The sequence below is a fragment of the Corvus hawaiiensis genome, chromosome 7 (assembly GCF_020740725.1).
Source record: "Corvus hawaiiensis isolate bCorHaw1 chromosome 7, bCorHaw1.pri.cur, whole genome shotgun sequence".
In the NCBI taxonomy this organism is placed as follows: Eukaryota; Metazoa; Chordata; class Aves; order Passeriformes; family Corvidae; genus Corvus; species Corvus hawaiiensis.
This window is the reverse complement of record NC_063219.1, coordinates 30261917-31313841: the sequence shown is the minus strand read 5'-3', so window position 1 is coordinate 31313841 and position 1051925 is coordinate 30261917. Positions and strand designations below refer to the sequence as shown.

The 1051925-nt window shown below is 42.6% G+C and overlaps 9 protein-coding genes and 3 long non-coding RNA genes across 42 annotated transcripts; 9 read left to right on the top strand and 3 right to left on the bottom strand.

The window, feature by feature from the left end:
- Nucleotides 1–19451: 19451 nt before the first annotated feature.
- Nucleotides 19452–61418, top strand: ZNF148 (zinc finger protein 148). Of its 4 annotated transcripts, none has more exons than XM_048309317.1 (7): nt 19452–19532; nt 40328–40673; nt 41871–41996; nt 45079–45202; nt 45866–45949; nt 51862–51980; nt 52322–61418. In XM_048309317.1, the coding sequence occupies exons 2-7, from the start codon at nt 40344–40346 to the stop codon at nt 53909–53911; spliced, it is 2373 nt and encodes a 790-aa protein (XP_048165274.1). In that variant the 5' UTR covers nt 19452–19532; nt 40328–40343; the 3' UTR covers nt 53912–61418. The 4 variants fall into 4 exon arrangements, with proteins under 4 accessions (XP_048165274.1, XP_048165278.1, XP_048165277.1 ...); XM_048309319.1 differs by lacking the exon at nt 19452–19532 and adding an exon at nt 19945–20231; XM_048309321.1 differs by lacking the exon at nt 41871–41996.
- A 5790-nt stretch (nt 61419–67208) lies between these two features.
- Nucleotides 67209–117268, top strand: SLC12A8 (solute carrier family 12 member 8). Its single transcript, XM_048310145.1, has 14 exons — nt 67209–67256; nt 70833–71049; nt 71835–71981; nt 74798–74989; nt 77351–77582; nt 93520–93633; nt 100149–100236; nt 101418–101505; nt 104623–104769; nt 107652–108324; nt 109184–109281; nt 110842–110959; nt 113157–113217; nt 116157–117268. Exons 2-14 carry the CDS (start codon nt 70981–70983, stop codon nt 116320–116322), a joined length of 2193 nt encoding a protein of 730 aa, XP_048166102.1. The 5' UTR covers nt 67209–67256; nt 70833–70980; the 3' UTR covers nt 116323–117268.
- Nucleotides 117269–125283: 8015 nt separating this feature from the next.
- Nucleotides 125284–171594, top strand: HEG1 (heart development protein with EGF like domains 1). 5 transcript variants are annotated; one of them, XM_048308844.1, is made up of 21 exons: nt 125285–125716; nt 143643–143918; nt 144923–145204; nt 145526–145798; nt 146814–147119; nt 147530–147847; nt 148372–148698; nt 149600–149902; nt 150597–151151; nt 151508–151849; nt 152802–154166; nt 156725–156844; nt 158454–158548; nt 159361–159419; nt 159874–160034; nt 161764–161898; nt 166620–166662; nt 166765–166802; nt 167341–167428; nt 168962–169136; nt 170839–171594. In XM_048308844.1, the coding sequence occupies exons 1-21, from the start codon at nt 125533–125535 to the stop codon at nt 170986–170988; spliced, it is 5595 nt and encodes a 1864-aa protein (XP_048164801.1). In that variant the 5' UTR covers nt 125285–125532; the 3' UTR covers nt 170989–171594. The 5 variants fall into 5 exon arrangements, with proteins under 5 accessions (XP_048164805.1, XP_048164801.1, XP_048164803.1 ...); XM_048308846.1 differs by having other exon boundaries at nt 125286–125716; nt 144923–145144; XM_048308845.1 differs by having other exon boundaries at nt 125286–125716; nt 150600–151151.
- A 9301-nt stretch (nt 171595–180895) lies between these two features.
- On the top strand, nt 180896–208440 carry MUC13 (mucin 13, cell surface associated). Of its 4 annotated transcripts, XM_048308849.1 has the most exons (17): nt 180896–182655; nt 186830–186886; nt 189446–189502; nt 190743–190796; nt 192062–192118; nt 193356–193412; nt 194650–194706; nt 197296–197415; nt 198323–198429; nt 200058–200116; nt 201482–201633; nt 202953–203078; nt 204197–204308; nt 205390–205427; nt 205965–206052; nt 206270–206474; nt 207358–208440. In XM_048308849.1, the coding sequence occupies exons 1-17, from the start codon at nt 182598–182600 to the stop codon at nt 207406–207408; spliced, it is 1455 nt and encodes a 484-aa protein (XP_048164806.1). In that variant the 5' UTR covers nt 180896–182597; the 3' UTR covers nt 207409–208440. The 4 variants fall into 4 exon arrangements, with proteins under 4 accessions (XP_048164806.1, XP_048164808.1, XP_048164807.1 ...); XM_048308850.1 differs by lacking the exon at nt 194650–194706 and having other exon boundaries at nt 180897–182655; XM_048308851.1 differs by lacking the exons at nt 193356–193412; nt 194650–194706.
- An 11255-nt stretch (nt 208441–219695) lies between these two features.
- On the top strand, nt 219696–277588 carry ITGB5 (integrin subunit beta 5). Its single transcript, XM_048309515.1, has 15 exons — nt 219696–219807; nt 223805–223890; nt 230760–230964; nt 235461–235710; nt 239102–239270; nt 245197–245358; nt 246789–246884; nt 247918–248007; nt 251581–251715; nt 253962–254391; nt 270562–270784; nt 271491–271594; nt 275061–275177; nt 276307–276473; nt 277002–277588. Exons 1-15 carry the CDS (start codon nt 219696–219698, stop codon nt 277095–277097), a joined length of 2442 nt encoding a protein of 813 aa, XP_048165472.1. The 3' UTR covers nt 277098–277588.
- An 18362-nt stretch (nt 277589–295950) lies between these two features.
- On the bottom strand, nt 295951–301464 carry UMPS (uridine monophosphate synthetase). The gene is made up of 6 exons (XM_048309152.1): nt 301300–301464; nt 300907–301060; nt 298935–299603; nt 298057–298232; nt 297428–297542; nt 295951–296634 (listed from the first exon to the last, which is right to left on the bottom strand). The coding sequence occupies exons 1-6, from the start codon at nt 301447–301449 to the stop codon at nt 296453–296455; spliced, it is 1446 nt and encodes a 481-aa protein (XP_048165109.1). The 5' UTR covers nt 301450–301464; the 3' UTR covers nt 295951–296452.
- A 414-nt stretch (nt 301465–301878) lies between these two features.
- On the bottom strand, nt 301879–786638 carry KALRN (kalirin RhoGEF kinase). 13 transcript variants are annotated; one of them, XM_048309140.1, is made up of 62 exons: nt 786562–786631; nt 785909–786013; nt 628575–628649; nt 617724–617838; nt 592406–592598; nt 587651–588163; nt 566522–566644; nt 557777–557968; nt 551075–551206; nt 546464–546694; nt 524106–524228; nt 503962–504153; nt 490068–490237; nt 484421–484595; nt 473761–473956; nt 468001–468167; nt 461978–462097; nt 459144–459362; nt 456135–456284; nt 455079–455193; nt 454600–454715; nt 453913–454035; nt 451389–451571; nt 450211–450329; nt 448950–449016; nt 448211–448320; nt 446409–446478; nt 444632–444721; nt 439641–439733; nt 439199–439310; nt 437886–438076; nt 437382–437483; nt 436558–436700; nt 435298–435400; nt 400940–400969; nt 399131–399377; nt 360381–360664; nt 359468–359569; nt 355966–356061; nt 354227–354357; nt 350555–350621; nt 349183–349286; nt 346702–346771; nt 346061–346147; nt 345158–345250; nt 344021–344071; nt 343625–343702; nt 342570–342755; nt 339346–339517; nt 335154–335392; nt 334049–334296; nt 330694–330817; nt 329298–329357; nt 320337–320364; nt 319722–319893; nt 317476–317597; nt 316227–316358; nt 314345–314509; nt 313389–313467; nt 312055–312255; nt 311024–311162; nt 301879–307440 (listed from the first exon to the last, which is right to left on the bottom strand). In XM_048309140.1, exons 1-62 carry the CDS (start codon nt 786614–786616, stop codon nt 306895–306897), a joined length of 9036 nt encoding a protein of 3011 aa, XP_048165097.1. In that variant the 5' UTR covers nt 786617–786631; the 3' UTR covers nt 301879–306894. The 13 variants fall into 13 exon arrangements, with proteins under 13 accessions (XP_048165097.1, XP_048165096.1, XP_048165098.1 ...); XM_048309139.1 differs by having other exon boundaries at nt 359468–359572; nt 786562–786630; XM_048309141.1 differs by having other exon boundaries at nt 359468–359572; nt 459144–459335; nt 786562–786630.
- Nucleotides 536579–543200, top strand: LOC125328457. Its single transcript, XR_007204725.1, has 3 exons — nt 536579–536717; nt 536971–537062; nt 542928–543200. It is a non-coding gene; the product is annotated as an uncharacterized LOC125328457 (long non-coding RNA).
- A 120-nt stretch (nt 786639–786758) lies between the features above and the next one.
- Nucleotides 786759–802939, top strand: LOC125328458. The gene is made up of 2 exons (XR_007204726.1): nt 786759–786845; nt 798555–802939. It is a non-coding gene; the product is annotated as an uncharacterized LOC125328458 (long non-coding RNA).
- A 17719-nt stretch (nt 802940–820658) lies between these two features.
- CCDC14 (coiled-coil domain containing 14) lies at nt 820659–848327 on the top strand. 2 transcript variants are annotated; one of them, XM_048309982.1, is made up of 13 exons: nt 820659–820704; nt 821747–821802; nt 822261–822324; nt 823028–823100; nt 823195–823335; nt 824380–824619; nt 824710–824804; nt 825750–826314; nt 826839–826980; nt 827579–827658; nt 828084–828302; nt 828387–828519; nt 829575–848327. In XM_048309982.1, the coding sequence occupies exons 1-13, from the start codon at nt 820672–820674 to the stop codon at nt 830542–830544; spliced, it is 2811 nt and encodes a 936-aa protein (XP_048165939.1). In that variant the 5' UTR covers nt 820659–820671; the 3' UTR covers nt 830545–848327. The 2 variants fall into 2 exon arrangements, with proteins under 2 accessions (XP_048165939.1, XP_048165940.1); XM_048309983.1 differs by lacking the exon at nt 824380–824619.
- On the bottom strand, nt 823313–853942 carry LOC125328841. Of its 5 annotated transcripts, XR_007204898.1 has the most exons (5): nt 853859–853933; nt 852189–852479; nt 830311–830517; nt 824086–824154; nt 823313–823752 (listed from the first exon to the last, which is right to left on the bottom strand). It is a non-coding gene; the product is annotated as an uncharacterized LOC125328841 (long non-coding RNA). The 5 variants fall into 5 exon arrangements; XR_007204896.1 differs by lacking the exon at nt 852189–852479 and having other exon boundaries at nt 829732–830517; nt 853859–853942; XR_007204895.1 differs by lacking the exon at nt 852189–852479 and having other exon boundaries at nt 853859–853942.
- Nucleotides 853943–853999: 57 nt separating this feature from the next.
- On the top strand, nt 854000–1050321 carry MYLK (myosin light chain kinase). Of its 4 annotated transcripts, XM_048309977.1 has the most exons (32): nt 854000–854073; nt 909239–909396; nt 928365–928572; nt 930216–930264; nt 932778–932943; nt 935634–935799; nt 938607–938643; nt 940419–940993; nt 942668–942871; nt 943007–943141; nt 950500–950652; nt 966875–967012; nt 967623–967820; nt 968999–969245; nt 976959–977039; nt 977397–978286; nt 987930–988046; nt 991409–991489; nt 1002598–1002648; nt 1004249–1004376; nt 1007731–1007884; nt 1019934–1020236; nt 1023860–1023895; nt 1023995–1024088; nt 1025085–1025288; nt 1029470–1029687; nt 1035111–1035234; nt 1042897–1043049; nt 1044039–1044162; nt 1045364–1045493; nt 1046361–1046480; nt 1048178–1050321. In XM_048309977.1, exons 2-32 carry the CDS (start codon nt 909247–909249, stop codon nt 1048435–1048437), a joined length of 5694 nt encoding a protein of 1897 aa, XP_048165934.1. In that variant the 5' UTR covers nt 854000–854073; nt 909239–909246; the 3' UTR covers nt 1048438–1050321. The 4 variants fall into 4 exon arrangements, with proteins under 4 accessions (XP_048165934.1, XP_048165935.1, XP_048165936.1 ...); XM_048309978.1 differs by lacking the exons at nt 854000–854073; nt 909239–909396; nt 928365–928572; ... (6 more) ...; nt 943007–943141; nt 950500–950652 and adding an exon at nt 955852–955966; XM_048309979.1 differs by lacking the exons at nt 854000–854073; nt 909239–909396; nt 928365–928572; ... (6 more) ...; nt 943007–943141; nt 950500–950652 and adding an exon at nt 956061–956159.
- The last annotated feature ends 1604 nt before the right edge of the window (nt 1050322–1051925 follow it).

Genomic DNA, 1051925 nt, shown 5'->3' with positions numbered 1-1051925 from the left:
AACATGTTGATTGGCATTAATCTCTTTCAGCTCTGTATCAACTATTCTTTTCCCTGGGATTAGTTTCAGACTGACAGGCCTATAGTACTCCAGTCTCTGTAGTTCTATACTTTTATAAACACACAAAATATCAGCCTTCTTTTAGATTTACGGAACTTCCCCTGAAATCCAAGACTTGTTGAAAATCAACATCCATGGCTCAGAGATCTCTTACATTGAGACACCTATAAGCTTGAGAAAAAGCTGTATGGCTCTGGAGATACAGGCATTTATTTAAGCAGCCACTGTCTAGTGCTGCACCCTGGGTGTGTCTCAGGAGAAAATATCCCCTTGTGTGATGGAGCTAAGGCACAGCTGTGGTTGATGAAGAGCATGAACGGAGCATGGTTTGGTTTTAGCATCCTCCTAAATAAAGTGAAAAGCATATTCTTGTGTAGTTTAGCACAATATTACATTATAACTCTATGCTGTTGCTGAAGTTTGACTCTCTGACATCTCAGAATGAAAGTGAGGAATTAACCTTTGAACCATGTAAAGTGACAGGAATATTCACAGATGGAGTGGACTCATTTGTGAACTAGGAGTAGCCAAACTATTAGAGGAGATGAGGAATCCTCCTTTCAAAATCTGAAATTATTCTCAGTGTTAAATCTTTCCAAAGTACATCTTGCTTGCTTATAGATAATTGATCTTTCCTAACCTCTAATTTCTCTTGATGGTTGGCTTTAGCATTCCTCCCCTCTGCCTAATGCTTTACCTGGTTATATTTGTCCTGTAAGCCTGGACAGGGATTTGAACATGTGTTGCCTTTTTCAGTTTCAGGGCACTTACTTAAAATATCCAAAAATAATTGCTGGTGATCATTCACTTTCTGTTCAAACTCCTTCTCCCTGCTGATGTAGTTACTGCTATTTTTAGCTTTAAAATGCTAAATACATAGTGCTTAGCTGGGGCTTTTCTGTTTCCTACCAACAAATATAATGATTTCGATTACAAGGCAATTTAGTGTTTGCTGGGTTTCATGTTACTTTTAAATTTGAAAACATTTCCTTTTTCTTTCTCATGTTGACATCCACCGTGGAGCTTCCTGGGCTGGAGTTAAATGAAGGTGATGATAAGTAAAATAAAGTGATGATTGCCAGCAAATGTGTGAGTGGCAGGACAGATGCCTCCATGCTGGTCCTTGGCAGATGGTCCTGGGGAATTATTGACTTGATCCAGGTGATGTTTCTCCTTTCTCCCTATGCCCAGTCACTGGAGCAGGATGGCTTTGGCACTGCAGTGCTGGAGATTCCCAGCAAACACACAGGGGATTGGGGAGCTCAGTCTGATGGAGGTGCTCCTGGAGGGTCACAGGGCAGCAGGTTCCTGGTTTGGGGATGCTGACAGGATTTGTCTGGTTTCAGGGGAGCAGAGGGTGGTGAGCAGCTGTAGGACCCCGCCTTTGGGAACTAATAACCTCTGTATTGCAACATCCCTCTTTGAGTTGGCAGATAAGACTGTAGAGGGGAAATTAGCTGTTAATGGGAGCAGGGTTGGAGATAAGCACAGGGAAGAAACCAGAGCTCTGCAAGCCCAGCTGGGGGTTTGGGTAAGGCTTGGCAAACACACGCTCATCTGGTGGAAGAGCGTGTTTATAAATTTGGCCTCCAGGACTGACTTTCCCAGGAATCTGCCACGGTCAGGAGATGGCTCAGCTTGGCAGCTGAGTTGGGGTTACTTTTTCCATCTGAGGAACAACACGTGGGAAGCAAGAGCCCTGGTCTTGAGCAACAGAGCTGAGAGTTTGTGCCTCAGGTTAGAGTGGCCTGTGTGGGGTGAGGTGGCAATTTTTGGTATCCTGGGCAGACTGAGCTGCCTGCTCAGCTAGACAGGGTTGTTGGTTCAAAAGTGGTTCCTGATGTCTTTGCCAGAGGGTGAACCTTTCCTCTCTTGTCACCTACCTTTCCATTGGTGTTGATGCTTTGGCATGTGAATCTTTCTACCAGGTATTGGTAACACCTTTGTGCTAAGTTTGTGCCTGCAAATGTGTTGTAACTGTTGATTTTATGTGTTACCCACTCCGTGGCATTGTGCAGGCAGCTGGTCCATTTCCTTCATTGCTTTTGTTCTGAACACTCCAGCTCCACAACTGCTCCCCTTCAGCCTCCCTTCATGCTGGTTCAATCCGTTCAAACTTGTTTAGTCTGCTTGAGCCTAATGCTCAGAAAATTGGGGTGGCTCCTACTGTGGCCATCCACAGTACACAGCCTTCCATCTGGAAGAAGGAGCCACAAATCCTTGATCTCTCACTTAAAATGCGATTGCACCCATGATTTCTTTCTGTTCTTCCTATCCATTGGTTAAGGATGGAAAGGGTCTCAGTAAATGTTGCTGAGATATCTGCTTCTTTGTGTTGTGCAGAGAGTCCTAAGTCCTCACCAACACTCCCAGCCTCCTGGGATGTACATTGGCAGGGATGGCACTGCTTCTTTACAGGTGGCTCCATAATTAGCTGTCCCTGGAAATGTAAGCTTAATTACATTTTACATACTGGCTCTAGAGAGGCAGGAGCTGTGTCCCTTGAAGTACTTTCTTCTGCTATCTAGAAGTTTGTGGTTTTTTGGAGTGGCCAAAGAGCTCTCAGGAAGCATGGACTGCCTTTCAGGTTGTGTTGAGCACCGTCAGTGGTGCTTCGTCTCTCATCATTTGTGCTTTGCCCTTTTGTCTCATGTTTAAAAACTGCAGAGACTCTTGCTTAGCTTTTATATGAACCATGTCCCCAGCAGTCACTTTTCCTTTTTTCCCCATCTTCCTTACAGAGCAAGTGGCAAGTCCTCTCTGGCTGGGTTGTCCAAGAGTTCTTCAACTGCTGCATCAATGCTTGTCTTCCAAAGCATGGATTTTCTTGCAGCAAGGTGACCAGCATTCACTTCTGAGGAACCTCTCCTGCTGCAGCACAGGGATGTGGAACACTGCAGCAGGCAGGAGGTGCACTTCCCATGCTGGCATATCCTTTTCATGTCTTACAGCTGCCCCTGAACAGAGACATTTCTGGATCCAATGACTGGAAAAGCAAACTGTTGCATGGCTGTATGGGAACTCCAAATCCAGTTATTAGATTGCCATAGTCTGTGGAAAGAAAGGAAAATAAAGCACAAACCATGACATAGCCTCCTCTTGCAGACTGGTTGTGCCAGTGTTGTAGTCCCTTGGGTCAACACACACCCAAGATGTTCATTCACCTCCAGGTGTTTGAAGAGGTTAATATTTGGAAGGACGAGCTGCTCTGCTGAGTGTAAGAGTTCAGTCTGACTCACATGTCCCAGAAGACAGGATCTGGAGTAATTTCAGCATAGCATCCCTGGGTGCTGGGTGTGAGAGAGAGTCAGTCACATCCCCAGGTAAGTGTTTCAGGCAGGTTGAAAGAATTGCTCCTTGGAGATCCTTCTCTGTCTGCCTTGACGGCACAGGGAGTTGCAGAGAGATAATTAGATTTGAGATGTAGTCCACCCTAAATAAGGAACAGAAGCGGCAGTGGATTTCTGTGGGTTTGCTTTTGCTTTGACCTCTTTTTGTTGCTAAAAATTAGAAACTGGGAATTTTACAGAGCCTTCTTGGATTTGGTCCAGAAACACTAGATTTGCTGTTCTCTGGGAAAAGGAAATCCTGTCTTATAGGTGTTGTTTTCTCTCTCTGCTTAAAAAAGAAAATAGTTTGTGGGTCAGTGACACTCTGACACCTGGGTTTATCTGCTTGGGGCGCAGGACTAATCCCAGAGGAGCCAGGTGCTGGCTGGAGAGCTGGGTGTTGTTTGCCTCTCGGGATGGCTGTGGGCTGGCAGAGAAGAGTCATCTGGCGGTATCTGGGCTCCCTGTGCGCAGAGCTGCAGCTAATCTGCAGACGAATGTGTTTCAACAGGAAAAATAAATCCTGTCCGTACCTGTGCTCGCTTGCTCCTGCCGGAGCGCTGGCTCGTCGGCTCCGGGCACCGGCGGCGCCCGGGCAGCGTCGCTCCTCGGGTCGGAGGCTCTTGTGCAAGCCCCGTGCAGCCGGGGGGGACCGCGTGGAGGCTGCGGGCTGCAGCGACAGCCAGTGCGTGGTTTCGCAACGCGGTCTCGGCTCACGCGTCCGTCAGCGCTCGCGTACCTGCCCCGCCGCGCCCGCGGCGCTCTTGGCTCCGCGCTGCTCGCCAGCCCTCCTGGCAGGAGCGCCATCCGCGGCCGCCCCGCTGCTGCTCGGTCTCCTGGGTGCTTGCGAGCGCCGTGGCGAGTTCCGCCAAAACTGGGCATTTTAGCGCTTGTTGACGTCACGGACACGCGCGGGGGAGCCCCGGCACAGGTTTGGGGGACCGCGCGAGGCAAAGCCACGCTGTGCCTCGCTCTGACGGTGAGGTTCGGCAGAGAACCCCAAATCTAGACTAAAGAAAGCCAAAAAAGAGAGACAAGATTTAAGGCATGCTTTTCGCAAGGGGAACAATTGTTTCTGTGTTTCTTCTTCTTTGGCTTTCTTTCCCAACCTTTGGTTTTTCTTTGCAAATCAGGCCACTTGTCGTGGATTTTGGGAATGGAAATAAACCTGGAGCGGCAGTCGTTGTTACGGGATAAGTGTTTGCAAATGACAGCTGGTAAGATGCACTCGGCGTGGTGGGGGACGCAGGGGAGGAGAAACCACTTCTGCTATTTGCCAGCACTCTCAGGGAAGGGATGCTTGCTAGACAGACTGGTTTGTGACATAAATGTAAAACAACAGCAAAAAAGAAACCCAAAAGAGCCATCTAAACCCCAAGAAAAGCCACTAGCTGTTGGCCTTGCCTTGCAAATTGATATATTGTCTTTGCTCTGATGATGAAAACAAAATCCTTCAGCTCAGGATTACTCAGACTACTGGACAGTGTCTCTGAGAGAAACTATTTCCATTTCTGGACCTGGAAAGTTAAAATCAGAGAAATAACTTCTTTGTTTATGGCTAACCTGTCAGAGAAGAGGCAGATCTTGGCCATCATGCTTTTACCCTCATCCAAACTTCCTCAATGCTTGGAGCAGACTGATCTGAGTTTTTTTATCATACATAGCTCCAGATACAAAGCTTTGTTCTAGCTCCTCTGAGACTCTTTTTGATTTCCCGTTTGGCTGGGCACCATCTCTGACAGGATCTTCAGGAGTAGAGCCTGGACTTGTACCTCCTGTTTAGAAAAAAAACAAACAAAACACCTCAGGGCAGAGTGTGAAGTCAAGGTGCTCTGCTCTCCTGCAGCCTCTTCCGTGCTGACTTTCTCTAGCTGAGCGGGAGATGCTTCTTCCCTTCCTCTTCTTGCATAACCTCAGCCACTGCCAAGCCCTCATTTTCTTCGGTTTTGGGTTGTCTGTTTTTTTCCTCCTTATTTGATAATTTATCTCATTTTGCCTTGTGGCATGGTCTTTTGCTCATCCTTAACATTTCAGTCTTTTTTTAGAGTAGTTGATGGAGTCAAGCTGTGGGTGAGTCTGCGCCATCCTGGCCATGGCACCGGTGGTTTGGATGCAGCCGTAAATCCTGGGACTTGGAAGGAGTTCATCTACTGACAGCAACACACCCGTGGGTCTGCTTGATGCAAATGATTTGTGATGTGTCACTGGGCCGGGCTGCCAAGATGTAGGTTAGGGGCAGATGAACTGGAAATCACTGCAGAAAGACAAGGACACGATAGTTAGCCACCTCCATCCTCTGCTTTGGGTGTCTACGGCACAAAGCAGGAAAAGAAGAGAGATGGATTTAGCTGCCAGCAATTCACAAAATGCAGGGCAGGTAGGGCTGTGGCAAAGGCTGTCCCTGGTTGCTGGGGGTCTCTGTGCTCAGGGGTAGGGCAGATGGGCACAAGTGATACCCATGGTGGCTGTGCTGCCCGCGGAGCTGCACATTCCCAAGGCCGAGTCTCCTCTGCTCATCCCCTGGACAGGACACTGGCAGTCTGTGCCCTCTTTCAGTCACGTCTGAGTAATTTACGGCCACAAGTTGACATCAATATGAGATTCAGTGGGACTTGCTGGCATCCTTAAACACTGTTTGAAGAGGGGCTCAGACTTGTGTTCCTCTGCACTGTGAACAAAATCGTCTTTTTGCTAAGTTTCCAGGAAGGGTCCTTCTCCACAGGGGCTGCTGCTCCTTTGGTACCTTTCCATGGGGAATGCATTGGAGCATTCCTCAGGGCTGGGGAAATGCAAACCTCCCTGTTCTTGCAGAAGTTATGGGAGGGGGAAGGGGAAATGGAGAGACAAACCACCTGGTGCTGTGGCCACCGTGGCCTGTCTGCTTTAGGAAATAAATTGAAGGCAAGTTCTCTCTGTGTACCATGGTCCCCTAAGCTTGCATTTCATACCAGTTTAGTGCCTGGTTCCTGCTGATGTGAATTTGGAGGGAAAAAATCTGTTGTGGGATGCTTCTTTAGGTTGTGCAATGAAGCATGTGTCTAGCTGGCAATAATGAGATGGCAGATAAGGCTCTTTTGGGCTGAGATCACCCATGTTTTGTTCTGTGTGTGGATTGCTCTGCTCTGTGACTGCCCTGCTGCAGATGGCAGCTACTCATAACCTCTTCCTCCCAGTGCTCTCCAGCAGTTCAAACAGTGCTCTTCAGTAGCAGATATGGTAATTCCCAGGGTAAGTGTGTGACTAATTGGAAAACACACCAGCTGCCATGGGAGCCTCCTTTCCTGTGAGTGTGGTCAAATGCAACCCACAGCCCTGGAGGCTTCTCCTTGCCTCACCTATCCATGGCTCTCCTGCTTTTTGCTGTGGCTCCCTGGATCTGCTGGAGAGCAGGAACTGCCACCATCCTGGTGAGGAGAATGTTGTGCCTGGCTGGGGCTGGAGTGCTGCTGCTTGATGGAGTTGGACATCTCCAAAGAGGCACATGCTAGCTGGTCATCGTTTTGTTTTCCCTTGGTTCCTCTGCTTTTCTTACTGCCTTGTTCCTTGCAAAATTCCATGTGCTCTGCTCCCCCAGGGAGCAGCTCGAGGCTGCTTCATGCTCACTGTCAGCCATCCTTTATTTCACACCACAAAGCAGGTGCTGCAAGTGTGGCCCTGTGTCTCTGGTGCCTTGCTTGCGGTATCCTTGCTATTTGTACTCCTTGGTAATTGCAAAGCCAGGCAATCTTGGAAGGGGTCTAGAATAAAACCCAGCTACAGGTTAGTGTGCTTAGTGGTGTGGCAGCAGGCAGTATCTTGTTCCACCTTTTCCAGCTTGAAAAAGGTTCCAAGGGAAGAAATCTGGGTTGCTGTGGGAGCTTTGGGTGGGCTGTGATGTGGTTTGAAATGTCCCTGTGGGGGGAAGCAGTTTATAGAGTGATTTAAGGGGTTTAAGGTGTTGGGAGGGAGGCTGGGGACAGGCAGGACCATCTGCACAAAGGAGTGCCCGTCTGCATGGAGGCTACAGGGAAGGGATGCATTGCAGGGGACCAGTTCCCATCTGCTGGGAATGCTTGTGAGCTGTGTGGGGGGATGACATGACATGGGAGGGATGCAGGCCCTGGGCACATCCAGCAGTGCACAGGGGGTGACAGCTGCTGGTGTTTTGAAGCCAGCTCTGGGGTATTGCTCCTCAAACAGGACTTGTGAGCACATTCCAATGCTTGGCTGCTGTGCCAGCTCTGGGATCAAATGGGTCATCTTGTGTAGTCTGAGTGTTTTTGTGAACAATTAAGCTGCAATTCGTGCCAGCATGACTGCTCTTACAACGTGATGGCAATTACAGTGCAATGTTTGATGACCAGTATCTCATTTTCTAGAGGGTGATTGAGATTTCTTTTTCACACTCTGATGCAAATTTCTTTAAATTTAAGGCCTACTGAGGGGAGAAGGGAACATTTATCTAAGATAAATCACCAAAACTTGATAAATCCTTTAGGTGTAGTGGTCTGTGTTGCTGCTGATTTGCTGCTACAGACTTTAGAAGTTTAGAAGAAAGCTTCCACTGTGCAAAGAAGTTTTTTTTTCTGGACACTGAATGCATGACCCTCACTAGAAACTATGCAAACACATAGGGACAGCCTGACTGTGCAAGGTGGTGCTTTTACCAGCAGCTGCTTGTTGGGGTCAGGCAGATCACAGGGAAGGATCACGGCAGCTCCCTGCACTCCCTCTCTCCTCCCCACATTCCCGAGCTGCGGTGATTTAAGGTTAACATTCCTTCATTTGTTTGCAGCTATAAAAAATAGACAACTTATGGGGAATGGTGAGATGATGTGCAAACTCAGCAATGAGAGACAGAGAATATTATATTTCTTTTGGTGGTTGTGTCTTCACGTATTTTAACAGACTTAAGGATGGGCAGATATCTCGTGCTTTTGATGGCAGGTCTTCAGTTTCAGCAGGACCTCTTGGGTGGTACCACAATACCAATTAGTTAGGAATGATTTGAAGTGTGAAAAAATTTCACAGGTTCAGACCATTAACAATTTCCAACAGTAAACATCATCTGTGTTTTTTTGCTCTGTGTTTTAGAGGGCTGTACAACCTGAGCTGCTTGCGGGAATTTTGATCTGATTTAACTGTGAGCAGCTGGTCTTTGTCATTGGCTTCAGGATACTGCTCCTGCAACAGCAACTGCAATTTTTGTACCTTTGCCTTTTCCTATTTTCGCTTCAAAGGACATGTCCCTATATTATTACGAAAATCATCTTTCACTAGACTAAACTTTGAAGCTGCAGTATTAACCATTTTATATGCCTATGATCAGTGTTTCCGTGGTGAAGACACAGCAACATCCTCTTTCTGTTCTAACCCAGCCTATTTGCTATTTTTGCATGTGATATTTTGATGCTGCCTCACCTTATGCTAAACCCCACTCTTCTACTTATTTTCTTTATTTGTGATTGAAGTAAATTACAAATATAATTTACTTCAATAACACATTCTATGGTATTTTGAACTTGTTTTGTGGGTTTTTTTCACTCTTTCTAACAAACTATTTTATTTGCCTACTTCGGCACTAAAAAAGGCCTGGTTTTCTTCCTTTTTAAGGCCACTGGCTTACTGATTTCTACATGAAAATTTCACCAGCATTAAGACTACTTGTTAGTATGCACAGCTACAGCAGAGGATGTTTTATTTTTTGACAGCTCCAGCTTCGTTAACGTCTCTGTAAACTGTGGAGAGAAGGCTGCCATTTTAGTACATCAGTGGGCTGTACTACAAACAGACACATTTCCCAAGCAGGAACCAATCCGCGAAGTATTGCCACTTTGCATACAATTAGAAACAAGATTGACTACCATATCTTTAATCAAATATGCTAAGTGAGTTGATCAAAAAATGGCCAAGCTGACAAAATGAAGGTGTCCTTAATCTGCATCTAAATACACATTTTTCAAAGGAAGTCGTAGCCTTTTATCATGCCTTCATATTCCAATAGCTGGCATTGATTTCAGCCTGTCAGCTTGAATCTACTGGTGTTGATAAGGAGTCTTTGATAATATGATGATATTTTTTTAAATAAAGCTATTTTCCCCCAGAGGTATATGGATTTGGGGTGACCTTGTTGGGTTTGCCCTTTTGTATTCTATGAGTTACCCAGAAACTCCAGCTCCTGCTATTTATTTAGTTTTGTGGTTTTGTCAAGGTTATCTGCTAGATATTTTATCAGGGTCTATTTCCTCTGTGCCTCTGGCTTCTGAAAATTGAGATTTAACTTTGTCTGGCAGTTAGGACCTACTGCACAACCACTGGCAGCTCTGCAAACCTTGTCAGCTCACCAGAGGGGCTGTGGGGAAGGGAAGCTGCTTCTTTCTTGAGACAGTGCTTTGACCCAGAAGAATATCCAGTGCATTACCTTGCAGTCCACTGTAACCATTTGTCCTCTCCAGCTATGTGTTTTCATCCACCACCAGCTCCTTGTCCACTTGCCCTTTGAAGCACTGATGGGATATTTTCTTCCACCTTTTACTGCACCTCCTCTCAGACTGGCCAAGACTCTCTCCTTAAACCCAGGGACCAGTTTTTCTTCATCTGCTTGTCTGGCTTGGTGTGCATACATCCACCCAGGAAACAATGGCAGTTTACTTTACAAAGAAATATGCTTTTACTTAATACAAGCCATTTTAAACCATTTATTTGACTTTAAAATTATCCTCAGCATTGAACTCTCATCTGCTTTGCAGATGGAAAGCAGATCTTACCAAACAGCCTTTGTTGTCTGGGATATCCCCAGCCCACACTCAAGCCGTTCCGACATTCTTCTGACCACTTTCATTTCACATTGTCCCCAAGGCTTAGCCAAGCTCCCTGGATTTCCCAGGAAGGTGGTAGTTGCTGTTCTGGAGCTTTCTGAGCTGGCATTACATGGACCAACCTCCTGACTGAGCTCAGGCTCTCTGAATCTGCCTGGGCACAAAGTGTGAGGGTGTGCTCTCCTTCTGCAGGGTCTGGCTGGCAGGATGTGCTAAGTCCTCACCAAAACTTTCTAAAGGCTTATGTCAGTGTGAAAGGGGCTTCACAAGTGCCACACCAGATGTGATGTTCTAGGGAACCAGGAGAGACAGTGCTTTTCCATCAAGCTCGTTGGAAGCTGTGTACAGTTTGGAAAACGCATCAGTGCTGTTAGCTGAAAACATGTTGGTGTTGCTACATCACGGGCTCAGATGTTAAAAAACAACTGCTGCCACCCATGGAGAGGCCATATAATGTGCAGCATCCCTTCCTTATCAAAGTGGACCCATGGAGAGAAGCTGAGGAGGGGCCTCTCCCCGTCTGTAAAATAGTGAGATGTATCAGCATTACAAAGGTCACATTTTTCTTAATGCCTACACACAGCACCACATTCCTTCACAGAAATCTCTTGATGTTTGCTTTGTGTTTTAAACAAATTTCTGGCAAAATTTCTGGTATGTCTCTGAGATTTCTGATGTCTCTATGTGTCCTTAAATGGATCCCCCTCCAAGTTTAGTTCTTCACAGGCACCAGCTGATATATATAGATAATTGCAAATTTAATGGTTGGAGTTATTCAGTAATAAAAAGGTTTGTTAAGTTAACTTTGGGTAAGACTTAGCACTGAAGACCTTTGCCCTTCTGTTTTTAGGTAGTGCTGTCATGGGGGTTGGAGATCCTTTGTCACTGTTTGCTCGTTATTGGATAAGCCAGACACACAGAGGCACCTCTTTGATTCACACACTGAGTTCTCTTAAGATGACAAGGCCACAACTTTACAAAGTCTGTTCAAGCTACTGCTTTGGGGCAAAGCAGTGTTTTTGGCTCAGGGCATGTGATATATCCAAGACAGAGAGTGCTTGGAACAGACTTTTCCTCTGTTCTTTCAGTGATGAGCAGGCATGGCCAGCCAGTCTCAGCGTACCAGGAAAAACAGCATGCTCTTGGAAATAAGCAGTTCTTCTTTTTGACCCCTTTGCTGCTTTTAAAAAAAGCAATATCCGAAACTTCAGGTTTTTGGCTGCTTTTGCCCATTTCGTGCTCATTCCGTGACAGAGTGTGGTACAACCACAGGGTATGGAGCAAAGGGCTGATGTTAGGCAAGAGGAAACAGACTTTATTTTATAGACTTGAAGGTGCCTCAGGTACCCATGTTGGCAAGACATTTTCCTTCAGAATCCTTTTGGGTTTAGCACCAATGCTTTGGATGTGCCGTAGCAGAGAAGTTCCCCATTTTAATCTCTTGTTGTATTCTTTCTTTGTTGATTTCTTTTCTATACCAGACATTACTTTATGTACTTTTATTCTGTCTCCCCTGCTTTTCTCTGAAGATAATAATCCAGATCTTTTCAATCTTTTGTGAATTGCCATACCCTTGATCCTACTTGTTGCTCTTTGAATCATCTGAAGTTCCTAGTCTCAGAGATGGCTGGAGATGGCTGGACCACAGCAGCCTGCTTGAAGTTGTACCACAGATCTATGTGAAGATATTTTATCTTTTTATTATTCTTCAGCCCATTTTATCTGCTTGCTTACTTTATCTGCACTCCAAAAACAAAACTGGGTGGCACTGGTGGCAAAGGCCAAGATCTAGGTTACTTCTTAAAGCATTCATCGTATATTTGTGCAAACTGCTCCTAAAGACCTCTATTGGCACCATAGCCCCATAGGCCATCCCAGTGGTTTGTGACCTTTGCTATTAGAAAAACAGAAGAATACCTAACCTAAAGGGAAAAATTTATATCTTGCATACCTCCTGAGGGCAAGGAAACCAGCTTTCTTCACTTGCCTGTGCAATGTCCTCTTACATGTTTGAAGACCCTCATCATGTTTCCCCTTTAGCATTCTCCAGTGGAACATGTGCCTTTTTGGTCAGGTTTCCTAGATCTCTTGGCATTCCTACTGACCTTTTCAACTGGGCCATACCTTTCCTGCCCAGCTAAACTCTCAGCTGTGCTGTGCAGACTGAATGGAAGTGATTCCCTTGTGTCTTACAAGGTTTAAGCCAGGTCAGACCTAACAGCATGATGTGCACATCAGCTGATGTCCAGCTTGTGAACAACTGCACTGCCCTACTAAACCACCTTCTGAAACACTGCTGTCCTTTAGCTCTGCCATAGATTCAGGTCTTTTCTCCATCGTTACTGAGCTGAACTCCATCATCTTCTTCTCCATCCTCTTTCAGAGGAGGCTGGACCTGGACCTGGACCATCTCCTGCTTGGTGCAATTTGAAAATTTAACTGTCCTCATCTTCCTGTTGAATAGTCTGGTACAAGTCCTGATCATCTCCATTCAATGCATCCTCGTGTTTTGGAAGAAAAATCAGTCATAACTACATTCAAGTAGTATTTCATTTGCTTGCTTTGGCCTTAGAAAGATTTCACCCAGTTCACTTCTCATTTTATGAGAAAGACACGTGAGAAAAAAACTTATCAACAACTTTACCTTCTTGCCTTTCCCTGCCAAGACCCCCCTCTTTAGCTGTACCTTGGCCTTTTGTCATTTGTAATGGATCTTAGCAGTTTACCTTTTCTTCTAAATTCAGAACTTCATGCAGATACAATGAAATTTGTTGGCCATTATGTTGTCCATTCATCTAGCTTTTTTGGAGGCCTCAAAGGTTTTGCTTAGTCCCCACTGGGGCTTGATTAACTTAATAAATTTATGGTAGCCCAGTTGGTTCAGCTTCTGACAGTCATGAACAGGCTCTATGTAATATGAAGAATTTAATAGCCCGTCTTGTTCCAACATTTCCTTATTCTGATGCAATTTTTGAGAGTAGTACCAGAGGAAACCAGTAATGGGAGAGCAACACTGATTTTTATTATGTTTTTATGCAAAACCCGAAACCCTTCCTTTTTTTGCTGTGTTGAGCAATTAGCTTACGGAGTTCCAATTCCAGCCTTTTAGAATCCCTCCCTGGTCTCCAAGGTCCATTTGTGCTCTTCTCATTTCCCCTTCCTTCACTGCCAACTGAAACTAGAGATTTTACTGGCTTTCACAGATTCAGACTTCTACACTCTGTTGGCTTTCCAAGTGGCCCAAATAATGTATGGAAACATCCCATTTGGCATAACGGCTTCATCCTTGTAGCCCTGGGAATGTACAACCTCTCAGGCTTAAATATGTAGAATCATAAAGTGGTTTGGGTAGGAAGGGACCTTAAAGGTCATCTAATTCCAAGATCCTGCCTATATATATAATATATACATGCCATATAAATATATATATATATATATAAAAGTTAAAATATATGTTTTCCAGTTTGAACTTTTGGTTGATAAGTATCAATCTCCCATCATTACCACTGCATCAGAGCCCGATGTCCTATCTGCTCTGCAGATGCTGCATCTTGCTTTTAATCAGGTCAATGTTAGACTTGTAAAGAGGTGTGAATCTGAATTTAAAATGCTGTGCTTGGCTTGCACAAACTCTCAGTTCATGCAAGGTGGTGTGATGCAGCCTACAACGTGATAATATAAACCAGGAGCATTGACACAAAGTAGGTATGAAGTAGCTGGTTACTCACCTCTGAGTGAGTAACCTGGACAAGCCTTTAGCTAATGGTTCTGCTAATGCTGTCTTTCAAATTAGATCCACTATAATACTTCAAATTAAAGAACTCAGCTGCAGTGGGACAGACACATGGGAAAGATTAAGATGAATTAAGTAAAGGTGTGACATTAAATTGCAACAGTTAAAGCCCACCAAATCCCTGAGTGGATGTTCTCTCTTTTACAGATAAAATATCCCTCACTTCCTTTACATTTATTTCTGAAAGGCTTAATCCTAAAGTGTTCACACTGGGGTTTAAGGCCCTCTTGCTTCCCTATCTGCAGTTAATTCAACTTAAATGTCTTAGGTAGGCTGCCAATCTAAGTTAAGAGGAGATGGTTTTCTGCTCTACTTATAACTTGTGTTTTAAGGCAGAGAAATTGGTTCTTTAAGTTCTGTCTAGTGTCATTTGACAACTTGTGTTAGGCAAGTACTACATTATCATCATTTTTGTTGCTTTTTCTTTCTATTAGACATCTCAGCATGGGACATTAAACATCCTCTCTTCTTTTAGTCTAGAGATTTATAATGCTAATTTTACAGGAATGCCGTGTGGGACCAAGCCAGGCGTATTACAGATATCTGAACATCTCGTGTCAACACAAACCCACCCTGACTGATGCTGCCTTGCTATCTTTCTTTTCTTCAGACAGGTATATCTCTCATCAAACTTTTCTTTTTTTTTGTTTCTGGGATTTTTGTGCTCTCTTGACCTCAAGTTTTAAAGCATTTTAGGCTACTGTATTATTCTAAAATAAATGACTGAGTCAAGTCAGGCATGTTTGTGGCATTAGAAACTAATCTGATATGAAGAATTCTTCAGGGCTCAGGTGGAACAGTGCTCTCCTGCAAACAGTTTTGGGAACAGAAAAGATTCTGGGAATAAGGAAAAGAGCTGGGTGACTTGCATGCACCCTCTAACCAATATTGACTGTAATTAATAATTTTTGGTTGCAAACATCAGATGCCCAGGTGTTTTGAGCCATTGCATACCGCCGTATTTCCCTGCATTGGTGAAGTCAGGGGGAGCACACTGTGCCACTGGAGCATTGTGATTGATTCCTGATCTGCCAGCAATATAGGGCAAGGCAGACTATTGAGTCAGGCTTATGTGGGATCATGAATTGAAAGCTTGCTATAAAAAACATTAAATAATTAAAACACAAATTCCACCAGGGATGCTGAAATGAAGAGGAGCAATTTACAGTCAACGTGAGTGGATGCTCAGACAATGGACTCATTACATTTCTGCATTGAATATGCGTGCTAGTTAAAGCCCTGGTGAAATATTCCGATCAAAAAAAATAGATGGAAGGTGATTTTCTAGCTTTCAGTAGCAACTGTTCCCTGACTGAATCCACTGCTGAAATGTCAGGCATTCACCAAGGTATTTCTGAAGCACCATGCATTGTATCTCTGGCACATACTGGCACCAGCCAGGGCTACAGCAACCTTTGTGGACAAGGAAGGAGGGGAGAGGAGGAGGGAAACTGAAGAAGAATAGTGGCAGTGGGGTGTGGAGAACACATCTGTAACCTCTGAAGGTCAAATTACTCTCATCTTCCACCGAAGTTATTAACTTCAACTATTTGATGATTCCACAAGTGCAGAAAAGGTGGGTTTAGCATTGCTTGGGAAGATGAATTGTGTATTTTCACACCCTAACTCCTCGTGCTTTCTCTTGAACTTTCTGTTTGCAAATACCTTATTCTGAGTACATAAATGTTTTTCTAGCAGTGCTCTCCATATGCAAACTACTGACATGAATTCTTCACTGATCATCTTCAGTCTGTTTTTTCAAGACTTAGCATCATTATAAAATACTCAGTAAAAATATTGATTGCTGTAGTGCAGATTGTTTTTCACATTTCCTTTGGCCTGATCTTGTAACCACAAATAGACATAAATAGTCCAACAAATCTTTATTTTTTTTATTATTATTATTTTTCAAGAGAAGCCAACTGTATGTGTTGGAAGGAATGAGACTGTTAACTGTGAGTTGTGACATCTGCAGGGGGAAGTGGAGAAGAGGGACGTGGTGTATCCTTGTTTTATATGACAAAGGACAGAGAAGCAGCAGGAAACTTCACCCTGGACAGAGTCACAGTAGGACAGGTGGCATCACTGGACTCTCTACATCACTCCAAAGGCACAGATAAAAGGTTATGTGGATGTGGGTGGGTGAAAAGAAGCTGCACCTGATGTTTGTTGATTTATGCGTCTGTGGTCTAAATGACTGAGCAGTGGGCCACACTAAGAGTATTTTCAAACAAACAAAAAATAATTTTTGAAAAACTGGAAGGGGATTTATAAAGAGTTACAAGGATAAAGAAAGACCTGGCAAATAGAGTTAAAAATCCTGATACACAGTCCTTAAACCTGATAGCTAAAATGCATAATTAGAAGCTCAGGCTTGATGAATGCAGACAAATGTGAAGGCATAAATTTGAGAGCTAGGCTACGGGGCCATCTCAAAAGCCTACATAACTGGTGGACCTCTCTCTCAAATTCCCAGACTGGATCTTTCCAGATCAACAGCTGCTTCAGTAGAATTTACTGGCCTGATGCAGAAATTTCTGAATTAAATATTTCAGTTTGTCATGCAGGAGGTCAAATGTGGTGGTTCTGCTTGATGTGTGCAGTTACTTCTCCAGCCGCTTTCTGTTTAAGATGTTTTAAAACATATATATTCCCCAGTGATGCCCCAAAGCCACTTTTTAACACATAAACTACTCATGCTTCCTAAATTTTTTTGTTTCTAGATTTACACAGAAAAGGGAAGAAAAAAAAGTAGAAGGAAGGAGGGTGAAGTGCTTTTTACTTTTCACTATTTAGCCCTGTTAAAACTGAAACGTACTGTGCTCCATGCTGCAGACCCATTGCCTTTTAGAGGGTGGGTGGGCAACTTTTGGAATTCAGAAGGGAGAGGAAAGACTATATTAAAGACTATTAATTATTTTACCTAGGAAAAGCAGAGTTTGTCTGCTATTTACAGAGCAGTGTAAAAAAAATATAGGTCAAAATGCGAATGCTGCTTTAAGCTTCTCAAGCTACTGAGTTTATATATTTCTTTTCTATTTTGTTATGTCAAAACACTAATATTAATAAACAGCACAGTATTAAATGTGTCCAAACACTAATATGAACATCAGTGCCACAGCTGGGTGACCTGGTGAGGAACTGCCATCATTTGAAAACATGTGAGGGAGAGGTCCAAGGTCTGATGTGTCCCTTCACCACCTCTACCCTGCTGCAGGGGACTTCCAGATGAACAAAGCACTGTAAGATTCTCACTGAACTTGACAATTTATAGGTGCTTAATTCCCCTTAAAACAACACGAAAACCTGCACCCTAACCCAAACTGACATTTGAAAATTGGAACATGTCTTGATTAAGATCATAGAAGAATGATAAGAGAGTAATGAACAGCACTCAAATATGCTGAGTCTTACTTTTTTGCATTAACTACAAGACAGTCTTTCTTTTTTTTGTATTACACTGTTAATTGCCAAACAAATTTTTTTGAAAAGCAGGTTCCAATTGATGTGTCCTTGGAGAAAGACTTGTGCTCACCCTGCAGAAAGCTTTAATTCCTCAGTGTGTTTTAAAATAAGGTTTTAGTGCTGAGCTTCCTGACTCAGATTTAATGCAATTCAAAAGATATTTTCTTTGACAGAGAAAAATGAGTAGAGTCACCAAATTAATTGCCTTTGAAAGAAAAAAAAAAAAATCAAAGCTGAATAAATGTGTGTCTTTCCTCAGTTTCTAAAACTCTGGTTTTGGAAATGAAAAAGTTTCCCATTTTATTCAATAAGCAGGTTAATGACACTTCTTGTTCTTGTGTAAAATTGTAGAGGACTGCATGGAATGCAGCTACATTTTATTAACTCCTTCCTCTGTTCATAGAGATTGAGTACTCGACACCATCATTTTGAAATGTACTTATTGCACAAAGTCAGGGCAGACCTTCATCGGGGTCCCGGTGTCATTAATACTCTCTTCTTAATGCAATTTATTGCACTGTAACTTGATGGCACAACCTCTGACCTGCGTAAGGGTGCAGAACCTTATTAATGCACCTGGCTGAGGGAACTCGAAACCCTACGTTCAGCTGACTCACCAGGCAGATGCGTCTCACTTCTAACAGGACCTGAATGAAGGGCATAAGCCTCGTCACTGAGACAGGGCGATCCTGTAGGACAGCCTGGGAATAACTAAGCTTGTAGCAAAAAGCTTTGGGCTGCTGCTGATTGAATGATTCACAGAGCTAAGCCCAGCGAAGCTGGTAAATTTTACCCAACAGAGTTTATGCAGATCTTGGCTTCAATCCAGCAGAGCACTTAAGCACATGCTTAATTATACGCAAATGACATAGAGCAATCGAGGTACGCACGTGTTCAAGCGCGTTGCTGGGCGAAAGACTTTATTTAGAGAAACGTGGAAAAGTTGGTAACCCCCGAAAGTGGTGAAGTTGAGAGGTGCAAGCGACACCGTGCCACAGCCCGGGATGCAGAGGTGCACCCAGTTTGGGTGGAGAGCTAGTCCAAGCAAGGCACGGGTTTCAAGATTTGGTCTCTAGCAATTCTCCAAATAGTTTACTGTGTGGGGTCATGAACAACATCATGATCGTGGAGATTATAGTGCAGAAAACTAATCTCGAGACTTTCAGATGGATTTGGAGGCCCTGAGAGTGCGAGGGATACCACCTCTGCAATGGCACTGGCAGTCTGCAGCGGGGCCTCACCCCAGAGATGCGTCAGGAGTGGGGAACCAGATTAGGCTTTACTTCTTTACACTGAGGGTCGCAGAGCCTGGAACAGGCTGCCCAGGAAGGTCGTGGAATCCCTCTCTTTGGAGACATTCCAAACCCACCTGGCCGCGTTCCTGTGTCACCTGCTCCAGCTGACCCTGCCTGGGCAGGGGGGTTGGATGGGATGATCTCCAGAGATCCCTTCCAACCACATCAATTCTGTCATAGTTCAGCCTTCTCCCTGACACCGACCGCGGCCGCTCCGGCCTTCTCTCCTCCGGGATGCCCTGCTGGGCATTAAGCCGCTGGCACGACACCGAGGGGCTGAGGAGGCCACCCCCCGCCGAGGCCCATGCCCGAAGGGTCTCTCCCGCCCCGCCTCCGCTCGGGGCCGGCCCGGGCAGCGCTCCCACGGCCGCGGCGGCCTCCTGACCCGCGCGTAACCCGGCACCGCCCGCCCCGGCAGCAGCGGCAGCCCCGGCGGGGTTCCCGGCTCCCGTCTCCCTTCTCCATCGCCGTCATCCCCATCCTCCTCCTCCTCCTCCCGTCCCGCCGGTCCTCCGAGCGCGTTTCCCGTGGTGCAGCGCGCGCGCGGCGCTCTGGCCGGGTGTCGCTGTCACCGCCCGCGGACGCTCGGCGGAGCAGCAGGAAGGAGCCGCCGCCGCCGCCGCCGCCGCTCCCCCCGGGCTCCCCCCGCCGCCGCCGCCGCCCCGCCGGCCCCTCTGCCCGCGCCCCGCCGCCCCCGCCATGCCCGGGGCCGCGGCACGGCCGCTCTGAGCCGCCGCCGCCGCGCCCCGGCCCGGCCCGGCCCGGCCGCCTTCTCCTCGCAGCTCTGCGGCCGGTAAGTGCCGGCGGGAGCGAGCCGGGGCCGGTCGGGGCCGTTCGGTGCGCGGAGGGAGGGAGGGAGGAGGAGGAGGACAGGGAGGGGAAGGAAGGGAAGGAAGGGAAGGGGGGGCCGCGGCGCGGCGCGTCCCGCATGGGCCGCACTTGGCCCCGGCGCGGAGAGGCCGGCGGGGAGCGGGGGATGAGGAGGCGGCGGGCGCCCTCCGCCCGCTGCTCCCGCGCCTCCCGCTGCTCCCGCTGCTCCCGCTCTCCCGGCCGGGAGCCGCGGGGCCGCGCAGGCCGCGCCGGGGCGGCGGGGATGGGGCCAGCGGGGCTGCCTGACAGACGGACAAAGAGCGGACGGATGGACGGACAGAGGCGTCCCCCCGGCCCCGTCCTCCCGGGCCGTATCCTCCCGCTGCCCGCCTCTCCATTGTTCCCGGTGTAAGATAGGTGAAGCGTGCCGACCTGCGAACAGTCATTTCGTTTGGTTTTATTTCTGCATAACCTTCTCAGAGTCTCCTCTCAGCTGCTCGGAGGAAGCTTTTGCAAGGCACCTCTTTTCCCCAGCGTCGGGAGCTGCTAACAAGTGCCAGGCTGGAAGTGGCTTGGGAAAGCAGGGGGGACCAGTAGGAGTTGAAGAGAAATTAGTTGGGCTTCAAACACTTTCACTCATCAACATCATTCCTCCCCCGATTCCTGCCAAACCTCAGCTGGGGTGAGTGCAGCAACGTCTGCATTAAGCTGGCTCATGGAAAGGGAAGACATTTATGTTGCAAACATAAATCATCACTCTGATCACTTTGTTTTTGTAAACTGTTTAGGGCAGCTGTGAGAGATTTTGCAGAATGATTAAAAAAAAGGTAGATCTGTGGAATCCAGTGATCACAACTTTAGTCTTGCTTTGGAAGTCTTCTTGGAGCATGACCTATCTCCGTCTGCATACACGTGACGTTCTGGTCCAAGAAGTTGTAGATGGGAGAGATGTCTTCGTCCTGATGAGCAGCATCTTTGCCACTGGCCAGGACAAATGACAGAAGACTGTGTTTTTTCTTTTGAATAGGATCTCAGTTGCTTTGTTTGTTCCTGTACTTGTTTACAAATGTCAGTAGTACTTTACAAGCTTGCTAGGAATGCATACCTGGGCCGACCCATCATGCTTCAACATTTTGGAGTGCCCATATCCAGTTTCATTGTTGTAAGTGATACAAAATTTGTAGCCATTCTCCATGAGTTTGGTGAATATGCCTTGTGAAGGGAAGAAGTAGAAAAACAGCACTACCCTGCATCAATTCTTGCAGGTGTTCTTATGCTGTTCTCAAAATCAGTCTGGTAAACCAATGGTCTGATTGAGACTTAAAATCTATCCTGCTGAGTGAAAAGTTTTCATACCTTCAGGCAATGTTAGTTTTTCAGTGTTCACTTCCAGTGTTTGGATTTGTGCATTGTCCAGTGACAGCTGTCATCTGCAGGAGTTTTGGCTGCACCGGAAGCTCTGGAGCATGTGAGGCCTGCTTCCCTGTGGATCTCGTGGGATCTGCAGGCTCTCGGTACAGGGTACAGACACATCCATAGGAGGCCAGCAAAGCCTGCTCTTGTTGCAGTAATTTAGGAAAACAAAATTCGTTTTCAATTGCAGTTTCCTGAAAACTGTTGTCACGGCCTTTCGTCATGAATACGCAACTGAATGTATGTGTGTGTTCAGTTTCCAAAAGTGTTGTCTGTGTAGTTTTTTCTGGATATCTGCATGCCCCTCTTCCCCAAATATACCTGTACTTAGTCAGTGAGCTCATATAAAGAAGAAAGCTAAACAAGATGAGGGTGATATCTTGCATTTGAGCTGCTGTGTGCATGTGTACTTCTGTCTTCGCTCCTCAGGCTGAGACCTGAGAGAACAGATGTGTATGTAATCTATGCTTCTTTTATTGTCTGTCCTGTCCATGTGTGCTTCATGTCTACTGTATTGCAAACATATTTTGTTTATGGAAAAATCCCTAATATAATGGACTATGAAATGAAACTGTTAAGTGGGTAAGTAGCTACTTGAAGAACCACAATGATTAAAAAAAATTGGGAGAAAAATTATTCAGAATGTGAAAAGTTGTATTGCAGGCTAAATTGTTCACCTGAAGGAACATATGCTTTGGGAATATTGTTATGTAGTTTTCAAAAGGTGGTTTTCCCTCTGAGTTCAGTGTGTACAAGTTTATTTGTATGAGGATTTAAAGTGCTGTGGAGTGTGCAGGTGTTCTAAAGACAGTTGGTATAAAACCATTGAGGTTGGAAGTCTGTACTTCCATCTGAGAATTTCTGTGTACCAGTAATGTTAGAGTTGAGCTGTGAGAATGCTAATAATATATTACTCTAGTGAAATATGGTGATGGTTCATCTTAAAGAGTTTAGCTCACTTCTAGATACATTCTTTGCACCACAGATTCAGTAATGTAGATTTGCAAATAGTGGAGCTCAGGGTATCAGAGTATGGATTTAGGTTAAACATTTAAAAATGTACTAATGAGGAGGAAGTGTTTTTTGTATTCTAGTAATCTGGGGAGGAACATGATGGATTTGGTTTTGTGTCTTCTGCAAGACATCTGTGATTTTTTTGTGACTGGAATCTCTGGTGTCTTCCTCCGGCGAGGATGGCTGTGTGGGCTCTTACAAATGGAGACCTGTGTGTATGGAGCAGCTTGATGGAGTGGGCCTTCATCTATCGAAACCCCTTTAAGTGTTTAGCATAATTTGGGATTAAGTTCGATTTAATTTTGGCTCTAATATAAAATACATTTTTCTCTGTGAAATAATGGAAGTTAAATAAGAAATAGTAACACTGGGGTAATGTCTTTCATAAAGGAAGATACTGCTGTTACCCTAAATGTGGAATGAAGCATCCAGCTTTCTTGTCCAAACTTAACATGTCTTGTTTATTAAATGAATGGCACAAGCATTGAAAAGTAAATACCAGTGGAAATATTTTTTTACTTTGAAGGCTCTTAAATTGATCTAACAGAGAAATAGATAGGTTTTATTTAAAATAAGTACTTCCTGTGCCTTTGCCTGGCATTTTAATGATAGCTGCCATTCAAAGCAGCATCCTTTATGATGAAATAGATTCAAGCGTTCAGCTTGCAGTCTGATCTGAATAACTGAGTGTTTAAAGACAAAAGTGGTTCCACAAAGACTCGGTGGATGAAACCAGGCATGGGTGTCTGCTTCTATCAGGTTGCAGGGCTTATGTGAAGGATCAGTACTGTGATTAAGTTCCACTTCAGTTTGTTTAGGGTTTTTTGAAAGAAATGCTTTTGGGAAAATTACATTCCTTGGAGTACTGAGATTCATGAATTTTTTTTTTTTCTTTTTTCTGTTCTGTAAATTGGTATCTGCACAGAAACCCTTGTACTAGTATTGAGTTAAATGTACAAACTTACTGTTTTTTAACAGCTGAGGCATAGCTATTGACAGGACATGTCAGCAAACCACAGCCATTGGCTATAATATGTAATTATATGCCAAGCACAAATTTCTGTCTAACAAAGGAAAATCCATTCAGATTTTCATGAGATTTATTTTCATTTACACAAATGCTGTTAGTTCCTTTATTTCAGTACTTCCCAGTGAAGTTAAATACACAACCCCATCTGTTTAGCTCATTAGCTAGTACTCTATATACATTTTAAATATACAGTTTTTTAATCTACACAGAACAGAATGTTTTATACATCAGCAGTAATTCCATGAACTACACAAGTGATAAAATTTTAAACTATTTAACTTACAAATTATTGTACAAATTAAAATACAATAACATATGTGAGTATTCAAATATTATATGTGATTAAATTATCTTCCCCTGACTCCATATAGAGAAATTTTTTGTATATCATTCAGCATGTTGGATAAAATACCTGGAAAAAATCTATAATATGTTCTCACAAAACTTGATTGTAAGTGTGTCCTGAGGGGAAATTCGCTGTCTTTTAGAAAGACTGTGGAATCCACAACATGCAGAAGGGTTCAAATCTCCTGGTAACTTCTTTCACACTGTCAGAATGTTATTTTGGGAGACAATACAGAAACTGGTACTCCTTTTGCTCCGAAATAATTTTTAATGTACTCTTAGGATATTATCAGTGTGTTAATGTCTTCCAGGCTATGATATCAAGAGGTAGCAGTGTGAATACTGTAATGTAGTTAATGTATTACTAACTTATATTACTTTATGATTTCATTGCACTTTTGAAAACAGAAAGCCATAGCTCAGTAACAGCATGTGTATTGGCCTGATCCTGGAACTGATATACTCTACTGGCATATTAGTATCACAGTATCTGCATCTTGTCATGGTATGTGCAGAAAATCTTAAGACAGTGCTGTCTAATTCTTCCCTTATGACTAGGATGACATTTTTATAAGCGCAGAATTAAACAGTCTGATGATAAAATGAAATCTGTGTGGGAAGAAGTTCCAACCTGCAAACAGCAGTAGGGTATAATTTATGAACAGCCTATCAAATATAAACTGTCTAGATCTCTTGCACTGGAAAAAACCCAAAAAATCCAAGATAAAAACCCAAACCAAAAATCCAGGTGCCTGTAAAATGTCCATAAAACAGTTTCTTGATATAACATGTGATATTACTCATGTGTAAAGCTGTTGTGATGTCTGTGTGAGCTCAGCTATGTGACTGATAAAGCCTGCTGCTCTAAAATTGTTTCAAATGGCAGCTACATCTACAAGGTTAAAAGATGCCCATTCATAAAAATTTGTACAACTGTCTTAAATGTGTCCGTAATAATTTCCCATAAAGTCTCTATTAACTTTTGCTACCTATGCACCCCACCATGGATATAAAAGACTTCATTAGAGAGGTTTACAATGCCAGTAATATCATGACCAGGTCGTGTTACCTTAGTGCAAGAGGTGAAGTGAGAAATACTGATGCTGTGCAGATGTGTCATAGTCATATGATCACTAGCAGTATTCAAGAAAAGGGAAAAACCAACTTTTTATATTCTCTGAATATTAACTGCCATGTGATTGCCCTGAAAATTTGTCAGATCTCTCTTTTTCTGTTGTTAGGATTGTATGCTGCTAAAAAGTGGGTGCATGTGGATGTATATGCAAGACACTCGTAGCATGTATTTATGATGATGTCTAGCCTAAAGCTCTAGTCCTGGAGAATGAGAAATGTTCATCATAAAGTGAAGTTTATTTTGCCAGACAATAAGCTGTGTATTTTAGTGCCTGGAATGTCATTGGGAAGGGGCAAAGCAAGGAAGCAGCTTCTAAATACACTGGGTTTCTGCAGGCTTCCTTGGGTACTGAAAACTCTTTAGTAGTGCTTTCAACAAGTGATCTTTAGTATTGCACTGCAGCCATTCTTCAGTTTTGTAAAGGCAGGGAAGAGGGAGCAAAATGAGTATGTAAGCCAAGAAATAAATACATTTCACAGGATCCATGGATGATTTTTTTAGTCTGTAGGCATTATAACAGTCAGAATTTCCAGATTCAGTGGATGATTTCAGAGTGTCTCAAATAGGAGTACTCTGAAGCAAAGTATCATCTCCTGAGGCATGATTCTCCTCTGGTTTTGACCACATACACACAGTGGTTTCTAACATAGGTCACTGTTACATATCAGTCTCTATCAAACAAAATACATGTGAAATGCATGACAATTGTCAGGCTTTTAAGTTGGGTCATTTATAGTACTGAGCAGTTCTTGATACAACAGTGGCTATATACATAAATTTAAGAAATGTTCTCTTTTGTGTCTGTAAAGGTTTTTTTAACAAAGAAGCTCTTCATGATAGATTGGTAAACTCAACCAACTCCCTTTTTGCTGGAGTAATCTTGCACTGCTTACTTCGAAGAAAATTTTCATTTTGACCACTGTCAATCAGCTGCAGAGGGAGGTGGTCAATCCTCAGGATACCAACATGTGATACAATTATTTTACCAAAGTCACTTGCAGATTTTCCAGACATGGCCATGAAATACTGTTTTTCAACTTATGTTGTGACCTAATAACTGGTTTTCTTGAAAGTAAAGTCTCGTGTGAAAGTGCCCTGTGTGAATATTTCTTTAACAATATAAAATAAAAATGAGTCTTTCATATGGGAGAGACTGCTGTCATCCCTCAAGGAGGAAAGCTTTATTAGGCTGTGGTTCTCAGGAGCTTCCTCTGTCACTGGTGAACCTGACAGTTATATTTCGTGATGAATTTTTGTCTGAGTCAGCAAAAAGATGTCAAAGTTATGTGATTGTGTTATGAGGAGCAGGAAAGCTTGTATTGTTATGGGGTATAAGGAACTAGGGAAAAGCTACTTGGCTTTAATGTTATTTTTTTCCTGGTAGAGATTATGAAGTTGTCTTTTTAAATGACTTGTAGGGAAGAATTTTTATGTATTTGAAATGCATTTTTTTTGTGATCACCAATGATGAAATTAAGTTACTGAGAGAGGGCTTAAAATAAGAGTTTATAGAAGAGGAGCACACAGAAGATGATCAGCCAGTTGTCACAGTATTTTGCTGGAAAATGTGGAGTAGGTGGCAATTTGTAGACAAAACCAGTGGGCTTGTTGTCTGAATCTGACAGTTAAAAGTAGATCATGCAAACCAGGCGTGTTCAGCTGGTGCCTGTTAGGAATCTGTACTCAGTGTTACATACGCTGTATTGGATCAAATGTAGTGCAGCTGTAAGTGTGAGTTTACTGTCACTTTTCAAGGAACAGCCATGTAAAAGGACAAACTGACAGAAAACCTAATCTCTCAATTCTTTGCATGATCTTGCGTTTCACTGTCTAGTGTGCCTTTGTGTCATCCCTGGCTTACATTCCTTGTAGGTCATAGGACAGGCAGGGGCCTTTCTGCAGTTGTGGTGGTGATCAGAGTGTGGCTGCATATGCAGAAAAAATGGAATCTGTTGTAGTTACATCTTACATGCCTAAAATTTGCTGTAATATTGGACAGCTCTTCATTTCCCACGTTTGGTTGGACACAAGTTCAGCAGAGAAGTCTTGGCTCTGGGGCTTCCATCTTGGGTACCCGGACAGGTAGTGATAGGACAAGGGGTACTGAACTGAAACAGAGTAGATTTAGAGTAGATATTAGGAAGAAATTATTTTCTGTGGGGGTGGTGAGACACTGGAAGAGGTTGCCCAGAGAAGCTGTGGATGCCCTGTCCCTGTCAGTATTCAAGGCCAGGCTGGATGGGGCCTTGAGCAACCTGGTGTAGTGGAAGGTGTCCCTACCCATGGCAGGGGGATTGGAACTAGGCGATCTTTAAGGTCCCTTCCAACCCAAAGCATTCTAGGATTCTTTTACAAACTGTTGCCCTGTTACCTATGAGACACATCTTTGCATTGAGGGAGCCTGGGTGAGTGCAGCTGCATCAGTGTGTTCAGGGCTCCAGGAGCTGAGACTCTTAACATGGTTGGATGAGGAAACAGATCTGGAAAGCAGTTCATAAAGGCAGAATGTGCTGAATTTTTCTTTCATCAGAATCCTGTCAGAATACTTTCTGACTTTACAGATTGGTCTCCTGCTTGCTTAGTAATAAAGGTTGTATTGAATGTATTTTACTAAGACTTGGCTTCATCATGAAGTTATTTGACTATGGGTTCTCAGAAATTTCAGACCTGTTTGGAATGGTAGCCCTTAATTATTGGTCTGTGAGTTAATGGCATCAAGAACCTTCAAGATTTTTGTTCCTAATAATTACAAGAGTTGTTATAAACATGTATCATATCTTTTGATCATTCTGAATTCCTGTTTTAGTGTATTCTAGGATTTAATTAATGAGAATTAGCTGCAGGGCACCAAAGTCATTGAGGTAGAATCCAATTTCCGCAACCTTTTTATTCAAGAGGGCACAATCTTGAGGAGTCTGAGTTTTATTTTTTGGATCATTTTCAGTGTTAGTTAATGGGCCAGGATATCTGTGTTATTATTGCTCTTATAAAATAGTTTCTAGACATCTCATGTTTTGGCTTGCCTCAATCTGAAAATGGGCTTAAGTGCCTGAAAATTGTTTGAGAAATTTAAAACTAATGAGGAAAGATCACCTTGGGGTATGTGGTAGAAGTCAGTGGGATTCCTTGTTCATACTATTTATGAAGTACCAAGGGAAAGAGTTACCTGGAAGTTCTTGCTGAGGTTGTGGATAGTCTTTTGAAGAGAATACACTGCAGAAGCACACTGGATTTAGTACCTGATTTGCCTTTTTTTTTCTTTTGAAGTGAGGATCATTCAGATTAAAAATGAATTAAAAAGGCTGATTTATAATTCTGGAATTTTATGTAAGTGGGATAGGAGTAGTTCTTAGTTGATTTAATCTGACCACAAGTGTTGGTTAGCAGTATGGAGGTGGTGGATTTGTTGCAACAATGTGGAAAAAAAAAATCCTAACTGGAGATGAGTATACTCTTAAAAAAACCTTCTTTGTTGTCTTGGCAAATTGACATGGGCTATAACATGATTGTGTTCCAAGAGGGGTTTTGAGAAAGTGACCTGCTTGCTCACTTCCATGATTTTAGAGTTTATTTCTACTCTTTCCCCCTCTGGCTGATTTCATACTATCTTTAAATACTAACACATGTCAGTTTATGTGCTGACTCTTCTGTTTATTCTTGATGAAGGTGCTTGATACTGTTCTGATGCTGTTGTAACAGAGCGCTGTTTAGGCCACAGCAATCCCTGATTCCACTGATGAATATTGCTCCTTGGTGGTGCCCAGTTTGTAACTGCTCAAATATTTGAAGAACAGTGATAGATTTTCTGGTTCACTGTTGGTCAGTGCTCTCCCTAATGTGGCATCACAACATCCTCTGCTCCTTGTTTTTTATCATGCATTAAAGGAAAGAAAGGGCTACCACCAGGGTATACAGGTTGAGATGCTGCTTCTAGTGATACCTAAATCATTGTAATTGCGCTGGTTTTATGTTCCTAGACAGCTGCCATCTCTGAAGGGTCCAAATGCTTTTTGGAAATGTCATGAGCATTTTGACAAGTAACTGCCACCTGTGATTTTTTTTTCTTATCTGATGAGATTATTATATGGGCTTATTTTTTCCACTGACTATGTTACGTGTGTGTTGCCTTGTGTTTATGTTAGCAAATATGAGATAGATACGTAATTTTTAGTTGCAGGCACATTAATCTGATGGAATAGGTAGGACCCTAAAAGGCCTTTATTTTTATATAGGTAGGGTTTGAAGAGTGGAGCAGTGAATAGAGATCTATGTCTTTGAGCTTTAGGAGGGGCTCTTTCAGGTCTCCTGGCCCAGATTTTTGGCCCCATCTTTTCAAGTGTGCCACTGAAGGTAACACTGTGGTATTTGAAAAACAGTACAGAAAGCACAGGATTTGCTTGGTCTGTCTGGAGTGAATCTTTTGCTAAAGAGGAATACCTATATATATATATATATATATATATATATATATATATATGTATATGAATACATTCTGTCATGTTTCAGATTAACTGGATTATTTGAATTTCTGTTCCATGTGTAGATGAGGGGTATGTTTGAAACAGAGCTGAAATGAAATAAATATCCTTTAAAAATGAAGTTATGCTGTGGTATGACAATGCTTCCTCTGCAGAAGAGTGAGATGAGAAAATGTTCCTTGCAAGGTAGAAAGTTAATCTACATAGAGCCAACCATACATTCTACTTCATACTTTGTAGAATTTGTTTTGAGATGTTACAAAGAATGTGATCTTACTCTGAATAAGTTTGCTGAAGTAAAGTTAGGGAAAAAATGCCTACTCTGTGCATGGTGACATGCTAAAGTTGAAATTGGAACTTAGGAGAATGGTTCCTGTATTCTAAAATACTTGCATTGCTTTCACAACCTGAGAGCCCATGTTGAAATAACGTTTCCAAGTGCTGAAATAAGATCTAGATATCACCTGTGCTCTGTAAGATCTGTATTGTTGTTATTCATGGCCTTCTCACCTATGGTTTAGAATAGTGTTATTTTTTTCCTGTGAGTTTTCCTTGTGCTGTCATGCATGTAAATGAGGAATGTCTTCCAGAATCTCTAAGATGGCTTTTGCAGCTAACTTCCAGGTTTTTTGAGCAAAATCTTCTTGGTTATGCTTTTGTTAGCTTATTGTCCAATGTTATTTAATCTATGTGGATGTATTAAGTAATTGTCTTGACTTTTTCTGTAATTACTCTTTTTCTTTAGTACATGTAGATGGCCTTTTAGAAAACGATGAAGCTGAAGATACTACAAGAAAAGCATGCTTTTGAAAGAGCAATTTTAGGTTTAAGTCAAGCATGCAAGCCTTAAAATTGCAGCATTGAGCTTTACCTATGCCACTTAATTTTACCATCCTCATTGTATTGTTAATATATTGTACCTTAATGCTATACCGTAGTATTTCATGGTATGTGAACACACCCCAAAGCCCCTACCTTTTTGAATGTACATGAATAGAATAAGCAGCTGCTCTGTACTTTGCTTTCTTCTTGTTGCGTAACATGTGTTCTCTTACTGTGCTCTGCTTAATCCTGCTCTAAAGGCAGAATGAATATATTTCTTTGTGAAATTTCTGAAATGGTTATCAGTAGGCTTGTGAGGCCCTCATAGATAGTGTCTACTGCTTGCTTCACACCTAAATCCTAGGTGGATCACTGAACCTGATTTAGAGACAAGAAGTGGAAAGATGGGTGGGGGAATGATTTGCCAGGATAACAGACTTGCCCCAAAAGCAGTGGCAGAGCCAGAAAAAGAAGCCAAATCTCTCATAGTTCTGTTAGTTCATGGTGGTAAACAGTGTTTCTCTTTTCAAAGTCTTACTGTTGTGCTTACCTTTTCTCGATGGCAATCCCACATTGGTGTGCCCCATTCCTCTAGTGATTCTGCACCAAAGCAGCTGCTCCATGTTAGTTGGAAACCTACTGGTTGGCTGGGCTTTCTGCTCAGTGGTTAGGTCCTGGGAGAGGCCAGACCCCTCTTGCCCACCTTCTCACAGCAGTTATCCCAGTCACTGGTGCAGGCTTACCTTTCCATCTGAGGTGTGCTGCCTTCTCCCCTCAGGGGCTGTGCTGGCCGCAGGAGCAAGAGCACCATAAACTGATTAGTTCACCCTTGTGACCTCTATTGAACATTGCTTGTTATTACAAGTATTTTACTATGCCTCAGGGAGAGGAAATTGATATTTCTTATTTTACAGCTGGAGAATTGGTGCCTGTGAGCAAGACGAAAATTTGTATTTGGTGTGGATGTCCATTGAGCTCTTTAAGAGCTTTTTTTAAAATTAAAATAACAGCATTGCATTCATCTTTGTATTTTTAAAGTATTGCTGTAAGTGATACAATTGCAGCCTTGACTACTCAGCATTTTGGGTAAATCTGACCCAAATGTGTCAGAATAAGCAGCCAGAAAATGTGCCAAATATAATTATTGATCACTTATTTAAAAAAAAATTTGGTAGAAGGGGCTTGATCCTATTTTGCAAGGTAGTGTTCAACTGCCTAAATGGTCATGTCTTTCTTTTCATGTGCTCTGTGACTCATGCATGTTTTGGCACTTGTAACAAACAGAGCAAGAATATTATAATCTGTCTGACTAGTTTAATATATTTTTGTGGAGCACTCCATCCAGTGTGCTGTAGAAAACCACATATGTGTACATATATATATATGTGTGTGTGTGTGTGTATATATATATACACACACAAACACATGCACATATATTTATGTTATTTGTATTTAAAAAAAGTACAGTGCCAGTATTTGTGCTTGGGATTGCCCTGTCTCACTTGCAGGATTTTACACTCAGCCTTGTTGAACTTCATGAGGTTCATACAGGCCCGTCTCTCCAGCCTGTCAGGGTCCCTCTGGATGGCATCCCTTCTCTCCAGGGCATCCACCACTTGGTGTCATTGGGAACTTGCTGAGGGTGCTCTCGATCCCACTGTCCATGTCCCTGACACGGATGTTAAACAGCACCAGTCCCAGTACCAACCCCTGAGGAATCCCACTTGTCACTGGTCTCCACTTGGACATTGAGCCAGTGGCCACAACTCTCTGAGTGAAACGTCCAGCCAATTCTTTTTCCACCAAGGACAAGGAACATATGCACACACATACACAGACCTTTGCTGTTTGGGCCAATCTGAGAGCAGCAGCAGGTTGTCATCTGTAAAACAGCACTAGCACAGTGCTTTTGATGAGTAGGGATGCATCACAGATACTTGCAGATGGTAAAGAAGTTGTGACGCCCAAGGAGTTTAAGGCCTTGTAAAAAAAATCACATTTTAAAAAATCTGAGCATCAGAGTAGGCACCAGTGATAGGCTGGACTCTCAGAGTTAGGAGGAGAGATCGCCCCTTTCAATGACCTTTAGCTGTTAGATGGCTCAGCTTTGTGATAGAACTGCACTGTTGTCAAAATCAAATGAAAAACCATTTGATACACTATCTGAAATACTTTAATAAAGTTTCAGCTTGAGGCGTGCATGAGATAGATGAAATTTCACAAGGTTGTCACCAGTTGGACAGAAGTTATAAAATGCTATTAGAAGATGCTGGGTAGCCTTAGTTATGTGTAGTGCTTATTTTCCTGGATATACATGTCATCAGAAGTCCCCAGGGTGAGCACTTTTGAGTTTCATGGTGCAAAGACAGAAATCCTGCATTGTTCTTCTGAGGTTAGCTACCCAGTGGTAGAAATTCCACAGATAAATTCTCAAAAATAACTATTTTCTAGTAGTTTATAACTTAGTGCTACAAAACCAGTGGCTTTTTTTTCCAGATAAAAAGTAGCATTGCCTGTGATTTTTGGACGATTTAAAGTATGTTTGTGACACTGGTGACACCCCTGTGGATTTTGATATGGAACTGTGGCTTTTTAAGTACCGTGTCACAAGCTTATCCATATGCACATTAGATATTAAATTATGGTTATGCTGGTGATGACAGAATACAGATTTCAGGATAAGAAAGATGACAAAGATTTTCACGCATGGATAATTCTGTGCACGATAAGGAGACTTTCTGTGAGTAATCCTGTTGATTGTAATAGGGCTATTCACAGCTCAGTATGAGTGTAAATCTTAGTGGGATCAGGCCCTGCACTGGCACGTGTTCAGCAACATGGAGCACTCAGAAATAACTGTGCAACAAGTCCTAAGAGTGTATCATATGTTACCTTTTAGAATGTGTTGATTTTATGATCTGTTAAACTTTTCATGATGATTTATATTTGATTGCTTTCTTTTTGCAAGTCAACACGTTCTAATTGATTCTTAAAAATACTTGCTGTTAATTTAAAAATTGTTCTTTTAGCTGAGTGTTATTTTTCTGAGTTGGGAGAAGAGAGAATTTTATTTAATGTTCTTTATTTAGAACCATTAAGTAGGGTATTATTCTTTACTTTAAAGGCTTCTGCGGTATGGTAAAAATTGAACCTTTGATATTGTGAAAGCTAACTCTGTTTCCTTTTATATTGGACTATATCCATATATTAATAGTGCAACTAAATATATTTTCTGATGTGATGAGAGTAATCAGCATTTTTCATGGTTTGATAGGGATTTAAAATGGATAATAGGAACCTGTTAAGTTCTAATTTTTCTCTCTCTTTTGAAGGCGTTTGCACTGATGGTGGTTTCATTCATAGAAATGCTTAAACATTAGTAGTTTTAAATATGCTGTTAAGCCTTGTTGCTTTCTCTTTCTTCATTAGCATTAGGAATTGCAGAATTATAGGTGACTTTTATACTTCGTTTTAGGACGAAAGCATTTGAGAATGTAGATAGCCATTTTTCCTGTGGTCTGAATTTGGCATAGCCGTTGGGTATGTCTGGGTGGCAGCTCTGAGGTGTTCAACTGTGTGTACGCATTGCCTTTGTGGAGCAGTTTCACAATGCACTTTAATCTGATCTAACCACTGACCACTCCTGGAAAAAACAGTCCTGTTCCCTGCTCCTGCTTCCTCACTGCCCATCTTCTTCCGTATCCTCCGCCTGCTCCATGCCACTGATCCAAACGAAACCTCATGGCTTTTCTGTGGGAATGTTTTTGTCCAGCTCCCTTCTCAGTTGCAGAATGCTGTGATCAACCCAGAGGAGGCCCGAGGGGGGAGAGGTGCAGGGCACTCCCTTTGGGCAGGTACCCCCTGTACTGGATTGTTTCTTGCGGTATCACTGAGAGTTGGGTAAATAACAAAACACACCAAATGTCTTACTGGAATGGTCTATCAGCTGTAGTTGATTTTGTAGAAGTTTGGCTAATTAGAATAGTTGTACTAGTCATGCCAGTAAACTGTTCTGATCATAAAGTGATTGGCTTTTTAATTGAGAATAAATTCTTCCAAAGTGAATTTCACTAAATAGGGATGGAAAGAAATTCTGTAATAGAACAAGAATGTTAATTTAGGGAGTTTTATAGATTTATATGTACTATATTAATATATGTTTACAATTTAGCACAAATAATTGTGGCATAACCATGGAGATGAGCCCTAAGAATTTGCGGGGTCTCCCCAGATTGCCTTTTGAAAAGTTTCTTGTATGTGCATTTTGCAGTAATAACCTTTATAGGTTTTGTGGTTTGGGCTCTGCATGCACTCATTCTTCCAAAGGCTCTTGAAGCAAGGATGTGGAAGGAATGTGCTCAGGTACATGTTCTATAGCTTCAGGTATTTGCTCATTAGGAATTTTGCCTTGTCTTACTGTAATGAAAACACACTTCCCAAAATGTGGAGTTAAAATAATGTCATCAGGATACTTCAGTGTAAGGTTACCCTGAAACCATTTAATACCTTGGGCTGAGCACAGTGTCAGCTTTTGTGAGGGGAATTTTGGAGGTCATTTTCATCAGAACAGTATCAGGTTGCTAAAGGCAAGTTAGAATTGCTGTTGTGCATCCTGGCTCTTGTGTTTGGGTTGTTGTATCTTAGAAAACGTGGTCAAAGAGAACTTGTTGCTATACTGAAGGCCATATTTCTGTTTCAAGTCTTTGCAAGTCTCTCTAGCCTTTGCTAGAGAAGGAGCTAAGGTTTAAGCCAGAAGAATAGTTACATTTTAACAACTTTCTTTTCCCGTTTCCCTCAGCCTTCTTTTATTCCTTTTTGCCTTGAAAAAGTAGGGAGAAGGTCACATAGGGGAGAGGGTGGAGTGGGATATGGATATAGAAAGTAGAAAATCCTGCTTTTTAACATTTAAAAGGAGCAGTAGAAGTTCTAAAACAAGAAAGACATTTGCAGGACAATGTTTACAAATACAAAAACTCCATCTTACTTTCAAAAAAAAAAGCAAAAACATTAAACTAGTTCTGTTCTACAAATAGCTAAACTGCAGATGATTTTCATCTTTTGTCTCTGCTGTTAATCCTGAAATGTATTTTCTTTTCTCATATGTCATAAATAATCTTTTAAATCCTACAGAATTCGTGTTTCTCCACATATGGGTTTTATTTTTAAAGTGAACCCAATTTGTATTTCTGAGTATTTGCTCATTAAATTAAATAATACCTTACTGCTTGCTTAAGGAAAGAGGGGAGAAGACAGAATAGCCCTTACATCAGTCAAAGTGGAGAACAAGAGCTGGACCATGTGTTGTACTCCAGTGGCTTACAAGTTTTGCTGCTTTCCTTCAGGGTCTCTCTTCAGATCTACTTTGTAGCAGCCACCATCCCAGCAGACTTTCTGAATCAGTTAATGTTTTCTCTTGATGGTATTTTTATTTTTGATTCTAAATTGAAATGTTGTCATGCTTTTCATGCAGTATGTTTTTATTTAAGTGGTTGTTTCTTTAATTAGGAGTATTGTCTTTACTGCTCAGCTCCCCAAATGAGTGCACGAGTCTTTGGAAAAGCTGATGTCAGGGTTCCTGAAATGAATAGTTCTGAAGTACAGCCGGAGGCTTTGGCAAAGCAGCGGTTTCTGAATGAGGCGATGTGGTTCACGATGGGGATGTGCTGCAGGCAGCTGTGGAGCACCCTGTGAAAAGAGAAGGTGCTGGGAGGGTCCTGTGAGTCCTTTTCCAGGCAGTCCTTCCCCTTCCTCTCTCTTCCCCTGGGGAGCTCTGCCTCTAGATGTCTCTTGAGAGATGCTTTGCCTACAGTAAAGGCCTGGAGAATCTCTACCAAGCAAAGTGGATTCTTTAAAGGTTTCATTGACAGCTCTTTTTCTGTCAGTTTATAGAGGAACTGTATACTCTAAGAAAAATCGTGAGATTACTTGGTGAAGCTTAATAGAAGTTTTGAAATTCCATGGAAAACATCTCTGCAATAGGGATAACAATGTCTTATGCCAAGAAATTTGCTTGTGTATATGTGGTTTGTATTTTTATAGCTTCCCTAGCGATAATCTCTAAGTAAGTTGATCTTTATTTCTCAAATGCATCTTGCACTTAAAAATGTATTTAATCTTTTCAGGCTTTGTAAAGTGGTCTTGTTTGAATGCTTTAAACTTACATTTCTTTATCACACTGTCATTCTTCCAAGAACACTTCTCATCTTCAATTTGAATGATAGGATTCCTTTTGTGTGATCTGAAAGGTGTCACTTGACAAATTACATGTATTTTAGTGAATTACTTGCATTTGGGATGCTTCTTGCTTGGATTAATAGCCTGTTTTTGTTTGTGGTTCTTTGTTTTAAAACATTACCTCTTTGTTTTGAAACATCACCTGTGAGTCATGTAACTTAGGTTGTGTTTCGTCACTTCTTGTATGCAGCCTAACACGAGTTCTCACTATTTTTCTATGAAAAGCCAGATGTTTGAAAGCCTCATTTAATAAGTAGTGCACTCGCTGCACCATTTCTGATATGATTCAAGATCATGGCTGGAAGACAACTTAAGGACTTTCAGTTGCGTGATTCTGCTAAACCTGCTAGTCAGGGTGAGAAAGAAACTGTTTCCATATCCATGGCAACGGGAGTCAGCAAGACCAATGATTACCAGTCCACAGCTGGCTTGTCCTCTGGGAAGTTGCTGTATCTTGCCAGCTGTCCAAAGGTTTGGCATGTCAGGAGTCTTCCTGCCTCTGTTGGTGAGAGTAGCAGGATCTTCTGTGCGGTGAAACACTCAGCTTCTTAGCCTGCCTAACTTCCTGCCAGGAAGTAGCTTTAAATCCAGGATTTCCACAATTCCTTCCTAATTTCAGAGTGTTGTGGCAGTATCATCCTCCATGTGGAACAGCCTTCTGTGCTGTTCTCGCCAGTGGCCTGAGCAGACAGATTAGGGCCACCATGTTCTCACATTTGATGCTGTTAGTTCTCCCTTGAATATGTTTCAGCATCTTGAGTTCTTGTATTCTCATACCTGTCCACATCATCCCTTTGGAGAATCTGCAGTGACCTGATGCTGTTGTATTTTTGTAGTGTGGAACACAAGCACAGTGAATCACAATCTGTGTCAGATGTACCCTGAGGACCGACTTCAGATAAAGGCTGAAATGAGTAGATCTATATGTTTTACTTTCCTTGAAGTTTATCTTTCAAGCTAGATGTTAAGAATGCTCTACTGAAAGAACCAGTCTCAGCCTTAGGTCTTTTGCACCATCTCTTACCAAATGATGGCTTCATGGGAGGCAGATTCTTAAGGATTTCAATTCCGTCTCACCTTTCTTACTTGGCACAGGATATTCCAAACCAAAAAGATGATAAATTGATCCTCGTTTTCTTCTTTTAGGATGTTGTTGCAATATCTCTGGGAGATCTGCATCGGTGGGAAAAATACAGCCTTAGTGCCAGGTTTTGTTTGTTTGTTTGTGTTATTGCTGAGGAACTATCAGTATGGTTTCCCAGTTACATCTGAAAAATACTTCATGGATTATATAATGTCTGCAAGTGGCTGTGTGGCATACCAGACCTGCATTTTCCCTTGAAGACATCTCATTCTCTTACTCTAAACTGGATTAATTTGAGAGTCGACTTGTCACACAGCACTGCCTGAGCTAACTCAAGGCGTTAAGAAATTGTTGTCTGTATTTGAAGGCAGATATTGTGAAAATCAAAAGCATGATTTCAAACTTCCTTATGTTAAGATTGCAGGAGAACAAAAAAGGACAAATCTCAAGCATAAATGCGCTGAACAGAATTTTTCCATGTTTTTCTCCTGTCATAGATGGTTTTGCTCCTTAAAATGGGCTTTTTATGTAGAAAGGAAGAATGTTAAAAAAATTGATGACGCCGTCATATATAAAGACATTTAGCTGGGTGACTGTCCTCCTGATTTCCAGCAGAACAAGGCTTACTAAAAATAATAAAAAAAGTATTTGACTGAAAAGCTTCTTCCTTTGGTGTGCCTCTTTAAGTATTTGAACTGACAGAGGTCAGACCATCCTGGCTGTCAGCCTTTCTATGATGTATTCAGAAGTTTCGAACCTCTCACGGTAGAGAATAGGGACAAATGTTCTTTCACTTTCGAGTTGTAAGACATGAGTTGCCATTAGGAGGTGTTAATGGACTTTTTACTTTATTTGTTGAGGTGTGTGATGAGGGTTTTTTTTTTGTTTGTTTGTTTTTTAAGAAATTGAGTTAATTTTACTTTTGGAATCATAAGAACCAATAGTAATATTTGAAATAAAGTACAGTGTAAGAGAACCTCATGAGATTATTCAGCTCTTTCAGCTCTTTCAGCTCTTTTCAGCTCTTTCAGCTCTTCCATACCTATCAAGTACTCTAGGATCTCACCTAAAGAGAAAGCAGTATTTGTTTTGTAAACTTGGTGTAGCTTGGTATAAAGAAAGCTTCACGAATGTTTACGATACATTGAGAATTTTCAAAATATTTTCCTGGTGAAGAATATTATTTAGGAAGTAATCAAATAGATCAAACTGAAAATGCAAATTTAGACATTTGATGTGCGTTTGTTTGATGGAATGTTTTTGTATGTTGGCAGGCTGTTAGACTGGCAAGGGGCTGCTGTGGTGCAGTTCTGCAGTGACAGCTCTGCTGATTTTAGGCAGAGACCTGATTTCTGTGGACCTGACCTGTAGAGAGACCTGATTTCTTTGATTGTGAATTGTTATTGCAAGCTACAGGGAAAGCAGCATAGCCTCTGACTTTAGACTTGAATGGAGATGGATCCTTTCTCCATGCTGCACTCTCAGGGGGATGGAATTTGCAGCTGATGTCTGGCAATGTGCCCACATCACACCTGTATCCTAACTATGAATGCGTCAAAGTTGAAGGTGCTGCTGCTGTCACGATGCTGCCCAAGGTCTTGTCTGGAGCTTTGGTTGGGCCTGCTGTGTGTTGTCCAGCTCCACTGTGCCTCTGCTCCCACCCCTGTGTCTGCTGTGGCCTGTGTGTGCATTGCCTCTGCTCTCTGGCTGTGGGAACACAGAGGGATGGAGGAAGGATGTCTGTCTGTCTGTCTGTTGGTGTGTCTGTCTGAAGGAGCACTGAGGAATGGGTAGGGGTTATGGGCCTGCGGAATAGGGTGAAGGAGACTGGCTGCTCTGACTGGACATCCAGTGTGCCAAGGAGAAGAAGAGTCCTAGAACTATCTTGCATATATAATAATGAGTAGAATGAGAAGATGCTGCCACTTCCAGCTTCACAAAAGCCTGCTGCTCTGTGTTAAAAACCAATTAATAATGTCATGACACTTGCTGGAATATTGTGAATTGTGTTGCTTTTCATGATTGGAATTTATATTTCTTCACCACTGCTCTTACTTAGTGGGTGTGAAAGTGAATGTCTTTTATGAACAGTTCTGACCTCTCTATAGTCTTTATTTGATGTATACCTTTAGTTGCTATAAAGTTGCATTTTCATAGAATCACAGACTAGTTTGAGTTGGAAGGGACTTTTAAAGGCCATCCAGTCCCACCCTCTGCAATGAGCAGGGACATCTTCACTTAGGTCAGGTTGTTCAGCCCTATCCAACCTGACCTTGAGTGTTTTTCTGGATGGGGCATCCACCACCTCTCTGGGAATCTTGTACCAGTGTTTCAGCACCCTTATTGTAACAATATTCTTCCTTATATCTGGTCTAAATTGACCATCTCTCTGTTAAAAACCATTATCTGTTGTCCTGTTGCAACAGGCCCTGCTAAAAAGTTTTTCCCCATCTTAAAAGCCCCCTTTTAAGTAATGAAAGGCTGCAATAAGGTCCCTCCAGAGTCTTCTTTCTCTCATGCGGTTGGCATAGCAGAGATGCTCCAAGCCTTTGATAATTTTCGTTACCTCCCCTGGACTTGCTCCAGCATATCCACATCCTTCTTATGTTGTGGCCCCAGAGCTGGATGTAACACTGCAGGTGGGGTCATAAGAGAGTGGAGTGGAGGGGCAGAATCACCTCCCTCAACTGCTGCTTTGGATACAGCCCAGTTTTCTCTCACTTGTGGATATTAAAATGTTCCAGGAGCTACAGTATGGCCTGGGGTAGCAGCAGTGAAAGGGCACTGAAAGGACAAGGATGTAGGGAGAACAGGACCAGTATGAAAGAGGCGTTTGTAAAAGATAATCAAAATGGAAAAATGGAAAAAGAGAATGGGGTAAAGAGGGCATACAGGAAAAAAAATGAAAAGTTTTCTAAGGAATGAGAAGGAAGAATTAGCCATCATTTAATTACCAGAATTTTGCCAGTAGTCAGAAGTAGTTTGATTTGAAACCTTTTATTTGAAAGTGTTTAATTGTGTACACATGGATGTGTGTGAAAGGAGAACCTTTTCATGTTCCTCCAAGATATCCAACTTTTGGTTCTTACTCAGTATCAATTTTAGGTCTGCATGTGTGTTTGTTTGAGTACACTGATTTGAGTTCTTATAAAATGTTTTTAAGTAAAAAAATTTAAGCAAGTGCACCAATTGTAGATGTTTACTATTAAAACTTTCTTTGTAGGTAATTGCACTTAAGAATGAACATTGAAGACAAGCTGGGAGGATTATTTCTTAAATGTGGTGGCATAGACCAGATGCAGTCATCCAGGGCTATGGTAGGGATGGGTGCAGTATCTGACCAGTCTGGAGTATCGAGAGAACGGCAAGAGGCAGTGCTTCAAGATCGGACTATGCCGCACCAAGAAATTCTTGCAACAGATGAAGTGTTACAGGAAAGTGAACTTCGACAGCAAGAGATGATTTCACATGATGAACTCATGGTCCATGAGGAGACGGTAAAAAATGATGATGAAATGGATGCGCAAGATAGACTTCCTCAAGGGCTGCAGTATGCTGTTAATGTCCCTGTAAGCAATTTCTTTGTGAAATATTGGAGAGATTACTGGGAAGCTTGATCTGGTAGTCTAATCCTACTCTGGCAAGAATCTATTAATTGCTTGTTTGGATTTTGATTATCAAAATATTTATGTCATTTGCCTCTGGCTGTGGATAAATTTTGCCAATTAAGTATAATCTTTAAGTAGCTGTTTTATAAATATTTTATAAGCAGGCTGTTACCATAGAACTAAAGCGTTAAAATGTGCTCCTTTAAGTATATTTAATGTTCAAGGGTAACTACAAACTGGAATAAATAGTGTTATTAGAAGGTGCATACTGTTTATGCTGTTGATAGTACTGTTTAGTTGCTTTTGCTATAGGAAGCATCTGGTATGTTTTAAGGTATGTGGACGCTTAGCAATTGCATTCACACTGCAGGTTGGACTGTGACACTTCATACATGACCATAAATATGCCCCTCCACGATATCTCATAGAAGGCATACGTTGGCTTTCCTAGAGCATAGAGATGACTTCCTTTTGAAAACAGAGCATCTGTCTGTAATACAGCACATCATCACTGTTACCCTTCAAACATAAAGGACAATTACCAGGACTATAAAAGTAGATAGCCTTACACACGAAGAATAATCTTCAGAAACACAGCACTGTTAAAACACTACTCTGTTAGCTGTAGATCAGGTGGCTCAGGTGTTAGAAAAATGTAAGAGTATCATGGTCTTTATTAAAGTTCACATTAGATCGAGATTTTTAAAATTTTTTTTTCAAAAACTTCATTAGAAGTGGTCTTTTTTTTTTTTTTCTTAAAAAATACTTCTGTCTTAAATATATAATAAACTATTCCGTTAAATCTTGCCTTGACAACAGCACGGACTAAAGTAAGATAGGTATGAAAAACTGGATGGTTTTACAGATGGAAGTGATTTTAACATATGAACTGATCTCAAAATCACTACAGGTCAGGAAAAAAGACCTTGGGAGATGAATGAAAGGATACATCAAAATGTTACTGAGGAAATTAACTGTGCCCTTTTTATTTAAGATACATATTAATTCTTTCACTTAAATTTCTGAAAGAGTGAAGCCAGAAGATAATTCCCTTAGGAAAAGGTTTTCTGTTTCAGCAGTTTGTCATCTTCTAAAATTGAAAAATTGCTTTTCTGTAGTGAGAACCTTACCTGAAACTGGCACTTGGTATCTTAACAGATCAGTGTAAAGCAAGAAATTACCTTTACTGATGCATCTGAACAACAGAAACGAGACAAAAAACAAATACGAGAGCCAGTAGATTTGCAGAAAAAGAAGAAAAGAAAACAGCGTTCACCAGCAAAAGTAAGACATTGATTTGGCAAAACCAAGATTAAAAGGACCTGAAGATTTGGTTGACTATGACTAATTTCATTAGCATTTGAACTAGTTAGGCTGGAAATTGTTTGTTTGCTCAGTAAAGATGCAGTTCTGAAGTTCACCAGAGACCCAAAACAAAACTGATATAACAGTGTTTTTCTTTGAACTCTTTTTAGCAACATGAACTCTTGACATATTTTAACATCTGTCTCTCCAGGCAGTTCTCTCTCCAAATATTTTTTTTTTAAATTATGAGTCAGTAGCTTTGTAGACCATTTATAAATCATTACTCTGTATCTATCTAATAATAGTTGTGCTTTTCTGTGAGCCTGATACTTTTATATGCTTCATGCATAATAGTGAAAAGTTTTAAAAAAGAAATCTAAAATGGTAGTTTTGAAAATTCTAAAAAGTTTACTAATATATATAAAATAATTTACTGCTAGGGAAAATTCCTGTGGTCATAATCATCTTCATATATGTATTTATTTATATCAAAAGATTCTTACCCTAGCTGCTGGTTTGTTACTTAAAAATTTGTTTTGTAGATCCATTCATGAGGAGTATGTATCCCTGTATGTCTGAAAACAATTTTCTTCTGTTGAGAAGCACTTCAGATAAAACCAGAATCATTTCACCTCATGAGGTAGCAGTGTTATATCTTCTAGTAATTCCCCAAGTCAGTATTAATCTTCAGACTTAAAATAGAACATATGCAGGCTGCTCTGATAGAAATAAATCAGTTATATGTTATCACACAGCAGCATTAAAATAAACCTACTCAGAAATCAACCCAGACTGTACATCAAAGGAAAACTCGCCACAATACAAAGAAAATCTCCCAAACCTCCTTTTTGTTGCCCTGGGAGCAGGACCCTCCAGTCCTCCTTAAAGCACTGTCAAATAGGGTTGCACCTGTAGTATTCTTGGAAAGCTGAGAAATTGCTTCAGATTGGGTGTGGAAGCAAGTTCCAAATGCTGTGCATTTTTTTCTCACTTCTCCCTTTGAGAGAAAAAGGAGGTCTAGGTTGAGTACATCCAGAGATCACTTCCATGGAAACATGGCAAGGTAGAAGAGGCATGTGCCCCTCTTTCTACAGACGTGTACTTGCATGCTTCCTTTTTATCTCCCAATCTGCCAGGGTTAGTCTTTTGAGATGACAAAAGATTGAAAAATGATCAGGAGAATTGTTAAACAGGTTCTTTTTCAGTCTCTCTTCCCCTGTTTCAGACCTGTCAGAGTAGAAAGGCAGAGTAGAAAAAGCTGAAGGACTGACCTAGGTGAGAGCCTACTGCAGTTTCAGTATTTCCAGAGTAATGGGGTTGATTTTCCATCCAAACAGCAGCTGGAACTCTGACAAAGGGAAGTCAGTTAACATTCTGAAACGTTATAAATTCTATTTTCTATCAATGCAGTAATCAGATAATGAAGAAGTCATTAGGTATGGTGACTCCTGTCTCCTTTTCCCTCTTCCCCGCACACACACACGTGCACACGCGGACACACACGCACGCTCACACACACACGCACAAGCTTCTTTGTTGCTTTTAGTAGGGAAGCTGCTCTGACAAAGTTAACTCTCATCATTTAAGAGGTGGTACAAGGAGTAGGTTAAGTAGAAGAGCCCAGGTTTAGGATAACCATGAAATTAAGTGTATTTTCTGCACAGTTATTTTAAAATTTCAATATAATATATGAAAAACATTTCATAACATGTATTTAAATTTATTTTAAAGACGCAGTTGGCTTCATCAGCTGGGTAATGTTACAGAGCAGAGTCTTTATAATTGTCTCTATCTGTGACTGGAGCTGTAACACACCAATCTTACAAACGTATGAATGTGCTTGTCCTTCAGAGTGAATGCACAAGAATTTGTTAGTCTGAGACTTTCACTCTTGTTTTGATGCAGTAGAATTAAAAATTAAGTAGATCCTACAGCATTTGCTACTATTTCGGAGATACTGTTTCAGTTATTGACTCTCTCTTTCTCATCACTGTCATTATCATAAAACCTAAAACGCTGTAGCTAATCAAATTGCAGATGTGTTTTCCCAGCATACTTTTATTTTTTGTTAATAACAAGGGACTAAACTGTATTATTTAAGGTTCCTTAAGCTCTTCTTTATAGTTTTGTTTACAGTTAAGGAAGACTTTTGTAAATGTAATTTGTTTAGTGGTTTTCTTATTCTCTTGCCAGAGATAGAAGAGATTTTGAGTTTTGGCTTAGTTTTCTATTTTTATTCTTTTTGATTATTATTTTTTTATTTTATTCTTTTTGATTATTAAATTAGAGGAAACCTGTGATTAGCTTTATTGAGTAAGGTAGATGTGGTGCATTTTTTTAAATTTAAGGTTTTTTAACTTTATATGAAAATAGTGGCTTTGTTTGACAGCAAAGCAATTGAGTGTGGCAAGTTGAAGTCATCAAGGAGATGCTTTAATATGTGTATTAAGTGAGCAATACTTTATTGAGTGAAAAACCTGAAAGGGGAGAAGAATAATACTATTCTCTTGGTTGTTTGGCTTTGAGATTTTGGTTTTTAAAATACAATTTCGCCTTTGAGACTATTGGTATTATATAGATGTAGATAATATTTATGACTATTCTGGTTAAGCTTTAATGACTTTTAGCAAACATTTAGAGTTGTGATTTGAAAAAAAGAATATAACTTCTCGCTTCTGCTTTAAAATATGATTGTCCATGGTTTAGTGCCCAGAAGTGGTTTGATTACTTTGTATCCTTTCCAACAGACGGACAAAATAAACAGTAGCGTATAAAGTGACTCAGCTGTGCCTAGGGAAGCTCTGAGCTGATTTTCCATGAGCTGCTTTTGTCTCTGTCCTGTTGAAGTATCTCTTAATGCACTACGAGACACAAGTTGGATTGGACTGCAATTGGAAATGTGTGTTAGAAGCTTAACGCATAGTTTTGTAGAAATTAGTATTGTTTTACCTGAAATATTTGCGTTTTCTGCATCGAAAAAATTAATGTTTTTTTTTTTTTGTAGTTAATAAGACATCTTTAGAGGGTAGTGTGAGAACAAATTTTACTCTTTTTAAAATAGATCCTTACAATAAATGAGGATGGATCACTTGGTCTGAAAACCCACAAATCTCATGTTTGTGAGCATTGCAATGCTGCCTTTAGAACCAACTACCATTTACAGAGACATGTCTTCATTCATACAGGTACTGCTTGACTTCAAATTTGTCTTTTCTACTATATAAAGAGTTGTTTACTTTTGTTAAAAATGTTTTCAGCTCTATGCGAATTTCAGTTTTAAGAGTGTAGCTAACTTGGCATCTAAGCTTAGAGATTCCATGCACCAAAGTGTCAAAAGAATATCAGAAAAAATAAATCGACATATATTTAATAAACTGAAGAGCTAACTGTTTACAAGGTTTCTTTTCTTTCTTTATCAGAAAGTAATGGGTTGACTTGTAGCCTAAGTGCCAAAAATTGACCCCTTTGTAAAATGTGCTGCGGCTGCTTATTTGCCTGATGAGGTATCTCTCTGTTCGGAGAAGTGAAAAAGGTACTTACTGTTATAATAGCTTGCCAGTATCCTGAATGCAGTCTGTGCCAGCATCCTGATTGATCTTGCTCATGAGGAAATTACAGCCATTCCAGATCACTCTTCCGTGCTAGTCTTAATGTGACTCTTAGGATCATGGAGAGAACTCTGCAGTTCATATACGTAGTAAGGCAAATGTTTTTTGGTGTCAGGGTATTTTTGGAATTCGCTCAGATGCTGGTTTTCTTAATAGACATTTTAATATTCCTCGAAAATAGTTATCAGAAACAACAGTGTGTAGTTATTAACTTATGGATGTGGAATTATATTGTTCAAGGTGAAAAACCATTTCAGTGCAGTCAGTGCGACATGCGTTTCATACAGAAGTACCTGCTACAGAGGCATGAGAAGATTCATACTGGTGAGTATAGTGCCTTGAGTATCTTTACTGGCGTGCTTAAAAACTGTTTCCCCACTCAGGCAAGGTTTCTGGTAATAAATATGCAGCCTAAAACCCTGCTGTAGTTTGTTTTAATTTAACACATGTTATAAAGTTATAAAACTTTCAAAAGAAACTAGTTTTGTGCTTTCAACTTGTTGCACTTTTCTTTGGCTGTAAAATGAGTATGAACTCCAGTAAGCAGATCTGAAAGTAGTTCTCTATAAATAACCCCAGAGCTGCAAATCCTGAAGTTTGTGCATTCATAAAAGTCAAAGTTCGTTAAGCAGTTCTGTCTTTTGTTGTATCAAGTTAATTCAGACAAGAGGGACTTCCAAATTGCATTTCCATAGATTTATTTGTTTGTTTGTCTGTTTGTTTGTTTTGGAATTTGGTGGAAAAGTGCCAGGACTAAAATGGCCAAAATGCCTAACCCCAAAGGTATTAGTATCAGCTTTTCTTTTCACTTCTTTTCTTCTTTTAGGATTAGTTCAGAACTGTTCTAAAAATAAGAATCTTAGTTTAAAAATATGCAATATAGGTCAAATAAGGCCCGAAGCTTTAAGCCAAAGAGAGTTAAAGTTTATATATGTTTATTTTTTTAAATCTTATTGCACCACACAGAACCACATTCTTTAACAGGTTTGGTTTCACTGGGTTTTTGGCATTTTGGTGCATGGCCTTTCAATCCCTCTTTAAATATTTTGTAATATGGTCCCTTTTGGACTAGATGCCAATTTCTCAGCCTCTTTTTCAGAAAAGCAGAGCTGGTGAATGTGCACAGTGTTTCTTGGCTGTAGCATTTAAATGGATATGAAAGCTACTAACACGCAGTGCAGTGTGTGCATGTGTAAGGGTCGAGAGGGAGAAAAAACTCTGCAAAATGAATTTTCAGAGCAGTGTACAGGGAGTTACATGCACAAATGCCCTGTTGTTTATGGGATTTTTGTATCCTAGGTTGCCATGAGTCCAGACTAAGTAGGTTTCCTTCAGCCAGTCAGCCACAGAAGAGTCTTCCATTCTTCTGTCCAGTGTCTTTGTTCTGCTCCGGGTCTTTCCTCTGGCTCTGAATTGGTGAACCATGCTGCCTCCACTTTGTGTAGATACTTATTCTTGAAAAGAATGCTCATTCAGTCTCTTCCATCTATCTGTCCCCCAACCCCCCCAAAAAAGGCAGAAATTTAAGTGCAGTCTTCACATTTTTTAGAAGATTTTTCTTTTTTTTTTTTTTTTTTTTTTTTTCAAATGAGGGTTATTCCCTGTACGTGGCTTTGAAAATGAGAGTCTGGGCAATATTGTTAATTAACACTTGACTGCAAATATTTTGTCAATTGATTTAATTATCTTTTAAAGTTTAGCTTCTAGCTCTAATGGGAATTCTGTCGATTGTAAACTTTGGAGGGAGGGGGTGGATGTGGTGGGATTGTAGGTTTTTATGCCAGTTCTTACATATGCTAGTCTTTGTTTAGCAGAGAAAAAGGTGCCATTTAACTAATTAACCATGTTGTTATCTGACTTTTTAAAGATAACTGTGTTTTCCTCCTTTATAAGTACAGTTTGGTTGTTTCTCAGAAAAGAGAAGGCGGTGCTTGTGTTTAAATTGTTGAATCATGGATGTTTTCCTAGGTGACAGCTAGTAATGATTAGGAGAAAATACGTAAAACCCAGCTTCCAGAAGTGGCAAAATTTTTTCTGAAGGCTGTTTAGTTAACAAGAATTTAACTAGTGTTTAATTTTTGGCTTCACCCAGTTATAGTGTAGCTAATTGGCACTCTGCATACCTGTCTGTGCTTTCACCTCTATATGAGTGTTCACTGCTGGGCCTTAGCTGTTTGTGTAGTCACTCTGTTGTTCAGGGCTGCATAACTAAACCCATCGAGAAAAGCTGAATTTTCAAGTTGCTTCTCCAACGAGAGGGTGAACAGTGAGTCTGTGTTACACTTTGATGACAGTAAAGATCTGTTTATATTACTCATTCTCTTTTAAAAACATTTCTTAACTTTATTCAGTACTTTTTTTCTTTTTGTTTTGCATTTTTATCTCCATGAATGATCACTTTTAGCACCAGCTTTTGTACAGTGTTCAAAATACTGATGAGGAACAAGAAATCTCTTACTCTTTTAATGATGTTTATCAAATTCTCCAGTTTATTTTAAGCCAGTCAAGGAGAGTAGTAGCAGGTAGAAGCCCCATTTTATGCCTGTTACAAGCCCCCAGTTTACAGGTGTCCCAGCTAGTTCCAGTCTGATTTGACTTTGGCTCTCTGAACCACTCCTTCAAAGGAAATATTGCGAGGGAGTTAGGAAGCAATCAGTGAACACCCTTATTCTGTGTAAATAATTAAACAGTTGCATCTAAAAGCAGACATTGCATTAATACAAAATTTGCTAATAATTGTATGTAGAGGAGGGCAGCAGTGTTGGAGCCCTGCTGCTAAACTTGTCCCTAATGATACAGAAAATTGCTATTTTAGTTGCAAGAGAGGAAAGAGTCACTGGTGCGCAAATATTTTCAGTTTATGAGGTTGAAGAAGATGCTGAATGTTCTTTTTTTTTTTTCCAAATATGTCTGCTTACTTTTTACTTAGAGATGTTTCTATATACCTTACCCACTCATGCATTCATGTGTCCTAATTGTGTAAGCCACCCTACTTTCCATTTTAAACACAAAAACTAAGATTACATTAAAAAAAATAGAACACCATTGGGGCTAACAATTCAAGTGCCTTCTTATTCTTCAGTCATGCTGGTTTTTTATTGCCTTCGTTGGTATTTTATAATCTGTTTTTTGTCTGTTTAGACTTTAAAATGCCTGGGTTTATAATTGTTACAGCCTTCATACACACAGTATTTGTAGTACATTTGATGAGTAGTTCTATTGCTTGGTTTTAATAGATTGCCAACATAGACACAACACATGAGCTGTTTTCATAAATAATGCATTGATTGTTGTATTGTATTTTTAAATTTTGACCTTTTTTTTTATACAACTGATTCTTTCCCACTCAGCGAGACATTTCAGAAAAATGTGTCCTGGATTCTCCCTGCATTAGCAAAAGGCTGTTATTAATGATCTCCTCCATTTGCAATAGATCCTGTTTGAAAAGTACAACAAAATTGCGGAAGGCATCTGAAGTTTTGGGCTTCTGCTAGGATGAAATTATTATTGGAAGCCTATCTTCATATTAATTTTTAATCTTTTTCTAATATTATCTTTCATATGAAGATTAAAGCCATAATTAAGTATGGTATCAGTTTCACAAAGTTTTTCTTAATCTTACTTTCAGAGTGTTCTGGAATTCTACTGAAAAATACCATTTTCTGTATTGTGCTGAGTAACTCCAGGGCAGTGTCCCCAGATTTTTCTCCCTGTTAAGGCATGGCCAGCAGCGCATTTATATGTGCCCTGAAAGTCTCCAAAATAGCTGGTGGTTGTAATACACCAAAAAACTACAGACCCTTGTTTGGCCCTGTTTAAGCCTTGAAATGGGAATAGGTAGCTGGGGAGTCTTCTGCCAGCAAATAGCCAGCTTGAGCAGGAAAATGATAAGGAACTCTGTGTCCATTCATTTACAGAAATGAGTGTAAGGCTGCAGGTAAGTGTATTAATGAAGTGTTCTGCATTTCTTGGGATTGCAGGATGGTTCCTTAGAGGGCCTTTCAAGGCCAGAACAAGACTCAGCTTTCTTGCTTTAAGGCTCAGGATAGTTTTCAACCCAAACAGCCACTCTATTCTCTTAAAAAAAAAAAAAAAAGTAAGGTAGCATGAGAGCAAGCTTTGAGACAATGTAAGGAGAGTTGTTTGAAGGAGCAATTAAAAAAACCACAAAGTAGAATAGCGGAGCAAAGGGAAAGAAAACAGTAAGTAGCAAGGACTAAGTAGTAGTCTTCAGGAATGGAAGAGTTCCTGTATATTAAACAAGAACAATGAGGTCTAAATGTCTTGCCTCAGCTTCCTGAAAATGGAAGGCAAGGGTTGGAATTTAATTCAGAAAGTCTCAACAGGCTTGCTGGGAGTAAAGCACCGTAGTTGTGAGGGTGCCTAACAAATAAAGAGAACATGAAGAATGAAACTGGAGTTTGAAAGTTAAGAAATAGGCCAGAGAGGAGGATTTGCTTATAGGCAGTATGAGAGAGAATGGTATGATAGGTGTTAGGAGTTACAGGGGATGTTGATAAAAAAGCAAAATTTTATGGTGCTTATTAATAAGCAAGAAATGGTGAAGTTCTCTAACTCAAGTGAAAGAAGAGGTAGGATGCTGAGGTTGTGAGCCTGTAGAAAAAGAACTGATGGAAGCTGAGAGATCTGAGGAGAGGAGATAATTTGATTTAGGAGAGAATAAATTGGAATAATTTCATCCAAGAAAAGGATTGGCTGAGAAGCCACATGGAGAGGTAAGAATTAATAATTGGAAATAGGACATAGGCTTACAAAGAGAGAGATTTAGAAATTGCTTGGAATTAAGGAAGTTGGAACTCTGGGCATTAATGATCTGACTAGGAGCACATGTGTGGGCGATACAGATATTTTCCATTCTAGTTTCTATAAATACTGGAACCTTATTTTAAGGTACTGTATTCCCATTTGCAGAAGGATGTGGATAAATTTCTCTATTCTAAATGGAAAATACACATTCTGACAACATTTTAAATAATAAAATCTATTAATTGAAAGTTTTAAATTTTAAAAATTAATTGTTGGTAATTTAATAGTTCATAACATAATTAGTAAAAATAAAACTGCCTCAGAAAATAGCAATAGTCTGCGTATTTCTGGAAACAAGACATAAATGGTTTATATCCCAAAAATCAATGCAGTGCAGTATCCAGAACAAAGAGAGTCTTGACAGATGCTGCCAAGGCAATCCCTGACCTCTATATCAGTCTAAATGATTTCACAGTAAATACTAAGAGGAGAGATCACTGTTGTTCAGGGTGAGTCCTAGTAAATAATAGTGAACTTTTATAAAAGCAAAACTAACTTTTCAATGCACTTGGAATTTTTAGGTTTTGTCAGAGAAACCTAGAAAAAAATATCAGAGGGAAGATGTAAGGCAGAAGTTAAAAGAAATAAAAATAGGGTTACTCCCTGCTCAGAAGGGATTGTTACAGGGTTTCTTTGTTAGGAAAAATAAGGGCAGAACTGAAGATGAATTCAGGGCAGTGCATATTGTCTGAACAAGTATTTTGTGGAAGTAAAGAAAAAAACCAAAACCCAAAACAAGCAAACAAAACAACCAAAATGAGAAACCTGTAAGTATGCAAACGCCAGTTCGCTACAGAGGGTTCTTGTTTTTGGCTTAATTTAAAAAATATTATTAAATCAGTTTTTAAAAAAAAAAATTAATTTGGATTTCAACCAAAATAGTAGGACTTTTTCAAAGCAGTTATCTCAATTCTACATGCAGATAAGGGAAAAAACATGGAAAAATAGAAAGCACCCTCCAAAATGTTATATTTGAAATTTGGAAATGCATTAATTCTCTCCTAGAAGGGATGGGTTTGTGTTAATGAGTTGGTGAGAGGATTGAGGTATTTTTATACAGTCATCTGCCCTAAAAAATGCATACTGTAGCAACAATTTAGGAAGACCATCTTTGCAGTTCTTAATTTGTTATGTGTAAGACATACCTGCACCTCCATTAGAAAGAGGAGTAAGGATTTAGTTTTAAAGGTGGGGGGTTTTTATAGCATAAAAGCTTAAAGTAATTTGAGGCATCAACAGCTGAGTATTGAAAAAATAGTGATGTAAGCAAGCCCTGTGTTGTTTTTCAATAGCAATAGACTAAATCCTCTTACTGCTTCTAATAGAGAATGTAGTATTTGACCTGGTAATTTTATGGAAAAATGTTGATTTATTCTTTTAGATTAATATTGCTGTGTGTTTTTTATCAGGTGAAAAGCCATTTCGTTGTGATGAATGTGGTATGAGGTTTATTCAGAAGTATCACATGGAAAGGCACAAAAGAACTCACAGTGGAGAGAAGCCTTACCAGTGTGAATATTGTTTGCAGGTAAGAAGACTTGGTGAAATCTTTTGTGGTTGAAAACCAAAACACCAGTCAATTCCCCAGTATTGCAGATGGGGCTTTCTCCATTTTATACAAATAAATCTATAATGAATGGTTTTCCTGTTAAGATGGGCTGTCTTGGTGCACAGGCAGAGCAGAGTCACAGCTGGCTGTGCTTGATTTTATTGGCTGTATGGTATTGTTTGACACTTCATTAGAAATTGGTAAAGTGGGTGAATCATCAAGTAAGTTCATTAGAATGAAAGCTTTCTTTTCTTTCTGCTAATATATTTATTTTTTTGCATAATAATAATAATAATAATCACCACCATCATCTTTTCCAGTATTTCTCCAGGACCGATCGAGTGCTGAAACACAAACGTATGTGCCATGAGAACCGTGAGAAGAAACCCAACAGAAGTGCCACCAAAGTTGGCTTTTTGCCATCGGAGGAAGATTCTGGTTTCTCTACGCCTCTGAAAGACAGCTCCTTGCCAAAGAAGAAAAGGCAGAAAACAGAGAAAACAAAATCTGGGGATAAGGAAGGTACAGATAAATCAGAACACAAGAAGGACAAAAATGACTATTTGCCTTTGTACTCTTCCAGTACTAAAGTAAAAGATGAATATATGGTAGCAGAATATGCTGTTGAGATGCCACATTCTTCGGTCGGTGGATCGCACTTAGAGGAAGCAAATTCTGGAGAAATACACCCACCGAAGCTCGTTCTCAAAAAGGTCAACAAGAGGAGTCTAAAGCAGCCACTTGAGCAAAGTCAAACCATTTCACCTTTATCTACGTATGAAGACAGCAAGGTTTCAAAGTATGCCTTTGATCTTGTGGATAAGCAAAGTTTACTGGACTCTGAGGGTAATGCTGACATTGATCAAGTTGACACATTACAGGAAGGGCCCAGTAAACCTGTACACAGCAGCACTAATTATGATGATGCAATGCAGTTTTTAAAGAAAAAGAGGTATCTACAAGCAGCTAGTAACAACAGTCGAGAATATGCCTTGAATGTAAGTACCATAGCATCTCAGCCTTCAGTAACACAGGCAGCTGTGGCCAGTGTCATTGATGAAACTGCTACAGCCTCAATACTAGACACACAGGCACTGAATGTTGAAATTAAAGGTAACCATGACAAAAATGTCATTCCAGATGAGGTACTGCAAACTCTGTTAGATCATTATTCACACAAGGCTAATGGACAGCATGAGATCTCTTTCAGTGTGGCTGACACGGAAGTGACCTCCAGTATATCCATCAACTCCTCTGAAGTATCTGAGGTGACCCAATCTGAGACGGTTGGAACAAGCTCTCAAGCTTCCTCATCAGATAAAGCTAGTATGTTACAAGAATATTCAAAGTTTTTACAACAAGCTTTGGACAGAACTAGCCAAAATGATGCCTATTTGAACAACCCGAGCCTTAATTTTGTGACTGATAACCAGACTCTTACAACCCAGCCAGCATTTCCTTCCATGGAGAAGGTCTATACATCTATACCCGTCAATAGCTTTCGGTCGGGAATGAACTCTCCATTAAGAACAACTCCAGACAAGTCTCACTTTGGACTAATGGTTGGTGATTCTCAGCACCCTTTTCCCTTTTCAGGTGATGAGGCAAATCATTCTTCTTCCTCCTCTACACAGGACTTCTTGGATCAAGTAACTTCTCAGAAGAAAGCAGAGGCACAGTCTGTTCATCAAGCATATCAAATTAGCTCCTTTGAGCAGCCCTTTAGAGCTCAGTACCATGGGGCAAGAGCTGGAATCTCATCTCAGTTTAGCACTGCCAATGGACAGGTGAACCTTCGGGGACCAGGGACAAGTGCTGATTTCCCAGAATTTCCCTTGGTGAATGTAAATGATAGCAGAGCTGGGATGACTTCTTCACCTGATGCCACAACGGGCCAGACTTTTGGCTAAGAAATCTTTGTAAATAATACCGGCACTTTAGAACACATTTGTCAAAAGGGGGTTGCTCTGTATAAGATGGAGTTCTGTACAGCTTTTAAGAGCGCTATGTTAAAACAAAAGTAAGCTGATATTAGCAAGACCAGTAACTGCTTCTTTTTTTCTTTTTTCTTTTTTTTTTTTTTTTTTAATTTTTTGGTTAGCCATCAGTCATTGAACTGCCTGATGTTGGTGCCCCTATCAAAGGCAGTTTATTATTCACTTGTTTGAATCCAGAAAATATTTTACCTTCTATGAAATTTTAAAATAAACAAAATCCCCAGGTAAGACTTTCCCCCATGATTGTTTCCTTGCTGGTTTCCTTGTATGCTTTGGGAGGACAGTTTATTGTCTGATACTATTCACATTGTCATTTCTAAGCTTGTCAGCATAGTCATTGCTCTTCAGCAGGGAATCAACGTGTACTAAACACACAGAACAAACAAGTAAGTTTCAGAAGTCAAACACGACTTTAAAAGAAAGCATTTTCTAGAAAAATCTTCAGTCTCTCAAAAATGATTTTAGACCATGTGCCCTTTATTTCTGCTTTGCATTACCTTGAGTTGTGTTTGGAGGGAAAGAAAGTGAATTCTGATAGACTAACTCTACTATTTAAAAGTCTAATTAATTTAAAATACTTCAAACACTTTTTTAAGCAAAATGCCTAACTGCTAAAGCCTTTACTTCATTCCTGAAGTAATGTGTATTTCTTTGTACAGCTGAATCTAGATGTAACTTTTTAATGACTTTTTCATATGCAGAAACCAAGATTTTGAAGTTTTAGTTAAAATACTGTGTAGACAACATTCCCAGTTGCAAAATGCTTACACAAACTGTGTATTCCAAGATTTAAAAGCTTAATTGTACCTTACCCTACATCCTCATAACGATTAACATAGAGCACTTAGCCAACTTTATAGTTTTTGATTTATCAAAAAATAAAACCATTTTTAGATTTTTAGGTTTGATACAGTTGCATCATTTTCATCTCATACAGCAGTTCCAGTAATTCTTTTCAATATACTTGAGATTGGAATTGTCAAAATTCTAGACAGAGAATAAAACAGTTTTTACAGAAGCTAAAAATACCCAATTATTAAATTTATTGAAGTATCCCTGAAAGCTGAAGAAGTGGGCATTCAAATTCCCTATTTTTTAGTATTTGCTTAGTGAAAGTCACTACAATTTTACCAACCCAAACTGGTGAATGATACTAGTGAATGGGATTTCTTTTTGCAGCCTAGGAGAGTGATCAGAAGTTTTCTTTGCATTTCACAGTATAAACTGCAAAGTTTATCCCTGTACCACAAATATGTTTTTTTGAATAGTACTTTGTCTTGAAGTATACAGTATGGTACGATAAGTAGTTCTGTGTGCATTTTTAAGGTGGTAAGATTTGAGTAGCCTAACTATTGTGTAGTTTAAGTTAACAAGTTTCAGATTTTTGAACTGTATGTTCATTCTATTGCACCTTCCCTAAAGGGACACTGTCTGGTAGTTCAAGGCAGTTTAGGCCTCATGTAGGCTGATTAACCAGGGAAAAACACACACACACACACACACACATAGAGGTAGGTGTGTATATAGTGGCTGTTTAAATAGGATTGCATCCATGCTTTTACAGCACTGTTGCCAGCTGGTATCTCTCAGACAAAGCCATCAGGTAGGAGAAAAGGCTGCTTTTCAAGGGGCTAAAATATATCCTGTCTTTTAAGAAAGGACTCGAGCAGGACCTAGAACAGTTCCCACCTCTTACCAAAGCGGTAGCAATATTTTCCTGAATTTTCATTACCAGGAAACTGATCCCACTTTGTCTTTTCCCTTACGGTAGCACTACTACAGCACTAACTTCACTTGGTACAGTTGAGGGAGAAAGGGCATTTATTATCCCTAGCCTGCTTCTTCTATTGGCAAGAATACAGTTTATATAAACTAATTTCTTAATACTTTTGTATAAGAAAGTAGGCTCTTTTGATTTTTTGACCCTGTGTGTAATACAGTAAGGCATTTCAGCATGCTATGACTTACGAGTAATTTTGTCTGAATATTTGGCCATGACTTAAAAAGAGTGGGCATCAAGGGAGAAAAGTAAATTCCTTATGGATTATTAATGATACATGTAAAGAAATTTCTTTGAAAGAATATTTTTAAACTGATTCACGGTCTCTCTGTTTTTCTTCCTTTATGGTCAGTTTGGTTTTTTGACTTTCCATTTTGTGTTGCACAGAAATAACATAAACGGTCCCTATATCCCAGGAAACCACCTCTTGGAAGGCATACTTTGTTTTCAGTGTTTCATTTCCATGACATCCTAGCTTGTGGTGCCTGAATAATACTATGTTGGCACTTTTGTTCCTATGCCCTGAAGTTGCAAAGAGATGGCGGTTAATTGTACTATTTGTTAAATATAGCAAGGAACAAAAGGAAAAAAAAAAAGGCTGGGTTATTACTGTGTTACTGCACTGCTGTGGCCCCATAGGGAGGTAAGAGGAATGAAGCCTCCTTCTCCCTAAGGGGACTGACTCAGCTTTATTTAAAAAAAGTTACTGCATTGACACTCTGGTGTGAGAATGTGAATGAGGACTCAGAGGGAGTGACTCTCCCATGCCATCATCACGCTTGGGAATCACTCTGAGGGTGTGTGAGGGAGCAGGCTGCTGTACAGAGTGAAGGAACTTGCTCTTCCCCACAGCCAAATGGGGATTGCCAGAGGAACTGCTATTCCTTACATCACAGCTCATTCCCTAGCCTGCTGCTGAGCCATTCCAGCTGCACTCTGTGCCTTAGGACAGGCTGTGAAGTCCCGTCTAAGCCACAGGGACTGTCTTGTAGGGTTCTTCCACGTGGACAATTAAAGCAGTGGTGTGAGTAGTTGATCTGCTGATGCTTGAAGCTTTCTGCACTGGAGGAGTTAGCCAAATATACTGCTGTGATTTCCTGACTACATCCCCTTTTATTCTGGAATAAGTGTTTATGTAGTTCTGGGAGGTTTAGCTCTGTAAAAAGCTCTTGCTTGTTTAATAATGGCATTATTTAATAACCTTTTTCACTGCTCACGTTTTGCTACTTTTAATCTGCTGCAGATGCACACTCTTCATGTTGATCTGGTCATTTTTGTTAGTTTTCTGTGTATGTCTGGAAAAAAGCAGCTTTGGTTGTCTGTTCTGTTCTTGTGCTGTCAGCATAAGGCTGGGGTGAGCTGGAGATTCCCCTGAGCTAACAGCAGGCATTCTTACCGAAAGGTCATGCAAGCACCGGATGTGTGTGTGTGTGTAAGGTGGAATTTTTGGGGATATCTACTAGTGATAGAGCAATGATAATTTTGAAAAAGAGGAAATTAATGACATTTATTACCAAGCTCTCTCTCTCTCTCTCTCTCTATATATATATATATATACACAATACATATATATATATATACATGCACTTATTAATAGGCCATATTTTGGTCCTAAATTACTTGACAGTGTCCCTTTTAGCATGAATCTTTTGATATGTTTTACCATTAATATTACAGACAATGAAGGAATCAGCTTGTAATGGTATACTAATAGGCATTTACATTTTCTTCATTTGATTTGAGAATGAATTAATCATAAATGACAAGTTTTGGGGAGAAGGATTAACCATGTGTATTACTGTATGTTGGTTTACGAATAACAACATAAACAATTTAAATTGGATGATAAAAGAACCATGTTTATGATCTTGTGTCTCCTAGTGTTGTCTTTAGGAAAATTGTGTTTCAAGAAGAAAATAGGACAAGAAAGTATTCATGTGAAATAACACTTGTATTATTTTTATATTGTACTTGTCAGGTTTTTTTGGATGATGGGAGCTTTTCATTGTTAATTGAGAAGTACAGTAAAATCTTGCTAATTCGCTGACCTCTAAACAGAGCATCTGACAGGTTTCTACATCCCTCATGGTCCCTTCCCACCTCTCTGCAATGGTCTAAAAGTACTGTAGCAAGGTCTCACACAATAATACTGTACTACTTCACCCAAGTATACTACAGCATCTATATTAGTATACTGGGAGGTAGAAGGAGTATTGCAAACTAAATTGCAGTTGTCAAAATAAATGAACAAAGTACATTTTGTGATGTGACATCCTTGCTTTTGTTGCCTGCTTCTTCACTATTTTCAAAATTGTAATTTGTAAAGGGTTTTTAAGGCATTGCTGCGAATTATTTGGGTTCTACTGTAACTTTTGGAATTTATTCCGAAGTATTCATGTTCTCCTATGAAACTTTCCACCTGAACAGATACGTTATATTCCATGCTTGATCAGAATATTTTTGTAGTATTCGTATCATATGTAGTAGCTATTTGAAATGAACCATAATATTTGGATGAATTCACTCTGAATTTTGCAGCATTGGATTACATTATGTATGTATATTTGCTAACTAAATTTTCTTGGCTTTGAGAGCTTTGATTTTCATTCTTCTTTCTTTGCTTGTTTTAATACCATTACGAATCGCAGGGAAAATCCTCATAGTCCTGGGAATCCGTTTGGAAATGTTAACAGGCAGAAATACATTTATGCAGTCGGTACCAGTACACATGTGAACTTTCAAATTACATGGTTGGTACTGAAGCAAATGAATAATGTTACAGTTTCCTAGAGTTAACTGTTTTACTAAAATGAAGCCTTGTAACTTTGAAAGTTCATTGGATTTATGGTAATGCATGTTTATGTTAGGCATGTAATGCATTTAGCTGAAACTCACTTTGCAAAGGACAAGCACTAAGAAAGTATTACTGCTAATGAAAAGACATGTCTTTAATTTGAAATTTAAACTTCTGTTCAATTTGCATTGTGTCAGGGAAATAAATTTATAGTCGCTTTTGCTCTACTCAACATACAAAACCTTCTGTTTCCTTTTTAAAATTACATCTTTTGGTAGGAAACACAAACTGAGGCAAGCAGACATTTCTAAGAGTTGTTTCTTGCTTTCCTTAATCCAATGGATGGAAAGGTAATATTGTGTAAACAACATTATTTTATTTTTTTATGCAATATCATGCTGTAAATATGATTTATCAAATAAGGATGTACCTATGATTGAATCTTTGATTCTGCACAGCTAGAGTTTATATATAAATATAAATGTGTCTTGACAATCAAGGACTTACGTCAGTCTTCCTTTATGACGTTTCTTATTGTTATGCATTCCATTTGTTTGACTTGAGTATTTGTATTGTCTGTAAAGTATGTAATGTTTTTATAGCTTGTTTAAAAACAAACAGAAAAGCCTGTAAATATGAACTGATCACAGTACTGCTCTGTTAGAAGGCATATGATGATGTACTGTTTGTAAGCAATAATACATGACAGTGCTAACTTGACAAGTAGCATAAGTTCCAAAAATACCTTTGGGAGTTAATAGCCTTGTTTGAGTTAATGAATATTCTTAATCATTTTTTTAATAAATAAATTCAGATGTCCTCCTGCTGGAATATATAACATTGTTTACAGAGCACAATTTCAGTCACAGAGAGGACAGTCTTTAGATCTATGGCTTCATCCACTTTGAGTGAGAAATGAATGGCTTGGCTGCACTTCTGCAAGAGGAGGAAGACTGCTAAGGTTGAATAGCTGTGTCTCTAAAGGATCAGAGATACTATTCTGCTTCTGTGCTGATTCCTGCCAGTTCCTCTACATAAATTTGGAGTCTTTAAGTCCGGATATTGAACTGATGAGACTTGGGCCACCCATAGAAAGGAGTAGTTCTCTTCTTATTTCATATGCAGATAAACAGTGAACTTTTGAGTCACCTCTTCCTTTGTGTTGCATATTTTTCAAATTATGAGCTATGAGATGATGAGATGGGTTTATTCTGATAAACTAGATGTCAAACTTATAGTTTGAATTGAATAGGTATTAGACTGTACAGAGCAGCATATCTATTTGAACAGTCATCACTGCTTTAGAACCTCTCCCCCAATTTATAAATGTATATGACCTACATTTTATAGAAAAAGAAATGTTTTTAAATGCTAGTCATTTATATAATATGTGCTTTGAAGGATTTGCTAGTCCACTTCTGTCACTTTTAGTACACTGGTATCTTTTATATGTAATGTATGCTTTTTATTATTATAATTATTATTATAATTATTATTATTGTAGACATTTCAGTAGGAGGAATTTTGCAACAGTATGAGGGGTTGAAATTTTCATTGTCAGAAATGAATTATACTGGACTTTGTCTGTGTAGTCTTGTCTTTCTTTAATACTGTCTGGAAGGGAACTTGGTATTCAATAAAGCAAGTGACTTCCTTTTATTTTGAAGGCATACTATGTAGTGCTGAATTGGATCAGAAAATGTAATGGATTTGAAGGCAGAGAAATTAGTACAAAATCTAGTGTACAGAAGAAATTGTGTTATGAAAAACCTGATGATATATAGTGAAACACTGTTACAGTGAATTTCTCATATAGTGCTATTCTCCTGAAGTCAGTATGCCTTCTTTGTATTTCAGTTAATAAAAAAAAAAGAGAATTTGTATAGATAATTTAGGATAATAGGTTTATTTCAATCATTATACAGTATTTCTTTATCCTACAACATCTATTCCGTCCCTTTATTATCAGACAAAAGGCCGTAACCTGAATTCCATCAGTTGAAGTTTGTATATAAAGGTGAGAGATGGTTTTATGGGAACCTGGAAAGTATGAATTTGCATATTCCTTATGTTTCTGACAGAAATCAGTATGTGAGTCTTTCATTATTCCTGTGAAATGAGGAATTTCCTGATACCAAGGAGAGAGTGAGTGTGTGTGTGTGTGTGTGTGTGTGTGTGTGTAGGTCCGTGGAAGATGTTTGGGTCTCAAGGCCAAAATGATAAAAGTATAAAAGGATTTAATGTAGCTCAACACATGACTTACATTTAATATGTAAAAGAAACATTTAAATTTCATAATTCAAAAAAAGACAAAAATAGTTTTGCAGGGAACAAAACTATTTGGATAGCAGGCTTGACCAAATGAAAATTTTTTGGTTAAACTTGATATATTTTAAATGATTCTATTTCTGCCTTTATTTCTGCCCTAAAAGCAACTTAAAATATTTTGGGAGTTACTCTTCCTGTTCATTTGACTGTGAGTGTAATTTATATCATGGTTTACAAAATGTGGCATGAAGGATTGGATTGTTTTATCTGTATAATACAATGAAAGTTTGCTCTTTTTTTACATAATCATGGTGAATGGTATTGTATTCTTAGGACTGATTTATTCATTAAGTGACTTAATGAGTTTCATCACTTTTGACGTTATTGTTTTCTTATGGTTAACTTAGTCTTTTTGGGTTTATAATACCCTTCTATGTATTGTGATACTAAGGGAAGTTATGTTTTTGCTTTATTTTTAATTAAACTAATAGTTTGATAATTTATATTTGCAAATGATGCATTTTAAATGTGGTCACTTGCTGTTTGAAAAATAAAAATATAGAATACTGTTTTATGAATAGACTTAGCAGTATTTTTCATGTTAGATAATTTCAAACAAAATCTGCTTTCTTAATGAGACAGATGAAGGCATGTAAAGATACATATTGTGCAAGAACTGAAGTGGATACTTTTCAACAATTAAATGAAATATTTCAATATTTTATTTGAAACACACACCACTCATTTGGGTTTTCTTCTCCTTTGGATCTCCTTGCTTGCTTTGATTATAGAAAACAGAAAATCTGACCTTAACTTTAATCTGGTTGTCTGAGAAGATTGCACTGGAATCACTTTAATAGAAACACCTAGTGTTAGACCAGCTTTCCTTTTGTGATTTTTGTTTGTGCTGGAGTGAATTTGTTCAGTGCCAGCAGCTCCTCACATAAATGAGAATCAGAACTTTGTTTTAATCTCAGTTGTAAGGAAGGTGAACATGATTACTCAAGATTTCAAGTGTGTTGGATAACAGTATGCCATGTGTGCGCTGCATCGTTTTGTAGCGTGTAGTATATGGAGTATTTGTTACATAGATTTTTCTATTGTTAAAGTAAATATTTAAAAAAAAATACTGAGGATCGTAGCATTTATGCACCTACAAAACCAGAAATATGCCCTGTAGCATTAATTACTGATAATTCAGTTTTCTTGCCTTTTATTTGTTCATGTGTATAAGGCATAATGTTTCCCTGAATCTTTTGGTAGGGTCCCTCCTGGTAAATACTTGACTTTTGTGAAATGCTTGGCTCTGGTGATTTTACTTCATGTAAGAACAAGTTTTATGTAAGAAGGTGTTAAAAGTGGCACAATACCTTTTAAAGAGAAAAAAACTTAGTGAAGCAGGATGTGAAGACTGGAGCTGTGATCAGATGAGTGTGGCAGGAAGAGCTGGTGGGTCTGGGATGTCACCAGCCCCTCACCCGGTGGGTGCAGCAGGGCCACTACCTGGGCATCCACCAGCCACCTCGGGGAACCTCCTCGGGGCAGTGGTGGCTGCGTGAGAGGAGCTTCTCATCTGGCCTTAGCCTGCACCCTGCTGAGGAGGTTGGCTCAGCTGGCTGGATTTGGCCATAGCAGAGGAGGGCACTCGTGTTTGCTCTCGTCTTAGCCGGGGACAGCAGCCCTGGCAGGGGTGGCCACGCACAGCCCAGGGTGGTCACTGACTGCACAGACTGAAACTGGCTGTAGGAAATGCCCCTGCTCAGTCCCTCTGAGCCGTGGGAGGCTCTGCTGCCTCCGAGTGCCTTTGTGTGCCCCTGGAGCAGGGTGTGAACACAGCTCTTGGTTTCAATCTTACTCCAGTGTGCAAGTTACGGTGTTGCCTTTTTAAAATACCTTATAAACTTCATGTGGTGTGTTAACATCCAGCCAGCATAGTAACTGCTTTTAATGGTTTCATGTTTAACAGGTTTAAGTTGTGGGTGCACTCTGACTGTGCAATGTGTGATGACGTAGTGTGCGTGTACTCAGCCACCCTGCTTGTCCTTAATGTTCGCTTACATTAGTTATACTGATTTTCATTTGTTTTAATTATGTGGTGGAAATAAGAAATCAAAGCTGATCACGTCTGCTTATTGACTTACATGATCAATACTGTCAAAGAGTAAAGTGATACTGAAAAGACTTTTTCAACATTTTGATATTGAAAAGAATTATCAGAACCTACATTTTGTGCTGAGTGAGAAAAATAGTCCATTTAAATTAGCTTGCTTTTATTTTCTGCTAGGAGAAGGAAACAGTTTTCTGTTAAAATAATTGGTTATTTGTTTATTTAGAAGCATTAAAAATAACTCTCTGAAATTAATATTTTTCTTGCAGTGCACAGGGTAAACTATTTTGTGGCATCGGGATAGACAGCAGTTTATGATTTGGAGGTGTGTTGGCTTAGGGAGGTAGTCTCAAAAAGTATCCCGTTTGTTGGTTATCTTCTGCATGGCACTTGCCAAATCAACAGAAGATAGTCTTCTGTAGAATATTGTTTGCTTTTTTGTCTGCTTTAGTTGTCAAGACATGGAGTTTCATGAAGAGAGCTGTTCACCGGAACAGGGGGTTAAAAAGGAGCCCATCTGTGCTGTCCTTTCTGAAGCCAACAGCTCTGCCCTGGTTGCTCAGGTGAGTTGCCTCCTTTGCAGCGTCCCTCCCCTTTCACACCAGGGCTGGTCTTCAGGTTCCTGACATCCCTGCTGCACCATCTGCTTCGAATGCATACATGTACAAGTCACTGGCAGAGATTAAATAGGATGATTTGGTGAGGTTCCATTTTAAAATGTGTGCACGGGTCTTTTGCAGTCTGGCCAGCCTACATCACTTTGCCAGTGTCAGCAGCCATGCACTTCATGCAGAAATCATGGAATCCAGTTCCTACCTATGTTATTTAAACTCACTTTTGGATGTTTGCTGGTCAAAACCAAGTCACTTGTTTTTTCCACTCAGAGTCCATCTCCCTGGGCAGCTCTGCGTGTCTTCCACAGGAGATCCAAGGCATGTTGCTACGTGATCGCTGTTTGTGTGATTTCATTGGGCCAGTGGCTGTGTCTTCCAGGCCTCTTGGCTAGAAATGTGGTGCCTAGTCCCAGACCAGGCTTTGTGCTGACATCTTACTAGGTAGATCAGTGCCTTGGCAGTAGCTTGTAGGTAGTTGCCTTCATATAAAGAGGTGATACCTTCTCAGCAGCTATAGAAGTACAAGTAGTACTACTGAACTTGTTCATTTTCACTTTTATTCAGATAAAATCTTTGTTTTCATGGTCAGATGTGATCATTAGTGCCATTTCACAGAGGCAGAAGTAGCAGCTTTTGTTAGATCAAAAGCACTAGCCTGGCCCAAGTGAAACCAAAAGAATCCATTATTTTAGCTGTGTAATTTATAAAAAAATGTTTCTCTGTTGTAATATGAATAACGACTGTTCAAAACGTGTAAGTGTTATACTCTGAAAGCTCTTGAGGAGCAGCATGTCCTTAACTGGTCTTGTCACAAGATAAACTGAGTCATGAGAGACTATAAAGCAACAACTGCGAGTGCTGGGAATGTTCAGGGTAATTGCGAGGTAATCTCAACCATGCATGATGTGCAGGAACAAAACAGAGGATGACATCAGAAGCTGAAAGGATGACTTGTTTGTTTTCTCTCAAATCCTATGTTTTCTTCCATTTCTCTTGCCATTCCTGAAATCATCTTTGTTATAAAGCTCATTATAGACAGAACAGCCTAAGGAAGATACAGCTCAGACAGATAAGGAAGCGCAGGGGTACCAGTGGGACAAAGTGATCTTTTCCTGCAAACCAGGACTCTTAAAGGGGGATTTTCTTTAGGACAACATCTGTTACCTTAGAGGAAGCAAACAGGATGATTGATCAGTCTCCAAGTCAAACACATAGCTAGAGTGATGGATGTTGCAGGTACTTGAAAATGAGCTGTAAGGACAGCGTGAGTCCCCACAGAGGGTGTGGAAATGCACTTTGGCAGTATTGGCTGTCACAGAGTTGTTGCCTGAAAATCCATTTTAAGGAATTGTAACAAGAGTGGTGTTTGTAGTAATGCTCAGGTATTACGTTGATAACTGCTATTACACACACAGAACAACACCAGATAAAAATCCACTTTAAAGGCAAAGTATTTTACAGTTTGCAGCTGTGAGTGAACTTGAAAAAGATCGTCTCTTCATTTGGTCTGAGAACGTACTCTACGTGTCACAGCCCATTTTACTGTCAGTCTAGGGTTTGTAGGTCATTAAGTGGTGTGATTAGCTAAACTGGGTAGTTTATTCACAGACTGTGCTGTGTGTGTACATGGAAATTGCACATAGCTGTGTTTTAAGATGTGTATGTCTGGCAGCTGAAGAAGATGATTTGGTAGGTGAGAATATCCATCCTATTAAGAATCAATCCTTTCCACATTTCACAGGATGGCTCAGACTTACGGATGTTTCAAATTCACATCCTCTCTCGCTGACCAACCTCTACGCTGCTGCTTTCCCTGCTTCTGGAGGCCACGTTTATATCTTTGACACCTCTATTGTTCCCATACCTGTTCCATCCCAAATAACCTTTTGTCACCCTCTTCACTCTCAAACACATTTCCAGACTCCATTCCCTGGAGCAATTTCCACTGAGTGACACCACATGGACCATCAAAAGTCTTCTCAAATTGCAGTTCAGGATGTCCAATACGCCAGGTTTTGGATGGATCCATCTGGTAGTCCCCAGGACTGACGTAACTTGAGGGAGAGAATTCCAGCTGGTCTGTGTAATTCGCAGTGTCCTTTTCTAGCCCTGAAAGCACTCAAGAATTGGACTTTGAGAAAACAATTGAAACTCTTAGTTTCATTTTTCCCCCCTTTTATTCCCTGTAGAGCTAAGTTACTCAGCATAACGAGGGAGAATAAGGAAAGTTCAGCAGCAGCAAGTGGCAGTAGCAGCTGGCCCAAGAAACTTCTTTAGCCCTTGCCTGGTGTGCACGTGTGTGGGGGGGCACAGAAGTGCCTGCAGGCAGGCTACAGGGCTTGGTCCTCAGGGAATTAGTGACTCTTCACCAGTTCTGCAACAAATCCAAAATATTCAGATTTGTCACTGGCCCTTATGATGGGAGAATCTGGCTGAACCTGTTCCCTGGTATTCATAAAGAGAAGGGAGTGTAGGAGAGCTTCTGAAATATTCCAGGAATGGGATATCCTGGGGAGATATCCATAGAATTGGGATTGTTCAGCCTGGAAGAGGCTTAGGGGTGACCTAATTGCAGCCTTCCAGCACCGGAAGGGAGCTTAAAAGAAACATGGAGAGAGACTATTGACAAGAGCGTGTAGTGACAGGGCAAAGGGGAATGGCTTCAAAGAGAAAGAGAGCAGGTTTAGATTAGATACTGGGAAGAAATTCTATACTGTGAGGGTGGTGAGGCACTGGAACAGGTTGCCCAGAGAAGCTGTGGATGCCCCATCCCTGGAAGCGTTCAAGGTCAGGTTGCACAGGGCTTTGAGCAACCTAGTGAAAGGTGTGTCTGCCCAAAGCCGGGTGGTTGGAATGAGGTGGTCTTTAAGGTCCCTTTGAACCCCAGCCATTCTGTGATTTCTTCAGGCTTCATCCTCCTTTGAGAACTTACCTGTCTTCTCTGAGCTCTTGCTTTCCTTTTCTGTGACTCTGTTTGTTTTCTCTCAAATCCTATGTTTTTGGTGTTTCTATGCAAGAGTAAAGGCGTGTTTACACTTTGCCTCTGCAGGAAAATCAAAACAGGTTCATTGGATTACATGGATGTCTTGTATGGATCCTTTTTGAAAATGAAAACGGCTCTAACTCATTTTGGAAGTAAATTAAATACATGTGAGCTCTAAGGAAGGGTGACTGGCTCTAGATTTGATCCTCTTTATATTGAGACTATCAAAAACTCGTGTCTTTAATTCAGATGGAGCTTTGCCTGTGCAGGGTCACAGGATTTCTTGGAAGCCCAGGGCTGGGAAGTCAGACTGGATCGAGTTCTACTGAAACGTCGCTGCAGCCGCTCCTGTGTGGAATCAGAGCCCCCTTTCCCCATGGCCAGCGTTTCCTCGAGCAGCTGAGAATTTGCTTATTTATTCACTTACTTTGTCAGACTCCCGAGAACTGCAGATTTAGTGGCAATCTGCTCCCAACCCCTCATGATCTCGGTTTCCCACGCTCGGCGCTGCGGGGTCTCGGCGCTGCGGGAACCGGCGTGTCCCGGGCACGGGTGGGACCGGCCCGAGCCGGGCAGATGCAGATGCCGCTGCGGGGGCGGGCGCCGTGCCCGGGCAGACGTGGCAGCGCCCGGGGCCGCCCCGGCGGGAGGCGGCGCCGCGGGAGCCGGCGGGAAGGAGGGAAGGAGGGAGGGAGGGCCCGGGAGCCGCCAGGTGAGTGGGGTCGACACCGCGGGGACACCCCCGAGCCGGGATGAGGGACCAGGCTGAGCGGCGGGGGCCGCCCGGACACCGCGCAGGTGGCGCCGGGCTCGGCTTGGCTTTGCCCGCTGCTCCCTCCGGCGTTGCGGCGGCTCGGTCGGGGCGGAGGCGGCGGAGGGAGGGAGGTAAACGCAGGAGAGGAAAGCTAAAAAATGAAAACAATGGTGGTGGGGGGAGAAAGGTACAAAAGAGGGCCCCCCCCCAAAAGGTAAAAGAAAAAAAGGTAAATAAAAAAGGGCATGGGAAGGAAGTTAAAAAAAAAAAAGGGCAAAAGAAAACCAGAAAAAAAAGGAAATAAAGAGGGAAAAAAACCAGGAAAACAAAAAGAAAAAAGGGGGGAAATGGAAAAAATTAGAGAAAAAAATGAATTAACAGAAGGAAAAAACAAGCAGAGGAAAGAGGGAACGGGTAAGTCGGAGCGCTGCCCGGGCAGGGGTGGGCAGCCCGGCGTGGCCGTGGCCGCAGCCCGCGGCACGAAGGTGTTGGCAGCGCCGTGGCCTCTGCCAAACCGAAGCTCTCCGGCCACACCGGGAAATTGAAGCTGCTGGGGAAAGCCCGAGCTCGTTTCCTGCGTCTGGTGTTCCGCAGCCTTCGTTGCACTACGGAGATGTGTGAAAACAAAACGAGCTGGGTAATTGTCCTGGCTGGTGCAGTAAATGAGTAACTGGGAATAGCCAAGCGCTGCCCTGTGTGGTATTACCTTTGTTGCACTGATGGCTGCTTCATTTCCCTTTAATTCCGCTTTCCTAAAAGTCGCCTAAATTAGGTGTTTTTAAGAACTTGACCCGGAGAGGAGTTGAAGGGATTCATTAAAACTAAAATGCTGTTGGCTGCTGTGTCCCTTGGGGGAGGGAGGCTTTGGAAGCACCTCCTCTGGAGAGGACGGAGGCTTCGGAGGTCGTGGGACCACACGCAGTTGTGCTTGGGAAGGCGTTAACCTTTCCTCTTCAAAATCAGCCAGCTGTTGAGTAGCTCAGAGCAGCGACGCTTAGCTCAGAAGTAGCTTTAATGTGATGATTAATAAAATAGTGCTTTGAAAGGATATGGAGGGCACAGAAATTTAATCTATTGGAATCTGGTTTTGCAATTAAATATAGAAGTGTTGCAGGAAAAGGAGATGAGCATTTTTAATGTTTCTGCGAGGTTTGCTAATGCTCTTCTGCTCTCTCGAGTGCTAAATGGTTTGGAAAGATTAAAACAGACGTTCTTTAATTTATAGGCTGGTTAGTGTATTTGGCAGAAACTTTAGGAAAAATAACATCAATTTACTTTCAAGTTAGAGGCTCACTTATATTAGAGGAAAATTGTGCCTGTTTTGTTTGTTTATCCCACTGGTGTGTATAGCAGAAAAAGCTTCCTCAGGATTGGTGACCTAGATATGAAATAGCGCCCAAAAATACCCCCGTGCTGATAGAGTGCTGCCTGGGACAAGAGGAGGGCTCCTGCCCCAGGGACTTTCCACTTGCAGACCCTAAACTGCAGAAATACTTGCATGTCCTTGGTTTGGGATGCAGCTGTGTGTGCAGCAGCCCCCCTGGCACGTTTTTCAGCTCCATCTTCTGTGCTTTACACCTCCTCCTTTGTTTGCTTTGGCTGCCTTGTAGGGACCAACGGGTCCATGAGTTGTGGTGGGATGTAAATAATTACAGAATTGGGTAATAAGATTTTAGGCAGTTGGGAATGCCACAGAGGAGCTGTAGTGCAGAGGCAATTTCCTGTGATTGTGGAGGAGGAAGATCTTACACCAAGGTGAACAGTAGCTGAGCAGAAAGGGCTCTGGAGGACAGGGCAGGAGAAGGGTTTTAAAGCAGAGAAAAAGGAAGGAAATGGAGAGATAAGGGGATTTAAATGTCTAGGTGGGTAACATTTCTAACATTCAGGTGTGCTTCAGGTCTAAAATCCATGTGTGCAGCCCTTCTTTCTGCATCTTGCAAGTTCCAGATGGGTGATGTGGGTGCATCAAACCTATCCATGTAATGTTACACACCAGACACACTGAGCAAGTCACTTCAGCCCTGAGCTACTGCAAGAGGTTGGAGCCATCTCCTTCTGGCTCTCTTGGTGGAGTGGTTTAGGAGAGCAGGGGCCACACGGCTGCAGCCTCCCTGTTTTTCTACATCCAGATGGGACTGCTGTTTCAGGCTGGAGTTTGGATAACCCCAGTGAGTGCTTTACTGAGTGAAGTCTCTGTTGAGGAAGGACTGCACTGGGACAATACTCTTTGGAGAGTATGGCTATTCAATTGTCATCTTGTTTCACGTTGTGTATTTTCTTCCACTTTTTATTACTGTGGCTATTTGAATAAAAACATGAGCTTTGTTTCTTTAGACTTCATCTGCTCCTGCTGCTTTTGCCCCGCTTGAAGCCCCAGTCTCCCTGTAAGAGCAACCATTTGTGATATTATGAAGGGTTATTTGCTTCAAGAAAAGTGGAGGCAGCAGTGGGGCATCAGTGAACTCTTATGGCTTTGGTGCTGCTTAACTGGCCATGTGGGCAGGGCAAAGAAAAACCTCCCGTGCTGGCCATTGTACTCCAGCTGCAGGAGACCTCCTGCAGCTGAAACACCATGGTGGAGCAGCATCTGCTTTGGTTATTTATTATTGGGTATTTCAAAGTAGAGTAAAAAGGGCAGGACAGTGAAAGGCATTCAGACCCTAGTGCAGAAATCCTGAGTGACACAAAGTAGTTTCTGTATGTCACTGTCCCTGTGCAATGGGCAAAGCACATTTCTGTTGGTTGCTGTGCCTCCATAGTTCGTAGGCTTGAGGAGTCAGAAATTCCTGCCCTGTGCCTGCGATTAATTTGGTCTCTGGTCTCAGGTAAGGTGTCCAGCCATTGGTACAAGCCTTGTGCGATCACGGTTGACCCTTGTAAACATGTGGGCTCAGCTGGCCAGCAAATTACCAGTCCCTTGAGAGCCAATGATCCAGACAAACTGCCCTCTCCACATTTGTGGAGCAAGTCTTGCTCCCCTCTGGCTGCAGCCCTCTTACCTAGGCATGGTGTACTGTACTGAGGAATAGGCAAAAGGTCCCTCTTGACAGCTGGTGTGGGAGACTGTGGGTAACTGAATACACTGGCAGGACCCTAGTCTGCAAAAGGTACAGCTGAAGGACACATGATCAAGGCTGTGAAGTGATGAGTGGTGCTGGGAAGTGAATAATCCATGTGTCCTGTGTCACTGGAGAACAGGAGCATGCAATGACATAACCAGGCACCAGATTTAAAACCAAAAGAGGAAATGCCTTTTGCAGACAACACTGTGGAGCTGTGGAACCAGTGCTACAGGATGCTGGGGATAGATTTGGAAAAGGTTACCAAGGACTGTTAAATGTGTGGCTGATGGTGGAGTCTGTGCTGGGGGCAGGGCTTGGGAGGGTGCTGGGGGAGCCTTGCTCTCTTCTTGCTGTGGTGTCACTCTGGTTCAGCATCTGCTACGAGCTGCTGTTGACTGTGTGGGCAATGGCCTCGTGCTTTGGCAGACTGAGAAAGCAGCAGTCATGTCTTTCATCTTTCCTGCTTTCACAGTAAAGCTGGAATAAAACCATGAATCTTCTACCACGGAGGACTCAGCACTGCAGCAATTTGACCGAGCTGACCTTCCACTCAGAGCACCTTTGCCTGTGGTTGTGTTAGAGCTGCGCTTTGGGCAGGTGGAGGTGCCGTGGAGGAGACGATGTTCAGCCGGAATGGTGCCCGAAGTGAGGGATATGTCCAAGAGCTCTTCCATGAGGAAGCACAGCAGGTATGTCAGAGAGCCATTTCCTTTCCCAAATTTCCATCTCCATGGTCTCTGCACTCCTGGTCACCTCTGTGACAAGGGAACAGGACTGAAGTAGCAAAACTGCCCTTCATTTTGCTATGTAAATCTGAGGTGTATGACTTAGAAAGGGAAAGAGGAGACTGATTTCCAGAGGGCAGGAGGCAGCAGTTGCCATAGGAAAATGGCAGTTTCCCTGGAGTTTCAGATCTTGGTTCCAGCAATTTTGGAAACTCACTGTGCCCCAAGTACCAGAGTCCCATGTCTCCTGGAGAAACAAAGGGTCCTGATGAGACATGACTGTGATGGGAAGACCATCTTAACCTACTCTGTTGGTCCAAGGTGGTCCAGCCTAGTTTGTCATATCCCCTAAGGATCTTCTCCTGTGCACTGAGGACCCACCCTGCTTGGCTTGGCAGGGTGTTTGGTAGGGACAGGAGGAGAAGCACAGTGTATAGCTGCAGGCTCTGTGAAGGACCCTTGAATGGTGTTTTTAGTTTATGCATAGGAGTTAATTCACTGAGGCTGAGTAGTGGTCTGTTGCTGCTTATTCTACAAGAATATAAAGAAGGTATTGCAGGGAGCCCTCTCTTTCAGGGCCCAGGGATCCCAGCAGCCCGACAGCCCTTCATTTTAGCGACAATTTGCAGCAAAGGGGTATCTTAGCAGCTGTTGGTGGCCATCCCACTGCTGGTGGCTGGCTGTGGCACCACTTGTGCAGCCTGCCTGTAAAACATGAGAGGTAAACCCCAGGCTTTGCTTTTCTCTAGGTATCTCAAACGCAGACCGAGCCCTGGTGGAAGATCCAGCTGTTTGTATGGGAGCCAGTGCTTTTTGGAACGTGGGATGGGGTCTTCACCTCCTGCATGATCAACATTTTTGGAGTGGTTCTTTTCCTGAGGACAGGATGGCTTGTGGTGAGTGAGTGCTGACTTGGCTGAATGTTTGAATAGGTGCCCCTCCTTACCTTGTATCTCCATCACCACCCAATCGTTTTGGATTCTGTGCTCTTCATTATAGATGTTGCTCATGCCCTCTGGTAATTTGTAGCCTTTCAAAAAGTTCCACTAAAATGTGTAGCTGAAGTGGTCTTTGTGAGCGATTTCCTCTTTTAGCTTTCAGAGAGAGAAAGGCAAACACAACAACCAACCTTGACAATGAACAGGGACACCCTTGTGTTGTATTGTTGAGGCAAAACAACCACTTTTCAGGTAAAGTTACAGCTACTTGTCCATCTTCTCAACACCACTGAAGGAGGTTTCTTCCAAACATACCAGTGTTGGAGTCCCTGATTTTTTGAATGGGAAATCCTCAGTCAGGTGAAATTGTCATTGCCATGAAAGGATCTTCCACTGCTGGGTCCATAGTAGTATCTCACTGAGGGTCAGAGCCTGGAATACTGTCCCCTCCTGATGCAAAACGTGTTTTGCCGCAAAATTTCCCCTTGGAAGAAGGAATGCTTCCCCAGGGATGGACGGGATTTGAGCTTCAGGCAGAGTTCTTGTCACAGGCATGGTGGACACCTTCCAAAAGGAGCAGGAAGATGCTTGCACTCTGCACTGAAAATTGCTTTGCTGGAGGTGTTGAGGGGAGCTGCATTTGTTGCAATGGAGAAGTTGGGGTGATTTTCTAGCTTCCTTTTCCTTCTGATTTTATTTCCTCCACATCTCCTTTGAAAGCAAGTTACTGCTGGAGCAAACACAAATATAAATAAAGCCAGTAAATAAAAGAAAAACGGAACCAGCTGGAAGCTAGCATGAAAGGGAAGGGAGGAGAAGTCGGGGCTGGCAGAGAGATCCCCTGGCAGAGGACAGTCATATGTCAAGCTATTCCCAGAGTCAGGCTTTTGCTATAAATTTCCAGAGCTGGAGCTGGGGCTGGTGAAGCTTTGCAGTTCCAGGGGACCTAATCTTGCTGAAATGTTCAACAGGGATTGCTGCTGCACGAACCCCTTCCAGCACGCATGCATAAATAAGCATCAGTGTTTAATGGTGGCTTTTTCTTCCCACTTTCTCTGCTTGCTATTGTTGCTGTGAGTCCTGCATTCCCCCTCGGTCTTAGTGTTAACCCTTTTTTCTGTTGGATTGCCCATTAACTGCTGCCATAGTCTGGTACCACGTTTCTGGAAAAGCCCAAGGCTAAGTGAATGTTTGCATATGTCTGTTGTTTTTTTTTTTTTTAACTGAAGCATATCATGTTTATTAACCATTTAACCTGGGGTAAGCAGCTGAAGAAAAAGAACAATTGTCCTTTTAAAAAGAAGTATGGGGTTGGAGTGGGCTGTGGTGCTGACCCAACCACAGCTGTGTTTATAGCAAGCCTTGGCTCTGTTCCCCACTGACCAGATAACACCCCTGTCAAAGGCAGCAGGATGCTGAACCAAAATAGGATTTTATGATGATAGCAACATCCTGGATATGTTTTTGTTTTTACACAAAAAAGAGAAAAGGAAAAAAATCTGGGATTTCAACCAACCCCAGAGCAGGGAAGCAGCCTTTTAGTGCTGGTGATAAAAACCCCATCACGGCTAGCATGACCTCAGAGGTGAGCATTGCTGGAGCAAGGTTGGAAAGAGGGGATATGGGCATGGCCTGGAATATGAGTAAAAGGAAGGGAAGCCAGATGTTAACGAAGCACTGGGCACTAGAGGAGATTTCTGATTGCTGTGCACCGGCCTGAGCGATTTGTCAGCAGGGGAAGGTGGGCTGGAGCCCAAGGGAAAACTCCTGACCCTGGAAAATAAATTACAGCCATGTGCAAGAGAGTGGGAAGGTCCTGAGCTCAGAAGAGTTCTTAAATTATTTTGGAGGTACTAAGCACCTTCTCTTTCTGAAACTCCAACCATAAATGGCAAACTGAACCCCCCAAAAAAGGGGTCGTGCTGGCATTTAAAGCTGCCAAAGGGGACCTGCAGCTGTGTTTGTTCAGAGGCTTTTGCTCTTCACCCCATAGCGAGACCGTGGCGGGTGCAGCAGCTCCTCCTGGGGCCCTCCCTCTACCCCAAGCAGGAAGGGTTTTTTTTTTTCCACGGGGCTGAATCCTCTGCAGAAAACTCCCCCGAGTCCTGGCAGGGCGAGAGCCACCTGCCTCTCTGCGTACGCCCCGCAGATCAGGGCTGGCGCACGCTGCTTTATGAGAGTGTTATTTATCTTCCACGCTGTGTTGCCTTTGGGGTTTTGTTCTTTGGGATCTCATTGTTTGGAAGGATCAGAGCTTTCAAAGGTAAATGTTCTGAAAAATTAAAATGCAAGCTTGATGCTGTTAATAAATCAGTTGTTGCAAATCCCAGGGGTTCAATTTTGAAACTACTCTTTGTTATGAAAGTGTTTTGGTTTTTTTTTAAGCATGTCATTCTAAACCGTGCAGACAGGCAGTGATCCCCTGACTGCGGTGGCTGAATCATTGTTTGACCTCATTCCTTTTAAACCAGAGGACAAAATCAGTGATTCATGGAGGAGCCCATTGACAGAGCACAACCTGCTCATGCAAAGATCTGCCCAGCCCCAGGCTCAAGGACAAGACAGGTTCTCATCAAAGAGGTGCTAATAAAGGCTGTTAATTTGGCAATCAATTACGTTAATTAGACAAGTAGGGGTGTTTCTGTGTGTTTCTTTTAATCTGTAATGACTCCAGATTCATAGATCACTAGTGACTAGAAGTGGGTAGGTCCTTTTTCTGTCCCAGCAGATTGGTGTGAATTAATCTTAATTTGATTATTTTTTTTTCATTCCAGGGAAACACTGGCATTGTAATGGGCATGTTTCTGGTGTCCTTTGTCATTCTGGTTGCCCTGGTGACAGTCTTGTCTGGAATTGGGGTGTGTGAGAAGTGCAGCATTGGAAGTGGAGGAGTCTACTCCATGATTTCTACTGTTCTTGGGGGTCGAGTAGGGGGCACCATTGGCCTCCTTTACATTTTTGGCCAGGTAATTTTAAAAAGTTATTTAAAGAAAATTTGGAAGCTTTGCAATGCAGATATTAATCTTGTGCTGTCCTGCTGCAGAAAGTAGTGTTTCAGGTAAAATCTGAGTAATGCTCCACTGTGCTGAACAACATGGGAGAGCACCACGCTGCTCCCCAGGAGCAAGCCTCTGCATGGGTCACTCTGGTGGAGGAGCTGAGTGTCTGGACAAGCCATGCAGGACATGTCTTCCCATCCCAAATTACCCCCATTGCCAGGACATGCCCTTGCTGGCAAGAGACTGAAATTAAATGAAGCAGGAGAGGTCAGGGTGGCCAAGCCAAGCTCAGTGAGTGGCTGTGGACTGGCAGGTTGGCCTTGGCGTGCTCCACATGCCCTTAGGGATCGGGCAAGCCTTGGCTGCTTCTCTGTGGGAGCCAGCAGAAGTGGAGCTGGTGTGGGAGGAGAGCTGGGCAGGGGTAAGGGCCACAGCTAACTGAATTCTTGTGAGCCAAAGTCATAGTTCTGGGTTTTCTGAAAGATCCTAAGGAGCTGTTTGTGGTGGTGAAGCACAAAAATACACATGCATAAAGAATGGAAAATAATCACTTAAACCTGCAGTAACTTAACCCTCTCCTCCCATAAAGATGTTATGAATAGTATAAAATGTGGTGAGCAGAGAAGCATTTTTATGGAGGTTTGTTTTTAACAGACTGCTTACAGCAATCTCCAAAACCCCTTAACAGCCCCCAAACCAAAAATAATCCCCTCTTCTCCTTTCACTCCAGATTAAAAGCAAGTGTCCATAAAATACAAACTGAACCCAGTTACAAGCCAAGATATGGAAATGGGCCACACATGAGAATCCTTCCTGTCATATTTTCCACTCTTGCTCTCTGAGAGGACCCTGTCTGGGAAAGCAATCAGGTTGCAGCCTGTCCTGAGGGTTGTAAAAGCTGGGCTGCAGCAGCCCTGGCCCCAGGCTTGGCATCCTATGTGCACAGGGGCTGCAGGCTGGGAGCTGGCAACTCACTTAAAATCTCTTTGCCTGCTCCTGAAAGCTGCTGATGCCTTTCCCTTCTCAGTTGTGCTTTCTGCCCAATGTGCTCTGCACCAGCTGCAGGCTGATCCCCTGCTACAGGATGCTCAGGGAGCGCTGTAAGCTGTGTCATAAGGCAACTACTGCCAGAAATGGGGTATTCCCTATTCCCTGCTCTGACTGGGGCAAGTGAGGAATGACTGGCCACATGCTGCAGAGAAAGACTCTCGCTGTAGTTCCCCTGATCTAGGTGTCTGCCTGTGATGGAAGGGAATCCTCCAGGATCTCCAAGTTGTAGGTGTCTGAGTCTAAACAGGTGAATGCCATGAACGTTGCTGAAAACCACACAAATCCTGCAGCTCGCGGGCATGAGCCAGGTTGTCCTGAACGCCCTCAGAGGATCAGTGCTGGGTCTGTCCAAGGTGGGGCATCTGCAGTGAATGAAGGCTCTGCTCTGCTCTTGCTGTCTTGGGTGGGGTTTTCTCCCTTCCACTCGTGCGGGAGCTGCACATCCCTCCTCTGTGGACAGGGATGGTGGGGTTGCAGGACCTGAGATCACACAGCCATATCAAATGCAGCTGTCTGCCCTAACCTGGTTTTCCGGGGTGCCATGCACTGGAAAGGGTTGTTGCTGAGATATCAGCAAGTGGGAATTTCTGCAGGGAAACGTCCTGGTTTTTGGGATTGTTGCCCTGCAGTGGGGTTTGAGCCGTGCTGCAGGTGTCCTGTTCTGCCACCCGGAGCAGAGCGTGTGCCCTGTCCTGCTGCAAGGCAAAGAGGCAGTGTTCCTGAGAGCTCAGGGGGGCACGGCTCACACAATGTGCTCTCCTCCAAAGTGCAGGCTCCATTCCAGCAAGATAGGGAGCTGGTGAAACGTCAGAGTTTGCATCCAAACTAAACACCGAGTTAAAAATAACCCCTGGGAGGTAGTGAAGGGGGAAACAAACTGCTGTTCTTCAGGCAGGTGTTGAACTGGGACCCTTTCCTCCAGAGAAACAGGAGAAGGGAAGAAACATAGAAGTTGACTCATCCTTTTCTCTCTCAGAGAAGCCGGTGTGGTTTCTCCTGGAGTGTTAATAGAGGGTAGGTGTTACAGTGGAACGTTGCTGGGCTGCCAGCCCTAGCACCCAGCCTTCCCTGTTTGCCCGGGCAGCAGCTCTGCTGCCTTGACAGTGTGCTGTTTTACAGCAATAAGGTTCAGTCCCTGCAGGCCAGAGTAACATTAGAGGTTGTACTGTGACACAAATGTCTGTCTGTCTGAACACAGGTCCCCACAGCCCGGCATGGGGGCTGGGGCTGGGGATCCCTTTTTCTCCTGTGGGGCACTGACAGAGCTGTGTTCCTCAGTGTGTTGCAGGTGCCATGTACATCACCGGATTTGCAGAGTCCATTGCAGATGTCCTGAGCCTCAGCAACATCTGGGCAGTGCGTGGCATCTCCCTGGCTGTACTTCTCGGCCTGCTGGGGATCAACCTGGCTGGGGTGAAGTGGATCATCAGGCTCCAGCTCCTGCTGCTCTTCCTGCTGGCTGTCTCAACACTGGACTTTGTCATTGGGTCCTTTACACACCTTGATCCAGGTAAAACCGGGGTTTCATTGCTTTGGGGTCAGGAGGCATTAATTCCCTGGGGTTTTCATTAATTCCCTGGGGTTTTCTCCTTAGGTGTGATGGTAAAGTGACACGCACTTGGGCAGAGGTAGAGTCCAGAGCTTCCAGATGTCTCTCCTGATCTTTTAGAGACAACACATAATTTTGCAAGGAGTGTTTCCAGAGCATGATTGAAGATGCCTTATTGATTTAGGTGTTTAAGCCCAGGGATTGAGCTCTCAATTTGTGCTCTTGTTATGTTTCACTTGGAATTTTTCTAACAACAGAGAGCATCTGTGTTTGCAGTGTTCTTTGCAGCCTTCTGCTGCCTAACTCGGCATTAAGCATTGTGCCCATGAAAATGGAGGATTGTGTCTTTGGGTTATGGAGATCTTGTCCCAGAGACCACGTAGACCCTGGCTGTGCTGAGCTGTGCCATCCACTCTGCTGGATCTGCTGCCCAGGGCTGTGCTGGGCACCTGAGGAGGGAGCTGGGTGAGGGCAGGTCACTGCTGGGGTTTCAAGGAGCCACGAGTGGGACTTCTCCCACTAACTTTCCCCAGACTGAGTTCAGCCTGCAGTGACAGCTTCAGCTCAGGCAAGGTGGAGGTTCAGAGCTCCCACCTGCAGCCCTGCTCACACCTCAAGTCCTGTTCCCTTCCCTCTGTCTGTTTGCTGGGAAACACATCTCCGGACGCCACAGCGGCCACTCCAGCAATAATGAAGTGTAATTAGCTGAGTAAACAGAAGGTGTCACCTTTTTCTTGGCTTCCTCTGTGTCCAGCAGCACCTTGGGGGGTTGCAAGTGACCTGCTAAAGTGAGTTTGAGGAAAGATCTTCAGTTTTCATTGACAGCTGTGGTCAGCTGCTGGGCTGGGTGGCAGGAGGTGTCATGTGGGTAGTTGTAACACTGATAAGGGTCATTCATGCTGCTGTTTCACTTTGTGCTGCCAGTGTGGTGTGCGAGGACGGTGGCACGGGGACAGAAGCAGCTGCTCCCCTGTCAGACAGAGCTTTATGGAAAGGCATTTGCTCTTTATATTTAGCATGTAAGAAATGCCCCAAATGAGAGCCTGTGAAAGTTTCAGCAGATCCTTGTAAATGAGAATGAAGCAAGGACAGTTGTGTTGCTGTGGCGTGTTTTGCAGAGAAAGCAAACCAGTGACCTGCTCCAAACAGCTGCGTTTCACAGGAAGTTTTTTTCTAAAGGAAATGGGGCCGTGTGTGTGTGTGTGTGTGCTGTATTTTTGTTGCGCTCGTAGTAGACCTTTCTAATAGTAGAGAAAAACGAAGACTCGAGGTGAGACCTGGTGGTAGGAAAGTGAACACAGGACCAGGAGGCACGAATTAGAGGAATCCAAACGTCAGCAGGAAACATGCCCAGGTGGAGGCCAATGTAGTTGTCTTTGATTTCCTCCACTGCCAAGCACTGTCATTTTCTTCTGACAGAAAATAGAGAAAGGAAGGGAAATGAGGCAGCTGAGCCTCGCAGATGCTGCAGTTTAGCCGTGGCTGACTGAGGAGAGGAGGGCTTCCAGTGGATGGAGGGACATCGGGCCGACGGTGGCCGGATGCAAGCCCCAAAGGCCAGTGCCCCAGAGCAGCGCTGCCCCCGGGTGGGACCTGCTGGCCAGGGAGAGCTGTGCGTTTCTCTGCTTTCACGGGCGTGCCGTTTCCCTCCAGGCTGGGCGGGGGGATCCTCCCAAGTCCTGCATTTCCCCAGAAGGCCTCTGAGTGGTGTGTCAGCACCAAGGGTGAGCGCTGGGCTCTGATGAGCCTCCTCACGCTGTGTTGCACGCTTTCTGCGCCGCACGGGTGAATGGATGCCTGTCTCTTGGGACTGCACCCACTAGCAAAGCATCCCTCCTGCAAGGAGCCTGCGGGTGGGACACGCAGGTGGTGGTGAAGCTCCAAGCTCCAGAGCCAGATGATGACAGTGGCAGGGTGCAGTGCATCAAAGCACAGCACCGGGGGAAGCATTTGAGACCCCTTTGGGGTGGGCGTTCCACTGATGGGCTCCCCACAGCCCTCCGGAGCGTGCAGTTGTTTTCAGTTTGGTTCTGTGGCTGCAGCAGGGACTGAGAGGCAAAGGCAGCATGCAGGGAGAGGTGGTTTTGGGGGCTGGACCTGTGAGCTGGATTGTAGCTGACAGCTTGTCTGAGTCGTGTCCTTGTTTTACGGCAGGTTTATGGGGTTTCAGTTCACAGCCTTGGGTCTCAGTCTTTGACCCTGTAAAATGGGCCTTGCGCAGTCCTTCTGCCTTTGCTGCTGCTGCCATGGCAGCCTTTTCCCTCACTTAACATTTCCAAGTGCTGCGCACATACCAAAGGGCTGCACATCTGCCAAGCAGCAGTTACTTGAATTTAAATAATTTCCAGGAATGCCTGTCCATCTTGAAGGTCTTAACCGGCTGCCTTTGTGTGGTTGCGCTGGGTGGAGTCCCCTGCTCTTCTCCCCGTTCCCGCAGCTCACACCCAGGCACACACCAAATCGGATATTGTCCAAGCACTCACTCCCTTCCTGTGGTTTGCCTTTATTTTTAGTCTGACGACGGAGCATGTTTACACAAAAGGGGGCTTCTCAGCAGGGCTTCCTGCTGCTCTTTCTCCTTTTTTTTCCTCTCTCTTGCTGTGGCTCAGTCCTGCTCCAGGAGCCAGCCAGCCTCCCGCAGCCCGGAGCTGGGACTGGAGGAGCTGAGCGGCTCCAGCAGACAGGGAGTGCTCTGGGTCACTTGTCCAGATGCTGCTGACCCTCTGGGCCTGCCAGCCTGCTTGCTACCAGGCTACCCTGTCCCTCTGCCTGGCCCCCAGGGCTTTTGCTCCTTTCCACAAGATGCCTGCAGGGTGGGGTGGGACTTGCTGATTTTTGGAGTTAATCCTAAATCCTCCCTTGGCTCCAGCTGGCACTTCCCCTGGGGTTTGGTCACAGTCCCAGGCTGGGATCTCTGCCAAGGGTGGGTAGCAAGGAGAGGGGCTCCCTGTTTTGTCTGAAAACCAGCCTCCTTGAGCTGTCTCTGTCTGCTCACCTTAAAATTCAGTCCCTCCTCCAGAAACAGAGACCCCTGTGCTTCTTCCTTCAGACAGAAGACATCCTTATTCCCATTCTCCCTAGGCACAAGTTAGTGTTTTCAGCAAACCTAACACAAGTGAGTTGAAATTGGTCAGCGCTCCACTTCTCAACACATAACCAAGACCCAGCACTTGCTACAAATTTTCATAGTGGCAGTGCAGGGTTGTTTTGGCTTGTGTATGTCTGCATTTTAATGATGGAGGCCCATGCCTCAAAATCAGCCTGAATTATTTTGGGAGGAGCAGTGAAAGTAGAGGAGAGGATGCTCTTCTCCCTGACCAGCTCCTCAGAACAGTACGTGAAACTTTTTGGCCTTTTCATGTCCTGAGCATTGGAGTCACGGAAAAAAGAAGATAAGCCGTCCGTTAATGCCCACTCTTTTATTTTCCTAGCATATCTCTGCTAATTTTTGTGTAGGGTGACTCCCAAATACTCCCTTTCAATTAGGCGCCTGCTTTCCTGTTTTGGCAGTGGCTCCCAGGTGCCCTGTTAAAGCAGAGCGGCTCTGGGAGCTCGTGGAGGGGGGGGATCACTGGGAGGAGGGCTGGTGTTAATTTGGTTGTGCTTTGATGGGGAGATGAAAGGAATCACAACGTGAGCAAAAGGCGCCCAACAACAGACTCTTAAATGCCTGGTGGGGGAAAAAATAAATTATCTTGTTGGTAATTCAGTAATTGTGTCCCCTTGGGCTGGGATTCCCCTGCCCTGCGGCAGATGGTACCACGTGGCTGGGGTTAGCGTGGAGCTTGGCTGTGTGGGGCTAAACCCCTCTCCTCAGGCTGGGAAATCTGGGTAGCTCATTTCTCAGGGATGCAGGGAGGTTTGAAAGGCATGTTGCTGTCAGGGTGCTTCTGCTTGGCATTATTTTCCATGCAAACCACATCCTTCATGTCACTCGCTTGGGTTTTAGCTTCCCGAAGCTGCTCACACAGAGCCCAGAAAATTCATTTATCATCTTCATTTATTCCTCCAAGGGCAAGTGCTTTGGAGGATTCATCCTCTTCCAATGTTCTATGGCCGAGCCGGGGAGCTGATGCTCTCCTGTGGGTGCCAGTGGTGAGGGGCTGTGGGAGATGAGCTTTGCCTGGAGCTGCTCCAGCAGACAGGGAACCTGCAATTGTTGAAGTGATTTATGTATATAGACGCTCTGCTCTGTTGTTGTAAAGATCCCGCAAATGCTGCCTCTGGGGTTTTGATGGACTGAATTAATTAGAAATATTCCTACAGATTGAATATGAAAGTGATCAAAGCATCCTAATCAGGGGCTTCTGCTTGGCTCTGGGTTGTTTTATTTTATTTTTGGGCACAAGGGGTGTGCCCCAATATCATAAGAGAGGGTGCAGGAAGGATGTGTGTGTCAGAAGATGATCTGCAGCAAATCCCAGAGGCTTTATCCAGGCTGATTGCTGACTTCCTGGCCTGAGACACATCTGGAAAGTGGCATCAAATCCCAAGTAGAAATCACTGTACTAGTGGCAGCAGAAAAAAAATAAAATCCGCTTTGCTACTGAACAAGGTACACACCGTGGTGAATAAAGGCAGGACACTGCTAATGCACTTTTATTTATTAAAAAACATGGGATTGCTTTCCCCAGGTTTTTCCAGTTATAGTGCATTGAATGGCCCTGACATCACTCTTGAGCTGGGGCCAGCCTATTCAACAGTCTGGCGAAGACATTTATTAACTGGTTACCTGCCAATTGTCTGGGCTAGGAGCTGCGGGACAGATGTGTTTTGGAAAGTGATAACATTGTTAGAGGCCTTATTTAGATAGTAAGAGGAAAGCTACCCCACTCTGTCCAGGTTCTCTGAAGTAGGTATTTAAAGCAGTTTATTTAGAAGAGAAAAAACCCAACCCATTTAGATTGAGATGCAACTCTGCTGCCCTGTTTGTAGGTAGGTTTTCACGGTGTTTCCTTGCTGGAGGACATCCAGCAGAAGGACTGTGTCGAGGAGCAGCAGTTCCGATTGCCGGCAGATGCTCAGGTGTCAGCACAGCTGCTGCACCCCGGGGCTGGGACTGGCATCCTTGTGACCCTGCTCTGCCGCGACCAGGCAGGATTTCCGAGCCTACTGCCCCGAGGCACCTCTCAGGAGGTGGGTAAAGAGGGGAGGAGGGCTTAGGGTCTGCGAGTCCCGCCCTTCTGCACCTACTGGGCTGCACTGGGGATGGATGCCATGTGCATCCAATCTGCTCCTAAAAATTTCCAGTGATGGATCCTGCGCTGCATCCTTGGGGACCCTGCTCTAGTCATAGCTATCTCAGATGAACCCCTTCTTCCTGCAGCCTAAACCCGCTGTTTTGGGTCTCTTGAGGACTTGGCACAATCTGGTATCCTTCCTTTTTGCATTAAACCACGTTGGTAGGAAGACCCCTGGTGCTCGTCTTCAGTCTTCTCTTCTCTAGGCAGCCCCATCTGAGTGGCCATGGGAGCGAGCAGCCCTCTGCCACGTGCTGCTGAGGATAAGGAGGGTCCTGCCTCCCCTGAAACCTAAAATGTGCCACTGAATGGTGCTGTCAGGGACTGGCTGGCCCAGCTCCGTTCCTGGAACCAGGAGAGGGTTTGCTGAGGTTGTTACAGGTTTAAACTTGCTCAGTAGGTAACAGAGCTCCTGATGTACACAGGAGGTTTTGTACACATTGATTTAACCTTTAATTTCTTCGCTGTTTCCCTGAAAGGCAATGCTAAGCTCATCTTCCTAGAGCTTGTAAATAAATCCTGAAATACCTCGGCTGGCTTTGTTCCCTGCTAGACTTTGCCTTCATGTGGGCTTTCCCTAGCCATTCCTCCCATAAAACCTCCTGTGCAGGCTCTCCTTCAGCAGCAACTTGTTTAATGCTAGAGAACTAATAAAACTCACTGGTTTGAGGAAGATATATTTCATCCCACTATCTTTCCTGCTCTCCCCATTGCTGTGTTTAGATGGGACAGCTTTATTTAATTGCATTGATTTTATTTCTCTCTTTTTTTGATGCCACCACATAATCGTTTTCAAATGATGGAGATACTTTACCTCCTCTTTTTTCATTCCCCCAATGTTTAATTCCAGTCACAGTTCAGCTGTGCCCTGAATCAGCTTTCCTTATTTAGGGATTTAATTTATTAAGATAATTTCTAGATATTAGATTCTTCCTCCTGCCGCTTCACTTGTAATTTGCAGTCCTCTCCTAGGCTAAAGAGAAAAGTCTATGTGGGAAATAGGTCCTTATCTACGGTTCATCCTCTTTCCTGGTTTGTGTTAACAATTCTTGGCCTTTTTTGGCTGTAAGTATGGCATTTTATCCTGGTTGTGCCTTCACTAATCAGGATGGTGGCTTGGTGGTTCTTCCTGGTTTTCTTTTTTACTCAAAGGGGAAATGAATCCATTGAAAATTTGATTTTTGTAGGGAAAATGTATTCTATGACTTACACAGAATTCAATTAATAGTTTCAAACAAACAAAAAATCCTTTTAGGTGACAACATCTTGCTCAGCCTTTCCAAAATCAAACACTGGTTTGATTTGCATTCTGAAGCCAGGCTTAAAGCTGTAGCTGTGCGTGTGTTGTATAGAGGATAATGAAAACCTTCCAAAAACAAAACCAGTCATTTTAGACACAAAATCAAAAAGCCAACAAAAGGAATAGTTTTCTTTTGAAGTACCACTGTCATGTGGATAATATATCCATAATTTAATGTGGGAAGCTGGGAGTATAGGGTGCTGTTGTCATGAGGATGGCAGAAGACTCATGGCAGAATTAAGTTGTATCATCTTTCCTTTGGAGGATGGGGATTTGATCAGCATGGATTGGGCTTTGCCCCAGCCAATACACAGAGTAGCTCTGAGATGGAGGGGAGGTCACTCCAACGAGTCCAAAGGATGTGTGTCATTGCTGCTGCTCAGCTGCCACTCATTTTCCTCCAATTGTTGTGCCTTGACTCAGCCTAAATGCTGAACTCTCAAGCCTAGGGCTTTTCACTGGAGAAGTTCTTCAGAGCCTCCCACAGCTGGGCACTCTGGGCAGGGCTTCCAAGAAATACCATTCTGTAACTGATAATGATACCCCATTGATGAAAACTATTTTCGTAGAAGAAGGATGGACCAAGGGACACTGTACTTCTTGTCCTCTTTGCAATGAATAAAATAATTTTTGCCAGCTGCTTTGAATACCACTGAACAAGCCAGTCTGCAAATACCACATAAAAAAATCAAATAGTAATGGAAGGATTTATATATATTACAGCAAGTCTAGTGCTTAGCATTAAATAATGTAAAACATAAGTAGAATTTATAAAGTTGAAACACCTGTGTTAAAATCTCTTCCTTTTTTTCTAACCAGCATTTCAGAATTTCTACCTGCAGAAAATGTTCATTTCTTGGCTTTTTCTGGGAAAAAATTATCAAACCCCACCAAGCTGTAGAGACAGAGTAAGTGCCAAACGGCTCCACTAGCTACTTCCACAGGCACATTCCTAAGTTTTCCCTTATTTAAGCAGTGCTTTTGTGATGAGGGGCTGCCTGTGCAGGCTCCGAGTGTGCTCTTGTGTGCGTTAGTGGTTTTCCACTTTCCCGAGAAGCTGAGGCAGAGATAAAGCAGGCGCATGGGGAGTTGGGCAGAAATTAGCATTTCCTCTCACCAGTCCAGTCCTGCAGGAGATGTGGTGTGGCTGGGGGGAGCCTGGGGGGAGCGTAGGCTACCTCCTGATCTGAGAGAGGTGACAGCATCCTGCAAATGAAAATTGCTCCATTAGCTAAAGACAAACATCGGAGACAGATTTAAGCAACTCCCTTTGTTTATTCTGCCTTTTGTGCTATTTTTAGCTGTTGGCCAGCACCCAGTACTGCAGGTCCATTGACTTTAGGGGGAGGAGGCGCTTGTGATCTGATGGCTCCCATGGTTGGGGAGCTCCACGAGGAGACTGGGGGTGCACTTACCAGAGAGGGTAAATAGGTAAAGGGATGATGACCCTGAGCAGGCTTTTTTCGGGTTTCCTCAAACAGAGCAGCCCTGGTACTTCTGCTCCGGTCTTTCTTGCTCGCCTGAGGGTATTCAGTGCAGAGATCCCACGTCCCCCCTTGCCTCCTCTAACACAGCAGACCATTGCTGTGGCTGATGTTAAACCTCTTTCCAGGAGCCTCCTGCAGCAGGCTGGACTGCAGGACGCGCCGCCGAAACCCTGAGCCATTTAAGGAGAGGTCGCCCAGAGGGCTTTCCCTCGACAGCGCTGTCAGTCTCCACGCTGGCTAATTTGTCTGCTCGCCTGAGCGGTGTTTATGCACGGGGCTGATTCATCGCCCTGCAGCCAGATCGCTGGCAGCTGTCAGCGTGACGCCCGTCCCTGGGCTGCTGCTGCTCTAAGTGACATCCAAATAGCCCGGGTTTGTCTCCGCCGGTGTTGGAGGAGGATACAGGTGCGGTGGAGGGTGGTTTTTGGGAGAGGGTTAATGGTGGGATCCTCCGGAGCCCATGGCAGCAGGAAGCCGTATTGTGTGTTGACTTTAAACAGGAGGTTTGGGACATCAGCTCTGGAGCAGAAAACGGGGACTCGGGAGGAACAAATACTCGCTGCTTCAGAAGGGCGGCGATTTCCTTTCGGGTAAACACGTCATTAATCTCAGGCAGCACATTCTTTTCCATCAAAAGATAAGGGATTCGAGTTGCCTTTCTCAGGGCTTGGCCTTTTAAGATCGTTTTAACTGTGGCTTTCTCTCCTTCAATTACAGACTGTACATACTCTCCCTTTTTAGGTTTGCCAGGTTTATTGTGGGTGCAGAGAAAGTCTTGGGCAAGGGAACTCCTTCCCTGCTTTCTTTAAATTTGTTCTGATCCTTCTTCCCCACCACCCTCTTGCCAAGTTTTTTTCCCACTAAAACCTGTCTATTTTTTGCTACTTGCAGCTCTGACGAGTTTGAAACGTAAGTGTGGAGTTTGTCCTGGTTCATGAAACAATCTCCCTAGTGCTGATGATAAAATAGGAGCTTATTTGTTCACAAGTGGAAAAATAGCAATGAGCTTCTGTCCCCACCCTGGGCTGCCTCTTGCTGCTCAGCTTTGGTTTGGCCTTTTTGAGGGTGTCACTTGCTGTGAGGTGTGGGGCGATGCTGGCTATGGCAATTTTCAGCTGACCCCGTTCTGACACACGGGGCCACAGCAGTGACAGAGGTGCTGCTTTCACTTCTGCTCCCTGTGGCTTGGGGTCTGTGGTCACTCTGAGCTCTTTTGATAATAAATGTGTTTAAGTGGCATTTAGGGATGAAATTACAGAGGGAATTGAGTCCCTTTGCATTCTTACCTCCTCTTCTTCCCAGCCCTTTCTGTTAAGGGCTGCCAACAGCAGCATGGGTTGGGGTGGGGTAGAACAAGAGCTGAGGAGCTCCCACATCCTGCATCTCTCAGTGCCCTGGCAGCTCAGGCAGATGCTCTGCAGCCTTTCTGCGCTGATCTGTTGGTGTGGCCACATGCTGATGTGTTAATGCCGTAATAGCTTCATTTTTGTCACTGCATAATCATTGACCTGCATGTATTCAACACAAAAATTCCTCTCCATTTTTTCCCTCGCCTAGTTTAAGATTCTTAAAGCAGAAATACTGAGACTGTGGGAGCTGCCAGCAGGCAGGATGTGGCCCTGAGGACTGAGATGAACCAAAGTCATGATATCATATTTGACATATGGAAAGGGAATGATCCTGCGTTGATCTTCCCCATCTGGGCTGGGCTGCACATTCCCCATTTCCAGCTATGGGGCTGTGGTGCTGCCCACAAGTCCTCCTGGCTTGCACGAAATGTGCACTGATCTATGCTGACTCACATGGCACAGGAGTTGCACTGGACTTGCAGGAAAGGGCAACCTGGGTTTGGTGCATGTGGTCCTCTGGGTGGGCGAGTCCAGCTGTAGCTGACAGAGGACAGGGGCATCAGTCTCATCAGTCTGTCCCATCTCCTCAATCTCTGCTCCCCTGCAGCTCTTCTCTTTTCCTTCTGCTTCTTCCCAGTCTTCCAGCCAAAACCAAAGGTGAAGCAGGAGATGTCCTGGAAGATGCTAAAACATTTTTGTATTCCTGTACAAGTTCAGCCAAGGTCATGTTTATTCTCTGTTCTTGTCAGCACGGTTCTACCGCTCAATGCTCTCTGCTTCCATGACTCATCAGTTCCCTCACCATTCCCTTAGAGAACTGGGACTTTCTGGTGAAAATCTGTTCATGCATCCTGCAGGTCGAGTGCCAGCCTGCAGCAAGCTGAGCAGTGGAGTGGTAGCATGTGAAAACCACCACACTGTCCTCTCTCCACCTCCAGCGCTATTTCCCTTTCCCTGTTTTCCTTCCACACTTTCCACACTTTTCTCATATATTTCTACCTGCACCTGACCCATATCAGGCTGGCAGCAGTAGGACAATGACTGAGAGTAGCAGTGGTAGTGTTGGACTTGCCTGGGAACAAGTATTGGGAGGACCTCGGGAGCTGGAGCCAGGTAGCTGTGAAGGCATGGCTGCAGAAACAGCCCAAGCTTGGAAGAGCTTGGGAATGTGATTATTAATGTTGGTGTTAGATGAGCCCAAACACAGGAAGCCAAGTGTGTGCATGGAGGGATGTGAGGCTTGTGGCTGCACTGCTTTGATTGATGTATTTTTTGTTCTGCTGGGAAAGGTGATTCAAGTGCTAGGCATGATATTGGTTGCCTCTTTGTGCCTCTTAGATTATGCCAATCCACTGGAGAGGGGCACCATTTTCAGTGGCCATCGCTGGGTGTGCTGCATGGCATTGCAGGGCTGTGGTTGTGGTCAGCTGGACCCATGTCATTCTCTGGCACATCCAGCACTTCACTGTGGAAATTCAGAGCCACCCAGAACGTGGCTGTGTTGGTACAGAGCATCTTTCAGAGCTGTTGCATCAACTGATCCTGTGCTGTTTGTTGCTTGAAGTTAAATTTCAGCATTTGCATAGGGTGGGGGGGAACACAAAGATAAGTTCTTGGGGTTTTGGCAACATTCATGGCTTTGCACCCATCTCTGCACATCCACAGTTTCTATGTGGATGGTTAATCCTGTGTATCTGCAATTGTACACTGAGGTGCTGAAAAACCTATTGCTGGTGGTGCTTTGGCATCCAAATTTTACTTCATTTAAGCCAGGTATGCCTGACTTTCGTTTGACAAGTGAAGGTGCTGTTCTGATGTGATAAGCTATGGGTAGAATGTTTGTTTGGGGAAGTTTGGTTATCACCAGATGATGAGTGAGCTTATTCTGCAGGCAGGAGAAGAATTCATATTGCAAGGGCTTTAGGGGGGAGAATTTCACTCCTTCCCTGCTGTAGAGCACTCCAGCCTACGTAGGAATTAATTTGGTTTAGGCCACCCAGCAGTCATCTGACAGACCACAACTTCTGAGAGTCACCAGCCTGAGAGAGCTTGACTTGCCCGTGGGGGAGTCAACATTTCAGAAGTTCTGGGCTTGTACCTCGCTCTCAGCTAAGAGTTTGGAGGAAGAAAATGTAAGCATGTGGTTAGTGAGGAGTGAAACTTTATCTTACTGCAGAGGTGTGTGCTCAGATGAGGATGGCAGCTGTGGGACCCGGCGGTGAGGACCATTCCTGTTTTCTCCACAGTGGTGTGCCCGGGTATCTCCAGCACCCACACTAGGACCTCGTTCTGGGTGTGTGCTTGGACTGGCATCCAAGGGGAACAACTGGACTTCAGAACTTATGCCAGAAGGGTTTAGTGGTGGAAGAAGAAATGGGAAAAAGATAGAGAGCAGAGATAATTATGCCAAGGATATATAATTACTCTTTGGCACTCCATGTCTTACATCACACAGGATCCTGAAAATGCTGAGGTCAGACCTGGGAAATGTGCTGCAAGACAAACACTTCCAGCTGTTCCTCTGAAAGCGAATCTCAGCAAGTACCTTCCAGGAGGGAATGTGTGGGCTCACTTATTTTGGAAAAGAAAAAATCTCACCATTTCAGCCCTTCATCATTCACCTTTGTAATTAAAATCTCTAATCACAAGCAGAGTGCAATATGCGACAGTCTTCAGGGAGCTGTTTCTTAAGGTGGTTTTCCATTTTTGCACTATTTAGCCCCTGCCTCGGTGCCAGGCTTTACTTTAGCCTTAAGCTTGTGAACAGGCTTATTGAATTTGGCCAAGACTTAACTAAGCTGTAATGAGCTCCAGGTTGCCTGGAACTTGGCAGTGCCGCCGTGCTCTGTGCTGTTGCATAATGGCCTGACCCCATGTAACCACGGCTTCGTCTTGCACCCCTTCTCCAACCTCTTTGAGTTCCCATTCTGGAACCCTGGGCTTCGTGGAGGGGCTGCCCTCGTAAGGGGAGTCCTGAGTGCCAAAAACCTCCTGCTTTCATGCTCTTCCACAGGGTGAGAGGTGGGAGAAAGTACAAGAAAAGCCCAAACATGGAAACGCGCTGAGGAAGAGAGGGGATGCAGCAGTGTCAACCAGATGGTGCCTCCTCTCAGGCATCTCTGGTGGCTGAAGAGACATGAGAGTTCTGATCATCTTCCTCCACCTCCTCTGACTACATCAGGCTGGGGCTGGTGTACAGCCTCCTGTGGTCCCCCTTCAAATGAGAATGGAGGATACTCATCCTGAAAGCTCTTCCATTTCAAACTTGCTAGGTGGTTTTTACTGTTTATTACATCATTTTAGTAAGAGCAACTGGAAGGACTTGATTTGTGAAGAATCACGGGAATAATTCAGATGTTGCTCTAAGTAATTTTTTTCCCTATTGTTTATTTAGATCAGCTCAACCACTTGAGAAACACATTATTTGCTTTCTCCTTATTGAATATCTAATGATGAAAATAAATTGTTGCTGCTCTTTGTTGTGCATTTCCCATAAGGCTGACACCACACGGAGAAGAAACCGGATTCTTTTCTTCTAGCATGACACAAGGAAGATTGTTTATAGCACTTCAGCTCCAGCCCTCTGCAAGCCAGCTGAGAGCAGGATCATTAAAGGCAGGATTTAGAGGCTGTGGGGTTGCATAAATTGATTGAGAGCAAAATTTTTCAGACAAATATTTTGTAATGAGCAAGGAGGGAGGAATCTGCTTTGGATCTCATGTACCCAGCAGTAAGCTGGAGAAAAAGATCTCCTTACAGGAAAAAATGTATAAAATGATCTTTCTCGTTTGAAGATCAGAGTGCCAAATATAGACCCTATCGCATTTCCTTCCCTCCTCCTTCCGAAGCTCGTCCTTTTGAAGTGCACTTTCAATGGGATGTGGATAATTGACTCCGCGAACAACTGACCGAGGACTCTGTTGGTTTAACCGATTGGTCTCAGTTGCTGATTCCTGTTTTGTTTTGGATGATTTTCAGCCCAATTGCCCTGTCAGCTACAATTAGTCGCATTAATGTGACAGCTGAAAGGTCACAGATGACTTGCACTGGTCACAGGCACGAGGGCAGGCAGGAGGTGCTCCCAGCATGTTTTCCTCAGCCCCATGCTTGTGCGCCCCCAAATTGGTAGCGATTGCAAATCCTGGTCTGATCAAAAGGGATGTGAGGTTTGCTTCACAGGAGGGTGATTGAGTGAGAAACGAGGATGCAATGACAACTAACATTTGGATGAACTTCTCTTTAATTAGTCAAGAAGGTTCCTGGTTCTGTATACAGGGGAAATGTGGAATGGCCTCTCACCTGCCAGAGCTGTGAGGAGAGGAAGCAGAAGTGGGATGCAGTTGTAAGCACATCCTGTGGCTCTTTCAACAAATCCATGGCTGTAGATTTCAGTGGTCCCAGTGACATCTGACATGGCTTCAAGCTTTTGTCTCTTCCACTGAGGATTTCCACTTAGGGGAATAAGGTCGGAAAGGGAACAACATACAAATGAATGGAGCACAAGGGGATAATTTAATTTTTTAAGTTTAATAGGGGTCAGATGCACACAGGTGCAGGTCAGACATTGGACTCATGGGTCTCATGGTCAGTCTGTGGCCATAATATGGCCAAAATGGTACCACAGAAAATACAGTGTGGTTGTTCACTGGTCTGTATGCTTGGCCTTCTGTATGAGGAAGGAAACAGGAGGCACCCAAAGTGCCTCATTTGAATTATATAGCCCCAAACACCATTGGAAGATGCCAGCTGGAGATGGTTTACTTACAAAGCAGGACGCTGTGCCTGGTGAGGTTCTGCAACAGTCTGGTTTTGGTTTGGTGTTATTTGGCATTTTTCTTAACTTCCTGGATGATGGAAAAGGGAATGCGCAGATTCAACCTGAAGATGACCCCCCAGCTGGGAAGGGCTAGCAACAGCCTGGCAGAGAGGGTCAGGCTTTGTAGAGGCTTTCACCTCTACAAACTGGGCAAGTGGTGTGAAAAGGACAATTTGTGATTAGGGAAAACCTGAAGGATAGAAATATGTGAGGGTAAATCTTCATGAGAGGAGATTTTTATGAATCAGTGGGGCAAACTTTTGTCAAGTGCATAGATGTATTTGATGCTGCTGCTTCAAAGCTCTGGTTGGAGAAGGTCTGCAGATGTTTGTGGGGTGAGATGAGTATTTTGTTCACTTTTTAAATGGAACATTAACATTTCCACGAGGAGCACATACTTGGTGAAAAATCCCTTGGCCAAGGACCAGCGCTTCCCTTGAGCAGTTTCGTGGGAGCTTTGCAGCCAGGCCATGTGCTGTGCTGTCGTGAGCATCAATTCTGGTTGAAGCCACACAGGTCTGGACCATTAGAACATACAGCCTACACAAATTCCCCCTCTATTTCTCCAGAAAGTGCACTTTCTGCAGACATCTGTGAGGTGCAGAGGTCAGTGTGTTGTGCTGAGCTTGTTCCCTGTAAATCTCATCTGGGACTTGTTCCTAGTGAAGAGAGCTAGTGCTTTTACAAAGCCTAGCAGCAGGAGACGTCTTCTATCAGAGTGTTTCCATCCATGTTTGGGCAACACAATGAATGCAGATGTAGTAGGAAACTTTTGATTATCTATAGGGCTTTTCTGTGAAAACTTCAAAGCTCTGTGGTTAGTTATATTCTGAGACTTTAAATGGATATGTCTTGTGCTCAGAGCTCTGATTTAATGTTCTGGTTTAATCTATTGTCCAAACATCATTAAAGTTGTCTTTGAGGCATGGGACAGCTTTGATGGAGTCTTTTTTTTATTTCTGGCCATCACCCTATGCAGCCGTAAACAACATCCTGCCTGCTAATGAGAAAATTCAAGTTATTGCAGTCACATGTCTTGTGGAAAAAGACTGTAGTGGCAGGAGGAAAAAAGGAACTGACTTTGCTCACCTTCCACCCCCAGCTGGCATGAGCATTTGGATTACTGACAGGAAGGAGAAGCTTCCATAGATTAAGATACTCCATTAAAAAGCAGTGTTGCCTGTTAAAAACGAAATTAATAATTTCATGGTCATACCCATTAATTCCTTAACCTGCTTTCATGAGTTATCTTTTCTATCTATAAGCATCTGAAATGTTTCCTAATTAATGCCTTGCATGCCAGCTGTCAGGCTTAATTCTTCCTAACAAATTCAGGTTTGTGGAAGAATTTGACCCATTCTTCAAGTATGTAGTGAGGGAGTAGGATCCCCCACCATATACCCAGTAAACCAGGCACATGACATTGGTATCCCACCCATTGCTTTCCTCTCCCCCATCTTCTGTAGAACTTGTTTGGAAAGTAGAGCTTGTGTGTGTGTGACCTCAGAAAGATGGGGCAGGAGTGGCAACCCTGGTTTCTGCCTTCTCACCACATCACTTGACATTCATCCTTTCAGATGGTCCTTGGAAGCAGCCCCTGCAGGCCTATGTGTTTAGAGGGTGGGTGGCTGCTGAGAGCTGCTGGAGGGGCTCCTGGAGCCCTGGTGGTTCCTGAGGTTCTCCTCTTGCCCTCCATGTCTCCGCAGAGCATGGCTTTGTCGGCTACTCGGAAGAGCTGATGTTCAACAACACGCTGCCAGACTACAGCCAGGGGGAGTCCTTCTTCACTGTTTTTGGAGTGTTTTTCCCAGCTGCCACAGGTACAGTAAAGTTTTATCCTCACCATTTTTTCCTCCACAGGAACATTTTGGAGATGAAGAGAAGCAAGGGGAGCTCCTCTGGGCTGTGAGGCGATGAGAGCAGGACTGCACTTGGCCATAGCAGACCCAAGATGTCAATTCAAAGGTTCAAGCTTCCCTCCAGCATCTCAAATTTTGTGCACTCCTGTCTTGTTCACTTGAACGTGCTCTTCTGTCTCTGTGGTCAGAAATGGCTGGTGAACATTATGGGTTGATGTGGCGGTGTGAATCCTTCCCTGCCGAGGACAAGGCTCAGGCGCTGATCTTGGCCAATGCTGTCAGGGCAGAAGGTATCAAGCCTATTTAAAAGGACTGACCATAATTTATCATATCAGATGAGCCTTATGACTTGATTGCACTGGGACAGTGGGAAGAGCACAGGAGAATGTTCTCTCCATCTTACCTCAGCAGGTGGCTGAGCTGGGCTCAGGCCATTGCCCAGGATGGACCCACTACTCGCTGTGTGCTGTCATGGGTTCATCCTTGAAAGTCAGCAGAGCTCATATTTATGAGCTTAATTAGATACCTTCTTATTATTCATTCCCTTAAATTACCAGGAAGATGCATGTCCCCTTTCCAGAGCTGACAATCTCCAGTGGGAATGCAGTAACTATCAGTTGAAGTTACAATACCTTTTGTTGATGCTGGGTGTTTTAAGCTATAAAAAGTACTGATTATAAGCAGTTTCCATAGCAATGAATCCTTGGATTACAGAATGAATTTTCAGAGGATTAGCTCTAAGCAACTCACTGGAAGTTGCAGAATTGCTGCAGTACAAGGAGACAAACTAAAAGGTTTTGTGAAATAGATGGGACTGGAGGAATGGTCTGGTAGCAGAAATCACTTTGTCAGGTGCACCTAGTGCAGGACTTCAAATTTTTCTTTGAGATCCTCTCTCCCACCTTATCAGGCTGGCTATTGCCTCTGTGTAGACTTCCTCCTGGAATACTCACCTTTGGTGCCATGGAGAAGACGTCTTCTGCCCTCTTCTTTGTTGTCAATTTTGATTGGCTCAAGTGAGTCCCCAAGAGAAAAAGACCTTCCTCGTGAGCTCTGCCACTGGTGTAGGAAAGCAGGGTTTTTTCCAGTTCCCTGGTTGTAGAAGAAGGAACAGTTATGACAAAACTGTACAGAAAATTACTGTGATTAGCCATATTAAATGATTCTTCATCACTGCTAATGCTTGGCTGCTAGGAAGAATGCCAAAGCTAATAGATAAAATTTGTTTAAAGCCCTGGCAGCCTGTTGCTCTGTTTAGTTAGCAGTAGTAATACCAGTAGTAATGTCAAACATTCTCTGAAAACACAGTTTGGGATGCTGTATAATTACTTTGGTTGTTAACACAGCTTTTTCATGTGTTCTTTTTAATTGCTTGGTTATTTACAGGATTTAAATTATTCCTTCAGAGTAGCAGTGCCAGTGGTACCATATAACATCACTATCACTCCTCTTGTTGCTGTTGGGAGCACTGTGGAGTTCAGGAGCCTCATAAAATGCAGGGCTGTGTTTGGTGCTCTGCATGGAAGAGCTTGTGGTCTGATTAAGAAATTTCTAGGATGGGAGGCAAGACTTCTCTGCTGCCAGTGCTGCTGCTGCAGGGCAGGCAGCGTGATGCAGACTGCGAGCAAGTGGCACTGAGGAATGACAGGGACAGGTTAGCACTGCTCCCAGGCTGTCCCCTCTAGCCTGTGGTCCTCCCCAGTGGTACCCACCTCTGCTGGAACCCCCACAGTGACCCAGCTGAAGCACTGGAAGCAAAATCCTTTGCCTTAAGATACAACAGAAATCTGGGGAGAGTTTCAGCAAAACAATATGCTGTTTAGTTTTGAGGGGTTACATTGAGCCAGTTTGAAACAGTTCTTTGACCCAGAGCAATGCTCTGTTTATCTTTAATTATTAAACGTTGTGTTTACCCTTTTTAATTTTTAGCATATGCTAGCTTACAATTTAAGATGCTGTTTTGATAACAAAGTTTTTTAAAAAATGTTTCAGAAATTGTGAAACACATTGTTTGGGCCTTTCTGAGATGAAATGTTCCTCTTTGCAGTGAAACTATTTTGATGTTTTCAGGATAGGCTTTTTCCTCTCTCTCTCTCCAATGGCTATCTGAATTCAACCAGTTTAAGTCTGGTCTCTGGGATGTACTGAAAAGTGGCTGTAAGTTGCCCAGACATAGCAGTGAAACAGCTGAAATGCAGGCTGGTAGCTGTAAAAGCAAAGAGGGCAGCCACTTCCAGAAGAGGGAGCAGGACCTGTGGAGACACCCTTGCCAGGACCAAACAGGCAGGAGGAGCAGTTGGGGACATGCTTCAGCTCATGGGCATAGGATGGTCATCCCAGCAGACCATAAGCATCATGCTGCCTCCTACGAGCATCCTCCTTGGATTGTTTTGCTCCAGGTCAGGTTGTTTTCTCTACTCCTCTGTGTTTTATTGATACGACTCCAGCAATGTGAGTGAAGCTACCCCAGTTTTATGGTTGAGTGCTGGTGAGCAGAGGCTGGTCTGTTTGCTCCCTGTGCATTAGCTGTTTAAACCATCTCAGCTGGATGTTAAGTGCAGCTGGCTTTATTCCCCCAAGTTTCTCATTTAATCATAGGGAAGTAGCCAAGAGATCCAAAACACACATCTAGAGCTGGCCTAAATGGGAGAGCATGGGCATGGAAGACTCAGATTTGCTGGCTTCAGTCAAAAGACTGAAATACACGCTGTGGAAGATGTGAATGTGCCCCTATAGAGATGCTGTGCATTAACCAGATGTTTTCCTACATGTTTGTAAATACCTTCTTAATGCACATGTTTTGCTGCTGTGCTGTGATAGGTGAACACTTGGCTGCCCACCCAGCCAGGGCTTTTCAGCAGGGAGGGAGTCTCGGGAGCCGCCTGCCCACAGCCAGCTCTCGGCAGCAGCCATGCAGCCATCAGTGCATTTTTAAAATTAAGATAAATGCTGTTTCTGTTGTGCAAAAAATGTTTTTCTACTGAAATCCCTGAGGTTTTCTGTCTAATGAAAGAAGTGTGTTGTCTTGTGATACAAGAAAGTAAGATGTCGTTTGAAGCGGCGTTAGTGGAAAATATCATCGCACAGAAACCAGTTCTGAAATAAACCATATTTGGCACTTGCAAAGTGACAGCAAATAGATTTAGAAGTTTTGGGCTGAGTTATCAGATGATGTAAACTGGCACAACTCCATTGAAGTCTATGGCGAGGTGCCAGCTTACATCAGTGGAGAAGTTGGCTCTTTAAAAAAATTAGCCACAATTCTTATCTAAGATTTTCCATTCTTTGCCTCCTGGGTGAAGGGAAAAAAACCCACCTTTTATATTTTATGGTATGTTCACTGAAAAATGCACTGGGCGTTTGCAAGAGCGATCATATCTGCGATCATAAACCATGGCTGGTGGAGCTGATGGTTGTGTCTGACACACAATGTAGGTGGTCCCCTCATGCACGTATCCACTGCCTGGATGATGCCCAGGACCAGATTACACTGGGAATAGCAGCAATGTACAGACTGTCTCAGCCATAATTTCCTGGCTGGGTTGACTGTGTTTTCGTGCTTCTTTGTCCAGAAGCTTTGTCACTATCTGCTGCTCTCTTCGATAATAGCCAGTGTGGAAAATCCAGCCTGCTATCTCTTTGAAACAGAGAGGTGGATAATTTTCTCCATGGACAATCTGCAGATATGATTGCTTGAGTTCAGAAGGGATTGGCCATTTCCCTAGGGATAGTCTGTGTCTGAAGGAAGGAACATCCCGATTTTTCTGTGTTGCTGAGTTTTAGATGCAAGTGTGGGGTTTTTCCTCTGTGGAGCAGCCACAGTCTCTGACAAGGTTTTTTGTGGCTTCTTGCAAGTCGGATCAGTTCTCTGGCAGGGGCTGACCGAGGCTATGGATGATGGAGATTGTTTAGGATGTTACTTTTTTTTTAAATAGTCAGGTTGTCCTTTCATTGAAAAGTGGGTTGCTTACTCAGCTGCTTGCAAAAGACCCTCTCACAATGGCTCTTTGGCAGCTGTCATCCTGTCTGGAAAATTACTTTTTGGGTGGTGGTGGAGAGGTGGCTTTGGCTTGTCTATACATCTATACTACCAGATTGTCCATACTTTTGCACTAGTTGGGTCAGTGTCATAATTGCAGCACAGAGGAGATGGCTTTGGCCTGAGTGGCTGAGAATATCTGAGCTGGTTCCCTCTGTGGTGGCCTTGACCTTTGGTTGTGGAACCCGTGAGACTCTGGTGACCTCCTGGGGGCCCTGACAGAAGCTAGTGGTGTGCAGTGGCCTGGTGTGACCCCTGGTCACTGCTGGGCAGGAGGTCAATCATCAGTCTCAAGATCCTCTTTATGCAGGCTCTGGGAAGTCATCTCCTGGCTGCTCCTGAGCATGAGTGGGTCTGTGGGAGGGAGGCAGTGAGGCAGCCCAGGCTGTGCAGTCATTGCTGTGCCGATGACTCACATCTTCAACTTTTTTATGTTCAGTCCAGAAAATGCCATTTTGGTGTTTCCCCAGTGCTTTGCTGAGGCAGGACTTTGGATGAGGAAGAGGTGACTCAAGCTGGAAGATTTAAAGGTGGTGCCAGATGTTTGAGAAACTTGTCCAAGAAGCACATGAGATTAACAGCTGTCCTCCTGACAATACTTTGTTCCCTTTGGAAGAAAAATTCAGAGAATCTAAGTTTTCTGCTTTGTCTCTGAATTGCAAAGTAGCATATCATCAAAGAGTGCTTCATAGAGACTTTATTTAGCATATTTGTGACCATTTCCATGGACTTCTGCCTTCCCAACTTTTCTCACCTCTAGCTAAGCTATTGTGTAGCTGTTTGAAAGGAGCAGGGCTTGAAATCTGCATGGAAGCTTTATCTAGAGAAAACCAGAGCAGCTGACAGGCTTTTAGCTGTGCTGTTCAGAAGTACATCCACAAAATAGTCTTCCAGGAGAAAATAAAGAACTCAATTTGTAATGCTTTCAGTATGGTGTCAAGGATTCAAATCTGGTCTGAATTTGGAAGAAAAACTCTTCCAGGAGCTGAGGAATGCCAGGATTCCCTGGAGACCAGGGAATGGTTGTTGGGGCTCTGGCTCCATGGTGGAGATGACAGGAAAAGATGGATGTTGAGTGGACTGATCAAGGGGGAAAAAAGAGATGATCAAGGAAAAAGCATTAATAGTAATAAATAAATAAAGCCCTGGTTGTGTTTGGCAATGTGAGAGTGTCTTGTGCCCATTTATGTGCTGTCCCCATGGCAGGGCAGCAAGGAGAGGAGGTGTTACAATTCCCTTTGAGCAGACGTGGAGATGGTGCTGTGAAGATGCACAGCAAAGCCTGGGACAGAGCAGAGCAGAGTTCGTGTTCCATGATTAGCAACGCAGCCATTGCTGACAGCCCACCAGCAGCCAAGGTCTGTAGGGAATAGGGAATAGGCAAGGCATCCATCTGGCTGATTTGGGCTTGTCCCCTTTCCCCTGGGATTGGTCCCATGGCTCGTCTATCCTTCATCCTGGGATAAAACCTTTCCAAGCAGCAATCAATGTTTGAGCTTTGAAATGCAATGGGCTGTTGCTGATTTAGAGCTGTAGTCACTCAGATTTGCAGCTGCAGAGACTGACTTTGTCATTCTTATGCCCTCTGAACCTGAGGAATGGCTGCTAGGCTTGGCAGCCGTGGTGGACTGGTGTGCGGTCGGTCCCCTGCTGCCGGGGCTGCCAGATGCTGTGAGTGCCATGGCACTGGCGTCCTCCTTCCCATTGTTCTGTGGTGATCTCACCCTGGCTCCAGGGACCGTGCCATCAGCACTGCTGCCTGGCTCCTGGCCCATGTGTCCTTATGAAGACGTAAGTCTGACATCCCAGGAGGGGGACAGTGATGGGCAGAAATTAGAGTCTTAAAGTCTTTGGTTCTGCCTTCAAATTGTCCCATCAGGACTCTAAATCACAGATTTTTGTTTATGTATTTTTATTTATAGCAGATATCTGAAGTCTTCTAAGAAAACTTTTGGCATAATGTGACAAGGGAATCTCTGTTTTCTTTATAAGTCTGGTATGACTTGTCCTTCAGCTATGGACAAAGCCCCTTAACCAATCTGTACCTTGGCTTTCTAGCCTTAATATGGAGACTGTAATCCTCTTCTTCATCCTGTTTCCTTCTCTTGCGTCTTTAGATGGTAATTTTTTAGGTTAAGGAGCGTCCCTGATTGTATAATACCCTGTACTCTGGCCTAAAATAACAGTTCAGTATTTTATTCTTAGCCCTACCATGTGTTTTCGATGTGACACTGGGACAATCACTTGCCCTCTCAGTGTTTCTGTTTTCCTGTGGGAGCCAGTATTTGTCTGTGTGGCAGTGCAATGAAGTGATATAGTTACTGTTCTGAAGCAATCAATGAACTGATTGATTAAATTATATTACATAGTTCAATGTGTGTTATATATACTACAACTTAGATTGACTCTAAATTGCACTTGTGTCTGCAAAATACAGGTGTGATGGCTGGGTTCAATATGAGTGGAGATCTCCAGAAGCCTTCTTCCAACATCCCTCTGGGGTCTCTGGCTGCTATTGGTACCTCGTAAGTCATTGATTGGGGAAAATTTGCTCTGCAGACTGCCCTAAGTGTGACCAATCCATTTCATATTCCCATCAACCTTTCATTACTCAGCCATCTGGAAAATTAAAGTGTGGCTCTCATTCAAATTGTCATCCTTTACCACCAGGTACTCTGGTGGGTTGGAGGAGACGTTTGTTGGTGAGGATGTACTCAGTCCTTCTGCTGCTGGGTGGGATCTGTGCTGGTGCTGGGGTGCTTGTGCAGCTGCAGCCTGGCTGTCCCAGAGTGGGATGCAGAGTTCTCCAAGGCTTGGGAGGGGGATGATTTTGTCATTCACTGCTGTTGATTTCAAAGGGGGTGGGGGGTCTGTAGTTCTTTTTCTTTTTTCCTTTGTGTTCTTCTTCTATATAAATAGAAAAGGAGTATCAAAATTTTATTGGGAAAATGGGGCCAAGAGAAGTGAGACGACCTAGCCACCTGCAAGACCAGGGAAACAGAGAAGCCCTGCATCACCAAGTAGTGCTCTTCCCAAGGGAATGCTACTTTCCAGGAGAACTTTCCACTGCTACATATTAAAAAAAAAAAAAACCTCAGTAGGGTTTTCCTGCCTGCTTTCATTGCCATCTAAATTGCCTTTGAAATTATTACTTTTAATCATGTACCAAGGTTCAGTCAGGAAGGAAGAATCTTCACAATTTGGAGTGCTTCCTGCTGAAATTGGTGCTTGTTTTATGTGGGGGGATTCCACAGGACACAGAAGGATCACATGTACCCATCTATCCAAGGCTGTGGTCATTCCCTTCTCTGGTCTGGGCTTAACAGACAAAATTATCCCCCAACCTGAGTACTGGAAAGGCCAGAACACCAGAAGAGGATCCTGGCTGAGGCTGCGGAGCTGTGCTGTCAATGTTACTGCCAGGTGGGGGGACCTGTTTACCTGCAGATCCATGGAATCACAGAATGGTTTCGGCTGGAAGGGACCTTTAAAGGCCATCCAGTCCAACCCCCCGCAATGAGCAGGGACTTCTTCAACCAGATCAGGTTGCTCAGAGTCCTGTCCACCCTGACCTTGAGTGTTCCCACAGATGGGGCATCCACCACATCTCTGGGCAACCTGGACTGTCTCCTGGCTCTCCTAGTGGCAGAATTCTCAATGGTCTTGTCTTGCTGTGAAGAAATCGGTTTATTTTTATTGTTTGCAGGTGGTTTCTGTACATGGTCTTCGTTTTTTTGCTGGGAGCCATTTGTACCCGTCAGTCACTCCGCTATGACTTCATGATAGCAGAGAAGGTAACTTGTGTTTTATATAATGGTGCTTTGCCATCTGCCTTACTGAATGCTTGACTTTCCAAAAGCCTAAGAAATTTGGGTATGCATCCCTTGTTAAAATCCAGGGGGATTTCCTCATTGCAAATCCCAGTGTACAACTGATTTGAATAGCTCTGCCTTCACCAGCATATCCCGTAATGCCAAACCTTGGCATAATCACCCAGCAATAGCTTTAGGAGCTAAAGTATGCTAACGTGGTCTAATGATAAATGCTGTATTTTATTCAGTATATCCTTTCTTGTTGGTGAAAGCTTAGACCAAATTGAAATCTCTAAAGAACCCCCCCTGCTTATCTTTACTAAGTCAAGCGAAGCTCACATTTCCATATCCAGCCAGCTGTAATTGCAGGGCGAGCAATAGGATTATTAAACTTGAGACATTCCACACAGAGTATTTACATGAGGGGGGTTTGTAGTGTAATACACAATGAACCTCACCACTGCAGGCCTCTAGAAAAACAGCAAGAGATTTTGGTGTGTCCCATTGTCTTTCTCTGGATGGGATATAGAAGGGCTAATTTTTTGTTATTCAGTGCTATCCAAAATCATGGGTTCACTGTACTTGACACTATTTCTTGTGATTCATTTGAAGTTGAGAAGTTTACATAGTTTGACCTGTAAGATGGTTTTAATCTAAAATATCAATTTGAAGCTCTGGCTTTGTTTCTTAAGTAATTTCAGCCTTAAACTTCTCTCACCCCCCAAATAAACTCCCAATTATTAGTGGGGCTCTGCCACCTCCTGCTGAGTAAAAAAACCCACCTCTGTGTCAGGGAAAAAAAGAGTTATCTGCCTTCTGTAAGGCAACCTCTTAGTATGTCAATGACTTAATGGGCAAAAAGTGCAGTAACCAAAAGAATCAGCTTTCAATGAATCTGCTGAAGAGAAAGGGATTGTTAAAGCTATGTTTTAAATTCAAAACCCTCAGGGGGGAAATGAAAAATCCCCTAGCAATGAATGAGAAGATATTTAATAATATCAAATATAAAAAATAAACAAGCAAACAAACACCCCCTTCCCCCCAAAAAAACAAATTCAGTTTTCTTTCCCCTAATACTGGACAAACAAATGGTGCAATCCCACTATTCATGTTTCTTCTTTGAGTTATTAAAAGATGCGTTAGATTTTAATGATTTTGGAGAGAGGGAGCAGGGAGAGATCATTACTCCCCCAAACTCTCCCTTTCTATCACAGGTGAGCAAGTGCTTGGCTGCCTTTCTGTTACAATATTTTTTTTGCTTTTTAAACATAAAAATGAGGTTCAGTAATTTCATTTCTAATGAGCTCCAACTGCCAATTCCTTGCAATGTATTCACACTCTTCGATGCTCAAAACCCGTAGCAAAACCTTTCATCAGCCTCAGTGAGAGGGACTCTTCCCCTCTAACCCTGATTTGAATGTCAAGTAGCACATTTAAATGCAAGCATTTTTGGCAGCTAAAATAGTATATAATGTCTGGCACAACTGTTTGTTTCTTCTGAGTATTTCTCAGAGCAGAGTAGGATTAGAGGAGAGGAAAGGGAGGATTCCCCGCTGAGTGTCTGTCTGTTGGTCTAATGAGAGCTGGTATCTGCTCATCTTCGCCTCAGGTTCCTTCTGTCCCACAAGATACCATTCACAAGGCCAAGTGGATTTTCATGGGGAAATGTTGTGGTAGGAAGACTGAACAGTTCTGGATCATGACAATAATTTCACATGCTTTCCCCATCAGCGAGCTTTTTATGGCTTTTTACCCAACCTCCTTTTTGCTGCCTGCAGATTTCGTAGACAAGAAAAAGTCAGATGTAGCTTGAATCATCTTTAGCCATGTAAAGTCTTGTAATTCCTTCTAACAAAACCTGTGCCCCCTGCCTTTAATGGGGGAAGAAGCTGGGAGGGCCTGTGTTCATTTAGACCCTCTTTTCCACAGTAGGAGGGGTGGGAGCAAAGGACATGTGGCATGCAGGGGACCTGCACTTGGTGACATCCTCTGCCACAGATGTCTGTCTGCGCCTCCAGCACTCGCTCCAGAGGAGTTTGGACCTGTTGGATTTGGACCAAAATGTGGGGTTTTCCTCTCTGCCTGGCCTTTGTGCTGGAGTTACGCCCATGCCTTGCCATTCTCTGTGCCTGGCTGCTGGCTGGCAGACTTGTGTGGTCCTGCAGGACTTGGGGGTGTCTCAGGTGCCCCTGGACCTTGGTTTCCTCATTTTTTCTGTCCGTGTCCTTATCCTGCGGTGCCGGGAGCACTCCCATTTCAAAGCTTTCTTGCACCATGTTTGTATTGTGGGGTTTTGTGTATTTGGGTGGGGTTTTTTAGATACGCTGTCTGTGCTTGCAGCTCTCAAGAGTGGGGACCTGCTTAGGGGGACCTCAGTTCTCAATTCTGTGTGACAGACCAGGAGCTGCCCTTCCTTTCCCTCCACACCTGCAGGAGATGCTCCCAGCTTGAAAGGGTGCTTCAGAAACCAACCTTGTTAGCACTGTGGCTTTAAAATTTTTTTTTAAGTTTCACGTTGGCCAAAGGAAATTCTTTTCTCATTGAAGACAGGAAAATAAGGTCATTGTATTATATCCTTTGGAGCATGTTTTTTGAGATGCCATTTACTTAAGTGGCAATTTTGATTTGGTTTTACTGTGGCTTTTCTTTCAGGATTGGTTTTCCCCTCTGAGACACAGGGGTTTGTCTTCCTGTTTTGGATGGTGGGAAGCCTGGGCAGCTTTTCCTGTATGATGTGCTCTGTATATAAGTGATCTTGCCTGAAATAAACTCACTTCCAGTTACTTAAGGGGAATTTAATAGCTGCTGCTTTGCTGCAATTGCTCCAAGTGACAAAGAATTTCTTAGATATGAGCTTGTAAAATGGTTCTGTCGGTACAGGATGTTCAGTATTAAATTACTTTTATGGGATAATTTTCCTGTATTAATTGCTTGTACTTCATACCACAGACGAATTAAATTGCTGCTTTCCCAGGGCTCGCTCTGTTCATTTAACAATGTTACAAAATATGTGATCTCTTAAAATACATGTATTTAAGACTGCTTGGGTGTCTTTCAGGCACAATATAATGAACTTTGCATTCTCTCTGCTTCCTCCAGGTATCCTTGGTGGGTTTTTTGTTTTTGCTAGGGCTGTACATCTCATCCCTGGCCTCCTGCATGGGAGGGCTGTACGGAGCACCCAGGATCCTGCAGTGCATCGCCCAGGAGAACGTGATCCCCATGCTCGCCTTCCTTGGACGTGGGGTTAGTCATCCTTTCTCTGGGATTGCTGTCAAACCTTCACCTGAACTTAAAAAGCCAAGATTTCTGTGTGTCTGTAGAGTGAGATGGGGGATGCATGAAGAGGAAGGCTCAGGATCTGGTATCCCATGCATAGGCAAAATAGCCAGGAAATGGGTGGTTTTATGAAAAAACCCAAGCATCCAGCTGCCTGTGGTCCTTTCCCTGCCTGTCCACTGTGTGCACTGCCTCTGCTCTGAGCCCTCCCATGGGGTTTGGCACTGTGCAGGAGCAGCCCTGCCTCACCATCCTGGCATCTCTCTCACCCGCCTCCGCGCCCCGGCCTGGGCTCTCTGTCCTGCCCCTGTGAACACACAGCCCTTCCTGGGCTGTCTTCAGTCCCCTCCCTCCCTCTGACCCATTTCTTCAAGATGTCCCCACTGAAACAAGCACTTGTGATATAGCTTTGTCTGTGGGGTTTTTTTGCACACACCTTATTCATGCTGGTGCTGATCCTGACCATGACCGAAGGAAGCACCTACCTCTCCTCCACCCTCCTGTCCAGGGCAGAAGCCTGAAGCTTTTGTTCCAGCACTTGCTGAAATGGATGGTAACTGTCTCTTTACCTTTTATCTGTTTTCTTTCTTCTTCTTTCCTGTGCATTTTCTTTGATCTGTTCCTATCCTCCATGGTAACCTCATAGCCAACCAGTTGTGACGCTGTGGATTCAGTCTGTGTGCGGTGGAGAAGAGGACACTTCTTTGTAAGATAAGGTGCCTTTTGGACACTATTAAATAAAAACAAAGAATAGATTTGAAAGGTTAAGTTAGGGGGCTTCTAAGCTGTAGATATGCCTTGAAACAAAGTCTTGCTTGGAATATGACAAGAAGCTTTTTCCTTGCTTTGTGAATAATCTTTATGCATGAGTCATTCTACAGACGTCAGTCAAGGTATCTGTCACCAAGACCCTGTAGTCTTGGGCCATTCATCTATACATGATTTTCCCCTTTTCTGAATAGAGAGAAAATAATTCCATCACTCTCAGTAACCTGCAGTACCTAACTGTCTGAACAGAGTGTCTGGAAAAGCCTTATGATGCTCTGCTCCTTCAGAGCAGCTTGAAAATACAGAAATATATTTTTCAATATTGGTATTTATGAATGTTTTAAAATATTTTAATGTTTTATAAGTATAATAATTTTCTCTCCATTGTTTTATGTTTCTCAAAGTAATTTTCTAAATTAAAACTTATAATAATAGCAAAAATAATAGTAATAATTGTAGGGAAAGCAGGAACAATAATGACCTCAAAAACTTCCTGAAGGCAGTTTTCAGGTGATTCCAGAATAGGCTCCCCTTGGCAACCCTTGTGAAATTCTCAGTGGTTTAACAAAGTTGATTTCCTCTCTTCACTGATAGTTTTCTGTCTTTCTGTCAAATTTTCTGTTCTGAACTCCACGCAGAGTGCTATGATGGGAAAGGCTTCTTTTTGAGCCCTTCAAAACAAAAAGATTTGAAGGTGAGAAATCAAAGGCAGATCACTTTCCCCCCCACTTTCTTCTCTCTGCCACCTTGGGAATTGTTTAGATTTGGTTTATGGAGACTAAATACATTTAATTTGTCCTTAGCAATCTACTCCACATCAGTTCTTCTTTTCCATGGGTGAAGAAGGTGGTGTGGTCACCATAGCCCCAGCTGATGGGAAGGACACGAGTGTTTTCTGTAGTTAAACCCAAGCCAGATGCATCCTGAGATCATCCCATCTGTTCCCCATCTCAGTACATCTTTCTGACACTGAAGATGCTTTCTGAGATCTGCCTTCCTTTGTCCCTGAGATGTATTTTTATTCATTCTGAAAAGATGTAATGGTCCAGAACTGGTCTAATTTCTTTTTAATAAATAAGAATGGAGGAAACAGAAATAGTTTTCATTTGAGCTGTGTGTTCATTAAAGAAGTAAATGCAGTTAAGTGAAAACCTAAGATATTTTGTAAGATATCTTGTGAGATATTTTTCAGCAAAGTCTTTACATGGCTTTCACTGGCTTGCCAGGTGGCAAAATGGCAAAATGGTGTCTGGTCCAAGGAAGGGCATGTTAAACCTGGGATTAAAGTTCATGAGCCAAAGCCTCAGGTATTTCCATTCCTGATGCTCTTTGTTTTGTCCCTCTTTTCCTTCTCCTTTCCCTGCCTTCACCCAGTCCCAAAGGAGAGGAGAGGGCAATGTTTCTCCTGGCTCCCTGCCCTCCTGACACATGCCTGGCATTGCTGGGGCTGCCTGCCACCCCCAGCCTCCTCACCTGCCCAGCCTCACTGCTGCTTTCCCTCTGCTGCTGGGGTGGATTGAAGGAGGGGAGCTCTGTGTGCAGAGGCTCGGCAGACCATGGGTTCAGCTCGGCTGCCTGTCAGCGCAGGGCCAGAAGCTGCTGATATGAAGGTGGCACTGCTCCATGCAGAGCTTTTCCAAGGGCAGCACGAGGGAGCCTTTTGGGTAGGCAGTGGTGCAGAGTCCTGTAGAATAATTAGAGATGAACAGTTAACTCTAATTAACACGTTTTATTGCCAGGCTTCCCATAAGCCCCACAAATCTCTCTGAAGGCTTATTGCTGCTTTAATGACATTGTTTTACCATGGAGATATGAGTGAGAGTGGATGAATTTACCAAAGACAGAGCTTGAATAAGGCTTAGGGATGAGGTGGGAGCTCACCAGCTTTTGGCTTTCAGCCTATTCTTTAATTTATTAAGCCTGTGAGCCTCTGTTTGCACATGCATGCATGCATTTCATGGCTAGGGGGGTACTGCAGGCAACCCAGGTAACCATATATGGCAGCTGAGAAAGTGGGGAATCCTCATGGCAAGGTTCATGGTTATTAATTTAAATGTAATTTTGTTTTATTTATGAGCCAGAAAGGCCCCAACAAGACTCCAGTGGCTGCGATTTGCTTAACAAGTCTCATCACCATGGCTTTTGTCTTCATTGGGCAAGTGAATGTTCTTGCTCCCATAGTCACAATCAACTTCATGCTGACATATATTGCTGTGGACTATTCCTACTTCTCACTATCCTTGAGCTACAACATTCAGCAGAAACCGGATGAGACCCAGATGGGAACTGCTAGACCTGCTCACTCATCCCAGCCTTTAATTTTCAACAAGCTCCCCAGCCATGCAGCAGATGGAGTAATTCAAAGCAGATCAAATGGCACTTTGCTGGAATTCAAAAAAGACATGGACCAGCTTTTTAAACCATTTTTTAGTGAGCCAAGTACTTGCAAAAGAGAAGGAGCTGAGAATTTAACCCAAAAGGTCAAACAAAAGAAGGCAAAGAAGCCAGCCAAGCAGACATTACAAGACAGCTTTCTCCTGGATCTCCATCACGATGCTCCCCTGGCTCAGTACGGCCAGGATGAGACCCCAGAGCCCCACAAGAGCCAGCAGGATGTGGAGGAGCAGGGCAGGCAGCGGGATGCAGGTCTGTGCTCACCACCCACTGCGGATGCCCAGCACACACCCAGGACACTGGAGCAGAGGGAACAGCTCTGCAGTGAAGTGATGATGCTCCCTGGCCCGAGGGGAGAAGGTAAGGGCTGCAGGAGATGGACACCTCCATGCTCAGAGGAAATTGTTTACAACTTTGGTCCTCCCAGTGCTTTCCTGAAGGCAGGCGTGAAACGAGCTTTATATGGGGCTGTCATTCAGTGATTCATGGCAATAATATCATTTATTCCAGGTGAGGGTAGAGCTCATTGCAAGGCATCACAGGAGAAGTTCCAAAGCAATTTCCTACAGAAGATTAATCACAGGAAAGCAGGCAGGACTAAATTTAGTGTTGGGTTGTTTACAATATACTCATAATTCTTCACAGGCATGCTGAATGCTGTACATTAAAAAGGGTTTGGGTGTATACATTGTCCTGGTGTGGGGTAGGATGGATGGTTAGAGCTGTGTGAGTCTAAAACTCAGGCTATCAAAATGCAGTGGTCCCCACAACACAGGTGGAGTCTGTAACTCAGCATCCATAGGTGAAGGTGTGAATTTGTTCTGTTGGTGATGTGGGTATTTGGTACAGTGTGTGTGCATGGAGTTTGTCATTCCCAGTGCTGTAGTGTTTCATCAGCATTAGTCAGTTAAGCTTCCTAAACCCTTCTGAGAGAGAAAAGTATTATTCTTATTTCACAAATTGTGAAACTGAGACTGAGATAGACAGATGCTGCCTTTAAATGGACTTAGTACCAGATCTGGCAACTTTCTGGGTTTTTTCTTGCGCTTCTTGTCAGTTTTCATTTTAGAGGTTTTGGTTGAACTCTGTCGTACCCAGCTGTCAGATAGAATTTTTTCTTTGGTTCCTGGAATGTGGTAATGTAAAGTAGAGGAAAAAACTCCACTTTATAACTCCTTTCTAATTATCTTTTTTTTTTTTTTTTTTTTTTTTTTTGTAGAAACATCTATAAAGCAACAAAATCCAGAACTGGGAATTCAGCAAATACCAGAATCCTTCTACTCCAGATTTTTCAGTCACTGGATTTCCTTTGCTGGTGTAAGTAATTTTCTCTTATTTTGAGAAGTGGTTTGTGATTGTAGAAAACAGAAGGAAATTCATCACACACTGCAGTGTAAATACTCCAGTACTTTAAATAACGGCTTTTGATTCTCGTATTGCAGGTCACCTGAACTAAATACTCAAGGTACCATGCATCCAGCAGTCCAAATTCAGGGAAAGCCTGATAGCATATTAAATTAAATAACAACAGGAAGAAACCCAAACAAACAAAAAAGCCCCAACCCAACTCAAAAGTACAAATTCAAAGTCTGGAGTCTTAGGACTTTAAAGATGCATTGCTGAATGGGGAAAAAGAAATTAGTGTCCCTCTTTTCACCATGTGCCAGTCTGCTTTTTCTTGCTGTGGGATGGACTGAGACATCACCTTCAAAGCTGTGTTGCTTTTATTCATGGGCCAGTTTCTGCAAGCTTGGGGTGGGGTTTCATTAGTGCTGATGTCCTGATACCAGCAGCCCGGCTGTGAAATTCCATCTTTCGAGGGAGGAAAGGAGAGCATTCCTACAGCATGTTACTTTAAATAACTTTTAAATAGCTTCTGCCTCAAGCTGTTGAGAAGTTTATACACCTAAATTCATCTTGGGAAGATGGATTATTGGGCAGATGACAGGGAAAGGGTCAGATAGGTATAATGAATGAGCCATATGGCTTTGCTGCATGGATAAGGATTTCATAGCTGTGCATAAAGTGTAACAAACCCATTCAAACAACCCACCAAACCATGTTAGTTTAATCCTCAGATGGAGTTTGACACCTACTTTTCAAATTCACTGCTGCTGCTGCCAGCAGCCAGCTCCTGGTGAGGGGTTCTCCTGGGCTGCAGTGCTGGGGTGGCCCCTCTTCAGGATGACATCTTTAGGAGGTTGTGTGCTGATGCCATCTCTGGGCTCGTATCTAACGTGGCTCCCAAGTGCACGTCATGGCAGAGCCATCAGCTCTCTGCCTTCGCAGGGCAATTTGCTTACAGAGGTGACTGACGTGCTCATTAAAGCGGATTTGGTTTCCTGTCAATAATCAGACTCAGAAGGAGGTTGCAACAGAGCTGGGATGGGATTGACAATGCAAAATAAAATCACAAAAGCAAAAATTGGATGTGTTTATTCATCCTGATTCCTCTCCCTCAAAGCTCCTCTCTCTTTGAGCTTCACTGGTTGTGTCAGTTGGGACCATTTTAGCTCTTTCTTTGTATGCTGCCCCTTGCCGTTGGCAGCCTCTCCCATGGAGATGCTACCTCTGCCCCTGTTTTTATGCAACTTGAGCCAAATCTCCTCCTGAGCTGGTGAGCCTCTGGATACTCCTCTTGGAGAAGCCCAAGCAGAGACCCACACTGCCTCTGCGACTCAGGGTAGCTCACTGGAGCTACCTCCATGCTGCTGAGGGTGACACTGTAAACCTGTGCTGTCCCTCCTTTTAAGACTGAAAACAAATGAGTCTCCATAACATGGAAAACTGGGCTTTGCAGAAAAATGGCTGTCAGACTGTCAGCATGGTCTTACCTCCCAGACTCTGGGGTAACCCCAAACTGTGTCTTTCCGACAGGCAATCGTATCCCTCATCATAATGTTTGTCATTCAGTGGATCTACACCCTTGTCAGCCTGGGAGCAGCAGTTATTCTGTATTTCTACATTGGCCAAGTGAGCCCAGGACTCCCTCTTGGTGAGTTTTTTTTCCTGTATTATTAAACCTGCTTAAAAATTCATTAAACTTTAATTAAACTTAATTAGGAATTGAGACTCTTGTGTTTAATATGCAGGTGACACAGTGAACAATGAGGATTTGTTTCATTGTTAGTTTTAATACATTTTCTCTCTGAGTCTGATTTTCTTTTGGATTCTAGCTGTGACTAGCATTGGTTGGACAGTTTGAACATAATGCTTATTGCTTTATTATATTGTGCTTTAAATTACAAAACCAGATACTAAGACTTGATAGGGATGACAGTTTGTAAATGTATCCCAGCAATGAGAAAAACCTCCCATAAATAAGTTTTAATAAACTTAATCTAAACCCACCTGAGAGAACTTTAAGGAAAATGGGAATTATGGTGAGTGTCGCATCAAATCTCAGCATTCATAACTGTGGAACAAGAGAGCCTTTTGATTCCAGAGCTAAACACCTTGAACATGTTGGGAACATAATCTGGGAAAATACTTTTAGGCAGAGGGCATTAGAGAGATCTGTGCATGTGATCAGCTTAAACAAGTTCAAAATGAAATATTGAAGAACATTCAGCAAGCAGCTCATGAGAGCTCACAGCTGCTTGGCAAGGCCAGCGGGGGGGTTTGCAGTGCTCTGTGTCTCTGAAGGGACATGGTGTGGGCATCCTCACCTGCTCATGAATGTATCCATCCATCCATCCATCCATCCATCCATCCATCCATCGGTACGTGTGTGCATACATAGCTGAGTGCATGCCTGGATGTGCAGTTTGTTCTCCAGGATGAGAAAAATCAAGAGCCTGAATTCATATGCAATATGTGCAGAAATAGCTACCTGGGTTTATTTAGGAGAAAGATCATTAGACAGTAGGTAAGCAAGTACTAGATTTCAGAAACACAGATGATGAGAAGCCAAAAACTAATCACCACCATCCAAACATTGCTCAACTGTTCTTTTTCTACTCTTGAGTGACTTCCTTTCTATGTATCTGTAGGGGATAGTAGAAAAGAGCTGAGATTGTGGATAGTAGTTGCCATTTTGTATCTTTTGAAATATATCTATAAGTTTTAACAAAGTTGTTTATGGCCCCCATACATTAAACAAACCACAAATAATGTTTTCAGGTGTTGGAATCTTTTTTGCCTTTGTATACTCACTGCATTATATCTCTGTAGTCTGCTTTTGAAATACTTACCAAAATTACTTTAATAAGAATTTCTCTGTCAGCGTGTAGAGGGTTTTGGAAGCTGATCTGAGAAATAGCAGCATGATTAGACATTTTTTTCTTGGTTTCTCTTGCACGTGCATTCTCATGCATACAGAATAACAGTGTATGGCATTGAAAATATTAGAAGTGAATGCTCAAAATTCAGCCTGATTTTTTCTTGCCTGTGAGGGAATGTTATTTTGTGGTCACAAGGCTCCCACTGATCTGTGAGTTTGCTCTTCAAAGGATCAAACAGCCTTTCTGTCTAGAAAGGTTGGGAGACAGTGGCCTGAGAGATGCTCTGGATTAGGAGCTAGATGAAGACCTTGGGAGGTGAAATGCCCTGTGATTTACACATCCCTTCTCTCTCTTCCTCTCCAGCAGCCTAAGCCAAATCCAGCAGGTGCTGACAGGGCTCAGTTCTCCCTGTCCCTCACCATAAACTTCTCCTGCTGCTTTTGCTCCCAGCTCTGGCACTTCCCTGCCCCTGCAGGGAGCCAGCGAAGGAAACTAACTACTGAGAAATCAGAAAAGAAATCAGTGTTGGTGTAATAAGCTCAGCAGCTCTCTGTGGGGTCAGACAAGAGGGAATGAATGGTGAGACCACAGCCACCCTGGCTGAGGCTGGCTGAATAGCTCCTTCCGTCTCCCTGTCCCTGCAGTGGGAATGGTTTATGCAGTCCAGGGAATGAAAGGTACTGTGGTGGGTGTTTGTGCTTTGCTCATGCTTCACTGGGGTTTAACAAGCTGTCGGGCTGGGAATGGATAGCTGTTCCCCATAGGAAATTTGGGTTCATTTCTAGACAGTTGTTTAAAAGCCACAGCATGTAGGAAGACTGCAGGAATGTTCTCACTATCACAAAATCTTTGGGTACCGCAGACTAATAACAAGCGTGCTGGTCTGAGATTTTATGCAAAAATTCAGTGGTGTAATGCTATTATGAGAGAATTAGCAGCATACTGACTTCTTGTGCCTTTTCTCCGTAGGAGCAGCAGCAAATTTCAGTTTCTTTGGCTGGATTAAGTCCATTTTGATCACTTCATGCAGGTTGGTACCAGTCACTTGGCAGTGACCAACACGCTGCTCGTTGTTCCCGTGACCCACTAATGTGCACAGAGAGGGCTGGAAGAATTGACTTGTTTATTACCTTAAGCAGTCTTTTTGCCCCTTCTTGCATACTCAGGGTTATTCTTACTTGATGGTAAAAAGAGCTGTTTGCTCCCATTAGCCTGGCATTTGGTTGGCTGTGCATGTGGGGAAGCAGGAGTCTCCTCTGCTTTGTGTGTGGGAATGTCAGCTGATAACAGTATCTTGGTGCCTGAAGCTTTATCTTACCCCAGAGGTCTGTGCTCAACCTTTATGGCTCAGGTTGAACTGGAAAATCTGAAAGGAAATGAGAAACTGGAGACTCCTCTTCCACCCACCACTCACTGAAGGAGAATTCCTCTGGTAGTGTGGAACAGGCACACATGGCAGTTGTGTTCAAGTTTCAGAGAGGAAATCCTGGGGCAGGGAGCTGCAATAACTTCAGGACAAATATGATAAATAGGGTCTTTGGTGAAGGAACCATTCCATGTTGAGTTTGCATGGGACTGCAGTAGCATTGTCTTGGGTTTTGATGCCCAGATGACTTTGAGGGTTTTGTTTGGTTGGTTATTAACTAGTTTTGTTAATCTTATTTGATACTATTAATTATTAATTCCATCATGTTGGGTTTCCTATAGTCGCTTATGAGCACCTCTCTCTCTGAGCAATGAGCTTTGAGTTTCCCAGTCTGTTGGGTTTTCTTTTTTGTTGGGGTGAGTGAATGCTGTAGCAAGGACTGTGCAACACCAGCTGCCATGCATTATATGTGCCAACTTGGTGGCTCCTTTAAAATAAATGAAAATCTAGGCAATTAAGCACATTGGTCTGTCTTGACAGGTCCTGTCTCTGCCCACAGTTCCTATAATATGACCACATGCTTTTGGTAGCAGAAGTGGTTGGGGAGAGAAGCCAGGAGTGAGGGATCTCTTTGAGGACCCCATGGCAGGTCTTAGACATAACAGCACTTAATTTATAGCTTAATTTAAACCATTTAACAAAATGGTTATTGTTCTTATGGAATTCTGATGCCTTTGTATCTTATCAAGAGGTGAAGGGTTGAACCTTGAGGAGCAGGGGAATCAGCCCAGGCTCCATCATCAGCGTTCATTGATGGTCCTCCAAGTACAGAAAACTTGAGAGTTCACTGCTCTGAGAGGCCCCACTCAGAGGTGCTGGTCTCAGCCCACTGTGGGCCAGGAGAGCTCAAAGGGTCTCATTTTGGACTGCTGCTTAGAGTGTAGCAAGAGAGTTGGCTTTGGTCATAGTAATTTTCCATCTTGGCCACAGTTTGGGTCAGTAACTTTCTTTGAATGTTCTGTAACAGTTCCGCTTGAGTTGTTACTCATGCAAGAAAAATAAGTTTCCAAGGATATTCACTAAAAACCAGGAGCTGTTAGACAGCATAAGTTCCCTGGAGCAGACAGTGTTTCTGATAAGCTCAAGAGGAGCTGAGCCCAGGTGCTGTTTGTCAAGGCTGAGGCCTAACATTTCTCAGATCATAGTGCAGCCCAAGGGGCAGGGGGCATGGGATGCACCACCGCATGGTCTGCTTATCTCATTTGGAGTAAGGGATTGTTCCCTGTCCCTTTGCTGGCCTGGTGACACGAGCCCAAGCCAAGGGTGAGGAGTTGAGACTGGGAACAGGGTGTGTGGGACCATGCTGAAATGCTGCCAGAATTACTCATGGCACAGTGAGCCAGACCCTGCTGCTTCATATCCCGGGCAGTTCTGTCTGCTTCCATCCCAGGCAGATTTGTGGCTGGTCATTTTAGCTCAGCGCCTCTGTGATGATAGAACAGCATTTTCCTCCCAGTAGTCCTTTGGTGCATCTGAGCCGTGTCTCCTGCCCGTTGTCAGAAATCCCCATGGGAGTCTGGTTGATGTGTGAGGCTTCATGGAGAATTACTGTGTGTGGAAAGGAGAAACTATCCCTGCCTCTCGTGTGGAGAGGTGCTGTTGTCACAGGGGGATTTTATCTCTGGGTTACAGACCAACAGAGTCCTTGGTGCTTTGGTCAGTGCAATGATGATCAAGGACCCTGCCAAGGAGGGTTGAGGGGAGATCTGGTGAGTGCCCAAAGTAGAAACTGATCCTGTTTCTCTCTCCTCAAAGAGTACAATCTCTAGGTCAGCCAGCCAGCTTGGTCACCCTATCCTAGTGCCAGGGCTCCTGCCCATACTGCCACAAAGCCAACTTGGGCTCTGCTTGGGAGCCAGGTGGGTCATTTTGAAGCCCATCCATGTTGTGCTGCAAGAAATTGCACTGAATTAATTCAGAGTTTTTTTCTAAGCTCTGAAATCCAGTCAAGATATTTTAATGAATTTGAGAAAAATAATAAATCCCACTAGACTACAAGGGCGCTGGAAGCAGTCAAGGGTTCTTGACATCTCTAAGGCTCTTAGGTGCTTGATGAGGTCTTAGTCAGTGCTATATTTGTCTTACAGTTTTGATTTTAAAATGCCAATAGGGTTTTCTTAAAATCAGCTTCAGGGATGAAGAGATTTCAGGAAAATCTCCCATTTTATTTAAAAGTTACAAAAATTATTGTAATCTTTTTTTTGCTTAGGAAACTATGAAAAGGATATTTTTCATTAGAAATGGTTTGTGCTCCTTCTTCTCCGGCACAGTGTGGAAGGTGTTTGCCATGGTCTATATCCAAAGAGGAAACACATTTGTTAAAAAAATGTATATTTTGCAGTGTTTATTTGGGAAAAGGGAGTACATTTTTTGTGTTCCTTCTAAGAAGAATGCTTTCAGGTTAGCTCTGTGCCTCCAAAGGGCACCGAGAAGGATTTAGCCTCTCCCGGCATCACCCTGCCTTGTTTGCACAGCCAGGAGCACGGCTGGTAATGGATAAAAAGCAAGGGGTGATGCAGGCACCTCTGCTTCTCTGCTTGCAGGAGAAGGCCATCTCCCAAGGAGCAGATCGTGGTGACACCGTCCTTTGCAACAGTTGGCATGGAGACCAGGCAGCTCACCGAGGAGAACGAGGACTTCGCCTCACGGGACCGCTATCACCAGTCCTCACTCATCAGCAGAGAGGAATTTGGCAGCCAGTTCCAGTGAAGGACACACACACACACATACACGCAATCAATCTGTTACTTCAAAAAGCATTTAGAAGTGCTAGTGGCTGCCACGAGTGCCTTGTGAAATACTTGAATATACGCACAGAGGATGTGAATGGCTATTTATGTATTTGAGGCTTGCTTGTTTATGCAAACTACAACATTGCTGGGCTTCAAACTTTGCCCAAACTGAGGGGAAAAAATGGAAATGAAAGGGCCAGTCCAGCGAAGTGATGAGTTACTGAGGACAGTATAACCCTCTTAAAGAATTCAATTACAAGCCCTATTGAGCTCTAAAAGAGGTTGTTGCTCTAAAAGCTTACAACACCCCATTTCAGATGTCCTCTGGGTGACTGGGGACGCTCTGCCTGGGAGCAGTGACGTTGACAGCAGGAGCCAGTGCCCCACTCCCAGCTGTGCCACGGATGGATGCGACCTTCCAGGTCAATTCACTTCTCCTCTTGGCATGAATTTCCCTGCTTGTAATACAGTAATTTTCTACCTCAGCATTTCAATTACCAAGGTCTTAGAAAGTACTTTAAGGTGTTAGACAATAGGCCAGAATCAGTGGCAAGTACGAGAAGATTATGAAGTATATTCACTACTGAAATCACACATTTAAATGCAGTAATGCAGAATAATGACCTCTTCTGTAAAACTGTGAAATTATGTCTTAGAAGCTGTTCATAGTTATTTCCCACATCCTTTCTGATGTGAGACCTGAGACCTGACAAAATAGCTGGGCCCACTTAGAGTGTTTCCCAGCTGAAGGGACAGATGATTCAGAATGGCTTTAGCAATATAAGTTTAGCCCCAGCACCACACATCAGTTCTGACATTACGAGGAGGGGAAAATCACTGCCTTTCACTTTGTTTCATCTCTGATAATTCCAGCCTTTAGATTATTTATTTCTCCTTCTGTGCAATAAAAGCCTGAGACACCAGGAACTCCTCTCCATTCTTTCTGTGGGTACCCTCAATGCCTTTGAGCACCATTCCACTTGCCAGTGCTCAGTGTCCTGGTATTACCAGGTGGGGTGGGTCCCATCCCATGGTCTGGCCAGCTGCAGCTTTGGCTCTTTCAGTTTTCTTACAGAGGGAGGCACAGGAGGCTTTCTGCTGACATGGAGAAAAGAGCCACCTTGGCACACTGCAGAAAGTGTATTCATTTTTCAAGGTTGCAGGTCTTTGACTAAGTGCTTTTAATCTTAATTATCTCGATAGAAGCAAGAGGGAAGTTGTGTTTGTGTGACCAGCTCTGAGCCACCTCAAATCGGTCATCCAGTGCTGGAAGCACCCTTCCAGGATTCCTTCCTCCCCGCCTCTTGCCGTTGGTTTCCAAAGAGTCTGGGTCTGTTGTGTGGATTGTGGGTCCGTGTTGAAGCTTCCCCTGGGTTCCCTGTTGCCAGTGGCTCTAGAGAGCCCTCCCTGTGCTTGTAGCATCCTTAACCTTGGTAGATGCCCCTGTTGTGCAAACTTCAAGCACTCCTTGGTGCTGCCCCACTGCTGGCAAGCTGCTTGGGGCTGTGTTAGAGTTTCATACCCAGCCATAATGCCATTGCTGTAAAATCTTGTGTTCCATAAAGTCTGGTCAAATGCGTGGTCCCTTTCTTCCCAAGTCAAGGATTGTTCAGCCTGGCATTTCTCTGTAGCCTGAACAAAAGAAAACCCCAGAGCATGGTATGAAGAGATTAATAGGCAGAAATTCCTAGGTAGCTTCTTTTTTAGCTACTAAACAATTTAATTCCCTTCTCAAAATAAGACATGAGTTAGGAGATCCAGAGAGGGAGGTTGGGGAAGGTCCTTGGCTGTGTATCTCGCTCGCTGAGGAGTTGCACTGGTTGAAATCAAGTGATTTGGTGGAGAGTGTTTGCCTCTTCAATGCTGTGGCCCCTGCTCGTCCCCAAAACTGGGACATGATGGGCCCCTTAGTCTCCCTTGGTCTAGCAGTACTGGGAGGAGGTCCCACAGCTTTGCTTTCAGCTAAGAGTGCAGCAGCTGTGCCCTTCTCCTGCCACCACTGTCCAGCAGCCCTTTGCACCTGAGCATCCTCTGGAAACATCCCTGTTGTGTTTGTGTGCTGGTGAAGCTTTTGCTGGCTGCCAGGGAAAGGCACTGTGCTGTGCCATGCAGGGCCCTGGTGAGAGGACACCTGGATGGCTCTGGGGTGCGGGGATGGGTTGTGCCTTGGTATTCCTGGAAGAAGACAGCGGCAGTTCTGGCATCAGCGCTGGATTGCTTCTCTTGAGACCTGGCAGTGGAGGAAATACTCTGCAGAGCACACTGTCCCAGGTCTTTGGGCTCCATGTTGTGCTGCTGGAGAAACTCTGCCACCTCCTTCACTGGCACCTCCACCACCACCACAGCAGGAAGCAGTTCCCTCCACCACCTGGTAAGCACAGGCACCTGGTCTTTCCCTCGTATCTGCAGGGAGAAATGCATCGCACAAGGCTGATTTCCTTGCTGCTTTACAGGTTATGAGTACAGCAACCTTCCTGGGTAATGCTTGGAAAGGGACATGCTGATCTTCCCTGGAGCATTAGCTCTGGTGTAGTTAATGGTAAGAGTGGCAGGAAGCCTTGTTTTAGCACCAGTCTGGGTAACATTGGAGGCTCCACAAATCCAGGCCCTATGGGTATGCAGGGCTTTGCCCATCAAGGACACTTTTCCAGCAGGAAAGAAAGAAAGCAGTTGTACGGCTAAAGATTGTGGTATCAATGTCAAAAATGGCTGTAGTTTTGGTAGCACTCTAAAAAAAATGGGTGAAATTAGGAGGGCAGGAATTTATCAGCTTCACATTTAGTGGCTGAGGGGAAGAAATGTGGGTGGGGATTGCTCCTGTGAGTGGTAATGTGCTGCTTTCATCCCCTGAGAGCCAAGCTGTGCCTCCACATGCTGGGGCTTTCAGGTTCCCTGAAGGTGAGTTTGGGACCCGGCTCTGAGCACCATATGCCCTGTTGTATATCAAGGTTGCAGCTTGGCTGATGTAATTATGGAAAGGCCTTACTGCTTTTTAAGCCACGTGAGCTTTTTTATCATCTATAATTATTTTCCTTTTGGTTTGAAATTTGATATTATTATTATTATTATTACTATTATTACATAAGAAATCAAAATGTTCTGCAATGGGTCAAGGTGTGAAAACATTTGTTTTCTAGAGAGATGTGGATATGGCACATGGTTTTGTTCCTTTTGAGGACTCTGGCTGTAAACTGGTGGCTCTACTTTTGATGGTTTCCTTTGCAGAGCATACAAGCACAGAAGGAGGTTGAGGATAAATATTTTATTACTTGCCTTGCAGTACTGTCTGGAAGCTCATGCTGCATTTGTGATCCCTTAGCACTAAGCGGGTCCAGAAATTGGAATTTTCTGCCTCAAAAAACTTGCAGCACAAATAGTCAGGACTAAGAATGGGCAGAAGAAAAGTGAAGTTTTGTTGTGATATTGGCATTAAGAGACAGTTTCTCTGTTGGTATAAATTGACATCCACCCCGCTCTGTGTCCCATTAGCAGTCTGCACAGGGAGAATCAAGCTCATTAAATCCGTATCTTAGCTCAAACTTTCTTTTTTGTTTCTCTCCTCTTGGCTTCTCTTGATCAGCTTTGAGTTTCCTTGCATGATTATTGCTGTGTATGGTGACCAAAACATCACACACCTGCCATGGTCACTTATTCACAGCAGATAGTTGTGACCACAGTGTTGAAGTGGCCAAGAAAGGTGACAGAATATGAACTGATGCTTGTGTGCATGGCTGAATCTAGGGCTCAGGGGGGTCCCTGTACCTTATGAGATGGTTTGCTCTCACCCATGTGCCTCTGATTTAGGTTCAGACAGGCAGAGTTTCTTAAACACCATCATACTTATATCTGCAAGGTCAGAAGAGATTTGCTGAAGCACAGGAGCCAGCCTAGGATTAACATTTAGGTTAGTGGGAAATTGAAGTTATTTGAAATATTGCCCTTGCCCGGTGAATTTTAGAGAAGGTAATTACACGGATAAAAGAGAGAATATTTTGTAGACAACCTATAAATTTGTTAGCTCTGTATGAAAGTGGAACATAATGCACTTGTTATATTCTGCAGTGGTGTCTTGCTGCAACCCAGATTTGGCATAGCACCCCTTAAACCTAAGACAAGGTGAGACCTCAGCAGTAACAGCCTTAAAAGCTACGGATGAGAGGCTCTAGCAGCAAACTGCAGGCTAAAAATAAATCACTTTAAAGCCCATACTGCACAGGAGAGGCTCCTTTCCTTTCTGCCTTCTGCTCCTCGTGGCTTTTTTCACATGATTTTTATGCTCATATCCCCCAATACCTGGGATTTGCCCCCCTTCTGCAATAGCAAATGGAAGCCTGGGTGTTCCCAGAAACTTAGCGGTCAAGGAGTACACCTGTAACTTTATCAGATCCAGGTGTCATGTCTAAATTTCACTGAGGGCTTCTTTCCAGATTTAAGGGCACTGCTCTGAAGTGTTTAGCTCAGCTCCAAAATGTCTGGGTGTGGTCCAAACCAGAGCTGGCTGAAAAAGGTCCTAAAAGAAATAAATAAGGAATTTAGAATTGCTGCTTCCCAGATAGATTTGGATGGCTGATTTATTTTTTTTTCCCCCTGAAAAGAAAGGATTTTTTTCCAGTGACAGAATTCAAAATGCGACATCATTTCAAGTTGTGCATTTTTCTGTGAGGGATGAAGAGAGATCACAAGACCCATATCCATCCTGACCTCCAAATGTCAAGTATCTGGAACAAGCTGCTTGCAATGGAGGTACAAGGCAAGCAGCTCTTGTTAAAAAAAATCAATAAAATACCACCACCCCCAAAATTTCAAGAAAAATGGTCAGGTACTAAGTGCCTTTTGGATGATTGGTATCCATTAATGGATGGCTTGAGGCATCAAGAGGAGATGGGATGGTAATTAATTACTCAGTTAGGAACTATTTGTCCACTTTGGAAACTCAGGGCTTTTAATAACAAATTCCAGGAGGAGAAAATATTCACTTTGTACCTTAATTCATCATCAACTTAAAACTTGTCTGAAGTTTATGAGCCTGATCCAAGTTCTGGACAGATCTGGGATGAGTTTCAAGGGAGCTGCAGGAGTTCCATGACATTGGCTGTGCTGCGAAAGGCTCCTATAGAACCAGAGAGAAGGGACCAGCCACTGTAATCCTCACAAAGTGCTACAGAGATGCCTCTCCTGTACAGAATCCTGTGGTTTTTGGTGATTTCAGACCAAAACAATGTAGAACCCAGCAAATTTGGTCATATGTCTCTAGCCCCTCAAGCTGGAAACTGGAAGTCAAGGTGAAATAAAAACACACTGTATTTTCCCTCCCCAGAACAAGGTGATGGCGGGTTTCTATTAATCAATATCAATCATGTTTTATATATAGCTTTGTTAGAGGTTTCCTGTGTTGATGAGGTTGTTTGTTTGTTTGTTTCCTTTGCTGTGTGTGGAATGTGCTGGTTGCTTTCAGATGGAAGTGCTAAATGTGTTTTGTACATAATTTGGGGAGATGTCTGAGGTCGCAGCCTCATTCAGGAGGATGCTGTGGCATTACTTGACACCAGGCTTTGCCTGGCCCATCTGGCTCCTCAGACATGATTTTATGCATTTAAATCTCCTACTAGTTTGTGGTCCCAAGGAGGGAGGAGAGCAGCCCTTGGCCTGGAGCGGCCCTGGAAGCAGCATCAGCAGGATGTGGCAGCGGGGCGTGCAGTTGTGCCACTGGGATAAACAACTCCAGCACCACATGGGGAAAAGCCAAGTGCCAGTGCCCTTCACTGAGCGCTTCTGCTTCACACAGCCACCTTCATCCTGCTGCAGTGCTTCCTTCTCCCACCACTGAAGCTTCTTTCCCAGCCTCCCAGGAGGGTGTCAAACTCATCACGTGGGTGGCAGGGTTGGTATTGCCTCCACACTACCCTCTGCGGTTCCAATGGGTAAAACAGTAATTTTTTAATAAAAACCAACAAAGTGAGATTTTTTTATCTGCTGTTTTCATGTGGATGTTGAAACTGGATCTCAAAAATATCAGTCATAATTGATGCAGCGATATTCCTTACGAAGCCCTGAAGGTAGGAATGAAAAATAAGATGGCAGGAAAACACAGTAGCTTTAAATTTACAGGCACTAAACCTTGGCAAATCTGGCGCCTGCAGGGGAAGGGCCTACATTTGGGAAGTCTGAAGCTGCCTGAATATCGGTGTTTCCTTTCCAGCTGCTTGTAAATAATGTGCTGCTCGTGACTGGGACCACGATGGAGAGAGGAGAGAGATTATTTTCTGATGGTGGGAACTGGTTTAGGCTCACGGGTTCATGCTCGTGGGGCTTTTGCTGGGGCTGGTGGAGACGGCAGCCTCACCACCGCCACGGGCTTCAGAGGCTGCAATGGCATTCCTGTCCCACCAATACTAAGCCCTGCCAGGATGTGGCTCATCCAAGGGCAGCACAGGGCCCTTTGGCCAGTGTTTCCTGCTGCAGGCTCTGCACTTGGGCATATGGTCCTTGTGGTCACCCCTGTCATGGTCACAAGTGCCCTGTTTGGTTCAGAAAGGCAGCAGGTCAGGCAGGTTTAATGGCAGTTTTGGGGAGGACATCAGCTACCCCCTTCCCCCCACTTCCAGAGGGGGTTAATTCAGCCTTCCCAGCTTTCCTAGCTAGTGGCACTGCATGGTGGGTCGTGCTCTGGGGGCACCACGAGGGAATGGTGAGATGGAGCTGTTCGATACGGACACGGGTTTTTCTTGCAGCAGTGTTTGTTTTGCATTTGCCTGTGTCTGCTATTGCTCTCGGTGGGCCTGTTGAGTGAAACAGTAGGAAGAATTTATTGAGACCTTTTTGGAAAAGCATTTGATACTGTGCTTCCTGCTTGTTGGATTTAAAGCTTGGAAGGATGCAGTAAGAGTGGGGAGCTGCTGTTGTGGCTTAGATGTTGGGGAAGTCCCTTGGAAAAAGCTCTAGACTCAGTATTAGGGCCCTCAGGCTTGAGAGTGAGTGGACAGAAGAGCATCCATTTCATGTCGGGGCGAAGTTTGGCTTTAATTTGCCCCCTGTAGCCCTGAGGGTGCATCACTGGCCTCAGAGAGGTTTCTGCGCCCCTGCTGCCTTACCTGTACTGCACAGTTAAAAGTGTCAGATTTGCTGGCTGGCAAGGCTTTTTTCCAGGGACTAACAAAACTTTCTAAAGAACCATATTTATTAAGGACATTATTTACTATCTTAGAAATTGGTAGCGTGGAGTCCTGCATTTCATGTATAAAGATATCCCCAAGTGCTTGAGCTGCTGCATTGCACTCCCTGTGCCATCTCCCAAAGTATCAAAATACTTCACAACTCTTCCCCTGAGCTTCTGTTGTGTGTTGGTCTCTCTGTCTTATCAAGAAGAAAGCTTTGTTTTGCACAACTATTCCATACAGAATGTGTAAATACCTGCACATAGAATGAAGGAGTCTAAAGATATCCTCTGTAGATCAGGCACCTTCGTGGTGACTGCCTGTGGCTTCTGGGTCACTCAGGTCACCCCATTTGCCAAGACTAGGGTGCTTACTTGTATGACTAAAGCATAATCATGATTGGTTTGTGCTTCATGTCCCAAATTGACATGGCTTTACTTGTTCCTTGGGTTTAGACAAATTTGAAGCAAGAAGATGGCAAAAGCTGTGGAGAGTAGACTAGAGCATGGAATGATAGAGGAATGCCTCAGAGGCAGCCTTTCCCAGGTCTTTCGTCCATAACTATTCAAGTAGCACAATGAGGATTCCTGAGTGTGCTTCACGGTGAAGTGGTGTGGGAAGGTGCGGGAAAAAACACTCGCACGTGGAGAGAAAAGCCCAGGAGCAGTGGAGAGCAAGTTCTGACGGGGTAAAGCCAAGGCCACTAACACGCTGGTGGGGGCTCATCAGTGCCACCTCTTGGGTGGAAAGAGGCTTTCAGGAGAGTTTGTGTACATCAGCCACCGACTTCGGCTTTCGGTGAAGGGCGAAACGAGCAGCGGGGGGCTGTGGACCAAACCCCGGGTTTGTCGGAGGCTGCAGCCGTCTGGGCGTGGTGAGTTGTCCACCTGTCATCCTCCACTTTGGAAGATCGGATTTTGCTTGGCTTGTGGAAATCAAGTCTGATTCTGAACCAGCTCGAGGGAAAAGCATAGGGCCCAGGAGCGACTCGAGGGGAGAGGTTGGCCAGGACGGGTTTGTGTTCCCTGGGGAGGGAGAGCTCAGCCGGGGACCCCAAACCTGGCGCATCGGGATGCCGGCAGCTCCGGCAAAGCCCAACCCCACAGCTCCGCGGCGTGCTCTCTCCCAGAACCAGGAGCATAAAATTATGAAGGGGAATTTCAGAACAATGAAGGGAAATCCTTTGCCTCCCGTACAGCCCAGCCTGGGAAATTCACCACTGCAAGAAGTTGCAGCCTCCAACGCTGCTGCTGGCGTTTAAAGGGAGTCAGCTTTACAACCAAGGAAAGGGCTGAAGTTATTTGTCAAGGACTCGATTTCCATGGGAATTAAGTTCGGGGCTATCCAGTGCGGGAGGGGGGTGACCCTGCCGGAGCGGGAGGGGCCGTGCCCGCCGGGTGCCGCTGCGCGGGGCGCGGGACCTGCGCGCTGCCCGCGTTTAGACGCGGTACCGGGGCACCTCCGCGACGGCTGCGGGCGCTGGGCACGGGGGGTGCTGCTCGCCCAGCGCGGCTGCGAGATGCAGCAGGAAAAATAAAGTAAAAGTAAAACGAAACGTAATTTTAATTATTATTATTATTATTATTACTACTACTAGTGCTCCTATTGATGCCGCAGCCAGCCGGGTGAGGGAGCGGGCGGCCCGACGGCTGCGCGGGGCGGGAGGGGGCGGCCGCTGGGGGCCGGGCCGGGCCGGGGTGGGGGGGGCCGTGGGGAGCCGGGCCATGCCGAGCCGAGCCGAGCCGCGGCTGGGTGATGTCAGGCTCGAGGAGGAGCCTCCGCCGCCTGCCCTTTTACTTTCGGGCGCCGGCACTTGGCCGCAGGCTGCTGCTGCTGCTGCTAGCCGGGCCCCCCCTCGCCCCCTCCGCTATGGGCACCCCACACTTTTAAGGCGCCGCCCCGAGGGGGGGCGCACGGGGAATTCATTAAAAATCGCTATTTACGTGGTTATTCATTGCCCCGCTCCGGGTATGTGAACAACCACCCCCCTGCCCCCCCCCCCCCCGCCTCCCCTTCCATCCACCCCCAGCGCCATGCCGGCAGCCTGCACCCTGCTGCTGCTGCTGGGCTTGGGGCTGGTCCCGGTCCCACCGGCCGGGTCGCTGCCCCTCGCTTCCCCACGGCGTCTTCCTCCACCTCCCCCTCCTCCTCCTCCGTCCCGAAACCGTCTCGGCCGCCCTTCCTCGCCTCCCGCCGCGAGACACGCCGGCAGCCCGGGTGAGTGCCCCGCGATGGGGATAAGGGTAGGGACGGGATTTCACCCCGGCAGCGGTCGTGGTGCGGCGGAGAGTGCGCGGGGTGCACATCGTACGGGTCTCCTGTGGCGTGGGACCCCGCACACTCCCCACCGCATCGCGACCATGGGCTGCTGAGCATCCCGACATCACCCAGAGCCGCTTCAGCTGCGAAGTGTAACACTCCCCCCGCAATTCCGTTCCCTTTTTAACCTTGCCCAGCTCGTGCTACAGGCAACTGCTTCAGTGGGTGAAGGTTTGGGATGGGAATGGTGGGTGGGAAAGTGTAAACACGTTGTAGCTGTGTGGACTGACTGGAAGGTGGAAGCAGTGGGAACTTCGCAGACGAACTTGAGAAAGGCTTTGGGGGGCACCAGGAGTACTATCCACACGTGTCTACCTATCCAGGGGGGAAATTGGTGGCTCCTGTATCTTTGGCATCTGGGTGGCTTCCTGCTTGTTTTCAGAAATGCTCTCATCTCACCTTAGGTACTGACCCCCATCAGGTGTGGGGACAGATGCTACCAGGTCTCTCTAAATACCCCCTCTCTCTGCATAGCCTACAGACTGTCAGATTAGCCATGTATAAAGTCACATTTTTGTGGCTTGCATGCCACATCTACAGTGCTGGTATCATGAGCAATGCCTAGTTTTGTGCTTTACAAATTGTGCTGAATTTGGTTTCAGCACAGGATAAACCTTGTTTTTCCCAGAACAAGCAGGGACATTTCAAGTGCCATTCAGTAAACTGGCTCACTTACTCACCAAAGAAGGCACATAGCTCTAAGGATGACTAATTCTCAATGAGTTTGGAAAGCACTGGGTGTCTGCAGGTGGTATAAGGAATCCAATATGTCAAATTAGTCCTGCGTAGGTTTTAAGTGGGTTCTAGGATTCATTGCCTGCCTGAGCTGGACTGTCAAATTTCATCTTTTAATTTCTGATGAGGAGAGAACATCGTGCTTTGGAACTTGGGGTTAAGTTTAGTTGCATGGAGCTGTAAAATTTCAGGAAATGTGACAAAACTACATTTATAACATTTTAGTTTTTTTTCACAAGCCCAAGGCGTGCCTTCGTAGGATGTATCCACACTAGACCAAATGTATAGCTGGGGATATCAGCTGGAATGTACCCTGCAGTGGATTAGAAAGCTCCTAACTAGCAGTGCTTGTGTGAGAGCAGCTTTGTGACTAGGATACTGCATAGAAATGAAGGAGATTTGGGTCTGTTCCCAGCTCAGCCACTTTGTGCCACTCCAAGTATCGGTTTGCCCTCCAAACTGGGAGAGAATAATGCTGTCTTACCTGCTACCAACCTTGTGAAGATAAAATCTGCAACTTGCCAGAGAAGTGCTCACCTATTACTTGACGAAAGCTGCGCAAATTCCTCGGTGGACAGAAAAAAAGTATTTAATTTCATCTCAGCTTTCGGTCTGGCATCTTTTCCTGTGACCTTGATGACTCCTGAGAGTTAGTGGAGGAATGCATTTCCTTTGTTAAGAGTCTGAAAAGCTCGGACTATCTGTCCACATGCTGGAAAAGCCATTTGTCAGGCCACCAGTGTCTGGCTGCCCATCTCGGCAGTGGAGGGTTTGCTCGGTGCAGCCAGTGTTCAGCAGCTACAGGTGCTTGTGAATTATGTCAGCCGCAGCCAGAAGGAACAGGGGATGCATCGTGAAGGAGTGATAAATAGCCCAGCAGTAGCTCGCTCCCCAGCAAATGGCATCATGAATTACACTGGGTCGTGACAGCTGCGATTCACTCGCTGCTACCTCCAGCTCTATGCCTGTCAGTCAAGGGAATTGTCTGGCGTCATGGGAGCAGGCTGGGGGGATCTCCTGAATTGCTCTCAGGTTGAGTTGTAGACTCCTAAGAAATCCCTGTTTGTGTCACCGCTGCTCCTGCCCCTCGGAGGCATTTCCCACCTTTGAAAATGCTTGCTTGAAGCTGGGGGAGCATTTCTTGCCAGCCCATCACCCCAGCGCTACCAGGAAATGAAGATTACATCTCCCTTTGCAGCAGTCTGAGGCTGGGCGGCAAAAGCCCTTTCTCAGGCAGGGCTTAGTGAGCAGATGGTGAGGCAGTGGGTGTAGAAATGTGGCTTTTGAGTCTCTCACAAAGCGTGGGACAAGGGAGCGGCGCAGGAGCAGGGCTGCCCCTGGAGCCTCACTGCCTTCCTGGCCAGCTTGTGCCTCAGCCTGCATCTGCCACCCTCCCTGCCAGACCCTCTGTGGGCTTGTCTGCTGGAGAGATGAGGACAGATGGCTTTAGCCTGTGTTTAAAATATGGTCTGAACCCAAGGAGAGTAACACAGAAAAAAAAAAATAGGTGAAGTAGGAGGCAAGGAAGCTGGTGACAGTAAAGTTAAAGCATTATCAAATTCCTCCATGAAATCTTTTCTGGCAGCTACTTCACATGGGCACCGAGTGAGCTGAAGGGCACTGTCTGCCACCAGCCTGGGTCAGGTCAGGGTTTGGTTACAAGCTCTGTCCTCCTGCAGGTCTTGGTATTCTAATTTATATTATTTAATTATATAATATTATATATTCCCATCTGTGAAATGGGAATAATTCCAGTGACACCACAGGGACAGCAGAGGTAGCACTGAGCCCCTGACAAAGTCACTATGGCTGGGGTCTCCCTGTTTCTGCCATGTCCCTTTTCCTGCTACTTCTACCCACACAGGTGCTCTGCCATGGTGCCCAGCACAGCACGGAGCTGCTGGCAATGGGCTTTCCCTGAGAAGCTGATCTACTTTTCTGCCATCTGTGTCTGTCCTTCTGTCCCTGTTCCCTCTCTCCCATGGCAGGTGCCACCTTTCTCTGTGGCTTCCCTGGTGGGAGCCCTGGAAATGAGGAATGAAATCACCTGGGAAGGAAGCAGCTTTAGTCACAGCAGAGATTTAGGCTGGCTGCTGGGAGAAAGTTTCCAAAACTCTTAGAGTGGCTGAACAGTCTGTATTTATTTATGTATATTTTTAACTTTCTGCCTGAAACTTTCTGTGTGAGGAAGAAGCAAAGTTAGGAGCGAGGGAAGAAGATGCTGAGGATGCTTGTTTGCACAAAGGTATGGTGTTGCCTCCAAACCTGCCTCACATTTTGCAGTATGTATTTTGTGGCTCCTGGGGGCAGAAGCCTGGCTCTCCCTACGGCCACACTGATGCAGAGAGGTGTAAGATGCTGCTCTCTAGCTTTGATGCAACTTCAGGTGACTGTGGGTGGTGCAGGAAGAATGCTTCCTCCCCCTGTGGTGCAGGGACAAGGAAAGATTGCCTCCAGCGCCTCCATGTCACTATCAAAAGGCTGCAGGGTTTTCCTGTCTCGGGCATCTTTGCTGCTCCTCTGTGAGCTGTAAGTGGATTTGGTTGGTGTGCTGTGAACATGAAGTCCCGGGGGTTGTATGGATTTAGCTCTGCTCCTTTGGGGTACATAATTTAAAGCAAAAAAGAAACGAGAAGGAAGAAAAGGCGTTTCAGAAAGGAAAGAAGATTGGAGATCAGCTTTCCTGCCTGTTCCCCATCCCAAGCCCTGGAAGGTAGCAGGGGTCATGCACTGACCAGCTGGGTTCGCATCAATCTGTGGAAGCACTTTATGTGATATTTAAGTGCTAAATGAATACAGTCTGGGAGCTAATTGAGTGACCTGGCTGGCAGGGAGCACACAGGGATGTGTATTGATTGACACTGCCCTGCGCGGTGACCGCGCGTGCGGATCTGTGAGCAGGGCAGCGGGTAAGGGGGGAGCTGCTGTAGCTGAAGCTCATTATTGGGCTCTCCACAAAGTCTGATTTCCCAGTACCAAACCACCAGCACCAGCCTGTGCCCATTCAGCACGTGTTGGCAGCATGCTCTGCTCCAGCAGCCATCACCACTTGGGAAGGATAATTTAACTTGCTCTGTTTACTTGTGGCTAGGGGGACGAGGGAGATGGGCTATTGCTGCCATGTTTGCAGGGGCTGATGCCAGCCTTGCTGCTGCAGGGATGCCTTCCTCAGCAAATACTTTTTTCAGTATAAAAAGTTGCAGATGTTGATCTGTTTAGAGGAGGATGGAGTTTCTGGGACAACTTGTTTCCTTCACCTGCTCTTACAGATACCAATTTTTGGGCTGGCAGTCAGAAACCCTCTGTGACTGAACTGTCAAGCTGTTGTGTGTGCTCCATCCTCCATTCTCCCCATCCTGCTCATCTGCAGGGAGCATGTCACAGCTGCTGAAACTGACAGCTCCATCACCATCACATCTCTCAGAGGTGGCAGAGGATTTTGCTCATTTAGCAGAGGGGTTACGATGCCAGGTTAGAAAAGCTGTTGGTTTTGATGGCTGTAGTGAAAATGAATGGATGCTGCTGACTGTGCCTGTGCATCCAAAATGTAAACCATGAAACTTGGTAGCATCAGTCTGGTTGTGTTGGTTTTAATGAGGCATTCATCCATGATAATAAAATAACCCCAAGAGAATAAAGAACTATTTCAATTAACAAGCTAATCAAGCCAATAAAACCTGTCAGCACAGCGATAGAGTTTCAGTGCTGTGGTGTAGAGATTAAGGCACCACTAACGTCCGCAGCTCTTCTGGAGCTGCTGCCAGAGGGACCTCCTGGCTGGCACTGGGGGTTCCCCATGGATGGGAGCTGTGTGCCATTTCCAAAATAAGGATAGCTATGGAGTGGCAGGGTGCAGCTGTGGCTGAGCCTGCTGACTTTTTGCAGCACAGAAACACTGCCTTTCTGCCTCTGCGCCCAGTCCAGCCACCTGGGGTGCTCCAGGCAGGGCTGCAACCCCTGAAACACCCCCAGAGAGATGATCTGGAGCTGGATGGATTGTAGACAGCCAGTGTAAACCCTCTGGATTCTGGCTTTCTTTCCTCACATAGTTTCAGGAGAGTTTCTCTGGTATGGAGGGGTGAGAATTGTCTGGGGGTGTCAGGATATCTCTGGGCAGACAAACAGCACTGCTAAAACCTGGGCTGATCCTCTCGGATGTGCACAGAGCTTCTCTGGAAAGGGGCAAGGCCAGATCCTGGCACCTGCTCTGGTGTCTTTCTGCTGTTGAAATGGTGCAAAGAAGCACTGGGGCAGTTTGACCAGCTGGAGTGTCAGAAGGTGCTCCACGCAAATCAAAGGTTGGTTGTTCAGAATATTCCCTTGAAAATGTTCAATACTAAATCCATAGTCTGTAGCTTGTGAGCGAACTCGTCACGAGGCCTGAATACCCCAACCACAGGCCCTGTTATTTACATTCAATTGAAGATGTAGGTCATACAATAGGTTTTTTCTCTTTCCTGAATGACTGAGCACAGAAGGCAGAATCCAATTTTCAGTGGCAGCTGACCTGATTAGAAATTCAACTTTTTATTTCTTTGAGCAATTTTTGCAACATTTGCATTGTAATTTGCTGTTTCTGTAAATACAAGAGGTTCATTTGCTGGGATATTCATCCAGAGGAGATGCAAGAGGGCTACGAGCACAGGCTTGGTGAAAGAATGAAGTCTGTGGGTGCCTCTCAGGAGAAAATGGTTTTGTCACATCTGGCAGCTCTTCTCTCTCACCGTTTTCTGCATACATGCAGCTGATGTATGTGCACCCATCACCATATATTTTTTAATGCCCAGGTGTTATATATATAACATCCTGCTGCTTCAGCAAGGGGCACAGTTCATGCAGAGTCTGCGTTCATCCTTTCAGGCTGAAATCATTCACATCTGAGGACAAGGAGAGAACTTTCCCACCCAAAAGGGAAATGATGTTGCATTACTGAGCGACCAGCCCAAGTAATAATATAATCTTAGAAAAATGCAGTTCCCTTGAGTAAAGGAAGCTCTGTAAACTTCAGCTCCTCCAAGCTGTTAGTGTAGCTGTTGCTTGTGCTGTAGTAACGCTGCTGTCAGACCCAGTTTGCTGAAGTGCTCTGGAGAGAACAGGGGATAAAGGGAATAGGAACTGGTTCTTGTATAAAATGAGGACCCTCTTGTAGGATCTGAATACCATGAGGTATATAATACAGGTTTTAGGACCTTGGGTTACATCCCTTATTTGCTGTTAATTTGGTTTTTTTTATCTTGGCTGGGTCCTGGAGAGGGTGATGGCCACTCATGGTCATGAAGACTTGGAGAAGGGGTAGGCAGAGCCAGGGTGAGCAGAGGGATCAGCTGGAGGAAGGTAAAATGATGCAAGGTTTCCACTCACTGGGGTCAAAAGCCTGGCTGTATAAAACCAGGGGAGAAAGAGGCTCATTTTCAGAGCTGTCAGTGTATGGGCAAACCCATGGGAGAGAGACATTTGAGAAAGTTACTCTGTGAGTAATACCTGTAGTTTGTTCTCTTCTGCTCGCCACAGGGTGGGTGGCATTAGTGTGTGATGTGGTTTATTTGGGGCTCTGTGGGTGCTGAGTGTGTACAGGTCTCAGGGCCAGGGCATGGACCGAGCCATGGGGGTCCCCCTTGCTCTGGGTGCAGCAGCTCCCCAAGCTGGACGCACACTGGAATCTACTAAAATGCTGGTCTTCACAAAACCTGTAGGAACCTGCTGTCTTGGAGGTCTCTGCCTTCCAGGCGAGTTTGTTTTAATGTCAGAGAACAAACAAAGCTGTCTCAAGAGCTTCATTCCTTCAGAAACCAGTATGAAATGCATCAGCTATAAAAATATAATTTTAAAAGTGCCTGAAATGCAAAACTAGGGTGTAATAACCTACAAACTGTTGCTGCTCCTGTTCTGCTGTCCCCATCCCTCTGTGGCTTTGGATGGAGCTATTTCCAGCTGCCTGTCCTCTGTGCAGGCAGGGCGGTTGAGGAGGGTTATATCTGCTTTTGCATCTGCCATGCCCTTGACTTGGAGTCATTTGATAAATAGGTTTGCAGTTGGTCACTTAAGCATCTCCCAAGCTGCAGTCAGCATCTCAGCTGTGGGCGAGGGAGCACTACTGCCAAAAGTCAGGATCTGTGTCCAGAGCCTCCTAAGATTTGGCTGTCTTTCCTTAAAACCCCAACTCCTGGAGTTGTCATTACAGGAGAATCACTTAGAGGGGTAGAAAAAGAGCTTCTGGCTGTTGAGGTGGTAGACAAAAAAGCCTGGAAAACATTAGCTGCAAATCCAGGAATCATAGAAGAAGCCCAGGTTGGGTGTATTTAAAAATACCACTAGCTCAAAGTTGGTCTCCAGAAGCTTTTGTGTCCAGACAGAAGGGTTGTTTCAGACACCCCGGCTTGGCAGGGCTCTGCCACTGCATCTGCAGAAGTGCAACCCTCTGCATTGTCCTGCTTTGCTAGGGGAAGAGAGGGAACAGGGAGATGTGCAGGGTAACACAGCAGGAACCGAGGGCAAACCCTGTTGCTCTCTGTCCAGCTGTCCGAATACCTTGTGCAAGTGCCTTGACCTTGGTGGATTGACTCTCCACTGGGAGAAACAAGCTCCATCTGCCTTTTCACTCTGTACAAGGACATGAAGCTGGGAGGACTTTTAAAACGGCTTCTGCAGCATTCTGACTGTGGTCTGGCTGAGGGTGATGGTGTCACTTGCACTGTGACCAAATGCTGCAGGTCCTTCCCTTTGCCTTGCAGTGTGAGCACCCCATCTTGGGCTTCCAGTTCGGTGCTTGGAAAAAGTCCTCTGGAAGTGCCATGACCTTTGCAGTTCTTTTGCCAAGGCAAACAGGGAGATGTTTGAGGGACCTTTTACACAGTGATTTGATGGCAACAAAGCTCTTGCCACTGAAGTTTGGGAGAAAATAACCTTTTCTTTTTAACTCTGAGATGAAGTCAGTGGGAAAGGAGTGAGGAGGAATTTTAAGTGATCTGATAGAAAGGCATGCAAACTGTGCACAAAGGGTTAAGTCAGCAGGATTAGCTGTTGTCCCAGGGGTATGGCCCAGGCTGCATTTCCCAGAAGACATCGAGTTGCACACACACATTTAGGGCGTTTTTCTCAGCTATTTTTTAGCACGCTGTGATGGCAAGGTTTTGAAAGCTGTTACAGGATCAGTCTGACCTCTCGCCTCTATAACCAGGCAGACATTGTGGTAATTTCTGCTACCAGAACCACCCTTAGATTCCTGCAAGGTCTCCAGAGCATGGAAGAAATCCTGTGCAGGCATTGTAGACTGATGGACAGGCTTCTTTGGTTTCCGGTAGCAAAGGAGAGGTCTCTTTTTCCTTGAAGAGCATGCTGAAAGGCACTTCTACATCTGGAGTGACAAGAGGAATTTAGATCTATGGAGCACAATTATTCACATCACTGCTTGTTAGGATGCTGGTGTTAACACCCTTCCTCTTGTGGAAAATCTCTTAAGCCCTGAGGACTGATGTGAAACGTCATGCTCTGGTGAACTTTGCTGAAGCGGGGATGAATCACACTAAGTTTGGCCTCAATATATTATCCAAAAGATACCTTCTGTGACAGCCTAGCGGAGGGTACTGCTGCCCACCCACCCAGGGTGTCAGGATCTATTTTGGGGGGAAGACAGCACTTTTTGGAGAATGCATGAATTGCGGGGTTGATGTGGGAGTTTGGATATTGAGGGTTTTTTCATTTGGTTTTGAGTGCTCTATGAAAGCAAAAGGCAGGTTTGTAAGGGGTCTCAGGCCATCTCCCAAGGGGTCTCAATATATCTCCCCTTGCAAGATCACCCCAGAATGGCAGATAAATATACCACTTTTTTAAAAATGAGAAGGGTTTCACAGCATCTCTGAATAACTGTCCTGCTACATCTGTGCCACTATAGGTAAGAAAACACTTTCTTATCAGGGAAACTGTAGTAGCTGGTAGTTAAACCTTCTGCAAAGAAATACCCCAGACAAGTGTTGGCCAGGTTTGACCCTGCATTACTGGTAAGATCTCACAAACTGACAAGGTAATTTAGCAATTTGGGGAGGAAACACAAAAGGTAACCCTGTCTATTGAACTCGTTTCTGTCCTGTGATGGGAATGATTTCCAGGAGTGGAAGCATCCACAGACCAACTGCGCATGATTTGCTCTCTTGTCAACTGGAATCAAGGACCCTGATTGTGGAGCATAATGCTGCTCTTGTAATTCAGCCTCTATCTTTGTGCTGGAGCTGGGTATAATTGTATCTGTGTCTGGAGGGACAAGGAGAAGGGTTTCAGTGGCTGGTGCTCACAAAGGCATCTTTAGAAACCTCCTTACCCCTGGTACAAGCTTGGTAGGGCTTAAATGAAAATACTCCTGAGTAGCTTTAGATATTTGAATAGTCATCATTGTTTGATTCAGATTTGGTTACAGGACTAACATCCAAATGTTAATTCTTTTTAGGACATTATCAGCTCTTTCAGCAAAAGCAGAAAGGGGATGCAGTATTAGACTGGCAGCCACCCCTGCAGATAAAGGCCCTTTGAAAGGATGTTTCTTAGGAGGGAAACATAATCAGAGAATGCAGAAAATCATGAAGATGGTCTCTTCTTAGGAGCAGGTAGCAAATATGATGCATGAAGAAAGCTAAATGAACCAGGAGGCTTTTAAACTGGGGAATGGGAGTGACAGCAATTTTGTAGCCTCTGAGGACAGTCCCCAGCATGCAGACAGAGATCCTCATAATCCTGTCCTGCAAAGTGCTGGTACACCTGGAGATCGTACGGTGCTGGATAAGCTGTGTCACACTCTGGGTTAAGACTGAAGTTGATGGTCACTTGGTGGCATGGATGTGCCAAGGCAGTTGATGTGAGGTGGCTCTGTGCTGGGTAATCTGTGTCTGTGTGTGGGCACATGGGTTTTGGGCACAGATTTCTGTCCTCTCGGTCCTCTGCGCTGCCTGGCTCAGCACAGCATGCCCGTAGGCAATGAGGTAGGATGTGACTTGATCCTGACTCCCTGTGAGCCCTCAGTGACAGCTCAGAGGGCGACAGTTCAGAGGGTGACAGCCCAGTCCTGCCCTTCTCCAGCACCCATTCCTGCTGCTGACCACATCTGAAAGAAGGTGTCTATTTTTCAGCCTCCCTGCAACTGTGCAGAAAGGCACTGGAAGTGGTAAATCGCTTCCCCCTTTCTCGGAAAGGAAACGTGTGACTGCAGAGGCAGTGGCAGAGTGTGCAGGGTGGCCGGGCGGGACTTCAGTTCCAGCTGCCCCGGGCAGTGCCGCTCCTCTGCTTGTCAGTGGTGACGGGCCCGCCAATGCCAGCGGGGAAGGACCTGGCTCATCCCCTGGAAGAAGGAGGTCCGGCGCCATCCTGAGCGCTGCCACCGCCGCTTCCGGCGGCAGATCGGTGCGGTGTCATCTAGGAAATGCGATTTAGATCATCATCCTTTCGCAGCAGATGGGGGAAGGGACGTGGGGGCCCTTATCTCTTCTGGGGATTAATTTCTCTTTAAGCTGCCTTTTTTTTCCCCCCCTGTTTGCTTTTTTCTCCATCCCTTCACAAGCCTCACTGTCCCTTGCTGAAGGGTAGGAGCCACGAGAGCATCCATGGTTCTCGCTGCCATGGCATCGTGCCCTGCATTCTACTTCCAGCTGGGTGTCAGGCTTGGGCTACCTTCAGTTTTCCCCTGGGATGGGGTTGCATTTTGCTGGTCTGCATGGAGGGAAGGATCCAGTGAGCCTTGTATCTGCATGTCACCAGATGGCATCTACCACTTGGCAGTCTGATGATTCTCCTGCATCCAAGAGGGCTCTTCATCCTTCTCATCCCTACCACATCCTTGAGAAGTTGCTCAGTTCCCAGGCTGGTCATCATCCCTGGTGTGACTGCCAGCCAACAAAGCTCTTTGGCATGTGCTTAATGTTAGGCACAGGGAATAGTTCCCTGGGGAGCTCTTCTTAAGTACATTGCTGGAGTGAGGATCTGGTCAAGACACCTGGACCAAAGCCCACCTGCATCAGTGAGCAGCATGGCTTGGCCCCCGGCGACCCATGGCAGCCCCTGGCTGCTCCCAGCATCACCTCTCAGCGTTACAGCACCCTTTTCCTACTCCTTCCTCCATTTTCCCAGTATTTATTGTCCCCTCCTGGGTGTGGGAAGCAGCTCCTGGGCTCAGACCACTTTGCAGCAGGGACCTGTGGTTTTGTTTCCAGAGTGGGATGTGAAAATACAATCTTGTTTTCACCTGGGTCTGCAAAGGGCTGAGTCCTCAGCCCCTGTGGCAGATGTCATCTGCTTCACACTGCCTGGCATCACTCTTTGATGGGCACTGAGGTTTCCTGCAGACAAATCTGTGTGTCAGCCCATAGATAGTTCTTGTGGTTTTGAGTAAAATCCCAGATAATTACAAATACCAATAGTTTGGGGCTTTTTCCTCTGCAAGATCTCTTTAAGTCAAATACAAGTCACTGAACTTACATTGGGAGTATATAAGCTACATGGAGTGACTTTGGTTATCATGAGGTCACACAGAATGAGCTAATGCTCCCTTCTGGCCTGGAAATTAGACTTCTCAGACAGCAAAATTTCATCCTGCAGGTTCTAAGCCTCTAGCACCTTTCCTGACAGGGGAGCCCGAGCCCCAGGTCTGTGCAGTGCTCGGCCCCTCGTAGAGATGCTCACCCCTTATCATCAAAACACAGCCCTGCTTGGGGGCAGGTGTCTTACATTGCCAGTTTAAGTGAACGTGGGCAGCTGCTGGGGAGCCAAAGTCATCTGATGGATTGTGATGCCCGGCTGACATGCAGAGGGCAGTGAATCTCTCCAGAGCAGCAGTGAACTTGCTGCCTTGGAAATATTGCCCCCTGTGAGATTTTCACCAGCTGCAAACTTTGCAGACAAATTCCAGGTTGCTGGAGCTATTTGTGTGAGAGGTATGGAGAAAGAGCCACGTTAGAAATGAAGTCGTGTGCTTGCAGAAGCTGACAGCAGCATGGTCCTGTTCCCTCCAGCCTCTCCAGCCTGTTTCTTTCCACTCCACCAGCGCTGTACACACCGCCATGGATTTTTCTTTTTTTCCCCCCCCCCCATCTTTTTTGCAGCCAGGATGTTTTTTCTTGCCTTTTTATTGTTCCAATGACCTAGCAACTCCACTTTGGTGGAGTCCTGCCAGGAGACTTCCTCCCCAAGCCGTCTGATAGTCTCCAGCAGCACTGCCCTCGGATGGGAGCAGAAGTTAAAATGACACCAGGCTGGGTCCCTGTGTGGCTTTTGCTCTGGCCTCAGGAGTGCTGGTGAGGGTTGCCTTCTCGACTAGAAAATCTTCCAGGGGACTTAAAAAACCCTAGAAAAAGGAAGGAGAACTGATCCATGGGTGATATTTTCTGTAATATTTCTGCAGGACATTACAGAAAAGCCTGGAGGGTTTTAGAAGTGAATTTGCTGATGCTGGGATTTAGTATTTGGGATCTATGGTGCAGGCAGGATAGCTGGGGACATTTCAGCATTGCAAGGTTGTGGGAGAGGGGATGGAGAGGAGCTGTGAGTGCTGAGTGAGCTGTGCAGATCAGGAGATTTATTTTGGCTTGGTTTTATTGATGTTTACTAGAAACAGTAAGAAAGAAATCCCTTTGGTAAGTGCTCCCGGGACCTGTCAGCTGGTGCTGCCTTCATCCTGCCCTGGAGCTGTGGGGGCTTTTCCCACATTAGTGCTGGAGGGACACTTCTAGGGCAGAATGTAAACGATCTGTCAAGCAAGAAGAAAATAGCTGAGTTTGGCTTTCTGCTCAAGAAAGGCAGTCAGGACACGGGGCCTGGGGTGCTGGAGGTTCAATCTCCACTGGATGGATGGATAGATGGATTGAGATTTTACTGGAGCCTCAGCATGGTTATAGGTTTTTTGGCAGTATGGTAAGTCATGGCTTATCCCTGTTGGAGGTGGAATTTTATATAAATGTGTTTTTCAAAGACTTGATGATAAACCAGGACTCTTTTTTTTTTTTTTTTTTTTTTAATTCAGTTGCTAAAAGCTGTTTAAAAACAAAAGTCCATGAAAAGAGGTTCAAGGAGCTGCCCTGAGCCCTGGGCTGGTGGTTTTCAGGCAGCACAGGTGGTCCCATGGATCCATGTGGTCTCCGGGATCTGTGGATTGAACCAAACTGCCCAAGAAAGATGAGTAAGAAGCTTAGGATTTCATGGGCTTGAGCTGGTGATCTGGGAGCTTGCACCTCCCCAGGGAAATGTTTAAGACACCAAAACTAAGAGGCTATAAAGTGCTTGATAAGCAGAACAATATCCTGTTCCTGCACTGTGCAGGTTTTATCCCCAGTTCTGGGCACTCCATATGCGTATATCCCATGCTTTTGGAAAGGATAACAGATTTCTGTGTACTCTTTATCTTGGAGAACCTGTTTCCCTGATTTAGGGTATTGCTTTTAAGAGCAGTGATTGGATCCTTTTTTTTTTTTTTTTTCCTTATAGCATTTCTGAGCATCAGGCTCTGGGATAATGAAAGAAAGTGTAGGAAGCAAAAATGGTCTTTAGCATCCTCCAAGGTTTTACAGGTCCTGGAGGGGAGGTGATGTGGAAGTGCAGTGTTTTTGTGTCATAAAGCAGAACTGCAAGCAAGGTGCCCTGGCCTGGCACTGGAGTGACTGAGGACAATGCTGTCCGCAGACCCGTGGGCACCATGTGGACCTTGGCACTCAGAGCTTGTAGGGGCTGCTGCTGGCATTAAATCCCCATCACTTTTCTTGAGCTGACATATTAAAGCTCCAGTCACCTTTGTTGCCTGCATAAATCCTTCCTATTATGGTTAAAATGACTGAAGGTCCTGTGAATTGTTGTACTGCTCTGCCTGGGGCCCAGTGGGGAGAGGATGAGGAGCAGAAGGACCAGAGCAAGGCACTGCCATGGAATGTGTCTGTACAGTACCACATCCAAACCAACCCCCACAGAAGGGTGAGAGGCTCTGGCAAGGCTTCTGCACCTCTTCTCTTCCTTATACACCCTCTCTTGCTGCCTTTCTTAATCCAGACAGAATAATTCCTTGTATTGATATAAAAAAATGAGCAGAACAGGGTTGACCACATGTGGTTAAAAACCTCTTGCATTTTTCCCGCACTTAGTGCACACGAGGGACCTTCCCTGAGCAGTATTATCAGCGTGTTTATGCTCAACTGACCCATCTCAAGTATGAAACTTTTTTAAGCTCCATTTCAGCCCCCCCTGCTCACCCCCCTGCCTTGAACTGCTTCTTTCAGAGCAAGAACAAGGAAGGAAATTGAAAATCCCAGAGAGCCCTGGACGGTCCAGATTTAGGGCTTTAGCTTTTGTTCGCACAAACTCACTTGGCTCCCAACCGGCCTCCACCCATGATCCCGACATCCGCAGCAGCCGTTCAAAACAGAGCGCAGAGCCCGGCCCCGGCAGGGACCGGCAGCCGCCCCCCAGCCACCGCTGCCCCGGCTCTGCTCCCCGCTTCTTCTCCCGTGCAGCCTGCCTTTCTTCCTAACCTTCTCCTACAGCCAGCAAGGAGTTTTCTAAGTTGGGATGAGTTTTTTTTCTCCCCTCCGCGAGCCTCGGATGATGTTAAGATTATGCAACGTTAACAGATGTGGGGTTTGCAATTATAGCTGCCTGTCCTCGGGAGGAGCCTGCTTTCGCTCCACGCGCGCTCCGCTCGCCATGGGATGCTCCCGGGGTGGCCCGCAGCCCTGGCAGAACAGCCGCTGCATGGGCGGCCCTACCGGGAATGGTCCCCCGGGAATCACCACCCTCTCGAGGAGGGACTGCTCCGGGTGAAGGGCCACTCTGGACAGCCAATCCACTGCTCCCGGCTTTCCTTCTGTGAGAACTCAGATTAAATTTGCGTTCCCCAGTCAAGAAAGTATTTTTCTGCACTTCGAGGGGAAAAAAATCCCATCTGCAGGGAAGCAATGGGGCTGGGATAGCTTGTGGTGTGCCTTGGCTGGCTGCAATGCTCCTGACAAATGCTGCCTGCGGGGATGCTGCTCTCCTGGCATTAGTAGGATACATCCCTCCTCCCTCCCTGCCCTAAGATGTCTGTGTGCCACCACAGTCACTGCAGAAAACCTGCATTATTGTGCCACTTTTTTGGTGGTGTGCTGACCCGTGGTTGGGCTGTGAACATCACCACAATGCTGCCTTGGTAGCAGCCATCTCTGAAACAGGTCAATGCCTGTGCTGTGTCAGGGATGGAGAGAGAAAATTGTTGGCCCAAAAGGGATTTTTCAGGAGTCTCACAAGGTAGATATCCAACTGGGCTGCCAGGGGCCAGCCCAAAGCCTTGAGAAATCAGCTGGAACTTGATCTGTTTGTCCTGGCTGAGCTGTGTAACTCGGCTCACAGCAAGCCACAGACTTGTTATGTTTGCAGAGAAAAAGTAACTCCGAGCCTCGACCTGTCTGGTGAGCATCACTGCTAGTTTTAACTGGGAAGGAAAACACCGATCCAGTGGGTGGCAGGGTTTTGTGCTGGAAGTCAAATATTTCTCAATGGCTGTAATTAAGTGGAGTTAAACTGTGGAAAGCTGTTCGCAGCTTAGCATGTGACAAAATTGTTAGTGACAGATCAGTACCTCAGCTAAAGGGCCACTCTGTTTTAAGTCCTTAATGCATCAGGGGAGGCCAGATGGTCCCGTGGGGATTTTTTCTGGAAGAAGTTTGATCTGGTCCATCTGATCCAGAGGAGGGTCGTCTTTGAAGTCTTAATTTTTGCAGACAAATCAAAGAGGATGTTGTGGTTATCTTGGCACTTCTGGCAGGCTTGATGGATGTGAGATTTCAAGTCTGTTTTGTTGAACAACACGATTTTTTTGGGTTTCCTTACTACATGCTGTGGGTTGGATTTTCCAAAGTGGCTCGTGCTCCGCATCCACCAAACTGGGGAGCTGAGCCCATGCTGGCATGAGGTTTTCCTCCCTGCACCAGGATCTGGCACACCTTGAAGGGCAGAATTAAAAATGCCAGATGACTCTAAAAAGCCTGTGTAAATAATACCTTCTTATTCAGCCCCTCCACTCCCTGGCTGCACTCAAAGCCAGGTTTGCTGGCGCTCACAGTAAGGGGAAGGATTTTGCTCCGGTTTATTCCCAGCAGCTCTGCAGAGCCAAAAGAGGATAGAGAAAACTCCGAGGTGGATTTGCAGGGCAAACAACCACCAGATAAGCAAACAGCAGTGTTTTACTTTTGAACTGGTCTCATTCAGTCAAGGAACATAGCTGAAGGCCCTGCTTGCTGGCATTTCCAGGATTACTTTTTAAGAAGTGGCAGTGAAATGCCTGCTGCAGTGTCATGCTGTATATTTTAGCCTGCCTGTCTGGAGCCCTTGCTGACAAATGAGTTGGCAACCTGAGAAAGCAGATTTCCCTCTGTCTATCCTCAGCCCTAAGGGTTTCTTTAAGCATCTGCTGCTTTGCCTTCTCTTCGTGCAGCAGAGCTGGCCAAAGGCTTTGCAGGCAGCACAGGCTGCACAGCTGAAAGCTTTTAGTGAGAGGGGGATGAAGAGACATTCAGAGCACTGCCCTCCAACACAGCCACACTTTCCGGGGCTGCTATAAATGGACTTGTGGGCTACAATTACAGGCTGGGTATTGGCTTGCAAATGAACATAGCAAGCGTCCCCTGCCACTTCCCATCCCCTTGTCCAACTGGTGAGGATTAGAACCTTGTCCCATGAGACAGGAGGTGGCTCACAGTGGGCTCTGGGTGGCAGTGGCTGCTCAGTGTGCTCGGCATCGCAGCCACTGAGAGGGCTGCCCGTAAAGGTACCCCAGGGGCTCTGCTCCACTACAGCTCTTGTCTCCTTGGCCCACATGGGGCTCAAGCTGCCAGGATGAAATACAGACTGTCCTACCTACCCCTCTATGTTTTGGTGAGTTCTCACTGAAGCTACTGCAGATGGATAGGGGACACCATTTCTGAAATTGCCACCTCTATTGTGGCAGGTGCAGCAACTCCGAAGAAGACGTACAAGACATGGAGGAGGTGTCCCATAGGTGTTTCTCTCGAACACGCAATTTTCTTACAGAAAATGTTTGGAGGACCAGAATAGGTTTAACCTTTGACATCAGAGCTTTTGGGCAGAGACTGACTGCCTTTAGCTTCTGCCTCTGGATGACATGCTCATGACAGAGACTGCATTTTGGTTATAAGGAAGATGGACAAAACCGGGACCTTACTGTTTCGGATTTGGACTTGCTTGGACTTGTTGTGGGCTTTGAATGTTGTCTGAGGCTGTGGTGCCAGCCAAGCCTTGGGACTGTAACACAGATGACGGCTGCTGGTTTTTGTGTGAACTGATGTGCAGGGAAATCCTCACAGCCCTGGGTGGTACCATAGGCTGAAAACCCTGATTCCCCGGACCACCACTCATGCACAATCTTCTTCTCCATCTTGTTTCTCATGTTCTGGTAGACATTAATGTTAGAAATGCCAAAATATTTCACCATCTTGGGGTGCTGTGGCAGCTGGGTGGTGCGTATAATCCACACCATACATTGATCTCTTCTGTCCCCAGTGCCTCGTGGTGTCTGGATGGGTTATGCTGACCCTCCTGAATGCCTTGCAGTTCTCAGCCAGCTTTGTGCCAGCTCTCTGGAGGTGATGGGATTCGAGATCAGGTGTCCAGCAAGCACTGGCCAAGTGGAGAGAGGGGAGGAGCTGTGGGACCCTCTCCCCTCGATCTTACGTTCAGGATGGGGCACATGGGCTGTGCTGGGCTGTCAGCTCTGGAGACCTTCACACTCCTCCCATGGACTTGACACTGCGACTATTTCCATCAATTATTTTAAGACTTTCTTTTTTCTCCTTTCAAGATTTATTTCTCTTAACACAAAAAAATCCTGAGGGTGCTGAATTGAATTAATCTTGTGCACAGAGATGGGTTGTGGTATTTGGTCCCACAGACCAATCTAATTTCCACTGGTGCAAATCAAAAAATAAATTTCACGTCTGTGTTTTGATTATGCAGAATTTTTCTCTAGTGTAAGTAAATGAGCTCAGAGCTTGGCCTTGGGGTTACTGCAGTGAGCCGAGCCTGCACATCAGTGCTGATGAGATCTAAGTATTTTTCTTGTTTCTTCTTTTAGTTATTGAAAGCAGCCACCAGGAGAGAAGTTCAAGCACAGAGATAAGGACTCCTGGTGCTCCCCTGGACAGCATGGAGCTGGTGATGATGCTGGCTGGGAGCAGGGAGTGGGCATGGCTGCCTGCCAGGCACAGGGTGGTGCCAGCAGCAAGCAGGGTCACGGGGCACACTGGCCCCCCTGCCAGTGATGGGGATGTCACCCCTCCAGGAGCAGGATCCCCAGAGAACCCATCTGCTGGGACAGTGACCCACCTGCTCGCCCACAGCCATCCTTCTGGTGAGTTTAATGCATGTGAGAGTCCCTGTTCTGTTCCCAGTCCCTGGACTGAGCATAGCGAGTGGGTTAGGAAGAATTCCTGCCCCACAGCTAGAAATGTGGATTTTTAAGGGAAATACAATCTCAGGAAAGCTGATTTTGGTTTTTTTAACATTGCAACGAAGCTGATTCTCAAGAGCTGCCACTGTTTTTCACCACCCAACAGTATCCAGAGAGTCCTGCCCATCCACTGAGCTCAGGGGCTGTGCAATGGTTGGAGACCCCTGGGCATCCCCACACCTCCTCCCAGCAGGAGGTGAACACCATCTCAAGCCCAGCCTAGGATAAAAGAACTCATCTTAAGTAAAACAACTCATACCTGACCAGCTGTGTCGATGATTTGTAGCCCAGGTCCTCACATGGAAATCCTGCAAGTGAACACTTACCTTTGGGCTTGTCCGTAATATTCAGTCATAAGTAAACCAGTGTACTCTAAGCATGAACTTAAATCAAGGCCTGTTTCTCACAGCAGCAGGACAAAGCTGTGCTGATTGCCCTGTCCCCACATCAGTTTTTTCCTTAATATCCCCAGCTGAAATAAGATATAAGCATAGAGGTTTTTTTAACTTTTTAAGTCCTTGGGCTTTTTTCTGCTTGGGGACTAGAATGTGGAGCTGGCATGCCCAGGCTGCCAGCTGTGGGCTGTTCTGGCACTGGCTCCTTGCTGCCTTCTGCATTTTTAATGTCTCTAAAAAAAAAAAAAAATCTGTTTCTTTTGCCACGAACAAATGAAGGCGATGTTTAAAATGCCATTATTTTTTGGCGACAGAAACCCTCTGTTCCCATCAATCCCTCCTGCAGTGAAGCTGTGCTCTGTAAAACAGAGGAAACATGAGGGATGCAGCTGTTACCCTTCCTATTGCATGTGGTAGGGCTGGGTACCACTGCAGGTGATGCTGCTGCCACCCAGCTGAGACAAAGGAACTTTTCCAGAGCAACATGACCCTCTCCCTGTTGCTTTTCAGATCCTGGAAGCCATCACCATGCTGCAGGCAGGCAGGAGAGAGGCAAGAGGGCTCTGGCTTCTCCCAACACCCCTGGCGCTGCCGGAGGGACGCCACCAGGCTTGGAAGCTGTCAGCACAGACTCAGCTGAGGGGATGCAGGGCGGGGTCTGGGAGGTGTCAGTGTTTAACAACACCATGAGGACAGTGCTGCTGCCTTCATCTTCAGAATCTCATCACTCAGGTGAGCCATCCCAGTTCAGCCTAGGAACACTGGGAAAATATTCCAACACCTGGGAACAAGGTGAATGCTGCTCCCCAGAGCAACCAGCATTGGTTAAGCCTGGTTTTCCTGCGTTGTAGAACTTTGTGGATCCAGCTCTCCATCCTCACCGTGCACTCAGGGCAGTTTTCTGGCTTGCTTTATGCACAATGATGGAGAGAAGAATCCATGTGGCTTCTCCTGGTATTCAGAATTATGAATTACTTGGTGCAGCTTCCAACCACAAAGTTGCTGTAGGCATAGTGCAGACAGGGGACTGAGGGGCAGGGGAAGGGTGACAGTGGGGGATGGTGTGTGGGCACATCTCTGGGTTCTCATCTGCTTTCCCCCATTGCCTTGCAGGCACTGACAGCCTCTCTCAACCAGTGAGCAGCTGGGGGGGCACAGAGCTGGGCAGCAGCCCTGCCATGGGCACTGCAGCGGCTTCACCCAGCCCCTTGGGGAGCAGCCCCAGCACCGCCCTCCCTGGCTCCCTGGGACAGCACCTGGCCTCCTCCCAAGCTTCAAGTACCCAGACTGGTGCAGAGCACATCATGCTACACCCCAGGGGTGCCATGGGGAACTCCACCAGCCCTTTGCTGACAGCATCACCTCCCATGGACAGCACTTTCGGAGGTGAGCTTTGCTGGCCTTTGTTTCATAGCTTTAAAAAGCCATTTTATAGTTTTTGCTTTCCTGAAACAGAGGAGATGCGCTGTTTTGCATGTGCTCTGTTTTATATTATTTGGATGGTTAGCTGAAATTCACTGCTGAAAGCAGGAAAAAGCAATGGAAAAAATAATTTGATCCAACACCCCCCCAGCATTTTCCACTTAAAAAAAATAAAGTTCTTTGGATGTTATCACAGTGTTTTCTGCAGGGTGGATGTCTGCAGCTGTGGAATACCTTCACTGGGCCAGTGCCAGCTGTACAACAAGGGCAGCTCTGAGCCCCATCTGACCTGTGCCCTGTACTTAGCAACTTGCTCAAGAAACCTGAGATCCCTGGGCTCCATGGCTTCCCCTTGCTTGCTCTGCAGCAGCCAATTTCTGGAGTTCTCAAAAACGGAGACTTTGCCCAGCTCCACATGAACTTACTGAAAACCTCAGTGTTGCCGAGTCCTTATCCTTTGTTCAGGGCTTTCCAGGAGCAAACACATCTCCAGGGTTCTCACACTGACACAACCCTTCCCTCTGTCACAGGTGTTGGGAGCAGCACTGGGGCTGCAGGAAACCTGAGATCCAGTATCTGAAGGACAGTGCCCTACTAAGCCCTGGGATGTGTAGTGAGCTGCAGGCTCATGTGGTGCCCAGGCCACCAAAAAAAAAAAAAAAAAAAAAAGTCTGAGCCTGTTTCCAGCAATATTAGAGCAAAAGTGGGATTTTAAAGGCAAGTCCCTGCAGTCCTTGTCCTGTGGGGTGTTCCGCTGTCTGGGCCACCCCACTCTCACAAAGCCTGGCAGCAAGCCCTGGGTTTTGTGCGAGGTCTTCCTGTGGTGAGGGGAGTCATGCCTTTCCAAAAGAGCACTTTGTCCAGATTGAAAACTTCCTAAGCTTAATGTCTGTATGCATGCTGTAAGCATCTGGGAAGAAAATGGATCCATCTGTTTATAATTTCATATGTATAAATCCATTTTTTTATTGTCCCATAGCCGTTGGAAGCAGCTACCAGCCATCCGACAGCTCAGCTACGGAGAGGAGAGGTTTGGATTTCCATACTAGCACCTCCGTTTCCACAACAGGCACCAAGGGTGGAGAGAGGACATTAGGATCTCTGCCAGCCAGCACCAGGCTGGTCACCATGGCAGAGATTTCCACCTCTGGGACTGAAATCACCAGCTCTTCAGCCCAGAGCCAGACCCCTGGGATGTCTGTGGGTGCCCAGGGTGGTGGAGGCAGAAGTGTCACAGACCCATTGCTCACAGGCTCGCCGTCTGCTTCAGAAAGTGCTTCCACAAGTGAGTTTTGATAGATAGCTGTATACCTCAGAACTCTTATTTAAAGACTCTTTATTAACAAAATACATCCGTTTTATTTTAAAGAAAGGAGGAATAATATTGTATTTGGCACATTCTGTACATTTAAAAACATTTCACAGAAATGAAAGTATGGATAAATATTATTCTTGTTGGAAGGGGAGGATAGATTTTCCTTGAAAACTTCCAGTTGAATTTTTCAAGCAATAACTTCAGCAGTTCCTACTCAGAGACCACTTTTTCCCCCTGTCTTAATCATTTCCCAGTATTAAATATTTCTGTATTGAATATTCACACATACATTGTCTACATCTACTGATAGTGGGATGGAACCTACCCAACAGTTTTTATTTATGTTTATGCAGTTTTGTCTTTCTTTTCTCCTTTTTCAGCTTTTAGCAGCAATTATGAACCCCCCAAGAGCATCCCAGGTGCAGAAGAGGTGACACTGCACTCAGACCCTCAGGGTGCTGACATGTCCAGCATGGCAGTGGGGACACCAGTGTCCCCAGAAAATGGCCACACAGCTGGGGTGACAAGGGACTCTGCCACCAGCACTGACCCCACAAGCTCTTCGGGCAGGACCTCCTCTTCCTTGAGGAATGGGACACATCATCCCAAAGGTTCATGGGAAGGCACCGATCTCCCAGGCCCTCCTGGGAGTCCTTTTCTCACAAGCTCCCTCTCTGCCTCCGAAGGTCCTTTCCGAGGTAACTTTGTTAGTCTGAAAGCTGTCTGCCTTGGGGCTGGATGAGATTTCACATCCCTGCGCTGCTTTTCTTCAGATACGGCCATCAGTCATTTTTGGATACATGGATGTTTTTATTATTGGCTGCACTGGGCTGGCAGTGGGGCGGGTGGGAAGGGGGAGAGTGGAGCTCAGCTTTTGGGTGAAAAAGTGAGAAACATTGATGTTCTTGTTGCTAATGAAACTCCTGTCCTGGGAAAAGCATTAGAAATACTAAAAGGGTTAGAAATACGTGCATACACGTTCCTTGCCAGAGACACTTGCTGGGGTTTTGCAGCTGTCAGCTGGTGCTACATCTGCCATGCAGGCTGGTCTGTAGGACATGGGCTTGAGATTTTCATGGCTTTTTTTAAGGCACATGTGCCTGTACTTAAGAGATTCACCTCTTCCCAGAGAAACACCTTCAGTTTCTCAATGGGCGCTGAGCAAACAATCAAATGGATGGCTCTGGATGCATAAATCAAACCTGGTGTTGTTGTATCTTAGGTGCCAGAAGCAGCCACCGACCAGAGGCAGAGAAAACCTCCCTTCCTTCCTCTGCCACCAACGCTCCCATTTCAGCCGTGTCCAGCAGCAGCAGCAGCAGCGGGAGGCCCCCCAGGTCTGCCTCAGGCAGCAGCCTCTGGGCAGCAGCAGAGGGCTCCACGTCCAGCAGTGGCACGTACAGGACGCTGGGCACAACCCAATCCTTGTCCACATCTTCTGTGAGAGAGACCTACAGAGCTCAGGGGTCCACAGGAATGACAGATTTCACCGAGGTGGCAGACTCTTCCCTAACACACTCTCACTCTCCTTCGGAAGGTCCTTCCCCAGGTGAGCTAACGCTAGAATTGAAATACCATTTTTCTTATAAGCCAAAGGAGGACTGTTCCTGCAGCTTGCACTTGCCTGACTCTTTCCTGCTATGCAGAATATACTGTTTGGAAGGATGCAGTGTGATTTTGTGTCTGAAATTATTCAGCTCTTGCTTGACCAAAAAAATGTGCTTTAGGTTTTTTTTTTTTTTTTACAGAAAGGGCACATGTAGAAAGTTTCATTATGCCAAGAAAAATAATTAACTTCCAATTCACAATCCCTTTTTTACTATCTCCAGTTACTATCTCCATGTTACAGACAAAAGAACTAAGCATGTGAGGATTAGATCATGTCCCTGCAGTCCTGGGGATCAGACTTCAGTTCCTACCTTCTGTCCTACTTCTTGGACCATGCTGCTTCCCAGAAATTGAACCAGCTCAACAAATTTGAGGCAACTTTGAATGTGATCTCTAAGGTCATTCATGCTGCTGTTTGGTCCTAGTCCCTACTGTGGTGCTGAAGGGGTCTGATCCCCCTGATTCTGTTTCTTCAGACTTCTCTAAGGCCTTCACACTGCTCAGGGTAGTGCCTTGTCTGAACTGATTTCCAGGCTTTTCTGGGTTGTCACGGTATTTGTTCTAGCAGCATGGAGTGCACTCAGGCACATAATGGTGAAATCAAGTGCACAGCATTAGTATTTCAACAATTTTTATATAATAGCACTTTTCTCAGCATCACACTATGTTTTTTAGAAGACAAATTTTTGTAGGAAGGATTTACATCTTTGGAAATTGACATCTTCTCATATTTTCTACTTGTGTTTGTACTTGCTGCCTCTGGGTGCTACTGGAGGAAAGCTTATTTTTATTTATAGTTTCATATGTGTAAAAATGTAACTTGTTTCTTTATCACATTTTAGCTACTGGAAGCAGCCATGTGCCATTCAGCATCCTGTCAACAGAGCAAAGAACCAATTTCCCCACCACCAGCACCTCCGTTTCCACAACAGGCACCAAGGGTGGAGGGAAGACGTTAAGGTCTCTGCCAGCCAGCACCACACTGGCCCAAACAACAGAGATTGCCACCACTGGTACTGAAAACATCAGCTCTCCAGGCCATTCTCAGTCTTCTTTGGGAACCCAGGATGCTGGTGGCAGAGGTGCCACCGTGTCGTCCGTGAACCCATTGCATATGGGCTCTGCTTCAGAAAGCAATTCCCCAGGTGAGCTCTGACCACACAGCAGACACCCAGCTGCACGGGGAGTGAGGGCATGCTAGAAGGTGCTGGATGATGCCATTGGACATTACGGATGAAAATTTCAACTTCCAGAGAAAAGCGCATAATCTGTCTCTTGCATTTAGCCACCAGGGAAAGCCAGCCTTGCTGCCAGAGTGGTCTGGCCTCGAGATTGCTGTGTTTTCAGAGACAGTACGATTTTAAGACTGCCCCTTTGGCTGTGTTTATACAAGTGGGAGCAGCACCAGTCATTCCTGACTGCCACCCTGGGGTGCAAAGGTGGTATTTGCTGATCCCGTACAAGCCTGCCATGCTTTCTTTTGAGTACCAGGGATTTGGGTGCTGTGTAACCTCCCCCTCACTCACTGCAGGTGCAGAGGTGATAGTGTGGGTGCCTGGTGCCAGGTCAGACCTGCAGTACTGGGAGCAGAGCTGAAGGGAAGCAAACCCAAAAGTGCTCCCATGTCTTGTTCCCAGTGCCATCTCCAGGGTGCCTTGCTGTGAGCAGCCCCTCCTAGCACAGGAAAAGGCTGTGCCTTCACAGTTAGCATTTTCCACAGGTTTAGGTTTTCTGCCACATGCTCTCTGTGCCCTCAGCCTGAGGGTGGTGATGGAAGAGAGCACACCTGCCCGTTTATAGCTTAGGGTGCATAAATCATTTTGCTTTGCCTTTTCTCAGCAGAAAACACCTCAGCAATGGGAGGACGCCTGCCTCTCACCAGTACACCCAGTGTGGTGTCAACTACTGCCAGTAAGGAGAGCAGCACAGTGCTGGTGTTGGACCCCCACAGACCTTCCAGTGCCACAGGGAGCTCCGCTCCCACTCCGCCCCACACCAGCACCTTGGACACTGTCCTGCTGTCCTCATCGGCAGCAGAGCCTGGGAAGGAGAGTAATGTTTCGCAGAGTGGTGCTGGACTCAGTGAGCTTCCCACAAAGCTGCTGCCTGCATTTTCTCCCAGCATTTCAGTGCCTTCACCTTCAGCCACACTCTTCGTCCACAAGGAGGGGACATCTCAAGCCCCAGGTAGCCACAGCATGTGGAGCACAGAAGCAGAAAGCCTCACATCTCATCCTGACACAGCTGGGGACACCCACACTGGCCCTATCCCATCCTCCACAGCGTGGCCTGGTGTGAGACATGTGTCATCTGGCCGAGCAGGATCCCCAGAGCCCAAGGGCACCCATTCATCCAGGGTCTTCACCTACTCCTCGGCTGCTGGTGAACTTTCCAGTGAGTTTTTCTGAACTCTGGGGGGGCATTTGACTGCCTCTCCCTTTCCCTCCTCTGTGGGATTGGTATGACACAGCTATTGCAGGTGTCATGGACAGCATTTATAAGTGGTCATGGTTCTGCCCAGTGGTGGTGTTTATCTGCAGCTGCTGATGCTTAACAGAAAGGGTCTCACTCTTGAGAGATGTAGCTTGTTGCTGTAGGACACATCGATTGCCTGTCTGGGTTGGGGTGATAATTATAAATAACATAAGCCTACCACTATGACTCTAATGGTACTGATTCCTCTGTATTTGGACAGTCCTGTCTGCTCTGAGGTGATAAAATCAGATGTCTGCTTTTCGATCCTTTTCCAGCCATTGGCAGCAGCCATCGCTCCGTAAGCAGCTCAGGTGCTGAGGAGAGGATGTCCAGCCCCATCACCGAACCCGTGTACAGTTCATCCACGCCTGCGGGTGGTGAGGAGAGCATGCTGCACTCAGTGGCACATGGCACACTGGCTGGTGGCACAGAGAGCTCTTCTTCCCATGCTGAAGCTTCCAGCTCTCCAGAGCCATCTGAGCCAGCCCTGGTGGCGCAGGGCAGGACAGCCAACGTCTCCAGCAGCGGCAGGGGTTTCGCAGGCTTTGCAACAGAGACGGTCTTCGTACGTTCTGCCAAGATACCCACTTACTCTTCTTTCCAAAACGATCTCACAAGTAAGTTGACGTTTCCTGGTGTACATCTGGGGGGAATTCACAGTGTCCTGTTTTTCAGGATGTTGTACATAAAGTTCTCGTTCATTACTACGTGCAATACCACCTGTGGGTTAACTCAGGGGGATGTTTCCATTAAAAGACTCAAATCCAGACCCCACACAGATGGGGAACTGTTCCAGAAGTGGAGCCATAAACCCTCCTGTTTTGAGGGCCGCATGACTTTTTTTTGCATCCTAATTGGTTTCTTTTGAGTGATGCTTTCAGAAGTGTTTCGTGATGACCTAAGTCAATTGTAGAATGAAAACAAATTTTCCATACCCTATTTTATTTTTTTAAAGTTGGCTGAACTTAGCTGTACATCCCGAAATTGGCATTATAAGATTGATTGCACCTTTTATGATAAATAATCTGAATTTTTTTGCAGACTGATGCAAAGTTTTGAATCACTGGGTTCATGATAAGCTGCAAATTAACATAATGTAATAATTTCATCCTGCAGAGGCATGAAGTTCACTGTGTCTAAAAACAAATTGACTGAACAAGATGGATATTCTGTAGATGGGAATGGAGGATAAGCGGGAGAGGATATGAGTTTTGTAAATTATGAATGATAAAGAGAACAGTTGGGTTTTCCTGCTTAGCTTGCCACAAATATCATGGAATGTTAAGAGCTCGATCACTTTAGGAAAGCAATATGTTAAGAACAGTGATTTGGAAACCTGCACGTTTCATGGGACTCTTGTGTCTGTCAGGGTTCACCATTTTAGAATCAATTAAGGAGTGCGTAAGACTCCTAATCCCATACCCATGTTTGAATGGTGCTTGAAATTTTTAGAAAAGCATGGACAGGTTCACAGACAAGAACATCTTGTTTAGCAAGCGGTTTTAATGTGACATCAAAATACTTTCATATTACTCTGTCTTTCTAATATTTTTTGTCCTTTTGCTCCAGACTCTTCAGGTAGCCATCAGCCAGTCAGTAGCATCGATGCTGAGAAAAGGACCTCGGTTTCTCACACAGATGGCACATACATTTCAACCACATATACCAGAGGAGGAGAAAGGACCCTTCTGTCTATCTCCAACAGCAGCACCTCTGCTGACTCCTCAGAAAGTTCCACCTTTTTTTCTGAAATTTCCAGCCCTTTTGATGCATCAAAATCATCTGTGGCTCATGACAGGCAGACCAATGCATCAAACAGTAGCAGTTTTGTTGAACCATCTACGGAGCCATTGCTAGTGCACCCTTCCAAACTGTCGACTTCTGCTTCTACAGACAGCATAGAAAACACAGCTCACTTCAACACTGACACCGAATTGTTGGCCACTGACAGATCGTCTCTCTCTTCATCAGCATTTCCCGCCTCTTCCTCAGTGTCATCCCTGCAGCACTCACTGTCATCAACACCACCACCAACTCGTCTGTTTACGCTGTCAGAACCACCTGAGCTACGCTCGCCCTCTGTGATGGCATCTTCACCCCCTCTGCAGGCTTTGTCATCCTCCTTGCCCACTTCCACCTTGCCCTCCCCATCTTATTCATTAACATCTTTATTGCCTGTGTTTTCATCACCCTCATCCATCTCGCAGTCCAGCGACAGTGATCAAGCAAGCACCACTGTGGTTACGAATGTGGTCAGGCAGCTGCCCTCCACAGCTGCCACAGCTGGAAGCTCACCCAGAGAGACCAACAAGCCCAATGTCACACACCAGCCCCAAAACAGCACCACCTTCACCCCCACCAGGTCACCTCTTTCTACAGCACCCATGGAGCTGCTTGGTGGACGCATCGTGTCCGTGTCTGCCCCCGTGACAGTAACAGAGACTGTCTTGCCTGGAGATGCCACCACCCAAGGGGACAGCTTTGGGAAGGCAACACCACAGCTCATCACGGCCAGTGTTGCTCCACGGGTTGGTCCAACAGATGCACCCCTTAGTCCTTCACCAAGTGCAACAAATCACAGCAACATTGTCCCCACAGTGGCAGTGACCACGGTGAAACCTCCTGTGCTGACAACGCCGGCCAGTCGCCGGCCCACCCCAGGTGAGGCCAGCACTGTGAAAGACCACAGGGCTCAGACACCCACTGCCACTAAGCACAGGTATACCACTGGTAAAAGCACAGAAGCTATGGATCCCACCCCTGCAAAGCCTGGCAAAGTCACTGAGGAAAACATGCCTGTTACAAGTCCTTCTGAAGCCCCTCCAACAACCAAGACCACTGTGAGCATTGCAACTACTTTGGCTGCTACCAAACCAACCAATGTTCCTCCGTCGAGCAGCACGGTCGGGCTGAGGACGTCACCTCCAGCAACAGGTAATGTGTACAATGGCTCTCACCAGTGGTGGGGCCAGGAACAAGCAGGGCAGGAATGCCTGGGTCCCACTTTAAGAGTTTTCAAAGACATGTGTGTGCATGTATGTATGACAAGTCTGCTGTCAGCAGAGTTTGAGGGCAACAACTCTGTCTCCATGCTGTTTTTTTAAGCTAAGGGTTTAGCAATCATGTTGAATGGCTGAAATAAGGGTGAGTGCTTTGGTGAACATTTATGATAGAAAGGTTTAGCTGAAATTTGACAGTTTCAAGAAAATAAAGCTGATTGGCCTTCCAGGTAAGCACAGGATGCACTTTGTATTTGTTGATAGGTTAACGATAATAATTAATAATGATTGATATCTATCTTATTAATGAGAAAGTACAGTTGGCCAGCACTTGGTATTTGTGTTGCAACTGCTTCTCATATTGCAACCTATGGTTGTTTTCTCCCCACCTCACTAAACATTAATCTTCTACTTAGGGGCCTGATGCTTCTCCGGGTAGGCTATGTACCATAGACTTACTGAGTGTGTTGTTACAGTAATTTATTACCACTGCCAGTCTCCTTATCTTCTCAAGTAAATATATTTGCTGAAGTCTTAAATTAAAGGAAATTGACTTTGTGTTTCAAGTTCAGAGCCTGGCCATCATGCTGCTGAAGGATACTGTGTGCGCTAAGGGCATTAATCTCAGTGAAATATTGGCAATAATATATACTCCATCCAATAATTAAGTATTTAAAGGTTACTTCTCAGGCTGATTGGTTTTAATTATAGCTTCATGCAAAAAAAATTACTTTCCTGAAATGAATTTTTTTAAATTGAAAAATTAAGATAATGAATCCTTTTTAGCAACTGATTCACACTTTTGCCAAATTACTCTTTCCTTTGAAAACCGAGATTTGCCATTTACCAGAATGCAAAAGATCCTTCTGCTGTCTTGGACATGGTGCTTTGTACATGGGCAATCACTGCCCTGAGAGAAGCTGCCCTGGTCTCTGCTGTACAAAGCACAAACTGAAGGATGGCAAAGTGAAAGCCATGGTTTTAAATCACACCCACTCATTTCTAGATTAGAGTCACCAAATCTCCTTCTCTCTTGATGCTGAGGTAGCTGTGCCAGGCTAGTCCAGGCATGAGATTGCATCAAGTGGTGTGTCCCGGTGCAGAGGTTGGCTGTGGTGCTGTGGGGTATTGCGGTGACACCAGAAATGCACACACAGGTTTGGCTCTTGTGCTTCGTGCTTTAACCACAGAGCCTTTCTGTCACAGTATCCCGCAGTGGTAGGGAGGAGAAGAGAGATCCAGCAGGCAGGAATTGTGCAGCAAGATTCCTTTATTTAATTACTTTACAACTCTTTTATAGACTTTTTTCTTCATAGTCTAATTGGTCAAAGGATCAGCCACCCCTTGGGGTGATTGGCTAAAATCCTAAAACATCTATTGTCAAAATATTTTTCTACTGTACCATAAATAAAGCTTTGCAAGGTTGCAGGTGTTCATAGCTTATAGAACTCTGCTAATATCTTCCGTGAGAGAGAAAAATATCTCACGGGACTGGAAAGAAGCAAGAGAAGTTCTTGCTAGCAGCATATTGTATCCACACCTGTCCTTCCTGCCTCTGCTGCAGTGCTCAGCAGCAGCCACAAGATAGGTACAAGTGGTGTGTAAGATGTCTTGCTGGTCTTGTAGAGCCTTATCACTGACATGTCCACAGCCCTGCTTATGGTCTGCCCTTGTGGGCATGTGTGATGTGTGTTTGTGCTCATGTAAGTTGTACACACACCAAAAGGAGCCTTTTTTGACCTTTTTTTTTGTTTTTGTTTTTTTTTGAGAGGAAATATTGGATATATCCTTCAGAATTTGCAGTTTGAGTTGTGCAATCTATGAAGCATCTGAGATTACAGTCCTTAATCCCCAGAGACACTGTATATCACAGCAGTGTCTGCTCCCCAAGGCCTTGCTCACCCAGCAGGAAGGGCACTGTGAGTGGTGGCACAGGTATCACTGCTGCGACCATCCCCAGGCTGGCATGGGAGGAGCTCTGGGAAAGGAGGTGATTGCAGCCTCCACCATTTCTGGGTAATCCCCAAACCAGATCAGTGCTCAAGCACTACCTTTGGAGCACAGAAACAGGGCTTGGATGAAAAGGGCAGGATTTTGGTGAAGCAGCCCATGCTCACATGTCTAACTTGGGCTGTTGAGGTTCCTTCTTTGGTCTTTTCATCCATAAACTGTTGGGTTGTTTGCCTTTGGAAAGAACCCTGAGATCTTCTGATGAGCAGTGCTGTAGCTAAGTTGGATGTTCATATTTACATGGATCCATGCTAGACCCCAAGGGCTTTTGAATGAATATTCAAGTGGTTTATATTTATTCTTTCAGCTCCTACAGAATAATTAGGAGCAGGATAAATAGTAAGTGCAAATGATGCAATGAAGCATCTGATAATGCTCAAGGAGTCACAGATGGGGAGCCAGTTAATCTCTTCTAGCCCAACAGTTGATGATTTTTATGATTCTGTAACTATAGCCTGTTTTGGGGTTTTTTTGCTTTTGTAGAGGTGGATAAATGTCTTTCCAACCCTTGTCCTGCGCTGGCCACCTGCAACAACACCCATGGCTCCTACATCTGTCAGTGTCCTCTTGGATATGAGCTGGAAAAAGGAAAGTGCAATTTAGGTAAGAAAACAAAAGTGAAAAACCAGGGATGGAAATAATTATCTTTAATCTTCTAAAATAAATTGACTTAGGCTCAAACTAGTTCAGGAGCTTAATGTTTCTCCCAACCACCACTTTTATCGGAGCCTTTTAGTGTTTATACAAGTGTGGTGTCTAATGCCTGTTGTGTTGGGCTGCCTGGGGAGCAGGCAGAGAGGTCTAAGTACTTCCTAAAAATGCAGCAATGGAGTGGTGGGCTCAGGCTTGTTAGTAAGGACAGATGTGCCCCTTCTGTTCCTGATGTGTTTTACAACTCCCAAAAAGCATTCAGCAGCTTATCAGCCCTGCAAACTCCAGTGAGGGCACTTGGCTTGGGAGAAATGAGTGGGGCTATTGTGTAACCTGGCTTCAGTGGGATCAGCCATGTGTGGAAAGCTAAGCAGCCGTGAAAGTCTTTGTAAGATCAAGGTCTTGTTTCATACCTTTAGCATTTTTTTGGGCAGTTATTAGCTGGAACTCAGGTTCTGACCCCTTCCTTTCTATTAGAGGACTCTCAGTCTTAAGGATTTACAATATTCCATTGTAAAGGGGAATTTGTTTTCATAGATTTTCTTCTGACCCTTAATCAACGAGGTTTAGAGACATGGAAATTTTGCTAAGGAAGCATGGGTGAGGTGTCCCTGAAGAGTGTTTTGAAACATTTCTTCAAGTTGGAATGTGTCAGCTTCTAATTTAGAGGCTTGTTTTGACTATGCCTTGAACTGGGGTATGGGCAGATTATATAAATACTGTGAAGGTGATTCTCATCATAATTTTTGTCCAGAGTTATTACATTAGAGATGTCTGATATACAGTTTGTGCTGAAGATAGGCTCAATGGATGGGAAAAAAATGGGAAAGAATTGGAGACTTTATAACGTTATCTGCAACTGTATTTGTTTTTCTGGTGGAACATGAAGCTGGAGCTCTGAGTTCTTATTTCCACTGCGTATCTCATGACACTTAATACAAGATTTAGGGGTATTATCTCTGCAAGTCTGGACAACTCAGATTATTGCATTCTGCTGCTGTGAATCCAATATGAATCTAAGCACAGAAAAATGCATCTTTTGGACCTCTCTTCAAATGTCATTGCTCATTCTCTCCAGCAGTTTGAAAAATGAAAATGTCCTTTCTACAGTGCTTTATTTTGACTTCCTTATTTGATTTCATTCCATTGCAGGGAGGGGTGAGAGATTTGACATGTTTACCCCAAATTATCATAAATAGCTTTGGTACCTGACAGTGTCTTATTACTACATTTGCCCATCTCTCTCTGTGTTGAGGGATCTATTTAAGATAGTCTGTGTTTCTATATGAAATGTATGAACACTGAAGTGAAATGCTGTCTGTTCAGCAGCACTGAGCTCTGGAATTTGACTGGGACTGTGGGAACATTGCAGCAACCCTTGGGATAAAACCCAAGGCTGTGACTTTGCTTTATTGGGGCAGTGAAGCTCAGACCTGAGTTTTCTGTATGCCTTGTAAAGGGATATTTTATGCAAACAGCCTCTCATGTAAGGCAGATGAAAGCACATCTACACGTGGCACAGAGCTGTGTTCCAACTAACTTGTCTTACTCTCCTTTTTAGTGAGAATATTTATTGGCCAGGTTCCGCTGAAACTTAATATCACTCATGGGAAGTATGCAGAGCTCTTCCACGTTGAGAGGGAGATCCTGGAGATGGTGAGTGTCCTTGCTGGGACTTCAGCAGTGATGATGGGACAAGTCCCCCTTCACTCCTCTTATGACTGTCACATTTCCCAGCCATTCAGTTGTAGCCATGTGGCTCTCGGTCAGTTGAGAGCCAGTGCTGGATGGACTGTTGGCTTCCCCATAGGCTGTGCCATCAATTGCTCCAAAAAGACCCATGGGCTGGGGATAGGTATGTCTCTGTGCAGTTTTTATCCAGATCACTGCATGCATGAGTTCATCCTGTTAGTGTTCCTGAGCTGGCTGCACTTTATTCCAACTCTTTGGAGTAGGTGATTTGGAGATGCTATCAAAGGATGCTGGGTGGAGTCACTGTGACGCTGCCTGTACAGCTTGTGCTGAGGAGTAAATACAAACAACTGCACAGATCCAGGGTCAGGGAGGCTCCTTGGAAGATCTGCAGTCTCCAAGGGGATTGCTTTGAGGTCAGCCTTGCATGGGGCTCTCTCCCTGCTGGCATCTGGCTCATCCCTGACCTTTGTGGTCATTACACAGCAGGGCCACAGGCAGATGCTCATGTCAAAATCCCCAGGTCTTTGTTCTTGTCCAAGGCTGTGCAGTGGTGATTTTGTCCATTCCTTACTGGCAACAGGGCAGTGCATCTCTCTTATAGAGCAGATGAACCCCTGGGATGCTCAGAGTGCCCTTGGTCTCAGCAGGCATCTCTGGGAAACACAGGGGATGGTGTCAGTGACCCAGGAGCACTGTCCTGTGCTACGTCCCATGGGGCTGCCTCCCTCCATCATCCCCTGGGGCACTAACCGCTGCTCTCTCCTTCCTTGCAGCTCAATGCATCGTTGTCAGGCTTGCCAGGATACCACCACTCCACAGTTAAGGCAAGCAGGTAAGGCTAAGGCTACCAGGGGAAGAATGAGAAACTTGAGCATTTGGGATCTTCAACTTGAGATCCACACTCTCCATTTTGAGTCAGTGCTGGGCTTGATACAATCTGGCCTGGCAGTGGTACAGGGCATGAGGAATGCCTGACCAGCTTGCCTCCCTCACCTGGTACTCTCTTCCTGATCTGAGCAGCTTGGAGATGGGTTGCCCAGGAGAGATTTATGGCTGGTTCCAAAGTGAGCTACCAGCATCCCTTCCAGCTCCATATTCTCCTCTCTGTGTATTGGTTAGTCCTGGTTTTAAAGTCTGTCACAGTGCAGGGCTCTTTCAGTGTGCATGTAGTGCTGTGTCCGGGATAAGTATCACTCGTGTTAATAACAGTCCTGTGTATGAGGTGCTAATGATGACATCAGACTGACCCATGATACTCAGGGCTGTTTTGTTTTGTTTTTTGTTAGGGAGGCAAATTTTGTGCATGTTTCAGTGCAATCCACGTTCTCTTTAGCATCCAACGTGACTTTCTACGATGTTATCAGCAGTGTGAAAAGCTACATTCGGGCTTGCAAATCCCCCGCTGAAGCCTGCCAGTTCATCTCCAGCCTGAAATCACTCCACAGAGGTAAATAGCATCTGGAGGGCCTGTGGCAGGAGGGGAAAGGGATGTTTTATTTGGCTTCTTTTATAACAGGGGGAGAACGTTTTGCCGTTTGGAAAAATCCCTTTGAATCTTTTTATCTTACTTAAATGGGAGTCATCTTAAGAACCTCAAAGTACAAAAGGGATGCAGATACCGAGCCTTATCTTTGCCACATGTGTGAGAAATCTGCCTCTCTGTGAAAATATTGCACAGCACAGGGTTAGAGGCATTGTGGGGCAGCCTTTCATCTCTGGGATGTGACACCAGGCCCAGCCAGATCAAAAACCCATAAGTCTTAATTCCACACACACAGCTAGGAGCCAGGAAAATTGTGTGAAAGCCAAGAGACAAAACCCCGCCAGTGGACTCGATTAGAGCTGCTGGAGGCTGCACGGTGAGCTCTGCTCTCCTGCCTGCCCAATTTCAGTGTTGCAGGTTGTAAAATGGTTCACAATGAAGACCTTTCGAGTTCTGTACTGAATCCTCTCTGTGCTAGAGGGGAATGTGGATACAGCACAGAAAGGTGTGGAGAAGGACACCAGTGTTGTGCATGACCTTCTCCAGGTGGACCCCAATGCTGTGCCCTGGCATCTCCCAGTTCTCACTTCCTGAGGGAGCAATAGAGGACATTTAGCTGTGAGAGGTACCTCAGGATCCTTGAAAGAGTTTCCTGCAGGGAAACTGCTGCACGTGGAGTTTTGTGACTTTTGGCTTCAAGGCTTTCAGGTTTGGCCTTGAGGAGGATGAAGGGCAACGCTTAGCCCAGGTTTAGTGGGAAAGCCCTGGTATCATTTTGGCAGAGTATGCATGCAGATGAGAAGTTTAGTGTGTGCTTTTATTGCAATGTGCTGTATTTTAAAGCCACACTCTGGCCAGGGATTGCATAAAATTATTTGGTAAACCTGCACAGATTATACCTACCTATTACCTCTGAGCCAATGCTTCTGTAAAGTCAACTTCTAACATGAAATAAGCAGAATAAGAAACAAATTATATTCTTGTGTAAGTACCTAAAAAAAAGATGTCAGATTAAAAAAAAATTGATCTAGCAAAGAGAGGTTTGTAAAAGGCGAGTGCCACATGAGTGACATATTTTCCATAAAATCCTATTTCCCATGAAATTCCATTTAGTCTGACCTCCCAGTAAAAAAAGTAAATTTGATGTCACAATTTCCATAATTTATCCACAGTTTTGCTGAATGCTCATTGTAACAAGTCTGACTTTCTAAATTAAAACACTGCTTCAAAGTAATGTAAATGAAAGTACAATTTTTTTGTTAGAAAAATGAAAAAATCCAGTGCTTGATGCTGAAATGGAAAAGAATTGGTTTGGTCTGAGCAAAATGTTTCGCTTGATATAAACTTAAAAATTGATTTGTTGAACTGTGTCAGGGAATGAATGTATTTGAGCTCGAGCCAAACCAGATTTCTCTTTTTCATTTCCCCTTTTGCTTCTGAACTGAAACATTTATTATTCACCCCCTCTATTTGCCTGTACAAGTGATGGTAGATACACAAGAAATGGTGACATAGGGTAATGTTGACTCTCTCCTAATGGAACAAATATTACTAAAAAAAAAAAAAAAAAAAGAGAGAGATTAAAGCAGCCATCAGCTGAGTGGGATGCCCAGGGAAAGCAAATGTGCATAATGATAATGTTGGGTTCAGCAAGAACCATGCTGATGTTGGCCACCTCTTTCCAATCTAACAGTTGGCAGCTTGTGCAGACAGAAAGACCCTGAATGTGACAAGGAAACTTCAGAATGCACTGACTTTGACGGAGTTGCGCTCTGCCAGTGCAAAAATGGGTACTTCAAATACAACAAGATGGACCACTCCTGCAGAGGTATTGCACTTTATGTGGTGTATTTTGCCTGAACTTTCCTTAAAGTTTTTGTTCCAGTGGAAACGAGTGTGTGTATGTAGTGCTGTACATGCAAACCCCTCAATATTATGAATAAATATTAGCAGCTCAAGCTTCTTTTATTTAGTTAGGGGGCTTTTCAGCAGACACTGAAGATACAGTCTCTCTCTAGGAATAATATTATCTCTTTCTGGAGCATGCTGTGAGTCACAGTGATGGAGGAGAGGGAGAAGAGGGCCTGGCTGCTTTGGGCTCCAGTTCAGTGGCACAGAGCAGAGATGACGTGTGTCTCTGCCTGTTTTGATTTTGTCTGAACTCTCAGCGAACTTAGGGGAAGTGCTTTAAACTCACAAGCTTATATTAATACATCATCAGTATTTTAAAAACTTGTATCTGAAAGTGATTATGAATTTATTTTTCAGCTGGCTTCCAAATAGAAATTTTAAGCTTAAAGATTGCATTATTTTTTAGCTACTCCTGAGATCAACAAATCTGGTTTTGCTGCATTTTAAACAAAGTCTTTGCATGCCAGCGTTCAAATGACTTCTGTAGGATCAGGGTGTCCATTCCCTAGTTTGTGGTTGCTGTAGGCCTTCTTAAGAAATGCAGTTTTCTGATGACATATCAATAACAATTGCAGTGGTGGTTATATATTGCTTCTGGCACTGCCTGCTGGGTTGCTCTTGAAATAGGAGGAGATGTTTTGTTGGTTCCAAATCTGAGAGTGAGAAAAATGTGCCTGGAAATAACTCACGTGCTACAGACTCTGGGAGGGACAGCTCAGAGATGGGCATCTCTGCATGCCAGGTCAGGGTCCTGCCTCTCCTGCACTCTGTGGCTCCTTTGTGTCAAAACCTTTCCCTTTGTGTTTTCCTTCCTTCCCCTCATCTTGTATGTTGGAGGAAGGATTTCTTTTGGGAAATATTTATTTTGGGAAAAACCAACCCTAGAGAGTCAGAGATAGGCTTATGTAGTGAGTGAGGAGCTGAGCTGAAACTTGGGGAGGTTTTTACCCAATTCTTGTTCCATCATGGACAGTGGGGACCTAGCAAAAGTTACTTCATTTGTCTTGTTCATGTCTCTTGTCAAGCAGTGAAGATAAATAGCTGAAAGGCTGTGAGGCACTTGGATGTGATGGTTGCAGAGGGCTAAGAGATATAAGATCGTGTACATGTGATTACTCCATACTTATGAAACTTGTTTGCTGTGGAAAGTATAAAAACCTTATCTGTAAAGAGTGCAGCCTCAATTGCACCTTCATCTCACTGCTGTCAGTAGGCAACATCTTATTGATCAGATTGAGAGTATCTGAGGGACAGGGTTGATGTGGGATTTAGGCTGTAGTGCAGAGGCATGAGGGCAGCACTGACTGCATGGTGCCACTCTCTGACAAGATACGAGATTTTCATTATCACTTGCGCTCATCTGGGCAAGCCAGGTGGTTGGGATTTTTGAAGGCTTTTCCAAAAGCCAAGCTATGGTCCCCATTTGATATTCAGGGCTATTTTGCTGATAAATATAGCATACAATATACTAGCCTCTTTGAAAATCACTGCCCTCTCTGTGCCTAAACAGGAACCGAGGTCTCGTGAGCATCCGACCCTCATTGTGGGTTGTGAAAATGGGGTGTAGTAGCTCCAATTATAGTATTTCCAAAGAGGGAAACGGCTATTGTGCTGCCCTGTCCGGTCTCCCCCGTGGGAAGGCTGGGAGAATTGGCTGCCCTGACCCACAGTGTTTGTTCTGTCCTCCTTGTAGCATCTGTCCTCGGGGACATGCTTGGAAAAGTATGGACCAGGGAAGGGTTGGGTCTCGAAGCCACAGGAGTTCCAACATGTTGGCCATGGTACCTCTTGCTGAGCTGTTCAGTGTCTCTGGGTTGCTGCTGATTTTCAAACTTCTCAGTAGCTTCAGGGCTATTTCAGTAACAGAGCAACAAACCTGATGTGCCAGCTTTTCAAGGGCATGCTATTTTTACTAGTACAAAGTGTTTCTGGAATGAAGCAAGGAGCAGCAAAGCAGGTTTCCAAAGAGACCCCTGAGTGTTTTTTGGGAAGGCAAAGGCAAAGGAATCCTAGGTTGAGGAGCACAACTTGATAGCTTTGCTTGGCCCCTGACACTTATGCCTTTCCTCTGTTCCCTGCTTGTGTTTGAAATCTTGCCAAGTGAGTGTGACAGTGAGAGCTCTCCTGGGAATGTGTTCAAAGGAGCAGGAAAGATGCCAAAGGAGAAAGCAAAGTGGCAGGAAAAGACACGGTGAGGAGAGGAAAATACATAAGCACCAAGTTTTTAAGTGAGACAGAGAAAAGCATATTCAGGATCTTGCTTTTCCTCTTTACTGCTCCTATATCCTCCTGACCCGAGAGCTGTGTGCCAGCGAGGTCCCAGGGCTGCTCCTGCCCATGGCACAGCTCCAGCTTTGAAACTGCTCAAGGTGTATGTACCCACACACATTATTGGGCTAGGGCTGGGCTTAGGGTGGGCTCCAGCACCCACCTGCCTGCTCCTGCAGGCCTTCCCAACATGCAGGCAGTGGACTGGGGCTGGGACTGGGGCTGGGATACACGGGGCTGCTGTGCTCATTAGAGAAGGCAACCCCAGTGAGCTGTGAGGTGATGCCTCCCTCTGTTCCACTGCACTTTTCGTTACTGCCTGATCCTGTGGTTCACTCTGGCAGAACATTCACTCCATAATGTTTTCAGTCTGCTTTTGTTAGCAAGTGAAAGGAGCAACCCATCCAATCTCCTTTTGCTAATGCCTCAGTGAGATGAATGAGCCAGGCAAGGATCCTTTGGGATTTACTATCCTTGCCCTGGCTGTTGGTTGACTGAGGCTCTTAACTCTTTCACAGTTACCTCTGGTCTCTTCCTTTACTTCAAAAACATCATCTTAGGGGGAGAAAAATACATCCAGCACAAAAAGCATCGCAGTGAGGTGCAGCAGGGGGGCTGTGTAATGAGCTTCACCCTCCTGATCCCCAGCTCTGGAGTGAGGGAGGTGGTAAAGGAGTAGTGGAGTTATATAGGGCAGAGAAAGGTGTGCAAGACCAGGTATCATGGACATCAGCCCCACCATCATTGTTGGTGCAAGTTGCTACAGCAAGTCTGTGTCTACAGGCACAGAAGTGATGTGAGTGCAGCACTTTTCTGTGTCCACACATCCTGAGGATGTGAGGCAGGCAGAAGATGGGAAATTTTATTATACCTGGGCTTGCAACATCTATTTCTGGGAGCCAGAACTCAAAAGGGTCAAAGAGAACCTGTGAGTGTTCAGAAAAAAGCTGCAATAATTAGGGAGACTCAAAGATCTCAGTGGCCTCGGCTTTATTAAAGATAAAGGAATGATTTGGGGGTGGTGAGGAGAAACCTGATCACATAACCTTTTCCAATCTAATAAGCAAACATTCAAAGTCTGGAATTTGACACTGGGGCAATTCAGACCAGAAGGAAGGTGAGTGTTTTTAGTGGCTGAGGAAAATTAACTTTGTGAGCATCTGACCCAGGGCTGTGGTTGATTGTCTGTCACTGAAAATACTAAAATCAGTCTTGGGTGTTTCTCTAGAATGTAGTTCCAGTCCAACTATTTGATTTGAAACTGGAATTAATTTCAGGGAAATTCAGTGACAGCACACAGTGTTTGAGGAGGGAAAAAATCCATGAGCATTTTTGTTTTCATTTAACAATTCCCTGTGTAATGTGCTACAGGGGTTTCCCAGACTCTCGGACGATGTCTTGCAGACCCCCAAGGGCTGCTGCCTGTGCTGGCCCTGGCTTGTCCCTCTGCCCAAGGTGACTCTGTCTGTATCACTCCTGCCCAGGCCTTTGAGTGACCACCTTTGCTGCCCCTGTGAAAGGCAGCAGATCTGCAAGAGCTCTGGTGGGGCTATTGCTGTGAAAAGCAGTGATCTTATCAGTAATTTGAACCTTGTGTGTGTCCAGTGTATCATCCCCTTTGCTGTTCATCAGAAGGGTAGTATAATTTCCTCAGATAATTTAGGATAGCTGTCCGTAAGCATGGAAATTATTTTATTTTGAAGTAATGGTTTCAGTTTTTCACCAATATTTTGCACATAGCAGTTTTCTGGATTATTTAGACCTCATAAATTCAATTTCTATTGTATAGTAAAATATTAGTTAGCTGCAAATTTGAAAGATCAGAAAAGAAGGTGACACAAAAAGCCCCCAACCCATTAGCATACCACTTTGGGTTACCCTGACTGTGTTTGCATAACATCTTGTTGCAATACTAACATTTAAAAGTAATTAATAACATGCACCAATGCTAAAGTAGCATAGTTCCAATGGGCTTTCAAAATGAAAACTGGAGGCCCTTGCAGATTTTTTACATTGCTATTTTGTGTGAAGCACTACAAGTGTGCAGTGAGTTTTCATCTGGGCAAGAAGAAGCTCTGCTGGGAATTCCATTGCCAGCAGCCCTCCCTGTGCCAGGCTCTGGGCTGGCTCTGCCTGGAAGCCCTGAAACGGCTCCATTAAAGCCAGCGGGAGGTGAATTTAAGTGGGCGATGTTTTGCCTAAACCAGAGGACATCCAGCATCCCATCAAAGCGCATCGTGTTCCTGCTGTGCAGCCACGGTGCGGTCAGGCCCCTGGGGCGGTGGAGGTGAGGCTGCCGTGGGAAGCGCCGGTGGGAAATCCCTCCCCGCTCCACTACGTGGTGCTCACGGCCCTTCTCTCTGTTTTCAGCCTGTGAAGATGGATATAAGCTGGAAAACGAGACCTGTGTGAGGTATGGTGACTGTTCTGCCCTCCTCCTACCCCACCATCCTTGCTCTGGTGACTTGTCGGCACAACTGAGCCGCTGAAACTCCCTGTTGTTCTCTGTTCCCAGCTGCCCCTTTGGCTTGGGTGGATTCAACTGTGGAAACCGTGAGTACCAAATTTCATTTCTTTTATTTTCCACAGTGTCAGAAACGGGACATTTGAAACATGCAATTGCAAGTGATTGTCTCTAAAATGCAGTAGGTACACGTTACTTTTGTCGGTGTTTATTGTTTATTCATTTTATGTTGCAAGTCATTTTGGGACCTTCTTTGACAAAATTGACTTAATTTGACAAAATTTCCGTAACTAAACGAAGGAAAGATCATCTTCTTTCCCTATATAGTCTGTCAGGATAGCACATATAGTGGGCACTCTCGAAGCAAGATATTTGAAGGTGAATCCATGAAATACCATTTGAATCATTCTGATCTATCAGCGAAGGGAATCTACTCCCTAGGGAAACAAGAACTTGGGAATCTATTCCCTAGGGAAACAAGAACTTGTTTCCATTTCACTTGAAAATTTAAGGCAATATTGCTTACAGAGGGGGGGGAAGGTGGGAACTAAACAGTTAATCCCTTTGCATGGGGACTGTGGATATGTTACACTGGGGTTTCTGAGTCCCTGTCTCTCCCATCTGTAGCGTACCAGCTCATCACGGTGGTGATTGCAGCTGCAGGAGGGGGACTGCTGCTGATCATGGGCATAGCACTGATTGTCACCTGCTGCCGGTAGGTACCGCTGCCAGGCCCGGCTCATCCAGGGTATCCTCCCAGTGGATTACACTCAGAGCTTCATGTATGAACTCTGAAGGACTAAAACATACAATAGCCAAGGACCAAAACATAGGTGAAAACATAAGCTAAGCAAGTGGGTTAATCAGAGATACTGAAGTATCACATTTTGCTTTCATTTCTGGCATATATATTTTTTTCCCCCAGCAGCCAGGCTTAACAACCGAATAGGGTGTCTTTTAAAGATACATCTGGGAATCATGTCCTCTAAGGATGGAGAGGCAGAGTGAGTCCTTCCCACGCAGTGCTGTAAGGCTTAGAAGCCAGGAAGCAGACTCCAAAAGTGCAAGCTAATTAGAAAGGAGAAGTTTAGGCAACAGGAGAGGTCACTTGGCATTGCTCAAGGGGTGTTTGAGTGTATATAATGCTTTTTTTTGGGTTGGACTTGATGATCTTAGAGGTCTCTTCCAACTTGGTGATTTTGTGGTTTTCAATTACCTTTTTGGACAAGTCCTGCATGTGCTCTCACTCTGTGTCTCTCTCCCTCTCTCTCACACACACACATCCCTAGTTCCCATACCAGTAGGTGGCTTTGGACAAGATGTGCTTGCCTAGGAAGTTGGTTTGTGATTTATGTAATCTGAAAAGGGATGTCTTGCAGTAACACCCTCTCCCCACCATTCCAGTCCCCAAATCTAGGGTTTCAAAGCTCTCTGATAAAGTTGGCAACTGGATTTGTCAGTAATATAGACATAGCAGTGGCTTGGTGGGCACAGTGGCGTGCCCCTGTTACCCAGTATTTTGAGCCAGAGGGATGCCAGCAAACCCCAGCCAGGAAATGAGGTGGCCAGTATGACTCCAGGCCCCACACTGCAGATCTCCACAGGGATGGACTGATCTTCTCATGAGTCCTGGCCTTTGGCAGCTTATGTGACTTCCTGGAGGATACTCTGCTTTGAACTGGAAATGTCACCAAAGTCTACTCATACAACACTATGGTCCTGGAGGGACATTTCGTGTCACTCAGGCCAGCTCCTTGCACGTCTTCCTTCTTAGGAACTAACATAGTGCCTGCAAGTGCTATAATTAATAGCATGGGGGCTCCTATACTTTCCCCCCGTCAATTTCCATGAGTTTTTCCATTGACTTAGATGAACATGCATGTTTTTAAGAGACAAGGGGCATAGCTGGAACAAGCTGGAACAGGAGGGATTCAAACTGAATGTAGGGAAAAATTCTTCCACCAAGAGAATGGTAGGGCACTGGAATAGGTTGCTCAGGGAGGTTGCTATCTCTGTCTATGGAGATTTCAAATCCCACCAGATAATGCCCTGAGTTGCATGATCTGATTTCATATCTGACTTGGCTTCAAAGCAGAAGATTGGACTATAGTCCTTCTGAAATGATCCTCATTCCCAGTTAAGATTCATAACATCAAGTAATGATCTCTCCTGAGATCATGTCAGAAGTGTATACAAGGTAGCAGGATAAGTTGTAAGTTTTCACTTTCCCTCATTGTTTTATAAACAGGAAGAATAAAAATGACATAAGTAAACTGATTTTCAAGAGTGGGGATTTCCAGATGTCACCTTATGCTGAATACCCGAAGAATCCCCGGGCACAGGAGTGGGGCAGAGAGACCATCGAGATGCAGGAGAATGGAAGCACCAAGAACCTGTTGCAGATGACAGATGTGTATTATTCGGTATCTATCCATAGCTTAACTTTTAAACCTTTGTGCCTCACACAGGAAAGAGATATTCCTTTTTTTTTATGGAAGAGCAGATCCCTTTCCTGCAAGATAAAAGGGCAAAGCAAATCTCTTCCTTAGACAGCAAGGCAGCAGGAGTCCTATGGGCTCTAGCTATTAGCTGTGGTGAATATCACAGACATGTCATTAGAGAGAATGCTTAGGAAATGTCTAGGAATGTTTTGGAAAAAAAGCCCAAAAAGCCCAATGCTAGAGTAGAGATGGACAGTTAAAGTTTCTGGACAGACTGCTAGGGTTCCCTGTAGGCAATTTTCTCCTGTCTACCCTCCCTGATGAAGTGGAAGGTTGAAACCTTTAGCTGGGGAACTTAGCCTCAAAACAGGAAGATGCTGGTCACTGAGGACCCCTCTTTTCTTCCATTCCTTCCCTCTCTAGGGTACGTAAGGAGCATCCCTTCAGCTCTGAGGGAATATGGGGTAATAGGCTGTGTAGGGCACAGAAAGACAGAAGCACAAGACTTTGTCATGGCTGGTACCATCTGCTAATGTCTGTATCCAGAGCTGTGGTGCTGCTGTATCATCTGTCACTCATTTTCAGCAACATATACTCTTTAAGGTCTGTGTGGGTTACTCATGTGAGTGAAGGTTGCAGGATTTCACCCAAATCACACATTCTGGACTCCTTGCTTTCCAGAGCAGAGAACAGAGAGCATTACTATTTTCTTGGCTTATATTTTAAGTTTTCCAGTAAGCAAATTTACTGGGTTCTACAGCATGGAGGCAAATAATCTTCCTTCATGCTTCAACTAAGAATGAGATATTTGAAAATGAAAATGCATTTCCTATTTTTTTTTTAAGGCTCTTATTATACTAGAGAGGGAAACATTTTAGCAAGCAGTAGGTGATGAGGGCTTTGAATGGATCTGCTCTGTAACAGATCAGACCAAGTGGCTTCATGTTATTCACTGGGTGAAAGGATTGTAGAGTCTTGATCTTAGACATCAATGTTCCTCCATCAAGTGTCCCCAGGAGATTTACTTAGTTACAAGAAGGGAAGAGAAAGGAAGGTCAGATTGTCTTGTATTTGACATGTAATTCAAGGGCCTGTGTTGGGAGAGGAGGTACCTATGGGAAATGGGGAGAGAAGTGCTCCCAGGTAATACTCAAAGCAGGAGACTAACTCTGATTTTCTAGAATTGTTTCCTTTAAGGATGTGTACCGGTTTGGCCAAATTTAGAAATATATCCTCTGAGAGAAGGCACAACCACCCCTCCCCCACCAGGTTCGGGAAAAAAAAATTTCTGGGCATAGGCAGCGATATGGGATACACATCATAACGTCACTCCAAGACAGGATGGCTCTGGGACGATATCCTTTTCATGAGAGTTGTTTCAATACCTGAGCTCAGCAGTAGGTTGTTTTTTTTTAAATTAAAAATTAACTGTGTACCTAGTCTGCACTTGATAGTTAGGTAAACTTCAAGTCTGTTCATTGGCCAGATGTCAAAATTAGATTTCATCATAACAATCCCTTTGGGCAATACAGCAAAGATCATCCTAGATTATTAGATCATTAGAGATCACATTGTTCCTTCTAGCTACTGAACTAACAGCAAGGAAATGTGGTAAGGCTGTGCCTGAAGGAGGATTTGAGTGTGTGAATAAGACCCTTTTTATTTAATTTTTTTGCTAATACAGCCAACTGGACTGAGAAATCCTGAACTGGAAAGAAATGGACTTTATCCTCCCTACACTGGTTTGCCTGGATCTCGACATTCATGCATCTACCCTGGACAATACAATCCATCCTTCATTAGTGATGAAACCAGAAGAAGAGACTATTTTTAGCAGAGAGTGGGGAGGGAGTGGAAGATTGACACAGTTGTGTGGCCCTTAATCCCCAGGTACAATCTGTCTCCTGGGTAGTTCAGGCCACATCAATCTTACTCTTCCCATTTAATAGGAAGGACTTTGAACTTCATGCAGAGCATTGCTGCCCTGAGGGACGGTCACAGTTGCTGAGCATCAGAGAGGAGGAGGAAGAGGAGGGAATGGCTCAAGAAGCACATCACTAAAAAACCCAGAGGGAAGCTGACACATGTACTCCATATTCGTTCTTCACTCTTCGCGCTACATGGCAAGCACGGATCAGTACAGGCAGATGAACTGTGCCCAGCACTCTGCATTGAATACCACTAGGGAGTGTCTTGTTTACAGATCTCACTTACTGTTGACTGTGCTTGTCTTCCTAGCCAGCCTTCATGCAAAGATTCACTGTGCGACTGCTTTTGGTAGGGCAGGTTTGCCCACTCCCTTTTACACCGCTGCATTGCTGTCTGCTCCCTGCCTGACAGGGAAGCTGGCTTGTCTTCTGGCCCTCACCTTCTTACTGGTAAAAGTTCTCCAGATGTCTGGGTCCTTGCTGAAGCCCAGTGTCTGGCAATATTGGCTGAATTAATGGACCGATTTTCTCCAAGGAGTGCAGGAAGGTTAGTCACACCACTGCAATTTTAACTGAAAAGAGGCACTGTTGTGCTGCTTTGCAAACCTTCTGTATCTAGGGAATGTTGTTGTTTTGTCAAGCGGTGTTGTTCAGAAGTGATGCCACTACATGCCATCATGGTGCTTCCATATGGGATCCTTTGGGGCTCTGTTTCCCTGCAAGGATTTAAATGCCTGTGGAAACAGCAATACAATATTAAATAATTAATCACAGGGAAGAAAAAGATGAGCTGTGAATTCAGAATGCTCTTTATGAGGAATCGGTGAAGGAGCAATAATGCTGTAGCCTTGGCTGGGCAGAGGAACCTGAATTCTGGGCACTGAAGGTGGAACATTGTGTTTTCAAAACTTCACAGTCCACCTTGAGCTCTGAAGGAGCCGTGGAGGCTTTCAGTGCATTGCAAAAAGAGGGTTCACTGCAGTCAGTTGCATTTAAGGAAGTGAAAAACATGATGCTTGCAATCCTAGCATAGCGAAGATCACTTACATTGAAGTGTTTTTCTTTCTTCCATCCTGGTTTCGAGTGATTCAGACCAGGCAAGTTTCCTCACCCAGGTGTGTTCGTTCATATTAGCAGAAGCTGAAGAATGTAAGTTGTTGCGTTTCTCACCATAGCTCAGATGGAAACTCATGGACTGTATTCTGACCTAAACTGGGTGTTGAAAGAGATTCACTAATCACAGAACCCTAGAATGGGTTGGGTTGGAAGGGATTTTACAGATCATCTTGTTCCAACCCCTCTGCCATAAGCGGGGACACCTTCCGCTAGACCAGGTTGCTTGAAGCCCCATCCAAGCTGGCTTTGAACACTTGCAAGGATTGGCTAACTTCTCTGGGCAATCTGTTTCAGTGCCTCACTACTCTCATAATGAAGAATTTCTTCCTTATAACTAATCTAAATCTACCTTCTTCGCTTTAAAATCATTTTCCCTTGTCCTATCCCTACATGCCCTTGTAAAAAGTCCCTCTCCAGCTTTCCTATAGGCCTCTTTAATTACTGTAAAGTGCTCTAAGGTCTCCCTGGAGCCTACTCTTCTCCAGGCTGAACAGCCCCAACTTTCTCAGACTGTGTTCATAGGAGAGGTGCTCCAGCCTCTGATCATCTTTGTGGCCTCCTCTGGACTTGTTTCTTCTTATGGGAATGCTGAACACAGCACTGCAGGTGGGAACTCAGGAGAGCAGAGCAGGGGGAGAGAATCCCCTCCCCACACTGGTTCTGGTGCAGCCCAGGACACAATTGGCTCTCTGGGCTGAGAGAGCACATTGCTGGGTCATGCTGAGCTTCTCGTCAACGAACACCCCAAGTCCTTCTCCTCAGGGCTACTTTCTATTCTCCAACAGCCCACATTTGTGCTGGGGATTGCCCTGACTCATGCAGGAAATATAATGAAATATAATGAAGTATATTTACCGCTTATCTTTACTGCACTGTTAATCTGAGTCACCCAAACCTTGTTTAGATACAAGGTCCAGATGCAGTTTCTCCTCTTGAATGTGGCTGTGCTTTTAATTCAAGATGGCTGCTTGTATGAGGATAACAAATAGCACAATTCCTTAGTCACTAACCCACCATATCTGCAGTGTGTACATAAGCTGATATTCCCTTCTTCCCCACCATGCTTTAAAAGGCACAGTGCCTACAAGTAAGTTCATTAGGTAGCTCGGCTTGCTGAAGCACTGAGGATCACAGGGTGCATCCCTGAAGTGCCTAACCCCACGTAAGGGCAGCAGTTCGGATGCTCATGTGTTGTGTGGCTGCTCACTGGAGGCAAACCTGGGGTGATGATGAGGACCCCCCCATCAGGGAGCAGGTACTTGCATCCTACAGATGGTGTGAGTTCCCAGATCCTCTCACAGCTCTTTAAAGGCTGTGGTGTTCCCAGAGGTCAGTAACAGGTACTCAGAGGAAAGGGAGATAGCAACAGGCAATTATTGCTGTGTTGGCTTAGAGGTTTCTGGTTCCTGCTCAGAGTTGCTTCTGATACTGCCTGGGGCAGTATTCTTTGCACTTACATGAACTTTTGGTGACAATGCATGCAGCTTCATGCCTGCCTGATCCATAATCAGCCTTGCAGCTGGTAGTACATAGCTGATCTCAGCCACAGGGGAAAAGAAATGGATGCTTATGGGAAGTACAGCTGCCTGAGGAAAAGGAAAGCTCTACTTACAGTATCCAAAATATTATAACAGGTAAAGCACAAGAATTAGCTGTTCCCTGCCACAGTGATCAGAGTTTGCAGTCCACAAATGAGGTTCTTCTCCGTTTTGTTAGCAGCTGATCTCTTAATTGCACAGGATTCATTGGCTGATGAGAACTAAGGAATTTTCTGTGCTGTGGGATCCTTCAGACAGGAGATTGGCAGGGTTGTTTCTGTGTGGGTGAGTTCCCTCTGTTTTTGAGAGTGCCCAGGACAGAAAGGTCTGCCTTTGCCATGGTATGGAGCAGAGTTGTGTCTTTGTTACAAAAAAAAAAAAAAAAAGAGGAAGTTGCAATTCATGCTAAATCTAAATCCAAAGCCTATACACAAGCACTGGACTTTGTCCCTTTTTAATAAAGCACCTTGTGATAAAGGAGGTGTCCCAGCAATTACGACAATCCTGTGATATAAGCATGTGCCAGCATTTCCTCAGATAGGGAAGCATTTAGGCCCATGCTTACAGGCAAAGATGTTTAATTGCTTGGTTAGTTCAAAGACTAGGAGATGAACCTCTATGTGTCAAGTACAACACACACACAAAGTGTGACATACCAACTCAAAACTGCAGATCAGTCCTTCTGTACAAAGAGTACATGAACAAAGCTTTTGGTCTATATCTCCCAGCACATTGCAAATTGGAAGGGATTTGAGTGTAATTGAGATAGGACTATTTCTAATTGAGAACACAAACAAGTTTGCAAGTAATTAATTTTAATATCTTAATGGTCTTCAAATTCTTCTTAAAGTATATCTGGGGAGAAAGAGTCTCAATAAATCCAGCAAGGTTTTTTGAGTGAGGACTGCAAAACTTGGACTTTTCTGAAACAGAGAGTGTTATTGCACTGAAATTTTCTCTGCCATAGGAGGTAAACACTGGGGCATTTCTTTTGAGGGTTTATCCATTGCAGCCTAACCTTCTATTGAGCTTGGGTGAGAAAGGAGTCACAGAGCCAATGCACAGTCCACAGCAGGAGGAGGAAGAGGGTCTCTCCTGACCTGCCACACCTTCTCTGGGCATCCTAGGAGGCCCTGCCCAGCAGGCAAGAGAGGGTTTAGGCAGGAGGAGTCAGCAGCCAGATGCGTGCAGGTGCTTTCCCCTACAGTGATCCAGGAAGCTTTTGTGAAAGTGACAGAGGCAGCCTGGGGGAATTCAGCCCCTGGCTCTCCACCAGCCCAGCTGCAACGTGTGTTGCAGTGCTTCTGTCTTCAGCCAGGCACCACCCGCTCCCAGCTCTGCCGGGACAGAAGGGGTGGGTGCAGTGCACTGTGTTGTGTCACAGTTTATGGTTATTTTACTGCAGGTGTTCACTGCCTCACCCCAGCAGTATGGACTCGCCCAGCCACAGCGGGGATGTGGCCTGTCTCAGTGCAGGTTGTCTCTGTGTACAGCTGCCACCAGGATCCTCTCTGTGTGTGCTGTAAACAAAGCACCCTCTGGCAGTGCAGTGGGGCTTGTTACTCCTCTTGGGTATAAAAAAGGTCTCTGTGTCCTCAAGCCCACTTTCAAAATCAGATGCTTCTCTGTTGACTACCTAACTCCCTGTAGGATGTCTAAATACATGCAGCTTATTTTTCATCTCTCTTTTAGATTACTTCTAGCTACCCCAAATTAAAAATTTTGAGCACACTGGATGTTTTTTACAAGGGGAATCACTCTCCACTATCCAAGAGAATAAGAGGGAAGTGGCATGTTTTTGGTATGGAAGATGCAAGTGGTTCAGCCAGATGTGGGGAAAGGAAGAAAAACTACACCAACACCGCTCATAAATCTGCTATTGCTCCTGGCTTCTGTGGAAAGTGAGGGGAGCAGTCAGCAAGGGCCCATGGGCAGTTGTGTGGGTGTATTTTTAATTAAAGTTGGGAAAAAGATGCTAATTCTGTTGCTTGACAGGAAAAGTTGTGAGAGGCATGTGTTTGCTGCTATGGTGCTCTGCCAGTTACACTGACAAAACCCCTTACCCACAAAAATACCCCTGACAGTCAGCATAGGAGAGGCAGTTCCAGTGAACTGATCAGCAAAATGCAGATTTGAGGGATTTTTCAAAAGGCATCTTGAACATACCATCTTCCTTTGTCCTGCCGCTTGCCCTGGCCAGTCCTTCCAGCTGCACTGGGAAAATCAGGGTAGTTTTTTCATACTGTTGAAACCTCACAGCACTGAATTGGGCTACAAGTGGAAAAAGAAGGCCAGGTTGATGCCCTTTTGCCCCACATTGAAAGCGTTAGGTTTTATAGCAGCAATGAATCTCATTGCTCTTGTGGCATTTCCCAGAAGACCCACTGGCACAGTCATGTACGGGGTTACTGCTCGTGAACAGCCTTATCAAAGTTATCTGCCTCTCCACTGAAGGGTAGTAAAAGGCTTTAAAAATAACAATAAATTGCAGTTAGAGAGAGGTATTTGTCACTGTGAAATTGTTTGTGCCGATACTTGTACAGGTTGTTTGCTGGGACCTGAGTGAGCACAGAGCGGGTTTGGAGACTGCTGCAGATAGATCAAGTGCTTTCCCAAGACTTGTCTCTGATGCTGGTCAATGGCCATATCCATTCCAAATCCAGCTGGACTTTTCATTCCCTCATAGTAATCTTTAGCTTTCTTCCTTAAATTAACAAGAATGGATGCATTTTAGTTAAATGCTCTTCCTATACTGACTAATGTTTTTTCCTCTTTACACACAAAGGATGTAATCCAGCATCCATTACAGTGACTGGGGTAACTCTCCCATGGACTGTAACGAAGTTTTCTTTTCAGTCTTGAATTACTCCACCACCAGGGTCATCTGCATGTAGCACATACTTTCCCATGGCTCTGTGTGCCTATTTCTGTGATACTGTTCCTGCCTTTCTGTGCTGTGTCTATTTTTTTTTTTTTTTAAAGCATACTTGTTACTGTAGCAGGACCTGTATTATGTGAGAATGAACAAAACAGCTTCAAGGTCTGAAACAGCTTCCTGGGAAGAGAATGAATGTGAATTTTGTGTAGTTCTTTTACTGGTCAGCCAGCCTGTTTCCTATCGTGTAATATCTAGGGATGTGGAGATGCTTCCTGCAGTCACACGTATCAGCTGCTCTGCAGATCACTCCTACTTGTCCCTTTAGAAATGAAACAAGATATCCTAGTTTCAGAAGGGGTACGTCCTATGTGCTTGTAAGAGTTTGGGACCTTTTCAATGTGAATTTAGTTCTTCATTCCCTTGAACTGTGGAAATTGAAAAGCAGGAGAGGAATCCATGAAGGGGTAAGAAATACCAAAATTAAAAAAAAAAAAAAGAAGAATATGCTTACTTATTTTGTAGAAGTGTGACTTCAGTACTGTGAGGTCATGTGTGGGATGACATCTCTTCTGTGTCTAGTCTGTGTTGCGTAATATCCTTGTTGAGGGAACACCTAGAGAGGGAACACCTAGAGAAGGTACCTGATGTTCCTCCAAAGTGGTATTTAAATGCTAAATCACTCGGTCTCTGTTTCAGTGAAATGCTAGAAGGGACGGGAGTCTTACTTGGGTTAATGACTGCAACAGGCAGCCCCCAGGTCTGCAAAATCCTGTATGGAAAAGTCCTGTGGAATACAGTAAACACTGATCACTTCTCTTGAATACGGCTACAGAATTCACTGGACATAAAACGTCTCCAATAAAATCTGCTAGGATGGGTTTACTTTAAAGAAAAAAATACAAAAAAGCATCAACAGAATAAATACTTAATACCTTCCTTTTTAAAAAGAAATTTTGTTAAGCTTAGTTATTTGCTTTAAACCCCATTAAATTTTACAGGACTTTCTCCTAGCAGAAGGTCAAACTTGGTGTGTAAAATCATAATGATTTATTTGAGCAGCTTTCACAATTGCAGTAGTAAAGCTCACCTTTTGTGACCTCTCTTTCAAAAGGTAAATTTTCAGCATTTGTTTGTGCTTCTTTAGAACCTGAATGTAGACCTGCTTTATGTTCTTGACATTGCTTCATTTGCTTCCCTCTATCTCTGAATGTTTGCTTCCAAGTCTCTGAGGTTCTGAGGATGTTTTCCAAACCAGTATTATTTAAAGTTGTATCATATTTTCAGCCTCCACTAATTATACAGTACTGTAGTAGCAAAATATAATTTTTAAGGATTGGATTATTTTTATACCTGCATCCAACATTATTAAATCTGGCGTTCTAGTCAGTATTATAAAAAGATCAATAAAACAATGAATATTACTATGGCCCTGCTTTTTTATTGTCTTTAGTTTTGCCTGTAAAGAGAAACATATGCAATTTCTAGGTGGTTTTAATTCTTATTATAAAGCTAATCCAGAAAATAAGAAATTGCATAGTTCTTTTGTTCTTCTGATGGTGCCTCCTGATGGAATAACTAACTTGAAAAAGAAAGAGGAAATGGGTATGTTCTGTTAGTTGTGCCAAACGAAATTCTGCTCAGCTGAAACACAAATTGTGTTACGATACATTTATCTTGGTGGCACCAAGGAACTCATTGTAATTTTAATTTTTCCTCAGTTTAATTTTTGCTGGAACTGTTGAAGTTGTGTGTTTATGTGAGTGAATGCATGTTGGAGGGGAGGAAAACCTCAGGAGAGGTGGGTGCAGCAGGGCTGTTTGCAAGGGCGAAGGACTGGACCTGACCACAGTGAGATCAGTCCTGTCCCAGTAAAAGCCACAAGAGACAGTGAAGAATACACAGCTGAGTGTTCCTCAAAGGAAGAAGGAGGTCACCTTGAACCCAGATGAACACCAAGTTCAACTCAGGCTGCTGAGAAAAGGCATGATGTGGAAGAGCATCTGGAGCAATGGCAGGTAGGTTCATTTGGGGCAATTTTTTCCTATATTGCTCCAGAGCAGTACAACTGTGACAGCAGTCAGATGGGACTAAGGTGGGATTCTGGTCTATCAAAAGTTAGGTGGCCAGTTTGAACACACCATGTGGCTCCCCCAGTAGCCATGAAAAGAGACAAGTATTCATAGAGAGCAGCTCACCCCATGGTAAGAGATCACTCACCACAACTACTTCAGGTTATTCTTTCTGTGTGATGTTGGTATCTTTTAGGAAACTGGCAGTGTAAAAGGATAGGTCACAACATTTCCATGGGACTAAGTAAAAGGTCTTTGGATTTATGGACAAGCACATGATTTAACAGTCCTGCCCACTTCAGATTTGTATACCAGTGCCTCTGAGACCACTGAATGCATCCATAGTGTGTGCCCTCAACCATCTTGGGAACCACCTGAAAAGAAGTTAAAGAGCATCTGCTTCCCCTGATTATATGTGAATCTGTATCTATCTAAAGATTTGATTTCGGCTTTCTGAAGTCGTTGTTTTTTTACTTTTAGCTAATTAAAACAAATATTTCTGCTTATATATATCATATATAGTGGATAAACCAAATTTACATGGAATAGCAACACGTATAGGAATCTAGTAAGGAGCAGGACTGCAAAATGAGCAGGAAAAAAGTATTGAGCTGATGCACAGAAAGAGCTGTAAAAGACACTTTTTCCTACTTTAATGTATGTCTTCTGACAGCATGACTGCCTCTTGATTACATGCAACTTACATAATGAGGCTACACTGGACTATGCACTTTCTAATAGATAAATAAAGCCCTTTACCTTTGATACTTTTTTCCTGCCATAAACAAGTATCGCCAACAGAGCAAATACTCTTACTAAACATAGCATATTTTTTATTCCATAATAATTATTCAGTGTTCTTGATTGTCATATCTGAGTTTTGACAGACAACAGTTTGATTTTACAGCCTCTGTAAAGTTACTGAGTTATTTCTGCAAAGAAAGTTCTCTCCGTAGTTCCTTGCAGGAGCTGTGTGAGTATGTCTGGACTAACAGTCAACTTCTTATTGTCTAGATCTGTGCTTAATGACTTAATTAGTAATTGCACCAGAGCTGCTAGTTCACTGGTATCAGTTCTCCTGTTTTGGTAATTCTCTGTGTCTGTTCTCCTAAACTACCATATCTCTATAACTAATTCCCCACAAATCATCAAGCAATGGGGCACATAGAGCCTGTCATCCTCCTTCCTGGAGAGAGCATGTTGTGACTACCAGTGTGTCACAAAAAGTACAGGGAAGGGCAAGCAGAGATGAAAAGTTCTGGTCTGTGAAGATGTATGTCTGTTCAGTGCATTATTTCCTGGAAAAACTGGGGCCTTTTGCGTTGCAAATGACTCACACTGCCAAAACTGTCGTTGTAATAAACATAAACAACCAGGTAGGAATGGAAGTAAAGTTTAAAAATAGAGCTAATACACCAGCTCCTGATGTGCATTCACTGTAGAGAACAGTTCCAGTGTGCAGGACTGCACAATCAACCAGTAGTCTCTAGTTTAGGCAGCAGAGCTGCACCATTGACACCTGCTGAAGACCTGGCCCTCATTTTCAATAGTGCCCTGAGAAGTTCTTTTGGTCCCACACTTCTGCTTCACAGCCAACAGGGAGATTTTAAGACCTGGGTTAATCTAGCTGCACCTTGAGGCAGCATTGGAAAATCAGGATGTATCATGAAGACTGAAGAGTGTTAAGTCTGGGAGATGGATATTGCCAGCGGATGGGTGGTATACAGCTCTGCCAAACACCCTCCCACAGCCAGGTTTGTCCTCCTCTCCACACCCATTCCCACCTGAAGCACGTGCTGGGGTCTGGGGCTCACAGCACTGAAATTCATTATTCTAATGAGACTTTGGGATTAATTTTTGGATGTCCCCTGAAGCTGGGAGGGTGGTGGAGGCTGGACACCGCCCAAGCAGGGAGGCACATGGGGACAAACATTTCCCAGGCATTTCCTTCTCTTATTTTGTCAGCTCCATGGCAAAACAGTTTTAAGGAGGGGCCTGGAGGAATTGAATGATCAGGGATGGGCAGTGGGAGGATCACAGAAGGGAGAAGCAGCAGGGCAGGAGCTGAATCCAGCATGGCCTGAAGGGGCAGACAGAGTGAGAGGGGGGCTGCTAGAGGGTCACTGTGAGGACTAGGGGTAATTGTGGGGAGCAGGTTGCACTGGAGGGGCTTTGGGGATGGAGGGAAAAAGGAAGGCACAGGCAAAACACCCCACATTTCAGGCTTAGCATCCTGAGCAAGTTTGCAGAGGGACCAAGGCCGTTCATTCCCTGTGCCAGCAGAGAAGCACACAACCAGTTTTGCTGTCTGTAAGCCTGCAGTATTTCCTGGTTCAGTGCAAGTTAAAAGTTTAGGACAGCCCTAAGTTCAGGAATGAATTGAGTAATACTTTGAGTATGGTCTCTCTCACCCTCCTTCATTCAAGGACAGCCACTCTCTCAATATAGGAGATTACCCAAGACTACAGTTCTTGTTCTTAAAACAGAAGATCAAACAAAAGCAGATGAAGGGAGAGGCATTTACCACACTGAACTGTTACTTGGCATTCAGAAATGTGTTCATAACCTGCCTATGTTGCTGGCAGGGGAGTCTGCCAGAAGACACCAGCTCCATAGCCATTAGAAGTGGTACTGCAGGGGATACACTGATGGGTTTCTCATCCTTCTTGTCTGTGTCTGATAATGATGAGATAACCTGTGTTTACTTCAGAGAAAGACTCTACTGGCAGTTGTGGCAGGATACAGAGTCACTCAGACCTTCAAAATGAGAGAAATTATGCCTTTGCCAGAAAAGGAGCTACTGAGAATCCCTGTGGCCCAGCTGATCTCAAGCAGTGCATTTTATTGGAGCACAAAGCAGAAAAAACACTAGAGAACTTGGAGATGGCAGGCAGCCAAAAATAAGAGACTTCGGGATAACCAAATCCTGCCCACAGCAACCTTTTTTCCCATCTTGGGATTGTCTCTCACTGGCCATTTTCAGAAGCTTCCTGGAACACAATGTTAAAAAGTCTCAGTCTCCAACCTATTTTCCCTGCATCACAGCAGTGTTACCTGCTTCACAGCCTTCTGGGCCTTTTGTCATTTCTAGCTCTGCTGCAGGCTTCGGCCTGACCATCCGTGGTTACAAATTCCCCAGCAGGAATAGGCTTCCTCTCAAGAAAGGAAGGCTGCCACTCGGATAAAGACAAACACCTGCTGGCTGTCCTGCCTGCTCCTCCTTCTCTTGGCCCACTGCTTTAGTAAGCCCACAACACGCATAAGAGGGCAGCAAACAAAACAGCCATGGTCACTGCCAGAAGGGCCAGTGTCAGTCCTGGTTCTTTGATGTCAAAGATGCAGGTGTTTTCTGGTTCTTTTTACCCTGTTAAGCAGTAAGAAGTGCTTTGGCATAAGATTTTGCTTATAAGAAAAAAATAATTGGAGTTTGAGAAATGAAGCTCATCTGTACTGGTAATTTATTGCAAGGGAAGTGAGAATGTGGATCCCAGGTACTCTTTTCCAAGTGCATAATTATCATGTCTTGGGATGGGGTCACCTCTTCCACTTTAAGAACAGATTATACTGCACCCTTCATTTAATTTGCACGGAAGGTGTTGATATGGAAAGCTGGCAGAGGATAGCTGGTGTGCTTTCAGTTCCCATGTCAGCTCACTTAGCAGTAGCTTCCTTGTGTCAACATATCTCAAATATTTATGACTTAAAGGAAAAACTTTGCAGGTCCAGAAATCTCCTCCCAGCCCAAGGAGGCAGAAAAACACTGCTCGAATTTATCATTTGCCACCTGCCACCATGACGTCAGCTCAGGGCTGAGCTCTTTACCTGTGGCTGGGACCTTAAATGAGCTGACGCCAGAAGAGAAAGGCACTTTCTCTTAGGCTTAGCAGCAAGTGGCAGCAGCAACAGGAGCGGCAATGAGGCGTTCTGTGTTCCTCGCTGTGTGGCTCAGCCTGGTGTTGAGCCTTTTGAAAGGTAAGAAACACTATCTTCTGTTTTGTGATTTATCAAGGCAGCTATTGTGTGGCAGTGAATGGATTTTCTAGTACTTTCAGCAGCTGTTGAGAAGTCAGTTGTGATACAAAATTCAGCATGTCTAGATTTTGATTAATTAATGATGAAAGATGTCAATGCAAGCCAACGGCTTTCCTTGTTCACAGAACAATGGAAAATCACTGGTGCTTATGATTAACATAATTCAGCCTATTCCAAGAGCAGTTTTCAGGACTTTCATATTAAACCCAGGTAATTCAAGCTCTTTTACAGTCACAACAAAAGGTGCAACCGTTCCACCCCATTATCCTTTTGGCCAGAGGCTCCTTAACCAACCAGTCTGGAAAGCAGCTCCACCTGAGCTGGCTCACAGAGCTTTTGTTCCTTCCTGTTGAAATAAATTAATGGAAGCATCACCACCAGCTTTCAAGAGGATTGTGCCATAGTCTATTCAAACTAAAGGTGTCATTCCTTAAGCCACTTAGTATGTTTTCTGACATTGTGCCAAAGTTGGTAGTCATGGGCCAGAGCCTATGGCCAAACTTGCTTTTCCCTGATACTCAGTGAGAGGTATGAGGGGGTGAAGACATTAGCAGAAACATCTATACGAAGAGTTTTGTGGCAGCTTGAAGATGTGAGAGGACAGGAACTCCTGTCTCTAATAGAGCTAATACAAAGATAAAATTGCAGAGATATCAGCCAAATTAAGACCTGTTAAGCTTGTGACTGGTGACAGATGGTTGTGGGTCTCTGTTGACTACTGTAAGTGAATATATTGTATTTCCATCTATATCCACAGTATGCTACAGACCAATTTGCAGCTGTAAATCATAAGCATAGAAGTCTTCAAGACTGTCGTTGGTTGGTTTTCTGATTGGAGGCTTGTAGGTAACAGCAAGATGTGAAAAATCTTGAGCCAAGAGCTACTGAAAGCAATACCAGTTTTTCACTTGACCAGACTTTGCATCAGGATAGGTCTGCCCAGAAACCATTTTCATTCTAAGCAAACACTGTAAAAGCTTTGCAGGATGTGTCCATTTGAATAGTACTGGCAAAGGCCCTGCCCTGCTCAGCAGCCAGATGTCTCTGCTATTGTACAACCTTGGTGGTGACATCCATTTCTTTATCACTGTAGTAATGCCCAAGCCCATTAACACATCCTGTTTCCTTACACACAAGGTTAGGTCTAGGAACACAGAGCCATAAATTAGCCACCTTTGCTCAGGTTGCCTTTGTCAAGCCCACCCACAAGGTTCAATTGCAGCTCATGCACTGCTGTCACCACAGATGCTGTTCTTCCTGAGTCCAAAGGGTACTCCTGGACAATTGTTAGCCAGAGCCTCCCAGCTGTAGCAGTTGTTCTAAAAAAAGCACTAGCTCTGTAACAGGCTGTTGTTCCAAGATCCATTGCCTGTGGCCAGCAGAGATTCATATTACCATGGTTATAGGAAAAATACGCATTTACACTGATTGGGGAACAAATAATGTTGTTTATAGAACTAAATGACCAGTGGAGGCAGGAGATCTGGCAGGGAACTGGCACAATTGCTCATGTTTCCCCTTCACCTAGAGGAGGCTAATGGATTACTTGTCTTTTGCATGTGCCTTTTCTATGTGAGATACACTGACCATTAGAAAAAAAGTGTAGAAGATTTTGCTCACTTTGGATTTCCTAGAGCTCTATAAAGCTCTAGGAAAGTGGGGTCTATTTTTCAAATGTCTGCTGAGACATGCAGAGTCTGCTAGTGACATGGATTTTAGCCACAAATATATTAGACTCTTACCTGTCTGCTATTAATGCTTTAGATTAAATTCTGATTGCAGCAGCTTTAACTCAGAGTAAATAAGTTTATTCCTAACTCATTAATTAATAATTATTATAATTAATAATTAACTAATTCAGATTAAAGTTAGATTACATGATCCAAACTAGCCGTTTGTCAGTATCAAAAATTTAACAGCAAAGCTAGTTTATTATTTCCTCTTCTTACATCTAGGAAAAAACAAAACAAAACAAAAATCCCTCAAATTGAACTCAATCTTTATATCAAGAGTTGAGAATGACAAAGGTTAAATAAAGCAAAACCCAACAACATAAAAATAAAATATTTTGGAGGAGTAAATGCAATAAAAAAGGCTGAAACCAAGGTGTGAGGAAGTATTTTCGTGAATTGATTGGTATCAGCCAGGTTTCTCTTTATTCAGAAATAATCATGACAAAGAAGGAATAGAAAGAGAAAAAATGATGTCAATTGTCATAAATGCATAGAAGTGTAGTCTAGGGAAAGAGGGTCTTGATACGGCTGATGATAATATAGCAGCAGAAGCATTCCTGGAACAGAAATAGTCTGCTGTCAATGTCCACATGAATTTGTTGCAGCACAGCAGTGTATGTTAGCAAAGGCAGTCATTCTTCCACTGCTCTGGAAGAGTAGAGAGGGAGTTTTAAATGATGCTCCAGTAGTGCTGAGCCCAGGGGCTGTGTGCTCGTGGATGGGATGCCTCAGAGCCTGCCCTGGCAGCCAGTGTGGCAGGGAGAAATGTGTGTGCCTACAACTCAGAGTAAGTCACCGGGAGGAGAAAGGCAGGGAGGGCACAACCCTGCTGCTGGTAAGGAGGAGGTGTGCAAGAGCAGGGTGTGAGAGAAGGATTATGAGAGAAAAAATAACACTGATGGCACACGAGGCCTGGGGACAGACAAAAGGCAGGGTAAGGCTGCCCAGAGGTGTGGCTGCTCAGCCACACACAGGTGCCCCCACACTTATCTGCTCATAAATTGTCCTGCATGCAAAGGATTCTCCAGTGCTGACATCTCTCTTCTTTTCCCGTCATCAGGAACCACTGGTACAACATCTGCTACCACTCCCGTGTCGGCAACGACAAACACTGCAGGTAAGGGGCAGAGCCCTCAGGTTTCCCATTCTGGGGACAGCTTGGAGTAACCAAGTCCCAGGGAACACTACAGATACCCAAGCATAGAGGAATTTCCCTGCCAGGGTTTCCTTGAATTCTTTTCCCATGGGAGGCAAAGGTGGCCGGGTCATGGCTGTGAATAACTTCCACTCTTCCCTCTTCCCATGCTGGTCTTTGTTGTAAAGAGGATGTGTTGGGGAAGATTTGAGGTTGCTCTGTTTTATTTGGTGTCTTTGACACCTGAACCAGTTTGGGATACAAGAAGATCCATGCAAAGAGGTGCCCAAGGCAAGCACATTACTGAGCCCTGCAGGGAGTTGTTCGAAGGTTGTTGGAGCATGGGCAGGGAGGGATCTGAGGCACAACTCAGCATGGAGGGCGCAGGGGCCATGGCCGGGGACCACAGAGCAGATCCTCCTTGTTTTCCTCCAGGCCCAGCTTGAGACTGGGGAGCCCCATCCAGGAGGGTCAAAGCTCCTGCTGGCATCACCCTGAGGAGGGGCAGCCCAACCAGTCCCTCTGTTCTTCCTCCGCAGTGGGCTTGCACGAGCACATCCCTCCTGCCAGCACCCACTTCCCATCACGATTGCCCAGCATTGTGAAAGACCGTGTGCCTCTGACTTTCACCCAAATGATCCTGGGCAGAAGACCACTGTGTGTGGGGGAGTGGAGATGTGCAGGCTGTCCACAGTCTGATGGGCCTGGGGACTGCTGATGATAATGTAGTAGCAGAAGCATTCCTGGAACAGAAATAGTCTGCTGTCAATGTCCACATGAATTTGTTGCAGCACAGCAGTGTGTGTTAGCAAAGGCAGTCATTCTTCCACTGCTCTGGAAGAGTAGAGAGGGAGTTTTAAATGATGCTCCGGTAGTGCTGAGCCCAGGGGCTGTGTGCTCGTGGATGGGATGCCTCAGAGCCTGCCCTGGCAGCCAGTGTGGCAGGGAGAAATATGTGTGCCTACAACTCAGAGTAAGTCACCGGGAGGAGAAAGGCAGGGAGGGCACAACCCTGCTGCTGGTAAGGAGGAGGAGTGCAAGAGCAGGGTGTGAGAGATGGATTATGAGAGAAAAAATAACACTGATGGCACACGAGGCCTGGGGACAGACAAAAGGCAGGGTAAGGCTGCCCAGAGGTGTGGCTGCTCAGCCACACACAGGTGCCCCCACACTTATCTGCTCATAAATTGTCCTGCATGCAAAGGATTCTCCAGTGCTGACATCTCTCTTCTTTTCCCTTCATCAGAAACCACTGCTACAACATCTGCTACCACTCCCGTGTCGGCAACAACAAACACTGCAGGTAAGGGGCAGAGCCCTCAGGTTTCCCATTCTGGGGACAGTCCTCAGGAGCTCTGCAGTCCCCGCCGAGGTTTCCCCAAGTTCCTCTCCCAGGAGAGACAAAGGTGCCCAGATCAAGGCTGTGAATACCCTCCACAAGTCCCTCTTCCCCTGCTGGTCTTTGCTGCAAGGAGGAAGCATTGGGGAAGAGTTGAGGAGGCTGCTCTTTTTATGCTCGGTGCCTTTGCCTCCTGTGCCAGGCCTGGTTACAAGAGGATCCATGCAAAGGGAAGCCCAGGGCTAATCCTGTGACCAGGCCCTGCAGGGAGTTGTGCCCCAGGCTTTTGGAGCATGGGCGGGGAGGGAGTTGGGCCACACCCCAGCAGGGGGCAGGGCCCAGGGGCCATGGCCAGGGTCCAGAGAGCAGATCGTCCTTGTTGTCCTCCAGGCCCAGTTTGAGACTGGGGAGCCCCATCCAGGACGGTCTGAGCTCCTGCTGGCATCACCCTGAGGAGGGGCAGCCCAACCAGTCCCTCTGTTCTTCCTCCGCAGTGGGCTTGCACAAGCACATCCCTCCTGCCAGCACCCACTTCCCATCACGATTGCCCAGCATTGTGAAAGACCGTGTGCCTCTGACTTTCACCCAAATGATCCTGGGCAGAAGACCATTGTGTGTGGGGGAGTGGAGATGTGCAGGCTGTCCACAGTCTGATGGGCCTGGGGACTGCTGATGATAATATAGCAGCAGAAGCATTCCTGGAACAGAAATAGTCTGCTGTCAATGTCCACATGAATTTGTTGCAGCACAGCAGTGTATGTTAGCAAAGGCAGTCATTCTTCCACTGCTCTGGAAGAGTAGAGAGGGAGTTTTAAATGATGCTCCAGTAGTGCTGAGCCCAGGGGCTGTGTGCTCGTGGATGGGATGCCTCAGAGCCTGCCCTGGCAGCCAGTGTGGCAGGGAGAAATGTGTGTGCCTACAACTCAGAGTAAGTCACCGGGAGGAGAAAGGCAGGGAGGGCACAACCCTGCTGCTGGTAAGGAGGAGGAGTGCAAGAGCAGGGTGTGAGAGAAGGATTATGAGAGAAAAAATAACACTGATGGCACACGAGGCCTGGGGACAGACAAAAGGCAGGGTAAGGCTGCCCAGAGGTGTGGCTGCTCAGCCACACACAGGTGCCCCCACACTTATCTGCTCATAAATTGTCCTGCATGCAAAGGATTCTCCAGTGCTGACATCTCTCTTCTTTTCCCATCATCAGGAACCACTGCTACAACATCTGCTACCACTGTCGTGCCGACAACGACAAGCACTGCAGGTAAGGGGCAGAGCCCTCAGGCTTCCCATTCTGTGGACAGCTTGGAGTAACCAAGTCCCAGGGAACACTACAGATACCCAAGCATAGAGGAATTTCCCTGCCAGGGTTTCCTTGAATTCTTTTCCCATGGGAGGCAAAGGTGGCCGGGTCATGGCTGTGAATAACTTCCACTCTTCCCTCTTCCCATGCTGGTCTTTGTTGTAAAGAGGATGTGTTGGGGAAGATTTGAGGTTGCTCTGTTTTATTTGGTGTCTTTGACACCTGAACCAGTTTGGGATACAAGAAGATCCATGCAAAGAGGTGCCCAAGGCAAGCACATTACTGAGCCCTGCAGGGAGTTGTTCCGAAGGTTGTTGGAGCATGGGCAGGGAGGGATCTGAGGCACAACTCAGCATGGAGGGCGCAGGGGCCATGGCCGGGGACCACAGAGCAGATCCTCCTTGTTTTCCTCCAGGCCCAGCTTGAGACTGGGGAGCCCCATCCAGGAGGGTCAAAGCTCCTGCTGGCATCACCCTGAGGAGGGGCAGCCCAACCAGTCCCTCTGTTCTTCCTCTGCAGTGGGCTTGCACGAGCACATCCCTCCTGCCAGCACCCACTTCCCATCACGATTGCCCAGCATTGTGAAAGACCGTGTGCCTCTGACTTTCACCCAAATGATCCTGGGCAGAAGACCACTGTGTGTGGGGGAGTGGAGATGTGCAGGCTGTCCACAGTCTGATGGGCCTGGGGACTGCTGATGATAATGTAGTAGCAGAAGCATTCCTGGAACAGAAATAGTCTGCTGTCAATGTCCACATGAATTTGTTGCAGCACAGCAGTGTGTGTTAGCAAAGGCAGTCATTCTTCCACTGCTCTGGAAGAGTAGAGAGGGAGTTTTAAATGATGCTCCGGTAGTGCTGAGCCCAGGGGCTATGTGCTCGTGGATGGGATGCCTCAGAGCCTGCCCTGGCAGCCAGTGTGGCAGGGAGAAATGTGTGTGCCTACAACTCAGAGTAAGTCACCGGGAGGAGAAAGGCAGGGAGGGCACAACCCTGCTGCTGGTAAGGAGGAGGAGTGCAAGAGCAGGGTGTGAGAGATGGATTATGAGAGAAAAAATAACACTGATGGCACACGAGGCCTGGGGACAGACAAAAGGCAGGGTAAGGCTGCCCAGAGGTGTGGCTGCTCAGCCACACACAGGTGCCCCCACACTTATCTGCTCATAAATTGTCCTGCATGCAAAGGATTCTCCAGTGCTGACATCTCTCTTCTTTTCCCTTCATCAGAAACCACTGCTACAACATCTGCTACCACTCCCGTGTCGGCAACAACAAACACTGCAGGTAAGGGGCAGAGCCCTCAGGTTTCCCATTCTGGGGACAGTACCCAGGAGCTCTGCAGTCCCCGCCGAGGTTTCCCCAAGTTCCTCTCCCAGGAGAGACAAAGGTGCCCAGATCAAGGCTGTGAATACCCTCCACAAGTCCCTCTTCCCCTGCTGGTCTTTGCTGCAAGGAGGAAGCATTGGGGAAGAGTTGAGGAGGCTGCTCTTTTTATGCTCGGTGCCTTTGCCTCCTGTGCCAGGCCTGGTTACAAGAGGATCCATGCAAAGGGAAGCCCAGGGCTAATCCTGTGACCAGGCCCTGCAGGGAGTTGTGCCCCAGGCTTTTGGAGCATGGGCGGGGAGGGAGTTGGGCCACACCCCAGCAGGGGGCAGGGCCCAGGGGCCATGGCCAGGGTCCAGAGAGCAGATCGTCCTTGTTGTCCTCCAGGCCCAGTTTGAGACTGGGGAGCCCCATCCAGGACGGTCTGAGCTCCTGCTGGCATCACCCTGAGGAGGGGCAGCCCAACCAGTCCCTCTGTTCTTCCTCCGCAGTGGGCTTGCACAAGCACATCCCTCCTGCCAGCACCCACTTCCCATCACGATTGCCCAGCATTGTGAAAGACCGTGTGCCTCTGACTTTCACCCAAATGATCCTGGGCAGAAGACCACTGTGTGTGGGGGAGTGGAGATGTGCAGGCTGTCCACAGTCTGATGGGCCTGGGGACTGCTGATGATAATATAGCAGCAGAAGCATTCCTGGAACAGAAATAGTCTGCTGTCAATGTCCACATGAATTTGTTGCAGCACAGCAGTGTGTGTTAGCAAAGGCAGTCATTCTTCCACTGCTCTGGAAGAGTAGAGAGGGAGTTTTAAATGATGCTCCAGTAGTGCTGAGCCCAGGGGCTGTGTGCTCGTGGATGGGATGCCTCAGAGCCTGCCCTGGCAGCCAGTGTGGCAGGGAGAAATGTGTGTGCCTACAACTCAGAGTAAGTCACCGGGAGGAGAAAGGCAGGGAGGGCACAACCCTGCTGCTGGTAAGGAGGAGGTGTGCAAGAGCAGGGTGTGAGAGAAGGATTATGAGAGAAAAAATAACACTGATGGCACACGAGGCCTGGGGACAGACAAAGGGCAGGGTAAGGCTGCCCAGAGGTGTGGCTGCTCAGCCACACACAGGTCCCCCCACACTTATCTGCTCATAAATTGTCCTGCATGCAAAGGATTCTCCAGTGCTGACATCTCTCTTCTTTTCCCATCATCAGGAACCACTGGTACAACATCTGCTACCACTGTCGTGCCGACAACGACAAGCACTGCAGGTAAGGGGCAGAGCCCTCAGGCTTCCCATTCTGTGGACAGCTTGGAGTAACCAAGTCCCAGGGAACACTACAGATACCCAAGCATAGAGGAATTTCCCTGCCAGGGTTTCCTTGAATTCTTTTCCCATGGGAGGCAAAGGTGGCCGGGTCATGGCTGTGAATAACTTCCACTCTTCCCTCTTCCCATGCTGGTCTTTGTTGTAAAGAGGATGTGTTGGGGAAGATTTGAGGTTGCTCTGTTTTATTTGGTGTCTTTGACACCTGAACCAGTTTGGGATACAAGAAGATCCATGCAAAGAGGTGCCCAAGGCAAGCACATTACTGAGCCCTGCAGGGAGTTGTTCCGAAGGTTGTTGGAGCATGGGCAGGGAGGGATCTGAGGCACAACTCAGCATGGAGGGCGCAGGGGCCATGGCCGGGGACCACAGAGCAGATCCTCCTTGTTTTCCTCCAGGCCCAGCTTGAGACTGGGGAGCCCCATCCAGGACGGTCTGAGCTCCTGCTGGCATCACCCTGAGGAGGGGCAGCCCAACCAGTCCCTCTGTTCTTCCTCCGCAGTGGGCTTGCACGAGCACATCCCTCCTGCCAGCACCCACTTCCCATCACGATTGCCCAGCATTGTGAAAGACCGTGTGCCTCTGACTTTCACCCAAATGATCCTGGGCAGAAGACCACTGTGTGTGGGGGAGTGGAGATGTGCAGGCTGTCCACAGTCTGATGGGCCTGGGGACTGCTGATGATAATGTAGTAGCAGAAGCATTCCTGGAACAGAAATAGTCTGCTGTCAATGTCCACATGAATTTGTTGCAGCACAGCAGTGTGTGTTAGCAAAGGCAGTCATTCTTCCACTGCTCTGGAAGAGTAGAGAGGAAGTTTTAAATGATGCTCCAGTAGTGCTGAGCCCAGGGGCTGTGTGCTCGTGGATGGGATGCCTCAGAGCCTGCCCTGGCAGCCAGTGTGGCAGGGAGAAATGTGTGTGCCTACAACTCAGAGTAAGTCACCGGGAGGAGAAAGGCAGGGAGGGCACAACCCTGCTGCTGGTAAGGAGGAGGAGTGCAAGAGCAGGGTGTGAGAGATGGATTATGAGAGAAAAAATAACACTGATGGCACACGAGGCCTGGGGACAGACAAAAGGCAGGGTAAGGCTGCCCAGAGGTGTGGCTGCTCAGCCACACACAGGTGCCCCCACACTTATCTGCTCATAAATTGTCCTGCATGCAAAGGATTCTCCAGTGCTGACATCTCTCTTCTTTTCCCTTCATCAGAAACCACTGCTACAACATCTGCTACCACTCCCGTGTCGGCAACGACAAACACTGCAGGTAAGGGGCAGAGCCCTCAGGTTTCCCATTCTGGGGACAGTACCCAGGAGCTCTGCAGTCCCCGCCGAGGTTTCCCCAAGTTCCTCTCCCAGGAGAGACAAAGGTGCCCAGATCAAGGCTGTGAATACCCTCCACAAGTCCCTCTTCCCCTGCTGGTCTTTGCTGCAAGGAGGAAGCATTGGGGAAGAGTTGAGGAGGCTGCTCTTTTTATGCTCGGTGCCTTTGCCTCCTGTGCCAGGCCTGGTTACAAGAGGATCCATGCAAAGGGAAGCCCAGGGCTAATCCTGTGACCAGGCCCTGCAGGGAGTTGTGCCCTAGGCTTTTGGAGCATGGGCGGGGAGGGAGTTGGGCCACACCCCAGCAGGGGGCAGGGCCCAGGGGCCATGGCCAGGGTCCAGAGAGCAGATCGTCCTTGTTGTCCTCCAGGCCCAGTTTGAGACTGGGGAGCCCCATCCAGGACGGTCTGAGCTCCTGCTGGCATCACCCTGAGGAGGGGCAGCCCAACCAGTCCCTCTGTTCTTCCTCCGCAGTGGGCTTGCACAAGCACATCCCTCCTGCCAGCACCCACTTCCCATCACGATTGCCCAGCATTGTGAAAGACCGTGTGCCTCTGACTTTCACCCAAATGATCCTGGGCAGAAGACCACTGTGTGTGGGGGAGTGGAGATGTGCAGGCTGTCCACAGTCTGATGGGCCTGGGGACTGCTGATGATAATATAGCAGCAGAAGCATTCCTGGAACAGAAATAGTCTGCTGTCAATGTCCACATGAATTTGTTGCAGCACAGCAGTGTGTGTTAGCAAAGGCAGTCATTCTTCCACTGCTCTGGAAGAGTAGAGAGGGAGTTTTAAATGATGCTCCGGTAGTGCTGAGCCCAGGGGCTGTGTGCTCGTGGATGGGATGCCTCAGAGCCTGCCCTGGCAGCCAGTGTGGCAGGGAGAAATGTGTGTGCCTACAACTCAGAGTAAGTCACCGGGAGGAGAAAGGCAGGGAGGGCACAACCCTGCTGCTGGTAAGGAGGAGGAGTGCAAGAGCAGGGTGTGAGAGATGGATTATGAGAGAAAAAATAACACTGATGGCACACGAGGCCTGGGGACAGACAAAAGGCAGGGTAAGGCTGCCCAGAGGTGTGGCTGCTCAGCCACACACAGGTGCCCCCACACTTATCTGCTCATAAATTGTCCTGCATGCAAAGGATTCTCCAGTGCTGACATCTCTCTTCTTTTCCCTTCATCAGAAACCACTGCTACAACATCTGCTACCACTCCCGTGTCGGCAACGACAAACACTGCAGGTAAGGGGCAGAGCCCTCAGGTTTCCCATTCTGGGGACAGTCCTCAGGAGCTCTGCAGTCCCCGCCGAGGTTTCCCCAAGTTCCTCTCCCAGGAGAGACAAAGGTGCCCAGATCAAGGCTGTGAATACCCTCCACAAGTCCCTCTTCCCCTGCTGGTCTTTGCTGCAAGGAGGAAGCATTGGGGAAGAGTTGAGGAGGCTGCTCTTTTTATGCTCGGTGCCTTTGCCTCCTGTGCCAGGCCTGGTTACAAGAGGATCCATGCAAAGGGAAGCCCAGGGCTAATCCTGTGACCAGGCCCTGCAGGGAGTTGTGCCCCAGGCTTTTGGAGCATGGGCGGGGAGGGAGTTGGGCCACACCCCAGCAGGGGGCAGGGCCCAGGGGCCATGGCCAGGGTCCAGAGAGCAGATCGTCCTTGTTGTCCTCCAGGCCCAGTTTGAGACTGGGGAGCCCCATCCAGGACGGTCTGAGCTCCTGCTGGCATCACCCTGAGGAGGGGCAGCCCATCCAGTCCCTCTGTTCTTCCTCCGCAGTGGGCTTGCACAAGCACATCCCTCCTGCCAGCACCCACTTCCCATCACGATTGCCCAGCATTGTGAAAGACCGTGTGCCTCTGACTTTCACCCAAATGATCCTGGGCAGAAGACCATTGTGTGTGGGGGAGTGGAGATGTGCAGGCTGTCCACAGTCTGATGGGCCTGGGGACTGCTGATGATAATGTAGTAGCAGAAGCATTCCTGGAACAGAAATAGTCTGCTGTCAATGTCCACATGAATTTGTTGCAGCACAGCAGTGTGTGTTAGCAAAGGCAGTCATTCTTCCACTGCTCTGGAAGAGTAGAGAGGGAGTTTTAAATGATGCTCCGGTAGTGCTGAGCCCAGGGGCTGTGTGCTCGTGGATGGGATGCCTCAGAGCCTGCCCTGGCAGCCAGTGTGGCAGGGAGAAATGTGTGTGCCTACAACTCAGAGTAAGTCACCGGGAGGAGAAAGGCAGGGAGGGCACAACCCTGCTGCTGGTAAGGAGGAGGAGTGCAAGAGCAGGGTGTGAGAGAAGGATTATGAGAGAAAAAATAACACTGATGGCACACGAGGCCTGGGGACAGACAAAAGGCAGGGTAAGGCTGCCCAGAGGTGTGGCTGCTCAGCCACACACAGGTGCCCCCACACTTATCTGCTCATAAATTGTCCTGCATGCAAAGGATTCTCCAGTGCTGACATCTCTCTTCTTTTCCCTTCATCAGAAACCACTGCTACAACATCTGCTACCACTGTCGTGCCGACAACGACAAGCACTGCAGGTAAGGGGCAGAGCCCTCAGGTTTCCCATTCTGGGGACAGTACCCAGGAGCTCTGCAGTCCCCGCCGAGGTTTCCCCAAGTTCCTCTCCCAGGAGAGACAAAGGTGCCCAGATCAAGGCTGTGAATACCCTCCACAAGTCCCTCTTCCCCTGCTGGTCTTTGCTGCAAGGAGGAAGCATTGGGGAAGAGTTGAGGAGGCTGCTCTTTTTATGCTCGGTGCCTTTGCCTTCTGTGCCAGGCCTGGATACAAGAGGATCCATGCAAAAGGGAAGCCCAGGGCTAATCCTATAACAGAGGTCCTGCAGGGAGTTTTGCCTGAGGTTGCTTTTGGACTATGGGCAGGGAGGGATCTGGGGCACCACTCAGCATGGAGGGGCCCAGGGCCACAGAGCAGATCCTCCTTGTTGTCCTCCAGTTCCAGCTTGATGCTCAGAGCCCCATCCAGGAGGGTCAAAGCTCCTGCTGGCATCACCCTGCGGAGGGGCAGCCCAACCAGTCCCTCTGTTCTTCCTCCGCAGTGGGCTTGCACGAGCACATCCCTCCTGCCAGCACCCACTTCCCATCACGATTGCCCAGCATTGTGAAAGACCGTGTGCCTCTGACTTTCACCCAAATGATCCTGGGCAGAAGACCACTGTGTGTGGGGGAGTGGAGATGTGCAGGCTGTCCACAGTCTGATGGCACCCCTGAGGTGCTCTGGCTGCTGTCCCCGACTGTGTGCTGCCTTGGGCACGTGACGGGTTATTTGCTGCACAGAGACACATATGTGCCTGTGGCTGAGACAGCTGTAGCCAGGAGCACAGCTGTGCTGGGGGCAATATGCTGCCTCTGTGGATGTGTGCTCAAGTCCTGGGCGTTGGGGACAAGGGGTCATGGACACGTCAGATGACACAGGCATCTCAGCCAGGGAGAGCCTAGAGGCTGGGCAGGGGTGCTCAGAGCTTTGACTGCTCAGACCCACAGGGATCCACCACACTTACCTGCTCAGAGGTTGTTTTGCACTCACAGAGTTCCCCAAGGCTTTTCCAACACAGTGGTAAGCAGTGCTGTCATGTCTCTTTTCCCTTCATCTGAAAATGGTACTGTAAATGCAACGGCTCCTGGCACAACAGTGACACCAACCTCAGAAGCTTCAAGCAAGGAGCAAAAAATGCTCAGGCAGCATTTTCTAGGGACAGCTTGGAGTAACCAAGTCCCAGGGAGCTCTGTAGCCCCCTCAGATATGGAGGTCCCCTGCCTTGCTGCAAGTTCTTCTTCCAGAGGAGACTAAGCTGCCCAGATCGTTGCCATGAATACCCCTCCAGTCATCCCTCTCCCTGCTGGCCTTTCCTGCAAGGAGAATGTATTGAGGAAGATGGGAGGAGGATGCTCTTTTTGTGCTCGGTGCCGTTTCCTCCTTCACCGGGCAGGGATGCAAGAGGATCCCTGCAAAGAGGGGCCCAGGTCAGCCCTGCCCTGACCCTGCAGGGAGTTGTGCCTGAGGCTGTTGGAGCACGGGCACGGAGGGAGCTGGGGCACACCCCGGTGTGGGGCTGGGCCTGGGGACCGTGCCTAGGGGACCGTGCGTGTGTCTGTCCCAGGAGCTCTCCATACCCCACCATCCTCCATCCCAGTAGGGCCTTCCAGAGTAGGTAATGTTTCCCCATTTAACGCTGTATCTCCCTGCCACTCTTCCCTGCTGGCCCTTGCTGCAAGTGGAATGTGTTTGGAAGAGTTCACTGTTGTTGTTGCTTTCTGCTTGGGATCTTTCTCATCAGGAAAAAAAACTTTGCTTCACTAGGTTCTCTGGAAAAATATTTGGAGATGAACCTTATAGGGAATGAAAATTCATTAAATGTTTTTATTTTTTGGGTTATGAATGAGAATTCCCATTTTTTCCCCATTTCACAGAAAATGCCTCATCTATGAGAATGTACTCATGGAGTGAATTGTAAAAAAACAGGCAGGGTGAAAACCAGAATTTTATGTCTTAGAGCAGAACTGTAATTACCATCCTATATATAACATGTATTGAAATATAACTTTTAAGTACTTATTGACCACTTAAATTATGTATAGAAATAAAATACATGCTCTAAAGCCTTTACAGAATATATATAATTATCTGAGAAAATATGCTATGATGATTAACTTTGAAGCCTTCATTTTATTAATGTGTCTGCAGTAAAGAACCATGCCATGACACTGTCATAAAGCAAATATGTGCCAGTGCAGTATTAAAGACACACTGTTGTAGTCTGCCTTTTTCTAACAGTCACTGTTTTTGGCAACCCTTGGTATACTTTCTTTCTTTGATTTGGTTTTAGCTGTATTAAGTAGAGCTGAACTGTGAGTGCTCAATGTGACAGATAATGAATTTCAGCCATATTCTGTGTCCTGCTGGATTGTGTAGGGAAAACAGTTACTGTACATTAAACAAGCAAGATATAGCTGTGTGCTCTGCAATTGCATCCATACTCTCTAAAACATTCCTGGTAGAGTCCTTTAGCAGAATCATATGTGAACTATTCAATATATGAATTACTTTATATATGAACTGGCTGTTGCAGAAATTCACAGAAACCCTAACATCAATGTCTTTCATCTTAGTGGACTTCTGCCGTGAATATCCTTGTGGAAGAAATTTGGCTACATGCATTTCCTTACAAAGCAACTATACCTGTGAGTGCCAATATGGATTCTACTACAGCGATAAGAATTGTTACAGAGGTGAGTTGCAGAAGGACATCAATGCTTTTAGTTACCTGCTCAGGTGAATTTTGCTTCCCATCTCTCTTTTTTTCGTGTTATAATTGAAAACACAATCAGTCTGGGAAAGTGACTGCTGATCGATTCCTTGCTTTGCAGACAGCCACTCCTACAATGACCTAGATTGCTATCTCACAAAACAGTGACACCCAAAGAGGTTAATGTTCTAGGAAGAGAAGGAGAATTATCTGTCAGGGGTGCTGGAGATTAAAAAGAGTGAAAAGCAGGAAAAAATGCAAGTGTCAACCTAACATCAATATTAATGGCCATGATTTAAAAAGGTCCAGACTCATGAAGACCTCTGAACAACCAGATTGATTTTCCCCATTGCTAAACATGCATCAGAGTCCTGTTGAAATGCATTTCTGAAATGCTTCTGAAGGCCAAGCATGTGAGCAAATGGGGCTGTTTATTTAAGTGTCAGGAAGCAGTGTTCTCAAATTTACTTTTGAGGCTTAAGAATCAGGTCAATTCTGAATTACTTTCCCTATAAACCACAGTGAACCACATTAGCTGCTTAATAGCTGCAAATTTGGAGTCCTTAATATACATATTTTCTCACTAAATTCTGTAACACCTCTCAGAGAGTCTTGTAGCTTCAGGCCATGCTGATAGTTTAATGTTATTCAGTTTCATAATCAGGACAGTCTGGTTGGTCCCAGGATCCTGCCTTCTTCCCTGGTAGCCAAAGTACATCCCCCATTGTGACTGCATTGATTTCTCCTCTACTGATCCCTCCTATACATGAAAAATAGCAGTGATTTTTTTTTTCTGCATTGTATTTCCCCATCCCTGAAGGCTGGCGACCTCTAAGGTGAAACTTGACTTTCTTGAATGCTCTCTAATTTACACTCTCTGTTCTTTCCAGGGAAAGTATACCCAGCGACCATTGGAGTGAGTGCATCTTACAGTGATAGTCTTCAAACAGTAAATTCCACGGAGTATGAGCAGGTGTTCAACAGTGTAGCAGCATTTGTGAGTGACGATGGTTTTTTCCCCCCATATATTTGATGCTATACTGGATGTCATGCAGACAGAGAGGACACACACTGTCTTTAATGTGAGGCCTAGAAAAGTTCCACTCTACTAGAGATCTACTTCTTTCAAAGAATGCTTCACATTAGTTTGGACCTATTTATAAAAGACTTGAATTCTGCCCTCACATGAGCACATGCATGGCTCTTGCTGAAGTGAAGGGAATCCCTGAAGTAATATCTGCATTTTTAGTACCACTTCTATTCTGGGGAGCTCTCACATAAATTGCTTCTGCATCTTTCACCATTTCCTCTCCAGAAACAATGGGGCTGAGTGAAGTTTTCCAGCCACTGAGTTTCTGATCTCTGCTATTTGCTGAAGGCTCAATAATACTCAGTGGTATGAGTAAAAATGAAAAATTTTAACTTTTTAAAAGAAAATTATCAGTTCCACACAGCACAAACTTTTCAGAATGGCTGTCCAGCTGTGTCTAAATACCGAATAATAAGCCTCTTTCAATAATCTACCAGTATTAGTATTTTAATGTTATTAGTGAAATGGATACTGCACATTTTTTATAATTCTATGATTATACATAAAATCTGGTAATAGAGTCCCTGGAGAAATAAGATGAACAGTTTGATTTATACTGCCATGTTGAAACAGTGGATTTGGTCTTTTCTCTTTCTGGCAGTAAGGAAGAAGAGATACAAAGCTCTACCAGACATCTGATCAAAAAATATTCACCAGATATTAATCAGGAATCATCAAAAATGGTTATCAATTTCTGCATGTTATTATATTGCTTCCTATGAATGTTGTATCAGAAAGTACAAAAAGTTGTTCCTCCAGAATGTTAAAAAATAATTTCCTCAATTTTTTTGTCCAGCATTTTTTCATGATAAGGCTACAGGAGAGCATCATATGTAGGATTAAAATAGATACATAATAGAATGCAAAAGTGAAAATAGCATAGAAAATAATTAGAATTTTATTACAAAGAAATATGGATAGTATATCTTTCATTTCAGTTGAATTAGAAATCTTATCCTCTTCTCATGGTGCCTCCAGCTTGTGTGGCTGCTGAAGGCAGCTGCCTCCACTGGTTGTTCCCTGCTTCACGTAGGATGAGGGAGAGCAGTGACTTTTCTTCTGATCCTGTTCAGCTCCCAATGCTTTCATCAGTGCTTCTTCCCACAAGATCAACCAAGCCCTGACGATCCCCCTTCACTGCCTCTCAGGAACATGTGCCATTTGTGAGGAGGTCGACTTCTTCCTCTTCCCTCTACTTGTACAGATTGGTGCTGTGGAGATGCTCTCCTAAGCAATGAGTTTGCAAGGGAGTATCTGTAACTATCAGCCAGTTAACCCTAATACACTGCCTGACATTCATTCTCCATCCCTCCACTGCCCTCCCATGCTCCCTGTTCTTCCATAATCTACAGCACCACCCCACTGTTACTCTTCTGCAATATCTTTCCTGGTGGATTTAACACATTACCTTACTTTATTTATGCCTATAGTAGCATATTCTGTATTAAAGCTTTACAGCAGAAGCCTCAATGGTTCATGTGATTTTAGTCTATGTTTCTGTTTGCCTTGAACTCCAATTTCTTTCTCTTTGATAGTTTAAGACGGCCTTCGACAATCTAACAGGCTACATACAAACTGTCATCGTGGAAATTCAGTAAGTTTGCCAGTTTGTTTTTTGCTCAGTACATGCTTCCCACATACCTCATTTTAATCTGTTTCCCATGAAGTACTCAGTTCAATAAAAGATATGAGTTCAGCTCAGAATGCTTCCCCTTAAAGGAGGGATGCTGGCCCCATTTTTACCCCAATATGTCTGTGAAATGGGCTGGCTAAGGCAGCTCCACACTGGATGTCCTGCTTTTACTACCATGTAGGATACAGCACTGTGCTGTAACTAGCAGTCCCTGTGTTATCTGACATGTCTGAAATTCTAAGTTAACTTTGAGGTTCCTATGACCACTGGGAGTGCTACCCAGCTTGGAGTCCTAGTTTAATTTAAAAAACACCCTCGTTACAGGAGGGATAGAAAATGCATTTTATTGTGGATTTGTTGGTGTCTCCTGATGGCAGGTTGAGCAAAGATGTTACTGAATGGGTTGTGGTGACTGTAGCTGTGGGCATAGGCCCCTTGCTGGTCTAGGTAGACCCTGTCAGATGTCCCTCTCTTTCCATCCCCATCTGTTACAGGTTACTGTCCCCAGAGCTCTGCCAGATTCTCTGTATTCCCTAACCCACATCAAGCAAAACCTGGCATGCTAGCACACACCAGCGTGTGCACTTTCAGTGCACCCCAGGGATTAAGCAGCTAAGTAGTGTTGTTCTAACACAGTTGTGGGGGCAGTAACTTCCAGCTGAGCAGTTGTGACATGGGGCACTGTAACACCTCAAGGAACTACAGCAATCTGCCACTTAAGGATATTTGTGTGCATATCCTGGCAGCATGAGGTTTAGCTGAAGAACAGGGAAGTCACTGCTGTTCTCCACCTCATGCCAGGGAGGTTGCTGTGAGCTGAACCCAACCCAGCTGGTGTGCAGTTGGCACAGATACCTCTACATTGCAGAGACCCTTCTGCATTCATTGTGGCCACACCCTGAATTATCCTCACCACACTTCAGGGTGTGTTCTCCACATCGTGCCTGGTTGACACCACAGGCTGATGGAAGCACGTGAAAGTTGGGGTCTAACAGATGAGGTTCTCCACACTACAGCTGGCTTGAAGTTAACCCAGTTAGAAAATGTCAGTTGTGTGTCAGCAGCACACAAAGGAACAATGTTGTTAGCATTAAATCCAGCAGCTACCTATTTACAGCTGGACCCACTGGGAAGATGGCTGATAATGTATTCCTGAGCAAGATTTACACTCGTTTTCAGGTCTCTTGGCAACTACCTATGTTATGGGAAGAAAGAAGCTAGGGGAGAGAGGGAGATTTGGCAGAAATTTTCTCTTGTCTTTGCATCTAGTTTGCCATCCATATGGACTATGTGAAACTTCAACATGGTGCTATCTGTCCTTTTCAGACCTCCAAAAGAAAGCAGAAATTCTGCTCCAGTGAATGTAACAGTGACAAACCTGTTCACGTGGAACTCAACTGTAAATGAGGCCTCAGTTAATTCTGCAGTACAACATGCAATAAACAGTGGAGGAGAGTCATATGTCCGTACTTACGAAGGTATGTAACTCCTTACTAGGGAAATAACTAATCAGCAGAAACAGAGGTTCTTAAAACCTGGTTGGAAGATTTCTGTGGGCATAGAAGCTCATCAAATCATAAGCCTTGCTGATTTTAAGGACCTGAATGTTCAATCTTGATAATTTTGAAGATTCAACCATTCAGCGCTAGGGTCTTTTGTCTTATTAAGGCTTTCTACTTCCTGTGTAAAGAAGACAATGAGAATATTTATTCCATGGTAAGCAATGACATGGCAGTTTTAACTTGCTGATTATTAGGTAGTGGGAAAATTCTGGATAAAATATATACAGCGATAGATTGTGCTTCTGAGAATAAGCCAGTATTTTACTGGCAAAATAGGATGAAAGTCTCTTTAGACTTCTCCCATAATAAGCCATGGTAATTGAAACAAGGCCTCACTGATTAGCTGCTAAGTGATTCGTTGATCTAAACCAGTAAAGTCTTGCATTACTAAGAGTGTAATACTGGGAGAAAGGTTTTCTAATTAAAATAAGATTCTTTTTCTCTCTCTCTTTTTTTTTTTTTAATATAAGTTCCTATTTTGAAATCAGCTTTCTCAAAAGGCATAGCTAATAATTAAGAGTCCGTTTAATGGCTTAAAGCCTGAGTTTGGTCTCTGAAGGTGACTGTATCTGCCTCAGTCATGACGTTTCCTATGTGCTGATCCTAAGCATGAGGAGGAAATAGAAAACCTCTGAGAGCTCCCAAGGCACCAGTGCAGTCACATCCCTCTACAGCATGCCATGCACTGAAGTCTTTAAACCATTCCCACCACAAGGACATGGATTTAAGAGCAACACATTGGGCAAACAGAATACTAATGCTACTCATGAAATGAGCTGCATGCCCATAAATGTTTATATCTCTTTAGAACTATATGGGATCTAGGTCTCACAGTTCAGTTGTAGAAAAAAACTAAGAGAATAGTTTTCTCTTTCTCTATAGTTTTCTCTGTAGGGTTTTTTTTTTTCAAGGTGAGTCAGAAAGTCAGTGTTCAGAATATGAACTTACAGGCAGAATGTCCCTTTTCATAGACTGGAGCCAGGAAGGTTTGGAAGCAGTTGTAGGAGGCTGAGAAACAGAAGGTCAGAAAATGTGATGGAAACAGGACCTTAATTGGTAAAGAGCAAGGGGAAACAATGGGCTGGTCCAAAAGTCTGCAATATTGATGTCCCAGGAAAAGGACTTATAATTTTTTCTCTTTAGAATTACTAAATAATTTATTTATGACTTACTGGGCAAGTGCACTGCTTTCTATGAAAAGGTATTCAGGTTTGCTCCCTGTTTCTCTTTTAAAGAGACAACATCTTGTGCTGTTTATCAATGTGATACTCAAACCACGGTGTGTGAAGGGAACATGTTTCCAGAATGCAAATGCAAACTTGGTTTAGAAAAGACAGAATGGGATGATCGTTCTTGTTCAGGTAAGAACCTTGCTGCTTTTTCTATCCCTGAAAGGCTGACCTGCTTTTTCCCTCTCTCAGTTCCTTTTTGAGAAGGGTGCTGGGCAAATGTGCTGACCTCTAAAAATCAGGGAATGTGCATCCTGTGAAGACAGCCATAGAAATACATCCTCATGTTTCACTTTGAACAAATCTATAATTTTATTCCAGTAGAATAAATTACTAAAACTTGATAAAATCATCACTGAAACCAGTGAGTAGGAAAGTCTTTAAAAGTATTGTTAGACTCCTGGTAAGAACTGAAACATAAACAGGTAAAGGATGGAACAGATTGAATCCTATACTCACAGCTTTCTCTGCTAGGACATATTTTGGGAATAAATTCTACATGTTACTTGAAGGCAGCTGACAGAACTGGAAGTCTCATGATGCATTACATGTTAAGGCTGTGTTAAGGCTCTCTTCCTTGCTTATAAATCTAGGTTTGCATTACCCGGATTTAGACAGGTTTTTGTGAGAAGAATGATTTCTGTCATTTTTGGGACCTGTTAGTTGTTGGGGTTTTATTTATTTTCTTGTTTTGAGTTCTTTTAGTGAGTGCTCTGTTTATATTTTTATCTACCCTCTAAAGCCCTGTGATTTACCTAATTTTCTTCTAAATACCTTACTTTTTTCTTGTGGAAACTAAAATTTTCACACTACAGAAGGAAAAAAAATATTTAAGATTTTAAGAAAAACAAAAAACCCCTCAAAAATCAATGATAAAGCTATGAAAGCTGGCTACAATAAATCCCAGTGAGATGTGATCCGGTGTAGGCCTTTGTGACCCCCATGGCTGTCTAAAACATACAGTTTGCCATACAAATCATCTGCTGTGAGATCAAACTGCAGGCCATTGCTTGCCTATGTAAGATGCAGCCTAGCCAGATTTCTTTTTTGATGAAGTTGGATGGTTTTAAACACAGCCTGTTTACTTCTAATTTTGTGATTTTATATTTCAGTTTTTGTTTTGCATAGGTACAGTCCTAAAAAAGCCATTCTGATGATTTAAAGCACAAGAAAGGGGTGTGTGTGTTTCCAGAGCAATAAAATAATCTTTTACCTGCAATTCACTCATGTTTTTCTCCCTGAAAATACAGCTTGCAGTAAAAACTGTACTGCAGAGGCACACAAGTACTGCGTAAAAGAAAAAATGGGTCCAGTATGCAGATGTATGACTAACTTTAAACAGGAGGATGGAAACTGTGTGGCGTGAGTACTCAGGTTTTTACTGCATTCCTGTGTTGTAGGCAAAGGTAGGGGAGAAGAACATCTACTACAGGGTCAGCTGCAATCCAGAAGAATGGGCTGCAGCTACGAGAATCAGAGAGGTGCCCAAGGGGGAGAGCAGGTGGACAAACTCCCGTGGTGTCACAAGTTGTGGCATTTTCATTCCTTGGCATTAGTCTTTTGTGTGCGCTCATAACACCTCAGAGGAAAGTCAAAGAGAGCCAAGGTTCACCCGTGAGTCAGTGAAGAGGATAAAGTACTTCACCACCACATAAACACAAACTACTCCTGCAGAGTGGCTGAGCCATGGGGACTGCTGTGCTGAAGTGTTTAGTAAGCAACAGGCATCAGAGCAAGACATGCCTCCAATCCCTGGAATGTTTCCACTTTTATCAGTGGGGACTGTTTCCTGGTAACTTTCAGACCTATGTTATTCCCTCCCGGTTTTCTCCTGAGGGTGTTTCTGTCAGCTCAGGATCCGGACAGAACAGTGGTGTTTGCTGGTGAAGCCGAGTGAGTGACTGGTTGTGCTCCACTCTGGTGGATAAGCAGAGAGATTCACTCCCCATATCCATTAATTCAGCTCTTTTTGTAGCTATTACTGCTGCAAATTGAAAATTTCTTACCATAAAGTTGATTTATTTTAAATATATGGAACTACTGTGGGAGGAAGATAAAGACTTGCCAGTCCTTATAGACCTTATACTGAGCTCTTTGTTAAAGACATTGCATGGCAGTTCCAAGTGGCTCAGAGGTGCAGGGCTTAGTTCTTTAGAAAAATTAGGTCCTTTTAACATTTTTCAGACTAAGAACCTGAAACTTTGAGTGCTGAGATCACCAATCACTCCGAAAATCTCAGATTGTTTCACTCTAATGGAAGTAAATAATTCAGTAGTAAGATAGGATTAAAGAGGAAACCTATAATGAACACACTTTGTGGAGAAATTGCTGATAAAAAGGGGGAATATGCTATTGTTTTGTGATCATAGAATGGTTTGGATTAAAAGGGACCCTAAAGATCATATTTGCTTTCTTTCCTCTTTTTCTTTTTTCTCTTCTGTAGTTGTCCAGTGGGCTACTCTGGGGAGGATTGCAGGGACAGTAAGTATAAGAATTTCTGATTTTTAATTATGGTGTTGAAGAATACCTAGTTATGCTTAATCTTTCTGAGAGAACAAAAAAGTAGTAGCCTTTAGGGGTGCCACCATTCCGCATTTATTGAAGGAAAATGTTTGAAAAAAAAAGTGAAATTTCTCTATTGCCTTATGTGCCTAGGGCATGGGAAGAGCCTAAGTGACACCTAACTACATAATTTAGCATCAATACTAGCTTAGACAACCCCTGCACCCTCCCAGTTGTTCCTACACCTCACCTATAACTATGTGTAAAACCATTCAGTGCATAGCATTAGGAACTAGAGCTGAGGTCAAAATAGCCATCCAGAAGAGATGGTCTTCAATGCAGATCCTTAATTTACATCTTTCTGTGTCCACAAAATGTTGTAAGCACCAGGAGCCTGGGAATAAATTCCTCCCTTCCTCCCCTCCTCCCTTCCTTCCCCTTGTTTTTCAATATTCACTGTGAGTTTTCAATTGATCAACTGACACATTTCTTGTTTGCTGTGTTTTTTCCCCCCAGATACTGAACTCATCCTTATAATCGTGGGCACAGTGTTTGGAGCCGTTATCCTGAGTTTAGTGATAGCAGTCTCTATTATTTCAGTCAGGTAAGAATATTTCTTACAGTTGAATAGGAACTGCATTGCTGTGTGTTCATAAAAAGGGTTTTGCGCTAGGTATGCTATAAAAATCTGTTGCATGCTTCAGGATGGGACTGAGCATTCAAAATAAGGTGGGAGTGGGCAACCAATAAGTTGGACTTAATAAGGAAGGCACACTAAATAGTCTTTTAAAATCTCCTTTGTTCTTTCATTTCCTCTGAAGAGCAAAAGGAAAACGAAATCCAGAGAAGAGGAGCCTGATACAGCCAGAGTATTCCAACACAAATAGATCTGATGACAGACCGGGCATGTTCCCCAGGGTCCAGACCACTTCTGGCCATGCAAACCCAGGATATCAGTCAAACAACCCCTATGAGATGCGTTCCACAAATAGAGGTCATTTTCCAGAGAGGGATTATGATGATTTGGTAAGTGTTTCACATAGTCCTGTGGGAATGGAATTCCTGAGCGGTGGCGTTGTGGGCTGCAGACACTGTTGGAACCTCAGCTCCCCTCTTTACATCCTCCCTTGGTCTAGAAGGCCAAAGTGCTATAAAGGCATCCAAACAACTGTAGCTGCAGCTGAAAAAAATTCCCTTAATACAGAAATTTGCCTTAGAACAGAGATCAGCCCTCATAAAGACCTTTCTAAGCCCCAGTAGTCATCCTTGAGCCACAGGAGGGATATGTGAAAAGCAAGGGTCCAAGCAAGAGCTTGGCTGCCCAGTGGTCTGCTGTGTCGTAGGATATTTGCCTGCACTGACCAAACTCAGCCCTCAGCACAGGTGTGCCTGCAAGTATCACAGGCTGCTACCACCTGAGCTTCTTTTAGGCTATTGTAGAGTCAACAGGTGCTGCAGTGGCACCTCCCAGCTGCAGGCTCCTGCAAGATTCACAGTCAGTTTAAGCTGGGACAGATGCCCAGGGGGTTGTGTCCTCCCACCCAGCTGCTGCTGCCTTGTTCACAGCAAAAACCTCAGCAGCTGCTGCAGCATTGCAGAGGGGAAAGGTGTGAAGTGCCGTGAATAATCTAGAACAGCTTTTGCACTGCTGTAGCCCAGGGGAGCCTGGTCAGCAGAAGTGTGTCATTACCTGGAAGGAATGTTCTAAAAAAAAAAAAATGCCTGTTTTATCCTTGAATTCTGCAAGGGAGCCCTGGAGGAAGCAGAGGCTTGATATTAGCTCAGTTTGGGTTAATAACACCAAGGTTATGGGATTGATCTCTGTATGGGCCATTCATGCAAGTGTTGGACTTGATGATCCTTGTGACTCCTTATTTCTCTTCTTTTCTTGTCTAAAAATTCTCTGTAGTACGAAATATCACGGGAGCCTAGGGGCTTTAGGATGCAGAGCAGATATTGAGCAACCAGAGCAGTAGAAGGATGGACGACCACCACAACACTGGCTCAAGAGCAAAGAGTTTCACAGCCTCTCACCAATGCAGTTACTTCAGCAGAAGAGACAACAACGTCCTTAACCCCAGATTCTCTCAAGATTTCCTAGAGGAAGACTCCTGCTTGAAAGATGTCATGGACAACTTTGAAATAAGGGAAAAATGTAAGAGAGTAGGGAGAAGAAGAGAACTTCTTTTAAAAGAACTAATGTGCTCCAATAAACATTAGACTTCTTCAATGAGGACAGTACATTGGCAAGAGAGTGAATGCAGACAAGATAAAGGATTTTAACCCTGCTGGTTTTCAGTTCTTCTGGAAGATGGTCCAGGCAATATATGTGATGCTGAAAAAATGTCAGTACCCAGAACTTTGCTTGGATTTGTGCTCACTCAGTTTGAACTATGGCTTTGGGCAGATGGAAACTGTTTTTCATGAGAACCTGACCTGTTTCACTTTACTGTATCAGATACAGGTTTTTTCACCTTCCTCAACCCCCAAGTATTTCCCATCTGAAAGCATTCTGTTCAGATCTCTGCTGATCTGTGTTGTGTGAGACAATGGGACTTGTCTGACCTTTTCCACAGCCTTCCTTCCCAATACAATGACAAGATACAATATCTTCAAACAAACACTATTCTTCTTCATCTTGCAAAACTGCATCGATTTTACATTTTTAGCTCCTGTGGAAAGTGTTAGCATTTTTTTTTCTCTTGCAGTTTTTATGTTTGAATGATCATAAGCTTAGTGTTTGGGGTTTTTTAAATTTCTTACATAAATCTGTCTGTAAAAGAATTTACATTTTAGTGTATTTTACTGAGTGTGCATCATCTGTTGACTGGCATTAACATTATACTTATAAAAAATACTTATATTCACATATATGTACATATATTTATAGATTACAATCATTTAAAGCATCGTTTAATTCTGTTCTATTTTGTGGTTTGGTTTTTATATAAGCAGATTAAGTTTTCCTATTAAACATTATTTTTTCTCAGTACCAAGGCTTTCTTATATTCCTCCCAGTGATGTGTTTTGGTTTTTTTTAAACTCCAGAGACTATTTTATGTTAAAATTTGTGCAGAGTTTAGACACAAGTGTGCACAGACTAGTTACATCAGCACATCAGCACCCAGCTTTCACTTGGAAGTTCAGAAATGTTATTAAGTATTACAGAAGCTAAAATGTTTATTGTTGTGAGACTGGCACCAATATTCAGTGGTTGCTTTTGGTGGGAGCTGGGTAGTCAGTGCAGCTGGGTTTCCTTTGAAAATGCTGGACAAGCTGCTCTGTCTGATGGCAGCTGTTAATGGCCCAGATGAAAAACAAAAGTGTCTTTCAGTTTAAATGACAAGTTTGGGGGTCAGTGGTAGAGAACACTGTATGTGGCTGCAGAGGTGACCAGGATGTCCATGCAGCTGCTTGTTTCCAGTGCTCTCTGTGACCAAAACCAGCTCCCACTTGCCAGTTAAGTGATTGAAAGCTGAGAACTAAACAGTCCTGATCTTTCTCATGTGGCTTCTGTAGCAAAAGAAGGTAGGCCCTGCTTTCTCAGAAGTAGCCTGGTGAGAAAAGGTGCTATTTTCTCCCTCTTGTTTTTCTGAGGTTTCACTGTTTCTTCCTTCCAGTTCACTCCTGTCCGCTTTGCTGCTGTCACCCGGCTGCACAGCATCTGCCATTGGCAGGGTCTGTAAGAGCCCAGGTTCTGGTGGCCTCAGCCAACCCCACCATCTGTGTGCATCTCAGCATGCTCAGCATGGCTCCATGGGAGCAGGGCTAGCTGGATTTAACTGCTCATGATACCTTGTTCAAAGGATGGGGAGGGATTTGGTCTTATTTTCTTGACTTTTCCTCTGAGAGTACTCGCCTGTGAGGAGCAAAGCAAGGCAAAGTGTTTACACTTAACAAGAGGCAGAGAGACCCATTCTTCCTCCAGTTAGAAAAGCCCTGCAAACTGGATGAGCTCTGCCCCCCCTTTAATGTGTGACCCCCCATGCCTGCTGCTCCCTTCTTTTTCTTTGAGCCCTGTGTGTCTCCACAACAACCTGGGTGAAGGTTCTAATAGCTTCTAATCCTTCTGCTCAGTCCTTTCCTTTCCCCCTTTTCTCTGACTTTTCAGCACAGGAAAAGGTTCCGCTGTCTGTAGCACTCTGTTTAACCCATGCAGGCTCCATCTGGGGAAGTTTGCGTGGGCTGAGACACTGGAAAATGGATGGGATAAAGGCAGAAACTGTCCAAAAGTCATGAAGCTCAGCTTCATTCAGCTGGCTACTTTTGTTTGGGTACCTCCTCCTCCCTATCTTTGTATGGCAGACTGAAACTTAGGCTTACATGGAGCTGAATAAAAAGGTTTTTCTATATCAACAGTAACAGCCCACTGGAATGGTCATCGTGGTCTTTCACTGAGGTAAATTGTCTGGATCCATGCATAAAATACATGCAAATAGTAACCTGCTACAGAGGCATGTGGAAAGGCTTTTAAGTGTTATCTCCTGTTCTTTTACAAAGCAATAGAGTTTGGAAATGCAGCTGAAGGCTGAATGAGAAATGAAACTTTAATGCAGTAAAACTTTATTGAGGGTGTGATATCCCAACATGTTCTATCACTGGTAATAAAAGCAGCAAAAATAGTCAGGTGTTTGCATCATTTAACTGCAGAGGAATTTTCATTGCTCTAATTCAAAGCTAATTTCTGCAACTGCAGCCAGTTCTCATTTAGCCCGTGCTGGGGAGCGGCTATCAGATACCACTGTGAGCCTGCTCCTTTTTAGCATTTCAAAGGCTGCTACAGGGCTTTTATCTGGACTGGAATTCTGTACCGAAAGGGCAAACTCCCAGATATTTCACTTCTGTTTGTCTATTAGCAACGTGTGACTCTTCTGGGAAATGTGATCATGGAAAATAGCTTTTTGTCGTGTTTTATGACTGCTCCCTCTTGACTCATGCTTTGTTTCAGCTGCCTATCCTTCAAAATCCAAGTAGGCATAGGAAAGGCAGCTGAGTTGGACCCTCACTGTCAGTGTGAGTGTGGACATGCCTGCAGGCAGGCTGAGAGGCTCCAGGGATCTGCCACAAATCATTTTGCACCCTGGGTTCTCCCATCCATCTTCTCCCTTGAGGTGCAGTGTGTCCTTGAGAAGCTGAGTATCCTGCTGGCACATGACCCGTGGAGGAGGTGGGAAGTTGCTGCCACTCAAGTCTGCCACCTACTTTTATCCTAGACCAAAAGTCACTCTGGAGAGTGCAATTGCTTGGCCTGTCTTCACAGGCTGTGCTAAACAGTGCTAAAGGAACTGGGACAGAGGTTTGCCTGGTTATAACACATACTTGCTTGGGAATATTGGGATAGCTTCAATCACGTGCCATTCTCCATCTATTAGGATATACCCAAACACATTCAAGCAATGTGGGGTGAGAGGGGAGGGGCATGGTAGGTGCTGAGGATGGCAGTGGGATAAGAACCTGGGTCTGGGCAGCTGCCTGAGAGGAGCTGCACCTCAGGAATGTAATGGGATGGCAGGGTAAGAATGGGTGGGGTGATCAGGCCTGCTGCTGTTAGCACTGCTTATACCTGAAACCAGCCTCAAAACTGAGCCCTAAACCTCTGCATCCACACATTCCCCAGCAAAGCCCAGCATCCAAACTTGCACATGAAAGCAGCACCCAGGAGGGTGACTGGACCTTGGTACAACCCAGAGACAGAGGATCCTGCTGGTAATTTGTGGTTCAATAACCCACAATCTACAGCAAGGCAAGCATAGCGCTGCCTCATCTGTCCCTCCTGTGAGAGGAGGACTGACATTTGTCAAGTTTGGCAACTGCAAAGTCATCAGTTGCTATTTTATCCAAATTTCCCATCCTTCAGCCTTTCAGCCCAGTAATGTTTCAAAGGCATGTCTGGTGTTGTGGGAGGGATGGAGTAGCTTTGCTTACTAAGGGTTCCCAGCAGGACTAAACTGACCTCTCCCACGTTTTGGGGTGTGAGCTGAAAACACTGATTTTTATAGCAACTTGTCAAAAAAATCCCCAAACCCACACTAAAAGCCCAAAGTGGTCTAAGAACAAAGAAACCCATAAAACATGTCAGGTCACAATTAAACAGGAAAGAAACAGGGCTAAAAATAAGAATCCGTAAATTGCTTTGCCAAGGATGCTCTAGCTGCTGATAAAAGGCTCTTTAAATATACCAAAGCCACAAAGGCAGCTAGGAAATCAGTGGGAATGCTGACAACAAGGGTACAAAAGTGGCAGATGGGGAGGATGATGTAGCAGAGAAAGTCAGTGAGTGATAACTTTGTGGCTGCTTTTTCAGCTGAAGCTGTTGGGGAGCTTCCCCTGTCTGCCAGTCTGCAGTGGATCAGCTGGAAGAGCTGGAGAAATTGGAAAGAGAAAGGCAATATGGTAAAGAGCTAACAGGAGTAAAGTAAGTGAAGTAACTTTCACTGAAGTAAAAGGAGGGGTGAAGTCAAATAGAAAAAGTAGTTGTTAACAAGGGACTGGGCCTAGGCACTGATCCTGGGGACCCAAAGGAGCAGCACAGCCCAGTGGTGCAGGTGTGGGGGGCTGTGGTGCCCAGCTGTGTTCCCAGGCATAGTCAGCACATCACACACCCCCTGCAGACTCACTGAGGTGCACTGAGCCATCACTGATGGGTTTCCAAAGCCTTTGACTCAGGGTGGCAGCCAAACACCCACCACAATATGGGGGTACACAGTGCTAAAGAAGGTCAGCGTAAAGCAGACAGAAAAAACCCTACAGGCACAGTTGGTGAACATGCTATCACAGGATGCTGTGGTTGCTGTATCTGCAGGTACAAAAAGAGACTAGGCAAATTCAAGGGTGCAAATGCATCTTTGAGAGATGGACCCCCAAACAAAAGGATGAGAAAGTGGGGGTCCTGGAGGAAGGGGCTGTAGAAGAAGCTGGGGCCCCAAGACAGTCTGTCCTGTTGCACTCTCTGGAGCAGAGCCTGGGGCTGGATGGACATCCTGGACCAGAGGGACATTTCTCAGCTTCTGAATGCATTGACCTGCTTTATTCAACAGCAGCACGGACTGGAAGGTGATGGCTGTGGCACATGTACAGAGTGGGTCTCGTATGCCCTAGTTATGCCCAGGCTGTTCATAGAACAGAGGCAGGGTAAGGTGCTGTACACGAGGCTCTGCTGTTTCTGTAAAAACAGCCTCATAAAAGAAACAAAGGGGAAATGTCACAAGCAGATAACTGAAAAAATGAAAAATGCTTCTTGCTTTTGAGTCTGGAAGGTGCTGCCTTTCACACACAGGCTCCAAAGAGCAACTTCTGGAGAGCAAAGTCGATTCCTCCCCTCTCCGGGAGAAGCAAACCGATATCAACAGCTCCCATTCTCCCTCTCCTGGTGGAAGCAAAACATCTTGTAAAGGAGCTACGCCTCACCTGCTTCTCACTGTTCCCAATTCCCTGGACCATGTCTCCAAGCCCCAGGCAGTGTCCCCCCAGAGCACCCACTAAGATGGGTGACATCAAGGGGAGCAGAGAGAAAACATTTGCCCAGCTGGTGGCCCAAACATGGCAGAGATCTCCTCAGGGAACTTGGAGACTTGCAGGGTCAGATAAAGTGAAAAAAGGAAAACAGAGCACTGAGAAGAATAAAAAATATTGCTCAGAACTCCAGAGATGGCTGTGGAGGGAAGCAACATTGCTTTTGGTGGGCATCTATGGCAACCAAGAATTTTCTTCCTTTTTTATTCTGCCTGTTCTGAAACTCTAATACCACTGGTAGCACTCTGAGGGCCATTTGTCCCAGCTGTTTTCCCAGTTTGGTCATTGTTTGGCAGCCAATTTTCAAAGGTGATACTAACGTCTTCCCAGAATAACATCTATCACATCTTGGTGGGTGGGAGGGCAAGGAAAGCCCCCAGCCCTCCTGAGAGAGCTCCCCTTGACCCACCCTGGTGGCAGCCTGTCCCATGCTCACAGACATGAGCCTGGTTAAACATTAGGGAATCTCTGCCTCTCCTTTAGTCACAGATGTCTGGATGTAGCTGGGGAAAGAAAGTCTGCTCTATAAATGAGACTTTGGGGGGAAAAAAGGCTTTCTCTCAAGTTTTTTTAACCATAGAGATCTTTATAGGGTAAATCAGCCAAAAGTTAAAAGAAGAAATGTTTCATATCTGGAACAGTCAATGAATTCAAGAGGTCATTATAGTGCTAAGGTTCCTAATCCCCTCTCAAGCAGAGGAATGTTTAAATTGGTGAGAAACAGGGGTCAAGTCCAGGCAAGTATTTCAGTGCCTAACTTGTACTGACATTAATGGGAATAGGGGTCTCTGGGGAGGAATTGTGGACCTGGGCCTGTATATCATTCCTATAAATGAAACAGGGCTTGTGTTGCACATGTGTAACAGTACATTATTATTCTTTTCAAAGCAAGGTCTTTCCTTGTAGACTCTTTAGCATTTCTCAACTGTTTTGTCCTTCCAAGATTGGTGTGAACAGATTCTGCAGCAAGCTCATGCTGGGCAAAACCCACTTGCCAGAAACATTAACAGAAAACCCAGAGTCCAGTGATTTATTTCAGATAGTGATTAAATAGCCAGGTGTCAGCTGTGATTTGAAAAAGCCGCACGGGGCATTGTGAGGTCCAAACTGCACGGATCCAGGTGAATTCCTTGGAAACCCGTTTGTACCTCCAGAGCACTCTGCTCGCCCAGGTGCTTAGGACTGGAGATTTTACTCCATTCAGTGGGAATTTTGCCAGAGATCCGAGTGGAGCCAAGCCTAGCTGGCTCTACCTGCTGACATTCAAAATCATATTTAATGATGCTTCCCCTACATGCAGGCATACAAAGGCAATCTCTTTGGGCTCTCTGGTTGTAAGAAACTCTCTGCTAGAGGCATCTAGCATTTACTCCCGGCTTTTGCGGCTCTCCCGGAGCACTAACCAAAGTGGGACCAGTTTATGTGAGGCAAGATGTGCAGGAAGACAGCATATTTCTCAACACGCCTCGCAGGGTGCTGGGGACGGACCCTCGGGCTGTCCAACCCTCCTCCTGCTCCCTCTTCTGTGCCACCGGGCAGAGTCCCTGGCCACAAGATGGAGCTGGCTCTTTGCAGTTGCCGGATAAGGCACCTCAAAGGCAAAACCTTTTAATGAGCACGCTTTTCTTGGGGCTAACCATTAACAGACACACAGGCAGGTTTCCACGGAGCTGCTAATTTTTAACCCTCTCCTGTGTCCCAGCCTTGTGCATCCCCACGCCCACCCCTCTGAGGGCGCATTACTTAACTCTGGGGATTGGGGCATATTTTTTGGGATGGGTCATGGCTGGAGGTATCCATGACCCTTTCAGTCCAGCACATCAGTAAGCCCCTCCTGTAAATAGCCTCTCAGGCAGCCAAGTGCCTCCCAGCCTGCTCCAGGGACTGTAGGGATACCAAAACTTGGCCAGATTTGGTCTGGCTTCATCATCTCTGTCTCAACTTCTTTTACCACAGAGGCATGAGGAAAGTCTCCCCCTTGTACCTCCCTCACTTTCCAGCCCAGCAGCTTCAGGCATGGACTAGCTCAGAGACTTATTCTGAACTCTGCCTTTTTTTCATCTATTAGAGGGTCAAAACTTGGCAAAATGACTTTAGGTGCCGTTCTCTGCTTCCCAGAAATGTTGCAGTGCTGCTCTTCAGCAGGTCAGGAGTTGTTTAGGAGTAGTGTTGCTCTTGAGTATCTGAGAACAGAGGTTGGTCCTTAGATGGTAAAAATATCTGTTTTTATGGCACGCAGCAGCAATATGCGGTGCATCTTTAGCCAGAGAATAGAAATAGGATTAAATTTATTATTGTAATTTTTGGCATGTGGTAGTTGCCTATTACTAACAAGGATTTTGTGTGAATTGTATTTTTTTTATAGCTTCCTTGGAAAAAGCAGGAGACAAACTTTTTCCATGGCAGTGGAAACCCCAGCAGCCTGGTCTGTGGGCTCACTTGTGTGAGGAGGCGGCGTGGGGATGGCAAAGCTGCACGGTGCCCACAGCTTGTGTCTCTGTCCCACCCTATTACTCATCATGGCACAGCCAGGAGGAACAGGCAATCAGCACAATGAGGACCTGGAAAGGAAAATGAAATATTTTCCTAAAACAAGAACTGTTTGTAACACGGTGCAGGTTTGCAAGGTTCAAAGGAGTTTGCCTTTTATTTCACATCCCTGATCCTACTCCCCAGTTTGACCCCAGTTCTCCTAAAACTCCTTTTTATTAAAACCATAAATCAGCCCAGCTTTTTCACCATCTGAATTCCAGTTTGGCCATCCTTTGTTGCATGTAGAGTTGCTTGGACCAAAGGACTGAGGGATGTCCAGGACCTGCTGTGCACCAGTGGTACCTGAGACCGGGCTGCACCTGGATTACTCCTCCAGCCATCTGACTCCTGGAAACAGGTAATCTTAGATGTCTTAGCTGGTCTTTCTTGCACACTAGAGAGCTGTGCCTGGGATCCTGAACTTACTGCAAATATGGTGGTTGAATGAGTTATACCAAATAATGTGGCTGTAATGAGTGACATCCAGACAGATGATGTTTCTTCCAGCTGGAGCTGCTAGGAAGTAGCAAACCTAAACTTATGCCACAGAGTCTAGAAATGGGAGAAAGTCAGAGATGTCCCAGGATTTTGCTGCTGGAGGGTGGCAGTACTTTGTGAAACACTAATGCAGAGGTTGTAGAGGTGGAGCTTCACCCTGAAACAGGCTGTGGCTTTGTGCAAGGGCCTGGGAGCTGCTCAGACTGGTGCAGAGAGAGGAAAGAGTCACAACTGAAAATCCAGAACCTCTTCAGTGCCATGTCAGACATCTAGATGTGACTCAGATGCTTTTATCCACCCTTTCTGCCCCAAGGAAGATATGATAATGAAAACCTATCTGTAGAACACTCGGAGTGTCTCAGATAAATGATTTATTAGTTTTAACTGATGATAAAAGAGCCAAAGAACCAACTTATAATTACATCACTTTCAAATCCATGCCCAGGTCAGATACCCTGGGTTTATGTCATACTTTAACCACACGTTAAAATGTAAGTGATAAGAAAGTGAACATAAAGATCAGCCCTTTCCAGACGGGTACTTTCCTCTCTCTGTTACAGCAGAACTGTGCAGTGATACTGAAAACCCAAGTCCAAGGGCCTCTGTGGCATCTAAGTACTTGGAGAAGCCTGAGGGATCTCAGTCTCATGGGCTATGTGATCCTCAAGAATGACATTTTCTAGACAGCAGACATGATGGTCAAGAGAGAAAAGACCCAGGCAATGGTGATGGCTGTTCCTGGAGATCAAGGGAGACTTTGTTGTAGGTCATCCTGTCAAGATCCTGAGGACACAGAGCCCTTCTTTCAGTTCTCATCCCAAAATCTTGGTGCTGCCTCAAACTCATCTTCTACTGAGTATATAAAAATCTTGTTAAGACATGGGCACTTAAAGCCTTTTTTCTCAATCCAGGAGGATTGAGGATTGATCCAGGAATCCAGGAGGAAGATCAAGGAGTTATCCGGTTTCATACATGGAGACAAACTTTTTTGGGGGCTTCTACTGCTACCCCATCCCTGACTCCAGAAAAACAGCCAGGACACATTGGTCCAGCACCCTTGTCACCAGCAAGCAGGAAGGATTCATACCAACACCTTCTTTATGCACCTAATTTCAGGCCACATGTTACCACTGCTCATGCCTCATTTCTTGGTCTGTGGCCAGCCTCAGGGAGCACAAGGCTGCTTGCTTGCTCTGGGGCCGAGCTGCCCACCTCATGTTCAATCACCACAAATTCCCCCTCTTGGTGTTACAGCTGCTTGTTTGGCCATTTGTGAAACTACATCCTTTTGCTGCTGTGTGTGGGGCAAGAGAACAGCACCAGCTTCAGAGAAGGATATTAACACTCTTCTCATCAGGGAAGCCACAGCACGTCCTCCCCTGCGGCTCCAGGGGTCTTTTCCTGTACACACCACACTGTGGTCTGTTGGTCAGTGGTGTTACACTGGGGTAAGATAAACAGCCTGTGACTCTCTGGGACCTTCAAAGGATTTGGCTTGAAAAACATGATGACTGATAGCAGATGCTGAGCGCTGACAACATCTTAATGCTCAAAAATTGCATAGTAGCAGCTCCTGACCTTCCCCCTTCTCATGGGGGTTTTTCATGGGGGCTGTGGGATGAGGACAGCCTGGGCAAGGTGGGCACCAGGTGCTTGTGTCAGTGCCCAGTGCCTGCAGAAAGCAAGAGCTCGGCCTCAGCTGAGCCCAGCTAAATATAACCAGTGACTGGCGAGCTCCTACGCCTCGCCTGGCTCTGGTCCTGCTGCAATACATTCCTTCTGAAAGTACTGCCCGCTTCCTCAAGCCCTCTTCCCTGCTCCTTGAGATGCCACAGCTGAGTCTCTGAAGCTGGTTTCCTTCCCTCTGAGTAGTTTCTTCACCCCATGCCCCTGCTTTTCCTTTTCCCCCCTTGCTCATTCACACTCGCCCCTGTGCATCTGCTCCTTCACCCAGTGCTCCCAGGGCAGCTTGACAAGACTCAGGGATAAGGGATGAGGGTCTCCCTGCTCCTACAACTAGGAATAGTTTAAAGCTCTCAAACATTAGTCTATCCATGGATATTTGTAGTTGTAGTTGTGTCTTGGGGTACTTGGGCACGGCCAGAAGATCCAAGGAGCAACTTCTAGGTCTACACAAGGCTCCTCCGGGCAGTAAGGCTCATATTGGGTACTTTACCTTTTGCAAGTGCAGGATCTGCATTTAATTTTTTTTTTCCCACAGGAATATTAAAAAGTACACCACAGAGGAACAACCTGCATCAAAGTCTCTTCATACCACATCTTGCATTTCCAGGTCAGCCCAACATGGTCAGTATTAATTTTATTATTAATAAAGGGTGACAGCATACACCTTATTATGTGTTTGGGATAACAGGGAAGGCTGACACTGTCCCTTTCCCCACACACAGCCAACAGCTCGAGGGCAGCTTTTAGGTTACCACCTGTCCCGCATACCACACTCCTACCATGGGAGCAGTTTTGATGAGGCATTTAGTGATATTTTTGCACTGGTTGCAAGCAGTATGGCTGTGATGCTCCTACAGCCACACCAGGACTTGGTTTGATTTAGCAGCAGCGGGACAGTTAAAATGCTACAACTTTTGTAGTTGTGTGTTTCCTAAAACAACAAATAGTCACTTTAAACCCAAACCTGGTTTATCCTGGGGGGTATGAAGAGGTTGAAGAAATCAGCGAGGTTTGTGAAAGCAGTGTAGGAAATCCGTGAAAGCCAGGGGAAATTTTGGCAGGTGGCATTACAGTTAATCACTTCTGTCTGAGAACAGCAACACAACACATGTGTTTTAAGCAAAATCTGATGGTGAAATCTAGTAGACACGAGGGTGCCATGAAGGTCTGCAGGTCAGGGATAGGTTACCTGTTACTACAAATTGCTTTTAAAATCAATGATCAGCTCTAGGGATGATTTGTGTTTTATTTTAAAAGCAGAAGAATACAGAAAGCTCTCCAGCAACGCAAACACGATCATAAACCCGATGCTTCCTTTCGATCTCAAGTGTTGATGTCCCAAGCGGTGGGGGCGTGGACCGTGCCAAAAAGCCGTCAGGCAGTGAGCGCAGCGCTGCCCGGGTGCCCTGGCTCAAGGAGCCCTTCAGTAAATGGACACAGTCTGTTTGCACAGAGAAAATCCCTGAAGCAGGAAAATGCCACGTAAGAGCAGGCATTGACCCGTGGGGAATGAGTGCAAGCCCCGCTGTGAGCGGGAGAGGCGGGCGCGCATTCTTCGCGTGCACATTCTGTGGGTGCATCTGTGTGTGTCCGCGCACGCCGTGCGTGTCTGGCTGTGGCCAGCTGTCTGTCCGGGTGCATGTGCATCTGCAGCGGCAGCCTGTGCGTGTCCGTGGGTGCGCGTCCCGTGTGCGTGGGCCCGGCCGTGCCCGCGGGTCCCGCTCCGAGCCCGCAGCGGACGGGGCTACGCCTCCCTGCGCGGGGCGGCGGGGCGGGGAGGCGGCAGCGCACCCTCGGGAGCGGGACAGACACGCGCACAGACCCACGGACACACGGAGAGGCACACAGGCACACGGACACGGGGACCCGCACACCCGCCCCGTCCCGTCCCGCCGCCCCCGGGCAGCTCCGCGGCGCCGCCCCCGCCTCCTCCTCCCGCCGCCGCCGCCGCGGCCGCACAAAAGGCGGCGGGGAGGGCCCGGCCGGGAAGGGCAGCCCGGCCGCCCCGGCCGCCGCACCATGCCCCGCCGAGGGGGGCTGCCGGCCCCCGCCGCCGCCCGCCGGCCCCCCCCGCTCCTCCTCCTCCTCCGCCTCCTCCTCCTCCTGGCCGCCCCGCTGCAGCCCGGCAGAGGTAAGGGCCGCTCCGCTACCGCCGCCCCGGGCCCTGCGAACGCCGCTCCGGAAGGCGGCTTGTCCCCCAGACCCGCCTCGGTGCACTCTGTTACCGTCTGTGTTCCCTCCTCCTCTCGCCCCCCTTCCCGGTGCCTCCCCCGGCGCCCGCTTTGCCGTGCGCCCGCAGCCGGCGGGACGCGGGTCCCCGCTGTCCCCGCTGTCCCCGCTGTCCCCGCTGTCCCCGCGCCCGGGGGTGGCCGCTGCCGGGGCTCTCCGTGCATCCCCGCCGGCCCCGGCACGGCGCTGCTCCCCGGCCCCCTCCCGCCGTGCCCCCGTTGCGGGCGGCGGGGACCCGCGCTCCGGCAGCGCTGCGGGGCACGGACCGCGTCCGCGGGGTGTCACATCTTCGTCTTAAGAAGCACCGAACTGCTATTTATACGACACGCTCTCTATATATTCCTAATGGAGCGGCTGCAGCCACTTCTGTTCAGGGATAAGCACTTCCCCGGGATGTTGCCTGAGCGCTATGTGTAAATCGATGGGATGAGGAGCAGCAGCAGAAAGCCACACACAGGCTGTCGCCCTGCCGGTGACCGGTCTCCACGCTCGCACCTTGTATCATCCAGCCCCGTCCGCTTGGCACCAAGAGGGAGAGGTAGAGGTCCTTGTGCCCCGTGGGGATGCTCCCACGGTTTCCACACACATAGATGAACTGCAGTGCAGTGTGTAACTCCGCTCCTCCAGTTCTGGAGATGGGGTTTCTCTCCTCTCTGGGTGCTTGGGAAAACTTTTAAATGAGAAGGGTGCCCACAAAATGCCTAAGTCCACCATTCCAGTACTTATGTCAGTGCTTGATACTTTAATGAATGCTCTTAAGAAGAGGCTTATCTTGCAGAGTGCTGTGGCACGATTGCAAAAGCTCAGAAAAGGTTTTCTTAACTTCTTTTTGGTGTGTGTCTGGTCCATGAAATTGATGGTTCAGTATTGCAGCAGACCATCTTGGGGACAAGTCTCTTAGAATGCTTATTGCAAGCACAGGTAAAATGCTCTTTTTTCATGCTTAGCTGTATAAAGTGCATCTCTTTCTTTTTTTCCTCTTCTCTGTCTTCCCTAAGCAAGCTAGTACATTCACCTCTGTTTGAGGAGCTGCCCAAACTAGGATTTCTTGCAGAACAGGTTTAAAATGAGGTCTGATTGCCTGGAGCATCTTTATGAGTAAACTTGCTGAGTACCTTTCATGAGAGTTTCCTATCTTGCTCTGCATCTGTAGTTTGATGTATTAAAATCTCCACAGTCTGGTGGGATACACTGTCTTCCTCTGCTTTTTTGGGCTCTCCTGCAGCTCAGTCCAAGAGAAGGATGTCATTTGGAGATGTTCTTTGTGCTTGCTGGACACTACTGTGCAAAATAAGTAGGGTGCAGGGTGTAGGACTAAGTGGCATCAGTATGAAGGACTATGTGGGCTGTGCAGCTCAGCAATCCAGGGGGGGTGGATTATTTGCCTCCAGAGTAATCCCAGCTAAATCCTGGATAGAATTTTCCCCATTATAAGAAGTTTAGTTGATTTTTCAGGAGTGGTTTCATTAAATGTATCACAGTCAAAGAGCAGACTGAGTTCCTTCCAGTCTCACTGGGTGACTTGCCCCAGTATCTGCAAGGATCTGGACTGGCATGAGCATCATCAGGTCCTTCCTCTGCCTGATTCAGGAAAGACTGCACTGAATCAAGCACAGCAAAGACTTGCATCTGGAAAATCCTGCATGTTTCTACTCCAGCTCAAAAAGCTCAGGTTTCAGTCTAAAACTGGAAGGCTTCACAAAGCTCTGTTTTCACAACAATGCTGGAAATGGTTTAGTGTTGCTACGGAGTGGAAAGAAAAGCATACTTGGAAAGTTCAAAAGCTGCCACCGGGAAGAATGTCACCCCATGGCTGGCCACAGGAGCGTGGGCTGCTTTGGTCATGGCGCGCAGTGGAAGGAGGAGACCTTGCTTTTCAGCCAGCTGTTACTGTGACTAAGTAAACTCTCAAAAATCCAGCAGTCGGGAATGGAGGTAAATATTTCCATGTGGATGGGCAAGTGAAGCTGTGGGAGAGCCGGGCCTGGGTAGCCAGGGTATGAATGCAAGTATTTGCTGTGTAAAGTCCATTACTTCTGCTGGGTTACCCTGTGCATGGCTGCCAGAGCAGCAGCTCTCAAGGAGAGGCTTTGGGCCACATTTTAGGGTTTGCAAATGCAAGTGTTAATTGCTGTCTAAATTTTAACTCAGTTGAACAAGTTACATTTTGCTTTATACTATTTCTGTTTTGAGCTCTTGAAATGTCCAGGAGCTGGAATATAACTTCTGAATGGGAACAAGGAATGAAACGTCTGGGTATGTGGTAACAGCCAGAAGGAAAAAAAACCCACACTCTTTAAGAAGGCTCTTGTTTGGTATGAATGAGCCCAAGGAGCCTGTTTGAATGAGAGCCATAGAGAGAGTGCAGGGCTTGGCTCTCTGGGGTCAGAGTTAACCACCTTGCGGGCAGCAGAGACCCGTCAGTGCAGGGCTCTGGCACAGTCAGGCCTCTGCGGTGACTGAGAATGACTGACAGGACCTACTTATCCTCCTTTTGTTTCTAGTCCAGGGCTTGCTAGGTTTTCCTCCAGCTGTCCAGCTTGATTCACTGTTTCCTGTGCTCACAGCCCAGCCCCTTATGGGAGCAACCCAGGCAGCTTTTCATTTCTCGGTGCAATATTCACGTGGGATACAGCAAAAATCCTTCTTCCAAAGCTCTCATGGCAGAAAGTTCTTGGGACAGGAGAAAACTCCATGTGGCTCTTCAGCAGCTATTGGCAAGTCTGTGGAATCTGCAGATTGCACCCCGTAGCAGCGTGGTGCGCTGGTATCTGCAGATGCAACTGGCTGAAAATAGGGGCCTGACAATGCTTTTATTGACATTTGGGTTGGAAAAAATAGCAGACTGGGAGTTCAAGCCTGAGGCGTTTCATTTGGAGTGTGCAGCCTCTGTGCTGAAACCTCAGTTGAAGATTTCTTTAATCATTTATTGACAGTGGAAGTTAATAGCTGCACCCGGGGGAGCTGGGCCGTCAGTGGTATCAAAGGGCACGTTCACAGCCACAGGCAGGCTTGAACAAGCTGCTGCATTCAAAGCCCATACCACTGATGTCTACTTCAGCTTTACCTGTGTGGTTCCACTTCATTTTTAAAGCCCAAAGCCCAAATTGTGGATTTTGTAAGTGAAACTCACTCGAGACCCCTTGTGCTGCTGGACACCAGCAATCCAGGAGCTGATGCTCCTGCTGGGATCACGGGCAGGGAGAGCCCTTGTTGTCTTCCACCCCTGCTGCCTTCCTTGGACATGTCCCAGTGCAAACACACTGCAAGGCTTAACCTGGATATCCTGTGGAAATGTCTCTCATAGTAAAATAAAAGTAATTTAATGTAACATGAGTCTGCTGTGAAAATCACCTGTGCGGAAAGGGGAGATGGATGTGTTTCAAGAGTGCTTTAATATGAAAATTCTGGGGAGAGGCTCCCCCATATGTTCAGCTAGAAAAAATGAGAAGATATGCCTAAAGATGTGACTTTAAAAGTCAGCATCTTGGGGGCTTTTGGACAGCCAGCTCTGTGTTTCAGGCTGGTCAAACAGTTATTGCATTCTGTCCACAGCAATGGAAATACTTCATTAGGATGATGAGTAGCTGGACTCTTTGATTAACCAGAAACCATTGAAAAAGAGTGAAGAAAAATCACCAGATTCAGTAATATTTTAGAGGTTCTCAGCACCCCAAAGCAAGTTTCTGTCCTTTTCATTTACCTTTGGGAAGGAAAAGAAAACAAGACCTCCTTACAGGTGAAGAAAGATTTACAGCTTCTCCTGCCTTTTAGGCTCCTAGAAGATTATTTGCTCTTGTTTGAACTTACAGTATGTTTAGCATTAAGAATGTCTCAGAGCATCCCTAAACACTGTTTTGGAGTAACCATTCAGCCCATCCTGTTCTCTCTTGCTGAAGGTCTCAATCTGTGCACCAGTGGAAGCGCCACGTCCTGTGAAGAGTGTCTCCTCATCCATCCCAAGTGTGCCTGGTGCTCCAAGGAGGTAGGTGGGCACACCTCGTTTGTCTTGCATGCTTTCTGTAAGGCTGGAAGAGAGTTCTTTTCTCACCTTGCCTTTTCCTGACTCAGTCCCATGATAGAAGGAGGGGGCGAGGGCAGCGGGTGCTCCATGCCGTGCGTGTTTTGGGTGTATGTGACTCCTCAGCTCTTTGACATCATAGGAAATAAGTGTTTGACCCCACTGGCTCCCATGCACCCTCAACAGAGCAGCACTGTTCCTTCAGTCCCTCTGTCCCTTCAACCACCTTCTTGTTTTCGGTGGATGCTGGATCCCTGCATGGGCTCTGTGTTGCAGGGAGCCTTGCTCCTAAGCTCTCTTCCTAAAAAGCCCCAAGCCTCTGGCTGGTGTCCTGCTACGTGTCCCTTGTTGTGTGGCCTGGCCTGGCGTGGGCTCTTTGTCTGTAACAAAGATAATTCTCCTTTCTGAATCTATTGTGTCATTTTGGGGGTGTGACCCATGCTTCTGGCATTGGTGCCATGAGTTGCATAGAGTAACCGAGCACTTCAGAGGGAAAATACATCCTTCTGTTGATGGTGAAGCTGCTTATCCTTATTCAATTGCACCTCCTTCTTTGTGAGGAATTGCAAATACCTCCCCCTGCTCCCTAGGGGCTGCTCATGAGTTTAGATTTATATATATAATCCAATATATGTCTTATCAAGTAGACTTAAAATTTCTAGAGAACAAGGTATGTGAAAGACCTCATAATGTCTGATGCATACAAAGCAGTTGCCTGCTTAGTCCCTATCCTAAGTGTTCAAGAGAGACTTTTGGATGCTTTCAGATGCATGGAAAAACCATGCCTTGCAGGCACAGCTGCTGTGTCAGGAACCAGGTTTGGGATGTGAGAATCCCAGAGCAGGGGATGATCTTGAACCTCTCAGTGGGCATGGCCAGTGGCTGTTCTGTTCCCTGCTGACCCTTATTCCTCTACTGTGGCCATCCCTGTCCCCCTTTGAGCACTCAGTTCACCTTCCAGCTGCAGCTGGTGTTGCTGAGCTGAGGATGCAGGTACTGCCCCCTCTGCTATTCCCATCCCTCCTCCTGCCAGGGCTGCTTGGGGCAGCTGCAGCTCCAGGGCAGAGGATGGGGTTGGGGATAGAGATGGATGTGGGACGAAGGCGACTTCCAGTCCCCCTGGTTTGGCTGGGTCTTGGGGGGGTAGGCCAGCCACTGGCTCTCCAGGTCTGTTTCACTGGATTTTTCACTCCTAGGCACAGTTGCAGCTCTCCAAGGAAAACCTTGTAACGCTGCAAACACTGCACTGCCTGACAGCATAATAGCTTTCATGGGGTGTTTTTTTCCAGCAAGGCAATTGGTGTGCAGAAGGGAAAGGGTGAAGCAATAGATCTTGCTTCTGACACATCTTGTAAACAGCTGTAAGAGCTCCTCTTCCAGCCAGCTAACCTGTGGTGGTGAGACTGGATCCAGGAATGCCAGCTATTAAGCTATGGGAACCCAATAGCTTGTGCTTTTTTTTGTTGTTGTTTTCTTACTTGGCATCAAAAGACAACTTTCTGCAAAATGCTGCTAGTGGAAATGTTTATCTTGTGGTCACTGTGACCACTAATTGTACTAATGGGACTGGCAGCCCGACTCTTGTCATGCAAACAGGATAGTTACCAAAAAAAAAAAGAAAATTCCTAACTGGAATGGAGGGGCCAAGGAGGAAGATGGGTGTTTACAGGGAAGTCCCGTAATACTTCCTGACCTTTAGCCTGCCATCAGCTATTTAAAAATACACAGTTTAAGGTGTTCTGTGCCAAGAGCTATGTGCTTAAAAGCTGCTGTTCCCATTACATGCTACATGCTAAAACCTAGCAAGTTCTTATTCTAATTCTGTATTTATTTATTTATTTATTTGTTTATTTTTGGCATGTACTGTTTGAAACAAATTATTTCTCTGGGAGAGATCATCAGGTGAGGTAATGGGATTTCAAAAGATACCTGGAGTTTTTCAACTTTAAAAAGTTTTAAAGTAATATTATAAACTCTGTAACATCTGCTTTCTTTTCATAGTCATTTCACCACCTTATTCCCCTTCCCTCTGCTGCAGCCTAGTCAGGTTATTAAATTTATTAAATAGCTCTTAATATGTTTTCCTTAGCTTTTTCCATTAGCTGCCATCCGCTATCTATGTTGCCTGGGTGCACATACGCCAGTCAGATTTTACAGCTCTTCTGCTGTTTATAAATCAGGGGTAACATACTGGAGTGGCTTCCACAGATGGCAGTTATGTTGTGGTAGAACCTCAATCAGCTGATCTGTGTGTACTTTGTGCTCCCTTTACATTTACTTTACAGGTTTGGGAGCAAACTGGGCCAGCCTTTATCAACTTTGTAGGCAACAATTAATAATTTTGTTGGGAAATATATATATAGTAGAAGTCTATCAGTACATGTATAATTCTGTGTATTATGTATACAGTAAATGTAGAGATGTCTGCTTTATGTTTTTTAAATATATATATATATGTATATATAGCTATACAAAGTATAGTTATGTATATTATTGATCTTCCTGTATATGTATACCTTCTTGAATTTCCTTTGGGGAAATATTTGGGGAATAATATCACTTGGTGGTACCATCACACTAGTTTGTTTGGGAGCCCTATCCCAATAGATTCCCAGGAGGGATAAGGTTCCTGGAGTTTACATTGCCTTGAATTGAGGGTAAGGGGATGTGTACAGATAGATCTTACAGCAGAGCAGTCACGGTGCTCTCACTTTATGACTGCCACCTCCTAACCTGTTGGTACAAGGTGCATCACGTCCCCTGGCTTGGTTGGACTTCTTTTCACTTCTGCTTGTGTTCAGCATCTCTGTTCCCATCCAAAGGGGTGATGATGGATGAGCTGATGATAGCAGCTTCTGGTGTGCAGCAGCCCTAGAGCCTCCAGGGGCTGCTCAGATAACCACAAGCCTTTGGGCTCTTGGAAATCTGGCAGCAGACATCGATTCTGTTGGCTCATGGAAGAATACCTTGAAAGCCAGGCCTTAAAGGAGGTGATTTCAGTGGCTCTTAGAAGAGGAGGTGTGAATATGTGGCCTTAACCATCACCTGAGCATGCCTTGAAACATTCTCTGAGGGAGAATGACTCTTGGGTGGTGGAGACTGCTGCAGCCTTTCCATCCATGCTGGAATCTGAGGAATCTGCAAGGTCCAGGAGAAGCTGGAAATGACAAGAAACTGCTGACATGGTGCTGGTAAAATGACTGGAAACTGCACACTGGCCTGTGGGGTTGTGATCTCTGTGGCAGCCTGGTTTCCATGTGTGTGGAGAGGATGCTTGATGAATTTTTTGCAGTGGCACCTGGTTGCGCAGGCTGAGCAGGACTTGTTGGGTTTGCTGGGGAGAACAGGGAGCTCTGGAAGTGGCTTCAGTGCTGTCCTCTGAGCTGCCAGGGCAGGTGTGATAAATAGGTGTGGGTTGTGATCATGATAAACCTACCTGGGGTCATTGCAGGGGGGGAAGCTCTTCAAAAGAGCATTTGGGAGTACCAGTATGGGAGGGGAAATTTCAACATGATGTTTTCTTTTTTGCTGCTTTGGGGAGCAGTGTACCAGTGTGCAGAAGCTCCTCTTGTTTGTTTGATGTGTTTGTTAGGTGGATGAACTGTGTTCACCTATCCATTATTTATGTGGATGCATTTGTGTGTGTACACACAAACTAGAGATACACATTAATTAAACTGAAATGTCCTTTTTGAGTAAGTGAACCGAAATTTCCTCAATGGCACCCTCTGTTTTCCAGCAGGTGCTTTTACCCCATCCTCTCCCATCTCAGAAATGTATGCCTAGAGAACGAGGAAAGAAAACCAAGGATGTTCCTAAAAGGGAACATGTCAAGGTTGTTTTTTTTTTAAATGGAGAAAGCAGGCATATTTCAGACTGAATTAATGCAGAACTGGATTGATTAAACCAAAAAATGGTAGGGACATGCCTAGTCAGGAATTAGATGTTAGATACAGTGAATGCTATTCTCCATTTTTATCGCATGAACCAAGCAATTTGTCTTAAAACTGTCGAACTGATGAGCATGTAATTGTCACGCTGTTGTCTCCATTCATTCTGCCTGCTCGGGTGCATTCGCCTTTGTGAGCTCGTTAGCGCCGAGGCCGGACCGCGACTGCCCGGGGGGCTGGAGCAGCCAGAGCTGCTGACAGGGGCTGGGGGATCTTCCCAGCCAGCGCTCCTCTGTGGCACGGAGCAGTGTTCGGGGTGGTTCCTGCTGGTGAGGGGCAGCTCTTGCCCAAGCAGGCCTGCGGGCAGCTTGGCAGGTATGTGGGCTCACTGAATTGCTTAACTAACCGCAGGGTGTTCCCTGCTTGGGGAAAACTGGGGCTTGAACCAGCGTGCTGCTGTGGGGGTGCCTTTTGGTGTGGTTCCTCATGAGCTGTCTGGGCCTGTGCAATGCCCTTTACTCCCCAGATCTGCTCATCCTTTTTCCCTTTAACTGAACCTCCATGAGCTTTGATTTTCTCTGTCACAGAAAACCTTGCACTAGAATTGGGTGGTACCTGGTAGTCCCAGTTTTGGCTTTGGGTTTTGACCTGTGGCTGCAGGTTGGGTGTGTGTTTGCAGAGTAACGTGGTGATTGCTGGGACTTTCCCAAGGGCACCATCATCCCCCTGCTCAGTGTTACTCTGCCTGGGTAAGAAATCAAGCAGAAGTAGGGGTCAGTCCTGCGCCCCTAGGTGCTGAGGTGCACCACCCACCCCTCAGGCATTTGCACCCCTGAGGGGTGGATATCAGGTAATACGGCTTTGCAGTGAGCAAGAAAATACCTGGGTTTGGTTGAATCTGCAGCTTAGCAGTTGCTGCCCTTTGGCAAGTCCTCTGGACCCATTTTAGAAGAAAGTTTAGAGAAAATATCTGGGTCAAGCAAGGGGGACCTGGGGACTGGAGGAGCGCAAAGGTGCTGCCAACCTATGAGTTGTGTAGGGGCTTTTCCCCAACCTCCTGGACTTCCTTTGGAGTCTTTGGAGCAGACCCTGGGAAGGCTTGGAAACACCTGATAGCAGCTGCAGCTATGTGAGCAGCCCTAAATATTGTCCTATTTGGATGCTTCTCTCCAATGTTAATTACTTGAGAGTAACTAGAAGTTCCAGCTGTGCCCCTGGGCTGTTTGTGTTGCTCTTTGCACAGTCGGAGTGTCCTTTCTAATAGGTGGCAGCAGAAATGAGCTGGCAGAGGTGTTCACCTGGAGCTGTGGTCTGGGTACTGGGAGAGCAGGAGAGCATCTCTCCCTGGGTGCCCTGCTGCTGGGTGGATAGGCCCAGGAGAACACCTGGACCCCACCAGCTTTTTGCCAATTTCAGGTAAAACCACATCCGAGAGAAACTTTGCTCCAAGGCTGCCTGAAATGTGCGGCTCTGAAAGGCTGGGCGTTGTTTTCAGTTTTGTGAGGGATTCTGATTTTTATTTTGTCATGCTGGAGATGATTTAAATAGTCCCAGTCCTCCTTTTTTTGGAAGTTCATCTGTTTACACGACGTGTTCCAAGAAATTTGTGTTCGTATCCATCTGACGTGCCGTCGTCGGTTTCTTGGCTGGACCCCGTTGCTGGATGCTGGAATGCAAATCTCGCATTTTTCAAATAGCGTTGGGACCTTGTAGTGAGAAAAATGCAGCTGGAAGCCTCTGTCTGTCTCCCAGGGCCCTGTATTCAAGCCTGTCCTTGAGGGACCCCTGGAGATCACCCCATGAGGTTCTGTCAGGAGCCTCTCCCTCCTTGGTGTCTCTCCTGTCCTCTGCCATGCTGGAGCTTCAGCAACCAGTGAGGTTTATTCAGCCCCACACTGGTTTTGGCTGCACAGCTGAAGGAGGGGCTGGCATGGCTGCAAGCATCTTCTCTGCATTATTTCATGTTGTACTAGTCCCTCAGCCCTGGAGCTGAAGAGGGTTGTCTCTATTGTTGTAGTGCAGAAATAAGTAGGAATCGACTGTTGAAAATCCAGTAAGTTTTGGGCATGTGACTTGTTCCCTTTGGCACTTTTGGGGAGGAAAAAAAAGGCATTCTAACAAACAGGCTCTTTGCAAAAGGGTGCATTGTGTTCCCGGCTGTTCCTGAGTGCTGCCCTGCACAAGGCTGCTTTGTGCACCACGCACAGGGCTCGCACCAAGGGCTGGAGCTCTGGGATGGGTGCTGGGAGACTCCTGGCCATCCTTTGGGAGTGGGTCACTGCCTGCACCTTGCTGCCTGTGCCTAACTGCCTGTAGTGGGCACAGACTGCACTTTAACCAGCTCCCGGGAAGTCTCACCCACCTCCCTTATTCTCCATGCAGTGCTTGTGTGGGGACGTGTGGTGTCTCACCCAGGGAAGAGGGTGCAGGTCCCTGGAGCCACCCAGCCTGTCTTCAGCTTCACATCTTTACTTGGCCCTCTCTGGGTTGGTGGGTTTGTCCTGCTTCCCTCAGTGCCACCTCCTTGTCCTTTCTTCTGTCTTTTGCAAAGCTCCTTTGAGGCAACGTATGTGCATAAAATAATAGGGAAGGCAGTGGGCTGTCCCCGCAGCAAACCAAGTGCTTTGCCTTGCTCTCTTGTGGCCAGGGCTGGGAACAGGTGCAGCTTCTGGGGCTGGGCTGAAAACATAGGCTTAGCTTTCTGTTTCAGTGCTCTGCGAGCAAATTCAGTGTTCAGATCCTCGTAGAATTTCCTTTTTTGGTCAATCCCTTTGAAAGGCTCAAGGCTCAGTGCAGGCTCCTTCCAAGTACAGTCATCCCAAAGGACACCAGCTTCTCCTTGCCATCTCCTAGTTGTTAGGTACCAGCATGTCAAAGCAAAGCCCCTGCTGTGGGATTGATGTATTCCCCTCCACTTCCTTTTTGTCCGTTCTTCACCCCCAGGATTTCGGCAGCACAAAGTCCATCACATCCCGGTGCGACTTCCTGCAGAACCTGATTGCAAACGGCTGTGCCGGAGCCATCGAGAACCCCAGCAGCAGCATCAGCGTGGTGAGGAATGTCCCTCTGAGCAGCAAGGGCTCTGGCCAGAGCCACCTGGATGTCACGCAGATCACGCCTCAGAAGGTCGCCTTGAATCTTCGCCCTGGTGAGTCCCCAGGGCTCCATGGGGTGTGGGGGCAGGGAGAAAAGGTGGCCAGCACATGCCAAGAGCACATTGTAGCTCGTGGCCTTGTAGCCCACTAAAGCAGGTGACTGCTGGCCCCTTCCATACCTGTGACCTTCGGTGGTGCATCACAAACAGGTTTGGGGCTGGGGCACATGTCCTCTGTGAGAGGACACTGCTGTTGGGCAAAGTCAGTCAAAGCCCACCCACAACTGCTACCAATAATGGTCTTAACAGTTACATATGTTTAAAAGGAACCTGCTCAGCTTAAAAATGGAATCACTGCATGGAAGGAGTTAAAATAACTTTGGTTCCTCTACTAAGCAGCCAGGGCATGACTCGAAACTGAGACAGTTCCTTCTATAAATTGGAAACAAACCCACATATCTGTTTTCTGTCGGTATGCAAAAGAGCTATGGGATCAAGGCAGAAGATGGAGATTTGAACTTGTGACTCAGGCCTTGGACTGTAGCCAGGTCCCTCTTTCATTCTCCTGAGCCATCACTTTTCTTCAATCTCTTCCTTTTAATTAAAAATTAGAAGGGAACGGCTCATCTGAGCCATGCGAGCATGCTTGTTATCAAAAGTTTTTGCATGGTGGGGGGAGGCTTTAATGTGGGTTTAGAATTCTTGCAAAAATTTGGCAGCTGACATTTCTGAAGAGGGGAAAAAAAGCTCTTTATTGCAAAGATAAGAAGCAAATATAAAAGCTTGATTCATTATAAACTATTGGTGTGGGTTTCTAAGGCTTACAGTTTTGTGACAGCTCTCACGAGCATACAGAAAAGTGAAATATTGATGTTTTGCCCAAGAAAAACAGGGGTTTGAGCTGGTGTTCATGCTACCAGTGCTCTCCCAGAGCCTACCAGTTGCTGCAGAGGTTTTTGTTTTAGCTGTGTAAATTAGAAGTTGTCATGTTTCTCAACTAACTTCCTTAGATGTCATTGGTCAGACCCTCAAATCCAAAAAAAATTTGCTTCAAAGCCTTAAAATCAGATACCTGAGAGCAGTCACCACTGTATGTGCGTCTGGATGCGTGGATTCTGCCACTGAATGTTGTGTTGAAAAGGGAGCAAAAGGGAGTTGTTATTACTGCTGTTTCTTGAGGCAATTCCTGACAGAAAGGGCTGGCTCAGCTTCCACGTCTCACCTCCTGTACCTCCACCTCCACACGCAGTGCCCAGTGCTCAGCGAATTCCGCTTTCCTGATCCCTGGCAGTTTTACCCATCCAGTGTTCACCACTCTAACTGGTGGCAGGGTGTGGGGATCCATCTCCCTGTGGCTTCCTGGGGTCTGTGCTCTTGGATACCCTGGGCTGCACAGGGCTGGTGTGCTGCTTCTGCCCACCCCTGCAGGGACCACGCTCACGGCTATCCTCAGTTCTTCATGATGGAGAAGCCCTCCAGGTCTGGGGTGAGCTGCAGGAATCACCCTGAGGACCCCTGCAGCAATTCCCATGCTGAGCCAGTGAACTCCCCTCCCTGTGCTCCTCTTGCAGAGCATCAGAGTCATTGCAGGAGGAGGGACAAACCTAGATGTTTGTAATAATATCTCCCATTTTTGCTCTCTTTTTGATGTTGGGCAGCACTTCACCTCTGGGCTGATGACTTCCTAAACCCTTGTATTAGCAGCCCCAGTTTAAATTATCTATTAATCCTTGAGCTTGGGAGAATGGGTTTCACCCTGTGAACCCAAGACAAAAAGGAGACAATGTTGATTTAATTTTGGGCATGAGGGGTGTACTATTTCAAAGATGAATTCATGCAGCGGTCTGTGGCAATGGTGATCTTTTATTCTTAGACCGCTAAGCAGAAGCAGAAGGGAGTGGATTGTCAATTGTTTGCTGTTGCCACCCAGGCAGTTTGATCTCATCATCCTGTGGCAGAAGTCACATCCCCAAATCTGTGTCCTCAGCTAAACTCCAAATGCCTTAAATCAATGTCCTTATCGGGTAGCTTTTGGATTGAGCATTTAGTTTTTATAATATTGCTTTTTAATCTTGAGTCCAGCTGTAAAGCAGTGTGTCCTAGTTAAATTAAATAGAAACAGTGTAAAAGGACTTAAAAAATGAATAGATGCAAGCTGTGTTGCCCATCAAGCCATAAGCCTTACCAAGCAGGAATAAGCTGGATAAGCACGATTGTCGAGTTTATGTTCTTAAATTGACCAAAATCAATTTTCCTAGTTTCTGCACTGCCTCTGTATGATAGTATCCAAGAAAAATTTCTGAACTAAGCCCTGGTTTTAAAACTTCTCAGTAAAAGCTCTAAGGAGGGGATGGTGGCGACAGTACATGAGGAAGGAGGGGGCTGGATTATCCCTAGAAGTGTGAGAGTAATACTGTCCACAGAGAATAATAAATTCTTTTGCACTTACATCTACATACATACGTGATATTTTCTCTGACATAATTGGTTTGTGCAGTTAGGAATGAAAGAAGAACCAACCACAGGATCCTGTTGGTTTTGGTGCTTCTCAGGGACTAATAAATTCGTAATTATTAAGAGAAGCACGTTTGATCACAGCATTCCAAATACCCTCTCTGGCAGGAAGAACAGTGTTTTGGACATGAAAATATTGCAAATACAGAGGACACATCCCCTTTTCCAGTGGGAAAAATAGGTAGGAATGAAAAACAGGGGCATGGGAATGAATTTGCCCAGACTTAAACATATTTTTGCAGCACTGAATTTAAGTCAAGCTTGCAATCACAGTCTTTTACCCTCAATCAGTGCTAACAGGTTTTGTGGTACATGAGTTATGTTCTTTGTTCCTCCCTAAAATGCATGCCAGGTACAATGTGAGGCCCACCTGGAGCACCTGCTGCACTCCACATCCCAGCTCTGTGCTGGTAAGGTCCAACTCCTGCTGGGCAAGAAAGCTGGGGAGAATAAGGAGGAATATTTATGGCATGAGCTTCCTGCTTCCTACAGCTGGGCAGTATCTACATGTGCATGTTTGCCCAGGGTGCCTCCTGCAGCCCTGCCTTTTCCAGGTGGGGTTGTAGCAGGCTGTAGGGAAATGCGTAAAGGGAAGGAGGGTGTTGTTTGAGGAGTCCTAGCTCGGTGCAGCCTACCCCAGGTGCCAGGCATTGTGCTGTGCAATGCCAGCATGGCAGTTTTGGGATGCTGTTGCTGCTGGGCTGGAAGTAAGTGGGAGCAGCTGTGCTGCTGTGCACAAGGAGGAGAACAACAAAATGGTTAGGGAAATGTTTTCACAATAGTAAAAAATGTGAGTTTCATTTCTGGGGAAGAAGAGGGGAAGCCACAAGTGTTTTGCAGAACCTGCCACTGCCCCAAGTTCAGCCTTAGCCATGAAGGGCTTGGAGAGGGCAGCAGTGGGATCTTGGTTTTGAAAGGATCCAATTCCCTGGGGCTGAGACCCCACTGAACAGGAAAAGGGGCCAAGGTGGCAGCTGGGAACATGGGATCTCCAAACCAGCCTGGCTTGTGAGGTTGGGGTTTGGGGTTTTATTTAGACCCTCCCTTAGCAAAGCGAAAGGCAAGCTTTTGCTACCTGCTGTCTGGCTCCACTGAGGTCCATCTGGTATGAAGTTGATAAGTTCACTTTGAAGCCACTTCAGCTTTTTTGAGGCATAGGCATTGCCTGTGGTGGCCTTCCCTGGCACCCCTTCCAGATTTCTAGTGAATCAGTCTGGCAAAGGGGAAGGTCAGAGACAGACTTTCCTCTGCTTCTCTTCACATCTGCACAGCCTGTGACTCAGCCCTGTCAGCTCCTTCCCTTGTGTTCTTCACTTCAGGAAGTTTTACCTCTGCCTCAGTGCTTCCCTGGGTGACCCTAACAACTTTCTTTTCCCAGTTCACTTCCCTTTTGCCCTGATTTCTCCAGCTCTTTTTTTTGGGGGGAGCTCCTTTTCAAAGATGTTTCTTCTGTGTCTGCTTCACCTTGACTTCCCTGCACAGCTCAGAGGACATCTTGCATTCACCTTGTGCTGGCTCTTTTCTCTTGATCCTCTTCCTTCTCCTACTCCACCTCCTCTCTTTTGTGCAGGACTTCTTGGACTGCTCCTGGTTTGCTTTGAGAATGTACCCAAGTAAGTGTGGGCAGTGTTTCAGTAGTCCATGAAATATCCATTTAAGGTTCACTCTGCTTTTCTTTCCAGTTTTCTAGGAAAACATCCCTGGACTGCACACAGCCCAGGGCAACAGTGTTTCTCATGTGTCCCTCCCTTAGATGTTCTCTAAGATGAGATGGAGAGACCCTTTCCCACACCTCCAAAGAGCTAAACAGAGACATGCACTCCATGTCTTTTTCTTGCCAGCCAGTACACTGCATAGCTTAGAGGACCCAAAGTCAATACCTGTTTTCCTGTTTGTCTCCTAAGGGGTGTATTTGGAAAAGCTTATTCCCCTCACCCTCTTCTTTTGAAAAGTGAAAAAAGCAGCATGCAGTCTGGATTTGTATGTGTGCTGGGAGTTTCCTTTTCACCGTGCTCAACCCTTGTGTGTGTGTGCAGGTGACCAGACCTCGTTCCGAGTTCAGGTGCGGCAGGTGGAGGACTATCCCGTGGACCTCTACTACCTGATGGATCTCTCGCTGTCCATGAACGACGACCTGGACAATATCCGCAATCTGGGGACCAAGCTGGCTGAAGAGATGCGAAAGCTCACGAGCAATTTCCGCCTGGGGTTTGGCTCTTTCGTGGACAAGAACATTTCTCCTTTCTCCTACACAGCACCAAGATACCAAAACAATCCCTGCATTGGGTAAGTGGTGGGTGCACCCTGAAGGGGCAAGCCCTGTGTTTGCACAGAGGCTGGCTGCAGTCTTCGTGTGCCCTTTTGCTTTTAATAATGCACCACACCTCAGCCCTGGCTTTTGGGAATGATGATGCCATGGCTGTCGCTTTGATACTTGAGCAATTCAGAATAGGACAGCTTCTAATTTTGCTGTGGCTGTTGGGAGATCTGTGCATCTAGACATGGGAAACTGTTGTACCAGGGAGCCTGAAGCTATTTTGAAGTACCTGAAAAGGATGCAGGCATAGCAGACTTTTTTACAGTCTTTGAGGAAAAGGAGCCAGAGCCAGAAATTCCTGATTTCTGATCCTAGCTCTGAGTCATAGTTTGGCGTTGAGTAAACCAATTAAGCTTTTTGTCTGCATTTTACAGATAAGGAGACCAAGGCAATGTAAATCCTTCTCAACAAAAGTATTTGGAGGAACTGAGATTTGTGGTGGCCTATTGTGCTGATTAATCAGTTCTTGTAGAGTGTTTTGAAGGTGGCAGGCAGGTTTTTTCATCTTTATTGCTGTGGAAGGAAGGCAAACTGACAGTTACAAAAGACACAAATGATGTGGTTTACTTTGTGGTGATATCAGAGCCTTGATCCCTTTATTTCCTTTTTTTTGTTTGCTTGTGTCTTTGCAAGAATCTTTTTGTTTGCCTTTTAAACACCAGGGTTGGGATCAAGTACATTGAATTGAGGATTTTGCCAGAGTGAAATTGGATGTAGGGAAGAGTGTCCAGGCTCAGACAGGTTTGGATGTTGGAATTAAAGGATGGATACAGCAGCAAGTGCCCCCCTGGGAGAGTGTCACCACTGACACCTTTGTTGTCCCCATCTTCACCTCATCCATCAGTGGATGCTTCCTAGTCATGTAAGGGCAGTGAGGATAACCCTTTTATTTGAGCCATTTGTGGATACTTACAGTGTAACATCACCTCGTGCATGGATGCCAAGCTCTGTGCATGCTCTAAGTATGAGAGGCAGATAAAAAGAGCTTGCATCAGCTGTGAGTTTCTAGGCCAGCTTTTGGCACTGACCAAGCACTGGCATCTCACTGCACATTGCATGCTGACCAGACAAAAATTATCTGAATTCTCTTTTCACCAGTTCTGTCCAGAGTGGAAAGTCACATAAATTTTGACACTGAAAACTCTTGTTTTAATCATGAGGTGAAAGTGACCACACTGAGCCAGGAAAGTGGCTCTGCCACAATGGCATTGCACACCACACTCTTCATAGTGCTTCTCCCAGAAATTTGGCATAGCCTCTGAAGGGTCCTCTCACTCATCTCTGTCATCCTCAGTCTCTTGACACCCGCTTGTGTTACCCTTAGGCTGGGGACAGGCTCCAGCTGGAGAAATCTTGGAAAATTTGTTTGGCTGGGGTGTGATTTAATTGGAGTGACATGGCTTTGGCCAAGTGAAACAGAGTGAAACGTGCAGGAGAAGATGGATGCAAAAGTAGGAGAGGATGGAACTGGACTACTCAGCAACAAGGCATACCTGAAACTTGTGATGACCTTTTATCAAGAACATCCAGAGCTGTCACCTCAGCTTTTCCCACCATGATCAGGCTATCTGCCTGTTCTTTTGGCTTTACCCAGGTGGTTGCTTTCTTTCTATGGGTTACCTTAAGCCAGCCTGCTCTTGGGAAAAAATTTAGGAAGGATTGCCCATGGCAGCTCATTTGGTAGGTGCTCCCTTCCAGTTACCATGGGTCTCCTCTTCAAGCAAACCAGGGATGCTAGCTCCCTGCTCTCTGGTGGAATCTCCTTCCCCAGCCTGCTCTGAGAGGGGGCTCTGGCTGCTGCCATGTGGCTCACTGGTGCAGTGAGGTGGGTTGTCAGGCGTGGTTTTGTTTGCAGCTATTTCTGGTGTCAAAACAAACCATCTAAGAAAAGCTGGAAGTAAACATGAGCTGCAGTGGATGGTTTTTGCCCCTGGTCCAGACTCTCCCCTTCTCTTCCTTGTGGCAGTGACTGACTTGCAGGTCTGGGTGGGGTGCAGCCCTGTTTCCCTTGTGTCTCCTCCATCACCCCTGCTCCTGACTGGGCATCCTGATGGGCTAAGGGCAGCTTGCTGAGACCCTGCAGTGCAGGGGTTTCAGGCACATCAAACTCCTTGCCTTTTCCTGGGTGCGAGCAGGCTGCAAGTCTGGACATGGATCATGGATCAAAAGGGATGGTTCTAATTGCCAGCCAAGCCCAGGGCAGTGAGACCTGCCCCGTGGTTAGGTGTGTGTGTGGCTGCATGGATGGAAATCCCTGGTCTGGGGTTCCTTGTGAGGGGTTTGCGTTCTCAGTGATGGTGACTCCTGAATACTCTTTTGTGTAAAAAGCCTCTTGCAACTTACCCATAGAGGGTTGTGTCAGCAGAGGCTTTTAATTGTACTCTGGGTTATATGTTTGAAGATAAGAGTGAATTAGTGCCAGGCCAACTCCTTTTTAAACACAGTTCTTCTTAACCCTTCCCGTCCCTCTCCCCTGCACACACTCACTGATTTCCCACGCCACAGGAGCTGCTCTGCTGAGCTCTCCAGGTGAGCACCAAAACTGCCTTCTCATGGTTTTGTATGGAAAAAAAAAGGTTTCCTGGTAACCTGCCAAAACATTTCTCTGCCTTAGGGTGCCCCTCCTACCTTTCTGCTCTGGTGGCATCCTGGGAAGCAGAGATGGTATTTGCTCACCAGCTTGCAGGGAGAGTGGGAAGAAGCATGAGCTGGTGTGGATTATTACTGCATCTCATACTGGGCAGTTGCCAGGTGCCTGGTGATGTGCAGTGGGTGTAGGGTGGCTCGTACGGGCAAGAAAATGGGATGACACAGTGAAAATCCATACTGCAGAAGAGGGGAAAGGTAGGTCTTGGCAGGGATGCTCCTGCCCTTTGACACTAGCCCACTGGTTCTGCAGGTGTGGGACATGGCTCCCATGGCCCTCCTGGGCTGCTGGGAAGGGTGGATCTGCCAAAATGCAGCCTCTCTATCAGTGGATCACATCACTGGCTGCAGATTCCCAGTGTGAAAACCACTTTATGAGTGCTGAAACTGCAGAGCTGCGTGGCCCAGGGTGTGCTGGTGCTCGGTGTCTCCACTCACACCGTGTTTGGAAAGAGATGTTCAGTCCTGGTGGGATCTCTGGAAACTTCGGCTTCTGAAAGCCCCTGAGGGGAAACAAAAAACCACAGGCTCTGCTGTAGGGTTTTGCAGAGAAATAGCCAGAAATTGAAGTGTCCAAAATACGAAGCATTGTGAAAATATTTCAACCCTCTGAACAGAATTTCGAAGACCAACCGGGTAGAGCCGTGAGTTTCTGCAGCTCTTGGCTGCGGGTGTGGTTCCTCCCAGCTGACCACTCCTCTGTTCTTCCTGCAGCTACAAGCTGTTCCCCAGCTGTGTCCCATCCTTTGGCTTCCGCCACCTCCTGTCCCTGACGGATAAAGTTGACCGTTTCAACGAAGAAGTCCAGAAACAGAAAGTTTCCCGCAACCGAGATGCTCCAGAGGGCGGCTTCGATGCCATTTTGCAGGCTGCTGTGTGCAAGGTGAGCTGCTCTGATTTCTGGGGGTTTAAAACAAAGCCAAAGAGGAGGAGGAGGGGGTTTCTTCTGCTCTGTTCTTGAGCCAAGGCAAAGCTTCAGTTTGCCATTTCTTGGAAGTAACTACTAAATTTTTCTTGGAGAAACTGAAAAATGCTTTGAAAAGTAGAGGCTTTTGTTTTCATGTGCTTTTGTAGATAAACAGGCAAAGGAAAAAAGGTTAATGCTTTATCTAGTTTAAAGGGATAAAATTGGAGCTTTTGCAAATGCAAATTTAGGGCTGAGATTTCATTACACAGTTAGACTTATGGTGCTGAGCACCTGGGACAGAATCCTTTAAGATTCACATCCACTTATGTGCAGCAGCACTGCACGTCAGCTCACTGTGTTTCTCAAGGCTGTGTCAAACACATCCTGCAGCCTTTGACCCATGTTGAGGCTTGGAGCTGGTTCCTACTGCTCATACTTTCCTTCTTTGTGTGTGTGGGGATGATCTCACCTCTGGGTGCTGATAGCCTGCTCTCCCTCTTTGTCAGCAGAACTGGAGCAGAGTTCATTAGCTTGGTGCCATGTTAACCATGTCCTTAGGGTTGTTGGAGATGCTTGCCTGAAGATCTTTCTGGAGCAAGTAGTTGGGTTGCACCAGTTTGTCATGAATTAAAGTGTTTGCTCCACTCTGACATGAGTCTGAGCTTCCCTGCTCACCAGGAAAGGCTCCGTTTGCTCTTTCCCCTATTGCTGCAGTTGGCTTTGCTTCAGCCTTGCTGAAAATCCTTTTGGTTGGGCATGTTTTCTTCTGGGTCTGAATTATGGGAGCTGGGAGATAGGCATGGTCTGTGGGAGTGATGGGATGCAGGCATGTGGAAAACCAGATCTTTCCTTGCCTGGGCTGGCTTCGCTGTGCTTTCATGGTCTTGGCAGGGCTGAACCTGCCCCATTGGATCTGATGCCACCCAACAGTCATCTTCCCACGGATATTGTTGTTGGCACAACTACAGTGCTGCTCCCAGTAATTGTCTGGGTATAAAGTGCTTCTCAGTTTTGGAGAGGTGGCTCCCATGGTTAGAGCAGGGATGGCTCAGGATGGTGACTCAGTTGTGCCATTCACCATATGGGTTTTTGCAGTCCCTTCCACCATGTTATTGCAAAAACAGGACAATATTCCCCTATGGTGCAGTGTGTATCACAAGGGCTCATTTCTGAAGTGTTGGTGGAAGGCAGGAGACCTGCAAGGTATTTCCTGTATATTTGTGCCAGTCTCAGACTGTTGTAAGGACCAAAATCTTTAACTGTGCTTCTTGAATGCACAACCTGGTCCCTTGTAAATTTAGAAGATTAATTTAGATGCTGATACCATCTAAATTCAGGAATGAGCACCCTCTAGGAAGGGTGAGCAAAGGTGACCATGTGCACATGCATGACTGTTGGCATGATGTGGCAGGTCATGACAGCGAATTTCTGCAGCCACAGCAGTTAATTAATTACTGGAGCTTGGGTGGGGGAAAGGAAGTCCATGGGACTCGCGTGCAAAGCAGGAGAACCGGCTGTACCGTGACTTGTGCTGCCTTGGCAGTCCCAGAGCAGCTGCCTCTGATCATAGCCATGAGCAGCAAAGACTGAGTTAAAAAAGCCAGGATTTCAGGTCAGCTGATTGACATTAGGATGTTTGGTCCCATAGCCAAAATAGGAACTTACTGCTTAATTTCCCTTGTGGTCCCCAAGTGATGGCCCAGACTGGTTGGCGGCTGTGGGTTGTGGTGAGGCTCAACACCACTGAGATGGGTGAGGGATGCAGACATCTGGGGTGGCAGTGAAGTGCAGCTTGCTGATGAGGATGTTCTTTGCATGGAGTTTTGCATCCTGCAGTGTCTAATGGAGTATCATGGGGATGAAACCCCCAGAAACAGAGAGTAGTTTCTGTTAACTCAGGAACTATTCCCCCCCATGCAAGGAGAGCAGCATATAGGTACCTTGATGACTTCTGAGGTGGGTTTCCTCATCACTGCTGTGGTACCCCGTTGCATCTCACTGGCATGCTCCAGCTTTTTCCAGGATAGTTATCACCTTTGAAAGTCCCCTGCCTTGGGGACATGTAGTGTGTTGCCCATGAAGTACTTTGTGCTGAGCATCAAGGATGTTGTCCCTGGGAGAGCTGGTCATGGCATAGCAGAGCCTCGCTGTCTCCAAGCCATGGTGTCTAAACAAGGTCTTCTTCTCCCCTTCTGAGGTGTCAGAAACAGCACCTCGTGCATTGACTAGGTGCTTTTACACTGTAATGCATAGCAAGCATTTCTGCTGCATGAGCTGCCTACGGGCTCTGTAGCACTCGAGTCATTTTTTTGGCCTGCTTTTCAACCCAAGGAGTGGAGAAACTTTGTACAGCTAATACAGACTGAGGAGCAGGCCCAGAGTTTGGCTCCTTTCTGAAAGATAAAGATATGGTAAATGTTATTCTGGAGGCAATGAAAGAGCCGGAGACAACAAGCCTTTATTCTGATGCTAAAATAGTAAGCCAGGAATATTAATCAGCCTTCCATAATTACATTTTCCATTTGCAGTGTTTTGGTTTTTTGCCATTCTCTAAGTGCAAGCCTCATATGGCTCAGTGGCATGTGTAAGTTTCAGATCTTACATGCTAAGATGCAGCGAGGAGATAATGCTAGATTGGAAAATAAAGCATCTTTTGGAATGGTTTTGATTGGTGCTTGCTAGACACTGGTATGTGGAGATAGCCAAGGCATCTGGGAGACACTGGGGTGCCTTTCAGAGCAGTACCAAGTGAAGGAGGTTTTGGCTTTTGATCCCTAAGGCATACTTGCCTTGCACCTGTATCTGTTTCTTGCTTCCAAAAAGGTCTGCATGTGAGAAACTGGTGAGGTTTTTGACAAACTGATGAATCCGGGGGGGCTCCTGGCAACCGAGTGTTGGCAATTGAATGGATTTTATTCAGTGCCCAAAGTATAAATGTAGATATTTATTCAGGCATGGAAATACAAGCTTTGCAGCCTTTTCAATAGTATTTGGAGAGCTGTGCTGAGGCAGCTGTGGCAGTTTTGCCAGCCAATGTTGGGTGTATGGAGTGAGAAGCTGTTTTTTCGGGATACAGAAGGCAACTGCAGCTGGTTGTGGGAGTAGGGGCAGGATCCGTTGCATGCCCGGTTTCCCTGTGGAAACATGTTACTCTCTGCTTTGGGTCCAGTCCCACCTCTGCTTTAAAAATCCTTCTTACCCATATGGATCAAAAACCAGATGAGGAGGTAGGCATCAGTGCAGGGTTTTTTGTTCAACAATCCCAGTCCAATAAAAATAAATGAATTTTTCCTTGGTTATTTGCTTTAAGCGGAGCAGAGTGCTGCTCTGGGTTTCTCAGTGGAAACTCCATGCTGAAGAGCTGTATTTTCCAGTGCCTGGAAGCTGCTGGCAGAGGCAGTGTGAGATGCTCCTTGGCATGCCAGCCTCCTTGGGGGGCTTTTTTTGTAGGTCTAAAGCTTTTTTGGTGTGGGATCAACATTGGCTCAGCCAGGCCATCCAAGGCACCTGGTTCCATGCTCTGAGGTGTCGTCACATGCTTTTGGTGCCTGGATATTGGCACTGAAACTGTGGGTGCTCATTGCTTTGTGGGAGTGAGTTCCTGAACTGAGTGGCCACAGCAGTTTTGATGTTGTTGATGTTGGAAATTGTGTCAGAGGCATGGAGAGTTTGTCTGCAAAGGAATGCTTAACCTGTGATTTAAAGGTGGGCTTAGCAGGCAGGTGACTAGCACCAGCACCCCTGAAGTGACTGTGTAACTGCTGCTTGAATGCAGCTCCTTTTCTTTGTCTGCAGCACATTTCTAAGGAAATGAAACTGAGATTAACCCTTCTGATCTCTTTGGGAGTTTCTTGGCCTTAATAATTTAAAAAGAAATCAGGTTTGGATACTCAAAGAAAAGTGAACTGGATGGGCTTCTGTCCGGTGGCCAAGTAGACTGAAAACTGCCTCTTGCATTATTAGAGCTGTAACCACTTTTGAGTTAAGATCTTAAGAAGTTACATTTTGGCATGAAGTTTTAGCCTGTTGTCCAGTGGGGTAACTTCAGTGGAATGAATCCTGCTTCCCAGAGCAAAAAATCCTCATTGCTTCCTGAGCTGGACTGTAACGTGCCGGTGCATGGTAAAGGATGTGTGTTGCCAAAGATTTCTTCCTATGGCCTTATATGCATCATGGGTTCTTTAAAACGTCATTAAAGAAACCTTCTGAAATAGGGAGGAAATAGGAATCTACTCTGGAATAGTGTCCCCAAGGCAAGAATTATATTTATCGGAAAAATCAGCAGGCTTTGGGCTATGACTCACATTTGGAGGTGAAAATTGCACTGGCAGACGTGATTCTGCACCCTTCTGCCTGCTCTGCCCTGCTCTGCCCTGCCCACGCCAGTGCTTTTCATAGGCAGGGCCAGCACCTTCCTGTAAACAGGGCAGAGTTTGGGTTTTGCTAAATAAGCTGAGCAGTAGCTCTGGAGGAGTTGGGTATCTCCATCTGCACCATGTTCCCATCAGTGACCTTCTACTAGCTTTTCCCTTGTGCTTTCCCTAAGGATTTGTGTGGTGGTGCTCTGAGCCAGGGTCTGGAGGGAGGGGGATGCTGGAAGTGTGTGGGCAGGGAAGGCGTGGGGCCATGTCTTTGCCGGCAGATGGGCAGTGTGACCAGCTCAATGGGAAGCTCCAGGCAATGGAGCTTTCTGGCTCCAGTCCGTGCCATGGCAGGATCTCCCTGCCGTGGTCAGCAGCAAGAACCCAGCCCACCCAGTTTGGCAGTGACCTGGCAGCAGGAGCAGCCACTGAGCAGAGCAGGTTTGCTGCAGCAGTGTGGTTTGCAAAAATTTCCTTTGGGCACCTCTGTTTCCTTCCACTTCCATTGCAACGAAGTGCTTCAGTATGCTGTTACAGGCACCATTACAGATCTGCTTCTCGGGCTGATGAAAACTTGGGGAAGCTCCATGGGAGGGTAATGTTTATAATCTAGATCTTACCCCTTTAGTTGAAAAAAATCTGTTCCTGTGTCTCTCTTTATGCAAAGATAGTCCATAATGTCTGGTCCTTGCACAGAGGGACCAAGGAGGGTGCAGAGGACACTTCATGTGCTGTGCTTGACACCTCAGTGCTTTCATCGGGACCTCTACAGCATGTCTTGACACTACCCTGTTTTTAAATAGGCAGAAGTTTCTTAGAGCAGCACTGTGCATAGGGGTTGTGTAGGATTAGTGCCCAGTGCCAAAGGTCCCTGTTCTGCTCTGGCTGTGTGCACCCCTGCCCTCCTGGGCTGTGGTGCAGGGGGCTGGAGCTGTTCAGGGCATGTGTAGAGGTGTACAATGAAATAACAGAGGCACCACGGCTTCCAGGAGATGTGTGCAGAAGGGGATCAGGACAGACTGCCTGGGCATGAATGTGGGTGCACCAAAGCCAGTCCCCTCAGGCAGGGACCTCGCTTTGTCCATCACAGCTCAGAAACAGTTTATGAGTGGGCAGTAATGAAAATGCTGAGTGGGGATGTTGCAGCTCTTGCTGTTGCCTTGGCTGCTCCACAGAGCTGAGGAAACAAGGTTAGATTAAATGTGTGTGGAGGAAGTTGGCAGATCTCCTTTGACTGTAAAAGCAGCTGAAATTCTTACTCTTGGATCTGGGTAGAGAAGGTCTGGTGGACAGTCCGCATACCTCCCCTCATGCCTTTTAAAGTAAGCGTGTTGGAAGGAGATGCTGGGAAATGCTGGATGGGCTCCTGACATTTTGCTTGCTTACCAGGGATGGGTAGACAGGAGCATGGTACTCTCCTAATTAATGCTAATGGGTCTGCTGCTGGCCAGGCACGTGGCTGGGACCATGTGCAGGGTGAGGGGTGAAGCGTGGGCTTGGCAGGGGCAGGCCGCTGTCTCACAGGGTTTGCTTTCTCCCAGGAGAAGATCGGGTGGCGTAAGGAGGCGTCTCATCTGCTGGTCTTCACCACGGACGATGTGCCCCACATAGCCCTGGATGGGAAGCTGGGGGGGCTGGTGCAGCCCCACGATGGCCAGTGCCACCTGAATGAAGCCAACGAGTACAGCGCGTCCAGCCAGCTGGTGAGCGGGGCACGGGGCCCAGCCCTTGGAGACCTTGGGGGCTGATGGACCTCTCTGGAGACCAGCCAACCCCCATTCCAGCAGCTTTTGGCAAATGCAGTGCCTGGTTTAATCCAGCTTCTCCAATTTGCAAATAAAATTTGCTGTTCCCTTAGGCATTCCCCCACAGTGAATGCTCTTGTGATGTTCAAAAATGAGACTTTGTGAGTTCCTTCAGGGCTCATTGCAAGGGAGGGAAAAGTAACTTGGTGTCCTGAAGAGCATTACATTTTGCCTGCAAATGTAGAGGAAACAGAATATGTAATCCCTTTTCTAAAATGTCCAGAGGACTGTTAGCCTCTTCTTGAGGAGGCTGTATCTACCGTGATGTGGCTACACTAGCAAGTACAGCAGGATGCTCCTCTTATTCACAGCCTTTGAGCACAGCACTAACATGAGTCTTAGTAATAAACAGGCAAACCATCCCTTTTAAAAAATTTAACTCAGGGGAGGAAACTTCTGGGATGAATGAGCACTTGCCTGCCACCTCATTGTCACATCCTTCTGCAGAATGGTGCTTTATTCAGCAGATCACATACGCTAATTATGATTTTTGTTCCTGAATGTCACCTTGTAAGGGGAGAGGAATCTGGGTGGCTGTGTTAAGGCCAGAAGCTGGGCTCTGCAGTGGAACCCCCTGTGCAATCCTTGCAAGTGGATGTATATGTAAGGGAGCAGTCCCTGAACTGGCTCCGTTATGTGGAGTTTATGCTGGGGAGCTGGCATGGGGATGCTGCCTTGGTGTTTCTATGTTTGAATCTTAGAGGCTCTCAATCAGCCCTCCAGTCTGCAAGTAAATGAGATGTTTTTTTCCAAGGACAGCACTTCAGAAGCAGGCAGGAGTTTTAAACTCAAGCGGGTCTCTTGAAACTGAGCGCTGGTTCGTTGTTTTGTTGCTAGAGCAGTGTCTCCCTGCCATCCTCTCTGCCTGGGAAATCTGCAGAATTAAGAGCTTATTGTAATCTCTTTATGGTCCCAGTATGCAGAAAGAACACGCAATGGATGTTTCTGCTTTGGGAGAAAAAAATGATACATTTCCACTTCTGCAGTTCTAGATCTCCCTGCCTTGCACCCCTCGAGGTAGCAGCCATTTAGCACATATGCATCTGCTGATGGCAAAGTAGAAGGAGGAAGAAATAAACCCAGTGTTTTGGGTGTTGCTGTGGCTAATGGTGTTGTCAGTCATGTAGTCTAGTGAAGAGTGCTCTGGAAATATTTAACAGATTTCTACTATTTCAGTTGGGATTGTGCTGGTACATCAGGGACTTCATCCCACAACAAAACACGCCATGCGTCTGGAATGAATTTTGCTGTTGGGAAGAGAAGAGCAATGAAATTAGTCTTTGTTTCCATGTTACCCACCAGTCTTTCTGCCCTTTTTCCCCCCTTAGGATTATCCTTCCCTGGCACTTCTTGGGGAGAAACTTGCTGAAAACAACATCCACCTGATTTTCGCTGTTACAAAAAGTCATTACATCCTGTACAAGGTAAGTGCTGCTGAGTTGCCTGGGCTGGGGGGAGACTGAAACACCTCTTAAGGCCCTGGGGAGTGGAGGCAGCTGCAAACGTGTGTATGCAGTGGTAAACGTGTGTGCAGTGATAAGGGTGCATGCATGCGGCCACAGGCTGCCCAGTGCAGGCAGGCAAGGCTCAGCCCTGCTAGCCCTTTCAGCAGAAAGCACTAAAGCTTCTTAGAGCAAACAGATATATATGTGTTAGTGAGCATGTGAAGACCTAAAATAGACTCCATGTCAATCTGGAGGTTCGGACGGCTGCCAGCGTGCAGCGTGCCAGAGAGCAGAAACCTGCTCGGCCCATTCTGCAGTGACTTAATCCCATTACCTAATCATGCACAGCGTTCCTGCCCAGCTGTGTTTTTCCATCACCGAGTCCAGGGCCCTGATGTGCCACACACCATTTGAACTGTCCTGCCATTCCCGCTCACCCCTCCAAAAGGAAAGCTGACCCAAGGCACAATGACCAACCTGTGTCTGGAGCTGTGGGGTTTTTGCTGCTCTGCGGATGCAGGGCTGGTGGTTCAGGCGGGGTTGCTTTCGGGAACCTCTGCCAAGGCCCTCGAGGCTCAAGCAGGAACAACAAGCAGCCATGTTGCTATGGTCTGGATGCTGCTGTTCGCCCATGGGGAGGGGGAGGGCTGAGCTTATTCTCCACCCCCTCTCCTGGGGATGCTCAGGGTTGTGAGGGAAGTCGGGACAGCTGTCCCTCCCTCCCTGCAGCGCACAGCAGCTGGGTCTTGCCCCCTTCAGCAGCAGAGCCAGGTCTGTTTGTCCCTGTCCCATGGCCACGAGCTTTGTTTAATATTTGACATGCCTCATTAGCAATGCTTTACTTTTGAAAGCTCCACATCAATGGGAGCCAAACCATACCATGTACACCACTGGGTGACGGGGCAGTGTGTGTGCCCTGTGTCCCTGGCATGGGGTCAATCCCTCCTCATCTTCTGCTTTCCTCTCTGCACCTCAACATTTTAATTTTTCTTTTTTTTTTTTTTTTTTTAAGAACTTTACCACTTTGATTCCTGGAACAACAGTGGAGATTTTGCACAAAGATTCCAAGAATATCATTGAGCTGATCGTCAAAGCCTACAATGTAAGTGCATTTTAATACCACAGCTGCTGAAGTGAGGAGTGCTAAGAACTTGGCCAGCTCAGCTCCCCCCAGCGAGCTCCACCCGGCTTGGCCACCTCCCTTCCCACTCCTCTCCACTCTGCTGGAGCTGGGATGTCCACCCTGGGGAGGGAAACAAGGTGTGTGAGGAGGAGAAGAAGCATGGATACCCAAGAGCAGAAATTTCACCTCATGTCTCTCATGTGCAGAATTACCCACAAAACACAGCCCCCACCTAAAACAGGTCTCTCTCAGAGCACCCTTACCAGTAGGTAAAATAGATTATTTCTTTGTTATCTGATGTTCAGAGGCCTCCCAAGGATGGGACCAGGTCCAGATAAGGTCGCATCCTTGTGTTGCTCTCTGAGCAGCCCACGGTGGTTTTCAGCACCCTGTGAGCATCACCACGCTCCCAAAGGAGCTGCCTGTGTGGCATTGCCAGTGCAGCCTGCCCTGCCACAGTGAGGAGGACAGCAAGGGACCTGGGGTGGTACTGCTGACCTGATGTCATCCAGCTCCATGGAGATCAAGGGAGCAGATCAATTCGAAACAGCTAAATTGCAAGATCATAGGATAGTTAGGGTCAACATTTGTGTTGACTTCTCCCCAAATTCTTATGGGTCAGGTCTTCATGATCCTGCAAGGATATTGTTGGGTGTTGGGTTGGAGATCTGACCCCTTAACAGGTCAGGTAGGGTTGTTCATGCATGAGACCTGTGGACACAGCTTTCAATGGCTGCAAGCTCTTCTTGGTACTATGTGTTCATTAGTGCAGGGAGTCAATAAGGACTGCTTTGGAGGAGTTTACACATCCAGAGTCCATGTAGGATTGTGCTGTGCTTTGCATGACCTGTAAATTTCTTCTTTCCTTCCCCCAGCTCCCTGCAGTTAAAGCAGCATTTGGTTATGCTCTTGGGAAGAGTGCTTCCCAAAGCTTCACCCTCTCAGGAAGGCAATGAACAGCTAATGCTGCTAATGAGGCCCAGGAGATACTGCTAATCAAAAGCCCAGTTGTCCCAGTTTGTCCCCTTGAGGAAGGAGGTTCTTGTGTCCGAGATGCTTGGCTGGGGAGAAAGAAGTGAATGTTTATTCCACGTTGAGTTTGCACGTGCCATCACATGGAAACCTCCTTTCCCTTGTTTTTGCAGCTGTAAGATGCATCCCTGCCTCCATTTTACTACCCCTCAAGCCTTTGCAGATCAATACAAGCTGATGAAAACCACTGGGAATCCTGTGGCTGCCCCACTGCTCCCTCCTTCTCTTTGCTTGTGAGCTTTCCAGCACAGCTGGCTGGAAACCACTTGGGTGCTTAGACCAAGGTGCCCCATGGAATGAGCTCTGTGGGATGACCGACTGCTGAGACTGGGGTTAGTTTCTTGCCTGGGTGGTGGGTATGGGCTGGGACCCCTGGGAGTGCTGCCAGGAGCTGACAGCTCCCGCCTGTGCCACGGTCAGCCTGGGGCCACCGGAAACCTGGCACCCGCCCAGCCCGTCTCCTCTTGGTAGCTTTGTTTTTTTCCTGAAGTGACGGAGGAAATTCTCACTGAGGGAGACAGCTAAAATTCTGTTTCCCAAGTGGGAGTGAACCTTTTTTTATTCCCTGTGTAAAGGAAAGTCTGAGCATGGAGAAATCCTTCATCTGCAACAGGGACTGTCCTCTCCTGGCACTGGCTGGTGTTGTGGGCATGGGCTCAGTCTTTCCCCTTCAGTGTTTTGTCCAGCTCTGGTCCTCTCTCATCTGCTTCCCTCTACCAATGCACACACCAGACTTGCTCAAGATTGCTTTTCCTCATCTCTTCATCTTCCATCTCCCTTTTCTTCTGCCCAGCATGCTGTCCCCTTGCCCTCATCCCACCAGGTGTGAAGCAAAAGAGATTAGGGACTGCTTTCTCCCTGCCCTTCCCCCAAATCTCAACATACCTGGGAGATGGAAAAGCTCATAGGAGGCCATGCCCAGACACTGGGCTGGGTTTGGACTGAAGAGAGCAAATGGGATGTTGGTTTAAGAAGCACATTCCTAAACCAAATCCAGGCAGGTCTTGGGAGTGTTTCTTGTTGCCAGCAGCAGTTGCCTTCCGTGGTGGCTGTGGTGCTGTCAGAAGACACTGGTGTGTAACAGTGCAAAGGGGCTGACAATAATGGCACTGCATTTAGGGTAACAGCATGACTATAGAGGGCTAATAAGAGGATTTGGCGTCTGTGCAGGAACACAGGATGAGCCTGTCCAAGGTCATACTGAGGCCTGGCCTGGTGTCCTGTTTTCTGCCATGCCCCAGATGGGATACTCTGGGAAAGAAGACAGGAGAGCTTATCAGTGTGGCCGCTAATTTCTACAGGATGATTTGGGGCAGAGCAGTATCCATAGACTTACGGGCACACCCAGTGTTCAGCTCACGGGCGATGGATGCTCCATATGGTCCCAGTTGTTACCCCATGAACGGCTTCTCTGTTACAGTAGAGAGATGGGAAATTGTTCCTTTCTTTCCTCAAGGACTGTTTCGATTCACCCAGCCAAAACTCGTTTATTTCCTGTCCATTTCTAAAAGTGTTGGCCATTTGCTGGCACGTGAACCCTGCTTTTGTCATCACATGTACCGGCAAGAGGTCTGATTTAGGACTTTTCCTTAATCTGGCCTCTTTGGTGAGGGCTGGGGACAAGGGGAAGAGGGATGGAGCTGGAAGTTGGCTTTGGATAATAAGCATATTTGTACAAAAAGCTCCATTTTGAAAAACTGTCGTTTTTGGACACCACTGGTATAAAAATCAGTTCCAGCCATTGGAAGAATTAAACAAAACAATGTCATTCTGAATTAATATTTATAAACTTCATTTTGTTGTGACTTTAAAAGTCTGTGTATGCAGCAGGGCAGAGAGATGAGAAGCAAAAGAAAGGGGGTTGAAGCACACCAAAACCTCACAGATGGAAAATGCTCTTCACTTTGAAAAGTGTTTTCAAAGAAAGAGATTTCTCATTTATTTTTTCCTGTGGTGCTGTTTCCAGCTGACACTTACGAAAGGGTGCTTTTTGTTCAGCTTTTTCTTCTAGGAGGCAGAATACATTTTTCTGACCAGTTGGGTAAAATGAAGAAAGCAGGACAGAGTTAGTGCGGTTTCACATCTTCTCTGTGCTGCACAGCAGACATTGTAGGACAGCTGCCAGTGGAGAATCAGGCTGTGCACTTTGCTCAGGTTTATGGAGAGGAGGAGGTGCAAATGTGCACACAAAGCTCTGACCTTCAATTCAGAGATTTTCTGTTTGCGCTTGAGAATGTTCTCTTCTTTTTCTTGTGCATCCATACGTTTCCAGTACTGGCTGCTGTGTCCATCACACCCATCCTAGAGGGCATAAGCCACCTGCAGGGGTGGTAGGCAGCTCCCTGTGAATCTAGTTGTGATCATCAGAAGTCTTCTGGGCTGGTTAAGTCAAACTCAAATGTCAATGTGTGTGCAGTGTTTCCTACCCACCCTCTGGAAACACTGGGAGAAGAGAGTAAAGCAGAAGAAACCCATCTGTCTTTGGGAGCTTGATGGTTTGCTTTCCCATTGTGTTTCCAGAGTATTCGGTCCAAGGTGGAGCTCACAGTCTGGGACAGCCCTGAGGACATTGGCTTGACCTTCACTGCCACGTGCCAGGACGGGCTGTCCTATCCTGGGCTCAGGAAGTGTGGGGATCTCAAAATTGGAGATACGGTGAGTCTGCCTTTCAGTCTGTTCCTGGGCAATAAAACACAGTTTTGCTCATTTTCCTCTGCTTTCCTCATGATGTTATAGAAACCCACAGAGAGTGGCTCTGCTAGAAGTAGTTCTGCGTGATGCAGGTCAGTCCAAGGTGAGCTGTGAGGAAAGGGAATACAGGCATCTTGTCTACAGCAGTGAGCTAAAGGTCCTGATCAGGCAGCAGGATGCAATAGTCAAATCAAAAATGGGCTTTTTTCCTTTAATCCCAGATATTCACATCACACTCTCACCTGTGAAATTCTGTGGGCAGCAACCCTCCTCTCCTGTGTTCAGTTCCTAGGGTTATTGGGTGGCAGCGCAGACTGAAATAAATGTTAACATGGCATAATCCATCCTGTGCTTTTTAAAAAGCAGAGAAGCTAAGCTTTGCTTGTTGAGATTGAGTATTGGTGCAGATAAATGGGTTGCTGGGCTGCAGGGCTCAGGCCAGCAGGGAACCTCCTCCCTTTATTCCGACTTTTGCTGTCTGAGGCAATGGGTGTGGGTTCATTAGCAGCCTGATTGCCTTATTTGAGAAGAGTGACTCTGCAAACATACCAGAACTCTCAGTGCTGTGGCATATAAAAATAGTTTGAAAGAGTCAACAGTAGCTGGAGTTTTACCCCGCCAAATAAGGATCATGTGAGGTGTTAAAAAGGGAGGTGGCCGTGCTTTTTTAACTGCATTTACTGGGTCTTGGATAGGTGGGTATAAGCAATCCCTGTAGCTCCGTGTTCCTACAGCAAAACCTGAACCCCCAAGGAAGCAGAGTCAATCTGGCGGTTGATCCTGGACTCCCAACTTCGGCAGGAGCAGGGGGATTGCTCCAGCTGCTGCAGCTTGTGCCATAAAGGATCTGGCAGCGAGTGCAGCAGGGAGCCAGCACTGGCACCGCTCTGTTTTAGGGGCACCCTGAGTGTTGAGGTGCCTGCACAGGCAGAGATGCCACAGGGTCCTGGGGGTCATGTCCCTCCACTCCCTCTTTTCAGCTCCTTTCTGCCCCATTGCTTCCACGTGGCTCGAGATTTGACTCCTGCTAAGAAAGTTTCCACAAAGAGGATAATGCTGGCACTGGACCCTAATCTGGCAGGGTTTAGTCCTGGGGCTGTGGGTGTCAGTGGGTGAAAGGGAGCAGGATTACCCTGATCCCCATAGCTTGCTTTCTGATCTCCTTCTCCTCTGTAATTCCAGCTTCTATCCTAATTGCTTCAGGCCTTGGGAATGAGAGGGGGTAAGGGAGGTTTCCTGGGGGTGCAGCTCTGCCGCTGGGGGTGGCTGCTGTGCCTTCGTCTGCATATCACCTCTTAACATGTGGGACAGTGAAGGCAGTGAGAGCTTGAGGTGACCCCCACATGTCCCCAGTGAGAAAGCATTCCTTCCTGAGGCCTAGGAAAGGGTCTCATTTCCTTGGAATAAGGTTAATCCTCCTTGCTAACTGGCAGCTCTGGGCAGTGCTGGCCAGCCCTAACAAAGAGTAGGATTAAATCAGGGGCCAAGCAAGCAACCAAAGTATGGTCTTAGTTTTCTCAAGGAGAAAATCCCTGACACTGGATTTTAGCAACATGAAACAAGCAGGGGTGTGATGTATAACCATTTAATGATCTGTATAACCCTTCTGAGCCAGGCTTGATAGAAGCGTACATTAAAAATGGCCTGTGAGCAGCATGCCAAAAGCTTGGGACTGTGGGGCTGATACACATTTCCACATGCAAATCAGGAGTCCCATAAAACCTCCTAAATCCATGATCTTTTAGGCACCTCAGGCCCTTTGCTGTGCTGGTTAGGTCTTTGATAGTGCTTGTTTTGAGAGAGTTTTCTGGTTTTAATAACATGAAAACTGGGCCGTTTGCTAGAGTTTTGCCCTGTTTATTTCATGGGAATAGGCAGGTTCCTTCCCACTTCACAGAAACCAATATTATATTTTCCTGATGGGGAAAATTGCTGTGAATGGCTGACAACAGAGAGTTTTTAAATGCTAAGGATGCCCAACCCCTTATGGGACTGGCAGATGTTGGTGCAGCTGCCCTTGCTGGATGTGCAATTGCTTGGGGCTTTTTTGCACCCCTGGGAATGAAGCTCTGATGCGCTGAGCTGGGCCCTGTTCCATGGAATTGCTCCATGGACTCTCCCCAGGACATTTGCTCTTCCCTTCTGGGGAACACCCTCGAGAGCTGCTCTGGGGCCACACCTGTTACCTTACATCTCCACCTGCCCTCCAGGTGTCCTTCGAGGTGGCTGTGGAGGCGCGGAGCTGCCCCACCGAGGACACATCCCACACCTTCACCATCAAGCCGGCCGGCTTTCGGGACACTCTGGAGGTGGCTGTGACCTACAGCTGCCTGTGTGGCTGCACCGGCCACGCCGCGCCGGCCAGCGGCAAATGCAGCGGCAACGGGACCTACGCCTGCGGGCTCTGCGAGTGCGACCCCGGCTACCTGGGGGCCCGCTGCGAGTGCGAGGAGGGGGCCAGCGGGGTCTTGCACCACGCGCTGTGCCGCGAGGCCGAGGGCAAGCCCCTGTGCAGCGGGCGAGGGGAGTGCAGCTGCAACCAGTGCCTCTGCTACGAGAGCGAGTTCGGCAACATCTACGGGCCCTTCTGCGAGTGCGACGACTTCTCCTGCGCCAGGTACAAGGGAGTCCTCTGCTCAGGTAGGAGCCTTGCCTCCCTTGTGCCCTCCGCGTCGTGGCAGTGGGGAAAGCGCCCCGAGATGGGCAAGGTTGCTGGGCTGGAGTGTGCAGGGGATCTGCCCTCTTTCTGGAGGAGTCTGTGCTCCCTTTCTTTTCCTTACGGGAAAAAGGAGGGAGAGATTTAAAGACATCCGCAGTAAAGAGCAAAAATTGCGCTATCCTTGTCAGAACTGGGTTTCCAGCATTGGAAAATGCTCTCTCCCTGCAGGCTTGTCTGCTGCCTGGGTCCCACGGAGATGAGCAGAGTCTTGGCTTTGGTGGTGCTATTTTGATGTAACTATGCACATCTCTTGTACATTGATGTGTTTCCTTAGGAAAGATTAAACCAGCACAGGCTTTTTGGTGTGTTCATAGGTTGGATTTTTGCTATGTGTGCCATCCTTCCCTGCCTAGGCAGAAACAATCTTCTTTTAAAGATGAAGTATTTGGTGTAATCCCCTGGCATGTCACAGGTGAAAGGAAGGGTTGTGTTTCAGGCTGTTACTTATTAGAGAAAAGCTGTTTTAAAGATTCCTAAAGCTGTTTTATGTATGGATTGCCCTTCCCACTGGGAAAGCAAGTCATTCACTGGGAAAGTTGTAGCCAGTCAGCTTTGCTTAAATAAAGGTAGAAGAGTTATTTAGCTGTGTTTGCTAAAACGGTTTTAAAACCTCATCAGTCCAAGGTCAAATAATTTACCTTGAACATAATTGCCTGGATTAGTCCTCGGACATAATTCCCTCAGTTGGATCAGGGCAAAGGGTTATTCTTTAAAATTTGCCTGCTTTCAAGCAAGTGAAATATTTCCGTAGCTGAAAACCTTGGACAAAAATTCCAAACAAGTGTAAGCTTGGAAAAAATAGTTACTTTTTATGTTTTCTCCAGGGAAGTGGTGTTTTTTTTCTGCTGCTGTTTATCTTGCCCGCAGGTTTCAGAGCTGGGCAGTAAGCTTTGGTTGCAAGTTTCTGGCTGTTGGAGGCGATTGTGTTTTTAGGCGGATAGAGGATGTTTGTGTTAATTTTCCTGTAGCCTGGCTAGTGACTTTGTCACTGCTGAAGATGAGGCAGGCAATACTCGAGGTTTGGAATTGCCTGGAGCTTCCTGCTGCAGAGCAATGGGAAAGGCCAGTCCCACCCTGACAGTGACTGCCCAGACTGGGGGGTCTGGGGGGCTCTTCCTGCTGATGCAAGAGTGGAAAGATGGGTGAGCAAGCAGGAAAAAGGTGTTTGAAAGTAGATGGGGGGGAAATTAAACTCAACTGTGAAGTAATTAGGAGCAGTACTGCCTGGGGTTTCTCCAGAAGACCACATTGCTTTGATAGCATGATCCCACCCATAAGGAGTATATTTACAAGCAAGCAGGGTAGAATGCTATAAAGAGAGGTTGTAAGTTACTGGTATAGCAGTTGCTGCAAGAGAAGGACACACCTCTGCTCAAATTTCCCGTTCAGCAGGAGGGCCAGAGCTCTGCTGCTCCACTGGAAAGCAAGTTGTCTATTTTCTGTAGCACCTGCTTGCTTCTGTCCCTGTGGAGGGTGTCTGGTGCTGGGAGGAGCAGCATAGCTGGTTTGGGATTTGCTGAAGTTTTTAAAATTAGTTTTAAAGTCCTTTTTTAGAACCGTGATAATAATTTCTTTCATAGTCCATAGCTATGAAAGAAAACAAAGGATAGGCTGAGGCTGAGCAGGCTCTTTGCTCGAGGGATGGGGTGGAGTCTGGCACGGCTGTGTGGGGTGGTTTGTTGGCTTTTACTTTTTTTTCTTAAATTCCAGCAGTTATGGTGCTGAATCTGAATCGTAGCAAGCACTGTGCCAGTGACACAACATTTTGAGGTGGTTTTGTCAGGCCAAGAGGCTTGGGATTTACCAGCCCACCACAAGCTTGCATGGCAGGGCTATGCCCAAAGCTGCCCCTAACAAACAGCCCTCTGCCACACAAACATCCCTGGGGCTTCCAGCAGACCAAACTCTCTGCCCCCTACAAGTGGGGCCTTCTTAGGTGTTTAGCTCAGCATTAACCATCTGTCCACCAGCACATGTAGATTTGGCATCCAGAAGAGTTTGGCTGATGCCTTGGGAGCAGGTTGATTGCCAGGGCAGTTGCTACAGTGGCCGGTTGCCGGTTTTGTTCTTGCTAGGGGATGAAATGACACCCTGCCCTCACTCTGTCTTTTCCTGGGCGCAACGTCTGTCCCTAAAAGGCTCTGGCATCCCTGTGCCCAGCACTCTGACAGGCTGAATCCCAGTGTAGGGGGAGACCAACAGTTTTAGCTAATGCACAAACCAAAAAAGTGGCATGTAGGGAGCTGTCATTTCGCTGCAGATTATTGTCTGTCCTTGCTTGGGAGTTTCTTGGCTTGGATCCATGAGGGAATCTCATCACTGCTGTCAAGGGTTTTACTTATACTCTTTGAATCCTCTGGTTGAGTAGAAGGCAGTTACTGCCTCTCAGTGCATTTCTGATGACTGACTGTACTTTGAGCAGTGGAACCCCACCTCAGGTTTAGCACACAGGCTGTGGTGTCCCCCAGCAAATGCATTTGCGCCTGCCCCAGCTGTTGAACAAGATGATACCATGGACCTTGGAGTGCCCATCCCAGACAGAGCTAGGGAGAAAACAGCCAGTCCAGCCTGAGCTGAGGTTTTGGGGAGCACCAGGAGGAAAGCACAGTTTTCTGAGCTGAGAAGTAAAAATCCACTCAGGCAAACTGCTTTGCACCTACGTGGCTGTGGTTTATGGCATGCCTCAGCTCAGAGGCCCCATGAGCCCATCACCAGCTCAGGCATTTCTTCCTTTTATGATCTGTAGCAAAGCTGTCCCCATTGAGTCACTGCCATGGCACAGGGATGGGTGGCATGTTATGCTCAGGCATCCTGTATTCCCAGCAAAAGCCATGGTGGGATGCTCTGAAATGGACTGGTTTCTTGTCTCTTGGCATTTGGTCCTTTGGCTAGAAAAAAACATTTTCATTCCTGGATCCATTTATAAATATTGGAGCCTCATTTTTTCAGCATTTGAGAGGAGAGATGCCTGCAGACAGTGCTGCCCATGGCTCCAGTCCTTTTATAGCCCCCCCCCATGAAGTGGAGAAGCAGATTTTGGGTGAGAGAGAATCTAAAGAAGCAGCAAGAATTTAATTCCTGCTAGTGGGAGGTTTAATGTGCTTGCATCTGTGAGGCAGGTGGGAAAAGGGAGTAATTTATAACATGGAGTAAATGCTGATTCAAGTTGCATCCAACTCCTAGTCAATGTCACTTAGTCACTAATAAGTGGCATTTGTTCTGCTGCTCCCCAAGTCCAGTTAAGAGCTCCAGCGTAGCTGTTTTAAACCATTAATCCAGCTTCTGGAAGGGCCATAGGGGATGGGTTGCACGAGCATTTTGTTCTTCTAAAAGAAATGCAGCTGGGTTATCTTCAGCACCGTGCTCTGACAAAGCAGGCAGTTGCTTCCCAAACCCTCAAATGCTTTACTCACAGTTTTATTTTGAGTGGAGAGGGTGCCTTTTTGCCCTGAGATCTTTGGCACATCACTCTGTCTCCTCTGCTCTGAAATGTGGGTGGCTGTGAGAGAGGGGCTGAAAGCCCTCCTGCCTGCAGCTGGGCTGGGGAAGGGGCAGCTGGCTGCACAACCCACAGGCTTTTGAACTCCTTGGCTGCCTGCCAAGCAGTTTGACAAAGGAGGAAACATCTCTGCCCTAATTGCATTCCTGAAGGTCCCATAAAACTAGGTGGCAGGAGGGAGGAGAGGCCCCAGTAAGGGCATCACACATTTGCCTCTAATGAAGAGAGACTGGCTCGTTGGAGACCAAGCTTCATTAGCTTCAGTTGCTCCAGACCTATTTTTTCTTGGATGGGGAGACACAGAGTAATACGGCATCATATGGGTCTCTAAAGAAATTTCCCCTTACCCACCACCACTGTTCCCCAGCTCCCTGTGTGGGTGTCATTTGTATGCCCTTCAGCCCAGGGTTCTGGTTATGCACAGGCACATCTCTAATTATGGAAGAGCACTCGTCATGCTGCAGCCATTTCTCCCCCTAAAACATAAAAGATCTCATCCCGAAAATCCATACTGCCTGAGCAACACGGCAGCTACTGATGGTGGTCCAGCTTTGGGGAATTGGGTCTTTTGTGGTTTCTCATCTTAATTTTTTTTAGAATTAGACAATAAATCAGATTTATAAACAGCTTTGCATCTGTAAATGAAGCCCTTCAACGTCTCTCTAGCTTGTAAGCAGCTGTGAGCATCTGAGCTGGTTGAGGTGACTAAAGGTCATGGCTGGCTAAAGCACAGCACGGCAATGATGCCTTGGAGCACAGGAGCTGGTCTGGCCTCCCTTGCCAGCACAGGGCTTCCAGTGACACAGAAAACTCAGGTCAGCAATAAAGCATCGGGTGTCAAACCTGCAAGTACATGCAAGTGCCAGAATCACTTCTGAGATGGGATGTGGGAAGAGACAGCTCATTGAAAATCGAGGGTTTATTTTGCAGAGAATAGCCAAGCTGACGTGTGATGCAACTCCAGCTGCCCTGCAGAAACCACTTCAAAAACTGCTGAGTTGATACAAGTCCTCAGTATTTACTTCTGAATGCTTCCTCTCTTGGTTTCAGTAAATGGGGAAGCTCAGGGAGGCTTTAGCCTGTATGAAGGTCCAGGAAGATAAGGCTTTTTTGTTTGGTTGGTTTGGTTTTTTTTTAACACAGCCTCATGTTAGAAATCTCACTCGTGCTTTTGCAATTTGTTTTTGCTGTCCCCTGTCTGTAGCACATTTAACAGCGCTGTGGTTGAGGGGAGCCAGTGGGATGATGGCTCAGGGCCAGTGCCCCAGTTTCTCGTCCTGCATTAGAGCCCCGTGCTTTGAGAGTAGCACTTGGGTTTGATTCCCCAGCTGGTATCTCCACCCTGGGGTTTTAGATGGGGTTTGTTACTGTACAAATCACTGTGCCCATGGACACATCTTGTGGAAATAGGCTTTCTTCCTCACATGCTTTTGTAGTTACTATTCACCTACCCAGTGGTGAATAAAACTACTGTCCTGGTGGTAATAGCTGGTGTGCATCTGAAAGCTCAGATGTGAGAATAAAGGTGATCCACCTCTTTCAGACACACATCAACATTTTTTTTGGTCTTAATTCTCTTCATTCCTAATGTCTAAACTTTTACCAGAAGCTGCTGTTAAGAAAGAAATGGATAGTATTTGATTTATCAGCCTCTGAGTGTGGTTTGGGGAGGAAGGAGAGCTTCTTTTGTGCCCACTGCCTGTGGCTGTGCTGTGGGTGGGGTGGCTTGTGACAAATGTACCCCTGCCAGAAGGGAAGAGGGTGGCCTGTGGCAGAAAGAAGAGAGGGAACAGAGCCTAAACCACATCTGCAATGTTTTCTTTTAAGTCACGTCAAGTCTTGTTATCTGTTGGTTTTTCTGAGCACTGCCTAGTAAAAGAGAACCTGAAGGGGAGAGACAAAGGGACCATATAAATATGGAAGTTAAAAATAATCCTTTGGCTGTTGCTAAGTGCTAGTGCAGCTGTGAGCCAGGCAGCTGCAGGGAGATGCAGCTCCGTCTCTGGGGCAGCTGCCCCGCAGGTCAATCCCTCTCTGCTTCCCACGTGGGAGGAGGATGGAGAGCACACATCTACCAGCATATCTGAGGCTTATTTTGGTGACAGAGGATGCAGTGTCAGCTCGGGTCACTGTGCTGTAACCTCACAGTACCCGTTGCTTTGTGAGTAGTCCCAGTCATTAGCAGCAGGTTGGGGGCTCGGGGGTCAGTGGCTGTGGGTGCTGTTGGGGTGCAGGGCATGGGAGGGTGGTTTGGGGTGAGCAAAACCAAGTAAAGTCCTCTGACACAAAACCCTGTATCACTAGGGCGTTGTAGCACTGCGAATGCCCCTTTTCCCACCAAAGAGCAGGGTAGGGGACAGGGAGCTAGAGACAAGCTGAGTCTGGGCTAGAAGACAAAGCAGTATGTGTATGTTGTCACACTGTGTGGGGCACGGGGTGCCCATGGCTCCTTGGCAGCCCACAAACTTGGTTTCAGACACCTTGAGGTCTCTTGCCTACAGTGCCACTGAATAGCCATGGGCCAGAGCAAACAATAAAGAGGTGGCACTGCTGTAGCATCTCTCTTTTACAATGTGGTCAAGACTCAGTCAGACTGCATGTTTATCCTCAAGCTTCCTAAAAACCTTTCTGCTTGCTGCATTCCCATTTGGCCTTTGCTTTTATCACCTGCAGGAGCTGCTCAGCCAAAGGTCCTGTCCTGAGATGTCTGCGTGCCAGAGAATAAATGGGTAAAACAAAATAATCCCCCTGAATAAGAAGGAAAAATAAACCTGTGACTTGCTGTGTCCCATAGCAGTGAGGAACTGAGGCCAGAGCACCTGTGCCTGGCGTCACCACTGGGTGGGCATCCCCTCTCCAGCTTACATCCCCCCTCCACCTGTGAAACAGTTTGGCTCCAGTAAGAATAGACTACAAACATTTAATAAGAAACAAATCAAATAGGGCACCTCTGCTGTCCTCTACCTTTTCTGGGGTTAAACTGTTCTACTAACTCTCGTCACATGGATTGGTGTAAAGAAGTGGAAGGTTTAGGTCAGCTCCATTTATTCCCATCCAGTGGGTCAGCCTAAAAAGAATGTAAGGACCAGGTCAGCTGGAGCAGGCAGGGCTGAGGACTGTGGTGGGGAAGAACAGTCAACTGAATCCACCTTCATCCAGCTTGGACTGATGCCACTCTTGCCCTGCTTAAAAGCTCCCTGCAGATGCTGTTTGGCTGTGTGTCCAGTGTAATTTGACTGCACAATGTCCAAGTCCCAAACCAGGAAAAAAGCCTTTTTTTTTTTTTTTAAATGTGTGTATCCATAAACCGGATCTATTCTGAGGCCAGCTGTTGAACTGTTGGCATGCCTGCATTCCTGCTTGCCCTCCTGTAGAGCATGGGGCTGCCATGCTGTTTCAATGTTTTGGAGCAGCAGAACGTGACTGCTCAAGCGGTGATTTAGAAAACATTTCCACAGGTGAGGAAGGAACTGTGGAGGCGCCTGCTGCTGCTGAGACATGTGGGATGTTGGCTTTTAGGCCTCGTTCTGGCAACAAGAGCTGGTGTCTGAGCCCTGGGGTCATCCCAGGCTGCTTTCCGTGGTGCCTTGGGTCTGGCCGTGCTTTGCCGGACAGCATTGAGCTCTGAGAGCAACACTTGAAACCTCTCAGCCTTTAGTGTGGAGTGTCATTGAGAAAGTCTGCTCTCGACACAGCATGAAGAGGAGCAGAAACTGCAGGGACGTGTGTGGGACATGCTTACGCACTGCGGGCAGCCTGCGGTCCTCTGTGCTCGCATCGAACCCTGCACCAGGGTGGCACCTTCTGGGATGGGGAGCAGGGACACCCCGTCCTGAGCTCCCAGATGATTTGAAAGGCTGGAGAGGGGTTCCACCCTTGAGTTGTATGAGTGGCTGGCTGGCAGTAGCATTCCTCTGTAGAAGTGTTTGATTTTTCCTTGTAGGCAAAGCGTTCCTGAGCATCAGCCAGGACCAAATTCAGCAGGGTGTCCCATGGTGTTCTGGGTGTGCTCATCTCCGGGAGCTGTGGCTCATAGTTCCAATGCAGAGAGGGGCTGAGACCCTTGTGGGAGGTGTTTGCATTCCAAATTTCATCTTCATGAAGTCTGGCACACAGATCCTCAGTGGCCTTTTGGAGGAGCATGAGGCTGACTCAGTGCATGTGTTTACTCACAGTTCCAGTCCTTGGGTGGCTCCTGAAACCACTTCCTCCTGGGGCATCATTTCCATCCTTCCCCAATCTCTCTCTTCTTCTTCTTCCTCTCCAAATTTATTTTTTCCCCCTTAACCTGGTTTCTCTTCTCTTTTCAATTTAATACTGAGTCATATGCCACTGTCCTCTGAGAGTGTGCGCCTCCCCATACTGCTCCGTGCCCGTTCAAAAAGCTGAAGAACCCAGAGTTCAAATGGCCTCTGGGCTGGGACAAACAGCATGGGGTGATCCCTTGTCTGCTGGCTGTGACCTGTGAAAACATGGCCAGTGCTTGTAGCTGCAATGTGAAAATGCCTGGTTCCCCCTCTAATTGCACTGCTAACGACCCCCGTGCTGTGCTTCAGGTCAGAGGTGGCTGCAGGTCAGTGCAGGTGGATGGTTGTTAGCTGGAATGCTCTGTATGCCATGGATATGCTCCTCTAGATTTCTTTCACAGCAATTAAATGCAGTATTTGGTATTCCACCACCGGGCATTAGCATTACATTGTTGCCTGTTAAATATTATTGGTTATTGCAAAGTTGGACTCCGTGGTCCTTACAGGTCCCTTCCAACTCGAGATACTCGATGATCTTTGCATGGATTTCACACAGGAACACAAATAATGATTCCATTTGTGTTTGTGCTCAGTGGTGTGTTTGTTCCTCATGTTCCTCAGCGTTCCCTGGCAGTAGGCATACCCTGCCTGCCCCACCTTGCTCACACCAAGGGATTGTGTTGGCTTTTCACTGAAACAGCAACTGAGTTGGACATTCTCTCCCCAGTGTATCGAGTACTGCTCTCCCAGTATTCCTGGCACGAAAAGGCAAAGCTGCCCTTTGTTACCCCTCCTTTCTCCCTGCCCAGGCTCTCATTGCTGTCCAAGCCTTGCAGCTCTCCCCAAATCTGGCAGCAGCTCCTTGAGGACCAACCCACACAGAGCGCTGCTGTTCCTGCCTCTTTTCACTGCGGTTTCTCCTTGTCCCTGAGCGGACCTTTAGCAAGTGTTAATGCATGCTAATGAGGCATTAAATGCCTGGGCAGAATTAAAGAATACAGAAGTGATGTCTTTGACGTCTTTATGGGAGCCACAGCTCTGTTCTTGGGGCTCTGCTCTTAAAGAGGCACAGCGTGTGGGTTGCAACCGGAGGTGTCATCCGAAGATTCATGCACGTACCCAAAGCCCCTGTCCTGTGCAGCTGCCCCCTCCCGGGGACAGGAACCCCATAGAAGGCTCAAAAAAACCCTGCCAAGATAAACTCAGAAAATAAAGCTTAGATTGTCTTAGAACAAACTTACTTTAAATGCTCTACTGGCCAGCATCTCGGTGAGTTTGGTGTCTGAATTTGGTCTGTCTGGTGATAGTCATTGACAGAAATGCACATTTGGAAATGAATGTTGTATTTGGGGTTTAAAGGCAGATGAAAGCCTCAGTTCATCAGGTGAGTGGAATTCTGGGTCTCTGTGTTTCTTGTTGACATGCACTGACAACCTGTGAACTTTGCTCAGTTCTGTTTAAAAAATTGAGCTTAAGCAATTGACCTGACAGGGAAGTGCAGCACAGCCTGTGTGTTCATTCTTTTCATTCTTTCTCCTTTTTTTTTTTTTTTTTTTGGTCTTATTTTGAGTGATATTCTGACTTTTTCCAGGTACTTTGTGAAGGGAGAAATCTGTTTCAAAACCATGGACCTTTGGCAAACTTGCACCAAATGATGTGTTTGCATCCAAACACAGAACTGGGCAAGGCTCCCACGGCACTGCATTTTGCAGAGAAAGAATGTCTCTACTCCAGAGCCCACTCCTCTCAACAAGGTCCAGCAGAAAGGACATTCAACCCATTTGGGCTTCAGCAGGATGGAAATTAAACTGCTTTTTTTTTTGAAGGATGGACCTGAACCATAGAATTTGTCCCTGGAGTTTAGGGATTTGGAATCATGCAGCTTTGTTTCTGGAGCCAAGTTTTATTTTAAGAACATATCTGGAGTTTTTTGGGATGGTAGGAGCTGGTAGGAGTCTATTCAGGCGTCAGAGCAGGAGAATGAAGCTTGTCCTTCCTGGAGGCACCATATGTTGGTGGAAGGGTTGCAGCCCTTTAGCTTTTCTCAAGGCCTTTCTCTGCCGTTCAGCAGCTGCGTGGTTGCCATATGTCATTTCCAAATCTTCCAGAGCCTTCAGAGTGACTAAAGCTGAAGTGCAGAGTTGTATAAACAGATCTGGGCAGAGACGGGCCAAGAAGTGTGTAAGTGGGGGAGAAGCTCCTGGCTCTGCACCAATGGGTGTTGGTGGTATCTGGGCAGGATTGGGAGAGCCAAGTGGAGAATGATTCTTTTTTTTCAAGCAGCTTTATTTGTCAGGTTTTTTTTGGAGAAAGGAAACAAATGGAGAGGTCTGCATTCAAGGGGGTTTCATCTGTGAGCAAGTCTGTGAGGGGCTGGAGAGCTGGCTGGAGAGAGGAGCACTGCTGTGAGAGAGGTGGTGCTGTGTCCTGTGGGAGACCCAATGAACATCTGCACGTGAAGAGATGGAGGTCGATAGGAAAAGTGGCCCTTTTGGAGTTAGAGATTTGGAGGGAGACACAGTAGGGGCAAAACCCCCAGAGGATTCACACACACACCCCCCTTCTGATCTGGCTTAAGGAATAATATAAATTGTTGCCTTCCATGTCAGGTGCTATGGGGGGCACAAAGCCAAGGATGAGCACATGCCCAGAGTGGTGGGATGGTATTTGGGCCCATGACTCAAAGGAAACCAGCACATCCATCCCAGCAGTCCCCACTCAGGATGAAGCTCTGTACCTCTGGGAGGATCTGGCACCAGCCCTTGCCCCATAGCTCTCCCTGCATCAGTAACAGAGTTGGCAGCGGGACCTGAAAGCTCCAATTCCCAGCTCTGGGTCTCCATCCAAAAGGCCACATGTGGCAGGCTTGGCTGAGGAGCTAATGTAAGTAGAAGTCAAGGATTTGTGGAGTGCTGAGCTTACTTGGAAAAAAAAAAAAAGGGAAAAAAAGGAAGGCTTTATTTTAAGAAAGGCAGCTTTAGATCTCTTTCAGGAAATGACTTCTCACTGCCTATTTTGGCTTTCTGATGGATCATCAGCTGTATCTCGTGGTTGCATTTCAGCTCCACTTCTTTAGCAGAGAGAAGGAAAATGAGGAAAGGCTGGCCAAGGCTACCACAGGAAATCCGCCTGCCCCGGATAGCTTTCGGCTGCCTTCATGAGACAGCAGTTTCCAAAACCATGTCTTCCTTGCCCAGTTCTCACTGAACCCAAAAATTCCCAAGTGAGTGAGAAGATTGGGTGCTTCTTGAAGAGGGGGGTTTTTGTAATGGCAGTGCTGCACTGTGGGGGATGCTGACAGTAGTGTCCAGCTGGTGATGGGGCTTGTGGTATCCATGGCTGAATTAGCAGCTTGAGCCTGCATTTATTCCTTCACCTTTGGTTTCATTAGTCTGCATCTCCAGTGCTATTTTTGATGATTGATGAGCTCAGCCAGTGCTGGGACTTAAATCTTGGCTAAACTCATGTGCTTCAGGATATAAATATCCACTGCAATGGGAAGATGCACAGATCCATGGTGTGTGGCGTAAACAACATTCAGAAAAGCACTATTTACTTCTTACTAACCTCTTAGTGTTTGTTTTGCTGTTTCAGTATTGCGTTGTGGATAAATGAGTGTGGGAAGCTCTCTCCTGGTGTGAGTGGAGGCAGCCGGATGAATTCCAGGTTTCACAGAAACCTTGGACCCTTGACATTTGTCTGTCTGTGTTTATGTAGTAGCCTCCTTAGCACAAGGAGGTTGTTGTCAGGGGGCTCCAGGGGTTGGGGCTGCTGCTGCCAACCTGCCACCCTTCTTTTCCCTGCCAGACTGACATGACCCAGGGGCTGGATCCTAAACCCATCCCTGCTGTTTAAAATTTCCTGAGCTCTCCCTGAATCCCTGTGGGTGCTGACCATCTGGGTGCTGGCCATGGGCCTGAGCTGTGCCATGGGCAGGCTGCCTGGCCTGGCCTGGCCTTGCCTGGCCTCTTGATGTGCAGTGCTGGCTGCTTTGAGCCATGGAAAGAAGTCAGTAGAGAAGTTGATGATTTATTTGTCTGTGTCTACCTGAGCCCTTTCCCAAATGAAAAGCCCTATGTTTTCCAAGTGTTCAAAGCCTTTTCTGCTGCCCTTCTTCCTCCCACTCAAAATGTGCTGTTCACAGAGCCTCTACCCCAGAGGTTGAGCACTTTTTCTGAGAGATTGGCTGGTCTGGTACAAAATTGATGCTCAAGCAGTGCCCTCTGTCAGTAGGGTTTGACTTCTCTCATAAGCAGATGGTTTTGCTGCTTCCACCCCTTGGGAGTACAAAGAAAGTGTGGCTTCTGCGCTGGGGCTCTCTGGGTGATGGGCACAGCAACCAGGGCTTGTTAAAGGGATGGCACTGGAGAATCTGGAAACTGCTTGCCATAACTTATTTCTCTTAGTTGTTTTTCCTATGGGCTTTTTCTGTTTCAGACTAATTGTTCAAATAACCAAAAATCACAAAAGCACAGCCTTTTGGAGGTCCTGACCCAAAGTCTGGATGTGAGCACAGAGGCACAAAAATAAGTGGCTTGATTTAATGGGAGCAAAATACGGTATGATCTTTCTCCTCCTGAGTGCTCAGAAACCACTAAACTGGCTTAAAAATCAGGATTTGTTTTTCTTGTATGTTAGGCACATCAGTTTAATGTTCTAGACGATGGGGAAAGAAGGAGTGTTGGAGGAGGCTTGTTTTCAAACTTTTTCTACCTCTCCATAAAAGCTGGGATCATGTTTTTTCTTTCAAAAGAAAGCTGGTATTTTTTGCATAACTCTGTGGTGCCCAGAAGTAGGAGTCTTTAGGAAAACCACCTTCTATGAAAAGCCTTAGTGACAGAACTTTTAGTGCACTGAGTTTCAGACCTCTTGATGCAGTTCCTAAAAGGCACACAGTTACTGTAGAGGGGCTGTCCTGCCGAGCAGGGTCACAGCCTGCTGTCAGGAAGACTCGGGTGAAATCAGGGTCAGAGGCTGGAAGCTTCTGCCAGAAGCTGCTATCCCGATTCGGGAATGACCCTGCTTGGGAACAAGGAGAAGAGCGCTGGTACAGGGCTGCCAAGCTGGGTTTGTGCGGTGCCAGGCTGAGGGCAGGGAGGATTTGGCCTGTGGCTGCCATCCTGGGGGGCAGCTGGCGGGGAGAGGCAGAGGCAGCTGGGGTGAAATGAGAATGGTTGGATGTCTTGCCAAAAGCTGTCTGAGTGACAGTGAGATGTGCAGCACAGCTGGGGCACAGCAGTGGGATGGGGATGTGTTTTGGGATGGGGAGAGACATGGAAGTACCAGCTGGGCTGTGAGTCTCCGCCCACTGTGGTGGCCTCCTTGGGAAGAAGGTGTCTCCAAGCAGCAGAGCATCCTGCCCTGATGGATCCCAGACTAGTCAAGCTCAGTCTGGGGACTGCTCTCCCCCCACAAAAGCATTGCTTTCCGCTGCACACCCTCCCAGCGGGTTCCTGCAGCCTCCCTGACATGTGTTTTGTGTTAGCCCCTCCTAAGGTCAAGAGCTGGCTGGAAAGTATGTTATCAAATTCAGAGGGAGCATTTCATTTCCTAGTTAGATCTTGATCTTTTAAACTTCTAAGCTTGTCTCATTTCAAGGATGGGAACAGAAGAAAACATCTCTTATTATGTTTGGAGAACATAATTAATGTATTTTGGCTTCACAAACCAGCTTTAACAGAGGATGTGCAAACTCAAAGGGTCCAAGGGGGATAAAGTCCAGGGTGATATCCTTCACCACGAGACTGCTGCTGCTGCAGAGGTGTCTTGAAACACACCCTCCTTGAGGACACATTGCCCTGGAAATGAAACTGGGAAGTGAAACTAGGCTCATCCTGGGTGCAGTGGTGGAAGGCGTCCGGCAGGCATGATGGCACAGAGACTGCTTAGCCACATCAGCACTGTGTGTGGCCGTGGGAGAGCTGGCACTGGGAACAGGCAGCACAGTTTTCTGTAAAATGTGAGTGCTGGGTAACACTCTGCAAACCACAGCTCTGGGTCACTGTTACCAAAAGCCTCATTACCACATTGTCTTGGGGCTCCTCTCAGTTTGTCTCCCAAGCAAGAGGATGGAGTGGATTCCCATCTCCAGTGCTCCAGGTGGACACTGAGAAGTGGGACGACTCTTGTGCCCATATGGAAACCAAATGTTTCCCATTCACTGAGTTTCTCCAGTCTTCAGGCTGTGTGGGAGATGGAGGGCACCAGAAGGGTAGCTCATGGTGCTTGCAGGAGTGGCCACTCTTTCAGGCTGATGGAAGCAGTGAAGATTGTGACATCTTTGCCGTTAAAGGTCAAGATGGAAATTCCTGCTCTTGGCACATTGGCCATGATGAGCTTCAGCCAGTGACTTCTTGCACACTGAGCCAGTGTGGCCGAGGCAGGAAACACATGATAACATGTTTTGACATTTTAAGCTCACACCCCACACTTAGTCAGCCTCATACAGAACGGCTTTTTCTTCATCCCCTTCAATAAACAAAACCACATCCTTTAAGATACTGTTTCTTAAGTTTCCAATCACAGTGGTTTAATAGGATGCATTATTTGAAAATGGCCATTTCCCTTCCCCAGGACAGTAATTCCAGGCTCCATGTCCAGCCTGCCAGGGGCTGGAAGGGATGTGCAGTCTTTCTACCATCCTACGACGTAGTTCTGATGCCTTTAAAAATGGAACCATTTTATGGTCCAGAGACAGATTTCCTCTGGAGTCACATCTTGTGCTGCATTCTGTGGTGTCTTAGGAGAACTGAGGGGTGATATGAATGCCATCAGCTTGCTTCTTTTGGCCTTCACAGTTCAAATTCAAGCCTGAGAACATTTACTAATTGCTAGCTGCTTTGGATTCCTTGAAATAGTGCCATTTAGGAAAACCATAGTTCATAGCTAATGTGGACACATGCATTGCCATGGAGGCACCAAACCTGCTGTGTGTGAGAGCCCAATCACCTGAATTAATTGTGAATAAAAGCCAGACACCCCATTTAGTTTGCTTGGGAAGTGGTGGTCCTGGGAGCCCCCCAAACAGCAGCAGTTGTGGATGTAGCTGAGTCCATGGGCTCAAACCCAGAGCTTTCTGTGTGGGGAAAGGGCAAGGCTGTCATTTTGAAGGTGAGCAGAGCAAGGGATTTTGATCTCCATCAGATGTAGGCACAGAAGGAGGTAACCTCTAGAGATCTTGTAAACATAATCTCCTTTGTCCGGTAATGTTTGAATATGCAGGCTGGATCCAAAGCAAACGATGGGCGTGCAGAAGAGGCTGTAGAAGGACAGCTTGTGATGTGCTGGGACATACGAGATGCCTAGTAAAAGAGAAGGTGCTCCCATGACTTTTGGCAAGGGATATAGCTTGGCAGTCCACAGCCTCTGGTTATCTTGGCACGGTGGGAGAGGCAGGGAGATCAGCGGGTTTGTGTCGATGAAAGGAGTGTGTATATAAGTTATCATGTCTGGGACGCTCGAGGCTCTTTCCAGTGGAAAAGCTGAGCTGTAATTAGGTTGCTGATGAGCCTTGTATACAAACCCTTCAGCTCTATAAACTATGCCTGCAAAGGCATCCCTTCTCCTAGGGACTGACCAAGGAAAAATTCGAGCAGTCTCCAGCAGATGGATGCCTCTCTGAAACCAGCTGCTCAGTGGACAGCCACTCCACTTACTGTCACTGACAGCCTTGGAGCCTGTTGACTTTCTCAGCCCTTCACTAAACCCTGTAGCTCCAAGGGGATGCTTCAGTGGAGGGAGAGCCCTTACTGGATTGGTTTCTTCATCCATCTCTGCTGTGAGCTGCCCTGAGCTACTCCCTGGGGGTGCTCAGCTGGTCCCAGCAACCTTCATGGCTCTGGCTGGGACACAGAGGTCCTGTTTGGACACAGGAAATGGTGCTTGTTGACATACTTTTTAAGAAGTTTTAAGAGAAATTCTTAAGTAAAACTGTTAAGAAGAAAGGGAAGGAAATACTTTATGAAGTGGGTGACCTGCTCAGCTTTTTGCTGCTAAACTCTGGGCTCAAAACCAGCAAGGAAGCGCTACTTCATTCCCTTCTTAATATCTCTTGATGTAGACAGAGAAAGAAGAGATTATTTCATACAAAACTAGGAAAGGGGAGGTGCCCATTTATCTTGAGCAACTATAGAGGGAAGCTGGAAGATCGGTGAGTAGGTATTTTTTGCTGCTAAATGTAGATATTAATTTGATATTTAGGTGTTTCCCATCAGCATCTGTTTGTTGCTCTGCCAAGTGAGGTCTCTCTGGCAGCTCTTCCTGCTGGGCTGCTGGTCCCTCCCAACCACAGCACCCATCGGTGGCCCCAAATTCTGCTGACACCTCTCCCCTGCTCTCGCTTTCAGGTCATGGGGAGTGTCACTGCGGGGAGTGCAAGTGCCACGCCGGGTACATCGGGGACAACTGCAACTGCTCCACCGAGATGGACAGCTGTGTTTCCAGTGATGGGCAGATGTGCAGCGGCCGGGGCGCCTGTGTCTGCGGGAAGTGTCAGTGCACCGAGCCAGGGGCTTTCGGAGAGACCTGTGAGAAGTGTCCCACCTGCCCAGGTGTCTGTAGCACTAAAAGGTACTCACAGGCAGTTCAGGAGGGGTTTCTTGCTGGTGGGAACAGCAGCTCTTTGGTTCCTGGGAGACTTTTCAGCTAAGGAATTACTCTTGCTTTGTTAAATGTGTGGTCAGCCCCAGGCAAGCCTACTGCTTCTAGGAGCCCATGCTAAGCAACCTGACAGTACCCCAGGTAGAGCAGCAACAAGTGTTGCTGCCCAAGTGCTCATGGAGATTCATGTCCCTGTTCATTTCCAGTGCTGTCTCACTCTGCAGGAAGGGCTGGTGACCCCAGTTTTGCTGCACTCTGAGCTGCAGATGTCTGGGTGGAGAGAGCTTTGAGCTGCAGAGGAGGGGAGGACTGGAATCACTGTCTCTGCCTCAGAGCGATGGAGGTGCCCCAGGCATCAGCCTCAGACTAGCACAGAGCAGCAGGACTGCCTGCCTTGATCTCAGGCAGGATGGATTTTGCAGTAGCTGATGTGCAGCTCCTAAGATCCAAGGGGCAAATACACCCCAAACCTACCAGCTGCTTGCACCTTCATTAAATCCTAGAATAAATCCATCCTTGCGATGGAGATGCTTGGCCTGAAGCTGCTCTTTCTGTGTGGTGCAGATGTGCAGCCCCCAGACCAGGACCCAGGGAGTCCCTTTCCAAGGGCTGAACCCCTATGTTCCTGCAGTTTCTGATGTGTGCTTAATCTTCCTCTCTGTGTGTGTTCCTGCAGGGATTGTATTGAATGCAAGCTGTTTAACTCAGGAAGACTGGCTGATAACCAAACCTGCCAAAAGCACTGCAAGGATGAGATCATCACCACTGTGGATGTTCTTGGTAAGTTGGCAGCAGCAGGACTGCAGGTGGTGGGAGCCAGTGACTGTGGCATTGAACTCTTCTTAACCAGACTAAGACATACCTGTAAAGAAAGCTTCAGGGAACACCTGGTATTTAGAAATGTATGTGGGTAGGTAGTGGGTATATGTGTATGTATGGTATGTGTGACGCTCTCTCTGGGCTATCATCCATACTGAAGTAAAAATCTTTTGATTTTAAGTAACATCTTACCACATCTAATCACTGCTGCCAGTGCAGGGAGCAAAGAGAGTGGGATGAGGTCACATGAGACAGATGAGATGAATCGTGAGAGAGTGCAAAAGGACAAAGTACCACCCAAAAAAAGGCATTTTCTAATCATCTGAGGTTTCATCTTGGAAGAAGTGAGCTTGTAAGAGAAAGCAAAGCTGTTTTGAAAACAATGAGTTCTGCTTTGGTGGAACTGACTGCTACAAGTCCCCCTGGCAATCTCCTGCCCTTTGTGTTCTCTTCTAGAGGTCACCCCACATGTGCATCTCTCAGCAGATGACTTTCTCCCTGCTCTTTTCATGATATGTCCTGGGAGTCCCTGGTTGCTATTTAGGGGAGTAGAAGGGATCCAGACTTGTGACAGATTTAATCACTATCCTGAGCTTGGCCTTAGCAATACCCCGTGGAGGGAGGGATGGAGATCAAACAGAGATAAATTACTGTCTGCATCTAGCATTTCCTTCTCTTCTCGTAGTTTATAGAGGTGGGAGTGTCACACCTTGCTCAGCCTTTCACTCCCTTCCTCCTAAGCTGCCTGCAGGTGATGTTTTTCCCATTGACTCCTCCCATATCCAGTGTCCAGCTTTTAAATTATGACCAGTGGAGTTTCCTACCTTTCCCTTTGGGATACTTGCTCTTGTTCTCTCCATTCACCCTGCAGTTTAGCAGGGAGTGCACCTGCACCAGCCCACACCGAGAGGTTTGGAAATTCAAATTGCGCAAAGTTCCTTTCTAATGCCTGGCTGGCCAGCAAATGCTGGGAATCAAAACTCATCCCTCCTGCCTCGTTAATGCACTATGCCAAAGCCAGATTTTGTTCTGTCAGCTCCCTGGAAGATGAGGCTGGGCTGTGGTTTGTCAGCCCCTTGCATGGCTTTTAGAGAAAAAACCAGCCAGATTTCTGCTTTAAGACATTTTTGGGAATTGTGCTTATGCTTCTGTTGAACTATTGCAGTCAGATTGCACATAGTGCTGAGCTCAAGGCACTCTGTGACTTGGAGATCTGGGCTGCTGGAGAAAGAGGTAAAGCAAAATATTCCTAAAGAAAGTCCTTGTGGACTATGGACTTCTTCACAGGTGGACTTGGCCAAATCCTTGTTTTCAAGTGCTTTTGTATAATTTAGCTCATATTACAGTCCCTGCTGAAAGGCAGAATGCTGATACTTGTCACAGAATTCGTAAGTCTGTATTGTCCTGGCAGAGGAGGATGGGACCTTCTTAAATTGCAATGAACACAGTCTTGAACATCCCAACTGCCTTTTGACTCTGGATATGAAGCAGCCAGTGCTTCAAAGCTTTATAGAGCAAGGCATCTGTCATTGGACCCACGAGCCAGAATGCTGCCTCATGGGAGGCTTGTATGACTTGCTTTGGACTCTGCAGGATCTCCTTGGGTTCTGCAGTATTACATTTGCATTCCTGACAGTTCCAGGGGGAGCATGACAGGTCCCACTCCGAGCTGCACCTGGAAACAGCACACATCAGTGGACCTGAAAGTTCAGTGGGGCCCTCACACCTCTCTCTGTAGACATGTGATCTCTGAAACCATGAAGATCACAGAAACCATAACTATTCAGACTTTCATCACTGTGTCTTTTACCGAAATAATGGTGCAAGGATGGGAGTGAAAGCAGCTAGACCTACGGGAACTAAGATTTGCTGCTCAACTCGAAAGAGCATTAGTCAAGAAACATGGAAGTGTTATCTATACTAATCTAGTTAGTACTTTGCTTTGTAACAATCAGCACATTTCCAGCCCATGCTTTGCTACCACTGTGTGCGTAGAGCAGGTTTTCCTGTCCCGAGGTAGGAACAGCTGAGATTTCTCCACACCAGGAACACGTCAGGACTCACGAGAGGGGCAGCTGCATCTGAGCTCAGCTGTTGAAATGGAGGGTATTAATCTTTTAACTGGATGCAGGTCAAAGGCATTGAAAGGAAAAATAAACAGACAGGAGAGAGCTAAGGGGCTGGTGTAGCCTTGCTCATTAATGCGATCATTTTTCAGCATGACAGACAGGCATGGATACGAGAGCTGTGGAAATCTCTTTCCAGGTGCCTAAGACAAGGTCATGCATGTCTTTGCCAGCCAATAGCACTGGGTCCCCAAATTCCTCTCGCATGAAACTCTCAGCCCTTGCAGGACTGCAGAGCTGTGCTACTGTCACAGCCAGAGATGCTTCCCCATCTGCCTCCAGTCACTGTCCCTGCAACAGGGGCATCCGACGAGCTGTGGCTGTGCCGGGCAGTGGCTCTGCTGAAATCACCCCTTAAGCTAGATCTGCAAACCTCAGGTGATGGCTTTGCTCAATCTTAAGTTGCTTCTATGAAGCAGCCTTCCTCAGGCAGCACCTCACAGTGACCAGGTCCTGTCTGGTGCTGTGGTGTGTCAGACACAAACACAGCGCCCACATGGCCCTGGGAATAAAGTCCTCTCATTTTTTGCAACTCCCACATCTACACATCATCCTTGCAACCAGTTCCTCCCTTCTCCCTCCCTCCCTCCCTCCTCCTTTTCCCATTTTCCTTTTCTATCTCACTCTTTAAAAACAAACTTCTCAGCCGTTTCCGGAGCTGGAACTATTCAGTACAGCTGGAGCACGAGCTGGCCATGGGCTGCTGCTGCTGCTGGCCCCGTCTGAGTCGGTGCCCCTTGCTTTCCCTTCACCTTCCACTCTTCAAGAAATTTAGCAGATTAAGAAGAAAACAACATTTATTGCCAAAGCAGACTTACATGAAGGAAGAATGTGTGTGTGTGTGAGGTTGAGTCTGTTTGCTATGGGATGTTTGCCAAGTGCCACATTTTCTCAAGCAGTAAATCTGGACACTGCTCAGCTACAATTTGTATGAGTTGAGATCAAACTGTGCTGCTTTCCAGACTTACTCCCCATTCCTCTGCTCCCAGGCATCCCTGGAAAGCTCTGCTTATCTTGCAGGGGAGAGCTGTGCTAATTCCTAGTATGAAACCTGCCAACTAAATCAACCAAGTGCTGTATTGCAGCTTTAGACATAGCCTGTTAGATGGGGTGACTAGTTCAAAATCAGGGAACCCACACCATTGCAAGTTGTTGGGGGGAATTATGTTAAAAAATAGAGGGTGTTGGAAGCATTTCTTTGAAAAATTAGGATACAAAAGTTCTGCAATGTTTGGGATTTTTTTTTTTTTTAATGTATAAAAACTTATACAAAATCCTGTGACTCTTACATCTGGTTCCAGAAACAGATGACCCGAACGCGATCCTCTGTGCCTACCCGGTGAACAACTGCGTCATGAAGTTCACTTACTTGGAGCTTCCAAGTGGGAAATCCAACCTCACCGTCCTCAAAGAGCCAGGTTGGCCCTCCCTTGGATTTCTTTTTTGACAGCACTGGCTGCCTCAGGAGAGGTGATGGGCTGCTGGGGAGCCTGGTGGGTTGCAGAAAGGCTGGTTGCATGTGTGAGCAGATAATCCAGGGTGATTTAAACTGAAGTGGTTTACAGGGATGAAACCCAGCTCCAAATGCTGCCAACTTACTAAAAAAGAACTGTGAGATTAAAACTTGCACCTGAGCCATCAGCATTGCCAGCAAGTGGCTGAAGAGCTTTAGGGGCCTGAATTAAATGGAGCCTATTTAAGTAGCAAAAAGCATGCTTGATTTGGAGATACAGCCCCTGGAAGCAAAAATATCGGAAGGGGACACCTGCTGCGGCTGCTGGTTAAGTCAGGATGTTGGGAAAGACCTTCACCACCTAAGGATTTCCACGTTGCCAAAGAGCTCTGACCCAGACAGTGTAAGGGCTGGGTGTCTCTGCTCCCCTCCCCAGGCTGTGCAGACAGCTGTGCTTCCCAGTATTATTTTAATCAGATGCAGTGCACTTGCTCAAAGAAAACCTCTCGTGGTGTTGCAGGACAAGCTGGCAAGCGTCCAGCAGTAGCTTCTTGTGATCTGCTCTGGTCCTCTGAGTCATGGGGCAATATGGGAAATAATGTTTTATTTCATTTGTGCTGCAGCTTGCACTTAACTGAAAGACCAGTTGACTAGCTAACAGTTAATGTCCTTATTTAAAGTCCTTAGTGATCACCTGTCTCCGTGTGGGAGAAGCTGAGCTGGCTTTTGCCAGAGGCACCTTAACGCTCTGTGTCCCACGTGGGTCACCTGGCATTAAAACCCTGCGTCACTGTTGGACAGTGGCACTGCAGCCCTACTCTTCTCCTGAAGCGCTACGTGACATCCCAGCTCTGGTGACATCCATGAGAAGTGTCCCTTTGACCTGCCTCTAGCCAGGAATGTATTTAATTAATAATAAAAAAAAATCAGTGTGATTTCAGAGGGGACTGTTGCTTTTTTAAATTTAGCCACTGCTGCTAGCCCTGCCCTGGGGTCAGTTGCTCAGTGGCTGCAGTCCAGTTCTTTACATCCCTGTATCCCGATCCGGGATACACTCATACCACAGCTAATTACCTTTTCTCCCTCATTGCCAGCCTGCAGCTCAGCCCCCAGCGCCGTGACGATCGTGCTGGCAGTGATTGGCAGCGTGGTGCTGATTGGGATCATCCTGCTGGCTCTCTGGAAGCTGCTCGTCACCATCCACGACAGGCGGGAGTTCGACCGATTCCAGAGCGAGCGTTCCCGGGCCAGATATGAAATGGTGAGCCTGGGGCAGGGGTGCTGCTGGTGTATGGGGGGGCTGTTGGGATGCCAACAGCTCTGCAGTGAGGGAGAAGGGTGGCAGGCACGAGGGATGCAGGTGTCCATACCCTGTGGTGCCTTCAGGGTCCAGCATGTCGCACTGCTTTCTCCTTGGCAAGTTATAAATGCTCTGCAAAACTATACCCAGCCTTTGGCTCCATCATCTATTTCCCAGCAGAGCTGGAGGCTGAAGAAGGTAGAGGAGACTGTGGTGGCAGCCAAATTGGTCAGGTCTGTGAGGGAATCCTTCTGGGAGACTTTGAGTAGGGGTCCTCAGCGTTTGAGGGCAGTGCCTCTGCCTGCAGGCAGGATGGAAGGTGGGTCTGATGGATAAACAACCCTGGATAAACAACACTGCTTTTGGACTGAATGCTCAGTTCACTCAAAGCCAAACGCAGTGCTGTCACCAAACTAATTGGTATGTTTTTACCATGACATGGACTTTGTTCCTTATCTTTGTTCTTTTTGTCTGCTCCTTTCTCCAAAGGCATCCAATCCTCTCTACCGAAAGCCTATTTCCACGCATAACGTAGAGTTCACGTTCAACAAGCTCAACAAGTCTTACAACGGTACAGTTGACTGAAGGGGTCTCAGCGCCTGGCACTGCCGTGGACAATTGCTTGACTGGCCGGGCTGCTTCCCCACTTGAAGATGGGATTCTCTTCAGGGGCGAGAATCCCTTACGACAGGACTGGTCGATGACCAAAGCCTGTTATTTGCACAGTAAGGAGAAAGGTCTGGTTCATTCTGGAGGCACAGACATGAGGGCAGGGTCCCTGCCTGTGTTGATGGACTCTGAGCCATGTGCATCTCCATACCCCAGCTTTCCAGATGTATTAAACCTGCCAACTAAGTCAACCAAGTGCCATATTGCAGCTTTAGACATATCCCATTAGGAAAGGTGACTAGGTAAAAAATCAGGGGAACCCACACCATCACAAGTTGTTAGGGGGGAATTAGCTTAAAAACAGGGTCTTGGAACCATATGTGTAAGAAATTAGGATTAAAAAGTTCTGCAGTCTTTAGGAATTTTTTTTATATAAACCCCAAAATAAAACAGTTGTGCATATATGATGCTGTGAGTTCATTGTTTCTTTGCTGAGCCCCCTATCAAAACTGGGGCTTGCTCCTCCTGCAAGCAGGAGTGGTGCTGCCTGATGGATTTATTAATAGAGCCTTACCAGTCAAAGCATGGCTATAAAACTAGGAGCTGGAGCTGCAGGGACTGCCACAGAAGTTGTGTTGATTTAATGTACTGGTGTTGACCCAGGGCAGGGAGTGCCTCAAGGAGCTCCTGCTCTGAGCCAGGGCTGTTAAACAGATGGGAAACTGGTGGGAACACAAGGAAAGGGGAGTTTAGGCTGAGGAAACGAAATTAAACACCCATTCCTTAGGGTGTGCATGTAGGTGTCTGGCCCGCGTGCCTGCAGGATGGCAGCTGGGAGCACACAGCAGCTCCTCCAGACCTCAGACTTTTTACCAGAGGACTGTTGCTGTGGGGTCCAGTGGAGCCCAGCCAGAAAAGCAGGGGAGCCCTGAGCTTTTGGCTGGAAAGGGAGCTGGATCGAACCCAGTGTTGTTGCTTCAGAACATACATTTTGCTTTGGTTTTTTTTGATTTTTTTTCTTTTTCCCCCCCAAACTATTCCCACAGCCCTGTCTGTTTTCCTCTGGAGCTGGGGTTTGAGTTACCCTGCTGACAGCTGCAGCTTTAAACCCACACAGATGGGGCTGCAGCTGCCACAGGAGAGAGAAGCTGGAGCAATTGCTACTGCCTGGATTTTTTTTTCCTTCTTTTTTTCAAATTTCTTTTTTTCTTGTCTCTTCGCCCCGAACAGATCATGCAATAGTCAGTTGAAGGAAGCTTGCCAGGGAAAAGCAAAAACAAATGGTGTTCATTGTTTGGACTTGCTCTTCTCATTGGAAAAGGGCCATGGGCCCATCCTTCCGGATTTTTTTTTTTTTTAATGTGTTTTTGCCTCTATAAACAGAAGCTCTTATTTGTTCAGTATAAACAGCTCTCCTTTAAGAATTTTATGGCCCCCCTCCTCCTAAAAGCAGCACTGAAGAAATGCAGCAGACCATACTAAAAATATCTCGGAACTGGGATTTTTAGGGAGGCAGCAAGTGGCGCATTGGCAGCATCGGTGCTGATGAGGTGGGGTAAAAGCCTCAAAACCTCAAGCAAATGAAATCTGTACCCTGTCTTCCCACTTGATTCCACTAAATCTGCCCTAGCACGGGAGGAGGGTGCATACATCCATCCTGAAAACAAGTGCAGGGGCAGGCTCTGGTTAAATGCTGCCTTCATGTAACCCACCATGGGTGGGCTGGAGGCTGTGCCACCGCCTCCCCGCAGCACCACAAGCAGCAGGACAGGCCTGAGTACTGCACAGGGGCAGCTCTTCAGAGCTCCACATCTCCTACATAATAATGAAATCCAGGCTAAAGTTTGCAGGCTGAGAAAATTGCATTTTGAATACCTGGGACTAACCCTGCCGCCTGGGAAGGAGCATCCATGGGGCAAATTTGGGGTTTGTGACCAACCCACTGCCTCGTGCCAAGATGGCAAGACAGATTTCATCACTGTCACAAAAGAAAAAGTAGAAAGCAGTCAGAAAATAATCGCAAGGAGACAGAGCAACTTTTAGCTTGGTTCACGTGGCTGCCTCACGCAAGTCATACTGCTCCAGGCACGGAAAGGGGGAGCAGGAAGGAAAGTGGAGGGAAAGGAAGGGCAGGAATGCTTTAAACCAGCTTTGCCACCCAAAGCAGCAAATGCTGTGAATACAGTTCTGCTTCAGTTAATTTGTGAGGGACCAAGCAGTTTAAAAACAAATCCACCCCTCTGCACTCTGAAAGGAGAGGCACAGGCAGTGCCCCCCTGCCACCCTTTCCCTTGCACTCTTGCAGATTACCTTTGTGCTGTGGCATTTCCCACAGCAGTGGGTTAGGGCTGAGAGACTGGGCAATCCAGGCAGTTGTAGGGAGCCAAGATTTGACTCATTGCTTAGGGGTGGTTTGGGCAGAGAGAGTGGAAAAAGCAGAGAAAAGGCTTGGGGATGGGACTGCAAGTGCCCTCCTTCCCCTGCACTGGGAGACTCAGCTGTAAAGCAGACTGGTCTGCAGAGTAGGCAGGGAGCAATGTGGGACCACGTAAGCAAGGGAAGGGTGCCACAGGCCAGGCTAAGCCAGTATACAACAAGAAGGGAATAAGGTTGATGCTGCCTGTGGTGCTGTGCCAGGAAGTGCAGAGCAACCCCCCAAATTTAGCTTCTCCCCAAGGGTACATCTTTAAAAAAAGTAAGGAAGTGCTGCTAAGGCTTTGTGTTGCTGTGTAAGCAGATCTGCCCTTACCCTTGCAAGGGTAGTGCCAAGCACAGTCATGGGAGTGGTGTATTTCAGTCAGCAGCAGTTTATTTGCGTCTGTAAATACATGCAGCCTGACCACAGCTAACATTCCTGAATGAAAACTCCAGCAGAAGGCATCAACGGGTCAAATGTGATGGAAAAGCGTCAGTGCTCGTCTAGCCAAGCTGGAATCCGGATGCCCTTGCAACATCATCTCCTCCTGTTTCCCCAGCCACAGCTGATGGCTGCTGCTGCTGCAGGGCTGCTGGCACTCACCAGTGCCTTTTCCCTGTGCTGCTGGTCTGGGGGAGGAGAGCACATCATTCCTTGGGAAAAGTCAAGGCCAATAGCAGCATTATTTGTTTTGTTAATTGTGGAGATGCAGTGAAACCCTTCCCTGTTACAAAGCCTGAGTGAGGCATGCTCTTCTGCATCCTTACTGCCCTTTATGGTGGACTGAGAAGGTGCTCAACAGCTGAAGGCAAAGCCCAGGCTCTGGAAGATGAATGCTCCACACTCTTGAACTTATTTAACCTTGTGTTTCTCCATCCAAGTGGAAAGCCAAGGAGCTACAGTGTTGAGAAAAGGATCACTAAGCTGCCTGCAGGAAATGCCACAGGGAGGTAACTCACTGCATGTGCAGCCCAGCAGCATCTCCTGGCTGCTGTATGCCAGCACCACCTCCATATCTGAACACACGAACTGGAATTGACTGCTGTTCTCCTCTCCACTGCCAGCCTGCAAAAGTCAAAACAGTACAGCAGAGACACAGGAGTTTATTTCATCCTGTCCCTTTATGCGTGCCTGCTAGCTTATGATGGTGTCCACTGGATGCAGCCTGTCAGAAACTTGTCCAAACGACCTGGGATCACCCAGTCTGTGTATGGGCAAAGCCTGCAACCATGGGTTTGCAGGACCCTGTCATGCACAAGGACATGGAGGCTTTATTGCCTAAATTACTTTATTGCATTTTACTACAAGTCACCACTATCAAGGCAAACATACTGATGATTAGCAAAACAAGTATATCTCTGCTACAAATAACTACTCTAAGGCTGTCATGGTTTAACCCCAGCTGACAACTCAGCCCCACACAGCCACTCTCTCACTCTGCCATGGTGGGATAGGGGAGAGAATCGGAAGAGTAAAAAACTGAGAAAACGTGGGTTGAGATAAACACAGTTCCATAAGTAAAGCCACAGCTGCATGTAAGCAAAGCAAAACAAGGAGTTCATTCCTTCAGAGCCTGGCTGGCAGGTGTTCAGCCAGTCCCTGGAAAACTGGGCTCCTTCATGCCTAACGGTGACTTGGGAAGACAAACGCCATGACTCCGACCGTACCCCCCCTTCCTTCTTCTTCCCCTGGTTCTCTGTGCTGAGCATGATGCCATCTGCTCTGGGATATCCCTGAGGTCAGTTGGGGTCAGCTGTCCTGGGTATGTCCCCTCCCAACTCCTTGTGCACCCTCAGCATCCTCGCTGGTGGGGTGGGGGGAGGAGCAGAAAAGGCCTTGAATCTGTGTAAGCTCTGCTCAGCTGAAAGTAAAACATCTCTGTATTATCAACACTGTTTCCAGCAAAAATCCCAATTGTGCTAGCTGCTGTGAAAAAAATTATCCCAGCCAAAAGCAGCTCAAGCAAATATATATTTCAACAGCAGCAGAAATCACTATTAGCAGTACTGAATATTAGTAGCAAGTCTATATTTCGATTTTACAAGTCACTATAAAATTACCACTAGTAAAGCAGCAAAAATACTTACCAGTAATTATTATTTAGGACAAGAGGAAATGGCTTCAAGTTGCACCAGGGGAGGTTTAGCTTGGATATCAGGAAAAAATTCTGCACTGAAAGGGTTGTCAAGCATTGGAACAGGGTGCCCAGGGAAGTGGTGGAGTCAACAAACCTGGAGGTGTTTAAAAGGCGAGTAGGTGTAGCACTTTGGGATGTGGTTTAGTGGGGGACTTGTCAGTGCTGGGGTAATGCTGGGATTCAATAGCCATAAGGATTTTCTCCACCCTAAATGATTCTATGTTTTTATGATTTTAATCTAAACCTTTCTTTCTTGGAGTGACGAGGTCACGGTTAACTTTAGAGGTATTTGAACAATAGACAATGTGCTCAGAAAGGCAGCAACCCTTCTCTTGTGCACTCAGTTCCAAGGGTTATTGGATGGCAGCACAGACTAAAAATATATACTCTATGATTCTGAAGGTGTTTTTCAACCTAAATGATTATATGCATGCTTATATGTATGTGTGTGTATATATATATGTCACTGTGTATATATGTGTGTGTGTGTATATGTGCACATACATATATAAAATGTTATATAAAATGTTACCAGTACCAAGTGCTCATCAAACCCATTCCAGAAGTGGGGCCAGCTGACAGTGGGTGAAATCTCACTCAAACAATGCATTGGGTCTGACTGAGATAGAGTTCATTTTCCCTTAGCAGCTCTCACAGCGCTGTGCTTTGCAGTGGGAGCTGGAAAGGTGTAGATAACACACCACTGTTTCAGCTACTGCTGAGCCAACCTGTTCCTCTTACATTCCCCCCCCATCAAGGGGCTGGGAATGGGCAAGATCCTGGGAGGGCACACAACCAGGCCAGCTGACCCAAATTAACCAAAGAGGTATTCCATACTGTGTGACATCAGCTCAGATGTGAAAGCTAAGGGAGGGAGGAGGAAGAGGGAGGCATTCATTACTCTACAATGTTTGCCTTCTGGAGCAACCACCATGTGTGCTGAAGCCCTGCTTCCCGGGAAGTGCCTGAACATCGTTCACTGATGGGAAGTAGAGATTAACTTTTCCCTTTGCTTATGCATGTGCAAACTTTTGCTTGTCTTTATTGTCGCTTTAGTAAAGTGCCTTATCTCAACCTACGAGTTGTTTTCCAGCTTATTCTCTCCTGTGTCCTGCTGGGAAGGGGAGCGATAGAGTGGCTTGGTGGGCGCCGGCTGCCCAGCTAAGGTCAACACACTACCATCCTTTTTGGTACCCAAACGTGGGGTGAGATAAAGGCAGTTATATATATGTATATCTATATCTATGTTGCATGCTGTAGTAAAAAGTAAATCATAGTTATAGAGTAGCAAGCTCTTGTGCAGGACACGGAGTTTGTCAGCTGCACTGCTTATCTCTATTTTGCTGAGTTTGGGAACATGTTAACAAAAACAATGGCTCTGTGCTTTGCTCTTACACTGATGGCCTTGTTTTGTGGGGGGAGCTATCTTCTGGGGCTGGTGATGGATGTGAATGCTTTTATAATGCAGGCTCCCATGGTCTTTGCCCATCCTTATGTAAGCCGTTTAACACTGTTAATAGTATTAGCTAATACTGTTGGCATGCTATGGAGTTCATGGAATCTGGCATCATCCTGGGGTAGGAGAAAACAAACTTTAGGTGAGGAGATATTGAAAGATGCCCTGAGGCATCCGGTTCCTGGGTGGCAGGGTGCATGGAAGGATTTGGGCAGGTTCCTAGGGCGGTTATCACCTCCCATTGCCTGGGACTTTACACCTGAACAGGTAATCAACCCTGACAAACTGACCCATCAACTGATAGAAGGGTGCCTTGCCCACCCCACTGAAAACCAGCAGCTTCTCGCCCTGTACTGGGGCTTGGCCTGTGCCTACCGAGCCACTGTTCAGTACTCTCAGAGGACTGTAGCTGAGGCAGGAACACAAACTGCGCTTGAGGACACTATGGCCGAGTCAGGGACTCAAACCACAGCAGCTGCAGTAATTGCCCCAGAAGTGAAAGCAAAAAAATGGACAAGGCAAGTTACACACCCTTACCATCGATTAGTATGGGAGGAAGAAGAAGAAGGGGAAGTAACAGTAGGAAAGGAGGGGCTAGATCAAGAAGCAGATCCTTCAACAAAGAAATCAAAAGGAGGGAGGCAAATCAAACAGGAAACTGAAGTTACTCGGTCCCTGACCTCATCAGAACTTCGAGACTTGCGAAAAGATTACAGCCGCCAGCCAGGTGAGCCGATTTCTGCCTGGCTGCTGCGATGCTGGGACAATGGGGCTGGCAGACAGCAGTTAGAAGGTCATGAAGCCCAACAGCTGGGATCCCTTGCTAAAGATCGGGAAATTGAAAGAGGAATTGGAAAAGAAGGAGCAATTTGCAGCCTCTGGAGACGGCTCCTTTCAAGTGTGAGGGCAAGATACCCATTTAAGGAAGATCTTGTGAACTCCCCAGGGAAGTGGACCACTGCAGACGAAGGTATCCAGTACTTGAGAGAATTAGCAGTGCTGGAAATTGTCTATAGGGATCTAAAAAGTGACAGGGTCCCTGAAGATCCAGAGGATGCCTCTTGCACCATGGCCATGTGGAGGAAGGTGGTTCAAAGCGCCCCTGCATCATATTCCACCAGCTTAGTATCATTGTATCACCCACAGATGGATACACCAACCATAGAGATTGCATCCTCCTGGCTCCGAAATGTCGAAGAAACTCTGGGCACTTCCTCATCCCTACAAGCCAGCAGCCCAGCTTTTAGGGGCAGCCCAAGAGATCGGTCCTCTCCTTCCCCGGTCAGAGGGAAGGGAAGCCCCAAGCGCAGGCCCCGGGGTGAACTCTGGTTCTTTCTGCGTGACCAGGGGGAGGACATGAGGAAATGGGTCGGTGAACCCACCTTTAAGCTGGAAGCCCGTGTCCGTGAACTGAGAGGGAAGAAAGCTGTTAAAGGGTCACCCAAAAAGACTGCCAGTGTAGTTGCCACAGAGAGACAAGAAGGCAATCAGCGATTTCCCAGACATAAAAGAACTAAAATCACTTCCTTTCACCCTGGTGAGGGGACTTCTGATCTGGCATCACAAAGGTCAGACAGTGAATACTCTGACCAGGAATAGAAGGTCCCTGCCTCCGGCCAGGGGGAGGAAAGGAATGACCGGGTATACTGGACTGTGTGGATTCAATGGCCTGGCACATCGGATCCACAGAAGTGTAAAGCTTTAGTAGATACCGGTGCACAGTGTACACTGATGCCATCAAGGCACAGGAGTGCAGAATCCATCTGGATCTTTGGAGTGACAAGGGGATGCCAGGAGTTTTCTGTGTGTGAGCTTAACAGTGGACAAGTGGGAAAAGCACCCCACTGTGACTGGCTCAGAGGCCCCTTGTATCCTTGGCATCAAGTAGGTACTTCAAGGATCCAAAAGGATATCAGTGGGCTTTTAGTGTAGCTACAGTGAACACAGAGAAGATCAAACAGCTATCCACCCTGCCTGGCCTCTCAGAAGATCCCTTCATTGTAGGATTGCTGCAGATTGAAGACCAGCAAGTACCAATTGCTACCAGGACTGTGCACCGGCAGCAGTATTGCACCAGCCGAGACTCTGTAACCCCCATCCATGAACTAATTAGTCCTTGGAGACCCAAAGAGTGATCAGCAGGACCTGCTCACCCTTTAACATCCCCATATAGCCAGTGTGAAAGTCTCATGGGGAATAGAGGCTGACAGTGGACTGCCTGGGCCTGAATGAAGTCACACCACTTGTGAGTGCTGCTGTACCAGACATGTTGGAACTCCAATATGAGCTGGAGTCAAAGGCAGCCAAGTGGTGCCACACAGATTATACATGAATGTGAAGCATGTGCTGCAATCAAACGAGCCACACAAGTGGAGTCTCCTTGGAAGAGAGGGTGGTAGCTGGTTTCCAGTATGGTGAGGCCTGGCAAATTGACTATATTGGGCCATTGCCATGAACACACCAAGGCAAAAGCTACATCCTCACCATGGCAGAGGCAACAGCTGGCTGGCTGGAAACATCCCCTGTAAACCATTGCCACTGCTCGGGACACCTTGAGAACCCAAGCCTTGAGGGACAGATTTTGTAGCAACACGATACTACAGAGAGAATTGAATCAGACAATGGGGCTCACTTTTAAAATAACCTCATAAACTCTTGGGCAAAGAAACATGGCATTGAATGGATATATCACATTCCTTTATTACCCACACGCCTCTGGGAAGATTGAAAGGTGACACAGACTGCTGAAAACTATGTAAAGAGTGTAAGGCAATGGGGCCATGGAAGCACTGGGATGCAAATTTAGCAGAAGCCACTTGGCTGGTCAGCTAGGGGATCTGGTAACCGCCCTGGTCCTGCCCAAGCTAAACCCCTACACACTGTGGGAGGAGATAAGGTTCCTGCACTACACATAAGGAAGTGACTGGGGAAGTTGGTGTGGATTTCTCCTTCCATGGGAAAAGGCAAGCCCATTTGTGGGATTGTCTTTGCCCAAGGACCTGGGTGTACGTGGTGGGGAATGCAGAAGGATGGGGAGACATGGTGTGTGCCTCAAGGAGATTTAAGCGTGGGGGAAAAATAATCTGTGGTATGAGTTGTATGTTGCAGGAAATAAAGTAGCAGGAGTGACATGAACTGATGAAGAGTGAATTTTGCGAGGAGCAAGGAGAATGCAATGACAACCCGAGCCAGGCTGGTATTGGTGCCCAACAATCAAGTGTGCTACTTCTCCTGTCCTGACCACTCATCCTGATGGAATGGAGCCCAAGTCAAGGATCTGGAGGGATGGAGGAAGCCCATGAAATGGGAAAATAATATCTATCTTTGAAAGAACGGGGGATAGTGGTTAATGCAAATGTATGTTTGGTATAGAGATGGTTTAAGGATGTAGCTCAAGTTGAATGTGTGGGCAAGAAGGCATTCCAATAATGAGAAATAAATACAGTGGAACAGTTGGGAGATACATAAATTGTGTGGGATCTGAGTACGATGCAAATGGTATGGAATAAGGGGTGGACAAGGCATTGGGTCTGACTCAGATAGAGTTCATTTTCCCTTAGCAGCTCTCACAGTGCTGTGCTTTGCAGTGGGAGCTGGAAAGGTGTAGATAATACACCAGTGTTTTGGCTACTGCTGAGCTGACCTGTTCCTGTGACATTTGTGTCCCCATCAAGGGGCTGGGAATGGGCAAGATCCTGGGAGGGCACAGAACCAGGCCACCTGACCCAAATTCACCAGTGGGATATTCCATACCGAATGGCATCAGCTCAGATATAAAAGCTAAGGGGGGGAAGAGGAATGGGGTGCATTCATTACTCTACAGTGTTTGCCTTCTGGAGCAACCACCATGTGTGCTGAAGCCCTGCTTCCCGGGAAGTGTCCGAACATCGCTTGCAGATGGGAAGTAGAGATTGACTTTTCCCTTTGCTTATGCACACACAAACTTCCACTTGTCTTCTTTTGCTTTAGTAAACTGCCTTATCTCAACCTACGAGGTGTTTTCCATCTTATTCTCTCCCGTGTTCCACTGGGAAGGGGAGCGATAGAGCAGCTCAGTGGACACCTGGCACCCAGCCAAGGTCAGCTCATTCCACATGGCAGAGCCTGGAGTCAACTTGGCATTCCCGTGAGAGTCTGCTCCACCAAGGAAATACGATGGGGAGCAAAGATTTGTGCGCACTGGGATGCATCAGAGAAAGAGGCTCTATTTAGGGTAAAAAGTAAGTCCTTTTTATACCACAGAGACATAACCAGGCATAGGATACCAGCACTTGGAACAGCCAGTAGGTGCTGCTGACTTCTGTTTTCATCTGGCACAGTCAATAAATGATTATGTAAATGGGGCAGAACACAAGCTTGTATTGATTCTGGAAACCTCATGGACCTGTTAGTACAGGGTTAAACACTCTGCCCTGATCACCTACAGGGTAATGGTTGTGTTGAAAGTTAAAAGTCAGAACTTGAGATGGAAATGCCTAAGAAGCAAGATGTGCTGTGGTACAAGTGTCTATCGTCTGTGGTGGTACTCTTAGTGCCACAAAAACATGGGTTAAAAAGTTGGCTACCAGCTTCACCCAGAGTCATTGTCATGTTTGTAGAATGAATTAGAAAAACATGGATTAAAAACAAAAATCAATTTTGTTATAATCAGAGTGCCCAAAAGAGGTTATGATCTATACAGCCAATTGTGTTGCTTGGGTCTTATATGTCCCAATTATCATTAGTACTAAGCCAACTCTACAGACAGCAGCATGTAGAATTAGGACCGGTGAGATTACAGTATCTTTTGACAATCCATGTTATTAACATTCCATGTGAGATGCCAGAGTCCATTAAAACCTCCTTTGTTTGTAATTGCTGATTCATTATTTCAGGTCCATGAGGTTTCCAGAATCAATACAAGCTTGTGCTCTGTCCCATTTACACTGAAACCATGCTTGGGGGTGATTGTAACACTGTGTAATTACAGTTGCTTGTCTTCCTCACCCAGATTGAATCTGTGTCCTGGGCCATCATAGTGCACCCTGGGGCCTCAACATATGAATGCGCTTTAAAGGTTGTTGTTGATAATTTGGTGTATTGGGGAGAAAGCGTGCCAAATTAGGTTGACCCCAAGATGCTTCAGAGACAGGTTGTCCTGGGCCTCAAAATTTGGCTTCTAATGATCACGGGTGGTATAAACAATGCCAACAATCCAATTTGTTGCCTGCTTGAGAAATTATATTCATAAATTGAACAAAGTGATCACTATTCCATCCTTGAAATAAGGAACAAGCAATAATGTAATTAAAAGATATGGTGTGCATAATGTAACAGTTACAAAAAAGACAAATGCTCATGATGTTGTTTCACTTCATGCCAACTTGCCAAATTAGTACAACATCTGGAGGAGTGGAGGAAGCCCATGGACCCTGAGAGGACTATCTATCTGTTAAAGAACAGGGGACAGCAGTTAATGAGAATGCAGAAATCTCTGTGTTGGTTATAAAGGTGGTTTAACTATGTAGTTTGAGTTGCAAGCATTAGTAAGAAGGGATTTCAGTAATGAGAATTAAATACAATTGAATCAGTACTGTGTGAAGTGCCGGGCCCCACAATTTAAGACGAATGTTAAGGTCCTTGAATGCACCCAGAAGACTCCAGGTTTATTTAGTTTAGAGAAAAGGAGGCTGAGGCAAGACCTCATTGTGCTCTGCAGCTTCCTGAGGAGGGGAGGTGGCTCCTTCCCTGCCTGCAGTCTGCTAGTGCCACCCCATCATGCCTACCCCACAGTCTTTGCAAGATAAACATGGGCATCTCCTCTAGTCAGCCTGCTGTGAGTCCTGTTCCTTGCAGGAGATCTCATAAGTGTCTCCATTCCAGATCACGCTCCTGTTTGCAGGGGGCCATTTTGTGTCAGATCAATTAATTTCAGCATTTCAAGCATTTTGTCCCTTATTCTTATTGCTCTGAGCTCCCTTAAGCCTCTGGATGACCCTGACCTGACCTTCCTTTTGGGAGTGCTTCCCTGTCCTTGTTGCCTCCCCACAAGGATTATCAGTTTTCCAGCCCTTGGGCCACCGTGGTGTTTCAGTGCCAGCTTTCATGCCATAACATTAAGGACAGGCTTTTTTTGGTCCCTCTGGACGCGGCATTTTGCAAGAATTTTAGTTCCCCTGCTGCTGTTGCTGGCACAGCCATCATGTCCCAGGATGTTGTCTCTGTCCCTTAAGGACATCCTGAGCAGTCAGTCTCATTGTCCAGCCAGAAAATCCATCAAGAGTACTAGAGGGAGGGGGAGGGAGACAGCCCCACAGTCCCAGCATTTTTCTAGCAGCATTTATTATCGATGATAACAGGGAGAAGGTTTTCAGCCTGGCCTCTGCATCAGTGTTTAGGAGAAATATTCTTCCTCTCAGGAATATCTGTCCCGCCTCAGCCTGACAAAGGATCACTGTTCCAGCCCCCAGCAGGTACCACCCATCCCACCCAGTCCTCATAGGGATTTTTGCTGTCCTGCATGGACAATTCCCTTAGCTGCTCACCATGAAAATTCCTAGAAATAATTGTGACCCTCGGTGGCAGGGGGGAGCCTTCCTCTCCAGAAGGAGCCGGGAGGAGCCCCGGGGAAGTTTTAATGTCAGAGTACAAGGAGGCTGTGTTATCTGGATAAAGTTTGGGCAACAAAGAGGGGGAGGAAGACTCATTGCCAGAATCAAAGCCCCTTCCTCCTTTTCCATTTTCAGTATGTGTATTTTCAATGATCCTGCTCTGACCAGGCATGTAGGCTTTTGCTGCCGCTGCCATACATCCAGACGCCTGAGGTTAGTTTTTAACTAATTGGTTTGCAACAAAACAATGGGATTCAAAGGCAACTGTTCACACTTCTGCATCCTTAGCTTGCTGCAAAGCTTCCAGTTCCGGCCTAGCAATGCTGAACAAAGCACCCACAGCTGACACCTCTGTGAGAAGCCCGACGAAGGGGGCCTTGCCATTCTCTGCTTTGGATTTGAGTGTCCTGTCACCTCTGAAACTCAGCTTGCAGCCTTTCCAAATTCAACCAATTCTTAGACACCTTATCCCTGTTCCACAGAGGGATTTTCCACAAGTATCTTACCATTTTCACTGCTTTTCTACTGCCTTCTCCCAAGTATCCATGACCTGTTTATCACAGATCCACAATTCTGACATCAATTAATGCCACAACCCAGAAGGATTACTTGGCTTGTGAGCATGCAAAGATTGCAACTGTTAGCAGTATGCCTGACTCTGTCGTGCACGAAGACACAGAGGATTTATTACCTATTTTCTCTTATTCATTACAGTTTACTACTATCCAGGCAAGTATAGTTAGAGTTGGCAAACAAGTGTATCTACTCTACAAGTTACTACAAATTACTACCAGAAAGCAAACATGGCTTTCCACAGCAGCTGCAATCAATACTAGCATCAAGTCTATATTTCAGTATTACACAGCCTATCACACACCACCCCCTTATGCACAGTTACAGCCTTGCTCAGGCTTCCTCCTGTCCTTTGTCCTGGCCAGTGTCCACCTACAACCCTGCACTTTTCACAGCCGGTCTGTGGCTCACACCAGCTTATGAGAAAATGCTCAGAGGGGCACATGGGTCATGCAGGAACAGAAAAGCAAGACTGAGGACAGAGCCAACCCAGACACACAGGCAGGGTCACCTCTCCTATCCTGCAGATGCCTGCCAAAGGAGTTGGAGGAAAACCTGAAGCTGGAGCAGGCACCAGGCTGAGTTTTAATTTTCTGCAGCATTCAAAGCTGTACTTGTCACTGTGGTACAGACTGACCAAGAACCACCAGCATGATTACAAACAAACAAATCATCCAGCGTGTCTAGGCCACAGCCCAATCACAAGCCTTCCAAAACTGACCATTCCCTGAGACAGTGACCTCCGAAAGTCAGATCTGAAAACAAACTTCCTCTGGGTGTTTCACATTCCTTTGGTGCTATTCCCTAAATGCAATGTTTGTGTCTCTTACTAAAAAAATCCACAGCAACAAGCTTTCCACATAAAGGGAAATGATTCAGTTATTTTTCTGGGATTAAGTTTCAAATAAATTTTCATAGACTAGGCTATGGAAACTATAATATGACCTGTCAGTTAACCAATAATAAAGCAATGTTGATACAGTGGCATACAAATAATACTTTTAAGGACAAAAGTTTCAACTTGGCTGGTTTTAATTCAGCACTGGGTTTATCAAGATTTTGCAAGAATTTTAAGTCTGAGTAAAGCACTGTACTTACGCAGTTACACTGATTTAAGTGCCCTGGCTGGGTTCTCTTGACATAGCACTCCTGGGTTCTCTAGACACAGAGACCCACAACCTCCAAGACACAGAGTGAACTTTACACACAAATATCAAAAGTTACGTAACAATTCCTTAGTGGTTCCAGCTTGTGCTGGTCTCACACAGTCCTCAGGAATTGCTGCTCAGAAATAGCAGCAAGTCATGCAGCTTTCTGCTGCAAGCACTGGCAACGGTTGTAGTCTTATAAAAAGAGTGATTTCCTTTCATTCTGTTATAAACCATACTCCAGAGTGGGTAAGGATCGCAATTTCATATAAAGGCCTACTTGCCAGATAATATTAAACCCAGAAATTTAAATACAGCCTTAGGCCTCTACCACAGGCTCAATCAGATCACAGAATGAACTGCAAGAGTTTCAGATTCATATATTATGATGCAAATGAGTTTTGTAAATTGTGACCTAGTTCCCATGTTAGGAACAGTTGGGACCAACAGCAGGGACTGTGCGATGACTGTGAGCAGCACGGGCAAGAAAGGAAATGAACATTTGTTCTTAATTTGAAATGGATTTTTAATCACTTTCAGGTGCCTCAAAGGAAGTGCACACACTTATTTAGTATAGTCATTCTGACAGAACAATGTGTATAGGAGGTAACACGTTTTTGTTTTACTAATTGAAATGTTTGCTGCACTGGTGTCACTCAAAGTGCCAGAACACAGCTCTTTCTGGCGTGCACAAAGAAGGACCGTGAAATGAAGTTTCCCAATTGATCTGTTCCTCAGAACTTGCTTTGTAAAGAAAGTGAGTTGCATGTACTCTCTAAAAGTGACTGGATATTAGATCACATTCGTCTTTCCACATCCAGTTGCTATTTTTTAAGCTAGAGGCCTGATAAACTCACTCTCCAAAGAGCCTGCTCAGGGATTTAGCTCCATGGCTGTCAGCCACATGCTTAAACACGATTCAGCAGAGTTAGTGGAAAATACTGAACTCATGAAATTCTGCTTGTGCTGTAACAGCGAGCCCACAACACACCATGCTGAGCTTCAGCCTGAGGCAGCTTTCTGATTGTTTTAAATGAGTTTTAGAATACTGTTTTAAATGTTTGAATGACATTTAAATGTTTTAAATACACCCAACAGCAAGGGTGTAACTTGTTAAAAACCGTACAGATTTTAATTCTAATGAAAACTCATTCTAGAGTTGGTATAATTGTTGGAAACTATTGGAAGCTGTAAAAACACCAGAGCGTCAACACTCCCCGAAAATAAGAGTCTCAGCTCCCTCTGGTGGAAAAGGTCATTTTCTGCAAAAAGGTTTAAGTGAGAAAGTCTTGTTCCTGCTGCAGGCCTCGTGGCCATGAGCTACCTAGACAGCAAACAAATCCTCTGTTCCCTTTGTAGGACTGGAACTTCTTAGAATTTGATGTGAAATATCCCACCTCACTATCCATTGCAGTGTGTCTGAACAGGATACCTCATGATCAACATGTTCCATCTTCCCCAGGGTGGAATTCTCCAGGTGTGAATTGTGATACATAAGCCTACTGAAACAATTGGTAGCCACAAGGAAAATAACACACACAACCTTCTAACATTCTCTCCACAACATCTTAAGCCCCCCAAGCAGCTGAGTCATGAAACAGAGCTCTGTGTCACTAATACACAAGGCATAAGGCAAAGCCCTCAGATCCCAACCTGTGTCCCTTGGTCTCAGACTGTTGGGGCCCTCCCCCTGCCATGTGGTCCTGGGAGAGGGGTCCTGGGGGGAGACACGGGATTTCGCTGCCCCTGGTCAGCCTCGTTCCCCATTGGTTGTTTTGTGTTCCCCTGTGCGGGCAGGGACCCTCGGGTCCTTGCCTCAGTCCTCGGCAGATCCCGGCCATGCGGCTGGAGAAATAAACATCTCTGAAACAGCTATCAAGAATCAGACCATATATATTTCTTTCCCACGGGCTTTGTTGTTTGATACGTGTGTTGCAGTATCCATACTGTAACAAATGGTGGAGAATTGTGAACAGAACAATCCCCAATCCCTAAGGACAGAAAATTCATGAGTAAAAACCACTCTAGCTCTCTCTTCTCACCTTGGTTTGGATATTGTCTCTGGACTATGGAAGAATCATGGGAAATGTGGCTCTGAGTCACAGAAAAAAATGTATCTAGAAGTTAAAGGAATCCTTGAACAACAAAATATTTGTTCCGGGAGATCTAGAACATTTTTTTAACTGGCTTTTCAAAAATTTCTTTTATATTTCTCGAGACTTACTTTTTGATATTAATCCTCCTGGAATTACTGGAATTAATCACGGGTGGTTTTGGCACAAGATCTGGGATAAGGGATCAAACAAAATATGCACTAGTGATAGAACCTCTCTGTGCATCCCTTGTAATCAGCGAAGCTCTTCAGGAGCATTTGTATGGTCCCATTACCCCTAGAGCAGAGGATGGCCATAATCCTGTGGCCGAGACTGCGCGGCCGCCATCCCAGGAGCGCGTGACTGCAGCCGTGCCAGCGGAGGTGCCTGCACTGGATGTGCCCAACCCCCTCGGGAGAACGCGCCTTATCACGGACCCCATCCCTGTCCCGGGGTCCCCGGCCGCTCGACCGCGAGGGAGCGATGCCGCAGGCGCCGCGGGTGCCGTGGGCCACGAGCAGCCAGGAACCGGGCATCGGCGTGGCAGCCCGCTCTGAGCACACGGCTCGGAGAGCCCTGTGGAGGGAGAAGCGGCGGTTTCCACAGCGACACGAGAAGCCGCGCAGCGCCGAGCCGAAATGGGGCCGCACTCAAAGCAGCGTGGAGTTGGCGGAGCAGAACCGCTCACAGGGCCCGGGGCCAGCGGCGATGGCAACGCGGGGCCGCGCAGAGCCCAGACACGCCGGAGCAGCACCGGTCGGAGGGCGCGGAGCAGCCGCAACGCGGGGGCCCGGCCGAGATGTCGGAGTCAGCGAGGCGGCGGCCACGCGGGACCAGCAGCCACGACAAACACGCAAGCATGTGATAGGAGGAGTTGTAGCCACGAAAGTCACAGAACTGTGAAATGGTACAATGTAAAAAACAACTATGGATTTATAACACGAGATGATACAGGGGAAGATTTATTCATCCATAGAACTGCCATTAAAAGGAATAACCCTAAAAATTACCTGCAAAGTGTAGGAGATGGGGAAGTTGTACAATTTGATATAGTGTAAGGAAAGAAGGGTTTACAAGCAGCGAATGTTACTGGGCCTGGAGGTATTCCAGTCAAAGGCAGCCGTTATGCACAAAATTATAAACAATATCCATCCCAGCAACTTCCCTACCCATAACCTACTTTCCCCTTTTATCCTATACCCAATATGAACCCTTTCCTAAGTTTACCCCATCCCCAGTTTATTCCTAATCTGTTTTTCACCCCATGGCTTCCCTATACAATTCCCTTTCCCTACAACTCCTCTCTGATGCCGAGGAGGGGATGAAAAGGGGGAGGGAAGAAATTAAACCCTCTCCTGCCTCAGTTTCCCCACAAAGCATGCCCGGAGAATCCTGTCTCCCTTCTGTCAGCCTTAAAATGTTCTAGAGAATCTGTTTGGACATTTAAAGACTCAGGAGGGTAGGTAGCTTGTTTTGTTTTGAAACTGTCCTTGTTGTTTTCAATGTTAAGTTCTAAATCTCTTTTTGTTAAAAATAAACGGGTGAAATGTTGGGGCCCTCCCCCCCCAACTGTGGGGTCCTGGGAGAGGGGCCCTGGGGGGAGGCACGGTGTTTCCCTGCCCCTGCTCAGCCTCATTCCCCACTGGTTGGTTTGTGTTCCCCTGCACGGACAAGGACCCTCGGGTCCTGTGACTGAGCAGCTCCTCGGCAGAGCCCGGCCATGCAGCTGGGGAAATAAACATCTCTGAAACATCTACCAAGAATCAGACCATATATCTCTCTTTTCCAGGGCCTCGTTGTTTGATACATGTGTTGCAGTATCCGCGCTGTAACATTAGACATCCTGCATAAATTAAGCCAATCAAAAATCCCATCTCCTATTTTCAAAGATCTGATGAAGAGCCCAGCACTAATGGCAAAAACCTTTTCTCACTAAATACAGTTGTTCCTAGTGTACAGGTAAGTGTATGAACAAAAGGACCCTGCTTTCTGCGTGCTCTGGAACAGCAACAGTCCAGAACTGCATCACCACTGGTTTTTGACCTCTTGATCAATAGGATTTTCATTGCTATGTGCACCACATCCCTGCCAGTTATAAACTTAAGGCTATTCTATACTTTATAATCAAAGCCAATTATACACAATATTTCTACTTCTTCTTATTCACCATTAAGAGTAAAGGAAAGTAAAGCCTGAAAGTATTACAGCTATTGTCACAAGAAGTCTAATAAAGAACATTTTTGTTTCCTATTAGAGGAATTGAGAGCTCCCCTGTAATGAAGCGCACAACTAATTGCTCTGACAAAGTCTGTGAACAGAATCATGAGCAATTCCTGCAGTCACAGACACACCAGAATGACTTTTTATGACACTTATGCCACAGGACAAAAACATATAGAGCCACTGAAAAGGAAAATGGTAGCAAAAACGTATTTATTAAGCACCACATAATTCAATTCCACAGGGTGGCATTAAAACCTGCACCTCCCCCTTAGAAACAGGAGAGCTGAATAAACCCATGAAGGTGGGGCAGCACATCAGGTGTGCAGGTGAAGTTTATTAAGAACACAGTAAAATACAATTTCCACAGCCAGAAAAAAATTTGAGGTTGGGGAAAAGAAACAAAGGCAACAACAGCCAACAAAATACCCTTGGAGTGTTTTGTGCAACATTTTTCAAACAAGAAAGCTTTCTAAGGCTAAAACATGGGCATGAAGTTCTGGGTTCTTACATTCAAGTATCAAAAGCAACAACGGCAAGTACAATTTGATCTCTGTATGATTAAAACAACTTTGTAAGAGATTTTTCTCCAAAAGGGCAGTTTTCTATGGGCTGAAGTGTGCAGGTATTTAACTGGAACTCTCATGAGGGGTGCAGCTCCATCAGCTTTGCTTACTGGCTAGGACAGTGTCTGGTTTTCAGTCTTCTGCAGGAATACCAAGCCTGCTCATGTAGCTCTCCCAAGCTGCCTTCCTGTACTTCTCTGCTTCTTGGAGACGGTCTGAAACTGCCAAGATGCCACGTCCCACAATAATGATATCTGAACCTTTTTCACCAATGACTTCCTTGGGGCTTAGGTACTTCTGTCCAAGGTTATCACCTGAAATACAGACACCATTTTTTTCTCAGTTTGCACAGAACTGTGTTTACTAAAAACCTTCAAAGAGTGCTGGAACCAAGAACAGGTGCCCTGCTCCAGCTCTCATCCTAACAATCCACAAACAGAAGTAGAAACTGCGTAGCCAACCAACCAACCCAGATCAAATCTGACAGCCAGCACCCTCCTTCTTCATGGCTTACCAATCGCAGTAGATGGAACAGTTACTCAAAGCAGCACCAATCAGGATTACTAAAATAAACCTCAGCCTTCTTAAAACAGGCATAACCCCTAATATTAATGTAAAAGCTTGTGATTTCAGTTTAGGTTTTCTAAGAATTAGGTATTGCAGAAAAACGTATCTTGCCTATCTGCTTCAGTGATAACCTCTTTAGTCAGCACAAGACTTCCAATTCATTGATACTGCATCTGTATCAATACCTAGGGTTTCACCTGGACTTCTCTATCTGTTAATTTTTTTTTCACTCCTACTGAATAGTTTTACATCTCATCTAACACCTATCTGAAGATATTTTACATGTTTTTAGGAATGTGCTTTATAGTATGCACAGACCTCAAAACAAGAAAAAAGGTTGCATAGCCTGCTGGTTGCCTTCCAGAGCTCCCAGGAAAAGGATGAGCATACCCAGAAATATGGAAGAGAGCCCTTAGTGGGAAACAGACTCCTCCCAGATGAGAATCAGCATCCAAACCCTCTTCTGAAGCCACTTTTTCACTGGAGACTAGATCACTTCTGTACTTACAAACAGACTAAAAATATTTTAGAAAAAGTTACCTCCAGTTTGAAGCTGCACTCCTGGGGTTAAGTGAAGAAATTCTGGTTTATTACTAACTCTAGATCCACATATGAATCCAAAAACGAAATCTGGGTTGTCTTCAGCCATCTGTACCTGAAAAAGATCAGTGAACAGTTACAAATGATATACTTAAAACTCAGCTGGCCTAGCAATCTGTTTCTCATCCACCCTCTGACACTTTAAACTGTGCAAGGCAGGGGTATGAAACACCTCTTGCTTTCCCAGTGTAAAGTCACTGCTTCCCTCTGGCAGGAAAGTGAATATTATGTTTCTTTCTATGTTATAAACAATACCACGAATGAATTTAAACTAATTAGAAATGCATTGCTTAAAGAAAGAAAGAAAAAAGAGGAAGTGGGGGGTGCTAATAGCAGACCTGGCACGTATACTAGAATTCCAGGTGTGAACTCTGACCATCTCACGTCACTGGCCTACAGCTGCAACCTTTAAACACCACACTGTCATATTCCTGAATCTCCAAGGAAAAAACAAACACCTGTAATACTTAGAGCTGAAGGGACTTTTGGAAGTGCAAATAGTAGAAACACATAAAACCTCCCTGTCACACTTTACAAGCTTTTAACCTGAAACAAGACTGCCCACTTACTGCAGCTTTTGTGTATTCACCCGTGGCAAGAGACCCTTGGGAACTCATCTCAGCAACGAGGAGACAGCCACGCTGCAGAGGAAGACCTACTTCCTTCAGACCTTTCACAACTCCAGAGCCTGGAACCACGTGGGCATTGACTATGTCCGCCCAGGATGCGATTCTGAACACACCACCTGAGAACATGGACAGGAAGACACAGAGTCATCAGAACTGTGTTAAACAGGAACCACAAGTTAAACAAAAACAGCTGCACACTAAATCACTCACATATTTAAAAGACAGTTTTACTGCTGTAGCTTGACAGTTATAAGTTCAGTCTCATCAGACAGTTCTGACAGCTGCCTAACCACAAAGTGTAATCTCTCAGTTTACTCTTCACAAACACTTGTTAGTGTCTCACCTTTAATATTCACTGAGACATTTATGGTAGCCCAGAAATCCGCTGTCACAGGTGCTATCTTCCCAGACAGCACATAGACCATATGGGACATAAGGATCAGGAAAAGAGAACAGCAGTCCTGCAGCTGCAGATGGAGTACCAAAGGAAAGCCATGCTGGGCACACAAGCAATACAATAATAGCAGGCTGCCTTAAGAAGCCAAGCTGCAGTTTCTCACAGCACACAACTACTCAGAAGTACTTACTGAGCACAACCACAGATTCATAAAAAGGCTTAGGTTGGAAGGGACCTCAGGAGGTCATGCCCTCTCAGCAGGGTTAACTTCAACACTAGGTCAGGTTGCTCAGGGTCTTATCCCCCTGAGTATTTCCCAAGGCTGCAGATTCCACACTCTCTCCTGGCAACCTGTGCCAGCACTGCAGTTACACACAAACCAGCAGCAAAGTTATAGTAAATCCAGGTTGATGATAATCACCTTCATACTGATGTTTCACTGTGTTTCCAATATCTGCAAATTTCCTGTCTTCAAAAATCAAGAATTCATGTTGATCTGCGAGCATTCTCAACTCCTTTACTACCTCCTGGGTGAAATCATTCAAGATGTCTATGTGAGTCTTCAGGATACAGATGCTGGGGCCCAGGGTGGCAGCTAGCTGCAGCAGCTCCTTGGGGCTGGTGACATCAGCAGAAAGGCACAAGTTTGTCTGCTTCTTTTCCATGAGCATGAGAAGCCTGGCTGCAATGGGATGCACCCCTGGCAGCTGGGCACGGGCGCTGAAGCTCAGCTCCTTGCAGACTCTCTTCACAGGAGCAACACCATTCTGAGCCACTGTCTCAAACACACTTCCCTGAATGAATTTCTTCACCTTTTCAACCATCTCAGCAGCCACTTCTCCTCGCTGCTGGAGAATCTCCAGCACCCCAGACAAGGTGCACACAGAGTGCAGGCGAATTCCATGTTCCTCTAGCCTGGCCTTCCCACCCTGCTCCCTGTCCAACAGCACTATGGCATCTGTGACTTTTAATCCTTCTTTCTGAAGAACTTCTGCAGTTTCCAGTACACTGGATCCACTTGTTACCACATCTTCAATGATCAGGCATGTCTCTCCTGGATTAATGGTGCCTTCTACCATCCGCTTAGTACCTGAAAAATAAAAAGCAAACACTCCACCAAATTAAGAAAGGTTGGACAACCCAGAAAAACCTTAAGACTATCAAAACTTTAATACATGATACCACTTATCACAATTCTTACCACAGCTCACTCGCTGACCTGTACTTCAATTTGTAAACTGTTACTTCTCCAAGCTAATAAAATACTACTTTATGTTTCCAGAAGTTACATTCCATTAACAAAACTGACACACAGTTAAAAGCACTAATTCAAATGTTCGAATAAGATGACTTCAGAAGTTTATTACTGTCATGACTTGAAAGATCAGACTTACAAAATTATTCTCACGCTATTTAAAACATCTTAAAGGCAGCCAAGTTATTGGCACTCTTCAGCATGTCCCCTGTTTTCCACAGGCAGCACTCTGTGCTTAATATGCCTGTTAGAACAACTAGAAGGAGGAAAGCCTCAAGTGCCTTTGTCCTAACTAACAACAGGCACACATCCATGAAAGGCCTCCTGGGGGGACAATGACAAAGGATGCCTGGCTTTCCCAGGAGCAGCTAATCGCTGTCACAACTGGCTTGTGCCTCACAAGAAGGAACAGCAAATGTTTCCATGCCTGGCCCACTGCCTGACACAGGAGTAGCATTCAGTTTTGACATGGGTACTTTCTAATTACACACTGTTGGAAGAGGATGTGTAGAAATCCAGTTATATGGCAGCTTAATGCTTCAGTCTGCTGTCCCCCTTCCTTTATCACAAATAAATGGTACATTGAGCAGAGAAGGGACTGCTGCTTACCTGGCTCACTGATTACAGGATAATGAAAGAAAAAGGGGTTTGAGAGATAAATGAAGAGACTAGAAAGGTTCCTTTTGGAGCCAGTATGCAAGAAGTTCTGTTTAAGAGCAAAACGTGGTTCTGGTGTCAGCATGCTGGAGAATCTGAGTTATAAATCCTTGTTTCTGGACGAGGCCACTAACCTAGAACCTTAGCAATGGTAACAAGTCAAAGAAAAAAAAAAAAAAAAGACGCTGCTAAAGGAAAGAAACAAACTCTCACAAACAAAACCAAAGAAACACAAAACACCCTTCAAGAGTCTCCAAATCTCCTACAGCAGGACTAAAGCTGCAGCTTAACAGCTGGGAGAGGCTGATCAGGCTGGGATGCTATGGGAGGTTTGCTTTAGTGGGGGAAAGGGCCTGCTTCTTCAATTGCAATGGTAACCTTAAATTGGAGCGGAGGTGCTGTGCATTACAAAAGAACCACAAATATATAAAGTCATTTCCCAAACAAGGTAAGTTGCCAACTCTTGATTTGAAGGCTTTACCGTAGTCTTTTCCTTCCTTCCTCCGTATAAGCATTGGAACCTGATTTTCTGCGCAGATGATCGTGGCCAGCGGCAGCGCCGTGTAGGGAACGCCGCACACACAGTCGTACTCCAAACCGGCATCTTGGGCTGCTTGGAAAAGAAGTCCTGCAACCTGAAACGGAAACCCAAACGCTTTGTAAGCGCCACGCTGGCGCGAACGTGACGAAATCAATGAAACCCCCTCTTCCCGACACGACCCAAGAGCCGACCCTGCGGGCTCCCGGCCCTGGAGAGCCCCGGCGGCGCTGCCGTGCCCCGCTCCCCTGAGCCGTGAGGAACCCGCCACCCCGCAAAGGGCACGGACACACGTGGGGCCCGGCCCGGGCGGTGCCGGGGCTCCCCGGCCCGCACCTGTCGGAGGAGGCGCGGGTGGGACACGAGGCCGCGCAGGTCGATGTACACGGGGGAGGCGCGGCCGCTCTTCAGCACGAAGCGCCCGAAGCGCAGCGCGCCCGCCGCGCTCAGCGCCGCCGCCACGGCCCCCTCAGGCGCCGCCGCCATGGCCGGCCCGGCGCGCGGAGATGATGCAGGGCGGGAGGGCCGCGGGGCGGGGACACCGTGTGAGCAGCGGGGAGCGGCGGGCCCGGCCCGCGTCCCCTGCCCGCCGCGGCAGCCCCGGCTGCGCCGTCCCGGCGCTGCTCCCCGAGGCCCGTTCCGCCCTCCCCGAGTCCCAGTGCTGCCGCCAGCCCATTCCCCCGGGAAGCAGAAACCGCCGGTGCACGGAGGGTTTGATGTGACCCGAGGGTTTCTCGCCGCGTCGGCTCCCGGGGTGATTCCCAAAAGGCCGCTCGGTGGATGCAGCCAGGGTGACAATCCCGCGGGCTGGTTCCCTGAGAGATTCCTGCGGATAAGACGAGCTGAATAAAGCCCTCAGCCAGCCCGACCTCACTCAGAAAGATACTACACGTGTGAAATAAGACTGACCCGGTCTTCTCTGAATAATTTTATTTAATCAAAAAAAGCCCAGAAATGGAGTTGTTAGTATACTCTATTTATGGGAATGCAAGGACAGGAGATGTACAGGTCGAAGCTACATCTGTAGATGATCATATATACTGCAGTATAGTAACAACAACATGGGACAGCAAGTAGTCACCTCACAACAGTACACATGAGTGATTAGACTTACAAAGGAAATATTTACAAACCTGCCTTTACAAACCAACATTGTGTGCGTACAAAATGAAATCCGCAATAAAACTGAAGATACATTTAAGGCAGACCAGCAATACACTGAAATAATTAAGGCTGTGGAATTACTTTGCACCTTGAAAATGCTGAGCTGTTAGCAATACTGTTTCTTTTTTCCTCCTTCAGTGGATTGTTGCTAAAATTGAAAAGCATCAATATGTTCCAACTGTTTGCTCTTATCTCGGTGAATGTCTGAGATTTAATTTTGTTTTTTGCACTTGCTATTGCATTTTCTTTCCAAAAGTTATCAGCAAATTGACCTCAGTGGCAGAGCAGTGTTGAACAGTTTGGTAGGAAGAGAAGTAAAAGCACCAGCATCAGAAGTAGGACATGAAGGTGAAATATGGCTTGAGTAGAGAAGATGTTGGTTTTTCACTAGCTCCATAATAAAGACTACACTTACAGCAAACATTCAGCATCCTGACGCCATGGAAACACTCAGCACCGTACAGATCCCAGAACGAGAGTACATCACTTGATGGCAGTGTGCAGTCAGCCTAGTAAAATGGGATTTTATTTTGTTTCCTTGGGAAAGCACCATTTTCTGATGGGATGTGAGTGAATGAGCTCAAAAATAAACGCAAGCCCTGTGTTAGAGGAAAATCCACCTCTGCTGTGAAAGGAACAGGAACAAAAAAAGGTGGTGAGCCCCTGTGCATGTAAATTTTCTGTTAGAGCTTTATGTGCACAGAGAAGCCTTTACACCTGTCTCTGAAGTTTATGTTATCCTTGGTTAATTGACACGGTCCCCTCATTGCAAGGGCATTAAAATAGGGTTATATACAGTCAGGTCATAACGTGTGGTTCTGTATTCAGCCTTTATGTACAATATTTGTAGCACAGGCCTAACAGCATTGTCAGAAATGCTAATGAACTCCACTGAAGCCACAGCCTCGGGGTCAGTTGACGGCACAGACTTTGTCTCAGCATTAACTTAGAAGTAAAAAGATACATGTTACCGAAAAAACTCCAATCCATAGTCTTTTAAAATGAACGGGCAGTAAGACTAAAAGAAACTTGTTGGTATCACTGAGAAGAGAGAGACATTTTATAAATTTTAAAGCCTAGATTGCTTTAAAATGGTAACGTCTACAACTCTGGCTGTAGCTTGGGTGGGAGGTGGGGCCTCCCACGGGGCAGCAAGTGCCCGGACATCTGTTACACTGGCCAGCAGAATTCCTGCCCTGGCCTGGCTGCTCCAAGTGGAGTGGAGAGAGAGGCAAATTAATTTCTCATTGCACATTCATTAAATGAAGCCATCTTAAATAAGGAGCCTGCCATGCCACCACGTCCTCTGGGCTCTGTGTCACCAGCACCTTTGCTGCTGCCTTCTTGTCACCCAGCACCTGGGGACACTGTGAGCCACCCTTTGATGTCAGAGCAGGCTAAGAACACTGTGGAGGTGTCTGAAGGTGGTGGCTGTGTGCACAGTGGCACTCCACACCGAGCTTGTGCTGCACTGTTGTCTGTATTCCTGTTGGTCATTCTGGATGGTTGGAAGCTGCTGGAGAAGCTGAAGGGTGTGGCTACCACCATGCCTTCACTTGGCTGTCTTGGGAACACCCTGAGTGGTGCAGCTGCAGGTGGAAATCTTCCCCTCGGGGTCAGATGTTCTCTGGGGAGCTTTTTGAGAAACCATGTTTGTTACAGACAATATTTCATGCACCAAAAAATCCAGTGGTTGGAGAATGCTACACAGGGGGTTGGCTGTGTTGCTTCTCACCCAGCAGGTGCACTCCAGGCCTACTTACTGAGCTTCTGTAATCTCTTTACAATGGAGTTACAGTTTTCAACAGAGTTACAGGACCTGTTTTATCTGCAGAGGCACCACAGGTCGGTTTTAAAAAGACTTTGAAAGAGCAAAGTCAGTATACTTCCTCTGTATATATCATATGGCAGCATTTCATGTCAACTTGGCATTATTCAGGCAAAGGAAATATTTGAGATAAAAAGCAAGGACGGCTGATAATCACAAATGTTATATGGAAGTTTTAACTGGTTCAAGTATTCCTGAACGTGCTTTAAGAAGAGCAGTGCCCGGGAAGAGGCGTTCTCTAACATGAATACGGAAAAAGCAAAACCACAGAAGAAAGTAACCCCAGAACATTCAAATTCTTCAGAGTTCAGCACTTCCAGCTCTCTCAACAAGGAGTCTTTTTTGAATCTGAGCACCAATACCTAATTATATACCCTCCTTCTTTCAGCCTTTTGGGTTTTCTTTTCTGTTATTTGATAGAAATGAGAGGCTTAAATATTACCTTAAAGAATCTAGCTTTTTCCCCCTGTGCATCTGAAGTGTCTGCTGTTGTAGTTTGACATACGAATGCAGGAGGTAGGAAAACAAAATGCTAAATAACTCCAAATCACATGTGATACATGAGAATTTGTTTGTATTAATGCCAAGCAGAAAGCCTGTGGCTTAAACTGCACCCATGGGCCTAATAAAAGCTGTGGGTTTTACAGACCACACTTCCACGAACATTTTTTAAGGGCAGCACAATCACAGCACAAAGAGCCAGCTTTGACAAATAAGAAGAATTACAGACAGTCTTGTAGTGAGAAAGTACCTGAGGCTGGTGGTAATTAAAGACCCCCCTTGACTGCTGTCTGTATTCAGTTGCTAAGAAATTGCATACTTTGCACTGTTGCTCAGGATGAGAGTCTGGTCTTTATCTAAGAGGTGCTGCTGGATTGCTTAGAAAATCAGCTGCTGCTCTAGAGAGCAACTGAGATAGGTTCTAGATGATTCAAAAAGCTTAACCTTCTGTGAACACTTGTCTCTTTCAAACCTTTCCACAACTCCCTGCCTGTGTTAAATCTCTCACTTCTCATTCTGCTGAGGCACCTCGGCTCACCCTTCTGCCTGTGGCTTCCCCATCTCAAGGGCTGTTCTTTGTTGCACACACACAATGCTGAGCGCTGAGGGTTTTTGCTGTGCCTTGTCTCTTCTCCACTAACAAAATACTGACCACTCTGGTGTAGTGGGAGAGCAAGCAAAAAGGGAAGGGCCAGGTGTCCTCCCTGCTGTGAAACTGAGCTTGGAGGTGGATCAAAAAAGGGCTATCAGAGCCGGTATCTCCACCACCCACTGGCAGAGATAGCGCTTGCTCCTGTATGCTCATAGTGCAGTTACTTGGATGGTAAATGAGATTTGACTCTCGCCCTTACAAGAGAGTCTGTATGAGCACACGTGGTCAGATCAAGCCCTTTTCCTTAGGAAAACCTTTGGTAACAACTGTCATTTCCCATTACAGGCACACAAATGGTACTCAGCACCGAAACAAAGTCCCTGCATGCCAGGGGGAAAAAATCTCTTTGATTGTAACCCCTCAAGGCTGTAGAGCTTTGTGGTGTGGCAACGGGATGGGGAAGCCCCAGCTGGTTTCCCCTTCCAGTCGCATTTCTGGAAAGGATGATTTTGCCAACCTACAAACTTCTGATTTGTCACTGCAGACTCCCTGTGTTGGTTATACCTAAGGCTGGCCCCGTCACTGTAACATCAATATGATGATGTTGCAACTTGGCTTGCAAGAGAGAAATGTTTTAATTGTGAATATTATTTTTTTATTACAAATTAGGCTTTGGACATAAAAATATCCTCATGAATGCTTTGTTTATGAGGTGCTAATGGTGGCTGAGAGATATTTACAAGTTTGGAAATGAAACAAATGACATACTTTAAACACTGAAAACCATTTTCAAGCTGTAAGCACAAGAATGAACTCACCACTCCTACTGCACTCTGAAAGGCTTAGATGGACTTTGGGCCAAGCAATTCTGAAGCTAGAAATGGAACAGGATCTTTTATATTTATATATATTTATATCTATGATACAATATATGTATACTGAAAACCTGTGATAGAAAAAATTGTCTTCATCACCATCGTCATCTAGTTTACAGATACTGCAAAAATTGAACTCTGCCTTTTCTCAATGCACAGGTTTTGCAAAAGATTTCTGTACAATGTGTATAAAATGCTTTTAAAAAACCCACCATAGTCCCATTGTGCTTAGTCAGAACCAGCTGTATGCTCCAATGAATTAATTGCCTTAATCATAGCTCTGAAAGGTGCTGCATGTTGACTTAACACAGCAGAAAGCCCAAGGAGGGGCTTAATGGAGGATTTTGGTCTGAGCACTACCACGCAACAGGAGTGTACCTAAGCCACGCCACCATGGGAGCTGATCCAGCAGTGACCGGAGCCTGATCTTGCATGTCCTATGCAGGCAAAGTCTCCACTGAAATCATGGCAGACCCGGGCATATGGGGCTTGAGAAATCTGACTGATAACCTGGAGCAGGCTTGCAATGATTTCAGCAAAAACTGACTGGTCTAGTTCTGTAGTACGTGCTAAGGTCAGCCTGGTGTCACTCCCCCCCACTATTCTACTCCTAATCTTTTGTACATTTTGAATTCAGTTCAGCAAGATCAAGAGGATTTCTTATAAGGCTGCCTCACAAAGATTAAGGCAACTGCAGTTTTGGCTCTCGTTCCCAGTCGGTGTTTGCGTCCCGCAGTCCTTTTTTGGTGGTGGATGTTACAATACCACGTGCCCCAAGAGAGGGAGCGTGTCCCTGCTGCTGTCACCCCCTTTGCCTTGGTCCCATTGCCACGTCCGCAGCGATTCCCACCATGCAGCTGTGGAATGCAAACGCCAAACACGGGATATGTACAGACGGATCCACGTGCTCCCGGCGGCGCTCCCGGCACCCGGCTCAGGACCAGCAGCGTAGGATCCCATGGATGGAGGCACTACGTGCCTGGGTTCATCCTGCTCAACAGGAAGCTCTTGACACTGGGGATCGGGTGCACGTCGTACTGGTGCCTGCGGCGCTCGATGAAGGAAGCCAAGCGGGAGGTATCCAGTGGGATCTTGGAATAGCTGCCATTGTGCGGCTGCAGCCACGGATGCTGTAAACAAGTGGCAGCCGTCGGCCTTCTCCTGAAGTCTTCCTGGAGGATAACGTTGATGAAATCCCTGGCAGCGTGACTCACATCGGAGAAGTACTCATGAGGGAAGCTGAAATCCACTCTGCACACGTTGATACAAGTCTCCTCTTTGCTTTCATCCAGGAATGGAGAGACACCACTTAACATGACATAGGTGAGGACCCCAATGCTCCAGATATCTGTGCTCAGGGAGACAGGAAGGCCTTGGATAACTTCAGGGGCTGCGAACTCCGGGTTTCCAAGGAGGTGGTGGACATGGTAATGACCTGTGATCTGAACTGCATCTTCCAAGTCAATGATCTTGATGCGAGGCACCGGGATTCTTAAATCAATGAGCAGATTTTCTGGCTGTTGAAAAAATAATGATATAAACTTAATCATACTATATTTTGGCAAATAGAATGTGTAGGTTTCATGTAGGTTTAATAGCCAGTCAAAACTTGCACTTAATCAGATGTGCAAGGTAGAGATCAGGAGATTGAATGATAAGGAACCAGCTCAGCTGCTGTTTGCTCTAAATTAAGATCAATGCTGCAGTTGCAATGACAAGATCCTCTTTTGCACTAGGGCAACACACTGGGATTTTGCACTTTGTCCCAAATACTTACAGTTTATTTTTCCCAAACTAATCTCTCCAGATTAAGAGCACTGATGGATTTTTAAATTTTAATAAGATATATATATATATATATATCTTATCAGTTTATTTAGATTGCATTTGTTCAGATGACAGCTGGCAAGTAAGAGTGTATAACTTGCAGCAGAAATGTTTTTCATGAAGTAAATGTTCAATTTTGCACCCGCTACCCTGGGAGGGACTGGTGTGTGCCATTACTGCTGCTGTGGGCTGACATGGAGCTGCCAGTGTGCCCCTGTACACAGCAGGACACAGTCATGCTTTCCAAGCCAGCATGCAAGTACATTTCATCCCCATTGGTTTTCTCTCTGTTTTAGCAGCTCTTGGTATTTAAGGTCTCTCTCTCAGTGAGAGATACTGAGAATTGCCTGTATACTCTGTTCTGGGGACTTAACATGGATTATCCTTCCTTTGTTGGTTCTGAGATAATTTCTGAATTTACTTCTTGCACCCTTCTAGATCTTTTTTTCTCTCCCTTATTCTCATGCATATTTTACTGCTGCCTCATGGCTATATATATATATACACACATATGTGTGTTGGGTTGACCCTGAGTTGATGGACAGTCTTTAAGACCAATGACGCTTCTCACAATTTACATATTTAAACCGCACGGAAAGGCGGGACTTCCCCTTTTTTGGTCGGAGCTCGCCTGCTGGAAGGTGGGGGGGCTCCGAGCCTCCCGGCTCCGCTGGGCCGGGCCGGGGCCACTGCCCCTTTCCCCCTTTCCCATCGCTGCGGCACGGACCCTGGGTCACTGAGGGGGACTGTCCCAGAGCCGCAGGCAGCTAAAACCAGCCATGGACTGCTCACAGCTAAACCCATCCAGCGCGGCTTCTGGGGACAGGCGGGTCCCTCTCCTCTCCATGCGGAGCCGGCGGAGCCAGCGGGAGCCGGCAGAGCCTCCTGTCTGCAGCCAGCACACTCCGTGCTGAACTGAAGAGGACACCACGCAGCCAGCAGCACAGAGGGAGCGAGGCTTTCCCCACCGTAAAGCCCGAACAAGAACACCCTTCAACATGGCGGCTTCAGAGTCAGAAAGAGAAGTGAGTCCCGTGGGACGGAGCTGAGCATGGCGACAGGAGAAAAGAGGGCGGTGCCGCGATTCTGGCGCGCAGCTTAAAAGAAACCTTCTTGCATGCCGTGGTAAGAAACTGTAATACCACAAACTGTTTGTCTCTTTAATCCATTTGAAGAACATGGGGGGGGGGGGGTGGAGAATCAACGTGTGCCTATGAAGTTTGTGAAGAGTGCCTATGCCAGGCTATATAGAAGTAGTAAGAGGCTGTTAGAGACTTGTGGCGAAGAAAAGCCTTTGTGTGCAGGCCAAAATAACTTATCCTTAAAAAGATGAATAACCCCATGTGATGGCCCATGTTCTGTAGTGTGAAAGAACTGTGAAATTCTTCATGGGAGAGATGTTCTACACACAGCAGACTGTTTGTTTCCGGGCGGGTCTGCTATTGGTGGCAGTTTGGGAACCACGTGCAACTGAAGGAAAACCCTTTTTTCCTTAAGCATAAGAGAGAGACTTTTCAAGAACTGCAACACTGACTAACATCCCATGTTCTGTTATCCCTTGTGTGAGCTGGATAAAAGGAGAGAAGTGCTGGAAAGGGGGGGGGGGGGGGGAATTTACTTTAATTTTGTTTTGTTGTTTTCTCTTTACTTTTAATTCTGTTAGTAATAAAGCTCTTTCATTGTACTGCAACTGTTTAAGGTTTGTGGCCTGCTTTGCTTTTCTCCTAATTCTTATCTCACAGAAGGAAAATAAGTAAATAATGAATATTTTGAATCAAAACCACTACATTTAATTGGTGTTTCCGCCCGGTTTCAAACTCAACCCGCTACAATATGAAAAGCAAATTTCACTACACTGCTGTTCCAGTCTCTCCACTTGCTCTTCTCTTGTGCAGTCTCTATTGACAAAATCAGCACATCCTTGAGCAGGATCCTGGGACAACACAGTCCATGGATAGGTCTGCTGTCACTGCCAGTGCATCTCCTGCTACCCACTTAGCAACTGAAGGTGCTTTATTTGGCAACCTTCATTCAGGAGAACTGCAAGTAGGTCACAGAAAATTAGCTTCCCACCTTGTTTCTGGGAAGTATCTTAGGATCAAACAGAGAATTCATTGCAGCTTCTTACCTCCAAGTAATACCTACTTTTTGACAGGTCATAGCAATAGAGCAAAAAATACAAACAATCTCATAGAAAGAAACCAGGATGATTTAGCCTTTTGTGTCTAATTCTCACATAAGGTCCTGCACAAATGGAATTTTTTTTGTAGGGGTAGAGGCAGCAGAAAAATGAAAGTATCACTTCATCTGACATGCCTGGGGCTTGGACAGATGAGAATAGATCTCCTTGAAGCTGGACTGTCCACTATATAAGAAAGTTAAATTCATCCCTCGTTCTCCATTTTTAATTGTCATTTAAATCTGCGAAGTGTTATAGATTATCTGATATCCCTGGCAACCAGAATCAGTGTTGCAGATCACAAAACTTGAAACACTTGATCACAACTTCAATGGCTAATGGCTAATTCTCTGTCATCCAAGATAACTGGGATGCTGGGGAGGACAGGAGTACAATGCCAAATCCAGGACAGTACAGTGCCTCCTGCCATGTGTGCTCACAAAAGCAGGTACGAGCTGTACTAGTCTGAATGTGACGTTAGAGAATACCCAGATTTTTTCTCCACAGTGCAACCTGTTCTTTGTTCTTCCTCTGAACCCCTCCCTCTGTGTATTTCCCACCCAGTTCCCTTCTCAGGCTCTGCAGCACAATGCAGTGTGCTGCTTTCCTTTTCCTTTGCCCCTGCCAGCCTTGCCTACCTCCTGCTCCCTGGCACCCTCTCTCCCCTTGCTTTGGGCTCCCCAGGGCACTGCTGTGGATATGAGGGGGGAACGGGCTCCTTCTGGTCTGCCCTGAACTGCCTGGGCATCAGCCAGCTCTGCTCAGGAAGCTTGGTGGCTGAGTTGGTGCACTGTGAGCCCAAACCATACTCCATAGAATTATGCATAGTTTCCCTTCAGTCCCTTCAGTGCTAGTGACATCTCACTCTTGTCTCTCAGACATCCTCGTTCTCCTTCATTAAATCCAGAAAGCCCTTGGGAACAAACCAGAGACTCAAAGGAAAAGGTGAATTTCTTGTCTGAAGGCAAAGACCTGGCTCTGCAGGACAATAACTCCTTTCTCTGATCAACAGCTGCACCTCCTCCCTGCCTGCATGGCTGGGAACTCTCCGCTCCAGGCTGCAGAATAACAGCATCATTCTTCTCTGTTCTTACCTTTATGTCTAAATGAGCCACTCTGCAGTTGTGGAGGTACTGCAAGGCTTCCATTGTGTCTCGTATATAGAACGCCACCTTTTCCTCCATAAGTTCATCGTGGTTCATCAGATAATCTAAGAGACGGCCGTCATCCATCCTACAAACAGACCAAACCCTGTGAGTGAAATATCACATGGCATCTCTAGGTACAGTTAATATTTGAAAACAAAATTGCAGTGGAAACTTTGTGACCTAAAAAGGGGAGGAAAATAAAATGCAAGATCTGATGAGTGTTTAATGATATCTCAAGATACCGCAGGCCATGGAAGTGGTAGAATGATTAATCTTCAGTTGTTATCTCCAGTCCTTGACAAATTTAGCAACAGTCTTAAAGTAAACTCATTTGCTTAAGGATGGATTCAATAGACAGAGACAATCCCTTTGGAAACAGAGCATCTTAATTATTTGGATTCATCTCTTTATTTATAGAGCTGGTTACGTAATGCAGAAAAAAAAATCACTGACATTTTCAGCTGGTAATGTTTTCTGTGGGAAAACTAACCCAATAAAAGTTTTCCACCTAGTTTATTTATCTGTACAAACAATCAATCAAACAGCCCAAATACACTTCGTTGGATATACTGTAACAAAGCATCTTGGGTTTTGGTTGCTGTTTCTCCTTACGGGGCAAGCATGGTTCCTACACGGGTCTTTTCACCAAAAAGCATCAGAATGATGTAAGCTTTGATCCAGCTGAAGCACTTTTACTCAAATGTAAGAAGTGGACAAAACTGCCCAGGTAAGTCTGATACTTTTCAATGGGACAAATTACCCAAGCTTCACCCAAGTAGAAAGCAGGTTTTTTGTCCCTCTGAATCTTGCTTACTGTAAAGAAAAGGCAGTGGAAACTCTTCAGAAAATGGCTATTTCATTTGACATCACAATCAATAGAATCTTTGCCCTGCTGAACTCAGGGTGATCTTTATGCTTGGCTTTAATAGGGCTGTGATTCCTACCCAGACACTTGAATCCAAGCTCCGCGTACTTACAGTTCCAAAACTAAGATGTAAGAAGTAGGAGACTCGTAGGTATCATGGATAGTGATGTACTGAGGATGCTGTAAGTGTTGTAACAAAGCTGCTTCATGTGCTGCCTGCTCTTTCTTTTTCAATTTTTTACTAATGAATTTTACAGCAACATCTTTCCGAGTGGCTTTGTGGACACATTTCTTTACTACAGAGAATCGACCCCTGAAATTATAAAGAAAACAGAATAATGAAGTGGCCTCATGAATAAATCATGCCTAGTTTTTAGTGCAATAACAGAGTGATTTTTGATTCATCACATTAATATTTCACAAGGCATCAGATTTAACAAGTTGTTCATAACCTTTTCCAACAAAGGCCCTCCATCTCTTACCCTGGGTGTAGAGATTCTTTGGGGATTAGGAAACACTGAGAGCAAATAGTGTCACTTTGCTTTGTGCAGCCATACTGATATCCTCTAACAACCTCCCCTGGGTTCAATTTGCTGCCACTTTTACAGGTTCTGTCTCCTTTTATTTTAGCCGTGGGTCTCCCTTCTCCAGCTGCTTTATTAAAGAGACCAAACTTTCTCAAACAACTAAAAGAAAAGCCTTGTTAAATAATAACTAACCTAACATTTTGTCTCACTTTTTCAGACACACAGTAAGAAATTAAGAAAAAAGCTGTCAGGAAAGCATTTAGGAAACTCATACAGACCATAGTACCATTCCTGAAAGTAAAACTACCCAGTGAAACTGTGTGCTGAGCTCTTGGTAATACATCCCTGTTTTCTACAGAACCAGAGGGACTCCTGTTCTTTCAGCCCCAGAATTGTCTCTGACATCTGAGCTGAAGAAATAATTGCATTAACCTGAATTATTTGCATGCCCCTTATCTGTTATCTGTGGAGAGCACCAAGGGCTGACAACATGAGCAACTCCTGTTTAGGCTCTGTTCAACTCACCCTCCCAATCAGCAAAGATAAGTCAGTCACATGCCCAAGTGTTTTGGCAGACTCAGTCTTTGAGATTAAGCTTATCTAGAACCAGTAAATTGTCATGACTTCAAAACAGGACCTCAAATCAGAGATGACAGAGAAGATACCAACTTCCAGAGATTTGGCTGCCTAATTGCTCACTAGTTTGCCAAGCTGCAATTCTCAAATCAGAACTTATCTTGAAAAACAGAATTTAGTCAGTATTTTAATCACTATCTGATAGTGATTAAAAAGCAACGCTCTTTGAAAGGAGCAGCAGTTTTCAAGCTAACTAGAAAAGTAAACTAAACTCCCCACCAAGGAAAAAGCTTCAAGCCATTGTTTGAGTGTTTTATTGCACTGATTGCAGGGTTAATATTACCTCCCAATCTCATGTAGCTCTGCATAGGCAAGGTCAAAGTTTTCCTTCCATGAAATAGTGGCACCATCAGCAGCAGAATCTTTGAGAAAACAAAGTTAGAGAAGAAGGTACAAAGTTAAAGACAGTTTGCTGTGGACTATAAACAGCATATTTTAAAATTACGTGAGACTATCTTATTAAGACAGGAAACATTATCACTAGGAGTCCAGTTTCATACTGCACAGGCACAGCTCCAGTGCACTGGACCACTAAATGCAAGAGCTCCTCAGAGGAAGGTATGGATAAGGGGGACTTAAATCTGTCCTTGCAATTTTGGGCTGAAAAGGGCCACAGAGACAGGGGATAGAGCTATATTGTGTGAGCTCTTTCTCCATCCAGCACAGGCTATCCAAGCCAGTCACAGACCTCGTTACACACCAGGGCTGCTAAAACATAGGGAAAAGTGGGCTCTCCTCACAGCACCATTGAGAACGAGCTGCACCCCAAATTCCTGCAGCACCGAGCGCTTGGGAGTTGCCTCCATCACGGCATTCCCATTCCAGCTGCATTGCTCAAGGAGAGACATTTTCCAAGTGGAATTGCAGCCCCCAGCTGGGCTGCCCAGCAGAAGCTGCTGGTGCTGCTGGCATTGCTGGAAAGGCAGAATGAACACCAGCCAGGATATGGACCCTGTTGGGCAGAGATAAAGACAAGAAATAGTCCTGGCATAGAGAGCAGGCACCTGCTCAGAATCTGCAATAACCTCTGTGGCAGAGGGAGGCTCTGAGCCTGGATGGAGGTGAAGACAGGAAAATCCTTTTTGGGGGCAGGAGCTGGCTCTGAGCATCTCCCAGGCCTTTTCTTGTATTCCTCATTGGTCCAGGATCCCTGTTTTTATGAGGAGCCATCAAAACACACCATACAGAGCACAGGTGGACTCCTATGTGCATCAGTCCCTCCCTGCAGCACCCACTCACCGTACTCCGGGAGCCTCACGAATTCGGATGGGTCGCTGGGCAAGCTGATCCCCCAGGGATTGCTGGCACTCACTCGGAACTGGTACTGGCAGCCTGGGGACAGGTCCTCAATGACAAGGTACGTGTCCAAAGTCGAGGCCACTGACTGCTGCCAGACCTGCGAGCCTGTCGGACAGAGGGAGAGAGGGGGAGCTGAGGGAAACACTCACTGTGCAAGCTCAGGGCTGAGGCCTCCTCTGCCCAGCTTAGGTGGTACCCTGGGAGGGTAAAATCCACAGGGTTTTTAAGAGGCAATGTTACAGCAGACTGTTAAACCAGAAATGGATCACAGGAAGCTATTATGTGTTGCAGCCACCTTCCCATCTGGCTAAATAAGAAATGAAGGAAATGCCCCTCAGTTGACTGATAATGATGGAAAAAGCTCAGTCCGGGGACAAGCTGACCTCTCTAGCACTGTAGCTGTGGCTGTGTGCTACAAGTGATGTCTCAGGGCAGTGTGGTAAGACAGAAGTGGAGGGACGATTTGATGACAGGTCTGCTATGAGAGAAATAGTAGCAGAAATACTGCAAAACCCCCCAAAACCATGGGCAAGGGAGGTGAAGCTGAGACAGGGTGTCTGCGCAATCCAAATGCTTTTGCAGATGAAGATGTGGTGGCTACAGTGAAAGCTACAGGAGGAGAACCAGCTTTCTGAGGCTTAGCACAGGCAGCTTGCAGATGAGCAGAACTGCAGCAAAGAAATGTCTGACTCTCATGTGTTTCTGCTCCTATCAGAAACAAACCCAGCCACTGCCTAACCTGTGGCAACCAAAGGAGCAATACTTAACTCATCTGTACAGGGTCAGAGAACAGAAAAGGACCCCTGGAACACAGAGCCCTGTCACAGATGGTGATTTCTTCAAGAAAAAATAAAATTTTATCTTATTTTAGTAAGTTCAGGGCCTTTTACCTTTATGTTATTTACCATGACCCATTTATTTTGTGTGTCCTGTGGACAAATTCTGATTGCCAGGTCTCACAAGGTCATGGTTGGTTTTACAAGAGTCAGTTTTACCTTTGAAGTGGGAGGAATACTGAAAACACTGCTGGGTTTTTTTGCTGTTTGTTTCGGGGGTTGTTGTTAATAAAGGAACTTTTATTCTTTTACAAAAATGCCAGTCACACTGATGGCACAGTGAGGGCCAAGGGAGAATATTCACTAGGAGAAGGCAATCATATGGAATGGTTAGGTTTACACACTTAATAAAATGGGGTAGGATTTTTTGAAGGATGAAGGGAAAAAACAGAGCCCATATACCTAAGGCAAGGTTTACTGCCCAGGGACCCTCACACCTTTGCAGAAAGAATGCAAAAAGGGATGTGAATCATTTCAAATGCCCTTTTCAAGAGCACATGCCTGTGCATATTGGGAAAACAGTGCATTTAATATCTAGTTAATTTTTCATGGGAAAAGAAAGGATGGTTGGATTTAAGAACAAATGGATTTCAGAGCTGAGCTTGAAAAGCATGGAGGGATCTGCAACTTTATCCAGATCAAAAAAATAATGAGACTGATTTGGTTTTGCATTTCTGGGAAGCACACACCAGAAAGGATGGTGGTAGAATGCAAATGATTAAAGGATGCCTTAGTGATGGATATGTTTTAGCTTAGCACACTTTACTTGTTGTAAGTGACTAGAGGAAACAGAAAGGTCTGTAATATATGAGAGGTTGGACTGGATGGTAGAAGGGCTTCTTTCTGCCTTAGACTTTGTGATCTGTAAGCTACAATTAGTGGCATGCCAGTGGTGATAGGAATGCTTTTGGGACCTGTTGTGTCATAAAAGGAAACTTACCTTGTTCTCACTCTCACAGCCAGCAAGAACAGCTCACACCACTTACCTTCTTCTCTGTACTCCACAGTGTAGCCTGAAATGGTGCAATTGCCTGTACTGGATGGGGGTAGCCAGCGTAAGATCACAGAGGTGCAGCTTCTCTCCTGAGCTATGGGGCGGTTTGGGGCAGCTGGCACACCTTGGGAAGAAGAAACAAGACCAAGTCCAGCATCACAGCAATAAGTACTAGTGCTTTTTCTGAAGATCAGGTGTATCAGGTACATCAGGTCACTATGGGGCAGCTGCACCTTGTAGAGGGGCTTCACTAAGCAGCAGGTGAGGAGTCAGTTACCACTGAATGCCCAAAAATGACAAAAGCAAGGCATTCAGAGTTCTTCTGTGTGTAGGGCACTTTGTGTGCTTGGGAGCAGATTGACAAATGACCAGTAAATCCTTCTGTGCTTTGCTTAGGGCTCCCTTCAACACAGGAGTAGTTAGTGCAGCCACTGACTTGCTTGGATAAATTGGGGAAATTGGGTCTCTAGGGTGGTTTATGAGACCAAACAAATCAACTTTTAAATGCTCGTGACATTGCTGCATCTGTAACTCTCCAGTTAGACATTAATCTCTGGACCATCCCCTTCAACATAGCTGGCACCTCTCATCTCTCATGCTAACAGATCCTTTCTCAGAGCTGGAGGCAATGAGCATCAACTTGTTACTCCATATTCATTACAATTAGATGGGTCACTAATTACAGTGCTGAGAATTCAGGCTTGGAGACATGCCTCCAAGTTGAATCCCCAAAGAAGTTTTGCCCAGGCCAAATCTTACTCTCACCTCCTCTGTCCCTTTAAAGAGAAGGGGAGGCAGAAAATCTGTGTCACTGGATCCCAGTTCCTCCTACTCCAGGCAGATTCTAAAGCCCAGAGCTTCCTGCAGTCAGCTGGGGCATCATTCCCCCAGGGACTCGGCTGCCCAAGGGAGCTGAGCTTCCCCTGGCCGACCTCACTGAGCTCCTGGGAAGCAGCACTACGAGCAGGATGCAGGAGCTGAACCAGTGCCAGTGCATTTTCATTTCCCAAATGTGATGTTTATGGTCAGACAACTTAATCAAGCACAAGGAGTATGCAAAGCCTTCAGCCATCAGTGGGAGTTGTGGCTGAGGAATGGTTGTACGACTTTAACATCTCGATTCACCTGGCACAGCTCCACATCTGGCTGCCTCTGCACGGGCTGTTCCTGCATGCTCCCAGCCCCCACCAAGGGACCACACACAGGAAAAATCCTGTGTTGTGTTAAAATTGATGTGCTACCTTGGACTTTGATAGTTGCAGAGGTTGATGCGGTTCCGTGTTCGTTGGTTGCCACACAGGTGTAGATGCCGCTGTCCTGAGGCATCAGGTTGCAGATCTTCAAGGTGAGCTCTCCCGAGTCACTGTGGATGCAGGAAGCCCCAGTTAGAAGCACTGCTTCACTTGCTAATGGTTTTTATATAGTTCCTGTCCTGCCCCATTGCAAACACACATGCACACAAATCCTGCTAACTCATTTGAAGGAACATCCCTCCAGAAATCTGGTGCCCAAGTGCAACCCCTTCGTATGTCACGGTTTTGCTGTTAATGAATCCTTGGAGCAAACCTTTGGTCCAAATTGCCTGCCAGGCAAATCCTCATGTCTGTTGTGGCCTAGGAGGAGATGTGAAGGACCACTCAAGCAGCAAGCAGTCCAGGAGCTGAACATTGCCTGTGCCTGTCCAGAGCTGGATGCTTAGACTAGATATATCTGGCAAGATTTACCCATGCAGATCTTTCATATCGTGGGAGATGGTGAGCTGCTGTGCCTCTGCAGTGAAGTCCAACACACACCAGACAAACTGGGCTTCCCACAGATGCAGGAAGCAGTCACACAGCACAGGGGGACATTTCCAGGGAGCTTCAGACCCCTGGAGCATGTGCCATTGATCTGACACTGCTACCAGGGCCCCAGCTGGAAGGCTGGACATCTCGTAACAGCCAGGGATAAAGAGCACAGCACTGGGTTTGTGAGACACACTCAGTCTTTGGGCCAATCTGAGAAAATGAACAGCTCTGTGGAGTCTCATGAATTTATAGCAGGTCTGTTCATAGTCACTGCTGTTTGCACACTTCAGTCTCCAATATGCAGTGTGAGGGAGCTGGCCTGAATTAAAGGATTTCGCTTGTGTAACTGTTTTAGCTGTACTGGAGACACAGCTTAGAGCCAACAATAAGTTCCCTTGATGGCAAAAGTAGGCTAGTTCTTGAATGCTTAATCTGTCGGGAACTGCAGAAGGACGTGGTTGCTGGGATAACTGTCTGGACACTGCAGCTTTTGCTGGTCTGACTGTGCTGGTTTAAAACAGGACAGAAACATTCCCTCTCCCTGAAATCCACACACTCATGCCAGCAAGATTTGTAAGAGCCACTGATCCGCTGGGCCTCTGCTTGGCAGGCAGTGTCTTCACTGGGAAGAGTATTTGAGTAACAAGACAATACAAGTACTGATAGTGCACAGGGAGCCAACAGGCAGAGGACCGTGATGAAAACCAGAACCCTGATGGAAATATCCCCCCGTCCCAAGCCCGGCCAGAGGCTGAAGATAAGGCAGTAGGAGATATAGTGAGCAATAGCTGAAGACAATTTTGGATGCTATGGGGCAGCTGCACAAGCCAATGGTCTCTGAAGGAAGCTCTTGTTCAGATGTAAGGGTTTTTTTTATTGAACATGTAAAATCCCTTCCCTCTTAGTTTTTTTTTTTTCACTTTCAGTGACTTTGTACTCCCTGGATTCATTTCAGCCTGAGCCAGAAGTGCTGAAAGTTCAAATGAAAGATTGCCTCCTGGAGATTTCCACTGCAGTTTGGCCCAAATTGCTTATATAAGCTGCAGATGAGCATCCAGCAGAAGGCTGTTACCTGACCTGAATTCAACTCCAGATCTTTCTGAATCTTCTCAGTGCTTGTTGTAAAGATAGTTTTCCTCTCTGCTAGCCAAGCCAGGAACATAATGACAAGCATCTTTCCATCCAAGCACAGCCAGATGCAGCCTTCCCAGGAGCACATGTGGGCTTTTTTAGGAACAGCTGAGGGAAGGCTCAGGAAAACGGCAACCCCACCTCTGCCAGTAAGATGAGAAAATGCCCAGTGATACGGGTATTGCAAGCTGGTGAGGGCTTGCTCTGCTTGAGTCCCAAAGGAGATCATGGCATCAAACTCAAGCAGAGGCAATACTAGCCAAACTAATAGGTTGTAAACATTCTGGCTTCTGGCTTGCAGCTGGCTCAGGAAGTCAACGGGAGCAAGCTCATGTCTGCCAGCAGTACTTTGTGGATATACCCTACACTAGCTTGGGAAACAAATACAGCTACCCCAGCCCCAAAATCTGACCCTTTCCAACCAATGTTTGCCCCACTGATGTGCTGATATGCCATGCCAGGCTTAATTAACTGCATCCTAATGAGTCTTTTAGCCAGGCTGGTGCCATATTTGAAGGTAACATGACCATCAGGACCAGCTACATTGGGACCCACAGACAGGACCTTACCAGGATGACACCGTGTAAGTGGCCGTGCTGTTGTCATTGTCAAGAATGTTTTGGTCTGGTCCTTTCCAGGTTATAGTTGGTTTGGGTCGCCCACAGACTTTGCACTGCAGCATCACTGTGTCCCCAAGCAGGCAGGTGATGTCCACTAATGGCACAAGAAACTCTGGAGCCACTGTAAAAAAAACCATGGGAACATGCACACAACACCTCTTTTAATCTCCGGGTGAGGATGTCTAGAGTCATACAAGGCTACAGGATATGTTATAGGATGAACTATGGGATCTGGGTCCCAAAGAGCTGGGAGTCCTGGGATTGTGTTATTCAAACTGCCCTCCAGTAAAAGCCAGCTGTCTACAGCTCAGAGAAAGAGGTAGAGGGGAGCTTCCATCCCCCAGCCCTGTGCTCTGGCAGGTGGATGAGATTTTGAGAGGGCAGGTTCAGGGGATTCAGCCTGGCCTGTGGCCCCAGGCTGTCTGGGCCAAGCAGCCAGCAGGAAGCCTGCTTTCCCTGGGACTGAGCAGCAGAGAGCTGCCTTTGCTGCAAATGCTGGTAGGTGCAGAGCATGCTGTGGCACCAGAGTATATCACAACTGCAGCACAGCTGTCCTTAACTTACCTTCTTGGATGAAATTGGGGTTGATTATCTGAAAAATACAAAGAGATAGAGGCATTTATTTCCTAGACAGTGACAAAGAGACATCTGTTTTCACAAGGCACCATGGTGACTCTAACCAGAACTGCAGAGGTGCTGCAGTGGCAACAAGCACCTTCTAACAACCAACAGGTGCAGCAAGCTCTGGTGACAACACACCTGGGAAAGTAAATGAAAGCTACGGCTTCTTGAACCCTGATAAAGGTAACAGGCACAACACCAAGGCTGAGGAGGGTGGACATGTTTCTTCTTTGTCTGGGTGATAATGATGAAGCCATTAATGCTTCTTCCCAGAGGTGGTTTGTGCACCCTCTGTGCTCAGCTCCAGACCTGTGTCACACAGCACCTGCAGTCACCATGCGCCTGGGGCATGTCACCAGCATGCTGGCCACTAACCAGGTCTGAGGAAACATCTTTTAACTTGTGCTCAGCTTCAGGAGAAAAAATGTAAAGCACTAAACCATAAATACTTAATTTTGCCCACTGCTGAGGATCAGTCCTGCAACAATTCTTGGTCTACTAACGTGAGTAAAAATTCAGTCTTGCATTGGACTGCTGGAAACTTTCCAGCTTGAAACTAGGTTTGGATAACCAGTAGTTATTTTATCTAACTAGGTAAGTGATCAAGTTAGCAAAGACTTGAAAAGCTACTGTTACTCTGTAGTGTCTATGTGCCAATGTAATCCTGGAAGCAAAGGTGGAAAAAGCAAAGACGTTGTCACTAAGTTCTTACAGAATTGATCCTAGCTCCATTATGGTGTACAATAGTATAGAGGTTTTAGCCTCATTAACTGTGTTAATAATCTCATAAGGCCTTGTTATTCAAATTCCATCTAATAATTTCATATTAAAGCACCATAAACACCAGTGTGGTTTATCTTGCCTTAAATATCTTTGTTATTATTTATTTCAGAGCTATTTTGGAAGATGCCAATGAAGCAGTGACCTAATTCATGGCCTGCCAAAGCTGATAGGAGGTTTTTGCAGAGGCTCAGAAACCAGGCTACAAAACAGAAGCAATAACCCTTCAAAATAAAGTAGATACATCTTCAAGATTTATATTTACATTTTGGCTTTATAAATAGTTTTCCAAGGTCGATGGCTCAGGGTGCCATTCAAGGAGGCACTTGGGCACATTCAGGTTCATTTTGGTTTCACAGCCTTTCTTTATAGCCCCAGGAAAAGCTCTGGTACCAGCACTGAAACCTCAGGTCTGCTTTCCCTTACCACCCCCACCACCACAAAGCCCAGATGAACCAGGCACAACCTGGAAAGCACAAAGTCCCTCTGAAGGGTGCAGCTGGGCACTGGCACCAGCACATGGACCTGCCAGCCCAGGCACTCAGGGAGCAGCAACTGCTTCTCCACAGGGTCCAGGACCCACACACAGCCCCCTGGACCCTGCAGACAGGAAGAAATTGTGGTACAATGGGGTACTGGATGGAAAACATCCTCTCTCCTGTCTGTGCATGTGAAAAAAAGAGAGATGGATCTTCGTGATTAAGTTGTATCTCTCACACAACACAGCAAAGGAAGAAAAAGCTGTTCTGTGGATAACCATTGCTTGCCATTTTCACTCACAGACACCATCTACTTTTCAGCTGAGTAACCTCAGGCATCAGCTCATTTGCACATACATCTTCATTTTTGTGTTTGGCTTAACTGAAATATCCATTCTCCAAAGCTCTACCCTTCCTTCCCTGCAGCATGCACTAAATTCCCTTATTATTCACTGATCTCCATCCCTGTAGGATTAGAGATCAGGAGAAAGAAACACCCATTAACACTTTACATTTATTTTATAACTCTAAAGGATTCATTAGAAGATGCAACTACAATGATGAATGCAATGGATATCCCTATAAATAAATAATTCTACATTTGTAGTGACTTCCAAGGTACAATAATTTATAATAATTGCCTTACCAATTTTTTTTCACTGCCTCACCATGGGACTAGCAGAAAGAAAATTATCACTGCTACACAATATTGGAAGAGTCTGTGGGTAAAATTTACATTTTCTTTCCCAAAACTTCATCTGTTAATTAATCAAATGGTACCGAACAACACCCCTGCAGCTACATCACAGCTTTAACCTGCTGTAAGCTTAGACAGAAATGAAAGTCTGTCTGCACAAGAACGTTTAAGTGATTTAATGCATCACCTTATTAGGGAATGGGATTTCTTCTGCTTTGAAGGATGGCGTCAGATGATAGGGTGAGAAGGGCAGAAATGGGAAAGCAAAGGTTCACAGCCAGATCTGCATCCAGGGGCCGGCTCGGCTGGTTCACACATCTGCTCCCAAGCCCTGGGGTTCTGCTGCCTCTCCCTGCAGGCTGGCCAGGTTCCTGGGCTATGGCTGGGTGGCAGGAGGTGGCAGCCTCCATAGAGTCCTCCTAGATTAAGTGCAAGATCTTTGGAGACAATTTCTTCATTTGCCAAATAGGTTTTTAATCCCCGTGGGTGGAGAAGGGGAGCTCCAAAGCGTGTCCTTGCCCTCAGAGGATGGGAGCTCATGTATTGCTTCTCCACACAGCCTCCTGCTGGTGCCAGGGCTGGGTCCCCTTATGGATATGCTTGCCCACTCAGTCTGCAGCAGTTTGAATGAGGATCTCGCAGCCCAGCCCTCAGCCGAGCACCCCTGGTGGCCATGAGCAGGGGAAGGTGGCCCAGGGTCTCATGCTGACAAGGGCTCCCTGCAAAAATCCCAGCAAACACCTCCTGCACCAGTGAGGCTGCCAGTCTGGCTGTGAGAGGACAAACTCATGGGGATGGAACTATCCAGCACAAGAACTTCTCACTCCATCTTCAGTGTCAGCCTGCACCATGGAAACACAAGCCCTAAGGGGATCAAACTCAGTTTGCAGTGCATGTAAGAAACACAGCCAGGCTCTTTTTCCTTGGAACATAATTTTAACTGAGATAAGGTAATTTTTTTTTTTTTATTGGATGGAATACCTGTTGCATGGCCCAGGGCAGGTGAAAATTTGTAAAGTCCCCTCTGTGGCCAGGAGAGTTTGTTTTCCATACAATGATATCTAAAAAAGGAAATCCTATGCAAGGTAACAAGAGGCAGAACATGAAACGGCCTCTGCTCACGTGATGTGGGGTCTAACACTGACCAGGCAAAGCCAGGCAGCTGGAGGGAGGGGGGCAAGATAAAGGAATGGGAGGACAGGTCAGGGTTATTCAATAAAAAGCCAGAAACAGACCTTGCTTCTCCCTCTTCCAGTGCTGTTTCAGGGCTCAGACCAAGAAAGGCACATAAGGCACGTACTTGAATGCCTTTGGGGACCTGCAGGGATCTAAGTGACTTAGATCTAGGTCAACTAAGTGTAACTTAACATCAGGCTTTAGAAAAGCAGCATGGGTGCTTCTCCAGAAACTCAGTACTTTGCAGTATTTTTCCTGCTTTGTGAAGCTCATGTTACAAAGATAGAAAGGCATCTGCAGCAGCAGCTGCAAAGCCCACTTGCAAAGCGACTCCAACCACCCTAATTCTTAGCGTAATCTTATCTTTCACTTGTGCACACAGGCTTTATCTGGTGGGGAGGGAGAAGCCATCCTGCCATGCCAATGGCCAGTCCCAAAACGCTCTGCAAGCACAGCTCTGCTGCCTGGGAGGGTTCTCACCTTGGCCAGGGTTTGCTTCTCCTTTGCAGGCTTGTCCTTGCCATGCCTACCTCACTTCCCTGCAGGGATTTCACCCAGCCCTGACACACCAATGCACAGAAGGGCCCAGGGGATGTCCAGATTTTTTCAATGCCATGTTCCAACCCCATTTTAAGGGAATATATCAAAACCAGGAGTGAGAATATTTTTCCCCAAAGCTTAAGAACAGGCTGCAAATCAAGCCCTCTGTAACAAGATCGGTGCTTCACCTAAACAGCAGAGGGCATGTTTACTCCAAGACAAGCAGCTGAGCATTTTGTAAACATTTCATGGCACCTCTTGGTCACTGAGTTAAAATAAAATACTGACACATTTGCACGTGCTGGCAGCAGAGTCAGCAGCATGTTCCTTGCTACCTCGTTCAAAACCAAAAATTACGATTCTCTGAGAAAAAAGAAATTAATTGATTAATTAGAAATTAGGTGAACTCTAATTTTTAGGAAAGTATCTATCACCCATCTTTGACTAGGTCAACTTTACTTTAAGACTTTTGGGGTGACAGGCTCATAGTGTCACCAGCCTCCCCTCCCCCAAAAATGAAAAATTAACAAGAGAAATTTCTTGATAAAATGAGCAAATAAGGATCCCAGCACAGATGGATAGATGCTACCAAAGGGAAAATATAATTTAAAACAGCATCTAATGAAGTGTTCCATGGCATCAGCCTTTTAGCAGGGATGGGGGATGCTTTCTGGCACCAGCATGGATGGGCTTGGCTGCCTTTAGGACTGATGGGGAAGGCACAAGGGATGCTGTAGAGCATCCATGCAGTGCAGAAACCCTCTTGCCCTCCTCATGTTCTTGCTGCCTATGGTGGTGATGGTGGTGCCTATGGCCCTAATGGCTGGTGGTTTCCGTGGCTGAGCCTGTGGGATATCCCTGGCACTGCGTTGTAGCTCCCTACACCTTCCTGCAGATGAAGCAGGTCACTTCTTGCTTTTCCAAAAGCTATTCCACCATGTCTGTGCTGCTGGCTCAGGCCATGTCACACCTGATGAGCCACCTTCCAGGTCTGTCTCAGCAATCCCTGGCCACTCAGGGCAGCAGGACAGCGGTGTTGCCCATGGAGGCTGTCCCAGGGAAACACAGGGAAGTTCTCAGGATTGTACCCATTCACACTGTACTAACAGGCCAAGAAAGGCTTTCTTAACAGTATTGAACAAGATTTTGCCAAGAGAGTGTTACAACTACTCTGGAGATGGACAACCTCAGGCAGGGCCTGAAGGCATTTGCCTAAAGCACTTGGAATTCTTAGCCTGAGCTGAGTGGTGACTTGGAGCCAATGCTGTATCCACCAAACCATTACTTACTCAACCACGTGGACTGTGGGAGTGCTAACACAGTATTCTGCCACAGTGGATGTTTCCTAGTGCTTATCTTGGTCTAAGTGTCTCTGAGTAGATCCTGACATGCTAAAATGTCACAACTGAAAAAAGCAGATTAAGAAGCCCAACGTATGTACCTTGGCAACAGCTCACTAATCTAATGATGGCACTTCCAGTGACTTGGCCTGGGCTTCATCTCTGCTTTGCACAGCTGAGACACTGGAACAGACACCAGAGGCTCAGTGACAGACGTGTGTGGGCCAGCAGTGCTTGTAACACTGCAGCTGGAGTTGTGCAAAACGTTTGCAGCCATGTCGGAACCCTACACCTGAGGCCCATCCCAAAGCTGGGGGAGCTGCTGCCGGATTTAGTGAGGTTTAGCTCAGTCAGATCTTGTGACTGCTGGAAGACTATTGCCTTAGACAAGAGAGGTAGCCCAATGGGATCTGCACAGCTGCCTTGTGACCATCTCAGCAATACTGCAACCCCATGAGATGTTACAACACAGAACTGTAGGACAATTAGTTGTGTCATTGTCCCGGACCCCAGACTTGGGTGTGGATGGTATTTGCTCATTTACAAGGGCAAACATCTTCCCAGAAGTGGAGTTGCCTGTCCCTGTGCAATTAACTACAGACATGTGGAAAGAGTCTCTGATCATCCTTAAGTGTAGGCTACTCCTATCACTCACGTGGCTACACGTGGCCCTCAAGCGCCTGCTCCTACACTCACGTACTCAGTGGGCGAGTTCGTGCCTTCTGCTTTATGAAACTACAGCACAAAGCAGAAAACTAGCAGAAAAAAACAAACTTCATTTCCATCTTTATGCAGTTTCATTACATATTAATTAACAAAGAGGAAAAAACCAGTCACCAAGAGATGCTATTTCTGGTCAAAGCTACAATGAATAGAAAATTCTCCAAGGCCTGTATGAGCAAAAACCCAGTAGTGGAATTTTAGCTCTTTTAAACAGTCACCCAGAATTTCAGTTTCCTGCTCTCGCAATATATGTTTTCCACATTTCTTTCTGTCTTTGTGTCCCCTTGAAACAAAGGCAAAGTGCTTCCAGAAACCTGGAATCTACTGAATGGAATCCACTGTGGTTTTTCATAAACAGCAAACAAAGTGAGATCTGAAAGGCCACAGTAGCTGTGGGACTTCATGGGTACTATGACCAGCTTACTGACTTGTGCAGGAAGTAGGGTGGAGCTAAATTGCACCCACATTTCCCGGTAATTAATTAATATGTCTGCTTTGCATTTAGAGACTGCTCTCTCTGTTCCAGCACTGGGTGCACGTTCTCATGCACGAAGGGAGGAAGATGGATGTCAGGGGTGACAGTCCTCTAAGAGAAGCCAGGTGACTTGCCCTGTTATTACCTGGCTGTAATGATGACTCCACCTTAATGACACAGGAAAGGTACCTCTGAGTGTTGATGGCCAGGACACAGCTCTTCTGCCAGCACTCCCAGCATCTATAAAACCCCTCATGAGCCTGGCCAGGTGTGAGGACAAGGTGTTCCCTCTCCTTGGGCAGTCAGTCATGTTGTCTCCAGCTGCCCTGGGAACTCATCAGTGGACATTCCACACAGCAGGGAAAGCATAACCAGGTGAGATGTGGATGTTCACTGCACACACAGGCTGGGCTGGAGGGGTAGCACAGCTGTTTAAGTTATCTAAGCCTAGCACACGAAGCCTAGAAGATTGATGAAGGCCTGAATCAGGCTCTGGTGTTAGAATTAGCTTGTTTTGCCTCTGGTTTAATGAGAAAAGACTTTGGCCTCCCAGGCTGTAATATAGCCCAATTATTTTAACACGTTTGAAAAGGAGAATCAAAATCTCATAATGAAGGGAAAGGGAGAACAACCGTGGCTTCCAGTAGGTGAATACCCCAGACTTTTAGAGACCAGGCCTCTTCTAGGGCTTCACCAGCACTTTATGAGCCTGCCCATGCTCTGTTCCCTCCAGAGGATTCTATTTAGTTTATACTGGGTATCAGCAATCCCTTCCTCCCAGTATTTCTTAGCCAGATCAACGAGATGACCACAGTCAATTCTGGCTGCAGATGTATTAAAACCAGCACAAACAAGGGCCATGCTGCTCCTTGCAGGGCAGTGTGACCTTAGTAAGTCACCCCCACAATTGTTCTCTTATTTTCTCTTCCTCTGCCATTTTAAATATTTGTTCAGCCCCAGAGAGTTTTGCTAGAAGCAAAACTGAGCTTTCCAAGCCATGAGGAACACAGTGGCTCCTGGGGACTGCAGTGCAGCGGCACTGTCACCTCCAGCAAGTGACCTAGGAGATGCAGGACGGGGCTTTCTGAGTGTAAACAGAGTCACACAGAAGGCACACAGTTACTCCCCCAACAGCAGATTGATTCCATAGCTAAGACTTCACATTGGTGTATTTTGGTTTAAATAGAAATGTTTTTTTTCTCCTGAAGTTCAGAACAATAGACTGTACCATGGTAAAAACCCAAATCAAGCCATCAAAAAGACTAGAAATGCTGACAATGCAAGGACTCAGATACCTCCCACTGGATATATTCTAAACCATCTTTTTTCCTCCTGTTGAACAAAGTCAAAACACAGAAATCCTCTGCAAAAGAACAGTGATTTTCACCCAGCTCTGCACAACCACCTGTGTCTCAGCCACCTGTTGGTGCACAGGGCAATTTTCAGTGAGTGAAAGCTTCCACAGACTCACGTGTAAAAATGGGCACAGCCTTACAACAAATACACGCACTTCCAGTTGTTACCTGTGACTGGCAAAACGCTCTTTGAAAATGTAAACACAGTCCTGAGAATAATGCAGCTTTAGAGGTAAGGACCATTCAGTCTCCAGGATGTCAGCTGGGTCAAAAGCTTTCCTTTAGTACACATCCCAACACAATTAAAATAAAAGCATGCTTTCAGGTTAACAGCTTAGGTGGTGCACCTCAGTACACTTCTCCCTCTTTTTATCTTCCCTTCAGGAGGAAGATCAGCTTTTTTTTGCAGGATGTTTATAGTGCAGCCTGGCTGACAGCATCCGGGAGATCTGCTAGGACACAGATATCTCTGTTCTCCGGTGACCTATCCTGTCATCACCACAAAATCACCTTCTTTCTGAACCATGCCCTTGCTTGTTTCAGCAGGAACCTCTTTCAGCCTTGGAACAATGTATAGAAATGTTTTGTGTGGTCACTATAAACAGGGAAAAAAAAAAAAAAAGGGTCTTGCTAGATCTTAATTGAGGAGAACCAGATACATAACTCTTCATGATTTTAAGCTCTTTCAGGCTCTCTCGACAAGGCACTAGAACTGGTGGTTTCACACTGGAAAAACAGTAACATAATGTACCATAATTTGGGTCCACCTATCTTCATCAGCCTTGCCTGAGATACAGGTACATTCACACAACTGGTTTTACCATTCTTCCTTAGTACCTTGACAGAAATGCAATTCCTACTCTGCTAAGAGAAAAAGGAAATGTTGTCTTTTCTGATTTTCTAGATAAAGTGCTGGTTGTGGTACAACAATATTTGCTCCATGATTAACAACACAGGCCTGACTGGCAGCTCAAGTGTGTATTGCCAGGGCAAGGGGTGTTTTAATATAGAAAGGTGCCACGTTTATCAGCAGCTGACACACTTGCATTATTGTTGGAATGAGGTCCCAGGTGGGAAACAGAGACTGAGGGTGGCTATGTGAGACTCCAGCTCAGCAGGAGCTTGTTACTGAGCTCACTCCACTGCTCCCACTCCAAAAGAAGCCCAAACTCCAGTTCAAGGCTTGGCAAAACCGGAACTGACATTTTTTGTGACTCACACTAAATTGGCACACACGTCTGCGAGCAATACAGACCCACCAACTCCCCTTGCAGCAAAGGTATTTCAAAACAGACACATGTTCTTGAGAAAAAATAATCACAAGGATGATTGTCTCTACCTCCATACTAGTATTGGGGTCAAGGTCATCACACTCTGATTCCTCTGAGCTGTTTGTCTCCTTGTTTGGCAGCATGAAGAGGAAGAAAGAGAACAAGAGATTAGAAAAGAGATTGGTTAGTCAGGGCAGAGCAGCACAGTTGGGAGCAGCACGAAAATGGGCAACAGTAGGGAAAATGCTCCTGAAACACAAACAAAAAACAAACCGACAACAAAACAAGGGAAGCAAAGGCAAAGACATGCTTTTGCCAGAGAAGCAGCAGTGATTCTGCAATTCGTTCAGGTAGTGAAAACAAGGAGGAAGCAAGAGGAGGAAGAACTGTGCCACCATGCTGGAGCAGCCACTTCCCTCGGGCCCAGTCCTTCCTCGTCCAGAGGGTGCGAGGGCGCCCGGGATGCAGTGTCAGGGTTCCTCCCTTTGCACATGCCAGGGCTATTGCACCAGGCTTGTAAGGCACAAAGCCTCTGCAAAGGAAAACACTTAATCATGGGCTCTCCTGGAGAGGGGTGGATCCAAAGGACATGCTCAAGTGCTTTCCTGAATCAAGGCTGAGCTTTGGTTGTGTCAAAATCACAAGTGTTTGCTTGCCTCTGTTGGGAGGGAAAGCCCCAGATTAGTCCTGAGCAGGCCTCATGGTCGGTTTATAGGGATGGATCCTCTGAGTTGGAGCACAGTAGTCAGGCACCCAGAGCAGAAGATGGAGCTTAACCCCACAGTTCTGAACCTTTTCCATACTGGGAAATCTCAGAGAAAGAGAGAGAGACGCAGACACACACACACACACACACACACAGACACACACGAGACCTTCTCCTGGCAAGACAGAGTCAGCATCTCTGCCCTGTCTGATAACATGGAAAGAAAAAGGTCACTGAGACCATCTCCCTAGACCAAAAAGCCTAAGAATCCCCAGGTTGGGAACCCGTTATCTTAATATCTGCTAAAATATTGACCTAAAGAAAACTCAGCAACTTCAGCAAGGCCATTGGTTCACCCAGTGGCTTTCTCACTGCTGCAGCTGCTCTGATGAAGCTGCAGACCTGGGCTAGATCAGAGGTCAGTAAATTACTAGTGTCCCAATTTAAAGTTATTTAACCATGTATATAGTTGGGCTTCTTAATGAAGATCACTTACTTGCATGTGGGATGCCAGGAAAAAGAAAACAAAAAACAAAGACTGCACTTTATCTTGCATGCAAAAATCCTGCTAAAATGGATACTACAAAAAAGGAACAAAAAAAGATAACTGAAGTTGAAAAGAAGAAAAAAACCAACAAAAAACCAAAACCCAAACTCAAAATTGCCGCCCCCTCCCTCTCTCAGGAGAGGATGCTACAGGGGGTGGAAAGGATGGGAAGCAGGAGAGCAGCACAGAGCTTTCAGATGGCCTTACTCACTTTAACAGAGACTTTGTTCCCCAGAATATCCTTGGATTTACGTGGCCCATTGGCTTCATTTTTGCCACTGCTCTCCTTTTCCGCCCGCTTTCTCATGCGCAGGGTATGCCATGAACATGACTTCCTGTTGTACCAAAAAACGCAGCAGTCAAATGGCAAATCATAGCAGGAAGAAAGGTTTTGGAAAGGGGAACCAGCATCCACATTTGCAATTACTGCAGTTCCCTAGAAGGTGAAAGCCACCGGCAGGCAATTTGCCTGTCTCAATCTCAGCAATGAGAGCTGAAGTTCAAAACCAAACCAAAGAGTTCTGCAAAGCAGATGTTGTGCCACACTTGCTGTTTAAATGCATGGAGCAGGAAAAAAATGTCCATGATGGAAGCACAGGCAACTAGAACTTGGTCATCTGGTTTCAGGGACTTTGTCTTGCATTGCCACAAATAGAAATTTATTTTAATTTTGCTACATTTAAAAGACCAGTTTAGTCCTCAGTCTTGTTGAAAAAAAAAGCAGTGTAACAAATATAAAGAATGGTCCTAATGGATTACTCAGTACAGCAAATTAAAAAAAAATTAAGAAATTCAAGTGGTTACTCACTACAGCTCAGAACACAAACAGCTCAATAAATAGGAGCTGCATTATTAATTTTCCAAGAGATAAGTCACGTCCTAGAATAACAAGCTCTGCTGTGCCTCTCAAGACCAAGAATTTCCCATTTGACTTTGCCAATCCAGTTAAAAAGGACAGCAGTCAGCTCATGGATTTTGGCTAGCATCACAGCAGGCACCATTTCCAGTAAATTTTTCACCCCTTATTACTGCTCCTATGACCTTATTCTTGGAAAAAAATAATAAAAGACCAATGTCACCCTTTGTAAGAGCAATGCTGTGTTGACAAGAGAATTGCGTATCAAAGCAGACATAAGAAATTAAGAAAAAACCAAAACAGTTCTTGATATGGATTTCATTTGGTTTAAATAGTGAAGAGTGGACAGGTTGGGGGGGAATTTGGGGAGGGGTATGTTGTCCAAAGCATAAAGCTCTCAAAACAGCAGTGTGATGAGCTGGGATCCAGGTTCAAAGCATCTGCCCACCTTTAAGTCATGCAAATTTGATTTGCATGTTTAAGCCCAATGTTTGGCACATGTCACGTCTACAGTACCTTGATACATTTTACAAAGGAAGTTGTATGAATTCCAGGGATCACCTGTGATGCCAATAAAACGCAGTATGTTAGCAAGGTAGGACCCAAAGGATGCCCCACACAGCCGACGCTCCCCCATGAACACTGCGTCTGACTCCTAAGCGTTTCCTGCTTTTACCTCAGCACCTGATGGGAGCTGTACAATAGCTCAGTTAAAGAACAAGCAAATGCTGCCACTGCCACAAGAGTGAATGGGGTCACGACAACTGTTTTTGCAACCAGGATTAGAGTCTGCACTAACTCAGACTGTATGGGCAGTCGTGTCTGAGCACAGGGAGCACCAGAGCATCCTGCACGGCTCAGACAGGCACTAAGTGCTGACTGGTATTTGGGAATTCCTGGAGAAGGTCCAAATGAGAAGTGCAGAGCAGGGGAAGTTATCCAACACTTCAGGACTGTTACGTTTTCCTTTAGGAAATGTAAGAGTCAAGAACACGGCTGATGGGACTCCCTGACCGATAGGTGAGTAATTCATGGTGCCAACACTGCTGGATCGACCATATATTTTGTGTATAGTATTTGTCACAGAAGAAACAGTTTTATTACTCAAACTAAGTAGTCACTGTGATCTGGCAGACCAGATAGGGTTGAAGATAACACGGCTCCAGGTTGTTTTTTACTCATAGGACTCCTATTATTCAAGTGTCTTTTTGTTTTCTGGGTTGTTTTAGCTGTTTGAGTCTGAAAACATTGTTTAGGACTTTAAATCTCACTGCAGTGAGAAAGAGAGAATTGCAATTCATGTGTCTTTCAGTTTTGTTACACCTTCCTGGCCACAATTCATCCACCTACAGAATTTGATGCAGAATTTTACTGTACAGTTGCCATGAAATCAGTCTTCACCAGGAGTCTGGTACTGTGGATGATTCTAAGGGCATGTGGTTGCATATTGCGGCTAGAGAGGAACCCGGGAATGGCTGTGGTGGATGTGCAAGAGATGTGCCAAGCAATTCCTTTGGCTTAACATGCAATGCCAGATAGCATTCATTACTGACTGACAGGTAAAGTCATCATTTCTCTTAACTGAAATGGCAGCAGAGATCAAGTTATTATTTTTAGTGAATCTGTCACAAAATCTTTCCTCGTGTTTAATTCTGCGCCTCGAGGTATTTGTGTAAGGTAAAACACAGTTTGTAGCATACATCATGCATTACCATCTAGTCATTTTAGATGTTAAAAGAAATCAACAGGTATTACTGAAAAGAGGGTTGTACCTTCTGTATTTAATACCAAAAAACCACTTTCTTGCATTAGTCATTTCAGACTGACAAATGTCTAAAAATCAGAAAAGAAAAATATATATCCACACATTTGTTAAATAAGCAACAAAATATTATAAACAAAATTAAAAACAAAACAAAATCAAACAAAACAAAAAAAAAGGGTCCAACTAATTCTTTTACCTCATTAAAACATGCTCATGGTGAAAATTTATTTTACATATTTAAAATAGTACATTTAAAATTAGTTACATTACAGGTACAATGATGAACATTGCGACTATCCATTATATTGCACAACCTGACTTCATCAATATGAGTTTGTTTCTTCTTTTTTTTAAATAGTGCAAAATACTTTATACAGGAATGTACTTGGGTGGGGGTCTTGCAAACCAAAAAATGTATTACAAAAGTTACTGCAAACAGAAAAAAAACCCAAAACAAATGAAAAAAAAAAAATACAAGCTGTACAAGGAAATTGCCATAGACAACAAAATCTCTCCTCCTTGAGAAGCGAACCTCAGTCCAACACAGAGCCTGGATTTTTGTGGTTTTTTTGTTTATCTAGATGCTGTTATAACCAATATATAGATTAGCAACTTAATACAACATAAATATAAGTCCAGTCCAAGCAGGTCCATGTTGGTGTAAAATGGTGTCATGTAAAGCATATCTTTAACCGTCTATGGTTTTATTTCTCTCCAAAGTATAAACAAAATCCCACAAAATGAAAATAAGCAAAACCCGAGCTATCCACCATGGCTGCCCGATGCTGTGGATTGACCACTCAGCTTGTTCCAATGGCACTGTAGATAAAAATCAGCAGGATTTCCCTACCATTTGGGTTTATTTTTATTTATTTATTTATTTATTTATTTAATTTCCTCAAAAAATCCACATAGTGCTCCCAGCGAAGCCAATATGGCACTTACTTGATGCTTCCATCGCTATTATCTGTAGTGGATTTAGGGAGGGGAGCCAAGATACTGCCAGGGATCCATCCTTCAGCGGCTGGAGAGTGGTCGTTTGCGGGCTGGTACACCAGGAACATGTTCTGCTGGTTGATAGCAAGGATCTGAACGACCTCTCCTTGATTCACACAGATCTCATCCTCCTTCAGTGCATAGTAATCTTTAATCACCACCATGGAAGAGGTCCCATTGCACCCTCCCAAATCAGTCTGAAAACGGACACAACACAAACCGGTGAGCGGCCGGTGCGGAGGAACCTGCCCTTTCCGGCAGCGATCCCACTACTTCATGTCCAGCCTAACCAGACCAGGGAAAAAGACACAAAACACTTGGAAGTTCACATTGGCAGAAAAGGATTTGAAGGACCTGAAAGGTGGCAGTAACAAATACAAACCAGTTTCCTATTTCACATCAGACTTCAAAGCTGCTGACAACCGTGCCCCTGGGTGTTCTCATCTGCGGGTGTTACAGATGAAGGGTCTGTGCTGAGCCAAATAGGGAGAAAGACCAGTGATGCTGAGTACTCGCAGTTAAATATAGGTCATATTGAAAGTGGCTTTGGTCAGCCTCAGCCAGCAGCAGGGTCCAAACATGGTTGGTGGCCACTGACTCTTTGGTGGTTTGTGTGCAGCACACATGTACCCAAACTACAACCTTTAGCTGGCACCCTGTGAGCTGTTATATGGGAAAAGGTCTAAACTCTTCCCTACCATAGACTTTTTCAGGAATGGGTGGTTAATGGCTATTAGAGAAGCCTGAATATTGCTTCTGCCAGTATTGCAAATGGATATCTAGTTCATTAGATCTGCAAGCACAGTGCCCTGAAAAACACTGGGATCAGTGCTCCAGGGTCAGGCTCTGTCTCTGTTTCCTAGATGAAGTGCCCTCCATGTGGATGCCAGGGCTTTTGCATGAGCTGTTTAATCCCAAATCACACGTTACCCCATTGCTTCAGTTTGTTGATTCCTGTTGACCTGGTTAGATGCTAATCAAAGCTAACATCATGGATCACCTGTGGTATAAGAAATGGGCTGTGAGATCATGTTTTATCAGATGAGCTCAGTACCTTGCTTTGTTCATACTTGTCTCCGGGCTGTGAGTGCTCATACCCTGTGCTGCCGTTGGAGGTAGATAACTTCAGGGGTGGGAGAGATGGGTTACGGCTTGTAGCCTTCAAAGGCTTCTCAGACCCTACTGGAATAGAAGAATGGGGCCTGGTGTTGGGCTGAGGGACTCTGCCGGCCTGGGGCCGCAGCACCGCCGAGCTGCTCTCCTTGCGTTGGTACTCGATGGGCGACTGCAGTGCTGCAAGAGAGGACAAGAGTCAGCCACAGGCTCCCAACAGCCTTGCCAGGGGCTGCAGAGGTGTTCAAACAGGTGGGATGGTTCAAACAGAACAGACCCATATGCTGCAAACCAAACAGGAACGGGACATGCCACCCATGGAAGCACACGATGCGTTCATGGCTAGACAGGACTCAAGCATGTTACACTGTGCTGTGCATGAACTGAACACAGCACTCCGTGCTGATGGGAAGAACAGCTTCTCTAACCTACACAGTGAGTAAGCTAAAATGTTTGCCATTTATAGCATACATAATTGCATTCATATTCTTTGGAATCGCACAAATTAATCATATCCTGTAGTCAAAATAAATGAAAGTCTGACTAAGAGGTGCACAGCACATTTACAGTGAATTTTGCTAACATCAGGAAACACAGGTCAAGACCTCTAAGTCCCATGTGCATATTCCCAAGAAAGTGTGACTACTAAATACTCTTCAGACAAGATGCACTGCAGCTTGGCTCTCAGTGTGCTTTCTACATTAACTTTGGTTCAAGGAAACTGCTGGAACTGGCCAGCAAGTGAGGAAGTATAGATGGCACCAAGATATTATTCCCAGCAGTACAAACCTCTCCAGAAAACACCCAACGGGCAACACTTAACAGTTCCATAAGCTGTTGTAAAAAACCAAGCAGTTGTAAAAAAACAACTACTTGTGAGAGTAGATTTTATCGTCATGGAGAGAGCTTGCACTGGGAAAAGGAAGGATAAAAATTCCAGATTGTAAAGAAATAAATAATTTGTTACGTTTGGGGGGGAAGGGATCAGGGCTGGGACTCGCAGTGAGCAGATTTGCTGGGCTCAGGCTATGAGCCCCAGACCTATGGGCTTGGTTTTTCGCATGTCATGTGGCTTTAACAGATGATTTATAGTCAGTTAATACTGTGTACATGCACCAGACTAAACCTACTGGAATGCAGAGAGACTAGTCTAGCAAGAGGCAGACAGAGGACATAATGTCACAGCATCAGCCCCACCAGGGAACCACAACAGAAGGAATGTCTTTCACAACAAGATGAAAAGGAAAGAAAACCAGAAAAGCTCAGCACCATACAGCACTCTCCAGCATTCCCCTTCCAGAGAAAGGCAGGGCAACTCAAGAAACCACTTTATACTAAAGAACAAATGACTTAAAGAAAAAAAAAATCAAAGAGGATGCCAGATCACCATTTTCTTCAAAAGGACACAGACACAGATCTACAGCAATCTGAAAGATTACTTGTCTCTAAAACCCGACCCTTGTCACAAAAGCAGACTGTATTTATGCCACAGTGACTGCCAGTTTCACTTGCTTACCTCAGCTGCAGCTGGAAATGGTTTGGTCCTGCTGCAGACCAGCCACAGAGGGCAAGGAAGGCTGGGGAGAACTTTGACAGTGATTTTGACAGTGACATTTTTCTATTGTATACAGTAGATTAGGCTGCAAGGTCTTTAGCAGTAAGATCTGAATGGATACTTATCAGTCTAGCTTGAAACAATCTACTGTACTCAGAGCTTTTAAAGGGTATTTAGTTGAGTGTCCATTTCTGACTGCTAATTCCACCATGAACTATCACAGTGATGCCTGGCTTCCAGCCTCCTGTTAAACGTCTGTCAGTATTCTTAGAGTGTCAGTGTCCATCTACTTGCTGCTTCTTGCTCTCTCTTTCTCTCTCAAACTCCCCCCAAAAACATGATTAAAAAAAGGTACAGATGAATGGCATTTTCCTTATGAAACATGTCCAGCAGGGACATATTTTTTTTACACCTTGCTTCCTAAAGGTCAGAACAGCTCATCATTTGATGCACAGCCTGTTTCTCAAGCTTAGCAGCTTTTACTTTTCCATGGAAAAATATGAAAAACTTGAATATTACAGTTTTACATTAATGAAGTTTGGATGCAAATCCCGTGCTTTGTACACAGCCCCAACTCTTTAGGACTTCCCTGGTGAAGAGAGAAAAATCAGAGACAGCTTGGGCAAGAACTCATGGGGAATATTCTGTTATTAAGTTTATGCAGCATTGGCTCAGTGTGGATTTAATATGATTTTTAAGACAGAAAACATCTGCTTTAATGAAATGCAAAGCTAAAGAACATATTTAAAGATTAGTCAGCCTCAGTAAGATTACATTCTAAAAGCCACTTAAAATGTTCTGGACTGGACAGGCTCTACTGGATACAGTATAATTTTCTTGGATCTTATTTATAGTTTTAAGGTAAATCCTTAAGATTGTGTTTTAATATAAATCTATTTTTACTTTTGCTTTAGAGATAGTGATGATTATGTTCCTAACCCATCAAATTGCTTGCTGGCCTCATAGAAGATAGGCTGAATAGGGGCTATGAAGATGCCTCAGTAGGAAAAGAGGCTCACAGGGCAGTAAGTCCTGTGAAGATAAGAGGGAATACTTAAAAAATAAAAAGAACAAGCAAGAAAGATGTGGAAGGGACAGAAAAACCCTGCATTAATGCCTGTGGAGTTCTCACAAGGCTTTTTTAAAAAAGTCTGTAGCTAACTGTTAGTGGAACTTATTTTTATTCCAATAATTCGTCAGTCAAAGCCAAGTGCACTGACATAAACCCACCAAGTTTTGGTACCAACTGGTCAAACTGGAGAACTTAGACTCTTCATCTCACCAATGTATTTAAGGAATCATTTTTAAATGGTTGCATGAAGCCACTTCTATTCCAGGTCATGAAAACCCAATACCAAGTTGTGGCATCATGGCTGAAATACATTTCCCTTCATCAGCTCAGCCATAGATTCTGAACTGTCACAAACAACCTTTGCATGTAACCCCTTCCCACTTAACTTCTGAAAAGTAAAAGTAAGCTGAATTAAAATTTTTAAAACCTCCACATTCAAGAAAAAGGAACCTTTGCTTTGATGTGAACTGAAAGAGCCTCTTCCCATTTTGCAAAAAAAAATCCACAAAACCAAATAACAAAACCCAAAAATAAAAAAAAAATCTAACATATTGTGCCAAGCCAAAACATCTTGATTCAAGCAAATATGTTTTATTATTGAACATGTATTAAGCTATTAAATATAGAACTCTAATATAAACTCCATAAAATAAGCTGGTTTGAAATGAATAGTGCAAAGCTATCGTGGAGACATCCAAAGCAACTCTGTTGCTTCCAAACAAACAAAAGAGATACTATTTTTAGAGTCTTTCTCTAGTCCTGTTCCCCTCTCTTACCCTCATCCACTTGTGAGCAAGAACAAGCTAAAATTGTTAACTGAATTTGACCCCTCTGTATTTCCAAATTACACAGTTCTGCTGATTGTGTGTGTGTCTGGTTTTTGAGAGTTTATTTTTTTCAAAACATAGCTTTAATTTGAAATATTATTTCAGACCACCTCAAATCTATTTCTACAGCAAAGCTGATACTTTGGAAAGGCCTCTGTTCATGCACAGCTCCCATGGTTCCTAGGAGAAACAAGCCCTTGCCCTTGTTTCCTTGCCCTTTCCTTTGGTTATTTTTTTTAATTGAAAGCTGCTGCTGCCCTGCAGAGCTGGGACCTGTAGGGGGGTGCATGGTGAGGCAGCCTTCCTCCCACCTCACATCCTCAGCTGGCAGCACGCAGTGACGTCTAACAGGAGGTTCTTGGGGATAAACCTTGCTCTGAGCATATGGGAGATGCTGTGTAGATAAAGTGGCAACCTGGCTTCAACATGATCTTGGGATGGCATCAGATTTAAAATCTTGCTGCACAATGGAAAGCACCAGGAGACAGAGCCCTGCAAACCCCAGGGCAAAAGTACCAACAAAAACACCACCCACAGCGGGACCTGAGATAGGAACATGAACCCAACTGACACATGCAGAAGTGGCTCAGTAATTTTCTCACAGAGGAAACAAAGACAAAGATTCTAAATCCCATTTAGCGTCACAGTTTGGGAAACAGAACAAAGACCACGTACGTACCATTTAGGAAATCTCTTTGTGTGTCCAGGACCTGGTTGATGTCCTGTACCCAAGCCTGTTGAATTTCTGGATTAGCTGCCTGCAAAATGACTCTCTCTGATGTTTCCCGGCTCATTAGGGCAAACTTGCAGGGATCATTGTCCACATTTTCTTCAATGATAAGGTAATTCATCTGAAACAAGCCAAGGTAAGCATGTTACAGGGAGCATGAGTTAACATTACACAAGAATCAAAACTGTTGTGAAATGTTCCTGAAAATAATTGAGTCCAATAACAAACTGTTAGACCATAATCAGAAGAATTTGTCTCATCTAGATTTACCCAGATAAATCTAAATCTTAAATATGATGCTTAATAAAGCTCTGACAGATGTACCAGACATCCACCCTCCTTGTCTTGAATTACAACTTCTATTTTAAGGTAACACAGACCTGACTGGTGGGCTTAAAATTTACTGTAACCCATAAATAGAGCAAAAATGTTCCTATTAATATGTTAATGAAGTCTATCATTCCTCCAATCTAAATAAGTGTTTATATTTCTTGTCCTCTGATAAGAGAGTCTCAGTCATTAGCACATTTTAAAAATGGAATAGACTGTAAACAGGGATATAATGAAAAAAAAGAGCAATTCTCCCGTGATGCTCCAGCAGATCTTATTTCTAGCAGATTAGAGTCATCTGTGTGCAATCACTTCACTTGACTGTAGTCACAGATATTCTTGCTGGAAATCACATGGATGGCAATTCTGGCTGCTGTCCTGCCCTTGTGAGGCTTCTGTTTTAAGTGTACTCGTAACTGTAGCTTTTCCTGACATACTGAGGGTAGTAAACAAGAATAGGTTGGCATAGCCTCCCTAAAAAAAAAGAGAGGGAGTGTCTTCATGTCAAAAGCAGACAGCTCTGAAGACTAAGGCAGTAATGTCCCCTAGAAGTCCATCTCCAATTGCTCTGAGTATCTGTCAAGGTATGGAGAGATCCACTCCACACCAGAATACTGTCCAGCATTCAAACTGCCAGATGGAATTAGCCTCTTCCTTTGCTTCTGGCAGTCCCTGTGAAGTTACACTGACATGCAGGAACTCCCCTGACATGGGGACAAGGAAAGGGACTCACAGTGAGCCCAGACAGTGCTGTTCCTCCTGATCTGAGCTCATTTTCCTCTGGTTGATAGTCAAACCAATCCTGGTATGACTCCACGTAGAAGGCTCCTATTTGCATCTCAGGGAGATGCATTTGCCAAGGCTCCCACTTAGGTATTTTGGGAGCCTGAGGGTGTCCAGCTGAGAAGTATCTGAGAAGGGATGTGCCATTTCTGAACACTAAGGACCTTATTGTGTAAAAATGGGTTCTTCGCTAATGCAGGACAAGATGCTGAAGCTTCTTCACGATTTGAGTGTGACAGACCTTGGAGAAGAATATTTGGGAGTCTCATCTCACTGACAGACCAGAACAGCTGCATTTGAAGTCATATGCACTTTTTACTCTGTGGCTGTGACAGAGGAAAGAAATGGGACTTGTGGTGCTGGCTCAGGTGGAGGCCCCACTGCGAGGTGAGGCTGCCCAGAGCCCAGAGAGGCAGAGATGGTCCTGCTCCACTGAGAGCCACAGCTCTTCTCTGTGGGAAGCAGACATGCAAAAGCAGCCTGAAGCTGAAGTGGGGGCTGGGATGGAGGGTGTGAGAGCTGCTGGCACACAAAATCCATGCTGAGGTGGGGGAGACACACATGGAGCCACGTGGGATCCCACACTTGCTGTAGACACTCAACAGGAGAATGAGCTGTTTGCCAAGTGGAAGAAAAGGGGCTGGAAAATTATCACATGAAAATTTTAAACTCAGGCAGTGGGAACAGCCTTCTCTCTCGTAGGCTGTTTAACTAGAAAAGCAACTCATACCCTTGAGGCAAGCTAATTTTATTGACATTAGGAGAGATTTATTTTTCTCTCTTTATCTACAATATACAATTCAGGAATTGTTTCCTGCAGATAAAAGCCTCATTGTTATATATACAATAAACTGAAGTAAAAATGATTCATACTATTTCCATCTCCAATTTTAATAATGATTTAAATCAGCAAAAACATAAAATCAAAGCTGATCATCTAAATCAAGACGATTGTTTATTTGTACACTTTAGGTTTTCCCTTTATAGCCTATTATTTGGTTGGAAACTATAAAATACACTGACTTGCAAATGGATATAGGCTTTTCAGTAAATGCTGCTGTTTCCATCAGCCAAGAAGACGACCTCATTTCAGTAAATATGCTGTTTACCATAAATTTGTTTAGTTATATATGTTAATATGCATTATTTCAGCTGATAGTGTTCTATTTCATATTAATGCACCATTTAAAATTTAGAGCAAACACAATGCATTCTCCCATGTCTCTTAACCTGTATCTTTGAAAAGGAAATCAATGCCAGACTGGTTTCTGAGCTTTGAATGACCCAGAAATTTAAATGAATCAGTGATTTTGCTCTTTCTGCAGGCACAGCAAAGGCTGCTCTACCAGGAGATGTGCAGCACTCATTCACCTTCACTTACTATTTCACCAGTTAACTTTGCATTTGTTAAACAAACATAACCCCCCCTTAAACAAAAAAAGACACGAGTAAATATTTGCCCTGGTTACTTTCAGTTTTTACTTTTAGCCCCAGCCCCATAATCTGGATAGATTATTTAAAACCAAAATTAGTTTCTCAAAACTCTCTTTATAGTTTAGCTGGTTTTGTAATTTGTCACAGCTTTATTTTTAGAATTATATGTGGTTTTATTTGTCTTTGAAACATTCTTGCAACATCCATATTTGTACTAAGAGCCCTCACACAAATTAGGGGGAGTATTTCCAGTAATATCACATAAAGGCTTAGTATTGACTTATAGTTTGGCCTAAATGACTGTTTTGGACACTGTACCTTCATCTACCTTTTACGATCATGCTTAAGAGCAACTACTGTAAACTTCCTTTGACTACTGCAGGTTTTGCAGCAATATTTGCTAATTCAGAGCTATGAATGATAGAGGACCTGCCCTGGCTGTGTTCCCTGTAAGAATTACCCAGTACATTTAGACACCCAGCAATTTATTTAAAGATGGTCTTAAACAGCTTCTGATCCACTGAAAGGTAAATGCAAATGTTTTCTGCACATTGCTGTCCCCCTATGACAGGATGAACCTTACACAACCATCAAAGAGAATATGCTTCTCCCTCTGCATTTCTTACCTTTATGCTTTTCTTGAACATGTAGCCTGGTGTTAGAGATCCTTTCCTAAGGAGTTCACTGAAGATAACTATTTGCTCAAAGAGAAACACCCTGCGCTCCTTGGGTCGAGACTGAACCCCGGAATCCTGCTCCGTCACGTAGAAGGTGTCCTGCTGCAGCAGCTTGCCTTGAGCTGTCAGTTTGCCCTGAGGAGCACAAGGCACTAACATCACAAACCCTGACCCACCGTGATCCCACAAGGTGATATGCTCTATTTCATGCAGCCCAAGTTTTCCAGGCAGCCCTGCATTCATGTGAGACATATGCCCTCTAAGATACCAAAGCAGCAACCCTGTAAACCTCAGCTGAAGACAAGTAACAGGTTTTTCTTGCTCTCATTGCCACTGATGGTGTATATAAAACCAAAAGCAAGAGGTCTTAATCAGACTGTTTTGTACACTTCACTTTAAACCCTGCTCCCATTATGCAGCTTGTTACTGTAGTGCTCCAGGCAAGAGCTCTCCATCATGCCCTAAGCCAGCAGCCACTGACACAACACCTCTGAAGGTGCAAAAGCCAGGACCTACCTGTTTGCAGTGCATAAGACAGTAAGACAAATCTTTATTCATTTTGGAGATAAGACCTCTCACCAAAGCCTACACTGGCTTAGTTACAAGCCACATGCTGCAACTTGTGGGGTTGTAACTCTCAAGTCCCCTCCTGGATGTTGCTGAACTCGGTGGGAGCAGTTAATGTGTTAATGCCAGGTGACCTTACTAATGGGCAGAGCAAGCTGGTTCATCACTTATTTTGCTCTGGATAATAAGTCTCATTAAAGCTTACAGAAGCTTTTACAGACCTCACATTTTGAAGAAACAATAGATAGATTGCCTCAACTTTAGAGTGAGAGGTGTGTCACCCCCCCACCTTTGGAACCTCACCAAAGCATGCAGCTCAGCACAGCAGAAGAACAAGCACTAAATAAGCAGCTTGGGTAGATTGTAGAGACAATCATAGGAAGATAAAATAATTTTCCTTGCCTAGTTATTATTATAAGACAAATGCAAATGCATACCTCAAAGCCTTGGAGGCGACCCAGGTTCATCATGTCATTGCAACGTTTTGGTACAAGGCACATTAATTCAACTGCTTTCTGTTGAGGAAAAGGGATGTTGCGTTATTACAAGAGACCCAGAGGGTTCCTAAAAGCACAGTGTCAAATAATGAAGTTCAATAGCACAATTGCTGCAGTGACTCATGGCGAGGCCTTCATGAATAGATGTCTAAAAGAGGATGGTGTAGGACTAAAATGCAGGACTGTGCCATTATCTTTTAATTCTGATTTAAGCTAAGAGAAACACTACATTTAGACTACCAGCAGGATCTTCAACTATTGTCAAAGGAATACTGGGGTTTTCATTCCTCCATACAAAGTCCCATCAGCCCTATTGTCCAGTGCATGAAAATGTACCTCTATCTCGGAGCACTCCAGACCAGCTTTTTCACTGTACCTCAGGAAGTCCTGGAGAAAGCAGAAAGGTTTGCATTAAGGCACTTCAGAAAAGAGAGTACAAAAGGCACCAGTTTGAAAAGGGAAAAGCATATTCAGCATGTGATTTTCTGAGAAGAAACTTGCTACTATTAATAAATTCATCTTCAGAGATTGCTGAATGTCATAACCACTTTAGAGATACGGAAAAGGGGTGTGGAGGGTTGTTGAAAAGATCACAGAAAAAAAGACAAAGCTGGGGTTAGTCCTTGGGAATGCTTACTTGGTCCCTGTCTTAAGCCACAAGACCACACACACACACACATACACACGAAGAGTTTTCTTTTCCTTTTGGCATTTTGGGGAACACGCTGCTGTGCCTTTGCTAGTGTGCAATTCCCAAACCAGGGCTGATGGCAGCCTGCTTGGGTATAGCTCAAAAAAGAGGAGAAACCAGCTCAGAGCCCCAGTGCTGCTGGAGATTACAGGGTGGGTTCAGACATGCCTGCTTTTAGATATTGGCTTCAGACCCCTCATGATGAATTTTTAAGAGTGCTGAGTAATTGTCATTATGGATAAGTCAGCATAAACCAAAGTGGTCAGGCTCCTGGGGAAGAAAATTGGGGTGAGCTCCCCAAATTTTAAGACAACAGAATATTCTGAAAATAAGTTTCTTCAGCTAATTTGAAGACAGATATTCAGAAATGGAGGCTATAGCACTTACTAGAAGCATGCCTCAGCACCAAAGACAGACTTTAGCAATACACTTGTGTATCTTTGTTCCAATTTTAAAAAAACTGAGAGTTTGCTCTGAAACCTCAGAGGAAAAAAATTTGTATTTGAAGTGTACCCTTCTATTAAAAAATTCCAAAAGAAAATGAAAAAAAAAAAAATCATCTGTTTACTATCCTAAATTGCAAACCACTCACACAGATGTGGCCTCCTGCTCTCTGGACATATTCCATGGGCCTCTGTCACTGTATGCCCAGAAAGCAGACCCCTCTTTCCTCTTAATTTGATGAATTTATTCCTCAATTAAGTCTAAGTCTGATTTAAAATAACAGCATCTAACCCAACACGCAGACTACAGTGTAATCCAAACTGTATGTTTTCACTCACCTTGAGAAGAAGCTGGTATTTAGTTATTCTTTGAATGGGTTTAATCAGAAAGTCACTGATGGTCAGCCGCTGGCTTATTTCCTGCTGAACCTCCTAAAAAATGAGGATTAAAAACAATTGCAAACAATCACAGAGTAAGACAGACAACACGATAAAACGTCTCAGCAGAGACTTATTTCCACAGAAAGTTGGTCTGTTCTTAATCTTTTGTTTGCAAGACGGAATTTCTGAGGATTTAAAAATCTGGCATATCCTATTTAGGCAAGGCCTGGGTTAAAGTCGTGGCCGAGCTGAAGGCATTGGAAAGCACAGGATCCCTCCCCCTCTGAGCTGACCGAGCAGCCCTGCAGGGTCTGAGGGTCACTCTGTCCACTGCAGCGGGGATTAGCTCACAAGTGAGTCCTGCAGAACAGGCCTCCTGCCCTGGGGTGAAAGGAAACATCTTTCCCTTGTTAAACACGCTTCTTTCACATTACTATCACAACGTGTCTGGTCCCAAAGCCTTCTTGAAACAAGATTGCTGGGGATTTATGAGAGGCACCACCCAGCTCCAACAGCTTTTACCTCCCCTGTTGTTTGCACACTACTGATTTAAAAGTCTTACTTGGGACAGAAATGAGTGCCTTTGTGGTACTCTGCGGGCCACACACAGTTAGTATTGAATTAAATATTTATTGTAAATATGTAAATATTTATTGTAAATATGTAAATATGTAAACAACATGAGAATTTGAAAGCAATTAAATAGTAACACTTTCTCTGTATGGCAGAGACCTCAGCAGCACGTGCAGTATCAAAATCTTCAGGAGTTTGTTTTAGGCAAACCCCACAGCTTACAGAACAGTCTCCTTGACCTGGACTCACAGCTGCAAGCAGCAGTAATGCATAATGAGCCGTGCTTACCTCAAAGTACGTTTCATACTCAGCTACTATATACTCAGACCGGGGCTTGTTTTGGCAATACACCACATACATGTGCAATCGCCGCTCCTGTGAAGGCAAGAGGCACAGCAGCCACGTGAGATATTGGCCACCCTTCTGTTATTAAAAGGTGGCAGAAAGCTGCTATGATGTTCTGCTTATTTTTGGTTTAACCAAAGACTTAGTTCTCTAAAGCAGGAAAGAAAATTGGTAACTGGTTCTGTCCTCCACAGCTGCACTTAGGCAAGGGGAGCTTTCTGGGTTGTGGCCAGTGAGAGATGTTACACCCACGCTGACAGGTCTGAAATTTCCTCTAGAGTTATACTCTGGCTAATATCACATGAACATGTAAATTGTAGCACCTGCCATAATTGTATTTTGGCAGATGTCCTCGGCCACATCAATTTTGCCCCCCAAGTAAGTTGTCTGCAAAAAGACAATGATTAATGCTTTAGTGCAATCCAGCTGCCCACTGTAAATGCTTAACTGTACGGATACTTTATGTTTAAATTCAGTTTAGACATGCAAAAGCATCGAGTTGACACAAACAGGTGTTTTTGAAAAGGAGCCATCACACCCTAGAAGACAATTGTACTAGATATAGGAAACAAAACAAAACTTACATGCTTAATAAAAAGCTGCGCTAAACGGTCAGGTTCTTGAAGACATTTTTCCAGTTCAGCCAGGAAAAAGCTGAAAGAAAGGATATGAACACTTCAGAATACTTCTTTAGGTCATCCCAGCAGCAAACTAGTCATCCTTCAGATATAAGAGTGGCACTTTAGCTCCAGTATCCAATAATAAATGAAAAGGTAAGCTTGGCTTCAGCCCTTAATGGTGGGATTTCTAAATCATTAGATGAGAGCTGTGAAATGTGGAGGTCTTGTCTTGCAAACTGTCTGCTCTTCTTCTGGTTTGAATTTTCAAAAAGTGCTGATCACTGTCTAATTGCAGGAGTTGCTTTCCTTCACTGAGAACTCCCAGAGTAAAACTCTCCCATATACCAAAACGCTTGTGAAAACTCAGCTTATGAAAATTCCAGCTTTGACCAAGAGTTCTCAGTTGCATGAGCAGATTTGGAGTACTGGTCAACATGAAAGAGATTGCATATGTTTCCACCTGAATAAACAAATCAATATGTTTTGCTGGTGGACTTATGATATGTTCTGTTTGTCACTGTTTTTAATTTCATAATAAATAGACATGTTATTCATGATAGTCACAGTAATTCTCTCTCTCACACCATCTCTATCTTGACTTGCAGCTTCAAGGAGGTCATTCATTCTAGCTCAAATGCCCTTATCAAAAATATACTGGAATGCCTAAAAGTGAGGTGAAAACATCAGACACACTGCTAGATTTTTCTGTCTGGTAGGCAAATCCAAACAATTGCCCTGTCCATGATCTTCCTCTTTTTCATTTCAGGATTTCAGTCTCAAATGCCTCCATGGATTTGCTACAGTAGCAAGATTTTGTGAGAGGACATGCTTGCAATAGTCTGGTCCCAAGAAATCCCAGAACCTCAAAAAATGATGCAAATTGGGCAGATGTCCCAATTAAAAATCACCATTTCTACTGTTAGATACAGCTGCTTCCATAACCCAACCCTCTATAAATGCTACATTCATCTGCATTTAAATACACTACTTGACCCAGATATACAGAACTAAAAATAGGGAATCTTTCCATTTGTGTTACAGAAAACTCCTATCCTCACACTTAATCAAGGAACAGCACTGGTAAAAACACTCCATTCTCTGGTATCAACATAAGGTGAAGCTTCCTCTGACATTTTTTAGTTTGTGCTCACAAAGTCATCTGTCAGGACATAAGGACAGGCTGAGGCCATGAGATAAGCACCTGTGGGACACATGACAGCAAGGATACTGTGCTTCCTGGGTGAGGGAAATGCCCAGAGCTGAAGGAAGCTCCAGTCCAAAGTCCATTGCTCACATCTACACATACATGCTCAAATTTTAGTTAATTGGAGCTGCAGAGTATTTGTGAGTGGCAGAGTTGAAATGATGACCATATTGCAAGACATTGTTCACAGTTACAGAGGAAATGGCCCAGGGTTTTTGTTTCCAGCAGCTTTTCAAAATCTACTTGTAGGAGTAGGATTTTCAAGGAATTGAGCTCCTAACTCAGAGCCAAAAGCATCAACTAGGCCAAAGCATGCCAGAGTAAGAAGGATCTTGAAGGAATTTGTATTTTATCACCCTTCTAGCCAAATACCACCGGTATGGTCAGCCTTAATGATCTAATCAGCTGCATGTGAAGATGTTGCTGAGATCCACGAGACACAGGAAGGAAACCATGATTTCCCAGCACTGCTACTGCCCATCAGTAGGATACATTGAGGCTACAGCTGTGACCCAAGAAACTCAATTATGGCAGCCCCAGTAGCTTTTCTGAAGATTCAGTGAATATCTCACAAGCAGCAACTCTCTGAGAGCGATGCTGGGAATACTTATGAGCTCAGGAGCTGTGGATGGACCACAGTGGTACCTCTCCAAGTGATGCCTCTTGTTGGGGCTCCCCAGCAAGAGTGGCAGAGCCATCAGCAGCACAGAGCTGACACAGGGCAGCGTCCTGTGTGCAGCATCCTTGTCACACTGACCAGCACTGCTGGCACTGTGTTTGAGCCAGCATAAAGCTGTACCTGTGATCACAGACAGCACGACAAACACCCTCCCATGATGCCAGGCAGTGCAAAGCTATCCCACACCAAGGTTCTTTTTTCACTGGGAAGAGTGATTTCAGGTAGGCCTGATGCCTTCCATCAGGCAGTTGTGCTGGTTCTGGCTGGGTAAACAAAGCCCTGTATCAGGATTTAGGGTACTGAGAAACTGTGGCTAAAAGCACATAAATCAGAACATCTTCTCAGGATTCAAGGTAGCCAGGATTTGTGATGTTATTAAGCGGCCCTTACAAACCAACAGAGATAATCTAAAGAGAGGCAGCATCCTTTGGCAGCTCAGCCCTGAATGACCTGATGATGTTCAATTAAAAGCAGTTTAGACATACAAACACCACATAGCCCAACCCTCTATGGATAAGTGGTTAGAAAGGTGTCTAAAGAGGAACTAAACCAAAACACTTACTCTTTGTGCCAGTCATAGATCTGGTGAATATTGCCAAATACAATCTTGTCTTTCCCTTTCATATCTTCAGAAACTCCTTTTTCTTCCATCCTCTTCATGAAGCCCTTTAGGATTAAGGATCAGTGGTCAGCAAAGGGTTCATTTAAGGGGGAAACACTTTTTTTTTAAAGAAGCAAAAGTTTAATGCCAAGATATTTTACATTGAAAATGCTTAAAATATCTTTTGAACAATTTAAAACCAGAAAAGCAAGTAGATACTTTAAATTACACAGTTTTCTTAAAAGAAAACTTCAAAGGATTTATTTGGAATATCTGCAATACTTACACAAACCATTATTAGATGCAATTGAAGTGACAAGTGCAATTGTAAGATAAAAGTTAAAGTAGTTTGTCAAGCTCTTGGCTTCTCTGGTAAAAGGCAGAAATCAGACTCTGCACAGATTTCTTCCATTCTTCATCATGAGTATCTTGTGGGAGCACAAAGCCAAGCAGTAAGTTTAGAGTCACAAGAACAGGATTTCTCACACCTCCTGAGAGTTTCTGTGTAAGCCTTTGGAGCATGACAGCCCTCTCAGGTTTGCCAGTGGTGCACGATGTAAGCAGAACATTACACAAAGGTTTCCAAGTTTGGAAGCTGTTGAAAATCCCTGTTAGATAGACTGATAATTCTCCCTGGACTAGTGAATGCCACTAGTGAATCCCACGTCTCCACTTCTGAGTCCTTGCTGGGAAAAAAACTGAACCCTGCACTGAGTTAGACCTGACAGGTGATCCCTAGAGATCAGCCAGATCTTTACAAGTTGAAGCTTATGAAAAAAAAGACTGTTTTTTAATGCAAAAAAAGGACTTGTTTTTAATGTAAAAAACCCCCAGATTCTCTTTTATCTCAAGCTTTTCTGCAAAACAATAATCCATGGGTCACACATGCAGCTCAACACAGTTCCAGGCCCAGCTTCTAGAAAGGTACACAGACAAAGGACAAGTCCAGGTGCAAACTCAAGCAAAGTATGTGTTCACATTACCCACTATGATGGGAAGAAAAGCATGAAATAAGGGGTAGGATGATAAATTATTCTCCACCAATGCCTCCAAGGCTCCTTACAGCAAAAAGAGTTTGTCACAAGCAGGGTAGCCAAGAAAAACCTTTGCACACTGGAGTTGAACCTAAAATACAACATTTACTAGATGGAAACAAAAATAGTTTCCAAAGGCATTTCTTCTTGTTTCTGTCAACATGAGAAGGGGACCATGGAAGCAGACTGCAAAATAAAGCAGTTTGTTTCTCATGCTGTATTTTTTGTTGTTGTCACTTGTCAGCATGGTGCTTTTTAGTGGGAAAACATTTTGCATAGCAGGGTTTGCTTCAGCTCACCTCCACAACAGTTCCCAAGTCTTTGACGTAGTCTTTTTCAGTCTGCACCAGCTCATTTAAGACAAACCTAAATTAAAACAGAACACACAAGAATTTGACCATACTCCTTGATGTTACCATTTGCTCCTTTACCACATATGATCTCACCATAAAACCCCATCATCATCCAGGTCACGTAACACAATTCACCCTTAATTCAGAGCTCAGTGGAATGTAAAAGACAAAAATGTCACATTTCAGGTCAGAGGAATTTCAAATCTCTTAACCACTCTTTCCTGCTATCCCTCTTCCCCCACCACATCCCAGGATGGTGCAAAAGCAGCAGCACAAACAGCTGCCTGTACCTTGAACTACCCCTCCCTGATCTCCTCTCCCCATCCCCTATGCAGCCCCCCTGAGAACGATGGAGACATGTCCTGACCCATTTTGCAGCAAGCAGAGAGGATTTCTTGCTCCAGTCCATCTGGCTTTGCCCAAGATTCATCAATTACATTTCAGTTTGGAAGTTTCAAACACGTGGAAAACAAAGCCCCTCTCCCGTCATAACTAAGAGCTTAATCTTTCGGAGTAGGTAATCTGTGTGTGGGTGTCGAATGTTTTAACTCTGATTTCAGAGCTAATAACCCCGGGTAGGCGAGTCATCTAATGAAGGCCTGATGCATGCAAACAACAGCAAGCTAAAAAAAGCCCCTCCTTTGTAAGTCAAACTGACTAATCACATAATGTTCTTCTGAGGACAATTTCAAAAAGTTATAGTTTGCTGCAGACAGTTTGTCTCTCAATTATGCCAATACACAGATTTGGCACATGACAAATAAAACTTCATCTGTCCTCAAGTTTGCTACAGCAGTAACAAGGCTAACAAGATAGAGGAGTGCTTTCATGTCTGATATTTCTCTGTCCACATCAATCACCAGACTGACCCACTTGAAGTGATAGGGCTGAGGGCAAACAGTGCTAAGATAAAGCCTGGTTTAAAATACCTGGAGGGAGAAAAACCAACCAAACTGGCAAGGAGAGACTTAGTTATGAGAGGCTACTGAGAAAATAAATCCTGCTCCTGCTGCACTCACGACGTGTCCCTTGCTCAGACAAAGCAGAGGCGATACTTTGGCCATGTGGCAGAAAAAAGTCAAACAGCTTCTTGTTGGTTTGAGAGTGAAATCCAGCCCCCTTGGCAGCAGGCAGGGCTGGCAGCAGCCACACCAGATGCTTGGGCTCTCTGGAGCGCTCTGCCAAGTTGTGCCCGGGCAGCAAACACGTGTAGGGCAAAAGGCAAGAGGCTGCTCTTTCCCAGCAGCATGTGGCCTGAGCAGGCATGTGCTGCACAGCCCCTCAGGCTGCCTGACCCCCGTGCCCTTGGGACAGGCTCCACAGTCCCCTCTGCCCGGAGAGGAAGGCTGGGAGGGGACCCTCCAGCTGGCACCACCTCTGTTTGCATTGCTCCCCACAAGCACAGAGAGCTGCAGAGGGAATGGGAGAACCTCTCCTATCTACGAGGTTACTGCAAGGATCCACCCAGCCAAGTTCTGCTCTAAAAATGAAGCAGCGGGTACCTGTAGTACATAATGCTGCAGGACATGCAGGCAGGTGTGTGTTTGTTAGGAATCAGTGCAGCAGCCAGGTTTCTGGTGAACAGACAAAACCTGCCAATTTACACCTCTACTAGGACTCAGGGTCTGCACCTCCACTGCTTACCTTAAATTCAGCACCAGGGTTCCCTCTGCTCCCCTCTTTGTACCAAGCAGGAAAATCAACCTTTACCATCTCTACTCATTCTCTGAAGCCTACCTGATGCAGCACCTTAGAAGTACTCCCAAATTTAAGGTTTCTAAGATGCATGTAGACAAAAATTCAAGTTCACTCATCTCCTGCTCTGATAACAGGGCAGGGAGTTGCTTGCAAATTGCACTGGTCACCAGCAGTTATTGACTACACAGCTGTATTTAAACTGGCATGAACAGGAGCAAGGTTAGAGCCTCCTCACTTCTGACTGAGTCTGAATATCTGGATATCTTGGAAACTCCCTATTAGACCTATACTGAACAATGACACTCAAGGAGACACTACTGTCTTACTGCTCACAGAAATGCAGCAACCAAGCCTCATGGAATAAGGAATTTCCTAACCCCAGGGCTAACTGCTGGCATGCATGTGCTGCCAGGAACACAGGACATTGCTGCCTATGCCTGTGCAAGGGTTCAGCTGCTGTGTTGTGGGGATTGGAGGGTCACAGCTCAAGCTGGGAGATCAGCTGCCTCACATGACTGTGGAATTAAATCCAGCAAGCTGGAGAGACACAGAATGAAGACACAAAGGAGCTGGAGGGGAGACAGATGTCTAGTACTGAAAGCCACTAGCAGGTGCTCCTAAACATCCTGGTGTTCAGGAATTCTGGCAGCTACTAATTGCACGTAATAGGCTGCCAGTCCCTGCCAGAAGCGTTCCTCTAGCTCTTCTTACATTGGCAGAGGTCTCTGCACTAAAACTGCAACCTGCAGTTAGCTGCCAGTCACCTAATTAATGAACTGCCACCAGAGGAACTCCAGATCCTGCAATATTGAGGAGCTTTCAGGAGACAGTCATGGGCAGAGATGTTCCCTGTGGGGAGGCTGACAGCTGCCTTGTAGAAAACTTCTCCCATTCAGAAACACATGCAGGAGTGTCATGTCCTTGTCTGCTACTGGGAGTTGCTCCAGCTCCTCACTGTATCCGTCCTCTGGCTTCCTACAACAAACTGCAGGAGCAAATGATGGCTTTCACAGACCTGTGACACTGCTCTTACTTCCTCTGGTTCTCCTCTGACTTGGCATCTTTCCTAAAATGGGATGCTCTTCTTCCATCTCTCACCTTACCACACTCCCATGAGATCTGTATGGAATGTTACTTCTCCCCTCAATCTACCATTTGATTAATCATTGCAGTTCCTGTTGTTGGTGTAAGAGGTGATACAAAGAAAACAGCTACTTCAGCTTTCTTTCATAAAATTCTTGATTCCGTTGCTCCAATTCTCTGTGTTCTTCAGCTGAACACACATTTAAGAAATGCTTTAATCATTATAGGCTTTGAAGGAATAAGCATTATTTTTAAATTTAAGAGAGTGTACAGCTAATTTTAAAAAACAACTTTCATGAGCTGTCACCACTTCTTTTTTCTCTCATTACCACAGGCATGAGGGTTTCCCAAATGGAACTTTTTCTTCAGTGGCACATTTCCACCACAGATGCATCTGAATCCTGTCCCTTCCTATGCTAATAATGAGGGCAAAAAATATCTCTTTCAAAAAATCTTAGAGGGATTCACTGTTCTTTTTCTCAAAGGTACCTAATAAGGTCAACCACATATTCCCCCTCTGAGAGCTTTCACCTCTGGCAATGCAGTAATTACCAATGCACACATCTCAGTAATACCTGTTGAGCTCTTCAGAGGCTTTTACAGCAATAGATATTTGCTATCTGGTGTAAAAGCTCTACATTTTAGATTGAAGATGAGCTTCCTGTGTGTGGAAGTGCTTTTATGAAGTGTTTTTACATGTTAAGAAAAACAGATGCAAGCAGAACACAGCTTTACTCTCAGTTCCACACTCACTCACTGACTACAAAGTATTCCTGCAGTGCTGCTGTGTGTCCCCCTTGGGTACATATTTTGGAAAGAACCAGTAATACAACTTACATCCTGCCTCTCATTGCTTTGGCTTTTTGTTCCTCTTCAAGGTTTCGTGGGGGAGTTGAAGGTGTCATTCCTTCATTTAAGCATCCAGTGGCATCTTTTAAGCCTCCTCGGTAAGATCCTCCTTCAAGGGTCTAAAAAAACCCCAAAGAACAACAGAATAAACATTTTCCTTGAACTCCAGCATCAGTATTCAAGTCAGTTCTGCAACCACCACTACAGAGTATTCAGAAACACTCTCCTGCAGGACTTCGTGAAACACAACCAAACTAGTTTTAGGTTGATGTAGGACCCCACCAAAAAATCCTTAAAGCAGAGTTGTCATCCTCTTGTTAGAAGGTGGAAAAAGATGTTCCAGTAGATCTGAGAAAAGAAAACTCTTCCAAATTATTACAAATCAACCTGGAAATATCCTGATGTCTCAATCAGGACCATTGTTAGGCTACACATGGTTAGAAGTTCCTCTGCCAAAAGCTGAATGGGGGATTCTTGTAGTAAAATAAAACACAAAAAGAAATAGATGGACACATAGTAACATTCCACAATAATTAAAGTTTGCCCCAAATCCCTTGAAAGTAGTTGTAATAGTCTAATAGACTGCATGTGGGGGAGAGAAAATAATATATCATCAAAAAAATATGTCTAACCGGATTAATGAAATACTTTTCAGTTTGTTAGTCCCTCGATGGAATAAAACTATTTAAAGTGAATTTTCTGGGAATAGCCTTCTTGGTTTCCCATGCCACAAAGAGCTCCTTTACCACTCATGCCTTATCAAGCACCCTATGAATGCTGACTCTCTTCCTGTACCAACATCTCAAACCGAGAAAATACCAAAACCTTCTGAAATTATTCACTAGATAAAGATGCTTGCTCAGAGTTGCAGTAATTTAATGATCACTGTGGGGATTTAAAAATTTTTTTTTACTCTCTTCATTGTTCCAGTAGATGTAAGGAAATGAACCTTTGTAGGCTCATCACATCCCTGCTTGTTAATTATGTTAAACTTGTTCAGAGAAAGCATTTAGCTAATTTTAGAGGTCCTGGGACATGTAGAAAAAGGTTTAGCTTTGACATTAACATTTTTGAACTGCTCAGGGAAAACTTAAAAGAAGCCAAGATATGAAACAGGATTTACTCCTTGTCCAGCAGACATGGGATCAGCAGGGAGAACACACAATACTGAAATTTTTGACCAAATTAATCCCAGAGCATTTTTATTGCTTATTCCACTCCCTGCAAGAAAGAGTTGACAAGGCAGATTAAAAGTGACACATGAATCTTTGTACAATTAAAGCACAGCTGTGGTACTTCAAGCAGTTCTACTCTTTAGAGGGTCTTTTTACTGAAACCAGAACACCAAACAAATTCACGTGGGTAGTAAAACTCACTGTGCCTCAGAACAATCTTTAAAATAAAACAAACAAAACATCCCACTGTGTAACATTTGAATACCAACAAGACCCCAGAAAGTGTACAGTACAGTAACTCACGCTCTGCAAAGCCTACTCCAGAAGTGACTTTTGACTATGCAGTGCAGAGCCTACGTGAGATGTAGGCTTCATCTCACAGGGGAGCAAAATACTGGGCACTACTGAGAAGCAGAGCACACAGGGTTAATAAAAGCAGAGCAGATGAAGGTAGAAAGCAAGGAAACCAGAACAAGAGGCAGCCTTTTAAAGCCCTTCCTTAGAGTCACATCGGGCCTGCTGTGTACACAGTTTTCACAACACTAAACTTACCAGCTTAGTTTTGACCAACTTTTCTATTGCACTGACAAGATCCGCAGCAGTTGGGACATCGGAGGAGCTCTGTCGAGCAGCTAGCAAAGAAGAGGACTGCAAGACACCAGGTGGCAAAGGAAAAGCAAGTTAGCTTGAGAGGGAGTAGGGAGAGGGAGAAGGGAGAAGGGAGTAGGAAACCCAAGTGCTCAGTGAAGAAGCTTCCAAGACAAGAGAAGGAACATGGAAAGGGGGCTGGAGGGTTAGAGGGACACATGCAAGTCAGGTGAGCGAGTGTTGCTGTGTCAGACAAGCATGGAATTGCCATCCACTTCTGGCTGCACATCTCCCTGCAGCAGTTCCAAGACTGGAACCAGGGAACAGCAGCAAAGAACTGAAGTTCATTTACAAACAGGTCACAGTACTCTTAAAGTTGGTTCCTCCTTCTGGGGCCGTCTAAGGTCTTACAGGCTCCAGAAAATTGATTTTCTTACTGCAGATGTAAGAAATTACCCCCTCCTCCATACATGCATATTTAATAAAAGCAGTTAAGCACAAGGTACACATGGAGTTACAGGCAATAGGGGAGGGAGGCAGGGGGGAACAAATCACCTCCATCCCTTCCCCACAGATCAATTGCAACTCCAAATGAACTTAGATGACACCTCCCACTCATGCAACTTCAGTCATCTAAAATGTGTAACTCCTCTGTCCCTTCTCAGCAACGAGTGGAGACAAAACATCCCTACATATCTCATCTCTCCTGGGTACCTGGCACAGGAGGGCAGAAAAACTCAGTTTTAGTTTAAGGTTTTTGCTCTACAGGGGCATATCACCCCTTGATTGTTGTCCTAACCTCAGTCTGAACACCCAAACCCACTTGATAGCTATGGGAATTGGGATTTATTAGCTCACCTGTATATACATTTCTTCTGAAGGCAATACAAGCACTGACTCAAACTACAAGCCCTTTTGTTGTCAGGCTGACACAGACTAAAGCATGGCTAAAATTTTATAAATTATGAAAAAGTTTATTCATCTCTCAGCTGCTTAATGAAAGTCTTGTGAAGGGCAGCTATTTCAATGAAGTCACTGTGCAGGTGCCAGCGAACACACATCTGAGATTAAACAGTGCTGGGGAGAGAGATGTGCAAATGTGATGGCTGGAATTGGGCAGCTAGCCACCTCTGTCAGCAGCCCTTTGGGGAGGTTGCTCCTGTTGAGTGACACATCCCCAGGAGAAGAAAAAAAGAGGCAAAGGAGATTAATCCTAACCAGAAGCCTTGTGACAGAACAGAAACATGAACACACTGCTACTCATCAACTTGTCTTCCACAAATAATACATCTAATCAACAGTTCTAATTACAACAACAACAAAAACTACAGGAAATCAGGCTGGTAATTGAGGAATTAGGCTGGTAATGCAGGAATCTCATACTAATGTAAAAACTCAGCCTGCCTGTTTCACCTGCAATGCAGACAGATGTGTTTAGAAAAAAAAAAGACTGAAAATAAGGACTTTGAAGAGATACTGGACAAATACATTGATGATAACTGCCAAACATAACCATTCTAGCAGGAGGAGTCCAATTTTTGGAGGCACTAAACAGCTGTTGCTCTCACTTATTTTAACTGAAATTGCTCAATGTCTCTGAAAAGTAAATAACTCCAGGATTTTGAAGGAAGCATGAAAACATTTGCTGCCTACAAGAATTCTGGGGTTAAATAAAACTTCTGAGATCGACAGGAGTCTGGTTTGAGTGGGGCAAATTGAAAGATGGTATTTCTATTTCTCATGAAGCAAATTAAGAATTTCTAATACGAAGAGATCTTGCAATTTGTCTTTATGAGAGCCTCCAAGAGCAGTGAGGCACGATTACTGCTGCTTGGCAGATGGACTCAGGGAAAAGTGTCACCTCCCATACATGCACACCTCTCCTACTTACCACAGCTACTGCCCCACACTGCTGCTGCTGGTGCAGCCTAAGCCTGTGCCTGTAAGCACACAGGGAGGACATGAGCAGGCCACTGTGCCCAAACTGACACCATTAAGGAGCTTTCAGCTCCAGCATGGCTCAAACACCGCTAATACGGTGCTCCTGTGCCAGGAAATTCAGGACCCTATGGGCTTTCGTTTTTTACCCCCATGACAAAGGTTGAGTAGGGCAAGAAAAAACCAGGAAAAAAAGGGGTTTCAGATGCATCTTGCTCTATTTAATCTTCTGTTTTAGAAGTGGGTGAAGAAACAGGATGCCAAAACACTGTGTAAAGCTCAGACATCTGAAGCAGAAAACAGCTTAGTTCCACAACATTTATGCTGTCAGAAATGTATTCACGAAATACTGAAATCACACGGCATGTTGGACACCAACAACAGTGACCCGAGCTGCAGCAGTTTTGTTTTTCTTTAAAACAAAACACAAAATAAAACCATGTCCCCAAAATGAAAAAGCAAACTAAGCCCCAAACGTTTAGCTAAACGCCATGGGGAACAAGCCAGGAGCAATTGCTGTTGTGCTGGGCATGGATCCACCAGGGCTCTGCTCCGCCGACCTTTCGCCTCTGCCCCTCGCCAGACAGCCAGCAGCACACAGAGCACTCTGAGGGCAGGAGTCCACAGCTCCAGCTGCTTCCTTCTGCTCCTGCTGCCACCACAATGTCATAACATTTCCTGACAGATTAGCAGCAAGCCCCCGAATCCTTTACTCCATCACTCTGCTCCTTGAGTCCCAGAAATATTTACATCCTCCTCTCTCTGTATTTCCAAACTTCTGCCTGAACCTTCCCCAAGAACATTCTGGGTTGTTTTGGTTTTTCTTTCCCGACAATTTATTAATCTCCCCTATCCTTGCCTCTTTGCCTGCAGCAATTACAATCAGAGGACAGCGATACAGAAGTGGCAGTGCTAAAAACAGATGCCAGCAGGAAAGCAGGAAACTGCAGAACAGGAGGATGGTTTTCTACAAGGGAGATGACAGCACCAGGAAAGGGTGGGGGGACACATGCAGACAGGACTGGCTGTGAATGCAAACCACTGTCTCAGCCATATTCACAGGTTCTTACCCCGAGTCCAAGACAGGACTCTGCAAGCCACAGGACCCTGCAAGCCACAGGACCAACCACCACAGCAAACTCTGACTTCATGTCAGACAGCTACCACCAGCAGCATGGTGCCACCAAACACCATTTCTACTGCTACAGACAGACACCAACAGCACTTTTCAAACAGATGTAGAAAACACGCATTATCGATCTGCAGGGGCTTTCTAATCACACACAACACAGGCACACCATCGACCTGTCATGAGATGGGATGCCAGGGCTAAATTGCTTATCCAGCAAAATCCACTCGTTTGTAAATCCACTTGGAGAAAGGTATTAGATTATGATTTGCATATAGGAGACTCTCATAACCACAAGTCTAGGCCCTTGATACTAGAAGACCACTATGAAACCACTGTGATATAGCTATGTGAGAAATGCACTTAAACATAAAAATTATATAGTAGGGGAGGCCTTACCATCTCATCTTGGGTAGGATCATTGTCAAAAATCTTCATAGGAGGAGGAAGAGGTGTGTGAGACTCTTCATCTGGTTCATCTTCTCCCCAACCTTTCTTGCTCTTCTGAAGAAAAGTTAAATATAATTAGAAACAGGGACAGCATATTTTATCTTTTCAGCTCAGTATTTTGCTGGATGGAGGGAATTGCAGGTAATGGAAGAGAAGCAGTAAAGACATAAGGTTTTGCTGGTTAATCCTGCTGCATCTTAAGGCTTACAGAAATATGGTTTATAGGTCACTTATGCAGCTAAGGCAGCTACATCTGCGTGCTGACAGAATAGTAGTTTTTTCATTTAAGTAAGAACTGTTCGATGTACAGTTTTAAAAATGTGTTTCTCTATTTATGTTCAGTTAGTATCTTCTGCATTTTTGGCATTAATTCCTCATTCACTTTATCAGAAACGTGCCATTCTGGTGGAGAACATGCCTGCAGAAAAACTGCAGGTTTAACTGTATAGCAGATTTAACAGAAACACGGCTATTTCTCTGAGTATTTTCTTTTATTAAGGAATTACACTGCCATTGTAGCATAAAGGTGATATGAAGCTCAGCAAAAAGTGGTAACAGCTGCTCAAGAATAACTTCCTTTCTTTCCCTGGCAGCTTTCTAATTGGCTATTAAAAAAACCTAGTCAAAGGACAATAATACATGCAAACTGTGAAATACCGTTCCTTATATATTCCACTGCTCTTTGGATGACAAAGCTGTTTGCAACAGAGCTTTAAACAATGCAATTTTATGTACCACGGGCTGTTCCCTCCAGACCCTAAGGGAATTGCATTTACTCAAGCATGACTCACACCCCACAGAGGAGAATATCCCAGATACACGGTCTTTCCTGCAATGAACACTAACAAACACCAACACACACCTCATCTGCGCTGTCTCCTTGAGGAGTGGTTTCATCTCCAGTCTTTGGGGAGCCCAGGTCAAAGCTCTTCCTGCCATCTCGCACCTTCTTTTGTTTCTTGATGTGGCTCTCGGTCTTCCCACTGTTCAGGCGGCGCACGGGGCTGGTCAGCCATTTCTTCAGGGTGTTGGTTGAGCGCTTGGGGCCCGGAGAGCTCTGGATGGAGTTGAGGGATGGCTGGGGTTGTAAGTTGGCCACTGAGTCAGACTTGCCCCCGTTGTCATTGGAAGAGACTGAATATGCTTCTGCAAGAAAACGGCGCAGGTGAGAGCTCATTCCAGCACCCCTCTGCTCCCCAGGGCACGTCAGGCGCTCGCAGCACTGAGCATGAGAACACAGCCTGCCTTGGGGAAAGGGTTTGTGACCTATGGACTTTATGCAAACTTTATTGCACACCAGAGAGAGGAATATGCCCTGCAATGGGCATTTCCCACAATCTCACACACCTCTCTTATTTCCTACCACACTATCTGTCCTTATGAAAGATCACAGATGGTGAAGTTTTTTAAATGCAGGTTTTTATTCAGGTTTTTTTTATGGAAGCCTGATTTTCATGCTAAGTGCTGAATTTCTCAGCTTCCTCCCACAATTTCATTGTGAATTGCCAGGAAGAAAATAAGCACAAAAAGTAGATTACTACAGGAGACCTGACAGACACCAACACATTGTCAGGTTCCAATTCCATAATTGTTTCTCAGCTGGTTACAGACCCCAATGACATGATTTAGTTAGACTGATTATTAACATTTGAAGCACCTTAAAATTATCTCTTTTGCCTCTGAAAACAATCTGTCAGAAGAGTTCACACATTCCCTAGAACTAAGCAACTGGAATGAACAATTACAAAAGACGACAAACTGTTCAAACCAAAGGCAACTCTCAATAAGAAGATACGAGACAGGCTTAAAACTAAAAAATAGTTTCATTATATGGAAGCAGGAGGTTCTGCTGAACGACATCCACCCTCAGTTACTGATACACATGTTCAGACTGGCACCTTAGAAAGGGCTGCAACCCTCCTTACTCCCCCCAAATGCAACAGACCAAAGATGTGCCAACGTCAGTAAGGCTTTAAAACCAAAACAAACAAGTTGCTCAAAGATTTCCCAGTTGCCCTTCAGGAACAAGTGACCCGCTTTCAACTTTCTGAAACCATGGCAAGGCAACTCCCTCCCCTCCCTATCCGGGACTGAGATGTTTAATCCCACACAGTTTAGGATGAAGATTTTCTTTTTTTTTTACAAAATTCAGACACTGTTGCACTCCTGTAAGAAACATCTCAGGCTGTACATCAGAAAGGAGCCAGCTGATGTTATCAAACATTTTTACATTGTTATCACTGAATCTTTTATCTGTTCCAGCAGAAACCAAAAACCGAAGTTACAATACATGAAAATAGACTGGTGCATCCAGATAATCTCAGTTCAGCAATAAATACAATTAGAGATGCTGGGTTGTACAGATGTTGAGCGAGAGCTACTCTCGTAGAGAATCATTACCTGTATTGTTTTAGAAGCCAGTTCCTGATACCTGCATGAAGAAATCATATCCCCTCTGGGCACAGCTGCTGCTTGCAGCTCTCTGTGCACGGAGCAGAGATTGCATCCTGCCTTGTCTACCAGCTTGCACAATGCAGACTATTAGAGTCAGAATATTTTATAGCCATACACAGCATCAGTCAGAAGTTGAACCAATAAATTATTACATACCTGAGGTCAAAAGTTAAATTTTAGAACATACAGGAATAATTTTAATAAGCTAGAGAGAAAGTCAAAAGTTCATTTTCCAGACAGGAAGAAAATCTCAATCATCTGCTTTTTGACAACAGGAGTGAGAGCAAGAGGAACTGGGAGGAGGACAGATTCCAGGTGGAGCGGATCCCAGGTGGAGCTGCTGGGGATTTTCTGGCATTCCTCTGTAAGGGCAAAGTAGCAGACTTATCTCCAAAAGGCCTGGGTTTAGCCAGCTCCTGCTGATGTTATTCCATGTACACAAAGTAGCGTTAAATCAACGAGTGCAAGATAGTGTTTGTCAGGGGCCAGCTTATCTCCCCCTCAATAGGCTTTGGATAGCTCTCCCTCGCAGGCTCCACGTGATGCTCTGCAAGTTTATCAGCGCGCCTTGCGTCAGCAAAATTCAGGGTTTCACGATGGTGGGTTTGATTTTCCAAGTGCCCTCGCACCCCATGCAGCACTGAAAGCCCCTCAGGCGGTGGGGGAAGCTTGAAGGTTCCTGGCCTAGGGGCTTTGCTGAGAGGAGTGCCCGCAGGTGCCTGCGCTCCTACCGCTGCTGCAGGAGGATTAACTTTGGGAATTACTGCAGCAAAGGGATCTGGGCTGCAGTCAGATGGAGAAATGCTGGAAGCAATAGCTCTGCGGGGCTGCCACTCCCAGGGATGATTTGGGGGAAGCTGCTGTATCATGGACTCATTGCCTTTGCTGGGAACTGGGCTTGGTGGGAGGTTGAGGAGAACCAAGGATGAGCTGATCTCACCACATCTCAGCTGATGTACAGAGAGGTTTTTACTACAGCTTGTAAGTAATGCAGTCCAACCCCCCACCTCCAGTCGACAGCACCTTGCCAATTTAACGTTTGGTAAGGGAAGGGAGCTGATAGAAGGCTAATGAAGCCTGAGACAACCCCAAGGGTTTGTTCCTGAGGTGGCAATCCTATCTCAGCCTGGTGGGCTTGAGGCAGGGCCAAATCCAGGAACCCCGATGGCTGTGAAGGGGCAGTGACCTCCCTTCCCAGCAGGGTCAGGCCCTTGCATTGCTGCTTCCCTCTCCTTTCCCCAGCAGCACAGCTGCAGCTGGGGCATGGACAGACACACAGCACCTCTCCTGCCACCGCACTCTTTGCTCAGCTGTCCTGGGGAAGTGACGGTCAGTAATGCTGTCATTCCTAGGAAGACAGCATGTGGGCAGAAACAGCCCCAGTCCCAAGCTGGCCCACAGCCCACCCTGCCTGTTTGCAATAATTTTGACACCCAGAGCCAGGAACCCCCTGCAGACTGAACATCAGGGTTTCAGAGCCATCAGCCATGACAGAAGCCAACCCACAGCTTTCCAGAGGGAGGCTGTTACACCGTCAAATGATCCCACCTGAAAAAGGCTCTGGATTTTCCTGCTCAAGGTCATGCCTTTGGTGATGAAAAAGGCTGTTTACCAAAGAGTTACTACATGTTGGTCATGCCATGCAACTCTGTCAGATATGAAGTCCCCTTCTTTCTCCTTGTTTGCTGAACTGCCCTGGCTCAGCACGGTAAGGCATCTGGGACAGAGCCCACGCTTTGCCTGGCCTATGCAGCCCAAGACTGGAAACACGGCCTTATGTTGCCTGGTAAGGCAGTCTCTGCTGGCTGGGCAATAGGCAGGGAGGTGGGAGAGAAAGGCTGGCATCAATCTCCCTGCTCCACAGCCACCATGAGAGCCCTTTGATGGTAGGTGCTGATCTCTGCCCACACCCCACATTGGTACAAAGCACTCCCATCCCATCATCCCAATTCCCTCCGCTACCGAACACGCAGTATCCAAAAGCCACACTGAGAGTCCACACACAATATTCATAACCTTTTCTTCTTTTTCAAAGGAACTGCAAATTTGGATACATTTGTGAGCAAGTCACATTTGCCTTTTGCCAGCCCTGCTGAGAATGATTTCCTTGGCACATAAAGCAGGTCACAGCGACATGGTTGCAGAGGAAGGACTGGAGCTCAAGGAAGAGCAGAGCTCACAAAATGAGAGAAAGAAACATGAAACACAAAAAAATCTGCCAGGAAAGACCTTGCAGACAAACTCCTCAGCCACATGAGCTCTGCTTCTGCGGCACATATGGCTACAAACACATTAATCATGACACTCGATACTGGCCCGAGACCCAGACACCAGGTGGATCAAGCGGAAGAGGAGGACACGTTACCACGCTCTTCTTGCAAAGCACTAGCACAATTGCGCTTTTCAAGTTGCATTAGTAGAGCTCTTTGGAAACACAGTTTGCTTAAGAAAAGCCAGAGAGCTTTTGGGAAAGATGCAGCAGCTGTCCCCACACTGCAGCGGGTCTGCCCTGAGGAGCTGTCCTCCCACCAATGTCCCAGGACACACATCTAAAAAAAGGTATTTGGTGAAGCAAAACGGGTGTAAGGAGATCAGCAGACTCGTGTGGCTAGATTGATTTCCTGGCCAAACCATTCATTCAGACAGAAGAAATGATGGTTTCCAAAACACTCCTAAGAAAACCTCCAAGAAACCTCTGGCAAGAGGACTGTGAGAGATACTCAGCCAGACCAAAGGGCTTTAACATTCAGAGCTTTTGCACTGCTGCAGCCATGAAATGTTTGTTGTTGTTGGTCAAATGAACAGACATCTGTAAAAGCACAGCTCTTGTACTTGAAAAATAGAAGGTTCCAGTTCTGTGCAACCTCGGGTGAAAAGAAAAACAAAAATTTCTTAGACCTGGTTTTAGAGGCACAGTAATATTCTCATTTGAGTCAGTAGGAATTACTATTGGAACATAAATGCAAGGCATTTTATTTTTACCTCCCTGTTCCCCAGAACACACATGGGAGGGGAGGTTTGTCTGATCAGGCTCAGGCAGCACCAGACTCCTTTGCAGGACCTCAGATCTCTAACAGGGAAAGGAAAGGCTTCTCAGAGCAACTCTGAAGAAAACATTACTCTTCTCTATTAGATGCATAATAATGACAGATCATAAAGGATAGGAAAGAAATATGTGTCCATAACCAGAAGATAATACAGAATATAGCTATGAAAACAGGAGACTAGAGCAGGGCACAGTCTTGCTTTAAGTGAGGTGAATCCTCTTCTGATTTATCTATGGCTCCATTTACATCCCAGAAAAACAGCCTGAGAGAAAAGGATTTTTCCACAGACGTCAAAGAAAATGAGCCAGAATGGGAACTCTGAAGTCCTAGTAGCATGTGCATTTAAATCAACAGGTTTTTTTTACAGAGATAATTCCACTTGTGAATGAAAGCCAATAATGGTAATCTGACTGATGGGCACATAAATCAGCTCTGCTGCACTCAACAGAGCCCATTTTCCACATTTAGTGGTTCCTGTAAAATAACACTTGTGCGAAGACAGAATTTAATCAGATGTGGGTAAAAGACTTGGTCTTTACTTGAGTAAATTTCCTAAAGAATGGGAATCTCCATCCCAAAACTTATTGGAAAGCAGGAATCTTCTAGACTCATCCTGTGCACAAACAAAGCCTCTGTGTTAGTATTTCATGCTAAACAAACAAGATCCATCTAAACCATCAAATGTACCCTCTCCTGTCCTTTTCAAGAGCACCTCCATGATCATCCAGGCTGCAGGTTCCAGGTGACAGTTCTCAGCCTCTTGAACCTTTATACTACCCCTTGGGAAATGCTGCTTTGAGAGCCCCCTCGGATCTGCTCAAGGGATTCAGGACTAAAGCTCTACCTGATGGATGCAAACATGGCAGAATGAGGTATGAACACTGCTCCTTTGGTCTTTTCTGTGCTTTTGTATTAAATGTCCAAAACATGCTCAGTGAAACGTTTTTTATTGGCACGAGTCAGAGTTACAAAACTTTGTGGCTGAGGCAGATGACAGTACCGATCCTGGTTTAAGTGTTGGAGCCCATTCTGCCTGTAAAACCTGGCATGGATTTTGTTCGGGAGGCAAGAACATTAGGACAATACAAAGTCACTTTACAGCTATTCCTCTAGTGAAAACGCTAGGTTTTAACAACACAAATAATGTATTCTACAACCTCTAATGTCAACAGATAAGTTGTCTCCTCAGACACTGCCTCTGAAACAGGCTCTGGGGAAGAATGTAAGTGAAAACAAGGAAATTTTCAGTGCCCATGTCAGACAAAGACAGAGGACAACTGGCTTGAAAAGCCCTTTAGATTAGAAGTACATTAAACTTTCGCAATGGAATTGCAAAACGTGCCCTGGAGACTTCCATGGCTCCCCATCTGCTCCCAGCTCTGCTCAGCCGCTCCACACGTGTCCAACCACAGACCTGCCCCGTGCTCCAGCTCGAGCTAAAAATGAGATGGGACCGTGTAGGAGAGAATTTCACACCAGAGGGTAAAGACACGTTCAAACTATGCCATTGATATCTAAATGCAAATTTTGTTCAGAGATTCAAATGCTCTCCCTAACTTCATAATCTCCTGAAAATGAGCAAATTGAAAACGTTCAACTGAATTTTCTGTTTGTGTCTTGGGAGTATTATTTCAAGCTTCAAGCTGGAAGTAACATCAAAAGGTACAAATCAATCTGGCAAGATTCTCACAACTCCATTTACATGGATGAAATTACTTCTATCCAAACTCAAGAATAATGGTATGGAGTTAAATATTTTATAAAAAAGTTTCTAGTCCAATAGAGAAAGCAGCAGACATATTGGACAAAGTTTCTGATCACTGTAATGTAAAACCTCAAAATCTGACTTTCTGTTTCACTGCCAAGCATGCAAACATGACTAACTTCCAAAAAGAACACGGGAAAAAAAGGACTAGAATCTAAATTAATCACACAACATTCAGAACACACTGTTTTGCTATTGAATAGCTGGCATTTCTTGGAAATATGAAAGAAGAGCTGCTTCGAGATAGAGAATGATCTCCAGAACTCCCTTTAACCACACTGCGAAGCAGGGGATGCTCCTGAGGGATTCTGCATATGGGTTTTGACTTTGGGAAACAGTCACAAATCTGTTGGCTTCAATATTCACCTTTGTGATCATCACTTCCAGGTTGAAACCTAATGTGAGGAAAACAAGCACTGACCCAGCTGGGGTGAGTAAACACTGTCACTTGGAGCCACTCATTTTTGTGGCAGGCAGCAGCTTCACCTCCTGCTCTCGGCAGTCAAGGAGCTGTGCACGCTCTGCCCAAGGGCGATGCAGAGTGGGACACGCCCCGTAGGAGCCTCTCTCTTTCCATTAACTACAGAGGGAGTCCGAGGAAATCATACCCTCAGCTAAATTTAGTTATTGTGAATCCCCTTCCCACGTTTGAGTATGCTTCATACCAGGCCGATCTCGCAGCAGGGAATGATTAGCTGAAGTTAAGCATCTGTCAATTCACTTTAATGAGCAATAACTTGTGGCAACCTGCCATTAGCTTCAGTTGAATAGCTTTTATTTTTAGCTGGTGTTGCTCAGATGCAGCTTCCATCCAACATGTGCTGGGAAAGCTGACATCCCAAAGTAGTCTCCAGGTCTTCATTGTGCCAGTCGGAGTGTCAGGGCTCAAGAGCTGCAGTTCCTGGAGGTCAGAGAAAAGTCACTGCAGTTCTGGGAAAGTTTCAAAGAGTGAGATAAAACCAAAAGCCTGGAGAAACAGCACAGAGGCGCACGGTCCCCAGAGACCTTGCAAGAAAAGTTACTGAAATCCTGAGAGCATGCTGAATGAGTGAGCTGGGTCTCCAGGGAGAGAAACAGCACAAGGGGAAGGCACAGAGAGAGAGAGCCTGCTGAAATAAAGCATGACTTCAGTACTGTCCAAGAGTGCTTAGTGAGAGGAACAAATGCAGAAGTTCTCTTGTATCTGCTGCTTCATGTGGATCTAAGCTTTTATCAGCGGTGACCGTACGGAGGGCAAGGGGAAAAGAGCAAGATGACTCCTCAAGTGAATATAGGGCAGGGTCTCGTTTCCTACAGATGAGCATTTAACTCAGGAGCTGCTGCACCTGAAAGCAGAACATCTCTTTGTGCCTCCAAAGAGACCCTCAGGAAAGTGTTCAACTCAGCCCCATAGCACCAAGCAGTTGAAGAGTAGCTGAGACACCTGCAGTCCCTCCCTCTGGGTGTCCTGCTCTGAAATGGGTTTCCACAGAACAGCTTACAACTGTTATGGGTACATTAGAAGTACATTAAACTTTCGCAATGGAAACTTCACTGGTTGGAGGTTTGAGCCTTTTTGTCTCCATGTATCAGCCTAATTCATCCTGCTTCAGAGCCTCATCTGATCCCCCACATAAGCTGCTGTGAGTTCACAACAAGAATAATAAGAGAACAAATATTCAGAGTGAATCCACCAACCTGTTGGTAAGATACTCCTAGACAGCTCCTATCCTGAAGTACTGTGAGACAGAAGTCAAGGCAGGGCAGTAACATACCTTCAAGGGAACCTTGAAGCAACAGCTTTTTAGAATAGGCTTTTTCTGAATAAAACGGTGTAGAAAAGCTCAGAAATAAAGCAGTTGCTCCACACAGCAGAGCTGGAGGCCAGACGCAGTTATCTGTGCAGACTTGATTTCATTCACCCATTCTCTTGCCTCGAGTTTGTGCCCAGCAGATGTCCTGGCCCAGCCCCGAGCACAGTGACAGCAAGTCCAACATCTGCTGGGAGTGCCCATCGGAGCAGCCTTCCCGTAATGCCTCACAGCTGGGTGAGCAGACTGCTGAAGTCAAGAGGCACACATTTCTTTAGCAAAGAAAGGAAATAAAAAGTCAAGACTAACAAGATCCAGAAAGGGCATGCTTTTTTTTTTTTTTTGAACAAATCAACATTTATTTCAATGTAGTGAAACAACTCATTGAAGCACTTCTCTCAGTTCTACTTTACATTTTGTATTTACACTCTCCTCATTCTGTGACAAAAATAAAATAATCTCCGACCCTGAAGTTTCCAGAATAAGTGTTGCTAGCAGCAAAAATAACAAAGCTCCAAACACAAAGCAAAAATGCCCCTTGAAATATTTTGATAGGAGATTTTTGCATGTTCCATAAAAAAGTTTTAACCCTGAACCTTTACGAAAAGCTGTATGGGATGACAAGGAGGAAAATGTCATGTTTGAAGCTGAACGAGAGCAGCATTTGCTGGCCTTTGCAAGTACACTGTTACTTTTAGCATAAGGAACTGGGAAATACTTAGACACCCACATAGAAGCAGACTTTTTAACTTTGATCAAAGCAGTTCTGCTCTTCTGGGAGCGTAAGGGTACCCAGAGTTGGCAAATGCCATCTTTTATCCTGGATGTTGGGCACAAAAACAAACTTTATTACACATGGTTTCCAAGCAGCTGTTAGTAAAACACAAGCCTTATTCTTTTGTGAAGTGTCAAGGGTCAGCTTCATTCAGCAGCTTCCAAATTGAGCTACTGTAAGAATTTTGAAGTAATTCTCAGTTAAATGACATCATTGCTAAGGTCAACTCTGCCTTATACTTGAAGCCAGCAACCTCTATGACAAGGTGGACCATTCTGCTAAATGGGGAGAGAGGAGGGAAGACAGTGATATTTGAGTATCATATTTAAGTCTCCCTATCTCAAAGCCAACTGTGGCTATGTACACAAACAATTCTCCATGGAAACAACAGAAGAGTATCAGTGACAAACTTGGAATTGGAAAAATAAAAAAGGCAAGAACAGAACCCAAAGCTTTTTGAGATAGGAAGAAAAACTGCATGTTGAGAAAGAAGGGATTGGTCATTAAACTTTCCAGGCACACAGAGGGCTCGGAAAGCACAGAAAACAAGCAGAACAAACAAACACAACTGTGTGCATCTTAGCGTCAGCTTCTTTTGCCAAATGCAGTAGCTTCCAACATTCAGCAGCTGTCTCTTGCTTTCTAGTGCTGTGGAGTTCTCTTTGGTACTTGGAGGCTGTGAGGAGCTCCGGGCAAAGAGAAAGTCTTTGTCCATTTACCAACCAATTCCAAAGGCGCTGATCTTGAATAACTTTACTAAGCAAGAGTGACACAGATGTCTAGGAAAGGGGGCTTTTCTCCTAGTAAAGTTGTGGTAGGTGCAGTGGAAACCCAAGGCAATCTACATGCTTGTCAATTTGTGCCTAGGTAAGAACAGAGTCCTCCATGAACGTCTCTCATTTGTTCACTCTTAAATTATTCAGGCTCTGACAGCCCCTGAAAAGAAAAGAACGGAATAAGGATAAGTTGCAAAAGTGGTGCAGGGCAGGAGCGGACACCACGTAACCACCAAGAACAACGAGGTTGGGGTGTTTGACGACAGACACACTGCAGCTGCAGCCTCCAGGGCTGGTGCCCAAAGCAGCTTTCTCCACGCCCTCGTCCTCCAGAAATAGCAGCAGAAAATACAAGCTCACAGCAAAGGTACTGGTTGGGATGAATTAAAAGAAGTAATGAATGAAGTCAATGCAAACAGCGGTTTGGAAATAAAACACACAGATAAGAACTGCTGGTGCTTGTGATGCTTTGCTCTTTGAACACAGCACAGGGAAATGGCTAAGCAGCTCAGGGACTTTTAACTGCACACTCAAGACTATCAGTTAGGCTTGTGGGAAGCTTTAATTAATTCAGCTTAAGTAGCAAAACCAGAACACCACTTGCTGTCCCATATAACAGGCTCACGCGATCTGCATCTTGGTTTCTCGTTTGACAGCTCGGCAGGGAGCAGCTCTGTGAGGAAGCTTCCCCGTGATGCCAGTCAACAAGTTTATCAAATTTCAGGTGACAAAGTCACTACTACACTCTATCTGCGTCAGCAAGAAAGATGGACAGGAACTTGAAGTCTTAGGAACCATCTGCTACATGGGAACAGGAGAACTCTCTGCAGCACCCTGCCGAGGTCTCAGCCTTCTGAAGCTGTGCCACTGCCTTGACCCGGACACCAGCCTTCCCAGTGAGGCTAGTCCTAAGAAACTGATTGATTGTGACTTCTGAAGAGCCACACAGAGCCACCCACAGCTTTTATGGTGCCTACATCATTGCTCCTTACCAGCAGCCTCCTTATGGAAAAAAAAAAAATTTACATCCAGCTTTGCAGAGATGTGGAGAGGTGCCCTGCATAAACGGCTTCATTCCCTTCTGCATTACTGAGTCTCATGGCAAACAGCTGTAAAAATGCTCTACCAAAACATGCCTAATAAACTTGCATTACAAAAGCCATCTTCACTATTGCTGGGTGGTTGCTTTCTTTTGGCCCCATCTTTCAAAGGAATCAGGAAAAAGAAACACTTACTTGAACACAACAGCAAGGATTAGTCTAGCAGCAGAGGCTCTCTGATTCCAGAAAGGCTTTGTTGAATACAGGTGACCTGTTACTGCATTTTAAGATATCTAAACACAGACATCACCTGCCTGATAGTTTAGTATCTCCAGGACAAGTGACTGCAGTGAATACTGAGCAAGCACCAGCCTTTGGATGTTTGTCTGGAGCTTGCCTTGCTGTAGACTTGTCTTAGACACACTGCCAGATCAAATTTTACAGCACCACAGCTCTGAGCAGCAACTGCCCCGCCACAAGCAGCCTGGAATGTTCGAGCCTGGGTAACTTCTCTGATACTAAGACAAAGTCAAGTAAGATGCTGCTCTCAGCTCAGCACCTGTGCCCTGGCAGGAGCTGTGCTCTGCTACTGTGGATCAGAAGTTACCACTAACATTCAAAGCATTTGCCTCCTTCTTGCCTAAAGCTATGATTTTTCTTCTGCTGTCCTAGAAAGAATCCCTGTTGATTAATATTTATTCCATTTCCTAAAGAAATCTATTCAGCCTCCACATGCTTCAGCTGAAAGCGATGTTTGAACATTGTGTTGATCCTCAGAGTTCAAACTGCAGAAGGTACAAAGAATACCAGACTTGAGGCACTTCAATGGTATTCACTGTGAATCATCATTTTACACTGTACCATTCAGACACATTTGGATCTAAAACACATTTCCATTTCTAATTAAAACAGATTACCATCAGTAACTAAAGAATGTCTTAAATCAGAATCCCTAGGCCATAAAAGCTAATTGCACGATGCTAAAACTGGATTTCAAAAATATACATATTATACCCCCTGCAGGATTAATTAGGCAACATCTCTTCAAAAGAGTTCTAAAAAGTGTATTTATTCAGCATGCGGTGAAATTACACCGGTTGTGCAACACTTCCCATGGCCTGCCTTGGCTCATGCTCCTGGGGCAGCGGAGAGCTGGGGCCTTGTTCATCAGGGGTTCCCAGCATGGACAAATTGGATTCAGGACTGCAGTTGATGAGCAGGGACACATACAGGAGCAGGAATGGCTGCTCTGGCCGCAGTCAACCGGCACAAGGAACAACGTGATCTCGGGTATGTGCATGATGTGCTCCCCAGGACATGCAGGCCTCCAAAAAGGCTGAAATCAACTGGTCCATATGAATCTGGAAGCTCTAACTGCTGATGATCTGATGCTCAGTTGATCACTGGTTTCCTGTGTGACCTCAGGAAGGTTCTGAGCACCCACTGAGCTGTAATGTGTTTTCAGAGAGGTTGCGGCTGTACCGCGTGTCTTGGGGATGTGAGAAACCTCTGCTCACCAAAGATGCACGTGCCTTATGAAGGGATGAGAAAAAAACCCAACAGAGCCTAAGAGGCCCTTGGCTGCTACAGTCTGTAGCTGTTACTGTCAGCAAGCCTCAACTGCATGAAAAAGTGTCCTCAGAGGATTTAGCTGTAGCTAGGCATGTGCCACTCCCAGCTTTCTTCTGAGCTGCTTGCTCCATGTGAAAAATGGACATGGAAAAATGCTCAGAAAACATAACAGCAGATACCTCCATGGTCACTAAATCCAGCCCCTAATCACCACAGGCCACAGTCCATCACTTTCCTAAACTTTACTTTAATGTTTTCTTGTGCAAGTGAACAAGAGATCTTTGCTCAAAACTCACGTATAGACTGTACTTGTGCTTTCCTGTACACAGCAACTTCAAGTTTCCATGTTTAATTTACAACCTTCCAATACAAGAGATAATAATCCCCACCAAAAACCACCTACTGGTTCCCCAGGATGATGTTTGCTAATGGGTTTCCAGGACGTCTGGCTCCCAGGCTTCACCCCTTTATGGAACTTCACAGCCTGGAATGTCATTTTGCAGGGGATCTGAGATTTCAAAGCTGTTGAGCTGTGCCAGGACTAGCAATAGCTATACCACATTGGACAACCAAGTGCACTATGGGGTGCAGTAAGGGCAACAGAATAGCAGTTACTAACTCCTCATGTGGCAACACAAAACAGGAGACACACTTTTTCCATCTTCCAAAAGTAGCCACGGTTTCTGTACAGTAAAGGAGCACCCACAACCATTGGGAAGTACTGGGAGGTCAGGGAGTAAAATCCAGTCAGGACTTTCTGTAACATGATCTTACGTGTGCTACATTATCAAAAAATAAATGACAAATACATGAACTGAAGTGTGTGTAATGGGTCTCTCCCTATCAAAGAGAAGAAACCCCATGGCTGTTCTATTATTAACTGCTGTAATTCAGCTTGCAGGTTCTATTTTTCATCTCATTAGAACTTCACTGGAGACATTTTCATATTTTGTCCTAATTATATGAAAGGAGCCCAGGTGATGGTGTGATTCCCAAGTTCTCAGCCTGCTGGGGAGAGCATTGTGGGGCTGGTCCAGGACAGAGGCTGAAGGACTGCGAGGCAGGTCGAACTCAACAGAAGCCCCAGTGGGATGCACTAACTACCTTTAATTCAAGGACTGCTTGGTGTTTCAGCATAAACAGCCACATCAAACGACAGGAGCTAAGAGCAAACACATTAATTTTTGTTTTGTGGTTTTCCAATGGCAAGGAATGGTCAAGGGAGATGATTTCAAGCTTATCTCATTAGAGGTAATCTCATTATTTTCTAATAATTCTTTACATGTCCTGAAGTCCTACTTGTGATCTATGCATCTTTTTTAAGAAAACAGCCAGATGTGCTTCTATAGTTATATTAAAAGGTAACATGACACAGAATTGTGTGATGCAATATTAGCAATTGAACAGTTCTGCAATAGCAACTGATGCAGCGGCTAAACTGGCAGAAAATTGGATTTCCTTACTGAACTGAAAACCACAATATCTGTAATCACTACTGCTGTAATCACTAACTGCCCAACCAATTCCTCTCTTTGGAAAAGAAATTGCAACTTTTGCCAAATATGAAAATGTTTTCATAAAGCCTGTTAACAGACCAGAATTAGACTGAAACGTAACGGTGTTCTGGTGTGCTTGAGAAGTATCTTGATGCTATTTTTAGACTGAAAACTTTGGGAGTTTGGGGGTTTTAAGTTTGAAATGATAGATTAGTTTTCCCAATACACACAAAAGTTTTAACAAGGTGTGTGCTGAAACATAACAGTTTGGGAAGAAACCCAAACAAAATCCTTCTGGGGTCATGTGAAATAACTGCCCTTTTTGTTTCACTTCAAAATGGATAGATTTTATTTCAGCATCCGTGCATTGAATTCCTGAACAATACATCTATCAGGCACTTATTTTATAGGAAAACAGCATGTTTAATTACCTCATGTCTTTGCACTGAACAGGGAGTTACCAAAGCTATATTTTTCACAATTATCTGCTCTATTTTCCTTAGAATAAAGTCTCCCTTCTTCAGGTTTTTGACAAGAGAGTAAGGCTTTGTGGGTTCTTATATGCTCCTTGGAGTGAATGGGAAGTTTTGGAGCTTTGCCTGCATAAAAGCAAATCCCATGCTTCTTTAAAGCTGGATGAATTTATAAAAGTAGAAAACAACACAGCAATCTGAATAATAAGGGGTGCCACCATGTATTCACCCCCAGACCAGCAACTGAAAGCTGATGTTTATAGAAGCTCTTGCTATCTCTTTTTCACACATGAATTAATATCTGAAAGTTTATTTTCTGTACTACTTTTTGTTGCATCCTCTATATAACCACATGTCAAACGACTGCAAGATTAGTCACAACAGGGAGACATGAAGCCAGAGGATGAGGCGGTAGCTTGTATCAGGAGAGTTAGAGCTGTCTAGAAGTGCACGTAAGTTTCAAGAGAAAAAATAGTAACAGTATTATTGCTTGGATCTTGGAAACTGAGAAGAAGTTGCTAAAGCATCTCAACACTGGCACTGACATGACAAACATTCAATTTACAGAAAGTGGCTGGTGGCAGATGAGAACAATGAGCACAAAGTGCAGCAACCAGCACTTCTGAAAACCTCAAACCTCCTGCGTTCTTGGACACTTTATATTTGACAGTAATACAGACCCACTGAAAATGTGACCTGCTGTATCAATGAACAAGGTTCCCATCCTGAAGAAACCTTCCTGCAAGCATTAAAACTAAGTAATCCTAAAATGAACTCACTGTCCCCCCAGCCTGCCATGGCTTCTCCTTTGACTGTCCATATTTAGAGGTTACTCATCAGCCCCAGGACTTCTCCTGAAGTCCTCCTATGTGTCATTGCCACACAAATGCTAAGAGGTTCAGAGTAGTGAGTCTATTTACCCCAAAAGACTGGCATGGGGACTGTCAGTCATGCTTTTGGGACATGCTCAACCGAGGACCATGTGTCAGGAGGGTGTAGAGCAGGTGTGAGAAAGCAGTTTCACACCAACAAAAAGAGTGACCTGGTTTTTTTTTTGCTAATAGTATTCACCTTGTCACGTTAATCCTGCTTGCTCAACTGAGCAGCATTTTCATCAACTCTTTTGTCCCTTTCAATAACTCTCTGCTATGACCTTCTCTGACTCCTGACTCAGCCTGCAGAGGTGGGAAAACACAGGACTTGGAAGAGATGTTCCTGTCATGGGCTAACCAGTTTTCTCTTAATAGAACTGGAAGGAAATAACAACAACTCTCACAAACCTCTCCACAGCCATTTGCTCATGAATTTGCCAGGACAAAGAGCAGAGCTCAACTCTGGCATGAGAGGGAGAGAGACTGCCTACAGAGGACCAGTACACTTGATCCTCTTGACTTTGCTGAGATTCAACTAATGAGCAACAGATGGACATCACCCAAGGACTTTATTTGGGGAACCTAACAATTTCCTCATATTTTTCATTCAAGAAGGACCAGGAAACTAAGCAAGCTTTGGTTGACACCCTTAATTTTACTATTGTTTTCTCCTCTGCCGCAATTTTGACAGAGCTGCTTCGGCCATGCATTCCATTATGCTTTACACAGTGCAACCATGGTTCAGCCTGAAGCACTAAATAAAATATGTTCAAATTAGGAAATGTTAAGGGCTTGAATATATTACTGCAGATCACTCTCTTGCTAGCACTCAGCACAAAGGTACCAGTTCCCTTAGCAAAGCCCTGCAGCTTCCTGTAACAGTGTCAGCACCTTCTATAAAAAGCACCATCAGGTCTTACTTGTTACCTAATGAAGAAATAAGTTTTATTAATGTGCTGTTGACAGCCCTTGTAATGATGCTGGTTTTCCTAACTTCCAGTTAAGGCTCTGTTTCTGCCCAGCTAGGAAAGATGTACAGGGTGTCTGGCTGAACCCGCATCACTGCACAGAAGTCACCAACACTCTGTCAAGACAAGCTTTCTTTGTTAAACTTACAGCAAATACCCAGTAACAAAGATTTAGGCAAGAAGAGGAAAAGGAAGGAAGGCAAGAAAAAGAAGACAGTAAACCCGAAAATTGCAGAAAGAAGACCAAAAGTGTAGGAGATAGGACAAGCTGGAGGGACAGAAAATTTAAAATAAGAGGGTTACCAGGAGCTTAGCACAGACAGAAACCCACTCAACCTTTCAATTTTAACACCCTGAGATTTAAGGTTTGATGTTCAGATTAAGTTTCTTTTGTTCTGAAATTAAAAGTTTGGATAAAACCTCAAGCAACTGCTCGAGGAGGCAGAGGATGAGTTCTTTATTGAAGCCAATACAGTGCATCCATTTAAATCCATCCTCCTGGTTTCTGGCTACCCTCAAGTAGAAAGTGTACTATATTCTCACCTGAAGCCACACTGCGGCCACGTAATATTACTCAGCTGAACTCTTAAGTTTTTCTGAAAATTGGTTACTTTTAACCACAGACCCTTTTCTTTGTCTGTACCTGGTACACTCACAGCCAGCATCTCAAGTCTAATAGATGTGCTCAAAGAAAAGCATTTCCTACACCTTGTTTGTGCTTTCCACCCTCTTGGTGTCCCTTAGGGCTGTGAGACCACAGCACCCTCCAGTTTGGGTTAGAATTGAGTGAGTTGAACTACTGCAAAAAAATGTCCTCTAAATAAGGCCCCAGGTTTAAGGCAGCACACAGAATTTAATTTTCAGGTTAAATCTGAGTTACTGGTTAGTCTTTACATCTCCCTGTGCATCAGAGCCTGGAATTTAGTCTCCACCCAATGTCCATGTTCTCACTCACTGATGAGCTTCAGACCCCTGTGCAGAAGGTAGTGCAGAGGAACAGCACTGACACACTGGACTTGGCTCTGTGCTTAAAGGCAACAAAGTTTTGATCTTCTCACTTTCAAGGCATGCAGCTGACCATTTGCTTTAGAAAAGACATTTCACAAAGCAGGAATCCCTCCCATCTCTTTATTTTCCATCATTTCCCCACTTTTAAAGTAATCTCTAATCTGAACCACACAGATAACTGAGGAGATAAACTTCGTGTTAAAAAAGATAGGGTATATTCAATTGCAAATCTTAGGCTGATTTCTAAGGAGAATTCAATGGCTTTCTAACTATCAGCAGACCATCAGAATTTGAAGCCTCTTCCCAGGGACAGTTTTGCAGCATTAGGAAGCATCCTGTTACACTAGGTGACTTTGTACTTCTGTGTTTAGGAGATACGGCAGAAAGCCTTGCTTGCTCACTCTTGGCTTAGTAAGGCCACTGGCCTAAAGGCTATGCAAGTGTACTGCTCCTAACTACCCCTTTTTATGGCTGGAAGCAAGTGACAGACTCTTGCTCTGAGGCACTCCTATATTAGGATTCGTATCTCTCTATACTGCAGAACAGAGAAATAGTCCTTATTTAGTTCCTGCAGGCAACTGTCGGGGTCAGAGTAAAATTGCAAATGGTACTAAGTGTCACTTGCTTTCTCTGGATGAATCCCAACAGCTCTGTACATGGGCAAAGCTGACAGGATCAGAAACTCACCGAGAGAAGCAAGCAAAAAAGCAGCATCAAGATCTCTACTGCTGCAACAGACAGTAGAATACTAATGCAAAAGAGTTTGAGTCATCTGTCAAAATCCTTCAGAGAAATGCCCAGTTACACAAAACTTACGTATTTCACTATACACAGGGGACCTCGGGTTTGGGTTTTTTCAGCTCTGCATTATTGCTGCTATTTAGGAGATCAAGCATCCACATCACTTCCAAGCTCCATGAAAAGCAATGATGCAGCTCATACCCACTACGTGAGCACAAAACCTGTGTTTGACAAAGACTGCAGGCTCATTTTCCCTATTTCTCTCACTGGACTGCTCTTATTCACACAACAAAACCTACTCAGTTACTGCAAAAGATCAAGATACATCAGGCACTGACACCAAGAAAAAGCAGAGACAAATTTCCAAAGGAGAAGGCAAGGTCACCTATGGGGCAGCACTGAGAATAGTTCCGAGGTGCTTCACACCCATCTTAAATACAAACTTCAGTCACCTATTTGCACTGCAAGCCTGAGACCAGTGCGAAGCCCTGGGATGAACAGTGTCCCCTCCCCCCGGTGATCGCTGACAACACAGAATACACGAAGTTAGAGCTTCAAAGGTCTGGTTGCCACATTAAAGCATCTCCAAGCCTAATGGCAGAAGCTGCCAACAAGGGCACACTGATGCTGTAATCTGGAGCACCTGAATCCCTTGTCAAATGTCAGGTTTGATACCTGCTTAAATTCAGGGAGTATTTCCACCATCTCTGGTTTTCTTTAATAAATACAGCATGACAGACAGCCTTTTAGAACTTTTCGCCCAAAGTTTACAACCAAGAACAAGAAAATAGTAAATCAATCTGTATCGCAAAACACCTTTTGTTACCGACCCAGTAAACCAGAACTGCAAACATAGTTAACATTTCAACCCGAGAGAGAAGAGCCAGCTGTTTCCCCTTCCCCCTTCCAGAGACGTCTGTAGGCAGGACAGGCAGCAGGGAGACTCTAATCCATTAGAATCAACATTTTCAAGACCAGAGCTCTGTCAGAGAGCTTGAATACTGCTCCAGCCTGATGCATGGGCCAACACATTAAAGCACAGGCTGTCCAAGAGACTTGGCTTTCATAGTGGTTTAGTACCACAGCCTTTCTGCAGGCAGCCCTACCCCTACAACCAGATTACATGTTCCTCCTTAAAGGCTGCAGAACAGCGGGGTGTTGTGCATTGACCTCAAGAATCACTTCCTTGGCATGAAGTGGTGCGTTCTCTCCAGGCTAAAAAAGATCACATCTTACGAAGTAGCGGCAAACTCCATCACCAACTAGTTTGCTGCTGTCACCACATAAGCATGACTAATTCAATAACTGGGGAAAGAGGACTCCTGCATTGCAAACGTGTGCCTCAGGAAACGAGTAGTCCCACCCGTCCTCAATGTCATCTTTATCTGCTCTTGATTTGGGTTCCAGAGTTACAAAAAATCCTGCATTTGAGAGAGCTTTAGTTATTTTTTAAAAAAAGAAAGACACAAAACAAAAGCCAAGTTTTGTTCAGGACATTTTGCTTGGCCATTCAGAGAACAGGAAACATCGAAATACCACAAGCAGATCTTTGAAAAACCTCACATTATCCAGAACAAGTTCAAGAGCCATACCGCAGCATAAAGAGTGCAGGCTGCGAACCCTTCAGTCAATGCATCTGAGCTGCGCTGCTCCACATAAAAGCCAGATTTTGATTTTATTTTTACAAGGCACTCCAGCTGCCCTGGCTTTCCCACATCCCTCTCAGCATTTCAGCTCAGCCAGCTTCCCCAGACCTTCCCCCATCACCATTCAGAGATTTGTGAACTGTGAGAAACAGATGTTCTCCAAGCATTTTGCTCGTACTCGAGCCCAAGAAAGACTAGAAAGGAAGAGGGGGGGAGAAAATAATTTAAGCAAATATTTCTCTTGACCCTACAGTCCCAGGGTGTTTCCTACCAGCAATGACAAAATGTAAAAACTATAACTGTAAAACTGTACCAACTCCAGCCCTCTCGCTCGCCGTGCCCGTTACCGGCTCACCCGCCGCTGTCCCTCCGCTCTCCCGGGGCCGAGGGCACCGCTGTCCCTCTCTGTCCCCGGGGCAGCTGGCGGAGGGACGCTGCCCTGCCGAGGGCACCGCTGAGCCCCCAGCCCCCCAGCAGCCCCCCGGGACAGGCTCCCCACCCGCGGGCCCCACCGACCTTTGCAGGCGCAGCAGCAGCACTTCGCCAGGAGCCATCCTACACCGGAGCGGGCGGGACAGCCGCGCCTGCCCGCTTTCATGCTGCCTTCGGGCTGCTCATGGCAAGGAGCCACCGGCCCGCTTGCGAAAAACAACAAATCAAATAATAATAATAAAAAAGGCCCTAAAGCAAGAAAAAAAAAAAAAAAAAAAAAGCTACTTGGAAGCAGCCGAGCAGCACAGCAGAGCCGCTGGCGGCCGCCGGCAGCCGCTGTCCCCGCCGAGCCCGGCGCGCACCTCCGGGGGCGGTGCCTGGAGCGGGGGGCGGCGGGGGCGGAGCGCGCCCGGCCCGGCCGGGGAGGGGGGGCTGCGGCCGGACCGAGCTCCGCCGCTGGCTGGAAGGAAGACGGAGTTTTCAGGGAGAAGAAATGCAGAACGGCGGTATCTGCGCCCGGGCAGGCGGCATGCGAGATCGGGAGCGAGAAATAAAAACTGTCTGGGAGGAAGTTTGCTAAAGCTCTGATACGTTGCGGAGGGGGGGGTTCCACCAAAGCCTTTAAAAGGCAAAACTTGTATTGCTGTGGGGTTTTTTTTAAACTTCACAATATTCTTGGTTTCCCTTCCCGCTCCCCGTGCCATTCCTTAACTTAAGCATCTGACAGCTGAAACTCTTTACAACCAGCTGAAAATACTGCCCAGCCGGCTGATCCCAAGGGTTCTGTCTGCTTCCTGCAGCAGCAGACCTGCCTGAAGCACCGCAGAGGGAATGCCTACCCTTCTGACACACAGACCAAGACACTTGAGATCCAGAGGCACAGCTTGCTTTGGAAGGTGCCAGCCTGTTGTGTTAGGATTTCCCACCTAAAGCATAGAAAACTGGAGGTGCCAAAAACATCCCGAACCTTGCTGGAGGCAGCTGGTAGGAGAGGTCGGGCAGGATTCCAGAGCAACAGCATCATAGTTTTGCACTCTTGCATCAAAAGCTGAACAAACCCAACAAGCTACTTCTCCCAGGCAGACATAGGAATTGAGAGGGAGAAGCAGAGGGAGATGTGCCACGCTTTGTGCTGCTCTGTGCCAGGGCTTCAGCCCAAGCAGGCACGGCTCTACTGGTGCCGCAGACTGCTGATCTGGACTAAGTCTTTTGGTAATGGCTTCGGGGTAAGTGCCACTCCCAGGGGGCCAAAGGCCATTTCTGGAGACGAAGGGAGCGTTGTGGCCACAGCAGAGTGCTCACAAACCCACCTCAGGTGGCACCTGTGTGGTTGGGTGCTGTTGTCCAGGGGCAGGCCTGGACTGAGTGATTCCATGGAACCATCAGGTGGGATCATGCAGACCCTGGAGGCCTCCTGGCAGAAAGACCCCAGTACCCGGTGCCAGGAGAGGGACAGAGGCCCTCCCTGAGAGACTCCGTCCACCACTGCGGCAAATATGAAACCTTCCTGCTTTGCTTCTGGTTGCTCTGCAGGAATTGTTCTTTGACTACAGCCTCACTGGAAGGACTGACAACCTCATAACGATCCTGAAGCATGCAAACTTTTCTGCCAATGCCCTTGAGCACCAAGGTGTTTTCAGTACATGAGAACAAAGGGCACTGTAACTGTTTCCCATTTGCTGGGTGTTGTGTCTTTCTTTGATTTGGGCCTTTGCCTATCTGAGAGCTGCAAGGGAATGTCTCGGGGGTGCACTCAAGGCTCTTGTGCCTGTAGTAGGGAGATAATAAGTCACATATGAAGCAGAAACCGAAGCTGCAGCCAGAGAAGGAAAAGGTGGGCTGGGAATGAGCTGGGACACCCTCACCTTCTGCACCTCTTCCTTTCTGTGTTTGTCCCTGCCATGGCTCTCCAGGCAGCAGCTCTTCAGGTGGCTTTTTTGGCCACCCAAAGTGCCAGGCAGTAAGAACGCACCAACTCAGGTCCTCTGAGTGATTCAGGAAACTTACACCAGGGCTCTTCTGAGAAGGCAGCTCCTCACCTCTGCTTTTTACTTCAAACTGCATCTCTCTTTTCTAACCCACCCTCACATAGCATGCCCACCTCTTGCCCCATGGGCTGGCTGCCTCCCACCTGATCTCAGCCTGCTGTGTGCAAACAGAAAAGTGGTAAGGTGAACATGTTCTTCACTGGCATTTCATTGCTCATGTGGCATCTGCCCAGACCAGCGATACAGGACCTGAGGCAGGAGCAGGCCATATGCAGCGCCTGATTTGCCAGATCCCAGCTCTTGGTGGGTTTTAAAAATCATCTTCAGAAAACCTTTAAGCCTAAGCTGCTCACCTCTAGCATTTCACCTCTAAATTCCCATGACTCTTGGAAGAGATGTCCATTATGAGGAGCCTTGTGGGTCTCTTCCAGCTCATCATGTTCTGTGATTCTGTGTGAGCCTGGCAGCAGGACCTGGCATGGTGGGGAGGAGCCCGGGGAGGCAGGAGGGAACTGGGCTGATCAGAGCCATCAGCTGAGAGCCAGAGCGGTGGAAAAACACGGAGAGTGTGCTGGTAGAGGCACCACAGTAACCCTGCCGGGGGATGAGGCTTCGCTAAACCAACACATGGACATGGAGTCTGAGACTGTGAGGAGAGTTGGGAAGCAAGGTCATAGCTCTTGTAATTGCAGCCAAGCTTTAAAACATAATTAAGGTGCAATCTCAGCTCTTAAAAAAACTCCATCCCTAATTAAAACAGAATTGAAGTAATTATTGTGGGAGAAAGCAGGCTCTGCCCCTCCCCGATCTGCAGTTCCAGCGGTGTTGTGAAGGTTATCTCTATAAAGTTGCTCTTTAAAAACACATATATCTACACATACTCACTGATGAATTATACATGGAATAAATATTTCACAAAATAAGGCTGAAAGCCATATTCTTAATAACCACACCATATCAATTAGCCCCCATAAAGAAGAGGAGGAGACATGCTGTGGGCAGTCTAGTTCAGCTCCAGCCCTAGCTGGGAAAAACATCTGTCAGCAGTAGCAAATAGGCACTATGCTGCCAACTGCATTGACTCTTTAGCTTCAAATAGGGAATTCAGCCTTTGGGATGTAGAAGTGCTGCAGAGATTGCGTGGGTGATGGAAATCTGTACAGCCCACTTGCCCTAGGTGCAGGGCAAGGAGCTGCTTGTCTGTGTCTAGATTATTGGGCAGGATGAATTAATGTGTGACTGTGGTCCATATCTCTATGGAATTATCTGTATGTCCCCTGAGAAGGAAAACACCCCTATCCTTGCTCTAACCTGTGCCTGAGTCAAAGAATAGAGTCATAGAATGGTTTGGGTTGGAAGGAACCTTAAATGTCATCTTATTCCAACCCTGCTGCCATAGGGAGGGGCACCTTACACTACATCAGGTTGCTCAAAGTCCCATCCAGCCTGGCCTTGAACACTTCCAAGTATGGGGCAGCCACAATGTCTCCAGGCAATCTGTTCCAGTGCCTCACTATCATCACAGTAAAGAATTTCTTCCTAACATCTAATTTAAATTTCTCCTTTTTTACTTCAAAACCATTCCCCCTTGTCTTATTACTATCTGCCCATGTGAAAAGGCAACCTCCCTCTTTGCTATAAACTCCCTTTACTGGAAGGCTGAGTCACAGGAGTTCTTTGAGGAAACATCTCCTGGCACCACACTCCAAACACTCCAATCATTACCTGGAGTGGAGGGAGCAAGAAAATTTTATGGCCCTGACTAGCTGCATCTGAAGCTCAGGCCATTAGCAGTGTGCCTGCACCATGGGCCATGTGTGCTGCCCTGCCCAACACAGATGACGGAGGGGAAGTCATCTCAGTCTAATGTCAGGATGACAAGGGAATTACTTCTGTCTGCTCTTAAATACACCTTTAGGAATTCCCTGGGCATATGAGTTCCCCTTTCATATGACATCTGAGAACGTCTGTTAAAAGCACTGTTGTTGCAGAGGGGAAATAAGTTCTAATACTTTTACCCAGCCTTCCTGAGAAAAAGTTGGGGTGAAAGATGGAACACAGATTTTTTCACTGCCTTCAGTGCTCCCTCACACCTGCAGTAGCTATTTTATTTTCTTAGGTTATAAACTGAGGGATCTATCTGAGGGAAACACAGGACAAAATAATGAAGGGATGTAAACTGGCATGGCTTCATTTTGGGTCAACACAAATGCAGTGAAATAACGCCTGGCCCAGATTGCCCTGGAGGTCTGTAATGCAGAACAGCGGTGACAATATTTCTCCCATAGTAACAGGTGCTGTTTCCTTCCCCCCAGCACATGCATAGGGAGATGAATAATGTAATAGCTGTCAGGAGCATCTGTTCATTACTTATGCAAGTCAATTCCACATTGTGCGTTAGGGTGTAAAGAGATCTCTGCAGAAAATCCATCCCTATGGACATCACTGTCACGGAATAAGAGGTGCTATGGTTGATTTATTTTTTTAATCCAATGAAGCTTAAGTATTAGCTACCCATTTCTTAGGGAGGAATAGCAAACCAACTATCTAACAGAAATAACTCATGGAGGGCAAAAGGAAGATGGATTTGTAGGGTTTTAAAGCTGTCAGTTAAATATGTGGTATGGCTTGCAGAGTCAAATTCAGATAGCGTAAAGACATGCATGAAATTTAAGTTTTGTTAATAGGGAGAGGTAGGTACCTCTACAGAGCAGTTCAGAGGGTGCAGACAGGACAGTAAACATGGATGTTCTGAAAACCAGCCAGTGAGAACCACCAGGAATAAGGACTTAGCAGAACTTGTTTTCAGATTACGGTCTTATTTCAGTTCATGGAGAAATCAGGAGTTACACTGCCGCTTCAGGAGCCCAGTAGATGCTGGTTTCGTTACTCATTCTGTCACTTGCTTTCTGGGTGACTTTCAGGGAAGAAATGACCATTTCATGCCTCAATTTTCCGATGTGCAATAAAAGAGTATCAACATTTCACATTCCCTTTAAAGTGGTCTGAAACAGAGATTAGATATCCTACACTGAACAACAAGAAGAGCTGTCATTGTTAGCTATGTCTTTAAATGAGTGTGGCAAAATGTGGCTCTGGCACTATTGGCCTTTAGAATCAGTATTAAAAGCACCTGGATCAATATGTCTTGCCTGCAAATGCTACTCATGAAACCAGGTAAATCTGAACAACTGGAGGGAAACAGACTGGCAGAGTGAAGCAGTCCTTGCTCAACCAACACATTTCAGTACATTATTCTTGGCTCTGGCTCCAACTATTTTCAACAGCACTAAACAGTCATTAGATTAAATCAAATGAACCACATTCTTTAAAAATAGCCAGAGCCTTGTCATGCCAGTTGGAAAAAACAACAAGTTTATTGGGTACTAAAACAGATAAAATAAATTTAAAATAAATAAATAAACGGAGTCATATTCCCTCCTGGCGCAAGAGAGCACAACTCCAAGGAGAGGTTTTTGGCTCCTCAGTTCAGCGCAGTGGTAGGTAAAAAAAGAACATTCTCAACTAGCTAAACCAAACAAATTAAGAAGAAATATAGACAGTCCAGAACAACCTCCACGCTGAACTGCAATGTAGGCATATGTTCAGCAAATGTTAGGATATATCATTCTTATCCCTCTGCTGTGGATGTCAGCACGGAATGGATTTATGGCAGCTTAGATGAGTTGCCATGACCTAACAGCATCCTGGCACACCAACTCTACTGTAAAGCCAAAGGCCACAGCCAGATCCATCTGCTCTGCTGTGATGGACCTCACCTTTACATACTGCTCACCCACCTCTCCCAAACATCCCAAGTTTTACTGACACCAGCCTTTCTTTCCTTATTTACAACCTATCTTCTCTCTTTCTCTGCATTCTGTAAAGAAGAGTCTACGGAAGGAGAGAAGTTGCTTGGAGACTTATCAACGAAAGTGTCTTAAAAAGATCTTCAAGTAAAAGTGAACGACTGTGGAGCACACCACAGAATAAGATACACATATTTGGTTTCATGTGTCTCAGTCTGTCTCAAGGGAATTTAGAGTTGTCCCCAAAATATTCAGGTAGGTACAACCTAGGATAGTTTCACCCGCTCTCGGGAGCAGAACATGTCTGCAGAACACATGTGCCCCTTCAACCTCCAGCTTAACTTTGCCTCTCAGAGATCTCAGAACAGATTCCTACATTATCCAGTTCCTCTGGTTTCCTGGGCACAGGACCAATTCTCCTATATATACAGCTTCTTCCTAAGCAGTAACCATTTGCTGACTGAGTTGCTTAAGAAAACCAGTTACAAGCTGGTGCAAAGTACAGCCCCGTTACCATCCTCCCAGACCTCAGTGTAGGCTCACCTGCCCCTGGAGTGGCTCTACTGCTTCAGCAAGGTCTTGTGTGAGCAGAGGGGACTTGTCTGGCCTGCCAGCAGCACCACCAGATGAGTTATGCTCAGATGATTCTGCAGCAAAAAGCCTCACCTCACAAACCAGTGTGACCTGGGAGGCCCCGTAAGCGAAACCACACACCACATTGTGTTGGTACACTATCGATTCGTTGCTGGGGAGCTGTGCTGGAAGGTGGGCACATCCTGAACGAGCTACTGGTCAGAATAAAAAAACCCCAACCCTTTAACAGAAAAGAATGAAATAAAAATTTAAAGCAGGTTTTGTGTTTGTTTCCTGAAGCACTTATCTCCATTAGAACAGAGACATATCTTTGGGAGTTACAGCAATACCCAATGACAGAAGACAAGGAGCATTAAAGCACTGCCTTTTGGACATGTTTTGGCTCCTGTCTTACTGTGTTGGGCCTCGGTGGGGAAATCACGAGCCTATCTCAGCCCATCATGGTCTGCTTTCCAAGACAAACAGGCGCCTCACCCACTTGTGCATGACAAAGGTGACTTGTTCTAGCAACTACAAACTAACAGTGTAAGAAAAATATTCCTGACCTGCTTGTCCCAACTTGCCTGAGGTTGTTCTATTTGGATGGTAGAAGCCACAGCTGATTTTCCTTTAAATGCCATTTCTCTTTCTTTAGAGTAAGTTGTTACCTGTTTTGGTTTGTTTGTTTGTTTGTTTAATGGAAGAGTATTCAGATTATTTTCCTGAGATGTTCTGCAGCAAATTGCAAGTTCTTTCATCACCTCTCCCCCATCCAGTACCCAACACAAACAGCGTTGAAGGCAAGCTAAAAGAAAAATTTAAAAACTGGCATACACTATTTGTTACTTAGAGAGAAAATTTTCTCTGCTTGGCCAATCTGGGGGAATTGCACTGGAATTAAAATAAAATTCAATGTCAGTATTGTAAAGGCTTATATTTATTTGGGCCAAATTACTGCATTAACTGTATTTTCCACTTCCCTTTTATTCTAAGGTAAAAAGAACGCAGAGGAGTTCTTACCAGGCAATGTTTAAGATGGCAAAGCTTTCTGATTTACAATACCAGATCTAAGACAAGCATAAAAGAATCTGTAAAGCTGCTATTGAAACTTATGGTGGGTATAAATAACAAGGGCACATATAACAGGCAGCCTGCTGTGCAGAGAATTGAAAAAAAAAAGTAGTTTTAAAGCTATTTTTATCAGCTGGTGGAATGACTGGCTAGAAAACAACCCTTCTTCTTTTTTCAGTGTGGAGAACCTCTGCCTGCTTTCATTCTTTGGTGTCCATATAGCAGCAGCCAGGATATGTTGAGGATGTTAGCTCTCTGACAGGCAGGATTTCTGCTGATATCTTGTACAGAAATGCTGCTCCTGGGAATGCCAGTGAGTGATTGCCAGTCTAGCATCGAAAACTCTGGAAATCCCCCTTCTGCTTGGTACCATCAGACATTGCCAAAAGCTGGATTTCCACGCGTTGGAATTTCCAGTCACCACAAGACAGAAAACCCTCTTGTCTTTCTGTGAGAAGGACAAGTACATGATGTCATGGAGCACTTTTTAATTCCTATGTTCAGGCAATCTCTTGGTATGTAACAGTTCCACATTACATGATAGTTCCATGAGTACTTTGAGTTGTCAAGAGCCAACAGTCCTGCCAAATCCTTTTGTTGCTTTTTCTGTCTCTCCCAGGTGCCTACTCCTTCCTCCTGCTTCCCCTGTGCCAACAGAAATGTTTGTGCAGCCTCACAGTGAATCTGATCCGCAAGTGGAGCCAGGTTAAAATTAACTTAGTGGTCAAAAAAGGCTTTGTTTTAGCCCAGATCAGTTCCTTGGTTTGCCTTAGCTCTCCTGTCAGTATTGCTCAGATTTCACCGCTAAAGCCTCAAGCTGTGTGGCTGTTGCATCACCTGTACCACTGTGCTGTCTCCTGGTCTGGGTGATCCCACTTGCTGTGGTAGATCCTGGCTGCTCAGGTAGGCACAGGACACATTCCTGATACTCAGGGAGGTTAAGCCTCCCGGTGTGAGACAAAATCACTACTTCCAGCTGGCTGACAATCTTCTGCTCAGCTGGGAGAAGCACCAGCCCCCGGTGCTGCTGAGCCAAGGCCTCTCTGTTGTGCCTGCATGTCCTGTGTTATGATGGCAATCAGAAGCTCATGGGAGAGGGATGAGTATTTTTGCATTTTTACATGCAGAAAGGCACATCTTTGGAATAATGAAAGGCTGCAGCAGATTGAACATTGCAGAACATGTCGAGCTCACAAGTGAAGGCTGTGTCCCAGCAGTTGTCCTGTGGAGCAGCACTGTGTGTGCACAGCACAACCACAGCAGATCTGTCTGAACAGATGTGCAATGGCCATGAGGGTTACAGGGTGTAAAGCCTGAACTACCTTCCCCAGCCAGCCATGCACAAAGCTTTTTTCAATAAGGTTTTTCACAGGTCAGATTGGCACCGAGAGCACCCCGATTCCTTCACACCGCATGAAGCCTAATTTGACTTTTGTAGTCAGTGAAAGGAAAAATGTTCTTATTCCACTGAGTAGGAGTCCTGCAGAGTTAATAAGTTCTTTAGTGCTTTTCTGAAGAGCGTCATTTGGTTCTTAAAGCCAGAATCTGTTCTCTGGTACCTAAATGCAATTCCCATACATTTCCAAAGAAATTGGATATATGTTTCTTGGCAAAATGCAGCTATTAACTTAAAATCCTGAAAATACATGAAATCTACAGAGAAAATAAAGAGCTGGGTACAGTCTGGAAAAAGTAAAATTGAAATGCACAAAGACCTAAAAATACCTTTTAGAAGTGTATCTTGAGTTCAAATATTTCAGTGTTCCTCCCTAGTCTAGGAAATAGAAAAGTGCCCTTGAAAAATGAACACTGGGTGCTTCTGTTGAACTTGTAATCTTTTTGGTTTGCAAAAGCAAGGGGCAATGAAACCCTGTAGTCTGGCATCAGGCACTTTAATGTTATCAGAGAGAAAAATGGAACCTTAGGTTCACTTCATGAAAACCAGAGTCACCAACACTCATGAGCTGCAAATTGTCTTGCTAAGGAGAAGAAGCCAGCGCTGCTTTATCAGTTAAGTGTTGGATGGTGTAAGACTACTGTTTTTATTGGAAGGCACACCTTTAGGGAGGCTGGAGGCCATCCCAATCTTTCCTGCAATATGCAGGCAAGCTATCTCTAAGCTGTGTAAAATTTAATTTGTATTTTGCAAACTCTGGAAAGAAAAAAACCAACTTATATGTCTGCATTGCAATTCTGCAGAATCAATGAATGTTCAATGCATTTATGAAGAATATATGATACAAATACAAAATAGCACCTTCTAAGAAATGCTTAGGACATCCAAGGCCAAGAATGGCTTAACTTCTGTTATCCTGTTCTAGATTGTGAGAGACTTATTTAAACATATTTAAGGAAAATACAGTCAAATATGGACTCTGCCTTAAAGAAAAGTACAGTTCTGGAGCAAAAGACAATATTTTTATGAAGAAATAATATTCTTTATGAGACCAGCTAATATGAACGGAAAAAGATACACTGGCATTTTTGTAGATGACCTCCTGTTCTAGACTTTTAGACCATCATAGTGGCAATAACATTAACTCTACTTTCTAAAATTTGGGATTAATCTGAACTAAGCAAATTTGACATTGTTTCAGGCTCTTTTGCAAAATGTGTAACCTGGGAATAAGTGCTCTGACAAAATGCTTGCGTAAATGACAGGAAAATCAGGCATCTTGTGTCAAGATCAATAAATCAAATCTGTGCAGTGTGCTGAAGCAGATACACAGAAACATAATTTCTATTACTAGAAATACATTATTTAATAGACATGTGCTTTGCACCATAGTTTGCCTATCTCCTGCTCAGACCAGTCAGGGAAATGTGATTTTTTGCAGAACTAGTTCACTTCAAAACATGCTTGTAAAATATTTGTTTAAGATTAGCCATGAAAGGACCAGCCCAGCAGTATACAGGCCTTGCAGGGTATAAATACCACATTTAGGATTAGTCCCTTTAGCTGTCTGGAAGCTGAAAGAGTGGGGAGGCAACATTTTGGGGAAGCCAAAATCATCAGATATTAGTATTTGTCTTACTGCAACTCTTGCAAGGACCAGTAGTTATAGATTCAATCTTTGTGATGGTGCTATTAGAAGGTACATCCACAGTTTAACATTAAGTTAGTGGGAATGTCAGGCCTGAACCTAGAATCAGCAGTTTACTTTTCCTTCAGGCTTAAACTTCTAAAAGTTCAGGGAAAAGGATCAGGAAGTAAGTTACAGAATATTGAACAAAGCAGAAAACCCTGAGGAACGCCAATGGGTGGTGGTGCACTGAAGCTGGTTACACAGCAAAAAGCCCAGGCAAACAACTCCCATCCCACTCTTCACCGCACAGTCCTACATGGATTATGGTTCAATGTCCATCTGTGAAAATGCTAAATTTAGTCTGTCCTCAGAGGAAACACAAGACACAAGTCATGCACATGCTCCAGCTGATCTTTGAGGATGACCTTCCTGTCAGCTCCATGGGCCAAGCGCTACAGAACAACCCCCCCTCCTCACCACACTACTGTATTTCAAGACTCACGACCAAATACAGAGCAAACAGACTTTACTCAAGGAGCTATTTTTATACCCTTCCTCTGGGTGCTTGTTTTTCACTGGTGGGGCAGAGGCGTGGGGATGCTCTGGCTGCTGGCTTTGGGTCAGAGCTAGTGTAAAACCTCGTGGCACAAACTGAGCTGCCTGCTTGCTCCGGTGTCTCTGCACTGCACTGAGGCACCGCAGCTCCCAGGAGGAGAAGAAACAGAAGGCATCTGTAAGGTTCCTTTGCAGCTAATAAATGAAATATTCGGCCCATTTTCAGCAGGTGCTGGCCCTGGATAACTGTGCAGAGTGCTTTGGATAATCCCTGACCTGCTCTCTTGACCCTGAGTACCACAGCAGGAGAGCTGAGTCCTTTCTCAGTACAACAACCACTGCTCAGACTCTGTGAGCACCATTTGTACAGTCCCTTCAAAGCCCTCTCTCCCTGCTCTGATCCTGCTAACACAAGGGAAGGCTGAGCTCTGCCATTCTATGAACAGACACCTGCTGGGATCACTGGAGACCTGGGGACTGGCTTAGAGTCAGGAAGATGCCTCTGGTCTTCCCCAGGCCGTATGGGATGCTGCATAACCCCACATTACTCTAGGAAACTACCTCACTTAATTAATTACAAGTCTAGTATTTACTCAGTAGAACTGTCTTTGGTCTTTGTGATTTCCCAACAGCTGGGACATCAATATGTGAGCAATAAAAATTAAAGAGTCCTTTTCCAGCATGTGTTTGAAGACAAGTTGGGAAAAAAAAGACTGATGCAGTCTTGTTTGACTAGGTATGAATAGCTGAAGTCCTCTCAGATTGTCCCCTCTTAGAGGGCTTGTGGGGCCAGGAGAGGGCTGTGGCCACCCACTCAGCCATCACCTGAGCAGCCAAGGGCCAGCTGGAACCTCCCCTTCATGAGCTGCAGCTGAGCAGGGAGGTTCTCACTTCTATGCAGGATAGCAAAAGGGGTATATCTGGGTTGGCTTAACCTGGCCATGGAATGCATGGGCTGACCCCAGGAAAGCGGGCTGGGAAGGCAGACAGGAGAACCAGGAGCGCATGGGGAATTTATGACCCTGGTCTTCTCCAGGGGCTGTGGAAGGAACTGCAGTCCTGAGCCTGACACAGAGAGGGATACCACTACTGAGTTTCTCCACATTTTCCTTGCCAGACCAGGTGCTGAACTCTTTGGTTTTCTTGGTGAATCTCAGCAGTCCACAGCATTTCAAATTCCCTCAAATTTTCTTTTCCAGTGATAAAACCAACATAGACACTGTACAGTGAAATTTGGGGTTAAGCTAACAGCAACTAGGTGGATAAATTTTACCCCCTGTCAGAAGGGAAAGCAAAGACAAAGCAAACAAGAAAATTTGCAGGCCTTCTCTCTTTTAAACAAAGAATCCTGTGTTTAAAATAATAAAAATCCACTGTACAAAAGCAAAGCAACTTCCCCCAAAATAGCCTTTCCTGTTTTATCAAAGCATTCATCAAAATTGTCCTTCTCCACAAAAATAAAGTTCCAGGTAGAGTACTGGAGGCCTTTTGTTTTGACTAGATAACTGAAGCTGAAGCAATAAAGAGACTTTATAATAATAACAATAAGTGGCTTTACTGGTACCTGGTATGTCCTAAACAAATCCCCATGGCTGAATGTAGGTGTTAATAGCTAGTGATGCCATACTGAAAATAAAAAATAATGAAACAGAAATACCACATCAGTGAAACAGGGCTGTTCATAAGCCATGGGAGTGTGGCTCCAACAGCCTGCACACTATCTGCACCTTGAGAGCATGGCTCCCACAGCCTGCATACGAGCTGTGCCTGTGACTTGTAGTGGAGGACACATATCTCACAAGGATTTTTCAGTATAGTTTTGTTTTCTTGATGTACCCATCAGGTAAGATCCCTGGTAGAGCTGCAGGCATAGTGATATGAATCCCCCTACACAGGTACGGCTCATCCTCTCAGCCTTGACTTGGCCCACCTCTTAGACACAATGAAAATCAGATTGCATCACCCATATTGCTAAATATTTGTTTATTTTTTATTCTTTTGGAGATAACTGAGCCCAGGAGGAGGTATAAGCTTAGATAACACTAAGGACGGATACTTTATGGGTGTCTGAGTTCTTCTACAGGGCGGCTGTGAAGTAGGAGAAAGCACAGAAGTGTGGGATCAAAATACAGCAGTAGGGAGGGGAGTCAGGCATCACCAGCTCTCCAGCACTGCGGCAGACACTGCCCACTGAGGTAGAAGGGAGCGAGATGATGGGGAGAACTGTGAAGGGTCATCAAAGTGAAGGCAGACAGACATTGTTTGATGAGAGAGAGGAGGGAGACTCAGTAGAGAAAAAACAAGGAAAAGGGTGACCTGACTGAAATAGCAAAGTGGTTTTGAATTCTTTCATCTTTATTTTCCCATTCCTTTCACAGCTGCATGGAGTCACACTTGGATTCTGGGGCAGAGGAGCAGCCCTGAGCTGGGCTGTGGCAGGCCTTGGTGCCAGCCCACAGAGCTGCCATGTCCCACCACGCTGGTGACTGACTTGTTCCAGCTGCTCTATTGCAACTGAAAAGGGGTGAAAATGAACATTTCCTGATGGGATTTTAATATGTAAGCCACGTCTTGAACTTTTAACAAGAATGCCATGAGGCCCTTAATGCCAGCAGAAGGGGTCTACATGACCTCTCTTGAAAGACAGTCTGTACTACAAAATTTTGACTCTGAACACCCTTGTTGGATAAGTATTAGGAACAGAAGTGAGAGTTTGTTTTTTAATTTAAATATTGCATATTTATATTGACAATGGGAGCCTGAACACTGTTTGTTTAATAGAAACCCCATGACCAGCTTATGTACCAGTTAAATCAACCGTGTTACCTAATGAAATGTTTCCTTTAGTTCAGAGCCTTACAAGCATTTTAATCGACCGCTCTTCATTAAGACTTTCAAAAACAAAAACAATTTCTCAGCCTCCACAAGGACAAATGAAGGTTTAATGCAGCACACTAAAACTTCTGAATCGTCCTCACACGGCTCCCCTGGGACATCAGGAATCATTACCATCAAATACGTTTGCAACAGAGATTGTTTAAAACACAACCGAGAGAGCGCGTGAGCCAGGGCAGATCGCAATTTTAAGCTCAACAGGAACAGGGATATAACAAAAGCAGCCTAGACTCTTTTCCCTCACTAAAACCCAAGATGTTCTTAAAAAACAGAGATGTGGGAAGAAACAATTATGCTTTTCCCTACACAGAGGATTCTTCTGAGTTCAGGAACTGGAGGAAAGAGTCTTTCAAACACGGCAAGAGCTGGATTAGCCTCACCAGCTTTGCACACTAATGCATTAAATGACCTGCTCTTTCTCCCGTGGAGAAGTTACCAAAATGCAGGTCTCAGTGTGACTTCTTTTTCATTGATACCGCTCTTCTCACCAGCCTTGTTAAATCCTTATTCTGTTCCCTGCTGTCCCATTCCAGCCTGCCATGGCACCTACCAGCCCCAGGCTCTCTTAGGCTGCGGGCGACTCCTGAACACGTGAGCTGTGACTGGCGCCGCACCAAAGCTCTCATCCCTCCTGCCCAAAGTCTGGCACTCTGCCAGTGACACACCAGGACAAAGTGACCCATCTGGGAAGTGCAGGCAAGATGGGCACTCTGCTAACATACACCTTGGAAGATCTCTTCTGCTGGAAGAGAGCCAGCTGCTTCTCACTTTGTTCTGGTATAAGGACCCACCACTGCCACCAAAGCCCTGCTGTTAAGTGGCCTTCAGCCTGCACAGTAAGATGTTTGCACAGCATCTTTAAAAAATATATTCCTCATCTCCTCCAGAGATATGCACCAGACACAAGTATCCTGTGGGCAGGATCTGGTTTGGGGCCCTGAACGGGACCTTCCTCTCTCGTATCGTCAATCCAAAACAAATGCCATGAAACCCTAGCTTTTTTTATAATGCCCTCTTTTTCTTTTTGTGATGGAGGTTGCTTAAAATTACTGCAAGAACTAGCCTTTGTTACTCTTTGAATTACTCCGTGTGTTCAGTGTTACAAGAAAAACACTGTGTAAAGGGTCATAAGACAAAGACTTTTAAGATCAAGATTTCATCTAATTGTTTCATGGGCCAAATTAAAATTTGGAATCTCTCAGTCAAAGTTAACAGGTTGACAGGAATATGCTTGGTGCAGTGTGCTTAATGAATATTGGCTAGGTCATTAAGTTACTTTCTATCCAAGTGGATTTCTCTCTCAATTTCAAATTTATAGCTTAATACCTTAGAGCTCAATTATATGGTAAAAGAGACAGAAATAAAAGTCACAGCTTTTCTGTAATTAGTCATGTAGGATAGTTCAAACAGAGCTTCATTTCTGGTACCAGAGATCTTTCTTTTTCCTTCCTAGGAATGCTAGTCAGAAAAGAAAACATCCTGCAAATTCTGGAGTCCAGTAACAGAGACTGCAGACAAGTTCCTTTTTCTCAATCATCTGTATATCACTTGCAAAAGGTTAATCCCAGAAACCTGTTTGCCTTTTTACAGAGGGTAATTGCAAACACTGTCAGCTCATCAGAAAGGAAGGACAGGCAGGAGGATACTTGAGCTCTGAGCTGTAGTCAGGTCTTGAAAAAATCAAATGTGTATCCTCCAAAGGAACACAGCCAGGAGTCAGACAGAAGGCTGTGAGACCAGTCCTTAAAGTCTCTGCACTCTTACTGATCAACAAGAGAGATCTGTACAGATATTTCATTACAAAAGGTAGGAAATATTCTCTTCTGGGTTTGTTCTGTTAGATTCACACCACATCTTTCCCTTTGCAATATTTTATGTTAATTCACCACCTATTTTCAAAGGAATAGTGTAAAAGAGTGAGGAAGAGCCAGACACAGCACATGTTCAGTTGTGAAGTTTGGTTTTGCATTTCCAGTGACTTTCAGTTACTGTTCAGAAAGGCTTGATGAGGACTTGCACTGATGCTTTACAAAATGTTCTGGTGGTCCCACCAAATCTTTCAAGCCTTCATCTGTTCAGGTGTTGGTTGACAACATTACTTTCTTTACTTTTTCACTTTAAGGACAATAGGTAGCTTCTGTGAGCCATGATTTACATTTATACTCCACCATTACTTACAATAGGACCAAACAGTAATTTGCAGTTTCCCTCTATGCAGATGTAACTATGTTTTGATACTTGGCAAAACTCTGTACGTTTCTAAAATAGATGCCAAATTCTATTATTAGAAATGTTAAGTTTTGAGTATAGGTACTTTCTGTTCTTGAAATTACAGTGCTTGTAAAAGCAAAGAATTATGTGCCTTGGTAATTGCAAGCAAAATCCAGCTATTAACCTGCTTTTCTGCAACTGTGTATGTTTACATACTTGAAGCAGACCAGGAACATCATTAATGTTGATGTAAGATGTGCCAGCCTTTGTTCTGGGTTGTAGAGAGGGCAAGAAATTGCGGAAGCCTGGACCAAGGGATTCTGCACATGACCTGTGCCTAAAGCTACTGGAAGTAGAGAAGGGCACAACTCTGAATAGTCAGAAACCATTTGTCAGGCTAATCTTTCCAGCACTTCATGAGACCAGCAGGCTCTTTCAGCAGCTACTGCATTTTCCCCTTTAAACTTACTCTTCTTTCTTTATTCCCAGCATCTGTTCATTCAGTTTAAACAATTTCCTGTTTTCCTAATAGAGGGAGAACTGATTAGACACAGAGCCTATTTGCTGTACTCTGGCCAAAATTGTGGATTGGGTGGTTATTTTTACTATTTCTAGCTGCACTTCTGGAGATCCCATTAATTCTGAGGCTCCCTGATACAGCTTTGGTATGTGCAGGAAGAAAACTGAGGCCAAGGGGAAACAGATATAAAGGAAATAAAGGCCATGAATACGTGGCTGGAGCCAGCCAGCCCCAAACTCACTCAGCACTTGCTCAGAGATGCTGGGCCAAGAGGCAGCTCCTGCCCAGGAGCAGTGGCAGCATGTTAAGTGAGAAAACCTTCCCACAGGCAGGCAGAGTGTGCCAGCAAAGCCTCGGTGCTCTGCTGACACAGCCTGGTGGCTCCCAGCTCCCAGCGGGCTCTGGTCCGCCAGCCACAGCCCAGCACTGCGCCCATCCTGCCCTACCCGCAGTGCAATTGTGCCCTGAAACTCAGTCAATCATTCCAAAAGCAGGGTCCCCATGTGCCCTGCTAGCCTCCAGCCCCTGCACCACCATGTCTTCATCCTCAGGATTTCCTGCCTCCCTTTTCACAGCCTACTCTTGCAACATTTAGTTTTGTTTCATTTAAGAAAAAGCTCTACAACCTGACACTCTCAAATGCAGTTTGAGCGGTGTCTCACAGTGCCCTTGAGCGGAGACACAAGCCCAGCTGCTGGACCATGCACACAGCAGACATGTCCCCAGCTTCCTGTGAGTCATGCCAGGCAGTGACTGCTCTTACCCAGACCAGGCTGATTTTCAGCTTCACCTTTCTGTTAGTTCACAGATAACTTGCATGTAAGGAACTGCAACATTTCTCAGCTGAGGGCCAGGACAGGCTCTCGTGGCAGCAGCAGCAGGGCAGGGCCCCAGGAATGCAGCAGGAAGAAAAGGTGGCAGCAGGTCTAAGAAGTGCATGAGGAGTTTGGAGTTCACACTGCAGAGAGAGCTGACAGCTGAGGGGATCAAATCTGAGAGAAGCTGAGCTCTCCTCCCCTGGGTTTGGATCAGATCCTCTTGAAGGGAAACTCTGATAGCAGACTCTGGCCCTATGGCACTGCTCTGTCCTGGGCGTGTGTCCTGCCCCCAGCCTCTGCAGTGGGAGTGTAGGCAGGGAGTGAGCACAAACTACAGCTCAGTTTCAGTGCTTTTTCTCCAAACAAACAAAACCACCAAGCCTAATTTGCTCAAGCAACAATGGATGAAATTCTATTTCTCTTAATGCTGAGTGGAAAAAGAATTTAAAAAGACAGTTCAGGTTGCTGGCTTCCAGTTGGGAGTGGGATGATAGGAGCCTCCCTGGACCTTACTTGCATTGCGGATGGCCAGAAGTAGGGCCATAGCCAAAAGGAGAACTGTTCTGGCCACACTGAGCTGAACCAATCCTGGTCTATCAGTCTGGAGCGTCTCCTAAGCCTGGGTGCATGGATGCTGTAAGTGGGACACACATTGCTTAGAACAGAACATCAACTAAAGAGGCCACAGACACCACAGAGACGAACAATATTTCACCATCCGTTGTGAGTGAAGCCCAAGCTCTCAGGATAATACCAGCAACGTGTTTTGTTCCACATTGATTGTAAAGGATTCTTTCCCCATTGTACTGTGCCATTACACACAATGTCTCCAGTTCACAAGGTAGTAGAGTTTACCAGTACTCACTGGTGGCCTCTTTGCAATTACAGACAGGATATACTAAAAGAACATGAACCAGTGTGCACTTTGGCAGTCATAAAATAACATATCCATAATTTGGGGCACCCTGGGTGTATAGACAGCATGGCTTTCCCTCCTTCTAGGCCTTTAGGCACTGAAAACAGTTCCCCTGTTGTTTAAAGGTCTTATTTTTATCCAGAATCTCAAGACAATGATTACCACATAGCAAAAGACGCACATGTACAAACATTGATTCATGGACATGGAGTCAGGCTGTGCTGTGCCCATGCACAGGGACCTGGGAACAAAACTCACCAAGGACTGAACAGCCTTTTACCCACCGACTGCAGGAGCAGCCCAAGCAGCTTTGCACTTACATGATACAAATGGGAAAACCCGAAACAGCCTTAAACCAGCTGAACTGTTGCCTACCTTTTCCTGAAGGGAAGAAGCAATCCATCTCCACACTGCTGCGGGAGTGGGAAATGCAGAGAGCGCTGCTGGGGACCAGACCCTCCTGAGGTGGGCTCCGCTCTGTGGTCCGGACCAAACACCAGCCTGGCCTCTCACTCGGCCTCTCCAGCAGCTCCACTGTCTGCCCCACCTGAATGCTCAGCTCGCTGCTGTGGCCCGCTGTAAAGTCCTGGAGCACCACAGTTAGTTCACACCCTCCAGACAACTGCCCAGGTTCAACAGGAAAAAAAAAAAAAGAAAAAAAAAAAAAAAGAAAAGGAATAGATGTTAGCGAGGGTAGGATGAAAGCAATCATCTTTGCATCATATTTACACTGGCAAAGACAGGATTTGTGTTCCTTAGAAGCCAAGTTAATAATTTGTTTTCTCAAAGTTCAACATGTTGTAGTCCTGGTTTCCTTTACTTCTTATTGATTTTGCTGGGCTGAAGTGAGACACCAAAGCTACCCACCCAGTAACCTTTTGAATGCTAGCTGTGGGGGAGTTTTTGAGTTGTGAATTTTCTAGCTGTGAGTGTCCATCAGAAACCCTGGGGGTTTTTTGTTGCTTTAATTTCTGGGGTCACTTTCTAGACTGGCAATAGCCCAGGCTGCCTCAGTGCTGTGCCTCATGGTGGGACAAATTCCAGCTCATCCTTCTAAAGCATGAGCTAGACACATTCCCACTTGCCACCAGTGCAGTGAGGAGACAGCTTCACTTTTCTTGGAAGACAAGAAACATAGCCTCATCTTCCCAAACTTGCTCTATGGACCTCTTGGGAGACTTGGAAATCCTGATGGGGCAGATCAGAAAAGCTCCTCCCATGCTCTCTGATGGAACCCAGAGGTGTAAATATATAAACGCAGAGTGATTGATTATATGCTGACTTTCAGGATTTGTACCTAGGAATAAATGTATCCTTTTACTTCCGTACTGAGTGCTGGAACTGCTGCTTTCCTTCAGCCTCACACCCTGTGACTCTCAAAGAACAACACTGGTCTCTGTGTAATCACAGTCTCTGTATAGCCAGGGACAGGGAATATAAGCACTTACGTGTACATACAGAAGAAGTGATTGTACAGATTTGTTTTTAACAAAGCTTGGGGTTTTTCTAACATAATTGGATCTCAGAGTTGGATTCTTGCATGTCTAAAATGTGTGAGAATGAATCTAAGTTTTTCTGGCCTGTGGAATCTTTCTTAATGCTCCTCTGTAATGTGGATTTCTTGCTGTCTGCCTGTCATTAGGGGCCCTCCTTCTTTGTCCTGTGTGCTGCTTGCTTCGCTAAGGGATGCAGGAATCTTTGGGGTCCTTATTCCAGTGTTGAATTTGATAGAAATTTTGATAGAAATTAGTTCACTGATTCAAAAGTTGAGAACAGTAAACAAGTATAATACTATAAACTTTATTTTCTTAGGATATGAAGCTAAAACCAAGGATAATATACAATGATTTTAAATGAACAACTTGTAAAGCCAACTGAATTGGAAGAAATCTTGTCAGATGCTGAGCATTGTGAAATCAGTAAAAACTGGGTCTGCTTTTCAGCTTGAATGGGGGAGCTCTCGAGGAGAGCACACACATCTCTATAGACTTCACTCTTGAGCTGGTACAATCTCAAAATCTTAGCCCAAGCACCTCCAAATACACACTCCCATGGGAACAGCCTGTCTCCCCACTCAGTGGCATAGGGGTTTTTGTGTCCAGTGCAGATGTGAAGGAAATCCCACTCACAGGGGTGATATTCACGATTACAGAAAGGGGTCAGTGGACAAGGACTGGTTCTCACCTGTCCTGTGTCTCTGCCGTAGACGAAATGCTAGATTTGGGGAAGAAGAAGGAAATATTTCTCTGAAAGATTATTTGTAAATAAATAGAAAAAACCAAACAAAACAAACCATGGCAGCTGTTTGAGGCCATTCAGACAAAGTGCTGGCATTAATCCTGGCAGAAAGAGCTCAGTGCACTGCAAGAGGTCAGTGTGCCCCTAGCTGGGCAGTTTAGCAGCAAACTCACCACTCGTCACGCTGACAATCTCCCCATAACTGGAGTACAGACATTGACAGGGGTGGTAAGGATGAGATATTACCATAATATTTGCTGAGGTTTCTTTGGTATGGACTAATTTGAAGAGTAGAAAATATTCCTGATCCAATATGTTGTATAATTTGGCATGGTGTGGGATATTTAAGACACAAAGAAAAAACCTGATTACTTCTTGCTAAATACATAGACATATCTTACCAAAAGTGATGAATTTCTCCTAATTCTTCCACTATTCCATGCTAAGTAAACTTTCTGTTCTCCAAATTATGCTATCTACAATATATTCTCTGAAAATAATCAAATTTCTCCTTCTTTTAGGGGAAAATGTGAGCAAATACTCTGCTGTATCAGCTTCTCTCCCAGAGAGCTGTTTAGAGCATTCCATGCCCTGTCCCGGAGTACCACTAGGTGTCCGTGTTTGCCATCACACAGCAACTGGATTTTCTGTAAAGAATTAACTCTTGCTTGTCTTCGAAGTGCTTATCTAAGAATGAGGTGCAGTGTCTGGGCATGAAGGAGCTGGTTCACACAGGATCCCCAAACTCATTGCTTTCAATGATATGGTCACAGGATGCTACAGAATATTAAAAAATTTTCTTCAGATGGTTCAGATTGTATTTTGAGAAAGAAGTAACTTTTATTGCTTAAGCAGGAAAGGTGAAACAGCCCAGGAATATTCCAGGGGAAAAGGCCTGGTTACGATGACACCTGGGAAAGCTTGGGACAAACAAGGCATTTCCCAGGGAGCACCAGCCCAGGACGTACTACCCTAAGCAGCTCCCTGCTATCCTCACTGGGGGCTGAGGGGCAGCTGACCTTACATCAGTTTATGGCAGGCCTTGTCATCCCTTCCAAAATAACTAAACATCAGTGACACAACCAGATGCTTCAATTTGGGCAACACCTGTAAATGTTATCCCAGAGGAGGCAGGTGTGCTCCATGACCCTTGGGTACCATCCAGCTCCGTGTGCCTGTTTTCTTTGATTCATTAAAAACAGCAATTTAAGGTAATGAGAACAGGAAGTCATCATCCCCTGGAGGAGCTCCTGGGCACCTGGTGGGATCAAGTTCTTCCTCAGCAGGGGAGATTCTCGCCCCACTGACTTCAGACCATACCTTTGAAGTGGGAGGGAGGGAGCTCACTTCCCTCAGCTCCCTGGAGGCCTGACTATCCCCGAAGACATATGAATTTATATCATCTGCTCCTTAAGTATCTGCTGGATGGAAATGTGGACAGGGTTTCCAAATGCTGCAACTGACTGGCTGGAGCCAGTGCTTCAAGGAAAGAGCCCCTCTTTGGCAGGTGGAATTAAGCAGCTTCCCTTTTACAGGTAGGTGCAGGTGGCAGGTACAAGCAGTTAGCTCAGGGAGGGCCCATAGATCATTTTTAGGTGCCAGCTCCAAAGAACAAAAAGGAGCTCCTTCCTTTTGCCCAAGGGCTTCCAAGTATTTCCAAGGCCTGTTCCGTGTCTTACATACCACCACACCACATAGAACATTTTCTTACCAAATTAACCCACAGCAAAGTAATCTCTCTGGAAAACTTATGATAAATGAATGCATATACAATTTGTAAGCCACTGAGGAATAATGCAAATACATCTGATTCCCGATGACAGAAATCATTGCACCTACTAAGTAATCACTCAAGCTGTTAGTTAGTTCCTTAATTTGTTTTTAGAGAACAATTTTCCAGCTTTAGAGAAGTATATCATGCTTCTCTCTATGCTGGAGCATGGAAATAGGAATACTGATGGACTGCTTGTTTCTCATATATATTGCACTTGTTTTGGAAAGAAAATAGAGAATGCCCTTAAGGTTGAACTTCACAGGTAAATGCCTTCACATTTTACCATGTAACATTCACTTTTATTATTCCTGTGATTAAAACCACCATTAAAGCCACTGACTGGATATATTTAGAACCCAGACAGCACTCTAATCTGTATGTGACACAACAAGACACATTAAAATAAAAATAACAATGCAACATGCCTTTGCAGAGCACAAGGCATAACTGAAAGATCTGACACAGGGACAGATCTAACAAATTACACAGCAAGCAACAGCCTTAAAATTAGGAAGAAAAGGAAATGGTAGAAGCAAAGAGCAAAATGCAATGAGGAAGCAAGAGGGCCCCAAGCTGTCTGGAGCGAATGTGCTGCATGTCCTGAGAGAAGCTGGCAGGAGCCCCAGTCTGTCTCCACAGTGCCTGCCATCAGCAAACCATCTCCCATCCTCTGCCTTCACGTGTTCCTGGGCTAGGAAACATCACTGTGTAAATTTACTGTGTAAATGTTTTCATCAGGATGTTCTAATCTAATGATCACATCTGAGCTGGAGTGGAGCCCTGCACACTCACGGGTGTGAGCAGGGACCCAGCCACAGACATTGGAAACTCCCCTCTCTGCTGCATGATGCTGCTCACAAACCTCAGAGCATCGATGTGAGCAGTTTACATCCTACACAGACTCTGGGGAGTGAGCTTTGTCACTCACATGAGCCCTTCTGCTCCTGGGAACACCCACCCGAGTGCCCATCAGCCACAAGAGGGTGAAGTACAAGCAACCAAAATGATCCCAGGCATGGTCACATCCTGCTGTGGGGGCATCCAGGCTGCTCCAAGAGCAGGAGCCAGCTCAGTTCCAACAGCCAGCAGACGCTGGTCAGTGCAGGATTATCATGAGATTGTCCTTCCTAAATCACAGTGTGTGTGCACGGTCACTGTGCACCTGTTTCATTTTCAGCCACAAAGCAGCAGCCAGAGGAAGAAAGACTGAACACCAGAGGCATATTTATCATCATAGTGCAGATGGAAAACACCTACCAGGTCACAGGCTGTCCTTCCTTCCCTCAAACAGATCCCTAAAATAGATCTTGTATAGTACTAAATCCACTCCAGGTGAAAGTAAAGTGGGCATGGTTAGCTCTCCACCAGGGTGAGCAGGTATTTGGGAGGTGGGTGTCTGAAGTCTGTTTGAGTGTTTTGAAATATGCCAACACTGTTGTGGAAATCCACACAAGCTGGTTATTTACATCTATTCAAAAGGACACAGGGCTTGGCTAGTTTAAACAAAGCATTCTGTGTGGTGCAGCACTACAGCCTAATATAAATTGCTAGTTTTCTTTTGCTTTTGGGCTTTCTGCCTGTCTGGTTTTGGAAGAAAGCCAGTTTTGAATAGAAGCATTTAGTCACCATAAACAGCCTATTTCAAGAGGGTGAGAGAGGCAGTAGGAGCAAGAATGGGATTTGCATTCTTATCAAGAGATTAAAAAAAGTGAATAAAACCACTTAGATGTTGGTTCTGTCTGCACTGAAATAAATCCAGAAGCTGTCACTTTAGCTGGGGGATGGACACGCGAAATCTTATCCCCTGCGGAGTTCTTTGTGAAAATTTCTGTAATTTCATAGAGATTTTCTTTTTACTGGGAGCTTAGAGAGTGAGAGATCAAATTCAGAAAAAGCCTCTGAGGAATTCCAGTGCTAGAGAATTGCTTTAGTTTTTTTACTCTATAACAGGCTCTCTTTGGAGTGTGAACTCTGAGTCACCCATGTTTCTCACTCTAAAGCCTCTCAGCTCTGAAGGATGCTGAGCTGTGAGCTCTGGCAGTGCTGGTGAATGCTTTGCTGCATCTGTTCAGGGCTGTTTCTGTGTGGACAGGCTGTATTTCAGGAGCCATGGGCTAACCAGGAACAACCTACTAGAGTCAGTAACATTGCTCTGGACTGAATTGCTCTGAACTGAAAATTCAGTGGAGAATGCCTGACTCATCTGAGTCCTTCTCAGTCCTCAGGCCCCACCACCCATCTTCCATTAGGATGGAGCTGGTGGTTCCCACTCTTTCTGTTTTGTCTGACTGAACAGAGAGGAACAGTGCTTCAGCTTCAGGGGAAGGCCTGTTTATATTTAGGCAATAAATCAAACACATGGCTGGGATAATGGTGACATCCAATGGGCCAAAGGTACCATCTTTGCTCTTCCAGAGGCATCTGGATATGCAGCACTATAAATAGAGACACAGCAAATCATTCCACAGCAGGAAGAAAAGACACAGATGGCACGTGGGACATGTAAATGTGCTAAAGGAAAGGAAATCTGGTGTTATGGTCTCAAATAGCACATACCTTTCCAGCATCTCTTGCTGGAGTCCCTACTAGACGACCATATCCTGACTGCTGGATTTTGGACTCTGGCATATGCTGACATCTGCAGAACAGCTTGAATGGAGCTGTCTGAATTATTTCTGGAGCCTTTTTTCCAGAAAGTAAGACTAAAGTCGATCCAAATGAAACAGCATTTCTAACTATAAAAAATGCTTTTGAAGATAAAGAAAACCAGATTCACTTTGTTTCACTCAACAAATTGAACCAGAGCATGCCTGTGTTTGATCTGAAGGTTTCCTCATGGCAGTTGGCTCAGAGAGCTGGTACCCAAATTCCATTCCTTTCCCTTCCTTGGAGAAGCACAAAACAGAGCAGATATCATCTGTGCTCCTCAGTGACACACAGCCGGAACATCTGGCTCCAAAACCCTTTAGTTTTGGAGGGTAAGCAAGACAGATGGCTGAAACCCTCCAAGGTAAACCCTACCTGCTGTCTTTTGCAGCCACAGCCAACCCAGGGTTAATAAAAATGCAAGAATAGACTGAAATCAGGGAGCTGACTAGCTGTTTTCTTTCATGTTTGGCACAATTTTGAACCAGGGGATCAAGGGTTCCAGTCACAGATGATTCATCAGACACCAACTCCCGAGACACTCCTAGCAAGTACACAAAATCTGATCATGTATTCTGGCCAGGAACTCTGTGAAACACCTTCAGGTATAAGCAGCAGAGGCAAGTGTGCACAGTAAAAGTCTTTCTTCACAGCTGATGAGTTTAAAATAGAAACCCAGCTGCTGGCATCACATACCTGGTACTGGTGGAAAAGGAGGATTTGAGTCTGATAGAAGCTTTAGAAACACAAAGGATAAGAAAATGAGCCCTTGCAAAGGCTGGGTTATGTGCACATCTGTCTTTATCTAACTGGTGCATTCTGCCCTGAGCAGAATTTTAAGGAAGAAACCAAAAAATCTTGCAGAAGCCTTGTTCCCTCCACAGTGCTCCCAGCTGAGTATGATCCCCCCACTATTTGTTTCTCAGCAAGAAACCTACAGATCCCCTGATAGCAACATCAGGAAATAATTAGGTCCTTAATTAACCACCTCAGCTTTTAAATGACACCAAAAGGTAAACAGTTACCTGAAGAACTGTGAACAAGGGCTCACAATAACCTGAGGAGAAACCTCAGATGCCCCCTTGGGAAGGGGACAAATGATACAACAATAAAAAAAAGCACAATAAGGCCACCTGGGGATGCTTTAGAACAAAGTAAATCTCAGTTTGTACACTAGATCAGATTTGTTTAATACATATATCCCCAGCTTACATTTCCCTTATAATCCAGATAATTATTTTAAACAGGTACATTGCTGTCTGCAGTTATACTTTTAATGGACTTATGAAAAGTGATACAATTTCAAACAATACCTGCAAGAGATCTCCCTCCCCTTGTCAAGTAAAAACCAGACATTTTCAAGACAAGAAGTTGTAGATTGCTTCAAAGCTACGCTTTCCCAGTCCTGCTATAAGAAGTGAGGGCTTGAAGGCAGAAAAGGGATAATCTTATATTCTCTTTCTCACCTCTGCCCGCATGCAAGAATCAGGATTATGTAGCCAAGTACCTCTGTAGTTTAGACACAAATAAGACTGATTACTTTAGATAGATACCCTCTCCAGTGACAGCCATGCCCAGCTTCCAGCAGACACTCTGCTGACCTTCACTGACCTGCCTCAGGTGCTCTGGACTCTCCTAAAACACCCCCCCCCTGCAATGAATGCTGGCTATCTGAAGGCAACATGGATGGGGAGCCCAGCACACAGAAACACAAAAGGCTGCCCTGATGCCTGGTAGCATCATAGGAAACCACAGCAATCCTCCTTCAGGGATATTAGCCCCTCAAAATGGGTGAGGATCTGCACAGAGAAACCAAAACCACAATGAAGTACTTAAAATATCCCCTGATGGTTTTTTTTGCCCAAATTGATGAATTCACCGAACAGATGTCTGACATAAAACTGGCTTTGTTTTTAATTGGAGGAGATTATTTAAACTATGTCTAAGCCGTATGGTCCTGTAAGTCTGACTCCCCTCTGCCATTGCTGGAGAGACCAGCTTCACATCCCTCTCCATTTCCAAGTTGTTTCCTTTTACAAATTTAATAGCTGCTATTTTTCTTTCTTATTATTGGTCCCTAGGTCCTGTTACTATAAATCAGGGCCTTAGGCCCAAAATTAACTCCAAGGTGGATTTGGACAAGTTGCTTTGCATGATTTTTAGTACTAGGTTGGTTTAATAAAACATAAAGGGAAATGCAGATGTGAATACAGAAAACACATTGAGAGGAATGGTGACAGTGAGTGGTGTTCATCTCCAAGCCACTAAAGGAAGACCTGGTCCTGGCTGGCACATTTTCCTGCGCCTTTTCCCCTTGCAAATGTCACACTGAAGACAGTGAATTTTCAGAGGGATTTAGTGCACGCTAGAGAAACCAGCGCAAGTGATCAACATGACTGTTAGAACGTGCTGGGTGCCAGGCAGGCTTCAGGCTGAAAGAATGTGTGATGGCTGAGGGCATCCTAATGATCTGCTTCAGCTCAGTGTTGCCATTAATCACCACATAAACCCAGGCCACTGCTGCTGCAGATAGGCTGAACTCTGCTTGAAGCACAGCCGACCTTGAGCAGGAGAGTTTGCAAATCTGTTGCATGCCAATACCCTCAGATGGTGTTTTACACTGAGGAAAAAGGAGACATGACCACTTGTGTTTGAGTCCTCCCTATTGCTTGCCTTGCCCACTGCACCCTCTGAGCCTTTCCAGCATTGCTGCAGGATCTTCAACCCATGACGGGTTGCAGCTTGAGTGCCAACAGTTAAATCCTGGGGTTTTCTTTCCCTTCCCATAATACTGCCATTTACTTGAGGTGACCTCACTTGCCAAGTGATGTAACAGTGTGCACGATCGAGCCTGGCACGTCTAAGCAGATGTTTTCAGTGGACACAGAAACAGTATTATGAAATGAAAATATCGCCTAAAACCTGAGCAGCACAAGAGATTACAATGGCCTTTATGAACATCAGCTTACCTAAAAGAGCATTGAGAGGCCTTTGGCTGCAGTCATATGCTTCCCTTCTAAAATGAAAGATTGTTGCTTGTACTACTGTAATGTGACTCCCAAAGGAACCAGCAGCTGCAGGTTTTGAATTTTATCATTTTTGGCCGCTCTGTTTGATAGAGTTGACTGAAGCATGCCCAAAGGACACTCCTCCCATAAAATTTTTTTCTTTAACTACAATAATAAAAAATGGTTGCATACTTTTTTTTTGGTGTGTTTTGTTTTAGTTTCTAACAAGGTAATAAATTCTATTTCAAAGAATGTAAATCCAAAGAGTTTGATAGTTGATCTTACTTGCTTTGTTTCAACTGAAAGGAAATGCTCATTGACTCTGTCATTTACATTTGCTGTCATGTCACATTACCAGGGAGAGCTAAATATGAATCAATGAAATCCAGCACAAACAAGTAGAAGATTGAGAGGAGCCTGAAAGAACTTGCTAGGTTCATTTATCAAAGGCTGAGCAGAATAATAAGGTTTATTGATAAGCACATTCCCAGCTCCTGCTTAATTTCTTTCCCTGAAGACACTTTCAATAAAATGCTCTGGCTTGTGCAATCACTGTTACATGTAAATTGTTCCTGGATGAATACGTTCATTTCTGTTCTTCCTGGACTCAATTCAGCCAATATGGAGGCCTCAGTTTTCACAGAGTGAAACACAGAGTCTGCCTTTATCCACAACACTCATACATGTGCTCTTTTGTTCCCTAAAACCACATTTCTCTTTTGCACTCAATGCATGCAGAGGAGGGTGATATGACCTGAGCTTAAAACATCCTCAGGATATTTAACAACGTGTAATGCAAGATTGTCCAGGAAGAACAAAAGATTTTGGTAGCCAAGTATAACATTTTTAGCCTGAGATCCAAGTACACTTAATGTTTGTCATTAGCATATCTAGTGTGTCTCTAAAGCCATGTGGAGGACATGTCCAGGGCAGCTCAGTTATAGAGCTGCTGCTGGGAAGGGACAGAGCCTGAAGCCAGTGAAGTTCAGTGTGAATTGGACACTGCTTCCTTTGGGTTTCTTTTGCAAATCTTTGACTAAATCTCCATCTTATCCTGAATTGGCAGATATAAAGATATGTACTCAGGGGAACCACATTTGATTTTTTGCTAGTAGCTGGGAAAAAAAAGATAAACTGTAAGAAATTCTCTTTAAGAAAGACAGCGAATCCATAGTGTTTGACAGTGGCTCTGAGTTGTTTTATTTCAGCTTGAATGGCAAGGGGTTTTGTGGCACCCTATGTTCAGGAGAGACGGACAACAGGAGCCCATGCATGAAGGGATAGAGGCCCTGGAAAGGGATAGAGGCCCTGGAAAGGGATAGGGCTGCGGGAGAACTGGGGCTGCAGCAATGGAGGACAGATGGCAACACAGGGACCTGGGGCTAAACAAAGGAAGATGGTGAACACCAGCAGTGATAACCAGCCAGGCTGATAAACAACCTTGTAAAGAAACTGAACAATTCCCACACACAACTTTAATTCACTTTGAGATCAGATTCTCAAACTGCATACTGGAGAATCTTAAAATTAGAGAAAAAACTGTTAACCTTTGTTGCACTTGCTTCAACTCCACTTCTTATTACTCTTACATCCACAGCCTGCCTGCCATGCTTGTGCCTGTAGCAATTAACATGGTATTATCCCACCTACTTAACCTGAATATCCAACAGGGTACTTCCTTGGCTGAATATTTCCTTTTTCAGTGACAGAATTAGGCTCCCTTAACAAATTCTGTTTTATGAATTCACTATTACATCATCTATGCTGTAAGACTTTTGGCATAAACATCTGTTTCCTTTCATAATAAAAGAATGATAAATAATAATTTCCTCTATCCCAAGCAATACAGTAGCAGAGCTGTGTGTTCAAACCTCATTAATCCCCACCCAATCTAAAGCAGAAACTGCTGAAATGCTCTGTTTGCCAGAATGAGTCTTAAGTGAAGGGAAAACACACTTGAAGTAGAAGAGAATGAATTAGCCTTTACGGGATGAAATAGGAATTTATTGTTGCATCACCACACCTAACACTATGGTTATGAGGTGGTGGCTCTTTCAATGATAAATTTCTGCAAGAAAATAATGAAAACACAATGTAAATCATCTTTCCTTCTCAGAGTTCACAAGGCCTTAGTAAGTAGTGACCCTATTAAAGCAACCCTATTTAATATACCGAACTTATCCCAGCCTGCAATGTTTCCTTCTCCTCTTTCTTGGTCCCCCTTCTGTCCCTCCTGCAAAAAAGGGACCCTTTATTGCAATGCTCCATATTGTACTGTAACTGATGTCTGAACTGATCCAAGGTGCAGATAAATTAATTTGCCTCTCTCCTATACCCAAGGTATTCTTGTCAGTAATATGCACCACTGAGGCATGGGAAAAAAAACCAAAGAGAGTCTGAAAAGCCCCTGCAGGAAACAGAGAGAAAACTCAGGGGACACAGTATTCAGAGGCAGGCTCACTCTTGGCAGACAGACAGAGAGTTTTAGTCACTGGCACATCACTGCCCAGCTGCAGCAGCAACAGCATCTGCTCCCCGCCTGAGCTGAGAAGCTCCTGGGCTCCCCAAGGACAGCCTTTCCCACTGCCCTGCTCCTGCTGCTCCCCACAGAGGGCAGGGGCAGAGGGGACACTTGCAGTTTGCTGAGAGGTGGCAGCAGATGTGCCAGTCTCTGAGACTGACCCCTTCCCTGGGGGGCAGGTAACCTTTCAGTAGTAATGAGAACTTAGGAAGAGTCTCATTTCAAAATGTCTATAATGCCGTTTTCTGGCCTTCCAGTGAGAAAGTCACAAATAAAATTGAATGATACTACAGAGACTTTAGATCACATGAAATACCTTTCTGTCAGGCTGAAATCACCAGTAATGAGTGTAAAGAAAAAATATAGACGAGTGTACAACATTTTCCAAACTGAAGCCAAAGAGAATTATAGTTCTTCACAGATATCTCCAGAGTATTTACACATACCACAATGGCAACAATACTAATGTAGCTAAAACTTATTTCTTTCAAATGAAGGACGATTTCATCTTCTACAGAAAACAGCGTTTATCGCCCAGTATTATTTTTTCTACCTCCTTGAAACTTGGCAGCCATTTGACATCATCCATCTCCATTAGGATACCATGGGTTATCAACATTGGCTATTTGGACAATTATAATCCCAGATGGTTCCTTTGCAAAAAATTCTACAACTCATTGGCACCACTACATACAGTTGGATTCTAATTGTACAATAAATGTCATTTACACTGGTTGACTCAATTTTCCTTTTCTGATCCCTTTATGTCATTTTATGCCGTTCTTTTTCTCAGCCTTAATTCTGCTTTGCAACCCGATATAATTTGACTCATCATCCCTATAATAGGTCCTACTTCTCCTCTTTCAAGCTATATGAGAGGAAATATTTTGTATTATGCATACTGTTTAGCAATAACAAGGGCACAATTTAATTTAAGAGAATTATCATGTGTTACCATAGACAAGAAACTCAACTAAAGTAAATTCATTTTTAACCCATAGTAATAGAACCTGCATCAACTATTGACACAGTGCAACACTTTAACTGATTCAAAGTCTTCTGCAAACACAACTTCTGTGATTTTGCTGGTAAACACGAACAGCGCAGAAAAGATGGACTGCTTTCCCTGTTTACACATTTTTCTCATGAAAATAAGTAAGCTTATTTCTAAGGAATTGTTAAAGAACTTTTTGATTACTAAAAATAGGAAGGTAGTCACACAAGCAACACTGAATGAAGCGAAAATGTGATCTAATCTCACTTTACAAATGAAAAAGTAGCCAGTCAACAACACTAAACACAAAAGCATAGCATCCACCAGAGAAACAGGCAAGAGAGCTGTCATTCCAAAAACGAGCTACAGTGTAATGCTATACATCTACAGGTATAGATCTGGCACAGTAAATTTGGGGTTCACTTTTTATAGAAGTGTTTCTAAAAAACTCCTTTGGTAAACACCAGCAGAGCCTTTCCTCCCAAGCAAAGCAAACACACTGAAGGAATTTGGTGCTGTTCTTTTGAAGAACAAATCTGCTCTCCCCACCCTCTAAAAGAATACCCAAAAGAGGAGGGAATGGCACTGCTTGAATAAATGGCTTTTAGTAGGATTTCTCCTTGAGTGAAAGCTCCAGCATCACCTGCTTACGGTAGGAATCTGCTACAGCTCAGGAAAACTGCCTTGGGACTTGAATAACACTTTTTAAACCTTCACCAAAGTTGTTTAGAATCAGGGACGGAAGATGTAAAAGCCAACATACCTTCCCCTCTGGCAGCTCAACAGGTGTATGCTACATTAACTAACCTAGTCTCTGTGCCACTGCCACCTTGACGTCATTGTTACTGGGTTGACAAAAGGTTTCCATGACAAACAAGAAAGCTGATCTGTTATCTCCTCTTTGGAGGAAATTGAAATGCCCTCTCTCCCATGTTCTGCTAGACCCACCCACCTTGTTTTTGGCACGAAGCGCAGAGGGTGCGCTTCCGTGATTGATTTAGATTTCCCTCTGCTCTGAAATAGAGAAACTAACTTGTTTGCTGTTTTTCCCCCTACTTAAACTAGAGGGTGTCACCCTCATCCCACTGTGATCCCACCCACCTCACCCACAGCACAATCTTATTTGTAGGCATGCTGACTACCATGCTCAAAAAGAGAACACATAACGCTGAAAGAGGACAAACTTTGAAGGAATGAACAAAAAACACTATTAAGGCATTTGATTCTCTTCTCGGCTGTAATTTATTACCTCTACTAGCAGGCATGACCTGTAATAGTTAGCAGATGTTTGAAACATCTCATTTTGAACTTTGCCTAAGATTAAAAGAGATCTTGTAGAATTTAAATAGCAGCTGCAGAATGAAATAAGGTCGCCTTTCCTAATGTGACAGAAATGTTCATCCTAGCCTTAAACAAGGAGGACTGTTTTATGTTCTGTAAATACTGAGGAAGTTAAATTTTTGTGCACAGGCACCCACACATTATAAATTTTATTTGTGTCTAATTTGCAGCAATTGACACGAAATCACCCCAGTGGAAAAGGCTGGCCCAGCTGCGTGAATGCTTCTTAGGTTTTTGCTGCAATTAACCCCAGGCCTGCAGCTCACCACAAGCAGGAGAACAATGGACTATTCTGGCCATGAACAACAGGTTAGCAAATTTGGAGGTACAAATTTATTTATCATCAACATTACTATTCTCACTTCATCAAGGGAGAACCCAGCAGCCCTCAAAGAGGATCATGTCCTGGATACGGAAACAAATCCAAAGGTTCGCCAAGGAGCAATAAAATACACTTCCCTACAGCTGTGCAACCCTACCAGCCTCTCTGCCATGCTGGCACCAGCAGGGTTCCTGCCCTGTGCATCAAAACAGTCACCCTTTATATTTAAGCACTGGGATTGATGCTAAATTCAACTTCTTGAGTATAGTTCCTATGGATCTTCTAGGACTACTGATTCCCCTACCTCTTGTTCCTGCAATGACTAGACTTCAGCCAAGGGCTAACTAACTCACTGACTCAGATGACTAAGCTTCTGAATTGAGGAAGTTAACATACAAACAGCTCATTTAAAAACAGGTTTAGATCTCAAAACGAATTATTGTTCCCTTTCAGACTGCATGCATTTCTCCTGCTTGGCACTTTAAGATTTTTCATTAATTCCCATACTTGCAGGTTTCTCAATGTTTGCAAACAGAGATCTTAATGTGGCAGACATAAGAGATGAAACAGATTTTGAAAGACCTGCTGTAGTGAACAAAGATGCCCCTAGCCTTTATGCATCTGGTTTGAGTTAATATTTGTATCCCTTCAGAATACAGGAGATTTTTTCCTAAGCTAGGCTTTTCCTAGTACGTGTGTTTTAGTAACACAAGGTTGTAATGTACTGCTCTCAAACAGATGTGATTCTGGAGGCTATCCCGAGGAGTACTGCTCACCTTCAGAGGGAAGCAAAGTCTAAACCAAGGTTGTGCTATTGTTTTTGGGGAAGACAAAATGCCTTGACTCCCATTAAGATTATTTTAAATCCTGCTGCATGACAGCTGCTTACAACTAATGTTGTATGTAATATTGAAGATGTTATTACTGAACGTGAAAATACCTAACACTTTTGCAAATTTAATCAACATATTTAATTCATTGTCCCAGGGAGGTTCACAACTCTAAAGACCTTCAAACCAGTGCAGGTCTTAAAAACACATATTTAACCTAACTCTATTCCTGTGGAACAGAGCTCAGCATATGCTTAACATTAGGGGCATGTGCTTAATGGGCTCATGAAACACATCCTGGTTTATGATTCAGCACGAGCAATTTGCAGCTCTGTTTTCATCTTCCTTACAACCACTAACGTGCCCACGGAATTACGACAGGCCAGTGGCAGGAAATGGAGCATTGGCCTCCTCAAGGGGCCCATTGGGCTGACAGAGCCCAGGACACAGCACCAGCCCAGGACACACCAACCCATGCCAGCCCCAGTGGGGAACCCTGGTGAGGGTGTTCCTTTTACAACCAGAGAACGGGCGACAGAAAACCACCACAGCTAATTACGCACCGTACCTATTTAGCATGAAGAAACTATATGCTGGAATAATACCCACAGGTGATTTTACTATAGATTTACTGTAACTCCACTGCTCCCAGCAGGTGTCAACACTCCTGACTCGAACACACCACCTGCATGCCTTTTTTATTTAATTACCATGATTTTCAGAAATTTGCTCTGCAGCACTCAAAGCACAGTCATTAATCTTCAGTAATCTCTCTGAACAACAATTTCAACTTTTCTGAGCCCAGAGCCCCTCTATAAAGCAGGGGCTGTATTGTCTGAGCACAGGATTTTATGCAAGGAAGTTGCCATGGCAACATGACAGGGAGGGCAGAACCCAAACAATAATTGAGCATCAAAGAATTTTAAGTGCAGGGAAAATTCAGAGCTAGATTCCATATTAGAGCTATAGGCTGTCCAAACTGCAGATTTTAAAGCTTAGGAAGACTGGATATTATTATAAGCTCTCTTGGGGATAGCTGTATTCCAGCAATGCATTATCACTGATCTGTTCCCATTATAATCCATCCATTTCACAGAAAACTACATGTTTTGTAAGGGAGTGGAAAAGCAATCTGAAAAGGAACAATTGCACATCTTGGCTTTGGATAGAGAAAAAAGAAAGAGGGAGAAGGAAGAAAAGGTTATAATCCAAACTGTATTTCAACAGAAAGCCTGGCTGTTATAAAAATAATAATGGTCTTGGCTAGTCACTTGTTGTGAAATAATGAACCTTGTCCACTTTTAAAATATTATTGCATGTTGCAGGATCCCTATTGCAGGCATTCTATAGAGGACCCTAATAAAAATGGATGGCTAACTGAGAAAAGGCTGCTGCATTGTTTTATAAGGCAGTAATCCAGTTCCAGAACAAATAAATTGTAAACTCCAAACCAAAAAGTTTATACCAAAAACACAACATAGCTTTATTGTTATTATTACCCTGTTGCTCTTGTATATGCTGCTACAAATGCATTTGCAAAATAATTAAAATCCAGAAGCGTTAGCAATGGAGCAGACCATAATTGTGTCTCAGGAGTGCTGAGTGCCCCAAGCTGTTACAAACCTTCACATAAGAAAGGTGCTGGTTTTATGTTTGCATGGATTGGTTTGCCACTTAAAAATGGGAACATACAGATATGGAAGGTAAAATAACCTAACAGAAGTTCTGGGACATACATGATCTTCGTTCTAACTCCCAACTCTCTTTCTTGTCCAATGTTTAACTTGGACAACTCCACTCTCCTATATCTCTTCCGAGTCTTGGAAACAAGGGTAGTGCCGGTCACATTTTTATGAGATCGAGTACAAGCTTACATTTAACTAATGGTTATTTTTTGCAAGAAACATGCTGTTTGGATCAGCACACTTCTAGTGAGAGAAAAGCCACCTCAGTGCTGGGGAAGTCACCAGCCTTCTCAACACCACTACTGACCATGAGCCTAAAAGAGTGACTCATGTCCTTCCCTCCATGCCAGTGAGATCTGCAGGTATTAGGGCTGGCCCTGTTTACCTATGGAAAGCCAACCAAGCTATTTGTATCAGCAGCCTGTTCTTTTTGCTCCTGACTGCTCACCCAGCTGCAGGCATTAGTGACATACTTTTAATTTTTTTGGCTTCTCATGCATAACTAGTAATCCCCATGGAGAGACCCAGCACAGGCCAGCTTCCCACAGATCTGGGCTGTGTGGTCAGTCTCCAGCTAGAGTAGAAGCTTTTCCGGAAGGTCAAGCATCTCTCAGCCATGAGATGAGGTCTCTAGTAATGTGTGTGTCCATAAATACATGTGTTCATACTACTACATTTCTTCTAATTAGAGCAAATTCTTGGTTGCTCTCCCTATCCTTATGTTGATTTCCACAGAAATGATTTTTGAGATCAGAAGCTTCTGCCAAATTGCTTGAAATTTGTCCAATGGGTACTAAAGTTGTTAGAGGGCAGAACACAAATAGATGTGGAAAACATGAAAGAAAAAGTTACCTTAGAAAACTAAGTAAAAAACTTTCTCCTATCACAAAGGTAAAGGTAAGGGTAAGTCTCTTCAGGATTTCTCTACAAAGTTGCCTGCCCTGTAATAATTCCATTTTATCTGTATCTGTCAACTAGCCAGATTTCCATCATTTAATACATGACATGTTTATTTTCTATTGTTCTGCTCTGTTAATAAAAATATCACATGGCCCACATCAAACACCCACAAAAATCTATCACTATTTCGTCTATTAGCTGAATTATAACCTCATTAAAAAAATCAAGCTAGCTAAATTTTATTTTCTATAAACAGGTGCTAACTTGCATTAATTACATAAACAGGGTTTAATACATCATTAACTCAACTCGTGCTCTTTATTTGTCATGTCATAGTTATTCCTAGAGCCAATATTCCAGGTTTGCAACTCAGTGGTATCAACTACAAATGAGACAGCAGATTTTGAAAACTGCAATGTTTTTGTCAGCTCACAGGTGAGGTGGAATGAGCTGACACTTATGAATCCTCTTACTGTTTTTATTTTAGGTTAAATTCAATTTCTGAAAGCTTCTCAGGATCTTTTGTATTATTTATATCTCATGCAGGAACACAGATACCCCTTCCTATGTCAGTAGAACCATACCAGCTTTGCTGCTGTAGCTTAGACATTTTTCTAGCATAAGAGATCCTGCCATGGAAACTTGAACAGATTTGGAAAGCAGCTCCCTAATGGACGTGTTAATGCAGCCAATTTGTGACACAGATCCCTGGTCCTGTTCCTCCTGGACAGGACCAAACTGTCCCATTACATTAACACCATTAAAAGCTGTCTTGCAACAAAGGTCAAGGATCACCTGTTCCTGAGAGCTGAACTGCACTTTAATGTTAGCCCTGAACCCAGGAGACTGGAAATGACTCACAGTGGGTATAATCTGAAGTTGCTCAATGCCAGGACGTTAAGTCAGGTGTAGGTGCATGTCTGATTACTTGCAGGCTGCAGCTGTGCTCCTTTTTTGGGCCATGTTAGAAACAACCTGCACAGCATCCAGGCTGGAGTGGTACCGTCAGCATTGCTCAGCACAAATCACGTAGGGCTCTTTTTATAGCTTCAGGATAAGCAACTTCCACTCACACACTACAGTTACTAAAGCACCAATGAGGCAGGCCAGTCTATGGTATGATGGCTTGTTTTATTGTATTAATTTCTGATTCAGTATTATTTGGCTTTACTGTAACCAGTTGTCTGTGCATTTCTACGTTTAAAGATGCTTCTTTCCCAATCCACTCCTAGCTGCCTCTGCAGTAATAACAAAGCATGATCTTGGATAGTTTGGCATGTGACTAATAGCTGTTCAGATTGCCTTGGCAATTTCAGAGTATGCTAATTGGGCTAACAAGGTACTAAGTGCTCCAAGGTGTTATGAATGTGTTGTAAAATCAAAAACTCTGCTGTCAAATGCATTCATTACTCATGGTATGTAATTTGCTTGCAAGGAACCTACTCCAAAAGACAATATTTCCAGTCATTTCTCCTACTCATCTGGGAAAGACATTAGCACAACAGCACCTAGAGCATCTTTAACTGATGCTGTCTCATTCCTAGAGAAGGAATCTCAGCCAACAGGCTCCTTGGTATCTTTGGGGACTGTCAGATTCCGCCTCAGCTGCAGCCAACAATTGGGTCCCACCAGGCCCCTTGCCATGGGCTGCTCTCACCAGGCTCCTCTCAGAAAAGCAAGACCCATTTGGCCAGCTGGGCACAACCAGTCCCAATGGGCTGTGGACCTGATCCCAGGTGAGGAGCACCCAGCCACTGCCTGGGGCTGTTCCACATGCCTCACTTCCTGTTTTTTCCCCATCTCAGTCCCTAGGCTTTATTGCTGTTCCCCTTCTCCTGCTCCCCACCATTTGCACTTTAGGCACCATGCCTCATTCCTACCTCTTGCTATCCAGGCACGTTGCCTGAGAGTGTTTCTGATTTTTGCAAAATAACAACCTCAGCAATCAGACCAAAGAGCTTTCACAAGCACCTTGAGCTCTCCATTTTACAGGCAACATCAGACCAAACAATGACACTACTGTTCAAGCCTACACAACAGACAAGAAAGTCACAGTATCACTTTTCCCCATTACCCCTTGTGCTTAAACACACCCAATTTATCCACTTGACATAAGAGACAGGTTCATGTGATTCCTTCTCCTTCTGCTAGTTCTTTCCTACTAAAGGTCACACCCTCCTGATTTCATTTCTGTGGAACTGAGCAACTCAGTCTTTACTGTCTTCCCTTTTCCTGTTCCTTTTCCATTCTGTTAACATAAAAGCCTCACCCATCAGTGACGTTCAAGTTGACATTGATTTCTGCTGTATTTGAAGTCAATGTAATAAGATAAACTCTATATATTTGCCTGATACAACTGAGACATATCGACCCGAATAACTGGGCCAGTTATCCAGCCAAAAAACTGACTAAAATTAAAACTAGATGGTGGGACAAAAACAATTCCTTGACTAACCACCATCAGTGAACAAAGTCCCTGGCAACACTGAGGTTCGATCTAGATATATGAAAAAATGAAGGATAGGAAATTTCATTTTTTTCTTTAAAAAAACTGAAGCTGGAGTAAACCACAGCACACTATGCAGCAGATGGGGGAATAACACATGAATATGAGAAAGAGGTAAGGAAATGATCACCCAGTCAAGAGTTTGTTTGCATAAGACTCAATCACCCAAGAACACACTTCAGCGGAAGTTGGAAAGGTGTGTATGGGAGGGAGGATGCCTTGTTCCAACAAACAGCTGACTGTAAATTGTAGCAGCTCTTCATGCAGCCAGAACTATTCAATGGAAACAGGTGTGACAGCAGGAAGGAAATGTTTAATCTTTGGATCCAAAAACATGACTCTTCCTTGCTTGAATAAAAGACTAGTGTTGGCTCAAAGCCAATGGGAGGCTCATAACATTCTCTTGTTTCAAAGCAATAACCTGCTTGAGAGCAGGTTCACCAATTCAGGCCCCACTAAAGCCAGTCCTCGCGTGCTTAAAAGGGACAGGGTTTGGCCTGGAATTAGTTTCCAAAAGTGGAGGTGGGATTGCACAGGTGGGAGAGGCAGCTGAATGCACACAGCTCGTATGTGCGTTCTAACACAACACTTCTACCATGAGAGAATTCTGTATTTGCTACATTGCAGTTGAAGAAAAGAGAAATCATCTATTTTCCTGCACCAAAAAGATCACTGGGACCAGTCACACAATGGAAACATGCTGACCCTCAAAGAGCTCCTGGAATAATCACTTACATTAGCACGTTGCACTACCTCATAATGGTGGGCAAAGCAAAAAATTCACCATAGCAATCACGACTAAGCACAAAAGGTTCAAATCTGGCTGATTTCAAAGGACAGTAACTATAGGCTCAGCATGGAGCTTATATTGTGCTAAATCAAGGCTACCATTCCCTCTCTCTGCCTGCTGCTCATGAAAGAGCTTGGTCACCTACCCTGTGTGGTGACTTGAGGATGTGCAGTCCGAGCTGCTTCCAGCGACTTCTTCCCTCCTGCTCAGCCACCAGAACCCCTGTATCCTATCACAAGGCTGTGCAGGGGGAATGGCTGCAGCTGGATAATCTAACACTCTTACACTCCTAACCCCTTCGACTCCAGCAATTTAAAAGGATTGCTCACAATATATTTAATCCTAAAATCCATCTTGTCACGAGTTAATAGTCAGATAATGCTATGCATAACATTCTAAGCATGGTGCCATAAATAAGAAAGCATTTAAATAGAAGAGTTTGCAGCAAATGTTCAAATCCAAGGTTCACTCATTAAAAACCAAACCAATGTATTAATCTCCACTGCTGCATATTTTAAAGACATGAAAACCAGATTCTAAGAACTTTTAAGCACCACAAGCTGCTTTTGCATTTTGAAAAGAAAGAAGAAATAACATTAAATAGGCTTTTTAAAAGGCTTCTCCTTCCTTTGCATGTTCTCATTCTTACAGCACATTTCATTTGTAACCTGGCATTCAGCCCCTGAGAGGTTTTTTCCCAAAAAACTTTCCACAAACAAAAAAAGGTTCTTGCTATATTTAAAGACTTAGATGTACAAAGTGTCAAACCAAGCTTTGCCCAGTGCTTCCTTAAAAACATGAAGTACCTCGGAAGAAGTCTGCAGGAGATTCTCTCAGCCCCTGGTGGAGCAATGGTGTCTTGCAGACTCCACAAACCTGACAACCAACATCAAGAAGCACTGCCCATTGATCACCCATAAGAAAGGGTGCCCAGTGGATTCGGCATGAAGTAGGACTGAAACAGGACTTCTCCTCATGCTGGGCAGCTCTGGCAGATCACGTGGCTGCTGTGTGACCTGGTTCTCTCAGCCATAAATTGACATTGACTGCTTTGCAGTAGTCTGAGATCTATGGATATGGAACACGAGACAGATCTCCCATGTAATTGAAGTCAGTTGCTCTCTTACAGCTTGTCAGCATATTTGTTAGGACAGGATTTACCATCAAAATAGAACACACAGCAAGTGAGACCTCTTCTGTTAGTGATGATAATGTGAAAAAGGCAAAAACTCTTCTTAATTCTGCCATCATTCAGGACTCATTTCAAACTCACTAAAACTGCTAATAGCTGCCATGATTTTATTTCATTTTCCTCAATCATACAGATGCTGTCTTGGGAAACTCAGAAACCCCTCCTGTCCCCCATCATGAGTTTATCATAACAATTAAAATTGCTTCCCTTTGCCAGATTTACTGTCTCCTCTAGAACACAAAGAAATTTGGCAAGAGAGACACAATCTGTTGTGACGAAAATGCAAAGTTTACCTCTTGCAATGGTATTTTTTATTGTTTCCCATGAGGGGAATTATCTCCATTAATGGTGATTGCAAATCCCTGTGTACTGGGACATTAGCTTCCCTTATGCTTGTTACTGAAATGAAAAGAGACAACTAAAATATTACAGAGCTGTTTTATAAAGTACTTATCCTATTAAGCCACTTAGCCATAGTCTTTACATAGGGATGGGATGCCCAGAAGAATTATTTGGGGAACTATTCAGTTATAACATTAAGAAAAGCAAAGAAACACTCACATTCATTAGGATCAATTTTAGCAGTTACTGTATTGCTCCTATCAACAAAAATTCCAGGTTTATGGATGCAAGTGGCCACCTTTCAGATCTACACCTGGGGAGCACATCCTGGTTCTCCTGCTCTTCTCTTTCTCTCTCACAGCAATCAAGGACTGGGAACCAGCAGATGGAAAATAAGTTGTATATTTGTTTAAAAGACATCCGCTTCAGCCCAGCTCTTACTTAACTATTTTTATTCTTTTACCTCCCCCCTCACAGGGAAAGTGACTTATTTAAAGGCTGGAGGCAAATCCTGCTCCTGCTGAAACAAAACCCTGAGCAGCCAATGGATTCCTGAAAGGCTGGATGTGATGTGGAGATATGAGAGGGTCAGAGCCAGATATTCACCTGGTGAACAGTGAGGTGCTTTTCTTGACTTCAAATAAAACTGATTTACGTATCACCCTGTTTTCTTTGCATTTCTTTAAATTACTTACCTTTTGTGCCTTGCCTCTCTGACCTTAGCAGCTGCCTAACCCAGAACAACAGCACTCACCATCCCCTTTCTTGTTCTTTGCAGCGCCACATAACTAATTGCATTTCGGCCTCAACAATGTTATCTTCCCCTCCCCCCCCCCCCCCCTTTTTTTTTTTTTTTCTGGAAATGAGCAGCCAAGTGCTCATAAATAACACACAGGCATCACACAAAGAGAAGGTCATAAGGCAGGAACTCGATGAGCCTGAGAAAGGGTTGATTTTTAAAGTCCTTTCTCAGTCCTCAAATTTCTCTCCTAGGAAGCCTGAAAGACAGAGGTTTCATAAAGGCAAAAGGTACCAAAGGTTCAGTTGCTGGGGAGGGCAGCAGGACTTCAGAGCTGGAGGGAGTTTCTGCAAAATAACTGCACTGAGGCCAGGACCTAAGAAACAACATGAAACCTCAGAGATTTCAAAAGACAACCCACAAAACCAGCCCCTGGAGGCCTGTTTTACACCTCTGTTATACCTGAGAGGCAGAGGGAGGGGGATGCAGCCATAGTCTGCTCAACCATTGCAACAAAAGTCAGAAAGTCATGCAAGAACCTCAGCCCCCAGCCTGTCCCCCACAGTCAGCAGCTGTTTAAGCTGTTTAAGCTGGGGGCAGGTTGGATCTGCTGCTAGGGAGGTTCAGGGGCAGGGGGCCATGAGCCTTTCAACTGCCCCCAGCACACACTGGAAGCTTGCACAGTAGAGGAGTGTTCAGGATGTGAAGGCAAAGACCAGTAAGCTGAATGCCATCTTGCCCATTTTATAGGTAGCAATGGATAGAGAAAACAGCCCTTTACCTTTCTAAGGACAATCACTGAAATTCATACAAAAATCAGCTCTCACTGCATTATCTGCAGCAAGTCAGAAAGCTGAAGTTTCTCTGTGTGCGTTTCAATTTCCCTTCCTTTCTCTACATAAATGTCGCACTTATGACTGATGGTTTAACTACAACTCCATTTTTAAAGGAAAATCACATGGCTTGGCTAAGTGTTCCTTCTGCTGGGTAGACTCCTGCTGTCCTTTCCTATTGACTCCTCAGGATCATGCAGTAAATATCAACACTGGAAAACTTCTAGTAATAATGCCAACTGAGGCCCAGGACCTGTGGGGCACAGCTGGCTCCCACCCTCAATTCTTCCTGCAAGCTGAGAAGGCTCAGCACCTGTAGAGATGGTGCCCTAAAGACATAGCGAGAAACCCAACTGACTCTTCTGAAAATAAATAATCAGCAATCAACACACAGCTTTTCTCCATGCCAGTGGAAAACACGCATGTGTGGTCCAGCCTTGTTCTTTCAATAATTGTTTATTTGCAACTAGGGTCAGGAAGTGATGCTGTAGTGTCAGCAAAAATGAACCCAGGGAGTAAAGGGGTTGTGGAGTTCTGCCATGTTTCACACTCCTCTGTTTCTTGCTTGCACACATTTGAGGAGAGAGAGTTTGATTTGGGTTGTTTGGTGGGTTTTAAATTAATGCAAGATACAAACAGAAAAATAAAGTTGATCTGGACAGCAGCAGCACTTGGATCCTGGACACAAAGGCTTGGGGGAAGCTTTGGATGTCTCTCTGTTAGCTGCCAGTAGCAAGGCATGCCTGTGGTTTACAAGGTGGGGAGAATGCTGACTCCAAGGCAGGGAAGTGCCTCCTGGGGCATCCTGCTGCAAAAATACTTGGCTCCAGAATAAATACTGCCTCAGATCACTGAAAAGGCCGTGAGTTTGTGGACAAACAGAAGAAATCAGAATAGCCCTCCCTGTAACTCAAAGCCTTTTCCTACCTACATGACCTAGGGCTGAGAAGAGGTAAACCCTTACTGGGATTTAAGGGGAAAAAGAAGACAAAATAATGATACACTGTGTGGTGTGATCTCTTCCTCCAGTCCCCTCACACGGAATGTCTCCGGTTCTCAGGAAAGCTTTCACCTCCCTCAGCTACTTGCCCAGCTCTGTGCTTCCCTGTGGCTTGCCCTCCATGTTCCCATGTCTCCTTCTATTGCCTCCCACACCAGTACCTGTGTTCTGACACTTCGTGCTCCTCCATGGTCACAGCTCTGCTCAACCAGGCAACACACAAAGACTGAGGTTAAAGAGTTAAAACCAATTATCACACTATCTGGCTGCTCCCTTTTGCCCATAATCAGGCATTCCACCGTGTACGAGGCCATGCCACAGGAGAATGTGTGAATGACTTTTATAGAAGTTTTATCTACAAGTTTGGATGAAGAAACCTTGACCAGCAGACAGCAAGGTGAAGACGGGAGAAGTATGAGCTGAGATGGGAGGTTGTGAGATTTTCCCAAGAACTGATGAGCTCTGGAGACACAGTCTTGATGAATCCCCAGGAACCGATAAATTCAGCACACCAAGAATCAGCCAAATCAGGAGAAGGCCACCAGCACATCACGCAGAATAGAGACAAGGTGGCAAGGGCTGCTGCTGCAGATGTATATGTGCACTTAATGAAAGAAAGGACCCTTCAGCAGAATTTCTGAACACCCACCTGAAAGCTGCTGCTCACCAGTACAACCCTCCCTGCCTGAATTAAAGGTGTTCCTATAAATACTGTTTTTGAACTGTATTTTCCTCACTTGATCTCCTTGATATGAAGAAAAAAGGAATTTGGAACTGTTTCCCTTTGTCTCCCTCCTTCACACACAGGTTTTTTCCAGTATCAAACCTCTTGCTAATATTAACTTTGAACTTGAATGATCTCTAATGTCCTCTAATGTCCTGGATCAATGAAGCTGTGTTATTCAAAGGTCAGTTCCTAACACTAAGTTCTGATCTCACTTAAACTTTTCTTCATTTCTAGACAGTTATTCTGTGTTATCCCTATATGCCCTTTATACCTGTTCCAAGGTTTTCTAAGTTTCTTGAACAAACCTGGCACCTCTAGTAAGCATTAACCACACACAAATGATGAATTCTAAAATGAAAAAAAACCCTATGCCAAAAAGAAAACATATTGTTCCTCCAGAGGGATATATTTTATATTGTACATCCAAATCAAACAAACACACTGTAATCACCAGAATGAAACCCCAGAAACAACTCAAAACAACAGCACAGGAAAAATAAACATGAACTCAAGTTCTTTGAAGAACAGGAGGAGAACGACTGGATTTAGATAAGGAAAAACTTATTGCTTAATGACAACATAGAAAGTAGAACTTGAGATGAAATACAAAAAAAAAAAAATACCCTTTTTAAAAACAAGTTCTGAATAATGTTTGCTCCTTCTTTTCCAAACCAAGCACTTTAGATGATCTATTGGCCCAAGAATGGATACAGAGACAACTCCAGAATACTGATGGACAATTCCTATTCTATTTATGTCCTCATTTGGGGGGGACACCGTACTCTATCCACTTTTAATTAACCATTTTGTCCCTTTAATCAACAGACAAATTTGGAGCAGCAGCACAAGGCTGAGGCAGGAGTGTCCATTCTATGTCCTGAGCAGGCTGGTTTCCAAAGTGGTGCCAGATTTTTGGGAAGCTGGGTCTGGGCAGGTGCCGTGCACCCACATTAGAGGTGACGGTGCAGGTCAGTCTGCAGCAGCCCCAGGTGAGGAGTCACCTCAGCAGTGTCACTCCAGGACTGGCATCCTCTGCTGGGCAGGAGGAGCAAGAACAAAGGTGAAAAGGAATCATTCACGAGGAGAAAGGGAAGGAACACAATGTTAGTTTAGATAAGCAATAATGAGGAAATGGCCTTTAATGACTTACAGTTCAGCTCGCATTAGCAGATACAGAGGAAGAAGATCAATCACTTGATCTCTTCAAATACATATGTTTTTGTCTAACCATTTTTGCTGGAAAAAAATACTAATTTTGACTAACATGAATCAATTTGAACTGTTACCCCATCAGACAAAGACCAGTTCAGAGATAGAAACTCCTCTCCCATCTAAAGTCCAACTCAATTTCTAATGCAAGGTAAATGGCAACTAACCTTTGACATCTGATTCTTTGAAAATCACAGCACATTTATAAAAGTCAAACAACAGCTGGTCTCACTTTACAGCTGAAAAACAGAATATCCTTTAATTCTTCTGGGCAAATCAATAATTTATCTTAATCCTTCTATTTTAAAATCACTGGTGTTGATCATGTCTTTGAAATAAAGACAAGGATTTTACTGCACTTCCTTCCTTCTTAGTCTGTTTTGATTGCACCAAACTCATTCACTTAAACATCCCCCTAACTTAAACATCCTCTTTCTTCACAGCAGGCATCAAAATATCTTTTTTTGTTTGTTTAGTAATATAGATTTATTGATATGGAGCTTATTTCCTGTCATGTAAGACCATAGTGTTGGACACAGCTGAGTTTCCATCCATCTTTTATAGGGCAGCACTCTCCACCTTATTCTGTACATTTTAAAATTACAGCCATCCTGCCTAAGCAGGATCACATGTGCTTCAGAAGTGTCTTGTGATTGAGAGATACCACATTTGCAGTAGATTTGGGATACTGATCACATGAACTAAGATTATATCATTATACAAACTCTAACTGTGTTCCTTGCACCTCTCTGGGGAAGGTGTCCATATGCACATTAGTATAGGATCTGATTTTCACACTGCTTGCAGGAATAAAAAGGAGAGATCAAGTGGGTGGCCACAGAAATCACATTTAAATACCCTCAACAGGAATGAGTTGATATTTATACCTCCAATGTTCTCAGGAGAACTTCAGTCTGAAGAAGTTCCATACATTTGTTTTATCATAGGGGGACTTGACTTATATTTTCAAGTGTTACTGATTTACTTATTTTCCACCAAAGGATGCTTTAGATTGAAATGATCTAAGAATAAGACTGAAAGCATACTGAATGCTGACCCTCGTTTCCTAAATGAAAAAAAAATATTAAAGTCAATTGCAAATGTTCCTTACGAAATGGATAGCAATAGAAATGAAAATGTACAAAATAATGCACCTTATAAAAGAAGTGGAGCATATTCTACCTGCCCTGTATGTAACTGCCAGTTCTGCATGGATGAAAATGCTGAAAAGAAATCTTTGAAGAACACCTTTCTGTAGGACTTTGCTTTCAGGGACTTCTTGAATCTGTTCTCAGCATCTGATCACCAAACTGAATCTGGATTCATATCTGTGGTCATTTATAGCCACAAAAAACCAACCAAACCTGGGAGAGGTGTTAAGAAAGTATCTGCTGCTTCTTGCACTGGTCTGGAAATAAACTTGTGAGTGCTGAGCAGTGACCCTGTGCTGACCACCACAGGAATGGCTTTCTTTTGGGGGAAGAATTGTGTCCAAGAATTTTGAGAGCAGAGGTCCCACTAAAGTTCAATAGTACTTCCAGAAATCCCAGCTGAGATATTTAAGATGCATGGCAAATTTCATGTCTGCCTTTTATGAAGCTATTTCCTGGAAATATTACCCAATGAACGACATGATTGATATTTCCATGGGCACTGCAGATGTTTTGGCTTTGCTGTATTTTCACAGTGTGAAACACTCAAATCTCTTGGAAATTTCTTGGTAAAATTCAACTATTAGATAAAAAAAAAAAGGACCTTTGGGGAAACTCATCCATTGTCATCATTTCCTCGATAGGTGTGTGGGGAATTGTCCAGTCCTGCAGTACAAAAAAAATGAACAAGGCTCCACTACCTGATTAGGACTTTCTCTAAAGTCCCCTGAATAATTACTATGAAGTTTGCAAGTGCTTCCAACAAGTGTTATGTTTTAAAAGCAGCTGATCATATTTCATTTTGTTTTTCAAAAAAACCTTTTCTAAGAAGGTTCTGTGAAAAAAGACAGCCTGTGCCTGGTGCTGCCTCCGCCCACAGCTGCAGCAAAAACTTGCTGGCAACAGAAAGCAAACGTCCCTACCGTCAGCAGCACTTGCACCCTTGACATATCTCTTCTCAGAGGTAAATCTCCTGATCACCTACCTGTTACATTTAGAAATGGGTGCCAGGAAAGACATAACTTGTAATTCAAGCCAGGATTAAACCTGGCTAAAAATCAAGGTCGGTAAGAGTTACATTTTTGATTGTTTTGAAATCTCGTTCCAATCCAGGGAAGACCAAAGTCCATTTTTTTAAAGTCCACAGAGAAAAAAAAAAGGCCCAAAGGCCCCAGAATTGTCCTGGGAGATCTGTGCCATAGGCAGAGCCAGTATTAATACCTGAGCTGGAGATTCTGTGCTACATGTATTATAAATCACTAAGAAAAGAGCCGTCAAATGACTCTGCTTGCAGATGCAGGTGGGTAAATTCCTGTGCAGCTACAAGCCATAGTGACTGGTATACAGATGATAAAAGGCATTGTGAGACCTATTAGCTAAGTCCCCAAAGCAGAGATTAAGTTATACCAAGGCAGAGCACAGGCCCAACACTGGGCAAAGAATGGTTGTAATTATTTGGATCCCCTCTGAGGTTCAGAGTTTTCTATGAGTGCCCATGAAGGTTTGCACAATTCAAGGTATGTGTAGCACTTCAGCCCAGATTTCCTTCACTTGTAAATCTAAAAATGTAATTTATACTTTGTCCGTTTGAGTGTGTTATATTTCACTCCAAGAGCCTTAAGTTAATTTTCCAAAAGACTGAAAAATATCAAATTTAGACAGACAAGTAGAGCTCTGCAAATCAAAAGCTGGAACATTTCAAGATGTTGGCACTGCTGCATTCCTGATAAGAAATACAGGAAGCAAAGGCAAACTCCTTACTTATACATAGGAAGGAGAGAAAAAAAGAAAAGTGCCACAGTAATATTACTGAACATCAACAATTAGAAAGGCAAGTTCATGCCAAATAAAGCATTGCCAGGAGAGATAAACCAGTCTGATGTTATCAGCTCCAAACTTCACTTCAATTACTTCAGTTTCAGGGAACCAGTCACAGTGAAAAAAAAGATACATACATTTGTATATTTTTATCAGGGAAGAGCTGAATTTACAGGGGTCCTAACCAAGATTCAGAGCCAGAATTGAGAGGAGGCAGTCTCCCAAAGCCTAAGGAAAATTTAAGAAACTATCATTAGAGAGACAGAGTGATGTCAGCTCCTGGCTGAACAATTTATTCCCTTGGTAAGATAAACATTTTGCTACTACATGACAGTATCTTGAAAAGAGTTACCCACCTATAGCTAGTGAGCCCTCAAGAAAGCCAATTAAAGTGCCAAAATGTTTAATGTCAGGTTTTCCTTTGATCGCTATCATGTTTTCCCTTTTCCACAGGTGAGGGCAGTAGGGACTCAGTGTGAGAACTGCTCTAATGCTAGGCAGCGTTCAAGCAATAGAAATATATCTTCTGGGGCCATAATTCACTCCTCTTTATCATACCTTCACAGGAAAAAATCACTTAACAGCCAGCAGTCATTTTCTATTACATAAATTTAGTTTTTCTTGTGGTCCCATAACTCATCAGTCCCTGCCAGGAAGCAGCACTCCAGACAGTACACTGAATTCTGGCACATCACTTGCTTGGATGGTGGCAGAATAACCACAACAATACTTACACAGATGAGACCAAATCAATCCCTTCCTTTGCCCTTTAGAAACTCAAAGTTGTTTAATCTATTTCAATTTACTGAGAGTAAACTATCTTGGTTGGAGGAAGAAACCTCTTCAGGTCAATGCCTGGCAGATAAATTGCTGGCACCTATTACAGTGCTCCAGAAAACAGGAAGATTTCTAAATACTCCTGCTCCTGTATTTAAGTGACTCCCTGCTTCACCACCCACTCCATATTCTCATGATCCTGCTCTCCCCTGGCTCTGCCTGAGACTTTACATTGCACCTTCCAGCTTCCTTCCCATCAGCTGCAATCCGTAGCACCCGCTAACACTGGCAGAGAGATTTTTCCACTGACAGATGTTGGCTCTTCAGGTCAGTCCCACTGCTCAGGTGTGGCACAGACTCCAGTCCATGGTGACAAATATTTTGGCCATTCACAAGCACTGCTGGGGGTCAACCCTCCCTGTGCCTTGATATTCCCCCAGTATTGCAGTAGAAATGTGTCTCTGGCAGGTGACTCAACGCCGAGCTCACTGCCAGTGAGTGAGCGCTTCCTCCTCCACCAACAATATCATAGGGAGAAAGCTATTTTACCTTGATTAGAAGCTTCTCAAGAAAAGAGAATTTGCCCCTAAGTGACTTGTTCCAGTAAGTCCTAATTCTAAAATCTCCCCTCTTGTACAAATTACCTTCAATTAGAAAAATGATTATTCCCAGACTTTATATAATACCACCAAAGTGGAAGAGGTCGAGATCTCTGTCTCATGACTGCTGAAAGATGAGCTGAGTCTAGTGTCTAATGGAAAAGATAAAAGTGTATAATGTAGATTTATTTTTAGAGAGTAAAACATTTTCAGTTCACATTTCAGAGCCTTTTTCCACATCCAAAAACAACAGAAGGAAATGAGAACTGCTCTCCTCAGTACTCTGCAAAAGCCAACAAAAAGGAGGCCATTGGAAGATGGGCCAGTATCGCCAGAAACAGCTGTTTCACAAGCCAGCAGTTCAATGGCCTTACCAAATGAGAATGCCCTGCATGTAACATTTCCTTTATGCAATTCCCTGCTGCTTTGAATCCAAATATAAAGACTGAAATCCTGTCTGCTGTGAATAGGGCAAGGATTTCTCTCCAAGGAGAGGTTTTTAGATAGCATGCTGAAGAGGGCTTACTGCATAGAACAAAAGCTGTCTCCGTTGCCTTTTGGAAAAGGATGAAGAAATTTTGCGTGGTAGGTTACCTAGGACCTGACCTGGATGCTCAATGGGAATTGCAATTACTGTAATAGTATTCATTATCTATTGATTCTTCAGCACTGAGTCTGGGTCATCAACCCACTTTCCCCCCTCTATATAAAACTTGCACAATTCAAATGACAATCCAAATATTTTCCTGTGTATGAAATATTTTAGATTATAGATTGCATATAGAAGTAGTCATGGATTGCGAACGGAAAAATAAACATTTTATATGTTCTCTCCTTCTTTCCTTTTACAAAGGTGCAGACCTACAGACCTTACTTGAAGTCTGTGTTTCTACTATATAGTATTTAATGAAAATGAAATGTTTGAGCCTGGGGATAATTGCTTTATATATTTTTGAGAGAGAAAAGTCCAAGGAAAGTGAAGATATTAAATAGTCATACCCAGATTTAAGAAGCTACTTAATCAGGTATTTAATTTAAAGAGACACAGACACTATTACTTTTTTTTTTTTAATCTGGTGAGTCTTATATAATCACCTGACCACTGCCTGCAGTCAGGAAAGCCTGCATATTTAAAGGCTTAATAACACTTTTGGAGTCAGGCACATAATTCAGAATATTTTCAAAGCAGAATCTGCTCCCATAAAGGCTACAAAAACAGGTCTGAATTCAGCTCTGCATCATGTGTTGGCACAATGGAGAACAATGCTGTAATTAATGTACAAATGTAATGTTTGCAAGAATTTCTATCTCCCCATCCAAACAAGGCAAAAAAAGGAAAGGGTAATGTGCCATCAAATGTACTTTGCAATGGCACCCAACACGTGAGTGACAGAGCAGAACTAGGACTCAGCCCCAGTCAAAGTGCTCTATCCTCTGCACTAAAGCATCCCCTTGATAATTGTTGTAGCTACATTCACATGTCTTGAGAAAAAACCTTGCTGAATTTACAGTAATGTTATTTCATTCCCTCTTAACAACAAAAAACCTTTTGTCTTTTTAGGAGTTTGAAATGCTAAAGTAAAGCTTAGCTCCAGGGCTGTGCCATGGCGAGAGAACACAGAAATTGCTACTTACAACTCAGGAGGAGTTGACTCACAAATAAGTTGAAAGAAATACACATGACTTGAGGCATGAGGAGTGTTGTTAAGCAGAAGTGCTACTTGAAACTGAGAATCTTTGAGAAGTTGTGATTTTCTTTGTCTAAAATGTTGTTTGACGTTCTTGTCTGAACATTCAAGTAATGCGTTAGGCAATCCTCAGGCATAACAGCAAGGTTTAGGGAAAGGACAAAGTGTGTCAGCTAAATCTTTGAGTTCTTTTGCCTTCAGAGAGTAATTTCAACTCTTACATGTTACTTGAGAATTGTTTCTGGCATGGAGTTAATACATAGATGGTCCCAATGCAGGATTAATCTGCTGCCATCCTGGCACACTGCTGGTGCTGCAAAGTTCTTGGCATGGGTTTGCAAACGAGGCTGCTGTGAACAGTCAGACTTTCTAAAGGTAGGAGCTCTTTCCATTGGCTCCTCTGGATGGAGATCTCACCGAGGCACTAGAGAAGTCACCCATGGAGGCTGCAGCTGCAAAAAGCCTCTAGGCTTGAATCTGAACTCATGAGAATAACACTGCTGACTCTGCTGGAGTTAAATAGGCAGGGAAACCACTGACTGCTGAACCCTGTATCTGTCAGAGCTGCTATCAGCCCCACACGAGTTAACTACAGCATGTGTGCTACAGTGTGTGCCAAGCACTGTCAACTCTGCCAAGAAAACCCACCTAGAGAGCATGAAATGAGCCAGTCTTCCAGTGCTGGTAACTAGCACCAGTCCATGTGAGAATATAAAACCTCCCAGTCCAACCACATTCACTCACACCCTCCTAGAAGAAAAGCTCAACTAGACACTGAAGGAGAAACATCCCATGTAGTAAAATGTCACCATTAGGAGTCATTTCAGAGCTTTGGAACTGCTGACAGATAGTCCCCTCAGAGCAGGTGGCAACATGTGCTGAGGGCTTTGTGCCAGCAGGTGAGCCCGATGTTTGAGTGGACACTGAACACAGGTGTGACTCCATGCCAATTCAGCAGGAGGTAAGGCAGCTCAGCTTCATCTGCCACTAATATGGGTAACACAGTACAGAAAAAAAAATGAGAGAACTATAAAGAGATGCAGGGAGTTCATTCTCCTTGGAGCAAAGACATGATAATGCAGCACTGTAGGAGCTGAGTTCTCCACAGTATTCTGGCATTAGCATCAGTGACAATAAGGAAACTGTCCAGCAGGAGCTGCCTCTCTACTTAAGGATGATACACTGCGACCTCAGATTCAACAAAGCACATACAAGTAACCTTTAGCCTTAGCTGTACACTCAAATATGTTTCTATTCATTAAATGTATAACACAACACAAAACCACACAGCCTTAAGTCAGCAAGTGAACCTACCCACCTTAAAAAAAAATTAAAGCATGGCACAACCCTTTCCCCAATGGTAAAAACTTTTTCCCTGTACGAGCTCTACTCAGTTTATCTCATACACATTTGCTGTTCAGTTCAAACAAGGTTTTGGATAGAAACTCCTATAACCATTTCCAGTCTTGCATCCTTAAACCAACTCCTGCCATGATGGGCTGTCTTTCAGGGTACACAGCCTGGGTTGGCACCATAGCCCTTGTATGCAGCTGCAGCATGCAACATGGAGCATCTTACCTCAACGTGGCCAGAATTCATGCAACCGAGCCAACGGGCTGGGGGCAAACGAGCAAAGCTTAGGCGAGTGCTTAAAATTAAGCATGAGCTCAAGTATTGCACTAAGTCAGGGCCTTTTATCAGGAATGATAAATGTGAAAAACACAGAAAGTAAGACAAGTCCATGTGGATTGAAGACTTCTCAGACATCGGGCAAAGTATTTGCATACATTACAGTGGCCTTTGGATTGTGAGGCTTAATACTTTTCTAATGCACATTATTGGACACAAAAGTAAAATCATGGGGACATGCATTTAAGATAAATATAACAGATGGTCTTACAAAGGTAATTTATTTGCAATTAACTTATATTTCTGAGTCCAGCTTTCAAAATAGTATCTGCACTGAACCTTACCTGTGAACTTAACAACCAAAACTTGGATTCTGATTTTGTGAAGACACCCCTCTGCCTTGTCTAAGTGGCAGCATAATTAAAGCCCCAACAAACAGATGAATCCATAAAGGCATGGGAGAATTCAGCTTTTTTCAAGTTACATGTGATTTCAAAACACACACAAAGAGAATACGGGCATTCTCTCAGAGGATATGACAAACCCCATCTGCACAGCCAAGGTAATTATTAACTGCCCATTTTCTCCTACAATCAACTGCTAATTCAGTGGAAGAGCACAGCTGGAGGTATCAGGGTGACAAATTCAAGTGAGGCATCCTAGTGAAGCTGGGGATCTGGACTCAGATTGTCTGACAAGTAAAATGACAAGTACATACGTGCCGACAGTGTGCAGTATTCCAACAGAATCTAGCGTGTCTCAGGGCCATCCATATGCTCCACCATATGTCTGTGAGGAGAGGGGTCCAGAATCACAGTCTCTGGAAATGGTAGGTCTCCCAGGCTCTCAAGATACCAGCCAGGATCCCAATGTTGCTACATTAATTGGTGTGTAAGTACCTGCATTCCCTCCAACAAACAACTGATTTCAGCTCAGAGGGAAATATGTAACATAACCAGCTGGTTGCTCATTCAGAAGCTTGATCTCACAGGACAAGCTGTCCTAGGCAAGAAAAGGTTGCTCTGGGCTGCTTCTTCAGAGCCAATTGAACCTCTGTGTATTAACCACAAAGGAGCTGCAATAACAGAAACGTTACCATGTAGAAGAGCAGTACTGATAAGCACACAGAAACAGACGGGATTTTAATAACCTAGCAAAGGGGAATACGAGTTTCAGCTCACTCAGCAGAAGACAGGCTGCTTTCTTTCACCTTCTCTTGTGCTTTTCACTTACATTTTTCTGGGGGCAATTACCTGCCATGTATTTTCACATTTCAGTCCTACCTTATCACTGTCCACTGTGTTCTGTGATGTCCTGGAGGCAATGGAAATGGTGTCAGGTTGACTGCTGCCATCCCCTTGGCTGTCTGCATCATCTATTCCATCTCTGCAAGAAATGGAATAGGGAATCAATGACATTCCTTAACACACCACCAGAGTGAGCACAATGTTACAGGTGGAGTTGAGAAGTGCCAAGTCAGCAGGACAGAGCTGGCTTTGTGCTAAAATTACCCCACTGAGGCAGCCCATGATGCTATAGAGCTCTTGAATTTAGAATGACATCACCCTCAGCCATGGGGTTTGGATTTGCACATAATCACAACATTTGTTTAAATTTCTTCAGGAATTTAATACTAAGCCATAAAGATGTTATCCAAACATAGATAAAGACAGTACAGAGCTCTATATATTTACCTCTCTGAGGCTGCTAATATAGTGTATTTTCTTCCCTTTGGCTGTAGAGATAAACTTCTCATAAATGTTTATTGGTCTTTCAAAGTAAATATTTAAATAATACAAAATACATATTTAGGGACAAGTTTAAAAAAATCAGTGTCCTCATTCTGTACTAGAAAACTTTTGTATTGGTGCATGTTCTTAGACGAAATGTCTGGATCTCTGCTTTGCTACAGGTCTCCTGGGTGACCTTGGTTATTTATGCTTTGGATGTCCCTACAACACAGCCTGAAGTAAGAGAGGGATAAAATTTGACGAGTAAGTGAAGATGCTCAAATTACAGATGGCTTTTAGGAATGCCACAACAGAAAAAGAACAATTCATTATCTATAATTTCTATTTAATCCAGGATTGAAACCAGTTGACAAAAAAATTTTAGTATTATTTAGCAGGCTGAAACAAGTTTGTATTTGATGATAAAATGCAGATTCTTCGCTACATATTCTTCAATCTATTGTCAGGATCAACTATGATTTCCATTGTCAAACACTTAAACACGCCAAACAAGGAAAAAAATGTCTGGTTTTACTCAAATGTGAAGAAGTAAAATCTACTTTAGGAAAGAACCATAACCTTGGACTTTGAAGAATTTTTACTGTTTCTCTTTATACTTCGGAGTATAAAATAAAAGATCTTTGTACATATATCATAAAAAAGCTTTCTAGCTACTTTTGCCAAGACAACATATAAGAAGCCAAGATGATGAAAACTGCTTTGACTACAGTAAAAACCAGTAAAAAGTCCACAGACACTACACTGCTGTAGGTTGAGAAAACACTAGTGATTTCAGGTTGTGACTGAAGTTACCTCCTACTGTTGTTCCGCTGCTTTGCTGGTGTCTTGGGGAGCTGAATTGGCTCTTTCAGAGCTCCTTTCAGATGAATGATCCTTTCTTGAATAACTTCCCGGATATTTTTGATCCATTCCTGTTTTGTTTCAATACTGGATGCCTAAAGTTTCACAGGGCAGAAAGACAGAGACTCTATCATGTTCTCACCTCCTGTGTAGAGGAGTTGTGGCTGGCTGATGAATGCCATGATTAACAGTTTGTCCCCTCTGCTGCACTGTTGCAGCTGCTGGAGTACCTGGTAACCCCAGGGGAACTGAGAGCATTTTGACCAGACCTACTTGGCAAGCAACAGTAAAGCAGCTAAGCTCTGGATAAACACATTTAATGCTAGCAATACAGCATGCTCAGTAGAGGGGAAACAGGTTATCAGTGCACAGCTGGGATTTCCTTAGACAAAACAACTATAACTTGAATTCTTCAGCTGAGACTCACTTGACAGAACAGGCTGTCACCTCTGGAGGTCTGTGGAAGAGGTTGATTGTTGATAAGTCCAGTGGCAAAGGACTAAGAGAATTACACCTCCCAGCCAAACACCCTGAGACCTGCCCTGTGTCAGCATGCCCAGGCTGCAAGAGGAGATGCAGTTCCAGCAGGGCTGCACAACTGTCCCAATTCCTACTGAAGCCTTAGAGCTCAGCTGCTCCTGATGCAGGCATGATCCCACTGGCAGACACGGAAGCCATGTGAATGCGAGGAGGCAAGAAACCGACCTTTCATTCAGGGCTCCCAAGGCCTGAACCAGAAGTGCTAAAGACAAAGAAAACAAAAAGAAAATACTTACTTTGAGCACTGTTTTATTGTCTGAGGATGGTGTTCGTCCAGACCACAAAGCAAATTTGCAGGGATCTCCTTCAACATGTTCAGTCACTCCCAGTTCTGAGGTCTAGTGTAGAGGAGAGATGATGAAAAGATTTCATGTATATGAAGCCTCATGAGTCCAGAAAACTTTGGACTTGTAGGAAGAAGTGGGGAGGCTGGGATGGATAGGGGAACAGGATCTTATCTCTGTTTGCTACACAGATAAAAGAAACAGAAAGCCTCTGGGGTGGCAGGGAAGTGAACGGCTGGAGCGATCCTGCTCGCATTTCCCCCCACCCTCACAATCTTAAATCTCTCCAGACTCACTGCAGGCTGACTTCCAGGTGAGTCCTGCAGGACTCGGGGCCAGCCTTTCCAGGGGCAAGAGTATCCCCAACCCAGCAGGGGGACACGTGAGCTTCCTAAACTCCACTTCTACCTACAAAAAACACAACACCCAGAATATTTTCTTTGCAGCCACACCTACCAGTAACTTGTTCTTGTAAACGTATTTTGTGTGTCCTGAAGAATCTTTGATCTCTTTGCTAAACACCAAAGAGATTTCAAAGAGAAACAAATGCCTCTCACGGCCTTTCCGAATGAGAGACTTGGGATCCCACACTTGGAAGGAATCCTGAAGAATCAGCTCTCCCTGGACGTCCAGGTTCTCATCAAACCCTAAAAGCACAAAATACAATCACTTGTATTTATTCTTGGGATGAGCAATTTACAGAAAAAACAGAGCAGTAAGGACTTGAAATAAAGGAGTCTTTCTCTTTTTTTTTTCCTTCATATTCTGAAAGGACAATAATGGGTATCCATTGCCTCAGTGAAAATACTTTCCTTTTTTTCCTATTGCAATGATGTAATTACTTCACCAGGCGCAAATACCTCATATGTGCTAAATAAGGCTACTGCTGAAGTGTAGTAAAAATTGCTCAAAAATTAATATTATGAAGGTTTTGCTGATGGTTTCTGCACACAGAACTGCATTGCAAGAAATCCTATGCACTTCATTATTCAGTTTGCCCTCCTGCAATTTTAATCACCTGGGCTTATTGTGCTGCCTGGCTACGGGCACCAGTTCCTTTTTTCACTTGATTTAGTACTCTGCTTGTTCCTTGGTTTTCCTCAAGCCAGGCTGGAAATTATTTTCCTAAGCCAAGAAAATGTGTGAGACACAATAAAGCATCTCAGTCCAGCATAAAATTTTTACATTTTAGAAATACTCCACACAATAATAAGCCAATAAAAGACTTCACTTTGTGCCAATCAAACTTTTTTTTCCTGTAGTTTTAAAGTATTTTTTTAAATACTTCTTTTTAAATCTTGGCATAATTATGCTAACATTTTGAAACACAAGCTGTTTTGACTCAGAAAATCAGAACTTTTGAAATGCTGAAACAGTATTTAGAAATGTTTTCATCCAATAATTGTTACAGCTGCCAGCAGCTAAACTGATACTGTTTCAGGAGGGGATTTTTTCGTTTAATGGAGAAGGAATGTTTTAGCTAAATATATATACATACATTGCATATGCATATTCATACACACACACATATGTATATTTATACAAACACAGAAGATATAGATAAATAACCATCCCCCCCCCCCAAAACTTCCTAGCCAGCTTTATTCTTTCAAGACTTTTGGAAAAATACCAGGAAAGAGCCAGGAGGTACCTAAAAATTATGATGAAACAACAGTATTGCTACAGTCAACCTCTGCTAAATTTCACCACAAGTTACAAACAAACTTAATCTCTCAGCAGGTCCCTCCCCTGCCCTGGCCCCTGCCCACCTTCTAGCATGCTGACGTGCATTGCATCGTTGGCCTTCTTTGGGACACTGAGCATCACTTCCAGACCATCCTTCAGCTCCCCTTTGCCCTCCTCACAGCAGGTCAGCAGTTCCTAAGAAGCAAGGCAGACACCCATAAACAAACTCTGATGAAGGTGGTGCCTTCACACCCAACTGTGCTACTAGGTATGTGCAGCTGCTTCAAGACAGGAGAAAGCTGAACTGCAGCAAACCCCACTGTGGGTGCTCACAAATAGTGGGGGTCAAATGGGAACAACTATAACACAAAACCAAACAAGGTGCCCTCAATGGAGGCTGTGCACTTGGAAGCTTTCTGGGGACTTATGCTTACGGGTCATGAAGCAGCTCCCTTAAGCATAAGGTGACTCATTACACCTGTGAAGTGCTCTGCACGAGCTGATCTGTGCAGCTCACTGAGCTACCTTCAGTAGGAGTTGGTATTTTGTGATCCTCTGGACAGGCTTGATTAAATAAGAAGAGATGGAGTTGGCCAGCCCATGCCTTTGCTGGATTTCCTAGAAGGGATAAAAACAGCAGTCAGTCATGGAAAACTATTAACCCTCTGCCAGACAGAACCACCCATAACTAATTTTAGCTCTGGATCCCTGCATTTCTATGTTTAGTCTTTTAACTCTCTTTAAGCTTGCATGCAAGTAAGTGTGGTTTCAGAGAGCCTAGCAATAAACTTCAGAGTCCCCCTAAGGCCACTTAAACTGCAGGGTCCCTCTGCAAGTCAAGCTAAAGCTCTCCTGAGTAAACAGGCCTCGATTTAAATATGACTTACCTGTCATGTCATTTGGTTTCCCCTAGCTATGAAGGCTGAAAGCAGAATCTTAACATTCAATTAAACTGAAGTGACATTAAATTAAATTGCATGAGTAGGGTGTAATTTAGCTGTCTAAACATAGGCATCGAGTCCCATTTGAGAGCCCTGGGGTAGCTGAAATATCCACATGGGAATAACAGGTCTGACACAGTGCTGACAGACCTGCTCTGCTCTGAGGTGGCACCTGGGAGCCAGGAGAGATACCCTTTATGATACCTGTTACAGCACTGAACACTTCTGTTTCGTCACCTGAACCTCACCCAAAATGTCTGGGCTGATCAGTGTGATGTGCTCATGAATTTCTGGAGACATCACAGAAATTCTGTGAAAGCCCTCACACCTGCTGAGGGCTACAAAGGACCCAGCTGCCTCCTCCCAGCTGTTCTGGGGGGAGTTAGGAGCTCCTGGAAATCCTACAGGACCCTAATGGACATATTTAGCATCTAAAAGATTCCAAACTCATGCCCTACAGGGGCAGATTCCCTGCTGAAATAGAACAGATTGGAAACCCTTCTCTGGAAACCCAGGGTCTCTGCCAGGCCCTGGGCATGCCTTGCCTTGCTCCTGGCCACCAGGAAATCCTTGATTCCTAAGGAAGCAAATGGAAAAGGGGAATGGGACTTTTCTCCAGCTACTGGAGTGTAAATTTGAGACTGTAAAGTGAAGAAGTTAAGGAAGATGAAGGGGGAAGAGCTGCCAAGAACAGAGATTTTCTTTCTGTATACAATCTGATTTTCTGCTGAGTACTAGTGAGGTTACTGCTTCTTTTTAGCTCCAGTGTTTGTCTTAATGCTGGGATGCAAAAGCATGCACTATTCACACAATGTACCAAAAGATGTTTGGTTTGCTGGTTTGGTTTTTTTACTAGACAAGTTGTTTGGGTTTTTTTTTTAATAGCTCTGGTGACATGAACAAGACCCAAAAGGGAAGGGGCTCTGTTTGGGGGTTAATGGAGTTCGCACGAAGCTGAGTCACAGCTGACACAGGAACTGTGCCTGCAGAGCACATGGCTGGGACTCAATTCATAACTGCAGCAGCCAGCAAGACCTCGGCCATGGATGTGAACTTCCTGGTGCTGGCAAAGTACAGTTGTTTTTGTAGGATCCAAGTAATGGAATTAGCAGGGCATGCTCTCAGCAAGATGCCTCCCCTTTGGGCACTCCTTGATCTGCCAGGATGCTCCCTGGTCAGACTGTGCACAGACACAGACGGTTGGTGGAATGACATTCAACAAGTGCACTACTGGGAAGGGACAGTCTCCCTGCAGCTCCTCTCTCTGGTCCCTGAAGTGTCAGATAAGAAGGCAGCCTGCTGGAGTGTGTCTTGGGGGGTGTCTTGGGTTGGCTTTGTGACATTTGGAGAGGTCTGGACTCACTTAGGGCAGAGCTACAGGTGAGAGAGGTCTGTGCAGCAGAGAGCAGGCTGAGCAGACGTCTCACCCATCTCTGAGGAACAGGAAGCCCAGAGGTGTCTGAGCCCTGAAGCAGCTGGCAAGTTTCAGAAGCAAGCTCGACACAGGGCTCTGTGCTCTCCACTTTGCCCTGCTTCTTGTTTAAAGCAAGCTTGGTTCACATTAAAGTGCATCACCATAGCTCACAACTTTATTTATTCCTAAGGTGGAAAAGTGTCCAAGGGCCTGGAAGAAATGAAGGCACATCACAGACAGCGTGTGCTGGCAGCTGTGCATTGCAAACCAGGTGAGCTGCAGAGCAGGAAGAACACATAGTCTTACATGCAATGACAGAATCCCAGAAAAAACCCAAAAATATTCTTTGTGTAGGGCAGCACAAGATCCTCAGAAGTCCTTGGATGGACAACATGGAGACAGGAATACTTAAACAAAATTTCACACCATAAAAATTGCTGAACTGGCCATGAAGCAACGATAACATACCCAAATTTTGTATCAAATATCCAGAGATTCACACATTTAGGTGTCATCTAGTTGTGTACAGTTGGTTGGTAGGAGAACAAACTGCATCCTGAACTGGGTACACAGACCAAAGACATGCTAAGTAGACTGGTTCAGCATTACAACTCCCATGAAACATTTAGGTTTTGTCATGCATGACACAAATGTGACGAGCAATTCCAGAAAAAATATTAGTAAGGAGAAACTGAGCCCCTTTGTTTGTGCCTCTGCTCATTTCCTGAGGGACATTGTGAGAAATTGTCCAGGAACTCTCATCCATGCAGAAACACCATGCTCTGCAATGCTACCAAAGTCAATGAGCTTTACCATGTTCCATGCTGGTCATGCAAATCAAAAGTGCCCTGTGGCTTCTTGAATACAAAACCCGATCTTTTCCAAGATTCAAAGCAAAAAAAAGTATTCCAAGTAGCAGAAGCATGTACATGGCTCAACCAAACTCTGTCCCAAAGATCGAAGCTTGCTTAAATAAAGACACTGAACTAAAATCAACATGATTACCTCAGTAATATGCTGATTCTACCAATTGAAGTTGACAGCTAACATATGTTGGTAATCAAAAATACACCTTGCTAGCCTGAAGTATATGGTATTACAAATACTAAAATTTGCTAAACATGGCAGGCATCATTTATCTTTGAAACTACCGAATAAAGAACACAGTTTTAAGTAATGATGAACAAGACAGACACAAAAACTGAAAGAGTGAAATTAGTAAGTCTACTGCAGTTAAGTCAGAATAAGCACACTATTTTCATTCCCTGTGCAATTTCCAGCTAACATAACCATACCAACACCTTCTGAATTTTACAAACAAAGCACCATCTGTAGGGAAGGAAGATGGTAATCTTTATGCTTTATTAGACTAATGCTGCAAGATGAACTAGGCATGTTTCATAGTTGAGAGTTTGTGCATTGTTTTCCACCTGTCTCAACTGGTTCAATAAAATAAATTGCTTTTCTCTACAGACATTGCTTCACTTACATCCTAAGAACATCCCAGCTCTAAGCATGGCTCGTAATTCTCTTCAAATTTTTCAAATGAGCTATGTCACCTATCTTTGCTCCTTCTCCTAATTAGTCAAACCTTACAACGAGCCCTGTAGCTGCAAGTTTTCCATGGACTTGAAGGGTTCAAACAAATTACTGGGACTGCTTGCTCTCATCTCAAAGGTGGCTTTCTATGAAAGCTTATGAAATTTGAGGAACACTTGCGATTTTCAAGCAGGCTTCTTACTATAGGGTGTTATTCTAGATAATTCACTCTCATCATCAGGGTGTTTTGGGAAATTCCAGGTTCTGCCTGGAAGAAAAGAACCAACTATTTTCTCTCTATTCCTTGTGCCAGGCTGTCCTGTCCCACTACTGAACCACTGTCACTCCAAGAACAAGGTAAGGAGGATCTACAGGTACTTTGCATTACCTTAGTCCCTCACGCTGAGTGCCTCCTTGAGGCTTTTTGGGGGGACAGACAGCTTTCTCTTTTTGCACAGGCATCACTGGGTGGCCCAGCACCCATGGAAGGCAAACACCTGTCCCTGGCAAAACAGCAGATGCTGACACATGAATATTCACTACGAAGCAATATCAGGCAGCTTTCCAGCCCATACAGAGAGCTGGAGTGGAAAAGCTGAGCAGAGGAAACGCTTTTAACTTGTGCAAACAGCACTGACGGACACCTAAGGCGGCTCCGAGCCTCTACGAGTCGCAGACCAGCACAACCCATTCAACAGGCTCAAGCGCCATCTCCTGGAAAACCCCCTTCAGTTCCATTCGACTGCTAGACCATTCGGTAGTTGGGCAAAACGTGTTCATCACTTTTCCTGTGGCTCATGGGAGACCTTTTGGTGTCGAGTGAGACTGAAATGCTACAACCATTGGCACATACAAACCCCAGAGGAGCTGCTGTAGGTCAGCTGCCAACTCCATCACAGCGTGGATCCTGCTGATCCTGTTACATTTTTGAACAGTTTCAATGCTTTTGAAGAGAGGTCCTTGCACCTTTTTTTTTTTTTTTTTTTTTTTTTTTTTTTCAGAAAGGCAACTAGTTAAAGCTATATGGCAGTCGACAAGCACGGCAAAATGGATGAGGAAATAAGAGGAAGAACTTAGTTCCAATGTACTCAAAAACTTTAAAGATTTTTCTCAGCCTACAAAATTGGAATTGGAGCCTAAAAACATTTATCACTGGGTGTAGAACTTGTATGGGAAATACATACATTGTCTAATTGGAGTCAATGGAGTTCCTTATTAGCACAATGAAGTAAATGGGGAATAGGCTGGGTAGAATTGGGAGAACAGGAGGACAAGATCTCATTTTAGATTTAGGGATTTCAGGTCACAAAATACAATGGAATCTGAGGTTTTCATTTTACCACTAAACCCAGAAACAGAGATGACATCTAAACCAGGTCTTTAGGAAGGATTTGGTATGAAAAACACCCAAAGGTTCCCATAAGAATGTGTGTCTGCCTGCCTCAGCACACTGATGATCACACACCACACCACAGCCTATCAGTTCTCACAGCATGTGATATTTGCAGTGGAATGAAAAACCCAAATGCCAAGGCACAGAAAGGAACCCACTCCTCAAGTGTGAAAAAGAGGTGGTTTAGCTGCACCAGGTGTGTAGCAGGAAAACAGCAACGGCTGCTTACATCAAAGAAAGTCCCTGCATGTTCCAGGATGAGCTGGCTGGAGTCAGGCTTGTTTTTGCAGTAGGTGACATACATCTGAAATTTATCTGCCTGTGAAAACAAACATCAAAGGAAAAGCAAGATAAGCTATTTCTCTGCTCCCACAGGTTTTTATTAAGGCACACCAGGATAAATACAGGTGACAACTCTCTCCCACACACCCACCACCACCCCCCTGCCCTCACACCCTGCCACCAAGAAACACAGGAACTGTAAATTAAGAACAGAAGACTTTAAGGTTCATACCTTACCTGAGTAGTTCTGAGGGCTGTGGGAGGCTTTCTTTAACAAGTATCACAGAGGGAAGGCCTAAAACTTTAATCTAGCTGTAAAATAATTTCTAAGAGCTCTAATGGTGTTACAAAAGAGTTTGAAGGTCTCAAAACTCAGTCATGAAGTGTTGACTATCACCTACTTGCAGATAAAATCAGTCTAGAAACTGGGCAAGTGTTTAAATCTAGTTTAAACTGGCTCAAGCCAACATTTATTACTTGAAATTTGTGACACTTGGCCCAGACTTGCCTTCCCTACCTTGGTTCAAACTTCAATGGCTCAATTTTTATGTTGTGCTAGGAGTGTTTTGCATTTTATTTCCCAATTTGTTTACTTTCAAGCAGAAATTAAAAGCATCTGTGCACTCCCACCTCTTATTACCATACTCTGGTCTCAAGAAGAGGGAGGCAATTAAAAGAAGAGGATATTTTCCTTTTATTGCTATTGCATTTTTTATTCCAGGTATCGAAAGAGTAGGATCCTGCAACTGGGCAGGCAGCTTTGTAGGTATGTCTGTAACCATACACACAGCTCTGGACAGGTACCTTTGCTGAGATGATGCTGTAGTATCTTAAAAGAACCATGAAGATCTTGCACAGAATGATACATAAATGCATTCACCTTTCCTATACAGGTAACCTGTTCTTTGTAAACAAAATTTCTGCATCCATTTCATCAAGACCTGTGACGTATTTTTAAATTAAAAGCCCATCTGAAATCATCTAAACATGCTAATTTTTTGGATAAGTGAAAATACTCCATAATTACTCTTAAAATTCTAATTCCTAGCTTTGATATATGAATAAAATCATCAGACAAAACACAAAGACGGCTGACTTGACTGCTAAATACTTTGAAAAGGGAACAGCTTTCATACTGATAAATTACTGTAGCCAATTCCCAGAGCCTCCTATGCTCAGGAAGACTCTTCACATCAAGATTTCAAAGTCCTGTTGGAAATTATCCTGGCATTGCATAATGGAATGAGAGAGCACGGTGGCTCAGAAATTTGACACTAATTTCTGGAGGAAAAAAGTCAATAAAATATGTTCTTCATACCTTTGTGGAGTTCTCATGGCATGACTAAAATTCCTTAAGGAAGGTATATTAAGAGTTTAAATGTCTGCCCTCCCAGGTCCTTTCACAGGGAAATGAATGTCACCCCTAAAAACAGGTTTGGTTGATGAAGTTCTGCTAAACAGAAACCAGCAGAGGTAAAATAAAAGCTGTGCTGGTCAGTGCAGGACAAGGAGAGGGGCTCTGGAAAGCCTTCACACTACTGCTGAGAAGGGTGGAACCTTCCATGCTGGGGCAGGTGAAGGACAAAGCAGTTGTAGCTCCAGACTAGCTCCTAATCTCATTTATCACTGGGGACATAACCCTTGCACCTATTCCCAGCTTGTTCCCATCTGTGTTGGAGGAATTAATCTGAATAAATAATGAGAAGAAGCAGCAGCCTCATTACCCAGGTGACGAAGCAGTGGCCCACATCCTCAGGCAGTTGTTCATATTTCTCCAGCTCTTTTAGAAAAATGCTGAAAAAAGAAGACACCAATGTAATTATTTACAGTCACATACCAGGAGATGCAGGATAACCAATGAGTTAATCAGTGCTAATGATCAATACTTGTATCTTGATTATGAAGCTACTCAAGTGCCCAGCCAGCGGAAAAAGTGTCTCTTGCCAAGGTGTGCTTTGTTTTTTGAGTACAGTCATGCCTGACTCCACTAGAAAGGAAATAGAGGCAATCCCTAGTAGGGAGTCAGCATGTTCAGGACTGTTCTATTTGAACACAGATCTTCAAAGAGTTGCTGTGTAATGGTTCAGAGGAAGAGCAAAAAGGGAAGCCCAAAGCTGCCAGATTTCAACACCCGACTCAGCACAAAGGACAGCAACTTAAACAAGCTCAGCATTTAATATATAAGTAGTAAACTTCCAAAATACAGATTATTTTAATCAACTCTCTCTCAACAGCTTGTACCACAAGGGACACTTGTTTGCAGACAGAGCCCTGCACAACACCTGGGTGAAAAGAGGGATGTGAAACAGTTCTTCAGCTGCTCCTCCTAGGACATGTTTCCTGGACCCTTCACCAGCTTTGCTGCCCTTCTTTGGACACAGATTCTGAATCAGGCTGGAGGATGACTTAACATCACCAGCCAAAGGAGCAGGCTGTGGAGGGGACAGGGGAAATTTATTTTAGTATTGCTAGAAAGAAGTTTTAGAGGAAAAAGGATTATGCAGAAGAGCAGGCTGCAGGAGGAGAGATCAGAGAAAGGAGAAATGAAAGCAGTGAGAAGCTGTGGGACATGACTGAGGGCTGGAGGGATGGTAGATGGGAACAGGGGAAAGCCAAAAAGGAGGGTAATCAGATGGCATCAGTGAGGGTCACCAAAACAATAAATATAGCACCACAGAGAAAGGGGAAGTGGGAAAGCAATTGATTGATCATAAGATAGTTTTAAAAGGGAGAATATTTGTCTGTATGGCAGGGTAATTCTTGTGGGCTGGAAGTCAATTCATCTATTATTTAAAGGCTTTTCTAATGTATTATGTAGCTTGAATCTACAATCCTGACATGCTTTGAAGCTGCTCACACAAACACATGCATATGGCACGCTCTGCTGGGCCATATTATGTGATGCCACGTTTATCTGGCTGGAGCACTTGAAATGTCCCAGAACTTGAACAGGGAAAGGTTCTCTGATATGTTTTTAAAACCATTTTGGTTTTGATGTGTACCCTGAAGACAGATTCGAAATTCAGACAGCCCTAAATGTTAAGTTTATAACTGTTGTTGCCTTCACATTATACCATGGAAACAACGTCCTCTAAGCTGATCTGGTACACAGTCTTATCTTAACAAGATGGAGTACTTTTAGTTACAGATTAAATACAGAAAGTCTCCAAGAAGTGGCAGAAAGCTACTTATTAACTCAGCTCACACCAACAATTCCCCTGTTTCCCCTCCGTGTTTTCCAAGATCATATTTTTGACAGGCAAGTACCCAGACTAGATCTAGTGCTGTGAGATGGAAATCATGTATCAGACTGCAAAGCCTTGGTATAATATGACTTTAAGATTGTTAATCAGCTTGAAGGTGAAGTTTGAACTAAGTGGCAATTCATTTTTGTAAAATAAACAAAACAAGAAATTATTTTGCAAATCTGGATCATACTTTACACTCCCTTGTGCATTGTACTGTAGGTGTTCTCTGCAGATGCATTAAGTGCCTAAACATTAACAGAACTGTTAGGGAAACCTACTTGTTATGGAAGTCATATATTTCCTGAATATTGCCAAAGATGATGTGTTCTTTATTAAGGATTCCAGCTGGTATTTCTTCCACTCCACTTGTCATTTCCCAAAGGTAAGTCTGGAAGACACCAGAAACTCTTAATTTTGTGAACAAATGCAGTGGAAAAGAATAGATCTCCCTGTTTTATTGCCAAAGGCACAGGCTGAAAGGGAAGTATGTACTTTGAGATTAAATAAACAAGCTAAAAGCAAAAATTTTCCAGTGTTACAGAAAGCTCTCCGGAGAAATTCAAAGTGCTGACACTTTGAAGTTGTCTGAGAAAAAAGCAGAAACAGGGAAACAACACCTGTCTTTGCTGTCCACCTGATGGTGTCCAAAAACTGCAGGCAGAAACAGCTGAAAGATAAGCCAGATTTGCCACTTCAGTAGCATTAGATACATAAAAATCTCTGTCAGACTGTAGGAATATGAAAGCTGACAGATTTCACTGAATTATACTCTGTTTTTTGCCTTGAATATCACCATCCACTTTAGGAACAACCTGCTGTACAGCTAGGCAAGGTATTTGACTGTGCAAATCCAGAAGTTTCTCTAGTATGAGATGATTCAAAGGAATAGATTTGAATCCTTAAGGAAAAGCTCCATGCATCAATGTGCACGGCCTGTGCAGTTAAGTGAACACGCCCAGTGCAGAGGACAACGTGTGCTTCCAGGAAATACTGGAGGCCTCCTGGGCCATAACTTACCTCCAAACATTCGTGTAAATCCCTGACATAAGCTTTTTCTGTCTGCAGCAGCTCAGCCATAATGAATCTGAAAAAAAGGGACCATTTTAGGTGTTTTGGACATTATAATCACTTCTACAATGAACAGAAAACAAAACATCCTCCTGTTGTTGTAAGGAAAAAGGGTGTTTTCACCCTAGACCTTCAGCTGCCTTACAGTGCACTTTTCAGGTCAAGAACTGAAATGCCACTTTATACTCCAGTCCCTTGTAGGGTTATTTTCTAAAAGTCTTTTCTGCATAAAATCCTATTAAGTTGTATCTCTGCAACCTTGAGTCCATGGGATTTACCATTTACATGCCTATTCTTAACTATCATCTGATTCTCAGAATATTTTCCACCCAGGGTTAAGAATTTGTGATTCACCAACAACATTTGCATCTTTGCTGACAGCCAGTGGGAAGTCACCCTAAAACTAACTTCAGAGGCAATACAGATGGATTTAAGAGACACCACTACTTTGAAGAGACTTCAACAGCTTGGTATCTGACCAGAGAAAATCCAGACGCTGGGAAATGCAACAGTGGCATCTGTAGAGCCTCAGGCTGGGCCCCTCAAAGTTGAAATTCCCAATGTTTTGCAAATTTGCCACAGGCAGACCAAGAGTAACATTTCCAAAAGTAAAAGTGGTTTCTTATCAATCACACACTGTAGTGACAATTTCAGAGGACTGAGAAATACTCTTCCAGTATTCTTACACAAAAAATAAGACAAAATAACATGAAAATGGACTGTTTATAGATTTGAGCGCAACAAGCACTTTTCAAGTATCTCTTCTAGCATGAACTATTTCCAGTTCTCTCAGTCCTACGCTTGCTGAAATTTGATCCTGAACTTCAAGTGAACTCCTGCGTCACTGATGTTTAGATAACACTTAGACATCTAAAGATGTTCTTTATTTTTTCCTGCTAATTTTACTTTCTACATATAACCAGAAAGAAATTAGCAACTCCACAACATCAGGTTTAATCCAAGTGTTTGACTCACTACTTTCCCTTTCCAAAAGTAACTTCTGATTAAAACCAAAAGAAATTCAACCTTTATGTTCTGAAATTCTGTAACCTACAAGTATCAACCTCTACCCTACACCTGTAGACTTATCTTGATAACTCTGCAGCTGGAAGGAGTTCTAGGACTGCCAGTCAGTTCTGGTCATGGAAGTATCACAGAATCATTCTTTATCAGATAATGTGCCATGCAGACAGAGTGTTTGGGAACATACTCTTTCTTTCTGGCTGACTTCCTTTTTTCTTCATTGACTTCATGATTTGCATCTCTCAGCTTTACCTCCCGGTCTGAAAGACTTGCTGGAATGATATCGAGTTCCAGGTCTTTGTTATCCTAGGAAAAAACCAAGAAGTACAGAGCTTAACTTCATTGTAATCCCACTGTTGTGTAAAGTGCAGCATGTTCATGAGATCAAAGAGGTAAAAAGGGACAAAAGTAAGATAATATCAAAAAGAAGGAAATTCAGAAAGAAGTAGTACTGTGAGAAGTATGGTGGTGAGAGAGAAATCTTAAAAATTATCAACAATATTCATTGTAATCTTCACTGTTACTCCTAACCTGGAATTGGTATTGATAAAAAAGTCTAAATTACCTCACTCCTTCATACCTAAATTAGTTGTCTAGTATGGGACTTCATAAAAAACAGTCTGATAAAGTAGAGCACCATGCAGAGACAACTTTCAGTGGCCATTTACCGTGGAATACCTTTCCAAGCTGTGGTTAGAACTCTGTCTAAACCAGAGACCCTACAAGGAACAGCGCAGTTAAAGTATCATGAAGGTGTGAGGGAATTTATTCCTTATTTGTGATACTTAATTACAAAGAGTCATTGACTGAAAGGTTTTGAAGTGTTTCTGGTTCTGGCACTCTCCCTTAATACTACGGCCAGAGAATAGCAGGAGATCCTAATTTTTGCTTCTTATGATGCTCTATTTCACCTAAAAGAGTTCAGAGATGAGGTTGGGGATCAATTATTTATGTTAGTTAAAAGATTAGAGAATGACAACTTAGAGTCAAAGTTTGAGTGTGATGCAAAATAATGGTGTGGGAGCAGGATTTATGATTTATACCAAAATCAACACAGATTTTTATTCAAATAATTTATTCCCCCCCACCCCTGAAAGCTGTATGGTGTCCTGATAAACAGTGCAAACATTTGTTTAGAAAATCTTTCTGATCTTCATCTCTCTCCTTCTCACATCACTGACCTACCACAGAAAAACCCTTTAACCCTTTCTCTCCAGAAGCACTTCTGAGCTTGGCCAGGAAGACTGGCTGAATTTTCAGTGTTTCTAACGGGCACATGAAAACCTACAGCACTCATACCACAGACTTCACCTTCCTCTGTGACTCTGGTCAAAAAAACCCCGACAGGCCATGGTTTTACAGTACCTCTGGGTTGATTCCAAGGGCTTTTTCCAGGGAGTAGCGGTATTTCCCCATCCTGAGAGAGAAGTCCCGGTAGCGCTTGTCAACGGTGGTGACCCACTTCCTAATTTCAGTGGCATGTATGTGTCCTTTTTCTACAAAGCTGTCAGCCAGCTGGATGAGGAGCTTCACTTTCTCCTTTGTTTGCTGCCCAAAATACGGTCCTTGGTTATGTTTTATTACTATTTCCTTTGCTTTTAACTCACACAGCAGTCCAAAGAAGATCACAATTTTTATACATCATTAGAGAGTGTCTGCACTTCATCTTATACAGAATCAGACATTTTAAACTTTTTCAGTAGGAAAAGGAATGACATTTTTATAAGGACACTCATGCAGCTGAAGAAGATAGAAAAAGTCAAGTTTTTGAAACCCCGCAGACACAAACATATAAAGCATGTTGGAAGTTAGACAAGCCTCTTTCCCATAAGCAAGAGCTTATTTTTTGTGAGCCTTGGAGAAGACAAGATTTAAAAATCACACCTCATAAAATACACCAAGTTACTCTGAGTCTATACCTGGTGGATCTGCAGATCTGTGTAGGAAGGTCATTAATACACCACATACCAGCCCAGGAAGTGATTTTGAGTCATTACTACTCTGTTTCAAAAACAAACAGAATTTAAATCCAAACTCATGGTCTACCATAAAATCCTCCATCGGTATTTTAGGTCCAGTTTGAACATTACCAGCTAAAAGATGCCTGAACTCCAAAGCACACACTGAGCCCCCAAACCTTCCAGAGGTCTTTTCTATTCCACTTAGGCTCTAACTGCCCCTTAGTCAAAACTGGCACAAATGATGTAGTTATAAACTTTAGCTCTGATTCCAAATCTATCCCAGGAAAGGAGGCACTGGCAAGCTTCTTGCCAAAGACAGAGAGGACTTTCCACCATGCCTGAGGCAAGACACACTGTCAGATACTTGACTTATCAGTGATCTGACCACAAATGGTCAAACACACGTCAGACCAGAAAATATCCAGTAGATTTCAAACACAAAACTAAATTCAAGAAATTTCACCACCATAATAGATTAACAGCTGAATCAGACATTATCCTAACAAATTAAATGAGTACCTAAGCAAGGCTAGGTATGGAGATGTAAAAATCTGACTTCCTGTCATGTTTAAAGGTTTTTCATTCCCAACAGCTGCTGACAATTTTGCATTCCAAACAATCAGTTTGGCCAGAAAGTTACTGGGATCAGGAAGGCTTTCAGCTACAGGTTAATTTGAGAATAACATCAGTCTGGGAATGACATGCATTTACCAGATTGCACGTGGCAGTGAAAATATTCTATGTCAGCAGTAGGAGCAGTAGGTCAGCCTGAGGGAGCAAGACTGGATGTGTCAGTGTAAGAAACAGCCAGTAATGTTTAATAACCAACAAGGTCTAAAATCCAATCCTAGGCTAAGTCAAGAGTCAAAATGATTTGGAAACTTCGTTATGAATTTGGATTATTATGACAAAAATTAAATTATGAACAAGAACGTCATTTCAGGTGGAGAAATTATGGGTGGTTAGAATTCAGAAGTAGTTAAAAGAATGTCCTATGTGTCCTGTCTGATGAAATTACCTTCCATCCACTGCTAGTTATCTCACATTTTCAGAAACATGCAAGCTAAGCTAAAAGAAGGGGACAAGAACACCACAAAGCCTTTGAGTCAAACCCATACAAGCACGGAGAGCCTAACGAGGAATTTAAGGATTACAGAAGATCAATTTCAGGACACAGTGAAATGCAGCTACATAATACCAAAGCCGTGGTCTTCCTGCAGTCCAGCTCCGCAGTTTACATCCTTATCAGAGACTGTTAATACCCCTGTGGATTCACTGTCTATGAATTACCTGTGGTTTGAATTAATTTTTCTGAAGCAGATCCAATCACCATTCCTCTGTAAACCCCACCAGATTTCCCAGAATTGCTCCATATAAATTAATATATTCTTGGTAATGCAGTTTTGTATTCAAAAATGTTCACCCCAGAGTTTAAAGACTCATCTATTTAAAGTACTTTGTTGGGATCAGCAGATTATTTCTAATGAGATAAATGATCATCTATGATCAACCCCACTAGAATTAGTGAGACAAATTGTGGTTTTAATGACAGAAGAAAGAGACTAGGAGTCCATCATGACCTTGGATGCGTTCAGATCAATTAGTCAGGCTATTCCATTCTGGAATGATTGTCTGAGGAGGGAATGTCTTTTTAGATTGCTCTGAAATCTGTATGCAAATGGACTTTCTCTTCCTTCTGATCAGAACAGAAAATTTTTATAACCTGTACTAACCAAGATAGAGAAAACCTCCTTTTTGTGCCTGTATCTTGCCAAAAGTTCTCAAAAGACATTTATCTTCAGGGCTAGGATTTTTAGAGGGCAACTATAAAATCAAGAGAAAATTATTACAGAGATCTAAGGCATTGAAACAGGACTATAAATACAGACTAAAGCAGATGGAATAATTAGATTAAAGTCACTGTTTACCTTGGCAGGTACTCTGAATTCCCCATATTCCTTCAGGAGTTCCTGAGTTTCTTCTGCTGATTCCCCTGTGGAGCTGTGAGTAGAGAGGTAATATTCGCCTGTTTCTTGGATCCAGTCTAAGGCCTGTGAATATCAAAAACACCAAAGGAAAAACAAAACAAACAGTCTTTGTATTTCAAGAACTAATCCTTGGACAAAAATCCCCCCTGACAAACAAAGAATATTAAATGCATTGGGACTTAATACTCTGTATACTAAAACACTTTCTAGGAACACATAAAAAGAATAAAATAATGAAAGCAGGTGGGAAAGGATACAAAAGGGTACTCTGTGTTTCCTAGAACAAAAGAGAGTGTAGGGAATTCTACCTATATACAGATAAACCTGCAGGGAAAGCAGTTTTCTCATTCAGAAATAGCTCAATAAGACAAGTTTGCTCTTACATTTATTTTCAAACAAATGAACGAATACAGAAATTAATCTGAGGTGACAAAAATACTCTATCTTGTTGTTGGGTTTTGGAATTGTCCTAAGTTGTTACAAAACCTATATTCACCATGTTTTCAAAGTTACAGTGTTTAAATACAACTTTGATTGCAACAGGAGCTCCACACAGAGGCATTACATGGATACAGGACATTTTACACATTGCCAGGACAGAAAGACAAGGTGGGGTTTTCACACTACCTGCTTGGCACTGCGCTCAAAGACAACGTATTGCTGGCACTGATCTAATCTCCGCTTCTTCAGGGTCCAGAAGTGAAGGACCCGATTCTCCCTCTGCAACAGCTCACTCAGAATGGCTGTAGGGCAAAGGAAAACATCTGCATGACTAGGGATTCTTTGACTGCATACAGAAATAAGCTATGAAATGCTGAATTTAAATACTTTGCCTGGACCTTGCTCCCAAAAGCAGAGCCCAAGATCGCACTTCTTAAAAACAAGCATTGCTTCAAAGGGGCTGCTTAAAAAAATATCTCCAAAAACCAAAAAACCCAAACCACATTCACAAGAAACCACCACAAAGCAAGTGTAGTTGCAGAGTGATCTGATAAAGGAAATGATGCTAGAACAGAGTTTGCCTTCTGAGCATGTTCACAGACTTTAGGATGACCACACTGCAGAGGAGGAGGCAAACCAGACCTTCAGTGCTGTCATGCACCAACCTTTGACCTGCTGCTCGGGCCCTCTGGTGTGGCTGGCCACTCCGGGCATGCTGACGTTGTTCCTGTGGATGTACTTGAGGAACACCTCGGCGTTCCTCCGAGCCAGGGTACAGGCCTAGGAAATACAGCCCCCACCAAAAAGAATCAGTAAAGACGAGCAAAGAAAGCAAGGGAGACCCACGGGACTTCTCTGCTTAAATTGCAAGGAGGAGTTCTTTTTCATCTGGGAAGATAATGAGAACTTCAGCTAAGAGTCAAAAAACTCAGCTAATAAACTAACAGTCTCATAGATGTATTAAACACGTGTAATGTTTAATACAGTGGTTCATTCTATATATTAAGGCAAATTAATGACAATAATAAAACTTGTTAAGAACTTGTTAAGAACTGGTACCTCACATACTTTCTGTCTAAACAAATGTAACGCACCTCTCTAGAAAAGTACTCATTTCAAAAAATGCACAAATCTAGAGGCATAATTTCTTAAGCCTTGACTGCAAGTGTAGTTTCATGTTATGTATCAGTTTTAGTGGCAGGTGGGAGGCTGGCTGACAGTTCATTTGTCAGCCTGTCAGCTCCCCAGTTCTTCCAAAGCAGCACCTGGAAGGCAGGAAGAAATCTCTGTCTCCATCCTGGTGCTGCCTTGCAGGAAAAAAATTGCTTTGGTTGTTATTAGATCTTCAGTTATTGGCTTGGAGGACAAAATTTGAAATGCTGGATTGTTTGTACAAGCCAACACCAAAATGATGTATAATACCTGTCATTTATAATGCAATTTTAAGAACTGAACTTTGAACCAGCACAACAACTAACATCCTGCAAGTGCAATGCAAACACCACCTAATTGGTCTTGATGACATCTCTCTGAGATATGTATCGATAGTAATGCTTATTACCCCTGCTATAACAAAGTAAAACCAGCCTAGGGTTTACGCAGCCAGCCAGTAGCTGAGCTGGAATTACACCTCAGAGTGTCCTCTCAAACTTACCAACGCTGCTCTAAAGTGTCTACTTAATGGAGAGTTTTCCTGATTTACTAGAGAACTAAAATCAGACCTTGAGAAAAGCCTCCTTCTGTTCCAGGTGCTTGCTGATCAGAGGGATGACATGGTCTATCTCAGCTGCTGGTCCAAGTTTATCTCGGCCTCCACACCAGTCTTCATCCCGTCTGTATTCCTGCTCCAGACTCTCCAACACGCTGCACACCTGAAACATGCCCATAACACAACAACTCAGTTATCTACAGTCATAACCAGGAGCACATTCAGAAGTCTCTGACCAATGACATTTCAAGTCTACCCTTCTTGTACTATGGGGCAATTGAGTATAAAACAGGCCCTAGACAAAGTTCTAGGTGTTTTTCTTACCCCTAGGGATCTTTACTGTTTGGGATACAATTTATCTGGTTTAAGGCTGATAAATCATTCTTCTCTTCTAATGAATAAAGGAAGGAGAAGAAAAGGTTGAATCAAGGCAGGGGTTAGTCCAGCCACAGTGGATCATTTAGGAAACAATCCCTATTCTAGAATGAGTTTAAATCCTACTGAAGTCAAGGGACTTAACACATACTTAAAGGAAAGCACATGCTTAAATACTTTCCTGAAACAAAGTCTGAAGCTGGAACTAATTCTCTTCAGCTGCATTTTAGTTGCTCCCTATACAGCTTTTTTAAGGCTGATGGAAACCAACAGACATTAAATCAGTGTCACAATTTAGGTGGATGCAGGTTCTCTACTGCACAGGGCTCACACACATCTTCTGTCTTGGTAGAATAGCAGAACAGTGGAAATGAGGTAAATAAACCAACACAGCCTGGAAATTATGCAGTTGCCTCAGACAAGGCTGAGTCCTTTTTGTTGCAGATCCTGAGAATACTCTCAGTGGCCTGTGCAGACACCACAAAAGTTTTCAAGGACATTTGGAACCTTCCTCTTCTTTCCCAGAGGGCTCTTCCTACAAACTCCACTGCTGAGATGATCCACTCAGTTATTGCTGGCATCCAGGTAGCTATGTCCACTCTTTTCTTGCTCACTCCTGCAGCTTTCACATGAACACAGTTATAATTGAGGGGACCCCATGTGATTAAGAGCACAGTCTGAAGGAGACTCCAGAATTACCCACCAATCATCCCCACTATCACAGGCCATTTTTATGTTACTCTGATCAAGGGCACATCAAATTCCACTTTAAAACTGGTGAGTTGAGGTGAGCTGATAACTGATCCTGCTGCCAGGCTCATGCACTATGCCCTATGCAAGCACGTTATGCATTGGGCAATCTGAAATCATCTTGCTTGGATGCAAAACAGCATTCACCCTCAAACATTTAGTGGAGAGCAAGTGCTCCATGTGTTATTTCAGCACAGAAAAGCATTTCCATTTCACTTCTTGAAAACCTTGACATTTTATTGGACTTCGGTGATTTAAAGAATGAAAGTAAATGGACTGCCTGGGATTCACATCTTTCCAAAAAGAATTGTCCCTGCACATGCAAATATCATCTTTCTGTTAAAATGGTGAGAGAAGTGAATATAAAATGGGCTGTCAATAAAGTCAGAGGGAAACTGGGCTATTTGAAATCCAAGGCTCCACCACTTACATCAAGAATATAATATACTTGGGGAAGACAGGCATGAAAAAGTTTGGCTGGATGTGACACTCTCTCTGCTCTTTTAGCTGCTTTTTCTAGACACTCAGAGAATTCAGGATTCAGTAAATTATTCACTCCACTGTCAGGCAGTCAGGGAGCAGACCCTTAAGGACTGTAGATCAGCTGTGCAGCCCAAGAGAAGGTGACAGGTTTGCAGCATGAGTTCGTGAGCATTCAAAGACTGAGCGATCCCTGCCCTACACGTTTGCTGAATAGACACAAGCAATGAATGAACTGGTGGGCACTGCAGGATGCTTGTCTGAGACTTTGAAACAGGAAGAGAGACTGAATTCATAAATTACTGGCTATGCATACTTTGGCCAGCACATTTAACTGCCTAAAGCTCTAATGAATCCCCTAACAGTTTTCATTTCTCACACTCCTCCATCAGCAGTAATTCATTTTGATCTTGAATGCCTCAGGGACTGTAAATCTGTTTGAAACTCTTCACAGTGAAATATGTTAATTACAAGGAATGAATTCATCTTAAACAGTCTTAAAATACATTACACAAATGACACCAAGAAGTGGCCCAAGAATCAACTACAGTCTTCAAGTTAAGGAAAAGTACACTTTCCCTACTGACTTATCTAGTTGTGTTAAAAATCTTCCCATGTCTGGTTCTCTAATTGAGGACCTAACTGTGTGATAACAACAATAGAAAATGTCATGGCAATCACTGCTACCTTTTGTGTAAAACCACAGGTTCCTGCAGTGTCCATGCTAACACCAACTGCCTGGCTGCAGTAAATGACATCAGGCGAGGCTGCTCGAGTAGCCACACTGTGACACTAATTCTCACTGACTACAGTATAAAGGGCACCTGCTTGTGCAAGGGATGAATAATCCCACCATGCCAGCAGCCAAGTGGAATGTGTTTTGCAATTCATGAACACCTGGAATGAAGTAGAGTTGTGCTAGCATATAATGGGTTCCTGCTGTAATTATCTGTGTTGCAGGTAGATTTAAGAGGAATCCCTTTGAATCTTGGCATCTTTTTTGGCATCGTGGTATTTAAATATTAGTGAGGACATTGGCTCACAAAGTAACAATTAATTAATTGCAAGCAGTTCTCAAGGAAAAGCAGATTTATGTTCCTGAAAACTAAGTATCATGAGAACCTGAAACAAAAGTGGTGGGATTTCAAGAATTATTCCTGTTTGAAAGGGGAAAATTAAAAAAAAAAACCCAACAAAAATAACAACTTCAAGAATTGCATTGCTACACTGAAAACTTTAAGACGAAGGTAATTACAAACTGCTTGCTGCTCTCTTTTTGTCTTTTTCTTGGGGAGGGGGTTATGTTTTGTTTGGTTTGCGTTTGGGGCTTTTTTGTGTTACAATACTTGTCAAAGAAAGAATTTTAGTGATTCAGGCTTGGTTTGCTATGGCCCAGAGATGACACTGTCCAGCTCACCTGCTCAGAGGTTTTATAAAAGGCCACCGAGGCATTGACGAGTTTGAGCCTGTCCTCCATCTTCAGCATCAGCTGCTGCCAGTGCAGGGCCACCTTCTCAGCACATTCTCTGATGGCATCGGCATCATAATGTCCAGCCTGCAGCAACACTTCGGCCTTCTGCTGGACCTGCAGGGCACTCTGGTGTGTCTTCTGTAAGGAAGTGGCATGAAAGAGGGACTGTGTATGAGGGGAGGAAAGGGAGGTTGTACAGATGTGCCAGATGTATGGTAGAAAGGTGAAGTGAGGCGTGAGCATGGGGATGCGAGAGAGTGAAATATTTTCAGAGAGTTATCTTCAGTTAACAGTCACTTTCTGCAAAGCATTTTAGTTTCAGTTATTCACACACATTTGTAACATGTTATTAAAGTTTGGAATGCGTAAGCACTGCTAAGATGGGCTGGCTCTACTGGTCAGCCACTGCCCCTTTGGCAGAAACATGGGGTAAGTTCCCAGGGGTCCATTTTGACAGCTCTTGTGCTGAGCTCTCACCCAACCTCAGTGCTGACTGCATCCCACACAATCTGCAGACCCAAAAGCAAACTCTAAACAGTTGGCAAACTATGGGCCTAATCACCCTAATTTGGCCCTTGCCAGGCAGTTTACCTGGCATCAGCAGCTTTACTTGTGCAGTTGTTCTAAACATCAATCCCTGAAGATACGAAGATGTCTTAGTAAAGGGCATGAATTGTATCACAGATATCAGCCCCTACAAGATGCATTTCTGAAAGGCAGTTCACTCATACTGGAGATCAGACTTATGCTCCCACGTTTAAGGTCAGAGCTGGGGAGAGTCGAAACATTCCCTCTACCATTCCTCAGTTTACTCAGTAACCACTTTATAGGCAGGACTGAGTTACCTGCCCCTTTCCCCAGCCTACACCAGCTCCTCACAGAGTTACCAAGTGGTGCCTACACCTTCCTCTGTGGGCTGCTAAAATAGCCCCCATCCCTGCACAGCCTCCTGAGTAACTGTGTTCAGACATGGTTCAGTCCAGTATTTGATTTTAGTCTTCTGAACAGAAGCCCTAAAATCTCTCAGACTCCTCTGCTACGTCCCATTTGTAACTGTTGCTGACAAATTCTCATGTGATAGTTTTATGATCTAAGCCATCAACCTGGGAAAAAGCTTGAAATCATCTGGTAATACACTGATGAATAAAGCAATGTAGAGAAAGCTATTAGAAAACAATGAGGATTAATATTTGGCAGAAACTTAGGAAGATGTTCAAGAACAACTGGTTAAATTTAATATCCAGCTGCTTTACTGATGTTAGAATTGTAATACTTGTTTGAAATAGACTTTGAAGGATTTCAACTGAAAATCAATTCCACATCTAGAATGCTTTTAGAGAACAGTCTGCCTTATGTGCTTTGCTGATCTCTTCCCCATATTGAGCTTTAAATACTTTAAATATTTAATCTAGTGGTTTTTCCTTCTGAAAACTTATTTTCCTCTTAATGTGGTGTAACCCTCTTCTCCCTCTGTGATTTGCATTTACCACCAAATGCAAGCACTTCCCCAGTGTCAGAAGCTGTGATAACTCAGCCAGTGGCTGTCGTGTTCCCCACTGCTGTCTGATGGTGGCTGCCAAGATGTGGTCAGCACAGCTTGGTACCAGCCAGCTCATACAGAATTGATAAAAAACTTCTTCCTTTTCCTTTAGGAGCTGCAACAGCTGCTCCTTCCTTACTCTGAGCAGAGCTGGATCAAAATAAGTCATTACCTGAGATTTAAACTCTAAACTTATTAGCATCACTGTAATGTATATTGATTTACTTCAAGTTTACTAGGAGACATCCCTTCCTCTTCCCCCCACCTCCCACCCCCAGTCAGGCATCTCTTCAAATCTCTATACTTTCAGAGTTTAAAGTTTGGTTTCCTTTTCAGGTATATGGGTATTTTTCAACTGTTCTTTTCTCTGTAAAAAGCTGACACTTAGCATAATCTGGGAAGCAGACAGACCTTTTAAGATGGAACAGGAGAAAGCAATGGAACCTCCTTCTAGCAGCTGAAGTGAGCACACCCTGTGTGTTGGGTTTGCTCATAATAACAGAGACACACGAAGTACTGAACTTAACTAGGAATCCTGTACGCAGGGCAGACCTTAGCCCTTCACTACCTTCTCATTCAAAGGAAAGCTGCTCAGAGCAGGGGCTCTTCCTCCTTGCCCTGTGAGTGAGGCAAATAGGTTGGCTCACAATCTGTTTCCAAGGGCCAGGTCAAAGATGTGTAGTTACTCCAGAGCAAGAAGGGGCAAAAGCAGTTTAGGAGGCAATTCTTAAAAATTGCCCCTCTTGCTTCTTAGTCAAAGTTATTTGAGGATGAGGGTTGGAATGAGTTTCTTTTCTGGTATTCATGAAAGGAAAGCTGAATGAAAGATTATTTAGTGTGAGAGCATTATCCAGTAAGAAAACATTCACAAATGAATGCTGTGAAATGACCTGCAAACAGTGGATGTGGGAAGAAACTGACTTGACAAACTTTTCCCATTTCCAATCACTTTATGAATTTTAATCTTCTTAATTTTTTATCAAAGAAATTATCAGGAGATGCCTGAGTGTCATTTTCATGAATGGAAAATCTGATATCTGGCAGCAGAAGAATTAGCTGCAAGTGATAAATAATTTATTTCACTATTAGCCTCTGGTTACATTATGAGTTTAAGAGTAAGCTGATTTTCTAAAGCTTCTATTCCTCCCCTTCCTTCAAGAAAGCAATGATTGATGCCCATGAGATAAGCTTTTGTATGATGTTCACCTGGGAAGGAGAAACAAAGTTAACTTGGTGTTACCTCTATTGCCAGCTGAAACTGCTCGTGCTCTCGCTGGAGCTGCTCAGCCTCCGAGAGGGAGCTCGCATTGACAAGGCTCGCGTTCAGCATTGACTCCCCATTCCTGATCCAGCCAAGCACCTGCAAACAAAGGGTGTGCTCATGGAAAGGTTGCTTCTGTACCAAGGTTTATGCAGTCACCTACCACAAAATGCTTCAGCCTAGCTGAACAACAGGTGTGGTCTCGGGCTGAATCTGTGAGCAGAAAGAAATCCTAGGATAAGATTAGAAGGCAAAGATCTTATTGAAGAAGTTATTGCTTGAAGAATTAAACTCTCTTTACATTGATATCCTTTACGTAGATATTTGGATAGCAAAGAGCACTCATTTCCAAGGTTTGACCACAAAAATGAATGGCCCCCTATAGAACTACCCCAGGTCAAAACCACAAAGCATAATGAGGGAAATTTGAATTTAAACATCTTTCAAATTTCCATCTGGAATCATAGATGTTGCAACACCTTTCTGCTTCACTTGCCTGTGTTTCTCTCACAGAAAAGTCTGAGCTTAGGGGTGAGGAGGGAGAAGATACAGTTGGTTTAATCTGGCATGGAGTTAAGATGCAGTTGGAGTTTCCATCTACACACAGAGCTAGGAAAAAACACCAGGTCTTGCATTTTGTATTTAATCAAGAAGCTTTACTTCAGAGATGCTCAAATTATTCGTAGACATGCAATCCATGCTGTAATGACTGTAGAATCAAGTTCTAAATGTACATAATTAATCTGTCAAGCTTGTACTCACTCATTTAAACACCAACGTTTTCTGCTATTTTAAGACACGTGTTTGCACCCAGAATGCACATGCAAGTTCTTTCCTGTGTTGTCTCAAAGCCTTTTTTCTACCTGTGAAGGTGTCAAATCAGTCCAGTAAAGCCAGAAAGTTGCTGAATCCAATTCATAGATGCACAGGAAATGACTACCCTAAATTTAGTTCACGATTTCTAAAATTGACTTTGCTGCAATATTCTACATAGCAATTTCCCTTTTGTACTATCCTTTTCTCCAAGCGATCCATTAAATTGCCTGAAGCAAACAGGGATTTTCTATTGTTTGTTTTTCATCCCTATATCATGCATCACCCTAGTTAGTGCCATTCAGTTCCCTGCAGGATAAAAAAAAGAGTTTTCCCTAGGAGAAAAAAGGAAGACATCTATACATGTAGCTGACCCTAATTTGTAGAAAATTACATTCTGCTCAGTACAACAGTGTGGAAGATTTCATTTCATTCATTTGTCTTTCATCAGCAGGTGTAATTGTTCCTGTGGGAAATGCATCACACATTTAACGGAAAAGCAATCGAGTTAGCATATGGCAATTGTATTGTCTGGCCTGTTCTATAATCCATCCTATTTGAACCCTACATTATTACAAACTATCTGGTACCAAACACTGAAGTTAGCCAAAGGATCACAGTACCTGGAAAAGGCTTGAATTGAGGACATCATGAGGCAAGACATGCTTTCATGTTTTAAATATTGCAATACATCCAGGCTTGGACCATTTGGAATGTAGAAAAAATTCAGCGTGTATGATAAAAACCCAGATTTTTTTTTTTCCCCCCTCTGTGGAACAGCTTTTATTTCAGCTGAATTTTTCAAAAACTGCCACAGACAGTTTGACACAGATTTCACACAAATATCTGAGTCTCTAAATAGTAAAACATCAGAATAAAAATCTGTGGAAACTCAGTCTTAAAACAAAGCAACTTGATTAGGTAGAGGGACCACACAACCAGTCTGCCAGGTTTCCTCTAGTGTTAACAACACATATTCATCCCTCCATTCAAGTGTCTTGCAGACTCAAATTATCCAGGGGAAAGCAGTTCCAGTGGGCTGATGGACTCCATGTGCCAGCAATGCTGCCAGCACCGTTTCTGACCAAGGTTGCTGCCATCCCTGAGTAGTTGCCCCCTCTCCTTCTCCCGGAGTGCGGGGTTAGACACTCATTTTGGGGCTCCTACATTCCCCTTTCCCGGCCCAAGGAGCACCCAAGCAGCAGCAAATTTTGCTTGGAAGCACTTACAGTGACCCTTCCTGCTTCCAGAAGTCTGCCAGAATGTCAGAGCCTCATCTGGGATTGCATCTGCTACTTTCATAGTAATGTTTCTTTCTTACTTGTGTGTGTTGTTTACATACAGTAAGGAAAAAAATATCAGTTGCAAAACTAAGGCTTCTTAAGTCTAAGTTCAAAACTCAGACACTTGCAGAGATAGTCCTTGTGTCTCTGGTTTAGAACTGGCTGGAAGGGGGCATTTACACATTTGTAACTGGTTTACAAGACCTGCTCACAAATTGACTCCTACTCATATAATACTTAATACCTTTTCATTAAAATATCTAGAAAAGCTCCTAATACAGCATCAAGGCACTTCTGTGATCATTTCCTGTATTCATAGGTTCACCATTATTTAGCAATGTGCAGACAGGTCAACCCTAAAAGATAGCTTTAAACAGACATTTCCTACAAATTACACATTTTATCAGCTTTGTAGAAGCAGTGATTAAATAATTCTGGAGTTAAATAAATCTTCAAAGACTTTCTTATACAGCCTAACAATTTTTTATTTTTTATAACAGAGAAGCAGGAACACTTTTACAGGATCTTATATAAAAGGCACTTGTCACTGGAGAGCAGTTTCACTGCAAGGCATGGGTTGTTTAACAGGGCAATCACCACAGCTCTGAAACAACTCCCACATTTGATTCCAATCTGCTTTACAGAGGCCAAGCTCCTGTACAGGGATTCTCTGTAATTAAATAATAGTACCAAATTCTTCCAAAACTCATAATTTCTTCCCTGGAAATCTGCCATCTTCACTGAGCACAGAGTCAGACTCTACAGGAAAAATAAAGATTGAGGCATCCCTTGTGCAGCCATCCTCAAGAAATGCAAGTTCTGTACCATGCAGTGCTTTTGTCTACTACTCAGTTTATACAGAATGCCTTCCTTCATGTTTCTAAAAAAGACTTAAGGCCTTGCTATGGATACCTCTCCAGTCAGATAAGAAAAGATTTTTATGTTTAAAAGACAAAACATTGTAAGTGAATCTTTTACACCTCCAGACCCTTTGCAGATTCCTTGAGAAGCTTTTACTAACACAGACACAACCATCAAGGACAGCTTCTGGTAATTTTAACCATGTTTAAAACTGCATCAGTTTTCCAGGAGCTTTTTGACATAAGATTAGAAAAAAACCAACTATATTCAGTGTCTCTCAAATGACTACTTCCCATCATCCCTTGGGTATATATATTTTGAAGTAAATGTTACGCCAAACAGCAAAAATAGATGGATAACAAGAACATCAAAAGGACTAAATATACTTCAAAACAACCTGGAAAGCAAGTATAGTGGGACATCTTGAGGATATCTTGGAGCAAATTAGGTCAAGTTCAACAGTTATTAAAAAAAAAAAAAAGCCCAAACCATACAAAGATAAATTAAGGGGATAGGGAAGCCAAACAGCTGCAGGCAGAGCATTAGAGTTTGTTTTTTTAAACTGATCTCCACAAATCTATCCTGCTATTACTTTTATGTAAACAGTCCAAGCTCTGTAGTTTGTGTCAGAAATAAGTGGGATCCAAATGAGGGAAAATCAGGCTTGGACAGAATTTTTCTTAATAACAAAGACCTTGTGAATTACTGATCTTTACTATTTCCACGCTAAAGCAGTTCACAGAACATCTCATTTGGAATTGCTCCACTTTAATGGCTCCAAACTTCAATTCATTGTCTTGGCATTCACCCTTGGTGTGTAGGATATAAAGCAGAAATCTCTGGTAAACGAAACTTAAATAGATAGAGACAGTTAAAATACTTTTTATTTCCATGAGCCATTTTATCAAAATGCAAACACATGTACATGTAGAAGCCTTGACCAATTTTACTCTGTCAGCAGAACTTAACACAGCTACAGGAGGTGTCTTGCAACAACCACATCTCAACTCATTCACAAGAGAAAGGGCAATTTGGTAATGAGATCATCCATCATCTCAGATGCACTAAACTGAAAGTGAAGGAAACCTGGACCAGACTGGAGATGAACTACAAGCCAAAATCAATATATTTCCCAATTTTACTAAATGGTTGAGAATATGACTCATCTACAGGAAACCAAATAGAAAGAGGCAAGTTAAAATATTTCTGTGTCCTTTCTAAGGGAGACTGTAGCTGTGGTAATTTATGGGTTAACAAGCAAAGGAGCCCTTAGTATTCAGCTGAACAAATAAAATGTTTTTTCACTACTGGTTTGCTGAGAGGTCACACAATAACAAAGGCTCTGATGGTCCCAAGCTCCGTTAGGGAAATGCTAATTCCAGGCAGCTGTTCTCTCACAGTAAGTACTAGCTCAGTCCTATAACCACTTCCTTTGGGTAGATTTTGGCTGTAAAACAGTTAAGGACCAGCAGATATTTGATAATAAAGCAAATAACATCAGGCACCTGCAGAAGGTGCTGCACTGCCACTGAATGGCTGCAGGAGCAGCCACAGGGCTGACTGCACTTCATCCTGAGCAAGTGGGCAACCTGCATCTTGAGCTTTTCTGCTACACGTGTAACTCCTCCCAGTTTTCTGTCATAAGTTAAAATGGCTCTGCTTCATCATAAATCTATCACACACACCTCCAAGCTTAGCTAAGCTGTGTATAAGAAACTTCAGGAACCTATAGAAAAAAAAGGATATACTTCATAACCATGTTAAGATAGTGATTGTAAATATCACAGAGTGTTTCTGGGTTTTGCTTGTTTTCTTTTTTAATTCTTTTCAGAAGAAAGCCAAGCAGTCAACAGAGCTCCAGAACTTCATGAGGAGCTGGTCTTCAATAATCACAAATGCAAAATGACCATATTTTAAAAATAAAAATTAGGAGAGTTCTATGCTACTTTCAGGTAGAGTTGCAAAACATTCACATCAAACTAGACTTTGAAAGAAAATGTATGTACTGATGTTAATGCTGCCAGCTTTCTGAGTGTGAAGGATTTTTTTTTTTGCCAGCAATGATAAACCAATTCAGCAAAGCACCACTCAGTTATTCTGTCGTCAAAAGTGAATATTTATGATCATATGTACTGAGCATTCAGAGTGTGTGTGTGTGTATAAGTAAACAAATAAGCAGATAGGTATCTTTCATGAACACCTTGTACTATTTGGACACTCCTCCCAACACCACTCCCAACCCACCTATTTGTATAAGTAAAATGGAAAACTAAATTTTCCATGTGTCTGGAAAAATATTCTTGGTTTTCCTGATGAAATGAAGACCATTCAATTAAAATCCAGACATACACTGGAGTGTGAAGCCACCTATGGGCTAGGAAGCAGGAAGTGTAATGTTATCCTGTGCAGCAAAGTAAAACAAAGAAACATGAGGCATCCAAATTAAATAGTAGGGAAAACCAAGGGAGGCAGAACATGACTGCCTGCACAAGGATAAAATCTGAAAGAAAGGCAGTGTAACAATACGAAGATGGCTAAACAAGTCCTGGGATCTAGAGACCACTGACAGAATTTTTTAAATCACCAGAAGATGTTAAAGATTCCTGCAAGACAACAGATGTATAGCAACAAATGAAAAGGTAAAACTACCATAATGTCATACTTATGTCACAGCTCAGTTGCCTTTGCTTTGGGCCTGTTCTCCACCTCAGTTAAACTCTGGGGCAAAAGTCAAATCAGTATATTCCCAGAACACTTGGAGTTTGAGGCTGTTTCTCCAGTTGAGAAGCTACATGGTCAGTTCTGTGCAGAATTCCTGCAACTACTCATGAATTCAAGAACATGCACACTTAGGGGAGCAGAGCCCCTACTCATTTGCAAAGGGCCATTCTGAAACCTGTCAGCAAATCAAGTACTGTTACAGAAAGGGGGATTTAGACTGTTCACCTAAAGGTTTGTCACTTGGCAGACACTGGCTTAGCAGTTTGAATGTCTGTAATGGCTGAAACCTGCCTTAAGCCCCTCATGTGTGGTTAAAACTCTCACCTGCTTGACCTCAGCCTGGAGGTGCCGGAGCTGTAGGCACTGCTCTAACCTCTTGTGAGTTTGGTCAGCATTAAGCTCCAGCTCGTGCTGTTTCTCATGAAGGAATTCCAGCAATTCTTGAACCTGTGTCGCAAGATCAATGTCTTTTTCACAGATCAGCTCAATGCCTGTAACATGCAGAGAGAGAGAGATCATCGCACTCACTTGAAATTTCAAATTTGCAGAACTGTAAACCTCAAAATTTTTTGCCACCTAACACAATAATTTACAACTCTGTGAGTAATTCTTTCTCACTTAACTTTCTCACATGTAATTTTTGGCTTTCCCAGTTGCCTACCCTTCATCACTATATTTTTCTACAAAACAGTGTTTCTCTGGTTATCATTGCTCATCTGACTCATTGGCATCTGGCCAGCAGGACATGACTTAAGCACAGTCTTGATCAAAAAACTTGCATGAACATCAAATTTTTAAAAAGACAGAAAAGACCTCCGTGTTTTAGGGTAATTCATAGACTTATACTTTAGAAATGCGTGTTGAAAAAAAACCTAGAAGAGAAAAGAGGAAGAAAATAGAAAAGTGAAATATGGGAAGTCAACTCTAGGCACCAGATCTACAGTAGTGCTACAAGTGCGGAGAACTCCATGGTGAAAACTTTTTTCCATCTGGATGCTTGCAGAGGATCATTAACAATGAATTAGTTTAACTCAGAATTTAGTTCTTTCAGAATTATTCCACAGACTGACTTTCATCCAATCCTCACATACCAAAGAGAAGGGGTGTCTTAGTACCACATCCCCCTCCCTTGCATCCTACGTGAACTTGATAAACCCCTCAAAGGCCTAGTCTGATTTCTTTGTCCTGACTTGATCAGGAGATTGAAATAGAGACTTTCTGAGATCCTTCCTGCCTCCTGAATGTTTTTTTGACACTGTGAGCCACGTGTGTAGTGGTTATATGACACACAGTACAGAGCTTCCGTCGGGGTGACACCGGTGCGACTGCGACACTGGGTTCACTACCAGTGCAACAGGGAAGGTTTGGCCTGGAGGAAATATGATGTCATCCCATGTTACTGCAGTCCCTGGGACTGCAAACTAATAAAGACCTGACTTTTCCCTTAGTAAGGTCTACTGGAATTTTGCCATTGGCCTCGAAGCAGGAAGGATAAGGAACCTAATATAAAAACAATGTGATTGCAGTAATGCTGAGAAAACATTGCACTTTCCTCCAAAGCCATTTGATTTCACAGAATAATACAGCATTAAAAAAGAAATGTGTTAATTAGAAGCTGCTGAAAAAAAGACTTGGACACTATTTTTAAAAACCATTTAGAAAGTTGTCTTTACCTCCCCCTCTATCCACCTCAGAGGTTCATGACTTTCATTCAGCGGTATCTACACAGGACAGCACACAAAATAAATATGACCTTATTACTAACCCTATCTCTTTTTCCTGGTTTCTGGTTTTATCAGGAAAAGCACATGGGAATGCAAATGATTGGCTTATTTCCTTTCCCAGCCAAAATAAAAGAGTTCCTTCGTTACCAAATAAAATGGAATGGCCCCTGGCTTCCCATTTAAAACTGGAAATTTAATATATGTTTCTATTCTTGGGAGTGAAGTTCCTTTCAATTGCCAGACACCAGGCATTGTTGCTGCAATTAGCATGCATATGGTTCTGTATCCTGAGGACATGATGGATTTTTTTATGCTTGACTTCACCACACCTATTGGATATTAAATGCACAGCTTTCCCTCCTGCACGCTCAGCTGGTGCAGTTCTGATCATGCTAACTCATCAGCAGCAACCAAGGAACTGCCTGGGATGCTATCCAAGGGCAGTGTGTGCTCCCCATGATGAATGATCTGCCCTTTCCTGCTTGTCATATGTCACACAGATTTATTCTGCAGTGCCAGTGCATGCAGTGAGAGCACTTTTTCTTCTCAAGTATTGGCTGGCAAAATAGAAAGCCCTGTTTTCCGAATAATTTCATACATATTATCTTTACATTGTGTTCTGACAGCTAGAAAAGCACAGCTGACTTTCTGATAAAATAAACTTGGTTGCCATTTTCTTCTAATGTCTCAAGCAATACAGCAGATGTCAAGTGAATGATATTGAATTGGAAATGTTTTTAAAAAATCCTAAAGGAAAGAGTACTGAGCCACACTAACTGGCATCCTACAAAACATACATTAGTGACACCTGAACTGCTTGCACTGTGAGGTACAATTCAGTCTAGGGAAGGGGTATTGCTTTTTAATCTTCACAAAACTCCTCTGAAACTGCTTTAAACCTGCTTTAGCCTGAAACACGAAGAGCCTGTGATAGCAGAGTTTACAGTCTCTTCTTTGCAATATAAACTACAGTTATAATTAACTATAAAGGACGTCACAAACCAAATGAAATAGATTTCTGCTTCCCTTTTAAGCAACGCAACACTTGGAAAAGAGGTGAAAAGTGTTAGCTTGATGACCAGGAAGCAAAAAGACTTTGAATTTTACACATATCAGGTAGTGTCCCCAACTTCAGCTCTACAGTGTATTTCAGGTTTGGCTTAGAAGCAATTTGTCTAAGATAGAAAAAGGGAGCTCTGTAAACCGTTGGAGACTCCCAGCTGGAGGCTCATTATGACAATGATACTGACAATGCAAATGGACTTTAATAATCAAATAAATTTGCATAATCAATTAACCAGCTATTAAAGTGTAACTGCTTTTAATGCCTAGAATCAGACTAACTAAGGTGCATATGCTAATAAATTACCTGAGAATGTCGTCACCACAGCTTGGGCTCAAGTGGTAAATCACTCCTGAATAATTATCCTAAACTTCCCATGCGAAATGGATTTCTCAGAAATGTCCAAGTTGTCACTTTTGGAAACACCAGGCCCCTTCAACATATTGAGTTAGGCACCCAGAAAACTCAATAAGCATTTCTGAGAGTATTTACCCACATATTTAGCTTTGCTATCAGTGGTAGAGCTATAATCAAACAGGAAAAATAGCAGATAGGTTCCTTGAAATAAAAAGTGCTGGATCATTAAAAACTCCAATCTTGTTGAGAATACTGTTATTATATTCTATACATGCAAAAGTTTCCTGATTGACACAGATTTTAGTGACAATTTTCAAGTACTGCAAAATTTCAGGAAACACAACCTGACTTCCAGATCTTACCTATTCCCCAACAAAACCAAACATTTCTTTAAAAAATAATTATTCCGATGGTTGAAACAGTCTAATCCAGGACCACTCGCATGTGCTGGAGTAGTGGAAGTGATCACAGGAACATAACCCTGTGCTGGATGGAACTTTGGAAACACTGGACTTGCAGAGATGCCTGATTGCAGAGATACCCTCAATATCCACAGAGTCTGACCTGGTGCATCACAGAACCACCGGATTTACTGTGCCAACATTAGAACGTTCACAGGGATTTCCAGACACTCCACAGCCCAGTAAGGGTCAGTCTGCATCAGACATGCAAAAATCATGGGTGAATGTTTAAAACCTTCTTTTTCTACCTCCACAAGACTTCCAAGTGAAAAAGACATCACAAATGGAAACACCTGGATGTAATTTTATCTGACAGACTTGCTGGCTTAAAGACCTCCAAGCCAAACGACAGAGTGATCAAAATCAAGTCAGTTTCCTGTGTGGCACGTTGAAAAGAATAAAGCTCAAAGAGAGTTACAGGGAAGGGAAGAAACTTGGTCAATTAAGGGTGGTTGGTTAGGTAGAATGGCTCTGGAAAATCACATTTTTTCTGGCTTTATCTTCTGTGGCTGCAACTGAGTTTTGATTGTAGCAGTGGTGACAGTGTACAATAGGCAGCAGCAATAGCATCTGATTTCCCAGAACCCCTGCAAGTTTTCAGCTCTGGCAGTTAAGAATAATCATCCCCTACCCTATGCACTGAATGGCTATGATAAAGGATTCAGGAAGAGGGAGTAAAATTAAATCACTTTTTTATGAAGTAAAACTGTTCTTTATTGAAGCAAGAAGCAGTAGGCTCCTAAGTGCTATGTCTCTCCCTTATTTTTCCATTCTCCCAGCATTTAGCATTCCATGCATAGCAGACATGGCCATTACCTTTGATTAACTGCAGTTACTCTACATCCCCATGGGACTTCTGCTTCCCTGCTTTTGGGAGCAGTGGATTTTTATTGGGTAGGCTTCATAGAAAGTCATCTTAGATAATTCTACAAAAACATTTTAGAAGTCAGTTCATTGAGTTGCTAACCTTTTGTCAGCAAGCCAAAAGAAGTTGTTTCCAACTTCTTGACAAACACAGAATTTATATATTTTTTATTTTCTAAAATTCAGTCACTGAGGCTCCTGACTGTGCTCTGTTCTGGATCATATTCTTTACCTCCCATGGATTCCTTCAGGATTAAAAAACAGACAAAAGAGCACAAACATCTTAACCAATGTCTTAGGACGAGTTTTCTAACTCAGAAAGCAGGGAGGCTGAAGCACAGGGCCAGGCATTGTGTGGGCACATCCCAGAGAGGCTCACACACGGGTCACAGAATGCACTACATTATCTAGTTCACAACATACTCTTGAAGCAGTCCTCAAGCCGCTGTTGAGTGCAGCCTGCCAAATCAGGCTGGATACTGCCAGATTGTTTTGAAGGTAGGTGCCTAGATGTAAAATGTTTGCCAAAGAATAAAACCATAAAATCCTTTTTATTTCAAATGAGGGAAGGAACAGGAATTGCTCTTGCTTTGCACTCTTTCCAAACGTTTTAGAAGGTTAAAACACTACACAAGTAACATTCACTTCTGGGCTTTATGCAGTGATTAATCTGAATTATGATATTCCTTTGCCAGATGCAAAATGCAAGGATACAAAAATCCTGACTCTTAGGATGTATTAGAAATAGGATCTTATGCTGAGAAGCAGAGTAAAATCAGAAGACTCCCTATTGAAATGAATCAAGACTTTCATTTAAGAGCACATCTCAAAGGGCTTTTTTACACTCAAGTTGCTACCTTTAACTTTTAAGTGTACTCTGAAAAGGAGAATTCCAGTATGGTTTACCATATTCCCTTTTTACACAAAAAAATTCAAAGTAGAACTGGCTGGAAACAAGAGCTCCATTTCATGACTGGTTTCAAGGCTCTCATATTTGGATTCTTTCCCAGAGGACTCTTGGATAACTAGATTCTTTCTCCCCTCGGGCATGTCTGCACCCTGAAATGGGGAACAGGGAAAAGGTCTGAAGAGAATGAAGCCGGCCCAACTGGTCAGTTTGACTCTCACTAAAGTCTATTTGCAGTAAGATTAACAAGCTAAGAAGTCTAGAACAACTAGACTTCATCCAGACCTGAGGTTTGACTGCCCAGCTCAAGGATCTGTAGCTCATGACTCTGCAGTGCTTGTTTCTGAGCTGGAGGCAAGGACAAGGAGCTTGTCTTGCCCTCCCCTCTCCATCCAATTTGGAGTCAATCACAAACATCCTGCAGCTGTGAAACTTTCGGAATGAAACTTGAAAGTCAGCTTCATTTCCTCAATGAGTTTCAATCTCAAAGAAACAGCAGGTTTTTACATAAAATCCTGAATCAAAATTCTCAAAACAAGCGGAACAGTTCTGGGAGAGAAGAGACAGGTATTGCCCATACTTACGTTAAAAGCTTATTTATTTGATATGTATTGCAGCATTTTTGCCTGAACTGGGGGTCTTGGGCTTTTTCTTGTTTTGTTTTATTTTTTTCTCCAAGTGGAATAGAGACCAAATTGCACTGCTCACCTGAAGCCTGGACCTCCATAATGTATTGGTGCAAGTCTTGCCCTTGTTGGATGACTTCAAAGGTCATGTTGTTCATGGCCAGTTTCCGCTCAGTGTGCCGCTGCAATCGCTGCTCAGCCAGAGTGAGATCCTCAGTGTTGAAATCGTTCATTTGTCTCAGCAGATCTTCATTCCAGGCATCCAGCTCTGCTGTGACCTTCATGGGCAGAAGACAGGCACTGTATTCACTCAGGATCAATGAAATACCTTACTCTCAAACAATGTTTGGACCAGAAAATACTTCACATTTTGACTCTGATCCAGAAACCTTCAAACCACAGCCACAGTACACTCCAGATCCTGCTCAATTAATGATCACACTTCACATTTTTTTTAGGTGAGGATCCATGAAAAGGTTATCAGTCCAACAAAAGCTGTTACCGTCCTTTTCCCTTACACATCCCAAATGACACTGGAAGAGAATACCCACTACATTATCATTGATGGCAGAAAGAATATTTCTGAATATAATCAAATTAAATGAAAAAATAACATTTCTGGAATTACAAAGCACCTTGCAAACATGCAATCCCAAAATGGCCTGAATGTTTCTAAAACCATTTTGCAACACACTAAATGTTACATATCACAGATGTAATGCACAACACAGTAACATCACGCTCAAGGTTTAGGTGAATCATCTACAGATTCATGAATGGTACCTGGCTGTAACCAAAGACCTGCCAGTAACTCCTGGGAACATGCAAAATCTTCTTTGCTTTCTCTGCTTCCTAATTGTGACACACAGGCCGATTTTAGCAGTCCATTTATTGTACCTTCTGCATTTTACATCTTTCTCCACAGTAGCCAGCTGGTATCAAAGTCCTCCAATTTTGCCTGGGCAATTAAAGTAAGATCTAGTCTCCACCTAAACAGCCCAGTCTCACCTCAACCTAGGTTCTGCTACCGCAGGCAAAAAAGAGAAGAATGTGCTAGTGACAATGAATGAGGGAAGGGGGACAAGGGAAATGGGAATTAAGTCATACAGGGCAGAATACAAGTCTTAGAAGGATTGAAAATTATTAAATAAATGCCTTAATTCTGATTAATAGGTCAATTCCTCATAGCTAGATTCAGGAGAGCTAAAAGTAGGTATCTACATTCCCATTTGTGCACGAAGTGCTCTTCAGGGCCTGTGTGCAGTGAGATACTTAACTTCCTAAGGAACCAAGATTCAAAATATTCCATTCAGCTTTCCTATCCAGAAAACATACATTATATGCAACACAAGCTTAGGAAGACGACCCAAACGGACCAGCTCTCAGCCTTTCTCACATTAGAATGGACAGGAACGCATAGTTTTGTACTAGAAGGAAAAAGTGCACGTTTTAGGCTCTTTTTTGAGAGAAGCAGAAAAGCAGACTTACTCAATGAAGAACTTGGGACTCAGCTGCAGGGTAGAAGGCAGAGTGTGGCTATCCTGAGGGGCCTCTATTTTTCTTCAGCTTGTTCCTTTGCCCATTCCACTCAATTACCTTTAAATAATAGCTATCTCTACACTGTCTTTGGCCCCATTCCTGATTCCAGCAGCCTCTGATTCATACACATATCACAGCAGGAGTTCCTGGACTGTGGAGACTTATTGGCAGAGTTAACAGTTATGGAAAACTGTCCAAAGTTGATGGTGGAGAAGAGTTTTACTAGATACATTTACATTTAGGGACAGATGCTCAGCTAACAGTAATCAGAACTGAGGTGATCTTGACCTCATTTCAAACTACAAACAACAGAATTAATTCAGAGTGAGAGCAGGTTCCTACAGTCATGACAGGAACACAAAGTTCAATGTAAAATCTCTTCTGCTATGTCTAATGGAAAATCACGTGACATAAATGAATCAGAAGAACTTTCTCTTGGTAACTTCTCCACTTGGCTGCAGAAAGGACACTGATCAGCATTGCTTTTATTGTTAAATCTACATAATTTCCATCCCAGCACTGGGAAATGGTTCTTCCTGACCATACTGGTTTTTGCCCCTAAGCCCTGAGTGTCCAAGACAGGTCTGCAGCAGAGAGGAATCTGCAAACACTCAGGAGAAGGGTGGCTCCCAGAAAACCAGTGCAGTTCATGCTTGTGGCAGCAACCAGCTTTCACCAGGCTACACACACAGAAGGAGCTGCACCTAAACTTCTACCTGTCCCTTGTGGACAATGGAGCTTAAAGGGTTTTTGCTCCATTATCCACACTCCTCAGATCACATCAGTGTTCCAGCTAAAGAGGAAAGGATGGTACAAGGCAGTGAGGACACAAGCTGATAAACAATGCGGGATGCAAGGCCAGCCCATCGTGCTCCATGTCACATTGTCAGGGCCAGGAACAGAGGCTCAGCCTGCACCTGAGCAGCTCTAGACAGTCAGACACGTCCAGCAGTGACAAAGCTGTCAGAGTGAGTGCCAGCTCTGCCAGGCCAAGAGCACGGCCACCAGTAGAGGGAAGGAGGGAAGCAGCCTTTGAGTGGGGGCTGATGAAGGAGTGACAGTCATCCGTGTGCTGAGTCAGGGGAAGAGAGGAAGGAATCAGGCACAGCAAGAGGTGGAACAACATCAAATTTCTCAGGCTAAGTGGGTACAGGAAGGCTGGGTACATTGCTCTGAGTAACAAACAGATGGCTAGCAGGGAATCTAATGCACACTAAGGCAAGAAGCAATAGTAGGGCTGTGATAACAACCTAGGTTTCCTGAATCCCAATCTGGTGCCCTATTCCAGAGTCCATGCTGCTTTACATATCTCATTAAGACATTTCCTTTTCTGTCTGTACAGACAATGCCTCAAAATCCCAGCATTTTCTGTACTTCAAACAGGACCGTTTAGAAATGGTGCCAGAGTCTGCATCTACTGGTTTGCTTTGGGTACAGGGAAAATGATTTCTTTTTCTTGAGGAATAAGATGTAATTAGGCAGCTCTGTTAACTACAGTCATATATTTTTCAAGTCCAAAAATTGGATGCTTTCACAGATTAGTCAGGCCTTGATATCTCTGATAAAACTTGGACTGCATCAAACAGAAGTGTCCTGTCCCCTAAGCTGTGGCAAGACCCAATTGCACTGGCCCTGTATCAGGAATTCTCTCATAAATGAGGGTCACTTGGCCATGAACTTGTTTTATTCCCTTTTGACAAAGAAGAATGGCTGATTAGTTTACCCTGTTCATGTGCTAGTTTTTTGGTGGGAAGAACTGACAGTGCTTTTTGTTTTATTCACTTTACTTCTCAGTGTTTGTGATTCTAAATAGACCTCAGCAACCTTCACATGCAGTGAAAGAAGGGAAGCCCTGCTGTAATAGAAGACCTGAGCTCTGCTCTGTTCTGCTGTGGCTTGAGAAAGAAATTGTACCAAAGCAAAAGGGTTGTGGGAGCAGCAAGAGCAGCAGTGCACAGGTCTACACTAGCACAGGCAGCAGCCTCATCCCCCGGTTCCCACACTATTCCAAGGAAAGCTGCACATACGACTCATTGTCAGCCACACTTCAGCCAACTCCTTGGAATGAGCCACCCTCCTTTTTTGTGGGTCATACAAGGTCAGTGGCCAAGAAACAGCTCCCTAGTACTAAAGGAAGGTCAAATGATCCAGGAGTACTGATGAGAGAAAGACATGACAAAGCTGTTGATTCCAATGAGCTTAGGAAGCACATTTTGTAATTCTTCACCTGAAACAGATGCTCCTGCTGCCACGATGACAGGAGGAGAAGCAATGCTGGCAGTGAACCCACTCTAGTATGAAGTGAGATATCTGAGATATCCTTATCAGAGAAACGGAGGAAGCATGTGAGCAAATGCTGGGTCTGCGTGAGCTCCATGAGACCACCACAAAGCAATTACGGATATATAGACTATGGCAGCCAGGTCTGTTTTCCAGGCAGACACAGTGACCACAGTCTAGACCACATGGTCTTTAGGCAGGAATCCTCCTAAAGCAGCAATTTAATATATCCAAATTCCCACTGCCGCAATACTGCTGCATTTGCTGCCTCCTGGATTTATCATGTTGCAACACCAGCAGGAGACATGACCAAATGGAGAGGGACATGTTCTCCAGTCCTGGAGAACAATGAGAGGTATAGAGAAGAGACACACAGGTGAAAAGTAGTAGCATTAATAATAGCAACAATAGGAGCAGTCCAGGCAGCTCATGCCTACCTTGTAGCTTGTTTGTGAGTTAGGCCAAAGAGCCTGCCAGAGCTGCAGCAGCTGCTGTACAGGCAATTGTACATCTCCAATAAGTTATCTAAATCCTTAAGTATATATTTTTTATGCTGCTGCTGCTGCTGAGATTTTCTACAAAATGGTGCTTCTGAGCCTTGAATGCTGCTTGTTTAGCCTTAATTCAGTGTTCAACACCTAAAGTCATGTTGTTTAGTGGCAACCTGAAAATTTTGTTTGCCAGTTGAAGGAGGTGGAGAGGGGAAGTGAGGAATGAAGTGAAAGAAGATAAATGCTATATGGAAAATGAATCACATAGGAGCTGATATTCTGAAGTATGGGCTGAGGAAGGGCATATGAGGAGGAGGGAAAAACGCTCTATCATGGGAGCACAAGCTATCGACACAAAGAGAGTGGGCTTGAGAGGGATCTAAAATAAAGATGCCTGCAAAGAATAAGCAAATGTAGGAGGCAGGTTGCAACAAAAATTGATGGTGCAAGTAGGAAGAGAAGCAAAGGTGAGAAGAGTGGGTAGAGCGTGGGGGTGAGCCAGGACAGGAAGAACAGCCACACAGGCACAGAGCAGATCTGTACTGAAAAGGCAAGATCTAGCTCAACTCAAGAGAAAAAAAGTAACAGCCATACAGCTGTGATTAACAGAGTGAGGATGGATGAGATGAGAGGTAAGATTTGATCCAGGAAGCAATAAAAAAATATTCCAACTCCTGGATGCAGAGGGATCGTCTGTGAGTGCAGAAAGAAAGGAATTATAATAGAGTTGGTGAGACCAGAACTCTAAGGCACACACCAGAGATTGGGCACCAGGAATACCAAGGGCAGCAGCATTCAGAGCAGGCTGAAGGAGCAGAGGGCTGGATGCAACCGTGTAAGTGGGTCCAGGAACGGACTAAGATAGGAAAGGGTAAATTGAACTGTCACTTCTACAGATCATACAAGCAGTAAGTTTGCTGTTCCTCTTTCTCAGGCCTTGGTTTTGGCTGATGCTGTGCAAAATGACAACACTGTCACCCCAATTTTTTGACAACAGACAGAGATGCCGCACTGGCTTAGTGGGGACCTGAGCCACTGAAGTGTGAAAGGACTGTCACAGTGATGATTCTGCTCTGGTGCTTTTGACTCCTTTGAATCCCAAAAATATCTGGAGCAACAATGGAATTCATCTCCAAAACCCAGGGTGCCCAGAACAGCTTAGAGCATTCCTTTTCTTAAAATGAAGTGACATGCAGTTGGAAAACTTGGCATATATGAAAAAGAGAAACAAAAGCTCAATAAGCATGAAACATTACAGGATTCCAGCTTATGAACAGAACAGGCTGAGTTTTTTTCACCGTTCTTTCTTTCAAATCTATCTCAAAATCACTGTAACACTTATTTCTAATAAAGAAGTTCATACCTGGGTGTCAGCTCTTAGTCAGTGAGGGGGCTACAAAACATCTTGCATACAAAACCTTCATGCAGGCAGCTAATGCTCTTGAAAGGTTCTGCTAGTGTTATAAAGCTGGAATGGGATGCTCGTACGAGTTGTAAATAACAGTGAAATGAGCTGCCGTGAAAGCTGCCTCCTGTTTCCTCCTAAACTCATGCTCAGGGATGGCTGTGAACAGCCAGAAGAGCCAGCAAGAGAAACCAAGGCTGAAAATTTTAATTAGCAGGTGAAACAGAGCCAAAGAAATTGATGGGGGAAAATTAGATGTCCAGCAGGTGAAGATTTTAGTCATCATGGGGTTTTTCGAAATATAACAAACTGCATACAAGATCCAATTTACACTGTACTGTGGGAACCCCCTTAATCCCTCCCAGGACTGTCCTGGTGTAGGAACCACATCATTCTAAGACTACAGAACACAGGTTCTGTCTAGCATTGCACATTGTAGGAAAAGAAACAATACATGCAAGGGAAGGAGCTGGACACTTCTGGGAAAGGGAGAAGGAAGTTTCTTTTGAGGTAACCAACAAATGCTGCTGGACACATATTGGCTGAGATCATTCCTGTTCACAGTCATAGCGTTTTATAGAGGCCTACAGGTGAATTTGATAATCTCTCTACAAAAGCTTTAAAGGAAAAATATGCAGAAAGACTTTGCATGGCAGTAATTTTTTAGGGGGTGCAACTCAGTGCATTTTACCATTTGGTTCTTACACATTTACTCAGCATTTTGCTGTACATTCGCAGTCACTCAAATAATGGTTAATAAGCCTCTGAATTGCTATTCCTGAAGCAAAGGACAAAGTATACTTGACAGAGCTTCCTGAGGATAGAACTCTGGAGCAAGACTGTGCTTCATATGTGTAATACACTCAGCGTGGTGCCAGCACTGCTGCTGATGTCTGCCAGCCCTCAGCCCTCCAGCCTTACTCCCGATTTCCTCGCAGCAGATCAGCTACCACATTCACATTCCATGAAATCTCCCGAGTTACCTGGCTGGCTGCACAAACTCAATTGAAGTCAGTATCATACAGAAAGACCAACCATATAATCCCAATGATCCCATCTTGTTTTGAAATGTGCAGTGGCTTGGTAAAGGAATAAAACATATCAGGCATCAGAGTTGGACACGTTTCCTAAATAAAAGATGGGCTGTCATTTTGTGGTGTTAAAATTTAGGGCAGAACAGCCTCCCATAGGGACAGCCAGGCTTTCTCATGTTTCTGTTATGTCTGTTTCCAGGTGTTGCCATAGTTGGGATTTCATAACTTAACCCAAGAATCCAGAGTGTAAATATCAGTCAATATAATGAGATTAAGGCAAGAAAGAACAGGCAGCTCATGCGATGGGCCTGTGGGTCTGTACCCAAATTCATATCTGCCAAACCTGCCATGACTCCAGGACAACACAAAAGCTGCCTGTGAGGCTTAGAAGTCCTTAAAAGTCCTAAATGAACACAGCTGGCCTGCCCTGCCGAAGAAATGGGCAGGTGGCTTCTCTTAAAGGAAAGCATTTTTCCCAAAGATAAAACGCAACAATAGTTGACAGATTTTACTGAAGTACAAGATCAATAATGCCAAAATAGATGGAAATAAGTGTTGCTTGTGCAGTAATCATTAATCCTGAAGTCTGTCTGGACTCCAAACTTCTGTCAAGAAGCAAAGATTATAGAAAATCTCAAAAACCAGGAGGGCTACAAAACAGATGGGCACAGTGTAAGTTTAGGAAGGTGCCAGAGGAACGGGTTATGTGATCTGTGGCACAAATTTCGATATCTGGGGAGAACAGACAAAGCAGGGAAGTTTCCAAAGAACAAAAGGCAGACACTTCCTAAACAAAAAGGCAAATCACTCATTTGCCATTTGTGAATTTTTAAAAATCCTAATACTTTGTCTGCTTTATTAATTAGAAAGGAGAGAGAGCAGCAGGGAAAATTAACAGAATTGAAAATGTTCAGTACCAAAACTGGATGGAAAGAGAAAACATGAGATGTAAATGTTCTCTGAGGCTGAGCTCTAACGTGCAGCCTTCCCTAAAGCTGTTGGAAGCAGATTGACTCCCACAGCTGCATCCCTCTGGCTTCCACTAGAGAGATGCAAATCTTCCTCTCGCCAGAGCTGCCAGGGAAGGGACCTCATCTCAAGGGATTCCCTGGAGCACAAGAACCAACAGACCCAAATAACAGACCTAAGAAGGAAAAATTGGAAACTTGGGGCTTAACAAGGCAGCAATGAGGAGAAAAGTGTTCAAGTTCGGGAAGAGGAGGAGGAGGGCCCACACTCTGCAGGCAGTTTGTGTGAACGCAGGGAGGATTAACGCAGCTGCAGCAGGTAGAAGTCTTTCACTAAGGTTGTGCTCAATATGGCTCTGCTCTTTGGACAGATGGAAGGGGGCTTATCTAGACTAGAAAAGGAGAAATTCATTTGACAATCAATCATACTGGTACACATTATTTCACTATTCTTAATCTATGCAGGATCTAGGCTATTATGGAAAATTAAAACCTAAATACATTTCCAGTCATAGCTCAAGCTACTTGTCTTTAGTAGCAAAAAATACTTAATTTCCTGTTTTAAATGTCATCATCTTTTCCCCTCAATAGCTGGGAAGAGTCAACCATTAGAAATACTACACGCTTTTAAATTATGGTGATGAAAAAAATCTCTTTGTTTCTCAACAATGGCATGAGATAATTCTGTTAATTCTTGTAACAGTTTCCTACTGACTTGGAATCTTTATAACACAGCTGAGGCAACTGACTGAAATCTACTTTCTAAGCACCATTACTGTGTCAATTTGAGCCAATTCAGCTGTTGTTTGAAATGCACAGCATACATGTGTTACTTAACGTTTTATTTTAAACTGCCTTTGTTTTATTATCCCTCAAACTGCCTTTCTTCTTTAAGTACTAACTGTACTTACAGGGTTTAAGATGCTGACCTGGATATATTTTTCACCATGTTTTCAGTAGAAATTGTCACAATTATTCTAAAACAAAAAATATGTTTCTGAGAGTGGGAGCTTTCTAAATAAAATCATCTGCCCATAGACTCTCTATGAAACATACTCTCAGATTTCCCTGTAATATTAATCTTGCAGAGGGAATTCAGATGTTCATTTGATAAAAAAAATAGCAAATCTACACTGACAACTAAATGGTGACTTTCTTTAAAATCCTTTCTAGCTAATCTGATTTTAGAAGACTCTGAAGCACATTTCCAATTTTAAATATCTTAATGTATCACAGCCATTCCATTCTGTGAATATAGAGAAGTAGGATCTATGCAGAAGCAAATCAGAGGTATCCACAAAGCATTCCCATTTTGGTATCACATCTGGAGGGGAACAGTGTAAGTTACATCCTCTCCTGATGCCTCGGTTGCCCCATCAGTAAAGTAATGCCTGGTGGTGACACTCTTTGATTGAAAGACTATTTAGAAAGAAAAGTAATTTAGCACAATGATTTAATTTTTAAAAAAGATTTTTACTTAAATCAGCACAATTATAGATTCAGACCTTGAATCTGCAGTGAAACAGGCTGAGACCTTAATGCATAACTCACATGGGTTCACCACATACTGCCTACAAACACATTTGGGTGTTCCAGAAGCACATATTGGTTGTCTCTTTTATTTTTTTTCTTCATTTTTGAAAACACAGGTGCCACGTATAGGTATGTTCAAGTACAGCATTCACACCCATTTACATCTTTAGAGTAAAACTCTCAATTATTCAGCATCTGCCACACCACATATATCAAAGTATCCTCTATTTAAACATAGGAGGTGACATACTTTGCTGGAAGAGCAGTATCTGATATGAAATAAATACATTTATATTTACATACACAACCAAAAAATACTGCCTCTCAATAGCAAGGAGGCTGCATATAACTGGTGAATAAAGGAAACTATTCCAATTTACATAATTAACAAGCACTGTAGGACAGACTGCAGTGAAATACCTCACCGTGCAGTTGCAACAGACAAGCTCAGATACTCCTCACTGATTCCTATCTCTGGCATTCAGCTATAGAACAGGACACCTCTTAGGAAACAGGACACCTGTTTCCTGCCTTTTATTCCACTATAATTCATCATGCCATGTCTTAAACACAAAATGTAATGTGGCATTCTAAACCTCCCATTAGTTACCAGCACCCACCTTGACAGTATGCAGGGATTTACCAGCAATACCTTCAGGAAGGTATCATCCTCAAACACTTACACGTGCTCCCTGAACTAAACAAGCACCAGGGGGATACAGCAGGAGGAACACATCCCAGGAAAGGACACAAGCACTGACATGAGTCTCATGGACTTTGTGTACAAGTTAATATACATTTTGTTCTTTTTTCACCATGTCCTATCAGAACTACAGTAAGTAATTACTGAGATTGGCTGGAGTCTCTTCAAAATTTCTCAGTCCAAGAATACCCCAATTATTAATGTTTTGATGAATTTTCCATCCAGTGCTTTTGATTCCAAAACATAAGTTCAAAACACAACTGACGGACCTTTTTTGCATGAAGACATAAAATGTACTTTAACTTTCCCCTCTAATATTCTTTTCCTTTTTAAATAAATCCACTGTAATGTCTGAAAAGCCCACCTTTTAAATATCCTTTCCTTTTATGCATAACACAGTTTTCACTCTGTGGTTTAAAGACAGGCATGTATCTGTATCTGAAGAGACAAACCTCACTGATAAGTGACACACGACTTTCAAATCCTTAAGTGACTCATGTCAACAGAGAGTTATAACAGGCATCTCATAAAGCTTCTCTGCAAAGCAGGCAGATTCTCAGTATAGTCAGCTAAGCACCCATGCACCTATTTCAGTGCATTCTGGCAGTTTATCCTAAAGTATACTTTAGGTCCAACAGTCTGAATTAAAGAATGGTTGTAAATTGCTCTCCCCCTCACTGGACAGCTGAGCACAAACAAACAGCTCAAGACATACCCTCAGAGGCTATGTTCACGTGTCCTCTCTCTCCCACATCTCCCCCCTGCACAGGTCATGCAGCCAGCTCTTACCTCAATGGTGTACTGCTCAAAAATCCGGAGCTGAAGGAAAATGTCTAGCTTAATCTTCCTCTCATGGAAGAGCTCTTCCATCTGTACCTGGGCCTCGTCGAGCTGCTGAAGGACAGATTCAATGTGGCTGATGGAGCTGTTGTGGGGGGTCTTGTTGTTGGAAACAGCAGAGTCCCTGTAGCAAGGCAGAGAGCAGGGTTAAAGCCGAGCTGTGAGGCAGGCAAAAGAGCAAGAACAACACATCTGTGATTCTGTGTGCTGCTGAGGAGAAAACCCAAGCACAAAGGGCTGAGGGAAGGTGTGTGCAACACTCATCTCCTCTAGTTGCTGAAATCCTCCTGCTCCTGAGCTCGGCACAAAGTTTGAGCAGGGGGATCATCCTTTTTTGTGTGGTGACACTGTGACCTTACACGCTTGGGAGGGGCAGGGGAAGAGATGGCACATCAATCTCAATGGCTCTCTTGAGGAGACTGGCAGGCAATCACCTTTAATGCTACAGGGTCACCTGTTCCTGCCTATACTCACATCAGCCACCTGGACCTTTACAAGTTAATTTCCTGCATTACCTTATTACTTACAGACTAATTGAATTAGAATGATGAGTATTTGAGACCAATGGCTAGGGATGCCTTGATATCCTCTGGATTACGTAGTACAGAAATGGATACAGAATACAGTGCAAAAAAACCGCAACACACCTTTCCAACACTCCAAGAGAGATTCTGACTTGTCTTTTCACTGGAAAAGTGAAATGAGATGTGACTGTGGCAGGTCAGATACTGCTCCAGTTAACGTTTTCCACTTACAAGCAGCAGAAGGGAGCAGACCTTTTAACTGGTGGGCCAGGGCCAAGGGGGAATTTGCTGTTCTTGAAAGAAGTCTTAGCATGGGCACAAGACAGTCCTGACAGTTCCTTTTCTATTTGTGCTTTCATGTATATTAATAGGTTCACCTAAAGTCTGCTATGTCTTCAGCAAATTTTTTTTCAGTGACTGTTTTATGGATAAATACCATTTGCAGACATAAAGAAGTGAAATTTATCCTCAAATGTTCCACACAAGGCCCTCAACTTTCAGAAGGGCCAGAAAGGAAACTCTGAAGCCAAAGTTTAATCTTGGCTTTGGCACGTCAGCTAAAACAAGATTCAGATGCAATAGTTTTCTCCATCCAACCTGCTCAAAGGTGTGTGATAGCAACTGCATTATTTGGTATATTTAAACTAAAACAACAGAAAACCCTATCAAATACACTGTTGGAAAGACCTGTGCAAATGTCATCACACAGGGTCAGAATAAAACAACAGCAGTCAACTTTAATATTAACTCTGTCAGGGAGCATAATGGAGAAAAAAATCAAGCATTATCTTTAGCAGAAGCTTTTAAAACTGAACTGGGCTCTTAACACAGGGTCATTTTGGCTGTGTTTAAAACACACACATTATTCTGTTTTCATTAAGTGCCTTGAAGGAAATGAACAAGCATTTGCCTGAACATCTAAGACTGAGAATAAAGTTAAAAATACAGAATACTATTAACTGTACAGTAATTAGCTCTTTGGATGCGTTTCACCTCTTTTCCCTCAACTACTTGATATTTAATACGCTGAACTTGAGATGCTCCAGCATTATTCTAAAGCAAGAACTACCGATTTCCCTTGCTTATAAGGGAATAATATTACATCAATATTTCTCTCTCCAGGTGTTATGGTTTCTGTCCCACTCTGTTTTCACATTCTTGGTAATCACAGGGTCTCTCTCTGCCTCCACATTAGAGCTGTACAGAGGAAGAAGGAATGAAAACAACCAGAGATTTTGAAACTACAGCATAATCTGAGGCTGCATCCAATAAAGTTCTGTTTCCTTCAGTCAGCACCTGTCTCCTATAAAAGGACATGAAATAAATCTTCACTCAAATGGAGGATTATTACTATTCATATATTATCTAAATTGCTCAATGAATTATTCAAGACTAGTGTTGAATAATCTCTCACGGGATCTAGAGACACACTTAGTTTTAGAAATTCTATTTCATTAAACATTTCACTCCTCAAATCAAGCCGCACTTGCATTTCAGTGACTGATGCAATATAAAAGTTTAAGAGTAGTAATCTGGTACTTTTTTTAAGTCTCCTTAGATAAGGTATTGACAATCCCTAGCTAGTCTGGTTCAAGAAAGATTTCCCTACAGAAAAAAAACATTTCTGAGATTGCACGCCTCTGCCACAATATTCCTTGCTCTGTCTGGCAATGAGAAACTCTGGGAAAGAATAAATATAAGATCCTTACTAATCTTTGAAAGGCTATGGATTAGAGTTTTAAAATTCAAGGAAATTATTGGAAAAAATCCCCAAAATAAACTTTGGGGAACATAAAATTGGACTCAGTACATTGCTGCTGACTTTGTTTAAAATGAACACTGTGCTCCTAAAACCACTTTCAGTGCTTTAACTGTGAGAAAGCTCAGTGAGAAATACCCATTTTCTAAAGCTTATGGGCAAGATACCTAGCTCTTCACTGGCTTTTTTTTTTTTTCCAGCCACGAACATTCCTGCTCTTTCACATCTCACTGGAGCAAGTCATTGTTTTGCCTTTCACAGATGAGCAGAAATATTGCCCCCAGCAGCACCCCTGGAACCGCAGTTCAAAAGGTTTGCTTCTTGTTGACTGTTGAGAACAACAATCACCTCAGTAAAGCACTGATAAGAAAGAGTGAAAAGTGTTTCCAATGTGAATCATGACATGTACAGAGTTGCTAGGTAGGCCTGTTTTACTCCTGATAGGTATGGGCTCCTGATGTAGTCACTGAGGCCTTGAAGACCTTGTGTGAAGAGCAGTCCCAGGCAAGGTATTTAGTTCAGGCAGCTGAGCTTTTCATCGCCTATCTGGAGGGAACACAGAGTGCTATTACACAAGTGATCCTCTCTAAACCAAAATCTGTTCTCTCAAAGATAAGGACAAGAAACATAAAACTTTCCAAAGCTCCAGCAATTTTATTGCTTTTAACCTGTGTTTTGACATGCTTGATAAGAGCAGTGTATTTCATTCTCTTCATTGTTGTAGCGTTTGCAATCTTCATCTATTCTTCATGGCAGGTACAAGGTGATCCACACTGAAATGCAATCCAGTGTTAAGGAAAGATTGCAGCAATTCTAGTTTTTCCTTTTTTTCTTTATCTGTGTGTTCTTTACCATTACCAGCAGCCACGAAAGATTTTAAGAGTGGGCACACACAGAGGCAGCTTCACTGCATTTTTTCACACAGTTCTGCCTCACTTTTTGAAAGAGTCCAGGATCACATTACAGGCTTGCAGTTAGTCAGAGTGCTCAAATCCAACACTTGAACCAGCTAATCTTGACAGTCAGATGAGTTCAGTTCAGTGCTGCAAATTTTTGTGTGCATTCAAAAGTTTGGCAGCCGTTCTATGTGGCTTTGGTGTTAACTCCATCAGAAGCAGGGAATCACTTTGCACAAATATGTTCACCTTGTTCCACCTTGCTCACTGCCCAGAGTACAAGCCAGACCTTAAACCCAACTTTTTTTTGTTAAACACAGCCACCACGAAACCTGCCTTGGTATTTTACAAACATTTGAGTGTGACACGAATTCCATGTCTCCAATGTCTCAAAGCGGAGGCCACCATCACTTTTCCAAGATTGAAACTAAGAATTGACCATGTTCACATTAAGGAAACCTCAAGTCCCACACATCACCTTGCAGTTCACCTCTTCCTCATGCTCCACTGACTTCTCAGCTCCAGGTATTACCCTGGCCACTCTCCACAATTCCCTACAACTCAGGTGCAGGCAAAAAGCCTTTAGGCCAATCTCACAACCAGAACAAGGACTCTGAATTTAGACACTTTCTGCAACCCCACAAACCACTTCACACTCCACCTGATGGCCTTGTACAGGGTCCCTTTCAGACTTTTCTCCATGGGTGTTTGCACTGAAGTGATGCCATTCCAATACTTGGGAAGAATAACAAAAAGTCTTTAGTCCACAATTTCACTGCCATTTTTTGACCTCACAGAAATGCCCTAAACTTTGCAAACAATTTCTTTGCACATAAGTAAGTGACCATGCAGACCTTTGACTGACCTGCTACAGCTGGCCACAGACACATTCTCAGCTAAAACCCCTTCCCCTCTGGCAGCTCATTTAGCCTACTCAGCATGTTTCTTTCCTACTCATCTCATCAGCAAAGATGAATAGAAGGATGGAACCCACCTATGTCTACTCCTGATCCTTCCTCTCCAACTCTAAGATTGGCAAGCAATACTACAGCTCAGGTCCCTCACCCTCTCCCATGATGCCAGCAAATCACACACAGCAAGAGTAGGAATCTCCATGGGCTCTCCAGTGTGGTTGCCCAGGGCTGAATGACAATCAAAACCTAGAGCAGTCCTTTCAAATCCCTTTTTTTTTTTTTTTTTCCCCCCTGACCCAGCAAACTCTGCATCCAGAATGACAAGAAAAAGCTTAGAGGAAAGCTCAGCATGTGGCAGTAGTAAAATACTTAAGGACCCCAGGAGGGCTCTTAAGGGCAGAGCTCCACCAGAGCCCCCAATGTCCATTCTACTCCAGAGCATCTTAAGATTTTCTTATCAGGTTCCTATCATGGCTCATGACTTTCTGCACATCTCAGGTGAAAAGTAAAGGCATCAGATTAGGAAAGCTCAGGGTGAGGAGGATGCTGTAACTATCTGGGACAGCCTGGTGAAATGCATAAAACCTGAGATATTTGCATATTATAATGCATACAGAACATGCACACCATGTACATGTGGATAAGGGCAACCTGTACCAATACAAAGATCTAAATAATAAGTGATGGTTCAGTGCCCAGTAACATCCCTAAAAGGCAGGAAAACTTCACTGCTGTCAACAAAGCTAAAGGCACAGAAAACCACTGTTACAACAAATGAGAGAGATTTCACAACTACAAATTCTGTATAAGCTTACTCTGCAAATATTCATTTGATGATAATTGCAGATCGAGAAAGAAAAAACAACAAACCCCCAACAAAAACCCCGACACCCCTTCCCCCCACCCTCTGATAAATTCTTGGGGTTAGTCTCTTCATGTATTTTAAATTAGGCAAAAACGAGCTGGTTTAATTCATAGTGCTAGTAGAATCAGCAGTATAAGAGCCTCTTTGACACTATGAATAAACCCCCATACACAAAGTTAAATAGAAGGGTGCTGCATGCAAAATGAAACAGTGAAGACTGCTAGACACGTGTGTATTTTATTAAGAGGACTACACTTACCCTACATCAGGAAACTAAACCATATAAATCACGAGGCCTCAGCTCACAACCATTTAACAATCTTCTATAAATACCAACTAAAAATATTCACTTCAAACACATTTGGTTCAATTCACTTCCCAGTGCCTATAAATAATCTCTCTGTCAAACAGGAAACCCATGTTCATCCACAGACTACTCTAATCAGTCCACACAAATCACTCCTTGTAATTTCAATAAAACATTGAAAGGATCCTTCAAAGGATCTGAAGAATTACAAAGAAGCAAAGAATTAACAAACTCTCCCAATTGAACCTAGCTTGCATTTCCCAATTTAGGCACCCCTAAAGCACAGCATGCATCAGATTTCTCAACACCTGTGCCCCAGGTGGATGCTTACCTGAGCTGCTGGATTAGATCTTCCCCTTCTTTAATAACATTGAGGGTAGCATCCAGGGTGGCTGTTTGCTGCTGCTGAAACTGCTTGATAAGCTCCTGAACTGCATCCACAGAGTCAGCACAGACATCCTCTAAGAGCTCCTTCTGCAGATCTTCCATCCATGTCCACAGCTGGGTAGAGGGGAGGGAAATATAAATCAGAGAGGGATTGAGATTTAACCCTTTTCCTCTCTAATTCCAGATCAATAGGCATTAGCTAGGGATGCATGTTTCACAGGAAAACTGACCTCAAATTTCTAAACCCAAAAGGATACATTTGTTATTGATTCTATTTAAAGCAATAAAGTAAAATAAACATAATACCAGGTAGTCTTGTAAAAAAATTTCAGTTTCTGTTCATTATACTAACATAATAACTAATTATTTTATTCTGATTAACTCTTTACACAAGTAACAAATTAAAATCCCCTACAGCTGTGATAACCTAACCCTTTCAGGAGCTGAGCACTATCAGCTGCTATTAATTTCACATGTAGCTGAAGCCTGTTGCAGGACAGACCTACAATCTTTGGTATGTGTGTACAGTACTGACTGAAGTCTAGCTGTGCCTGCTCTGCTATGCTTTCCCAGGAGTTGAGGTTTTGGGTTTTTTTTGTTTTCCAGCACTTAAACCCCCTCCTCAAAATGCACTCAGACTGCATTTTAACTCTGAGAAAATCCAAACATAGAAGACAGAAATATTACCAATCAACCCCATGCAGCTCCATTAATTTTGAATAGTCCTGACTACCAGTTTTAAAGCCACAATCACAGCAACAAATCACTGCAAGTGCTTAGATGAGAATTTCCATCCAGCTGTTCATCAGAGGTCTGGACAGGGGCAGGAATGCCCCGGCAGCCTCTCGCTGGCTGTAAAGGCTTAAAGTGAACCGAGGTTTCCCCTTTAAGCTTGTGCTGAAAAGTGAGTGCAAAATCGCACCAACCGAGCTGGCAGCCTGCCAGCAAACCCTAATGACTCCACCAGAGACTCTTTTCTGTGCCACGCCTGCCCCATTAACCCACATTTTGCTGGAATGCGCTGGAGGTAGCAGCGAAGTACCAGAGTGAGAAGCAGCACCAGCGCACTGGGAAATGTCAAAGGATGCGGCGCCGGCTTCTCCAGCCGTCCCAGGGACTGCACGGCTTTGTCCCACAGGGACCTTGGGGTGAACGTGAAGCAGAGGAGGACATTGTGCGTGGGTGGCAAAGAGCTGGTAAAAATGTTTGTGTTCAAAACGAGTTGCACTGTATCCCATCCTACAGCATTTCCTCCGAGACTGTGAATTCTGCACGTCCACATTAAATGAGAGGAGGATGGGGACGTCTAAAGCTCCAGCTGCCAAAGCTTCCCATAACCAGGGCCCACACCTAAGGCCAGTCACTAAATGCTACACTATATACATGCTACAGACTTCAAGGATATCACCCCAGTCCAAACCAAAATCATCAAACTTAGAACCTGTGCCAGCACACTCATGATACCAGAAAAGGGAGAGCCCAGTGCCTTGTGCTCTGTCCCCACTTCTGCTACTGACTCCTTGCTCAACAGACTTACAAAAACAAGTATTCAAACATATGCCTAACTTGTAGGCTTTTCAGAGTCAGCTTTGAATATCTTGGGTAAACGCCTCAGTTTATTCATAAATAGCCTAATCATAATGGCCTGCCCTACTACTGGCCTGAAACGGAATGTCTTCTCTTGGGATATTTACATACTTTCACATTCTTAGGTAAAAGGCGTGGTATAAAAGGGCAACTATTAATAAAAGAAAAAATGTAAGTAAATAGGCATGAGAAAGAAGTGAAAAAATGAAAATATACTTAAAGAGCCAAATAGAAGGCTTTTTCATTTTTGGTCTGAGGTCCATGTGCTGAACTTCGGGAAGCTACCATAAAGGAGAATGCATTAGTGCCTTTATATATTAATTACATTGAGAATCTTCCTGATTTTGATCCAATCCCTGCACCCACTCAAACAGTAGGGACAGCTGGACTATAACAGACATGGACCAGGTTGTTCAGGGAATATTACTTCTGCTTATCAGACCTTAAAGTAATAGAGTACTTTGTAAATACAGAAAAATAGCTATGTGTATAAATCATCCTTCTGTTTTGAGGTGGGAAATACAGTAGTTTTTAAATTTCTTGCAGTTCTTAGTTCACTTGTCAACTTAACAAAAAAAAGCTCAGGGAATTTTCTGTACAAAAATGAAAGTGAAATAAGGAACTTTGTTCATTGTTAGGAATCTGCTGTTTTCTTGAAATTATCAATGTTAGGGCAAAGGAGAAAGTTTCCAACCTTCAGAGAAAAATCCTGTTTTCAAAAGTATCTCCAGAAACCAGCTTTTCAGCAGGAGCATTGGACACTTAATATCCTACTTCACTTTTTGAGTAGGCTTCTAAATCGAAGCAGTTTTAAAATACTTAAACATAAACTGTATTGTGTTCACGTGGAACCAAAACACTCATTAATTTCAGAGAGCACTCAAATACATTAACTCATATTAGCTTCAGATGTTTCCATAAATGACCTCTGACTGTAAGGATTTGCATAGTAAAACCTATCAGAATTTAGGTCATCCTTGACTCAGAGCCCTTTAATCCTTTAGACTCCACCAATCCCTGGAAAACCCTAATACAAAGAATCAGTCAATATTAGTAAGATTAGGAAGACCTTTCAGGAACAATTCACAATAGGAACCTGATTCCAAAACCTTCTAGGTTCTGTGCTACAACTAACAGCACCTGAAACAAATTGTTACCAAGCCTCGCTTGTGAATGCCACAGCAACTACAAGACCACAGTCAGAACAGCTGTTAATCATAAAACAGAAATCACATCCTGGTTGTCACTGCTCAGGAAAATCAGTCCCTCTTAGAGCATGATGTTTCATTCCAATGCAAGTATTTGACCGATTAAAAAAAATCCTGACAGTTAAAGCCCCAAATCACTGGATACCTGGTGCATTTCCAGTCCATGCTGTGACCTACTCTAAGCTAGATAGATTACTGAAGGAACTGTTCCCATTTTTCATCTAAATCTGACTTATTGCACAGCACAACTCTTATTTCATATTTGCAGAAACTGACTTTTATTCTTAGCATGAACAAAATTGGTGAGCATTTGTCCCATTCTCATACATAATTCAAACTATTACCAAGGTACCACTTGATCCCATACAGGGGATGTATGTAGATACATGCAGATATTCCACATATAAAGACAGTATTTCCACATCTACCTGTGGTGACTTTCACTAAGTTAGCCAGTGATGCATGTGTCCAGAAAAGGAGATAATCTCTGCATTATGTTACTTTACAGGTACTAAACAAAAAATACAGAATCCTAGAAAACAATAAAGAAGTATCACAAAAGTAAGTTTTGTTCTTCCTTCAACTGATCTATGCTTTAATATGATTAATGGATATGGAAATACCAATGCATTAATGGTAGAACCTGAATTAAGTCTATCAGAGACATCCAGCCACAAATCTGACTCATGCAAGCTACATGTAAATGTGTCATAGTTGTCAGCTACACTGGAGTCTCAGGTAAATACCTATCCCTAAGACATTCATGCTGAAGGTCCATAGTAGCTCCACAACTGAGGCTTTATTTATCAAGGCTTTAAACAAGAAAACTAATTCTCCTCTGATTACTAGAACAGTGGGAAAGAAGAATGACACCCCTCCTTTCTTTTGGGGGAGCATCTGGTGCCCCTCATGCATTTTGACAACAACATTTGTGCCTTTCTTGGATATAAAACACAGGCAGTTTCCCTCCATCCAAGAGACAATACAGCTCTTTATTCCCAACTACTTAATCTGATGAAATACCCTTCATTTTACTCAAGTATTTAGTGAGACCACTTAGTGGAGGTTTGAAGGACACCTGTGCCTGTTACCTAAAAATTAATGCTTTTGACTTAGAGCAAGAAACCACTTTAAACAAAATCCAAAACCTAAAGAGATTGCTAAGAAAATCTTGCCTGCATGATTGGAATAACTCTTAAACACCTAATGTTTATATGCTGCTATTTGTAAACGACAGAGATGAGTTATAATCCCCTCAAAAGCAGTTTAAAAGCACTGAGTAATGGGAGCAGTGCAAAGAACCAGTCAGTTCAATCCATGAGATTTACCACTCTACATCATTTTGCTAGTCTTCAAAACAAGGATGTCAATGGAAACAAGCAACTTCCCAGGGTGTATGTTCCACCCCTTTACTATGTCAGAGAAGCATCCGGTATTGCAGGGCAGGCCCCGAAAGGATGCTCATGACAACTCAGGAACAGAACATTCACCACAGCAATGAAGACTAGAACAGAATGCAGGAGAATTCAGTGACATACAGGGACCCTGCTGCCACTCCATTGCAATGTGAGTGTTCAGAGAACCAAGGGCAGGCTGAAAAAAAACCCCAAAACCACACAAGCAGAACTGCTCCAGAGAGAGATGTCCATCAACCCTATTTCCCTCTGCTACTATGCCAGGCTTGTCCAAACCTATTCTATGGCAGTAACATTTAGCTAGGAATGCATAACATGCACTAGAAAGTCACACAGATCTCAAGTTCAGGTTAATTTATGGCAGAACTTCAGCCTGCACTTGTGTTTAGGCATCTGTTCAAAGGCTGCTGTGCATCCAGCTTGACTGCACAGCCTTCAGTAAATTGTCTGTTCTACTTTAATTTCCCCACACCAACATGGTGGAGAAAATAAAACTTTCCAGCACAATTAACCCTCATCAGCTGGTATTTAGTCACACTTAGAATGCATCCAGTCCCGTGTAGATACAAAAATGCTGCTAGCAAGGATTTTCTTGCTATTTTCTAAGTCCGTGAGAGACTTTTCTCTCACGGAGAAGAGGTAGCAGGGAATGTAAACAACCAAGCCACCTGCAACCTTGAAAAGTCTTGTTTATAGTATAGTAGAAAAATATTTTGACAATGGATGTTTTAGGATTTTAGCCAATCACCCCAAGGGGTGGCTGATCCTTTGTCCAATTAGACTATGAAGAAAAAAGTCTATAAAAGAGTTTGTAAAATAATTAAATAAATCAATCTTGCTGCACAATTCCTGCCTGCTGGATCTTCTCTCCTCCTCCTCCCCCTCCCTATGGCTGCGGGACACGGTGATATACCCTAGGCCTGCAGTAATAGTCCCGTTTCGGTTGAAAGAACTGATGGGTTGTTGTAAATTGGAAGCATATTTCAACAACATTGTCCGAAGTCACGTTCAAGCTCTCAAGGAAACGTCAACAGAAATACAGAAAACAAGGTCTGCAATGATGAGTTGCTAAGTGACCTCATGCCATCATCGAAGTGGCACATAATGACAGCACTAATAAAATGTGACAGGATGGGATATGACCAGACACTATGTATGAAATGCCACAATATGCAACTTCCATGGTAAGACACAACCTGTAAGACTCCCTGCTGCAAGACCTGATGTTGTCAGATACCACCAAACTGGTTGGGAAGAAATGACAAGTGGAAAGGGAACATTCTGTGAAAAAACCCATCTGATCTCTTCGAAACCTCTTTCTTGCTTTTTCCCTTTTCCTCGCCAATTTCTTGACATTCATCCTTGGTTGGGCTGCATCTGGTGCTTCTGTATGCTCAGGCTTTTTAATTAGTAACCTTGCCTATGGCAAAAGGATTTACACTGCCTAAACATCTGATGCTTTTTCCAAGTCCTGCGTGGACCAGATTGATATAGCACAAAATAATCTCCTCTCAAGGGAAATATGATTTGGGTAGCTAGGCTTACATCAGAGAGTGTGTAGATCTCCAGCCCAAGGTCATGTAAATGTAATTCAGGAACTATTTCCTCTAGGAGAGAAGATTGATTTAGAACTGAAGAATCAAATGTACATGCTCTATGTTGCTTCTACTACCATCATGAATTGTAAAAACATGTTCCTCTTCTAGCATAATTTTAGTACGTAATTTGTAATTAGGAATCTGGATATAATTAACTTCAGTAACTGTAATAATCAAGTTCTGCACTTGATCATACTGGTAATAGGCTTAGAAAAGTTCTTCCTACACTGGAAGATTTACGCAGTTTTACACCAGTGTGATACAGAACAGTTTGGTGCAGAAGCTTCCCACACTACAAATGCAGCAATTTATTAAACTAAATGTAGGTACCATTACATTCTCCTCTAAATTGTTCACTGGTTCTAAACATCTCATCACTTCTCAAATGGAAGTTGCAACACCCCTTCCCTCTATGCTTTTTCCACGGACTGGTTGTATTTATCACTGGGATTCTTACCCTGATCTGTTGCTTCGAGCCTTTTGTATAACTTTGTGCACTACGCCCTGGGAATCGCAGAAACAAATCATTTGTGACAATTCTGTATCATTCTGAAACTTGCTAAGGACTGAAAAAACTGCATAACTTTTCTTAAACTGATCAGTCTTGCTGGATCCATTGACTTGAGCCACTCCATTGACACCATTTTCAACTAGTTAAATAGACTCCTGTGCATACATGCACTTCAGGTGAAAGACAGAATGTGTCTTTTGAGTGATGAGTGAATTACAGGAGTGTCCCTGTATGGCTTTGATGGAGATTTACTCAGTACACACATTACTGCAGGCACTGGCTGCCTACTCCGTTGCCTTTGTACACAGCACTAAAGCCCACACACTGGAACTGGGAGAAGCTCATCTTCCTCAGCTTCAGGAAATCAAGGAACGGGCAGAAATGTGTCTAATAAAAGAGTACTTCATGAGAGTTGGCACATCCTATTTAAAGATGCTCATAAAACTCCCTTTTAGCTGCAACATGACCCACTGATGTTTGGAGAGCAAGGCATACAGGCTGGAGACCCATTTCCACAACACTCAAAACACATGCAAAGGCCCTCAAAAGCCAAGGACAATATTTGAGTGGAGCCATTGGTCTGAAACAATGGTGAATGGCCTGAAAAATGTGGATAATGAAGTATGAACTTAAATGCAGTCTACAGGAATCCTTTGGCTAGCACATGGCAGACTGGTGGAAAGAACTTCTCTTCCATGCACAGGTTTGACTTCCTGACATTTGGTTTATGTGGCTGCATTTACAAGCATTTAATTCTCACTACTTTGATTCTGTCTTGCAATCTTTTGCCATCACAGATGGCAGAATTTTATTCACTAGTGGTCTGGCTGTGCTTCAAACTCCCCTGCTCAAGAGCAGGATGTGCTGCCAGGATACCACAGCTCTTTTCTTTCCCAGCTACTTAATCCTTCATGAAAAAACTTGCCTCTCAGCAACAAATGGACAGGAAAGAAGGGCACCCTGCACCACCCCAGCTGTCCTGGTTCCTCAGTCCCAGATCTTTGGTAGCTTTACAGATACGATTTAGCTCTGCAAAAGCATCACCAAAGTTAAGGATTGGTGAATGTTGGCATTTTGGTCCAAGCCACAGTCTACCCTCTGGAGTTGGGGGGGATTTGCTTTTGTTTAACTGCTTCATGGTAATTAATTGCTGATAACCCAAAGTGCACTTTTATATAGCTCACACAAAAATAACACTTTTTGTACCAGCAGAGCCCTCTCCACAGCCACAATTATCAGAATGATAAACTGACAGGCGATCTGCCTTCTTCAAGGTATCTGCCACCCAGGCAAGGGACAGCACATGTGTTACTTGTACATCTGGCAGTTCACTTCTACCACACCCTCTGACTTCTGCCTGCTAATTCACCTCTGATGGGAATAGGAGAGTATCTAGGAACTGAGCACTTCTTAAAAAAAACCAAACAAACACAACAAAACAGCATTCACTTAGAATCATAGAATCACAGAATCATTAAATTTGGAAAAGACCTTTAAGATCACTAAGTCCAGCCATCCATCTAGCACCACCACTGCACTGATTCAGCTCCCAGCAAAAATAATGGTCATACTTATAAGAGGCATAAGTCTAAGGTTTGATGTTTCACAGCCCTGCAGTGAGAAGAGGCACAGATATTTTCAAAGTTTGATTTTGCATGCTGTTGTGCATCTACATCAGCTGTTAATATTATCCCAGTGAAGGACAAAATTTCAAGCTTTTGAACAAGGCACATTGTCCTTAATTCTAACACTGAAAAGTTCTGGGGTGTGAATTGGCTACTCAGTGAATATTTTATGTGCACAGAAACAGTTTGGGTCATTTTAATGTTTAATTCTTTCCATTTTTTTTTTTTTAATCTGGACATAATATGAAAAAAGGAAAAAAAAGTGCTGTCCAGGACAGGAGCAGTGTGTGAGTGTGTAAGACAAACACTTCGTGGTAGACGTGTTCAGAGAACAAGACATTTTCAGAACTTCCAGAAGTTGCCAGCAAGTGGAGTTGCTAAACTGAATATCCCTTGCATCACAAATCTTTATTATATAGTGGGTGATTGCTCTGAAAAGTCAATATTAGCAGTAAAAGTCAAACAACAAATTTTTAAGTTCAGTAACATTAACTTTGATTCCTGTGTCAATTCACAGTGAGTGACAGGATTACAGGATATATCCCAGAACCACTGTCATGTTTGCTCCATGATTAACTTTGATACATTCTGTCAACTCTTCTGATGGGAGTCAATAGCAGCTGACCTCAGTCCCTTGAGCTTTCTGCTCCCTGCGTCCCAGCAGCTCTGCCTTGAAGTGAAGAACAAGCCCTGTCAGAATTAGTGATCTAGACTGAAATAATCTCCTAATCACAATATTCAACTGAAGCAGAGAAAATTTAATTTCACAGGTCTTGGTTATCAAGCAAAATTAAGTTAGCAGTGCCTGCAATAAAACACTATTACTGTTCCTGACTGATAGGGCAGACCCACTCCATTACCCACTTGAGTAACCCCACTGACATCTGTGGGGTGACCAAGGTGACCTGCTGACCACAAATAATTTAGGTTATAATATAGGAAGCTGTCTGACACCTAATGGTCCAGGACTCAGCTCTCACTTTCTCATGGCCTTATCAGACAAGATTTTCAGACTGAAACTTTCCATAGCAGGTGTCTGCCTAAGGCTGAACTTGATGAATTTTGAGGTAAAAAGTCCAGAATGAGATGAAGGGATAAAAAAGGTACTTTGCCTGTGTTAGGAGTTTTATTTCTGCTCAAATGAGATGCTCCAGACCCTCCATGCTTTTAAGCAAGGGTTTGAAATTTTGCAGGGCTTAGCCTTGATGTCAAGAATACACATTATGTCATTCATGTGAAAATTTTCCCAAATTTGGTCATTCAAAAGCCCTCTGCCAAGTTCTGGTTTCATGTTCATAGGAACCTGTTAGGAATCTGGCAGTTCCTTTTTCTCAACATTAAATATTTTCTGAGCATACTCATCCCCCATTCTGAGGGCCAGGTATTCATGGCAGGCTCCACATGGAAGTGCCAGGACTGAGCATCTTGTCCTCCTGCTCTTCTGACCCACTAAGGGCCAACAAAGCACAAGGCACATGATCTGAAAACACAGTTCTCTCCCTTGCTGTTTTTTTGTGCTGGACTCAACAGAGAACTGGTAATCTGAGGCCAATGAGAAATGAGAAACCTAGAGGTGGTAAGACATGCTTTTCATGCCCCAAAGAATTATGAAACAATTGCAGAACTGCTTTGTAGTTTAGTTAAGGCCCATAAGGCCCTCGCTGAATTCAGCGAAGTTACTCCTCATTCTTAAGTTAGCAACTGCATTATCAGCCAATACAACAAGCAACACAACAAACCTAAGTCATCATTTAATGATGCAAGAGGATTTTAAAAGCTTTTAATGATATAGAAATGGTGACAGTGCTCTTTCCTGTCTACATTTTAATACTTGGAAATGTAAAGTACACTGCAGAACCTTAAGTATAAAACTGTGAGACAGTAAAATATTAAGATTCAGACAAGGAATTACAAGATGGTTTCTTATGTGCCTTGAGGGTTTTGGGTCTTCAGGATGTGATGTTATGACATCTGCAACCTCTTCTCCAGGAGGCTCAAAAAAATATTCTCTTTTAAACAAAATCAAATGGCAGCCAAAAATCCTGTATCATCATTTGATCGTAGAAGCAGAAAGTTCACAGAAAAACATCAACTATCATGAGATTTGTGATAGAAGTGAAAGATCCGACAATCCTGACAATAATTGATTCAGATTTGAAGAAAGAACCTGAATTTAATTACACTTAATCCTGAGAGAAATTATTCAGGTACAACGCTGTTGAATGCATTTATCCCAGTGATAATAATTTATAACTTTACCCTGCCATACAGATAATTGGATTTGATTCCCAGGGTACCAGGTTTCTGCTCACACCATCAGAAATGCCTTGGTCCAAAAGGGTACGAAAATATTGACTACAAAACTAGAAGAGTATAATGAATGCTATAGGACAGTGGGACACACAAAATCTCATTTACAGGCATAGCAATAGGACACCTACATTACCCAAGAGTTATGCTACCAACAATCACTTAGGGGACTGCTTCCAATTTATGCCTCTAAAGTGTTATTACCACACCAAAAAGTCCTTGTTTCAGCCTATTGTATGTATTGTTAAATAAGGCCACTTAAAAAAAAAACCCCATCAAAATTATTGTTATGCTTAATTGACTGCATTTTTCATATTCCTTCAACTGTATGAGTCAGTGTTTAGCAGAAGGGATCCTCTTTAATGCTTTCACATGAAACAGGCAGTGATTCGAGTCTACTGTAGTATAGAAAAGCAACTCTGAGCTTACATTACCCATGGGGATATCTACATTTAAATGACTGCCTAATTCAACACTACCTATTGTCCTGAAGAAATTATAGGAAGACTGACTACAAAAGGAAACAGTTCTTTGATAAGATCACTTTTTAAAAGTAGGAGCAGTTAAAAGTTTCTCAGGTGGTGGGAATCTGAGCAGTTGCATGTGGAGATGAAGAGGTGGGCAGAGTAGAGGTGAAGCAATGAGAAGTTCACAGTCAATCAACTCATCCACACCTGGGAATTACCACATCAGAAATACAATTCAGCTGTGCAACGAAGACTGTCAGAAGAAACATGTTCATTGTAGGAAGATATTTAAAATAATTCCAAAAAAAGAAAAAGTGTCAGTAAGACTGATTCTTCCTACTTAATTCTCCCTTTCACCAGTTCTGTCTCAATAGATTAATCCAACATGAAACAGTGAGAATTTGTGAAGCTTAGATGAAAAATGCTTCCAGGCCATAGTTTCCTGCATCAGGGCCAAAAAAATATGAAGGGAACCTTTTTTCGTTTCCAAGGACACAAGAGAAAGAGTTGTTCATAGTTTAAGAAATGGTTTTAAGAACTACAAATGATGAAATTAATAATGATGGCTATTATTAAGGAACTAATAATGCCTTCTAGAATAATGCAAAATACGTCAAGTGTTAACCAGGTTAGCATGGCAACCAAACTGCTTTCTCCTCACTCCAGGACACTCCCAGGAGATGGGTTTAGATGGTCATAGCAAGTCCAGCATCAGGCCCAGCATGGCAGGTAGGAGGGCAAGGGAGGCCTGTGTGAGCACCGTGGCTGGAATGGCTCCTGCTAAACAGCAGCAATGGACCTCAGATCTCCCACTATTTTACTGCTGCTGCAGCAAAAAAATTCTTTGCCTTGACATCTGCTGTGATTTAAATTGATTTGTTATTATTTAAATTTACCTGTTTTGTGTTCATATTGAAGAATGACAATTACATTGGTTAACTTGCCATTTTACAATACACAAGAAGGGCCTAGCAAGGCCAAGCAATGACTCATTTTTACCTAAGCCAATCTATTTATAGCATTAAAAGGCAAATACAGATCCAAACACGTGCTAAGGCTCTCCTGTTGTAATGCTTTGCCCTTTGCACCAATTCCCCCCAGCAGTCTTTTGTTATTTCACTGTGTCTGTGAGGATCCCCAGAGCTGGCAGACAAACACTAAAACCGCAGCAACTTCCTCACTTAATAGTTTTGGCAAAAATATGCCGAGGTATTGAGTTGTGTGGCTTCCACCAGCACAGAAACATGTCACTGAAGGAGCCAGGTAGTGGCACACAATGACATTCACTGAACCTGCAGAAAATCAGAGTGTTTGGCCCCTACAGGAGTGAATTAACACAGGGGTAAGTAAGCGAAAACTTCCCCTTGCAGAGCTCCTGGGCATCCTCAGACTTTGGGGAACTCTTGGAGACTGAACAACTTTATCAACCCAACCCAATGGCTGTCATTCATTATCATGGACGTGGATTCCTGTGTTCACCCTGACTTTACTGTTGTCCCAGCAATGCTACAGCTCTCTTGACTGTCCCTCTGGAGAGAGAGTCACAGAGTCATAGAATAGTTTGGTTTGGAAGGGACCTTTATAGGAAAGAGGCACCCAGAGTCTGTCCACTCTGGATCTCCTTAAAAGTGAAAAAAATTAATTATTGAGCTTTCCAAAAAGACATCACAGAACCAATCTGTCCCACAAGAAAACATTAATGAGGCAAAGATTTAGCATTTACTCTCAACATCTAGTGAGCAGCATTGATGCTATCACAAAAGACTGGTTTTAAAAGTAATTTTTTAAAAATGTGATTTTTTAATACATCTGCATTTTTATTCACCAAATCAGAGCTCATTAAAACCAGGTGTGCAGAGCAGGCAAACTCCCTTCTTGTCGAAGAAGAACAGGAGTAAAATGCACTACAATCCAAATCCCTTCATATAGGGAGGCTTTACTTCCCAAAGCCAAATTAGCCTACACAATACCAGTAACTATCTTTTTTTCACTAGTCATCACCTGCATAGGTGAATCAAGGTTAATCACAGCAGGAAACTGTTATGAAATAATTTTTACTGAGGATTTAACCAATTAAGTTTCCCCAGTGGCAAACCAGCATAGTGTTTGAGCAACTCTGGGAACAACAGCATTACCCACAAGTTGAAAGTTAACTGTATTTTAATATATTGCAGAAGCAGGATGTTAAAGAAAAACCTTCATGTACCAACAGCTATAATGGACATGCTGTAACTCCATCTTCCATACACACATAAACAAAGGTGTGCATGCACCTTCTACTTCAGGGGCTCGCCAACACGCTGAAGCCTGATACATGCAACTTGTTTGTAACATGTAAATCAACAAGCACAGGCAAAGCTTCAGCTTCTCAGAGTATCTTACTGATCAAGTGTGCTTTTGCAAACAGATGCTGCAGAGCATGAAAACAACTGTCCCGACTAATTCCATCTCTCTCAGCAGAAACCCTATCTTTAAAAGTCACTCACCACTGAATGGCCTTTGGACTGCAGAAAATGTGAAGTATGCTTTAATTACATCCCCACTGGCCTCCCATTTGATGTCCTGTCCACTGTATCTCTGGCAAGACAGTCTTATCTCTGGATATTTTTCAATTACACTAAACAGCATTTATTCAGGTCCTCACTGATTCACTGTATCAGTATGTGGCTGTTTTTTTCTTTAACAGTTGTTTTGAAAAGTCAAGTCTGCCTCATTAAACAATGTAAGATTTCTAGTAACACATAATGATATTGCATACATTAATTAACTGTACATTTAAATGGAATCCTCAGAGGATCACGCTGCTGGCATGTTTATACCTAATGAGTTAATATCAACTCATGTTCTTACAAGAGAATTCTTGTTTTCTAACAATACATCCTAGTTGTGATTAAGCACCACTTGATATTGTGTCCCTGTATTTTAGTGTCCTGTAACACTCAGATGCTTAATTCACATTTTAATTCCTCTTTACAACAGTTACTCATATGCATGAAATGAACTGGATAATTACAGCCTGTGTGGTGAAAATGCCTTTTCTCTGTGATCTGAGTTTTCAAAGACAGCCTCTTGCAGCACGCTACAATACACAGCAAAATTCCCTCATGCACATCTTACCTCTTTGGTGTGGGTATGGAAGGAGACTGACATGTCCAAGAGAAGTTTCCTCTGTTCCACCCTCCGGACAAAGTCCTGAATCCGAACTTCCAGATGCCGGGCTGCTTTATAGATCTCTTCAGGGTCACATTCCCCAGTTTGAGCCAACTGCTCTGCAGCCTCCAAGAGCTTGTCTGCATTGGTGTATGTATTCTACCAGCAAACAAAGCAAGAAACACAGTATGAGTAATACAACTGTGGCAAGTAAACCCCTGAAAGAGGCTGTTTATCCTTAAGGCATGAAAACGGGTGATTACCAGAGTTTTAAAACAATAGCAGCATTTCCTAGTGGCATTGCCATCTGTGAAAGGAGAACGTGTAAAGCCACGTAGACTAATCTCCGAGTACACATGAAATAATTTCTTATTTGAAACACACCACTCCAACACAATCCTGCCAGGCACAGCAATAGGACTTCCCACTTATTTATTTCCAAGCTCCCTGCAACTTCTCAAAGATAATGCAATGAAGCAAGCGGGACTCACCAGCTCAGGCTACCATGCCTCACGTGACACTCAGCCACCAGCTCACTGCAATGGCCTCCCAACTGCTCTCACATTACAGCATGTAATCATGCTAGGCAGAGATGTCTCAGCCCCAAGAAATATTTGCCTTTTCACTGGCTTTTGTGAGACAGACCATGTCTTCAAGCTCCTTCTATGCTTTTTTCCTCTTTCTGCTGTCCTGCAATGCATTTCTAAATGGAGTGAGTCTATGCGATTTGTCTGCAGCTGCCAATATGTAAAGCTCATTTCCAGTTTGCCCAGGGCACGTACCTGCCCTGCACTACCTAAAAATTTGAACGCTGCACTGTCCTGAACAGCTAGGGCCCTTGTGATATGAGGTGTATGACTCCTACTTTACAGAGAGGGAACGGAAGAACCCAGAAGCAAATTAATGTACCCAAGATATGCCAGACTGTCAAGTAAGAGAGGGGAACTCCATTCAACTTACCTCAGGTTTCAAGCTACCTGCCTATCCTTTCTCTCTCTTTTTCACATTTCTGGAAAACACCACTCAACTAATACACCAGAGAGTCTCATAAACAACAGGAGAAATGGAAAGGGAGTGCAGTCATCTTCTCCAGAACCATGGAGCTATGCCTTCGTCAGCTGTGTTTAGCAAACTAAACGTAGCCAGCCCTTGCCATCATATAAAAGATTTCTTCACTCAAAATGAGGCCAACAGCTCTTTGGTATTCAACACTTAACAAAAATAAGGAGAGACAAAGATACCAACTTAAGGGTCCTTCCATTACTGGGCTAGATCTTCAGAACTTCTTGGCATTGGCTTAAGACTGCTCCCGGTGGGAATTTTAACCTCTGCTTCAATAGAAGCAGAATTGTAGCACCTTCCTTGTCAAAATCCTCCTCAGTTTAGAAATGCATTAACTTGATGCATATACACAAAATACCTTTGAACACCGTGGACACATGTACTTCTGAGCCACACATGAACACTGTCAAAAATAAAAGCCATGAATCAAGCCATGTTGTTCCTACTTAGGTAATATCCTGCTGCAGCCAACAGTTGTTGTTTGAGAAAATATTCAATACAGAGATGGAACACTGACCTCCAAGTGTTTAATGGGGGAAAATATTTCCAGTTATAAAAAGCAAAAAGAAAACATCTCATTCAGTGTTCATCTTCCCAGTTTCTGAGGGCTGACTATAAATATCTGGTATTTGCATTTCTCCTTTTGGATTGTGAAGAACATATTCAAGACAGTTTTGTTACCAATTGTAAATTTTTATTCCCTCACTTTCAGGCTACTGCTATAATGGTTAGGCTGTTAACAGCAGCAAAATTTTATGTTTTAATAATCATTTTTTGGAAACCTCTTTAGCTGAGAGTTTGTAAAAAATGTTCCATTTAATGTGATCTGAATTAGGGTCCGGTTTCACTTAACAGCATCCTTTCTGAATGATCCTCTTCCAATAGTATTTGGAGTGTATGCCAAAGCTAGCACTATTTTTCAAAGTCTAGTCCACCCCCGGGTTTTTCACACATTACCACTACAACAGCTCACACAGCAGTCCAGCTCCCTGAGCAGAAGACTGTTCCTGCTTTTATATGTATTATTTAGTTTACTTGTAAATGCCTTCCTTTTCTCCATGTGGCACAGATTTGGGACACAGAACACTTTTGTTGAAATACAGTCTGAACACAGCTTTGCTGCATTTGTCCCTAACACATTTAGGTCCATCTCTGTTGAAAGCCATCACAGTTTACGGACTCCAACATGTGCTGTGTTGAATTACCTAAGGATGAGATGAGTTCACTGATACAATGACCAGATGTAAATACGCTGGTGAAAAGGATGTAGGTTGGATCCTAGACTTTGGGGGAAAAAGAATGCAGACTGGCCTCAAAAGAAGCTCTGGCTTCACTGCACAGATAATAAAAGATGTAGCAGCCCCTTTGCATTGCACAAGATTTTCTGAAGGCAAAGGGGATTTTCTGCAGGGAAGCTGGTTGGGTGTGGAAGGAGCCACATTTAGTGTTTTCCCTGGGCTGCGACAGGCACTGTCAGCATACAGGGCTGCTTCCCTGAAGAATTCATACCTAATTTTGGATGTGTTTGCATAAATGTGTCATGCACAAAAAGTTTGAACACAGAGCATTTTGAGTATGGAGTAATTTTTGTTCACCTCTTGTTCTGTCTCTGTCCACTGATGTCACAGGTAAGTGTCTGGATTTTAAAAACAGATAAAGTTTATGATAGGAAAAACAACTAATGGTTATATTCCTGCTCATTCTAGAAGGAAGGCCTGGTACTGAGAGATTTCCAGCTCACTGTTGCAGATTTAAGAGACTTAGATACATTTTAAATAAGCAACCACATTTGGGAGTTACCCACCCCTCTCCTTGAGCTCCTGAGGCTGACGTGCTCATGAAAAGACTGTCCTCTCTTGTCAGCTGTCGAGATGTACACACAGCACAGGCCAAATAAGCCAGAGGTTACTCATCTGCTAAGGGCCTGCTCTATTTCTCTTCTGTTTGTTTGCTTAAAGTGCACATAAATCATACCAGAAGATGTTACACATATCAAATATTTTAATGCACAACTATTTCTCTACAAGCACTGAACCAAAGCGCTGTTGAACCTGAGAGCTTCATCCTGGTTGGTGCTATAATGCTGCACTGCTTCCTTGCTCCCTACATTTTCATCCTGAGCTTGCTCTCTTGTTAGTAAACTCTTGGGGGTACACACCCTTATTTTGTTTGAAGCACTTTGTACTTTTTTGGTGTGACACAACCCTGGATCTGTCAGGGTGGGAATCCAAGAGAGAATTAAGTTTTACAATGAAGAAAAGCATGAAATGCCTCCTTGTCCCATCATCCCCAGCCAGAAGAGGTTAGCTCAGATTCCCAGCCCTGCTGAGATCCGGCTGCAGGATGGGATCTGGCGCATCTGCAAACTGGCGTCACAGTTCAAAACTTTGGAAGAAGGTAAGATCTAATGCAACTGCAGAAGCAAATTTTTGCTACTAGAAGGACAATCATGGCTGTCCCATTTTCTGCAAACTACAGATCCATGGAAGTTTTCTGTAGTATTCTGAAGAAGGTGACACCAAAAATGACTAATCCCTGTAGAAGGGAGATCCCATGAAGAATTTCTCAGGTTCATCTGTGGAGATTAGTTCCTCACAAATAATAATAGCACGAGTTATCCAGAAAAAAAATAATCTATGAGGCATACAATGATATGCTTTCTGAAATTTTAGGGTTGTGTGGCATTTTTTCTTAATATTGTATTAACCCACGACAGAACTGTCAGGTGCAAACCCTTGAAATTCTCAGTGAACTGCTACAAGGCATTCTACACTTCTGCACCATTTCACGCACAAAACCAGCTTCCACCTCCTATCTCTTAAAAATCTTTGTAGATCAATCTTTGCATAATGACCTATTTCTACCATGAAATCTGCAAACACAAGGGAAATATACCTATATCTTTGTGATCTTCCCCACATTTTTAAGGCATCCCTCAATTTAGTGCAGCATTTTGGTTTTGGCCCAAGTGGTTTTACAGAAAATTATTCCATGTAGTTTTTATTTACTGCTAGGAACTACATGTGCAACTAGTTTATTGCTGCATGTTTCTAGGCTGATTACATTGAAAATAGCTGTGTCTAGTGGTAGTCCAGGGCAGAGTTCATGGCCTTAATCTGGACAATTTTTTTCCAGAAAATCTCTCCCTGCACACTATTTTACAGCAGTTTATTATATTTGAAGGGTTTTTATGGTAACTGTCTCCAAGTTCTCCAATGTGTTCTGAGCCATTCCCACCAGCCAGAGAAAGATGTTGGTTGTAAACATGAGGAGAAACATGAGGGAGGGGAACAGGGCAGGTGATCAGATACATGATCACATTAAACACAAACTACATGCCCTAGACTTCACTTCCCAAGTAGATGATGAGATAAGGGGAATGAGGTAGCACTAGCCTGTATCAACCAAGTTCTGGGGCTGTGCAAGGCAGTTCCAGGTTCCTTGTGTTGATTCAGAGAGCTTTGTCACCAGGGTTTTACCACGAAAAAGGCGTGGAAGAGATGGCATCTCTGGAAGCCAGTAAGTACCAACTAGAGAGAGAAAGAGGACTAGCTTAGATCTGATATTCTTGACTAAAGACTAGTGATGTGAATCCCTTATTATGCCTGCAGGTTGAAGTTTAGGAGACTTATTAGGCTTTCTCTGAAGTGATATCTCCTTTATGTTCTTTAGAGTTGTGACTCGACTCTTCAACGCCAAAGATGAAATCTCTGTATCAGCACTCCTGCTGGGAAGTTGGGATGTTGAGACAAAGTTCAAAGCCTGATCCATCTCTTCCTGAAAGCAGTAAAAAGGATTTTACTGACTTCAGGGAGAACTGGGTCAGCCTTCTAACCATCTCCCCAAGATCACAGGAGGAGAGAAAAAAATGGCAAAGAGCTAAAAATAGTACTCTGGAGGCCTGGTACCTGTTCTGTGCACAGACAGTGAGTAGAACTCCTGCCCAAAGAAACTACAGCACGATTCACATTGGCAAAACCATAACTATAGAGCTGATTCTGCAGTTCTTGTCAAACCTTATAAACTACTGTTATCCTTAATTATGAAGCTCAGTTACTGCTATCAGATTTTTTGCTCAAGCTACTTTGTTAAAATTAGCTCCAGTATTTGTTGAGGTTAAGTGATCTCACAGTCAGGCCTTTGTGGAGAATTATATCTTTAGTAACTTGATATTCTAAAGCTAAAATAAGTGACCACAATGAAACATTTCTTTGATAAAGAAATCTGGGGTTTAAGGAAGCATCCATCTTTGTCAAAATTCCTCCTCCCTTAAGAAGGGCAAAGGCTAAGTGCATATGATGATCTAATATAAGTTGTGATTTTATTCCGTTTGAATTGCACATAATCAAATCAAGATACATATTCTTACTTGTGCTCTGTGGCTCTAATTCAAAACAGACTTACCAGGAATTACAGTTACAGAAGTTACAGGCAGAACATCTCTCTGAGGTCATGCAGCCACTCACTCTGTCAGTACAAGATTGTTCCCCACTGCACACTAGAATGGAAACTTCTTCAGACCTTTTAAAAAAATATTCAGGCTAATGAAGTTTCCATCAGCACCTTCTTCTTCAGACTGTCCTTCCCTTAAATACGGCAATTCATCTTTAGTTTTTCTTGTCATAATTTTACCCCAGTTCTCCGTGCACTCATATCATGCTGATACTATTGACTACTTTACACCTCCAGTAATTTCATTATTTCAGTGAACTGTATAAAATGCTATATATAATATACTGTATATAATATGTTTTAAATATAAGCATATGGCATTTTTCAGTATTAATTAGATATGAAATATTCCCAGGAATGACAAGGTGGATACAACCCAGAATCCTCACTGACCATTGTGAAGAACCAAGTATCTTTCCATGCATTGTTACTTTTATTTATGATTTTTCCCTCAGGGCTCCCATACAAACCAAGATGAATTTATTATTTGAATTTAAAAGAGTGACACTTACACATTACATCAACTGCTGAAATACCAGATAAATTGATTAAAAGCTACCTTCAAACTAATAAATAAGCAAGATTGGAATTAATAGTGGGAATACATTAGCAAAAAGAATTCCTCTTAGTGCTGTTTCATATTGAGTGCTTACTTTAGATTAAAAAAAAAGTTGGCTATGGTGTATTTCATCCCATCAATTGTTCATCTTAATCAGGAGTGCACTCATACCTCAAGTAGAAAACACTCCCATTACCACAATCATGCTAATTAACTCCAGTGTGATGACAACCATTACTCAACGAAATGCCAGTGAAATATACAGTGAAATAATGTCTTAAATTATATCTAAAATCACACACATCATCCAATATTAGTAAGTATGTAAAGACACATAGATGCACATCTGTGTGTACATACTACAAATACACAAAGAACAAAAGCTGGCTTGGCAAAGATCTACACTTCTCAGCCCCTTCAATGTCATCCTGAGACCAAGAGAGGCAGACAGCTGGGAAAGCAAATTACATGGAGGCTCATTTTGTGCTTATAAGAATATTTCAGTTTTTATTTTCTGCCACCTTACTGCTCTTCTGGTAGAAGCATATCCAAACAGAATATCAAAATGAGATGATGAAATACCCCTGCTGTTTCACTATTTTATGGTCTTTACAAGGATCTATAAGAATTAGGAAACATATTTGAAATTGATGATTATTGGCTAGGTTTTATTCTAGTATTTTATTCTTGGTAATATACATGAAAATAGCTTGGTCCCTTCACTTTGAGACCATCCTTGTACAGGAACAGGAATGTGAAAGTGAGCAGCAGCAGGGAAAGAAAGACAATGAAGACAACAAAACAATTGTTCTGGTACCAAACATGAAACCAAACTGATTCTGCTCACTGTTATGCAGCACAGAAAGTGTACCACTAAAACAGAATTATCACTGCCCAATTTCATAACTGAGTAACTTGCAGAGTGTACAACTGAGAGCTGCTCAAGTGACTGTATGGTAACTGAGCCTTTGAAATTCAGCAAAAATGAAGAAAGCATTTTCTTTTGTGGAAATGACAAGGGAGCACAAGAAAGCAAACTGTCAGGAGTGAAATGCAGCTCCTTTTGAAAGCTTCTTAAATGATTAATATCATCAAAAAACCCAGGTGGTTCACAGCAAAGCTCCACAACTTCTTTATGATAGGGGCAAAAGGGAAAGCGGGTGGTGAAGAAATAAACATGCAGCAGCTCCAAGGTGAGCAGCAATTCAGGAGGGCATGGTATTGTTTTCTGTCCCAGAAGCTCAGTTCACATCTTTTCTGAGCCCTACAGACATGAGTGCAATTAAGACAGCTTTATCAAGTCCAGTTGGACTCCTGAATTGAAGTAACTCCAGGCATTCTGGATTTAATATCATGCTCATGGTTTGGAGATTTCAAAGACATGGCAACAACAGTATTCAAAGGCTTTGGGCTGTCTTCAGCACTGTGAAAAGCCAGCACTAAGTACAACTGGCATCATGGTTGCCTTGAAAACAGAAGCAGAAATAAACTTGTGAGAATGTGAATTCTGTGCCTGTATTTTTATAAAAGCTACTTTAAATAAGATAGCAAAGCATTTCCTCTCCATTTCCCTCACAGCCACTACCCTGACTCAGCTATGCTCTTATTGCCATGAATGTGGGGACAGGCTATTACATCTTTCCTGAAGCCCATTTGAAGTGGCATGGGACTGTTCATAGAATGAGATAATGTTTAATGGACGAAAATTCGGCAAAACTTTGACCCACATTCTCCTGAGCTTTCAGCTTAAGAATTCCTACACAGCTGAATATTGAGACCAGGCAGTCTGGAGCACAAGACAGTGCTGTATATACATCACATAACAATCATTCTTTCTGTCTGGTAATATATGACAAAAATGCAACACAGCCTGCTGCAAAAAGGTAAGTGTACCACTAATGCATCATAGGACCTCCAGATTTGCAGTGAGCTCTTTTTGCCATAAGTGAAAAGCCACCTCTGACAAGCAAACTGATTGTTGACAGAAAAAAATACAGAGGAAGATACACCACATCCTTTTAGCACAGTTAGTGCACTGCTGCTACCTGAGGAAGGATGCCGAGGTTTAATTACATTTTTGCTGCCGCTCCTTTGAAATACAGATTTCCTCCCTGACACGCTGCATTGCATCAGCTCCTGTGCACCAGCCCAGGTGGGAGTGGTGCAGGAGATGCTCTCAGTGAGGGCATCACATCATGTGGTGCCATGTCCTAGCACTGTCTATATTCCCTGGAGATTCAGAGGGAAGCAGGGAGCCCCTTGGTGTTCTCCTGGATCCCTCCTACTTGCGCTGTTAAATTTAACTAGTAGCAAGGAATCACTTAAAAATTCATCACTTAAAAAAAAAAAAAGCACTTTCCTTCCAGAATAAACCTCACACTTCAGTACATTGCCTGCCAGAAACAAACACACAATTAGAATAAAACACTGACACTTCTGTTCACAATTTGGATAATTCCATTTGACAAGAGGAGGCTTCTCAACATACTCTATGAACAGGAATAGTAATACACCACTTAGATAACATCCATCTCCATCTCCCTGCTCTCTGGACCTCAGATAATTGCATGGAGAATGCCCCTCTGCTATCTACAATAATAAAACAGTCTCCTTCAGCTTCAATTAAAATTGAAGTAACTTTTTACTCCACTTCCTTGTTCTAGCTGAGCATCTTTAGGAGCAGGTCAGCAAAACGGTCCCTTTGGATTGAGAATCTCTTCACTATCAACATTAATTCGTCTCTCTGTCGTGCTTTACACACTGGAATTTGTTTCAAATGAGTAGAAACCATTCTCTGAATCTTACTCGATTTATAAACCCATTTTTCACCACTGTTATTTCTCTGACATTTGAACTGTCTGTAAGGCTTACCCATCAAATTAGTTCTTCAGAGGTGCCACCAAAGCAGGATGGACTAATGGCTTTGTCTTCCCCAAAACTTCAAAAGATTAACATCTCCTGTAACACCTAGGGAGATGTATTGCATACTTACACTGAGGAAAAATGGAAGGAGGTTTCACTACCCTGGAAGTAACAGAACATTTTATTTATTTTATACCAGACTTTAGAAAAGTTCCAGACAGGAACTAACATTTTTCATGTTGGCCAGAAATCACTCATATGGGGTCCATTTTAAAAATGTGTTCTACTGTGTGAATGAAATTCAATTCAGCTTATCCATAAGCACAACAAAGATTTAGAAAAATATCACGGTTTTATTTCTGGCTCTTATTAGGGGGCCACACATGATCTGAGATAAATATATCTTAATAATGACTTACAGTGAGAGATCTGGTACAGAGGCATTCCCACCAGAAATTTTCATGCTATAAAACATACTGATTCTTGGCAAGTGGTAGATCTCCATGAATATCAGAGGCATATGAGATACTGCCTCTGTAGTCAAGATCCACCATATCCTGATGGCTTTCTACTGTATTCTTTATTTAGTGTTGCTGAGTCCTTCCTTCTCCGTATCCAATCCCCTTCAAAAATCCCAAATCAACCCCCAAAGGATAAGACTGGCCATGATACGAGACGAAAGCAAAGATCAGAGAAATTCTCTTTGAGTTGTCTTTTGATCTCTCTCTGCCTGCTGTCCCTGTGCCAAACCCCAAACAGTAGGATCTGGGCACCTACCCCCACCCTGGAGACATGTCCAGCACGTCCAAACTGCAAGTCACTCTCCTCCCAGCATTCTCATCCAAAATCTCCTTTTTGCACATCCCGATGCTAGCACACAAATCAGATTCGCGTCTGTGCTCTGAAAAATCTCTTTTTTTCTGTCCCACATTTACATGCGCCTGCCTATAAAAAAACCTTAAATTTGCAATGGTTAAATGACCCACTGACCCAATTCCCCATCCCAAGGGGGAGCACACTCAGAAGAGATGACTGGCATTTCAGCGTGGCTGCACAGCCCTGGCCGTGCTGCGGGGCTGCTTCTCTCCCGTTTGGTTTTCAGTGCATGACAGAGGAGTGGAGCCTGAGCAGTGCCCATCACTCAGTGTGCACTGAGGAACTGTGCTGTGGCACAGATGAAACTGTGAATCCTTTGGGAAAGGGCCTGGAACTGGGAGGAGCAGCTCTCCACCCCGAGTCAGAAAAGGTTACCTTTTTCCAAAGGAGGAGAGTTATAAATGCATTCCTGGCTGGGTAGCATTTGTCTGAGCCACTTTTGTGGTGGGAACAAACACCTACCTCTGATTTTCAAGAGGTTTCAATTAGGTCTATTTTGAGCCTAAAACAAACCCAAGAAGACAACAGAAAGTAACACTGAGATTGTACCAGACCCTTCTCCCCCACCGTGGAGCACTGCAGGTTTCCAGTCCTTCCTGTACTTAACTTTGATGTGTGGGCATTGACAAATCCAAGCTCTGGTTTGTCAATATAAATCCTGGCCACTGGCAAAACAACCAGGGGCCAGAGGCCCAACGCCAGTGGTGTCAGCCATCTCTCCTCTCCAGGCAGAGACACCCTTCATTCCACCCAACAGTGCACTCGCTTCAGCTGACACATTTAATGTGAAGGCTGCACTGCCCATTCCCTGATATTAACGAGTCACAACCACCCTTTTACACTGTGTGCTTCTGAACTGAGCCTTAACTTTACTCCAAAGGAGGCAACAGCAGGCTCGGCTCTCTGCTTGCTGCAAAGCTGTGGATCTCACCAGTGTGACAAAGACTCACCTACACTGTACAGAAAAAATCCAGCACTGACAAAATCTCATGCATTGGACAAAACACCCTAATAAAAATGAGAGTCATGTTAATAGGAGCTGGTGCCATTGTTCTGGAGCACGCAGTGGTTTCTGTTGTATCAGCTGCATACTAAAACAGGCAGTCATGCTAAACTAACACGTGTGCACACGCTCACTGACAGTTCAGAGACACCTCCTGTCTCAGTTCCTGACTTCTTGCAAATTCTGTAATTTCCTTCTCCCCAAACAAGCTTCATTTTAAATGTAGAGGCATGACAAGGATGATTCTGCCTGCTTTCCTCATGTCAATCTTCGAATTTCTCTCCCTAGCTCAGCAAAGGAGGAGAGGGCTCTGTATGTGGTGGTGCTCTGAACCAGACACTAAACAAAGGTGCCTAAATGCCTTGAACCAGGAGCCATTTCCATAGTGACACAAAACAGTGCTTCCTCGGGACGTGGTTACGCAAAACTAGACCTCACAGACCACATGGAGGGCAATATTAATGGCTGGGCTACAAGCACTGAATCAACAAGTGAATTATTTATACACACATTAAGATTTCTGTCCCTATTCACACATGTAATTCCAAAAGAACTGTGTAAATCCATTGAGATTTCCCTATCTTATAGAGGGGAAATGGAGATCTGAACACTCTTCCAGGAAAATAAAATTTAAAAATAGGTTTATATGCAATAAAATGCTGGTTGAATATTTCAATTTATGTATAATCAGTATAAAGCCTCTGCAATAGTCTCATAAGGCAAGTGTAGTTTTTAGACAATTCAAACACCTGATGTGGGACTAAGAGAACATCCTTCATCTGGACAATCAGGGATCCACGACTGGGAAAGAAGAGAGGGACAGTCACACTGCCAAGCAGCTTCTCCGCATTGCAGAGCCATCGAACTAGATTCTCCACTCTTTAGAACAAGTTAATTATAAGCAAGTTGTCTGAAATTGGAATGTGATTTTGTTCTAAACCTTGTGCAGCAGAATGATCAATGGAACTCGGTCTATTTCCAGAAAATTTGCGCAATGATAACAAATACTTAAAATTTGTCCTTGAAAATTATTTTGCTCTGTTACTGCATACAAATCTCTTATATTGGCTTAATCTACATGAAATTTCCTTTTTACCAGTGCCTGCAAAGCAGCATACTTGTGACTGGCAGCAATGTCATAACCCGTTGCTGTGGCTCATGTTGTGCTGTTCTCCTAAAGCCACCACTGGCTGGCCCAGAGGCAGCAGCACAGCCCGGGGCAGGTCCTTCAACTGCACTAGAACAGAATCACAAACTAAAAATGCTGATATGATTCACAGTGTCACTCTTTTTCCCTGGAGCCTCCCCGTTATCAATAGCTACAAGAAATTGAAGCATACCAGTCCACCATCATTACAAATGAGACTTGGACATTGCTGCAATTAATCTTCTGGAATCGATAAGGTACAGTTTGATAACCCACTGACCTGCCAATAAGAAGAGCACAAAGAAAAATGACCAAAAAGTTTTAAAAGCCTTTAGATGATGATGGTTTTCATCAACACAGACAGGTCAGTCAGAACAGCAGCAGTTCTTTTAAGTGGGTATATTTCACAGAAATTGTCAGACCTTTTGTTTCAGCTCTAGGTTTATTCAGTTGATACATCAGTATCATAATGGATATATTTTTAGTACTCAGTTTATATAACATATCAGTGCTATAATTTTCCAGTGTTCTCTTTAAGAAGTTTTGGGCCTTGAAGAAACAAATTCCAGGATTTATCTTCTTTAGGAAACATTGGCTGTCTTTTCTGATTCAAAAAGAAATCAGTTCAAAATCTCAGAATTCAGCACACAATAGAAATTCTATTTTCCAGAACCTCCAGAATTAAAAATATATATTTCTTAAATAGCTTCATTGTCTCCCTTTCTGCCATGGGAAGAGCATTATGCATTTATAGGAAATTAAAGGAACATATTTTAAAGACACAAAAATAAACCTACCCAAATAAACCAGTGATAGGAAGCTAGCTCCTGGCAATTGTGAAAAAAATGCACTGTGTTGCCAAGACTTGAGATAGGGAGTATTTAGATTGTGAATCATGCGGCAGGAGGTTTAATGAAAAGATTCAGCTGTCAAGTGCTTTTGGAAGAGAAGAAATAGGAAAGAAAATCACCTTGAGCTGGAGGAGAAATACACTGAAATGCAAACTCAAAGACATGGCATAATAGACACAGCTCTTCATATGACTGCCAGGAAGATCTCTGTGCCATTATAGAGCCTGTCTAAAACAGGTTCCCCACTACCACTAGATCATGGAGTACCACTGGCCACCAATTCAATTCCATGGCTTCCAGAATATTTGCCAGGCTGCTGCTACTGGAGTCTCCATGGGACTGATATCCATAATGTGCTCTGAAGAGTCCTTCCTTCACACTTCCTCAGGGAAAACACATCTCACATGCCCTGCTTCTGACTTAGGTCTGGCAGTCGAGTCCCCACAGCATCACATCCGACCCAGGCAATCTGCCCAGCCCTTCCCAGCCTTTCTGGTTCTTGGCCCAGGCTGTGCAGAACCATTTTGGTATCTCTGCTCTTGCAATGCAGATACGCTCTGAGGCACCCAGAGGCTTCTAGACTTCATGCACAGAGTTGTAATACAGCTCCCATGATAAACTATCCAGCCCCCAGGTATTCTGTTAGAAGGTTTTGGATCCAGCAGTCCCTAGATAACCTTCACAGACAGCCCATGTATTGGCAATTCCACTGATCTCTGCTGGCTGTGACTGCCAGATGCAGCCTGATGCCAGCCAGGAGGAGAAACCAAGAGTTCTGGAGCTCCTGCACCGTGGTACAAAGGCCTGTGTAATCTTCTGCCAGTGGGCATTTTTTCCTCTTTGTGTAGAAGTGAATACATTTACATAAATGAACAGGAAAAAGCAGATTATAGCTTCAGAACTTGCTAATGGCCACGTAAAGGATGATGAAAATAAGAGTAGATCTGATTTTTTGTTGCCTGTCTCATGCTTTTGTTATTTTAAAAAAGATTTGGCATTACTGAAAGTACAGTTATTTTTGCCAACTTTGAGCATATTTCTTACCAGGTTTAATTGTCTGCTTTCTCCCTGTTTTGGGTTAAGATTTCATCCTACATAAGATTTTAGTCACTCAGCCCAAAGGGAAAAACCCAGTATACCCAGCAAGCTATTCCTTTCAACAACCAGATAGGTCACAAAACTGCAAAAAGTAAAACAAAATAATAGTTAAAAAACCCACCCTGGGACAATGCTTCCTAAGTGCTCATTATCAACATGGACTCTTAATTTATTCCTAGCTGTTTTACATCAGTACCGAACTTCATGCCAAACTTTAGAACAACAACATCCAACAGAGCTGGAATTTGTATGGGAAAGCACTAGGTTTTTATCCTGAAGGCCAAACAAGTAGCTGTTTGCAATTCAGCTTTGGCCTGACTATTCCATTACCACACTTAATTTTAAAGCAGTTCAAGTAAAACTGTGTAGGACTGAGAGGTCACACAACACCATTTTTACCTGCAAAATTTCTTACTGGATCCTCTGGACATTTCACATGACAAACAACATGATCATATTTTTTCAACATATTTGCACCTAAAGTTCTTTTTATCTGCAAGGGCTTTTCAAAAACTTTGAACTGACAGTATTTTAGGAACAGCAGAACGGAGGAAGGGAATACTCTAGAAAGGAATAGTGGAGAACAAATTGCTTCTTAGATGAGGAATATCACCTGAGCCTTGATTTCTTATAGCTGATACAGGCCCTTGGCTTGCAAGGTCTCTGCTGAAAGCCTTCATTTACAGAAAATATATTTAACTCCCTGAGATGAATAAAAGGAAGAGCTGAATCTTAAAGGAACTGTGCATGTACACATAAGGGTAACTTTGATGATACAAACCTACAAAGCCAGTGTTCAGGTGTTTAATCATCATCTTCCAAAGCTGTCTTGGAGGAAGGCAAGCACAGATATCCAAGAACAGGAAAACTGAATGGCTTCCCAAATGCCAGAGTGCAAAGTCCAGCATTTTTTTCACATTTTGTCTGGCTCTTCTTCTTTGTAATAATTCAAGAACAGTCCACTACATTGCACTTATACCTTGGCAGAATGAATCCCATAAAGCTTTAAAAGTCAGGAATAGAAGATCCAGCCATGTACCTACATCAAAACTGTTTTAGACACAAGGCCTGAACCAAGAGTTGCTGCACTGGACAAACCCCACGAACTCTGATGGCCACACAGCCTCCAGTCACTCTTCTTACTGTGTTTGATAAGAAGGGACAGCCTTCTTATTTTGAGCCAAGGCTGTTAAGAACATGTGCTTTGTTGTGATATTTCACCTTATAAACATCAGTGCCTTTGGATTACCATGAAAAATACACCAACTGTTGCATGAAAACACACACACAGGTACTGAGTGCAAACCCAGTTGTAGCTGTGAGCTGAATGTGGCCCAAGAGCCTTGAGAAAAGCGCCAAAGATCTGAGGGCAGCTTATCCCATAAACACAGATGACAAGCACCACCTTGACTTGAACCGTGGACAGCCCAGGTCTGCACTTAAAAAAATGAAATATTAGGGGGGTTGTTTTTCTGGGTGACCTTGAACAACGTGGGTTTTGGCAGGGGTGGGAGAACACCACGGGACAGGGAGCGAGCCAGCTTCCACTTCTGCTTCATTTCACTGCGAGACAATGTTTGGTTAGTTTGGATGAGAAACATCGGCTCTGTTTCCCATTAGGGCTCAAGGCTCTCCAGCGCATTGCGAGTGCCATCTGCAGGTGGAAATCCGCACCGGTTCGCCGGCCAAAGGGCGGATAAACCTGAACGACAGGAAATCTTATCGGCACGTCTGAGGGAAAAGCTCGTAAAGGCAGAAAGGCGACAGAAATGCTCGTTTCAGACCATTCACGAAACCGCTCAGACCTGTGGCAGCAGAATGCAAGGGATTGTCAGAGCAGCTTCCCAGTACCTTTCCTAATTCTGCAGCAGCACAAAGGCAGCAATGCTCTTTGTGAGCAGAGGATGCTGAGAAGGCCACCTTAACCTCTGATTGCTGGGAATGCCACAAGAGAGGAAAATGATCTGTGACCCTCTCTTCATATACAGAGAACAACGCATGCAGTTCAGCTAGGTAGTGCTGAAGTGTTGGGAGAATTTTCCAACTGGAAGGCATGCCGTTTTCAGGATAAAAGCCCTGAATAAGGAAAAGTTAAAGAGCCTAAAATAAAATTGTCTTTTCATTTACAACCATAACTGGCCGAACTACAGTTAATCTGATTTGCAAAAAATAACTCCAGCCAAGCAAAGAGGCCATCATTGGAACATTGTAGCTACATCCACAGTGATATTCCTTTGGTGATGTCTTGATAATGCCAGGCTACTAAATTTCAGGGCACAGCAGGCCCTGTGCTGTGCCGAGGTTGGCACTTCCACAGCAGCAGCCTGTGAACAGTATTAGCACCGACCGAGAAACAGTTGCAGGTATATACAAGACAACAACCTCCCTCCCAGGAGCTCAGGCTTTTTAATCCAAATTCAAACATTTGCCATCTGTGTGTTCCGTGTAGTATAAATACAGTCAGAAAAATTGCCAGAGCTTTGTCTAAACAGCAGTTATGAGAGAAAGAGACCCCAAATTACATTTCCTACTGCCCACAACACAGCGCTGTAAAATCACTGACATTTTTCTGAGCACAGCTGCATGCAGGAATGGGATCTATTTGGGCCATGCCTGATTGAATCATTACATCCAGATTTATCAATCTGCAGTTTCTAATCAGACTTAGAGGGAGCATGTTCCACCTCTCAATCTAGTGCCTTGGCAGGTCAGTCAATCAGAGCATTTCTCAGCACAGCAATACCAGACACAAGACTCTGGTAAACATGCAGTAAGGCAAAACTAGGAATGTTTTGCCCCCTGTTAAAAATGTCAAGAAGACTCCTGAAAATTGCTTCTAGTCTGACCTTTGCAAATGCCCTCCTGAAACAGCAAGAAATAAGAACAAATATATCAGAGCCAAAGAGAGCGTATTTTTGAGAATAAATTTATACTGTATGGCAGGCTAAGCATTCTTATCAGAGAACTGCCAATAGAAAATACTATTGCTTATATTGTCAAGCTCACCAGGTGTGTCAGGTGAAGACTTTTTATATTAAGAAAAATAAACATAATCCTTTTTATTGCCAGGAAAGCTACTAATTAACATCCTGATGAGGGGAATGGGCAAACCCAATAGTTTGTTGAGGATGATGGCATATCTGCTCTATTACATGATTATATTGGGAAAAAGTCCTGCCAGTTATCCACCCTAGTCATGGCAAAGATGTTTGCTAGCTTGAGAAAAATAAAAAAATATTTAAACTTAGAATTAATTTCCAACCAACTCTAAAGTGTTAAGCATCAAGAAGGGAATTAGGAAGAATAAAAATTGGTCATAATCAGAGTAGAAAGGAGATTTATTCCCCAACGGCAAAATCAACCCCACTAGAAGCTTCTGCAAGAGAATTCCAGGCGTGATAGATTTATGGCCTCTCCTCTTACCCTCACTTTTACTCTGTCCAAAGCAAAGAGTATTGTATTCCCAAGTCCTTGACCTCAGATAAAGCCTGAGATTCCTTTCACTTCCCCTCACTGCGTGTCCCCATGTCCATTTGCCAGCACTACATTCCACTGTCACACTGCAGACAGGCCTCATAAATTAGCAATGATATTCTCATGTGAATGCACCAGAGGAAGCTATTCCTGTCAAAGCTGTTGGGGAGGAACCAGGTTCAATTTGTGTCAATTATTTGGAATTAGGAGGCATCATAAACTTCATATTCACAGCAGTCCAGGCAGAGCAATGAGATGCTCATTGATTCTACTCATCAGCTGTAAAGGAATCAGATTCAGAGGAACCCAAGAGGTTCTATAACCATGTAAATGACACTTCTTTCTTTCCTCTGCATCGCCCTTTGAAACACCCGCCTTCATCTGAACACATGTGGTCACCCAGTGAACAGAATTCATTTGCTCTGAATTTGGCCTAGTGAAGTGAAAGGAAATGTGTCTCAAGTTATTCACAGAGAGATGTGCTGAAACGGTATAGAAGGAGGCCTAACAGGGAGGTTAGAGAAGTCTTCAGCAAAGTAATTATATTTTGACTTACCCTAGTACCTACACATGCAAACTGCACACTGGAAGGTTCCTCAGCCCTGATGAGGGGATGTGTCTCCAAATTACATCAGCCAGGGGAGCAGTGGCCAAATGAGCTGTTGTTTCCATGTGCAGACAGTTACATGGCTGGCTCTCATCTCTACTGTCAGGACCGTGTTATTTTTCTGTCTCTTCTCACCTGCTCATAATTTGTTTCCTACATCTCTAGTTAAGTCATACTCAAAGAGGAGGTAGAAAAAAATGCTAACTGTGACCCAGAAAACGTGAGATGGAATGGGAATTATGAAGATAATGTATCAGAAGTGAGTGATTTAGAAAATATTAATGACACAAAGGACATGAAATCACCTTGTTTCAGCTCCTGTATATTACATGATCCTAATCTTCATTTGCTAGCCCAGTATAGCATCCACTCACAGCTGACTCAAGCACTCATTCTGGAGAGGCCCCTAATATTGATTTTAGGATGAAAACTAACCCTATCTTGTGCTTTTGGATGAGGCCTTATAGAACCACGGTTTTCAACCTCCAGCCTAAAATCCATTTTAAGAAATTTGCAGAAATTTAAACTTTTAGAAATTCAAGCCTATTACCAGAAAGCTTAAATCCACAGGTGATCCCATGAAATTTTAGAAACCCACCAATACAGAACTGCTGCTTTCAGACTGTGTGATCTGTCAATGGTATGTAAGGATTTCCCATCACAGCTGAAAGGTAACACTGAAATTCATTAGCAAGCCAAGCAATGGGATACTCCATCAAGAACTGAACATCTAATGAAAAGAAGAATGTTGGTAATCTAAATCTCCAACAACACAGATAGGAAAATATTTTCAAGGGATTGGTGAATAAAAACATATTAGCAGAATTCAATATGTTGAATATGGTTGAGGCACATAGGACAAGACGTGCCAACATTCTACAGGTATTTCAGGGTTGTTAATTCGTCCCATTTCCTGGGATTTATCTCCTTAAGAGAGATAAATAAGACTACAGGGATATAAACAAGGGAATAATAATAAAAAAAGAGATTGAGAGAAATATAAATTCAATATGAGAGAGAGGAGAAAAAAAATGTTGTCGGTAGCTGCCATCAGGCAGTGAAATATTTTCCCTGAGGAAACAGTAAAAGAGGTACGTCCCTGTTACTGGAAATATCTTAAACTAAACTAGGCCAGCACATGGGAAAGGTTTTGCAGAAAACCAAAACTAAAATATAACAAATTTTCATCTTATGCCACAGTGAGACATTTGAGCAATAACCTGCCCTGTGTGCATCAGGAAGACAAAGCATTTGATACATTTTGCTTTATGTAAATCAATCAGGAATTTATCCAAAATACCCAAAGGAGAAGTACTGTTACAGATTATCAGTTACAGATAGAAGATGTTTCAAATCTACCCCAAAAGAGTGTAACACAGTCTGGCAGCCAGAGCTGAGACTGGAAAATTTCTGACCATGGATACTTAGGGGGGAAAAAAAAAGCACTACTCAATCCATGGAAGAACTTACCAAAGGTCCTCTTTTTTTTAATTTCTATAAATAAGGACAGGATGTATATTTAAACATCTACTATGACTCCACTTTGAGGAAAATTTGTGAGATTTTGGCTTCGTACTAAATTCCTGGAAAAATCTTGCTTACAGTGTTCTATGAGGAAAATTAATAACAATAACAATGTCTACCTGTAATGATTGCCTCTCATTCCAAAACAAAAAATCCCTTCTGCATAATGCACTGAAGGATGGGAAGGGTACTAGTCCTTACTGCAAACACTCTCTGATGTTTCCCCTGCTTCCCCCCTTATGCTCAAGGCCCTCAGTTTCCACCGTAGCAGTTACGATTGATTTTTTCATTGCTCTCACTCATAACCATTCTCCTCTATGTCCCAACAGTTTGTGCTACTTTCCTGTAAACTGCTTGTAATTCCTCATGGGCTTTGAGACCTTTCATCGACCCAGTGTGGTGATTTTCTGACTGTAAGTCCTGCCACTATCCTGCTCTGCAGTGTTCATGCTGACTTCCAGACCTCGGTGACTGAATCCCGGGCAGCATCAAATGATTGAAGAGAGCAGTGTGACCCAAAACAGCGATACCTTTTTCTAAATATGCAAAAGGAGTAACAAAAATCAAGCCAGACAACAGAAGTCTCTGACTCTTACCTGTGCTACCTCTTCAAAATCATCATGTCTTTTCTGCAGCGCGCGTGCTCTGTGTAGAGACTTCCCCACTCCTGTGTGTTTGCTCAGAAAGGCTTCCCCATGGTTTTCAATCCAGTCCAGTACCTGCCAGAAAAGAAGAACATCCAGTTACCTCTCCTGTCTCAGCAGCACAGAGAAATCCTGTGAAGGTGAGGATGGAACAGCTCCAGAGGAATGCTTTGTGCTTGCTGTGGCTGAACACAAGCAGCTCTGTCAAAGTCCATTCTAACTGGAGAGAAGATAAATGCTCATGGACGCTATTGCTAAATTAGGTTTATTGAATTTTTGCTATTCAATTTATTTTGAAGTGTAGCTTAGTTATTTGAGCCTGGCAGATATTAAATATTTACTTTCACACAGATGACTTTTGGGGGAAGGCAATCAGAAATCTGGAATCTTTTACAGGAAGTACCCTCTGATGAGCTTGTGTAAACTGCAAAACAGCAACAGCTGATTTCACACCTCAGTGTGAGAGGGAGTCCAAAAGCATGGTGGAAGGATCAGTTAAAATCTATTTTATGTGGACAGAAAGCATTATCAGAGTTACTGGAATGAAAAGGCTGAGAAACCTACACTGCAGGCCATTAAATATTGACAATGTGAACCCTCCAAGCATTTCAGGTTCTTGAGTTCCAAGTGTTAACTGATCCTTATGGAAAAGTAGGATGACTAATCTGATATTCTGAGAGTTACAGAGGATTCTCTTTTAAAAGTATGTTATCTCTATGAGCACCATCCATGTGGAGTTTCTCCTCACAGTAACACGGGCACTAAAATATAGATCAAATCTGTCTGGAGTCTACTACAAGCTGGAAAAAAACCCCAAACTTGACAATATTAGGTTGGGAAATTTCAGGATGAGATTGATACTCTGTTCTTCTCTTTCCCAACACACAAAAGCTAAGGGAATACAGAGTACTTGAGCAGCACTAGAATTTCTGTAACTGGTGGGACTTCCTTCAGCAAGGAGCCCTGCACTCGCAGCGAGTTCTGGATCCCCACTGCAGCCAATGCTGGTGGACAGGGAAACAACAGCTGGAACTTCTGTCACTCTGAAGGGACAAGACACTGCAAGCAGACCCAGGATAGTGATAGTATCAGAGATATTATTGATTAAGCCTAGAAACCTACCACTGGAGACATGGAAGATGTGATTATTTGTTTATTTATTTATTATTTCAGGCAAGTAAAACTATTTCATGGTTTGAATCTAAGCCGCCTGGGCTCTGAGCTTTTTTTGTAATGTAGATCCCAGGCATATTTTATAGGAAGTCCGAGGTACAAACAAACCTTTATACACATATATTTATGTTCCAACCCTATTTCTTTACAAAGAAAAGCATTTTTTTAATTAATATTTTGTGCTTACAACTTATTTTCCATCCACAGCATACAAGTAATTTCACAGAACGGAGTATCAAAGCACTTCATGTCCTGAAGGGAGAACACATATTTGGCACAAGTGACACTGTGGGGATGAGGAAGCAGGACCAGAAGTGTTGGCAGTTCAGTCATCATTCCTGCTTCCATTTCTCTGACCAGCTTGTCTCCCACTTGCTCTGCACAGAGAATCCCAAATATATTTCTTCAAATTGTTTGAAATCCATGTCCCAACTGGTCTGCTAAGAGTTTTTCTGCAATATATTTTTGACCAGGAATGACTATATGACTTATAAGAACAATTATTGGGGGCCAATCTCCAAGCATTTGTGTCATTAACAGTCTTCAAATAATCCCATTAACAACCTCTTTCCTCTTGTCAGTTTTCAACGTATCTATTAAAAATGGAAGCAGAGCCAAATTCAAGTTTGGAAAAAATCTCATCTAATATTCTTTTTCAAATAGAAAATGGCTTTACTTTAAACAATGTTTCATATTAAATTAGTATGCAGTATGTGTTTTTTATTTATTAATAATTGATAGCCACTTACTGTAACTCTGAAGAAAACTATTCCAATAACTTTTTCATGCTTAAAGCATTGAAGTAGTAATTAGAGAATAACTTGCTGAATAGCACTTTCTGCTCTTGGAAACCCATGTTAACATGTCTGATCACTCCAGTCATCAATGAATTTGTTTTCACAATCATTCTGTGAACTACATAAATGCTATAATTTCATTTTGCATAGAAGAGAAGAAAATAAAAACATTACATATATACATTACAGATATTATATAAAAAGACTAAGTGAATTCCTGAGGTGTCTCACGAAGCTGGGAAAAGACAGGATATTAGGATGAGGCTCTGATAACCCAATAGCCATAATTAACTAAAGAATCCTCAGCATTTCCTAAGGTGCTAATAAAGATAGTATGTTTTTTCCTTATATAAAGCACTTGGATCACAATAATCTGCAAACGCGGACAAATATCACATTTTTGTTTCCATCATAAAAGACACAGAAAGTTGGCACTTAAAAAAGCTGAGATATGGAACAACTGATGTATGGAATAACTGAGTGAATAAAACTACAGCAAGAACATAAATCTGTGTGGAGACATAGCTCTTATTCCCCAGTGCAAACAATGAGAAGTGTTAAGCAGTCAGTCTGTGGCAAATGCAGGAACAACTCTGAAAGGTCCCATCAAACCTGAAATCACCAGCACTTGTAAACATCTACATGTCAGTGTATTTGGAGAAATTCTTCCTTACCCCGAAGAAAGGAAATGTCTTTAGAACTAGAATAAGTATGTAATAATTCAAGATAAACATTTAACATTGTAATTGAGAGCACAGACTGTATAACTTGCTCCACTGCCAAAAATTAACATCCTGAGATACAGGTAGACATTGAAGTTACAGTGACTTAGTTCAAATAATTTTATTATCCCTTAAAAACTTAAGCAGCTTGAAGATGCCATTAAAAACGCAGTTAAGAGTGTTTTCCAAATTAAATCTTCAGGTTTCCTAATTGTGCTTTATTGCCAAGCTGCATTTTATTCTAGCTAGGAAATGGCTGTAATTCATGAGTTCTTTGGAATTAAAATACTGTGCTACAGACAGATCCATCATCTGAGGTGTTTCTTGAAGCATAAAATGTATTTTATAACTCCAGTATATGCCAGCTCTCTAGGGTGCATTTACTCCTGTGCTTGCACTGGTTTGAAAGGTGCTTGAGAAAGGCCCTCGTGCTCTGCAGCTCCTGCACAGTGAAGCCTGACCCTGCCTGACCCTGCAGCTGAGTTCCAGGCCAACCACTGCCGTGTGGACACACTCCCCATGCAGGCAGCCTTGTCCAGTCCAGGCTGCTGTCCATTACATAGTCCTGCATTAATGAAAACATGGCTGAGTTCAGACTTCAAGACATCTCCAAGAATGGGTGCAGCCATCCCTGGAATCACCTAGGAAGCATCATAACTCACAGACAGCTGCTGAAAGGATTGTAGGGTAAGTCTTGGTGTTTTACCTTCACCAGTGGCAAATTCCCATCCCACACCTTACTGACCCAGTCACTATTGTCAAGCTCATTGGGGTAGCTGTTTCTCCTGTTCCTCTGCTAAAAATGTGTTAATATCTTTTTTTAAAAAAAATGTATTTCACTAGTTTAAGATCAAAAATGATAGAAGGATTATTTTCTATTATGATGTGCATCTCCTGTTTCCTTATCTTCTCAGGGCCACAATTACACACCCAAAAAACCATGCAGCAAACTCAGGTCACTGAGAAAATGAAATAAAACTCAGTACAGCTACAGCAGGCTGACTGTGCCAGCTATTACAGTCATTATATGGCTGGATAAACACAAGATTCAAAATGCTGCCTGGAGGAAGAATAGCCCTAACTGTCCCTGTAGAATGATCTGTGTAACTGCTGAAATAATACTAGTGGCAATTCCGACAGGTTTCATCTGAGCACAGCACTGGGAAGCAGGTGCTTTGAAGAGAGCCACTTCCAGAGCCCTCTCCACACTCCTTTTTGCAGAGGATTAAAGTCCTGCCTACAGGAAATCTATGACCTACAGCACAACTAAACTGGCAAAACAAATCCTGCCCAGGTGAGGTCAGGGAAAAATGTACTTGAGAGTCCACTTGCAGGGAACGTTGATAGTTTGTATGGGATATCGTAGGAAAACATGGGAAGAAAGAGATGGAAGAATGGTTTTAGAGGAAAAAGGTTGAAGAAGCAATCAGGCAATAATTTAGCAAAGCTCTGGGATGATAATTGCTCTTCCTCTAAGCTAATTTGTATGATGGGAATATGGCAAGATGATTGCATGAGTGCAGTTAAGGTCAAGTTATTTAAAAACTTTAAAAAAAGTTAATTTGATTTTTAAATAATAAGAAAAAGCAATGGGGCTCTATTTCAAAAGGGCAGACAGACATTTCAATGTAGCACTTTGAAGTCTCTTTCTGTAGGTATCTTTCCTAATCAGGAAATGTGAAAACTAAAAAACATCTCTTAACTTTATCCAATTTAAATCAAAATCTCCTTGGGAACCAATTCCTTCCTTGCAAGTTCTCATGATCTGCACCCATTTTACATGAATACAAAATGTCAAAGGAAGTAGTAAATCCATTACTTTAAGGAACTATATCTGCTGTTGAAGTTAGTTGAAAGACTTCTGTATTTTCACATCTTTTAAACTACATTTCTTTTAGCAGAAATAAATGAAGATGAAACGAAGATGACTTGGGTAAGAATCACAGAATCATTTAAGTCAGAAAAGAACTTTAATATCAGACTCTAACCAATAACCCAGCACTGCCAAGCCCACCACTAAACCAGGTCCCTAAGATTGTGCGTGTCTTTTAAATGCCTCCAGGGGCGGTGTGTCCACACTTTCCCAGGCAGCCTGAACACTGAGGGTTGCTCAAACACAGCCGTCCCTGACCCCTGCCCTCATGCAACAGGAAGAGATGAGAAGTGTGAGCTGGTGATTAAGATGCAGCGTGTTGTACCAGCAGTGACAGAGCACCCTGACTTTTGCATTTGACCCAGGCCATGTCGAACAGTTCCACTGCTCCTGAGTGAGGTGGCCCACTGAAGTGTCTTGGCCAAGGGAAGCATTAATCTTTGTTACCCTAGGACTCACTGTTGTTGCCATAGTGACTCTAAAAACTAGCTTACTCTGAAAACTGAAAATAAATGATACCATTTTACACTTCAGCAGTTAAGAGTCAGATCTTGATCTCAAAACAGTACCAACCTGGTATAACTCAAAGGAGTTAGTTTAACTCTTTGGTAACAGAGCTGTAATAAATTCCAGAGCTATCCCACCTAATTTATTCAGCTTTAAATGAGGCCCCATTTCAAATAGGTGCATTAAGCATTGCCTAACTTTAAACATGTGGATAATGCCTCTAAAATCTTGTAGTGAGAGGAAGCCAAGCAGTGTCAGGCTGCCCCTATGAGCACTTTCTTTCTTGCTCTTGAGACACTATGGGCTAACTAAACGCTGGTGTGATACCAGGAATTCATATGGCACTTCAAAACTCACAAGAATCAAACCTTATCTTTACTTCTTCTGTAGCTGCTATTAGGAATGCTCTCTAACTCCAAGGCCCTGCATGTCTGAAACTCCTATTCCAGAATCTCTGCCTTTGCCAAGCCTGCTTTTTGTAACCAAGAAATGCAGTTAAAAGGTTCGTATTTCAGATCATACTTTACATCCAAAGCTTATTGTAAACGTTTTGTTCCACTGCACAGCAACAAAATCCAATCTTTTCTGTCAAAGCCCTTCAAAATTCTACAAGCCTAGTTAGTAATACTTACTGGATGTACTAGATTTTGCAAATACAAGACAGAATCTCTTGGCAGAAGATGCTTCATTTTCTTCTAGCAGAACTAGAAGCTATACATCATATATGCATTTATGAACAACACAGTTCAAAGAAGATGTGCTCTCAGGTTACCCACAAACCCCTCCTTTATTGGGAGGCAAAAGGGCCTTTAAGAGATACTTTGCCCATTTGCCAGGGAGACCACTGACTATGAGCAAAGGCAGCAGCCAGTGTGGGATTGTCAATTTCTATCCATTGGCGTTCCACCTAGTGGGTAATGCTGTTCTGTGCAGCATGGCAACCCCTGGCCTGCTACCAGGCCCTCCAGGAGAACTTGGTGTCAGCAACAGCACCAGGGAAGACAGAACAAACACTGAGAATCAGAAGAAAAACAAAATAAAAAATCCCCCCAAACCCACAACAACTCAAGGAGACTTAAGAAATACTAATCCTCTGTAATGAATAAAATGCACACAAAGTCTGATTTAAATCAGTTTCTTTTTGTATTCCAAATCATTGCTGAAAATAGATTTCTTTTCCTTATTATCCCTGGCCTTGTCACAGCAGGGTAATGTCAAGTAAAGGTCTAGCTGAGAAAATATACTGAAATACAAAGGAACTTATCCTCTGGTTTTCCTGCTATTATTAATGGTTTATAATAGAACCCAAAACAAAAGTCAGTCATTCTCATCTGTGGATTTTACCTCCTAATAAAAACTGATCTCCCTTTTTCACTTCTTTCTTCATTATAAATTTATGTTGGTGGCACAATAAAATATTGTTACAAAATATTTTAAAGATGGGGATCACACCTCATGTTTTAACAAGAAACATCAACTTTGGCTCCCATGAAATCATTTTTATTTCCAAAGGCATCTATATCTGACTTTGAAACTCAGATCTTGTTCCTAGAAAAACCACAGCGAAGTTTCAACTGCCTTCAGCAAATGTGGATCAAAGACCTCATGTTTGTCAAGTTAAGAGGCAGTACCTAGTTGTGCATCCAGCAGGATCTGAGTCTCTGGACACACATCTCAACACCATGTTCTATTTCCCATGTAGCAACCTGTGAACATGTGTAGTTCATAGGACAGCATGTCCCAAGCTGCACATGTTGATGCAGGTAAGTGCAGTCCCCATGGACAGGTAGAGCCCTGCTGGTGCAGCTCAGCAGCAGCAGCAGGAGGGAGCAGGGCCTTACTCTGTTCCCTGCCTTTGGTCAAATATGTCATATCATGAAAAGTTTTCAGAAATAAGCAAAAAGCAACAAGGATTTCATATAAAAAGTAGACTGGAATTGGAATGATTTGGTTCAGCGCCCAGTACTACAGTTCAGCAAATGACTCAACGTCCCTGCCTCCATTCACTTTCCTAAAATGACATTAATCATATTTACAGTTGAAAAAAGCAAGGCTGACAGAGAAAGTGGAAAGAAAGCTGCCTTCCACTTTAAGTTTTTGCAGCCTCTAGCAATATGTGGCTCCAAATTTGGTTGGGGATTCTAGGAACCTTTTCCACTGAAGGAACATAGTGAAATATAAATAATAAGCAACGTGGTGATGGCAGCTGTACAAAAGGGAATAGGCAATCCATTGAAAGGCAGGGCTTTAAAACCAGGTGTAAGCTGCTCCAAAACCACTCTGGTACAAATGCCTCATTGCAGAGCGGGTACCTATAAATCCTGAAATACCATAGCTTGATCTGACCATGCAGGAATGACTAATTCATCTTCAGAAAATAATACAGCCAGCCTACCAAGTTCTCCTGTATTTAATTCAGCTCAGACATACTTCTTTCAAACTGTCTTGAGACATGGTGTATCCCACTATTACCAGACAAGCAATCTGAGGTTTCAGAGGGGTTTTTTGGGTATGTTTGAATGTTTGTTTAAGGTGGAATTGAGTGAACAGAGCTACACTCATTAACATAGTCTGAAGACTGGACAAGAACGATGAATTTTGACACTTCAATAGTTTCTCAAGGAAGAGCTCTCTTGAAACACTGGAACAGACAGTTTTCCCTGAAGTCAGTCAAAAATTTTTGACCACCATTTTGCCTTTCCTTTTCACCACAACTCCTCTGGGTGGTATGTGTGGACTCAGCTGTGCCTGGGTCTCTTTCAAAAGCCAGAGAACTAATGCAGCTGCTATTAAGTAGGAGTTTTTAATCACTCCCTGCTTTTGCTCTCTAATTGTAACTATTCCAAATACCACCACATAATTAAAGAGGTCTTTTCAAAAGAAAAAGCATACAGTCCCATTTAGCCTTGGAGGGAAAAACAACCTTACAGACCTATCAGTATTTTGCTTCATACTGCAACTAAATTAACGAGGGGAATTAAATGCACAGCCAATTAAAACATTTTTTTTTTTAATTTCCTTTATTCCCTTGTCTACATTCAACCAAAAAAAGAAGTCTCTGTGAAGTCAGATTGTAGGTGTTTTTATGAGCTTCCTGGACATTACGTGAAAGTTTCACCTCTGCACAATTTCTCATTTCAACATCAAAAATCTAACCTCTGTAGTTTAAAGCCCCACTAGTTTGTCAAAACAGAACATCCATGTTCTGTTCTTTGCAGTGGGGGCAGTCTTGCAAAGCACAGGCGACACTGCTGAACACATCTGAGTAAATTATACAACTACTGAGACATGTGGGTCCAGAGGAGTGTCAGGAAAGTCCTAAATGCAAAAATACATGTATATAGTCTTATTCACACTTCTCACTGCTTCTAGCACCCACAGATATCCTACAAGCCCATCTGGAAACAGGTCTGTGGGAGTTTATCCAGAGAAGACAGTCCTTGCAGCAGGATCTTTGTTCATCGACAGCTTCTGCAGTTGAAAACACTACAGAATAACAACTCCCCCAGCAACCCCCTTCTTAGAAGTTTCTATTGCAAAAATATGCAAACTGGTTATGAAAAGGCTGCAAAGTTAACAGGATGACTAAGTGAAGACAGCCTAAATATCTCCCATAGCAATGGACTGCACACCAACAAGACTGTTCACAACTTTTCTAGCAGACGCTCAGGAGTTCATGGTGACTTGCTGCAGCACTGCTCTGCCATCTCCCACCCACCTGCAAGAACTTTCCCATTATTGTAGACCTACAGACCTGAGCAATAGTCACAATTACTCATCTGCTCCCAGACATGCCACCCTCCATGGGCAACATGGCTGCTCCCCTTATGTGATGATGAGGGACGCACCCCCCCACAGAGCTGCTCCACCTAAACTCCTTACCTTTTCACAGGCTTATATGGCAAAAATAACCTTGTGTCTGCTTTCTGCAGATGGCTTTTATGTACTTGCACGTTCTTCACATCTATAAAAGTATCATCACAATTTGAAACTCATAGAGTTTGGAGAAGAGCGAGAATACAACGTCTTCTGGTCTCATCCATCTTCTTGTAAAGAAAAGAGTTGGTCCCAGCTCTAATAATTAGCAAAATGTAGGATTTAGTTATGTGTCTCTTGGAAACAGCACGTTCAGTTCCGGGCTCTGGCAGAGCTGACTGGGTGTAGACTGGGCATTCTGAGAGCGGGACTTGTCCCTTTCCTCTGGGCATTGCCTGAGGTCACGCAGCCCCAGCCTGCTCCTTCACTAAATGCCATCATCTGGGATGTGAGCTCCCCAAAAGGGAGTGGGAATATACACCACATGCTTCTCTTACCCTGAGAAGGAACCTCTTCAAACTTAACATTGCCTTCCTTTGGTAAAGTTCACATTCATCAAATGGACCCCACTTACCTTTCATTTTCTTGATTAAATATTTTACTTCATAAAATTTGGCAACTGCCTCTCTGAAAACATTCCAAGTAAGAGAACAATAGACAGACAAATGAAGAACTAATGTTTCTTCCTTAATGCCTGGATTGTTACTAATGTTCCCAGAATGTTGTTTTTAAAGAAATCAAGAAAAGAAAAAACATATCTTCAAGTTAAAAACCTTGTTGTAGTCTTTAAATGCTGCACTTCTTTTAGACAAAATTTCAAAGCTGCGTGTAGGTGGAGAAGCTATAAATAACCACATTTGTGCATGTTCCTCCTGTACAAGACACAGAAAATGTGCTCTGCATCAGCATGGAAAGATGCTGCTGTGCTCTGCATGGAGCTTCTCCAGGCTGACAGGTAGATTATTTCTTTTGCAGCTATGCTGCTGGGTTGCTGTTTGTGAGTCTTTTCTGCAGCTCTCAGGAATCATACCTGGCACTTAGCTGCAGGGTGATGAATTAGCAATACAATTAATCAAGTCTGTCAGACTCTGACCAATGGTAATATTCAGAAATACAGAAATATTTTCTTACTTGGGCCATATAGAGACTTTTGGTTGTTGCTGTCCATAGCACTAGTTAGAACAGTGATTTTGCTCCGAGACTAAGACATTTTCTCCAGATGCTCCTTTCTCGTCCCATATTTGTCCTTTCACATAATTTTTCCAGATGCAACTACTGGGTCAAACATGGCTGTGGCCAGCTCTAGTCTAGGTCTGGCTCCCCCTGTCTGGGCTGTTTGCTTGGACATAATCAGAGTTTTCTGAAAGAATGTCCCAGGTCTCTCACAGCTCAAGAGGATGGGAAGAACATTGTCCCAGGCAGAGTAAGCACTGAAGCAAAGGCAACCTGAAAAGCCCTTGATTTTTGCTGAAGCAAATCTCCATTTCTTTTTCCTCTATGGTTGTTTCCACCACTTTAGCTTATTCTTTGAAATTCCCAGGAAGAGGAAACACCTGAGCATGCTCAATGTCTGGCCCAGTTTCTTTCCCAATGCACTTACATAGGGGATCTCTACAGCTCTTTAGAACCAACAGGTAAAACTATATCCTAATTATTTGAAACCTCTTTTATTTTAATAATGCTCAGACTCTGCTGTGACCATGTGCACTTGAGATTTTATTAATTCCTCAAATTATTTAGCATCTTGTGTTTCCTCCTACCTCTAGTAACTCCCTGTTTTGCTTCTCTGGCACCACACCAGCAGAAAAAAAGCATTTGCAGACCTGATAGTAAGTGGAGACACACACAGGACTCATCTGATTTAGATGTCTGAGATCTTGACCTCCAAGTTGTTGCTACTAATGACAGCTATCATCACAGTTAATGTTCATGTTTGTGAACACAGCAGCACAGTGCTGGTTTTCATGTTTTAGAGGAAAAGCTTTCCGATAGAGAAATTTGTGCATTTCTCAGTGGGGTCTTTCATGGCTTGTGAAGTATTTTCCTCGCATTTGTTTGCTTCATTTTTTTTTTTTTTTTCTTAGTGGGAGTGTCCAAAATGTAGAAGAAAGAAATATGTAGAAATATAGCAGGTATGCAGGAGGGAAAAGAGGAGCTACATGAGCTCTTTAGAAAAGTACATTATTCTCAAATGTGTAAATAGAGCAATTGATTTTAACTCCAACAATGACAGATGTGCCTATGGTTTTCAAGAGGAGAAAAAAAAGCAAAACTAAAAGAGGGTGGATAAAGGTTCAGAAAAAAACACAACTGTTCCTCACAGTTCCAACACTGATTTGCTTTATGGTCCCTTTCAGAGCCTCAGTTTGTAAAACAAGGAAAGAAATTCTCTGTCAGATAATGTCAGACTAGGAAAACAGTATAATTACTGCTATCATAAAATGTACATTTTGATAGCATCAACCCACTGAAACCTGTTACTAGTTTAAACAAGATATTTAAAGGTAAGTAACAATTAGAAACGACTGATAAAGCAAGGTTGAGTTTTGCAAGAGTGTCTTTAATGCAAGTGCTGTTCTCTAGGCCCTAGATAGGTACTCAGGCACTCCCCACAGTGTTTGAGTTGCCTACTTCACCACAGAGGAAACTGCTGATTGACCAGGATATTAAATAAAGCACTGCTTTGGGTTACTGTGGGGAGATGATGATTTAATCATCCAAATTTAACAAGGCTTACAATCACAGCACACAGCAGAGACAGGTTTAGCAAGAGAACAAATCCCAGCTGGGTCAAACAGGTCTTGGTACAGTCTTGTGACAGTAATAGAAAAACTCACCAGGATGGCAAAGCACTGCAGCCGTCTTAAACATCCCTGCCAGGAACAGAGCCCTTTGGGGCTGAGCATCCTGCCAACAGCTAGGCAAACACAACCTTTCTCCATGGGGCTCTGACCTGATTAGAAACTAGAGGCAAAATATGAGAGTGTGAACCATGTGGGGAAGAAGCAGGAGAACAGAAGTGGAGAAGTAGGAAAACAGGGATGAAAGAAGTCCCTGAATGTTTTAAGTGGCTATTCTTCATCAGGGACTTTTCTATGATCTCTTGTCTTTTAAATAAATATCCAGGTGCCTCACAACATTTTATCTCCAAGTTTGTATGTGCCAGGCTGTGTGCAGGGAGAAGGGAGTGCAGTACAAGGCTATGTCTGACCTCCTGGCAGTGCTGACACTGGGTCTTGCCCAGCGATTCAAACCTGCACCACAGCTTTTCTCTTGCTGTAAGGCAACTGCAGCGTCTCTTCTGCTGGTGCTTCCTGTCTGCCAGTCACAGTTCAGGCAAACCAGGGCAGAGAAATCACAGCTCAGTACTGCAGGGAAGTAGGGAAAGGGCCAAGTTGCTGTGGTGTGTGAGAAGCTTTACCTGTAGCACACAGACCCCTGCTGAGCTGGGCACTCCCTATGCCAGACAAGCAGGGCTGAAACAAAAAGGCTGGAATGTTTACATCCTTGTGTAATCTACTGCTGATTCTTCCACATGCCACAGCAGAGGAGGATCCTTTTCTGAGAGCTTCAAAGGGTGAAAGGCTAGTGACCTTACAGATGCACCAAAGGAGGCCATGGATAATGAGGAGCTGTTTGTAAATGGATAGTGAGCCCAGACTCCCATGGCAGACAGGTAATGCAAAAATAGACTAGAATATATGGGCAAGCAGGATCAGACTTAGGAAAACCTTTTTCAGCAAAGAATAACTTTGACCTGTTCAGGGAAAAGAGGAGACACTTAAATGATTCCAGGAGTGAGAGTCATGGGCAGAATGAAGGGCAGAAGCGGATGGGGACTTTCCCTATGAGCACCTTTTTAAAGAACGCATCAATTTTCCCCAAACTTAAATTGTATGTGAAAAACTGCTTTCTTTCTTTTCTTCTAGCTTCATGGCTCCAGGGCTACAGCATCCCCTCATCCTGAACTTCCTTCTCTTGTTGTTTCCTAAAACCTTGTGGACTTTGAAAGCCTGAGGAGGTAAGCAAGCAGAAACCATATCCAAAATATATTTTGCTTGTTTAAAGTTACTTTTTGTTGGAGGGACAGGGAAAATAATAATACAAAAAAAGTTTCATTTTGTGGTTTCCCTCCCCCACAACTTTTCCTCCTTGTTTGGGAAGGGAACCATCTGAAGGTCAGAATGTTTTATATGTTGCTGAAGCCAAAAATAAAAGTAATTTTCTCCATCCCTCAACACACGTTCCATCTAAAAAAATCCAAAAGGCAGGAAAAAAAAGAAGTCAAGAACTTTCAAAACAAAGGGAGTAGAAAGGTGAAAGACCAATGGATAGACCTGAAATGTGTTTGGTTTGCATGTTTTCACATTTGAAAGACATTTTGTTAAAAGGGAACCATAGCGTAACATAAAAGAAGTTTATAGCTGTAACAGTATACAGGAGTTGGAGCCAAGCAGCTCTGTCTAAATGTGCCTGAAGGGTTACCCCAGCCTAGGCAATAGCTTCCAGAACTACGATCCAGGTTACAACTTTTAAAACAAGCAAAAAGCTTTGTGTAAGTCTTCCCTGTGAGGAATATGAAACAAAAGAAGTTGCCTAAAAGTCTCCTGTGAGCTAAAACTCTGCTTTTAGTCCAGAATAGTGCACAACCTCTCTTCCAAGGACAGAAATACCAGAACTCTTCAGTCTAGTTGGTTTGCTAAGACAGCTACCAGAACCAGGCACAGCCCACAGGAGATGCTAACAGAGCAAGGAGCTGCTGCAGAGCACAGCCAGGGAAAGTAGTTTGTGGCATGGAGCAAGGCAGAGCTGCTAGGATGAGCGAGAACTAATGGGAATGACCAGCATGGAGAGGAGCAGCAAGGAGAGACAGGTCATGGTGCCAGATCAGCTCAGCCTAAGTTGGCTCTTGCTACCCAGCAAGACATCATAATCTCAAACCATGAGTGTAATTCATTACAGAGGGGGAAAGTAACCAGCTGGCTGAGCATCTGCTCAGTGGAGGAAAACACAGGAAAGTGTTATAGTTATACATTAGGAACTTAGCTTTCATTATGCTCTTTGTTGTCTGGCAAGGTTTTTTCTCACATCAATGAAAATACCTTTTGTTGGCCATCAGTCAAAAGCAATATGAAAGAGGATTGATCACTCCGAGTGACAGGCAGGACCATGAAAAAAGCTGGGAGGCCATATGAGGAGATAATTGAAAGGAAAGATCAAGAGAAACAAAAGGAGTAGAAAAGAATGACTATTTTGGACTCCTAAAACAGTGCCTAAAATAGCATATTTATTTATTAGCATAACGTACCTTTATTTAATTTTTAGATAGTCCCAATAAATCCTGTAAGATCTTTCCAAAAGGGGTAAAATTGGAGTAGTAATGACTTTGATGGTTTAGAGCAGGGATTTGTGACTCAGACATCCTGACATGAAAAGTTCTAGTCATGAAGCTTTCAGTGACCTTTGGCAGGTTGCTCAACATCAACCTTTTAGAAAACCCATAATCCTGAAATGAAAGAAACCTTAATAAGCAAGAAGCACTACTGTTATTGTTACTTCTTAAAGTTACAGGGGAGAAAGTTTTCTGGCATTCCAGTCTACATCTACTCAAAGACCTTATTTTTCTCCATGTCCTTGTGACCATTACTCATTCTAGCCATTGCTTTCACAAAATATACATATAGCTGGAGAAAACTATTTTATTTCTTTTTCCTCACCACTGCAACCCTTCTATTTTTGTAGGGCTAATCAGTAACAGACAAGCCTAATTCTCTTTCCTCTTTTGCCATGACACTAAGAGCCAACGATGCCTTTCAGAAACAATAAACTACACACGATATTTTCACAAATGTTGACATGCCAACAATCCTGGGACAGAAATAGACAATGAGGACATGATACATAATGACTACAAATTCTGTTCAAGTGTAACAGCAAATTTTAGCAGTTTGCCTAGGACTGACTTCTCCGCAGATTGCTGCAAAGCAAATCTGGGATCAGGAAGACACTGAATGCCCAGCAGAATGGCCCCACACAGGATTTGGGTTCTTGCATCCTAATACATCTCACTCAGCATTAGGTAGTGCAGTGAAGGTCTTGTCTGAAGAGCCTACATTATCATTATTTCCCTGACAGTCTGCAATAAGAGAGGGAAGGATCCAGGGTACAATTAGAGTCATTTTCAGGAGATGCCAGTGTCTCTCCACTGCCTGTAAAAGGAGACTCTGCATTAGGCTCCTGACTTGGATGATTCAGTTGTGCTTCTAAAGACAGGCAGGATAAATACAGACCATGGATCGTTACATCTGCCTACAGAGAAGGAACTGCGTCTTTATATCGCCTTCTCCATTTCTCCATACCATGAGTTGTTTCCTCCTCATCCACTAAAAGAGAGATCCAAATCCTCAATGAGTCAGTATAATTTCAGAGGGTTTCCACAAGAGCTCCTTAGCCTAAGAACCCAAACATTTGCCATTCAAGAAGTAGCAAAAAAGACCAACTGAAAGGACTAGGTCTTGAAGGACAGACAGTGCTCTAAACAAGAAAAACACTTTCTGACAGACAAAGGAATTTTTTTTTTAAGTTCCTCTTCTCACTTTGGTAGATTCAGAGATCAAGCTGGCTGGTTCAGATTTCTTCAGATCTTATCTCCCAAGACAGCTGTGAAACTCATCAAAGTGTTCTCGCACTGCTCATACATCAGTGCTAAGTAAACTTCAGTTGGTAACTGAATCTGGCCCCTGCAGTTTGATATCCCTTGCTCTGTGTATAAATTAAAAAGTGATCATTATTATTTTTTCATCAGCGACTCCTTAAAAGCATAAAGAACAATTGTCTGCTTATCTTAACTATGTAAAGGAAGAATGAGACAAAGGTTGTTTCCAGATAATTTCAAGTTATACTTTAAATCAAATTATGAAGAGGATAGTGTGTTGTTAATCAGCAACCTCTAAGGGATTTCCAGAATAAATATCTTTAAATGAAAATTTAAACCTATAGTTCTTTATGAAGAATTTTGGCACAAAAATAATACAAGAAAATACAAGCCTAAATTTAAGAGCATTGTCAGAAAGTTAGAACAGAGTTCCCTTTCTCTTATGTGAGTTTGAAGTATGTAAATCAATTTACTTTTTAGGCTGGTAGCCTGAGACATCTGAGGTGTTCTTATACCATACAGTGATCAGTGGTTTCAGGGTGCAAATGTGACTGCCTGGACAGAAACACAGAGCCTGCCTCTGTACCAGCCACTGTTTGAACGTGCCCAGATATCAAGCACATCACTGAGGAAGCTCTGCTGTGGCCCCTCAAAGGGAGGATTTCCAAGACAGAGTTATTGGTAAAGAGGAAAAATGCACATTACTTCTTTCAGTTGTGTTCTTTTTCCAAGAACCCTGTCCTGTTTGCATTGGACAACCCTGAGCACACTGTCTATAAATGCTCCATGTCTTTGCAAGCTAAAGGAACTAGAGAAACATCCCTATGAAAGCACCAGAAACTGAAGAAATATGTGGGCAATATTCTCCTTCCTAGTGTGGCTCCTTGTGTGGCAAATCCAACACAATCTGGTTGAGGAGTAATTCTATCAGAATTGTCCGCTGAGATATTCATAATAGATAATAAACAGGGACACTGTGGCCTCACCAGCTGCTGGGGGGCAGGGTTAGTGAGAACAAAGGTATTTATCTCTTAATCACAGATAAAAGGCTGTTTTCTCTCCTGTTTAATCCTGTTTAATTTGAGAGAAGGTTGCCAAGAAGTTTTACCAGTATTGATTTGTTTTCATTATTTTGGGGGGCAATACAACCATGATTAGGACCTCTACTCAGTGTCGCTTACAGCTGGTAATGTCACACACACCTTCTGAGCTCAGAGGAAGTACAGCAGTAATACTTTGAATATGTAAACATGTAAGTGACAAACATTAGGTGCATCTCATGACTTCATCAATTTACCAAAGGAGTTGTAAAAATTCTCTAGGATGCTTTGAATTGTAATGTTTTAATTCGTGATTGACAGTGGGAGCTATTTGCAGGCTAAAAATGTTCAGATGGCACACAGAGCATGTGATGTATTCTTGCAGGGTGCTGCAGCTGAAGTCATCTGTTAGTAAATACAATCTTGACTTACTTAAAATGTTCTTTTTTTTTTCCTTGGCAATTGTTTACGAATAAATCTCTTGTTTTACAAAACCCAGCAAAGGTATTATTGTAAACAAAGCATAAAAGGAGACATATAGTCTCATTTCTTCTGTCTCTGAAACAAACTATGACAAGTTGGAAAACAACAGAATGTTGGAGAACTCTTCACTGCCTTGAAGAGATCAAAACAACTGAGTGTACACATGCAAATGGGGGAGTAATCTACAGACCTAATCCTCTAAAATCTTGTGTGAGAGTTAAATGAAACATAAACTGCCTTAAATATCCAAGCATTCTTCTGCAAATGGACTACATAGATCACATGTATCACATGAAGTGTTCAGCATTCTCAGATAGTGTATGGAGACAGACAGATGTTGGCAGGACATTTTTCCATACAAATGATGTCAGGATCATGTCCTGATCTGTTTTCTCTGCCAGTAAAAGCCAGACACATTACAAGTTAAAGTGCTTGGTTATGAAGAGAGACAGCCTTTCCTCTTCAATACTCTGCAGTCTCCCACAACAATGGCAGCTGGTAAATGTAATGATATCAGAATGGCCACATGGCCTTTTTATCCATCACCAGAGGCAGATAACCACGTAAGGCAACCAAAACTATGTCCCTTAATGTATCTGGGCATGAAGCCAACAGAAGGCAAATCCCCAATTTAGAGAAATCAGATGAACCTGACACTAGTCTAGCTTGACCTTCTCAATAACCAAGAGGATTTGAGACATCACTGCAGCTGGAAAGGCAACAGTTCCAGCTTTCTAAGCACTGCCTACCCTCTGCCAGTAAATGTTTGTTAGTGTCATCTTGCTGTTGACCACTGCTCTTCATCTGCAATGATGGGCCTGCTCCATTTTGCCACACAGAGCCACCACATCTAACTCAACACTTTGCTCATAGCCAAGAAACCACCAGCACACACAGTACCTCTACATCCACCTATTTTTCAGGTCTTCATTTATAGGCAGACATCCTAACCAAAGTGAAGCAAGAAGAAAGTAGCACCAGCAGTGACTGTCAGAGTATCCTGTGAGTCTGTGGAGAAACAGGCTGCCTGTGCCAGGCTAAGTGTTGGCATGTAGGTATGGACATGATGGAAAGGCTGAGAATGAGAAGCAATGAAGCCTGCAGAATGAGAGTATCAGCGTGACTATTCTGACATGAAAGTGTGCTAAAGTACCAAGCTCAAGGCTTGCCCAGACCATTTCGGTAATGCTTCTAATGGGTCTCCATTCTCCTTCTCCTTCAGCAGGTGTGCTTCACTTGAATGAGTTTATAGAAAAGAGAATTCAGGTGAAATGCTTGCCCATATGAAACAAAAGGGATGGGGGAGGCAGTGGGGTGAAGACCAGCCTTATAAACTTAGTTCAGATATTTCTAAGGCTGTTTGGTAACATCTCATGCTACAAACCTTTTGCTACCCTTGCTGTTTCATGGTGCTGCTGTTCACGGGGCAAAGGGAACATGTTAGAGTGGAGAGATGTACGCAGAGGCTGGCAGGATAAATCAGAACCTAACAGTGCAAATCAGTGGAAACGTGAGAAAACATGAGAACAGTTTCAAATCTCAACAGAAAGGGAAATGGTGTTAATTTGATGCTAAATAGTCAGCAGAAGGGGAAAACTCAGAGCAGAGGGAGGAAAAAGGGAAAAAGTATTAGAAATGGGCCAATGCATCTGCAGCAACTACAAAATAACAGCATGAAAGTCAAAGGGATTTTTCTTCTCTCTTGCAGGACAGAATCTCAGCACCTCCTCCCACAGCTGTGTTCTGAGAGGATCAAACAGCACAGTTCTTCTCCATCTGAAACCAGAGAACTCCTAAAAAACAACTGAAGCAATGAAGTATTTTACACACTCAGCAACCCAACATTTTTTATAATGATCCTAAATACTTTTGGTGTTAAAAGAGTTTCTTGTCAGTTCCTGCCTGTGTTGAACCTCATGGCAGCTCACAAATTTTCTTAACTGTTGTTGCTTTTGTGTGAATGATGCTCTATTTCCTGTGAAGGCTGCAAATGCAGTTTCACACCATTTATTTTCTTTCCTTCTTTAAAACACTATATATTCATAACTCAGCATCCTCAGCACACCATTATTTACCTTGGTTCACATGTGCAAATGGATGTAATTGTATTAATACATAGATGTAGTAGCAAATAGTCTTGTAAAACGTCTGATGGTGTGAGGTAGTGATTATTTCTAATGATATTTTATAACATAACATTTCTTACATTAATATTGTAACTTGGCAATCCACAGTGTTTACACTGGTTTTTTATACAGCACAATGTGTATTTCAGTTAGGCTGTGACTGTAGGGATTTTGTGCAGTTCAAAATGAAGCTCAGCTAGAATCAGAAGTATTTCCTTGATAGTGTGAAACTCGCTGAGAACATAGCCCTGACGTGCCATTAGTACATACAGCAGATAGTCTTGCCTTGCAAATGGTGCAGATGACTAGAAATTATATGAATGAGCCCTGTTGAACACAGCTTAACCCTCAAACCCAGTCCAAATGGCACACACTTGGCCTACACAAAGCCTTAATCCAGCTAGTCAGTTTTGCAAGACCCCTCTGTGCACAGTTGATATTCCATGCCAAAATACTCTATCCCTCTGGCAAGAAAAACCAGAGTAGTTAGATAAGGATTTACTGATCTCTTGGGTCCATCTTCTTGGAGATATCTTTACCAAAATCTATTAATGCTGTTATTAGCAGACTGAGAGGATGCAAAATAATCTTGGAGTCTGTATTAAGAACATACAACACAACAAAACCTGTTCCTATTAACATCCACGTGTAAGACAAGATTGATGCAGAACAGGTGACGTGACAAGACAGGTATGGATGAACAAGTGAAGGAGTGCAAGCTCTGCCACAGAGATCGTCTTTCACCAGAACTTTTACTGCACTGGACAACAGCTGGAGAGGGTGAGCCACAGGACATTCTGACAGGGAAAACTGCACCTGTGAGAAACTGTTTAATTCTGAGCTGTGTGAAAGGAGTGTCTTCCTTAGAGAAACTACGCTGTATCGTTACGTGCTTGGAAGACAGAAGTCTAATAAACTCAGGGCTCTCTTGTCAGGATTTGCTCTCCCACATCTTTTCATTTTAGACTTGAATTAGGGGGAACTCAGTTGGAGGTTATTTAATTTTGACAAGGCAAGAAATTATTGTAGATAAATGTTGCTTTTGATCAGTGACAATATACAGGTAGACAGCATCATCTGCCAACTGATGGGCATTTAACAAAATAAGCATAATAGGAATTGCATGACAGATATACAGGAGGTGATTAGTTTCAAAAAAAAGCCCCCAACACCATACGTAGATATCTTCCTCCTCCTCATGGAATCTGCAATTCATATTTCTGTTTAGCTGATAATTTCATTTATGAGTTACAAAGCATTTATCTTGAATGGTACAGATGTTTAGTGAACAGAATGATTCATCTCTTCCTCTCTACTTTCTAAGTAGCACAAAGAGATGCCTCCAGTGTGTGCTAGGATGGAAGCATGTCTGTCATTAAGTTGTTGCTTCCCAGATAATAACTACCCATTAAGAGAAAAATTTGGAAAGACTGCTGCCAACAGAATTCACACAGAGTAATGCTCTCTAAAGTGATTGTGCTCCAGAGACTCTCACTGCCTGTTTCTTTTTCTCTCACCAAAAGCCACAGTACAGACAAAGACCTGTTCCTTTTGAAAACTAGTGACACAGCCTCATTGCCTTGCATGCGTAGGAAGTAAAAGTCTGAATGGGTTTCATGAATGAACCTCACAAACACTTCTACTGAATTCAGAAGAAGTGAGAGAGAAAGTTTCAATTTGGAAAGATTGAACAAAAGTGTAAATCACCCTAGGGAATGAAGAATACCTAAGATAGTACAGATTCTTATTGACATTAAATACCACAATTAGAAAAAGTATAAAACCATCAGAATTTAAACCCCTAGATTTTTCAGATTTTAGCCCTAAAACTGTATTAACTTCATATATTTGCTGAAAGTATTCCAATTGAACACCAAATACATGCTCTATTTAATATATAGCTTATGAATTTCATTACCATGCAGTATGTTTGCTGACACATAATGATAGCAAAGTTGCTTAAATTAAGCATCTGTTACATTCAGTCCCAGTTTTAGTTATATATATGGCATGAATATTTTTATGGTTTTAGAGGAAAACCTGAGTAGGTAGAATTACTGGCAAACTTTTGAAGACTGCCAAAGAAATGGTCACAAATATTTGCAAAGGATATCCACAGCTACAGTTCTGTCTTTGCTGGTGCACTCCAGCTACGGCACTAACAGCACCACATATTTGCATGTTGAATAACAGTTGCCTGTCTCCTGTCCTTGTTGGTTCATGTCTATTTTGCATGTGACAGCTTTGTCACTGCCTCATTTTTCACTTGGAGGAAGGAAATGGCATAAAGAACCCCAGGGACATTAGAATGCTCCATAAACATGATTAGAGCTTTCAGCCTCTTCATTTAAAGCAAGTACCATATTGCTACCAACATCTGCTTTGGGCTGTAATGGGGCCCTTAAATAAACCACACCATCCTGAATGAGCAGAGCCCTGGAACATCTGTTGATTGTGCTTGCATAGTTGTCAGCTACAAACATGGCATCTCATACTTACTGTCACTCACACTGTTGTGATGGTACTCATATGCATTCCTTTGGGAGAGAAAAGTTATCCACCTGGAGCCAAGGATCTCGGAGACGAGCCTGTGCTGTATAAACTGTATTTCTGTGAGGAGGGCTCTGAGCATTGGGGTGTGCACTCACTGGAGCCAGCAAACTCATAGCATGGGTATGTGGACTCCATAAGTGGTGACAGTTCAAAGATCATCTAAACAGCATCACTAAAGTGTCAGTTTATGTTGTTTCCACACAGGAAGGTGAAATACACCACAGTTCAATTGCTTTTTACACTTGAAATTCTTTTTTCTGTTAAACATCACTTTCTCAGGAACAGCAGAGTACCTATAGCTAATTGCTCACTTGTGACAAATTAACTACTGAAAATAGTGTCACATTCTTATGAGGAATGGACTGATCAATATTCAATGGACTGACTGACGATTTCCAACATGAAACCAAGAGATACTGAAAGGTGCATTAGGACTTTAGCAGATTTCTAGCATACATAGAACTGTGTGTGAAATCTTGGTTATGGCACCAGCCTCTGGATGAATCACTAATTTTTATGGCTGCAAATAAAGGGTCATTTTTAATCTCTTCAATAGGGATATTACCTGTTGAACATCCTGCTGGAAAACACAGAGCTGCAGCCTTTGATGTAGCCGGACCTTTCTGTGTTGCCAGATGCTTTCTAGACGCCGCTGGTGATGCAGGACTTCATGTACCACATCCAACACCTGGTGAACAGCCTTGGAGTAGTTTGCAGTGGCAGTGAGAGATTCAGAATTCCCAGGACTCAAGGGACGCTGTAGGACATCCAGCAAGGCTTTTCCATCCTGGCTCACCTGAATGAAGAAATAGGTCTGCCTCACTGCACTGGTACTTAAATATGCAACAGCTGACAGAGAACATTCTAGCTCGTTCTTTTTCTGCTGCGTGTTTTCCTCATTTCAGTCAAAAAGGAAGAAAGAGCTCATAACATCTCTTTTTGACTTGTACTTACACATTAAGCACTTGCCTTTGCTTCCTAGTGGGCCCGCTGTGTCACTCAGCAGGAGCAGAGGTACCACCCTGCTGGGGCTGCACACAGAGATCCCAGGGCTATATTCCATTCTGACACTCGGGCACTGAAAACTCCTGACGCACACTGCTTGGTGACAGCTGGCATTTGCAAGAGAGGGCCTATTTTTGTGAGGAGGTGGCATTTTAAGAAAACCACAGATGGCAGAGTCATTCATATTCTGTATAATAAGGGAAAGTCCTTTCTTCATAGGATTACTAAGTATGTCTATACGTTGAGAAGTGTGACATTCCATTCTGTATTTCATTCAGTGGCAGTGAAAAATAAATTAGTATATGACTGATTCTTTTCTTCCTCAGGAACAGCTCAGAGGGACCTGTGGTCTCCATTTTCAATGGACTACAAAGTTTGCTGGTAAATGCAAAGCCCTCTGCACACATGTCACCTTTTTCAAGCACATTAAAAGATATTTGCAGATGCAAAGGCATTTGGGCATTAAAAAAAATCAAAATGCCTGCAGAATGCGAGATTTTTTTTTTCTGGAACATTCCTGTACCATTTTCATATTGCAGGGGCAAAATGACAAATGTAACCATAAAAAGCAGATTTCTAGTAAAAAAATGTGTGCATGCACTGATTCTCAAAAAAAAAAAAGGCTTTTTGAAATAATTTTTCAGTTCCAGATTATAAAATTAAAATATTTTGTTCAACAGAAATGGTGAATGAGGACACTATTGTAATCCCTCTCTCTTCCCAGCCCACTTTTCTCTTTTCCCTCTGAAACAAACTGCAGTGAAAATGACAAGATTTCCTGAAAAGTGTATTTGTATGCAGTCACAATTACCGATTTTGCCAGAAAATAGGGTAAAGAATGTTTTTCATCCAGTTCAAAATTTGAACATTATCGAAGTTAAAACACATCTCCAGGATTTCCATGTCTCATTTATTCCTGTATTATAAGTTGCATGTTCAAATGTAGCAAATAACCTTTAATGCCCAAACCTGTGTCTTTTGGCAAGCCATGCCACGTTCCAGTCTGTGGTAACACTGTGTACCTGGTGCATTTTCAGAGAAATCAAGATACCTTCTGAGATGCATGCTGGCAAAAATTGGAGTAAAATCTCATCATATTTATGATTATTTGGTGGCCTTAGGCAAGTTCTTGGATATTTTTTAAGTATTCAAGGCAATTTGGAATTAGATGAGGAAATATGTGTAAAGTACATAGGGAGTGGCTTCCCACACTCAATTTCAGTTGCTGCTGAAGATCAGCTGGAATAATTTGCGCATGCCGGAGCCTTCTGGGGTCAGAGAGGGAACAACATATGATATGATGGAGGATTTTAGGAGGAAACACTGAGGCACAGGTGTTACCTTGGCAAGATTATGGAGATGGCATTAGCTGCTAGCCAGGAAGAAGCAGCTTCCAGAGGAAGGAGATAAGGCATACTACATCCTATTTCATCTGTGGGAAGGCAATCAGCAACTACTTAATCACTGGGAACAGGAAACCAAGGCTATGGACACATGCGGGTGCAGCTTATTAGACCAGAAACTCCCTCTTTGCACTGCCTAAATTCACTGTGTAATTCACTATGTATCTGTTACTGGGCTTTGGGCTTTGAGTTGGTCTGAATCAGCCCCTGGGTGGTGTTCCAATGGTTTTAGTGGAGTTCCTCTTGATTTACACTACTAGCAATCACAGCAGAACTGGGATTAAAAATAAAGGTTCAAAACTTTAGCAGTAAGCGATGTGATTGCACAGAAAATATAACAGACATGTTTTACTCAGGACAACTTTCTTACAACGTTTGTGCTATAATACAGATCTATTAATAGCTACACTTCTGTATTGTCTCTTACTCCTTCCTCTTCTATGGGATGTGGGTTTTTATCTATTGTATGGCAATTTGTTTCTGTTGTCTGTCTAAAAAGCCCCAGAGATGATAAGTTATGATTTTTCCCTAATGGGGATAACCTCCTAGTTATTCCCTGCACAGACAGATAAAACACCAAATTTGAAGTCCTTGTGTTGTCCTGTTAGTAATTATTAATACAAATCAGAGGCTATTAGAAGTGTTTTTCTGCTCTCCAGTTTACACCCCTGTCCCATCAAACTGGACTAAATAAATGAAAAGGAGCATGGTGACCATCAGGTAACCAGTGGTACTCAGTATTCACAAGGATTACATAGATATTCCACGGTTTTGTATCATCTGCAGCTCTGAAATTCTTCAGCTTAAAGAGTCTGTTTTCCAAAATTGTGAATAATATTGTATTCCCAATCAATATCTCAGAAGGTTTGTGCTCTCAGAGTTCCCCAAAGAGCAGATTTCAGAAAGGAACAGCCTCACAAATGGAGAAGCCACCTACTGTGCTCTTTCAGTCGTTTCCATGTTCTCCTTATAACTGCAAAAATAAATCAACAAAACTCTTTTCATGTGAATCTTTTTGAATTTTTCAAGGACTGTGCAAGGAGACAATGAAAACAGCCCAGGTTAGTCACATCGCTTCACTCACATCTTATTTGCAACGTATTTTTAAGTATTGCAAAAGGCTTAAGCTGAATGGACCTGCACAATTCTGGCAATTCTACATACTGTTTCAAAATGTACTTTCTAGTAAAACAGTATAGAGATAATTTAAACATCTGTGTTTCTGAAAAATTATATCCTTCTGAGGAAGCATCAGCAAAAGCATTATGGATGTTAATGGGTACTTTTGGCAATGAGTTTTAAACAAAATTTTCATTTCACAAAAACTAAAATCAAGGCTGACAAATAAAATGCTAGTTTAAAACATTAGTTTTTACTTAATCCAAACTTGACTTAGTTTTTAGAAATATTTTTAAATGAAACCTAAAAACGTAGTTTCACCTGACTAGGCACTTGTATGAAATTCACAGCTGCAACTAGAGGTCAACAGGACTCTTCTGTGTTTGGCACACGATGCACTACTCCTGAAAAGCCTGAGGACTGAGTAAGGAAGCACCGTTTGTGATTGCAAGCCAGACTTGTTCCTTCTTATTTGACTAACTCCCAAATTCTTGCAGGTGTTTGGGGAAGAAGAAATTTCTAATACTCCTTACATTCATCATCAAGGTAACTGCACAACTTCACTGTGAATGCATGAGTGCCTACCACCAAGATTAAACAGTAAATCAGCTTCTCTTCTATTTTATACTATAGATTCTTTCAAGGATATGATGACCAGAGCAAGAGATGGGATGAGCATGTAGGAGATACATATAGATAGATAGATAGATAGATAGATACAGATATACGTGTGTGTGTGTAAAATATTGCTCTATTCTGTCCTGAAGTCTTCACTTGGTAATTTACTAAGTATAGCAAACACTACCACAATCCTCCAGTCCAGCTTGGAAAACTCTGCAAGGAGCAAAGTCCCTTCACAGCCAGAGAGACTCCAGTAGAGCACAGTCCAGGGAAATGTGACATTTTACTTCATGCTCTATAGCCTGAATGGGGAAAAAAGCAAGTAAAGAACTTCATGCGGGGCTTTTTGACAAAATTACAGAGAATTTGTCTCAGGATTCTTGGCATCTTCTTTTAAAGGAAAAAAGCACATACCCTATTTAGGTTGGAGATATTTTACAACAGTATATACAAATACATCTGACATGGTGCTTAGGGACAGGATTTAGTAGTAGATGATAATTTTAGCTCAGCAGTTGAATTCAGGATTTTAAGGGTCCTTTCCAGCCTAAATGATTCTAGATTCTATCTAAAGCAAGTCTTTTGAGCATTTGCTGCAATCAGGACCTTACATCTCCTTGACTTGTACATTGCAGGAAAAAGCCTTTGGCACCCTTTGAGCCATTAGCACACCTGTGCTAGAGCCAGGATTCATCCACAGAAGGAAAGCACAAGGAGTAAAGGTGCTGGTGGCAAAAAGGGGTTCCCAGTTCAGCAGAAGCAGTGAAATGATTCTTCTTTGGGGTGCCAACACTGGTTCTAGATTTCATTTCTGTATGATTTCAGATTTGTCCTTTGGTTCTTCCCTCACAAGCAAATTGCTGGGAAATCACATACTACAGCCTGGGGTTAGGTCTGACTCCATCTTTGAAAGAGCTGCAGAAATGGAAAGGAGAACCTAGCTCATTTAGCAAAGCTAAGCTCCTAAATGCAGCCATGTGTCTGTTATCACTCAGCAGGTACTCACATTTTCTCTGGGAAGCACATACCTCTGTGTAGGCCTGTGTGACTTGCTCATACAGGGTCTGGTGATGGTGGATGGCCAGTTCCAGGTCTTGCATTTCTGAGGGGAGGCCTCCATCACTGCACATTTTGCACCAGGCATCCACACCTGAAAGGAACTGAGACAATTCCAGGAACAATGAGCAACAAAACAACCTCTGATCAACACTAAAAAACTTTGTAGAGTGCCACATGTGACTGCAGCAATGACTGAGAAGAACACAGCAGTTATAAAGGAGTCCTTTTGGGCACTTTGAAAAGGCACATTCCTGTCACCTCCTCAGTACTCCAATGACACCTGGATCCAAAGGAATGTTTTCTGTTTCTTCTGGATTAAAAATAAATGCTTATTTAGGCAGGTTCAGCAAACACTCATTCTAAAAGCCTTTGCACACCATCAGGGAGGCTGCAACATGTCTAGAAAAAAACCATCAGTGTGAAGAACAAAAGGGCACAGTGACCAGCTCCAGCTGCCTTTGGCATTGACTCATCTGTCTGTCTTTACTCAGTCATTTACCTGTCCTTAAAACTACTTGCATGAGCAACAGAAAACTCCCATTAAAATCACTGCGACATTCATTTCAGTGAAAGGCAGGCAGTCTGCATTCAAGGAGTTCCCAACCCAGGTCCAGCTCAGTGGGATTGCTATTAGGATGCCAAGGCTTTAAGCCTGTGGGTCACACGTGCTTCTGGCCCAGGTCAGCACTGATCAGATACCATTACCATCTGATGCCTGCTAAGCAGCCAGCACAAAATGAGCTGCTGGTCTCAGTCCAGTTCCTGGTAGGCAGATGTCCATGAAAAGGGAGAAAAAAGAATGCATTGCCATTGCAATTGATATGGTTTAGCACCTTGGTTGGAAGCCTTAACAGCCAGCCAGAAACTGAACACTTTGGGGAGCAAAGGGGTGGAAAAAAATATTTTTCCACTCTTAAAGGCCTCCAGAGTAATGCTGATGCACTTTGGCAGAACAAACTGAGGAAGCTCTCCTGGGTGCTGCCTGTTCTGTAAAAGAAAATAGGAATTTAGTCTCTAAGACCCACCCTGTTTTTCTTTTAAGCAGGGCTTAGTTCAATGACACAGCTCACATGTTCATATTTTCTCCATATGAACTGCCTAATGCCACCTCATTACTTCTCATTAATGCTTTCTCTTCCTCCACCTTTTTGTTAAACCAGCCTGCCATACCTTGGGCTATTTATAAAAAAGAACAGCTAATTACATAACAGATGCGGTGCCCTGTAGGACGAATGTATAATGCCACAAAACCACCCCAGGATCACAGCTTTATTGCCTCCTGAAGTGTTCACCTGTGGCTTGTTAGTAAAGCACTCACTCACAGCGTGAAGGGCTGTGAGATTCAAAGCAAAGAATTCCAGTCCAACTCTGTCTCTGGCATCAGCATCCTTTTCTATTGGTAGTGTAAAGCTATTCACCATGCTGCTGTGTAATCAACGCTACAAAGTGTGTGCATTGTAAACACTTCAGTGCACAAAGATTTGGTGACAAAGATGAATTCTGAAGCATTCATGTCTACAACGTACAAATCTACCAGTGACAACTGTGCTTTCTAGAAAGCTAGAGGCAAGGATGGCAGGCTCTCCTGCACTGGTTTGACTTATGATCTGTTGAATCTGTTCAGATGAAATCCCCAAACACCCCTGCATAAAGCTGAAGTCATCATATTTTTTGCCAAAGTAATAGAATTCACATAATTTCCTATGCAGTTTAAGAGCCCAGAGCCGAGATTGATCCCTTTCGGGGCTGTACCATGAACCTCTTGGTCGAAACAGTGAACAAAAGACCTTTACACTTCATAGATGAGTGTTCCTGCAGCTGGAGTCACACTGTTGTGGCTCTTATCAAAACTGCTGAATTCTACCAATTTTAGTAAAAGCTCTTATAGTCATGTTACTCATCTATTGTCACATCCCCAGACTGTGATTTGCACAGTAGGTGGGAGAAGTCTCAAGAAGATCCAATGCACAGAACCACGTCCACCTTGCTGTCTTGCATCTATCTTTTGTACATAGACAATGTCACAAATACTTTGTTAATTTTGCTTCTGCCACTAGCAAGAGCAGTTGACATCATATGTTTGAAAAAGTTTTGAGAGATGCAGGCTGTCAGTGTTTGATATTCTGAAACAGTGCAGAGTGGTCTGTGCTGTGTGTGCAGAGTCAGGCAGGAAGAGCAAATAGGGTTTTTTTAAAGATTGTTGCAAAGTGCTAGTTCAGGCCACAGGACTATTGATTTGGATGTTTTGAAAAGAGCAGCTTTTTAAAATTTTATTATTTGTCACACACTGTGGCAGACAAAAAAATTATTTAAATGTAGTCCTTCATGCTAGAAGCAAATTCTTATCACAAAATCACCATTTGACTGAGTTGCAAAAACTTGAATTTAAAATTGTAAGTTACTAACTTAATTTGGAAGAGGAGTCCTTACTGTCTACTAGAACTCAATACCATTTAAATGAAATGCTTAAATTTGTAATTAGCTTATTGACTAGAATATCTCCTATTGGGAACATAAAAACTGCTTAAATATGATTTGAAATGACAGGCTACAATAATTGTCCATGCTTTTCAAGGCTTTGAGAAAGATTAGGAAGAATGTCTCCCAAAAAAGAAGTCCCTACGGTACCTTTGTATCTCTGATTCAATCCAAAAGTAACTTTAAAATGATGACCTACACTTACTCCTAAATCACAACATGAGTTGCAAATTCTGTATGCAGATTCTAACAGGTAATAAAGGATTCTCAGACTTCTTACTAATTTTCCTCAGGGACTGCTCTGCTGTACCACGAGATTGCTCCAAAACACAGCTCAGACATTTTGTACTCTTTATTTCTATGTATTTTTTTGCACACTCCTTGCTTACTGTTGGCCTCTGTGTGGAAGCTGCAGGATAACCAGGGTGGTTCTCCAGGATCCAGAAAATTTAAACCAAAATTCTAGTGTGCTTTCATGTTCCAGCATGGCTGTGGGGAAAGATGAGAAGAAAGCCAAGAAGCAACTTTCTTCAGTGACTCTTAATACCTCTTGCTACCCTGAATTTTTAAATTTTTCGTATGAAGGTACTTGTATATTTCCTGATGCTGTTTCTGGAATTTCCCTATCTATCTTGGTCTTAGCCCTGCATCTTATAGATATTAACTGGCTTTTCCTTTCTTCTCTTCTCTTCTCTTCTCTTCTCTTCTCTTCTCTTCTCTTCTCTTCTCTTCTCTTCTCTTCTCTTCTCTTCTCGCTTCGCTTCTCGCTTCTCTCTTCTCTCTTCTCTCTTCTCTTTTTCATTTCCTTGCCTCCTATAAGGGAGTTGAAGATGTGCTTAGAGAGATCCAGGCAGAGCTGAGAGATGAGAACAGTAATCTTCCTGACTGGGGAGTAAAGTAACATGAAACAAATGGTCAGGGGTCACTTTTCTGAGAATCAGCATAAACGTCTAATGTGTGCACTTAACACCTACTACCTTAAACAGTAATTCTGCTCATGCACTTCTGAGGGTAGACTCTGACCCAGAATTAATTGGTTGAGATCTGCTGGCTGATTCAAAACATTAATTTGTTCATTCTGACAGGATCTGTAGAGTGAACATCTTACGAACACTTTAGCACACCTTCAGAGATTACATCCAAAATGGGGAGGACACCTGGTGTGGGTGCTTCCCCCGTCTGGTGGTTGGTGAGCTGAAATCTCATCTGGAGTAAATCAGCACATTCTCTTGAAATCTCAATGAGATAAGACATGTTGTCCTACATCCTTCTGACACTGAATAGTTTCAGACATACATAGAGAAGCAGATTCTCTTTTGCTCTAGAATATCTCCACATAAGCATGAGAAAGGGAGGGGAAATAAAAAAAAAGAGGAAAGAAGGAAAAAACTCCAAAGAATCAAGAGATTTGTAGCAGGGGAAATGATAGGAAATTTGGGAAACAACCTCCACTGAATCTGCTGAGGGGTACCTTGACCCGGAAAAAGTGGTTGTTTCGAGTTTAGTCTACTGGCTTTTGATCAAACACCTGTGTTGAAGGGTGCCTAGCTGGAGGCTAAGTAGTTGGCAAGGTTTGTCTTGCTTTCTTTCTTTTCTTCGCTGTTTTCTTGATAATGGTTTAGTATGTGCTAGTTGTGCTTAAAAATTTAAGAAAGACAATTATGTGCACACACACTAAAAAACAGAAAAGGAAAAAAAAGAAATAAAACATCCAAGAATCCGTTCAGCTGAGTCCCGTTCATACATGCCACATGTATCTGCAATAAAAGCCAGGAAAGCATGGTGATTCTGAGGCACATGAAGACAGATGTGAGGTTCAATTCCCAGCAGGGTTGCCTCAGCCTTTCATCCTTCCAAGCCAGAAAAATTGTATTTTATGCAGTTTTCTGTGTGGGGTCTTAAGGAAGAGACCTTGAAAAAACAAGTTTCTTTCTGCTCAGCTTGCATATTATAGATATTTCATAAATCTCTGTCTCCAGCCAACGACTCCTTTGCAGGCTGGGGTGTGCCAGAGGCTGAAAGATTATGGTCCTAGTAGACTGGCTTCATGTTGGCATCACAGAGACCTTCAATCAATAGGAAGGAATGAACAAAGAGACAGTAGCAGCTTATTGCACTGGAGAAGGAATGACAATCTGCACCAGAGATAGGTGTGAGGGAAGCAGGGATACACTGTGGGAGAAATGGCTGCATCTGCAACAAGATTACCCTTATTGAGAGAACAAAGAGAGCGAAAATAGATTCTATCTGCAACAGAGGAAATAGTGGGTTTATCTATATCTTTGCTTCACAATAAAGCCCTATTTCATAGTAAGCCCTATTTATTGTAAAATAATGAAGCCCTGATTTGAGTTAAAAAAAACCCCTGCCTGATGCCAAATAATAAAGAGTCACATTTGGAAGGAATGTCTGATAGACAACAGACTTAGTTACAGACCAAATCTCAAACACCTCACTATTTATACTGTAGAGAGCTTAAATGACCAAATTATTAGCTCAAGCCATTGGTTTATCCCACCGGAGTTACTAAGGCAGGAATGAAATTTTAGTCCTGGCTCATGGACACAATGACACCCACATTTCTTTTTTGTAGCTGAGTTCACAGGATTCATATCAGCATTTATCTTCCACTGAATTTTCTCTTACTGCAAGTGAGAAGCAACTGCTGTCACAATTAGTGAATTCTCCTGTCTGTTAGTCATGAGAGATTGGCTTCTGTCAGACAGCACAAACTTCAGTTTGTTGGGAAGAGGTGCAGGTCAATAAAGTTTTCTGGTTTATTGCCTTTCATGCTGCACAATACCTCAGCAGCTCCTCAGAAACAGTAAACAAGACTGACACTTCAGAAAAATAGGGAATAACTCATTTAAAAAAAAAAAGTGATAAAAACTACCCCAAGCCTAAACTAAGCAAACAAGAACTATCTAATTCTTTAATAAATCCTAAACATTTTCATTGTGACTAGAGACTGCATATAAATTCTAGTTTTGATTTTACTTTATGAATATATGATGATTGACCAATTATTAACATGCAGACTACACCTAATCCCTACAGTGTCCATTGTAAGGAGATGAAAGTTCTTGTACTGGGCATCTTAGATTATCAGTCCCATCAAAGGCCCTGAGTGTGCTTACATGAGTAAGTGCCCAGTAGGGTGAGTAATTGCTCTATGCTATTGCCTGTTGTCAATAGGAAACATGGAATAAAGAAAAATCCATTGTAATTCTACAGTAAGAAACAAACAATTAGGAAAATCTTTTTAAGATAACCTTTTTTATACATATATTCTGCCTTAAGAGACACAGTTTCTGGCTTAGCTCTTACAATTTCTTCTTCAGATTCTTCAAGTATGGGTTATTTTATAAACGTCAAGCACACCCACTTAGTAGCTTTGGTATTAACTACTTGGAAAAACAAGCACACAACAACACTGAAGAGAGCCCCAAAGCAGTGTTTGTCACTGGATAATGAATGTAATCAACATATAATCAATGTTGAACCATCATCATTAGGTGGACCTGGTTTAGATGCAAAAAAAAGCACAAGGTTTATTCAGTGACATTTTAAATCTTTTCTAGCTATGAATTACGGAACCATTCTAGTAGTTGTTAAAGGCACAAAATAAAGTTCAGGGATATGGAAAATTTTCTTTGATGTTCACAGCTGTCTCTGAAATCTCTACTTGGTGAGGTCTAACAAAGTCTGGGGCTATGGAGAGCACTGTAAGAGTAAGTGTTGGAATGAATTCTGTAATTTTCATTAACAACAATGTTCTTTGGCTCCTAGAAATTGCCTGCTGTTTTGGGTCTATATCACGTGTGAACATTCCTGTGCACATAGCACATACACATTTGAGTGCAGATGCTGTTTTCCTGACCATAATAAACCTGAATTTATCCACAGCACTAATGAAGTATTAGAAATAAAACAGCTTGTTACTGCACCAGTGCACTTCAGTTATGATCAGATTCTTCCTCATTATTAAGGTGAAAACATAATTTCTTACCCATCAGGGGACATGGGCCATTTTTGGGGTGGAAATGTTATTGTTTGTTTTTGAGACACTAAGCCACCAGGAACAAAGCTCTCAGCCTCACTGCACATAAGCCAAAAGCCATGAAGTAAAAATTGCAGTATCATCATTATCGAGGTAGCACTGGACCATTTCGCCTCTCCCAAAAGGAACTCACCTGTTCAGCTTTCTGGTGAAAGACAGCAGACATGGCTAAGATGGTGCTGCGCTCATCCAGAGCTGCAGCAAAACTCTTCCACTCTTGATCCAGCTGGCTGGATATTTGTTTAATCTGCTGGGAAGCATAGTGGCCTGCCTCGGAGAGCCTTGACGCCACAGACATGATTCGATTGATGTTGACATAGGCATTCTGAAAATTAAAAAGCAGACATAAATAAAGAGAAGGAAGAACTGTGACCACCCTCTGCCTTCATTACACATTCCAAACACCATCAGCTGGAGTAAAGCCAAGCAGTTCAGTGAAAGCAATCAAGCACCTGCTTAAATATGCGTGAATGGCAGTCATACTACCTGCCACTCTAAAAACACATCCCTCTGGATTCTTTCTGTACATCTATGCCATTATCTAACACTGTTATCTCCCCCTCTCTCCTTGAATTTATTTATGTAAAACTAATTTGGCATACTTCAGCTATTTACTCACCTGTTAGGGTGTACTCATTGCTTCTACCTTATTCCTGATATTTCTGTTGCATTAATTCATATTTCTGGACATATTGATAAGTAAAAGGTTTGCTTTTGCCCTTTGAGAACTGTCTGATAATCCTTTATAGACGTGTAGTGTCAACAAATGGAAAAGTCTTACAGAATTTAAAAGAGCTTATAAGGATATTCTACAGAAATATAAGTGTTTCCATAGAAATGTCTATTACGTTATAGCCTTCAGTTAAAATGTTATCTTTTCTGCAGGCTATTTTAAGCTGTTCTCCAGCAGAGATATTATTCAACTCCATTCTGCATTTAGAAGGATTCAAAAGCCTCTAAAAGGGTAATATTTTCTTTTCTTTCATAAGAGTTTTCCATTATTGTTTTTATTCAGCCTTGAAGAAGTGGAAGAATAGTTTTTTCTCAAACTGAACTGTGGACAGCAATGTAATTGCATTACAATACCCCCACATTCTGCATAGGAATTTATGCTGAAAATAAATAGCCATCATGACTTACATCTTACAGCGATGCACCATCAAAAGACAAATGACAGCTGTCCTGCAGATTTCTGGAAAGGCATTTGATGTAAGCACTTTTCCTTTCTCTTTCCTCCTCATCAGGGGAAAGGAACATCTCAAAATTTGAGATGTTTTGCTAATGTTGACCTACTGCTGCTTTCTTGTCTCTCAAAACTATTTCCAAAGGGCTTTAAAAATCTCTAAGAGTAGAATCTGCAAGACCTTCACGCACAAGGACAGACACAACCTTGATGATTTTAGCAGCATTACTCATGGGCAAATAATAAATCAGAGATTGAAGTGTTTGTTGGAGCAGGATCTCATCAGAGTGAGTGGGAGCAAAACGTGGAAAGGTATCTGCCAATCCAAACATGAAATGCAACAGAGCACTGCCAAAGTAGGCACAGGTCCAACCTAAGTTGTAAAGCAGGGCAAAGTATGTCTGCAAAGTGTGTGGGATAACTATGAAGTACATTCATCATAAGGGTAGGTGCTAAAGGGGAAAAAGATTGGGCCCCAGCCCTTTGAGCCACTCAATTCTGCCTGGTAGAACTATGACTGTGACAACTGCCACATAAATAACATAGATCTAAAGCAATACCCAGCCTTCAGTCTTGTTTGTTTTCCCCTTATCACAAAGCCTTTTCTTAAAATTTGTATTTGGCTCAAAATCATTAGATTAATTTTAAAGAAATATTTTTTTTTCAGTACAATTAGAGAAACCAATCAAAATTGTTCTGGAGCTTAAAGTATACCAAAAAAAGACACTATGATTTGAAATTTTGATCACCAGCCACAGTCAAACATTTCTTTGTGTCCCGCTAGGTAAGAAACTGGAAATCAGGCTAAATATTTAAGCCTTTTTCCCAGAAATTCTCCATGAGTAAACCTCAGCCAAGATAATTTTGCAACATTTCAGGTCAATCCTTTTGGTAGAAAGTAGTGTAGCATCACTACAGCTGCTATAACTTGTTTGAGTTGCACCATGGAACTTTGCTGTGTTTGAAGGAAAGGTTCCAGAAGTTTTGATTTCATGTAGTAAATAGTTGTTTTCATTCTGATTTTATTTATTTGTTTTTCCCCATGCTGAATTATCTCAGCCACTGCAATGCAATGGGCATGGAGGAAACAACTGTGAGTTCTGTGGCTCCCAATGGCTCCAATGCATAGATGTGTTACCCAGCAGGAGGGCAAGGGTAAGTTTAATTGAACTGCAGCAGATATTCTGAGTCTGGTTTTTAAGTCAGAGAGATTTATACATTTTTATGTCTGTTATATTTTTATACAGGGATGAGGATGAAACTTCTCTTTCCTATAGGAGAATTTTTCATGGAAGGGTACCAACCCACTAACTCCATAGCTTTTTCAGCAGGAAGCAAGCAGCAGCTTGGGAATCACCTGCTCACACCACTCTTCTTTGAGCACCAAGTGGAAAAGGCTCAGAAAACAGAGACTCCTGAGCTTCTCCTGCTCGTTTTTGAGCAACAAATGCACTCAAGGGCAGTATCACCTCTGATGTGCTCTTCTGTAGTGCTGTTGCAGATTGAAGTAAAATGCAGTACAGCTTCAAGGCAATCCATAATTTACTTTCAGGAAAAAAAACCCAACATTAACTGACCACAATTCACAAAATGCAAGACATTTCTTTTCCACCTTGAAGAAGAACAACATTGTAAGACAGTTTTTTTTTTCTTTCATCTTTATCTGCCAATGTGTAATGTTCTGAGTAAAATGGAAAAATCTATGCTGACAAAAATCATCTGTTGACATTTCACAAAGTTAAACCTTCCTTTCCCCCTGGTTTGTTCACTTTTATAAACTGAGTGAATTGAGATTTTTTTTTTCTATGTCACTATTACAGGGATCTTTCAATCTTTATATGAAATAAATTCAATAGAGCAACTAATTTCTGTGACTTTGTTTTACCTTTAAGCTTGGAAAATCCACCATAGCAGGTGCATGGAGAATCTCACTTTAAATTCAATGTAACCTCACCTTTCTTTCAAAACTGAGAGGGGTCCCCAAAGAGGACTGCAAGGGATCACTAATCTATGGCTATATATAACCAAAATAGGTCAAACAATAAGGAAACAATATATTAATGTCTAGAAGTAAAAGCACTTCAGCTGACATTCCGTAGTCATGACACTAGGGTACACTGAAATTTTGGCTAATATATATCTTTCAGCATTGAAAAAACTTTATTTCACATGTATGTGCAGACTTTTCAAAAGCACTCCTCGTGTTAGAAGTAATTTTTTATTGGCTTTATTTCAGCTTTGAAACTTTAGTCCAAAAAAGGGGATTTTTGCCTTCTAAAAATCACTGGGCTGGCAAACAAAACAAAAATTTCCCACATGTACATCAACATTATGATAGGTAAGAGATTCTTTTACAGTTTAGGAAAGCCTTGAGCAATGCCTTGCAAGTTCACATTCCCCTCTTTGTCCACCAAATCTCAGTCCATCTCTGTGGCTGAACCAAGGCGTTGATTCTGGTCCCCAGCGTGTTTAACTCAGCCATTCCCTCCAGCACAGCAAGCACTGCCCAGGTCCCAGCACGTGCTAAGAGCCCTCAGTGTCAGCAATAAGCACTGACAGCAGTGGAGTTGCAACTGTGGAATGATCTCCCTCAGGGATATACAGTAATTCATCCCTGATCATCTCGTGGGCATGCTGGGAGACCTCCCCTCCTAATTAAACCCTCCAAGCGTGGCTGGGACAACACTTTCTTATGATACACTTATGAAAAGAATGCCTGACACTCACAAAAGAAAAATGAGCTGTGGGAAGCATTAAATCTGCAAGGCTGTGTTCATCTCATTCTGAAGAGGACTACGTGAGATACTGTGATGGCAAGCAGCAAAGGTGGGCTGCAAGAGAAAGGGTCTGCAGATTAATTGAAAATGAAATTTGATTGCTGAAGGGTTTTTCTTTAAAATTAAATAAATAACCAGTTTGCACTGTGTTACTGTGACTTTAGAAACCATATGTGAAATGACTATAACACATAAATATAAAGGAGAATGTTTCAGTGACAAAAATCCCCTCATGAGATGTCTTTAAGACCTTTAAGTTTCTAGAACAAGACCAATTATTGGTCTGTGTAGTATTGGATGGCATTCTAGCTCAGCCTACATACAGAAAAATACCAATAATTTAAGACAGATGTTGGGAATTTTCAACAGACACTATTAGGCTTTACATGATAATTGTAATGTGTTTGAAATATATTGTGATTCAGGACAACGTGGATCTCTGTGTGGTGTCAGACAGGTAACTCCCTGCCAGCAGGACAGGCAGCAATATCTGCACTGAACAGTCCCATTTTTGTGTGCATGCCTCACAGAAAGCAGGAACTCATAATTTAAGGAAGTTATCTGATCCAGGCATAAGAAAGTCCAGGCAAGGGAAATACAAATAACTTCAGTCAGAACAAATGGCATGTACACCAGGTATCCAAGCCCAGTATGCTTTGTGCCATACTGAAACACCGAGGTTTTGTTTTCTAGTGAATTTTTTAGATTATTGATATTACCTGAAAAAGGCCTGAGTTAAGTATTCATTTTTGTGGAAAGTATTATTGCTTCAGTATAAACATTATACAGCTGCGATAAAGAGTAACATAATTTATTTTGAAACTGAAGTGAAAACAAGCACTGCCTTGAATCACGGAAAAAAATAATCTATGCTCCTTATTTAAAAGAAAAATACCATACTACAGTTTATTACCTCAAATATATGATTTCCCCACATCCCACATTGATCATTTAAAAGGAAGAATTATTATTGTAACAAACAAGAGTACCAAATTGTTTTTCCGAGAAGGAGCTTTGGTCACAGCATGCCTACAGAGATGTACAGGAAGATCATGCAACAAAAGGCATGACCCAATAAACATTAGGAGCATGCATTTTCTAGAGGAATTGAAGATCATATTTTAATTATTATTAGTTATGCCAGGCTTAAGGGACACTAGGCACAGTGTAAAGAAAAAAATCCAAACAACAAACACAATCAAAACCAAACACCTCAGAGATCCAAGATCTGATCAACTTCCACTGAAGTTTATAGGCTTTTTCCCTGCAAAACATACAGCACCTTTAGCTACTTTGTCCTCCTCCAGATCTTCACTCGATACTGATCTTAATGTATTAAAAACACAAAACAAAATCCAGTACCATAAACAAGCCCAAGCCCCACAACCAAAAAAAGTGCTTCAAGATTTCATTATTTTATTACTCAGACTTCCGACAGCTGAGCTATTCTCAATCCAATAGTTGCTGATGTACTGCATCTAAAAAGATCCAGCTAAATTATAAATCAAATTTCTAGCAAAATCACAATTAAAAAGCAAATTCCCATTTAAAAAAAAAAAGTTTATGGTGTGATCTAGCTCACTCTCAAAGTTCAGAAAAAAAAAAGATTATATATATAGTATATATATTTAAAAATCCCAACTAACAAACAAAACATTTAAACACCATCTAACTGGGTTTGAAAAGTCATTCTTCTTGAACCAATCTCCATGTCCTGAGCCCGAAGCATGGTAGCTAGATATCTGAGTTTTGTAATTAGTATGAGAGAGCTTGTAGACTCCTCAGATATAAACCTAATACTTGTTTTGTCTTATTAAAGCTCTCCAGAATCGTAAGTTTTCAGACTTGTGTGGGTCACAGTACTCTACCTGGGACAGCAAACAAATGTGAGGGTAATAATCTCCCCTTTCTCTGTTAAAGACACTGGAAAGAATTCCTGACATTTTCTTTTTGCAGCCAAGCGTATTACATGTAGAGACTGAGAAATATTGCATTATAAACACTAATGAGTACCTATCTGCAACTACACAACAGTAAATTCACCAGAGCTACAGTTTCTCTAACATGTTCTGCACTACATAACTTAATCCTAATCCTGAACTTCACAAATGTTTATCAGTGGGTAATCTAATGCAAGAATATTTTTGAGGGGCAAAAAAAATTTATGTATATTAATATTGTAGGAGCAGAGACTTTGTCAACAGACAGCAAGGCAAAACCCATTTCTTCCTTTGAAAGTGCTCAGGAGCTGTAACAGTGCCTTAAATCTCCTGCTCTTACTGCAATATAAACATTATCAAGTAATATGTAGCGGTCATTTTCCAACAGTCTCCAACAGAAATCAAATGGCAGCATGAACAACAGAAACAAGATATTGCCATAAAAATAAGAGAGGAAAAGGTCACTTTAGTTTCAGTCTCCTCTGGCTCTTCCTGCATGCTTTACTACCTATGGAGTGACTTGTATGCAGCCCAACACTCTAATGCAGCAAGCTGATGTCTCCTGCATGCCAACACCCTCATGTTCACAACACTGACTTCTGGGGAAACCAGGACTCACTCCAGATTTTTCTGGCAAAGACTTTGCTCCATCTAAAAAACTGGTACATCACTGCTGAGGGTAGTACTATGCTCACGTAGAACAGCAGCTCCAGGTTAGTTCAAGTAGCCATATCTTAATGGTGTTACCCTTTCCCCACTATTTTCCAAATGTCCTTTCAGCCTGATACACCCCCACGTCTGCTGTTTCAAAAATGGGATGCCCAGCCTTCTGCAGGACAGTAGCCCTGTCTAATTCCACAAGCCAATCTCTTCAGGCTGGAAAACTCACCTCATTTCCCAACCTGTGCAACCCTGGCATTGAAATACCCTCTAAAAAGGCCACTGTGCAGATGCATAATCCAAATAGAAGCCTTTCAGCCACAGGGAGAGTCTAGAAAAACCTTTTTGATTGTGAGGAATTCTAGAGTCTTTTTTAACCCAAGTTTGCCATACTGCCAATAACAATACCACAACTCATTGTCCTATCTCTGACAACTGAAATCTGCTGAAGAATTTTTCTAAGTCCCTACTAAAAGAGCACAGCACAAGAATTATTTCAAATGAAAAATTTAAGTTGAATAAACTGTTCCTGTTTTCTATATGAATTGATGTTGATCCAAAACCAAAGAGAAGACATCACCCCATCATCAGAGGGGATTCTGGTTCTAAAATTCAACTACAGCTAAAGGAAAAGTAGCATATGAAGAATGATGTACAGCTGTATCTGTTATATTCCTATAGGGAGTGTTTGGGATATTTGTTACATTTTGGGGCTCCTCCCCTCAAAAACTTTGCTAATCTCTCACTTCCTCACATTCCTCATTCTTAAAGGTTCACTTGGGGACAGATGGAAGAAAAATTGAGGAAAATAACTTTTCTTCCATTAGGTGGCCTATCCCTGTCACTCGTTAATTTTCTATTAACAGCAATGATCTCTTTCCAAGCCTAACTGCCTGTTATTTTAAGAAAAATACCACACAACATTATTTTACATTACCATATTTTGTGGTATTATTACCATAAAAAAGGATAAAGGGAGATCCTTCAGCATGACTCTTCTAATGGTATTTTCTGAAGAATTACGGCCAAATTTGTATCTTTAATAAGTCAAATGAATTTTAATGCACTAACCTCCAGGATACATTTACTTGTTGGGACTCTGAGAGCAGCAGTGTTATATGGAGGCAGTGTTATCCTGGATTTTGCTAGATGGCACTGTGATGGCAAGTTTAACAATGAGGTGCCTAGAGCCTGGTTTTCACTGCTCTGTTCAGATATAATCACAATAAACACATTAATATGCATTATAAACATTTGTCATCTCCCACTGTTATGCAATGCCCTAGTGAGGCACAGTGATTTAAGTGGGGAATAGCTAGGTAGGTGGAAACGGCCTGTGGAATTCAGGTCAGAGAAGTTAATTACCTCACCTGGAATTTCACCAGAATCCCAGGGTTAATGCCTGTAACCTTATGAAAGCAGTGTGAGGTCTGTAGCTTCCTCGGGTAGGTGGGATCTCTTTTTCCCATTTCAGACAGCTGCTCTCCAGTACCAGAGCAGGTGTGGCTCTCCAGTGACTTACACCATCAACTTCAACCACCTCCGAGGTGTCAGCCCCTGTGCAGCTGTAGCCTGACCCTGCACAGCAGGAGGAGGTTCACCTGCAGGAGTGGTTTACTCAGGGCAAGCTTTGCTGTAGTTGGCAGAGAGTGTTCAGAGAGGGCTCATCTATGCACTGTGCAGTTGCAGCAGGGGGTATCCATGCATTTTTCTATCCCACTGCAATAATCAAAACATCAATACATCCTGTCCTCATTTCTGTGCTGAAAGCAGGGCAGTTTCCAGAACAAATACCTTGTGTCTGGAAAGAATAAGAAAATGAGCAAAGCACTTATAAAGGTATGATGATTTTTCTTTTTAAAAAAAGAAAGGTATTTTGATTTGCATTCAAAAGTTCTGACCGATTAACAACTGAAAGAGGCAAAATCCCACTGTGGCCACAACTGACAGCTTGATTAGTGTCTCCTTTTCAAGGTTTTGAAAAGTACCTTAGCAGGGTGTGGAGGGAGAAGCATAATTTATTAAGGTGCCACCTACAGCTTGCATTAATTCCCTGTCAAAGAAATGTCAAAAACTTAAAAAATACTGTATTTGTTCTTCAAAATGTAGACAAACTCCGCAGGACTGTGCTGCTCTTAAGTCAAGGAAGTAACCATAGATCAGTGTCTGGGTAGAGAGCAACACTGCTGCTGTCACAGCCAGCCTGACCTTCCTTACATCACCTCTCACAGGTCCATAGAGCCCTGTGCACTGGAGGTGGCCTCCTGTGCTGGCCCTCTCCTCCCTCCTGTGCTGGTCACAGTGTGCCCTCAACTCACCATGGAATTCATGGCAAAGTGGTTGTGCTGTGTCTGCAGGTCCAGGGCGTGTTGGTAGCTCACACCGATCTCCGTGTGACTCTGTAGGAACAACTCTTTATTGTGGCTGATCCAGTCGAACATCTAGAAGGGTTTGCAAAAGAGAGAGGGGGAAAAAAAATAGAGTTAGACAAGGAGGGAAACAGTAAGAGAGTGCAAAATATAAAAGTCCTCTTCTGAGATAAATGTATGCAACACAGACAAAATCACCTGACCTATGGTGCCCTTTAAAATAAACTGTTGTTGAGCAATGGAAGCATTGAAGTTATTGCCAAATTTCACTATTAGCAGAATGATAGGTCAGGAAAAATAATTCATAAAACATGTTCCTCAGTAAGCTTGATCCCATAGTCTATTCCTATAAGTAATGGGAATTTCATATAAAGAAAGATAGCAGCAGAGGGAACTGTAATCAGGGATTGCTTCATTGACCAAAGATCTAGCAGTCTGTAAAGTACTTTTAATCCATAAATGGACCAAAAATTCTGTAAGTATTATGATGTGATTTTCTCAAACCCCTTTCTTTTTTATCTAGATATAAAGTTTCCAAATATTACATTCAAATAGCCAGTTGACTTTCTACACTTTTATTTCATAGATCTTTCCAATTTCAAAGCCAGAATCCAGCCTATCTTTCACTTACTATTTTTGGGAATGAGGAGGAAAAAAGAAAAGAAGTACTTTATTAATATCTATAGAGAGCACACATTTCAACTTCTTCCACTTCCAAATAAATTCCCAAGCAAAATGGATTGTTCAATACTTCAGACAGAGATAGAAATATATTGAATAAAGCTGATGAAACTCATTCCTTATTCAGAAGCACGTCAGTGTGACATTTCAATCTGCAGAACGTTCATTCATTATGAGCTGTCACAAGTCAGCTAAGAGATAGTGCATTCATGTTTTAGCTTGTTCTGTGTTGTGTTAGAGACTAAATGCATTCAAAGTGAGAACCTTTCATTCTTTACCCCTGACTACAGCTCTGCAGGCAATTGCAATCTCAGATCTCTTCTTTCCTGCAAACATTTTTTTTTGCAGGATCCCTTTAAAATCATGTTCCCTTATCTCCATCCCAGTAAGCTAGGGAACTATCCATTAATAAGAACTCTTTCATAACAACAACAACAACAATAATAGTAATAATAATACCAACAATGCACACTCCCCCCCCGCCCCCCCCCCCCCCCCCCCCTCATTAATTCATTATAAAAAAAGAGGAACTAATTATAGAGGCAGCAAAGGTCAGGTCAGTTCAGTCCCTGGTGTTAGAGAAAGTGTTTTAAGGTAAAAAGGCAGTGATGCACCTTCTAAGTAACCACCTTAGGGTCAGAAGATCAGTCCAGATGTTTGTTACAACATTTACATGTCCTCCAGTAAAAAGCTGGTTTGTTCTTCAGCACTGCATAACAATTTTTGACCTGCGACACCTGAAGAACACTCAGAGCCTGCTGCTGAGGCACTGTATGTTGCTGTAGTTGCTCAGGGTCAGTTCCCCATTCCCTGTGGAGATGGTGCTCCTGAGAGGAGAGAAAAGGCCCTGCATGGGTCACCTAAGATTCCCTCAGGAAAAACAGCATTTCATGCTGAGCACTCAATCCAGCATGGGAGTGCTCTGCTGTATGGAGGGGATTTGCAAAAATAACGTTGAATATCCCTTTCAACAAAAGGCAAATAAACATTCCAAGTGTCAGCAGACACACTACACTGACCTGGTCCCAAAAATCTGTCACATATGCCTGACTTCTTAATCTTTTATTTATGAAAATACACTTGCAACTATAGACTCTACACCAGCCTTGTATTTTGTGTTGATAAATGCTCCTAAAAGCCAAATTTGGTTCAAATTACAAAGATGCAAGTACAGAGTAATATCAGTGACACAGTTACTTTGTCATTTCTACCAATGGAGCGGACCAGGCCTATCACCATTTTTCAGGAAACAATTAACAAAATTTTTGCAAGGATGAGGTCAGAGTTTTCAAACATTACTGCCAATTAAACAGAATGAAACAACCTACTACACCTGAAGAGACATCTAAAGCTTTCTCCTTGGATTCCATTTTCTCACTTTATGAAGATTTAATAAGCAACATTAGCACAACATAATTTGCCATACTCTTGGGCTTAAAGAAAAAAAAAAAAAAAAGAGAACAGGAAAACCACAAAGGTAATAAAGAAAGGAAAATTCCCTAACAGCAAAGTTCATGTCCCAACAACAAAATTTTATGTCTCTGTGGAAAGACCAACAGAGATTTCTTGTAAGTAGAATATGTTTGATGAGAACTTTTTTTTTTAATGTTTTAAACAATCTGAAGACAGTCAGGGAGAAGAAAATTGGCAGCAATCCACTAAAAATAAACAGTAAATTTAATATTTTATGCTCAGCAAAGCCGAATCGGGATCTTTTTAAGACAAGTAATTTAAACAAGTAATCTACTGTTCTGTGGATAGGGAGCATTTCCTTCATCTAATCTACACACATATTGCTGGATGAGAATCTAGCTTAAGTTAAGTCATGCTTCTCCTTTTTAACATAAAATAATAAACTATCAAGAAAAAGAAAAGCAGTTTAAGAGATGATTAGCCTTTTTTTTGTCTTGTTAAATCAACTGAAATACACAACAACAGTTTAAAGGATGTCCTCCAAGAATTTTGAGCAACACTGAGCGATAGACCTCAATAATGAGATATGTACCACCTTCCAAACCAGTTCTATCTGTAGATAACAGCACATTTTTGAAAGAGACTCACTTTCAGTTTAGACTTTGAATCTTTCTATGATACTGCTTTGGTTTCAGCAGACCTGTTTTCCAGTAGGAAATTATCCCCTATCAGTACAATCTAGAATCTCATCCTGACTCTCTCACATCCCACACAAAAGCCCAGAGAATGAAGAGTTTTGAGTTTCATATGGTTTGGAGTCAGGAGAAAATCAAGCAAGATGCACAGGGACCAGTAGAGAGTAAAAAATGGTGCAGATTCACTATGGGCTAAAGTAGGGTTAATGATGCTTTTGCTTTTTGTAAAAACTTTTGTTCCTCTCAAGTCTTAATGACTAATAAGCAGTATTTACATTCACTCTTGCTTTAGCCAGCAGCCAGGGCTTTGCAAACTGCAGACACGCCGACCTTAAGCAATGATTGGTGTGTCTGAGGTACCCAAACAAGTTCCAGATAAACTGGTGCCTCTGCATAGTACAGTACTGTGCAGGGCAGAAACACCAACCTGCCCCTCCAAACAGCACAGCCTGGCACAGGACTGCTTGGATTTGTCCACACTGATTTTGACACCAGGGCTGGTTCCTTCAGTGACTTCTCCAGGATTTCTGCTTAATGCTTACTTAACTGCAGGCATTTTCCCAAGTACCCAGAAGAGAGTACTGGAATTTCTTGATTGCACAGGTCTGGCATCATGGAATACTTTTTATTTTCATCCTCCTGATCAAGGATGCATGGAAATCATAAGTATTATACACTACCACAAGTCACAAGATTTACTTAACAATGATGGAATTTAAATAAAGAAATACCTAAAAACGGGGCCTTATTTCCTTTTGAGATATAACGGATTGTGTTTTCTTTGACCAAAAAAATCTAAAATGGTCTTAAACAATTTTCTCATAACAATATGACTCCAAGTTGAGGCTCTGAAAATACCAGATGACAGGTGAGTTGTGATGGTGCTGTGAGAGTTTGCAATGTGTGGCCAGGAGGTTCCGATATGAAGGTCTGTCAACATTGTCTAACCTGGCCCATATTACCAACAATATGTCCTGAAAGCTTTCAAGTGAAACTTGTTTTCCACTTGAGGAACTCTGATGTTTCCTGTGTTCCTGAAGCAAGTGTGCTGCCTCGTTTGTTTAATTAAAATGCACCATTACGGATGTGAACATGGCAATGACCCAACAACTGCAATTTCTCTCAACCCTGCAAGGACTGCCCCAGTTTGAAGGGGCTAACATGGGCTCCTGGAAAAAAGTTCAAGATCCTTTGACAAGTCAGTTTCCCTGTCAAAGGAATGAGTTTTTAATACAATAAATATCAAAATGTGGAGAATGTGCCCCATGAGATCAGTTTAAGCCAGACACAGTGTCTCAGCAAACAGATTTTCTGTGTCACTCTAACGTTGCTATACAGCAATGTATCAACTGATCTCATCCCATCCATGAAAAAGACTGTCTTAACACCTAGTCTAGTGATTACCATAAAATTAATTGATCTTTAATTATTCCTGTGACTTGCTTCTTAGTTGGAGTCATGCTGACTGCCAGTGAAATAATTCTGCTCTCAAGCCTTCTAATCATTCCTGCGGTCATGAATTCACACTAAACAGCAGTGCAGAATAACTAAGATTGGACATTACATCACTAAAAACACATGAACCAACTGTCCTCAATGTCTCCCAGACTGACGCTTCTCCACATTGCTGTAGATAATCTGGAGACCACTTAAGTAGTCAGGAGTTTTCCAGTGACTGAGAAGCAGGCGAGGGGTCAAGAACACACAAAAAAGAAGATAAACTTTCAATGTGATTATCTCTTGTAGTCCTGTTTCTAACAATACATAAAGGAAATTGAATGCATATGCTGAAGAATGTTAAATGCTACATTTTATTAAAGAAATTAGTCTTTTATAAGAGAGTCAGAAGAACTAAGAATGATCCAAAGGGTCTCTTCCCCATGCATTGTAAAGCATCTAGCCTCACTGCCACTAGTGATCATATATGCACCAGTAATTATTATAGATGTGGTCTTGAGGCAACTTCACTTGAGATTAGGGTATCAGATCACATCTCCAGCATCAGTCCTGCTGGCAACAATGAGTCCTTAACTTCATGTTTTGTCATCATAGTTGATGAGTTACTAGAAAATCCAGGTTAAGTGTTAGACCAAACAGCAGGTCTCAAGCTGGTCATAAGTCCTACAGAGAAAGAACGTGACTCCATATTTTCCCTGGATTTGTAACATCTGGCAGGCCAGTGAGTACAGGGTGAGAACAGCTGTTTGAGAACAGACGAGAAACACACGGATATGGAAGAGCATGTATGTAGGCTGTGCACAGTCCAGCTCTACATCAGCTAAAATGAGATTTATAACATCATTTCAGATAAAAACCTCTGCTCTCTGGCTTTTGTCAGTGCTTGCTGAGGAGCTTTAGCACTGGATTCTGAACACAGCAGTGCAGAGCACCACAGGATAATGTGCCCAGCACATGGCTGGCAGCACACCCTATGCCAAGTGGTATTGATGAGAGGATTACAGCCCTCATGTCCTTGGCAGCCAGTGAACTGAATATATTTATTAATGAAATTGTTTAAACATGCTGGAAATAATAAATCTCAAATCTATCGAATGCTATATGATGGCTGGAATTAATTATGAACAGGCTTGTAGCAAATCATCTTTTCTCTAGGTTCTGAGCCATAAATATCAAACTCATATGGTTTATTATATTTATTATATATTATATATATTATTATTATATAATTAAAGGCTGAATGATAACCATTATAGCCACACCATCCTGAGGAACAATATAGGACACATACAAAGAAAACGGTTCCAAAGGGACATTCAGGTCAAGTCCAATCACTGCTTTGGCAGCTAACCACAGGATAAAATTTCCTTTCGTAAAAAGATGAAGCTCCACCTGAAAACTAGTGAAGTGCTACAGCTTGGCTCCTCCTATGAGAAGCAGCTCCAAAAACTTTCTGCTCCTGTTACTGAGCTCTTCGTATACACTCTGATCTACACAAGGTTCACATCCAGTTTATACACATTTTCTCTAAGGTCAATATTTCCCTACAAGTTAAAAAAGTGTTTAACCAGGTGTTTAACCTTTTCCAGTGTGGAACAGGTGGGTTCATTGTCTCGCCTGCTGTTTGTTTTAATAGAGCCCAGCTCTTTTAAAGCTTCTTAAGATACACAGCCTTTCTCTGCACTTGTTTTAGTTCATGGATATCTTTCAATCCCAGCTGAGATCCTAACAGGACTTTGAGAAATGTTGATTCTTTTTTTTTTTAAATACTCCAGCTGACATCATTTCGGGTAACTTGTGCAGTGCTTCTGGCATCAGCTCTAGAAAAGGAGATACAAAAATGGGAGAGCAACAGCTGCTGGATCAACATCAGTACCTTCTGCTTTGCCTCAGTATCTTTTCTCTTGGTAGTTCCCTGCATAAATACTGACAAAGACCAGTAGTGTTTATGTGATTTACTCTGACAAGCACAACTCAGGTGACGTTCTGAATATGAGCAAGTTCAAGAGCACTTAGGAAAAAATATGAGGCAGGGTTTTGAAATCCAGGTAGTCATAAATGCATTCTCTCACTATGCCTCCCTATGCTGCTAACAAGGAGACTAAAAATGTTAATTTAAAAGAATGTCTTGCCTGTAGTTGAGGAGAGGGTAGATCAGAAATTATAAAACAGATGAAATCCCTACTAGATTAGTGCTTTCCAATCTCTTCCAATCTGTGGACCCCATAAATTTTTTCAAGGCAAGCACTGCAGCCACTTAAGGGCTTCCAACAATAGATCTGTTTTATCAAATACCTTCCCCAACTATGAAGGAACTTAATATCCATGATTCACAGGCTGGGAAATGCTGGAGGTAAGCATACATCACTTATTAAAGAGAGGTCCATTTAAGAGTCCACGTGCATTTTGTATTTTCAAAAATGTCCAGCCAGTGTTAAAACTGAATAATCTACAACAGAAAGTTCCACACTGAGAGCATCTACAGCTAAGCAAGTTCATTTTTATATGTTTCCACAATATAAACGAAATAATAACAGTAACTGCCAGAGTTCCTCTCTTGAGGTTTAGAAAGTTTCCAGCTACAAGGTCTATTCCTAACTCATTAAGGGAGTTCAAGTATTCACAACAACTCAATTAAACAAAAACCAAGGCATATTTCTCACATCTTTTGCAATTGAATTTAGCCAGTATTTGAACAAAAAAGAATACTGTGCAACAGATTTGTGGTACACACACAGTCTACACTGACATGCAAGGGGACAATCCAGGAAAGATTTGCATGTGAGCTAACTTTATAAGAGACAATCAAGATACTCCCCCAATGTCTCCAGACTAGAATCAAAACTACAATTTAATTGGAACCAGCCATATGTCTAGGTCACCTAGACGGCTGGGAAAGGCCAACAGAAGTGCAACACCTCCATGAAGGAGCACATGGGAAATGCCAACAGTCTAAAGAATCAGGACTTCTACCTGGAATACAGAAAAATCCCTCCAGTCAAGCCTCCGAGCTAAATTCAGCACAACAGAGAACTGATGCTGACTGTCCAGGCTAGCTGCTCCCTATGGGATAAGGAGCCAGAAACTAAGACCCAACAAGTAGAACAGGGGCCTCTTTAACCAGAGCCTGTCCCACAGCCCCTGAGGTTTAAACCTGACAGCAACCAGATTTAAACAAGAGGACATAACACAAGCTCTGGTGACAAGTCTAAGCTTAAGCTCTGAAGTCAACCAGCAGGTCAGGATCAGGCCCAGTGAGGGTAACCAGATGCAGCCCCTGACCACAGCACAGTTCCACAGCAACGAGGGATGTCCCAGGTCATGCCACAAAATGAACTGATGGATCAGTGTCTGGCTCAGCAGTGCCTGTGGCCAGGCTGAGCAGGGCCTGTGGCAAAGCTGGCAGTGAGGTTGGTCATTAATGTCCACCAGTGCCCACAGGGCCCTGACAGTGGGCTGGGTACCTGCACAGTCACCAGCAAAATGGCTGTTCTCAGGCAGCAGGGTACTGGCTCCAGAATAAATTTTGGACTTAAAGAAAACTTTGATAGCACATTTAACTTTTTTTCATGAATTAACAGATTTTATGGAAACCGTTTCAACAACAAAAAAATTCCAATCTGCTGTAATTCCTGCTGCCACTCTATAAATACAGCCCTAATTAAATCAAAGCACTTGCAGCTTTAAAATAGAACTCTACATACATCTAAATGCTTTGCTAAGCCAGGGCCTAAATGCAACACTGTGTTTGTTTTTGTGTTTGTCTCGTGTTTACAGATGGTGACGGACAAGCCAATACTTCTGCCAGATCTTTCCCTTTCACATGTGTTCGGTGCAGTCCATGGCCAGGATAAGTTGGTGTAGTTCCAACGAGGCCAATTTACACCAGCTGAAGATTCAGACCCACAGCTGTATTTGTGTAAACCTCCATGCTGCATGAGCACAGCTTTTCCATTATGGATATCTGTGTATATGATTCATAGAGTACAGTAAGTAAGGCTACAGCACATTAAATTATTCCAGACAATGGGCCCAACTGTCAACCCACTAGAAAATTAGTGAGATGTGTGACGTGACAAATAGCTTTGTATTTATAGCAGAGCACCACTTCCAACATACTCACACTGAATGTTCCTACTAAATGCCAGAGTAAGAGATCTGTGTATTTTTTCTTGACACATATCAAGCCACAGCCATGCACAAAGTAAGGCTTGTGATTCCTACAATGTTGAATAAAAAAGTAAGAATTTTATTGTTGAAGGTGGGAGAAAATTACAGATCCTGAACACAAAAATATGACTAATGACATCTGGGCGTATTTTATACATCTGCATTTTTTGCTTGCTTTTTGAAATATTGCACCTTTCCACCACACTTAGTAACATCAAACACTCAGGAATTCCTGGAAAGGATTTTCTGTTCCTTAAAATGGAAATGGCCTTTTCTGGGCACAGATCATCTACAGAGAACTGCTTTCTGTCTAAGTGGAAATTAATTCATTGGTTGGATAGGGAATGTAATAGTAAAAGATATAGACAGACAACAGCCATGTGAATGGAAAACACAGTGTAAATTATGAAAATTTCCCCCCCTAGATGAGGGATCTTCCTCTCAGTTTTCAGAAGAAATTTTCACTCAGTTGAAAATGCTGTAGGAGTTTGGTGACTTTGTTATAGACCCTGTTTCTCTTCCTGGCTGAATGTGTGACATTCCTGTGACTCCAAATAGCTGCCACTAAGAACAAAACAGCCAGACAGATGTTTACTGGTTGGTACCAGAATCATGGCATTTCCCCTACCAAACCCAAGTGTGTCTGAGGCCCAGAGATGGAGCTGTGGTGTAACCATAGCTTTAAACTCCTGACATGTCATGTTGCTTCATGTCTGGTTGCTGGAATGTCTGATGAAAAGCCAAGGATATCAGCTTTCCATTGGACTTTGGGGCGTACAGCCCTCCTTACCCCATCCCACAAATCAATTAGTTCAATGTTTCCCCTTGCTCTGGCAAATCTGTGGAGCTGGAAGGGCAGACAGTGTCTGCAGCTGGTGAGGTGGCACAGGTGGCTCCACAGCTGGCACTGGGTCTCACTGCCCCCTTGGCAGAGCCCCTGGATCTCACAAGGTGGCCTTCAGGGGATCCTGAGCTGCCACCAGCCACTTCCTACCAGCTCTGGCACTGAGGGGGGCCCCATCAGGAACCACCACAGGCCAGAGCCTGACTGTGGTGCCAGAACATTAATCAGCCAGAGAACACCTGGATACAAGCTGTTAGGGAAAGAAAATGAGGGTTGCTGAGGGCTGGAGACACACTGTGGGGTCACACCTGAGGGATGAGTGGCCCATGTCAGGGTAGGAACTCTAAGGAACAACAGCAGAAAAAAATTAAGAACCAGAGAACAGCTATAACAGCAGCAAAAACAAACTTATGTGAATATTATCCCTGACATGCCCCGCTGCCCACCAGCCCACCAAAAAAATTTTGATGGACTGGTTATAAACCAAGACAAAAATGAGGGAAATTTAAGCCAGAGAAAAGTAGGTGTTTATGGCAGTGTGTTCTGCTTTTTCCTCTCAACACCCAAATCAAGATCAGAAGTTTGTGTTCATAAGCTTTAAACTGAGCAAAATTCCTCAACTCAAGACTGTTTTGTCTGTGGCACCTCTTCAGCACCTGTGCAGGACATAAGGCATCCAGGACTCTGGTGCCAAATAATACAGAGAGGTCTTGAGAGACATGAGAGTTCAAGAAAATATTTCTGAATTAGTTTCTACAATGTGCATGATTTGTAAGAAAAAAACTCAGAGCGACCTGGTTTTAAATGACACTGATACTTCTGGAAGCTATCCACAGACCATGCTCCTGGTTTTTCCTCTTCAACCCTTACCAGCTCCTGAGAAAGCAACTTCTCAGCTGTACACCCACCTTTATCTGTTCCCTATAAATAGATATCAAGGGTAATTTAAGACACACTTTTAAGACCCCAAGCTCTGCCAAATGTGGGCCACTGAAAGCATTTCTGCCAGGCCAGGAAGACGTTAATTTAGAAATAATCACATGGCTACATCTGAGAAAGATGCTGCACAATAAATCTGTGAACCTCATGTACATCTTAATTACATTATTTCCTGACAGCTAGTCTCTTATCACCTAACCTTTTTGAGGATCAAAGCAATAAATAAAAAAAAACCAGCTTTCTTCTCTTTTTCTAGATGTGTGGGCTTTGTTGCCCTTTAGAGCATTTGGGTCTTCTCATCTTCACTAGCTAAAGCAGAACTTTGTGGTTAAAACATGCTATAATCATCCTTAAAAATGAGTTTTAAGCCTGTATTCGGGTGCCAAACCTCTTTTTTGTGCCATACTGATCAGGGGAGCATTCCTGTGCCTCCCAGCAGTGCCAAGTTGGAGATGCTGAAAAAGCCTCAAAATGCTCCCTATCAAAATTGGCAAGCGAAAGAAAGAGGAAATTTCTGCAAATGCAAAAATATTCCACCAGAACATACTGCCTTCAATTATTTTTGGACCCATTCTAATGTTCATGGAGGAAGCAAGAGGAATAGTAACTGCGTATCCAGTGTCGGCAGCAGGAAACTACAAATAGCAGAGCACACCATGTTCCAGTTCCAGCAGCGGCGGCTCCGAGCCGCTTCCTTACAGTCAAGGGTGGATGGGCAGCGAGGTGGCTGCTGCCAGAGCCTGCAAACAGAGCAGAAACCACGCCATGGCTCGGGCAGTGCTGTGCCCTCTTACACTGAGAGGTCACGAGTGTGCTGGATGCTCCAGTGTAAATGGGACAGAGAGTGGCCCTGGATCCTGTAACTGTGCTATAGGGCACGCTCAGCATGAAGGAAACGTGCAGCTCTTCCTCATCCCGAGTTGCAGCAGCAGAGTGAGGCATTGTTAGTGTTTTTACATCCCCAGCTAAAAGATCAGGTTCAATTCCAAGTGCTGTGGAGGCAACATACTTAGCTGCCAGTAAAAGAAAAAAACCCCACCCGATCTGGCAGCACAGGGCAGAATGAATTAATAAAGAAAGAAGGAAAGCACTGGGATATTTATTTTACACATCAGATCGGGACTCCCACTGCAGCACAGGCTTCCTGTGCCACAGGAGGCAAGGCAGTTAACCCCTGTGGTTTTTAATTCCCAATTTTTAGCTTTGAACTTTGAGTCCTTTGCACTTCATTCTGCTACTCCAAAGCCAATCCAGCTCAACAGAAATCAGTGTCTGGCAGATGATTGCCCTTCCTTATGGACAGCTGTCCACATCTGAAAAATTAGTACAAATGCCATCAGAAGATTCTTGTGTTCGTTGCTTCTGGAGTCTGAACTTGGGTCATGGAAGTGTTAAGGGCGGAAGTTTGTACCCTCAGAGCTGTTGAGCCAGCAGCAGCAGACATGTTGCAAGAGAAACAGAAATGTCAATGGGAGGCTACAAAAGGGTCCTGCCCCCTTTACCACAGAAAAATAAGTGATGGTTACAGCCATGGAAGGTGACATTCACCACTAGAAAAACAGCCACAAGGAAGAGAATTTCTGATATATATATTTACTTCAACCCCTGAGTTGCTCTGCTCAGCAGGCAAGGCAATCCCACGCTTCCTCAAACCAGATAGCAAAATGGGGTTTGTAGCTGGTTTTAGTTGTAGGAGCAGCACAAAGCAGTTGGTGTGCACTTGTGAGGTTGTCCTGTGGTCACCAGCTTTGTCCCCAAGCTTTCTCCTGATGGATGGAAAGGCAGAAAAGCAAACATTCACAATATTGGCATACAAGGGAAGACCCTCTGTGGTCATGACTGATAAACTGGAAAGTAGCAGGATACAAGCCTGACATGGTGAAAAAGCTGCAAGCTCCTTTGGAATATCACTAATAATGAAGGCTTTTTTCTTTTACAGTCAAATTAGCAGAAATGAACTCCGTTTTTGCTTGAGGAAAGTTAAAAACTTCTATAATGATCTCCTGATCTTGCAAAAATCTGGTAGTGGTTTTTTTTCCTACAGGTGCCAAGAACAGGATCTTATTAAGTGTGACCAGCAGTGGTCAAAATAATGAACACTTCCCACAGAGCCCACCACGATTACTTCCCGCTCCGACAACTCTTCACTTTAGATTGGGGGCAACAAATTGTGGATGGAATTAGCAACCTGTCAGAAGGCAACTTCCGACTGAAGCGAGCAGAGGTCAGCTCGCTGCATCTTTAATTGAGAGCTGCAGCCTGCAAAGGCTGCAAGTGCCTGCACACAGGTTCCTGAACTGAGAGATGCAGGCTGTGCAGGATTCATCCTCCTCTTAAAGATGAAGGGATTTGCAAGTAATTTATTGTTATAGATGCTGAAGAAGGTTCGCCCCCACAGTTCCCCAATGATTCTTTTTTGTCCATGACTAGGTGAGGGAAATGGCAGATTTGACACAGTTTAGCTGCCGCTCTCAGAGCCTTCCAAAATGGAAGGTGCTGATCCCACTATGACATCTCTTTAGCACATGACATCTACGCTCACAGCATCACAAGGAACTGTCAACACACACTCTGTGCACAACCACCCCTTGTTATAATGTTTTCTCTGCTTCTAGGCAAACTTTGTTCTTTTATTTAGTTTGTTTAAAAAAAAAAAAAAAAATCTGAGAACAGGTAAACCCAGTAATTTGGGAAATCCATGAGCCTGTTATGCCACCACTGAGCTTCCAAAAAAACCCAGTAAAGATGCATTCAGAATATCATACTGTTTATTCAGCTGCATCAGAACACCTCATAATGGCTTACCCATGACAGCAAGTACTGATGTGCTTCAAGACAAAGCAGAAGCAGTACTCAGTAGCAAAAACTGAATTATTTTAAAATGCTACAGAAACATGACAAAGAAGACATTTGAATAAACACTGAAAATTAATTAAAACCTGCTACAATAGAGTTTTTGCTACATGCTTTTAATTCTCACCTGTTTATTAGAGCCTCCTTTGTTCTAGGAAGTGTGAAATAATTAAATAAAAGTGATTAGAGCTGGCATAGGGTCATCTGGGGAAATACACAGATTTTTAAGAATAGATGTCCTGTTTCCCCCTTTGATATGAACTTCCTGTGTTGATCCTTTGTCTGTCCTTGATTGATGCTATCAGAAGAGTTATTGCTCAAAACAGCTTTAGTGAAGCAGTATACTCCCAGTATATGCCAAAGCAACCCAAATCCTGTGTGGATATACATATTCCATAGGAGTGTTGTCATACCCTTACATCTCCAAGGGCCATTTTCAACTGAAAATCCACATTTCTTTGTTGGAAACAACCAATATCCCAGTCAGATTCAGGACCTCACTGTGCTAGATGTCATACAAACACGCACTCAACTTTTTATTGTTTGTGCACCCAACTCAATCTCGATTCAAGCCTCCTTTCCACATCACCTATATAATGACATTTTCAACATTTTATAATCTGATACTGTAAGATGGTGTCTGCCAATTTAACAATTTAGTGACCTATCTGCACTTATTTTTTGTGTTATGCCCAGTATTAGAAATTCTGTGTCAGAGCAAACACTTCATGTTGAACATGGGACCTGCCCTCTGTTGCTTTAGTTTCAGAGCAGGCTTAAGTACAAAGCATGGGATGAGATGATGACCTTCTATTCACATGGTAGCTTATTTAGGCTGGCAGCTGACTTTCCTTCCCAACACAGGCATCCCAAGCCTGATTCTGTGAACAGTTATCTAGTGAGAATCTCTAGAGCAAAAAAAAAAAGGCACCATATGCTAAGGGAAACTTCAGATTATAAAATAAAGCATTTTTCATTGGCAGCATGTGAGAGAAGATGCCAGATTTGGAAACAAGGTTTCAGGAGAGAACAGACACTACGTGCTCTGTTCAAGAGTCCATTGCATGAAAAAAGACAAAGATGTTAAGGTAACTTAAAATACTTTGACTAAAGTCAAAGACTCTTGAGCAATGTCTATTCCAGATCCATAAATGTAGACAAATGTATATTTATTTTATACAATAAAAATAAGAACCAATTGTGTCAGGAATTCATTTCAAAGCTCGTTGTTCTTATATTAAGACTATTGCAAGCCCTGGCAAATCAGGCTGCCCATAATGTTTCAGATGTGAGCTAACACAACTGGAATCCCGGGATGGGGACACCAGCATGGACAGATGGAGACATGGCCTCGTTACCGTAAGTGGGTGGCCACGGCTGACCCTGCCATCAGCAGAGCTGGAGCCAGAGCCAGTAGCTGATACCAGGGAATGCCACACTGCTCCAGCTCACTCAGTGCTGTCACTGGGAGCTCTGATAGAGACCTCGAGTCCTTCACTCATTTCAATAGCAGCTGAAACTCTGTTTTACAGGACCAGGTCTGTCTTTTTTAGCACACGACTCAGGGAGACCTCAAGCTCCAAAACACAACTAGATCAGGAGTACAGCTGAAACTAGCCTGAAACTGAGTTGTTTCACCTGAAGAGAGTAGTTGTTGCTTTGGGCTGACAGGGGTAGTTACCACCACCAGCTTTGTCTTCTAAGAACTCTTTTTCTGGAATTATAGGTAAGAGATTTCATTTATGCTCAGCATGAAATTCTTGGTCACTCTTCTTATAAAGCTCTCTTCAAACATGTGCATGTTCACAAACACAGACAGCCAGTTCAGTGCCTTTGCCAGTCAGAATTCGTACCCCATGGCCCTGTCCTTTTTCTGCACAGACATTTGAAATACACTAAGCATGACAGAAACATGTTTAAATGAGTCTCACTTAGACCCTCAGTCAAATGTCTCTGCAGAAGACACTAAGCTTATTGACTCCTTTTATTGCAGAAGTCTTATGGAGCTTACCTCAGGCCTAACAACACCACTGGTGTTCAAAATCTCCAGGAAAGCTCCTTACTGTGATGCTCGCTCACTGTGCTGTTGTGATATCCATGGTGTAAGTACTTAGATGGAAAATCCAGGGCATGCTGAGTTCTGCCCACCAATGCAGTGTTCATGTAACTTAAATGAAATCTAAATCCTATACAAAAATCCATGTCTAATCCATGATTATTATGCCTGTATGATTACTACTGTTAACTGTTAAATACCACTCATTCAGTAACAAATCCTTTCATAGTCAAACAGCACATGGGGCATATGGACTTCAGATGTGCCCTCATTATTAATCTTCACTGTGGTTCTGTCCCCTCTTAATGTGCTTCCTGGCTCCTCCCCACTCCTAATTAACCACCTCCCCAGAACTCCTTCGTTTTGTATTCATTTCACATATGACAGGTTCCCCTGTCACCTTCTCTGAACTCTCCTCACTGGCTTCCCGTTCTCACTCCCTGGGACACTACCCTCTCACAGTAACTTCTAAGCCAATAATTCCCATGAAATCTTGGAGGCAATTGTATATATGGCACATAGCACAGATCAAAGAAACCAAGTGCTTCCAGCAGTGAAATCAGAGAGGGGAAATGGTCCTTCACTAAGTGGATTTTATCTCAGTCAGAGGAGCCTGTCCCAGGTGCTGTGCCTGGTGGAATTATGCAAGTCCTTAACGGTTAATATGACGTGTTGCAAAGAGGAAAACTCTATAAATTTGCTTTAGGTATCACTTCAAGGGTCTTTTGACACCGCTAAAAGAAGAGAACTTAGAGGTGATGTAGAATGTAAAAGGAAGCAAAGTTGGTTTTTAATCTTGCTTATACTGCTTTTCCAGAAAGTCAGCTAAGACCCATTTCTAGGAAATGCTTCCCTTGACTAAAGGAGCAGCTACAATTGCTCTACTTAATGGACTGTAATAAAATAAACTGCCTCCTATTAGGAAGAAGAATCATATCATCAGTTTTGTAATGCATTTTATTACGAAACATACAGCATCAGAATTTTTAAATGCAGTATGAGGGGAAGTAATGTACGAAACAGTTAAAGTGGGTGTCATACAATCATAAATGTACTGATAGTTTCCTTTCTCCCAAACATCAAGATATCAATGTTTCTTCTGTAAAGCCATCTTTTCCCACCTGAACCACAGCATAAATTTCTACATGTTGCACTTGATTATCCATCAAAGCCATCCTGCATCTTTTTAGGGAAAGAGTAGCTTGCACAACATTCCTTCCTTCTGAGGAACGTGAACCTTTGGCAGATGTAATACTCCAAAACGAGCATGAGCATGGTTCAAGTACTTGGACTATATATTCTTGGATACTCTTCCCCCCCGCTGACTTTACTGCAGAGCTAGAGCTTCTCTGTATTTTTCTAGACTAACTCTGCCTATTAAGTGACATTCTTAACCAGGAACTCCTAAATTTCATCTGGCACTTCCGAATGGGTATATTGTTAGTTAATGGATATAATGTGCTTCTGCTGAAAATCAGTAGGAGTCTTCCCAATACTTTCATTAGGAATTGGAATCGGACACTGGACAGGAGTCTAGTACATCTGATACAGCTGTAACTTTCCTCCTTGAGAAACCAAATGCCACATTATTTATTTCACTCAGCGGGGGCTGACTTTAATAGCACCCATTCAGTAGAATAACACAACGGTTCCCTTACTTAAGGAGACTTGACTGAGGAAGGGGCCAGAAGTGGGTGTGAGAGGGAGGAAGGCAGTGTCTGCTCCTCAGTGCCGTGGTCTCACTGCCCACACTTGCACCGGGAGCGGGAGGCAGGAGAACTGCTGCAACTGTTACTGCACCCTATTCCTCTTAACCATTTTGCTTATACCCCCCTCCAAATTTGTCTCCTATCTATGAACTTTGCAGTGTTAATCACATTCCAATCACTCTTGCACTCACCAAAATCTTTCTGTTGCTCCAGGCTGGTCACATCACCTGGAAAAAGGGAGCTACAGCTGCTGTGGAGTAGGAGCTGCAAGCTACCCATGCTTTCCCCTCTCGCTCCCTGCAGACACCCGCAGAGCAGTCACACCATAGCAGCCCCAGCAGCCAGCACAGCTTCCCATCGCCTGCTCCACAAGGAAAATCACTGGCAGAGCTGTATTTTTCAAAGGGAAGCCTTGGTTTACACGGGGCTGATGGTTTTGACTGTAAGCCTGCTATTTCACTGCTCCTTGAAGACTAGATGTGGCCTGTGGTTTGCCACTAGACTTTCTACAAAGCTGGCCTGATCCAAATAAAATGTTTCTCCCACCGCAAACTTCCAATGAAATTCACTCATGGCATTTTCTAACTCCATCTTTTGGAGTTTGCCTTTGTGTAGTGGACTGTGTAGGAAGTCAGGAAGCAAGAGGGGAGGTGAGGACAGAGAGAACATGCCAAGCCCCCTCTTGCCTGCTATTGGGGCTGATTCCCACGGTGTTAGAGCAGCTCCTCACTCTGCTGTGAGGAGCTTACAGTGCAGACCCTTAGCTCGGTCCAGCTGGTGACTGTATTGTTTATACTTAACATGGACAATGCTGATTACATCATGAGTTTTTTTCATTCACAGACATGTTGGGGTAGTAAAATTGGTGTGGAACCAACACAGAATGATGTGGAAATTCCTACATAAGTCAAATTGGGTGCCAGTTACAAATGATTTCCAGAAAAGCTGGAAAGTATGGAGTGTAAGTATAATTTTTTGCCTTTTTTTTTTGTATTTATTCAAGTGCAAAACATGTGGACTCTTGCCTGAACTCTTCTCCCTGTCCAGATTTCCACCAACCAATTATCATTTCTCAGATAGTTCTAATACTTGGATCTACGCTGATTGTGGGTTTTTTGTTTCAAACAATATTCAATTTAGACTGGGATGCATTTTTTAATGTTACTGGTGACTAAAAATATTTTCCCTGTTACCCAGTAAAACACAGTGAAGCCTCAGTTCTAGTTTCAAAATTATATATATCTACATATGTATTTCTCCATTAGTTGGTGAGCAATAAATTTGTTGAACAGTGAGGGTCAGGGCTTCGCCAGCAGCTGAAATGTGTTATTTATCAGCAGATCATTACAGTCAGCACTGCACAGCATGTGAACTTCCTCACACCCCTCTGCCAAAGCTCCCCACATGGCTGACCTGCCTGCTGACTTGAGCTTCAAGGAGCTTCCAGTCTCCATCTGGAGATTCAATCTCACTGCACTGTTTGTGCCTATGTGATAGCCCAACTTTTCCTTTCCCTTGGCCCCAGTACAGGAAAATAAAACTCTAAAGCCCTGACTTGGGGACACAGTTTCTCCACAGAGAGCCCTGCTCTCTCCCACTGATTTGAGTGGGAGAAGCCCAGGCTGTGACTGCCACCCCCTCTGTTTATTTTGGCAATGAGTTGTTCAGCACACAACTATACAGACTTCTGTGACTTGTAATGCCTGTAATTTAAATATTTTGTGTGTCCTGGCAGTGACTGCCATTTCTAAATGTTCCAATAGAGGGGATCTATAAGAGGGGAAAAAAAGTGAATTGATTTGCTTTGAACATCTGGGGTATTGTAATACCAAAGGGTGCAAAAATTAACTTTCCTTAGAATACTATGTGTTTTAGTCCTTGTGTCCCTTTTTTTTTCTATCCCATTTTTAAGAACTTTTCAGACAATAAGGACACATTAAATTTTTGAAATCAGAGATGTCCAGAAAATGAAAGTCCTTCTCCATTTTCTCCTTATTATAACAGGTTTCTTGAAATATCATCCAATGAATATACAGAGATATTTTTAAAGACCCTAAAACCTTGTTTATATTCAGAATTTTATGTTGGAGTTTGAGCTTTCACAGGCTACTAGAGTTGTCATTTGACTAGAACTAAACGACATATCCAGGCTATACAAAAAGATCTGTGTCTCTCTCCAGGAGATGAAGAGTATCCTGGCTCTGCTACCACACCTAAGTAAAGTGCAACTGAGCAAATGGAGGTACCTGGAAACTCTAAAATTCAATATGCAGACATATTGGTGGCTATTTCTATAGTGGAGACAGCACTCAGACTGTATTTAGCTCTGAACATTTTATGAAACAAGTACTTTCCAGTCTGAGGTGGTCAGACTACTTCAAAGAGATCTGAAAAAGGCAGCTACAGAGGAAAAGCACATCAGTGTTTTACATCAGTCTACACGTGCGAAATGTGACGTTAAAGGGTCTGCAACCCTTCCAGGAAGAATTTTAGGGACTCACAAACTGAGAAGACTAAAAACACAGACTTGGGAATATAAAAGAAGAAAATATTTTATATTCTTTGGGAAAACACAGAAGTAAAGAAAAGGCAAGCAGAGCTAAAGCAGAGAAGCTGACTGTGTCTTTGGTTAATGTGAGGCAGATGAAGAAGAGAAGTTGAGAAGAGGAGAATCCTGGTTTTGTCAAACTGGAATTGCTCAAGGCAGCCAGTGTTAGAAAGGCAGAAAGCACATTCTCACTTCTTCCTTCACGTCAGAAATTTCATTTACTTGTTGACTTGCCTAGACCTTACACATAACAACCACAGAATAACACATGCAAAGAGCTTTGCTGTCACATTGCCTAGACTTATATCACATCATCCTTTCATGCCTGTGCAAGAGGTAGAAAGGAAACACCCTGGAGACTTCCGTCAGTGCCACAGAACAATGCTTGGCAACAAGGACTTCTCAAACACTGGCTTGATCTGAGAGCCTTTCAGCTTATAACATTATTAATTATAATAACTTCCTAAATATTTACTAATAATATTATCAAATAATAATAATAAATTTAAAAATAAAATTAATAAGCAGCGGTCATCCGAATAATCCCAAAGAAACTGAAAATCCAGAGTGAAGGACTGACTGAAGTACAGCCACTGCTGGGAAGGACAAAAGTGAGTGGCCTCCTTATAGCATATAACACACAATGAACAGGGGAAATGCTACTATTGTAGCATTTGGAATTTAAACTCTGCTCTTATGCATCCTTGAGTGATGCTGCAGTGACTCTTATTTTAGAGGGACTCATCTGAATTCAAGGTTTTCCCAACAGGAGGATTGATTATAAAATGATGGAGCTTTTACAGTCCCAGCAAGTCTTGGAGATATTTAGTACATGCATTGAAATCCAATGTCAAGTGTCTGGTTCTGCACTACTCAAGATTAAGTTTGTTTCAGCAATGTGCTTCTCCACGGTGTTTTAAAATAACACTAACTAGTAGCTGATTAAAAAAAACCATCCTCATGAGATCCCCCTGCAGATGAGGTCTGCTTTTCTTTTGCAACTCCTCCTGGGTTTGTCCAGGCAAACACATTAGTGAGACAACTGGATAATGCATTAAGTAGAGAAGATTCAGAGATTGGTGATTTTGATGGATATACAGACTAGATAAACACGATTCTGAGAGCTCACGATTCTCTCTTCCACTGAGAATACCCTACCTCTGTGGCCTGGAATTTTAAATGTGCAACAAAGACTTCTCACAAAATCACCTAAGAAGGTGCCAAGCACTTCTGCATTAAGAAAGCCAAGGCTTTAGTGCTACACAGTGTTCTAAAGTAAATTCCCTGAAACCTATACTTGAAATTTCCCATCGACTCCAAGAAGATCAAATAATCACAGTGAATTAAACCCCAAAATCATTCTTTCAGTGCTGTGACAAACAAATATATTCATAAGCTTAGTAAAAGAAGTTTGAAAAAAAAAGCCAGATTCTTGTGCTAATGTCTAACAAATATACTCATTGTGAGACAGAAAAGCAGATTAGCTTTCATCAAAAGTGACAGAGACAAGTTACTCTTGGATATTATTATGCCTGCTACATCCAACAATTACCTTGGTGAATTTGGTTTATGAGTCACATGAAGTATATCTGCTGGCAACATGAGATTTACACCTGTGATGAACACCTCATGTCGCCACTTATAGAAAAAATGGTCACCCTTGCAACAGAGTGTTGTTTAAAGTATGAAAAAAGGAACAGATTATTCCCTACCTTCTCAGCATCTTGCTCAAAAAGCCGGAGTTGAAAGCACTGGTCCAGTTTCAGCTTGCGGACATGCCACATCTGATGCAAGTGTTGCCGGGTAGAATGCAGCTTGTCTAAAAGGCTGGTAATCTTTGGCACTAGACTTTGAAAATCTGCACTTCCAGGAATGCAGTTCCTACCAGAAAAACCATCACTGGATCTTATGCATTGTAATAACCTCTGGCCCTCACGATCCAGTTCTTCCACAGGAGCTTTAATAACTTTTTTCTTAAGCTGTGTGTGCTCATCAATCAGCCTTCTTGAGCCCTCAACATCAACTGGAAACTCCTTCCTAGCCAACATTTCCTGGAGATCCTCCAGCCTTGATAATAAATGGATGGCGCTGTTGAAAAACTCTTCCAAGGAGACACGCAGCTCTATCCATTCATCGTGGTTGTAATCCAAGGACCCTTCGAACTCGTCCGTCAGTTGAGAAGGGTCTACAAGCTTTGCCAGGCCTTCCACAGACACCATACTTGTCTAAGGAAGGGAAAAGGACAGCATTTAAATCAGGGGCCATCCAATCAGAATTAACAGCACAACCCATAAACAGCATGAAGTGAGTATTTTCCTCATCAATACATAGCTGAAGGCACATTGTAAGAGATGTCAAGGACTGTGTTTAATTTTGATGTATTAATTGGACAGAAAACTTTGCTACTAATGGCACTTATTTATTTATTTATTAAAAGACATGATATTTACTGGAATAATGCCTATCTTTTTTAGCTGGCCTGACTATCAATAACATGTAGTGAAAATGCTTCTGCCACAGCTTTTCATCAGCCCAGCTGGACACGGAAGACTTCTTACTGCAGCCTTTGGATATCTGGACATGGTTGTTCACTAAACAGGTACAGGTATTACAGGGACTCTGCTATTTGTGTTACACCCCAGCTAGTGGCTACCCAGAAGCAAAAGTTTCAGTTGTATGAACTGAAGCAGGTATTGCAAACTGCCATAACTGAGAATATGCTGGGTTTCTTCTTCCAAGTTATTCCAGCTGGCTTTTTGTCACTCTTCCACATTAGCAATTCCTAATGTAATTATACCAAAATCAATGTAAAAGTGAAATGTCATTGAAGTATTAACAACTAGAACTTGTTGCCAATAGAAAGTACTGCTCATGAATCATACACAATCAATGAGAAATGGTTTTAATTCATTCAGACTCGGTAACTGGTGATAGAGAAAAGCACTGGATGTCTCTAAAACAGATTACAGTTCAAGGACACAGAAACTGATAGCTTTTCCCATTTGTTTTAGACAAACTACTTCTTTCTGAAATTAGGAGCATAGGGTTTCATATGTAACTAGAGATTTTCAGTGCTGTCATGTTAACACCCAAGCTGGCAGTCCTTAAAGGCTTGTATCTTCATCAGTAACTGCACATCTATCCCCTAGAGATCAGGCCTCTAAAGAATGCCAGAGCTTGTGCTCTTCAGAAATGGAGGCACCCAGTAATCACAGCACTCTTGTAAAAGTAATCTACGAAGAAAAACACCTAAAGTCCTGACCACTATCCTGAATTATGTCCATAATAGTAGGCTAGCCACTGGTTAAAGGTTAATAATAGCCTTTTTCTTCCAATTTGTATCCATACAAAAATATCAGGCATTCTGCAATGTATTAAAATTGAGATTGTATTGAACTTAAGCTCAGGAGAAAGATTATTTTAAAATGTTCTTGCAATATTCCTTGCATTGAGGAAAAGTGAGGAGAGTGGGAAGAGCAAAGAAACAGTGGGAAGGTAAGTACGTAGCTTCAGAGGGTTTTCAAATTTTTAAACCTCTTTATCAGGACACTGAGACCTTGAAGATAATTCAATTTAGAGTTTAACTGCCTGTCAGGGAAATACTTCTCTTGATGGCTAACACTTAGGGATCCCTCTCATGGATCCAAGCTAATGGAAACATTGCTCTAATCATGGACAGAATTTGACATGAGATAGTAGCAAGGCTTTTCGTTTCTTGAATTCTGCAGAAATTTTCTTTATTCAGGTTTGATTTTTTAAGTAGTTATTGAAACTCTAATGAAAACAATTTTAGTGAGGTAGGTAGGTGCTTACTGTTTCCTAGGCACTACTCATCCCTCTTTTGAAATCAATTTAAAAGTGTTGCCCAGTATTTAGACTCTTCCAGCAGGAGAAAGAAAATAATCTTGAAGGCACCTCTGAATTAATGCTAAGTAAGCTGCCTGGTCCATTCCTCAAAGTGACAGGAAACTTTGGGATCCACGTACATCAACCAAACACTTTTCTTTCTCTTTCTGGGTGAAGATCTGTGTACATGCTTCACTCTGGACTGTGACACAGAAACACTGTGCTGGAATCTCACCCCACAAAATCCAGTTCATCAGCCTCCACTAAGGGTCACAGTGCCCTGGCACACACATAATACTTCCATTAAGCTCAAAAAATACAAAACCTTAAAAATAACTGGCCTTAAAACTAACACTGGGTACTGCTGAGTTTGTGGATGGGATAGTTCAGCAGAGACTCCTATTGCCTTCCACTGCAGTGTGCTCCTGCCAAGGCCCTCGTGTTTGAGCCGAGCTGTGGGAAATTGCCACGACAGGCCAGTTCAGAGAGGGTATCTGTGAGCTGCCCCACATAAACCAAATAAATGTGGGCCTTGTTTGATATTCACAGTTCTTATGAGAGAGCATGAACTGCCCAAGAGCCTGAACTTATTGACAAGCAATAACATCCCAAAGAATCCTTTAAACAGAAGTTCCTTGATTGTGGTGTGTATATTGTAGGGTGGACCACAGCTTAGGAAACCTTGGTTTGATTCATGGAATTGAAGGACTCAAACCATTCTGTGATTCTGAGTGTCTGCAGGTGGTTCAATAGACAGTGAAAGCACTGACTCTCCCCCTCTGGGCCAAAAATTTGTGGACCATTGGACACCCATGTGAACAGCCCTGCAGACAGACCAAGGCTCAAGGGCACTCACAACACACACAAAATGAAAATACATTTAATTCATTCCAGCATGTACAGCAAACAAGTCCAGAGCTTTTTAAACACTACGGACTCAGAGGTGTAACCATGAAGAATAACTTGATCACAGTTTACTCTTTACTATCATCACAACTCCACATAATAAAAACATATGTCAAGCCTCCAGAAAGCATTGATTTTAAAACCAAACCAATGTCCTAAAAATACATACTTGAACTCTGTTCCTTTACCTCTAGGCTATGAAACTTTAGGAAGACATTTTCTAAAGCACTGGAGAATTGAAATTCAGTGTTGGATATACACTCATATTCTTGGGCTACTATGTGACTGCCCCTCAGTGCCCTCATATATTTTAAACAGAAGCTCCCCATGCCCTAAACCTATCCTACTGTTAATCTCTGCACAGGCTCCCTCCTGCTCCATGTTCTGCTGTAGCCACACAACTCCCTTCTCCTCCCCACTGCCCCCATCCCTCTCACTCCCCACGGCAGCAATGCCAATGTCACTGCACTGTGATGGCAGCTGCCCCGCCAGGACCAGTGACGGCAGTGAGCATGAGGAATCTCTGAGTCTAACAAACCCACACTGGGGGCAGCTTTGCTTTCAAAAGCACATATGGGATAGCAAGTGGAAGTTATTTTGATGGCTGAGTCCTCAAAGGTACCAAGGAGTGTAAAGACTGATTTAATCAAAGCAAAATTTATGAATTGACTGGATTTTGTGAAACGGGTGAAAATTTACAAGCACTTAAAATGTGATAATAATGTAAAATTGTGTTAATGAGTAACGCCAACATAATTCCTCATAGCCATTCAAGGGTGCTTGCAAGAACAGGTTGAAAATAAGGACACATTTATATCACACCAACTTCACCAAAACTTAAATAGATACTTAAATACAGTCTTCCATTGCAGTAAACATTAAGAACTATAGCCAAATTTTCTTCTGCATTCCAGAGATGCAAAATTTGTGTGTCTCTCTGAAAATAATGGATTGGTAAGACAGCCAACAATAGAAATGTTTTTCAGTGAATTATTAAAAGATAATGCATGACTAAGTCATGGCAGGGCATGACTGATGTATGAGCACTTCATGCACCTGAGTTTTGATTCTTTTTGGATAAGAAGCTAAAATTCACAGAAGACTGAAGTGCTCTAGAGAACACAGCTGGGTTTGTCTTCATCAACAACAAAGTTAGTAAAATTCCCTTAATTATGCAGTTGTTATATACTGGTTACTTCTCAAAGGACATGCCTGAGGCACCTTATCATTCACATGAGCTGTTAATGTCACCCCTGAACTGTAAATCTCAATTAAGTGAAAGAGGTGACAATTTAGCAAATGTCTTTTATAAAATAAAAGCCACTAGTGGAAGTTTGGTAGAGGTCAACTAACAAACCCATACATTTGCATCCAGAAAAGAGTATCTTTAGCATTTTGACTTGATTTGGTATTTGGTGGGTTTTTTTTGTTTTTTTTCCTATGAGAAACAAAGGAAAGACTTAATGCACCACCACCAAAAATAAATACCACAAAAAAAAACCCCTCAGCAAAATGAACTATGTGAACCTCTGGGATGAAACATGTAACTCATTCCACCAGTGTGCTCAGAAAACAACCTGATGCCAGGGCATCAGCCTAGTCTTGCCACCTTCCCCCAGAGGTATATTTTGCTTTCAGTCACAGGGGGTTTTTTACCTGAAGAAAGGTTCTTATCAGAGATAATGCTTTACCATACATTTCTACATGGTTCTCACCTCAAAGATGAACTTGGAACTGCCGAAGTTTGTTTTCTGCTTCTGCCAGAAATTATCAGGTTTTATAATCAGGGCAACATGAATCTCAGCAGGAAAGGCTTCTTGAAGGGTTTTTAGGAGAGGCTTGATCAAATCCCATTTGGATCCTCGCATATCAATAATAACAGTGAATCCTCGTTTGCAAACATCTTCGCTGCAGGAATAAAAGCATATCATGAGAATTAATATTGTGGGCAGCCACACGGAGGCTTGACTTTTGTTGCTGGTGTTTGGTGCTTCAGAGCAAAGCAAGGAATAATGAACGAAAAAGACTAAAGATAGTACAGTATAAAGGCTATAAGAAAGGTTATATTAAATGTATTATAAATTATATATTATAATGTAATTTACATGAAATTCAAGTGTCTAGATTACAGTTTAATCTCTAATTTTCCAAGCATGTGTAATTCAAATACTCATTGAAATCATACATACTTTCACACAATTGAAAACAGAATCAAATATATCTGTATAGAAGCTCTTTATGTGTACATACAATGGATTCTGCTTTCAACATATTCAACCCAGCCAAAGTCAACAAGCAGGGTCCTGTGCCTTAGCATTAGTGGCTACTTGTAAATTTGGGTGCCTTCATTTTTAGAGGCCCCTATAAGGGCTTTTTAAAAAGTTCCAGTTCCAGAAAAGTGTCATTTCCAGAAAAGTGCCTGGCAATTACTCCCTGACAGGAAGGCCCTTGTGACTCAGCATGTGCACTGTTGTCACTGGGGCCCTTTTCCCTCATGATTGATCTTCCAAATGCTACAGGACCTTTTTTCAATCCACAGTGAGACTTTTCTGACAGCCTTTACTCCTTCTTTCTCAGAAGTCCAAGACAGTTATCTGGCCTGGTCACTAGCAATGGGTGGGGCCCAACAACACCAGAGCATTCACTTGAAAACACACCTCTTCTTTTTCCTCACAAGAAGAGAGGAGAAAGAATAAGATATTTCCATTCAAGTCAAGTCTGTGCAGCTTTCAGCATGGCTTTTCAAGGGACATAGTAGTATTTATCCTCAGAAAAAGAGGTATATGTATAATGCAGAAATTTTAAGACTCTTTATCCTCCACAGAAATATTCCCAGTGCTCAAACACACGGGAGGACTTTCACTACACTCTACCTCTTTAACTTCTTAAAACACTCTTTCTGCTATAAGATCCATCCTACATATTCAACGGAAAGCAACTCTATAAACTTGCAATTAGGTTTCTGGGCTGGAACAAGGACAGGAATATTCTTCATAGGAGGCACACACTGGACTAATACATGTTAAGAGAACCAGCTAACTTGAACAGTCTCAACATAGTGCCAGGCAGGAGCACTCAGAGACAACAAGCTTGGTCCTCTGCCTTGGCATTATTGGTACATCCACAGCACACTGCATAAAATAGTCAGTGCAAAGAAAAACTAGGGAGACCAGGCACTTCCAAACACTCAGGAATACAGACCTTTTTATTCTGCTTTTACCTACTGCTGAAAAGGTCAGACATCTGATCCTTTCATAACTAATGCCAAAGAAAGGCTGTAAAAGAAGCTTTGTTGGGGGTGCTACTGCCTCTTGCCTTTTGGAACAAGAGCTGAGACAAGGAATCAAATCAGAAAGCAAAGAATAGAAAGGGGGTTGTGTTTTGTGTTATTTTTCTTGCAAATCTTTATAGGATCTTCAGGAACTTCTGCCAAATCACTGATCCCTGTTTTACTAAACTGACTTTTCCAAGGATTTCTTCAAACACTTGACAAAGAGATGCAGGAGTCATATGGACACATGGAGGGCTCCAACAGCAGACAAGTAACAGGTAAGTGCAATCTGTCTTTTCTGATATAAATAAGTAAATACACCACCACCATCCACTGCAACCACAGCAAGGCATAGCCAATATTAGCTTCATTCCAACTCCCCTTGCCACAGCCAACCTGCCAACTTACCAAATCTGATGTAAAACAGTAAGTTAACACTTATTAATGAACAACATAAAAACCTATTTTGGTAAGCAGAACAAAAATGTCCTGAAACACTGAAGTCTCCTGTTTATGAACCTGAACTAAAGTCTTAGACACAAACAGATCCAGATCCAAAATTGCAATTTTTTTTTTTTTTTTAATCTGATGAATGGTACTAACCTGTAACAAGATCTGTGGGTCTGTAGTATCATCTACACAATTTGATCCCCCCAGCACAGTGATAACTCCACATTCTTCTGACTTCTTGCAGAAAATTAGCACCTGATTTCTAAACCTGCTTGTCAAAATCTATTATTTAACAGTGTTTAAATTGTTGCAAGACAGAAAGCTGCCTGCTCATCATTTCTACTTTCAGTTGCAGAGCTTGCTGCAGAGATGGTGCCTTTGAGAGCACTTATCCTGCACAAACAGGTAGCTGGATACTAATCAGGTACTAATATCTCAAAGAAAGAAGTGGGAGACAAGAAAATTATTTAAACTGTAACCTCTTCAGGGCAGGGACCATCTGCCATGCTCTGTTTGTTTAAAGAGCCTGCCTTGCCAGAGGTCTCTAGCTACCTATATTCATACTACAGTCTTCAGCTGTCTGGAATGAATTCCAATGAATTACTTTTGAGGAAACCATAAATGCAAATCTAGGGAATTAAAAATAATGAGTAATAATGGTCTGCAAAACCAAAACTGAACATGGAGGTGGAAGTACAAAAGGCTTACATAATTGTGGGGACACCTTACAGGCAATTTAATAAAAAACAAAACAAAACAAACAAAACAAACAAAATAAAAAAAAGGCCAAAATTCAAGTTGCAATATCCAAATATTTCCAGCTATTGACAGTGTCCTAAAAAAGTTGGCCTAGACATAATGAAGCTCCGATAAACTCTGGTGAGGCAGTCTGGAGTGATTTGTCATCTCTGACAATCAGTCATTTTTCTTCAGTTACCTCAGCATGGATTGAGGAAATGACCCGACATTCCTTTTGAATAGTCTAGCCATGCTTATTAACTTTATTGCTTAAAAGCAACAACCCAAACCCTTCCCAATCTAGCAATTGATCGGGAAAAGCAGCAGCAGCAATCAAGCTTCCTCCACATTGTCCAAGCAAGACATGCCTTATTCCTGGCTCCCAAGATGATACATCAATACACATATCTATTACGCACAAGTAACCACTTTAGTAAGGCAATTAACGTTGATTGTTGTGCTTAATTTTTTCCGGTATTGATATTTGACCAGAAACTGGAAAAACGCTCAAATCAAGGTATTTGGACAATCCATCAACCTTTTGGCTGTGCTCATCTGGGCTAGATTTGCAATGGTGAGCAGAAATGATTTGATAGTTGATAAGTCATTTCACTTGCTCCACTGCTTTTAAGCAAAGAGCAGCTTCTCAGTCTAATAAAAATACCCTAGAATATTTGTGAAAATAATACTTATGATCTGAATTTAAAAAAAAAAGGTATAAAACTGAAACTCAGAAGCAGATGTGATAATTTTGTAAAAATAAATGCCTCTATTTTGATTTCCTCTTTAATTCAAGCGCATTCTAAATTGTATTTTCTTTGGCAAGAGCTGTCTTGCTGGGTACCAAATGAATTTAAGGACTTCATGCTTTCTGATTAATCTTTCAGATACCTATTGATTATGTGTATTTTTCACCCTTATGGTTTGGCCAAAGCTTCTGGCATTTTGAAGCTTCAGCACTTGATTAGCTGAAATAGCGTAATATCTCCATTCTCATTTTGCAGTCATGAGTTAATGACGAAGCAGCACATTTAGCATTCCTGTTGGACCACTAAAAGCCCAGATCTGACATGTCCAACATCTCATTCTAAATACGATTTGTTAACGGGGAGAGCAAGATCTCTTTTAAGGCAGGTCAGCATAACCTTGTCAGGAGACACTATCAGAATAACAAGTAGCTCTTCAGGCATCAATACATAAGTGCAAAATCTGTAGGAAATTAATTGTTTTTGAGATCACCATTCCTTTGACAAATGTGGCTGTAGTCAGCCAATTGGTTCACAAGCTGAGAGTGGAAAAGAGGGAACGAGAGCAGAAAAACAGGTATGTGAAAGCCTCCAAGCACAAACTGTTATCCCAAAGGCCTCACTTCATATGAGATCTGACTAACTCTGCTGCCTAGTCTACATATCAAAATGCACCAAGGTTCACTTCAGTAATTTATATGTTAATATTTTTGGTTAATTGCAATTTTTTATTCATTTTGTGTGTGGTTTATTTACTCAGCTGGAAAATAAAACTAGGCAGGGAGGTTTATAATCAGCATCACTTGCCGACTTTCATAGTTTAATTTCTCATCACCATGTCGAGCCTGAAGTTCACCTTGTCAATAGAAAGAGTCAGTACCCATGTTCATAATATACCTTCCAGTACATTTAGAGGACCAAATATAGTACTTTGTAGTAGACCTGTTTGCCAAGCACTCCTGAACAGCATTATTTATTAAAATATTTTGTTCTATTTAATACTTCTCAGCAAAATGTACCTTGCTTATTATCCCAGTTAAGAGATGTGTTCCTGCAGTGTCACACTGCCAGTCTGAGCTGTCACCCACCACTGCCAGTGGCAGCAGCTGCTCAGTGGGATGAGACAGACTGTCTTTGCAAAGATCCTGGGACACTTGTGACTCCTAGTCCTCACATCTCCCTTGTGTGCTGCTGTATCAGAGACCAGGGGAGGAGCTTAGTGGTGCACAACCCAAGAGCATGACTGCTCTGGAGTAACAATTCACAGCAAGCTCCTGCCAGAGAACTCCAGCCCCCTAAAAGACTGTAGGTGGACAATCCTTCATCCTTCTTTCCTTCTTACATTTTCAAACTTGGTTTCACAATGGTTTTTTGCAATTAGAGGAGAAACAGCCACCCAGACTCTACTTCCAATTAATCCTTTCTTCCTTAGTGTGACCTAAATTTGTTTATTCTCTTTCAGCACTGAAAAGGAATCACTCATTCTCACTTTTCTTTTTTAAAAAGAGAGAGAAAGAAAGAAATCAAAGCCAGTTTCACAGTGGCTGGAGCTGGACATAAAGCAGTGATCTAGAGAAATTTCAGTGATGTGTTGTAAAAAGACTTGGAGCCAGTGAGGTCCAGGCAGAGACAAACCTCCTGTCTCTGATTTCCAGCCACTGCTCTTAGGGGACATGAGGTGTGTCTGTGAATGGCACAAGAATGCAGATGTGTGGGCTGCACAACATCCACATTCAACCCCTGCCTCTGGCCCCAAGTCAACAGGAAGGGAATAGAAAGGCAGAAAAAACCCAAATACATCAGCAGAAGCTAACTGGTGCCAGATGGGTTCTCCTGCTATTCTCAAGGAAGTAACTCATTTTGGTATTCAATTTTTACTTCAAAGAAAAATGGCTCTGAACTCCAAGCAATTCTGCTGGAAAATGATGTAAGCTAGCAAGAACAGATACCAGCTAGGTGTAAGAAAACCTTTTTCCAGTATATAACCATGATCCCATGAGCTCCTGGGAGTTGTTCTGAGAGGTGCAGGTCCCATTCGTACCTCTGTCAGGGTCCAACAGGGCTGTGTTCTGCTCTCTTCTACCCAGGTAAAAATCCTGAACTACATCATTACAGCCCAGACCAGAACTGGGACCCAGAGCTCTGCAGGCATTTGGCCTCCTATTTAACTGAGCAAATAAACACTATTTGAGAAGCTTCCTGTCTTCATTCAAATAGCAAAGATATAAAACACAGCTGTGTCCAAAAATTGCATGATCGCAGCTGTTAAAGCCAAATCTGGAGACAAAACCTGTTCAGTTTCTGCTGGTAAATGATGTCTTCATCTACACCCATTTACCCTCTTCCCCTTTTGTTGTTGCACATCTACTATATTTGGATCAATATCTGGCAGGTCTTCCTTGAAACAGCTGCTGAGATAAATATGAAATTAATCAGGGCTTTGTTTTTGTTGAAGCAGGGCTACATTTAAAGATTTGTTACTACAACGAAAAAATATTTGAACAGTAAGAACCATTCAACTCTCTGAGCATTTAAAGGCTTGTATTTGAGATGATTTAGCAGAAACAAAACAAAAATGCTTTACCAAATGAAAATTATATGTTCTTGACATTTGCTGGAAAAAATAAATATTAGGGTTGTGCTGAAATATAAACACATGATTCTTGAAAGGTTTGGATGAGCAGAGGCTATTGGAAGTAAGTTTGAAGATTCAAATCCATTGGATTTCCAGAGGAGAAATAGATATATAAATAAATATATGGCTGTACTTAGAACAGCCAGACTACTAAGATTCAGAAAATAAATGGATATTTCTACTTGCACTATGAGGTTTTTTGCAGTTCAGGCAAGGAGACTGTGAAGGCCATTTCACATGCTGTCACTATGAAGTTTAGTCTATGGTCAGCACTGCCAGATTTTCACACAAGGAAAGGGATACTTCATCTGGGCAATGAGTGCTTGGGGTCCTAGACACAGCATCCTAATTTATCAGTTTACAACATCAGTGACTTAACAAGTGAGTGAATGGAGCAGGGTGAACAGCTCCAGGAGTTCCAGTCAGCGCCATAAACAGGGTCACCCTGGAGTGGAAAGCCTCCAGATTGCAAATACATATATTTCCTTGAAATGCGCTGTGGGAGGCAGAGAAACCCAGAGGGGAAAGACCTTTAGTAGTATAAAGAAGCCTGCAAACATGTTCAACTCATGCAAAGAATGATTAATGTAGGTCTAGACAGTCAACAGCAGCACCTGGTAAAATCCAATAATGTCCACAGGCAGACACAATGCCAAATTCCTTCCTGATGCAGGCAGGTATAACCACTCTGAGACTTGCACATTTGATCCAGGGCTCCACTGAGCTCATAGATGATAATAGGAAAAAACCCCTCTTCAAAGACAGTAAAATCACTTTTCCTACATAGTACTGACATCTCTTGCAATAAGCACTCGTCAGTTCCCACACCCTGCTCCTGACAGTGCAAGAGAGCAAGGCACACCCGTTTATAGAACTGTAATTAAAATAAGGAACTAGGGAGAAAAGATGAGATGTTACATATCAATTCAAAATAAGATATTTCATTATTAGAGCAGGTTCTCATTAAAGTATTGCTGAATTTGAAAAAAAGCTTTTATAACAGCAAAATATTCTGTTTAACCCTTTTCAGATGAAATAATTTTTTTTCATTTTGTTCCTTTTTTGGATCAGTCTACTCAGAAGAGTACAAAAACTTTGAATTTTATAGAAGTATTTTGACTGCCATAACATTTCAGAGCTACATTTGTGGGAAATTTCTAAATCTTTTGGATTTTTCCTCATTTAAAAATTTGCACTTCAAAATAGCAGATTCTTCCACAACTAAGTAACTTAGCTTCTGCCCATTTGCAGTGCAGAGTTCAGCATGAGATTTGCTTTGCACTTTATGTCTTCTAAGCAATAATGGTATAACTATTCCTTAAGACTTACAGGATTTTGGCCAGAATCCACACACAAAATAGGGGCAAGCACTGAATTCCAGTGTATCTTTTAGGAGGAAAGGTTGAGTACTCCATCCCAGAAGCACTCTGTGGTCCCTGCTGTGGGTCTGGTTTGATACTATAAAGGAATTTCAGTTCTCTTTAGAGTTGCACAATTAAAAACTGACGCCTCTTTTTTCCCCAGGTTGGACAATGAGGACTGTCCATGACTAATAAATTAGTGGTACTCTTTTTTTTTTTTTTTTTTTTGAGCTCCACCCATATACAAACAAAGCAGGTCTTTGTAGGCACAATGATTTACCTAAAATAGTTCACTTATCAGATAGATGCTTCCTGCCATGCCAGGCTGGGTGAAGACTGCCTGTTGTATTACATCCAGAGGACTTGCTCTGAAGCTACAAAATCAATCTGTGTTGTAAGAGACACTTGTAAAATCAATTTTTGTGTATTCCTTTATACAGCAGACTTTACTCATTCTTTCAAAAAGCTACCACGATGGCATTGAGAGCAGAAAAAGTCCTTTTTACAGAGTCCTCAAGAGACAGAGGAAACTGATGTGCTGTTCCCAACCCAGCTCCAAAACCTCTAGCTTATGTCCAATTTATTCTGATTCTGTCTCCTAGCAAGGCCAGGCTCTCTCACTGTGTCTAGCAAGAGGGGCTAAGCTGTGCCAATGAAGCCACTGGATGTGAGGTATCATCCCTTTTCACGTGTGGAGACATAAATGTGGGAGAGATCAAAATCACTGGAGCTGACTGAGCACAAACAGGTTGGTAACTCAGAATTTCAAAGGCATTAGAAGACCTCAAAGATACCGTTGACACCCAGAGTGAGAAAGCTGGATCTAAAAAAGCTTCTGGAAAGCAAAAATGAATCCAACAGTCAAAATCCTGGGAATAAATATGCAAACTCCAGCTGAGTCAGCCTCTGAGCTAACATTCTCTGAGTGTCTTCCCAAGATCACTTGAAGTATTTCTCCAGCCTCAGATGCTGTCACCTTTGCAGGAGACTGAGCTCCTCAGGTGCCAGTGTGTGGTCTCCTCAGGTTCACAGTCCATCACCCCACAGCAGTGTCCCACACCGACAGGAACTCACACATTGCTGTCATGGCAATGCAGTTTTAATGTTGCTTCCCTTACAATCCTGAACTTTCATCACGGTTGCAAATAATTTCAGTTCTCTATCAGTACCTCTACCACCTATCAGTCACCTCTAATTGGAAAAACCAGAGGAACTGTTTTATCAGCTGAAGCAGGTTCAGATAAATGCTCTGAAAAGTGATTGCCTGGTTTCAACTGCCTGCTCCTTTTTCCCTATTAGCTATATTGCTTCTCTATCAAAAGCACAATAAAACTTCACTGGCAAATCCATCTACAAGTGCCACATGTGAAAGAACATCAACCTATTCATCTCAAGAACTACATACCCCAGGTGGTGCTTTTCCTGTTGACAGACCTGAAAATTATATTGATAAATTAACATATGCCAGGATAGTAATGATAGGAATCAGCTAGTCAGAGAAATTACTATTTATTGTAGATGTCGGCAAGCTCACGGTAATGTAAATCAGGGAGAGCAGATTCTTGAAATACTGCACCTAAGGATATTTCCCTAATACTGAGCCACTCATTTGACCTGGAAGAGGCACATCAAACACACATCTACTCCACTAGACTAACGGGTTTCCTACCTGTGAGTTAAACTAATGCCAGTATAACTTCCTGTGCAGAAATGGGCATAATGCAGTGGGTTTCTGTAGCAAGCTGAACCACCATAGTTACCCCCTCCCCTCCCCACCAGAAAACAACTGACGAGAATCAACAGAAACCACTTCACAATTGCTCTGCAAACCCCTAGCCTCACACTGGACACATCCCCCAGTTTAAGAAAAGCTGATGACGTGTGACTCCCTGATACTGAGATAATACAAATATATGCAGCTATTTTCCTTGCAATTATAGCTTCACGGTTTATGCATTTTTTACACCTGGCTGGAGCACTGTAGTCCAAGGGATGAGACTGAGTCAGGTGAACCTCGCTGGGTTATTCACCCCCTTCCTGTGTGTGCTACCACACTTTGCTTTATTGAAAAATGCCACTGCATTCTTCCATGGAATGTATTATATTTACCACATCTTCAGACACAGGGAGGATCCAGAATTGCAGAAAAATTGCAAATTGCCTCATGATTGATTTACAAAAGCTTAAAAGAGATCAGTTAATAATCTAAGCATGTGCTTATTTATCCATATTGGGATATATTCTCTGTTACACGTGTGCTGATTTTATATAGGAATCATTTATTGCTCCATACATATGCTTATCTAATTGTACTGAATACACATGCTTTATTAAACTCATAAATGAGCACATTTATGGTCTATGTGAAAGTAGAGCCCTTCATATTTTATTTATAAAGTGGAACAATAGAACAGCATTGACCTAGAACACCCATTTAATTCAGAGGATTTAGGGTTGTTCCACCGACTTTTCTATTTTTTTGCCAGAATCAAAGCTTTTGGGTTTTTTAATTAGATTTCTAGCCCATCTGCTTGCAAAGATAGCCTTGACAATATAAACTAATGCACATTTGTCTTGCTGAGTCTGCAGTCAGTGGAAGAAACATTAAGACTAGAACATGAACTTGCACTCTCCATCTTATTGGGGTGTTAACTGAAAACCCTATTCTGGCAGCCTAAATACCAGAATTCTTAACTATTTCACTGCTGCTAATTTTGCCACCAAAGCTGCAGACACACCACTTGTCAAAGCCATGAATTATTCACATAAGCTCTTGCCCATTTTGATGGCCATGCTGCACAATTCAGGCTGTCAGTTAGGACTGAGCAAGTACCTGGCCTGCAATTATAATCAAGGATTTTACTCTTTTTGTATTGTGTGGAGTAAAAGCAGTGATTGCAGCATAATCAAACTACTCAAAGCTTACAGTGGAAAAGACTGCAAAAGCACAACTACTGGGGATTTGATATAGAACCCACAGGAGCACTAGTTTAGTACATAATTCAAAGTGCTTTATGACATAAAACTAAGGAAAACAAGTTAAAACCTTTGTTGCTATGACATGCTTGAAAAACAGCTCAAATAGACTTTTTCTTACCACTTGAAAACAAAAAGAATACTGCACTGGTCTCTTATGAGAGTGATGTTATCCAAACTGCTAAAATCATCCACAAAACTAATGACCCTAAAAAAAGCCAGCCCTGATTCCAAATGTAAAGAACTGTTTCAACCTTCTTTAATATAAACTCTTCTAAAATAACTATCAGTGTGTGCTTATTTCCCTTAAGCAAGCTCAGGTTGTTGATATCTGAAGAGGGAGGTAAGATCAAGTCTGGGTTTATGACAGTGATTGCTGCCTGAATCATCACATGGTGGGGATGTTGCATGGATGCAGTTGTATCCTAACACTGGGGTTTTTAAGGACAGCAATGTTCAATGACCATGTTTCTTTAGTCCTATGGCCCATCTGATAAAAATATCTTCCATCTGGTTCCTGTATGTACGGTTGTCCCTCACAATAGAAGGAGCTTGATTAAGCAATTAAGATGGTGCATGAAGCACATGTTTACACTTGCTGGATATGGATGGACTTATGATCACACTTGACTGCTTTTCTGGAGGAGGATCACAGTACTTAAACAAGAATTAGAAAAAAGACACAGTAAGTAGAAGCCTGCAGGCCAGGCAGGCCTTTTACTGCTTTGGTTGACCTCTTGCATCAATTTCCAATTTTATTGTAGTAAATTAATGTGTTAGCCTGAAAAAGTATTGATATCTTCCTTTCATTTGTGACTAAGAGCAGACATGGTGAATGCCTGTTTCCACCTCAATGATTTCCTTCTTATGCCCCTGGCAACTTACACAATGAATAAATATTCTGTCTTAAGACGTAGGAGACTTGTGGAAAAGTCTGAGAGCTTGGTAATGGCTGCCTAGAAAAATCCTCTCTAGTCTGTTATCTTGAGATTCATTTGTTGCTTAATTCTGTTTGCAGAGCAGATATATATTTCCAGTTCATTCAGATTCTGTTGAAGTCAGCTGTAGCCTGGAAGAACTAACAGGGGAATCCTGTAATTTTCACAGGAGGCACCCACCAAAGGTAGGAAGAACTAATGGTTTGATAAATCAATTGAGACTAACTCATAAAATTACCTAATATAATAATTTGTTCCCAACTACCTTAAAATCCACCCCAAAAAATCCTGGTGATAATGATTTTGTTGCTCTTCTCTCTGCCCTATCTGCCTGAAATGGCTTATCACTAGCTTTGTTAGAACTTCACCAATATTTGAACCTATGTGACATAGAACAGTGTCCCAGCATTAGAAACATTCAATTTTACCACTGCAAGAAAAAACCTACATTATAGGAATGCTGACATAACCTGTTGTATCATCTTAAAATGTAACATCTTATGAGAGATTTTAAAGAGCTTTGCCATGAGTAATCAGGTGTTAAATAAAACAGGGTCTAATACTATGCTTTAGAGTATTTCACTCAAAACCAAAACTGGACTTTGACAAAGAACAAATCACATGCCAGAAGATCTATGACAATTTCCTCTGAAAAGGAACTTACTTCTTGGCCAAGAGAATAAGAAATACAAAAAGGAAAGCAATGACTCAAAAAGCTATGTGCCAAAAAAATGTTCACAGGTGTAGGAATTAGACTTTTAATAGAATCCCTAATTACACATTTGACTTCTGGCATCTTTTCAAGGCAGCATGAACACAGTTAAAGTTCTTTGTGCATTTGTATTCTCCCACAAAAAATGGGAAAAAATATGCTTTCATTGTAAAAACAATTATAAGTCAGTTGCCTCTAAAAGGGCAATGTGAGCACAGTATTAACAAAATGGACTTCAGCTTCTGGAAATACTTGTCAGCAATTTCAAAAGCCCAGAAATGGAGATCAAGACAGCTCTGCACTGGTACTGTATCCAGTACATTCATTCAATTCATATTGCTCCACTTTCTTTACCTTATTCAAAAGTGTCTGCTTTAATTTTCCAAGTGCCCCTGGGAATGTAAAAAATATATAATGAGGACAACTAGCATCTTATTTGCTAAGGTGAACATTTCTAAACCTAGTGTCCAAGTTAGAGCAGGTGGATTCTCAAGTAGCCTCTTTCTCAAAGGTATTGAGTGGATTTTACTGAACAAAAATTTATGCCTTTTTCATATAATTAGTAGTGCCCAACAAGTCATCAGGCAAGTGCTGCTGATGCTAACACACACAGACAAAATTTAACAGTCCCTAAAACTACTGTGGTGAAGCGTACTACAGAATTCATTCCTAAATGAAAATCCCAGGAAATATTTTTACCTGACCCTATTTCCATGTCACCTACAGTTTACAATCAGACACTGCAAAATCATTGGGGTGGCTGTTCTGGAAATTAAAGAGAAACTGAGATTTCCAGTAAGTCTGGTAAGAGTGGAATGATATAACAGTTGAGTTTTGCCTTGTGAACAGAGAGGGATAAAACCCTAAAAAACCTGCACATACTGCTTGTGTATTTGATTCCTAGTCTAACAGGTCATTAACAAAGCAGAGCTCCCAGACATTCTTCCTATGGGTAAGATTTTTCACTACTTTCCTATGTACCTGACTTTTAATTAGATTTTGGAATGGAATTGCAGCTCCTACCCACAAATCTCCAGTGGGGAGCAAAATCTTAACTAATCTGTGATCCCAGAAATGTTTGCTTCTCCAGATGCAGTTTCTGAATTAAATGACAAATGTTGTAGAAAGAGAAGAATGGAGAAATAAGGGGACATAACCACAGCATTGGATGTGATTAATCAGTGTTCTAAGAGTTTAGTTATGTCTTTAGAACAAAAGAAAAACAGAGGTCTTAAGGAAAAAGAACATATTGCCTATTTGAATAATTCTTAGACTAACAGTTTATTAACAAGGAAGCTTTTTCAGACATGCCTCCTATGTGCAAGATCACCCATTAGTTAATTGGGCACCTTTGGGATTACTGTTGTCCCCTAAATTCTTCTTCCACTCCCTAGAATTGCTGCATGGCAAAATGGTACATTTCATAACGAGATAGGTTTTCCAAGTGCATTTTCTAAGGTCAGGCAGCGACACAGTACACGGCTAATTTCTTACACAGTGCTCCCAATTCAGTACTGGGAAAGGCAGCTTTAAGACCCTGCTTCCCAGAAATTAGAGGTCTAATCGGTGCACACTATTAAAGGGATGTGTACTTCTGCCTCATGCAGTATTTTATCTATAATAAAACCACTTAGGGTTTTCTATCTTCAGGATATTGAAATATCAGCTAATATGGTTTCCCAAACATTTACGAGATGTCTCCTGTATGGACTGGTAAATACAGGTTATGGAGTTAAACCAAGGGAGAAAATAACTCTCTGTTGAGTCCTGAACTAAAATTCAGGAAGCTCTGACTGTGTGTCTTCCCTGATGTTCCAGGTTCCAGCATGTGACCTAAATGGGTGGCCTAAATTAAACCTGAGGCTCCATCTGATTACTGTCTACAAAATTAACAAAACACATGAACAGAGCTGCTAATAAACATTGTCCTTAGTTGGTGGTCTAAGCAGAGCTGCTAAGTCTACTGAAATGAAAATGCAATTTTAGTCTCCAGTTAGGATTGACTCAGAGCAGAAAAGCAATGGAAGGAAAAAATTTGCATTGCTGCATTAACAGAGGACTTTGGCCTCTAGGGAAGTCAACTGCTGAATCACAGAAGACTGAGATAGAAGAGACCTCCTAAATCATTTTAACCAGGGATGTTGTTGGTCGTTTGCCAAGAGAGGACAGTAATCAGTACCAGAAGCCTACATTGCTTGTAGCTAATTTTTCACTAGCATTAAATTAACATGCAAATAATGAGAAATGATGGGAAACTAATTTAGACATATACTTTATAGCAGTATAATTTAACAAATAGTGGTCTCCATCTACCACGACTGTGTAGTGTGTAGGTAGTATGCATGCCTTTTCCATGTGACATTCAAAGTGTAGGTGCATAGTAGATGGCACGTGTACAGGAAGCCCATTGGGAGTTCTCTAAGGTATAAAAAACTCTTTTTATTCCCAGTGGAATGTGATTTTTGCCCATGGAGCAGCTTAATACCATGCAACAGCACTTCAGAACACAGCATTCCCTCTTGACCTGACACTAAGGGTTTTGCAGATTGTCCCTCAAGAACATCAAAGCCATGAACCATGCCTTGCAGAATGGCAACATACAAGGAAAATTTGAAAATCCCTCCCGGAATTCCACAGTATCACAGCCCATATATGAGTACAATGTGCATTTTAAAATGTCATCAAGTTCCTGTCAAGGATCCCACCCATCTCTGTATTAATGCTGTATTGGTATCCACATTATTTCTATTCCTTAAATGTGTACACTTAATAACTTGTTTAGGAGTAGTGGAGGAAGAAGGGCTGAATTATACCAAGCAAAAAGTACTTTTAATTAGTAATTCTTTCAAACTAAACTTCAAAAAGTAGTATCTGTTCGATCCTGAATGACAACAACAATAGCACAAGCATTTGGCTTGGCAGACCCTCAAATAAATAAACAAACTATAAAACTTAACTTATCCTTCTAGTGAAAGTTTTCTAATAGCACAGCATTAATATTAGAAACTGTCAATTCTTTCTTGTGTGAAACAGGGGAAAGGGACAGGAAAGGCATATGAAAGCAGCCTGAATCTGGCTGGAGATGGACTACTGCTGCTATGATTTTTGGAGAGGGATGCAATTATTCTACAAAGCCCATGCTCTATTACAATTTCTATTCAATGACTTTAACCAAAAGGACCATTCAGCAAAGATGTCCCTTGTAAATACAGCATGGAGCTTACAGCAGGTTCCTGCTTTCTCTTGTTTGCACTGTAGTGCGGGCATGTTTAAGAGGTGGAACATTTCCCTGAAAACAGTTGCAGGACAAGGGAAAGCTGTTTTGGTGCTTTGCCTTGTTGGTGAAATACCACAAAGGATCTTTCTAAAATATTGCATCACTGGAAAATTCTCTAGAGACTACAGTTTCTCTTTAAAGTTAGACATAAAATAAAGCCCTGTGTACACAGTCAGGGAAACGAATCCTCCCCTGTTAATAGCAGAAAAGTACACTGTGGCACACGTTGCTGACCAGACAATGTTTGCCAAACCAAAAGCATGTCTGAATTACACTCTGCTGCCTTTTCCTGGGGGGAGACAGTCTAGAATTATTTTTCTTATTTATGATTTTACTTTGTATTAAAGTATTTCTTTCTCTCTTTTTTCTCTTAATCTAAGTACCCCAGCAGTCTCACACCATAGAGTTACAATTATGTTTTGCTACATGCAGTGCTTCAGGATCCACAGGGAACTCTGAAGCTGTGCCAGGATCCACAAGGAAGACATAAAACACCACAGACTTGGTTAGGAACACCTTGTGGAAAACGAGAAGAAACCATTGATGAGATTTACAACTGTCTACCAAACTTGGATACCAATTCCCTTTGCAAACAGCAGGGAACTGAGCATCCCAACGTCGGAGACAAATTTTGCCAGTCCCAAGCCATACTTTCCATGCTATCCTGCTCAATCCCACATGTTACCGTGAATTGGTCATTGTTCTGTCTTAATATGATCAAATTTTCTAATACCATAAACTAGCATGTGCTTTTACGAGCATGAGAACTGCCAAACCCTTGGTACTGGTTTGCACATTGATTCTCTAATGGTTAATAACAAATGTGCCTCTTACATGATCTAGAGATACCCCCACACCTCCAGTCTCTAAGAAGGGCTGACTTCAGACCACCTTCCTCTCTCTGTGTACACTAATTAGGTCTCTTTCCTTGATGCAGCTGTCTATTCTCATCACATTTGTAGAAATTTAATATTCTTCAACATTTTCCCTGACAGATTTGGTTTAACAGTGACTGACAGACAGCATGATGGCATCAGCTTTTTATCATTCATTTGGAGATACAGCTAAAAATATATTCCTGAAAACATATCCTCAGTCCTACCCGAGCAGTGCACTGGGGAACCCAGAGTTTGGAGCAGCATCCCCAACACCTCCATGCATCCAATGAGGATAACAAACAGGCTGTCTAGGCTGAGACGACTCCACTTCTGCATCTCCTATTACTTGCTTCATACTGGCACACAGCAAAGATCTCATCCATTCTCCATGGGAGTTTAGAAGAGCTTTCCATGGACGTTGAGATACCTTGGACAATATGCCCATTACAAAATAGACTGCAAAGCACAGCAGTTGTTTTCCTGCTTCTAATGACATCCATGAAGAGATGGCATAAGCCACTTCCAAATAGTAATAATTTCTAATAGTGAAAAGGATATAGCACATACTGGAGTTACTGATGAGGAACACAAGCATCCATAGTGGAATGAGACAAAAACTATTTTACAGTCTCTGCAAAAACTGTAGGAAAGAGATCACCTAAAAGAAAATTTAGGATTGGCTGAACTGCTGCATATTCCACTGACGGCTGCTGACAGCTTCAGGAGGGAACTGTGCACAGCCTGTGCCAGCTCTGCTGCCAGCGAGACGCTCCCACAAAACCTCTCTGTCTACTAATTTTAGCTCTTCTGAATTACTGCTCACATTAGCACAAGCCTGCCTTCTCTGAGGAATTCTCCCAGTCACTGCTGCCTGGACCTCTTGGAGCATGGTGGAGCCACAGTTCTGATGGTTAAAAGGCCCATGAGGAACATGCAAGAGCTTTACACCAGCACTAGCATGGCCAAGGCCAGAGAGGGCAGCATGGGGAGGTGTGCTGCAGAGACTCACAAAAGACTTGTCAGAGCCACTGAGGAAGAGGATGGAGAAAATGACGCTCTGAATAAAATTTATAGCAGCCTGTGGTACCTGCTCCCTCACCAGAGAATGGGTGCAGGATATATCGTAGTTTACAAGTTTCTGCCTTTTCTCCATCACCTCAACTCCTGCCTCCAGGCAGCAGATGCTGGTACAACCAACATGCAAAAGCCATTTAGGAGGAGGAACTGATCTAATCGCCAGACTGAGGGCCTGGACAGAGCTCAAAAAGCAGAGTGTGCAGCACAGCTCTACATGAGACAACTCAGGGGATGGGATCAGGCCCCAGGCCCTACCAGAACCACTGGGTGGCACTAGGCCATGGTGGCTCCTGTGTCCCAGCAGTGGTGGCATGCACAGCAAGGGGAGTTGTTTTGCTGTTTGCTCCAGATTTGGAGAAATCCAAGCAGAATCCTTCCCAGCCAGAATCCTCTGTTGGCAATGCAGTGAGGTACTACCTACATCATTGCTAACAGAAATACAGCAACATGGGCAGTGGCTGCAAAGGACAGGCACCCATCTTGTGTGAGAGACCCAAAACCAGCACCTCACAGCCCCTGCAGGGAAGCTGAGCAACACCTGAGGCTCCCCTGAGAAGACATCTGAGGTTTTCTCAGGGCCTTGGCAAAGCTCAGACCCTTGACAAACCTTGAGAAGGCTCAGTTGATGTTACTGCATGGAATCACCACCCATGTAGGAGGGAGTGGTCTCCAGGTCCCCTTGGCCCTGGCTTTAGCAGGAAGCACTGCCACAGGCATCTCTTACTGTGCTCAGAGGGTTTTAACAGCATTGCTCCTCTCCCAGTAAGAAAGAGAGAGGCCAGGTGTGGTGGTGCTGCAAGAGCTGTGGCTGGGAATCCACCCCCTGCCATCCTTGTGGCTGCTCTGAACTTGCAGCCCGAACGCACTGCCTGTGGGAAGGAGAAATGCTCTGCAGCTGGGAGAGCAGGGCTGAAGCAATAAAGGCCAGACCAGTCAAACCAAAAGTCATTGGACCTGAACTGGGTAGAGGTGCTTACTTTTGCAGCCTGGGAAGAGCACAAAGTAAAACAGTGACCTTTTATTTCATTGGATGTGTTCCCTCCACCAGCCCTATGCACTGACTCCACTGAAAAAGGTATGACTGAGCTCCCACTGGGATGGAAAACAGCCCAGTGCCAGGAAAGGGAACTTCTCCTCCAGACCTGTGCATTTCCCTCGTATGTTAAACTTGGCCTGTAGTGCTCTCTGCAATCCTAAATCTTCAAATTATTAACCACCCTGAATTTGTGCTGGAGATATTAGATGAACCAGAAAGAACCCAATATGACTTTGAAATCTCAGCATGAGTCTGCATGGTTGGCAGTAAGAGTGAACTGAACTCCCTCCCCTACACTGTAAAATAGAACAATTGCCTTGGAAATAATTCAGACATAATAAATGAGGGATTCCTTCATATTAACTGTTTTCATTTGCAGATTTATAGTCTAAAATTAAGCAGATGTTGAGTGTTGAATACAATGCTTAAAAACACAATGACAAGTTGAAATCCTAGTTTCTCTGCATGTGGCAATCAGTAACTTCAATTATTTATTGGAATACAATTAAAATATAATTAAATGGAGCAAGCTATACTTAAGAATAAACAAATATTGTAGAATTTAGTGGGCAAAAAGAACCAGTAAGATTTTCAGGTCTTCCAAAACAGTACAAAATGTTTGGATACAAGATAAACAACTTAGAAAATACTTTGCAAATCCCTTTGTAAGTACTTTAAGGAGCTTACTTTAAATAAGGAATTCACTCTTGAGAGAACACCAACCTTTATTTTATTTATTTAAATTGCCAAACTCACATTCTGAAACAAGAATAATAAATAGAAAGATAATGAAATCTTCATGAGCTTGTTTCAATATTAACATTAAGTTAATCTCATTTGCTTCTATTTCACAATAGAGAGACTTCTGTTAGACCCATATCGATGATCACTGCTAGAAATGAGATGCAGAGCCCAGCTTACAGTGCCTTTTATTAGTCTTTAGAGGGAAAAGGCTACATGAGCTGTGCAGTTCACAGTACACCAACTGCAAAGCTCTGTATCATGCTATTTGTGCTGCTTATCACAAAACCAGTCTGAAAACACTTGCACTCTTATGGAGCTGAACAGTAGAACAGGGCTCAGCAGGTAACCAGGCTGGAATCACTCAGAGAGCACTCTCAGCTCCCACAGAGGGCAGAGGAATAGAGGGTATCTGCTTTAGGTCCAAAGCTGTGCAAGATTGGACCTCACACTATCCAGAAAAATAGCAACAGGCAGTGAAAGCAGGAAGTAATTTGGAAACCAAGACCAAATCACCCCCCCCCCCTCAGGTTTGTGTTCATTTAAAAACAAACAAAGGAAATTAAAATTGTGTATTTGTTTAAAAACCCCACATCTTTATACAAAACAGTGTCACAAAAGCTGGAGTGACTTGTTTTCATGCCTCTGATGCAAGACAGGCATGATGAGACCTGGGTACCTCCTGACACACCTCCTAACAGGGTCTCCAAGATGGGGAGGATACAGAAACCTGCTTCAGTTTTTCAATCTGTGATTTTTTTCACTTTCTTTTTTTTCCCCCATTTTTCATGTGCACTGAGACTAAATTGTTTATATTAGCTCAGGCTTGCAGAGTGCATTTTACCACATCACTTTATTTTCCCTCTCTAACGTAAGCATCCCCAACACCTTCAATCTTTTCTCCTAACTCCTGCTCCCCAGGCTCTGACAGCTCTTGTCACTCCCTCTGCACTTCTAGGAAGTCCACATTTTCTAACAGCTTCTGGTAAATGGGAGTTTCCAAGGTTGCAGCTGTAGATACTTGCTGCAGAATTTCAACATCAATTATAGCCAACATCCACTCATCTAGGAATAAAATGCCTCAACAGGTTATTAACACAGCTAGAAGGAAATCAGAGATCCCCTTTTGAAGTGCTGATTTCCAACAAGCAGTGAACAAGTAACTTGGCCATGAGGTGGTCAGTAAGAGGACACAGAAAGCAACACAGAGCAGTGAGCTCAGCAGCCCTTTAATAAGACAAGGTAAGAACACCACTACTTCAACAGAAGTCCCCCAATCCCTAACAGAGTGATAAAAACATCACACACCAATACCACATATGGTAGAGGCTGGATTTGAACTGGCTACAGAGTGGCAAAACACTCTTAAATTCACCAGTACTCATATCAGTTATTTACTTCCAATGAATCCCTTTCTCCAAAATACCTTACAATTATTTTTCAGATTATATCAGAATACTAAATCTCCATTAGGCTCATTAGTTCCACCACATTTTTTACTGCTGTATTTTGGTACATGTGTATGGTAGAATAATTATCTTATCGATGGCACCAGATATTTAGTTACTAAAATTAGTATGAAGTCCCTGGTGTTATTTTTTAAATAGATGGTTATTTTTGTAGATCTACAATAGCCTCCAGGAAAAAAAAAAAGTCCTCAAAAGCTCCTTCTGTGCTAAGATCACATAACAAAAAGCAGAGCTCTAGGGTTTAATTCCTATCAATCAACAAAATGAGTTTCACACTACTCCCGGTCAGAGGAGCTAATATACACAGTACCACAGGTCACTGGAGAAGAGCTTAAAATAAATCCAAGAGTGGGTGAATATTGCTACATTTTGCCATTCCCTGTATTGTTCTTCTAATTTTACAAAGCCCCAGTCACTGAACTAATTATTAGGGGCACTTCAGTTGTTTTACTGTTCCTAGCACCTCTCATCAAGCTTGGGCAGTTCTGAGGAGCTGTTCAAACACACAAGGCTGGCCCTTGGAAACACTTTGCTGCTGTTATGAGCCCTGGATGTCCCTCAGAACAGGGAAACATTTGAGCAGCTTTTTGAACAGAGGACAAATAAAAAGTAGATGTCTTTAAAAACACAGGTCCCTGAGGCATCTTGGGTTTCCGCTCTGCAGAGAGCACCGAAGATTGCTTATCTTGGCTCCAGAACAGATTGATGTGTTCAGCTGGAAGGTTCACTATAGCTGACAGAGAACATTTCCTTCGTCGTATTGCTTCACTATTCGAGGAGATAACTCAGGCTAATAATATTCTGTCTCCTTTTTATCCTCCTATAGCCTACACATAACTTAATTCCTAATTCCAAAGGGCTTGCAGAGGAGATTGGCCTGGTGCTAGTTTCATTTACACACATATAAATCAAAGCTCAGTCTACTGGAATAGATGGCACTGCAGTGGTGTTAAAATATAAAATCCTCAGCAAGGCCAGAAAATTCTCCCTCAGCTCCACTGATCATAAACAACATGTTATCCTAGATTCAGCCACGCCCTCCAAATTTCTAAACATTGCATCCATTTAAATTTGCATGTAAATAGAAGCTATCCTGAGTCACAAGAAATACAGCTTCGCCTACCCAGAAAGCATTAGTGCAAATGTAAACCAAGCAGAAAATGGCAGAGTAGTAGAAACTTGGCATCTGTGGCAATTATCATTATATCTAATGAATAGCATCTTCGTTTCTTAGTAACTAATTACAGTGGCACTGTTTAAAGAAAAGGACCTTGTGATATGCCTGAAAGAACCAAGGTAGGGCACCAAAGCAGGAGCACATTATTTTATAGTGTCAGGATACCCACTCACAACCTCCTCCTCCTCCCCAAAACTGCAAGATCAGGCTTTTGAACCTTCCAGGAGCTTTAAATTACCCCAGGCACTATGGACTGAAAAGTTACCATTTTGGGATAGGAACAAGCTGTGTTCCTAGATCTTCACCCCCAGGCAGTAATCCTCAGCCACACAGGAAACCCCACTGCCTGCAGGCACCTGCCTGACTGTGGCTCCCAGCTGCATGAAAGCCCTCACTATTCTGCTCTAACTCAAGCACACATAGCTGCTTTCAGAGAGCCCACATTATTATTCTGGTTTTGAAGAAGGAACTGCAGGAAGCTGAATCAGAAACTTTGAAAACTGCTAGCAAGACCCTGGTTTCACTTACCCTAATCTGTCATCACATTTCATCACCAATCTCATACCTGCTCCAAGCTCCCAGCACTGCGCCACCTCTGCCCCCTCCATTAAGATATAAAAAAAGGGTTAAGTGACAGATAGTATCAACGTGGAGAGCAATCTGTCTCACTCAGAAACCAATGCACCGAGAATAAAGAAAGAATTATTATCCTGGTGTCAATATGATAAATTACAGGCTCTTTTTCCCAAAGAATTTTTAGTTTTTCAGCTAGCACAAAAAACTCTTCCCCTTTTAGCACTCAACATCAGAGCAGTTTCTTCTGACATCCTGCTCAGAGTCTCTGCTAATGACATTGTTTATTTTGGTGGATGGCTGATGCAGTTAGTAACTACAGCACTCATCTTGGAATAAACATGAACTGAGAGTCAGCGACAGGAATTCCAACTGTTCCTTCCATGTATTTGTTTCCAAAACATAAGTTTGAAAGCTCTGCTTGCTGCTTGCCCTTGTTAAAGTGAACAAAACGTTTAGGGAAAATGAGTTTTCAGTGTTTCCTTACACCACATAGGTTACACAATCCCATGCGCTAAGCCCATGAAGTTTGTGGTCACATTTCCCTCCTACAGCAGTGAGTTCACAGCTGTTGCACCAGACAAAACAGGACTAGGAGGAACTGGGAGAAATAACCTCCTGATCTACCATACCCTCTCCATAACATTTATATCAATTCCAGAGGCTTGTCTATACAGCAATAGAAAGATCTAAGAAAAAAATTAGATTACTTATAGTGCTAATGGGAATCCATTACAAATCTTTTCCTCATATCCAGCCTAATCTTCACTTGCTTCAGTGTAACACATTTGTTTGCCTTCACCCTACAAACTCTCTCCTTTTGCAGCATCACAACATACTTGCACAGACCCTTTTCACTCTCTACAACTGAACAACCTCTACACTTTTAATCCTTCCTTGACAGGCCACTTTTTCAAGACCTCTGATCATCCTTGCTGCTTTCTGCTCCACACCTCTCAACGTGCAAATATCCCAAGAAGGAAAGAGTACTCCAGTTAATACCTCCAGAGGTCCAATCTGCAAGGATACTTGGGAAGCCCCTCACTGCTGGGCACATTTTCATGACAGGAGATTGTACCACAGAGGAAGGGATATTCTCCAGTATAACTAGAGAGACATCTCCAAAGGCTTCACACACCAGGACAGAACAAGGCCTTGTAGTGACCACCAGGAGGAGAATGCTTTTTTAACGTTTCTAGAGAGACAGGCAGCTAGGTCTTATATTGGCTCCTTCAGCACATACCTCTGACCCCAGGTTCTGTATCATCAGAGAAAAATCACTGCTGCTCTGATCCAGAGTGAGGCAACCAAAGGCAGCATCAAAGACTGAGCTAATTGATTCAGTTGTATGACAGGGGGGAACAGAAAAGATGTATCTTTCTATTACTGCCACCTCCATGAGGGAAGAGCAATTAATAGAAAAGGTTGACATGTTAGAAAGTAATTTTTGCTCTGCAATTGCTTGCAACCCAAAGCAATGTCATATCTTCATACCTGCAACCATGCAAAAAATGGTAAGATGTAGGGGACCAGTTTCATTACTGCAGCAGCTGGGGGGAATTACCAAGCTCTGGGGCACACACTCCCAGGGAGTGACCTACTGCTCCCCAGCCCTGCAGCATGTCTGTAATCTCTCTCACAATATGGTTGAAAATGGAGCTGGCTAGAGGATAAAATGAGGGGGGTGGGGAGACTCAGCTTATTAATAAAACCTTGACAACTGAAAGTCCAACAGAGCAAAAAGTGCATCACCAGAGGACTTACAACTTCCAGGAAACAAGCCCTGGCAGATCTGGTACACACAGCTGCATTTGCCACTTGCTCTGCAGCCAGGTGATTAAGTATCCAAACAGCCGTTAACCCTCTACCATACCAAACACAACCTTTGTCCTCTGCACATTGCACGTTTAAGGAACAGAGTGCATTTCCAAGACACTTACCTCTTGACTTCTAGATGCAGCCAACCCGCCTGCTCGTCATGTCTTAACTTCACACTCTTTGCCAAAACATGCAATTGTGTAACAACTCATGTTCTGGGGGTTTAAAAGAGAAGGAGCTCCTGGGTGGCACAGGATGTGTTCCTACAACCCTGAGCATCCCTTCTCAGTCCCTCACCTGCCCTGGGGTAACACTCACCTCAATAGCTGGTGCAGTACTTTCTGGGCAAGGATATTTGGCAAGCTTAAAAACAGGAAAAGGAAGGTGGATGAGGGCATATGTAATCTCATACTCTCTAAGGCTGGATCAGAAATACCTATCTGGGCACTGAGCCCTATAAATGATCTCCCAAAGCTTGAAAAAATAAATATGCTCTGGCAACACACCTTTCCTCCAGCATCCCTGGGAAAAGGATGGGGACTTGCTTGTTGGAAGAAAGCCACAGAGACTAATGCGGGGAAAGGTGGTGGTTTACATTCAGAACAATTTGAAACGGCTTTCTTTGAAAGTTTCCTCCTGAGTCCACCCATGTTCCTTCCCCACCCTGGAGAAATCTTTAGAAAGTGCTGGGGCACCAAGATCTGCCTCCTTGTACAGGCACTCTCTCCTCCCCAGCAACTACAGTCCCCTACCCCAGCTCTCCCGAGGTATCTCTCCTACAAGGTATTAAAAAGCAACAACAGACAGCAGGCTCTCTCCAGCTTGCTATATTTAACTGCAGACCTCTAAGCATTCCCCCCTTTGCACTCCCCTGAAACAGTTGCGTAGAAACATGGAGAATGAGAGCTGCTCCTCGTTGCTGTGAGGAGCTTGAAGCCCAGGTTTGCTCACACTGTCCCCGCTCTGGGGCTCCTGCATTACCACGTGTGCCATAAAAACCACCAGAGCACACACAGGAGGAGGAAGGGAACACTTTTGTTCCTCCGCCCCAAGAACTCAAGGTACTAAATGTTAATACTTGGAAATCAGCAACTGCCAAGAACAAGTTCCCCACCCACCCATCCACCCTAAGCTTTGAAGTGTTTTCTTTCTAGCTTTACCTTGGCACGCTGGCCAAATAAGTCACAAGTTTCCGAAGGTCTTCCTGCCTTATTCTGTCATGATTGCTGCGGGCTGGGAAGGTCAAGACAGGACCACCTCGTTTATCACGGCCACCTGTGGAAAATAAAGGATTGTTAGAAAATCAGGCAGGAAGCACACGTCAAAAAAACTATGTGCACCAAATTGATAAATATAAATTACAGCACATTTAAGAGTCTGCACACCCGTTGTAGCTTTCAGACTTGCCTAATTGAGGAAGACAAGCTTGCATTTGCTGGAGCTCCAAACAGGGGATATAAGAAAAAAAAAAAAACCCACACAAGGAAAATTGCTACTAGCACTTCTTCTTTCACCTAATCCCATCAAATCTAAGCTGCCACTCCAAGCAGGCAATGCTAATGAAAGCCTACTGTGGGGATAGTTTTAAACTGGTCAACAGCAAGAGAGGGAAAGCATTTTTCACTGTTACTCACTGTGTTGCACCATTCATTCCAAGATAGTTTACCACGTCCTGCCACTTTGAAGGGATGTATCCAAGTAACGTTTATGCAGCACAATGTTCTAATCTATCAGATCATTCATTAAAATGAAATTTTGATTAGAAGTTCATGTCTCCTAAGCTTTCTATCTATAAATTGTTGCTGGCAATCAGAGTAATTGTTTGGAGGGGGGTTTCCTGTAGCTTTCCTGTCTTAAAAAAAAACTTATTTTAAACTGTCAGTGTCTGGCCCTTCATCTTTTACAAAAATTGTCTAAAGGCTTAGCCATAAAGGAATGACTCTACCCTGAACTATACCATCTATTCTACAGCACCTTATTTTATTCTCTCCTGTAAATAGAGTTTAAGAAGATTGAAACTGAAATATAGTGCATCACTCAATGTTTAGTTCTTTCTTCACATATTATCTCAGGATTTTTTCCAGGAATTGTGTGTTGTTAGATACATGTTTGCACTGTTATCTAGGAAAAAGTTAAGCTAAACTACAGCTCAAAAAGCTAGCATGGAACTGCAAGGACCTCGCAAACAAGCTGTAAAAATGCACATGAGTTTGCACTTCTCAATGGAAAGTATAATCCCTTTAACAGAAATATCACTTCTGAGAAAGGAAACCCACATGCTTTCTGAGCTAATTCACTTGGCCAACAAGAAGAAAAAGCTACACAAGGACATGAACATCTCCGGCACTGATCTACACTGCGCTCTCTCATTAAGAACTTGGGACACCTGCAGGCTGTGCTATTGGCACATTCCTGTTACTATATATAAGTTTTCTTAAAATAAAGATAATTTTTAATTGCTAAGACCTGTCTAGAGAGTCTTCTACATCACTGCTGCCTGTACAAGACAGTCTGTTACACAAACTTCATTATATAGACAGAGATGCCACTGGTACCCCATGTCACTGTTCATCAGCCTTCACATTCCCATGGTTTTCAGTGGATGCAATACACCTGAAGGGCTACATTGTGCAAGTCTCCATTGGAACCAGGTCATGTCTGATTTGTCCAGGGATACAAATGGAGAGGCAAACAACAGATGTCATCTTTATTTTGAGCCCTCATGCAGATAGCGGTACATATGGAGTACAAAAACTGTCCTCTCTAATCTCCACCCAAATCTCTGCGCCTTCTATTTGCCTTTGGCTTTCCACCATGAAGGTGAGGAAGGTCCATTGGAATTCAGTGTCATCTTGGCAGATCCACACCTCTGCCACATAGCATGAAAATGGGGGCATAATGTAAGAAAGGATGCAGTTTACAAGGAAATAAACTCATTTAAATTTTCAGACCTTTTTATGAAAAAAAGCTTCCTCATTTTAAGTACATTCTCCCTTTGTTGAGATTATTTCACACACCACATCAATGCCAAACCATTGTATCATGCATGATATGTGTCCAACAGAAAAGCAAGCCAGCCTATAGAATAGCAAATACAGTAACTAATAGAATAGCAAATACAGTAACCAATGCAGTAACTAAAGCTGGAAGGGAATATATTTTCAACACAAGAAGCTTTTCAAGGTTTTGAAAAATTTCCCATCATATCAAGATGTAACTGAGGCTTTCAAAAGCTTCCAGATATTTGCTGAAGCAGAGACCTTAACTTGAACTGCATCCCAGAAGAACATGCTACCCGCTACTCATTCAGGCTCTCTCTCTCCTCCATTCCCAATTATTTAAATATTGGTACAGCGTGGAAAAGCACCAAGAGTTATGATCAGAAGACATCCAAGCCCACATTTATAATCCTCTCCCAGGATATGAAACACCTGGAAAGGGCCATGAGCTTCCCACAGCCCAGCAGCACTAATCACTGATGCTGCCCATTCACCTTGGCTTCATAAACCCAACCTTGTGTTTCTAGTCAGGCACCCCTTTAACACCTACCATTCCACCAAAGTGAGCTCTAAAAAATAAATAAGTAAGAAACCTGTGTAAATTCTGGTAGGCTGAAAACATTAAGTCAGAAAATTCTTTACCCTTTTAGTAACAGCAACACAAGGATTTCAGCAACAGAAAAGAAAATAGGATCCAGAACATTCCTGTCCTGTCTTTGCTTCAGGATAAAAATTGTCCCTCAACAGTTCATCTAAACTGTCCTCAGGGGAGCAGGATAAATAAGGCTCAGGCACAGGGTCAGAAGTTAGCAGGACAGACCAGAGAAAATGGGTTAATTCTCATTGGAGGGGGAAGGTTACATGATGACCCAGTTGGAGGTTTCTGGATGATGGAAGGATAAAATAAGTGCCTGGACTGATTCCTTCTAGTCTTACAACACACAAAAACAAGAAGACTTGGGTAAAATATAATAACCTATAAGATAGGCTAAGTTTAGAGACAAATGTTTCTCATTTCTGATGGAAGTTCAGCTCTAGGGTTTGAGCAATAGAGTGAAATTATTACAAATACATCATATATATTAGAATCCTTCAATTGTGTCCTTCAACTCCATGCAATCCAAATTACTGAGAAATCCCTAATTTTTATGAATCCCTCCATAATTTACAATTTTATCAAGAGCTTGTATAAAGAAACATCAGATTTCTTCTAGAGCTAACCCCTGTATATTTAATTCTCCATCAGATTTGCAGAGTTCAGTAACTGGTTTACTCTCTTAGATACTGATAATACGCTGCGTTTTCATTGCACTTTGTAACCCAAAATCTCAGCTTTTCTAGGCAGACTAAAGGGGGTATTGGCACCATCAAACATGCCTACATAAGGACGCTCATCTCCTCTAATGGAGCCTGCTAAGAAGTAGCAATAGGCACTAAAAGAGAAGAAAATCTTCTGGCATTGGCTGTGCAGGGACTCTGTCTATACCATTGCTTTTCTTTACTATTATCTTTTTACTGAGGGGAATAATAAAGTACTGAGAAGGGAAGAAGTTCAGCGCAGATCCCACAGTGAATCACTTAAAAACCAGGAGTAGAACTGAGGTTTTCTGACTTGATCCACTGTGTTAGAGCTTCACAGTGCTTAAGAATCTGTCTCTGCTTGTTACTAATCCACTCAGGGAGACAAATCTTGCCCCAAGTCAGCCATGATCTCCACATCGATTGTACATGCAGTCTTCAGAGAGCTACTCAGCACATTGTTTTAAAGGACAATGAAAAGTAGAAGGAAGCCAGGAGTCTCAGTTGCTCTAATCAGTAAGTCCCATCTCCTGCCTCCCCCTGGACTCACAGAAATGGGATGCAATAATCAAACATGTCATTAGGTTTGCTAATTACAGTTATTAAATGCTAAAACAAACAGCTGATAATTTCTTACTGTTTTTCAAGTTGGGTTTTCATGAGCTTTGCTCTGATTTAGAGAGGCAAACAGATGGTCTAGTTATTAGTGCTCTGGAAAAAAAGAGTTAGAAAAACACATGTTCTTCGGGGCACAAAGTACACTGAGAACAAATATTTAGCCATATATGCCTTGCATTTCTCCTACAAAATCCTTTGCTAATGGCCTTTCCTGTCAGTGGCTTGCTTGCCAGTTCTTCCCATCTCCCTTTCTTCTGTCCTATAAGAGCCCATGGCTAAATTCAGGTTTTATTCCCAGAAGTGGGATCACATAATTTTTTCCTCCACAAATCATCCAAGGGACATTGCAGTGATGGCACAAGGCATCGTGATGCATACCACATTAAAAGAAAACCTTAAAGAAACCTCAGAAAACCTGCATGCAGGCAAGCACCACAGTCAGTGGCCTTCTGATAACCACTTTTTCAGTCAAGCCTGCAACTAAGAGGAAAGAGACTCCAGTGACAAGATCCCTGTTCTGGCAGCTGCCTGAACATGACACCTCTAACCAGTGGGCCCAAATGTTTCTGCATACAGTGGCACCAAATGCCCACAGGTAAGCCAAGAAATTGGCCACCCCAGAGTGTAAGTGACATGAACTCTGTGTACAGGCTTTACCAATCTCAAGTCCCGAGGCACATCCATCCCTGTTAATACACAATAAACTGGAATTCCAGCTATTTGTAGTCCTGTTGAGGACAGGAAATTATCAGTTTCCGTTAATGCAGGCTTCCTGCATACAGCAGATAATGATTTTATCAAGCTCTGTTTTCAAGCTGCATCTCTCCAGTTCTGTCAGCCCTTCCACCACGATCCTTACCTGCTTGCAGTGATCCACATTTAAGGGTTTTAAACCCTCTGCTTCCTTTCACACTCCCTTCATAAGCATGAATTCACAAGGATTAACCAGAGACAGGCAAATGTCCACGCATGTGAAGGTTCCCAAGAACCTTTTCTAACACCCTGCAGCACACCAGCAACGGAAGCAGGAGCAGCACACAGTGTCTCTGGCCTCTGTTCAGATGTCTACTGCAGTTCAAGTGAATGCGCCGCTTCATCTGACCCTGTAGATCATAAGCTGATCAATCTTTATGTTGTAGACCCTGCTGAGACTGTAAGTGAGTTTCCAGAGAAGCTGAAATAATCCTCATCAGGTATTTCAGTCCAAAATATGGTGAAAAAATGAATTATAATGAAGAGAACTAGGAGACAGACAGAGCTCAGTTGATGTCAGGCACTTCAATACAGTGATAAACAATACACTCTGGATTTCTAAATCTAATTAACAGACTTCCTAGGAAAGGAAAGTATCAAGGAATTGGTATCCAGAGTCTTGAAATAACATTCCTTTCCCTGTCATAGCTGAGCTCTCACTGTGAGAGTCTGCTTGCTACTGGACTTACTGCAAGCAGACTTCTATACTAAAACTCCTTCAGTTTCAAGACAGACTAATTAGTTGCAAGGGTCATACATAGGATTAGCTGTGTGACCACCCTCCAACTCAGCTGGTATCAATCAGGTGATTCTAGTGCAAGTGATGGAAATTTAAGCTCCCACAACAAGCCAATTAACACAGCTGCAGTGCAATCACTGGGGCCTGATTCTCCAGAGTGCTGCTCTTTGCAGCATCCATGTCTCAGAGTCAATTGCCCAAATCAAATTCTAATGGCAAACCCTTACAACATTACTTTTAGGGTTAGTGACTCCAAAACGAAGGCTAATTGTTCTCACCAGAAGATCACCTGGCAGAGCAGGTCAGAGGCTGTAGATGGGACACCCAGTGCAGCATCTGAAACTGAAGGATCCTGTTTCCTACCAAGTAAATTTGTTCTTCAATCACCCAAAGCCACTGCATGGATTTGAAGAGACCACCTGTTGTGACTTGTAATTAGTTTTCACTGCTTTATGCAAGTATTTTGGGGTACTTCTTTAATTTTAAATATACACTGGCCAACAAGCCACAGGGGAAATAATTTCATTTCCCAAAAAGAAAGTTATTATTCCAGCAAGGCATAACTAAGACAAGTGAGACTCATTAAAAGGAAGGGAATACCTTCCTATGTGGAAGGAAAACTTCCAGAGAGAGTACAGAGGAGCTTGGCTTTTTTCTCTGGAAGTAGCTGGATTGCTGAGGAGTCAGGGGAGCACTTGTACCTTCCTCTTCAACACTGACACTAAAGCTCTCTGCCTTATGCCCCAGCTACAAATAACGTTTGTTGATCTTGTGTCCTCTATTGCAGATGTATGGGAATAGCTGTATGTATGAGAGACTGAACAAAATAAACCCCAAATCTTCTAACACAAAACACCCCACTGCAAAACCTACTGCACTACAAAACACCCCTCTTGCTGCTGGAAAAGGGAAGGAAAGAGCACATGGTGATGCCAGTCACTGCTGATGGTGGTACAGACAGACACTCCAAACTCACACCACAGGGCACAGTGCTAGAAGCTGTACAGAATAAGGAGAAACAAAGAGAGGTCAGATACACCCTGATCATACACTCCTTCTCTTCCTCATTTGAGACAAGCATGGAGAAATAGTCATGCTTTTCTAATAGCAGATTTCCCTTTTTTGAAATCTCCATTGATTTCAAACTACATCAGGGAATGGTATAAAATGGAAGATATTTTTCTGTAACAAAATATAGAAGAATTGTTGATGTTTCATTTGAAATCTCCATTCCAGAGGAAGAGGAGAATGGAAACTTTTAATTTAAATAAAAACTTTTTGTGCAAATACAAAATGTTTACATCATTCACAAATTAAATATTTTGGTTAATTTTATTCCCAACCCAATACAAATTCCAATGTCCACAAATCAGCATCTGAGACCCCCTGAAACCAGGATGTGAACTCTTCCAGTGCCCAGAGGCACTGAGGGGTCTCATTTCAACCCTCTCTCTGAAGAGTGAAGTGCATCCATTGCAGAAAAAGTAAAAACATGCACCTCTACATGTGGTACCCCTGACACTAAGCAACCTGTGGTGTCCTTGGACAAGTTTTTGGGAAGGTCAGTGTCTTCTCTGAGTTTTCCTCTTTGATTCATCCTGCTGGCCTAAATTTGGTGGAACCTAATTGCAAAGCTGTCCTTTCTTTAGAACTATTTACCTTGAAAATCCTCCTCTGGAAGACATTTCAGGAAATCTCTGCTTTTCCTTAAGGCTCTCAGTCAGGTTCAGACGTTACTATGAGCCAACAACGAGACTGCTCCCGAGACGTGCGGTTGGAGACAGTGGGCTACCAAAGGTTGGAGATGGCTGAGCTGTTACTGCATCCACCTCTCCCTGCCCTGTGCCTTTTTGGTGCCCAAAGCACACAGAAAAACCTCCTGCTTTGCAGACACATGCTGGGAGCTCTGCTTGTCACAGCTGCAGTAGCTCACCAGCTTATTACACCCTCTGCTGCTGATTCCTCCGTGCTCAACCACGCTCTCAGAAACCTGGCCAGCCTCCTCCTTTGTACTCCTGCCTCGGCAGATGAGCAGACAGTACCTGGATGACAGCAGGAGCCCACGCGCCACCACTCTTCCAAGCCCTCCAGGGAGCGGAAGTACCAGGAAGGATCCTGAGAAACTCCTCTGGGTGGGATGTTGGGAAACGCTTTCTGCGAGACCCATGACATCAGTCAACTAACAAGCTTTTTATAGCCTAAGTACATGAAAAGTTCTGTGCATGGGAAGGGAACATGATAACACATTCCCTTCCCTCTCTTGAAAGTTCATCCACTTTGTTCTGTACTGCACTGATCAATAGAAAATCTCCCATAAATATAATCAAGCAGCTGAACAATGCCCCAGTTTACACCATGTCTGTGTTTCCCAAGAAAGACTATAAGCCCAGTTTCCAAAATATTTCACCACCTCTCACTGAAAAAAAGCACCTAAAATAATCTACAACCTGTTTTACTTCCTCTCCTCAGTGTTCGTCTCCTCCTCAGAATACAAAAAATCAGTCTCTGGCTTGTAACTCACTCCCTAATGGCTCCCAAAGCCATTCCATTGCTGAAAGCAGCACATTGAACCACCCAGGCAAAGCCAAGATTTTATTAGGGTTTAGACAACAAGCAGGTGGCCAAAGCCTCCCCCTTGCCAGCCCCCTGCTTAATCTGCTTCCAGGAGGTCAGTGATGGAAGCAATCAGACAGCGATGGCTGGGATGCACCCCACCCGCAACTGCTCAGTCCATTGCTCTGCATAGGAGCTATGGAATGGGATTTTCAGGTACTCTTTAGACACACATGTGAACTTTGTTCAGGTTCAGTCTAGCTCATACATGAGATCACTGGAAGAAACCAAGAACTAGTTCCAGGAAAAAATCTTGATGTTATCCACCACCCCTCAACTTTCCCGCGGTGCAGGGATGCAGATGCAGAGCCCCGCGCCCGCTGCTTGCTGCTGGCTCAGCCAGCCAAGGGGAAGTGCCAGGCACAGAGCCCCAGACAGCACTTAGGCTGGATGAATCTGTGCCCAGACAGTTAGAGCTGTATGTCAACTCTGAAATTAAGTGCACTTGTGAAAGCCTGAGTGCTCCTCTGAGATGACACGGCTGTGCAAGCAGGTCCTGTTGTGCCTGCTGTGAAGCAGGCGGCAGCTGCTCTCCCTGCCCTGCCTGTTCTGCCCTTTTGCTTTGCAGGGTCCAGGTGTGGAGCATCCACTGCAACACAAAGCAAAGTGCAGCCCCTGCCTGAAGGGTCTTGTGTGTTCCCTGCAATTTTCCTGTTGAATCACAGACAAACAAGCTGGTGAGCCACAGCTGATGAGAAAAGCGATAAACTATGTAACTGACATGTTCAGCTGAGAGTTTTTGTGTGTGCTGATAAATTCTGCTGGTATAAGGAGAACCCCCTTGACAACTTTACTGTACTGTTATTGTTAAAGTTAACTGTGGTATTAAACTCTGAAGAAGATTCAATAAAACTCTCCTGTTCCTCAAAGAAGCCTGATTAAAACACAATGTGCTCTCAGAGGCTGTGCTAACTACAGAACATTTTTATTTGTTGATCTTGGAAAGTCCAGGTATTTGATTTTTCTGTTTTGTCAAACATTTTCTCTTCTGTGCTCAAAACATAGCCTAGGAAATTATTCCATTTTAATTTAAAAGAACCGAGCCATCAGCTGAAATGCTAAAATAATTTTCTTAATCTGCTTTATTACAACAGTCCAGGGGAACACTGGGCAGTACTTACACTCTGGGCTGGAAGGGGATTCTGGGGCTATTGCAGTGAACACCAGCAGTTCAGAGTGCTCTGCCTGCAAAGGCAACTGCTGCCTGTAGTCATTGCATTTGGAGACCATGAAGAGGAGGTGTAAATCCCAGGACCTCTAGCTATGTCAGGAACAGCACATTTTGAGCAGATCCAAGTCTGGAGGCTGGTGAGTCTATATGGAGCAAGCTGTACCCTGCCTGCAGTGGATCATGGTGTGAAAGCCCGGGGGATTGTGTTGGTGCTGCTTATTTAACACCCCCCTCTGCAAGGCAGGCTTGGCACAGGACAGTGTCTAATGAGCTGATGATTTGATGTGAGACCCTCTGGCTCAGAGCTGAACACAGGCACCGTCAGTGGAAGGGGCTACATAAACAATCCAGACAGGTTGTCATTATTAAATATTCCGTGAATTACCAAATGATCCTGCAGTCATTCCATGCAAAGCAACAGCAGAAGCCAAAAACTAAATTGCAGTACAGTCCCTGCATAAAGTCCTCCCCTTCACTTTCCCAGAGCACCCGGTTCAGCTTTTGTGTCACAAACAAGTGTGCAGGTACGCTGTGTTTTTATGACTATGTTCCCCTCTTCGGAGCAGTTAAAGCCAATCATGTAAAACATTTCAGGACATTCAGAATGAGACTTCAGTGTGAGATAAAGTGTTCCTGCATGTGAGTACTGTTGGGATAGTTTTAGGTTTTCAGACAAGACTTGGTGTTTCAGAAACTTCCCTCAAACTCCTGGATTTTCATGTCATTGATGAGAAAGTTTAGCATTTATAGATCCTCAAATTGTTTCCCCAGGCCATTTAACTGTTCCTATATGGGAAGGTATCTCACACCAGCTATCAGTCAAGGGGAAAGCTTTTCTTCCCTGGATGACATCTCCATGGCTCAACAGGGTGATGAGCCCCATCCTCATGGGCCTGGGGACTCAACTCCAGCACCTGGGGAGAGAGCCAGGGAGGAAGAGTGTGGGCACCTAACAGCCTTGCTGCAACCTCCTCCCCTCTGCAGTCAGCATTACTGTGGAGATGAAGGAAACAAAAAAGCAAAGACTGCAAACAAGGGGAGCTGGCTGTTCTTGATGGAGGTTTTCTCATTGCAAGCAGCCTGAATGGTTTGTAATCATCAGAAATGCTGCCACTGGAAATACCCTGGGTTTATGCTGCCAATTTGAGTGACTTCATGCAAGATTATGATTGCTTCAGACTTTCTCTTCCCCCTCTCACTGACAAGTTGTAATTCACACCAGAAGCACTATCATCCAAGCTATTCTCAAAGCCTCTTCCATATTGTCTAGTCCTGATCCACCCCCAGATGCTTGAGATTTGTCTCCTGAATGAAGGCTGTAAATCTTTGTACAGAATGGCAGGAGAACTTTGAGCATCTGAGTTATTATGCAAATGCAGCATCAATGGTACTTTTAACTGCAAGTCGATTGGGACTGTAAATGGAACACCAGTGATTTATGGGTCTGAGTGCTTCCTAGATACAGGAATTTAATGCTATCCACTGACCTTGAACCAAAAGCAGGATCCCTGAAGTGTCCTGCATGCTGAGACAGCTCGCATCTGGGCTGGAGCTAAGAAGGTGCCTTTCATCCTACCTGTGCTGCTCATTTGCCCCTGTTTCAGAATATGAAGAAAATCAACATGGACCAGCTTCCAATGCCTTCAGTATTACTGGATAGTCCTGGTCCACATACAGCCCTTTTCTTAGCAAAGAACTAATTTAAGTATTACCAAGTTCAAACATGAAACCGGTCCCTCGAGATTCTGCAGCATCATAAGGACCAGGATGTGGCAGACAGTGCTCATGGACTGGAGGGATCAAAGAAAGATATGCTCACCTGACACAAAGGCCACTTTCTCCTTCAGTATAGGAAGGACATCAGCAGCTTTTAAACCATCATTTCGAAAAGAACCTGCAAAACAGAGAAAAACAGGAAAGCCACGTTAGAAGAGAGCAGGTTCTTGCTCCCAGCTTCATGGACATGCCATGTTTGTCAAAAATCAGACTGGAGAAATGCTATAAATTACATAAAAGCACCAAGAAACAGACCCAAATGGCTGATGAACAAACAGCATCAACATCAATAGAGATATGTTAATGGAAAAAAATTAAATACAGAGAATCAGCTCATTGCTCTATCCTTCAGAAGTTCTGAAAGATTAACAGATTTCCCACCAAGTAACCAGTTTAATCCTTGCTGCCTTTTTCACAAACCATACTATCAAGCCTGGGAGATGCCCATCTTGTACAGCGAGCCAGGAGCTTTCTCCCTTCACTCTTCTGAACATAGCCCAGGTAAAATTGCAGGGAACATTACAGCACATACACATCCATTTAGCACCAGCCCTTGAGACAGATTTGCACAGGGACTGGCTTAAAAAGGGATTTTCTCCTTTCCCCCTTTCTGCTGTGCACAGCACAGCTGAGATGGAATGGTTCAAGATGGGACCACACTCGGAGGACATGCTCCTTACAAGCCAGCCAAAGTTTTCCCTGGGTAAGGAGAGGTTTGAGCCCCTGCACATCCTCAGGTAATACATGCTGTTTGATTAAGCATACCTGAGCAGGCCATTTGTATTCCCTGAAGTGACAAATTACTTCAGGTCTCCTAAATGTTCACCTAAGAAATCACAGAATTTTACTCTCTTGGGAACAGAGCTGCCCACAGTTTTAGGTGCCAGCAGTATCTTTTGGCTTTGCAAAAGACCGGCAGTAAGGGATCACCCCAGAGTAAGCAAGCCAGCCACTGCTATTCCCACAAAAGGTGGGTTTGAAGGACATCTTTGCCGTTCCCCTGAAAAATAAGTCATCCATCACTGGGTAGTGAATAGCCATCATGACAAGTGATCTTCCATATGGTCTTAGATCTATTCCAGCTCACCAAATAATATAACACATTTGAAACCCTGTATTTTCCCTTTCTGCCTTTCACAGGCAGGCAGGCAGCAACCACCATTCTTCTGAGATGGTGCCAGGGCAAGAAAATCTTCTCACTAAGCAGCTTGCTAGAAACAGGGCATTGCTGCGGCCATCACACCCTCCTCACTGAACACAGCAGATGATACCCTGACTGTTTGGGTCTGAAAGAGGGATTGGGGATAAAAGCACCCCTTTTATATTGTCATCTATTGCTCCCAACATGCAGCCTGCAAAGGCAAAGTGGTCCAATCCATGCAGACATTTGGAACAGACAAGATGAAGACCAAATCAGCCATTTTCACCTGCAGCTGAACTACAAGTGTTAGTGTTATTATGGTTGAGTTAGTGGCTTTTGCCATTCACAGTTAGATTGTGCAACAAGGATGTCTTGTACACGTAAATATGTCCCTCCCTGGTGACCAAAAGCTACAGCTAACTCTCTTTGTCCCCAGTTGCTCTCAGGTGTCTCCAGGAGACGTGTAAGCTCACCAGCTAAACCTACAGCTAGTGAAAACCAGTAGTCAAAGGACTGAGGTAATTCAGTGTAAGGCCAAGACCAAAGTAACTGCAATTTGAACAGGCACTGGAGCACAGTCTCGAGGGATGCCTAAAGAGTGCACTGTGTCAGTAAAATGTTTGGGGACCAGGGAAATGAGTCCTGATTGCTGAACTCTTTCTGTGTTCAAGTAAGCAGGACTTTGTGCACTCTGTGTTAAATATATGAGACTTTGCTATTAACTTCTCCTCTTGACAAGAATAACCTCTCAGATCCCAGGCTGCGGCTAGCTCTCACATCAAAGGTAGGAGCTGCTCAGCCACAGGCAACATTTGGAATTTAGGCAGCTCTGTATATAAGCATCTCATCCAACCATGAAGCAAACAGGAACAGTCAATGTGCGAGACACATCATGAGGGTTTGAAGACACTCAAGTGGAGTAGTGGGCAAAATTTATCCAGCTGCAAGATCTGCAGTGTCACTGCAAGTAGAGTCTTAGCCAGTATTTGTTAAATTTGTCAGGAAAATGGCAAAATCAATTCTTAAGCACCCAACTGTGCAGCAGACAGTATGCAACTGAAATCTTTGTGAGCATTACTAAAAAAAGCTGGTGGGCGTATGTAAAGCATACCATAAGGACTTCTTAGCAAGAACCCACTATACTGAGGGCTGAAGGCCAGTTTCAGACACTCCTGCAAGGAAGGACTGCATCTCACAGAGGAAATACGCATGGAGACTGGGAGAGAAATGTATGACTTTAAAAGATGGTCACCTCCTGAGCTGTAGCAGGGCAGGCTGCAGGCAAGGGGCTCTTTGCTAACAGCCCCTATGTCCTGACTGTGCATAAGAGAGGCGAGAAAAGACTTGAGTGGGGATAGTGCTGCAGCAAGTACTTTCCCCTTTCTCAGTATTGCCCAGGACAGGTCAAACACACTCTAAAATAAATGATGAATGAATTGGAAAACTGTGAGGCTGTCCTACAACCAAGGAATAAACAAGAAGTCCCAAGAGCTGCAAAACTTCCCTTGGGATGAGGAAGGAAACTCTGGAAGGCAGATCAGCACCTAAAGCAATGCACGGTGTTCAACCAAGTAGCAGCTCATGACCCACAGATGAGGCCATGGCCAGTGCTTCCAGAGGTTGCTCCAGTTCCTGACAAAATCCTTTCATTGGAGGCTACATCTCAGAGCATGCTGTCAGGTTGCCAGCAAGAGCTGGGGCAAGGTATGCATAAATGGGAAAACCAATGGCTGTAACAAAGACTCCAAAAGCAACAGCAAATCTGTCTCCAGAAGGGCCCAGCAGAGCAATGTTGCATTCCCCAGCTTGTAAGTTATTATAAGCATATCCCTAATGATGCTCATTTTCATCCTGTTCCCCAGCTGTTTCTAATACATTTGTTTTGTTTGTTTGTGTGCTGGATCCAAGGCCATGTCTGCAGAGCACCATCTCATTTTGCCAGAGAGCCCCGCGCACACAAAGGCTGTGCTTTGTAGTCTGCCCTACACCTCTCTACTGCTCCTCTCTGCAGCAGATGGACAGAGAAGGACAAAGGGACGAAGGAAGGGCAGGCTGAACACTGAGCCATCCTGCCCATTGTCCATGCATTGGTTTGCTGGTTCACCATCCTCATAAACATGGGACTACACAACAAAGCCCCTCTCACTTTCTACCTGCATGGTCTGCCAAGGTACTCGAGCACTTCAATCACCCCTTTACCAAAAGAGAGGCACAGAGAGCACAGTGCTGTGACCCTGTCACCCTGCAGCCCCTCACACCTTCATCACATCCTGGCTTAGTGTGCTACTCACAGAGCAGGGACACTATGACTGGCCACAAATTTTTATTACTCCAGTGACCCAACAAGAATGCACACCATGTCAGCCTGAGCAGCCGACAGTATGTGCTCTTGTAAACTTGGAAGGACTGAAGAATTAAGAGTGGATCCTCAGCATGGCTGATTTACGTTTCAGGGCAGAGCAGCATCACGTGTGCACAGAACATCTCCTATAAGGGATTCCCTGGGTGGCAGAAGAAGCTCACAGTTTTAGATGAGATGCTGTAATGAGAAGCCAGATGGGTGAGCTGAGAAGCTTAAGGCATGCTTCCATGGTAAACGCAGCAATTCTGAAATTGAGAAATTTGTTTTTCCCCTGCACAAATGCCCCAATTGGCCTGGAGAGCTCACTGCTGAAGGACATGGAGGTCAGCACCTCAAGGGGCTTCCTGAACAGGTTGGAGATCTGCAAACAACAAACATCTCCAGAGAACCATAAAGATTAATAAAATAAGCAAGAGTTTTGGAAAGAATGTAAGCCTACAGACTTTGAAGTGAAAGCCAAGCTGTAACTCTTGGAGTGAAAAATAAATTATCCTCAGAGAGAGCCCTGTGAGCTTTAGTATTTCTTTCTCTAAGCAGAGTGCAGGATCTCTGTTGGAGACACCGTCTTGGGCTAGATAGAGCAATGGTCTGCTCCAGAGTGGCTTTTCCTAGAAAAGCCTCAGTTCTAATCTGAAAAATGCAGCTCTTGGCTTCAAATAAAGATCAGCTGCTGGAAATATGGAAATACTTTCTATACTTAAAAAAAGTATGCGTAGGCAAGAAGAAGGCCTCCTGTCAGAGCACTGCATGGGGCTTAATCACTTGGCTCCTGATGCCTTCAGCAAGAGTTGTTCATCCCAAGTCCCATGCAACGTTTCAAGAAAGGCAGCCCACATTCTCATAGTTCTCAGAACAGATTTCACTATTTTAAAACTTTGGCATAAAATTTCTTTAACCAAACAAAACTGAACTCCTTGGGCTAAACCCATCCCTCGAAGAACTCCACTGGAGTCCAGGATGCAACAGTAGGATTAATCTGGTCCATATTTCTTCTTCCCCCAGTAAAGGCCTCTCCTGTACTTCTATACTCCCACTCCCATACCCCAGTTTTTGGGGCATTTATCTCCCAGGTTTATCATAGCCTATCTGCCTTCCCACCTTTTTATTTTTCTCCCCTCAAAGTCTCAGTGTAATTTATTTGTCTTTGCAGTACTGTAGCGTCTTGGCTTTCTACAACACACAGAAGGAATGTCTGATGTGAGCAGAGAGAGGCAGAACAAAGGAGACTTTAGTATTCCCATTGTAGCCTTTGCAAACGGAGACACAGAGAGATTGACTTGACCAGTGTCAGACAGAAAGTTTGTGCAGAGCTGAACCCTCATTTCCCCAACGCTTTTCTCATACAAACATCCCTTTGTTTTCCAGCAGAATATAATCTTCCTTTTTCTTCTCTTTACACTTCTGGCTTCCTCCTCCTGCCCTTCTCTGTCCATTATTCTTTCCTTCTGCATTTATGCCTCAAATATTTACTTTTTGTGTGTGCTAAACCCTCTTTAACCCCTTCCTCCCCTTCCTGCAGGCTATTGTCTGTCCCTGCAGGGCTGTGAGCCTTCCCAGTTTGATTTCTCTGATTTTCCACAAGCCATGCAGAGGGGCTTAGCCAGGGGCTGCTGGGGCCTTTGCCGCTGGGATTTTGCTGGCCGAGGCTCATTGGTTCAAGGCAGAGAGGCCACAGCATGGCACAAGCATTTGGTTGAATAGAAGCAACATGTGCTCTGGACTAGTATTTTAGCACCATCTGGCCAAGATAAATGAGGCTGGACACTCTGCATCTGCCGATCGCTCCTCTGTGGACAACAGCCTGATCCCTGATGCAAAGAAAGATCATTTTGGTGCCCTGAGCTCCCCAGGAGCCTGCAAGGCTCTCCTATCATCCTTCTCCACTGCAGGCAGCAGAAGAGCAGGCTTAGATTTCACAGAGGAAGGAAGGATTCAATTGAATTGAATCTAAAGACAGCACCAGAGAGAAAAAACCACAAAATCAAGCTGTAAATATAATCACCAGCTATTACTGAAGACTAACCCAGAGTTATATGCTTCTCCATAATAACCAATATAAGGTAATACCTGGTCTCAGGGGAAGCATTTAGGACTGCAGGCTGGAGTGTGGCAGGGACAGGCTGAAAGGCAGGTTGGATTAGCACTGGGGCAAGGATGGCGGTGCTGTGCCCCTCTGTGCTCCTGTGTTTGCTTTCTCCAGCCACCAGATCCAGTGTACAGACTGGCACATAGATCCATGCTAGAGCTCCAAAAGTTGCAAGAACCATGGACACCAAACAGATAGTCTGCACAAAAGACTAATCCCACTGCACCACATGCCACACTCCTTATCCCAGCTGAGACAAAGTCACATGCATTACATTGCTGCATTTATTCTAAAATTAAAACATGAATGTTGGATTTATATGTAATAGTTAGGCTCAGTCCAAGAGTAATATTATTTTCTCTGTGCTTCTTTATTCTGTCCTTCTTTTTATTAATTACACACCACTCCTGCTTTCTGAAATATCCTTCTGGTCACAGCTATCAGGTGGCAGTGCCACAGGCTACCCTCCACTTCCAAGTTTTGCCAGTGTAAGCAGCAAAAGCAGCTACTTTTCTCCCCCTCTACACCAACAGGTCGGTCCCTCTGATTTCTCTTTGCTCGAATCCCTGCACAGGGACAGCCCCTGCCAGCGCAGACGTCTTCCCTCTCCTGCCTGTAACACCGAGAGAGGCAGGGCTGGGGTTTGGGGGACCTTGCTAATTGCGGAGATTGTTATTCCTTCCACGAGGTACTTGGCAGCACTGAGCCTCCCAGCACAGCCTTTGAATGTCCACACATTTAAACAGTAGCCTCAGCTTGAAATCAAGCCAAAGAATAGGCAAGGCCTCAAGAAAGACAGAGCAGCTTGCAGCAAGCATGCAAATTCATTAGCCTTGTGTGCACGTGTGGCCTCTAATAAGAAGTGTTCAGCATCTGAAGCCGAAACATCCCACCCTGTGCATCCCACCTAAGCCAACAGCCAGGCTTTGCTTTTCATAAGTAGCACAAAACAATTCAAAGCATCAGAAGGATACTGAATTTATACACAATCTGCAGAGGAGGTTCTGCTTCAACTCCATCCATGGGGGATTTTACTCATTTCATTTTAAACATGCACTAATAGAGATGCTAAGAGAATGCAATGGCTGTGAGTCAATCTTTTGCACATTTCCTTTTCATTTTCATCAGGACTTTGGAATCAGGCTGAGATCTTTCAGTTCTTACACTTAGAAAAATAATTAGACGTTATAGGTAGCCCTGTGGATAGCACATCTGACTGCTAATCAAAAGACTTGGCTCTATTTGTGGTTCTGCTCCTAAATTGCTTTATGATCCTGAACAAGCTGTTTTAACTGTGCCAGATCTTGGTTTTCCTCTCTACAGAACGGAAATAATGACTGCCCACATTAGTAAAGCACAGTCAGGTTCACAGACCTCAAAAGCACCTTTCAAACATGAATTAATTTTGTCTGAAAAAACCTCTCTGAGTTCTCTGAGGCAGGGAACTGTTGCAGTGCACTTTTATAGACAGGCAAAAATGAGGCACTGACAGTAGGAAAGCCTTGCTCTGGTGATCACAGAAAGGGCTTTCTGGGAAGGAATGGGAGACGTTAGGAGAACTGGAAAAATTAGATCATCTGACACAAAATCCTGTGTTTTATTTCTTAAGTGTACAAGGGATAGATGTGCTGCCCTAGAGGGAAATAAGTATATTCAGCACCTTGAGCTTTTAGTGGTTAAGTTTCTTGCCATCTACAGATTGCTCTACACATCAGTGACCACCCAGATGCAAGAGTCTTTTATGGTGTTAATAAACAGCTACGGGCCATTTGTAATCTGAAGTCACGTTTTAAACACAGCCATGGTCTCTATCCAGGCCTAGTGTGCATAAATATTTTCTTTTCATTTCACTCCCCTCTCAATTACAATTGGGTTTCTTATGGAAACATTCCTCAGAATTTTATAATCCCATAAAAAGTTTAGAACTGCTGATGGATTCCTGCAGGAAGGATGCAGGCCCTCTTTGAAGCAATAGAGGCTGGGTACCCAGGGTCCCATCCTCTATTAAATTCTGTAGGTTAGAATAATATCCTTTAACTGGCATTGGTTTAGTCAACAGGCTTTTCCCAAAAAGCTGCAAAAAGGCATCTCCCAGCACCTGTCACACAGCAGTGACGTGCTTAGGGTTTCCCATCCGTCTCCCAGAAAGCCTCCCACTCACATCCTGGAGGTCCCCAGCCACCAGTAACTTCTCCAGGACAAAAAAATAAAATAAAATATCTAATTATGTACAACATTGAGGAGGCACTTTGCTGAAACGCCAGCCGTACAAAGGAACCATATGCCAGTGCCCCAAGTGTGCTTTGCAAACATCTGCCTCTCAGGGGGATTTCATGCCAGACACTAAGAAAGCAACTTTAATTAGAGGCCAATTGAGATCCTTGTCCCAAAGCCTGTGACTGTCTCAAAAAAGAAAAAAAACATCCTAAACAACAAGGCAATTGCATTTCCCCCCACGTTTAAAAACACTCTACCTTTTCTCTTTTTAGTTTTTCTGACAGAGTTCGACATACCCCAAACAGACTGACATAGTTCCCATTGCCTTCAGAAAAAACCCTGTCCAGGAAGGATGGTTGAGTCTAATATGAGTTTCAGAGTGGGTTTTAAATTAGTCATTTTTGACTGTGGTTCATACAACATTCACAAACCAGCACCCCACAATTAATTAGGCTTACATTTCCCCTGTCACACGTCACCTCAAATCCCTTCTGACCAGATACATTTCTGCCTTCACTCATCTCCTTTGGTCCCTTTCTTTCTGCCAGGGCTTATGATTTGAGCTTGCAGCTATTGTGTCATCCTGGGAAGCTGATTTAAAAAAAAAAAGAAAAGAAAAAAAAAAAGAGGAATGAAAGAAAACCTAAATCTGCAATTCAAAAGGGAGTTTCCCTTCCTGTGCATCAGTTCCCTGGTTAGGGATAAAGCAAGACAGGGCAGGCAAGAGAAAGAAACTGTCCCTGCAGAGGGGTACATGGGAGAGCAGCCAAAGCCCTGGTGAGATCGCAGAGGCTGCTCCCACCCCTGAGCTGGACACAGTTCATCCAAACAGGGCAGTTTCAGGTCTCTGGGTGATGTATCTCTGGACAAGCCCAGCAAAACCAAGGCAGCAAGAAGAGCAGCAGAAAGAACTCCAGCTGATATGAGGCAGATCTCAGTGGCACTTCAGGCAGGCCCGTTGGGAGCACAGGGAATGCTCAGGGGCTACACTGTGATGGTGGGCTACTCCAAGAGCTGCCTTCCACAGTCCTTACCTGGGGAGCAGGACCTCCCGTCACGCCCCACTCTTCTGTGCTTATTGCAGTTTCCCAGGGTCTCTGCAAACCAATCTACAACCAGCCCCAGCCCACCAGCAGGGCCTGTGCATAACCCACTTGCAGCTGACTTCAGACTGCCCAGACCTCTCTGCCCAAGCGCTGAAATGCGAAGCGGCAGTGGCAGCAGCTCCTCCAAAGGCCTGGCCAGGAAACACTCTGGGTCTAACAGCAATCACTTCCCCACCAGCATCCCAAATCCAAACAAAACCAGGGCAAACATTTTACATACATCAGTGGGAGGGGGAAGGCAAGACGCTCACAGGACTGAATAATTTATCTGCCTCTCCTACAGATGCTGACATTTTTGACACACATTAAACATTAATGAAAATCATTTTATGGATGGCTGAGTCATGCCAGTCAATGGATAATCCCCTGCTTCTCCACCTGCCCCTTTCACCCTCATCTGGCTCCTATCGCAGAGTGCAGCCACTTATAACTCTGCCCTCTGAAAGAGGCCAGGCTCCCCCCGATGCCAAAGAGCAGAGCAAAAGCACCGAAGGGGCTGAACAGATCCCAACGAACACATGGACGAGAACCGAGCCCACAGAGCCCTAACCCCGCTGCAGTTAAATTCACAAACCTGCTGTTTTGTTAATTAGCTAACACGAGATGCTGTGAATCATTTTGGAAAGCAAATTACCTCCCTGATTTCCAAAAGCTTCCTAGCCGCATTTCTTTTTTTAACTTACTATTTTTTCCTTCTCTCAATGTATAAATGCCAATTAAATTACTGCCTGCCTCTGTTTAATCTAATGTTAGCCTACTCATATTTTCAGCTGCTCCCTGATGCCAGCATGGCCCCTTATGCCTAAATCTCTTTAGCATGCTAGTATAAATGTTTACAGCCCTAAGACTTAGTGCTGTAAGAAGCTTGACATTTTTGTGCTAATAACCTGTTGTAACTGTAATGTTGAATTCAAAAGGATCACCAATAGGTTGAAAATGCAGCTTTCCTTTAGTTTGTTCCAGCTAAAGACACATATAAAGAGATAACTGGAATTAAAGTCTCATGAGCTGTCTGAATCTCTTTCTGGACAAGCAGCCCTTAAACTTGCCAAAATGATACTCATCAGAAGGTAGAGCTACAAAAAGCCACTGGGCAGGTTTCAAAGACAGAGGGTATGCATTTAGTCGCATCTTATCAATCACAGAGTCATAGAATCACCGAAGTTGGAAAAGACCTTTAAGATCATCGAGTCCAACTGTTAACCCAGCACTGCCAAATCCACCACTAAACCCACTGGACTGTGATTCTGGATACCAGAGTTACCAGGAATATGTTCTCTATCCTAAACATGCCTTTCTTTATGGAATAGGCTAAAAGATTATCACCTAAATGCAGCAAATTGCCTTCTTTTCACTAAGGGGGAGCTCAGAGCTGCACAAATAACTGGCTACAGGTTAATGGGATCTGACTGATCTCCAGAGGGTGCAAGCTGCTGCTCTATAGATTCTGGACAGCTGGAGTCAGATGACCATCCAACTCCTCCCTGAAACACAGGGAAATAGTCTGGGGGCCCTCTTTCCAGCCCACTGCCAGGTTGCATTTTTTCTTTCAATGGAGGTGACAAAAGTGCAATATATTGGCAATGATATTTTAATTTCACAGACTGAACTGTAAAATCCTTTTCCCACACATATTTTCCCTTCTTCTGAAGGGAAAATACTGGTTGGTGGTTTCACTGAGCAGCATGCTCTGCAAAAACCAGCAATTCCAGGCGGGAGGAAATTGTCCCATTCAATGTGTCAGTCCACAAAGTTTATTAGATAGGTTTCTAAAGATAGGGAAATTATACTTTGATCTGAGACAACCTATTTCAGCCTGTAGAATGTTGCTACAAGCAGCTGTCGAGCCTCCCTTGAGTACAACACTGAGGAGCAGATCCCAATCTAAACCAAGCTAAGTCAACCAAAGGACATTTAATACCTTCAGTAAATAAGAGATGAGGAGAAAACAGTTTCTCCCACATCTACTGCAGGCGAGATTTCACTCCTTTGGCTGCAGCAGTTTTAATAATCCATTTTTATATTTTTCCCCAGCCAGGAGTTCATCCTGCATAAACATCTCATGCCAGCCATCCCTGCTCTCCCACACAAACATGGAACCACATGTACCTTCTCATATTTGGGTTCTAGCTTTGCTGATAGAAGGACAGACCATGTCCACATTTCCAACCTACATCTCAGCCCAGGGTTTCCATGACCTTTTCCTGCAAGCTCTAGCTCTGCTGCTGGTATGACTTGTCCATTATGTTAGTTGTTCAATAACTCTTAGGCACTACTGTGCTAATAGCACTTTGAATAAACAACAAGTCACAGTCAGAAGTCAATGAAACATTAGGAGCGATGACAAATCAGAAATAGCAAACTAACTGCACAATGGAAAAGAAAGAAATGCAGTGATGTTTTTCTACCTGCTTGCAAAGAAAAGCAGAGTGAAAGATAGACTGAACAGATTCATCACGCTTTAGCTTCATTGGTATAATAATTAATTTATATTAGCAGGTGCACATTAAGAAGATCTGTTTCCACCCCTCTGCCACCACCAGCTGGTGCAACGTGCATGTGTCAGTCATGGGAAGTAGCAGTTGTGCTGATGCCCCTCACCATCTCTTACATCTGCATCCTGCAGCTTTGTTATGGGTCCAGTCAGCAGCACTGGCAGAGCTGCATGAACACATCACAGAGAGCAGTTTTTATTCCAAAGTGCTTAAAGTGGCCAGAGCCAGCTATGGTGGGAGACAACCAGACACATAACTTCATTTTCCATATTTCATGGGAGCTGACTGATGGCAGAGTGCAGGTGTCATGGCCAGGTATTTGATACAGGACGTTTATGATAGCCTTTTATAAACCTGATATTTATAAGCCTGCACTGGAAAAGTAGCTATGATGTTCCACCCAGAGCTTTTGCTCCTGAGGAACACATGTTCGTGAGTCCACAGATCTCTGGTTTATACCTCACCCGGTGGATCCTACTGCAGGATTTGACCCAACATCAGAGTTCTGGGTTATTACATGGGACTGAGAGAGCCAGAAAAATATCCTCTTAATAATGCCTCTTTGAATCTTGTGATCTGATGAAAATTCAGCCTGTGGAAATACATCTACCCTCTCTACCACTTTTCCTTGGAAGCCCTATCAGATGTTATTATATCCATTTATAGAAACTCCAGAAAGCTGAGATACACGACACTGGCTACTAATGAAAGCTGCAGGATAAAGCAATAATGACATCTTGGGAACAAAAAGTGCATACTGAAATATTATAGAAAGAAAGTTATCAGGCAGGAGATGTACAAAATTAAATTTTCTGAGTGGTATACTGGCTTAAATGATACAAGCAATCTTTTCATGGCCATGAAATGAAGCTTTTTTGCCAATGTTTTGTGAACTCACACAAAGAGAAAAAACCAATGAGATAAATAGTGTCATCTTCCCCTGCACTGAAGTGCTACAGTACTGAGCACACTGCCTGTTATAAGGCTACTGACAATTAAGGATGTATCACCCTGAGCAGTATCTCTGTCTGCATCTATCTGATCTGCCCATTACCATAGTCCTCTGCCACACAGCACAACCATGCACTTCATGGAATAAATATCCATTGAAGCCAAAGTAGCAAGTCAGCTGAACACATAAATTGCCCAGATTCTACCCGGGGACAAGAATAATTATCTTTCCAAATCCACTTTAAAACCCTGACTAAAGAATACTTTCTGAAGAGGTCAAGCCCTGATGATAGCTAATACTTTCAAATGAATCTTTGTAATTGCCCAAATACAAAGAGCTGTTTTAACGCATCACGACAGCAGAATGCCTCTTCCAGGGGCGAGCTCACCCGCATTTCTGCAGATCATCACTTAAGTGTTCCGTAAGTCATATGACTTTCTGGCTTTGAAAGATTGCCTTTTGATGTCCAACAGACAGATGTCAGCATAAAAAGATCGGGAGAAAAAGAAGTCCAAGCTCTGCACAGCCAGCAGTAATCAAGAGAACAGCAGTGAGCTTGTCTGTGGAGACCAAGCAAGCAATAGCAGCTGAGCTACCTCCTCACCCCTTTGCTTCCAAAAAGTGTTTAGCAATAGCATAGCTACAAAAGTGCCAGTGAAGTGCACTAAGTTACCAGTACCTGATTAGTGGTTCTGCAACCATTTACAGCACCACTAGCTCAGGAGCACCCACCACTGCTAGAAATCAGGGACCCAGCCAAAGAGTGTACTTGAAGCTGTAACACCAGTTAGTCCCTTGGATGTCAATTGTTTGGGGAACACTGTGATGTAGCTTACACTACCACTGTCACTGCTGTTCAAGGGATAAACAGAAGGCTTCTGTCATCAGTGTTTCCAACCCAGTCCTTTTCATAAGCATTGCTATTCAACTATAATGGTTGTTTTGTTACGTGTAGTTCTACTCGGAAAACTGACTCCATAAAAACAGCATCATGGAGTTAATTTTTATTGCATCTCAATGATTTCCAGATCAAATGCAGTCAGTTTACAAGTAAAAAAGATGTTTGGTTTGTTTTTCCAACTACCAGGTCTACAAACTCATGCTGGGATCTAGAAGTTAAGTTGTCATCTTTTTGGCTTGTACGATTGCAAGAAAAATGAAAAAGAAATCTGCTCGCCTGCTCCTGGAGCGGCTGTGTATTTCCAGCTTCAACAGAGAAAATAAGGAATAAAAATGAAGACAATATTTTCAAACCCACTTATCTAATTCTGCGCTTCAGGGCTCCAGAAAGGTAATCTGATTTTAAAAGCTACTCCAAGGGCAATTTGAAGTGACAAGACTTAAGCACCACTTAAAATCTTACTGCATATTTAGGTACATAAATAGTATGTACCTAACTTTAGACACCCATTTTTCAAAACTGTTCCTCTTAATTTAGTCAGCAAATTAATCAGATTTGCATGTGATTACACATAGATAGCAGATAATTTCTGTAGGAAGGTGTTATTTTTATATAGACACTTGTCAGAGCAGAATTGCACGTTAAACTAAAATTTATGAGTCCACAGGCTGAGTTAACATTAACTATTTGACAGCTGCAAATTGCTGCATTACAGACATGGCCAATTTACTTACAGAGACCCACGTGCGCACATGTAACTTAACCATTCCCCAGCTGTCTGTCTGTAAACCTCAGTTTGTAGGGGTTAGAAGGTTTCCCTCATGGCAACTCTGGCATGTCCTAATCAGGTATCTGAGCCCCACTGTCCTGCACATGAAAGAAACAAGATGTTCTAGGGGCAGAGGAACAGATTAGCTTCCTACCATGTTGACATACAGATCGCCTAATCCTTTGTCATGTCTTCTATGAGTTCCCTACAGCAAAAATTTTCAGCCATGCCTTTGCTTCTCCCCCAGTACATCCAGCTCTTTCCTCTGGGCTCCTGTGCCAAATGGTTTTGGATGCCACCAGTCAAACATATACACACAGGGCTGCTCTGTGGAACCCAGTGTGATGGTCACCTTGAGCCTTGCGAAGGATTTGCAGAAACATTAGCTTTGAGCTGTTTGTGAAACACAGATTCATGGTGGGTAAACTGAGGGAATGTTTGCTCCGTTACCCAGTTGTCCCAAAGCATTCCTTCGTGTACAGGTGCACTAATGCTGACCACCCCACCACCCCATCTGTCCTTGTGCCTTTGGGAGTTAATGTCTGATTGCAACCAAAGAGATAATGCATAAGAGCTTACAGGAAAAGTGGTCTGAAAATAAAGGCTGGGAACACGGCCAGCATTTGCAGATGTACTGAGTTAGCGAGTTCTGAGGAACATTCCAAAATATTAGCCAGGTTTACACACCCGGCCTTGCCATGCTGGTTTCATAAGCTGGAGGTGCCTGCTTGCAAGGGCAGTCCTGCCAGGCCATCCTTGCAGCTTTACTGTGGCTTTCCTCCCTTTGCTATCTCCCTCCAACAAGGACAAGCAAGGGTGTTTAATTAAATCCAAATGCTAACATTTTTAGCTAAGTGTAAAATTGTTGATTTGCAAAGCAGCGCGCTTGGCTTTCATCATTAAGGAGCGCTGTGATCAATGTAACATCAGGCCAATTATGGCTGTTATGGTGCTGAGAGATGTATTTCTGTTCTCTGGATCTCTTTATGTATTCAGGTGTAAGCTAAGCAAGTGCAGCCTCAAATGCTAATTGTGCTGCTTAGGACATATTCATTCCCAAGGAGTCCCGTCAATTACTCAGTGTTTTAGCGCCAGGCAATTGCCAATCCTTTCCCAGCCAGCCCCAGCCAAGGTCTTGCCCATGATGATGAAATCTGCCTGGAGATTTTAGAAACTCACAGTCACACAAGGCAAGGCTGCTGCTCCTGCAACAAGCCACTGCTGACTTGCCTTCATAAACTGCCAAGGGGACTCTGAAACGAGCACAGTGAGAAGGAATGGGTGTACTTGTGGCTCACTCCGTCCTCCGGATGATATTTTCCCAGCACAGTCGTCACAGCTCGTGCTATTTGAGTCATCCTCATCTGAGAACGCAAATAGTTCCCAACCGGTAACGCAGTGTTTCTGCTTGCAGGCTGAGAGCTCGGCTTCTCTCCCAGTGCTCCAAGCTGAGCCCAGTCCTGGAGAGCTACAGGCTGCTCCACGTCAGGGGAAGGGCCTTGTACAGATGGCATGGAAGGATGGCAGAATTGCTTGGGTCTGGAGGGAAAATTGAGCCCTCACAATACTCGTGGCTTTAGAGTTTGGATTAAACCCTGTCCTTTGTCATGTTGATGCAGAGAGGAGCAGCACTTGACAGTATTCAGAGAATTGTAGATTTATCCCTCTGAAACCATCCTTCACTTCCACACTTCTGTGTGACTTTCATCATGGTCTCTCTGCAAATTATTTTAATTCCTTATAAGAAAAAATGGATTTTCCTTGCCATTTACAGCACAGGACCTTGCATAGTTACTTGGATTTTCATAAAAAATAACATTAAATTGGAATCTAAGTTGAGTAAATTCAGATATCTGAAAGCAAAAGCAGCATTTTGTGGGAAGTTGTAATTATTCCAGGCAACAACAACAACAACAAAAATATCAGAAAATTCAGAACTGAGTTAAATGTCAAAGCAAATCAAGACAGCTGAAGTATGGAAATCAATGTTTAGGCACACTAGCAACAATGCAGAGCCTCCAGGGATACCAGGGAAGGAGTACACAGCTATGGCTAGTACTACTATCAGTACTACTGATAAATGCAGATTAAATTGATATTGAAAGCCCTTTGCAGATTAAATTGATACTGAAAGCCCATTTCATTTTTTATCTTTCCCTTATTAAATTATTCTAGGATGAGAAAAAAAAGACCACATATCTGTCTGCTAAGAGTAACACAGAGGTATGCAACATTAAAATAACGCCATCATGGACAATCTAAAGGCTAAAAGCCTCAGGATTTATATCTTACTCAAAGTTGCTTATAAATTAATTTGTCCCAAGAAAGAGTGACTGCCTTATAAACATGGGATGTTTCTAACCATTCATTTAACTGTTATCCTGCAAAAAAATAGCAGATGATGGAGACACCCAGACATCAGTGCAGGTCCCAATCTTTTCTGGAGGCTCGTTTCAGAAGACTCTCTAGAAATTAGCACTGAATCTACACTTGCAGTTTACTCCTTGGAAGGCAACAGCCTTCCCTTCCTTGGTGTACCCTCTCCAAAAGCCTGTGAAGGAAGTAACCCATGTCACAGTGAGGCAGAAAAAAGCTGCAGGTGGCCCAGCATGTGAGATCTTCCCCCAGCTCCAAGTGGCTCTGCCTGGGGTCTTGCTGTGCCAGCTCTCGTCTCCAGGAAGCTCTGACATTTTCCATGGTGGTCCCAAGATAAGGAAGGATAATGGTTATCAGGGTTAGCTAGAAACATTTGGTTTTTAATCCTGGCTACTGACATAACTTGTGTTCACAAGCAAATCGTTCAGTCTGCCAGCATCTTGGTTCACCCATATGCTGGGGACAGCGTGTTTCCTTGCCTCCCGAGAGCAGCCACAGAGCCTGGAGGCAGCATCTTGTCTTTCCACTGGCCAAGAAAATTTCTTACCATCAGTGCTAAGTGGGTGTTTTTCTGTACGGTTTACTCAGAGGGAAGTTGAAAAGCTGTTCTTGAAAGAAAATGTCCATCTCTAAAAAAGTGAGAAAATATTCAAGTGCCGCACATTAGCACTGCTGCCAAGTGAGGTCTTGAGCAATTAGTCTGCTGATTGCTTGAACTTCACTGGGTGTAATCTAATTTACCAGCAGTGCAAGCCTCAGAATGTTTCCAGCACATGGTGGTCAGAGAGAGCTACTCTCAGCTGCTCCACTGCCCTGTTCTGACCCAGTGAAGACCTTCAGTTGCAACCCAGCACTCGGTGCAAATATTTAGTGAAGGAAGTGAGAAATCAGAGTAGCAAATACTGCATTCAGAAATTCAGAAAGAAAACCAGCTTGTCTGAGTCATCCCTGAGCTTTCAACACACACAGCTCAGCAGGGTTGCTCCTATTCTGGTGCAGCCACCATGGAAAACATTAAAGTAAATCTACTGTGTGGGTGAAGGGAGAGAGGCATGGGAAAGCCAAGTCCCTCACTGGGGTCATGCAGGGGGTTATCACAGGCTCAGGATAAACCCTTGTCCCCTGTGCAGAGCCCTGTGCCATGCATTGCCTGTCTGCCCTGGCACAGACCAGGACTGAACCTGGCACTTGCTTATCCTCCACTCTGCAGGTGTTTACAGGTATTTTTACTATACGCTTCAAAAAGATGCCTGTGTCAGAAGTGTGTTTACACATTTCCAATATTCTGAGCTTTCAACCATTTCATTAGACCTGAAATTCCCACCACAGCAAGTGGTGATCATCAGAAGGTACAGAGTCTAGTTGGTAGAAGAGGCATTTAAGCACAAAGTGGGTGTTAGCCCAGATCTATTCCTCCTCACGTCTTCCTTATATCTGACAAAGACTGCACTAAATTTCTGAGCAATAACAGCTCCAAAAGTTGACAGATTTGAAAATAAAGCATGAAGCCACATACCTAATCACCAGGGTACTGGAGCAAGTAACTCCTCCATCTATGAGCCTGAAGGCTGCCAACACCGTTGCAGAAAGGAACTGCAGTGTGGGGCAACAGCATGAATCTTCTGTAAAACGGTTTTTGCAAAGCAAGAGCACTTGGTCACCAAAACCATCACCTTCATTTTAAGGCATATGCCCCAACTTGGTGTGGCATGTTCAGTGAAATGAGAATAAAAATTTGGTCCTCAATAGGAAAACCTACACATTGAAATCTGGAGTAATCAGTTGTTTGCCAGGTGAACCAGCCAAACTGATGCCAAATTACCTCTCATTTAAAATGCTTGTCCCAGATGGTTGCATGTGAGGTGCTAAGCAGCACATGGAGAGGGAGCTGGCAGTCAGTCGTGTTTGATGTGTGGTTAAAAACCAGAAAGCTTCAGAAAGACTCCTCCTGTTCCCAGCGAGAGAGTCACATCTGGACCAAAAGCTGAAGAGGAGACTCATCAGACGTGCCACAGCTTCCTACTCTGGAATACTTGGTTTGATAGTGTCTGTGATTTTACATTTGGTCAACTAATCAATAATGTGGCAAAAGAAATGAAAAAGAAATGCATACCAAAAATGAGGGAAAATAGCAATGGGCAGCAGAGAAATGTTATATGATGTTATTCATGATTAGGTTATCTTTGTCCTTCATCCTGCTGTCCCGTGAGGGAAACCAGGTCTCACACAGGACTTGTAGCTTCGAGTCAAATCTGTTCCTCCAGACAGGAGATACATCCAGGGTCTCAGATGCATCTCCAGTACAGTGAGTCCCAGCCACATGTTCTTCTGGCATAGAAGGCCAAATTCCAAGGCCTTTCCAAGGCCTTTTTTAGGCCAAGACCTGGATCTTGTTATGAGGGAACTTGTCCTGAAAGGCAGTCAAGAAGTCATAAAGAGATGTGCTCACCTCCAATCTCTCCAGGCTGGAGCCATATCTCTTTATAGAAGCTTCCTGTTAGAGAACTTGAGTCATCTGGAAGACAATGCTTATCATTTCTTCAGGCTGAATACATATTTATTCAAGTCACAGATACATATTATTTCTTGAAAACAGGGTAATTTAACAATCCTATGATCTTCCTTTAACCCAACTGGAATTTATAAGAACTTAATGCACTCTATAGGACATTCCTAAGAGACAAAGATTATGTGACAGCTCAGAATCACCAGGCCTTTCCAGCTGAAACTGAACTGGGGTAAGAACAGACAGATAATTAGTGAAAATGAGGACAATGAATTTTAAAAAAGAGAAAAGGAGACAGGAAGACTCACTTTTTAATGAAAATATTATCCTACTAAATTGCATGATTAAAAGTCAAAAGAAGAAAATCTGAATGTGGCACAAGCTAAAAGAAGTACATTTTATACAGGGTTTTTTTTTTAATCCTGTCTTCTAAACAGTCAATGTTCTGCTACACATAAAGCTGTAGCATGGTAATTAAAAACAGTCTAGTCCCACGACAGGAAAAAGACTCTTATCAATGGCTTTTGCAGATCTCAGTCAAACCATTGGGAAATTGGTAGTCCTGAAAATTAATATGTAAGACCATGATCTTAGGGAAGGACATAGTAAATACACTTATCTGTAATGAGTTCATACTGGTTTTTTGCCATAAAGATAACTCTTGAATGAGAAATCCAGCCATTTCCTGGTTTGGACTTTGTCAAGGTTCCTGGTAACAGCATTGAGGAGAAAATCCACGTAATTTGCTTAGCAAGCTGAGACAGACTTCAGCTTCCAAGCAAGTGCAAACAAGAGATTTTCTAACATCCCATGGGCTGAGCTAAAGACAATAACAGAGCATTATATAACGTGACAGAAACCCATTTTCACCATGATCCATTAGTGCAGTTGAATCACTCAATTCTGCAAACTGCACTGATCATCTAACATTAATTGGGGCAAATTAAGTTATAATTTATGACTGTTCTTCTTCATAATTACTTATGGAAGGAAATAGTGAGGAACTAATAATTAAGATTATGAGAAAAAGTTTCAGAATAATTTGTTAAACAAGAGTGTCCTTTCTTTTTCTTCCCCTTTCTCCCTGCTTAGAAACAACCTAGTAACTTACCCTTTGGTTACCTGGGCTGTCATTTACAGCTGTGCCTCAATACCCAACTCATGGGAAACAGAAAATTCACAGCACATTTTCTCTGCATGCACGGATGGGACTTATGTCCACATTGGTATGAGAGACACCCAACAGCCAGTGGACATCCTGGGATGACACGACACTGGAAAGTGTTTTTATAAAAAGAAAGGAAAAATAAAGAGAAGAAACCAGAATAGCCAGGAGATCTGGAAACCAAGGGAGATCTGGAAACCAAACGATCCCTGAGTTTGAGGTAGATGGGAGGAATCCGTAAGTCTGAAGCAAATGCATAGTTACAGACCAGCACTCCAGGCACGGTGTGACTTCTGCACTGGGCCTGAGCCTCTATTTTTCCAGAATGATTTGGACCCTTAATGAAATCAAGAAATCATTTCAAACAAGACCAATAACTACTGCTTATCTTATATACACAGAAAAGGAAATTTATCTTAGTCTCAAAGGCAAATTACAAAGAAAAAGAAAACATCTAGCTATGTAACCTCATTCCTTTCACAGCCTATTATTCCTTGCATATTGTCAGTCCTCTTCAATTAAATGTCCTGTGCTATTTTAAAGACTATTAATCAGTGCCAGTTCAAATAGGTGTTGTAAATTCATGCAGATGAGGAAGACAGACATCCAAGCCACAATTCTTTATTTCAGGCTAACTTGCTCAAGTTATAAACTGCCTTTCTGAACAAAAACCAGGCCTGAATGATCCATTTTTCCATGGTGATAAGAAGACAGGGTGTGGGATTGATAAGAACATGCTGATATTTGGCAGTGAAACCTCATCAAACCTTTCCAGACAAGATAATATTCAAATCCAGAATCTGGAATAAAAGCAGTAGGCAATTTCTTGTCCAAGCTGAAAATCCATGATCATTTTGTTCCCACTTTTCTCCTGTCAGACACTGTTTTCTTGAACAGAAGATATTTGTTGTAAAAAAAACCTAAAGGAGTTGACATGCATAAAAAGAATTTGGTTCCCACCCTGCTTTCCTGTTTAGCAAGTAGCAAATCTAGCCTGAATTTCTCTACAGTACACAAAGATAACTAGCAGCTTAATAACATACTGCCAGCAAACATATCATTACAAGGCCAAGTCAGTACATACTATCCATGCATGAAACACCCACTGAAAGAGATGGGAAATCTTTACACAGAATCACTGCAGATTCAGGACCAGGGGGTAGCATGGAGTATAAATCAGAAAAGTTAGAACTTGATTTCTATTTTTGAAGATAATATGTCTTTAAACAAAAAATGGAGCAAAGTAGAGACTGGTGATAGGCTCAAATAATGGCTGTTTTCCCAGGGAAGAGCACAAAACCATGTTAGTGCAAAGGGTGATGATGGCTCTTCACTTTCCTGGAGAAGCAGAGAAGGATTTTGAGGACAGCTCACAAGAGGAGGTCTTCATGTCAAAGAGCAGTGGAATGTACAGATAATGAAGCAGTTATAAGTGCACTTGATGAGCTACCACATTAGAAAACTTGGCAGAGCCATTACCCATCTTCTAGGCAAAAGAAACGGGTGCCCTGGCCTGCTCAAGCACTCACTGCTGCTCAAGCTGGCCCCATTTGAGTCAGCCTCTTGGTCACCTTGCCACAGTAACCACAAGAACAACTTCACCATCCAGAAATTCTTCCTGGAGCCTGTTCACTGCAATATTTTGGGTCTGGAATGGAGATACACAGGGCAGTGAAAAAGCAGAGCCTGAACAGCAAAAGCTGGACATGGTGTCAAGATAAAGATGCTCCTTATTCTGTCCCCATGGTCCTCCCTCACCTGCATTAGCCATGCAGATGTGGAAAAGAGACATGAGTGAGGTGGGATTGTGTTATGTTGGCCCTGTGTACATGGACCACTTTTCTCATATTATAAAAGCAGCATCCTCCTAAGACCAGGGATGATGGACGTCCTTTCCTCTGCCAAGGTTCTCATCTGCAAGGTGTCTCTATGAGAAAAGATGGTTCTTTTTGTTCCTGCCCACAGCAGAAAGCCAAAAATAACAAAAATAACACCCCCCCCCAACCAAACAATAAAAAACCCTACACACACACCAACCCCCCTCCCCCCAAAAAAAACCAACAAAAAAACCCCAAAACAAAACATAAAACTATTCAGCATTTTGTGTCTTCTTTGAAATACCACAAACACTTCTGACAATAAACCAGAATTTTCAAAGGGATGTCCATTTGGGGAACCTAGTTTCTTAGCAACTGCAAGAGACCTCTTAAGGAGTAGAGATTTCGAGAAGAGAAGCGATGAGCATGCTCTAAACCTTCCTTCTTTGTAGGAGGCTCCAGAAGGGTAATTTGAAAATATAAACTCTCAAAACATCTGCTTCCATTAGCAAAATTTCATCTCAGTGTTGTACCAGACACAGCCTGCTGGATTCCCTGTACATCCTCCTCCTGCTCCCACTAAAGTAAGGTGTTATTGTCAGTGCTGCAAGCAGGTCCTGTTTACATTAAGATCAATCTTTCAACATGCTTAGGAAGTTCAAGCAAATACTTGGCTGTAAATCTGAGGGGTTTACCCAGACAATGTTGTTAGCTGTTTGTGTATGTAGGAAATGCTGCAGCTTGACCTAACACTTCTGAATAGGAGTTTTACTACATCTCCTATGTCAGTCACAAAAGTGATGGGTGGAAAAAATGTGCATTGTTATTAAAAAAGAAAGTCAGTTCCCAAAATAAGATATACCACACTCCATCACTTCTCTGCCAAACATTCCTGTGTACTTAATGACTCCACTAGGAAAAGAGATTAAAGAGAATTGTATAGATTGGATTATCCAATGACAGACTCTTTCAACCTGCAATTCCGAAAGCAGAACGTTCACACATCCCACCCCACACTTCAGCAACTGGAATATCAGATACAACCAAAGCTTGCCTAATCTACTGCTAGTAAGAGATGTGAGTTTCCTTTGCTGTTGGAGCAGAGTTTTTTCATTAGTCCAAAACAGAGAGCAGTGCAGCTGAGCAGAACACAGGGCAGTTTTGTCCTTTTCACTTGCCCTGCTGAATGGACTGTCAGCAGTTCAGTGTATGTATCATGAATGCTAAAGCACTGCTTCAGACAGGAGTCCTCAATAGACCTGCTGTGGTACCAGGCAGCCTCCTAATCCCCACTGCTGCAAGAGCAGCACAGCACAGCACACAAAAAAAATCCTCTCCCCACAAAAACCCCAAACATTCTCCTTTCCCTCACATTTAACATCCTTTCTGCTCTCCATTTCTGCCTCCTCTTTCTGCATTGCTGAATATACATCTGGGATGGGCTCAGCCACATTTCAGTGCTGCACACTTTATCCCAGATCTTCACTGGGAAAGAGGAATCACTTTAGGTGCCTCTTCAGGCAAATTTCTTTAGTGGCCTCTTGTTTCCCCCCTCTCCCCTGCCTCCCAGCTTTTTCTGATCTCTGAATAATTTGTTCACACAGTATTGCTTCCTTTGCTATTAGAAGCCATAAATCAAAACACAAGCACTACAAGGTCTTACACTTTCAGAATCTATTAATATTTTATTTCTTCAAAAAGTAAAACTCTATGTGACAAGTATGAGGGAGTCACAATTTCTCTTTTAACACAACCTGATGGAAATGGAATTTAATCCAAATTTGAAACATTTTTGCCAAAATGAAACATTTTTTTTCCTATTACTTTAAAAACAGAAGAGTTCCCTGAACCTTGGCTCATCAGGGTTGTGTTTGCAGATGCTGCCCAGTACAGTGTGCTTACATGCTGGGCTCCCTCCCTCCACGATCCCAACCCAGCCTCTGGCATCCCTTGACCCCAGGACAGCAATTTGAGGAGGGTTCTCCTTGGGTCCCATCATCTCCTGTCAGCTTTGCTATTTGTCACCACAGAGCAGCATGGAGTGACACTGTGCACAAGGAAATCACCACTACAAGCCTGGCTCAGGGAACCTCAAATCAGGTTCATATGGCAGGACAAAATTACCATAAGATAGGGAACTGCTGAACCAGGCAGCAGAGAGATTTGCTCTAGTAGCTGCTCAGCAAGAGAAATCCTTACTGTCCCCCAAATTGTTTCTCCTGGTCTTCTGGAGAAATTCTCCTTTTGCCATTAAATTTGTAAGTCACGTTACTTTGAAGATGGCTGTTACTCTGGATTGCTTTACAGATGTCAGGATTATTTACTACAGAAGTTCCTTTCATTAAGAAAAGAATTTTTATAGTTGAATTTCACTAGTTGCAAATAAGTGAGACACCATTTAAAGCACCAAAGAAGGGCTTTCACCACTTCAGAGCATTGGTTTTTGTAATCACTTTTGCAAGTCTGCAGAATTTATGGCTGAAGTGTGTTTGTATAATGTGATCCCAGATTCCAAGAAGTAAGATTCCAAATAATTCAAAGCTAAACAAGGTCTCACACAAATTATAAACTGTGAGGTTCTGTAGTGTCTTTTTATTCCGGGAGCTTCTGAACGTAGAAGAGAGAGCAGCCAGGGTCATTAACAGCTGGCTCTTCCCAGGAACTCACTGGTAGGAACTACTGAGGTCCATAGTCGCTGTTGGAGGATGCCAGCACAGCTGAATGCTCTATTCATCATCTGTATGCCTTTAACAAAGATTACACAAACACACACACACACAAACTTCAAAAGGCCAAAGGTTTAGCCAATCTGTGAAAAACGGGTAATTAGTGCAATGTCTCCTGCTAAAAGCTGGTGTCCTCAGCTAACAATTCAGGACAGATCACTGAAAACAATTAGGGTTGTTAACATACAAGACACTAATGACATTTACAATGTGAAGTCATATGGGACCCTGACATGATGTCGGGATTTTATACTAGAGGATACATATGCAAGCACATGTTATAAAGCTGCTCATTAGAGACTACCAGAAATGTCACCTTAGAATCCCCACTCCTCTGAATAAAAACGTAAAAGGATCCGTATGTTTTCTTTTGGTGATGTATACTACAGATCACTGGAGTTGTACATTTAAACACAAGAGAAAGAGAGAGACAGAGGCCCCAGTCCTTATCTGCCACATTTGTGGGGACAAGGAGTGGGTCTTGATGGTGTCTGAAGCAAAATGCAATGAAGCAATAGCAATAACGGGCCATGGAGATGGATTTAAAATTTGGGTCTTCTCTTCAATCCCTCTACTTGCCTTGTCTTTTAGAAAGTAGTAGAGCTCCCTCCGTACTGCCAATGATGGGGTTTGCTTCCTGCAGCCTTTTTGAGCCCTCTCACACTTTTAAATTATGATGGAAAGAGGTATTTCACCTCTAGCTTTGTAAATTCTGTTCTAATGAGAAATTCAAACAAGGTTGGTTTTATTCGAGTTTTGAAAGAAAACAAATTTGGTAACGTCAAAATTTTTCATAAAACAGACTTCCAAGTGTTGACTAACTGTCATCCTGATGCTTTAGTGGGCATTTAACAAAGCAAATTTAAAACAGCTGACATATCTGGAAAAATTAAATAGCAACTCTTGATCTAAGAAAAATATAAATTGATGGAGCAACCTGCATTGGATGCAGAATTAAAATGCACATGGGAAATAAACTGGAATAGCTCGCTCAATTTTTGTTCATCACAGGTCATCAAGTTAAAATGAGAAAAGCAAACTTAGAGTGTTTTACTAACCTGAGTTATGGAATAGCAAGTGGTCTAGGACTGCTCCCATAGCAGTTTGGAAAACCACACATTTTTAAAAAGACTGATTCTTCTGGCAAATTCACAACCGAGCATGGCCACGGGCTGTAAAGGACAGACCACACACAGACTTTCTGGACAATCAGTGGCTGGACAAAAGTCTTCCATCTTACTTCATGATATAAACTTAATGGTTGCCAATATTTACTTACTCTGTAAATAAAGGTCATGATTTGGTGATATTTCTCTGCTCTGCATATGCTTAAACAATATGAAAATCAATGCACCATTAAGGCAGGGCCATGGTCTTTTTTCAAGCAGGAAGAGTTCTTTGTCACATTTTAAAAGCGAAAATCCAAACCCAGGAGCATAGATGAGAAGGTCTTCAAAGAGTTCAAATTGAACTGCAGCCCAAATGCAAAACACAAAGATATTTTCTGTCAAGACTTGAAAAATGCACTTTCCCCATTGGCTAGTGGTGACTTGGTGGCTTTGAGTGGTACTAACACATCAAGAAGCCATCACACATTTCTACACTTTAAAACAACCACCAAAATTGCCAGAAGCGCAAAGCATAATACTCCAAACTGACACATAAATTGAGGCCTTTTACCTTTTTTTTCCTTTATCACATGAAACACATCCACTGACTTGCAGAGTCTGGCTTTGTCAGAAGTTTTATTCTATAATCACTCTAGGAAAGCAGAAGACACCTTGCAACACCCAGCCCACCCCACCCAGCCTTTTCTTTCTTTCTTTGTTCCCTTCAATAGCAATAGCAGGAAGGAATTCACACAGCATTGAGGATGAACAATCCAGTTAATAACATTGCTGGAAATTCACACATCTGGGATAAAAGCAAGCTTCAGCCTGACAGCTGTTTGAAACATACAGATAGTCTCATTCTGTTGAACAAGAGCTCCCCAGTACAAATTTTAGATGACTCAGACAACGTTTTATTCAATTTTACTAACTTGGGACATAACACTCGCTTGTGAAAAACTAGCAAGGTAATTTGCAGAGGCCTGAAGATCTCTGAAGTTTAAAAGACCTTCAACTAACTTGCAGTTAGGAGAGAGCATCTGAGCAATGCAAGTGTCAATCCGGTGTAACTGCCCTAAGAGCTATGGGTTTGCATCACCCAGCAGAGGACAGAGCCTGGCCCTGGCACTCTCCTCCCACGCCTGGCTCCACGAGGACCTGCAGCACATCCCGAGGACCTGCAGCACACCCTGTTAACATGTGCTGCCTCAGGATCCTGAAGGCAAACTGGAGGAAGCCATCAGTCATTCACTACATCCATCCCACCTGTGTGAGCCGTTGCCTTCCAAAGGAGTTTCTGTACCCATAGAAATTGGGTATATCCACTAGCAGATCCTTGTTCTCAGCACTAATAATGATAATTGTGCTGTGTACAATCTGCTGGCCAAGTAAAACACTTTCATTTACAATATGAATAATAATAAACCATGAATTTCCTCTTTTCTGCTAAGCAGACTGACTTCTTGTTCCTGTTTTTTTTTGGCTCTGTCTACCCAATGTTTTGAGCATTTCCTGCATGCTTTGAGAAGGCAAAGGTTGCCCATTCCCACTCACAAGCATCCCGATAAAACTTCTAGTGCTACAAACCACTCAACACTTCCCTTTAACGACAGTCAACAGACATCTCCAAAAACCTTTCATCTGTCCCATCAGCAAAAATGATGCTTTCAGGAGAGGTTTCCACCCCGTTTCTTAGGCAAGAAAGATGGATCAGATCAAATGAAGTTGTTTCAGCACAGGGGAGGGAGTAGGCAGGAGGTGAATGTGAACACATACTGGGAAAATACACACACAACCAGTATTTGACGGCAAGGACCTATAATCTGGCAGTTGGACATATCCAGCTTTTTTTTTAACCTTTTGTTCATTGTTTTAGTAATTTTATCTCTTGATGACAGATGAGGCGGATATTACTAGGAAACTAAATGATTTCTTTGACTCAGTGCAGGGAGAATGAGGGAAACATGCCAAAATTGGAGAGAAATTTCCCGGGGGCAGAAAATGAAAAATTAATGAAATCCTAGGCAACATGCAAGTATGTCAAATGACTGAGAAAAGAGATAAGAACTATTAAAATCAAACAATGCTCTGGAGAGGTCAGGAGGATCAGCAAGGCAGGAGCAACAACATGAAGAACCTGTATGTATGGAGGAAGCCCTTTAACTCCCCATGAGAAGCAGATGAGAGACCAGGCGAGCTCAGGTTCAGGACAGAGAGTGAGGAATATCTGGCTCCCTGAGCCTGGCCTCAGCATTGGGAAAAGTTACTGGCAGTAACTTGAATAAAAAGTGACACACATTCAGAGGAGGGGTGTCAAGGTGGACAGACCTATTTTTTTTCCTGTAGGGAGATGACAATGAGGACAGACCCAGAATGAATAAGCCAATCCTGTTGAATTTATTTTCAGCAGACAAGTACCTTCTCTATAGCCAATGGGAGCAAGTGCAGAAGAGTAGATATGTGGTAATTTAGCAGGTAGGAAAAGTAACGTGGGGTAATTTTCCTTATTGTTCAAAAAGCTGTATACATATTAGTGCATATGGAGGTGTTCTGCACCTGTGATCCAGTTATTGAAAGGCTGTGTCAGCACCAAGTCCAAATTTTCTGCTCCCATCTTGCAGTCGCTCAGCTGCCTATGAGCTGAGCAGTCAACAGCTCTGAGTCCCAGCCTCTAACCTAATCCCAGTTTGGGGCTGCCAACTGACTCTGTGCACTGATTCTGCTGCGGCCCTTCATTTGGACTCACTTGTGCCAGTGAATGAATTAAAGTCATGGTGATGCAGCTGATTTATATGCAGAGAAATGCATAGCAATATCCAGTGCAAAGATCCAGGTAGGAAAGGATGCCATGCACAGATTTCTGAATTTCTAGCTCGGAAACAGATCTCTCTTGGTGGGAGACAGCAGGAGAAGGCTATGGATTTAGTTTTAAACTCAAGAAGGCACTTAGGCATATGGCTATGCTACTTTGGGACAGGGCTGTTTTCCTAGATTAGTGAGTGACACTTCAGCCTGCTAATAAAAAGACTGATGAAGAAACACGAAGAAATGAGAAAATAGGTCAATCACTCACTTCTGAGAACAGAAGACAAAGGGGATAATGCTGGAAAACAAAGAGTTGAAAGGAAATCTGACTAGATGATGGTGCAGGATGTTGACCAAGAAAGCATCACCTGTGAGAGCAGAAAAAAAAAATCAAACAGGTCAATGATGGAGAACAGAAAGCACCTCCTTTACAAAAAGTGGAAAAAGACTTCTTGTGGACCATATCCCAAATACCAACATGTGTTTTTGGGCACAGTAATAGCCTCCAGTCTCCTTAATTTGCTTTTAAAAGGATTAATTTTAAATCAAGGCTGTTTACCAACAGGTCACGTGGTAAGCACAGAGTATCTGCTGGTATCAACCGGGCTGCATTCCCCTATTATTCATCAAAGCAGCCAGCATTTATCTTTTACAGAAGCAGAGTGAGGAGAATTGTCAGATGGCAAGAAAGGTGCCAAGACTTCTTTGATGGAAGGTGATAGACAGGTCTCACACTTCCATACCAACTGTTTCAAAGCCTGATTTTTCAATCATTTTTAATAATTTCTCCTGGATCCAAAATGAATGCGGACAGATGACATGATACCCAGACAAAACCTGACTCTCCCAGTGGGAGGAGGAATATTTCTGTGGTTTGTATGAACTCAACTTTTAAAGCCAAAGAAAGTAACATTTTTCCTATATGCAGCCATTACATTTCCTTTCTATGCATCTCCTCCTTCCTGTAAAAGAAAAACACTCACGACTAAGTGAGATCCAATATATATGTATTTATGTATATATATAAAGTGTGATGCTGGAAGAAACCTGCTGCCAGAAACCCTGTATGCTTTGGGACTGAAGCCGTGCTGAAATCCACTGGAGCCCTTCATTCACAGCTTGGTGGGCATCTTCCAAAACCCTGCACGAAGCCATACCCCAGGGCCTCTCCTGCAGGTGTGAGGAAACTCATGGATTTTACATCAGGAATGGCACAACATGAGAAACAGCCCCATTCCTACCAAACTGACTGGCAGGCTGCTCTCCCAGGTGAGTGTTTCACCGGTTCAACAAGAATAAACATGTCGTAAATGGCTGTCCACCGGCAGACTGGGGGTAAAGTGATGCTCACCAAACCCAAGGCAGACAAAAGGCAAAGGTCCAGCTGGCACCTGTCAAAGGAAGCCAACAGCAGGCAGAAAAGGCACGAGGCGGAAAGGGGAGTGCCAGACTTTGACCTCAGGTATGTCTGTGCAGCCTTTTGAGTCCCTGGGTTTGGAAGTGGATTTGTGCAGGTGTAGCCAGCACTTTCACAGTATTTATTGCAGCATCAGGTTTAAAGCACTGGTTCAGTGGCACAATGGTGAGCAATGACACCACAGCCCAGATTTGCTTTTGGGTCTACAGCTGTGCATCTGAATTTTTGGCAGCCATCTCCATGAGCTAAGGTTTTCACTGGGCTCTTTGTTTGGTACCGGCTAGATCCTCAGCAGCTGGAGTCAGCAGCTGTAATTTCCCATTGCTGCAGTGAAACCCAGGGAGCTGTTATGATTTGTCCCAGCTGAGGATCTGGCCCACAGAAGGAGAGAGATCACATCATAAGGGAAGCAGCTTGGCTGAGGAGCCATCGAGTCTGCCATCTGGCTATGCAGCACAAGGGGCCGACACTTTAACAGGAGGAGAGGAAGGAAAGACTCCACTGAGCCCCTACCTGGCTGTACAGCCCTGCACCAAAGTTGGGTGGGGACGTAAATCTGTGCATGGCATCCTTTCCTACCTGGATCTTTGCACTGGATATTGCTATGCATTTCTCTGCATATAAATCAGCTGCATCACCACGACTTTAATTCATTCACTGGCACAAGTGAGTCCTAAATAAAACTCAGCACTTTGCAGATTTGAATACACACACATACACACACACGAAGGGAAAAAAAAAAGGCAGCCTTTTTTGCTTTCCTCCAAAATCCAATACAAAATAATGATCAGGAGAGACGGTGAGCTACTTGGGAAGTAACACCACAGGCAGAGATGAACCTCAATGAAATGGCCGTGTGGGGAGAGGAAGCATTGTGCAGGCTCTGGCTGCCAGGCTCCTGGGGAAGAAGTGTATCCAAAATCCACAGATGAACCCATCCCTTTGCAAAAGAGTTGGAGCCCTGCTATTCAGAGCTCTTCAGCACATGAAAGAAGGTGTACAACCCACACCAGTTTCTCCCTGGGCCCCTTTTCTGCATTTACACATTAGATATCACATCACCTTGTGATGCACCCCGACCTCAGGGTGTCCCACAGCCTCTGTGAGGTCCTGACATCCTTGCTGAGTTACACTAAAGACAAGCCTCTGAAAAAAACCCAGCAAGAGGCTGGTTCATCAACAGACATGTCCTCAAGAAAGTCCCCAGCCCTCACTGTGTAGCTCACAGACCTCCTTGGCTCATTGTGTAATTACAGAAAATGCCAAAAGAATTTCATTTGGATAAGAGGTGTATTTGGCGGGCAACCACTGAAATAGTATTTCAACTTGTCAGAGCATCTCCTCATGAGAAGATCTCAATATTATGAGGTTAAGAAAATCTGAATGTGAAGCTGAGCCACAACATAAAAGCCGTGCTATCTGTCAAAGTCATCAACAGCCTTGTCGGGATTTAACAGTCAAACTCCCAGCCCAGGGCCTGTCAGCTCTGTCTCCTGCAGCAGATAACACATTTAACAGCAAAACTCTCACATGAGACAAAAAATTATTTGACCACAGAAGTGAACTTTGGATTTTAGATTCTCCTATTTTTTTATTGGTGATGAGCGTGTAATGAAGAGGTGAAAAAAAGAGCTGCAAAACAACTGAAAACGAGATGTAAGTATTTCTGAATTAGACAGGAAGCTTTTTCTGCCAGAGGATTGTACACACCTGATCTGCAGTACTTCCAGGACTGCATCCCTAAAAAAATTCCTAATTTAAAAGTAGGTTTGAAACTTCTACAGAGTAATAGCTGACCTTGATAATCATTGATCAGAAAGCACTTTAATGTGGAGCAATCCCCTTGCAATCCATGTATAAAAGCTTTTATAGAGCTCTCACCATTGCTGAAACGGTGGGGCTGGTATGGCTAGAAGGAAACAGTAGTTATGCTCAGCCTCCACATTCCCCTGAAGGAAATGACAGCATAGTGTAAAATCGAAAACTTGAATTAACCAAGTCCAGGAAAGCTCTAACTGAATTCAGAATGTCTGAAATGGAGTGAAAAGCTGCTTCCTGAGTGGCTGCACTCAGTGCAGTGCCACAAGACAGCCCTGTCCTGAGCTGAGGGTGGCAAGCAGCAAGCAGGTTTGCTCTGATGACAGCGCTTTGAGTGCCTGGGCTGCACTGTGACACTCCCTGCTTAACTGAGAGCACATGGTGACCTCAAGCTGCAGAGCTGAGCCTGAATTTCTCCCCTGCCCCACTAGTCAGTACAAAAATTCAAACCCCAAAGATACATCATCATGTGTGATTTCACAGACACACACCTGATTTGCTACAGGAGCTGGTGTCCTGCCTCACCACCCTGCACACTCCCAGCGCTGAATGCACTGGCAAAGCTGCTCTGAAGGCTTTTGTACTTGCTGAACTCACTTGCTACAAGCAAAGGAGTATATAACCTTTCTCTCCAGAGGAGCTAGCAAATTAGCCCTCTAAACCTGCATCAACTGGGCTGTGTTAAAAGGGAGAGCCTTCAATCTCTGCAGTAAATCTGTAATTCAGCAGCATGCTGAACAGCAGGATAAGGGGGGCATCTGACACTGAACAGATGTCAGATTTTATCTTTTTTTTTCTCCTCACCGCCTAGTCTAGACAGTGGGTCTCACGTGCTCCCACCTGGAGACACATCTGCTGATTAGGTTCATGGAAATGAGCAGTGATGCACCTCGTGTGGATCACTCAGAGAATCTTCTGTGAGAGATCCAACGCCTACATCATTGTCTAGTGACGATGACACCCCAGCACAAGCTGCAGGCAGGGTGCCAAGGCGAGGGTGAGCTGATCTGCTCTGCTGTTCAAACCAAGCTGAGAAATCCAGAGGCAACACACAGCAATGCTCAGTGGTGGAGGGCAAGTGATTACCTCAATGCCTCAACACAGACAGGGGAGCGTATCCTGCACCAGACACCCAAACCAGCCACTGAGATCCCATTAATTAGGACAGGGGGAAAACAAGCCACGAATCTCCCCCACCATCTCAGTCTGAGACATTTGAAACCTGTCCTAAAATTCCTTGTTCTTCTCAATGTTTGCAGGTCACCTCTTTGATAAACTAGTTTCCAGCTAAACTTTTAATGACGAGTGAGGCTCTTATGTGCTCCCAGGGCAGGTGAAGCCCCTGGGCCTGTGCCATTTTGCAGTGTGGTGCTGGAGGGGAGGATGCTGGGCTGGGGGCCCCAGATCTCTGCCAGCATGCCCTGCTCAGCTTCCTGAGAGCACAAACATTGCACCCTCAGGCCTAACAGTAGGAAAGAAGTTTGAGATGTTTGAGATGTTTAAGATAAATGGGTCAGTTAGCAAGGCTGCACAAATGGCATTTCCAGAAGGGTGTTGTTATTTATACAACACCACAGGGGACTCAGGAGATTCAAAGACAAATAAATCATGACAGACTCCTTCCCTGAGGGACTTTGTAGTGTACAACTCCAACCCTCATGGATGGTAAATGCTTCTTGTGAGGTGATTAGTGCTATCAACTCCCACTGACTTTATAATAGATACAAGGATGCTCAACACCTTGAAAGACAGCACTTTCAAATTACTTTCATCTTCAGCAGTAAGGCCACTTACACAGTTTAAACATAATCAAGTAGGAAATGATAACTACACCGAAGAACAATATTCTGCAAAGGACAAGTGCAGGACAGGACCTCCTATATTTTCATCTCCAGCTTCTACACTACAGAGATTTGCTGGTAAAAGATGGACATCTCTGAGGGGTTGAACAGAAAAGCGACATCATGTGAGAGTGCAGCAAGGCACAAGGAAAAACACCACAACCAAAGCTGACCTTCAGCACTGGCTGGGACAAGACACCTCGCTGCTCTAAACTGCTTCTGGGGTATTTCTTCTTTTGGGGTTTTTAGGTGGGTTCTTTTACCATTTCCACTTCAGTTGCTTCATAAATGTTAGCTGTGTAATAGTAAACTATCTACAGCAGAAAAATTCCTTTCCTAAGAAATAAGTGATCCAGATGGAAGATTTGCAGGAGTGTCCTAGATCTTCAGACTATAAATCTGATTCAACTGCTGCCTCCAAGTTCAATCTTTTAATTAAATTTTCTCCTTTTATAAGTGATTTGGGGGGGGTTGGGGGGGGGAGGATTTCTTTGTTTTGGACATTGAATCTTTCAGCAATAGGGTTGCCTATCCCCTACCCCCCCAAATCTTACATCTCCAGGTAATTTTAAGCTGCTTCCCCCACGTGATGGTTGGCATGGTATAATTCCATAAAAATTTCAACAGACAGACAGGTCAATCTTTATAATGAAGCTTATCTTGCAGGAGTTGTATTATTTGAGGCAGATAGTCAATGTAATATTTATGTGCTCCACTTATTAACACTTTTGATAACTAATGGTGACCGTTATTTGTTGGGGGGGGGGTAAATCAAATTGCCTATATTTCTGTATAGACAGGGAGATTATGATGCTGTTCTGCCAAATGGCACAGAAACAACCCTTCAAATCACTAAGAAAAATAAGGACATTATAATATGTGCAGGAGGAAAAATACTGTTCACCTTTTTAGCACTTTCCATTGGGAGAGCAAGGTGTTTTGAAGAGATCAAGGGTGGGGAAGAGACAGTGTCCATTAGAGTCAATTAAGTTACCCTTTAAACTTCAAAGTGATCTGTGTCCATGTTCAAGTCTTACAAGCAGAGGGACAGAGAAGTACAGCCACTGTGGGTTTTGACATCACAAAAACCCTGTAAGAACCTCACTGTGAGCAATGCATACACGTAGAGAAGCGGACACAGGCCCAGCAGCCTACATGCCTCAGGAGCAGGATCCACTTTCCTGTGCTTCCCTCTCACATACAAAACTCCCCCCAGCACACATATCACTTATATTACCCTACTCTATAAGCAGTTAAAGGTGTGAAATACACTGAGGCTTTCACATCCAATTAACTCTAGAAAGGGACAGGACAACTCTAATTTTTAATGTTCACAGCTTCAAAAAATTTCAAAAGTAAATCCTGTTAGTACAAGAACTGCTTCTAGTTCCAGAGACAGCAATATAAATACAGGTAGTGCCCTAAAAATAAACATCTTCCCAGGTGGATAGAGACAGGAAAAGACAGAAGAGAGGTGTGAGCTTGTTCACAGACCAGTGTGAAACTGCACAAGGCTTTCCAGCCTCGTCATCCCCTGCTTCCCAAAGGACTCCTTAAACATGTTATTGTTTTCACTGGGATTTCATTCCAATGGGGGGAAACAATCCATCAAAGATATTTTCTGCTCTAAAATGCTGCTTGGCTTTATGAGGTAATAATAAACATATTCATATTAAATTTTATTCCTGTGGAAGACAAACAGTAGCAGCACATATACAAGCAGTTCCTCTGACTTAAGTTCCACATTTTCCCAATTCACTGAAAAAACCAGATTTCCTTTCTGTCTTGCATTTCAGACAGGGCGAGATTTCAAAAGAAGAATGTCTTTTGCAGGTGTAATTTTTGCATAATTAGGGCACCTCCCTTTGTGTGCCAGCCTTGAGAAGAGAGAGACAGGCTAAATCCCTGTGCTTCCTTCTGCCTCTGTGTGGCTGCATATCAAAGACCTAGAAAATATTCTGCACCCTAAATTCAGTTAGAAGGTTGAAAACCACAATAAAGGCTCAGGGCTTCAAAAGCCTTACCTGAGTGCTCTGCATTAAGCATCACATCTTCCATTCAATAATCTCAAATTACTTTGACTACTTGCTACACAGATCAGACTCAGATTTCTGCTCCTGTCTTATTAAAGCAACCTCCCAGTCACCAGCCCAGCTCCAAGACAGCAGTGAGAGCACTGCTTAGAAACTCATCCAGATAACAAGAAAAAAGGTATAAAAGGACATAGCTTGTGTTATATATGCATTGTACAGGCCACTTGCAAAAGTCAGAGTTGGGAAAGCCAGAGAGAGAAAACTGAGCATGTGTGTGTGCATGTGTGTATATATATGTTTATACCATCCATACCTAGAGAGAGAGACACATATATAGATGTGGATGGTATAAACCTGTCAGATTACCAGCCTATATAAAAGAAGTGCCACATCAACAGCAGTTGAGATAGATAGCTTTTGGAAATGCTTTTGTGTGGAAAGAGCTTTTTGCTTTTCCATCCATATCTGTGAGATACCTGGCTTTCTATGAGATGTGGCCGCACCGTGTGTTGCTCTGGCTTAATGGATGGCATATGTTGTTTGCCCAGCTCCCATGGCATCCATGGCATGGCTCTTTTTGGCTGCCACCTGGTTAAGATATTGTGAGTGACATGGTTTTTGATTCCAGGGGCTGAGTTATGCTGTGCTCTTACACAGCAAATGAAATGTGCTTTCCACTCTAACTCCTGAAAACTTTGAAGTCCTCAATGTACTTTCACTTAACATCTCTGCAGTGCAACTGCTATCACAATTTTACAGTGGATTTGCTCATACTATGTACCTGAATACAAGACTTTCCTGTAGACTTGTTCCTCAGTATGTGACAAGCAGCCAAGGAGCAAACAGCTTTTTGGCACCTACCTGCCTTTGTGTGCTTAGAGAGCGACTCCAGCGCTGTTTCACAGCACCTGAACTAGGCAGAATGGCTGCTGCTGTTAGAATAATGGAGATGATAACATTTTTTATCTAATAGCACTTGATTTGTTTCTATTACATACAGTAATAAGGTTCCATAATACAGGCGGCTGTATGCATGCTGAGCCCTGCCAAATAATCCAGTTTAAATTTCTATGAACAGGCACAATATATCCCATCTCCCTGTCCACAGAATTCTTCCTTTGTCCATAATATGCTTTTGAGCTGTTTTTATTTGCAAATAAAAGTGCTTGAGAGGCATCATCTCATTCAGTTAGGCCCTGAGAAAGGCAGATATGGCTTGAACACTGGCTGGTAGTCATCTGTCTTCCAAATAGTAACTGCTTGCAGATCTAGGAAAGCTGTTTAAGTGGACTTGGCAAGACACACAAAGTAATATTTACACTTCTTTGTACACAGATCTGTCCTTAGATGTATTTAGGATTTTTTTCCAAGTCTAAGAGTTCTGCTATTGATTTGGATACTTAAAGGTCCCCTCTGCCGTTGAGTAGGTTTAAAAACTGCTGTGCCATAGGCTCTCCAGTGTCCAAATCCCACTGTAATGATCTGCAATCAGTTGCTGGGTGCTCCAGTTTGAACTGGAGAAAGAAAGAGGTGCTTGCAGAGCACCCATCTGCACAGTGGGAGGTGGAGATCCTTCTTGGCTTAAACCAGTGCTGAGGACTGAAAGGTACCAAACATCAACTCATTCTTCACACAGGAGGAAAATGCTGAGGAACCAGCTATTTCCTGTTTTCCTATGTTGCTGGTCAAACCTGGTAAGAGGAGATGCTTTTGAGCCTCCAGCTAGCAGCTATTCTCATTTCTGAAATTATATCATTCTACAATGGATTATACCAAAAAAGAAACAAATCAGAAAATATAAAAAGACACAAAGGTCAATAAAACCTGTTTTGGAGTATCCATCAAGTGATGTTTACTGTCATGAAAAGGTGATATTTCTCTAGGAGCATTACAGGCTGAAGCAGTTTGTGCTGTGATGCATGGGAAGCTACAGGGATGTTGCAAACAATCCACAGGCTGGAGAGCAGCACTCCACCTCGGGCCATCCAGGGCAGGAGGACAATAAATCCTCCTTCAATCCCATTCACAAGTCTTGGCACATCAGACTAAATCTGACCGATGAGGTTGCCAGGAGTAATATCTTATAAACTTCATCTGCTGCTGAGCTTCTCAACACCCTCAGCAGGAGAATCTGCGCATTCACCTGGGCATCAACCAGTGACTCTCACTGTCCTAAATGTCCTTTAAATTTTGGTAGCTGAACCACAGGACAGGAAATAGGATAAGCCTCATGAGTTAAATGGTGTAACTCTGAATGGCTGGGTCACTTCTAAGACATACTTGGGGAAAACATAACCAGGGACCTCAAGACATCATTTGCTCCATGCCACCCCACAAGTGGCAAAAACCTACTCTTTTCACTTAAAAATTCACTTGGACATAGCTCCCAGTTTAGAATGAAGCTGCCAAAAACTAGCAGCCCCCTCCTTGCCTTTTTCTTGTCTATAAGAAAAAAATGCCCTCAACTTCAAAACAGAAAATTTACATCAAAATCGCATGCATGTGGAAATGCCAAAGTTTTCAGTGAGGTGTACACCTGTCCTTCTGCCTTCCTACCGTCTCTTGACTTCCACAAGAATGTATCTGGGTTTGGCTTGTTCTGCTCAGGGAAATTGTAATTTCTATTTAAACTACAGCAATGGAATGTTAAAGAAAAACTAAGGTGCCACTTAGACTCCTAATCCTCACTGACATTCAGGGCTCCTTTGTATTAAGCTGAGTGCCCTTATTTTCCCGATTTCCATGCTCATAGTTGGCATTCAGCACATCACAGGAGATGCTTTTTCTTATTTATTACTGTTGCCTTGAATCCATAACAAGATGACAATAACCTGGCCCCAAAAAATGTCCACAAACCCCAAATCTGGATGTATATCTGCAGCCACAAAAAGCAAGGAGAGCAGGCAGCAGCAACACAGGACAGAGTGTAGGAGAATACATGACTGGAGGCACCAGGGCATGTGCAGTTCCTGGATTGGTGCAGCTACAGTCCACCCATAATAAAATTTCCAGAATCTCTGACAACTGAGCCCAAGGCATAGTAGAAAAATTCTTCCTCTTAAATTAAGCATCAAAATGCAAAAGGACAAATCTATTCTGCCATAATGAATGGGAGCATAATATATCTGAATACCCAAGCATCAATTAAAAATCAGGCACTTCTAAGCATATCAACCAGGTAGAAATATGCCTGGATTGACTGAAAAGAATGCCCTGTCCACCCTTAGTAAGGCTCATTTATTCATTTAAAGAAATATAATCTTAAAAAACTTGCTCTAGCCTTTGATCTCCAGTCATCAGTACAAAAGGCATTTGGAGTACTGCTCAGACTTAATTAGCTTGCTCCTTTTTTATACATGATCTCAGTCACACTCTAATTAATCCATTTATAGTTTAAAATCTATCAGTCAAATCCCATACTTCAGTCTTAAGACAAGTTCAGAAATGGATCCACTCCTCCTCCTAATTTGTTGCACTACAAGAAACATTTACCCCTCCTCTGGACAGTCCCCCTTTCCCAGCCAAGGAAAAACCCCAGAAAACAGAACCTCCAAGGAGTAACTGAACTTGGATCACCCGGAAACAGCGCTCCTCAGCACACAGAATAAAAAAGGAAATATAAGCCTTATTTTGTAAAACAGGAGAATGATGAAAAGCTGAACTCCACCTCCTGTATTGCACTGAGCCACTGCTGCACAGAATGCAGAGAGCTGTCAAGAGATTTAATTAGGATACAAAATCCAGCGATTTAAGAATTCTCTCTCCTTAGAACATTCTTAGGGATTTGCTCAGAATTAGAGGATGGTTTAAACATTAAAGGGTTTTTTTTCCCTTTAATGAGATCAGCTGCATAGTGGAAAATGAGACTTTATTTATCTAAATATCACATGAAGAACTGAATAATTTAATAACCTCACTCAACTAAATCCAACCCAATATATTTACATGACTTTTTTCTTCTGCATATAAAATACTTATTTTGTGTTTGACTTCCAATGTATAAACAATTCTTAGCTTTACAAACCATAAAGATAAATAATAAGAATTCTGTATTAAAAATCAACAGCTATCTTTGCTAACAATAAGAACTCTTTCAGTTTCTACTTATATTCAACTCTGAAATCACATGATTATTCATTTATCTAGATCTCAATGAATATTCTGGACATAAAAAACTTTCGCCTCATTTAATTGTACTATGTACCATTCTAAAATCAATTCTTGTCCATTTTAGATCAAGAATAGCATTGGGAATCAATAACAAGCAATTGATCATTAGGGATCTAGGAATGACTGAGTTATGCATTTGGTTAAATACAGTTTTACAGAAAACTTTAACATTTCAAGGTCTGGAAAATAAGTCGAGTACATCTATTTCCTTTTGATACTGCTTTATCTATCACTAGGCCCAGGTTTGGCCACCCTTGCAAACATTTACTGTCTCAATGGAATGATCCATTTAGCTTAGGTTGAATTAGTTCAGTAAAAGCAGTGCAATCAGTTCACCATGAGCAAGAGAAGGAGTGAGTATTGGGGGGAAAAAAACACAACAGGAAGATTTGTTTTCCCCTGCTGTTACATCAAAAAGAAATGGGTGTGGAAAACTGGAATTTAATAATTCAGAAAGGCAGGTTCCTCAAAAAGATTCAGTCTAGTTTATTGCTTAAAAATAGTATTTTAAACATTTTAAAATACAAGTATATTTGGATTAGTAAAAAATGCCAAACCTCTTCATCCAGCACAAGTAGATTTACTTAACTAATACTAAGGCAATTTCACAGTACAGGTTTTCTGCATTTAAACGGAAATCCAATTTCCATCCTTAGCAAGTTTGGTATAAACTATGAATGAAAAGTAACTTGGTAAATAAAAATAAAATTGCTCACTGTTTTCTAAGTGATTAAAGCCTAAAAGTTGCAAATAGGAGAAAGAAATTTGAAGCTATTTAATTGCTTACATTTGAGTACGATGTAGTCTCTTGCTGGCAAAACTGCCAGATTTGGTGTAAACTATGTACTTTGGCAAATCATCATATCCTAAAGTTTACTAAACCAGACCAAGTCTCACTTGTAAAAACTCCAAAAAGTAAAAAAGAAAAACAAAGACACTTCTGATGTTAATTACAGAGACTGGATGGACTCTGCGGTGTGATGACGTTAGGGTGCATCTGCCCACTTTGGTGCATCTCCTCTCCCCATGTCATTTTGTGGCCACGCATGAGCTCAGCAAATGGAAAAGCTTAATTTGTGCACAGCTGCCAGCGTGCACTCTGCTCACCAGTCACCTTCTTGGCAGGAAAGCAGGCACTTAAATTAATATTTATTAAGGACCCCTAATGGCACTGGCCATCTTGCGTGCTTCCACTTCAGTCCATGGTTGCCTCACAAGAGCATGGTATGAAATGAATCAGTGCCCCATATGCAATATCTGCTTCCCTGGCTGTAAGTTATGGCTGTGTGTGGTGGCAAAATGCAAGCAAGGAGGTTTCCACTTCAAGTAGTTTCTCCCTTTCAGCTGCCAAAGCATGTGGAGTGGTAGAGTGCGGATTGCCGCTGTCTCTCACTGCTCCCTTCCAAGTCAAAGAAGCTTCCCAGTTGAGAAAAGCAGAAGAAAAGTAAGTGAGAGAAATAGTGCAGGTTGTAAAGATGCACTGCACAGAAAGTAATAAAGCCCTACAGCGCAGTGTGGGCTCAGGAATACCTTCAGTTGTGGGTTTCAATCACTGTTTTTTCACATAAGAACACTTTGGAGCATTTCTAGCTCCCTGGTTCCTGCTGAGCCTTCACTTTGCATAGGGTTGGGGCAGGTGCAAACTCTCCCCTTGCAGCTCAGTGCTGGAAGACAACTGGAGAGGCCAACATTTGGTGGTTTTGCTCCATGGGCTGCAAATGGCTTGCAACAGAATCAAAGGAGAGAACAGAGAAATGGCACGATATAAGGGAGAATTCATCTCATTTGAAAGACATCTAAAGAGAAATCAAATGCATCACTCTCTAAATGTGTCTACATCTCAAAATTAACAACAAAGAGATTCATGATTAGCCCAAATGAAGGTGTAAATGTTGTCAACTTCTGAAGTAGGATCCACCAATCCCACCCACAACACCTTCAGAGAGCTGAGATCCTTGGGTGCCTTTGTGTTTCCTCAGCATGGAGTTTTGCCATTAATAGCAAACCAACATATTTAGGCCAAATAGCACCACACATTCTGCTTTAGAGGGGGGAATGCCTTGGGAAAAAAGCATGAAGCTTGAAGGAAGATTTTCAACAGTTTAGGCAAAAGCTGATGGTGTAACCACCAACAACACATTTGAAACCTCTATGCTGACTACCATAAGATCCTGAAAGTTAGGTGCCTGACACACAGTAGACACCAAAGTACATTGTGCATTGCCTGGCAGTGTGATCACCAGCACAGCAAGAAGCTTTGCTCTCCAGCAGGCTCACATCTAGAGGTTTGTCTGTAGCAGAACAAAACCAGGCTGCACTTGGCATGAGGGACATGCCAGCCCCTCCTTTGGCAACCTCTGCTTGCATTAGCTTGGAACCAGAGGAGGTAACACTTCCCAAGGAAAAGAAAATCTCTAAAGACAATACACACAGAGTAAGAGACAGGAAGGAGCACAATCCTATTTATGCCATGAACAAACTGCAGGACCAGAGAGAGAAAAAGCTGGGAATGAAACCATCTCAATCCAGCAGTCAAGTGTTCAGGTAAAGGACTGTCCTTCCTTTCCAAAAGAAAAGAAGAAAAAGAAAATTCTAATTTTTTTTTTTTTTTTAAAAAGAGAGTGCCTGTATATGACAGTATAAGCAGTGAGAACACAGTATCAATATTGGTATATAGATCTTTAAAAGACTGATGTTCTCAGGATACAAATAAGGAGCTGACACTTTCCCAGCACCAGCACAGCACAGTCTCAAGATGAACTGAAAATGAGACTCTGCTATCAGGAGTTCACTTCTGGTGCCAGGTTCTCACAGTCTGCTTTTCATTTTCATCAAGCCTACCTCATTACCACAGCCTTGATGCAAATTAAGATGAAGTCATCATTCTCTAGACAGATACACAATTTTTGTTAGAAAGGTGATGAACCCAGTTCCTGTTCCTGCAAACAATTATGCAGTGAGCAGTCTAATTTTCTACAGATGGCTTAATGAGGCTGCATATGCATAAAAAGTTACCCATAGGCATATTTGCAATAGAAAGGCCATGGTTATCTCTTAGCTGCAGGGTCTTCCAGAAACCCATGTGATTACCATTGTCGAGAGAAAGAAACGCAATGCTATGAATGCATCATTAGAACAAATATTTCTTAACTGGGATTTACTTTTACACCTGGTGCTAATATTCTTCATGATGGAGTATCATTCAGGGGGAAAAGTTCCTGCACTGTGTGGGGATGGATACACCAGCATGGACACAGCCAGCCACATCCTCTGTGATGACCAAAAGTTCACAGAGAGTTCCGATGCCAGGATGGCACTGGTGGCTGAGCTGCAGAGCTGGCACTGCACAGAGCCAGAGCACCTTAAATCCCTTCTTTGAGACCAAGAGAGAGATGGACAGAACCAGGTCCTTTCATGGACCAACTAAGTTGCCACTTCTCAGCTTCAAACACATCTCCATGCTCTTGGCTGCATGAAGATTTTGGCACTGAGCTGGTAGGGAAGGATGACCAGCTCCATGGGACTGATCACCCCAGGATGGTGGGCTGTGTCCAGGCAAGGGCAGCATCAATGTAGTGGGAATACCAGACATGTTTTTGTCATGGGGATGGGAGTAGGGCTCATGGGGAAAGCTTCAGCATCCTGGTAATGACCCCAACTGCAGAGCATGCCCAGAAATGTACCAGGGGCCAGTCAGGACTTTATCCTAGCAACCATTTACAGTTTTCCCCTGACTACAGTGGAATGTTTCCAGGACCAAGTCCAGCATTACCACTCCTACATTTCTTCAGTGGCTGCTCTCAGCAGGTGTCTTTAAACTCCTTGGAGGCTGAGTGCATTTTATCTGTTGTAGCCCTTTATTCTTAAAACAGACCAGCTGTGATAATTTCCACCTCTCCTATGTAATTTTTATCCAAATTCTGACTGCAAATTGCATAGGAATGTATTTTCTCACTTTGCTCATGTTTTGCCTTGCTGCTCTTTAGCATGGAGGCATATCTCACAGGGATTGAGAAATGGGAATTTTTATCACTGACAGTCACAGAGATGTCACATGCTTTCACCATGGTAGGACTGGGATGACCGAGTTGTCACAAGCAAGAGACAAGTCAGGCCCAGGTACTCTTGAGTGAGACTGAGAGGCTGGAAACTGTTCCCTTGCTGTCTGCATGGAGCATGGACCCTGCAGATACGCAGGAGCTGAATAAGGTGTACATGGCCCGGAGATCTTCAAAGAGACCTTGAAAGGAAACAGCTGGTGTTTCAAATTCCCCTGCATGTTTCGGAAAAGCTGCATGAAGCATGTAAAAGGAAAGGAAATATGTCTTTAAAAAGAAAACAAAAAGTCATTAAAATCTTAGAAAATGTGACACCATACAAGAAAGCAGATAGAAGTAGTTCTTGAAAAATATATAACTCAATATTTGTTCCATAGGTTCCCACATTGGACCAGGAGCCAGGAAGACTCCCTGCTTTGCTCAAACACAGACCAAAGAGCTGGTAAGGACTAATGGATGACAGTGGTGACTGTGAGCTGGAATACACCTGTGCAGGAATGGATAATAAAATCCACCCAAAATCTGGAGGAACCCCATATAGGAAGCAGTAGTGATACGAGAAATGCTGCCATATTTGTATCTGCAATGCAATTGTACTGCAAATACCTGTAGAAATTGGAACTGGAAGAGACTGATTGGGTAAGTCCAGTGATAACAAAAATAGCACTGTAAAACACCCATAAACTGGAAAGTTGTTCTGTTGTGTAGAACAAATAGATCTCCTGACTCTGGACCCAGAGTTGTTGTTGAAATAATTATGAGTGAGCGAGGCAGAATCCATGGTCTGTTACACAGCCGAGAAGGAACCTCTCAGGGCCCATTACCAGCCCAGGGTTAGACCTCATTAACCCTCGTTAAGCCAAGGCAGATCATATGTTGAAAACCAGATCTGAATTTGGCTTTAGATTTACTTCTTGTTTACACTAGCAGATCAAACAGCCTATTGCTGCTTCCAGACACCCTCACTGACCACTCCATGCTTCCCTGGGAAAATTCTAATAAAATAACTGTGCTATTCTGCATTGGTGCAGCTCTTTCGATCCCACTCAGACTGGTCTAACCACAGGTTTCATGATACTCTTTAGACAGCTCTGCTCTCCCTGCCCATCTTGCAGGATATTCTGGGGAAGTTTAGCCTCCTGGAGTCTGCATGAGCTGAGGAGCAGCCAGTTCCTCTTGCCTCCTCCAGAAGCTGGACTAGATGATCATTGCTTTGAATTCGGACATCACGGGTTGCATTTGATGAGTAAACTAAATGCAGTTTGGAAGTCCACACTCTCTGCTGTTGAATGAATGGTGCCTGGCAGGATTTAACCTGGTCTGTTCCTAAACAACTTCCTAGCAGGGTAGCACAGGCCATGTACCATTTCTCATGAGCAATTTGCATGTAGCCACCCTGCTCTGGAGGCTAAACCATGGTATGAGCACAAAACTGGCTGGCCCATGCCAGATGCCCTAACTGCTAGAAAACAATCTGAACCACATTCAACTTGTTGGTCCAGATGCACTTTCAAGTCCAGGTTCAGTGGCTTTCTCAATAAGATGGTGATTGCTGAGCCTTATGCTGCAGTATGGGAATTACTTCTTGCCACCTCACGTGAATGCACACAGAGAGATGCTGGCTTCTGGCATGGCTCTCCTTCCCCATCCAGAGATCACAGCATGCAGGATAGAGAGGGCAGCCCTGAAGCCTCCACATCCTTCTGGAGAGTAAACCAAAGTCCTGCCCCCATCACTTTACAAACAAAAACCCTACAGCCCCCTGGAAAAGCTGAGACAACGCGAAGGCGAGGAAGGGACAGGGAGGATGATGAGAACAGGAAAAGTTCAGGCGCAAACCAGATCTGCACTTAAGCACCCCCCAGTATCTATAGCTGGGGAGCTTCAGCTCAGTGCATTTCTAAGGGACAGAGTGATGTATAGCCATCTCTACGTGCTGTGCAAACAGCCAGTGACTCCAAGGGTTGCACCAAGACAATCAATCTGCCACAGCTGAGCACATCCAGGTCTGCTGTTGTCACTGGGGGATTCGAGCAGTTGTGCTTTGGGAAACAAAACAAACAGCAGCACACTTCTGTACACACCAGCTCAGACAGCTCATCAAAATCAAACCAGACGAGTGAGGACTGCTCGACCTGGAGGATTTAATTAGAGTTGGCCCCCCTCCCCAAACCATCTGAAGGGTTCAGAGTTTTATTCTTACTAACTTGCAAATTTACTGCTCTAATTCGAAAGGAAAATTCACGATCTCAAATGTCAAGAAGTTATGTTCAATTTCCTTATGGTATTTTGACCTTCTCAACACGAAGGAAGTAACCCTTAAAGAGCCAGTGAAACAGGGCTGCAGGGAATATTTATGTGAAAGGCTTCTGTAGGGCTATAAGGACAAGGCTCCATGCTGGGGTCCTCTCATCCATCTCAGACCCAGGAGATACCTCCTCATTTCAATGGACAAGGGTAGAACAAATATCAACATTTTTCAAAGAATTTGCAAACACAATGAATAATCCAACCAAGTCCAGTTTAGATGTCAAAATGGAAACTCAAACCCAGTTCTTTTCTAATTTAAATTATCTTTTAAATTCACTGTACAAAACCAGGAACGGAGTCCTCAATTTTTCTGGTTTTTAGTGAATCAGCATCTCATGCAGCTGAGCAGGGCTATAACATGACTCTGTGACAAGCACTCTGACATTCCTGGGTGAATTTTGGATAGCTAGCCATTTCTAGAAGCAAATAAATCACTGAGTTTCACTTTGAGCATTGCTGAAAATGTCTTCCAAGATGAGAGGGAGCTCATATTCATTAAATAGTACTCCAGTTTCTGAAAAGGAGAGGGGGATTTCACCACACCATTAGCAGAAAGAAACTTAGCAACAAAAATACAGAAAATGTGAAAATCCCGTCTTGTCTTGTCAATTATGAATACACTCTAAGATGAAGAGGACAGTTCAGTCCAACTGCAACTGGAAGTGCATTTTTTTGCCTGCTGGGAAGCAGCAAACAGCCAGTACAGCACTCCTTCTACAGTGGTCTAGTTCAAATCCAGCCTCTGAACGTTATTATGCAATATCTGGCTTCCATGAACTTATATCCATCCATCCCTCCATCCATCCATCCATCCATCCATCCATCCATCCATCCATCCATCCACAGGCTTTTGGAATGGAAGGATGCCCACATGCCAAAAGCCACCATCATAACCTGCATCTGCACCGGCCTCCTTAGCTGCAAGGCTGAGGAAGCAAATGTGCATGGAAGATGAGCATCTCCCTTCCCATTTGAGCTCAAGTGGCTCACTCAGGGCCTCTACTATGTCTCAGCCCAGAGGTAACACTGGGAAATGTGCCCAAATGTCTTGTGGAAGAATGTGAAACTGTAGACATTGCATGCCAACAACTTGCAGCCAGTCACATCTAAACTGCCTGGGGATTTCCACAATGATAGCATAAACCTCATTTCCCAGTTTGTGCAGAGTTTTCAATGATTGTCACCACCTTTGCATATTTGCAGCTACTCAGCCTTCCTTTCAGGACATGATACACGGACAGAGGATCTCAGTTCTAAGGAAAACCCCTTCTTCCTGTTACAGCAGTGTTGCTGCTGCTGTGGTAGAGGAAGTGGGGGTGAAATTCAGCTCCTGCAAAAGATCTGTGGCACCAGTTTGTGTTGGTTTTCACCCACTGCAGGAGATCAATGAGGTGAAAGAGCAAAAGAAAGATGGCCCTCACTGGCATGAAGTTTTACAAGCATCCTCCTGCCATTTCAGCCAGCTTGCACATTTCATAGCATTGTGAAGTTTAAACACCATGGGATAGATCTATCTGGCACTAAATTCAGCCAAAGGCAATCTCTTAAAAAGCCATAATTACGTAAGGCTGTGCTTGCTCATTACAATGAAGGATGGAAAATACAGTATGTGTCACATAGTGTAATTCAAAATTGATTTCCTATCGTGACACATTTTACAGAGGCTATTCTGCACACTGTTTTTGCCATGGTCTAGACGAGGACTTTTCTTCCTTTTCATCTTCTCCTGTTTGCCCAGTGCAGGAGACTATTTCAAGGCAATGCCTTCATCTCTGCTGCACATCAAAAACAAGGATAAGGGAGGAGAGCTGCTCCTATCCTGGCAGTTCTCCATCACATTTTAAAACCCTTCCTTGAACCAAAAAAGCACATCACTCATTTTAATTTGCTACTCGTCAAAGAAGAGCTGGTTGCTAGCAGCAAAAAGAGCCACTTGTGAAACATGCCAGCTCCTGGTCTCATCCTGCCAGGAGCTTTGTCATCTCAGCTCCCACCGACGCTCTGCTTCCTACAAGAATCTGGACCATGCAGAATCGGCCTCTCTTAGAGACTCAGATGGTGCTACAGTTATATGTTTCTACTTTGAAAACTGTATAAAAACCCTGTCACAACACCCTAAGTTTTTCTTCCCGTTTATTTAGATTTTACCTTTTCAGTTGCTTCAAATTTGTAATCTTTTTTGTGCTAATGCTGCTAAACAGGTCTTTATATCCCAAAAATCACTTCAGCACCAACACTGCTTGGCACCCTTGTCTACAAACTCAACAGACATGCCAAGGGCTGTGGTGTAAATTCTATTTCCCACATTTGATCTTCTGTTGGATGCTACCCTTGATGTTAGTGTGCTGTACCTGTACACCTTCACATGTTTGTCAAGTTGGTGTTGAGTGCGCACCCAGCCATGGTCACACCTCGACGAGCCACTTGAATAAGGTCACCTGGTGCAAAACCATGCTATGACCATTGGCTAAAGCCAATGGGGCAGAGCAGCCCTGGGTGGCTCAAAGGCCTCTTTGTTCACTCCAAATCCCAACACTTTGGGGCTGGAAAGGCCATGGGCATAATTCAGTGATGATTTCTCTGTGTCACAGCCTTTCCTCAAGCCTGCCCTAAGAGCTGTGGTTACACTGCAGTATGTGAAATACACAGTCACACCCTCCTTAGTAAATCCAGGTCCCTTATATGCCCTTGCCTCCTACATGGCACACTTCAAACCCTTCCTGCAGGACCTTGGGGAGGCAGCTGGGTTCCCAGGTAGGGAGAGATCTGCTCCAACTGGGCTCAGGCACCATCTTGCTCCTTGTACCAGAACAGGGCTGCCAGGGCAGGACTGAGAAGCTCATACAGACACTTAGGCTTCATCTGCTACAAAGAAGCTGAAATTCCTCATCTTCAGAACTTGCATAAATCATTAAGAGATTATTAAATGCTTGGGGTCCAATGAAAATTGGACTTTCTATTATTTCTATTTTTAGAAATAATAATTGAACTATGATTACTTCTATTCTGTAAGACAGAAAGCTCACGAACTCAGCGGTTGGACAGGAGCAGCTCAGGAAAACAAAGCAGCCTGACAGCCATACAAAGCCTGTTGGGGTGCAGCTCTTGAAATCCTGCCCTGTGCTTGAGCTACAGCACCATACTTGGTCTCTTTTGTCTTCCCAAAATAGCAGCTAGCAGGGCTGGAGAAGAATCAATTCCCAAGTAAATCTCATGCAAATTGGAACCACACAAAGGAGGCTATTAAACTGCAATGGACATCAGCAGCACCACTCTCAGACCTGCATGACATGTTTCAAAAGAGGCTCATATTAATTAAAAATGGGTCTCAATTTATTTATGTTTCTTTCCACTGTGCTTTATTTTAATCACTGAAATACTGGCCACTCATGACCCATTCCATTGTACAGTTTTATTCATAATTAATATATGCACATAATCTGTATTAAGTTACATAAAAAATAATAATGGAGTCTTACCATCAATATAAAACTACAAATTAGGTTTTGTTTGTAGTTTCAATTTGTCCAATAACAATATTTAAACACATCTGAAATTAACCAGCACAGATGTTAATCAGATAGAAGAGGTCTGCAGTACCTTTGCATGAGTAATGCTACATGAAATAATTGAAATTTCACATTTATGCCACACTTTCCATCTCCAGGGGATCCCAGAACCTATTAACAAGTACATCAGAACAGACATATTTTGCAGTATGTTGCCTTCCTGTGACAACTTCCTTCCAGAGATTTCAGATCACTTAACAAACAGTAATCAGGCCTTCAACACCCTGTGTGCTGCTGCACAGCCACAGGGATGGGCTCTGCTGAGGGCACCCAGCCCTGAGCATGGGGCAAAAGGCAGCAGGTCACAAGAAAGGCTGACATGGCACTGACTGCCCCAATTCAGCAAAGATTTCTATTTAATAAAGTACTTAGTCATACATTTAAGAGAGCTTTAATGGATGTAAGCATGGCCTCAAGCATCTTGCTGAATGGGAGTGTGGGGAGAAAAAGGACCTGGGAAAAGTGTGGTGCAGAGTGTGAACACTAGTGGCCCGTGAAGGCAGCTCCTGCCTGCCAGCTCTTTGTCATAGTTACTTCAGGTTACACGTGAATAATCCCAGTAAGTTATTTTAGCTGTGTTTTACATGTAATGAAAATAACTAAATACCCTCAGACCCACCACCATTTTTTCTGTTTCATAGATCCCCACATCTTTTACAGGTCTTGCAACTCAGCTTTCCTTTCCAACTGACAAATTTTCCAGCTGGGACTTTCTAGCATGATAAAAACAGATATTTAGAGAAAAAGATTTTCACATAAACTGTTGGTTACAACACCAAAATAACTCAAAGCTCTGTTCAGAAACCTGAAAATCATATTGATTTGTGGGCAACATAATAGCCATTGAATTTTTGTTTCTGAGGCACTAACTCAACACTAATTTTTCTCCCATCATGTTACAGAGGACACAGACAATTCTGTTTAAGGCTTTAGCTGGAACGCACTTTTTTTTTTCCTGTGTTAGGAGTAAAGGATCATATTAAGAGGTCTGGGAGATTGTAGCAGACTGAAAAATGATTATCTTTGTCCTTTAAGAAAATGAGACCAGGGCCTGGGAAGAAATGCCTGATAAAGTCCATAAATGTCCATCAAGTGCTGAGCTGAGGACCATAAAACCTTCCTTCTTCTCTCTAAGCTCTGTACTGACAGCAAACCATGTTATGAAGTGTAATGATTATTTCAGGCTAAGGTTTTCTTTGTTTTTTACTTTTTCTTAACAAAAGATGAAAGTCTATGGTTAATTCTTCACCTGCAACCAGACTCAGCTGAACTCAGAAGAGCAACAATTACATTCTGTATTTTTCTATTATTAAGTGCTGGTTTCCAGTTTTGTTTAAATGCCAGTTATCAGGATTCAATTTACCCCCTCCACAGGGGATGTCTGGTATCATTCTGAGAGTGGTAACTGCAATATATTATGTTAATTGAGCTCTAATAAGCTTCACAGTGCTTTTGCTTCCAAACAGGAATGGAAATGTCATTTTTCAAACTGAGTGCACTAAGCAGCTGCCTATATCTGCACCACCTTACTTCTGAATCTGAGAATATGGAGCAGCAGCACAGATTTACTGAACATTACAGAGAACATAAGGAAAACCCAAAAGGTCTAACTACTATTAACAGAGTGTTCTCTAAAGCCCAACCCTATTTAGGAAGCTAGGAAATCCCACATGAAGAGTTCTTTTCATCGAGATGGCCTCCCCTGTCAGCAGCCTCCAACGAACTTTAAATAATGAATTTTAAGGCTGTTGTCCCACGTAGCATCAGTCTTAAAGACAAGGAGTCTCCAGCAGTGAATTTCTCTTTTGTTTAACTCTCAGTAGAACTGTATTTCATGCAATTAATGTCAGACGCTGCTTGTGCATTTTGATCATTTCATTTACTTACAGCATAAGAAACGACCATGACCACAAATCCAAGGCATCTTTTGCACTCACTACAATTTGGTAGTAAGCCTGCAGGGTTATGCAGGCTTTAGCAGACTGTCAGGGATAAATGAGGATTATACCAGTTACTCCAATTAATATTTTGTTATTAGACAGACTAGGGACAATGACCTTTAAAGATGAGCAAGAAGAATTCCCTCCTGTGTCCAAAAGAAATGAATATATGCAACTACATGCATTTGTATCAGGACAGACTTTGATTATAAGACATCATGGACACCATACATTTCTCATTTTGGCATAACAAAAAATAAATAGGAAAGTTGTAACGCTACTTTGGTTTGAACCTTTGTGCATGAACAACCCCCTCCCACCACCACCTGCAAAACAAAACCCCCAGAATATTCATTATTTACCCTGTTTTAATAAAGGCAATGATACCTCGAGAGAACTTCTGACTCCTATCACAGACTGTAGTTGCCAGTACCAAGCAGACAGCCTGGGGGAGGAGTGGTCCCATGTGCACGATGGGCCCCCAGATGCAGGGGCACAGCTGCTGGAGGCCTGGGGCTTGGGAGCCTCCAGCCTCCCACCACATCTGCCCTGGTGCCCACCCTGCTGCTTCGCCAGCTGGTGAGGCTGAGCAGGGCTGTGCCACAGGGTTCCACACCACTGACCCCTTTCAATTTTGGATTGAATCCAAATCACTGATTTTTGCAGTGATCAGTTGTTGGCATCAGGCCAGTTTCCAGCAGCACACAACTGCTCCTCTGCCACTGCTCATCCATGCAGACCTTTTCCCAAAAGCTGTCTCCCGCCATAGGCCTATGTGCAGTTCTTCTAAAAAATGCTCTTCCTCTAATATCCCAAGTGTCACCAGAAGGTGGCTGAGCATGACCCCCACAGCCAGCCCTCACCCTGCTTGTTCACAGTGGAACTACACTTATTCAGGTGTTTTCTTATCACATCATTGGAGAAAGCTTCCAAGAAGTTTCCTGTTCTAAAGTAAACTAGCTTACAGTTTTATGGTTCATCTCTTAGCCGTTTAAAAATAATAAAAATATGTTGTCTGGTCCTTCACTTTTCTCAGCAACTCTTCTGGAGACAATACTTTCAAACAGGTCTGTTTATGGGATTCACCAACGCCACTGCACATTCAGGCCAGACAAAGAGGGTTTCCTTTCCAGGCCTGGAGGGCATTATTTAAAAAGATAAAAATCTCACTAGGACAGTACAAGTTTTAGAAAAGTAGAAGCGCTTCATCTTTCCCCATGAAGATCCCACATCAAAACCTCTGCTGGTACAAATTTTCCACCTGTATTAATTTAAGAGCTTTTATCCTAGTAATAGTCAAACCTGGATACATCTGAAGTGCGGTAGCTCTAGTCCTGCTTCAGCTTTAGTTGGACCTTGCTCCAAATCAGAGGGGCAGTGATGAATCCACAAGCATCAAAGCATGCTCATCAATTTCCTGCTGAAGTTAAGAACATGATCAAAAGCTTTGCTGAACTAAATCTGTAATAATCAGCCCAATCTAAATAGGGAAACTGCACACCTCATGCAAGGGGGAAGATGGTGTTCACCTGGAAGAAAAATGTATAAGAAATCTCCTCAAAATTCTGCCTTGCTCCAGTAGAGCCATGCTCATGCAATATCTGAGCAAAGCCAGGATGTTTTCTGCTGAGCTGGGGCTGTATGGTGGCATCTCACTTGCAGGAATACGCAGTTCTTCTCCTAATGAATAAATGTGACTGCTTGTTTGTTGTCAAAGTTATACTGGGCACTGGTGCACAAAGTTATACTGGGGAATGTTGCCTCTTCTACACATCATGCCCAATCACTAACACATCTTATCTTGCAGACAGATATTAAAGATACAAACTGCTGTTAAAATAATTTAATTTATTATATAGCACACTCATTTAGAAATCACCATTGATTTTTTAAAACTACAAGAGGAAGTAATTAGATTTAGTAGGTAGCAAAGCTCCTCACTGATGGTGTAGAGTCCAGGTTTTCAACACTCTCTATACAGAAAGTTGCAGAAAAATAAAAAGAACTTTTCCGTGTCACCAGGCACAAAAATAAATAAAGCAAAATCAACATTTCACCAAATGCATGAAATTCAATACGTGTTTGCTGGCATGTGCTGTGAGGGTGTCACTCAGGAGAGCATTTAAACACATATGCTTGTATTTAATTAGTTATATAAGGCTTAAGAGTAGGTTTAACTTCAAGCATGTGTGTCTGTGTTTTGCTGCACAGGGGAGGTGTGGTAAACCAGAGTCTCAGGAGCCGAAGCACCCTGGGGAAACAGGGCTCAGCAGTGAGGAAAGCCAAGCGTGCCTTGCTCTTGGAGAGCTGCTTGGCATTTTTCATGGCTCATCCCTCGTGTTTCATAGGAAACACGCACATTAGTGCACTTCAGCTGTGCTTGCCAAAAACAGTCCACTGTGGCCATGTGGTGGTTCTCGCTTTGCAAGGAAGAACAGCCAATACTTCCTTGTCTTGCAATAACTCTTACCCCTTTAAATCAAGTTGACTACAGTACATAAATCCCCTTTTTTTCATGTCTGTGGATAGGTTAGCAGATGTTTTCAACATCCAGGCTGAAACCGTAAATGATGAGAAAAATTTAGACCTCTGGAGCTTCGTGGGAGGCTTGATGTGGGAGAGGAGCTGTCTTCACCCGTGCCTACACTGCTGCCCCAACGCAGCCAACTGAGCCACTCATTTGCAGCTGGGGGGAGAGGAAGCCTGAACCTGAGGGGGAAGGGAAGGTGCCACAAAGGATAAGCCCCCAACTCCCCTGCACCCATTCTTGACTTCTGGGCTGTCTCCTTGAATGTCTGGTTAGATAGGGGAAGTAAAAAAACCCAAAAAATAAACCCCGCAACAGTGACGTCAGTTTCAGCTTTAAAAATAAGTGAAAAATTAATTTTTTTTTTAAAGGATGATCCATGTAAGTAAAAAGAGTAAATTCCTGAGAGATTATTTAAGGTTTCTGTACAGTCAGCTTTCCCTGCATGATCCCAGCATAAAGTAAAAACTTCACGCTGGCTGCATCCCTCCGAGTGAACCTCCTGTCCCAGATGATGTTTGTTACTCAGGTGCACAGAACTACTTTTCACAGAGCACTTGCACCTGGAAGCCCAGACAAAAATCTGAAGCCGGCACACACACTGGCATGCAAACACACAGAAAAGCCAGAGGAAGGGCTGGCAACTGCAAATACCCACAGAGAAGGACAGGACTGGAGGGGCCACAGCAGCGATGCCAACACCAGCTGCTCAGAGATGACAGGGGCACAGAGGAACGAGGCATCCTTGTCCTGTTTCCAGATGGAAACATCTTCATTTTTCATCTTGGTTGTTTTTTTCCAAAGAATTTGTCCTACTAAAAGTTCTTCAATCTGGACACAGACAATGAAGGCCCTGAATGGGCATGAGAAATATGGCCTTGCCACCCCCAGTGGGGGACTAGCAGGACCATCTTTGCAACTTTTATTACAGACTGGTAATGAAGTGGGGGGATGTTTCCTGCTCATTAAGAGGCAGAGGGAGTGGGACCACTGCTGTACTCCTTCCATGCATGCACGGCACTGGGCAGCTCCTGAATGACACAATGCTCCCTCATTAGGGAAAGGGTCAACAAACGTGTCTGCCATCCTTCTGTTACTATTTCCAAATGAACTCAATTGAGTTAATTAATATTTTTAGTGCAAGTAAAATGCCAAGGAAGAGAGAGGAACATTAAATGAGAATAAAAATACAAGATTGGTCCTCCTTCTCGAACCCAGATCTCAAGATTGTTTGCTTTCAAATGAAAATAATTTTCAAAACCTTAACTTACTTGAAGAAAATCACTAGGTGTTTTTTTCTGTGGCTGCTTAATTTGAAAAGTCACACCCACACTTCTCCCCACAACCAAGTATGATTAATGCAAAGCAACTCTCCTAAAAGAGGAATTACTGTCACACTTTCGTAATCTCAATCAATTATGGATACATCAAAAAATACAATGAGCTTACATTTCATCACTACAAGAGTTTAAAGGAAAGGTTATGTTATGTGCTTTGGATATACAAGGATATGGGCATATCATTTTCATTGGGACTAAACTCTTTTGAGGGAATCTGGTAAGTAATTTACATATAAAGATAAAATGTCATAATTTACTATTTTGTGTTTGTCTCCTGATGGGGTCTTTAAAATCAATTAAGATGCTAATTTATTAACAGTTTGTCCAAGTGCCTGTATGTTTTGCCTAACATACAGCTTTCTAGAAGGTGGAGAAAGGATAAAAGCTTTCCAGTTTTTGTAATCTGCCATAAATTTTGGTTAGAAAAGAAAAAGGCAGACAAAGAATAATAAGGCAGATATACAATAAATCTTGAAATATGATTCATTAAATTATTTCCATTTCATTTCTGTTTTATCCTTTTTTCTGTTAATGATTTGATGATTGCACCATGGAAAATCAAATGAACTTGTTTTTTCCATTTTGAAGAAATGACAGTATGAGTGAACTTCAGTGCATGAAAAACATGTTCTCTAGAAAAAGATACTCTTTTTTTTTATTGATGCATTAAAAGAACCACAACAACAGGAGAGAGGCTGCCTCCTGTTTGTAAACTGGATATAGTTATCTCATTAACAAAATCATGGATACATCTGGAACTTCTTCAAGAAGTTCAATCAAAAGGAAACACGTTAGCCAAGAAGCACATGTATTACATGCACAGTGACAACACAAGATCCCTTTCCAGAGAAGAGTTTCACTGTGCCATGCCCTGTACGAAAACCAGGCTGAAAAGATATTCAATGCTTTAATAAACTTTTCAAGCTGATCAGAAGTTGTATAAGATTTTAACTCTCAGTACAGGAACTGAGTGACTTCAAGTAGACAAAAAACCTCATGCCCACACACCTTTATGCAACCATTACAAAATTAGTGTTATCTCTATTGCACATGTTTAAAGTCAATATCCTCATCATCTCTGATACTTTCACCTTGTGCTTTGCTCCCTTTAACACCTAGGAACCTAATACTCTTCTTTCTGAGACATAGTTAACCAGAGTTATCCTCCATCTGGATGCGATAGAGTCAACGACAGTAAGACTGAAGATGTTTTTTATCCTTTTGTTCCAGGTCTCTCAAAACAGTCACTGCATGAGTTCTTATAGGACTACTACAATGCACTTAAAGAGCATTATTGGATTGTTTCAGTTTTAGAAAAAGACATGTAAAAGAGCCTCCCTTTAGAAGTGGCTTCTAATTTGATGCTTAGAGGCTCTGAATTGCCACTGGAAACTCCAGTGAGTTCATACAGATCACCTAAGCTGGTGACTGAAGTACTCAGATCAAAAGCATAAAAGTGATATGTGAGTATTCCCTTTAGGAGATGGAGTTTCAAAGGTACTGCCTAGCATTGTAGAAGTTTATCCAGGTGACATCATCAAATAAATCAGGAAAAGCAGACAGTGTTTACATGGGCACATCTAAACCATCCTGTCTGGGAAGTTCTTCCCACTGCTCTGGATGTATACTCTGGCCACATCCCAACTTAACATCAGGGAAAGTGCTAAGTCCCACTGTCTCCTCTCCAGGTCCTGTGTTCAATGGAAGAAAACCGAGGTCATTCAGGAAACCCAAGTTATGCTTTAACACACTGAACGACTGGGACTTAGCACAGCCTTCTGTGCTTTGGAGCCAATTAAATCATTTGGGACTCCTGATTCATGGAAAGTTGAAAACACTTGGCACCCAGGAAGCTTATAAAGGTCTTTAATGACCAAACTGCCTTTGCTCTGTCATTTTCCAACCTTATCCCCTAAAAGGCACAACATTATTATTATTATTATTATTGTTATTATTGTTGTTATTATTAATTACTATTATTACCTGTGACCCTTATTTAAGGATCAGACTTTTGGGTTCTGGTGAGGGCTGCAGCTCTTTTTTTTTATGCACAGAAGCTCACAGGAGATCTCAGCAAGTGGCTCTGCCCTATGCCAGGAACAGCCCGATGGCCAAGGTGGGCTCTGGTTCTCAGGCACTTTTGTTTCTCGTGTGGATGGGGCATGATGAGGCTGGTGCCAAAGTGCCTGGCTTGTCCAGGAAACGGTCCATAACAAGCCCCTAATGCTGCCCATTACAAGGTCAGCCTTTTGTCTCACCGTTCAATACTTTCCTGGCAATTGATGCCCCCATCCACAGCGGGGCTGGTAATAAGCAAAGCATCCCGCCAGCAGCTCTTTATGCTGCTTACCTACAGCCTGATACCATTCACAAAAGCTCCCCTCTATATAAGCTTAATGGATAAAGCAATCAATGCAAACAAAATCAGACGCTGTCCAACTTCTTTCCTTCAGTAAGTAGAATCTGAACCTTAGGCTTTTGTCTAAGCTGCTCCCGAGTTCTAGGATAAATAAATACAATATGGATATTTACAATTAGCTGCAACTCCTCTAACATAAACATGACGTGGGTAATTTCCTCAACTAAGTTTATTGCCTAGCAAAAAGAATCTCACTGGCAAAAGCCAGTGTGGTGCTGTAGTGCTGCAGATCATCAGAGGAACATGGGACAGACCTTGAAACCAGTATTTCAGGTGTCAGATCTCACTTTATGCCAACCTGGTGAATCACAGATCGAGAATTCAGAGTTCTAGCAAAACTGACTTTCACTATCTGTTAAGAAAGAGATTAAGACAAAAAGCCACATGCACTTGCTTGCTGTCAAGGTTCTCCTTAGGCTTTCATTCCACCAGTAAAAATGGAAACAGGGCTGAAAGCCAGGTTTTTGTTGGAAATTCTGGGTTGTTTTGATCTACCTATTGCAGAGAACTAGAGTATGCTCCCAGTTATTCACGTTTTAATGTACTGTCTCCCACGCTGTGTTTCACCATGAACACAACTCCCCACAAAGCAAAAAGGGTGAAAAGATGAAGTGAGCTTGAGAAACTCAAGAATATCAAATACCTGTAAGAGTAGCACCAAAACACTGTGTGTCCAAGGACTGCTTTGTTTTGCATATTTCTCTGTACATAGCCAGGATGTCATTGAAATCTGGTACAAATGCTAATAAACCATTTCATATTTTTTCACTCAAAACATTCTCACTCCAGAGCTTTCACCCTGCTTCACCCTGCAACACACATCAAGGTTACAATCACCAGGAGAGATTGAGAAGTTCAGTTTTCTGTCTCATTCAAAATTATGAATGTGTACAAAATCCTGCACTGAGGACAAACCCAGCAATGCCTTGCAGCCAGATGGACCCAGTGCTCAGCTCCCCTCAGCTCCCCACCACACTGCTGCACCTCTGTGTGCTCTTTGGGAAGTCCTGACACCCCTGTATTTCTGTCTTAAGACTTCTGTTTGCTGCCTCCCTTTGGTCCAAAAGTTTTTCAAGGTAGAAACTGCTCATGTCAGAATAGTGCTGCACTCTCAGTACCAAAAATGACCAAGAGATGTTTGCAGTTTTGACATGCATTTCTCTGCAATTTAAAGCTTTTCCTTATTAAGATTTAGATACTGACTACAAACTGCACGCTGAACAGAACTGAAATACTTTGAAAATCTGCTGGTGCAATGGGAGCTTAGCCCAGCACAGGCATTATCCTCAGCACAAATGCGTGAGCCCAGCAGGGCAACAGAGGAGGCAGGAGCTGTGTTTTGTGGAGAGTGCAAGAGTTACAATCTTACTGATTTACGGGCTACTAACTGCCTTGCAAAGCAATAATGATTTTCCACAGAGGTCATCACAAATTCTGTTTGTCAGTCTGCTTTGAGAAAATCCCATTAAGAAATAGGTGGCTGCAAAGTTTATTAAGAAAACCATGAGCCACATGACAGAGCTATAACATTACAATTTCAGTTCTACTGGATGGCCTGAAAAAAAATACAGGGAACTTGATGAAGCAGGTACTCCCAAGAGAGGAATACTAATTAAAATAGAGAGAGATGCACTGATAGACTGGCACATTTGTGTGCTTTGCACTGCTTGAATTACTTCCACATGAGCACACTTTATACTTTCCTTTCCATACATCAAACTCTGAGCCTAGATTTTACCTCCTTATCTCTGTCCATCTAGCACATAAGAAAGATTTATAGCATGTTACACAGGGTGAACCTGTGAAAAAGCAGTTACCATGGCAATCCAGTATTTCTTTTCTGTATAAACTTGAAATACCAAAGCAAAGGAAGACAAGAACTCCACACCAACTTCAAAGTTGCTTTTTGTTCCTATTGTGTTGTTTTAAAGCAATCAAAATATTTTAATGCCATCAAGCATACATATTAAATATGTCCTTTAAAACCTTTTAAAAGAAAATGGTCAGTCATTGCAAAGCACCACTACAGATATGACGTGCACATTCAGCACGTTATCATTTCAGAAGTATTTCAAGGGATGCCCTGACCATGCACACCTGTGAAGAAGCACAAGAAAGTACAATAGGTCACTTCATGCCACCACAGGAATTCAATGTTACAGGTCAATTGTGCAATATTAAGATAATTCATGCTCAGATTCCTACACATTCCTCTACTGGATGACAAGCAAACCTTGACCCATGAAGATGAATCACAGCCACATTTTTGGAAGGTATAAACCCAGGCTCCATCTCACTGAAGTAGCACTACACCTTTGCCCTGTCATTTATCACAGACTACTTTATGTTCACGTACCTAGGCTCTGCTGCCCTAAGTTTATTATTTCCCAGGAAATTGCATCTTATTTCAGGGCACCCACACATTTGCATTGCCATCAGAGAGCTTTACTGCTGATACCTTGGGGTCAGGCTGCCTGACACAAACCCTTGATCCCCCTCATACCTACACAATTAGCCAAGGCTGCACACAGGAAAAAGGTGAGCAGAACTGAGGTCCTGTCTGCACTGTGGAGCAGAGACTCCCTGTTCTCTGCAAGGAAAACTTTTCTGCCTCAGGTGTTCAGGATCTGTGGGCCACACACCACACAGAGCCCAACTGACCCAACACAAATAAACAAATGCTCACCAAGGTGGCCTAAACAGCTGCTATGAGCATTTATCCAGAACTTTTGATGTAAAACATTTCTTAAGAGGGGAAGAAAAAATCCAAGAAGAAAAAGTGTACACCTTCAAGGAAAACCAGATAAATGGTATACCTGCAAATAGTGAAACAGTAACCTCTTTTTTCCTCTACATTGTTTTCATACAGGGAAACAAAGGCATAAATGGTTTTGTCTACAGGATACACCATTCATTTTGGAGTACAGAGTACCAAATTAATAATTTCAACAGGGGAGCTTGTAAGCTTAGTGTCCTTCAGCAATATGACCCTGGCATCTCCATGTCTCCATGAAGCATTGCCATAGAGCCATTGTGCCCACTGAGCATCTGAGCAGACCAACCAGGACAGGCCTAAGCAGCCATCCCAACTGCTTCATACCCAGGGACTGCTTTGTATTTTCCCTGTTGTGGTGTATTTTCCACATGGGCACAGCTCTTCCAATGGCCATTGCTGCCCAGCTCCCACATCTTCGCATCCCTGTGGTGGAACACTGCACACTGCACTTGTCCTGAACTCCCTTCCAATTGAAATCACTAAGTCTTTTTTTATTATTAGCAAGAGCTGAATTTCCTGTGGTGCTGGTAGCGTGGAAACACAATCTGTGATTCACAATATTAAAAACACATTTCCCAACCAGAATGAAGTAGAAAGAGAGGGAGAGGGGTAGTGGGATACACATGCATCCCACGAAAGACATGAGTCTCAGAACACAGATAAACTGGAGACACTGGGGACACCTTAGGGAAAAGAACAGTGGCGTATCTCAGTTACAAGTTGGGTGGATATAGCAAATATTTGCTTTGCTCTGTAAACTGTGAGGTGAAAGACTGTTTTTTTCACCTGCTGGAGCACTCCTGCTGCATGTTGTACAGCATTTTGTGTACAGATTGAAACCAAAGCTTGGGCACTTTCTTCTCCAGTTATTGAGGCAGTCTAATAGTGTTCCCAGTGAAGCCAGCAGTAACACAGTGTTATTAAGTGGAGACCCAGTGCTGATCTCACTAAGACTAGTATCAGACCAGAGTCATTCCTTTTTTACTGCAGAACTCCATTTTAATTTTATTTAGGGAGGCAGCATGATCTCATAGGCAAGGCATCAGGAGATCTGGGTTGTGTTCCCTGCCATACCACGTGATCACTGGCAAAACATGCAAGTTCTCCCTGCTTTCCTTGGTTTTTTTAATCATCTGCCGTGTGCTGGAAATGATCATTATTTACTGCCACAGAGTGCTCTGAGATCAATGAATGATAAACCCTAAAGAAATGCTGAGTGTTACCAATGAAGTGTGCGATTTTTATATGATTAGAACAATATAAATCAGGACTAAACCCAGTGTCACTTACGTAATGCAAAATCAAGCCTCAAGGTGATCTGAATGGGTAGTGGAGTTCTTGGGAACAACAGATGACCCAGGGAAGCACAGGTTAGTACTCAGCAAATGAGTGAGGTAATGGTAGGATAGGCTTTGACAGAGAAGACAAAGTGCCATAGAACAAAAAAGTGAGTTCATCATATTTTGTTCATATTGTGTCAATTTTCCTTTTATGATTGCATTCTCTTGCAGACATATTCTACCTCTTTCTGTGCCTGCTAAGCTTTGTCTTATGGCCTCCTCCTTTCCTCCCCTTTCTAAACTCATGCTGTGCATAAAATTGTCTCACTGATTTAGAGTAAGATTTATTCTTTTTGGCCCAGCGCTCTGCTCCATTGTAGGCCATCAGTCCTAAAGCAGGGAGATTTAGCATGTGTTTCATAAAATATTTCAACTCTTGGTTCATGTTTTATTCTTTTCCATTTCTTTCATTTTTCCTTTTTATGGAATTTCATCAACACCACAGGATTGGCACCTGGCCTCTAAAACCAGCTGATTCAACAATGTGCTACCCTATCATGCATCATGATAGCTCCTACAAATGATAATTCTCTTTCAGGTTTGTCCCTCATTAGTCTGAATTCTCTAAGAAAGTCAGAAACTGAATGAGCATTGTGGGCTGTACCTTGAATATAATCTAATCCTCAGAATAGCATCACCATATCTATTGTTAATAACCAAACTCCCAGCATTCTGTCATATTGGTGCTCCGAACACTTAAAAGACCAAAGAAACCAGAAATGTTTATATATCAGACATTTACACTTGCACAAATAAAAGTCACAGCTCTGGTTGAAATGAGTTTTTAAGAAGAAAAAAGTCACTACTTAGAAGCAATATTGTTGGTAAGACAGGAAATATCATATAAGGTGCTTCAACGGGCTTAGGGTCACCCACTCTTTTGGGTACCCACTCTGGCACCCACTCCTCTCCCAGGAGACAAGAAACTGGGAAAGAATACTAAGTAAAAAAGATTTGGGCAATTCTGACTAGTTAGGATTCTTAAATACCTGGAGCCATGCTGACTGTTGCAAATATATTGGAAACTGTTATCAGGAGTACAGCTATGATGGAGGGACTCCAATCGGAATTCTTTATTTCCATTAAATGCAAGAGGCTTTTTGAAAGCCACAGTTTTCTGTTAAACTTGATGGCAAGGTAGATATTGCAATATCTGTAAGTCAGCTCAGTTCTATTCTGTATTTCCCTTTAACACCAGTAGAGCTTTGTGGAATCAAAGAGGGCTTTTCCTATCTTTCTGGAGAGGGAAAGATATTTGAGAGCTACAGAACAAACAGATCTTCCATGGGCTATAACCTCCAACAGGATGGTGAGACGTGATCTCTGTGAGAGAATTGCCAGGTTCTCAGCAGGATTCGGCACAAGCTCTACAAGCCAAACCAGTATCAAACACCTTAATAGACTCAGCTTGGAAAAAAACCCCAAAAAACCAGGCCTCTAACTCCTGTGTGGGTATCTCACAAACTGCTAGCCTAAACACAGGAGAGATTGAAATACCCTCTTAGTGAAAAGAGGTTTAAAACCCTCCTGGTTTTCTAGTTTGGGTAAGCAATTTCATTTGCCTCTATGGAAGAAATGAGCTCTTAGAAGGCTCTGCTTAAATGGCCAGGCAGCACTAGTGACAACAAATATAAACCGCTTTAAAATATTGAAGTTGTTTTGCTTGATTTTGAAAAAGGCTCAAAAGCATTTCCAGCTCGCCACTGCCAACTCAAGTTTGGCCTGTAACAAAAAATCAAACTCTTAAAAAAACCAGAAAGCATAGCTACATTCCCATAACCAAAAATGATTGAGCTATTACAGCTCAGCAATTTACTGCCCATCCTCTGAGTTGCAGTAAGTGTGTGAGCACTTGAAGCCCACTTCAGCACTGTAATAAAATACATTTGCTGGAAATGTGTGTCGGGGATATCTGCAGCTGTTTCACAGAGGTATTAACCCACCAATCTAAGAGCACACTAAGAATAGATTAGCGTGTTTTGCCTGATAAACTAGAATTTATGAAGCCACAGCTACCTGACTGCTTCCAACCATGCAAATTAACCATTACTCTGGTAGCTGAAAGACTGGGTGCTCACAGTGACACCAGCTCAAATTAAAACTGCTGCTGATTCAGAAACAGTAGAGACTGACAGTCATAGATAGAAAAAAAGCCTTTGAGACAGCTGCCCTATGGGATATGTAGCATAATCAGCCATTGAAGCCAGCAGAATTACAGGATCATGTCAATCACAGTTCTTCAGGTTTCTTTTAAACACATATATCTGAAAATTTGAAAACAAAACATGTTTCTGCATGTATTTTTAGAAAAGAATGATCCACTTCATGGAGTTTCCTAATGCTCCTGTATGCAAATCTACACATTAATCAATCCCAAGTCACTCCCTGGAATACTATACATATGATAAATATTTAATTCTTTGCATTGACATTACAGCTTGAACACTTTTATATTCCTACCACATTGCTAAAGCCACGAACAGTGGGGAAATGTCTGAAATAATAAATTATATTTGATCATTCTCTGCTACAGCCACTGCAAGTATAAATCTGCCAAGGGAAAGGAAAACGTAACAATACAAGAAGGTGACAAAGAGCTTGAGAAACTTGTTCATTTGGCATTATGTGACAGTGGCAACATGTGCTGCCTCGTGCCTGTGTAGAGAAAGAGCTTCTAACAGAGTAAAGAACTTTTCCTTGGTCTCAAAGCATGTAAATTCCTTATCCAGTGTCCATGGAGAAGCATGGACACTGGATGAGACATTCATTTTTCAACACCTTCCAAGAAATAATTACTCTATCGGCATTTACCCAATTATCACTGGGTATGTAAAGCATAATTACAACCTTTTCCAGTGAATGGACAAAGATAAAGTCTGGAGCAGGTGCAATTCCCAAAGGCAGGACAGAGACTTGGGGACAGGTGGGTTTCTCCTCCAGCAAACATCCAGGAGGTCTGACAGCAAAGTTCTGCTTTACCTACTGTGCAGAGATCCCATCCCAAGGAGAGAAGTATTTGCAGAAATGTGGTCCCATGGGAAGATGCAAATCCCCTCCCTGCCAGCCGTGCCTTGGACTGGCTGAAAAGTCCCACACATCATCTTACTCCCAAATCTCCCATGTCCAGAGTGCCCCAGGGTCCCACCACCACCACTCTGCCACTCGCCCTCTGCAACCAGAGTAGCAACTGCCAATTTCTCTTCCAGCTCTTGTCAGTCCAGAGAGCCAGAGCTGTACTCATAGTGGTTTTTCCATCATTTTTAATTTACAGATTATCCAACTGCATTTGATCAAGACAGGGAGAAGAAACCAATAATATAGTAGAGCACTTAGGAACACTAATTGCAAATTACTCTTAAATAATACATCATCCCTCTCTTAATTATGGCAACTTGCACTCTCCTCAGAAAAGTGCACAGCTGCTAATGTATTTTTCCAATAATGTCAATATGAAGTTGCAGGGAAAGAGTAGAGTAGTGATTTCTTTGTATCTTGACCTGCTCTCAGCCTAAGTTTCCCTGAGTGTCCATAAAGCTTCTCTAGTTTTTCCTTTCTGACTTAAAAAATTCATTCTGAAGATACATTTCTTGAACAAAGGATTGCTTGCTAACACTCCTTTCTGAAGGAAAGGGTACTCCAGGAACCTGGATTGCCTTAATAAGTGACTAAATCTTGTATGCCCCATTCATTTCCAAAGACATTTGAGGCTGGACCACTGTAAATTCTGGATATTTCATATTCCTACTTGCTTTAGTGCACCAGAATCCTGGAGGCCATTTTGTCCATTTAATTTGCCATTTTTCTCAGTACTTGTATGGGAGATTAAAAGATGCTGAAGCCTTGGCTGCCATTCCAGTTCTACACATGCCCCTGGCCAGAGTTTCCAAAAGACATCCATGACTCTGAGTTCTTTAATGTCCTCTCATCAAATATGAGGATGGCCATGACAAATTCTCAGCAGTGGCGAGCCCCAAGCATTTGCACCGGTCCCTGGCTCTGGCATTGAAAACCAAGCACACAGCACATCAGCTTCTGCACCCAAAGAGACATCTTTGAAACAAAGTAAGAAAATGTTTTCCCAGCGCTGTCCACTATGTCAGTGGTGGAGCTGGAATATGAGCTCCACTCTTCTCGATTGAATCCCCTGGCTGTTACTGCTTCTTGGCAGCACCACAATCTAAGTCCTTTAATTTGAATTTCTAAATAATTCAGAATGTAGATAACTAGATCTGTTCATATTATTCTCTTGTCTAATATTTCCATCAAGTTCCAAATAAATCACATTTAGTGCACAGACCTGACAAGCCAATAAAGGTTCAGGGCAGCTCCAGACCTGCTGTTACCTATAAGCAACCCAATCTTGCTATGGGATCATCAGGTGGCTGCGTTTAGCTGGTCAGCTGGCTCACCTATAGCCCCATGCCACCATCACCAAACTAATAATCTAAATGAGATACCCTCCTCACTGCAGCCAATTAATCACACATCTTCATCTGACATACATGAGCTTGAGATTATTGCTCTGAGCAACCAGTTTTCTCACTGCAGAGCAAACCAACAATAAATAATCAAAGGAAAAGTAAAAACCAACCTGAATCTTAGAGAAAATCACGTGGATCTTAGAAGAGATTTTTCAGCCTGCAGTACACAGGACGTGCATCCTCTTACCGACTAAAAATGTAAGATGGCCTTTTAGGTTCTCAGATGTGCTGGCCTGTGAATCTCCCTGCCCTGACATAACCTAAAGCTAAAAAAAGGATAAATTCATTTCTTTCATTTGAGTTCAGCATTCGACTGAAAATCTTTTCAAAGTTTACAGGAAAACCAGTACACTGAAAATATCTGTTTCAAGGTAGAAAAGGTGAGAGGTCTGATGGGGACATTTCTCCTTCTTTTCAGAAGTAATTACAGCCTACACTGGTTCCCAAATCATTCCTTTAGAAAACATCCCTGAGACCAGTTACCACAAAACATTTCAGCTTCAATGCACAGAGTGAGGCCTCTGCCAAATTTTTCTGACTACCCCTAACAGAGCTGCAGCCCCAGCAAAGCCACTCTTCCCAGGCATCCTTGGATTTCCCTGTCATTGGCAGAGGGAGCCTGTTCTTGTGTTTCCTCAAAGAATGCAAAATAGGAAACAGTCCTAATGGTGACACATCCCTCTTAAATAATTAAATAGAAAATCTGGCAGATTTTCAGACAGGCTGCTACCTGCCTATGAATACAAAGTATCTTTGCTTGACAGTCAGCTAATGCAGTGGGCCCCCTGCCTGGGCTGGGTGAGTCTCCTGAAAGACTTTAAACAAATGTTTATGATAGATCAGCATTACACTGCTCACTTTGTCTTGTCCAAGAGATGTGACACCCACATCAGTCTTTGATGACCCTTGTGAAAATACCACCCGCTTCCCAGCAGCACTGTGCACGCTCCTACTAGGTATTCCTTCTAAGCAGTGCCCTGCCCATTTCTGGGTATTTTCACTGGCAATCCCGCACATCCAGCTATTAACAGCCAGGCTATTAACTGGTGCTGCTCAACTGCATTTGCAGTAGGATTTCCACTTGTTCCAGACAATGATTTTAACACTGACTGACCTAGTGTGGGGTCTGTTAACCCCACAGTATCCAGGCAGGTAAAAATGAACAACTTTCCTCTCCTCCCAGCAGCCGTAACAGCCAAAGTGTTAAGAGCGTACTGAGGGCAATGCTCCTTTTAACAGCACTTGGCACAATTAAGCTTTAATTCGGAGCTGTTATTTTACAGCTTCATTTGTTTCTGCCAATTTTATGTTTGAAGGGTGGGGAAAGCATGAAGGAATAACAATTTAAGTGCTCAGCAGATGGAGAACGAGTACCTCTTATTCTCTCCATCACTGCTGAAAACAGAAGTATTCCACCTCGCAGGGATCCCTTGCCAAAAGGAGGAAAAACTGAAACACCTCAGCAGCTAGCAGAGTGTTTGAACCATCACAGACAAGTGTGTTTCTTTGCAATATTGCACAGGGAATGTAGCCGGGAATAAGACAGGCACCTCAGCAGCACCACAAACAGTGGGTTGTCAGCATAGGGAATTGCATCTTCTGGAGACTCAGGGACTTTTCAACCTGTCTTTTTTCCCCTAACACTATGGATACAAGAGGGGGGAAGCTACAGAAAGCAGTGTCCCTAACATGCTAAGTTGCCACCAAGTGTGTGTGCTTCTACTTTTCTGTGCACGGCTCTTTGCCCCTCCACATATCTGGCAGCAATTTGCCTCTGCATGAGGGAACAGGACAAAACCCCTCTGCTCCAGGTATGACATGTGTGACACAAACACACACTCAGGCCTTGTGACTAAACCCTGGCAAGGGCAGATGGCACTGCAACTAAAGGATCATATCAGCTCATGAGAGGGAAAAGATAAAGACCTGCTTGTAGAGGAAGTGTCACAGTTCGCAGGTTGCTGTCCAAGCTGGAAAGGGAGTAGTCCAGAGCACAGATGAGTCTAAAACAAGCACAACTTTAAAAATCACATCACTCTGAAATGGTCTAAAGGAGGACACGTGCTGTTGCTGATGTGGGATATCCTGGTTTGATATCAAGGGTACTATCTGGGCAGAACTGCAGTAGCCCCATCATAGTCGATGTCCTTTCAGTGTGTTGGACCCAAAGGTTCCAGTGGAAACCCCCATATAGGAAGTCATCCAGCACATGGTGGTGGGACAGGAAACACAGCAAGCAATAGCCACCCTGGGGCCAGATACAGAAGGTACAGAAAGGGGATGGCAAACTCAACAGTTCCCTCCCCCACCCCAGCACCTCCCTGAAAAGAGAAGCAGAACATGGTGCAGGATCCTGCCGGGGGGTTTTGTATTTGACTCTGCTCTTCAGCTCACTGCACAAAGTGCTCACATACCACAGCAATGAGAGCAGTAGAAATGCCTCCAGAGGTAGAATAGATTAGAGACAGACAAACAAGAATGCAGCAGCTAAAGGAATAATCAGAGCTCCCCTCCACAGGGAAAGGGCAAGTCTTGGCACTTCTGTCTCTGCCAAAGCACTTCTAAAAATAAACTAGGGAGACAGAGCCAGACCTAACGGTGTGAGAAGAGTTAAAGTGCAGCACTGGGGGCCTGTCATACCTCATACAGCTACAGAATTGATCCACTCAGAGGACACAAATACAAGGATTTCTCTGGCATCTTCCACTATGGGCAGTGGTCAGGTTCTGGCCAGGGTGCTGCATCAGCTACCACCCTCCATTTCGGAGTGCAGCTTTTACTTTTTCCTGGAAAAGGTCAACATTTTTCTTTTTTCCATCCTATTTTCCAGTAGAATAAGGCACATATTGAGCATAGGCTCAATAAATTTCACTTGTAGCTCATTAGCCCATGGTTTTTAAAGAATCTACTATTTTTTGTGCCACCACCTTAGTATCACCTACGAAGGCAGGACCCAAACTTCCCTGTGAGCCGAGGCTAGAGGAATGCAAAAACCTTGCTTGATTCCCCTTCAAATGAATTGTAGCAAACACATTTTTTTCCTGTCTATATAAGAGCACAAGAAAAATCAATGCTGCAGCTAATACACTCTTCCGTGGAACCACAGTAACCAGTAGTAGATGTCTGTGCTACAAAATAATACTTGGCAAACCCACAGTGCTTTAAGGGTCAACAGAGAGATGTCATTCCTTCCTGCACAAAATCATTAACACTGACGCCACAGATTTGCTACTTGTAATGCTGAATAAATACTCTAGAAAGATTAATAATATTTTCATTGAACTCTCTATTTAAAGGAATATAGAAGCACCATTTCATCCCTAAGCTGATAATAGGGTCCACGTGTGAAAACAGTAAAATAATAAAAACGACATGAATAAGACTTCAATGGAAAAAGCTTTACCCAAGGAAGTTTCTACATCAAAGCAAGCAGATAATCTGACAATATTTTCTTCTATAAAACTGGATAAAGTTACTTAATGATTTAAACAAGATACAGTATTATAATTTTTATTAGTCCCTAAAGAGCTACAACTAAGCTGCAGGGGAAAATTGTCTGCCTTATCCTGGTAGGAAATCTAAGGTAACCATTAATTTTTTCTGTTTTGCATGATCATGACCAAAAATGCAAACAAATAACTGATTTTCTAGAATTACTGCTGCAAACATTAGTGGGTTTGGTGCAAAAGCACTCAGAGTTAAAGTATGCACCTGAGCAGATTTTCAAATCAACAGGAGTAGGAGACTCCATTCTTTTTCATGTTCCCTATGCAGCTGTTGCTCCTTGACCAGCAGCTCACACCAGGGGCATAGGCAAGACATGCAGGATGTCAGAGACAGCAAGGTACTTCTCAGAAGGATGTGTCTGGACTCACGAAGTAGGGAGGGACCTTTCTAAACAGAAGAGTTTCAAGTTGTTCTCTCTAAAAACAACTAAACACTAACTGAATTCTATTCCAAAATGTGGAAAACTACTGTACTTTCCCTTTTGCTTAAACAAGTGATATATCCATGGCGTAAGGGATCAGTAACAGCAATAATAGTTGTAATAAACACCTCAGCTGATATCAAGTGAGACCCATTCCTCGTGTCTCTGTTGGGCCATTGGATTTTCTCCAGTGCAGCAGAGATGTGAAAGGGGTACAGGTGTTGCAAATTTTCATTGCACAGTGAACTACACCGTAATTGGCCATAAGTGAAGAAAGTACTTACAAAACCATGGATCTGCTACGAGTGTTGTTACATTCTCAACAAGTTTTTTTTCTCTCCAGTGTTTTCACTTGGCCAACCCTTGCCCCAGGTAGTATTTTGTTCAGTGGGATATGTAGATGCATGGCATCTGATGACAGCCTGGCCTTGAAGATTAGCCCTTCATCCTAAGTCTTCCCAGGTCCCCAAGACAATGTAACTAAAGATCTCCAGGTTAAACAGCTGTCAAGATGAGAGGTAAGACAACAGTAACTTATCAGGAGCAGAAATTGGAGCATTAGGACCACAAGCATATTTGTAAAATGAATATGCTGTCACATAATCCCTACAGGACTGGAAAGATCTTGCTGGTTCTTTAAGCATGTTACAGCTCTCACTTGGCTCTCTGTGTCTATGTAATCCTGGTCATAATCACATGCATGTGTTAGGCATTATTTGTAATTCAATGACAACAGATAGATTTCATTTTTCTTTGGTCACTGCTGCTCTGTATGTTTGAGCTGCATAAAGCACAGATTTACTTTGCCAATCAAAATCTGGTATCTGAGATTCTGATTTCAGTGGTGGGCTGACCCTGACTGGACATCACATGCTCAACAAAGCCACACTATCACTCCCCTCCTCAAGTACACAGGGGACAGAAAATATCATGAACAACTCATGGGTCAAGATAAGGACAGGGAGAGGTCACTCACCAATTACCATCACAGGCAAAAAAGATTTGACTTGGGGAAATGAGGACAATTTTTATTATCAATCAGAAGAGGATAATGAGAAATAACCCCAAATCTTAAAACACTTTCCCCTCATCCCTCCCTGCTTCCTGGGTTCAACTTCACTCCCAATTTCTGTCCTTCCTCCCCTCAGCAGTGCAGGGGGATAGGGAATGGGGGCTGTGGTTAGATCATCACACATCTCTGCTGCTCCTTTCTCCTCAGTGGGAGAACTCCTCACACTCCTTCCCTGATCCAGCGTGGGTCTCTTCCATGGGGTGCAGTCCTTCAGGAACTGACTGCCCCAGCATGGGTCAACTGCAGGTTTACAAGTCCTGCCACCAAACCTGCTCCAGTGTGGGCTCCTCTCTCCACACATCCACAGGTCCTGCCAGGAGTCTGCTCCAGCACAGGCTTCCCACGGGGTCTCAGCCTCCTTTGGGCATCCCCCTGCTGCAGTGTGTCCCAGAGGCACAACCTGCCTCACCACAGTCCACATCACGGGCTGCAGAGGAACCTCTGCTCCAGCACATACCAGATGCTCATGCTGTCCTACTTTCTCTAACAGGTGGCTTGGGGGCAGCTCAGTCTCCTGAAACACTCATTTTGGAAGTCTCCCTGCTCTAATAACAGTGCAAGTATGCATTGGTTTGTATCACTGATGCTGCTCATTGCACAGCCAGCCTATAAAAACAGAACCAACCTGCTGAAGAGATTCTTGAGACAGAAAATATGTCAATGGATTACAGCTGGGTTTGCTTTCTTCCCCTTTGGTTACTGAACTCTTTGGACACTGCCTCTGCTTTTAGTTTTACTTCTTGTAAGTTCGTGATGCAGAAATCAAAAACACTCAGAGATTTACATTTTCAGTTGCTCCTGGAGAAAAGATGGTAAACAATGTCCATGGGAGGATTGCTGGGTACACACAGCTCTGGGAAATCCAGCCATGCTAGTCTAAATTATTCAACTTGACCTAGTCAATAAATATTGCATCAAAATTCAGAGCAAGAAATAGAGAGTTTGTACATGAGATTTATGTTTCATTCTATGATTCACATTGTAAGTGGTTTGATTAAATATTTATTCTAATATTCACTTGGGTTAAGAATTACACCAATCTGTCTATACAAAGCTATGCATAAGCTCATAGGAAATTTTATAAATACAGTAGAAATGAGTTATCAAACTTCTAGATTTATTCTAAAACCATTTTTTTTCCTTTCTTGATAAATAATCCTGCCAATATAATTTATTCCTTGCCACCAGTGGGTTATTGATCTTCACAGCTGTTGCTCATGGGCTAAATCAAGAGAGGTTTCTGTTAAAAGTGAACTGAAGTTCCCAGACATCCCAAATACCTTCAGAAGCAGAAGTTCAGTAGAGAAAACATTAAAGAAGAACTTTCATAAGGTTCAGGTAAGCTCTGCTAAATCACTGTGATCTTTGATACATTTCAAGATTTAGATTGAATTCTTCAAAAAGCTGAAGTTCATCCCTCTGATAGTTCAGATAACAACATATTCTTTCTGCTAGAGAGAATGATTATGACAGCTTGGCTTTTCTGAGAATTCAGCCTAAAAGTACATGTTATTTTCTTGAGAAGACAAAGAAATCAGCAACATTTACATGAAAACAGATCTGAATGTTTGAAACTAGCAGGTGATGTTGAGAGACATTTAATAAGACTTGCTCTTAAAATTGTTTATGGCTCAGACTCTAAAAATGTGCTCCAGTTGTGTATGTCACTGTCATTAGTCATATCATAAAACAGAAGCCACAAGTCATGATTGAAAGCAGTGATTATTGGTAGCTGACAGCTGCTTGTACACGGAGCTGAACTTGAGGAGCTTTGTTGTCAGCTCTAGCACTGTTTGGTTCACTGAGTTACATGGTCCTCGCCTTTATTTTCCTTCCTCTGAAAGAATTGAAAACATTATTTACCTGTTAATTGTTGTAAAGTTGAGACACAAAAGGCACTATGTAACCATTGTGTTGCTGTTTATTAATTAATGCAGTATAAAGGCACAATTATGCATTTTTCTTTGTTTAGAAACATAATGGGCAGCCTGTGAAAGAGCTTCAAACTTCTGCTGATTTGATAGAAGGAATATCACATCATTAAATACAAAAATGGCAAGCACATTATTATTCTGTTGGATTTTCTTTGCCAGAATCTATAAGCAGACCGCATAGATGGTCAAAAGTTGTATGTAGTGAAAAATATTCAGTATCTCTCATCTGCTTTTACTATAATTTCTGTCAAGGTTCTTTCAGCCAGCCAGCTAAGAGTATCTGCTAACAGTTAGTTAAGTTGACGAGCGAAACCCTTCTTTCAGCTCAGGAATGGGATGCAAAATGAATGAGGCTTGTCTTGCTTTTTTCCCCCCATTATTTTTTTAGCAATGGACAGAGAAGTCGAATTCTCCAGATCATCAGACCAAGTATTGGTATAAGTGAGCTAATTTAACTGGAGAGAATATACCAGTACAGATGCTATGGGGTCTCCTCAGTCCTAGAAAAAAATTATATTAAAAAAATCATGGTATGTTTCCAGTCTCAGTAACGTCACTGCCCTCCTGTGTGACCTTAATCGAGGCACTTTACTTCAGCATGCTTTTTTTTCATTAGTTAAGACATATATAATAAATAAGCCTAAGACAAAAAGTGTTTTGAAACTCATCCTGAGAATTCTTTAAGCCTAAAAGTACAAAGCCAAAAATTAATGTTAATCCATTGCCTTTTCAAACCCTTCAGTTTCACTACTTAGGTATATGCAGAAATAGTCAAAGCATGAGTACCTGTGTTCTGAAGCAAGAAGAGACTATCACAAGCACAGGAGTTTATATCCACTACCTCAGACAAGCTGCAGATAATTCCTTAGCAGTTCTTGGAAACAAAGCTACATGCTGTGGTCACATTAGATCATTTACTTCAGAAAGATATTAAATCTTTATTGAAATATTGCAGGTAATTAAGAATTTCCAACACAACATCTGCTGGTAAGCTGCTGCCAATGCCATAACCCTGATGGCTGAAGTGTCACTCATCTTTCCTGTTTCAATTTAGCTGCCTACAGCTTCCAGAGGGAGGATCTCAGAATGCCTCTTCCTACTAACTAAACAGCTGTTTAACGTGGTGTGTCTTTCTTTGAGTATCCAAAGGGCATTACTGAGCCTTGTTCTCACATCAGGTCTGGAAGGTCACTAAAACAGCACTCTCAAGGATGTGCTGTCTGCAAGCAGTTGAAGTTCCTCCTTGCACATTCATAAAGGCAAACCCATGTTTGCTTTTGCCTGGCTGGCCCAAGGAATGTATCTTGGCACAGCCCCACTGCATTACTGATAGAGCACAAATCACCCTAACCTGCATCCAAGCACTGGGTGGCATCCAGTCCCCGATGTCCTTGTCCAAGCAAACCGCCCCACCACCGAACCCACCTGATACATCGTGACTTCTAATCCCAAAGAGACAGAGCCTGTTAAGGGAGAAGTTGGAGTGACTCTTCAGCCTGCACAGGGATGCTTGTTACGATCCATTGTTCAGAAGATGGCAATCTGTCTGTACAATCCAGATTCTCTTTTTCCTTACTTCTCTAGTTCTGTGTTTTATCAAGCAAAGAAACTAAAAAACTAATAGAAGATTATTTTACAGAAAATATATTCAGATACTTCTCCCTCTCAATTCATTCTGTCAGGCCCTCTCCCAAGTTTGGCTGCTCCTGAAAGCTAGCAAAACCATCATGCAGCTGTTTGCTCAACAGCTCAGTACCTCGGTATTCACAATGCACAGATTCTTCACTCTGCATTGAAGCTTGAGTGAAGAATGGCACTACCAGGAAAATGCTGGTCCCAAATTCCTTCTCCTCAGGAATGGTGTGGTGGGCAGATAAACAGGACAACCACATGACAACCCTGCCTGTTTTCAGCTGTGGACAGGACAGCCACAACATTAAACACATATCCAGGTGAACACTGTCACCCCAATATGTGAAATCATATCAGATGTCTTCCTTTTCAGCACGATTTGATCAACTCATCCAGTACTGCCGTGTCAGCATTTCCTCCTCAGCAAGGAGCAGACACAACAAACTGTCCCAAAGAACTAGGACTGTGTAGGCTTTACCACCATTCTCCCTTGATTGCCTTTCCTAGCTGTGAATCATGCAAGTGCCTGTGCAAGGCACTAAGATTTCTCCATTGCTATGGGAACACAGTACTCTGCAGCTACTGAAATATTCAGCCCACCTCCATAAAATGCCACGATTCACAGATACCAGCCAAGTACCTGAGCAAAGAAAGGTTTTCAAAAGCCAATGTGCTATTAGCATTTAATGAGGAAAAAGGAAGGTTATTCTCTCTGAACAAGTTGAGACTACTCCAAGCGATGAAATTGCTGCCGACCTTCTGTACTCAACAACTCTTCCTCCCCCTCATCTAAGACGTTCATAAAAAGGCAAAGTCCTTGCAGTAGAAAAAAACCAAAAGGAAACACCTACCCTCAGAATAACACAAACATCAGCCATCCAAATGTGACTGAATATTTGTGGTCAGTATCCAGCTATCTGGCACCCAACAATTTGGATCATGCCTGCCCTGAAATTACCCTCCCACAGACCTTCAGGATAGGTATAAAGATAGCATCCAGACATCTGGCCTGTACCTCCTCATGGCTTGAGATTAGATGGCATTTCTTTTCAAAGAGCTGAATATTTCCTCTCTTTTTTTTACCCAAAAACTCAAATATAAAAAGAAAAATAAGAGTTTATTTCCCATCACTGGCTGGCACAACTTTTATGTAATCTGGAACAATAAACAAGGACACTTGCATGATATTTGGTTTTTTGTTAGGCAAGGATATTACTGGGATTCAATGGGTTTACTTCTGTTTTACTGGGATATCCCACTTTAATAAGCCAGTTCTTACACAAACATATTTTGCCTGTCAAGTGGTAAGATGAGGCATAAAAATTAAGTTGCAACAGAATTGAGTTCAGCAGGAAGGGAATTAATTATTTCTCTTTGAACAAAACAAAATAAAAGACAAAAAGTCTTCTACGCATATTTTCAGGATCATCCTGAATCTATCAAATTATGGATCAGTCAGAAAACACTGGGGGGAAGGGAGATGATCAACTGTATGACAGTTAAATGCACTGGAAAGCTGCTCTCACTGGATCTTTTGTGCCTGTTTTTTCTGTGTTCCCAGTGGTGATAGGAGCTGTAGGGATTGAAGGAGTACAAGAGGACTTGCCATAACTGCAGCCTTTGCTGAGCAACATCAGTCACACTCTCTGAAGATTGAGCTTCCAGATCCAGGGTCCAGCAGTGTAGGAATGGGAGGACCAATCCATGATGACTGGCCAAAACCCAGGATTTGCCTTTCCCTTAGGTAATAGCTAGCCATGGTTTCCAGAGTCTCCCACTTTCCTGTACAATTTCCTGGCTAATTGCAACAACGGTGTGACACCATTCCTGCCATGCAGTGCCACAGCTGGTGCATGAGTGACCTTAGTCACAAGATCCTCCATCTTCTCCCTTTGCCTATCAGTGAAAGTATTCACAGGATGCTTGCAAGTCACAGGAAACTAAGTTACCCCAAGACATCTGATTCAGTAAACCAGACAATGGTCATGATTTGAAAGGATCTATCCAGACCTTAGAAGAAGCTCACAACAATCTCACAAATGATGACCAACTTCCCGTTTCCTAGAAAACTCAGAAAATTTCCAGCTGCTAACCCAATCTAACTTGACCTGAAATTCTGACACATTCTGTATTAGACAATAACATGGAGTTCAATCTCTTTTAGTGATGGTATAATAGATTATCTCCTCCTGTATGTACTGGAAAACAACCCTCATCTCACCTCAGTCTTCATTATTCTAGAGAAATAAACAACCCCATCTAGAGCAGTTTTTTTTCAACAAGAACTCATATGTATCTTTTCCAATTTTTTGATCATCCCAGTAGCTCTTTTTGACACCTTTCTTTAACAGAGACGTCCAGGTTTCTGTACATATTTCATCTTACATTGAGCTTGGAAGTACTGTGTGTTTGTAGTTGTCAGTCAGCCATTAAAGCATAGTAATTATTTCAGCTGTGGTAATGCTGTCACGTGTTTCAGCTCTTCAGATTGCCAAATGTACCACTGGAGGACAGTCAGCTCTGGATATGGTGAGCACAGTACATGAATGCTGGATAGGATAGGATAGGATAGGATAGGATAGGATAGGATAGGATAGGATAGGATAGGATAAAACAGGACAGGACAGGAGGAAACACAAGTTACTGGCCATGCTTTTACAGATCACAATAACATCAAAGACTAAAAGTTCAAATAGCAAAAAGAAAATATAATACAGGTCACAGTAATAGAGGTCTTTATAATGAAAAACTAGGTAGCTTCAGTTTAGGCCATGCACAAGTACATGAAATGATAGTGATTTATGATTTTTAAACAAAAGAAATAAGTATTTTGATTAGGCTTGTGGGGGAGGGAGTATGGGGCTTTGTATTTAAAGCTTCATTTTAACCAGGGAAAATTACTGCTGCATGAGGCAGCATTCAGCTTCTTTCCCTTCATGAGCAGGGTACCCAGCTTGCCTTGGGAATCCAAACCTGGCAGGATGCCTTTCTGACATCTCCCTCCTGAGTAGCCGTGGGTGTATCTACTGACATTAACCAGCATGAGATCTTCTCAAGGAAGAAAAGCCCTATATGAAAAGGTTTCACTGCAAAAGGTGGAAAAGTCTTTAAAGGGAAAACTACACAGCGTGCTGCTCCAGAAGCCAAGTTGAACTTTCATTTTAGATCTGAGCATTCTGTAAGAGCAGAGTGCTCATCTACTTCCTACAGTAAATTATTCTTCCTCAGCTATATTTCTGTATACTTTAGATTTTTATATAAACTTCTGTAGAAAAAGAAATCATAGCAATTATAATCCTAGCAATTATGTAGACCCTTTTTGCTAGATGCCAGAAGTTGAATTGTTACCAGGAAAAAAAGCACTGTGCCCTGAGAGAAATGGGGCAATGAATTCCCATCATGCAAACATGATGAACTCCTCTCAAGGTAATCAAAACCTGAAAACATTTTCAGGCAGAATCTATAGAAAAGAAAACCAGAAAGAAAAAAGCAGCAAACCCCAAGGGTCTTAAAGCCAGCTAAGAAGTTTGGCTTGCAAACTAAGCCAGGGAAAAATCTTTAGCAGAGAATTAATGCTGTGCCATCTCTGAAAAAAGTACAAGCACAGAGTTAGGACAACTGTAAACTATAGAGTCTGACATCAACTGCAGGGAGATGAATGTAAAAGTTAATACAAAATGCAATTGATAAAGATGAATATGGTCAATACCTCAGTGCATACTTCAATCACTGAAAAATCTTGTCAAACCAACCTGACTTGATTCTTTAATGAGCCAGTAAAATGAGGCTGCTTAAGTCTGGTTGTATTGGCACAGTGCACTTATCTATTTATAAAATTTTTAAATTAGTATGGTGCAATACCCATATTAAAAATTAGCATGATAGTTTCCCAATGCAGTGTGCATTAAATTAACTCAGACCTGGCTAACTGAGATCTCAAACTGCCCATGAAGGATGGGTGTTTGCAGAGGTTTCTTCACGAATTATTACTATTATGCTTGAAGCCACGGAACATTTTCATCAGTGTTCAGGAAGTAAAAGTAACTTTGCTACTACTGTAATGCCTGATTAATACAAGGCCTGGTAAAGCAGCAAAGAGTGATGAAGGCAGGACAGTCTAGTACTCTAGCACAGCCACCATCTGGGTTGCTTGGGAATCCATTCCAAGACCATGTATTTTTACAAAGCAAGGTGAAAAATGATACAAGAAACAAAGGGCATGGGAAAGTGGGACCTTCTCTGGAAGGCAGCAAGTTTGAAGGAATTTAGGTTAATGAGCTACAGCAGCTGAACCCAAGTTCTTTATTCAGTGATGTTACAAAAGGGATCTGCAAACAGAGGACTGCTAACGGAGAAGAACTGGAAGAAAAACTGGAAAACTACTCTAGCTTACAATCAGTATTGCTACAGTGAGATTGAAATTTTGAAAGTGATGCAGAAACTGCCATAAAAAATAAAAGTATAGAAAACAAAATCTAAAACAAGATTTTCAAAAGCTTAATTTACATAGTTTACCAGCAATAAAGCATCTGACTACATCACAAGGTCTAACTCCTGCCAGTTCTAGAAAAAAATTTCAGCTGAAAAAGCCTATATAAAGAGCATGACTAACCATAAGTTTGATTCTAGGAAGACCTATGTCAGTTCTCCAGTTGTCACTATCTTTGTATTAAACAGGATTTTGTTCAAGAAAGAAAGAAAGGAAGGAAGGAAAAAAAACCCGCCAAATTAACTCAACTGCTAAGCCTCAGATGGCTGAGTAAAATATTTTCCTTTAAAAAGCTGTGCACTCAGCATGACAGTCAACCCTGACCCACAGTCCCCTACTTCTCACAGCAGCAAAGCTCAGTGGTGTGATCCACTCTTTGTCACACAGCAGATGCCCTGATGTCTTACTGGGAATTTGGTGCACTTCTGCAGTTCAGGCCCGGGCCCCTTACCTGCGCAGCACCCACCTGCCCTTCACCTGGTGAAGGCTCAATGAATTTGAACCATTCAACTGAAAGACAAAAAGAGGGAAAGGAGTAAAGATTTTTCAAATACGGATACACATATGGAAAGGCTAAAAAAAGAGGAAAGGAAAATGCTTCTAAATTAAGATTATTTTCCATGGTCTTTTGATGGGTAGAATTAATATCTCCACTTCACAAATAGGACAAGCAGGTCATCAAGGAGTTAGGACATGCTATTCTCTGAACACCCTGTCAGGTGCCTTAACTACCTGTCACAACTAAAATGGGTTATGAGACCTAGAAATAAATCCATATTTGTGGATACCAGACCACAGCGTCTCAGACAGACCACGGAGTCAGTTCATGGGTCTGTTCCATATTATGTTCAATTAATTTCATGTTTAGCTTAATAGCATTTTTATGCAGTTATTGCATAATAATAACAGAGGACAGCCCATCTGCGTGCTCAGTGTTCATATATAATGTCTCGGGTGTCAGTAAGTCTGCACTCCAAGTCCAAGACCAGCGGATGTTCTCTCTGAGTCCTGACCCAGGGAGGGCAGCACATCCCCTGTGGCTGCTGCCCCCCCATCACACCTCCAGCCCCACAGCCCAGCACAACCACCACCAGACAGCAGGGCAGTAAAAACCAGACCTCTGGGCTCTCCTGAGCTTCCCACAACTGGCCCGAACTGACACTCTGTATATATGCATAGCTGAAAAATCTGCACACATTTAAGCTGCTAAGTACTGGGTATGTTGTTACACAAAATATTCACTGACCTCTTGCTGAATGTATTTTAATTGAAGTAATTATTCACTCAGCTCCAGCTGCTAGAACTCCAACCTGATATGTCTGAAAGTAAATAGCTTTTCAGATTGGCTGCTCAGAAGGCTGGAAAGTATCTGCAAACTGATATGCAGCTGGGAAAGGAGTCTTCCCAGGCCCATCTGTTTGCATGGCTTCTCTCAACAGTTTATCAATAAGTTTTTAATGCTCTTATCAATGAGTTCCTATCAGGTTAACAGCCTGAAGTGGGGATGAAAAGCATAGCCAGGGAGAGGCTTATGCTTTGTTGATTTCCAGTTTACTCCAAACTCTTTAACATTTTCTTGTTTTCATCAAAAGGTAAACTGAGTTTGAACTTTCAAGGTAGAAAGTGTGCTTCTGGAGTTTCTTGGTGAGGATTTTTTCTCATTAATTAATCATTATGTTAAAGGCCTGGGTTTTCCAAAGCAATTGGCAAAGCTTCCACTGATTTGACTCGGAAGGATTTCATCCTAACCTTAACACTGTTTGTGCTTGCCTAGAAATAATATGGTGTCACAAAAGAGCATTTTTTGGCCCCTCCAATCTCTGAAACAGCCTTATGCCAATGCTAGATCAAGCTTCTTGAAGGGTGAAATAATCTGTAAGTATCCAAGTTCAGTAACACTGCCCTGCTCCTGTGGGTGAATAAAAGCTTCCAGAAACATTCCCATTAATGAGAACATCACAGTGTAGTGAAAAGTGGGTCTGGATGACACAAGAGCTAAATGCCATTTCTCTAAGTAAAGCAGTTTTACCGCCCTGAGTAGAACAGAGGGCCAAACATTTTAATCCTTTTAATGATTACCCAAGATGGTAAAAAAAATTTAACCAAATAGTTAAAGCAAGTCAAGGTCAGAGTCAGGAAAAAAACCCAACCAACCAAGAGATTTACTGCTTCCCAACCTCATGCTCTAATGAAGTGCAATCAACACTGGCATTAAAAATGTCCATTTCTTATGGGTTTCTGTCTTGTGGAGGAGTTCCCTGGGGTGTAAGACATGTTTTGATCCAAAGCTTTCTCTACAGCTTGGCTTTCAGAACCACTCTTTACAATAGGACTTCTCTACAGTCTAATAATGATATAACTCAATACATACTCAGTCTTTTCCCACTGGGCTCAAAAATTATCCAGAGAACTGTCAGTATATCTCAATCACCACAGCGGTGGTGTTCTTTAAGAAACTAGGCTAAGGAACAAACTAAATTTGTTCAGTTGCTTATCAAAATGTTTTGCAAAGCCTTTTCTACATCTTATGCTCTGTATAGATATCACAGTTTGCACATCCCATTCCAGGTATTTCTAAACATGCCAGAGGTTTAGCTGAGCTGATTATGCTATGTGATTAGCTAATTAGGACTATATAAACAACTGAAAACTTGAAGTTTAAGAAGATCTTTGTCTAGCAACCGATACCAGATCCATCACTAGGGATGATGGTTCCTGACAGTGTTTGGTAGTCTAGTAACAACAGAAGAATTAAAAGATCTGTTTAGTTATTCAGTCAGAATTCCTAGCATTGTTTACAACACAAATGAACTTATTTATACATTAATTACATTCAATTTTAAAAATTTAAACCCATGATATAGCAGCAATGATTTATAATGCAAATGACCATGGCAAAAAGACTGTTTAGAGAAGACAAGAAAATAAATTACAAAGACTTACGCAGTTAATAATGGCTTTGCACATACTATCGTGTTTCTTTTTCATAAGTTAAAGCTAGAAACTGATTGTCATTATCAGAGAGGCCTCAGCTCTGTTGATTTTGTTAGACCTCTGGCAATTGTACTTTCACAGGTTAATGAAGGGAGAAAATTACTTGGTTTCACATTATAAATAAAAATCTGATACTTTTCAATGCACAGTGAACTCCTCTGGAAGTGCCTTTGTCATGAAGAAATCTCCCCTACTAAGAGAGCACCCTACAATTGCTCTACAAGCATAGAGTACATGTTGAGTCCCCCTGGTCAAGCAACTGCTTTTCGTTAGCCTCTGGAAGGATCTATTAAGACAGTGACTCCCACACTATCCCTGTAGGCACCAGGAGTAATTCTAAAGATTATTTCCCCTTTGCAGTCAGACAAGTAATGGTTCAAGCAAGAAAGGAGAGATTTGAAGGAAGCTGTACAAGGGACAGAACATAAAAGTTTCTTTAAATAAACATAACTAGTGCTACTTAGATGCTGCAGACTGCAGGAGATGGCACGAAAGCGAGGAGAGAGATAGGAGAGAGTTTATGTATCAGCCATGTAAACAAGAGTCACAAAGCCATCATAAAAATAAACTACTTTCAGCTTTGTAATCTCTCCAACCCAGCCCTTCTCTGTTCAGAAGAGAGGGCCTCTGGCTGGAAGGTGCAAGGCTGCAAATCTCCTCAGAGAACTCTGAGCTAAATGCAAAGAACTGCCTAAGGTAGACGGACACCCAATGCTGGCCACGGCCACCCTGTCCTGGAGCTGAGCCATGGCCTCCCCACCACCCACCATCTCAGGAACACCCAACCTTGAGCATCTCCAGAGGGTTTCCCACCAGCCCACTGCGAGTTGCCCACCTTGGCTTTCACTTCATGTGCTTGAGAAACTGCAGCATTTACAGGTCCCACCTTTCCTGTCTCAGTCTGCCTCCCTGCCTCATGCTCTGCAGCTGCTGTCAAAGAAAAATCCAACAGTTCCCTCATCACCCAGACACTGGCACAGAGAGCTCATGTTCCCCATTTACACTGACCTCTACAAAAGCCTTATTTTTTTTCCAGCATCAGAACACACTTGTCACTTAAACTTTTTTTATAAGGCTGCTCTGTCCCCTCAGGTAGGGCTGGGTGACTTATCAGTGTCCTGACTCAGGTGTATATTTTATTTTTGTATTTTCTGAGTTGTGAAATACCTGAGGAAGGGACTACTTTAATATTTGCATCTCCTGCGGTGTTGAGAATATTATGAGTGTTTAACAAATACACAGCACATCCACATACATGAGGGAACACAAACAGAAGAACCAAGATGGAAATGTTGCTTCTAGCAAGCAAATGAGATATAGTAGAGCAGAGCAATGCATTTCTCATGCTCTATCCACTGTATGTCTCCAAGCTTACTTTGGCAGAGAATTAGTACTTTTTAGGGGTTCTTTGCTGGCACTAGCAGGTTTTAAATGCATATAAAATGAGGGGAAGATATTCCACATTGAAATAGTATGTGGCATTCTACTCAGATGTCAAATTCTAAGAGACATGCTGTCAACAGTATTGGATATAAATCTAAAAGTGTCTCATCTAAGAGACAGTACAATATTTTCACAGGGCAAGAGTTAAAACATACATAAATCTATTCTAAACATTCAGTTCACCCCTTTGATTTCAAGAATCCAGATTTCCCAAAACAAAGAAATTCTGCAAGATCTGTTTTGTGTACACCAGTGGAAGCAACACATCTGTTAATGCCAAGAAGTTTAGTTAAGCACATTCAGAACAGATTTGCTGCACAATGTTAGTGGCATTGAACCTGAAGCAGTCATTAGAGAAAGAATTTATTCTTGTGGTAACCCCAAGCAAGAGTCACCATCCAGCCAATTTAATATCAACAGCAGTAATTTCAACAATATGATATTTAACCACAATCCTAAAATGGCTCAGTCTGGAAGCAACACAATATCAGCATTTGAAAGAATGCATCCCCAGCAACATCTGAAGAGGGAGGAAAGATCCAAGGCCACAGTGGCTTTTTCACAGAGTTAGTACACAGCTCTTGCTTGAACTTTTTCTTAATTGAGGTTGCAAAAGAGTAAGCTGAGGAATGGACCCAAATAGCACTTCAGTTGGCAGCAGTCTTCCGAGGACAGTAACAAAGGACAAGTCCCTTGCTCTGGGAGAGTCTGGATACAATGCTCCACCCCACCCTGTGCATATGCCAAGGGACACTCAGGTACCCACCAACCCTTTACAGCTTTTACAGCGGCGAACCCCTAAATGCATGCTCAAAGGAGACCACAAAGTCCATAGATAAACCCTTTCTAACTCCTGCAATTCCTTCATTTGCTTCCCTCCTCTCTTCTCCAGAAAATTCCCCCTCCCCAGAGACAAATTCCCTTCCACTCTTGCTCCCCTGAAAATGTCCACCAATGGATGATATTTTCTCTTTGCTCTCATGACCCCTAAGCAACCCTGACTCGGTGAAGCTCAGACTCCAGTCCCTGAGCCAGATGCAGTTTTTCATGACAAATCATTTAGCCTTGAAATTTTCCTGTGGCTTTTGGGAGGGAAGATGTCAGTTCAAAAAAGTTCAAATTGTTCAAATTCTGACCTGAATTGACAATGCCTCTATGAGGCTGTCCTTATGAATCCTATCCTTGTGTCAATGTGCGTCTTACCAAGCTACATGATTAGACCTTTCTGCAACACACTAGGTGAAATTCTATTTCCACTAAGATCAAGTTAGTTTTACAATGAGTTTCAATGGAGAGCATTGCAATCATTAAGGAAAAGAAGTAGACATCAAAGCTGATAGAAACGTCCATTTCTCAATATCTGCTGCAAGCAAAGCATGCTATGAAGCTGTTCCACCCAATAGACTGAAAATAATGGGACAAATGTAACATCCTGAAATAAAATAGCACCACTGCTTTTTTAATATGTTTGATATGCACTTTCATCTCAATAAGCAAAGATGAAATAAATAAAAAAGACACAAAAAAGCAAAATAATATTAAAAAACATTCTTTAAAAAGTACAGAAATTTGCACTTCTAGGGATTATTGGTCTGATCTTTATTAGTCTCCATGCTCTTAAAAGCCCCTCTGTTCTCCTCACTATAACACTGAAGAGACACTGTGTTTCATAGCTGGAATTTCCTTGTAGCATTCTTTGCCTCCTGAAGTTTATTGTACTTCGGGAAAGGATAATCTCAAGATGTCACAGACAACAGAAATGTAAGGATTCCTGCTGATAGCTCCTTGACTAATTGCCATGAATGCATCCACCATACCAGCGGGGTTTTCTCCTGGTGTCAGCATCTATTTCTCCTCCAAACCTCAGTAAAATAAGAAAGTTCTGCTGCTGAAGTAGACACTTCTATCAGTTTTTCTGTACTGCCTGTGGATAACTTGAAAGGCTTAAAGTATTTCAAGAAATTAAATAGGATAAGTAGGCACAAGTTCTCACGAAGGATCAGATAACTTCAGGGCATTAGGAGAGAAAATAAGACTTAATCAATGTTTCTGTAGAGGGTCTCTTGTTCCCTTATCACTTGTAAGAAAACAAATGTACTGGTCCTTATAAATCTTAGATCTTACAGGCTCCAGCAGCTGGTTGTGACTAAGCATTCCCATCTGTCAGCACAGTTGCCTTGACTTAGCATTATCTAACCTCTGATGACACAAATTAAATACACCCACTTCTCATTCAAACAGTGAACAGAGCTCTTATCAGACAACTCGCTCTAAGCAAACTGATTTAGGGAAATGCATCGCCAGGAACAAAGAAGTTACCCACTCCCTGATGTTTTCAGTAACTTCAGTGTCACTGTCTTCAGTCAACTACCCTTAACCAGCCTCCAACAGTTTCGTCTGAAGCAAAAGGGTTACTGTGCTGTAACCAAAACAGCTTCTAGTTCTCTACTCCAAGTCATTCTCTTAAAATCTTTTTTCTCTCATGCCATACACACACATTGTTGAAGTTTACCATAGCTGATTCTGAGCAAAGAACACAAGCTTCGTTTTTATTGCAGATTATAGTTGAAAGGCACTAAACAAGCATGCTCATCTGATAAACTTCTTGAAAAAAAAAAACCAGAAAAACTCCCCAAGCCCCAAAATTCATACCAAGTGTTAATTTGAAACATCACAAAGACATATTTTAACTTTTAACAGTTCTTGTCTTCATTTCTTTGCAGCTGTCATTAAAAGAGGACACTGAGGAATGAAAAACCCACTGCAGACTGCTTTGCAGCCATGAGCACCCTGGGAGTACCAGGCACTCATCTTGGGAGGTGATGCTCCTCTGAACATCCCATGCAGAGCTCTACATGTGCCACAAGCTGTCTGTGAAAAGGATGTCTCCAAAATGCAAGCTGAGCTGGGCTAAGATTACCTTATGCTCACATAGATACACTTTTTTAAGTTATTATTTTTGCAGCAGGTGGAAAAAGCCAAGGAGTGGATCTAAAATGCATGTCTGTATAAAATCCACTGTACCCAAATGTCCTGTAAACTCAGCTTTTCCATGTTTAAGTTCTTGCAAGAATATTGATGGATATATTGGCCAATTTGGATGGAATTCTGAGATGACTTTTGATAGAGATCTGTGAGGTCTCTGTGTGATATATGCATTAAAAAGACTGGAAAGGAGCCCTGCTATTGAAGCTTTGTAGCTCTTCCATTCACCTATAAGAGGAATGGAAAGAATGACAACAGTTGCAAAATTTGTCTCAGAAGTCTCATCAAGACAGAATTATGGGCCCTAGAAGACGCACGTTTCTTTATTGAATATTTTAAACTCTTATCTTTGCAGGAAGCAAAACCAGACCATTTCTAAAACAGAACTTCTGTTGATCTTGTTGGGAGGCCTAGCTTTGCCACTGGCAGGCTCAAAAAACCTTGGGTCCATGCTTTGGATAGAGACTGAAGATGTCGATGAGCCAAAGTGAAATCCTTTCCTACTTCGCCAGGTAAGTGCTCATAACTGAGCCCTTTCTGCTGCTGGTGAGGATGCCTTGAATATTTGTGACCTCCTTCTTCCAAAACAGCCACGCAACATGTGTTTGATGAGATGGAGGGTACACCAAATTGATGGAGAGAAATTGCAAGAAATGGATGGAGGGAAATTGCAAGAAATAAACCAGAATCTGGTGCAATGGATTAAGTTTTGTGCAGTCAACATCTTAGTCATGTTGCCACTGGTGTCTGCATCAGCATCAACTTTACCCTCATGAGTTCTTCATTAGCATGGAAGATAACAAGACGGACATAGGAATATCCCATGAAGAGACAGGTTTTAGCTGGACACCACACTGTATGTTTGTGCACAGGTGTCCATGCTCCTCATCCCAGAGCACATGTGTGTCATGGACAATAAGGAGAGGTTAATTTGTTGTTTGACAATGAAGCACCAAGAGGATGTGATTTAATATAATCAGGCAAGGTTTGTTCGATAAATACAAAATCATCAACCAGCTCCAAATACACTGTTCAGGAGTCTGGCATGTTGAACTACCCACATGCAGGGTGGTGTGGATCCCAGCCAACCTTGGCAAGATCTGGCTACTGAGGTTGTGTGAACTTGTGAAGTGTTTCACAGGTTTCAGAGGGGACTAAAATTCTTTCTGAGGAGCCAGCTGGCTGGTGATGCAGAGTCAGCACAGACACCGTGTTTCACACGATAGTACCAATTTTTCTTTGTCTTACTAGATACACAGCTGAGCAAGGAGGAACTGGTCCAGAGAGATTCCTGACTTTACATTTTGAATTAAGTGAAGCACTTGTACACCAGGAGTGATGAACCAATACAAAACTCAGAGCATCCCTTTGCTTCACAAACACATATATCTAAACTAGTCATTTTCTTAAAATCCCAGCTCACTCAGCACTCAGAGCTACGAGTCTTCTTGTGATGGGGCCAACCATGACCACAGCTTTCCTCTCACAGAGTATGAAAAGGTTGCAAGGAGACAGGCTGGTAACAGCCCAGTGCTGTGTCCTGCAGAGACCATCCTTGGACACATGTGGATGTGTTCTGTCATGTCAGTGTCGCCTCTGTGGGTCAAGATGAAAACACAGAGGTTTGGCTTTTCCACATCTTATTTCCCATTCACTCTCATGAGCAGCAGCTTTGACACTTAAACCAATTTTGGTTTTCCAACCTCAACAGTGCCTTGTTTGTGTTCCTTCTGCTCACCAACACTTGCTCCCAGCTCTCTCATTCAATGCTGTAGGTTTGGTCTGGAGATTGCCAAGCCACCTTGTCCCAGGTTTTATCTTCCCACAGGCAAACTAACTCTAAAATTTAATTTACAATTTTAGGCCACTAAATACTGCAAAGGAGAGATACAGATTTTGGATGAAGCAGAAACAACAAAAAGAATGTCATTGCTCATGTCTGTAAACAAACTACATGAAGCAAATGAGTGTGTTCTTTCTCTTTTGAAACCCTTAACCATCAAAAACAATGATCTCATGCTTCTGAAAACAAAGAGGAGTTTTGCGAAATTTATTTTAAAGGGATGAAGACAGATAGACTGCAAACAGATTTAAAGGGAAAAGCAATATAGGTGGAAGGTACTGAATAGCAGAACTTTAAATTACTTTAGTGGGAGCTATAAATGTCCTGTGTAGCTCAGAGCCTGCCCCTCACTGACTGCTGGTGTGGGGACCCTGCAGTGTTTCCATGTGGTGTTTGGCTCTCATCAACATTATCCTGTACCCCTTCAACACTACATACATCAAAATAAAAAGTAAGTTAGTTTGAGTAAATACAAAGACAAACTTTTCCTACTCCAAATAAACAAAATGGGTTGAGTAAGATAAAACTGATATGGGTTTATAGCATTATGAATTGGTGGTTTTTTTCTAAATTCAAAAGCAAAGAGAAAATTACTTTATCTTTATCTTCCCTTCCTGTTTTGTTTGTTGGAATTTTTTTTATGTTGTTGCATTCTGCTTTGGTTTCTTTTGCTTTTGTTATTGCTTCACAGCGAGCTTTTTTTCCATGCATCCCTAAATCAAAACATAACTGCTGCTTGGAAAAGCTGTAGTTTTTCCCTCCTGTAGATTTTTACCCTCTCTGCTCCTGGGTTTGGGGACAGGGCAGAAACTGAGGTGATGAATGGAAGAGATGAATTCAAGTGATGGAAATCATTGCAGAAAGCCTACAAATCTCTCTGTAATGTGCTATATTATAACTATGGCAGCATCGTTTTAGCCAGGTCCAGGGCAGAGAGGTCCACTCTTTGGGGGCAATGCTCTGCTACCCAAAGCTTTTCAAGACCATCTAAACACAGAGAAGTCTGGATGGCTCCCAGCAACCAAAGCAGCTTCCCCACACCCTGGGGACAGCAACAAGCAGGCAAAGCCTTGACCTGCACCATGGATGTAATAAATAAGGATTCATGTTTTCTTTGAGATCCTTTCTTTTGTTGCTGCCCCTCTAAGCACAGGGCAATGTTGCTCTGAGTAAGAGGGAAGCATCCACTGGCAAAAGTCCTGTTTGGCTGGAGGTGAGCACTCTCCAGGGCCAGAAGGGATAACCCACCACTAGTGGAGACACTGCTCACGGATAGGGATCCAACAAAAACTTCAGTCTCAGGCTTACTAAGGACTAAGATGGACTTAACACCCTTAAAGCAAATAACCAGGGAGGATAAGTCGTGGTAGCCATTGTGCAAGGGCTTTAGCATCCAACAGTACTTAAGGAATTTCTCTCTTCACCATCAATACTGAAATTGCACCAGAAACAGGCAGCTACCTAAAACTATTTTGGGGCCAAGTCCTACCTGCCTCTCTCACACACACACACAAACACACTCATACACACACACAACTTCTTCTGCTCCCTGAGAGTTCAGTGCTGGGCAGTTTGTGGAATCACACCCATATAATCTAAAATTCTAGCATGTGGCCCCTGCTGGTGTCCCCCCAAACCACTATTGACAACTCTGCTCTCGGCAAGAAAAGTGGCTCCTTCCCGCACTCGAGGCAAGCCAGCTCCAGTTCAAACGTTCAAGCTCTGCTGGGCTGGCTCAGGCAATGTTTATAGTTCAGTGGTATGGATGAAAACTTACACAATGCTTTATGCTGTCAAAGCAAAATGTGATCGTTCCAGACTGTGCACTGACATTATTAAAAATATCAATTAAGGCCAAAAATGCACTTTTACACTGAGCTGCTTGGATTAGATTGTAACCAGCTCAAGGATAAGAAACACTGCTTGTTTATCTTAATCACATTTAAAAATCCAGGCCTTTATATTATCTCCCCCCACAACAGCCATTTCAAGTGACAGTAGGAATTCTACAGTGGCTTCAAATGGATTTTTTTTCTGCCAACACATTCCCCCTTCACTTTTAAAGTTTTGTCTCTCCTATTTTTATAACTTTTAGGAAAATACTAGCAACTGGTGATTCCCCAAAAACAAAGACACAAAGCAGAAAGAATAAAAAAGTCAATGTACATCAAGAAGCACATGGGACAATTTGTGACACAGTGCCAAATAAATGCTCATTTGCTCTCACTGGAGGTCAGTGAGGCAAACTGGTGGGAACTATTTGTAATTACAGGTTGGTGAGATACAACTGTGGCAGTTGTGTGGCCTTTTAATGAGGCCTTTTGCTCTAATTTAGCTTTGGACATCTTACCAGAAATGGAAAACACCCAGAGATCTGCAGGTTCTCAGAGTGTGTATTTAAGTGTGTTCAAATAAGCCAGACTAATTTGTTTCCAAACTCCAAAATTTTATCTCTATAAAATTTGTAAAATATTACTGCATATGATAAGTGCATTGTGTTGGATGAATATCAACAAGTCCCATTTGTGTCACATCTGGAAGTACATATATTACGCATAAGAGAATATGATATAAAACTTCAGTTCTCCAATACTGGACTTAACACACTGTAAAACAGAGATTGGATTGCTCCTGATTTTACCGCAAACCTCCTGAAGCTTCCCTTGAAACTTAGTTATCAATGTAAACTTTAAAAGGACACATCCTAGAGGTCTTCAGACCAGGGTACATATACAAAAAGCTAGCAAAAATATACTTCTTGCAAATCTCATTTTGAAGGCACTGGTGAACCCAACCCACAGTTTTTGAAAGCCTGAGGTTCACAACATTGCTTGAGGCTTCCAGCTGACTAAGTTGATCAAATGATCCCTATCATATGCCAGAAAGGAAAGAGAAACCTTGCACCCCTAAACAACCTCGTGCCCGGTGATTCCTTTATGCTGATAGGAGTGTGAGAAACAGAGGTTCGATTTAGGTACACTCACAACTATAAGGACAGAGCACTGAAGATAATTTTGAAATTTTCCATTCAAAAAGTGGGCATCTTATTCTGTTATCCTCACTGCTTTTACCAGGACACTATTGATGCTGATCAAATTTATGCTTAACCAAACTTACTTCCTTAAGCCCACTTGCAACACTTCTCTGGGAATTAACTTCCTGATGTGTTGTTTCCTCCTACATATCACTGACCAAAGGAACCATTGCTATTTTCTCATTTCTGAGAGAGGAGGTTTTTGGCCTCGTTAGGACTATTTATGACAGTGATTAACAAAAGCAGGCCAGAAAAATGGCTACATTTGAAGAATACCTGTCTCAGTGACAGAAGGATATCTGGACTTAGCCCCCTGTTATCAAGGCACATATTTAATGCAAAGAATTACCTTCTAACATGGAGAACTCTTGTGCTGCAATCAACCACTAGTCCTGAGCAGAGCATCAATGTACAGAAAAGAAAATGGAAACTCTTTCCTCGATGCACCTCTGACTTTTCACCCAACTTCTGCAATGGGCACTGGGAGGGCATTTTCCATGTGGGATGGAAAAACCAGAAAACATAATTTCTGTGTCTTTTTAATAACACCTCTGTCCACAGCAACAGTCTCTATGTACATAAAGACTGCAGAACAGTCAGTTGGACTCTTGGCAGACATAACTTGGTGGAGCAGCTGAGCATGTGGCTGTTACCAGCAAGAGCAGCTCTGCGGCTACAACTACACCAAGACCTAATGTTATTTTTACTGCACTCTGGCTGTTCAGTATTAGTAATTATGCACATTTCTGAGGTTTCCTCTTTGCATGAAAAAAACCAACCCATAACAAACAAGGCAAACACTCAGCATCCTGCAGCTTCAAATACCAGGACAAAGACTGTAAGGGCTTTTACAACATCCTGGGTGAGATCCATTGTGTAACACTGAGATTCTGTTGGAAGTGAAGGACACTCCTCTCCTGCAGGCCTGGTGAGACTGTCAGACTCAAGGATGCAAAACAGAAGCGACGTTAAAATAAAATTCCCTTTTTTATATTATCTATGATTCTTTTCTCCATTTTGCTGACAGCCTGATACCTCATGAATGCAGACATCCCTTGACTCTACACCTTCAAGAAGTTTGCTTCTGAGGCTGTGATTTAACCTTTAATGAGCAAAATAGGGGTGGTTTTCTGACTTATTCAAATTCATTTAAATCTATACAACTGGACTCAGATCCAAGCCATGCTGGTAGAGTTTCCTCCTCAAACCAGTGTTTCTCCCGAACAAGACTCTTTGCCTATAGTATATGCTGAAACCTCCTTAAATTAAGAACATAAATTAAAATAGAAGAAATATTAATACAACAAAAATCTACTGCAGTCTTAAAAAGTAAACAAACTTTGTAATCTACTCCAGTAATGGGAGGAGAAGAGAATTATACAAGAAGTCACCAGTTTTTCCCCACCATAGTGCCGTCCCAGTGCCTCTAAAAAGCTCATTCTTGGAGGCTTAATTCTGACTTGTAGCAACTGACTATTTGTCCTAAACATTCAGCTGAAAATATGTTCTGCATTACAGTATTGCACAGAGAGTTTTTTAAAAGACTTGTGATCATTGAAGTTAAAAGACTGATGAGTAATGTTCTGTCTAAAGTATATGTCGTTCCCTTTGCCTCCTTGCTTTATTTTGAGACTGATATACTTAAAATAGTTTTAAATAAATATGGAGATTATTATCCAATCTAAAAGATTTAATTTAGCATTTATATGGGGTTTAAATGCATGCCAACACTTTCCTTCTTTTCAACCTTTGGCAACTGTTCACTATTCATGATTCCAAAGGCTGCAGACACATGTCTGATCATTTTAGGATATTTACAGTTGTAGCCAATAAAGACAGTGCTGATTTTAATTAAAGTTCTAATTGCCTTCTGAGACAACAACAAGAAATCCTGATCACATGAAATTGTGACTGTCTCCTTTAAGAGCTGGTGGCTGAGGATTGCCAGAAACAGCATTGTCCATCACTTCCTATTGGGTGGGTATAAATAAATTCTAAATCATCACTCCTGATAGCATCAGTGGCAGTTTGGTAATCCAGCCCGATTGTAAACATCTTTCTTTCTAGAGAAGCAGAATATGGACGGGACAAAGGAAACAAGCAGCCCATAAATTAACTGTTCTGCCAGTCCATCCCTGCCTTAAGAAAATGTTTGCCAGCAGCTACGACAAACGTAATACATATTACAGCAATTTCTGAGGTGGGGTGGACAAATGAGGCCACAGGAACCCATGCTCAGTCACTTCCATGTCATCAGTTCAAGTCTATCCAATCTTTCCTGGAAGCAAATTCCCTGTGCTGCCTTAAGGTTGTACAATAGCGCCCATGCTCCCCAGACTTTCCCAAATACCCTTACTTTTTGCTTTCATTTTGAAGACATCACCATTGCCTTTCACTTACATGCCCACTCCAGCTATTACTGATATGGAAAACTCCTGCATTTCGGATACCACCCTTTCAGGAGCTTGGGCAGCTGGAAGCATGGCCGTGGCTCAAGGCTGAGTGAGTCACCCACCTACAGGAATCACCAGCAAGAGTCCCCCCAGTTTGACCCAGGCACCCCCGGTGGATGGGAGGAGACTTAGCGGCCTTTGGACAGTTTCTCCAGGCACACATCCATGTCAGAAGTCACCAGGATGCCCAGGACAGCTGGTCCCATGCCGGCAGCCGTGGGTGCTTCTCCACGCGGGGCCAGGCTGCGCTGCCGGGTGCAGGACGCTCCATGCATAAATGAATGACTTCAGCCTCGGGGCTCTCTCCAGCATTAAACTCTCTCCTCGGGGCTCTCTCCAGCACTAAACTGCTGTTTAGCAACATCCAGCACCCGCTCAGCCAGGCTGCGACTTGACGGGCATTTCAGAGCCATCAGCTGCCATGATCTCTGCCTCAGAGAATTGGAGATTCCGCACCAGCTCTGCACCGATGCAGCAGCCAAGGGCCGTCCCACGGGCACTGGTGACCACTCTGGGCACACGCAAGGGCCTTTGCTGCATGGAACACAAGGGTAATGTTTGGTTGCTTTTTATAGGCTTCCTTCAAGTCATTTGGAGAGCCACTTACACAGTTTACATATTTAAACATATTACATCATTCTGCTGGGAAGATTTTATTCCTTGTTCATTATTACCACTGTATTCTGGAAAACAACAGCAACTTGGATACATTATTAGTATTTTCTGACAATTAGACAAAACATAGCAAGGTCTCTCTGTACAAAACATCTTCAGGTTCATCAAACATAACTGTGTGGGCCGTGCCAAGGAACAGCCTTTTTATGTGTCTCTTAATGGGAGCTGTTAGCCTGTCTATAATTGCTTACCAAACCATCCCAATATAATTTTTCTCTGCACTGAAATGTAAATACGTTTGGTCTCTTCTGGGCAACACAAGATGTAAACTCCTAACCAGCAGCCAATAACAACGCTGAGTTTTTGCGAGTGCAGATATGCTTACATAGTTACAACCAACAGCTGCTTTGTGAAATGACCTGCCAGACATTAACACTGATGGGATGTTTAGGTGTGATTATACAGCTACTGCAGGCAAGGAAAGCCTCGCCTAAGGGCTGCAGGAAGGAGCTTTTATGGTCAGCAGTGACTGGTGAAGACAGTCCCACCCACATCTCTCAGTGATTAAAACCTCCCAACTCTTTCAATTGCTGACAACCTCCTTAGTTCCCCTAAAGCACCTTAAAGTTGTTTGGCTGCATTTACCACAGACTCTTTAAGTTATTCAACACTGACTCTTTGCTTGAGACCTCCTGTATCTTATTGCATGTGAATCAAACAAAATTTCACGCTAAGCCTTTTGACTTGCTATAGTCTGCTTCAAGTGCTCATATGCACACTGCAAGGCAGCAGCAAACATAGCCTGCAAAAATCTACAGATTTCCAAACCCCTTCTTCATTAACAGAAATGCTGAAAATCCCACTCTGTTGGTCGGAACAGCCCATGATGGAACAGAAGACGACCCTTTGTAACTATAGGCAACAAGCTTTTGCATTTCCCCTTACAGCATTTAAATGCAAGAGAAGGATCTGTATGTGAGTTTTAAAAGAACATCTGGTTGGAGCCACTCCTATAACACAGATACATTTTTCACTGTTCGATTGCACTGGCATCTGAACATTACCTGTGCGAGGGAGCATCCCTGGTACAAACAGTTCAGCAAAGTATTGTCCAAACCAGCTGAGGGAAAAATCCTTTTATGCCAAAAAAAAAAAAAAAATTAATCCACAAGTCATCATAGCCAATCTTTATAAGGGAGAAAAAGGAGACTGATAAATGAAAATTATCCATCAAATGCTGACAAGGCCTCATCAGTTATTCCAAGCTGAAAACTTATTATTTCCTATATAATTTTCACATTTTTGCCAAGTTCTGCCTGCAGTTAAAGCCCCCCATGCAGTTAAATCCCCTTTAGCCTGACTGACATCAATCGGTTTACATGTGTTTAACTGGGAATGGGATTTTTTCCCCAATGGTAATGCCAGCAGAATGGAGTACTGATCTCCTGAAAGTCACGAAGGCCCTTGCGATGCAGCACCATGGACCCCGTACTTGTTCTGCCCATGAAAACTGTTGATTTCAATGACTGCTTCATAGCTGGGACCATGTATGGGCCACAGGAATCCAGGGGAAAGACCAAAGGCTAACGTTGCTCTCTGTTTTCAAATCTAACAGGATAGCCACCAAATCAATTCTTCATTTGCAGGGCATTTAAATTACTATTCTTCAGAAGCTGCTGAGCTGCACAGGGCACGTAATAAAATCCAGGCTAAGTGATTGATAATGTACCATGCAGACCTCAAACTCTGGCACATTAAATTGAGATGCCCTTTAATTATACCTCACCTACTGTTATCTCCAAACTCCCAGCACTGTCACACAACAGAGAGAACCTGTGGAGGATCCCCTTAATTAACCTGTTTGTCAGCTTTTTAGACTGTTTGCTGTATTTTCATGTGCTGCTTTGACAATTATTCATATTTTATGCTTCTGAAATACTGGCATACACTTGCAGTCAAAAGCAAGCCCTAGGTGATGCAAGGAGAATCCCTCCATCAGCTTCAATGGGCTTTCAGGCAAAGCCTGAAGACCTGCAATTTCAAGCTGTATTAGCCAGGCATCTGGTTTATTCCTGTATTTTTTGGGAATATTATTATGCACCTTTTTACATCCTCAACTTCTTCTGGAGATATCATTCAGCTGGGTTTGTATTTGAATGAACTTAAAAATGAGGTATCTGCATATCCAGATTAATATACAGGTATAAAAGCCAGAGACTAATGTTTCCAGTTCTAGCTGCAAATCACACTTTAGGTTCTGCATCAGTGAGGTGCACACTGCTGGCCAAATAACTACAGGCCCAGTATTGCAACCCCTGGAAATGGCTATTCATGTACTAGTAAAAAAAAAAAAAAAAAATCTTGTGATTCACTGGCATTCAAGAGTTTTAGTGATGCCTTATGCAATGTTTTTTTGTTGTTTATTCCCAGGGTTGAATGTATATTCATGACCTGGTAGCACTGAGATCATCTACATGTTGGCTGGATAAGAAGAAAAGGAAGCATTCAGAGCTCTTTGTTGGTCAGGCTTTCCTTCAGATATCACTTGTAAAGCTTCAACGACCAAGAAGGCTGAGGTAGGCTGACAATAAGGATGTTTGGAAATTCCTTCTCTATACCTTAGCAGTGTTTAAAGTTGAGAAGTGGTACAAGATTTACAACACATTTTGATTCTTTTCATAAAGAGACTTCTGAGACATCCCAGGACTATTTTGGAAGGACTCAAACAAAAAAGTCCATCTCTTGCAACTCCTGACTATGATTGATGGGTGGCTGTCATTTTACATATATTAAGAACGTATTTGCTCCACCTTAAATAATCTTTCATATTTAATTCCCTCTGGTTCTTTTCACTTAACTTTAGTAATGCCATGTATCTGTGTCAAAAATGCAAGCAACTTTGGCAGATCACAAAATGTCATCTTATTCCACCACAGAGAACTACTGGTAGCATGGAGATTAAAATCATCTACACAGACTTCTACTGCAGTTCAAATTAATTGATGAATTCCACCCAGTAAGTAAATTTTTCCATACTTCCTGATTGATTTGGAAGCTACATCACACTGAAGTTGAAATGCTGCTTGATAAAGATGAACTTTAAACACAACCTCATGCTTTCTGTGTTAATGCACAACAGTATTATACCAGCACCAACACCAAGCAAACAAATCTTATTTTGTAATTATACCAAAAAATATTAACATTATGACATGATGGCTTTCATTCTTTAACTATTTCATTTGAACTTACTCTGTGGTGCTTCTAAGGTATGTTTGGATTATCTACTTTCATAGGCTAGGTCTCCTTTGGACAAAATTAAAGACAATGGAGATGGGCAATCTTACAAATGACAAGGGCCCATTTTTCTTTACAATTCAAGGTAAGACCAAATGACAGTATATGGGTTCAATCTTGTTACACAGGGACCGGGGAAGAAGATATGCAAGTCAGATGTGCTACAGAACTATACAGTTTTTAGCACACTGGGTCCTACATCTGGTTAATATATGTAGGTGCTTCTGAAACACAAAAAACAACATGCAATTTACAATAATCAAATCACAAAATTCTATGAACTACAATGTTCTGTCATTTTTATTCATTTGGGAAAAAATAAAAATTACTCTCCTGGCTTCATTTCTTCTGTGCTAATGTTGTCCTACAAGTGATGCTGCTTCCCTAAGAGATGCTGAAGTTCTCCCAGCTCCTCCTGGTACCACTCCAGTAACCCACACTGCTCAGGGCTGCAATGGTGGATGCAGTGCTCCATGACTTTACCTCACCAAGGAGCTCATCGAGATCCCAGCTCAAACTGCGTATGTTGCTTCACTGGATTTAAGTGTGATCAATATGTCCTTTTGTCTAGCTCAAAATGCTTTTAAGCATGAAATGTCACTATTATTTAAAGTGAACATTACATGGTAAAAGTAATTAGTATCATGTGTGGAGTTGCAGAATAGATTATTTTTCTCTTGTGTATGCACTGGACAACATCTTTACATTTCTAAAAGTTCTGCCCTTAGGGAAGATTTGTTCATAGGTCTCATGGTTATCCATTACCATGGTTCTTTATATCTAAAATAAGCTTGTTTAAATGGAAAATATGTGTTTAGATCTTGGGATATGAAAATACCAGAAGCAATATTGAAACTTTTTCAGCTTTTTGTCATTGGACTCTTGTTCCGGAAAGCCCAGTCTCTGGCTATGCAGCCAGTGGGTAAATGAAACATTAAGCAGAAAACAGAGATCTGAGGCCCACAAAACTTTATAGAGATTTGCCCACGGTCCAACAGGACATTTATAGCAAGGACAAGAACTGAACAAGACTTTCTGTCACGTAGTATAAACACATTACCTCTCTTCCTCCATCATCTTATGCCTCTACTTCAGCTGAAAAATTGGCTGTAAGTTTAAGCCAAGTTAAAACAGCTGGAGAAATATACTGGTCCCTAGTTACTGCAAAACCTTGTGTCACAAATCTGACAGAAATCAGTGACTTCTTCTTTAATATGCCAATAGCTTTCTCATTTACTCCCTCTTCTTCCTGTTCTCCAACATCTCCTAAGTTGCACACATGGGCTGGTTCAGTTCTTTAATGTTACTTGCATTCAATAGAGCTTATGCAAACAGTATTTTTAGTTAACATACAATTTGGATAGGAATAGCATTCCAAATCTAACATTTATCTTGATTACTTTAAGCTAACTGTACCCACAGGTTCTAAAATGCCAGTTCGGAAAATGCTCTGGGCACAAAATAATATGAGATCACTAATTAACTAGGAAGTTTTAAAAGAAGATCTGATTTAGGCCCTGATTCAGCAAACAAATAACATTAAGCGTGAGTAACCCCATGGAAAACATGTGAAGTCATTGCATAAATCACACAACATTAAGTGCACACTGAAAGCACCTTACTGAAACAGAGCTGAATTTAAAACTCTCGTATTCTCTTTAATGGAGTGTACTCCAACCAAATGCCTGGTGTGTTGTGGTTTCCTCTTCTATGTTAGGGCAAATGGTCTGAAAGCAGGGCCAAGAGCCAGGAATTTCTGCTTTCTTAATCTCCTTCTGAAACTGTCTGTCTGAGTTTTGGACGAGTCCGCTAACATGACTGCATCCCAGACTATCACTTGAAAAATGGGGAAAAAAGTTTCTACTCAGCAGTTTCCTCTACAAAACTATGGTTAGGATCAATTATTTATTTAAAGGTCTGTGTGATTCACTTTTAAGGTCTTCTAATATAACACGTTTTCTACTGTCCCTAATCATCTTTCCAAAGTTATGCACCCTGTGTATCTTTTCATCTATTGGATTTTGGGGTTTTTAATTAATAAATGTCATGATTTAAGCACTGACATGCAGAGGAACAGCAAGTTAGAAGCTGCTTTCCCACTGCAAAGATCCAGCACAAAAGGTTGATGAGTCCCTGAACTGGGCAGCCTTGCCAGGAGGCTGTGGCTGGCAGCCCTTTCAGGCAGACCTTGGCACACACCTGGTACCAACCCCATCACATCAGCTCCATGTCCTGCTGCTGGACACCACAAATTCAGCACTCACATTTGCCCGGGAGTGTGATCTCCTCACTTAATCTCCCTGATATCACAAACTTTTATTAAGCCTTACAAAAATAAGAAAGTGGAAATAAAGCCAATAGGTGCCTAAGGAGATCTGACTTGCAGTTCCAGTGTCATGCTTTAGTTCTTCCTCAGGTGAGTAGTTCTTGCTGACATTGCTCATCCCTCTGACTTTAAAGGAAATTTTCAGGTACTTAACTGGCCACTACTGGATGCACAGTACAGCAGGAAATACGAAGAAAGGAAAATAAAGGGAAGTTAAAGATCACAATAAGCGTTTCTCTGGTATTACTTATGCTGGTGCTCCCTGTGATGCATGATGTCCATAACTAGTGTTTGTTACTGAGAGCTGTGACTTCGTGGAACAGTCAGAAAAGGGGAGGCAGTAAGAACACATGAGGAAGAGCAGTTTCTGAAGGAGGCTCTGATGTGAGGGATGAAGTCTGGAAAAATAAGAGAATCGCATTCTTTTTCCCTTTAGCAAATGAAGAACAGAGACCCTGCTGTTCATAGGAGCTCATGGCATGGATTGTGCAGAAAAAGGAAGGGAACTTTGGGCAAATAAGGACCAGTGTGGAAAAAGCAAGCGTGGCATGTAGTAAACTAAGACACGTCTCTCACTTAACTCCTTTTCCTGGTCTGTCATATTCTTCAGGCAATGATACACTGAAAACTTTCAACAAGTCCTCGTTACTTCTCCTAGCAGATATAATAATACTTGACCACTGCACTGTTACCTGGTAATAAGCATGTTAAGAATATCATCACAGGCTTTGTGACAAGACGATGCTGTCTTCTTAGCCATGACATAGACATTTCCAAACAGTATTTCCCGTACCATTCAGCTGATACATTTTTTTCTTATGGATTTTTACCTTGACAAATATTGCAGGGTCTCTGAACAGTGTAAGAACAGTAACTGCTGGTACTGTAATTACCATAAAATGCATTCCCACCACTAAAGGTGGAGGAAAGATATTTTTTTTAATTGAGTTCCTAGGAGAATATTTTTCAAGAGAACAAAAATGCTCACAAAACTACAACCTGCAAATTATGTTTTCATTTGGAGCTTTACCAAGACCTAACACTCACACGAGTGAAGAGGGGCAGAGAGAGTGAGATAGGCTTCCCTCCCATGCCTGCCTTTGAGGCTGCCTTGAATTTATTTTGAATTCAGAAATCTGTCAGCTCGTTGTCTCACCCTGAGCCACTGGGAGCACAGGCGTGTGTGAGCTCCTCTGTGTGAAGGCAGCCAGGTGAAAATATTTTGCCTGATCTCCATATTTAGGGGTCTGTCATATTCCCTGAACAAGCTACAATTTCACTCATGACTGAAGAAAGCCGGTAGAGCCACACAAATGTAAGCAGCTACATAATGGCTGCATCTGTTTTAATTTTTAGTGGCTTTTCAAATAATGATTGTTATTAAAACAAAGTGTATTTTGTCACAGATGCTCCCAACAAAGACTAATTGGCTGCACAATTACCAGGCTTTGGCTGAATGGGCGCTGGTGCAGAAAACTGGGTCTGCCCAGGGTCACTGCCCTGGTGCCTTGCTTGGGTTAAGGAAAACCCAAGGGCCATGAGGAGTTCCTAGTTTAATCCCAAAAACATAGGGTCAGAAATCCACTCTGCATAGCTGGGAACCACCAAGGAAAAAATGCTTTGATCTGGGTCATTTCTGGGTTTAGATCTGAAGCCTTATGAGCGTGATAGAAGACACTCTCCAGGTTCCGGAAGTTTTGGGAAGTGTGATCCTAGAGGAGGTTTGCCTTGTGAATCCACACTTTACACAGCCCTGTAAAGCAACAAAACCCAGGACCTGCCACAGGTCACTTCGCCTTGATCCTGAGGAGAAGAGAGAGTGATGCTGTGACCCTACAAGCCACTCTTCAGTCCCATATCTGCTCTGTCCAGAGCTTAGGATGAAAGGTTTTACTCAAACAAAGCTTTCTTCTTTTGACTTGCTTTTAAATAGTGATACCAAAACTTGTTCTCCCCGAAAGGTCTCGTCCATTCTGGTTGCATATGCGGTCTACATAACTGGAAGCCAATAGTTTTTAGACAAACATTGATCTCTGGAAGCTCTCATTACTTCAATGAATCAGACTAAAACCCAACATTCTCCAGAAAAGTGAATGTTTTAAAAGAAATTTTCCTTATTTTTAATTCAATATGATTTGTTCTTCTTTAGAAGCAATTTTAATTACATTTCAGTTTTGAATTCATTTCCACAAGATGCATAAGTTATTATTCTTCATTTAGACTGTGTCACTGGAAGCATTTCATTACATGATAAAAAACCCCACAAGCCTGTCTGGCCTCAGGGTAGAAATGACTGGAATGACATCTCTGTATTTTTAGTTCAAGAATTAAATGTGTATGGGCTGCAGCTCCAGTCCCCTGTGGCAGGCATCCTCCAGGAGGATGGCACAGCAGGCATCACAACAAAGGAAAGCAAAGTTGGTGATGGAAGGCAGGAAAGAGACTAACGACAGCCAAACTTCTCTGAATTTTACAGACACATGGAAAAGCCCATGGAAAACTACGCCAAGTCTAAAAAGAAAAGGAGGAGCAACCATCTGGTACATCTGATGGAATTGCAATAATTCATAGGAATATATATAGTGTGCGATAATGGCTAAGCATTTTTGCAACAGAACCTGCTTCAGGAAGGTGAGAAAACTGCAGTAGATGGACTGTGGGTACAGAGCCCTGACATGCTTTAGCTACCCGAGTTGCTGGGCTGTATTCTCTGCTCAAAGATTTACATGTTCAGGCACAAAAACCAGATCCTTCACTCTGCACTGATACTACGTTTGAGTAGAGATTATTCAGCATCCAAATTATATGCTCAGCAAGATCAGCTCCATTTTGATAATGGCCTCATGAATGCATAACACAGCAGCCTGGGGATTTGTATTCCCAGGAATGTCTGCTATCAGGCATCAATCGTTAGTCTGCCAGAGATGTGGCTCACCAGTTGATAAAGAAGAAGCACAGAGCACTCTTGGAAGATTATCAGCGAGAATCTTATTTAGGCACAACCCTGTGTTCTATGTGATACAACAAATTCAGAGCAGCTATGCAGGAAAAGGTCAGGTCTCAGAACAATTTCTGCAGGCCTGGTAGAGAGTAAAGCCCTGCACCCTTCTCACAGAGGATGCAGTGTGCAACACTCTCTGCCCTTGCTGACACCCCCAATCAACGCAAAGGGACATTTTAGAGACACTGATAGTATTGTTGAGGTAAAAAAAATACTCCATCGATTATAAATCTTTTACTGAAGGCTTGCAAATTACTTCTCTCCATTGGGTGCACAAGAAGACAGGATCTGGCATCCCTGAAGTGAAAAAGACCTCAATTACTCATCACTCCCTTAACCTCAGATACCCCAGTAATTGCTGTGAGTCAGTGAGGCACTTCCAGTAAGTGCTCCATACAGGGGCTGGTATCCTCTCTGCTCTTTTCCAAAATAGCAACCACTTGAGTGGGAGCAGTGCTGATGTGTGCACACAACTCCCTGGCAGAGAGGAAGGTGAAGGGGCCAGGCAGGGAGGCTGGGTGCTTGCGTGAGGGGCACAGCACAGCCCCCACGGACAGCAGTAGGGGTTGTATTGCAAGGGGAGATTTATGGATGGTGCCAGAGACAAATGTGTCACACTGAGGACAGAAAATGTAAGGAAGGACAGTTTTGGATGCGCATTCATCCTTCAGAGCCACAGCAGTAATTATCACTGATTAGAGGGAGAGCAGCGGCCCCACACCTCACAAGGGTGAGAGCAGGTGCAGCTATCTCAGCACCAAAGCACAGGTCCAGAATGCACTTTTGAAGAAATCTCCCTGCTGCTTTGATTTGTGCTGCCAAGGGGGCTTATGGACAGCCAAAGAGCATTTTTTGGATGATGCTCAAATGACTTGACACACACACCCCACAAATGGGTGCTCTGGGCTGGTCCAAAGTGCAACAGTCGAAATACACAGTGTTCAAATACACAGTGTTCAAACATCAGCTCCTTCACACCAGCCATCTCTCAGGTGCAGATTCATTCCCTCTTACATATTATTTACTACTGTGCATGTAGCAGCATGGGAATTCCTCAGCACTTCTGAGTGTCCTGAGCTCCAAATCCAAGAACAGCATGCGATCCCTTCCATGAGATGTATTTTTCAAGACTGAAAGTCCAAGCCAACTACTCTCTGTCACTTAGATGACTGCGGATTGGAAAGTGCTGAGCACAGCTAGTAAGTGAACAAAAAGATTGGTCAGAGAGATGGTTTCCTTCAGCTATAAAAAGAGGACATTCAGATCTTAACTTATTTGAGGCATGCAAAAATATTCTGCTCTAAGAATTACAGGCCCAGCCAGGAAATGCCTGTTGTCACCACATTGCACCCTGTGGCTACTAAACTTGCAAAAGAGAGGACAGTCATGCACAGGTCTCCATCATCCATTTCATCATCCCAAGACACTGCTCTGAGTATGGCAAAGTTCAGTCCTTTTTATTCTTTCATTTTCTCTGCATGCAAATATGACAAATTTATTTTACAGTAGTAGATTAATAAAAAATTCTCTCACATTTTGCTACAAAACCAAGAATACTTGAAGAAGACATACAACCATCACAGGAGGTTGTTTCATTGAGAAGCTTGAAGAACTGCTATGGTTGCTGCCTCCCTCCTAAAGGACTGTGCTTTTTGAGATGGTTTTTTCATAATCTTGTTGCCAACTTAGGTAAGAGCTGTTCTTCCAAGCCATCTCAGCATGACTGCAATTTGAGCATTTTCACTGCACAACCCCAACTTTTGGCTTCTGCAAGAGACTCCGTCCTGTTTGGCTGCTTCCCCTGACAGAAATGCGCCTTCAATCCATATTCCTGCAAATATTAAGTCTATACATGTGGCCCTGATTTGCAACCTCTCTGCAACTCCAGTGCTGAATCTGGGCCATTTGTTCAGTGGAAAGGGCCAAAGTTATTACTGCAGGTAACCACAACTCAGAGCTGCAAATCAGCATAGAAACGATAAGTCAGTAGAAGCACTAACAGTCAAGAACCCTGCTACAGATCCCATAAAACCAGCACTTTGCCAAACTGCTTAAGCCAAAAATCCTTCAGCAGATGCCTTATGAGTAACTTTTTAGAAATCATAATTTGAAAACCATTGGACAGATCAGCAACCAAAAGACAATATCACTGAAAGTCCAAACGATGTGGGTTTTCTTTTTTTCTATAAACAAGCAGGACCACATTCTGTTCTCATTTACAGCCATGAGGATGGCTGGTGTCAGCAAACAGCCAGTCAAGATTTACATTCACAAAACACAGAAAAATTGAGTTCAGGTTATTTCTGTGGCTGAATTTTTTGTTCTTGAACACAACGAAAAAGCTAAGATACCATTTCAACAGTCTCAGGATATGAGGGAAACACAGGAGAAGTTTTCCTATGTCCCACCCTACTGCAACAAGAGCAAGGAGGCCTGAATCAGGGTTAGAAAGTAGAGAGGGCAGCTGGCTTGCAGATGAAGAAAGAGATAAATCAGTTTGTGGCTGGGATGGAACAGGGAAGTCAGTAAATTTCCACCTTCTTGTGCTGGATCTCTTAGTTTCATTCTCAGTTACCCAAGAATTCCACCTGAAAACTAGCAGCAAGTAAATACTACAGAATGAAGTAGAAGGGAATAAGAGACAATAACTGAATTGCAACATTCAGGAAATGAAACCATCCCAATCACTTGCATCAGAATTACAAGAAATTCACTAAACTGGCACTGGGCCACCTGGAACAAGCTGAATTAGTTGAACAATGAAATGTTAATTCTTTCATTTTGCCTTCTATTTTACCCAATTAACTGTTTGCAAACATTCTGTAACTTTTCCAAAAGCCAAAAAAAAAAAAAAAAAAAAAGGAAAAAGAAAATACCCTCCCCAGAGATATAAAAATGCAGATGAACTCCTGCATAAATATGCAGGAGCACACCAACTCCTGGGAAAGATGAAAGAGCTGGGGTTATTCCATCAGAGAGGACTATGGAAAGACATACAAAGGGTTTTCAAACAAATTCATGAAAGAGTAGCTTCAAACTTGCAGATTCCTCTTTAAATTTCTGCAAATGAGATAGTTTTAGGAAAAAACATTTGCAAACAGTGCATTAGTGAACTGCTGGAACACATGCCACTGCAAGGCCTGTGGCAATCTCCTTGCTGGAGCTGCTAGGTAAAACACTAGTCACTGTCCCCATCACAAAGTTCGGGATTGACTGGGCAAGTGCAACCTCTTGAGGGCCACATTTTCTATGATTTGTTTTGCACACAACATGCCCCCGACTTTGGCAAGCAGCATTTCAAAAGGTGATATGTCGATGATGAGCAATAGGCCCCACCAGTGTCACCTATCCAAAGCACTGGGCTCTCATGTGCCTCTGGTGAGATAAAACATGGGGGTCCCCCTATGCAAAATCCAGCTGTGAAACATCAGACACTTGACAGCATCATCCTTGTGACAAATCCGAACCACAACTAAAGGATCCCAGGAGTCTCTTAATCAATACGCATTTCCTTTAAAATATCTTCATAATTCATTTTGCAGTGGTGGTAGAAAATGGTTTAAACACGCAAAGGGTCATTTTAGGTAACTCTCCAAAGGGTACCCTCCATTACCTGCAAGTTTGAGAAATATCCATTACAGATATCCTTTAAACTTGGTAATGAGCCATATTTAATAGGTTGTGGGGGTTTTATGTAAGTAAATTTGAAACAGATTCTCTAAGTAATGAAACAAAGTTGGCGAGCTAGAATTTCACCATGTGGCTGAGCGCTGGCATCACAAGTACGTGGGGGTGCTCAGGGCCCTGCGTCTGTCCCAGGCATTTGGCAAAAAGCCTCTATTCTGTTTCTACTGCCACATGAGGCTTTTATGTTTAAAGAATTTAAATGTTTCCTGTTCCTGCCCATCCATTTATCATTTTTCTGAATGAAAACCTAACAAAGATTTTAACAAGCACATAGTTATTTCAGGTATCTCAGTTTTAGGCACCAGTTAGAAACAACAGAAACAAGAACCTGAAATATACATTACTCATTCTGGCACTTGAATCTCAAATTAAATATGACTAACCAAAGGGCAAGTTTAACTGCATACTTGAATAAAAACATCGGGAATAATTCTGGACAGGACTGTATAGCACTGTCTGCCATGATGCATCTATAATCTGCTTTTCCCTTAAGTATCCCCTGGGCACAGTTAGAATCAAATAGTATTTTACTGAATTTTGCAGCTCTGATTATCCTGTGCTTAATCAACCTTTGCTCTTCTAGATTTCCCAGTTTGAAAAACTAATTATAATGAATTGGCCAGCATGTGTGAGCACTGCTGCCCTTCACTGTCCCAAAAAGGACTGCCCAAACATGTACTACGGGTCAGCTGTAAGTTAATAACCACAGACAAATTTGAACAGATGCTGCTAGCAGAGGGCTTGTGCTCTTGGAACTGGAGAACAATGCTCCATCCTTGCTGCCCTTTTGGAATTAGACTTATCTCCTATTGCAGATAAGAGTTCTATTTAGATAGATACATAGAAAGAAAGATAAGATGGAAAGATAGATATCTAAGGACTGATATTTTAAATTATTACTATTATCATCATTAATCATAGTTGATCTGCTGTATGTATTCACATTATTGTTGGGGGAATACCACAGACATCCTCCAAGCATGTAATAAATAAATGCCTCTCACCATCCGATTGATAGGGAGCAACAAACTACGGTGAGTTTTAAAGCAGATGTGCACAGATTTTACAAGGGAAAATCTATGGTGCAAAATTGCACTGCTACAGTAAAGCACTCGAGTGAAAAAGACTTACATTCAGCCTTGCAGCAACACTTAACATTTTTACTCTGCAGAGCCAGATATCTTGTCCCCAAGTACTTTTGCCTCTCTCATCTAGATTAAAACTCCCGGAGAATAAAAACTGTCACCATCAACATAAAAAGATCCCTTGACTGCTGACCCGATTTTTTTTTTGTCCCCTAGAAAACAAGCATTTGAAACTCTGATTAAACGGGACACGCAGGAACCTACTCTCTTCTCCCCAGCGGTGACAAAAATAGCTTTTCTGAGCAAGCACGTCAAGAGTAAACACAAGCTGCTACAATAAAAGGGAAAGTTTGATTTCATAATTCTTCCTTTTAAAGAGAATATTAGGTTAGGCAGGACCCTAGACAAAGCAGGGGAAGTCCCATGGCAGCCACACAATAAATGGCAGCACCATTAACATTAGGTCATAACCTCTGTGTCGCTGAGCCTTTGTGTGCGCTGAGCCTGGCGCGCTCAGAGCTGCCGACAGCTGTTCCAGGGCAACACATGGCCAAGGAGAAAAGCAGCAGCCAGCAAGGGGTTAAAACCTTGCTTTGGGGTTTTTTGCTGTAAGCAGCACCCCTTGAACTTGCTATTATCTTCCTGTCATCTCCTCCGGACCTGTCCAAAAACATGGGCGGGATGTGGGACTCTGAATTCAATGTAACCATGCCAGGTGCTTTCCTTTCCAGTATAAAATAGCTGTGCCTTTCCTGTGTTGCTTTTAAAATGGGCACTAGTTTCTAGCACTTGTGTCAGAAATGCATCATCCGGACTTATTCAAAGACACCATCAGTTTTGCACTGAAATTAACTGTTCTTGTATTCTGACCTACTGAGATTCTTTTTCAAATTAAGAAAAAAATGCATTTGTAAATCCAAAACTTTGAATTCCTCCATTCAAAACAGCAAACAACAGACCAGCATGCTGCTTCACACCCCAATAACAAGTTTATCTCAAACATCGGATGTGTCATAAACATTATCTTTACAACCTTTTTTTGAAGTAACAAAACCAAACATTCTTTAGTCTCATGGCTTTTCTCAAGGTGCTGGCAACACATTATTTCTGAATAGAACATATTCCTAAAGTCCAAGCATTGCAAATAATAAAAAGATGCAGCTTTTTTTCACCATCTTGTGGCTACTGCCAAAAAGCATAAAACTATCTTTCTGTTAGGAGTTCATATTTATTCCTGAGAAACAACATGCACTGGATGGAGTTGATAAATAATTCAATAGGGAAATACTCTTTTCCTACAACTAGGAGAGCATGTCCTCAGAATGGGAAATACAGAAGAAAAACAGGAGAAAGGACGAAGTTGTGCTGGAAACTAGTTCTTCAAGATGTCATGATGGCACTGACAAGGTAAAACAGCTTCCTTCTTAACATACCTCTATATCCTCATGGACAGCAGGGAATCTTATACCAAGAGGCCTTGGTAAACTGGAATGACATAAAATGAAAAGTAAAACTGCATGGATTTCTTTAATTGCCAAAGCCAGGTCTGTACCCAGTTTCTCCACGTGCGACTGCTGGTGAGGGATGGGATTTTATAAAATACAGTTGTAAATGCAGCCTGCCAGAGTAAGCCCTGCTGTGGCATCATGGGATGATTGCAGTGCTCACCTCTGTTCATGTAGGCAGAATTTTGCCTGAGCATCAACCTTTTCTGGGAAAAGCACTGTAAACTCCAGTCTGCAGCTACACTGGGGAGTGATGGACTGCTTTAGTAGCACTGGGGGCGTTACAAGTGATACAGCTGCCCAAGAGAGAAGGCCTTAGAAAACTACCATGGGTATCTGGCAAACTCAGATGTGTCCTGCACCATGAACGAGCCATAATCAGAGTTTGCTGATAAAACGCCACAGACTAAAGGTCCCTGTTGCTCTGCAGAGTGTAACATGAGCAACACACACAGCCAGCAAGGATTGCTGTGGGCTTGAGGCAAAACAGAAACTTTTTTAAAATTAAAAAAAAAAGCAAGAAAAAGAAACTCCCATCAACCTTGCATTCATCAGACATAAAACCAGTTTTGTTTTCTATTAAGATCTTGCCTTAATCTGGTAAGATCAGGTCTCTTGCTTCATGAAACAGGCCTGACACAAGCCTCCCTGCCCCACTCCATGGACAGGACAATGTTCAAGACCTCACAGATCTTCAGTCATTCACTGCTTTCCAAATAATCTTGCCATTAATTCCCCCATTCTCTCCCTCGAGTCCTACATACAAGCTGTACAGCCATTAGTAACAATTAACTGAGTCTAATCAAATACTTCAGCTGAGTTTGAATGTTGCTATTCAGTTTGGGATGTTTAAACATAATTACAGGCAGCAAGACTTTTTGACATGACAAATATTTTTTAATAACATTACCAGAATGGTTAGTTCTATTTTCACTGTGAAAGCAAACAGAGCAATTCCAGCTGGAAAGTTAACATTTATCCTTGCAGTAGGGTAAAAAAGACAGACTCTGGCAGCCATGCAGCCAAGGAAACTGCTTCCACTAACCAGGAAGAGATGGTGCTTCCAGGGACACTCTTCTACTGCCAACTTTTCTGCAGTTCAGAGTACAGAACCATTAAGAACTTCATGAACTATTAGTTCATTCCCTTCTATCATTTTTTCCCCCCAATTCCTTCACAATATCCTGCTTCTCACACACCCTTTGACATGGATTAGGTTGAGCTTTGATGAAAATTACTATTTCTTCAGAAAAGGAAACACTGAGTTACTCAACAAGGCAAATCTTCCAACACTAAGATGACAGCCTAATGCTGAGCACAGAAGGGTCAGAAGGAGGAAGGTGCACACTGAAAACCTTTACAATCAGAACCAACAACAATAGAATTTTTTTCACTTGGGCTCATTGTTTAAATTGTATTCTACTGCAAGGAGCCTGGGCGCCTTTCAAATGTAAATATTTTACAAGAGAATACCATATGGGAGACCCAGCTGTTTGTTTTTATTAGGAAAAAAAATTAAATCCTTTCATTTTGCAAAGTTTTTTTTGTTTTTAAAGCCCAACTCATAGTTACATGCCAACATTTGAATCATCTTAATTCAAATGAATCCCCAAGTAGTTGCAGGAAGTGTTTGAAGTTGGGGCTTTGCAGTTTTTAAGCGCTTAAAGAAGTTGTAAAAGAAATCAAGATTGCAATACGCTTATGCATCAGTATTTTCCCATGTTTGATTAAAAAAACAAAACACATTGACTCTGTACACATTACTAGAGGTGACACATTTAGAGTTCAGTAAGGCATGACGACACTTAAATAGTTACATAAGCAATATCAACTACAAAAACAAACCTACCTGGCCCAAAATCAGAGACCAGCAAAAGCTTCAGAGTAACAAATTCACCTGCCAAATTAACCATCTAATTTTGGTTACACATAACTTAAACAAAACTTTGCAGATTTTCTCAAATGTGTTGTTGGTTAATTCTAAGCCAAGAAATACACATACAGTGAGTCAAGGCAGAAAAAAAAATGCTTCTATACTGTCTTTAAAGCTCAGTTTGCACAGGACACCCCAAGAACCAAGGGTAGGAACACAGCACCCACATCCCCAGCACTTGTGCTCACAGGTCCCAAGAAGTTACTTCTGTTTTTCAAGAGAGGACTCACTGTGCTGGTGTCTAGAGACCAGCAAGAATATACATGCACATCTCACCTTTTTTTATCCTACTAACTCTTTTATTTTTATCCTCATACTTACCACAGAAAAAAAAATGAAGTCATGAAGAAACAAGAATCATTCTGGACAACAGCCATGCTATACTTGTTCAGCCCTAGGCCTGACCCCAGGAAGGACTGATATAACCTGAGGAACCCTCACAGACAGGGATATAAGACCCAGGCACCTGACAAGTGATGCTTCTCCAGGATGCTCTCCCAGCAAACAGTTTTCAGTTTCCTCTGAAACAAATTCTAATTAAATTGTTTTCCAAACATTTTTTGCTGGAGTTCCTTTAATTCCTCTGTGAATCCATTTATAATTTTGAACCCTACAACCTCCTGTGACAATGAATTCTCTAGTTTAATTATGTGTTGGGCAGAAAAACTATTTCCTTCACTTAAATGCTTCCCTGTCATGCAACATGCCCTCAGATGTGGGAAATGTGCTGCACCCTACAGAGTCAGCCAAAAGTAAAGGTTTAAATGTGAGGTCCAAAAGTGCAGAAGCTGAAAGTGCTGAGAGGTTCATCTCCAAGACTGGGAGAATCAATTGCTGCCTGGGGCTGTGCACTAGAGAGAGGTGGAGGGTGGAAAGGGACAGAAAACATGGTTTTGGAGGAAACATGCTTACACCTGAAAAAACATCAAGTTTTGTGTTAGCTAGCACAGCCAGGTGAGCAGGGCTGCATATCAGAAAACAGCCACTGAATCATCACTGACCTCCCCAGCTCCTCAGCACCCAAAGCCCTCAACTTTGCTCCACTGCAACCATCCTCACATGAAGCTGATGGCAAGGTAAACCCTGTCTCCTTTCCTCGTACACCAGCTGAACCCCTCCTGCTCCTTGCCATGTTTCTGCTGCTGCTTCTCTCATCCCAGGCATCCTGGGGTTTATTTGATTCCCAGAAAACAAGGACCAGTGCTATGGTGTTGGGTGAGGAAGGCTGCTCTCTTCTTGAGGGTCCACACAATCCATACAGATGGAAGAACAACTTCCCCATCCATGCTGCTCCGGGCCAGTGGCACAGGCTGCACTTCTCCCAGCAGCAGCTCTTTGCCTTTTTGCTATTGTTTGTAACATCATTTGCAGCAGCTGGGGCTTTCAACCAAACTCGAGCTGGCCACCGTACACACAGTAAAGACAACATCCACTCCAGACAGCTCAACATAATAAAAATGAATAAAATAAAATGAAATAAAATGACGAGCAATGGCTGAGAGAATTCACGTCAGCATCTCCATGTCCCAGGCAGGCAGCAGTACAGGCTGCCCAAGCTGCTGCAGGTGAGGAGGCCCTGTGTTGTCCTAGGAAGGTAATTATTTCCACAAGTGACACCCATTTGGCACTCCCTGGGGGAGGCTGTAATTCAGCACAGCACTTCTGCACTGGCCTGGAAGTAAAATATATTATGGACTGACCATATAGTAAACATTTAATTGTATCCCTAAATATGACTGGCACTCATGGGTCAGTATGGGAAGTCCTTCTCCAAAAATAGACAGACTTGGTGCAGACCCTGCAGGAGAGCACATACTACAGAGCAATGACAGTTTGCCTAGGGTGTGTCTACATAAGGCAAATCTCACTGATGTTCATTTATCTCTCCACATTCTCTCTGGGATTGTACTTTCTCTCCCTGATGCAGGCAAATTGTTCCTGCAGTACCAACACAGCACACTCTTCTATGAAGTAAAATCTCTTCCTGGGGGAAAGCTGAAACCCAAGTCATTGGGCAGTACCTTTTCACCTCCTCACACCTGCAATGCTACAAACCACTGCTATAGCCCACCCTGCAAGCTTCTCCTTAACACAGCACCCTCCCAAAGAGCATCTGGAGGCTTTTCTTGAAGCAAGTGACAGTGGCGAAGCCTTTTGGTGACAAGCTGGTAAGATCTAGTCACACTACAAACACTGCATCCTAACACTGACACTAACAAGAAGCTGTCCACATTGGACAGCCTGTTTAGTAATGCCACTGAAAAGCCAGTCTATATGAGAGCCCTTGCCTTCTCAGTGGGTTTGTGTTTGAAATTCAGTGGTAGTATTCAGCACAGAAAATGTTTTACAATATAAGGGAGAGGGATTTCTCTGGACAATTGGCAATGGAGGGGTTACTAATGTTCAAGTGTGTGCTCCAGGCAAGAGCTGACTTTCTGACACTGTGCCCCAAACCATGTTGTTCTTATAATAAAATCATTCAGGCATCAGTCGTGAGGTGGAAGATTACACTGAAATAGTACTCCCCACACTGTATCTTTTTCATTTGCATCATTTACTGCTGGGCATCTGAAAAGAAAGGACGGCTTATGTAAGAGACTTACCCATGTCTGGGAATGTTTTTCATTTCTCCCTCAACACAAAATCTTTCTTCTTCTAAAGGGAAAGCCAATGTTTTTTCAAAACTGGACTATAGAAATTCAGATATTTCCTCTTTCTGGTTGAAGTATTTTGTAAGCCTAAGAGCAGTTATCACTTTAGCCCCATATTTGAGTTGAGAAGCACAAATAATCTTTTAGATATTAATGAAAAAACAAATCTGTGGAAAGGAGAGGTCTCCAGAATGATCTCCTTTGCCTGAAAATAATAAATCAATTTGTAATGACACAGGGACCCTCTCAATTTAGTGCACACAGGAGTGATGCAGGACCTTACAAGCCTGTTTCTCCTGCCAACACGACCGGGCTGCACATTTGAGGCTGTGTTTGAAGAGGCTGCCCCAGGTGTCCCCCACTGGTGTGGCTACCACTGCCCTGCTGTGATGGCACCGAAACTACCATGAGACTTTCAGAGGCACCTGATGGCACAGGAACCTATCTGAGAGCTACTCCAGGTGAATTCACACCTCAGACATAAAAGAGATTCAGTATGTGACTAAACTGTCCTCCTTAACCACTGAGCTGACTGCATTTGGGTATCAGCCTACTTCACTGAGCACAGTAACTTGTTATTTCCATTTAAAGCTGTAAGGCTGTATGCTAGCTCCATCTCAGTTCCTCCCATCAGCACTCTGAAAAATTTTATACAAGTGTTTATTAGGACTGAAAAACATCAATAGAGATTTGCTAAGGTTTCTGAACTCCATTTGCAGCTCAGCCCTGCTGGTCAATATGAAACATCAGTTTCGTGTGCAGGCCACAGCTCCTCTCCCAGCTCAGGATGGAGTCAGGTTGAAGTTTCCAAGAAAGGAAGGGGAAGGTAAACCAGCATTAAGTTTCCAAAGTAACAGCTTCAAAGTCGTCAGAGAAAAAATTGTTATAACCAGTTCCAAGTTTCTACATAGGCCATTGCCCCCATATCCACCAGTATCCAATGTGCAATCAGAGAAGCTACTCCAAAAATAAAAAAAAATTACATTTTGCATTAATGATAAATTCACTACAAAATATTTTTAGTAAATTATTAATAGCATGTTCCCCACTTAGGACTCAAGTGCCATCAAATAAAAATAGACTGCTGTTGTCAATTGGAAAAGTAGGTCCATATGTGTTTATTGGAGCTATAACAGCACTAGTGTCCAGGTGGAGGGGTTATAATTTTGGCAAGAAAAGCTCCACAACTTCTGGAAGTACCTGATCAACATAAGCACAACTTGGTGTGCTGTCCCCTTGACGCCAAGCCACATCAAGAAGACTGTACACCTCAGCTGCAGCAGTTAATGCAGTAAAGCAGATTTCAAATGGCATTTTGACGTGTGACTCATTAATTTAAGGGTTTACTCATGGACAGTTACCAAAATACTTACAAAGCTACAGCACTCACTCCGTAACCTGCATCCACACAATCTACTTCATGTTCACTGCCTGGCTTAATAAGTATTTATTTATGAGATTCTGGCTACTGAAATCAGTGGAAAATGAAAGTCTAATTTTCTGATGCATCTAGACCCTAAATTCTTACTCATTTCTGTAGGGACCTAAGACCAAAAAGAAAAGTTTGGCACTTAAATATATTTGCAAATCTGAATGTCAGGCAGCAAGCACCTGTACAGGACCTGGGAAAGACCTCAGACCCTCTTTAAGGCTTTTGGTGTCACCAAATGATAAATAAATAAAATTATCAGAATTATAACTTTGCCTGCTGTCATTAGCTCATCTGGGATTGATCTGAAACACCAGGAATGCAACAGCACCGAAATTATAAAGGAAGTGAAAAAGAAAACTCAAGTTGATGCTTTGAAATAAGGCAAGGACCTGGGAAGTGTATTATGCCAACACATGACACAGCATTTTTCATACAAATTACAGAAAGAAGTGAAGCTGGAGAGAGAAATTCCCCAGTGTGCAATACTTTTTTTGTTAGTCCAAATTACAGATGATACAGCTAACAGTTAGTACTTCAGGAAAGAAGATGCCATGAAGCCAGATTCTCATGAGCTGCTGTAATACCAAGTCTTCCCCAACTGATTAAAGAGATCATAAAAGCTTTCTTCCCAATCCTGAATGACTTTTTTAAAATAAAATTTTTTAAAAACCTTAAATCATAGGTTTACAGATCCTCTCTATTTAATCACTGTAAATGTCACCGAAATATCAGACAAGATACCCGTATGACAAGAGGGAATCAATTTCACCTCTTTCCCCAGAGCGTCTTTGGATTTCAGTTTAAATTGTCAAACTGGTATCAACTCTCTGCTGGCCAGATGATGTTATAATTAAACACCCTGTGATTCTCAAGCCCTCACGATGCCAAACTGTCTCTCCTTTCCATCCAGCATCTCAAGGACAGGCCTGGCATTCAGCAGGACACACAGCTGATGCTGAAAGCCCTGCACAGGCTCTAGGCATATGTGTCCAGAGGGGTACATGGCTCCCCCCAAAATCACCTCTTCAGCAGAACACATTCACAAAGGTAATAACTAGGACACAGTCTGGCTCAGTGTTTAATAACTCCATCATTATGCTGTGAATTTGCCCTGGTTGTTTACATCTGAGTGGGAACACAACTTGGGCACTGCTGTCATAATGATGCCAATTTGTAACATTCTCCTGATGCTGATAGTTGATGGTAGAGTTTTGGGAAAGTATTTCTTTCCTATATGATACAACATCTGCACAGAGTTATTCTTCTGCCACTGATATTACACAGCTTTATATATATATATATATATAATATATATATTTGATATATATATATAGTTATAGTTTAATAACAATAGCCTCAGAGTAGACATTTTGACTGATCCTTTGTCATGTTTTTATCTTAACAAGATGTAAGCAGGCACGTAATACAGGTCTGGCAGCTACAGGTAATAATTTAGCAAATCATACTTCTAGCCAAGAACAAACAAGGAATAGGATGCCAGTAAATCTCATCCATTAAAAGATGAAGCACGGATGTGTTATACTAGATAGCTTTTGCACTAAATTTGCAGCAGTGAAAGAGAGGAATTTGACCCCCACTGAGAGAGGCTCTTAAAATAAAGAAGTGAAACATCCAAAATATCATCATGCCTTGTGCACACAGCTCCACCAAAATCATACAGATCAGAAGTGCAAATTGGTAACACAACCTGAAAAGCCCATACAGTGAGACATGCCACAAACTGTTAACCGTTAAATGAGCAATTGCTGGATTTGTTAATTTCTAAGAGAAGAAAGGATTCTCATCTTCTTTATCCACAATTCAACAAGCAAAACAAACCTCTGAGCATTACAACACTAGGTGTAATCAACCCACCAGACAGAATTAAGTTAAAACAATGGCTCGGATATCACTAAGCCTCTTACAGGAGTTCAGTCAAATCCAGACTTATATGGATTACATGGTAGTTTGGGAAATACTGTAGTGAGGATCATTTAACTTCTAATCAAACCCAAAGAATATGAATTTTTTTCTTCCCTTACAAGCAAAAAAAAAGAAATAATTACATCAGCCTTCTATAAAATTACTCAACTGAACCAACTTGTAGCCAGCCTGGAAGCTTAGTGACTGCATCTCTGTGCCAAGCCATGTTTGAATAATGGCCCTTGTCTGCTGTTCCTGAGGCTGAGGACACTCAAGAGGCAAGAGAAGCTGCTTATTTCAGAAAAAGGTACATCTCGTCTTGTTCAGCAACAGCCCACTTTGGCCCCAGTCTTGGGGTCTGGAAAATAGAAACTAGATGATAAGGAAAAGCACTGATGAGACTTGAAGGAAGTCTTATCATAGCCTTCTGTGCTTTCAAGCTGATTTATTTGCTCACAGTTTTGAGGGCTGGTGCAGGAAGTCCATAAAAAAAAGAGAGAGAATGGCAAGCCCACCGAGCCCAGAGAGCTGGGAGCTCAGCATCTGGCTCTAAGTTCTGGATGCTCCAGTACTGGGCATGCACATGTGCAAAGCAGACCCAAAGCCTTACACAAGCATTAGCAACAAACATCTCAATTTCCATTTATGCAAACAAGGACTGCAGAGATCAGCATGTCTGAAAGTAGGCATGTGTTAAAGACACGTCCATATATGGATTTAAATGTCTAAGTTTTTTAGAATGCTGCGCTGAAAATACTGGCCCTTCCTCCTCATAACTGTTAGCATCCGATAACTCTTTAGATTGAAGCAAGAGATTTCTCTTTTACTTCATTCTTATGACAATGTGGCATTGCTGGCTTCAAACAAACTATAACAGAGTAAATCCAAGTGTTAACAGTGAAAATTTAGGCCTGAAAATTATATTTAGTAACTAAACACTGCTGAAGTAAATAAACCAGAAGTCTTGCCTAGGAGAACAATTTAACCAGCACTGTCTGTGCTTTTGCTGGGCTGTAAAGGCCAACTTGTGGATGTTGTGACAAAACTCAGCTTGTAGCTATTAATTTTCCAACATGACATACTGTGATGTTGATCTAAAAGTTGTGAATTAGGAGACGGAAAGAATTCCTAACTTTCCAATTCCATCACATACTTTCCTGGTGGGGTAAAAAAGAAAAAGTTTTGTTCTCCTCATCAGAGGACTGTTGTGTCTTTAGGGAGAGCTTTCCTGTTGTTCAGGATTGCCATCTTCCCTGTGCGGTGTCAGTCAGCCCCGCACTGTGACTCTGTACAACTCTGTACACAGCTTGTACAGCTGCTAAGAACCACTACAACATAACACTGAGTTTAAAAGGAAAACAGCACCACTGCAAATTTCACCTCAAGTTGAAAGTCAAATTCTTTTTGTCTTCTGGCTCATGCATCGTCAGTAACAATACAAATCCTTTCAGGTTCAGTGTTGTGCAAATCCATTACTCATTAATTATCTCTCCTGTATCATCTGGCCAACGCTATTTCCTTTCTGGGGTTGTACATGTGCCACTGGGAGCATAATTTGAAGACAATAAGTTTATACAGGTGGCTTTTCAAGATAAATGCAGGTAACAGTATTTCTGATAGTGCAGAAACAAGGGAAACTTTCAGGATTTTGGCTGGACTTGTAGAGCAGAGTAACAAACACCCAAGACCTGACTTTCACTATGTCCAGGGCAAGACCAGTCTATGTCATTTCTTTATAAAGAACTGTATCTTAATCACTGGGAATGTCATGGCCTGGAGAAAAGGAAACAAGGAAGGCTTACAGCAGCACCAAGGAAGTGTCGAAATAGCCACACAGTTTTGCCTGCGCACTGTGTCTGCCAGGGATGTGCTGAGGTCTTTGGTCCAGCTCACAGAGCTCTGCCGGTTGCAAGGGTTTCATGCCAATGCAATTAAACCAGGACAACTAGATGCAGCTTTTATAAGTAAAAAAAAAAGGTAAAACTGCTTGACAGATTTATGCCAGTCTTTTCAAGGACAGGGTGAGCACAGCTGCTCTGGTAGAGGTGCATCTGTGCGAGGGCCTTTGGTCAGAAGAGCTGTGATGGATAAAGAAGCTCAGCAGTGACAACCACATGGCATTGAGGCTCCAAACAGTCCAGGAAGTGACTGAAAACCTCACATCAAAAAATTCACATCTCTCCCCACTGGCTTTCTGAGCACTGACCCATCACCTCCAAGACCAGTTTATCCTCAGGCTCTGCTGAGTGGGAGTGCTGGCATGACAAGTACACGTGAACAGCCCAGAGCTGCTCCCAAGGAAGTCAGTGACAAAGTTCCCAGTGATCTTGATGGAAACAGAAGCTGGCACAAAATGCTGCAAGTCATTGCATGATCTCACTGTGATAGTACTCTGAGCAAATCAATATTTAGGTTGAATTTCATTTTGCAAATTGAATCAAGGATTCAAATCCTCTGTCTTGCAGGAATTGTCTTTGCCTTACAAGATACCAGAAGGAGAAGAAGCAATAACTCAAATGTACCTCATAATTATTTGCATGTATTCTAGGACCACAACCACTTAAATTCCTTAATCACACATTTAACATTATTGCAGGGCATTAGTATAAAGATTGATTGACTTAATTGTGCATTTCATAATATATCATAGTGATTTATTTTAAGTGTCTCTTAAACTTCAAACTCACTGTGATTTCAGCTCTTAGATTTGGGGAAGTTCTAATAAAATACTCCCCCACCCTCCCCAGCCTCCACTGGGAGGAAGACCTGTCTGGGATTCTATAAACTGAAATGGTACTCTGGGTGTTTACTTCAGCAGACAGTTTGGCCCAAAGTACGTAGAAAAGGTCAGGATGGGAAAAAGGAACAGCATGTTCCAAGCTGGAAAGCAGGTCTGAAGGACATCGAACCACTCCTTACTTGTACTTAGATTTAAACAGCTGATACTGGGAGTGTCCTGAGCACTCTTATTCACTCTACCCCTGCTAGAAAATCACATGATGTGCTGGGGAGGAATGTTAATTTTAAATCACAGTACAAGCAAACATTTTTAGAAAGGGATCATGTCTACTGGGTTGGACACAGGGCTGCTGGAAGCCATTAACTCAGTGATGGAGGTGTTACCCAGTACTGCACACCATCACCCCTTTGGTAAGGTGTTTACCTGCCCTCACTCCTCAAGCTCCAAAGGGCAATGAGATTTACTGAGTTTGATAGTCAAGAGGAATTAATTACTAACCAGGTTCTTCCCTTAGTTATCTTGCAAGACTGATTTCACCATCAGTCTTGACTGCAAACATGAACCTTTTTTTACTGTTCAATTACCAGACCTCAGGAAACCAAAATACTTTCCTAACATCAAAAGAAATCGAGATGTAATATTAAAAATAACCTGGACCATATTTACTGCTATCTGATTTAGAGCTAGCTCTACCCACCTGCTTCCTTCCTGCTCCTAGCTTCAATAAAACACCTCATTCATCTTTGTTTCCTCGAGGTCCCCATATATCATAGGTTACACTCCAGTCCTTGTTTCCTCACTTTGATTCTTATGCTTACTTATCAGCTACATTTTCAGATGATTCCATGAACTTTATTCTTCTATCTTTTTTAGAAATTGATGAGAACTAAAACAACTTTTGCTATTAAAAGCACAGCCAAATAAGAAAAGAACATTTTACTTTGGAGAGAATCCATTTGGATGCAGTCACTCCCTTCTAGAAGCTCTAAACAGCTTGATCCAGGAGACCTGCTAAAAAGAAACGTAATTTCTACTTATAGCAAGCTGAAGAAACTTTTCCCTTGGAGATTACATCACTTTGATTGGATGTTATGTTTTCCATCCTGATCCCTCTAGTAAAGTGAAACTGTAGGAGAAACATATTGCTCACTGAAAAGCTGTATCCAGAACTACTGCAAAACAGAGAGAAAAGTACCAAAGGAAATAGAAATCACTTGAGCAAAATTCTTTTCTGATTCACCCCTACATGGTCAGGTTCAGTTGGAAAGAGCTGAGTTCAGTACAGGAAAGACAAATTCCGTAACATTTTCCTTTGAATATTAACTGTTAAAAACATTCAAAAACAAACTCAAAAGACAAAACAACTCAAGCATGAAATCAAGAACAAGTGACCAGCTGAAATCCACTACTAACATTACAAAATATTTATTTTTGTTTATACTGTGTGCATATAATTAGAACACAGTGCAAACACCACTCTGAGGCAATGAGAAGGTTGCACAAAATAGCATTCAAAAATCAGGAAATGCCAGAATTAAGGTTACCCAGGCAACCTTAATTTTACCCCCTGTGCATATGCATTTTTACAACTCAGCTCTTCAATACACCATAGCATTCCATTTCTCAAATAGTATCACAAACAGAAGAAAGCTCATAACAGCAAATGCCAATTTGTCGTGTCGTACATGTTGATGGCTTTTCCTACAGGGAGGAAGCAGATTATGTTGTCATATTTCTTATTGCAACAGTGAATTAATTTCACTCAAAATTTAGCACAAAAATGTACCTCGGAAAACAGAAGAGGATTTTTATCCTGGCATAAAGTCTGATGCTAACATATTTAAAATAAATATACCTGTGTGGGCAATGTAGTCTTTGCTCACAGGTAAAACTCATGTTCTCCTGTGCTAAACAGATACCATGTTTGCCCTGTAGTCAAAAAAAGCCTGGGATATTGCCCAGAAGAGAGTAGATTAATTAGTTGAGACAAATCCAGAACTTGTTAGGCTTTGCTAATTCATTTCTTCAACAGGTGAAGGACTGTTCCTAGGAATAAATAAACCAGCCCCTGCAAAAAGCCAGAAATCTCCTTTTCGGAAGAGGAATGGCTTTAAAAGGAGAGTAGGTTCAGATTAGATATTAGGAAGAAATTCTTCACGTTAAGGGTGGTGAGGCATGGAAACAGCTTGCCCAGAGAAGCTGCAGTGCCCCATCCCTGGAAGCGTTCAAGATCAGGCTGGATGGGGCTGGGTAACCTGAGACAGTGGAAGGTGTCTCTCCCCATGGCAGGGGCTGGAACGAGATGGGGTTTAAGGTCCCTTCCAACCCAAACCATTCTGTGGTTTTAAGACATGTAAACCATAGAGCTGTAGAGAGAATAAATACAAGTAAAAGAATGAAATTAAGAAACTTCACAGCGGTTGATAAAATTAAGGAACCCTCACTAATCATGAACCAAATGAAAATACACATTTCCTTCTCTCCAATAGAAGCTGAAGAATAAAGAAACGTAAATGGAAACATCTAATTCTAACTAGAAGGTGCATTTTAGTTCCAGGAGACTGACTTCACTCCTGTTTTAACAAGGATCTCAGGCATTTCTGAAACACCAATAGGAAAAACATCAATTGTGTTTCTCGTAAGAGCACTCCGCCACGCAGCACATTTCATCACTCAGCATCAGGACAACTTTCCTTAGAAGGCAAACAGTTATTCATGGGACCAGATAAGCCAAAAAGAAATGCTGTACATGCCTTCTATTCCCCATGATAACAGGCACTGTAATTCCCCAATACACAAAAGTCTGTCCCTTCTCCTTCTGCCCTTCAACAGCAAGGGGCAGATAGTGCTCCAGCTGAAATCAATTTGAAAATTCCTTCAATCCCATCAGAATAGATCCAAAATTAATCCAGCACAGAACAGAGCAGTGTGCTTGGGAGCACTGAACCTGGACGAAAGAGACTTGGCTGGACTCCTCATCCTTGCCTGCCATTCCAAGCAAGCTGTGTCCCTTCTGCACAGTTCTCTTTCTTTCCCTGCCAGCTTTCCCTTATCTTCCTATTTACATTACAAGCTCTTCGGGGCAAGCTTCTCTCCAGGTACCTGTTTGTACAGTGCACAGTGTACTTAAGCTCAGACAAATAATAATGAAAATATATTATACAAATAATAAAGAAAAATATAGCAATGAGGGAAAAAAAATCAACTAAAGCAAAGACCTTGACTTGGGCAAAATAAGCCATGGCTTGGATAGGCACAGCTTGTGACAGACTCTTTCCTACTCCTATTAAGTTGATGGCAAAGCTCCCATTAGCCTTAGTAAGAGCAGCATCAGACCGAGGCTGTGTACACTGAAAACTTTCAAAAGGCCAAAAGTTGTCTAGCTTGAATGACATACTGCATTTAAGTTTCTATGGAAATTTGAAATTCCTACAGAGTGTGGGATGCAGTCAGTCCTGAACCACAAGATGTATCCTCTTCCAAGCATGGAGGCTCCTCAGGGACACAGGCACCTCAGAAGCGCTGGATCTTTTATGAGAAACTTCATTCATCCAGCCAATACTACTTACAACAAAAATAATATTTTCCATTCTCACATATTGCTAACTTGTAAACTGTTCCTTAGATACCTGCACACGGAGTTTATGAGAAACACATGTAAAATCCTCACAAGCAAACCCTGTTTATACCTTTATACAAAATAACTACTGAAAGGACCAATTTTCAAAAGATGCCTATTGGGACCTGTCAATTATGCAGTGTGCCAAAGTCATCATCAAGAAATGCACTTCAGCTGCAGCTCTGCTTTCCCTGAGATGCTACCACCTGTAACATCCCTTGCTTTCTTCCCAGTGCAGGTAGCACTCCGATGGTTGCTTCAAATGTTATTAAGACTCAGTAAGAGCTTGTTGAGCTTTCCCAGTAAAATGGGGAAATTCTCAGGTTTGAGAGAATTCCTCATAGTGTCCACTGTCTGGTTTAAATCACGCCTGGGTGAACACCACATCTTTGCCATGTTCACTGGGACATGACAAAGAACTTCCTACTCAGCTCAGAAGATGCAAGACATGATGAACAGCTCCACATTTGCAAATCGGCCAGAGGACTGTCACATCCATCTTGGGCTACATCTCTATTTTCAGTTGTAACACCAAAATAAGTAAAAGTCAGCACAAAAAGGACTTTCTGTTACTAAAGCCTGTAATTTCCAAACACAGTACAAATGAATCTGATTGAACTGGTTAAAAAGATGGTGAGAGGGGAGGTTGTGTTGTTTTAGTTTGGTTTTTAACCTATGTTTTTCAACACAACACTGTATGAACGGATCTCAGGCGCAGCAACTCCAACTGTGTATTAATGACATTACTCCCATCCTTCTCTTAGCATTTATGAAGTGTATGGGAACAAGTTACCTGTTTTCAATTATTTTCTCCTACTGTATCTTTTCTGTATCACCTCATGACCTCCTCTGGTTAACTTGACCTTTGTACCTCCCAACACAGCAAAGATGTGCATTCAAAATGGGGTTTGTACTTCTTGCAGTGATGCTTCAATGTGACTAAATTTGTATCAATTCTAGGATGACAGAAAGCTGCTTTTCCCTACGTAGATACACACATCCATTGAGAGCACACTCCTTTCAGCTTTGTGAGATTTTAATCCCCAGAGCAGTAAATGTGGCTCTAATATATCACTCAATACTTTACTGATAAAACTGGATTCACTGTAGGTGAGCAATGCTGAAACAGAATAAAACATGGTGCTGAAGAGCCTGGGTTTACTCAGCAAGAAATCTCCATTTTCTGAATTCACCAAAGTGTGTCTCCACACCTAAAATTAGACCAAAATACTGGGATTTCACTACTAGTCTTCATCTCTTACTTTTAGCTACAGCTTCCTAGCACCAAGAAAGTGCAAGGAAACTTACTCTCTGGGCAACATAGTCCCTCCAGAATTATGATCAGAAGAGTGCCTTTGTTTTATGTCATTTTAGAGGATCTGTTACACTGCCATTTAGACCTCTACACCACCTCGTATCACCATCTAGCCCACACACAAGCTGGCCTGGCATCCCCTGTATTTTTAGAGAAATTCAATTTCTCAGCCCATTTTACAAGTTGCTTGTTTAATTATTAGTGTGCAGGTAAGAAATATCCTGAGAAAACAACCATGCTTTACAAGAACTGATAGATGTGCAAATGGAAGTGTCTCTTTTGTTGCATACAAATAATATTTTTAGCATGAAACCAGCAGCATAACGTCCCTATTGAATTTATAATACAATTAGAAGAACTGTGTTTTCTTGGACCTTTGGTAAATACTCTTCGAAGATTTCTGAGGCCCTTTGCAAGCTGAATCTGTTTAAAGCAGCAGTTATAAGCATAAAAACCTAATGAGGATGCTGAACAAACTGTACTTTGACTAACTCCAAATTATAAAATTGAAGCTGGGAACTGACAAACAGGGGTATTAAGTCTATCACACACATAGAAAACCAACAAAGTGTGTACCCCCCTCGCCTTGTGTTTAGAATTATGCCATCAGTGCAATGGTGAATGAGAAATCTCATCCATCACTGTCTAAAAGAGAAATCTGGAACTAAAACTTGGAGAATTTAAGCCCTTTCAAAAAATTTTGAAGAGCTCTTAATCCATGAGCTGTTTAGATATGTAGGTAATCATCAATCGTTAAAAACTCACCCTCCAAAACTGTCAGTGTTAGAAAGGATGCCCAGGATACAGAGAAGCTCACTACAAGACAACAAATTAAAATAAGGAAAAGTTAGGGGAGTCCAGTGGGGATTGAGAGATCCCACTAATCAATTATCCAAGGTAATTGAGGGAAGGATGAAAACATTGGCTTTAAGTGGAATTTCAGAACTGCAGTCATACCCTCCAAATGCTCCGGTTTTCCCCAAAAGCTAAGTTATTATTTCTTAAGACTTGCATGTAGTTCTGTGGAGATCACTACCTCCTGGTTTATGTGGTGATTGTTTAGAACCATGTGTTCCTAATGCCAGCATTCGGAAAACACAGATACCACCCAAATAGCTTGGGGGTTTTAATTAAAAAATAAAACAATTTTTTAAAAAAGACAGCCGCAACTCCTGAGCACAGCTTAGCCTGGTGAACTGCTCACCTTCACCTCTCCCACCTCATGCATTTAGTGAGCTCAACACTTGCTGCTGCAGACTGTCACATACCCCCTGAATGACCAATACCACCAAACCACCAGGGTAACCACTTCACTATCAGTGAGGGTCTCAAGGAGTTCTGCTTTCATTTAGAGGAAAAAGAGACACGTAAGCTCCTGGAGGAGGGCAGTGCACTGACATTAACACAGCAATGTGAACGCTTGGTGCTGAAAACCTGGTTTTCTTGACTGCCTGGCAGGTGCTCATAAGGGCTACTATTATTACTGTAGTGTTTCTCCTCTTTTCTTTGAAATCCAACAAAGCAGGCTCAGGCTGTTATGACCTGCAGCAGTACATCAGGTATGATTCTACAGTCTTTCTGTTGGAAATGTGCAGTAAGTGCCAAAATAGGCAGGTACGTTCCCTTCAGTTCTCACATCCAACTCACTGAGCTCTTCTGACCAGTACTCTCCCCAAGCCTGTCTGAGGTTACTCCATGGGTGCAGTGGAGCTATTTCACCTAACACAGCCAGCAGCTTTCTCTCTGCTTGAGGCAACAGGAGGGGGAAGCTTAAGGGAGCCAGGCTGACCAGCTTCTCACTGGTTTCTTGGTTGTAATCCAAGCCATTAACAGGCCAGCAATCCCTCTGAGGCTCCTGTTCAATGAAAGCCTTTCCCTGTCCTCCTTTACCACTAACTCAGAGAGTATCACACAAAATGCTCAGGCAAAACTTGGACCTGACACAGGGCCTAATTTTTCTTACAAGAGGCAGTGTTGGGAGAAAGGAGGTCCTGAAGTCAAGCAGGAGAAAATTGGAACAATTTCTGTTCTCTCAACCATTGTCAAAACCATTTCAGCCAGCTCTCCGTGCTTTGGTGCCATCTGTAAAACAGAGATGCTAATAATCCCCCACATCTCACAGCTGTTCTGTGAATTAACTCGTCAGGGCTCAGTGGTGCTTCGGTCCTGCTGATGGGCACTCACAGGACATACACAGCATCACCTCTTTTCTTTTTCAACTTATTAATTACTGCACATATTCTCCAGGTCTTGCAACTGAGTATGTTTGAATTGCTGAAATAAATAAATAATTGAGAGCCAATAACCTTTCCCTGCCTACAAATCAACCATCTGTCACATTCTTGGGTATGACAAAACTTTTAATCAATATATAATTTTCACCCTGTTTTAATGAGGGTTGCTGTATCACTACCTACTGCTGATTGCAGTTCTCTTTCCTGTTGGGCTGGTATTAAACACTTCTGTAATGGGAGGCAATGCCAGCCCAAAGCCTTCATCTTTCAGCTGTACCCGATAAGCCTGCACACATAAAGTGCATGTTTATATTACGTATTCCACTCAGCTTCCTAAATGGGAGACAGCAACAGTTTTATAACCATAGCAGATCCTAAAAATTTAAAAAGTGATCATGGTAGTTTTTGCAGAAATATTTCAAGGAATAACCAAGGAAGTTTTCATTGAGTTTATTTCAGACTAAATGAACTTCTCTCATGCTGTCTGGGCTGTATCTTCTTCTGTTGGGATCTAAGGACTGCATTAAATGAATAGTTAAATGGGAAACATCCAAGGAATAGTTAACTGTTGAGAGAAGGGGATTTGGGATGGTTCTCTTCCTTCTGGGTCAGGAACAACTAGAGCTGGGAAGAAAAAGGCTGTTGCCTAATGCAGCATTTCAGTATTTAAAAACCTGGATTTCTTCCAACAGAAAAATGGGGCCCTAGTGGCTTGGCAGCCTGTGCCTGAGCCACAGATCCTGTGATGCCAGGATCCTCGGCCTCACAGCGGTTTGCATGCCCTGGCACCACATCCCTCCCAAGAGGGCACTGCCAACCCCATGGTGGCTGGCAGAGCTGGCAGGCTCCACAACTGGGACCCTGGGAAAGGTCCAACTTCTCTCACAATTTCAGCAATGTCAAACCATGTAAGCAAAATATGCAGTTCCGCTCAAAGCAGGAAATCCAGTGAAACAAATTTCTCTTATCAGCTTTAATGTAAATCTTGCAGCTCAGGATGGTGTGGGGTAAAGTGAGATCTCATGATCTCAAGTAAGATCAGGTTTGGGATCACATGGTCTCCTTGCAGCTTGTGCAAGAACAGCCTTTGCAGTCCAGTTTGGGTCACACTCTGCTTCAAAGAAAGTGTGACAGGAGATTAAAGAATTTGAAAAAAACCAGAATTGGGTTTTATGATCAAGAAGAAAAAACAAAAACAGCAACCAAAAAAAAACCCAACGAAACCCAACAGAAACAACCCACAAAAAACCCACAAAAAGTCCATAGTCAACAAAGAACAACCACCAAATAAATATCATTTCCATATTTCCATATCATCACTTTGTAGGAATGTGATTTAAAATTTAAATTCTAACTTTCTTTCTGCAGCCTCCCAGTCCAGCATGGAGCAGTAGAGAGAGAAAGCATTGCAGAGTAAGAACACACTTTTTTCAGCCCTGCCACTGTGGAGGATGAGCAACACTGCAGATCTGATGAAAGGGACAGACCAGCAGCCCCTCATTTCACACACGGAGAATGGCCTCTTGTAACGTTCTGTTTTGCTTTTTGGTCCTCAACTGGTTTAAAAAGAGCGTGACTTGGTATGAAGAAAAAATTACAGAAAGGAGCAATTAGTCAGCTCAAGTAAACTGTCATAGGCTATTCTGTAGGGGCACAACTGTGAATAAATTGCAGTGATCAGAACTGGATGAAGGAGAGAGTAGATATAGGCTCACTGGAGCACAAAACATTAAATAAGAGCTCAAACATTTCAGCTGCCTTCCCAACAGCACCCAAGCTGTTTGGGAGGATCCAGGTCTGGAGGGCAGTTCAGCACCAGCTGAGGCTGGTGCTGATCCTGGCTGGAGCAGAGCCTCGTGGGCACAGGCTGAGCTTTCCCTTTGTTGGCAAAAGCTGCAGAGCTGAGGGGCTACAGCTCACAGCACCCAACTTAGCCCATGTGCGACCCAGCTCAGGCTACATGCACCAGGACAGTGCAGCAACAGGGAGGCCACATAAAACCACCCACTTCACACACAGATAAACAAAGCCCAGATGGCACTGGGGAGAGGCAGAGGGAAGCCTCTGTGTGTGTGCACTTTACAATTTGGGGAAAACTTGCAGATAGCAGGGCACAGAGCTTTGCTACGTCAGCAGACAGATGTGAATTTAAGCAAGCCTCCAATATTGCTGCTACACTACTGCTTTTAATGTCTGCTAGAACAGCAATGAAAGAAAGGATCAGGGACTAGAGAAAAAGGAACTTTTTGGTGGTTGGAGCAGACCTGCTTTTTTCAATAAATCACAGAATCTTTGTTTCTCTCTGCTGCAGAATGACCTAAGCTTACCAAAGGCAGCAGCAAAGCTCTCATTGACTTTGCTGAAAGGAGGATTACTGAAAATAGCTGACTAGAGGTGTCAGGAACCTGAACTCTAACTAACGTTTTTAAAACCCATAGAGTTATTGCTTCTTGTTTCTTTAAAGTGTGAAAATTTCTTACACCATTGACATTTTAGCTGTTTGTGAATTCAAGAAGAGCAAAGTGGGGCAAAAAAAAGGGTGTGAGACACATCACTGCCAGAGCTGCATTTATCATTCTAAGTTCCTAATTACACTGTTCAGAGAAAACATATTTTTCCTTCTCAAATTTTCTCTGCTCCAGGCTGCATGTCTGAGACATTAAGTGAACAGCACCTGATCACCAAAATAAACAACAAAAGCAAGATACAGAACAGACAGCAAGTCACAGAAAAACTGACCTCTTGTTGCTACCACAGCCTTATTTGGTGTGGAAGCTCAAACATGCCACTTTTAACGAATCAGACCAGAAGTATTTCTATCTCTTGTCTTGTTCAGAACAGACACAACTACCTCGTTGTTTGTGCTGCATGAGCACCACCACAGATTGCTCTTCACAGGTCCAGCCCCCACCATGGGTGTAAGGACGCTCCAGGTAAACACCAGTATGAGTTGTGCTGCAACTCAGACTCTGAAAGCTACAGCCAGCATCTTGGACACCTATTTCACAGTCCTGAACAAGTGACTTCATTTGCACATGTTCAAGAGAGCTGTGTTATTGCTCTTTTCCAAAATGCGCTCTCTTCATATCCAAGTCCAAAATGTAGTTTTATGTCTAATATTAGGAACTGCTGTCTGAACGTTTAGCACACGCATCCCATAAAGCTCTGGTATCAAAATTCATTTTCACAATGATGGAGAAGATGAGACCTTTTTGCTTACAAATTGAATATTTGATACATATAACAACTGGGTTGCTTTGGGTTCCCAATAGGGCTGGTGGGGATTTTTGCTTACTTGTTTGTGGTTTTGTTTGCTGAACTGGTGATACTTGGAATATTAGTTACTAAAGACTCAGCAATAAGTGATTTTCTTTTTCAGCATCTGTACATGTCAGCAGCTTCATGAATGAGGCAACAAGGTTTCATATTTTACTTAAAGGTGTTCAGATGTTAACAACTCCAGCTGGTCTAAAGGATAAAAGATAACCATAAATTGCTGCATTAGCTGAGGGAATACTCCAGGTAAAGCAGATATTAACTTTCAGAAAACTAAGAACAAAATACTTTACCCAAGGCACAATATAAGCTGCTGCTGGATTGAACCAAAGCCACCAGAAGATATTCAACACATTTTAATACTAGGTTTTAAACAAAAGAGCTTGATAAATACAGAGGTGAAAGGGGAAAAAAATCTCGAGCTTCTTTTCCCAATACCAATATTTCTTTGTGAAGTACCAAAAATATACAAATAATGAAAAGCAGCAAGTATTGCAGTCATTCAATTTCTGGTTTCTCTGTGGACAAAGAAAATTAAGAAATCCATTCATTAAAAAATGGAGTGAATGTCAGGATTTACAAAGCAATCATGAAGGTTATATTTTCTCCTTTTTAGGACATCTATCTTGGACCAAGACAATGGGTTTCTTTTTCAGATGAGTATCAGTATAAGAAAAGCAGTATTATTTTATATCTGTACACAGAGCAGCTTAGTTGTTGGGATGCAAAGAGATATGTAAGGGGAAAAAAACCCCAAATATCTGGCAGCAGATTCTCCAGAATGAAGTTATGATATAAAAGACAGCTCATAGCAATACATGGTGCCATCCTGACAACATGGTAAATGCAGAACCTACATTAATGCCAAGGTGCTCCAACGTGCCCAGGTAAGTCGTGCCTAGGGTAGACCTGGCTGTATCTATTGCCAGCTCTTCTAAGCAATCCCAAAGGAATCACCCCAGCCTGAAGGACACACATTTTCTGATGCTTTAAGTCACAACAGTGTTCTCTCTATGGTTCTGGTCATGCCCACGTGACAAGTCAAAACCAGGCAGAGAGCAAATAAACCCAGTTTTCCTAGATTCATTTCTTTTTCTAAAGAGCTGGACAATAAATTAGACAAGAGTGTGACCATGATGTAGGAAGAAAAGCAAAAAAAAAAAAAAAAACAAACATTTGCCAAGAAGTCTCTAGAAACCGATTTTCCACTAAGGAAGTAATAAGTATTTGGAATCACCTGTAAGATTTTTTTAAAACAAATTCACTGGAACATCCAAGTGTCATAGGGATTACATTTTTCAAAGGAAATACAGTAAAGTGGGGGAGGAAATTACATAATGAATGGATTTTTTCCTTTTAATTCTTCACATTTTACTTCAGAGACAGAAATACACTCATATATACAGGAAAATATCCTTTTCCTCTTAGACATCCTAAATCACATTCAGTGGACAGGTTATGGGCATGCAGACCTACTGTGAAGGCACAAAGAAGGAGAAAGAGACCGGCTGACCTTTATTTCACTACTTGGCTGGCTTAAGGCAACAGCTTCTGACACAAATAGTCACATATATGGTATCAAAACATAAATACTAACAAATACTAACAGCCCCAGTTTCTAAACTCCTTTTCATGAACTACTGGCAGGGGCCAGAATATTTAGTAAGTCAGTAATAACTATTAAAAATCTTGGCTTTAAACCCAGTTTCCAGGTTTTTCCCTAATTGCTTCATTTTCATGTGGTGTAGCACATCTTCCCGTGTGATCAGCCATGAGCAGCAACCTCTCAGGGGGCCCAGGCTCAAGTGGCCTCCTGCGTCAGGATCAGAGCGCTCTGAAAAGATACCCAAGGGAGGGTTTTGACAGCTGCTGGAAGGATGACAGCAATTCACACATGAAAACAATTTCAATAAAGTTGTGATAACCTATTGCAGGTGAGCACTGCTCACATTGTCCCAATGAGGGTTGGGACTCTGTCCCCAGAATGCTGGAGGTTGTGCTTGTCACTGCCTTGTACCTTGTCTGCTTCCTCTGAATCACTTAGCTGAGATGGTTTTTTTAATCATCTCTAGTCAGTAGAGAAATTCCACGTTTACACCCATAGGAAAATTAGGCTCCTTTTACTTGTTAAATATCCCTTATTTCTGCCCAAGTTTTGCACTCTATGACAAAATAAAATAAATAAAGAACAGCTTTATCTCACCTAAACTGCTATGAGACATGACAGCAAATATGTCAGTCTCATAACCCACCACCACATCTATCTGTCTTTTCTTGCCATAACTTTCTGCTCAAGCAGCAGGACTATGACAGCTGTACCATGCACTGGCATTCTCACAACACTAAACCTCTCCAGAGTAGCTTGATGAGGGGATGAAAGCTCCATACCCCTTAGTGAAACAAAGCCAGCCTGGGAGATAAATCTCCAAGCACCTTGGTGGCTAACAGCCCTCTGCACAGTTTGGTGGATAAATACTGCACAAGAGCAGGAGCAAGCAGAGCTTGCAAACTGCAGCTCTGTTGTCCTTCTGGAACTGTGATACTTTTTGACTTCCAAATAGCATGAAAATTGACTGCAGCTACATGGTAAATTGGTGCTTTCCCACACATACACTACATAGCTATATTCTGCAATATTTGTCAACAGAAACAGGGAATTTTCTTTTATTCCAAGACTTATCTTTGAAGCAAATAGGAGGGAGAGTGTATTTGCAATCTTGAAAGAATTACTTACCCCTAAGGTCTACTGATTTCCAAGTATCCTACACAAGACAGCAGCCCTGGGACCACTTTGACCCACCAGACTCCCAAAATAATTTTTTTTTGAAACAGTATAAAAGTATGTGGGGAACTATATTTTGTTAGTGAGAATCTTGGCTTTCCTGCTTCTCATATACCCTCCTCACACACTGTGATCACACAGCAGTAGTTGATCCAAACATCTTAAGGTCTTTTGCAGTGTTTGAAACAATCCCATATTCACTGGTGGCAGATTTCCCCGAAGCCCCCTTCCTTCCACACTGTTAAATCTCTAGTCTTGGCACATGCTATTCAGAGTATCAATTGACTTTTCCTGCTTAAATTGAGACACCTAACCCAGGATCTCTAAACTGCCTTTGTCTTTTAAAATATTTATTCTTACTAACAATGTCACCAAGGGCTCGTAAATTTATTAACATGCTGAGCTGGCCCTACCATAAATGCCCATATTAAAGACAGGAATATCGAGTAGGACAAACAGGAAGTGCATTGCAGCAGAGAATGCTGCCTCGTACCAGAGAAGTGAATAAAGAGTGATCTGGACCATCATTGTGACAAGGAAAAGATCTGAGCTCTTGAAATTCTAAAATCATAGAATTATTTAGGTTGAAAAAGACCCCAAAATCAAGTCCAACCATTACCCCAGCACTGCCAAGGCCACCATGAAACCGTGTCCTCAAGTGCCACATCCACACGTCTTAAACACCTCTACGCATAACTCCACAACTTCCCTGGGCAGCCTGTTTGACAACCCTTTTTCAGTGTTGAAACTTCAACCAATTTTCCCTAATATCCAACCTAAACATCTCCTGGTGCAACTTGAGACCATTCCCTCTTGTCCTATTATCACTGGTTACTTAGGACAAGAGACTGATCCCCATCTTGCTACAACCTCCTTTTAGGAAGCTGCAGAGCTGTTTTGGGGGTAGTGGGGGGATGGTTTAAGCTTTGTTAACTGTTTTCCAAACTATCAACAGAAACACTTAAGGATTTAAACTTCACTGAGACCTCTTGGTTTTAAAGCTTTCTACAAAATACTGGCAATCTGTATATTTGAGATATGTGGTTCATGGGTAGAAATAAATCACCCTTATGGATAACTTTCTACAGGGAATCATGTCCACATGGTGAAACATTGCTTGTGATGGTTAACATGAGCTTCAGGTGCCTGTACATAAAGTGTAAAGTCAAGCAAATCCATCATGTAAGGTATAACTCAGCCAGCACATCCACAAGGGAACCACATACAACTGCACTGGTTGTGTCCACACTGGTCCTCAAAAGTTGGCTCAGGAGCAGACACAAGGACAAGATGGGCACAGATCTGTCTGTCTGCTCTCTACTTTCAGGAGTGTCCCCCAAAAGCTTCCTGGGGAAACTCCTGCAAGAAGCCCACGAACAGTCCATTGTGTGCCCCTCATGCCCTCAAACCCACACCTCTGTCACACTGAAACCACCCCAAAATGCCAGGCATACCCACGCACATCTATGCAATCCCATATATTCCAAGACAAGGACCTCGTCTACCCCTAGTAACAAATCTGTAGATTCATTGAAATACAACACGGCAACCGGTTTTACTGGTTGGTGCTCCCATAAAGCAAGGGCATTCTCATCTCCAGGTAAAATTCCTCCTGGCCAGAAGCATGACAGGTGCTTCAGAGAAACACAGACATAATCCCAGCCCTGCCAGCACTCAGAAACAAAATAAGACAAAACTGTATTAAAGTGCCTCGTTATTCAGTGAGTGGAGGTATTAACATGCAGACAAGACAGAAAGAGAGGGAAGAGGCCACTCCATCAGAGCACCCATCAATCACCATGGCACGAACAGAGCTGACAGCTCCATTAACTCTGGCACATGCAGGTCACGGGCTTGCCTGCTTGTTTGTTTGTTTGTTAATATGCTATCAAATCTCATTTTGAAAGAAAGTATTAAAACACGGTAGTTTACTGGTGATACAAACAGAATGGTTTTTTAGGAGGTGCTTAAGGAGCTAGTTGGAGGAGCAGGGCTGAACAAGGAGTTTTCAGCAAAACTTTCTTTTCATTATGAAATATGTCTTTGACTCAGAAAAATAATCAGTGCCCCATGTTCTCAAAGAAAATAATATTTTTGTTGGGAAATATACAGTACTTACTAGCTAATAATTTCTATTCTAATATTCTGGGTAGTTTTCAAACAAAATTTTTCAGTTGTTAGTGGTTTTGTCCAAACATGTCAAATTATCTGATTTTATTTTTTTTAAGAAAAGCTGAAGAGATTTCTCCTGAAATTATCAATAAACATGGACATTTTTATTGTTACCACCAAAATTTTCAGGACGAGGTTATGTGGAGACCATTGCACTGCTGGGACACAGAGATGGCGTGGAAAAAGCATGCAAAATGATAAGTGAAACAGCCTGCATACCATGAAATTGGACTGAAATTCTACAAATAAAAGACAGTTGTTGCAGAAAAGTAGTGTTTAAGTTTGAAGGTAGCCAATTCCAGCTCAAGCCATGAGCTCACAGAGTCCTAGCCTCCAGGCAGGTATATGATTTGAAGGAGACCAGACAGTGCTACAAATGCCAAGTATTCACAGAAAACACAACCAAATCATAGCAAAAGCATCTGGGATGCAGCTTTCCCTGTGTTTTTGTGTCAATCAAACTCATTTCCAGATGTGCAGATAAACCATTCATGCACAGAGGTTTTCAAAATGCTGAAGACAGCCTGTAGGCTGTGTGTAGGCTTGTTTCTACATATAACACAGCAAGCAGGAGACCGGAGTGCCTTGGCTGGGAGCACATGCTCATAACACAGGAGAAATTGTAGATTTGCCAAATGCAACCACCTGAGGCCAGAGTCTGTTTTGGGACAGGTCAGCCCCACTGGTGTCTGTTGCGGGATTTTGTATCCCACCCCCTCAGAGGTTGCACAGCAGTGGAACTGACCCTCTGGATTGGACTCATAGCTGTTGCCTCATGGTAGAGCCCTACAGGAGTGTGCGCACAAGGAAGTGTGCTTCCAGTATGAATCAATTCATTTCTCCCCAGATGAACTACACCTATTGACAGAACCACAGAATAAGCTGAGATGGAAGGGACCCACAAGGATCATCAAGTCCACCTCCTGTCCCTGCACAGCACCACCCCCAAGAGTCACACCATGTGCCCAAGAGTACTGTCCGAACACCTTATATGGCTTCCCCTAACAGCCCCAAAATGACTGGGTTTAAAAGACTACAACAAAATTAAAACTAACAAAAACAAGCTAATGGGCTGTGATGAAAGATACTGTATTTCTCCTTTGAAGGACAAGCATACAATGCATTCAGTGACCCAGAAAAACATACTGCCACATCTAGGTCTGTTTGTTATGAGTAAATGTCACAAGAGGTGAAACAAGGAGAGGTCAAGTCTTTGCCTCAGACAGCTGGAGGAAGCACTGTGTTGTGCTGTGAATGCATTTGGAAGTAATTGCCAACAAGGAAAAGTCTTTTCTTTCTGGTTCTCATGAGCCTGAGGGCTACAGGACATGAAGCTGTCACAAGTCATCATCAACACACCTGCAACATGCACCAGATGGGATCACTGAAGTCAATGACACAGGCCTTGGTGTTTGGGGAACACCCTATCCAATGGCCCAGCCATCTCTCCTCAGCACCATACACCACTCACCTCACTGTTGGTGGAAGCAGGGCTTCCTCCGTTTGTTTATATGGATGCTCGACTCTCCTGAATGAGTCTACACACAAAACCAGGACTCTCCTCTTGTTGTCTCCACCAGAAACTGAAAGAGGACATGATGGCAAGAACACAATGCCCTGGTGAGGGGTTGGACCACAGCATCCAGTGTGTGTGCTATGGGAACAAGGGAATTGTATCTCCTGGGGAGGGAAGACAGGGTGAGAAAATGCTTTTTCATAGCTGAAGGTATCGGAAATGTTTAAAGCCAAGTGATACAGTGGTGGCTTGTTGTGCAGACAGGTCACAGCATGTGGACGTGACCTGCATAACCACTGCCAAAAGATTCCCCAAGACGAGAGAAAAAGTATCCATACTTTCAGCAGGCCTAACTCTGCTCTCAAATGCACTGATGTTAAACCAAAGTAATTGAGTCTGAGCACAGCAGAAATCAATGAGATCACTGTCAAGTCCAATGTCAAACACCCACACGCTTACAAACTCGCCCAAGAGATTTTCATACTATCCTCTGTGAACTAAAATCTTGAATGTTTTCATTCAGTTTCTGCAGAAAGTCTTGCTGTATCTGCCTCTTATCAGCATGTTTAGAACACTCTGAAAACCCACAGAGCATCTCTCATGTCAAGATTACATGTGTGCCACTCATGTGCATAAATATCTGAAAATTACTGATGTTATACAGAAAATACTGCCGGGGTAGCAGCCTCCTTTCAGCCCAGGAAAGCAAGCACAGTTTAGCAGAATCTTGAAGTTGCTCCAAATTGCCTATAGGGGAAAATGCAGCCATTACCAGGCCCTTGGGCAGGAACATACATCTACAATAGATGGCATCAGGCTGCAAAGTGGCCATCAGAGGCTAAAACTGGGAAACACCAGCTGCATTTCTCTCCCTTAGCCTATTTCATGGTTTCCTACAAACAAGACTATTGTATAGGACAAAAGTCAGAGCAGCTTCCTGAACTCTCACACAACAGTGTTCCTTGGCCTGTGGTCCCACTCAGCGTTCAGCAGCAGCAGAGCTGGGTTCTGCCCCTACAATCTGTCACTATATCTGTGTGCAGTCGCTCCCTAACCCGGTTGTGTCAAAACGATCCAGGTTGGCTTTCTATTTAAAAGCATGGAGGGTTTTCTTTAACCCAGACAATTTTGACTGATTTAGGTTAGAGAAGGAGTACATGTGCAGCTACGCTTGCAGACACCAACCCCCAGCTGTGGGGACAGTGCCCAGGCACTTTAAGTCTGGCTTGGGTTCAAAGCCTTTGAACCCAGCTCAGCTGCAAGCCAAGTAGCACATCTGGCCACAGCTGTAGATGCTGTAAGTTCAGGAAAAAAAATGGCAAATGAGGCTACGTTCAGTGTCCTAGATAAACTATGGAGTATAAAAAGTTACAGTATGATTCACAGGAAACTCCGGAACTCAGCTTCAGATTCCATTATCACAGTTTAACCTCCCCCTCCTTCCCCCCTCCAATTCTGGTACTAATGGTCTTCATTTTTCAACTAAATTCCTCATTTTAGGGTGACTAGAATAAACTTGTTAATACTACATAGCCACACACCAAGACAGGCATCCCACAGTAATTCAATCACCTCTCAAACCAGGGCTCTGTGGGTATTTATTTTAGCCACCACACTCCAGAAATGTGAATTTTAAAATGGAAGCAATGGAAGCACACTAGAAGAGCTGAGAAGTTTCTCTCCCTCAAGAAAAGCTCCACGTGTTACCTGTATGGTAGCCAGGCAGTTCAGATCGTTCTCTTCCTCTACGCTGGCTGTGGTTACACACACCAGAGCCCTTGTCTGGCTTCCCAGGCATGGGCAGAACTCCTAACGGATCCATGCAAACATAATCTGCAACTCACAATGGGAGACAAACAGTTTTGTACCCTTCTTTTGTTCCCCCACAAGAGGCACCAGACTTGTGACCAGGATCACATTTGAGTCAATGTCAAACATAGCAAGACTCCAAGAATCTGTTCCCCAAGTTTCCTACCTAGGCATGTCATCCCATATCATCTTCAGCAATCTCTGCTACCAGCCCAACTTGAGAGTCAGATCATGTCCTACTGCTGGCTAACATAGCTCTAGAATGGGAAATTACATTTTCTTGTTTCACAGAAGTTTGGATAAAACTGAACATATTTGTCTGTGTAAAATATATCAAGATGAAAGATGTTCCTTAAGTGCAAAATAATAAATGTTTCTCTTCATTTAAGAACACAGGGTCTAGTAATCCAAAATTTGTTTGGGGATATTCTGAAGGATTAGACTCTTCAGATTCATTCAAAAAAAAAAAAAAAAAGGAGAAAAACTGGTTCCACATATGCTTCATCATAAAAGTATTTATCTGACCTACAGCCAAAACCATTTTATCTCTGTAAGCAATCCTTCAACACTGCAGAATGCATTCACTGCTTTCATTACCAAATTACTTTTTAAGAGTTCAGCAGGTAATTGAAGTTCCAAATGTCTTAAAATGGTTTGGCAATGCTGAGATTTCCTAGTGGACTTGCTATCCAAGAACTTTAGAGGGAAAAAATCAGCTGGATACTAAATATATACCCTAAAATAAGATGGATTCAAATTACACTAAGACGCAGGCTTTTAAGGAGGGAGAATGTTTTATATGAAGAGTAAAGCTCTGCTCAGAGGAGGTTCCATGATGTTGAAGCTTCAAACTCATATTCAAAAAGTTTGTGAATTTTTCAAAGACACTATGGTGGCCTAAATCTGTTCCTACTGAACTCAAAGGCTGTTAATTTTGACAGAAAACTAATTAGGACAATGCTGTCCCATATACTTTGTACTATTTAGCAGACGACTCTAAAACCTTTTTCCTAGATAAAAACAATTTTGTTTATGACTTTTCCAATTCACTCAGCAAGAACAGTGAAATGAATGGGCCTAAATCTGTTCCCCACACCAAAGTTGTCTGCATTCCCCCAAGGCTGCGGTGCTTGGTGGCAGGGGCAGGAGAGCCATGAGCAGCACGAAGCCGGCAGGCTGGGCAGGCAGCTGCCAGCTCCAGAGGTCTAATGAGGACTCTTGCCCCAGCTACATCAATAGCTTTTGGCAAACCGTTTTCTGCCTCAGTTCCTCACATTTATGGAGTGGAGATGATGACAATGTTCTGTGTTTATAACTGTTATATGCACTGCTTTAAGGGCTATTATTTTACAGGGCTTTTTATCCACAGCCAATTACCCAACTCTCAGAGGGAAACTGAGGCATGGAGCAACACTAATTGCCTAATATCATCCAGTAGGCCAGAGCAGAAGTAGGGTCTTCATCTCCAGCATTTTACATTATCCTCTAAACTTATCTACAACCTTGGTATTACAAGGCGGAAATTAGTTTGCTGTTTGTCCAGCACTGTCAGATGGCATGATACTTGCTTACTTCTGCTAACACCACTGTTTAGCTGGCTTGTTGTTGCTCTTGTTCCTGCAGAGAAACATAATATCAGATTTGTAAAATCACACTGTATGCGAAGACACTGTGATGGTAAATGCAGGATTACTGTCCCACTGCAGGCTCCAACAGCAGGGAAAGCTGGTAAGGATGTGGGCTGCTCACAAGCTAACACAAGAAGCTTTAATGATGACAAGGGGAACACAGAACAAGAACACCAAGAGCTTTACTTTTCACAGCAGCAATCTTTTCTCTTAGGATTACTCTAAGGCAAAAAATTCCTTGTTCTGCAATGGATCTGTTTCCACAGCAAGGGGATAACTGGTATTTAAGATGAACAAGAATAATTGAGGAACCTTCTGGTCTGGCATAGATCAGAAGAGGTGAGATGCATAAAATTAAAACCCTGGATTCCATATCCAAATTATGGTTCCCACCCAAAAAGACACAACTGTCTCACAGGGATGCAGCACTCCTTACTGCTTTATGCTCGCTTACTGCCTTACTGCTGAGGCATTTCTATTGCAACACTGCCACTTGTAAATGGAACTTGGGGATACCCACAACTGTAGGATGAATGTTTCTGGCTGCATCTAGATGCACTGACACCATGAAAGTAAACCCTTAGAAGTATCAATTGAGCTGTCTGCCAGATAAAGCATGCCAGCCTTTTCCTCGGGGAGCCTCAGGAAAGTTACAGATGCAGAAGCTCAAGAGCTCTTGTTAGAAGCGCTTGCAATTCAGCTGCTGCACCCAAATTTAAGCCTATAAAAACATGACAAGCAAAACAGCAGAAGAGGGCTGAGATATTGGGAACTCAATTCCAGTCAACACCAGAAAAAGCACCCGTTGATTTGGGATGCTGGAGAAAATCAACGCCTGCTTCTCCCCTTCTTTTCATAGCAGGTGTTCTCTCACACCTTGGTAAGTCTCTTATCAAGCAGCATAAGTAAGGAAGCTCTGTCCGACCAACACATGGTACTTAACCATTTATTGAGCTCTTTAATAACAATAACATTGTTGTAAAATAACATTTTCCAGTTCCTCTCGTGCTGCAGACCGCGGCGCACTTTGCCATCTGAAACAATGAGCGGTGACGTGCTGGACCCATGTGCAGCTGGACAGGAAGAGCTGAAGATCCAAGGAGGTTTCCTTTAGGCCCAGAGGCTGGGGCGTGACGCAGGGGAAGCCTGTGTGTTCCCGGATGGCTCTGGGAGCAGCCGGGAAGGATGGGGTGCCTGGACATGGTGTCTGTATGTGCTGTTCCTGACACAGCTGCCAGAGACTGTGTTTATTTTACCTTAACTAAAGCAAGGGACGTTACGCAAAGACAAGCAGAGGTGCTAAGAATATGATTTTCACACTGAAGCCCTATGGAAGAGTCACATATACAAATCACCCCTCAAAATGAAAATGCAGCAATTCATGCAGTCAAACTCAGCTACTACTCATGCACACCAGCACTGCAAAGCACAACCACAGAGTAGAAAAGTGGAAAAGCAGAGAATATAGCTACCCCAAGAGGAATCTGGGCAAGACATAGAAATGCAGCCTTCCTTTCCAGAAATTGCACAGGGAATGCCTTATTTGTACCAACAGCTTCAAAACCATGAACCTCAAGCCTTAACTTCAAAAAAAGTGAACTTCTAATATCTAAGTGCCACTTAGGGGCTCAAATAGATGGGTGCCAACCACAGAGCCCTTAGCACCTACTCATCCATGGAGGCTTTCTATCTAAAATTCCCATTTGTCAGCAGAGTCTCAGCAGGACTTCAGTATGATAAAAACCTCCACACTCCATGGCAAGTCCTAAACTTACACATTAACATATTCATTTACTTATCCATGTGTAAAAGTGTGTCACTTGGACAGCTTTCTTGAGCATCAATACCTAATCCAAAGCCATCCATTACAGCTTTCCCATTTGTTCCTGGATTGAGAATCAACTCAAGTTACTTCAGCACAATTGAAATATTGTGTAGAATTATACAATAGAAATACTGAGACAGTTTTAAGGGACTGAATACAAGGTTTATATTCACTCCTACATGCTGAATTCCTCCTACAAGGAAGTACAAGCCCAGGCTGGTGCCCGCCAAAATCGCATTGTAAAGCTCCTGTGCCACTGATATTAAGAGGAGCAGTGCAAGGACCTGTCCAGACAAGGCGCCAGGGACTGATTCTGCAACAGCCCCTGGCTTTCTGGATCAGGGTTGTTCAAATTTCATTCTCAGCTGTAGTTGAGAGTTCTGGATGCTTGATGTTTTAAGTCTTAGTATAGTACCTTTATCTGTAGCTCTGTAACAAAATTAAGGATGAATCTTATGTCAACTCTTGCATAAAATCTTTGGTCATAGAAGATTTTTAAATAATTTTTTAAAGATAGTCAAAATAAGCATAATAATGTTTCATAAAAGCCCCAAACTCCAACTCCCACTACTTGAAGGGAAACAGAACAGCCAAGAAACTGCAATGTAACAAGTTTTATTTTCCTCAGCAAAAGATCTGCAACTTTCCACTACTGACACAGGATTAAGAATGGAGAGAATAATTTGGTACTGTCTGATACAGAAAGCAGATAGAATTGGAATGGCAGAACAGCACACGGGGACACTCCTGTGGTCCAGGCTGCAGCAACCTAACACATGGGTGCTCAACACCAGTTCAAATCAGGTCATAAAATCCAATTCATCAGAATAACCTTTCAAAAATAGATTGCTACAGTTCGTTTCCTCTGGAATCTAACTGCTTCAGCCTCCTGCCTGAGCCACTGCTTGCAAGGGGTCCTCACACCAAAAGGAAAAGTAATGTCTAGGGAGGTTTAAATGCAGCTCCTGGAACACTTCACAGGGAAAATACAGATTGGAGAGCAAAAAAGGAGCCAGGAGAGGAGATCTCTCCAGAAGTCATTAGCTGCAGCTGCTAACATAGCTGCATGTCAGATTTACAAAAAAATCCAAAAACCCAAAACTAAAAAAACACCCCAAAACCCCCCTTTTTTCCTGCTTGCACCCTTAGTCTCCCCTCCACATTTATCCTATTAGTTTCAAGATTTTCAGTTTAAACTGTATAAAGTCTCTGTCTTGACTATTTGACATTCAGCTAATTTGTGTACAAACAGAGGTCACTGCACATCCCAGGAGCAGGACAAGAGGAAAAGGAATGACAGAGTCTCTCAAAAAGGAGTGATAGCACTCTCTCCTTCCTTCAGTAGAACTAATTGGAGGCCCATTTGGATTGGGGTCATCTACAAGCCAGGGCGTGGGTTTGATACCTCTTGTCATGAGGGACACAAAACTGAACACAGGATTAGAGGTGCCTCACTAGTGTCAAATACAGGGGATTAACTTCCCTGGTCCCGCTGGCCATGCTATTTCTGACACAAGCCAGGATGCCACCGACCTCCTTGGCTACCTGGGCATGCTGCCAGCTCATGGCAGCCCTCACAGTGCTGTGCTTTGCACTGGTAGCTAGAAAGGTGTTGATAACACACCAGTGTTTTGGCTACTGCTGAGCAGAGCTCACAGCACCACCACCGTCTCTCCCACATTCCCTCCCTTACCAGTAGGCTTGAGAAGGGACACAGCCAGGACAGCTGACCCAAATAAAACCAAAGGGATATTCCATACTGTATGATGTCTGCTTAGCATAAAAGCTAAGAGAAAGAAGGAAGAAAGGGGGTCATTTGTTATTTATGACCCTTGCCTTCTGGAGCAACCATTACACACACCGAAGCCCTGCTTCCCTGGAATTGGTGGTACATTGCCTGCTCATGGGAAGTAGACATTAAAATATTTTGTTTTCCTTTGCTTCTGTGTGCAACCTTTGCTTTTTCTTTATCAACCTGCCTTTATCTTGATCCACGAGGGTTTTTTCTCCATCTTATTTTCTTCCCCCCTGGCCTGAAGAGGAGAGTGACAGAGTGGCTTGATGGGCACCGGCCAAGGTCAACCTACCACAGGCATTTACAGGGAGAAGAGAGCTCCCACATGAATCTCTACAGGCCTCAGACTGGTGATCACGGCCTGTGCTACACCTCCCACAGCTTCTGTCTCTAAAGCTAAATTCCAAAGAGGAAACTTTCCTTTGTCTATAGATTCCCAAAGGAAGATGCAACGTGACTTTCTGTTTGTCAGTGTGAAAATTACTCTTTGGAGTAGCACCTAATTAGAAGTCTCTGCAGTTGTCTTATTCACATGTTCCATGGAGAATGTTACTGGGCAAACATAGGTGGGATGTGCAATCAATCAGTGCTCTTCAGAAGGCCACAGGTATTTATTCTACCCCAGACAACGCCACGTTAAGCAAACATTTGGAATAGCAACACACAGGTTCTACATTTGCTAGATATAGTCCAAGAGGAAAATGTACAAGGAAAAATGAGACCAAGAAAAGGAAATCATATACTATGGTTATAGCTCTATTAAACTCAGCTGTATAGAACCAGTCAGGAGGTAACATCCCATGCCCCAAGTAACTAACATGCTCATGAGAGACATCCACAATATAAACTTCATGGTAGGGCAGCTGACTCTGCAGTAAAAAGGAAGCTGGCACTTGTAAACAACAACAAAGTAGGATCAGAGCTGTAAATGGCTCCTGACAGCACTCTATTCATGGAGAGATCTCTGTAAAATATGGAATACATTAGCAAACCTGGGCTGGAAAGCAAAGTATTCTTAGGTAGGTGGAACTTTGTAATAGCATGTCATTAAACCTCTCTTACATTTAGTATTTAGTAGATGTAACTTTCACAGCAGCATGCTCATTACCAAAAAGGCACATGGACCTTACCAAGCAGTGAGCAGAACAGACCCAGAGCCCAAGTGCCTTCTTTTGTCAGTGTTTGGGCACCACAGTGATGAGAAAAATCATGTGGAAGTATTAACACATTGAATTGGAAATATCCTTACTCTGCTACCAGTCTTCTTTGGCCCTATCCCCACACAAGTCTGTCAGCCGAACGTGGGCCAAAATTTCTGCCTGTGTCAATTACTGTAGCTCTTCTGCTGTCACTGGCATTGGGCCATTTTTTATACCAGCTGTGGCTCTGACCTACATATATTTAAAAATAGGGTCAAGTGTAATAAAAATCTTAAAACCATTGGACTTCTTGGTGTGGACATAGGCAAGGTGTGTTAATCTTATTTCCAGCTAAGGCCAAGAAGTACAACCTGTCTGAAGTAGGACACCTGCATCCATATATAGGCACCCATACTAAGTCATTTAAGAACAGACAAGAGTTTGCATATATTTCTGATTTCACTTCTCATTTCAGCATGAACTTTTGAAAATCCTACAGTAAAAAGGGATTGGTGTGCTTTTCATGGCCCATGCCCTGCCAACAGAAGATGAAGCCATTAGGTGCTTTGTCAGGGTTTGCTCTACCACCAGGACATGGGTTTCTCAAGTACATGGGCACCAAGTCCATACAACCTAAAGAAAACCACTTACTACAGCTTTGTGCATGATTTTCCCCTTTTTGTAGATGAGACTTCTCTATTTTATACAAAGACTGCAAAATTTAAGAGTGTTCTGAAATGCTGTACTAATTCTGTGTATTTTTTCTAATTACTGTTATCTCCATTACCACTGCACACCAAGAGGAGCTGAGGATGGCTGAGCCAAGCAAAGAAATTATTGTTCACCCTGCTGTACATCAAGCACTTCTTGATTTTGGAGGTGGATGCTGTAGAAACTTTCCCTTTGTCTACCCGAGAAAGAACCTATCAGTCATTGGGTTTGAACTACTGCAAATGAGCATCATAAGGCCCCCAGGCTGAAACATCGTGATGGAGCTGAAGCTGGAACAAACACTGAAATCAATCCCAATAGCATCAACCAGGTCCAAGGTGACAGTACCACCCTACTGCATGGCTCAATGACAAAGACAATCAGCTTTAAAAAAAAAAAAAATCATCTTTTCCTATTATAAAGACTTATATGCTGGTAAGTGTCATTTTTACAAACTCCCATTACCACATGGATCAGTTTCAATTGATTTAAACTCATCCAACCAACAGGGTTTCCCCTCCAGTTTTAGCATCAGAGGTGTTTTAAACCAAAACACTGTTAAGAACTTTCTCCTAGCTCAAAGAGTTCAAGACCATCTCATTAGGGATTTGATAAATAAACTGAAGCAGCAGACAGATTACAGACTAGCAGGAATCTGTAAGAGATAAGTGACCTATTTAACACTCCAGCTAACTTTTGAGCAAGACTGAGTTGAATAGGAGCAAGCTGTTAACAGGAGATTCGCACACCTTAGATCTAACTCCTCGAAGCTCACAAGATCATTACCATTTACCCAGTAGGCCTGACTTTCTCCTTCGGACTAAATTTATCTGAATGCTTCAGACTGACTCAATTAGCACCACTCCCGAACTCTCTGCCTCGGCACAGAAAAGCAGAGCAGGAAAGTTAAATTGCTGCGAACAGAGTGGCAGTCAGATCCAAGGAGGTCGGCTTTCCATGACATATTTCTGTGAAAAAGAGGCATTAAACATGAAACAGAACACACAAGGATTTTGGCTCTGTGTCTTCACTTCATATGGAAATGCCTTCTCTTCACAGCATCAAAGCAAGGCAGGCATCTGGTGCACCACTATTAAAAGACTACAGTGTGATAATAACAGTCTTCAATGGTGAGGGACATCTAGAAGAGAAAACCTTGCTATTTTTCCTCTGCTTTGTCATAGCACTTACAGCTGTCTTACCCAGTTTGAGCATGGAACATGCACAGGCTTTACCTGTTCCTTCCTTTCACCATGTACCCAGGCAATCTTTCCATTCTATTCTCTAGTGTCAGAAAACCTACCTTTGGCTTTCTATCCCAAAAGCAACAACTCCAATCAAACCTCTTATTGTCTCATTCCTGTGATTTCCTCTGGCTTCTGACCTTCCCCACACTGACATTATCTGCTTCCCTTCCCCAGAGGATGCAGGCTGTGACGCCTTTCTCAGCCAAGTGCCCTACAGTTCTGAAGTGCTCTCTTAGGTAACTTTATGGCATTCTTCCATGCTTTCCCTACAATTTTCTCATTTCTTCCCTATCCTTCTGCTTGTACGTTATTCTCAGCCATTTCTTCTGCTCTGCACCCAGTGCTTGACTCCATAACTCCTCAGGCTTGTCCTTCAGACATGTTTAAAAACAAAAGGAAAACATGAATCTTTGGTTAAATGAATTCACAGTCCACTTGACAGCTTTTATCATAAGCACTCAATGGAAAGGATCATCTTTTTGTTCAGTGTTCCCACAGCATCTGCTTCAGAAGGAACTAATCAGTGGCTGAAACAGCAATACAAATAATAAGGCCTGGTAGAGAACCATCATTGCATTATGACAATATCGTAGGTCCTATAGGAGGACAGTCCAACTGGAAGTTTTATTGCATTCACTCACAATTTTTTTAATATTCTCAAGCACCTAGAGCTTCAAAAGCTGTGCAGACTGACAGGTACAGCACTTGAATGGCCTGCTGAAAACCAAAGGCAACTCCCTGAAAGTTTTCATCTGGAGTCTCCACTACACTTGTCCCGTGGGAAAAGGCAGTGGTAAACAGTGGAAGAGAAACACAGGCCAGATATTTCCACAGAAAGTAAATCTGCTTCTACAGAGAACTGCATGTTTCTTGCTAGCTATTATTTTTAACCTCTTGCAGATTTATTTTTACTACAATTTAAATGTATCTGTTATATGCCATAACATTATTATTATGGGAGACACTAAAATAGCAAAGTATTCTGGGCACTTGATACCATTTTACAGAATAGGGAATTACAGCCAGCAATGAATGACTTGACTGCTACTCACTGCAGCAGCCACCAGTGCTTATGACCCCCCCCTCCCTTTCAGCCTTACTTCTTAAAGCTCCTCTGTGGAGTTACTCCCAAAGTTGTGATATGCCTTCTCTTGCTGTTTAACTGGTTGAGAGGATGGGGGGGGAGGGAGAGGAAAAAAGGAACTGAAGTTAATCCAACTTATCAGAATGAATTTTGATTTCTGCTACCAGGCTGTGGACACAATTTTGGGCTCACAGCCCACAGCTTGAAGCTGCTGAAGCCATCAGCTAAGCCTACACATCTCATACCAAAAACTACCTGGGATACCTTAGAAGCATAGAACAGTTTGGATTGAAAGGGCCCTTTAAAGGTCATCTAGTTCAACACCCCTGCCACAAGTAGAGACATCTTCCACTGCCTCAGGTTACTCAGAGTCCAGGCTTCCAGGGATGGAGCACCCACAACTTCTCTGGGCAAACGGTTCAAGGGTTTCATCATCCTCATCATAAAAATTTCTTCCTTATCTCTACTCTGAACCTACTCCCTTTTACTTTAAAAATGATGCCTCTTGTCTTATTGCAACTGATCCTTTTCTGAGCCTTCTCTTCTCCAGGCTGAAGAACGCCAGCTCTCTCAGCCTTGCCTCATAGGACAGGTGTCCAGCTCCTCTGATCATTTTTATGGGCCTAACCTCGAGGATTTAATTCCGTTTTTCACTAAACTGTTTTAAATAAGCAAAAGTTTGTTTGCACAAGGGTCTCAGGCTTTGGTTTCATAAGACCAAGAAAATACATTTAAATAAATAAATTCCATCTTTGATAATCAGCTTAGCTTTTCAGTGCTCCAACACTGAGGAACACCTCTTCTTATCAAGTAAAGCTATGGTAGGATCGTAACTTTCCACTCATGACAAACACAGCTGGCAAAGCTCTTTGTGTTCAGCTTGGATGCTGTTTGGCACAACGGTCCGACATTCACTTACAAGACCAGTGAAAAATATGCACTGCTAATTTTCCTAAGTGCCATGCCAGCGCCTCTGGGGGCCATGCATTCACCTACCTTCCCATACAGTAACAGGATTTGTTCCCAGCTAATAAAGTGGACTTCACATCAACCGAGGAAAGACTTCAATTAGGATGTCCTCCTTCTTCATTACTGGATGATATATTCATGGCAAAGCACTAAAGTTGATAACGTCTTTAAAATACATTTTTTCTGTAGTGTGGGAGATACAAGCCGCTAATCCCTGCAGATCTCTTTTTTCTCCCCATTGCCCCCGTGGTTTATCATGTCCAATTAGCCATCTGCCATGCCCGCACTGCCATACAAAGGAAGCCCCCTCTCCTCCGCTGCAGCCCATCAGCGGGGTATTGTCCCTGATGACAAACAAGAATCAGACGCTATTGTTTCCAGCTGACGATGCTGCTCCCAAAGTAGGCTGCCAGTTGCCACTAAAACAGCAGGAGCACCAGGGTACGCTCCAGGAGCCAGGAACCATGCCAGCAGCACTGATATTACCGGGAAACCTATAGCAAGAGCTTTTGGAGATATATTTATATACAGTGAGAGATAGAGATATAGATATTTTCTGATTTCAGGTAACAAACCAACCCGGGCCGACTACTACCCTTTCTATTGCAGTTGCACTGGAGCACGCCTGACCTGCTGCCTTTACTGCTTCACCAAGCAGTCACCTGGCAAAGAAAGGGTCACAATCCCCAGAAGAGAGCAACATCTTGGAGTCAAATCTTTCCTTGTTATGTTTTTATTATTGTTATTTTAAAGATAAGGCATGTCTACTACCACTTCAGCACAGCTAATTCCACACACCAAAACTACCCTCCCCCCACCTAAAAAAAAGTATTTTAAAAACCTGAAAACTCCACCATCTCTATATGGGTATTAATTATGTAACAAGGTTAATTTAATTTCTCTCACAAACAACATACATTCACCCTTTTTCCCAAGGCCACTTCACTAAAAGAAATGACCAGAGCAGCTGGTCTGCCAGTCACCAAGATGTTAAATTGAAGCTCATTTCCTCTTATTATTCTCAGCAAAGCATGATGTGACCCTACACTAAAAACTACAGTGTGCCTAATTATGGTAGTTTTGTTCCATCAGTGAAACTGAAATGCTGGTTCATATAATTAAGGTTATTATAAAAGGAATTTCATTTTTAGTTTTAAAGGTAATTTGTTGCCTTGAAGTGGAAGTGCAACAAATTAGACCTATGTACCTGAACGTTTTCATTTTGTGCAATTTGAAAGAAACAAAAAACACTCACAGATTTTAGTAAGAAAGCCACACGTTGATATGAGACCAAAAAAACCCAATAAACCACAGTTTATTCTGGGAACTTGTTAAAGAAAATGAGCAAACAAAATGAATATTTATATTTAAAAGTAGAAACAGAATTATCTTCTAAGCCCTTGATTAAGTAACAGAAATTACTTAAACTGCAACAAATGTTTTAAATATTTAACACTCCAGCACTGAACATACATAGTTTCAATATATCACTTATATGTTCACTGAATAGTTCAAAATAAAATAAATGAAAAACAACTGAAACTAATGTGAATCCACAGTAATCACACAGGTTAATGACTTTCACAATGACTTATAAACAGAGGAAAGTCTTTGACCTGGATTCAAATACAAGGATCATTCTGAACCAAATATGAAATACGACACGAAAACTTAGCTATTTTGCTGAAATGTTACTCCATTCCTAGCACAAAATGCTCTAAATCCCATTTCAACACACTGCAGGCCACATATCACACAGGTGACTGACTTAAACCTAGATTTCCCATTGCCATTGCAGTGCCTGGGCCAAGTTCTGTTTTCAGTTACATCCGTGAAAACTCCCAAGCAATTCCTCTGAAGTTCTCTGGATCTGTACAGCAGTAACACAATCCATTCTAGAAGCAAGTGGGAAAGAAATAATTCAAAATATTATGACTTCTTTTTTTTACAGTCCTTTACACTTTAAGGCTCACCATTCAGACAATCATATTTGACTTCTCTTTTCATATCCAGCTCTCTTTTGCAAAATGTGTATTGGAATATTCACTGTTATTCTTGCCAGATTCTCTAGGCAAAATTCCCCAAGTGGCAGAGTCCCTTCAGTTAAACACAGGGTGCGTGAGCCATGCAAGGCTGTAAAACAGGAGTTGTTTATCCAAAGAAATATTAAAAGCAGGACACCAGTCCAAATCAAACAAAAGCACAAATACCTCTAAGTCATTTCATGACTTTAAGTTCCAGCTGTAAAAGGCACAGCACTATGGGTTTATAAGGCCTAATACTCCATAAGTATTTTCTTTGATGTAACTATGAAGTACTTAAAATACCACTGGGTACTGTATGGTACATGCCACCATGGAGCCATAAAGCTGCTATACATCCATAATCAGCCTTTCCAGAGACCATAAGGTCACAGCAGCTGAAACAACAGAATACTTCATTCCCAACCTTCAAGAGGCCTAGAGCACCTGTGCAGCCAGAGGACTCCCAAAAAGGCTCTTAACATGGGGGTGTGCCTGGAAATTACAGCAAAGAAAACCCACCAAACTCATCAAAGTTGCTCCCATTTTTAAAACCTCATATTTCCCCAGTAGGTTATTATTATGGGACTTGATAAAATACAGTATGGGAGGCAGGTGGTAGGAAAGAGTGATAGTTGTATTTGCCTTGCCAGGCTGGATACTCACTTGTATCCATGCCACTCATCATTCCAAGACTCACACAGCCATCTAAGTCCACAGGTAAAACGGTCTACACAAGCACTAGGAGGGTTCCTCTTTTGTGATGACTTCAGGATTACACTTCTTTCAGAGTTTCGACCCAAAACCACAGTGTAGGCAACAGGTTCCCTCACATGACTTCTGTAGGTGCCTTATCAAGCCTTATTACAGTGCCCTTTACTCATGTCTGTGTTTTTAGCTTATGTTCCCTATTGCACCTTGACCTGGAAATCAAGGATTGTGAACTTCAGTACAGATGAGCTCTGAACAGAAGCTGGGTGTGAAAGGCCCCTTCCTCTGAAAGTAAGTTCAGCATTAATTGAATTAATATCAAATAGAATAAGTATCTTCCTACTGGCCTATAACACAATGCAATCTCATCCAGAATAAACACATCGTAAATAAGATATCATCCCTGTTGCCTGTACATACTTCTGAGTGAGAAGCAAGAAAGTAGTATGGGAAAGAAATGCTCTTCTGAACATAAATCACTCATTAAATTGCTTCCTTCCATCATCAGACAAAAAGAGATCCTTCTCCTTTGCCACAAGACCCCAGAATCCAGCAGTTTCTGCCCCATTTCTCAGCAGCAACTGCATGGCAAGAAGGGCTGGAGGACAGTCATTCCCACCAAGACCTCTTGATTCATCTATATGTCCTTTCCCATGTCCACATGAAAATTCCTGAACTAGCAGAACTGCCTCAGAGAGTCCCAAGGTGGAGGAGATGGGACAACCACGGGGCAGAGCTACACAGCCTTCCCCATGTACTCTGGAGGCTTGGGGGAAACCTGGGTGCCCACCTGTAGGGAAACAACTGTGCTCCTCCCCCATGTCAGTCACATGAAAAAATAAAAACCACCTACATTAGACACTAAAGAAAGAAAACAACAAAATTCATATTCCTCACAGGGTCAGAGGTCAAAGCCTTGGGAGAGTGGTACAGATTTTGATTAAAAGCATCAAAGAACACAAGAGCTTTCCAAACAGTAGGACAGACCTGACAACAGAGCCTCCTTTATCAGTACACATTAGCAGACCAGGCCTTATGAATTATAAAGTCTCAAAGTAAGGAAGCCAGGCATCACACACACACACCTCACTCCTGGTGACAACTCCATTGAATCAATTTACCTGCTCTGCAAGGAGACACTTGAGTCGATCACCCTCGAGGAGCACTTCTCTGCTGACATCATTTCAAGCACATCTTTTGATCAAACAGCCTGGCCAATGCCAATCATTTTAAAGGTATTTAATAGCAGAACTGCCAGTCACTCGTGCACAAATGAACAACACTAGAAGTACAGTTGGCTGAAAAGCAGAGAGCAAACAGAATAATTCATCGCATCCAAAGAAGATGGAACGTCAATTTCCAACTCACTCACAGGAAGTATCGATGACAAAGTCAGCACCTTTATATCAGACATAATCAATGTTATACTTAAGTGCCAGAAAAATAAATTAGAAAATAAAACAGTACCTGCTAGAGCATAAGAAATATTGATGACTTCTTTTACTAGTAATTGGTAGTTTGCTAAATTGTTCTGTCACTGACCTCTATAAATATTTAAATTTTTAGTAAAGAATTTTCTTATGTGTTTCACCCCTGTATCCAAAACACACTGCAGCTTAAGCAGGAAGCTAAAGCTTTCTCTCTGTGTCTGCATTCATATGATATCTCTTATTTGCACACTTTGCAAAGTGACTTACTTTATGTTTGAAACTGTAATTATTTGGATTCAATTCCATGCAATACAAAAGTTTCAGTACACATTTAATACAGACTATTATGAGTTCCAGAGAACCTGGTCATATTTTACCTGTCAAAAAAAAACAGACGTAAGAAACTTGGTAAGGTGTACCTAGGCATAGATTCAGTTTTTTACTCAACAGAAGCGACAGACATCATGCAGAAATTGCTGCTACAATTCAGCAGATGGTGTTATCCTAGAAATCAGAGCTGAAGACAGCAATAGTAATTTCTGCCCTTTGTGTCCCTCTGTCTGTTAATATTTATCCAAATTACATGGGATTGAATCTCTAAAAGAGAATTCTTGAATTTCTTACTGCATATATATGATGGTGAAAATTAGAATAGTCCCTTTCCTGCCTGACTCCAGGGAGGTTTTAACTGACTGCCAACATCAACTACACCGTTGTTAAATCCACCCTTTTCTTAAAAGTCATTCCTAGTTCTCATCGGTATAAGCACCAGAACAGACCTTCCTTTATTACTTCAAGTTAGTATCTTCAGTTTGCCTTTCCAGGTCCAGCTCAGAAACCTGCTATCTCAGGTGTCTCCGCTGATAAGGGATGGGTACCTCGAGTGTTTGGGTGCTGGCTTGGGGAGCTGCTCTGAGAGCGGCGCCACTCTCAGCATCAGCCTCCTCTGCCGGTACCAGGGAGCAGCCTATCGATCTTCGCGGCTCAGTGCAAAGCCCAGCTGGTTGCTAAAAACCTCTGAGAGAGGTTTAGTTGTTTCAACTCTGGTTTTTTTAAACAGAGAATGATGACTTCATGCTTTTCCATATGGTAACAGTGAATTTGGGAAGAGTTTAGGCTGCTTTGTATACACTTGAGTTATTAGAGCAGCTAATCTTTAAACCATATAGATCCATTTTTTTATTTGATGTGAGCATTTAAGACAATGGTTATGCTTTACAAATCAAGAACACAAGTCAGGACAAGGTATAAAAGAAAAAATCTAGTATCAAGGGAAAAAGAATGCTAAGTCAATGCAGGTCTCTGTAGCTATTACAAATCAGACCCCATCTCACAGTCCTTACTCAGACAGGATTGCCATTGTCAGCTGGAGAGGTGTGGGAGTCAGTTGTGTCCTGGCTACGATTGTCCTCCCAAGCCCCACATCAGCTGTTCTCTCCACCACCCATTAAACCCAACTTCGCACAGGCACAACAGCAGTGTGCAAACCCCACAAGTGAAGGGGCCCCAAACAACACAGAGAGCCAACAGTGTCATTTCACACAAGTCATACCTGTGCTTGTGCTTTCCCCATTTCTCAGGGATGTTGCCAGGCCACTCTAACAGCAGACAGCCAAAATTAATTACTAATAGTCTGGGTTTTTTTTTTTCACATCATCTTTTTGGACACAAAATGCAATGTAATGGTGCAGAAACAAGAATTTTGCCATCTTCTTTGATGAAGCTTAAAGTGAAGCAAACAACCATCAGGGATGGCCTATGCATACATGCTTCAGTGCATGGGTAGGACCCAGGCACCTCTCCTAAGCTGAGGTTGCTGTGATTTTGTTTCCTCAAGAAGCAGAAGTGTTAGGAGATGCTCTGAAATCTCAGGGCTAAATGTATAATGCAAGTTACAAGAGTATTTATGGATCTACAGGTGAAATTTCAGGTGAAGGGAGCAGCTTGGGAGAAATGTCTAGCTACATGGCTCCCTGCGCTTTTCCCTCATTTAAGAATACTTTTTTATAGAAGCTAGACAGATTTAACTCTCTCCAAATTCAATTCTGCTAACATGCTTACATTGAGAAGGCAGTGTCACAGAGAAATGATTCAGCTTTGGGTGAAGGAGGGGAGAGAGCGAAAAAGTAGGGGGGAACCTTAATTAGCACGTTTCTTTTAAAAGGAAAATTGGTGGGCTATTTTTCTTTTCTTTTTTCTAACAAATCTGTCATTGTTGAGACTTAGGAAATTATCTTGTAACCAGGTAGGCTATCAACAGGCAGTTATCCTATGGCTTAATGACTTGTGGATTATAAGATACACACAGTCAGACTTTATCATACTTATCCTAGATCAAAGGGTTTTCACATAAATGGGGTGCAGTCTACCATAGCAGGGAGCTGCTGCAGGCCTTCAGGATTTTACTTCTTTAAAGTTTTGGTGATTACATAATTGCTTTTTTGTAACTGGAGCTCCAAGCATTGTGTGTAGCTAATGAGCAGGTTGAAGAAGGAAAACAGCTGAAAAACAGTCTTGACAAACAGCTGTGGCAGTAAGTGTCAGTCCTATCCCAAAAGGGTCAATCCCCTTATGAAACAAGTACTTAATCCTTTACAATAATCTACCAAGAATATTATAAAACTTTCTTAAGATTTTGACGGGGGAGGGAGTGAGGGAGAAGGGGGGTGTGTCATGCAGACCACAAGTTGCTTCAGCTGAGATGCTCATCCTGTGCAAAGCCATGTTTCAGAGCTGGGGGCTCCCACACAAACACCACCTCACAAACGGGTGATGATGCAGTGGGGACCCCAGCACGTACCTATTGCCCACAACATTTAATTCACCACTGCTTCATTAGCAAAGGCCCTCTACACTCTGCTGTTGTCCAGCTACACTTTGGCTGCACTTCAGCATCCTCTGAATCGGGAGAGTGAAACATCGGGCTCTCGCCCAGCCCTGAGCTACTTAGCGAGCCCGTCTCCGCGAGGTCAGCATCCCCGGCCGGCAGCGGGGCTGCCCAGGGCGCCTCTGCACTCAGTCACTGCCCACCCGAGGGCGGCAGGGGTAGCGCCCGGCGCTTCGCCCGGCTGGAGCGGGGCAGGCGGGGCAGGCAGCCAGCTCCGCTCGCAAATACCAGCCGGTACCCGGGTGGCCGCCGCCGCCCGGGGCGGGGGCCCGGCGGGGCCCAGCCGGCGCTGCTTCCCGCGGGGGTGGCAACGCGGCAGCTCTCCCCGAGCATCCCCGCGGGGCTTTTGTGCATGCTTGGGGCGGGGGCCTGGCCGGTCTTCTCCCGAGGCGGTGGGAGCGCAGCCCCGCGGTAGCATCCTCCCGGGGGCGGGAGGGGCGACGGGGGCACGGGCGCACCGAGGGGCTGCGGCGGACAAAGCGAGGAGCCAGGCGGGGACCCCCTCCATCCCCTCTTCTTCTCTCCCCGCGGCTCCGCTGCTGGCGGTGCCCGCGCCGCAGCCGCCAGCCCCGCATCCCGCGGCGGAGGCAAGGGCCCGGCGCTGCCCTGGCCCCTTCCCCGCGGCTCCCCTACCTGTTCGGAAGAAAGCATCCACCTCGGAGTCAGGGACAGCGCCTTCCTCCGCCGCCCCTTCGGCGGGATTCATGGCTGGGGGAGAGGCAGCGGCGAGCCCGGCGGCTGGTAATATCCAGTGAGTTAGGGAGGAGGAGAGCCGAGAGAGGGAGAGAGAAAAAGAGGGAGGGAGAAGAGGAGGGAGGGAGGGATGGAGGCGCGTTCAGCTGCGAGCCCAACCGAGCGCCGCTCGGATCATCCCTTCCGCGGTGCCTGCGGGGCGGCTGCCCCGGGGCTGGGTTGCGCTGCCCCCGGGCTGCGCTGGGCGGTGCGGCCGGGGCGGGGTGCCGGTGCCGAGCCGCGCCGCCGCCGGCCCCCTCCCCTCCACCCGCTATTGTTCCGACCTGCTCCGCTCCACTCCCCCCGCCGCCGCCGCCGCTGCCCCTCGCCGCGCTGACAGCCCAGCCCGGCCCGGCCCCCGGCGGCCGCCCCCGCCGCTTCCCTGCCGGCACTTCCTGAGCCAGGCCGGGGCCGGCCGGGGAGGCTGCGGCGCCCCCCGCCGCCGGGGCAGCCCCTCTGCGGGGCGCGGCCGCTCCGGGCGGGGCGGGCCGGGCACAGGTGCGGGCACAGACGCCCCGCGGGGACGGGAGGGATTTTTTTTTTTTATTCCCTACCCCTGTGCGCTCCGCAGCCGTGTGGCTGTGGATCCCCGAGCTGCACCGCTGCCATGTCTCCCCTCTGATGAAGAGCCGCGGGGGCACGGCACGGCACGGCGAGCGCTCGGCTGTCAGCTGGGCAGGTACTCGGGGAGCGAAAGTGAACGCTGATGTGGTTACACGGACACAAAAAAATATTCTTTGGTTTGGGGTGGGGAAGAGGCGTTAGGGGTCTTTTATGTTCAGGAGCTCTGGGGAACGATTCCTTTGGAAACGATCAGCGAAAGTGCATGTTGTTGCAGGTATGCCTTCATATTTTATTCTTTACAGTCCTCGGTGACTAGAGGGCCAAAAGGGAGTTTGGAAAGCCAGGATCTTGGTCCCAGCTCAGACATTGATTCTGCTCGCTAAATGATTTTGATTTCTCTGCTGTAGCTCCAATATTTGTGATTTGGGACAATAATTGCTGTTTCAAAAGGAGTGCTGTGAGGAATACTTGTTTGTACTTTGTTAGCCGCTGAGTTAAATGTTCTTCCCTGAGCCTAGCTATCAAGACTTCAAGCACAGACAGGCAGAGATAGACCAAGACAGATGTTTGCCATTTGGGCACTTTCTTCTCCTGTTCATGTATTTGAAGTTGCCCCAGCTCCTCATTCTTCTATAATCGCATAACAGCTCTAAAATGAGCTTAAGGAGAAATGTTGCTTTTTCACCTATTCAAACTACCATTGTAAAACAGGAATGTTACTCTCACACTTCACAGTTGTTCATCTTTGCTTCCTCTACCATTAGAAAGAAAAAGCAACTGTTGGTGTGATGACCCCTCTGGCTGTATTACCCTTGGATATAACCCATCCTTGCTGCAAAATTCCATCCATCACTCTCAAGAAGTCTTTTAGCCAGGACATCCCTGTGGCCTCTGTGTCTTTATCCTGTAGGGGTAATGCCTAATCATCACTCATTTGCTATTGAAAATCTCTGATGTTTAAGGGACTTGAGGAGAAAACGTCTCCAAAATCCTGGTCAGCACAGAGGGATGCACTGGAGCTTCAAAAGAGGTATCTGTCTCATGCATCTTAAGGAAGAAAATACTCTGGCTAGCAGAAGTGTCAGAGCCAACTGGTTGTAAGTGACACTGTCTGCATCAGTTCTCAACCCGTAGGTAGTTTAGCAGTTGAGGCTGGCAGACCCTTTTCTGTTTCAGCCCAGATTATTTTAGATGCAAGAGGAGCATGGGTTTCCTCCACCTGATCTCTTCTCAATAGAACATAAGGGAAGGCTGGATTTGGATGTATATTGCACTTGATAAAAAGACTGAAAATTTCCCTGCATAAATTTAACTGTGTAAATAGTATTGACCAGGCAGGATGAGCACAGAGGTCCCAGTCATATCTCCTCTGACCTTACCGTTTACTACTGTGATTAAAACAGAATACGTCATACCCACGGACTAGAAATAAGAGCAAACATCCTACAGAGATCCAGCTAGCATTTAGTTTCCTCATTCCCTCCCTCCTGATATCTCGTGTAGTGCCATTTCCAATGCCTACCTCCAGCTGGTTTTAACTGAAGCCATTTATCTTTTTATGTTTATGGATTAATAAAGGTCATTTCACAACTATCTGCAGAAAGTAGCACCACAAAGGCTCTGTCCAGCCTGCCAAAGCCCATTACAGACCCCTGTGCAGCCTCTGAGCTCCTCTCCTTAGGACAACCAGGATGCCAGAAGCACCTCCATATCAGGCATGCCAGCAGTAGGGCAGTACCACAGTACAAGCACCTGAGTAAAATCAGTCATTCAAGCACTAGACTTTCTTCAGTGACCATTTACCCTTCCTTTCACATCACAGCACAGTGCAAAAAAGCCTTCCTTCTTCCAGGCTTAAGCAAGGTGCACCATTTTGAATGCCATCTCAAGATCTCACCTCTGAATATTCACTAGCCCAAAGCAGATTTGCTCCCCAGGAGTCTTACATACATGCTCATTCAGGAGTGTGAGTTTGGTAGCTGGGAAGAATGTGGTTTCCTCATGAAGCACTTGGAATCCACTCAGGATTTGATACAACCTGGTGGTTTTTACAGTTAAAGCATTCTGGAGCATCCTTAGAAGCTAGACAGGAGTTACCCATAGGCAAGGAAGACTTAGCATCATCCAAAGGGAATTATTGTTGTCAATGACTGAGAAATTTATATTCCCCTTTCATTAGGAACCCTGAAGATGTGTCCTACAACATCAGTTGTAGAAATCATATAGGCTACAGAAAGCACATTTTTCTGTATAATCTGCAATTGAAGGTGTTAGAAAATGCTGAGGGGAGGGAGAGAAGTTCATTTAGCTTACCAGCTAAGATAATCCCAATACCTACACAGATTCCTGCTTAATGATTAAACCAGTGAAAATACTCATATTTAACTGTATAAAATACCAGCATCTTCTGAAAACAAATGATTTTTTTTTTTCTTCACAGAAAAGCTTCATTAGAACATGAATGGTCCCAGATCTCTCATAATTTAAAACAAATGGGAATTTCCACTTTTTAAAGAATAAAGATGTTTGGAGAGGTTTTTCATTTGAGTCTGTCAAGACTTAGCCATGTCTTTGTCTTGCTCATCTCTGCTGTGTAAGACACAGCAAGTTTGTTCTTCTCTACTTGCAGCTCCACTGGCCAGGGAAGCCCTGCACAATATATTCACTGTTTTCATGGCTTTATCATTGAAGCAGCAGTCCTGCTGTCACATTTTGCACACACCTCTCATATGCACACACCATGGCAATGCAGGACGGGCAGTACTACAGTACAATATCAGTAAACTTCAGTGGAAACCCAGACACTGAGGGAGCTACTGTTTTTCTTAACTCTGCAAGCAGAACAGAACTGTCACTGTAAAATATCATTAACAACTAAGAACCACCATGACTTCAGTTCAAGTCCCAGCAATGAGTTTACAGTTTTTGTTGTTCAAAGAAGAGCTGTTAAATATAGAATGAAATACTATCTGCAACGTATAATTCCCTTTTTAGATATAATGCTGAAGGTACCTACAGTTTCCTTGAAAAGCAGAACATGGAAAAAAACCCTGTAGAATTACGTTAGCCAAAATACAGTAGTTTCACTGACAGACACTGCTTTAATCTTTTGCCTGGCTCTACTTGACAAATACCTCAATCCATACCAAACAACTTCATATAACTAGGTACGAATACTTTTCTTTTTGACAGCCCCTAAAGCTGCTCAAAGATCAGAAACTGTTACACAGGCTTTTGATTTAAGGCCTCTGCTACAGCCAAGTTTTCCAATGGGATGGCAATAGGTAGCATCTGAGATGAAACATTTTTTAGCTGAATCTCATGAGCTTGCATGCTACAGGATGGGAGGAGGGAGAAGAATGTGAACAAGAAATCAGTAAAATTCGTCTTTCCAAGAGAGCAGATCCAAGAAAGGAGAAATATATTTGATGGCTCTAGGACAGCTGCACTGCTGGAATCAGAACAGAACTCTGAGAAGGCACATGCAAAGGGGTGTCCTGCACAAAGGCTCAGGAGTCCAGTGCTACAAAACACAGTACATGGGCCAAGAGTTGTCATTCAAAAGGGACAGGGAGGAAAACCATCCTGCCAGGCTCAGCAGACGAGCTGCAGTCTGCAAGGTGCTGCAGAGACCATTGCTTGTGCCCAAAGTCCCTCCCATTCAGTGACACAGCAACGTCTAAATGGAGACTGTTATTAGGAGGTGGGATTGAGAGAAAACCTGAATAGTAGAGCAGGCAAATATGTGTCTTAAAAGCACCTAGGGCTGCCTTGTTAATAAGTTATTTGCAGCTACATTCTGGGTATGTAGAGAAGAATTTCTCACACCCAGAGACCTGTTCAGGCCTATGTCTAGGTATTAGACTTGAAATTACTATGCTCTTACATGGGACCAAGCACAGTGAGGTGGAAATTTCCATCTGTATTCCAGACTATCAGGAATCCTGCAAGAGAAAATCTACAAGTCCCTGGAAACAGGGTGTTCAGAGAAGCCTTCAGGGCAGGATGGAGGAGGCAGAAGACACATTTCATATGCTTTGACTGAAATGTCCATGTATATGCCAAAGATTACTTCTGCCTTGACAGACAGCACACACACATCAAGGTTGGCTTTGCAGAAGCCACATTCACATGTACACGTGTGGCTTAGCTCTACTGTTTGCTCAGATGTGGAACAGCTGTATGGGCAGGCATAGAGCAAACTCTAATACCATGCCAAAGTCCCTGTCCCAGTATCATCTCTACTCTTGTTATCCTCCCCCTCTGGATCACAGCTGAAGTGGGAATGTCTGCTCAGTTGCCATCTAGTCTCCTGCTTTCAGAGCCAATTTCCCTGAACATGGACAGAAAGCTGAGCAATAATCACTTATCTACAGAAATGTCACCCCACCCAGAAGAAAGCAATAACTATTAGAAAAACAATTTTAAAAATATAAAATATTTTTATCACTGTGGCAGTGCAAAGGTTTACTAGCATCATCAGTTAGACAAGTGTGTCTCCATAAGTTTCAGAATTGCATTTGCCCCTCTGGCCACAGAAGTTTAGACTGAATTAGCAGCAAGCAGAACAGCTGATGAATCTAAGAAGACACAAGTCTTAGCTAAGTTTATGGATATGAATCTGGAAGAGCCAACAGTGACTGAAAATCCTTTTCTCCTTGGTAACTATTTGGATTCATTTGTTAAATAAGTTGCTAATAAGTGCTAGTGGATCACAGATTCTGTTAAGTAATGAAATAAATAAATCTAGACACAAAAGGGGTATCCCTCAGCCAGGCTCCTTTAGCTACATCAGGCTTGAAAAGAGAAGCTTGTGTTGGCCAAGTCTACACTGTACTTTTATGTACATAAAGAACATCAGTCTTAAGCATGGTTAAGCTGGAACATTTTATTCTAAGTTCCCTGCAAACATTTAATCCTGATTCTGAAATTTTGCCAGATTCTTAGTGATACTGAGCAGTACTTATTTACCAGGAGCTCCTAAATTCCAAGCAATCTCTCAGGCAAGTTCTGACCAGTGCAGAAAGAGTTACAGAACTAGACCAGAAAAAGGAAGTATTAAATATTGAAGTGTTTTAGGAAGAATGTAAATGTACATAGTAGCTATTCAGAAAACCAATTTTAAAGTGAAGCATGCATTAAAATTAAACAGTGACTACTACTTTATTACCACAAGCACTCATTTCAATGCACTTGTAGGATACTAATTTCACACATGGTTGGACATAAATACTAACCTGTTTTCCATTTCACCAGTATAAATTAGTGTGAGAAAGAAGTTTCTTCCCATGATAAAACTAGTAGTGGTGTATGCAAAAACAAAAACAGCATGAGCCCAGTTTATTTCTATTTTTTTTTTTACAAATAGTTACAAAACTAAAGTTTTGGCTCTGTAAATGTACCATAATGTTTAATCTCTGGATTCCCCTCAGAAGCCCTAGTAAACGAAAAATTAATCAGCTAACACATCAAATGAGTCATGCATTCTTATTGAATCAGGTGACAACCTTTCAAAATCCCCTAGAACTCCTTACTACGAAGTACAGTCCTTGAAAATCCTGCCAGCAGCCCCTGTAACTGGCAGCTGTTTATCCAGCTTAGTGCTTTGCAATAGCTGTAACACTGAAAATATACATAGTGATGTTCACACTAGACTCCACTCGCTAAAGGAATGTTTTTTCCATTAACTACCCAAATGAATAAATTTAATAAAATAAATTTTATTTTGCTTTTAGGCAAATATCCCAATATTGCTCATCTAACAGATTTGGGTAAGTCTTATCTACAGAGCCTCACCCGGGGAACTGTCAGAAGATACCCCTCAGTGGTATTTTTTGAGGCAGTTTAGATTTTGTGTTGTTGCTTCGTTAGCTTGTTTCTGGGGTTTTTTTTGGCGGGGGGTGTTTGGTTTTTTTTAAAAAAATTAGTGTTTTCGAAGGCAGCAATCAGCAAATTACTGAGACCAAGTCTGATGCACTGGAGTCATTCAGTGACTTTGAGTTTTCCCCCACACTCCTAAAGGCACACACAGCAGTTCTTGCAGCTACATGTCAGGGGCAGTCATCACTCCTGACACAGGGAGTAGGGCTCAGTTACTCAGTGTCTCTCGGCTTTCAAGTAACCACTTCTCTCCAGAGGGCTTTAAGAGCCTTGCTGAGCTCACTTCCTCTTCTGTCACTTTCCCCAGGTATATTTTCAGCCTGGTTTACAGCTATGGCTGGAAAGGTTCCAGATGTTGTCCTTCATTTATTGTCTTTTTGGCTTTTTCTTTTCCACTAACAGCAGGTCTCCTTTCCCTGCTGCCTATAAACAGAGGTTCACAAGGATGGAGAGTAGCTCCAGCTTCCTCCCAGTATTGCTTGCTACAGGCAAGTGCGATGGAAGAGAGGTGTTGGGATACTGGGAATAAAGGAGAAGCACATGTAACTGCAACCAAAGACTTGTAACTGGACAAGGAGGAAGATGTGCCCATGCAGATGGGCACATCCTTGTGCTTCCCAAAACCCTGGGCTGAGGACCAGCCTTCCACCCCTCTCCATGGTGACTCCAGACTTGGCACTTACCTACCTGCAGTGGTGCTTCAGATCTCAGTTCAAAGCCCAGCTTATCTCTGAACTTTAAAAGTAGGTCTCTACTGCCACCACATCTTGCTCAGAGTATCTTACATTTTCCGTGCAGTAAAAAGTCAGGGATGGATTCCTATGGCTCACAAGGAGGCCCAAACAGTCAGGGACGATAATGTACATATGGTGTACTGAAGATTCCTGATGACGTTTTGTGCCCATTTCAACAATTGCAAGTATTAATGTTTTTCACCCTAGAAGAGATGCTTCAGTGGCAGAACATTCAAGAAAGAACCTCTGTGTAACTTGAGTTTTCAATACATATTGCCACTTTGATGTCTGTATTTTTAGTTCCGGTGCTGATGGGGCCAAGATTCATACAGAAGTGTGTGGATCTGGTGTGCTGACAGCTTAGAAGGAGACAAAATTAGGAACCAGATGGGAAGTCACAGACGATACTGTTCTGCAGAAGGGGCAAGACAGTATCTGCAGATACTATTTTCAAAACAATATGTTCCAAACCACTGTGACAGTTGCTCTGAGAGGGAGGTCACTTATGTAACAGCAGGTAAGACTGACATACTTTCTGCAGAAGAGCTGCCTTCAAGGTAGGTATTTCTACAGCCCCATCTGTCAATCTGATAGGGGTTGGTATCAAAATTGACCTCCAGGGAAGCTGTGCTATAAATTCTTTAGGACCACACATGATTCCGAGTCTCTTTGAAAACATAATGCCTCACAGCTGCTGGAGCTGAAGTACTGCCTTCCTTCAAAGGGTAAATCCTCTGTGGTCATCTGGATCTGTTTAGGAACACTGATATATGCTAAAAAGAAGTGCTCTGTATCACTGACTGATATAATGAATCTAGAAATTGTACACAAGAACCAACCATCTTCCTTTCCTTGATTGTCACGTCAGCTCTTCCCTGTGCTCTGGCGACCATCTGGAAGAGACCAATTCCATGCTATGCTATGCTAGCATGCCTTATTGCATAGCCAGCACTAGACAGCTCACGCTCCAGAGCTGCCAGAAGTCTGAGCTATAGGCCACAGGCCATCTGGCTACCAAGATCCAACAACAAATCTATATTAGAAACAAGTATTAGGAGTGATATTTCTTCGATTCAAATACAAGATTTCTTTATGCTGTGAACTGTGACATTCCAGAGAACACTTACCCCTCTAAATAATAATTAACCTATCTGCAACAGGGCTGTAGTGTATTCCTGCCTTCAGGGAAAGGCTAGATTCATTACGGTTCAGTGAAATACTCTTAGATCTACAGCTGAACAACACACAGCTTCGGGGTGAATTTTACTCCTGTGAGAAGCCTTACTGGATCTTATGCATAGAGGTGGTTTCCACATTCCCATTTATGGAGGATGGTAGAGAGCTACAGCAGGACACTTTGGTGCCCAAGAACACACATTCCTCTTGCAGCTTCTGTCAACTCCTCCCAGCTGGTGCAGTCTGAGCAATAGCCACATTGGTCCCCATTTGCTCACAGAAGCGACACCCAAACCCCAGCCACCTCTGCTCCAAGTTCTGCTAGCACTAAAGAATAACCAGTTGTAAGCTCTGCCAGGAGAAGCTTTTATCTCAAAGATACATCTCTTTATCAGTTATAAAATTGAACAGCACAACATGAATTTAAGATTCAAATGTCAATATTGCAAACATATGAGGCTTTCCTAGGCAACAGAAATAAACACTACAGTCATTATTATCATTCACGCAGTCAAATATAATTTGGAATCCACAAATTCGTATTTGTTTACGTGTAATGGCATTTCAGTAATTTTAATCTCTTGCCAAGGCCATGCCTCCTGTTCCTTTCATATATGTGTGGGTACACATGCATACTTCTGCTGATTCTCCCACAGTCAATGGAAAGTTTCACACACACATTCTTTTCTTAATGTATGTATTTTTCTAAAATATGGGAAAAAACCCCCTAGTTTTGGCAATGAAGATTTATGTCCTCTACTAAATAGTTTTCTTTATTTACCAATGACTATCATCTTGTCTAACTCATTAGACCAAATAAATTTTCTATGCCTTGTATCTTCAACACTGGCCCAACAGAGCATTTAGTTTTAGCCAGTAGAGTGCATGAGTGTCCTCTGTCTGCTATTGACTTTAACTGTGGGACTGGAGGAAAGTCCCTGATCTGGTGAAATTAAAAGCCAAAGTCCCTCTAAAATAAAAAAGACTGTTTCATCCAAACGCCTTTCAATTTGATCAGTATAAGATGTTTTTATTGCTGAAAATCTCAGGTTCAAATACTACTATCAACACAGTTTATCATAGATCTAGATTATGTAACCAGAACGAGCCCTAGGAAGTTTAGTCGGGAGCAATTTCTTACTTGAATTAAAAATCAACATGTTTGCATTCTACATGCTTTCAGTAAAGTGCATTGATCAGAAAATTATTCTTCCACCTGGTATTAATGTCACCCAGGATGTCCCTCACTACTTCCTCCTTCATCAGTTCTTAGACCTTACACTACCCTTGACAACACCGAGTTCTTACACTTGAGAAGTTGCAGCTAATTCAGAATACATCAGTGCAGAGGAGCAGCTTAAATTATTTCCCCCAATGCATTATTGTGTTTATCTTCTGTGAATTTCATTTGCCATCTTATTGCCCAATCATCCAATTTATGAAATCCTTCGGGACATTCTCCCAGTCCTCCATACTTTCTTGCTTGGTTTCACCACTTCATTATTCAATTAATCTTCTAGATCATTATGGTGTGTATTGAAAGGTATATTCTCCAAACTACAAAATGATTATTCTTAAGATTGAATTGGATTTTGCTGTGATACATTCAGTGGTGCAAGAAACACAACCATGAAAGCATTACACAACAAAAAATACTCCAACTTACATCCCTAAAGAAAACAAAAGCTAGATGGGCCTCCCATGCTCACCCGGGACACAATGCTTTGTTGTTCCAGGCCCAGTGACACTTTCTGTGGTTTATGGGATGCTAACAAAAGCAGATATTTAAAACAGAGCCTAAAGCTTTCAACCCCTCCAGTGTGAGGGAGCTGAACATCCCCACTGCACCAGGAGTGGCTGCATTTGCTTAGTTTTCCTTATGCCTGGGAAGAGCATCACAAACCTGCTACTGCTTGCTGACATGTTCACCTTCCTTCAAGGAACTCTTCTATCTCCTGCAAACCCAAGTGGAGAGAGGGAGATTAGTGAAATGGAAAAGAGGAGAGAAGGAAAGCATTACCATGCTGGGATTATGCCAAGAGCCTGGTAGATTTAGGCACTCCATTTCCACTACAGTTCTGTGGATATTTAGAGCCTAAGACCATGAAAATGATTTCAAAAGTCCCTAAAGAAATGACTGCATCTGCCACACTTTGCCAAGGCACAGAGCTGCCTCCCTGCTGTGCTATGGTTTTGTCCATAGCAGTGTAGGTGGACATTTTTAGACACTAACATCAGGCAGAGGAGCTACTGACTCAGAATCTGCTCTGAACTTTCAACCTAGCAGGAATCTCCCTCTGCAAAAAACTTTGTCAGTCTTCAAGAAACCAATCCATGAAAAGGTCACCAAAACCTCCTTCTGAGCCTACCCAACAGATGTTGCTTTTAGTTCACCACACAAGAAAAGACACCCAGTCCTTTAGAGTCCAGTACAATTGTCACAGAAGTCAGAGGAAAGACAGTTTGAGTTCCAGGGCTCTCAAATCCTTATTCATTTTGGGAATACTCTCAGATGAAGCAAAATTGTCATTAGACTTCATTCAAGATTTCAAAGAGAACAACTGCAGTGCTTGACTCTTATTTGTATTTTCTGATTCTTTAGGGCAGTATTTTCCATTTTCTTGCAATTGGCAATTTTCTACCCATGTTTTTAGAAATGTCATTTTCCATCTTTTTCTCTATAATCCTAATGAAAGACAAAGTATCTGAATAAAAAATAGAGTTGGAGGTTGATCAGTAAAACTCAACAACTGTGTGACAGAGTTGTCAGCAGTAAGTGAAAAGACTTGATGGCTCTGGGTGATTTGCACACACGAGTGTGTATGTGTGCATACACACACATTCTCATACACACACAGGAATCTCTGGATCTTGTAACAGTTCTGCTATGGATTTGCAAAACAACCTCAAGCAGTTCACATTTCTGAGTCTCTCCTTTATACTTCTGTAAAATGGGTATAGTGATACTATTTGCCTCACAAGAGTGGCAAGGAACCCTTGTTCTAGCTTATAGTGTTCTGACATGATCAAGGAGTGCTATAGAAAAGTGGAGAATTAATTGGTTTATAAATTGTCAACCTTGTGGTTAAAAATAGCTTTAATATGTCAATTCTTTCTGAGTTAACACAGAAAAAGGCAATTACTTATGACAAGGTAGGAAGTTCGGGGTTTTTTTGCTGAAGTATACCCAAATGCTAATTATTGTGTAAACATTTATAACAAACTACCACTCTTTGGAGGCCGGCAAAACAAACTTCAGTACAAACCAAACAAAGGCTACAGCACAGACTGCTATGTACACATCACACACACTTTGTAACATACTATTGTAATACTAATGGCTTCAAGACATTATGATGTAATTATAACACCGTTACGGAGACAAAACAATGTTTCCATGGTTCTGTCACGATACCCAAACCATTCTGTGAGTCTGTATCAGAAATTCTCAGTGTGCACACATGGAGGCAACACTGGGCTGCCAAAGTGAAATGAAAGGGTGATGCTGGGAATTGTTGATGAGCAGCCTTTAACAAGAAAATGGAAGTGACACTAACATGATTCTGCAAAGATGGCATGACGTCCAAATTAAACTGAACTAAATCAGAGGCATTCCATTTAAATCATGTTATGAACAAGAGCCATTTATGCATTAGTGATTCAGCTTTTTAAATGAGTCAGTGACAATAAATGACAACATTTTGACTGTTCATCTTGGATGGCAAGAGGATCATTTGAGCCATGAGCCTTTCCCCCCCACACTTCCTCTGATCACCTTCCAAAGAGACTGTAAAGTGCACTTCTGGTGAGAAGAGTGGTTTCATAAAGACAACACTCTTGAGATCTATATTTACTCATTGTCAGTGATCACCAGAGGAAAGCTCTATTCCTACTTTTTTTTTTTTCCTATAATGTCTCGTTTTTACTGTAAAGTCTAGAGAACATGCTAAGATCAGATCTTATCTTGCCACATGCTATCTAGACTGTATTTGCAGACAGTCCCTTGTTTGGAAGAGTTTATAGCCTGAACAGCAGAACTGACTAGGAAGTTTCAACCAAAGTATTACATTTTAAGAAAAACAGTCTTCCAAATTTCAAAATTTCCTGACAGGAATATTCCTGATTTGCTGGCTTTCTTTTTTTTCCATTTTATGATGGAAAAATCAAATTTTCCTTCTTTCTTTTTCTTTCAGCTCAAGTTCCTCACCCTTCCATTCTCACCTAAGATTAGTCCTCCAGCCTGAACCACTTCCCATGATGTGTCACATCTCTGCCCTTCAAAAGACACCACATGTTTCAGGAGCCAATCTGTTAAAAAATCCCAACAATATAGAATCAATATCCTTCCCGTAATTGTGCTGAAGTGAAGATGGGGCAGAAGATGCAATCCAGACCAGCATTTAGGGATATTTCATTTCTTGGCTACATCATCCAGACCTGTGCATCTGAAGAGGCACTAACTCAAGCTCTACACCGATGTGCAGCCACTGCAGCCTCACAGAAAAGCTTCAGTTGACATCTGTGCCGAACACATCCTCCTCCTCCTTTTCAAGAGCCTCTTTAATTGAAGGAAAAACATTGTACAATACAGAAATCTTTCTTGAGTGACCACCCAAAGGATTAGTGAAAATGGGCTGCATTGATTTTTATCTGACCTGCAGTAAAAAGTCCAGTCTGGGAAGGCTGATACTAGATACAGCCTATAAGTCTGATTGCATTGAATAGAGGTCATAAGACACTGTATATATGACATAAGTCATCCTGTATTAAGATGACTTTACCCAAAAAATGTTCTAATTTTTCTGACTGCCTCCTGCTTCAGGGAAGTGTGGTTGAACAAAGAGATGCTGAACCACCATCACCCTCTTCCACTCTGATTTGAGTGTGGAGAGGATCCAGAATGTGCATACTGTAACCTCACAATTTCCATAGCAACACTAAGAAGGGTCTTGTTAACCACAGGTAGCACAAAACACTCACAAAGGTTTTAAACCATTCAGCAAGTCTCAAAAAAAAAAAAAAAAGGGCGCTAAATATGCTGATTATAACTTAAAATTCTCTGATAAGAGCATAATTTTCAGGTAGCAGTTGAAAAAGGAAATCTCTTTCAGGCTGAAACAGTATTGCTGTTCTGCTCATCCAGGTTATTGTAAGACAACATAAGCAAAATGTTCTGCTTTTTAAAAGAAAGGTATTATTTCTGTAGTTAATATGAATCACGAGGGAAACTTTACTACAGAAAAGAACACATCATTACATATCAGTAATTGTTGTTTTTCTATATATCTGCTCTATAAAGCTATAACACAACCTACAGCCAAAGAGAAATAGTGCAGTAATGGGGCTATTGCTCCCTCTACTGTAAATATGCATGATTTTGTACTACAGGTGATACAATACAATCCAAGTAATTAAAAGTACTTCAACTAATCAAAAAACCAGCAACAAAAAACATGTTTTCAGAATGACTTAACCAAATGATTATGTTTCCTCGCAATGCAGTGGAAAGAATATCCAAAGAAACACGATGCTTTTTGTTTCTTTTTTCACTATATTAAAAACCAGCAAGGTATCTGCAGGTTTTAACTTAAAAACATAAACACATGAGGAAACCTTTCTGACACTGATCACACTCTTGTTTCCTAGTGGCAAAGGAAAAAAAGAAATAATAAGTGCCCACTGGGAGGCATTTTGACCTTTTGAACAGCCTCCCATTATGAACATCAGCACTGAGGAAATCAGCAAATTAATCAGGGAGAGTAGAAAATAAACAAGAAGGTGATTCATGAGGAGATTTACGGGGCTGAATTGTACATGCATGGGATAGCAGATTACTGAATCACACAGAGCCTTCTGTTACCAGAACTGCCTCATTTCTCAGCTCAGCGCCGAGGTGCTGGGCTCACCCAAAAAGTCTTCAAACAAACTCTGATTCTCTGTCAAAGGCCAAAGATGCCAAACATAATTTTACCCAAACCATCTAAAAATAGATTGTTATTGAGCAGAGGACAGAGAGAAGTTGCCTTAGCACCAAATTGTTCTTTCAGTGGCTTTATTCCTTTGCAACCAGAGATTCGTAATTTAAGAAAAAAGCTGCTTCTCTCTTTTCTGCAATATTACAGTAATGGAGAATGAGAGTATAGCCACTAGATTTTTAGTGCAAGATTCCTGCTGGGAGGCAATATGAAATTGCCTTCTCTCTTTCTCAGTCTCTGCTATGGCTCAAAGCAATCAGCAGCAAAGGGAGTCCAGCCAAGGAGGGGCTGACGGCCGGTAAATACCAGAACATCACCCCTGGACCTGCCTGGCATTTGCACAGGCAGCAGCATCTTTGATAAAGACTTCTAAGACCACAGGACAGAAAAGATTCATACGCCTCCAAACTTCCCATCTAAATATTTCCCTTCTATCATTTCTCTAAAATATTTTACAGGAAGGAATGAGAGAACTTTCATTTTCTGCTGATCTGAGTTACATAGGATAAGGTTCCTCAACTGATTAGTTTTAACACACTCTCCACTCTTCAGCTTGGATAAAGCACCTCTTCTTGATTTATCACTGATTAAAATCAATAGTAAAATCCTCACTGATTTCACTGAGCAATGGATGAGCTCTTTGTGCTCTGCAGCCCACAAGGATCTGAAATCATGACTGTATTTAAACATAAGAGATTTTTTTCTTTTGTGCCAGGAAGCAGTGGCAGGCACTTTGGGGAGCATCTTCCAAGCGTCTTGTTCACTCTGGGCTCCCTGCTTGAGGAAGCATATGGCTCTTTGGGCTTGAAGCCCCATAAATCTGCATTAGTTTAAAATGCATGAATGTGAATCATTAGCCTAAGATTTCAGCGCTAATAAAAGAGAACACAAGTTCAATATCACTTCTAAGCATTTCTGACTTTGACATTATCGTGCCACTGACCACTCTTAGGACAGCTTTTTCCAGTGATAAAAACTTATTTTAAAGTTCAAAAAGACTTTTTTTTTCCTTTAGAATCTTCATGGACAAATACCTTGTGAAGACTGCACACCCAAAATAGCAGCACCATCACTTGAATCTAATTAAAACCATTATTCAGAAACATATTTTAAAATTCAATGAGACCTGTATAGCCAGCCTTGAGTTCAATCTAGAGTTATACTGGCCTGTGTATAATTGGAATTACAGGGATTCATGAGCACATACAATTGCAATTTTTTTTCCTCCACCAAGGTTTTTCATTTTAGAAGAGGAAAGAAATAAGTCACAAAATAAAAATTGTGCACTTCAGAATACGCTAAAGTGAAAAGCGTCCACAATAAGCATCAAACAAAGAGAACAAAGGGGGGTTTGGCATGAAAGACTTGGCCAAGTCTGGAACTACTTACAAAACTTTTAGTTCTAAACTGGTTTCGTGACCTGGACAGAAAGATTTGATATTCAGGTGTGTTTGTTTTCAGACACAAGGATTATTGTCTTAAATTAAACTTGAAAGTTCTAGATGTTTAACCACCAACTGAATTAACAAAAGCTATTTATTTCAAGTAAAGAGAAAACACACATTAAAATACAAGAAGGAAATTCCTTCTTTACATGCACCTCCTTTCCACTTTGATTATTCCTTATCTAAAGACAAGAAAAAATAAAAGTGAGATATAATGCCAAAGTGGCTTTTCATTACCTTAATGCACCTCCAACTTCAAGCTTTCACCAAAACCTTGCAGCTGTTCCAGTGCTTGCTCTCTTTGTTGGGGCACAAAGAACAGAACAGATAGAAAACAGTGAGCTTTTACTAAAACTTCTCTCTCCAACCATACTTTATTAATTCATCTGACATTTCATCCATGGTAGATTAGAGGAGGGTAGCAACAGGCTACTCCAGCTGCTCCACATCACAGAAGATGAGCAGAACTAAAGAGGATAAATTTCAAAGATCCCAGATCTTAAATCACACTGCTATCACAAAAAGAGATATGGTCTGCAAAGGCAAGGAATATCTTTTATTAGTTGAGCAGGTATAACTGGGAAACACCAGACATGGTTTTGGGTGCAGAATTCTTCCTCCAGGCCTTTGAAATACTTTTCCCTAAAAAGAGGTACACATTTGCCAAAACACATCTGGTTTTTACCAATAATGCCATCTCATCTAGAATGTAGAATGTTTTGATCTATTATTTGTCTTACTTACACTTTAAGGTTGGATCGTCCCAGCTGCAACACTGCAATGTTATGGCAAGATTGAATCCTACATTTGTTGTTAGTTTTGCAGCAGGTTGGGGAGGCACCAACATCCTTTCATCATCCAGAAATAGTTCTCCAACAATAATCTTAAAGCATTTCCAGGCACAAAGAAGCCTCTGGTGACAAGAAAAGAAATCTCCATGTCAGATGTATGAGTAAAGCTCAGGACTCTGATTTCGTCATTATGACTGGTTTAATTAATAAATATGATAATGTATCAAGGCTGTGTCTTTTCATTGTTTTGTTGCCCTTCACTTAAGCTGATCCAAAGCTTACCTTTCAACTAGATTTTCATGGACTCTGGGTAAAACTAAATTAACTAATCCAATTCAATCAATAAAGAACTTATCTCTCATTGGCATCATAGGCTCGCTTCCCTTGCTTTTCCCTTAGGAGATGCTCCTTTAAAGGCTTGATGAAGACTCAACTCTCAGTACATAACTTGTGGATATGCAGATTCCCTATGTTTTCACATCTTTCCCCCATATTCATAATAAATGGTGCTTGCGTGGTGTGGGCAGAGTTATGCTACTGACAACTTGTCTTTATAATGCTTCTATTTGCTGTAAGAAATCCAACCACTTTTATCAAAGCAAAAGGTGAAAAAAGCAGGCTCTGACTGCTAAACTAATCAACAGTAGTCGCCTTCCAACTTTCACTGCCAAGTCATTTCCTCCCATGGTCATTATGTTGTTATTTGTACAGCAACAGCTGCTTCACAGGAGAAGCAGAAGACACTGCTCCTTTTGCCAGTGTCAGTAGGTGATGGGAGGAGCCCATTTCAGACCCGTAGGAACAGACTCACACGAAGGGTCTTTGGGCAGGAATGTTTGATTGCCTTTCCAGGGCCAGGAAAGGAGAGAAATCAGGCTCTCATTTTCAAATGATCCAAAGCAGAAGAGTGACAAGTAACACGGGGCAGACAAAAGGACTGCTTTGTAACAACAGGATTACATGATTCTCTAGTTTCACTGCGTGTTCAAATACATCAGCTCTTTCTCTACAGTAAAGCTGTGATTTAGCAGCCTTCCTGATTAGCCAACAACTGCTATACAGCAAGACCTGTCTGTTAATTAAGCCAGCACTAGACTCTCTCCTCTTCCCTTGTTAGCAGCTGAAGGCCACTGAGGTGGTTTTTCTCTCTGCTGCTACACAGCTCTGTACCAGGGCAACCCAGGGCTCCTTTCCCAGCACTGCCTCCATCCCCCACTGGCCCTGCAGCAACTTGTGGCACCCCAGGCACCAGCTTGGTCTGCCTCTTCCCCCGGGCCTCATTCCAAGCCCTGATCTTTCTTCCAGGGAATTGTAATTTAGGCACAATACAAAACCTTAAAATGAACCTTATTTGATTTCATCTTGTTTAGGCAAAGGAAGGAGATAGGCTTTCTGAATTTAAAGGATTTATGATAGGTGCTCAAATCGGTACTTTCTTTACATTAATCTTCAAGATCATAAAAGGCAAGGTTTTATTTTCTTTTCGCTGAAAAGTTTTCAGTCATATTTAGTTTCTTCTTATTTATCAAAGAAAAGCTCCAGAGTCTTCCTGAACCTTACTTACATTAAAATAACATAGTAGGAATGTCAGTCTAATTTGTTCATTTACAATGACATTAACGGAAATGGGCCCTGTGGCTGATTTGGGAAATAGGCAAAGGGGCACTTTAACCCCAGTTGTCCTCTCCACTGTCCCAGAACATCTTTCCTCCCTCAGCATGGAAGGGCAAGAAAATTCTGTCTTAGTTGAAGAACTGTAGGCTTTTGAAAGAGGGCAAGAAAGAATCATAATGGGCAAAATGTGGGGCAGTAGAGACACATAAGCTTAAGAAAAATACATTGTAAAGCAGTGAGCTGAAAACTCAATATCCTATTTGCAAACTGTCATGCATGGTATACAAAACCTGTGGGTAAGGTTGCAGGCTTAAGCCCTGATTACAAGAAGATGCCAGCACCAAAGGGGCCATTGCATTAGGGGTAAAAAAAGGCACATGGAAACTTGTCCCATTTTGTAGTGAGCTATTGCTGCTGTAGCAAGTTTCTCTAGCATGTTAATGTGGGTGTGTGGCAACTGAGGCTGAGCAAGAAAAAGCCAAGGCTTCTTGTCACCTGCCCAGGAGGGAGCAGTAGCTGGTGAGTTTTAGCAAGGGTGCAAATGAAATGCAGTAGGAGTAATCTGGGGTTCAATCCTGCTGCACACATGCATGTATAACTCTTCTACAGGTTAGAAGACTATCTGTTGAGATACCCATCAGGTAAAAATCATTAGAATTTTCATTGGAAGGGGATAACACCTCCTGCACATGCACACAAATTTCTCCCATTTTATTGCTATTTGATTTCAGTATTTCTCTGCTGATGTATCATCCCTCACATATTTCCCTTGTTAGTGGACAAAACACTGTGAGGAGAGAGGGTGAACTGGAGGTCTTCTGCCATTTAATGTCACTAAAACTGAAAATGTTAATATTGTTATTCAGTTCATTGAAAACAGTTTGGAATCTTGCTCATAGTTATGATTTAGTGAACAGAGCTTATTTTAAAACAGTACATTTTCTCTCTTGACACCCTCTTTCTTTTCTCCCTCTCCAGGGAAAACACTGTGTCTATGCCTGACTTTTCTGTCTATATTTTTTTCCATCACAGAAATTTGAGGAAGGACAACTCTATGTTTCTTTGCTGTGCTTTTGGCTCAAGCCAAATCTAGAAGAGGTGCTAAAAATCTTGATCATTTGTTAACACAATATGGGGATTAAACCCTCACAAAAGATTGTCACATAGTAGAGAATGGAGAAATAACTGAAAAATACAGAAGGAAAAAAAAGCTATAAGCAAAATAAAACATATGCATAGAAAGCATTTTTGCTGCATCATTTTCAACATAAATCCAGAGAATCTAAGGAAATTGTGGATTCCTCTGCAGGCTCCCATGATAAAGAGCTCAAATCTCTCTACCACCTACACAGACTGCAACAAAAGCTGACACAGAAAAAACTAGAGCCAGAAAATGAGAAAAGTCACTCTTATTTTCTCCCATTCCCACCTGATAACCTTCCTGAAGGTCAGTCCATTCCCACATGAAGATCATTATTCAGCCTCTGCCACCAGACTTGTCCTTAAAAGCAGGATCATATTTACCATGAGTTTCTCATTAGTTTCTTGATTTGTAACTTAATGCTTTGAAAGAAACGTTTGTAAGTATCATGTGTTAGCCAAAACGAGGTCTAGCAGACCAGTATCCAAAGAATGCTGCGCCAATCAGCTGTGCTAATTGCTTCCACCAGCTTGCTGAAGTGCCTCAGCTGAACATAATATGGAAAATACATTTCTCTTTGCACCACTGCAAAAGGATTTCCAACACCTCTCCCTGAACAGCTGAAGCTGAATCTATTACTGTTCTTATGCCACCATCCCTTGATACAAATGACAGAATGCTTCTCCATTTAGCAGCCACTTTTATTTGCTGTTCTCTGCTGTTTCCTCCACAAGTTCTATCTTACTGTAATTTTATGTTTTAGTACCTTTCAGTTTCCCTTTCCAGTAGTGCACCATCAAGAGTCTTCTATTCTAGTTTGCTGAAAATTATAATTCTTTCTTCTGCTCCTCGGCTTCCTACCCTTTGATCCTTTTTTTGCTTTCCTAGTAAGGCACCTGACCCTTTCATACCTCCTCCACCTTGTTTTGCCTCATTCACCTCCTCCTCTTCTTTCTCAACTGCTTTCATCTTTCTTCATCTATGTGCTCTGGCTTCCCAGTTCCTCTTCTCTTCAGATGAAAATGTAAATTTTTTTTCCTAGAGACTGATAAAGCCCAGAAGTCAAAAACTTCATCTTTCATCTTATTTTCTTATTTTCAGTATGGATTCTATTAAAATGGAGTTGGGCTTTCCACTTTACAGTATAGGGATGCAGTATTAGGAGAGTTCCAGTTATGTGGTAAAGGACCAAAGGAATTAAAAGTCAAAGCAAAATTCAGATGCTTTAAATATTTTGCTAATTTAGATATTAGCTAAAATTATGTACAGATGTACACAGCACTTCCATCTTTCATTATGTACTGTTCTTTGCAACGCTCTGGTCTCTTTACTTTAGCAATGTCAAAAAAGACTGGTTAAAACAGACCAAAACTGGAGATTTTTATCCAAACTGGCAGGGTTCTGGTGGTGGGCAGGGGACTGACCAAGAGGCCCAATGGGAGAACAAGAGTCAGGAATGTAACATTTGCCAGTGGCCTTTGTCACACAGTATGAACATGGGTCTTTTCTGTCCTTAAAAACATCTGGACAGATGCAATAGGACACTGCAGTCTCCTTCCTGACACAGGGAGATACAGATGTGGGGAGTGAGAAATCCACACGGCAGAAGAAAGGAGAGACTGAAAGGCAGGGAGATGTTGCAAGTGTGAGGTGGATTCACAGAAGTGGTGTGAATGTCATCTTTTACTCACAGCTTGTTCAATGAATCTCCTTCCTCCATGTCCCTGTGACCTTCCATTCTTTGATTCCAAACTTTCAAAGCCAAGGCCAGAAAGCAACCATGTTTACACACCAGCATGTCAGAGGTGCTGTGCCTTCACCTGCTGATGGCCTTTAGTTCCTGTGGTGCCAATTTGACTTAACAAAAATGTGTATTTGATGAAGAGTTGAAAACATGGAGGCTTTTGATGGGATCAGTTGTTATTGGTGTAGCTGGCAACACATCACACAATACCTCTTCTGCCTCTTCTCCAGCAAGCACAGAAGTAGATGCATGGCTGAGTGAGACAGTGTTCCTTCCCTGCTGCAGCTGTATAGCAACTTCTCTGCTGGATGCTGGCTGGATCATGGAGAGAAGAGTGACAAAACTGCCCTAGCTGCTTTATTTTCTATTTCTCTTTGAAGCATGGAGGTTACAGGAGAACTGGAGTGGAGGAATGGCTGATGGGATCCAAATGAACCATGATGAACAGGCTTCCTCCTGCCACTCATGTAAGCATAGGGGCCATGAAATAAGAAAATCCAGCAACCAGGTCATGACTGTCCTTTTTCTTTTCCTGCCGAGTGTAAGAGCAGCAGGTGGTTGGAAAGGCTCAGGGGTCATTTAGGATGAGTGACAGCACACTTTGCTTCAGCCATGGCCACATGCCATTCCTGTGTCATCCCACCTGCACCAGAGAATTAGGGAATGAAAAATTTGCTGCCTGAAAGAGCTACCCTACTTAATTTTGCTGCCCTTGGATTGTCAGATTGGATGTCAGAAAACCAAGATCGAACAAGGAACTTACAGTAAATAATTGATTTTGACCTCCCAGGCTTGATGAAAGATGTATCCTTGACATGAGAACATGAATATCTGAGTTTCAAAATGTATTCAGCATTCAAGTCCCTCCACCTACATAGGTACTGCACCCTGCTAAGGTCCAAGAGCAGACAATATATGCAAGGCTGGGTGTGCAAGGCTATTGTTTCCCTTGGCTATGGCTACAAATAGGGAAATTAAAAACATTCAAGTCTCCCCTCCCTATTTAAGGATATGGTGATACAAAACCAGCAAGCTCCTCTTCATTGTCATTCTTCCATATCTCTTACAGACTCCGTTCTTTCTGAAAGCCTGGATGCAAACACAGCCTGCCTCCACTGCCTGGGCTATTGGCTTTTATTTTTTTGTTTGTCAAATGATCCCAGTGCTTCAACCCATGAAGGACTGATCAGACTCTCTTCTCGCCTTCTTATCAAAACATGGATTAGAGAAGGATGAACCACTAGGAGCCAGCTGGGGGAGGAAGGAGTGCAGGCAGAGTTTTCCTAACACTTGTAGTGTGCACATCCATAGCGGCCTCCTGTGACTTCCTTCCATCAGTGGTGATGTGCTCACCACACAGCTCTCTCTGGGACACTGCCTTTGCACACCTGGATCCACTCATTAAGTTTAAGGATACGCTTTTGTTTTTATCACAAAATTGCCCAGGCTATGCTGAACCAAGAATTCATCTCTCTTTTGAGATTAATGAAATACATTCCTATTAAACAAGGTTTATTAACTATTCTACATAGTAAGAAATTATGGCAAAGAATAATAGAATATAAATATGAATCACAACAAAAATCGCCTATTATTTAATCAAATCCCAATAAAGATTGTTTAATTTAATTTTCTCAAGGACTAAGTGTCTATATTTGCAGTTTCTCAGACTGATTTAATTCATTCCCCACAAGCTTTACTTCTGCTCTTAGCAATCCAGAGGAAAAAGTTGCTCTGCCCATGTTCTATTGCATTTGCACAAAATATCTTAAAGGAGAAACAGAATTAAACATGATGGTTTTGTCATTATATTCTGACCTATTACAATACACAAAACATGATTTAAAATTACCTGTCTGTTAAAGCCAGTTTAGATTGCAATAAGTTTAAATACAAATATGTATATCTAGAGTAAAATAATTATGTATGTGCAGTCAGGGTGAATATTTTCAGAAGATTCTCAAATGATTTCTGTGAATCCTGAAGGTGAGGAAGCCCAGAGATAGATGTTCAATTCCCAGGTGCTATGGGGAGTCAATAAAAGAGATAAAAGCAGTCTTCTGGTTTTAATTTATACCAAGCTCCCGTTTCCTTTTCTGTAAGCAGTGTTCTGCCAACCTGAAGAGCATGAAGTCCAACTGCTGTTGAGGCCAGTGATTCTTACAGATTGTTTACAAGTGTTAGCGACAGTGTTCCCCGTGCCTTCTGTGCAGGGGGAAGGAGAAGTTAGCCTTCTACTACTTCTCTTTTGATGGAGGAATCCTGCTTTCTTTTGTATTCCTCCCACAGAGTTTCCTACAAGGCAGTATGATCCAGCCCTCACTAATTAAGATGTCCATCCTCTTCCTACAATTTTCAAGTACAAAAGCCAGCTCTGACATCAACAAGAAAGAGAAAGTAATATTATTAGTGCTAATTGGTTAGTAACAAATCTTTCCGGGATACATAAAGCCTATTCACAACTTGAAACAGTTACATAGGGGAACACATAAATGAGCATGAGAACTTCATCAAAAATCCTCAGCAAGCCTGCAGCCCGCTCAGCACTGACTTCAGCTGCCTAACCCCAATATCCAGTTCACGCTTTGGTGAGTGACAGTTTAGCAACAGTATTTAGCTTTTTGCATCTGTGGAAAATAAAGGAACTTCTTGAAGGAAGAGAGTTTCACTTCCACAAGCAGCAGGCTAACTCCCCAGCATTTTCTGACCTTCAAAGATATCCCTAAATACAATTTTAGACAAAAGCATCAGGGAGGGAGAAAGACTTTTTATGTAGAAATAAAATAACCATTTCTATTTCATTTGTACACTAAAGTCACTTAAACAAGTACTGCCAACTTCTGCTGGAAGTTATTTAAGATTCACCTCCAGCAGTGTTTTTTTGTTTTACTGCTTTTGAGCTAGCACTTTCCTTTTGCCTATTAGTAATCACTTGGGACATTATTATAACTTTTTTTCCCCATTCATTTCACTCTTAATCACATTGAACAGGTAAAGTCAATGAATAAATTTCCGGACTGTAAATAGCTTTTTCTATTTGATCCTCTGGTTCGTGTGCAGAAACACAATCCAAATACTAAATCAAATCTATGTCTATCACATACCTACTGAAGTGCCCACTGAGCTCACAACATGAGAGCATAGGTTACACTCCTCTCTGCAAGACACCATGTGGGACAGGAAGCAAGACACCAGCACTGAACCTTGTAAAGACAGGCCCACCATAACTCAAGGGCTTACACTTTCAGTGCAAGAAAAAGGCAAAAGAAATAGGAAATAAACTAAGGGAGATGACAACTACTGCACTCAGAATGGGGAATAGAGTTATGAGTGAGGAATCCAGTGGGAGACACGGAGCAAAAAACTTACGGCAAGTCAGCAAGCTTCTCTGTGTGTTCTGCCAGATACCAAGACCAAGGCCATCAGTTTCATCTCTGAGAGTGAAACTGAAAATGAAGCTGTGAATAAGATATAAGCCCTGGAAATCAAATCAAAGAGAAGGAAAGGGTGAAAATCCAACATCTTGAGAGAAGCCAAATAAGGGGGAAAAAAAATCCCACTTTTTCTCAAAATTCAGGACAGGCCCTGGAGGTCAGGTCATCTTCTGTATGACCAACATATTGGGTCACCTTAGCCTAACTCAGGCCTGAGAATACCCTGGTTCACCCGAGGCAAGGCTTACAGAGCTCACAAGGCAGCCAGGCCCATGATATAACAACCATTGCAAAACATCTGAGTTTGAAGTCAATATTGACAATGTAGGCTGCTGGAGAAGGACAGAGAATGTAGCCTTAGAGAAGTTCTCATATATGGCTCCTTTATGTCTCACCATATGGAGAAGCACAGACACAACATTTCAAGCTTCCCTGGCCTAAGCCAGGCAGGGTCCCTCAGGGGTAATCCACAATAATTTACGCTAGAAAAGGAAAAGCTGTTTTTAAGTCTTTATATTTTCAGCCTTCTCTGCTGTGGGAGTCACAAATTATGCTAACATATTCACTAGCAAGCAGAGTGAGACCACTGAATTAATTTCTCATAAGACAACAGAGAGTCATAAGATATGAAAAGATCTCCAGTCACTTTCATGACCAGGCTGGGCAAAGTAGTAGGCAGTGATTTTTACTTTTTAATTTTGTTTTTTTAACATAAAAGAGATATGACACAGATCCTGAGAAAGGTTGTCTAATTATTTGCCCAAATACTTCAGGAAATATGATGAGCAGGATATCACAGGATTTGCATGGCTGTTCCACAAGTGGAAGTAAAAATGATTGCTTGAGTGCTTTAGCTGAGAAATATTGAAATATTGAAGATCAAAAGCAAACTTTCCAGGTAAAAACTGTGATGGAGCTGGATGAGAAAAAGTGAAGGATAGTTCTCATCCCATGAAACAGGTTAGGAGAACCTGAGCTGAAAGGATAAATGCTTTTTTGTGACTAAGTTCTATTCTACTTCAATAATTGCTTTTCTCAGAGAAGATAATTAAGGTGAAGATGATGATAATATTGATGATTTAATGCTCTTTAATTCTACTGAATAATTTAAGGTGAAGACAACAATTTGCCTTCAAGCCGTTACTTGCATCCTTTGATGTAGTCCCAGTGCTAAGGAGACATATCTAACACATGCTTATTTTTAGTGATTTCCTTATTGTTTCAAGGAGCAGATAATGATACATTTTCAGCACTATTATGTGGTTTATAAAGGAAATAATCACAAGCCTACTACTAAATAAATAGTAAGTTCCCTAATCATTTCAAATGCTTAAGGTTAAGGTCCAAAAGGAGTAAGAAATATTTGGAGCTCGGATAAGCTCAGATTCAGAAAGCTCCCAGTGGCTAAACCAAGAATACAGGTCAGCTTCCTAGCTCAGGTAAACGTATTGATTAATAGGGACTTGTGTGGATTTACAGCAATTCTACTGGGCCCAGCTGAGACTCCATTTTAAATGGATGGTGGTATCTGGCCCAGCTCTTACCTAATTCCCTAGAAAGATAATCAAAGCTCATAATTTTCACAGGCAGAGAAGTCTGGTGGTTTTTTTTTTTTTTTTTTTAATGCATCAGGGAATTTCTCAAACCTACAAAAATACTACTTAATTTTACACACACACACACACATATATATATATAACATAAGCAAGGTAACATGTAATGACAAGGTTTGCAGTGAATCTATTTCCTCGTCACCCCAGTGCCACTTTCTGAAGCCAAACCACTACAGCAGCAAGCCTAACCTGGAATACCCAAGCAGTACAGAAGGTGTAAAACACTGAATTTTTCTCACAACATTTTCTGACAAAACTGATTCATTATACTGTGATGTTAACATTGAACCAAAATGGTAATTGAAATGTTTGTGTTATTAATTACTTTGCTGATAGGAAGGGAAAGTATTTGATATATGAATTGTGTAGAGGTTGCTATATGTAGGTAGATTAAAGGAAGCAGGTTCTAATCCCAAGGACCTAGAGGATGAAAACTAGATCAAAAATTCCCTTAACATATTTTAACAAATTAGAGAAGTCTTGTGGAAAAAAAGGTAGCTATTCAATAGAGGAATGTGCAACACAGTGAGTCAGAATTCAGCAGCAATATACACAACATAAAGAACAACTGGATTTCTCACACTCTTGCAGAAAGTTTTGGGGACTATCATGCAATTCAAGTTCAGCGTCAGTTGACAACACTGTGCTGTTGCAAAAGAGAAAAACATTGTACTGGGAAATATAAACAGGAGTAACATTTATAGACAGATGATGTAATCCTCCCGTTATTCTTAGCATTGGTAAGGTCTCAGCTGAAGTGTTTTGTCCCTTTTTGGGCATTATATTTCAAGAAAGATGTTTATCAGCTGAAATTTTCAGATAAGAGTAAATAAAGTTTGATGGAACACAACACACAAGCAGGATTGAGCAATTTCATGTTGTTTACCACAGAAAATGGAGTACCAACAATGACATAGTAATTGCCTTCAAATCTTTAAAACCCTACTGCAAAGAAGAAAGGGAAGTGATGCTGTCCAAGTTCATGAAGTATAGATAATAAAACAGTAGGTTCAAATCCACCAGGGAAGATTTAAGAGGGGAGCAGGACAAACTTTTTCACAGTGAAGCATTGCAACAGATTGCTCAGGAGGATGGTAACTCAGAGTGCACAAGGGCCAGTGGCTCCCTCAGGGGTGGGATGCCTGGAGCCACGACCAGTGCCACAACCGGCAGGACAGAGACCCCCACACAGGGCCCATCCCACTGCTCCTAGCAAGGAATCAGGGCAGGCCAGGGGAGGCAGGTCAAGCCAGTGTTATCTGGCAAGCTCTGGTGATGCAGCAGGTCCGAGGTGAAGCCAAACACCAGTCAGCAGACTGAGATCAGGAAGGCACATGGCCAAGCAAAGCGGGACTGTGGCTTGAGCCTGGCATCCCACAGCACTGCAGGAGCAGGCACTGATGGCCCTTGGCTGGGCTGAAATAAAAGTCCCTGGCCCAAGAGCAGGCATGAGGCCTGTTCCAAGGGAGGCTGGGCAGGACCAGTAAGGCCACTGATGCCCTCAGGGCTGCAGGACATGGAATGCCACATGGAAAGGCTGGAGGTCTTCAAGAGCAGGCTCCTGGTGGGATGGGCACAGACATCTCTGATCCAGCCTTGGGGCAGAAGAAGAGACCAGGTGACCTCTAGGCTTGCCTTCTTTGCTTTGACATGTCAAGTTTGATGCCAGAGATCTGAATCTGTTTATTGTACATCTGCTGTGGCCCACAGTGATGTTCCCCAGACATCAGGAAGGATGCCTTGGAGAGAATGGAAAGACATCACACCAGAGCTCTTAAAGGTCCCAAATCAAAGAGCAAGAGATATCTTTCCCACTTCTGGGGCAAATACATTAAACATTGATAATCTACATCCATAGGTTTCTTATTCTGTTATTCCAGTAATAGTGTAAACACTGACTACCTTTTTAGTTTGGGTAATTTGCTCCACTTACACATCCATAAATATTCCATATGGATAATATAAATACAAGAGATGGTGAATACTGATCTATTAGCTGTTTCTATATAGTGAAAAGTAGATTATTTCTTCAGCTGTGCTTCCTCTGGCCCTGAAGATTTCCATTTTTCATACTCAGATCACTCGCTCACCCAAGTTATACCCCTCTTGCCAAAGAAAGAATACGCATGAATAAATGTCCACTGATAAACACAAAATTATTCAGGCCACTCTTCTGTAAAATTAACATCCTTCCAGTAGTTACAAACCTAGTTATTATCTGTACTCAGACTGTTAATTTTACCTGTATTTTTATGACTTGTAATCATTCATGTGCTTCCACTTTATCTTCCCACTTTATTTATGAAGTATTTTTGCTATAATCTTTCTTAAATGTACCAAACAAATACGGGCTTTGGCCATCCAGTTAGTTCTGATATCACTAATGCTCACCACATATCACAGCACACCTCAAAAAGAAAAGCCTAGGTCAAGCCCAAGTCAAGTATTTTGAGGGTGATACTGGATTACAGAAAACTTTCATCCTCTGAATGGAGGCAGATAGGATGCATACTTCCTGTGATGCATTTTTAATTTGTGCTTATCCCCAGGTGGAAGGGAGTGCTATATTGTCTATAGCTGGACTGGCTCATATGTAGGAGGCACTTAATCTCCCAGAAGACTCATTTGAGAGTGTAAGGAATATTGGACACTTCACTGAAAAAATTGAGTGGCTGAGGTGTATAGCCCTAGCATGTAACCTGCTCGGAGTTGAAAGGTTATTCATACTTCCATGGTGTCCTGAATGAAGATGCTGTATATTGTGATTTTGAGTTGATGTTTATGTTGCAAAAGGAGACCAAGTAATCATGTTTTAACCAGGTAACCACTGAAAGCCAGGAAGAAATCTTTTATTAGGAATGTGGGAATTACTTTGACTGTCTTCTTTCAGGGATCAATGAGGCAAGAATATTTGTAATAGCTTTTTCCTTTCCAGACAATTGATGACAAATTAAGCATTGGGGAAGACAGCTGGAGAGACAGGGACAAAAGCTGTAGGCTTCATGTAACAGTTTGCTACAGCTGCTTCTGCAGGGCTGTGCCTTTGCTGTGAGTGTGATCACAAAAGATTTCCTTTTTGTTTCCAGCGTCACTCAGCAGCCAGGACTGATTATTGAACCACTATCCTGGTTGTGTCTTGCTATTCCTCACTCACTCTGATTCTGTATAGTTAATGTAGAAGACTGGAGCAAACTTCTTGTGTCAAAGGAAACATCAGCATCTTTCCACACTACCTCATATTCAGGCAGTCTCTGTAAAAGAAACCCAAGTATATGAGGGGAAGTCAGTACCACAACATGTGTTTTCAGTTACTAAGAAAACCAAAAGGCAGGCAATGGGTTTGGATCTAATGGCAATTGATAGTCAATATGTATGGAAAGCAAACTGCATTCTCACACACCCTTCAAGAAACCAGAATTTAAAAGCTTATCAGGTAATGATGATAACACAGGAAATACAGTCATGGGTTTCACTATGGATTCAGAAAAATACCTACAACCTTCTCACAGCATTTAAACATGTGACTTCTTCAAGTCTTTTAACTATTCCATAGAGAGAGGGAAGTGCATTTGTGAATTTCTGTTATCAGTGTAAAACAACCAGGTTACTGAGTTGATGTGACTGACTAGTTAGAGGCATTGGTGTGATTGATTCACTGCAGATCTTAGGAAAGGACCTCTCATTCATCCAATTTAGCACAGTTGGGCAAACATTTACAAACTGAAGACTGCCTAGTCCCATAATTTCAATGTGGGATCATGCTTTATTTCCCGAAAACTTTAATTCACATGAGGTTAGGCCATGGATGTGAGCAAGGCAAATAGATTTGAGGTAATCAAAAGTGGATGTGAAGAAAAACAGAAGTAGAAGAAAAAGGTTTTGAATCAGAACCACAGAATCATTCAGCTTGGAAGGGACCCACTGACATCATCCCAATGATCTGGTACAGCTCAAATGGAAGTTAAAGCTTCAAGCAAAAATTTGTGGTTAAAGCTCTGCTGGCTATTTGCAGCACAAGTATATTATTTTTAAGTCTCTTAAATATTATAACTTGCTTATCTATGAATTTTCTCCTAAAACAGTCAAAGTTACAGGATTTAACCTTGGTGGGACTAACCTCATTGACCTTTGACCTCAATACTCTCACTGCTAGTACTAGTTCCAAAACCTGCCTCATGGGAAATTTGAACAAACACTCTAATTAGAGAAAATTCTGCTCAGATATTTTATTTGCTGTTCTTCTATTGCTTCATTTCTTTTCATAACATAGAATGAAAATGAATATTTGAGAAATTAATCTGTTGTTAGAGTTTGTTTTTCCCCTAAACCCATCGGATTCTAGATCTGTTATTAAACTTGCACACTGTGAAAGCTGTCTATGTGGTTTTAAAGATCAGTTTGATGTCCTAGTGGATTTTATATTTAGTAGAGCAATAAATAAATAGTGCTTTAGGTAAAAATTACTATTTTCACACACTTCCAATAATAAAACATTACTCTTGTCAGTAAGACTGCATGAAAAGACAAGTTGTGACAAAGATTCTATGATATATCAGTGGAATTCTCCTAGTATTCCTTAACCAAAAATGTGCTTGGATTTATCTCAGGAAGATCGAAAATGCCTTTTAGGTTTAGCGCAGAGCGAATTATTTTATGTGTCCGTGCCGCCATCTAGTGGGAGTCAAGCCTCCTGCAGCAGTCCTGTGCCAGCTAAGTGTCACCCGCTGCCAGCACCGTGTCACCTGCTGAGTACTCTGCGTGTGACACCGTCATCAGCTCAGAAAGGCCATAACAGCTCGACTCTTAGTGATGTCTCCTACAAGTCGCAATTCAAAACCCTTCTGATCTCGTCCTTATGAGAACTTCTCAGGATGAAGACCATTTAATGTGCGTTACATAAGATCCTTCACTTAAATATGGGCAGACAGACCAAAGCCAAGTTATATTTCCCCCTCTATATTTGCATAATACAAAGAGGAAATTCATGGTTTATAGACACATTACTTCCAAAGACATCAGAATATCAAAATGTGATGACAGAATTTGTGATCCACTGAGACCACAGATCTCCCATGCAGCAAGCCCTGCAGTAGCTTTCACCATGCATGATTGAAATTGGACTGAGACCTTGAAAATCTAGTGTAGATTATTTTGAAGCCTCTTTTACAATTGCACTGCAATTCTAGGGTCCATAATGCATCAATATTAACCTCCTCATTATATCTCTACCTATCCAACTGAAATGTTCTCTATTCAATTTCTGCTTCCTCTAATAATATTTTACTGTGGTCAAGACATGCCTTATGCCTGACTTTGAAAAACAAAGTATCTGTCTTCTTTAGGTTGCTTTCTTATCTATCTATTCATTGCTATTCACCTCCCCTTTTCTGTTGGCTCCATGTAGATTGAAGGATAGGTGGATAGACAAAAGCCTATTAATTCGCTTTCCATTAGCCAAGTTGTAGCTATATTCCCTAATTCTACACTTACAGGGATTTGGGGAACTACCAAAATAGTCTCAAACAATTATCACTGATATTCTTGACCTACTTGTCTTATAAAAAGCTCCTTATTTTGTGAATTGCTCCCTTGTTAAGTCCACACAACTTTTTGGTTGTAAACTGCTCAGAGGAAAGCTTAATATTAGTTTGTGCTGGTGCTACAGTCATGCTTAGGTTAGTATTTTAATTAAATCACTAGAATTTGTTAGTACTGGTAGCAAGGCAGTTCCAGACATACATTGAATGTGAACATGCCTTGGTTTTTCTAGGTAGGTACCCATTTTCTGACGAAACTGGGTTGATTGACTGATTGACTGATTGATTGATTGATTGATGTAACTTCTGTCACCTTTATTAGGCTCATTTTCTTTGCTTTGTCTCCTTCCTGCAACAAAAGAGCATTGTTTTATCTTATTTGAGAATTTATCCCTCAAAAATCTCTGCTCCTCAAAAGCTTTGTTCTGTGTGTATTTATTTCCTCATCATTATTAAACACATCAGTCTTGTACACAGTTTTCTGTAAGACCCTGGTATTTCAACTCACTCTGTAAATGATTTAGGGTAAGAACAAGCTTTTTCTTATTTTCAGTGATGCTTCATGCAATATGGACAGCACCTCAAGCATTAAGATTGCAAATTCAACCACAAGTATGTTTTAATTATTCATCATTCAGGCAGCTCTTCCTTGGCTAATGATTTGGATCTTTTCTTCCACATATACTACGCTTTTATTTATATCACATTTGCCAGATTTTTTCTTCTTTTCTGATTGACATTAGCATTATTTCTACACCAAATAGGGGTGAAAACTGGAAGACTGTCAGCTTTCTTTCACAAAGGCCTCAGCCATATCCAAAATCATGTCCTGGAATTGTTTGAGGAATGTTAGTTATCTGTAAAACAGGAGGAAAAGATAAAAATGGTTTCACTAAATGGAATTAAATTTTCTCTCTGAAAGATATCTTGATGATAAATATGAGTAACAATATAATTTTATGTATGAATGCAGCTCCTGACTTTGAAGCATTTCAGTATGTAAGACAAAGAACAATCTTTTTTTTTAATCACAGTTTTACCATAACAAACAGACAGGTCCAGAGATATTCAGTGATTCCCCAGACTATTTCAAGAAAGAAAGCCAGGTCAGTCAGAAAAAGTATCCATCTTCTGATGGCTGACTCTATGCTCTGCATACACTGCTGCAAACTCTTGTAATTCTACCAGTCTTGGTAGAATGACAGCTTGTTCTTGTCTTTAAAGAGTGACTCCTTGGAGGTCTGTGACCACAAGAATTTTAATTATTTATGCACTTTTTAAATCCTTGCAGTTGCATTTTAAAAAAATTATTTCTAGGACAATCTTGCCGCTTCATCTGTAGTTTCAAAATGGTTCAGTTGGCAAGAATGGAACCTGATAGCTTTCCGTATTCATTTTCCTCCTCATGAAAAAATGAAGTGCTGGCTGATCTGTGTGTCTTCAAACCAAAGGAAGGGATTGAGGCGGGGATTGGGTTTTTTAATGTTACCTATTGCTAAACACCTAGGAATAACTCTTCCTTTTTTAAATACTGCAAACACATCTATCAGTTGAACGAGAATTTATCCATAAACTTCCAGAAACTACCTAAAGAAGAAAGTGTGCCAATGGTTCTGGCTCTAATTTGGGAGTTGCCACATGTCTTCTTGAGTTTTTTTCATCTTTCTTTTTTATTTCTCTAGTTTATATTCCTTCCTTCAGCTGTTCTATTACAGTGATCTTATAATTTTTAATTTTCCAAAGAGAAGAATTTAAGTAGTCTCCTAATTCCTGCCAGAAAACCCTTCTCAGTTTCTGGGTTTTTGGGGTTTTTCTTGACAAGATGATAAATATCTTCACAACGTATTTTTAATTCAGGTTTGTCATAGTTTCAGTGTAAATGTTAACATGGTAATAACAACACAATTTACACATTGGGAGAGATGTTGAATATTTATATACACTTCTGCTACAGTAGTCTTAATAGCATAATAATGCAACCACATTTTCAGCCTGAGTAAATGTAATTGCTTCCAATTCTGTGTATTCAGAAGCTCTATTTATTTGGTTAATAAAAGCAAGGAAATGCAAAATACTGATATGTCAGTGATAAACAGTGTGTGTGCTCGAGAGTGTGGAGCCTGAGGCACCATCCTTGATGATGTGCATAAATGGGTGCTCTCTGGGAATGCCACAGAAGGTTTAACAAGCTGCGAGGCAGCGTGCAGAACCAAGAACCGATGGATTCAGCCTGCACACTATGATCCAGCACCTCCTTTCCCACGTCAGCCTGCTTTACCTTCTGTCCCTCCAGCAGCACAGGCAGGCCCGGAGGGGCCAGGCAGGACAAGGGGACATAGACTCCAGCTGCGCCAGGCGAGATTCAGGTTAGACACGAGGAGGAATTTCTTCACTGAAAGGGTGATTAGATATTGGAATGGGCTGCCCAGGGAGGGATGTGGTAGAGCAGCGGACCCTGGAGGTGTTTAAGGAAAGACTGGAGGCGGCACTAAGAGCCACGGCCTGGCTGACACGGTGGCGTTCGGTCACAGGCTGGACTCGACGAGCAGGAAGATCTTTTCCAACCTGATTGATTCTGTGACCACTCACCTTCAAGGCTCGGTTTTCCACTTATTTTATGAGTATACGGAGCCCCTGTGCCACAGGGATTGCTCTTCCCAAAGGCTCCCTAGGGAACCGCACAACACTCGGCCGCAGGGCGGCAGCCGGCCGGCACCACCCGCCCCCGGAGGGGACGCTCCCTCAGGCCGCGCACCGCCCCCTCACGGCCGGCCTTAGCCCCGCCCTTTGCCCTTCTCGCCTCCCATTGGCTCTTCCCGCCCTCTCTCCGCCAATCCCCGGCCGCGCTGCCTCGCTTCTCTCCCTCCCCTTCCCGCGCCCGCGGCCGCCGGCGCGCCGCGAGGCGGGGGCGTTAGCCCCGCCCCTGCGTTGGACACGCCCCTTCGCGGACGGACCGGGTGCTGATTGGTCGGCGCCGGCGCGGCGGGGCGGACGTGGGCGGGGCCGGGCCGGGGCCATGGCCGCGCCGGGGGCTGCGCGGTCCCGCAAGGTGCGTGAGGGCCGGGGGGAGCAGGCGGGGCTCGGCTCTCGTTCTGGGTCTTCTCGCCAGAGCCCGGGTGTGCTCGGAGGGGGTGAGGGGCCGTGGGGGGATCCCTCCCGCCGTCCGCGTAGCGACTCCTGCGCGAGGTCGGGCCTTCCGAGGCCGAGCCCGGCTTGCACCGCAGCCACCTGACGGCGGTCCTGAGGCGCTGTGTGCGGTTCTGGGCTTGTCTCTCTGCCCGAGAGACGTGAAGCTCCCAGAGCGGTTCCGGCGGAGGGCAACGAGGATGACTGGGGACTGGAGCATCTCTCTTACGAGAAAAGGCTGAAGGGGATGTGGATGTTCAGCCTCGAGAGGAGATGACTGAGAGCGGACCTTAGCAATGTGTGTAAATTGCTAAAGGTGGGTGTCAGAGGATGGATCCAGGCTCTGCTCGCTGGGGCCGCGCAGTAGGACACGAGGCAATGGGCAGAAACCGATGCACAGGGAGCTCCCATGTGAACATGAGGAGGAACAGGTTGTCCAGAGAGGGTGTGGAGTCTCGGGTTAGGAGATATTCAGGAACAGGTCGTGATGCAGACCTGTGCCGTGTGTTCTGGGATGGCCCTGCTTGAGCCACTGTGGTCCCTTCCAGCCTCACCCATGCTGTGATTCTGGCTGTGTGATTGTGTGACTGTGATTATGTATTTGTGCTGTGTGCTCTGACCATAGTTGATTCTTAAAGTCCCCACGGTTCAGGTCTGTATTTATCAAGCCTGGTTTCCATTTGAAACATGTTTGTACATCAGCCCTTGGAGTGTCCTTAAGTGAGTGACTGTGTCTGTGGAATGCTGTGGCAATTAGCAAAGCATCCTGCTGTCAAGGTGTGCTTTGTGAAATGAAACCCACAAGTCTCAGGCCTTACTGGCCCCCTCCTTGGCCTGAGAGCTTGAAACTTCTCTTGAACTGATTCACCTCGGCAAAAGTTCTTGGAATTGGTGGGCAATAGTAGTCTTCAAGTGTGTTGTGAAAATACTTCATGAAAATCAAAGTGTATTTCTGTAATCAACAGGCTCTGTCTTCTGGAAGGCTGTCAGGAGCAGCTAAACTAACAAATGGAAGAAAACAGTAAGGCCTTATTCACAAATACTGTTTAAAATTGGTGTATTTTGGAGCCTTATACATGTCATACCTCACAATTGACAAAAAATCCTTGTGTGTATATATCAAACATTTTGAGCTTAAAGGTTCTAAGCAGCCCATGGACAGACAGGCACAGACTGAATAGAAATTTTGCATAAAAAAGTACAGATTTCAGTCTTCATCTTTTATTTATAAAAGATTGAATTTATATAGTTACTAGCTGTAAGACTGTTGAGTGGAGACTGAATTCTTCTTTGATGTAAAGTGTTATTATCTGCTTAACGTGTTTGTTGCAACCATGCAAAGTTTTCAGAAAGTTATTTTGTTTCATGATAAAATTAATTTTCTTTTACTTGCTATTACTGAAGGAAAGTAAGTTGTTTTTTTTTTTACTTTGTTTCATATTAAGGAGGTTGTATAAACAATGAATTTCACTTTTTCAGGTTTGTCTTAAGGAAAGGATGTCATTCTGATGTTGAATTCTATTCCACTGAATCTGACAATCAGGTAATTAAATGACTCTTTAACACAGTCATCCCCCTTATCTAAAGAGAGGGGAAATTGGAATACCTTGAGTAACAGAGGAAAGCCAGATTAATTTAGAACTTAATTAATTTGCATCTGAACCTGAAATTGCTTCTGCAAGGCAAGCAACAGTGTCTGTGCTGCATCTTGCAGATAGGAGCAGATGGGCTTTGTGTGCAGTGAGTTTGGCTCTGACAAATGTCCTTAAGGCACAGGATACATTTTGCAAACACAAATAAGCTGCTGATGGACAAGGGCTGGCCCTCACAGAAGAGCAGTCACCCTTGTTTGGTTTTTGTGCAGGAAAGAAAGAGTAGCACGGAGTCAGGGCTGCAGGACTGGTTTTTCTGTAGTGCTGAGCCAGTTGTCTTCGAAATACAAGTAGGCTGTAGATAATTGTTTAACTGTACATGGAAATAAGAATAAAACACATACACATAATTAACATAAAATCCAGCAAAGGGACATGAGTGCAACAACACAATTTAGTTATTTTGCAGAATCTGCATGTTTGCAAACTTCCATGGAATTGCAGAGTCATACATTGGAAATGATACATTTTTTTGGTTATGAGTTGTTCTTTGCCAGGTGGCAGAGTAGGGTACACTCACATCTAAAACAGCATCTTGGTTTACGGAAACAAAACGCTGGTACTCGTTTGCTGACTGCAGTGTTCTTTGTGCAGGTTGATGCTGTTCATAATGGACTTGACCATTGTGCAGCTTTACTGAAGAATGTCTTACACAAGGAAGCTACAGGTTGTACCTATTGAAAACACAGGTTACATTTTTAGGTTTTGTAATACTCTCTTTATTTGTTTTGTTGACCACTTTTTCTTTCAACTAATACTAGGAAGGGAGACTGTCCATAAACAACCTGGGAAAACAACTACTTTTAAAATTACTTCCAAGCCTTTGCTAACCAAAGGAAATATTTCCAAGAAGAGGGGGTTAAAAAGAATCATTACTCCTGCCCCTGTCCAAAAAGAAATTGGTAAGTGGGCTTTCTTAGGGTTGATTTTTTTTTTTTTATTCAAACAACACTGAGTGACTCCTCAACCTCTTGAGATACAACAAGGCTTCAAATAATTGTTGCTGTTTGTTCGTAGGTTGATCCTGGGTTGAATCCACAAAAGGATGTATTGTCTTTCAGAAATCTTAAATGTTTACTAAATAATTCCTGAAATTCAGAGATGTTTGAACTTCATGTATAAGGAAGAAAGTTGAGTGTGTTTACAAATATCAGCATCATCAGGTTTATCTAGTAGGAAGTGTGGAAGAGAATGACAATACCCTTTCCTTATAGCTCTTGGACAGGGAAGCATTGCAGTCCTTGGCCTCAGTTTAGGATCCACAGCTAGAAACTGGTCTGGAGTTCAGTGTCCAAGCCAGGCTTTTCTCAAAGAAGGATCTGTGGAAACAGGGAAGTGTGGCTAGAAATGACAAGAGCTCAAATGATTTAGTGGCCAAAGCACTGAATAAAAAGGTGGATGAAGTGCTGTTGGCTGAGTTGCTCCCAGGGGAAATACTTCACTTATTATCATTTCTGCCTCTCTGCGCCCTGTTTCTTCTGTGCAATTTCTAATCCAGTAGGTGGGTGGGGCCTGTAGACAGGTGTGTAGCAGAATGCCCATTGGGAATTGCAGGAAGTGAGCATGTAGCTGATATCTTCCCAGTGCTGTAAAATTACTGAGTTTTAATTGTACCTAAGCAGAGATTTTAAGAATTGCATTTTAGAACACACCTTCTGTAGGATACCTTCTGTGCTTCCTTCAAGGACAGCTGCCTGTCCAACTGGTTTAGGTTGCTCTATCTGGAAGAAAAAATTGATGGATTAATTTGCTGGTGAATCAAAATCTGACTGGAATACTGGATCATAATTTGCTGGTGAATCAAAATCTGACTGGAATACTGGATCATAAGATCTTTCTTTCCATTTTCAAGGGAGCCTGCCAGAATCTGCTAGACAATACAATGGGTTTGTGTAGATCAAGAAGACAGGCACCTTCAGACTGAGTTTTTTGTTCTTTCTCTACAGTGCCAATATCAAATAGAAAAGTTGCCTCATCTACCGCACCTTCTACTGAGAAGGAACTTTCCAGTGCAGCACAGAATCAGATGGTTCAATCAACGCATGTGCCTTGCAATGAACACTCTCCTGGGGTGTATCAGAAACTGTACGAGCATGTGCAAACTCAGATGTCTCTGATAACTGGCCAACCCCCTCAGAAGAGTAATGAAATTCCTACTGTAACTCCTCCTCCTACCTCAAATCAGGGTTAGTGGAACTATTCATGTAGAGCTGACTATTTAAGTGCATGAGTTTTGTCCCACATTGCCCTGATCTATGAACGTTGTTTTCTTTTAGGATGTCAGAACGTTACAGCTTTGAATTATCAGTTACCTGCTTCCACATCAGCACTGTCCCTGCAGCATTCAGCTAATCCCTTATCCACTCAGTCAGTAAGTAAAAGTTTGATTCTCACTATCAATAAACATTGAATTAGCACTGCCTATGTATTTATGCATTTACTTGTCGGTTTTCCTAATAATTTTCCTTTAAAAAAATTGTGTGTTTCAAACCGTAGTAATGCACAGAGAAAATGCTGCTATTCAAAACACATTTTATGTAGACACCAAAAAATGAAATTAGAGGCATTTCAACTGGCTGCTTGTTTCTGCCTGGGGAATTCTGTAATAGACAACAAACATGGAAAGTGCAGGAAATTATTGATTACTATTAATTGCATTCTCAGTAATGCACACTAGGATCATTAACCAGCTCCTGACAGAAGAAATCATATATCATATGGAGCTTTCCCTGCCAATGATCAAGGCAATTATTTCTTCAGACACGCTGCATTATCTTGGAGCCACATGTTCAAATGCCTGTGTATTTCGGGGAATAGAATAGAGGTGATGGAGAATACCAGCTGCCACCTCGGGAAATGTAGCAAAGGGCTTCCACCTTGAATCTGTAAGGCTGTAGACTTATGTTCCATCTGCAGGTAGTCCATGCATTGCTAGTGATGACCTTGATTTTTAAGAAATTCATCTACTTAAAATACTGAAAGGTAACAGTGTTGTCCTTCATTTTTTTTTCTTCCCTGTTCTGGTTGGATTCAAGAAACTGCTGAGGTTTTTTCATTACAGAACAGTTGTAAAAGAACTGTGCTTTAATGTTGCCCATAACATTTAAGATAGAGGTAATCTAAATCAGATTTACATTTTAATTGCTCCTTATTATACGTGAAAATTAATCAGTTACTAATTTGTAGTTATTCTTATAATTAGCAAAGAATTAACAAGTCTACATTGAGTCAGACAAGTGTGGTGCTGTTAGGGTTTTTTCCTAAAGATAGAAATATCGCGTTAATTTTTTGTTTAATTAGAATATTCTTTATGCAGGGCATTCCTGTTGACAGTGCCAGTCAATGTGTGGCAGAGATGGGAGGACCTGTGGTTTGCCCAGTGGTTTCTGCTGCTCCTGCTGCTGCTGCACAAATGCAGTCTGGCACTGCTCTTCTTGGTGTGATCCCTTGTACAGCACCAGGAGCATCAACCCCTTCAGTGCCTGCATTGATCCCAACGTCTTCTGGCACAGAGATGGCCCCAAGCCAAGGGCAGCAGATAAAAGAAGCAGACTTGATGCGGTGCATACAAGCCCTGTTACAATCCCATGAAATGCTGAATGGCAGGACTGAACAGAGGGGCCATCATCACTGTCCAGCAAAACATGATGGCTCCTGTGACACGGAGGAGGATACTCCTGAAGAGCACAGTGAGGACATGGTCAGTGAAGAAGATGAATTAAATGTACTTGATGTATCTCCAGTGAGAGATACAAGCTGTAAGACAAGTTACGTGAAGAAAGTTCTAAAATCTAGAAAAGAAAGTCCAGAAGAAACAGCCCATAAAGTTGGGACTGTAAAGTATCTTATGGGTGAGCTCAGAGCACTGGTAGCAGATCAAGGTGAGAACATTTTCATTGTGTAGCAGATTTATTGCGTGCAAATAACACAAGTGCTCTATTAAAGAGTGAGCATTTCCGTTTCTGGAAGTTGTATGTGTCAGATGGTATGTGCCATGTTACTGTGGTTTCCACAACTGTAAAACCTTCAGGATTCACTCTGGATAAGTATTAATTTATTTTTGTAATGTTTTAATATTATCATGACAGCAAGATAAAGGTTGTTGCTATTTCATATAAAGAGCTTTCTCCTAAGAAGGGTCCTGGTGTGGACAGATTGCAGTAACAGTCCCACCAAAGCTGGTTGGAAAGAGGGTGGGTTGTGTTTTACTGAGGATGTAAAGCATAGTTTTCATAGTTAAGCTTAACAATTTAAAATAAATACAGTTAAAGGTGAAGTTTTCTTGGGGGAAAAAACCCTAGATACTATTAAATCACTTTGCAGATTGCTTAATCACATGTAAAATGTTAGTTGTATTACAGATTTATAGGTTTATGGAGTCTCTTTTTTCCCTCACTTCTTGCAGGTGACTCAGAAATGTTAAGGTTGATGAGTGAAATAGAAGACTCTATATCATTGCTCCCAGCTGTAGTGGGAAGTATGACTGTCCAAGCTGAAATAGCTCTGGCTTTGCAGCCTCTGCGGAGTGAGAATGCCCGGCTGCGCAGGTGGGGAACTCAGTGAGCCTGTGGTTACTGCAGGTGCCCCTAAAGCATCTTTAACTGGTGTGGTTTACATTGCCTTTGTTAAGGCTCTTCCCTTCTTGTCTGTGTAGTATTTATGGATTAGAAACTTTTCTGGTAAGGCAAAAAAAGCAATTTAAAAAAGCAATTATTAATACATAGCATGACTTTGGTATTTTAGTAGCATCAGTTACCTCATGATTGGGCCTTTGACTGAGTGAGGTCAATGCATCATTCTGAAAACTGCAGTATCAAGATAGTTAGCCTGCTCATATTCTTTTTGTAGTTTGCTCTCAAGTGCAAAAGTGTCTCTCATTTCAGGGGAGTTCTCAAACTGGGTAGCACTTCAATTCAGAACAGAGTTATTTAGTAGATATTTACCAGATACTTGGAAAGGGTCTTTTGTGTTGAAGAAGTACCAGAATGTAAGAAAAATGTGTTATTAAGACTTGTTTATATTCCTGAAGTATTACCTGACATTTAATTCTCAAAAGCAACTTCTCACCAAAGTAATTTAGAGTGCAGTCCTTTTGAGCATATTCTAATATTTCTGAATTTGTGCTTTTTCACAATTCATGTTTAGGAGACTAAGAATATTAAACCAGCAGCTTAGGGAACAAGAAGGCAGTGAGAAGACATCTGGACAGAGCTGCAACTATGAATGTAAAGTACCAATAATGTTGCTTGATAGGAGCATATTTGTTAAAGCTTTTTTTCAATAGATATTATTATTTATTTATATATCTGTAGTTTCATATGTCTGTATGTGTTGTGGCCTCTAGTAATAGCTAAGTGAGTGTAATGCTGCAACTGTATTTGCATGGACTGTTGGGCCTTTTTAGACTCAACGTAGTGGGATTTGGCTCTACAGCTGCCAAGCAGATTATTTTTCATTATGTGCCTCTTAAAATGAACGTGACTGATTAAATAATTAAGAAGGAAGCTTGAACTTTATCTTGCTGCAAAAAAAACCCCTTCTATCTGTAACCAAAATTAATATTACCAAGTTTATTTTAAAACTTAGTTTGGTTTAGAAATTCAAGCTACCACACAAAACACTTAAACATTTTATGTTTTACTTCTGGTAGTGGTTTCTTTGCAGTCCTTGAATATGATGCTCCAGAGTCAATTGAAAGAATCGCAAAAAGGCCTTGATTCACTGCAGGCTAAAAATGAAGAACTACTGAAAATAATAGAAAGTCAGAAAGAAGAAAATAAACATCTCGCAAAAGGTTTTCATGATAAAGAAGAAGAATTGCTTGAAAACAAACAGCATTATGACATTCATTCTACCAAGCTCAAGATTGGTGTGTGTTTTCAATTTGGCTATTCTTTGTTCAGCATTTTAAAAGTGAGAAGAAATAATTACAAAGTTCTTCTTGGCATTTCAGAAATGGAAGAGGCATTAGGAACTGTGAAGAGCCTTCAGTTTAAGCTGGAAGCTTCAGAGAAAGAAAATAAGATTTTGGGCATAACGTTACGTCAGCGTGATGCAGAAGTTAAGAGACTGAGGGAACTCACCAGGTATTATTGGCTAAGGTTTTTTTTTGGTCTCCTGACATTATTTTTCTTTTAAAAAAGTATTTATTCTTTCTTATTCCTTGGGGGTTTTTTTTCATACTGTGGATTTTACCTTAGTATCTTGGTGGTGAGAGGTCATAGGCTAAAACTTCTCTTTGCAGTTCATTTTGTTATAATGCTGCTATAACTTTGTTTTAAAACCGAGTTATCATATTCCATGACTTGGTAAAGTAAAATACTATCTGCCATAACTTATGTGAAGTCTTAACTTTTAATAGCAGATCTGCCAGTAAGAACTATTGCTGTGAATTTATTTTATCTCGCTCTTTTATGCTGAAAGTAGTGGCAAGCTGGGAGACATAAATAGCTTTTTGCAGATGCATAAAGGTGTGTATATACAATTGCTTTGGACATGTTGTGCACAGGAAACAAAACTGTTGTCTGTTGTGTTTATAGTTGGGACTGATGGGAACAACAGAGTATTTTTCATAGACATGTCAAATTCTTCAGCAGTTTAGATGCTTCTATGACTGCTAGCTGACCACCAGGTGGTGGTAGAATGATGTCACATTACATGTATTTGTGTATATGCTAGAGACATAAACATTTAAATGTTCATCTTTTTTGACATAGAAAGCAGTAAGTTAGAAGAATTATTTCTTTTATTATGTTTTTTTAAATTTAGATGCAATGGGAAGAATAATTCAGAAAACCTTTCTTAGTGATTTTGATAACTGCTTCAATCTTCTTTGTAACAGTTTCTTGGCATCAGTTTATTTCATCTTGTGCTGCTCAAAGTAGGTACACCAGGAATAATCTGGAGAACTTCACTGGGCTGTGATATTTTAGTTACTTTTTAGCCACAGTGAGCTGAAGAAGAATTAAAAAAACTTGGAATTGGTTCACATTTGTACTGCATTTTATGACAATATGTAGCAAGTGCATTGCAACTTTGCCACAGTCTGATACAGCTAATGTTTTTTTTCTACAGAAAATTTTTAAACTATTTTTTTATAGTGACTGATTTTGAATCTGTCTGGTTGATCTTACCTTAACAGAACCTTGCAAGGCAGTATGGCCAAGCTTCTGTCTGACCTCACAGGGGACAATGTTAGACCCAAACCTGAAAAAACTCTCTCGAAATCTCTTTTGGAAGACCATGAAAAGCAGATGCAACCTGAGCCATTTCCTGGGAGTACTTCAGTAATGACTTACCTTAAAAAATTAGAAATGGATCATATTTTGATAGATACAGATCTTCAAATCCCAAATAAAATTGGAGAAGCAGAAATGCAAAATCTGTCCTATGAAAAATTTGCTGCTGAAGGAAGTAAAATTAACAGTACATTCACAGAAGAAGGAACATCTGCTCCCAGAGTACTACCAGCTCCATTGAAGCAAGATGCAGAAACAGGGAGTGATTCTGGGACTTTACTAGATGACCAAACCAAGTTGGATGAGACAATTTATATTCCACTGACTAGCAGCGCCTCTAAAAAACAGCAGCCAGTCTCTGGAAGAAGTGGTGTGCTACCCCAGAGCAGAGGGGCTTGCCAGAGGTTGGATTATTACTGTGATCTTCCAAGCTCCATGCAGCAGTATGGATGTGAAGATCCAACTGTACTGGATAAATTAAGTGCTGGGTACAGTGTGAAAAAGACTATGGAAAACACTCTTGAAGTTACAGGGGATAAAGCAAAGCCAGAAGGAGACAAAGTGAGACCAAGAGGCATTCCAAGTGTGGCTGCAAAAGATTTCATGGATAAACCAGACCAGCCTCAGCCTCGTACATACCCTCGTGCATCGATGCCATTTCCAACAGGGATTTCTCAGAGAACAGGCAGTAAAGTAGCTGATTTTAGTTGCATTTCATTTGATGATTTATCAGGGAGGTCTGACTGGAGTGCATCTTCTTTCTCAACATTTACGTCTCGAGATGAAGAGGACTTTAAAAATAGCTTAGCAGCCTTGGATGCCAACATAGCCAGGTTACAAAGGACTCTGCAAAGTAACATTAGGAAACAATGAGTGTGAGAAAGCAAAATGTGCTGCAGCTATTAGGATAAATTAAGTTTTTCTGAAGTGCATTAAGTATGGTACTGATACATATATATTTCCTAGCTGTCTCAATTATGGATAGAATTTGTCCCTTTTTAGGCTGTGGTGCTGTTCCCCTTGAAGTGTACAACTTGAAATAACTGTCTTTTTATATAAAATAGAAATGGCTTTTCGAATTATGACTTAGTTTTATACTCTTTACTTGCAAAATTAAATGTACTTGTTCACTTGTGGGTTTTTTCCTTCCCCAAAGAACTATTGTAAGGTGCTGTACATGAGCAAGAGGTTCCACAGGTAGAGGCCAGGGCAGAGCTAGTTACAGAGTAGCTCTGCAGGAATGCTGACAGTTACAGTTGCTAAGTCAGAATCAGGCTATTCCAAAAATAAAGGCAGCCATCAATATTTGATTTTTAGTGTATAATATATATTGTAGGAAATATACGGAACAATCCTTTTTCATTCACCACTGATAAAACTTTATATTCTTTTTGGAGCATTGTACTTGAAGGAAAAATGAAGTGGAGAGTCCAGACAAGGGCAAGAAAAGAATCATCAAAGTTCTGTTGTTTTCTACAATTCTGTTATAGGGCATGCTTTTTACAAATGTTTGCCTTTTATCTAAAGTAAAAGGGAATGTAGAACCCGTGGGTAAACACAGAACAGAAAGATGCTGAGGAACAGAAGCAGCAGAGCTGACACAAAGGAGGCAAACGAGGCTTTAGCTGAAAGCTGGCAAACCAGTACAGTTAGGAAAGCACCAGAATACACAGCATGAGGAAGGCATGGAAATTCTACAATTGTTGAGGTGTCAAACATCTCTTGGACATAAATACAGAGAGTCTGGACTGAATCACCCGAATTGGCTCTCACAGGAATGGGAGTGGAGCAGGGAATGATTCCAGTCTGTTGTTCTCCCAGACAGGCTTTTCCAAATCTCAGTCTCAAGAGTATGCATAATGTAAGTGTTTAAGTTACAGGTATGGGAAGCTGGTATTGCTACCATTCTGTGTGTCTTAAACCCTCAGCAGTGCTTCAGAGCTGTTTTTCAGGCAAAATATCTTTGGAAAAGGAACAGCAGTATAAAGACCTCTATTTAAGACTGCTTTTTCTGCAGAATTGCTGATTATTTTTTTCCTAGAAAACATTGTTGTCCTTCCTGGCATTCTTTTCTTGTATGTTTCCATGTAGGAGAAAAGTCCGTCATGGTTATCTCTTTGAGTGGACACATCCTAAAGTTAGGATGCTGTCCATGCATTGTGCTGGGGAGCAGGTCTGTGATTATTTTAGTTACTGGTAACTGAGTCATACAAAGGTATGAAGAGAACACACACTACAGAAGATGCCAACTGGCACTCCTGCTTTGAAAAAGGAAAGTTAGACTAAATAGTGACTTCAGTCATGTAGAATGCTTTTAAGGCTTGGCCTGGATTTCTGAGTATTCTCCACACTCATTGTGCTCAGATTCAAAATAAGGTTGATGGTATGAAAGTGAACAGGTTTTAATTAAGTATTTACGAGTAGTTTCAGTGTAGAAACTAAGGAAAGTTTAAACTACTGTTATGGTGTGGGTTAAAGACAATAAACTCTAGTCTTTAGAACTCACAAGATAGCTGAAAAAAGATGGGAAGAATATTCACTAGTAGACAACTCATTCAGTTTTCTCCTTGCAGCCAGGACTTTCTCCATTTGAAGGAGGGTATTCCTCCTGGCCAAAGCTAATGGCAGTGTATGTTAAGGCAGCTGTGGTGTCAGGATGCCCAAGCACATTGTTCTGGTGTTGAGAGCATTTACACTCACTTTTACCTCAATGGGGGAAGATGTTTCATCATCTTACTTGTTTCCTGTTTGCCTTCACAAAGTCAGTTCTATGAAAGCAGGAGATGACTGGGAACATACTCTTGGGCATAATGGCATAGGAGCAGGTTTGAAATGTGTGTCCACTTCCAAGGAGGAGAAACTTAGAAGAGACAGGAAGGAGGAGACTTTTTTTTAAATGGTCCTTTGTTTTGTTCTCCAAAATGTCAGTCAGAGCTATAGCAACTTAATGAAATGTAAAATTCCCCATATATGGGCATTATGAATGAGCACTGTTACATGTTCAGTAACAGCTGCTATGAAACATCTCTTCTGTTGTATGGATTCACTTGGACAGCTCAAACTGCAACACCAGTACTCATGATTAGATATTATGAAAAAAGTTTTCATTATGAGACTGGTGAGGCATGAGAGGAGGTTTCCCCCAAAACTTGTGTATGCCCCAACCCTGTAAGTGTTTGAGACCAGGTTGGACAACAGGCTGTACTAGGCTTTGAACAACCTGCTGTAGGGGAAGGTGTCTCTGCCTAGGGCAGGGGTTTGGAACTAGAGGGTCTTTAACATCCCTTCCAACCCAAACCATTCTATGATTTTATGTAGCCTCATGTAGGTTTTTTGTATAAACACAGAAGTTACAAGAATTTCATTTTTACAAATAATATTCTGTGAAGTTGTCATCTGCACCTTCCAGTGATAGGGGAAGAAAAGGAACTCTTTAAAACATGCCATCAAGCTCTTTTCCCTTTATGAACCCTTTCCCTTGTGGAACATGGAAAAGATTGGGCAATACTCCAGAATACTCGAGTTTAACCCACATATAATTCCCTGCTCTGGTTTCTTGAGCAATAAGTGCCTATAATCCAGTGTTCCATTCCAAGAACTGGGGAATGGTAATGGCTCCCTGCAAACACAAAGGATTGCTGCCTTACTACTGTGTCCAATTCCATCAAAAACTTCATAAGGAACAAAAGCTGCCTTATTTGCCAAAGTGAAGCCAGTATTGCATCTGTGTGTGTTAAAGTTACCTGGGACACCAGTTGAGGTCAAGTGGCAGCATCATTCACTTGCCCATGGAAGGGAGGTTTTAGACCTCAATATTTCACAAAATATTTAACAAAAAAAGCTCCAAACAACCCAGGGATTGCTGCTGTTACCTCAAGTACCTTTCTTGAGTCTCTGACTTAATGCAGGCATTCTTAACGAGGATGGGTTTTTTCTTAGAAGGGAAAGAAACATTTTCTTTGTTAGATCAGAGAAACTAAGGCAAAAAGAAAAAAAAAAAAGTAATAGGTTTAGTCACTTCACAGTGGTCCCCAAATATTGTAGATGAATATTCAAGTTTGATCAGCCAGAACAGGGCTGCACACCTGCCACAGCACTAGAACTTAGAGATGAAAATGTCAAGTCAGATTTGAGGTATTAAAGTGGGTATGACACACAATTCAGTCCAAACACAGATTTAACTAAACCATCCTAGGTAGATCAGACTACCCACATTAATGATGTGTTTCTGTTTAAGCTCAGGCGGCCCATCTCAAGTGGTTCTTCAAGATTAAGGCAAATAGTGTTAGAGATAGCATCTGTCTTCCCCAAAATTCAGGGAATTGCTTCCATAATTTCCTTGCACAACAAAGTCCTAGAGTCTCTTCTCCTTCAGCCAGCTGCAGGGATATTCAGGAGTCTTCACTTACATGAGTCAGGGATTTTGCCTGCAGAGCCTTAGGTACAGAGGAGTCAAACAAGTAGGAGATGAAGTCTTACTGCTGAGCTTACTTTAACCTCTGCTTTAAAGTGAAATGAAGAGTCACTGTCACTTTCATGACTGTTCTTGCAGTTTGAGCTGTAACCAGACAGGAGCCTGAAGATGTCATGGGTTAGCAAAGCATCATCCCGGAAGTGATGTGGTGCCTGCTTCGCTTTTCTCCTAATTCTTACCTCACAGAAGGTAAATAGTATGAATATTTTGGACCAAACCACTACAGAAGAGAACAGCTTTTCCCCAGCCTTTGATTCGTATTGCAGGTGATCAGGTCTCTCTTCAGCATAAGCATAGGGTGAGTTTGTTGTTTTCTCTTTAAGGTTGTTCACTTGTACACATATGGTATTTACATACACAGTATATAAGCTGAGAAATCTTTTTGGTAGAGAAGAAGATGGTTTCTTTAGTCTCCAGATTTCTCTTAATCTGTGAAAATGGATTGTTCGTGTGTTCTATAACAGTCTTGGGAAGTGTATCCACTCTAGCTTTTTGCCTTTTACTGCAGTGAGGAAGGGAAAGGTGCCTCTCTGTAAGCAGTCCACACTGCTTTCCATCCCAAGGCTTGGTGAAAATGCCACAGTTACATGGGGATCTTTTTCAGGGATAAAATCGTATGTGAGCAAGATGTGTCAACCATGAAATTCAGATTTACACAGATCCTGTGGTCATACCTAAATGCACCATCAGTGAACAATTTCACTATTTGAAGACCCAACAGCAAGCTGAACTGAAAGACCAATGCTTTCACAGACATCTTCTGTTTATCAGGGCACAGAATGGAGAGAATATTGTCCAAAGGTTCTCCAGTTGTACTTCTGGCCCACCAAGACTGGAGTCACAGTGCACTGTCATGCAACAATCCCCAGTCATGAAGTGACACCAGTAGTATTGCAAGTTCAGAGGCAGGGGCACATGGTGAAAATCTCCTTTTTGCATGCACGGGAATATCCATTACTGAAGTTTTTACACTGTGTTCCAAAGACAGTGTAAAATTGGTGCTTCACTGACTGCCTTTAAAAAGAGCAGCTTGAACTGCTCAAAGTGTAGTGGCCTTCTGTGCTACACTTAACATTATGTGGTTTGTAGGCTCTTTAGACATTTGAATGTCTAAAGACCACTTAGAAGTATTATTTCTTTTAAGACTCCTGGTTTTGTCCAAGTCCATGATGAATTCTGGCTATTTCTCTGCTGCAATCATAAAGCCAAAACATATATTTTCTTACTGCCTCCTCCCAGATTCTATTCTGTATTTAGAAGCTAGCAGTGATGGTTTTGGACTTGCAATTATGATATTAAGCTAAGTGTAAACTATTTTTCTTGGCCTAATCTAGAATATAAATAGCTTTAACATCAGTTTCTGGTTCTCTTTATTCCCCGGGGAATGCCAGTTCTATTCCATAGTTAGTCTCAGTACTAAGATCATCCCAACATCACCCTTGCCCCAGCACCCTCTTTCCAAGAAACACAAGCAAACCAGGGCCAAGTACTCTGCTGTACTCCCCAAGACTTCAGACAGACAGCACTGGGAGGATGTTCCCATATACTCCCTGAACCTTCGTCCCCCTTCCCTCCCAGTCTGCAGAGATGCAGCAGTTCACCATGACACTGAGCTCTCTCCAGCTCAAGTGTCGTCTCCAACCAAAGTTTCCTTTCCATTCAAAGAATTTTCAGTGTGGCATTTTTATGTCTCACACAGGCCCCTGGGCAAGAACACGATGTTCAAGGACTACTGATTTTTACCTGCCTTCTGTAACACCAAACACATGGGAATGTTCTCACCTTGTCCATCTTTTAAACCATGACCCTCTTTGTGAGAGAACAGTGAAGCCACCCTGTAAGCAGTGAAGCAAGAGTTTAAGTGGCTGCTTTCATAGCAGCCATTTACTGAGGAACAACAGGCTCAGATCAGACTTTGAAGTGAGTTTTTTCAAAAGCACTCACTGTTTTTATTTTAAAAATACTATCCGTCACCAATCCAATTTGTTCAGGGTAACATATACTGAGCAAATATAGGCATCTGCCTGTTCAAGGTTCCTGGTTCTTCCCAGGAGCACTCCTGAACAGGGTCCTGCAATCACTGCTGTGCTTTTAGGGAGCCTCTGAGAGTCACTAACAACCTTCCCTCTGCAAGAGGTAATCACACCTGCAATCACAATGTCATCTGAGATAACAGTGAGCAGTGTGTATACAGACTGAGGAGTCACAACCCTGCCCATTCATACCCTTTGTTGGGTGAACACACATCAGAGACTCCCTCATATGCCATGACTGTCTTTACTCCACTTTTGCCATCATAATCCAGCCCTAATCCTCACAAAAGGGTTAAGGACCTCCCCTGGGAAATCTCTGCTCTGAAAGCCAGGCTCAGAGCACAGTCACTGCAGCAGAGCTCTCTCCCAGCAGCTGGCTCTGGAAACAAGAGCAGGAATCATCCCCACAAACCCACTGAGAAGTCAGACACCGCTCATTCCTGCAGGCCGGCTCAGTCTGTGTACGGCAGAGCCCCTATTGTTGGTGCTGCTTGGGAAATATTCTAGGGAGTGTGTAATGGGTTGTGCTCAGATTCTTTTATCAGAGCTTAATTAACTGCAGTTACAACACATGTTCACCATTAATATTTTAAATTACTGAGATGTTTGCTAAGTCTATTCTGATGGCCTTCTTGGAAACTTCCACCAAAGGTTCCAGAAGTGACAGGACATAGTCCTGTGCCTGCAGTACTTGGCCCCTTCTTGCTTAAGGGTCTTCAGGCATGATCTTGGGTGACATGTACATTTCATGCCCATGACAGTACAGAAGGGGCCATTTCTGAAAGTTATCTGAAGCTGATTTTCTTCCTTTGTAAACAGCTCTGGGCATTTCTAAACCACTGTTTTACTCGGCTACAACAAAAGCTGTTGTCATCCAGCCATGCTACAGAAAGTGGTTGCATTGGATTTGGCCACATCTTCCAAATACACTGTTTCATCAGTCATTTCATCCCACAGAAGCCACAATTAGAAACATTTTTGCTCCTAAATTCCAGAAACAACTTCTAAAAGTCTAGAAATTTCCCCCCAGTTGGCTCCTTCAGCTGGATCCCCTCTGCTGAAGTAACTGAACAGCAGCTTCTTCACCTTTTAAACAGGAACACACAAAAAGCACTCAAAGTCTGGTCTGGATTGCCTTTTGCCGAGACATGGATGACTGCAAATTAAAGTAATTTTAGAGTGCCTGGGTTTTGTTGAAAAATTGTTTAGGGCTCCAAAAATCAGCAAAAGAACCCTTCTCCTTTTGAAGTTTACTTTACAGGCTTGCGACAAGATTCATTACTTGAGTCACAAGGCTTCTAATTGATCATTCTCAGCCTGTGCTCAGACAGCCTGGTGGTGTAGTATGCCAAGTCACCAGTGTGGGTTTGTGGGTTTGCAGGATTTTAAAGAAGTTATTCTGGCAGTTTAAGGGGACATTAACTAGTCTTGTTCCCATCCACCTCTTGTGAGTATTGACAATTGAATCAAGGTTACAATTAATGTGTTCCTTCTGTGCATTATTACACTCAAGAACATTGACAGACTGTGCTTTTTTCCTCTGGAGCAGTTTTGCATTTCTTGGTCTAATCTTTGTGGCTTTATGCTTATATATTGAAGCCTCTCCCTTTCCTTCCTGCCATACTTCTCCCCTTACAAATACCACGTTGTATATGGGTCTGCCCCCATCTTCATTCCAATGCAACCCTTACCAGGATAAGACTCTTCCTCGGTTATCCACTGGAGAAAACAAACTCTTACCATAATGGAATCTGAATGTCTCTGGTAGTTCAATATAAATCATAGCTCTAACTTCCAGGGACAGACCAAGCCAAGTTCCCCAAAGAATGCTTGTAAAATCTGGTACTTGTAGTCAGTGTAAGTGTCTCGGCTCTGAGACTGTGAAGGAACTCTGCATCTCAGTTTTAGGATCAGAACCTGTATTTGTTAGATTATTCAGTCTTATCACTATTTAACAGAGAAACTAATAGCTGCCAGGATGTGTTAGCTAAGCTTGCAATCATTCTAGTCTTCCTACTCCATCCATAATTGATAATAAATTGCAATATTCTCATATAAACTGCAATATTCTTTGGTCCCAATGGGTTCCCATTTTCCCATTTTCTAATTAGGCTGAGCAAGGAATTGCTGTTGAACTTCTTGCTACACAGCAGTTTTCAGCAGGATTTTTCATAAGCACTTTTCCCATATGTGATTGTATTGTTTGTATGGCAGCAGGATTCTGTCAGTGATTGCCTACCCTTGGCTGTACCAAACACATTGGAGGAAATCATGCTCTTGTCCTATTTATTTTCCTTTCAACTAATTTCTATGTTTTGGTGAAAGCTTAAAAGATACCCTAGGTATCTGTAGAAGGTGGAAGTGGTGACTGTGATAGTCCTGATCTCAGGAAAAATTTCCATGAAATTCAGCTGGAGCTATCCTGGGAAAAGCCTTTCTCCTGCACCCCTGAGCTCTAATGCTGAACATGCTGCTGGCATCATTACATTGGATGTGCAATTCTCCTGAAGAGCTCAGAGCGCAGTGAAGTCTGTAAGTTTTGTGAGACATACATACAACAAAAACTTGCTTTGTTATATGACTTTTGGAGCTTTTTAGCTCTCCTGGTTAATTCTGATCATCTGGAATCATTTAAGCATGAATGAATGCTCTAAAGGTGCAAGGGAAAATAGTGCTGCCTATCTCATTAGATAGGAATAGCATTGCTTCCCTCATTTCTCAAGGAAAGGGCTTGGGCCCAACTTATTACAGTGACAGTGAATGGCAGTGAAAGTCGGACTGGGACTAAAACAGACGTGAGAGAGAGAGGAAGAGAGAAAGTGAGGGAGAGAGAGGGAGAGAATCAGATGAAATAGGAAGAAAATCCCTTTTGCAGATAAAGGAGGAAAAAACCTTCTGCACAACTGACAGCAGCGGACACCAGGACTGGTGACATGGTCCGTCTTTCCACTTCCAGGATGGCTGAGTCACTGGAACACCTGAAGGCCACCTTTACAGTTAGGTGTCCTCACAATTTATATTCTATCGCTTTTGGGCTTCTCCTCTCCACTTTTATTTCCAAAAGTCAGTTGCTAGAATGCCTTTGTTTTCAGTTTAAGCATGCCTGGACTGACAAAGGATTCCAGTTAGCTCTAGCAGGCACAAGGTATGTTGTTTCTTTGGAAACATCAACTCTAATTAAAACAGTAGTGCAGATGTAATGCCCTTGGGTGTTTCCAATCCAAGGCATATTTGGGAAATGGCATAATTTCTCATCAAAGTGTAAAGGTCATTTTGGGGACTAGTGGCATCACCTCAAGTTTGCTCAGTTGTAAATAAATTTCCTCAAAGTTTCAGTTTTTATCAGTACTGATATTCCATAGTTCAGTACTGGCGATGGAGCACTGGACATCCTTTGATACAATACATAATTTCACAGTCCTACTGTCCCTTCCTCATTACCTTCTCTCTAGACTGCACACATGATAGCCACGTTAAAAGCAGATGATGTTACATGCATTAAAATGCTAACATTTGTTATTCAGCTTTATTGAAGCCAAATGAGTTCTGGACAAAGCTGATACCTCAGACAAAGATTATGTGTTCAGAGGAAAAGGGCTTTCCAACAACCATTTGTCCAGCTAAAGGCCTCAGGTAGAGAGGTGTGTTAACAACAGCCAATCTGTTAGTGCTTAGGCTGTTTTCAAACTATAATGAAAGCATATAATTTTTTTTGCTAAGCATTTGTTTTTAGATCTCTTTGATTAATTGTTTTCAACCTATCATTACATTTTCCTTAATGAGATTACCTTATTAAAAGCCATAGTTCCATGAATAACTAGCTCATTCGTGTGCTCAGTTCTTCAGAAATAAAGAAAATTATTTCAAATGTTCTCAGAGAAAAAAAGTCTTTCACACTAGAAAAACTGTTAGAGCTTTAATTACAAGTTTTATTGCAAATCATTTAGCACTTGAATGCCTGTACTGATGAATAGGAGTCTGATCTGAGTCTCAGACTCCAGCTCATTCTCTTAATTAATTATGGCCATTTTTGTGTGCAGACAACATAATTATTTCTATTGTTATGAGGCTAAAAGACTGCAAACTAGATTCTGTTTTAGAAGATGAGGGATATGTATAGAGAAAGAATCCTGAAAGTCTAGTACAAATAGGCAAAGAATATGTGTAATTAATTATTATTAGAACCTCTATTTAAAAGCAGGGAGGTTGAGATACAGAAAGCTGCCCAAATCAGATTACATTGTAAGACTGTGGTAAAGAAATTAAAATGTTTCTTGAGCTCCATAGCTGTGGTGAAAACATTTCCCTTTGATCTGACTAGGCTGCCTCTAATTTCCCATCTCCAGCTCACATGAGAGACACGTTTCTGTTCCTAATGAAGCCGCACTCCAGTATAAAAGCAATATGTGCAGCATACAAACACGTCAAACAGTTCCAGTCGAAAATTAAACTCTGGCAGGAAAACATACAGGCTGGGGGGGTTTTCTGCAGTTTATTTTGGGGGTGGATTTTGGAGTCCTTTTTTGGTTGTTTGTAACCCCAGCCTTTTGGATGTTTAGGAAGTAATGAATGCAGTGTTTCAACTGAAGTGAGCATGGTTTCCTACTTACATGTATTCAGAGAAAGACAGCTGGTAGGAAGCCTCTCCTTTAAGGGGTAAAATTGCAACTGATTTTTTTTAATGTATATGAAAGCATTGGGAATTGGAATGTCTGGAGACCAACACTTTCTAGTCACATGTGGAAACATCTGTTCTTCTATGCTTCTCACCCCTATCTGGAAAGTGTAGCTGGTCAGCAAGGTTGTTCTTTCTACTGAAACACTCATCACTTCTGAGGTGGCCCATGAAGGTGCTTAATCAGCACTGCTAGGGAGAAAAATCTGAGCAATAATCTGATTTAAGAATAACCAAGATGTACCAGAAATACTTCTAGACCTTAAAAAACCTACACCCCACTCATAAAGTTACCAAGATATCTTTTGAGAGACACTTTCTGTGTAGAAGTAGGTTAATGAGTGTGGGAGGAACACTGACCCTCATCTCTTGCAGCATGCATACTGATAAACAGCCAGATATTGCCATAATTCATCTGGATCTCACACTTTACAATTATCTTTTTCAGGACTTGATTTGTTTCATCTTTAAGGTAGGCATTTTGCAATAGTCCCATAGAAACATCCATCCTGATGAAAAGACACCAAAGATCTAGGGATGTAAGCAAGCTGTGGTTAGTACACGTTTGAAAAGTTGACAAGTTCGTTGGAAGAATCTGCTGGTTATGATATTTCTGTTCTGCTCTGCTCCACTCCTTTATTCTGCAGTTCACCAAAAACATATTTAAGCCTTTGAGCTGTCACAGCCATCAATCTTCAAATATTTCAAACTCATTCAAAGGAAATGTTTTTGAAAATAATAGTAAGAGTTGAAATCTGCATTGCAATGACATCTTAGTCTGTTTTGGAAATCAGAGATGCAAACTAGGCATCTTTTTCCAGATTAAGGCTTGGAAAGGTCTTAGTCCTCTGCTTAATGATTAAATAGTGCCTTCATGCTAAATACAGTGGCACACATATACCTACATATAGTTATACATGTACACATATAGAGGCAAAAAAATCCTACAGCCACAACATAATTTTTAAAAGACTCTAATATTTTGTTAATCCTTATGGTGGAATAACAGAGCATTAGTCAGAGTTTTCTGTATCCAAAGCACTTCCAGAAACAAAATCCATAAAGTGCACACTTTCAGCAGAGTCAAGTCTTGGCAGGGATCTACACTGGATGTCTTAATGAATGCCAGGTACAAAATACGTACCCACAGCTGCCGTCCTTCCCCAGCTAACAGCTTGTGCTGGAGCAGCTTCAAAGCTGGCTGCAGGCATAGCAAATGTATGCACCTGCACTGGGTAATTACTGAGCCTAATGCCAGTATGGATTAGCTTCAGTGCTCTTGTGAAAAAAGTATGGATTAACTCACAGCATTCAGCTTATTACAGCTGTCTTACTGCACATCCAGTTTTATGAGCACTTATAAAGCAATATCCATCTATGTTCTCTTTTGATTTCTGATGATGGAGTCCTTCAGCTGTGACATTGGAGTGTACTTCAAAGCTACCCCTTTGTCTGCTTTTCTCCCTTTTTTTTTCCATTTCAAACTCAACATTAATTTGTAGGTTGCTGCTCATGTCCTGCCACCACATGTACACCTAATGTCTATTTCCAACTTTTATACATAATTTACATTTTAATGTCTTTGCACTAATTTCTTCCTCATCATCTGGAACCAGTGGGAAGACTGGATATCCACACAAGACAGTTTAGAGGTCACTTCTAAAAATAAAGGCTTTGACAACCAGTGCAGTCTGCAGTGGGTACCCATCTAATGAGAGGTGCATTTAGGCACTCCTGAACTTTGATCAGCATTGTCCTCTTCTGGAATAAATCTGGAAACATAGAAATGAACAGCTGCTACTTCTGTAGCCATTCTCTTGAGCTGTCCCCAAAACCACGTAAAATTATTCTTATTGCGAACTTGCAATTTCTTTTCTGTAAAAATGTAATAAGGATAAAAACTAATTTCAGCTCTAATTCCCTGTCTGTCCTGTGTATGCCTGTTTTGTCTAGACTGTGAGCAATGAGAACCAGACACCATCTGAAATGTTAATTTACTTTATTAGGGAAATGAGACTTATATGATCCTGGTATCTGTCTGTGTCCCTTTAATAGCTTTTGAACTCATTGCCTGATTTCGAGCTAATGTGACAGAAGGAGGGGGAACAAGAAGATAATTGACCTACTACAAGTTTCAAGAAAATTAGAGGTTGTATAGAAGAGAGTGAGCTGTAAACGCCCTGAAAGCCTGCTGCAAGGATGCTGATGTAGTCTGAGATTATTCATACAGTAAAGATCTCTTACGAATTTCCCTTTTGCAGGAAAAAAACCAAAACCCAAACACCTAGAATATGAAATTGTCATTGATCAAGAAATACAAATAAACAGCAACCCAAGCCTGAGTTAGCCTGGTGCCCAGGGAATTAGTCTGCTTATCTGTCAAAAAGCAGCACCACATCTTGTGATGCACAGGAGGAACTGTCCCGAGAGTGAGACAGGGATCAGATTGTCTTGGTGTTGGGCTGGGGATCAGCCACGGGGACCAGGGCTGGCAGCCTGTGGAGCTGGCACTGCTTGGAACAGACAGTGAGCTGCATCCATGCTGGGTGAAAACAGAGTGTTTACTGTAAGTGTAGTCATTTGGATTTGGCTGCCAAAAGATTTAGAAACTACAAGGGCATAAAGCAGCCCATGACAGAAGTAGCTCTTTTGATCAGAAATTACTTGAATACCCAATGTTTCACTGCAGGGCTGCAGAGAAGAGATGCCGGCTTTGATGTCTGCAGATTCTCTGCTGCAAGGAAGACAATCTATTTTTAAATTACTCTTTTCCTAGCACAGGTGAAAGGAAGAGCGTAACTGGTATTAAGAAACTGCCCCTGGAACTGTAATTTGTAGTGACACTGTGCTAGAAGAGATGTGTTGTGAGTGCATACAAGCAGATACAGTGTATTTTACACTGAGCATGTGGGATAACACCAGGAAGAAGAACAGAGGAAGATCAGAGAGGAAAAATTAGTTGCATTTCTTTTCAGTACTATGTGTGTCTCTGGGCTGGTATTCATTTTTGTGCTCAGCCATTTTAAGCCCAAAAGTTCAGGGACACTCTGAAGTTTTTCTGTGCTTAGCTCAAGGGTGAACATGAGACAGAGTCATCTGCTTTCCATCTATTTTCCTTCTCCTTGGGGAGCCCTGTTCCTCTCTAGCAGAGAAGGGAGCCCTTGCTTTGGAGATGGAGGAGAAGGTCTAACTCTAGGAATGAAAATTTGGCTGTCTATATGCTGATGGTGTTGTGCCAGCCTTGCTGGTAGTAGTTGCTGCTTTGGAAGTGCTCTAGAGAGGGAATTATTTTATTTAGAGTATAGTTAATTCATTTTCTCTCCAGAATGGAAACTGTTCACTTGAATGCTGCCCTACATCCTCTTCTCCAAAGCACGCTGTGGATGTAACACTCCATATGGAGCTGAGCACCTGGTCTGTAACCAGGTGCTTTATTCCATCAGGCACGAGAGGGCACTGTTAAATGTGGTCTCCTCTCCTCTACATGAGAGGTTGCCTGAAGGAATACGAGAGAGTTTATCATATCTCCATGCCTGAGAGCTATGGCAAACAATTAAACTTTTTAAAGTTATACTTTAGACCTGTCTCCTCTGGTGCTGTGAGATGCCAACAACAGGAGGATGTATTCAGTGTGTTAGTAAAACTAATAAAGGACATAACCACTGTAACTTACTCTTTGCTTTGCAATCACAAAAAAGGAACAAGAACTTGTCTCATTTAGTTCTTACCCTACATGCACATTCTAGGCATCCCTTAACCGTCCTTGGTGAGGAGATGAAGGAGGGCATAGGGGATTTTTCTAAGGAATAAAATTTAACCCAGCACAAATTACTCCACTGTTTGATTTCTTCTTCTTATAAATGGTCTCAGACAGGCAGTAGCCAATATTTATTTAAAATATATTTTCTCAGCACAGGGCTAGATTATGGAACTAACTCCCTGCCACAGGACACTTTGGAGTCAGAGAACTATCATGACTTGAAAGAATCGGAAACTTTTCCTGTACACCAGAAAACACCAAGTCTTCAAATGGAACAGGTTTTAGGGTAGTGCTCCAGACACAAGCTTTAACAGGGGAATGATTTAGGAAATAGGGTTCAGCTGCATCACAGCTTCTTATGAAGAAAGAGCTGGGCAGCCAGACTGACAGAATAACTTGGCACGGGTGAGGTGATGGCTGTGAGGCTAATAAACACTGATTTGGTACTCCCAGGCTTCTAAGGAATCACAGATTTGCTTCCTACTTGGTAAAATTTCCCTTGTGCTGATGAAGCTCCTTGTCATGCAAAGATCAAATGAGTTCTGTATTTCAAGTGAAGTGAAGCCACCAAAGAGAAGGACCAAAATGTCCTCTATTGCTTTTACATCTTATTATTACTAATCCTCATTTTAAGCACCTGAAATGCTGCTTATATCATGGCCCATGTGCCAAAATTCTTAAATAGTTGCTCAGTTGTCCTGTGAGCAAATGGAGGCCTTCACACTTTGTTGTCTAAGTGCTTTCTCCTCCCTGGTTCCCAGTAGGTTAAGATATGTATGAATAAAATACACAAATGTGTAACATAAAAATGCTTTGGAGAAGGTTGTGTTTAGCAAAACAAATGGCCTGACTTGGCAGTGGGTTATTTGTACTGCAGGAGGCCTGTGGAGCCCCACTGGGCGAGGTATTTTCACAGGTCTATAAAAGAAAATACTTTGCTTTGGGGAACACCTTCTGCCCCCCTTGTGTCACAGCCCAGAAGTGGAGTTGGACTGTGAATCGCCTCTTTTATGTGGAGTCAATTAGCTCAGCTAAGTGGCCAGAGCTAACTTTCTTTGGTGTCCCCAAACCTTCCTGTAGTTATTTCTTTATTGATTTCTCCAAAAGCTACATTGACACAAACAAGATTAATTCGTGGCTTCTGCTGGTTGTTGGTAGAGCGGGGAATTGCATTTACTGCCTTTAGGAGTGCTATGACAGCCTCACTCTTCGTGTGGATGATGCAGTTTACTGTGTTTGAACAGGTAAATGCCACTCACTGTGGGAGGAAAGGTACAGTAAGAAGGCAGATCTTAGCTTAAAGTAAATAAAGCTTCACCTTCCAGCTAAAGGAAAACTGGAAAATTTTAAAGATTTTTTAAATAAAAACTTGATCCTGCAACAGGAAGCTGGAGTTCAAATTAGAGTATCAGTGGGAATTTCGCAGGAGGAGGAGTCTCCCTATGAACTGTAAGTTTCCAACCTGCTCTCTGGCTTGGAGAACTCAGTGTGTCTATGGTAAGTATTTGCTCTACACACTTTAAAATGCCATAGTGGGAGAAGTGGATTTGAAGCATACGAAATTTTCTTGGTCTTCTGTAATTCTTGGTATGTTGACAGAGCAGTTAATGAAAGGCTGTTTCAGCTGACCAGTTGGAATATGGATAGAGAATGTGCATGTGGTGAGGAGATCTGCATTCAATTACCCTCCTACCACAGACTGGCTGCAGACAAGACAATTATTCTGTGCCTCAGTTCCCTAATTCTAAAACAATGAGCTTCCTTTGTCTGACTTGTCTACGTAGAGGAGATGCTCCTTGGGGCACTGATTGTCTCTTAAAATGTTTTTTGTTTTACTAGTTAATATAAAGCAGCTCTGAGCATCTGAGTGCTACTGGAATTCTCCTGCTCCTAATCAGAAAAAGTGGTTAATTAGTCATTCCCTGGGTTTCATTTTTGTTTTCTGTATCTAATCTTGGAAGAAATGTTTTTTTTTCTTGAATAACAGTGTGACATTGTATTTTTGGAAAACTGTCTCACGTGATGTCTTTATTTCCCTTTTATCCTGCTCCACCACAATTGAAGAATGTCAGCAATGGTAGTCCCAATTGCCATACTAAGCCACGCGGACAAATTTTTCTTAGACCAAAAAATTTTGTTCTAAACAAACACATACGACTACCACTGCAGAACTGCTTCATTGCCAGTTATCCCCCTGTGCATTAAGTTAAACTGAAGCTTTCAGAGACGATTTGAGATGCCAAAATGTCACTAGCCTGGGTGAATTTTAATGCAGTCTCTTGTGCATGTGTGTCACTCACATTAAAAATATCATTTTGGCAGAGAAGCCACTTGGGATGACTTAAAAATATTTGAGCAGATAAGGAGGAGACGTAACAGTCACTGGAAGCATTTCCAGCTTGGTATATTTAATTAGACCTTATGACTGAAAATTCTTATGATCATCAGAAGATCAACATTCCAACGTATTCCTGGTTATATTTATTAAATATTTCCTTTTTTGGTCCTTAGTGTGAATGTTTGGAAAATTGTTAATCCAACCCACTTGACTTCACTGGCACATTTTACAAAAGGAGGAGGAAAAAATGTGGAAGCCACTGAAAACTAAAGGGTTCTTGCTTTGGAGAAAAACAAAGTTCAAGCCAGTGCTGCAGACTGGCTGGAACTCTTCCACAGTTTTAAAAGGAAAAGACCCTATTGAAGGCTCTTTTCACAAAACTCCTTTGCTTCCTTTGAATAAAAGAGGAACCAAGCACACTTAGCAGTGTGTAAAACACATTTCTTTAAGAGAAGCCAGCTTTATCTTCAAGTCCCAGCTAGTTAATCTGCTCAAACTCATTTTTAACTTAAAGTCTGAGAAATCTGACACCACCACAGGGACTTAAAGCTTTTAGTCTAGATGGAATTTGCTGACAATACTTTCAGCTAAGGCACCAATAAAGACAGGTTGGTTTCTCTCATTAAGTTTGGTAAAAAAGAATGTTTTCCTCTTTCAGGGAAAAAGAAGGAAGGGGCTAAGTATTCATTTTGTCTCTCTCTAGATCTGTAAACGGTACTAGCTACATCTGTATGGTATCTTCAGATACGTGTGCCATAGCTGAATGATGTGCAAATACAGTTGTTTTGGAAGTGCCTGGGAAATCCTGCATTCCCCTCCTGGAGGGGAGCGTTCTCCTGAATAAGTTGCATATTTTCACTTGCTCTGCAATAGACATCTGGCTGTAAATCCAGAAGCCTGAGTATATCTACAGTGTAACTGAGATTGGCTTCCAAAATTTAGATAGTGAACTACTTGTGTGAAACTCCTGCTGTGGGAGGTTGGAAATCCCAAATGTGTACTGGAGCGTGGTCAGGTATGTGCTGCATTCACAGGTAACTATAATATGTTCTTGCATTTCTACTGCTTGTGTATTGGTTGATAACTGAACATTATTTCCTGGCAAAAGCTTTTAATTACAAATGCTACATTACTCTCCCATAACTGTTGGAGTTACCTAATCTAAGCTTTGCCAAATAACAATTTTATTGCCATGAGTTAGGTAACCTTCAAATATATCTCTCAATTTATCATGTTTACTTCTTGTGGGTAACAAATCTGTGTTATATAACACTCGCCAGACATTGTTTCTATTGCTCTGTTCTTCACTTTCATTCCCAAGGGTTGGGGTATTTGCATTCTTTAGCTTTGCATTAAAAAGAAAAAAAAAAAAAAAAGAGAACAATAAAACAAGAATACCGTGCATCTCTGTAATTATGCTGTAGCCATGTAGCCATGACCAGTGCTTCTTTCTTTAGGCTAGAAATTGAGATTAGAGACTGAAGGTTGTAATAAAAGTAAATTATACTCTAGCTGGCTTGGCTGGTCTCTGTATGCATAGGAATGGGCGCTAACTCCAGATGTAATGGAAGCTCTCTGCTGTAGATTATTGAGCAGAATATAACTGTGCTTTAGTAGAAACAGTAATAGGCATATTTGCTGAATTTTTCCAGCCTCTGATTCATCTCAAACTCCCCCTGTAAATTTGAACTTATCTCTGCTGAAGTGAGAGCTTTAGGACAAAAAGCTGTGTCTTCCCTATGCGCAGGCGCTGTTCCCATTCCATGAAAAAGGACAAAGCTAACTGCCCAGTGCAGAGTGGGAGTATTTTCCTTCTGCTGATTGTCTTTACAGTGTACCCTACATATCAGGATATCAGGAAAAGGTTCTTCACCCAGAGGGTGGTTGGGCACTGGAACAGGCTACCCAGGGCAGTGGTCACAGCACCAAGCCTGACAGAGTTCAAGAAGCATTTGGACAATGCTCTCGGGCACATGGTGTGACCCTTGGGGTGTCCTGTGCAGGGCCAGGAGCTGGACTTTGATGACTTATCTATCCCTTCCAATTCAGGATGTTCTGTGATTCTATGATTCTATGATTCATCTGCAGGGACAACCTAGCTTCAGTTGGTATCTGTTTCTCTGTGTCTGTTTGCATAACACAGCAACTACTCCCTGTATCCATCACTCAACTTACATGAAAACCAATAGCACTCTGCTGACAGATTTCATTCAGCAACAGTCAGAAGTAGTTACTGGTTTTAATGCTGTAGTGTATGAAAATGGAAATTCTCTGCCACCACCTGTGGCTTTAGAAAAATGAAGATGCAGAATATTTGTAGTTCAACCAAATATTTGGTCTGCTAGTCTGAACAGTCAGTTAGTTTGAAACACAAGTTGTGCATTTTAACTGCTATTAAAATCAATAAAATTGCTAGATTTTCTTTGTTTATTCTGCTAGCATATGTTATTCCAGCCTCTAAATACAAGATGATAAAATAGCTGCTGATTTTCCAAATCTGAAATTTCCCCAGCAGCCAAATGCTTACAGCTCTGCTGCCTTTTCCCATCAATCATAGAAGTGTAAAGGCTCAGATACCTGTACAAGTCACCAGATAGGCATAAACTACCTGTGTGGTCTTTTGCTGGCACATCTAATTCATTTTTCTTGCTCCTGAGCTAGTAAACCAATGCTGGCCTAAATGTTGTATGTCGATGTTAGTACTACATAGTGTCTGACCTCTTGGCTTCCTCCCTCCTTACATCCTTAATCTCTATTTGCAGCATGAAATCACAGGCTTTTAATGCTTTCTGTGTTCACAATCAGCAAAGACATAAGCAGGATGAGGATGAGAATTTAGTCTGCCTGCAGATTTGGGAAGATATTACAGTGGTTCCCTTTTTAGAAGATTAACTTCTAATCTCAAGAAGCTAGAAACTGCATTGCTTTTAAAATGAGTGCTTACATTCTGAAAAAAAAAGCCAAACAAGCTCTTGTGTCAGAAAGAAAAGAAAGAACGGGCTCTGGGAAATGGACAAATGTGTTACTTCCCAATAAAGTTAATTCCTAAGTATCTGATTCTAGCAGTTTCCCCACTTAATTAGGCATCATATCAGGAACAAGCCCTAAACCTAAGCAATTTCTGGAGCAGAAGTTTAAGTGAGAAGGCAGCACATATCAAGATACAATTGTGTTTAGGTACCTCCTGAACTTTATCTTGAAAGGACCCTAGAAGATTTTACAGAAAGTTTGCAACTGAAAGAATGAATGGGGAAGAAAGCACAAGGCAAAAGGAGAGGTTATCTTTACTCCCTTTGTGCAGTGCTGCTCCTTGTACTCCTAATCACCTGATAATCATCTGAACCCCGTAGTTCAGATTCAGTAACTCACTTTTCCTAACACTTCATCTGGGTAACTTCATCCTTCGCTCATTTCCTGTGCCCTGCCCTACAGAAGCTATATAAGTTCTATGGGGGGTTTGCTGCTTACAGTCCGTGGCTTGTAAGCTACAAAAATCTAAATGTAGGTCAAGATGAATTGAAATCTTTAAACACAGCCAGCCTCTGTTTCCAAAACACGTCCCTGGAGCAGCTGCATGGAGGATGTTTACAATTAAAAAACAACCCTCAAGCAGCCAGTAAAGAATGCACAGGATTACTGTAGCCAGCAGCATTCATTAAATGTCATATCTGAACTTTCATTATCTTGAGCTTGATCAGATTTAAGACCAGCATTAAAGAAGTGGAACTATTGACTTCCAGCACCCTAGAGGGCTCTTATGACAAAGGCCCAACTAGAAGATAAATGGTCCCAAAGGGACTCTGGGGGTGAGCTGTGACTGGACACAAAGTGTCATGTCATGCTGGTTTCTACTAGGATGGGAAATCCCCCACTTTTTTTTTTCCCTTCTTGATCTAACTTGTGCAATAAAAAAAAAAAAAAAAAAACAACAACAACAACAAAACAAACCTGACAAAAAACCAACAAAACAACGAAACAGAACAGGAAAAAAGATGAGTTCTGCTGAAAATGAGTCAATCCCTTGAAACCCAGCAGGGGAACCGTCTGCTCTCCTTATGGAACTCAGTGGCTTTCATCATGATTCAAGTGCCTCCTACTCCTCCCTCTCAGCTGAAGGCAGATGTGGGTTCACTGGCAACACTGGGCCTTGTTCTTTGTGAGTGTTTAAGGCCTGAGCAATCATTTTAAATTGAAAGCAGAGACAGTGATATTATTACAAGATTGTCGAGAGCAGCGATTCCCAACTGGTAAGACATGAGAACATTTACAAGGAAAAGGTTTCATGAAGTCTAGGCTAGAAATTAGCACAGAAAAGCATAAGCATAATGCAGAGCACCATCTTCTTAACAGTTCAATATGTTGAGAAGAAAACTCCTTCCAAAAAGGTGTTGGCAGTACAGTCTTCAGTCAGACCATGGAGAAGGTCAAAGCAAGCTTGTCCCTGGCTCTTTGGTTTTTGTGTACTTTCTGTACTTTAATGCCAAATAATCATTTATCTGCAGAAAACAAGTGTTCATACAACAAGCATCTTGGTTTTAACAGCTCATGTGCTAATGGATGTGTAGCTGTGGAACTCTGTGTGCATGCACTGCCATCTGAAATCCACTATAGACAGACAGTCAAGCACGTCACCAATGATCAGGGATGTATGTCCATTTGTTTTGGAATAAAGAGAAAAACATCTGGCAATCCAGAATATGCCACAACCATGCACTGAGAAGGAAAAATCCCAGGAGTAACAGTCTGGCTGGATGTAACCAACAAGAAGAGAGATCTAATGGAGCAAGTGAGGACTGAGGTACTCAGAAACCCTTGACAATAAAATTACTTTTCTTTAGGATTCCCTTTTTAGTGATTCTGGTTTAAATAAAAATAAATAAATAAGTCTCTATTAACCTATTTTCAAAGTTCCAGAGCCTTTAAAACAGCAAAAGCATCTTGTTCTCCTAACAGAGAGTCAATCTAAAGGACTTAGGAATAAGAAAACTATCACTGCCTCCTCCTGAAGAGGCAGCAGCAATTCCCCCCCAGTTCACTCACTTTGTACTGCACCTGAAAAAGTCAAAAGTGATGGCTATAACCTTTCATGGACTCATACTGGTAACTGCTCTCATCCTTCACAGGAGCTCAGGTACCAGGAATGATGCACCAGGAAAAGGCAGCATCCTGCACTGCCTCCCTGTACAGCCTACTTGGGTTTCAGAACATGTGCTCTATAAATGGCAGAAAAAATTCACCTCAGAATCAAAATGGAAAACATTGAGGTCTCTGCAAATACAAAACTCTTGACATCACTGCAGCCAAGAACAGTTTTGCTGTGACTTGCTTATCTTGGCCACATTCTTCTGCGTTGACGGCTGTTGAGATGAAACAGTGAGAGGAGAGAAGGAATTGTAGCCTGGGCGGTGGTTTGCTCCATCACCCGTAGAGGCATCTCAGTGCCTGGTGAGGAGGCAGGTTCTCTACAGCTTGAGCTTTCCTTTTTATGTAGCAGTTCAAAACCATGGATTAACATACCTAGCAGCAACCTGTGTCACAGAAGAATGTAAGAGGACAGAAAAGAAAGGCTTTATGCATAGAACCTGGGCTTTTTGTATGTCTATCCCTATGTATGTTTATGATCTGGCTGTAAGTCCATTTCAGATAGGCAGTTGATTGGGTTTTTTACATGTATAAATGAAAAAAATTTAAAATATTAGAGTAAAAAGGCCTTAAGTTTGTAATGTATGTGACTATCCTACCTTCCTCTTGAGAGTCTTCAGGTCCACATTATAAAACAGAAGTTCTAAGGTCTTATTGTTGAAGAGAATTCAATTTGTCCCCATCTCGCATTTGCTCTTCCTTCTACACTACTTTAGCACTTAACACAATTAACTGTAAACGGTTTATTAAAATAAATCCCCTGCCCCAGATTTGGATGTCCCTAGGCAGATGTGCCAGTGCATGGGCCCTAGGCAGGCCCTGGGGGTGGGGGAGGCAAGGGCAGTCCTGAGCCCCCTGTGTGGCTGAGACAATGCCCTGTATCTGCCACCGGGGCAGCGCACGGCAGGGCTGCAAAGAGACCCCTACACTCTCCATACATACCCACATGCACTCCCCTAGGGCATCCTATCCAAATCCCATGCAAACCTTCACATACATCCTCTGTGCTCTCCCCTGTATGCAAGCTATGCAGTTCCTCCAGAACACACACACAGATCTCACATATGTATTTCATTCACGTCCCAAGGAAGCGCATAAGCACGCTCCTCTACACTTCCCATACATGCACCCCATAGATACAAGGTCTATAACCCCCATTTGCCCGTTATACAGCCACCACATGCCCACAGGCTCTGCAGTGCACGGCTCATATGGCACCCATGAGCACCCCTACACACTCCATATACACCCCGCACCCAGCTCTGGGCGCCCCCCATCCGCAGCCGCCCCACCTGGGCGAGCCTCCCTCCACAGGTGCTGGGCCGTGCCCCTCCCTCCGCTGGCTCTGGCGCGCCCGGGGCTCCCCCTGGACCCCCGGCCGCTGCCGAGTGAGGCTCCGCCGGCAAGGAGTGAAAGGCAGCCGCGCCGACCGCAGGCGCTATCGCCGCCGGGCACCGCTTCCCCCGCGGGCTCCGCTTCTTCCCCCGCTGCCGGCGTGCGCGGAGCAGCTGAGCCCAACCGAGCCGAGCCGAGCCGAGCCGAGACGCAGGTGGGCTGTGGCCGGAGCCGCCGATCCGGGGCTGGGCAGCTCGGGGTGAGGTGGCTCCGGCAGCGCTACCCGGAGCCGCGGGGCTTTCTCTGCCGGCTGCGCCCCGGGACGCGGAGGGAAGCTCGTGGGCGGGCACGGGTGGAGGGTACCGCGGCATCCTCCTCAGGGGGAGGTGAAGTAGGCGGAGAAGGAGGAGGAGAAGGAGAAGAGAGAAACCTGCTTCTCCGGAGGGACGAGGTAGTGGCGTTGCAGAGAGCCAGCCCAGCGGCGTGAGCTGCGGGCACATGCTGGTCTTGGAGCACCGGAGCCGCGGGATTCCTGCGGGTGTCTCAGCCCAGCTCCCGTCCCTTCCCCTGCGAGAGCGTCAGCTGGGCTCAGGCTCACCTACGGCTCCCCTCCCGGAGTGCATCCGAGAGCAGGCTAACCTGGTAGTAAGTACTTGTCATCTTTTATGTATGTTTTTTTACAGTTTTATTGTTCTCTGCTGGCAGGTAGCAAAGGATTTCTAAGATCAAGCATTTATAGGCTCGCCTGTAAGGATAATCTCTCTGGCTCTCTCTTGGCCTCCTGAGCCTTTCAAATATAGAAGTGCATAAGCGGAGGCACATGTAGCAACGTTCCTTCACTACACACCTACATCTTTAATGTTTCAGACAAAATGTATGTGCTGGGACTTTGTTTTTTTAACTTCTGCGGTTCTCAAAGTAATTTGTATCATGTTGCACAACATGCTTAGCGTCTCAGAGAAGGATAAATCCTGGTGACAGCACTTAAACATCCTGCATGAGGATGGGGAAAGGAGATGAATGTTTAAAATCATTAACTTGGCAGAGGCGGGGAAATCACTCCTCTGCTGCCTCCACGCTATGGAGCAATATGCTTTTGGGGATTCTTTGCCTTTTAATCCTCTTTCCTGTATGTGCACATCTGGACTCTGGCCTGGCACTGCTCCCTGCACTCAGGCTGGAAGGGAGTGGCATAGCAGACTAGCAGAAGCTGGAGAACAGGGGTGAAAAAACAGAGGATCCTTCCTTCCTCTTACACTTTAAAGATACCTTTTTGCACTAGTCTTGTCTTCTGTAGAGTAAATCCACAGGAATACTTCTCCTAGAGCGAGGAAGTGGAATCAAAAGTTTTTTGAAGGCTGCATTATTCTCCCTACAAAGGGATGGCTGAGAGGATAAGTTCAAACACCTGATTCTGCACCCTTCTTCTAAGGGGTTTCCAAGCATTTGGAGGGGGGGTGAGTGTGGAGTTACATGACATGCAGAAGGTGTGTTCCCCACTAAGACACTACAAAATTATTCTACCTCTTTGTGGAGTGCTGGAAATGCGATTTCTGTCAGTAGAGCTATAAGAGAAATAGTAATTTCTCTCTCATTTTAAATCCCTAAGAGAACTACTATCTTCCTCCCCCTACTCCCTGCACACATCTTTATTTTATTTTATTCTGCTAATGTCTTGCATTATTATTTGCAAAATATGATATATGTCTTCCTGTGACACTTTATATTTGCTGAGATGTTCCTGGAACTATGTTCTAGGAGTCCATTTTAGGAGCCTTCCATTTTTAAACAAAAAATTATCCGTACTAATAACTGAATAGTTAATTTTCATCTGGCACATATCCAGTATTTTCTGTTTCCTCAAGTGATACTGTTCTTCTGTAGCTGGTCACTGTGTGTTCTGCAGTTCATAACAAAGTGCTCATGATAACACATTTCATGATACACTAATGTGACACCCATCCTTAGCCTTTTGCAAATGAATGCTACAGAACAAATGTCTTAACTCCAAAAGTAACTGGAGTGACTTCGTTGGTTGTAGTAGGAGAATGTTTGCTACCAGAGGACCAGCCACTAGAATGACAGGCATCATGCCCTAATGACGTATTAATGGCATTTAATCTTTTTAGATGGACTTGAGCAGAAAGAAAATGCCTGGTTTAATAAACATCACAGCTAGAATTTTATATAAACATGGGAGGCCCACACCAGTTAATATCACTGACCCCATTTTTATTGCTCTTGTAGGGAAGTCTTAAAAGGTCTGCTGCAAAGAAAGTTATAAATCAGATACTTCTGCTGTTGCAAGTATCTGTCCATAGCTTTTTAGTTGCCCTGCTGCCTGATGCAAAGGAGGATGAAGGAAATAAATCAGTGAAGTCCTGTTGGTTTGCTTGTATAAGGCTGAAAGAGAATTTTTAAAGTCTGAAATAAAGTGGGATTACGTATTACCATTGGCTTAAGTTAAATGTAAGAGACGCATAATTTTTCACCAGTTTTTGGTCTGTTCTGTGTTCTCTGTTCTCCCTGGCTCCTCCTTTAAGTTCATTAGGACTTCCTCTGGACGATGATCCGATTTTGACAGTCAATCAAAATCCATACCAGTATCCTTATGCAGGCCAAATACACTGTACTTAGAAACACAATAAACCAGCAGCTACAAATTACTTTCAGAGCCCTCCTAAAACAAAATGCAGATGTAAATAGAGTTCAGAACTGCTCCAAATGCTGTGCCTTAAAGCTGTGGATGTCTAAATCCAGAAAATGTGCTCAGGTCTATCTGAGAACCATGTAAGGAGATGGCTGAAGTTTCTGGTTAGACTCTGGAGAACTGGTAGCCAGCACCTGTGGTTCTTGGACTCTTCTAGGTAGTTTGAATTCAGGTCTGAGCATGTGCTGGAAGTGATCCTGGTTTTGCAGACAGACTCATCTCCTCTCATTCATAAACTTGTCAAGTGCATAATAAAACATGCTGTGGTTGTTTGCTTTCACTGTGTTCAGAGCTGTCCTCAATAGCTTTTCCAAACTTTATTCCACAGGTGTGAGTTAGGAGTAATGAAGGTAATTTTTTCTTCCCTTGGCTGGTTAACACACTCTTCTCTTTTTGATGCTAAATTACTCTTTCTTTTTTTAATGTCCAATGGAAGATAGGTGCTCCTTTCTCTCATGGCTCTAGAAATGCATTGCTGCACCTGTTGCAGTAGACTTTTTAAACTTTTCAGTGGCATCCACTACACCAAACAGGATCTTAACAAGCTTTGTACAGCTGCCTTCATCCCCTTCACTGATGGGAATGCTTCCATGATGTACTTTAGAGCTACATAGGTTGTTTGGATTTCTGCACTGGATGCAGAGAAGATATGATTAATCTATAGTGCTGAAAAGCATTCACTAGTGAAGCTAGATGGATCCAGGTAGGATGGACCTGGAGATTTTTTAAATTTAGCACAGCTTTAAATATCATCTATGTTGTCTGTGATTACAGTATGGGTTTTGCTAAAATCTGTGTCTTTTCTGAGCAATTGTACAGCGTCTATTGAGTGTGCTACAGCAAGGTCTGTCTCTAATAATGTTTTCATTAAGCCTCTCTACAGACAGAAGAGTAAACTAATTGCCAGACTAACATGTCATTTGGCTCTGTGAACACGCTACTGAACACTAACTCATGAATGGAAACTTAAAAGGCTCATTAGCAACCTGCTACATGAAAGAAATTCCAAAGTGAAATGAAAATACATTTATATTCCTGTTGTTGTTGTAGTTACTAAAGCTGATATAGAATTCCAGTATAGTTTTTGTGGAAATCTTAAGTAATTTCATGAACATTTTTGTCTCTGAAGTTTCAGCAGCTGTTTCTTCTATAAAAGCTAGGAATAACTAGTTCTACTTTAGTAGGAATGAAAGGAGAATTGAGCTCTATAGAAATGAGGAGATTAGAGCTCCATGAGGCATATACCCATTTAATGCTGCTGGAGCCCAAACCTGCTTGAATAATCTTAACTCTCACTTCTGGTGAGCAGAAATTCTAGAGGAAAAAGAAAAATTCCCTTAGTGACTTATTAACAAAGGCTTTTCAGGTTTGCTGGGATTTATCATGTGAGCCTAATCTACCTTTTGTTCATCCAGTTGGCAGGCTTTAAGATTTAAAAGGGTCTGCAGAAACTCCTCCCCCGAACTCCTTATTTAATTAAAGAGGCTTGGTGCATTATTTACTTTTGAGTCTTCCATTTATGTGGGAACAATGAGTTGGGGTTAACATATTGTAAAATATTTGTGAACGCTGCATTATAAGCAGGGCAAAGAAACAAACTTTGGCTACACCTTCAGATTCACACTGGCCTATATGGGTTCAGTGAGAATGACTGAAAGTGAGGCCAGTCATATGTAAATACTAAAGTATAAATACAGGTGTGTAACTCTACAACAAATTTCCCTGCCTCTGTAGGTGATTTAGAGGGCCTGGAGGAGAGTTGGTTTCATTTGCTTCTATGAAAGCTCTTCAGAGTCATCAGATACGCAGATCAGGCCTTGCACATACCAGTAATTTTTATATTTTGCTTTGGTAGTTCATCAAAGCCAGACTGGTAACTGTAGTTCTCTCACTAGTTCCCCCAGTTCCTTCTCCTCCCCCACTCCATTCATCCCTGTAGCTGTGAGCATCAAGTTGCAGATAAAACGACTTCTGAGAGAGCAATGGGATGCAGCTCTTGCCAAAGGCAATTAAGTGCTTAGGATTACAGTGTGCTTTACAAAGCGTGTTCTTGCTGAATCCCTCTCCTCTTCTGTTTGCTGGCACTAAGCAGTTTCTTGGCACTTACCTTTGTTATAACAAGTCAGAGCATTGCTAAACTTCACTACAGCATCTTAGCTCTCTGAAGAAGTTTAGCAAGCTGCAGTGTCTTCTGTTTTGAGGATAGTCTTTCTACTGATTCTTTACTGAGAGTCAGCTTGACCTCACCACCTTTGCTGTAATTGGATTAAATTCACTCACTTGCCAAAAACACGACCCACTGACAACATATTAATTCTTCAGACTGAAGTGCATTTTGTATGCATAGGTTCCTTGGTACCGAAGGCATTCTTAGGGCTTGTGATGCAGCCAGTGTGCCACAGGATACAGAATTGTCACGGAGGGATGTTTTCAGTTGTTTTCTTCATCACAAAAGGATTCAAACAGACCATACATTCTGTGTGAAAGTAAAAGATCTAACCTGTGGGAGAAGAATTATTTGCTCTACTTGCCAGTCCTGTGCATCACTGGTTACTGGTTCTTGTGAAATGTGATAAATTGCTGAGAGTCCACAGACATCCTGGCTGAGGAAAGTGAGTGATAGCGTGTGCTGTTTTACGCACCCACTGCAGTTTATTTCTAATTTTTGCACAGCAGGTTAAAATCATTATTCTCAGTTGTCATTTTACTGCTTTTTTCTGTTACTCTTCAGCAGTCCTGTGATCTGAGGTATTTGCAGAGTGGCAGGATGATATCTGAACCAAAAAAATGTACCCAAAAAGGATACTAGAACTGTATAGTGAAGGATAATCTGATCACCAAGCCTGTAGTTTCACCCGGAGACCTTTTATATACTGTCTAAACCAGTGTAATCCAGCTTTCAGTGGCAACCACTGCTAAGCAGCAAAAATCACTATCCTGATTGTTAACCTCAGCAAAATGTTAAAGGATGAATTAGTAATGGGGAGACCAAGAACCGAGTTGCAAATACTCTTACAAAGAGGATTTGGGAGACACTGTGGTACCCGGTATGGTGCAGGCACTCTGAGAGGTTCCAAATTATGAAAGGATCCCTTTTTTAGCTTTTCTTATCTGCCTGGAAGTACTGCAAGTTTCCTGTTTGCTGCAGAGGCCTGTAAGAGCTGTGTTCTGCAGGCAGCATGGGCCAGAGGAACTAGAGCTCCCAGCTCTGTGTTCTGATCAGGGCATTGTTGCACTTGATTTCAAGGTGATGTTGCTTTCTCTAAATTCTATAAACTGATGAACACTTCCGGTGCAAAACAATAGACAAACAAGGTGAGACAGGGGTGTGAGATTTTCCATATCTACTAAAAGACAGTCACAATCTAATTTACTATGTGAATGTGCAGTGCAAATAGTAACAAGGATGTCTGTTTTAATACCCCATTATAAAATGTATGTAGTTGCCTAATATTTTTGGCAGTGTTGACTGATAAGAATTTGCTTGTCTCTTAATGGAAGAAATATATAATTCCATTAATTCTTTATAATGGTGTAAGCAGTTTGTTAAATACTGAAGTAAAGAGTTTTTTCATTCATGTGTTTTGTATCATGTAATTGGAATCAATGTCATTAAAAAACAAACAAACAAAAACCCCTCAGAACCAAAATACTGACCATCTATCCTGGACAAGGATTAATAGCCTGACTGGGTGAAAAGAATAAAGTATGAGGGCACGTTCTGTAAGAAGCACTCACAAAGTCTAGGTCAGACATATACTCTATGTTCTTACAGTGTTGATTGTACCAAAAGGAAAGTTACAAACCAATAGCAATAAGCAAGCTGTGTTTAAAATACACAGGAAAGAGAAATTTGTCAAGAATGGCCTGCTTTACTTAGGTTATTTACCTCAGATCTTTTAGGATCATAAGCTTTCCTTCCTTTTGGTGGAAGAAGAGGAAGATATAAAGTCAGTACTTCATGTCTGAAAGCATTACTGACTCATCGCTAGTTCAAGTCCAGCCTGGTTTCGGATGCGAGAAACCTCTTCTGTTCCACGCAGGGTAAGTTTACAGCAGAGCTGTTGTGGGTTAGATTGGGGATCCCTGCCTGCGCAGAGGCTGCTGCTGCTGTTTGAGAGCTGACATTGTGGCCGTGGTGGCCTCGGGGGTGTATCTTGGGCAGAGCCTGAGAGAACATCGCAGAGGGAGCCCTGGCTTTGAAACAACAGCTGGTGTCTCACCCCCAACATCACAGCAGTGCAGTTCCTCTGACCTCAACAGAGTTGCAGCATTCATGGTTTTCAGTGACGTGGGAGCAAAACTGGGCCTATATTCTTTTAACTGGTCTATTTAGCAGCTCTTTTCCATATGCAGTCTCCATGCCAGTGACAGGAGCTTCCTGGAACTGACAGCAGACACAAAAGACCCTCTTCTCTAAACCACTGGACCTTAAGAATATTGAAAGGATGTTACAACAAGCTTCATAATACACCATTGTCAAGCTCTCTCTGAAGAGGCCTGCAGTGGTATCATACCTCTAAGCTTTCCAGAGGGGGTATGATGACCCCACATGGAAGAAAATACAAGAGTAATGGTTTGGGTGGCTATGAGGAATTTTATGCTACGACTTCCCCTGGCTGTAACTTGAAACCAGCTGGAGGCACTTAGTGCTAACTGAACTCTATATAAAGAGGCAGGCAAATATCTGAGCATGTATCCTGCAGGTTTTTTAGGAAGAGGTCTTGGTTTGTGAGCCTGTGCATGTCTGGCTGCCTCTTTCTCACAGACAGGGGAGTGGTGAAAGAAGGTTTGTTTCATTTTCTCCTACATTTCCCTTTCTTCTTCCTACTCATTTTCCTGTTCCTTTGCAGTACAGCAGTTTTTCATGTTGCTGTGAAAGTGTCTGTGCTTGTGAGTAGAGTGAGCACATTTGAATGGAAGAGGCGGCGGGCTTGTGAAGTCTTGAGCTCCAGCATTCCCAAGGGAGGGGTGGGATTTGCATTCCATACTCCCTCAGCCCTGCTCAGGGATGTGCCTAGAGGTGCGCCTGTGGGATGGCAGTCGGGATCCAGGAGGGAATCCCCTCACGGTGAGGGGCAGGTGAGGAGGCAGGAGCGGTGCTGTGCAGGCCTGACCTCCTGCCAGGCCCGCTTCAAAGCACTTCCCGCCATTTTACCTCAGCCCCGGCCTGTGGGACCAAGGCTTTATTGCAACCGATGGGGAATTTTGCTCAAGTTACACGCTAAAGTCATCCTGAACATGGGCACTGGGTTACTTATTGATCAATTAATCACATCTTGTGCAGAATAAAAGTCAGTTTCATGTGGGTTTTCTTAAAATGCTTCCAAACTCAGCAGAAGCATTGCTCCTTCAATTTACCTGAAATTGTCAGGTAATCAAGTTCACCTCAGATAACTAATGAAGTATTTAGTTCCCATTCAATCGATTTAGTTCTTACCTGATATAGCACTCAGCTCCTTTTCCAAGGTATTTCCAAGCTAAAGCTGTGGATGTTGAGGTGGTCCTGGTTAGCCTGAGCAGAAGTGGGGGCTCACTTCCTGACTGGATCAGAGTGACAGCCAGAAAATGAGGTTACAAAAGTTAAAGACTTGCAGACATCTTGCCAGCAAGGACAGTCAGAGATGATCAGATAATTCCCCAGGTAAAATAGTGTGGACCTTATTCCATCCTCCGCATGCTATTGACCGTAAACTTAATGTAGGATCCTCTGACTGCAAATGCTTTACCACTTTTTGCTTTGTCTCAGGGGGTGAGAGTAAACATAAATGTGTAAATAAGTTTAAGTACTTGGTGTTACATTGATTTTATATTATATTTGCTTGACAGCTGAGGTAACCTTCTTTGAAGTTGCTCATCAGTTCATGAGCACTGTGCAGGAGCCTTTGTGGGTTTATTATAGGTATATACACCTATAATACAGGTATATTATATTAGTAGTGTATGGGTATTGATATTGGAGTAGGGAACTGTAGTAACAAGACTGCTTCTCACTAAACTGCGGAGAAGGAGAAAAATGCATGATGTTTCACGTCTGCTCATGCCTGTCATGATTTTTGTGGTGAACAGATTTCACTGTGTAGTTTTTCAGTGCTAGATCCTTTCTAGCTGTTTTTCTTATAAGTGTAAGGTTTTGAGACAGACTGTGTCAAGGGCAGGAATAAGACAACTTTGTCAAACTTTGTTAATTTTTTTATCTGCGTGGCATAGAAATTTTTTCCCCAAGGACCAAACAAAAATATTTTTTAAAGTTGTATGAGTAACAAGATAATGAACTAAATTAAACATTAAAACAAAGGATTTATTTGCTTGAAAACAAACTTGCTGTAATTTCATTTCTTGTGAGGGTTTTTTTTTTTTCTTTTGTCCAAGCTTATATTTCACTTACAAGACAGGAAATACAGCCTTGCTGATTGCATTTTTAGAGCTATAAATAAGTTACTGTCTTCAAAGATGTGTTAATTTAAAAATGCTTCTAAAATGAAACTTTGATGAATTAAAAATTAAATTGGGTGGGTAAAAGAATTACTTACTGTACTGTGTGTACAGATGTTAAAGGTGTTTTCAGGGGAAGGGTGTTATAAGAGAAGTTCTGGCACCTGTACCTGGTCTAAATTGTTTTATTTCCTTTTCTTTGCTGGTTGTATCCCTGTCCCAATCTCACCCCTGTCATGGGGGGTAATGAATATGTTTGCTTTCTATCACCTTGCTCCTTTGTTGGGGTCATTGCTTATCCTCAGGAAGTGGTGTGATGTATGGGAACTCTTAAGTCAACCTAAAAAATGAATAACATTTGAACTGCCTTAGTGTTCCAGTTAGCTCAGTATTGTGTCTGACAAGTTAACAGGAGAACCTCCAACAGCTGTTTCTTGAGATCCATTTCTCTCCACACATCTCCAGTTTCCACAGCTCTTGTGTTAAGGATATTAGAGGACATATACCTGTTTAGTCCTTTAAGAGTCTATTTATGGAGCTGTTGACCAGAGTTTGGTTAATCCCTTTTTGAACCCATGAACATCCTTTGCCTTCAGAGTCTTGCATGACAGCAAGTTCCAGAAGCTTGTAAACTGCTGGGTAAGCAGGTCCTTTCTATTTAAATGAGTTGGTTGCAGTGAGTACTGCCTTGTTCTAGTTTTGTAGGATTGGACAAACAACAGTTCTGCATTTAGTAGCTCATGGGTTTTTTGTTATATTTGGTCATATCTACCATATATGCCTTCTCTCCAAACCGAGGACTCCCAGCCTTTCTAGTATCTCCATTTCAATCTGGTTGCCCTTTTCGACACCCTGGTAATGTCGACCTTGGTATGTGGAGAGCAGATCACAGTACTAAAGTTGTGGGAACTCTCAGACTGTGAGAAGTGGCAGAAATGCCTTCTCTTGTTCTCTAAGGATTCCAATGATGTTGCTAGCTTTTTTTGACTGCTATTATTGAACACTGAACCAAGGGCTTCAGAGAACTGTCAAGGACGGCTCCAGCTTCTGAGTAGAAATAGTTAGAATTGATATCACCTTGAGGAATTCCTACAGTAAAGCCTACCTGCCAACACTTTCCTCAATCATCTAATTTTGTAATTGATAAACATGCTGAGTAGCACCAGTCCCAGCACTGACCCCAGGAGTTGCATTGCTGATTCCTCTGCATCTTAAAAAGCCTCTGAAGCACTATTCTTTCCAATGTTCACTCTCCCACATAATTTAATTCAGACTTGCAAGATTCTGGTTTCCAAGTTCCCTACACAGCCCTTTCTGCAGCTGGAAATTGTGCAGGCAGGATCTGTGAGTCCTCAAGTACAGAGACTCTCTATAGCTCTGGCTTATACACCTTGGCCAGTGGTCCTTAAATTAATATTTGAGTTTCTTCAGATCTTGTGTGAAAATGGTTTTGTCTCAGTGCTTTATTAGCATCTAGCTTCCTTGTTTGGTCTGGTATTTCCTGATTTTACTTCAGATTGATCTGGTTCCTCTATTTATTCTCTAAACCAGATTTGCAACAGAGAGTGCATTGAGTGTGGAAATCTCCCCAAAGACTTCATCAGTAAAGGCTGATGTAAAGAATTCCCTGAGCTTCTCTGCTACAACTATATCATCCCCATCTGTGCTTTATACACCTTTATCATCCGGCAGCTGTACTGCTTTTCCTAGCTGGCTTCCTGTCCTTGATGTATTTCAAGGGCTGTTTACAAGCATGGTGATCTTTGTTTGCAAGCAATTTTTGGATTGTCTTTTAGCCCTTTTAATTTCCTGCTTACGTTTTACTTGCCATGTTTTACGGCCTTCCCTGTCCATAAAGACTTAAGCAGTCCATTTTCTAAGAGCTGACCTATGCCCTACAATACTCTCCTGACTCTCCCTGAGGCTTCCTGCTTTTTGAACTGCTCCTTTTGAGTGTCCTCTTTCTTTTTTTTTTTTTCCCCACATCCTTACATGATTCCCTTTCTTAAAATTAAATAACTGTACATAGGTTTTGTTTGGTGACCCTTAAATCAAAGCTGTTCTTTGTGTTAGTTAAGAAGCAGCCTTAATAGCTTTCTCTGGTTTGGATGGTCCCTGTACTTAGAAGTTTCTTTTCCACTGGAGAACTGTATATGGATCTAGAAAAATGATATTGTATCATCCCTTTTTTTGCACAAGGGCTAATACTGAGTGTTTCTGAACATCCTCATGTCTTCTTGGTGTACAGCTGCTGTTAGGATTGTAATAGTCTGTGGAAGCCATCTGTCAAAACTGAGGGGCACAAGCTTTATATGAAACTGTTCTGGTGCTAATGGAGCTGGATATGTTACTACCTTCTGTATGCACACAGTATGTGCAGTGATGATGAAAACTTTGCACTCCTGAAATCCTGGACTAGACTATGTATAAAATTCAAAACCTACTCACTTGAAACATCCACCAAGAAGATAGTCTTCCTTTTCCAGTTTTGCAAATATGAAAAAAACCTGAAGGAGAATACTCTGTGGTTATACAAGAGGTCTCTGTGGTCATGTTTACAAGAGCTCAAGTGTGTTTATATGTTCATTCCTGTGCAATTGCTGGAGGATTGCCCTTATTCCATTAAGCATGTATATGCATTTGATGGAGTAATACAGGTGTTTACTCCCTACAGATGCACTTCGAAGGGCTGCTTGTACAGATGCAATCCAGCATTGAAATAAGATAAGCAAACAAGTTATTGTTGATTAATAGTGCTTAGCTACTCGAAGCTCATATTAATCAATAACACCTAGGCAGGTGAATAAATGTAGTAAATGTAGTACTGTCTTCTCTTTGCCCTGAGCACAGGATTAAAGTGTTTGTGGGTTTGTTTGAGGTTTTTTTTTTCTGCCTCTGAGGCACATCCGGTCCCCTGCTATAGCAGAATGCCTTGCATTCTGTAAAGGGAAACACCTAAATATGCAGAGTTCATCTGTTTGAGCCTTTACTTAACCTGTGAGTGCTGGACCAATCTTGCTTCAAATCTAGCTATGTGGCTGTGCTTTGTTGTTGAAAGTCTTGGATTCAAGCCGATGGCATTTCTTCCTGGACCAGAAAGCTCTTGGAAATGTATATACTGTCCCTGGGTGATGACTTTAGTGATGAGTTGCAGGAGTTCCCATCCTAAGATGAGCTAAATAATGAAGCAGAGTTCTACATTTCTAAAGTTACTGCAAAAAAATGAAAGTGAAATTGTCCAGAGCAATTTCTTCATCAAAGCTGACTGAAATAACATCTGTGGTGAAAACCTGTGCCTCATCACTTCATTTTGACACATGTAAGGGAAATGATGTTAAGTGAAACAGTTGCATGTCATGGAGAGGAACTGATCTTCGTGATACAGAAGACTTCTTACGGTCTAGTTTCTGACTAATCCATTCTCTTGTGTGATTTCTCACCAAATAAAATTTCTGTGGCTGTCAGGATCTTTTGTGGTCCTTGACTTCTGTGGAGGAGTTTAGCTGTGGTATTGTTCTCACTGCCAGGCTTCAGAAGGTTTTTCCTTGTTATCTGGATACCATCTTCTACTTTGCAGTAGGACTGGTAGGTTTATGTAGCTATTGCAGCCAGACTTGTCCGATATTTAGGTATCAATAATTTCAGCAGGATAATAATTCATTGTTTTCAATTAGTTTTTTAACTGTACAGTACATTCCCTAATTTGAATTATTTGCAGGATATCTACTAGAATGTTTCACAAGTGGTATGGTCAAATACGTAGCTCTTACTACTTTCATCACTAGGTTTCAAAACATTTTACAAAGAAGTATCAGAGGGAAAGGAGTTTGAAAGGACTTCTCTAAGGCCTGAAAAGAGGTAAGCAAGGTGAATCTTCAGTTTTCATGTCTGAATGCAAAGTTGTCTGATTCTAACTAAAGTCAGTTTAGGAGATCACTGAATAAAACTTGTGAGTGAATATACTTGCATTACCTTTAATGAAGGCTTAGCCTTGATTTAGCTAAAAAAAACCCAACAAAAAAGTCACTTAGAAATGCAAATGTACTCATGAGAGTGTTTAGGTATTATCAAACATTTAAGCTTTTAGCTTTTAACTGCATTCTTCATATGCAGAACTTCTGGAGCTTACTGGAGAATTTTTGGGGGGTGAATTTTTTGGCCTAATTCACTGTGAGTCTCTAATTTTTTTCCCCCTGCACTTGAAATTTAATATTAATTCTATTGGTTCAGCTGGATTAATTAGCTCAAAAATATGTACTTAGTTAAGTGGCAAGCCAAAATAATAATTTCTTCCAAAATTCAAAAAAATTCTTCCAAAAAACAGTTCTGAAACTGTTTTTACATTAACTCTGATGTCTCATTATCCATAGCTGTTCCACTCCATCTGCCGATCAAGAAGACTTTTAGGTGCTTATAAAGTAGACATGAAGCTACTACTAGATACTTTTGGGAGTTTGTATCCTGAAAAAATAAAAAATAAGGATAAAAATAACCCTGTAAACTTATTACATGGATTCCCTGTACCTTGTCCCTTCCAGATGACAGTTATTCATTCTCTTTCATCTTCAAATGAGACAGTTTGAATGTGCCTTATAGGAAAACTGCCCTGCAAAGTTTCTAGGTTTGAAGGAGAAAGAGAAATACTTCTGGAAACAAAACAAAACTTACTAGAAAAATGAAAAGTTATGAACTGCCTCACAAATATTGAATCTCAACTTGTGGAAACAAAATCTTAGTTTAGGTTCAGTATCAGAATTTGATGCTGTTATTTTGAACAGCTCTGGTTAAGTTAAACTTAGAACAAGGACTGACTGCTCCCTTTTGTATGCTGGAGTTACGTAGTGCAGCAATTAACTGGGAGTTATGTTATGCCAGCTTGCTGTGCAAACACTGAGGAAAGCCTTGTCACTGTCCCTAAAGAATCTTGCCCAAGATGATGAACAGCTGCTTACTTCTAGAGCAGTGATGTGTATATATATATATATGTATATAATTTTTTTAAAGGGGAGCTGTAGTGAACTGATAAAACTGAATATTTGTGATTTCTTTGTTTCTTTAATCTCAGGGCATTTGCTGTGCTTCTGCTTTTACTCCGCTGCTTTTCAAAAGTGTGTGTCATTTCATTAATCTTGTAACATATTCAGTAACTGGTGTTGTTAAAACAGATCTCTCAGAAAGCCACGTGGAATTTTTTTCATTTGATAAAGAAAGATAGGAGACCAAAATCTCATGTAACACCTTTTTTTTTTTTTTTTTTTATTACTATTTTTGCCTCCTGATTTGTTACCTTTCCGCATGCTTTAGAAGAAAGGCGTTCTCAAATTCAGATTTCTGCAGCTTCAATTTCCAGCCCCTGGGTTTTGGTATGTCTCTGAGATAAATTTAGCATCTGGTACTGCTGGGTTTCCTCTGAATGTACTTCTCTGTGTGATAAGCTTGTAACCCTCTTAAACTGAACTTTCTATGGGTTTTGGCTATAATATGCATATATGTACATATTTATATTTTTAAATCTATTTTTCCCAGTCTCCAAATCATTGTCATGACCCATTTAATTGTCTTCAGACTTTTTCAATGCCCTTTTAAGGACAGGAGTGAGGTGGAAGACATTTTCCATTATGTTTGTGCTTCGAACTTCTCCAGAATGGTAAATTTAAACCAAACACTGGGGAACAAAATGCTAATGCTGTATGCTTTTTAGAGAAAAAAGGAGGGGAAGATCTAACTAGACCCTGGGGATCGATCTTCACTGTGCCTTATTACCACAGCTTTATCCTTTCCAATTCTTAAAGATGCTGTCAGTATTGAACTCTAATGACCTGATTAATGCATTGGAGGGATGCCCATAGATTGTGGTATTGATATTATTTCCAGATGGCTTCTTGGCAGGCAGATTGGCAACAAGATGTCATCTTTGTGGTGATGAGGAGGAAGAGTGTGGGTTTCTTACTTTTTATTTTTATGGAGCTTGTCTCAGCAGATAAATACCAGTCATTGGGTCAGTCGGTCTGAAAAACAGTAGCCTTGTGGTAAGCTGAATTCTGTAGATTTATTGGAGTCTATAGAGTAATATAGAAAATGGATATGATATCTATATTGCTTGCAGAGACTTAAGAGCCCTGTAATACCTGTTCCTCCCTCAGTCAGCAGGGAGCTGTCTTTTGAAGCTGCATATATCCTGTGCATGTGAAATCTCTTGGATAATCCCAGATGTGTTTCTTGGGGCAAATACTGAATTTCACAGGATTTAATTCAGAGAATTGAGTTCATCAATGAAGCAGGCAGCAGTTGTTAAAAGTTCTTGAAACACCACTGCTTAGAATTTTCTTCCTGTATTTTGTGCTTCAACCAGGCGGCACTGATCAGGCTCAATATAGATGAGAAAGGGTTAAATTGAATTACTGGCAGTATCCAGTGGGTCAGACTTAATGACTGAGCTGTCCCTTTGTGACAGTGGTGTAGTGTCCTACCCACTTTTCTGACCCACAAAGAAATTGCTTCTTTTTAGTGACAGTGTTTTGTTTGCATGATGGCCACACGTACAGCTGGTTCTGTTTAATCCATGAGACTGAAATGGTTTGTGAAGTGGCTTCTTATTTATACTGTTAAAGCAAAGATTAACCTCTAATCTCCTTTTTCTTACAAGGGAATTTCTTCCATATATCAATATATGAAGTGCGGACTTGTTGGGCAGAAGAATCAGCTGGGAGACTTGGAGTGTCACAGTGGTTCTTCCTTTGGATCCAAGCCCTCTTGGTCCTAGGAAAATGTTTCAGTTCCCTAAAGAGAAAAGAGACAGATTCAATAAACTGAAAGTTTGCTTACTTTTTTGGTGGGACTGGCAAGCTGTGATGTTTCACCATCTATAACTCATTTTAAAACCAGTTCAACTGTGTGGAAGAGCTGTTGCCTGTGCAAAGAGTATTGTTCATTTGTTTCGTGCATCACAGCTTATATAGAAAATTCCCTGAATTTTTCCCTTCTACTTTCCTTGTATTATTGTTTCACACCGTGTCTACATAAATGCCTGATTCTACCTATGGAAATGCCAGGGCACAATTTTCTTCTTTCTTACCTGTTGATGTCTTTTAATATCAGAAGAGGTTAAGGTGGAATGAGGAGATGTGTTTTCATGACTTCAAGACCCCACATGCCCCCAGCAGTTTGAGCAGAAAGTGCTTTATTGGAGGTGGATGCTGTAGCTCTACACTGTTATTGCACATGCTTTAACATTCAGCCTAGGGAGAACATTGTGCTGTTGAACTTCTAGGGTTAGAAGAGAGGAAGATAATAAACTGCTATAGGAATAAAAGTCTTGGCCAGAGTTTCAGGCCTTAATAACAGTTTTTGTTTTGAGGAAGCTCTGAAATTGCAGTAATTCTGAGCCAGGCCATGCTATAAATCTGAGATGTTGGAGTCAACTTGCTCATAATGTTCTCTGAGATTTTTTTAGAGACAATGTGGTTCCTATTGCAATGTGCCTCCTCATTCTAAGAGACAGGCAGCTGATTCTACTACTGCTGACATCAACAGTGTTGCAAACCCTGCTTTTTCTCTTAATCAGCAAATTATTTTTCTCCTAGACCATGAAGTAGTGGCTTCTTTTTAGACGTGGGCTTAAACCTGTTTGTTTTGCCATAGTCCTCATCACGGCTTGCAGAGGAATTTCTCTGCAATACCTCTAGGGTGGTAGGGTGCAGTGTGGCAGGAAGAGGCTCATGGTTTTGGCAAAGTTCCATTTCTCTACTTCACTTAATTTGAGTTTGTGACCTGTCTGTCATCAGCTTCACTCTTGAGTTCTACTTTGCTTCTTTCTACAGCCAGGTCAGCAAAATTGCCATAGGAGTTTGAAATGATGGATACAAGATATGAGAGAAAGCCAACTGCTTCTGCCATAGCTCTAAACCAGCTAAATCCCTAATGCATGATTTATGTCTTGTGTATATCTGGCCAAATGTTTCCCTGCCATAATTAATGGCAACTGTCTGGTGATCAGTTTCTAGTGGAAGGATCACTAAAGCCTTTTGTGGGAAAGCTTTTGAGGAAAACCAGTGTTCCAAGTTCATTTCACCACTTCAATTATCTTTTGAAGACCCACAGCAGCCTGAAAAATCCAGAAGCAACTCAAGTCTTGCTCTAGTTTGGATTAAAAAATGGAATTAATGTGGACAGAAAATAGATATCAGTCTCATTGGCTAGTTTCTTCCATAGGAGAAGAAATTGGGTTCATTGCCATAGATGTTTGAGAGGGGCAGGGAATGTCTTGGCTTGGCCCATCTAAAGCAAGGAAATCCGAAATAGAGATTTATGTTCCCAGTGTAATTCTTAAAGTTGTGGGCAGGGAGGGAGAAAAGGAAGTGTGTTCAGTGGTATGAGGCTAAAGGCAAATTGCCCAGATCTGCCTTCAGAAATGTAAGCACAACTTTCAGTAATTTCAGAGAAAATTGCATGACATAATGAGAGGACAGTGTGGTACACAGAAGTATCCAATTCCAGCACTATCCTTGCAGTGAATGAGACCCAGTGATCCAGGTGGGCCTGCCCAGCCTTATTTACAATGGCTGTGCCTTACAACCTCTTTCATAGTCTGATAATTAGGTGAAATTAGGCTTCTTTATTTAGTGGGGTGCTGCTCTCTGCCATATTGGAAGCATTCTTCTGGTTTCTTACCTGAGCATGTTCACTGTTCATTTTGCACCTATGACTGTTATGTCTCTGGTTATCCCATCCTCTCCGTACTCAGAGTTGTTTTATTTAAGTATTTTTCTGTTTGGTTTTGGTGGTTTGATGTCAGTTAACAGTGGCTTTCAAGAGTGGGGCTCAAACTCAAAAGAGGGATGTTTATCATGAGAAACAAAATTTACCTGGAGGCTATGTACACATGGAAGTTAACCCAATTAGGTTGCAAAGTTGCAGCTTTTGGAGTGGAACTTTTGCCCTCCAGAAGCACCACTGACCTTTCACTATCCTCCTTTGCTGTCAGGGCAAGAGCATGTTGGAGCACTGATGGTCTTATGGCCATGGTCCCTGGAAATGCCCTGATTTTACCCAGTGAAAAGTGAGCTGTGCCAAAAGAGCACAATTCTTCCTAGTTCCTCATTTTGTATCTCAACTTTTAAATTCCTGAAAATCAGCAGTGCGTTTAGTCCTCTCCTTGGCTGTTCCTCAAACTTGTTCCTCAGTAAACTAAAATTAGCTGTGCAAAATATTACTTAAAATTAATTACTGTGATGTGTCACGTTTTACCCCTCCCAAAAGCTGTTAGGTGGTATATTATGAAGAGAGTAAAGAAAATAAATACAAGTCCGCAGTATCAACGCAAGAAACTATGGTTTGCTCTGAGGTTCCTAAAAGTTCTTATTTCCATTTGAAATAGTAACTGGGCCCCAGTGAGTACTGCCTGTAAATTGTGCTGTCCTGCTCCCACCAGAGAGCTTGCTCAATGAATACCTAGAAATAATTCAGATGAATTCATGAAGGGGAATGTTTGAGGCATGTCCTTTCTTCCGGTTTCACCTTTTAGTAAAGCGTCATCACACATACAGGTGCTTTGTCCCAGTGGAAGTCATAAGGAGGCTTTGAAGCTCATTTCCATAGTTAATGGCAGTTGCTTCTATATTTATACTAGTCCCCTGGGGAACTGTGAGAGCCACAGTATGTCTTGGGCTACTGTGTTGCTGTATCTTCTGCTTCCTCAGCCAACCCAGAATACCTAAGGTAGTAAATAAAATAAAATAAAATTGTTTTATGACTCCCATTCATCTCTGCACCAAAGTTTCATGCAAACTGATAAGGCTCCATCTCTCCCCATACCAGGAAGTACCAGAAATTCCCCTTAAAAATGTCTCTTGGAGCCTCACTTTAAATTACAGTTATGGGCCATATTAAAAATTCAAAAGGTAAGTAATGCTTGTCTCCTGTCTACTTAGGTGGAGACTATAGCAAGAATTTCAGTTACTACTGCAGGGGCACTTGTAGGATTAACATTTGCTTAGTTTGCAGAAGAATTGCTCTGGTTCTTGCCTGTGCACCAGATTTGGATGCAGTGAGGTCAAACCCAGATTTGCCCTCTTTCATTTGCATAATGTAACCTTGAAGCTTCCCAGCTCCCCTCCTGTTCTCTGTTCCCGAAAAGTATTCTAATATTTGGAATTTGTAAACATAGGATTTTGGATTCCATATGCATCTGGAATTGATAAACTGTTGGTATTACAGAGATGTAACCCTTTATACCTCTAACCTAGGAATGCTCTAGAGAGAACTTACAGACACATCTGATGTAGATGCAGGCAGATTCTAAACAGCTAAAACCAAAATGAAAAAGTTGCTGTTGAATGAGTGGAATTTTCATTGAAAACTATGTACCCTGGGGGGCAGGAGGGGGGAATAAAAGCTATAGAATCCGTTTGGCAATAAATGCAGCCATAATATTTTTGAGCTAGGAACTGAAGAGGTGTGAGTCAAATAAAGCCTGTCAGATGGCATTAGTGGGAGAGAGAACCTTTTGGAAGAGACACGATAGTGAAGGAAAAAAAAACCCTACCAAGCAAAAACTTCACCCCTAACAGAATCTTGGATTAGTTGAGGTTCAGTGAATAGCTTTGTTGAAAACACAAGAAAAGAATTTAAATAGAGAAGGCCTGATAAGGTGCAGGGCATCAGAGATCTGTTTCCATAGTGACAATGTTCAAACAGAGGCCTAGAGGGACATGAATACCATTGCAAATGAACTCTATAGAAGACATTCGTCTTCCAGTGAGGATACTGCCGTTGGTTGTCCGAGGTTTTTCCCTGTTAGCTGAATTTGGAGAAAAGGTGGTGAGGGGAAAACAAGGCTTAGACAAACTGTTGACTTGACAGACTGCTGTTTCCTTCCATCTCCCGATCTCTGCATTTCTCATGCCCTCTCCACAGATTTTTATTTTTGTAAACTTACTGTCATAATTGTTAAAAATTGCATTCAAGTGTTTAGAGAAAAGGAATAGATATCTCCACCCCCCACTTGTCTACTGAAGCAAACACAACTTTGCACCAGTGTGGGATTCAAGTCTGCATGTTCCTTTATGTCTTTGCTTATTCTTCTTTGATAAATAGGTGCAAATGCACTACTAATTTAGGTGAGCTCCTTGTGAGGGTAACATGGTACATTTCATGTTTTGTGTTGCCCACTGTCCTGATCATCCTGTACTCACTGGGAAATTCACCAAGCATCACCTTCTTTTCATAATTGATGTTTTCCTGTTTGAAAAGCAGGGTCAAACTAGTTAGAAAAGAGCTGTTTCATGTTACAAATCTTGTGGTGTTGTAGTTCTTCCTTCCATTTTTCTTCTCAAAATTGCCATTCTGTGGATTTTTCTTAGTTAAGCATATTCTGAAAATAAGCACAAACCCCTTAAGCTGTAGCTGTATAGAACATATTTTAAGATTAAAAGCATACCAGTCATGTCTCTGTCTAAACTGTGATACATTTTCTTGAAAAACCCCACCATCCTTGACTAAAACTACAGCAGTGCTTGGAGTTTAACTTTTTTAGTATGGGTTGAATAAACAACCTCCTAAGAGAAATTTATGTAGAAAAATGGTAGAAAAACTTTTTGTGGGTCTTCAGCAGCTTGACTTCATTGCGTAGGAGACTGAGGCAATATGGAAGTGCTGATTTTTATGAGAATGGCCAGGTTATGACAACTCTCACTCAGACATGAGCAGCTTCATACTTTGGATGGATCAGCTTATGCATATCATTACCATGACTATTCTTCTCACAGTGTTTGAGACCATATGGAGTCATTGGAGTTGCATCTAGTCTGGATCTAGTCATTAACCTGTTTTCATCCAAGAACACAAACAGATTGAACTGGGAATGTTGTGCACTCTTGACCTTTAGAGTTAGGGAGAATTACCTAGGGAGGAGTTTTGGCTTTCGTGAAGGAAATGTATTAAATTTTTCCCCAAAATCAGTTAGTAGATCCAAAATTTTACCTTTAGTTGACCCAAAATTTTACCTTTAAAGTATCTTGAATGCATATTGCAAAATACTAACTTTCTGTATGTTAATTCAATAGCTGCTTTATGAAGACACATCCCAAAGGTACGCAGAAGCAGAGGGAAGAAAAGAAAATAACAGTGAAAGTGCAGTGTCTTGGCATGAACACACTAACTTTACACATACTATTCTAGTTAGACTGTGTGTTTGTTTTGATTAAGGAAACAGGCTAGTACAAACGTCCTGTAATGGCATAGATTTGAGTATATAACTTAGACTGTGATGATGACATTAAACTTGGAAAAGAATTCATTAAAATTGGATTTTTTTTTCAGGAACTAATTATATTTTATAATTATATCCATTTTTACATATTCCATGGGGTATTTTTTCTTTCAATCACAGCCCTTTTGAGTGCCAGCAGAGAGGATAATATTCATTAAATTCTTCCCCTTTTGTACTCCTATATTAAAGGGGAGAAAAAACCTTACATTGAAATTTCTTATTTTATTTCCTGGGAGGAATTGAGAGCCAGGAATCACAGCCACCAGGACAAAAGTTATTTCTCTTAAATAGTGTGGAAGAAAAATATAACTTTTAACTAAACTTCATTTTAATGAAAGATGTTGTTTTACTCTGTGCTACTGTATTTCATTTAAAATTCTGTAAATTTGACTCTTCAGTTTCACTATTTCCTTTTCAAAGAGATTTCATTGCTGAGTATATCCTACTCTAGTGGTGGATTTACAAAGACTTCATATTTAGTCTTGCTACCGAGCTGTCAGTCAAATGACAGCCTACAATTTCTTGAAGGGAAGCTACAAAGATGGAACAGCCAAGCTTTTCTCAGTAGTGGGAAATGTAAAATTGAGGGGCAGTGTCCACAGGTTGCAGCTTGAGTGATTCCTATTGAAGCTTATGAGGGTAGCTCAGCTGTGAAATTGGTTGTACAGAAATGTTGTGGCACCTCTGTTGATGGTAGTTCTACTTCAAGCAAGATTTGGGTTAGAGATGTGTAGAGATCCTTTCCAGCTAACATTTCCTGGGACTCAGCCATTGTTACCTATTTATTGGTTTTTCTTCTTTCATCCTCATCCCTCATTAAGGTAAAGACCTTTTACAGCATCTCCCAAAACTGGTGAATTCTGTCTGTCTGGGGTCCTGGTTCATTGAGTCACAGAATGGTTTGGGTTGTAAGGGACCTTAAAAATAATCTAATTCCAACCCCTCTGCCACGGCCATGGACACCTTCTACAGGACCAGGTTGCTCAAAACTCCAGTTATCAGTTTATAAATGTTTAAGCTCATTTAGTGGAAAGTTTCTGAAGCTGTCTCTGTCATCCCAATTCTGTGCTTTTCTGGATCTCAGCAAGCAATGATACATTTTGATCATATTTTCATATCGGGTGTCTTCATTCTGATGTGACAAACAATCTGTCTGTTCATGGAAATGGTATTGTCCTACATCTCTTATTATCCTCAACAAAGAATTCAACGAATATTGTGACTTTAACCTAGAATATATTTTTAAGACGTCATGGAGAGAGGGACCTTTGAAAAGTTGCATCTTGGAATAGAGGAAGATATTCAGACTCCAAATTCTGGTCCTTTTGAATGCAATGGGATTTTATTTTCTGTCCTGATCCAGATCCCTCTGTGCTTGGGTGAAAGCTAGTTATTAAAAAGGGAAGGGTTAGAATATGAGAACTGGGGGTAAGGGGACAGCAAGGAGGGGGAGAGTGTTGTCGTTGGTAACTGCTGATACGTAAGGTATAGATCCAAGGTCCCTCAGAAAGGAAGATCAGAAACGTGTTCATGTTGCTTTATAAGCACTAACAACAGACACAGCTCCTGGGCTAAGGAATTTGCACCTAGAAACACAAAGGTCCTGTCCTTTTACGAGTAAAAAATGAGGAACTCTGTCCTGGAAAGATGAAGTACCTTGACAAAGGTCGCTGTAGTTACCCCTTCTCACAGAAACTGATAGTGGCACAACTCCTGTATTCTGAGTCCAGAGCATTACTGCCAAGTCATGCTTTTCTTTCCCTAATGATTTCCAACAGTCTGGTCAACAAAACAGAGAGCTGGTTACCAGGGAGCCGGCAGAGCCCTTGCCTGTGCGGTGGAGGGAGTGCGTGTGTGGATTCGCTGCAGAGGATAAAACCACAGTGCTGCCTTCCGAGAGCCTCTAGAAGTAATTTTCTCTCACTTGCTATCTGGGCAAGCAACATTCCACCTGTGGATTTGGTACCTTAGAAGTGTCCTGAGCTGGTTGCTGTTTCGGAACCTGCTGTTGCATGTGCAGAAGCCAGAAGCTCTCAGTGGGTGAGCAAAAAGCAATCTTTTCCAAGCACCCTCTGAGTTTGGTTTTTAAGAGTGGATTAAAAATCTCTCTGAGTTAACACTGAAGAACTAGGGAATTATATGCTTTCTTCTACTTCCAAAGGCATCTGTATTAATTTTTCTTGTTCTGGATATTCAAAATGAAAAAATTATTGAAAGTCCTATTGCAAGAGAGAAAAATCGTTAAAGGAAGTGAATAATTTTGCAAAGCAAGTGTTGCACTGCAAAACCTGACACTAGTGGGGTTTTTTTACTTTTGTGTGGGAGTTATATTTATGTTCTGCCCTCCTGTCTGTAGTCTCCCCTTTAACTAATATGGAAAATGTTGGTGCCAAAAAAAAGCTAGATGAAATATTGATAAATGTGGGAATTGCTTAGAACAGAGGCAAATTAGAACACAGCTGGTTTTCATCTTTTCTGTTAACTTGGGAGGTGTGTGTGTGTGTGAAGCATTGAGGCTACTGGTTTATATCCATACATTATGCTCTTGGAGAAGGGGGAAAAATAAGAGTGCTAAGAGTGAGAATTGAGCACACAGCTTTTCTTCAGGCTTCTCTTCATTATAGATCAACTTTTAAGAAATGAAGGGAATTTTTTTGCAGCTTTTTGTCCCTCTATATGTCAAATACCTCTAAATGCTAGGGATGATATGAGACTAGTTTATGGACTGTTTTATTCCCAAAACAACTTCCTATTTGAAAAACTTTATGGAAATGGAATGAATGTTCTCCTACATGTACAGCGTTGCTGAGATGATGTGGTTCTGAGAATTGTGTGTGGGTTAATTCTAGACTGATTATCAGAAAGTATTGTAGTAATAAATACAACTGAGGATTTGAGAATCTGCATACAATATGTTAATGAATAATGTAATTTAAATTCTTATGTAGAGCAAGGGGGTTTGGCATTACTGTGGATAGTTCTTTCAAATTGTTAGTTCCAGGGGTGGACAAATAACAAAGTTAGGAATAGACCAGAAACAGGTATCCTGGTATTTTCGTAACTTGTATCTGCAGCTCTGACTATAACTCAGAAAGGCTTGATAGAACTGAGGATTCAGACGTGTGCAGAAACCCCGTCGGTATGGAATGACATCCATAGGACCACAGGGTAAACTAGGACTCTCCAGTTTGAGAAAAAATCTTGGCTGGAGGCTGAGGATGTCTTAAAACCAGAAATTATGTGGAGACAGTAAACAAGGAGTAATTAGATGTAGCTTAATTTGAATAAAGGGAGAAGTCAGTAAAACTCAGACAACAGGCTTAAAACAAATCATCTTTTCTCTTTTTTCTTTTTCCTAATACAAGGCATGTGTAATCGATTGTGGAACTCACTACAATAGAATATCAAGAAGGCCAAACTGGGTTCAGGAAGAGGTTAAATTAATAGAGGTTAAACTCAGAGACTATGAAACATGATGGTCTGACTTCTTAAGTCCATAAACTGCTGACTGCCAGAAGTGAGGAGGGTGTATTTGGGAAAGAATTGCTGTAAGCTTACTCTGGCTTTGTGTTCTTTCCCAAGGCAAGTGCTACTGATGGTCACTAGAGATATGATATGCATAAGAATGAGACATTGGGGCATTTTTGTGGCTTGCTTTCCAACATCTCTGGCTGTCTGACTTCATTTACAGACATGATAGTTTGGTAACATTGCACTTAATGATCAAACTACATCCTATTATTTATTTTCTACTCCTCTCTTCATACATCAAGACTCTCAGTAGCCTGTCTGCCAGAGCTTCATCCAGGAATTTCTCAGTTACCTATTCAGTGTGGCTCCATCAATTTCATCAGAACGATTGCTTTGAGAGATGCTGATCCCAATTCTGTTTTATCTCTTCTGTAGCATCTGTAGCAACTATATATTCACCTCAGTTTCACTTGCTGTTGCTTTAATTGTCTTTGAAGCCTCTTGTATTTCTAGATATTGAAGTTATTTACTGTTCTTGTCCAGGTATTTTAGCTGATGCTTCCCTAATTGGGACCCATGCTTCTCTCCAGCTAACCTTTCTGATTGTCCACTTTGGATTCTAAATATTCCTCCCATGGAATAATGGGTGGGGGGAATTTCCTGGTTTTGTCATGGAAGGGATGGAAGTGTGGTGCTCTCCTTCATGTTTGTGAATTTGAAGGAAGTGATACTGTAAGCTGTTAGTTCTGTAAAGCTCCCTTGAAAAGTGACAGACAATTGTATTTCACATGGGCAAAATGCCTTTGAGATGTGGCTGTTCTGGAATTTGCTGGTTCAAATCTGTAACTGCTCTGAGTGAATTCCAGATCAATGCCAGTGTCCCATTAGTGGTGTGTGAGCCAGTTTAGTGAAGCTGCAGGGCCGTGCAGATTTGTTAACCTCTGCAATGCTGTGCTCAGAAAGCGTGTATTTTTTTTGCTGCTGTCCCAGAGACTGGGAGTGGGAACTAGGAAGTTTCCCACTGCAGTCAATAGGAAACCAGCAAGTACTTAGGAATGAGAATTGCTTTACTTTCTGGGATCTTGCCCACTGCCTCTTTTTGTGGTTTGTGTCATAGTCCAGCTTTCACTCTCCTCTGGGGGTGCAGAGGTGACAGCTTTCCTCCCTGGCCATGCACATAAAAATACAGCTCGCATACAGTGTAAATGTATGCAAACCCTAAGCAAGCCATCAGGGAGCAGAGGAAATGTCTGTGCCTTCCTAAGAAGGCTTTTCTGTTGTAAAATGCTGTTCTGATAAAAATGCAAGAACTGTAGATAAACACAGGACTTCTAAACTAGTGAGACACTCTTTCCCCTTCAAAAGGACTGGGCAAAGTTTGGGGACTGGATAGATACCACAGTTATACTCTATTTTCTATGAGTAACTTTCTTTCTATCTTTGGGAGTTGTGGAGAGACCTTTGAAAGAGTGCAGTAACTGCTGCAGCCACCTGAGCTGGCAGGCAGCCCCAAACAAGAAGCCTTGAGGTGCTGAATTCCTCTCATTCATTCAATGGATGGCTAATTCCAATGGCGTTGATACAGCTTTAAAGGTGAACATTAACTGTTTCGCTGTGCATCACAGCAGCTAGAAAAATAGGAGAGTGTGTAATGAAGGTGAGTAATGTTGTGTTGGGCACTCTTGTAACAACTCAGGGTGAGCTAAATATTGGTTTCTAAGAATCTGTGCAGCCCCAGTCTGCTCAATTAAACATTAGCTATTGATGAGCAGCAACAATGGAAAGTATGAAGCGAGTAAAAAAAAATAGGAGGAAATCTTTGTCATACCATTTCATGTGTTTGCCTGTGGGAGGTCTCATACTCACCAAATTCTTTTTCATCCTTGGCAAGCAAAAAGGTTTTGTCTGCTTTCTGGATTTGGGGTTGTTACTTGTCTGGGCTGAAGGATAGACAGCATGCACTTCACACCTGGTAAACAGAATTTTGAGATAGGAGTGTGCCTGTGGTATTTTGTTACTAACAAAAGTAAAGACTGATTTCTGTACTTCATTTGGGGTAAAACTTAAATTTGAGAGGGACAGTGCTGTTGCTGTGTAACCTGAATCAGAAGTAATTGGCATTCGCATTAAAAATGGCTTTGTGCTCATCTGAGTTAGAGAACATGGAGGACATTTACATCAAGTTCATTAAAATAAACCATTAATGAAGTTAATGAAATAATAAAATCAATTCAAAACTTATTAACTAGTTAATAAAATAAAGTTTATTAAAATAAACTATTCTGAGAGGCTGAGATGCATCTAAAAATCTCCCCTTTCTCTATATCAAACATGGTTTAATTCCTCTAATTACAGATTGTTATTGACAGTTTTTGAATTGCTGTTATGTTAAATGACTTCAGTGTCCTAATCTGAGGAAGAAAACTGATAGTCTCAAAATTCTTAAGTCTGGAATGAGGTCAAGTGATAAGAAAATAGAAGAGGAAAGTAGTAAAGGTTTGCAAGACATTCAGTGTAGTTACATTACCATGAAGAAGAGCTCTTGGATTAACATGTAAGTTAGTTCTGCAGAAGCAAGGATAGACAGACACTGTCAACAATATGGGAATGTTAATTTGAATATTTGTAATTAGTTATAGCAAAATCCTCTTAGGCTGTGTCCTCCCTCCCTCCTTTTACAAAAGCTTCTTGAAAGCAGATTCTCTTTGTCCAAATCTATCTGGACATTAATGACATAGTAGATTTTTGCCAAGAGGCCTGAATGCTCAATTAGCAGATCTAGCCTAGAATACATGTGCTGGACAACATGATCTATGTTGTAGTCACTGGGCCTTTAACAGGCCTCCAGTTACCCAAGGAAGTTTGAATCATTCCTGGGTTTGTTATCCTGGGTACTCACTGCCAAGCACTGGCCTTCTAGACTGTTCTAGAGGTTTTTCTATCCCATCCTAAGGGGTCTGTTAACACAAATTCTACCTTTTGATTAGAAACTCAAACCCAGAGAGAAACCCAGCAGCACAGATTTCTTGTGCACATGTAAAACAGTGTCAAGACCACTTTAAAATCTGCCTAGTTTCACACTCTGGCTTGAGTCATTCCTCTTCCCTGGGGTATCACATGTACTTTCCAAATAAAGGGGCCAAATCCTGTGAAACTTATTGGAAACATTTAAATTTTTGACCTGTTCTATGTTCCACTTGTTCTTGTTTTTCTTAAACTTTTTACAATTGATAATTCCATTCAGTCTGTCCCATGTTCTTCTAATCAATTCCTGCCTAGATCTTTTTCCATTTGGCTGTTCTTGCAGACTTCTGATCTTGTTGCCACATTTTCATGACTTGTGTTATAAATTTTTTAAAGGGTGGCCAGTATTTCCCAGACTTTCCATATCCCAGTGTCTGAAGCTGAGAGCTGCCCAACCCCATAAGCTGATGCAGTGTCTGCTACTGCTCTACTGATCCTGCTGACCTAAAAGGTCAGCTAAATCTGTGCATCCCACCTCAGAGATGGCTGCACTCCAGGGCTGGGTGTAACAAGTCACAAGTAAAACTACAATACCTGGAAAGAAGTTTGGGACAAAAAGGGCACATGAACATGTCAGATATTAATGCCAGTGTTCCTGGAGGCCTCACTGTCCCCCAGTAAAACAGGTCCAGATATTGGCTTTGTTCCTCTGAGGCTGAATTCAGCCAAAAGCATTTCTATCCAACTTCTTAAGTGGCTTGAAAACACTGAAATGAATTGCTTTAAACACTAATAAGTAATTTCTATTACTGAGAAGGGTGTATTCACTGCCAGCATGGTACTGGTGCTGAAAGTGGATTACATTAGCCTTTTGTTTGAAACCAATTGAGTTTACAACTCCACTTCAAAGCCTTTAGAGTTTTAAAATAGAGCCAGCAGAAACTGTTTAACAAGTCAATGCTGCCCTGTGATTTTCATTGTTCTAGCTTTAGTTGTGAGAGGGAAAGACTTCATTTTCCTGTACTTTCACTTCAACCAGGGAGCATGGTGCAGAACAATAAGCAGCCCATTCAGCTTTGCCTCACCGCTGTGTGCTAGGCTTTACCTAGGCACAGATGCCTCCCTTTACATTGCACTGCAATTCATCCTGCACAGTTTGAATGTGTTCTTGCTTTAAAGATTGATTTATTATTGGATTGCACTGTCCTTTTGATTGTTGCACTTTTCAAAACTTTAGTTATGATGAAGAATCCCTTAACAGGATTTTTTGGAAGAGGGGAACCTTCACACATTTACTTGCTATTTCTTTTGTATAAAGGGCAGCACAATCTTTCAGTGACCCAGGGAAAACAAGGGCAGTGGTTTAAAGCATGGATGATATCCTAACATTTCAAATTAATAGATTTTTCAGACATTGTGTGTGTTCTTGTGAACCTGACAAACCAGGAAGCCTTAATTTAAACATCAGCTATTTCTGAGGTGGGGGAAGCGTTTTCCTTAAAGCGAGGGTTTCTCTTTAACCCTCACACAATGAAGACGCTTCTGTCAATATAAATAGACAGAAGGGGAAGCAGAGAGGGAGAGGGTGAGTACCATTGTTTCACCAAATGTTTGTCTTAGCTTTCTCATTTGTGACTTAAGCAGTGAGAAAGCTGAAGCAAGCGACAAGGTGCATTTTACCCTAGTGAAATGCTACATCAATCTTGGTCTGCTTTTCGAACCTTCCTTAGTCTGTGTTGTTCCAACTCAGGAGAAAAACTTCTGTATTTTTCAAGGCCCACTGACTTGGAAGAAGTTGAGATGAAACATGGAGTCTGTGGAAATAAAAATCATAGCTAGTCCCTTTGTAGCACTGAGTATAATTTGTAGTTTGAGGAGAAAGTGTAGGGACTGAGTTACAGAGTCTGTCAGAAATGTGACAGATAATGAAGAGCAATGTGCACTGAAATTGAACCTCAGGTGTGTTGAGCATGAAGATTTTCCTGTAGCTCTACCACAGAAGGAACTCCAGACAGTTCTGGACTTTCTCCACCTCTTTTTCCCTGAGGACAGGAGAAAGAGGAGACACAGACTCATTATACTCTTACTACTAACAGACCTTTGAAATGCATTGAGACACTTGCCATGCATGAAGTCATGTGGAAGACTGAGGTACACAGGTGGCCTGTGTATGATTCCAGTAAAGTCTGAAGCAGAGTCTTCCACAGACTGAACACCTGTGCCCTCCTGGATCCTGATTCCTTTGAGGTAAATTAAGGCTGGTTTTGCACTTTCTTTCTTTGATTAGAAATTACCTGCTTCACACTATTCTGAATGAAGTACTTCAACTGTGACAAAGGTACTGTTTTCTAAAACAGTTTTACCAGAAAAGTTCTCACTCACTCCACCCCATTAACATCCTGTCTTCTTCAGAGGAAGACAAAGAGACCTTGGTTGTTGTATGGTTTCTCTGACACCTAACACAGACATGTAACAACTCTGCCTTGCTGCCAGGAAGATAGAAGCAAATAGAAGCAAAGTTAGAGCGGTCTGGCAGCATGAAATGCTGAAGTTTTGAACAGCCCCAATGGCATTTGCTGCTCAGGGCTTCCTTTTTCGTGTAGCAATGCAAAAAATACTAGTGATGGAGCCAAACAGACCTCCATGTGTGTGGAAGGGGTAGCTCGTGGATAAAGTGGTGTCTCCCTTTGGAACTGTTGTTTCTATAAAGCTTGCATACAGATCTGTTTCATCAAAGTTTCACGGTACTAGCGAAGAGAAGAGGGTTTAAATATCAAGTGAGCAAAGCTGGACTTAGAATTTATACTCTGTTCTAGGGTGTGTAGAATTGATGACAAGACTGGAGACTGCAGGCAAAGGATACTTATTTTTGCTTTTTCCTGAAGAACTGTGCAAGGGAGCACAAGGTGGGGGGTGGGTATGTAATAAACCCAGGTCTCGTACTTAGATCTTGGAAAAACATGCTAATATCACAAAATGGCTTTGAATGAACAATAATTGATGTTTACAGATAGTTTCTTCTGTTGGAGTACAATATGCATCCTAACACAAGCTCTTCATTATAACCACTGGCTTCCCTGTGCTGGTACAGAAAACACATCAGTGCCTTATGCTGCCAAGCACTGTGGTTTTTCAGAAGGAAGAAAACGGCTTAATGCTATTTGTTCAACCCAGCCAGAGATCTACTGTTTATAATCTGAAATATCATAAAATGTGTTTTCAATTACCTCGTGCATATTTTTAAAGAATTAAATTTCCATCAAAGGATTTTGTGAGCTGTTTGATCTCACTGTGTCTAAAGAGGCCAATCTGACTGGAGATAGTTTTGTCTGAGCACATACAGCACAATTGTAACAAATGTGCCCTTTGAGTGTCTGTGACTTTAAGAGAAATCAGTCAGTTTATTAGTGGGAGAAGAGGATGGTGGGGGTCTAATTTCTGGTGTTAGCTGTGAAATAAGTACTTAAAGACTGAGTGTGCAAAGGGACTGTGGTTCTTTGTGTTATATGAGTGACTTAAGCTTTTGTTTTCTTCTGTGTTAATCTGGATATAGTATTCCATTTTCCAGACATCTTTTAAATGTGAGACACAGCCCTACCCCACTGTGAGAGCCTGGAAACAAAAAATGTAGCATTTTTGTTGCACTGAAAAAGACTGCTTGTGATGCCATTGTGCTCAGCTCTGTATAAGCACACAGATCCTTTGCACTGAATAAAATACAGATAAAAAGAAGAGAAAGAGAAAAATCATATAGATTTATCTAGAAATAATGTCAGCTATTCCATTTCCTACTAGTTGATTGTTCTGCCTACTATACCAAGTTATCTTTTCAGTGTCAGACTTTAAACAGTGTAATGATGGAATTCAGATTTCTGCTGCTCTTGGATGGAAACTGCGTTCCCTAAACTAGAAAGGTAGAATATTGGGAGCCCACAGTTTTGCTTTCTGTGCTGATACATCTTATCCAAAGAAAAACCTGGAAAAATTAGCTTAGGTCTCAAGAGTGATAATTAGTCCAGTGGATTAGCGTGCTCTTGTTGCTATTTTAACTGTGAACTGGCCTGGATATGTCTGTAGAATACTGTACTGCCCTGATGAGGCTTATGTGAGATGTAAGAACACCTTTCCTCCTCTGGTAAAGTAGCTGGTATGTCTCTTTTGTCAATGCAGCTATTTAGAAGTAATTCACCCACTGCAGTCAAGCATGTGTCATAGCTTTTGATCTCCTTTTCCACCATCCTTTATTTCTGGGGAATCCTGAAGTGAAAGCAGAGTTTTTCTTACACATCTTGCTTCTTCCTGCCACTTACTGCTCACCTTAAATCCAGGTCTTGTTTGGGCTCCACTGAAGATTGAATAGGTCTTGATATTGCTTTTCCTATGTACCAATTTTTAGTCCTCTTAGAAATCTGTATCTGTCTGCACTTAAGTAATTAATGAAAATACTTACTACACGAAGTTAAACTGAACTTAAGTTGAGAACACTTAATTATGTATGCATGGTGGCTTTTTATTCCCCTTGCTGGCATTGTAATTGTTCCTTAGGAAATGCCTTTGATATCACAAATAGATGTCAGGTACAAAATAAGCAGTAGTAGGTAAAGTTTTGAAAAGACAAAGACCCTTTCTATGCAGGTGTCATCCATACTGAGAAGGAAAGAGAAAGCCAGACACTCTGTACAGCAGCAACACAGTTGTATCTAAACAGAAAGGGGCCTGTTTTTCCAAGGTTTCCAGCTAGTGATAGTAGAGGCAGTAATGAGATACAGGACTGCTTTCCACCTTACTCTGCCAATTCAGCTCCAACAGAGATGCCAAATAAGTGTCCATTTAGGAGTTTTTCAGTAGAAAACAGCTTTAGCAAAATCCGTGCTCCTTTTTCCCAATGAAATTGTCTTTCCCATTTTTGTGATATTTGCTACCTGCCTGACTGTCAGCAGCGTGAAGCAATGGAAGATTTGTATGAATGATGTGTGGAAAATCCCTAACTCATTCACTAGCTGTTTCTTAGTATTTCTGGAAGAGAAAATTGGGACATCTCTAGGGATGGTTTTTCTATCAACTGTGCCTTCAGTAATGGGATTAGCAGGCTAAATGCTCCAAATAAATCCATCACTGGCATCAGTTGCATCAGAGGTGATGTTCATCTCTTAATACATCAGGAAAAGCCCAGCATTTGTTTCCAAGAGTCACTGGAAATGGATCAAATTCAATCCTTATTTTTATGCACACTGTGTTTCAAATCAGCATTCCGATACAACGCGTACAAACCCGTTATTGTCTCCTGACCTTTGCGTCTACTGAAATCTTACGGGAAATTCCCTCCTATCAGAACCCTGACTGCAGCACACCATGTTCTGATTCTAGGTGAGTGCTTAATTCCAAGGACTTGTTGACAGAATATGAGCCTCAGTGGGGCAGAGAATTAGGGTTTTTTACCTTCTTTCTTTGTTTTTATATTTGATTTTTAACCAATAATGTAAGGAGTGCATATGTGCTGTTCTGGATCTTATTGCAAGACAGACTTATGTTTGGTAACAGCCACTTGTTAGATCATGTATACAGGAGTGGAATGTGGGTGACATAAAATGGGATGTCACATCTGGGAAAGCAGCTTTGGAAATGTTTTTGGGAAACATTTTGGGGAAATGGTTTGATAAACAACAAAATATGGCTTGGTTTTGTGATGCTGTAGGTAAGAGATCTGATTAACTCCTACTGGACATGTAGAGAAGTGAAAGAAAAGTCAGGGAAAACAGAGGGGGGGGTGTTACTTTTTTATAACACATTGGAGATAACGATACACTTAGCATTGGTAGCTACAATTCACAGAGGCTGAAAGTGGAAAAGTTTCAGGAAAGAGAGAAAAGAATGATGCATTGTCTGGAAAAATGCTGCGAAGACAGAGACTAAAGCTCAGTCCTTTTAATGTTTCAAAATGATAAGAACGTTACTCTGATTATAATTGTACCTACCTGGACAGAAAGCTACTGATGGCAGAATTAGACCCAGAGGTTGGAATCTGAAGGAGAGTTTTATTTTCAGTAGAACTGAGATGCCAAAATATTCAACAATCTTAAAAGTAATAATATGCCTTTAGAGACATCTGAGGCTGACTGGAATGTATGACTAGGTATGTCATGGAAAAATTGGAGTATCAAGCCTTAGAACACAGGACAAGGATAAAACTTTAAGCTTTAATCCCACTTCTGCAATTTTTGAGAATGCACTTTGGTCAAAAATGTTATAAGTGGGGACAAGTGTGTGTGTCTGCCCAGGACATGCTCAAGTGTGGGATTTGTGTAGAAGCAGCAAGGGAAGCTTAGGGAAGTGTTAGTTTGCTGTGCAAAACAAAGAAACTTAAGGAAAACTCAAGTTTCGTAGGGGTGATTTGGGCTATTTTGTCTGCTGCAGTGGTGACCCTTAAAAACAATCATAGTAATTTGACTGAAGAGAGCCACAAACAGCAGCTGGGTAGTATTACTGTAGGTGTGTCAAGCCACAGGAAAAATGGCTGTCTCCTTCTGTCAGGGCTAGGGGAAAACTGGCAATCTTTTAAAATGCCTCACTTCTCGGCTCATACTCAAATTGAAACACTAAAGAGGAATAAGCTGTCTTTATCCTCAGTCTGGCTGAGTTGTCAGCTACTGATAATGAAAACATGTATGGTATTGCACAAGGAGAATGACTAATTTTTTTGGGAGTAATTCGCAATCTTTTAAAGAGAGTTGCCACTGTATCAGTTACAGGTAAATCTATCTAACAGCTAATTATGAATGGGTAGATCTGAGTTTGAGATAAAAAGCTGAAAAGCAATCAGGTTTTATTAAGCAAAATTATCAAGAGTAAAAGACCAGTATTTCTACCACTGAGTGAAAAATTATCCTGTGCTAGTGCTTTTCATGTGAACACATTCTTTTTTTCAAGTAATCTCAAAAGATTAATGAGACTGTTTATGCCAAAGTCAACAAATCACCCTGGGTGAAAGCTGTAAACATTATCTTACTTGTTTTGGTTGGAAAGGGCCTTGGTCTCACTCAGACCCTTAAAAATTGAATAGTGTGGTGATTGGCGCAGTGGAGAAGCATTTAGGCTAATAGATTGAAGTGACAATTATGTGGAAGAAGGATGCATTGGAGTTCTTGGATAGTCTAGGGAAGAGATCATCTTAAGAGAGGTGGCAAATTCTCTTCTGTGGATGCTGTCAGTTTCTTCTCACTCTTCTTGTGGATTTTTTGTATATCTCTTGGAAACATCCAGAGGCAAGGAGTAGTACAGCATGTTTTCAAACTGAGGGGTCTTTTTGCTTTGTCTGTTTTCCCAAGGCTCAAGCATACAAGCAGTTACCCTCACGCAATCCCAAATTAGGAGCTGGATGCCCATGGTTGTGCTAGATACAACTCAGGGTAAAAGGGAATATCTTTGTAGTTATTCAAAATCTCACAGGGGCTAGGAAGGGTTCAGGTTTGTTTCTTTACTTGCAGAGTCACATATTTTTGCCAGATTAATTAACATCTCTGATTAATTAAAATCCCAATTAAAGAGACATTCACTATATTTTATGTGATTGGACTTTCCTTCCCTGCCCACTCCTCCTGCAAATATCCCTTCAGTGCAATAAAAAAGAACATAGACTCCCTTTGAGAGGCTAGATTAAAGGAACTATACCTCTTCAGAAAGCTGATGCAAGTCACTGTAATCCTTCCATTTCCCTCTCATGTCTGCTTCTCAAGTGGATTTAGAAATCTTCAAAGAATTTTAGATAAACAGGATTATATTATGTAGTCAATGAGAGGAGAAGCAATGAACTACTATGAGCGGTAAATATGAAAAACATGAAAATTCTAGACTAAAAGTTTTAGAGTCAACATCTTTTAAACTACTGGAATGTCTGATTTTCTTTTTCTTCCTTTTATGACTAAAAATAGAATCTGGTGTAGTCTCCTTCTGGTTAAAGATATGTCAGTGATTGCATTTTCAGTTATTGTATTTTCCACTGTTCGTGAGTGTCTGGACCTCTACATTGCATCTATATAAAACTCTTGAAGGCAGTAGCCCCATTCCTGTAAACTCATTAATTTGATACAATTTGGATCTTGAATCCTTTAAAGGGCTGTGAATTAGGTTTATGATGAGTCTCCATTTTCCTTGTAATTGGGTGATGTCATTGCAGGCATCAAGAAAGAATATGAATAGAGACGGAGCAGCCAAAATTCACAAGACCAGAAGATGTCAATCTTTTTTTTCTTTGATTAGAGGTTCATTTCAGAGAAGTAACTACATTTTTCCATAATTTAAAGACATTATGTTCTATTTAGGTTTTTTTTTTTCCCAAATTTTGGCACTAGTGAGAGGTCAGGAGCTGACAAAAACTGGTCATGAGCAAGTATTGCTTAATCTGTTTTCTCTTCTTGTTCATGCTGCAATAATTTCATTGCAGAGCCAGTCTCTTGATCCATGCACAATAAAATACAGATATTTTGATCCTACATCAGCTGTAAAATCCTGATTTCTTTGTGGTTTCATGTGTCTGGTTTGCATTGCAGTGATAAATATGCATATTCAACAAGAAATAAAATAGCAATTGTACTGAGTAAAGGCAAGTCAAGATAACTCCTGGTATTCAGAAGAAACTCAGTAGTTAAGTTACATATCGCCTTTTCTGTCCCTACTGAGTAGAAATGTAGAATGTGCCAAGAACATGCAATAGCTGACCTGCAAAGGAGGTGCCTTAGTGCTGGGCTGTCAACAGTAGCTTAATTGGGTCTTTTAGTGTATGGGGTTTTTCCTCTTATTTTCATCTTTATTCCTGACATGTGGGCGTTTAGAGCGACACAAAAGTGTTTATCACTTCCTGGTTGTCTCGTGTGCACGGTCCCTCATTAAGAGAGGAAGCTGGTTAGAGATGTAGTCTGGTGCTGACAGCGACACCTCCAGCTTAACCACAGCAAGATGCCAACACTGCCTGTTGCCAGAAGACTCTGAGTCTTCAATAATGAAAATACACCAGTTTCCAGAATGTTAATGCAGTATCCTTATTAGCATAAAGTTCACCTGGCTGGTTTTAGATGTCATTTTTTCTTTTGGTATCCTTTCCCAGTGAATGAGATTTATCATGAACTTACTCTGTAGCAGCTGATATGCAGACCTAATTAGGGTCTCTAATGGAATCAATCCAGTTTAGAAAATTGGCTTGAGCCTGGAAGTTAAACCATTTGTAAGGATGGAAAATTAGTACTCTGGAGCTGATTTTGATTGTTTTTCTTTAAAATTGTGGAAGACATTCTTATGTGCCACTTTTCCTTATTGATTTGTGCTAGCAACCTCTGTGAAATAAATTATAATACATAGGTATTTATACATATGTATAATACTGGCTCTAATACTCATGACTTGAATGCTCCATACTTGGCTTAGCTCAAGAGAAGCCACTACACTGTGGATAATTCTCTTCTCAATGGGATCAGAGTGAAAAATCACACTACAGAAAGCAGATGATTGTAGAAGATGTACTAATAGGAAAACTGCTTGTCATGAGAAAAGTTTATGGCTGTAAATATACCCCTCATTTTAAATTTCTTACTCATATTCCCTTACAGAAAGGTTTGGTCTTTTAAACACATTAGTGTCTGATACTACATATGTAGTAGTACAAACAAGTTGTCTGTTTTCTTTATAGATGGGTAAGTTTGTTTCCAAAGCATTTTGAAAACACTAGAATCTTTTTCTGGTTAAATAATTTTTGATTGTTGAGTCTCTGGGGTAATGGTAAGCATATGGCCAAAATTATGATGTCCTCTGTTGCTGGAAAACATGTTTCCTTCTTAAACATAAATAATCAGGTGACCACTGAGAGCAGAAAATGAAATGGGAAGAGACAAAAGGTAAACCCAAATAAAGGATTCTGTAAGCAATTTAGGCTGGAGAGTTCAAGTTAACAGATGTCTTTCTGCAAGAGGCATTGTAAAGGGTGTATTTTTCCTAATGCTTTAACTAACAGCAGATTTTCCTGATTATTTATTATATTTATTTGTAAACAATGCAAACCAGTGTCACTCTGTGGATGAACTGAGTAACTTGAAGCAGATGTCCACTTAGCCCTGTTTATGTGCCTAGATTTCACTGGATGTCTGTTCCTGAGCCTTAAACCTGTCAGCAGTGCCCCACTCTGTGTTACAGTGGTGTTTCTCATGCCCTGTAAGTTTAGAACCAATCACTGCCATTAATACTTTAACTTTTCTGACCTGAAGCTACATGTCTTTGTGAGGAGCTTGTCATTGGTTTATTCTGAGCACTGAAAATCCTTACCTTTTGGAACAGTAAGGACATCTACTAGTTATTTAAGCGATGTGTAGGTTTTTTTGCCTGTAACAGATAATTTAAGGTTCTGGTGATTTGAGTCTCCCATGCAAAAGACACAGCAACTCTGCATAAGAGGGGTTAAAGCATAGGGAGCACTTCAGTCTAAAGAAAGTAGTAGTTAAAATACACATAGCATGGGGAAATCTGGCAAAAAGAAAGCCCACAAAAATCCTTTTCTACACTCTGGGAGATTTATAAGGTACCACAGGACCTTCCCAAAGTAAATTTAAACTATTTAAAAAATGCAGCAAGATATCAGGAAAGTTATCACTAACACTTTTTTAAACTTAAGCCAGGAAGACAAAGAACTTAAACATTTAAGAACAACAAAAACCAAATCCTCTGGTCCTTGAAAACAATTTCTACTTTAAAAACAAAACAAGCATGCTTGGGGAAGAGCGTTTCATCAAATACTCATCTAAAAATGTCCAGTTACTATAAGAATACTTTCCACTTTCCTGGATGGATGTGTTGCACCAAAGAATGAAAGAGTGTAACTGATGAAGTTTGCCAAGAAGCACGATCAACATTCTGTTAAATCAGGAGAACGTTCCCATTCATTTCAACAGAACTTGGGTGGGAAGTATTAACCTTATTTTAAGCTGAGGCAGGTTGAATACTAAAGCTAAATATGAACTCCTTCATTACATGTCAAGTTTTGACCACTTGTTTTAAACTTGCAGCCCTTGTGAATATTGGGTCTGTTCTTTCACAGAGCTAAGGCCTGGCGTATAATAAGAAAAATTCATACATTGGCCTTCAGCTGTCTTGCTACAAGAATGTAGAGAACAATTTAGGCCCTCATAATATGAGGACTTACTTTCATGATTAGTTTGATTCAGAAGTGCAACCATGTTGAATTGTCCTGTGCTGTGAAAGAACTTTTTGACAAAAAGTTGCTCTGAATCTTGGTGGGGTTTTTTTTCTTTTTAAACAGCTAGTATTTCTAGTTTAGTTCATTATTGCTTCTGGATAATGCAAAATACATGCGCTAGATCTGAGAAGGCTTTTTTAAACAGCTTAAACCAAGATTTTATCGCCTGTGGCAGGTGCTGTTGCTAAAATAAACACTTGCTTATTCCATTGACCTGTCTCTGGTCTCTTTAAAGAGTTATCTGATAATTTTCAGTAACTACAATAGTGTTTTGTTGCTCATCTCTCATCTCTTCAAAGTCATGCTAAGAGATACCAGCCATCACTAGCAGTGCTTTATATAGAAAGTTTCTGTCATGGTTTAATGTGACATGATTTAAAGAGAAAATTATCTCAGTCAAAACCAGGGCAGTATCTAAGCTTATAAAGCCAAAAGGTAGAAGTGCAATTGGCACCATTTCATAGCAGCATCTTGAAGATTTGAGGCTGGTGCATGACAATCCAGTGTGGCTTTAGTTCCTGTCTCCCTTTGATGTGAGAAGAGATAGCCCTGCTGCTCTCCTGGTATCTGTTTGGGTCCTGTGCTGCCCCAAGGCAGCGGAATATTGCTGAGTGTTGATACTTCCATTATTCCCTTCTTGCTTCCAAGTCTCTTTGATCATTGGATCCACATGGTTGATTGCAAGTGGAATTAATATCACTTTAAGCCTCCAGGCTTGTTCAATTTACTATGTCTCGTCCTTCATATGTATTCAATATTAAAGCCTCCTATTGAACTGAAAACAAACACAGTGCATTTGTCTGCTCAAATCATTTTACAAGCTTCTAAGATTGTCTGCTGCTGTGTCCCAGATAACATACATTAAAAAAAAATCTAGGAGAAGGCTAGCTTTAATTCTATGTGGCTTTGTGTGGCACAGCAGCAAAGCAGCTACTTGCTGAAATGGACCAGTAGTTTTTAAGCTGAAACTATTACTGTGACTGGAGCAGCAAGAATCTCTGCAGCTTTACCCATTCAGGCTCAGCATGGATCTGTTTTATCCTGTTTCTGCTTGATGTGGTTTTGCATTAAGCTTGGGTTTCAAATTCAGAGAAAAGCCAATACTGGAAGGAAAAACTTGCTGTGATTAGGGATGGCAATGGTAACTGAAATGTTTGCCAACTTCAGGAAACTGGCCTAAGTTTTAGACTTAAAAGAAACTATTTCAAATTAGGCAATTGTGTTCTTTATTTGATTTATAGTCTAAGGATTTCCAATTGTACTATCAAAAACCTGTAAGGTTGGTTAACTTCTCATTTTGTTCCAGATCTCTCTTCATGCATAGCGCCAATAAATCCAGATAGTGTCTGTCTTCTAGCACAGGAGCAACTACCTCTTTGTAGTAAGTGGTTAATAATTGCTTTGAATATCTCATAGACATAGATAATTGTGCTGGGAAAAGTGGTTCTTGTCTGTTAAACCAACAAACCAATTCTTATTTGGAATTCTGCTGCATTCTGTTATTTGTTCTAGCTGTTATTCCTCATCAGAAACTTAAAAGTAGGAAATAGGGCAGTAGCGAGTCTTCTTGGTAGCTGTCCAGAGTAGAATTGTCCATTCTTTTTTTTTTTCCTCTGACTTCTCAAAAGAAAATTTTTTTTCCTGTATGTTCATGAGTTTGTGTTAAAAATACTGATGCTTTGCTGGACATACTTTGTAATATCATCTTTAGAATTCTAGGAAAGCTGTTCTCTTTGTCACTTGTGGGGTGAATCTTTCAGATGTTTGCTGTAGAAGCACACATAAGCAACAATGCTGGGAATCAAGTTCAGAAATCTGGAAGTTTGTGTTCCCAATCCTCACTTCAAATTATTAGATTTTGTGTAGTATTTGCCTGAGTTACTCTGTTTAAAAGTTATCTATTAAAGCAATACAAAGATGCTTTGAAATATCTCCACTATTTGAAAGCAGGAGCATCTATTTGATCTAAAGTAGAAAACACTCACTACCTGCCTCTTGTTTCAGATAACCGAGTCATTCCAAACATGAGGCTGTTGCCTCAGAGGCAGAAATTGTCCATTGTCCTGTACCTCACCAGGCAGATTCCTGCAGGCTGGTTTTTCCTGTCAGATAAGAAATAGAATAAATACTACAGGGTCATGGTGATTGCAGATCTCACAGAACTGTAGTTCTGTAGTTCAAGATTAATGGGTTTACAGTGAGCTGCCAAAACTTTTGCAGAAAGATGTGCTACCAGATCCCTGGCTGGTGTAAGCTGGCTCACTTCTGTGGCCCTGTGAAAAAATGCTGATTTGAACCAACTTAAATCCTAGGTCCATACCTTAAAACATTCCTTTCACTTATGGAAACATAATAGTAATCTTAAAAGCGTTATTGTTTGCTCAAAGGTTGGACTTCATGGTCTTGGAGGTCTTTTCAAACCTTAATAATTCTATGTTGTTGGAGAAGGGATCCATGGCCAATGGAAAAAGTAGCCAAGTGGTTGTGCTTACAGGAAAAGTAGGAAAAGTATTTAAGGAATAGGGGAAATCTTCCTGTGTTGTGACCTGTGATGTTACATAGCAGGAATTCCCCTACAGACCTCTAACTTGTTAGGCAAACAGCTCTTTGTGCTTTTACTGCCACCTTAGCTTCCTGTGCTATGGATCCTGGAGGTACTTTCTGAGGGTTTAGAATTTGCTGATACTTGTCAAAATAGTATTGTGTTAATTAGGAGTTGTTTAGTGATACATGTAACTAGTCTATATTTTCATACAGTCTTATTTTTATTAATTATTGTATATTTATTCCTTTGACTTCACACTACACTCTGCAGAAACGATACCTGACATTAAAAAAACCCCACCTCGTTCTGATGCCTTTAAAAGTAATTTCATCCTCTTTTATTTTTTTATTTGAAACAACCAGGTGTTTAAGTATTTTATTTCTCTTAACTAGTGTTTGCAGTAGTTTTGCATGTAGTTTTGGGGGTGTCTTTTAAATCTGAAGCCTTAACATTCCATGATCAGCAGACTTAGATATGTATCACGAGGTGTAAATATTCCAGGAATTTCCTCAGGAAGACCAATGAACTTTCTGTTTGTGTACCTTTGCAGTTTTCAGTGAAATTATTTCTGCTCCCTATTTACAGGCTCTGGATATAAATTGTCTATATAATTGTCTTTCAGTGGAAAAACACTGTTTTAATTATCTCCAAAATTTTCTTCTGGAGCAGGCCAAACCACCTTTTGCTAGAATTGTGTTCATGCTGTATCTGAGGGTACACTGGATAAAGCAGTCTTCTATGCTTTTCTCTTATCTTCTCAGTACATTGAGATATTTTTTGTCTCAAAGAGGATCTTACGTGCTTTGGAGAAGTTTCAGTTTAATTTGACACTTTCTGTGACAATTTCATGGGGTAACCTCCTGGTTGTTCCTGGTATAAAATGATACAGATTTTATTGATATTTTCTCAATCCTCCTCTCCAAGATTTGTAAAATTCTTTAATATTTTTGATCTCATCGATATGAATCAAAAATCACTTTTCCCATTTCTTTTGTTTCCAAGGAAAGGAAGGAACTTGTTCATGGAGACCTAGAACTGAGGCATACTGCTACATTTTAAATTGAAAAATGAATCCCTGAGGCACATCTGGCTTGGAGCTTCTTTGCAGAATTTAAAAGGCTACCCAGTTCTGAACTGGTTTTCAGAGCTGTAGAGCTCTGTGTAGAGCGCACAGAAGTCTCCTGGCAAGTGCTTGTAAATGAAGAGCTTGCCTTGGACCTGGTTCCCTTTTCAGGTCTCACTGGAGGCATTGGCAGTCTCTCTACTGACTTCAGCAAAATTGAAGTGAGACAACGTTATTCTGCCTGTTGCTCACCTCCACTGTACTGCTCGTGGACTAAAATGTATGGCCAGGAACAAAACACAGAGACTTGCCAGGTTCTGCCCTTTGTCCTCATGCCTGAAATTGGTTGTCAGAATAAATTTAACAGAGAGAGGTCAAATTTTATTCTCAAGGGTTTAATATGCTTGTCTGTTAAGAAGGGTAACTATCTCAGTGTTGAAGTGGGACCTAATTTAAGGGGAGTAGAGGGATGATTTTCTTAATCTTTCATTAAAGAAGAGATCTCTGAAAGGAGCTACATGCAAAAGGAACTGGAAAAAAATGATGGAGAAAAAGCAATCAATTTTTGTATATGCAAGAAGTATACCACAGAGGTAATGGGATGTGAGGTGTCAGCAGCATTTGAAGAACTAGCTTTTTCCATGTGTTTTTTTTTAAATCTTCTTTAATGCTTTATCTTAAAAAAAAAGTGAAGAATGCATTTCTCTGTTTCTAATATCAACGTTGCACATTTTTATTCACATCTGTGTAAACACTTGGATAATTGGCGTCTTTCTGACCTGCTCACTTTCAGTATTGGCATGCAGAGCGGTTGTTGGGATCTCATATAAAGGAGAATTGCCCTGAACTGGCAAGTAGATTGAGTGAGGCACTTGGGTGGGGAGAAATATAAAACACTTTGCAAACAACAAAGCTTGAGAAACAGGGAGGAGGGAGTTGTGGAGAATTACTCCAACAACCAAGTTTGTGGATGAAAGTCAGTCAAAAGAGGATTCTATGAACCTCACTCATTCTTGGATCATTTGTTTGTTCTTATATTAGGGGGAGGAGGGGAAATAAAAACAATGTCTCTGCCTGTGTGTCCATAATCATCCTCCTCCCTGGCAACTTTTTGCGTCCTTCGAGTTGTCTCTTTCATCTCCTGTCAATTTCTTTTTCCTTCTTAGTCTCTTCTTTTCTTTGTTTTTAATTGTAATTCTTCCTTTTTTTCTCTGTTCCGTCCTTTCTAGGGATCATCTCTGCCTGGCAGTGTATTCACCTCCTACCTTTCACTGCCTGTGAGGAGAGCTGGGCCAGTTACTTGTTAGACAAGTTGATGTGACTTACGGGATCAAGTCTCTGTAGAACATCTTCACAAAAGCATCACAGTGCTATGTCTGGCTGAATTGGGGCCTTTTAGAAAGGGATAGGAATATATGGTGGGCTTGATGGAAAGATTTCAGTATTCCTACCAATTTTTCCCTGCTGATAACGTAAATGTTAATATGCTCATTGAATAGATATATTATGTAAAGCAGGGCTAAGGACTGGATGGGGTCCAAATTTCATGAGAAGAGCCATATTAATGAAGCTCCAAGCAGAAGAAGGAAAACAGGCCCTTGTCTCCTAGCTGGAAGCAGGCCAGTCAGGACAGACCTGGATTTCAGGCACTCCAACCATTCTTCTGTCCATACAAGCCCCATGGAAATGTGAATAGGCTCCATATCATTGATTCACATTTGAATCTTCTTCTATATGCACTTTTTAGCTGTTAGTTCAAGAACACCTGTTGTGTGCTTTTGTAGAACATAGCTGAAGAAATGTGAGGTGATCTAAGTAAATTACTGTAATTCTCCACTTTACAAATCCAGTAAAAAGTATGTAAAAGAACTTTTATATGCAGTGTGGTGTTTGAATGTTACAGGGCAGTTTATGTTTGAAAATGGAAATATCTTTAAAGGCATTAATATCTCTGCCTGCATGTCCTACTCTCTGCAGTCTCAATGAAAGCTGTGTTCACTTGTTATCAGAGATGGACATTTGGTTGATAATTACAAACTGATGCTTAAGTAACTGATGCTTAAACCAGATTCCTTCTGTCTCACTGCTTCTCACTAAGCTCTGCAAGGTTAATGATTTATATATTGACATTGTTGTAATTTTCAAAGGCTGATTTTTTTTCACCATATAGCAGTTGTTTCTTTTCAGATTTATAGTGTTCTCTACAGAGAAAGAGTTGTCTTGCTGGCCCATATCCAGCATGTGACCATCCTATATTGTAGTTCAAATTTAACATCTAACAGTTGTTAGATGAATCGCAGAGTCATGGACTTGCAAGAGACTTTAGAAGGCCATCCAGTTTTTCCCATATCCAAGGCTTAATCAACTGTATGTGTCAGTCCTGACAGACATTTGTATGACTTCCAGCGCTGAAGACTCCACAGACTCCTGGAGCACTCTCTTCCAGGAGTGCTTCAATTCTTAATTATTAAACTTTTTCCCATGTCTGAATTGTCCATGGTACAATTAAAAGCTTATGACTTCACATCTTATTTCCCATGTACATTGAGAATAAATTTGTCTTAATTTTCTTTGCAGCAAGCTTTTAATTGTTTGAATATAATTACCATGTTGACTTCACCTAGCAGGACCCTTATGGGGAATTTTTCCATTTAAGAATTTGTAAAAATGCTACCATTTTTTGTTTAATTGAAGTCCCAGGTGGTTTAGGCTTGAAATGCAGCAGGTAGCCCTGGATCTGAAACCTTACTACCTATGAGAAGAGCAGATAGATGTCTCCAGTGTTAGGAGTTGGTCTTGTTTGGTTACATCATTGTTAAAATCTGGACAGTAAAGTAGAAAAGAAATCCCCAGCTGGAAGGATGCATGTAGGGGTTCACTTTTCATCATCTGAAGAGTGCTTAGAGTTCTTGATCTCTGTTAGAGCTCTCTTGGAATGGCACTCTTTAAGACTCTTAAAGAGTCATTTCCATCAATCTATGGATACAAACGGGAAGAAAGTCACAGGAACATGTCCTATGTCAGATGGGAAATGTGGGTATTGTGGACCAACCATTCTATCTGATCTATATTGCATTATCCTGAAATTTTGAGAGCTGTTACCCCTGTAGAAAAAATTAGGAACTGTCATTGTATAGCCCCATTTCACACCCAGCTTGTAACTTTTTGTGCAAGGTGGTGTTTCTCTTTGTTTTACAGTGCCAAATACATTGTTAAGGATTGATGTATACTCAGTGATTGTTGGAGTATGCTGGTTTGCATGCATGAAAAAAACTTCTGTTTCCAGAAAAAATAAACTTGCAGGAGAGCTTAGAGACTGGGTTTTCTGCTGACAGTTAATGGGACTTCATAGAATAGAAGGCAGCTCAGAATTTGGCCCTGTGCTGAGTATCTCAGCATGCAGGACCAGTGGCTCTTTCAAATGAAGAACTAATTCCTTTAGTATTAAGTATTTGCAATATAATTTGAAACTTAGTGGTGTTTATCCATGGCCCTGTCTATCTCTGGCTGAAGTAAACAGGTTTCTTTCCAATGTTACCCCAGGGTTCACACACCTCAGCCAGTAGAGTACATGTGTTCATTTTCCCAAATGGTTTAGAACTTGGCAGACGTGGGTCTGTCTTTGTTATTTTGAATTCTGGATATATTTGAAACTAAAACATAAAGCAAAATTTAGAGGCTAAGAATTCTGTGGTTTATGAACCACTAATATTCCATGACTCACCTTCCATGAAATTTTATGGGCCTACTGGCTTGGAAATAGGCTACAGCACTTGGCCACCTGCAGCATCAGCATCAAGGAAAGTTGATGTGATAACTCTTTGAAATGTGGAACCTAAAAAAAACCTCCAAACCAACAGAAATTTCACTGTAATATGCTGATTTAGCATAACCTTCTACCACCGCTAAGACATCACAGCAATAGGACTTTTACAGAAAAACTTTTTAGGCAGACCTCTCAAAACTTGTCCCATGCTAATGTGCACCAGAATAAAACTTGTTAGCTCTGCTAGAAACCTTGCTGAAATCTGCACTCAGCTAGAAGGAAGTACCATACCAAATAAACAGGAAATAAGACTTTTCTTTCTTTTTAGAAGTCGAATTCTTTTTATTCAGTCCTTGGTTCTTTGAGATCTTGTTTTTACATTGTCTTTTACTGTTTCCCAGCTCTATAATCCTAGACTAAATAATTGAAGCACTGAATCATTCTTCTTCCTCAATACTGAGTCAATATATATAAATTACTTCTAAGGGGCTTGAATGGAAGGTATTTTTTAAATGCTAGCAAAGCAATATTGTTGGGCTTGTGTATATTGAGTATTAAGGTCTGAAGCCAGAGCTGTAGTTGCAAATTTGTCTTGTGTACTTGAAGCTTCATGCTTTTATCAGCTTATACTGACAATCTTCACATCCTCTGGCACAGAAAATTATTCTAAAATTGCAAGTTGCATTTCAAGATGGTTTAAAAAGCCCCTCTTCCAAATATTTCATGCAAGTCCTCTTAAACACATTCTTATCTGGGGTTCCCAGCTGATGCTCAGGTATTCTGTCGTCTTCAGTCACTGGTGACGCACAGATGTGAGTTGTGGAGAAACAGTGGAAATTCCACCTGCTGTGAGAGGATGACCTGAAACAAATATCCTCCTAGTGGTTTCTCTGCTGCTTGCATCAGTGTATGTCCTGAAAGGCAGCACAGTACTGGGAAAATTGTTTTCCTTCCTGCAAAAACAGGTTATGAGTCTAGGTCCTGCTGTTCAGTGATCAAGGTCATACCCATACCCATACCCTGAAGTGTTCCTGAATTTTGGATGGTCTTTGTCACATGTGTGTTTCTATCATGAACACCAACTTGTACCAGTTATTCTGTATTTGTCAAGCACAAGATACATGACACAAATTAACCTGAAAGGTTTATTGGCAAGATGAGGCCTGGTGCAATCTCTCTGCAGATAATCTAAGTGCATGCTCTGCATATCCTGAAAATCCTTCTTTAAAGACTATGAGAGGTGTTACTAGAAGTTTGATCCTTTATGAGACCAGCTGCCAATGATGAAACTCAGATTGAGATTTTCAGTCCAAACCTTCTCTAGACAAAGTGTTTGGATACATATTGAGTACTAGAAATGATCTTTTAAAGGAAAACCAGTAGAATTTTATTGGCAGTGACCTGCTGCTTAGTACACTGAAAACCTTTCTGTAGATCTTGCTTTTTTCCTTTTTTTCTCATTTTAAATGTTGCTTATAAACTAGACTTGCAGGAGGTTTTGAAGTCAGATTGAATTACTCTTCCCAGTGTGCTTCTATAGGAAGCCCCTTTGGAATCAGCAAGAACAAGCCCAACTTACATCCCGTTTGCCATCTGGGTTTCCCTCTGGCTTCAATTTGCTGCTGTAAAACAGTTCTTAGGTATGGATGCTGTACTGAACCTGCCCAATGCATGTCACATTTAGTTACTCATATTTCTTCTAAGATAACGACTGCAAAGAAGCTATTTCTTGTGGTCTCTCTTGATTTACTGCTTCTTAATCTGATGTTTCAAATTAAACCTGAGTCTTCAAATGTCATTGCATTCTTTTAAGACATGTTCAGCTGCTTTGTAATGGGTGTGTTCTTTCTTACAGTTTAATGCTCAGTAGTTATGGAATACTTGAATAATGTAGCATGTCTGTTTATAATCATGATTCTATATTATCAAAGGTACACATTTATTTCTCACTTTTCTTTATATTTCTGCACCCTTCCTTGTACCTGAAATACCCTTTGCAGCTGCTTTAACTTATCAATAAACCTTTAAGATGCAATTGTTCAAGGGCACACATCAGGGCTCATTTTAGACATTCCATTGCAGCCACATGAACTATTGAGAGTAAGTGAAGTTAGATATTTTTACAGATCCAATGGGCCTGGTATCTTTATTTAGTAACTTAAATAGCGCCAACAAATTGAGGAAAATTATAGGATGTTTACAACTGTTTGTAATTGGAAGAAAGTCATCATTGCTAATGAGTTTTTCCTAGGCAGCACAGACACATATGGAAGGCACGATTTTCCTTTAAAAGAACATGGGTGATTTTTCATTTTGTTTGTTGTCTTATAGGATTTATATAAATAAAGGTTTTGACTGCCATCCTTGTCCTTTAATAAACTTAGCTTTAAATAAATGTAGGTCACTTAGCATCATCTTGAGATACTCTATTACATAAGATGAGGATGAAATTCGTCGCCCATTTGTGTGATTGTACCATGGAAACCATTTCAGTTTAAAGTCCATGCTGCATTAGTTATGCAAATATAATAAAAGCAAAAAAATTAATGAATAGACAAATAGATTTTCTTACATCTCTCTCCACTTAAAATAATTAAGTTCTGTGTCACACAAGCTGTATAATATTTTTTAGTCTCTTTTAAAGAGACATCGTCTGAATATTAGTTATGAAGTTTGTTCTGGGTCACACCAGATTAACCACTTCTACCTACAGATACTTCTACAGTAGTCACTGTTGTGATTTGCATATTTAACAAAATCGAATGAACTGAGCATCACAGAAGCCTTGGAAAAGTACATAGAAATAGTTGTCCTTCTTTCAAGGATACACAAGACATACAATAAAGGAAATCTGCCACAGACCACCTCTTATTTCTAAGACTGTAGGCCAAACTCCTAAAAGATATCATACATTGCTACATAAAAAAATGGCCTCACTTCATTTCAGAAAGATCCTTCTATATTTCATAGCTCAAACCCTATCAGAATCTCACATGCAACTACATGAGAGCTTGACAGATTTCAGTCTGAAGCATCCAGGAGAACTTTATTGTTTCAGAATGGAACCTAGGGGCTGCAAAAGTATTTTGTTAAAATGAGACCTGGAACAGTTTGAACCTGTTCTTTCCTTTTTCTGTGTACAGGTAAGATTTATGCCAATGCAAAGCCTCATGCTTGTGTGCTGAATGTGAAATTCAAGGCACTGAATTACGGGATTTGAAGAACTTTCTTGCTTCTGGGAAAATCTGTGATGTGATTGTCACAAATGAAATTGTGACTTTTTTTGGAGTTTTTTGCTGTTACTCTACTGAGTCTAAGCTTTAGCACAAATTGCAAGTTGATCTGTGATTCCCATTTTGTGTGGGTCAGTTATGCAAAAGCATACTGTGGGAACATATCCCAGGATTTTACACACATTTGCCAAAACTTTAGCTTGCAAAACTTTTGGATCATGGAGTTGTGCATGAAGATTTGGCATCTGATCCTGTTCCTACTGTGATGTCTAATAGTAGCTATCAAATTTTACTGGGAAAAAGATAGGACATTTAGGAGTCTGGGTTGAAAATGCCTCAATTTTTTTTTTTTTACAAACCGACTTTTCTAGAAACCACATTTGTAGAGAACAAGAAACATTGGTGAGACAACAGAGGAAGAAACCCCAGTCAAGTCAGGACTGATAGGAAATCTGTCTTGCTCCTATGGTGTCAGGACACATTCAGGTTCTGCTTGACCGCAGCACTTAGAAAGACCTACAAATTGCAGAGAACAGGCAAAACGAGATCTGAACATTCAATGATGAATTGTGGACAGTATCCTATTATCCCCTCAGAAAAGAAAGATGTTTATTTCACTCATCTTAATATCATGGCCACTTCAAATTAGTCCTATTTGTACCATCATAATCTTGCTCCTATTCCTTCATCAGAGCCCAATACCTGTTACAGTTACTGTGTCTGAAGGAGAAGCTGCCCAGGACAGCATGGCCAAGACTGGTGGCATTACAAGTCCCTTGCTTCTTGTTCCAGCTTCCAGCCTCTTCCCCTCTGCTAAGCGACACACGAATTTATCACCTTTGCTGATCCTTTATGGTTTATTGTTCTTCCTACATGCTGTTTCTTGTGTATCCATAGCTGACAGAAGGCAGGATACTTCCCTGTGTGGTCTTGTAGGGCAAGACTGAAAAGATAGTCACAAGTCATATGGCTGCAAAAATTCATGTCTGTAGTTCAGGGGAGAATGTGTTAAGTTATGGATTTGTACAGAAGTATGGTAACCACATGTTTGTCCTTGTGCATGTTAGTCCTGTGGTAAAGAAAGAAGCTGTGAGAAAGGAAATAAAGTGTCTGAGACAGGGAAATTCAAGGACATTTAAAATAGAAAAAACTTCATTTAAATACTGAAAATTTTGAAGCATGATAGATAGCACTTAGTCCCTAGCAAAAGTCTGAGTTCAGTCATCTGTGTAAAGGAATAAACTGCACCCAATGTTTTAAAATATGTGCTTTTAAAAAACACACCCCCCAACTGATTTATAAAAAAAGAAATGTATAATGAGATCCAGCTTCCTGTAAGTTTATGGTAATTTTGTGCCTTTTTCTAGTTGTTCTATTTATGTGCTCCTTTACTGTAGCCTGGCTCCCACTCTCTAATATAGTTATCCACACAGCACTTCTTTGTGGTAAGGAAGTACAATAATCCCCACTTTACAAATGGGGAGCCTGGCAAAAGAGAGGCTTAGTGACTTGCCTGAGGTCATGCAGGCAGCCTATTATGGAGCAGGGAATTCAACCAGGACTCCCAAACAGCAGACAAATGCTCCAACCCCAGGGCTGTCTGTCCCTGTAGCTCGTATTTTTAAAGCACTCAAAAGGTTGTATCCAGACTTCAGAGATGGTTCAGGGGTTATTGAATCCAGTCTGACTAAAATAACAGAATAGCTGGACCAAGTGAAAATGTGCTGCTTAGTGTAGAGTTGCAATATCAGTAAGTCAAATAAAGGTTTTTCCGCTGGCAGCTCTGGTTTCCTCTCACTTGCTTGAGCTTGCTCTCTCATACACACACAACACATGCAGTCTCTGCAACTCATTTTTCTCCTGCCTCGGAGGAAGGACTTGGTGAAAGGAAATTGGTATAATTAAATGGTTATGTAGGAAGCTGATGGTAAGTATTTACTTTTATAAGTGTAGGAGAAGAAAACGTATGAGGTAGATTTCTTAGTGTTTGCTTTCTTGGGTTTATTTTTGGGAGCAGAGTATTGAGTGACAGAGATTTGTTCCCAGTAGAAAATGCTTGAAACACATTAGTCTGCTTTGGTATTAGAAAGATTAGAGGGCACACTGTGAGAATTTGTAAGGGTTTATGTGCTTTTTACAGAGGATTAAGAATTAAAAAAAAAAAATCCAGATTAGAAAGGCTGTCTAACCACATCACTTCTCTACAGGCCAACATTTGCATGGTGGTTTTCTTTTATGTTTAATACCACAATGTTTGTATTGCAATTTCAGTTACAGTTGGTTTTGTTTAAAGACCATAGTCTAGGTGTGTACAGCATGTGAGATGAAATGTTAGGAGGTCGTGTAGCATCCTTGAAATCTTATTCAGCAGCAAGCTTGAAATACCTAAGAAAAATATTTTAGGGATATTCTCATTCTACAAAGTTGCTTAAATAAAAGAAATCAGGTACATTTCATAGCTTTTAAGTGTGTGCTTTCTTCCTGTCTATCAAATTGTAAGCTTGAACAAGATTTGTTCTCTGGGACATTAAATCTTTAAAATATTTGGACGTGGTAGTTCTCTAGTAATATCAGACTGCACAATATGGAATTAGTTATTTGTTTAGGAACAGAATTGTTAAACATCCTCTAAGCTGTAAAAGGATACTTCCTAATTATTTACTAGAAGCATCCATAGTTAATTAAAGTCAGACTGCTAGATGTGGATGATTAGAGACTTACGTTGCTCGAAAACTGCTTGTGCTGATTTGAGCTAATATTTAATTTGTAAATTCAATCCTTTTTGGGCCCTTTATTTAGAAAAAGCATAAATCTTTGCAAGATGTTCTTATGGAAAAGACTAGCTGTTTCTTTATGCTTCACAGTCTCACTATATTACACATCAATTTGTCAATAATTTTTGCAATAGAAATGTAACCTGACCAGTAACAATGGCTTAATTGTTCAGGATTTCTTTTTTTTTTTTCTTTCTACTTCCTCCTATACTGTTTCTTTCTTTCTTCTTTCTTTTTTTTTCATTTCATTTTGTGTAGAGCTTGGAGTTGGACTTTATCCACAGGACTGTTTGTCTAATGCATACCTGAGCCCAGTGATGCTTGGAGGATGAGTGAATGTTGAATATAGTCTATTTTGCAGCCACGTGCCAGTGGCTGTTTCAGGTACTTGGTGAATTTGGTCTTGCACCATACCCAGGTTTCTGTGGGTTTCCATGTCACAGTCACCCTGTGACAGTGACAGCAGTGCTTTGGACCTAAGTACAGACACGTGAGCATTTTGTCCCTACAGAAGTGCTGTGAGCACCTGCAGTACATAAAATTTTCTCTCTTGCTCTTTTCAGCCATTGCAATGGCACTGACCAAAGTGAAGTGCTCTTTGTATGGGTGAACACTGTTTGAATTGGATTCTGGATGTTGGCTGCTGGGTTTAGTTCTGTTTTCAATTTTACTATGCTGACAACATTGTTTTTAAAACAACATTTAGGTGGCATATGCTTTCTCTGATGTTGTTTTGGTCTCATAAACACTCTGCAAAGTCAATACAGATGTGTGGGGAAGGAGATGTTTTGTTACTGGCCTCTTATGGTTTGTATTGCAGCTTCACTGCAATTTAGTTCGTATTGCATCATAGTGCCTCCTGACAAGAGAAGATTTTCATACCATCTACATTATACCTAGCACATTATTGTCACCACTGGTGATCTGAAAATTTTACTGCAGGTTTGTAGTGGCAGACTGATTTGTTTCAACAAGTTAAGAGTTTCAAAGCTAGAGAGACATTGCAAATACTGGCATTTATAGGCTGTGGAAAGGTGTATCTTAGCAGGTGAGAAGGACATGTGGGAAGAAGTGCTGAAGACTGATTATTTGAAAAGTTTGGTCTTCAACTGTGAAGAAAAATAAGTTTTAGAAATGTGCTAGCAAATATGGACTCAGTATGCAGCAGTTTACAGCTGTGTAGTTGATTGAAAGTCCACTGGGGTAAATTGTGGTTTTAGCTCAGTGGAGAACTGAATTTGGAGTCTTGTCTTTAATGAAAGAACAATTAATTGAACAAATCGTTCTTTCTCTTATTCAGGGAAATTGTTGTTTATTGAGGTGACTATAGCTGTGAGAGACTTTCTTTGTTTGTCCCTTCAGGTACTAAGTAACATTTGTTAGAAGTGAAGCAAGGCTTTGATTTCATCTCGTCTCTTTGGAAACACAACCAGTTTCTTTCTTATTTAAATGATATTGTGATTTCATATCATTCTTTAAAGGACAGTTTTTTTCCTGTGTGTGTTTTGAAGAGATACTAATACTGGGAAGGGACACTTATGCTCTCAAGTAACTGGTGCCAATACAGACATACGCTGCAAGTTTGCCTTGTGGAAATGAAGGCAGAATTTCTCAGTTTGAAGCTTTACATCATGGTTAAGGAAATCATCTTTATTCCATTTCTGTGTTGGTCTCAGCAATTCAAATTCTAGAAACACCACAGGATTTTCTTGGTTTTTTGATGTCAATATACAGAAATGCTAACAGAGCACTATGCCAGAAGAAATCTGAAGTTCACATCATCTGCATTCTTATGAATGAAGAAGGAGATTACAAACATTAATTAAAAATCTGTGTGCATAATTTATCTGATATCTTGGAAGGATTTGCTTTCTAAACTATAGTTCCTGACAAGTGCACACTGCAAAGCAGAAAGCTTTGTGGCTCCCACACCTTAGAACAAAACACCCTCTGGAGGTGCCTCTTTCTCTCTGCTGGCTGTGAGGGAGAAAAAACTCAGATGAAATACGTATCTTTTAGGTTAATGCCTTCTGTGAGAGGAGCTGCCCTCTTAAACTGTTTTGGATAAATGTAGAGAAGGTGTTTCTGTTTGTTTATGGAGCATGCCAGGTATGTTCTATGGAAAACTATGTTCTCAGTTCTGGGTTCTCATGTGACATTGGAGTGTAAGTACTGTTTGGAAACGAATGAGTTTTCTGTTCCTCTGCTCCCCAGATAACTGCAGCCTGTTCTAGAAAAAATATCCTTCATACAGTCAGAAATAATGTGGCCTTACTTTAATTGATTTTTCTCTTGTTCAAATTGAAGTTTCAATGTTTACTCAAATATTGCTCATTGCAACTTCCATCAGAATCAGATGAATAAATGCATAGTCTATCATGTCATGTGTATGGTAGAGGATTAAGACTGGAAGTCCAGTGTTTTTCATTGGTTTAACATGACCTATTAGTGGGTCAAGCCACTTCTCAGGTTTTTCTTTGTTAAACTTGTCTATTAAATAGGCATTTTACAGTGGGGCTTCTAATTTACATAGGCAATTCAAGGAATTACTACTGGCGTATTTTTTTCCAGAAAACCATGAAATTTTACTTTTAAAAAATACAATAATTTTTGCTTTTTATTGGGAACTATGAACTGTTCAGCATAATAATTTCTTCTAGCAGATATCCGCAAAGAGGTCTCTGAAATGCCGTTCTTGTAGCATTATGAAATTGGGTTTCCATACCATTTTCCTAGTCTGTGTGCTGTAAGAAGGGTTTGCAGTAAAATAAAGACTGAATTTCTGCAAAAGCATTTGCTCTGTACTAGCAGTACTTTGCAGGGAGTTATCCAGATATTTCTTAAGATCTTGAAAGCTTGGTATGAAAAATCAGATTTTCCAAATTCCCGCTTGCAACTTAAATCCAGTGCAAACAGAGGCTCTTTATTTCATAAGTACTTGTTTGATGCTGGCTCACTTTTGAGACTTATTGATTTTGTTGTATTCCAGGCCAGGAAAATCAAAGTCATGTTATGAAAATATCCTCCTGAAGTAAGTTATTACCTTTTAATGCAGTTGTAAAGGACGACTTTTTGGTTAAAGCTCTGGCCTGGGACTTGAGAGTTCAAACTGAGTTCACCTCAAGATGGTGACCCTGACCACAACCGTGGGCACAGGCACCATTCCTGAGTGTCAGTTCCCCTCCCAGAAAATAGCACCTGTCACCTTAGGCTGACGATCCTGCTGTGTATACAAGTACAGCACACATATAGAGCCTCTGCTCCTGGTCTGATTCTTAGCTGGTTCTGTCATAAAAGTAATTAAACATCATAACTTCTATATCACCAGTTGTTTCTCTTTTGCAGTCCACATCATGGGGGATGTGAAACTGGTGACATCTACCCGAGTCTCCAAAACCTCCCTGACACTCAGCCCCCCTGTCCCTGTTGAAGCACCAGCATTTACTCTTCCTCCTCGGAATATCCGAGTGCAGCTGGGAGCCACGGCGAGGTTTGAGGGGAAGGTAAGAAACAGACAATGGAGGGCTTCTCCTTTGGGTTTTGCCCTTTCCTGAAGCTGACCGGGGGCTGCAAAGGTAGTGAAGTTGCCTCTGCAACACAGGACCTTTACTCAAGAAGAATACATCGGTGTTTACCCTCCTGGGGAGGCAGGAGCGTTGCAGGTCTGCTTCTGTGTAGAGGAGAGTGCAACAGCAACACCTGAGCATTGCAAAGTATAACCTTGTTGAGTATGCCAGGAACTGAGGCTATTATCAGTGAGAAACTGCTTCAAGGGCTGTCTCTAGTCAGTATGTTCCCCTGCTGCAATTCTACATATTCTCCTACAGCACATTCATATCCCTGCATCCCAAATATCTGCCCGTTCATGAAGCTTTGTGTGTGACACAAATCTAACCTTGCTGCAGCATATCCTTCCTAGCACTCAAGGTAGGAATCTGCAATGAGTGTTGGGATAGTTCTGTATCTGCACCACCTGCCAGACATGTTCCTAACTTGAAAGGAAAAAGAGCATTTTCAGAGGAAAGATTGATTTTTTCAGGAAAACTTGTTAACTTGAAGGGTTTAAAAGGGTGTGTAGTGGGGTGTGTGTTCCCTGTTCTCCCCTTTTCTCATTTTTGGGATATTGAATTGTACTTCCTGGCATCTGTATTTCTTTCATGTGTCAATCCTGGTGTGTGCTCATCCTTGTTCTAGCTATCTTCCTTTATCCTCCCTTAAACCAGTTCTTTTTGCTGGAGCTGTTAGCTTTCCCTTGCAGTCCTTTCAGCTTCCTTTGGTTCCTGTCACGCTCTGATTGCACACTGACAGCTGCACCATCAAACTGACCGCACTTTTAATCTTTGAAGTGGTGGGACTCATCTGACGGAGGCAGGAAACTGCAACTCTACTGTAACAAAAGCAAGGGCTAGAAGGAATTTGGGAAATTCATAACTTCTGAAACTCTAACTTAAACACAGGGCCGGTAGAGGGCATCTGATATTTATCTTATTTGTTTATGTAAGAGCAGGCCAGGAACTGGGATTTTTCAACAGGAACTGTGTAGGAAAACAGGTTTTGGAGTATATTAATTTTGTAGTATTAAAGAAAAACTCAGAAGTAGGTTTTAGATTTGACTTTTTGAAGAAAACTTGGCATTTTTAATAGAAAGCAAATTTCAATGTAAAACCAAAGAACAGTTTTTTCCTAAACCTTCAAAAAAATTTTTTAAAGAATTGCTTACTTTTAGGTGATTTTAAGGCACCAGTCAGAAACTCTTTCTGTGTATGACACTGGCCAGTCCCAGTGAGCATTCCTGTTCTTACTCTGTATCTTTTTTTCTCTCATTTTTCCCCTCATTATTTCACCTTGTTGCAAACACAGTAGGAAAATGGCAGCACGTCTCTACTTTCTCCATGTGACACCTGTGTACAATGCTGTTCTAATTCCAACTGGTTCTTCCATGCTACACTGCAATAACAGTTCAGTGAAATCAAAGTTGAAGCATGTGCTAAGATTTGGTTTTATAGTTCTCATGTTTCCTAATTAAAAGCTCAAGTGGGATATTTCCAGTTTTTATTGCACTCTGCAGAGTTTTTATTATTAAGTCAAATGGAAACAATCGTAAAATATAATGACCTACAAGCTAGAGTGCCATCACTGCTTTGCATTTTTTTTTTATATCTGGTTTTAAAGTGTTAATTTTCCAGGATACCTATCCCCTTTTTAAAGGCCCTTTGAAGACTGGAAGGGTGAAGTCTGAGGGGTTTTTTAGTAGCTTGGAAAACATACACAAATTCAATACTAATTAAACTGTCAAGTTTAATTTCCTTGAAGGAACAAAACTTTGATTGAAGTCCTGGGTTAGACTTACTTGATGAAAAATCTAAGTATCTCTTCTGGCAGTTCGGTATATGAGTGCGGCCAAAACCTTTAATTTCCCGTCCTTGAAGTGGGGGTGACAGAATTAGCATTTTGTTTGTGCTCTACTCTGGCAACATGGGCAAAATGAGGGGGAGTACAACAGCTCAGTTTGAAAGTTACTGTTGCTGAACAGCTGCAGCAGCCTGCAGAGCTTTTATCATCTGGCTCCATCTTCAGCTGGGTAATACAATGTTTCTTCTTCTGCCACGTTAATGTTTCAGAGGTTCAGAAGGACAGTTGACCTGTTCAGAAAAACAGGTTCAGGAGGACAATCTTAACAAAAACAATTTATTAAGATTTAGTAATAGAAGCTACTCAACATACTTAGGTTTGTCTATCCTGGAAAATAGGCTACAGATGTTATGATATTTTGTTGGAGTATAAATATTAAACCAGACTCAGGATAAAGAAAAATAAAAAGTTTTTTAAATGGCTAGACAGGAGCTTTTCTTCAAAGAGTTTCTTTGCAGTGTAATTGATCTTATCAGAAAGAGCAAACATTTTTAGAATCCAAGACAGGATATAAATCTGACATTGTGATGATCCTGTATTCTCATTAAGTGAACAAGGAAGAGAGGGCCCCAGAATTAAACTTGGTTTTTTTTCCAGCAGCATAATTAGATAAGTTGTGTGAAATGGCAATTCAAGATCAAAGAGAGTGCAGAAATTGAGAAATAGCCCATAAATGTAAGAAATTTAAGGTAGAAAGAAACTGGCGCTTCCTTTAATGGGAATTTTTAAATTTTCCTGTTCCTTAAACTACCGCCCTGATCTTCTTACTAAAATCTCAGGAATTTTATTTATATCTGACTGCAGATCTCAGTTTTCCAGTGGCACCTCAGCACAGAAAGTTAAATCATCATCTTTCAAGAGTATGAGCATGATTTTGGTTTGGAACACAGAGTGGAAACACTTAGTAAGGCAAAGGCAAGGTTACCTTCGCTAGTTGCTCCCCAAACATCTGCTGGATGGACATTGCAGTTGTTCATCAATAAATCGCTGAGGTGATTTTTAGGAAAACCATCCCAGATAATTGTGAAATTGCGTTGTATGTTCTCAACTTGTTAGGACTTGACTGATGTGCTGTTCTTCAGCTGCACATCGTGTGTGAGGTGAACAGCTCAAGGCAGTAATCTCGTGCCTTGTGTTGAGGCATTTTAGCTCATCTGTCAGAACCTTTAAGACACTCCTGGAAAAGGGGAGCAAGCCAAAATGTTACTAGGCTTTGTTTTAAGCTACTTCTTTCTCTGTTGTATTGAACACTGGATGTTAAACTGTGCATTTCATTGCAGCAAACACTTAACCTGCCTTGTTTGCACATGTATAATTTTTGAGGGTAGTATTGATGGTCATTAATTTTATGAGCTTAAAAAAATATTTGTGTTACAGCCCTGCTTGAGAGGAACAGCCAAATGTTTTACAGGCCCCAGACCTGTTGCCTAGGGGTCAGGAAAGAATTTTCCTTCCTGGATAAAGCATTGCACTGTTGGCAACAATGCAGTATGGGTGGTTTTCTGCTTCATGTGAGCCATCATATGTGGTCCATTGCCAGAACTAAGATGTCAAACTACTAAATCTAGTCTAGTATTCTAATCCCAGGGAGCTAGATTTCATGTAGCTCATGGTTTGAGTAGGTGTTGGGGTGCTAAATTCAGTTTGGTGCCCCATTGAGTAGTTACTATTCTGCCCTTCCCCTTCCACCAGCCTCCAGGTAAGGGAGCTGGATGGTAAATTTTAAGGCAAGCCAGGTCAATGACAAATCTTGCCCATTTTAATGTGCTTTCTGGTTGTCCTTCTACCACCCTGCTGTTGCATCTGTTTGAATAAGTCCAATGATGTGCATCAATTTGAGTTGCTTTTGCTGCTGGTGGTTGCACCGGTACTGTTTGGAACAACATGCCTGAGAAAATGAATTGGGATCATGCAGTGAGGAACAAGAGGCAATGGGAAGATCAGCAGTGATTCTGCTGTCTATTCTGGGATAGAGAGGAGACCCATTTATGCAGTGTGTTAAGAGGTAAAGAACAGGGAAGCATTGCAAGAATGAAGACTCTGTTAAAGGGAAACGCTCCCACAGTATTTATAAATCCTTTCAACTACCTGCTAAAGGAAAAACTAATTTTTAACCTATTTAACTATGGCATGTTTTACATGCATATCATAAGCTGTGCATGGCAAAACCTTTGGTATCTTCCCTTAGGTTTGGACTCAAGGCAGCAGTGTGTGTGCCATTTCCAACCCTCAGTCAGCAGGTACTCCAGAAGTATGCCCTAATTACACCACATGCCTGGATTTCAGAGGCAGGATCTGAGAGAAGCCCATGTAATGACAGAGGATGATGACATGGCACAACTTCCTTTGCTGTTGGCATGAGATGTTTGCTGTTACAAAATGTACTGGGCAGCTAACTGCATGAAGCTGCCAGTGGCTTTGGATCTGAACTTTCTGGAGGGCCGCCTGTTCTCAGCCATATAAGGAAGAAATTCAGGAAAAACCCGTGTTTTCATGGGAGACAATTGTCTGATGGAAGTGAGTGCTGTGAGAGGACTTGTGCTGATCTGTGATACTGTGATACTCCCAGAAACCTGATATGAAACACTGAGGCATGTTTTGAGGGGGAAAGAATTGAAAAAGTTCTTGACTTAACTGTAGATTTTATTTGATGTTCCTTTCCACGTACCACTGGAGCATTCTTCGGAAAAATGTGATGCACTGAGAAGTTACTGAGACATTTTGTATCAGACAGACGTTGAGGTATAGACAGCTGAAATAAAAATAAAAACCCCACAAACACAAAAATAAATACAAAGGGTGGCTGTGAACAGCTTATTGCACACTATTTTCTGTTTGGATCTTCTACTGCTGTGTCTTCTTCCTCGGTGTAATTGACCTCCCGTCATATTCACTTGCCACATATGTGTTCTCATGAGTAATGCATGCATCGTTTTATTTGGGTTTATTTTACTGTGTAACCCTATATTGGCATATAGAAACACTGTCAGCTTTACACAAGGCCAAAGTGGAAGTTGCTGCTCTGCTGGGAAGTGGTTAAGGTGAGATTCAGTCAAAATTATTTCCCCACACAGTGTCATCTACACCCAGAATTATTCAAACACACTTCCTTTCATCAACTGACACAAGCACCCATGTGTTGACACCCATTTTTCCTGTCTTGCAAAAGTTACATCCTTTAGAAAAAACTGTAGATATTCGAGTTGCTGCTCAAGAAATGTCTAGGTTTTAGGCAGGACTGGTGGCCCGTGAGCTCCACTTCTGTCTCTCATAAACTCCTTTCATACCTGTTTCCCTGTCACCTGTGGCCATCATAATTATACTCAGGATTTTCCTGGAAGAAGCATTTAGGCATTCCTTGTGTAGTCTGTGTGCAGAGCATGTGATGATGCTCAAAAGTGCTGGACCTAATACACCATCCCCTGCAACTGATCTGTGCATGCGTTGAGGCAACAGCCAATATTTCTGGATGTTTGGCAGCAAAGTTTGGTCAGACCTTTTGCAGAGTTTTTTTTCAATCTGCCAGATGTTCAGAAATCCTAGACAATGCTGAATATCCTCAAATTCCACCCAGACAAAATTTCTGTGCAGGAAAGAGGCCATGACTGGGGAGCACTGAACGTACACATCCCTGTTAGCTTCTCCGGGTTGGTTTTACTCTTTTGTATAATTGAGCCTGTGTTCAGTAACCCACCCACCTCCAAACTGTTGAAGAAATGTGCTATTTGATCCTATCACATTCCTTGTTCTATTTGCTTTCTGTCTCCTTTGCCACCTAATTGCTTAGCTACAACCAGCTGGGGACAGGAGTTCTGCTCCATGCAGTGCCAGAAAGATTGGCTCCCTATTTTTGGTTGTTGTGGTAGGAACTGCTGTAATTAAAGGAATATCAAAAACAATCTAATAATTGTGATGGCAATAATAATAGAAGTTTTTTCAAACACTACAACTAATGTACATATGGGATTAAAGAGAATCTTTATTTTGTGTAGTGCCTACCCAAACCAACATTGTTTTAGCTGAAGCCAGACCACATATTTGTGCTGCTCTTTGTTACAGCGCGGATACTGCAACATGATGTATCAAACAACGAGGCCCGTGGAAGAGAGATATATGGTCTGATTCTTGATAGATGTTTCAGAGATGTTTATTTCCCCAGCTGCATGGCCGGGCTCTGCCGAGGAGCTGCTCAGTCACAGGACCCGAGGGTCCTTGTCCGTGCAGGGGAACACAAAACAACCAATGGGGAATGAGGCTGAGCAGGGGCAGGGAAACACCGTGCCTCCCCTCAGGGCCCCTCTCCCAGGACCACATGGCAGGGGGAGGGCCCCAACAGCTCTTGGTCACCACTTTCTTTCTTTCTTTACTTTTTCTTTAATGTGTTTCTAAATATTTTGGATTTTGAGGTGGAAGCAATTAAAAAACCAAAATGACAAAGCTGACAATAAAAATCGGTGTGATTTAATTGCATCTACCTGCCCCCAGTTTGCTTTGGGGGAACCAACAAACTGTTCATTCTGACACGTTTATTGTAGGTATCTTTTTTGTGATCCCCTACTAGTGTAATGTTTTGTTTTAAAGCATGGCTCTGTGTCAGCTAAAGAGGAAAAGAGTATCTATTTAAGAATTTATCCATAGGGATGTCCCTAGGGTTGATTTTGAGAAAATTTACTTCATTAGCAGGGATTTCTGGACTTGCTATTTTTCTATAGTCATTAAGCAGAAATCAGAAAAAAAATTCCTAAATTATGTTTTGACAAATTTGCTGAGGAAAAGGAGAAATAAAATATTCATATTGTGGTGTAAAAGAGGTTCAGTCTTTTACAAAAATAATGATGGACTAAATACCATGACTAATTACAAAGGCCACTGTTTGGGTTTGATAATATGCAAGTATCTGAAAAAGGAATAGAAGAAAATCTGACTATTTCCAAGGAGAAAAACAGCTAATCAGCATATCCTAAACAGCTGAACAAAGATTCGCCCAGAGACTGAATCTGTGTAGGTCAGAGTAGAACCAGTCTATAATTCTTCGTGGGTTTTCTGTCCCATGATGGTTAATCATGAATCTCTCAAATTTCAACAATGTCTTATTAAGTATTTCAGTTCTGCTTTTAATTTGAAAAATATCATCATCTTTTCCAGACTAGTCTCCCTTGCTCCTCTGGGTCAGTGCATAAGTCTTTGTTGTGGCTGATTCCACTGGCAATAAAACTCATCATGTAGCATTGTGCTTTCTTATTTAAATAAACGTTCTCAGTAGTACATGAAACATGGCAGAAACTTAGCATTATGATGTTTTAAACTTGATTTTTTGGGGAATTGTGCATTTGACTCTTATCACAGTTATATTAGATTTAAAAGTTAAAAAAGGTCTAGTAACTGTAACAGAACTGAGAGTAGTTGACCTTCCTTTCCTTGTGCTGCAATAGCCTATAGTGGTGTGACAGATATGAAAAGAGAGGAAAAATATTTTGGTTGATTTTTTTTCTTCCAGAAATATGTCTCTACCTGGAAAGCTTTAAATTTTGCTTTTCAACCTCACCCTAAAGGTGGGATAGAGTGCTTATTATCAGATGTGCATTTGGCTAACTAGCAATATATTTGCTTTCTGCCATCATAAACAAGTTTTGAACTTCAAGCCCCTTACCTGCATCTGACTGATAAAACCAGAAAGGTTAGGGAAGGGTTCAGCACCATATGTAGCAACGAGAACCCCACACAAAATAGCAAAGTATGCTTTTGACTGTCTGTAAAAGTGTCCTCGAGTATTTGCACCAAATGACGCCAGGTCACATTTTGATATAATTCTGCTTTGTCCCTGTGGGACAAGAGAGTAGTCATTAATAGACAGCAAGCATTCAGAATCTTTGCAGAAGGCCACATGTGGAGAAGGTTTATAATCAAAACACATCATTACTCATTGTGGTTTTGCTCAGCCCACGCTCACTCTAGCACCTAGACTCCAAAGCTAGAAATTTCTGCTTTTGATACGTTACTTGGCTCTGTTCACTCATGGATATAGTATGAAGTTTGGAAACCTACTGGGCAAAACCAGACAACATAATATTTTTCCATGTAAAATTTGGACTCCCCAGTATCTAAATGCACACTGAACAGAAAATTGCATTGCTGTGAATTCAACCCATTCATGAGGGGGAGAAACCCATCTGTCTGACAGGGAGCAGCAAGGGCTGGCTGCTCCCCAAAGGAGCACGAGCCAGGAGCCGAAGGGGAGCCATGCACGGCTGTGCCATCACCAGCTGGCCACAGTCCTGCAGGGTCTGCTCCCAGCAGGCACTGCCATGTGCTCTGACAGGGTCCTCTGATACGCCCAGACATGGCAAACAATGAACCAGGGTCTGGATCCCAAAAGAGGATACAGTCAGGAGCAAAAGTAGGCAAGGCCTGATTGTTCTTCTATAGGTTTCCAGTTCAGTATTTAATGTTCAGTCTGTAAGACATTATCTTGATACTAGAGGTTACTGGATCTCCAGCAGGGGCCTGAAACAGCGTCCATTTTTCTACCTAAGCTTTCAGAGTTCACTGTTTAGTGTCTGGGGACAAACCTGCCTTCCTCATGATTCTTAAGCCAACAGTCATCCCTGTTCATAATTCAACACCCCATGTGAATACACATCTCTGTGTTCTTCTCTTATGTTGGGGAAATAAGCTTTGGAAGAGGAGAGATGTCAATATGTTGGTCTAGTGCTTGCTGAGGGAGACACTGCTACTCCTCTTGCTGTCAGAGGTTACATGTCATAGCTCTGCACTGGTTGGAGCCAGAAAATCAAGGCATTTCACTCACTGGTCATCCCTGAGGTGACTAGTCCAGCTCAAGGGCTTTGAATTACCTGCCTAAATATGCTGACTTTATTCTTCTAGGAAAGCTAACAACCAGGCTATAGGTTAGGAATTAAATCATGTTTTTTGACTCACAAGTTAGTAACCTGGTCTCTAGTCTAGCCATCCCACATTAAAAATATGTTGCAGTGAGATTCTGGAGGTTATCTAAGGTTTTACACCTTTCTTTTTCAGAGGAGTTTTAGGAATAGGCAGAGTGAAAACCTGCAAGTTTTCGTTTAAAAAAAATAAAATTATAGGCTTTCTGATGGTGAAGATAGCTTTATTCTCTTTAAGTCAGTGCATTGTTGTAAACCATTGTTGTAAAGCCAGATAGAACAAAGCAATCTTTGTCTTCTGAAAATGCTGTGGCTAAAACTGGTACAAATTCAAAGTCAGCTTTGCATTGTTTTTATTGCTTAGATGGAGACCTTTGTAATTCATTTGAAGAATGAGACAAAATGGAAAAATAAGTTATTTTATCTTTTTCTGAATTTTCCTTGCTTTTCTGCATATTTTTAAAAATACTGTTGTAAATGTTACTCTATGGAATATATTATTTATTATAAATACCACAGCTGAGCTTACTAAAACACTAATTAAAAGTCTTGCTGTATTCCAAGTGCAACTTTTCATTTAAAGATGTCAACAATCTGCACAGGGAGCCCAAAGAAAAAGGAGACGCAAAGGCTGACAAATTAAATAATTCTGCTCATGCTTATTTGCCTTTTGGCAATGGCCTACTGAGCTTACTTCATCCAGCTCTGTGCTCTCTCAACTCACATTGAAGGAGAATGATAATTTTCCTCCAGCTGCATTTTAGAGTCAAATCATAACTGTGTGGTTTGAGAGTCTGCCATTTTTTCAGTATTTCCCATAATACAACATCAAACCTCTAGTTATGGTGTATGTATTATTTAAATTGGTTTTGCAAAGCTTAGAATATTAATGCAATGCACACTGTTTTGTAAAAGGTTTGTAAAAGCACCTGCACACATATGGTAGTATGAAATCTAACTTGTATCAGAAACCTAACTCATTTATATCACACTCTTGTAATGGCAAACAGTGAATAAAGAATTTTTCTGTTCTGTGAACTCTCTGGAACAAGAGTTCAATATACTTAAGCTTGATTATTTCTGTCTATATAAATTCTGGTGCTCCTTTATAGAAGAATAACTCAGCAGTTTGTCTCTGCAGGGAGGAAAATATAAATATTTCAAAACAAAGTTATGCTCAAAGCCAAGGCACTGGAAGAAAAATTATGATAAAATCTTGGAAATATGGATTAAAGAACTATGGCAAATGTTATTGATTTCTGCTTATTTCACGGTACCACTTAAATAGTCTAATTCAACTGGAGTCATAGTGTTTATCTGCAGTATTTAACACATACACAGGCCAGAGTAGAGTTGGATCCTTCCCTGGTGGCCTTTCTAGCTAAAACAACAGAGGAAATAATCACTGTTACCCCCTTGACATTTATGTGGGGTACAAAGGCAGGGTGAGATTTATTGTCTTGTGCAAGGTGACACAGAAATACAGAGATACATGCATGGATTCAGAGCTGAATGTCTGTCTTCCAGAGGTTCAATTCCCATCCAGTATCCTAGACATGAACCTATCCTTTTGGCAGACAAAGAAATTCTGATTTTGGAAGAGGAAGTCAAGATGTGCAATAGGTGCAAATATCACAGCTATCTAAGTGCCTGCTGTTGGATTAAGAGCATCGCTTTCACAATGCCACAACTGGGTCTTCAGAGCCTTGACTCAAAGCTGGTTTGTTGGAATATGCAAATGAACAGAAGGTTTGTCTGCCTGGGAGACCATGGCACACCCATAGGTTTAATGGAAAACACGATGTTGGATTTGTTCAGACCTCTCAGTAGAATGACAGCAAGTGCAGTTAAGTGGAGCTCTATTGAAAGCATACGCAGAGTAAGCACTTTTTCCACAACCTAAACAGCTACTTTTGAGTGCACGTGTGTTTCTCTTACCAACATCACAGCAATTTTAGTTTTGAGAGAAAGCATTAGAAAGAAGAGGTGAGCCCACAAACTTTCTCTTGAACTCAGCATGTCTATAAATACTTATCCTGAACTGTTGAACTAGAAATTTATGATCACAGCAATTTATACTTAGTATTTCAGTTAGTGCTTTGAGGGTTTTCCTTTTAAACTGTTGTTGCTCAGCCCCTGGTTTTTATTTTTATGTTAAACACAGCCATTTGTACGCCGTACTGTCTGAGTCACCTCTGCTAAGATGTTATTAAAAAGTCTATGTGTGAAGCTAGGAAAGCTTATCAATTTCACAGATTACTACAGGATAAAAGAATTATTGACCGTTGCTAATAAGCAGTTGATGTTTTGCAATAGGATTTTGTGCAGAAATCTTAATTATTTAAGGCATAACAGTAAGTTGCACATGGTGGAATAAATGGGAGGAAATAACCTAAGCTTTCTCCTAGACTTTATCCAAGGTTTAAGGCATCTGCTTTTGAATTGGCAGCCTAGAGGAAGGCTTTTTAAAAATGGGAAAAATCAGACAATGACTACATACAGATATAAAAAAGATCTAAAGATGGACAGAGATTCAGTCTATAATCTCATATTAAGTTCAGAAAACTTGTACTTGCAGAAGAAAAGGTCCAGGTGAACTCTATGGGTGGTTTGCATAAAACTCTTGTCACGCACCTAATGGCTACAGGTCAGCTGGCTACAGCGTGGGGAGAGTAAAAAGGCAGATGTTGCTGCTGGTAGAATGATTTATGAAAGCTGCATCAGAAAAGCTCTGCCAGTCTGAGAGAGCAACAGCTGTGTGAAAATGCCCCCATTGGTGTAACAGATGTTTCCAGCCCCTGATTCAGTTGGTGATTGACATCCCAGCTCCACAGATGTGTTTCTCTATGCAGTGTGCTCCCTTCATGTCCTCTGTACAGGAAAGATTGACAGTGTTCTGTATTTCAGTTGAGTCATGTCTCAGGTTATTTCATGGCTGTTTGAAGACTCCTGTAACAATGTTACTTTAAAAGCTATACAATTAAAATTATTCTTTAAATGAAATGAAATCTAATTTAGGAAAAACACCTGTACATGTGATTAATTCCAAAAGACATAAATAGGGCTTAAACATTCTCTTAAGAGCTGCATAAATTGGGACTGGTGTTTGAACTTAGATAAACTCAAGGCAGATTGACACCCAGTGCTATTCTGAAATGCTATTTGAGTCCTTCAGAAAAAAATATAAGACAAATGCACTTGTTGAGGTTATGGTACCTGGGATAGCAATGCTTTTTTCAAACAGCTATACTCTGGTGACTGAGCACAAAGCCAATACACTGTGCACCTCTGGGAAATCTTGACACTGAATTTAAAAAAAAAAAAGATTAAATGTAGAAGATTGAAGAAGAAATTATGTGCAGCTGCTGTCTGCTTTTCAGTTAGCAGACCATGTCTTCCATGGATAGGTCATAAATTCTTCCCTGCTGAGCACCATAAAAACTGATTCCCCTAAAGACCTGTGGCAGTATGTGTAGTGTTCAGAACCTTTGCAATCTGCAAAAAGGGGGTGAATAGTGTGATACTGAATAAATAGATTATGCAGAACTACTTTTCAAGAGTCAAAACTAAAATTTTTGGGGTGCCATCTGTAGAAGGATCTTGTGTTTGGCGTTCGGACTATAAAGTATCAAATGCCATTTGGCATGGATGAGTGCAAAGTAGAAAAATAAAACACATCCAAGGTTTACAGAAAGACCACTGTTTTTTCTTGTACGTACAGTAGGAACTGCTTTGAAGTGAGCATGTTTGCTTCTACTCTGTATTCCATTTTTGCTTTAATGACACAACTGTGAATTCTAGACTGCTCTGTAGAAGAGGTAGGTTTTTCGCTTTGTTTGCAAGGTCATAGCTAAGTCTCCAAATATTTAACATTTTCATGTTTAACCTTGCCAGGCAAGTTCTCTGTTTTAGAAGCAAGCTTTTAAAAGGGATAAACTATTCTTGAGATATGGTTTGTGTGTGTTTAAAGTCTCAGAAGGAGCTTAACAATGTATCATGTCCACTTTCCTTTATCAGGAACATCTGCTGTTCATTTGTTAAAGCAAACTGCAGCTCGAGCCTAACAGAAGCTTTGTTACAAGACTTAAAAAGAGTTGCACTGGCCAGAACTATGTTTCCCACCTGTACTAACAATAAAAATTAATTTTAAATCAAAATATAGCACCTATTAGGTGGGTTATAGTTACAATGTTCATTTTGTAGTCTCAACAGTTTTATAGTACTTCTTTCCTGAGACTGAAATTAAGAGTTCAAAGCAGTATGAAATATTAAAACAAGAAGTGGCTTTTTTCTCTAGTTTGAGGGCACAGCTCTGCGTGGACAGAATGTATGTTATGGTGTGGCATCCTCTGCTAAGTTTCCTCTCAAGTGCTTCATTCCCCTCAGTCTTTTGATGAAGGTCCAGGGCCAAAACTTGTTGGCTCTTGATTCAAGTAAAATAGAGGGCACTGGCCCTCTGATGACTATGGGAAACACCTCTTTATTTGTAGCACCTAGGATGAGCCACATCCACAGAACAGCTGCTACTGTTTGGATTGAATCTCTTGAGGATGCATGACAGCCTTCAACCGTATGACCTTCAGATGAGCCCATCTAATATGTAACTTGCCATAAAGGCAATAATAATCTATTTTTGCTGATACCTAGACAGTGGAAGAAGAGGCACACTATGCAGTCTCTACCACATTTCAAGTGTAAGTGCTATACAGTGGTTTTTCCTGTATCTTTACTTCTTTGATTAGGATTACACTTGCAAAATCTGTCATGCTATTTAATGGAGTTTCTTCTGCTGCTTTCTTGATACAATCTGATGGCTCATTACTCTAAGTCTTGCAAAAAGTGCAAGCAGTTTACTCCTCACTAGTAATGAGTATTTGCTCTGCCAGGTTTGCAGGCAGCAGAATAAACGTCAGACTTAGATATTCTGAGCAGTTTTCCACATCTCCCTTGACATCTCCTTCTAGAGACTTCTAATGATCTGCCCAAAGCACATATTTGGGAGCTCAGTGGTAACATCTGACATCTCTAGCTGAGGCTATCCTCATTTTATTCCTTTGCAGCTTCTGATCTCTGTTGCCTTTACTGAGATGTAGATCCCAGAAATAACTAGTTTCCTCTTGAAGATGGGCACTGAACAGAGAATAGGCTACAAAGCCTTCTCAAGATTTCCTTGATTTCTGACATTCCTTAATGTTAAGATAGGCAGGCAGCCAAATATGCTAAACCCCTGCTGTTCCTGACAGACATCATCTGGCTGATTTCTCTTGAAAGTTTATTGCTTGCCCAGTCCACTGTGGATGTGGGAATTAATTTATTCCCTTCTGCATTGCAGACACCTATATGGATTAGAAAACATTTAACATTCTCATTACTGCCGTTCCTCTTTTATGACTTGTTACCCATGTCATCCAAACTTTGTTTTCATGTTGTTTTGTTGCTTCCAGACACTACAGTCTAACTGTAAATGTACTAACTACACTACATGCATGTGAACAGACAATATTTCTGTCTTTTAAATGTATATTCAAAATCAATTTTCTTTAGATGAATTGAACCACCCAAATAAAACTGATTGTTTCATTCAATGATTGAAGATTATACACACATAAGTCTTAATTCTGGACTTTGGGGACTTAAGGCAAAGGTAGTCTACAGAAATAGCAGCACAAGTGAATGCTGTGTGCTGACAGAATCTGGTTGTTTTAAAATTCTGATTTCATGGGAGAAGAATTGTCTCTTGCAAGGAATTTTAGTCATTAGTGAATTCATAGTTCAGCATATGAAATCATCTCTATGAGGGGAGTTATTTTGAATAGCAACTTCTTAACAGTTGTAAGATTGCCAGTCTTAGTACAATTTTTGATGTGCCTGTCTATACATGATGAAATCTGGGGAGATTTTGCAAACCAATAACTTTTGATAGCTGTTTTCTTCCTGATGTCATTGCTTGTGTGACCTTAAAGAGCAAAATGGGACATTTATCTAGTCCTTAACATCAAGCACTGAACACCTCAGCCAGTATAATAGATGTAGTGCTGGAATATGTCATGTAATGTTTGCCATCATTTCTAATAGTCTTTAGGTGTTACTATCAAACTGAACAGTACACACCCCATCAGTGTTTCACACTTACACTTTGGTTTATTGTCACTTTGGTTGATTCCTTTTGGGGATTATGTTCATCGTTGACCTCATTGGGTCCAGCAACAGCTATTACAAAGCAGGATATGACTTTGAAGTTAAAAGCATGAGCCAAAAGGGTGCATCCCATTGCCTTAAACTGCTAGGGAAGCTCTGGTTAAGTAGGCAAACTGTGTTTTTTTGAAATTGGTATATAAATACCTCTTTTATGGAGCATAGATAGAGACCAAGTTTTAGAAAATATTTCCCATGCTTTTGAACAAGAAAAAGGATCCCTGTATTTGGTATTGGTGGTCACTGAATGCCTTTCAGTTTGTGACAGTGGGGAATAGTTTGTAGGGGCACATTTTCTAATAATACTGTCCTGTACTGTACAGTTTCCACTGATCTGTTGTAATTTTTTCTCCCTTATTTCTTTTCTTTGGGAACCTAGCACCATCCCTTTTCAATAGCATTTTCTCAGACACTCAGATGCAGAACAACCTAAACTCTGTGAGTTTCACACACCAGAGGTTCTCTCAGCTCTTTCCACTTGCTGTTGATGCATGGAGCAGAAAGACTGTTTTACCTTAGCAGACTTTTCCAAGAAGGCTCTAAGCAATTGATGGGTCCAGACAAGAACTCAAAAACTCGTGTTTGTGCTAATACAATGGTTATTTGCTGCTTGCTCTCAATTTTCCACTTGTTATTCTAGTAGAGCAGGTAAAGAGAAGCTGCAGCCTCACTGGGACTGGCAATACTCACACAGGCCAAGTTGTAAATAAGGGTTATAGCATGCTGCTGCTGGGCATTAAATAAGCAGATAAATTTCTCTTTGGTGTGGATTTATTCAAGGCAGATGTTTTTAGTGAGCTCTGGAAAGGTTTGGAGGAATATAAAACCTGCTGCAGTTCTGGAATTGATCCATGAGGATCAAAACCTGGTAACCAGTGATTTGTTTAAGGGTCCCTGACACTTTTATGGCAAGACCGTGTATTTCAGAGAGGACTGGCTCAGTTTGAAACACATTCCAAACCCAAACCTGAAATAAATCCTTGCAACAGAGCAATTCTGTAAACTTCTGCTTTCCCATCATTTCGTTTTTGACAAAAAATGAAAGAAAAAAAATCAGAGTTTGGGAAGGGAATGACTCAACTTTTTGAAAAGAAATGGAATGTTGATTATCTGTGTTTGTAGTTTTTGGTGTGGCATTTCCTCAGTGGAGAGGTGTGGATGAACACAGTAATACAAACAGAGCAAGTATAAAATAAAGACACAGAGAAGAAATGGAAAAATACTTAATTTAGCCTCAGCCATGTGATCCTGGAAGTACATACATCATGGTCTACCAGAGCTTGAGGGGTCAGATAAAACTGGCCTTGTGCAGTCCAAGAGGGACTTAAAAATATTTTAAAACAGAATCAAAAGGGAAGAAAGGTATTTCCCATTGTTTTGACCTCAGTTGTTCCCTGTTACAACTGATGGAAGGTTAATGCTTGGGACCTTTGAAGCTTGGGACCTTGAAGACGGGTTGAACAATTCAATGAAAACACCAGAAGAACTGATTATGAACTGGAAAAAACCAGCAAATATATTAGGTGACATGTAATTGATGACTTTCATTCACAGGCTAGAATCTCAGCAGCTGTAAACAGATATGGCTTGACTAATGCTAATAAAGAGGCTGTGATGTGAAGACAGAACCACTGAAAAGGTGGTTGAAGGTCACATCAGTTGAAGTGCTACTCTTCTATTTTACTGTACGGTATATACTTGATACATCAGTTTGAAAACACTTTTGCCTCAAATATTTCAAGTAAATCTTAATATATAGTAAAGTAAAAATGAGAAGTGGTAACACCATTCTAATATACTCTCTGGCTTTGGGTAAATCACTTAATGTCTCTGTTGGTTTCTCAGTCTAGAATGAAAAGATAGGTATGAGGGCATTGACATGTTAATAGTATGAAACAGTTATTTGCTGCAAGTCACTTTCTGTGACAGCACATTATCAACTACCTGGAGTTACAGTACTGTAGCAATCTCATATTGATGCTTCACAACTCCCTTTTTCTGAAAATGAAATGTGCTGAGAAAGATATTCCTTGGAGCCTGTGCTCCAAAGGAGCACCAAATCAATTTGCTGGAGTAGGATGAGGGGTCTGGGATGAGCAGGAGCTGCTGTTTTTCAGAAAGCACTGGAAAAAGACGTGGCCACAAAGAGCTTTAGAAAAATGCTGTGGCATTTTTAAACAGGAATCAGCTCCCCATTGTGCAGGATCCCACAATTTGTACTCCATGGAACATCGCTTTTGCTTAGTTTAAGATAGACTCAGAAAGAATTTGAGAAATTATACCAGAAGGGGAAAGTTTCTCCAGTTTATTCAGCATATTCAGCTCTTGGCAAATGTTAATGTCCTTAATATTGAGTAAGTAGTGACAGGGAGAAGAGGTCACCACATCACTGGCAAAACTAATTTGTCTGAACTGATACCTAAAGATTTAAAGGAAAGACAAAAAATTTCTGACAGTTGTAGGTTAAGCTGCAGCAGATGAGAAACCCAGCTGGAGTGAGGTGGGGCTGGATTAAAAATGAAAGGTTTTAAAGAAGAGAACTTAAGAATGGGTAAGGTTTGGCTAAAGATCGTAGTTTGGAAAGTAAGTGCTGTGCAGTCAGAGAAAGCAGAGTTGAAATGAGAATTGGAAACTGAGAGGAGAATGCTGGGAGGAACTTGCCCAAGCCACAACTGAGCCTTCTTCACTCCAAGACAGATCATCAATATTTTGCCCACCTGGAGGTTGAAGAGACTTCCTGCTCAGTTGCCAGATTTTGATATGTAGTTCAGAAGGCAACATTGCTTCTTTCCCAGTGAGCAAACACAGCCATGACTATTACTCATCCCGGCTCATCTTGATCCACTCAGTTACTTCATGACTTGTAGGCAAAGGATCAAAGAGTCAGAAGATGGAGAGCTGACATATCAGAGGGGGGACAGGAAAGGAGTACTGCCATCAGGAGTTGTTATGATGGTTGGGCAAGCATGCTAACAATTAACACATTCTAAAGTGACCCTCAAAGAGGATGGCATTTCTCACAAAGCAGAGGAAGAACCATAGCCTGAGTAGTTTTTTATTTGGTGGAAACTGGTGTATGTCTGCTTTTCCCATTTTTTTTAAAAGAAAGTCACAGATCCTCATCAAGTTTCAAGAGCTCAATTGCAAATCAGTAACTCAGTTCTCAGTTACACCAGCCGAGGATCTGCCTGTAAATCTGAAGGTATCATTAATGCCATAGCAAGCAGGGATATACCAATATGGTTACTTAATGAGAACAGGACTGCTTCATTTTGCCAAAAATTCTTCTTTTGGGTAGACCAGAAATCTCTTTGAGCTCTGTGTTTGTGTGCCTATGTGTACATGCTAATAGTCCCCTCCCACCATAACATGAGAATGACCCTTAATGATGCTTTCTCAAATTGCAGCTCCTTATCTTCTGCTTTTGAAGATCAAGACAAAATTTGCTATGTGTCTGCATCTTTTGCCTGTATATTGTCAGGAGATACTATATCTCAGCACATTTGAGAACTAGATGGCTGTGTACATATTTTCATTATAAGCCCAATCTTTGGCAACCATGCTAGAAATATTTGGTCCAAGAGCCTCACACTCTTGCAAAGTGTAGTAGCATTACTGCCTTTTTTTTTGAGTTTCTGAGCAGTGGGGACCCAGGTATCTTCAGGAATCTTCATTGGCACTATCACTGTGTTTTTGCAGAGAAACCATTCTAGTGGGAAATTTTTCTGCATAACTATCTATCTGCCTGACTAGTCTTATGATTTTAACTTTGACTTATCCAAGAGTTTTTGTCATTTCATTTCATTTCATTATCTTCTGCCATTTGGCTTGTGAAGAATATGTCTTTAACAGCTCCTGTGTCAAGAACTTTCCACTGCATTGCTAAATGTCCAACATTTCTTCCTGATAACATCATCTGTGAAGTTTATCTTCTTTCTCCTCTCTCTCTCACATCTTTCCAGGTCAGAGGCTACCCTGAGCCACAGATCACATGGTACAGAAATGGGCATCCTGTCCCAGAGGGAGACCATTGTGTCGTGGACCGCAGCATCCGGGGGGTGTTCAGCTTGGTCATCAAAGGTGTGCAGGAAGGTGATGGTGGCAAATACACCTGCGAGGCTGCAAATGATGGTGGGGTTCGTCAAGTGACTGTGGAACTGACAGTGGAAGGTAAGAAGATTCTTACACTGTTGTTGTGATGATTATAGAGTTTAAGTAAAGGAACAAGGTGTGTTAAACAGTTGGGTTAAAATCCCAGCTGTACACATGTCCTTTCTCATTGATACAAGAGTAAGGTTCATTTACTGCATTTCACAGGTTAAGATATTGTGCAGGGAACTACACGTCTACAATTAGATTAAGTGTGAGTTCTGTTTCAGGTGTGGGTGATGATGTGCAGGAAACAAAACTCCTAACCTTAAAGACTTTGTTCTAAACTTTGTAATTTTCATGGAAGTCACCACGCAGGACAGAAACTGCTAAGCTGCATGCCTGGTTGTAACTGCATGCTTAATGTCACACAAGAAACAGCCAAGATCAAACCCAGGAATTTTTAAGAGCACATCTGCATATTAGATAGATGCAAACGGCCAAAGTTAAAATTTAAAGAGTGACACAAAGCCAGGGAATGATTGAAATCAATTGTACTGCTTCTCTCTTGCAGTTTGGTCATGTCAGAGATCTGTTGAATATCAAAACCTCTCAGGTCACAACTTTGTGTTGAATTCTTGAAGCAAAGAAAATATCTGCAGCAGTCCTGAAACAATCAGTGTTTGGGTTTATTCAGAGTCAAAACCTCAAATCTCTTCAGAGTACATACTGAAATATGCATAGATCTGGCATGATTGCTACTGCCTTCTGTTGTAAAAGTTATGTGAAGTATTTTTTCCCCTTGTTTTAAGTTGGGACAACTTTATGAATGACAATTTACACGGAGGTGAAGAAATTTTTAAAAGTTGCTTTTATATCAGTTTTTCTGACCTGGTCTTTGCTGCAGTTTAAAACGACTTCGAGGCAGTACCCAATGACTGAATTTCTCAGAGTCTAAGAATTATACGGTCTTTGTTCTAAAATCCCTTTATGCATCAAGATAGCAAAGCACAGATTCTTCTTTTTTTTTTTTTCTGTTCTCAGCAAAGATAACCACGTGGGGCTGCCTGCTGCTTGAAAAATGAGTGCCTGAAACTTGATCTAGTCTTTCCATCAGCACGGCTGTCCTGTCTGACAGTGATGTGGGCTCTTGTAAGGCTCTAGAACAGGTGTTTTTTCACAGCCCCAGCGCTGTGTGTCCGCTGCTGCGGCTCCGGGTGTCCCCCGGGTCGGGCTGTGTGTGCAGCAGATGGCGCTGGGCTCCCGCGGCATCTCCCTCCTGCGCACGGCAGCGAGAGACGCGCCGTGTCATCTACAGCGAGGTACCTTGGGCTAGCACAGGACTGAAAACCCAACCAAGTAAAGCAAGACCTCTTTCACAGTCTAAAAACCTCCTGCTATCTTAATCTGAAGTACTGGCGCGCTGTAGGAATTAGACACAGTGTTTCATCCGCTTGGTTAAAAAGTATTGTTTCATGAATAATCTGCAGCATTGTTACAACTGAGGCCGGGGGTTAGACAGTAACTCTGATAAAGCTTGGTTTTGAAATTAGAGAGCCTAACTTTGAACTCCAGATAACATAGCCTTATACTGCAGGTGTTGCATTCCTCCTTTATGTTTCAAACCTGAAGAAATATATATTTTGCATAGTCTTTAGTATCTGTAATTCCCAGTGGTCTTGACAAAACTTCCGACTTCCTGTCTTTCTGTCCTATGCTTACAGGAAACTCCTTGATGAAATACAGCCTGCCATCCAGTGCCAAAACCTCTGGGTAAGCAGTCTACTGGCTTGGATATTGTTTAACAGACACTTAAATATATTTTGGTAGGAAAACAAGGAAAATTACTCTTTCTAAAAGTCTCCATTTATCCCAAGCAGAATAGCTACCGTGAGAGCTGCTGGCTAAGCAGAATCGTTGAGGCAGTCAGGAGGATGTACAGCTACTGCTCCAGCATGTTGACTGAGGAATTAATGTGGCTGAAAACAGAACATCCAGCTGATACCTAAATATTGCACTCTCCTCTGCTGTAATTTTGCACCCTCTTCTCTGCTCTCTGATATTCAAGAATCCTTCCCCACAACTTCCATGACCCAACAGCCTTTTTTTAAGGCCAGAGCAAATACTGCTTTAAGAGTCACCAGTAAGAAATAAAAGCAACTGAAATCAGCATTCTCTCACACAGAATTTAAGTATTTCCAAGCAACACAGTGGGTAAACTGTATTCCAGAAGAAATAATTGTTCTGGTTTGGAGTAACTTTACCAAGAACGAGTTGATGGGGTGATGTAAGCTGGCACACAGAAACCTACTTGTACTTTCTATACTTCAGTAAGCATTTACAATTACATGAATGTCACTGTTTTAAAAGCCCCAGGCCTAATTCTTCCAACAGCTGAATTAATTCCTTTATAAGTAGTTTGGATATAAGCATAATTTTTTCTGATTTATATTTTTGGCACTGAGTAGCTCTAGATGTAGACAAAAATACGTGTTCTGATTATGTTACTGATCAGAATACAGATAGTTAAAACAGGAGATTTTAATTTCATCATTGATATGAACATTTTTTATGTTTGTTTTGAATTTTAACATTAACTGAGATTACAACAGTGAAAATGGTAAGTAAAACTGAGTAATCAGGAAGGCTTTTACATGATAAATTCTGTATTGCAAATAAGCTACAGACATACACACAGGATAAATAATCAAAACAAGAAAGGACAGTTACTGTTAGGTTTTGCTGTATATTCAGACTTTACAAAGCACTATCCTAATCCATTGCATTGCAGAGAGTTAGAGTGATTGTCCTCACTTTTCATGCTCCTGTGTTTTCCTCATATTCAGTATTAATAATTCTATGGTAGGAGAAGGGAAAAGAAAAAAAATATACATTATACATTTCCATTTTTTCATGTCTAGGAACCAGCCATAAAGCTGTAGGCCAGCTAGTAGTTGATTTTCTTTTCCTGTGCTGTGTGTATAGAAATATAGAGTCACCTTGTAAAGATGGTTACTGAAAAACTTCTTTAATACAAATTTTGTTCTTTAGTGGTAGTATGAGGGAGATGACATTAAAAGCTATCAGATATTTAATTATATGATAAAGTGATTTTCATTTTAGCATGTTAAAATCACCCTTCTCTCAATACTTTTTGCTGGTCCTCTTGTCCGTGTAAATCCTTTCATTGGTATCATCTCTTGCTTAGAAACCTCGAGCTGCCCAAATGGCAACCACCATGTCTTGGCAGCACCTTGGACTAAGGCGATGCAGTCTCTGTTAGTATCTGACACCTGGCAGAAATGGTGAAGTATTGACACATCTTACTTGCATGTGGTAAAAGGCCATCTGGAAAAGAAGATCTTGAAAATGGTTCAGTTTGCTTGAAATTAAATGTTTTAAAAAAAACCCAAAATCACCATCTGCCATCTGCTAATGTGTCTGTTGTACCAAGGCTTCAGAGCAAAGAGTGAGTGTGTTCCCTTTGACATTTACAGACCTGAAGCTGCACCTTTTTGGGTTTTTTCATGCTATAATACTGCTTGATGTTTTATGGTTGGGTAACTGTTTACAGTTTTGGACTGCAGTCGCTCATGCAACTTCAGTTTCATCCCACATGTCATTTCCCAGCTGTGCCAGCCATGTAAGTAGAGCTGGGCATTTACACTTAACGGTAATTCACCTGGGACAGGTGTACTTTGGGTTTCTGCCCTTATCATGTTTGCTTTGCAAACAATGTAGCAAATGAGACTACAAATAAAAGTCTTCCCCAGACCAAAAATATTTACAGGACATGTCGGAAATGTTGCAAAACCAAGGTTCTGATTCATAAATCAGAAATTACTGTGTCAATTGCACTCACGAGCGAAACAAATTACACGATAAAAACCTGTGAACAGTGAACAAGCATGCACAAATAAACTCTTAGGAGGCAACTAAAAAACAGAAAATGGAGAAAACTAAATGAATACAGTGTTTCCTATCTTTCGGTTTGCCCAGCTCTGCTTATAAACAACTTAAATTTTCTCCAAGATCTGTTCTGTGTATGCCAGATGAGGGTGCATAAGATAACAAGTTTTAGTTGCATGAGGAGTCAAGAGCAGTCATCACCAGCATTTCCATTTCTTCCACTGGCCAAGAAAAATATTTTGCAACTACAGTTTAGGTTGCCATAAATTACATACCCTTGTTGGTAGACCACTGGTCTAAGATGCTTTCTGACATGTGCTCTAACCACAACAGCTTCCAGCTCCTCTGTAAAACCAGAATGTCAATTGCCTTTCCAGGGGAAGACTTGCTGTTCCATCTGTGGAGCAGAGGCCAAGCATCTGGGGAGAAAGTCCACCCAAGTTTGCTACAAAACCCAACAGAGTTGTTGTGCGTGAAGGCCAAACAGGCAAATTCTCATGTAAAATAACAGGACGACCTCAGCCTCAAGTAACTTGGTTTAAGGTATGATTTCCCCAAAAGTTTATGTTTTCAGTCTCTTTTGAAATTTTGTGATGTGAAAGGATGAAATGGACTTGACAGTCCAAATGATCATGGTGAGAGTTTACATACAAGGAGAGCCATTTTCTTCCTCATTTTTATGCTGAATAAACTTAAAAAGATGATAGTGCTTCTTCTCAGTCTAAACTTCTCCCTTATATGTCTCATTGTTGAAAATATTTCTACAAAAACCATCTGAAAGCACTGAACTACATCCAGTTTCCATTAAAAAATACCAAGTGTGGGATGTACTTGCCCAAAGACCTTACTAAATAGGTCAGGGAAATGGACAAAGGACAAGAATGAAAATATTACCTCTACCTCTGTTTATAGGGAAGGTCTGCAGGGAATTAACACTTTGACTGTGGTTACAGAGGAGTCTCTGACAGCTGTGAAAATTATAACTGTATTTCCCAAGTTCCAGGTCAATGTCTCAGTCATAGACTTCCTTTTCTGTACCATTCACACTGAATTTTACCTGTACATTATATTGAAGATGATGCTTGCAAAGAAATTAAATTGTATTGAAAAGAAAAATAACTGTTTAGGAATTAACAGATATGATTGGGGTTTGGTATACACAACTGTTTTTTGCAAATTAAAAATGAAAAATTCAAGTCAGATGAACAACTGTTCAACGGTTTCAGTCTGGCCTCTGCTAAAACACTGGTAGGAGAAAAGTGTCTGACAGAAAATAGGAGATATGAAAAGCAGCTGTCAGCTTCAGACCTGCAGTAAAATTGGGAACTGTGAGTATCTGTCATTTACAGAAAAGACATATATATGAGCAATATTTAAAAATCAGTAGACTATTGAAAAAACATTGAAGTCTTAAGTCCCAGTGTCCCTTTGGGCATACACAAGACCTCCAAACATATTTTTTTGTTTGTAAGGAGAGAGCTTTCATGTGATAGCTAGATATTACACTGATTATGCCATTTTTACTGAAACTGTCAGTATTCTAGAGGATTACAGTTACTTTCTTTAATTTGGAAGAGCAAATATATGACTGCTCTGATGGCATCCTGCTCCCCTTCAGCCTTCAACAGACAATTATGTCCAGTCAACAGAAAAAAACTCAACTTTTATCAGTGCTTCCATTTTCTCTTTGTATCTCCAGGTTTTGGGGGGGGAGGGGAAAGAAGCCAAAACCACCTCAGAAAACTTCTCAGAGAACAGGGAAATGCTTCCAAGTAATTTTCTGCTTTATTCCAGACTTACCCTTGTCTGTAATACAAGAATGTCAGGGTACATCCCCAACACAGGCAGCCTCTTGCTGTGGAAGCACTCACTGACATCTCCTTCAGCTGGTGGCTCCATCTGGAGTCTGCTTCCCCTTCCAGCTGCCCTCAGTTCTGTGGGAAGCTACTGGCTCTCTGGGACTCTGCAGTGCAGCTGCTCCACCACAGCCTGGTTCCAGTCCCACCAGGCTCGCTCAGGTTTTCCAGACATGCAGCTCTGTGCAAAACAGGATTTGTCACTCAGCTCTCTTGGTTTGGGCTGTGTGGTAAACAGGAAGTAGGGACTACCAATCCAGCAGTTTGGATCTACACTTTGGTACTTCTCCATACATTTTTTGCAGTTTGCTGGAGGTTATATTATATATTTTGCCATTGATTATCACCTTCTATAATGTGTGCCTCACAGCAATGAACTTACATGGCTGCTGGACCACTTCTGGCTACTGCAGGACTAATAGATGACCACCTTCCTTACAGCATGGAAGCTTTATCAACAAGTAAAATTGCACTTTTCAGAATGAATAAATAAGCCTGTTTGTAAACATCTTACTTTGCTTATTGTTTTCTTTCCAATTTTCATACTTGTTAAGTTGCAAGGAACAGAAGCTTCTGTATCATCACCAACCCCCTGATGTGAGCTAGCTTTTAAAAATTCCATTAGGACCTACAGCACCCAGAAAGCAGTAAGTTGATAGACTTCAAGAATGAGTGTCTGTAAACACTGATGTTTCTCAAATGTTTACTGCCCAAGTAAAATTGTAGCTTTGTAGGCTTTCCCTTCCTAAACTTAGGATGGGAGAAACTCTGGTGTCTGATAGCAAGGCACTCATTCTTAATGGCTGCTGCTGAAGCAGAAGAAGTGATGTGCTCACAAATGAGGTATTGGTCAATTGCTTTGTAGAATTTAAAGGTAAAAATCGTCATTGTGATCATCTACTCTGTGTAACAGAGAACACAGACCTACACACATTTCTTCTTGCCTCACAGCCATATCTTTGGATTTAACTCCAGTGTAACTATTGAGGGATAGAGAACTACTCTCCAGATTGGAAGCTTTTGCTTAAAAGCATTTAACTTCCTGGAACAAACAGGAACATAAAACTGGCTTGAGCCCACATACAATGAAAATATTTTTTTTCTAGGAATCTGGGTATAATAAACAGGGAAACTCCAAAACCAAACTGAGATGAGTAGGTAGAAAAATAGAGGAAAAAGAAAGCCTCCTGAAGATATGAATTACAGAATTTTGGACACAATTTTTTTTTTTGTTTATACCATATGAGTATTATTCATAGAAGGAATTTGGCTAAAGGATAGGAGAAAGGCATTTTGACTTAATGTTTTACTAAAAAATTCTTGCTCCCCTTCTCTTAACAATAGCTGCTGTCTCATGGTATCCTGTGATATTTGCAGGGTGATATTCAGTTGCAGCAAAATGAGCGTCTCAACATGTATGAGAGAACAGGCATCCAGTTCTTGGAGATCCAGAATGTTCAGCTTGCTGATTCAGGAATTTACACATGCACAGTGGTGAACAGCGCTGGGAAGGCATCTGTGTCTGCAGAGCTCACCGTTCAAGGTACAGCAAAGGGTTTGCAGGAGAGAGAAAAGTGAGCCACAGACATTCCTTTAAAATTTATCTGGTTGTGTTCTCGACATTCACAAGAAACACTGACTTCCTCCCATTATTTTCTTCTCTCTCTCTCTCTCTTCACTAAATGATGCTGTGATAACTTGGACTGTGCTACAACTGTAAATGTTGTGTTGGTTCATGGGAAAAAAGGTTATCCAAGTGCTTTGTAACAGCTTCCTTTAAAAACACCTCTTCACTTCTACTGTGATTTTGACTTCTATGTTTTGAACATAGATTTGAATTTCAGCATATGGAAGCTGGAACTTGTCATAATAATCAATAATTAATTTTGTATTTGTTGAGTACTACCACAAGATGCACATTTATACTATCTCCCTTATGGGAGGGAAAATTCTATCTATATTTGTAGAACTAAGAAAGTAAAGTAAAGGAGCATAATTCTAAATTGTGAGAGAGAAAAAAAACTCCAAGTTAATAAGATTGAAATTCAGGCTTCTCAACTCCCAACCCTGCCTATTTCACTGCTTGTTAAGGAAACAAATATCTTTGCATAAGTAGGATGTTCTGTTCCATACATTCATTATCATATACAGCTCATCTTGAAGTTTGATGCTTCTTAGGGTGCCCTTTGCATCAGCCTCAAAATCATACAGCCTTCAGCAAGCACACTAAAGAGGAAGTTCATCAGTCAGGGGGTAAGCAGTCACTGGACCCAATTAAATAATTAAAACCACAGCTGCTGGCTTCAACTGCAGTCATGAGGTCAATGGGTTACATATGCAGCCAGCAGTGAGTTTTTTGTTGCAAGACTTTAGGTTTCACATCAATGCTGTCACTCTGTAAGGTATCAAGAGTATAAATAACAAGTGGATGTACGTTTGGTACGCTCAGAACCACAGCTAACCTTTCTACAACTTAAAGCTGTACTTTTTATCTGTAAGTCTGACCTGATGAAGCCACTGTAGAAGAAGCTTCTGTAGTTTGCCTGTTCAATGGTAGTTTTAGAGAAAGGGCTATTCCTTTCAATAAGCCTTTTATCTAAACATAAAACTCGATCCCTAATTGCTCTCCCTGAAGTGGTGAGCTTTCTGTTCTGTAATGGCTACATCTGCCTTGAGAGATGATGTGGAACTGGGGTCACAAAGTCACTTGTGGTATACGTTTGCTACAGATGCTGACCACATCTCTGAATAATGTGGGCATTCTTTCTTGGATTAGTGCGGGTCGGTAAAAAGGGCACTCTTTTGCAGTGGTCTTGATTAATTGGATGATTCCACTTACCTGACCACAATATATAATACCTAATTCTTTCATTATCCATTAAATCAGGTTGTCAGAGTTGCTGCAAGATGTTAGCAGACAATCAAGTGGTTCAGAATTACTACATTTTCTTTCAAAGACATGCAATCTCATATATAGATATTTTCCTCCAGTAGCTGTATTTTTTTCTGAGTGGAAGGTGAAGAGGGAGGAGGAAATATTCTTTTAATTGACAGGGTTGCATGGTATTTTCTTGTCTACAACCAGTAGTTATGAAGCTTCCTTTTCTGCATTTATCCAGTCTTTTCAGTTTTAATTTCAATATTTCTGTTATTTCAACCTTCTGTTTATTGGAAGGTTTATTGAAATTAGGTCAATGGGTTTTTCCCTCTCTCACTGCAACTTTTGTGTGTAAATAGATTCATTAGGTCGCTCCAAATGGCTTGGCAAGTCCAAGCATTTAGATGTGGATTTTTGCTTGTAAAACACAGTGGAAATCAGGATATCATCCATCACATGATTTTATCTTTTCCCTGAGGCAGAGACTCTGAAAGCTTTTTTATGACGTGCTTGTTGGTGACTTGAAAAATTTGCTATCTTGCAAATATATTATTACATGTCTTTCTACTGTAGTTTCTAGTCTCACAGCTGACAACAGTGTAGGTGCAGCTTTGATCTGACCAGGAGAAAACAAATTGCATCCTGAAATGTTAATTAGGGGGTAATGGAGAGATGTGGTTGGTATTTGACCTAGAATGGTATTTCTCTCCTCACAACTATTCATTATCTCATGCTGCCCCCAAGAGAAACAAACACTGTCATGGAGGATTACAAATTAGGAGACTGATTGTGGGTAAATATGTGCTCAGTTTTATCAGTGCATCTGATGAGGCACCTTGGCAAATCAATATAGCCCAGTCATGTTCCCAGATTTCTTGGTGGTATTGCAAAGTTAAGAAATGTGATGCATTAGCTTTTTTGTTTTTCATGTTAAAGGTGATAATTCTTGCTACACAGCAAATGGGTTGGTAAATGTTTACAGGTGGGTCCAGGTTTTGGGAGGTCTTACTCCTGTTGACTTGGTTCTGTGTTTTAGCCAGAGACAGCTGCAGTTTCACTGTGAGCACCCTCAGGTGTAGGACTGATTGATGGTTTGTCTCTCTCCACCTCTACAAACTCTGTGGAGTTATCATAAGATTTGATAAGCTGCTTCCCAGTTGAAATCTCTTCCTTACTGCTCTCCCCCAGCATAGAGATCTTGAGGCTCACTGAACCTTTAGTTCTGCAGGGTTGTGAGAACATGACTCAGCAATGTCTCAAAATGGACCAAGACCTCTTTGTGTTTCAGCTGAGCAGCTTCCTGTTGTCCCTATCAATTTCAGGTGTGGTGATAGTCAATCTTGACTTCAATGGATTGAAAATTGAAAGAGTGAAGGTTCTTAAGTATATTTTTTGCTTAAAGTCTTCCAAATTTTTGGAATTGTGCACAGTATTGTGTGTGTAAGTTACCTGTTTCTTCCTTTATGTTTCAGGTCCAGATAAGACTGACACATACACTCAGCCACCTTGGTATGTTTTTACTACAGTATTTTCTCTGATTATTTAATTGCAGTGCACTAATTTTGATATTTACTGCATGTGCTTTCTTCACAAAGTGATAAATTTTTGGAGGGTCTGTCTGTATTTGGAACTAAGAAAGTGTTTGCTTGGAATAAGATTCTCTCTTGCTGCCCAAATCAGCTGTCCTGGTAGACTTGTAGGAAATAGTTGGTGGAACTGGTGGCAACATTATGAAATACAGAGTTCTGGTCTGCTCCAGGAAAGCAAAATTTTAAAATAAGCTATGTAGGCAGAAATTCTACACTGTACCAGAGGGTCAAACTTCCTTTTTGGAGTTAACAGCCTGAGTGCACCTTGTCAGTACTGAGCTGGCTGTTCTTTCCTGTCATAAACTAAACATGGTATGGCCGTGGTTTTTGCTGTTGTCTGAAAATACATACAAATGTAGGGGTAAAGTAACAAGAAAAAATTAATATTTAGGCCTTTACCATGATTTTTAAAATTAAAATTTTTAAATTATTTTATAAAATTACTTTTCTTCATGAATGGAAAATGCAGGAATGAAAAGTTCAAGGCTGTCTGTGTAAGACACTTTTTGATGAAGGCCAGTTTTTTTATAGTCATTGGGATGTTTATCTGTCCTCACATGCCCTGGGTGAGATTTCAAAATGGCATGTTCACATTGTCCTAACTGCAAAGTGGAATTGAAAATGCTGTGCTATTCTGTTTTTCAGATCTGTGTGATTTTTAGGAACATACTTGAAAGTAAGTTTAGTATAAATGAAACTGTGAAGCATTGCAGGCAGAACTTCCCATGCATGTGGTTCTCCAGAGTAGTTCTGCATCCTCCATCATTTATTCACAAAAAAAGACATTTTGTAAAATGAAGAAGTCTTACAGTTGTTACTACAAATCTCAGACAGTACATCAAACTCCAGCTGAAGAAAGTACCCCAATAAATATCACAAGTCTCCCTAAGAGAATAAGTTAATGGCACCAACTGTAGCAAAACAGAGCTGGGCTGGAAATTACTGCATTTATTTCAAATGTGTTCCCATTCTGCCTTGGAGTAATACTGTGGAAGTGTGAGACACAGACACAGTGCTCTACAGGTGATAGCTTAGGGATCAAAGCAGTCACCTTCAGTGAAGGAGATTTAGATTCAAGTCCCCAGTTAGTCAGTGACTCTTGTGCCCCCAAAATACTGAGCAGCAGATCCATTGTAATTCTGAGAAACTCTTCCTAATAAATCCATAGCTGATATTGTTACATCCAGTCAAGTTTTTAATGTGCCAATACCCCTTCTCCCTCCCCTAGACTTTGGTCAAGTGTCCTATCAGTCTTGTTTTGAAGTTACCTAAATTACAAGACACTATAATTAGAAATAGTAAAATCACTTCAGAATTTACATTTTCATTTCCCTTTAGGGAAGTATTTTATGTGACATTTTGAGCTATGATTGTACATGAACTCAATTTATTAAAGCATCAAGTAGTGTTACATCATGGTCATTCAGATCTCATGTAATTGCTTCCCATCCAAAGCAGTGCATGCAAGGTTAATGTCTGACTCACAGAACATGTTAGAACTTGAGCAGTGGACTTGTATCCTGAAATTCTTGAGTTGAGATAGTGTCTGAGCCCTGTTTTCATTTTATGAAGCCTTTCACTTCACCTCCTTGACCCATGTTCTTGATCTGTGTGAAAGAAGCTAAAGGCTAATCAGTTCACTTTCTTGCTAAGGGCTTATATATTTATATCTCCAAACTTCTTATTTTCCTTCAGCATGCCATCGAAACCAACCACATTAACCATTAAAGCTGTTGAAAATTCAGAATTTAAACAGGCAACCAGCAATGGGATCGCTAAAGAGCTGAAATCCAGCAGCACAGAACTCATGGCTGAAACCAAAGACAGGGTGTCAGCAAAGAAAGAGTCCTTTTACATCACCAGAGAAGCCAAAGAAAGTAAGCAAGTACAGCACCAAGAAACCAACGCACTGTCTTCTCAAGAACATAAAGAAGGAAAAAAGGGACCTCAGGTCTTGCAGAAAACTTCAAGCACCATCACACTACAATCTGTCAAACTGCAACCAGAACCAAAGCCAGAACCCCAGGCCACTTCCATCAGACAGGGTGAAAACAGGAAAAGGGCGGTGCAGCTCCTGATGTCAGCTCAGCAAACTCCACCTCTAACAGGGCATGTCAGTCCCAGGACCAGAGAAGCAGAAAACAGGTCTGGAGCTCTGGGGTCTGTAATGGAGGAGACGAGGGAGTCCCTGGGAATTCCCCCTCAGTTTGAGATCCATCCACAGAGCCTGGAAGTATCAGAAGGCCAGGAGATTAAATTCAAGAGCAAAGGTAAAGGCATGAAAATTATCCCAGCCCCTGGGATTAGTTGGAAAGGGGTTCCCTTTCTGTGCATGGAAGTGGAAAGTAATTCCTTCTTCTTTGGAAGTTGTTCTCCTCCTAAAGCCTTTTGGAAATAGATGCAGAATCCAATGCTGTTTCCACAACACTTAGTGAAATTTTCAAACCATCCTATACCATAGTGTCCATCTCCTCTCTCATCTGGAGTTTCCCAGATGTAACCAATGCTGCTCCTTCTAGGAGGTAGTTTTAGGCCCTCTTATATGAGGGTGCAAGAGAACACACTTTCAAGAACTGTAATTAGTTACACTACCCTTGAGCCAAAAAATCATCAGACAAGAAAATACAATCAGTCACTGCATGTCCCTTGAGGCATCTATTTTTATGTCTCATATTTAGTCAGCCTGATCTGAGTGCTTCCTAACATCTGAAATGATAAAGTCAGAATTAAAAGTGAGGTTTAGAGTTTGTTCCACAGAATTTGAACGGGTTTTAACCTCTCAGAAGAGTAATGAGAGCTACATTTTGCTGCATCTAGGTAGTAGACTTGGAACACTTCTCTTTTTTTTTCTTAATTGCAATTTTAGAAAATAATCTGGAAGCATTTTTCTAGTGGGTTTTTTTTAATAACATTTGCACTTTAAAGTGTTCACATAAATGAGGACGAAATTGTTGTTTTTTTTATTTCTCTAGAGGCAAAAAAAACCCCAAACCCAAAATAAATCACACAACACCATGGTAATTTATTTCATTTCTTGGTAAGTCTTGCCCCATGAGTACTGAATATAATTTCTATCGGAAGTCCAGAGTGTGTGGAGTGGAGAAAAGATTCTGAAGATCCTGGCACATTTTGAATAGTTTATTTTTCAGGTATACTACTAAAAATATGAATTTTAGTAGTTTTCTGTCAGAGCATCTCTCATACTTTACAAGCTTTAGCTAATTCATGACCTTGTTTGGTAGGGAAATACAGTTTTTGTTGTAGAGAAAAAAGGCAATCATCCAGTTTTTATTGAAGCCAGTGAATGCCTTCTCATTTGGCTTTGGACCCAAAGCACAAACTCTTACATGCAAAGGCAGGGTGTCTGCAGGGAGGTCACAGTGGAATGTCCCTAATGCACTTTAGTAAGTAATCCGAGAAACTCCCCTGAGAATCCTCTCTGGAGATTGACCAGGGTTGCTTTCACTGGCCCTTCTCCCTGCTTGTGCAGCCTCACCTCAGGCACATCCAGGACTGTACCAAGGTGTCCTTTGAATATTTCCTGGGTGGGGAAACTCCACAACCTCTCTGGGCAACCTGTGTCAGTGCTGAGTAAAGAAAGGTTTGTGTTCAGACAGACTTCTGTGTTTCAGTTTCACATCCATTTTGTCTGTGACTTTTAGAAGAACAGTTTTCAGACAGAAGATTTTTTTCAGATATGGTTTTTCAGGTTACCAAATATTTGTTATTTTAAAAGATGGACTGGCCAAGAAGTTTTAGAAGATCAAAAATATCAAACTATCTTCCTGACAATAGTTTTTTGTATTGCCCATTAAGGACTATATGATTATGTAGTGTAAAGTGTACCTAATTTATACTGAAGTAAATAATACTAAATAAATATATACTAAATAACACTAATTATGAATACCTATTCTTAAAAATCCGAATATCTGATTGTTTAGTTTCAGGAAAGCCAAAACCAGATGTGGAGTGGTTCAAAGAAGGTCGACCTATTAAAGCTGGAGAAGATGTCCAAATATATGAAGAAGATGGAATTCATTGTCTATGGATAAAGAAAGCCTACTTGAGGGACAGTGGATCTTATAGCTGTGCAGCTGTCAACTCCAAAGGCCAGACTTGCACCAGCTGGTTGTTAACTGTCAGAAGTAAGTAAGCTCTTGTGAACCCATCTGCACTTTGGAAACTGTGGTCGTCTAAGCATACTTAGAAAAAGGCTCTAAGTGGTAAAGCTAATTTCATCAGTTTCAGTTAAAGGAACTGTTTTCATTTTGGTTTTAAAGGGCCTAAAGTTGAAGAGGTTGCTCCGTGCTTTTCCAGCGTCTTGAAAGGATGCACTGTGAGCGAAGGGCAAGACTTTGTGCTGCAGTGCTGTGTGGGAGGGGTCCCTGTGCCTCACATCACATGGCTTCTCAATGGTAAGGAATCCCCTGCTCTGCAACACCTGCATGAACGCACTGACACCTCAAAGCGCTCTAAATCACCCTAATGCAACCCGCTGGGACACCTGAGGAAAACCCTCTACACGAGCATCAAGTGCTCAAAAGGCGATGTGAGCAGGGTCTGTGTTGCCGCAGTTCTGGCCTGTGTCCAGCAGGGTGCGCTGGTGACACGGCTGTGCCAGGTGAGGTACCTGGGCTGTGTCACACGGCTGTGCTGCTGCTGGTGACACGGCTGTGCCAGGTGAGTTACCTGGGCTGTGTCACACGGCTGTGCCAGGTGAGTTACCTGGGCTGTGTCACACGGCTGTGCCAGGTGAGGTACCTGGGCTGTGTCACACGGCTGTGCCAGATGAGTTACCTGGGCTGTGTCACACGGCTGTGCTCAGATGAGTTACCTGGGCTGTGTCACACGGCTGTGCTGCTGCTGGTGACACGGCTGTGCCAGATGAGTTACCTGGGCTGTGTCACACGGCTGTGCTGCTGCTGCTGACACGGCTGTGCCAGGTGAGTTACCTGGGCTGTGTCACACGGCTGTGCTGCTGCTGGTGACACGGCTGTGCCAGGTGAAGTACCTGGGCTGTGTCACACGGCTGTGCTCAGGTGAGTTACCTGGGCTGTGTCACACGGCTGTGCCAGATGAGTTACCTGGGCTGTGTCACACGGCTGTGCTGCTGCTGGTGACACGGCTGTGCCAGGTGAGGTACCTGGGCTGTGTCACACGGCTGTGCCAGGTGAGTTACCTGGGCTGTGTCACACGGCTGTGCTCAGATGAGTTACCTGGGCTGTGTCACACGGCTGTGCTGCTGCTGGTGACACGGCTGTGCTCAGATGAGTTACCTGGGCTGTGTCACACGGCTGTGCTGCTGCTGGTGACACGGCTGTGCCAGGTGAGTTACGTGGGCTGTGTCACACGGCTGTGCTCAGATGAGTTACCTGGGCTGTGTCACACGGCTGTGCTGCTGCTGGTGACACGGCTGTGCCAGGTGAGTTACGTGGGCTGTGTCACACGGCTGTGCTCAGATGAGTTACCTGGGCTGTGTCACACGGCTGTGCTGCTGCTGGTGACACGGCTGTGCCAGGTGAGGTACCTGGGCTGTGTCACACGGCTGTGCCAGGTGAGGTACCTGGGCTGTGTCACACGGCTGTGCTCAGGTGAGTTACCTGGGCTGTGTCACACGGCTGTGCCAGATGAGTTACCTGGGCTGTGTCACACGGCTGTGCTGCTGCTGGTGACACGGCTGTGCTCAGGTGAGTTACCTGGGCTGTGTCACACGGCTGTGCCAGGTGAGTTACCTGGGCTGTGTCACACAGCCCCTCACAGCGCTGTGCCGTGGCTATGCCGCAGCTGCTGCCCCGTGCTGAATCCTGTGCTGCCCCCACGCCTTTGGCACAAGCTTTTGCTCCAAGCATAATGGGTTGGCATCATGATCCTGCAGAGACAGTAAGTTCTAAGCAAGGTATCAGAGAATCACAGAATATTCTGAGGTAGAAGGGACCCACAAGGAACATCAAGTCCAACTCTTACATGAATGGCCTATACAGGGATCAAACTCACAACCTTGGCATTATTAGCCCCATGCTTGGTCCAACTGAAACCTTTCTGGTTCAGCTACTGTAGGTACGTCTCCCAATTTATATTTAGTTTCCACTCAAAATACTCTGAATCATTCAAGAGTTATGTTGTAGGAATGTATAAATTACCACAGGAGATATGTAGGAAGGGCCTACCTGCACGTATGAGAAGTAGTGAGGGAGCTTATATTCATATTTAGTTTTAACTCAGATTTCGGCTTCTCTTGAGTTGTGTCTGCTTTGCCCTAAAAAGACTCTTATACGTAAACATAACAACAGATTGATTTAATAGGAATAAAGAAGTACTACATCAAAACTGCTTTGCCCATTTTGAACTATCAGGAATCACTTCTAGTATCCTGTCAGACCTAGCACTGCTCATGCAAAGCAATCAACCCATCCCCAAGATGCACAATTCCAGTTGTACAATGCAAACAGCATTAAGGTGGATCATTTAAACAAGGTGATCATTTAAACATCATTCATTTTTCAATACATGTGTTTATGCTTTGCAGTCTGAGTGCAGTATTTCACTCTTTACAGTAGGGAGGAGACCAGTGCTTGATTCCACCCTTCCATCAGCTGGGAAGGTCATAATTGACCTTAGCAGCTCTGTTCCTAAGATCTTGAAATCACAGCTCTTCTGGTTGCTTCTCAACCAGAAGTATGTTCCTTGAGATCCTAATGTTTGCCTAAAGCTGACTAAAAAAAAAGTAAAATATTTTTTACTTTTATCAGACTGTATAATCTCCTACCCTGTCCTGATGACACAGCTGAACAGTCAAGTTTCCTTAACTTCCTCTTAGTATCAAAGTTAGGCCCAATAATCAGTGTTTTGCTTCAATTCCAAATGATTTCAGAAATCCAGGCACTACATGCTTTGGCTAAGGACTCTTTCCATTTAAAGCCATATCTCTAAAACACTAGAAAAATTTATTCAGCTTAACTCTTGATCACCTCTTCTACTCCTGAAGTGCAATTGATTTTTTCTTTTTGGCAGATTCTCCCAGTCTATCTGTCTTTGTGTGTGTGTGCACATGTGGTTATAAACAAAGAATAGCATACTTTGCCATAAAGATGTTTCATTTTAAAAATAATTATTTGCACATGATCTCTGTTTTCCTTTAGCTATTCAGAGTAAATGGGCTAACTGAAAAAGGTGGCAGGGCAAATGAACCGTGACCTTGAGATTGGTATGTTCCCACAGCCTGGGCTGTTCCCCTTCCCAATAACTCCATGTCTAGAATAGAAAGGCTGGTGCTTTATTTACAACACCAAACATGTGAGTAAAGGTTCTGACACTCTCCCATTGGACATTATTTGTTTCTCTGTCTGAAGGCTGTGCTGAAGTTCCTCCTTTGCAGATGTGAGTAGAATCTCTGGCTGTACAAAATTGTCTTGCAGCTCAGGAGCAACTTTGAGTCATTTCATCTTCATATTCCAAGGTACCCTTGCTCTTAGTGTTCCCTTAGACATTGAATGATGTAGTTATACTCAGTTATCTTCACATACAGAGCATCTTCCTGTCTCACTTGACTGACTTTGAGTTGATTTTCAAATGACTTGCTGCTCATCAGGCATAGATATATGGTCTCCATTTGTGTAACCATGTTCTAATCAGAACACTATTGTCTCCTGAAAAATAAAGCCTAGACATAAATAGGCCACATATTTCTGTGATGTACTGTCCCCCACTGCCTTTTTTCAGGTCGTTTATTTTATATTGACCGTTCTTCTCACTGAAGTCATTAGTCTGCCCCTGTTCAGGTGTAATCATGCTTACATTGCATCCAAACTTCTAGCTGCAATTGGCTTGATATCACAATGCAGGTGGGGGTTGTTTTTTAGTTAGTTCAATTTCAAACCATTAGGGTTCTGTAAGTGAGAGTCAGTGCATTAACTCTGCTCTTAAATCAAAAGGCAGTGATGAGTCTACATAACAGAAGCACAAGAAGCTCTCATAATAATAAAAATTAGACACATCATATATTACTCTAAAGACACAAGCACACGACTTTCATTCCAGACTGCTGAAACATATCACTATAGTTTAATGCTTTTCTGTCTTGTACAGGATTGTGAGACATAACTGTTTATATACCATTTTGATACAAATGTGAAGGGATTATAAATAGTTGTTTAATGTTGATAATTCCATCTACACTCCTAGGGTTATTATTTTACTTAAGGATCAAGTTGGCTGTGGTGATATCCACTTGAATGCAAACATTTCCTTCCTGTCTACCACCTAGTTAGATATTACAAACTTCTCATATTTACATCCATGATCAAATAAAGGAGAAAATTGTGCTTCTGGTCCTGAAGTATTACTCCAAGCAGACATAACAGTACTTTTGGCAAAATGACATGGTAGACTCTTTCATCAACTAACTGGCCGTAAGAAGAAAACAGTATATTCACAGTATATAATTTGAGGCAGGCAGACCAATTCTGTTTTAAAAAAAGGTGTATTAGCATCTGCTCTCCATGTTTGGAATGTAAAGCTTTTTATATTCACAACTGAACTCTGCTATGACAGAGAAAAAAGCAATATGCTGTGAGCAGTCTCACTACTGTTCAAAATACAGCACTTTTGCAGAACTCCATAGAAAAAAAAATCAGATGGGACAGGACGTGTAAAGTTCACTAGAAAATATCAAATGCAAATTGTCCTCGAAGCATGACAGTGATAACAAACCAGAATCAATTTGAGGGGAATAGTGAGGAAAGAGTGTATATCTTGGTGAAATAATGAATGTAAAGACCAAGTTATCAATCATAAGAAACGTGAACGGAAGGCTGCTTTGCGAAACAAACAAGAAAAATAAGGAAGGAAGCAGAACCTGCTCCCTTCCTGGCTGGCCATGCCTTGATACTGAACAGGCTCCATGGTGTTCAGTCTGCCTTCTCCAATCTCCAAGGAACCCACACCACCTGAAAACTGAAAGCCTTGAAACAACTTCTTGCACAATGTTACATACAAGTACTGCTTTAGATGCCAAGAATATTTACCAGCTGGGACTACGTGCAAATTCAAAACGTTTTCCAAGCACTACAGAGGTTGAGCTCTCCTTCAGGTCAAGTGAGATGAAAAATAGATGGTATATGCTCTGCATTGTCTGTAATTACTTCTTCTTAGCATCTATGAGGATGAGAAGTTTTTCCATATTTGTAGAGACTGCACAAATAAGAGCTACTTGACTGAACTATGAATTTTATCTGAGCTCTTACTCTTCTCTGCAAATCTACCATTAAAGCTTTTTTCCAGCTTTTTCAAGATGCTTCTTTTGTCCTTTTGCTCTCCCTCTACGTTTTATTAAAGTTTCTTTTTGAATTTTCACTGATTTACTGACAACTTCCCTGAAAGTAAACTTCTTGTGTTTTAGTTCTGGCCTCACCAAAGCCTTATAAATAACTTTTTGCATGTCCTCTCTGTGACAATACTTCAGTGTGTAACTCCAATTTACTTTATCTTTTTAAAATACTTTCTGGTTAACTTCCTTTGCAATTGTAGGAATAAGGAGTCTATGACTGTTTTAAGTATCTTTCTATTCGTATTGCTTTCTGTGTGGGTTTTCTTTCTCTCAAAGTTTAATTGAACCTCTTTCTGCTGAATTTAAGAACAGTATCACCATGACTTTAGCATAACAATTCTCTGAGTAGTGTTTGGTTTTAGGATAGCTTTGTGATTTGTCCAGAAAGCTTTTAATAAATGGGCCAGGGGAAAATTTCCTTTCTTCAGGCATAACATGCCAGCAGAAAGGTATTTTTTGTTATTGTTCCTGCTGCCAAGCTGTCCTGGAGATTTGACTGGTCTGCCTCTGCAGAAGGGAACGTTTCACTACTGGGAGAGTTGTTTTTATTACATCAAAATATAAGTACGGTGGATGTAACTTAGAATCTTGCTGCAGGTTATTCCTAAGGGCTGATGAAAAGGCTGTTCTGTAGGTGAATTAACTATTTTGTGAATAATGCTAAAAAATAGCCAGTTTTTTGGGAGCTAGAGTGAAAAAGAGCTCTGAAAAAATTTGAGGACATGGTGAAGGAGTCCACTTTTTTTTTTTTCATGCAGAACACTTACCCTATTCATTTGGTTACTTACAGCAGAAATATAAAGGCATTGTTCTGCTTTTAATGATGCAGCTTTTATCCCGAGTGTATTTCTGGTATAGCATCATAGCATCTTTGTCACCACTAATACTTTCAATGTCAGAATCCCAGGCAAGGACCCTGTCAGGTTAGACATTCTATAGCTGGACCAGGAAAGCAGTCCAGTGTCCCTTGTCCAGAGAGCTTTGTCTGCTTGGGCTTTAACTCTACCTGTACGTATTTGAATGTAGTGCGATTCCCATGTGCAGAAACTCTGTGGTTCAACATAATAGTTCCAACAGTCTGTGTGTGACTGAGGGAAAATGAGCTCCAAGGAACCAGTAATAAAAATATGTGACCTGTGACAAAGGCTGGAGAGAGTTTATTCTAAAATTGGGGTCTTCTGGGGAGTTGATTAAATATTCACCCCAATTTTTCATGCAACAGAAAATTTGCTAACTTAATGAACAGATGGCTTATAAGCAAAGCATGAAGATCATCTACCACATTTTATAATATATGCAAGTACTGGATGATGCTGATTTTGACACGTCTGTATTTCAGAGTGAAACTTTGTATGCAGATAGGTAGTGCACAGATAGTGCACACTGCCTTCTGAGTTGGTTTCCTTTGAAAATCAGAGATGAGAGAAAAATCATTTAATTTATCCTACTCATAGTGGAGAACTGGTTCTTAGAAATCACAGATATGTGTCCTTTAAAATTTTTTTGGCAATGTAACAAATTTTGATCTTTTTTGACCACAAACTTCCAAGCAACAGACACCTTCAAATCAGTCCTGCACAATTTCTCTGCTGTTTCATCCTCTTCTCTTAGATGACCCTAATTTCTATTTCCAGCATGATGTTTATGCACAGGTATAAAGTTGTCTTAAGTATTGCATACACTGGGAAAGCAACCAAAGATGAGTCAGTAGTGGAAACTATTTAATATTGGGAAAACAGATTGCAGAAGCATTTCAAAAAGCAAGGCTGAGATTGATGACGGTTGCTGAAACAATAGCAAGGCAAATTTAAGCCATCTATACTAATATTCAAGCATGTTTCAAATGAATTCAAGGAACCAGTTTCTTAAAATGAACTTCTTTAACAGTCATGTCACCACAGTTGACACTGTACCCTTCTGTTTCTGTCCATACTGTAGTGTAGATTGACTGCTTCTGTCAATCAGCTTCTTGCCTCCATTGCAGATTTTGTTGTCTCTCTTGGAATGTCTTCCACTACAAAGTACCTCTTGGAGGACTTCATGTGCTTCTCCATGCCCAACAGATTTTGCACATCTAGCTTTATCTGCATTTTGTCTAGTTTCAGGCAAATTACAAGATGGAGACAATGTCTGAAGCAAACACACATTTCTTGTCTTATCCACCTCAAAGAGAATCGAAGATAAACTTTTGTCCTTTTGCTGCTACTCAAGGTAGCACCCAGTGAATCTGATGGTGAGCTTTGTCTGACAACCACGTTGTGCTTTGTGCTTGGGATGCTGCTGGTTGTAGTCACTAGAGAGCAGTGGCTGTGCACCACAGAGTGGGATTTGGCTCTGCACTTTAATATGCTGGCTGGTGTTAGGCATCCAGATTTCACTGAAAACTAGAAGTGCTTTTGAAATTTGTGGCTGATGTATTAAATCAATTCTCTTCCTTTCTGTCTGCAGACCAGCCAATTCAATATGCCCATTCCACTTTTGAAGATGGAGTTGCAAAACTGACTGTCCAAGATGCCCTACCAGAAGATGATGGAATTTACACCTGTCTGGCTGAAAACAACACAGGACAGGCATCTTGCAGTGCTCAGGTCACAGTCAAAGGTGAATATCTTAGACAGTTGTAATTACTACAATCATATAAGCTATAATATTTTTTAACAAAAATAATTTTGGATCCTTAACAGAGGTGGTTTAAAGTGAATTCCTTGTTTTTTCCAAGCTTTTGTGAGCTGGGTACCTCTTCTCCCCCTTGGAGGTGTGTGCAACTTAAGTGCTTAAGGACTGTGTAGTGTAAAGTAATAAACACATTTCAGAAAAAGGTATTAGTGCTTTGACCTTCCCCAGGGCTTAGTGTACAGAGCAGTGAGGCTGTTCTGGAAGAGGTTGACCAGTGTAAGAAGGGACTGGGACTGCTGAAAAAAAAATAACTGCAGATATCACCCATCAGGCAGAGAATGTTACAGGGAGGAGGCAGATGCTACTCCTTTCTCTTGAAAGGCAGAGCGCAGAGACCAGTGCCAGGGACTGCAGTTATGATAGCAAATGCCAATATTCTTGTTCTGTTACCAGGATTTATCAGGTATAATTCTGAACAGGCATGTATCAGCTGATTGGGGACTGTATAACTCTAAATAAGTGGAATTTTTGTAGAGAAAGTATCAGAAGAACATTGTAGTAAGTAATTGACATGACCTGTTGTCTCCGAAATCTGACAGAGTGCTGATTTGACAGAACTGATTTGTTCCTGAAAACCATAATTCTGTACTACAATCTCAACAAACACATTCTAAAAGACCAGAGTTCAAAATGAAGACAATAGATGACAGAATTCCATGGATAAATTCATCAGTGAGGCAGTATCCATCAATATCATGGTCTTTATTCTTCCAGTCTCCCCTGGCATCAGTCTATATAGGTGTTTTGTTTCATGGCCTGGAGATTATCCCTCCCACCTCTCTCTTCAATCCCCCTCCCTCAGACTCTCCCTCCCTCTACAATCAAGCCTGTATTTGGTATTTGTCACCTGCAAATGATTTTTCCCCAAAGTTATAATAGTTTGTCACTGCCTATCCAATAGACTTCTGAGTGAGAACTGCCAAGGGAACTATTCCTTTTGTTTATGACTAAATAACACCTGCCCTAAATTTGTACATGCAGTTTGGTGGGAAATGTACCCTGATTCCTGGGATCTCAAGATTTGTCTTTGTTTACCAGTGTTCTGGGGTGCTTGTCTACAGCTCTTCAGTGCTGTGCCTGCCCCTGTTCTGACTGTATGGCAAGGGTAAAGTGAAAACAGTAATTCTTGTAAACCTATGAGTTAATTTCTCGATTACCAAATTGAAAATACAGTCATCCCCTCCCCACCCTCCCTTCCTGAAAAACTGCACAAAGTAAGAAAAATAAGAAAACACCAATTTAAAATAAGCCTGAAACTAATCTGTTCTCTAAGCTTTCATTAATTTCTCTGAAGGATTTCATCTGCATTAGCTAAGGGCCAATGAAGAGTGGTCCACCTCGAGGGAGCTGGTTTTGATGTGGGGCCTTCTGATCCTTGACTGGGACTCAGAAACTAAAGGAACAGTCCCCTCTTACTGAGCATTTCAGAGTTATTTTAGGGTTGACAGGCAATGCTAACGTGGGAGCAGTAGAGAGTGAGCCTTTCCCTGGGCACGTGTGCTCTGCTGAGCTATTTCAGGCCACGTTGTCACTGTTGCACGGTGTTGGATTCCTCTTGCGCTTTACGTAGTCTGGGGCTAGAAAGCTGCATTGCCACCATCATGGGGAGTTAGTTTCTCTCATCTGCATCCCATTCATTTTCTGGGAGTCATGGAGTAGGGAGGGGGAAGAATAAGAGCAGAAATAAGAACATACATGACAGGCTGTAAAACTTCATGTTCAATATATTTACAGTTTTAGCTATCCTGTCTGCTTCTTCCCTAAAACTTATTATGTCCCTGTTGCCATGAGGATTACAGTAACTTTCCCCAAAACTCAGATCAATGTGGATTTTTCTGCCAAAAATAGTACCAAATTTAAAATCTAATTTCCAAATCTCTTATCTGTTCATGTATATTTTTCCATCAGAACATCCATCAAAAGCTTATTGACATTAGAGTTCTCTGAGTCTCTCAATGCTGCTCCTAAGGCTTCTCTAAATTCTCAGTTTGTGCAAGCAGATTACAACAGAAAATGGTTGTATGTATGGAAAGGGAGAAAACTTCAAAAATTCTCTCCTGACCAAACATTGATTTTTGGAATAAAGTCTGTAAAATCATTTCTGAATTGTAACCCCTCTTTCTCCAGTTCCTTTTTGTCTCCAAGCTGATTTAAGGATGTCAGGTTTCCTGCAGTGCTCATTGTTAGAGAAATATTTTCCTTTTTCATGTGAGAAGGAGTCTGTATTTAATCTAAGAAGGAATGGATGTTCTTGGCATATCATCAGTATCAGACCAGCATCAGAATCCAGCTTCTCCTTGGCTTGCTTCTGTGGTCCTTGGACACATCTCTGTCTAGGCCTACATTTCACATCCTACTGCCATTTTTGGCTTTGCTATTCTACTGCAGCAAGAATCTAATGAAGGGACATATCTACTGGGATCACTGGGGAAACTTTACCTGGAGTGAAGAGTCTGTCTTAACAGTAAAACTCAATTTTTTTTTTTCTAAACGAAATTCAGCTCACAGATAACTCAGAAAAGTTAGCAGCAAGGATAATGAGTGTCAAACTGTTCAATTCAGATCTGAATTGTAGTACAAGATGGTCCTTAACCTGCTAGTAGGTTACAGGTGTTATCTAGCCACATGCCATGTTTTCTAATCAACTTCTGTGCATTCTTTGCCTTTTGGAAGGTCTGTTACATTGTTTTTGTGAAAGGAAATTATTGTAGGAAACAACAATTTAAAGGCCCTTTGCCCCATAAAGGGTTACTGTTCCAAGTCCAGTTAAATACAAGAGTGGGATTTTTTCCAGTATTTTCAGCACGCTTTGCATTGGGCCCTGGATAATTAGCTAAGCTAATTGTGGCATAGCTTTCCTTCTAAGTCATCACTCTCAGATTCATTTATGGTTGTCTTTTTCTTCCTTAATGTTAAGCAGGATAAATTCTGTCTAGCACTGAACAACCTCAGAATTACTCCTTTTTTTAAATATGAAAAACAATGAAGGTACTTATTTGTTTGTAGGAGGTTTTTGACTGTGTCAAAAAAAAGTCCCACATTTCATATGGATGGGGCATAAGGAATGCAATGGTCTTAAAAAATTCAAATTAATCAGTCTTCTGCTTATTAACATCTTCAGATCACTTCAGATCTCTCTACTTGAGTAAGTGATCTGAAGGCTGAGTAAATTGGGGTAGATCCATTAGGTAGTCTGTGGAGAAACTAAGTTAATCAAGGTGAAGCTAATTTTGGCCTTGTAAAGGACTAAGTAGACGAGACTGAACCCTGACAGCCATCTTCCCTCTGTCAGCAGTTTCTCAAAGCTGACACACAGGCAGAGATGAACTACAGAGATTGAGCAGTGCTCCCTGGAAAAAACAGCTTAACAAGTGTCTTCACCACAAGAATGATTTCTTACTGAATCTCCCAGTGAGTGGGTGCACTGGGTAAATGCTAGATCAATTGGCCTAATGCAAGTAAATCTGAGAGGTGAGAAACATGGTCACTGTTACTCAAACACTCAATTATAGATGTTCCTGAAATGGTACCATTTGCTACTAAATGGAGGATTATTTTTTTCTTACGCGTTGTTTTCTATACACACAAAAATCAAAATTTGGGAGGCTATGGGGCTGATGCACATTTTTTTAAAAAGTTTTTAAACATGTGCATGACTGATTTGTTACTGTTATTGTATGTGCAAGCTATTGTATTTGGTGTTCACATTTTCACATTTCATATTACAATTTACATGTTGTTCTATGATATGAGAATAAGTATACAAGCCATTTTTAAATACACCAGGCATCCTACTTAAAAAACAAACAGACCAACCAGCTCTTAACAGGGATATTTAGAGGACATTCAGGTCATCTGAAATATATGGTGATTATATACTGATGGGGATTGCAGATACTCAGGTTTATTTATGAATTTATGAATCAGGCTATGAATAAGTTATGAATTTATTTATTATTAATCTGTTAATCAGGTTTTTAAAATGTATTTATCATGGTGGTTGAATATTTTAATCAGTTTTTTTATTAATAGGAAACTGAGGTGAGGAAAAGTTAATTGACTCTGGATATGCTTGTGTAGTGAGTTGGTGTTAGTGTTTTGCTGAGGCTGTGACAATCAGAGTATAAAAGCAAGACAGATGGAGGTAATAACTGGTATAGTTGGAAGGTAAGGCCAGCTCCCCGGAATGGTAACAGTTCTTCAGGTCTGCCTCATTCCTGAGATAAGCCTTCTGACATGTGGTTGTCTGTCAGTTAACTAATCACTGACAAGGAATTATAGGGCAGGTCCACCTGTAGAAAAAAATTGTCAAAGGGATATTTAATTACTTGACATTCACACCAATATATGAGTGTGCTACACTTGATTATGGACTGCAGGAAGAGTGTGGGCTTTGTTGTGCCAAACCACATCAATATTGCATGTGGGAAGCTTCTCTTATTTTGCAAACAGACTCTGCATGTCAGGGGGGTAAGTGACTGCCTGGTTCAGCTTTCTCTAGTTATGATATCAAGCTGGAGCGCTTGCTGTGACTCCTAGGAGAATGTCCTCTGTCTTGCAGTTCTGCAGTAAATGACAAACAAGGTACCTGACCCACTGCACGCTCCTTGAGAGTTCTCCAGCTTCCTCATACCAGGCAGTAGCATCCCTGGTTGTCTCCAAGATGAAGCACATGAGATGTGGGCAGTGAGAGCAGCAGGGCAGGCTGGAAGCCATGGTGTTTCTGTGGACTCTAATGCTCTGCAGCCACACATATTGCTGGTGCTTGTTTTCTGCACACTGCTGGGTTTTTTGTTTGTTTGTTTGTTTGTTTTACAGCAGGCCTAATACTCTTTGTAAGCAAACACTATTCAGCAGATAGTGCTGCTCCTGCTTATTGGCTCTTGACCTCATTTCTCTTTCCCTGCCAGCAGTGCATTTGCCTGGACTCACATCTGTTCCTCTTTCGTCCCCACCACTTTCTGTTCATGCCTTTTTTTCCCAGTGCAGCCTCCCCAGCATAAGTGTCTATGTTGGGAAGCCTGTAACCCTTCCAAGCCGATTACTGTACTCATTCATTGATCACTGGATGAGCAGATTAGAGCCACCTGAAAGCCTGTCACAGTCCCTGTTGTAACCAGTTTGTCAGAGCAGCAAAGGGAGATGCTTTCTGAAAAGCCGGTTTGTTTTGTTCCTGTCACTCTTCCATCTGGTGTGAGCGGGACCATAAAATATAACCAGGTGGAAGAAAAGCTGTCAGGTAGGAATCTTTTCCTTCAGTCATGAGAGATGATCTCTTCAGGCTGTGGGTTGTTTTTCTTTCTGTCTCAGAATGACCCTTCTTAGACATTAATCGTTTAAAGAAGGTTATCACTGCAATAAGCAGCCTCTCTTTGAAGATTTAATTGAGAGGCCACAGCTTTGTTTCTCTGAGATCCATATTTCTGCCAAAGGTAAGTGAAGAATGATGTCTTACTTGCCAATACTGATGAAATGTTTGTGGCGGCTTTTCAGTCACGCCTTATTTGAAAGCATTTTGCTTTATTTCAAGCATAACATAAATATAAAGGACTATAGGTGACTTTACAAAATATGCCAGTCTAGTCCTAGTAAATGTCCAAAAGGCTTTCCAGACCAGTAGCCTGGTGGGACCGCTTGTCTGTGTAAGAATTGGTTTCAGAGCACTAAATGAAAGGGAGAGGGTTTTTGTGACTGTATTGAAAAGTCAGAGGTAAACTGTCATGAGCATCAAAGAAAATCTGTTCCAAAGCTTTCAAGAGTGTTCCAAAGATCTCAGTCCAGAACTCTGTATGGTTCATCAACAGCTATAACCCTTCTAAGTCTGGGGTTGGTTTTTTTAAATTGCCTTCTTGCAGCACCTCAGGACCAAATGTGAAACAGAATGCGAGCTAGGGACCAAAACTGAAGGACAAAAGCAAAACGTGTGAAAGCTGTTATGATAGATGTGCCATCAATATAAAAAATGCACTCTAAAGACAGTTTCTTGTTATAAATCACTTCCAGAAAAAGGGGAACCAGATTTGGATGCAAATGAGGGATGAGTACTTGCAGAATGAGGAAAATTTAAATTTCAGAAATTGCATTTACATTTCTTATAAATGAAATAAAAAGATGAGATGCTGACAGGAAAAAAAATAATTTAAAAGGACAAGAAAGAAAAGAAAAAAACCTGCTCCTAAATCAACTGTGACAAGTAATCAAATACTGGGAGCATTAAATTTTTATGTACCAGAATGACAGAAAACCGATGATTATTACAACAGTTGGGAATGGTCCTGCATTGGCCAAAGGGCAAGCTGTCCCAGCTTGGATTGCCAAATTCTATAGTGTTCTAAGTTACAGCTGAAAAGTAGAAATCATCAAAATACATATAAAACCTATTCACTGAATATATGCCTGAGTAATTTTGAAAGCAGGGTCATGACATTACCCCAAAGAATGTTTTCAAGAGCAGCTGATGTGGATTAGCTAATGGGAACTCAAACAGCCATCAAACTATCATAGGATTAGCTAAATTTTTAAAACTTTCCAGAACTTGCCTAAGGGAAGCATCTATCATTCCTTTGCAGCAGAGGAACAGAACAGAGGGCAGGAACATTGTATAGCTGTGTGCTACTGCAAGTGCTTCTCTGCAGCTTCATTTTACTGAAGGCTTGACTGTTGGGCCACATACACAGGCTCTGTCTTTTTTTTTTTTCAGGGTGGTGTCTTGGTTCAAGATATTTTTAATATAAATTAATCAAGAAGAGAAAACTGACCTCAAGGAATGCTATACTAGAGCTACCTTATCTTTTATGGGCTTAAATGCCAAATAGGTTTTGCTTTAGAATTCCTTTCTGACACCAACTTATACCTAGAAATACAATGTTGTTGTATTTGTTCTCTTTTTTCCACTTTACATTAGTCTAACTTCAAATTTGGTTTCTTAGCTCTCAGTCTGAGCCTTATTTGTCTTTGGGGCTTCCCTAACAGCATTCTTAGTACAGTATCCTTTTGTTTGCTCACCCAAGAGAGGAGCAGAACTATTTTAATATTACCACAGGATAACTAATTTTGTTGCCAGTGTGGATTTGCCAGAGGAGGGAAAGGCTGAAGATCAGTGGCATCCTCAGGGACACGTGTGCTTTATGTGGTTGCCTGTTCTTACTGTGCTTCCATTGCATTTCAGCTCATGCACAGCCCAATTTTTTCTAACGGAACTGGTATCTCTATACATCATGACTCCCTGCAATTAAATTAGAATCTACCTGGACAGTCACACAAAAATTGAGACTATACATGTGGAGGTGAAAGTCTGCCTCAGTAGAATGCATATTTTCACTGTGGAGCTGACCTGGCTTGATCTAGCATGTATGAAGCACCTTTCCTGCAGTTCTCCATGTCAGACTGGTATCTAATGCTGGGGAATTTGTTAGCAGTGGGCCAGCGGAGCAGCCTTATAAATGTATTTGGTAGGTATACAGGCTCTCAGGCCTTCCATGGAGTTGCTGTCTGTGACAGTGACAAAAGAGAAATTATTTGATATAAATAACTTGCAAACAGGGTAAGTCATTAATAAGGCAGACAGTTCTGAAGGCAAAAGCAAACACCACTTTGGCTGCAGAAGCTTCCAGTGAGACTGTCAGAGAGGAATTCAGTCTGCTGACTGTAAAGTGATCTGCTGTGAACCCAGCCATCTATTTTGTATCTGTGACCCCTGCACTCTTTATTGAGCTTTCTCCTGAGGAGGGGAAGCAGAGAGGGAGCTGCAGTTCTCTTCTCTCTGGAATCCAGTGATAGGACTCATAGGAATGGTTGAAAGCTGTGCCAGGGGAGATTCTGGCCAGACATTAGGAAGCATTTCTCTATTGAGAGGGTGGTCAAGCACTGGAACAGATTTCCTAGAGGGGTGGTCAATGCCTTGAGCCTGTCAGTGTTTAAGGGGTATTTGGACGATGTCCCAAAGAACAGGCTTTAACTTTTGGTCAGCTTTGAATTGGTCAGGCAACTGGACTAGATAATCCTTGTAGGCCCCATCCAGCTGAGATAGTCTGTTCTATTCTGACTGTTCACTGAAACATGATTCTTACTGGTGCAGCCTTTTCGTAGTGGGATTTCTGGGGTGCCATCTCAGTTGCACAGAATCATAGAATATGCTGAGTTGGAAGGGACCCATCAGGATCATTGAGCCCAACTCCTGGCCCTGCACGGGGCACCCCAAGAGTCACACAATATGCCTGAGAGCCTTGTCCAAGTGGTTCTTTAACTCAGACAGGCTTGGTGCTGTGATCACTTCCCTGGGGAGCCTGCTCCAGTGCTCAACTGGAACAACTCAATTTATTTGCAGAATAAATGGAGTAGCAAAACAGGTTAAAATGCTGATGATCTGGTGATATCCCATGCAGAGGAAAGATTCTGGAAAGAAGGACCATACATGGAGTTGCAGGGTAGGGCTGGAAGACTAGCCCAGAGTAAAATAAAGTGATTTCCAGACATGATAAAGTGGAACTTGGTCTCCTTTGTATAACCCCAACCACCCTTACTGGTACAGGCTTAGGGCATTGTCAGTCTTAGGTTATCAGTTTTTCTGTGTAATGCAAGGACAGCATACAGACTATAACTTGTCCCAGCTCTTCAGTGAAAGCATCTCCCAAGGATATTTAAATCTTACATTCCATTTACAAAAACCAGATTATAACTGCAAAAATAAATGATGGGAGGTAAATGTGTAAAGAACACTACTAGGTCATTGAACACCTAGTTCTCATGACCTAAGTTTGCAAAATGGCATACTAACCTGAGATCTTTAATAAAGCAGAAATATTCCTACATGTCTCAGGAACATAAGGTCTGATACTTTTTTATGCCATTATAAATCAAGTTTTGAATTCTTGAAAAACTCTCAGAAAATTTTAGGCCTCAGGCCTGAGGCAAAGACAATTTACAGAAAGACAATGTGTGTCTTCATATCAATTTTCTGCCTTATAAAATCTCTTAATTTTTCAGTTGATAGCATTTTTAGCTTAAGATCTGGTAATGTCTGGATTTTTCACACCAAAAACATTTGAGGATGTGAAATTCTTTTCAAGCTCCAGATCTGTGTGTGAACCTGAGTCTTGCTTTGAGAGTTTTTAGTGGAACCTGGTGCTTCTCTCTCTGAGCCTGCTCACGCAGAGCTTTTTGAGTTAAGCATTCTCCCCAGCTCAGTTGAGTTATTAGCCTGTGAGCCAGAATGATATTTAAACACCATAAATGGTAAATGTTGCCGAGGCAGCCCTTCCGCACGGCTCAGACGAGGCATTAGTTGGCAGTCAACCACATGATGCTGGCAAACAGATTCCTCGAGCATAATTAAACCTCTTGTAAGACTAAACACTGCAAGTTTTTTGTGGTGTTCTGAACATAATGCAGCAAACTCTCTATTCTTTGCATGTCCTTGACTTGTCACCAGTTGTAACCCTGGTCTTGGCTGCTGAGCTGCTGCACTAGAGCTGTGTGTCTGTGCAGTGCTGTAGCTGACCCAGCCTGAGCCGGGGGCTGGAAAGGTCAGTCTCCAGAAGTTCCTTCCAAACTCAGTTGTTGTGTGATTCTGTGCAGTGCTCAGCATGCTGAAGTCCTGATATTTCAACAGGAGATGTCAGCATTCTGCAGCTCACATGAAAACATCTTCAGTACATCTGGGCAGGCAAATGAACAAGAAAATTTCCTAGACTAGAGATGTCCATAAAATATTAACTGTTTTGAGTATAGGCCTAGGTAAAACCTAGGTCTAGCCTTTGGAAACCTTCTTAAAGTTTGCATCATGATCTGGATTTTCTTGTTCGGTTTCAGCAGCAAGTCTGGGAATGGGAATAGCACAGTGCAGTTATTGATTCTTCTTTTCCGTCTCTCCGAGGATATAGATTTGTCTTTTACCTTAGAATATAAATAGTTGGTTGCATAATTGCAGTTAAACTGGTTCAGGTGTATTGTGAAATTGACTTGTACTAGGTTAACTGTTCAGTGCAGCATGAATTTTCCCCTTTTCTGTGAGATATACACCTTGAACTCAATAACTCACCCTTGCTTATCAATATAAATATGTTTAAAAATATGCTCAAGCCCTAAGTTCTGATCCAGGCCAAGGTTTTAAAAAATTCAAGTTTATTTTGGCTTAGACCCACAGCTAACATTAAGACTCCTCTTGCAATAACTTCCAGCCTGCAAATATGCAGAGGTTAAATTTATGTAAGGACGCTTTGAAACCTGGATTGAGAAAACTCAAATAAAAGGAAAGCATTTTTTATCACCTTAAAATTCTGTTAATACAGGTTAATAAATAATCCAAATTTTGCTACAGCCACTGTAGTTAGATTACCTTACTATTGATTATACAAATACTGGAACCCAGAATAAGAGATTAATAGAAATAGTTTTACATCAAAGGTAATATATTTCTTCCTATTGCCATCCAAATATGTTGAGAATTTGTACCTTTTCTAAGAAATTGGAACAGTTTCAATTCCCCTTAATCTTTAATGCAGAAAAGTAGTTTTTTTAAACACAGATTTGGATGCTCATTTGAGTGTCTTTCTAAAAAAAAATGAACCCTCAAGGATAAGGGAATGTGGTGGGAAAAGCCTATATTCCTTTTCCTTTGTACAAAATGCATGTAGATATATAAAGTACTATTTACATGCTTTGCTTACTATTTCTGGTCTCCCAGGCTGTGTTTCCCACTGAGCTGTGCATCTTATTACTTACTGTTTCCGAACATTCATGCGTATTAAAAAAGGCAAAAACCAGAAAACTTATAAGTGGGATTATTGTGGTGGACTTTTAAATCTATCACCCTGTGTTACACCTTATCAAGAACCTGTTGAAATGACAGAGCAATCACTGTCCACCAGAAAGGCTCCAGCTGGGCTTACACATTGTGCCAGACTATGGCTCTGTGCAAAAATTTTTCTCTGTAAGACACCTTTCAGAAAATCATAGTTCTCTTCCATATTGTCTTACACAATTTGACCTGCATGAAACCAACAGCTGTGGTTAAAAAATCGTGGCAGCTTTTGTAAGCTACGGCAAAGTAAACTAGATGTAAGGTCTGAAAAGAAGTCATCGAAATGTACCTGTGTTTTATCAAGCTCACCCATGGGAGCAGTAGGTAGGGCTCTCTGATGTCCCCCATGAACTGCCTTGGCATGGTCCAGGGGGGGGGAATTGAGTGCACCAGCAGAAGCTGATTGGGAAGGGAAAGGGACAGAGAAAATTAACTGCCCTGGGCAGAAGTTTTTAGTAACTGTTGACTCTTTTATTCCTTGTTTTCATTCTTAGAGATGAACCTACCCCTGCATGAAAGCAGTAAGAATTAAGAGTGACAAGGGAGCTATTAAATGGCTATAGGCGATTAGAGAGCATTAACATAATAGAGAGAGATCAGATCTCCTCTTTTTTCACATCCAGTTGAATAAGCTTGAGGATGCATAGATACATAATGAAGTCATGCTCTTATGCTAATGTCAGGCAAAATTTTCCTTAGGTTCCAGATTTCCTTTCTGGTGCCAAATGTGCTGTATTTTTATTGTCTGTAGTTTTGGCAGCAGAAATACCCTGCAGTGTTACGAAAGAGGATGTGTCAGCCAGAAGCACAGTGACTTGCACTATCTCAGCTGGGAGCTTTACCTCTGTCTTCTTCTTTTCCTTCTCTCCTCCTGCTTTGGGCTCTGAAGCCAGCGCTCCCTGAGGGTGTATGGATTTTGAACCCCAGCAGAGTTTGTGTGGTGAAAGGGACTTTGGAGGAATCAGGGAACACAAGCCCTAATCCTGGCCAGGGCTTTCTGTGCAGTTTGCTTATTTGTTTTCTCATCTTCTTCCCTACTATTTTACTGGTGTAAGTCATAGATTTTGTTCCTGATGTATGAAACTAGAAAGCACCTAGCTGTGGCCAGGGAATGTGAACTTCTATGATTGTTGCACTTTTTGAAACCACCCTTTTGCAAACAGTTCCTGGGTTTTTGTGTATGGTTTTCCTTTAAATATTTTACTGTCAAAAGAATTAGCCAGGTGTTTTCAAAAGGAAGTAAAATCACACAGTATCTTTTTGACGTAGATGGGAACAAGAGGTATTTGCTTAATTTCAAATGATCAGCATCCCATCTTTTCACTCCGAAATCAATTTAATTGCTGTTTTCCAAACGAGAGCTGTAAGACTAAAATTGAAAGAGCCCTTAATAAGCTGTGAAAATGTAGAGCACTGCTATTTCATCATAAAACTGTGAAATGTTAAAGCATTCATCAGACAAACACTGAGTCAATGCATATTGCTATGTCATAAATAAACAACTAAAAGCATTTACAAGCTTCAGAAGAATTTGAAAATAGTTGACATTCAGGCTTTTTAATTTGGCCTCTGCATGATTGTATCAATCCCTTCTGAGAAAATGCAATGATTTTAGAATAAATAACAGGACTAAAACAGAGTGTCTTGTCTTGTGTAAAACATCTTTGAGAAACTAAAGCTGTCAGTAGGTAATTTTAATTTTTTCTAAGTCTAGAAATCCATAACATCAAATTTAAGTAAAGGAAGAAAAATTACATTAAATGAGCCCCTATGGTTTCTTAATGAACAAATAGCATTTATGGGTTAGAACTAAAGTCTTTTTAATTGTTGCTGCTACATTAAGAAATATTTGATGATTTTTGTGATGTTCTGATTATGTTGTTGGTACAAAATGCTACTGATTAACATACATTTCTAAAAAACAGTAACATAGGATTAGAGATCCCCTTTAAAAATATATTTTTTTTAAAGTATGGGGGAATGCTTGTGTTTTGAAGAAAGCCTATTCAAGTTGCCGGGGAGTCAGACTTATTAGCCATATATTTACTGTATCCTTGATGACACAGGTTTTTATAGGGATACTGGTTGCTTTATCCATGATAGCTTCTAGCTTTTGAGCTCTTATATACAACAGATTTTTGTATCTGTTGGTACAGAAATGTCTTCACTTCTCCTGGGCTCCAAAGAACACCAGCAATACATAGGGAGATGTTTTTACTCCTTCCTTACAACAGGTATTGAGAAATCAGGTAATACTTCAAGGACTAAATCAAAGGGTATGTGCATTTTTATATGGTACATTTACAAGGATAGGAATGTTTTCAGAAAGCTGCTTTTCTGTCCCAGGACTAAGCCTTGAGTTTTCAATATTTCAGACTTAATGATCCATCTTAATGTTCTTCTGCATGATTACATTCATTCCCCCCAGTGAAATAGCTCTTTAGTCTCCCAGAAACTTTTCTTGTATTGAAGCTCTATTCTTTAAAGTTTTTTACTACTCACATACCACAGACTTCTACTTTTTTAATACTTGCCATCCTAAGTTTCTGTTTAAGCACAGAACTGGTCTTCATCCAGGAGGTCAGCATAAACCTATGCAGTGCTTAAATTTAGCGCAAGCACTACTATTTTTGTGAGATTTATGCAGTGGTGAGGCAGGTTCTGGCCCCCTTCATTTCAATTCGACAGCTTCCCTTACAAAGAGTGAGCACTGATCAGTAGCAATGGCGAGTTGGCTTTCATCCTTTAAGTCTGACAGTTTGCTCTTTCTGGAGTAGATGTCTGCACCCCAGTAAATCTTGATGTCCCTCACACCAGGGGGCCTCCTCACTACCATAGGATACATCTGCCTGAGATAACTTTAAAAACTGAGGCCTCAAATTTTTGGGTTTGTGATTCATATATGCAATTACTGTGAATTATTTGCTTGCTTCCATTTAATGTTTATGTAGCCCTGTGCAAGAAGGTGGTTTTATTCCAGTACCTGGATCTTTTATGTCTTCAGCACATATTTTGGAGGAGTTAGCATTGCTGAAAAATTCCTTATGGGAAATTATTTTGGTTTGCTTCTTCTGTAGTTGCTCACACATTTCTTTTTAATAAGCTGAGGCTGTTATACTGTATTGTCTTCCTTGATTATAAAAATCCATTTATTTAGACTACATGTAGAAGGCATGTGAGTGCAACAGAGCAAAGAGCCAGTTGTGAGGGATGTAGAGTGCTGCTCAGACTTAATGCTGTTTGTACCAGGGCTTTGGGAGAATTTCTGCTAGAACCACCTGGTCACTGTTAAATTTCGTGGGAGTTGGTTCTGCTCTTTTTCTTTTATCTGTCCTTCTCTGAAGACTTGAACTTTTCTGATCAGATACCAGGTCTGTTTCTTTGTTGGTCTAGAGCCACACCGCTTTTGTTTTTCTTTCCCTGCATTCCTCTTCCTGCATATCTGCCTTCTAGATTTGCACTGTTATCAAGTATTTCAGTAAAAAAGAATAAGAGGAACTTTTTTTTTAAGCATATTTTCATTGGGGTTTTTTCCCTATGTCTCTTTCCTGTGTTGCTATTTTTTTTGGTTTTTCCTTTTCTTCCTTTCTTTGTCTTCTTTTCTTCCTTTTTTTTTCATTATATGGATTTCTCCCACACTGTGAGACAAAGTTTCACTTTGAGGGATGAAGCAATTTCCTGCAAGGCATTAGAGCAGTGAAGAGCATCTGCTGATATTGCTTAGTACAGCAGTTGTTTGAAGCTGTTTCTCTGAGTAAACATTACAAAACAGAGGGCTACAGCGAACCACAGGAGTTTACTTCTGTAGATGAGTTTCACCCAACTTCTTGGCTACTTTCTGTACAGCATTAGTCACTTCCAAGCAGGTGCTGTGGGAAGCCCTAAGACTGATCAGTGTGGTCTGATGGTGAATCCAGCGCTTCAGAGTTGTGCGTCCATAACACCAATCCAAATGGGTCTCGCTCAGGTCCCGTATTTCCATTCTCACATGCATCAATGTCTCACTGCTCAGTGCCAAGAAAAGACCTGCGACATGAGCCAGCGAGACAAGATTTTGGCTAGAAAAAGCTTTGCTAGAGAAGAGGAGAAACTTCCCATCCAGGCTGCTTCCAAATTTATGTTGAGCTCAAATTAGCCCAGTACAAACTTAACTTTTTGCCTCCAGGAGGTTCAGTAGGCTTGCTCAGTGAGATGCTGGCTTTTTTTCTAATCACTAATTTTATGAATTGTGGTTTTTCTCCAGCCTGGCACTTTCTGTTACTGTAAAACTATTTTGGATGTGCTTGATATTCCTTTGAAAATCTTGAAGGTAGGAATAAAGAAAATAAAAATATTTTCATGCGTGGACAGAATGCAGGGTTGGCATTTTAAAGGCAAGACGTAAGAGGTCTGAACACAAGCTAAACCAAACAGAAAGTGTATCCAAGTGACCAATAAATATTTATGACTTTTTACATTTGGTCATGATCACTGCTTGGGCTTCAGAAGTGTCTTAGCTCAGGTTTTTAGAGCAGGAGTAGACTTCCTGGTCTAGTGTACCATATAGATCACAGTTAAATGGTCTCGTTTCATAGCCTCTGAATGCAAGACAGAGGAAACCACTGTGGCTACTGGAAACAACACATCATAGATTTGATTTTCAAGAGTGAATTATTTAATTCCAAATTCCCTCAGCATTTGATTGTACAGCCTCAAAAGCAAAAAGAAATTTTAAAAGCCCTAATCCAACAGTGGGTTTTGTGATATATATTGATAACCTCAGGTTTTAGTCTTTACCATTATCAATCAATTGCCTAAGTGAAGTACAGGAGAGGAGTGTGGTGAACTCAAACCTATTGGACATTGACCATCTAACAATCTAAATGGTTTGTAATTTCTTACAGAGTTGCAAATCCTGTGCTGCTGTGAGTTGACATTTGTAACTCATCAATCATGACAATGGCAGCTTGTAACATCCCCTAGGGCTTTTAGATTCATTTAACACTGATTAAAGGCATTGAATTTTTGGTTACAAGTTTTTGGGTTGCTTTGCTTTTTTTTTTTTTCTCCTGAGCATATATACTTGGGGAAAATGAGTGTAATTTCTCAGTGATACTCTCTGATATCTGATAACAATGATTTAAGAGGATTCTCGGAAGGAGGACAGTTCCATTCCTATTTCTTGTCTTTCTGCTTGGAATACTGGTAAGGCAAAACAGCTGTATTGGGTGGTTTCAGTTGTTTTTACCTTCTGAGAGCTGAAACAAAACCACTGTCTCAAAATCGTGTTGAGCCTAAGGCCTCAGTTAAAGTTTGTCATGAAAATTCCACTAAGAGACCCCTTTTGTTCTCTTTTTGACTTCACAGAAAAGAAGAGCAGCAAGAAGGCAGAAAGTGCACAGGCTGCAAAGCTAAACAAGACTTTTGCACCCGTCTTCCTTAAAGGCCTGACTGACCTCAAAGTAATGGATGGAAGTCAAGTGATAATGACTGTGGAGGTATCAGGTGTGTTGCTATAGAATAGTATTACTTAAAAAATTAGAATCCTGCTGCAAAATGTGTGGCTTTTCCATATTTTTAGCAGGTGTCTTTGCATTTGGAAACAATATTTCTAGGAACCAGTTTTTTAAAAGTTAGGTTTGTCTAATCTGATCTTCAGTGAGGCTGAACACTGTCCATTGTTAACATGTTAACATGTTCTGTAGAAGTGTTTCTTAATTGTAATGATATAATGATATAAGTTTAATATGCATCCTCTTGTTGAAGTGGACTTGTAATAGCTTTTGTTGTGAACCAAACAAGATTAATGCTGCAGAAAGAGCAGTCCTGGTATGAACTTTGGTATCAGAAACTCTTAATAACCATCTTCATGGTGTCTAGAACTCATTCTCCCTCTCTCTTGTATTCATGCTTCCCTTATTCATTTGTATTTTAGCCATAAAAAGACAATTCCACATTACTTAGCATTCAAAGAGTTAATAATAGAAATTCCTGAATTTTAAAGATGAAATTGCAGAATCAGGTGGCAAAAAAATAACCAACTTTATTCCTTTTCTTAATTGACATATGGTGGGATTTTGTGTGTCTCAGATTTTTGTTGCTTCCTATTTTGTAGCTAACCCACCTCCTGAAATTATCTGGCTGCATAATGGGAAAGAAATCCAGGAGACAGAAGATTTCCACTTTGAGAAGAAAGGCAATGAGTACAGTCTGTACATCCAGGAGGTGTTTCCCGAAGACACAGGCAAATATACCTGTGAAGCCTGGAATGAAGTAGGAGAAAGTCAAACACAAGCTACACTGACAGTTCAAGGTATAAAGTTCCTCTTTGCCTTACAAAATGGTGAAAGAAAATTATTATTCTAATGTGCTGGAGGAATGTCTATTTAAAATACGTGAGTGTTTATGAGGTTTGTTGCAAAGGACGCTCAGGTTCTCACATCTGAATTAAAAAGGATATTGAGCAGAAGCAGATTTAAAAAAATCTTTTCACTCTGGAACATTATGTTACTATTTCAAAAATGCATTCCTGAGTCCTATTTCAGGGACAAAGCAAAACTTCTGCTAAGTGCAGATTAAGATTATAACTATCAGGCTTACTTAACTATGGATTAAAGTAAACCTTTTAATATGTTTTTGTTTCTAATTAAAGCCCTTAGTATTTGGAAAAGCTGTCTAGGAGCTAGGTATCCTGGCTTTAATGTTAGCACTGTAGTGGTAGCAGGTAAGAAAGACACAATTTCTGCAGTCTGAGAACTACCTGCCAAAAATTTGGTTTTGAATCTCCTCACATGGCGTAAACCCCACAGTAAACACTCAAGTACCTACAAACTTCCTGTGATTGAGCATGCACTACCCTTGTGACAAGGACTTCTTCTAGTATTACTGAATATTGACATTTCCTCAAAGCCATTAATGAAAATTATTAGAAATCATTGTGAGACTTTTTTTATTTTTAATGTAGAATATCTTATCTGCAGTGTTTGATAGAGCTGTTTAGTCTGTTGTCACTGTCTGCTCTGAATTCAGACCTTCCTCTCTCCTCCAGTCTCCCCTGAGATCCAGCCTCAGGGTCAGTCTTCTATATTAAATGCAATTTTATACAGTTGTTAATGATGATTTATTACATGAGCTCTCAACTGCACAGCAGTCATAGTACTGTTACTTGCCCTTAAAGCTATTCCTACCCATATTGTCTAAGGACAAATCTCCAAGATTCCTTTTAGGGCAGCTTTAAAGTCCCTTCGTTTTGCTCTTAATATAAGCCTGGACTGAGCCAGTAAAGTGCCAAGTAAATGATTAATTTTAGTATGAACAAAAGTTACATCCAAAATTAAAGCCTGACTTATTTTCAGATTAAAAACTTATACCCTGCATGTTCAAAATAACCTTCCTTGCCTGTGATTGCTTTCTCTGAAATTAGTTAGCTTAGTGGTGACATTCAAGCTTGGCATTTTCTTCTGATTTGTAAACTGTGTTTGTAATCTACAGAACCTCAGGATGGTATTCAGCCCTGGTTCATTAGCAAGCCGAGATCAGTGACAGCAGCTCCTGGGCAAAATGTCCTGATATCCTGTGCCATTGCTGGAGATCCTTTCCCCACTGTTCACTGGTTTAAAGATGGGAAAGAAATAATACCAGGAACAGCGTGTGAAATCCTGCAAAATGAAGACATCTTCACGCTGGTCTTGAGGAATGTGCAGTCTCGTCATGCAGGGCAATATGAAATTCAGCTCAGGTATGTTTGGTGTGAAATAGAAGGTTGTTCCCTTTGACCAATTAGCTTTATTTACCCGCAAGTTGGAACTCCCACCTGAAGAAGACAAGAGTTCCATCCTATTCATGTGAAACATTAGGGTACTGAAGGAACAGAATATTTCTGAGGGTTGAAAAGAACTAATAAAACTCCAAGAGAAAAGAGGAAACACTAGAAGAGTCAGAAAAAAAGGACAAAGCAATATGGTTTCTTTTTGGGATCCTGAAGAACAAAGCTTTGTGGCAGCAGTATGGGAAGCAATTTCTAGCAAGGAAAACTACAATCAATGTCTTAAGTTTGGAACTATTGTTCATCCTGTTTGGCATCTCTCTAGGTGTTTGTAAGGATGCCTCTTTCCATGGGAACAACCTGACTTGGGAGGGCTGTTACATAAGATCCATACCTTTAAGGGGAAAAAGTGTTTCCTGGCCAAGTTTGAAATGTCTGAATTTTATATGCAAGTTTTAGTCTCCTTTTGCTGATGTATCTTTGAAACAAGGCACCTTGATGCTTTGAACATCTTGTCATTCCTACAAAATCTGGAAGAGTTGTTTTGAATTTATTTTTTTTTATTCTGGTAAAATAACTGTCCTTTAAATGAAGAATCATATTTGCTGGCTCTTTACCTTGTAAAAAGTGTCACAGCATTTTCCACCTCCAATGGTGAAGACTACATATCACCTATGTGGCTGTAGAAAACATAGTGTAAAACTTTAAGGTGATGTTATCATTCCAGGCTATTTACTGTGCATAGATGCAGTTGCTTTACTTGGCTAATGTTTATGCCTTTCTTTATGAAAATTACTTAGTCATCATGGACATTTGAATGCATTACACTGGAAGAAAATTATCTGGTTTGCTGCACACACTAACTTTTTAGTCCAGGTGCAGTAGTCTGAATTGTCCTTTGCCGACTTGCAAATAAATTACTCATATCTTCTTAATACAAGGAGGGAGGGAATTTCTTAATAAACTCAAGCTATTTAGCTTGTAAACAATGAGTTTAATTTTTTATAGTTACAGTTTGTTTTCCAGCCAGTGTGGCCCAAATGATGGATATGTCACTGTGTAGATGCCTCCTAGCTCAAAAGCATGTTTCCATAGACTATCACAGGCAGACACTAACTAAGTTCAGTAGTATATTTTAGTATTTAAAGTCAGATGAGTCACTCACTTTTCACCAGAAAAGGGTGGCTTAGAAAGTTATAGGTGTTGAATATCAAGATTTCCTATAATAACGTTTTTCTACACTTAATTTCAAGTCTTATTAATAACATTTATATAGGTACAGCTGCATGTGCTATGACCTTCTTGCAAATCAGCTCTCCAGTAGATTTAGGCCCTTTGGAGTCTGCAGTAAGTTGTGAACTGGCTCATTTCAGAACTGGCTTGTTTGCAACTGTCCCAGGTCATCTGGGACATTCATAATGCTGATTTGTGCAGGTTCATGTCTACAGAAATCCTTGCATTTATGTTACTTTGGGGATCAGGGGTGTTTCTAGCACTCGGTACCTCTGGCAGGACTAGAAATGCCAGTTCAATTTCATTCAGGTCACCAACCTCAACAGGAGAGAGCAGAAACTGTGAGAATTGCTATCTTCTGCTGGCACATTTCCACACTTCAGTGTGTGTGCCCTGGGCATGGGCATCTTCTCTTATGATATGCAGGTGGTTTCACTTGAACTGAGAAGAGAATGAGATATTTCAGCAAAACTTCAGGGAGGGAAGAATGAAAGAGGATAAAGGAGAGCCAAGAGAGCTTTGTGGAGGATTTTGTTGGGACGGATGTAGGAAGTTGGCCATAATGATCAGCTGTAGTTGGTGATCACTCAGGCCAAATTCATCACTGGAGACCTTTTTCCAAAGTGGAAGCCTGACAATATCATAACTCTAGAATGTACACTTAGAAAATAAATTATTTCAGAAAATTAGCAAGGGAAGGAGAAAAAGTAAAGTTGTAGCTAGAAAGCAACACAGCAGATTACATGCTAGTTGCAGCTATTCCCTAATCCTTTCACTGGAGAAATAGCTGGGGATCTCACAAAGATCAGTGCATTCATGTTGGCTTTTTCTAATTCGTAATGAGTAAAGCTGTGCTGCAATTAGAGCAAAGGGAATGCTGATACCTCATTTTACCCTGCTGTCATTTGTAAAATTCCAGTTAATGTTCAGGGAAAGAAAGTCATATGTTTTTAGGTACTGGTTATGTGCTATGAGTAACAGAGAGGTAACAGCCTCAGGCATATCCAAGGAGCCAAAGGTCAGCTGTGTAACTTCAAGTTTGCAATAGCGTTACAATAATTTTCAGTACTAAATAGTCTTGTCTAAATAGCTGTTGAACTGTCTGCATTTGTCTTGAATACTTGATTGAGAATTGTTTATATATTCAGAAACAGTTTTAACAATATCTGAGAGGAAGAGAGCTGTGTTTTGTGTCTTTCTCTCAAAAACTCCTACAAAGTCCATTAAAAATATGGAATAACTGAGAAAACACAAGTCAATTCACTGAAGAGTTTATAGAGGATACAGTAGGCTATTTTTAAACATAATCATTTTCATTTCAAATGAAATGTGCACCTCCTTTTCACATATTAATTTTAGAAGCAGGTTACATAGCTGCTCTTAGGGAGTCATTCCTTCTCCAACTCTCTTAATTTAGTCCGGGCATGGTTTCCTACTAGTGTTATTTATTTTCCAATTTCCTTCTCCATTATTCTTAAGCTCTAAATTCTGTCCTAATACCTGCACAATTCTCCTTTTGTGTTGGGTGCTCACAAATTAAAACTCTGGTCTTAAAAATGTGGGTTTAACAAAAGATCTGTTTTTTTCTTGCTGGTTCTTTCTTCTTTAGTCAGAGTGGGCTGACAAGGACATGGAGCCCAGTGTGATCCTAGTGTGATCCATCCGTGATTGCTCATTGGCTTTCTGTCTTACCATCCCTCAGCATTATTTAGAATACATCTTTGCTTTGCCTTTTACTGTTTAGCAGACTTCTAAGTCTGGCTTTTAGCAGAGTAGCCTATGATTCCTCTACATTTGCATCTTTCAGTTTAATTGTCCTAATAATGTTTCATTGAGCCTGTTATGTCTCAGGCCTAGAGAAAGAGTGTTGCATAAATATTAAAAGCAGAAGAGATTCACCCAATACTGCAGTTCATCTATTGAAATTTGGACACTTTAAAGCCTGCAAATCCTTAAAATGGAAAATAAAAATCCTTTTCCTTATTCATAAAAACATAGATATCTATTTTCCCTCCTGTTCTTTGCATCCTTCCAGTGATGCAGCTGCTGGTATCCTGTTATCCCAATATGACTTTTCTACATTCTTTCACTCAGAGTATACATCATAAATGGAGAGATAAACAAAAAAACCTGCAAGAACTGGACACACACTCTGTTTGTTGAGCAAAACCTCTATCTTTATAGCAATACAGTCAACATGAGAGACCTCAGAAATCATCCCGCAGCTCCTTAAAGAAATCATCTGCTTTGTTAACCTTTGTCTTCTCAGACATTAAATATTTCTCTTCTCCCCTACTCCGTCTTCCATAAAAGTTTGGTTAGTGTTGATCAGTATTGATTTAGATATTTTGATAGTCTGCTTAAAATCAGGGAAAAACATTCATTTTACAAATCAGTGGTACCTTGAATACTCTGCAATTTAGGTTATATGAAAAGGACTCCTAAGATTACATTTCATTACTCTCAACAGTTCTGTCTTTCTTTAAAATTCAGTTTGCAAACCCTGTTTTCTCCTATCAAAACATTGTCTATTTTTAGAGAAGAAAACCATGACCCTTTCTTGTTCCATTCTCCCACTCAGTGCTGTAAAATGCAAATGAAATTATTGTTCTTTCAAGCACAAAAAGCTTTTGGCAAAACCCTCAAGTGAGGTAAAACAGCGCATCCTCTTTGAAGCCAGTAGAGCTGCTCTGCTTTATATCAGCTAAAGTTGTGATCCAGTAGATTAGTTGCTTTCTTTGGGTCAAAAGCTTCATGGAGTCTGGACTCTCTGCATTTAACTCACAGAAAAGCTGCAAAACCTCCTTCTGAGGCTTTGCCATTACCTGCACTGAAGCACCAGCTAAAAGTAGGGATCAACTTATTTGCCCCTTTCAGTTCATTCTTGAAAAAATGTAATTTACTCTGCAATATTTATTTCACACTTGGTAGGCTGGTAGGAAATTTCAGTACATCCCCCCAGTATAATTACAAGTGCCTTTTTTCCTGTTCCTCCAGAGAGTGCTTCCTAGGGACATGCAGACAATAAGTCTCATCTAAGGTTCAGTGAAAATATTTGAGTAGGTTCTGCCAAGAAACTAGTATTTCAAGATATTTTGAACATAAAAGCCATTCCAGGGAAAACTGATCCCACAATAGGACACCGAGCTATTTTTAAAATTGCCTCAGGCTTTGCAGCTGGGGTTTTATTTGTTTTTGGTGGGCTTTATTATTATTATTCCTTGACATTTTAAAGATAAGTCTTGTGTATGAGCATTCTACAGAACAGTCCTGCAAAAGTCAACACTTCCAGGCACTTCTTCACAGCAAAGCTACTAAGCATAGGTTTTATCCATGTCTACTATTATTCCACAATAACAGAGCCACTAAGATCTGTCTGTGTCTAGGGTTTTGTTGATAAAATGCCAACACAGAGAACCTCAAGCTGCACCAGTAATATTGCTATTGCCCAGACTCAAAACAGCAGAGACGTGAAAGACTTGAAGATATTCCCATGTACTGCAAGGCTCTGTTTTTCCTAACTGCCCCTATGTATCTTTGTCTTGCCTAGATTCTAAAATTGTGTAAATGTAAAAATATGTACCGAGGTTCCAGAATTATTCTTGATTGAAATTGGTATCTAAATCACCCAATCCTTCTTAATTTTTCTTGGCTTGTTTCTCTTTTTCTATCCTGTGATCTCCAAGGTGGGTCAGTGTTTTTCACTTCACCTTTTTAGACACAGCCACTGAATTCAAAGATGAAAGTATGTTCTCCCTACTCCTAAAATCATCAGTTTGATTTCACTGGGAACAGGACTTGCCCTAGGAATGCTACACTTTTGAGCAGACACAGACTCAAGGTTTGTGTCCACTAGTCCAGTTTTCAGCCATTCACTTGAATCAGTAATCATAAGATCAAAAAAACTATTTTTTGAATCATTTTTCCATCTAGGTACTTGTATGTCCCACTGTTGCCATAATTTGTAAGTGCTTCCCAAGGTTTTAAAAATAGAAAGAACAAAATGCTCTCCTACTTTCTTCCCCCCTCCTTTATTTTTCAAACCCTGTGAAAAATAGCTTGCTTTAGAAGGATTTACTTTGCCTGCCCTATTTGCTTCTTTGCATATGCGAAGAATTTGCAGAGGGAAGGATGCATTGCAGAAATGGGTTCTGCAGAAATGCTACCATTCTTCACAGTGGTCAGGACCACATTCAGTATCCCTGAATTCCTCTCCTGGGACAGTGCTGTCTCTGTTACTTCAACCTCTCCCACTAGTGACACAATTCTTGTGGACAAATATTTTTTGCCAGACAGTCATGACAGAAGCTGAGCAGGGGTACCTCAACATTTAATGTACTCTGAAAATTGTCTATACTTAAGCATGCATGGCTTGTCCTTTGTCAACTTTGGACTGGTTTTAAGTCCTGAACAGGAGGGATCTTCAGGTAAGCCAACAGCCTGTTAAAGCCTTGCAGCACTGGTGAATGAGCAGTTCCAGAGTGTGTCTTCTTTCCTTAAAAACTTTGGAGAAGCAGGGAAAAAAACTTCATGACTTCCTATAGCCGTAAAAGGTCCTGGTTTGAAATGCATTATTTGAAAACAACAGGTTTGCAGCAATGTTGGTACCCTGCCATAACTTTATGCCAATCAGTATGTTGGGAGGGGGGGACATGCTATTTTTTTTATTTATCTTTCCATTTGTCTTGATTTCTGTCTGTTTCTCTTGCTTCCAAATGGAGGCCACCCATAAGAGTAAGAATGGCATGTCTCCAGTGCAGGACTGAGTTAAATACTCTCTGCATTGACTTGGATCCTCTCCTGCCCTTTGGACAGTTTCTGTTTGGTACTCAGATGTTATCCAGTTTTTTTTGTATTGGAGGAAATGAGGGTTGTGGCTTTCAATGCTGTCCTCATTGATTGCCTTCAATAGCAGTTTGTAGTGTACATATTCTGACTTACTGGATATAAAACTGTTAAAAACATTTCCTTGGTTTCTTGTTGTTAGTGGTCTTAAGGTCAAATAAGATATATTTCCAACAGCAGGGCCTTTACTTTGAAATCCAGCTATTTTGATCAAAGCCTCCAATTCTTTGTAGTTTTTATATTAGGCTGATCCACTGTTTCTTTTTCTGAAGCAATAGAAATCAAGGGAAATCTTTCTGAGAAGGTGATGGCACTAATTGCTCCTATAAAGACAAAGCTTTGTGCTGAATCTGTGATTCTGTGATCTGTGTTAATTATCTTGCCTTTGCTGCAAGTTAAAAATGGGTGAAATTATAGGGTTTTCCTCACCCAAACAGTACCATATCTAGGAAAGTATTTCCATGCTCTATTTAAAAACCAGGCCAGACAATATATTTATGGCAAGCTAACAGTCCTGAGTCCATGTTTTAAACTTCAGGGCTAAGTGGACTTGAAGGTGCTCTTATCTAGCAAGTTCAAAGCAGAACACAGCTGGGAAAACCTGCCTCTCTTTCCCTCCTCCCCTCCAACACACATGTGTTTTGCTCATGTCCAGGAAATGTTTTCAATAGCAAAAATTATTTTTGTTCAAAAAAGACAAATAATCCAGGGCTTTCTAGTCCATTTACAAGCTTATACTTAAACTGGGAAGGACAGAAGTGTGCTCACTAATAAAAGATATCTCTAGTCCTCAATCAATTCAAGTCTGGTTTTTTAATAGCAGTCAGGGGAATGGTGGCGATAGTTACACAACTGCTGCCCTGGGGGAGTTAAATTTTGCTTTTGGCATCTCCTGTGTTAAGCAGAGAAGAGCTGTTTGGGGCTAAAAGAATGATATATATCTGCTGGAGGGAGGGAGCTGCAGGGGAGCGGGGAGCACTTTAAATGAATTCTTTAATGGGAGCCCTTTCCAGAAGGCATCCGTGGTATTCCTCTGCAAAAGGAAGAATAAGTACTCAGCACCATATATGGTGACACTTTTATGTTTTTTAATATAAACATGTACAGGCTGGAGCAATCCATGTAGATGGGTTTTGCTGATTGGCTGGGCCAGAGGGGAGGGAAGGAAATGAGACCCTGTTTTTAATATCTTAACATTAGAAAACTTAAGAGCTGGGGTTTGAATAAATAAACAGTAGGCAGAGTTGGAAAGATTTTCAGCTTTGCAAAATAGCCCTTTCTTCTGTCTTGATTTTCCAGCTTTTGTATTTATTTTCCTTTAGCTTGTTTGTTTGCAGCTGCTTCATTCTGTAAATTGCTTTGAATTTTGTTCAGGGAGTATGTTGTTCCCAGTGCAGATAGCAACAGATCAGTAAAAGCTATTTGAGTTAGCTTGGCTCCAAATATAAGGGGACCAAATCCATTCAGTCAATCCCCACAATGCTGGGCATAGAAAACAAGAATGCCACACTGGGTTTGAGCTGCTCTAGTGCAATACACAATCACTTAGCTCAGGCAAGTTGCAGAGGAAGAAACCCCTGTTTTTCTGATTTCACTTAAATATTTCAGGAACCAAGTTGGAGAATGCAGCTGCCAGGTGTCTCTGATGCTGCGGGAGAGTTCAGCTTCCACAGCAGAAATGCTCAGAGAGTGAGTATTTTTCCCAGGGACTTGCATGGGTGGGTTCTATTTTTTGCTCTGTTAATTCCCTGCCCTTACAGACCCAGGCTGGCTGCTGTTCAACCTAATCCCCAAATGTGACCTAACAAATTGTTTTCATCATACAAGCTAAGCACATTTTACCAAGCCAGAGTGGAGAAGATCTTTTTTGTTTGTGCCCTTATATGGCTCCTGAAGTCATCATTGATGCAATAAACTAATGGAGTATGCTCCTCTAATCAACCTCCCCTTCTATAAACACATTTTGTTCCTGCTCTGAGATTGTTCCCTGACATTTTTAAACCAGCCCCTTTCCTGGCTCTCTTTCTTTTCTTTTTCGGATCATAGTGGGAGGGAATCAGCCAGCTCTGGAGAGCAAAGAGATGGTGGAGATCATGGTAAACTAACATTTGGTAGAACAAGTGGCTTCAAAAAGAACAGCAGTGTAACCAGAGTAGCTGAGGAAGAGCAGGAAGACGTCCGAGGCGTGCTGAAGAGGCGAGTGGAGACTCGGGAGCACACAGAGGAGAGCCTGAGGCAGCAGGAAGCTGAACAACTTGATTTCCGTGATATTTTAGGCAAGAAAGTCAGCACCAAAAGTTTTTCTGAGGAGGAACTGAAAGAAATCCCAGCTGAGCAAATGGACTTCCGAGCAAACCTGCAGCGGCAGGTCAAACCCAAGACCTTGTCAGAGGAGGAGAGGAAAGTCCATGCTCCCCAGCAGGTGGACTTCCGCTCTGTGCTGGCCAAGAAGGGCACCCCAAAAACCCCATTGCCAGAGAAGGCACCACCTCCTAAACCTGCAGTTACAGATTTCAGGTCGGTGCTGGGCTCCAAGAAAAAGCCACCTGCAGCGAATGGCAACGCTGGCACCCCAGCACCAAATGCTCGCACCAACTCTGAAGCCCAGAATGCGACCCCCAATTCTCAAGCCCCTGTTGCCAAACCAGCAGTGAAAAAAGAGGAGAAGAATGACAGAAACTGTGAACATGGGTGTGCAGTGGTGGATGGCGGAATAATTGGGAAAAAACCTGAAAACAAAACACCAGCAAGCAAACCACCAGCAAGCAAAGGAACAGCACCCTCCTTTACAGAGAAGCTTCAGGATGCTCAAGTAGCTGATGGTGAAAAATTGGTCTTACAATGTCGGATTTCCTCTGATCCTCCTGCAGCTGTCACCTGGACTCTAGATAGCAAAGCCATCAAATCATCAAAGTCCACTGTCATCTCCCAAGAAGGTAAATTAATTGCATTACAAGCCAGCTGGATGGCACGCTGTTATATCTGGCTCTTGATTAATAATATTTAGTTCATTAAAGGTAATGCAATACTTTATTTAAGTCCTGTGCCAGTAACTATTCCCAGATGCAGCTTTCTTGTTATTTCAGTGGAGTACACAAGGAACAATATTGTTTGACATTTCTTGCAGATTCCCCTTTAACAGCCTGCAGATGTAAGTTTTATAAAGTTGAACTTCTTGCATTTTTAACTGCTGTTTACATTGCTAATGCTGTTTAAGGAGCTGGTACATGCTGCTTATTTAAACTGAACTTTAAGGATTTAGAACATTGAAAACATAATAATATTATTTCTGGTTTATAAACTCTAATTTAATTCTTCTGTATGTTTAGTATTTCAGGCTTTTTATTGCAATAGGAAACACAGAAGCAAAGAGGGGTTGTGTCATAGAAAGAAATTACTACAAATACAAGTTAAGGTCAGAGTTGAGAACAGATTTCCAGTGTATTTAATGCCCCACCACAGATGCTCCTATTGCCGTTACAAGCACTGAAATATTTGAACTCCACTGTCTTGGTGACTTTTAAGTAACTTCAAAACTGTGTAGAATTTGGTAGAAGTCACTAGAGGAAATACTTATTGTTTTCAAACTGAGCGTTCCTTTATATTTCAGATTTTGGATGATCAAACCCTACTAGATTGGGTTTTTTTGCATTAATGTTGTATCTAGACAAAATATATTTTCCTTGGCACAAAAATAGGAAGGAAGGACAATTGATAGCACAAAAAAACTTCTTTACTTCATATGTGCTCCATAAAACACTGAGGGAATCGTCTAAGAATGGTATCCTCTAGTGTATTGTAGCAAAAAAGTTCATGTTCACAGTACGAATTACAGCTTGACACAGGGGTCTGCACTCTTACTTTTGAATCTTCCTTCATTTAATCCAGGCTATTTTTAGTGTTACCAAATGAGATCCAAATTAATATGCAGAATAGTTCAGCACAACTAGTGAATCCTTGTGCAGTGTTCCAAGCAGAGTAGCACAAGCATTCTCCTGAAGTGGATGCAGTCAGAAACAGCATTGTTTTCAGAAAGGGTTGGGGTACTCAAGTAATGCATTAAGGAGATACTAAAATAAATAGATGGAGAAAGGGAGATGGTAGCAAGTGCATTGTGTCTGGTCTGTGTCTGAAGTAGCAAAATGTTTTTATTTTGTGAGTACATGTTGATTTTCACCTAGGGGAACTCCATAGAATAAGGATAAGTGTCATGTACATGAGGAAACATTGGCTGGTGGAAATGCCATTCATATGAAAAGGACTGACAGAATCAGTCAGTTTAGCTAGCCTTATGCTGGAAGCAAGATTTCAAGGCTTTTCTTGGAGTTGCCCAGAGTGGAAAAGAAATTATACATCCCCAAGTTCCATGACTCCTGTCAAATTACATCAGATAGACAGCATCTCTGTACCAAAGCTGCTGAGTTTTGGTGTTATGGTGCTGCAGAAAAGCCTCCTAAAGTCCCAAAGCTTTGATGTTATGGTGCTGCAGAAAGCTGTTTTCTTAACTGAAATAATCTGAGTAATTGATTGTTATAATCCCCCAACTCATATTCACTCTATAAAATGGTACTGTGGAGCTGCAAATCTGGTGTAGCTGTTTATGGTGAAGTGATCCTGATGTCCAGAAATGCCCTGCCACCTGCCTGAGCAGGGAATGAGACTTTTCCCATCCAGTTTGTCTGGGCTGGGTGACGGTCCAGGGTGTCATACACTAGCAGTGCTGTCCACTGAGGTCAGGATCAAAGGTCAGCACTGCATAAGGAATCTACTGTTCCAGGACAGCTTCTTGCAGGGGGTGCAGACACTGTCCTTGTGTTCCACTTGTACCTGCACTTTTACACTTGTATCATGCTTAGCAGTCAGTGTTATCAGTACTTCAAAGTCAGGCTTTCTTTGGCACATATTTACAGAGGATCTTAGAAAGACTTATTACACAGGGATGTAAGTTTTTTCCTTTAATGGAAAGACAAGGAATGAGGATTAGAACTATTTTTTTTTAAACCTCATTACATACCCTCTAGTACACTGAGAGGGTGCATTGCATGATGGTCTATTGGGGTTTTTTCCTGACAGTACCTGCTAGCTTTGGCACTCGGAGAAGAATGTGTTGCTGCTCTCTCACTGTAGGATGCTTTCATGCCAACTATTAAGTAATTAACTAGGTATGCATGATACTTTAAGTAAGTTCCAGATTTCATAGAGATTCAATTTTCACTTTTTCCCTAATTAGGACCACATACATACTTGAGGGAGCCAAGGGAGGAGAAAGAACAACTGGAGTAACAGACTAGAACTGAGAAACTGCAAATTCATTCAGTATCAGGAAATACTGTTCAATAGGGAAACTGTATGGATTAGTCTCATAGATAGTGTTTGGTGCAGCTTTAAAGACAGTAACACTGGATGCAGTACACAGCAGGCCAAAGCCAAAGTCCCAGTGTTCATCCTTTGCCCCAAACACTGAAAATCCAACTTTGTCACTCGCACAGGTGTCATTCCTTCAGCAGCAGTGCCTTTGGCAAAGCTTGGAGCAGCATTTAATGGGCCATGGAGATAATGCTCTAGTGTCACCCTCAGCTGAAAGAAGGTTGAGTCTGTGGGGAAGAAGAGGAATTCAGAGCAAACAGACCTAGCTAACCTTAGTGGGTTTAGGTCTTGCAGAGCCATTTTTTATTTCTTTGGTGTGATCTTGCTCCTCTTGTGTTCAGCAACAAAATCCACTATGGAAGAGGATAGACTAGATCTGTTCTTAGCTATTTCACCGACTGCTTTTGTGCTGCTGTGATGTATGATGGTGACCACGGGAGGGGGGTTTCCAGATTCTCCAGAGGTATTTCACAATAACTTATGTGTTCTTAATGAGTTGGATACTGGAAAATTCTCTATCTAGTGTAATGCATGTCCATCTGCTTCTTAGCCACACTACTAGCCCATCTTAGTATGGAATACTGTCCCACAAACTTGTTAGTGTAAGTAATGCATGAACCTCCAGAATGCCATGTATTTGTGGTTTGGAAATTGAATTATTCCTCTCTGTCATTCCCAAAAGACAGGAGGAAAAAAAAAAGGCAAAAAGAGACAGCAGATTGCTCATCTCCTGATGCCAAATAAATTGTGAAGATAAATACATAAAATCCAGCCTCAGGAGCATGTGATTAAACAGTGGCATATTTGGCCAGGAAGGTCAAACTTATGTGTGTAACAAGTTGACAGGACAGGCAAACTATGTAAAACGATGTCCCTTTGTCACTCACTGAAAATAACTTTCCTTGGCATATTTTTCCTAGTTGATAGTGAGGCTCTTAGAAACAATGCTGTTCACAGGTCTCCTCTGTGCTTGCAGAGCCTGACTGACACTAAATTGGCCACCCAAGGCAGTTTAGCCATTGGAGTGCAGAAGAAGGGAGAGTGTTATCCATGCTCCTGTACCATTGGAGAAGCCTGCATACAAACACCAGCATCAGAATAGTCTCTGACTAGTAAGGCCTTTGCCAAAAGAAAAGCTAAACCCTGCTCCAAAAAAGACCTTCATCTGCCGGCATATTTATGCAGTACTTGTGCTGTGTTCTGGTAGTTCATCTGGGGCTTGCAATGTATTCCATTATTCCAGGGTTAAATTTAGTTGGAAGTCAGAATCTGGGCAGCATTATCCTCTATGTCACAATCACAACAATAGCTAATATCATGTCACATTCCTTCCATTTTCATTTCAACTATTTTCCCTTTGAAATCATGAACATCAGTACACTTGTTCTTCCATTCCTTTTAACAGCTCCCTAAATAGTACTCTGTTGGTTGATTGGCATGATTTTTTGCCTAATGTATCATTTTTATTATAAAGTGAGCTCTTGCACTGTTTTTCTGACATGGTACAATTTTATTAATGGTTTGATTTTATATTTTCCTTCTTTTAAACTTGTCAGAGTGCAATTATCTACATTCCTGAGATAGATAATAATGTGCTTTTTGCCCGTGAAAGATCAAAATAAATTGTTACTAACAATAAAAAGACGGTACTCATAAATTAGAGCATTATATGATATGGGGTAGATGATGCATGGTTAAGAGGCACTTTAATATGAGAGACTTCTTTGTTTGAAGTTATGGGGGGCTTTTTGTTTGGAAAAACATTTTTAAGAAGGCTCTAGCAGACACTGCAGTGAAGTTAGACATATAAGGACTGAGTAGAACAATTTTCCTCACACGGTGAACTCTCTAGAGAAGGACCCATTTTGTTTTACACTTGTATAGCACTGGCCCAGCAGGGCCCCGTGCTACTGTCCTGCTGTGTGACTCACTCTTGGACAGAAAATCCATGGAGAACGTTCTTGCATGGTTCCAAAAGTTGTTCCATAAGATGGTAGTGAAAGGGCTTTGCAAGCCAGCATCCTTAGTAAACTGGTCAGCTGAGGTATACAGTGAATACAAGCCAAAACTGGCAAACTTGTAATTTTTAAAGTCAGCTTGGTCTGCTATGTTTGCATAGATTTATTACTATGTGACTATATAGATGGAAGAGGAACTGTCTAATATAGTCTCAGGTAGCAGTGATGGTGTCGTTTAGAAAATGCCCTGAGTTTGTATTGCTTTGTCTAAGCCAGCATTCTTTTCTTCCCAAGTTTCTTGGCAGCATAAAGATTTAGAAATCTTATTAGCAATAATGCCTTAACAACTTTCCTGTGACTTAACATAACTCCTAAATCTTCCTATGAGTTGTGCAAGTCTGTGTCTGCCAGTCTAACTAGGATCTGCCATGACTTTTTTGTTTTCTTTCTAATTAACTTTGAGCAAGAATTTGGTGTGTAATTAACATGACTTTATGTACTGCTGAAAGTAGATGGATTTTGCACCTTACAAAAGCTTCTTCAGAACGTCTAAGTCTAGGGAGATCATCATTTCCGACACAACACCATGTTTTTCACAGGCCACATTTCCCTCTTTCATTTATGTCTGAATCTATCTTCTTCCAGAAAATGCATGTAGTGTGAATTTAAATACAGCAAAAGAGAGACATCTGCTATAACCACTGGTAATTTATTGCAATGTCTAACTCTTCTAGTAAGAGTTTTGTTACTAAATCAAGAAACAAAACAATGCCTTATTTCTAACTGGATAGAATGGCTTTGACTCTTGTAACCAAGATATCGTTCTCTTTTTTTTTTAAATTTGACAAGTCAAGCTCTTACTAACTTTTTCTGCATGATGTGCTTCATCCAGCCCTTGGAGGCTTGGGTTTGTTTTGATTTGGTTTTCTTTTCAATACCTCCTCTCCAGTTGCTGTTTGTTGGTTTATTATCCTGTTATAAAACAGCAGCAGAATCATGTGTGGGTATCAGCATCAGTGAGATGGAGGTCACCTTCCTGTTGCTGCCCTTACTGGAGGTTATTGGTCCTCTTCCTACCTCACAGTGTCGGAGCTCATGTTTGCCATTTCTCTGTTCAACCTTTAAGCCTTCTGAGTATTCAGCATCCCTTGCTGCCATCATTGCTTGTCTTTTCACTATCTCAAGCCCCATTTTCTTTGACTGAATGGGACTCAACAAGTAAATGAGATAGTTTATGAGGACTGTCCTCTTTCTTCTCTTTCTGACTTTTTCCTTTGCAAGATTCTTTCTAGCATCTGTAAATTTATAAAAGTTAATTTATGAGTACTTCCACATCATAGATTAAAATATTTAATAGCTTGGGTCCTAGTCTGATCACAGAAGAAATCCACTAGCAACAGACTGAGTGATGATTTCCTCTTGTCAGCTTCTTTAGGAGATCTTTATTATAGCAGTTCTCAGTCTTCCTAAATCAATGTCATCAATATAGTAATGTAGCATTAATAACAGCAGAATAATGTGAAAAATATTTCAGTAAAGATTAAGAAAATTACCTTTGCACAGATGCATTTGCCAGTTAAATGTCTAATATCATGAATCATGGAAGTAGGTTTTTTACATTGTTTTCCTTAAAACTATCAGTTAGCAGTAATTACATTTGACATTTTTTTCTTCTCTGAAATTCACATGGTTTTTTCACTTGTTTTTTTGTTGTCATTGTAGTCAATATTTTCAAGGTCAACCAGCTTCTCATTTTTAAACATAACTGTGACACTAGCACTTATTTAAACTTTCCCAGACAATTTAAGACTTATTAGAAAATTAACACTATATGCCAATGAGTTCCTTAAAAAATTATTTTGTCTCCTAGGCAAAATTTCTCACAGATGAGTGTTTATAAATATTGCCTAAATACTCTACAATACTTTTTTATACCATGGGATACAACTGAGAAAGCCATAAACTTGAGTCTGCATCATGGACAGGAGTCAGGAGGTTGGCCAGCTAGATGCCAGTGTGGGGAATGAGAATAAGGAGCTGTTTTTTGTTGGTTTGTGTATTTGTTTTATATCTGAGGTTGACTTTCTGTGGAGTTTCATGGAAAGAATGCAGAAGCCTAGAGATATTTTAAACTGTCTTGCACTATTTTTGAGTAAGTCAGAGAACCCTTTAATAGCTCAAAATTCAAGGGAAAGGCTTTGTGTATCTAACCCAAAGTCTCCAGTAAACTATCAGCTTCTGTGGCTGCTAAGGTCTTTTCTAGAGCTGCACCAGTCCCAATGTCTAAGTGGTAGATTCCAGTATTCATGTTTATTCCAATCCTGCACTTTGGGACAATGTTTAAGGATCATCCATGGCCTGGTTCCTAAAAAAGTAGAGGGTTGAGGGGACAAAATAGATAGCAAGTATTTTTAATTGACTGGGATTTGTGAACTGCCAGGATTTCAGAATACCCAACTGGAATAACCAGTCTGGGCTTTCCAGCAGTTCTGAGAAAATAATCTTGTTTCAGGCCATGAAGGGGTTTGCAGAGGAAATACCAAATACTTCATTGAAAGACTTTTGGCCTTCTAGCCCCGGGAATTGACTGTAGCTCTAGATCACAGAACATAGGCCTGGTTGAGAAGTTTCTGGTTCTTATGAAATCTTATCAAGTTTTGCCTGGGTTTCGGTGATTTGGGTTTTTTCCCTGGTTTTCTATGAAAATGAGGTTTCTAGAGCCGTGCTCCCTCAACCTCCCCCTATACTCCTGATCCAACCTGGCCAATACTTTCTGATCCATTGGCCAATTTCATACCTAGTCCTAGTAGTCCACAGTTTCACAAATACTAGTGGCTATATAAAGGAACGTGACTCAAATTATCTCATTTTCCCTTCACTCCTCCAGTGACTGGAGGGCTACTGCCATTGTATTTGGTGGTAGCAAGAAGCCCAACAATCCCCATGTACTTTGCATATGCTGTTCCAGTGTAGTTCCTGGGGAGAAAAAAGAAGTGGAGGAAAATAGGATGCAGATTATTTCCACAGGGAGGTGGGAGTTAGGAGGAAAAAGAACAGATTTCCTTCACCTTCGTCACAAAATAACTTCATTAAATGAGTGTTGACCCTGTGTCACATTAGTCTTCAATGAGCTGAGGAAGGGCTTTTGAGCAGGTAGAAAACTCCTGCAGAAGCTAAAGTAAATTCTGCACTGTTCCAGTTCCTTAACAATTCATTTATTCTTACAGGCCAGGCTCCTTTCCTCCAGTAAGGTGGCCAGAGGTCTCCTTCATATGTGTGTGTCTTTGTTCCATAGTTTCTGGTTTTTTCAGCAGCATCTTTCAGTTTCAATGTGCAATGTTTTCTAATCATGTTACATAGATTTCTACAAATTCTTAGACTGGAAGTTATCTTTGGCTTGCTCTCCAAATGTCTCTTTAAACAGCAGAGACATGTGAATTTATATTTGCTAGATGCCTGCAAGAATACTTTTCTACTGTCTCTCCTCCATTTGGAATGGAACTGCAGCTCGTGACATTTTTGGCTTCAGCCTGACTCATGGAAAAGCATTGCTTCAGGGAGGGCATGTGGATTTTCTTTTCACCCTTTGGCTGGCTGCGCACAGCCCATGTGAGTGAGGGGTCAGTGCTCCTCTTCTGAGATAGCTTTCACATCATTTCTCAGGGGAAAATAGTCATTATTTAGAGCTTCTTGATTTTGTGGAGGATGATAAAGAGGGGAAAACATAATTTTCTTCTAATCGTTGTGTGTTTCTGGCAAACCAAATTTGTTGGAAACCATTTGAATGTTTTTTAGAAGATTTGTCTTGAATAATGACATCCAAGTTTAAAATGAGAGAAAAATCTGAATGCCAAGAGCATAATTGCCATGTCCGAATGGAGCTTGTCTCCAAAGAGAACCAGTACATTCCCAAAGTTCTTCAGATGGAGAGGAGTTCTTTTCAAGGTCCTTTTCATGGACCAGTATCACCTGTGCCTGTGCCATCTCCCGCATCACAGGGGATACCTTTGATGTGGAGCCTGGGGTTGAGCACTCTGGAAGGCAGAAGGCAGCTTCCAGTTACCATAGAAAGGTGCTGGGAGATTTCCTTACATCTCAGGAAAGAGGTTAAATATCTGAAAAAAACCCATCTATTCAATCTTGCCATTAATTAGGAACGACTGTGGGAAAGGTAAATGGAGGAAGGGGGAAGGTTTTACTGCAGCGGAGGTAAGTGGAGAGTGGAGGTGTTCTGGACAGGCCAACAGCAGTGGGCAGAAATGCACAGTGTCTGAGGCTGTGTTCAGGGGACAGACCCAGCTTTCCAATGAGGAAGGAGAAAGAAAGCAAGTCCACACTTCACCCTCACTTAATGAGGGATATTTGGAAGGGGAAACTGTGGAGCATTTTAACTGGGGTTCACCCTGCAGAGGAAAGTACTTCATCGTTCCAAGCAATGCAAGTGAACGTAAGGGACAAAGTTCTTCTTCCTCATCCCCCATCTACTGGGAACAACTTCTGTTTTGGTTCACAGAGTTTTAATTTTTAAGAGGAAATGTATTTCCCTTGGGTCATACCAAGCTTCCCTTCGTAAATAACGAGCTTATGTCGCATCCTGTTTCTGCAAACCCAATTAAGTCAAATTTTGGGATTTTGTTTGGAAAGAAATGGATTTGTTGCAGTGGCAAATTTTATTGTGACTATTATGATGGACTTTCTAATGGATGTTTTACAATACCAGGCAGTTATTCATTCAGAAATTCAAGCAAAAAGAAAATGTCTTTCGGTGCCATTTGTAAACTTAGGCACTAAGCTGAGGTTCTGGCCTCATACATGTGAACGCTCATGGGAGTGCTAGAGACAAGGCTGAATCAAAATATTGCAGATGGGCATTTCACAGTAACCCTCTTACTTATGCTCTTACACTATGAGCACTTTTGGAAGAAAGTCACCTGAGTGAGGACTTCTGATCTCTGCTGTAAGACAAAGAAGAGCAGCAGAGGTGCTGCTCTGAGTCTTCTCTACCTTTATCCATTAACCAGTTCAGGGCTGCAGGGACAACTAGAAGTATCCTAGGGAAAAGCAATAAGATTCAATTTTTTATTTATTTAGCATTAATAAGGTTCCAATAAGATTGAATTTTTAAGGACAGCATTTTCTAGCAGTGAAGATCACCGAAGGACTGGCTCATGTGATGCCTTCTGCTCCTTACTAGCACTAAAGTTTTTGTGAACTGCAGCATAACATACATTTGATCTCTCCCTCTTTTGTACAGGGACACTCTGCTCACTGACCATTGAGAAGGCCATGCCTGAAAATGGGGGCGAGTACAAGTGCATAGCTGAGAACCCAGCAGGGAAAGCTGAATGTGCTTGCAAAGTGGTGGTAGACGGTAAGTATTGTAATGGGTACAAGAACACCCTTCCTTAGAACTTCCTCCTTTCCAACGTATTTCCCAAGAACAACATTTGGGAACTAGTTACATACACAAAAAGAAAAAGAACTCTACCCCTTTCCCTTCTGCACTTGGTTGATAGATAATTCAATGTCTCCCATAAAGGAGCATGAGCAGAGAGACAGTACCATACCAAGGGCTCTGGTTGCTTTGTGGAAAAATCTTTGTTCTCCTGCTGCCCACTGTATTTCTACAAGGTTTCTAGAGCAGTAAGCTGAACTTGTAAGATTTGTTTCTGAGCTGTGTGCATCCTTTGAGAGCCCATAAAAACTCCGTGTGAGCCTAGGTGTCAGTCTGCCTCAGGACCGCATGTGGCATATTTCTCACTCTACAACTCCCCAATTCTTTGCATTCACAGTTGTTTGGTCATTTGGTTTTCTAGCGTAAGTGAGCAAAAATAAACAAATTAGCAGCTGAACAACCCTTGTGTTCCATAGTCTTAGAACATGGATAATTTACTGACTAAAGTACTTGTTTTCAGACACGGTCATGCTGATGACACTGTACTCTTGTCAGATAGTCTTGGCCTTGGGTGAGGCCAAGGTGAGGCTCAGCGAGACACAGAATTATAAAGCTGCCATGGAGTTTAAATTTTTTAAGGGGCTTTAAGTAACCAAATGTCCTTCTTATCAACTCACCTTCTGGTGAACTTATTTTTGAATACTCTGAGACTTGCCATTATAATCAAATGAACACAAAATGAGACAACAAGCCTAGTAACATGGAGCTTGGGTACTGAACCTTCACAGCTCTGTTGCAGATGTGGTATTTGTGGCAGGAGGTCTAGAAAAGAAAACTATACTTTTTTTCCTAATGTTGTATGACACAAGGTAAGAACGTGGTCCTGTAACTCCTCACTAAAGGACAGTCTTCATGTAATTGGAAAAGGAATTAATTACACATAAACTTACAATTAAATGTACTGGCACCTCTAATGGCACCTTCTGTGATATTACAGTCACAGCATAATCTGTCTTAGATATTTAATAAGCTATTTTTTATGGTTCTGTAATTTAAAGTAATAAATTTTGTCAGTGCTGAAGTTCAAAGAAGAGGCTTTAAGCAAAATCTAGTACCTGAAACACCTTAACCACCACAGATCCAGAGTGTTGAAGGATCAGATTATCAAAAGCTTAGCATACAGTAGTTCTCTAGAGCTGCCCTAGCAACTTTTAAATGTCTCAGCCACTTATATGTTTTTCCTCTGTCTTCTGATCTCCTTCGAGTAGTTGCTTTTCTTCCTGAAGATTCCCTTAGCATACTTCCCCACTTCAAGTTTCCCACTGGACCATGCATGCTCTAGGAGGCTGCAGGTAGAGTTTGGCTTGCAAAATCTTGATCATGGGAGGCTGTCAGCTCCTTGCCCGATGATGTGAATGACATTACCTCAGCAGTCTGGCTTTCTGTGGTGGTGGCACCCACGGCATTAGGAGCTCACTGCTCACATCATGTTGGGCACCAGAATGACCACATTCCTTACCCCAATACTGGCTGCCTCATCTGCCTTTTTCATTCTCCACTGGCGTGCTACTGAGAAGAGGTTTTTGAGGAATGGCACCATAGAAAACTCCAGCTATTTAGGAAAGACGCCATTTGATATCCCATGTCTGAGACTGGCAGAAGGGATGACTGTTATTTTTAAATTAGAACTGTGATATAAAATGACAGTTCAAATTTCCCTCTTCTTCAGTCTACTTTCAGGATCCCAGATGCTGATTTTTAGACTAAGTAATCATAATAATTTCATTTCTTTTGACACCATGGACTCAAAATAAGAATGGAGGAATGTTTGACTTCACTTGGCAGATCTGTAGAACCTGAGTGTCTGACCTCTCACACAGCCTCCTTCTCTGAATTATTTACTAGGAGATTCTCTCTTCCCCTGTTAACTTTTTAGGAAACTTAGATAAATTTTCACACTCTGGCACCTAGAAGAAGGTGACTAAAATAGCTGTTTCCATAACATTTATGTCATCTTATTCTCTGGTAGCTAACAGCTCTCTCACTCACAAATCCGCTGAAAGCTGAATATTTGAAAGCTGTAAAGTGATACAGCTATTGCTGAGATCATAATCCATAATCATAATCTTTCTTCCAAAGATAAATGTCAGGATCAAACAATCTAATAAGCAGAGCTTGTCAGGATTTACGTTATAGGACATGGAATCCAAGAATGGTTTGTGTTGGAAGGGACCTTAAAGATAGTTTTGTTCCAACCTCTGCCATGGCCAGGGACTCCTTCCCATAGATCGGGTTGCTCACAGCCCCATCCGGCCTGGGCTTGCACACCCCCTGGGATGGGAAGTCCACAACCTCTTTGGGCAACCTGTGTCAGTGCCTCATGATCCTCACAGTGAAGAATTTCTTCCTAATATCTAATCTAAACTTTGCCTCCTTCATCTTAAAGCCATTCCTGCTTGACTTGGCACTACAGATCCTTGTGAAAAGTCCCTCCCCAGCTCTTTTGTAGCCAACTTAGGTACCAGAAGGGGCTCTAAGATCTCCCCAAAGCCCTCTTCTCTTCAGGCTGAACAGCCCCAACTCTCTCAGCCTGTCTTCATAGGAGAGGTGTTCCAGCCCTGTGATCATGCTCAGCCTGGAATAGCCTTAAAAAAAGTTGCACCTTTTATTTATATCTCATGTGGGATACACATGGAAGGGAGCTTTATTGACTCCTAGCTGCTGGTGTAGCCTGCAGTGATGAGCAGTTTCTGGGTAAGAGCTGTGCAATTCTGAAAATACTAGAATCCATCAAACTTGAGTCCTCTGGTGTCCCTTTTGGTGTTTCTATTTAGGAATAAATCACTGGCCAATAATATCTTTTTGGAAAGATTTAAACACATGGAGGAAATGTTACTCTTCAAAATGGGTTAATCTGAATAGATCACATAAACAATGGAATAAAGAATTACACAGCAAGAGACTCTTTTGGATGAAATGATGTTTCGATATGGCTTTGTTTCCCTTTTCTCTGCACTGTCTAACACAGCTTTGTGCACATTGTATTTGGTCTATTCAGCTAAAATACCTATCAGCTTACATGGTACCTCTTGTCTAGCTGCTTACTTGGGTTTTCAGTGCAGCTGCTTTTGTAGAGGGTTTCTCCCTCTCTGCTCCCTCTTCCTTCCAGAATGTGACAGTCTCCAGCAAATCTCTGCAGAAAATTTTTCTTAAAATCCTGAAGGACAGCAATTTCCTCTAACTTTGCAGAAAGATCCAAAATAAACCTTTTATTAGACAGCTTTTTCATTATTGATTTTCAAATAGGATTTGTATTTTATTATTTGTTTTGATTGCAGATGCCTCAAAGACCTCAAAGCCTACTGAGAAGAAGACCAAGAAGCCTAAGACCACACTTCCCCCAGTGCTGCCAACAGAGAGTAAGTGACTGTGATTTGATTTGCTTTCTTTTCAGTGGAAACAAAAGAGTGCTTTGGGATTCTGTGGTCATTCCCTTCTGTTTGCAGACATGGTATCAGAAGCCTGTGCTGTTTCTTTAGGCCTTGCACTTAAGTCATGTGAAATGAGTTTTTGCCATGTGGGGATTAGAAATAAGAGCCCAAACTGTGAGTTCAGACCTCGCCCACTCTAGTCTCTGTTTTTCATAATGGTGCAATAAACTTGTGACACTGATTTATTTTTGGCTGCCTCTCAAAGAGCACAGAAATACTCGAATAGTTTGCTTCAATTTGTGTTGTATCCTGTGTAGACAATACGAAGTTTTACTATTGGTAGGCAAAGCATCTTGACTGAATGTCCTGTAGAATAATCTGTCCTTTTTTGGCATGGCCATGGAGAGTGGTTTTGCAAATTTTGCATTCTTTGTTTTAAGCCTAAATGCTAAACTTGCTTTTAATGCTTTCTGAAATAATAAATCAGCTATAAATTCTCATGTTTGTTACTCTGCATACATGTATTTGGTTAAGAGGAAATTTTAAATGGTAAAGGCGGCACAATAATATCAGTTTAGGAATTCCTAACACCAGTACCACTTATGAAATTAAGGGATACAAATATCTCTTAAATCAAAACTGGACTTTGAAAATTGTTTATCTAAGATGTCTACCATGTGAGTTCCTAAAAAAGATGTGAAGAAGTGGCTTAATGGAAACATGAAATATTTTATCCAGCTCTCTCAAAAAACAAAAAACAAATAAACTCTAATCTGGTCTTCCAGCAAGAACATTTTCAGCTGCTTTCAGCAGGACTCAGAGCAGTTTTATACTGATTAATGATCACAGGTAGTAATTGTGCTTCTGGAATTGTGACTTACATAAAACTATGCCCTGGGCTACAGCTATTTCTGAGTTTCTGGCTGAGCATTATAACTCTCTCTCTCTCCAGCCTCTCTTTGGGGATGAGGGAAGAGTCACACTGACATGTTCCACCTCTGCACTTGAGCTTCAAGTGCCATAAATAATAACAATTAAGAACAATGATTTTGTTATTGAACATCAACAGAAAAGAAAATTTTAAAGCCATTTAAATATCCACGAGATAGTGTTTTGAACTGTGTTTTCTATGCACACAAACACACACATTTCCTCTGATCCTCCCTGCAGCGTTAGCAGTTGAAGCTTTCCCAGGAGAAGGTGTGAGTTGGGAACTGAGTCTAAATATGGAGATATGGCCTGATCCACATCCTGCTTCTTTTGCTTTTGGTTTTTGTTGAAATTGGACATAGATAGCAAAACAGAAGCTACCAAATCTGGATGCAGAAATATTTGTGAAAAGGAAGTTGAAATAATGGGGAATGGTTTTTCTACATGGCATATTATATCAGTGTTTCAAGTTCTTGAACTTCTCACAAGCTTTTTTTTCAAAATACCTTTAAAACATCTTCCCTGCTGCACAGAAAACATCAAGGTAACCAGACAGAATGTTAGGAAACTGGGTTTTGAAAGAGTTTTTGGAAAAGCTTTGAAAAATACATATTTAATTTTAAAAGGATTTGGCTGCAGAGATTTCACAGGTGGTTTTTTAACATCTCAGTCTCTGAGGAATGTGAGTATTTATCTGCTGAAATAAGTTTTTTATTTGTATGTTTGTCAGGGGCAAAATATACAGAACAGATCCAGTGGATTACACAGGTCCAATTTACACTGAAATCCTTATCAGATGTAGAGATTGTAAATTTCCTTACCTGAAAGAGAGCGGGCTTAGTCAGATGTTTATCTATCTTTAGTGTATATCTCATGAAAAGAAGGGTAATGGAGAAAAACTGTGAATTAAGATGTCCCAGTCTAATAAGGAGATACATTTTAACTCTGATCTTTTCTGGTCTTTGTTGCCACATTGTTACCAACAATCCTAGTGGCAAGTAGTGTGTACAGAAAGATATTGAAGAAATAGAGAACAAAATTTCCTAATAATGTGATAATAATTAATAATAAATAGATTCTGACTTTTGAGTAGTAAATTCAGTCACAGCAGTATATACTCTATGAGATAGACTATATACTCTACTGTACTTTTTAGAAATACTTTTCAGGGAAAAGATCCTTATTTTCTACATTCTGTAAATAAGTGCAAGTCAAATTTCATGGGTAGCAGGTATGTCATCCTTTTCTTCCTTCCGATAAATTACAAGTGATCCTTGGTTTTTTGCCCTAGTAGAAACTTTCAGGAAAGTAATTAACTTAAGGTTTCTGAAAGCAAGGATCCATACATTTCTTTTTGTGGAAAAGAGTGAATGTTGTCAGTATGTTAATCTGTAAAATTTGTCTCACTGTGAGAATAGTTGCTGACCCAGGTGATTTGCCTGCTCATTCTGACAATGTTATTTTATTACTGCAAGCTTGGGGGTTCTAAGCTACAGAAATCCAGTAAGTAGAATTTGGGGCATTACTTCCTTTGATATGCAATACATACTGGATTCTGGTGTAGAATAAGAACATTATGAAGGAAGCTGTGTGTCATTCAGTGATTAACAACATCTCTGAATGGATGCTTGCAGTGTTTACTGCAGAAAGATTGCTCCCATGCTGGCAAATTACAAAAATTCCAATGTATTTCTTTTTGCTTAGAATTAATATTGTGTCACCAGAATTTAGTAATAATTATGCAACCCTCTAAGGATAAATAGAATAAATAATACTGTTTCTGAGAATAACAAACAGATCCACCTTTGAATCTGGGGGAAATAATCAAAAGGGAGAAGAGAGGAAGGGCACCTCTAGAAATGGTTCATTCTTTACTGACTGCACTGACTTGGGCTTTGTCACTTTTGTCTTTGCTCAGTGGATGTCAAATGTTACTGAGTTAGAATAATAAAGTGTTATGTTTCTTCTAAAAGAGGCAGTGGAAAATTGGACTCTTTCATTATTTATCATACTGCACACTCTGTGCTATGCCAGAACAATCAGTGGGTAGTGTAAGGGTCTCCTGGCTTGGCACAGCCCTGTAGCAGAAACACTAAGCCAAAAATTCTCACCACTTGAACATTTCTCTAGAAAGCTTTGAAACTTCTGTGAAGGGATTTAGACACCAAGTTCCCTTTGAAATTAGAACTTACTTCAAATTAAGTTAAAAGGGAATTTTTTATTTCAATTACCAAAGCCACTTGCAAAATCTTCAGTGCCTATTAAAAAAAAGTTTTTGTCGCAACAGACTGTGGAAAAATCAAAGTTCTGCTTGAGATTTTTAAGAGTAAATAAAGACTTGAATGTTTACAAATAAATATTTCATTTTTTTAAATCTACTACTACTCCACACTTGCAAATATTTCCTTGTCTTTAATGTGTCTTAAGCAGAGGACCAAAACAGAAGGAATTAGCCCAAGATGAGGCAGATTTGTTTGCAGGTCTAGAACCCAGCTTTCTTGATCCTCAGTCTCAGGATTAGTTTGCATGCAGTATCGAAGGTAGTATAGATTTTTTTTTAAGTGGCATCACAATAATTTACATACAACATGAGCTTTCCAAATGGACTTTTTTTCAAAGGCTTTTTTCAAGATTTGCTGATGAAAAAGGCATATTACAGTAGTTAATTCTGTTTCTTAAACTTCACTGCAGCTGGGCCGTGCAAAATAATTTTACTATAGCAGGAAGAAACTGTATCCCAATTATTGCTACTGGGAAAAAAAATTACTTTTACACTTTAGAAAATAATCCTCATAAATCTGAGCATTGGATTAAAGTGTTTGGAAAGAAATGCCCAATGTTTTTTGTAGTGCTAATTCACAGAACTACTTCCAGTAAAAATTATTTTAAAAATGGCAATTATCACCTGTCATAATCATTGTTATGAAAACCTAACAGAATATCCTGGATTCCCTCATCTGAGTAATACTTCTTAAACCCACTGTTCTCATATCCAGACCACATACATTGAAGGGATGACCCAGAGTAGAGTTTGATTGCACAAATGTAAGTTGTTCTATTCAGTTAAAAATAAAGTTACATCAAAGAACAGAACTTTGGCTACACACCTGCAAGTTATTCAGCTGTATTTGGAAGCTTGCTGATAGAAATCTTTTATATATGCTACTATATAAAACATTTGATTTCATGTGAAACACATTTTTGGTTCAGTAACTGTATTCTCTTGCAGATGGTTATTAATACAATTTCACCACTGACACTGTCCAGATCAAATTGTCAGGAAGGTTTCACTGTTACCTTCCCAGATCTGAATTTTTAGCATTATTGGTACTTGAATGCAAGGCTGAGCAGTGACATCTCTGGAACAATGTGCCATGAAAGTAAATGTTAGACAGGCCCCCTTACTATTGTTAATATATTCTTGTCCATAGTAGGGAGAATTCTAGGTGTTAATCACCATGGAAAAATTATGAATCAGTAGCCAAGTGATTAGAATGCAGTTCTGCTATTTATTCTTCAATAAACAATCTTGTCAGAGAATCCAAGTCTGCAAGCACCATTTTAAGGAAATGTCATTAAAACATTAAACTTGATGTGCCAAATTTAGTTAATATATAACTAAATCAGTAAACACTTCAAGTTTTCTATTGATTTCCATTCTATGAAAATAATAACGAAACATGGCATAGCTGAATATGAAATGTTACAAAATCTTCATTTCATGATAGATTGTTTTGTCCTAAGTGTAAAACTTGCCACTTTCTAAGTGAAGAACTCAATTACTAAGGAAGTTACTGTTCAGGTCAGAGATGTTCTTTTAATTGCAGAAATGTGGGCGCTGGATAGCAGCTGTGATCTGTGACTGCTACTGACCTCTTTGGTCACTGGGATAGCCTGAGATGCTCTTGAGGGTCAATGAGGCTGTCCAAGCCAATTCTCTTAGTCCCATTCATTTCCCAGAAGGCTCGTGCTGCTCTACTCCTGATCCAAGACATTTGCTGCACAGTGAGTGCAAGTACTTAGTATGTTGGAACAATATGAATTACATTGTCAGGGAAGCCTCTGAACAAACTTTTCAAGGAAAAATTAATCTTTTTTCCTAAGCTGAAAATTCTGCACTTAGTACCTGTAAATCAAATTGCCATTAGCTATTTTTAAGACCTAAATAGGATTTCTCTGAAACTCTAAATCATGAAAAGGGCTGCCTTCATTTCTGAGGCTCGGGGTCCAAGGGTGCATAGCTGGGCCACAAGGCCTGACAGCCAAGTTGGGCTGAGGTAAAAAGGCAAAGCAAGATTTAACCTGGTGACTCTGAAGGTTGGTTGCTTCCATAGATGAAAAAAAATCTGTTACTGTATGTATAAAATGAGCAGTGGAGAAACACTAATTTGTTGTCCAAATCCCTTCTCCTGAGTGCCCAGTTCAGCGCTGTTTCTCTAATGTTGGGCATGCATTTTGATTCTCTGCTGAGTTACTTTACAGCTCTCACCATACTGACATTTTCTGAGCTAATGGTGGCACAAAACAGTATTATCCATGTTTATTTCATGCAGTCCATCCTACATATCTGTATTTTGACAGAAGAAGACAGAAATCTTCATTGACTGTCTTATGCAGAGAAAAATGAATAGTTCTTGCAACGTGGCCTTGAACCGAAGAGCTGCTGTGCTTCATTGACTTCGGGTTAAGCCGTTGGCTAGAAATCGCACATCTGAGGCATATAATAGGAACATTAAGTTTGTTCTCTATAAAACAGGGACCTAAATCCATTGGCTTAGTTAATGTTCAAAAGCATATAATACCTAGTTTTTCCCACTGAAACCATTTGGAACTCCTGAATGTCCAGATGACCTGGCAGTGTTTTCCTATGGAACAGATTGGGTAGCAGGTTAGTAACCTACCTTAGATCGCTGTCCCTACACGCTTGGGCACAGCTTTTAGTATCTAATTGTAGATGTTCTCCCAGGACATAATAAAGGTGAAAATTTAACTTATGTTTCAGAAAATAACCTTGCTGTCTTGCTCCCACCCGAGCTCTCAGAGGATTTTACATGGCCTGGGTTGTTTGTGATCTCTGTTTGATACTGGATCTCTTCTGTGCTGCTCAGATTTGCTTTAATTGTAGAAATTGCTCAAGAACTGTGCTACTAAACTACTATGGAATTGTTTATTCCTTCAGCTGAGCTGTTTTCAAATACTGAGTTATTTTCAGTGTACCAGATCATAGTATTGAAGCTCTGAGTGTGCTGGTATATGCTAGCTCTCTCATGACTGGAATGCAAAAGTGAGTGTTTCCTGGATTTTATTTTTGTTTTCAGAAGGCAGAGGCTGTATATTTCTCAATTAGAGGGCAATCTCTGCATGATTTAGAAACTAAATATGGGATGTTGCAACAAAATGACAGTTGTTTTTAATGAAAAATAAAATAAAAGCTTTAAAAAACTGTTCTGAAGCACACAAACTCAACTGACTTGTATGGAATTAAGTTTTCTAATTTCTGCTTGTCATCAAATTTAAGCCAGAGTTGCTTTCTGTTTTATTGTATTTAGATACTAAACAGTTATTTGGAAACATTATAAGAAATTTGCTCTTTGAGAAGCAATGAAGAGAAACTGCTTAAACTTCCAAACCTTGATGAAGTTTTCAAGCTACTGGTGTTTAGTGCATTGTGTCTGTCATTTTCCTCTCTAGCAATTAGCATAGGTTCATGAATGTATGAATGAACTCATAGGTAATGATGTGTTGTCTTTTTCTGATACAATTGTAGCCATCCTGTTTCATCTTGTCTATGCTAAAATCTGCAATAAGTTTTTGTATCACCAACTAGATCTGTGACAGAAGTAAGGATAGAAATTACATTACAAGGCCAAATGTTTTATTTTTTCTGTACTTCTAGATGTCAGTCATTCCATGGTTTCTGGCAAAGCAGGGAGTAATGAAGGTTTACACAGAACTGTCACTTTTGATTCAGACCCTGATATCTATCCCCAGAAGTGTGTGAAGGAGGTTAAACTGGGATTCATTTACTTGTGGGAGACAGAGACCTCATGATATCACATCCCACAAGCCTGAAGGATTAACGTGAGACAGGGAAGAAGGAGCAGACACTTGAACCTGGGCTTTCCATAAATTTTCTATAAGTGTTCTTCTTACCATGGTGTCTGACACATTACAGACATAACTTCTTTTTTCAGTTTCTCTTTAATTCTGAAAACACTGAAAAAAACAATTTAGTTCCTCTAGGAAGATGAAATCTTGACTTGTTTTTCATGAGGGGAAAATGGTTTTCTGTGTGCCTGTAGTATGAGAGTATGTCATTAACCCTTTCATTAACCCTTCTGCTCTCCTGAGCTAAAATGAGGCTATTCCACAAGCAGACAGAAGCAGGGATACATCTTGTTCCTTATGGTAATGGAGTTAGGTATTAACTGTACTTGTGTACCAGGTGCTGAAATCCATCACTACAGAAAACATGTGCATAATTTTAGGCATGTCCCTCAGGGAAGACAGTAGGAATTGTGGATTGGTTGGAAATAGTATCTTGAGTACTGATGTTTTTTTCAGATCCTAAGAGTTTTAGTTCATGCTTTATGAAAGCAAGTTGAGCAGAGAGCCATTTCAGGGGAGGGCTATTCCTATTTTTAGTAAAATTCCAAAAAAGGGAAGCAGAAAAGAAAGACAGAGGCTTCTGAGCATATCTACTCTCATGACTCCACCATCAGAGAAAGGAAGAGCACAGCCACATGTCCAGCAGCTATCAGCCTGTATGGGGTCTTTCCCCTTTTTACTTTATGTCCCCCCACTCAAAAGCAAGCTCTGCAAGAGGCAAACCTGCCTTGTAATGTTTGTGTTGTTTCTAGAAGGCAGATTCATTGAAGGAGAAATATTAGTTTTGTTACTTCAAGGCTGATTTTCAGCTTCAGCATGTTTCAATGTAAATACCAAAAGAAAGACAAACAGTCTTTAAAAAAAAAAATGTGGCAGACTTGAACTAACATTTCCAAGAGGCTCAAATATTTTACTGAAAACAATCATTTGACCCTGTCAACTTTGAGTAATCTTATTAGATTTTTTCACTGTCTCCAGCAGCCCTTGAAAAGAAAAAGTTGCATTTCAAAGAGATGCATAAGATGAGCTGGTATCCTTAAGGAAGATCTAAGAACAGTGGAGTGTACATTATTAGCCAAAGAAGCCAGTTTCATGGAGCCAGAGACCTGTCCTTGTACCCATCCCCTTCCACCCTGCCCCAGCCTTTCATTTCTGCTCAGGGCTATTTGAGTCTGCAAAACAGGATATTCAGCCAGACCTTCCAGCAACCCTTGGGAATCTGCATGGTTTGATGAAGTCCAGTGACAGTCTGTATATCCTCAGTTAAGTGAATATAATGTTCTGGTGGGTAAAAACTAAAATTTAAACCAAAAAATTGTACTTGCATATAAAAAGCCGTGTCCTAGCTGAATGAAGTGATGAGTTCATGTTCTCTGCTTTGCTGCTATGGAAATCTTCACTGAGGTGAGAGTCTTTTAAACTGGCTTAAGCTTAGTTGTTCCAGTATGCATGCACCTTGCCTATTAACCAAGGTACTGCAACAAACAATGTAGGCCAAGAGGTGATCTTTTAGTGAAAATCATACTGGATTCAGGAATTTGCTTTTTTCTCTGAAAAATAGCAACAGTATCTGCAACTGAAGATAGCACTTGACAAATGGTGCTTTTTCTTCATCTTTGTTGCTCTTTGTTCATATCAGGCTTAATGGAGTGTGGAAGCAATCAAATTCGTGTCGTTGTAGTTTGTATTAAAAACCGCTGCAGCTCTAAGAGATCCAACCGCTACTTCAGTTTAGAGAAAAGCAGAGAATCCAATGTCGAATACAGCACATGCACAAACAAAAATGTTTACATGTTTATAAATCATATAACTGAGTTAGTTTACATGGGATTATGCATCTAATGAGTAACTATTGGATTATTCCCATTAACGAGGATGTTTAAGAGCAGATGAGAGGCCAGACTCTACAGGCCTTCCAGCTGGCACCTGATCATATGCGTAGTTTCATCCACATAATATGGCTCCAACCTGAAATAAGAGTTTCAGCTCAGGGTGTGACCATACCATGACAAAGAGGAAAGCTGCTCTGAAAACACCACTTTCTGTCTTTGCTTGTACAGCTTGGGCAGGAAAGAGGATGTAGAAATACATTTGCTGTCACTTACCACAGCAGCCAGGGTGTATGTCATTCTGTTGGTAGCCCAAAAAGTAATGTGTCCCTTTAATGAGCAGTTGTGTTCTTTGAAGGCCTCAGCTTAAGGAGGGTTAAGTCCCCATGGAAGATGTGGCAGGACAGATACATTGATTACACCTTGGTAGTCCAGTTATAAAGGGACAAACACCTCACAAGTACTCATCTAAACCTTTACTTGTTCTGTTGAGCTGGTAGTTGTCGAAGAAAGGCTTCTTTGGGAAATATCCAACTATTCTTATTGTTTCAGCCATAAATACTGCAAGAATATCCTACCTCTCCATTGTTGTGTTTCTGGTTGCTACAAAATCAATAAATTCAGAGCATATAAAAGCCAAGTATACTTTTAGCAAAAATTACTATAAAATGGAAAGAAGGTGGAAAAAACTTTTCTATATTCACTGCATAGTGAAATGTTCTTCAGAATGAACTGAATAAACATTATTGTTGCCAGCTAAACCATCAGATATTTTTAAAGTCATTTGGTCTTTTCACCTCCTATACCACATCACCTACTATCTCCAATTACTCTAAAAATCAATCTGTCTGTTCTTTGAGCTATAGCATTAGACTCCCACAGTGGTTTTGCAACTCATGGCTCCTGAGTTTCACAGGGCATCACATGATGTGTTCCAGGGTATCATGCACAGCTTGTAGTTTGCTGCAACCAAAAGGGTTAAAATTGAAAACTGGTTTTATTGATTTGGTGAAATTGGGGGGATATTTTGCTGCTCAAAGTCTTTCTAATTTGAAATAACTAAATAAAGAAAAGGAAAGAATGGACCAAAAAAATTCAAGACTTTTGGCATCTGTTATGGCTATCACTAGGCACCTCTGTACAGTCTGCCAGATACTCAAAAACACTTAGCACATACTGCTTCCGTTGGAGGCAATAACATCTTAAAAGCCAGACTACTTCACTCATGGTGCCTAGTTGAGCACAAGAAAATAAGAAATGTTCTTTCACAGCAGAGGCCGTTCTCTGACCAGGATGCTTAGAATAGCAGGAAAAAAGAGAGTGCTCTAAAAGGAATGAACTCCACTTCTGGAATTCAGTGGTTTGAAGGCATCCAGACTGTTCCATTTAATGCCCACCACTAGACGTAACTCCTATGAATTTGTCCTTTTGAACCTATTTATGTTTCTGTATTATAAAACGTTACTTGTTTGTGAAGGTAGATTATGGATGTTATATTTAACTTGGTGTTTCTCTTATGCCTGCTGTCTGGTAATTTAATTGGGTGGCCTCTAGTTCTTACTTTGTGAAAAATAGTTAAGAACCATTTTCTACCTATGTCTTCTCTACTGTTCTTCTATTTACCCTACACAATCAGTAGAATATTGTCTTCTGAAAATTTATGTGTCCAGATTTCAAGTTCTAAGCTATATTTTTGTAGCTATGACTTTTTCTTTTGGGAATATAGCAAAAAGTTGTCCCTGCTTAGGGGAGAGGATGAGGCAGAGGGGTGGTACTAATACCTACTTTTAGTATATCACTCTTTCTTTGTGAGCTCACAAGTGGAATGAGAAGCAGCACGTGGTGTTAACTATCCTACTTTTAACTGAGGTCATTCAGCATTGATTATGCTGGAAATCTGAGCAGAAATTCAGTATGAGATGGATCTCGGCCCTGTGTTTTTACCTGTTAAACTGCTATAAGGAATGGAGGATGACCGATCATGGGAGACATGTAGCAGATTTCTTTGATTCTTTTAAAAGTTTCAGCTTCAATTTTAAATATTCTGAGGATCATTCAGGATAATAAAAGTGGTTTTATAAGGTATTTTTAATTATTTAATATGCTGGAAGAATGTATTATATTTTCAAGTGCCAACAAAGCATTGATATGGATGTTTGTGGTTAGTCCAATACCTTCCAAACCTCACCTTTGAATTCACGTGGTTTATTGTTTGTTTTTTTTAACTAGGTGAAGCAACAGTGAAGAAGAAACCAGCTCCAAAGACTCCTCCAAAAGCAGGTAATTTGTTGCATGTGTCACCCAGAATTACCAGTGCAGCTGTTTGCCTAAGTTTGTTTGCATATGTGATTAAATGGTAGGTAAGTCAAATTTGTTTATGCCGTCCTAAGAATTAAATTATGAGCATCCAAAGAAGTTACTCTCAAATGGGCTATAGCAAGATCCTACAAAGTGTCAGCACTGTGTAACTTATGCCCTTTTGCATATACACAACACACCTTGGCTTTCTGTGAAAGAAACTTTTCTGTGTATCACAGAATCCTCTGCGTGAGTAGCTACCACAGAGAAGGTGATTGATTCTACTTTTCCTCATCACTGCCGTTATGGTAACCTGTTCATGTGTTCACAGTCTCTGAGGCAAAGCTATCAATATTTAAAGTTACAAGGAAATTTCCTCTATAGGAAACTCTTCTCAGTGTCTTAAAACTTTGTCAGACTTTTAAACTGTTCAGGCTGCTTTCTGTGTCAGATATGCACCTCAGCCTAGTTTCCTTCAGATATTTTCAAAACAAAAGCACTTTTAAAAGGTCAAGTCTAGAGGAGGGAAAAACCCACTTCGTTTTAATTACTTTGAAAAGGAAAAGAAAGCCCTTTTTTCATGCCCAGTAGCCCTGTGCTTTGGAAATAATGTTACATTTGGCAGTGAGGTCATTGTAATATTAGGGAATGCCTCTTACCATTTCTGTCAATAGGTCCTCAAGTCTGCCCCTTCCCCTCCAATACACACACAAGAATAATTTTTTTATCCTGCTGCTTTTATAAGCAGTGGTATAGGTTTCACCCTGGAGTTGTCCAGCCGCTGATATTTCTGGCATCTGTGCTTAGCAGCTCCCCTTGGGTCTGACACACTGAGCAGCACAACCAAGAGCCAGGCAGGAGCACTGTTGGCAGAAGAGATGCTCTGCCATCTATTGATACTCAGGCAGTGAGAAGGAAGAGAAGAAGGAATGCCTGATTCAGAAATAGAGGGGGACAAACGGAACTGCAAGGTTTAAAAGAACCACTGTGATACACAAACAAAAAGATCCATCATTGCTCATGGGGAAATTTAGCATGATGAAGACATCAATTTTCTTCCTTGTCTCTCATGATTTTTCTGTGCCACATAATGTTTATCTGGCTACTGAAGCCAGAATCTTCATAGGCAGATCTTGAGCCTGAAATTTTCTGAATGCTGTTGAAGACATCAGAAAGCAGGTTTGCAGACCCCCTCAGCACATGCAAATTGATAAGAAGGTAGCTGAAGCCACCCTTCAAAAACACAAAGTGCAGAAGAAAAGAGGTTTTTCTGAAAAACCCAACCCAAAATTTCATTAATTATGTATTTGGAATTGGTGGTAGGTGACAATGTTTTTGTCTTTTGGATGTCTGTACCTTGGTCTTGCATGAGCAAGCTTTGGATGGGTAGATTGTTATTGCTTCACTCCCCTAGAATAAACAAATCCACAGAATTTTTTTCATTGCAAGCAATAGGTAACTGCTAATCTGGATTTCAAATGTTGCTCTGAAACAGTTGAGCTAAGAAATGTGTGTTTTGAATGTTAAGAAAAATTATAGTCATTTAAATGGATATTTTATTTATTTTACTTTTTCCCATCAGCTGCTCCTCCTCAGATTACTCAGTTCCCAGAAGACAGAAAAGTCCGTGCAGGTGAAGCAGTGGAATTGTTTGCCAAGGTGGTAGGAACAGCACCCATAACTTGCACCTGGATGAAATTCCGTAAGCAGGTAAATTGTTTTCTGGTCTCTTTTAACAATCATTGAAAAAGTAGAGCTGGAAAGGAACACCAATGACTATCTCCCATTTGTCCATCTCCCTTCCCAAGGAACTGGCAAAGTCCATGTTGTTCCTGCAGATGTTTTTCTCACCTCTGCTGAAAACATTTCACTGATAAATATTTCACAACCTCCATTAGCAAATTATTGCAGTGCTTATAGGGCCATACTGTTAGAATTTTTTCCCTAATGCTAAACCCAAATCTTTCTTGCTCCAGTTTAAACCCTCTGCTGCCTTTCCCTTCCTATAACAAATGACCACTTCTTTGTGAAAAGACTTAGACCATGAATTAAAGGATAAGTGATGGGAAAGATTCAGGTATCTGAAAAGTATCTGTCACAGATGTTTCTTTCCTTCAAAAATGACCTCTGCTTTGTTGATGCTGGATCTAAAATTATGCCAGAGAGGCAAAATGCCATATAAAAAGCTTGAGTGAATTGTCTTGCAACACAAATATCACCATACAGGGCACAACAGCAATCCATGCCATCAGTGCCCTTACTCTGTAGGTTTAAAGTTCCTTCTACCTGAATTAATATCTTTAAACTGTATCACGTGTCCATAAGGGCAGTTTCTAAAGAGAGTTGCTTTAACAAAGTTACTTAAAATCAAACCACTTTAAATCAAATAACCCAATATGCAAGTTCAGACTGGAAGATGAAATGTCACGTTAGGACAAAGCAAATATAAATATCTACTGTAGCTGCTATTCTGTTTATTTCATTCTGAACTTGTTATGCACTCCATAGAGCATAAATAAAAACATCTCTTCCTAGAAGGAAGTTTAGACTCTAAATCCAGATGTGTCAGCATTTAATTGAAAGAATTCAAAAGTTTGTTAGTGCAAAGGGTATTCCAGAGTCCATCCTTGCTAACTCCAAATAACCTCTTACTTTAGGGGAAAGGATGGGTTTCTTCCTGAACTCCTATATTTCCTTACATTTCTTTAGCTTCAAGACTGGAGTTAACTGCTCCTTTCCACAAAAAATAGGTCTCAGAAGCTTCACTGACATTCAGTGTTGGATTTTGCTAAGCTCTGTCTTAACATTTAGGTAAAAAGTACCCCTCAAAGTGAGTTTCTGGTTTGTGTAGAATTCTGAGTTCATTGTTGAATACAACAATCCTATTTTCATAGATTTTATATATACAAGATCTATGTGATAACAGGGACGAGAAGCCCCTAATGCCCATATCAGATCCATAATCTGTGATTCAACATATTTTTCCTTTGTGAAATGCTATTTTTGCAATCTTTATATTTTCTTCTCCAGTTATTCACTATGACAAAGTGAAGTATTGCAAAATCATAAATTAAAATGGCAAAAAATTTTAAATTATCCATTATGGTGAATGAGATAGAAAAGAAAAAAACCTTCAGGAAGGTTATCAAACACTCTAGGAGGACAAGTGAGGGCAGCAGTCTCTCACTTATTAATTTAAAAGGGGAACCACTTATTGTGTCCTGTACTGCACCATGATTTTGCTTTATTTTCACTTACACTTCACCACATACAGTTTTACACTTGGATTTCTTTCTTTCTTATAAATGTGGTTGATTTCAACTCTGTTCCATTCCCAGTCCTAAAAGTGAAAACCAGCCAAGTGTTTTGGCAGTTTACTGGGAGTTATTTGTAGCTGTTATTTGAGCAGATCCAGCAAGTGGTGAGCTGTGATTTCAGCCCTGCCACTGTTTGCTGCAGCGTCCTCTCCATGTTTCTTCCTCACATTCCCTCAGGTGCAGGAGAGCCACCATGGCGTCTCTCAGGTACATTCCCAAAGAGTTTCTTCTGCTTGAAGAAAGGGAATGTCATGAATCTGTGACCCGTACTGTTGTATGCCATGGCGGTGTAGTGGAGGGGTGCTGGAACTATGCTCAGCCAAAGAGGGGAAAGCCTTTGAAAGCCTCTTCATTAGCTGAGGAACAAAGTCCATCATTGAATACTGCCAGCTGTTGAAGCTTCTTAACTCCCACCAGCGACTTTATTTCAGGATCCCAGGGAACCACAACCAGTGCAAGCCACTGAGCATCCTTTCAGGCCTGTCTCTGCATCCTTTCAAGGTCTCTGTGTCCTTACAGGGCTTTCTCTGTATCCTTTCAGGACTTTCTCTGAATAATGCAGATCTAGTTCTACTATCACCCCTTGACTAATTTTAATGAAGCAAAACATAAAAGACAGTTTAGAATCTCAGAAGTATGTGGGCAGGGTAGAACAACTTTCAGTATAATTTAACCCTACATAATCCCCTTTGCTAACTTTCTATTTGAGTTATTGTAGGAAAATCTTTCTAACGTTACTTTTGGGCAGATGTGCATGTGTTTTGTCTCAGTTGAAGAAAAAAGCAGGGAAAGTCCTGTTCTTAAACTTTTGATTTCTTCTTCTCTGAATATATGAGACAAGATAAGGCAAACTAAATAGCCTTCATTTTTAATTAAATTCTGAGAATGGCTTGGAAGAGTCACTTATCTAAGAAGGAAGTGGTGGGAGGAAGAAGGGCATTGACATTATGTTGTCTGTTTCATAAGAACACAGCGTACAGCTTCTAAAAGTGCAGTGTAGCATTATGAGGTTTCTTAAGAACTGTCATGTCGCAAGCTAATAATGATTAAAATCTGTCACCTTGGCCATTTATGCTATGATAGCTCTGTTTCAATTAAAAACAAGTTCATAATATGCCTATGGTATTCAGCAGAGATTTTGATTTTTGCTTCTCCAGAAAATAAAAGTGCTATAGGAAAGCTCAATCTGCTCTTTGAATGTCTCTCTGTACAGCTGTAGCATTATGTCTCCATTTCATGCAACACCATCTTCAACTGGTCAAACCCAAGAAACTGTTACCCTGGTTTGTGTGGAAGTACAGAATAAGCTAAACAAGAGGGCAAAAGTCACAGCTATGGATGGTTTGCACATTGGGCCTCTGAAGGGGAATGCCAAATGAACTAAGGCTAAAACTTTGTTCCATTGTGGTTTCTCTAAGATACGTGAGACCAAACTTTGTTCTTTTGACAATTACACAGTTTGCACTTTCAGCCTGTCAAAGAGAAGTCCAAAAGCGAATCTCCTGTTCCTTAGTGGGGTTCCAGCAACACCAGTGCTCCCTGTTGGCTTTGCAGGACTGGAGCCATTTTAATGTTCCACTGCATTTCTAGATGATTTGTATTGATTACACATTTTACCAGCTACACATGTTCACTTCTGTAATAGAGTTATCTGCAGATAACACTCCATATGATAACATTGTATTGTTCTTTGAGCTCTTTCAGATACAAAGAAATCTATCACATAATTTTTTTTAAAATTTGGCAGATTCAAGAAAATGAATATATTAAAATTGAGAATGCTGAAAACAGCAGCAAGCTAACAATATCATCAACAAAGCAGGAACACTGTGGATGTTACACCCTAGTTGTAGAGAACAAACTTGGCAGCAGACAAGCACAAGTCAACCTTACAGTTGTTGGTAAGTCCATAACAATATTTTATATATATACTTATTCTTCAAGCATGAGTTTACATTTGCATTTTATATAATTATATGCAACAGGTTAAATAAAACAATTGGTTAAGTTAAGAAGACTGAATTAAAAAGCTAGTACTTCAAGAAATGGACAGTGACATTGGAATAAGGACTATAAGCAAGATCAGTAGGTCTATATTGTGTTTATTTGGAAAAATTACTAATTCCATAGTGATGAAGATATAAAATACATAAAATAGCTCGTGCTTAAAAAAAAAAAATCCCCCCATGAGATAAAAACAGCTCATGTCTCCATTTTAAATTCCTACCATGGTTTACTGTTTCACAGTGACAGAAAGCAGTGAATAAAGAAACTCTGCTTTGAATATGGAGCCCTTCATATGTGGGTTTTTACACAGGTATCTTAAAGCTTCAAACAGCCTTGTCAGGTGACACTCCCAGGCCATCAGGTTTGTTGTAGCAGGCTGTGGACAGCTGCACAGAGATGTAGACTGGTAGACAGTTGCAGTATATTTGCAGATAAAACTGCACCCTAGTAAGGATCAGCCAAAATCTAGAGCTGTGACATCTAGCTCTGAAAGGGCTAATTGAACCCACCTTGGTGTGGATGCACAGCAAAGAGTTTCCAGGGAAATCCAGGGAAATTCCACAAGCTAAGATGCAATTTGGCTAAAACATTAGTCTGTGGGATGGGTCTGTTTCTGGGCTCTGTACCTGGGGCCTGCAGAGAGGTTATCCCAAAGGTGGTGCCCTGACAGCCACAAGGGTGTGAGCAAGGCAAGAAATGTGGGTATAAGGCCAAAGATGAATCTCTCACTCCAATGAAATCAATGGCAAAATACCTTTAACCCAAGTTGGACTGGAGATTCACTTCAGTAATCCAGGGAATACCATATGAAGTTTAATGAGTAGAATCACACTTTCAGGTACAATATCAACTGAAGCAGACTGAACGTGCCTCAATTGCATGTTGCTCTACATCTTGTCAATAAAGGCTTCCTAATTTTTTAAATAAATTCCTTTCATCCAGTCTGTGGCTTTCATTGCACAGTTAAAAGATAACTCAGTGGATGAGTAAAAATATCAAGTAGATTCCAGCAGTGTGCCAGAGAATTCAAGAACAGAAGAAAATAGAATCAGTATTTTTCCCATGATGCATAGGTAAATTGTACTACCCCTTCCAACAGTGGGTCGTACAGGTCAGAAGTATAGCTAGGTTAAAAATGAACACCATTGGTCCTTGAATAATAATAATATACATTGGTCTGGGTATAGGTTTTGGCTGCAAAACCCCAACACAGCTGATTAGCAGCTAGAAGAATGGAGATTACTTGCTCTACATTTCCCTCCTTTTCACTCTTTCCTAGGCAACTGCTGCAGGCAGCTAATTGTAGCCAGTTATTGGGCAAGATGGATTTTTTTAGCTACACAAGGCCAACAATTCCTATTATCTTGTTACTGTGTGAGCCTTGATTCGCTGTTTTATATCCTTTGGAGTTAATTGGTTTGAAAGTCTTTGAATTCTATACCCTTATAAAGCTACATCTCAGCCTCCTGCTTTGCTCTTCCCTAAGAAATGTGCCAGAGAACCGTGGGATTCCCAGAGATGCTTTGGGGAGAGTTGGTGGAGAACCCTTAAAATGTGCAGGAGTTTGCCATGTGTTCTGGCTGATGACAAGCTCTCTGTTTCCAGCAAAAAGAATAAATTCCATCTTGTAAAATTGCCAAGCTCTTCAGTGAGACATCTCGCTGATGTCAGCACTGCCGAAGGCACGACAAGGCCTCATGATTCCTAGTTTGCTACACATGCATTTTAAGGCCAGATTCTTCCATCTGGGTACACAAAAATGTAGGAAAAGGAAGCAAAAATGTCTTCCTTCTAGGAAGGGGGTTAGAATCTCACTAGTGAGATAAAATCCTTCACACTGTTTGCACCTTTAAAGGTGTCAAATGTTCACTGAAGTTGGAAAGTATTTTTCTCTAAAGCCTGTCAGTCAAAATAGGGAAGCCATGTTTCTCTAAATATGCAAAACCTAAGACTTCTGAGTCTACCAAAGCTCATCCTTAGTCCTAAATTCCTGCCTGTCCATTCTCTCTGCTCCATCCTAAGTACTGGGAAGAAACTTGCCCTCCCTGCCTTGACCCCACTTTCATAAGAAGCATTTGTGGAGAAAGTCCTGGTGCTAGAGATCAGCTCTGTTTGCCTCAGCTCTTTATAATAAGGCTCTAAACTCTGTGTGACCTGCCTCCCTGTAAGTTTACCAAGAAAAGGCACATCCATGTGTATGTTGTATGCTCAAAACGCTGCTGCCTGATCTCACTCCACAGATGAGCCTTGAATGTGTTGAAACTACATGGAAACTACAAATACAGAACAATTGCTTTCTGGAGGAGCGTGCCTGAGCAGACCCAGAGCTGTGTCTCTCAAAGAGCTAGCTAACAGGCTTGGCTGTTCTGAATTTCAGCAAATCAAAGACATTAGTTAAAATATAAAATGAAATAAATATGGAAATAAAGATGTATTTATTATTACCTCTTACAACCATGTAGGTTGCAAAGTCTTCATGCTGATGGGCAAGTTTCTGATGTGAAAGACTACAATAAACATTTCTCAAATTGAATTTAGACTGTAACACATGTCAAGGAGCAGGTTGCCCAGAAAAGTTGTGCAGTCTCCATCCCTGGAGGTATTCAAGTTCAGACTGGATAAGCATCTGAACAATCTGGTCTAACCTTATAGCTGATCCTGCTTTGAACAGAAGGTCTAAAGACCTTCCTGAGGATATTTAAGACCATCCTGGATCTTGGTTTTATACTTGCACTTGTCAAAGACCTTTCTTCACAAAAAAAAAACATTATTGACTTAACCTCCAATCAGAGGACAAAGGATTGAGCTTATCTGCCTGGATTCAAATCAGAAATGATCCTGCTATGAAATAAACCCTGGGTCCTAGATTGTAAACTCTATTTGGGTACAATTTTTAGAAATTATTTTTAATAATGACATTTAGAGAAACAAAGATACCCTGAATTCCTTTGAATTTAGCTCCCAAAGTCTTAAATTTAACTGTCAGACTCAGGCTTCAACTGCAAACTTAATTGAACTGTGCAAGGGTTCTGACACTTAAAGCATTTGAATAGCTTATGATTTGATGCAGTTTGGACCATGGGAAAGGATGCTCTTGAAAGAAACCCAACTTTATTCTAAGGGGTTTTTTTCGTTTAATAAATATCAATTAACAAAATATCCATTACACTCAGCTTCCAGTGTGAGCTGTGTGCAGTCCACACAGCAGATGCACTGATAAGTAAACAAGTCAGAGGAGACTTTTAAAATAATAGTGTGGTGCTGAGCACACAGCACTCAGCCACAAGGACTGAGCCTTGTAATTCATTGTGTAACTTTGTACAAGCACTAATAATACTGGGAGACCTGCAAGTCTGTGAGACATCCAAGTTAAGCAGTATCTTCTTTTAAAGGGTCAACTGGTCTCAAAATGTCCATGTTGAGCTTTTCTCTATTGTTATGATCAGCTCTCTTAAACAAGCAATTTTGTCAGGCGACTGATCTCTCTAGGGAGATCTTGTAACATGTTTCTGCTCCAAAACTGAAACAGCCTGATGTGAGATTGAGCTAATTATTTTTAGCAGACAGTGTGTCAGACTGAAGAGGACTTGTGTTGCCAAAGCTGTTAAATGAGCCAACGATGAGCTTAGTGTAAGATATGACTGATTTAGGCAAGGTAGAGCCCTCACTTTACAGTGATAGCAAGGAATATTCATTCCTTTCATGCCATTTATTGGATGTATATTGGTATGTTTATCAAATTTATGATTCTGAACATTTTAGCTGTGTGATAGACCCAGGTCTGTAACCACCTTAGAAAAAAGAACTTCGTTTTCATACTGGCTAAAGCTGGATACTATGACAAAGAATCAGAAGAATAACACAGTATTCAACAAGGGTATCTGGCACTAGAGAAATAATCCATTCTGCAGCTATGCCACAAGCTTGCTTCATGCTTTTGGGCATATTGCTTCATGTTTCCATGCCTACTATGCAGGGGCTTTCTGATGATCAGTGTTTCGTGAATAATTTGGATATTAGCGCTGTCTTTTTTTTTTTTAAAGATAGAAGTAGAAACGCAGGTACTACCTTCCTGGGGGCTGATTTTGATCAACCTTGTTTGTCTTTTATAAATCCTTTGGGATTTGTATTGTTCCTGGTGTGGTATTTTGTGTGTATATATGTATATCTATATATGTATTATACACACACACATATATAAGTATCATGGTGATTAGCAAGCTCTACAGTAAATATATGCAAAAGAATGAGAGCAATATCATTAGACACTGAGAGGCCTGAAGTTAAAAGTTACGGTGTTTTTATTACTCTCAGCATTGGTGCACGTCCTGTGTTTTGCAGCCTTCTCCACTGTTGGAAAATTATAAACCAAATACTCAAGGATGGACACACACACACACACACACACACACACATATATATAAGCATGTTGCACACAGGCATGCAAGTAATATAACATGAATTCACTAATACCTGCTCCTCTGCTCCATTCCATACTTGACTTAGGATGGGGAAGTTACTTTCTGTGAGGAAGGTGTTACTTCCATGCCTTTAGCAGAATCTGTGTGAGCACAGTCTTTCCAAGCACAAATGAGAAAATACAAGTTTAGCCGAGAACCAGGTCTGATCATCACTAGCTCCAGTAGTCATTGAATGTAATGATAGGATTATTAATTGCTGCTATGAAGTGCTTGGTTCTGGTTCCACAAGCCACATACATACAAGCTATATTAGCATTTGTTTTGTGCCCTGAAACTCTATTACAAGGAAAAGGGGTAACAAAACCAGCAGCACACAGTGACCCTTTCAGCATTGTGAATGCACTCTGTGAGATCCTGAGAAATCTGGCTCAGGGCTCAGTGCTCTCCGCTCAGACAGAGAGGACCCAGTGGTCAGGGTTCTGTGTTTCCTCTCTGGGTAAGTAAGTGCAGACATCTGGGAAGCAGACAGTGAAGCAAGACATCCATAGACATTTTGACACAGAATATTGCAGCTCAGAAGTGCAAATATGAATGATTCTGAAGTTCTTCTTTGGAGAAGGATCAGATTATATCTTGCAGTATCCATGTGATTCCCTGTTTACAGTCAGGTCAAGAATGCAGTGAATTTCCTAAGAGTATGTGGGTGGACTCGCTCTGTAACCTTTAACCTTTCAAATTCCTCTGGATTGCTGGACTATTTTTGTCACTGGTTTTATGGTTAAAGGGCAACTACACTGGTGGTTAAGGAAGAGATGTCTTATGTTGCTGCTCTTGTAGTTCAAGAGTATAGTAACCTCCACTATCAGCCTCCCACTAATGCATAGTGGCAAAACTCTGCACTGTACCAAAACTAAATTTTCACAGAAGGATAAAAATGTGTAGAGGAAAACCAGCTTACACTGCTCTATGCATCAGTGCTGGTACACTAATCCAGGTTTATTCCTTGAATGTCGATCTAGTTTCAACGCCATTTCTGTTAGCAGAAATTTCAGTAGAACTCTGTGCATAGTTGCTTTTTCCTGAGACATACCTTCAGCTGTTTTTTGAGGAAGAAAATAAATGTTTTTACAATCACAACAAAATTCCTGTATTTTACCTGCTGTTAAATCCTAGGGATATCTTAGTTACTCAAAAATGATTAATCACAACTCCTGCATGCAAACATGGGGTTCCTAGGACCCAAACTCACTCCAGTGGAGACTAATCCACTGATATTCCCACTAGAGAAGCTCCTAAAATTTATTCTGCCTTCCAGTGGGCAGGTTTGGGAGCTCTAATTCAATCAGTTATCAAAGCAGATACCTAATGTGTAGCACATGAGTAATCTGAACAGCTTGTTGATTCAGGCTCAGGAGCAGATGGTTTAGAGAAAGGCTCCTGAGAATGCATTATATATTTGTTTGTTCCATTAGGCCTGTGGCAGAAGGAGATGTTCTTGTGCTGAGGGCATTTGCGTGGGAGTGGTGAGCTCTGGTTTCGTTCCCAGCTCCCTTCTCCTGTGTGTCCTTGGGCAAGGTCATTTTACACTTTCATGCCTCAGTTACCCCAACAGCAAAAAGCAATGCTCTGGGCCACCAGTATTTGTGAGCTACTTTATCCACAGGTCTCAAAAGGGCAGTTTTTAAATAACTTAGTTTTATGTCAGAGTTGTCAGGAGGAGCAATGTGGTGAGAGCATTCTGCACTGTATTTTCCAGGGGAGGTGTAACTTTCAAACTCTGGGCAAACAAATCTTTACCATGGGGTCCTTGCCTCTGCTGGGGAGGCTGTTTCATTAGGAGAAAACTCATATTCATTTCAGTTTCTCTTGAGTTGTTTTGCAGGAGAACGCAGGTATTTTCTAGTTTAACTTTATCCTAAACCTATAGTACACTAACATACAGATTTTACATTTGTTACAGGCTGTTAAGGGGTAATAATATCTCCACTTGCAGCACTCCCCTCCCCGGGAAAAAGCTGCAGGGCGTAGTTTTCCAAGCAAAGCAGCAAGGTCTGCCATGACCCCAAGCCCTGTCAGTGATAGTGCCAAGTTCAGTTATGACCTTTTATGGTTTTGCTTTTCTCCTGCTGATGGATTTCAAATGAAAGCTTTGCCAGTGCTGTCGGCATGGACAGTGTTCAACTGGCTTTTGCAGCATATTAAATACCTTCCCTGGCTAAACAGCTTGTGGAATGGAATTAAATTGTTTCTTTCTGTTTGTTCTTTATCTGGCAGACAAATATCACAATAGCTAATAATAGTATTATACAGTAATATGATAACTGGATTTAGAAAGAAAACAAACCAATTTTGAGAACAGATAAAGAAAACTACTTCAGAGACATTGCTTCAGTGCTGTCTCTGTTCATAAAAGAAAGGAAAAAAAGTTTTTCACAGGCTGTGGCTATAGTGTTCTCAGTTTTCAGAGGCTTTCTGCTGGAAAAACATGTCTACTTAAGAGCCAGGGCCATGCGAGCTCTTAATGTGCAGCAAACCCTATCGCCTCGCCTTGGCTCAGCCTGACTCTCACAGCAAGTAGCAGAACAATTTCTATTTCCCTGTACTCAGTTAGATAAGGAGATTGTTGCCTTTTTTGGTCTCTTGGAATGGCTCTTGTGTTCTGAGGACTCTGTAAACTAAGCCACATGGAGAAGGCAGTGAGGTCTTGATAGCACGGTTTCATGTTATGTGGGTGTCCTGGATGAGCTGTGGGTTTGCCCTCTATACAAAAAGAGAGAAAGTCTCTTTCCTTGTGTGAAAGAATTTTCACAGAATCACAGAATATTCTGAGTTGGAAGGGACCCCAGGGATCACCGAGTCCAACTCTTAAGTGAATGGCCTGTACAGGGACTGAACCCACAACCGTGGTGTTATTAGCACCATGCTCTAACCAATACACCACTGAAAAAAAAGGCAATGACATCAAGTCAAATCTGTCTGATAAATAGCAATGATTTAAAGGCTGAGCATGCTTATGTTTTATGTTTCTCAGAGTGCACAAATAGAAATTAATTGAAGTTTAGTTCAGGCTGTATATCAAAACCTGTTTGCCAAAATATTCTGAGAATTTATCTGAGGAAGGAGTGCAGCTGAATTCAGTTTGAGAGTAAATAACAAGTGTGTGTTTCAGTGCTAGGATGGTCTTTAAAATGGCTTACACATTTCATGTGAGGCCAGCTCATGGCATTATCATTTGCCCTAAGGAACACATGCCACAAAGAATAAACTGGAATCTGACCTCCTTGCTCTTGGGGTAGTGGTAATTTACACCTCCCTTTGTTGAGAAGCAGGGGGTTTTAATCTGTGCCGGGTTTGATGGAGCACAAAGGACTACAAAGCAGTAGAGCCCTCCTTCACATCACCTCTAGTCCCTCTTACTCCTCTCTGCTTGGTTCATGTCTTACAGCACACAGGAGTCACTCCTGCTGCTTCCTCTGTGCTGCTGGTGTCAGTGACTTAATGCAGTCTCTGTGCTGCTGTGCAAATAGTCCCCGAGTCAGGTTTGAGGCCAAATTAGCTGCTTATCCAGCTCCTTTGCCTGCCACAAGGCTTTGGAAGCCAGCTTGGAGCAATCCTACTGATATTCCTAGAGAGATTTACATGCAAAGGCTTTGGAGTTTGTAGGATTCTGACCAGGTTCAACAGGACTGTGTGGATACAGCCAGTCTGACCATGACAATCTAGAATATCATAAGTCTTGATTTAGGGGTCATGTATGTGTTGTAAGTTAGCCAAGGCTGGAGTATCCCTTGTTTTGTATAGTGAAGATTCCTTATTGTGGCTTTCTTTTGTTGCATGTAACCGTGAAATTGAAGTTAGAGCTCAATATTTTAAATTAATTCCTTGTCCTGTAGAAATGTGCACAAGTGCACTTTTCGATGCTTTCCCTTCCTTCTAGTTCACATATTGGATTGTAGCTATGGTTTAGTCCAGGACAGGAAGAACAAAATTGTGGTCCAATAAAGCCAATGTAAAGCCCTTATAATATAAGCCTAAGTATGGAATAGGACTGTGTGTGTCAAAGACTGCACATGACATGCAGTGGAATATTGGAGACAGACATTAATGGTATAGTAAACACTAAAACTGAAGGACAAAGTAGAGAACTGTGCTTGTCTTCCACACCCCTCTCAACCCATGGGATGTTTTTATTGGAAGCAGTTAATTGTGCTGATAGAGATTTCATATTCCAGAAGGGAATGTAGTTTGGCAAAATATTCTAGCTTTCAATACAGACAGATGAATACAGGGTAACCTTTAAAATCCTCATAGAATAAAATGTTGAGAAATAAAACAGACACATGGAGAGACCATCTGCAGATTCTCTGAATGTGCAGAGCTGTAGAATACCATCCAGTCTGATATCAAATCATTTTTGAGCATGGTAAAATGGTACATATACATCTGTCACATTAAAAAAGAGCAAAGATTAGGCTTTCATTCTTGTCTATGATCTCCCATAGCAGCTACTACAGTATTTATACACTGAACAGATCTGCAAGCAGCAGCACGTGATAGACTTCCAACAGAAACGTGCATCTTTCTGGCTCAATGGAGTCCAGGCAAGGTTGCAGGTTTTCCTCTCTGCCTATTGGGGAAAATGCGTTAGGAATGTAGAAATATTCCCAAGTGGCACAGGAAATGCTACATGGCTTTAGACTATCAGATACTAGTCTAAAGCCATGTAGCATACATATCCTTTGCCACTGATGTCCCCTTGGCCATGAATGGTTTCTCTGCAGTGCTCACGTTCCTAAGCCTTGCTTCTGTAAACGACGCTGGCCAAAGGGATTGCAGTTGTCTAGGTGAGTCATGGAAAGAGAGCTCACTGAGGAAACTGAGGCATAGACAACTGATAAATCATGCCCAGAGTTTCATTTGGAAAGAGAAGTGTGCTGAAAGTCAGCAATGAGAGAATGTATTTTCATGTCCTGCACAGGAAGCAGGCTACCATGCTCTGCAAATACTGAAACATAGGCACATTTTCTTCATACAAATTCAGTGCACAGTAGTAAAGCAACCTAACACTTTATTTTTAAAGCAACATATCCACCCAGGTTTGGATGTGTGCATAGCAGATGTCAGACAAACATCAGCAGATGCCACTGTAAGGTGATGAACTACCGGCTTGGCTTTTTCTTCAAAGTATTTTCCTCCTGCTATCAGCAACTGTTCTGCTCTGTTTGGATTCAGGATAAATCGGCTGTTACTTATTCAAGTTCTGCTATCTACATTTTGAGATGATGCAGTGATGGTTACATGGGAGGGAAAACACGACACAGAGCTGAATATTCTTCTTCTGTAAAGATTTTGAAAAGGACAGAAAATAATTCCCAGCAAGGTCTGCATGGATAATAAGTTGTAGTGAAAAGAAGACGCTGTTGCCACTGTCTGACTAAAATCATACAATCCATGTGTGCCATGCCAGCAGCTCTCTGGTGGGTGCTGTGGCTATGGTACAAAGGTGCTGATACTCTAAATGGTATGTGAATCCTCACTTCTTGCAGCTTCAGAGAGGCTGGGACAGGATCAGTACAGGGAAGAGGGATGCTCCTGAGGCACCAGGAGATCAAGATTCAGTTCTCATCTTTGCTGCAATCTCTCTTTCTAATCTTAGACAAATCATGTAACTCGTTGTGATTCATTTCTTTATGTATCTACTCTATAAATTCATGCTTGCTAATAGCCCCTTCCATTCTGCCAGAAAATTAGGTGAGTAAAATGTGACCACTACGGAACAATAAGCTATTCCAGAGGTTAAGGACATCTGGTCTCTGACATGTGTTTAACAAGAGATGTACTGTCTAATGATGACTCCTAGTGGAATGGTGTTTTAAGTGTTGCCAAAATGAATAAAGATAATCTTGATTCTGGCAGTCACTTTTTCTTCCACCTGGGCGTTCTCTTACTGAATGCAATGGAAAAGTCACTGTTCACCTCCCTTCCTTCCTCTCAGTCTTTTCCTTCATACTTGAAAATTTCTATTTATTTATCTTCTAGTAGGTTTAGTTGTGGAGGGAGATGTATTTTTCATCACAACTGAACTAAATTTTTTTTTTCAGGGAAGTCACTGGGCAATTAAACTTGTACTCTTCCAAATAGTGAACTGATACTTAACTATCTTGATCAGATTAGACTGTCCTAATTTTCCTCTCTGTGAGTTAAACCGCAGCAGTCAGAGGAGAGGCTCCTCTGTCCAAGAACCAGAGGCATGTTTCTGACAAATTGTGGCTGTTTCTGTCAGCTCAGTAATTTTCCTAGGAATGATAATTTGAGTATAGAGGGATATAGTCTGTCACAGTAAGGCTTTGATCAAAGTCTACAAAAGCTTTCCCAGCATTTGGATGTTCTCATTGCATTTTGCCTGCTTTGTGAGCTCTGCTTTTCCTACAGAAAAAGGGATAATGTCCATTAGCAGTTTGAAGAAGCAAAATGGACCAGGATTTTATCAGTTCATGTCCAGTGTAACCACTGTTTGTTGCATCTCACACTTTCTATCATTTTTCTTTTCATCTTCTCTCATTTACCTCATCCTTTGATTTCTCTTTCAACCTTTGGCCCCTAGTTCATCCAGATCAACATCATCTTCATTATGTAGGTTTTGCTAGATTAGTTCTGAGAGGATTATTTCCAGAGAAGCTATTTGTTCCCTTAAAAGTTTTTTGAAGTGCTTAACTTCCACAGTTATTTTCTAGAAATTTCTTTTAAAAGTCATAATTTTTCTTAGAAGAACATTAATTTCGATAATTAATCATTAGACTAAATCTTGAAAAAATTATGTAACCTCAAGGCTTTTGTATTTTCTCAGGTGTTTGCATAGTTGGCTGCACATCTGCACACCAGGTTCTGGTGATATTGGATCTACTCATGTAAATAAGGACTTCTGTAGCAATCCTCTAACTGAGGAAATATAGAAGTTTCTATCTTCCACTTCCTCAACAAATTCCAAAACGCATATGAGATTTTTAAAATCTCACTATTTAAATTATATATTCTAAGTTGAGCTCCTTCTTACCAAAAAGTGCACTAGACTTCCGAAAACTGCAAAGAGATGAATTTGTTCACGAAACAGTTGGCAGGTAAACTTGTCACCCTTCCAGGCCTTGTTTCCATGGCAACAAACTGGGTTCAGTATTTCTGCTACCCAGGTGTATTTGGATGAGTGGCACCTTGTGAGGCTGTGAAAGGCGAGCAGTGGCCCTGAAGTGTGGAAGCAGATGAAAGGAGCTGAAGAAAGTGCATCACAGTGATGGGATGGTTACAGGGGTGTTCCTCTAAGGAAGATCGCCAAGGAGTGGTTTGCATTATTGTGGGAGATTGCAGGCATAGCTGGGACTGGTTTTAGTCTCCACAGTTTCTGTAAGGATAGCTGTGAAGCAGAGCAATGGAATGGAAAGAGAAGGAGTGTTAGCTAGGGCCAGCAATAGCCTGATGGAAGTTCTGTCTCTTATCCTCACAGTGTGCTTTGCGTACGCTTTTGCAGATAAACCAGACCCGCCTGCCGGAACTCCTTGTGCGTCAGACATACGGAGCTCCTCCCTCACCCTCTCATGGTATGGCTCCTCTTATGATGGTGGCAGTGCCGTGCAGTCCTACACCGTGGAGATCTGGAACTCAGTGGATAACAAATGGACAGACCTCACCACCTGCCGCAGCACCTCTTTCAACGTGCAGGACCTGCAGGCTGACCGGGAGTACAAATTCCGCGTGCGAGCTGCTAACGTGTACGGCATCAGCGAGCCCAGCCAAGAGTCTGAGCTGGTAAAAGTTGGAGAGAAACAAGAAGGTTAGTCCTTAAGTGGAAAAAAACCCCTAAATTTGATTGAACTCTACCTTAAGAGTTCCTTAGTGAGGGCAGACCGCTGCACACCCTCCTTCCCATGTCTCTGTGTGGTGAATGCTTGTGCTGGGCTGCAGCTGTGCTCAGGTCCTTCACAGACTTCATTTGGGAGTCTGAGCACATCAGTTTTGCATACAGCCAGTGTGGAAAAGTGGCTTCAGGGATCCCAAATCCCTGCCCTGTGAAAGCAAGCAATGATTCTTGTTCTGGCTTTCTGAGGAGTACTGGTTGACAGAATTCTGCAGTTCAGTGCACAGGTAATGTGAGATGAAACCTTTCACGCATGTTACACATTCAGTCCATGCCCAGTTGGAAAATGATGATTGGTGGCTTACCTGAAATACACCAATGGATTCATTAAGTTTGTACTAGATGCACTGTGAAAAACAAGTCATAAACACGATCCCAAATTAGCTTTTGGAAATCATGAATGTGCTTGCTGCTAGCCAAGCACAGAATATGAAGCAGAAAATGAATCGGCACCTTGTAGCAAGCTGCAGTTCCCATGCTTTCAATCCCAGCATGCTAGTGCACCTTAGTGCTGTGTCCCCTAGTACACCCAGCCTGTGAGTTCAAGGCTATCCTACTAAGCATGTTGGTTTTCCAGCATTAAGGATGCTAAAAATATTTTTTAGGGTTTTTGATTACAGTTGCATGTACTTTTAAAAATATTTTTCAGTATCTTTTGCTTCTTAATTTTTATTTAAGATCTTCTCAAAGAGGTAATAGGGAGTTGGATCATTGTAGAAATTATTCAGAAACTGGTACTAAAACTTGAAACACACAAATGTCAACATTATTTTTCAAAACCAGAAAGTGACATATTTTTGTGCACACCTCCATCTACCTACTGTGCAAACATGACTTTGACAGTCACCTCACCAAAAAGTCCAGACCAGGAACAATGAATTTTACCATTTTTCCTGTCTTTGAGGAGCGGACTATGGGTCGTATCTCTCCCTCCTTACTTACATGTGCGGGCATTTGGAGCTTTAAGTGTTCCACATAACCCTTGTGAAGTTATCTTTTACTGCTAAAGCAAGACAAAATGCCAGCAAAGTGATGCAGCATCACACAACTGTGTAAGCCTCTCAACAGATGTTTCTAAACAAAAGTAAATCATATTTCTCTTCAAGTGCTAAATGAGATGCATGCTGAGAAATTACTTTTCCTCTATTTGCAAGATTTAAAACCAATCTATATCAAGATGCACCTTCTCGTCAAAGCAGGGAAAATAACATCAGGAGTAGCAATAAAATTGAAAGAAAGCTAGATGGTATTGGCTCTTCATAATAAAATTACCTGTGTTTGAATGCCCTCTTTCTTTAGTTGCAGGACAAACACCTTCTAGGGTTGGAGACCTGACTCTTCTCTATGTTTGTCTAGAGCAAGCACTACCTGTACTGGACCAAAGCAAACAAGCTATTTTTCTTTTTCAGACTGAGCATTTCCTTACATAGATTTAATACAAAAGGCCAGAAAGTGTATGAGTTATTGTGATACACATTTTAAAATGCAACAAAAAAGTTGTTTTGTGCAAAAAGAAAATGTGTTCTGTTTGTAGGAGGAGGGGATTGTCTTTGTGCTCTCAACTCCGGGGCTTATTGATTTCAATTCTTGGTACTGCAGATAGCATGGAGAAAGAGCAAGTCATCTAAAGAGTGATTTTTCAAGTGTGTGGTTATAACTGGTGCTTTAATTAAAGGAGCGGAAAATGCATGTGTTCAGTACCTGTCAAAGTTAGGACTTTAAGCTGCCATCTATGTAAACACTTAGCTGAGTAACTTGGGATTTTCTAGGCTGTCAGGAAGTCTGATTACTGATTTTCATACTGAGGTGGTCAGCACATATTAGCAGTGTCATTATGATCTTAGTGAAGAAAGGCATGGCTAAATTTTCACTGTGCATTTAAAGAAAACAGCTACTAAAATAAGCTTGTTAAGTGACAACAGATTAAAGCACACATTGCCATGTTTGAGGAAAATTTGGTACTGTTGACTCACTTCCGAGAAAGGTTTTAGCACAGCTACTCAGCACTTACCAAGATCAGATTTGTTCCACTTATAAAATTTAGGCTTCCACTGGTGGACCAAACTGTTTCTATTCCATGGCTTTATTGCAATGTCACTGCAGAACCGGGCACTGACTTCTTGCCTAAGCAGCATTTGGCAGACATTACCTACTGGCAGCCTGGCTGGGAGCAGCTCCCTTATGCAGCCCTTAAAAGGGGAGGAAAATGTGATGTGCTCTGTGCAGGAGTGGTTTGTAGCTGAGGAAGGTCTGAGGACAGCTACCCCGGGTGGGGAAGGCTGCCTTCCCTCCCTACTCTTCTGGTAGATCTCTGCAAAGCAGCTCATCTGTGCAGGAATATGCAAGGGTTGCAACTCCAGGAAAAAAAAAAAAAAAGGCTTTAGCAACAGACTTTATCCACTTGATTGGCTTTGCTACCAGTAGACAGATGCAGCATTTTGTGTAGGATGTGAAAGGCTGATGCCTTAGACCAGCTATCCGCTCACCCTTTATTTCTTTTGTTTTCTTCTCATCCTCTGCATCTAACTCTGTGCTCTAATGCACCTAGCAGCACCCAGAGTACTGCGTTAATGTTTCATAACACAAATATGTTGACAGAGAGGGGGATAAATCCCTTGGTTAGGCTTGCACTCCGCGATGGCAAAGTGCAGCTTCAGCAGCTACGGTGAGAATTGAACGTGTCACTGTGCAACAAACAGGCTTTGCAGTTTCTCAAATTAATGGTCACAGCCACAGGTCTTAGGAGCAAGCCCAAGCAGTTAAGTAATGTATGACAACATTCCAGCTTTAGCCCCTTTCCCCTCATACCCTCAGGCAGTGCTACTGGCAGTTCATGTATATGAAAATTAGAAATGAAAATCAAGACACTCAGGCCAGCTTTTACTCTGACTTAGGTCACTGGGTTCACCTGTCTTTGAGTCTGCCTGCAGAACTGAGGCTCCTTTTGGACCTCAGTGATTACAGAATTCAGCCATGCTCGGGGGAATGCATGCTGTTCAAATTTTCTCAATATCTCGAGTCTGACAAGTTCATCTGGATGCTTTGCAGGGAATCTTTTCATGTAAAAACTTGCTTAACTTTTGGCTTCACAATCCAAAAAAGGCACATCAAAGCCAAGAAAAAATTGTCATTGAACAAGAAGTGTTATTGGTTTTAATATTTTTAATTTATTTGTTTATTCTCTGAGGCATTCCTGAAGGTATTTCTTAGATGACTTCGAACTGATGAAGTATGCTGATGTTTCTAGTAGGCAGGTATAATTGACAAACTGCAAACCACAGGAGCAGGTATAACTGCAAACCGCAGGAACTTGATTTATTCAGAAATGGTGACTAGACTGTGACTGGATAGTCAATAGTGATGAAGAAGGGGTGAAGAGATTTTAATTATTAAGTTAATGCACAAACTCCCTGACTGCTTTTTGCGGCTTTGCCATAGGGTCTATCTGTTGTCCACGTCACTGTGAATAATTTGACTATCTTATGTAAGTACCATATCCCATATAAAAATTTATTCATGTCTTTTTATTTTCATCACAGAACCTAAAGAGGATGAAGCGGAGCTATCTGACGATGGTAAGAAGTGCATGTTTTAAACAGGACAAATGCAAATCTGTGTTCTTCATTCACGTTTTCTGGAGTGTTTTAATCATGGTCCTTAACACTTATTTGTAGAGGGGAAAGAAACAGAGGTCGAATATCGGACAGTTACAATCAACACTGAACAGAAGGTGTCAGATGTCTATAACATCGAAGAAAGACTGGGATCGTAAGTACTGGACCCTGCTTTTGAAGACACACAGTTTTCAAGGCCACCTGCTAGTTATAATGATCATGTGCATTTATTCTCTGACTATCTTGCACTTTCAACATCCTGGTTGGGCTCCTTTGTTGTGGTAAAAATAGATTTTAACACATTGTGGCCTCCACTCCATAAAGATCCTTTGCTCCTACTAGCTGATAATTTTAAATAGGCACTACATGTGTTTCTGGCAAGGAAAACAGAGCCCACAAATGAACAAAGCTAGAGGATTCATTGGTTTTTCAGTGTCCTAAAACCTATCTCAAAAAAAGAGTACACATTGTGTACTTGAATTTCCATTCTATCCATTAGTGGTAATAAGATTATCCTGCCCACGGGCTGGAATCTCTGTTGACAGCAGCCATAATCCCAACAGCATTAATACTATTGCTGAGAGAAGGTCAGTGATTAGTCTGGCTGTGTTTCTTAGGGCCCCAGCTCGTGGTGGTGTGAACTGCAGGCCATGATAATCTTTCAGTGATCAGTGCTGAAGGCCAGGGATCCTGTGTGCTGCCAATAACAGATCCTGAGAAGTGTAACATAGAGGTAGAATTGTACATTACAGCAATGGGAAACAATAGTACTGACACCCCGAACATTCAGATTCTGATTTCACCTACATCCTATACCTGAGATGTCCCATCTGCTGCCCCTTCAGAGGTGTATGACCTACAGAAAACTGTGTGCAGAAAGACCTGAATTAAAGCCTGGTAGGAGTCCCAGTTTTTGAGCCCTCCTATATAAGACTTGTTAACTGGAATGGCAGAGTATCTCTAAACATGGTATTCATTCAAAAGTTCTTGCAGATTGCTCTGCACAAAATCAGTATAGAATAATACTTGATATTAAGACATTTTTATTTCAGAATGCAATGGTTGTGCTGGAATATATAGTAAATTGTTGCTATTTGTGGTGGCCCATATATTGCAAAAACATTTTATGGAAATAGTTATATATTTTCAGGGGAAAATTTGGACAAGTCTTCAGGCTTGTGGAAAAGAAGACTGGAAAAGTTTGGGCAGGGAAATTTTTCAAAGCATATTCTGCTAAGGAAAAAGAAAACATAAGGGATGAAATCAGCATCATGAACTGCCTACACCATCCAAAACTTGTCCAATGTGTAGATGCCTTTGAAGAAAAAGCCAACATCGTTATGGTATTGGAAATGTAAGTATAAAGCAGAACACACCAACAAAGTTAATCATGTTGAAAATAATTGTGTGTACAAAAGTAGCAACTTACAGACACAGGACCGTCAAATGCTTCAGGATTTGCAGGGCTTGGATGGTTTTCAGATCTTGCAAGATTTTCCAATTATTTATACAACTTGTTTAAACTGTGTAAGTAAATCTGTGTTAATCTTTTAAAAATCAGTCAATATGTTTTACAGTTTTGTCTTGTTTGCTTGTTTCTTAAAGTACATGTGGTGGGGTTTTGCACCTTACTCTTACTGCCTGCTTGGGAGAGGTGAGAACCAAATTAACTGCATTTTGAACTTTCATTTAGAACAAAAATATGTTTAAGGAGGAGAACTTTTTTTACTTAAGGCAGTTCTAAACGTGTTGAACAGGCTTCACAAACAATAAAGGCCAGTATGACCAATGTCTGCATCATCCATAATGCACCTGCCTAGTGTGAATTCTATACTTGTGGCAGTACCAGCTGGAAAGGAAATCAAATCCTGATCTGTGCTGATGTTTTTCCCAAAAAGTTACTTTAGTTACAGTTCTGCTGCCACACTGACTTCATGTGCTCTCTGATGCAAGGAGAAGCAGTTTTCTTGCTGGCTGGAAGTTCTAAGTAAGATATAAATTGTTTGAGGCAAAAGAGACTATATGTCTATTTTGCTTGCTTGGCACTTGCTTAGATTATCTGCAAACTACTACTGCACTGGCATATTTCAGAGACTGGATTTTACAACCCTGGAACTTATGTGCAGGAAGGTGTTTTTATTTTTAAATTAAGCAGTTGAGCAAACTGACGATGGTAAAGGAAGGGAACCCTACTTAGCTTGGAACTGAGAGCTGGCAGACCTAATGGAAAACAGGGAGATGTATAAAGAGTCTGGAATAGCATATGGCTTTACACTCCATTAGTTCCCCCCTGGCAGCAAAGGGGTTTTACTCTTTAAAAATATAGAAAACTGCAATCAAATTTAAAGTAGTTTTGTTACCCAGTCTCACTAGGATGTGGATTTAGTTTGGAGTGGCCACCTTTTATGGTTTTTGAGTCCCCCTCCCATCCCCCTCCCAACATTTCCATTGTGTCAAGCAGCAGCAGAGCAGGCAGGTCTGGGCAGTGAGGTGCTCGTGTGACCCCTGTGTCAGGTGACTTGGTAGCCTCTCTGCTGTCACATTATCCAGCTGACACAATCCCAGCCCAGCAACTGCACCTGTATTGATAAAGAGCCTCCAAGGGATCATTTCTGCTGTGATATAGCATTTCTTTGCATTCAAAGAAGTTGTGGGAAATACCTTTAAAATTCTTACTATCCAAGCTGTTTGTTTTATTTCCATCAGAGTTTAAATGCATGGATTTCAAATAAATCAAGCTCACCTGCTATCAGTCTCTTTTAAATCAGATTTTAGCAGTGACTGGAATTTAGGAGCTCCCCTTCTACTCAAATTGATGAGAAGCACCCTTATATTTTGCTTCCTGATATTTATTCTAAATTGTTCATTCTAATTTTATTCCCATACCTTTCCTAGAACCTTTTAAACTTCATACTCTCTGCTTTTAGTATTTCTTATTACACTATTTTATATTATTTGATTTCATATTCAAAAAAAAAATCTGATTTTTTTATTATTACTTTTAAATTAAACACTATAATGATGTGCTCTTGCCTGGAAACCTTTCCATCTGACATTTACTGGAAGTCAGAGGCAAATCTCAGGCATTTCCTTTTCAAATATAGGAAAATATTGGTTCCTCCATAAGCATCTCAGTGGAAAAAGTAAATCTGAAAATAGTAGCCTGTTGTCAATGTAAGTCAGCACTGGGAGATAAGTGCCTCAAAGTTTTATATACCTCAGATAGTTTATTTTTACATAGATCAGAAGGAGATTATTGTATTGCAAATTAAGATTATTGGAGCAAAATCTCAGCACTAAATTCTATCATTTGATGTGATTTAAGCTGGTACAAGTTACTTCGGTTTTCTCTTCTTTTCTAAGGTAGATTTTTAAAAATACTGTTGAGTATTTGCCTGGGCAACTCTAAGGTAGATTCTTTTCACTGTTCCTACTGAACCAAAAACCTTAGATGTGTATTCTGTGATTCCACAGACATGAATATTTTCCTATATGACTCATGTAGGGAAGACTGAAAAGAGGAGAACCCAGAAAAAAAAGAGAGATTTAGATTCTGAACTAGTTGGACTGTTTGAACAAAGCTGACTTCTCCACCTGTGTATGTGTAGAACCTCATCCACACTGGTTTTATTCAGCTTCCTAACTGGCAAAAATCAAACTGGATTTAGCTCCTGATATAAATGCAACAATATTCATCCCATAAGCGCATTGCAGTTTAATCTACCATTGCTACGAGAGTGTTGAGAGCTCCCATGGTAAAAACAGCAGGCAGATGTATTAACAGTAGTTCATTTACAAAAATGTGCTAAAAAAGTGGTGCTTGAGACAATGGTACAATTTCTGAAAAGTTTTCCCTTTGGGGATCTGAAAAGGATGGCACTTTTATAGCCCAAGTAAGTTGTCACTATCTGCATTAAACAGTCAAAACAACTGGTACATTTTAGTATGAGGATGATTATCATTTGGAATTGCAGAGTAATCCAGATATAAACATTTTGCCTGCAGATGTTTTCATAAACACCCATACTGGTTAATGTCTTAGCAAAGCAACAACAAACTAGATCCCCTGAATGTTTATTCAACAGGTCTGGCAATACTATTGCTTTAGGTTACAAATGTGCTCTTATCCAACATAACCCCTCAGTTTGTCAAGCATAGGCTCTTCTTACTATTTTTATATTCATAGGAAACCACAATAGCATTTCTAATTACATATTTTATGAAATCTTATAGCCAAAGCAAGAAATGCATCCAGAACTTCAGATGTTTCAAATTCAGTTTGGTACATGAGGGATATAATCATGTTATCTGGCAACCTGCAAACATGGAAAGGCTGCTTTTCTGTTGTGTATTTTCTTTCTGTAACTGAAATGTGCAATTGCATTTGGCAACAAGCATGAATGCTGCAAAATATTAAACCATATAAAGACCATGGTGTGTTTAATTTCTAAAAGCAAAGCTGCTCTTCACTACGCGTTCCTTTCTTTACGGTCATTCACCCACAGCATAAGAAAAAAGTATTTCCCATCTTTGGATGCAAGCAGATAAACCAGTTGAGTGATTACTCAGAATTTAAAATAACAACAACAACAAAAACCCAAAACACAAAAAACACAAACAAACAAAACAAAACACAAACACAAAACAAAAAAACACCAAAACCAACAAGTCACAAATTATGCTTCATTAAATCTAGGTTAAAAATGTCCCACTTCAGTTTCATGAACAGTTCAATTGAGGAGATGCTACCCTAGAAAGACCAATTATTTCACATCTTAAATTAGCATAAAAATGGAATTGACCTACAAGAAATGTGATGAGGGCTCAGCTAAAAATACCAACACTGAAAGTGTTGTGGGTTATATCCTTCTCCTGTCATAGCTAAGGAGGAAATTCCCTCTGAGCTCACTTGGGTCAGTAATTTACCGTTTGAGCTTTGCATTCCAATTAACCATATCATCGGAATTCTTCCTTCCTAGCCCTTGTCACTCTCAATCTCTCTTTTTTCTGAATTTTTGCTCATGTGCTTGAAATTCTGTCCTCTTTCCCTGGGACCCATTCCATGTATTTTAGTTTTCTTTATTTCTAAATTACATTATCTACCTTTGTTCACTGATGGATGGTACGAGGAAAGGAAGACATGGGAAATGTGTGCTCAGAGTCGGGAGCAGTGCTACAAAGACGTGTTAGCAGGGTGGCAATCACAGAGCACACACTTCACTGTCAGCTGCAGGTGACCCAGTCCTAGAGGCAGGGTGTAAATCCCTCCTGCCTGGAATAACAACATCGGTGTTTCACAGTTCTCACCTGCGACAGAGATTCAGAATAGAAAACATTTATTGATTTATACCACACACAAGAGGTGATTCTTCCCACATTTTCTGTGTGGCTATGGAAAATGCAATTACAAAACACAGATTGCATCCTGAAGTGACTGCTGCAAGCTTGAACTCTCTGTATTGCTGTAAAAAAAAGGTCTGATTACTCCCCAAATGAATATGTTACAGAAGTCTCTTCTTATTCTGTCTTTCACAGGGTTTCTGGAGGAGAACTCTTTGAACGAATCATTGATGAAGACTTTGAACTGACAGAGAGAGAGTGCATTAAATACATGAAGCAGATTTCGGAAGGAGTTCAATACATTCATAAGCAGGGTATTGTCCACTTGGATTTGAAGCCAGAAAATATTATGTGTGTCAACAAGACTGGTACAAGTATCAAACTCATCGACTTTGGACTCGCAAGAAGATTAGGTAATGAATTCTCTGCCTATTTAAGTATCACAGGGGGAAAGGGCAGAACAAACAGTAATTCATGATACCTATTATATTCTTTCATGTATAGAGAGTAAATAAACTATGTTTCCTATAAATATTTCTGGTTTTAGGAAGAAATAGAAAAGGGAGAAAAGAAGACATTCAAGAGTGAGAGTAGGGCACCTCATCTTCAAGAGAAGTTTGCAGTGAGGTGTACACAATCTACCTGCCTGTTTCTACAGCAGGGTATCCCTGTAGATTCCACCTGAAATACACAGTAGTAGTAATGTTAAAAAATATTTACATTTGGTACCATCAAGCACTAACTCTCTAACTGAATGCTTCATGAATACTACAAATCCTCAAAACTTTTTTAACAGCAGGGATTTAGGTGATGCTCTAGAAGCCTTTCAGATAATTACAGTCAATTTACATTTTCCCGTTATTTTTATCATTTCTTATCATAAACAGCAGGATGTTGTCATACATGTTAAACATCATAGGAATGCTATAAAGAGCTGTGTAATAGCACTACTTAAAAATAATGCAATTGGGGGAAATTCCATTTGACAAGCCCTTCCTCTTCCTAAGCTGCTTTTCAGCAGCTTTCTATCATTCGTTTTGGTCTAAGCTTCCAACATGCTCTACAACTTGAAAGCCAAAGACCTTCAAAAGTTCTTGTCTTCATATTGTTCAGCTCTAAAAAGCAGCCCTTCAGTTGTGTTGTCAGTGTTAAACAATACCAACATCCCACACTGATCTTTGTATTTTCACAAAAGAAATAAAAATCATTCCAGGAATTAAAAGAAACAAAAATAGTTTACGAACCTGTTACACTGGGAGAGCCAAGATTTGTGGATCTCCTGACAATAATTGATTAGGACAACTTATATGAATTCCTACTCTGTATATAAAGGGGCCCACAGCTGGATTCTTACTGGAAATCTTTTGCCTTCCCTCTTTGAAAACATATTAATTTTAAAATTGTTAATACTTACTAAAAAGTAGAACAATGATTTTTGAGAACAATGATTTTACTACCAGCTACCTTTTGTTATCTGCCTAAATGCTGCTCATCCTACTACTTTTGACACTTAAATAACAGACTACTGCATTCCCAAGAATGGTTTGTTGAATGAATAGGGGAAAAGAAGTCTGCTTTGAAGAATTTTAGATGATGTTCTGCTCCAAAAGTGCATTAAATGAATCTTGGTCACATGGACACTGTTAACTCAGAGATAAGATGTCTATTTTATTTATTTAAAAAAGACATCACTGCCATTTCTGTTCCTTCACCAGCATAGAGCCAGTAGTGTTCTGGGAACATGAACTGATTTTGTTCTTGTTCAGGAAACGGATGAACTGTTAATTAAGTTCCAGTGCTGGTGGTTTTGTGTGAGAGGTGTGGGAAAGATTTCAGCCCACGATGTTCCAGCTGTCAGCCTGAAAACTGTACATTTACTGCTGCACTGAGTGGATTTCATCAACAAGAGATATAATGTAAACACAGAATACCCTTCAGACCACAGTTACACCCACATTTAGCAAACGGAAGATCCTATTTTCGGTAGCCTGTTCATGTCCATCAGCTTTCTCGCTTTTCTGTTAATCTTGTGGCATCACAGTACATTGCATGGCTGACAGCAGCTTGTGAGTTGCACCAGTCATGCCATAGGCAGGAAAGCTCTAAACTCCAGTTAACTTCTCTTGGTGTAGAAGGATGAGAGTTGTGGGTGCTGATGCTGATTCTGATTTTACAATGCTGTACATTCATTTGGCTTAACATGCTGCTAATTCTTGCCAGGTTCCATTGTAGGTATTTGCTATTCATCATCCTCCCATTGTGGATAACTCCATCGTGGGTGGCATTCCCTAGGAAGGGAAAGGGCCCTTCCATTCCATGCCCAGCAAGCACAAGAACTGTTTTAATTTCAAAGACAACTGTGACATTTCAGTTGAGATGATTTCCAAAAGTAGAAAACAACTTTTACTGTTTCATTTACTCACAAAAATTGTTAAAACCACTTTTCACTAATGCCTGCTTCTTGCCGGCTGTCTTATGTGGTGCACTGAGGGCCTGTTCCTCCACTTGTGTTCCTTCGAGATTTATGATTTTGAAATTGGTTGTCAAATTCACTTTGGCATTGATAGATGTGGGATTGGAGCCCTCATCCTACAGACCTGACCCTGACTGAGCAGAAACTGCTCAGCCAAGGGATTGTTGAAGGGAGCAGGGGCTGATTCTGCACTTCAGCTTCTGAGATTTAATTTTTTGTAACTACTGCAAACTAGTGCCTCTAAATATTCAGTGTTTTGATCAGTTTTAAAGATATTAGGATCAGCTCCTTCTGCAGTCATCTTCTGCAGCTAATTAGTTCTGTTGCACTGTCCGGAAATACCAAAGCTGCAGTGGGATATTTTCCTGACCTTTTTTGGTGTGCTGAGGAACACATGTAGAAAATTGTTTAAGATAAACTTCTTGAGGAGAAAAGAGAATGGTTTCTGAGTACTGTAAAGATTTTTTTTTTAATCAGTTGATTATACACAATGTCAGCAACAGTTTCCAGCTAGCTTGTCAGCTTTCTATCTGAACTAAGGGATATCCAAACACAGATCCTACTTGTGTACTAAGCTCATAAACAACTGGGTAAAGACTTGACATATTACTGCATAGAAAGGGTCTTACTCTTCTCCTTTCTTTTTTCTTTATTCACAGAAAATGCTGTGTCAGTTGTTTCACACTCTATGCTTGCACTTAAATGCCATGTTTTCAAAAAAACCCCCACATTTCTCTGACCTGTGGGCAGCAGATTTCATACACCAGCCTTTTGCATACACAGTTCCTCATGGTAGTTTACACAGTGCACACTCCAAACTTGGATGTGAAAATCTGAGCCTGAGACTTGGATGATCACGATGAAGCTTTTAGAAAATAGGTTCATTGTGATAAATTTCAGTAATTTCTTGTAAGGACAGTTTGAAAAAAAATGTAAGTGTTGACTTTGAAATGAAGGCAGATGGGAAAATGGGATCTTAGGCTTCCCATTTGCACTTGGAAAAGGAAGGTGATCTCTCACTCCTCATTGTCACTGTGGAGAAGACATTGCCCTTCTTTTAGGCTAAGTCATTTTAGAGTGCATGTTAGAAAAAGTATACTTTTTAGAGTAAGAAAACTCTGGTTATGTGACTGTAGGGATGTTGTGGAATAGTTTTTGAATGTGCTTTTTAAAGGATAGTCAGAGAGCTGGCAGGAGGGTCTTGATGTTGGTGAACTTGCATGGGAGGGTCTGGGTAATTTCCTGCAGCTGCTCCCAGGCATTCTTCTCTCTGTTTCTGTTTCTAAAAATTTCCCTACTCCCCTGCATGGTGGGAGTAGGGAAAACACGTGAAAATGAGGTTTCTGCAATTAATTTATTAAAACCATACCTGAACAGAGCAAAAAAGGGTTTCACAGCATTTAAAATGGGAAACTGGCATAACTGCAAGTGAATTGTTGTGATTGTGCTCAAAAGTTGCCTCAAGCACGGTGTTCAATCATTAGGCAAGTTATTAACCCCATATATGTTTCAGATTTCCTTTGGTAAGTTGGGGATTTGCATACCTCAAAAGACCACTAGCTCAGGTGTTTGATTACATTTCATGAAGTGCCTTAAGAGCTTTCAATGGAGCTAAGTTTGGGAGTGGAGTCTGTACTGGGATCAGCATTTATGTTGCAAAACTTGGCAAATTAAATTCTGATAAATAAAAATATTCTATTCAGATTCAGTGTTGTGGAAAGGTCAATTCTTTTGTAAACTCCTCAAAACTTTGCTGTCATTTGAGGGGTTTTTAAGCTTTTCTCTTAATTATAGAGCTGCAAATCCCTGTACTCGTGGTAACCTTAACAGGAGCAGGACTGGAATGTGTTACATCTGTTTGCCTTCCCATCCATATCTGTTTTGTTTAGATGGTAATCTCTTTGGGAGAGCAATGGTTCCTCACTAGGACATTTTACTGTGCCTAATCTGGCTGCTGCTCTTGCACAGAAGATAAACGTAATGCAATGAATCTCACTTAAGGCATACACTGATTGCTCAGGCACATGTGCAGACTGGACATGATTTTCTCAACCTAAATCCAAGCCTGTTTCAAGTCAGAAACAATTTATTTTCTAACATTTTTATATTTTTACAATACAATTCTATTACTGGGAGGTGGGTTTTTCCCCCTCCAGTCCCTAATCTATTCCTTAGTTTCCTTCCTGCCTGACCTTGCTTATTCTTTTCTTCTTCCCATCAGATTTAGAATGAGCATTAATGAAAATGAGCCCCCTGAATTCCTATTTCTCTAAAATGAGCCTAAGAATTTCTAACTTAATGATTTGCACTGTGTCTCACACTATACTAGAAGGTAGACATACCACTCCGTTGCACACTGGCAGCATAATCTGGCAGTACTTGGTTATGAACAGGTTTTTCTCTTACCTTCATCACTGTATTTTCCAGTAGGGCACTGCTGATGGGTCAGCACAAGAAGAATGTCAAGCCAGTTCACCTGTCTCATGACCTCATTCTTCCAGTTCATATTGGTAGCAGCAGCTTCACTGTAGATCATTTTTAAAACATCCACAGTGTGTTTAAGCAGAGCAAATGTAGCATACCTGTGCTACAGGACAGCTGAATAAAAGTTTGGAGCAGCTGATGGCTGACAGCTGGTGATTTGTGCTTCCCCTTTGCCACAGGTGTGCTTGTAGGCAGCCTGGTTTTGAGACCATGCCCAAGTCCAGTTTTACCTGTGAGGTAATGATCTGACTGGTGTACAACATCTGCTTCTTCTCTTGTTTCACCCCTGGCCTGTGCCACTTCAAATTTAAGAGACATGCAACCCACTATTGATTTTCTTTCCTGTTTACACTAGAAGAAAATATGTTGGATTGAAATAGTTCTTTCCTATTATTGTAATTTTAGCACTATTGGTTCTTTTTACCACAACATGCAGAGCCCCAAGCTTTGATAAATGTTCAATGATTTGTGAAAACTGTAGCTTCTTTCTGACACTGGAATCCTGCAGTTCTCTTTTGCCACTGCTAAAGGGACGGAGGCTCAAACACTTTTGTACTTCAGGATATAAAAATCTGAATTAAACACTGATGGTGCTCCTTTTTCACAGATCTGGCCTTGTGGAAGTTCCTTGCAATAGGAACCTTCTTATGCACCTTATACAGTGCTGTGTGTTTGAGGATGCTTAATAAATAATTCTTTATTTGCTATACATGTATCAGCTAAGAAAACAGCAATTCAGGCATCATTTATTTCTTCTGATAAGAATCTTTAACAAAATCACAAACATGAGGGCAAAACTGGTTTTCCTGTTACTAGAGAATAACTGTTTTTAAAAATCTCCATGCAGCAGTTAATGGTTTTCTCTTCCATTCTTCACAGAAAATGCAGGCTCTCTGAAAGTTCTTTTTGGGACACCTGAGTTTGTGGCTCCAGAAGTTATAAACTATGAACCTATTGGATATGAAACAGATATGTGGAGTATAGGAGTTATCTGCTACATTTTGTGAGTACTTTGCTATTCTTAACACAAATCCTGACAGTTGCTGAACATATAAAATTTTCATCAACTTCTGAAGTTTCCTGACATTTTCAGGCCTTTTGTGTTGTAATTAGCAGCTCCATCATGTTTAATAAAACTCTGTTCTCTGAAGGGTGCAATTGGTAAACTGCAAAACTGGCAGGTCTGGAAATCCAGCTATTTAGTGTTGTACATCTTACATCATAAATCAGCAATGCTTCATCTCATTTAAAAAGACAATATGACTATTTTATTATTAACTTCAAACTATTTTTTCCTTCCAGATGTTAAAGAGAAATGTTTGGGCACTAACAAACAATAATTTCCATTCTTTTATTCCATGAGAGAAAATTTTTGTGAAACCTTGGCATCTCGTGGGACACGCTGAAGTATCCCAGCATTACCATATCCGTTCACAGTGTATTTTAATTTATTACCAAGCACAAGCCACTGGATAAATACATTTTATAAGCAGCATGGATTGAGCTCATGGAAACATTTCAGAGGATGGTTAGCTGCAGCTCTTGGTTACATATTTCAGTATGAGATTTGATTTTTATATATGATTTGATACAGCATGCTTATAAACATCAATAAATCTAGAGAAATGTATATGGAATTAGTGTCTCCATGCCTAGAACAGAAAGTGGTTTTCTTCCAGCTGGGACTTTACACATTTGATGCCATATAAACAAGTGAAAAGAGATGCTTAGTTTGGAGCATGGTTCTTTCTCCCTTGTTCCAGCTTCAGTAGTAAGTCAGTGGCAGATCTGCTTTGCACTGGTTCTTTTAAAAGACTCCTCTCAATGCCATTCTTCCTTTATTAGAGTCCCCTCTGCCCTGGCTATCCCGCTCCTTGACACCTGGCAATGCACAGTTGTTTGCCTCAGTTTTACTCAGTCGTTCTGTGTTCCTGCTTTTCTCATGACCCTGCACTTGTTCATGCTCTTCTCATTTCCAAACTAAGCAACATAATTTCCTTACTTGGCCTATGCAAAAGCTACTACATCAACTCCCTCTTACTTCCAGCAAAGACTCGGAATATTTCTGTTATCTTCAGCTTCAGATGCGAAGTGTGTTCTACGCTTCAAGGTCACTTCGCTCTGCCAGTTTATTTACAGGACTTCTATTTTCCATTCACTTCCAAGCACTACTTTCTCGATCTTGAAAGCTCCTTTGGATCGTTCCGTCGCTCCAGTAACGCAGCCCACCCAGGCAGCAGCGCGGTGACAAATCCCTGCGCTCCCGGGGCGGGATGGCGGTGCCGGGACCGGGAATCCCTCGGTGCTGCAGCGCCGCCTGCAGCCCGCACGCACCCGACACATTTTGGGGAGCTTCTCGTCTTTCCGGGCCGTTTGTTGTTATCCACGCCCATGGCGAGTTTCCGTGTGCTCCCAGTCTGAGCAGCGAGGCACAGGTCGGTGCTGGCACCGAGTGTTCCCGGGAAATGCAGCCAGGGCATCGGCTGAGACAAAGTGAAGGGAGCAGGTGGAACAGGTGGGGAAAAGGTGACAGGTCTTGCCAAAGACAAGTCTGCTTCTTCCCAGTTTCTCTGTGCCAAGCAGGGTATTTGGATGCTGTACCACTCAGCTGATGGGGCTGGGGTAGTGTTACACTTATTCAGCTCATCTGATATGCCTTGTGAAATATATTATGAAATTACTTGTTTCCTAAGGTGTGTTTAAGTTCATTTAACCTGTCATAAGGGGAAAACTACATCATCCAAATAAAATGAAAAAAAAAAATTGATGCATTGCTATTGCCACAATATGATTAGCAGTGATAATCAGCTTTTGTCTTTCTTGCCATAAGAATAAAGTAATAGAAGTTAGGGAAGACCCGTGAGTCATGACTTGGACTTTCCCTCTCCACCCCAGAGTGACAGAGGTTCCCAATCTGTCTTAACTTTCTTAGAGCCCAGCTGTTATTACAGACTCACAACTATGAGCCATTATCCAGAATGAACCATCACATCATCATTACAGAATGCAAATAAAAGTCATTGAGAACTGCATCTCTCTTTAGTTGCAGCTCTGCTTTCCCATTTTGTTTGTAAGCTCAGAACTGCCGAATCTCACGCCTGAAGTGCAAGACTCACTCACTTGGTGTCTGTCTCACACATCATCACTGTGCTCATACCTGGGCATTTGCATCCCCTCTCCCTTGCCATGGGAGTGGGGCCATGCAGGCAGAGGCGAGCACTGGACTTAACGGCAGCTCTGCCACAGGCAGCTGATGGCCCAAAGCTGCTGTGTCCATCATCTGTCCCAAGGGAAACAGCAGGGAACACGCTACAGCATCACTTGACACACCACCTGCCTAGAAAGTGACTGTGTTTCCATGATGTGCTACACAACAATGAGTACAAACCGGGTTTCACAGAGAGCTGCTAAAGTGATCTCTGTGAGTGAAGGGTGTCCCCTGCAAAAGAATAAATGGTTGGGATGTAATCTCAAGTAGGAAGCAGGGTGACAGCACTCTTCCAAAACCCTGCAGCAAAACCTCCCCCCAGCCCTCTGCTATGCAGATGTAAGTACAGATATTGCACTCCCTGCAATCTGTCTTCCTTATGACTGATTTAATGCCATCCTACAGTTCATGAGTTCCCTTTCCACATTTCTAAGCTAAATATTAAATCCTTTTAATCTCCCTGGATAACTTATTCAGTCTTGTCTCTTCATCTGTCTCTGTTCTTCCTTAAATTTCCGTTTGTATTCTCCACCTCATGTTTTTTATCTTCCACTTTTATCTTGTTCTCTGTCCTGTTCTGCATCACAGTACTGTTCCACATACTTAAGTTGATCTATTGCCTTTGAAATAACAGGCCACAAATATTATAGCTTGTGTATATCATCTCCATTTATGTCTATTTCAGTGTTCCTTTCTGCATTTACAATAATCTTTAGCTAATGAAGGTTTAACCTCCTGAATTCTTTCCAGCTCTTTCTGTTCTATTTATTCTTCTGGGCATTGCTGGATTTGTGTGTTTTTTCTATTTCTAGTTCTTTTCTGATGATCAATTTGGATTGTTTTGAATATTTAGTAATCTGAAGCAATTTCTAATTTTTATTTCAAAGCAATTTTCAGTCTAAGGCTTCAGCGCTGCATGGGCGTACGCTGAATGTGGATTGCCTTTTCCTTCTGGCACCATAGGATCTGAGAAGTTTCAGGGAGGAATTGTCTGTGGCTGATTCAAACCCCTGCTTGCCTTCCAATAGTTCTCCTTGCTTTATCAGTGCCAGGCAGTGTTTATCTTTTCAGCGTAGTTGATCTCTGTCAATTCATATTTTTTAATATACTTTCTCTTAGGCTGTGTTTTAATATCACATTTGATCTTGCTGTATACTCTTTTCCTTCATCACCTTCCTAACAGCACACCCCCTGATTCTTCAAATATTCCCTTTCCTTTTTATCCATTGTGTTTTTCATCACTGCTGTTCCCCCTCCCTTGTTTGGCAGTTTGGGTTGGTTGAAAGATCTTTCAGCATCGTTCATCTTTTGGGTGTGCTGGCTTGGAACCTCGATAAAGCAAAACACCGCTGGCTTACACTTGGCTCCATGTCATGATAAAAATTTATACCTCTTTATATTAAAGATGTGAGAGCACTCCTTGTTCTTTCCTTAAACCAGGTTAGGAAGGCTTTAATGTCAGACTGTACTGCTCAAAAGAAAATGTATTACTGGTTCAGTGGCACTGGCAAACTAGGTTCCTCATTAATCCACTGGGCATGTGAAACAAGGATGAGAACAGCAGTAACACCCTTGCTTCGGCAATGAGCTGTCTTCCTTTACATGGACTCAGTGGTCTGCTTCTTCCAGAGAGGACCAGTGTGGGAGTCAGTCAGCCCTCAGCTAAGTGTTCCATGGATGTGTGTCCCTGACAAAGTATCCTCAGACTATTTATTTGCTTCAGTTCACTTGAAAAAGAATTAATTCACTACATGATCTCTAGGGTGCAGGTGTTACCATCATGTGCTTATCTGACATGCCCTGCACAGGTTTATCAGAAGCAGATACCAAGATCTGTTCATACTGAGGTCTGTTACTCTGTTTGCACAGCCAATGCAAGGCAAAGCCTGTAAGGAGGAGCTGAGTGGCAGCAGTCCCAGTCAGCTGGTGCTGCAAGCACTGCTTGCAGAGGAACACTCACAGTCTGACTCTTTGAGACAAGCAGCAAAACCATCTTCCCTGGAGTAGCAGGAGTCTTAATGCAGAGATTTCCAGTTGAAATGCCGTGGTGTTTGTTACATAGGCAACGAGGTTTGCATCCACATTGGACCCTTTCCATCTCAACATTTCTAAGTCTGCACTTGGAGCTTTGTTAGAACAGACCAATAAATGTTAAGGAACTCCTAGAGGATAAAATATATTTCTTCTTTATTTAGAAGTGGAAACCGTGAAAGATTTTCTAAACAAATGGTTCTTAACATGCCAGGAAGATGCCTGGTAAAGTAGCTGGAAAAATGTTTTCAGTAAACAGCCTGCTGCTTGTCTAAGAGTAACTTCGCAGTGTAAGCTCTGTGTTAATTTCCTGGAGCAGTAGCTCATCTTTATCACTTCAGCATTCCAAAGAGAAATTGTTTCCATTATCTGTCAAAAGAGTTGCTGTACCATTATTACTTTAAATGGCTATTAAGAATTGAACAACCAAGACTTTGGTCAGTGAAATCTGTGCTAGAGATAAAAATTTCCGGCTACATAATTTCTAATCTACACTAGTTGCTGGATTTGTTTTCTAACTATAAACAAGGATCTTACTCCTTAGAAGTATTTCCACAAGGCAACTGATTCACAGTGTAAAACTGTAGTAGAGAGAGAAAATTATTTTAGCTGTATAAATCTGCAACAGCACATTCAGGAATACAAAAATAGGTTCATTGAAATATTTGAATAGGCACTCTTCCACTGGTGTTTGTAAATGATGAAATGAGTGGAGGCTTAACTGAGACCCACCTGGTAATTTACCAAATGCATGGGATTGAACAATCCTACCACAGCATTTAAAATTTTATCAGATAATTCTGTCGTACAACTCTAAAATTTAAAAAAAACCAAATACATGCACACACACAAAAAAACCAAAACCAAAATCAACCAACCAAAAAAGAAAAAAAAACAAAACCCAAAACCAACAACAATCACAGAATTTTTTTCCTTCTCTAACTTCTCACTCTTTAATTTGTCCTCACCCTTCAAAAGCTGTGTGGGCCATGCAGTATAAGCACTGCCTCTTACGCCACCATGGAGCAATGATGTTTCCACATGAAGCAATGTCTCTGTACCTATAGCAGGTTTTTTAGTATGCATTTCATCTCTCAATACTGCAGCTTTAATCTTGTCTAATATAGTGCAAGAGCTGCACAACACTATTTGTGGTAATACTGTGCAGAGGTCACCTCTGACATACTTTGATCAAGTATTGAAGGGAAATGGGATTGGTATTGCTCCAGCTGCCCAAGCATGTCGTCTGGAAGCTTAACTGGATGAAGAGAAAATGTGCATCTCCTCTTTTGACAATGAGCTAAAGGAATACTCACAGACCTGTCATGGCATAAGCCGCTGGCTTGGCTGAGACTGTTGTTCTTACTACAAGGTAAAAAAGAGACAACCCGGCAGTCAGTATATGGAAGCCAAAATCAGAACTGCCGTCTGCAAGAGATTTTTTTCACTTTCTAAAACATTATGGAGAACACTGACATCGGCATAACTAAGAAAATGTTTAGCTGTCGGAGAGGAGATGGGTTTAAGGCCCTGCAGGAATGCTTTGTGGGTTCCAGGACAGAGATTCCCGAGCCTCATGGATGCTTGGGGCCATGAGGGCTGGAGGGCGTGCGGACAGAGCAGAGCCTTGCTCTGCCCGCAGCTGTGCCAGCTCTGCAGTGCTGTCAGGGTCAGGCACAAACCTTCTCTCCTCCAGCAAAGCAAGTGTCAAACACAGGGAGCAGTCGTGGTAAAGTTGCTTTATGGGAGCATTTTTGGTACGTTCATCTTTCAGCTTTTGATAACTTGTGCCTGTTATACCTTCATAAATGGGTTTATGCCACCTTACACGTTCACAAAATTGGGATTCACTGCTGCATTCGAGTGCACCACATATAATGGAAAGTAAGACAGCAAATACATTCTGTTCTGATTTACCTTGTTCTGCCTGAGAATAAACAAACCTTTTATCTTCAGCTCATGTATTATTACTAAGAAGTTTCAGAAGTATACACGTAAGATTCTAGACTCTGCTGTACTGCACACAACTTCCAGAAATGGTAAAAGATTTAGTGTCTGCTCTGTGTGAGACTTCAAAGAGTGTGTGTTTCTGTTCTGCTTATAAAATGAAATGCTTAGGAACAAATTCCAAATCAGATTTTGAATGTAATTAGATACAAAAAAGAAACAAAATAACTTTGAAGGAGGAGATATTCTAATATTATTAATCTAATAGCTCACTTTATTTGACTGCAATCTTTTTTTTAACCAGTCTGTTCTGTGATATTCAGTGGCATCATGATATCCATATAGTATTATATCCATGTAGTGTTTTCAGAACCCTAATAAGTTAGTTATTTTTCTATATTTAAAAAAAAGGAGTAGTACTGTGAAATGTAACTGGTTAACACAATTGTACTGAGAAATCAAATAAAGTCTGTAAAAATTCATGAAGAATAGGTTATTCTGTAAATTGCATGGCAGGAGGACCTGGAAAAGTGAATAACTTGTAGTTCTAAGGAATAAGCAACCTTTCACCTCTAAGTTTTTTGCTGAAAAGGTAATATATACAGGCATCAAAAGTATCCAGATACACAGTGTAATAAAGGATAATGCTCAGCTGGAAAAAGAGACTGCAAAAGTGACACCATGATGTTCTGTAATTGCCTTTCACTGGCAATTTATCAGTTATATGTATAAAAGCCTTGGAAGCTCAGCTTAGGTTATAGGAGGGCATTATTTCCATTTCACGCATCATCGTGACTGATGGAGAATGTAAAGACCAAATTACTTGTGGATGCATCTGCATAACTCCACAGCCTGCAGTGATGCAGCACTGTTTTATCTGTCTGTATAACTCAGGGTGGGTTTGTTTACAAAATAGCCCTGTGGATTTCATTATTTCATCATGCATCTTTCTTCTGGGGCTCTCTCTGCAGGAGTAAATGGAATAAAATCTACAAAAACCCCCTTGGTTTTACAGTAAAGGCAGTAAAATCACCCTGAAAGTAGATGATCTTCAGAGGTCCCTTCCAACCCTAACAATTTTGTGATTCTGAGGAAGTGCCAGGGGAAAAAAAAAAGATATTCCACTGAATTTGGTGTGAAAAATTCAGTATTAGTTATGCAGAACTAGACAAGTCGTTTAACAAACTACTTTGCTCCAATTTCACCTAATTCTAATTCTCCTCAAAAATGCCTCGGGAAAAGAGAAAAAAAACTAGTAAAATGTGCCTTTCAGTTTTGCTGGCAAAATTCTAGTTTCCTTCCCTTAAGGCTATCTGTAGTTAGTTTTGAGTTCTTTTTTATTTAATTTAGTTTTTGAAGCGAGCCTGTATTGATAAAGAACTGCAGAGCGTGGATGATGTCACACGCGATTTTAACTTGTTCCTCCGGTAATTTGCAAATTGACGTGGTTTGTTCTGTGTCTGTCTGTTCCGTCCCCAGGGTCAGCGGACTTTCTCCTTTCATGGGAGACAACGACAACGAAACCCTTGCCAATGTCACCTCAGCAACGTGGGACTTCGACGATGAGGCTTTTGATGAAATCTCTGACGATGCCAAGGACTTTATCAGCAATCTACTAAAGAAAGACATGAAGTAAAGCTGCTGGACTTGCTGCACGTTCTGTGTTTGCATTTAGCTGAAGCTGCCATCCGTGTTTCCCCCCTGTGAATCTCCACAAGGCCGCGGCACCTCTGGCCATACTTTATAAGGAGCTGTGCGTGCCCGCCCGGCTCTGCGTGTGCAGCGCTCTTTATTTCGCTCGCAGGGTGCAGGGGCTGAATGGAGCGTTTGCTTCAATCGCCGGCTCTTTGTGCTCTTCCCTCCCCTTGGGCAAGGGGCACCCGGGGCTTTTATGCGGCCACTCTGATCGCCACTGTTTCGTGACACGCATTTCTGCATGACACGTTCTGTCTTGCTCTGAATGGGTTGCAGTTTTGCCGTGTGTCGCTTTTAAGTGTGGCACCTCTGAGTAGGCAGCTTCCCTATAAATGTAGTAATTGGGCAAGGAAAACAAAATCAGAGTTGGAAGCCCTGTTTGCAGAAGTGTCTGAACAAACCAAGGAAAGGAAACGTACTTCTTCCAATGAGTTTGCAATTGAATGGATGGAGAACAGAGGGTTATTTATCTGTGCAGCCTGAGCAAAGTGAAGAATGGGTGTGGCAAGAGATTAGGACATTTCTGTTTCATTAGATGTTCAGGAGGTTATTAAGTGGTGGGATGGGGAATCTCTGTAAGTAAAGGAAATGAGATCTGGGGCGAAGCTCTGCCAGCATGAAGCAGCTGAATCATTGCCACTGTGGCTCTGCTGTATGTGTTCCATGCCTAAAACATGGCTTTTGTTTTATAATGTTTTATTAACACATAAAAATACACAGTTTTCTCTCAAAAAGATCTACAGAAATTGTGAAAGTGAGTTTAAGAAGTTAGAACGGCTGGGAAAGCAGAGCCATGTGATCTTTGTTGCTAAATTTAGGAAACAGAAAAATCAGCTCCCAGTAAAGAGAGCACAAAATAATGTTACAGCAGGTAGGTTGCTCTTTTGCTATTAGCAACACTGACTGGTCTTTTTATACAAAAACAGGAGTCGCTTAAATTGTACTCAATGTCTTCAGCATCCCTGGCTGCAAAAAGACACCAAAAACATGGAAGCCAAAAAACTTTCCAAAGATAGGATGAAGAAATATATGGCCAGAAGAAAATGGCAGGTAACGAAGAGGACATGAAATTGGGCTGGATATGCTAATAAGTCTCTTTATTTTTAATATTTATGATTCTGGGGAACATGTCACACCAGGAGGTTTCTGCTGCTGTCGAAAGCTCTGGCATGGCCAGGGTGGGAATGCAGGAGAGCAGGTCTGGTTCCTGCAGCTGGGCAGTAGGAGGGTGCACAGCTGCATGTGGATTACACAGGATGATCCCATTTCAGGCTACTAAAAGGCATATGAGCTCAAGTATAGTTTTTCCCACTCTTCTCGGGGTATGCCTCTCTCTCTTCCCTGCCCTCTCCATGCCACTGAGGGCTGGAGGATTGTGTAATTCTTAGCAAACCTGAACATTTCAGGTAAAACTGATCTGCCTAGCCTCCCTAAAGGTACCTTATTTTATGGCAGTTTCATTCTACTAAGCCAAGAGTTCTGTCCTGTTGGAACCCCAAGCTTCCCATGGATTCAATCAGATTTGTTTAATAATTTCCTTTAACATATTCAGTCTCCATATCTTCTTTTTTCCTAATGCTGGAACTGGAGTAGCAGGTCCATCTGTGCCACACTGATAGCTACAGGAGTTGCTGTGTGAAATCCTGGATCCTTTGAGTAGCCTACAAAATATTAATTTATGTAAATCTATCTTATATTCCCTCTTATGTTCTGCTGTATGTATTTCTTGAAGCTCATGCAATACAAGTGTCCGTACTACAGCCCTCATAGTTTGAGCATATTTTAGTAGCCTGGTGGTTGATCCTCGATCCTGTCAGAGGTCTGCTGCCATCATGCAGATGGTGGTTTCTCATTCATTTCATATCAGCTCATTATCCATATTGGATGAAATTCAGCCCAGCCCAGAAGGCTGTGGAGAGAGGCGTCCCCCACCAGAGTTCAGCTCCAGTTACACAGGACAGGGCTTCTCTGCTGGCCTCCTCTCGCACTGTGCTTTTTATCCGCAGCTAACAGAGACATTCATTTAGGTATGAGTTCATCAGGGGAAGTTTATATCTGCAACTAAATTTGGTAATTCAGTCCAGCCTGCTCTGTCTCTCCTAGAACAACAGAGCTATATATAAGCAGTTTGTCCACCAATTCCAGTGAGGTTTGCAGAGATCCCAGATAATTTGTCCGAAGCACGACTGTGGCAGAAAATCACATGCCTGTTGGATTGGATTGATCAGAAGCCTTTTCTGTTATGTCTTAGAAAACAGGCCATGCTGTCCGAGCAATAGGAAGACTGTCGTCTATGGCAATGATTTCTGGTATGAGTGGGAGGAAGGCCTCTGGGAGCTCGCCTACCAGCCCTATAAATGCAGACAAAGCAGAGAATGAAGGTAAGGAATTTTTCTGCCCCATATTTTTACCTGTCTCTGAATCAGTCTTACTAAAACTTTTAGCGAATTGCTAGAGACCAGTCATCAAGTTGGATATTCCTGTGCTCTCTCTCTCTCTGTTTTCATCTTCCTATTTTTTAAAGAAATCTGTCAAAAATTCACTATTCTTATATTGTCCTGCTACTCAAAATGCCACAGTATAAGCACAGGCAGTAAACTCTTTTCTTTTTAAAGCCAAAGAATTAAAGTAGATTTGTCAGCTGCACTTTCTCCGAGTTTGGGAATGCATGTTTATACAAAGATGACATTGATGTATTCCCTTCTCAGGCAAGCAAGCAAGCAAGCAATAAAGTATTAACACTTGCTGTAGCCATGGCACAGACCCTGCATTAACCATGCTCCTCAGACAGGGCATTTAAGGAAATGTCTGCATTATTCCCCTATGTCCCCAGGTGAAATGTGGATTTGTGGTGTGCAACAGTCAGAGGTGCAAATGTTTGACACTACTGAAAATCAAGCAAGTAATTTTGACAAATCCACAGACTGTGGGCCTGATATAAGTGGAGCTGGTTTATCCCTCTGACTAGCAAAAGTCCAGGTTTGGTTAGAAACGAATTCAAGGGGAAATAGGATTCGTAGGTTGGTGGCCCTGCATGCCCATTTCTTTCTATTTATGGCCTGAATCCTCGTCCAGCTGCAAAAGATTGGCACAAAGTTAAGCAGCCAACATCCTTGCTATCCCATTAGTCTGACAGAATTAAGTGAAATAGAAGATGCTTTCATTACCATCTGGTAATTAGAAACTAAAATACATCTTTTGAGAACACACCCTGTAAAATTGTTCACTACCTCTTTGCTCTCCTCCAGATGCTTTCCTCGAAGAAGTGGCTGAAGAAAAGCCCCACGTAAAGCCATATTTTACTAAAAAAATCCTTGACATGGAAGTTGTGGAAGGAAGTGCTGCTAGATTTGACTGCAAAATTGAAGGTACTTTGAATAAGCATGTCTGTTTCTTTCTTTCCCCTTTTGTCAGCTTTCTGCACTGGGCAGTTGTTTCACTTTTTCAATTTTTTCTTCTGTATTGTTGTTGAGTTGGTGCCATTTTGCTTTACCAATATCTGCACATCACAGCACAAATATGTTGCAATAACAGAAATTATTTGGAGCTTGTTCTGTGCTTGCCATAGAACAGAAGTCTCCAGGAGTCCACGTGTGAATCGCTAATTTAGAATAGCAAGTCATATGATTTTTGAGGGCAGAAACAGTAAAAGCAAGATGCAAAGTAGAACCATAAATTCCAAGAGTATACTCTTAGAGAGTGCTATCCAGAGACCAAGAATTAGTAGGAGGTCAGTTGTCTAAAATGACAGACCAGTTTCAGGTCACCTCAAGATAACTTTAAGCTATATGTACATTTTATTAAAGGCAAACAAGTCCTTAACAGTATATTCATGAGAAGTAAAGATAATATTCTTGTGCTGGTCACATGAGTCACATCTAGAAAATAATTGATTGGGGTTTTTTAACTTAAGAGTTCAAGAAAGAAAACTCAGACTGGAATATGCAAAGTGTAAGTTTATGAGAAGATACTTAAGGACCGTGGGCTTGGTCAGCCCAAAAGTCTGAAGGCCAAGACCACTGGCAGTTCTACTGCAATGAGATTGAACCTTGTGTATCTCAGCTGTGAATGAAAACTAGAAATTTGGAAAGAAGAGCTGTGAAAACAAAATGGGTAGAGTCAGTACCATCCTGCATGTGTACAAGTTAATTTATAATCTTAAAATGAGGTTCAGAAACTGCCTCATGGACCTTCTCCTTGTTTGTTTCTGTGCTCCCAAACTTTCCCTGCCTGTTTCCTACCTCACAGTGGAGATGTGAGGATGGATTATTATTGCTGATGGATGCTCAGTGTGAGGGGTACTGCATGGAATAAAACAGATGGATGTACCACAACTGACATTCCAAACTTTGCAGTGTATTGCTGTAATGTTTGCTGAGTATTAGGGATTCCTGCACTTTATTTCTGCTCAGTGGGAAGTTATCCTCCCATCACAGTCCAGAACTTGGCTGAGACCACAAACCTTCAATTTGTTACAGCAGCCAAGAGTACTGTATAAGGGATTGTTCTGCAGCAGGCATTGTACAGTGCTGCTCTGGAGGCTTAGCAGAGCTGTTTCCTTCACAAAAGGCTTGAAACTCCTGTTGAGATGTCCAATCAAAATGCTTTTCTTAGACTTCCTCACTTACCCTAACAAACAGAAAATGAGACTGCAATGCACAGGATAGGCTATACATTGAAATTCTAAATCTCAGTGTTGGGAGCTGTTGTTTCCAGAGAAGCTGCAGTGTAACGTGAGCCTCAGATGCACTGTCAGGAGTCCCCCGCTGGCTGATGGCTACAGCACACAAAAAGCTGTCTGCAGGCACTGCTAAAGGACTGGAAGGAGGAATCCAGAGAGTACCGCAGCGCTCACTTGCAGTTTTTGCTATACATAAAAAATTGTTTCAGGTAGATGTGAAGTAAAAGAGCTTCACATCATCTACATTTATTTTACATAGAACTCAAAGAAATATTTGTCTATCAACACAATGGCACGTCCATACTCAGGAATTAGAGCGTAAGGTAATTAGCGCTGAGTTAATGCTCGTTTATTGCAGTCGCTGTTCTCTCTCCGCTCTTCCAGGCTATCCCGACCCTGAGGTGATGTGGTTCAAGGATGATCAGCCTGTCAAGGAGTCCCGTCACTTCCAGATAGATTATGATGAGGAAGGGAACTGTTCTTTGACTATTTCTGAAGTATGTGGGGACGATGATGCCAAATACACCTGCAAAGCTGTTAACAGCCTTGGGGAAGCCACGTGCACCGCAGAGCTCCTTGTGGAAACAATGGGAAAAGAAGGAGAGGGAGAAGGAGAAGAAGAAGATGAAGAGGAGGAAGAATGAAACAAGGCTAAAAAAAAAAGAAAAAATATATTTAAAGACTCTCCTTATAAGGCTCAGAAAACCAAGTTATCAAAAGCACCTTGTGTGAAACGTAGGTCTTTGGGGGGTTGTTATTTCAGCATGATCAGTTGATACCTGTTAGCTTTATGTATGGGCATTACTTCAAACCAGCAGGCATTTTTAAGTTGCTAGCATGATTGGATTGACTTTAAGCAAGCCATCAACTACGTTGCCCAGACTACTTTTAAAATCATATGTATGGAAACCAAGTTATAGTCTGAACATCTTAAAGAAAAATAGTCTTTTTACTGAGCTTATTGCTCTTCATCATCACTTTTCTCAGCCAAAACTGCAGCTAAGTTGGCTCCCCGAGATCTACTTTAAAGGAATCGTTGGCCAGACATGCAGTGAATCTCTCCAGTCCTAAGGAATAGGCCACTCCCTGGGCTGTATCTTCTGTAAGGGAAGGTTTGACACAGCCAGCACTGCAATTTGTATGTTGGCAAGGTTCATTTCTCATTTGCTTTAAGCAGAGTCTCACAGTGCAAACTTCAGACACGTTTACTGCCTCTGTCAGTGAGCTGTTAGTGCCCTTGTATTACTGGCTAACATTAAACATCCAGGTGGTTTCCCGAGATACTCCTGATCTTGCTTTTAGCCAGCTGATCCCACTTTGTCATCTTTCCCTTATGGAGCCTGTCACTTCAGTGCAGTTGCAGCTGCCTACTTAAGAAACAGACTGAAAACACAAAGACTGAGAATATTTTCTGTGTTTCTGGTCAGTCTAATAAAGACTTATGATTCATATATATGCTGCTGTGAAAAAACAGGTTATTGCACAATCAGTGATTTCTCTGTGCATGTGTGTGAATGGAATCCCTGGTTAGTTAAAGTTTTACTTGCATTTATTTGGCAATTGCAAAACAGATTTCAACTGATGATAAGCTGGAAACTCCCACAGATTTTTCGAGTAGCCAAAAAAAATAGCCTGGATTACAAACTCCTCTATTCTTAGCAATTTCCAAAGAATCTTAACCTATATAGGACCTATTTCTACCTTATGAGCTTGACTGTCTTGTTTTTGTCTTGAACCTGCACCAGTAAGGCTGTTGCGTTTTTTAAAAATGCAGAAAAACAAAACAAATAATCCAAACCCCATTTTTTTCTCAGAAATGGTTAATGCACTCAGACTTAGTAACTTTGCTTTCCTTTCACAGTATTGGCACTTTTTAAATTTTTTTTATTGTTGTTCAAAGGTAATATCAGAGGCTGCAAGGTGATTATGCATAATCCAAAACCAGTGTGTCTTATATCTATGTATCATTCCAAAAGTGATTCTTTTTCCTTTCCACTTTTTGTGTGTAAAGTGCAACCATTTGCATTTCAAAGGTTACCTCTTTTAAAAAAAGACATTACCTTAAATCCTCACCATTAAGTAGTCAGTGTACTTTAATACAGGTGTGTACATTAACAACCTTAGGTTGTTTGATATTACCTAGTTGCGTATGTGTTTCATATGATTTGCTCTTCTACATTCAAAGCTCAACTAATGTGGATGACACAATGGTTTGTAACTGCTTTACTCTTTGTTGCTAAATTCAGATTGCCAGCATGTCTTTTCTTTTCGATAAAAACCTCTTGTTATACTAAACACAATATTGCCACAATTCCTTATACAGAAAGGTTTTGAATCTGATTTAGAGCATACAGAGCTTTCCTCACTTTTTTTTTTTTAATGTTTTAGGCAACAACGGGGTGTATTTTGTACCTTAATAAAAATATGCTGATGTTCTCCCTGTTTGTTAAACCATCAGAATTGCAAAGATGAGACTGCTACGGCTGTAGTTACTCACGGTTCCTAAATAAATACTACCACAAAGCACACTCCTCGTATGCTCTATTGCAGCGGCACCGCGTTCACCTTGGCCAGGCCTCTCCTCCTGCCCCGGAGAGCTGCTGGGCACACAAACCCATCAGGTGGCACCAGTGAAGACCTCCTGCTGTCTGTGGTGCTGCTGCCCTTCTCCTGCCCCGGCAGCAGGCTCGTGATGTGCGAAGGCTGCTCTGCCCCAGTGCTACCAGCTACAGCCTGGGGCTGGCTCTCGTGGCCTTGTGCTCTGCCATGTCTCCAGCATCATCACAGGCCTCAGTGGGAATGTGGATGGGGCACCAGAGTGGCTCTGGGTTTGTTTTACAGTTGGGAATTCCCTTATGGTGGGGAAATGTAGAGTTCTGAAAGACTGTAGGAGGAACAGAGAAAAAAAATCAGTGAAGTCTCAATGTAGATATGGACTTACACCAATGTTTCTAAAAATTACAAAGACAGAGATAAAGACAAATCTGTGTGTGCTGCCTTTATGCAGACTTCTCCTAATACGCAGCCCAAGTCACCACGGACCACACAGGACCATACAGAAACTCCTTAAAGCAAAGATTGTGCAAACACCCTGCTTGTTGCAACGTGTTTCTTGAGCAAATCTTCAGTCCTTCAAACCAGCATCTTTGCAAGGTGTGCCCCACTGTCTTGTGAATGTACCTGGCTTTGTTCAGTGACTGCTGGTTTCCATCCAGGCAGGCACATGCATGAAGCAGGAGAAGGTCTGGCTCTGTTGGGCTGCTCTGTTAGCACAGCAAGGTCTGTGGATGCACGGACTGGGTATCAAAACCCACAGACTCAGTATTGGTGTTCTTGCACAGATCTTTCCCTCCCTCTCCTCCTTTTACTAGTCCTTTTGTGTTCCACAGGCTATAAACTGCCTATTTTTCTTTTGCCCCAAGGATATTGCAAGGAGTTTATCATCTCCCTGTAGCTTCCTATTAACATCCATTCTAGTCTGCAGGAAACAATGACCTCTACTTCCAAAATTATGTGACACGCATCTAATTCAGCTCTGAGCAATTGACTCCAAGCTGTATTTGACCTTGAATTCTTTGGGGTTTTTTTGAAGAACAGAAGTCTATTCCACTGAAGAAAGATAATTTTATGTACTTGAAACCCTGTCTCATTTTGCCATCCATGGTCTAATAAAAGGCATTACCTCTTTCTATAAACCTTGTCTTGCTTGTATAATGTTTGCAGAAATCCACTCTTGGGGTGTCATAGGGCTGAAACCCCAATAGCAGAGGTTATGCAAGACACTGGTAGTGCCCAAGGTGGACACTTAATTCTCCTTGTATTTCTTTTGTATGACATTCAGTCTTCTCAAGAGACATGGAGAATTTGGGACTGGCTGCTGTTTTTCACTACTCGTGTTTCTGGATTTCCAGAAACTTAATTTACTTAATGACTGTCCTGTCCAATCTCCCAAGCATCCTGTGCACATTTCTGTTTGATGAGGAGATCTTTGCTAATTGCATGCGTGGCATGCAGATGGCTGGGTCCCTGCTTCCCTTTGCTGACAAGGAAGACAGCACTGGACTGCACAGCCCTCTCCTCTGCAGTGACTGTCAGGCTTTGAAAACAGAGACTTTTTTTTTTTTTTTTACTT

Excerpts from the sequence above, each read along its gene's own strand:
- SLC12A8 (XM_048310145.1), top strand. The coding sequence starts at position 70,981 with ATGTTCAGCCGGAATGGTGCCCGAAGTGAGGGATATGTCCAAGAGCTC. Across the intron at positions 74,990-77,350 it reads TCCTTTACATTTTTGGCCAG|TGTGTTGCAGGTGCCATGTA; the intron begins GTAATTTTAAAA and ends TGTGTTCCTCAG. Across the intron at positions 108,325-109,183 it reads CCCTGGCCCGAGGGGAGAAG|AAACATCTATAAAGCAACAA; the intron begins GTAAGGGCTGCA and ends TTTTTTTTGTAG.
- MYLK (XM_048309977.1), top strand. The coding sequence starts at position 909,247 with ATGGGGGATGTGAAACTGGTGACATCTACCCGAGTCTCCAAAACCTCC. Across the intron at positions 930,265-932,777 it reads TCCAGTGCCAAAACCTCTGG|GGGAAGACTTGCTGTTCCAT; the intron begins GTAAGCAGTCTA and ends TTGCCTTTCCAG. Across the intron at positions 1,002,649-1,004,248 it reads AAAGACTCCTCCAAAAGCAG|CTGCTCCTCCTCAGATTACT; the intron begins GTAATTTGTTGC and ends TTTTCCCATCAG.
- UMPS (XM_048309152.1), bottom strand. The coding sequence starts at position 301,449 with ATGGCGGCGGCGCCTGAGGGGGCCGTGGCGGCGGCGCTGAGCGCGGCG. Across the intron at positions 301,061-301,299 it reads ACCCGCGCCTCCTCCGACAG|GTTGCAGGACTTCTTTTCCA; the intron begins GTGCGGGCCGGG and ends TTTCCGTTTCAG. Across the intron at positions 298,233-298,934 it reads AGTGAAACATCAGTATGAAG|GTGGTGTGTTCAGAATCGCA; the intron begins GTGATTATCATC and ends CCATGTTCTCAG.
- CCDC14 (XM_048309982.1), top strand. The coding sequence starts at position 820,672 with ATGGCCGCGCCGGGGGCTGCGCGGTCCCGCAAG. Across the intron at positions 828,303-828,386 it reads TTCTACCAAGCTCAAGATTG|AAATGGAAGAGGCATTAGGA; the intron begins GTGTGTGTTTTC and ends TTGGCATTTCAG. Across the intron at positions 828,520-829,574 it reads AGACTGAGGGAACTCACCAG|AACCTTGCAAGGCAGTATGG; the intron begins GTATTATTGGCT and ends TTACCTTAACAG.
- MUC13 (XM_048308849.1), top strand. The coding sequence starts at position 182,598 with ATGAGGCGTTCTGTGTTCCTCGCTGTGTGGCTCAGCCTGGTGTTGAGC. Across the intron at positions 190,797-192,061 it reads GACAACGACAAGCACTGCAG|AAACCACTGCTACAACATCT; the intron begins GTAAGGGGCAGA and ends TCCCTTCATCAG. Across the intron at positions 205,428-205,964 it reads TGGGGAGGATTGCAGGGACA|ATACTGAACTCATCCTTATA; the intron begins GTAAGTATAAGA and ends TTTTCCCCCCAG.
- KALRN (XM_048309139.1), bottom strand. The coding sequence starts at position 786,616 with ATGGCAGCGGTGCAGCTCGGGGATCCACAGCCACACGGCTGCGGAGCG. Across the intron at positions 524,229-546,463 it reads TCCAGCAGGATGTTCAACAG|GTACTGGACTGGATTGAAAA; the intron begins GTAATATCCCTA and ends CTTTTCTGGCAG. Across the intron at positions 329,358-330,693 it reads GGAACAAAGTCTCTGTTAAA|GAGACAAACAGCTCAGAGGA; the intron begins GTGAGTAAGGCC and ends CTGCCAAACAAG.
- ITGB5 (XM_048309515.1), top strand. The coding sequence starts at position 219,696 with ATGCCCCGCCGAGGGGGGCTGCCGGCCCCCGCCGCCGCCCGCCGGCCC. Across the intron at positions 239,271-245,196 it reads TGCAGGCTGCTGTGTGCAAG|GAGAAGATCGGGTGGCGTAA; the intron begins GTGAGCTGCTCT and ends GCTTTCTCCCAG. Across the intron at positions 276,474-277,001 it reads CCCGGGCCAGATATGAAATG|GCATCCAATCCTCTCTACCG; the intron begins GTGAGCCTGGGG and ends CTTTCTCCAAAG.
- ZNF148 (XM_048309317.1), top strand. The coding sequence starts at position 40,344 with ATGAACATTGAAGACAAGCTGGGAGGATTATTTCTTAAATGTGGTGGC. Across the intron at positions 41,997-45,078 it reads AACAGCGTTCACCAGCAAAA|ATCCTTACAATAAATGAGGA; the intron begins GTAAGACATTGA and ends TTTTTAAAATAG. Across the intron at positions 45,950-51,861 it reads GCATGAGAAGATTCATACTG|GTGAAAAGCCATTTCGTTGT; the intron begins GTGAGTATAGTG and ends GTTTTTTATCAG.
- HEG1 (XM_048308844.1), top strand. The coding sequence starts at position 125,533 with ATGCCGGCAGCCTGCACCCTGCTGCTGCTGCTGGGCTTGGGGCTGGTC. Across the intron at positions 125,717-143,642 it reads GAGACACGCCGGCAGCCCGG|TTATTGAAAGCAGCCACCAG; the intron begins GTGAGTGCCCCG and ends TTCTTCTTTTAG. Across the intron at positions 167,429-168,961 it reads CTGATTGTCACCTGCTGCCG|GAAGAATAAAAATGACATAA; the intron begins GTAGGTACCGCT and ends TTTTATAAACAG.